Source organism: Acinonyx jubatus, chromosome D1 (assembly GCF_027475565.1).
Source record: "Acinonyx jubatus isolate Ajub_Pintada_27869175 chromosome D1, VMU_Ajub_asm_v1.0, whole genome shotgun sequence".
NCBI lineage: Eukaryota > Metazoa > Chordata > Mammalia > Carnivora > Felidae > Acinonyx > Acinonyx jubatus.
Window position 1 is genome coordinate 103,867,595 of NC_069390.1, and position 1,070,896 is coordinate 104,938,490.

General features: G+C 41.8%; 6 protein-coding genes, 4 long non-coding RNA genes, 1 other non-coding gene and 2 pseudogenes across 29 annotated transcripts; 8 read left to right on the top strand and 5 right to left on the bottom strand.

The window, feature by feature from the left end:
- Positions 1–862: 862 nt before the first annotated feature.
- POU2AF3 (POU class 2 homeobox associating factor 3) lies at positions 863–9,417 on the bottom strand. Of its 2 annotated transcripts, XM_053204132.1 has the most exons (5): positions 8,572–9,417; positions 5,452–8,426; positions 4,455–4,509; positions 2,945–3,174; positions 863–1,549 (listed from the first exon to the last, which is right to left on the bottom strand). In XM_053204132.1, exons 2-5 carry the CDS (start codon positions 5,455–5,457, stop codon positions 1,178–1,180), a joined length of 663 nt encoding a protein of 220 aa, XP_053060107.1. In that variant the 5' UTR covers positions 5,458–8,426; positions 8,572–9,417; the 3' UTR covers positions 863–1,177. The 2 variants fall into 2 exon arrangements, with proteins under 2 accessions (XP_053060107.1, XP_014937761.3); XM_015082275.3 differs by having other exon boundaries at positions 5,452–9,355.
- Positions 9,418–19,958: 10,541 nt separating this feature from the next.
- Positions 19,959–503,355, bottom strand: POU2AF2 (POU class 2 homeobox associating factor 2). Of its 7 annotated transcripts, XM_053204128.1 has the most exons (15): positions 502,991–503,163; positions 426,985–427,108; positions 381,810–381,901; positions 295,382–295,557; positions 273,006–273,065; positions 266,551–266,811; positions 255,105–255,225; positions 173,348–173,426; positions 137,431–137,558; positions 121,724–121,841; positions 92,122–92,320; positions 46,687–46,796; positions 25,298–25,340; positions 21,953–22,251; positions 19,959–20,725 (listed from the first exon to the last, which is right to left on the bottom strand). In XM_053204128.1, the coding sequence occupies exons 13-15, from the start codon at positions 25,302–25,304 to the stop codon at positions 20,324–20,326; spliced, it is 708 nt and encodes a 235-aa protein (XP_053060103.1). In that variant the 5' UTR covers positions 25,305–25,340; positions 46,687–46,796; positions 92,122–92,320; positions 121,724–121,841; positions 137,431–137,558; positions 173,348–173,426; positions 255,105–255,225; positions 266,551–266,811; positions 273,006–273,065; positions 295,382–295,557; positions 381,810–381,901; positions 426,985–427,108; positions 502,991–503,163; the 3' UTR covers positions 19,959–20,323. The 7 variants fall into 7 exon arrangements, 5 of the variants coding, with proteins under 5 accessions (XP_053060103.1, XP_053060104.1, XP_053060105.1 ...); XM_053204129.1 differs by lacking the exon at positions 273,006–273,065; XM_053204130.1 differs by lacking the exon at positions 121,724–121,841.
- Positions 263,895–271,696, top strand: LOC113593172 (uncharacterized). 2 transcript variants are annotated; one of them, XR_008290708.1, is made up of 4 exons: positions 263,895–264,185; positions 264,283–264,368; positions 264,730–264,845; positions 271,306–271,696. It is a non-coding gene; the product is annotated as an uncharacterized LOC113593172 (long non-coding RNA). The 2 variants fall into 2 exon arrangements; XR_008290707.1 differs by lacking the exon at positions 271,306–271,696 and having other exon boundaries at positions 264,730–265,847.
- Positions 501,981–627,137, top strand: ARHGAP20 (Rho GTPase activating protein 20). 6 transcript variants are annotated; one of them, XM_027036465.2, is made up of 16 exons: positions 501,981–502,090; positions 521,918–522,000; positions 578,457–578,621; positions 586,884–587,033; positions 590,656–590,757; positions 593,062–593,103; positions 593,993–594,077; positions 596,973–597,050; positions 599,610–599,676; positions 602,135–602,323; positions 614,503–614,681; positions 616,017–616,178; positions 619,709–619,818; positions 622,284–622,473; positions 623,647–623,761; positions 624,662–627,137. In XM_027036465.2, exons 2-16 carry the CDS (start codon positions 521,921–521,923, stop codon positions 626,512–626,514), a joined length of 3,567 nt encoding a protein of 1,188 aa, XP_026892266.1. In that variant the 5' UTR covers positions 501,981–502,090; positions 521,918–521,920; the 3' UTR covers positions 626,515–627,137. The 6 variants fall into 6 exon arrangements, with proteins under 6 accessions (XP_026892266.1, XP_026892263.1, XP_026892264.1 ...); XM_027036462.2 differs by lacking the exon at positions 501,981–502,090 and adding an exon at positions 502,282–502,598; XM_027036464.2 differs by lacking the exon at positions 501,981–502,090 and adding an exon at positions 502,700–503,039.
- A 9,631-nt stretch (positions 627,138–636,768) lies between these two features.
- Positions 636,769–638,561, top strand: LOC106984385 (mitochondrial import inner membrane translocase subunit Tim17-A-like; annotated as a pseudogene).
- Positions 638,562–653,063: 14,502 nt separating this feature from the next.
- Positions 653,064–671,012, top strand: LOC128311952 (uncharacterized). Its single transcript, XR_008290709.1, has 4 exons — positions 653,064–653,697; positions 658,582–658,716; positions 661,206–661,346; positions 668,621–671,012. It is a non-coding gene; the product is annotated as an uncharacterized LOC128311952 (long non-coding RNA).
- Positions 671,013–671,107: 95 nt separating this feature from the next.
- Positions 671,108–704,543, top strand: LOC128311953 (uncharacterized). Its single transcript, XR_008290710.1, has 5 exons — positions 671,108–671,470; positions 691,755–691,895; positions 692,533–692,690; positions 699,722–699,850; positions 703,915–704,543. It is a non-coding gene; the product is annotated as an uncharacterized LOC128311953 (long non-coding RNA).
- Positions 704,544–714,733: 10,190 nt separating this feature from the next.
- FDX1 (ferredoxin 1) lies at positions 714,734–750,389 on the bottom strand. The gene is made up of 4 exons (XM_027036461.2): positions 749,958–750,389; positions 745,644–745,768; positions 719,745–719,874; positions 714,734–714,878 (listed from the first exon to the last, which is right to left on the bottom strand). Exons 1-4 carry the CDS (start codon positions 750,146–750,148, stop codon positions 714,764–714,766), a joined length of 561 nt encoding a protein of 186 aa, XP_026892262.1. The 5' UTR covers positions 750,149–750,389; the 3' UTR covers positions 714,734–714,763.
- Positions 721,985–741,563, top strand: LOC128311956 (uncharacterized). 2 transcript variants are annotated; one of them, XR_008290712.1, is made up of 3 exons: positions 721,985–723,959; positions 724,736–724,849; positions 741,433–741,563. It is a non-coding gene; the product is annotated as an uncharacterized LOC128311956 (long non-coding RNA). The 2 variants fall into 2 exon arrangements; XR_008290711.1 differs by having other exon boundaries at positions 724,739–724,849.
- A 42,475-nt stretch (positions 750,390–792,864) lies between the features above and the next one.
- Positions 792,865–795,302, top strand: LOC128311954 (60S ribosomal protein L37-like; annotated as a pseudogene).
- A 13,416-nt stretch (positions 795,303–808,718) lies between these two features.
- On the bottom strand, positions 808,719–808,850 carry LOC113593285 (small nucleolar RNA SNORA52). Its single transcript, XR_003413374.2, has one exon. It is a non-coding gene; the product is annotated as a small nucleolar RNA SNORA52 (small nucleolar RNA).
- Positions 808,851–817,400: 8,550 nt separating this feature from the next.
- On the top strand, positions 817,401–911,305 carry RDX (radixin). Its single transcript, XM_027036459.2, has 16 exons — positions 817,401–817,631; positions 833,743–833,812; positions 842,009–842,092; positions 848,183–848,278; positions 848,702–848,976; positions 853,769–853,852; positions 854,055–854,201; positions 857,816–857,912; positions 858,382–858,545; positions 863,363–863,493; positions 873,993–874,153; positions 875,060–875,152; positions 879,284–879,526; positions 880,516–880,676; positions 908,137–908,230; positions 910,679–911,305. The coding sequence occupies exons 2-15, from the start codon at positions 833,801–833,803 to the stop codon at positions 908,201–908,203; spliced, it is 1,815 nt and encodes a 604-aa protein (XP_026892260.1). The 5' UTR covers positions 817,401–817,631; positions 833,743–833,800; the 3' UTR covers positions 908,204–908,230; positions 910,679–911,305.
- A 33,424-nt stretch (positions 911,306–944,729) lies between these two features.
- On the bottom strand, positions 944,730–1,028,701 carry ZC3H12C (zinc finger CCCH-type containing 12C). Of its 5 annotated transcripts, XM_053204133.1 has the most exons (7): positions 1,028,599–1,028,701; positions 1,026,953–1,027,177; positions 988,920–989,671; positions 955,227–955,366; positions 950,061–950,295; positions 948,184–948,290; positions 944,730–947,086 (listed from the first exon to the last, which is right to left on the bottom strand). In XM_053204133.1, the coding sequence occupies exons 3-7, from the start codon at positions 989,597–989,599 to the stop codon at positions 945,690–945,692; spliced, it is 2,559 nt and encodes an 852-aa protein (XP_053060108.1). In that variant the 5' UTR covers positions 989,600–989,671; positions 1,026,953–1,027,177; positions 1,028,599–1,028,701; the 3' UTR covers positions 944,730–945,689. The 5 variants fall into 5 exon arrangements, with proteins under 5 accessions (XP_053060108.1, XP_026892259.1, XP_026892256.2 ...); XM_027036458.2 differs by lacking the exons at positions 1,026,953–1,027,177; positions 1,028,599–1,028,701 and adding an exon at positions 1,023,367–1,023,521; XM_027036455.2 differs by lacking the exons at positions 1,026,953–1,027,177; positions 1,028,599–1,028,701 and adding an exon at positions 1,022,603–1,023,328.
- Positions 1,028,702–1,070,896: the final 42,195 nt, after the last annotated feature.

Below are 1,070,896 nucleotides of genomic sequence, written 5' to 3' on the forward strand. Positions count from 1 at the left end.
GTAGAGTGTAGCATAGGTAGCTTAAGCAACTGCCCTTCACCTTGAAGGATGGTTGGGCTTGTTCAAGTAGATTAATCAGAGGAAGTCGACTCTGAAATTCAGTTGTAAACAACACGGTCAATCCTATCAACCAATGTGTAGAAACAAATGGCACAATGCGTATTTAAGGACTTAATGAAGACATTTGGAAATACAAGATAACGATGACTTCCAAACTTTGTGGTCCATCAACAGCATGGCGGCTCTCAGGAGAAAAAAGATCAAGTATTTGCCCTTAAAGTTTACAAAACAACACTTTGGGAATGAAGAATTATCTACAGGTTAATATTGCTGTAGGTAAGATGTGCCTTTTGGGCATATTAACATTTCATTGACGAATGTTGGATAGGAGAAGCTAATGATTCATAAATGTCTTTCTCTGATGTTGCCTTAAGACGTACACCCTCATTTGGAGGTGAGGCTGCCCCTCCTTTTCAACCACCACAGCTGTGTGTACCCTCCACCCCCATGGGAGCCAAGGCATCTGGCCACATTAAAATAATTTTAGGGGCACCTGGGTGGCTCAGTTGGTTAGGCGTCCAACTCTTGGTTTTGGCTCAGGTCATGATCTTGTGGTTTCATAAGTTTGAGCCCTGCGAGGGGCTCTGTGCTGGCACCAAGGAGCCTGCTTGGGATTCTCTGTCTTCCTCTCTCTCTGCCTCTCCCCTGCTGGCACTTTGTCTCTCTCAAAATAAATAAAATAAAATAAAATAATTTTAAATTCATGAATAAGCGAGCTCAAACTTTTGAAGACTAATTGGTGATTTACCAGAATTAATTGTTATTATTCAAACCAACTGGAAACTGCTACTGGAGAATTAAAAATATGTAAGCCAATTTTTAATAATACAAAATTTATTAGTAAAAAAAAATTAGAATTTGTTCATTACATAGAAAAGTAACACAGCTGAACATTCCCTACAAAAATGTTAACCGTAAGCACATAGAATAGGAGTGACACAGTGATCAGGTCTGAGGACTTCGTATTAATGCCTCGTGAGCATCGGAAAATTGAAAATGGTGACATGCAAACTGGGCTTGTGACGTTTTGTCAATGGGTTGGATATTTCGAGTTGTCATTTGGGGTGCCCGAAAAACAGATATAGGTATGCCATGTTCTGAATTACCGTAACTGCCATTAACTATAGCAGATGTCACAGTTTGTCCCCCTCTTATAGAAATCGCTGGTGGCCGCTGCAGAGGGGGCAAAGTTCACGTAGTCTGAGCTGGGGTAGGAAAAGTACTCCGATGCCCTGACGGGGTCCAAGTGTTCTGCCTCACACGACGCACAGTAGCAGACGGAGGTGCCGGCCGAGGAGAAGCAGTCGTACTGGGCGTCCGGGGGCAGGTGGGCATAGGAGTAGTCTTCGGAGGGGAAGCCACAGTTCCTGGTGTCCAGAGAAGGGGGAGAATTGTAACTCTCTGGAGCATATGACGGTAGCTGAGCCGGCGAGTAACTGTAGTCTAAGGAACCGGAGAGAGTGGAGGAATCAGAAGGCGATCCCGGGGTCTAGAGAAAACCAAGGAACAAAGAGCTTGATACTTTAGACGGGATTAAAAGAGCTGCACGGAGTGGATTTATTAACTCAGAGTAAGAACACTGGGGGGAAGAAATATAACACAACAGAACACCCAACCCAACCCAAGTGTGCAGAAGTAATTTAATTTGCAGACTGCATGAGTTCACAACACCTTATTCTGTATTTGCCTATTTCTTCCCCAACAATAAATTGCCTTGCTTCACTGGCCTCCTTTGTTGTGAACCATACTTTAGAGGATGCTTTGTTCTTAAACCACAAAATCCCATTGTGCGTCAAGTCACCTGCACGTCAAATCTTGCCGTGTGCCCCAATATAAGCCGCAGGTGGCACCTGGGATGTTCCTCCACACCCTTGACTGTGGACAGACAAGTGAGCGTGCACAGGCAGAAGTGAGATCTTCAACAAGCCAGTGTCTGGGAGACTCCAAGACGTGACTCATAGTCACTACAGTCTTGTCCCCAGAGGAGAAAGATACCTTCTGCTTTCTCATAAGCAGGGCTACAGTTATTACTGAGAAAGCCTTCTTTGGAAGCCAGAAGTGAACTGGATGACTGGGGCCCTGTGTGCATATTCCTTGGAGTTAATTTCCTAGACCCTGAAAATTTAGTCTGCTACATTTTGACAAACCAAAAGAAAAAAAGTATTTGCATTAAAAAAAAAAAAAACAACCTTGCTTTTTATGGTTTTAAAAAACTATATGAGTATCTAAAAGACATCTCAAACAATTGGTATCTATTAATGGCAACCTTACTCCATTGTAAATGGTACCGTATTTTCCAACATTTGAGGTTCATGAAGAATAGACTGTCCAAATTCTTGGAAGGATTAAGGCTTCTTTTTCACTAGCCATCTCAGACCTAAATGAGTTCTTGTGCCTACACCAGACCAAAACAGGCACTTAGGAGAGCCAATTCAGTGCCAAAAATGAAACAAAAACCCGTTACTGGAATGAATGCCAGTTTCATACTGTGTAGACGCAGCCTTAATTCCATTTTCAAGAACTCAAAATCAAAAATCCAAGGACTGCTGTTTAAATCAATGATTTCCAATTAATAGATGTCTTAACTACAGTTTTTAAACATTAAATCAACACTGTCAGGAAACCTCTTTTTATTGCCACCCACCACTTACTTGGGCATGGCCAACTTGGGAAATCACGATTCCGCGTGTATCCAAAGCTTTGCCCCCTGCGATGTGTGGTTATTTTGACCCCCACTGAATTTTAACTGGTTCTCTGCTTGTTTCCTGGATGATTTCCTTGTTGATAGTGTGATTTCTCACGAGATGATGCAAACTCTCTTACAAAGCATTACCACCCCAGAGTAAGCAACAGTCAGGTTTTGTAAAGAACTGAGATAAATTACCAGGCTCTGGCTAACGCAGAAAGGGGCGGCTTGGAAGCTGTCAGGGAAATAGTGTGGAGCACTTTGCGCGGAAGTGAGCGAAGGGTCCAGGTGTGTCTCTGTCTGAAGGTAGGAATCAAAGATCTGGTTGAGGCAGCTTGTGTTTTCCTCACAAGAAACACAACTGGAAAATTCTCGGGGTTGAAAATAACTGGGTGTGGAAGAAACCGGTTCAGGCTCAAAACACAGCCCTAGAAGAGAAAGGAATACGCTTTTTGTTGTTGTTGTTGTTGTTGTTGTTGTTGTTGTTTAAAAATTGCCCTTACAACTTTGAATAGAATTCTCTCCTATATTCTGAATATTTATCATGTCTGGGGGGAGGGGCAGGGGGACTTAAGAAGTTCTAGAAAAGTAAATAGGCAGGCAATTTGGATTTTTTTTTAGTTGCCTTAGTGAATTCAAATCCCAATGGAATAAATCTGGTTAATTATGTGGAAAGAGGCTGTAAATGTGGCCAGGGCACAAAATAAAACAATGACAATCCAACCTGAGTCCAACTGTCATAGTCAAATAATGGCTCAAGGCTCTACTTTCTTGGACTATAAGGCATCAACATCCCATTTGCAGTTCAAGTAAACCTCACCTCTCAGAAGTAACATACAGAATTGCATGAGGCTTTAAGAAAACTTCTGATGCCATGGGAAACAATTCTCTTGATTTTGTGTTGCTGCCTTTCTAAACTTTCACACTTATTCAGTAACTTAAATTTTGAGGAGTGATACAAATAGCCATGCAAATAATACAAACAGATACCAAGAACGTAAAGTGAATTAGTGGTATTTGTTACGAGTTACAAAAAGCAAAAATATTTTCTTAGTAGCCATGTTGACGTGATAACAGAATTAAAATAAGTTGTCAGCTACCAAACAAGAATAATTCTGAGAACAGGGCTCCTCTTCCGTTTTTTTTTTATTAATAGGCTCGGTTTCTGATTGCAATCTTTCAATGCTCAAGGAAGATAGGTTTAGACTGTGTTCACCAGAGGACAACAGAACCCTGGATTTTTGGAAGTCTCACTGTTCCTTCAGGCTAAGCTACAGTGGCACCTTCAGTAGGGTGCTAGCTGTTGGATGGCATAGGTAGTGCAGTTACTCGTATTGGGCTGAGAAAGCATATTCTGGAACCTGGGGGGGTCCTGCATTCAGCAGTACACTGAAAAGGATAACAGGTTCCTGAAAACAATGCTGATCTGTTAGTCAAGTTTAGTTCCTTGGAGACTGAAGGAGCCGGAATAAAGGTGGAGATAGACTCTTGGGACAGAGCAGGAAGCAGAGAATAGACGTCTCAGAAATGAGGACAAAACCGTGCCCTTGTTCCCTTGCCGGGCTTGCATCTGGAGGCACGATGCGATTGGTCGGATTCCAATTAAATGGTGGTGCCTCTCTTAACCCCTGAATCAAGCACCTGAAAGGCTTTTGAGAGGGACTTTTGGGAGAAGTTTTGAGGGAACTGTAATGCTGGCTGTACTGACCTGCAGGAGATGGCAGGACTTGGTCTGAAAGGCGGACGCTGTTGCCTCCGGACGGCTGCCAAAGCAAGAACGTGACCACAGAGCAGAGTGAAATCAAAGCGCTATGAGGGGAGAGCTAAGACATTGTCACATGAACTTTATTGCCTTCTCCTCTAAGGTAAGCCAGATTCTTTCTTCTAGAAGACAGTGGCTGTCGTTACGTATGACCAACGTTACATTTTATTTAGACTCAGTTTTTGTTTGCTTTTTTTTTAATATCAGATTCTCCCACTTACATTTTAAAGGTTAATTTCAGTAAAAGTGAATGTAAATGATTTTCATATTACAGAGAAATGGAACAGTTTGAGACTGCTCGGCAAAGAGCTTTTCTATTAAACTATTTAATTTAAAATGAGTAAGACCTAACCTTATTTAGCCCCAACTATCTATGACTTCATCCATCGTCTTCTTCAAAATTTTCATATATTCTCTGGCTGCTTAGCCTTAGGAGTTTTGTGTTTTTTTTCCCCCCAAAAGCACGCAATTCCTAACTTTGCTCATCCTGGGTTAGCTGAAAATATTCCCATGTGCTTACTAGCTATGAAATAGTAAAACAGAAAATATTTTTCTTAAATCTGTAGTCAGTGAGCTGAAGCCTATCTGCCCTCTAGGTCATGGTCAGTAAGTATTTAAACTCTTTGTATGTTCTGTACTCCTTTCTGTAAGAATTGCTTTTTTCACGACTATATCTAAATGCTTGAAGTTTATGAGATTATTCCTTTTGAACGGATCATTGTATTGAGCAATGTAGGATTTTCTTTTCCTTTCTTTTTCTCTTCCTCTTTCTTTTTCTCTTTCTTTCTTTCTTTCTTTCTTTTTTTTTTTTCTTTTCTTTTCTTTTTTTTTTAAGGTTTCAGATGGTGGCTTTAAAGTTTAAAGGGACCAGCATTGCTCTGTGATTCTGCACTGGGAAGCCTCGCTCACCACACCTCTCTCTCGGATTACAGGGTATACTTACTCCCATGCACCATGTCACCCAGAGACTGCACACTCAGCCACCGCTGAAACAGGAGGTGGTGTTAATTTTGAAAACGATCCATGCTGTAATGTCACGAACCAGGAAGCTGGACTCCTTCACTAGCTCTTTATGCAAATATTTGACTGCAGCTTGAGCTGAAGGACTTGGAAGGAGTGGGTTTTAAAAAATCTGCTTCATTGTGGAGCTCTCCTTAACCCCTTTCCTCCCCGGGAATGGGAACGGTCTGTTTGTCCGCCTGCCCACATTATCTCCCTCAGGTATGTTTACAATCTCCTACTCGATGTTATCTTTCTGGTCATGGGTTCCCTTTCTACTTTGCTCCAGGAATACAAAGACAGACACCGTTCTCTTCAATTTCAAACAGCACAAAAAGCCACAATCTACAATTTATGAAAACACATCGAGGCTGTTTAAAAAAAAAGTTAATGGTTGAAAAGGGTAAAATCTCTCTTTTGATAAATACTAACTCAAGTTTCCCTTTCTCCTAAAGGTAAAAGGTGTGTGTGTGTGTGTGTGTGTAGGGTTGTTTGTAAACTGACCTGGCCGAAATAAGTTTTTTTTTTTAATCCAGTTTAGAAATCTGGCATAAACACACTTCGCCTGGCGTCTTGTTTGTGACCTGACATCTGCCTCAACCTATAACTTCCATTCACGATTGCTTTCTTAAAATGTCAAACTGTGGCTACTATTCTGCCTTTATAACAAATTAAGATAAATTTCTTCCTGCTTTGTATATTTGATAAAATTAACTCTGTTCTTGGCTCGAAGCTTCCCGGAGGCGTCCTTTCACTGGAGATCATCTCTGCTAAACTAAAGGGTCTACACCGGGAAGCAGGCATACTCTGTCCCCTGAGTACACCCTCACAGCTTTCCTAGAATCCCAGATCCTCCCGCTGGCTCCCAGTGAGGGCTTTTACATCTGGCACTCATAATGAAATCATCTGTGTGCTACTTCTCCGTGCCCGTGAGGGCATGGGTCGATATACTCTTCCAGGAAGTGAAGGAGAGCAGGCTTCGCTGTGCATGTTCCTGCAAGGCAGTGGTTCAGAAGTACGGCTTTGTTATTTCTCAGGGGTGGTGGCGGTGATTCAGAAAAACTTAGACAAATCAAACAGCTCCAGGAAACAGACACTGGTCAGATACACAAGCGAAATGTTCTACCCTTGCTTTCATTCCCGCAATCAGCTAACAGGGGCACAGTAGTCAAACCGGCCTGTAAGAGGCCAGCCGCAATAAAAGCACCGTGCCGAAAGGGGGTTTCTCTGGGGGCATCGAAGCAGAATTCTACCATGCCCCCCACACTCCTTAACGAAAGCTTATATTTTGTGGTGAACATCCTGATGAGTTTCTTTTTCTTTCACAACCAGAAGCATTTCCCAGTTCCCGTGTTCCTGTTTTTGTTAATTTTATAACCATCTCTGAACTGAAGGAATCGAGAGCTGAGGGTACCAGATTCCTGCTCAGCGCAGCTGGACATGTGGAAGGGTGAATTTAGGGAGCCAGTAGGTGGGAAGGTTTTTGGTTTTTTATATGGAGAGTAAGAAGACATTGGTCCTGTTTTTTAGCTCTGCCTGTAGTAACTGTACGACTCTGAACATTAGCTGTAACAGAGGCATGCAGATCCTGATTTATTTACCCCACCTGGTTGTTACAAGAACTAAATGAAATAATGAGTGCGCAAAGTGCTTTCTTTTTAACCACTGTAACCCGCCCCCCCCCGCCCCCCCCCGCCCCGCCGCAAATGGAAGGAAGCTTCATTGTGTTAGCTAAAATCCTGTACGTGGAGGTACTAACCTCTCCAGTAAATGTAAATTTTGCTGTGCAGGTTGTATCACGGCAGGCCCACACCTGAACTCTAAACTCTAAGCAAAGGGAGTGAATGGACATTACTGGGTGGCCGGCTTTCAATTCTTGGCTATAATTTTATTTTAGTTGCTTTTTGCAAATAATAATAACGACAGCTAACATTTATCAAGCACTTGCTAAATGAACGTACTCTTTCATTTCAAATAAAGTGCTTTATTGTATGCTTTATAACTCATTCAGCCCTCATAAAATTCTATTATCTCCGGCTTAAAGATCTGCTCAAGGATACGCTTGCACCACGGAGGAGCTGAGATCTAAACCCAGCCTACTGGTTCTAGAACCCATGCTCATCACTTCCATATCGCTTGCCTCTTCCCACAAAGGGCCATTTCAGGAAGTCGTGCATTGCACACAAAGAGCACCAGGCTCAAAAAGCATCGTGGGGAGGATGCCAAAAAGCTGGGGACGGGACCAACCCTAACACTGGCAATGTGGGCCCATCTGTCATATCCCACATGCACACCCAAAGCAACCCACAAGCGATTGCATGACCAAGGGCTGTCAGCAATGAATGGCCCTATGGTGGAGGATAACCCCACCTAATTTATTTGGTTCTGCTGCTGCCCTGAGCACTCCTAGCAATACTATCTGCTTTGGAAAGTATATAAAGTGGCTGGGTACCCTTACGCCTGCCTCATATCACCTCATGATAACCTGGAACTGCTTAAGGATTTACTACATATTAAGGAGGAGGTTCTATACCCCAAGCTGTCTCTTCTGCAGATACATGGCCCGTTTGTGCTGGGAACTTTCTGTGCCTGGTGATTTACAGATAAATGACCTTAGAAGCTGGGTTTCGTAAGACTGGGAAGCAGCGGGCATGTCCACAGAGATTCTCTCCTTGAAGGGCTCCCTAAATGAAATGAGTTTCTGGGAGAGATTTTCTCTCCATGTGTGAGGGCACATACAACTGTCTTCCTACCCGAATAACCACCTACTTACCTGCTGGCTGCTACTGTCCCTGCACCAGGTCAACAAGCCCTTTGTATTCAACTGTGGTCAGTGAGGGATGGGCTCCCCTGAAATCCTGAACCCCACGACATGCCCCAGCTGTGTGTTGTGGCTTCCTGTGCTGAGCTGGGAAGAAGCTGGGCACAGAAGTTATAAAGGCAGCTTTGGAAGGCCAGGTCTGGGGTTGGTGGCCGAGCGTAGGATGGCCTCCCACATCTTTCCAGACACACGGTTAAGTGAGGCCGAGCACTAGGTGGGGAGTAGGTGAGGGGTGATGCTTACGGTTCCCCCGGAGGCTGCCTGGTGCGCCCTTCTCTGCTGCAGCAACTCCTTCACCGTTATCTTCACCCGGACACCTTGATACACCTTCGGTTTTTCTGGGGAAAGGCGACTGAGTCAGTGGTCAAATGTGAGGTTTGGGTGTAGACAGGGGTCGGGGGCAGGGGGTCCTCTTATAGACTATGACACCGGAGGCCAGGTTTCTAGGTTCCAAGAATGCAAAGAGAATGCTACAAGACAGGTGGGAAGGGACCCCAAAAGTCTCCGACCTGAGAGGATGAGGAGGAGCTGGGCAGGTTTCGGGGTCCCCAGTGGAAACAGAATCTATGGGAATCTGTGGGGCCACCCACGCCAGGCTGGGCCCTATCCCTAGGCCAGTAGCACACAGGTGTTTCTGCTCAGGAATGCGGACAGCAGTCTAGGGAAGCTCACCACCTTGGCTAAAATAGGGGGACCTCGGGCTCTGGGCCCAGCCTGCCGCCGGGGAGAGAGTATTGCGGGCCTGGGAGGGGCCCGATGGCCAGAGCAGGGACGGCTGCTCTGATCTGGAGCCGGGGACCCAGCCCACTCCACTGTGATGCTGTGCGGAAGCTCTGAGTCCCTATCTTCTCCATCAGGCCAAACGCGGCTTCTGGGGAGGCCCCGACCCCTCGTGCCCTTGGTCTGGAAGCCAGCCCCGGGGCGAGCGGCGGGCAGGGGGCGGGGGGAGGGGGGGTGGTGGAGAGAGCTGTCCTCGGGCTGCTGAGGGACCTGCTCCACCGACCTCAGTAAAGGGCCCAGGCCCGGAGCACTAACCCCCTCCCGTCTTTTTCTTCGGCCTGGTCTCCCTCGCCCCCTTTCTCCGCCTTTCCCCCTCGCCATCCTCTCCCCCTCCCTCCTTCGGCCCCCGCTCCGGCTCTCCCTTCCTCCCGTCCCTCCCCACCCCCTCCCTTTCGGGTGCAGGCGTTTCCCGGCGGCGCACGGGGCCTCCGGCCTCGCCGAGCGAGGCTCCCGGGGGTGGCGCGGCCCGCCGGGAGTCAGCCCCGCGGAAAGGGCCGCACTCGGGGCCGGCGGGGCCCGGCCGGACTGCGCGGCCGCCGGGGAGGCCGCGCGGCGGCGGAGCGCCGGCGGGGAGGGAGCCCGGGCGCCGCAGGCCGGCCCCGCGGAGCCGCAGTGAGTAGGTGGGACCGCGCGGGGCCGGGCCGAGCCGGCGGGCTTTGGCGGTCGGGGGTGGCCGCGGGAGCGCCCGCGCCTCCGGCCCTGACCCGGACCCAGGAGGGAGCGCCGGGGCAGTCGCGCGGGGGAGGGGCCGGGCCCCCGGGCTCGCGGCGGCCGCTCGAGCTGCCCGGGCGTCTGGCGACAGTGCCGCCAGCGCCGCGCCTGGTCACTGCGGAGACCGCAGCCGGACAGCCGGGAGCCCCCGCGCCACGTCCCGGGAGCCGGGGGTCTCCCCGGAAAAGTGGGCTGCGCCGCTCGCCGCGCAGACCCAGGGCATCCCGCGCCTGGCCCGCGAGGCCCGGGCGCCGCGCCCTCTGCGCGGCCCGGTCTCCCGCACCCGCCGTCCCCGCGCGGCTCGCAGCCCGGTGGGCAGCGGGTCCAGCTCGGGGGCCGCAGAGGGGGCCGCCTCCGCCCGGCGCCGTGCGGCCGGCCCGCGCGCCCTTGCTCGCGTCCCGGGCTCACCGCGAGCCTCTAGCTCCCCCCGTCGCCGCTTCTGGGCACGCAGAGTCCGCGCCGCGCGAAGTCCCAGGGTCACAGCCGTGCCAAAGTGGAAGGGCGGGTCGGGGGTCGGGGGTACGCGGACGTCCACAGCGGCCAGCCGGGCCTCTGGGCCTCAGCCCTCGGGAGCAGGCGCCGAGTGGGAGTAGCCACAGCGTGGCCCGTGCCCTCTCGGGATCCCGGGCTCATACTTGCACGCCCTGACTTTGTGCCTCTCTGTTCTGTGCAGGAGAAGCTGTGGAAATACACCCGGATCGAAACGCCCCTGGCTCGCGTGACCCTACCCCGGGAGAAGCAGCCGAGTTACCCGACATCGTGGTCAGCAGAAGCTGGGTCGGTGCCTGGGTGCTGCAGCTGCAGGAACTCGGTGCCTAGGAGGGCTCCTGTGCAAGGAGAGAAGCAGAGATGCCACATTTTTAAAGTTTCACAAAGCATCCAGCTGCACCCAGGTTCCTGGAGCAGGAGACAAACAGAATTAATGTTTTATACCTTCGGGTATAGGTTTGAGTTTTTTCCCCCTCATGCCAAGTATTTAAAACCTCTAGAAACCCATGATTTGACAATCAATGATTGCGCGATACTTTCAATTTGAATATTCAAAGGCTTAACAAAATGGACTATCTTCTGCAGAAATCCTGCACACAGGCACCCCACAGACAGTCCAGAGAAACAGGGAGTGAGACCCCTGTGGGTCCTGGGCCTTGCTTTTATTGTATTTTAAGCATTTTGCCCACCTTTCCACAGACAGAGCAGGAGTCCTCAAAGATGCTCTGTATTTCTGCCTCAAAGGCAGCTCCAGGAGCCCTGAGTGACTTAGGCTGACCTTCATGACCACCTGAGCCAGGCCAGCTGGCCAGACCGATTCCCACATCCCTAGTCTCCATTTTAAGGGAAAATCTCAGGTTTTGGGGAGCGAACACGGCAGGCAGTAGGTTCAGCTTGGGAAGGAGTCTTGCAGGCCCCAGGTTGCAGGCTGGAGGCCTGGCAGAACGCTCAGCTGTCTGCGCGGCATCTCCTCCTGGCCACTTGCTGCTGGCCCTGCCTTGGTTCCTGCTCTCTGTGTGCGCCCCAGACCCTGGGGTTTCAAGACAGAATGCCAACCCATTTGCTTCTCCACAAGGAGCTGGGGATGCCTGTGTGGCCTCACTCTGAGTTTTTTTCTGAGGCTGGCGTTTCTTCCTGATGAAGTTCCCTCTTCTCTCGTCTTTCTCTGTCTTGAGCCACCCCTGCCCTGTTTGCTGCAGGAGTTTGTATTGAGAGATGATGTGGACAAGTTTGGGTCCCGCTCATTGGAGCCGAGAGGACGTGGATTTGTGTTCAGGCATTCACACTTTGGGTGAGAGGCGGGAGAGGCTTGCGCTCAGGATGCGGGGCCCGTAGGTCCAGGCCTAGGCCCCTCAAAAATGACGGAACTGTGCTGAGTTGTGTTCTCCAAGCGCTTGCTGTGACTCTTCCGTGTGATGTGGAAACTTGAGAAGACGGGAGTGGTCCAGAGAGGGAGTGAGGGCCAGGCCAGACCCTCTTCCAGCTCCTGAGGGAAGGGGGCAGCACCAGATGACAGAGAAGCAGGATGGGGTTCCTTTTGCAAATGAGCCAAGACATTCCCATGAGGCCAGGCCAGGCGATGGTGACGGGCCTGTGTTCCCTGAGTTCTGTGAAATGCAAAAGCCCCATAGGCCACCAGAAAAATAATCCGAGTTCCCTTGAATGTGTCCAGTGCAGGGTAGAACGTACATGCCGATGGGAGAATGGAGGGAGGCCCCTTGGGGCGACAAGACGCTGGAGTCTGTGGTGGGTAGGAGCTGCTTGGCAGAGGATCGGGGCTGGGAACACCTGAGATGTTAGCTGGCGGTGGAAGGCAGCGTGCGGTGTGTCCGTTCACAGCCCAGCTGGAATCTCTCAGCTTCCGGAGCCTCTTTCGACAGAGGCCTCTGAGTCTGTGTCCTGAGTTTTCCTGATGGGCGTCAAGCTGGAGGACGAGACTGGTGAGGAGGGGAAGGACACTGGCAGTTCAGAGAGCCCATTGGCTCTCCCCCAGCCCTGCCCGGTCTGGGCACCGCTGCTTCCAACGGAATTGAGAACAGAACTGTGGACTTAGGGACGGTGGTCTCTTGCCCTCAGAGTTTCGAGTGTCTTCCTCCTTTTCTTATTTTCCACTTAGTTTTTTGCTTGCTTTTTAAAATCTCCCTCTCTGTCTTTTGGACTTTCTATTTACTTTTTTCCCCAAGTGTCTTTTTCTTTGTCTCGCTTCCTGTCACTGCTTTCCTCTGTTTCTTGACTGCATTGCTGTTTTTCTCCCTGGGCCCTTGAGTGTGTCAGCTTCCCTCTGTTCTGGGGTGCTTTCTCGTTTTTTTCAGGCTTACTCTCCTTGCTGAGTAAGCTCCTTTTGCGTGGAGATGGACAGAGGTTGTCGGAGGTCACTGAGTTCCCTTGGCCACATCACTGAAGCTGATGCTGATGATCGGTACGTGATGTTTGCAGAGGGCAGGTGGGGGGTCAGGGACGGCGAGAGATGAGGTCCTTGGAAGTCACAGGGTCTTTGGGACAGCGAGGAGCTCGGTCCCTTCCTTGAGAAGTCTCTGCCTGAACCATGGCAGCCGTTCTGGGGGCTTCTGTGTTGGCCCTGCTGCAGGGATGGATATCCCAGGGCTGTCGCTGGTGAGCGACTTCAAGAAAGTTGGGTTTCCTCAGGCCTCAGCCCTGTTTGGAGAAATACGTCTCCCAGTTTTTACCCCAGTATGAATGGAATTTTGTTTCCTGCTCTTTCTGTAATTGCAAAACCCCAGCCCAGATATTTCATATCCAAATATCATGCTTGTGGATGCAAGGGGGTGTTCTTTCTAATGAGTCCTGTGAATCTTTCCCACGGATCTGCATGTGTCATGAAGTCTGGAGTAACCAGGTCTACCCTGAGACCCCATTGAGTTGGATGGTCCTCACAGGAGACTTGTTTCAAGAAGTTGTCATTTACTGAGTGTTTATTGGATATCAGGCACCGCATTGTACAGCCTCCCCCTTTCACAGATGAGGCTCAGAGAGGGGTAAGCAACATGCCCAAGGTTATTGAGCACATAAATGGCAGGAATGGGTCTCAAACCTTGACAAGTCTGGTACTAAAGGTCTTGCCCTTAACTATCGTTGTCTTCCTGATCTTTTATCACAGAGGCTTTCAAAGCTTTTTGACTTCAACCCATAATAAGAAATTCATTTTACATGTTCACACGCTATACGGCCACATCTACATGTTTATTAAACTCCTCACGAAACAACGTACGCCCGTGGATAAGAGGCATTCTGACATTTGCTATCCCATCGTGTCCATTTCATTCTATTCATGAAACATTTATGTCGGTTGGGAGTCGCTGAGATAATTTGCCGGCCCACTAATGAGCTGTGACCAGCACTGGAGAGATGCTACATGTAAGACAAACACACTTGTCAGTGGTGTGCGTGTGAAAGTATTCGGGACTGTTTTAATGTCGGGGTGTGTGAAGGGACACACAGGGCAGCATGCAGACTGGAAAGCATTCTGTAAGGACTGGGGACACAGAACCCTGAAGGAGACTGGCTGGCGGAGAGCGTGAGCTGTTCACTAAGCTAATTATAGTTTGTGCTTCTCAGGCTAGCAACTCTTCCCTCTTGCGGGGGGCGTTGTCACCTCCAGGGTATCTGCCCTGAAGTCCTGATAATCATTCTGGGGTTTTAATAAAAGGCTGAAAAAAATGTTGTGAGCTTTCAACAGCCTTTAACAGGCTCACCTGCTTAAAAATCTAACACAGGGTCCTGAATTTGGGAGGTTGAAAGGGACCCTTGAGGTGCCAAGAGAGACTTGGAGCCTTTCTCCAACATTCCTGCTGGTGATCATCCAGCCTCTGGCTCCCTCCGCTGCCTGGCTGAGCCCCTGGCCCCTGATGGACGTGGGTTAAGGCAATGGGAACCGACTTTGTAAGGGAGCATGTTCCGCCATTAGCCTGCTTTAAACACAATGATCATTGACTGAGCCAAAATCCAATTATGTGTTAGTTGAGCACCAACTGTTCTCTCACTTCCGCTCTCTCACTGTTTGGTTCGTTCACTGATTCATGCTTCCAACAGCATATACTGATTATGAGTATACACGACACTGAGATCATGACCTGAGCCGAAGTTGGACTGAGGCACCCGGGCGCCCCTGCCCCAAGCCATTTCTTTTTGAGGCTTATTATCTGTACTTTCTCTAGTTTTTCGTATATTCTAGTTTTTCAGATCTCTGAGCCACTGAGCCTGAGAAACCCTTTAGTGTATCAGAGACCTTCTTAGAGTCACTGAGCATCCAGGGTAATGGGAATTGAATACATTTATTTTAAAGGTTTTAAATGGAATATTGAACTGAATTTCTTTGGCAGGCTTTTGTATGCAAATGACACTGGTGAGCATTATATTTTACCCCCAAAGTAGGAGATTTCATGAATATGAAAAGACTTTCAGTATAAGGAAGGAGGAGTTTACTCCCTCCAAATTTGACTACAGCTCTAAAATTCTCTTTATTAATGCAAAGTTCTTTTGTCATTTTGCCTTTGGGACACTGTTACCAAACCTTGGGGGAAATATCAAGTTCCAAAAACATGGCGGACACGAGTACTTGCTGGGTCCGGAGTGAGTGTTTGGTCCGTATGAAAACGACCAGGAAGACTTACAGATGGAGGTTGTTTAATGATTTGTGATAACTCAGTCTCCTGCCGTAAAACATATCCAAACTTTTAACTTTTCCTGAAGAAGCTTCTGTAGGCAACAAGCATTCGCTAATTTATCATTTAAATAAGGAAAATATTATCAGACACTGCTTGAAAAGTTCACCTTTTAAAACATTTTTATTATGCCATATAAAAACATAGAAAGATGACTGTGATAAAAACCAATGAATATATTACCAAGGTTAAGAAATAAAACAGTTGAGTGATCTTTCGTTTATGACTAAATTAATTTACTAAGCATTAAACTTTTGGATTATTCCACTCAAGGTATTTCATCAGGAAGAAGGCCAGTAGGGACATTTATCAGTTTTCCTAATGCAAAGGAGCTAATGCTTAGATATTTTTTTTCTCTACATTTTCTTCCTTTTGGAACTTGTAAAGATCTTATACTGTCCTCCTCTTTCAGCTTATAAATGCACTGACAATGATATTGCATACTGCAAATCCACACATCTTATTTACTGGAGTGAAAGAGTAGAGGACACTTCTGTATCGGAGATCAAAGATAACACGGTGTTATCATTTACAGATAATTATAGAAGATTTTATTATTATTTATTTAACCTGATCTTTAGGGATTCTAGTTCCTTATCGATTTATCGTATTTGTTTTAATCACAGCAGAGAAAACACCCAATATTGAATAACTTTGATTTATAAGATTTCTTAGCAACATATTGTGCTATGTATACTATGTAGATACTAAATGAATATGTGGACATTTTCTGTGCACTACATCAGAGTTCAGTAGTATTCTTTCTTAGAGATATTTAAAAATACGAAGTCAATCATCTTAAATATATTACCATTAACACCCAGTATCTACTACTGCCATCAACATTGGCACAGAGTTTGGCTAATGTTAGGTACATGGTAGTGTTTTCTCATACATCAGTCTCAGAGAACTGTCGCCCGTTGTGTCAGGATGCAAACAGTTACTCATTTTTGTGGTGTTATTTTAGTTCAGTTATCAAAGATATTACTGAGCACCTACAACATGCTGGGCACTAAGCCAGACACATTGCTGAGCCACTTGTGAGTGCTCTGCTTGATGAGTCTAGTCAGAGAATCACTCTTTACCCAGAATGAATGATTTTGCATTTAAACACTCTACAGTCAGTCGTTACTGAATACAATCTGTAAAGGCACAGACTGATGGTTTAAACAGAAAGGATACTTGAGACAGAACATAACGACGGAACCTAAAGGGAGTATGATTTTGGTGTGTGGTTGGTAGGATCACTATAGTGTAATGTGACTTAAACCTTGGATCAGTCTATACTTACTTCAGTTTTTTAAGTGTAAGTGATGTCTTCTTTCTTATGACTGTACTGTTTAGATTTACATATTAAAAAATGGATCAAGGGTGCCTGGGTGGCTCAGCTGGTTAAGCATCTGACTCTTGATTTCGGCTCAAGTCATGATCTCATGGTTCGTGGGATCCAGCCCCGTGTCGGGTTTGGTGCTAACAGTGCAGAACCTGCTTGAGATTCTCTCTCTTTCTGCCCCTCCCCTGCTTATGCATGTTCTGTCTCAAAAATAATTTATTTTAAAAAGAAAAAAAATGGATCACAAAGATACTAGTAACACATATGTATGTGTGTGTGTATATATATATGCATATTTATACATATATGTACAAACACACACACATATATACACATATGTATATATGTATATATGTGTACATATGTGTGGGTACATATGTATGCATGTAAATGTGTATTTTATTATTGGGATTAGGAATTCTTTTCCCTGTGTGGAATTTCTTGTAAAGAATTCAATATTTAAGAGAACTGGAGTATTTCTTCCCCCACCACAATAATACCATCATATTCTATTAAGTGAGCTGTCACAAGTCATAATGCTCATTTAAAAGCATTTATTAAATAAACCAGGTAGGGGCGCCTGGGTGGCTTAGTGAGTTAAGCTTCTGACTTTGGCTCAGGTCCTGATCTCGTGGTTTGTGGATTTGAGCCCCGTGTTGGGCTCTGTGCTGACAGCTCGGAGCCTGGAGCCTACTTCAGATTCTGTGTCTCCTTCTCTCACTCTGTCCCTTTCCTGCTCATGTTCTGTCTGACTGTCTATCTCTCTCTCTCTCTCTCTCTCAAAAATAAATAAATATGTTAAAAAATGAAATAAGCTAGGTAAGGATGTGGTTTCCCTTCATTCTCTGGGGTTTGAATAACATTGTGGGAGGAACACAAACACTCAGCTACATACCGTAATGTCTGTGTCCAGCGATTTGGGAGGACTGTGGATACTGCGGTTTCTGCAGGGGCAGATTTGCTTTCTGCTTCTTCTTGACATTATCATCTAGCCAGCTGTCTTGGGTAACTTGAATGTGCCATCCCCATCTTTGCCTACTTTAAGCCTCACGCACCTAAAAGAGATAGTGTTTTGAATCCGAGTTCTCTAATTTTCCCTCCTTTCCCAAGAAAGTTATGAGTCTGAGGAAAGCAGGTTTAAGGAAGGAGAGGGAGAGGATGATGAGCATTTCTTTCTGATGCCGGCCTTGTGCATTCTTACGAGAAGATGCAGTAAGTCCCTGGCGTGCAGCAGGAAATAGAGAGTAGTTGGGAATAGGGAAATAGGATTAATTTCTGTGTCATAATTTTGTAGCGTGGTTTCGCTTTTTAACAAAGTATCTCAACTTCCCAGAATAAACCAGAACCAACTTTAAATACATGTAATAAGATAGAAACACTTTGTCAAGGAAACAGAATTCCTAAAAACCATCTACCACTTGGAATTACTAACCCCACTCCCCACACCCCAGTCCCCCTTAGACTGGGCAGCCAAAATGGATACTTAGGCACCACGTGGGCCTGTGCAGGTCTCCTTGCTTGTAAATTAATTTTGTTAAATGCTACAATGCTTCAAGGAGAGTATAGAGTGCACAGAGCTCGCTGCACTTACCCCGGTCTGAGGTCTGATTGTGGAGCTGTACTTACCTGAGAGTCAGTGCATCTTCAGGTTGTGAGGAGACGATCGTAACACGTGAGAAGAGCAGAGCAAACCACGGGGAATGAGCACGTCTAACATTCAGCGTTAACAGACAAAAGTTAAAGCGATGTGGACACATATTTTTGGTTTACACAACTACTATTGTGTTGTGTGCTTCTTAGTAACAATGGTAAGCAGCAGTGGACAAAACAAATATAGAAAAATGGCTTTCGAGACCCTTGTGGAGACCCTCGATCCATAGAGAGGCCAAATCTCTTCTTTCTGGCGCAGGGGCCTGGATGAGGGAGGGCTCTGCTAGCGATTCTGGGACCAGGACTGAGATGTCAAGTCTCACCAGACTTAAAGAGCAGCTCTCTGAGTGCCTGGTGGCTCAGTCGACTGAGCGTCTGACTCTTGATTTAGGCTCAGGTCGTGATCTCACAGTTCATGGGATCAAGCCACACGTCAGGCTCTGCACTGTCACAGAGCCTGCTTCAGATTCTCTCTCTACCTCTCTTTCTGCCCCTCTCCTGCTCTCTGGCTTGCACATGCTATCTCTATCTCTCTCTCTTCTCTCTGCCCCTCCCCCTGCTTGCAAGTACACACACTCTCTCTCAAACTAAAGACATAAACATTAAAAAAAAAGAAGAAAGAGCAGCTCTCTTATGCACCCAAGTTGCCCCACTGCACTCAAGAGCTAATGTTGAGGGAAGTGAAAATAAGGCTGACAAGAGGTGGTGAGAGGGAAGAGCTGGGGCAGCCCAGTGGCTGGGAACCCACCAGTGCTCCTTCCTGATCTGCTTCTGCAGGGCTGCTCTCCCAGGAGGGTGCTGAGGGGTGTGATGCAAAGGAAGGCTCCCTATCCAAGCATTTCTGCGGGCACCCCATAAACAGGGAGTGTACTTGCTTAGTCAGAAAATACCATTGAAGGCACAGAGGAGGAGTATCAATTAGTCACTTCTAGGTGTGAATTAATGCCCTTATTTGCTTTTTCTGGACTCCTACCTAGATGGGGTAAAGCACAGGACACCATAACAGAGGATGTGATCAAAACTATATTAAGTGGCTTTAGGCAACCAGGTGGAAAAGGAGAGCAATGGGCCCCTAGGAGATGGAGGAAAAAGGCATTGGGTCAAGAGGGACCAGAGGGGTCAGGAAAATGTGATAAGGGGATAAGGAAAAGAAGGTAGCAGGAGAGTAATAGAAAGAGTGTGGGTGTGACCTGTGGGCCTTGACTCATGCTTTGCAAAGTCAAAGGGCATGCAAGGCTTTTGTGATGGGCTTTGTGAACTCCACTGGCAAAGGAATCTACAGCAGTCAAACTTATACTTGAGACAGACAGAGGCTTCAGATGTCAGTTTCTTCATTTATACACAATAGGAGCTATACATTTCTGAGCAATGAGCCACCAACAAGGTCTTCCTTCAAATGGGGGATGTTGTGTGTAATGCTACTGATGCACACGTGACAATCTGTCCTGTGAAGCCTCTTTTCTTCTTGGTATTCTGCGGTCTGTTGTTTCTTGTCGACAGACTAGTCCTGTCCTCAGCATTTCCTTTATTGTTACTTGATTACAGAACACCCATTTCACTAATCCACTCTAATAAGTATATATATATTTTTCCATCTGAGAAACAACGTAGCTTAATTAAGGCTATCATGGATCAAAGAAACTTTGGGGCCTATTTTTTTGCTGGGGGGGGGGGGATGGTGATTAGACTTGTTTTTTGACATTCTAGGCTTTAGGGCAGAGTCAGAGCTGTGTATTTATGAAGCCATAGTCTCCTGACCTCATCCAATTTTAACCACAATAAAGCATTTATATATGGTACCATATCTGTTACTGGTCCTTTTTAAGTCACTAAGGAGAGACACATGGATAACACTTTACTCTTCAGAAATCCCATGGTACAAAATGAGTTTGGTTTTACGTGCCCTAATCTACACTGTATCCTATGCTTTCTCTCTTACTGTAGGACACACATAGCTCATCACCAAGAAAAATTGCACAGGAGAATCAGTGTATTTCATGATCTGCATAAACTTTTTAATGTAATTTAAGAAAACTACTAGCGCGAAACATGATAGTTCAAAGATAACAGAAATTCAGAATGTAAGGTGTTACTAAAGTTCCAAAAAGGCATCGCTCTCAGGTGTCTCACTAGAATACGGTCTGATGTCCCGAATTAACATACGTTGTATTTCATGGGGCTGTGGTAGGGAGGATTACAAATGAATCCCGTGGTCTGTTGACAAAGGGCGTCCTGATGGCCTGTTCTGAGAATCTGGTTCTGAATGAATAAGCTACCACACTGCAAATGGTCCGTGAAATACAGAACCCCACTCAGAGAAAAGCCCAGCAGAAGTCCTTCAGCGCTCCCTTCAGTAAGCTCTACGGCACTCATATGACCCCCACACCATGCTCCCGTCTTCTTTGGTCCACGAAGAAGGGTCCTGAAGGGAAGGGGTGTCTACCCCCTCCTGTGGGGCGAGGGGCACCACCTTGTGCGGTAGATCATTGGACATGGTCATGAAAGGGGTGAAGGGACACGGGGGTGGGGTGGGGTACCCCGGCACATGATACAGATCCTCTAGTGCATGCAGGGAGTAGGACTGAGCCCCAGCTAGGGGGGCCCCCCAGCTGGAGCTCCTGTGCTGAGTGCTGGTCCCAGACTCCAGCTGGGAGAGACATCCTGTGCTGGGCGGCAAGGTCTGCGGGGTATCGGCGGGCACGGGGTCTGCCTGGCTGAGACCATCGGGCACCGTTTGCTCCCATGAGTCCCTCTGAGGAGAACGGAAAGGTCACTGGGGTTAGTCATTAGATGATACTCCGACGTGGACAGATTTCCTCACCAACACTGGCTGTGGTCACACCATGGCTTCCAGAGGGGACTTGGTGTCCCCTCTCTGCTGTTCCAGCTTCCTTACCAGGCACCTGTTCCCTCTGGTGTCTAATACCAGCGGTGAGAGTTTTCGTTCCTTTCTTACTCTAGAATTAGATTCTCTGTATTTATTACAATTCCTTTCCCCAGAAAACACCACTAAAGGAGTGAAAGGAGGGAATAAAACAAACATTTATACAGCATTTTACCCATTACGACGTACTATGTCTTGCATTCTTTTTAAGCTTCACCCTACCCGGGGTCCTAGAATGCCGTTTCCACAGTGGGGACGCCAGCGCTGGCCGCTCCAGGGAGGAGTACGTCTCTAAACTACACGGTGGGCTTTTGCCCTCAGAGAGCCAAGAGGTAGAACTTCCATAGGCTTAGAGCTGGAAAGACTTGGGTTCACTTCATGGCTGTGCCACTTACTAACTTTCTCACTCTGAGTACCTCACTTTGTTCATCTGTAAAATGGGGCTTTAAGAATTGTATCCTGAGTCGTTGCAAGTATTAAAGGAACAAAGGCACACAGGAGTTCCTGGCTGGAGGAGGTAACTCCATAAGGTTAATTCACCCCCTTTTGTCTAAAATCCCATCTTTAGAGATTCATTCCTTTGTAGTTGAAGGCTTTACAGTATTCTGTACGTTGGGTGTTGGTATTCTTCAGATCTTTAGGAACTCACCACTTTGTTAGGATTGAGGAAGAACAAGATTCTATAGGGTAGAAGTATTGTGGGAGAGGGCGCAGGGGGACTGGCAGGTTAGGAGACACCTTGGTGGCCTGCCCTGGCCGATTACAGCCTAGTCTCGTGGGAGATGTCACTTCAGTGAGCTTTCCTTGTGTGCTGCGGGAACGATGGGGGAGCGTCTGGCAAAATGAGTGGAGTCCTGACAAAATGGATATAAACTTGCCTTAGAGTTGTCCCCTCCCAAGACCCTAGACAGACAGCCCTTGCGGGGGTCGTGGTCTGCGTGGATTTTGAGGAAGGGCCCCTCTCGGAGTGTATCCTGGGAGAACAGCCTCAGAGGTGTGCCGGGCAAGCCGGACCTGACTTCCACCTGGTTACCAAGCGCAGTGACCGGCCAGACCTCACCTTACTCCCTAAATGGGAGACCCCTGCATACTCACAAGCACGAAGTGCGTGGGGTCCCCAGGGAAGGGTGGAGGCAGGAGCGGCGACAGGGGCGAGGCGCTGAACAGAGAGCTGGTGCTGGGGGTCAGGCCCGGCGGGGGCCGGTGGTCTGCGTAGGGCTCCGGGAAGTAGGAATCCAGGAGGGCCGGGTGGCTCTGCCCTGCGGGGGCCTCACAGGGAAAGGGCTTCGCCGGTGAGGTGCAGACGTCGTTTGCAAACTGTTTCGTGTTGTGGAAATCCGAGTCAGAGAGGAAAGATCTTCTGACACCATAGTAACCTGACGTTACCGGTGAACCTGTTGCCAAAGGAAAAACAAACTGGCAACAATCTCTCCATGGGAAGTCCAGGCAAATCTGTTGCAGCTGAGACCCTCCACGTGGGAAACGGTCTTTTTTCTTTTTTTTTAATTCAAACTTTCATTTAAATTCTAGCTAGTTAACACACCAGTGCAAAATTGGTGTCGGTAGTAGAATTCAGTGATTCATCACTTACATACAACACCCAGTGCTCATCATAAGTGCCTTCCATTTTTTTTTTTTTTAAGTTTATTTGTTTTAAGAAAGGGAGCGCCATCTGGGAAGGGACCGAGAGAGGGGGAGAGAGAGAATCCCAGGCAGGCTCTTTGCTGTCAGGACAGAGCCCATTGTGGGGCTCAATCTCACAAACCTTGAGATCATGACCTGAGCCGAAATTAAGAGTCAGACACTTCATCAGCTAGGCCACCAGGGTGCCCCAGAAGTACCCTCCGTAATGCCCATCACCCATCTAGCCCATCTCCCGCCACCTCCCTCCATCAACCCTCGGTTTGTTCTCTAACGTTAAGAGTCTCTCATGGTTTGTGTTCCTTTCTTTCCTTCCCCCCCTCCAAGATGTTCATCTCTCTTGGGGAAACCATCTTTCTAACATGGGCTGAACACCAAAGCAAACATTTAAATAGAGAAATGTCTTGAAAAGCATTAAATATTGCTGCATTGCCCCTTTTAACTGGTCGAGCCCAAATAACTAATATGTTTAAAATTCATTCCGCCTTTGGAGAGGAGCTCATTGGAGACGGTGCCGTAACTTCTCATTCGCTCACTCCAAGTGCATTTACTGTGCACTTTCTGTGTTCCAGTCACTGTGCTGGGAAAAGTTTGGGCTTAAGGAGACAAGGAAAGGAATCCCTTGACGTTTACATTATATGAAGTGAAGCTTTTTTTTTTTTTTTTTTTTTTTTTTTTTTACAGCTTCTGAGCTCTGTCCCCATAGACTCAAGACTGCTAACAACAGGCTGCTTCTGGGTGTGTTATCCGAGATGCAGTATCTTTAGATAAGGTGATAGGATAACCCCACCCCCAAATCAGAGGTAGGCTGTATGCTGCTTCCACCTCTTTGTATACTGACCTTTTATCAGATGTCTTATACCTAGCAGGCATCAAGAAATGGCTTGCTTGCTTTGGGATGCTAGAGTTTCTCTGCAACCAAGTCAGAAAGAGGACTGCCAAAAAATGTGTTTGCTGGCTTTGACGAGTCTGGTGTTATTTGCTGCCCTCTTGTGTCCATGCCGAGTCCCTGACTCAGCTCACCTGGGCCCTGGGCGAGTTTGGGAAGGGAATACCTCCCACAGAAAGCTTCCCTTAGTGAAACCAGGGGAACCAGATGAACCTGAGAAGAGTCTCATTTACGGCAGGGCCAGTGAAATTGTCCCATAAGGAAAAAGAGATGTTCGCTAAAGACTTTCAGACCCAGTGGCTCCGCTGTAGCAGGAAACACATTAGCATTTAGAACATGTTCCGGGAGGTAGACGCAAGCTCTGTACAAGTGATGGTTTAATTATTCCAGCTGGTGGTGGATGTGGTCTAATTAGCTAAGATCTGCGCCCTGAGGTCACAAAAGGGCTGAGCTTGTCTTTCTTCCCTTCCCTCAGCCAGAGTGGGAGCTCTGTCCCACCCACTCTCTACTTATCCTCCCCAGAGATCATACCCCTTTGTTATCGTGACACAGTCATCCATTACTCCACCGACACAGGACTTTGGCCCTTGACACGAGGTGTGGAACTTTATAGTATGCTCACTACTCCCTCAGCTGAGTTGCAGCCCTCTTTCTAATCTACCGGACAGCTCCATGGGGGTCAGGGCTTATGTCTTCTGTTTTGCTGTAAATCCAGCAGCATAACACCGTGTTCAACAATTATATGTAAATTTATTCATTCATTCGGAGGATATCAAAATTCCCCGTAGAAACTTACAGCAAATTCTACTCCTTCTACTGTCATCTGAAATTCTATAGCCCCAGACTTCTAATCTGCTCATGAATTTGAAAGCTGCAGTCAGGGGTTTCATCATAAGCATACTTCCACAGGGGGGAAAAAAAAATATGTGCAAGTGAAAATTAATATCAATAAAGAAAATTCTGTTTCATGCCATGAATTTGTATCCACGGGAGTGACTGAAGCTGAGGGGAGAATGAAGAGTATGTAAACAAGTCTTCTAGGATCTCATGTGTATATTCCCAGTTTCCAAATAAAAACAACCATGAAGAAAAGAAAGGAAAAAAAAAACACACACAAACCCTTGTGCTTTCTTAAGTGTATATTTTTCTCCTTAAAAAGAGGAGTAGTTCTGGAAAGTACGGGAAGCTGCAAAAATTTCCTTCTATAGGAGGGAGCAGATGTAGCCAGATTCCAGGGATGATAAACATGTTTGGGAAACACAACATACAGACATTCAGATATGCGGGGTCTCCTTTTGGCCCTTATTCCTTTTCTTATCCAGCTGCGAAGCTTCCTAAAATCATTTGAGAAGGCCTATGCCATCTCCGAGTTTGGGCTCTGAAAGGAGTGTGTGTTAGTGTGCACATGCGTGTGCACGTGTGCATAGGCATCCCCAACACTTTTGCTAAGAATCAGAATGCCCCTTTCCCACCTCTGCAGGAGCACTGAAGGACACATATGTATTGAAATGAATACCAAACGCTTAAGGTGCCTGATGTACAGAGAGCCCTCCATAAATGGTAGTTTCTTCACCTGCCTTTCTGTTTCAAAGCAGGCGCATAATCTCTCGGATCATGGTCCCAGAATTGTGCACATTTTAAAACCGTATCGAGGGCCTGTTACTGCTTTCGCTCACTAAGCTTCTGCGAGGCCAGGGATGGAAAGGCCACCTTCAAGACAGAATGAATTCCAAACTCAGGAATGATTGAATTAGGTCTGTCTTCACTGATTTTCTATTTTAAAAATAACTTGTTTGAAAAAGTAAAATTTCGGAGGTGCTGTAAGGCAGTTATAAAAGAATGGAAACCCCAATGCCGGACTGAAACTCAAAAGGGAATTAAGTAACTGCTCGTTGAGCTTCAGCACTCACCTGGCATCTGGGCAAACAGAGACGGGGAGTTGCTGACTCCGCTCTGGAAGGCAAAGAGAGTGTTAGTGTTTTCTTTAGTTCCGAGTTCAAATTTAAAAAAAAAGAAAAGATTAGGGATACATTTGATAAGGTTTATATCCTGATACTAAGAAACATTACTTGGGGGCTGAACTGGGAGGGCAACCTAGGTTAAGAATTCAAGTATCAGCGGGGCGCCTGGGTGGCTCAGTCGGTTAAGCGTCCCTCCGACTTCAGCTCAGGTCACCGTCTCATGGTTCGTGGGTTAGACCCCTGCATCAGGCTCTGTGCTGACAGCTCAGAGCCTGGAGTCTGCTTCAGATTCTGCATCTCCCTCTGTCTCTGCCCCTCCCCTGGTCATGCTCTGTCTCTCTCTCTCTCTCTCTCCCTCTCTCTCTCTCAAAAATGAATAAACATTAAAAAAATAAAAACTTCAAGTGTCAGAGTACAAAGTTTTATGAGGGACAGAGTTAGAAACCAAAGTTCGATTCTAGTAACATGCCGAAAAGCTCAGGCTGGATGAAATGGAATAATTTGTACTTCATTTTTTTTACTGTTTGTGGTAATATCAAATATATACCATGTGCTTTATATACACACATACGTATGTTTGGCATTTGGCTTCAGCACTGAGTGGTCACTGTTTTACGGTCTGCCTTTATGTAGAATCAAAGCTCCAGCCAGAGTAGGGACCTTGACTGTGGCTTGTGCTCAGTCCCCAGAACAGAATGTGGTTCATAGTAGACACAATAAAACTGTGTGGAATAAAGATACAGTCCTCAAAGAGCCACGGTCTAGTGATCATGGGAGGTTGGGGGATGTTGTCTGTTTGGTTATGTCCCCTCAGAAGATGTATGGGAGTCCTAACCCCAGTACCTGTGAATGTGACCTGATTTGGAAATAGGGCCTTTGAAGACACAACTCGTTAAAGTAAGAGGAGGTCATAATGAATGAGGGCGGGCCCTAAATCCAGCGTGACCGGTGTCCGTATAAAAAGAGGAGAGAGAAACACAGAGACACAGACACAGAGGGGAGAAGGACACGTGAAGACAGAAAGTAGAAGTTTGAGTGATACAACGTCAGGCTGAGGACCACCGAGGACTGTGGGCCGGCAACAACCAGCAGCTGGAAGAGGCAGGGAGGTGTGCTTCCCTAGATCCTTCAGAGGGAGTCTGGCCCTGCTGATACCTTGATTTTGGACTTCTAGTCTCAGAACTGTGAGACAGTACATTTCTGGTATTTTAAGCCACTCCGTTTGTAGTTAATCTGTTACTGCAGTCTTGGGAAGCTAACACAGAGAGTGACAAAGAAACAGACAACTCAGTGGAGTGTGTGAGAAGTGGCCTGGTCGGGGAAAGGTGGAGTGAGGGGGGCACCAAAGCTCGTATTGGGGATGGGGTGAGGAGCACATCCTGGGGCAGGTGATACCTAAGCTGACCTCTGAAGGAAGTGTATCCGGGGATGCAGAGTCTTAAAGTATACAACTGCAAATTCTGGCTCCACGATGCTCCCCAACAAAGTTGTGTAGGGAAAAAAATAGCTGTTGCAAAAGTTGAGAGTCCTCAGCATCTAGTTCTTTGGATCTGAGCTCTTAGCCTGGCGCTCAAGGTGCTGCAGACCCTCGCAAGTTGGAAGACTTTATGGAGAGCCTCGTGCAAGCACCTACTCAATGCCAAGGTCCTGTCCATGTTATTAACGCTGAGTGCGTTGAGCTCCGAGGGATGGAGAGCCCAACACCCTCTGTGAAAGCCCATTTCTTCTCTGGGCACTTTTGACTGTCTCAAAGCAGGCAGAAGAGAATCGTTTTCTTATTTCTCATCTTTTTGGTCCATATACAATAAGTTTGACCCTTCTTCCATATATGGCTCTCCAAATACTCAGAGACAATCCATCATTTCCCCAAGGTCTTAATCAGTTTGGGCTTCTCTACCAGCAAATACCATGGACTGGGGTGGCTTAAACAGGAAACATTTCTCCCAGCTCGGAGGCTGGAAGGGTGCCCACGTGATCAGGTTCTTGGTGGGGAGACCTCTCTTCTTGAGTGGTTTGAGCATGGCCCTCTTCTCACTGTGTCTTCATGTGGCAGAAAGAGAGATCATCTATCTCTCTCATGTGTCTCTTCCACGAGGGCACTAATCCCAATCACAAGGGCTCCACGTTCATAACCCAATCAGCTCCCAAAGGCCCCATTTCCGAACACAATCACATGGCGGGGTCAGGGCTTTAACATATGAATTCTGAGGAGTCGACAAACATTCAGTTCATAGCACCAAACTGGAATTCAATCTCGTCCAAGCCAAAGTGTTCTCCACCCATTCAGAAGTGGCACAAGTTAATTTGAGCGAAGAAGACTCTGGACCCAGAGTGTATGTGTTTGAATCCCAGCTCTGCCTCTTATTAGCTGTGTGATCTCGGGTACGTGAACATCAAATTGCATCACACCTGCACGTAGGTATGCACATATAATTCAAGCACATAGAATAGCTCCTGGCATCGAGTGAGCAGGAAATGAGTGCTAGTTACATAGTGCTTATCACTCACATGCGTTCTTACGCCCCTTCAAATCTATGGCAAGTTCCTCTAAACATGCTCTGATTTATGTGTCTTCCTGTTCAGTAAGTTAACACTTTTAAGTGGCAGAAGGGAACCAAGGGCAGGCAGGGCCAGGGGTGCCTACATCTCTATGGGAAGCAAAGGAAGAAGCAGTGATTAAGCACAGAAGCACTTGTGTTTGGGCACAATTTCCCATGTTGCGGGGCCCATCTTATCCTGGGGTTCCTCCGAGTCCCAGCTCTGTCTGGCTGGGTGTTTTCTCGAAGGCGGGCACCAAGGCCTACACCCTCTGGCTTCTGCGTCCGCCTCCTTCCGGGTGTCCGTGGGCTGTGTCCTGAGTGCCGGCCAGGGGAGATGTCCTGCTCCCCTCCTCCCACCTTTTCTGCCTGCCTGCTGCCCTTAAGCCTCTCTGGCCAAGGCTGGGCCAGGCCAAAGGCTTCTGTGAGACTCGGACACAGGCCCAACCTGACGGACGGACGAAAGTGTCAGCACCCTATTCTGCTCTCACACGGCTCTTCGTCCAAGCCTCTTCCCCAAGGCGTGGATAAGGCCCAGTCTACGCCCTACACATCTCTGCTGTGAAAGCTTTCCTGTCATTCACCTGTGCCACGAGCCAGTCCCGGGGATCTCCTCACACCCCTTCTCCTTCTGCCCAGGCCCCCTCATTCCCGTGGAACTGGAGCACTGTACCCTCCCCCAACCCAGATTCACTACCCAAAGACCCTACAGCAGTTTCCCAGTTACGGGTCTCATTGATTTCATTTATGATTTGGTGAAAAGAAGCCTCTTGTGTTCATTTCTCCTACACAGTTTTGCTTTCTACCTGCTGTGGAAATTACCAGCGTGTTTTCATTGTTTATGGTAACCCACAAAATTTTACCTTGTGTATTTAACAAAGACTACGATCGATACCTGAAAACTCCCACTGACAAAGCCCTCGGAACATTAGCTCTCACTAGGCCTCTCCCTAATTTATGTGACTGTGCTATTTTCTGGCATTTTAGGTTGTTTCTTTATATTGCATCTTTCCAATTAGACATCATAATTATCATCATTTTTTAAGAAGTTTACTTATTTATTTTGAGAGAGAGAGACAGAGAGTGAGCGAGCAGGGGAGGGACAGAGCTAGAGGGAGAGAGAGAATCCCACGCAGGCTCGGAGATATCAGTGCAGAGCCTGACTTGGGGCTCGATTCCCTGACTGTGACATCATGACCTGAGCTGAAATCAAGAGTCAGACGCTTCACCGACTGAGCCACCCAGGCTCCCCATCATCATTTTATTAAGTAAATCTGTATTAGATTTACTTATGTATTCACTATTTTCTTTGCTTACTCTTCCTCCAGACTATTTTTGTTTTAGGATTCATTTTCCTCCTTCTGGAGTAATCCTTCAGGGGCACCTGGGTAAAGCCTGTTTGAGATGCTCTCTCCCTTCCTCTCTGCCCCTCACCCCCTCTCTCTAAAAAGTAATCCTTCAGAAAATTCCTTTCCTGTAGGTGATGTTGGTGGTAAAATGCTTCAGTTTTTATTTGCCCTGAAAATATCATTTCTTTTTCTCTTGTACTTAAAAGGGAACATTGCCAGGTTCACAAATGTAACTTTATAGTTCTTCCTGTCTCACCACTTCAAAGATGTCACCCCACTGTCTCAGCTTCCATGATTGCTCTTGACCTTATAGTTATTCTTTAGACAATTTTTCTTTCCTTTATGCTTTTTAAAAAGAAATTATTGTGGAAGTATAGTTGAACACAATGTTACATTGGTTTCAGGTGTACAAATGTAGGGGTTTGTCAATTCTACACATTACTCAGTGCTTACCCACGGTAAGTGGAGGTGCCCTCTGACACCATACAATGTTACTCTAATATTACTGGCTATGTTTCTTGGGCTGTACTTTTTTTTCATCCCTATGACATTCATTTTATAACTGGAAGTTTGCACCTCTTATTCCCTTCACCTAATTCACCCATCCCCTCCCCCCATGTATATATATGTTGAAAGACTTGGACTGCTTCCAAGACACTTGGACTGCTTCCATAAGTTGGCTATTGTAAATAATGTTGCAAGAAACGTAAGGGTGCATATATCTTTTTGAATTAGTGTTTTTGTTTTCTTTGGGTAAATACCCAGTCATGGAATTACTGGATCATATGGTATTTCTATTTTTAACTTTTTGAGGAACCCCCATACTGTCTTTCACAGTGGCTGTACCACCTTGCATTCCCACCAACGGTGCAAAAGGGTTCCCTTTTTCTCCACATCCCCCCAACAATTGTTTCTTGTGTTTTTGATTGTAGCCATTCTGACAGGTGTGAGGTGATATCTCATTGTGGTTTTGATTTGCATTTCCCTGATGATGAGTGATGTTAAGCATCTTTTCAGGTGTCTATTGGACATCTGGATGTCTTCTCTGGAAAAAAAATCTCTTTAGGTATTCTGCCAATTTTGAAAGTCTCTGCTTTTTAATATACTCCTTTGTCTTCAAATTTCTTCAAAGTGACCTCATTTTAACTCTGGAAAAGTTTCAACTGTCCTCTCTTTAAATATTGTCTTGTCTGTATCGTCCTCATTCTCTCCTTCTGGGGCTCTGTGAAGATGTTTGTTAAACCTTTTACCTTCACCCTCTATACCGAAAACCTCCCATTATACTCTCTATATCCATGATTTTCTGTTCTATATTTTGGTATAAATTGCTATCGACTTCTTCAGAAATACATCCAGTTCACTAATTCTTTCTTCAGCTAATTTGTTTTATTTATTTATTTATTTATTTATTTATTTATTTATTTATAAGTTTATTTATTTTGAGAGATACAGAGACAGTGTGAGTGGGGGAGGGGCACAGAGAGGGAGGGAGAGAATCCCAAGCAGGCTCCACACTGCCAGCACACAGCCCAATGTGGGGCTCAAACTCAAACTGCGAGATCATGACCTGAGCTGAAACCAAGAGTTGGACGCTCAACCAACTGAGCCACCCAGGTTCCCCCTCATACGTTGTGTTTTAAACATTGTCAATGAATACATATTTTTTCATTTATATAAATTCCACATGATTTTTTAAAAAAATCCACCACCTAGTGATTTCTGTTAGTCTCAAGTTGAATGTTTGCTACTTATTAAGTGACTGCGTATTTTGTATTTGGTAGTTCTAATACCTAAAAGCTTTAGGCATTTGAATGTATTGTTTATTGTTTATGCTGACTCTCACTCATCCTGGTTTGCTTCCTTATGCATTTGGCAATCTTTGATTGAAACTCATATCTGGTTAACCTTCATCTGTGAAAATCTGGGGTTCTAATTTGAGATTGTTTTCCTCCAGAAGATTTATGTTTGTATTTCTGGGGAGCCAGCTCCCTTCCCGGTTCCCCGGTTAATCTTGGAGTCCCAAGTTCAGCTCCAACCTTGGCAACTGTTTAAGGACTGTCATGCATAAAGCTAACTTGGACACCTGTTCTCAGGGGAACTTGCCTTTTTGGTGTGATCACCTTCTCATCATCCAATGTCTTAATTTCTCATCAAACAGTTTCCCCAGCCTCCCATACCAGCACTCCTTGCCCCTCTTCCCCCAGCCTTGGAGACTTCCCTTACTTCCTGCCAAGTCAACAAACTCTTACTAAAATGTGTTTTATGCAGGACCCAGTTTTGTTGTGGGTGAGATCTCCCCACCCCCAGACCATCTAGTCTGACCCAAACAATTGAGCACCTAAATATTGAGTACCTAAATTAGACATAGATACCTTTCTGTTTTTTACACAGCACAAAATATTTTATTTCCTCCTAATTTCCAAATTCTCTCACAGAGATTTAAATTACAATAGAAGTAATTCATAAACCCATACTTGCCATTTCATAGACAAACTGTTAAGCATGTGCCCAGATGTGTTATATGTATTATCTCATTTAATTATCACCACAGTCCCTAAAGAGAGGGAATATGATTCTCATTTCAATGATGAGGGAACTGAAGAGTAGAGAAATAACCCAAGTTCCCAAATGGGTGGAGGTGATGGTGATCGTGGTGGATGGACTCAAATAAGGACCTTTGGAATTTCAGATCCTATTCATTAACTAATATGCCATGCTGTCCTCCAAGCATTTTAATATCTCAAAAATAAAAATAGAAAAATTTCCTATGTAGTTAATTTTTTTTAAGTATATAGGAGACTTGGGGACATCCAGAGAGAGCATGTAATTATACCAAAGCTCACAAAGAAGACTGCCACTTTCCTGTCTGACACCTACATATATATATATATATATATATATATATATATATATATATATCTCCTTAGTCCTCCAATGGACATACTATTTTGGGGGGTCAGCTTTACTGAGGTACAATTTACATATAATAAAATTCCCAAATTTTAAACATACAACTTGATGAATTTTGACAAATTTTGACAGACTCCTGTGACCCACCACTATAATCATGACCTAAAACATTTCCATCAGATTAGTTGTTTTATAGCGATACTGAGCACTGCCCTCTCTGTGGTGGCCTGGGAAATATTTAGGGGGGTGGATATAAAAGGCAATGATCACGCACCCTGTCAACTGGCCTCACAGAACATAGAACTGAGTTCCAACGGCCCTGTGTAGGGACTGGAAAGGATCTCCCTGGACAGAGTTCAGGGCTGGCACTTACTCCCCATCTCCTTCTCAGACCTCATAGGTTGAGGAGGAACAGGCTACCATGTGAGTCCTTAGCACGCGCCCTCGCTGTCATCGCACGTGTGAAGGGAAAGCTCACGTCCCCTTCTTCCTGTTTCAAGATACTATGTTCACACAGTTGCCTCTGATCATATGAATTCTCCAGAAATAATATTGAAATTAATACTGAAGAGCCCATAACTTTTGACCAAGCAAGATGGTATATAATTTTTATTTTGCATATAGCAAACAACAGGATCTCACAATGCCAGGTAGCCAAATTCAGAGGTTTATATTTGAATGAAATTTGCCAGTCTGCAACTTCCTGTAGCTAACACAGCAGCCTCACAGCTGCCCCAAAAGCCCCTCCATGAAAATGAGTTAATTTGAACTAATGGGTCATCCAGGCAGTGAAGTGATAAGATTAGGAGTTTCACCTTGAGTACATTTATTGTCATTTTTATGACCCAATAATATTTTCAGTTGCCAATCTGGTTGAAGAAATATACTGAAATGTATAAGGAAAAGATCTCCGACTAGTATAAGATTTTTCACACTGTTATATAATTTATTTCTAAATTCTAATGACATACTTTAGAATGTAGCTCTTTAATCTTAAAGATAATTGCTACTAATTAGTAATTATTACTAATTACTAATAATAATCATAGCCACTCGTGGATAGCTGGGCTTCCTTTTAAATTTCTATTTGTTTTCGAAAGAGAGAGAGAGAGAGAGAGAGAGAGAGAGACAGAGAGACAGAGTGTGAGAGGAGGAGGGGCAGAGAAAGAGGGAGGTACAGAAGCAGGCTCCAGGCTCCCAGCTGTCAGCACAGAGCCCCAAGAGGGACTTGAACTCATGAACTGTGAGATCATGACCTGAGCCAAAGTCAGATGCTTAACTGACTGAGCCACCCAGGTGCTACGAAGGCACGCAGGCACCCAGCTGGGCTCCCCTTTAAAGGAATTCATAGCCGTCTATATATTTAATACCTCATTGTCATCACACCTATGGTTGAGAGAGGGGTTGAGGATACTATACTGTACATTCTAAAACCTTGTTTTAATATCTGAATTTAGGGGGACCTGGGTGGCCCAGTCGGTTAAGCGTCCGACTCTTGGTTTTGGTTCAGGTCATGATCTCACGATTTCGTGACTTCAAGCCCCATGTTGGGCTCCAAGCTGACAGCGTGGAGCCTGCTTGGGATTCTCTGTCTCCCTCTCTCTGCCCCTCCCCCACTTTCACTATCTCTGTCTCTCTCAAAGTAAATAAATAAACTTAAAAAAAATAATATCTGAATTTAGACCCATCATAAGTCATACGATTTTCCTCCAGCTTTGAAATTAATATAAAGTTAATGCTGGATGTAACACAATTAGTCTTTCAGTGGATCTCCATGTTAGGTTGGAATATCTTCTTCTTCCAGAAGAGAATGGGCATAGAGAATCAGATGCCTTACTTAATGTTAAACCATGCAGTAGAACCAGGAGCATTCTGATTGGTGTGAAATCTTATACTGTGAATAAACTATACTAACCTTGCTCTAATGAACTTTATTAGTTTTGCAAAGTTTGAAACAGGTTTTGATTTGTGGGCCACTTATCTGAGTTCCATGGTAATTAGCCATAGGTAAGAAAAATATTCCACAGTGAATAGGAACTATAGTTAGAAGCATCTACCATGTGCCAGGTGCTTTCTATAAGGCTATCTTATTATAAACTAAATACTATCACCTCAGTTTTATAAACAAGGAAACCGAGCATCTGAGAAGATAAATAATATGCCCAAGATCCCATGTCTAGTAAGTTACGGAACTAGCTGTAAACCCAGAGTCTCTGCCTCCCATATTTCTGCTCTGTCAAGCTCTCAGTGACCTAATAAGCAAGTTCTCTGCACATGCCCCTTCCGTCAAACCAGATATTTCCCGGGCACCTCTGATGTGCATGTCACAGTGCTGTGTAGACAAAACGCCACTCAGAGGCTTGGATTGGGATCCACTTAGGGAGACAAGCCAGTTCGTGGTAGATTAAATATGGTCACAGTTTCTTTGCAGCCCACCCCCCCACCCCCCATTAAGAAGTGGAGTCTGTCCCGCTACCCCTCAGGTCTAGGATGGTTTTGTAACTTTCTCTGACTAACAGCATGTAGCAGAGGTGATGATGTGTGCACTTCAAACTCTAGGCATCAAGAGCACTTGCAGTTTCACCTTTGCTTGAAATCCTGCCTTATGATCTCCTCTTCAACAAGTCAGTCTCAGCTCCTGGAGTATGACTGACTGTGGAAGTGAATTCCATCACTCCTGCCGAGGGCCAGAACTGACTGCCAGATATGGGAAGGAGGCCATCTTGGACTTCCAACATGGTGGAACCTCTGGCTAAGTGCAACCGCATGACTGAGCCCCGAGGAACATCCGGCCGACTCACAGGATTGTGAGAAAGAATATGTAAGTCTCAACACCTCCTAAGGTCAGGGTAGGTTCTCATGCAGCAATAAGTAGCTGATGCAGATGTACCCAGGAAAAAGTAACTCACGGATGCCAATCCAGGCTAGATTATACAATGTGGAGGCAGAGTGGAGGGGAGTTACTGCCTTGGGGAAAGGTGACTGAGTCCATTATATTGTGGGAGATATTGGAGTCCTAGTTTCCAAGTGCATGGTACATACTCTACATATTTAATTGATTTAGTAAAAATGTATCACGTGCCTACTATGCATCAGGATTGTGTAATTTCCAGAAATAAAAAGGATAGGGCATGGGTTCTGTTCTTAGGGAGCAAACAGTTTCATAGGAAAGACAGTTGCACAACTGTATAAATGGGGTTGGGAGGACTAGCATTTCATGAATATTTACTTCATGCCAGATTCTGTACCAAGCAGTTGATATATATGGGTGTGTGTTTCATCGTTTTTATTAATGGCTCCTATTTTTGTGCTTTGTGTCTTCTGCTCTGCACTAAATGATTTGTGCAACATTATCATTAAATCCTCACTAATGAAATAGATGGTTGTAAGTTATTATCTCTAGACTACAGACTGCAAAACTAATAGACGGTATAATGGACTTGTCCAAGGTTGCAAAGCCAGGAAGGGATGTAGCTTGATTTAGTGCAGATGGGGGGTGGGGGGTGGGGGTGAGCATGAGGGCTGGGGGTGGAGGTGAGTTGCCGTCTTGGGGGAAGGTGACTGAAGACACTATATCGTGGGAGGTATCTGAGTCCAGTTTTGAAGGATGAAAGGAGATCAGTAAGCAGACCGGGTAAGGGGCATTGTACTTGAGGAGAAAAGCAAAGGCTTGAATGTGAGGCTAGCATGTCACAGACACGGAAATGTGTGCAGGAAGTGTGCAGAGAGAAAGCTGAAGAGAAGCTGGTGGAGGGTGTGGGAACCAGCTTCTAAAGGGTCCAGTAGCAGGCAATGGTCGTGGAGAAGTTCCTTAGCCATGCAGACATAGTGGTTAGCGGTATTGTAGGAAATTTAAACTGGCGCTGAAAATGATGGGTCAGAAATGGACGATGGGTGAGGGCAAGGGCTCTTGTAACTGAACAGAGGTCCAGCGGTGAGGGTCTGATGGTTCTCCTTAGGGGAGGAGTGTCAGGAGGCCAGCAGGCGATTTTTTTTTTTTTTCAAACTCTCTTTGGCTTTGTCTTAGAGCCTGCCAAGGGTTGGTCCTCGCCGTGGGAGTGTTGAGGGCTGCTGGCCACCTGTCCCAGTTGTACCAGTTCCCAGGGCTCTTTCTCTCTTTTCTTCTTTATCACCACCTTCCCCACTGATGCTTGGCCCTTCTCCCTCACGCTGTGCTTTCACAAAGCAAAAACCCCTACGTTCTTAAATGATTTGATAATATGTTGTATAGGTCCAATCCACAAGCCAATAAAAATTTGTGAGGAAGGAATATTGACAGATGTATCCTTAAAAACATTTGCCACAGGTCTACAAAGCCTAGATTACAGAGGAGGATTTATCTCGCAAAGAAACAGCTCATCTGGGTTTGCGCAGTTTGTTTTCATTATCACCAGCCTCTGGCAAAGTAGGTACTATGTAATCGATATAAAATGGAGAACATAAAAGGGTTAAATGATTTGCTTAAGGCCTTCAAAGGTATAGAGTTAAAAGGAACACTAAAAGTCTTGTTGAGGTTCTTTCTTGGGGGAGGGGATTTACCAGGAGAACATTAATTTATGCATTTTTATAACAGTGCTTGTAAATACTGAACACAGATTTTGATGTTCATTGACTTGTTGGTATAGCAACTTAATTTCTTTCTAATAAAGTGTCATAGAAAAATTCTGGAAGACTGTACATGAAACTCAGTATGGGAAATAGAACAAGGGGAATGGGTAAGCAGGAGAGGTCATGGACTTCTATTATTTACTTTATACCCTCTATTCTGTTTGAAAATTTCCCATGCATCCTTTTGTAATTAAAACACCTAGTTAATAAAAGTTTAAAAATAGAATTCAGGTCCTTTCTTTATTGCAAATCTCAAAATTAAAAAAACAACAACTGTGATTCCAAGTGTCTTACATTTCTGGTGTATGGACTATTTTACGTCCTTGGGAGAGCTAACACAGTTATACAATTCCAACCTTCTGACAATTTCTTGAAATTCTACTGTTAAAACTCTCCTGCTTGGCACAAAACTATGTCCAGGCTGTCTCTGTGGGTAAGTGATTTCTGTTGCCTAAGTTACAAAAGGAAACACTTTTTTTTTTTTTTTTTTTTACCCCCGGTGTGCCTTTGGAATGCTATTTGTATTTATGTAGCTAAGTAATAACAACGGCAGCCACTGGGATGCTCGTTGATAAATGGTCCTGCACACCATGGCCAGAACAGAATCTGCAGAACTTTAGCCCTTCCAGACGGACTTGGCATGGCAGTTTCACTGCAAACCTGATTATTTTTGCAAGCTGCATGAAAGAATTCACCACCAGGAAATATTTTAGATTTCGTGATAGTTAAGCAACAACAACAACAACAACAACCTCAGAACCAATAGAGCAGCTGAAAAAATAAGTTGCTTGCAAAAGGTCTGCCTTTATTATTATTATTTTTTAAGAAATTCTGCAATTGTGAAGGAGCAGGTGGTTGGGTGGAGAACATCCAGAGCCCTGGAAATGTGGTTCAGTTCTATAAACAAGTCAGGATAGTGGGCTAATTAAAGTCAGACAATGGGCTATTTTGAAAGGCATAGATCAAGCATTCATTCAAATGAGTGCCAAGGACATAATATGTACCTCTTGTATTCAAACATTGGCATTTTGAGTTTAGAAAGCATTGCCTGCTCAGAAAAAAATTTTTTTTCTTTTTTAATTCTTTCTGGGCTCATGAAGGGGGTTGGTTGGCAACGTTAACAAGCAATATGCAAAGCGCTGAGCTGTAAGAGGGAGCAAAAGGTTAGGGGCAAGACACTCCCAGGGTGGACCCTGATCACCTCGAAAACATTACAAATAAATGGAACATTACAAATAAATGGATCCGTCTGCTGGCAATTCAGAAAAAAAGTAGCAAGGGCAAGTGAAATGTACTTATTAAAGAAAAATTATAGTTTTCCTAAGAGATTTAGTAATCACCACAAAGAGAGCAAGGACTTCTAAAAAATAAGAAAAAATAAAACACTAGCAAAGCAGAAAGACACACACTGGGTCATCCGATGGCCATCTGCTGTGCGCAGGCAACTGGGGAAATCTTACTGAAGTAAAGTCACATTGTAGGATGAGAGGTGACATAATTAGGAGAGTTTATTTTGAGAGAGAGAGAGCATGGGAGGGACAGGGAGAGAGAAAGAGAGAGAGAGAGAGAGAGAGAGAGAGAGAGAGAGAGAGAGAGAGAGAATGAATATCCCAGGCAGGCTCTGCATTAGTACAGAGCCTAACACAGGGCTTGAACTATCAAACTGTGAGATCATGACCTGAGCCGAAGTTGGATGCTTAACTGACTGAGCCACCCGGGTGCTCCAAACATAATTTGTATAGTAAGTTTTAAGAAAGCAGGGAAGAGAGTATGGGTATTTCTTGCACTTTGTATGTCTTCAGAGCTTGGGACTACTGTCCAAATCGTACCCTTCTTCTAACCATGGATTCAATTTAACATATACATGCTCTGTTCTTAGATTTGACAAGACAGTGCTGCAATGGCTGTGATTTCTTCCTTGAAGAAGGAGGGTGTGGCCAACTCCCTAAATTTAAAGCATGGATAATCAGTTCGTAGTCTTATTTACAGCTGCTTCTTTCTTCTTTTGGCGTCTTCATTGTTGTAGCACCACCATTAGAATACCAAGGTGAAGTAGCCCAAGATATAAATTGTCCAAGTTCTAGTAGGTTTGGGGAGGTATTTCTGGATTAAAATTAGATATTGATATCAGTCAAGGCTTCTGTCTGTCTTTAGCATGGAATACTAAAAATTGGCTTAGTGTCTAGGAAATGAGACCATTGGTGGTCCCCTCTCTTCATCTTTTCCCATACTTTCATAAGAAGTTGACAGTATAAGGAAATTACTCTCCCCTTTCCTTAGTGGCTATTATATTTGTTAGGAATATGCATAGGAGCCATTAGTGTGTAAAACTATGGGAGACCGCATGGAAACTGGGAGAGCATCTAAACGGTGGATCACCAGGGACAGCAGGCCAACTCAGATGGTAAGCTCTGCTTTTCCCTAGGTTCATGGATCTCTTTCAGCCCTCAAGAGGGAGCCAACAGGGTCTCTGCCTTCTCACGTGGTGGAGTGGCATTCTACATCCATTCCCAGGACGAAGCCAGGGGATACCAGCTTCTCAGGCAGCTAGATAATACTAAAGAAACCGCACTTCATTGAAAGTCATAGCAGGAGAGTAAGCGATAGGGAAGAAGAAAGGTCAGGGAGAAATGGGTTGGGTGAGGAAGGACCTAGGGATCTCCAGGAGGGCAGCAAAGGGTGCTGCAAGGTCAGATGGTATGCTGTGACTCCGGTTCAGGAAATGTTTTCCTCTTTTTATAGAGAGGGCCAGGTGTCATGGTGAGCCCAAGAGACCAGAGGTGCAGGAGTGGTGGGGAATGACAGGGAATATTCTGGAAGCAAGTTCTAGGACAGAGCTAGAGATAGGTTCTAGAAGGAAATTAAGAACTTTTTGTGTCTAGTTCTTTCTAGGATGTCTGGGTGTCACGGGAAAGGAGAGTGCTGCTTCTGGTTCAGGCTGGGTGTGGCATCATCTAAACAACCTACAGAAGCACTGCAGGGATGGGTGGGTTGAGAGGGAGCAAAGGTCATGACCAAGACCCAACATCATGTATGGAATCTGAAGCAGAAGCCCTGAGGCAAAGTGGTTATTCCAAAGCTAGTCCTTCCTTGGACCAGAAATGTAAATTAAAAAGGCAACAGGAAGCAATCCAACAAACCTGGGTCACATCTAAGCTCCATCACTTTCTACCTGGCATTTACTCTTCTCAGCTGCAAAACAGATGTGAGTGCCATCCTCTCAAGGCCACTGGGCTTCTTGTTGATAAATGACATATATTTTATTATCAATGACATATATTTTATTTTTAAAAAAAATTTTAAGGTTTATTCGCTTTTGAAAGAGAGAGACAGAGCACAAGTAGGGGAGAGAGAGAGGGAGACACAGAATCTGAAGCAGGCTCCAGGCTCTAAGGTGTCAGCACAGAGTCCAACACGGGACTCGATCTCACGGACCATGATCATGACCTGAGCCAAAGTTGGACGCTTAACCGACTGAGCCACCCAGGCGCCCCAATGACATATATTTTAAAGTATATAAGTGAAAATATTTATAAGTCTATCAGTAAATGATAATGATTATTATTAAAAATTCTCATCTGCCCCAGAGAGAACTGAGGTGACAGAAGGAGATCTGGGCTTTGAAGTCACCTCAACTGTCTCACCCGTACTGATCTTTGACTAGATATTAAAGTTAGTGTCAGAACATTTGCAGTGTGCATAATTGGTCTTGGGCTTTCTGTGACTTTTCTGTTCCCTATTCCCTTGAAAACTCAACTTGCAAAGCTCTACCTGAACCAGAGGAAAGGAGATATATCTTTCTCAGAACAAAGAGGGGTTCAGCTTGGCTTTGGAAGTTGGGGAGAGGGTGTCAGTGGGTGGGACATGTTCTGAGGTCAGGAAAAGCTATCAAGTCATATTGAATACTGAAATGGGAAGAATCTAACCCTCCCCTTCTACTCACAAGGACACTGAGGCCCAGAGAGAAGGAAGGAATCGCCCAGGACCACTGAGAGCCAGAAGGAGGGGTTGAAACAGACTGAGGAAGGAACTTTTCTGTTTTGATGTAGAAGAGATGTCTTGGATGTGTTTTCCAAAGCTTCAGAGAAACCAAAGAGATCTTGAGATGCTATAATAAACAGTTGCCAATTCCATATATATATATTTTTTAACACTTCACAAGAAATCCAAATGCAACTCACAGATATGGACATCCCAGTGTTTATACTCAGTGGTAACTGAAGTGTGCATGTGATTGATACTGCAAAACAGCAGCTGGATATATAACTAAGCAAAACTCTAACTAGCAGTCTTGATCGAAAGGCAGACAGTTATGATGGATGGAGCTAGGCAACACACATCTGGCTCACAGAGGTTCGCCATCTCTCCATAAAGATCAAACACTTCCAATTACCCTATGCCATAAATGCACTATCTGGCACTCACTTACCTGCTGTTACTCCAAATTTGTCATCGATATGTACTATTGTCAGACTTCTTCCTGTGTTTACAATGTTTTCCTTCCAGAAATAATTAGGACATATTGTGAACCAAGACACCCAGCTGACAATATGGCCTTATCCTATGTGTTCGGGGCATGGACATTTTATCAGCTCATTTAAATGTAAGGATTTAGGAAAATACACAAAACAAAAGCAATTGTAAGTAGTTATGATGTGGAAAGCAAACATTCGAGGTTGATGTGAAAGAATCATGACAAGTGGAAACAGTTAACTTTTGGTTTGTATATGTATAATACATAGAATTCAAAATATAATCCAAATCCATTTCCCACTTGGGATTTATCTCCTTAACATTTTCTTTAGTTCAGGCCTTCCAAAACACCTCAGAAGTCTTCGTGTATTTTCCCTCACATTTACGTAGAATATTAATTTAAAATAACTTTCATATCTATTTCCTTGTTGGTCCTCACTATAGCATATTTTGAGGAGTGAGCAAGAGAGTGATTAGGATGTCCATAAACCAATAAAATAGACTGAACAGCAGACCCTGATCCCAGGCTGTTCATAATCTCTTCCAAACTGCCTTGTAAGTCCCCATTCTGCGGCACAATTTTTACTGCAAACTGATCTCTGCTTCCTACTTAGTAAGTTGAAATTTTCCCCCTCATGCCAGCTGTTATGTACTCAAGGCTTTTAAATGAATCTTTATGATAGCTTAAGAAAAACTTGATTAGAAAGCTCAATAGCCTGCAAATTGTTCATTGGATTTCAAAGCAAAATGAAAAATTGTCGCTATGAGCCTCACTGCATCTTCTTGTTAAATCCTTTTTTTCCTGTACTATAAATAACTGAGAGTTAACTAAATTTTGTGATGTTATTAAAATTTTTCAATGATTTGCTTTTATGAAACTCAAGTGAAATAGTGTAATTGAAAAAACATGCAAGAAAAACCTACATCAAAAGTCTCATTATTTATATTTTTTGGTACTAGATGTGGGTGAATGGCTCACAGTTTAAATATTCTGCTAGAAAATGTAGGAGTGTGGTAAAGGATGACCCAGAAAGATTTGAGAAAGAAAGAGAAAAACCATTATTTAAAAACAGATGTCCACAGTAATAGTGTGAAACCACAGACAGGATCATGGCTAAGATGTATAAAAATGGTTTTAGGTCCAGTCTTTGGTGAAAATCTCTTTGGTGAAAGGAATTTCTTTCTCTTTGATTCCTACTGCAAAGATGTGAAAAACATTAAAACATTTCACGGTATCAAAAACAGATGTTCTGGAAGGAAATTGCGGTAACGATGGACTAACACAGCCTGTGTAAACTTATCAAAGTGTTGTCGCAAAGAAAAGAACACCAATTTGGGCATCAGATGGATACTTCCTAAAGGATACTTATCCAGAGGGAAGCAGCTTTCATCATATACGTGCATTAGCTTCCTAGGTCTGCGGTAACAAATGACCATAAAGAGTCAGAAATGTCTATCAGTTCTGGAGGTCAGAAGCCCAAATCAATGTGTTGCTAGGTCTGTGCTCCCCATAGGACCCTAGGGGAGAATCCATTCTTTGCCTCTTCTAGCTTTTGGTGGCCACCCACATTCCTTGGCTTATGGCTGCATGACTCCAGCCTCTGCCTCCTGACCCCACTGCCTCTTGCTCTTTTGTGTGTCTTCTCCTCTGTGCGTGTGTCTCTCTCAAACCCTCTCTTAGAAGGATGCATGGGATTGCATTCAGAGTCATGCAAGACAAAATCTACTTGGATAATCTGAGTAAGTGCCTCCTCTTAAGATCCTTAACTTAATCACATGTTTTGCCACATAAGGTAACATTCATAGGTTCCAGCGTTTTGATGTGGGATCATTGGGAGGGTCCACTTTTTGGCCAGCACACTCTATGGTAAAACCACATGGTAGGGTCTCCAACCTCCTCAAGTTAGCCTCTGATTGGTTATTACCCATGCTGCCAGTAGCCAAGTTTGAACATGATCTTGTTAGGATGGCTTCCCTAACCAAACATATTCAAGATATTCAACCCAGAGCTGCCTAGTGTATTGGCGTGAAAAAGAGAAGGTAGGCTCAGAATCATCCATCCAGTTAGAACCTCAAGTGCCCACCAGCAATGTGATTCTCCATGATTCCTGCTGAACAGGTTAGCATTTGCAATGAGGACAGTAATAGGACCTCTGAGGAATACGGTGTCTTTCTTGAGATACGCAGATATTCTAGAATAGTGGTTGACAGATGAACAGTAAAATCAATTCATGGAGGTAACTTAAGCCCAAATAACCATATTTTGGGAATATAGACATTTAATTACCCCAATTTAAGAGGTCATTCGAGTAGAGGATACGAGTAATACACTGGTGTTGAGACCCAGGTAAAAATATATGCAAACCTGTAGACAAGGCTAAGTTCATGCAGCCTATGCATTTGGTGCCTGAGAGTAAGTACCAGAATTAGGGCGGGTTTGCACCTTTCCTGTCCTAGAAATTCTTTCTCGATGATATATTTTCCTATATTTTGATTTTCCTTGTCTGAATATGCTATGGTCTGAATGTTTGTGTCTTTCCAAAATCCATATGTTGAAATCCTAATGCCCAGTGTGATGGTATTAACAAGTGGGAGGTGAGTAGGTCATGAGTGTGGAGCCCTCACGAATGGGATCAGAGGCCTTATAAAAGAGCCCCCAGAGAGTTCCTTAGACCCTTCCTTTACATGAGGGCATAATCAGAAGTCAGCAGTCTGCAACCCCGAAGAGGGTCCTACCATAATCTAGCCATGCTGGCACCAAAAACTTGGGACTCCCAGCCTCCAGAAGTCGGAGAGGTAAAATCTAGCTGTTGATAAGCCACCCAGGCTGTGGTGTTTGTTACAATAGCCCAACTGGACTAAGACAACATGAATCAGGGACTGTTCTACCTCAGATCCCAGTGATCTGTCCCTTTTAAATGTTGAATCAGGAGCCAGAAGACCTGCCATTTGCTAACTATGAAGCCTGAGAACAATCACTTCCCATCTCTTCTTCTCTTCACTGTTTCCGTCTGTTCAATGGGAAACCATGTGAATATCAATCTCACAGAGTTCGTGTGTCTGTCCGATGAGACGACATATGAAGAGGTGCCCTGTAAACCGGATTGTAGTCTTCCTAGCATGTGGCTATGCTCCTGGTCTTTCGTCTTTAGTCTGATGCTTGGTTATAGGGTCTTACATATATATTTTAAATAAATTGTATTTATTTTGAGAGAGAGCACACCTGAGTGGGGGTGGGGCGAGGGGCAGGGAAAGAGGAGAGAGAGAATCCCAAGTAGGCTCCACGCTGTCAGCACAGAGCATGACGGGGCTGGAATTCACGAACCGAGACATCATGACCTGAGCTGACATCATGACCTGAGCTGAAATCAAGAGTCAGACGCTTAATAGACTGAGCCACCCAGGTGCCCCTAGTCTTATATTTTTTTAAATGGATACACAGATTTTCTTCTCTACCAGGGTTTTTGGTGTTTAATGACATAGACCATGTATTATGTGTTTCTTGTATCCACTTTCACTATAACACTTTCAGTGTCACAGGGCCAACAGCAATAGCTCAACAAATTGTAATCTGGGTGGAGATAAGAACCTTGGCTGTGTGAGCGAACCCCTGCTCTGTACTCTATGGTAAAGTTCTCAACCTCTGGCGAGCAAAGGAATCGGCCAAGGGGCAGTTTGAAAAATGACCATTCCTTGGCTCCTGTCCAGTATCTCCACATTTGTATACATGGGACGGGACAAGGAATCTGCAGTTTAAAATGAAATCAAACAATATGTTTATTATGAATTATATTTATATTGTTATAGCACTGAGAGAGTAAAAACATCAAAAATTAAAGAAAACATACTATTTGATAGTCACAGATCTTGAGCAAAAATTGTTAGGTAGTTTTAAAAAGAAGAATATATTTATATATACCATTTGGAAATACTATGATTTCTTGTTTTTTTTTTTCTTCTTCTGTAATTCTGTATGGGATAGTGCCTTATCTTTGTATGTATATCTTGATGATGATGATGACGCCAAGGAGTGAGTTATAGCCTCACGCACACTGGGCAGATACAGTATCTGTTCCTTGACTGTGTTTTAACATCACTGTGATTCCTGTCTTCCCAATGCCTAGAACGCCCATTAGGTTTCACAATTCTGACTGTAGCTGTGGCCAAGACATCCACATTACTTCCACAAAGCTGTGGTTCATTAGAAGAGACTCTGAATTCTCTCTCTCTCTCTCTCTCTCTTCATTTCTTGATATGAAATTGGCATGGATATTTGTAACACACACCCCAGATGACTCTAAGCAGCCACTAAGAAACACTGTACTAGGAATAGACAGGGAGACGATGATTTTGATTTTCTTTTCGTCAGCTAAGCTCCGTTTGTTGCACCAGAAGAGAGGATGTGGTTTAAAATAAAAGAAGACAGAAGATGTGCAGTGAAAGCTCTTGGATGGGAGGAAATAGGATCTGGAGTTGGTTCATTTGAAACATGTCCCAGAAATTTGATCCCAGAGCAGCGTAGGATGCAGTGCCCATATCCTGAGCAGCCACAATGGAAGAACGGGTACCCATTGTGTACCAGCCCCTGTGCTGGGCGCTGTACGTCGTTACCACATTTGCTGTCATGTCCTGCATCCAGCAACGCACGACAGATGCCTGACATTCATGTTGTTACATTTTGCCAATAGACTAAGTGATTATAAACCCATCTTGCTAGCTAATTGCTATTTCCACTCTAGGAGCATTTTTGGAGATCTGGGTGCAACTACTTAAACGTTTTAAGTGCAGGGTAGAGCTATTTATGAAGACACGGATGGCAGATAGAGAGGTTTCAGACTTAAGACATCTCCAACTCGGATATTTCCATCTGATTTTGCTATACGGAGGGTTTTTCTAAGTTGTCTCCATCAGATTTAGAATAACGTGTCGATGAAGATTAGCATTGTCCCCACCAGCTAAGCCTTCATTAATTCACGATTGGGAGAAATGAAAAAGTCAGGACATATCATCCATTCTTTGCCATGAGCTGAGACAGCCAGCCAGTAAGTTCACAGAGCTCTCCAGGTTTTTGCCCATGGGTTGACATTTGTACCCCAATATATATTTTTTAACGTTTATTTATTTTTGAGGGACAGAGAAAGACAGAGCAGGAGCAGGAGAGGGGCAGAGAGAGAGGGAGCCATAGAATCTGAAGCAGGCCCCAGGCGCTGAGCTGCCAGCACAGAACCCAATGTGGGGATTGAACCCACGAACCGTGAGATCATGACCCGAGCTGAAGTTAGATGCTTAACTGAATGAGGTACCAAATAATGTTAATAATGGTAATTATATAGTGTGTGCTAAGTAAATGAGGGCTTTGCCATTGAGAATATGAGACTCAAGAGGAAAGAGCGGAGATAACTAGCTTTCAAAGAGGACTGAGGCCTCCAAAGACTTCAGAATGAATTAAATCGAGACTCACATTAAATCTTGAGTTACTTGTCTGCCGGGATCGTTTTTCCGCCAGTAAGTCTTTGACCGTGTGCTTCACTCTCACGCCTTGATACACGCGTTTGCTGTAGTCTCCTGTGACTTAAGCAAATGGAATAGTAACAATCAAATGTGGATAGAGTAATAGGTTAACCTCCCCAGGGACGCATTCAAGGCCTGACAATTGTGACACTGTTTGCTCACTGCAATGATAGACTTCTTGAATTTGCAGTGGCTCCAAAAGAGGACGTTTAGTCTTCCTTCCTTGATAGAAACTCATCCAAGTTCTGCGTAGGCAGAAAAAGCTCCCCCCTATTCCATCTTCTACGCAACAGCTCCTCAAAGCGTCCTCTTTTTTGTACTCTGACTTGTCAAGATTTATTCTGGGAAGGCTTATAATTTATGCTTTAATCGCAAGACAGGAATCAGATGCAACTTATTACCTGATGCAAAAGTTAGATTTGCATGCTTCAGTTTATGGAGTGACAGTATTCTTGCCGTATTGTATTTCTACCTGATGTGGGTGAGCAGGTCACCTGGACTGTTTTCAGATTGGGTTCCTGAGAAGAAAATCACGTGTTCCTGTTTACTGCACTAAATTAAGCAGTTTTTATTTTTGAAAATACAGTCTTTCGACACGGGGAGTTGCTGCTTTGAAACTAGGTCAAGGATAAGGGAAGAGTCGTTCAGTCATTCAACAAATATTTATTAAGCACTTACTACAAGCACCCACTGAACATATTACAGTGCTCAGTAATTTACCTGCATTATTTCACTTGAGCCATTTTAAAAAGGAAGGACCTGAAGTCTGGGGCTCAGTTATCTGCCAAGGTCTCATAGCTGCTAATAAGCCATAAGAGCTGGGATCCAGACGTGGGTCAGATTCTAACCCTAACAACTGGAAAAATTAGCTATTTTTTACCATGAAGAAATTACAGAGAGATAACAGACTATAGAGAAAAATGTGTCCCCAAGGTTCTGAAATTGACAGCTCTGTTTCTGGGGATAGTGAGTTCCTTGTTAGCGAGGGCGGTCAAGCAACGGTAGAAGAACCTTTTGTTTAGTCAATTGGAGAAAGCATTCAAGCAATAGATCGTAGTTAAACTGCAGGAATTATAAGATATTTTGTAAGTCTGAAATCACTGTTCTATTGTAGGTTGGATAGTTTCAATTCATTTTAACCGAGCTGTTGCTGGTGTATTAGCAATGCCACCTGGATTCGGTATCAGTGCACTAGGCAGGATGTACCCACGTGTACGCACATGTATACACATATCACCAAAAATATTCTCTACTCTGCTTAAACTGGTAGATAGTCTAGGATATATTTGACTTATGAGTCAAATACCATCACAAGGAGAATAAAAGCAAGGAAGAAAGGAAAAAATAACACAATCCAAACCAAAAGCAGAGCGACCCATGGGATGGAAGAGGTTGCTGGCCCAAAAAGCAGTGCCTACATGATCACATGTTACTCTAGTCACTGCGCCGGGACAATCGTAACCTCTCAGGCCCATTTTCTTTGTCTGTAAAATCTCTCTGCAGCGTTTTATAAGACAGGCATATGAAAATATGCCAAACTATTAAGTGTTATACAAAATGCCTATACAAAATTAAGAGGAAAAAAAAATCTAGGTTCCAAGGCAATGTATCATTTAGTTTAAATGAAGCCACCACACAAATGATTTCAGCAAAATAAAGTTATTTGAATGGTCCTTTCGGTATAATTTTAACAGGGTCTAATTTTGGCCTATATATCTTTTACTTAAAGAGGCTTGAAGTACTTTCAAATCAGCCTCCAATTTAAAACTTGATGACTTTACGTTTGTTCCGAAGGAAACTAAGCTCTGATTCTAGAGTGTATGCTTCGCTTTTGGAAAAGCCTAAGGCTACATTTACTCATCTGTGATGCATTGAAGTATTTCCTGTGTGTCAGGCATCCCCTCAGAGCTGGGGATGCAAAAGAATTTGCTATCTAGTGGGAGGAGAGAGGAGCTTAAAAAATAATTGTAATGTAAATGTGCTAAGGGCAAGAGCAGAGTCACGCCTAGGATATTCAGAAAAACACAGATGTGTCAATTCCTTATGAGGGCGGGGAGGGGCTGGGAGGGCAGGGGACAACACAGGCTGGAGGGATGCTGCCTAGTGATAGGAAGGTGGGCAAGAATATTCCAGACATTGAGGACCACAGGGGCAAAATCCTGGAGGCAGGAACAGAGCAAGGTGTGTGAGGGAGTGAGGGAGGGAGGCCAGAAGAGAAAAGAAACAGCCTCAGTCATGAAGCTTCTGGTGGGCAAAGGAGTTTGGACTTCATCCTGTCGGCAAAGAATCAATGGAGGCTTTTAAGTGAGGGGCCAATACGGTCAGATTTGCATTTTAGATAGGCTTTTCTGGCAGCTGTGTGGAGGGTAGATGTAAGAATCACAAAGCCACAGGGAGATCAGTCATGAGGTTCTAGAAGAATTCAGGCAAGAGATAATGGGGTCTGAGTAGTAGATAGGAGGGCAAGGAGCAGACACTTGAAAATTATTTCGGTGTGGGAGAGAAAGAAGAGGGAAGATTCGAGGGTGATTCTCGAGTTTTCCCCATGGGATTGATCTGGATACATAAGTTCTGGAGCCATCATGACGCTGGTGGTAAAGAAATCAGGAAGGAGGATGGAATTGCTGGTGGGAGGGGGGAGTGCTTGAAAGGTAGAGTCACATGACGGCACACAAAGAAACGATACCGTCCCGCACACCAGCATAAGCAGACCAGGCTGCTCCCATGGCCTGGGAGGATCAATATCTTGGAAACTCCTATCATCCTCATTCCTGACATACTGGTTGGGGAGCTCTGGACTAAATGGTTCCGGACAGAAGCCTGGGAGCATCCACAGGTGAAGTGTGGTCAGAGGAGGAAGAGAGACATGAAGAAGAATATAATTGAGGACATAGTTGGAGAGGAACCAGGAAAAGCCAGGCGAAGGAGGCATCACAGAATTCAGGGGAAGAGACTTCAGGAAAGAAGGAAAAAGTAGGAAGGGTGGCAGAACGGTCCAGAAAGATAAGGAAAGCAGGGCACTCACTGCTTTCAATTCAGTCAACCTTAGAAGAGAAACTCTGGAAGCCTAGCTAGAAGCCAGATAATAATGTCAAGGGCCAAGACAGGGAAGGAGATTTCTTCTTGAAGCTTGAATGAGAAAGGGAAGGAGGAGCTGGATGATAATTGCAGAGAAGTACAGGGTCAGGGAGAAGTTTGCATATATATAAATATGCAATATATACATGTATATACATATGTATACATATACACTATATATGTATATATATACAAGCAGAAGAGGGGCAAAGAGAGAGAGAGAGGGAGACCCAGAATCTGAAGCGAACTCCAGGCTCTGAGCTGTCAACATGGAGCCCAACGTGAGGCTTGAACTCACAAACCGTGAGATCGTGACCTGAGCTGAAGTCGGATGCGTAACCGACTGAGCCACCCAGGCACCCTGCTTACATTTTTATATCTATATATTTATGGGTGGCAGAGATTTGAGGATATTTGAGTAGGTCAGAGGGAGGGACTAAAGATTTAGGAAAAAGGGAGAAAATGAGGGAATGGGGTTGAAGAGGAAGCAAGAAATTGGGGGCAAGGGCATGAGTTGGCTCTCAACCCCCGAGACTAGGGTAAGGAAAGTCCAGAGAGGGGTGGCGGCCATGTGTGTGGTCAGTGGCTGAGACAGCTCTAGCGTGCAGGGGAGCAGCCTGGAGCAGGAGAGTGACTAGGGCACGAACAGTCAGAACAAGGCAGGGGGCAAAGCCAGACAGACAGGTCAAAGTGAGAATGCACCCCAGTGAGCCTCAAAGTGTGACCCCCGGACCAGCAGCACCAGCATCGCTAGGAACTTGCTAGACGTGCAGATTCTCACGCCCTACTCCAGATGTACTGAGTCAGAAACTTTAGGGCTGGGGCTCAGCAATTCATGTTTTAATAAGCCCCCCAGGTGATTCTGATGTTTTCTGAAGTTTGAGAATCACAGGTATACATAACAGTAAGGACTTTATAGTGCTCCTGTTCGGGTGGGGGCCAACCGTAGGTATTTGTGTATTCCTGGCGGGCCCAAAAGAGGAACGTCTGGTGATTACCAGTGGGAGTGGACACAGGTCTGAGAGAGAGGAGGGGGTGGGGCTGAAGGGGTCCAGCCTGGATCCCCTGTGGGTCTGCAGACAGAATTGGCTTCACTCTTCCCTGAAGGGCTTTTTAATTGGTGATTTCAATCTGACTCACCAATTTGTGCTTTATGTGTATGCCAAAAAGCCTAGAAGGAATACACCTATTTTAAATAAGCTTAACAAATAACCACACGGTAATTAATCGAGGGAGAAAGTTCGTAAGATGGCAAATAAACACATGAGAACTTCTGAAGGTTTGTCGTAAGCAGTCAATCTTACACACCAGTTGGCATGGACTTAGTGCAAAGCAGGGGCGAAATGCCACAGGGGATGCAAAAGAAGTTTAGAACATGTAGCAGATGTCCTCAAAGAGATCTCAGTTTGGTGAGAGAGGTGAGGTGTTCACATGTGAAAGAGTAGGGGAGGGGCAGAACACACATTGGGTGGTCGGTGACAGTTTTGGGGGAAGGGACGTGATTCAGGTGGACATGATTGCATGTGGATGAGTTAGGGACAGGGAGAAAGGTCTCTCGGGCGTCAGGCACGGCATGAAGGAACACAGAGGTGGGCAGGAACGAGGCAGGTGCGGACAGGGTAGGGAACTGGAGTAATGGGGGTTAATGCCATCTCCACATAGATGAATTTCAAATGGACATCATCCTTTAGCCCAGACCCATCCGGCCCGGACTTTAGACTTGGATGTCCACGTTCACACAGCTGTCTGCTGGACATCGGGAACCCCACGCATCCAAACCTGAACTCCATCCCCTGCCCCTCCGCATTTGCTTTGTCTGGAGACCTCCTTTGTCTCAGCTGAGGGTTACTCCCTCCACGCCGCTGGTTACTCACTCCCAAAGCTATCGGGATCCTACTGGACTCGCTCCCTCCTGTACTTCACAGGCTGTCCTCGAGGAACTCATGATGGTGCCGACTGTTCCCCACCTGCACCGCTATTGTCTTGCCATCTGTCGTGTGGATTACTGCAGGAGCCTTCAGCATCCCTCACCCGCAGTGTCCCAGTCTATTCTCAGCCCGGTAGACAGAGGGATCCGTGAAAAAACAAAGCACAACGGTGTCACTTCTCTTCTCAACACCATACTGAAATGGCTCCCCATTTCAGTCAAAGCCAAAGTCCTTAGAATGGCCCCAGGTAACCTTGCTGCACGATACCTCTGATCTCACCTCCCAACACTCTCGCCCTGCTCACCGTACTCCCATCAGCCTCTGAAATGCACCAAGCACACCACTTCTGCCTTAGAACCTTGGCACTGGCTGTCCGCTCTCTCTGGATTATTCTTCCCCCCGTTATCCGCGTGGCTACACCCCTGTGTCCCCTTCACGTCTTGGCTCCAATGTCATCTTTTCAACGAGAACACATTTAAAGTTGCATCTTTCCCACGAAACACTCCTAACCTGCCCCACCCCACTTTACTTTTTCTTTCTATGGACCACTTGTCACTTTACGATGGCCTATATAATTTCCTTATGCATTAGGTTTATTGCCTACTGCTGTCTGCTGTTTGCTAGAATGTAAGCTCCACGAAGGTGGAGATATTTGCTTGTTTTCTCACTCACTGAAACATCTCAGGTGCCAATGCCTGAATGGTGTCTGGCACATAGTAATTATTTTTAATTATTTCTTAATTATTTGTTGAAAGCATCCTGTTTTTTGGAGTCGGGGAGGGGTGGTAATGACATTAACGAACATGTTGAAGGTCTTGAAAAACAGACTGAAAAATTATACTTTATGTTGTAAGTGATGGAAACCACTAAGCCTTCTGAACAGGAGAATCTTGTGATTTTATCATTTGGGGAGAAGATTTGGAATACCGTTTTGGAAGATTAATCTGAAGATAGAGCCTAGGATGGGTTTGAGGGCGAGGGACCACAGAGGATGGGAAAAGGTAAAATAGAGGCTAACCAGAGACAGTGGAAATGACAAGGAAAAGACAGATTTAAGAAAACTTTCAAAAGAAAACACACACATGCACATACATACACACATGCATATGCACAATAAAAAAAGACCACCAGGATTAAGAAGAACAATCAGGAAGGCAGGGAAGAGAGTCGGTTTTGATGGGGAAATAAGAATTCAGTTTTGAACATGGTGACTTTGAGGTTGTGCTGGCATAATCAAACTCAAATACCCTATAGATAGGATGATGGCTTTGACCAGCACTTCTAAGAAACACCTTTAAAACTATGGTAACCAAAACTACAAAAATAAAGGGCTCAAAGGAAGACTTTGTGGCAATAGGAGACTAGGTATCCAAGCACTGAGCCTCAGTGGCAGCTACAGTTCTGATGTCCAGGGGACCGCAGGGGACAGGGAAGGTGGAAGCAGGGAGGAGAGGTCAGAAATGAAGGCATATATTGGGGTGCCTGGGTGGCTCAGTCAGTTGAGCGTCCAACTTTAGCTCAGGTCATGATCTCACTGTTGGTGAGTTCGAGCCCTGCATCAGGGTCTGTGCTGACAGCTCAGAGCCTAGAGCCTGCTTCGGGTTCTGGGTCTCCCTCTCTCTCTCTCTGCCCCTCCCTTGCTCACGCTCTGTCTGTCTGTCTCTCTCTCTCTCAAAAAAGAAATAAAAATTAAAAAAAATGAAGGTATGTAATGTACCAGAGTGTTAGCATCAAGGAAGTGAATAAAAGATGGACTATAGAGAAAGGAATAACCAGTGGTGTCCAGAATCTGGCACCTAGGACATGATCAATAAACACTTGTAGAGTAAATAAAATATCTTAGAGGAAAATGAAGGCACAGAAAGGCTATAAGGTTTGGAAAGATAAATATTCTCAGAATGTGGGAGACAGCATTTTCATGAGAGGGGGGATGAAACCCTGTTACTGGGGCTTCTGAGCCATCAGCACAGAGCCTGATGCGGGGCTCCAACTCATGTACCGCGAGATCATGAACTGAGCCAAAGTCAGACACTCAACTGACTGAACCACCCAGGGGCCCCTCATATAAGTTTTAATTAAGCAGTGGAACCTGGTACAATTTCTTTAAACTGTCACCTGGACTATTCTTGGTGTTTTGAGGATTCTGGAAAGTTCTCTAACCTTTCCTGCCCTCCCTCTTTACAGAGGAGTCAAAAATTCTATCAGTATTCCTTTTCCCAAACATTTTCCCCCATGTGCATCGTCTGTTTAAAGAATCCACACCTGCATAAACCAGGAGATGCTTGAGCGTTTTTATTCAAATACCCCTAGATACAAACTTGCATTCAGATCAGTTGTTGAGAGAACAAAGACCCGTGTTTCCGGAGAGAAAGCATAAGCAAATATATTATGAAGAATCAACTTATCCTTTAGAATTTGGAAAAAAAGTTTTTTGTATTGCCATATTGTCATTATGTACATGCAGCAAATTGTCTGAGTCACGTCCTCTCCTTATTGCTGTCTATTCTGATAAACAATTTGGCCCATAGTACACTTAACGGTACTGTTGCTTTAAAACTGTTTTTGAAAATTAAACATTTTCTCCATTAAAACAAAATAATATAAATTTTAAAATGTAAAATATAAATTATAAAATATATATAAATACATATAATATATAAAATTATATATATATATAAAATATAAAACAAAATACATATTAAATTTATATTATAAAAAACACATTTATAGTATTTATTTGAAGTAAGCACCGTATTATTTTACTATTTTACTTATTTTACTATTTTTGATAACACCTGTCTGGAATACACTTCTTTGCTGTCCCTAAGCAGGCGCTTGTTATCTAAGGTAAGGGAACAGAGATCGTTTGAAACAAACAAACAAACAAACAGAGAATAAAATAGAAAACCATCCCATAACTTCAGGAAAGAGCAATTCATATTTTGAGTTCTATCATTTGGTGACAGAAAAATTCAGATAATAGATGATGGGCTCACACATGCTCACTCAAGACAGATTAGAATAAAAATTCTGAATGATGGGTAATTGATGGACAACATCCATGCTTGTTCCATTTCTTGGCCTGCCAGTGAAGTACCAAGAATGAGGTCCGGGACAGTCCGGTGTCCCTACGGTGTGTGGCTCGGGGGCCCCTGACCACCGCCCTAGCCCAGCTCAGCCTGCCTCACTGAGGATCAGAGCCCCCTTGCCGAAGGGAGGCAGACACCCACGTAGGAATAAAATGTGCTAGCTCTACACTCTCTAGGGGCTTGGTGTTTGTGATTCCACTCCAGATCTGTGGGGATCCTGTCATGTCAGGGTTATTATGGGAAACCCCCAGAAGGATACAAGGAAAGGCAAGTTCAGCAATTAATAATGAAGTGTTCAAATATCAACTGCTAGGCAGAAAATAATATATACTATTTATGAAAGCTTCAACTGGAAAGAAAGACTAAAATTTTTAAGTGAGGCCAAATTAGTTAGCATGTTAGGATTTTGCACAAGTTCGGTTCGCTCACAGACCCCTCCCCATGACGACCCTTCTCCCACCCAAAGCCTCACGGCTGCATCCAAAACTTAACACTTGTGTCAATAACCCATTCCGTGCCGCAGCACACGGATGCACTTGTGTGATGGCTCTATCCGCTTATTTTCTGAGATCAGACTTTGAAGTGCTGAGGCATTTACAAAAAATACCAATTTTTCCTTCAAGGTACCTCACAAGGCATTTTTTGAAATACTCTGTCATTATTTGTTAACACTTAAAATTCTAATTTTTTAATTTCAAATTTGTTCCTGGATGGGTGGGTTTTACTCCATGTTGCCACTCACATTTGTGTCCTCAAGAGTGAACAAACTGGGAAAGATCTATATTCAGTTTGAACGCATGAGACAACAGCTCGGGCTGTTCTCTATCACACGTATGTGGACCGCCCTCCATTCTTAGGCTAAGAACCTAAATCAAGATGCATGAGTAAAAGACCTTTCGAGTTCTCTATAAATCTGGATTCCTCTCCTGCACCTTCCTTAACTTTGAGAGCTTAATGAGAGTTGTTCCATTTAACACAACGTTTCGCTCACCTGGAAAAGAGTGCTGTAATACCTAAGCTTTGTTGTATAAAAATGATGTTCAGTAGAGCTGGTCTCCAAAACAGATAGCTACCTAAGCTCTAGGCAGCAAAAGTAAACCTAACAATCAGTAACCAAATGTGAAAGAATTATGAAATTGTCACCAAGAGTTCTAAATTGTTGGTCTCTAGTCGCGTTTTTGTACTTTTATATGTTCTAGCCAGAATTTAGGGCTATTTCTTCTTGCCCTTTGCTCTGCATTATGACTTTGTGATGCCAAAAATAAACATTAGGATTATTAAAGTTTTTTTTGAATTTTAATAATTGAGAGTGACTCACCATTTTCCATTCTGGATGGTTCTGGTGAATCTCCTTCTTAACGGCAATGTAGGATATCTGGTGAATGTGTTCTCCTTGATAAGGGATCCTGGTCTCTGGAAAGGTCAGCCTGGTCCTGATGGGAAAGGCTTCTGTACCTGTCAGTGATGCTTCTGAAATGACTTGCTTTAGATTTGATTAAATGCAAATCCTTTGGTGTCTGTTTCTCTACAATTTGCATCCCCAATGTGGATTATATATAAGGTATTTTTTTCTTCCTCAAGATTTTTATTTAGTAACAATGAATTTCCACTAGGAACAAACTCTCTTAAAAGTTTATTGTAGAAGCAAAGAATCCATGATTTGTTTTCTGAACAACAGCAGCTTTTTCTATTTCTTTAATTTAATTTGGAGTTAAATTTCAAAAAATAGTGCTTATGGAAAAGCTCATGTGTCCCAATTAGAAATATAGGTTCTATGCCTGTATATACTTAGGGGTATGTATCACGAGTATACAGTTTTTAGGCATCTTTCAGATATAGATAGAATTCTAGGAAGACACAAAATCAAAATGAATACAAAATAAATACATTTTAATACAATTGGATAGCCTTATTATACACAAAACATAAATATATGATCTAAGGTACAGGTTCTTAAACCTGGTAGTACCTCAGAATTAGCACCAGAGCTGGTAACAGGTAGCATCTGTGCCCATGCCCAATTCTAATTCAGAATCTTTGAAATAGGGCCCAGATAGCTACATTTTATTAATTAATTAATTAATTAATTAATCTATTCGTTAAAGTTTATTTATTTTGAGAGAGAGAGAGAAAGACAGAGCACAAGTGAGGGGAGGGGCAGAGCCAGAGGGAGAGAGAGAATCCCAGGCAGACTCTATGCTGTCAGCACAGAGCCCGACAGGGTGCTCGATCCCAGGAACTATGAGATCATGATGAGCTGAAATCCAGAGTCGGAGGTTTAACCGACTGAGCTAGCCAGGTGCCCCCAGATAGCTCTCTTTTAAAACAAACATGCTATTTTTTTTTAAAGAGTCTTTTTGATGTATACTCAGTGTCATAAACTCCTCTACAGCAAAAACAAAACAAAACAAAACAAAACAAAAGACAGATTTTAGGTACTTTCTGACATTTCCCTTATTCATTTTCAAGAACCCAGAATTGCTTCTTAACGTAATTTTGGTTCTGTCTCCCAGTCCCGAATAGAGTTAGTTCCTGAACACCTTCAGAGTCAGCCAGGATTGGCATAAGACCAACCCTGGAATTTCGGGACTTGACACAGGTATGATCTACTGGTCCTCTAACCCGGCTGTATCTCTCACATGCCCTTATCCCATTTCGGATCAGTGGATCTGGAGAACAGCATCTGGCAATGTGCCGGATAATCTGCGTTTGAAACGTGCTCCTGACCCCACGAAATTCTTAATAAATACTGAAGGTTGCCCCCCACCCCCTGAGCTTGCTGTAGCTGATACCTTGGGGGTTTTCAGATAAGTCATCGACTTTCACATCTCTTTACCTTTGTTTACAGTATTCTCTCACATTGAAGCATGCTGCCCTCACTTCGGGGGATTAAAGGTCTACAAATCTTTCAAGACTCAGCACCAATGCTATCTTCATGGAGATGAATTTAATGGCCCATTTCATGGTGCTTCTCGCTTGAATCTCTCCAAGGGCACTGATTTCATGCTGCTTTCCATGCAGGTCAGTGGTTTGCATATCCGTCCCTCATCCCCGACCAGACTATCTTTCTCTTCTTCTCGATATTCCCATAGCACTTCACTGTGTTGGCGTTGGTGGTGCTGTGCACGTAGTAGGTCTCCAGTGAGGGCCGGCCATGCTGAGGGAGCCCTGCCATAGAATCCACCAGAAACAACAGTTTCTGGGTACAAGCAGCAATATCAGGGGGATTTCGTTCTTTTGCACCATAAAGAAATGTTACCATGAGTATCACCTTTGTCTTTCCATGATCTGAACACACCACTGAAGAGTTTGTAACCATTTCCATATAGGCTGGTCCTGTATCCAAAACTCAAAGACATGATGATTTTCTAGAGGCAGGTTAATGGAGAAAAGTCCAGAATCCTGCAGAAGTTTTTCAGATATTAGATGTCATTGGAAAAGCTGGAATGCATTGACCTGCAAGAGATGCTTGCTTGTACTTTAAAATACCCTTTAGGGGAGCCTGGGTGGCACAGTCTTAAGTTAAGCATGTGACTCTCGGTTCCAGCTCAGGTCATGATCTCATGGTTTCATGAGTTCGAGCCCCGCATCGGGCTCCATGATGATGGTGCAGAGCCTGCTTGGGATTCTCTGTCTCCCTCTCTCTCTGCCTCTCCCCCACTCGCATTTTCTGTCTCGCTCAAAATAAATAAACTTAAAAAAAAATCCTTTCTTGTGCTGTATTTGCATACAACTCCAGAATTGTTTCCATAGAATTAAATACAAGCTAAATAAAAATTAAATGAAAAGATCCCAGAAAGGTTGCTTTCTTATCCCAAGGAAACAAATCTTTGCAGCTTGGAGTGGATAGCTGTTGCTGGCAGGGTGTGGGTTGGCAACAAGTTTTGTCTGTGTTTACTCCAGTTGCTGGTGGGTTCGGAAACATGGCACAGACACAGTCAGGCAGGACGCTGGGTCGAAGTCGGATCTAGTGATGGTCTGGGGCAGCCCGTTAAGGAGGAGGGTAAAACAAGGGTATGTTTTGGTAGAATAAACACAGATCCACATAGCTCAGGCACGATTAGTATTTGTCTCCTTTATCTTGTATCGGGAACACCCCTCAGATATTCCGACCACAATGTTTCTGTATCAGCTTTTTTATTCATTCCAGGACTGGGCACCTGCTGCGTGGGTTGGGTAGCTCCTGACAACCTGGCAGGGGCTTCAGTGATACATTTGCTCTAAGGTGGTTATGGGTGAGGATGTGGAGGGCAGGTGTGAGGGACCCCAGGGCAGGCCTGCCAAAGCAGGGACCAAGGCACCCTGTCTCCCCCACCCTGCCTTTGTTCCAGGGCTTCCCTATTTCTCAGGCCTGTCTTTAAGGGATGGTTACGGGGAGCAGGTAAGGCTGCTCAGTGGCTGTGCTCTACTGGTATAGCGCATAGGGGTCCAGGGACACCCTTATTATAGGCTGTGGGAACAGAAGGGAGAGGCTTCACATGCCTCTCAAATGGAGAAAAGAATGGGCATTGTAACATAATAAGAAATATATATTTGGTCTCTGCCCTTGGTTCCTGACACAGAGCTCCTAAAACCTTTGTAATTTCCTGAATGACAGGGACGCTAGGAGCATTTTGTTTTTTTCTAATATTTGGTCTTTGACTCTGGTTCCTGGCTTAGAGCTTCTAAATCCCTTGGAACTTTCTGGATGGCAGGAGCATCTTTTGCTCTAACGAGGTGACTCTTGGTGGGCTCCTAGGTAGCCTCAGGATAGGAGCTGGTCACCAGAAAGACAAGGCCATGATCAGAGGAATTTTCAGCCTCATGCTCTATCCTCTGGAAAGGGGAGAGGGGCTGGAGACTGAGTAAATAACTGCTTTTGTCTGTATGATGAAGTCTCCATGAAAATCCCTAAACTACATGGTCCAGAAAGCTGAGGGGTTGGCGAACATGTCCAGGCACTGGAAGGTGGCACCCTCAGACAGGGCATGGATGGAAGTTTCACGCTCCTTGGCTTAGATATCTGCTTCATTCAACTGCATCCTTTATAATAAATCAGGAATAGTGAGTAAACCATTTCCCTGGGTTCTATGAACCATTATGGCAAATTTATTGAATCCAGGAAGGGCTCATGGGACTTCCTGTCAGTCTGGCTTCAGTCAAGGGTACAGGTGACAACCTGTGACTTGGAATTGGCATCTGAAATGGGGGGGAGCAGTGTTATGGGACTAAGCCCTTAGCCTGTGGGGTCTGCACTCACTCTGGGTAGTTAGCGTCAACATTGAGTTAAATTGTAGGATCCCCATTGGCATCTGCTGAGAACTGGAGAATGGCTTCGTGTGTGAAAACCCACACATTTGGTGTTACAGGTGTTGAGAGCAGAGGAAAGAGACACATGTCTTTCCTTTAGGCATGAGCAAGCACATGCCCAGTGGGCCCAATGGGGTTCTCACATGCAGACAGAAGTTTCTTTTCTCGCTATACTTGGATAGGTGTGGAGATTGGTGGGGCTCTGGCGGCTATATGTCTGCTTCTATGGCACGGAGGCAGGTTACTGGGTTCTGCTTCATTGAAGATGGGGTCATCGTAATCCTGATGGAGACCGAGCAGAGGAGGGGCTTGGCCATCATAGTTTGCCAAGTAAAGGTGAGGACAGCTTGAAGCAGACTTGAGGTACAGAGAGGGGCAGGCTAGGTACCAGATACGGCCACTCTAAGCCAGCTGAACTGTCATTTAGAGACACCTGCCTGGGATTTGTAATTGTGTGTGTGTGTGGGGGGGGGGGTGCTTGGCCACTTAGCATTCAGTCCTTCTACATGTGGCCAGGTTCATGGCCATAGCTTTCCCTTGAATCTGAAAATAACGATTTTGCAAATACTCTGGCATTTGGGCATATGGAAGCTTGGTTGGTAGATTTTCTCCACTGGGTGGGGGGGGGGGGCACTCAACAGGCAGCTTGTATTCCTCAATTTGCATGGGAGGAAATGCAGCCCTGGACCTGCTAGGTCAGAGGAAAATCATTAAATTGATCCTGGTGTTTTGCCGGAGGCACAATGGAGTTACAGCCATAACTGGTAGGGTCTGGAGGCCCCTCCCCAGGGGGGCTTCTTTGGCAGCAGGACATGCTTCTGGGGGAGGCTGATCCATAGCCATAGGAGAGGGCGAATGAGATGGCCTAAGAAGCCTTCGGGAGGCAGTAATTTTATTTCGCAGGCTACACTATTCTGTGACACCCTCGGGACTCTCCAAGAAGCATGAAAGCGCTCAAAGGATCTCTTCGGCACAGGGGAAGGGGGATGGATTTATCTGCTGAAAAGTACACAGGGCCAGAAGAGAGCTCTTGGACTCTGAGCCTTACACTTGAAGAAACCAGTCCTTTCCCTGAGACTATTCCCAAAATCCCTCAGAGAGGGGATCTTAGGGATTGGGGAAAAAGCTGAGGGAGCTGGTATGTTTGTGCTGAAGGTGAATGCCTACCCATTCCCATCCCTGGGAAGGTAGGTGAGCCCACTTGAGGGATTCTGGCTTCCTGGCAGGAGCTTTGCCTGAAGCTTGGCCCGAGCATACTTCCAGGAGGAGCTTGGAGGACGTGATGAGCCACCATAACAAACAGATTCTCGTCAGGTGCAGCCTGGTGTTCAGTGATGAGAAGGTCTTTGCCTTTATTTGGATATTGTCTCTCCCTGAAGCTAAGGCACCAATGATTGTAAGACAACCATGATTTTGTGTGTCCCTGCCACTGTGCATTCAACTGGTTGCTAAATCTTGTCAGTCCTGCCTCCATTGTGGGCTCCCATTGAAGGCTCCTTCTCTGGACCTTTAACTTGTTCCAGTATGTGTTTTCTCATCTCTGGCTATTGTGCTGGTTTTCTATGAGTTTCTCTATCCCCAACCACCCCCTTCGCTCCCCCTATCCCAATCAACCTCAGATCTATGATCATTCATTCCCCAACTTGAAATCCTAGAAGATACCCTAGAGCTCACCAAGTGCAGGAACAGGTTCTCATCTGGTCTTCCACAACGGGGCCCTCGCCACCCCCTCAGAATCTTGTTTCGCTTGTACCTTAAACCCTTATGCTCACTGCTTCCTAGGTTTTCCCCACATTTCATTATCTTCAAGCTTTGTCTCACACTGTTCTCTCCACTAGGAACATTTTGTTCTCTTCTTTATCTCCTGAAAATGTTCGTATCCTGAGCTCAGCTTAGAACAAAGGTGAAGAAGCCACACTTCACTCGAGGATGGAACCAACGTTGAGAAATGAAAATAGAGGTGAGCCAAAATACACAAGAGAGAACCTAGTCAGCAGAGCCTGGAGGTTTAGGAACTTGAGCAGAGAGACTAACAGGAAGGTGAAAGGTGGACTGTGATGCCAGTCCAGATATGGTGAAGGGCAAGAACTCTTGAGGCTCAAACAGGGGAAGTACTGTCGCCTGCCTTGGTCTGAGTACCGGGGGGGCTTTCTGGGGCTGGGGTGCCTGTAGAGTAGACATAATCAAGTCTAGGGGCTGAAAAGAACAGTTGGAGGCTCATTCTGAGAATATGTTCCAGAACCTTGGTTCCTGCAGAGTCAGGGGGCTATTACACTGAGCACAATGCTAACCTCAACTGACTTGGGACCAATCTCTATAGATGGACCACCACTGAACCTGGCACTGATTGACGCTACATTTGGCTGCTTCCTGGATCTACTTTTGTCTGTGCAGACCTCTCCTGTCTGATCCTTTGATTGCTTGGACTTTCTCCATTCCCCTTAGGTTTCTAGAGGTAGAGAGGAGGGAGCCCAGTCAGCAGCCTGGTTTCCTGGGGCTGGACCCTACCATTCTGAATTGACTTTACCAGTTAACAGCCTTGTCTGTATCAGACACCAAAGCACGAGCACGGCTCTGCATTCTAGAAGCTGTTTTTACATCCTCTTCTCTCAGACTGTATCTCCTAGCTGCCTCTCTTTCCTGTAACTCTCCAATGTGACATGCCTGATCTACAATAGAGTTCTTCTGGAGGTGCTGACCTGGCCTGCGAACTTCTCTCCTGCAGAAGTGCACGGGCAGCCTTGGTCTTGCTTGGTCTGTAGGACCTTGGTCTGGCCTCCTTGGGCTGCTCATTAACATGTGCTAAGTAAGACACAAGGAATGGACACCCACTAACAACGCCTGAAAGAGCAAGGAAGGAGGGTTACACCCTGAAACAGTGCATTCTATTGCCCTTCTGTTACTCCAAGGTTTTTGCATAAGCTCAATGGAAACTGTTCTTTGAAAAGAAAGAGCCTTCTCTTTCCCATTTTCCCTTTCTTTCCCTGCTTCTTCACTGTCACTAACTTCTCTACTGAGTCTCCCCCAGATGCTGAATAAGGCCCAAAGATCTCCAGGGTGGTTTACAGTCCTGGGGAGAGATCTTAGGAGACACAGTTTTTCAGTCTATTGGGGAGTATGGGGTTGAGGTCTCCTGGGGTTTGGGGTTCAGGTCTCCTGGATTCTAGTTCTTGCTTTTTTCCTGATAAGCTGGGTAAACCCTTAAACAGGCTAGCAAAAGAAATACATCTTTTAATGATGTGTGGCTATAGGCTACAGGGAAATATAGAAAGGCTTTGAGTGTGGGTAGGTTTTCTTCTCAGCTCCCTTTTCCAGCCTTGGACAGATCACAGTTCCCTCCTTGCCTTGGATTCTCCAGGGATATCCTTAAGGGGTATTTTCAGTTTAAACCACTAGGTGGTGCATCAACCCTATCAGTGGCTCATCAAAATGGCTGGCTCTGACAGCTGGGTTTTAGGACAAGGATTTTTGGGGAGGCCAGGACTGCAATGTATTAGAAGGAATGTTACTCTTTTCTTCCTGAAAATCCCGGAAGTCAACCTAAATATTCTTTCTATGACTGCCTGCGAAGAAGGAGGCCATTTCCCCAACTTCTCTGTCTTTTCCCCTGACTCGTTCCACCTGCCCTTTGCTGCTAATTGGAGTAGGAAATAAGACATCCAGGAGGACCGTTCTTTGGGTGGTCCTGGGGTGGGACGTCTTCTCTTGTTCATGAGAGACAGCAAAGCCAACTGTTTAAGCACAGGATCTAGATTTATTGGATCAGATTTAAACCTGCCTCCACTTATAAATTTGTAAACAATGGTGAGTCACATAACTTCTCCTTGCCTCAGTTTCCTCATAGATAAAATGGGGATAAAGAAAGTGACCTGCCTCAGGATTGTTACACTGTGGTAGTGTAGCTTTTATTTATTAATGCTGTCCAGATTAGATATTAGATCAAACCAAGCAAGCTTTAGTTTTTGGTAGGTTCAGTCTGCCATCTTGCTGGCCCTGGTGAGAGAATGTCTTTTCTAGTCTTTTCTCCCAGAGGGAACTTCGGTATGCCTCCTGCCTCCAGGATTGGGGGAGCCCTACCTATGACCACAGAGCTGGTAGAAGATAGTCAGCCTGTTCCTCTGGCTTCAGCTTCTTCTAGTTGTCCATGCCCTTGGAGGCAGAGCCTCCAGACCATACGCCAGGGCCCCAACTCAGGGACCATACGCCAGGGCCCCGTACCCCTGTCAGCCTGCTCTGGACACTTCCTCCCTCTGTGACCATCATGCATTTCACTTGGTATTTTTTTCTTTACATTTCTGGGTCTTCTGTTAGATATAAGACTCTTGGCGTCAGTTTGGTTTAAAACATTTATTCGGTGGCTCTTTTGGTCAGACGCTGGATAGTATATTCTATTCCTGCAAGGGCACTGTTCCTGGAGCATGTATCTTCCAGTAGCCTGGGAGCAGGACCCAGCCCTCTGCTCCTAGTGAACAGTAAGGACTGCAAAGTCCTCGTCAGTCCATTGGGTGACCGCGGGGAGAGAACGGCCCTCTCTTCTTGACATCGGGCTGTCCCATATCCGGAGAAGTCTCTGAAAATCACAGAGGGAATATCCTGTCCTCGACTGATAACAACTCTCCTTCCTTAGATTTATCTGAAGTGTCTGCATTTTATGTTCTTCAGATTTGTCTTCCAGTTAGTGGCTTGTTGATGGAATTTTGGGGTCACGTGGGGACTGGAGGACAAAGGGAGACTGAGCATGAACTCCCTGAGGTACCAGAGGAGGCACGGGGGGTCTGTTCTCTGTCACCAAGCAGCTGCTTGCCTTCTTCAGCTGGACAAACAGTCCTTCCCTCCTGACTGCCTCACAAGAGAGACCACCTTTTGGACAGGAGAGGATTTCTGTGCCTACATGAGAAAGATGTGTCATCCTCCTCATCGCTGACAGACAGATTTGTGCCTCAGGTTTTGTGGTAAAAATATTGTGTCTTTTTTTTTTTTTTTAGAACATTTTAATGTTTATTTATTTATTGAGAGAGAAAGCACGAGCAGGGAAGGGGCGGAGAGAGAGGGAGACAGAGTCCAAAGCAGGCTCCAGGCTCTGAGCTGTCAGCACAGAGCCCGACGCGGGGCTCAATCTCATGGACTGCGAGATCATGACCTGAGCTGAAGTTGGACGCTCAACCAACTGAGCCACCCAGACTTGCCCTGCCAACTTTTTTTTTTTTAAAGCCACTTTTTTTCTGTAGAAGACTGCTGAAAGCTGTTGAGTGATCTTTCTGCTGAAACCCCGCAAGTGGGAGCTGGGCCCACAGCTGAAAACAACAGGCAGGAACTAACTGCCATTAAGGAGAGAGTCACCAACTCATGGAGGGCCCCGGAAGCCACCTCCTCTCTGCTTATTAGGAAGTGATGAACAGTCCCTCTACACCACCACCTGCCCCCACCCACCTCCCGCACCCCCACATCTATGTAAGAAAACAAAGGAGTGAAGGAGGAGGCGGAGAGAAAACAAGCCATAGCCGTGTGGTATTTGTGCTGAGAAGTTATTTCCTCTCTGTGCCCTGGGTGATGGAGGAATGGATTGTACACCACTCCTCTCCTCAAGTCCAGCGACAGGGAGCCTCCAAGGAAATTACCTGTAGAAGGTGGAGAAGGGGAGGTGGGCATCCTGGTCTCCAAGTGGGTGACTTGTTGATGTGCCCTGGCAGGTCCTGTCTGATCTCATCAACGGGGGGAAGAGGACTGGAAGACGGTGGGGCCCAGAGGTATGGCCATGGTGAAGCACATGTGTCTCCCATGGGACTGGAGAAAACTCTGGAAGGTAGCTGGGCTTGCATCACTTAAGAGAGCTGTCCTGAGAGGGGTGCATTGACCCTGTGGCGCTGTCTTCGGCCCTCCCCTGCAGGTGCAAGCTGTGGGCAGTGGGGGTGGGGGAGAGCAGGCAAGGGGTGGAAAAGGTGGAGCCCGGCTTAGGTCTCCAGAGTCAGAGAAGCAAGAGCTCCCACAAGGGTTCTTTGAAGAGCCGGTGTTTGAACGCCAACCCCATGGGGGGTTGTCTATAGCTAGTTAATGTCACCCTGAGAAGCAGAGCCGCCTTTGGGGAGAGGAGCCACAGAGGCCAGTTAAATAAGAGACGCTCTCTCTCTGCCTGCTTCCCCCCAGCATCCTAGAGACCAGACCCTGAAGGGGAGGGGAAGGCATCCCATGCCCTGGTCCTCTCTCAACTCCTGGGGTCTCAGGTTGTGATATGCAAATCAAGTTGGAGATCAGAGTTTCAGTTGGACTGAGTTTTAATAATAGAAAAATAATCAGAAAAGGTTTGAAACCTGCCTGGCATGTCACTAAGGAATGCAAAGGGCCGATCTGATCACGGTTGCTTGAAGGCAGTAATTAGAGAAAAATAAAACTATATCATGTTCCTATACCACTGAGTTGAGACAGAGCAATATACTAATTACAAGCCTTTTAAAAATGATTTGTACCAAAAGAGACATAGGCATCTCCAAAAGAAATATTCATAGTATTAATTAGAGATGTCTTTATTAGCAAGAAGTTACAAACGTTTCTGTTATAAGACACAAATGTTTCCTAACACGAATATCTTAATCAAAAGCAAATTATAAAAGACCACTTGGTGTTAGGTCTTAATAGATTTTCACACACTTTGAGATAAGAGTTGAGGGTAAGATTAAGGATTATTGAGTATGTGTCAACTATATTGCAATTAAAAAAAAAAAAAGGATTATTGGCCTAAACTTGTCTTGCTAGCCTTTTTAGAGTAGGCTCAAAGTCTACCAAGGATTCAAAAACTCATGTCGATTAAACATTCCTCAGCGCAGGCTTACATTATCAGAACATCTCTGGAGCTATTCTAGAATACATCCGTTTGGACTGATTCGGTCCAAATACTCAGTCTCCAGGAGCTTCAGTTCATTCTCTTAGGACAAATGGATGGGTTTAGTAACCGGTCCCCACCCTCCACCACCAAGTCAGAAAAGATGTACCCACCTGGTGGGGTCACCGTGTTTGTGCAGACACTAGGCATGCCTTCTCTCAGCCTATAATTATTATTATTATTTTTTTTTTGCTGGCCATTGGCTGTCAATTGTGACCTTCTTTCTGACTAAGATTCCTCTTCTCATTGTCCCTGACCATGACTTCAACTTAGTCTAACTTGTTAAATTCTCTTCTTTTCCAAGACCTTTGCTCTGCCTATTAAGGTCTGCTGTCTGTCTGCTTAAACACTTCAAAACTGTGTCACTTTTTGTTTTAAAGCCATTTTGGTATTAAAGAACATGACATGGGGGTGAATAAGGATAGCAGTTTTTGCAAAGAGGAAAGTCCTTGTGGCAGGGCTAGATCTCATTAAATCGGTGTTTTCTGACATATGTTCAGTATATCTTTCTCCCTCTACTCTCTTCCTGCTGCCTGGGGGTTGTTTGCTCGTCCCCAGCCCACACAGAAGCAGGAACAAAGACTTAAAGGAGCCGCTGGCCTAACTCAGGAAGAGGAGACTGGGATGTAGGCCCATATTTAGCTGGGGTTTCTGCCACCAAGGCAAGGTAAGTCTGAAGGTAGGGGAAAGGGAAGAGCAAGTGGCAGTGGAGGGGCAGACTGTAGTATTTGAAGCGGGGAAGGGAAGAAACTCAGGCTTGGTGAGCATTAGGAATGCCAGGGAAGGTGAGGAATTTGGGCCCCCTGGTGAGAGAAGCAGCAGTAAATGGGGAGACTTCATCCACTGCATCTCCCTTTGGCCTGAGGAAACCATGGGCGTGGCCTCCTTGTTTCCTACCTTAGGCCAGGCTGAGCTGGTCTGCTAGCTTGTGGGCGAAAATGATGCATTTCACCTGAGTTTTAAGTTCTGTGTCTGCTCACTCTAGGGGAGGCTGATCTCTCAATTAAATACGTTAGTTTTGCAGATTCGAATGAATTACAGGGTACAAAATAATATTTTACCTGGGTATTACCATAGTTTTTTGGATGTTCCGTTTGCTCTGAATACAACATTCCATTGATCTTCAGGATTTACTGCCTGATCTGGATCTTTCTGTTATGAGGGTCGTCCTAAGCAATGCCAGCTTTTTAAGTGACTAACCAGTGGTTTAGCTGGACACTCAGAAGTCCAAGTCTGGCTTCAAATTATATGTTCCAGCGACAGATTCTTGCTTGATTGCTTTTGTAGAATTAAGTATACACAGATATATCATCAACACTCAGTTTCCAGTGTCTATTGAGTCAATTTTGGGATAGGGAGTGCATTTGTTCACCCGTGAATGTGTACACACATGTAAATATGTTACAAAGTAGCAGAAATTGTGATTATAGGAAGGGAGGGGTTTGTTGTTCCTGCAACAAAACAGGGTTAAACGCGAGAGAAAATTTGGTATAACTTCTGACTTCCCCCAAATGTAACCACTAATCACCTACTGTTGACCAGAAGCCTTGCCAATAATATAAAGAGTTGATTAGCACATATTTTGTTATATGTATTATATATGGTATTCTTACAGTAGGTGAAGCTATAGAAAAGAAAATGTTCAGAAAATCCAAAGGAAGAAAAAATAGATTTACAATGCCAGATAGTAAAAAATCTGCATATGAGTGGATACATGCAGTTCAAACCCGGATTGTTCAAGGGTCAACTATAATCTGGCTAAAGTAACATATATAGGTAGTAGCTTTATACTTAGAATTATCTTATGGATAAATATTTCTTGGCCCCTGAATACGTGTTTATACAGAATTATAGCAGGACATGAACATAGAGGTGTGAACTAAGGCATTAAGATACAAAATATGCTGTCTACCAAAATGAGATGTGAGAAATAAATATATAATTAGAATCATGCAGTAGGTAGCCTTTTCAGACTGGCTTCTTTCATTTAATGATATGCATTTAAGATTCATCCATGTCTTCTCGTGTCTTGATAGCTTGTTTCTTTTCATCATGGAATGATATTCCATTGTATGGATGTTGCAAAGTTTATTTATCCATTTACCTACTGAAGGACATCTCGGCCGCTTCCAGTTTTTGACAATTATGAATAAAGCTGCTATAAACATTTGTGTGCAGATCGTTGTGTAGACATGAATTTCTCAAATCACTTGGGTAAATACCTAAGAGTATATGAAAAAACTGTATTTAGCTAAGAAACCACCAAACTGTCCTCCCATGTGGCTGTACAGTTTTGCATTCTTATCCACAATGACTGAATGTTGTTATTGTTCTGCATCCTTGCCAGCAATTGGTATTGTCAGTTTTTTGGATTTTAGCCATTTTAATGGATGTATGGTTATATCTCATCATTTTAATTTGCAGTCTCCTAATGGCAATGGGTGTTGAGCATCTATTCATATGCTTATTTGCTATCTATATATCTTCTTTGGTGAGGTATCTGCTCAGATACTTTGCCCATTTTTTACTTGGATTCTTTGTTTTCTTATTGTTGAGTTTTAAGAAATTTTTTTTTTTCTATTTTGAACACAAGTTCTTTATTGGATAGTGTTTTGCAGAGATTCCTCCCTCCCTAGTCCGTGGCTTGTCTTTTCATTCTCTTAAGAGCATTTTTTTGCAGAGCAAAGGTTTTTAAGGTTAGTAAATTTCAATTTATTATCAATTTCTTCTTCCATGGATTTTGCTTTGGATGTTGTATTTAAAAATTCATTGCCAGGGTGTCTGGACAGCTAAGTAGTTGAACGTCTCTTTTTTTTTTTTTTTTAAACTTTTTAAAGTGTTTATTTACTTTTTGAGAGAGAGAGAGTGAGAGAGAGAGAGAGAGAGAGAGAGAGAGAGAGAGCAGGTGAGTGGGTGAAGGGCAGAAATCGGGAGACACAGAATCTGAAGCAGGCTCCAGGCTCTGAGCTGTCAGCACAGAGACTGGCACGGGACTTGAACTCACATATGGTGAGATCATGACCTGAGCTGAAGTCGAATGCTTAACCTACTGAGCCACCCAGACACCCCAGAACTCATATAGCATTTAAATAGTTGTTTCCTGCATTTGCGTTAGTGTGGGTCAAAGCATGTGCCCTCAAACACTGTAACTATATCCAACAAGTAAAAACTTGAAATGTATCATCAAGTATAAACAAATTATAAATGTTGATTCTACTCTCTGGTGCCACATTTAGGAAGGAATTATGTTGTATTTCCTATTCTTTATATTTTATAGTTATAACCCAAACACAATGTAAGTACTTCCAAATAATATTTCTGCTTTGTTTTCCTTAAAGGTATAAACTTTAGGTTTCCTCAGTAACATTGCAGTCTATTAATTACCAGCCATTCGTCAGGGCTTGTGATTTTTCCTGTGGGTGTATCACCACATCAATTATGGCTTCTTCTGTACAGCACAAGTACTTTAAGGTATTTTCTTTTTCTTTTTTAATTTTTTTTAATGTTTGTGTATTTTTGAGAGAGAGAGAGAGAGAGAGAGAGAGAGAGAGAGACAGTTTGAGCAGGGAGGGGCAGAGAGAGAGACAGACAGAGAATCTGAAGGAGGCTCCAGACTCTGAGCTGTCAGCACAGAGCGCAACGAGGGGCTCGAGCTCATGAACCATGAGATCATGACCTGAGTTAAAGTCGGACACTTAATGGGCTGAGCCACCCAGTAGCCCCTTAAGGTATTTTCTATCTCTTATCTCATCTCAATATCTGAGACAAAATTATAATGTGCACCCTCCGATGTACTTTGGTTACAGGGTCTCATAGTTGGTATTCTTGGGAGATGTTTATGTAGTCTCCAGGGTTGTCTAGAACTGCCCTTGTCCAGTGTGAACGATGTGAGCCGTTAAGAATCGACCAACAATATTAAAGTAGTTTGGAAACGATTAAGCATCTGCTCAGTAACATGATTATTTTACATTTTTCCATGTTTGCATTTCAAAAAAAGAAAGATAGTGTTGGAATTCACCTCTTTGCAGAAATAAACCTGTTTAGCTGAGAGTGACTAGTTAACCTAGATCAGGGGTAGGTTAACTTTTTCTGTAGCTGTCTCAGGCCTTCTGGGCCAGACAGTCTGTCTCAACTACTCAACTATACCATTGTAGCATGCAAGCAGTCATAGATAATATGGAAACTAATGAACTGAATTCTAATAAAACTTTATTTATAAAAGTGTCAGCATTTGGCCTGCAGGCTGTAGTCTGCTGATCCCTGGCTTGGAGAGTAGATGTCAGCTTCAGACTTTGTTTGTATGTAAGTGGAATTAAACGCTAGTAGGCAACTTGTAAAATCTAGCAGGGAGTGGTAATTACGATGGACGCTTTTGCTACCTGCCTGTCAGGAGGACTCTAAGAAAACTTTCCACGTACCAGAATTTTATCTGAAAAAAATTTTAAGAATAAGAAAGAGCTAGTGTCAAACGCCATCTTGTCTGTTCATGGAAGGAAACAAAAGAAAGGCAAATTCCATCATGGTGCAGATGAGACATTGGCCCCTTGTGTAGCACTGCCTTGCCATTTCCGAGGGAGCCTCTAGTGGCTTATCTGGGACATTGCAGAGGTACAAGAAACACACACACACCCAAACTTAACACACTTCCTTCATAGGAAAGGCTCTACCCTGTCGGTCACGGTATATTTGTTCCTACTTTAGAAGAAGTTACCCAGTTTCTTAGTCCTGGATGGATGACAATCAGCAAATTAGAAAGGGAAATTAAGAGGGGCACCTGGGTGGCACAGTCAGTGAAGCATCCGACCCTTGATTCCAGCTCAGGTCATAATCTCACGATTTGTGAGATCGAGTTCTGCATCAGGTTCTGCACTGACAGTGTGGAGTCAGCTTGGGATTTTCTCTCCCTCTCTCTCTGCCCCTCCCAGCTCACACGCGTGCCCCCCCCTTCTCTCTCTCTCTCTCTCAAAATTAATAAATAAACTTAAACAAAACAAGAAAGGAGGAATAAGAAAGGTGTTGCTGGAGGCTCACAACCTGCACGGCCTGAGAGTAAAGGAAAGACGTGAGCTTAAAAAAGACACACCAATTCAACCCCCCAGCCTTGCAGTCATTTACTACTGGGATCAACAGTCCTTATGTACAGATTACTGCTATTGATTCTGGCGAAGATAATTATGAAATATGGACAAGATCAGTCGGAAGCATTGTGGAGATAAAGGGATATTGATGTATGTGTGCTTACAAATAGATGTTTTACTCAAGCTCAGTGAGACTGACTGAAGTAACGGCTTAAATGGATATGAAAGAGAGCAGTTTTCTGAAGAAACATTCACTGATTGTTTAGCATCCCAAAGTACGGAGGGAGCCACTACCACATATATTTCCTGGAGACAAAGGTGGGCAAGGGCCCTCTGGAATTATAAAACAAAATGAGATTAGGAGCCTAACTGATCTTGACCCCAGGTCAACGTGAAAGCCTTAAGCATATTCTGTCTACTATCTTAAGAAAAAGGAGAAAAACACCCACATGTGTAACAGCTTTCCAAAAATGATTTCAATCCAAGTGGTTAAAATTATTAATAAAAAAAAGTCTTGGCACTTAAAGGCATAAAATTATTTGAAACACTTCATTTCACAATGATGTTGAATAAATAAAGCATTGCTCTCCTTAAGTAAGGCCAGGTGTAGAAACAAATTACTTTTTTTTTTCTTCTCTTTCTTTTCTTTTCTTTTTTTTTTCTTTTTTCTGAACGTTTTGGAGATTTGTACTTGCATAAGATTGTTTCCATATAGGACAAGGTGTGGTGGGGGATTAACTGTTATTTGGTAATTGTGATCAATATTAAATACCCAAGAATAATTGATTCTTCACATGAATTAATTTCAGGCAAATAGTAAGCTTAGATACCTGACACCAATACAAGTAATGGAATAACTGCCAAACATCCTTCTTTTTTCCTACGTGGGAAGCATTTATATGACTGAGACATTATTTGAAATTCTTAAATTATCTAAGGTTTCCAATCTTGTTGGAAACCAGAATTGACTGCACATTTTTTTGTTTTTAAAACATTTACTTGTTACTCAGACTAATTTAATCTGTGTACTGTTCTTTCCTCCTTTTCCATATGATAGGTGAAATATAGTAGATATAGATGAAGACCCTGTACTCTTCCCTAGTCACACTGTTTCTTACCCCAGAGACAACCTTTATCCAAATTTGTGTGTTTATTGTTTTGTATGTGTATTTTAATTGCTATGTACTATTCCAGTGTATTTATAAGCCACAGTTAATCCTCTACCCATCTGTTGATGGCATTTGGGTTGTCATACTGGTATAAACAATAATGAAATCAACTTTCCAATGTGTTTCCATGCACATTTATCTAGAAGCACTATTTCTGGGTTTGTTTCTTTCCAACCTGGCTTTTTTTTTTACAAAATTTATCTCTCCTGTGGCTGCACCAATGTACAGTCTACTCCGTGGGTGAGAATTCTCACATATCCACATCTTCAACACACTCAATATTATCAGGCTTATCATTTCAAAAATGTTGCCAATCCGATAATATTGAAACTGATGGGTTTTGTTTGCATTTGCTTGACTTGTTAGTAACCCTGAACATCTTAACCATATATTTTTCATGTGTTTGTTAAAGCTCATATTAGGGGCGCCTGGGTGGCTCAGTCGGTTGAGTGACTGACTTTGGCTCAGGTCATGATCTCGCGGTCTGTGAGTTCGAGCCCTGCGTTGGGCTCTGTGCTGACAGCTCAGAGCCTGGAGCCTGCTTCGGATTCTGTGCCTCCCTCTCTCTCTGCCCCTCCCCCACTCATGCTCTGTCTCTCTCTCTGTCAAAAATAAATAAACATTAAAAAAATTTTTTTAAAAAGCTCATATTAGACGACAGAGAATGATAACGAGTTGGGGGGACCAACTCATGTCTAGGAGTTGAATTATTCAAAAATGATGGAAGGGATTACAAGTTGAGGAGACATGAGCAGTGAAGAGAGGGAGAAGGTGTCATGAACCTCTCAGAATCAAGAACATGTGAACAATGGTTTGGGAGGGGCTCTGGGGACCCAAAGACCCTTACCAGAAGAATGTGGGGCTGTTGGCAGAGGGCTGAGGAGGCAGGGGGCCACAGAGTTTCCATAGGACACAGCCAGGTTTTCATTTAAAGCAAGAGAAGTTGAAGGCACAGGAGAGTTTGCTGATGGAGGGTTGGGAGGTCCAAGGATCAAGCTGAAGGATTTGGTCAAAATTAGTCACAGAGGGAACAGGACAGAGATGAGATTTGGGGGCTGATGGGTACAAGGCATGGTAGGATTGGCCCTGACATTCTTTTAGAAGAGGGTGGAAGCCTGTATAATGGGATGCTCCTCCCTGGATGGTCTGACAGCTCCCAGGGAGAATGAAGGGGATTGTTGCTTTCACTGCCGTTTGGGGCCCGAGAACTTTACATGGTGCCTTCGTCTGGGCCAACATTTCCCATGCTTCCTGCCTGCTAAAAGGCCCAGCCATCTGCAGCCAGAGCCTAGAGCCAGAAGCACTTGATAATCTCTGTTTCTAGAGTAGGATTCGCAAAAGGAATTCAGGATTTAGAAGTAAAATTCACTAAGGAGCTACCCAAAAAAGGCTTTAAAAAATATTTCTGTTTTAGCTGTATAAATATGAGTTATTTTGTTTTCAGTTCAGCCTTTATCAAAAACTTCACAGGGAAATATTTTTATTATTTAAACATGGCTTTCCAGTGGGATTACATTCTATGCAAACATCAGTTCTGAGTGACTCAGGGATTGTTTGTCTTTGTATTCTGCATAAAGTAGACTGTGTTTACTTTATGCACATTTATCTACAATTAAAGGGATGCATTTGGGGAATATTTGTGACTAGGAGTACTTGGTGTTTATAAAAAAAATCAAATTTTATACATTTCGCCGAAACTTGGTGCTGTTGAAAAAAATACGTCTTCTTCTGTTGTGTTGTGTCCAATTTGTAACAGCAAAGCAAACTGCAGGCATTTAAAAAATACCGAAATCTTAAACCTCCTAAATCGATAGAGCATTCATCGTTTCTTGGTAATTAGTGAAGACTTCCAATTTGCCAAGAGTCAGCAATGAGTGTAGACAGAGGAAATAAGGCTGGAACCCATTTGGCCCAGTGTCCCATGTCACTGCAGATGATGGGAAGGCACATCCCACTCCTACAGTTGGCCTGTCACCATGTGGCCAAGTCTTGTCTTGAGTGTCTGCTGTGTTTGCCCAGACAGAGACAACACTTTTCTTGTAATGGCATCTATTTACATACTGAAATGTGTATTTAAATATTCAAACTTTTGGTTTGATAAAAACTATTGTAAGAAATGAGAGAGCCATCATTCGAGAACAGTAGGTCTGACTCCCAATTAATCTTCAATTCTACCCTCTAAGTTTTCTGTATTTATACCATGAAACTGGTTTTCCATTTCCAATGTTTCAAAGAAATGACACTTGCCACTCAAATAAACATGCATCTAGCTCACACTTTTGGGTCAGGTTGGTCAGTACCCAAGGCTGGGACACTTAGCCAGAGACAAAGTAGCATGCTTCTTGAAGGCTCTAACTGCTAATACTCATTCATTTGACACATGCTCAGTAAATGCCTACTATGTACCGGCACTGTAGACAGGCTGGGGAGACAGCAGGGAAGACATCTGCCATGAGCCCCTGCTTTCAAGCTTGAATTCAGCACCAAAAAGTATCTGAACAGAGAACCTGCTTCCTGGTCTTCTCACAGTGCCCTTGAACTTCCAGCTGTCTTTTCTGGTCAAAGTCCGGGACCAAAGAGCAAGAAATAGCTTTGCTTTATTTACCCTGAGGACCCTGGCACCAACAGAATGTCAACCCTTGAAGCATCCTTGTGAGCATCTTAAGAGAAAAATCCCAGTTTCACTTAAAGGGAGGAGCATTGGTTTCTTAGAGCTGTCACAAAAAATACAGTGGACCCTGAACAACCTGGGGGTATGGGTGCTGACCCCCATGCAGTTGAAAATCTGTATATAACTCTTGTCCTCCCCAATACCTTAACTACTAATAGCCTACTGTTGACCAGAAGCCTTACTGATAACACAAACAGTAGATTAACACATATTTTGTTATATTATATGTATTATATACTGTATTCTTACCACAAAGTAAGCTAGAGTAAAGAAAATGTTACTAAGAAAATCACAAAGAAGAGAGAATACATTTATAGTACTGTCCTATAGTTACAGAAAAATATCCATGTGTATGTGGATCTGTGTGGATCAAACCCACGTTGTTTAAGGGTCAACTAAACTATGAACACAATGGCTTAAAAGAACAGAAATTTATTCCCTCTAAGTATTGGAGGCAAGATATCTGAAATGAAGGTGTCAGCAAAGCCATGATCTGGAAAGATCCGGAAGAACCTTCCTTGACTCTTTTAGCTTCTGGTGGTTGTGGGCAATCCTTGGCATTTCCTGGTTCATGGCACCATAACTCCAGTCTCTGCCTCCAACTTCATATGACCTTTTCTGCATGTCCTGTGTATCTTCAAATCTCTCTCTCCTTATAAGGGCCACCCAAATCCAGGATGACCTCATCTTAGTTGAATTATATTTGTAAAGACCCTATTTCCAAATAAGGTCACATTCACATATACGGGGGTTCAGACTACAACATATATTTTGGGGGAACACAATTCAATGCACAATAGAAGGGAATGGAAGAAACATTGTAAAATGGGGCCGAGGGAAGAGATGAGCTTGTTTAGAGTAGGGTGAGGGCTTCAGGGATTCCACTCAGGATCAGTGAGGGATGACTGGTCAGAAGGCAGGAAGCAGGGAGGAAGAGTTGTAGCCACGATGCCCATAAAGCAGGGCTCTCATACTGGGATGGTTGGGGGAAAGGTCAGCTCCTATCAGGGAGGAAGGCAGGCTAGATGGGGAGCGTAGTGAATGGACTGCACAGCATGTATTCATTTTGAAGGAGCAGTCACTGCGCCGCTCCAGCTGGCTGTTATCACAAGAGAATGGGAAGCAACGTTGCCAAATTTTCCCATTTTCTAAAAAAACCCTGTACACCAAGATTATGCATCATGTCCTGAATTTTAAGTGATGGCAGCTAATTGACAAATGTTGATGCATTGTAGAGATTACAAGTCCCTAGGCAGGCTGGATTTAGACCGTGATGGTCAAGGATCACGTGACTAGGGGAGGCAGAGCACCCGGGACAGGCAAGGAGGACAACAATGTAACAGGCATCTCCGGGTTCTCACTGGCATGCTGCCTCTCCCTGATTGCACAGTGACCTGTTCGTGTGCAGAAGCTAAGCCCTGGGCAGTGAGAATTACACGACAGCTTCTGCTGAGCAGGCTGCTGGGAATAGGCTGTCTTCTCTGCTAGAGACAATTATGGCCCCTGACTTCCAAAAGCTTACTGTTCCTTTGAGTGGACATCACTAGTGTACCCAAGATGGAAGGTTTACTGTATAAACCACCTGTGTAGCCCCAGCCTTTACAGCTGAGAGGATTTCCACACACAGAGGAGGTGGCGAGAGGATCCTTCCACATGGGAACAGAGAGGGGGAAGGCATGTGCCATAAAAGTGAAGAGTACGCTGTGACTACAAGATGTCCGGAGATCAGGGACCGGTCTCTCTGTGCTCCAGATTCACCTGCCTCCTCACTCTGTGTCCCAAGAGGTAGACCTCCATGGACTGAATCAACCCTAAGCTTCCTTGCCCTTTGGCATCTGGTCAGGTTCAGCCAACGGGAGAAAATTAAAGTTGAAGGAGAAGAAGGTCAAGGTATTTATTCCCCCAGGAGCCCTCATTGCTGGGTTGTGGGTTGGCAGTGGCTGAACCAGAGGTCATGGTTGCTGTTGCCCTGGGCAGCCCTTGTCTTCAGCTATAGGTCTCACTGAATTTCTGTAAATGCTTGTCCTTGCTTGGTCAGGCCAAGGGGTGGTGAAAGCTCTCTGCGGTTGCTAGCTCCAAGATGCTCCACCGATCCTGCTTTCCACTGACTCTGTCATCTTTGTGACTAGTCCCTTCATGGAAGTCTCCTCAATTATTCTGTTTGAGTGTACCATCTGTTTCCAGCTGGGTCCTCCCAATTCCAAATCAGAGCTGTGGTCTCTACAGTCCTCTGAGCAGCAAGATGTCTGCTTCCACAAACCCCTTCCTGGCCACAGAGCTCTTGATGAGTAGCTCCTACCTCGGTACCAGGATAGCTCTGAGATTGCCTTCCTGGTTCTCCCTGTCTGTCCCCCTCCATCTTTCTCTCACTCTCTTTCCATTTTTTATTTCTTGGCTTTCTGTTCTCTAGTTCTCTAGAGCTCAAAATTTTCTCTTCAAATCATGGTTTCTTTCCTCCTCTTTTTCTTGCAGCTTCTAAAATGATTTTCCTTCCATTTCCTTTTTGTAACTATTATTTTAATTCTAATGTAGCTAACAGAGATGTTAGTTTCAGGTATACAATATGGTGATTCAACAATTCTGTACCTTACTCAGTGCTCATCATGGTAAGTGTGCCCTTAATCCCCTCCACCTGTTTCCCCCATTCCCCCCACCTCCCCTCTGCCAGCCACTAGTGTGTTCTCTATAGTCAAGGGTCTGTTTCTTGGTTTCTCTGTCTTTATTTCCTGTGTTTGTGTCTTTGTTTCTTAAATTCCATATATGAGTGAAATCATATGGTATTTGTCTTTCTCTGACTGACTTATTTTGCTTAGCATTATACTCTCTACCTCCACCCATGTTGCTGCAAATGGCAAGATTAAATTCCTTTTTATTACTGAATAATGTTCCATGGTGTGTGTGTATATATATATACACCATGGAACATTATTATGTAATATATATATATATATATATATATATATATATATATATATATACACACACACACACACACACACACACACACACACACACACCACATCTTCTTTATCCTTTTATCTATTGATGGATACTTGGGCTGCTTCCATAACTTGGCTATTGTTGACAATGCTGCTATAGATATAGGGGTGCATATGCCTTTTTCAGTTAGTGTTTTTATAGTTTTTGCCTGTACTACCTGAAGCAATCTACAGATTTAATGCAATCTCTATGAAAATACCAACAGCATTTTTCACAGAGCAAGAACTATCGTAAAACTTGTTTGGAGCCACAAAGACCCTGAAAAGCCAAAGCAATCTTGACAAAGAAAAACAAAACTTGAGGTAACATAATTCCAGATTTCAAGTTATATTACAAAGCTGTAGTAATCAAAACACTATGGTACTGGCACAAAAATAGACCCATAGATCAATAGAACAGAAATAAAAAGCCCAGAAATAAACCCATGCTTATATGGTCAATTAATCTTTGACAAAAGAGGCAAGAATATACAATGGGGGAAAGATAGTCTCTTCAATAAATGATGCTGGGAAAATTGGACAGCTACATGCAAAAGAATGAAACTGGACCACTTTCTTACACCATACACAAACACAAACTCGAAATGCATTAAGGGCCTAAATGTTAGACCTGAAAACATAAAAAGCCTAGAAGAGAGCCCAGGCAGTAATGTCTCTGACACTGGCTGTAGCAACATTTTTCTAGGTATATTTCCTGAGGCAAGGGAAACAAAAGCAAAAATAAACTATTGGGACTATATCAAAATAAAAAGTTTCTGCATAGCAAAGGAAACTATCAACAAAACTAAAAGGCAACCTAATGAATGGGAGAAGGTATTTGCAAATGACATATATGATAAAGGGTTAGTATCCAAAATACATAAAGAACTTGTACAACTTAACACCAAAACCCCCCCAAAATAATCCAATTAAAAAATAGGCAGAGTACCTGAACTGAATAGAAATCTTCCTTCCTTCCTTCCTTCCTTCCTTCCTTCCTTCCTTCCTTCCTTCCTTCCTTCCTTCCCTTCCTTTCCTTCCTTCCTTCCTTCCTTCCTTCCTTCCTTCCTTCCTTCCTTTCTTTTTCTTCCCTTCTTCCTTCTTCCTTCCTTCCTTCCTTCCTTCCTTCCTTCCTTCCTTCCTTCCCTTTCTCTCTTTCATTTTATTTTTGAGAGAGAGAGAGAGAGAGAGAGCATGAGACAAGCTGGCTCCACATCCTTAACAAAGCCTGCTGATGTGGGGCTTGATCCCATGACCATGGATCATAACCTGAGCCGAAATCAAGAGTCACATGCCCAACTGACTGAGCCCGTCAGGTGCCCACGAATAGACATTTTTCCAAAGAAGACTTACAGATGGACAACAGACACATGAAAAGATGCTCAGTATCACTCATTATCAGGGATATTCAAATCAAAACCACAATGAGATATCACCTCACACATGTCAGCATGGCTGTAATAAAAAACACAAGAAAGAGCACAAGTGCTGGGGAGGACATGGAGGAAAAGGAACCCATGTGCACTGTTGATAGGAATGCAAACTATTAAAGCCACTGTGGAGAACACCTCAAAGGTTCCTTAAAAAATTAAAAGTAGAACTACCATGTGATACAGTAATCGCACTACTGGGTATTTACCCAAAGAATATGAAAACACTAATTCAAAAGGATACATGCATCCCTATCTTTTCCTTCCATTTCAACACAACCCTGGTTAGGACCAACCTCCAAACTACTAGACTGTACTGGGTGTGCCCAGGGGCTATGTCGGCATTCCTGGGTCTCCTTGCTCTCTTTGCTCAACCACTAGTATATAAACAGGCAGACATATAACCCAGATTGCCTTCCCATTGCTTTGGCCTCAGTTGGGTTGGTTTCTTTTGAATTATACAAGGAAACTGGGTGTTGTGAAAGGGAATTATGTTGGCCTATAACTAAGTGTGACATGATTTCCATAAAGTCATTTGTCTCCTCTGGGTCTCAGTTTCTTTATGTGTATAATGGAAGGAACTGGAGAAGTGTTTTTAGCAGTATACTCTCTTCTCAAACAGAATGTTATATGTAAAATAGTTCACATTTATAATATTTACACATTACAAAGTCAACCAATGACAATGACATTAAGTGACAATTTAAATTGGGAGAAGTGCTGGTGGAGAACAGGTGATGGGTGCAAGCTCAGGTGAGCAGATGTACATCTGGGATCGTGGAACCTGCCCAGAACTCTCCACAGAGACCTAGGGTTCTCAGAACACAGTCTGGTGGCTACTGGGCTGGGAGATCTCTGACACCTGGCTGCCCAGAGTGTAACCGTGGAAAGCAACATCAGCTTCACCTGGGAAGTTGTTAGAAATGCAGAGTTTTGGCCTCACTCCAGACCTACTGAGTCAGAATGTGCACCTCTGCAAGTTCTCAAGTGATTCATTGGCCCTTGAAAAGTTAAGGAGAATGAATCTGGAAGACTGTTTCTCAAACTTGGCTGCATCCTGGAATCACACAGGGCTTCTCAAACCTTAAGTCTCCTTATGCCTTAAAGAGGTTCTTTCCAGCTCTGAAGTTCCATGGTTTTATTTTCTTATTAAAAAAATTTTTTTTAATGTTTATTTATTTTTGAGAGGGGGGGACGGAAGGGACAGAGAGAGGGAGACACAGAATCTGAATCAGGCTCCAGGCTCTGAGCTGTCAGCACAGAGCCCAACGCAAGGCTCGAACCCACCAGCTGTGAGATCATGACCTGAGATGAAGTCGGACGCTTAACCAACTGAGCCACCCAGGTTCCCCTGAAGTTCCATGATTTTAATACGTAACCTCATGAATTGGGGGTAGAATATGATATTTTTGTTAAAAACAAAACTAGTTTGATCATTTGGTCCTGTGTTGTTTTGTTTTTTCTTTTTAAGCCAGAGGCTGACAAGTGATCTAGATAGTAAAGGAAGTCTATGTTTTCTAAATGTGTGAGCCACCTTTATTATCTTTACTCTATATCTAGATAATCTCTAGGACATGAAAAATTGACATCTCGTGGCCAACAATACATGAAAAGATGCTCAACAACCCTAACCATCAGGGAAAGGCAAATCAAAACTACAATGAGACATTGCCTCACACCTGTCAGAGTGGCCAGGATCAAAAAGACAAGAAATAACAAGTGTTGGTGAGGATGTGGAGAAAAGGGACCCCTCATGTGGACTGTGGGTAGGAATGTAAATTGGTACAGACCCTGTGGAAACAGCCATAAAAAAGAATGAGATCTTGCCATTTGCATCAAGGATGGACCCAGAGGGTATTATGCTAAGTGAAATAAGTCAGAAAGAGAAGGATAAATACCATATGATTTCACTTATGTGTGGAATCTAAAACACAAAAACAAATGAACAAACAAAACAAAACAGAAACAGACTTGTAGATACAGGAAACAAACTGGTGGTTGCTAAGGGGCAGGGAATGGGAGAAATAGGGGAAAGGGATTAAAGAGTTACAAACTTCCAGGTATGAAGTAAATAAGTCACAGAGATGTAAGGTACAGCACAGGGAATTTAGTCAATAATATTGTAATAACTTTGTATGGTGACATATGGTAACCACACTTACGGTGGTGAGCATTTCCTAAGATACTTAAATATTGAATCACTATGTTGTACACCTGAAACTAATATAATGCTGTGTATCAACTATACTTCAATTAAAACAAGAAAACTCACTGAACTGTACCCTTAAGATTTATGCATTTCACTCTATGTAAATCATACCTCAATTAAAAGGCTATCTAAAAAAGTGACATCTTGGTAACTTTACAGAATGTATCAAGGAGAGACATCCTCAGTATAAAAGCATTTTCCCTGGTGGGTCGAGGGGGATAACCCTGAGTAACCACATCTTAGACTTCTCACTTCTGTTTTTATTCTCATTAGCTATCTCAAAGTAGCTATCAGAACTCAACGTACTTTATTTTGAGAGAGACACAGGCAGCGCAAGTGGGGGAGGGGCAGAGAGAGAGAGAGAGAGAGAGAGAGAGAGAGAGAGAGAATCCCAAGCAGGCTCCACAGTGCCAGTGCAGAGCCGGATGCAGGAGTCGAACCCACGAAGCCATGAGATCACGACCTGAGCCAAAACCAAGAGTTGGACGCTTAGCCAACTGAGCCACCCAGGTGCCCCATCTTCTAATATCAATAAGGGGGAAGCATCTGTAATTGGCAGTCTTTTTGATATTTGAGAAGTGCTTACTCATTTTTATTTCCTTTTAATTTCTACCATAAGCTGTACTTCAATACAGATGCAGCCTATGAATTTGATAATATTGAAAGCCCTGCTTCCCCACATTCTTTCCATTTGTAGAAACTGTATGTATAAAGAAGCTGAACAGGAAGCAGGATGACTGATGAAAATAGCTATTTTTACCTAAGCCAGGAAGCTATTCCCAGAAGAATTACTGTTGGCAAGAAAAATGAACTTTTCTCCAGGGACGTCACTAACACAGTCGGTACATGCTGTCTGACATCTTAGGAGGCAGCACTCAAGTTTCTGCCTGAATAAAAGGAACCACGTCCATCTATCAGGTTCAAGGCTAGTGGACAGTAGATTTTTCAATCTTGAATCTTTAGATCTCAAATATCAAATGGATGAATAAATTATAATGATCCGACTACAAAATGGAGGCTACCACACTTGATGGAATGAGAAATTCACTGACTAGCCTTTCATTTGAAGGAAACTTTGTCTTGCTGTTTGTGACATCAGATCTGTCTTTATTATGATGTTTCAAACACACTGTCCTTCACCAGGAGGGAGTCAACTACCACCTGCTTGTTAGATTACAAACGGGTCGTGATCTTGCATAAACCAAGGCCAGAAGTTTAAAAAAAAGTATCAGGGCACCTGGGTGGCTCAGTCTGTTGAGCGTCCGACTTCCACTCAGGTCATGATCTCAGGGTTCGTGAGTTCGAGCCCTGCATTGGGCCCTGTGCTGACAGCCCGGAGCTTGGAGCCTGCTTTGGAGTCTGTGTCCCCACCCTCTCTCTGCCCCTCCCCTGTTTACACTCCATTTGTCCGTCTCTCTGAAAAATAAATAACATTTTAAAGAAAGGAGAAAAAGTATCAGTGTACCTTAAAAAAACCCAAAATGTTGTATATGGAGGCAAAACAAATGAAACGGACAATCATGTTTTGGAACGTTTGTCAGTATGAATTTAGGAAGAGTTCCAGCTATCAGTGAACTTTCTTCTGTTCACCCAACAAAATTTGCATCTTCAACAACTAGTGTGTTAAAATTTCTGATTTTTTTTTTCCTTCTAAGAATTGTACTCGTACCGACATACTGGGTATTACTCTTTGCTGAGTGAATAGATCTACAGAGCTGCAGTCTAAGGGGCTGTATTTATATTTATAAAAATAATTAGGCTAAGATCAGAGGGAAACTGTGGGTCCTTTCTACTCCTCAGGGGCTGAATGCAGAGCCCCTTGTCTCCATAGGAAGAGTGGGATATAAAGCCTGCCCAGGAAGGCTTGAGGCACTCCAAGGGTTGAAACAGCTGGAGCTGTTTGTCCATCAAAGGAAAGTGTAACCAAAACATAAGGGAAGAGGTATTTTTCAAGATGGGGGATGACTCTAGCTGAGAATGACCACTCATCTTCAGTTTAAACTTGTACAGATTCCTGTTGAGGGGCAGACTTTTGAATAATAAGATAACTGATCTAAACCATCTGTCTTAAAAACACTCTGCTCGTCTGAAGAGATGACATTATGCTCTGTTAGGGAGGTTGAAACTGTACCGAAAGCCAGATTCATGGCTGGTTACAAGTCTATCTGAAAGCTTTAGGATTTCCCCAAGATACCCTCTTTTTGGAGGAATTGCCTAAAATGAGCACACTATATAGTATTAGGAATAACAATCATTTATTTAAAAAAATTTTTTTTAACGTTTATTTATTATTGGAAGACAGAGCATGAGCATGGGAGGGGCAGAGAGAGGGGAGACACAGAATCTGAAGCAGGCTTCTAGGCTCCGAACTGTCAGCACAGAGCCCGACACGGGGCTCGAACTCATAAACCGCGAGATCATGACCCAAGCTGAAGTTGGATGCTCAACCGACTGAGCCATCCAGGCGCCCTAACAATCATTTATTAAGTGTATACTATGTGCCAGTACAGCACGAGTTTTTGATGCTCTCTCTTTTTATGTATCATCCAATTCTTTCTCTCTCAAATTAAAAATCTGAGCCACCAATTACACTTCCTTCTATGTCTCTCTTAGCATCCACATGTACTTTACTTTTGATCAAATCTTAGCTCCTTGACATCAGAGACCGGATATAGGACACTGACCTTGGAATGCTAAGGCAGGCAACACAGATACCCTTTGTGCCTCACGGAACTTACAGTCTGTCCTAAGGACTCAGCTTTTCATTATGGCTCAAGTTTGCCGAACAGATGAGCATATATTTATACAGATGACACACATTTGCCCCAATAATAGCCCGGTGCTGAGTTAATGAAGACCGTTACGTTCATAGTACATCTGAATCACAGCCCTCGCCACAAAAATCACTTGTTTCTCATTTCTCAGTCCATGAGGGGAGACGAGCAGTTTTACGAGAGACCTTTGGCAGTCTTTCTGAGTTCATGCTGTATCACTGTCACCCCTTTATGACTGACTTTCTAACACGACCTCTCTTGTGATTTCTACTCTCACTGATTCTGGTGTTCTAAATGTTGTCTCTTCTAGTTATTGCCATCAAGATGTAAAGAATAAGTCCCCTATCCGTTGCTGTTAGAGTACTGATCCTCGAGCCACGCACACTCATTCATTACTAGCCCCTAGGTTGTTGAGCTCTTGTGTTTTACTTCCTCTTGGTTTACTCCACTTCTCACTTCTCATTTTTAGACAGGTACCTCTGTTTCATATTAAAACTGGATATATTTCTTGCTGTGGTGTTCCAATTTTTCTCCTTCCATGGTGAGTTCCTTGTCCATCTGGTATACCGCCCACATTTTTTTCCTTAAGAGGTAGCCATTATCCCTCATTATTTAGAATTCTTGACCCTGAGGACCTGATGCTGGCACTAATCCCCCTAATTATTCTGAGCTCACTGGACTCTTCCTGGACACCTGCCTGGCATCACCGTAGATATGAAGTTTAGGCTTTGGCTCTGTGACCTTCTCCACACATACACACACATACAGATTGTAAAGTCCCCAGTTATCAAACGCCATCAGTAACAAATGAATGTTGGGATTAACTCAAACGACTGAGAATCCAAACACTCCACTCACCCCTCCACTTCAAGAGAGGATCACTATGTTGAGAATCACTACCTAAGGTTTCCAATTTTCTTATGTAGTCTCCAAATCCAATGGGTATTTTTGGTTTTCAGTCCTTGTTCTACTTGTATTACTTGACTGGTAGCATTTCACACTTCTGACCACTTCCTTCCTGAATTTGTTTACTTCTTAGCTTTTGAGCTACTACTTTCTCCTGGTTGTCTTCCAACCATTTTGTTATTCCCTCCCAGTATCCACATTATTTTGTGCATCCCTTAAACGCTGGTCTTCCTTAGGGTTCCATATTTGACTGTCTTCTTCACTTCTGCTATATACCTTATTTGATTAATGTATTTGGTTAATCCCATTACTTCCAGGGCACCAAACTTCCATCTTTATGTAAATACCTAAATTGGTATATTATACCTGAGTGCCAGACCTAAACTTCCAAGTGCCTAGGAGATGTTGCTCACTTAGATGTCTGTGAACATCTGAAATGAACATTACAATGGACATGTCCCAAAGTGAACTTGTTTTCATGTCATTTCTCTTTCTCCTATATTTGCCAACTTTGGTTAAAGGCATGTCATGTCTATTCTAGTTGCTCAAGCCAGAAGCTTTAGACTTCCTCCCACTCATCACCTTCAAAATCTCAAAATCCAAACACTGCTGAGTGTACCCAACTTCTCACACTGGCCCCTCTTCTCCATCCTTGAAGTCGTTTCTTGCCATTTCTCAATGGTGGCTCCAAAAATTGTCTTTCACGTGTCCTCCATATATGTGGTCACTTTTGTTTTTATCCCTTTTCTCTGCTCCAGTTAGAGTTCTACTTCTCAAATGCAGACCTGAGGATGACTGTCCTGCTTAACGCTATTCCACGCCTCCTTACTGACAATCAGACAAAGGTTAAACCCCTGACCTGACCCATTAAGACCTCTCCACAACTCTGGCTCTTCCCTGCCATCCCTGCCACACAGGCTATGTGCCTCAGTCATACTGAAATTGCTGCTGCTCCCTGAACAGGCCCTTCTTGCACATGATATTGTGTCTTCAAATTTCCCTAAAAACTGTGTGGATTGAAATGTGACCCAAGATGACAGGCGGGGTCACGATCAGAATGGGCCCCTGAGGACGCCGGGGCAGTGAAAGGGAGGATAGTCTACAGCAGGATGTGTAACTTGGGCACAAACCTTGAACATGCTGACTTACTCCTTGTAGAAGTGGACGGAGTCTTTTCTAGGAAAGAGGGGGATCTCTAGGGTGATGAAGATGTAAAGTAGCTTGTGGGGGTCAGAAGCAGAGAAGATAGAGCTCTTGAGAAAAAAAGGTAGATAATCTGCAGCTGTGGGGTCTATACAAGGCAGAGGCCAGGTTATACGATCTTAAAAGTGAGAGCAGGTCTGAGATGATGACACCCTAGGGGCTAATAGATCCTTACAGCAGAGCTTACCACCAGAAAATCTTATGTTGAGTTCTGGGTTTAATGAGTCAGGATTTCACCAATAGACAGAACAGTGTCAACCCGAAATTGAGGGGTGTATCTGCCACTCAGGCAAAGAAGAAAGTATTTTCTGATAACTAAGGGGTATGACTAATAATAATAACACTTAGAATTTTTGAGTGTTTATTCAGTACTAAGCATGGTTCTTTTTTTCATTTTTTTTAATGTTTACTTATTTTTTTTTGAGACAGAAAAGGAAAGAGAGAGACAGAGTGCAAGTGGGGGAGAGACAGAGAGAGAGGGAGACACAGAATCCGAAGCAGGTTCCAGGATCCAAGCTGTCAGCACAGAGCCTGATGCGGGGCTCAAACTCGCAAACCACGAGATCATAACCTGAGGCAAAGTTGGCCTGTTAAGCAACTGAGCCACCCAGGTGCCCCAGCACTAAGCAAGGTTCTAAGAGTTTTATTCTACTCATTTCATCTTCACAAACTATGAAATAGGTACTGTTGGTAGCCCCTTTTCATAGATGAGAAGATCGAGGCACAGAAAAGTGAAAACAATTGCCTAAAGTCACAGCCCTATGTGATAGAGTCAGGATTAGAACCCAGAACTCTGTCCCAGAGCCTATTCTCTTAAGCATCTTGGACTAGGAGGCAGGAGTGAAACCAGGAGGAAGCATCTGGAGCAGAGAAAGAACCTATGAAGCGAGAGGATTTGTGACTGGTCATTTACCACTTTCACACATGCACATGTATGCAGACACACATACTCATGTACACACACACATGCACATATACATGTTCATGTACATACAGTACACACATATGCTCAAGTGCAAACACACATGCACACATGGCTCCCCATATTCACATACCTATGCACACACGCATGCTCATGTACACACACATATACACACATGCACGCTCATGGATGCGCGCACGTGCACACACACACACACACACACACACACACAGATGGTAAAGGGCATACTGGGATTTTGCCTTTGAAGAAACCCTCTCATTTCCAGTAACAGCATCCTGATGTTACCCCAGCAAGCCAAAATAGGAATGATGTGTCATCACAGTTCCTTTTATATTTTTGCTCATCTATAGATTTTTTTTTAGCTTAAAGCTTAATATAGATTAAAAATGAGAATTCTGAAATATGGTAATTCTTGTCATAGCTATTTACAGTACACTTTATTTAAATTTTTTTTATTTTAGAGAGAGAGAGAATACAGGCGTGGGTGAGGGGCAGAGGGAAAGAGAGAGAGAGAGTGACAGAGAGACGAAGACACAGAATCCTAAGCAGGCTCCACACTCAGGGCACAGCCCAGAGTGGGACTCAATACCACAACCCTGGGATTATGACCTGAGCTGAAATCAAGAGTCAGGTGCTTAACTGACTGAGCCACCCAGGTGCCCCTTATGGTACACTTTAAAACAGATTAAAAGATAGCTTTAAGATACAAAACTAATGGGAGAGTTTGGTAGATAGTTTGGTCTGATGATGTACAGAGTGATATGAAAGACAGTCCAGAGGCTCTTCAGCTCGAACTAGAGCACATTCCAATTTCTACCTACGGCACTGTGAGGTGATGTGGGACTCCCTACCTCATACTCTGCCAATAGCGATAGCTATGGAGATGTTGGGACGTCTGGGATCTGGCTTCTGATCTTGTCTGTGGCTACACCTTGTTTAAGAATGACACTTGGAGAGGTACTACCCTGTCTATGCCTCTGTGGGGAGCAGTTGTGTTAGTTGGGATTGTTTGATGCTGTGATGTTTCTGGTTCTCCCCAAATTTGTATGTTGACACCTGACCCCCACTATGATGGTATTGGGGGATGGGGCCTTTGGGAGGTGATTAGGTCATGAGGGTAGAGACCTCCTGAGTGGCATTAGTGGTCTTATAAGAGAGACTGCAGAGAGGTCTGTCAACTCCATGTGAGGACGCGGTGAGCTGGCGGCCATCTACGAACCAGGAGGTGGGCCCTTACCAGACACTGAATCTGACAGCACCTTGGTCTTCGACTTCCCAGTCTCCAGAACGGTGAGAGATAAGTGTTTATTGTTTAAGCCACTCAGTCTATAATATTCTTGTTGTAGCAGGCTGAACAGATGAAGACAGCTGCCAAGAATCAGAATGCCATGTGGATAAGCTTAAGCATGTGTGAACATCACTGAAAGGATACAGGGGTACCTCCCTGAAGCAAGGGTAGGAAGTGTAGCTGGCCTCCTCTTCCCTCCCCCTGCTCACGTCTCTGCCCCTCTCTCTGCCTACATCACTGTTCTCTATTTTTGCAAAATGGCTCTTTCTTCTTTGCACATGCAGGACCTGACTCTAGGTTTATATCCTTTAAGTTCGTGCTGGAGTCTGACCTGACTCTGAATTTCAGAACTGTGGAAGAGAATCTGATGCTTGCGTTAGGCGTCCACTCCTGGTTCAGTCAGCTGTGGCTGAGCATGGGGCTGACTGCCTGGCTCAGTAGGATCGTGGGTGCAGAGAAAGGGGTGGGAGGGATTAATTTAAACTGATTTAGAAATGATTAGAAAATGATTTAGACACCTATCATAGAGCAGAGAAAGGGGTTATTTTGTATAAGTTACTTGAATGCGCCAACTCTTAAGAGTAGGTTTGTATGAATGGGCTCATACTGACTTGAATGCCTGAATACTGAGGCACAGAATGTTAAAACACTTGCCAAAAGTCACAGTGCTACATGGAAGAGTCTGGATTCAAGTCCAGCACTAAGGCCGTCAAGCTCCAACAGCATGGGGCAAGAAAATGCCTCTCCTCTGTGTTGTATTTACCTGGGGACAGGATGGGCTCTTATGGATCCCATGGACCTGGAGTGTTGCAGAATTGGGTGTGATGGGTCTTCCCATCCCCATGAGGCACCTTTTCCCCCAGGGCCACGCATGCTGCTGGGACAGCTGGGTTCAGAAGGGTTCAAGAATCAGCCACCCTCTGCAACGACTCTCCTTGTGACCTGCCATGTTGCTGATCCTCTCTGCCTGCAAATTTTCTGTTTGATTCCTTCCTCTACAGTGCTAGTCCATCATGAATAGCCGAGCTGTGAATAGCTGAACCCAGTATTGGACACTGTATAGCTTTTATTAAAACGAGGCTCCTCGGGACACCTGGGTGGCTCAGTCGGTTAAGTGTCCAACTCTGTGTTTTGGCTCAAGTCACAATTTCACGGTCCATGGGAGCGAGCTCCGTGTTGGTCTCAGTGCTCACAGTGCAGAGCCTGCTTGGGATTCTCTCTCCCTCTCCCTCTCCCTCTCTCTCTGCCCCTTCCTCACTCATGTTGTCTCTGTCCCTCTCTAAATGAATGAAGGAATGAATGAATGAAAAATAAAACGAGTCTCCTAGTTTCCATGTAAACTAGTGATTGCACATAGATATGGGTGTGTGTGTGTGTGTGTGTGTGTGTGTGTGTGAGTGTCGCTTATCACTAACTCCACTCGATGGACTTGCATCTCGTCCAATGGGGACTCCAGATGCCCGCAACTTGCCAGATGTTGTCTCAGAGATGCGTGAGATCTCTAGCTTCCCTACGGGCTGTGCACAAATCTTTCACATACACCACAGGCCTGTACTGGTGGTTGATAGTGTACTAGTATCCTTTAGGCATGGAGTTCTTGGATTTGTGGACCCCTGAGGTGTGCTTAGGTGAGTACCAAGAATCTGTGATTGGCGGTCTCTAAATACTCATGCACTCGGAATATATTTGATCGCAGTATTGCTCAGAAAACAAAATTTTGATCAGAGGCCCATGATATTCCCAAGTGTTTGAACACAGAATGTTATTGTTGTCTCTCATTCATTCATTATAGTGATGGCTTTTATAAATAGATACAAGACACTGTCTATTTATTTTTAACTCGATCTACCTTAAAGATACAAATGGGACTGTGTGTAGGGGTCATCAGGATTTCTCCCTCTTGCTAATAGGCAAGGTGGTGCAGTAGACTCAACTTCTTACTCCTGATTAACTAATTGTATAATCATGGGTCATTTAATTTGTCTGGTCCCCTTTTTCCTTCATTACGACATGAGATTAGACTAGATTATCTTTAAATTCTTGAAGTACCGATATGACTCCTGACATTGTTTATTTTTGGGGGGAGGGGAATAAATAGTATATAAATAATGTCAGGGAAAGTTTTTAAAAAGATACATTAATTCTAATCTGTTTCTCAAAGTAGCTTTGACTCCATGGTCTACTTTCTAGAGCCTTCTTCAATGTAACGTAATCGATTCAACTAATGTGTTAATAGCATCTATTAAGAATACATTGGATACTAGTGGCTTTTTAACCATATGTAATATCTACTAGTAGAAAATTTTAGTTCTTTCTCTTTGTTCTTTTAGTGTTCCATATAATTGGTTAAGTCAAGGATCATAAAATAGATCTTCACAGTTCATTAGTAGACCCCAAAGCAATTTCAAACAGATTTTTTCTTTCTTCATACCTGTTTACTTTAGTATAAACACAGAAAGCACTTTATATTCCTACCTTAGAATTAGCAGCTGGAGGGGTGCGTGGGTGGCTCAGTCGGTTAACTGTCTCACTTCAGCTCAGGTCATGATCTTGCAGCTCGTGAGTTCGAGCCCCGCATTAGGCTCTGTGCTGCCAGCTCGGGCCCGGAGTCTGCTTCAGATTCGCGTCTCCTTCTTTCTCTGCCCCTCTCCTGCTCACACTCTGTCTCTCTCTCCTTCAAAATAAGTAAACATTAAAAACAATTAAAAACAAAGAACTAGCAGCTGGAGTTCCTACTATTCATGGATTAATACAAGTTGGATTTTTTAAAGGATTGCAAATTAAGGAGTTTGTCCCTTAGAGTTGAGAACGTACAAAACTTATTTCAAATTTATATAGTTGGTTGTTCCTGTTTTTTTTTTTTTAAATAAAATTTCTCTCTGAGGCTGACTTATTTGTGAAACCATTTGCACTTCTTCACTACTAAGCCCAGGGTGATGTGCTCCAAGGTAGGCAGTATGCTTCTTTCTTTAAGACCTAGGGAGGCTTGCTTAACAAGACAAGCCCACAGTGATTCAGTCTCTGTCCCAAGTGTCCTTGCGGACAGGACATCTAGGGTTGAAAGGGAGGTGTTGCTCTTGATCATGCCTAGGGCAGAGTGACTGTTCTCAGTCCCCACAGCTTGGAGACAATGTTTCCCAAACTTCCCTGATGGAAGAATAATGGAAGGTACTTGGAAGACAGATGGCTCCCAGGCCACCATCTTGGAGGTTCTGATGCCACAGAAAAGGGTTGGGTCCCAGGAATTTGTGTCATTAATGAGAACCTCAAGTAAATTTTTTTCATCAAGAAGTTCGGGAAAACACTTCACTTTGATGCACCTTCTTCCTTCCTTTTTTATTCCTATTAAATTTATCTAAAATCACAAAATTACCACATGATTATTGTGATCAGTGATGCTCTTACTTTCTGAATGCTTGCCTGAGTTGCTGCCCTTACATCCATCATTCATTTTATACACCATCGCCAGCTTATCCTTCTGGAAATTCAGTCCTCATCACTATTTTCCTGCTCAAAGAACATCACGGCTGCTCTGCTTCCCTGTAGAATTATATCCAGATTCCTCAGCCCGGAACTTAAGGAAGTCAATAAATTGGTCCTCACTGGTCTTTTCAAATTCTTTCTCATCCATTTCCTTCACACAGCCTGGGATTCAGCCATGTGTGGCCATTTGATTGTCCCCATACACATTCTTTAGTGTCCTAACTCTTTGCCTTCGTTTATGCTGTTCTCTCTGATTTTCTATATATGTCCATACCTTATCTATCTTTCAGGGGCCAGCTCAAAAGTTACCTCCTGTCTGAAGTGGGACCTCATTCTATCGGTCAGAGAATAAGAATTTCTTGACTGCGAATGGTATGTCAGGCATTGTGCTGAACTCTTCGTATGTATTGGCTCATTTAATTTTCAAAATAATCTGTGAGGGAAATTTCCCTCTTCTGGACCTACAGTACAGTAACTCATTTGTTGGATTCCATATTTGTGAATTAACCCACTCACTTTTATTCCTAACCCTATAACCAATACTCATGGCTCCTTCTGGTTCATTCTTGAATATGTACACAGTGGTGAAAAATTCAAATCACCTGACACACACCTTCCAGCTGAGGTCAAGCAAGGTGACACTCTGCCTTCTTGTTTCAGCTTTCATGCTGTAAACAGTGTCCTTTTCTCCATCTGTTTAGTGACATGCATTTTTTTTTTGCATTGTGTTTTTTTGTTAGCAAATTTGCTGTTTAAAATGGACCCAAAAGGGGCACCTGGGTGGCTCAGTTGGCTGAATGTTAACTCTTGATTTTGGCTCACGTCGTGATTTCATGGTTCATGAGATCAAGCCCCGTGTTAGGCTCTGGGCTGACAGTGTGGAGCCTGCTTGGGATTCTCTCTCTCTCTCTCTCTCTCTCTCTCTCTCTCTCCCTCTCTGCCCCTCACCCACTCTCTCTCTCTCCCCCGCAAAAAATATTTAAAAAAAAAGAGAAAATACATGCTAAGTATTATACAGGAAAGAGTTATTGTGGAAGAGAGGATCCCATTATCATTCTTCCAGCAACAGTTTTTGAGAGTCTGTTATGAGATGGTCAGAAGCGGTGGATAAGATTGCGTCCCTGCCCTTGGGTAGCTTGTAGTCCAGTGGGAAAAACAGACAAGCAGGTGGATGTCGTCACAGTGATTCAGAAAGGCACAAGGAAGCTGGTGATTCATTAAGTGATTGCATCTAAGTCACAGTCTAAGCATTCAATGATTGGATCTGCCATTTAAATTTCTTTTAATGTATGCTCTCGCCTTGAGTTAAGTCCTTGCCTCTGGGAAACTTGGATTCTCTATCTCTGTCTCTGTTTCTATGCCTAATTTCTATTTCTTTATCTTCCTGAAGACCTGTGATAGTTAATGTGTGGTTTTGGGGGAAAAAAAAAACCCACAAGACATTGGTTTACATTTTCTACTACCACTGACAAGAGAAACATAGGCTTTCTTAGGTCTGGAAGAGGAGAATTGTACAGGCTCTGCCCTGCAAAGCTGCCAGCTCATGAAATAAGAAGACAGCAGGGACAAGGGCAGAGCCCTTGAGGCTGTGGCTATGCTGCCAGAGAACCGGCCATGCAGAGCATCACAGATAGCAATGCTCAGATGCAAAATCCACATGCTCTGCTGTGCAGAATACGGAAGGTGCCCGCACGCCTGGGTGAGCAGCCACAAGGCTCTCGTTCCAGCAGGACTTGGCTTTTCTACACTGGCCCTAATAACTGTGGTTTGGATCAAGACTTTATGGTCAAATAACAAATGAATCACTTTCTTTCTCTTTCCTATTTTGGCAAGAATTGAAAATAATTAGTGATCTATTCAGCAATTCCAAATACCTCTGCTAGTCTGTTTGGTGTATTTGCTAGAATATATTTGCTAGAAGAACTCTGGCTGCTGTCCAATGAAGGCTGCTTTTCTAAGCCACTTCTTTTATCTTTTAAAGGAGGCAATTGCCCAGAAACATCAATTTTAGGGGATAAAGGGGAATGAGAATGAAAGGGAACCTGGGGTTGCTTTTAGGATTTTTCTTCTCAGCCTTCCCTCTTACGCGTTTTAGGCTTAGGCCTCCGACCTGCCTCCTAGACCTGCCAGATTCTTTGCTTCTGTGACCCTCCCCTTCTCCTTCGTATCTCCAGGCTGCTAGGCGGCCCCTCTGTGGCTACGCTAGTCCCTGTGGTCAGTTAAAAGACCACCAATTAGGTGTGCGCCCTACTCTACTGTTGTGGTGTATGCTTCAAAGTTGCAATATGATCTGGCCCCTGACCTGGAGGAATTTATTGTCCAGCAGGGAAAAGTCACATGAAGTGATTGTAATGCTTTGTGATGTGGAGTGGAATCTGTAAAGCAGCAGAGTGGGTGAACGCTTCATCCCACTTGGAGGAAAATCTCACGATGCCCACAGATGCCTCCTTCTCCTGGGCTTGGGATTGTCTCTGAGTAATCTCTTTCTCTCTCTTCTTGGTTGTCTCTAGGTTTGGCTCTTGGAAGGACCCTCCGCTTGTGCTCCATTTCTCTCTGTCCCTGTTGGCCTCGCTGAAGTACATTCCAAAGCCCTATGTCAAACTGATTCTTCCCTTTTGTAAAGCTGGCCCTTTTCTCCCATAGCTCTAAGCTAGGATTGGGCCCACTCCCACTTGGGACCTCATTTGTTGTAAATTTGTTTGCTTCCCATATATAATCTCATCTCCACAAAAGGATTATCAACTCCTGAGGCAAGACTATGGCAGTTACTCCCTTAATGTATCTTTCACAAAAACCAATGTAATTTTGAGGCCATAGAATCTGTTCCACGATAATTTTTGATCTTGTCAGTATGGCCCCAGCATTCACATGCTTATTCAGACCTATGGAATCTGATGAAAGCCAGTAATGCTGAGAGGGGTGGTCTGGGGAGATTTTTCAACCAGAAATCATTTTGTTTGTGTATTTCAAGCCTTATTATTTTTCATTTGACCCTGTAAAAATACCTCTTGAGTTTTAGAAAATAAACTAATTTCACACCCCCAGTGCTTTCCATACCGTGTCCACTTTGAGCAGACCTTCAGAACTAATGTGTAATGTGGTCTCCATTGTATACTGACACAGAAGAAATGGAATTACAACTTTCCCCAACCTTTGATATTCTAAGTCAGGATCTTGAAAGTTGGACGAAGGCTCTCAGAGTTCAAAATGTTGATCCATTTTGTCTGACTTTGGCCTCTGGGGAAAAGACATAGGATTCGCATAATCTTTCAAAAATATTTCCCTACGTTTGGTGCCTTCTGAGCTCAGGGGGTCTCATTATTCCCTTCAAGGGTTCTTGTGACCTGTCAATTATCTAAAAGCTTTTTTCTCTACCCTGCAGATCCTTACCTTTCTTCCATCCCTCTGTGTGTGTGAGCTGAACTCTGATTTTTCCCTAGTCATTAGCACCCCATAAAGATATGGACAGGTCATATTAAAATTAGAGCTATTTGATTTTTTTTTTCATGGTTGTAATGAAAGGTTTGGTGAAGAAAAGGAATAAAATTACTGCTTTCAATACCATGTTCCCTGTTGGTGATTCCAAAAGCATATGGATTGTACTTTTTTTTCACCCAGTAAGGAGAAAAAGCTTCTTTTGTATATAATCCTTAATTAACCCTTTTTTTCTGTGAATAGGGTCCCTTAATAAAATACAAGATGGTTCACTACCCACGTTTTATATATTTCTCTATTGTTGGAGTCCCTTCTCAACTCAACCATGGTGTTCTTTTTCTACTCTTCTCCTTAAGCCGATTCTCTTATGTGAAAACGTCCCAGGATCTCCTAAAATGGTATTTTCAAATGCATTTTCTCATCCTCCCCTGTTTTCACCTGGAGAGCAAGGCGTTCTTTTTGGAGCCAAACCCAATGCTTCACTGCTGTTCTAACGGCAATATCCTTCACTTCTTCCAGCAGTTATGTTAAGAGGATAAAATTGACTTTGTTACAGAGTAAGGAAGCATTTTCTAACACATTCCTGGGTATTCTCGTTCTGTAAAATGCTTCACAAATAAAGCTTCTGTGGCCATAGAAGTTTGGACACATGGCTTACATACTTATTCCATCCCCTTCTGAGCGATTTCCAATGCACATGTTGGAATACATTAAACATACTAATAAAACCTCTGAGAAATCCTGCCTTTGACAAACCTGTTTACTCTTGTCTCCTTGTCGTTTCCTGAACTATTCCATCACCAAGCCCCTTTCGTTCTTGAAACACATTTTATCATTTGGCAAGTCCAACTTTGGGAGATTCTGGGGAAGGAATTAGGGAATACAGCTTGCTCAGCCTGGATAAACTGCAGGAATGCGGCGGTGGATTCCTGTATCTGACCTTTCAGGTCCTATTTGCTTTATCAGTGAAATGCAAACTTCACGGGGGCAAGGGCTTTTTATCAGTTTTCATCATGTCACTGCTGCATCTTCAGTGTTAGAACAGGACCTGGCATGTCTTTGCACCCAGTGATCATTTGTTAACTGGGAGAATGCATGCATCTCTGGGTCACCATGGACGCCACGACTTTCTTAGCTCAGGCTCAGGGGTGACCTTACTTTCAGACCGAAACTGAACTTTTACCAGTTATCTGAATTGTTTAACCAGTGTTAACATTCAGAACGTCCTGAATTCTTCATCTTCAGCAGTGTGTGGCTCACATTTATCCTATTCATAGCTCCCCATCGTATTTTGACAAGTCTTTCTGTGTATTTGGGGAAATTCTTTTGTTATGAGTCTTGCCTCTGAATCTAGCAGTCACCATTCAAATTTCTAGGCTCTTCTCAGGAAGACGCATGACAAATATGACAGCAGAGTGTTGGGAGCAATGGGCTTTGTTACAGACCAAGCGGTGCAGCTGAGGTCAGCTTTGATGCAGAAATAGAAGCATTGGCGGGGCCTTCGATGAGGCAGTGTGGATTGGTCTGGGGTGGCTGTGGAAGGTCAGCAACTGCCTTACAGGCCAGTTCTGCAGGGCGGTCTGAGCCTTGTTCCCGGAAGCTCAGCCAAGAGCCCGGTTTTCCAGGACCCAGAATTTAATGCACTCCAATACGTTTAAATGTCCCTGCTAAACATGGTATCTACTCCATCATTCCACGAGTTTCAAATTCCCATTTCAGAAGGCTGTTTGTCTTCTTCTTTTAAAAATTTTTCATTTCTTAGTTTTTAATTTAAAAAATTTTAATTCCAGTGTCGTTAATATAGACTGTTAGGTTAGCTTCAGGTGTACAATATAGTGATTCAACAATTCTGCGCTCTCCTCGATGCTCATCATGGTACCTGTACTCTTAATCCCCCTCCCCTATTTCAACCATTCCCCCCACCGACCTCCTCTCTGGTAACTACTAGTTTCTTCTCTATAGTTCAGAGTCTGTTTTTTCATTTCTCTCTCTCTCTTTTTTTCCTTTGTTCTTTTGTTTTGTTTCTTAAACTCCAAATATGAGTGAAATCATATCATATTTGTCTTTCTCTGACTTATTTTGCTTAGCATTATGCTCTCTAGCTCCATCCATGTTGTTGCCATGGCAAGATTTAATGCGACTGCTAGGCCATAGGGTAGTTCTATATTTTTAATTTTTTGAGGAACCTCCATACTGTTTTGCACCAATTTGCTTCCCCACCAACAGTTGCACAAGGGTTCCTTTTTTCCACATCCTCACCACTTGTTTTTTCTTGAGTTTTTTCTTTTAGTCATTCTGACAGGTATGAGGTGATACCTCATTGTGGTTTTTTTTTTTTTTTTTTCATTTAAATTCAAGTTAGTTAACATATAGTACTGGTCAGGAGTAGAACCCAGTGATTCATCTCTTACATATGACACCCAGTGCTCATCCCAGCAAATGCCCTTCTCAATGCCCATCACCCATTTAGCCCATCCCCCCACTCACCTCTCCTCCAGCAACCCTGTTTGTTCTCTCTGTGATTAAGAATCTCTTATGATTTGTCTTCCTCTTTTTATCTTATTTTATGTTTCCTTCCCTTCCCTATGTTCATTTATTTTGTTTCTTAAATTCCACATATGAGTGAAATCATATTTGTCTTTCTCAGACTTACTTATTTTGCTTAGCATAATACATTCTAGTTCCATCCACATTGCTGCAAATGGCAAGATTTCATTCTTTTTGATTGCCAAGTAATATTCCATCATATATATATATATATATATATATATATATATATATATATATATACATATATATATATATACACACACACACCACATCTTCTTTTTCCATTCATCAGTCAATAGACATTTAGGCTTTTTCCATAATTTGGCTATTGTTGATATCATTGTGGTTTTGATTTGCATTTACTTGATGATGAGTGATGTTGAGCACCTTTTCATGTGTCTGTTGGCCATTTGTATGTCTTCTTAGAAGATGTTTTTCCTTATTGCTATAGATTTCTGTACTTTATAGCTGCCCATACCATTTTTCTTATTTCATTTCCCTCTTTTAATTAATTATATATACACACAAACATTCCTCCTTTGCCTCTTTGTCTTGCCTGTTTTTCTGGGTTTTGATCACACTGTGTATGTAACTCTCCCCTTCTGAAGGCTAACGTCTATGATTTGCTTTTTACAATGAATCTCGTAAATGACTTCTTTCTATGCCTCTCTTGTACTCCAGAGATTCTTCTTCACTGAAGTGGTCATGCTTAGGATCTATAGGATTCTGTTTCCCCTTAGGTGGAATCATCTAAGTTAAATTTTAATAATTTGGCTTAATATCACAATCATTTTATCTGCCAAACACAACTGGGAAGGGAATAGTGAGATAAGATTGAATTTGGTTGCTAGTAAGAAAGATACAAAGTAAAAGTAATTAAAATAGATCAGAGATGTGTTTTTCCCCTTAAAAGAGAAGTCTAGGGGCGCTTGGGTGGCTCAGTTGGTTTAGCGGCCGACTTTGGCTTAGGTCATGATCTCGTGGTTCATGAGTTCAAGCCCTGCATCCGGCTCTGTGCTGACAGCTCAGAGCCTGGAGCCTGCTTTAGATTCTGTGTCTCCCTCTCTCTCTGCTGCTCCCCCATTCGTGCTCTGTCTCTCAAAAATAAAGAAATGTTAAAAAAAAAGAGAGAAGTCTAGAAGTAGGGTAATAAGGTAATAAGTCTGAGGGCCCAGTGTCCTTATTTCTGCTCTACTGCCCTTAGTAAATGGCTCTCATCTTCAGGGGAACCTGATGCTCACAAGAGGGTTGAACAGCTACCGCTCTCCCATTCCGCCTCCCATATAAGTCAGTCCCCTTTCCAAGAAACCACATGCCATGACTTCCACCCGTATCTTATCATCCACTTCTATCTCTAAGAGATGCTTAGAAATTTAGTTTTATAGTTGGGCAAATTGCCACACCCAGTGATGTAGGTCTCTGCTTTCATTCAAAGGAAGAAGGGAATACATATTAGGAAAACAACTAACAGTCTCTGCTTTGAAGATTTTTTTTTTAAACTTTACTTTTTTTTGTTTTAAAAATTTTTACCATTGTTTTACAAAAGATGCTGTTGACTATAAATCCAATGGGAAGATGTTGTGAAGGTTTCTCACAAAACATATCTGTTATAGGAAACAATCATGGCTCAATTCTTTGCATTTGGAGGAGTGTCCAGAAATGTGTATGGTCTTGTGGGCCAGAAAGTGGGCACAGATTACCTGCATTTATAGTCACTGTGAGCAACGTTGTCCTCTAGGATATAAGCTGTGCTTACTTTGTTAGTATAACTTCTGATATGCACTTAAAAGACAGCCCAAGATGCAAAGCATGTTCCAAAGGAAGCATTTTAATAATGCTCCATCATAATTAATTCTTGAGATTATTCACAATTCAAGGCATTTTGAGCTTTTATAAAAGATTTACAACTTTGAACACAAAACAGAGTTAGCTTTCCCTGGGCTCATTATAAAAACCAAGTCATAGCCACGATCACAGAAAATAGTTTTGTTATTTCTTCTCGTTCCTGGGTAGATAATGGGAGGTTGGGTCGGGGTGGTCTCATTTGGAGCAGGATCTGCTCAAGAGAAAGACACACGATGCAGAGAAGAAATAGTCAATGCTGATGTTGCCTCCATAAGCTATGTTGGCAGGAGCTTTCTCTTACTATTTTTAAAGTGACAGGTTTAAAGCTCAAAACCAAAATCCAGCAATTCTTAACACTTCTGTTATATAATTACCCTTTTTTTAAAAAAAAGAAAAAAAAAACTCTACTCACTTGTAATCTACCAAAGTCAGCTTCAAATCATTCATAGTACCCAGATATCCAAGAGTCAGAGTATTAAGCCATCTTTTTTTGCCGGGTTATTTACTTGAACTCATAACAAAGAATTCAGACTTCTGCAAAATGCTGTGTAATTCTTGCCTTTTCTCCTCCTTCCTCCCACATAGTTTTTCCTTGTGACAAACAACTGGTTCTGCTCAGCCAGAGTGATACATCCATAACCCCCCCTGCTTTCCCTTCCTCTTGTGGCTTTCCGCTGTATAAAAGGAGGATGCAGTGGGGGTGCCTGGGTGGCTCAGTTGGCTAAGTGACTGACTCCTGCTCAGGTCATGATCTCATGGTTCATGAGTTCGAGCCCTGCCTCGGGCTCTGTGCTGACAGCTCGGAGACTGGAGCCTGCTTCGGATTCTGTGTCTCCCTTTCTCTCTGCACACCGCTCCCCACTCATGCTCTTTCAAAAATGAATAAACTTTAAAAAAATTTTTAAAAAGGAGGATGCAGTGATGACTGCTTTATGAACAACTGAGGAGAACTCTGGCTTTTACCAAAATGGGGAAAAGCATTTATCATCCGGGGGCAGGGCATGACTCTGTGACCCATTTTAGAGAAGTGGAAACACAGTAGCACCATACTGTGGGAGAATGCAAATTGCCAAGGAAACTGGTGATTATTAGCTGGATTAGTGCTGGGTGCACGGAGGTGCGCCTGAGCTTGAGTTGACACGGAGGAACCTGGATTCAGCACTGACCTGTCTTCCCAAAGCAGCCCTGCGACAGGACTGCCAACAGGAGCCCTTCCTCGGGTTTCACTCAGTCGGATGTCTCATCAGCCCAAGAATCCTGCACCTCTCGCAGGTATTCAAAGAACAGGCTGGGTGCCAGAGAAGCAAAACACGCTTCGGCACTGGTGAAGTTTCCACTGAAGCCCAAGCATGGCTCAGCTGCGGTGGAGAACCATGCGCGGCAGGGCTGAGAAGTCGCTTCTCCGTGGGGTTTGGAGGCATCCCAGCAAGGGAGGAGATGGAGTAACGGTGGGGCTGGGAGGCGGGCAGGGTGCCGCGCGTGCACCCAAGAGGCACACCAGGGCAGCGTTGGGCTCCCGGCCACACAGCAAAGGACAGAGCGGAAGATGTAGCTCCAACTCCGCGTCGGCATAAGCCAGGCTCATGACCGCTGACGCCATCCCTCACCCGTCTGAGAAAATCAGACTCTATGTGCTTTACGGATCTGCCTTGGCAAACTCTGGTCAAAGTTATTTCATCCTTGTATCATTTTTTTCTAACTTGCAAAGAAACAGATGCAATGAAAACACGAGCAAGAGGTGCTATCAAGCACTTTAAAAGGAGAGAAGCCATTCTCCAGACAGTTTAATGAGGAATGTAGAAGAGCAACCAAAGTTTCGTATAATGTGGTTGGTTTTTTTTTTTCCAGATTTTACTTGGAGTCAGGCATCTGATGCATACGTCAAGCTAGAGCAATGATGATTTTGTTTTGCATTAAAATTAATTTGTCTATTTATCCGAACTCTAAATTATACGGGGGGGGGGGGGGGGGGGAGGGACCGTGGAGCTTAAATCATCTTCCAGTTTTGAAGGGAAGTGTTCACTGTTCACTCATGAAGCCTTTTCAGCAAGGTACCCACAGGTTTTTCAACTCTTTTTTTATTTTTTTTAATTAATTAATTAATTTATTTTTGGGACAGAGAGAGACAGAGCATGAACGGGGGAGGGGCAGAGAGAGAGGGAGACACAGAATCGGAAACAGGCTCCAGGCTCTGAGCCATCAGCCCAGAGCCCGATGCAGGGTCGAACTCACAGACCGCGAGATCGTGACCTGGCTGAAGTCGGATGCTTAACCGACTGTGCCACCCAGGCGCCCCGCTTTTCAACTCTTGAAATGAAGTAAAGTGGCGGTTAAAGCAGAGTAGAAACTCTGAGCTTAAATTCTAGGACTGGCCTTTTGCTTTTTTTCTTCTAGACCTTAGATACTGACTTTGTGCAACGGGCAGCCTCGTGAGGGGGAAAACTAACTCGAGCAGACTGATGAAACATTTGGAGGGTCAAGATCCTTAAAACGTAAAGTATTTCAGAATGTGGAAGATCACGAAGAAATGTACGGCGTGGGACGGTAGATTACAACAGCTTGGGAGCTCTGATAAAACAAGGATGACACGGTCAAAACTATATTTTTCCTTTTCAGTGCACAGATTACAAAAGTTGGCTGAGAACAAGTATCTGCAGTTTCTTTTCCTAAAATCCTTTAGCTTCGCATTTTTCTGGGTAAGTCATTGCTATTCTTACAAACTTTTCATTTATATCTTGGCTTGCTTGGCACCTGCCTTTCTCAGTAACGTTGACATGATCTATTTTTCTCTCTCTGTGTGTGTTTTATGTGTACACATCCCCTTTTATATAGAAGTTTATATAGAGTAGTTACATGGAAGAGAGAGAAGCAAGAAAATCTTCATTTACAAATAGGAAATCACCCTGGAATCTGGAAAACTAAAGAGACAATTTTCTTTTCTTTTTTTTTTTTTTCAAAGTTTTTTATTTATTTTTGGGACAGAGAGAGACAGAGCATGAACGGGGGAGGGGCAGAGAGAGAGGGAGACACCAAATCGGAAACAGGCTCCAGGCTCTGAGCCATCAGCCCAGAGCCCGACGGGGGGCTCGAACTCACAGACCGCGAGATCGTGACCTGGCTGAAGTCGGACGCTTAACCGACTGCGCCACCCAGGTGCCCCTGGAAAACTAAAGAGACAATTTTAAAGGAGAAAGGGGGAATGTCTGGAACACAGTAGGCACTCAATAAATGGTTGTTGAATGGCAGAATAAAGGAAGCTCCTCCTTCATTACAAGATTGTTGGTATTCTATAGAGAATTACACAGGTGGGGAAAATGATGGCACACACGAACCCCGGCACACGCAGTGACCGCTTTTTCTCTGCCGTGTCATTCTTACAACCTCCTTAGGAAATGAGCCTGTCAGGGGTCATGGCTATCCCCGTGCGGATGCAACCTGGAGTCTGCAGAAACTTGCTTAGAACGGGTCGGCGGCAAGGCTGAGCCACCGCCCGAGTTAGATGGTCCTAAATTCTGTGCGTTTTGTCACTTTTGATTTCTGTCCTGTGTGTGTGTGTGTGTGTGTGTGTGTGTCTGTCTGTCTGCCTATGTGTACAGTGAAGCACCCTAGTTCTCAGCAACTGCTCCGACTACGGTCTGAATGTTCATATTCTCCCCAAATTCACATGTTGAAGATCTCATGCCCGAGCTGATGATGGCGGGAGGCGGGGGCTTTGGGAAGAGACCAGGCCATGGTCTCTACCCAGCACCAATAAGATTTGTGTCCTAATAGAAGAGGCTCAAGAGAGCTCCCTTGCCCTTCTGCCACGCGAGGACACAAGAAGTCTGTGACCGAGAAAAGGGACCCTCACCCAGCCGAGAGCCTGGACTCCCAGCCTTCAGGATCATGGGAAGAAATTTCTGCTGTTTCTGAGCCACCCGGCCTGTGGAATTGGGTATCTGGCCAGAGAGGGAGAGGACAGCTAGCCGGCACAAGCCAGGGCGCGTGCTGGTGTCACCCCAAGGTGATCGTTTCATTTACATTTGTTTGCATTTTCCAGCTCCATCTTCGCCCCTCACACCGTAATGTCTGTTCTGTGTCGACATTACCCGTTCTGGAAGAGTCACTGAAAAACACGCTCTTTGAAGGGAGAAAGGGGGCTGAGAGCAGCAAGACAATAAGGTTTACGGCAAAGCTGTGGGTCTGCTGCCTTTGTGCTGGAGAATTTTCTTAGGCTAAAACACCCATCCCCGGCATCTGTCCTCTCACACATGTGCACCACATTTCAGAAGGACACGAGTGAGCTTAATAATAACAAACATTCAGGCCTCCGCGTCTCCCCTCTGCTCAGCGACCGGCTCTCGATTCTTCATGTGGAAACGACCAGTCCAACAACCAGCAGGACAGAGAGGCGGCAAGGCGTTTCTTGGCAGAAGCAGCAGCTCAGAGAACTAAAACAAACTCCCACGCCAGGGCGATGTTGTTCCTGGACCTCGGAGAACACAGCTGAGATGAGGAGGTCTGAGTTTTACCAGGGAGAGCCTCTTTCTGAGCGTGACCTTTCCCTATGGCGTGCGACCTTTGGAGACAATGGAGCATCGGCTCCGTTTTTCAGATGGTGACTCCCCTTCCCCCTTCGTCCTCACACATTTGTGTAAGACTTAACATCTGCCGGGGTCTTACGCTCTTAACCTTTTCTTCGGTCCAGGAGTTGACCGCAGGGAGAAAACAGTACCATTTTCTGTTTCTGTGATGGATTGTGCCTGAGAACCGTTTGTGCTCTGGAGAGAACTCAGCGACGTGCCTGATTCTGCCTGCTGTCGTTCTCCGGCAACAAGGGCCCAGGCGCTCGCCGTCTTGGGAGCTCCTGCCTCTGCAGAGAAGGGCCGCAAAGAGCTGCTGCGTCCATTTTCAGGGACTCGGTACATACAGGGGTGGCCTGAGCTCTGGGGACCCACGTAAACAGGGGGATCTGGGCTTTCTTGTACCGGGGAGGAGGAAATGAGCCTGAAGAACCCCTCAGCCCTTGGCCCACTTAGTCTTCTCCTCAGGGAAGGGGCCAAAGGTACTTCCTGTCACCTACGCTCCTTTGCTTTCCTTCGTGGCATCTTGATTACGATGGATTGAACGAGACCCTGCACACGCTAATCTAACAAGGGCAACCATGAACACCAGATGAAAGAGATATCGTGACCTCTGAGGTAGCCAGGCTCCATCATGAATATTGATTGGGATCTTCTCTTAGGGAGGTGTTATTTTTTTTATTTATTTATTTATTTATTTATTTATTTATTTATTTATTTATTTATTTTTAAAATATGATTTATTGTCAAGTTAACTAACATACAGTGTATACAGTGTGCTCTTGGCTTCGGGGTTAGATTCCTGTGATTCATCGCTTACATACAACACCCAGTGCTCATCCCAGCAAGCACCCTCCTCAATGCCCATCACCCACTTTCCCCTCACCTACCCTGGCCCCCCCATCAACCCTCAGTTTGTTCTCTGTATTTAAGAGTCTCTTATGGTTTGCCTCCCTCTGTGTTTAGAACTACTTTTTTTTCCTTCCCTTCCCCCATGGTCTTCTGTTATGTTTCTCAAGTTCCACATATGAGTGAAAACATATATCTGTCTTTCTCTGACTGACTTATTTCACTTAGCATAATACCCTCCAGTTCCATCCACATTGTTGCAAATGGCAGGATTTCATTACTTCTCATTGCCAAGTAGTATTCCATTGTATATATAAACCACTTCTTCTTTATCTATTCATCAGTTGATGGAGATTTGAGCTCTGTCCATAATTTGGCTATTGTTGAAAGTGCTGCTATAAATTTTGGGGTACATGTGCCCCCATGAATCAGCACTCCTGTATCCTTTGCATAAATTCCTTTTAGGGAGTTTTCATGCCGCCCCCCCCCCCCCCCAACACACACACCAGTGAAACAGAGAGGGTAGGAGAGGAGCAAGAGGACATTGAAACTGAGTAAAAGACCGCAAAACCCCTGAAGCAGGGAAGGAGGCAGACTCTGACAAGATAAGCTAGTCACCAGAGCTGTCACAGTATTTTGAGCAGTGATGACCCATTGTTTCCTTTCTGGCTTGCATTTTTCTTTAAGAGCTATGTTGAGGTATTGTTCACATGCATTTAAAGTGTAAAATTCGATAGGCTTTGACACATGGATGCATCTGTGAAGTCACTATCACAGTCAAGATAATAAACATGTCCATTTCTTCTAGAAGTTTCCCCTTGCCCTTTTGGAATCCTTCCCTCCTGCCCTTCCCTGTCCTTTCTCTTTCCCTAGCCAAGTAGTCTGCTTTGTGCCAGTGCAAAGAAGTTTGCATTTTCCAGAATTTTATATTAGTGGGGCTATACCATGCATGGTCTTCTGATCTCTCATCTTCTATGCAGCATAATTTTGCCATTCATTCACATTGTTGTGTGTATCAATAGTCATTCCTTCTTCCTGTTGAGAAGTATACCATTGTATGAGTATGCCACAGCTTTGGTTTTTTAAGAAACCCATTCACTTGTCAGTGCACATTAGGCCATTCCCAATTCTCTGCTATGACAAACAAAACTGCTCTGAGCATTTGTATACAAGTCTTTGTATGAATATGTGTAAATTTTCATAAGCTTCTTTCTGTTTATATATCTCAATATCCCATGGGTCAAAGAAGAAATAAAAGGGTGAGTGTTATGAACCAAATAAAAATGAAACTGCAACCATTACAATTTGTGGGATGCTGATAAACTGTTATTTAGAGGAAAATTCATAGCACTAAACACCTACAAGAGAAACAAAGAAGTTTTCTAAAATTGTGACCTCAGTTTACACATTACAAAAGTAGGGGAGGAAAAGCAAATGAAATCCAAAATACAGAGAAGGTAGGAAATAATAAAGAGTAGAATGGGAATCAATGAAATTGAAAACAGAAAAACATAAAGAAAATCAAGAAAAGCAAATGTTAGTTCTTTGAAATTGATCAAATATAACTGATGAAATTCAAACAACACTGATTAGGAATAAAAAAGAGAAATTACAAATTACCAACATTGGGAATGAGAGAGGTTTCATCAGTAAGGATTCTACAGATATTAAAAAGATAATGAAGGAATATCATGAAAACTTTATGCCAATAAATTTGACAACTTGGATGAGAAGTACCAACTTCATGAAAGATACAAACTATCAAAGTTTATCCAAGAGCAAATAGGTAATCCCAACAGACTGTATCTATTAGAGAAATGAAATTTGATGCTCAAAATTGTCCTACACACACATACAAAATCCAGGCCCAAATGGCTTCACTGATGAATTATACCAAATATTTATATAATCAATAATAGCAATTCTCTATAAAATCTTCAAGAAATTGAAAAGGAGGAAATATGTCCCAATTCATTCTATGAGGCTAGCCTTACTCGGACATAATTTAAAACATTATAAGACAAAGTGTGAACATTACAAGAAAAGAAAACTACATAGTTGAAAAGTTTCATAACAAAATTTTGTTAAATTGAATCCAACAATATACATGAAAAACAATACATCATGACCAAGTGATGCTTATCACAAGGATGCCAAGTTAATAAAACCTCTGAAAATCAATCCATATAATTTGTCATAACAGACTGAAAAAAAAATTTAAAAAAGAAAAACTGATTCTCTTAATAGATGCAAAAAAAGTATTGGATAAAATTTTAACATTTATTCCTCATAAAACCTCTCAGCCACTTAGGACTAGATGAAAACTTTCTCAATTTGATCAAGGGCATCTGTAGTTAACATCATATTTAATGGTGAAATGTTGAGTGCTTTTCCTTTAAAATAAGGAACAAAACAAGGATGTCTGCTCTCACCAATTCTGTTCAACATTGCACTGAAGGTTCTAGACATGTAATACAGCAAACAAGAGATACAAGAGGCATGCCTTATAAAGGGAGAAAGAAGATTGTCTTTATTCATAGGTATATGATCATCTAGGTGGAAAAATCTTATGAAATCTACAGAAAAGGCATGAGAACTTGTAAGTGAATACATGATATAAGATCAATATGAAAATCAATTGTATTTCTTTATACGAAAATGAGCAATCAGAAACAGAAAAAAAAAACCCTTACTATTTACAATCATATCAAAATAGGAAATATTTAGAGGTAAATCTAGTAGAAAATGTGCAAGACTTATAACTGAAAACCACATAACGTTTCTGGGAGAAATGAAAAAACCTAAGGAAATGGAGAGATAGAGGTCACATTTATAAACTGGAAGACTCAATGTCATTAAGACGTCAAGTCTCCCCAAACTGATTTCTAGAAGACTCAATGTCATTAAGATGTCAAGTCTCCCCAAACTGATTTCTAGATTCAAACTATCCCAATCAAAATCCTTGCAGATTTTTTTTTGTAGACATTGATTTTAAAATTCCTTTTGAGGGGCGCCTGGGTGGTTCAGTCGGTTAAATGTTCCACTTAGGCTCAGGTCATGATCTCACGGTTCATAAGTTAGAGCCCTTCATCCGGCTCTGTGCTGGCAGTGCAGAGCCTGCTTGGGATTCTCTCTCTCCATCTCTCTGTGCCCCTCCCCCTGCTTGTGTTCTCTCTCTCTCTCTCTCTGTCTGTCAGATAAATAAATAAACTTAAAATTTTAAAAATTTAAAATTCCTTTTGAAATGCAATGGACCCAGAATAGACAAATAACTATGAAAGGACAAAGGGAAAGTTGGAAGACTTACAGTACTGACTTCAAGATTTATTATAAAGCTGCAGTATCTGAGATATTGTGGTAATAGCATAAAGATACCAATCTTCAATATGTGTGCACCTAATAACAGAGCTACAAAACAAATGAAGATAATGCTGATAAAACTCCGTGGAAAAATAGGCAAATCTACAACTGTATTTGGAGATTGCAACATTTCTTCAGTAACTGACAAAAAAAAGTAGAATCTCAGAAAGGATGTAAAAGAACAGAAGAATATAAATGAAGCATCTTGACCTAATTAACCTTTACAGAACACCATGTGCCAGAACTACAGAGTTCTCATTCTCAAATGCATATGGAACATTCATCGATATAGACCATATGTTGGGCCATACAATGAGCCTCAGTAAATTTTAAAAAGAAAGAAAGAAAGAAATCCTACATACTACAATAGAATTAAATTAGAAATTGATAACAGAGCTATCTAATTTATTAATAGCCCTCTAATTTACTTGGAAATTAAACAACACACTTCTAGATAACCTAAGAACAAAGGGAGAAACCGGAAAGAAAATCAGGAGATACTTCATACTACACATGAATGAAAACAGAAGATATAAAAAACTTGTGGGGTGCCTCTAAAGCCATGCATAAGGGAAGTTTATAGCTTTAATACTTACACCAGAGAAGAAGAAGAAATGATGAATTTTTCATTTTAAGAAGCTACGGAAAGAAGAGCAGATTCAACCAAAGCCAAAGAAATAATAAAGACCTAAGAGGTAATCAATTAAAATAGAAAATTTATTAGCAATAGAGAAAGCCAATAAAGCTAGAAGGTGGTTCTTTGAAAATTTCAGTAAAATTGATAAACATCAGGTAGATTTATCAGGAAAAAAAAGAGAATATGCAAATTACCAATATAAAGAATCAAGAAGTAAAAGTACTACACACATTCAAAATTCTAATGCCCAGAGACACCTGGGTGGCTCAGCTGGTTAGTGTCCAACTCTTGATTTTGGCTCAGGTCAATCTCCAGGCTGCGCTGATAGCCTAGAGCCTATTTGGGATTCTCTCTCTCTCTCTCTCTCTCTCTCTCTCTCTCTCTCTTCCTCTCCAGCTTGCACTCTTTGTCTCTTTTTCTATCTTTCTCTTTCAAAAACTAAGTAAATATTAAAAAAAATTTTAAGTCCTTTACCTATGGAAAGCCCAGTTGGTTACATTGGTGAATTCAATGAAACTTTTAAGGAAAAGTAACACCAATCCTAAACAATTTCTTTTTGAAAAATAGAAGAGGAGATAATATTTCCAAGTTTATTTTATGAGTCCAGAGTTACTTTGGTGCCAAAAGTAATGACATTATAAGAAAACTACAAACCAACCTCCATCATGAATATACATGTATAAACTTTATCAAGTTCCTAGCAAATTTAATTCTGTGACACATAAAAGGGATAATACATCACGGCCAACTGGTATTTATTTCATAAATATAAGATTGGTCCAAGATTTGAAAATCAGGATCAGTTAATGTAACTTACCACATTAAAAAAAGGGCAAAAATCACACAATCTCCATAGATCAAAAAGTATTTGTCAAAATTTAACACCCATTTATTTAAAAAAAATCAATAAATGTCTCAGCAGACTGCAAGTGAAAAGAAACTTTTTCAGTCTGATAAAGGGCATCTACAAAAAACCTATAGCTAATATCATAATTATAATGGCATAATTCTGCTAATGAAATCTGAAACACTTGCCCATAAGATTGGAAATAAAGCAGAGATGTCCACTCTCGCTATTTCTACTTGACATTGTATGAGAGGTCCTACCTCCAGTAGGAGGTAAAAGGCATAGAAGAAAAAGTAGAAGGTAAAGAAATAAAAGGCACATAGATTGAAAAAGGATGAAAAAAGCATCTTTGTTCATAGACAACATGTTGTATACATAGTCCTAAATAATCTACATAAAATCACTAGAACTAATAAGTGGGTTCAGTAAGGTGGTGGTATTCAAAGTCAATATACAAAAAGTAATTGCATTTCTACATGCTAGCAATAACTTCTGTAAAATGAACTTCAATATCATTTAGAAGAGCACGTAAAACCACAAAACACTTAGGATTAAAATTAACAAAAGATGTGTAAATTCTATATACTGAGGAAAAACAAAAATACGAAAATGTTGCTGAGAGAAAGGAATGAAGATCGAAATGAAATGAAGAATTATACCACGGTTATGGATTGAAAGATTCAATATAGCTGAGGTGATGGTGCTCCTCATGATTCCAGTCAAGACCCAGTAGGCTTAATGTGTGTGTGTAGACATTGGCATGTCATTGCTAAAATGCATTTAGAAATTCGAAGAATGTAGAATAGTTACAATAATCCTTAAAAAGAAGAGCTGTACTAGAAAGCTGCATTGTATAGACACAGTGTGCTGTCGGTATAAAGACAGACAGTGTAACATAATAAGAGTTCAGAAATAAAACTACACCTTACGCTAAGGAACCAAAGCAATTGAAGGAGAAAACAAAAGCCTTTTAACAAACAATGCTGGAATAAGTGGATATCCATATAGAGAGGTGACCTTGAACCTATACCTCACCCCATACACAAAAAATTAATTACAGATGGTTAATACATTTGAATGTGAGAGGGGATGAAAATCAGCCCTTGGAGGGTAAAATTTTCTTAGATATTACAATAGTTTGTTGTCCTCCAAAGAAAAGATACATAGTATATATGTGGTTATAACACATTTCATGTTTGGGAGGTTGGGGTGATTAGAAGTAGAGTATCTAAAGACTCCTATGGAAGTATTGTGGGTTGAACTGTGTCTCCCAAAACTTATACAGAAGCCATAACCCCTGGTACCTGTGAAAGTGATCTTATGTAGAAATAGGGTCTTTACAGATGTAATTAGGAAGCTTAGATGAGGTCATACTGGAGGAGGGGATGACTAGTGTCCTTATAAGAAGAGACGAGATATAGAGATAGGGGAGAAGGCCATGTGAAGATAGCACAGAGATTGGAGAGAAGTGTTACCAGCCAAGGAATGCCAGAGATTCCTGGCAAACCATCAGAAGCTAGCCAGAGGCAAGGAAGGATCCCCTCAACAGCTCTGTCAAAGAGAACAAGACTCCGCCAACCCCTTGATTGTAAACGTCTAGCCTCCACAACTGTGAGACAATGAATTTCTGTTGTGTGAAACCCCCAAGATTGCTACTGTGTTAAGGCAGCCTTGGGAAGTTCACAAGGGGGATGAAAATGTAAGAAAGGTCAGGAAACATTGGTCCAGAAGAAAACATAGGAGAACAGTTTTGTAACTTTTGGTTAGGCAAAGATTTGTTAGATGGACCCAGAGAACACTAGCCATAAAGGAAAAAAATAATGACAAAGAGGACTTCATCATCAAATTACACACTTCTGATTACCAAAAGGTTAGATCTGTTAAGAACATTGTTTAGAAAATTAAGAGAGAACTCACAGACTTGGAGAGAATGTTTGTCATAGATAGCTGACTTATAAAGGACTTACAAACAGAATATATGGAGCACTACCATTCAATAATAAAGAGGAAACTCAATTCACTTGTGAGCAAAAGACTTGAATAGACAGTTCACAAAGGAAGGTATTTGAATGGTCAATAAGCACATGAAAAAATGCTCAACATCATTAGTCATCAGGGAAACACAAATTAAAACCACAATGAAGGGGGAGTCTGGGGAGCTCAGACGGTTACGCATCCGACTGGATCTCAGCTCAGGTCATGATCTCATAGTTTGTGAGTTTGAGCCCCGCTTCAGGATACACACTGTCAGCATGGAGCCTGCTTGGGTTTCTCTCTCTCCTTCTCTCTCTCTGTCCCCCCCTCCCAAAAATAAATAAATAAGCTTAAAAAAAACCCACAATGAGGTACCACTACATGCCCACTTGAATGGTGTAAATAAAAAGACTGACGACACCAAGTGGTGACCAGGATGTGAAACTAGTGGGAGTACACAGCTACTTTGGAAAATGGTCTGCCATTTTCTCATTAAGTTAAACATATACCTAGCCTATGTCCCAGCAATTCTGCTTCTAGGTGACGACCGAAGAGAAATGAAGACAGGTCTACCATAAGAGATGCACACAAATGTTTATAGCCAAAAGCTGAAAACGACTCAAAAACGTCCACTCTCAAGAGAATAGATCAGCAGACTGTAGGGCATTTATATAATGGGTACCACTCAGCAGGAAAAAGGAGGAAACCACTGACAGTCTCAACAACATAGATGGAGCCTGAAAACATCTGGCTGAGTGAAAGAAGCCACACTCAAAGTGTACCTACTCTACTCTCCCATTTATACGATGCTCTGGAACAGAAATTGCCCCACTCTACACTGACAGACACATCAGACCAAGGGATTCCTGCCTGCAGTGAGAGGCGCGGGGTTTACTTCAAAGGGGCACATGGGAACTTGATAGTGATGCAGCTGCTCCATCCACATCCTCATGGGAGTGGAGGCTGCATGTGTGTCCGCACAGGTTAAAATTCATGAAGCTAATAAAGTCGTTAATGCCTGTGCATTTTGCTGGCCCATGTGGCTGAGGCCAGGAAAATGGCCATTTTCCCTGATGTGGCTAAGTCAGCTTGGAGAACCCCCGACAGGTGAGCGGGTACCCATGTTGAGGAAGCATCGAAATGTCTAAGAGTGGAAGCCTCTTTGCATTTTGATAGCTGTGTGGATGCAAGGGCCAGTGTCATGTGAGGACGTGGGCAGCTGAGTGTCAGAACGTAAACATATGTTCTCTCTCCTACGTCCAGGACCATCTCCCCAGAAGCCTAAACTCTTTCACACACCTGGTGGTTCTGTAGGTAAATCAAAGGAGGCACATCATGAGCCTGTGCAAAGAAAGTTCACATACTGGCAAGCCTTACTCAAAGAAACAGTGGAAGGGTCTAAGACTCCCATACAAGGGTGCCTGGGTTTAGTCGGTGAAGCATCGGACGCTTGATTACGGCTCAGGTGGTGATCTCAGGGTTTGTGAGCTCGAGCTGCGCATCAGGCTCTGTGCTGACAGCAGGGAACTCACTTCAGATCCTATGTCCCCCACTCTGTCTATCCCTCCCCAGCTTGTTCTCTCTTTCTCTCTCTCAAAAATAAATAAGGAAATAAATAAATCTCCCATACGTTTACAAGAATGCTGACTGTGTTGAGACAAACACTTTCTACAAGGGACCCCAGAGTTTCTCTTAAAGAGTCTACATTTGGCATGATCATTATATTTGTCCCCCCACCCCCCACCCATTTCTTGTTCACAAGGATTTTCCTGAGGGAAGTGGCAATCTACTCTCTACCACTTTTGTTTCCCCTTATCTTTGTGGAAAGGGTATTTTAGTCTCTAATTCCTTTTATAAAGCTGACTTTGATTGATGGTGATAACTATAGTTGTCCTCTCCCGCACAAAGACCTGGTTGGAGGAAAGCCACAGCTAGTAACTAACGAGCGCATGTTGTTATGGCTCAGGGTCAACATTGCAGGGGACCTGGGAGCTTACAATCAAATCCCACTTATTCTTTTCACCCTACTTCAGCAGCATTTCAAAAGCAGTTTATTTCATTGGCAGGTGGTATGATTGGTGGATTATTTAACATTTCTTTGTCAGCTTGTAAAGACTTTAGGTAATTTCTTTACTGCAGCTCAGTGGTTAGAATTGCATTACATCCAGAACCCAGCATTTGATATAATATTATCCATTATATTATACCACATATATATGTACATATATATATATATATATGTCTGTACATATATATATATATATATATATATATATTTCTTATTCAAATTACATTCCAAACTGCTTTTCAAGATTAAGCCCATGACAACAACATGTATCTGTAAATTGTTCTTTCAATGAGGTGACATATATTCAGCTGAAAGCAAACTCTTTCTCCTCCAGAGTCCTGAATCATGCGGTGTCCTTCCTGGCCTGGGGTTAGAGCTGCTAAGCATTCAGAAGTGCAAGGCCACATTGCCCAAACCTGTTTGTAGTTAGGTAGTCAGCAAATCTCTCCCATCGCTCAAAGTGGCTATCTCCTAACTTGTAACTCTGACTTCTCTCCTGGGAGGGTAAGATAGTAATTTTGGTGGGGGCACAGGTGGAAGAGAAGACATACTCCTCTGGTCGTATATTCCATGGTCCATCCTGTGGATACCCTTTGACTGACCTCTATTGTGGGGTCTCTAGTTTCTTCTGTTGACTGTAACTCCTCTTTCCCCATTTCTTAATAGAATGCCACTCGGTATAGGCACAGTGTAGGCATTCAGTTTGTGTTTGATGAATAGACTGAATGCCTGCCTGTTTTGATAGCTTCCCTTTTTCCAAGGGATGTACAGAGCTCTCTCCTGGGAGGCACTGAGTTCAACACAAAGCTCTATTGATTTTGCTGGACCTTTGCCAGTCACCCAGACACTTATATTCCAGTTACAAATTTGTTCTTTACTCATTGGCCAGAATACCCTGGCTGCTGTAAGTATAATCATTATAAATGTAAATATAATCTTTACAAACGTCCCCTCAGGCATGTGCTATGGGAACCTTCTAAAATCTTTTCTCCAGGAAGCCAACATTTATTGAGCCAGGCAGTGTGCCCTACCTACATCATCTAGGTGTTTGACACTCATCATGTAATGTAACCCAAACGACTAGACGATCCCCATTTTACAGGTTAGGAAACTGTGGAGCGAGAAGCTCAAGGAGCTGATCCACGTTTTCAGGACAGGTCGTGTGCTACCAATGCTCTTTTCCACTGCTCCTTAAGACACAGGTTTCTCTGATATGGCAGAGGATGTAACATTTCTTTGTCATGGCAGGAAGCCTATTAAATATTAAGCACACAGTGCTGATGCAATTGAGTGATCCCACTCTGTTCTCTGGGCTCCACAGGGGAGGGGTGTCACAGTGGTCAGGTCTGGGCATCCTGACCTCTTGTGAGGACAGTATGACCCATCCCCCCCCGCCACCCATGCCTCCTCACAAGCCTCAAAGTCACATTCTGTTTATCACTTTGCTTTAGAACCACTCCTAAGTGTTTCTCTCTTTAGGTGTCTGCAACCTGTGTTTCCAAAGTAAGAAGCAGGCTACGCACTTTCCTACGGACTCATTGAGAACCTGCTGTGTGATGCTCTTACCTGCCTGCTTATTACTATCCTCGGATTTCTGTGATCTCTTGACTTTTGCTCTTTGGCTTAGGGCAGAGACGCATTACCGTCGCAATAATGTCGTCCGGTGAGATACGTTTTTTTAATAGTCGCCTGTACCAACTCTGAGGAAGCCACAGGATTCACTTTGATAAGCGAAGTTCTTTGAGAACAGAAGCTTTGTCATATTTACCTAGGTGTCTCTGGTGCCTGGCACAGTTCCTGACACATAATAATCAACAAGTGTTGGCTTCATAAGGAAGTTAGATGTCATTGTCTGGTACGTTGGAAAGCAGGGTCGAACTCTAGTACCCAAATGAGAGGAACATCTGTTTCTGGAAAGCCACATTTGCTGCCTAGTTCCCCCTTCCATTTATTTAAGATTGAGCTGAGATAACATAATTGGCTTTAAAAAGGCCATTTTCCTCTACTGCTACTCCACTTTCTTGTGTATTTCAAAGATGTGACCTGTTGTTTTTCTGAGTCCTTCTGTGTTTTCATTTCATATGAGAGAGTTTCATTTGGGGAGCTATAGAAATTTAGAACTATGAAAATTCATGTGAATTCTGGAAACCTAAGCCTGGACAGCAATACAGACCCAGACTATGCAGCTATGTAAGAAAGTTCAATAAACAGTTCTGCTTAAAAGGGTAGGATTGTTACAGAATACTTGGTGAAATACTTGTCTTTCTGCCTGGGCTCCCTATTGAATGGTGAGCTGACTATCGAACGGTGCTTCTCCAGGAAAGGGCCAGGCCTTCACTGATTTCTGTTTCCCCAGCTCATCACTAGCAATTTGAACATAGTAGGTGCTTGATGAGTGTTGACTGAATGGATTTGTGAGGGGATTAATGAAGGCATCAAAATGAAGTTTCTTTTAATTTAGAAAGTAATCTGGATCAAGAAGCCTAGAGATATAAGAGATCTATTTCTTGGGTGTATATTCTTTTTAGGTGTTAGAGGGCGAAGGGAATAGCTGATCTGTCTGGGTCAAGGCTTCTGTTCAATGCGGGCAATGTAGAAATGCCCGTCAGAGGTGAGCGCTCTGTGCTTGGCCCAGCTGGGCCATCTGTTTATGTAAGTGCACCCTCACCCCACGTGCTTAAGGAATATGGTATGTGTTAAGGGATGACGGATACCATTTGACTGCTTACCATTCGAAACACTCAATTTCACTTATTAAGACCAGTGGCCAGAAGGTCTGAACTCATGGCAAAGCTTAAGCATAGAACACCAAAAACAGAGAACAAGTAACAGCTGTGGCACCCAGGACTATTTACAATGTTGTCACATCCTAGCTTTGCCAGGGGCCTGGCTACTGCTTAGAACTGCACAGTAATAGAAAATCATGTATATTATTTATACACTTTGTATACAATGTATACATTACACAGAATGCAGGAACATAAGCAAGGCTCCCAGAGGGGTGACACAGGGGTGGCTGAGTGTGAACGAAAAACCACTGCCTGGGCTTAGATCATCAAATTCTAAAACAGAGTAGGATTGGTTTCTGCAAACACTTTGAAAGCATAATTTGGGGCATGTTAAGAGGAATGTGGTCCAGAGTTAGGGTTCTTGCTTTCTCCATCTGAGTTATGGGTCGTCTTCTTTCTCTACCCTCACCCCCAATCATCTATCATGTATTTATCTATTGCTGTCCATCTGTCGACCATCTATCTACGTATCTATGTATGGATGTATCTGTTGTCTATCTACCTACCCATCTATCTACTCAATGAAGTGGGATGAAATCACTTACAAGATTAAGAGTACAATACCATTATAATAACTTGGCCTTCTTACTCTTGTTCCAAACACGCATATTTGTTTAGCTTCTATTGCTTAAAACACTTCTTTCGGTGTGCAGTGCTCATCTGAACAAACTTCCCTCAAGTTTTATTTGCCCAAACATACTAACTTTTTAAATGTGGTATCAGGTCTTCTTCCCTAGACCATACGTTTACGAGGACAATGACTTCTTTGTGTCCCCTGCTGTTTCTGTAGACCTAGTCTAACGTTTTTATTGTTAGGCACTCATAAAGATTTATTCAGTGTAAGATTACAGGAACAAAAGGATGAAATGAATAAGCTAATTTAGCAAACATATTTGAAGACAGCAAAATACCTACTCCACTAATACCTATTGGTGTGGGTCTTGGAATCGGACGGACATGAGTATATATGGGCCTTACTTTTTATTAGCTGTGGGAATGGGGATAAATGCTACCTTCTCAATGCCGATTTCCCCATCTCTGATGCATTTTAGATAAAAAAAGCATTTTGATCACCAAGGCTGGCTCCCTGGCCTCCGCTAATTACCTTTCTTTATTGCCTGCTAATTCTATACCATTTTTACCATTTTACCATTATGAATATGCAAAGTTGGCAGAGTCCCAGGGAAATTTCACTATGGGTGGAAATATTATGTTCAAGAAAGTACTTTGATTAGCAAGCTTCCCCTCAGTAATCATTCCATTTAGTTTTTTGGGGAATTATCTGATCTTCAACAAAGGGTTTAACATTTTAAGAAAGTGATGTGGATCTTAACCTGAACAAGATATGATCCCAGCACACTTAATTACCAAGACTAATGCATTAGGTCTGTTGAATTTAAAGCAAAGGAGTGTATGCATGTATCCTGGGGCCTCCCGTGGGGCTTGGTTCTGGGGAGGGGAGTAGTTCCTCCCCAGAGGTGAGCAGTACTGAAGGGGGCATTCAGCCTGGACCTCACATTTGCCAAGATCTCCCCACTTTACAGTTTTAGATATTGTCTTACATACACACAATCATCGTAATCATGTGTTAAACGTGCTGATTTGTTAAACATAACATTTAAAGTAATATTCCACAAGGTTACTCTTCTTTGGCATTCAGATTTAAAAACTACTATTAAATCCTCAAGAAATAGAAACGGCTCGTTTTCTGTCAACGTCTGAAAGCCCTATCTGAGGCCACCTATGTGTTTATGAGATCAACTTTTTCAGAAGAAGATACGCTTTGCACATGCCATAGAGCTGCTCGAATTCCTTTTATCTCAGAAAAGTAAGGCAGAGATCTCTTTGCCACATTGCTTTTTTAACCACCTGAACACTAGGTGATATCCAGTAGTCGGATTAGTGACAGTTTCTCTTGACCCAACATTAAGTGCTCTTGACCTGTGGCTTGCTATACGTAGCCCCTCTGTGCTGGATGTAGGACTTTCCTGGCACTGTCTGCCAGTTGCAGAAGCCTAAGCTCTTGAGAAATCTCACGTGAAATGTTTGCTTCTGGCAGTTTCTGTCTGTATCTAGGTAATTTGGACGGCACTGACATATTTTAGGAAGGTATTTTTAAATATGTACATTTGTCTACTTTTTTTATGTGTCACTTTTGCTTTATATACTTTGCTGTCAAATTAGTAGCAGTGTTATGTAATATAAATATAAATATATAATAATATAAATTTTGTATATATACAAAGTTGGAATCTTTATCTCTTCCTTTTGTTATTGTGAAATGACCCTCTATCTGCAGCAATGCTTTTTGTCTTCAAGGTAACTCATTACCTTTCTCTACAGCTTTTTTTTTTTTTTTAATTTTTTTTAATGTTTGTTTATTTTTGAGACAGAGACAGACAGAGCATGAACAGGGGAGGGTCAGAGAGAGAGGGAGACACAGAATCTGAAGCAGGCTCCAGGCTCTGAGCTGTCAGCACAGAGCCCGACGTGGGGCTCGAACTCACGGACCGCGAGATCATGACCTGAACCGAAGTCGGAGGCTCAACTGACTGAGCCACCCAGGCGCCCTTCTCTACAACTTTTCTAGATCTACTGGGTTTTTCTTGGGTTGAACTAAAATATTTTGTGATGGTCAAAAGGTAGAGACAAGAAAGTTCACGGAAAGCCAGATTACCCTTATTTTATCCGAATACATTTACTACTGATGCTCTGTGAAGTGAACAACTGTGATCTTTTCTGCTCTGCACCCCTATGTCGATGGCTATTGTAAGAGCTGCTTTGTTCTCACGTGACCTCACCCCTGCAAATGAGCATCTGACCTGAGTGAGCCAGGATCATATTTTGCAGAGTTTGACTAGAACTGAGAATGCCAGTCCTTATTTGTGCTAGGAGCTATAAAAAGTACCTAAGAGATTTGGATACCCATGTTTCCCATTATGAGAAAGAGAGCTGTCTTTAGTGAGAGAGAAGAAAACTGAATCTGAGAGATGACGGGTACAGGGGACGGGTAGGTGGATGCCATTTGCATTATTAGTTTCAATAGTCTGGGAAACCAGTTGGGTTTCTGCTATCTCAAAGGTCCTCATTTGTCTCTGTCTTTCCTGGATCCTGAGGCAATGCCCCAACCTTTTGCTCTAACTAGCTGAAGTTGAATTTCTATCATTTACAACCCAAAGAATTTTTATGAATATGTTCGGCAATGAATTTTCCGCTTTGGCTCTGGGAAGACGCTGGCCATGGTTTTTAGAAAATGAACTTCGGCTAGAGGCTCAGTGGCACCAGCTACAGCTCAGCTCTGGAATTTTAAGAAACAAGATGTTAGGCAGGGCCATTCAGGAAAGTCCGTGTAACCTCTTTTAAGCAATGCTGTCTGGAAAAGTGTTTTATCTTATGGGGTGCACAAACAAAATCTTACCTTTGGCTTATGACCAAAGCCACTATGTGCAGAACCTCATCAGTGAGCACCAGTTATGAAACATGACCCTACAGCGTGATGCCAACCTCTCTAGGCAAACACAGCAGTCAAGAGTATGAAAACCAAAAAGAATGTGCATGATGAGCGGGTGAGGAAATGAGTTTGAATTAGCTTCACTCTGAGGCTTGATATAACTGCAGCAGTATTTGGGGAGTATTTATCAAATCCTATTTCTTCCTTTTTGGGTGATATGAAATTACCTTCAGTGGTTGAAATCGGCTTTGCTCGTTGAAGGCTTGACTTTTGTTACCCCTGTTTCTCTCTTTCAGGACTCACAGATAGCTGCCCGGTTCCTACAGTCGGCCAATGTTCCACTCCCTGTGGCAGCAGAAAAATATCACAACCAATAAATCAGAAATACTCCAAACAGACTCTAGGTCCAATATTTGTTTCTGTCTGTTTCACTGTAAGAGTGTTATGTTTTGGGGGAGGCGCCTGGGTGGCTCAGTCGGTCAAGCGTCTGACTTCAGCTCAGGTCATGATCTCACGGTTTGTGAGTTCAGGCCCTGCGTCGGGCTCTGTGCTGACAGCTCAGAGCCTGGAGCCTGCTTCCGATTCTGTGTCTCCCTCCCGCTCTGTCCCTCCCCTGCTCAGGCTCTGTCTCTCTCTCTCTCTCTCTCTCTCTCTCTCAAAAAAAAAAAAAAAAGTAAATAAACATTAAAAAAATTTAAAGAGTATTACGCTTTTCCCCTTGTCAAAGAGTATTATGCTGTTTCAAGGAGGGGTGAAATCACAGGAAATGAGGCTAAGACATAAATCACTCATGAATTACTCTTCTCATTTCTGCTTCTTAGTCTGGCCTGTCAAAGTAGCAGAAATTAGGAATTCAGATTATATAATATCATTGGACTTTAGAGAAATATTTACTCAGTAATGTCTTATGAAACTTTATTTGCAAACTTCAACTCCCTTTGGGTATGACTATAAATCACATGATTGAAACTGACACTGAAAAATACCCAAGTGCCACAAAAATAAGTGAAAATAAGGTTGAAATAGTTCCTTTTTTTGCTACCGTAATTAGAAAATGAAGTATTCTGCATAAGTACATTTTCTAAATAACCGAATATAATTTTTTAAATTACTGAAACTGAAGATTTTAAAGATTTTTAAAGAAACGTTTCTAAGACAGATCATGCATTTCCTTGTCTTACTATGTAGAATAGAAAACACAATAAAACTTATTTATTCAATAAATATTTATTAAGCACCTAGTATATGCCAGGCACTGTGAGAGGTCCCCAAGCTATGAAGACACACATGATCCTGAACCCCATGAAGGTACATCTTAGCCATTTTCTAAGGACTCATGATTTTTGATGAATATGCATTACAGACCTGATACTTTTTTAAAAAAAATTTTGTAACATTTATTTATTTTTGAGAGACAGAAAGATATAGAGCAAGAGCGGGGGAGGGGCAGAGGGAGAGGGAGACACAGGATCCGAAGCAGGCTCCAGGCTCTGAGCTGTCAGCACAGAGCCCGATGCGGGGCTCCAATACACGAACAGTGAAATCATGACCTGAGCCGGTCAGATGCTTAACCGACTGAGCCACCCAGGCACCCCACAGACGAGATGCTTCTAAGTGCTTCTGACTTATTTAGGACTCAACACCTTGTTAGTTTTGTTGTGGTCAAATCCAACAACTTTGTTTTGCCTCATGACTTCTAATTTGGGAATCTTGTTTAATAAGACTTTCTACATGATTAGGTCACAAAAGAGATCTATATTTTCTTCTTTTCCTTATCATTTGATCCTTCCAAGTACAATTGTAGTCTAGCTCTGTATATTGTACAACAAAAGAATACAGTTTTATTTTTATTCATATCATCACATCATTTTTTTTTTTTCTTCTGTAGAGGTCCTTATGTATTCTCTGTTAGGGGAAATCCAAAATATTGTATAGATTTTGCTGTATTTGACTATTACTGGCATAGAGGAATTTTACTGAATTTTGTAAGTTGATCCATCTGACAGTAAAGCTAACCTCTCACATCACTTCTTTTTGATTACTTGTTGATTCTACTGGCTTTTCTGGTTTAGATGATAATATTATCTGCATATGATAAGAGCTGAGGTATTTTTTTTTAACATTCTTTATATCTTAGCTTTATTGTCTTATAGTTAACTCACTAACCAGGAATTTGTAACGTAATGTATGTAATGTATGTAATGGTAAGCGTCCTTATTTTGTTTCCAATCTTAATGGAAAGTTTTAAAATTTCTCTGCTAAGAATGATGTTTGCTTTAGGTTTTTGGTACTTCATCTTTATTAAGTTAAGGAAATTTCCTTTTTTATTGCCAGTTTTTTGAGAAGTGTTTTAAAATTATAAATAGTTATTCAATTATATCAAATTATTTTTTCGCCTCAGTCAAGATAATCATATGATTATCTCATTTAGTTTAGTCATATGGTGAACTACACGGAACCAACCTTGTGTTTCTGGAATCAACCCCACTTAAACATAAGGTACTATTTTTAAGACACTTTTGGGTTTCCTTAGCAAATATTTTTATTTAGGATCTTTTACCAGTGTTCTTGCATAGTCCTGTAATTTTCCTTCTGTGACCTGTTCTTACCTACTTTGGGAATCAAGGTTAAGATTGATTAGTCTCATAAGAGTGTTTAAATAGTGTTGAATAGTTGGGGCGCCTGGGTGGCTCAGTCGGTTGAGCATCCGACTTTGGCTCAGGTCATGATCTCGCCTGAGTTTGTGGGTTTGTGAGTTCGAGCCCCGTGTTGGGCTCTGTGCTGACAGCTCAGAGCCTGGAGCCTGCTTCAGATTCTGTGTCTCCTCCTCGCTCTGCCCCTCCCCTGCTCATGCTCTGTCTCTCTCTGTCTCTCAATAATAAATAAACGTTAAGAAAAAAAGTAAAAAAAAAAAAATCAATCGTGTTGAATAGTGTCTCTTATTATTCTACACTTTATAATGACATATAAGGATATGTTCTTTGAATATGTGATAAAAGTAATCTATAAAATTACCTTGAGACTTGGGGCTTTTGCTGTGTGGAGAATTTTACTACCATTTCACTTTTTAAATTGTTATTTGTTTATTCAGGTTTAGTTTTTGGACCAATTTTGACATTTGATATTTTTCTTTTTATCCATGTAGTCAGGCGAATCAGTTACTGTGTAAGTGTTATTCCCTTAGTTCCTGTTGCAGCTGCTCTTCTGTTTCCCATAGTGTAATAATTTATCTGTGCATGTATACAGTATATATCATATAAAAATTTATGAATTAGAGAATAGTACATGACATACACACACGTTATATGAGATACTACATATGATATATACACAATATATAATACCTATTACATAAAGGTAAAAATACACTGTACCATGTATGGTATGATATACTTCAATATACATGTTCAATTACATATATAAGTAAAATATATAATAAAATATATGTGCAATAATACACCACATCAAGTATAACTGAAAGTTAAAAGCTATTATATATATTATTCATAGTTATTCCTCTTCATGCTGTCTTTATTGACATCTGCACTGAGTGCCCCCTCTCCCTTTCGGGGCTCCTCCTGCACATTCTCACTCTCTCTGCCAACGCTTTGTTTCTGTTGCACATTTCCTCGTGTAACCAGTTTCAGGTAGTTAGTCTTCTCTACTTTTCTTTTGTTCTTTCACTCATTTCTCCCTCTTATCTTTACTGTTTCCTTATTTGGTCCTCTGGGGGAGGGGTGTGCTTGTTGCTACTTTTTTCCAGATTCTTGGGTTGAATGCTTAGCATTTGTCTCCAATATTTCTTATTGCTGGCAAATGTGTCCCAAATGAGAAATTTTCCGCTAAGCACTTGTTTAACTGTGTTCTAACAATTTTGGCTTGCAGTATTTCCTTGTGTCTCTGTTATAAGTATTTTGCAATTTTCCTTAGGATATTCTTTTTAACCAAAGGGTCATTTAATAGTATGTTACTTAGCTTTCAGCATAGGAAATGAAAGGAAAGTCTTGTTGCTGGATTCTAAGTTTATTGTATGATGATCAGAGAATATAGTCTGTGTGATGCTGGTTATTTGTAATTTAACACAAAGAGTTTTGTAAATATTCCATGTTTGCTCAAAAACAATGTACATTCTCTGTAGGGTATAAAATTCTCTACATCTATTGGTTTGAGCTTATCAATCATGTTATCCCAATATATAATGTTTTACTTGCTTGGTTTTTTGTTTTTACTCAATTTAAAAGTTTCTGAAAGGGCTGTGTTAAAGTCTCCAATTACTGATTTTCACTCTGCAGGACAATGCTTTACATATTTATAGAATATATTCTTAGGCACATATATGCTCATTATTCTTACATCTTTGATTTACCATTCCTTTTACTAACATATAACATCTTACACAACTCAACCAGGGAAATACCAGGGAAGTAAGAAAATTCTAGATGGCACAAACATGCAGGGATTTAGTAACCAATCCTATGTAAATGAGAAGATGGCTTCCATCGTTAGCTTGGAAATCTGGGTGGATGACAATAGGAATCACTAGGATAAGATACACAAAGCGCAAGAAGAGGTAGGAAAGATGAAATGAGTAAACCTTTATTCATCTATTTATTTCCTCATTAAGTAAATATTGATTGAATGCTTATTATATGTTAGGTAGTATACTAGGCATATTTGCCCAGAAAGTTTTCAGGTTACGTTTAAGATAAATTAGCCCCATAACCTCATCAAAGTTTTGCTCACAAACCATCAAAGTATAAAGACAAATCATAATGTAGAGATTCATTTACAAGAAATTGAATGTAATGGACTTTCTATAGTGCATGGCACCTATAGAGAATTTCCAGGCTAGAAGTAGGTCTAAGATCAACAAATTAGCATGATTTACAAGCTACAACTTGATTCCAACTAAAAAATAATGAGTTTATTCGTACAAATGAAATGATCCTATCTATTAGCACCAAACTGGACCTATAGCATGTCCTCTTTGAAGGTTTCAATCTTCAGTGAGTACACGAATTACCTGGATGCTTGATAAAAATGCAGATTCCTGAACTTCAACCCCAGAGATTCAGGAGGTCGGGAGGGAGCCCGAGTGTCTACATTTAACAAGCTTCTCAGTTTATTATGTATTTAGCAAGCTCCTCAGGTTACTACTGTATTTTGAGAAATGCTGCTGGACACTTTACTAATTCAAATTACTGGATGTTCATAAACAAAGAAACAGAATCCAAAAACTTACTGCCTCCGAGGCTGGGAATGGACAATTGCCAAACATGTAGATTTATTTAGATGAGATCTTGTTTCTCAGGGACTGCAAATTTGCTTCTTAAATATATTTAGAATGTTTAAAAAATGTATTAATATCGTCTAAGGGAAATAACCTCCATAGAAGGTATGAAAAACATAATTTTCTTACATTTCCAGCTACACGGTCTCCAAACTAGCCTTGTTTCTATATCTGCATAAAGGCTTTATTTTAATTTAATTTTATTTATTTTTAAGGCTTTATTTTTTTATTGCTAGGGATTCCTCTTTTAATAATGTCAGGCTCAGTGACCACACAGATTTTTTACTAGTCCCTTCCATTGTGGAAGAGGCCCATCTTGTTGTTAGCTTCCTGGCTTAGGAAAGAGAGGGTAGTGAGCAAATTCTCTAGTTTTCTGTTAGCTGAGAAGATAAAAATTTACTCATTTTGACCCTGCTAAAATATTATTTTTCGCCTCTAGAAACTACCAAAAATCAGCAGCAAGTCACAGTGTCCTGTGATTTCTGGAAGCATCTTGGGAGCATTCTGGGAAAAAAAAATCCCATGATCACCCTTTATCCATAAGGAGATTTTTTTTCTCTCCTCCCCACCCCCCAACTTAGGAAAACACTCTAATTTGCTTCCTGCTGACAACTGAAGCAGGTTTGGGAAGCTATTCAACTTTAATAATAAAAGACTCTATGTAGATTATAATCTGCTTAAATTCAGAACTGTTCTAGGATTAAGACACAGAAGTAAATTTGAAAATAGGGCTAAAATTGAATCAAGTTTAATATCCATGGTATTAAAGGGATAAAGGCAATCATTATGTATTAGCAGATATGGACCTTTGGACTAGGATAACAAGGTTGCCCCCAAACTGAACACTCAACAGATAGTGTAATGAATCAGCGTATATGATAGGCCATTCTGTTTAGGCCATCCAGTTAGAGAATTATAAAAATTTATGGGCAAGCAGTGTACAAGGGATTTTTCACAATATATTCTGAGCTGACAACTAGATTAAATGGAAAAACATGTACAAGATGGGAAGAGGGCCATTGTGAATGGAAAAGTACACACTGCAAGCAAAATGAGCATCATCAAACATGGGGCTGTTGGAGGACTTGGATTTAACCCAACAACGAATGACCCTGCAGCAGAATGAAGGTGAAGACACACACCAGGCTGGCAGACAGAGGAGGACACAGGGGTGCCCACGATTTGAAAACCTAGGGGCACATAGTATCTCCCATGATGAAAAGCGACTGCTATGTTTTAGTGACGGTGTCAGGTGATTAGAGCCTACACTGTCTCTCTTACCTGCCGATCTCATGATGCCTTATCAAAATATTAATGATCTTTACTCAGTATGAACTGTTAATACTAAGCCCAGGGGGGGCAGTCAGTGATATCTCCAGTCTTCTAAATTCAACTACTTGGTTGATTAATTGTTCTGGAATTTTGACAGGGACTGGTACTGGCTTTACTGGCTTCTCACGTTTATAGCCCATTCTTTCTTTCTCTTTGAAAACCAGAATAATGTTTGCCAGTCTTAAGTCCTGGTTATTACAAAATACATACTTAAACCACAGTGAGATCATCATGAACATGTACTGGTAATCATACGCTGCCCGGGGGTGGGGAATATAAAATGATTAAAATTGTGTTGAAAAACAGTCTGGCATTTTCTTAAAAAGTTAAACATACACTAACCATATATCCAGCCATTCTACTCCTAGGTATTTACCTGAGACAGTTGAAGACATGTACACACAAAACTTGTGTGCAAATGTCTGTAGCTGCTCTATTTGTAATAGCCAGGTACTGCAGTCAATCCCAACGTCCATCACTAAGTAAAGGGATAAATGAACTACAGTATATATCTATGCCATGGAATACTACTTAGCAATAAAAAGAACTATCTGTACACACAAAAACATGGATGAATCTCAAAATTGCTATCATTTAGCAATTCTTTCATTAAGAACGAGAAAAAGAAAGAGTGTATATTACTCCACATATTTAAAACTCTAGAAAATATGAACAAATCTATTGTGACAGAAAAGAGATCAATGGTTTCTGGTGATAGGGGTGGACAGGAAGGGAAAGATGGAATTATAAAGGGGTACAGGAAACTTTTGGGGTGATAGATAGATTCTTGATTATGACACGGGCTTCACAGGTGTATACATATGTCACCAGTAATCAAAATGTATACTTTACATATGCGCAGTTTATTGCATGTCAATTATGTCTCACTAAAGCTCAATAAAACATAAAACAAAGTGATTGCCTTTCACCGTTAGTGTTGGGAACAGGAAGAAGGCATCGCAGTTAGACACGTGTAGGGAGGTCCAATAGCATGTGCAGAAAGAACCATTAGGGTTTCATGATCCCTGCTCAAACTGGTTTCACCCATAGTTTTAGCTAACAGATACATATTTTGTAGCTGGCAAGCAAGGTAAATTATATGATGACCATAAAAGCTTTGGTATGGTGACAGCCATACAAACAAATAACTAAGTAAATAAATGTCCCATTAAGTGAAAAATAGCACCAACTTAAGAGAAAGACAACCTTACTTCCCGTTGGAGTTTCCTCTGACACATTATTGACAAGTGGCTCGTGTTGGATCGGGTGAGCCTCTGTTTGCCGCTCTGGCATTGGATGATTATGTATACTAATTGGGCATAGAAATAGAATTTTGTGAAAACGCCCATCTTGTGAAGCTTCTTTGTTCTAATTTCTAGCATAGATTGCCTGCTGCTTGAACCCAAAGTACATTCCCTCTTACTGGCCCTTAAGCCAGTGGTCCTTCTTTTAAATGCAGATTCTGAGGCCACAGCGAAGACACTGAGAAAGTCTGAGGAAAGGCCCAGGAATGTGCATTTTATAAATAGGTGGTATGAGACAGAGGGTCTGAACACCATGCTTGATTCTCTAAGCCTGAGGACAAAAAAGGACGTCTCATCCGTACCATCCGTCCACATTACAGACTATCAAATCTACAAAACAGCTCCTTAACACGTTACCAGCTTTTTAAAACACAGGGTCTTTCCACATCTTATCCCTTCATGGGGAACACATTTTAAACCATTTGTATTGCTTCGCCTACCAGAAAAGTCAGTCAAAACCAGAAACTTTTCACAGCATTTACTGCTCTATCATCAGCCTTGGAGGTTTATAGATTACTGAAATAATTGCGATATTAGAGGATGGGCCCCCTGCTCTGCATCTGCTATATATTATTCTGCAGGCATAATAACCTCGATAAGCTTGTGTACAAGCAATTCAACTTCAAATGTGGGTTGGTGGAGGCACTGAGTACCCTAAGTACAGATTCCAGAACATGTTCGAAATAACCACTACAAGATGTTCTGGAATTGAGCTATAATGTTAGCCTAACAGATATTGGCAGGCATTCTTTTTTATTTGATAAAACAAATAAGGCAGTGGAATTTATTGTACTATTTAGTAGGGGAAACAAAGCAAAAACCTGTAAGAGAAAACAAAGAAGCTCTTTTGCTTTTAACAAAGAAACTAATGTAAATGCCTTAAAAGGGGGGCTGCTTATCATCTTGGGCAACTTGCCCACATCTGGACCTCAGCATCGCATGCGTGGACTTCCTCCTCTCCTGGGCCCTCCCCCAGCCCTCTCTCAGCCAATCGATTGCAACATCCTTATTGGACTGACCTGCACAGCATTTCTCAGCTCGTCCTCTTGTCTCCATGACCTGTCACCTGGGTCAGGCCTTCCTCATCTCTCACCTGACCATTTGCTACAGCCAAGGCCGATGCAGTGTAAGTCTCCACGTGTGGTCTTCAGACCTGCAGCATCAGCACCTCCTGGGAACTCGTTAGGAATGCAAGTTCTCAAGCCCCTCTCCCGACCTCCTCCAGACTTCCTCCAGAGACCGTGGGGGTGGAGCCCAGCCATGGCTGATTTAACAAGTCCTTTGGGTGACTGCTCACTCAAGACTGAGAACCATCGCTCTGAGCGTCATCCCCTTGGTGGGTCCTCTTCCTAGCCACAATTATTTTACCCACCACTGACAAAGAAAATTTCCAAAGCATAGATATGATCATATTGCTCCCGAGGGTGAAAGCCTTCAACCTCCCTGATTGTTAATACCGGTAACATGGAATGTCTCCTGGGTACTCCCTCTGTGCTAGGCAGAGTGGCTCCAGCTGGGCATAACAGATATTTAGGACATGCACGAGATGTGGATGTGTGACCACCTACTCTTTGTGGTATCTGCAGTGGTCCCCATCAGTGGCTCCCAGCCCTGGATGCACATTAGAGTCACCTGGCAGGCTTAGTAAAAATATACCACCCAGGAACAATTAAGTGGGTCTTGTACCATGTTTTCAGAAGCTCCCTGAGACAATGTGTGTGAAACTGGGGTTGACAGCCACCAATCTCTGTGACCCCTATCTTCTCAGCCTGATTCTCCCACAGCTAAGGTGGCTCTGTCCCCATCAGCAGTGGCGGCCACTGCCTTGCCTCTGGCTCTGTCATCCATCTCATTCTTGGACAAGGGAAGGTAAGAAACTGGGGGGCGGTGGCTGAGCTGACTCGGCATCCTGTCATCTACCATCCACCCAGTGTCTCCAGTTTAGAAACTGCCCTGGCCTCTCTGCATTCCACTTTCTACACCGCAGCCTGAGTGAGCTTGTTTAAATCTAAGTCAGACCACAGTGGTCTTATGCTCAGACCCCTCCCTCCACTGGGCTTCCCATCCCATTGACAGTAAAAGCACGAGTTCACCCCATGACTTACGAATCTTCTTTTCTCCCACCCCTCATGCCATTCACCTATTGCCTCTCTGGCCTTAGCAACTAGTACTCTTCCTCCAGCTTACTCCACTCCAGCCACTCGAACTCCTCACCATTTCTTAGGCACACTCCTGCCTCAGGATCTTTGCACGTGCTGCTTCCTCTGCCTGCAATCATCCTCCCCTACTTAACCACTTTCCTCCCTCCTTTACCTCTTTCAGGCCACAGCTGTTATCTCAGTAAGGCCGGCCCGGACCATTCTATTTAAAATTGCTAACATCTTCTCTGGGTTCCCTGCTTTCATCTTTGCTTTATTTATTTATGGTGTTTATTATCTACCTCTCAACACAAACTTTGCAAGGGAGGGAGCTTTGTCTGCTGTATCCCAGGACTTAGACAAGTGTATGCACATAGTGAGTGCCTAATAAATATTGCTAGAATGAATGAATGGCTGGGCCCATGCCCATCTCATAGTCCACAGTGGAGCCTGGGCCTCTGTCTTGACCCCTAGGTGGCCTCTCCTCTATCCCAGGCCATCTAAGACAGGATCTCTCCTCTGGCCTGGCCTACAGGGATGATAGAACGGCTTGGCACACCAGCCAGGGTGCTCATCCCTCTTGCCACATCTAGTTCTGCCTCTGCCCTGCCTGCACTCCTCTGTCAGCCCAACTGGCTCAGCCCAATCCTGCTGCCTATTTCAACAGGTGCCTACTGGCATGTGGTCGATACACTAAGTCTATTAGTCTGTACCATTCTGGTGGAAAACACCAGTGGGCAGGCCTGTCCCATCTATCTCGGGAGCTCTAACAGAGGATCCATCATGTATCACCAACACTGAGCCGAGATCAAATGTTATATCTGTTTATCTGTCTTTCTATTGTCCATCCTCCCTGGACTATAAGCTCCAAGGGACAGAGATTTCCATTTCTTGTTGTTGTTGTTTATTGTGGTTCTCCAGTGCCAACACAGTGACTGACCTATTGTCATCACACATTACATAAATATTTGTTGAATGAATAAATGCATCCCACGGTTATTGGTTAAACACGTCGCTGCCACTGCTGAGTTCTCAAGGTATGACAATTAAATAAGAAAAGCAACACAGGGCACTGATTCCACTTCAGAGAATTTACAGAGTGGGCTGCCAGGATTCCTGGTTCACACCCTTCATCATTCACACCCTTTGTTGCTTGGTCCTGAAAGGGGAGTCAGCAAGAAATAAATCACACGTGTGGAAAGTCACTTTAGGAATGCTAGTAAAGGTATAAGATAACACAAATGGAGTTTCACAGCCATATATTACAAAATCAACAAGCACCTATCGCAAAACCTGAAAAATTGACATCTAGACATTTGCAAACTTCCAGATGTGAGGTGACAGGTGGGACCAAGCAGATACGTAATTGGTATTTTTACTTTTCATGGTGACACGCAGCCTTAAGGAACTTAGAAGAACAATTGTAAAGTAAGCTACATTCTCTTATGCTGAAGAAAAATGGCGATTTATGGTGCTTTCCTATGACGATATTTCCTGGGCCACAACAGCCTTGGGAACAGAAAGCAAAACAAAAGAAAACAAAACATCTGACACTTCTGATGGTCACAGAAGTGCTGGTTCTTTGGCTTGCCTCTGACGGGAACAGGAAGTACAGGGACAGTGTCTTATTCTGGGGGCACCGTGAAAGAGACTTGCGTACGTCATCTCATCTGGTTGTCCTAATTGTCTATGAGGAAGAAGTAATTATTCCCAAGTAAAAAATAAGGAAAATGAAGTTCAGCAAAATCTAAGCGACTTTAAGGTAGGAATTTGGGGACACCAGAAGGACGGACATTCCCTCTGCTTTCCCTTCCCCCTGACCTCCACGCATCACCCACCCCCAGGCTCCTCCCCTCCTCAGCTATTTGCGTGTCTTGCTCATGGCCGTGGATACACTTACACTAACACGGAAGCATAAATATTTAGTGCAAACACAGGACATACTCATACTAAAAATCATTTATTGCTTATCTGAAATTCGAATGGAACTGGCTGTCTTGTATTCTTATTTTCTGAATCTGACAATCCTATTTCTGGTATTCCTTTGGAAAGAATTACTCTTTTTGTGCCGCGATAGAAGAGGATTTAACTAAAAATAACAGAATGTGGAGGAAAACCGTAGGAAATACTTGTACATCTTAACCTATCATCTCTCTCACCTCATTAGCCTGCAGTGCCACTAACCAGACTGGGTCTTAAACCACCATTATTTGTGAGCTTGTTTCTCCCCCAACAGATGACAAGAGGCTGCGGGGAGGAGGATTATTTGCACAACCTGTTCCATGCGTTTCCTTAGCACGTCATTCAGTGCCCTCTCAAGGGGCACCATCTGTTGGAGTATCCAAGCAAACTGGTCCCACCCAGAGGAATGAGGGAGGACAAGAGCAGGGGGTGTGGATGATTGGCGGGGAGGTATGACCTTACCTGAGTGGGAAATATACTCAGTCCTGTGTATGGAATATACAGATTCCATATTTGCGAATTCACCTGCTGGCAAACATTTATTTGTGACCCCCTAATCAATACCTGTGGCCCTTCAGTCATCATTCACAGATGTGCACAGAGCAGGAAAACGTCGGAGTCAACGGACACGCACGTTCCCAGCCTAACCTAGAGAGAGCAAGGGGAGGCTCGGCCGGCATGTTTTCTCTCTCCTAGTGCAAACAAGAGTCCTTCTTACAGTGTATTAAGTACCACGTTTTCCACATTTTTGTACTTTTTGTGGGTGATTTCATTGTTTGGAATGGCCCCAAAGTGCTGCCTAGTGTTTAAGCACGGAAAGGCTGTGATGTGCCCTGTGGAGCAAATATGTGTGTTAGATAAGCCTTGTTCAGTCATGAATTAGTCATGCTATTGGCCATGAATCCAATGTTAATGAACAATTTTATATATATATATATACACACACACACACACACACACACACACACACATATACACACACACACATATATATACACACACACATATATATGTATATATATGTATATATACGTATATATATGACATATGCACGATCAATATAACATAATATATAATCAGCTATATACATAATAAGTCATCTTTAAACAGAAACACTTAATCAAACATGCTTAGGTGTCGATCTGTTGATGAAAGTATGACCATGGCTCACGGGAACATGGCTCCCCTAGGAGCTGTGATTCAGTATTCTCTCATTTAAGGTTCATAGCAACCTGACACCCTAACTGCTGTGCATAATGAGAATCAACTTCTATCTCCTAGATTTTTTCATTTCTACGATCATGACAGTTAATTCATCATGCTGGCATATGGACAACTTTGGGTCAGAGAGATTACTAAAACACTTCTCTCAAAAGAGGGAAAAAACCTGGCAGACCGTGATATTAGAAACTGGAGAGGGGATCCAATGGACTTGCTAGTTTTTCCCAAAACTGAAGGTGATCCTTTTGAGAACATTCCAGAAGCAAGCCTTCCTGTTTCTGGCATTGGCTTTTTCTTTACAAACTTAATTTTTATTCCTACTTCTCAAGGAGAAAGTTTCCTGGCAGCAGGTGATGGTGCTGATGGGATTTTATCTCGGGATCAGATATCTTTTTGTTCGGCTCCGAGAAAAATCCAAGCAATGGATTGCTTCAGAGCTTGACAAGCATAGGGTTAAGATGTCCATGAGATTTTTATTAATGTAGCCAGGAGAGGCCAGAAAAAGCTGATTGATCGATGTCAGCCCCCTTAACCCCATTTTGCCTGAATGACTCAATCATCAATTGCACAGGATCTTGTTTCTTCTGGGAATGCTAAAGGCTGTTAGAATTAAACTACCGCCGCTCAAACATTTTGTACTTGTTGCTTTTGAAAGAAAGCCTTGTCCAAAAGATCTCTTATCTCCTGGAGTGAGGTACAGAAATCCTTGAATAAAACCAGACAGGTGGATTAGAAGATGTTCTCTGAGTCCTTCTTTCTTTTTTTTTTTTTTTTTTTTGAAGTTAGACAGAAACAGGCTCTTCAACCCCTGACTGGGTGGGAGGTGTTTGTGTATCAGCAGCTCCTTCTTTCAATTCCCTCCTCCTTCAGTGCGTCAGGCTCAGCAGACTCAGCCAGGGGCAGAGTGGTGAAGGGACTCGCCCGGATTTTGCTATTTCTTTACCTCCCTCATCAAGGTCTCTGGTGTTCATTCTCCATCCTCACTTTTAGGGAAAAAATACCAAGTAAAGGAGTTTCTGAGAGTATAAATTGATACAACCATTTTTGGGGGCAACTGGCAATATCAATTTGAATTTGGAATGTGCCTACCCTTTAACCCAGCAATTTCACTTTCGGAAATTTATCCTACAAATAAATACACACACAAATATCTGTGGATACAAATGACCACGAAGTCCTGTTTTTAACAGTATATATAAAAAAAAAAAAAGAATCCCGAAAACAACAACAAAAAACCCCTAGAATTAACCTACAATGTCATATGTGAAATCCATTAAAGAACAAGGCATCTCTCTCTGTACTGACTTGGAATGATGTCTGCTAACCAAACATGGCAGGCTGCAGGAAATGTACAGTATAGTCTAGCTGTGTGAACAGAACATGTGTGCTTAGAAAATGTGTCAAAGGATGATCACCATCTGTTGATCATGGTAATCTCGGTGGCCATTTGAATTGGGAAATGGCAGGTTGGGGGGAGGGTCGGAGCTGAGGGGTGGCTTTTCATTTGTATTTTACATATGTTTTATTGTTTATTTTATTACAGTAAACATCTCTTACTTTTATGCTGCTGTAAAAACACATTTTACGAAAGATTCCAAAAAGTTTTATTTTTCATTCTAGGAACTTCTGTGGAGAGGTAATGAATAACACCACCTCTTGGATAATGACACGTCACAGCGTTGGGCCACCGTGTTCATGATGTGCTGACTCCATGGTCCACTTCATTGATGCTGGATGGATTTAGACGCTTTGCGCCTCATTCCTGGGCTACCTTTCATTTGGTTATCTGTGACACACTGAAGAACAGGTATGGAGAATATTTAGCCATGAAAGGATTAGCTGCCAAGAAGTGGGGTCCAGTTAGATGGGGCCTAACTGATGTGCAAGAGTGGGGGGCTTAGAAAGTGACCACTCAGTCACTGAAACTTAATGACCTTGACCAATGTGATTGGTTCTGAAGTAACACTACTGAAAACTCGTCCTTGACATATAGCAGGAGCAAGAAAGAGGGCAAGTAAAACGCTGCACTGATCTGAATCCAGAAGGAGAAATCCAGAAACTCTGCTTTCAACAATTTCATCCATAATCAGTTCAAAAGACATTTGTGGCCTAGTCACTGTATTTGTTGACGTGTGCTGTGTAAAAATATATTCTTTGAGCTTTGACCAATTGATTGATTCAGTTATTCAGCCAGCATTGATAGAGCTCCCGCTATGTGCTAAGCCCTGAGTGTCATTTAAATAGTAAAACGATCACTCACTCATGCTTAGCAAAGCCCACAAGAAAATACTCAAGCATTTGAGTGCCGAGGAGTCGAGCATAGCTGAGGTGTGAAGTGCCGACTTCCATTACTACAAATCAACACTAGCGTCTGTTGTAATATATTACTTATTTGAAAATGCTAATAAAGAAACTTCTCTGAAGGTGACAGGCAAAATGTCCTCATTCAATTTTAAGCTGTCCTGTTTCAAAACAAGTAGGAATCAGATGAGTCAATAGCGCAAAAAAATTCTTTTGGCCAAAGTCCGCAGACAGAAACTGGGAACCGTTTTTATTTCAGATCTCCAGGAAAATATCAAAGGAGAGACGGCCTCATTCAGAGGAAAGGATCCATATGATCTATAAGGATCCCTCAAGGAGAAGACAACAGACAAGCAGGGGGTGGGGGGACCAACATAAAGACTCACCTCTGAGCAAATGAAAAAACATAAACAGGCCAACATAGGAATCTTGTACGAGGACCTGTGAGAGCGGCTTCTGGCGCTTCCTGCCAAGCACAGAGCTGATCCCAGCTCCTCTGTGGTTCTCTTCTGGACTGAAATAAGAAAAAGACAAATTCATTATTTCTTCTGCCTGCCTAAGGAACATATTCCTCCTCCCCTCTCAGATATCACCTATTTCACTGCCCCCCCAACCCCTTTCTGTTAACCAACAATTTTTGCTGAATCTATGAGTCTGTTTTTTTGTTTTGTTTTGGGTGGTTTTCTGTTTTGTCTTTTAGATTCCACATATAAGAGAAATCATACAGTATTTGTCTTTCTCCATCTGACCTATTTCACTTAGTATAATACCCTCCAGGTCCATCCAGGTTGTTGCAAATGGCAGAATTTCATCCTTTTTTATGGCTGAGTAATATTTCATTGCATGTATATGTATAGGTATATATATGTACAGGTATATATACATATTACATATGTATATGTATACATATATGTAATACAGTATTACACATTACATACTATTACATAATATATATACATATTACATAATACATATACATTTTATATATATATATATATCACTTCTTCTTTATCCATTCATCTATGGGTGGACACTTGGGCAGCTTCCAAGTCTTGGCTATTGTAAATAATGCTGCAATAAACATAGGGGTGCACATATTTCTTCCAATTGGTGTTTGAATCTCTGTTTTGACACGGGTTCTCAGTGCTCCAGAGAGAAGAGAAACAAAGACATGTAAATACAAACGTTCTTCACCCTGCTCTCACCCACCTGGAGGTGAACTTTGGGTTGCTACTTATTGTGTGACAGGCAGTACGCTAAGTATTTCAGTAAAAATAGTCAACATTTACTGAGCCCTTATGAACTTTTGGGTAACTTTAAGTTTTACATAGATTAAGTCACTTGATCGTCATAGTTTACCTGTAAGGTTGGTGTTCTTACTCTGTTTCACAGAGGAGAAAAGTGGGGCACTGAGAGGTTAACTTATCTAAGATACTACAGTGAGGGTTTGAACCTGGGCAGTCTGACTCCCAAGTCTGCTCTTGTATGTGATATGACAATGCCTCTCCATTCTTTATCTCACTTAACTCTTACCCCAGACATCTGCCCTAGGGACAATTACTCTCCTCATTTCACTGATGAGGAAGCAAAGCCTTGAAAAGGCTGAGTGAACTTGCCCAAGATCACAAAATGTTTCATTTTGGTAGACTACCCTGGATTCAAACTCAGATTTATTCAGTTCCTATCATTCTCTTTTATAGCATCTTATAATTTCCTTCACTAACCTACATACTTAAAAGACTGTACTAATATCTTCTAGGTCATGTAGATGGCTTGCTGTTGGACTAATGACTTGAGTGAGGTCCTAGGTTTCCCACTGAGGAGCTGAGTGACTGGGTTATACCCCATGGCACCTCTCTGCCTGCCAGCCATTCTCTGCCCTCCTCTGCTCTTCCCTGTGTTCAGGGACCACCTCATCCTGCTCATTTGTCCTCTGGCCTCCTGTTGGGTTCAGCTAATGGGGTATTTAACACAGTGCTTACCCTTGTCCTTCCTTGCCCCCTCCCCCCACCCCCCCCACTGTGGCCACTGGTCCCCTTAGGTGGCTCTTCTTCTATGGCTCTCACTCTCCCTGGAGGATGATAACATCATGCCTCCCTGCTAACCCACCACCCAGCCCCTTTGAGCCTAGAGGTGATAACAGCTCTCCACTTGTTAGTTTCTGGGTGCTTCATCATGTCTTATGGATGGGTGCACTATTTCCTGACAGAGCTCTGACTGATTGAAGACCCTTAAACAAGGCATGCAGATTTTCGGCCTCAGTTTCCTTTAATGTAAAATGGGGATATGCTATCTACCCAAATGGTATTATCATATTTCAATTGCTCAGGACAGTACCTGACCCAAGGTAAGTGGGCAGTAGATAGCAGCCATTTAAATGATCATTTTCATCATGACTATTCCATGCCCTGAGGACCTCAGGCACTGGTCACCCATGATATGTGACTAGGCAGGATTATCATAAACAGCAGGAATTCATGCCTCCTTAGCAATCTCAGTGGGAGTACAAAAGTGGGTTTCCATGACCCGTGATTCTGTGGCCAGTACACTCTTTACCTTTCACTAAGGCTGGCCATTAGAAATAACAAAGTTTGGTTTTTTTGAGATCAAACTTTTTAAATTGACCACATGCTGTGCTTAATTCTTAAGTACTTAATTCTGACAGTGACTTTAAGGAGTGGTTCCCAGTTATAACTCAGACGAAGTGGCCTACCCAGGGTCAGCCACAGGCAATGAGGCAGAGATTAAACTCATGCCGAACTCACATCTCTCTGTCCCTGAAGCCTGGTTCTGCGGTCCCTGTGGGAGCTGGAGGGGGGATGGCCATCAACAGCAGGATCTCCCCGCTTCCTTCCAAGAGGAAGCTCAGCTTTCTTAGTGGTGCATATCCAACAATACAACACTCGCCTCCCTTCTTCCCCCCACCAAGCCTACTTATTATTCTGTGATACAGGAGGCAAACTGGGTCCCCCAGGGTGCCTAATGAGTTTGGTAAGCCAGTAACAGGGGCAATGCTGAGTCTTGAGGTGGGTGTGTGTGATTAAGCTGTGGGGACTTCAAAGTGAGGTCAGGGGTCTGTGGAATCCATCAAAGGAAGCTTCTTGCCAGGAGCCACACAGAAGGATGACAGAGCGAGAGGGACTCCTGCAGAGAGGGAGGGCTGGCTGGGGGCTCGAGAGGGAACGAGAGGCTGGCAAGGCAAGCACAATAAAGGCGTCAGCAGGGATGAGGCCTCTGCATCCCCACATGAGAGATGGGGTTCCTACTAATGAGAAGCTTGGAGACAGAGTGGGCCCCAATGAGCCCCGGAGGCAGAGGAGGAGACGAGGGGTGCCCGTGCCAAGAGCGCTGACAGAGATCTTGGCTGCAAAGCCACCCAGGACAGGGAGCTCAAATTTGCTTTCTCATTAGCTGAAATACTTGGAATAAATAAACGGATGTCTCTGGAGCCCACGTTATTGCATTTGGAATCATCTGTCATCAGGGTTGGGAGAAGGAAAGACATTCATGCCTCTGAAGTATATCCATTTTGAAAATACTTGAATAGACTGGTCACTTGTGCGGAAGAAAAGATGCACTTATATAGGTTTTCCCCTCACCCCCGCCCCACGCTCAAAGAAAACACTCCATGTGTACGTTAACCTTACAAAAAGAAAAGAAAAGAACCCCCCAGGCTTTCTTGCTGACTAAGAGAGAAGGAGTAGACAGTTGTCTCACAGAGGATGCTCGGCAGGGAGCTGGGGACCTTGACATAACCTTAACACATTTAGTGAGGGGAGTCTTTCTCCATATGACATCTTCTAGGGATGGGCTTTGAGAATCTCTAAATAAACCTCGTATTGAGTAAATACCTACTATAGATAGATAGATAGATAGATAGATAGATAGATAGATAGATATAGATAGATAATATATATATATATATATATATATATATATATATAGGCCTGTTTAGCCCACATTTGTTGGGGTCTCCCTGCTTCTTGAGAACCAGACAAAATTGGCCTTACTTTTCTGTGGATCAATAAGGGGATGACAGTTTCCTGGTCATCTCTGGGTCTTCCTCAGTAGACAAACCATTTCATCGGCCTGTGTATCCATTCCTGGTGTACAGAAAGCTAAGACACAAAACCAGGCTTCTTCCTTCACTCCCTCAGAAAGACTCACTTCCCCAGAAAGACTCACATACAACAGGGTGTGTTGTATGTGCAGTCAGATCAGCTGGGGACTTTGAGGATCAGAGGAGTTATCTCCAAAGCAAATGTGAACAGACTTAAAATTGGATATTAGGTATCCTATCCCGGAAAGTCCTCTGGGAACCCCATCCTGGGGATTTTACCGGATCACTTCATATCACAGGTGCCCCAGCCTCAAATCGGATGGGTGACCCCCCCCCCCCCTCCTGGCTTCCCATATTTCTCTGTTGTTACTTCCTTCACTCATCACACACACCACCACTGCCACCACCGTGGTCATCACCACCATCATCACAGCCATTATCGTCACCACCATCCCCCCCCCACCGCCACATAACCACCATCACCACATGATCACCACTGCCACCCATCCCCATCATTACCACCACCACCACATCACATCACCGTCACCGCCATCATTGAGGGCCCTCACCAGAATCTCACCACGCTGACATCCTCATATGAGACTTCCACCCTCCAGAACAGTGAGAAAATACGTTTCTGTTGTTTAAACCACCCACTCTATGGTATTTTGCTATGGCAGCCTGAGATAACACAGGTATTTTCCCAGATAAAGTCAGTATATCCACCCCCCCAGCCACCAAAAGTAATTTTGTTATTGCTATTAGTACAATTGATCTTTTGACCCCTCTCCTTCTCAGTACACAAGTGTCAACAAAGAAAAAAATCTAATTTCTCCCTTCAGGGTCCTTTGTAGATAGGAGATGGCTCTGGACTTTGCCCCTAACTGGCTGGTTGGGCTTAGGTGTCTGATTTATCATTCTAAGTGTAAGTTCATCTGCAGATTAAGTGCAGTAGTTGGAATAGATGATTTATGGTGAAATGTATGACTTGATGATTTACAGAGACAGCAACTGTAGATAATCCCTGAACAATAGCAAAACCTTATGAATAAATGTAGTGTGAAGGCTGGGAATGCAAACTGTTGGCATCTTCTCTTGGAGATAATCTGTGAATCTGGAAGGACGATCCTGGGAAGGTGCTCCACACCTCATCTCATTGAATTTCACTTAACATTAAAATCAGGATTGATGGGGCGCCTGGGTGGCTCGGTCGGTTGAGCGTCCGACTTCGGCTCAGGTCACGATCTCGCGGTCCGTGGGTTCAAGCCTCGCGTCAGGCTCTGAGCTGATGGCTTAGAGCCTGGAGCCTGCTTCCGATTCTGTGTCTCCCTCTCTCTCTGCCCCTCCCCGTTCATGCTCTGTCTCTCTCTGTCTCAAAAATAAATAAACATTAAAAAAAAAATTAAAAAAAAAATCAGGATTGAGTATGAAAGAGGTTGATAATGTGTTTTCCTTATAATACCCCCAACTTAGGGCCTACTTCTATGAGGCCCTGGGATGAAATAGTTGAGACGTCTTTCAAGTTATTCCATTAATCTGAACTTTTTCTTTTTAGAAGAAGGAAATTTTTCTATCCTGCATCATTTAAATTCTTTGTCATTCTCTAAGTATTTATGGAACCCTTAATAATATCTCCTATTATGCTTGGTAACATGATCATTTATCTCAAAAAAAATGTGTCCTCTGAATCATCTGAGGATCTTGATAAGAAAAATTCTCTAAATCTCTTTTTAATTACAGAAGATTCAGAAGTCCTTTGTACACTGTGCTAAAGCACACTTCCTTCTCGGCATTTGCTCCTTCTCTATCAATCCAGAGGAATGCAAGAATCCAGAAAAAAAACCATTTGGTTTTATCTGGGTCAGATCTAAAAGACTCCTCACGGGAAGCATGAATTTCCTGCCTTGACAAAGATAAAATGATGACCAACTCCTCTGAATTTGTAAAACAGAAAGTTTTGAGACAGCAGCAAGTTGGGTCAAAAGCCAGCTGGACAATCCCTTTTAGGAAAAGAACGTGGGATCTTGAGTTAGGAAGTGAGAGTTCTGGTCTTGGCTCTGTCACTTGGGTGCTATTTCTTGCTGTTTACAGGGACATTCATAATATTCTCCCCCAACAGGGTTGTCCTATAGGTTGTGGTAATACAGGTGATTGATGTCTTTGAGAAAGTCCAATAAATAGCTCCATCTTCCCTGATTAAACTCTGAACTAATTGACACATAACATAAAAAGAGTCAGCCAGCTTTTACTGACAAAAGCTAGGCTGGTAAATATAGCTTAGTGTAAGAGCCAACAATAGTATGCTAACTTCTGACTCCCCAGTTTCAACCCTGCAACAATATGGAGCTGGGGAGAGACATTTCTTTCTAACCTTGGTGATTCATCCTGGGATATTTCATGTGTTAGATTCTTTGCTTCAAGATACAGACACCATTCTGTCTAACTTAAGCAAAATAAATATGTCAGAAGAATAATGAGGACTCACAGAATGGACGGGAAGAAATCCAAACCACCCTAGGGCTGTGTTGGGTTGAGGCTGGGTTAAGGAGGCCAAAACACAGTATCATGGCAGGATGTTATAGTGAAGACTCCGGCCTATTGATGACTAGAGGAACAGCCATGTGTGGTCCCTTTTTTTTTTTTTTTTTTTTCTGCTTAAGATTCAGAGTACAAGTCAGGAGTGTCTAAGTAGCTTAGCTTGGGTTGCATGGCTCTGCATGGACAAGAGTGAGTGGAGCCCTGGGTGGGTCCCATCAGTCTATAGGTATTGTCAAAGAGTTGATCCTGATAAAAGAGATCAGGCTTCTATTAGGAAGAGGAAATAAATTTTAAAAATCCAATGCAGTAACTATCATAGTATGAACTTTCCTTGCCTATGAATCTCATCCAGGGTTTGTAAACAAGGATCTTTAGAGTCTGTCCTGAGGCTACATTCTTAAGTTTCTAGGCTCATTTGTCACTTTTTTCTTCTTTCTGCTGACTGTTCCTTGCACACACTAGGTCTTTTCATGCTTCTATACCTTAGTTTTCATCTGCCTACAATACTTCTCTTACTCCTCTTCTTTCTTATACCTGGAACACTCTTACTCATCCTTCAAGGCCCAAGTGTTATGGTACTTCTTACCTTCCTTACAATGCAAGGCAGAATTAAACCACCCCCTTTCTCCATTTTTTGTGCCATCATATATATGCACATGTCTCTATTATTATACTTATCATGTTGTATCATAAGTATTTATTTATGCATTAGTCATAATGACGAGGGCAGGGAATATGTATACCTCATACTTCTGTGCCTCACACTCAGTAGTGATTCGGTATGTTTGGTTTCTGTTCCTCAAATATTCACTTTAAGACTGCTGGTATGAATACTAGACAGGATATCAGTGAACTGACTCTGTCCTGGCTGTCCATACTTGTGGTCACATATTCCCAATGTCTTAGTTTCCTTACCTGCCTAATAAGGAGGTTGTACTGAATTAGCCACTTATGAAATCAATAGTATCTTTAAAAAGATAGAAGTTAATTTTTCTCTCTTATGCAAGAAATCCTGAGATAAGCAGCCCGGGTCCACTATGGTGACACCACAAAGTTACCAGGGACATAAGTTTATTCCAGTTCATGCTCTGTCCTACTTAGAATGCTGCCTCATAGCTCAAGATGGTTGCCTGAATCCATCCAGGCTTTATCAGTGAAGGAATTAGAAGGCAGGAAGGGGCGAAGGAAGGGCCATCCATCTCCTTAGGGAAACTATCCAGAAGTTTTACAAAACACTTCCTATATCTTATTGGTCAAAACTTACTTAGTTATGTGGCCAAATCAGTGCAAAGGATGATGGGATATATAGTTTTTTTATCTGGGCAACAATAGTGTCCCCTAAACATAAGGGTTCTTTCAAAGTTGAAGGGGAGGAAGGATAATGAGAATAACCAGCAGTCTGTGCCATACTGGAGTCTTTGGTTAAAGTTGTTGGAAAAGGTTTCTCAGAAATTAAAACTAAGCTTAAACTTGTTGTTATTGTGGTTTTTAGAGTACATAACTTATTCATTTAAATGCAAGTTAGTTAACATATAGTGTAGTATCAGTTTCAGGAGTAGGAGTAGTAGTGATTTAGCACTTACATACAACACCCAGTGTTCATCCCAACAAGTAGCATTAAAATTAAGCTTAAATTTGAAAGATGAAAAGGATTCGGTTATACAAAAAGCTATATAAAGAATATCTCATGAAAAGGTAATAGCAAATGCAGTTTCGCCGAGGGGGTATGGTAGAGATCATGTTATGTGTTCATTGATTGTTCACCAACTCCTTTGTCATCTTCCTATTTCATGGCATTCTGGAAGACTACATCTCCCAGCGTTTCTTATAATTAGGCTGAGGTCTTGTGATTGAGTCCTGACCAATGACCCTTGTTTCATTTCCAGAGTTGGAAAACCCTTCCTCTACTTCCTTTTCTTTTCTTTTCTTTTCTTTTCTTTTCTTTTCTTTTCTTTTCTTTTCTTTTCTTTTCTTTTCTTTTTTCTTTTCTTTTCTTTTCTTTCTTTTCCTTTCCTTTCCTTTCCTTTTTTAAAGATATTTTTTAAAGTTTACGTTATTTATTTTTAGACAGAGAGAGAGAATGCACATGAGCAGGGGAGGGGCAGAGAGAGAGAGGGAGAGAGAGAATCCCAAGTAGGCTCTAAGCTATCAGTGCAGATCCTGACCCAGGTCTCAACCTCACAAACCATAAGATCATGCCCTGAGCCAAAATCAAGAGTCAGATGCTCAGTGGACTGAGCTACTCAGGCACCCCCTCCACTTCCTTTCTCATAGCAATGGTGAATGTCACATGTGTGGATGATGAATTTCCAATATGGAGGGAGCCCAGATCCCTGAAACACTTTCTGGAGGAGAGTATATCAGACTCTCATATGAGTGAGTAACACTAATTATATTAAACCACTGATCTTTGGGTTTGCTACCTCAACACATGCTACCCTGTTTTGGCTAATATAGGTATGCTTAGAGAGTAAATAAAAAAGCAAGTAAGACTGGAGTACAGAAAGCGAAGTGTAAAGTGGGAGTGGTGTAAGATGACATTGGAGAAGGCAAAAGTGGAAGCAAGGAAACCAGGTAATGAGGCTGTTACAATAACCAGTAGATATGGTGCTGTTTGGCCACCGCAATGGAGAGAAGTTAGCAGATACATTCTCGAGCAAGAAACATTACTTTTTTTTTTTTTTTTAAGAAAAACGAAGCTAAAAGAGGAGGTGTTTTGATTAAAGACAAGGTGGAAGATTTAGATCCATACCAATTAGTCTCCCCCTTGCTTCTACTGTAGCCCCAAGATTTCTCTACAGAACCCCAAGATTCACGGAGACACAGTTTGAACAATCTCTGGGTTATATGATGCTGAAGGTCTTTCCAGCTCTAACATTCTGTAATTTTACTGACTTCTTACTTAGAAGAGATACAGCCTGGCCTATTTTCAGTCTGAATCTTTTGTAAATTAAATGTTAATTTGAGGAGCCAGATTTAAAAAAAATAATTACTGAATTAAATCTTCAGACTATTGAGCCAAAAAATTAGATGCCTGATAAGAACACATTTTTAAAATAATATGGGATATTTTTTTTCTGATTCAATAACTAACATATGTTCCTTATGTGAACTCTAAAAAAAAGAAAATTATGGAGAGAGACAGAGAGATTATAAAAGTTACTTAGAGTCCCACAACTTGGAAGTAACCCGGATTCATTTACATGTCGGCTTATCAAGGTGAAGACTGGAGTTGCCTGGGGCACGGGGCAGGGGCCGGGGGTGGGATAGTGCAGGCTTTGCAATGAGAAAGAAAAATGTATAGTGTGTGGATGTCTACTTGTCTCTCTAGGGGCTCTGGGCTTAAAGGCATACATTTACAAGGACACAGAGGCACACGTTTATATCAGACAACTCATTTCGAAACATTTAGAAGCAGGAATTTGGAGGAACTAGAAATAACCTATTTACCTGACTTAAAGGCTCTGAAATACAAGCCTATAGTGTGGAAAGCCAATAAAAGGCCAATGGATTCATCCTACAGAACTTGAGGGGTGTGTGGATAGGGAAATGCAGGGGTTTGGGAAAGTAGGAGGTACAGGGTGGGGCTAAAACACAGGTGGATTGTTGAAAATCCTCATTTATATTAGCAGTTAGGCTCCCATACCTTCTCCCTCAGGGCAACTGCCCCTCCCAACTCTGGCGGGGGGGGGGGGGGTTGGGGGGGTGGGAGGTTTCCTTCTAGAAAGGGCGAATCACACAGGTTCTCAAATTGGAGAGGCTCTACACAACTGAGGGTGTGACAGGGGCACTTAACTGAAAACAGAGGATGTCAGCTGGAGATCTGCACACCGGAAGTGACAGCTCCCACATCCGGCCTCCCTAGGCCCCCTGAGTACCAGCAATGAGGCTTGTAACCACGTCCCTAAGCCTAGGCTAGGAGACTGGAACACTTCTGTGTGCGAAACATCACGCGCCCAAGAGTGAAGTGTTAGGAGACTACTTTTTGTGACTCTTTAAAAACACAGTTGTGTCCCTAGACCTTCTTGCAGTCAAACCAACAGCCAACAAGTCCCACAGTGAGAAATTTAATTTCTTTTTTTTTTAATTTTTTAAAAGCTTACTTATTTATTTTTGAGAGAGAGACGGGCGGAGGGGCAGACTGAGGGAGAGAGAGAATGTCAAGCAGGTTCTGTGCGGTCAGCACAGAGCCCTGTGTGGGGCTCGAACTCATAAACTGCGAGACCGATTGAGCCACCCAGGCGCCCCAGAAATTTAATTTCTAACAAAATTCCCGCAAAGTCTTCCCACAAACAAGGACTTCTAACAAAGTCTCCACAAATCACCAGATATATGAAGAAAAACTTAACAATGAGCTGAACAGGGAAAGAAAAGTGATGGACCTTTCAGTATTCTCAGAGAAATGAGAGTAGAAAATGTGCCCATGAAAAATAGGTTTCTTTAAAAAGGAAAGATCTTGGATATTAAAATGGGATAGCAGAAATTAAAAATTCAGTGGAAGGCTTGGAAAACAAAGTTGAGAAAATATTTCAAAATATATCTCCCTGGATGCCTCGTGGTGCAGTCATCAAGCATCTGACTTTGGCTCAGGTCATGATCTCACGGTTTGTGAGTTCGAGTCCCGCACTGGATGAGCATGAGCCCCACTTTAGGTGAGCCCCGCTTCTCTCTCTCCCCCCTCCCCACCCCTTCTGGGATTCTCTCTCTCTCTACCCTTTGCTCATTTGTGCACTCTTCCTTCCGCTCCTGCCCCCCCACCCCAAAAATCTCCCAAATGTAGTGAGAAAAGGCAAGAAAATTAAAGAATTAGTTGAGGAGTTCCACAAGATATAAACGATACAGGGTCCACACACAGACACCAGAGGAAATAAGGAATTATTAAAGGCCTATGCTAAAAAAAATTTATGTTTTATTTATTTTTGAGAGCAAGAGAGACAGAGCACGAGTGGGGGAGGGGCAGAGAGGGAGGGAGACACAGAATCTGAAGCAGGCTCCAGGCTCTGAGCTGTCAGCACAGAGCCCCATGCGGGGCTCGAACTCACAGACTGTGAGGTTATGACCTGAGCTGAAGTCGGACGCTTAACCGACTGAGCCACCCAGGTGCCCCTTAAAGGCCTATTCCAAAAATATTGTCCAGACTATAGGAATTAAGTTTTGAAGAAAAGGCAGCATGTTTGGTCAATAAAACGAATGATGAGAAACAGAAACTAGAAGCAAAACAAGACATATTATCATAGAAACGTTAGGACACATTTCTCTATAGAAATTTCTCTATAGAAATTTGGACTCACATCTCATTGTATAATTGGAAAACCTTCCAGAGATTGAGGAGGCAGATAGGTTACACACAAATGGCTGGGAATCAGAATAGGACCAGACTCCTGAAAACAGTATGGGAAGCTAGAGACAACGGAGTTACAAAACAGAGTTCTATATACAGTCTAACCGACAACCAAGCATAAAAGTGGAAGAAAGATATTTTGGGACCTGAAGGTTCTTAATATTTTTAGGTCCCAGGCATCCTTTTTTTGGAAGCTCCTAAAGGATGTGCTTCCTTAACGACTGGACATCATCCAAGAAAGAAGGCCAGGTGTCCTGGAAACAGGGTTTAGAATGAGTGGAAGGCAATTCCCAGGGGGACCCAGAAGAAAGGTCTCAGGACAACTGATGAGTGGCATCCGTCTGGTCCAGTTCAGAGCCGCAGGAGAGAGCGCTCCATCCAGCAGGGAAGTCTGCAAAGGAAAGACTCCACAGTCTTTTGGCGTGCTGGAATTCTGCTCTGGTAGAGAGTGGGCCTTGAACTTGTGACAGTCACACACTGAACCGACCAACAGGACTCGGGGAGGAAATTGTTGATTCCAGGGAACAAGATACAACGGAGGAAAGGAAATGAAACGAGAATACACTGCCTGGATCTACTTTGCATTGCCTTTACAGAGTCATACAGTGTAAACAATAAACATTGATTAAATTGAAAAGGGTGCAAGACCTATTTCAGAAGAATAGGAGATGACTTACACTTTGGTGCGTGTGGGGATGACAGGTGGGGCTGACAGGGGAAATCTCCTCACCCGCAGCAGGAATCAGGAGAGGTGGTGCACGTGTAAACATTCGTAAAGGAGCAATATGAACAAGCTGTTTAGAAATGTGGAGGTAAACACCAGGACAGACAGACAGAGACATCCAAAAGTGTTTTGTTCCTGGGGAATTGGAATTAGGAAAGAAGACGGATGGGCAGGTGTCTGATTTTTTGTACATTATCTTAATTAATAAGAATGAAATGAAATTTTAAAAAGACATTATTTTGGGGCTCCTGGGTGGCTCAGTTGGTTAAGTGTCCAACTTCGGCTCAAGTCGTGATCTCACAGGCTGTGAGTTCAAGCCCCGCGTCGGGCTCTGTGCTGACGGCCCAGAGCCTGGAGCCTGCTTCAGATTCTGTGTTGCCCTCTCTCTCTGCCCCTTCCCCACCTCACGCCCTGTCTCTCTCTGTCTCTCTCTGTCTCTCTCTCTCTCTCTCTCTCTCTCTCTCAAAAATAATAAACTTAAAGGACATTTTTTTGCACATTATTTTAATTAATAAGAATGAAATGAAATTTAAAAGGAAAAAGCACTATCTTAAAATCTAACATTTGGACTCACATCTCATTGTATAATTCTTACGGAATTATAAATATTCTGATTTGTTAGCCAAACATCTAATGATCTGAAAAAAATTCCAAAGCAGGAAAGTAGAAAAGCTACAAAGTTTCCTGTTCCTTTCTCACAAATTATTTGAAAAAACCATGCAGTCTATTTGAAAGTATTTCATGATATCTAAATATATTCAGAAGGACATTCAAGAAATATTTTTGAATAAAAAACTGAGCATGAGTAGTAGTAAATGTTCCAAGTTTTTAAAATAATGAGGCTGTACTTTTTTCAACCATAAAAGTTATAGATTATGTGCCGTCTGTATTTAAATTCAATGCTACTTAACACAGGGTCTGGCCATACATATGGGAGATGCTCGCTAAGTATTTGGAAGGAATTGACATTTCTGAGTGCCCTGGAGACCTGACTGTGCCAAGAATTAAGGGTGGGGGTGCTCTCTGTTGACTTGCTACAATTTGATTTCTCACTTTTCTGTTGGAATGAAAACGGAATTCACAAATTCCTAGAGGCTTTTACTAGGAGTGAAATTCCAAGCTTTTATGATCTTTGTCCGTAAAGGAACTTACTGGACTCCATGCCTTAGATTACTGACCCGCATCTGGATTCTAGATGGATTCATGGTTTTCCTCATAGTCTATAAATCACACATCCAAAATGAAACCTCTTTAATCCTCTCCAGCCCCAGCTGCTTGTCAGTATCTTGTTAGTAAGTGAAGAACATTATCATATAAAAAGCCTTTTTGAGTTAGGAAATATTTTTTGTTTCCCCCCATTCCTATTTATATGAATCTTATATGAATTAATTGTGTTCTTCTACAATTAAAAACTTCCTTTCCTACTAGACCTAAGATACATACATCTTTCTACATGTTATTGATGTTCCTGAATATTCTGTTTCAAGTATGTGATAGACAATAATTCTTATATTGAAAAAATCTTCCTTTCCATGTATTGTTAGTGCTGCTGATATTGTCTTTTTAAGTAGTGTTTTCCCACTTTTTAAAATTTACTTTTACTATTACTTTTTAAATGTTTATTTATTTTTGAGAGAGAGAGTGAGCATGGGAGAGGAGCAGAGAGAGAGAAAGAAACACAGAATCTGAAGCAGGTTCCAGGCTCTGAGCTGTCAGCAGAGTCTGATGAAGGGCTCGATCCCACGAACTGGGAGATCATGAGCAGAGCCGAAATCAAGAGTCAGACACTTAACTGACTGAGCTATCCAGGTGCCCCTCCCACTTATTTTTAAGGTAATATTCAATCAATACATACTTATTGTTTATTGGAAGTGTAGGACAAAACACCACCCAAAACATAACACCTTCTAGAATGCTCACCATGAGATACTGTTCTAAATATTTTACTTATGGGGCACCGGGGTGGCTTAGTCGGTTAAGTGTCTGCCTTTGGCTCAGGTCAATGATCTCATGGTTTGTGAGTCTGAGCCCTGATCAGGCTGTCTGCCCTGGGCACAGAGCCTGCTTTGGATCCTCTGTACCCACCCGCCCCCTCTCTCCTCTTCTCTGACTTGCACTCTCTCTCAGTGTCTCTCTCAAGTAAATAAACTTTAAAATAACTAAATATTTTACGTATAGAAACTCACACAATCCTCTTGTATTAGTTTTCACTGCTGCTATAACAAATTATCACAAGGTTAGTGAAATAAAACAATATACATCTCTTATCTTACAGTTTGGTAGTTTAGGAGTTCCACGGCGTCTCACTGGGCTCAAGTCAAGGTGGCAGGAAGACTGAGTTTTGTTTCTAGAAGCTCTAGGAAGGAACACTTCCTTTCCTTTTGCAGCTTCCAGACTGTGCACGTTCCTAGGCTCACGGCCTCTTCCTCCTTCTTGAAAGCCAGCCACACAGCACGCCTCAAACACAGCTTCCACTGACACATCTCTGTCTCAGACTCCCTTCTTCTACCTCTCTCTTCCACTTTGAAGGATGCTTGGGCCCAGCTCAGTAACCCCACATAACCTCCCTATTTGAAGGTCAGCTGATGAGCAACCTTAATTCCCTCTGCAACTTAACCTCCCTCTGCTATAGAAAGCAACGCACTCAGTTTCTGGGCATCGGGATTTTAGGCATATTATTCTACCAGACCTCTTAACGACACTGAAGTACCCATGAGGGCTACTGTTGTTTTTGCCCCCACTTTGTATACAAGGCATAGAGAAGCTATGCAAATTTCCTGCGATCACAAAGCTACGCTTTGAGGGGCGCCTGGGTGGCTGAGTCAGTTAAGCGTCTGACTCTTGATTTCGGCTCAGGTCATGATCTCACGGTTCGTGGGATTGAACCCCTCATCAAGCTCTGTGCTGACAGCTCAGATTCTCTATCTCCCTGGGATTCTCTCTCTCCACCGCTCCCTCACTTGTGCAAATGTGCTCTCAACCTAAACAATAAATAAATAAAACTTAAATAGAATAAACAAACAAACAAACATAAAAAAAAAGCAAAAACAAAAACACAAAGCTAAGATTTGAACCCAGGCAGTCCGGTTCTGGAGCTGTTGCTCTTAACAGCTACCTTGACGTCAAGATAACTCAACATCAGCGTACTGTTGTACTTTTTACTTTAATGTCTTTATTTTTGGGTACTTTTTTTTTTTGTACATAATTGTTAGATAATGATTATAATTTTGTAGCCTTTTTCCTTATTCTATTTGTAATTAACATTACTACATGAACTTGGCCCTGTATCTTTAAAATGTCTGTATGGCCTTCTAGTTCAGCATCAGGGCCTTTGCACGTACTATTTCCCCTGCCTTCAGCCCTCCTCTGTATATCCACATGTCTTACTCCCTTTCACTTCACTGTGAAAACGTCGTCTCATCATGCAAGCCTCCCTGACCACTGTTGCTAAAAAGAGTAAACTACCACTATCGGTGCTCAAACCCTGCTTTATTTTCTTCATAGTACTTATCACTAACTGATTTCATGGAATGTACGTAAGTATGTACTCATTATTTGTCTCCCCTACTAGAATGTAATCTCTACACGGACAGGGATTTTATTTTGCTCATTGATGTAGGCATTATGTAAGTATTCTTGAATAAACGAATGAAGAGTGAAAATTTTTAATCACAGAAAGCATTTACGAAGCTACTACCCTAGCACATCTCAGCTGTCCTCGTGTTCTCTTCAATACCCATTTGTAAATATAATTTTACGTATTTAATTATACCATAGTGGCAATTACATGTGCATATGTTTTAACGAAATATTAAATCTTAGGTGTGTATCTAACCTTTCACAGATAATTTAACCTCTTTGAGCTCATTTCCTAGTTAGGAAAAGAATATTTAGATTATTATGTTAAATATAATAACATAAGTAAAGTACCCAGATAATCCGTGACAAATAGTTGTTACTAAGCAAATTATTAGTTTCCTTTGCTTTGATTCCATTTCCAATATATTGCTCTTACAAAATAATGCTTCACTGAACATTTGTTAGATATTTTTGTATTTATTTGCTTTTGGATAAATAACCAGGAGTGGTATTCCTGTGTTGGAGTGGCTCAAAATCTTAACTAAATTAATAAAATTCAATCCACTTAGGATAAATATTCATCTCGGTTTTAAGTGTGAATTTCCCTAAGGACAGATAACTGGTATTTTTCTTTATATTGTATTTTATTTAAAGTATAAGTGTTTTATTATTTCAGAAATATTTTCTTCTATTCCTAATAATATTTTAAGTCTTCTGAGGTATAAACTCTATTTTATGCCTTAAAACTATTCAGTGTTTTGCTTAAAATTGGGAAATGATTTCAACCCTTTCTGGGACAAGTGGATTGCTCACTTACTCTAGCTCTGGATCTCCTTTGAATTTCTTAGAATTGATGCCCAAATTATTTCCTTCTAAGTTTTTTTTTTTTAAATTTGACAAATCTTTCTAATTTAATAGTTGCTCTTAAAAATAGATTCATCATCAGTTTGTTGCTATAGTTGTTAATATCTTTTCTGGTCTTAATTTGGTCACAGCATCTGTGCAAATGGTATGAAAGTTATTTATTACTCTATCATCTAGAGGGGACGCTTGATTCCTGACATTTATATTCCCTCGAATATAAAAACCAGATAAAAAGAAAATCAAACTTCATGCTCTGGGAACTGAACAGATTGCTTACCATGGTTAGTAAGAGAATGCCCTCCCCCGCCTCCTCTCCCTGAATTATAAATACTTTTTCATGGATTGTGTCCCTGAGTAACCAGATAGTTTTCTTTTACATCGCATTTGTTAGAATAATTTGAACTGGGGAGAAAAAAAAAAAAAACCTGTTGGGCTGGCAAAATAGCTGAATGGTTGAGAGAAGAGTCTTTGAAGCCCTCAGCTCTGGGCGGGTCATCGACATCTCTGGACCCGTGTCAGTCACTTTGCCTCTACCCGGCAGACTCCTGAGCTGTCCATGAGGAATAGCGGTCACTAACTAGCTCACAGCTTGCGCAAGGAGTAGATGAGTAATTGTATGCAAAGTGTATGCAAAATATCACACATTTCCTAAGTGCCCCCAATGTTACCTATTATAATCCTAAGGTAGAAATAAAATGAACTGTGCATGCAACACTGTGTCCATCCGAGTCATCGCTGCAAGCTTTCACAGGGTCCCCTGCCTTCTCATTGCACCTCTCCCTATTCCCCTGAGGATTTGGATGCTTTACTGAACGGGCAGGCATCAGTGGTTGTTTTAACTTCTGCACTTAATTATACTTTTGAAAAAGGCTTGTTCTTCCTGTTCTAGCATAATAGAGAGAACTCTGGTTTAGTTACACTGATAGTTACATAGAAACGCAGACTCTACATGACCAATAGGATTAATCAGACAGGATTAGAACTCAAGCTGAAGAGATTGTTAGCTTCTCCTTAGAGGGAGCTAGTTGAGGCATAAGGAAGGGCTTCCCATATTTGGCAGACCCCATACCCAGGCCATATATGATCATGTCAGACCACCAGTCAAGGGGCAGAAAAAAACCCTGAGATTGTAGAACAGAAAGAAATCTCTATTATGAGCCTCCATGCCACCGAGACTACAGTACTTAGTTTCATTTGATTTGAGGAGCCTCTGTCTTTCCCCCAAGATTTGTCCCTGAGTTCTGGGCTGGGGGTAGGTGATGCTGTGCTAAGGCCTGTCACCTGTCACCTACAGATGCTGACATTTGTGGGATGCCCTTCTTCATACCACGTTTATCTCCGATTGGTCTCTGCAGGTTGCTGACTGCCTGGTGCATACCTGAAAGACTTTTTAGGTGCCTCAAATCTCTTTGCTCCCCCTCAAGTGCCGGGGATTTAATCTGAAGCTCTATTTTCATGCCAGGCCGCCAGACGCTCTGAGGGACTGCCTGGGACCCTGGACGACCCTCTGCCACTCTGGGCTGTCCCAGGGTTTCTCAGCTGCGTTCAGGCCCTGCAAGGACAAGGACATTCTGCAAGGCAGCTCTGGCCAGGCTTTGCTGACACAAGGGCACCCAGACTTTCTCCTCTGGATCTGTGTCTCTTGGAGTTCCGGGTTCCCCTCTTGATTCCTCACTCCTTTTTGGAGGTGGTATCATTTGTCAAGCTTCTTTTTTTTCTTTTTTGAGACACCCACAAGTTCTACACAAACCTTGCTTCCTCTCAGACTCTCTCTTTCTAGCCTGACCCAGGGAACCTTCACGAGACCTCAGGATGGGAATGCTTTACCTGACGCAGCACACATTCTTCCAAATCCACAATTTATGCTTTCTATTTCTCCTAAAGTCTTTTGAGTCACAGGAAGTTGTGAGATGGAGGAAAATGTAAAATAATAAGCTGTCAAAGATCAGGAAGGGAGTGGAAATTTAAAAGGGAAAGCTTTTAAAGACAAAAGTCACATCAGATGCAATAAAAATTACCAGAAAAATCGAGTTCAATATTAAGGAACATGTCATACATTTTAGAGAAGCTCACCCCAAATGAAAAAGGTAGAAAAAAGGTTCCTTCTCTCAAACTCAATATTGGAGACACCATGGAAGCAGCAAGGAAGGGTATGATTCTAACATTTCACATTAAACTCTGGGATATCCCTGTGGAGACAGAGAGGGACTGTTTCCCCAGGAGGGAGAGAGGAGCAAGTATGTTGGAGGAGGAACCAGCATCTGGGGGTGAAGCTGGGGAGCTTCCCAGTGGTGTTCTCTTTCTCCTCCCACCTTACATTTGAGGACCTCTGCCTGTCTCTTCAACAGTGGATTAAAAAAACAAAGGCAAAAACAAAAACAAACATAAAACCAAAAATTCCCCTCAGTGCCAGCCCAGTGCTGCCAGGGTCAAGGCCATGTTGGTGCTCACTCTAGTGAGGGGGAAATGACAGCCAGATGGCAGAGTGGTGGGTGGTGCTGGGCATTTTATCACTTTTCCCCCCTTCACATTTAGGGCCAGGGAATGAAAGTCAAGGCAGAAAACTTCTCATGGGGTCAGGGGATAGGAGCGATACAGAAAAGGATGGGCAGAGGCAAGTTGTGGAACCACGGTCTTCCACTTTGGTGTATGTCTTTTTCTTCTCCAGGCACATAAGGAGAGGCACACCAACTAGGAATGAGCATTTGGCTCCTTCTCCCATATCATATTACTAACCAGGGAAATATAGCTCATAGCAGACACTAGAAAAAAAAAGACTATACAAAGAATAATCTATACCATGTACAACAGGATTCATGGCCCTAACAAGACAAACACTTAAAAAAATGTTTTTTAATGTTTATTCATTTTTTGAGAGAGATGAAGACAGAGTGTGAGTGAGTGAGGGGCAGAGAGAGACAGACACAGAATCCGAAGCAGGCTCCAGACTCTGAGCTGTCAGCACAGAGCCCGACGTGTGGCTTGAACCCATGAACTATGAGATCATGACCTGAGCTGAAGTTGGATGCTTAACTGACTGAGCCACCCAGGCACCCCACAAGTCAAACATTTAATAATTATTTATATCTTCAAAGAGATTTGGAAGAATATTGTTGAATAAATAACAAAAGAAGCTGTTATGAAGCAGAATCAAGTGGAAAAAATTGGGTAAGAAAAATATAATTACTGAAATAAGGAACTAATAAATGAGTGTATGACTTATGGATACAGCTGAAAAATTAGTGGGTCACAGGATTAAGCTAAGGAACTCCCACAAAAGGCACCAAGATGGCATAAAGAGATTCAAAATCCAAAACAAAAAATAAGAGATATGGAGGATAGAATGGAAGTGATACCATCCAAATGACAGGAGCTTCCAGAAAGGAAAAAAATATATGTAACAGGGAAAAAAGTATTTGGAAAAAAATTCCAAGAATCTCCTTGAACTTCAGATTGAGAGAACCCATAGCCAAACAGGTTAGATAAGAAAAAAAATCACACCTGACGCATTAGAGACACTAAGTACAAACAGAAAAGTCTAAACGTTTCCATTGGGAAGGAGCGTATCACTTACAAAGGAGTAAGACTCATAATTGGCACCTGACTTCCCAGAGAAATACTAGATGCAAGACAATGCAGCAGTGTTGAATTTTTATGTAGTGAATGTGCCATCCAGGTAACTTATTATTTAAATATTAGGAGGCAATAAAGATGTAGGATGTAATAAAGAGATCCTCAGGCATATGCAACCATAGAAGTTTTACTACACGGAGATCCTCTTTGAAAATACTCTTGGAGGAAGTTCTCTGAGGAAAAGAGAAATCCAGAAGAACGTGATAAAATATGTGGAATAAAAGGGTAGGTGTTTGTGTCCCCTCAAAGTTCCTATGTGGAAATCCTGTCCCTCATGTCATGGTTTTAGGAGGTGGTACCTTTGGGAGGTGATTAAGATTAGATAAGTTCAGGTGGGTAGAGCCCTCAGGAATGCGGGATCCTAACAGTCCCTCGGGAGGGATCTTGCTTCCTCTCCCTATCCTCTGTTCGAGGCTACAAGGAACAGGTGGATATCTGCATCCCAGAAGAGGGCTCTCAGCAGAACCTGACCGTGCTGGCATTCTGATCTTCAACTTCCAGTCCCCAGGACTGTGAGATATAAATATCTGTCACTTAAGTCACCCAGTCTACAGTAAGTTGCTATGGCAGCCCGAACTAAAATAATAAATAAATAACTCATTGACGCTCATTATTATTTCCAGAGAAAGGACTAAAAACATATGCTCAGAATGATCTAGAACTAAATTACAACTGATTAAAAACATAGTTGGGGAAAAGGCTTGTGACCAGAGGAATGTGAAGGGCTTGTTTTAGTGATTCCATTTTGCTATATACACATGGGTTTACATAGGATACTCTGTGTGTGTGTGTGTGTGTGTGTGTGTGTGTGTGTGTTTACTGTGCTGCGTGTTTCTCTCTCCTTATTTTTTCCTAAAGTTTACTTATTTATTTTGAGAGAGAGAGAGAGAGAGAGAGAGAGAGAGAGCGCGCACACATATGAGTGGGGGAGAGTACTTGTTATGTAGGGGATGTTGACATTAACAATTTAAGAAATTGAAAGATAAATATAAATTCAACTTTTGATCTTAAATCAGGTATAACCATTAAATGATACAAATAGAATGTGCAACTTTCAAATCAGAAGAGGAGAACCCGATCTATTTTTTCAAGGGCAGGAAAACAGGAAAAGGAAGTAGAAAGAAAGTACAGTAAATAGAAAATATGAAAATTGTGGCGAAAATATATTCCAATATACAAATGGGTTAGCCTACTGAACAAAAGACAGCATGTTCTAGGGGCACCTCAAGTCAGTCGGTTGAGTGGTCTACTCTTAATTTCAGCTCAGGTCATGATCCCAGGGTCGTGGGATCAAGTCCCACGTTGGGCTCTGTGCTGACAGTGCAGAGCCTGCTTGAGATTCCGCACCGCCCCCCCCCATTCCTTGCCCCTCCCCAACTTGTGCTCTCTCTCTCTCTCTCAAATAAAATAAAGTAAAAAATATAAAAAGCATGTTCTATGAATATACTTTTTAAAAGAAACACATTTAAAACTAAAGGATACAGACAATTTGCAAATAAATATATGGAGAAATACAAACTAGACAAAGGTCTGACAGCAATTTTGATATGAAAGGTAGAATTCAAGGGGAAAAATATCGTTAGGGTAACGTGGAACATAAAAGAACAATAAATCCAGAAACTACTTAGAAACGTATATGTACCTTACAAAAGAGGCTAAAATAAAAGCCACCAAGAGAACTATGGGGGAAAATAAATAAAACCATACTTAACAGCCACACATTTAAACATATACCTTTCAGAAACTGTTAAATTAAGCAAAATGTAAATGCCTTACACAATAACTTTGGTGAAAGAGAAAAATCACTAGAAAAATTGCAAGACAAATGAAGACACATGTTAAATTTGTGGGCCCAGCTAATGTGGTACTGAGTGAAATGTAGAGCTCTAAGAATTATTTATGAGAAAACAACACAGACAAAGGCAAGATTGGCCATTTCATAAACTGGACAAAAGATTAACAGAGCAAACTGAAACAATGAACGAGGAAAGACGGGATGAATACAAGGGCAGAAATAGATGAAGGACAGGATCGCAGTAGCTAGTGACTGCCAGCTAAGAGATGAAAAAAAAAAAAAGAATTCAGAGACGGAGAAACAAAGATAAAAAGTCTGGGAGTGGACATCCCATCTCCTTAAATGTGGAACTGAGACTAAATGTGAGGATCCCAAAGACAGAAGAGAATGCGACTGTTGTAAACCATCCTTTGTTGGAACAGTAAGGACTTTCACTGTGTTAGGCTGAATGATGCCCCCTAAAGGTTAACCACGTCCTCACTGCTGGAACCCGAGACTGTTACCTTTAATGGCAAATGGGACTTGGTCGATGTGATTACATTCGGGATGTTTCGGTGGAGAGATCATCGTCCATTATTGGATGACGCATGCAATCACATATATTCTTATTTTTTTTAGGTTTGTTTATTTATTTACTTATTTAGAGCACAAGCGGGGGGAAGGGCAGAGAGAGAAGGCTCCAGAGGATCTGAAGCAGGCTCTGTGCTGACAGTAGAGAGCCTGACGTGGGGCTCAAACCCACAAACTGTGAGATCGTGACCTGATCTGAAGTCGGATGCTTAACTGACTGAGCCACCCAGGAGCCCCTCACATCTGTTCTTACAAGCCAGAGTTAGAGGGAGACTTGACACAGAGGACAGATGAAGAGAAGCCATGTGACCACAGAGGCAGAGACTGCAATGGTACAGCTGTGTCCCGAGGAAGGCTGGCCGTCTCCAGAAGGTGGAAGAGGCAAGGCAAGGACCCCCTCCCAGAGCCTCCGGAGAGTGTGGCACTGCCAACACCTTGATGTTGGACTTGATTCTGACACTGATTTGGGGCTTCTGGCTTCTAGAACAGGAAGTGAATAGATTTCTGTCGTTTAAGCCACCAAACATCTGGTAATTTGTTACAGCACCCATGGGAAAATAATATGATAACCAATGGAAATTTGAAGCGGGAAGAGGGGGAGGGAGAGGGAAGAAGTACAATGCAGTAATTCCCTCCTCCTCTCCATCAGAGTCAGTAAGTATTGTTTAAAGTTAAATAAAAAGACCTCTAACGACCCCACCCCTTAACATTTCCATATTTTTTGTACAAATAGTTATCTTTTGTAGAATATCTCCGATGTTTAGAAATTCATCTGTTGAAATCCTAAAGCCCAATGCGATGGCGTTAGGAGGCAGGGCCTTGGGAAGGTGATTGGTCGTGAGGGTGCATGAAGGGAACTGGTGCCTCAGCAAGGCAGAGGCTTGCTCCCCTCCCACCTGTGAGGACACAGCAAGAAGGTGCTGTCTACGAACCAGAAAGCGGGCCCCTTCCCAAACGACAACTCTGCTGGTGCCATGCTCCTGGCCTTCCTGGCCTCCAGCACTGTGAGGAATAGATTTCTGTCATTTGCAAGCTACTCCATCTGTAAGTATTTCACTGCAGCAGCAGAAATGGACTAAGGCAGGAGGTTTGTAGAGGATGGAAATCAGGCTGTTCAAGAGCCCATCACCAGTTTGTGTCGCTGTCGGGGAAGAGGAGGGTGAAGGGTAATACTCCCTTTGGGGTGCTGGCGGCCCCGTGGCTAAGTGCAGACTGACTTCATGAAGTTTCCAAAATAAAGCAAGTGACACTCTGTGCTCCCTCAGACTGCCCACATTCCCTCAGGTTGTTAGCTGCTTGCCAGAAAGCATCTTTGAGTGGCAGAGACACCGTGCTTCTGTCGGTCCCCAAGGGGGTCTGGCGCTGACTGTGCACTTACCGTAGCAGATTTGTGCCTGGCGGTCTCTAGGTGATGGTGGAGAGTGACACTGTTCACAACTAGCCCTCTTTTCTTCCTCTGTTGTGACACCCTGGGCCACTTGCATGGTTAACTGCCCAGCACAGGTAAGGAACCAGCTGGTGCTGCGGAATGACCCTGGAGTGGGGGGAGGGGGGAAGGGAAATTTGAGGTTTATTTCTGTTGGGCCTCTAATTTGTTGTGTGCCCCCTGAAAAAGAATTAATCTCATTTCCTTGTGTCTTTCGTCTCATCTATAAATGCGATGGTTGGACCGGAGCAAAATTGTTTACGGTTTTATCATTCTGTGACACTGACACGTAACATTTAAGCAGTGGCAATGTTCTGGATGCTTCCACCTATATATGTGCAATTATCATAAATAAGAGTAGTCAGCAGTGATCCTTTTGGAAGGTTGGAGCTGAAACTCTTCAAAGTGCTTTTGCAAAAATATTATCTCAAGGTAAATGACATGTATCTCTCTATTAGGTGGTAAAGGACAGGAATGGAATTTATATGCTGCTTCTGCTTTATGCCCATATTTTATTGACTTCGTTAAACTTTGCATTTAAACACGGTATAGATCTGTAATTTATCGGAAGATTAAATGGCAGTGCCATGTGATGCAGGCAGATGAGACGGAAAGGTTACATTTGCATGAATCCATGCTTTTGTTTTCAGTTTTAGGTTCTGAATTATAACGGAACCCTTTCCCCAGCCATTAACTCATTATACATATGTCTTGATTAGATGATAATCTGTTTGGAACTAGGAACTGTTTTTCCTGCCCTTCGAGAAGCACTCCATCAATGGTTGAAGGGAGGAGGGCTGGAGGACATCATCGTACCATGTGAGTGGACACTGCTTGGATTCACGGTCTAGTCTCAGTGCAGCCAGCCCTCTGTTGGTGGTCCATTCTTCAGGTGATTTTGCTCACCTTCCTCCCATTCCCCTTAGATATGGTTCCAAACCTTCATCATTTCCCAGAAGCCACCTTTACAACCCTTGCTGCCTTCGATCTCAGCAAAGGACTCCAACACCTATGTGAGTGAGGAAAACGAGGTCACACCAGGGGAAGGGTGCTTACCCTCACTGACACTGTGCTGAGTACAAGTTGGTGCCCACAGACTGTAACACCCTCCCACAGTGCTATTTAGTGGAGCAGCTGGCTGGCTGGGAGTTCTGGGATCTGGGAGCCCATCACCAATCACATTACACCTGGCGGTGTTATTGTTGGCATGTTACGGCAAAGTACGCGATCTAGTGTCGTGCTCTGTGTCACAGACCCGAACTCCTCCAACTCTTATTCCTCCTTCCTTAAAACCTAGGAAAATGTCTGTAGACCTATCCCTTCTCTCCTCCCTCTGGCAGGATCCTTCTTTTCCAAGGCCCCCTTGCAACAACGCATTTGATCATATCATCCCCTGCCTTCTGTCTCCAAGAGCTTGCTTTTTCTCTTGCATCTTTAGGTTCTCTCTCTACTTGGTTCCTTTCTGTCAGTCCAATTCATTCTGGTGTTCATTTATTCAGATCAGATTGAATTACTGATCCTAATTCTTCCCTCCTCTTTCCTAGGATTCGAAGTCCACCCCTCTGCCACACTAATTGTGGTATCCCCTTGCTTTCCTTTCTCTGGGTCTGTTTTCTCATCTGCTGAATGCAGCAGTGGGACAAGATCAAATTCTTTATAGCTTCAATATTCTGCAACACACTGAATATTTAATCCGCAGCAATAATACAGACATTCCTATCTGTATATTTGTTTCTTGTTTAGTGTCATAATCCCAAATAATAGTGGGCAGAGGATACTTTCTTACCTCACTGATGTTGGGCTTGCTCACGGGACTTGCTGTGACCAGTGCAATGCGCATAGAGAGATAGCGTGCCAATCATGGCCAAAGCTTCAAGAAGCATGGCGTGATTCTGCTTGCCTCTTTGTTTTCCAGTGGTCTGCTAAGAGGAGAATATGACCTAGGCAGCTTCTAGCCCAAGAAGAATGAGGAAACACCTGGTGCAGAACTGAATGCAACCCACTGCTTGGAGCCAAGCCCAGCCAAGCTCATCCAAGATCAGCTGAACTCAAGCTGACCCACAGATCCAGGGGCAGGAAAGAAATGCTTGTTGTTTTAAGATATTGAGTTTTAGGATGATTTGTTATGCAGCATTATTGCAATAAGAACTAATGAATACACTACCCAATCCATTTTTTTCCATCCAACAATTGTTTATTGGGTAACTAACGGGTGCCAGACACGTGTAGGCTTCAGGGTGGTTGCAAACAGAGGCAGGTTCTGGGCTGGCCTTTTTGGCCGCTTGTCACAGGCCTCAAGGGTGGGTGGGGCAGGCTGGCTTTCACCTGCAGCCGGACGGACATCGGGTGTTCACTGAACTGCATATCCTGCCTTTTCATTCTCTGCATCCTGTTTGGTATTGCTTGGGCCAAAGCTTTTCCATCTTAGCTACAGATGCATTACATTGTTTTCACTGGAGGCCAATAATTTCGTAATTTTCTCCGAGAAAACTCTGTGTCCTCATTTTTGTTGTTCTTCCCCTGTTTTCTTTTCTTTCTTCCTTCTTTCCTTCCTTCTTTTCTTTTTTCTTTTCTTTTTTCTCTCCCTCTCTCCCTCCCTCCCCCTTCCTTCCGCCCTCCCTTCCTGCCTTCCTTCCTTCCTTCCCTCCGTTTCTTCCTTCCTTCCTTCCCTCCTTTTCTTCCTTCCTTCCCTCCTTTTCTTTCTTTCTTTCTTTCTTTCTTTCTTTCTTTCTTTCTTTCTTTCTTTCTTTCTTTCTCTCTCTCTCTCTCTCTCTCTCTCTCTCTCTCTTAGAAAGAGAGAGCACACACATGTGAACGGGGAGGGGCAGAGAGAAAGGGAGAGAGAGAATCCCAGGAAGGCTCCATGCTCAGCAGTGAGCCTGATGTGGGGCTCAGTCCCATGACTGCAAGATCACGACCTGAACCGAAATGAAAAGTCGAATGTTTAATTGACTGAGCCAGCCAGGCATCCCATCCCCTGTTCTTTCAATAAAAGTTATATGCATACATAGCGTAGGGTTGGGGGGTCCTATGAGGCTTGTTAAGAGAGACGGTTGCTATCCGTGAGCAGCCCCCTCGTGCTCACATCCATCATCCCAGAAGCACTTCGACTTCTTTCACCTGATTACCTGGCATTTCACCTTCTTGTCTCTAAATAATAGACTTATTGCTGTGTCCTGATCTGTCACTTAAACATATTTTATATTGACTCCTGATGGTTGACTATGAGGATCCAGCTCTCTTTCCTCCCTCCTCTCCCACCAAACACATTTACCTGGAGTATCACCTTTTCCCCTTAGTGATATTATCAGTTGATAATTTTATTTACGTTATACAGTATGTTCAGTACATTATTATGGTTACACCAGTGCTTTTCACAGCTGAGCCATACAATAAAATGTAATCACTTTCCCCTTCTGTGGTAGGCAGCCTCTAAGACGATCCCCAGTGATCCCTGTCTACTAGTACTCAGGGCCTGTGCCTGTGCGTCCCCTCCCCTTGAGCAGGAGCTGGGGTCCCTGACTTGCTTCTAACAAATAGAAAATGACAGAAGAAACGAGATGTCACTTCTGAGATGAGGTTACAAACGGACTGGCTTCCATCTGTGGCACTCTTTTTCTTTTTTTTTTTAAGTAATCTCTATGCCCAACGTGGGGCTCAAACTCATGACCCCGAGATCAAGAGACAAATGTTCTTCTGACTGAGCCGGCCAGGCGCCCCCGGGGCAGTGCCTTTGTTCGCTCACTCTCAGTGTCTAAAGATGTCTTCCCGAATTCCCATTACATAATTTCAGAACTGGTGTGAAGGGATTTTGTAGATGGAATTAAGGTTCCTAATCATTAAGGTTCCTGACCTTAAAACGGGGAGAGTGATGAACTAAACGTTGGTGTTCCCCCCAAATTCACATTTTGAAATCCTAATGCTCAGTGTGATGGTATTAGGGGGGAGGCCTTTGGGAGGTGATGAGGTCCCAAGAGTGGAGCCCTCATGATAGGACGGTGACCCCGGAGAGCTCCCTCACCCCTTCTGCCAGGTGAGGACAGAGAGAAGGCTGCAGTCTGTGAACCAGGAAGCAGATCCTCCCCACACACAGCAACTCCCAGCGCCTTGAGCTTGAATTTCCCAGCCACCAGAAACGTAGGGAATGATTATTTGTTGTCGATGGCAGTTTTATTACAGGAGCCCAAATGGATTAAGACAGGCAGTCATCCTGGGTCATCCGGGTAGGCCCACTGTGACCACATGTGCCCTTAAAAGCAAAAGAGGAGGCAAAGATGAAGAAGAAGAAAAAAAGGAGGCAAGAGATAGGAGGCAGACGGGGAGACCAGAGATTCGAGGGGTGAGAAGGAGTCACCACTGTGGGCTTTGAAGATGAAGGGGTCGGTGAGCCGGGAACGTGGGCAGCTTTAGAAGCCGAGTGTGAGCCCTGATCGGTAGCCAGAGAGGAAATGAGGACCCAGTCTTAGTTCACATGGAACTGAATTCTGCCCACAACTGGAGTGAGCCTGCAAATGGATTCTGCCCCAGAGCCTCCAGCCTGGCTGACATAGTGATTTCAGCAGAGACTCTGAGCCCACCTGGACGTCCGACCCACAGAGCCGTGTGAGAAGAAGGGGTGTTCTTTTACGCTGCTAAATTTGCTGGGATCTTGACAGCATCTATCCATAGCGACGACACTGCGGGAAGCCAGCGGCCACATTCTGAGCAAAGGGAATGGGGGAAGTGCTGATGTCAAGGATTCATCGCGATAAAGCGATGTTATTGAGTGAAGCTTTCTCAAAGGATTATGAGAGATGTCATGCATTCACTCAGCAAATGCTTATGGAGGGCATGCTGGGGCTACCGCCAAGAGGAAGACCGAGTTCCTGTTTTTATGGAACTGACATTCTAGTCAGAAAAGAGGGTGTGTGGCTATTGATTATTTTTGTGCTCTGTTCTTGCAAGTCTATTCTTAACCACGGGAGACGTACTCCCAGATGGCTTAATGCTTTTATGAAAATCCAAGATTATTCGACAAGCATTTGAGAAACATTGACTAAGGCCTCCGATCGCACCAGGTTCCAGGGATCAAATATGTGGTAGACAGTGATTCCAATCCTCACAAATCCTATGTAGGGAGAGGAAGGCAGACACGGAAGTGCATAGCTACCGCATCATGTGAGAGGAGAGGAGAGGGGCAGGAGGCCCAAAGCGCAGTGGGTTTAGATTTCTAGAACACTGATCCGGGTGCACAATAATTAGACACTCTGACTTCACAAGCCCTGGCTTTTTCTCTCTGTCCCTCAAAAAAAGGAAGACACCACATTTCTTCTCATTCTCTTATTTCTGATTGCAGTGCTGATCCCTGCAGTGCACAGAGAGAATGCACTGCCCATGAGCACTGTCTGAATTTTTACTTGTGCTCATAAAAATCAGGGATCTATTAGATATTTGGCCTTGAGCTGGACAGAAATGTTTGTGCCATAGCAGATTCAGATTTCCTGAAAGGCTTGGTTGCTCGTTTTGTGTTAGTGAGCACTACAATTTTCTGACATGTGCTATTCTCAGAGCAATCGCATCACCATTACTCATTAACTAATTTAGCGAGAGACCATTTGTTTGGGGGAGCCTTGAGTGTGTTTTAAAAATAGCTACATATTCAGGTTTCCTTGATCGTGAAAGAAGACAACAAAAAAGGAAGCTGTTGGTTTTATGCACAGAAATAACGGATTTGAAACCAACCTGTTTTGTTTTATATACAGACGTGCACATAGATGTGTGTAACTTGCACCGAAATAGTTTTATATAAGTTTGCATACAGAGCTCTCTGTGTTCTTTTTGTTAAATATTGCTCGATGGTGGTTTTATGATAGGAGCCCAAATGGATTAAGACAGGCAACTATCCTGGGTCATCCGGATAGTTGAGTTTTCTCATTAAGATCCAAAGAGATGAGAGGCATAGCTTCACATTTGTGACTCTCCTCTATTGTTTGTTTGTTGATTCAGTCAGCAATTACCGGCTACATGCCTCGCATTGTGGTAGGTCTTAAGGATATACACATGAACGTAAAAGGGTCCCAGGTTTCAAGTAACTCTGATTGAGGAGCAGGTGTCTAAGTTAATTTCTGGAGGAGAAGAATAAGTAAAAACTTCCGTGTCCTTGAGAGAATTTGGACCAGTGACAAGATGATACACCAAGTTCTGCAACAAAAAGAATTCGAGGTAGGGGCAAAGCTTTCTCCCTGCGAGAGTGTTATCCTAGGGGACACAGAATTGCCATAAATAGGATTCCATTAGAATGAGTCAGGCAGGAACTGGGAGTAAAAGTGGGTGGGAGCCCTATTTAAAGAAACTGTATTATTTAAGGTAACGTTGGCTAGCTTTAAAAAAAAAATAAAAGCAAAATGTATAATGCTCAAGTCGTATACATGTGTGTTTATCAATCATGTAAAGCTAGAAATAAACATGTCTCATCGGTAGAGACTTCACTGCATGCAGTGACTCAGTGACCAAGGCTCCTTCCATAGTGTGCTTTACTACCTGGTTCCAAGGCCCCCGTGTTCTGCACCTAGTCCCCAGAAGTGACAGTGCAGATGTACGTGTGACACTCTTACAGTTGAGGCTTGGAAGCAGCACTGAGTGCTTCTTGCTCTGGTCTACTGGCTAGAACTCAGTCACGTGACCTCACCCCACCAGAAGGAAAGCCAGGACTTAGATGAACTGTAGAATGAGAGCAAAGGAAGAGGCCAAGCCTTAATTTCTGCCACAAAAGCCTTAAGCTGAATCCCAATACTTTGGGGCCGGAAAGTCCTGGAGGGTTTTGCACCTACTTGTGCTCTTTTTCTCTGGCTGGAAAACCCTCCAACTATTTCTTAAACGATGCATGTTCTAGGTTGGTCAACATTTTTGTCTCCTGAGTCTGGACTCTGTCATTTGTCAACATCCAGCTTTAAATTTTTTTTTAATGTTTATTTATTTTTGAGAGAGAGAGAGAGAGAGAGACAGAGCACGAGCAGGGGAGGAGCAGAGAGAGAGGGAGACACAGAATCCGGAGCAGGCTCCAGGCTCTGAGCTGTCAGCACAGAGCCTGATGCGGGGCTCAAACCCACCAGAATGGGTGAGATCATGACCTGAGCCGAAGTCGGGCGCTCAACCAACTGAGCCACCCAGGTGCCCCAACATCCAGCTTTAAATCGTGGGGTCCAGAGAGGAGTAAATTCTTCCAGATCTGGTTAACGGTCAAAAGCATAGTGGCACAAATATTTCCTCATTAGCTTGATATAGTCCCAGATCACATTACCAGATAGCTCTTCATAATTTTCATCATTTATTTCTTTGTTTTATTTTGTAAAGCGTCATGGGTTGGAAAGTGTAGACCATGTTTTGGTGACACCAACATAAATGTCCTGAGTCACTGTGACTCTTTCTCGTTCACCATGGTATCCCTATGTCTCTCCCAACATCTGGTACATACTAGGTATTTCATAAGTATTTAATGAATGAAAGGAGTTTTTCAGCATCTTACAAGGTACCTTGAACATAGCAGACAGTTTCGTATTTTCCATTTCTTATCCTTCTGGGCTGCATTCCAGGTGATATCTGCATATTGGTTTTTCCAAATTAATCCTTTATCTCCTTAATGGTGTATTGTTGACTGGGTCATCTGTTGATGAAATCAAAAAAATTTTTTTCCATGTCTGTGTTTTTAATTTCTAGAATTTCTATCTGTTATTTTTGCCAGCTGATTTGCTTTTTGGATTTTGTTCCTTTATTGCTCTGTCCAATTAAACACGTGGATCTTGGAGTCTGTTTCCGAAGCTCTAAGTCTGTAGATTCTGGCATCTGAAGGTTCTGACCTGTGTCATCCTCTTCATGCATGGGACATCCTCTGGTTGTCACAGTCTACCACTGGAGCTTCAGGTATGCTGAGGGTGGGCACATTGGTGGTTGTTTTGTTCTGTTTTGTTTTGTTTTACTTTGCCTCAGTAGAGACTCTATGCATAGAACCATTTTTACATTAACTTTTTATGTTAATATCTCATTTTAGGGCTCTTTCACCTTGAGGATAGTACACACTCGGACCACACACTCAAGGTATGAGTTTGCAGTTCTTGTTTCTCACAGAGGACTGGGAATAGAGCCCAGAGCTTTAATTTCCTCCTCAGTGAGCTGAAAACCATGTCCCCCTAAGGCATGTATCTGGTTCTTAGGACTTGCCTGTCATTTCTTCTTCACTTTTGGCACCCTTTCTTGCTTTTTTATGTTTAACCATGTATTAAAAACATGTAAAAAAATACATTCTCCCCAGCATTTCTAACGGGCTTGCAGCAGGCACTGGGGTTTCCCACTGCGGTGGACACTGTGATACGTGGCCCAGAAACCCCTTCCCTGAAGGATTTGTTGACCCAGCTGCTGGCAGCGCTGGCTGTAGACAGTCTTCAGCTGTCAGCCCCTTCGGGGTCTGCCTCAGCTGCAGAGAGCCGCCTCGTCCAAGGTCATGCCCCTTTCCCTGGGCGGCCCCCATCTAGGGCTTGATTCATGTGGGAGTACGGGGGCTGGGCCGTCTTGGCCCAACTTGGGACGCTTCTGAAGAGCCTTTCTGGCTCTAAAGCTCCTCATGAGTTTGGTCAAGGAAGCTATTGGGCCTTCATGAGTTCGCATTTTTCCCCTGCCTCCTCCCTGCCCTTCCACAGGTGTTCATTCCAAGGACACACCCGATACACATCCTGTCGCCTAAAGTCCACCATCTGCTTCCCGGGAGCCAGCCTGGGACAGCACACACCGCATGATGCTGCTCTCTGTTGACCAGAAGTCTCGCCTTTGAAGGCACTCAGAAAATGTTTCTATCCATGCTCTTGGTGTAAATGCAGACAGCTGCCAGACCCGGCATCTCGATGCATCCTCCTATACTTGTGGGACACTCATGCACTTGTCACTGTGCACACTCATTTTTCTAGGGTTTGTTTGTTCGTTATATTTCTGCCTTATGTTTCAAGCTATGACGAGCATTTAAGGTTTTGATTTCTTTCTTTCTTTTTTTTTTTTTTTTTGCCATTTGATCTCCTCAGTTGATCACCTCCTATACCTTCATCCCAGTAACTGATTTAAACTTCTATAATTTTTTAAAAGTTTATTTATTTTTGAGAGAGAGAGAGAGAGAGAGAGAGAGAGACAGAGTGTGAGATGAGGAGGGGGGAGAGAGAGGGAGACACAGAATCTGATGCAGGCTCCAGGCTCTGAGCTGTCAGCACAGAGCCCCACGTGGGGCTTGAACCCACAAACCGTGAGATCATGACCTGAGCGGAAGTCGCACGCTTAACTGACTGAGCCACCCAGGCGCCCCGTGATAAAAATATTTAATGTGGAGGATGAAGAGCCTCTCCTGATAATTCTTCTTTGGAGCACAGAACCACTATCTGGACTCCAATTTCAAATCGTTGTGAAGCTGTATACTACAGACCATATTTTTTCATTTTACTTTTAGTTTACTAAAGTGGTTGGCTACAATTTAAATGAACGAATTGCTATATTTAATTTCAAACTCAATAGCCAGAGATCAAGAGAACACCAAGAGATGCTTTATGAAGTAAATGAGTTCATGAAATCCAGTTTCATTCTGTCTACCAAATATTCCTCATTTTAAAACTTCATAAAAAAGTAAGTTGGCTAATTTGATACGAGTTATTTTCAGTGAACATACGTGGGCTCCTGCCGATACCTTATTCTTTCATAAATGCCCACAGGTGCTGAAATTGTTAGTTGTTCTTAATATAACTATGGAATTTTAAAAAATATCTATCATTTGTCCTATTCTGAAAAGTGAACACAGGTACAACATTAGTGATTAGGTGTCCTGTCAGTCAATGTATTAGTTCTATATGGGCCTTAAAAATCTATAAAAGCTGACAGTGTTTTGTATCTTCATTTCAGGCAAAACATAAGCATATATACTGAGTTTACAGTATAAAGTTTGAATTATGAATAAACCAGAGTGTTTAAACACACTGGAAAGATTTGCTATTTTGGGTGCTGAAATGTCTTTCACTGGAAGCCTTGAAATAACTTTAACTGAAGGCCTTTGACAAAACAGTTTGGAAACCATTCTTGACCTAATTTTTATAAAACTAGGAATAACATTTTGCTTCCTTAACACACAAAGGACATCTTTGTAAAGACAATAGCCAACATCATTCTCAAGGTTAAAACACTGGAAAAAATTCCAGTTAAAAGACCTATCTGATCTACATCACCACTGATGTTTTTCTGCTTTTTTGGACAATGCAGTAAAATGCAAACCAGAAACTAAAGCTATCCTTACCTTGATTTGCAGATGGTTTAACAACAAACCCATGGAAAGCAAAATAATCAACTAAAGCATTCTTAAAATTAATAAAAGTTTACTAAAGTGGTTGGCTACAATTTAAATGAACAAATTGCTATATTTAATTTCAAACTCAATAGCCAGTTTTAAGACAAGAGAGGAAAAATACTGCATTCGTAGTAGCAGCAACAGAAACATCAATAAAAACAAACCATAAAATTCACAGGATTAAAGCCAACAATAATTGTGTAGGACAATAATGAGGGTGACTAATACTACATTTTACTGGAATCCAAAAATAACTGAAGAAAAGGAGAGGTACAATATTCCAGATGATAACATATACATCGTGCAGAAGTAAATTCTCTCCAAATTAAAAGTCCTGGCTTACTCCAATAAAAATCCTAATTAGGAATCTTCTAAGAAATTTTGTCTAGGAAAAAGAAATGGATTAGAATAGCTAAGAACTTGTTTTTTAAACAGGGGAGAGAAATTACTGGGGCTCCCCTTTAGCCACAGATTTGACTGAGTTCAACTCGGAAGAGTAGAGGCGAAAAATAACCTTATTCTTCCTCACTGTTCTTCCTTCACCCCTGGCTTTGCAGGCTGTTTCTTTTCTAGTCCTTGGATGAAAACATGGAAGGTTTTCTAAGTTTCTAGTTACTTTTGGATTTTTTAAAATGCATTTTGGTTACTTTAATGATAACATTCTCACCTAAGTGACTACAACGTCCAATGTAGTGTTAAATTAAAACTCTAAGTTTCATTTGAAATTATATCCTCTCTTCTCTGTCAGCCGGGACCAGCAAGTTACAGTAATAGAGGCAAAGAAAGCCACAGGCTTCCTGGCTGTTAGGGACCTTGTTCTTCTGCCCTTTGATTTACCATGTGCTCTGGCTCTGCAGGGGTTAAAGAGAGGGACGGAGGAGGAGAGACCGGAACAGGAAAAGTCTTACTGGCTGGCAGAGATGATTATCAGTGCCATCCAGGTGCGCTGGGACTTTGTCTCTACTCCTGACCGTTTCTTTCATGGGGAGCTTTCAGAGGGTAGGTTCTTAGCACACACCATGGTTTTCCTCCACAAGCCACTTCTGGTTCTTCCTCAGCCCCTGGGCACATGGCAGGCACCTGCCAGCCTTTCGGTCACCTCTCTGAGCAGTCGTCTTAGGCAGGAGTCAGGACACCTCTCCGTGGCCACCATCTGATTGGTGAGATTCACTTCTCCTAACTGCACCCCGCAAACACGAGGGGACACGGGTCAGATCTCTGCACAATGCTCACGGAGCCCCCTCTCTTGGCTGAAGGTGAAAAAAACCTCTGTCCCTGCTCCGTCCATAAAAGTGGCAAAATGGAGGGCAGCAAGTGCCATGACAACTCTCTAAAAAGAAATCCTTCCTCTTGGTTTTTTTAAATGTCAGTACCTTTATCCCTTGAGCTAGGTAAGACTAAAGTCTTAGTAAATCTCAAACTTACTTTCAGCTGACTGTGACAGACTCGAAGGTGGCCCCGTAACCCCGCCTCTTGGTGTTCATGCCTTTGCAAGGTCCCCTCCCTAGGAGAAAAAAAGTCCATTAAGGCTGTTAATTCACAATTCACAAAGAAATCAATGTAAATGGCCGCTAACTGTAAAAAAAGTATTTAATATCGAGTCAAAATAAGATATCAGTTTCCAATAACAAGGGATTTCTTTTATAAAATAAAATGCCAACAGAATCTACAGATTAAAAAAATGAGACTAATTAATATCCTCATCAAAGTGCAGTGAGACAGGAATGCTCAGAACCTGTGGTGGAAATGTAAATTATTACCAGTGTTTTGGAAAGTACTTTGATGATAACTCTCAAGAAATTTAGTAGAATCCATGCCTTTTGGCCAAATAACTCTACTTTTAGAAATCTATTATAAAGAAATCTAGAAAATGGTCAAAGAATTATGTAAAGACTGTTCATAACAGCATTGTTTCAACTAGCTAAAATTTAGGAAAAAATACCGAATAATAGTAGACGAGATGAAAATAGATGATTTGTAATGCATATATGTGACAAAATACTAATCAGACATTAAAAATCTTTAATAATGTGAAAATACTCCTCTTTGTAATATTCATTGAAAAATGGACATTACATCCCTCATTAAAATTATTTGTTGGGGGCACCTGAGTGGCTCAGTCAGTTGAGTGTCCGACTGGCTCAGGTCATGATCTTGAGGTTCGTGACCCACATCAGGCTCTGTGCTGACAGCTTGGAGCCTGGAGCCTGCTTTGGATTCTGTGTCTCCCTCTCTCTCTCCCCCTCCCCCGCTCACCCTCTGGTCTGTCTCTCAAAACTAAAAAAATAAGCATTAAAAAATATTTTTTTAAATTGAGTGAAAGTGCCAACTATTCTTTTTTTCGACATTGTGTTAAGTCCTGAGCAATTAGTGGTGTTGATTTTGTTATAGATCTATACAAGGAAACATCACCATATTTATCACTGGTTTTTCTGAGTAGTAGGATTATCATATTTTTTTATTAATTGTCTTATGGTTTTCTGCATTTTCCAAAATTTCTCCATGCACATGTGAGGCAACAAATTAAATCTTCAAAATTTCATTTCTCCCAGTACCTTCATCAGAGTCCTGCCCAAACACTAGCCTGCGTCAAGGCCCTCGGTGACACGGGAGGTTTGGTCACACAAATCATCCTCCGGTTTAGCACTGGTTAATGGGGTGTGGGAATGGTGGGTGGTTAAAAACAAGACAAGCTTACATTTTTGGATGCAGTGGAAGCTCGCAAGTGTTGCATAAGGAGAGCTTTTGGAAGAGGACAGAGTGGCTTCCTGAGATTCTGCAAAGCGGCGTGTATGTTTGAGCTCCCCGAGCGCCTGGCTGCCTAGCAACTACCACATAAAGTCATCTTTTTCTCCTTTAAAAAAAATTCTAGGCTATGCATGATTTAAATGAAGATGTTCTAGTTCACTGGAGCTTGGAGAGCAATTACTTGTAGCTGTCTTTGGCATTTGTGCCAGGCACATCAGAAAATAAAATGTAGAGGCTGTGCACGCCCTGTGTCTTCATCTCCAACATGTGGAAAGAAGTGCCGTGGAAGGAACAGCTGCTCTCCCGGGGCCTTGCTTCTCTCTTGCAGACTGACCCCCACCCCCACCACCCCTAGAGAAAGTGGGGAATAGCAGAGTTTGGGCTTGGCTGACCGGATGAACCTTCTTTGAAGGCCACGAGTGGGGAAAGGGTGGGAGCAGAGCAGAGGGCACTCAGGTTTCCTGAGACTGTCTCCCTCCAGCATCACTCTTTTTTTTAACATTTATTTATTTTTGAGAGACAGAGAGGCAGAGCACCAGTAGAGGAGGGGAGAGAGAGAGCAAGAGACACAGAAACCGAAGCAGGCTCCGGGCTCTGAGCTGTCAGCACAGAGCCCTCCGCGGGACTGGAACTCACAAACTGCGACATCATGACCTGAGCTGAAGTTGGACACTTAACCGACTGAGCCACCCAGGCACCCCCAGGGTCACTCTTCTGCCCTGAGAAGCCCCAGAAAAGCTTTCTAAAATATGGATGAAATAAGGCCTTCCTTCTGTAGTCACTTCAGCCCAGTGCCCTCATCCCATAGAGATTTAACATGACCCTGGAGCCTTCCTCCTCTGTCCTGCTGTCCGCGTACCCGTGCATGTTGTGTCGGATAGCTCTTCACTTGATTCACTCCTTTCCTCCAATGAGCAATGGCCTTCCTCCGGGGCCGCTCAGATCCCCAATCCTGCTCATCGGGCGACTCTATTCCTGCCTCCGAGTCATCTTCAGAACAGCGCCTAGGTCGCGAAGCCATCTTCTGTAGCTCTTACCAAAGTAGTGTATGCAATAGGGACTTCGACATTGCAATAGCAGTTCAAGGACGGACGAGGGAGAGGAAATGGTCTATGTGGCAAAATGGCGCTCCTCTTTCCCTTGCGAAGGTAAAAGATATTAATGATTTTATATGCCTGCACTAATTTTATGGGTAACAGTAAAACTGATTTTAATTAGGGACTGTTGTTTGTAAAAACACTAGTCTGTAAGGGGTACGTGAAAAAGGAGTATGGCATCCTGCTCTCCAAGTTGCTAAGAGGTTAATGGGAAAGACATCCTAGTAAGCAAGTACTATAAAGGACAAAGAAGGTGAGGGACAGTGTTTAACGCAAGCTGTAGAGGGAGAGAACAACCTCTGGGTCTCAGGCAGCAAAGCTCATATCATGGCACTGAGGGGCTCTGGGGGCGTGGCTGGATCTGGATCTGGAGAAGAACAGGCCACATGGGTGGGGGTGGGGGTGTGGGTGGGGGTGGGCGTGGGGGGCGGGCAGAGAAGCTGAAAAACCAGAGGAAAGACTCTTCAGGGGCCAGGCAGGGAGGTACTAAACATAATGACAGGACTTCAACAGGCGAAGCCTGAGAAACTTACAGGAAGACAAGAAATCCCGTCAAGTGGGCAAAACCTGGGGAATCAAAGAAGCAGACGCCTTCCTTGACCAACAAGACCAGGAGAACCGGCCTGCAGAGCAGGGAGGACAGAACCACATCGGGAGCCTGACCGGGAAGAGGACCCCAGAATCAGCAGCCCCCACCAGGGCTGGCGGGAGGTCGGCTGATGGGAGGGTGCTACCATTTCTCTAGCAGCTTCTGTGTCAGCCAGCATGCGATTGCTGAGAACTGGGAAGGTCTGAGGTTTTACCCTATCGTGTCAGCCTGCCAACTTCCTGGATGCTAGTAGGAGGCAGAAAGGGAGGCCCAGCAAGGGCCCAGCAAGCCGGGAGAGTTGAGGGGTGCGGGGCAAAGGATGGCCCAGCAAGAGGCATAGCACCCCCATATGTGCACTGGTTCCCCTTGTTCAGGTCCCACGGGAGTCCCGCGGATGGGGCCAAACAGTTGCCTGTGCACGCAGCAGTTTCCCTTATGGGGAGGGACCTGGAGCTAAGGGAGCCCATATTTTTTTTAGTAGTAGTAGCAGTAATGTCAGTGTTTTAGGGGGAGCCTTGGGAGGTCAGTCGGTGAAACTTCTGACTTCAGCTTGGGTCATGATCTCATGGGTCGAGAGTTTGAGCCCCACATCTGGCTCTCTGCTGCCAGCACCCAGCCTGCTTCGGATTCTCTCTCCCTTTCTCTCTTCTCCCCAGCTCGTGATCTCTTTCTCTCTCAAAAATAAACATTTTAAAAAATCAAAAAAAAAATACAAGTGTTTTAAAGATATCACATGTAAATAACTCAAAACTGCAAAATGCAGGCCCGGAGAAAGGCCCCCTGGCCTTGTGTTCCCACTGGCCCACACAGGCGCTTCCCTAGGGTCACGTGGAAACACAGAGGTTCTCCCCAAGAGCTTTTCTCAACTAATCTAGACGATTTTGTTTTTTCAGTTGAGGCGTAATTGACATATAACACTGTCTTAGTTGCAGATGTGCAACGTAGTGACTTGATATTTGTATATATTGGGAAATGATCACCAGGGCGACTAGTTAACATTCATCATTACACAAAGGTTATGATTTTTTTTCTTCTTCATGAACAGTATCTATTTTAATGAGCAGTAACCATGCCTGCCCTTTGCTCTGGGAAGAGTCATTTCCCCAAGGCTAGCTGCCATACACATACCCTTTCAAAGGTAACCCAGAGCAAAGGACAGTCCACGCTTCTGCTTGTAAGATGCGCAGACGTGCAAGAGCCCCCTGGAGAAAGGTCTCCCGGCAGCTGCCCGCTTAATATCTAAAGACTAGGATATAAAATGATCTGAGAGATGTTACCGAGCATGCTTTGAAAACGGAAGTTGAGAATTTAAAAATAAGGAGTTTTATACAATTTCTAGGACGTGTGGCATTTTCCCCACGTTCCTTAATTTTGTGCGTCTTGCCTTTTTATCTAGGGGGTGCACCGTAATAGTTAAATAAAAGGATTTCAGCAAGGAAAGAGAAAAATGCAAAGAGGGCTGGGGTCTTCTGTCAGCATCCATCTGAAACAGGCTTAGGTCATGATCTCATGGGTCCAGAGTTTGAGCCCCGCATCTGGCTCTCTGCTGTCAGCACCCACCGTGCTTCAGATCCTCTCTCCCTCTCTCTCTTCCCTCCAGCAGGACATCCATTTGCCTGTCTCTCCAGGGTCTTCAGGATTGACTCACTATCCTGGGCTCTGTGTGGCTGGGCAGCCTCTCTGTCCGTCCAGGTCCCGCCTCCCTCCAGCACTGGGAAAGATGGCAAGTAATTATACCCAGAGATCCAGCCTCAAGCCACAGCTGCTTGTGGATACTGTCTGGGCAGGCAGTTTCCTGGATCTTATACAACAATGCGCTTAAGAAAGAATCCATCAAGGCAGAAATGACAGTGCTAATTTTATGCTACTTTAACATTAATCATAATTCTCTCTTACACTCAAGGATTTCTAGAAAAATTCATTTGATCCGTAAGATTTAATCTTAGCACTTTCAGCAATGCTGAAGTTTCTGTGCATTTGTGAAACAATGCAGTCCAATATTTAATTCCTGTTGCTGTGTGGAAGTCAATCCTTAGTTGCCACAAATAAATTGTTATGCCTTGCTGAAATTCCAGTTCCTTTTTTTCAAAATCTGTTTATTTTTAAATGTCCTTTTTTGAAAAAAAAAAAAATGTCCTGTTAAGGACATTTTATTATCCATCGGCTTCTAGACCAGGAATTAATTTCACTTGGGAGACTGACAGGGTAGGAAGCTATAGACTGACCCCTCGATTGGTAGTAGTCGATCCCTTAGCAAAGAAAAATTGGCAAGAGAAAACTGAAAACAGCTGATGTCATTTATGATTGGTCACTTCTCCATTCAAAATTAGCAGTTTTCTATCTAAATTCTAGAGCTTACCACTGTCAGGGAAATAATAGTTAATAATGAAAACAGTGCTACCCAATAACAATGAAGCTTAACAACATTGTCTGCTACATGTGAAGGCACCTGATGCTGAGGGAAAAAATTAAAAAACAAAAGCAACAACCAAACACTGGAAAGGTTTCTTGAGGCTTTCTTTCGATGACACCTGGAAACTTATCTGGAACGTCTTACCTGGTATGGCATCAAGTGAGACGGTAATAATGAAGCTCACCACATTAACATTTATGATGCCCTTAAGAGACACAGCACCGATTCATTTTTTTCCTACCAGGTCTTGGTTTAAATTTCTTGAATATTTCCCAGAATTAATTAATAATGGCTTTAGACCAGAAGACATCCTTGGTAACGGGGTTTGGCAATTCTTTCAGAAGATATAGTTCTTAGGATTAGACAAGCTGGTGATCCATACTAAAGAACTCAGAGTTTAAGTTAATGTATCGTTTAAGTTTAATGTATGTAGGGCAGGATTACATTTATCCTAACAAATGAGCATGGGCCATGAATCAGAATCACACGTAGGCAAAGAAGTGTGAGTGGCTTGGCCAAAGGCCCTAACTGCTATTAAATAATTGCACAGATAGTGTAGGTCTTTTGAAGGTGGGTCTACACAGCATATCCTCCATATGCCTAGGACATTATGTTCTGTGAACTTGTATTTGGCCTATTATGGAGTTGGGTATAGTACAGTGAACAAGAGCTTAAACTTAAGGATCAAAAAGAGAGAGCGAGAAAGGGAGGGAGACAGAACGTCAGGATCTCTGAGTTCAAGGGAGGGCTTATTCACTTGCTAGCCAGTAATTTAACATCTTCGTCTCTAAAGATTAAGAAGGAGAAAATAAGAGCACCTACCTTCTAGAGCTCATGGAAAAAGTTTTTAAATGTTTCATTTATTTTTTTTGAGAGAGAGAGACAGAGAGAGCGCAGGAGGGGCACAGAGAGAGGAGGACAGAAGATCCGAAGCGGTCTCCATGCTGACAGCAGCAAGCCCAGGGCGGGGCTCGAACTCCCGAACCGCGTGAGATCACGACCGGAGCCAAAGTGGGACGCCTAACCGACCGGGCCAGCCAGGCGTCCCTAGAGCTTATGGAAAATTAAGTAAAATACTGCACGTAAGATGGCTAGCATAGTGTCCAGCACACTGTGTCTGAGACTTGTTCATTGAACACTCACTCTTGTAATTATTAACACTAGTGTTACACTCAGCAGTCTTGAAACAAACTAGGAGTACTGACCGTCAAATACACTCAGAAGGAAACCTTAAGACTGGGAAAGTCAGAATGAATAGACTGGTCTTGGTCACATATCTGCCAGGGAAATGCTAAGGGCTGCATTTCAGAATGTAGCAACTTCACCAATTGCTTTATAATAAATACGAAATCAGATAAAGACAGATGATAGAAACAAGAGGAACTTAACAAAATGTACTGATCAATTCATTCTTTTTTCATTCAACAGATGGTTTCTGAGGGCCAAGTGCCTACTACGAAATATATGTATGCTGGAGTCATGAAGGAAACGTCAGTAATCATCCCTGACCTCCACTTAAGTTGTTGTTAAGGGGAGAATGAAAGAATTGATACTTGTTTATTTAAAATCAATGACAATTTATCTACACAAACTTCAAGCTACTTTCACATTTACTTCTAGCTGTACTGAATACAGTTCCAGGCAAACAAATAAATCTAGTTGCCGAACTGTCGTTGCAAAATTCTTATTGCTTATGTTATGGGGCCTGATTACTCAAGCTTTCTTTCCCTGAACATGGGTTTTTATAAGAAATCTTGCCTGAAGATGGCATCAGTACTTCAGATCACCACTCTTTCTTTCAGAAAGTGGTGGACAAAGATGACAAGGATGCCTCCCCCCGTGGGCAGTGTTCTTCAGTGTTACTAGAGGATGGCGTGATCCAGAAAGTCGCCTGGGTTTGTGCATGCAGTGGGAAAAACAAGAGATTCCCCGCCTGAACTGCCCCCATGAATCAATTTCCAGTATGGGACACGTGCCTAAATGCTAACGTGAAGGACAAAGTCCGGGCTAGATGCTCTACTTTTAAGTGGGAGAGATGGACCTGAAGAGCACAGATTTCCAAGAGCAACCTGAGTATTCTTTCCAATGAATTCCACTTTTGAGAATCTTGGACCTCCTGCTCCATCAGAAGGAGGCATATGAAAACCCATGCTTACCCATCTGGAGGAAAAACTAGTTCAGGGTAAGCTTGACAGAATGAAGAGGCCATCATCCCAGAAATCTCCCTTCTCATGGAAGCCCATCCCCTAGTTAATTCTGGGCCCGTATGCAAGTGTGTGTGTGTGTGTGTGTGTGTGTGTGATGGAGGATGGAGACCTGGGAGTTTGATCTAAGTCTTCTGGACTTTACAGCTTGTTCTGAAGAGAGACTTCTGGAACTCTGCATGTGAGAGCAAGGTCTACAGCCAGCACAGGTCTGACTCATGGTAACTCCAGAGAAGAGAGGCAATCGCAGGGAGTGGAACAATCAGAAAAAGCTCCTTGAAGGGGTTGGGATGTGATGCAGGCCTGAAGCAATGACTAGAATCTGGAAAAGTGGAAGATCACTGGGTCAGGTGTCCGAGTATCTGTGTTTCAGTTCTACATCTCCCACTTGACTAGCTATGAGACTTTGGATACATTTCTGCACTTAATTTTCTCCTTTGCAAAGGAAGATGCTGGATCCAGGATCTGAGGTCACTTTTGGTACCTACCATATATGTTCGATAATAGTAAAAGTGTTTGGCAAGTACTTTATCAGTGCAGTTTCAAGGGCAAAGACCCATGTTCTTGTTCCAACTTCAGAGTTTGCTGCACTTACACTGTTTGTGAAAATGTGAATTTATTTGATGACCTATCCAATTACTTGTCCGATTCAATAAGTATTTATTAAGCACTTGCTGTGTGACAGGGTCTGTGCTAGGTGCAGGGCCTACAGAGATGGGTCAGACATAGTCCACAGAAGAGCTCAGTATTTAGGAAAGTAAAACACTGCTGTAAATGCAATAAATAATTATGTTCAGAATATGGCAGAGGGAATGATTAGGTACTGGGCAGATGAGGCCTGGGAAGCGTACTCAGAGGTCATGCTTCTGAGCTGACTTTTGAAGGATTAAAGGGTACTCCCCACAAAGGGACATTCCAGGCAGAGAAGATAAATTCAAAGGCACAAAGTGATGAACCTCGTGAGTGCAGGGATCTCTAGGGGGCTGGGTGCTGTGAGTGAGAATGTGTAGTTGGGAAGTCCAGAGAGCTGTGGGTGGGGGTGAGAGCAGGAACGGATTGTGGAAGATGCAGCCAGACAGGTGCTTGACATAAAAGGTCAGTGGTTTGGGCATGAGGATATGGGGCCAAAGATGCTAACTTATCCTCCTAAGTTATTAGTCTAAGAGCAGGAAACTGTATGGCAGGGAATGCATGAGTATTCTCCAGCCACCATAACAAAGTATCACAGACTGGAGGGTCCACACCACAGGTTTACAAGGTGTTCATGGGGCTGGTCTCTGCTGAGGCCTCACCCCTTGGTTTGTGCATGGCTTGTCCATGTGTCCTCACATGTCTTGTCCACGTGTCTGTGTCCCCACCTCCTCTTCTCAGCTCGTGAGGACACCAGTCACATTGGGTTAGGGCCCAGCCACATGACCTCATTTTATCTTATTTACCTCTAGAAAGCCCCAATCTCTGAATATAGTCACATTCAGAAGTGCAGAAGGTTAGGACTTCAGCACATGAATTTGAAGGGGCATGACTCAGCCCACAACAGAGAAAGTCACACACTCGGAATCACTAGAACCTGAACCTTTGTGACCAGCCCATACAATCCAGAAGCTTATCAACTGTTTGGTCTGGTGAAAGGGGTGTGCCTTTTACCTCCTTCCAAAGATTCCCTCCCCGTCCTCTGTTGACAAGCCTTTCCTGATTAAGTGAAAGCTAAGTGACCATTTCCCCAAAGCCCCAATTTCTGGACCCAAGCCACAAACATAGCAAGCATGGGATTCACAGAGTTGCCTGGTTTCCTTATCTTTCAAGGCCCAACTCAAACACTGCTTCCTTTGTAAGCGTCCTCACACCCCCTTCCCTGGAGCAGAGGACAATCTCCTCTCCTCTGTGCTCCCATGACACTTCATCTGCACCTCTCAGGGGGTCTCTCCTTGAGGTTTCTGTGCCTCCACAGCCCTGGAGTAAGCTGAAAACACCTCCACCTTGTGTGTCTCACTCCCTTGAGGCCAGAATTTTCATTTTCGCCTTATCCAACACACGATAAACATCAACACTGATAAAAGAATGAATGTAGTTTGTTGCTACATTCTTTATGGAACTTTGGCACCTGGATCACCTGGGTCACCCTTTCCAGCCTCATCACTGTGTCTCTTGCCATGTTCAGGGCAGATAACCCTGGTCCTTCCTGGAGGATTAGCTCCCAGAGGAGGAACTTTAGTACTCATGTTAGGTACTAAGCATGGAACTGCAGACTCGGAAAGAAGGTGATCCCGTGATGGAGTAAATGGGCCTATCCTTCGAGGAGATGGTGTATAACTCACACAGAAGGAAGGCACACCAATTGTCTTCTACAGATATCATAATGAATTCTATTCTTTGACAAAACAAAAAAAAAACAAACCTAAAAGAAACACAAAATATTGCATCCTTGCTGTTTTTTCTGAGTCACCGGGATTTTCAGTCGGGGGCTGGATGACTCCCATTGGGGATAGAGTGTGGAAAGAAAGTTCTTGTAAAGAACTCCATGGTCAGTATGCTTTCCAAGTAACTGCTGATGACACCTGAGACTGAACAGAAGAGAGGAGCCCACGTATATGCACACTGTCATTTTTCTTTTTATTAAAATTTTTTTTAATGTTTGTTTATTTTTTGAGGGGGGGAGGGGCAGAGAGAGAGGGAGACACAGAATCTGTAGCAGGCTCCAGGCTCTGAGCCATCAGCACAGAGCCTGATGAGGGTCTTGAACCCACGAGCCACGAGATGACGACCTGAGCCAAAGTCGGAAGCTCAACCGACTGAGCCACCCAGGCACCCCTCGTGTTGCCATTTTTCAATGGGCCCATAAATGTACAGTTGTGATTAACAAAGTTACCATTCCTCTAAAAACCCTTACTGAATCTTCAGTGGATTTTTGTTGTATTATTTCCTCAACTGCTTGATACTGACAGTATTCTGAAGAGGTCTTGAAATTACCTGAGGTTATAAAGGGGAACCTCTTAAACGAACAGTTCGGGAGCCAACTAATTTTGATATGAATGCTTGTCCTTTGTGAAAAAAATGGAAATTTCTGCTCCAAGCATTGAAATGAGCAGCTAGTGAGAATTTTAAGATTCTGTCTCCATCTTTTGATTTTGATGACACTCTGTTTTCAGTGTAATTCCTTAGAAGGGCTCTAGGGTAGGGCCGGGAGCCAGGGGTTTGTTTATCTTTCAGCCCGTGGTGACGAACTCCAGGATTCCTCTGCAGGACACACTAGCACTAGCACAGAGTGCAGACAAAACAGGATATTACTTTCTGATTTAGTTCCCTGTGAGAATTTCCCAAAGGGCTCTCGGGTTGCCTCTTCTAAATAATCTGCATGGCAAAGTGGCCCAAGACCTGCCCTGTGACCACTTTGCATATTAGTGTGAATGGGTGTTGCCAAAAGAAGAAATTATTCACAAAGAAGAAGGATTTAACAAAAAAAGAGAGATGCTGGACGGAGCAATAATGAAAGCACATATTGGTGAAAGGTATTTGTGCGTGGCTTTGAGAGGAAAGATGTATGTTCACAGACATTAAGGAAGACTCAAACTTCTCTTCTATTGGGGAGGAGTGGGACCAACTCTAGACAGAATCACACTTAGAGTCAAAGGCATTGTCAGCGTGTTTGGCACCAGCTTTACCTTCCTCATCACGTTGGACTTGGACTAATCTATATGCCACGTTGAATTCCCTGAACATATATATCCCACAGGCGGGTTGGGTGAAGGGTGGTGCGGACCAGCCTAGGCTAATTCACCCTAGCATCCCCCCACCAAAAGGTCCAGAAAGAGCAGTGAGTGGCTCCATCCCCCATCCCTCCTCCTTTTCAGGACTCTTGACCCTTTAACTCGCTCTAAGCCTGTGCTCAGGAAGGACTGTGGAGAAGCTGGTTAAAATGCAGATGGCTTCTCATTGGCTGCAGGATAGGAATCATGTCCCCTCTAGTCCCAGATTAAGTTTATGGTCCTGGGGCACCTGGGTGGCTCAGTTGATTAAATGTCCAACTTCTGCTCAGATCAGGATCTCACAGTTCGTGGGTTTGACAGCCCAGAGCCTGGAGCCTGCTTCGCATTCTGTGTCTCCCTCTGTCTCTGCCCCTCCCCCACTCATGCTCTATCTCTCTCTGTCTCTCAAAAATGAATAAATATTTAAAAAAAATTTTTTTTAAAGTTTATGGCCCTTCACTCACCCCAGCGCCTCATATAGCTCCAGCTACGGCCACATTGCAGTTTTCATTTGCGCACTGAATCCTCTTGACTTGTTCACAGGCCTTTGAATAATGCCATTCTGTCCGAAATGTTTTTCTCTAGCTGACAATGTTCTTATTCTTGAAGAGAAAACTTTCTGAGAAGCATCCCTGACTCCTAAGGCAGGCCAGTCGCTTGGCACATGGTAAGCACTCAATAAATTATAGGTGTTACCATTGTTAGGCTCTTAGCCATCCCCAACTCTGGATTTCCACAGCCCTTGGTCTATACGCATTAGAGTACCTAGTGTTTGCAGATCTTTCCCCCTCATTAGTCTGTTTTGTACATCTAGCACAGTTCCTGGTACAACATTTGTTAAATGAATCGGGCTCAAACTCAGGTACCCAGAAGCACCATTGACGAACACATTCAGAAGACGAAGTAGAACAATAGGGAAGGGTGGAGACTGGGGAATGGAACTCCTGGCTGCATCTACTTTACTCTGAGCAATTGCCGCTATGCAGGAATACTTTGATTTAAAACACAAACGAAACCAAAAAACACTGTAGACCTGAATTTTTCTGCATAGTCTCTAAATTTTAAAATCTTCGCAACAAACATGAATTTTCAAAACCACGGAGTAAGCCAAGTAAAACATTCCTGAAAGATGCCAGTTTCCATCTTGCTTAGAGACTGGAGGGGGTGGATGAGTGTTGACTGGTCTCCAGATGACAGCCACTTTTCCCGGAGTCAGGATGGCCCCTGCAGGTCTTTCTGCCAACATCAGGAATAGGACCACTTCCCCTTGCACTCTCTAGAGCATACCACAGTCTTCCACTTCCAGAGTCTCTATGGGCTTTCAGTCTACTGACAAGCTGCCTGGCCATGGAATTCCCTGCCTGTGTTAGGGATTGGCTGTCGACGCCATTCAAAGGCAGGCTTTGCGTCCCTCAAATGGGCATGTCTGTCTGGGAGTCTGGATAACACCACCTCCGAGTAGGAAGTGACAGTGAGGAAGGGACTCTGATGAGAAGGGTGGAGTCAACCCCACCTTCCAATGGGGAAAGAAAACCTGGTTGGTCATTAGGGGGCTTAGATTTCAGACCTGAGAGATTTGCAGCAGTCTGAGTGATCGTAGGTTCCTTATCTGTGTTTTCTCAGTTATTCTTCACCACAACCCTGAAAGGCAGGTATTTTTATCTTTATCCCATTGATAAGATCACAGAACTTGGAGAGAGAATTCACCTAATACCCCACAAGGACAGAGCACAAGGCTGGGGACTGAACCTTGGTGGTCTGCACACCTCCAAAGTCTAAGATCGTGTTCATTCCTCCACGATGTCCCCCGCACGAGGCGGGGTTTAGCCTGGGAGGCGAGGGGGAAAATGCCTTTCTCACTTTCCTCTCTTATCCCCATGTAAGATTATGTAACTGTGCAGAGACAGCCAATTCCCCTGCCCCTGTTTTCCTGATTCCACAGTCCCTGCAGCCCTAACAGGCAGAGAAGGGAGAGCTCAACTTCTTATGATAGAGATGCTTCTTCAATTCTATTCAGCCCACCGCTTCCAAAATGTACTCTGGTTTGTTTTCTGTTTTTGTTTTTGTTTTTTTTGTTTTGTTTTTGTTTTTGTTTTTACCATGGGGCTCTTTCTCAGAGCACTTACTTCATATTCATAGTCACAGGTGTTCCACGGAATGCTCTTTGTTAAACGTTCCACTTAACTCTTAAGAGGGCAGTCTCTTAAGAGACACAGTGCTTAAGTTCCTTGTGGACCAAAGGGAACACTTATGAGCAAGCCATGAAGCGGACTTCAGGCTAGGAGAAGGCTAAAGTGGGGAGACGTGGAGTATAAGAAAACCCAGAGGGACAGGTTTATGGTAATATATAGGCTCAGACTTCATGAAAAGCACAGACAATGCTAAAAAAGAGAATGTTTAAGAAAGCACCTTGATTATGAGAAAGCTTGTCAACGCCAGGAATGTCTTGCCATGAAAGGCCAGGAAGGGAGGGGCTGGGAAATATTTCTCGCTGTGGGATTTCAAACAGAATAGCTTCCCCTTGGCAAGTCTCTGGTGGGGATGTTTCTAGAGTCAGAGGATAGATTAGATTATCGCAAGATCCTTAGAAAGCATCCATTTTAGCCATAACTTAAAACCCCGCATCTGAAAGCTGAAGGCCAGGGAAGTGATACCAAGCAAGCAGCTTTGTGGCAGAGCTCAGCCCTGCACCCTCATCGTACAAGATTGTTTTCTGCCTTAAGCCCCGTTCCCCTCTCGAACCTTCCAAAGAGATACAGACACCCAGCGACCGCACGGGGCTGCTTCTTGTGGCAGCCAAGCAAACATGAGATGTACGACGACCACAAATGGTCAGCCTCACTGGGGAGCACGCCTCAGGGGAGGACTCACCCAAAATAAACAAAAGACAAGGGGATTCGGGACTCCTAAATGTCACAGCAAGGCAAATTCCAACTTCTTGTAACTTTATGCGATGTTATAATTAAAAATAAACATGCAAGCCTGGGCACTCACCCCTGGGTAAAGATTTCACGGTGTCTTGTGCTGTGACAGGCCATTAGTTAGAGTAATTAGGCTGTGTGTGTAGCTCTCTTGCACTGCCTTCTCGAGGCGGAGCAGGGTGGTGGCTGCAAGTGGTGGGGGGACTCATCTAAGCCCTGAGACACAGTCGTGCTGGGAGGGGAGGTGGGTGTCCCCCTGGCACTGATGAGAGAGGGTCCTTGGACCATCTCCAGGAGCCTGGGGCTGCAGCCAGCAAGCCTCACTAGTTAGCACTGACAGGCGATGAGTCATTCCGGCTTGAATGAGGCTCATTATTCAAAAGGAGGTGCCAGAGTGCCAGCTGGTGTGGTTGGAAATAAATATATCCGAGTGTTTCAGCAATGCCAGCTCCATTCCTACTTTGAAAAATGTCAGATGCTTCCTACCTCACTGTCACCGGTGAGCGCTCTGCAGTGCAAACAGAAGGCTTGGTTTAGTTGGGTTTAGCTCTCTGAGAAAGCAAGTGGAGATAGTAATGCCCACCTTGCAGGGCTGTGAGGGGTAGAGACGTTGGAGCCAGATAAGCATCCAGACGGGTGCCTGGCCCCACGCGGGCATGCAGGAAAGAGCGGTTCGGCAGCGCATATGAACGCTGACCCCGGCTCTCTGGAGCTTAGATGGACTTGGGTGTGAATCTGGGTTTTGTTGCCTACCATATGGAATCGGACAACTTATTCCAACTTCATGTTCCTTGTCTGTAAATGAGCAGAGTAATAATTGTCTTACTACCTTGCAGTATTGCTGAGAACACCAAAGATAATGCACAAAAGTACCCAGCACAGCATCCATATGTCATGGGGCGTCAAATACTGATTGTGGCTAATCTAAATATTTAGATAGAACTGAAATTCACTTTTGTAATCCAGCCAGCACTATTCTGCCTGGTCTTTCCTTTGGCCGCCATCTTGAATGTGTTCCCTCAGGTTAAGACTATATACACCGGTGTCAATGAGAAAGAAGAATGATCACAGCTAATACTTGCTCAATACTAATTTTGTGCTACATTCTGTTCTCACACTGCATGCACAAACTCTTTTGGTCTTTATAACAACCCTATGAGGCTTTGCAGATGATAAAGATGAGACACAGAGGAGAGTAAATGATCTCTGTGACCATGTCGTGTGTCCAGACAGTGGCCGCACAGAGATCACACCCAGGCGACTGTCCTAAGAGGTATTCCCCGCTACCCTACTGCCACTTGCAAGATTCAGATACTTTCCCCCTTTCTCTCCTTCAATTAATTCAGGAAATTTCATGGGCAGAATATTATGTAATCATAATTGCAAACTATTGAGTAAACCTTGTGAAATAGTTGTTGATTTCTGTGCTTTTTCATCTGCATGGTAGCCCCATTTTGCAGATGGACAACAGAGGCACACAGAGAAAGGCTCCTGAACCATGATGTAGTCCCTGTTGCTTAATCTCAGTGCTGTTTCTGCATGCTCAGTATTTGAAATTCCCTTTCCTGAGCAGCTCAGTTCATCACTTTCAGCACGTGTGTATCGGGCCTCACTCAGCTTCCTGAATACCTGTGGGATCAAGGTACTCCCTAATTCACTTTTGCTGTTGAAGTGTTTTTTTTAAGTGATTCTGGTCTGGGCAGCTAAAACTTAAAAAAAAAAAAATTGGTTTCCCACATATATGCATAGAATTCCCTTCCTCTGCTTGGAATCCAATTGGATATACAAAATTAATTTTTTTTTCTGATAAAAATCATGATAAAATAGCTGGAGACTCTGTTGTTTCAGCTATGGATTCTTGGTTGTCACTCGCATGACAGTCAGTAAAAGATCATGCTGAGTAGGCTAGCAGCAATAGTCCCGACGCCTGCCTTACACCTCACGTAAATGCGTGCTCTGACAAAACCACTTATTAGGGACACATCTGGGAGCCAGGCAGTCTCACCCCACACCGTTGATGCATCCTGCATTCCCTCCCTCACTCTTACGTGAAGTCCCTTATTTGTTCCGCACCGTTCCAGCTGGCAAGGAGATTGCCATAAGCAGTCACAAGACATTGGGGCCGTTGAAATTCAGGGCAAACGTTCTCATTTATTTTGAAAATTTAACATGTGATAAATCACAAACAAATCAAAACTTTTGTTCAACCCAACTTGGCGCACTCCCTCTCTGGAGCTTTTGCTTACTGCTTCTTCCTTATTAGGACCAATATTTTCTGAGACTTATCTCCAATCTCAGAAACAAGCTAGAACACTGGACATGACAAATGTATTCCTAGAAAACCATATATCTGTGATATTCCACAATACACAGTTCCAAATATATATGTGATTATCTAGGGGAACTTCTTGATTTGAATGATAGGGTTTACTAGCAGGTGTATTCAGCCTGCTCTTTGGAAATTTGTTTTTTTGAAAATCTACTCCATATCAACCTGTTGGTGAGAAGAAGCTAAAACTGTGTGGGCCTCATGTGCAGAAGGCCTACAGTGTTGTGTCCTGGACAGAGGGCAGGAGTTCAAGTTCTGTGCCATAAACCAGCTGCATAACTTTAAATAAGAGTTAGGTTCTCTGAGTTTCGATATACTACTTCTTAGGACAAAAAAATTGGGATAATAACACAGAGGGGTGACTGTGAGTATAAAATGAAAAATAAAAAAACAAAGAAGAAAGTAGTTTGTAAATCCACAATGCTAACCAATTGTTCAAAATTATGGGCTTTGACTTGAGGAAAGCTGAAAAGACTAGATCTTCTCCTGGCTCCAAATGATCCCCCTTCCCTGCTGCCATGACTTCCTGGTACGCCCACAACAGTAGTGCCTTGGAGTTAAGGTGAGTAAACCTGAGAATACCTTGCAGATGTGTGATGTATGTTTCTGGAAGTGGAGACCCATTAAGGCAAAGCTTCCCTTCTACATTTGTCCCATTGCTTAATAATGAGGATGGTTATGTAACATGCTATTAAAATGGACTTCTTTCTGGCTTCAAAGGCCCAGGGCAAAAGGCCAAGTACCCCTGATTCCAAAACAGTGGTTAGACCATCTATGCAAGACTTTTTTTAAAAAGTGGCACATAACTCATTGGGGTACCTTTGTCCATCATCCCTTTAGAGGGATCAACTCAGAGGCCAATGCCATAGAAGATGGCCATGTGGAGATGCCAGAGAGCTCTGTGTCCCACCCGCCCACCCCACCCCACCCCACCACTGGGAGTGGAGAAGAAGAGTGATACTGCTTTTGTCTCGTCAAGCTAGAGAGGGTGCCCTGAGAGAACTCAAGACCTTGCAATATGCCTGCCGCATTTAGTGGAGCATGAGAACCAGCAGGAAGGCTGTGGCTGGATCAGAGTGAGGCTGCCATATTGAGAGGAACACCTGAGCTGGGAGTCCTTCCTCTCCCAGTGGAGTGAAGATGAATGAACACCTCTCAGGGACCAGGTTGGGTCCATGAGGGAGAGGACAGACATTGGGCTCCTTTGAATCCCAACCAAGAGTACAGCAGAGGAGCCATGTGACCCCAAGAGGGGGGCACTCTTGCTCAGGAAGGAGGAATTGCAATGTCTGACTGAGAAGAGTCAATGACTTTTGAGCTGTGAGCTTCTGCTTTCTTTTCAGGGCCGTTGTCACCCAAGGACCCCACTGGGACCATATCTGAGGAGGCTACAGGATGCCCTGGGAGAGAAGTAGTTGGCAGGGCATCTGCCACCATGCTCAGTGCTATCTTCAGGACAGGTCTGTGCAGCCAAGAGGCAATATTCCTGACCCTCGTCTCTTTCCTCCTTCTTTCCTTCCTTCCAGCCTCCAACTCTGCAGGCCAGAGGCAACCTGGGAGGGAGGCAGAGACAGAGGAGAGCAAGGCATGGAAGAAGAGAAAAGTCAGATCTTCCCTGCTTCTTTGGCCATCTCCTGGCTGAAGCTAGAGAAGGAGGATAGTTTGAAAATGGTAGGGGCACCTAGGTAGCTCACTTGATTAAGTGTCCAACTTCAGCTCAGGCCATGATCTCACGGTTTGTGAGTTTGAGCCCCGCATCAAGCTCTGGGCTGATAGCTCTGAGCCTGAAGCCTGCCTCAGATTCTGTGTCTCCCTCTCTCTCTCTCTTCCTCTCCCCCAGTCGTGCTCTGTCTCTCTCTGTCAAAAATAAGTGTTAACAAAAATAAACTCAAAACGGATAAAGGACCTGAATGTGAGACAGGAAACCATCAAAACCCTAGAGGAGAAAGCAGGACAAAACCTCTCTGACCTCAGCCACAGCAATTTCTTACTTGACACATCCCCAAAGGCAAGGGAATTAAAAGCAAAAGTGGAATTATTGGGACCTCATGAAGATAAAAACCTTCTTCACCGCAAAGGAAACAACCAGCAAAACTAAAAGGCAACTGACAGAATGGGAAAAGGTATTTGCAAATGACATATCGAACAAAGGGCTAGTATCCAAAATCTATAAAGAGCTCACCAAACTCCACACCCAAAAAATAAATAATCCAGGGAAGAAATGGGCAGAAAACATGAATAGACACTTCTCTAAAGAAGACATCCAGATGGCCAACGGGCACATGAAAAGATGTTCAACAGGCACATGAAAGTCATTCCTCGTCAGGAAAATAGAAATCAAAATGACACTTAGATACCACCTCATGCCAGTCAGAGTGGCTAAAATGAACAAATCGGAGACTATAGATGCTGGCAAGGATGTGGAGAAATGGGAACCCTCTTGCACTGTTGGTGGGAATGCAAAGTGGGGCAGCTGCTCTGGAAAACAGTGTGGAGGTTCCTCAAAAAATTAAAAATAGACCTACCCTATGACCCAGCAATAGCACTGCTAGGAATTTACCCAAGGGATACAGGAGTGCTGATGCACAGGGGCACTTGCACCCCAATGTTTATAGCAGCACTTTCAACAATAGCCAAATTAGGGAAAGAGCCTAAATGTCCATTGACTGATGAATGGATAAAGAAAGTGTGGTTTATATACACAATGGAATACTACGTGGCAATGAGAAAGAATGCAATATGGCCTTTTGTAGCAACGTGGATGGAACTGGAGAGTGTTATGCTAAGTGAAATAAGTCATACAGAGAAAGACAGATACCATATGTTTTCACTCTTATGTGGATCCTGAGAAACTTAACAGAAACCCATGGGGGAGGGGAAGAGGAAAAAAAAGTTAGAGAGGGAGGGAGCCAAAGCATAAGAGACTCTTAAAAACTGAGAATAAACTGAGGGCTGATGGGGGGTGGGAGGGAGAGGAAAGTGTGTGATGGGCTGCCTAGAATGGAGAGTGCACCTCCCAACTTCCCCTGCAGCCACACGCGGTTACAAGTGACCAGGGGATCTAGCATCCTGGAGGTCACAATGACATTAACAATCGCAGGTCAGGTGGAGTCGTGGAAGTGAACAATGAGAGCAAACGTTGGAGACAACTCTTTCCAGGGAGCTGTTTTGCTTTTTTAACGTATTGAGGTAAAATTCACACAACCTAAAGTTCACCCGTTTAGAGTGAACATTCCTGTGGCAACTTGGTAATTCACAATACTGTGCAAACCCCTCCAGCTGGTTCTAAAATGTTTCCATCCCCTCAGAATACAACCATGGACCCATTAAACCGCTTCTCTGCATCTCCCACTCTCTCCCTCCCTGTGGCAACCACAAATCTGCCTGTCTCTACGGATTTACCTCTTCCAGATATTTCATATAAATGTGGTCGAGGCGTTCGCTTACTTTCTGCAAAGGGAACACAGAAATGAGGCAATAGCACAGGGAGATGGAGGCGCCACATAACTAAAAGCCGAGCCTCTGCCCTTTCCATTCTCTGGTTGAGAGCTGAAGTCTCTGCACTTCTCAGAATGGTTGCAGGAATCTCTCCCCACTGACCACTTTGAATGTCGCCTCCACCGCATTCTGTTTACACAGTTCCAGGCCTCTCCTAGGGGCTGCTTCCAAGGGGGGCGGGGCAGAAGTGAGGGAAGGGCCCTCTATTCTCTCTGGATCCCAGCAGTCCTCCTCTAGGACGTTAAAATGACACCTACAATGCCTTTAAAGATTCTTTCAACTGCTCTGTATCTATAGATGGGGACCTACCAGTTGAGAGATGAAGGTTCCTAAGCCTAGCCCACTCCTCTTGTTAAGGACACAGTAAGAGAGCAATCAAGGTGGGCTCACGGGGGATATTGGGAATCCACAGCCACACCAACTGAGATCTTCTAAGGCCATGCATGGTTTACCTTCTCCACTGACGAGCAATGCTCCCAAATTAATCACAGCCACTGCGTATGGGTACATTTCTTAGCTAGTGCTATGCCGATTGCTCTCTGTGCTTCGTCTCATACATCTTCACAACCACGTTGTTGTGTTGTTATTACTTAGGTGCTGTTATTACTAGCACTTCAATTTTATAGATGAGGAAACTGAGGCTCAGAGCGGGTAAGTGATAGGTGGGATGCGTGTTAGCATGACTTTAAAGCCTGGGTTAGCCAATGCACTGTGCTGCCTCACTTCTGGCTGAACCCTAAAGGCATCTCCAAGATGATGGCAGGGCAGTGGTCTCAGGAGAGCTTGGCAAGAGAGCCCTGCACATACCCTTGGAGGGGGCCACTCATATTTTTTATTCTATCCAAAGCAACTTGAGTGACTCAATATTTCCTTGCATTTTATGCATGTTGCTTTGCAGCTAGAATAGGTTGGCTGTTCTCCTTGGCACTGAGCCAGGGATTTTTCATTTTTCTCATGTTTGCTTTCAGCCACTTGAAGGTTGCATTCTGTCCTTATTTGCTCCCAAGATCTGGTTAGGCTGCTGTGGCCCATCCATAGCTGTTGACTTACTATTTCTTTACTTGACATTTCATCAGCCTCCTTTCTCACTTCCCACCCTTGGGATACAGGTTCAAGTGCAGCTTTTCACACCCCCATTCACACTTGCTCCCTCTCCCCCCTCCTTCTGAAGGCTCCCAGCTCAGATGTCAGTTGTGGGCCCAGGAGACCGTCTCTGGCCTGGGCCCCTGGGCCTGAGGCTGTGCTCTGCCTGGGGTGCATCTGGCCGCAAGGTTGTGTCCTCCTGAAGGTCATTTTTAAGGACGCTGGGGATATGGTGGCACAACTTCCCTCTTCTGGGCACGTGGGACAAACTCAGAAATTTCAAACAGGGTTCAGTTTGTGGCATTCATAGTGAAGAAGGTACTGTCCTGTTTTGGTAAATGTAAAGGTAGGGATGGGGCACCTGGGTGGCTCAGTCAGTTAAGTGTCTGGCTCTTGGTTTCAGCTCAGGTCATGATCTCATGTCCATGAGTTCAAGCCCCACATCGGGCTCTGTGCTAACAGTGTGCAGCCTGCTTGGGATTCTCTCTCTCCCTCTCTCTCTCTGCCCTGCCCTCCTCTTGTGTGCATGCTCGCACACTCGCCCTCTCTCTCTCAAAATAAATAAACTTAAAAACATTTCAAAATAGGGACAAAACAGATGGTAGCCGGTAGACCCTCAACCACAAAAAGATGTGTAACAAAAAACAGGGGGAGAGCACTAGGAGGTGATTTAAAACGTGTTTCTTTAACATACTATAGTTCAATGAGATATTACCATTAGGGGAAGCTGGGAGAAGGCTATATGTGAATTCTCTGTACTATTTCTGCAACATTTTTTTGAGTTAAACTATTTCAATTTAGATGATGATAATAATAACAACAACAACAATAATAATATTTTTGGAACTTATATCTACATTTGTGCCTCAATTCCTATATTTATCTATACTGATTTTACTATAGATCTTACTACTTATTTACAATTGGGAATTGGGAAGAGTCAACCTGTTATCCCACTCAACACTCTGTGGCTTTGAATTGTTCATGTCACACTCTCTATTTAAAAAAAAACACATTTTAAACAGCATTTTGAGATATAATTCACATGCCAAACAATTCACCCATTTTAAGGCACTAGTTCAGTGACTTGTCACATATTCATAGGATTGTACAACCATCACCCTCAAAGAAATCCCGCACCCACTAGCAGTCACTCCTTCTTCCTATTCTAAATATTTCATATAACTGGAGTCATAAAATATGTGATCTTTTGTGAGTGGCTACTTTCACTTAGCATTCTGTTTTCAAGGTTCATCCATGTTGTAGTCTGGGTTAGTATTTTATCCCTTTTTATTACTCAATAATATTTCATTATGAAGATGTAACTCATTTTAATTTTTTTTAATGTTTATTTATTTTTGAGAGAGAGACAGAGTGTGAGCAGGGAAGGGACAGAGAGAGGGAGACACAAAATCCAAAGCAGGCTCCAGGCTCAGAGCTGTCAGCACAGAATCCGATGTGGGGCATGAACCCACGAACCGTGACATCATGACCTGAGCTGAAGTTGGATGCCCAACCGAATGAGCCACCCAGGCACCCCTGTATCTCATTTTATGTATCCATTGGTTGGTCAGTAGACATTTGGGTTGCTTCCACTTTGTGACTATTATGAAAAATACTTCTATGAATATTCACACACAGGTTCTTGTGTGACATACGTTTTCATTTCTCTTAGGTGAAACATCTAGGAGTGGAATTGCTGGCCATATGGTAACTCTATGTGTAACATTTTGAAGAACGACAAACTGTTTTGAAAAGAGACTGCACCACTCAACATTTCTACCAGCAGTGTGTAAGAGTATCGGTTTCTCCTCATCCCCACTGATACTTGTCACTGTCTTTTCCATTGTCGCCATCCTATTGGGTATAAAGTGGTATCTTACTACAGTTTTTATTTGACTTTCCCTGATGACTAATGACATGGAACATCTTGTGCTTATTGGCCATTTTTAATATTTTTATTGAAGTAATGCCTATTCTTCTGATCCGTTGCCCGCTTTCCAACTACGTTATCTACCTTTCTATCACCAGGTTATAAGAGTTCTTATGTATTCTGAATATAAGTCCCTTATCAGATATATCATTTATAATTTTTTCTTCCATTCTGTGGGTTTTCTTTTCAGTCTCTTGAAGTCTCAAAATCTTCATGGGTATATGCCAAAATATGCTGACTGAAACTCAGACCCAAGATTTGTTGCAGGTATTATGGGTAGAAGCTGAAACATTTTACTTGAAAACTGCTAGAGGTTGGTTGTCATGCTGAAGGTTAGAGTCAATACTTCTTGGGGACGCCTTTCCTCTGCTCAGGCAGAGTGGACTAAATACACCTTTAGCAGCACAAATATAAACCTAGTCCTGACTCATTGCACTGACGTGACAGTTTCCTTAATGCTGAGGCTTTAAACAGAAAAGCTGGGTTCTTTTAGTTAATGTAAACTGCTCTGTATGTTTTAGGCAGAGCAATGTCTTTGCAGATTTCCTTTTGTTTATTTGGTGGTGGGGTGGGTGGGGAAAAATGTTTCTTGGCGCTGTCTACTCTATGCCTGTGCCTTGGCTCTTTCTGACGGAGATGGATGGTGTTTGTGTGTTTATCCTAGAGTTGTACGTGAGAAATGAGCACAGAGAAAGGAAGCCATATGAGCTGTTTTCACAAGAGGCCTTCTGCTACTCGGGGCTCACCTAGTGCGGCGTTGGGGGGTCGGGTGCCAAAGGGCAGCACTGAATCAGACAGAGGGTGAGTGTCCCTTCTCTGCAGTCTGGGGGGTGATGGCAGTGAGGGCGCTGCTGAGACATCCCTGGAACAGACTCTAGTGTTTCTGCAAAGGCACCTTCAGTGTTAGCTTCAGGGGGGTCTCCCAGAGCTCACAGATCAGCAGCCTAGGAGGAGACAGAGCAAGAGGGCCCAGGAAAGGGCAGAGCAGACAGCACATACTGACTGAAGACACAAAGTTGTCATGTGTCTCGGGAAGAGCCGAGGTTCGCTTGGAAGGGGAGGGGCTGGAAGTTGAACTGTCAAGCTGGACCATTGTCACTTGTGCCTTCTAGGCTCAGGTGACTGCGGCGAAATCCACAGTTCACCTTTACAACAGGCGGGTTGGGTCAGATGTCACACAATGGCAGCCTGGGGGCCAAATATGGTCACTCTGTGGACATATTTGGTTGGATCAACACAACTTTTAATTAGATTTGAATTTTTTTTAATGTTTATTTATTTTTGAGAGAGAGAGACATGAGCATGAGCAAGGGAGGGGCAGAGAGAGTGAGACACAGAATCTGAAACAGGTTCAAGGCTCCAAGCTGTCAGCACAGAGCCCGATATGGGGCTCGAACCCACGAGCCATGAGATCATGACCTGAGCAGAAGTCAGATGCTTAACTGACTGAGCCACCCCAGTGCTCCTAGATTTGAGTTTAAATGGCAGTGAGGAAGCCTCATTCTCTCTTCAGTTTGCCACGGACCCTACCACTTCTATTACTCATACTGGCCCGATTCACATATTCATGTGACCCATCTAGCCTCAAATATCTGTGGATATTTGAGTTATGGAGCTCTTGACTAGAGTCTCTCAAATGACCTATATCTGAAATTCTGTGATTCAAAGTGATCTTAGCAAGACGGCTTTGAATATCCTAGCCCACAAACTCCTATAGTCACCTATACAGGGTGGAGATACCCTTTAGAAGTCTTTAGAAGACCGCTACGCTAAATAATGATCAACCTACTCTCTAACATCCAAACCTGCTCCTAGGACAGGTTCCAGAACCAGTTTTTAATTCTCACCATAGATTTGAATCCATGTCAGTTTGTTCCTCCTTCAGAAGCTTCTCTTTACCAGCCTCATCTCTAACAAATGTGTCCTTGGTGATTGACTGTATTTCAAATACCATGAGCAGATGGCAAAGGCATTTTTTGGGTTAAAGATGCTTTCCAAGTCTCTTGGAATTTCACCACACAGGAGCTGTCTATTCTGTGTATCCTAAGACCAGCCCTGAGAGTTAAGGAGACATGATTGAAAGAGAAACTTATTTTTCTGGAGATGTTATTTCTGCCCTTCTAAAGAACATACTATCAAATTACAGGTGAGTGGTGTTCTATACATTTTGAAATCATCTCATGCAATCATCTCATATGATTATACCTCCTATGAGATCATAGGACAGACAATATTGTTCTTATTTTGCACAGGACAGAGGTGAAGCATGGAGACATTAAGAGCCTGTTCAAAGACACAATTTAAGGGACTGAAACATAAAACTTCATGAGTTCTCACTCATAATATATTCAAATGAAAAAATTTTTAAGTTTATTTATTTTTGACAGAGAGAGAGAGAGAGAGAGAGAGAGCGAGCATGAGTGGGGGAGGGGCAGAGAGAGGGAGACACAGAATCTGAAGCAGGCTCCAGGCTCTGAGCTGTCAGCACAGAGCCCAATGAGGGGCTCGAATTCACGGACCGCAAGATCATGACCTGAGCCGAAGTTGGATGCTCAACCGACTGAGCCACCCAGGTCCCCCTCAAATGAAATTTTTTAGGAAAACTGAATTTACCCCAAACTATTCCCTGTAAGTGATATTTATATAAGACTCCTAATTCCTAGTTTTATGCTTTTCCCCCCCTTCTTATTTGTCCTCGGGATTTGGATGTCTGAAAACGGGGGGCAGGAATTGTGATAGAGAGAAACAGGACTGAATATACCCAAGCTCACTTCAGTGTGTAATTTTATGACAAATTGCTGAAGGGATGTTCTCGGATGAAAGGTTAAGTGTGGTGGTGTTGAGAACCACTGGCATATAAAAAGCGTAATAAAATCAGTGTAGCGTGGAAAGAGAAGACAGCCTACCATGAACTTGATCTAATAGAATCAAATCAAATAATATCCAAGCCGGATATAAGAACTGCAATCTCTGATCAAGATATTGCTGTGCAGATAAAACCTGGCCCAAGGGGCTGACCATGGTTTGCATTAGCAATGCTACATGCCCAGGGAAAAAAGAGATTTAAGGACGTGCATTGGCCGAAAGCGTGTGAAGTTCAAAGCCAAGAGTAAGAAAACAATTAGAAACAGACATCTCTGGTGGATGGTTTACATAAAAGTATAAGAGCTCTTCGAAAGAAAGACATACAGCTTATGAGAGAATGTTTAGGGGAAATTCACTTTTCCTGGGAAAAGAGAATGCAGTATTTGAATGAGTCTGGTAGGTGAGCACTGTGGAAGAATTACAGAATGCTTAAAGATTTGTACATCACACGGGGGGTTTGTCCCTTCGGCAAATGTCTGCCTGGGAGCACAGGCCTGAAGAAGCCGGTCTGCAGGCTTGAGCTTGGTGCTGTCGTGAAGGTCCCTTATTAATTTTAGATAATCCCCTGCGTAGTAGCAAGAACTCTGATTCTGGGGAAATGTTGACTGTTTACAATCACAGGAGAGTGAATTCTAAGAAAGTGTGCAACACTAAATTGTCAGTCATAGACAATTACTAAGAGCTGTAAGTGAGGGATAAAGCTGTCATTCAGAAGAAACAAATGGCTGGGAGAATAAACAGGACTCTCATTGGTGAGTCTTCTAATGTATTTTCTTCTGCAGCAGCCCATCAGTTGAGAATCACTGTGTTCAGTCTTCTGCATGTGAAAGGTGTTGTCAGAGCATTTCTTCTTCTGGATCAGAGTTCTGATCATTGGGCGCGCATTCATACCTAGGTTTTCTCCTGCAATTTTTAGTGGGCTTTTTGTGTTCTCTCTAGGCATGCTGGGAGGACTAAAGAGGGATGAGCCCACTGAAGGTCGTCCACATGAGAGGTGGAACCCACTCTAAGGAAGGGAGGACTGCGCAGCAAGGGTGTAGATAAGGGACATGCTGGTAAGTGCAGAAGGGGAAGGGCAATTCTAAATTAAAGCACTTATCAATCAATTGCCCAATGATCCACTAACTATGCATTCATATCTGAGCATTAGGTTTAGGGGACTGTAATCACAAATAAATAAAAACTAAAAAGATTGGCTTTCTAGGATCTCCATGAGCTACAGGGAGCCCAAGGGGTCAGCAGAACTGTGCCAGCAGAACTAGGATATGGCACCCTTGTTGGTGTGAGTTGGGGAGTGTTGGAGAGTGGATGGTTAGTGGATGTGGTGGGGACATTGATGAGAATCAGCTCTCTCTGCTGGCGTCAGCAGCAGCATCCTCCATGGTCAAAGATGGAGAGCCAAGGCCTTTGGTACATAGGCCAGCTCTACATGATTGGTGGCCATGGCAGAGGCCCTGACTGGGCTGGCAGAAGCCATTAGCACAGATGTTCCTGTCTCACTGGCAGCAATAGAAATCATTATTCCTGTGGCCCAGAGCAGGAGACAAAAGTGAGGAGGGGCAGGGGCAGGTGTGTGCCAGCCAAAGCACCAGCTGTGCCTTCCCAGAGCTACCTGAGAAGAATTTCAAGTGTCTCAGCTTTCTTAAAGATTGGGTATGAGCACATCCTAAGAAATTCTCTTGTGTTGCTGCAATCTCATTGTCACCAGCAGTGTGTGGGCTGGGGAAACACAGAGGATACAACAGAGAGAAGGAAAGCCAGTGTCTTGTGAGTTACATGTGCGATTTTAGGGGCAGAAATGATGAATGGGTGATACACCTTGGCTGGATCCTGCCACTAAAATGGTTTGGCTTTGCTTGGAGGTATTTATTTTCCAATCAGTTGGCAAGGGGAAGGGCCAGAGGGAGAGTGAATCCTCTCTCTCGGATTCAGGTGGTGAGTAATTCCTCCCTTCTTGACCACGGGGAGGAGGCTCTGAAGCAAAAAACAAAACAAAACAAAACAAAACAAAACAAAAAACAACAAAAAAGGAGTCTACAAGATGTGGGATAGGCAGTAATGCCAAACTTTGGTAGTGCAAAAGGAAAGAGTTGGTGTTGAATGGAACAAGAAAACCAAATCACTTAGGAGCATATTTGTTTTAGGTTCATAGAGATGGTGGAAAGGAGAAGGAAGGACATTTGGATTTAGGAGTAAGTGGTCACGATTAGAGGCAGGTCAGGTGGAGAAGCAAGGAAAGGTTCGGGCAGTAAATACAATAGCACAGGTATTATATATTTTTTGGTAAGAAAAGCTGGCTCCAATTGCCCAAATAAGAAATACTTGAAGCGTAAATGGAACTATCACAAGATATAGGAGGGGCCAGATGAAGAGTGGCTATTGGCTCCAGTGAGAAGCAGCAGTAGGGGGAGAAGGCTGGAGTCTCAGTCATTGTGGGGTCTAGCTCAGTCTCTACCCAATCAACTACCAACTGGTTGACACTTAGATACTGCTAAGCTAAATGTGGTTTCTGAGGTTATATGCTTGGAAATAGTATCACCAAATGGTGTTTGCATATTTCTTGTTCTTCCTCCTTTCTCTGAGTCAGTTTTTCAAAACTTGTTTCTGGTTCCAAAGCATATTTTTCTCATTATAACATTATCAGATAAACATTTTGATTTGCCATGCTTCTCTGGTTTTTAAAAGGTATAGGCCAAGGCATTTCAGCTTCCTAAATAGGTATTCCAGACTATTTGGACCTTACTGCATAAATTGGGCCATTGACTGAAGCAAACTCTTCTTTCTGATTTTTCACTTAAAGTTGGGAGTCAGTGGTACTCATGAAAATGGGCTGATGCAGCAGGAGAAATGAACTTCATGATTCAGCTCAGCTCCTCATCACTGGCCCTTCTCACTGTTACCTGATTTCAAACTTACATAGCCTAATAATTGTAAACAGATGTGCTCAACTGGGTTAAGCACAATGAAAGACTGTTATGCACAGGGTCACAGAAAACATCATTTTCTGATATCTCTGTGCCCTAACACAGGGCCTGAGTGGGAAAATGACTAATAAGAGGGGTTAGCAAACCATCCATGCCCATAAGAACCACACTGGATATCAGGCTATTATGAAGGAAGTAGTGATATCATGCGAAAACCCTTGGAGCAGAACTTTGGGTTCAAACTCCAGCTATGCCAGGTGATCTTGAGAATATCACCTAACTTTCCTAAGTGTCAGTTTCCTCATCTGTAAAGAATTTCTTGAGTTCCTGTCCCCATTGTGCCTCTCAAGATAATCAGGGTCAATGTCCTCACTAACATTCTTCTCTCTGCTCATCAGTCCACCAGTATGAGGAACCCGAAGAGAGCAGATGCGAATCTTAACTTGGAACCCTTAAAAGTCTCTTAGTAGAAGTGTCCCTTCCCACCCACATGTCAACAACCAGGACATCTAATCTGGCAGAATCCAAGAGTGTGGGAACGGAAAGCCGAAATTCCCTAAATGGGTGTCTGGGAGTGATGGCGAGAGAGGCCAATCTTATATTCACCCCTTGATCCCAGGAAAGAAGGTTTGCGGTGAAACCAGATCATGTGATCATGTGCCCACTGGTATGCCTTCTTTGCTAAAAATTTGGTCCAACAGTCTGAAGCGATGTTGTACAAGATCCCATGCTGGTAAATCAGGCCTTAAGTCATTGTGTGTGGTGCTGGCAGAGGTACTGAGGGCAGGCGGCGTGAACCCACACCAAGAGTCACACGATCAGTTCCATAAGGATGAATGGCTGTCCCCTGCAGGGTAGAATGCTGTGATATAATCCACCTGTCTCCAGTGGCTGGTTTCATCATGGGTTGATGCCATGTTGAGGGTTTAGTGTAGTCTCTGCTGCTGGCAGTTTGGGCACTCAGCTGAGACAGTAGCTAGATCAGCCTTGGTAAGAAGGAGTCTGTGCTGGCAGGCGTAGCCTCCATCCATAACTGCCCATTTTGCAAGCACTGGGGTGGCTAACATCCAGGAGACAAGCTGTCCTGGCCTACTGTCCAACTGGCTGTTGAATGCCTCCTCTCTGATGGGCATCAATTTAAGGCAACAAAGATCTACATGCTTTGCACTTGTTTTCAGTGGTCCATTCACAGGCTTCTTGCCCGCAATTCCTCATCTCCCATCTTTGAAGCTTGCTCCTCCTGGACGCTAATCAACCAAAGTCATTTACCGTGTACATCCTAACCCAGCTTCTCTCTCCACACAAAGTAAATGCCCACCTGTATTTCTTGCACTTATACCCATGGATAGAATGTCCCTTTGCTACTTGTCCAGTAGAGTCATCCCTGAGTGCAGCAAAAGTGCAGCAGTAGTCCACTGTTGGCTCAAACCAGCATAAGTGGCTCACTTGTGGACAAATCAGCCCCAATATTTTTCCTCCTTGACTTGTTGGTCATAGGGAACACAATGGGAGGGACATGGGACACATTCCCATGTCTAAGTTACACAGAGGTAGATGCCATGGGAATATGGGCTTATGTGCTCAAGATGCTTACTTGTGCTCCATGAACCTGCCCAGGTCCAATCCAGATTTTGCCATTTCCATTGTGTGATATATTACTAGTACGTTCACTCAACCTTATGGTAGATCTGATAATCCCAGATCACAGTGAGTCGCTCCAGATACACTAGGGGCCCTGTGGCCTGACAGAATTTGCTAACTCTCTGACACAAAAGGACAATTTTGCTCCACAACTGTAGGGTTCTGTGATTCTCCTGCTGGAATGTTCCAGAGGCTCCAACAGCATCCTTATACACCATGGTACCTTCAGCATTGTCAGATCTACTGGTTCATAGGCACAACTCATAAATATGCAACTCAATGAATTTGCACAAGAAAACATACTCTTGAAATCACAACCCAGGTCAAAGAATAAGATGTCGTTAGCTGGCTCTAAGTTTTAAGGGAATTTGTCAGGTAGCTTTTTATAGTAAGGAACATAATACAAAAGAAATCGTACGCTAAAGAAATCATAGACACTGTCTTCACACGGCTGTTTTTTACGTTGACCCTGAATAAACACCAAAAATGTAGTATTGCATTCTGTAGCTGTTTTATGGTGAGCAAATAAATACAGCACAGTTTCTGCCTTTATGGAGCTTGTGGTCTAACAGGGGAAATAGGCGTTGATCATTAGCCATTATGCAAATGAATATATAATTGCTTCTTCTCCCTCAGATTCCTAACTTTCTGTTAGTTTGATCTCATCCTCTCAGCCCAATTACTTTGGGTTATGACCCCAGACTTATTCTGAACCTCTGGTTCCTTTGGTCTTTGCATCCAGACTTAGTCATGGTATTTGGACTTCTGCTTTCTTATACAGGCTCTGGCTGACCTCCCACCTCTGGTCCCTAGGACATTCTAGAGTCTTGGAAGAAACTATTTGTTCCAACTTAGGCCCTGGTGGAGACCAATCCCTGCCTCAAGCGACTGTGCTCCTGGTGGTGGGATGGAAGCAGCAGGGACAGAACTGTCCCCTGGCTGTCCTGATGCAGGAGTGACCTCACTGCCAGAATCTGGAGACCAGCTGACTTTCCAGCCTTTACAGCTCAGCACAGCACAGCACAGCAGCTGTTGCCATGTCCTTTTCCAGCTGGTCCTGCCACGTGGCTTGGGGCAGTCCTCCCGGAAGCTCTGTCGTATGGCCGTTTCTCCAGCCTCTTGCTAAAACCTGCGGATTACCTAAAATCTCAAATTAATCTCTCTTTGCTTAAAATGGAGCCTGCCATTTGCAACTAGGAACACAGAACCAAATGCATGGTGGGGCCTGTTGGAAAGGCAGAATCACAGAATGTCAGAGCTGGAAGGAAGCCTTAGACATTAGGCTAACTGCCCCATACCAAACTGGTGTTCCTGATCCATTCTAGTTCCTACAATTCAGAGGGATTTCTCAAACACAGAAATCAAATCCTATAACTCACTTGTTTCAAATGCTGTTTAAAGTCCTAGAATGAAAGCCAACCTCCTTAACACATCTCCAAAACCTCATATGCTGTAGGCCCTGCCCTACTTCTTTGACTTTATTTCCTACCAGTCTTACTCTGCCCATGGCGGTTGACCTTCCTGGCCCCTGGACGTGCCAGCCACAGACCTGCCTTACAGCCTTTGCCCTTGCTGTTCCTTATAATTGCAATAATCATCCCCAAATCCTTGGATGGCTGACTTCTCATTCACATACCAGCTCTCCAGAGCCACCTTTCCTAACCATCCTATCTTAAGAAGTTCCTCTATGGCTTGCTAGCCCATCACTTTTATTTTCTTTACTGACCTTGCCATTTCTATAATTACTTGCCTTTACCTGTGCATAGTCTGTCTCTATGAGAGCAGGTGCCCTTGAGCATCTTGTTTTCTGCTATATTCCCAGTGCCTAGACTAGAGCCTGGTGCGTAGTCGGTGCTCAAATAATAATTATGGCATGCACGAATAAGTGGCTCTGGAAATAGTTGTGAAGGGCTTGAGAGGTGAAGCAGAGAAACCGTATAGAAGGAATGAGAAAGGGAGCCACTCGGGTGGGAGACGGCAGTACCAGTGGATACAGTCACACGTGCATGATGACAACAGATCTAAAGAGGAGTGTTCATGCTGTAGAGAGCACAGCTTGCATATTATTATGACACTTCCCTGGAAGATTAGAGTTAAGTGTCTTGCTCTAACAAAATTAGTATGTTCTGAACAATCTTCTATCTGATGCAAGGGAAGCCCCTTCAGGAAGGGACACTTGTTTCTGTTCTGTACAGAGACATCACATGGGCTTGCAGTGACCCTGCAAAGACCCAAAAGGAGATACAGAAGGCTAAGAGGCACTTGGCATCCTTGTGCAACAAGGAAGAGGCTTGTCTGATGCAGCTGAGCGATGCCAGTCTTGAAAGCCAGGCAAAGAAGTCTTAATTTTGTGTGTTAGTAAATTAGGAGCCATTACAGATCTTGCTCCCAGAGGGTTCAAGGGGTCTGCTGCTCTCCACAGGTGCCTGAGAAGAAGTCCAGGAGGTTCTAAATGAGCAAAAGGCCATTGGAGGCATCGCCACAGCCATCAACTTGTGTTTTCCATGGTACTTCTGGGCTGGAAGGGATGGGACATAATGCACAGTGCCTGGCACATGGTAGACAATCAGGAAATACTTGCAAAATGAATATATTAACCAATAACCTACATAAGTCATAGCATGGAAAATCCCTACTGGACCTAGTTGGCTGTAGATGACTGTGTCCACACAATCATGGGGACAGACTGGCAGAAGGAGGTACAGAGAAGATACACGTGTCCCTGGGAGAATGATGACCTCTGTCATCTCCTTAGTGAACAAACGGGTCTAGAAGACAGAGTTCAATTTGCAATCAGCTGCCACAAGGCCTCATAGGTGGCTCTTTTCTTTGTATTTCTATTTTGTACCCATGAAGTCTCCTGAGGTGGGCAAGGCTCACAGAGAAAGAGCAAGTCAAGAATTACCACCAGTAGGTGAAAATGCCTCTGGGTAGAATCCACCCTCTGTCTTCATTTTTCTCTGTTCCTTGGCAGTTTCTATGAACGCAAACCACGTATTTTTATAACTGTTCTTCATTAAAATCATTGAGGGCTGAAAACAAGACAGCAGGCTGGAGCTGACATGACTGCTGAGGGATCTCACTTCTTTGCCTTGCCAGAAAGTCCAGGAACAGAGACTGAGGCTTGGCCAGGCCAGGGGGGTGAGGGATCCGGGTTTCCCTCTTGACTCCCTTTCCCTCTTTCCCTCCTTCCTCTTTTCTGTCCTTTCCTCCCTCTCTCCATCCCTCCCTCCCTCCGTTTATCTGTCCCCTTTGGACTCCTCCATTCGCTTCAAGTTCTTCCTAAATGCCACCTATGTTACAGATATCACACCAATCCTGAAGACAAAGAAATTAATGAGACACCCAATCCTTAAGGTGTGTATACACTTCAGCCTTTCCTTGCAATTTAGGGATTGCAAATTTAGGGATTCGGCTTCAACTCAGACTTAGGAGTGAAGGCACTTATTTTGCGTTTCAAGGCTGTTGGAGCTCAAACGCTGCTGGGCCCCTGTTTGGCCTGCTGAGAGGTGAGCATGAAGGGTAGCCAGGAGAGCTTGAGTGAGACCTGCTTCTCTGCATCTTGCAGGTAATTTGCCCAGCCAGGCTAACAAATATGACTCATGGAGACTCAGTCATGGGCGTGTGTTTTAGTAAGAATCCCTGGACGTTGACCAGAGATTGTGAGTATCTATGAAAAGGAGGTGCAGCTTACAATCACCAGGAATGTTATTTTGCCCTTTCAGCTTCCTTCAAGAGGAAGAGGGCAACAGACGATTCAACATGTGCAAAATGTAACAGGGTTTTTAGACACAAGTTATCAAGTAGAGGCCTCTCTAGTTTTCGGGGCTATTTTATATTATTCAGAGCTGTTAATGAAGACCACAAAGGCCACTGGGATCATTTCTTTGTAGAACATAGCTCAGAATTTCTGTCTTTGTTGGTAGCGAGAATAGAAAGGGAAAGTGTTAAGTTCAGAAGCTGAGGACAGCAGATCAAGGTTCTGGTGACAGTTTAGTCACAGTAAGTTGGGTGGCTTCGGGCAATTAGTGAACCAATTTGTCTGAGTCTTGGCCTTTTTACTATTAAATGGGTTCCACAACATTACCTCCCTCACCTACTTCGGTGTTACAAGGATTCCCTGAAACAAGAGCATAAAGGTCACTTGAACAATGAAGATTCCTGCTCAGCTAGATGTGGGCATGGTAAACTGAGTTGTCTCCGAAAATGAGGTAGGAAGATGCCGTGACACTTAGCTCAGGGACCAGTGACTCTCCTGAGATTAGCTTGAGATCCTTCCTCCTTTGCATTTTCGGCCTCTATGTTGGATTTTCTTCCTCTTTCATGGCTTTCACCCAAGGTTGGCCCTTTAAATGAGAGCTCCTCATGATCTGACCTGTACTAACCAAGGAAACAAGAGTCCTGTGACTGTTGGCATCGTCCCTGTCATGCTCCTTTGCCCCCAAGAAGCTGAATGCAAATGCTCTCTGGCCATACTGTGCCCTCTTCACATAGCTGGTATGTGAGCCCTCCTGGCCTCTGTCACTGTCCCTCCAAGTCCTGATTCCTGACACAGGGCAGTCCCTCCTTCCCAAGTGACCACCTTCTTTTCAGGGGCTCTCTAAGCAAATTCCTCTGAAATGTGTGCTGGCCAGGACTTGATGAAGTCTTTGTAGCTAATTCAAAGCCCCACGAGAAAGCTCATCAGTCTCGTGTTTTAAATAGTCATCTGGTTTTGGGCCAGAGCCTACCTACCCTTCCTAGGTTAAACACTAATCTTACTCAACAGTTTTAGCTCTGACTCTTAAGTTTCCCAAAATTAAACCCCTCACCCTCAACATGAATTTGCCATCATTTTTAAGGATGAAAAAATTCTGCCACAGATATTAAAGGTCATTTCCAAAGAGGACTCATTTGAGTGTTCTGAATTATTTATCATTGAATTGTGACTTAACCACTGGAGGTTTCCTGTTTAAAGGGCAACCCTTATTTGTATTCAGTCATTCTAATGTATTTGGATTTAAAAAAAAAGTAACCTATGTAATAATCTAGGCTGTGGTCATCCCATAGCTAGTTGCCCATCTAAGGATCTTGGATATGTAACCTATTTGTTTCCAAAAGCATGTAAAATGTTTACAGCAAACATGCCTATAATAGAGCTTTTAAAATAGGAAATTCAAAACCATGAACAAGTTGGGGGGATAAAATATTCATGAAACAGTTACTGGTTTTTGCACATGAAATTGAATTACTCATGAATCAAAGAGGAAAAACGCTTTGAAAGACCAGAACTCAGTCTATCATTAAAACAGGAATATTTCAGGTCTGTAAGAGAAGCAGGACAGAGCAGCTAACATTTGTTGGCACCTACTCCATCACTGCCAAGAACTTTCATGTACGTCACCTCTACCCCCGCTAGGCTGTGAGACGCTGGGCAATCTACCTAATGTCTCAGGGCAGGTAACCCCTTACCTGCAAATGGGGGTGATGCTGATCTCTGACTCATCGGTTTGCTGTGAGAATTCAGTGAGATGAGGATAAGGCTCTAGCAGAGTGTCTTACACATTGGAAACATATAATAGCACCTGTAGTTCCTGGAACACCTTCCAGTAAGGTGTCATTACGTCCACTTGAGAAATAAAGATGCATCATTTTTAGAGTTGTCACTAGTATATGCAAAAGCCAGGATTTGGGTTTCAGGTCTCTTTAATTAAAAAGTCTATGGCCTTTCTACTGTACCTGTCAAAAAGGAATTTGCTAAATGAAGTGGGTTTTTTTTTAATGTTTTTATTTTATTTTTGAGAGGGAGAGAGAGAGAGAGAGAGAGGGAGAGAGAGAGAGAGAGAGAGAGAACGAACAGGGAGGGGGCAGAGAGAGGGGAGACACAGAATCAGAAGCAGGCTCCAGGCTCTGAGCTGTCAGCACAGAGCCCAACGTGGGGCTCGAACTCATGAACCGGGAGATCACGACCTGAGCTGAAGCTGGACATTTAACCAACTGACCCAGCCAGGCGCCCCTCTTTTTGTTTTAAGAATACTGAATGACATAAGAGCAATATAGGAAGCAGACGTTCTGGGGCAATTTCATAGACTCTCAATAAGAGCCTTGAGATCAACATTAGACCATAACTCAGAGAAATGGTTTCTGTAAGGGGCCAGGCCTCAAAGCCCAGATCTCCAGGGAGCTAAATTATTGTAGAGAATGGGGCCCTCTATCTCCTCCCACACTCCTAACTCCGGCTGGTCACATAGGTGTTTTATAATATTAGCAATAGCTTAATGGGCCCCATCATGGCAGCACAAGGGTTTCCATTAAGAATAGAAACAGCTCTAGCCCTCAGTTACATCCTCCCCTTGGACTGCTCCTGGATGAGGTTAAGAGGAGCATTTTCTCCACTCAACAGCAGCCCATCCCCAAGCTGCCTCTTTGTTTTGCTTCTAGTTTTCACATCCTTGGCAACAGTCTCCTGCTAGGCATTCTAGGCCCTCAGCCTCCCAGGATTCTGGGACATGTTTCTGGCAGGCCCTGGGAGAGAATGGATATTATCCTCCGGCCTGTCTCCTTGACCAGTTTACTCTCCTGGACCAGTTTGCTCTGCACGTGGCCAGTGGTGAATCAGAGGATCCCTGCTATGCTCTGGACCACCCTTGCCCTTACTGCCCAGGTCTTACCTTCTGGGGCTCATAGAAGAAGTCTACTGAACCTAGGTGCCAGTCTAACTCTTGCTCTCTTCTGACCTTTACCAGCTTCTGTTTTAGGCTGTTTCTGATCAGAATGTCTCTTGGTTGGACAACTGGCTCTACTTGCCCTGAGCAAGGTCTCTCATTTCCTACTGAATCATGATGCCTTTGATTAAAGAACTCTAATTGATTGAGCACATAAGTTTAAGCCACTATTGATTACATAGGCTATTTTGTTTGATCCGCACAATAAAACCTAGGAAGTACGTAAATCAAAGATCAGGGAAGAGAATTAACTTGCCAAAAGTCTCTCTGCTTGTGAATGAAAATAGGGAGGGGCTGAAACCCAGGTCTGACTTACTTGGAAGCCAAGGTGCTCTTACTTTACTGCCTCTAGAACGTTCAGGTTGGTGGCTCTCTGGGCAGAAGCAATGCTTAGAAGATTTCAGTGGCCATTATCTTGTCTTCCTGGCCCTTAGATTTAGAAAAGACTATGTCCCAAGAAATTACTAGTAAAGAGTCTCCCAGTCTGTGGGTGTCTTACCACAGTGACTAGTATCATCCACTGCACGTGAGCACAGACCTGCTTCTTCTTCAGTAATAATATGTGATGAAAACAGGCCCTTCTACCCGGTAGACGTCTCGTCTGCCGACACAAGCCAATTCATTTGGCCATTTTCAGCATGGAGGCACAGGGACTTCTGACTCACTGTGTACTGAATTGTAATGTGGGAATCTTTTTTCTTTTTTTTTTTCTTTTTTAAATCAAGGCAACTGTGGGGCGTTGAAGTCTGAATTTAAGGGGATGAAAAGATACAATGCAATTTCCAGCTTGAAATTATTTCTTAAACTCCTCAGCAGGCTGGATTTTCACTCCTGGCAGGTTTTTGTCTCCTCAGATGGAGGGTTGGCAGCTCTGACTCAGAGCCTGTCCTAAGGCAACACTGTAGAGAAACTGCCTTTGTTGTGTTTATTTCTTGGTTTCTCATCCCCTCCTGCCTCTCTCTCTCTCTGCTCTCCTCCAGGGACCCTGAGCTCTCATGCCTAGCAGAGCTGAGGGGGGAGCAAAGAGCAATGACTCTGGAGTGGCGGAACCTGGTTTGGATCTCAGCCCTGTCAATCGTTACCTGTCAATTACTGGCTACCAGCTAGACCTTCATTTCCTCATTTATAAAGCGGGCACCATAAGTACGTAACACGACCGTGTTCGGAGACCCCAAGAAGATAATGCAAAGGAAGGGCTTTGCCCACTGCAAGAATTTCACAACTGCTGATTACAGATTGTTTTTAAACTTCTGATCATCTCTACCTCCCCACCCCCATCTACCAAGGCTTGCTCTGCTTCACTCGAATATTCAACAATTTCTCCCCTATCCCACCCCTAGTAAAGTTTACGACCCTGCAGGTCACCTGAACTGGTGACAGACTAGAGGAAGAACAAGAACGGTAGCCACGCTCTCTGGGCGTCAGTACCACAGATGGCACCTCCCAGGCAGCGACAGGGCAATGGGGCAGTTGAGTGTGAGATGCGGATCCTGCCCTGCAGTCGTAGGGAGTGACCACACTTCCCCAAATGGAGGAGCCTCATTGGCCTCTTATCCTGTCTCTGGGAACTGCAAGCCTTCCCTCTGTAGTCATCTGTAGTCTGGTTTTAGCTTAGCGGTCACCAATAGCCAAGGCCCTAGGACATGGCCATGTCCCAGTGAGACTGACCTGGTGGGTGCCCTTTGCCTTTCAAAGGATGAGGACACTCATAAGCCCTCCATCTTCAAACAGAACCTTGGTGGCTGGAGGGGCAAAGATAGCGAGGAAGGGAAGGAACCAGCACCACTGTTTGGGTGGGGAAACCCTGCGAATAGATGTACATCACTGTCGGTATCTTAAGCGCTCTGGAAAGTACTGCAGAGAAGAGAGCTGCTCATCTTCAATGCAGTACTTTCTGACTGTATCTGACAATAAGACCCCTCTCTTGATGATTCCCCCACATAAAACCTAATAGCATTCCACAAACACGCTCTAGGAAACAACGATGCAGTGTAAAGGGCTGTGAATCAACAAACAAATCTCTTGATTTGGACTTAAGACCTCATCAGGTAACAATGATTCCTAAGAACAGGCACTATCTCAAGTGTTTTACATGTAAACTCATTTAATCCTTACAATAACCTCACGAAGTGTTACCGTCTCATTTTACAGCTGCAGATGCCCAGGCCCACAAAGGGTATACACTTTGCCCAAGGGCAAATGGTCATGAAGGGGCAAACCTGGGAACGGAACCCAGGCACTTTGGCTCCAGCCTTGTCTATCACCAACACTCAGCGAATATCCTCATGGATGAGAGAAAATAATTAACAGTAGCACTTTGTAGAGCTTTTTGAGGTCGAAATGAAATAATACAGGTGCTTCAGTCCTTCACTTACTTGAATTATCTATAGGATGGAGAATACAGGTAACGCCCAGCTTATAGGTTTTGTGAGGATCAAATGGAACGTCATACATGTGAGCTCTGTAAACTGAACCTCTCATTATTTAGGGGGAAAGGGGATCTCTTGGTCTGTCAATCAATGGTAGGTGAGAAAAAACCCAAACATATTGGTCACCACATTTTCTGACTGGGTAAGCAGAATCTTGTGTGTTGGGTACAGTGTGCTCTGATGTGAAAGCTCAGGTACAGGCACGACCTTATTCTAAAGTTTCTTGTGAAGGATACAGAAGAGATTCTCTTCCTGGAAAAAAAAATGCTAAACAAGGGGTATTACTTTTTTTTTTTCCTTAAGGAGCATACTGTGCTTGGAAAGGGGGATCATGGGTTACAGAGTAAAATGAACTGTGGGCCACTTTGTCCCCTTCTTTCAGCTGTTGATGAGAAGCAGTTGTAGGGGAGAGGCGATAGCTCACCCCAGCACCCGTATGGTGATTTAAGGAGCCGTGATTCTACGCTGTACCCTATTTCACGCCTTGAGCAGAGCTCACCTACCATAACACTTACTGAACCATTTTCAAATGATTTGTTCATTTGCCTGACCTTCCCATCAGCCTTAGAACTGCTTGCAGAGAGTGAATGTGTTTTATTTTTCTTAAAACAGGCCCCAGAGCCTACCCCAGGATGGAAATACATTCAAATTGGTCTTTTGCTCTTTTTTTTTTTTATGAATTAAAATGTTCATCTATTTGCGAGAGAGAGAGAGAGAGAGAGAGAGAGAGAGAGAGAGAGAGAGAGGGCGCGCGTGAGGGCAGACAGGGAGACACAGAATCCAAAACAGGCTCCAGGCTCTGACCTGTCAGCACAGAGCCAGACGCGGGGCTCGAACTCACAAACCGTGCGATCAGGACCTGTGCTGAAGTCAGACGCTTAACGCACTGAGCTACCCAGGTGCCCCTGGTCTCTTACTCTTTTAATGGCAACCACAAGTATTTAATCCTAACGCTGTACGTGAATATATTTCCCAGAGTATTTCACAAAGAAAAAAAAAAACAAGGTGCTAATTTTTATAACTTGGTTAAGTGTAAAACATCTTCTTTATTCCTTCCCTTTGTCTGTGTGGCCTCGTCTGACCTTCTCTAGTCAGTGTCCTGAAAAATTCCTGTTGTCAAGGGAATCTATTGAGATGAAAATTCATGGTGTCAATGTCCCTCTTGGGAGCAAAAGAGATGCTAGCATGATATACTTGTACGAACATACATATGTAAAAACAGTTTATACTTAAAAATCAATTTCCTCCCACTCTCTTTCTTTTACTAGTTATTTAAATTATAAAACTGACACTTGCCCATACTTGGGACTTTTTTTAAGCGCAAAGGACTATCCACTGAAAAGTTGGTCTTCCTCCCATCCCTCCCTCCCCTGGTGTGTGTCCCCAGCCCACACACCAAAGATCAATGTTAGTAACAGTTTCTTGTGTAATCCTCCAGAAACTTCTATGCATGTGCAAGCATTTAAGTATAAAAGTGAATATAGTATACATCCCTTTTCACTGTACACAAATGAGCTCATTTTATACATGCTGTTCTGCATCTCCTTTAACAACATTTTTGTAATGTTTATTTATTTTTGAGAGAGACAGAGTGCGAGTGGGGGAGGGGCAGGGGGAGAGGGAGACACAGAATGGGAAGCAGGCTCCAGGCTCTGAGCTGTCAGCACAGAGCCCGACGTGGGACTTGAAACCACAAACCATGAGATCATGACCTGAGCCAAAGTCAGATGTTTAACTGACTGAGCCACCCAGGCACCCCCTGTATCTCCTTTTTTTTTTTTTTTTTTTAATATACAACAATCAATCTAGGTAGGAAATAGTTGCTTATCGGCACCTTACTCTTTTAACAGCCACATGAAACTCTTTCCTTTGAGTTTATAAAGATTTAACAAATGTCCCTTTAATGCACATCTAGGTTGTTTGCAAAATTTTGCTATTAAAAAGAGTATTGCAAACAGCATGTTTGTGCCTGTAATTTTCTACTATTAATATTGCCAGATTGCCCTCTCACATTCCCACCTAGCATACTGTGGCATGCTGTTTATTTGTAATCTTGCTAGCAGTATGTTTAATGTTTTCCAGTCTGATAGGTGTAAATGGTATCTCGTTGTAATTAAAATTTACTTTCTTCAACTCTGAGCAATATAATCAATAGAATCAATCTTTTGCGTTTTAAGGGTGCCGGTTTTTGGGGTTTTTTTTGAGCTTTATTTAAGTAATCTCTACACCCAGTGTGGGGATCAGATTCATGACCCCAAGATCAAAAGTCTGCATGTTCTTCCCACTAAGCCAGCCTGGTGCCCCAAGGGGGCTACTGTTTCACTTTTTATGCATATACACTGTCCCTTCCTATCCTTAAGCCAATTTTCTATTGATCTGTTGGCCTTCTAACTTGTTGGTATGTAAAACTCTGGATATTAAGAAAACCCACCCTTTGTCTGTGATGTGTGTTTTAAGTATTCCCCCTAATTTGTCATTTGTCTTCTGAGTTTTTGGGTGGCAGATTTTGTCAAATGAAGTTTAAAATTTGTATCAAGTGACATTTATGGATTCTAATTTTTATGTCATACTTACAACGTTATCACTCAGGATTATATTTTAAATATTCCATATATTTTTCCCAGTTATTTCCCAGTTTTGTTTTCTACATTTAAGTCTTTGACAAATCAGAAACTTATTGTTGGTAGAAGAAGTGAGGTAGGAATTCAGCTTTATGTTTTCCAAATAGCCTGCCAGTCATCTCAGCACCATTAATGTGTTTCTTTACAAATGCATTCGTGTCTATTTCTAGACTATTCCATCGATCTGATTATCTACACTTGTGGCAGTGTCACATTTTCTTTTCTTTGGGTTTAAGGTTTTTTAAAATTTATTTTTGAGGTTGGGGGGGAAGGGGAGAGGATCCAAAGCAGGCTCTGTGCTGACAGCGTGAGCCTGATGCAGGGCACAAACTCACAACCCCCTGAGACCATGACCTGAGCCGAAGGTGGACACTTAACTGAGACACCCAGGTGCCCTAGCAGTGTCACATTTTCTAATTACAATAATTTAGGGCCATCCTCCCAAACTTCTTGTGCTTTTTAATAAATTTTCTGCCTATCTCTTTATGCCAAATTTTTCTTTATGAAAGTTAATAACATCAGGGGCAGGCACCTGGGTAGCTCAGTCAGTTGAGCTCCTGGGTTCAGCTCAGGTCATGATCTCATGATTTGTGAGTTCGAGCCTGACATCAGGCTCATTGCTGTCAGTGCAGAGCCCACTTCGAATCCCATCCCAGACTCACACTCTCTCTCTCTCTCAAAAATAACCCTGAAAAAACAAAAAAGAAAAAAAGTTAGCATCAGTTTGCAGGTTTCAAAAAAATCCTATTAATAATCTGATTATGATTAAATTAGTTACATATTACTTTAGGAAGCATTATGGTCCTTAAAATATTAAGCATTCCTATACAAAACATGGCTTATTTATTTAAAGCTTCCTTTGATTTTCAGCAAAGATTTCTTCTTGTAGGTTTTTGTCATATGTCTACCACATTTCTCTTTAAATTTATTTCTAGGTATTTTTCCTCTTTAATAGAAATTATGAGTGAGATTTTTCTTCTATATTTTCCTGGTCATTTGATACTTTGGCTCTTCTATATATTTTCTTCAGTCATCACATCATTATACCTAGTTTACACGGGAGGATGCATGAGGACTTTATTCCACGATCTCTTGCATATTTGAAAAAGTCTGTTTGCTTGACTTACCCTTCGAAAGAAATTTGGGTCACTCATTACTTTCTAATAGCCATTGGATATTAAGGACCCACTGCTTTTCCCATGCAGGAGAATTCTCTTGGGAGAGGTAAGGGATGCTAGATTTTATTAAATTTTTTCTTTATTCTTGAAATGTGATAACTTCTTTGGGACATATCTTGGAGTTGGTTGTTCTGTATATTTTTATTTTTCTGAGATGAAATATACCATTTAAATCTGTACAGATTCTACATTTCTTTTACTTCTGGAAAATTTTTCTTCTTAGGTATTTTTGAATATCTTTTTTCTAATTCTGCTCTCATTTTTCTCTAACACAAATGCAAGAATTCAATCTCTTTACTTATACTTAGTCTGTCTTTTGCTGACATGGCAGTAATTTACTTAAAAAGATTTTTTTAATGTTTATTTATTTTTTAGAGACAGAGAGACAGAGACAGAACATGAGCATGAGCTGGGGAGGGGCAGAGAGAGAGACACACACACACAGAATCCGAAGCAGGCTCCAGGCTCTGAGCTGTCAGAACAGAGCTTGACACGGGGCTTGAATCCACAAACGGTGAGATCATGACCTGAGCTGAAGGTGGACGCTTAACAGAGTCACCCGGGTGCCCCAACTTTCTAATTGTTTTCAACTCATGATTTGTATAGTTTGGACTTGTGTGTTTTTGTTTCAAGTGTGTCCTCCATGTCCTGACCTAGTATTTTGCCATTTTGAACCTGGATTTCATTTCTTTGATGGCTTAATTTCCTTCGACTTCTCTTCTGAACTCTTTCTGCTTTCTATCAACTAATTCTCTAGTCCTATAATCTCTTATTTTCTCTTACCTCTTTCTTCAGTTTTCTTTCTCAAGAGCCTATAATTATTTAGTTTATGCCATGGGAAAAGTACTTGTCTGAAATTTTCCCATTTGATGGAATAATTATATTTGGAAATTTGTTCTTCATCTGTATTTGTATTTGATCAGCTGCTGCCCCTTCCCCTCCTCCTTCTTTTTCTTCTTCCCACTGTTATCTAAGTTTCGAACTCACATTGGTTTGTTTCTGATGGTCATTTGTCAATGAATGGGGGCCAATCCACCTGAACCATTTACCAGAGAACAGTACTGGGGACAGGTTGGTTGGCAGCTTCAGTTCAGGTGCCTTGTCTCATGCACATGATGCCTTCTCAGCATGCAGCCTCCCCTGCCAATGAATATAGCTATTCAGCTTTTGTTGTTGTTCCTTAAAGATAAGAATAAGATAAGAAGGCTGTACAACGAAACACTTTGTGTAACAGGTGTTCTTGGTAGTGACTTATCTTGTTTGAGTCGACTTTGATCAAGAGGTGCAAACCTGTTGTTTCTTGTTCTCTCCTCTTCCTGCCATGCTTCTAGTCTTCACAGGTGACACATCTGTGCGGGGCGTCTTTCCCCGTTCCCTCTGCCGGATATCCCAGAATGTGGAATGGATTTGGAGATGCTCCTGGGGCCCTCTCTCACCCATAGGCATTGAAGATTTGTGTCTTCAATCATTGGATGGATCTTTGCGTACCAACTACAGTTTGAGAATTCTGTATCCTACTCATTACTTGTATAGGTATGTGTTTTTCCTGGGAAGCTTTCATTTTTCTTAAAAGTTTTTGTTTGGTAACATGTGGGTGATTTTTCCCCTGACTTTTGTTGAAGATAGTGTTTCTTCTCTGCTTCTCACTCATTTTGTAGTTTTTTAAAAAAATTATTCATTTTGAGAGAGAGAGCAAGAGAGCGACTGCAGAGCATGGACAGAGAGAGAGAGAGAGACAGAGAGAGAGAGAGGGAGGGAGAATCCTAAGCAGGTTCTGCACTGTCAGCACAGAGCCCAATACGGGGTTCAACCTCATGAACTGTGAGATGGTGACCTGAGCTGAAATCTAGAGTCAGATGCTTAACCGACTGAGCCACCCAGGCGCTCCACTTTTTGTAGCTTTTAATTCACTTTAGAGAGGAAAGAGACTAAAACCTTTAACATTTTAAGCAGAAATCCCTTAACATCTAGCATTTATTTTTAAAAAATAAAAGAAAAATATCAACTTTTGCATTTTTTATTGTCTTACAGTGAGAAGAATTGCTCACAGTTGGTGTGACCTCCAGAACAGTGATCTTTTTATGTGGCATCTGACTCTCAGAGTAGAGGACAATGGTTGCTCACGCTTGCCTGGCTCCCCTTCCTTTTTATGCTGGTACTAATGTTCTGCTTTTCCTTTGGGGAAAATGTTCCTCCCTCATGCCACATGGTTTTGGTGCCATGTCAGTCATGCAGACATCACGGGACATGGGCATAAGGCCCAAGGCAAGAAATCCCATGGAAATTAGAATCCAGATGGCCACCACAAAACAGAAGAGGGGATACTGGCCAACCCTGGAGAAACAGTCTGTAGGTCACTGCTATGATATACCCAGAGGGGACTTGCTTCCTATCCCTCCCAAGGCAGGCTGTTTGACTATTTATTTGATTCTGCAAGCTATCTGTGTTCTTTCCACGGATTCTCTTCTTTTGTTTATGTACTCAGAGTAGGCTTCTGTTGCTTGCTCTCAAGTATTCTAATTAGTGCCTTCAGGGGGGTTCTGTAATCTTCCCACTGTATGCTACTGGGGAAGTGGCAGAACTGGGGTTTGCACTCCGATTTTTAAACTCAGTTCTGTGACCTTTCTGCTCTGCAACACTTGAGGTGAACTAACTACATAATAATCATGTCATACATTCGAACTGGAATGGGTATAGTCTGAATATTATTTCAGGATAGTCAGACAGGGAGAGCAGAGAATAAGAATCTGGGTCTCCGTTAGGCTGGGGCAGGCAGAGAGGAAACAGCCTTAACTGCACACACTAAGACCAGAAAAAACATACAACCTAAGAGGTGAGGCAGGATGAGGATATAGTTTAAGTAAGAGCTGCTTTGGGGGTCAAAATATGGTGTATGAGGGGGTCGGACAGAGAGTGAGGGGGCAATGCCATCTAGATGGGCTGATTCCCATAGCCACAAATGCATGTGAAAAATAGGCAAGAAGGCAGCTGTTGTCAGAGCTCTGAAAAGGGTGGACGGACTCTTTTTCCCACTTGTTCATCCACCAGGAACAGCAGAACAGCACAGGTTTGGGACACACACACACACACACACACACACACACACACACCTGCATTTGAATCACAGCTGCAGAAATGATTCACTATGAGACCTAGCAAGTTCCTTACCCGCTCTGTATCTCAGCTTTCTCGACTGCAAACTGGGGATAACAGGATCAACCCCATAGACCTGTTGGAGGTCCGGGACAAAACACGAAAGCTGTTTAATTAAGTGTTCTGTCTGGCAGATTACAGGAGCTCCATAAAAGGTAGTTGTGTTGCTATTAGTGATAAAATTAAATAACTATAATAAATCTCCCAGCCTCTTCCCACTCGGGTCCATCCTCTGCAATCTGCCAGTTTCCCTCCAAACATGAACCTGGGTGGCTGTCAATCTGCCCACACATCCCAGATGTCCCTGCCTCCGTTCCCGGCTTCACCACCCACCACCCACCACCCACCACCCACCACCCACCACCACCTTTTTCCTCAGATGCACGAAACTTCCCTCCGTTTCGGTAAGGTACTTTCAAGTTGCCTGGCTCTCCTGTGTGATGCTCCCTCTGCCCAAATGCCCTTTGCCTTTTCCTACTTGACCCCCTCTGCTCCCCTGTCACTATCTGCTCATTTGTCACCTCCTATCTGAGACCCTTCCTGTTCCCTCAGGCAGAGTTAGGTGTCCTCTCTTGTGTCTGCAGCACATATCCATACAGCAGCCATTTGAAAGATTGAAATGTAATAATTACTTTCTTTATTATGTGTTCAGCAGAGTAACTATCACTTATCAGGAACCCCTCTATGACCAGAGCTCTGCTTAGGCACTTTAATATACCTCTTATTCATTACCACAATAATTCTATCAGCTGGGTGACATTCCCTCTACTTCCAAGCTCAAGACATAGAGGCTGAGAGGGATCAAGTACCCAGTTCAACATGACCCAATTAGTGGTGAATTCAGACTCTCTCCCATTCTAATGCCGGCATCTGAGAAAAATGAAATGAGCAATGTTGCCAAACAAAGATATCCAGTTCCAAGTAGAAGAAAAAACACTCAACATTTTAGTATGTCCCCTGATTCAGGTACATGTATGATTTTCATATGCTTTTTGAAACTCAATCCCAGCCCAGTGCCATCATCCCCTTGGTCTGAACCATTGGAGGGAAATTGAGGGTGAATTTGATCATGCCTTTGCCTGTCTAGACACATTTCTTTCTGGGGAGATGTTAAAGTTCAATGTGTCTAACGTCCCAGCCATCCCAACACCAACCTGCACGGTCCCATCTCTACCTGGGCTGTAGGAAATAGTGCCATTTCCTGTGTGCCTTCCTACCAGAGACCATGTATCTTCCGAACACCCTGCTGAGGCTGAACTTACTCAGCGAGTGGGGCCAAGCACTTCTTCATTCCCCATTCATTCTCTCATATTTACTGAGCACCTACTGTGTGCCGAGCATCACAGGTTGCTCAGAGCCTCTGCCAATGGGCACGGGAACTTAGTACAGCATACCTTGCACCTTTCAACGGTAAGGCACATAAATAAATGTTCAAGCAAATGTCACCCTTATCAGAGACTAGCTTGTCTGGATGTCTTATGCTATGATTTCCTTCACATGAGGGCCCTGATGACACGATTACTTTGGTGACAGTAACACTTGCCAAATTCTCTCTCAGAACCTGTGAGAGATTCTCAGATTGAAAGATTGAAACGTCATAATTACTTTGTTTATTATGTGTTCAGCAGAGAACCTCAGATTCTCACCTGTGGAATCACTTCACTTGTATTCAGGCCTATGTGTAATGAGCTTGCATAAAGAGGAAGGCCTTCTTGAGTTTACAAACGACAGAGGAATGGACTCACCAAATGCCCTGCCATCTAGCCTGAGACTGAATTTTTCTTCCCTACGACAAGAGAGGTAAACTGTGCTATTAACTGGTGTGGCTGTAGTCAGAGGAGGAGGGGTCTTGTTAATGAAAGACCCTCTCATTCTGATGTGCACATCAATGGGCCTCGATCTGCAAAGTTGGGTCTGGAGTTTGTGGGTAGGAGCTGGAGAGAGATGAACGGTTCCACATAGTAACGTGAAGAAAGCTTTGAGTTCCCAACATCTGAAAATCAGTTTATTCTTCCTGGAAAAGCACTGCTGGAGTTTCCCAGGTGCACTAGTATCACTTGAGTGTATGCAGCATTATTACTCTGCAAGCCACCCCAGACAGAGGGGACGTCCCAGGACCCAGGAATGGCACGAAACCTCACAGCCCCAGAAAGAACAGGAAACCTTGAGAAGGCTCTGAGTTCAAGCTTCCCACCAGCTCATGGGGACAAAGACTTGAAAATTAACTTGATTTGGAAGAAATATATTCGTCTTGCACGTCTGGATCTGTGTACTGATCCTTCACACTCATTCCTAAGTTTCTTTCTCTCATTCACTTCACTCAGGGGCCAGAGTGGAGTTTCCCTGGGTTGGAACTCCTACTCTTCTATTAGCTTGCTTTTTGATCTTAGGGAAACTCACTTAACCTCTCCGAATCTTAGTTTCCTCTCCTAAGAAAGTTTAAGATAACAAGAGCTCACTGACTTGCCTGTGAGATTGGCTTGGCCAGCCCATCATAGTATGATGCCTGAGGTTAAGTGAGGTAATGTACGGGCAGTGCACAGCACGTGCCCCGCTCTGTAGCTGTATTGCAATTATAAAAGAATGTTTTGTAGGACCAACACCCTGAGAACTCTGTGGTATCCAGAGGGTGCTCTGGTTTGGATTTGGTTCTTTTATTCTCTTGAGTTCCTACAGCGCTTCCCACAGGGCCTGCCAGCTCTCACTGCGCACTCATGCTCAAGTCCCGCCAACTATCTGCCCAGAGACGTACCTGTCTCTCATAGCTGCCTGTGTGTGTTCTCAATGCTCCGGTTTTTTCTCATTGCCTCAGATGTGCTCCATTTTATTGTTGACTCAGGGCCTTCATTCATGCTGGTCTCTCTACTGAGAGCTCGCTTTCTTCCTTCCCTCTGCCTTAAACTCTCCTCCTTCCTCTACGTGTAGCCAACTTTTATTCATCCTTCTGATCTTAGCTTGAATATCACTCACCCAGGAAAGCCTTTCACACCTCTCAGTGTGGGTTATATCCTTGTATGTGCTCCTATGACACCTGAATTTTTCTTCTGTAACAATGCTCATACTTACATAATGACTTGCATATTATCTGATTTCCTTATTAGATGAAAAACTGCATGAAAGCAGGGGCCACACTGGTCTCATTCTTGGCTGGATAATTATACAGTGCCCAGGACATGGTTTGCACTTATTAACATTTGGTGAATGAATGGATGGATGTTCTTCTAAAACACCTCTAATCACTCCTCTCTTGATGTATGCTTATTAATCTGTATATATTTCCTTATTCATATCTTATTTGCATATGGCCATTAGGGTCCAGGAAAAAGGGATGATGAATCCTATACTAACTGATAACTTTGCTTTGTGGATTTCACTTCTTTTGAGAGAGAGAGAGGGGGGGGGGAGAGAACAAACTAGCAGGGGAGAGGCAGAGAAAGGGAGACAGAATCCTAAGCAGGCTCCACACACTCAGCATGGAGACCAATGTGGGGCTCGAACTCATGAACCATAAGATCATGACATGAGCCAAAATCAAGAGTCATTTAACTGAGCCACCCAGGTACCCCCTGAATTTAACTTTTATTACATAAATAATACACACTTGTAGGAAAGTCATAAAATATGAGTAAGTAAGAAGAAGAAAATGGAAATCATGAGTAATCCTACCACCATTAATATTTTCTTAGATGTTTTTTCAGTATTTATCCCCATAAATTTACAAAAATGGAAATCATCCTCTACAGACTATTTTGGAACTGATCATTTTGCTTAATATACTGTGAACATATTTCAACATCAAGAAGTACGATCTCCAGCCTATTTTTTTAATGGTTACATTGAATGCCATTGTAAAGAATAATTTATCTAACCAATCCCTTATTGGTAGACAGACTTTTTTTTTTTTTTAAACCATATGACGGACTGTGGTATAGAAAGCCACCTTGTAACTTAATCCCTGTGCACATCCATCACTATTCTCTTAGAATGATTTCCTAGAAATAGAGACACTACATCAAAGGGCATGTTTGTTTCAAACCTGGTTAATATACCTTGTCTAGCTGCCCGCAAAGGTTTCAGGTATGTACATTCTTTCCAGCAAGGTAATGGTGGAATCTTGTAGAGAAACTCTGAGTACCCTAGTATCCCTGGCTCACTGACTTGCCTGTGAGATTGGCTTGGCCAGCCCATCCTTTCAATACCTCTAATCAACCAGGTATAGCGTTCAGTTCTTGGCCACTTGTTTTCACATGGTTTGCTCTCTCTCTCTCTCTCTCTCTCTCAGATTCCAATTATTTTCAAACAGTTTCACACATATTCTAGTTCATAAACAAACTCAATGTGCTGAGATCTCTTCTACTCAGATACCTAACTCTTGCACTGTCTGAAGAGAAGCCCTATAGTCTCATTAACAAACAGTATTAATCTTCACCTCCCAGTGCTTCAGTGAATAGAAATGTTTACTATCCAACTTAGGAGAGTATAATTCTTCCTCTTTACAGGAACTAGAAGAAACCTTTCCATAAGAGCAAAGGGTTGTTACTCAAGATGACCAACATCTTTTTCTTAAGGTCAGCATTGAGGGAAGCTGCATATGTTTTACAGGTAAATATTTATTTTTATAATTTAAAAAAATTTTTTAAATGTTTATTTATTTTTTGTGAAAGAGACAGAGCATGAGTCGGGGAGGGGCAGAGAGAGAGGGAGACACAGAATCCAAAGCAGGGTCCATGCTCCGAGCTGTCAGCACAGGGCCCGACGTAGGGCTAGAACCCATGTACTGCGGGATCATGACCTGAGCCGAAGTCAGACGCTTAACCTACTGGGTCACCCAGGCGCCCCAAATATTTCCTTTAAAAATGTAGCAAAATTCCTTTGCTCAATATATAATTTAGCACTTACTCTGCTAAGTGCCTGTATCAGTTAATCCTCACAACAATCCTCAGAAGTATATTATTATCTCATTTTACATACAAAGAAAATGAGGTTTTGACTCTGGTTCATTCATTCAATAAATATTTACTGAGTGCCTACCGTTGGGTTTAGCAACATGGGAGTTACCGGTCCTCTTATTTGGTAAGAGTTCTTTCACTGGAGGGAAAACTTGATTGGAATGGGTTCAAGAAAGAATAGGAATGAATAATTTGGAGATGGTGACCATTTTATAGACTGCTATTTTATAGACCTTTGCTGCAAAGGGAAAGAGGAGAGTGGGGACTTAGGGCTACACAGGAAAGTGAGAGGTCGAGGGGGCTTGTAGTAAAATGAGATCACAGCATGCTGGGATGGAAATGGTTCAAACAGAGAAGACACTTCGCTGATGTGGGGGAGAAAGAAGTGGCAGGAGTTGCTTAGCTGAGAGCAGAGAGCCAGTCTGCGATAACTGAGATGAGGGAACCGGACGATGGGTGTGGGTAAAGGTGGAAGCCCGTGGCAGTTCTCTGTTTTGACGCCTTTGTTCTTCCTCAGGAAGGTAGGAAGGAATTCGGTAACTGAGAGGGGAGGTGGGAGGTCTGCAGGAGTAGGAAGAGCATGACGTAGGTGGGAAAGTAGACAGGGAACGGAGCACGAAGTGTGGGACGGCTGCTGGGTGGCACCAAGGACCCGGCTGAAGATGGCAGGCATACGTTTAATGAGGCTGGGCAGTAAGACTGTGTTCTTCTCCAGCCACGTCCAACTGTACAGGGGCAGGTGAGGAGCAGGCAGTGGGGCGGACAGAACTAGGTTTGTGGCTTTAGTCGAACAAGGATGCCCACAGCGAGGGAGGGCGAGGACATGAAAGGAAAAACTACTGAATGACCATGGAAGTTCGAAACGGGTAAGATACCACAGAGACCCGCGGCGCCTCATGGAAACGAGGACCCGGACCCTTCCATGGACATTTCCCGCATGGCACAAGACAGCACTGCAAACATTCTCCTCCCTTTCCCCTCCCGCTCCCCCTTCTTACAGAAATAACAGTGAGCTCGGACAGGCTTGGCCAGTTCCGTGGAAAACATATGGTTGCCGATGAGGGGAAACAGACAGGGCCGGCTAATGGGAAAACGTAGGGTCCCTCATGGGTCTGGAGTTTAAATATCAGTTTCTGGTGTTTGTGCCTGCGTGGTTTTCTCCACGCAACTGATCATTATCTTTCCAGGTCCACACCTCTCTTGGGGGTGCTTGGTAAGGGTACCCGCCCTCTTCAGATATTAACCATCCTCTACTAACAAAGCCACGACAGGTCTCATGTGGTGTTGTATGTGGGGCAGAGTTAAATCCAAAACAGACACTGAGGCACATTGAAATCGTGAGGCAGACTGACGACAGCCCAGGAATGCTGAGATTGAGGCCGGCCTCCTATGTGACTGCTGACAGTAGGAATGTTAACCCTACATTTCCTGCCTGGAGTCTGATTATAGCAGGGAGTCATGTTCTCTCTCTGTCTCTCTCTGTGTATCCCCCCTCCCAACACACACAGTCACCCCCCCCCACTGTCCCTCTTTCTCTCACATACACACCCACACACCCACACACACCATCCCTCCCTCTCTCTCTCTCTCTCTGTCTCTCTCTCTCTCTCTCTCTCTCACACACACACACACACACACACACACACACACACACACACACTGTTTCTTTCACATCCACACACTCTCTCTCTCATATGCACATGTGTCATAAAGCCCGGAGGAGTGTGTTCAGGCTTTTTGATAGCTGTGTGCCTGGAGGCCGCATACTATGAATTTGGAAAGTTGTGAGAAGAACAGAATCTCTGGTCCTCAGAGATTAGAACGACCACTTAGATGAGAACGATCAGAGAAGCAATAGGATTGGTCCTATTGCGAAGTTTTGGATATTTTGGAATGGTCACACGATCTCGCAGTTTGGATGCCTTGGGCGACCTAAATGAAGGGCCGGGTTCTGTACCCCAGTCTCCCCAGCAGCCCTTATGGAAGGCTGCACCTTCCCTCTCAGAGAGATAGAGACACTGGGCCTCCATCCAGGAGGGATTTGCCTCGTGCATTTCAGAGAAAAGCAGGACTCAGCCAGAGACACATAATTTAATACTGAGTTTATCTAGGAAGAGAGAAGCGGAAGGAATAGTGATGGTGTGTGTGTGTGTGTGTGTGTGTGTGTGTGTGTGTGTGTGTGTATGTGTCCGGGTGATCCTGACCTCCCTCAGCACAGCCACCCATACATACACCCACACCTCCACACACACACGGTGGCACCCCATCCTCCATACCCACGTGAGAAGTGCTGTTCTTAGAGTTTTTGCATGGCCCCTTTCTAAATGTGCACACTCTCCCTGAGTCATTATCCAAAATAATAATCAACAATGCCATCAATGGGGATTGACTTTTTAGGGTTCCTGTTGAGTAACTGAATCTGAATGTAATTGTATGTATTTAATAACTTTCTGTACTTTCTAGTTTAAATCCACTAAAATCACATTAGGGAGGATTCCCCAAAGAGAAAATCAACTTGACAAAAAATATTCATAAGCTGAGAGACAGTACCCAACATTATAGCTACTCTGGGCTTGGAGTGGAATTATGTGCAACCTGGTTTCTTACCATTAAAAGTCTGCTCCTGGCTCAGGAAAACATACTGGACCTAAATAAAATGCCTTCCTAATGTTCAAGGAATTAGCTCTATCCTACCCCATTTTACCTTCCTATATCTACCTTATCATCTCTAGAATGTTCTTTTATCTGCCCCATCCCATTTCTAGTTGATGAACTGAGGCAAAGAGGAAGGGAAGAAAAGAAAGAAGGGAAGGGTGGAGGAATAAAAAGGTGGAGAGAACATACAGTTATGAGCACATAGAATGGGTCATGGGACTCCACAAACACCTACTATGTATAGGCAGATTCTGCTCAAGTGTTGTTGATGTTGCCCCTTCCATGTAGGAGATGATGGTCAGTGTCTGTTGGGTAAGTGATTGCCACTAGCTGTCATGCTAGCAGGCCTGGATCAATTAGTAATTGGAACTCAATGTAAACAATTACATAATTTATAGTTTTGTGCTCTTCTAGTTTAAAGTCACCATAAACAAAGCATGATGCTTGCACAATATGAGGATTCTCACCAAAGGAAACAGTGATATGACTAAAGCGTTCACGTGTGCTAGGCTCATGCTTGAGTCACCACCAATTTGCCTATGACTCACGTGAATGTGAGTAAACACACGAATGTGGCCTATTCACATCTGGATTCTGATCATGGGCTAACCACACAAGGTGCTTCAATGCCCTTGCTCTGGAATCAAGAAATATACGCTGAAAATAAGAGGACTGAATGCACATCAACTTCAAAAGACACGCCAGCTTGGTGTCCTTACAACTGTCTTGCTTTGGGTGGTTCGATTTATCCCACCTTTACACACAGGCTCAGAATGTGCAGCAGGAGACGAAGGCCAATTGGGGGAACTTCTGAAGTTGGTTCAAAGGATGAGCAGCTCTCATGAGGAAAAGAAGCTTTGTGTTGCTGGCCAGCAAATGCCAAGTGCCTCCTCCATTCCATTCCATGAGACAGAATCCTCATGGTCCCCGTCTCTTAGAGTTAGCCACAGGAGCATGGTGTGGCTGGTGCTGTTGCTGTCCTGCACATACGCTCTTGGGCCTCACATGTCAGCACCTGGAGCACTAATTTCTAACTTTTGGCATCTCCCTCTCTTTGCCTGGGGGTTTTCTCTGACCTCCAGGAGTGATCTGCCCATAGGAATGGCATTCCGGAAATGTTGAGGAACAACCAGTGATAATTAACTGATGGGAAAAACGGCTCCCTTGTGTATCGGTTGGGGTAGCTCTGAGGCTCCTACTTTACGCTGTCTTCTAGAATTCCCGAGTAGGGTTCAGTTCCAGGTGACAGTCACTTAATTGATAACGCATCATTTGTTGGTTGGCTTCTCTTCTCCAACACACTTCCCCACTATCCTGCCAGTGGTTCCTGGGATCACCTCCCAAATACATTGCACTTAAATCCTAATCTTAAGATCCACTTCTGAAGATACCCAGACTAACACTCAGGCCATCTTTTCTCACCACAGTTTTTCTCACCTTGGTAGAACCAGAAGCTTAAATAGTTGGAGTTCTCTTGATCTTTGATTATAAACTAGTGTTGAAAATCCAAACAGCCACAGAGACAAGGCAAGTTACATAAATAGGAGAAGCAAGCTGGATAGAGATTATGTGAACCAGATGGTATGTATGCTGTCTCAAAGAGCAGCTGCAACTAAGCCCCAGCCAATTGTGGCCATGTGGAAAAGTAGGCCCGACGTAGCTGCATCAAGTTTTTCGTGAGAATCCAGAAATCCAGATTTTTATGTAGAATCTCTTAATATGTAAATGTTGGCCACAAATTTCAGATGCTTTTATAACGTTGAACTGGCCAAATAAAACACATCTGTGAGCCATATTTGGCCCAGGGGCCACCAGTTTGCAATCCCTGTTACAGAAATACGGCCCTTAGCTAGAAATTCATAGCTGACACTTAGGGTAACAAGAGTTGCTGCTCTTAAAATGAATTTTCACAGCTATTGTCACATTTCTTTAACAGGTCTTATTCTCACCCCATCCCTAAGTGGTTGTAGCCAGCATTGCATATCTGCTCAAGAAACAAAGGAGACCCAAGTGGAAAGAGAACGCTAATCAAGGACTTGGCATGGAATGGTGGTCTGGCTTCAGATGATGTTCTTAGAGCCAACTGGAAAGGAAACCACCACCCAAATCCGTCACGATGTGTGCTATCACAGTGGGTTTAAATTGGGTGGAAATGTTGTGAGTTTAATAGAAATGGAACTGCTGAGATGTACATATATATCTGGGTTTAGCTGATAGCTCTTTCAAGGGCATGGTGATGTCAAATATGTTTGGCAGCTTCGATTCTCTTAGCACCCACATTTGCGCTGTTCTAAAGACAGGGGGTGATTGGAAGCATGTGTGCTAACAGTAACCACACATAATGTGTGGAATGAGGGAGAGTGTGGAAGTTTTACTCTGACTCTCATGGTCCTAAGCTAAGCTAACCCTTTCCACTTGTGTGTCGGGGGAGAGAGAAGCAAAGCGTTACATCACTTTCCTTCTTCTTCTTCTTTTTTTTAATGTTAGCAAACAACTTGGTTGCCTAGTCAACCTTTCATTTCGGTATTCAGGAACCAAAGTGCACAAATAATAGGAGTTGGGGTCCTGTCAGGCCATCTCCTCCAGTAAGAAAAATCACTATCAAGTGGTTCTTTTAGTTCTGCGTGTGGACCGGCCACACACTGGTTTTGATAACTGCACTATGGTTGTGTAAGATGGTAATGTAAGAAGAAGCTGAGTGAAGGATATGTGGGAATTTTGTGAACTATGTTTGCATCTCTTCTGTGAGTCTAAAACTGTCTCAAAATAAAAAAGTTTAGTTTTTGAAGACTGTTATCACCAAGATTCTGGTGCACAAAAGGGCTAGACCAGGTAAGCAGAACTTCCTACAAAGTCCTACGTTCGTAGGCTTTTGAAGGGGTAGGACCTTCGCATACTAACATAATACAGAGAGGTGTATTTTCGTTCTGTTTTACAGATATAAGCCAAAGTTCAAAGAACTTTACTTGCCAAAGGTTACCCAGCTAGTGAGTGCACGATGATGAAAGGTAGGTGACTGTCATTTCCCAATGTGAACATCTTCTGGTGATTAAATGCTTTACGATGGTGATTCTCAGGCAGAGGAGAAAATAAAAAAGGTAAAAGGGACAGATATAAAAGGCTAGATATAGGTTGTCCAAGTAAATGTAAGAATGTTCTGAATAATCAAGATGATCTTTCAAATCAGTAGGTAAAGGATTGCTTCTTCAATACTGTTAAGACAGCCGAGTCCATATTTTGTTTGTTTTTTTTAAAGATTTTTAAGAAATGTTTATTTATTATTGAGAGACAGAGACAGACAGAGCATGAGCAAGGGACAGGCAGAGAGAGAGGGAGACACAGCAGGCTCCAGGCTCTGAGCTGTCAGCACAGAGCTCGAACTCACAAACCACAAGATCATAACCTGAGTTCAAGTCAGACACTTAACCAACTGAACCACCAAGGCACCCCCTGAGTCCACATTTTGAACAAAAATTAATATGGGCACATTATCTCCTGCCTCCTCCCAATTTACAGAGAAATTGAGTTGGAAGTGAAAAAATGAAACTAAAAAATGGCTGGAAGAAAATAAAGTCACTTTTACTATATAATCTTGGTGTAAGCAGTATTTCCTAAGAAAGGTAGAAACCTTAAGAGAAAACACTGATGGATTTACTTAAATTAGAAGCAAACACATTTTTATGTTCCAGAAACTACCCACAGTATACAAAAACCCTCAAGGTGCCCCTTCGTAGCAACATCCATTTCCCTTCTGCCCCCGCCTTCTGCTTAACCCCTGGCAAGCACTAATTTGTTCAGCAATACTATAATGTTGTCATTTCACAAATGTTACATACATGAAATCATACAGTATTTTTTCTATGCTTTGGCTTTCAGCCTGGCTATTTGCAATGAATTCTTTGTAGATAACATAGAGTTGGGTCAGGTGCTTATAATCCCTTCTATCAATCTCTGTTTCTTAATGGTGTATTTGGACCCTTTACATTCAATATAAATATTGGTACATGAGGGCTTAAATCTGATATTTCTTGTTTTGTTTCATTTTTCTCTATTTTCTTTTTCCTGCCTTCCTGAGGGTTACCTGGATATTTTTTTTTAATTGGATTTTCACTTACTTTTTTAAGTTTATTAATTTTTGAGAGAGATACAGAGAGAGTGATCAGAGGAAGGACAGAGAGAGATGGGAACAGAGGCCCTGAAATGGGCTCTGCACAGACAGCAGAAAGCCCAACCCGGAGCTTGAACACCCAAACTGTGAGATCATGACCTGGGCCAAAGGCAGACACTTAACTGACTGAGCCACTCAGGTGCCCCGGATTTTCACTTGTATTTAGTGTTCTTTATTATATCTTGTATATCTTTTTTTTAGTGATGCTATAGTTATTACAGTATATATACAACTTATCAGAATCTTCTAGTATCATCACTGGGGTATAGAATAGGAGACTTTCCTTCCTTTATGTCCATTTATCCTTCCTCGTTTATAATTCCCTTGCACATTTATAACCACATCAGTTGGTGTTACAATAATCAGTTGGTGTTAAATACCTCTCTCAAAGAGGAGAGGTAAAGTCTATGTATTTTACTCATGTCTTTTCTTACCATGATTTTTACTCCTTCCTCATAATTCAAAGTTCCTTCTTTTATTGTTTCCTTTCTGTTTAGAGAATTTTCCTTAAGTATTCTTTTAGGATAGATCTGCTGGCAACAAATTCTCTTTGTTTTCTTTCATAAGAGAATCTCTAGATTTTCTCTTCATTCTTTTTTTTTTAATTCCAGTATAATAAACATACAGTGTTGTATTAGTTTGAGGTGTATGATATACTGATTCAACCATTGTATACATTTACTCAGTGCTTATCTCTTACTCCTCTTCGCCAATTTCACCCATCCCCACCCCCCCCCCCACCTCTCCTCTGGCAACCACCAGTTTGTTCTCCATAGCTAAGGGTTTGTTTTTTTGTCTTTTTTTTTCTTTGTTTGTTAGGTTTGTTTCTTAAATTTCACATATGAAATCATATGTATTTGTTTTTCTCTGATTGACTTATTATACTTAGCATTATACCCTGTTGATTTATCCATGTTGCCACAAATGGCAAGATTTTATTCTTTTTATGGCTGAGCAATATTCCATTGTGTATATATATATATACCACACCTTCTTTATCCATTCATCAATTTATAGACATTTTGGCTGCTTCCAAAATTTGGCTATTGTAAATAATGCTACAATAAACATAAGGGCGGATATACCTTTTCAAATGAGTGTTTTTGTATTTTTTGGGTAAATAACCAATAGTGGAATTACTGGATCAGATGGTAATTCTATTTTTAATTTTTTAGGAACTTCCATACTGTCTTCCAAAGTGGCTGCACCAGCTTGCATTCCCATCAATGGTGCATGAGGGTTGCTTTTTCTCCACATCCTTGCCAACACTTGTTTCTTCTGTTAATTTTAGCCATACTGATGGGTATGAGGTGATATCTCATTGTAGTTTTTTAAATATGTTTTGTTTATTTTTGAGAAAGAGAGAGAGAGAGAGGGGAGGTGTACAGAGAGAGGGAGAGAGAGAGAGAATCCCAAGCCGGCTCCATGCTGTCAGTACAGAGCCCGACATGGGGCTCCATCCCACAAACCATGAGATCATGACCTGAGCCCAAATCAAGAGTCAGATGCTTAAGTGACTGAGCCAGCCAGGTGCCGCTCTCATTGATAATGACTGATGTTGAGCATCTTTTCATGTGTCTGTTGACCATCTGTGTGTCTTCTTTGGAAAAATGTCTGTTCATTTCTCGTGATGTTAAGTTTTTTACATATTTTGGATATTGACCCCTCATCAGATGTATCATTTGCAAATATCTTCTCCCATTCAGTAGGTTATCTTTTTGTTTGTTTGTTTGTTTGTTTGTTTTACTGTTTCCTTTGCTGTGCAAATGCTTTTCATTTTGGTGTAGCTCCAAGAGTTAATTTTTGCTTTTATGTCTCTTGCTTCAGGAAACATATATAGAAAAATCAGAAAATATCAGAGAAATTATTGCCTATGCCCTTTTCTAGGAGTTTTATGGTTTCAGGTGTCACATGTAGGTCTTTAATCCATTTTTATTTTATTTTGGTGTATGGTTAAAAATGTGGTCTAGTTTCAGGGTGCCTGGATGGCTCTGTCGGTTAACTGTCAAACTTTGGCTCAGGTCATGGTTTCTCATGGCTTGTGAGTTCAACCCTTGCGTCGAGCTCTGTGCTGAACAGCTCAGAGCCTGGGGCCTGCTTCGGATTCTATGTCTCCCTCTCTCTCTGCCCCTCCCCCATTCATGCGCTCGCTCTCTCTCTCTCTCTCTCTCAAAAAATAAACATTAAAAAATTTTTTTCAAAAAAATGTGGTCTAGTTTCATTCTTTTGCACGTAGCTCTCCAGTTTTCCCAACAACATTTGCTGAAGAGACTTTTTCCCATTATATATTCTTGCCTCTATCATAGATTAATTGACAATACAAGCGTGAATTTATTTCTGGGCTCTTTATCCTGTTTCATTGATCTATCTGTCTCTCTTTGTGCCAGTACCATACTGTTTTGATTACTACACCTTTGTAGTATGTCTTTAAATCTGATACTGTGATATCTCCACTTCTGTTCTTTTTAAAGATTGTTTTGACTATTTGGGGTCTTTTGTAGTTTCATATACATTTTAGGAATATTTGTTCTGGTTCTATGAAAAATGCTGTTGGTATTTTGATAGGGATTGCATTAAATCCATACTTTTCTCTGGATAGGATGGACATTTTAATAATGTTGGTTCTCCCAATCTGTGAGCATAGAATATCTTTTCATTTGTCAATGCCATCTTCAATTTCCTTCATCACTGCTTTACAGTTTTCAGAGTACAGATCTTTCTCCTCCTTCATTAAGTTTATTCCTAGGTATTTTATTACTTTTGGTGTAATTGTAAATGGGATTGTTTTCTTAATTTCTCTTTCCGCTACTTCGTTATTAGTGTATAGAAATGCAACAGACTTCTATACACTGATTTTGTATCCTATGACTTCACTGATTTTATTTATCACTTCTGGAAGCTTTTTGGTGGAGGTTTTCTATACAGAGTATCATGTCATCTGCAAATAGTGAAAATGTTACTTCTTCTTTACCAATTTGGATGCCTTCTATTTCTGTCTTGTTTGACTTCTATGGCTAATACTTCCAATACTATGTGAGAGCGGATGTCCTTGTCTTACTTCTGATCTTAGGGGAAAAGCTCTCTGTTTTTCATCATTGAGTCTGATGTTAGCTGTGGGTTTTTCCTATATGGCCTTTATTATGTTGAGGTATGTTCCCCCTAAACGTATTTTGTTAAGGGTTTTTATCGTGAATGAATGCTGTACTTTGTCAAATGCTTGCTCTGCATCTACTGAGATGAGCATATGGTTTTCATCCTTTCTTTTGTTGATGTGAAGTATCACATTGATTGATTTATAAATTTTGAAACACCCTTGCATCCCAGGAATAAATACCACTTGACTGTGGTGAATGATTTTTTAAATGTATTGTTAGATTTCGTTTGCTGGTATTTTGTTGAGGATTTTTGCACCTATGTTCATCAGAGACATTGGTCCCTAATTTTCTTCCTTTGTGGTGTCTTTCTCTGATTTTGGTATCAGGGTAATGCTGTCCTCATAGAATGAACTTGGAAGCTTTCCTTCCTCTTATGTTTTTGGAATAGTTTGAGAAGAATAAGTATTAACTCTTGTTTAAATGTTTGGAAGAATTCACCTGGGAAGCCATCTGGTCCAGGACTTTAGTTTGTTGGGAATTCTTTGATTACTGATTCAATGTCATTGCTAGTGATCAGTCTGTTAAAATTTCTGTTTCTTCCTGATTCAGTTTTGGGAGGTTATATGTTTCTGGGAACTTATACATTTCTTCTTATATGCCAATTTGTTGGCATATAATTTTTCATAATATTGTTTTATAATCCTTTGCATTTCTGTGTTGTTGGTTGTTATCTATCCTCTTTCCAATTTTATTTTAATCCTCTCTCTTTCTTGCTTTTATTTTACTTTTTTGATGAGTCTGGCTAAAGGTTTATCAATTTTGTTGATCTTTTCAAAGAACCAGCTCCTGGTTTCATTGATCTGTTGTATTCTTTTTTTAGTTTCTGTTTCATTTATTTCTGATCTAATCTTTACTATTTCATTCCTTATACTGGCTTTGTGCTTTGTTTGATCTTCTTTTTCTAACTCCTTTAAGTATAAGGTTAGGTTATTCATTTGAGATTTTTCTTGCTTCTTAATGTAGTACTGTATTGCTATAATCTTGCCTCTTAGAAGAGCTTTTGCTGTATCCCAAAGGTTTTGTATTTTCACTTTCATTTGCCTCCATGTATTTTATGATATCCTCTTTGATGTCTTGGTTGACCAATTCATTGTTTACTAACATGTTATTTAACCTTCATGTATTTGTGATCTTTCAAGATTTTTTTTTCTTGTGGTTGATTTCGAGCTTCACAGCATTATGGTTGAAAGATATGCATGATATGATTTTCATCTTCAATCTTTTTGATCTTTGTGATATATTCTGGAAAATGTTCAAGTGCTCAATGGAGCACTTGAAAAGAATATGTATTCTGCTGTTTTGGGGTGGAATGTTCTGGATATATCTGTTTAGATTCATTTGGTCCAACGTGTCATTCAAAACTATGATTTCCTTGTTGATTTTCTGTTTGAATGATCTGTCCATTGATGCCAGTGAGATGTTAAAGTCTACTATTATTGTATACTATCAATTTCTTCCTTTATGTTTGTTAATAGCTGCTTTATGTATTTGGGTGCTCTCATATTGGATGTATTAAAATTTATAATTGTTGTATCTTCTTACCAGATTGTTTCCTTTATGACTATGTAGTGCCCTTCTTTGGTTCTTGTTATACTCTTTGTTTTAAAGTCTATTTTGTCCAATATAAATATTGCTACCCCAGCTTCCTTTTCACTTCCATTTTCGTGATAAGTGTTTTTCATCCCTTCAGTTTTAATCTGGAATTAGGTCTGAAATGAATCTCTTGTAGGCAGCATATAGATTGGTCTTGCTTTTTTATCCATTCAGTCACCCTATGTCTTTTGATTGGACTATTTAGTCCATTTACATTCAAAGTAATTATTGATAGGTATGTATTTATTGCTATTTTGTTACTTGTTTTATGGTTGTTTTTGTAGCTCTTCCCTGTTCCTTTCTTTTCTTGCCATCTTTTCTTATGGTTTGATGGCTTTCTTTAGTGATACACTTGGATGCCTTTCTCTTTATTTTTTTTTGTATATCTTCTACAGGTTTTTAATTTGTGTTTACCGTGAGGTTTATATATAACGTTTTATGCATACAGCAGTCTATATTAGGTTGATGGTCATTTAGGTTTGAACCCATTCTAAAAGAACTAAATTTTTACCACTCCATCCATACACACATGTTAGGTATATACTGTCATACACTACATTCTTTATTTTGTGAATCCTTTGGCTGATTTTTATAGATACACTTGATTTTGCTGTTTTTGCGCTTTCACTTCCATACTAGTTTTATAAGTGATTAATCTACCACTTTTATAACATTTATATGTGCCTGTGAATTTTTTTTCTTTCCTAGTTTTCTTACTCCTACTTATGGTCTTTCCTTTCCCTTCAAAGAATCCTCTTTAACATTTCTTGTAAGGCTGATTTAGTGGTGATGAAATCCTTTAACTTTTGTTTGTCTGGGAAACTCTTTATCTCTCCTTCTATTCTTAATGATAGCTATAGAGCAGAGTAGTCTTTGTTGCAGGTTTTTTTTTTCCTTTAAGCATTTGAATGTATCACCCCACTCCTTTCCGGCCTGTAAGGTTTCTACTAAAAAATCTGCTGATAGACTTAAGGGGTTTCCCTTAAATGTAACTGCTTTATTTCCTCTTGCTGCTTTTAAAATTATTTCTTTATTACTACTTTTTGCCATTTGAATTACTATATGCCTTATTGTGGACCTCCTTGGGTTGATTTTGTTGCAGGCTCCCTGTGCCTCCTGAATCTGGATCTCTATTTCCTTCCCCTAATTCAGGAAGTTTTCAGCTATTATTCCTTCAAATAAATTTTCTTCACCCCATCTCTCTCTTTTCTCCTGCTAAGATCCCTATAATGCAAATGTTATTATGCTTAAAGGTGTTGAATTCCCTTAATCTAGTCTCACTTTTTATTATCCTTTTTTTCTTTCTTTTTTCTGTTTGGCTTGATTGCTTTCCATTACTCTGTCTTCCAGCTCGCTAATTCATTCTTCTCCTTCCTCTAGATTACTATTTATTCCCTTTAGTATATTTTTAATTTCAGTTACTGAATTCTTCCTCTCTCATTGTTTCATTTTTAATTTTTTATTTTCATTTATTTCTTTATTTGACAGAGAGAGAGCAGAAGAGAGGGGCAGAGGGAGAGAGAGAAAGAGAGAGAGAGAAAATCTTTTGTTTAATGTTTATTTTTAAGAGAGAGAGACAGAGCATAAGTGGGGGAGAGGAAGAGAGAAGGAGACACAGAATCCAAAGCAGGCTCCAGGCTTTGAGCTGTCAGCACAGAACCCAACATGGGACTTGAACCCATGAACCTGTGAGTTCATGACCTGAGCCAAAGTTGGATGCTTAAGTGACTGAGCCACCCAGGTGCTCCAGGACCCCTTCTTGTAAGCTTTCCTGAAACTCCTCCTCACCCTGTCCCAGGGAGAACCCAGCCCTGAGATAAGCTGAATGCACCCCAAATCATGCACTCAAAGGGCTCTGGCTCCTATGTCACCAACCTCAGGTAATGGGGCAGGTAGAAACCCCTTACTTCTCTTCCACCTCCCTGGGCTCTCCACTGTTCAACCAGCCAGTGAGTCTGACTAATTCTGACTCCTATATATGCTCCAGGCAGCTTCTGTTTCTATTTTATAGATGAGGAAATTTGTTCTGACACTGACCTTTTCCACAGCTCATGACCTGAGCTAAAGTCAGACACTTAACAACTAAACCACCCAAGCACCCCGAGAGAGAGAATCTTAAGCAGGTGTCATGCTCTGCATGGAGCTCAATGCAGGCCTCAATCCCACAACCATGGGTTTACAACCTGAGCCAAAATCAAGAGTCAGAGGCTCAACTGACTGAATCACTTAGGTTCCCCTCTGATTGGTTCTTTTTTATATTTTCTCTCTTTTTTTGAGGATTTCACTGAGGTCTTCCACTCTTTTCTCAAGTCCATGATTATCTTTATGACTCGAACCTATGAATTCTCTAGCAGGCATATTGCTAATCTCTGCTCTGTTTAGCTCTCTTACTGTGATTTTGTCCTTGCCTTTCATCTGTTTCATTTTGTCTAGCTTTCTGTTTGTGTTAGGAAAATCAGTTACATCTCCTGCCTTTTAAAGTGGTGCCCTTATGAAGAAGAGGTCCTGTTGTACCCTGCAGTGCAATGTCCCCTGTTCACAAGAACTTGGCACTTCAAGGGTTTGTCCCTTGTGTTGCATGCACCCTACTGTTATGGTTGAGATGTGCTTGCCTTCAGTCCAGTCATCTGCAATGGCTCCTTTTACCTGTTATGGTCAGGGTTTGGTCCCTGTGTTATTAAGGGGCCAGTCTGGGGTCACCCTGGGATTGAATTGGGTCAGACCTGATGTTTGCCAGAACTGCAGTCACACAGAACTGTAGGATGCTTTCCTGTGTTGTCCCCGAGAAGCTTTTATTGGTGGGTGGGCCTGCAGTCAGACCTGAGGACTGCCCCCAGCCCACTGCTAGGACTGCAATCAGACTGTGCATGTGTGGTTGTGTTTCCCTCTACCCATGGAGGGAGTCACTTTGGAGTGGTGCTGGCCAGTGGGAACTGCTTGCACAATGTCTTGCATCAAACGGACTCTGGTGGAGTGGGGTGAGCTGGATGGAGTAGATCCACAGGAGAACTCAGAGGTGGGGGTTGCTGTTAGCAAAATTAGTGGCAAGTGTTCCTGGTGGTTCCTGTTGGTTCCTGCAGGCGTGTTTGTATCTAGGCTGGGAGGTTATGGAGAAAAATAGCACCATCCATCTCTTTTATTCTTGGAGAAGTCACCTAAATGTCCCTGCACAAGTCTGAGATTAGTAAATATATCTCTTTCCCATAAGCCCCAGGCATTTTTCAACCTGCAGCTTCTATGCTGTATCTCAATGGGGTTATTTGTTGTGCTGTCCTTTTAAGGGCAGGACTCAGTTTCCTATTGTCCTCCTGCTCTCCCAGAGCTGAGCCTGCTGATTTTTAAAGTTCCAGGTGTTAAGCCGTACTGATTGTAAAAACTCAGGAAGTTAAGTGCCTCTGGTTTTCAAAGCCAAATGTTATGGGGACACATCTTCCCAATGCAGGTCCCTCATGGCTGGGGTACCTGGTGTGGGTTCTGCTGCTCTCCTTTGTCCATTCTTGCATGGTTTCTCCCCATGTGGTTAGTCTCTCACAGGTTAATTTTTTTTTTTTTTTGACCATGTATCCACCCTTCCTATGGTTTTTGATGTGGCCTCTTTTCTAGCATTAGCTGTGGAGAGTCTGTTCTGCCCATCTTGGGGTCATTTCCTGGGTTATTTTCACTGGCTTATCTAGGTGTAATCTGGTTGGAGTTTGCTCAGCTTCTTGAATTTGTACATTTCTATCTCTTGTCAAATTTGGGAAGATTTCAGCCATTATTTCTGAGTACTTTTTCAGTCATACCCTTTCTCCTCCTTTCTTGGGCTCCAATGACATGAATGTTAGATATTTATTATAGTCACAAAGATCTCTGAAGCTATATTTACTTTTTTTTCCAGTCTACTTTCTGTTGTTTAGAGTGGGTAATTTCTACGACTCCATCTTCTAGGTCACTGATTTCTTTCCTCTGTCTCCTCCATTCTAGCATTGAGCCCATTATTCTACCACAGTTGTTTTCTTCAATTCTAAAATTTCCATTTGGTTCTATTTAATTTTTTAATTTAATTTTCATTTTATTTTTTTAATATGAAATTTATTGTCAAATTGGTTTCCATACAACACCCATGCTCATCCCAACAGGTGCCCTCCTCAATGCCCATCACCCACCCTCCCCTCCCTCCCACCCCCCATCAACACTCAGTTTGTTCTCAGTTTTTAAGAGTCTCTTATGCTTTGGCTCCCTCCCTCTCTAACCTCTTTTTTTTTCTTCCCCTCCCCCTTGGTCTTCTGTTAAGTTTTCCAGGATCCACATGAGAGTGAAAACATACGGTATCTGTCTTTCTCTGTATGACTTATTTCACTTAGCATCACACTCTCCAGTTCCATCCACGTTGCTACAAAAGGCCATATTGCATTCTTTCTCATTGCCACGTAGTATTCCATTGTGTATATAAACCACACTTTCTTTATCCATCCATCAGTTGGTAGACATTTAGGCTCTTTCCGTAATTTGGCTATTGTTGAAAGTGCTGCTATAGACATTGGGGTACGAGTGCCCCTATGCATCAGCACTCCTGTATCCCTTGGGTAAATTCCTAGCAGTGCTATTGTTGGGTCATAGGGGAGATCTATTTTTAATTTTTTGAGGAACCTCCGCACTGTTTTCCAGAGTGGCTGCACCAGTTTGCATTCCCCCCAACAGTGCAAGAGGGTTCCCGTGTCTCCACATCCTCTCCAGCATCTATAGTCTCCTGATTTGTTCATTTTAGCCACTCTGACTGGCATGAGGTGATATCTCAGTGTGGTTTTGATTTGTATTTCCCTGATGAGCGACGTTGAGCATCTTTTCATGTGCCTGTTGGCCATCTGGATGTCTTCTTTAGAGAAGTGTCTATTCATGTTTTCTGCCCATTTCTTCACTGGATTATTTGTTTCTCGGGTGTGGAGTTTGGTGAGCTCTTTATAGATTTTGGATACTAGCCCTTTGTCCGATATGTCATTTGCAAATATCTTTTCCCGTTCCATCGGCTGCCTTTTAGTTTTGTTGATTGTTTCCTTTGCAGTGCAGAAGATTTTATCTTCATGAGGTCCCAATAGTTCATTTTTGCTTTTAATTCCCTTGCCTTTGGGGATGTGTCAAGTAAGAAATGGCTGAGACTGAGGTCAGAGAGGTTTTTTTCCTGCTTTCTCCACTAGGGTTTTGTTGGTTTCCTGTCACACATTCAGGTCCTTTATCCATTTTGAGTTTATTTTTGTGAATGGTATAAGAAAGTGGTCTAGTTTCATCCTTCCGCTTTAATTTTTTTTTACACTTATTTATTTTTGAGAAACAGAGTGAGACAAAGTGTGAGTGGGGGAGGGGCAGAGAGAGAAGGAAACACAGAATTTGAAGCAGGCTCTAGGCTCTGAGCAAGTGGTCAGAACAGAGCCTGATGCGGGGCTCGAACCCACAAACTATGAGATCATGACCTGAGCCGAAGTCAGACGCTCAACTGACTGAGCCACCCAGGTGCCCCATTTAGTTCTATTTTATGTCTTCTATTGTCTTGATGAGATTTTCAACTTGTTTGCTCAGGCTTTCTATATTTTTTCAATTTTTTTTCAAGCGTTCATAATTACTCATAGACTCATCTTTATAATAGCTTCTTTAAAATCCTTGTCAGATAGTTCTGAAATGTATGTTATCTTGCATTGGCATTTATGGTCTTTTCTCATTAGTTTGAGATATTCTTGATTCTTGGTATGATAAATGATATTTGATTGAAACCTGGACATTTTCATATTATGTAATAAGATTATGACTCTTATTTAAACCCTCCACTTCAACTGTTTGTTGCTGCTGCTGTTGTTGTTATTGTTGTTGTTGTTGTTCTGACACTGCTCCAGCAAAGGAAAAGTGCATACCATCTCATTACTGCTGGATGGGAGTGTGGGTTCTAACTTCCCATGTGATCTCCACTAACAATGAAATGCAAGTGACCTCATTGTTGCTGGGTGAGGATGAAAGTCCTGGCTTCCCATTCGACCTTTTCTGCTACCAGCCTGAAGGGGTGTTAGGGCACCTCATTACTGCCTTACAAGGGTGGAAATCTAGCTTGCCCAGTCATCCTTCACTGGCATGTGTGGAGAAGGTGTTTAGCTGGAGTAGAGAAATTATTGTCTAAAGTTTTCTGCATTGTTCAGCTGCTTTTTTCCTACTTCTATGGCTATGGGGACCAAGCTTTTGTTGGGGCTCTTACTGTCTTTGCCCATTGCCATTTCCCAGTTGCTGGTTTCATCAGCTCCAAATCTGGAATATACGAGGTTAAAAGAAAACCCAGGGAACTCACCGCTGTCTTTCCTCAGATCCTAAGATTCCTGGCTGTTCAGCCTTCCTCCCTTTAGCTCTTAGAATCTTCTTACGGTTGTTTTACACATAATGCCAAGTTTTTATTTGTACTTAGTGGGAGGAATATTAAATGTACTCCATATTTGTAGATGTGGAAGTCCCAATATTGTTTTATTTATATCTATGTTTTATTTAAATTTTTTTTAGTTTATTTTTTTTTTTTGAGAGAGAGAGAGAGAGAAAGAGAGAGAGCACGAGTAGGGGAGGATCAGAGAGAGAGGGAGACACAGAATCTGAAGCAGGCTCCAGGTTCTGAGCTGCTATCACAGAGCCCAACATGGGGCTGGAACCCACAGACTAGGAGATCATGACCTGAGCCAAAGTCAGACACTTAGCCAACTGAGCCAGCCAGGTGCCCCTATTTATATGAATTTTTAAGATGTTCTTAATGTTTATTCATTTTTGACAGACAGAGTGTGAGTGGGGAAAGGGCCAAGAGAGAGGAAGACACGGAATCCGAAGCAGCCTCTAGGCACTGAGCTGCTAGCACAGAGCCTGACATGGGGCTCAAACTCACGGACCACAAGGTCATGACTTGAGTCAAAGTCAGACACTTAACTGACTGAGCCACCCAGGTACCCCAATTTGTATCTGTTTTTAAATGCCAGTCTTGGAGGGCCATAAGTCTTTCAGAAACTTGAGTTGAGCATGCCTTATCTCATTTATTCTGACGGCAATCCTATAACGAGGTAATGTCTTTTAAGTGATTTTTAAGACTCAGAGAGGTTACACAAATTTCCCAAGATTATACAACTGATACGTGATAGACCAGAATTATAAGCCAGGTCTCTTTAAGACAGGAACCAACAAAATGTCTGTAATCTTTGGTTCCGACCTGTCCCTGGCATCTTCATTGATGTTTACTAACTTTTGCTAAACATTGAAATATATAAGAGGAAGTTAGGTTTGGCGTGTGTGTGTGTGTGTGTGTGTGTGTGTGTGTGTGTGGCAAGTAAAGCAAAGATTCCCATCAGTTGGTAAGGTAAGGTGCAGTACCAGCATGTGAGAGAACAAAGACTCTAAGACGTGGAGGTGCCAGGAGAACCCAAGGTCCCCAAGAAATCACACAGGCCTTGACACTGGAAGCCGGTGGAATCCATTCAAGGCATTTGTATTTACCTAGAGCTTAAGGACACTCTACCTTTCTCAGGGGACTCTGTCTTTATGATGAATGAGAATGAGACTGTAAAGGTATATCTGTGAGTCAGGGGAGCTGTGCTACCAGGAGATCAATTCCCACCCCAAAGGACAGAGCAACTTGCCCCACGTCAGTGTTTAAAGTCAAGAAAGAACCCATGTCCCCTGCCTGTGTCCTGATTCAAAGATATTTCCACTATGAAAGGATAGAACAGGAGTTCTTTTGCTGCTAAAGGGTAAAAGATATGGAAAATATTATTTGGTCTAAATGAATAGAAGAAAGTGTACTGCTTCCTATTAGTCATCAATGTATCTTGTTTTAACTTAGAACAAAATGATTAGGTCTGATGACTGAAGGCCTCTCCTCTCTGTAATAGATAAGTCTGCATGCACGGTCAGGATGAATTTAGATTAGATTATCCATTCACCATTTCACTTGTATACAATTTCTACAAGAATCCTTCCCATATTCCAAGTAAAGCATCCCAGCCCACTGGAAACAAGTTACCTTTCTGCATTTCTCAACCTACATTTCTGGTGTGCTGATGAGTCACATTGATGGTGAGTTGCCAAAGGCTGAAAACTAAAAATTTCTCAAGAAAGCCACCTTCTGAGGTCTTTGCTCTTTTTTGAACAGAGAGTCACCTCTGGTTTTTTGGTATCCTCAGCCCTTTCACATGGTCCTCAGATTTATCACTGGCTCTAATATTCCTGCTGTTACTTGATAAAGTATACATTGCAAACAACAAATTAATAAGAAGGCAGAAAGAAATATTATTAATTGGATTAGAAAATTAAATACTGCAATGTAGTTCTTTTCAATATTTTTATTGGGAGCATTAGAGCTGACAATCTTCCAGATTTTAATTAAAAGTTTTAATGATCGGGATACCCGAGTGGCTCAGTTGGTAGAGCATCTGACTCTTGATCTTGGCTGGGGTCATGATCTCACTGTTGTGAGATCAAGCCCTGAGTTGGGTTCTGTGCTGAGTGTGGAGCTTGTTTATGATTCTCTCCCTCTCTTTCTCCACCTCCTGTGCCACTCTCCAACCACTCACGCTCTCTCTCCAACCCCCCCCCCCCAAAAAAGTTTTAACGATATTGCTTCAGGATGAAGTATGCGCTATTATTCCCAGATATTGTCCCTTTCAGAGTGACCACATTTAAAAGAAAGCATCAGATGGCATAGGCCCTGCAGAAGTGCCTTGTAGGTTATCACCTATCATTCTTATCTGCTCAATAAACATCTTAATTCAATGAAGAGTTTTTTAGCTCCTACCAGGTGGAAATCATAGTGGTTTTGAGAATAGATGCCAAGTAAGATGTGGCCTTAATAGCACACTCTGTTGAAAGAAACAAAAAATAATAGCAAACTTGTATGTGGTGCCAGAAAGTATTCTAACTGCTTTCCTCCTGGTATTTTCTGATTCAATCCTCACAGCTACCATATTTTAGAATCATTCCCATTCATCAGGGGAGAAAATTGAGGTTTAGGAAAGATTAGTCTGTTGCTTCACATGACAGTAAACTGCAGAATTGGCAGAAGAGTCCAGATGTATTTGATGTCCAAATCTGACCTTGTAATTGTCCCTGGAAATGATATTAGAAATACCGTAACAGAGCTCAAACAGAGGGGAAGAGGCTTATTGTAAGGGGGGAAACCCTGGCATCGGGCTGGACCTTGAGGGGAATGTAGATCTTCCACTGGAGGGAGAAGCGTGCCTTCCAGACGAGGATACTGCTTGAGCAAAGACCTGTAGCTACTAGGGTGTCTGCACATTTGGAGTCTTGTGACTCGAGATTGGAAAATTTCATAGAACAGAATTTGGGGAAATCTTTAAAAGGGTGCTTGAAGATTTTAGACTCTGTTCAGAGAGGGTGGCAGCCTTAAAGGATTTTGCAAAGGGAATTGACTTGCTCCAAGCTGGGCCTCAGGAAGATAATAATGTGCACAATTAGACACCTGCATTTGCTTAGCCCCAGAGAGCACACGGGCTGCAACTCTTTTGCTCCAAAGGAATTCCTCATGATTTTATCTGCAACAGCCCGGAGCTCCTGCCCGGCTGGCATTAGGGTGTTCTGAATGGCTGTGTTTTGACAAACCTTGGCCATGACTCCCTAACATGAAGAAGTGCCTGGGTCGCTACTCCCTCTGCAAGCAGGAAGTGCCCTGCCTACTGTCAAACCTCATTCTCAAAGACAAGCCTTCTTTCTGCCCTGACCTCCTCCTCTGTCATCTTCTCCCTTTGGGTGGTGGCTGTTAACCTACGGAAGTCTCCTTCGCATGTTTGCAGGAAGTTGGTTTTTAACCCAGGGGAGGTCACCAGCAAGCCTGGCCGGGCCAGAAACCTAGAAGATGAAACCGGGCATCCACCTGCCACCACTCAGGCTGTCACCTACCTGCCCCCCTGCACTGAGAGCCGAGAACTCTACTTGGAAATCCTTTAGGACATTCCTGAATAAGAATGTCCACTCTTTTTCAACACCCTAATACACACATACGCCATGGTGGTAATGCTGGGGTGGCTTGTGTTAATAAAAGTCACATGAAATTATAACATTTAAAAATAAAAACAGGGGTGCCTGGGTGGCTCAGTCAGTTAAGCGTCCGACTTCAGCTCAGGTCATGATCTCACAGTCCGTGAGTTCAAGCCCCGCGTGGGGCTCTGTGCTGACAGCTTAGAGCCTGGAGCCTGCTTTGGATTCTGTGCGTCCCTCTCTCTCTCTGCCCCTCCCCTGCTCATGCTCTGTCTTTCTCTATCTCAAAAATAAATAAAAACATTAAAAAAATCTTTTTAAATAAAAATAAAAACAAAGTGCAAACGACATTCTTCAAAAACCAAAACATAAGTGCAGGCACACGTTAATCTTTGCGGATGCTGGGGAGGAAAAGAGGTGAAGTACTGTTTAAGTTGTGAACAAGCATTAAAAAAAACACACTCTAGGGTGCCTGGGTGGCTCAGTCGGTTAAGCGTCCGACTTCAGTTCAGGTCATGATCTCATGGTTCATGGGTTGGAGCCCTGCGCGGGGCTCTGTGCTGACAGCTCAGAACATGGAGCCTGTTTCAGATTCTGTGTCTCCCTCTCTCTCTGCCCCTCCCCACTCATTCTCTCTCTCTTTCTCTCAAAAAAAAAAAAAGTCTCAGGAAGTCTCTCATGCAGGGTCCACACGCCCAAAGCATTTCATAGAAACCCCAACCAAATTCAACCAAATCACCCATTATTTGGGGAAGAAGGTGGCACAGGGAGGTCAGTAACTGTATACTGTTGGACTAAATTTAAGCATTATCTTTTATTTTTTCTTAACTTTTAAAAAACTGTGTTTGACAGCCCAAGGAAGCTAACGAAGAAAGTAAAAGAGTTTCTTCCCCAGGTGGGGGTAGGTAATTAAAGCAAAGAGCCAGGAAGAAAGTTCTTAGCTCTTGTAGAAGACAAGCATCTTTTCCCCTAGGACAAATAGCACTGATCTGTGAAAAGGGAAGACAAGTGATGGGAAATTCTGAAGAAATTGCAAAGCACATGGCATGTGCAAAACACACCCATTCAGTTGAATTTATTGTGGGGACATCTACTTGCACTCTAAAACAGTTTGGATTTCTTGAAAGCAGTTCTCTTAGTTGAAAAGTTTTTATGTTTCTTTTACAAAGCATGAGATCTTCTTGTGTCTGTTTAAAACACATATACCCAGGGTGCCTGGGTTGCGCAATTGGTTAAGCATCTGACTCTTGGTTTCAGCTCAGCTCAGAATGTGATCTCACAGTTTGTGGGTTCAAGCCTTACCCTGCACTGCTTACCACAGGGCCTATTTGGGATTTCTCTTTCCCTCTCTCTGTCCCTCCCTCTCCAAAATAAATAAATTAACTTTAAAACACATGTACCCATTTCAGGTCCTTCTCCTTAAATCTTTTTCAGTTATGGGGCACCTGGGTGGCTCAGTCGGTTGAATGTCCGACTTCGGCTAAGGTCACGATCTCATGGATAGTGAGTTCGATCCCCGTGTCAGACTCTGTGCTTGAAAGGGCGGGCCTACGCCAGCCGACTCCATCTTGTTCTGTGTCCTTCACCTTGACCACACCTCCTCCCCTTGAGTAACCCCCCCTCACCTGCCTAACAGGACTCAGACCCTTCCCCAGCCAATCGGCTGAGGCCATAGCCATTACCTCACCAACTGCCCCCAGGCCCCAATAAAACCTTTGTCCTTTTGAAACTCGCGCTCTTTCCCTGGTATCTCACCACTGCGTCGGTGCAGGTAGGGGATTGAGCTCGAGCTAGCTCGAATAAAGGCTCTTTGCTTTTGCATCGGACTCGGCTCCCTAGTGGTCTTTGGGGATCACGAATTCTGGGCATAACATGCTGACAGCTCAGAGCCTGGAGCCTGCTTCATATTCTGTGTCTCCCTATCCCTCTGCCCCTTCCTGCTCATTCTCTGTCTCTCTTGCTCTCTCTCAAAACTAAATAAATATTGAAAAAAAATTTTTAATGTTTTTTAGTTGTGTTGTCAATTGGAAATTACTGGCTTCCATTTCTCAGTGTCAGGGACAGCAAGCATGAAGGATTTTCAAGTTTAAACTGAACTTTCTCAAGTCATTTTATCTTTATCTTTATCTTTCCACTCTCCAATTCTGCCATTTACAGAAACCCTAAGTAAAGAAGATGAAGAAAAACTACAAAGATCCATTGTTTTTTGAAAATCACTGCGGCATTGGGTAAGCATGCCTCCGTTCTCATTGTCATTTTCTACATGAAACTGGTTAGCAGATGGGTGATTGAGAAATCTTGACCGATGTCGTGAAGGTGGGAGCCTGAAATCAAACCTGACACAAGAAGGGCCTGATGACGTAAGGGACACTTCTATCTGTTTGTCTGCAGTGTGTGTGGCCAATACAAGTTTACAGCTGGCCAGCAGTATGGCAAGAAGAACACCACTTTAGGAGCAAAATGCCATATTGTACTAGGAGGAAGGAATAGGAATATCTGGGATTCACCTCTAGGAAACAAGGAAATGATGGTTTTTCCTTATTATTGGCTATACACTATGTGACCATCAACACTGTCTGGTCCCTGGGGCTGTTGGCCAGTTGTAACTTGTCCACTGAACACAGCTCTGGGTATACCATCCATCTACTCAGAATCCTTCAGTCTCACCACCTTGGGGCAGTGTTTAACTGCCTTGGTCTGATATTTAGAACCCTGGGCAATTGGGTTCCCATTAGTTACTCAAGTATTACAGACACTGCAATGCTGGGCATTGGTGGATGAATAAAATTGCCTTGGCAAAGATGGATAAGGAAGCAGGGAATCCAGGTGCAAGGCAGAGATAGGCAAAAGTCTGGAACTTTGGAAGAGCAAGATGCATCTGGAGAATCATAAGTTATACAGTGTGACTGGAATATAAGATACGTGGAGGGACCCAGGAAAGATGAGCTCTCAAAGAGAGGTAGAGTGGTGCAGTGTAGGGTCTTGTGAGCCATGCGGATGAGGCTGAGTTTTATTCCTGTAGCCACTGGAATAAACAGCAAAGGATTTTGCAAAGAAACGTGTTATTATCAAGGCTGGCTTTTAGAAAGGTGACTGGCAACCCATGGAGGTCCCGATTGAAATTGCCAGAAAAGGCCAGATAACTGCCAGAAGTCTTCTCAAACACTGTAATTCCACAAAAACATTTTACATTTGTTAGAAATTATGGAGATTACCAAGTGGCCCAAGACATCATGGTGAAAATATTTAGACAATTGGCAAACTCCTCTTTCTCTATATGCTATTTCCAAAGGAGATAATCTTTAATCCTCTCTTCCATCCAAATTATTCCCTGTCTTGGAAAAAAAATGCCAAAAATGTTTGGGAAAATGCACTCCACCCGTGTTTTTTGGAAGGGCTGGTTATTTAGCTTCTACGTGAGCCAAATTTTAATCCACAGGAATTTTCTTAGAAAAGCGATATTGCCAAAATGTTCCTCCAGTACAATTCTGGTGGGAACCCGTGGAAGGTGAATGTACATTACTGTCCTAGAATGTAAACGGGGAAGGAGAATCTTAACCACACGAAATGCTAAAAAATAAAAATGGGTTTTGAAGTACTTGACACTTTGTTAATCCATGTTGAAAATTCAGAGCTACTCAAAAAGCAGGAGGACTTCAGAGCTTACATAATCTAGATTTCTACCAGGTGCTTATTTGGTGATGGAGATGCTTCAAGAACATTCCATAAATATTTTTGAGCACTATGTGGAGCACTGCACACATTTTGGTGAATAACACAGACGCAATCCCTGCCCTCATGGAGTTTACATCTAAAATAAAGATACAAAAAGACAAAGAGGCACTAATGATAATAAGATATCACATAAGAATAACAACTCTGGTGCTAAAGAGCTTTGGTGAAGGAAGTACACAGTGTTATGAGACCATAGAGGGTAAACTGGGGGTGGAGGGATGGGGCCACAGCCTTGAGGAAAGTGAAGCTAACATCTGAAGCATAAGCAGGACTTAGCCCAGCAAGACATGGGCCAGGAAGACCAGAGTGGGTACGAGTGTGAGCGGCTTTCTATGACAAAGACCCAGGGTCAAGAGAAAGAACTGCATTTAGCAAACCACATAGTTCATCCCAGCTGGAATTTATATGTATACTGTGTGTGTGGAGGTGAGGGTGGTGTGCAGGTGGAAAGGTGGGATATGATGAAGCTGGAGAGGTAAGAACGGACCAGATGCCACCAAGTTTTATGATACTCCTAATGGAATTTGGGGTTTACCCCAAGGGCATTAGAGAACCACTGACTGCTTTTAAGCTTTTAAGCAAAGATCCATATTTGAATCTCGGAAATGTCACTCTGACCATGGAGTAAAGAAAGGATTTGTGGATGTGGGCAGGGTGGAGGCAGGATGCCCAGTGTCAGAGGATGTGATAATCCTCAACAGAGGCAATGGAAGCCTCAACAGAGAGAGTGGAAACGAAGACAGAAAGAAGGAAATGGATTTGAGAGGGATTTACAGAAAAGAGACAAGACTCAATAACTGTTGCTCAGCCTAAGGTAGAAAGGGGAGGTAAGGGTAACCCCCAGATTTCTGGCTGGGCTCGTGGCAATGGCTACTGACAGAGGGCCCTGAGAGAGGAGAAACAGACGAAGGGGTGAAAACAAGGGGGTTCAGATTCATTCCTGTTAAGTTTAGTGTGTCTGACGGACATTCAGAGAACCTAACAGGCCACTGGGTATATGGAGCTGGACTGAGGTTTGAGTCATTAGTGATAGGGTCTGGAGTGATGGGGGTCTGGAGCCAAGGGCCAAAAATGAATTATTGAGATGTCTTTGGTGCAAAAAGGGGACAGGACTCGTGGGCAGGAAGTGCTGCCCCCTACCTTGAGGAGAGACTGGTTATACACTTGGGAGTTGGGGGAGGCAAAGTCAATAGGAAGCTTCCAAAGAGGTTTTCATATGCTAAAGAAGATTCAATATACTGGAGGCCTACCTATTGTCAAGCTAGGGTTGTTTTCCCTCAAGCAAAGCATTAACATTAAGATAGTAAGGAGTTCCTAGAGAAATATGCTCCCTGCTTAAGTATTGTCAATGGGCAGCAGGTTATGAGGAAATTTAATTGTATCTGCCATTTCCTTCTGCCTTTGTTTCCCACATCAATTAGCATACAGATGGTCATGGGAGACAATGCCTGTACAGAATGCTTAAGTCTTCTTGGTAGCAGAACTCCTACGCATTGACTAGTACTGCTTAAAATGGCCCATGTCTCAGTCCTTGGTACCACAGCCTAATGATCCACAAAATCTATTCCACCCCATATCTAGGATCCTAACAGCATCCATATCTTTCATCATACATAGAATCATCTGTCTCCCCTCAAATAAATCACAGATTTCAATCAATTACTTTACCCTCAGAGCTCATCTTGAGTCCATCATTCTTCACCTATATTTCTGATCTGAAGAAAGCTATACAAATTTTGTGACATTATCTACCCACATAAAGGCATAAAAGGAGAATCCAAATGAGTAAAATCAGGACATGTGGTTTCAGGAAAAATAGCTGAGTTATGTTTTAAGGGGATTTATTTAGGTCATCTGATACTTAATTTAAACTGCATGCTTCCTACTCGCCTTTTAATTAATTCATCTTTTTAGCCTGCCCTGACATGGTCAGAACTTATTTAGGATCCCTCGTTCCCAAAGATCAAATTGCTTTTCTAAAGTACATTGAGTTTCTAAAGCTTGGCATCTCTGAGCTTCTGGTGCCAATACAAAGAGCACATACATATTCCAACAATCCGTGGATTGTTGTTAGTGAGAGGCAACGGTCCCGGCCTTTGGGAGGAAGGGCACAGCACATTTCTTCATAGCGGGAAGTGATGGAGCTATTATTACTTTCAAGACATCCCTGGTTTGTCCATTCAGAGAGGCACAAGTCAGGCTCTGTGACCCATTCAAAGGATGAGGCTGTGAAAGTGGGTCCCCTGGTAACACTCGGACTGCCAGGCCTTCCCTTGCATCCACCCGGCAGCAGAAGGTTCCCAGCACTGGAGAGTTTGTTAACCCTGACCTCTCCTGTCACCATAGAAACACAACACAGCCCAGGGAACTTCCTCTGTGATTATCATTCAAACTGTGAAAGAATAGAATAGAATAGAATAGAATAGAATAGAATAGAATAGAATAGAATAGGAAAAACCCCCAGAAAACTTCATTGCTCATTTCAAGTTGCTATTCTGTAGAACAAAGGAACTCCCAGCAATTTCTTTGAAAGTTTGGTGTGGGGGTGGAAGGGGTGCAGATAGGATGGGAAGGAGGAGTCTGGCCAAGAACTGCTGAGGCAGCTTAACAACTCCCACTCTCAGGAGTTAAGGCTTACCTGTAGTCTATTAAAGTAGCTGGAATAACTTACAATTACCCCCCAAAAGAATAAAATAGTTAGGAATACACTTAATCTAGCAGGTGAATGAGCTGTACTCTGAAAACTATAAAACACTGATAAACGAAATTGAAGATGACACAGACAAATGGAAAGATATTCCATGGGTATGAATTGGAAGAATTAATATTATCAAAATATTCTTAAATCAATCTATAGATTCTTAAATCAATCTACAGAATCTACATTCAATCCCTATCAAAATACCAAGTGTATTTTTCACAGAACAAGAACAAACAATACTAAAATTTGTATGGTTGCATGGAACCACAAAAGATCCCACATAGTCAAAGCAATCTTGAAAAACAAAATCAAAATGAAGTATTACATTCCAAATTTCAAAATATACTACAAAGCTTTGGTAATCTAAGCGGTATGGTACTGACACAGAAAGAGACTCATAGATCAATGGAACAGAACAGACAGCCCAGAAATAAAGCTATGCTTATATGGTCAATTCATCTATGACAAACAAGAATATACAGCAGGGAAAAGACAGTATCTTCAATAAATGGTGCTGGGAAAACTGGGCCACTTTCTAACATCACACACAAAAATAAACTCAAAATGGATTGAAGACCTACATATGACACCTGAAACCATAAAAATCCTAGAAGAGAGCATAGGCAGTAATGTCTTGGACATGGGCCATAGCAACATTTTTCTAGGTATGCCTCCTGAGGCAAGGGAAACAAAAGCAAAAATAAATTATTGGGACTACATGAAAATAAAAAAAAATTCACACAGTGTTGGAAACCATCAATGAAATAAAAAGGTAATCTACTGAATTGGAGAAGATATTTTCAAATGATATATTTAATATCCAAAATATATAAAGAACTTACACAACTCAACACCAAATAAACAATGTGATTAAAAAATGGACAGAGGACCTGAATAGACATTTTTCCAAAGAAGATATACAGATGGCCAACAGGCACATGAAAGGTTGCTCAACATCACTCATCATCAGGAAAATGCAAATCAAAACCACAATAAGATATCACACTATGCTTGTAAGAATGGCTAAAAGGACAAGATATAACAGGTACTAGACAGAATGTGGAGAAAAAGGAACCTTCTTTCAGTTGGGAATGTAAATTGGCAAAGCCACTGTGGAAAACAGTATTGAAGATAGATATATCATATAACCCAACAATTCCACTACTGGGTATTTACCCAAAGAAAACGAATACATCATCTGGAAAAGATATATGCATCCCTATATTTATTGCAGCATTATTTACAATAGCCAAGAAATGGAAACAACCCAAGCGTCCACTGATAGGTAAGTGGATAGGGAAGATGTGGTTTGTGTGCATAATATTATGCAGCCATAGAAAAGTATGAGATCATGCCGTTTGCAACAATATGGGTGCACCTAGAGGGTATCATGCTAAGAGAAATAAGTTAGATTGAGAAAGACAAATGCCAATGGTTTCATTCATCTGTAGAATAAAAATGATGAACAGACAAACAAAAAGCAAAATCAGACACATAAAGACAGAGAACAGACCGATGGTGCCAGAGGGGAGGGGATGGGAGGATGGGCCAAATGGGTGTAGGGGAGGGGGAGATAGAGGCTCTAGCTATGGAATGAATGAGTCATGGGGATGAAAGGTTGGGTTAGGGAATATAGACAGTGACATTGTAATAGCATGCATGGTGACAGATGGTAGCTACAGTAGTGGTAAGCAGAGAAAGAAGTGGAATCACTGTGCTGTATACCTGAAACTAATGGAACATTGTGTTTCAACCATACCCCCCTCCCAAAAAAAAAAATAAAATAAAAATAAAAACAAAACATAACAAGAACCCAGAAGCCAAATACATAAACAAAGTACCTAGAATAATGATGCTATCCTTAATACCATTTGACATGAGTTGGATTTTCACCTATAGGTTGCTAACTAAACAACAATCATTATTATTATTTCCCCATCACCCCCTTGAATTGGAACTAGAATTTGATAGCAATGAAAGAGGCTTGATTTCCATGTATAGTAGGATTGCTCCCATAGAGCTGGAAGGAACCGTAGAAAGATCTAGTTTCCAGTCCATGAACTGCTTGGAACTGCGGGTGAAATATACTGTGTGTGCGCACGTGTCCCTGAAAACTGGGCTCGCAGGCTTTCCCCATAATTCTACATCCAGGACAAATTAATGAGAACGTACCTTCCTTTAACAGACCAGTAATATGAAGTCCAAAGAGATCACGTCCTCTTGCGTACTCTCTTCCTTCTGTTGCTCCTCTTGCTCCTTTCTCTGCCTCTTCCTCCTCCCTCTTTTTCTCTTCCTGAAGTGACAAAGCTGCATAGTTAGAATTTTGCATTGGTCTGAGTTAACGTGAAACAAGAGTGTTGAGTGCCACAGGCGAGGCCCAGGGAAGACAAAGGGTGGGAATGAAGCTGGAAGGATGCCCGGACTCACAGTGAAGCCAGAGAATCTAGACATAGACTCAGGATTTCAGAAACGCACTGTGGGTTTTGACCAACAATTATTGGCTGAGGCCCTGGCAGCCCAGGCGATCAGGACCTGGTGTGTTCTTTATATGTGTGACCTAGGCCGCTAGTTGCCTTGCTGAGGGAGTCTTCCCTCTGCCTTCAGGAGTGCAGGAAATCAGCAAGTGCTGAGGCCAGGTGCCCCCAGCTTCTCCAGGGAGAGAATGAGACTGGAGACCTCTGAGAGTTCTAGGAGCTCCTACCTGAGTTTGACTCTGCCCTTTGAAGAGTAGAAAAGATGCCCTTGGCTCACCTTGATGAGGTGAATGTAGTGTGCTTTCATTTGTGAGGTCTTATCACGTGCTGCTCTTGGTTCTAAACCTTGAACTCCCTAGGCTTGCTGATACAGAGAACACACCCCATGGGCTTTGGAGTCAGATGTGTGTCCATCCATTGGAGTAGTGGCTTCAACACTGCTGGCCTAGGGCAAGACTCATAACCTCTTTAGCCCTTGGTTTCCTCATGTGCCACGTGGCAACCACAATAATGTCTATTTCAAGGGATGGTTACAAGAGCTAAATAAATAAATGCACGTAATGTGTCTGATGTGGAGTCTAGCATTTAGTGATGGCTTTCAACTACCTCTCACCCTGTGTCTGGCTGTTTCAACAACACAGACTGGTTCATAATGTAGACAATTCTGGAGGAAGTTTTCTGCGCTGTTTGCTCTGAACTTAAGGATACAAAACAATATTCAAAAACCATATTCAAGGCTCATTAAGTCTTTGCTTTTTGTTGAGCTTCTTAGGTGAAAATCAATGAGTGGGTCTGGCAAGAAATTTGTTGTCACTACATCCACGGTTACAAAGCACTTTGTGACTTCAGCAAATGCTTCAGGAAGCATTTCCTAATGTTTTCTGACTTGTCAACTCCTTTTATAGTAAAATCTTGCAAATGCTCTTAGGAAGTTTAACAATTGTTCTATCATTTTTACATGATATATATTAAAATGTTATTTTAAAAGGAAAATAGATATATTTTAGATCCATGTTCTAAATTCTTAAGCTAGGTGCTGAGAATTTGTGTATTTATTGTATTATTATCTACTTCTTTGTATTTTCTAAATATTCCATCATAAGAAAATATTATGCCAATATTTTACTCTTCAGAGTCTAATAATTATTTAAGGAGAAATTTTTTATAATATCAAGTGATATACACTCTTTGATTTACTTTAACTTAATTCTATATGAAAAGGAATAATTTATGGACAAATAAATCTTAGTATGACTTGATATCATATTTGACTTTAGGACCAAAAATATATTAAAACGAATTGGAGCCTTTCCTATCTTGGTATTTGGAAACTTTTGTATTTACAAAACATTAACTAGTATCGTTTTTAGATGTATAGAATTTTCAGGTTTTTATATTTCCCTTCAACTTTCTGTATTTCAACAGTGGAATTCCTTACGAATTAAACAATGGATGACTAAGAGTAAAAACAATATAAAACAGTATATGGGTCAAAAATATTGCTGCAGCTACAGGGGTTCGATGTGAGATAAATATTTGAGTGAGCCATGAAAGCCTTCATCTGATGTCTACCAAATCCTGTGTGCTCAGAGACCTGGACATAGGGACCAACAATGACATGACCTCCCTTTAAATTTTTTTCCATGTCCCTCCTATTCTAGGCTCTCAGCATTGGATGAGATTTTATTCCTCTTGTTATCTCCAATGGCTACACCAAGTGTAGCATGGTGTAGATATTCCGTAAGTGTTAGGGATTTAATGGACTTGAATGAATTTCCACTGAGTGGCAGATCAGACAGTAGATGTAGGGAAGGCAAGAGTTACAAATCAGAGTCAGTGATAATCTGGAACTAGAATCATAGAAACTTAGTGTTGCAACTATTGGGCATGGGAATCAGAAGGAGTACTCAGGTATCTGGCAGGCACCTGACACTAGACCCACACCTACAGGAACAGGACAGAAGGCAATGCACCTGACTTAGACGCAATGCTGGAAGAGACAGCACTGTCTTGTTCAATAAGCGTCGTTCCTATGGGACATGATGGTAACTGTTCACTGATAGGGAAATAGTGAAGCAGAAGGAATGGGCAGTCTTACCTGACAGATGGAACACACTGACCAGAGGTGAGGGATTGCTCCTAAGTCCAGCAGTTGATTAGTAAAAGTATGATTCAGGGACCAATACTAAGTCCTTGTGAGGGAGGTTGGTAAAAGCGAGGCAAGGGTTTGAAGTGAAGAGGAGTGGAGAAGGCAAATTTACTAGCAGCAAGAATAACAATGCCAAGCTAACAGGTGCCAATCACCAATCTCTGCATCATGATGTCTGACTTGATCCTGGAAGTGTGGTTGGGGCTGGACCTGCAGGTTGCCTCCGCAGTGACAGGAGAGGAAGGAGACAGAGGTTAGGAACAAGGCTCGGTCAAATGAGAGCTCTCTGTGCTGGTTCTTGTCGTGTTTCCTGAGGCCAATCATTTTAACTGATGTGTGAATAGCTCTTTGAACTTACTCTGTATTTTAAGACTTGTTGAGTGAGTGTGTTATAGACTCAACACTGACTGTTAAGGCAATAAAAGTTTATGCTGAGAATAAAAGATTTCTAAGACTTAGGTAAATGACACATAGGCATCAATTTATATCCTAAGCAATTAGGCTTCATAAACTACTTTTTGTTTTGCATATTTTGAAGCTATTCCATTAGGTGCGTACAAGTTTATAATGACAGTATCTTTGTGATGAATTGTTCCCTTTATCATTAGGTCATGACCTTTCTTCATCCCTTACAATTATTTTTGCCTCAGAATCCAGAATCTATTTTTTTCCGGTGCAAACGTAGCTAGAGCACTTGCTTCTGATTCGTGGCTCTCTGGCGTAACTTACTCTGCTATTGTAGTTTGAAAGTGTCTGTATCCTCGTTTTTAAGCGTGTTTCTCGTAAACATCACGTAGCTGACAAACTGATGCTCTTTGTTTTTTCAAGAAAGTTTTATTTCATTTACATTGACTGTGATTAAGGAGATACATGAATTCATCTCTGTCACTGTATTTTGTGCTTATATTAATTCTTCATCCTGCTTTGTATATTTTATCTCCTTCCAATTTCATTTGGAAGAACTTTTTTAATTAATCTTTTTCTTCAACATATTTGGAAGCCATCTATTCCATTTCCTTTAAAATTACCCTGAAACAAGTCTCTATCCTCTTGCCAGAAAAATACAAAGACCTTACAAATTGTAATTTCACTAGCTCTTCTCCATTACGTCATTTGCTACATCATTTTTATACTCCCAAATGAGGCACTGTCATTTTATTGTTTTATACAGTAACTGTACAGACTTTTTCACATTTCTACTGGTTCCACTGCTAACCATTCTTCCTGGCATTTCACGCCCATTCTTCTCGTTGAAATTTCTTCTTCCTGAGGTTCAACCTTTGGAAGTTCCTCCAGTGAGACTCTCCTTCAGTGATCAACTCTGTCTTTTGATTGCACAAAGATGTCTTTGCCCTTCTTCTTAAAGAATAGTTTAGTAAAGGATGAGATTACATGTGGATACTTAACTTGCTGTCAGCATATTGAAGATACTGGCTCTTGCATTTATCACACTGGGTTTACATGAATTTGATCCCCATGTTCACTAATTGGCTGCAATTCAAAATAAGGAGTTTTTTTTGTTTATTCTTTATTTTGAAAGAGACAGAGAGAGCACAAGGGGGAAGGGGACAGAGAGAGAGAGGGAGAACCCCAAGAAGGCTCTGTGCTAGCAGAGCGGGGCTCAAACTCACAAAACTGTGTGATCATCACCTGAGATGAAATCAAGAGTCGAATGGTCAACCAACTGAGCCACCCGGGCACCCCCAAAGTAAGAATTAAAGAAAAATCAATCTGCTATCGCCTACACTGTAATGGAATCCAAATTTATGTTTAATATAGCAAATCTATTAAAATTATCATTTATAGCCCTCATCCTTAAAAAAACAAAAGGCTTTGAATTGACTATTCAAATCTGAGAAATTCTTCAGGGACAAATTTCAAGAATTTAGTTATGAAGATACAGATTTATATAGCCTTAAGAGGAAGGTAGCTCTTTATTGAACATTTTCCTTGAAACTTCCAATCGTGGAAAAAGTAGCAGGAGCATAGGAGAAGGACATCGTTTTAGTATGTCGAATGTCAGTGTCAAATGACTTAATATTAGGCTGCGGCTTTAATGTAAAATGTGCACTAATAAACAAGTAAATTGGGTGTAGATTTTCAATAAATACCTAGAGTCAGCATAGAACTATTTAAGACAAGTTTAAAACTCAAGTAACATTTCTGTACATTCTTTTTTCTTTTCTTTTTTTTTTTTTTTTTTAGTGAGAGAGAAAGAGAATGTGCACATGCACGGGTGGGGGAGGGATGGGGGAGGGAGAGAGAGAATCTTTATTATTCTAATTTTTACTTTCTTTTTTTTTTAATTTAAATTCAAGTTACTTAACATATAGTGTAGCATTAGTTTCAGGAGTAGAACCCAGTGATTCATCACTTGTAAGTGATGTAAGTATGTATACAACACCCAGTGCTCATCCCAAGGGCCCTCCTCAATGCCCATCCCCCATTTAGCCCATCCCCCCACCCACCTCCTCTCCAGCAACCCTCAGTTTGTTCTTTGTATTTAAGAGTCCCTTATGGTTTGCTTCCCTCTAGTTTTTATCTTATTTTTCCTTCCTTTCTCCTATGTTCATCTATTGTGTTTCTTAAATTCCATTTATGAATGAAGTCACATGTTGCAAATAGCAAGATTTCATTCTTTTTGATTGTTGAGTAATATTCCATTGTGAATATCATGAGTAATATTGCACATCGTCTGTACGGGAGAAAGAGAATCTTAAGCAGGCACTCAATGCACGGCCCGATGCACGGCTCAATCCCACATCCGTGAGATCATGATCTGAGCAGAAATCAAGAGTCAGATGCTCAACAGACTGAGCCGCCCAGGCACCCCTCTGTACATTCTTAATGTACTTTCCACTTTTCATATTACACTTCTCTTTTTTCTTATGCCAGATGGGAAGGAGTCACCCCTTCTCTCTTTGCAAATGTTCTTTCTGCTGACTATAACTGCCAAAAAACAAATGTAATAGAGTCAAATATGTATTTGATTTATTAGTCTAGGTGGTTCTTTCTTAAAGAGAAATAGACATTTATGGTTTAAGGCCCAGTTAAGGTTTGCTTTCTTCCTTTTACATTTCTTCTTTCCTTCCTTCTTTCTTTTTTTTTTTTTTTTTTTTTTTTGTTGTTTTTGAGACAGTATATGCGATTCACCTTTTGTTTAAAAACACAAACCAAAAAAACCTCTATGCCTCTTGGCCTGGTTGGCTGTCCATGATACTCCACTTAATTTAATAAAACTGTTTCATATCTGCTGAAACACAAAGTATAATGGCTGATGCAAAAGCAGAACTCAGCAATAGGACGTTCGGGTAAAAGCTGGGGAAACCAAGGAGGCTTCACAAAGTACGTCAATCACATAGCAAGTGAGTTGTACATTAAGCGAGAGAGGAGACTCCTGCTTTCTCGTTCCTTCTATTTCATCCATCATGAAGCCTTATGAACCCACTTTTTGTTCACTTTCCCCTCTTCATGTCCATGGTCATTACTGTTGTCAACACCATCTTTGTTACTTGCTTCAACCCAAGCTGGCTGCTTTTCAACCTGCTCTACACATGACCTAAAACACACTTGACCTGACCAGCCACGATCCTGCTTAAAATCCTTGGTTTTATTATTACTTTTCTACCCTTTGAGTGTCTGGCACATAGTGGTTGCTAAATAAATGTGTGTGTGTTTTTAACGAGATAAGAGAAGAAAAAAGGAGACGAGAAGTAATGGAAAGATCAGTACATTAATTCACTTAATGAATATGGGAACTCCCACTACGTGTCCTGCACCGTGCGTGGTGTTCCCGAGGGTGAACACAATAGATACAGGGTTCCTGTCACAGGGAGGCTTCAGGCTCACTTGTTCCGTGTAAACAACTAAACGGCTAAAGTGTCCAGGCAGTGACTACGCATGGGGTATTGTCCTAAATGTTCTATGGAAGTGATCTCACCTGGTCTTCACAACCATCTCCAGTGAGTTAGGCACTCTTATTATGCCCATTTTGTTCAGGAGACCACTGGGGCATGGCAAGGTTAAGGCAAACTTGACGGACAGACCAGAACCCTTTTTCTAATTCAAATCTATAACACACGGCCAGCATCCAGTTCATTAGAACAGACCAACGATTTCTGAAGGGGAAAGGGGATGTTGTACAGCAGAGGCATCACCGAGCAACCAAAGAGAACTGACTTCCAGGGTTAGGTGTGGCTATGTCTGTGCTAGATTTTCAGAAGCCTCCAGAATTCCTGGTGCATAGTAGGAAGGGGATTCATTTCTGTACCCCTTAGCCTTCTGCATAAAGCACGGTGACCAAGTTTGCTCTCAGTCCAGGATTTTCAACTTAGAATTTATCCAACTACCTATTTTGTATTTTTTTTTTGAAATCTTTAAGTTTTTGGTTTTAATACCTTACTGTATTTGTTCTTAAATTGTACCCTTTGAAAAAAAATCATGTTTATTAATCTTTTAATATTTTTTAAATGTCTTAATAGTCATTATCCTTAATATATTTTTATGTTTATTTATTTATTTTTGAGAGAGAGACAGAGCAAGTGAAGGAGTGGGGGGAGGGAGGAAGGGAGAGAAGGAGAGAGAGAGAAAGAGAGAGAGAGAGAAAGAGAGAGAGAGAGAGAGAGAGAGAGAGAGAGAGAGAGAGAGAGAATCCCAAGCAGGCTCTGCACTGATAGTGGGGCTTGAACTCACGAACTATGAGGTCATGACCGGAGCTGAAATAAGAGTCAGATGCTTAACCGACTGAGCCACCCAGGTGCTCCTACCCTTAATATTTTCTTCCTTATTATTATTCACTTATTTTTTTTTTTTTTACTATCTTTCAACTAAACTTTTAAAGATACTTTGTACTTTCCACTTCACATTTCCGAATTTGCTTCATTTTTTGCTCTTCTCAACCATATCCCCAACTTTATCTAATTTTATTTTTTTAATAAAGGTGGTTAATTAAACGGGGTTAAATCTTATGCCTTTGTGAGACTTTAATCTCGACTTGCATAAATGAGGGGAAAAGGCCTCGTGGAGCACGAATCCCAGGACGTGCTTCTGGGGATGGTTTGCGGTGAGCCAGTCCTGAAGGCAGAGATCGGTGTGGGCCGGGCTTTGTGTGCCAAGGAGGGGCGAGGGGAGTGGGGAGCCCTGAGCGGGTGCGTCAGGAAGCCCGGCTCTTGCCCAGGTTCTTTCACCAACTGCCCTTGTGACCTCTGGCAGACCCCTTCCCTCCTCTTCTCAGCAGGAGCAGGAAGGGGCTGAAATAAATCATTTCCAAATGGGTCTTTCCAGCTTCACTATTGTGTGTGCCCTGTGATTCAGATGCTAGCGGATTAGCAGAACAAAGCAGGGCATTTTGATGGAGTCATATTAAAATGGCATAGCAAATTATGAGAACACTACTTTTTATTACTTAATAACGTTCTCAAAAGAAATCCTTGATGTATCCCCGACCCTGTGCCTAAGCCTTGCCCTGTTCCTCAGCCTGTGAACCCCATCAAAATATCCCTGGCATCAAAATGGCAAAGTCACAATAACACGAGCCCTTTGCAGAATGGCAAGGCTTTTATTTCTATAGAACTGGGTTTGGATTCCAGGCTCAGTTGCTCACTTATCCCTTAGCTGTGTGGCCTTGGGAATGAGGCTCTTCAGCCTTAGTTTCCTCATCTATAAAAGTAAATTACAGTCCTGACACTGAAGATAATAAGCTTAGAAATGAAATGTGCAAAGGGCCAATGCATGCTTCATCACATATAGAAAGGAAATAAAGTATAAGGGAGTTTAATGGTCCCCAAAGAACTTCCTAAAAGAAAATCATCTGTGCTTCACTAAAAAGTTTTTAAATCATGATTTGTAGGTGGGGAGGGTCTTGGGTTTCAGAAAGGCCGATGGCCCCAAGACTGGGAAGAGGTCATGGGCTCAAGAGGGAAGGAAAAGCAGAGATCAGACAGTCAGACAGTCTGAATGCGTACCGAACAACTTATCAGATGTACAAAGAGTAGGGAATGTTTATGAAAAACAAGCCCCCATGTCTCACTCACTCCTATCCCCAGATCAGAGCCTTGTTTCTGAGTCAGAGCTGAAAATCAGCCTTTAGAAGTGTTATTGCTCACCAGGGGCATGTACTAGGATGATACAGCAACATTACTTTTGAGCTCTGTGGCACTGTGACCTCATCTGGCTTAGAGGAATCTCAGAAAGACTCGTTTGTGGCTTTAAGTAGTGACCAAATTGGCTAAAAGTCCCAAAGATAAAACATGTTTGACATGTTGCTTCAGGAGGAAGTTTGGAACACTTGGTGAACTTCTTGAGAAATAAGGTAATCTTGTGAAATTGGGTCATCTGGTTGCCGAATTCCTGAGATCCAGGAAAGAGAGTATGGGGGTGTGTATGTGGGGGGAGGATGGGTTGAAACTGGTTGGATGATGATGATGATGATTTCTCGAGAATCACAAAGAGAAAGAATGCATTCAGGTTCTAGAAAACTGTCCATATTCTCAATTTTGGAATGGCCCTCTACCTCTAAAAGAAAGCTTTACCTGGAAAATTATCTCACTTTCAATTTTCATTCTTTTGAAAAAGAAGTGGGCACCCACAAGATACTACAAGCTATTGGAGGCGTTCAGTATATCAAATCAGGTAAGACACAGCCATTCCTGGATTCAGCTGACAGTCTTATGAGGATAAACTCATAGATAGCTCATGGTACAATCTAATGTGCTGGGTGCCATTTCAGAAAATTGAGCAAAGTACTGAGGATCACAGAGGACAGATCAGTCAACTCTGCCTGTGATATTCATAAACAAAGTCTTCATAGAAGAGGTAATATACTACTTCTGGTTTCTTATAATAAAGGTAATTTAGGACATAAGCAGGGGAGAGATTTTAGTCAGGTGCAAAGCGTGTACAAAGAACACATAGAGTCAGAAGCTGATATGGCATAGAGTCACGGGCCTAATACGGACTGGAATTTGACAAGAAGGCTGTGATGGCAGGATCTTAAACTGCAGGGTAGAGCGACAGGAGGGAGTGAGTCTACAAAGACACTTGGAGGCTAGCATTCATGCTAAGCTAGAGTGTTTGGATTTTATCTATAAATTCCAAGAAGGCCAAGAAGAGTTTTTGTTGTTTTGTTTGGTTTTCTTTATTAACCTGCCATGGGACATCATGGTTTTGTTTTTAGTCATACACATTCAGTGGAAGAAAGATGTTTAATCAACTGCACTCAGGAGACTCTCTTAAAGTTAACGGTCTGGTCTTGGAAGAAGGGATAAACACCACCGTTAGAAGAAGTTGGAGGTAAGTCCTCACACTGAGGTGGAACAGTATACACGAATGAGAGATCAGATGTAAGGATGTTGAGACGAGCTAGAAGGAGGTCTTGATGATGGCAGCAAGATTTAATTTTGAAGGCGGGCTAAAAGACAGCACCATAAATCGATATGAAAAATAACCTCATTCTTCATTATACACATGTTCTCTTGACATGTTTTTGCTCATACAAGTGGAGGAGAGTGTGTGCACCTATTTTTTTTTTTATGTGGGCAAAGATGTTTTGCTTTAAGAAGATGAGATGGGGTCTGGGTGCAGCCTACTCGTAAGTGTAGGACATCACATGTGCCAGAGATGATCACCAAAATTCATGATCTCTTCTTTCTGGGCACATGGCTGGATTCCATGTCCTAGCTTCCATTACAGTAACGTGTGGCCCTGTGGTTGAGTGCTAGCCCCTGGAATGTGGGCAGAAGTGACATACACTGATTTCAAGCTTGACCCATAAACTTCAGGGAGCAGTCCTCCGTGCTCTGTCCTCTGGCTGGTTGGAATGGAGGCAGCTTCCATGGCATTAATCAAAGCTACAAGGTGAAGATAACAGAGTCTCCAAGAGCTTAGGTCCTCAAGTGACTTTGCAGAGGCTTTTCACCTCCTCGGTATTGTTACACGACTAAAAACATAAGCATAAGTTGAGGTCTGTTCGTTACAGAGATTACTCTACCCTATTACATCAAATTGTCACATTGATTTGTTAATTTAATGAATATCTGTTGAATATTAATCGTGCACCCAGCACTATATTGGGTGCTGGTGATGGAGTGAAGAACAAAGTATATGAACTGTCTTGCTGTCATAGAGCTTACGGCCCAGGAGGTGAACACCAATTTTATATGTTTCAGCTCAGTGTGCCTCGATGTACTATTTTATTACATCAAAGTATACTTTTTATATTTAAAAATCTCCCTTCACATAATATTGATTTTTTTTTGACAGAGAGATGCACACGTGCAAGTGGGGTGGGCAGAGGAGGGGGGAATTCCAAGCAGTCTCCACGCCCAGAGCAGAGCCCGAGCCCCAGGACCTGAGCTGAAATGAAGAGTCAGACAATGCTTCACCGACTGAGCCACCCAGACGCCCCTCTCCTCACACTGATTTTTAAAAACATGATGAGTGCTATTGGTGGTTTGAGATGATTTTCATAAATAATCAAGAACCAGCAAGGTATAGAGACAGCTGATGTGTAAGCTCTTTCCAAGTTTCTAGTCACTTTAGAAATTTTATATTTTATTAGTGTCCTGGCAGAGTTTACAGTTATCTACATGATATGATTTATGTTACCAATATCACCAGCTTAATGCTTGAGCTGACTTTTTCATTAATAGAAAACATGTTCCTTTGACATTAATAACAGTGAGAATTAATAGGCATTTATATGAACTTCTGCTTCTGAGAAAAGGTTTTTAAGCTGAGTGTGTGTATATATTAGTACAGAACAGGTCTGGGGAGGGGGGTAGACGGGATAGGGAAGTAGCCCCTGATGGATTCCAGGTTGCATGGGTTCTGCTTGAGTTGCCCATCAGAAATTCAGGAGGTTCTGTGTCTGGTAGACAGCTGGGTTCCTGACTCGGGGGGTCTATTTGTAGGTTGGAGAAAAGAAACTAGTGGTGAGGAGCAGATTGAAAACACAAAGAGAGGGGCTGATACATGGGGCTGCAGGCTTCTTTCTTACCTGGGAGAAAGGTCCCAGGAGTTGCTTGGTTCCTCTGGGACACTCTCTTCAACACTCCGTGAGTTCAGATACACACTTCACACTTAACACAGCATACACTTCTTGTGATGAGCACTGAATAATGCACAGAATTATCAAGTGGGTCAGGAGTCCAGGCACAGCCGAAGCGGGTCTCCTTCTCAGGGTCTCATACGGCCACAGTCAAGGTGTTGGCTGAGACTGCAACCTTATCCAAGACAGCTTCTCTTCTGAGCTCAGGGGCTGTGGGCAGAATGCAGCTTCTGATTAGGTCAGGCTCACCCAGGATAATCTCTTCTGATCAGCTTAGGGGCCTTAATCACATCTGTAATATCCCTTCACCCTTGCCATAGAGTGTAACCTAATTGTGAAAGTAGGAGTGATAACCTATCCACAGGCCTGCCCACACTGAAGGGGAGGTGATTACACAGAGTATGCTTATCAGGAGTTGAGACTCTTGGAGGTTATCTTAGAATTCAGCCCACTACAGGGCCATGGATATATTCATTTATAGAGCAAGTATTTTTTGAGCACCTAGTATTTGACAAGTGTTCTTACGGTATCTTTGAAGACAATAAATACTTTTTTTTTTTTTAATCTGAGAGAGAGAGAGAGAGAGAGAGGGAACGAACAAGCAGGGGAGGTACAGAGGAAGACGGAGGGAGGGAACCTCAGGCAGGCTCCTCTCTCAGTGTGGAGCCTGATGTGGGGCTCGATCTCCAGACCCTGGACTCATGACCTGAGCCAAAATCAAGAGTTGGACACTCACCTGACTGAACCACCCAGGTGCACTGACAATAAATAGTTTTTAAAAATTAGAGCAGAATCAACAGGATTTGGACTGCCAGAAGTTAGCGTGGCAAGTGTCTGTTTTAAGTGAGGTGTTAAGGTTTGGTTTCACGGAGAAAGAAACATCTAGCACAAGACCCCTTATAATAACCACAGTTCTCCCTTTACCTACACCCAGAGGTCTTCAGATATTTTCTCAATTTATTTTCCCTTAATCCTTAATCTTTATTTTGGTAGGACTAATGAGGTAAATTAGAAATCCCTACGTTGGATTTTATTACATGAAAGTTAAGACTCCACACACCGGGGTGAGCCAGAAGGCAAAAATCTCGTACGCCCAAAGAAACCAGGGAAACCCGCTGTTGTTTCAAAGGGGTTCAAAAGGCAGAAATCTGTTGTTCAAAAAGGAATCCAGCACGCTCACATTTGGTCCCATCACTGAATCAGGAGGACACTGGGCCTGCCCAGAGCACACAGTTCATTGGGTCACCAATTTCATTCATCCCATGCAATATATAGAGAATTTGTTATACGTTAGGCTTCACAAAAAGCATGAAGATTTCAAAGATAAGTAAGGTGCAATCTCTGATTTTGAAGAATTTGCATAGAGTGAGACACAGAATCATGTACAGATAGTTCCAATTATGGCATCCTGTCAGGAGCATCAACAGCTACTTGCTACAGAGACACAACACTCTCCCTGGGGTATCTTAGCGGAAAAGTGGAACCAAAACCCTTAACAATTTCTAGATGAGCTCTCTAAAATGTGGCCTGAGATGATTTCGACAGATGTAGAGTATTCTACAGGCCCAGGGTGGGGCTGGTGAAATAATCGCATTTACCCACAAATGGCTCCCTTGGGCTGAGCCTGGGAGAGGAAATGGTAAGCCAGTGTTGTCACTTGACCAGAGAGCCCAGGAGGGAAGAGCAACAGAATGTTCAGTATTGAAAAGTTGGCATTTGTCTAACTGGAAAACACAGCAGTACCACAGACCCTGCTACTAGGAAGCTAGGGAAACAGTAGCCTCATCAACTTTCTCCAGCGTGTTCTGTCATAGCCCTTGTGCGAGAACTGGACTGTCCACAGTCTTGTCTGCTCTGGATCTTAACGCATCAGTCCCTGAAGATTGGCATGGCCGATGATGCTGTTATCTATGCAGGGACCAGGCTGCTCAACGGCCCTTGTATTTGCTGGCTATTGCAAGGGGACGAACCATCCTGAAATACAGTGGCTTGAAACAACAGTCATCTGTCCACCCCACAGTTCTGCTGATTGGGCTCACTTGGGCAGTCTTCCTGTCTCGGCCAGGCTTGGCTGGTCTCAGCTGGGGTGTTTCACGGGCTAGCAGTCAGCTGGGCTGGTGCTTTATGACAGCCTTGTCTGGGACACCAGGGCTGACTTAGGCCTCTCCACACAAGGTCTCCCCTCCCAGGCTTATCTGCAAGATGGTCAAAGGTTTGTAAGATCAACAAGAGGGAGATAAGAACTCATTTTTGCTATATTAATGACACTGATGACTTTGGTGCCAGTCAATTTTCTTTTTTTTTAGTATATATTTTTTTAATGTTTATTTTTGAGAGAGACAGAGTGTGAGTGGGGGAGAGGGAGACACAGAATCTGAAACTGGCTCCAGTCTCTGGGATGTCAGCACAGAGCCCAATATGGGGCTCAAACTCAGGAACTGCGAGATCATGACCTGAGCCGAAGTCAGATGCTTAACTGACCGAGCCACTCAGGCGCCCCCAGTTAGTCAATTTTCTATATAATAGCTCCTTGACCTGGGTTAATGCAGAAGTGACATTTCACCTCACCATTTCCTAAAAGCTAAGCGCAATCCAGGGACATACTTATTTTGTTTTTCCAAAGGTAGGAGACATAGGCAAGATTAAAACTCCAGGTCAGAGAGTGATTCGTCTGACATTCTTTTTGAGCAGCCTGCTGCCAGTGATGTTTACAAAGCACGTTGGACTGGACGCGGGGGTAAAGCTACATGGTGCTAGCCCACGAAGATGTCAGCCTGAAGGTGAAGGGGGCCTGGAGTTTGCCCAGCTGAGAGGAAGGGGTTTTCCTCACACACAGCTGTGTGACCAGTAACCTGCTCAGATGGCTCCAGAAGTCCCTCTCTTTAGCTTTCCCTCTGCCTGAGTCTTCCCACCCTCCCCCATTAGCCCTTGTGAGATTTAGTAATACAAGCTAAGCGATCATTCTCACAGAAAGGTAAACCTCCATCAAGGTCACGGGTCATTCTTCCAATGCTCTGGATTATCCTGAGATCAATGAGAATTCACTGTATATAAGTTCTGGTAGTTTCAGGGAGCTACTAAATTATGCCCCCTTTCCCTGTGAAGTGAACATATTTTATTCACCAGAAAATACCATCCAGATGTCATTGTGTTTGACAGTAATTGGTTCAACAGTATCTACTGAATACCCTTGCACCGGGCACTGTGCTGTGAGGTGGGAGCACAGGCATGGTCCTGGCCTCACGGAATTGGGGGCGGGGGGTGTCTCACAGAAGATGCACTGAGCAAGCATTAAAACTACCACGATTGTTAGGAAAAACTGTAAGCTGTCCTGAGAACATAAAACGGGGGGATTGCGATTCCTCTCAGGGAATCAGGGCAAGTTTCCCCAAGGAACAGCTGTTTCATGTGAGACCTGAGGGGTAAGTAAGAATTTGTCAGGTTAAAGGGGTGGTGGAAATGGGAGACCACGTGCCCCGCAGAAGAAGGAACGTGTATGAGTGCCCAGAATCAAGGCATTCAAACAACTGGAAGAAACCTCGCTGAGAGGAAAAAAAGGCTAGGAAAGCAGCACATAGGGATGGGTGCCCATAAACCACATTAAAGTTTTCATTTCTAGTCACTGTCGTTGTTGTTGTTATTAGTGGTAGTAGTATTAAATCCTTCATCATTTACAAGTAAGTTTCTTTTCAAAGAATTTTTTTAATGCTATTTCTAATACCATTTGGGTCTGTCCCTCTGTCTATCTTCAGATACACCTACTTCTCTGTCCCTTGGCCGGTCTGTGTCCCCTCAGTGTGGCCTCCTGTATGTAGTTCTTGACAATGCTCTCTTCCCGACCTTGGGAATATCTTGAGAGTAGGATCCTGGGAAACCTCACCACTACACTCAATTTGTCATCTCTTTGGGCAGATTTCAATCCCTACAACTACTTTTCCCTCTAGGCTATTTGAATTAATGGTGAAAGTAAAATTTCATGAGACACTAAATGAATGTTTTACTCCTATGTAAACACCTAGAATTTAGAGCATTCTAGTAAAAGCAAGGGGAAACCGAGCTAAGCTAAAGAGACCCCTCTGGTCAGCTTGCACTATTCGTTCCCGTTAAACTCTGAATGTGTGTTACTTCCCATGGCCACCACCCTCTCCTCCCAGGGAGAGGTATCTATAAATGAAAGAAATCAGGGGACAGACTTTCAAGATGGTTTTCATTTTCCAAGGCATTGGGCTGGCTTCTTGTTAGTATTCTGGAGGCTGCTATATCAAGTAATAGACCCTGGTATTTACTAAAGAGCGTTAGGTGGTGGAAACTACCTGGGCTCAGAGGCCTTGGGTTCAAGTTCTCATGCTCTTGGTTGCGGGTTTGTGGCATCTCTGTGCTACAGCATCTCCATTTACAAGACAGCTCCTTGTAGCCCTAAAATCATAGCTATTCACAAGCTCACATACACTTACTACCTTCTGTGTTGAAGATTCTGTGCTACTAGGTGTTGAGTATTCTAATTCACTTTGTTGACAAATAATGGACGCCAGTTTAAAGTCCACATTTAGAGTCGCTTCACGGCGTGACATGTTCATCTCTGTCAGGATTGGTTAAAAAGTTCTATGTCTAAAGAATGTGCACTTTGGTGCCATGGAATAAGACAGAGTAGGGACTTTGCTTTTCTTTCTGACTTGAATCAGCTTTGGCCTGTTTTTTATTAAGGTGTGAAAGATTGATGCCGGCCACTTAATTTACCTCAGATGGTGCAATCCAGTTTGTACCAGTGGATGACCTCCACTTGGAAGATACAGGATTTTTTAGAAAATAATACCAACTGGAAGAGAACAGAAGGAAGGCAAGAAGTTTCTCTTTTGTCTTTATTGTGTCCAAGTGAAAATTCGGCCAAACGATAACCATTATTTACCACAGAACTACTGTGGTTTTTATCCCTCCAAAATGTCACTTGATTATCTTGATACAGCACAATGCTACTTTATTGTCTTGCTACAAGGCAGGGTCCCTGCCCTAATCACAATAGAGAAACATATTTGGTCAGCCTCTTTTTCAAGCTGCACTTCCTATAAAGCAGCTACTGAATTATCTGAAACTGACATGAAGCCATCAGCCAAATAATGCAATAATGCACTAAAAAAATATTTCCTGAAAATAAAAGGTCATCGTTGGCTAGATATCTGGACATTTAAGAGATGGTGGGAACATGAAGGCTTGGGTACATTCTCTAATGTGTACAGGGTGGGTGTGGTGAGAAGAGGGGCTGATTCTTGAAATAAAATCAACTGCTATCAACAACTCTGAGTCACTAGCAAAAACAAATGACATGTTTTCTGTGATCCTTGCAACATCTCGTAAATTGACCCTAATCAACAGAAAGACCGGGTGTTGAACAGGGTATTCCCTAATTTCTTCTTTTATTTAGCAGACATTTATGGGAACTCTCTACTGTGGCAGGAACAACGGCTGCTGCTCAGGGCTGGGCAGGCAAATGTGACTAAGAACTCAGCTCCACAAAGAGCCTGGAAGATCTAGAAGTTTCTTACAACAGCATGAGATATGTGATAACACCTTATGTACATATGTGCTTGGCCTGGGAGTCAAAAAGCAGTAAAAGGTTATCTCTCTGAGTGCCAGAGGTATTTATGATAATAAGTATTATAGCTAACCAGAAGCTTCCCTTAAAGGCACAACCCAGAAATTTCAAGAATGGCTTTCTCTCATAGCCCATTGGCCTCAACTTACTCTGACTGCAAAGGGTGCTGGGACATAAAGTCTCCAGCTGAACAGCCATTGCCCCTTAAAACACTGGAGTTTCTATTACCAAGAGGAGCAAAGGGTATGACGGTTCAAAGGGGGAACAGTAAGCAATTTCTGCACCTGTCATTTTTATTCCGAGCTTTCTTGAGATACAATTGACATATGACACTCTATTAGTTTAAGGTATACAACGTAAGCACCTGGCATATTCAAAAATATTAGGTATATATTGCATATGTACAATATGATCACCACAATAAGTCTAGATGGCACCCATCACCTCACATAGTTACAATTTTTTTTCTTGTGATGAGAACTTTTAAGATCTCCTCTGTTGGTAACTTTAGATGATACACTACAGTGTTGTTAACTGCAGTTGCTGTGCTGTACATCAATCCCCAGGACTTCTTTATCTTATAACTGGGAGTTTGTACCTTTTGATCATCTTTACCCATTTCACCCACCTCCCACCTGCCTCTGGTGACGACCAATCTCTTAAGTATTTGAAGGGATGGCTGAGAGAATCACTTAGAACCTCAGGAATGGAAGAAAATCCAGGGGTCATCTGATAGCCTCTCTGGGGGATATTTGGACTTTCTCTTCAATATTCTCATCCGCCTCTCCCCCAGCACTCTCAGGGGGTCACCTACCTGTTTGGGCACTGGCAGGGATGCGGCTTGTTTGCAATACTGCTCTTCTGGGCACATTAACTGAAAAGAAATGAGCCCTACCATTAGAAGCTATCGTCACCCTATTTATATCATCAGTTCTCAGAAGCTGGATCTTAAAAATGAGAAGTGACACTGTAATGGGATTAACGCATCAGCTAATGTAATGGATTCCTTTAGTCAAAACTAAAAGCCATTTAGGGGAAGCACATGAAAGCCATCCATCTAGTAAGGAAAATGTCTCTTCTGAATCCTCAGCAAAATTGGGATTAGAGGGGGACCACTAAGCTGTAGGGCGTACACCCTTTAGAGGTTTCTTTCTAGACAAGAATTGTGGAATGGGCTCTGCCACGGCCCTGGCTTACTGATCTTCATAATGAGCACTAGAGACAGAACCCTAAGTGACTGCTGAGCCCCCGTCCATTGACCTTGACTATCCTCAAAGGAGACACATGGAACAGAAGACACTAAGTAGCCGAGTTCCTTACATCTTTTGCAGACCTTCCCTCTGCAGAAAAATAGGAGCAAGAAGCTTGAAGGCAAGATATGCTCCTTAAAAAACAAACAAACAAAAAACTTTGCTGTTTGCATATACGTTGATGAATCCTTTAATTAAAGCAATTTGACATTCTAAGGTGTTTTCTCTAATGGCACACATGCACTTCTGTTTCTGATAGGCTGGAAAGTAGGGTATTATCAGAAGATCTGGCACAATGTTGGGTGGATTGTGTGCATAGTTTTAATTGAATTCTCATTTTATTTTTAACTTCCAGAACAGATGGAGTCTGGGGACCAAAATAATCCCACTCTTCCATAAGTCCTTGAAAATGAGTGGCTGTGATCCCATCCATCATTTGATCGGCATTTATATAGATCACCTACTCTATGCCTCGTGTCTGGGCTGCAAAGGAGAGCTATTTTTGTTGCGATAGTCCTGTTGTGGGATTAGCGCTTTAAAGGTTTCAGCGATGGTCACTGCTGGAGCAGAAATGGGTAAATTACAAGTAGGTACAGGAACAGGATGTGACCATCAGGTGGAGGAGGAGGCTCGCAGGACAGTGAACAACCAGCTGGCTGTGGCTGGCTAACTAAGGCCGCTGAGGAGACTCAATGAGCTCGGTAAAGAACACCAAGGTCCATCAGTGATACTGCTCCAGGAAGCCATAAGGAGGAGCTGCTGACAGAATGCCTCGTGGCGGCCATCCCTGCTGAAGGGATAGAGAAGGCTGTAGGTAGAAGATGGGGCTCCAAAGAGCAGGTGGACACAGGAACTGAGATGATGGACCCAAAATTATTTAATCTGAGCATCAGTTTATAGACCAGAGAGATATAACAAAGAGATAGCAAGTAATGAGGAACCTTCTAGCAGGAATCAGATATATTCTGCAAGTATTTATTGGCACCTGTCCGGCTGGCAAGGAAAGGGGTTGTAAAACCAGAGGAATATTTATGGGGCTGACACGGGATAAACCCTCTCCTCTGGCTCAAGCTCGCTCTAGGAATACCTCCTGGACCAGGAAATGACCTGGGAACCGGAGGAATGTACCAGCCTGGGGCTGTTGAACATCCTCCAATCTCAGCCTTGCAAACTGGGTGACAAATCGTGCCTCCCTCTGGCCCTTGCCCTCTTTTCCTACCCAGGCTGTGCAGCAAGAGCACACAGACCTTCTCCTCTGACATCACTGTCCTCCCCCTCCTCGTCACACCTCGGCTGGAGGCCCACTGCACCAGACAGGCTGGCCACAGGCAGCTCTGGGGGTCCTGGCCGTCCAACAGCTGCCCTCTCCTGGGGCAAGTGACTTGGCTTGGGCGTGACTTCAGGCCATTTTCTGAACAAACACTCCCTCAGCACCCTGTGCCGGGTACTGCTTGCTTTAAGCACCTTACAACATTAACTCACTTCAAGGGTACACTTATCTCGATGAGGGCAGAGAAAAGTACAGAATTGTGGGACCGTTATATTGTCCCCCTGAAACTACTATAACACTGTGTTAATTATACTTGAATAAAAATATACAAAAAAGAAACCCCCTCTCTGCAATAGGTCATTTTGTTATTTCCTTGTGACAAATAAGGCAACTGAAGCACAGTGAGGTTAAATAGATTGCCTAAGCTGGGCGTGAGCTTCTAGAGTGGGTGCTCAGCCTCAGAGATCCTGGCAACCCCCCCCCCCCCGCCCCCCGAGGAGGCAGCACAGTCCCGCCACCAAGCCTTCCGGGGGACGGAGCAGGCTCCCAGGCAGGTGTGTGCCCCTGTGGCCATCTGTTAGGTCAGCACTGTCTCTGAAATCCATGCACTCCTGCGTGAGAAGGGTTCCCCATCTTTCTCTCTGATCAGGACCAACTTTCCCTCTCGTTCTTCCTCCCTTACCTCCCCTGAAAATGAGATTTTTGTTCATGATTATTATTTGGGGTGGGGGATCCTAGGGAGCAGAAAATTGTCATAGGAACAGCAAGTGGTCTGCCCTGTGTTTCAGGAGGGAAAAGAGGTCGGTGCTGCCTTGTCTTAGATAACGTTTTAGATCTGGCTCTCAGGGGGTGCTGACAGATGGGCCCAAGATGCTTGCTTGATGTGACACTGTTTCTTTTCTCCCTGAAAAGTATTCAGTTAAGCTCTGCTTGGAAGGGAGGATCTGTCCTTTCCCTCCCCCCCCCCCCCCCCCGCCCCGGGGCCATCCACAGGACAAAATCGTCAGCAACGTGTCTTGTGGCCTGAGCTGTTTGTCCGGTATAACCCCTGCAAACTGGGGGTGAGGGTGTGGAGGTGGGGGACGTGTGCTTCAACAGAACCAGCCACACACGCTCACACATCCCGACACCCTCATCCCCTTCCCGGCCCGCCTGGGAGACAGCGATCTGGGGAGCAGCCATAGACAACACTTCCTTTCATCAACCATCCACCTCAAGGGCCTGCCAGCCCATGGCCAAGTCCCACCCAGCAGAGGTGCTCCCTCCTCCTGTCGACCACCTTTAGCTACAGAAACACTGAGAAGAAATGGAAAATTTAAAACTAAATCCGTGCTTCCTTTTTAAACCCTGGGTCTGATCAAATTCCTAGGCACGACACCCTTCTCATTGAAGCTATACACAAGGAAGGCATTTGGGACACGAGATGTATTATAGCCTATTTAGAGCAAACCTACAAAGGGCAGGGAAAGGGGAGGGGAGCTGATTCTTCTAAATCAGCTTGTCTGTCTCTTATTCCTACTAATTTGGGAGATTACAGGAGGCAGGGGGTCACCCACTGCTGAATTCCCGGGTCCTGGTGCCTGGTAAGCACTTGGTCAATATTCACTGAAAGACAATGGCCTGGCTTTCAATATGAGTAACCAAGGGAGTCCACTAGTTTCTCAGCACAACAGCCTGATCCATTCTTTCCTTTTCCAAACTTCCTTCTCAAGAAGCAGCTCAGAACTACCTGAGCTGTGGTACCTCTCAGGCTGTGTACATGGATTACCCCTGGGGCCCAGACGGGACCACAAGGCAGGGACGACATCATGGCAGCAAATCACCAATCCAGGGCAAGGACACACCGAGAAACCGCAGCCACCAAAGTGACTCCCTAAGTAAAGATATATTCAGAGTTGAGAGGCCAGGTCCAAGTCAAAGTCACAAACAGGAGACACAAAATAGTTCTTCCATCCCAGGGCACAGAATTCGAACGGAGATGGGGAGCCTGAGCAAAATCCAGAGGTCTGCAAGGAAAACTGAACGTGCCCCAAATTAATCTTAGTATGTCAAACACGTTCGAAACTGATCTCATCCACTCCCCTCTCGAAGCTTTGTTCTCATCCTCAGAATCCCCCATTTCTGTGGAACCTCACGCATTCAATTCCTTGCAGGAGAAGCCAGGGAACATTCCTGATTCCTCACTACGTTCCAGAGATTTTACCTGTTAAATGTTTCTGGGATCTGCCCTTCCTTCGACACCTGCTAAATGCTTCTGGGTTGCGCCCGTCCTCTGTACTTACTTCTGTGATTCATGCCCTAGTTAGAGACGATTTCTCTCCTCTGGGTTACATTACCACCTGTCCTCCGGGCCTGGCCCTCCCAACGCCTCCTTCTCTAGACAGAATGATCTTTCCAAAACACCCATCTTCCCCAGTCACTTAAATAGAACCCAATCACACAGAGAATTGGATTTAATTAGCGTGCCCTACAACGGCTCTGTGGCACTAACCTCCAGCCTCCTCTCCCATCCTCATTCTTGATGCTCCAATAATGCAATGATCCGTGGTCCCCACACCAGCTCGTCTGTTCGTGCTCCCATGACTTCTCTCTTGCTGCCTCTCTGCCCAACTTCTCACCTTCTTTTAAATAGTTCTGTGGCTTCAATTTTTTTATTTACTAAATTATTAAAAGGACTGATTTTTTTAAATTATTTTTTTAACGTTTATTTTTGAGACAGAGAGAGACAGGGCATGAACAGGGGAGGGGCAGAGAGAGAGGGAGACACAGAATCGGAAGCAGGCTCCAGGCTCTGAGCCATCAGTCCAGAGCCCGACACGGGGCTTGAACTCACGGACCGCGAGATCGTGACCCGAGCTGAAGTCGGATGCCTAACCAACTGAGCCACCCAGGCGCCCCAAAAAAGGACTGATTTTTTCAAAAATCAGTCAACTGCTATTTCTGGTAAAATGTTACACTTTGTATCCCAAAAACCTGAGTGATGCAGAACAGCTAGAAACACTGAGTGAAAACTTTCTTTTTCTTTCTTTCTTCTTTTTCTTTGCCATAAGGTAAAATTATTATTTGGGAAAAATTTAGAAACATTTACACAGCAGAGCATATCTATCCTAAATGAAATCACATAAGAAAGAGATTACAAAACAAGAAACAAATGGTTGCAAAATGTCAACTCCCCTCAAGTGATCTGTGAGGTTAGGGCTGACCTCGTAAAACTTTACTGAGTTTAGCCTGGGATATTGTTTTGTTCAGGTTTTTCTGGTGTGTATGTATGTTATTTAAAAAACTCATCGAAATTTATTAAAGTAAATGCTACATTACTCTGACAGATTTCTAATGACAGCTCCTCACATATGGGAATGGTATTTGTTGTTTTAAGTCTCCACACAGTCATATCAAACTTCAGTGGTGGTTTGAGCCACAGTGGATCTTTTTTTCCCAAACAAAATATCACACTTATACCATCTGATTCTGTAGAGTCCAATGAGGTGGAAATACTATGTTCCTAAGACTCATATCAGTATTCTCATAAATGTATTATGAGTGTATTCTATATCCTAAAACACTATCTTAGGAACTAAAATTCTGTCAAACTTCAATAAGAACAAATGTAGTATCAGTTAAGTAACAGCAGTGAGACTAAAAGGAGGCTAAGTCAAAATCGCTTATAGAGAGAAAAAGCAGGAAAATGTTCTGCTGACTCCAACCTGTGTGTGAGCCTGGACCCTGTGTCCTCCCAGCTTATGTCCTCCTGAGGACCAGGTGATGCAGGGGCGCCCTGCCCGTGTCGGCCTCTGTCCGGGGCTGTTCGTTCAACAGTACAGGAAAATGGGTCACTCGAAAGAAGCTGGCATATTGTGCAGGGGAGGTCCAGTGAGATGGGTCGACAGGAAACGGCCGGCCGTGTACTTGATCCCAGCCGCCACACAGGTGACCCCACTCTAATCAGCAGCCCCACCGAGACAGCTTGTAGAGAAGGGGCTTCCCTGGACCAGTGAAGCGACCTGTTGTCTCAGAAATGTTCATGAGACTGAGGTGGCTATATCTTGGCCCACCTGTTTCACTTGCAAACTTTCATGGTGACCTTCCTGTTAGCACTCATATCTTTCCAACCGAAATGTTGTTTTCTGGGCCCTGCTCACAGCCAGGAACCTGTTCTAACCAATCCCCCGCCCCCGCAACTGAGGATGGCTCAGCTTGGCTCAGGGCCTGCAACCTAGGACCTTTCCTTCTGCAAGTTAAGCTCCTCTTTTCTGACTGGGCTTACAGTGAGAATTGGGCAACATCTTCTAGGTTACACAGTTGAGTCTGTTCAGTGACCCTGACTGCAGAGGGCTCTCCAAACTTTTCCAAACCCTGAAGACCTACCTAAACTAACTTGTGAGAACACAGTCACTCATGAGAGAAAAGTGCTTTCTCTTTCAGAATGAGTGTTAGCATCAAGGATTCATTTTCTGAGGGCAAGTTTGTGCTTTGACTCTTGGCTACAGACTCAGCCAAAGAATAAAGAGAAATATAAAACTGTTTCAGCATTGGAAGCTCCATCAGCTTTCCAGTTGGGCTGAAGTCAGTGGTTAAATGAGTCTCCTGGAGAAAACTTATCTCAGCAGAGGTAGAAATGGGTTTCTTTTCTTAAGTTGGCCATGAGCCTTCAGTGCACTGCTTTTCGAGGCCTATTCTGCACTGTGGGCAGCTGGCTTGGGGTCTGGGATCTTGGGGTTCTGGGAGAGATGTAGGTTTGGAAACTGCTTCCTTGTCGCCTCTTCCCTCTACCATATTGCGGAAACATGAGCTCCAAAGTTGAGATCAATGGCAAGAACCCTCCGTACAAGCTGGCAGCTGCTTGGCCCCCTCACAGTGCCACAGGGAGTGCAGATTTGGCATAAGTTCCCCAGCCCATTGATCTCAGAATCCAAGGGGGCCATTTATGACTTGTCGGGCTGTGTTCTTTCTCCTTCCCTCGGATCTTCAGGCATTTAAAATCCTCGTGAGGCAAATAAAGGGGTATGTGATCGAAACCACCTTCGTGAAAAGCTAATGGGTGCTGTAGGGCCTCTTTCTACCCCAGAGCTCCCAACCACCTTCCTGTCACCCGCCACCCCCCTCTGTTCCTTCAGTGAGCATTTATGGGGAGCATATTAGGTACAAGGTGCAATGGTAGGTTCTGTGGGAGACACCTCTCTCTCTAGGCCTTCCTGTTCTCCACAGAATCTTCTTTACCACTAATTTCCACCTCTTTGGTTAATCTGAAAGCTTCTGCTGAGAGTCGTGCTTTTACACAAAGCCCGAGCGCCCCTGGAGGGTGGCAGAACTCTGTGAAATGTTCCAAGCTGTGCTCAGTAGAAACATTCCATTCAATCTCTCAGTCTTTATCACAAGAACATTACAAGCTGTTCCCATCAAGTGCAGTCCAGCCAGAGTGAACGGAAGCAGCAGTGTGGGGCTTATCAGACACCCCCTGCCTATTGCCTCCATTTGGACTTAGACCTTGAGGGGGTGAACAATGCCACTCTGTCCCCACAGTGGTCTTGGCCATGGGAGCATAGGAGCGGTGCTTCTGTGTTCCTACAAGGTAAAATCTGCCTCAGCGTCGTGTTCATCCATTTGCTTCAGGGAGGACAACGGTTTTATCAAGAGCTACAGAATGCAAAAATGTGAGAACCAGTGTTCTGTAAGTTATTTGGATTAAATCTCGTAATGGTATCTCTGACTACGTCATTTAGATGACTGTGGCCTCCGTTTCTCATTTAAGCAAAGCCGGAAGTATGACAATACCTGACTTTAAGATATACCACAGGGGCACCTGGGTGGCTCAGTTGGTTAAGTGTCCGACTTCGACTCGGGTCATAATCTTGCTGCTTGTGAGTTCAAGCCCCGCACTGGGCTCTGTGCTGACAGCTCAGAGCCTGGAACCTGCTTCAGATTCTGTATCCCCCTCTATATCTGCTCCTCCTCCACTCATGCACTGTGTCTCTCTCTCAAAAATAAATGAACATTGAAATTAATATATAGATATAGATATAGATATAGATATAGATATAGATAGATAGATATACCACAAAGCTGGGGCACCTGGGCGGCTCAGTCAGTTAAGCATCCGACTTTGGTTCAGGTCATGATCTCACGGTTTGTGAGTTCAAGCCCCTCATTGGGCTCCACACTGTCAGTGTGGAACCTGCTTGGGATTCTCTCTCTCTCCCTCTCTCTCTCTGCCCCTCCCCCACTTGCTTGCTTGCGTGCGCTCTCTCTCTCTCTCTCTCTCTCTCTCTCTCTCTCTCACTCTCTGAAAATAAACTTAAAAGATATACTACAAGCTGTAGTAATCAAAACTATGGTACTGGCACCAAAATGGACATAGCTTAACAGAACAGAACAGAATAGAGTATCCAGAAATAAATCCATGATTGTATGGTCAATTAATCTACACCAAAGCAGGCAAGAAAATCTCTTCAATAAATGGTGCTGGGAAAACTGGACAGCTCCATGCCAAAGAATGAGACTGGACCACTTTCTAATACCATACACAAAATAAACTCAAAATGGATTAAAGACTTAAGTATGAGACTTGAAACCATAAAACTCCTAGAAGTAATTGACATCAGACATAGAAACATAATATCTGACATCTGAAACATTTTTCTAGATATGTCTCCTCAAGCAGGGAAACAAAAGCAAAATTAAACTATTAGCACTACATCAAAATAAAAAGCACTTTTTGTTTTAATGTTTTTATTTATTTTTGAGACAGAGAGAGACAGAGCATGAGTGGGGAAGGGGCAGAGAGAGAGGGAGACACAGAATCTGAAGCAGGCTCCAGGCTCTGAGCTGTCAGCATGGAGCCCAATGCGGGGCTCAAATTCATGGACTGTGAGATCATGACCTGAACTGAAGTCGGATGCTTAACCAACTGAGCCACCCAGGCGCCCCAAAATAAAAAGCTTTTGCACACCAAAGTTAAAACATTAGATGTTTTAGGAATTCTCTAAGCTTGATGCCTGATACAATATCTGGCACTTTATGCATACTCAAAGAATGTTTCTTGAATAAATATGTTGATTAGGACATGAAACATGATATATAAGGAGCATAATGCACTTTGGAGGTCACAGCATGAGTTCAAATGTTAGAAATGCCTGAGGGACAACCAGCATAGGTGACCAGCTGACAGCTGGAAATGTGAGTCTACAGGTCAAGAGAAAGACTGGGGTGGGCTCCCTTCTTCCATGAAGGCCATCTATGGTCCAGCCTTCCCAAGCACAGTGTGATATGCTTGTGCATACATCTTGCAGTTGCTATCTGTGATGATTCTCATTTATCTCCATCTTGAGAGTGTGAGCTCCTTGAGACCAGGGACTATATTGCGGATCAATTTTATCCCCAGGACTAGGATGGTCCATGGTACAAGGCAGATACTCAAGAATGTTTGTTGACTGAATTATCAAATGAATCCTGAGCATGGTTCTTGGCCCACCCTCTTTCCCTACATCCAAATTTTGAGAAGATCTGTCTATTCTGCTCCTCTCTCTTGGGCCTCATGAAGCTTACTTGAGCTTTGACAATAGCCTCTGATGAGTCCATTTGCTTCCAGTCTTGTCCCTGCTCCCAAATTCATCTTTGGCTCCCCTCTCCACATACACCCCCCCACACACACACACACACTAAAATGGCCATGCTAAATCAAGATCTGCTTCAGGGAGCTTTGCAGATTAGAAGCCTGGAACAGTTCCTCATTTCTTTTGAGATAAAACCCAACCCCCTCCCTGAGGCATGCAAAGCCCGTTAGAATCTTGCTTCTGCTTATACCCCCTTCACCCCATTTGCCAGGCTCTTGATTTCAGGGAAGCTTAGGTTTCTGGCTCAACTACTTATTCACAGAAGTTCAAGGGCAACTTTTTTCATCTGGACAGCAATTCATCAACTACAAAGCGGGTAAGCTACCACTTCCTATTTCTGAGATTATCATGAGGATCAAATTATTAAAAAACAAAACAAAACATGTAAGGTGCTTAGCAGAGTAACTAGTACATAGTGCAGGTTAAATCAATGTTTGCTATTACTTTTATTATTATGGACACCTTTTTAAAAATATTTCTTGCTCACTCTCCTTATGTGAGAAACATAAACTGTTTCTCCTTTCTTCTCTTTGTCTAATTCATTTCTCAAGATGTAAGACTCAATTCATATTTCATTTAATCAAAGAGGTCTTTCTTGAGCCTACCATCTTACATAAAGTTTTACGGATTCCTCAAGAACAATGTGCCTACCTCTATTTATTCCAGTGTTTTATAAGTGGATAGTTTAAGTTTATTTATTTATTCTAGGAGAGACAGAGAGAGAGCAAAAGTGGGGGAGGGGCAGAGAGAGAGAGGAACAGAGGATCCCAAGCAGGCTCTGCACTGTCAGCACAGAGCCCTATGTGGGGCTTGAACTCAACGAACCATGAGATCATGCCCTGAGCTGAAGTTGGACGCTTAACCGACTGAACCATCCAGGCGCCCCTATAAGTAGTTTTCTTTATAAACAGTTATTAAATGAATGAAAATCAGTTACTGGTCTCATCTACCTGTTCCACTATACCATGAGACCCTCAAAAGCAAGAGGACATTTCATATAGTGTCTAGCATAAGTATTCAATTAATGCTTTATGTAGGGAAGAAGGAAGGAAGGGAGAGAGGAGCCTTTAAGAGAGGTGGGGAATGTGGGGGGATAGGAGTTCTTTTAACAAAGTAATGTTCAATTCTAGAGATGCTGAGATGACTAGCAAACAGATAGGTTTAGGGTCTGGAGCTCAAGAGAAAGACCAGGAGCAGGTACAGACTTGGGAGATGCAGTATAAGGGTGGTTCAAGGCCCAGGAGTGAACACAATGGCCTCGGGAAGATGTCCAGAAGCAGGGGAAGACAAGGAAGCACTGACTCCTGGGAGGCACCGTATTTCAAGGGCAGGCAAAAGAACGCCCAGCAAAGGAGAATGTGCTTCCCCCCTTGAACCTAGGTATGGTTTCAAGATCCCTCACTTGTGACCTGAATAACTAAGATTTCAAGATGCAGAACATTCCATCTCTCCTTCAAGGGGCGACAAACTAGGTTAAGTAAATGTTATTGAGTCTTATGCCAAACAGCTGTGTCCTTCTCCAGTCCAATTTCTCACCACTGTTCCACAGGAGACTTGGCCAGGTCTCCCCTCTCTCCCCACTTACACGCTCTGTTTCCTTCCTCCTCCTCCACCCCCACTATTCAATCATGGAGTCTTTGCTTATGCTAATCTTCTCATCTAAATTCTCCTCGTTCTTCTCTATTTATCCAAAATCCTTAGCCTCCAATGTTTCTCCAAAGATCCACTCCCTCCATGGAGCCTTCCTTGGTCATTCCAGTTCACAGTGACATCCCTGTCCTCTCATGTCTGGATTTGTGGTACCCACACTTACACTGTCTTGTTTGTTGGCTTGGTTGCTCTTAAACTGACCCACCTCCAGAAAAGAAGCTATGTCCTAAGACATAGTCTTAGGTCATAACTCACAATTCATAACCAGACAGTGTATGCACATTCTTCTCTCCCTTACTCTGGGAACTTTTTACCCACTGCTTTTCTAGAGACTTCTGGGCTGGCCTGAGAGTAGAGTTCTGACTTTGGCCTGGGTGGTCTGGCATCATCTGGATGAGCAGGACAGCTACTGTGGCCTCGAAAGCTGTCCTGTGGCCTCAAAGAGTTAAAACACCTCTTGCAGGGTTCAATTTCCAGAGAGGCAGCTCTTTCAAGGTCAAAGTTAGCAGAGATGATTCATTCCTAAATCAGACAATTCAGTTAAATGCAGGGCAAAGAAGGAATGTTGGCAAATAGAATGTTTTCTCTTTTAAATGGGTTAAGTTGGTGACTTAGGGACACAAACAGGACTCTTCATCCTGGTAACCCTGGAGTCTGACATACAGAGTCTGGCTATTGGGGACAAATGTACCCACGGGCTGGGGAAAAGAGGGCTGGGCAAATTCCAGGTAGGACCAGTCCATCTGGTCATGGACGAGACAGGTGGCTGGTAGATGTAGCCCCTTAGCTATAACTATCCCCGGGGCCCCATTTGCACACTCAAACTGTGTGCCAAACCAAGAACAGGCAAGTCCTGGACACTAAGACCAAGGCCCAGGCCTCCCACTTGGCCTGAACTCTAATAAGTTCATAGAATGCTGGGTGTTCCCAGAGCTAGATTTCCATTTCATTTCATTTCTTATGAAAATCCCTTTTGGAATGACCTATTTAAGACAGCCTCAGTCAGGGCCAGTCCTGCTTTCCAGACAGCTTGCATTGCCAAATGGAGCACGTGTCCAAGGAAGAGGGGACAAAAACGTTAGCTGCCACTGAGTGGGTGATGTCAGGGCGCCAGACAAGGCAGTAGGGCACTTATGAACACCATCAGTGATAGGAAAAGTGGGCGTCGTTACGTCCATGTTGCAGAAAAGCAAACTGGTTCAGGTAAGCCAGACATGTTTTCAAAGCCCAACCCCACTATTTTCATTTGAATCTTTCCTGAGGGCCTACAGTGTGCCGAGCATTGATCTGGGGATGCTACATCAGTGAATAACACAGAGAAGACCCCTGCCATCACTGAGTTTACGTTTTGTAGAGCAGTAGGAAGGGAAGGGAGGGAGGCACCAATCAAGCAAGTGATAAGGTAATTTTAAATGGGGCAATTATGAATAAAAAAAAAGGGATGATTAGGAGAGGGGCCGGTAGCTTTAGATACTAATGTGTCCTGGTTCACAAACAACTTATTTGCTGGAAAAAGCTACTTAACTTCCCTGGGTCTCAGCGTTCTCATCCAGGCAGTGGGTATACTAATTGTGCCTGCCTCATGGTCACTGTGAAGATGAGTGAGCTGTGAAGTTCCAGGCACACAGCAGGCACTTGGTAAGAGCTGGCTCATTATTATTATTATTAGATTCAGTGACTTATCCCAAATCATTCCAGGTCGCCTCCTGCCTCCAAGGACCAGTGCATGCTCCGGGGCTGGCATCAAGGGCTGCTTCTTTTTCTTCAGTCTTGGAGGGAGCACACAGGCTTCAAGGCCAGAAAGATCTGAGTTCAGATCCACCTCCATCCCTTCATACCATTTTGACCACAGGAGGTTACTAAACTTTCCTGAACCTCTGCCATCTGTAAAATCCCATTACTACGAGGCATCTCTCCAAAGTGGTGCCAAGATTATTCCCGCAAGAGATGAACGTGTGCTGAGTTCTTACCAGGTACTGTGCACATTTAGTGCTCGCGACAGAAGTTCCCTCCTTCCTTTCACTATGAAGGCCATACCACTAGCACAGCCCAGGATTAAATGATCTGGTCTCCCATGAGTTCGGAATATGGTTATCGTACCTGTTGCCCGTGAGGGATTGGAAGAGAATGATGGCAAGTCTGGATAATGCCGGTGGGCACGATATTCATTCATTTGACACACATTCTTCAAGTGTCCTTTGTGTGCTATGTCTGGGATTATCTAGATGACCAGAGCTCCATCCCTGCCCTCCAAGACTCATGGTCTATGATAACAACAACTTAGGTCTATGATAACAACAACTTAGTTAGAGGGGTGTAAGTAAGATACTTTGGACGCACAGAGGAAAAACATGCTTAATTCCATCTAGAGAGGGCAGGAAAGGTTTTATGGAGGAAGTAACATTTGAGCAAAGGATGAATAGTTAAATTTTTTTTAATGTTTATTTATTTTTGAGAGAGAGAGAGGCCGAGCATGAGTGGGGGAGGGGCAGAGAGAGAGAGAGAGAGAGAGAGAGGGAGGCACAGAATGTGAAGCAGACTCCAGGATCTGAGCTGTCAGCACAGAGCCTGACGCGGGGCTTGAACTCACGAACTGTGAGATCATGACCTGAGACAAAATCAGATATTTAACCGACGGAGCCAGCCAGGCGCCCAGGATGAGTAGTTTTCTATGCTAAGTGGAACACTGTAGAAAGAAGATGCTCTGGGCAGAAGTAACAGACTACACCAAGGCCAGGAAGGGAGACAGAGAGCACTGGAGTTCAGCATGGCTGGATCCCACAGCAAGGTGGAGAAATGATAATGAAGGGAGACAGGGCTAAAAATGTGGGTGTCATCCAAGGAACAAGGGCCTTAGACAAGCCATGATGAAACTGAAGAGTGGCCTGAAGGGGTCCCTACACTGTCAGGAGAACCAAGGAATTGTGAAGGACAAATGAATGAATGAATGGATGGATGATCCCTATGACACCTGACATTCCAGAAAGTGCTCTTGTGCATAGATTGTTTCACTTAAAAAATAAGGGAAATTCTTGTGCTCCATCGAAGAGTTTAAAAAAAACCTTACACCTGGCATCATCCGTGAAACCCAACATCATTCAGCCAAAATCACTTCATAAGTAGGGGTACGGGAGGGAGAATGTGGAGGGGCATCTGCATGAGCCAGGGAGCTGCCCTCACTTCAGCACCCTCCTGAACCAGCTGACAATCTCAGGGCACACAGTGGGGTTGGTGCTGACATACTTCATGGGCCCCAACTGACTTTCTGTGACATGCTGCCTCTTCCCATGGAGGGGGCTGTGTCCCTACTGGTAGCCAGGGGCTCACAGGTTGGAGGTCTCCAAACCTCCAGGGCAACAGAGAGGCCACTAGGCCCAGCGGAGCAGCTCCAAGTTCATGGCCTGGGACTGGTCTCAGCCTAAATCCACAAGTCACCACTTAGCCGTTGTGTGACTGGAGGAGTACCTGAAGTCTGAACTTCCCCTTCCCGGTGTACAGAGTGTTCAAGTGTCCCAGCGTGCCCGGGGACAGCCCAGAATTCTGCCTGCTGCTCTGCTGTAATGGGTGACAGGGCCTCCTTTTGCTCTCAAAATGATCAACTCATGATACGACCCCCTCACTCATCTTCCCCATCTCTCTTCTATGGTTGCTAAGTAGGTGAAACGCATTAACACTGTTTTGGTCGGGACCGTTTGTGGGGCAAGTATCAGAAAATGAAAATCACTAATGTAAATGGTGGAGGGAGTTTTGGCTCACCTCACTAAAAATATGGATTTTCAAGTTCGAGGCTGTGGGATGTGTACTTTGTAGCTTGGCACAACTTTCTCAGTATTCTTACTTTTTCCTCCTCAGCCTCTTTAAACCTTGTCTGGAAATTTGGTTACTTGTACGCATGGTGGGGTGAACAGAACATGAAGTTTGGAGCCAGAAGATATCCTAGTGGACTCTGAACTTCCCTGGGTATAGATTTCCTTGTCACACATACATCACTGGGCGTCCGTAAGGGTCCAGGGAGACCCTCCGTGTGGAAATGCTCTGTAAACACAAAGCAGGTGAGTGGGTGTAAAAGGACAGCACAGCAGTTCGTAACAAAAGCTACCTTGCTTCCAAACATGCGCAAGACTGACCTCTGATCCTAATCTTCTATAGAGACCAAAAGAATAAACATTGTTGGGGTTCAGAAATGGTAACAGTTGAGGAGCACGACAGGACGTGCCCGGAAGGTGGACATGAATGGGGAAGAGAGAAGATCAGGGCATGCTTTGGGATTTCTTCCACAACGATGGAGTGACAACAAAGTGTTCCCAATTGTTGGGTGACTGGAGTGACAGCAGAGAAGGGCGGTTGAGGAACACGGACCTTGGACCGAGACAGCCTGGGTCTGAGGATTAAATGGGATCATGGAATAAGATGCGTAGTACAGTACCTGACACACAGAGAGTGATCAACGAGCAGGTGTTCACTGTGATCAGCGTGTGATTCACCCAGGCTGGGTGGCGCCTCCTGCAAAGGGCTTAATGCCTGGGTGCTGACTCGACATCGTCACCCTCCTCCTGTTGTTGATATGAACAAGTGGGGATGGCAACCATCGAGCAACATTTGGTGGCAAAGGGTGATTCAGTAGGACCCAGGGTTGGATTATTTCCTGTGCGCGGTGGATTTCGCTCACAAACTGCTCACAGAGGAAAACTTGTCACCAAGATGGGACATCTTCCTTCGGGGTCCCCAGGGTGTGAGAGGCATGAGGGGTCCCTAAGTGAAAGGGTCGGAGGGAGGAAGTCTGGCTACTCCCTGAACTGCCAGAAGTGCTCCCCTGGGTTTCTGACATTTGTTGTGTTTGTTCACTCTGTAATGTCGGGGAAGGTCTGGGCATGTTCAGTAGACATGCTTTGGGAGGCCGTGCTAACTCTTGGAGCCACGTCCTGGAGCCCCACGGATGGCTGCACAATCCCACAATCCCACAGGTTATGTCCAGACGATGCGATGGGCATCACCTGAGCATTTGCTGCAGTGGACAAATGCTCTTCCAAAAACGGGTCAATCTCATAAAGGCATAGCGTTAGGGGGTTCCTAGGTGGTGATGAACACTTCTGAATGTGCGTGATAGTGCAGACACCGATCTCTGCGTGTGAAGAAATTATACAGAGCTAGCACACGCACATGGGTACATGTAAAACTGGTGAAATCTGAATGAGGTCTGTACATTGTACCAATGTCAGCCTCCTGGTTTTGATATTGTACGAAAGTTATGGGAAAACACTACCTTTGGGGGAAGCTGGGTGCAGGGTACATGGGAACTCTCTGTACTGTTTTTGCAATTTTCTCTGAGCCTGTAAGTATTTCAAAATTAAAAATATTTTTTTTAATGGATCAGGCTCAAAATGGAGTAATTACTCTATGTTTCCCACTGTTTATGTTTGAGTAGGAAATAGGAAAATTAAATTAGTTAATACATGCAAGAGAACCTAGAAGAATGCCTGTTTATTTTTACTACCTTCAAATTCACTTAGTCTACTTTCTTAGATGTTTATTTTTTACAACCTCCAGGACCTTTCTGTTAAAGTCTTTGGAGATCAGCCCTGACTCATCATCCAGCCCTGCTGTGCCTAAGAGCAGTACTTGTCAGTCTCTAATTACAGGCAAATCACCTCAAAATCTTTTCTTAAAATATAGGTTTGGATGTGGTTGGTCAGGGTGTCCATAGATAAAGTTCCTGACGCTGGGAGCTTTCACTGACAAGAAAGGACATGAGCCTTCTCACACAAGGTTCTGCCATAAATGTTTCTACAGCCCAGATAGAGGGGATATATTTGGGGATCCCCATGAAAGATGGTGAATCCCTAGGTGACTGATACAGCTCCTGCCCTTCTAAGCCAGAAAAGACCCTGGGAAGGTGGGCCCTGTTGTTTCACACATGCTGTCTCACTAATTCTCATTATGCATTCCATTACTGGGACTTCAACCCCAATGCTATGCTAGACTCTGAGAAAATAAGGAGTAAGATATACCCCCTGCCCTCAAGAAGCTTCTGGTGGAGGGTACACAGTTAAAATGGAGTGTCCTGGGTTTCAAGGGAGGAATGCAAATGTGCTCTGAGAGCCTGGAAAAGAGGCTTTCAATCAGATCAGGGATCAGGGAGGACTTCCCAGAGAGGGCGACCCTCACACCGAAGCTGAAAGCAATCCTAAGAATTAGCAAGGCAGGTGAGAGGAGAGGAAAGGGAGGGCAGCATCCTGCCAGGCAGGGGAGACAGTGTGAGCAAGGGCACAGGAGGTTGAGAGACGGGAGTTTCTTCGTAGAACCAGCCAGAGTTAGGTGGGGCTGGGATAGGCCTGCTCATCGCAAAGCGGCAGGAGATGGTGGATAAGCATGGCCAAATTGCTTTGGGAAACTGTGGGTGAAATAAAGCCTGACCACCTTTATTGTGCAGGACATCTCAGAACCTTTGGTACGTTCTTCACATCACACGTGTCCTAGAGGGATGATCATATACAGCATTTCCCCCCTCTTGTGGAACAGAAACGCTTCACATCAAGACATCCGGCAGGGCATAGCTTCTCTTATGCATCCATGGGAAACACTGGGCTCCTCAGACAGGTTCAGACCAAGACAACATGAAGACATTTTTCAGGGGATCCAGAGTGCTAAGTAACCTTACTTTTTTGGCCAGAGTTTCATGGCCAGCTACTGAGTCATGCTGTGCTGGGCTAAGCTAGTCTCCCCCAGTCAGTCTCTGTAGCAGGACTACAGGGGTTCAACAGTCTCCCATTCTGTCAGCATGAGGGCATCTGCCCAAGCCATGGGGCCGGCTAAGGGTCCCACCTCTTCTTGGTCAACTAACTCATCTTCCCAGGTGTCTGCAAAAAATTAGAGACAGACAAGGCATCTTGCCCCGTGAAAAGAAATGCTGAAATGGATCCTCTTGGCAGTGATTACTCAAAAGGAGAACAATGAAAAATCAAAAATTAATCAAACCTTGAAATATAACCAGGGCTGGAGAATTGGTGAAATTGTATTTTGTTTTCATAATAAGAGCAGGACTGATGATTTTATTATATATATACATATATATATGTGTGTGTGTGTGTATATACACACACACACACACACACACATATATATATATATATATATATATATAATTTTACATATTTTAGAATGCTGGAGTGGGTAGAAAACACTCTGGAGTCAATTTGAGCCCCGAAAATAAGATCATAACAAATCACGAGCTCAAGCCCCCACCCCTCACCTCCTCTACTCCTGCATGCCCCACCCCCACAGTAGTCATAAATACTTCCAATCAAGAAAAATATTTCTCATACGCCTTAGAGTAGGATTTACTGCCTCGGTTATCCACCAGCAATTCCTCGATTATCGGCTCACTAAATATTTATGAGGGCTTTTCCAAGGTACAAATGCTCTGAATTCAGTCCCCATGGCCATTGCACCAATGAAATGTGTGACATTCAAGCTCACTCTTGCTTCACTAGTCCTGTCTGTAAGCCATCCTTGCCTCTATGGACTTCAGGTGTTATACTTTAGGGTTTTTACTCTTTGAAACAAATAGTAAATGCTGGTGGACCCTAGCTAAAGAGGAGATAGTACCTACCTGGAACAGTGAAAAAGACAGGAGATTCATCAAAGAATACAGAGCACTGCTCACATTTTGAGGTGTAATCTCAGGCGGCAGCTTTAATGGATTCTTAGGTCAGACTTACAGAAGCACGGGTGCCCACAAGACGGGTCAAGTATGGGAGAGCCACCTCTGTAACTGACCTGGCTGACAGTAGATTGTACCTCACATGTCCTTAGCTCAACAATGAAAATAATTTCTTCCCTCTGCTCTCTCATAAATCCAGCCCTCAGCTGAAAGGTTGTGTGCCTGACCTCACCTTTGAGGAAAATGGGGTGTGGGAAGTAATGGGACACTGGAATGTGAGCCTAGAGTTCAGATCTGAAAAGCTTTCCCGTGGTGGGGGCGGAGAATGGATGCGGAGCCCTAACACCAAGCATCTTCTCTTTGTGTCCACCACTTAGTCCCCTGGCCTTCATCCTCTTCAACTGGTACCACCAAATACACATGATCTGAATGATCTTCAGGGTCACTAGACAGAACCAGCAAGGTCGTCTTTCTGTACTTTGAAAGCCCAACCCTTCCTTTCATAATTTCAGGAAAAGTTTTATGGCTGCAGCAAGAGAATAACCACGCACATACACACACACATGCACACACACACACACACACACACACACGTGCGCACACACACACACACACACACACACACACCCTGCCTCTATGCCTGTTCTTTTTATAGGCTGTAGCACATCTGTTCATTGTAAGGCTGCAGAAACCTAAAACCTGAAATGTTGATAGAAACAGATATGTTTTATTCCATGTGCTAAAAGAAAAATTAATGAGGCAAATATTGTTCCTATGGCCAACGTGGGATGGAAAAAAGTGACAACCTCCATCTATATCACTGCAATCATGAGGCAAGAGATGAGCCTAGCGAACAGAGTCGTCTAATTTTAATCCCTCCGGGAGGCAAACTGCACTTCTGTTAAGGAGGCAGCTCTTCTGAGGGCCGCGGGAAAGGGTGCCAGAGATACATGCGATGGCTCCACACGTGAGTGAGTGTTTGTGCTTACCCAAGTCCCGGCCACATCCCAGGGCCCGTCCCTAAGTCCTGGAGGAGTCGGGGGTGGCAGAAGTCACCAGGGAGAGGGCCGGGCCAGGAGGCCTGCGGGGAAGCTGTCAGGTTCATTGGTTTTGCGCCAGGATGGAAAGAGGTTGGGCAGACGTCCAGAGAGGAGTTTGGTAGAACTGCCTGGGATGGCAGTGAACTATGGATTGGGAGTCAGAAGGTTACCCAGTGGTGTGAGGGTCTGGGGTTTCCTCACACCGCGGAAACTTGACCTTCAACCTCAGTAAAGGGACTCGGCCGCGGATTTGGGAAAGGAGAGAGGGACAGACTGAATGGTCTGAAAAGCATGGGGTCCCAGAGGGAAAGAGGTCAGCCCATGTCTCTATGAACAAAGCCCTCAGAGGTCTGAGTCCAGGTCAGGGGAGCAAGATTGTAAAATGCCCCTGAACTCTCAGGACTGGGCTCCTGTTCCAACCTTTCTAAGCCCGTTGTGGTGTTTGTGGGGCTTTAGGGAGAATGGCTGGCAGGTGGGGGCAACAAAGCCAGGGATGGGAATAAGTTACAAAAGGCAGGGGTCGGAGGGCTGGGCCTGGGTGATCCCGGAGTGGGGGTGGGGGCACGGAGGGGATGCTGGAAGGTGATGATGGGGTGCCAGAACAATGAGAATGCCATGGGGTAGGAAGGGGCATCGTTTGGGTAGACTTGTCCATTCATTTCGCACGCAAGGGCTGTGCCATGGAGACTGCAGACACAGACCACAGACTGGAGTGTGCTTGCCTGCCTCTCCCCCACCAGCGCCGGCCCCTGTAAGCCCCTCCCCCCACACTTGCTAACAACAGAGGGGGCTGTGGGTCTTTGTCTTAGAGCTGGAATACTCCCCTTCCTGAGTCCTTCCCACCCACCAAGCCAGAGGCTCTGCCCCTGCAGTGAGGGAACATCTGTGCCCTGAGACAAGGCCAGAACTGAACTGATTAATTTACTAATCCTTTAAAATCAGCTCCAGCTCCCAGAGTGAGAAACAAAAACAAAAAAAGAAAAAATAAAACAAAACAAAAACAAAAACAAACAAACAAAACAATAAATTGCCTCTTTTCTTCTTCTTCTTTTTTTAAAATGGGAACTTGAAGAGGAACAAAAGAATTCCCTGAGAACCACTAAATTTGTGCTTATCTTACTGGGGGCTCTTCTCACCTTTTTGTACCAAACTTCCCCAAATGCCTATGTGTCCTTTTGAATTCCCCTGCTGTACGCCTAGGAATGGTCTAACCGGCCCATCATTCCTCTGAATATATACAATCTAAAGATGCAAAGACAATCCAGGGACTTAAAAAATCCTCCAGGGACCCAAGTCAAAGCCTGCATCTGCTTAGAGTCTTGATGACCATGAGATCCACGATGCTCGTGGCTACAGTGCCAGGCTCTGCAGGAAGGTCTGAGTTATTGGGGTATCTTCCCTACGAACAGCTCACTTAAATAAGAAAGAACCAAATTTATAACATGCAAAATAGTTCAATGCAAAATTGCTCCCGCCACTGGGAAATGGAGAGAGTTGCAGCTCCAGAGACAACTTTATGGGGTCTCCTGGCATTGTGGAGCTTATTAAAATCATAGATCACAGAGCTGAGGGCTGCAGGGAATTTCAGCCCTACTTCCATTATTCTCCCTACTCCCCTAAGTAAGAGTCGCTGTAATCTCTCCGTAAAAGGCAAGATGGTGGAAGAGACGGCACAGTGGACATGACCCTGAACTGACCCCCATTGTGCCCACGCTTCCTCACCATCCCGATCCGTTTGCCCCTAGGCTTCCACAGGAGTCCATCTGATGGTTTCTCTGTCCTTGGTGAGGGTTCATGTGCTTTATCAAAACCCTCCATGTGTGAGAAAAGCCGCCTTTTCTCCCATCTCCTCCTTCCCTTTCCCACTACCTCTCACATCTTCAAGAGGAAAAACCACCTATTCTCTCTCTCTGATTTCCCACTCCTCCCATTCTGCCAGTCTTCTGTCACTTCTATACTGGGCTCTGAGGCAGACAGCTCACTGAGACTTAAACCAGTTTTTGTACTGGTTATTTCACCTTGAGCAAATCCCACCGCCCTGACCTGTCACCAACATGCCCTGAGGTCTGGGGAACAGTCTCCCACTCATGATGGAAGGAGTGGGAGGGAGCTGTCCTGGCAGTCATGAAGTCTGGGTTCTAGTTTCAACTCTAGGGTAACAGTGTGGGTAGGCTTGGGATGATCCCTGAATTCCTTACCATATTTCTTTTTAAGTGAAAATAAATAATACTCATTTCACAGGATGGTCGGAAGGATTAACAATGATGACGGAAAGGCTTTGCCTCTGTAAACCACAGACAGATGTCATGCAAGGTATTAGCTTCGTTATTATCCTACCCTATTGTTGAGGTCCCTAACATGGAACCTGGGTAAGTTGGCCCTATGTTAGGCAATGCCCAGCATATGAGCCCCCTCTCTAAGGATTGATCTTCTTTACCGAGTGGGCCTTGAGAATGATATTTCTCTTCCCCCATCCTTCCCTCCTACTCAAAAGCCATTGACCACAGGCATGGTCACCTGACCTAAGCAGATGAATCCTATTCTCTCACCAGGGGGTTTAGAGTTAGGATTCTGAGACCCTAGTCAATATCTGATGCTCATTTCAACTGAAGATACAAAAAGATGAGCGATGAGGAATGGTTATATTTGGGTCATACACAAAGAAACAGAAAAAGAGAGAAGTAGGAAGCAGCCACTTGCATTCACCTACTTTTGCATCCAAGGTACAGGCTCTAGAACTATGAATGCTGCAGCAGGAGATGAACCAATGGATCCTGGATGGGCTAGGATGGGTCCAATATGCGCTGGTGTTCCCCGGCAAGGGAGGGGGTGCATCCCCTGACGTCCAGACTTGCTTGATCCCCACAGCGAGGCCATGGTGTTCTCCTGTTGAACAGAAATCATTTCACATAATGTCGACATCAGACACCACTCTGTGACCAGGATGGATCAACACAAAAAACAAGACCACTTCATAACTATGTCTGAATACAGACAAAACGTGAACATTGTCCAACTACAGAAATGATCAAACATCCCCCCGACTCTGGCTAACAGAAGTGACTGCTGACTCTCTACCAATCACAGCCTCGGGCTGAGTCTAGTCCTCCCCTCCTTCTAGACAAGATAAGCCCATGGAGAGCACGGAGGAGGGTACTTGTTGAGATGAGAATTGGGTGTTGTATGGAAATCAATTTGACAATGAGTTATATTTTTTAAAAAAAAAGATAAGCCCATGTAATTCAAACAGCCTTGAAAATATCGACCAGATCTCCCCACAATGACTCTAGGCACTTTTTAGAACGTCAAAGGTATAAAGGAAACCATTTCTACACTGCTTGTACTCTCCTGCCTTTCTCTCTCTCCATAATAGCCTCACAGCTTAATTGTCACTAATAAAAAGTCCATTCATATGTCTTAGTGCTTCTAAGTAAAGCAATAATGGGGGGCCTGGTGCCCTGCTTCTCATCACAAGATAACAGGGTATAATTTCTTATATTTAAGCAGACCTAACTATCAGGAATACAACAACATTCTTCTCACTTTCACAATATAATCACGTTTGTATCTTGATGAAAAAAAAATAATTTGTGCGTAAAAATCAATATGGAGCTCTTTTTTTCTGTGTGCAAACACCAATACCTCCCTTGACCAAAGAGAGAAGAAAAATCAATATTAAAACAAAGGAAACATTGCATGGTTGATGTCTTTGACTTTTTCAAATTCAGAAGAATTTTCCAGATACAGAAACCTCTTAATTGAAATCTCTCTTCTGTTCAAGTTGGCATTCTGCAATTATGATGACAATAAATGCTTTCTATTCTGGATGAAAGCAAACGTTCTCTGATCCCTGGAGTGCAATAATGGAACATTCACTTTTAGGTTATGGGACATTGATATCTTCCCTGGAAAAAGTTTAATGGGTTAAGAAGCAGAAACTGTTCCTTTCTGGTCACCCCTTCTCTGCAGGATGTCTAGGGATAGACCTCACTATTCCATATCAAAAGCCACACTTCTTTATGTTTTATATTTTGGATTTTTGACTAAGATTTAACTTTTTAAAAGGTGCTTTCTTGTCAGTAACAATGAGCAAACTGAGTCCCTGGATCTCAGATTCTAAATATCATTTTCCACTAAAAAGAATCAGACCTCACTTAAAGAAAACAGAAAGAAAGAAAGAAAGAAAGAAAGAAAGAAAGAAAGAAAGAAAGAAAGAAAGAAAGAAAGAATAAAACAACCACCACCACGACAAAACACAATACAACACAACAAAACAAAAACACTGATTCCAGGCCCTGGGAAGTAAAAGCACAAGGTGACCTGCAAGCCTATGAAATCTTGTTGTACCAGAGACAAGGAAGTGCTCAGAGACTAAGGGGTCTATGCCAAAAATATTCATAAAACAACTTAAGGGGCATATATTGGCCAAATCAAATTTAAAACAAAACAAAACAAAACAAAACTCCATCCATAGTAGTTGTCAACACCAATAGAGAGAAAGAGGATCATGGGGCAGGGAGGAAAGCCCTCCTTTACAGAAGAATACCAGCTAAATAAAAGTGGAATGAATCACATAAATAGGAAATTGCCATCTTTCATCCTTACTGTGATAATTGTTTCAGGGAAAGACCATGGACCTCAAGGGGTCAAAGAGTGCAGTGAGTGGACAATTTGGTCACTACCAAATACCAATGCCCATTTTGATTAACTAATTACAAAAAGGACAGTAGATCCTAATGAAGGAGTGACCTGGTAGCCACCACCTTAACCCTGGGATCCAGGCTGGTGTCGTTTAGAGGAAGCCTGGCAGCACATGACTACTAGCAGCTCGCAACAGGAAACACGAAACAACACCAACAAAGTGTTCTTGTTGGAAAGGATGGCTCTGAATCTGAGTCTCCAGAGGGCCCTTCAATTATAGGAAATACAGGAGATATAAGAAGAGATTAAATGACACATTGGAAGCAATTAGAAAAATCCACAGTGTGGGATACTCTAATAAGAAAACTGGCCTGACGCCAAAAAATGAATCTCATTAAAGAAAGAAAAAAAAAATTCTAGATTAAAAGAGATGAAAACCTCGCAATAGCCAAATATAGTTTATGAGCTTTGACTGAATCCTGGTTGGAAAATAAATAGCTATAAAACATATTTTTTGGACAAATGGGAAGATATGAACATGACTGGATATTGGAGAAGTACTGTTAATTTCCTTAGGTACAATAATGGTGCCATGGTTTTGAGGAAAATGTCCTTAATCTTGGTAGTTTAAGTGTCATGTTCTTTGCAACTTCACATTTATTTATTTATTTGTTTATTTATTTGTTTATTTATTTATTTATTTATTTATTTATTTTTAAATGTTTTATATATTTTTGAGAGAGATAGAGAAACAGTATAAGCAGGGGAGGGGCAGAGAGAGAGGGAGACAGAATCCGAGGCAGGCTCCAGGCTCTGAGCTGTAGGCACAGAACCCAATGGGGGACCACGAGACCACAAACCTGAGATCATGACCTGAGCCACCCAGGCACCCTACAACTTCACTTTTAAATCCGTTCGAGAGGACAGGAGGGGGAGGAAATTGGGAGCGAGGAAGCAACAACTCTGGCAGAATGTTAAGAATTATTAAATTGGGGGCACCCTGGTGGCGCAGTCAGTGAAGCATCTGACTCTTGATCTCGGCTCAGGTCATGACCTCACAGTTGGTGAGATCAAGCCCTGCTTCAGGCTCTGTGCTGACAGCACAGAGCCTGCTTGGGATTCTATCTCTCCCTCTCAAAATAAATAAATAAAGTTGAACAAAAAAAAACAATTATTAAATCTAAATGGAGGATCTATGAGGTTTTATTGTTCTCAGCTTTTCTATTGCTACCAGTTGAGTTCTCCAGGAGGCTGACTCTGAGATAAAGGTTAGCTGAAGGGGGGCAGGCAGGTGGTTTATTAGGGCATGCTGTTAGGATCATCATTGTTGGAGAGAGGAAGGAAGCAGGATAGGGCAGAGGAAGGAGTTGGACTCTGTTACAAATACAAGGACTCTACTGCGTCGATCCTTCTGGGAGTTTGGAGCTGGGATGGCCCTTGCTGGTTGTCCCCTGTTAGGGTGAGGGAGCAGGGCCATTATTCTCTCTGCCCTCCACCCCCTGTCAGGGTGTCAAATGACTGACTGAATGACTTCAGTTCTGAATGGGAGATCTGGGTGACACAGCACAACATTCATAAATTTGGAATATTTTCTCTTAAAAGCTTGGGGGTGGGATATAAAAAGGGGTTGCTTTGCCCTGAAAACATTGGATAACCACTGGCCTACATTCTCTTCATCCTTATAAAACTCTTCAAATACTGGGGTGCTTGGGTGGCTCAGTTGGTTAAGCTTCTGACTTGGTTTAGTTTCAGGTCATGATCTCATGGTTTGTGAGTTCGAGTCCCATGTCAGGCTCTGCACTGATAGCACAGAGCCTGCTTGGAATTCTCTCTCCCTCTCTCTCTGGCCCTCTCCGCTCTAAAATAAATAAAAAAATAAATAAAACACTCCAAGTACAATTGACAACCCCACTTTAAAGACGAGGGAACAGGGGCAGCACTAAGTCAAATCACCATCCCAGGGTAAGTGATAGGGCTGGAATTCAGATCCACATTGTCTGACATCAGAAGTGTGGTATTGAACCACTGCACTATACCAGCCCTCTACACTCCTTTCCTCAGTTTCCCCATTCCTGCCTGGTCCATCTCTTACTGCCCCAGTTGCATGAGAAGGAGTAGCTCTCATCTGGTGGCTCATGCCATTTACAATGATTCCAAATCTTCCTCCACAGAAATCATTATCTTCCCCATTCCAAGCCCATTCCCATCTTGTTTAATGAGGAAGGAAAGTGATTGTGCTGTTTTAGCCTCCACGTGTCCTTCATTTCAGAAGGGCCCTTGGGTTACACCAAGGAAAGGGGCCAACAGATGTGGTTTTAAACTCTGAGTGTCACTGGCACGTAATAGGAACTTGAAACACGCTTATCAGATGGTTGAATAAAGGAAGCTTTAATTGAATGCAGTAGGGAAATGCTGCATTTTAAAGGAGTCATAGAATGGAACTTTTTGCTGATATTTCCTGAACATCAGTCTTCTTACTTCATGGTTTAATGACACCTTGTGTGTGTGTGTGTGTGTGTGTCTGTCTGTCATACAAGTGCGAAGGAGAAAGCTCTCTCTGTCACAAGAACTTAAGAGGGCCCCAAAGCATGGTAACTTGAGCCTTGAAGCATTAAGACTTCAGTAACATAGCTTGTTCTGTCCACACACATGTCATTTTCCTCCCCAGTGTACCCACACATCTCCAGAATAACACACACATTTTCAGGAAGCCACTTTGGAACCACCACTTTTCTCCTCCAACCCTCAAAGTTGTCACGGATTGTGACTAGTCATGCCTTGCTCCTTTCTTTCTGGTGACTCCTCTCTCTAGGATCCTATTACTGCTCTTAGATTGAGCTTCTAGGAGAATCTGCCCACACATGTATGTGGTTTCCCAGACAATCCGTGTCCAAACCTCAGTTGTAGATGTACTTGAAGTTTTTATTTCCATTTCTCCCCTTCAAAGGGCTCTATTTATCTTTATCAGTACATGCATTAGGGGGCAGAGGAAAAGGCATCATCATTACATATGTTGTGTGTATTCATGCATGTATGTATGTGTGTGCTATACACATATACATAAACATTTGCACATACACACATCTATATGCAACTCCAGACATGTAACATGATATGGTTAGTTCTCAAGTCATTGAATCCCCCTACACAGACTGAACAGCTCTGCCTTATAAGTTCACTCAGAGCACGGGGACATTTCGATAATTACTCAAAATTTTAGTGTAATTTATCTGCCCATGCATTTGTCTTCCCCATGAGCCTGAGAGCTCCTACTGGGAAATAAGCCTTATAACTTCTTAGTCTTTACATTCCCAGTGCCTGGTAAACAGTTGTTGTGTGCATTAATAAAAGAATCAATGCCAATCGACCATATCATTAAAGGGTCGCAGGACACGTGAGTGGTAAAGGGCTCTCAGGTCCTCCTGCCTCCTGCCTAGACAAACCTAGACAGTATTAGTCCTCTCAGATTTTTTTTTGTGCTCTTTTTAGAATGGAAATTCTTGGGGAAAAAAGTCCTTTATTTGTTCCACACAAAGACAGTGATGTTAAGAACTTCATAATTGTTTAATGCTAGTCAGAAATTTTATTCATGGCCTAAATTTAAAAATTGCTTTCCATTATTATCCCTCAAGTGTATGTGTGTATGTTTTTATATACTCATTCTAGTTTGTAAGCTCTTCAGAGAGAGGACTGGTCAATCTTCATAATATATTTATATGATTCCAACATATGGCCATATTAATCAACATTAAATTATAAGTAGCTATAGCTGTCACTTTAGAACACTGCTTTGGGAACAGCCATTAGCTGATGAACAAACAGCAACTCTATGACATTATCTATGACTGTCTCTAAACACCTGGCACTATAATTATTTGGTAGAACTGATGTTTGTAGTAGTAAAAGAACTTAGTGGTTGGTTTGAACTTGTTTTGTGCAACAGCTTCTAATTCAGCCATAGGCACAAGGATTTCTGGTTCACACACAGCCCTTCCCCTCTCCCCACACCCCTCCAGGACCCTGTCACTTTCCAGTACTATCTTTCAATCTGGCTAGGGCACCATGGTCTCTTGTGGGCTTCTCTCCAGACTTGCTCCATGGGTACCAAGAGGAGGGTGGAGCAGAGTCAACCTTAGAGAAGATGGGGATCAAAGGAACTTGGATTGCTAAATAGCAGTGAGAGGAAGAGCTAGGGGTATGAGGAGGAGAGAGATGGATGGAACTCATACTGTGGAGGGCTTATCACGTGCCAGGTATGATGTCAGACATTACGTCCATTCTTGCACTTAATCCCCTGAAAAATGTCATATTTAACATTTACAGAAGAGAAAATGAAGTTCCAGTTTCCAATGTCACACAACAAGGATGTGGCAGAACCCAAGCCAGTCATCTCTGATCCTGTCCATGATAATTGGCTGGGAGCCCTGGTTTTTATAGCCAGCTCACTTCTCACTAAAGGAGCAACCTCAAATAATTTCACTGAATGAAACATCTTGAGGTTTTCTTCCCAAATATATTATTTATTGAAAACTTATAATCACTAATCGTCACATAATATCCTGTACTAATAACTGGCATCGTCCATATCTCTTTCTACACTGTGAGAGAGTAGGCTATCACATCTCCCAGGAAGATCGCTATGCTCTCTTGCTCACTTCAGCTTGGTGGAAAAGAATATCTTTCCCTTAACCCCACTCTTGGCCAAAGTCTTAGTTAAAAATCACTTCATTTCAAATTAAAAAAAAAAAATCACCCTCACTCCATCTTGTCCGCACAAAAGGAAATTAGAAGGAGACACAGGTGTCTTAGGGAACCCACAGTCAGAAAGTATGATCAGTCCTCAAAAGGGGCTGGAACCAGGAACTGAAGAGTCAGTAGGAAGTAAATCAGTCTCTCTCTCCACCCCCTTCCCCGCACTCGTTCTACACATCTCCTTCATCCTTTGCCCTCTCCATGCATTTGACCTTCTCTATTTGGGCAAGTACTTGGCTCATATACAATCTCCCACTTCAGCTGTCCATCACTTCTCAGTTCAAGCATCTCACCCAGCCCTCACTGAGCTTCTAGGTCCTACCTGTAAATTTTCAGAAGATGGAATCTGATTGGGCTGCCTGAATCACATGGTCACCACAATCCCCTCAGGTGTGACTGTCCAGGCAAGTGACTTGACTCAAAGACCCTGTATTCTGAGAAAGGCTGGTTCTGAACAGAGTGTGGGTACAGGGAAGACATGATTAAAAGAGGAAATGGTTGGAAATCTGCTATGGCACGAAACACAGTAAGGCCTGTGAGTATCGTCAGTGATAACTGAAGAGCCTAGAACCAGAGAGGACCAGGAACATTCCTATTAGCACAGCCACTACCAATGCAATGACTGTGGTGAGAAATTCTTGGGCCATGAGGACTTTAACCCAAAGTTATATTTCTGGCCTTTTGACTCTTTGATTCCATCTCTTCTTGTCAGTATTTGACCCATTGTGAAATAACAAAACCCTGGAAACAACTGAAGGTCTATCACTATGGAAACGGTGAATCAAATTCTGGAACAGTCAATGTATAGAACACTGTGCATCTATTAAAACAAATAAATTGGATCAATATGCATTAAGTTGAGAAAATATTCGGCATTTTATGAAACTAAAAAACATTGCAGGGGCACCTGGGTGGCTCAGTCGATTAAGTTTCCCACTTCGGCTCAGGTCATGATCTCACAGGTCATGAGTTTGAGCCCTGCATCGGGCTCTGTGCTGACAGCTCAGAACCTGGAGCCTGCTTCGGATTCTGGGTCTCCCTCTCTCTCTACCCCTTGCCTGCTCACACTCTGTTTCTCTCTCTCTCTCTCTCTCTCTCTCTCTCTCTCAAAAATAAACATTAAAGAATTTTTTAAAAAACATTGCAGAATAATGTATATAATATCCTATTTTGTGAAACAAAACAACAACTACTACAAAGCAAAGTTTTAGCCAGCTACAAACGTGTAGGTGAGTAAGGATATACAAACTGGGAACACTGATTACTTTGGGGGCAGGGGAAGGGGGATTAGAAAGTAAAAAAGAGAGACAATTAATGTTTTCTTTATATACGTCTGAATGACTTATGAGAAGACTCACATGCTTATACTTGTAATTTTTTAAGTTTATAAATGAAGTAGAAAGATTTTTTAAATTCTATATTTAAGAGCCCATCTCAAACGCCACCGTTCCTGGCCTTTTCTGATCCCCTAGGGCGTTCTGTGCAAACTCCCACATAATGTGGGTTTCTCTTATAATTCTGATATTCTGCCTGGAATGACAGATGTTGCCTATTTCTCTCCACCTTACTTACACTGTAACTCCATCAGGGAGCCAGTTCTGGACACCCCACCCCCAACATTAACAACATTTAAAATGGTATATTCTACAGAAGAGATACCTGGTAAACCTTTACTGAATAGGATTAACTCAATACTTAGCAATTTTTCCAGCATGTCCTGTATGTTGTCTTCAAAAAGGTAGATTCTTTCTAAGAATTTGCCTTGCCCTATAAACACAGCAATCTCTATTTCTAGTACAGTGGTGTATTATTTTCTAGTCATTTCAAGGTAATTTATATTTCGGTCCATAATTTGAGGGGAAACCAAATGAGTCATTTTTTTTTTTTAATATTGTGAGCTGATAACTCAGTGAACTCCAAGCCGCCATAAGTCTTTAAAATTAATTTGGGGCACCTCAGCTGACCTTGGCAGGCACAGTCCACCAGGTCTGGGTCTTGGAAAACCAAAGCAGTGATTAACCCTGTCAGAGATAAAATGGCTGATGTCAAGCTCCTCCAAATTACAATCATGCTTGACCTGCTGTTCTCCTTCTGAATGAACCTTATTACTGAGAAACCATCATTCAAAGGACATATAGTTAAACATTTAATAAATCTGTGATCAAAATCCAGGAACAGAATTAAGCCTTTGATGAAAGTGACACAGAATGGGAGCAGAACCAAGGTAGAACACAGAACAAAGCCAAGGGCAGGATGGGGAAGGGGTTTGTGCTGAGACGGTGGTCAGAAATTCTGACTCTCAGTTGTCCTTTGGATGATGCTTTCACTTGGATCTGGTGACAGCAAGTTTGTAGGGAACCAAAGAGTAATCTCAGTGGGCATTTAAAAAGCTTCTAGGAGTTAGATCATGCACTGTCAATAATGCAGGCCCTTGAAGCCGACCTTGAACTCACCCGTTGCCATACAGCAAGAATAATTTGTCACTGTGCAATATAGACTCAGTAATAAAACACCATACCTCTAAAAATTACTAAAAAAAGAAAAGACCTGGGGAGGAGGGATTGGATAATGTATACCAAAAAGGAAGAACAGAGGGATAACGAGGTGAGGGGCAGCAAGGTGAGAAAACAATGGAACAGGGGTCCAGAGACATGTTTCTGCCTCTGACATGAAAATCCCCATTTGTGACCTTAGACATATCATCCCACCTCTTAAAAGCCTCAAGGGGATGTCATTTGTTCCTCACACTACAATGTGCAAAAGAATCATCTGGGAATCTTGTTGAAATGCAGAATCTGATTTAGGAGATCTGGGGAGGTTTTGTATCTCACAGGTTCTGGAGTGATCCACCGACCACACTCTGAGAAGCAAGAAATATGATGATCGCTGGATTCCTTTCCAGCTTTAAAATTCTGATTCCTAAAATAGAATCTCCACCTTCTCATGTAGACCCCTCTGGGTAGCCCCTGCCCCAGCAGAGGGTGGCCTCTGACTTCAGATATTCAGTCTGCTTCTGTTCCCAATTTAACAGGGCATCAATTCTCGTGATCACGTGGGATTCTTCTTTCTCTTCACCCAAATGAAGGAGAATGGAAATTGAACAACCCACCCTTTCTCATTTTTGAAGCTTAGAGGCAAGCATATAGCCCTTTTTTTACTTTCTACTTGACATTTGGAAAATCGAGAAGGAGAAGTTACAACACTTCAGCCAACCTGGTGATATTCTAGACATTTCCTTCTAGTGCTTTTTCATATATATATGTACACACACACACACACACACACACACACACACACAGATACATGTTTTATCAGCATGGGAATTATAGTGAATACACAGGTTCATGCTAACTACAAAATTGTATTTTCTCATTTCATGAAAAATCTCTGAAATTGTGATTTTAATGACATCACAATCTTCCACCATAAGAATGTCCACTATGCAAATACCAATTGTTGGACATTTAAGTTTTTGTTGCAATTTTAAACAATACTAAGGTAAAAATCCTTATTGTTTTTATAGCTACCATTTGTTAAATATCTACTATGTGCCAGACACTGTGTTAAATGCTTCATATACATCACATCATTAATCCTCCCAATGACCTTTCAAGATGAGTATTAGTATGATATCCATTCTATTGGGAAGGAGACTGAGACACAGAAAAGTCACATGACTTATCGGGATCACACTGATAGTCAAGGGTAGAGGTGGAAACACACTCAGGTCTGTCGGACTCCAAAGCCAAGATCATGACCACTGTGTGGCATTTCCTCATACATAAACCCCTAGGTGCCTCTCTGATTATTTCAATAGGATCATTTTTTTGTTTATGTGTATATGAATTTTTTTGTTTAATTGCAAAAGTGATACAGCCTCAAAGAAATAATTTAGGCAATGTATGGATGTAAAAAAACCAAAAAAACAAAAACAAAGAAAACCTATATCCTCCTTTCTCTCCCTTCTATGATTTCTTGAGGTTTTTTTCCTTGCTCTGTGTTTTCTATGCTAACGTAGCATATGGAAAGGCAGAAATCATGTGTTTTTTACAATTCCATCTCTAGTCTCTGACACAGAGCTAGCTAGGCCTTAATAAATATCTATTGAAAAAATAAATGAGTAATTGAATAATTTTTTAAAAATAAAAATGGAATCTTGCCATACATTTTTCTCTGAAATTTCTATTTTCACTTAACAAATCTCAAGCAACTTTCCAGGGCATAACATATAGATATAATTATTTTTAAAATAACTGTATAATAATCCATGATGTGGATACACCATAATTTATTAAGTAATTTGCCATAATTCAACATGCATGGTTATAGATTTGGGGGTTACTATTGATGTTGCATTGAATACCATATGAATTTTCATATACTGATACTTTTGTTTCTTTAGCATAGTTTCTATAATTAGGATTACTGATTCATAGAGGATGTATATTTGAAATGTTAATATGTAATGCCAGGGAATTTTTCTAAAATGCTTGGCCAATTCACATTCAAACAAGTAGTATGTAAAAGTATCCACGCTCCCAGACATTTACCACCTGATCAAACTTTTACATCTTTACCAGTCTGGTGGGTTAAAAAACATCTTGGTGTTTCAATTTGCATTTTCTTTATTGCTAGTGAGTTGAATGCCTTTTTAAATTTCTTGCTTGCTTGCTTTTTTCTGTAACCTGCAGGACACTTGCTCTAAGTAAAATTGCTGGATTAAAAGATGTGAACATTTTATTTTATTTTATTTTTAATTTTTTTTAACGTTTATTTATTTTTGAGACAGAGAGAGACAGAGCATGAATGGGGGAGGGGCAGAGAGAGAGGGAGACACAGAATCGGAAACAGGCTCCAGGCTCTGAGCCATCAGTCCAGAGCCCGACGCGGGGCTCGAACTCACGGACCGCAAGATCGTGACCTGAGCTGAAGTCAGATGCTTAACCGACTGAGCCACCCAGGCACCCCAAGGTGTGAACATTTTAAATGTGCTTGACATTTAGCCAAATTATTGTCTTCCAGAGGTGATGGAATAACTTACCCTCCCACAAGCAGACCATGTAACGTCCAAACGAGGTATTTTAATTAAAAAAGTAAAGGTATTTGACAGTTTGAGAGTCTCTGATGATTTCCTTGGGCGTTTCTCACCTTTCCTTGAGAAAGCCAGGTGGCTTTCTTTTTTTTTTTTTTTTTCTTCCCTTCAGAAAGCTCCTGAAGAGACGTTTTCTTCCCCTGGAAGGAAAAGCCAAGGTGGAGGGAAGCACTTTCAGCACAAAAGACCTGCAAGGGCAGACAGGAGCTGTAGTTGGAGGGTAAGGGCATTTCCAAGAAGACAGGGGAACAGGAGAATGAGCACTAGTCTTGTTTCCGGAAGAATAGAGAGAGCTGGTCTAGAATTTGAGGGCAAGTTTATACTGGTGTTTGCTGTGAGGCATGGCCTTGCCCCATTGCTATGGGGATGTAGGGTGGGAAGAATGATATTGCTCTGTGGCATGAGCTCAATCTCTCCTGTCACATTCTAGGAAGAGTTGGCCACCAGTGGGCCTCATCCAATTGCACAGAATTTAATTCAAACAAACAAACACCGTTCAACATTTGTCATAAGCGAAGCCCTGACAAGGGGAACAGATTGCTGCTCTAGAAACTGCATTATTAAAGAGTACACATTAAGACTGTTTATAAAAACCCTAAACCAGAGTAAGGTGTGAACTGTTTGGAAGGTGCGTCAAGCTATGGTGAGTTGAAACAGAGAGGTTGCATCCACTTAGTAGGATCAATGAGGCTTCCTGGACAGAGGTCAGGAGGTTGGAGTGGCACCTCAGTTCTAAAGAAGGTGTTATGTCCCCCCACCCAGCCACTCTCAGCGTCAGGCGGCTACCAGTCCATGTGCTACCCGCACAGGTCCATCCATGCATTTCCCTTGCATCAGTCCTAGACCTACAGGCTGAGTAGAGTCAAGGAGGGCTTGTAACCATCTCTCTTCTGAAGACTGAAATTCAGAGGCTCAGTTTAAATTGGGAGCATCTGGTGTGTCCCCAGCTAGGTCAAGCTGGGATCAACATGGCTGCTTAAGAAAACAGCTGGTGGTGACCTCACTGGGTGTAGACATGGCTGGGGCTTTGTATTCTGCTGAGAAAAGGGGGAGCGAGATGTTACACAGGAGAGGATGAATGAAAGAGAAGAAGAGTAAGGAGTGGGCAGTTTGGTTGTGAGACGGTTCCGGTTCTCTTTGGACCTCTGGGGTCCTGAGGGATTGGTCATGAGCCCCACAAGTGGGAGGCATTCCAGAAGAGGGGTGTCCAGAGGCTGTGGGCCCCTGGACTAAGGTAGGATGGTTTCCGGGGAGGTGAGTGCTTCGGGGCAGAGCAGTCCAGCTCTCCTCCTGGCCCCCATGCTCACTGGGTCTTAAACCAGAGGGCAGCTTTGCCCAGGACAGTGCGCACCAGAGGAGCTACTTGCCAGAGAGTGAGTCCTCATGGAGGGCATCAGCTACAGCTGGACCATACCCCTGAAAGTTCAAGAACAACAGGAAGACTGGAGAAGGGAGGGCGTTGAGGTCCTGCACGCTGCCCCCACGGCCGAAAGCCTTAGGATCTGGGCATTAGTGTCAACACAAAACTCATTTGTTCCTACACTTTCCTGAGGCCTGGAAACAATTAGTTACACGGGGTATATGATATCCCACCTAGAGCGGAGTAAATTTAACAAATGTCCATTGCCTTTGGAGAAAATGGGACTCCAAACTTCTTCCTCAGTTAAGACACTCAGCTTCGTTAGGTGAAGCCTTCCAGCTCCAGCTGAAAGAACATCCCATATCCCATCCTGATATGCTGTCAATAGGTTCTGTTCAAATCCCAAAATTAGAAGCTAGATTCTTTGGCAAGAACATCTAGGGAGGTCAGAGTCACTTTCGCTCCATTAAATTCCCATTGCACAGTGTTTATTAGCAGTTACATATTAAACCCTGAACGTGGAAGATGTTTAACACCTATTTATTTGGTTTGATTTAATGTATGAATCTAGTGCATATAATTTCAATTAAAAAAATTATGTAAAGCCCTATAGTTTGCATTTGTTATACCCATGAGGACAAGTGATATCCTCCTTCCCTAAACACTTTTCCTTTCTCCCTCTTCAGCTATTAAGCTGTCAGGGAGACCTCTCGCCTACTTACCCACAGGGAGACCCCATGACTCTCACACAAAGGTCTGTTCCAGTGTGGCAGGAAGGAGAGGTAAAAGGCACGAAGCTTCCTCTGGGTGCCAGACCTTTTTTCTCCTTTCTTTCTTTCTCTCCTCCTCTGGGCTCCCTTCTTACCAAAAAACTACAAAAAAAAAAAAAAAAAAAAAAAAAAGTAAACCCTATACTTCCTCTAGGATCTCTCTCTCTCAAATTTGCTTGTTTGGTAAAGACACATTTTGGTCTGCCTTCCCATCTGCAAAGACAAACTAAATCCAAGATGAAATTAACACAGGCTGTTTATTCACGAGCCTGCAGCAAGGGAACCCCATCTGCCCTCCCTTGCATTTCAGCAGGGGCTCAGAGGTGCTAGTTAGAATAAGAGGGCAGGTTTTGCAGAGTGAAGAGAAATCCTGAGGCAAGATGCTGATTGCCCTGCTTTCTGCTAAGGTGGGGTGTGGAAGCTGGGGAGACTTTCTAAGTGATCTGAATTCTCGGCAGTCCATGGTCAGCTGCAAAGGGGCAAGTGAGGAGCTGGGGCAGGGGGAGGGTGGCATTTCAAGACAAGAAGGGTTTATTTTTGTGGTCTTCCATTTCCTGGAACAACTGGGGGCCAATGTGTGCTCTTTCATGGTCCTTAAGAAAAGCTGCACAGCATGGCAGGCAGTTTCTCACATCAAAATCCAACCATGTAGAATGCATGTATCCATATTTTGTATATGTATATATATATGTGTGTGTATATATATATATATATATATATATATATATATATATATAGTATGTGTGTGTGTGTATATATATATGTATGTATAATCTTTTGCTGGAAGAGAACTAACATCTTAATTCTAAACTGGAGCTAGCAATAATTCAGAAATGCATTCGTTAGAAAGAGTTTATACTTCTTTTTTAAGTGCCTTCACTTCACTTGGCTGCATGAAGTCCAGCCTCAATCACAACGTGCTCCCCACATGCCAGGGTGTCCTAGAGCAGGCAAATAGGTCTTCTGTGTCCCTCTCTGCTTGTCCTTTGCAGCTTAGGCTCTGGCATGTGGCATCTCCCTTCCTGTGAGCATCTATCTGCTCTCCTCCATCTGGAGACAGACGTCTTCCTGGCCTCACTTTCACCTGTACCCCTTCATCCTCCACGTGGGCCCATTTCCTGATAGGGATTATGGAGAGTAGGCTGGGACTCTTTGAAAAGCTCCACTGAAAGTCGCTGATGGCAGAAGGAAATGATAAAACAGACTCTTGTGGTGGATGTTCAGGGCTGCTAGGCATAAGGAGGCCCTAAGGAGGCTCTTCTCCGTGTGCTCCCAAAGACCACAGTCTTGAAGGGATCATCGGTCTTCTCTCCAGGGAGAATACCCAATAGCATGTCTCCTGAAGAAAAGCCCAAGGCCAACCATCATAAGCCTCCCCACCTCCAAAGAGGAAGAACTGCCCCTTGCAGTCCCTACCCAACTCCGCTGTCTGGATTTGCAGTCCCCAGGATTGACCTTGACCTCATGCAAGAGTAGATGTCAGTGGTGAGGCTCCTTCTCCTCAGAGAAAGCTCCACCCTCACTGACAGGGGTGTGGTCTTATCTTCTGGCTTGCCTCAAGATAATTAACTTAAACAAGAACACAGCAGTTCAGCCTCAGAACATTCCAGGCTAATCTATCTTAAGGAAGACCAAAGGTTTGTCTTTGACAGGGATATTATACTAGAGTAACTACAAGGTGCAAGAATTGATATACACTTCATTTTGAATCCTTCTGACAGCACTGTTAGGCAGGTGGTGCTAACCTCATTTTACAGGTGAGGAAGCTGAGTCCCAATGCTGTTCAGTAACAAGTCCAGCACACTCATCAGCTGGAAGGCAGTGGAGTCAAAATTTGAACTCAGCTGTTTCTGCTTCCAAAGCCTCTATTCTGTTCGCATGGCTAAGGGCAATGCCAGATGTGCTTTTAAAAAGCAGTGGTCTCTCCTTACTGGTTATCTGCCTGATGCCCCGCTGAGTCCTTTCGCTATAGATTCTGCATGAACATTTCTCTTCTTTCAGCAATATTTATCTGTCTCTCCCTCAGTGAATTTCCAGAGTCCGAAACCTCCTTCTTCCCTCCTTCCTCTCCCTCCTCTCCCCCTTAATCCCTTTTCCCTCTCCTCCCTCTTGTCCTCCTTCATCTCCTAAATGGAGAACAACACTTGTGTTTTCCTACCCATTTGTAAACCTTACTCACAAGAAGTGACTGGCAGTATGATTAGGGGGTGAATCCCTTGTCTTTTCCTGAGAATACTTTTGCTTTCCAAGGAGACCAACATGGCTGTCACTGATCCCAGATTTCTGGTACAGCTTAATTTCTTCTAAAAATGTCAGAGTTCAAGGGCTGTGTCCATATAAATACTGAAACCGTGAGCACAAGTTACAGATCCTTGGAGAAGAAAAGTTGCCTAATTGGGTGGCCAGCTTCCAAAAGTTCTCTTGGTAATCCTTCCTCATGACTGTTTCTCTTTTACAAAATCATTTCCAGAAGAGTTTGGAATTTGCCTTCTGAGGTGTAGGAGCCCCTATCTCAAAACACACTCCACTAGCAAAATTATCTGAAACAAATTATTACTGGAAGCAGTGAGCGCAGGGCTTGGGTCCAAATGTTGGGAATGTGCTTACTAATGGTGGCCCTTTAAAGCACTGCGGGAGAATAACAGCTTTATACATTTATCAGAGTTTTCGTTTTTGTTTTTAAATCACCTCAAGGACTACTTGTACAAGCAAAATAAAGCAAAGAGCTGAAAAAAAATTGCCTGGATAACTCAGGTTTAAAAACCTACCGTAGTGGGGCCTGGTGGCTCAGTCGGTTAAGCATCTGACTTTAGCTCAGGTCATGGGCTTACAGTTGGTGAGTTCGAGCCCCATATGGTCTGCTCGCAGAGGTGTGGAGCCTGCTTGGGATTCTCTCCCTCTTCCTTTCTCTCTCTCTCTCTCTCTCTCCCTCTCTCTCTCTCTCAAAATAAATAAACTTAAAAAAAAAACTCTATAGTGGAAATAAAAAGGTGGTGCCACAGCCTTGCTGGCCTCATAACACAGGTCAGATTCCAAGGTGATAGCTCAGATTCCCCCACCCTGTGACATTGGGCAAATCACTGAGCTCTTCTGTGTCCTCTGTAACTCTTTCCTTCACTCTGCCTATAGAGACATCTTTTATAATTCAGTGGTACGAAAAATGCTCAGCACATTTCCTAAAGGAAAAGACCCCTCCTGCCCTCTGGGTTTGCAAGCTCTGTTCCAGTGCTTCTTTCTTTGACTCCCTGGGAAGGAGGGAAGATAGAGGGTTTCCACTTTGATTTCCAGAGTATTTGCTGCTGATCTGGGCCCATTGTTGACTTGGCTCTTTTTACCTCAGGTTGTGGCCCCAAATGTTTTAGAAATGTGGAAGTGATAAAGGACATAGTTGAAGAAACTTAGGGAATTAGGTGGTTTGTAGGAATTACGATCAGTGATTCTCTGAGTATCAGCTCTGGACCAGTGACTTTTGGTTTGTTAAAAAACAAAAATTCAACCTAGTAAATGTGAAGATCTAAGTGGCTTTATTAGGCCATTCAAGAATTGGTCAACATCTCTTCTAGCAAGTAGAAAGCAGCCCCAAGGAGCTACACAAAATGGAAGGGTTGGATAGGCAGAAATGGAGTAGGACAATCAGCAAAAGAAAAGGAAGGATTGTTTCAGGCAAGGTCACCATCCCTTAGGGAGAAGGACAGAGGCTCTTATTAGGTAGATTACCTCATCATCCTTTGGGGGATAGAGAGGACACCCATGTGACAAATTACATCATTTGCTGACCAGAAAAATTCCTGACTGACCAGCTAAGACTACATTTGTGTGTTGGCGGGGGGGGGGGGGGGGGACGGGGAGGGGGCGTTGAAACTGCAGTTAGGTTAGGTATTACACCCTGGTTTGGTGACTTGACCTAAGTGACTCCATTTTGGGCCTATGGTTTTCTTTTTCACAGTTTTTATGCTCAAGTATTTGTATATTCCTTGGTCATAAAGAAACTATTATCCATTTGCCCAGTTACCCTCCAGTCTTCCTTCTGGATTTTTATATTTGCACAGGCAATTCTTAATTGTAATAATATATGCTTTAGGGGAAAAAATGCCTGGATTGTAAGACACTGCCACCATAAAGGCTAATAGAACTAAACCTAGTTAGAGCTGGCAGAAATGAAATTCTACCTGTAATAACTGATTCCTAACTAATTAGAGATCAACAGGGTGGCTAAATTTAAGGCCAGCTCACAAAAAGTCAATAGCATTTCTCTATATCAGCAAAATCCAACTACAAAATACAATCAAATTAGCATTCACCATATTGGCCAAAGTTATAAAGCACATAGTAACTGACAAAGAAGGTCTAAAACCTCTATATTCTATTAAAGAATAGAAGAAAATCCTGACTAAATGGAGAGATAGTTCATTCTCTTGGATGGGATGATTTAGTTCTATAAAAATGGTCCATTTGTGCTGAAATTAATCTATAAGTTTAAAATAAATTAATGCAATACCGATCAAAATTCCAGCAAGATTGTTTTGAGGAATGTGATACAGTTATTTTAAAATGCATGTGAAGTGACCTCAGAAGATGACAGATTAGGGATTCCCAGCCTCTGTTCTCCCCCTCCCTACAAAAACAATAATTTAACAACCACACACCAATGAAAATCACTGAGAGAACCCTACAGTACAATTAGAAGCTGCAGCAATCTGGAGGAGCACAAAAACTGAGGATAGACACATAGAAAAGCATACAAAGCGTTTTACCTTTTTTACTTCATCTCCCAAGCTGGCACAGCTTGGTGCCAAGAGGACTCCCCTTGGCCATGACCTACCACCTCCAGGGACAAGGAGAGCCAGAGGACCTGAGCAGCCCTTGATGCCACCAGGGACTACTGTAGCTTTTGCCATTAACGACCTCTGTCATTGTTGCTGATGCTGATTCCAGTTGACGGAGTTGCTCAGAACACAGGCTACAGCACTCCCTACAGTAGGAGCATACCCTCCCTGCCCCCACCACACACACACACACACACACACACACTCGGCAAGGATGCCTGCTCTCACTACTTCTACCCAACACAGTTCTGCAAATCCTTGCCAGAGAAATTAGATAAGAAAAAGAAATAAGAGGCACCCAAATTGGAAAGGAAAGATAAAATTACTCTGTTTGCAGATTACATGATATTATATATAGAAAACTCTAAAGACTCCACCAAAAACAATTAGAACTAGTAAACCCATTCAGTAAAGTTGCAGGATACAACATCAACATACAAAACTCAGTTGCATTTCTATATGAGCTATTGAAAAAGGAAATTAAGAAAACAATTCAATTCCCAATAGCAACAAAAACAATAAAGTATTTAGGAATAAATTTAAGCAAAGGAAACAAAGAGGTGACAGTCTTGTAAAAAGGATATCTACCTGCAGAAAAATAGACGTCTCCCTGCAGAAGAATAAAATTAAGACCCTTATTTCATACCATATGCAAGAGTCAAGTCAAAATGGATTAAGGATTTAAATGTTAAACCTGAAGCCGGGGCACCTGGGTGTCTCAGTCAGTTAAGTATCCGACGTTGGCTCAGGTCACGTTTCTTGGGTTTGAGCCCCGCATCAGGCTCTGTGCTAACAGCTCAAAGCCTGGAGCCTGCTTTGGATTCTGTGTCTCTGTCTCTGTATCCCTCCCTGCTCACTCTCTCTCTCTCTCTCTCTCTCTCTCAAAAATAAATAAACATTAAAAATTTTTTTAAAAATTTTTAATCTTTATTTTTGAAAGAGAGAGAGAGAGAGAGAGAGAGAGAGAGAGAGAGAGAGCGTGAGCAGGGGAGGAACAGAGAGAGAGGGAGACACAGAATCCAAAGTAGGTTCCAGGCTCTGAGCTGTCAGCACAGAGCCCGATGCGGGGCTCAAACTCACAGACTGCGAGATCATGACCTGAGCCAAAATCAGATGCTCAACCGACTGAGCCACCCAGGTGCCCCTAAAAAAGTTTTTTTTAAACTTGAAACCATAAAACCCCAGAAGTAGTACACTGAAAATTATAAAAATGAATGAAGGAAGACATGGATAAATGGAAAAACATCTTGTGTCCATGGATTGGAAGAATTAATATTGTGAAAATGTCCATACTACCCAAAGTGACCCACAGACACAATGCAATCCCTATCTAAATTCCAATATCATTTTTTCAGAAAATTTTCAGAAGCTATCCTAAAATTCATATGGAACCACAAAAGACCTCAAATAGCCAGAGCAACCTTGGTCAAGAAGAACAAAGGTGGAGACATCACACTTCAAATATATACAATTTTTATTAATCAATTTTACCTCAATAAAGATGGGGAAAATGTGTGTGGAAGACTATATTCTTCCATGAATAGCTAAGTCAACAGGGATAAATGGAGGATCAGCAAGAAGAAAGCAAACTTGCCCTTTTGGCTGTGATCATACTACAAGCCCCGTTAACAAAAACAGGATGGTACTAGTACAAAAACAAACAAGTAGACTCATAAGATAAATTAATGTGCTCAGAGTAGACTCATGCACTTATGGGAGCCTAATAAAATGATAAAGGTAGCAGCACAAAACAATGCAACTAACAAAAAACCATTGGTAGATGGTAAGAAGAGAACTATTGTGGGGGTGGGGGAGATGATGTGAGGGGAGATGGTGGGCAGGTAAAGACCAAATGGGAAAGGAAATCCTTGAACATTACCACCCTGGTGGGTTTTGCCCCATCTATGTAAAATGCAACAGCTTTATTATTATTTTTTTTAAGTATGTGACAATTCTTTGAAGGGGACAAAATATTGAACTGCCCTTGCTATGTCCGTAATTGCAAAGGAACCACAGAGTGGTACCACTGGCTGCTTGGAAGTGTGGCTATTGAAGACAGACACACGTATGACCCTCACGCACTGCCGTCCAGGTGTCTGGCTGGGATACAAGTTAACTGAGCCTGTGTGGTGCTCCCCTCTCTGAGCTGGGCACTGCACAGAACAGAAAGAGTGAATTCAGTGGGAGGGAGAAGGGCTGGAAGTTGGAGAGAAAGCAGGACCCCAAGTTTAGTGGTATAGGCTGGGTGAGTGGGTGTGAATGGCCTAATGCACCGGATCTCATGGATCTTCTGGGTTCCAACTCTGCATTCTGGACTTCTTGGATCAGCCATTTTAGCTGAACTGACTGGATCAGTGTGTTCGAATAAACAACTGTGGGCGGATCTTTTGTCCTTGAGTTCACTGAAGCTTTAGATGCTTTGGCCTAGTTTCTGGTGCCTTAAATGACATCGCACAGACTCCCTTCATTCTGGCAGAAAGGAAGGGGCACTGGACCCACACGCCAAAAGAAAGGCTTCTCCCCCGACAGCCTCCGAAGCCATGTTGTGAGGTCACGTGGGCCACATGGGCACACGGAGGGCTCAGACCCAGCTCTTCGGCTTCAGCCTCCCAGGACTGTCACCTGTTGCTGCATGAAACTGTTGTTAGATGAACAATCCCTTGAAATAAGCGGGCCATCAGTTGCAACTATTTCCAGGATAAGATCCTTGTTATTTATTTTTTAAAGGAATGTTATGGAACAGGAGAAGGGGAGGGGAGTTATTTTTCCTTTTCTTTTTCCCCCAACTTAAATTGTCTGATTTCCTCTACTGTCTTTATCAGTTTGCCAGCACAGGCCAAGGTTAAGTCTTCCCAAAGTGACTGCTCAAGAGATATTATGTTTCCTGTGACCCCAAGCTCTCTTTGGCCCCTTCTGAAGGCAATGTGACGTCATGAACAGCTTTGGGCTTTGGAATCAGATGGGCTCCCTGTCCAGCCTGCCTCTGACTCCCTCCAGCTGTGATTGAGGGTAAATCATTTGATCTCTCTGGTCCTTTGCTTCCTCTCCCGTGGAAAGGGGAAATAACATCTACCCCACAGTGTTATCGTGGAGATTAAATAACAATGAAGATAAAAGTGCATAGTGCCTGGCATACATTAAGTGCTCAAACAAAACATAGTTCTGCAGTTTTGTTTGTTTATTCTGTGCCATATAGCACTGGGCAAGATGTCAAAGTTAAATCAAGCTCCACTAAGAGCCAATTAGGGGAAATGGGGCCAACTGGCCAATTAGGAAAATTTCCTCTTATATAAAAGAGCAAATATTTGCAATACAAGAACTTTTTGGTTTCTGTTGTAGGTTGGTTTGTTTTGGTTTGTAAGTGCAAGGTGACACTTGAGTGGGTACACTGAGATGCCCAGGCCATTCCCTGCCCCATTATGTATGTGCTGGCAGGTAAATGATGGTGCAGTTCTTATTCTGGAACCCACTCGATCAGACAGAGGGCAGAGAAGGCACAGGCTTTCTGTTAGCAGTCCCTACAAAGCTGCCATTACAAGGACTTGGCATCTTCTTCCAGAGTCCTCGTTTTGGAAAAAGTGATTTCATGCCCAAAATAAAGACCTGAAAAAATGTGTTTCCTCCCCCCAAGCCCCAAATACGTTCCTTCCAGAAAAATCAAGAGAGCTAAAGTATTCCTCTTCTATTTCTTCAGATATGGAAGGTTCAGACTACCTTTGCTGGGTTATGGAAAGGCACTTTTAAGTGCCCCTTTCTACTGTGATCTAGTAAAATGGTCTAGTAAAATGGTCCACAGGCAACTGGCAAGCCTCAGAATATTCTTTAATTAGTTGTAGTGAGCACTGGTCAGGACAGCCAGGGCCTAACTGGGTTGCAGAGATCTGACACAACCAGAGAGAGACTTCGGGCCTCATCACCAGTCTTGTGACTGATTCTGCCCGGCTCCTTGAGTGAGTTTTGGCCTGCCACACCTCGCCCACCATGGGTGTTTTTTAAGCTGAGTTCTTGATTCTGTGGCCTAGATGATGGGCCTTGGCCCCCTACATTAAAAATTCTTTCTTTGTTTCCAGAACTCACTTTGCTCTCTCTCATCTCTGGGTCTTTGCACATGTTCTGTCCTCTTCTTGAAATACTACTCCCAAAAATCTCCCCTTCACAAAATTCACTTCTTCACTGAACAACATCTCATTTATCCCTTAAATTTTGGCTTAGATGTCACATCTTGTAGGAAGAGTCCCATCTCCCTTCCCCCAAAGCAGATCAGGGTTATGTGGCGAGGGCCCCAGAACACTATGAACTTCCTCTATCAGGGCATCCACCATGGGGTGCAGTAACAGCATGATCACGTGCCCACTTGGCCCACTAGCCCTGAGTCTAGGTGGTCAGGGTCATGTACCGTTATTCCCATGAAATTCTCAGCACTTGCTCAGTGCTCAACTTACACAAGTGCTCACTGACACAAGCCAAGTTTTATTCACCCTGAGAACAGATGTGCGCAACTTATTTTTAGTTTCTTCCAACCCAAAAGCTGAGCCCTTAAAAATGGACTGACAACATAAGAAAATGTCCGAAGAAAAAAGAAAAAGATTCTATGTTAAGAGTTCAAGTCTACTCCACTTCTTAGTGGCTTTAGGCATGTAATTTATCACCACCTGGGCTCCAGGGGCCTTGTTTGTCAAAAGGAAACAATAATGCCTTTAAAAATGTGAAGATATGAAGCTCTTTTGAGTTTCTTTCAAGATAAAGGATTTTACTCCATGAACGTGTAATTATTCTCAGTAGGAAGGAGGAGGCATAGCTGAGGAGAAGCAAAAAGAAGGGGAATAACCCCAAGATGGTTCTTTTGTGTCCTAGTGTTTCTGGTTCTGTGCAAACACGTGGAAGCTAACAAGTGACTTACAAATTTTACAATCTGTTTTTCTCTAAGCAGGTCGTGAACCTAAACTAAATTCACATCTTTTAGACTCAGAAATCACTCCTTATTAGCAAGTGTTTGGGATTAGGGGGAAAATTTGGGCTGGGATTAAAAACACAAAAGCCATCTCAGACCCCAAGCAGTTTCTGGCAGGTGATATTTTGATGATTTTAAGGTAGCCAGATTAGAGATCTGTGGATTGCACACCTATGAATTATGTAGATTTTGAACTGAAAGCTTTGAAAAGTTTTGAAATTAGAAGTTCTCTGGCAAAATGTGTTTTATATACATGGTTGAACCAAAACTGTGCAAAAAAGGCCTAAAAAATGGTTATTCTGCCTTTTCCTCCTGCCCATATTTAAACTTCTCTTTTTAAAAATTTTGTGTAAAAAGGATGAAATTTTGAATGACAAAATTCTAGATTCAAATGCCTTGTAAAAACTAAGCTACAGATCAAGTTCCTTAATGATTCTAAAACTATGTGTGCTCATTTTCAAAAAGGCAATGATAGGCCAAAGGCCTTAACAGAGAACTTACCAAAAAATATATGCAGGTAGAAAATAAGCTATGAAAAGATGCACAATATTATATGTCATCAGGGAGATGCAAACTGAAACAACAGTGAGATACAACCATACACCTGTAAGAATGGCCAAAGATCCAAATGCTGACACACTAAATGGTGATGAGGATGTGGAACAACAGGAGCCCCCCTTTCGTGGCTGGTTAAAATGCCAAATGGTATGGCCCTTTGGAAGACAGTTTGGCGATTTCTTATAAAACTAAATATAATCATCCTATATGATCCAGCAGTCACACTGCTTGGTATCTACCCAAAGGAGTTGAAGACTTGTGAATATACAAAAACCTCCATGCCCATGTTTACAGCAGCTTTACTCATTATTTCCCAAACTTGGAAGCAACCAAAATGTCTCTCAGTAGATGAACAGATACATGAACTGCATCTGGACAATGGAATGTTATTCAGCACTAAAAAGAAATGAGCTATCAAGCTATTAAAAGACATGGAGGAACAATCAGTGCACAGTACTAAGGGGCCAGTCTGAGACGACTACATGCTGTGTGATTCTAACCATGTAATGTTCTGGGAAGGACAAAACTATGGAGACGACAAAACGAATGGTGGTTTCTAGGGGTGTGGAGGGAAGGGAGCACAGAGGAATTTAAGGACAGGGAAAATACTCCTTACGATACCATAACCATGGATACATGTAATTATACATTTCTCCAAACCCGCAGAATAAACAACACTGAGGGGGAACCGTAATGTAAACTATGGACTTTGGGTGATTACGATGTGTCACGGGTTCACGTATGGTAACAAATGTACTCCTCTAGTGGGGGATATTTGATCATGGGAGAGGCTGTTTATGGGTAGTACATGTAAAATCTCTGTACCTTCCCCTCAATTTTGCTGTAAATTTTAAATTGCTCTAAAAAAATAAAGTCTCAGAAAACTGGTGACAAGCTTTAACCCGGCACAATTATTGTAAAATTAAATTAACCAATATTAATACGTACTTAGCCAAGCACTTGGAGTAAATAGTAGCTGCTTGGTGTTACAGCATTTTTTCTAAGCAGCATTTCTTTTGTAGCACAAACAAACAAATAAGGAAACAAAAACATACAGTAAATTTCAAATCAGACAACGTTCTAGGAGCACAGGTAGCTTCTCAGTAAGCTTCTTACTGTTTGTACCTCAATATTTTATTGGAGTTTGCTTTAGGAAATACCAGTGACCAGTAAACATGGGCTTATTTGTTTATGAAGAAGCAAACAATAGAAACTGAATGGCTAAAACAAAATGTCTTGGGAAAACGTGGTGGTGGTGGGAAGGACAACTCACAGAATCAAAGAAAAAAGCTGGAGAACCAGGTCTCAACAAGGACAAAAAGCATTTCAGCCCCAGCATCATGGGAAAACAGGAACTGTCCGCCATGGACGGATGCATGTGGTTCACAGTCTGAAGAGCTTTTTAAAAACACTTTTGTAGATTAGTGTTTTCACCATTTAGTATCCCCTATTAGTATTCTGATTGAGTTATTTAAAGGAAGTGATTATCCTCCCCCTGGCTGGGAATGGCTTTGAGTAATGGTTCTCACTTTTTGCTTAAAAGTATGACTATCCTAAAAGTTGAGGATGGAAACAGAGCAAAGTCCTTTTCATAAAAATTTTAATGTTCTGCATTTGGGGCTCGCTTGGCTCCTATTGAGGGATTAAAAATAATGAAATTTAGATGTTATATGACAATAGTCACTTTTCCTAGTTACTGGTTTAGAAGGTGGATTTGTTTTACTTTAAATATTATTGATTTTAAATTTGTCATGGGAGTGCCTAGCACCAAAGGACTAGACAGATTTTTTAAAATTAATTTTGAGTAGATGGACATAATTGAATTGGCAATTGGATAAATTTGGGGGGGGGGTGAATAATAAATACTTAAACTTTTAGTGAGCCAAGTATACACAATGTCTCTTGCAGGGCACCTTTGATTTTTGTCCCACCTCATCCTTGTTAGCACCTGTCTCTGAGATATGCAGGGTGCCTGGATGTTCTGACACTCAGACACTGGAATGGTTTCCATGGAGATGTGATAACAAATTCTGTGAAAGTCTGAAATGGGAGTCAGGCTGCTTAGTAAGCAATGCTGAATTGCCTCCTCTGTAAGCTGGGCTAGTGCCTTAGTTTGGAGGGGAAAGGCTTGTCTTAACAAACTGAATTTATATAAAATTAAACAGGCTCTGTGTTTGGGCCATATCTGGCTGAGGCCTATCATGGCATAGGATAGTTAGCATGTGAGAGGCCAGGCCCCTCTGTACCATGAGGATCTACCCACTGGCAGTGTTATTGCCAAAGGGGACTTTCCCGAGTAGAGCTGTCCTTGGGCACGGCTCCAGACCTTCTCAGCCCCTCTTCTTCCGCTGGCCCTGATGTGGGAATAGCTTTGGACAAGGCTCAGCCAACTTTGTGCAGGCTCCACCTCATGGCACCTACCCGGGCCCCCACCCCACCCAACCTTGCTACCTGCCCTGGAACATCTCTGAGGTGTGGACACGCAGAGGACAGGGGCTAATGAACAACTGCCACCCTGTTCACGGGTGATTGTGGTTTCCTTACAATATCCCATAGGACTGAGCTTAATGGTGGCCAGTTCAATATCCATCCTTTGGATTTTCCTCCTTCTCTGTTTTGCACCCTTGTCCCTCTTTCCTGCTCCCTGGGATCACTTTCTAAGTGAACTACCTGCACACAAGCCTCTCTCAGGCTCTCCTTTGGGGGAGAACCCAGGCTGAGACACAGCCCCCTCAAAACTGTCATCTAAAATAAACCTACCCATGTTGATCACTTCCCTGAATAGTGTAAGATTTTCTCTTGTAAGACTTAAATTTGAAGGAAATATTAGAATAATAATATTCAAATCTTTGCATTCACACACACACAAAAAATAATTCCTATAAGTGGCACTTCATGTGTCATGTATTTATTAAACTGTGTTCTCATTGTTCTATAACTTCAGTGCAACTTTCCATTAGAAGCTGTAGCCCCCCAGGCAGACATCTTGGACAGACGGATTGGTTCACCAACCTTGTGAATGAGGCAATAGAGCCCAGTGTCAACAACAGTGACATTCTCATTTCTAAAACACCAGGGCCTCAGGATTTAAAAGATTAAGCAGAAAGAAAGCAGTGATTTGTGGGCTAGGATGAAGGAAGGAATCTAAAGAGATTATGGACCCATTTATTACCAGATTTCACCAATGGGACGTTTTGTCTGAAGACTTGCTATCATTAACATTCCAAGTTACTAATTGCTTATGATATGCCTGCATCATGCTAGGCCCTATAAGAGTAGAAAAATAATAAGTGTTTCCAGTCTTCAGAGAATTTGCAGTTGAGTGGGGGGAAAAGTAATTGGAAGACAGTGTTTGACAGTAAACAGAATCAAGGCCTGAAGTGCTAAAAGAAAATGAGTTCTCTATGAATTAATAATAAGGAAACAATTTTGCCTAGAAAGAATCTTCAGAAGAATTTGCATTAAATTAGGAAATGGTTGAATTTAGCTGATAGAAAAAGGTGACGGAGGTCTTTCCAGGCAGTGGGAAGAGCATGAGCAAACACGGAAAATCATTCATTCAGCCATTTGCACCCACTTTGGGCTAAGCATCAGACTTGGTTCTGGGAATCTATGAAGAATAAGACACACTTTGGGGCGCCTGGGGGCTCAGTCGGTTAAGCGTCCAACTTTGGCTCAGGTTATGATCTCACAGCTTGTGAGTTGGAGCCCCACATCAGGCTCTGTGCTGACAGCTCAGAACCTGGAGCCTGTTTAGGATTTTGTGTCTCCTTCTCTCTCTCTGCCCCTCCCCCACTAACTCTCCGTCTCTCGAAAATAAATAAACATTAAAAAAAAAAAAAAGACACATTTAGTCCCCAGCCCCTGGAGCTGGAAGCACTGGGGGATTCGTGAATGAGCTAGGTCTGCATTAAGCCAACCTCCATGGGACAAATGTTGCTCTGAGGAGTCCCTTGAAAGACAAAATAAAAGAAATGTTGATAATTTTATGAGAAAAAAAATCTTTTGTAGGTTTTTACTTTTGAGGACTAAAATCTGTCAATTGAGGATAAAAGTCACCTTTCATCATGATCCTACATTTCAAAGTCTGTGATACACCTTTCCTTCTCTGGAGAACCAAGAAGTTCAATCAGCAGACAGCTGCCTCTTTGATCAATAAGCCCCTTCCATAACTTTTTTCTTTCCAGAAAAAATAAATAAGGACAACATTCCATATTGATATTCAGGACTTACCCTTTATTGCTTTTCTGATCAGAGTCTCAACAGATGCATGATTCTAGCTACTAATAAAAGCCTTTTTCAGTAGAAGCCTGGCTTGAGGCTTTAGATAAACAGCAGTTTGGGAGATTCTCAAGCAAGATTTATGCCCAAATTCTCTCTGATTACTGCAGTTTTTCAACCTGTCCTTCCAAATTGGAGATAAAGTGAAGCAAGTGGATATAAAGTGAGGAAGACTACTTAAAGTTGTAATAGGGCATCAGCCTTGCTCTTATCATATATTGAACCAGATCTTGAACAGGTACTTGAGACCTAATGGGGCGTCACTGGAAAGAGGATCCAACTGCCACCTGGTCTCAGCTGAGGATTGAGTGGGAGACCTGCCTCATTCTGCCTCATAAAATGCTGATTATTGCTTCATTTTATATATTCCAAAGATAGGGGGGAAGCACAGAACCAATGTGGTCATTGTTGTTTTATCGTGACAAATATTGTTTCTTTTTGAAGAGCACAGAGAGAGAAGTGATTTGTGTGGATTATGGCTTCCTGACTTCTGATTACATAACACAGGAAGCCAGCCATCCGCGTGAAAACAGAAGTTGATTTAAGAGCAGTTGGTGGCCGTATCTGACATAAATTTGATGAGTAAGATAGAAAGAGACTCTGACGATGTCAAAGTAGATTTTTAAAAATTGACGGCATGAAGGCTTGGAGAAACTTCATTTTTATCTGCTCAGTACACTGACTGGCACCTGATCCCTTGTCCTTTCCTTAATTAGCCTTATTCTCTGGTTCACAAACTGGACACAGGTCATGCAAAGGAGTGAGAAACGTCTCCAAGTTCAGTTTAACCTTTACCAAGAATCTATTGATTACCGGGCACTCTGCTATCCCAGAAGACACATGCATCAGTTTGTTCATTTAAAAAAAAGAAAAAAAAAAGTAGCGACCATAGCTATGTGCCTGGCCCTGGGGATGCAGTCACGACTAAGACAAAGCCCCTCTGGAGTGAGGATTCTAGTGAGAGAGCCCGACTCAAGAGTTTACAGGTATGTTCATGATACACTTACAGGCTTATCCTCGAGAATCTGACAGGCAAATGGAAGAAGTCAACGTATACAGGATGAGGGAGACCAGCTGGAAATAGAGAAAGCCAGAAGTCCAAGAGTCTATGGTCAGGTGCTATGGCAAATTCACCTTGGCTTACAATTCTTGCTCCTTTGATTTTGGGACTATTGACTTGCCATCTGGTGACATTCTATATATTCTTTCATCACAGATGTGTTTACAGTCTCCTTGTGTGATTTGAACATAATCATACAGTCCGGGTCAAGATTCTTAAAATTTTTATACTTTGCTGTTGAGCACTGGGTAGAAATATAGAGAACCAAACAAAGTCTTGGTACGAAGATGTGCAAAAAGCCCTAATCCCTCTAGAGACTTTTCCAGGGCTAATAGGGTAATGCTACTTATTCCAAGATGCTAGAAACCCACAAAAGCAAAGGTAAGATCACCTGTTAAGACCTTTGAGTCCACCCACCTCAGGATCAGGGCCACACTTGCAGACTCGCCCTTTCCATCTCTCCAATTAAAGCTATCCTTACTCCTTGCCAACCGACTCTGCCTATGCCCCCTCCCCTTCTTTTCTGGGAGGGAGTGGGGCAGATGAGTTATGAAACAGGCAAAAGCATTCACTTTTTTGAGCCTCTGTCAAAGCTGAACCCTCTGAGCTGAGCCCGAGATCTCCCGCCACCCCCTCCCACAAGTCCTCATGCATCAAGTCTAGTCAGGCTTCCTCGTGGTCTGCAGGGGGGCCTGGTCTCCTTTCTCTGATGTCTCCCAGAAGGTGAGTGGGGCACGAGATCCCAGTGCACCAGTTCCCAACCGAACCCCTTACTTCACACACACACAAACAGCTGGGAGAAGAAAAGAAGCTAAGTTTAAGACAAATTCTGCAAAAAAAAAAAAAAAAAAAAATCTACTAACACAATCCTAAAAGCATGTTTTCTCCAATAAGTCAGTAAAAGAGTTTGGTTTCTCTGTCTCTTGTTCTTTCTCTTGTACTCTCTCCCCACAATTTTCTGAGCAAATGCCCAATTTATTAATTGTGGCACCAGCATGTTTTTATTATTTTTAAGCCAAACTTCATGAGAGAACTGCTCACTCATTTCGTACTATGTGTCACCTAATAAAGGTAGGACTATAAGTGCACTGACAAGCTTCCACTCAGTGTGCAGAAGGCTGGTCCAGGTGGGACCTCAGCGTTAGCACACTCTTGCAGCCTGGCCAGGTGGAATGTGATGGCGGGACCAAAGATAAAGTTTGGTTCCTTTTCTGTTATTGTGAAACTTATTCAGTATTCTGAAAGGTGGTATTTTGAAAAAGAAAGCAGCTCTTTTTTAAGTGAGCAATTATGGGCTAGGAACAAAACTAAAAATAGAGTTTCAATCTAGATCACAAGGGACTATGACAGATGCACCTGAATGCATCTTTCCTCTAAGGGCTGATGGATAGTGACAAAGTATGGATTTGGGATAATGAGGATGAACATACAAGAAAAAAGAAGTAGCCTATTTAAGGAAAGAAGTGTGAAGCTGGTCTGGTGTAGTGATTAATGGCAATTTGATACACTGCAAAGAATTTCTGAACTTCTTTTATTTATTCACTTAGACTTCTTTTATTTATCCATTTGGCATATATTTTTTGACACCTCTTCTGTGCTAGGGACTATGCTGGCAAATAGAGTGATGAACAAAACATGTCCTGTCCCTCTTAGCTTTCAATATACAAAATATTTTTAATTAAGGCATCTGATGCCTACTTCCAGAATAAGAAAACCTGTCGACCGGCCACCTGCAAAGAGCTGCACTGAGGATGGCAGGCAGTGCAGAGGCTGTCTCCATCCAAAACTACAATTACTTGCGCCTTAAGCATTCTGGGTCCCTCTCTGTCTGTATTCATCTTAAGGTAAGTAGGTCCACGCAGGTGTGGTGATGGTCAAAGAGAGGGGCTGGCTGCTGGGTTGATCCCGGTCTTAAATAATCATACCAGAACGGTCAAGGTGGAAAAGTCCCTTCAGTGTATGGATTCACCAGGAAATTCATCATGGGTACTAACTAGCAATAGTGTTCAAGACTCATGCACTATTGATGACTATCACGATGGCCCAGACAATACAAATTAACAAAGCTTTACAATTTACAACTTCCTTTCTTAAATGTTACCTATAATACCAAAAAGTCTCAAATGCCTGGGGAGTTGATACTGCAATCCATTTTTATAAATGAGAAGAAGGGGGTTTGTTCCAATTGGGCCACTTGTAAACGGAGGAACCAACCCATGGTCTCTCCTGTACGCGGGGGCTCTCCCCACCACAGCACAGCATCTTGAATATTAGTAAACTACTTAGAAATGCACCTATTTACCTCACTTAGGTATCTCCATACTGCCTGAACAGTGAGATCTTTTTACTGGTAGCCTGAGTATCTTGAGAAATTTCGTGAAGGAAGGTGTGGGAACAATTCTGCCAAGGTGGAAATTAGATTTTGATGGTGGCATATGAGATTATCATTTCATTCACTACTGAGAAGTGATAAAGCATGAAACAAAGTGACAGGGAAAATATTTCCAAACCTTGCCATTCGAAAGGCTACTGGAATACTTGGCGATTATAAATTTAGCATAGTGGGATTCATTTTCCTTTTGAAGTGAGAAATTCTTTTTGGAGGACAAAATGCTGAGACTTTTGACTGAGGGTAAAGCGATTTCCCCACACTTTTAGCGATTGGGTTATATCAGTTAAGAGCTGGTAAAATCCCAAGTTGAACAAAATGTAATTTTCAGAAGCACCAACCATGGCATTTCTCATAATTCCCAATGTGGTTCTGTCACGCCCTTGCTAATGTGGCACCCCTGTGTGTACAGGCCCTTGATTGTGCTTTAAATACATTCATTCTCTCATATAAGCCCACACTAATCCTGCCAGACAGGTTAGGTGACATGTCTGTGGCCACAGAGCTAAGAAGTATGGGAGCTGGAATGACACCAGGGGCGAAGGTGGCTACAAACCCTTAATACCAATGGTTTTAAACTTTGTCCTTCAGAGGTGCCTTGGGACCCTGGAGGGTCTCAGGGAAACAGGGTTCAGGCTGTTCATCACTGCTTCTTACAGAGAATTCTCTGTGTTTACCTCTTTTATATATGTTGGTGTTCCTCAAGTTCAGAGCTCACAGCATTGATAGCTCCATTTTGATGCACAAGGAAAATTCTTTACTTGATCTATAGCTAATTGGGTCCCCATTCAAAGCCTCATCTGATGGCAAGCAGAGAAGAGAAAATTAGATAAGTGTCCAGAGGAGTTTAATCTTCAATCTAAACATTTAAGTGTTTCTTTTTAAGGTGCAGTTTCAGAGAACTACCTTGCCCCTCTTTCCATCCTTGGAAGGCTTCTGGGTGTGTTGGGGGAGGGGTGAGGGCCTTCCTGTCCACAGCTGGTGCTATGCTCCTCGATTGCCTGGGTACCAAGCACCGAGATGTTCTCCAATGCTGAAGAAACTTGGGTCTATTTTTTCCGCTCCAGCATGCTCCTGGCAAAACTCCCTGGCTGAAATGGCCTCCTTCTCATGTAACAACTCTTCTGAGGTCTGGCTGTGATTCTCATTTGTTACTAGTCCAAGCCACCAGTTTTGCAGTCTTTATTAACTAAGAGACACCTCATCCCCAGGAAGAGGACCCCCCTCTGATGAAACTGGCTGTTTAAACCAAGTTAGACAATAAGAATTTCCCTTCTGGAAAGACCTGCTGGTCTTAACAAATCTATTTCAGAAAAGTTGTGAGCATAAGATCCAGTTACACATAAAATAAGAATGATTGTTTTTCCGCACTCAGTGAACCAGTGATTTGACTATGTTCATAATTGATGTGAACCAAAAATTGCAGAATGTTAGTACTAGGAAGTGCCTTGAAGGGGATCCACACCCTTCCCACCACCCCCACCCCCCCCCCACCCGCCCACTATACAGGATGAAGACTATAAGGCCCAAAGATGAAGTGGTTGGCCATGGTCACATCCCATTACAGCAAAGTTAGAGCCTGACTGAGGCCTCCTGAATTCAGGTCCAGTCCAGCACATGACCCTGCCCATCAGTTATAAACCTGTATCAGCAAGAACAGCTAAGCCCTATTCCCAACACCTGGGCATAAAAGTTACACATGCATTAGACTTTTACAAAGTTAACCCATCTGAGAAGATGACTGCAATTTATTTTAGCACACACCATTTTTCTATGAAATCTGTTGATTCCAAAGAGATCAGCTACATTTCTCTTTAAATAATCTGCCCTTAAGTCTCTGATGTTTTTAGAAGGCATCTGAGAGACCAAGGTTGAGAAGAAAATGGAGGTGTGCAAATCTGCTCAGAAGTATTTTTTTCAGGGGCACCTTCGTGGCTCAGTTGCTTAAGCGTCCAACTTTGGCTCAAGTAATGATCTCATGGTTTGTGAGTTCAAGCCCTGCATCAGGCTCTGTGCTGACAGCTCAGAGCCTAGAGTCTGCTTCTGATTCTGTCTCCCTATCTCTCTGCTCCTCTCCTGTTCACACTCTGTCTCTCCCTCTCTCTCAAAAGTAAATAAACATTAAAAAAAAACTTTAAAGAAAAGTATTTTTTTCAGTCTTCAGGTCTTTATCTCCATTCAATGTAGCTTTAAGATAATGCCACCTTTGGGGAGCACGACAGAAGATTTTCAGCAGAAAATATAGCCAGTAATGAGAAACATAAAAAAACAAAAAACAAAAAGACAAAAAAACACAATTTCCATGAATACAAATGTGTTGCCTAAATATTGTATCTCCAATTTTCCACCCAGGGAATTATTCAAAGTAAAATGTAAAAGTGATTATTTGGGGAATGAGATATCATGCTTCGGGGGCAGCAGGGAAGGGGGCTTTCACAAAGCTACAAAATGGCTATAAAAACATTGAAAAATGTTCTAGTTAGAAGTGCCCTTTCCCCTGCAGTGCAGACTACTGATCCTGGGTTCCCATAGGAAACAGAGCCTGAGGCGTAAGTTTATGAGCTGTGGCCTTATGCAGGAGGGTAATCCTCGGGGAGCAAAGGATGGAGAACAAGACGAGGTGGTGAAACCCAGTGGGGTAGGATGGAGGGACTCTGGGGCAGCTTGTTGTGCCTGTTTGTTTTATTCTCCAGATTTACACACTTGCCTGGCTTTCAGAACCATGTGATTCTTTGATGACTTGTGTTGCTTCCAAGACCATGGAGTCAGAGACCTCCAATTCCATGCCTCCTACTGGTCAGAATCCACCACACCAGGCACCAGCAACCCCTAAATTCTCCTGGGTTGGGTTACCTGCTTCCCAGGCAGCCTGTAGGGAGTCTCTAGTGAAAGTGACCTATTCCAGTAGTCAAGAGGTATGAGGGTCCCTCACTGGGGATCGTTATGGGTTCAACTGTGTTCCCTTCAGATGTTGAAGTCCTAACCCCCAGGACCTCAGAACATGACCTTATTTAGAAAGATAGTTGCTGTGGATGTGATTAGTTAGGTGAGATCATACTAGTGTAGGATGGGTCCCTAATCCAATATGACTGATGTCTTCATAAAAAGGGGGAAATGTGGACACAGACACACATAGAGGGAAGACAATATGAAAAGATACAGGGAGAACACCATCTACAAGCCAAGAAATGAATGCCTGAGGCTACCAGAAGTTAGGGAAGAGGCATGGAACAAGTTCTTCTTCACAGCCTTCAGAAGGAACACCCTACTGAGACCTTGATCTTGGACTTCTAGTCTCCAGAATTGTGAAACAAGAAATTTCTGTTGTTTAAGCCCCCCAGTTTGTAGTACTTTGCTACTATGTTAGGAAATTAATATGGGGAACTTCTCATTTCCTACTCCCATCCCATAGAATGCCTCCCCTAGCCTTCCTCCAGTCTTGTCTAAATCTTCTCCATTTAAAACTGGACTGTCCTCAAAGGAGCTTCATGTGTACTTTTCCAAGGCATTGTTCCCCTCCCACAGGTACCTGCATTGAAATCTTATTTGTTATTGTCCCCTGTTGGGGAAAGCAAAAAAAGCATGGAGGTCAAAGGCATCAATTTGGCAATCAGAAAAAACATTGTTTATCCCTCACTCACTGTACGATTTTGGGGAAGTTCAAGAACCGTGAACTCCTTGTCTGTTAAATGGGGCGCTAATGTTCCTCATTTTGTAGGATTAAGTGAGATTGTAAAAGTAAAGAACTTAGGACAATTCCTGACACATAAGCACCTCAATTAATGAGAGTTATTAAAAGTAGTAGCTATTAGGGGAGCTTCAGGCATTGAGGAGCAGGGGTGGAGGAGTATTCATGGAATCTTTTCCATTCTCTGAAATTAGACTAGATGGCTGCCTACTCACATGTATAGTAATGATAAGCCAGACAACCACGTGACCCCTATATGCCTTTCAGAATTCAATATAATATTTTAACATTGATATGAAAGGGCTTGAAAAGCAACAAGATGTAAGTGATACTCAAGTACTAGTAATGTCTCCTGCATCTTCCAGAAGGCAGGGCATCTCTGTAAATCCAGGTCAAGTACTTAGGGTCAATGACACCCAACACTGAGGTCAGAAGACATAGCTCCCCTTCTAATCACCCAGGTGACCCTGTGCCAGTCAGTGTCTCACTCTCTGAGCTTAGGTTTCTTACCTGTAAGGTATCATGGAGGTTGGTGTGGGTATTCACAAATATTTTGTGCCCCTCTCTGGAAGATGTTTATAATTCCCCACCCTAATAATACCAAATTTGTCCCTATGACTTGCTTTGACCAATAAAAGGTGACTAGACATGATGGCAATACCCTCAGGTCTTTTCCTGACTCTTCTGTCCTGAAAGCATGTGTTAAGATGGAGTTTCTGTTGGCCTGCACTAGGTGTCTATTGTAAGAAGTTCACATTGATAGTATAAGATGCCCTTGGACCATAAGCAATAAACTAACTTTGCTGTTTTAAGCCAGTGAGAAATGGGGTTGTTCATTGGCAGAGCATGACCTAGCTCATTGAGACTGATGCAGGTGAAAATCATACATCTGCATCACGGGGCTTTGATAAACAGCTTTGCACATATAAAGTGCACTGCAATTACAAGACAATAGTTGAGGGGAGGGGGGGAAGGAACTTTTTCCATGACCTACTCTTCACCAAGGAAATCATGTGATTAATAACTGAGTGTTATTGATCTGAGTAACTCAAGGGGAAAAAACCCACTGATCGGCCAAACTTCTTTCTCTCAAAGTAAACAGAGGAAAGAAGGAAATATGAAACAAAATTACTCACAACTGATTGAAAACAAAGCACCTTGGAAACTTGTTTAAATCAGGCTGCCCTCCCATCTGCTGCCTCAAGTCTCTACCTTTTGGTTTTTGCCTTTTCTGCATGATTCAAATGTCTACAAGGGCTACTTGAAAACCACACTTCTCTTATATTTGAAAGAAAATCCGTCAAATATGCACATGAAGTCATAATATTCTAGGGAAAAAAGAAAAAGAAAGAAAGAGAAGGGAGAGAGAGAGGGAGGAAGGGGGGAAGGAGGCAAAGACCAAAGGGAAAAAGAAAGAAACAGGAATCAGTTATTTTAGAAGGCACTCATTGTTCCCTGCAAAGCTCTGAATATGCATCATTTATTGTATAAAGAGAGTAACATGGGCCTTTTTATCTATCTGGACCATTCACCATGTGGTCCATTCACCAGTGATCCTAAAGGTAGCTTCCATTTTGCTGTCCTCAATGTAGAAAGTGTTAGCTTGGGACACTAAAGGGAAAAAAAGATAAACCTCAAACACAGTTGACCTAGCATTTTGCTTTTGTATTTACATTTGAATAGGTGAATGCCCAAAATTCTGGTAGTTCACTTCAATCTGACTAATGAAATCACACAGAAGACTTCCCCCAGAAGTATCTAATTTCCTCATTCTCTACCCTGCTTCATTCCTCCCTGCTTCACTCCAGAGGAACAATATTAACTCATAGATTTTTTTCCCCTCAAAGTCCCCACGAGGACAGAATTGCCTTTTCTCTTTTGAAAAATGCCTCCCATTTGACTTGCACCTTGCTGGGAACAAGGTATCATTTGTTTTAAAATAGAGGCAGCCTCAAGTCTCCATTCCTTCCAATTCTTGCTGACTTATAGGTTGAAATTAAAAGAAAACAAATGATATTAATGTTAACCAGAAAGGCTGCTATTACAGGGACACTGAGCAGGAGAGGCCTGGGGTGGAAAAGCTGAAGGAATCATAGCTCAGAGATGGGCTGGTTTAGGACATCAGTTAGTCCTGGCCAGTGCACTTGGAAACGCGCTGCTTCCGGAATGAATACACAAGGACTTTCAGGGAGGTGTGGGACTTGATGGAGTTCAGGGGCCGCTCTCATTTATATTAAATTACTTCCTTTGAGGGTTTTCCCTTCTTGACCCAGACAGGAAAGATGACTCCTCCTTAGTGAAGTCAGAATGAAAAGTGGAGAGCTGACCTACGTGTTGCAAGTAGGACAAGAACACTGGGTGCAAGTGGATAACTACCGGGGGTGGGGCTCCTTCTCCTTTAGGAGATCCTGAATAAAGAGCAAGGCTCATGCTTTCCTCGAGTGGCCTCTAGAAAGCGCACCTGAAGAACTTGAACAAGGAGGCCAAAAATATGTCATCTGAAGAGAAGGAGAAGACAAGCCACGGACGGAGAGAGAAATATTTGCAAAACTCACATTTGATAAAGGACTGTTACCGAAAATATACAAAGAACTAAAATATACAAAGAACTCAAACAAAAACAAAACCAAAAAACTTGACCAATACAATTAAAAACTGAGCAGGTGATCTGAGCAGACACCTTGCCCAAGAAGATACATCAGTGACAAATAAGCATATGGAAAGATATTCCACATTGTATGTTCTCAGGGAAATGCAAATGAAAACAACAAGGAAATACCACAACACACCCATTAGAACGGCCAAATCAAAACACAGACACCACCAAATGCTGGCAAGGGTGTGGAGCACCAGGAACTCTCATTCACTGCGGGTAAGGATGGTACAGCCACTTTGGAAGACGGTTTGACAATCTTACAAAATTAAGCACACTCTTGCTACATGCCGCTTGGTGTTTTTTTTTACCCAAAGGAGTTGTGCAAAAATCTGCACGCTGATGTTCACAGTAGCTTTTTCATAATTGCCAAAACTTGTAAGCTAACTAACATGCCCTTGAGTAGGTAAAGGGGTCAAGTGTGCCACATCCATACAGTGGAATGTAACTGAGAGACAAAAAAGAAATGAGCTATCAAGCCATGAAAAAAACATGAAGGAAATTTAAACACATATGACTAAGAGAAAGGCGCCAATCTGACAAGGCTACGTACTGTATGGTTCCAACTCTATAACATCCTGGAAAAGGCAAATTTATGGAGACAGTAAATCGGTTAGTGGTTGTAAGGGATTAGGGAGGAGGGAGAATAAATCGGCAGCGCACAGAGAAATTTTGAGGCAGTGAAACCATTCTGCATGATACCATAATGGTAGATACACATCATTAATCATTTGAAAAACGCATGAATGTACAACATTAAGAATGAGCCACAGTGTGAAAGGTGGACTATTGGTGATTATGATGTGTCAGTGTAGGCTCGTGGATTGTAACAAATGCACCACCTTAGTGGGGGATGTTGATAATGGGAAGGCCATGCATGTGTGGGGGTGGAGGGTATAGGACACCTTTTGTATTCTCTGCTCAGTTTTGCAATAATAGAACTGCTCTCAAAAATAGTCTATTTAAAAACAAGAGCTATCTTGGATTATGAGCTGCCTTTCAGCAATCCTAGCATCCAAGAACTACATTTCCCACCTTTCAAATATTCTTTCCCATATTTCCATAAACCTTTGGAACTTACTAGAAGCTCCACCCCCACAAATTCTTCTTTCACTTTTTAAAGAAATGGTTAAGGGTCTACTAGGATTGATCATTGTGATCAGTGATACTCCAGTAACATGGTGTTTCACTAACACACTTTTTTTATTTTGTAAGATCTAAAATCTGTATTTCTCTTAAAATAGATGGCCATCTAGTATAAGATGGCAGTCTTATACTTGTCAGTGCTTTTTCTTTATTATATAAAATATTAGTTATAATATATAATATATTAAACAATATACAATATTTTATTATATAAGATATATTTATTATATAAAATAATAATGCATCTTACAGTCAGTGTCTTAGATTTCACACAACATGGTAAAAGGGTAAACAAAAAAAATGTGCAGCTTCAGCCTGGTAATGGAGACAGATTTAAATAAATAATCGTGCAAATAAAGTTACAGTAATAACTGTGGTTGGTGCTTTGAAAGGATGGTACATGGTGCTGTATGGGATACCTGGGGACCAGGTAAGGCTTTCCAGAGGAAGTGGGAATGGCCTGAGGACTCAAAACTGCAGAAATAGAGTTAGTGAGATAATGGCAAAGAGGATGAGTAGTCAAGGGGGAGGTGATTACAGGTACAAAGGCCTGAGAGCAGAAGAGACTCTGGGGCATGGAAAGGTCAGCGTGAAAAGAGGGCAAGTGAGAAGGGAGGGTGTGATGTGCAGCCAGCCTGGGAATGTAAGACTGCTCCTTTGATGCACCCAAGTAAAATGTCAAATCAACAGTGTGTTCTAGGGGTCAGAAACTCAAAGGGGATTTCTGGGATGGAGAGAAAAATTATTGAGTCATCTGAATCAAGGTGGTCATGAAAGCCCTGGGTGGGGATAACATAACCAAGAGATGTAATTCTTGGGCTGCACTTTAGAATCTTCTGGGAGGCTTTTAAAAATCCCAATGGCCAGACTGTCCACACAACTAGTTAAATAAAAATCTCTGGAAAAAAAAATCTCTGGGAGATCCCAGAATCATTGTTTTTTAAGGCTACCCACGTGATTCCCCAGGTGCACCACTGGCTGGAGGGAAAACATGGAGCAGAAAGTGAGTGCTAGAGGGGCACCTGGGTGGCTCAGTCGGTTGAGCAGACTTCGGCTCAGGTCATGATCTTGCGGCCCGTGAGTTCGAGCCCTGCGGTGGTCTCTGTGCTGACAGCTCCGAGCCTGGAGCCTGCTTTGGATTCTGGGTCCTCCCCTCTCTCTGCCCCTCCCCCACTCGGGTTCTGTCTTGCTTGGTCTCTCAAAATTAAATAAATGTTTAAAAAAATTAAAAAAAAGAAAATTAGTGCTAGAAAGAAGAGTTGAGAATTCTGATATTTATGGCCTGGTGGAGGAAGAGGAGGAAAAAGGAGATAGAGAAGGAATGGCCAGGAGATCCATGGAAAATCAGGAGATTGTTGAGCCACAAAAGTCAAGAGGAAAAGGAAATTGTCAGCAGTGCTGAATGAGTCTGAGTTAAATAGGTAAGGACTGAAAGCATCCTTTAGGGCCAACACAGATTGGTCAATGGCAACCTTCTCAGGAGCTGTTGATGGTGTGATGGAGTCAGAAGCCGGATGACCCTGAGGACAGAGGTGGGGGTGAAGTACTGAGGATGGCTTTTAGAAATCTGGCTGCAAAGTGGACGTGTTTTGAGGAGATCATGGGGTAAAGTTTTATTTTGGTTTTGTAAATGACTACTATCTGAGCATATTTGAAAAATAAAAGAGAACAACAGCTCTGATATACAAGTTCCAGTAGCATGCATGTCCCGACAAGTGGGGAAATGAAAACCCAGACATAGGTGAAGGGGCCAGAATTTGATAGGAAGAAGGGACGGGTCCTCTATTGTAACAGCAGGGATGAGAGGTGGGGTGGGAGACAGATAAGTACATTTTTATGTGCTGGAGTAGGAAGAGGGTGCAAGTTTCATCTTGCGTATGAAAGCAACTCAAAAATTCCTTATTAACCCATGTCCCTAGTTTGGCTTCAGAAGGTATTTTTCTCATAAGGACAGTCTTATCCTTGGGCTGCTGTCCCTGTGTGATAATTATGTTATTGGCTGGCATTTCCTACAATAGTCCTTGTTCATATAACCAACACTGATTCGTTAAATCATGTAAGTAGGAGGGGCTCCTGGGTGGCTCAGTCGGTTGGGCGTCTGACTTCGGCTCAGGTCACGATCTCACAGTCCGTAAGTTCGAGCCCCACGTCAGGCTCTGTGCTGACAGCTCGGAGCCTGGAGCCTGCTTCACATTCTGTGTCTCCCTCTCTCTCTGCCCCTCCCCTGCACATGCTCTGTCTCTCTGTGTCTCAAAAATAAATAAAAACGTTAAAATAATTTTTTTAAAAATCATGTAAGCAGGAATGATTCCTTAGGTGACTAATTAGGGATGTTACACCTGAAGTTAAAACACATACACTTATCCAACAAAGGGGTGTGTGGTGCCCCCCCCCCCCCCGGTGCCAAATAGTGCACTGACTACTGAGAACAGCACACAGAAAAGCAAACAAGACAGAGAATTTCAAATTCCCTCTCACCACACCCTTATCCCGAAAGTCTCATCATCTAGACAGAAGGCTAATGACTAGTGAGTCACTTATAATGATTAAAGAGTCAAATCGCTGCACACATACTCTAAACTCTTCAGCTTTGCTGTTGTTGTTTGAAAGGCACTGTTTTCTTTTGTTTTATTAAAAATTGTTTAATGTTTATTCATTTCCGAGAGAGAGAGAGAAAAAGCACAAGTGGGGGAGAAGCAGAGGCACAGAGAGGGAGACACAGGATCCGAAGCAGGCTCCAGGCTCTGAGCTGTCAGCACAGAGCCCGATGTGGGGCTCGAACCCACAAACCATGAGATTGTGACCTGAGCTGAAGTCGGAAGCTTAACCGACTAGCCACCCAGGCACCCCTCAAAGGCACTATTGCAATGCAAGAGGCTTCATATGCGGTAGCTCTTTCAGACACAGTAGCTTTTGAAAACAAGATATTTCTAGGAAACGTGTTAACCTAAACACCAAAAGCCTTTATTATCAATGTCTGTTGAAAAGGAGGACAGTAGTTTTATGTTCCTCCAGAAAATCAGACAAAAATTACTTATTCATGGAATTATAAAACCTCCTGGTTGGGATGATCCTTCCAGGTCATCTTCTCCAGTCTCCCACCTAAAGGTTGAGTCTCCTCTGGCTTGAGGAGAAGATGGCTGGAGGCTGATGATAAAAGACTGGGGGTGGGGGGTTATGGACAGGGTCTGGGGCCAGGGGAGGGGCCTCAAGGGCGAATGTTAGGGAGATCACACTCTTAGTGCACAGACCATCCCTCCTCCCACACACACATATACAGGAATTTCTTTCATTCTGTTTTCCTTCTTTAGCCCAGTTGGGATTGGAGTCAAGAGAAAATGATGATTCATTTTTACAATACAAAAAGATAGATATATTTTCCTGTATTGTACTTATGGTGCTTTCCATATAAACACTTCATATTAACAACTGAATAAAACAACAACCCAAATAACCTTCTCTGCCAATTGGTAAGTAAACTACCAGAGTGTAAACGAACTACTTCATGCGCTCTTCCCAAAGAGATCAGGACGGTTTACAAAATGAGTTTGGTCCTATATACCATGAATTGTGCTAGAAAAATCAAAGATAAATATGATTATTCCTGCCCCCGGAAGTTCATGGTCTATTAAAATTACAGAGACCAAATATTTCCAACACAGTGATAAGTGCTGCCCTAGATGTATGGTGTGGTGATGGGTAGGTGGGTGTGGCCTGGCCGATGTGGGTAACCGCAGGGTCCAGACTGGCCACAGGAGCACAGGGCAAATGTCAAGACAAGGAGGAAATGCAAACATTGAGTGGGAGGCCATGGGTTGGAAAGCCAGAGAAGTGAATCTATACCAGTGATGACAAGGAGGGCCTAAGGTAGATGCCAGGAACTAAATAAAACACAGGCCAAAAACTCAAACCCTCAGGGTACTGAGACCTGGGTGCTACAGTTCAAAGAGATGCAGGAAAACATGTGGGTGAATACTGGAAGCAGGGGCTCTTGCCCAGTTTTGGCTTCCTGACCCTTCCCAATGTTTGGCACAGGCAGAAATGGCTTCATTGGAAACAGCAGGGTAGACAGATGAGAAAAGAGTATTTAGAAGTAAAAGAAACCAAGGAATTCAGAGAAAAGTTCCTGGCGATCCTAGATGAAGAAGATGTCTTAGAAGTGCAGAAGGCCTAGGGCCATGATCTTTAGGAAGATGACTATGGGTGTGTCTATCACTGCTGAGGCCTGAGATACTATGCAGTGAGCACTCTATGTGGAGAGATGTTTCAATAGCCTTTGACTCTGTATGTAAGATTCAGTTATGGACTAAACTGTGTGTATTCACCACACACTATTGGCTGTTAATACTCCCAGTTGCTGACATGTGTAATAAAGTTACACCAGTCTACAACCTTGAGACTAAGAAATGGAAGGAAAATTCATTTGACAGATCAGATAATTCTTAATGGGATAAAAGAAAGATCTGCTCTGGTTCCCCTTTATTTTTATTTTTTTTACTTCTTTGAAGTGTTTTTGTTGTTGTTTTTGAGAGAGAGAGAGAGAGAGAGAATAAGTGGGGGAGAGTCAGAGGGGGGGAATCCAAAGTGGGCTCTACGCTGACAGCAGAGAGTCCATTGAGGGGCTTGCATTCATGAACTATGAGATCGTGACCTGAGTTGAAGTCAGACACTTAACCAACTGAGCCACTCAGGTGCTCCTCCCCCTTCTTTTTAATGTGTCCATTAACAACTTGATTTGGGAGGAGGGGGGATGAGCTAGATGCCCATATATGCCCATATGTACGCAGCAAAAAAACAGAAAGTTAAGAGTTCTCTTAGATGCCAATGACATGGCTTTATCATTATGAACTACCAGTGGTTTTCACAGACATTAAATACCCATTTTTATTATCACCATTAAGACAGGCTTTGGCTCTACTGTGCTAAAACTGAAGTTATTTTAGGAAGATTCTTAACAGAGCCAATAACCCCAGAGCAATTAGCTGCACTGATGTATCTAGATGGACAGTCCACATCTATTTCGTCTTGAAGAGTAGTATTCCAAGGAGCTAAATTTACCAAATCCAGACCTTGTATGGGTGTTTTTGTCTAGGCTCAAATAACCATAGCCATGCCTCATGACAAAGAACTGTAGCGTCTCAACTTTCCATTTTTCTATGAATTGCCACAGACTCAATGTTACTTTCCAAGTGAAATCTTGGCCCTGGTTGCAGGGACTTTCCAGCTCTCTTCAATCAAAACTGGAAATGGCCTTCCATTCAGGCAGATGTTTTTTGTTTTTGTTTGTTTGTTTGTCATGATGCTTCAGTTCCCAGTGTAGGGAGATGATCCTCTCTCATGCCTAGCAGTTGAGAACAGGCCCATCCCAGCAACCTGTTGAGAGAGACCATCTTGACCTCACTGTCAGAAAACCCTTGCAAACCTCTGGTAAAAGAGGTAATTCCTAAAGAGAATTAATCTGGCAACCCAGATTTCCTCTAGGTTCTGTGGAATTTAATCTTAGCTTAAAGCAAACAAGCCAGCAGAGCAAGCTTTGGTGTGGTGCCAGCAGAACCACTGTAAAAAGAAGTCTTGAAGAAGAACATGGCTATGTTTATTATGAAGGTGATATTGATGAGTATTTGCTATTCATTACAGTGCATCTTTTGCAGGGAAATCCATCAAAGATTTCTCTCCTTGGGAATCGGGGTGTGTGTGCATGCACGGCCTGTGTGTGGGTGCACACCACTCGAAACAATTTAATTGTGGTGAATAATTTCTGAAAAGTGTATAAAATAACAGAGTTTGGCAAATGAACAATCTTGTGAAGCCCCATCCAAGCCAAGCACCCCTCTCTTCCCTCCTTAATACTCTCTCTGCCCCTGGAAGGTAACTAGTATCTTAACTCATTATAATCACTTTTTTGCTTTCCTTTATAGTTTTGAACTTACGTATGCTTCCTTGGCAATACAGTTTTCTAAACACACATACTGTTTTAAAATTTTTTTAATGTTTATTTATTTTTGAGGGAGGGAGGGAGGGAGAGAGAGAGAGAGAGAGAGCGAATAGTGGAGGGGTAGAGAGAGGAGACACAGGATCCGAAGCAGGCTCCAGGCTCTAAACTATTGGCACAGAGCCTGATGTGGGGCTCGAACTCACAAACCATGAGATCATGACCTGAGCCAAAGTTGGACACTTAACCGACTAAGCCACCCAGGCTCCCCACACACATACTGTTTTATACACATTATATATATCGATATTATGTAAGATTCATTCATGTTCCCGAATGTACCTGTAGTTTGTTTATTTTCACGGTTATATGTTATTCCCATGTCTCAAAGTGCCACAATTTATTTACCCATCCTACATTTGGTACGTATATACATAATTCCCTTTTAGGAGTTAGTGAGAACAATGATGTTCTTGACAGTCTTATATATGAAATATTTTCTTTGGTATACACACTTTAAATACCATTTATGGCTTCTGGGTTAAAAATAAATAAATATTCTATATATACATTATGTATGTGTATTTACTTATTTATATAAAAATTTCCTCTAGAAATATATATGTATACATTTATATATATACTAATCCTCTAGAAATATCGATATATGTATATATAGATATATATATCCTCTAGAAATATATATGTGTACATATATATACATACATATATATACACACATTCATATATATACATATATATATACATATATGTATACATATAAATTTCTAGAGGATATATCTATCTATATATATATATACACATATATATATTTCTAGAGGATTAGTATTCAGTATATTTGGAATAACCTATTTTGCTTCTCTTAATCAATGGATTGGTTTTACCACATTGATTCTATCACTCCTGCAAACAGTCATGCTTCCTTCTTTGCATTGGTCACTAGAGAACTAAAAGCTACACTTACTGTCACCTGTGGTCTGCAGAGGGAGGTTTTGAAGTCGGGAAGTGTCTCTGGGGTTGCTGTAGGAAGAAGGAAGGAAAAAGGGGGCACCTGTCCTACCCTTGTTCATCCAAGCAGAGTAGTTTTTACTATTAGGGAATATTATGGGCACGCAAACAAGTACAGAGGAGAATACACAATTGTTTCTATCCACTGTATATGCTAGTTTTCCAAACACATTTTTATTTTAAGGAAAACTTCCATAGACTTAAAAAAAAAAGGTGTGTGGGGGGGAACCTCTGATCTCTGATCTAACTCACATAGGGGAAAAAGCACAGGGCTGGGATCGGAAGACCTGACTTGGTTGATCTGGGCTTGGTGTAAGTCACTTCGCCTCTCTGACCCTGCTTAGTCCTTAGTATAGTGAGGCTCAGTTGATTAGATGATGCGGTCACTGAAAGAAACTCAATGAAGAGTCTTTCATAAGATTCTGAAGAGACTCAACGATAGCATAAAGGGAACCATCAGAGACTACTGTGGCCTAGACTCTGGGGTCTGCACCAATAGATGCAGAGAAATTAATCTATGCACCTTGTTTAGGAATCCTGACATTAATATTTGACTGAGATTTTTGTTCTAATTATTTGAAACCTTTTGATCTATGACATAGGTGAATTTTTTTTTGCTGTTTAAATTCATATGGTTCAGGTAAATTTTAATATAATACTTAAGCACATGGATTTGAAGCCAAATAGACTGAATTCAAATTCAATCCCTTGAAGGCTTAGGTGCCCTGTTCATGAGATAGGGTAATAGTCATACCAACCACATTTGGTGGTTATAAAGATTAAAGGCAAAATGCTCAGCACCCAGTAAGTACTAGCTGATATCAGATTATTCTAATTCACAGTCTACTCTTCTCCACTGATCTTGTCATCATCTTGGACAACATTAATATCTATGTTGACATCCACCACTCAACTGCCTGTGTTTTTAATCTCTTCCTTCCATTGACATCCATCTCCTCTCCACTTCAGGTACACGACTACTCCACAGTCCTTATTATCAACTGGCTGTCACCTCCAGAATATCCTAACTGAGAGTCACAATTTTCCCTCCATTTTTTAAAAACACAGCTATACCAGTTAGGGAACACTAGCTGCTGTAGCAGATAAAACACAAAATGTCAGCATCTTATGACAATAGAAATTAATTTCTGACCCTCTTAAAGTCCCCAGTGGGTGCCGCTGATTAGTAGGCGGCTCTCATCCAAGCAGCAATTCAAGGATGCAGGTTCCTTCCATCTGTGCCTCTAACATCTTCACCTTGTGGCTTCCAAGGCTGATAAAGAGAAGAAAGCCAATGGTGGATTGCACGAGGAAGTTTTTATGGATCAGGCCTAGAATTGGTGCCCCACAGACCACTAGCCAGAACTCAGACACATGTTCACAAGAAAGACAAGGGAAAATAATCTGTGGTCTAGTCGGAAAAAAAAAAAAACACAAAAAACCCCAAAAAAACAGGCTTGATAAATAGCTAGTCAGTCTCTGCGATTCCCTTATCTCACCTAATCTTCTATTTTCAGCCTCATCGAGATGTGGAATCCTTTAATCCTACTTCCTCCTGACAGCCCTCTCCCCAGTCTTCCTTGCCTTGTCCAGCCTAGTCCCCGTGACTGAACATCTGAACCCTTTCCATGCCAATAACTCCTTTACCCTCTTGTCATTTTCTTACACATATTTGAAAAAGTACCAACCACAGATCAATGTAACCACTCTCATTCTCAGCTCCGGTAACTAGGTTGCTGGCTGCTCTTAGGAAAGCACACACACACACACACACACACACATACACACACACTCACACACACACACGCACACACGCATGCACACGAGACCAGGGGCATTGGCGCCACTAACATTCATATTTCCCAACATCATCCAGGCCCCTGGCGTTACTACGTTATTTCTAATAATTCTAATATTCCACATAGTTCTGATCATTTCTTGTCCTCTTTTCCCACAGTGGCTACAGCAGTCTGTAATCTCTCTAAACTGATTGCTATCTATCTTCCCAGTTAAGGTTCAGTATTTAACCACTTCAAACATGACAGGGAAGACAGAAGCTAGCATCCTGGGTCCACAGAGATCAGTCACTACATTGCCTGAAAAGGTAAAAGTGCTCCCCTAAGCAATGTATTCCTAAAGCGCTTGTGCGGGGAGTGTCTTGGGGGCCCTCTCAGGGGACATGCAGTTAAAGGTGTGGGTTTGTGAACCTTACTGGACAAATCCATCCTAATACTGTCATCGCCCTGTCTTCGAATTCTCTCTTCTCCATTATAATGATGAAGTTCTGGCAACTTATTTTCATGCAGCATGGCCCGTTACTGTATCTAGGTTTTATGCAGTTAAGCAAATAGGCAGAATATACTGAACCAACACATTGAATTCAGAATCTCTAGTTGGTTCACGCGTATTAACAAATTCAGTCATGTTTAGAATTATGTTCCTCTCTCCTTGATCTTGTGTGTTCAGAATTCTCTCCTGCTGACCTTTGCTAGATCTTGCCGAAATAATTAGCAAACTCTCATAATTCGATTTGGCATGAAAATAATCTCCTGGGCTTAGTTTTGTAATTGGGGGTGATACACTCTGGGATAGGACTCTAAAGAAGCTGGCAGGGTTTGGGGACAAGGGTACAGCTGAGAAAGAGGGGAATTGTCTCCTTAGTCAGTCATTGTGATGCTTTTACTAGGAAAAACGGCTTCATCGATGGGGGAAAGGGCTGCTCTGCATGCAGAGCAAAGAAGTTTCAGGGGAAATTGAGGGCTTAGAGGACTCTAAACCATCTGTGATGGATAATTTGATGTGTCATCTGGACTGGACCATAGGATGCCCAGATATCTGTTCAGACACTATTCTGTGGTGTGTCTGCGGGAGTGTTTCTGGACAACATTAACATTTGAATCAGTAGACAGAGTGGAGCAGATTGCCCTCCCTAATGTGCGTGAGCCTCATCGGATCCACTGAAGGCATGAATAGAACAAAGGGGCCTTTTTTTTTCCTTTGGTAAGAGAGTAAGGCAGAATTCACTCTCTCTGCCTGTCTTTGAGTTAGGACATTGGTCTTCTCCTTCCTCAGCCAGACTAGAACTTACACTTTTGGTGGTACTGGGCCTCAAACTTGCTGACTGCAGATCTCAGGACTTCTTAGCCTCCATAATTGTGGGAGCCAATCCCTTATAATCAGTCTTTCTCAATCTCTCTCTCTCTCTCTCTCTCTCTCTCTCTCTGTTTCTCTCTGGCTTTGTCTCTCTTTCTGTATATACACAGAGAGACTCTCTCAACCCACACTAATACATCATCCAGCTCTTCCCATAGGTATCTATTTTTGCTGAGGGCTCACCTCTTTCTGATACATGCCCTCACTTTCACATAGGACACTCAGTAAAGAAGTGATATTAACTACTCTGTAATTCAGCAATCTGCAGGAGCAAACTTGGTGTTTGGTTCTAGTCTTTCAACCTTACATAATTAGATAATTCCCGATTTTCAGCCTGTGCCTGAATCAGAAATTTGAACTTGACATTCTCCCTGTTACAGATGTCCAGTTCAAACAGAAGCATCCTGTCCATAGAACATGATTTTGTCGAGCTCTCTATAAAACTGTATAGCAGCTGTTACTTGGTCCCCCCAAGCCTTGCCTTCACAGGACACTCCATTTCAGGTGACCATGGCTGATAATTCACTCATAATTAACTCTATGCCATGATCTACTCAAATCCCTTTGGCCAGGTGAGCAACTGATCCCACATTCCCCCATTTCCCTGTTGTTGCAGGCCAATTCCTGTATAAATCCAATTCCTTTGGCCACAAATAAAGGGGATCCCTCACTTGCCTAACTTTAGAAATCAGAAATCCCAAGGTAGTGTGGCTTCAGGGTTCGTTATTTCAAGGGCTTGAATACCACCCAGAGGACCAAGTGCTTTTTAGCCTTCTATTCTGCCATCCTCAGCACAGCAGCATTGCCCTTGGGGAAGCTCTCTTGCTGGTCAAAGACGGCTGTTGCAGTTGCAGAGAGCACATGCAGATATCACAAAGCCCAACAGAAAAACAAGGAAAACTTTTCCCAGAAGTACCCCTACCGCATATCTTTTTCTTTTTTTATTTAAAAAAATTTTTTTTTAACGTTTATTTATTTTTGAGACAGAGAGAGACAGAGCATGAATGGGGGAGGGTCAGAGAGAGGGAGACACAGAATCCGAAACAGGCTCCAGGCTCTGAGCTGTCAGCACAGAGCCCGACGCGGGGCTCGAACTCACGGACCGCGAGATCGTGACCTGAGCCGAAGTCGGCCGCTTAACCGACTGAGCCACCCAGGCGCCCCCCCCTACCGCATATCTTATTGGCCAGGATTAGGTCACAATCTGTGCCTAAAATGATCACTGACAGCAAGAATGGAATATGACTACTCAGAAGTTATCTTTGAGCTAGAGATAGGACCATCTTCCCCAGGCATATGGCTATACAGAGGAGGAGAGACAGCAGGACAAAATCAGGGCTCTGCTGGCAAAGAAGAAACAGGGAATTCAGGCTGACTGGGTAACCAATAGTGTCTGCAGCAATGATGATGATGATGGACAAAGGATAGAAAATGGTCAGCACCTGAGTTTTTATTCTTGCCACCCAGCGTCCTGCCCGATGACAGATGAGACTGTCATTCAGGAAAGTGGCCAACATTGGGGTAGAAAGATGGATCAGAGAGGACAAGGGACTCATCACTTCCACAAAAGACAACACCCCCATATCCAGAGTGAGCAGAGAAAGATAATTTCCCTGTGAGGAAGGACAGTTAGGTCTCAGTGCTGCCCTGGAGAAAGCTCTCAAGCTAGTCTAGAACCCCAGTGGTCCAGACCCAAGAGAATAAGGCTGATTACCCCTACCGTGGAGCCTCCTACTCCCGCTTACAAGAATACTTCTAATCTTATAGTTCATCCAGAGGAAACAGTATCCCCATATTAAAGCATAAAAAAAAAAAAACACGAATGTACATAGCACAGAACTCTTAGGCTGTGGGACAGAGCCCAGTCAGGTGCCCAAGAGAAATTTCTTGGCTTCTCTCATACCCTCAGTTGATTCCCAGAAGGCAGCAGTCACCATCCAGAAAAGAATGAGTCATCATACTTTCAAAGTAAATGAGGAGAAGAAAAGATGGGGAATGACTGGAAGAAATGAAAACCTGCTCCTCTTTGCAAATATCCTTCACCTTTCTCCTTGATCTCCTGAGATTTTGTGGCCCCAGCATGCCTTTGAGGTTCACCTGTATACACCTCGGGGCCAGGGAGAAGATGAAACAGAGGCGGAAGCCTAACAAAGTATGACCGGACCCCGAGGACAGACTACAGGTGTCCGACATGTTTGTAGAGCTTGGGGAACCACTCACATCTTCATGTGGAAGCTACCTTGAATCCTGTGTTCTGTGTGGCTGGCAGGGTGGCGAGGACGACGTGTCCACGCAGCCTCCCCGTGCCACCTCCAGGCACAACAATGTGGGGCCAAGACCACTGTGCTCTGGGCCGAGCCCAGATGCTCAAACCAGGTGATGCTGTGACAACGGGTCAGTCTCTGGAGGCCACTTCCACTGAGCCCTTGCAGCCCCCGCAGACAGAGAGCAGCATTTGCCATTTTGCCCGATGTCCTTGTGAACTCACCCATTACCCTCCCCACCTCCGCCCTCGGCCCTCGCCTCACGCTCCCCTCCGGAGACTCTCAACATCCCAACCTCTCTGGAGTGCTCAGGGTAGCTGTTCTGCATTCATCACCTGATTTTGGTTTTCCATCCTCGCGACAGTTCCGAGAGGTGGCCGGGGGCATGTGTGTACAATGATTCTGGCTGTGCAGGTAGGGACGTGCGGCTCAGGGGGGAGGTGCCTTCTGTTCCCCCAGATCACACACCAGATCACCTTGTCCTTCCAGCACTCGAGGGCACCGCAGGATTTATGGTACTGGGAGAGAGTCAAAATCTCCAAATACTGGTGCCGCAACTGGAAAAGGTTTTGGAGGTGGCTGGCCCTATTTTTAGTAATGAAGAGTCAGAGGCACCGAGGAAGACTTGAGCAGGTAGGGAGAACCCGGGGCTCCGGCTGCTCCCTGCCCTTGCACTTCCTCTGCTTTGGAGCCCTTTTATTTCAGAGTCCATTCTCTTTTACCAGGGGAAAATAATTAAGTGTATGAGCAGTAACTCCTGATTTTGAAGCCCTTCAATTTAAAGCCATGGGGAGGAAATAATTAAATTGAATCCAATTCACAGCATTTAAAATGCCGATATACACCAGGGCCTTCTCCCCCCCACCCCCCCTGCACCTCCGCCTTCTTTCCAGTGTGTTTATGAACAGAATTAATCATCAATGCGTTCACCTTAGCAACCCACTGAGCTGGAGTCGGAATGAAACATCCTGTGCAGCAAGAATCCACTCAAATATTCAAACAGAGGCTAACAGACTAAAAAATATTCTATCTAAATGCATAGAATATTTCCTGCATGAAGACAGATCACAGATCCTATCGTCCTGTAAGTTCTTGGGGGGGGGCGCTCGGCCTGGCCACTCGGGAGAATCTAAGTGCATCTCAAGAAGCTGAAGCAGAGTGTATGAAAATGCGCCGGATCTCTACTTGGGGTTTTAAAAATGTTTGTGAGAGGTCAGTGTTTACTGGCCAAATTGAGCGTTTTGACCTTGTTTTCTATTTTTAAATGTCTGAGCCTCTCCCCTGTGTTGATATAAGCATCTGCTGTTGCCTTGGAGAATAAGCACGTCGCTTCTGGATATCTGACCGAGCAGGAAGGAAACCAGTCTGAGGAGTTAATTTTGCTGGCAGGGTTTAACCCAGAGGAAACCTGCTCTTCGGCCGCTTTCTCTGGCATCGCTTCTTTGACTGACAATCACGGGATATCCAACAAGCTTCGGAATCTACTTATAGGCTGTAGAGGCCACACAGGGGTGGAGACGGAGGGAATGGAAATAAAGCTTTTTATACACTATGTCACTGAATTCTTCCACTGGCCCTGGGGAGTAGGTGATGTCTCCATTTTACAAATGAGGAAACAGTGACTTAAGAGAAATTAAGTGGTTTGCAAAAGGTTAAAAGGATAAATAGAGGGGCATAACTCGGTTCAAATTCCAGAGCTCTTTCCACCATATGACACTAGCTAATATCCTCATTTATTTTGTTTTTAATTATTGTTTGTTTGTTTGTTTGTTTATTTAGAGCATGAGCAGGAGAAGGGCAGAGAGAGAGAGAGGAAGATAGAGAATCCTAAGCAGGCGCCACACTCAGCATAGAGCCCGATGCAGGGCTCGAACTAACAACCCTGGGATCACGACCTGAACTGAAATCAAGAGTAGGTCGCTTAACCTACTGAGCCACCCAGGTGTCCCAGTTCTCATTTACTTTGAAAGTATGATGATTTTTCCTTTTCTGGAAGGTGACTGGTACCCTCTTGGAATCAACTGAGGGTGTGAGAGAAGTCTCTTGACTCCCCAGTGGGCACATAACTGGGCTCTGTCCCACAGCCTAAGATCTCAGCCAAACCTGGTGGCCACTCCGCCCATGGGCACATCACGCAATGGAAGACAGGGCGAGGGCATGGCTCTCACACTCAGCCCTGCAAACATGTTCCCTGGATCTGAGAACCAACTCTAAGCACCCACCCTCGGCGTTAATGCCTGGATTATTTCTCTTTCTGTTCTGCAAACGTTTTCTGTGCATCTCCTCCTCTGCATCCAAGTGGCCCCACCTCTGGCTGAGAACACCCTGCCTCTGGCTTTCTGCATAGGTCATCTTCCCTGGCTCAAGCTCAGCGGCAGTACCCCTTCTTGGGAAGCATTACCCCTGTATCTTAGCCCTCAGGGCCGGCCCTCTTCTCAGAACAATGCTAGATGTCTTCCTTGTGCCATCTGAATCCTCACACCCACCTTGACAGTGTCTAAGCAAGATGAAGAAACAGATTCACATCATGATGTGCCTTTACTTCCTGCCTTACAACTGCAACTCCTGTCCACCTCTCCAGCCTCATCTCCTACCGGGCTTCAAACACTCTGGCCTTCTTCTCATCCCTCGAGTACACCAAGCTTGCTCCTGGGTTAGAGACTTTGTACTTGTGTTCCCTCAGCCTAGACCCTTCCATCACCTCACGCCACAGTCTTCCCAAAGCCAGAATATTCCTTGTCGTTCACGTCTCAGCTCAAATTCCTCCTCTAGGCAGACCTTCCTGAACATACTACGTAGTTTCCTTACCCAAATGCCCACTCTTACTCCCTAACATAAGTGCCTGTTCTACTTTCTTTTTTTTTTTTAACGTTTATTTATTTTTTTGAGACAGAGACAGAGCATGAACGAGGGAGGGTCAGAGAGAGGGAGACACAGAATCCGAAACAGGCTCCAGACTCTGAGCTGTCAGCACAGAGCCCGACGCGGGGCTCGAACTCACAGACCGTGAGATCATGACCTGAGCTGAAGTCGGCCGCCCAACCGACTGAGCCACCCAGGCGCCCCAACCTGTTCTACTTTCTTGATGGCACCTGCCACCATCTGACATCACCCTGCTCATTGATTTCATTGTGCGCTTATCACCCACATGCCCCACTGGATGTGTGCTTGGGGATCACAACGACCTTGTTTCCCACTGGTTCTTCCGTACCCAGGACGGTGTCTGACTCCATAAGTATTTGCTCAATGGATATGAAAGAAAGAAGGAACAAAGGAGGATAGAAGAAGGACAAGGGGAAGTCATGGCTCCAGTGCTGTTATGTGGTGCTCTATCATCTTCGACGTCCTTTTGTGTGCATCATCTTGTTTGACTCCCATAAGAGTAATTCCCATCTAGGTAAGATAATCCCCATCGACAGACAGAAATGCCCATCTGTAGTACTCAGTACCTTCAAGCACTGTGTTCTAAAATGGAATCAAATGACAAGTGAAAAGAGTATTACACGATAAGTTGCAGAGGCAAGATCTGAACTCAAGTAGTCTGACTCCAGAGCCCATGCTCTTAACCTGTACACAAAGGCCACAGATTCAGAGAAGTTAAGTGTCTTATACATGATAAGGGACTCAGAGATTTTGAATCTTTGAGTATCAGATTCCAGACCTTTGTTGCCCTTGCTTTTCCTTCCCTAACACACCAAGTACCTCGTTAAGGAACTGGAGGGTAGCGGAGGAAGGGGAGTTTGTGAAGAAGGGAGAGGCCAGGATGTAACTTCCCCCATTTCCACCATGGACTGGATGTCTTCCCTTTGCCCTTCCAAATCCACTCTCTATCCTTCTCCACCCTGCTGTGTCCTGGGAGACTGATCTGCAAGGATGACACAAAAGAGCACCCTTGCCCTCATGCTTCCTGCTGAGTTCAGCCATCAGAGAACATTGGGAAAAAAGTGCCAACTTGTGGCGGGGGGAGGAGGAAAGTTATCTAATCCCTTCTTCTTGGGGAGGGCAACAGTCACATCTCCTGTAGGGCAGCCTCTCCTCAAGGCTCCCGTTTCTTCAGTCTGGGGGCAATAAGAGCATCCCTCTGTGACTAGCCCCAGGCCACTGTACTTTCTGCTATCTCTGGCGGTTTCCCCACACCCTCCCCTGCCTTCAAAACCTATGCCTGTACTCAAGTCTCTCCTCAAGGGATCCCCGTGTGTGCCTTCCATTTGTGTCCCATTAGAACTTGACTTACCTACTGCACTCAAAGTCTCCCAGTGAGAGACTTTATCTGGCAAGTCTTCTGTTCTATGGACCCAGAGCAAGTGAATGGCCCATACGTGTTCCCTGCTAGACAGTTCTATTTGGTGCACAGGCAGGTTCTTCACTTCCATTTCTTTGTTTGTTAGAGGGAATATAGCTCTTGAGACTTTTTTTTCTGACCCAGGTGATTTCTCCATTAGGAGGCCAGTCTTTCATGAACTCCCACTTTTGAGGATCAAGTAATTGGCCCTTTGCCTTCTACAAATTTAATTTTCAACAGATGTTTTTGTTACTCCTGTAACTGTTATGGGGACTATATACAGTCTTATCTCTATCTGAAACTATATCAATTTAATCATTGTTTCCTGATTCTCTCTTCCAACAGGGGCCACAATAGCTATCTTATTCACTCCTGAATCTCTAGAGCCTTGAATGTCCAGAACTTGGTACATGGTAGCTTCAAGAAATAACTGTTCATGAATTGAGAGACTTAAGTGTGTTTTGGTGATTAAGGAATGGGGGAAGGTCCCTGTGGTACCAAGAGTCCATTTCTTTAGGCTACGGAAAGAGTCATGTAATTTCTACCACCTTGGGAAAACATAGTGAATAAGCATTTAGTGGGTGGGCCAATGAAGAGGTATATAGGCATTTCCCAAGGCTTTCATTCATACTAGGCAAGCCAATGCTGTTCTAAGTGCCAGCCGTACTTCTGAATGAGGAAATACAATTTAGGAATGGGGAAAACAATCGAAAGAGGGTTCTGAGCCCCAGATCTTAGTCTGTTACCCCAGCATGTACAGACCACAGGGTAAGCTGTTGCTCGAGGTGACTTAAAAACAAGGGTTGAAAATGTCCTAAACTTAGATTGTGGTGATGTACAATTCTGTGAATATGCCGACAATCATGGCATGGTACACTTTCCATGGATGAATTGTATGGTAAGTGAATTACATTTCAATAAAGATATTTTTTTTTAAAAAGAACAAAAGGAGCCCAATCAACCTGGTTATTGAACTATGTTTCAGTGTGGCACATGTATTCTTAACAAGGGGAAGCAATTCACTCTAAGACTATACATTGGAATCAGAAGATACATTGGATCAAAAAGGATAAACATATTTTTAAAAAGTAAGCAAGAGGCACTCAGAGTGGTTACAGCCCCAAACATTAATTTTTACAAATGAGTCAAGCGACTTGCTCAAGGTTGCACAGCTAGCTAGGAGCAAATGTGGTCTGAACCCACCGGTGCCTGGCCACCAGTGCATTGTCCTTCCTTCTACACCAGTGGTAGCGCACAGTGGTGAAAGTTGGGGAAAAATGTATTTCTGAATTCAAAAAAGAGAGGATAAATAAATTCCTGAAACTATAGATCATTAAATATGACATCAATCTGAATCCAATTCTAAAATGGATTTTAAAATATGTGGTGTGTGAGCCTTTAGAAAAGCAAGGATTATTACATGACGTCAGCATGGATTATCAGGAAGGAGACTCACAAAACTGTTCTACCTGCTTTATGAAAAAGGTTCCAGTAGATTGGGGGACGATATAAATGCTTATTTTACTTAACTGAAACACTTGATACATTCTTTCATGTTTTTTTCTGCAAACAAGATGCAAATGTGACCCAGATAATGGTGAAGTTTGGAATAAGCATGCAGACATGGTAAGCTGTCCATGTGAAAACTATACACTGGCGTTAACTGAAACATTCGCATAATCTTGGGCTGCATTAATAGCAATAGGGATCAGTGCATTTTGTGCACATCTGGCATTTAAGACAGACATTGACACAATGGGATATCTTTGCAAGAAGGTGGCCCGTGGGGGTGGTGGGGTTTGTCTCTGAACAACATGCCATGGCTCACATGACGACTGGTTGGAAGAATGAGTGCCCCTTCTCCGGGAGAAGAGACTTGGGGAATTACGGAAACTGTCCTCAAACACTTCAGAGTTGCTATGCAGAGATGAGTCGCACCTAGTCCACAAGGCTTCAGAGAGAGAACTAGGTAGGGAGTGGTCTGATGGAGAAGGAGGTCTGGGTGGAATGCAGGAAATCAAAGCCACATTAACTGGCATAACTGGTATCACTCTGTAATCCTGGCCTCAAGCCTAAGTCCTAAAAAATGCAACCCTAGATCGAGAGGTAGCTGAAGGCTAATTATTCAAATGATATGGTCTTAGATCTGTGCAAATTACTTTTACAGACATTATTTTCTATTATGTTCTCACGTTACACAGGGGATAATCCATACAAAAATAAACTTGTGCATTTATTGGAAAAATATGATTGCAGATATGTCCCACATATAGCTTCTTGTTCCCTAGGTAATTTCCTTTTGACCTAATTACAAGATAAACCTTACTTCCCTTCAATGACTGAAGACCTCTCAAACCTGATTGTCTTCCCACATGGCCTGTCTTGCTGAAAGATAGCAACACCCACCTGCCATGCACTCTAGACTGTCTCCGTATCTTTGTCACCGAGTTCACCTGGTTCATGGCTGTAACACGCCCACCCAGCTTCTCCTGGGGCTACCATCTTGGTTTCAGTAGAGTAAATGATATCTAAGACAGGCAAGAGGTCATCTCTTCACTAAGATCTTCTCACAATTGCCTCAAAAATGCCTCCTCAGTGAACACTAGGCTGGCTACCCTACTCCAGATTCTCAGCCTGTCTGCCACCCGCACGCCTCCCTGTACCGTTTACCCTGCTCTACCTTTTGTCTTTTTTCCATATAACTTACCACCTTCCAACACACTATGTAATTTATTTACTTACACTTATTACTATTGACTTCTTTTTAAGTCTCATTTTAAAAGTCATTTAGCCTTGTCATTTTATTATGAACTATTTCAATCATACAGAAAATGAAGAGCCTATTATAGTAATCATATGTGTAACCACAACCCAGTTTTGTTAAATCTTAACGTTTTGTCACTTTTACTTCACATATATCATTTTAAAAGATATTTAAACCATTAGAGAGGCACCTGGCTGGCTCAGTTGGTACAGCCTATGACTCTTCATCTCCAAGGTGTAAGTTAGAGCCCCACGTTGGGTGTAGAGATTACTTAAAATCTTTAAAATCAAAACAAAACAGGGGTGCCTGGGTGGCTCAGTCGGTTAAGTGTCCGACTTCAGCACAGGGCATGATCTAGCGGTTCATGAGTTCGAGTCCCATATCAGGCTCTGCGCTGGTGGTACAGAACCTGCTTGGGATTCCCTCCCTTCCTCTCTCTCTGCCCTTCCACACTTGTGCTCTCTCTCTCAAAATAAATAAATAAGCTTAAAAGAAATCAAAACATTAGAGAAGTAGATGATGCATCCCGCATAGTCCTCTCTTCTTTCTGGAGGCAACCACTTCCTAAACATGGTGGGTCTCCTTCCTCTGTATACTTTTAGTTTACTGGCTATGACGTATCCAGAAATAATACTGGGTTACACATATTTAACATTATAAAATGGATATCATGCTGCACAAATTATTTTGAAGCTTACTATTTTATACAACTGTTTGTTTCTGATACTTGTTCATACTCATCCATGGAGCTCTAGTTCATCACATTTTTGTTTCCTCCTGTCTGAAGGTAAGCTTCATGAGCTCAGGAATATTTTTCTAATTCTTTTCAATGCTATATTCCAAGCACCTGGAACAGTGCCTGGTACAAAGTACACACTAAAAAAATATTCACGTGTATTTGTGGGTGAATGAATGGACAATGCAACTAACACGTTAGGGAAAATGGTGAGGAGTATGACCTGGCTAAAGAGGTAGGATATGATTTAAAAAAGAAAAAAAAGTACTTACATGAGAGGACTCTCCTCTAGCTACAAATGAATTGAAACAAAATGAATTGAAATGAATATGCAAAAATCCAGGAAAAAATTCCAAAGTAAGAAGAAAAAGGAGGAAGAGGAGGAAGGGCAGGAAAAGAAGAGAAGGAGGAGGAAGGAGGAGAAGAAATCAAGGGAATTCCATATGCCAGAAATAAAGAAGGAACCCAGAGATGGAGAATTAAAGAGCTCTGGTGTTGCTGTAGCCCTGGGGGTGTCAGACAAGTATACTGGCTCTAGACCCTGAGGTTTAAGGCTTTAATGCATATGAAGGAACAGGAAACGTGGTCCGGACCCACCCAAGTATGGGGGTCAGGGGAGGATTGAACAGAAACCCCTACATAAAACCAGAGCCTCAAAGGGCTACCCTGACTGTGAAAGAGAAACTAACACCACCCTCTACTCCACAAGCCAGGGAAGAAAAAAGGAAATTTTCTGCCTGTCTGAGACAGCACATGGGTAGAAAAGAATGGTTCTCAAGGGAAGAAACCCCAACTTCGTGCTTCATGAATAGATGCAGTCAAACATAATTACCCCCATTGTGCAAGAACCCCAAGCAAAGAGATTAATGTAAAATCTGGTCCTAGGCTACTGGAGTCCACAAGACGCTAGCAGAAGCTAACACACGACCATTCTGAAGGAAGTGTCTACAACCTGGTATGTGTGGGACACCCAGAGAAAAACATCCCTCCTGCAGACAAGCTCACCCTACAAAATTATAAACTAGAGGCTAAAACAAGCTAGTAACACGAAAGATGATAACAGCATGATGAAACAGACGAGTTTGGAAAAGAACCAAATAGAACTTTTCAAAACGAAAGAGTTCAGTCAGTTAAATTCTCATCTAAGAGAAGTGGCAAGAGACAAGTCATCTGAAACCAGGTAACGGATTTTGTATAACACCCAAGGAAGTCTGGACTTTATCCAGGAGTTGCTGAGGAGCCTGTAGCAGGGTTTAAGCAAGGCAGTGATATTGTTACATGTATGGTTTAGAAAGAAGACACCGGAGACCTTGTAGTAGAAGGGAGGCCAGAGAATTAAAATCAGGAAGACCAAATAAAAAGCCGTATCAGTGAGGTGTCATTCAATTACAAATGACAGGACCGACAACTCAAATTGCACTTAGAAATAATAATATATTATTGGCTCCCTCAGACAAGAAATTTCGGGTTCCTTAAATCAGGAAGTGAAGGCGTGATCAACACGTTCAGCGATGCAGTCAGAAAGATATCTGATGTAAATGGTCCTGCTGTGTGATCATCTTCCTGGTCCCGTCTGTGAACTGTGGCTCTTTTGAACAAGGCATTCTTCACCGCTGTGTCCCAGGCATGTGGACCGTCACATCATGCTGTTGAGGTGTGTGTGATTCGTGTCGCTGTTTGTTTCCTTCTGCGTGGTTACGCTTCAGGCTCCCTCTGTTTGTGGCCTGCACTGGGTACATATAGAGACATCCAAGGCCACAAGAGTTCCAGAGCTGCTTTCTTGTTGTTGGTTCTTTCACGTGGGTTTTTTTAATACCTTTTTTGTTCTTCTGCTTACCTCGCAACAAAATGTCCATTTTTACAGTTGATCTAGACGTTCTGAAGTTCTCCTCTCCCTGTCTTCAGTGACCTGGTGAGACCCTGGCTCATCCCCAGCCTCTCCAATCTTCTCTCGTTCCTCCACGGGGTGCTGGTCCAAGCTGGACTTGACTCTCTTCTCTCAGTGATTCCTCTCAAATGATGCCCAAATCTGACAGCAACCACCATCATGTCTGTGCAGATGAACCCCAAATCTGTATGTTCTGATCTCTTCCTAAACCTCGGACCTGCAGTCCTACTGGAATGTCCGGCCCGTATTTCAAACTCATCGTGTCCTAAACTTACCACGTCACAGGTATCCGTTTCGTAAACCAGCTCTTCTTCCTCTTACCGATGTCTCCCATGTCTGCCCTTTTGTGGGTGTGCATGGAAACGTCATTCCCAGGCCACCTGGGATCCGACTCGAGCTGCCATCTCTGACTCCTCCCTCCCCTTAAGTTCCACATTCACACTGTCACCAAGTCCTGACCAGCCCTAGGATGTGACCTGCCTTTTCGTGGTTTTACTGCAGTTGTGAATTGGCTTTTGCCCATCCCAAACCAGGGAGGGGAGAGACAGTGCAGACAGACAGAGATTTGACCTGAACAGTGACTTAGGAGGACAGACTAACTGGTCTTTGGGAGCCCAAACAGTGACCGAAAGAACAGCAGCCTAATGAGACTGGATAAATGCACTCAATTGGATTGGAGATACACAAATATCATAAATGCTTTGCTGGAGGGAGACCTGAGGGCTCAGAGTCAAGGAAAGCGCTTGTAGTTATAAAATAAAACTCTGTGGGGTTTGTGAGCAGATGATGGGACCTCTAATAAATGGCTACGACAGACAGCAACTCCGGGGGCCTTGTGGGTTTCCAGAGACAGGGGAAGGACCTCAGAAAGGCCAGGCACACATCAATGACAGACGGAGAGCAGAAGGCCTTTCCAGATCTGCCGCCATCCTGAGCAAGGTGTACATATGCAGCAGAGCTGACAAGTCATAGGTAACAGCTGTCAGACTGTTGTTGTTTTGTGTTCATCAAATAGGTTAATGCGAGTCTGTGATGAGATTCCCCAGCCTGTTCCAGATCTTCCCAGAAGGGCTAGGAGAGAGAGTGGGGAATATGGAACAGAGCCCATGTTCTCCTGTGTTCCTGTGTCTGTGGCTTTTCTCCTCTACACGATGGTCAGGTCCACAGAAGAGCTGTGTGAGTGTCTGTGAGGCCTACCGCTTTGCGGAATACCAGCCTTCTTACTTCCTTCACCCCCCAGGTCCCTGCTTTCGCGGTGCACCTACCAGGCGGGATTGAAAGACTGTCTCCATTTATTAGTCTGCTTGTAGGGGAAACATGATAAGAGGGAAAACACAGTCAACACTTGATTCAGACCAGGCCGGGCACACCACTGCTGTGTGCTCAGAAGTGACAGGACCAGCTGAGGAAACACATACTGAGGGGGAAATCCCAGCCCCAGAATGCCAGGCCCTGCCCTCCAAGGTAAAACCTCTCTGAGAATAGAACAGAAAAGAAACCCAAGTTTTGCTGACTTGTGCACATTCCAAAACATTCAAGAGATAGAAAAAGAAAGAAAAGTAACATCTGTCAACTTAAAACTAACTGCGATGGGAGCAAACAGAATCATCTTTTCCTAATGTCCAAGAAAAGTTTTCAAACCTACTGAATGCATGATTGACTAAATCACTGAGGAGTGAATGCATTTTTGTCTTCTGCATACTCCACCCTTGATAACCAAACACAAAGTATCTAAAGAGACTTTTAATCTACATCAGGAATGTAGTCTTTAGCAATGTCCTGTCCCTGATAATTGGAAGGAGCTCACTACACATTTGTTGGAAGGAAGGAGGGAGGAGGGAAGGAAGGAAGGGCATATTATTACAGTGATGTGCAGATTTCTACCATCATCAGTGAGTGGCCTGATGAGAAAGCATGGGCTTTAAAGTCAGACAGACCCGGGTTCAAGTCCCACTTCGGCCAATCACCGGCCATGTGGGCTCCATCCTCTTCCTCTGGAGCATATTCCTATCCTAGAGGTGGTAAAGGATGAGGTCATGAGCACGAGCTCTGATGCCAGGCCCCTTGGGTCAGATTAGAATACCAGTTCTGCCACTGACCAGATTATGACGGGGGCAAGTTAATTGCCTATCTGTGCCTTAGTTTCCCCAGTCACAAACTGGGGTCTGATATTACTCCCTCCTTTGTGAGGTTTTGAATAATTAAATGAAATAGTGTGTGCACATAAAATAGAACTGGTACTCCATTACTCATTAAACATTAGCATTGTTATTATATCCTCAAGAAGGTAAGCCTTTGGAAAGTAGGGGCTCTGTGGGTTTCACTTATAACTGTGTCCTCAGTGGAACCTCACACATGGTTTGCACCCATTCACCTTTTGGAGTAAAGAACAACACACCCTCTCAGGGTTGTTATGGGGTGTTATGTTGTCTGAACCTGTAAAACTCCTGACACTGAGTAGCCACTCCATAAAAATTGATTACAACCTCTCTTCCCTGATCTCACAGGGCAATCCATGGGTCCCTACTTTCTAAGAGTTCTCTCTCCTTTGGGAAAGCCATACATCTTTCTCCTTAGGTACATGACTGGGTAGCATTTTCACTGTTATACACTGAGCAGGGTCCTCTTTAGACTGAGGGAAACTAGTTATTTGGTTTTCATTGGCTGCAGGGATTATCCGTTCCAGTACTCATAAGTGAAGCACTTCTCTGCTGGGGCTTCTACCAGAGCTGCCCTGGGAACAGCACTGTCCATGTGGGGCTCTGGACAGCATGGGAAAGGAAGGGGTACCATGCTGATTTCATCACCAAGTTGTCAATCATGCATGAATACTAGATAGGCGCTTCAGAATTGCTGCTTCATCAGAGATCCAAATATGACTTCTTGGCTTTGTGGACATAAACGTTACATTCTCCGCCACAGAGGCCAAAAAACAAAAGTCCTTTCATCCAACAATTCCCTTCCATAAATGCAAACAAACCAAAGCAAAAACCACTTCCTGTCTGTCTTCAGCCTGGGATGCTACAACGAAACATCACAGGGTGGGCGGCTTATACAACAAACATTTATCACTCACAGTTCTGGAGAATGGTAAATCTAAGATCGAAGTGCTGGCAGATTTGGTGTCTGGTGGAAACCACTTCCTGGTTTGTTGGCAATGCCTTCTTTCCGTGTTCTTTACAAAATGAGAAAGAGCAAGAAAGGTCTCATCTCTCCTTCTTAGAAGGACACAAATCCTACCGTGGGGACTCTACCCTCATGACCTCATCTAAACCTAATTACCCTCTAAAGGCCCCAACTCCAAATACCATTGCATTGGGGAATAGGGCTTCAACATATGAATTTGGGGGAAACACAAACATTGAGTCTATAACCATCATCCCCTTTCTGAATCTTCAACAGAAATTATCTTATGGCCCCAAGAGCATTAGAATATTAAAATCTTAGTATGGAAGAAACTCAACTGTCGGAGGATTCAGGAGACGTTGAGGGTGCTGGAATAAGGTCAGGATGACTTTGGACTGGGGCTCAGGAGTCTCTGAACCCTGCCATTGATGAGCTATCTCTCCTGTGAGGTCTCTACGGGCAATCGACCCAGTGCTGGCACCCTCAGTACTGGTAGATGCCAACCTAGGGACTTGTCTTGTGGAAACAAGAATTAGAAAGGATTAGAGGAAACCATAGCATTAGAGAAATGACGAGAGCTTCTCTCAGGAAGAGTCATCCCAGAACTCTCTCCATCCAGCTTCATGGAGAGGAGAAACAGAAGGGCTCTTCCCACTGCATCTAGCCTTGAACACCCACCAACAGTAGCTGGTAAATGTCCCTACCCTTTCTTGAGCACCACTTATCCTTGGTCATGGAGAGGAATGAAATGCTATGGCCTAACCCTGGGGAGGACTGAGAAAGAGGCCACGGTTTAGAAACCTCCCAGGCATGCCTAAGCCTGGATGATAAAGGACAAAGAGTTTAGAGCCAGAGAGACCTTGATGCATTCTGGGTCTTCCACTCCCTAACTGTGTGCCCTTGTAAAAATCACTTTACTTCTTTAAGCCTGAGGTTCTGCATCTACAAAATAGATAACTCCTATCACATAGAGTTGTTATGAAAAGTAAATGAGATAACATTTGTAAAGCTCTCTGGCAGACTGTCTGGAGCAGGGTTGAGAGCTAAAGACATGGTAGCTATTGTTACCGTTATACAAAATGCAGGGGTCACTTCTGCAGCATCCCTGACAAATTAATATCTAATTTGTTTGAATATCTCTGTTTGAATATCTCTTCTGTTTGAAGATCTCTGGCAATGCTCATTGCCTCACAAGAAAACCGATTCTATTACAGGGTAGCTGCAGAAAATTGTTTTTCGTTATTTGAGACAGGTATCTTGTGCTCCCGCCTCTTTCCCTCAAGTAATATGAAAGAAGTACACTGTCTTCCATATGACAGTCTTTTACGTACTTAAATGCAGCTGCCATGCTCCCCTAAGTTTTCTCCAGCATCAATAGCCCTTAGTATTCTTAGTCATTTTATGTGAATTAGTTTCTCTGCTTTTCACCATCCTGAATGCTGCCCATCATCCCAAAGAGATAATACAAAACTCTCTAATCATTGGTTTTCATTTTGTTGTCACATAAAGGTGTCTCTCTAAGACATCCACACTGATATTCCATCACAAATACTGACTAATCATGGGAAGAAAGTCATGCTGTCCACAGCAAAGTGAGTTATTAATAAAACTGCCTAGACCTGTAAATTTGCCCATCCAACTAAAGTTCAGTGATCATCTTGTATAGTGTCAGGCACCTGGTTAGATATTTGAGACACACAGATGAACAAGAAAGACACTGGCTTGGCCCCCAGAGATCCCACAGTTCAGCATGAGAGACCAAGGGCCAGTACCCAGGCAATTATACTGACTCCGAGATTGAACGTGCTGAGAAGGCAGACTATGAGCCCTGTGAGGGCAGGGACCCATCTCTCACTCATTCTGCATTCTTAATACTCCATACAATGCTATTCTCATACTGCAATGGACTGAATGTTTATGTCCCCTAAATTCACACATTGAAAGCTAATCCCCAACGTGATGGCATTTGGAGATAGGGGCTCTACGGAAAATGATTAGGTCATGAGACAGGGGCCTCATGCATAGGATTAGTATCCTCATAAAAGGGACCTCAGAGAGCTCCTTTGCCCTTTCCCCCATATGAGGACACAATAAGAACTGTCTATGAACCAGGAAGCAGGTTCTCACCAGGCACCAAATTTGCAAGCACCTTTATCTTGGACTTCCCAGTCTCCAGAAATGTGTGAAATAAATGTTTGTTGCTTAAGCCATTCAGTTTATTGTGTTTTGTTATAGCAGCTGAAACAAAGACACATATCATGCATTTCCCCCCTAGCTGCCAGAGACATATTTTTAAAAATATAAATCATATCATGTCATTTCCCTGCTTAAAAATCCCCAGTGGCTTAGATTTCCATGGCATATTATCAAGCGAAAAAGGCAAGGTGCAGAATGATATCCAGAGTAACATGTCATGTATGCAACAGCAAACAAAGCAATGTATTTTCTATGGTGATAGATAGACAGATAGAGATAGATCAGATACATAATTCTGAAAAAGAAAAATCTCCAGTGGCTTTCTAATGCACTCAGAAAAATCAAGCATCTTACACTCACCTATGAGGCCCCAAATATCTTCCTCCACCAACTCAGCCTTTCCTATACCTCTCTCTCCCTCACTAAGCTTCAGCTACAAGAACTGGCATCTTCCTCCAACATGCAACATTCATTCCTGATATAGGGCCTTTACGTGAACTATTCCCCTGTATGGAATTCTCTTCTCCCTGATCTTCATAGGATTTACTCTTCTTATTCAGAGTCAGATCTCAGCACACAGGTTACCTCCTCTAGGAAGACTTCCCTACCATCCAAAGTAAAATAGCTGCCATGTTATAATTATTTACCTTATTTTAAATTCTCTGTTTGGCACTTTTCTACATCTCAAATATCTCCTGAATGTAGGATCCTCATCTGCCTTGTTTACCAAGGATCAGAACATTGCTTGGCACATAACTGGTGTTCAAGAAATAAGTGCTAAATGATTTAATAAACTGTTGTTGGCCCAATACCTAGCAGAGAGCCTGGTGCCTGGGAGGGGCTCTTTAGACACTCTCTGAGAGAGTGAGTGAGTTGGGATGGAAGAGAGAGCAGCAAAAGTTCACCCAGTCACAGGAAGGTGGAAACAAGACTTCCCTCAGAGCATGGTTTTGTCGTGTGTTCATCTGCCACCATTCAACTGTCACTCATTTCATTCTCACACATGTGGGAGTAAATTTATTATGGACCTTATTAAGGTCTTCTAACCTGCTCTGGTGTCATGGCCATGCCGATGGGAGCCAGATAATCAAAGGAGTAACCTCAAGGTTACATCAGCTATAGGTCAGGGCTCCCTCCATGGCCCACAGATACCAATGGTTGCCTAGCTACTGCCTCATGTGGGCTGGTGCACTCTGCTGAGACCTCACCCCACCTGTCTGCATAGTCTGCCTCCAGCTATCCCACTGCCCACAGCTAGGACAACCCCCACCACACGCCCAGTCACCAGCACTTCCTCCACCAGTAGGATACCCTAAAACTCAAAACTTTGGGGAAAAAGACACCTTTTTTCTCTTTTTTCCCCCTCTAAAAGTAATAGTTAATTATTATCATGACAAATGTTCCTGTTTGAATAATAAATTATCATGAAAGAATCAACCTTTCATCAGTTCACAGAGGAAATCTTTGGACAAACATGAAAGACAAAAATTTAACTATTTAAAAATGGAAATATCTATTCTCTATCATTGAACAATGAAGGCCTGATGTTTTGGAATACTGAAAACTTTTAAAAGGTGATAATTTTCTATGTCACTGCTCTGAATATTCATTGAATGTCAGAAATATGCAACACATGATAAAAAAAAAGATGTTTTAATTGCACGTATATTCCAGTACAACCTGCTTCTCTTTACTAACAAGAACCTGTTAACTTATTGATCGTTACACTTTCAGCATGTGTTTCCATATGGCTTAGCAGCAACCTCCTGTGACCACGGTGAACAGCATGGAGGGTTTCATTCTGCTAAATCAACCTATCAACCGCCAAGTCTGCAAATGACCCTCCACGCCCATCCTTACAGCTCATTTTGGTCCACTGTCCTCCCTACCCCACATCCCAACCACTCTGCTCTTCATTTGCTATCTCCAGTGCACCTTGCTTTCTCTCCTCTCCAAGACTTTGGCTTTGTGGCCACCTTCTGACTAGAACACTCGTCCCTTCCTTCCCTGCCTTGCTAAACTCTACACACCCTTCAGGTTTCAGCTTAGATAAACTCCTCCAGGGAGGCCACATGCTCACCCCTCTGCTGTTACTCCCATAGTACCATTCCCCTCTTATGTCAAATCTCTTTACATACTAACTGAATGTTTGTCCTCATGTTTAGTCTATAAGCCCTGGGAGGACAGGGACAGCGCAGGTTTATATGTCACTGTCTTCCTGGCACATAATAGATGTTCAATAAATAACTGTCCAATGAATTAGAATATTAAGAACTGAGTGAATGAATGAATGAGTAAATGAATGAATGAGTGAATGACCTGGAGCATTAGGATACAGATTAGAACTTTCTGCGGCCCATTTACAGAAGGAACTGGTACTTTCATTGTATTTCATCTCGAGTCAAGCTTAATTTTTACTAATGTAAATAACTACTTTCCCATGACAAACGGAAGCAATAGAATTTATCACCTTTGGACACAGTCCAGTGGAATTAGTCAGAGTATGAACCTGTCCATGTGTGGCAGACCGAAAGCTAGGACAGTCATTTTCATAAGTTATGATGAGATCCTAGAAGATTCCTCTCACATTTGAGAAGTTTGATGGGAGAGGATAAAAAGTGCTGGTGGAACCGGTGATTGGTAATTTGATGGCACAGTCAAGGAAAGATGCTCATTGATAAGGAAGTCCTGATCATGCTTATAAAGTAGTCTTTCTCACTCCTCTTTGACCACAGATGCCTTTTTGGGCAGGCTGAAGAGTGACATGGTTGAGAACATAAGTGGTCAGAGCTCAGTTCCATTTCCTCATCAGTGAATGGGACTAGAGCCTTCCTAGTATGCCTGCCTGTATATTACTGAGGCCAGAAAAGACAAAACCTGCACCTGCATGTCCATGGTTTCCTTCTAGCAAGGATTTCTATTGTAATTTAGGTTCTACCAATCTGACGCATTTGGTTACATGGTCAGTTCTGTGTTGTTTTCCGGGAGGCATTCCTGAAGGACTAGCTTAGAGCCTGCTTCTCTAACCCTCTCAATGATTCTTTAAGCGCCTAATTCCCTGTTTTAGTTCTGTTCCTACTTAGAATAGCGAGGGCGGTTTATATAACCTGCAAGTAAAGCTTAACTGATACCCCAACCACGCAAATTTCTGTGAAAACTACATTAGATAATGTGAGTAACATTCATGTTACAGGGCTTAGCAAATAATAAGCATTTAGCTAAAGATACCAATGTGTTTCCATTGGACATTGCCTGGATAGTTTTTTTCTCCAGAACACTTGAGCTTTTAGCTATGGTGAGAAAGAGACATGTCTTTTTTTCTGACCCAACAGGGACAAAAAGATTGATGCAGAAATGGCGTCCTTTTGAGGAAAGGAGAAGGTAGACAAGGGTACTTGTTTTAAATGGTTTTGATCTGTGCTCAGACACTGAGCATGAGAATTTTCAAATTATAATAGCGTTGCGTGCGAGGTAATTGTTGCAGTAAGAATGGCAACTCCATTGATGGGGGCATAACTCATGACCAGTTGTTAAGACTCCAGATGGAGAAGACTTTCCACTATGTTCCCTAGTATCATGCAAGAACATGGCCTTGTCAAACAACAGACAGTGAGCAAACATTTTAAGCGTGGCAGGTCTGGCCATCAAGGATAGGGCCAAATAGGAAGCTGGGTGGCCTCAGCCTGGATGGCTGCCTGTCAGGGCCCCTCCTGTTGTTCTGATTCTGGGCACCTGCTTCCTCAACTCTTCCAAAGCCATTGGGGGGCTCTACCTGTGGACTCCTTGGCCTGTACCTTGGCTCACAGATGGTATCCCTCTGCCTTCATCTAATTCCAACTTTTTTGACTTAGCCTTACGTGGCCTGACTCTGAATGCATGGCCTATATCCCCTCAGGTCTACCCAGTAATGGCATACAAGCAAGGCTCAGGAGACCCAAGCCCCTGTGCCCCCTGGCCCAGGCACATCTGTGACTGAGGTAGGCAGAAACAAATGGTGTCCTCATTGCCATTTCGCCTGCAGCACTGATGGCAGCTGCAGACGGATGGGCCTGGTAGGGAAAGCTACTTCCCGATTGAGGTTGACTCTTTCCCCAGGTGGCATGGGACTTAATTCTGTGAGGTCCTGTCTTATTTTCTATGCTTCCAAACTTAACTATGTCAGGTCAGTTTTTTAAAAGTGACCTCAAATTTCCAGTCAGAACAAAGTCATTATGGCAGCTGTTTAAATATACCTACTGTTTAAATATTACTGTTTAAATATACCTAAATCTTCTCATAAAACAAAACAAAACAGATAGGTAGACTAGAATAGCAAGATTTAAAAATAAAAAGGATAGCAACTTGAACAAAATGAGATGACAAGGCGTTCCCTGAAACCCCAGAGCATAAAGTGGTTAATGCCAGACCACAACCCATGACAGAACCCTCTCAGGACATGTGTGGAACCAGCACTCATGGAGGCGGTGGACAGGACAGAAAAGAGAGTTCTGATGGTCTCAAGAGACTTGAAACACTGGAATTGCATCAAATGCTCATTCCCAACGAGAGACGAGCTCCTTCTCAGTGGAATCCTGGGCAAGCCAACCTGGAAACAACCAATTGGTAAAAATCGGGGAGATCCCCACAGCTGTAGTGTGTAGGTGAGAGCAAACAAGATACACTGACACCTGTGAGAAAATCTCAAGGTCCTGGGCAGCCTAATCCCCCAAGGGCCTCAGGAGTAGCCGGAACTTTTCCTTCTGGGAAGATAGAGACAGACTCAGAGAAAAATTGCTATGCACACAGAAAAAAAAAAAAAAAAGAGCAGTGTAGAAACAATGGTGAAAAACCAAGAGAAGAATTCAACTCCTACGCGGAAAAGGGGGTCCAGAGGAAGTAGGACCATTGAGCTGAAAAGCTGCATTTTTTTAATATAATTTATTGTCAAGTTAGCTAACATGCAGTGTATACGGTGTGCTCTTGGCTTCAGGAGTAGATTCCTGTGATTCATTGCTTCCATACAACACCCAGCGCTCATCCCATCAAGTGCCCTCCTCTATGCCCATCATCCATTACCCTCCTCCCCAACCCCCATCAACCCTGTTTATTCTCTGTATTTAAGAGTCTCTTATGGTTTGCCTCCCTCTCGGTTTGAAACTATTTTTCCCCTTCCCTTCCCTCATGGTCTTCTGTTACGTTTCTCAAGTTGCACATATGAGTAAAAACATATGATATCTGTCTTTCTCTGACTGACTTATTTCACTTAGCATAATACTCTCCAGTTCCATCCACGTTGTTGCAAATGGCAGGATTTCATTCTTTCTCATTGCCAAGTAGTATTCCATTGTGTATATAAACCACATCTTCTTTATAATACTTCAAGGCAACAACATGGGGTGGGGGGAGCCTTAGAACCACTTCCCTAGGAAACTACCATGACCTTTCTCCACAGGAATCTCCTTCTCAAAGAATAAGGGGCAAAAAGGGGGGGGGGGTCTCAAATAAATAAGAGAACGTGAAAAAGCCCCATATAAGGATGGTGTGTGAAAAAAAAGAGAGAAAGTAATCATTGATGAATACATACCAGAAAACCATGACCATGAGGCTGATGAAAACCACAGTGTAATATTACAAAAGGGTTACGGTAAAGGTAAGAATGGTACGGAAACTATGAAAATTTAGCATAGCTTACAAGTAGAAAATACCAGAAATGAGACAGCATGAAAGCCAGCAGGATATGTCAGAGTTTAGGAAAAAAATTATGAAAAAAAAAAAAGGGAAAAAAACTCACTTCAGAATGAAGTCTGAAACTAAAGGAAACATAAGAGACTTGGTAAAAGAGAGAGTGGACAGTAAGAAAAATGGAAGGCAGAAAGAAGAAAATGCAGAAATCAAAGAAAAATAAGAATGTACAAAAGAAAACAATAGATATAGAAAATGGATAAGAAAAATTCAATATGTATGATTAGAATCATCCAAGACAAATCCAGACACAGAACTACCCCTATAAACTATAAAACAAGATAGTTTTCCTGAAATAAGAGAAGACTCAGGCTGACATATTGAAAGTGCACACCATGTATTTATTTCAGAAAATTGACCCAGAGAGCCATACCAAGACATAGTCTCGTGAAACTACAGAACTTTAAAGGTAAGGGAAACATCCTTTGGGTACCTGATAAAACCAGATTAAGTCACTTGTTTATTTTTTACAGATTTTATTTTTAAGTAATCTCTACACCCAAGGTGGGGCTCGAACTCCCAACCCTGAGATGAAGAGTCATCTGTTGTACAAACTGACTCAGACTAAGTCATGTGTAAGTAGAATGTCATATAACTTATCTGAACAAGGATACTTTTAAGTGGTACCATTGGCAGTGCTGGGTGAATAGATGTAAACCTAGACTGTCTCTAGCCAACTTATGCGTGAGTTCACCCAATCAGATGGAAAATAAACAACAGACACCTAATTTTTAAGGGAAATAAAGCCTAGAAAACAATGACAGCCCATTAGAGGGAGGATTGCTAGCACCCATGTAGTAGTCTTTCAATATCATTTCCTACTAAGAAAACAGGATTTGCTGGGAGAAACAGATGATTCCAGATGCAGGGCAGGAAATGCATAAGATGAGCCTGAGGTATTTTGCCCTACCAGGAAGGAAGAAAGCTACCAAAGGACACAGGAGCCTACCCTGCAGTCCCTACATGATACTGGTAGATAAAATGCAGACTTTTGACAACATAAGGTGCCTCTGTCTGAAATGCTTATAATGCAACCAAGAGTTCTCTCTTAGAAACAGTGATTCTTCAAAACAAAGGCACATAAATTTCTAACAAAAACAACTAACACTTTCTCTACCTTTTCTTTTCCAAAAGGTACAGAGAAAACGCACCTTGTGCCTCTGTGTCTCCCAGTTCTTTCGTGCTATTACAGAATAGATAATCCATTCTACTACTACACAAAAGTGTTAGGAACACCATCGGGATAGGAAATTTACTACAGAGAGTAAAAGTGAATCCTCAAAGATGTGACAAGTTTCTGTGATCAAATGGGAGTAAAACCCTTTGATGCATTCTTTTATTTTTTAACTTCTGACCCTACTTCCTTCTTCCATGCCACAAAAATACACATAGAGAACCAAAGTGTGGCAGAAAACCAAATAATTGTATTAGCAAAAGTAATGTATATTTTTCTCAGTTTTCCTGTTTTATTATCAACGATTTGATAATTTTATATTTTGTAGTTCACTAGTAAACTTTTACTATGTTTCATGTTGATATAAAACATAGTGTCAGTCAGTGTTTCTATATTTGCAATATTATAGCTTATAATACATTAATGGCCCTCAAAAACCCATTTTCTGTTTAGTAGATCAATCATCGCAAAAATCACAAAGACATCTGTAGGGATTGAATGGGTAGCCTTCGAAAACATATGTCCACATTCTAATCCTTGGAAATTTTGAATGCGATATTAATTGGAAAAAGAGAGTTTGCCGAAGTAATTAATTTAAAAAACTCATGATGGCCCAGGTGGGCCCTAAATCCAATGACAAGTATCCATATGACAATAGAAACACAGAGACACATAGAGAAGGGAAGGCATTGTCAAGACAGAATTGAAGATTAGTGTGATGCACCTACAAGCCCAAGGACGCCAATAGCCACTGGACACTGGAGAAGACAAGGAAGGGAATCTTCCCAAGAGCCTCTAGAGATAATGTGGTAGTGCCTACATATGTTGACTTCTGTACTTCAGAACTATAAGAAAATTAATTTCTGTTGTTTTGAGCCACACACACACACACACACACACACACACACACATACACACACACAGTGCCCATTTGCCCAAAATGGGACAATATAAGAAACACAAAGAATGATGTTTGCAATAGGGTGACATGCTATATGTGTGTGTTTATTTTAAATTTATGGATTTGTCTATATATTTTATATATATATAATAGAAATATTTATTTTAAAATTTCAAAATAATGCTTTTTTAAAAAGCTCATGATTGTAACTGGAGATCAGTAGGGCACTAAGTTAAAATTGGTAGAGAGAAGAATGAAGTGTTTATCTTGCATTTCCAACACAGACTATATTTCAGGGTTACCAAATAGCTAATAAGGTCAAGAAAGTCGTTACGGAAGAATGCTAGCTAATAAATGCAGGAGGAATTATGGAATTAAAATGTCACTATTATCCAGAGTCATGAAATAATGGTTCTAGGAAATAATCATCAATGGATGTTGTAAAGCAGAAGGCATACATTTAATGGGAAATTTACTAATGGAGACACAGAGCTGATGGTGAATGAACTCACCAATTGCCTTGGCATCACTAAAAGTGAGAGTCAGAAACATCATTCTCTTCATGATATGATGGAACAGGAAGCATATAGTCCCAACGTTGATTCATTATTTCTTAAAAGTTTGAACTTGAATCTAATCAAGCCTCAAATTCTAACAGTTTAGAGGAAATAGAAACACGTTGAGGTTTACTACAGGAAAGTAAGTAGTCAAATCTTTTGTCTACAGGACAAAAGAACTCGTCTCCCCCCAAAATCAGTAGCATTTATCCAAAAGGAGAGAGAAGAGATTATAGAATAGACATAGCTACTAAATGCTGCTAAATGTGTGGATCTTTTTAGGATCTTCATTTGAACAAACCATCTTTGAATATGACTGCGTCTAGATAATTTCCATTTGCTTTTCCAGAACCACTCTATACCCTACTTGACTCCCTTTGCCCCAGGTTACTAGTCTTTATGAACTAAAATGGATCAGCTAACTATGACCTGTGGGCCAAATCTAGCCAGTGACCTGTCTATGTAAAGCCTGTAAGCTAAAAATATAAATGTGGGGGTGCCTTGGGTGGCTCAGTTGGTTCTGTGGCCAATTCCTGATTTTGGCTCAGGTCATGATCTGATGGTTGGTGAGATCAAGCCCAGGTTAGGCTCTGCACTGACGGTGTGGAGCCTGCTTGGGATTCTCTCCTTCTCCGTCTCTCTCTGCCCCTGCCATTCTCTATCCCTGTCTCTCTCAAAAGAAATAAACAATTTTATAAATAAACAAATAAATGTCTTACAATTTTCTTTGTCAACTTTACCTCGGTTAAGCTGGGAAAGGGGTGGTTTTACAGGGGAAAAAAAAACAGAAAAAAAAAAGAATATGGGAGAGAAAGAGTGCATGTGACCCACACAGCTGAAGATTTTAACTGTCTGCCCTCTGCAGAACAAAGACTTGCCAACCCCCGTACTAATGACTTGGGATCCCTTGTCCTCTGAATTCAGATTGAGTGTGGCCAGTGGGAGACACCAAGAAGAGCTGTAAGGGTGAAAGGAAAGAGATTAAAGGATTTATTCTTGTATCTCTTTCCCTCAGGCCAGCTTCTCTCCAGCTTCCAGGAACCCGCCACCCCTCGCTTCTTTGCACCCCTCGCTTCTTTGGCCCTTCGGGGGATACAGCATTTCACTACTGCTAGCCTTCAGGCCCTGCAGCATCCCTTGCTGATTTTCTTTAACCCTGGCCACAGCTTTGTAAATAGTCCTTTTATTTAAATCTCTTCAATTATCTCTTTTGGATAAGCCGTCTGCTTCCTACCAGGACCCTGACTACCAGGACCACAGACTATGTGCTTAGATCACAACTTTGTTTGGCATGATAACGGCATGGTGGCTATGCTGGAAAATGTCTCCAGATAGAGATACGTACTGAACTATTCATGGGTGGCATGACACAATGGCTGTAGTGTGCCCTTAAATACTCCTGAAAAAGAAGTGAAGAGATAAACTAAACCGAAGACATTTATGTATACAGAGGATCACATACCATTGGGTGTATATGGGGATCCAGTATACTATTTCCTCTAGTTTTACGTACATATTTTAAAACTCATAATATAAAGGACAATTGTACTTTAATCCTACATTTGCTATTGAATTAACTAAAGGAAAGAATAATCACATTGAATGATTGTTGTTTTTAAAGAGTCAACAAAGATTACAATAGGTCTTATGGTTAAGAACAAGAACTTTCGTAATAAAGACCTGGGTTTAAATCTCACTTTGGACACTGATTGAGTAAGTGGAAAAGCTCTCTAAATGCTTCTCCGTCTCATTTTCTCATCCATAAAACACAGATAATATCATCAGACTATTGTTAAAACAACCAAATAAGAAAATGCATGCAATATGGGTGATACCTAGGAGATGCTTAGTAAATTACAGTTGATGCCTCTATTAATATTGATTATAATAGCTCATATTCAGAGGATAGAATGGAATTGAATTTGGGATCAGAAAGAGAAAAACAGTAAAGATGGAAGCTACCAAGAATAGTTTAATAGATATCTGTGTCCTCTGATATAGATGGGATTTTTTGTGAGATTTCTTTTCACTAGAGACCTTAAATTCTTTTACAGGCTAATTGAACTGTATCATTTGAGGTAAGTGCAGTCAAAGCTATTTAAATAGCATGTAGCAATTAGGAAACTAGCTTAATAGAGAAAATCTCAAAGGGAACCGATTTTTTCCCCCTATTTGACAGAATGAATGTTTTAACACCTTAATAGGGACGCGGCATTGGTTCAAACCTTTTAATTGGGATGGTTTTCATTGTAATTGCATGGAAAGTTAAAATCCCATTATAATGAGAACATGAAGAAGCACAGATGTTTTGTAATTTCACTTTATGCCTGTCCCTCTGAATGGCTCAAAAGAAAGATCTAGTGATGTGTTATGGCACACATTTGTTTTAATATTTGGCTAGAGGTTCCTGATAAATTATTAACTGATCAACACGATGTCGTGTGAAAGGGCCATAAAACAAAATTATGTCTCCACTGAGATAAGGGAGAGGCAAAGATGTGCTTATTAGCAGTGTCTACACATGAACGAAGAATGACAAATTGAAACAATTCTGCTGGTAACCTCAAGTCCAAAAATCACTCTAACCTGATATATTCACTTGATTGAGGAAGAATTGCTTGAGGCTTTAAAATTTCTAAATGATTGCTCTTATTTCCCCCCTCACATTAGTGCAGCCGTGTCTGCAAGCACAGATGGTCTGCCCTTTGTTTTACCTCAAGTGATCTGGCTCTTGAAGCTTCCCATTTAACGGGGACCAAACAGGCTCCCTCGGGAGTCTTGGCTCTCTATCCAGAGGCCTTCTCTTAAGTGGCTCCACTGGGTTGTCCCCAGTACCCTACTGCTCTCCACCTTCTTAGACACAAGTCACCAATCCCATTTTCCATGACACACTCAGGTTGTTAAAGACTAATACATTTAAATTTGTAACTTTTCGGGGTGCCTGGGTGGCTCAGTCGGTTGAGCGTCCGACTTCAGCTCAGGTCATGATCTCACGGTCTGTGAGTTCGAGCCCTGTGTCGGGCTCTGTGCTGACAGCTCAGAGCCTGGAGCCTGCTTCCAGTTCTGTGTCTCCCTTTCTCTCTACCCCTCTCCCACTCATGCTCTGTCTCTTTCTCTCAAAAATAAATAAACATTAAAAAAATTTTTTTAAATAAATAAATAAATTTGTAACTTTTCCAGGGAGGTCAGGATCTCAACAGGAGCCCAGATCTTACGTGTAAAGAGTATGGAGCTCTAATAGGTACAGGGTGGGGCTCAGCTTCTGTTGGGGGCGGTAGTGAGAGAAAGTGGATCATCACAGGGGAGTTCAGGCTTGGGGACACTTGGTGCAGTCATCAGAAGGCAGCCTCAAGCCAGCCCACATCTACCCACGACACACAGCCTCTAACGGAACCAGGCCTCTCCACTCGGTCACTGAAGTGGAACTTGAACACCACACAAAACAAACAAAACCTGGATTCACTCTAAAGACAGAAATTCTGCATGTGACTTTCTCATTTAACATCTAGAGGACATTCATCTCTGTGGTACCAAAATGTTTTAGTGCACGGTGCTATCTGATTTTCTGACAGACAGCCATTTGTTCGCTTGGCCTCTGTGATTTTTATAAGAGAGGGAGGAAGCTAAGGAGATATTAAGTATAGCTATAAATGTCACGTGACACAAGAAGCTTGCTGTTCACATGTTTCAGGCTCCTTAGAAGAGAGATGTGTGATAAGCTATTCCTTCAGGACATTTCCCTTGGCAGTTCAACAGCTTCTCTCAGGAGCTAATCTTGGTAATATCCTAGTGGAGACAAAAGGCTTACTGGTTTCCGTGTCCCAGGTTATATGTTTATATTCAACAGAGATCTTTCGGAAATAATGTTTTAACCCAAAGTGGTGATCTTCAGAACACTGTTCCCAGGTACGTCGATAAGTATGCCTGGAAAAGGGACCCATGGGTCAAAGAGTTTAGTGAATTCTGAAATCAGTGCCTCCTTCGTAGCGATTCAAAATGCATGTCAGCAGTTAAGGCTCTGAGAAGTCCTGCGGTAAAGAAAACTATTTGACTCCATATAACCCAACTTTCACCAATTTTTTGTTTGCATGTTTATTTTGCAAACAATGTTTGCAACATTGTTCCAGAGAACACATGTTTATAAAATCCTGGTTAACTCAGTGGCCCCATTCCATGGGCCATAAATCTTGGTGATAAAGCACGGGGTACGGGCTCCCCAGTGGGAGAGTAGGGAGTAAAAATGAGGACCTACCATGAATTCATATGTTTACAAAGCATTATCTCTAAACCTGATAAATAATAGGGCTCATAGATACATGGGTGAGTACTTTTCCTTATATTAAGGTGTTATAATTTATTACATATGAATCCATGTAAAAGCACCACTGAGATTTTAGTAGTTTGTTTTGCATCTTTTTTCAATCATCGGAAACTGAAAATATAGCTATTAATAATGTGGGATATCTGTAATATTTTTTGGTGTTAGAAAGGGTTCTTTGTACTACAGAAAAAAGGTCAGGAACCATTGCCTTCACCCGAAGGAATGACTCTAATGGTTGGAAATTCAGGCAAAATGCCAACAGATGGGGAGATTCTGAGGACACCAGTGCTGGTTTCTCCAAAATCATAACACACAGCGTCACCTGGTCCACCCAGGAGCAGCCTGGGTGTGTAGAATCCAGCGCTGTGGACAGAGCCCTTCCTTCACATCTCCTTGAGGCCAGGGTTCTGTGGGGCGCTCAGCACAGCATGCACAGTGAAACTGATGTTTCTGGATTCCAGCTGTATAAATTGCTGCAATGGCCAGATGTGACCGTCCTGACCCCGTTTGTGTGCAGCATGCGCATGCAACCTCCATGACCCCCAGGGACCCGGCTGGCTCTGGGAGTCTATGACAGCAGAATTCTGCAAGTTGTGCATCAGAAAGTAAGACAGACTCCCATGTAAGAGGAAAATCGTATTCACAGATGCCGCTCTCCAAAGAGAGGACAAACGCAGGTCTATCCAATGAGAGCAAGCTCTACAAGGCCCTTAATCATGAGGATGATCACTCGGTCAGCCCAAGAGTATGGCCAGCAGGGTACAACCTCATTACTCTGCAACCACTGCAACCCCGATGCTGAGGTGACCATGGTGATTACCATAGCAGGTAGTTACGCTAATAGCGTATTAGGTGGCTTTGGATCTCTTGTTTCCGCTAGGCCAGCTGACAGACAACATTTAATTTTGTTCCTGGTGTAGGAAAATCATCATGGCCCTGCGGTTCGGGCTTTCACAAACCCTCTGGAGGAACTGAACTTTAAGAGAATGCCCACATTTAAATCATAGCCCCTCACTCTGAGGTCGAAAATGCAAGCTGACCAGGAACACAACCGGACGCAGCCAGATTCTGCTTTTGCTCTTTGGAGCTGGTGTCCGCGCCCTGCGGAGGTGGGTGAGTCAGCGCTGTTGGCAAGGGCAGTGCGCGAACTCCATCTGGGGAAGGGAGGCCTGTCACAGGCAATCAGGAACTCTTGGACTCTAGTTTTTCCTAACGACTCAGTAGTTGTTGACCTGGAAAGAATCCAATGCAGAGGAGCAACTTTTTTATTTAACTCCTCATTTTATCCTTAGCTGCAAGCTTTTGACCTTTTCATCTGTGACTCTGGATCCAAAATCTTTGATACCTTACTTTGCCAGGTTACTTCTCCCCTCGATGGTTTCAAATTGCTCTTGTCATATGGGGTCTACAGTTTCTGGTGATTTTTCTATGAGGCATCTTCCAAACCATGGTTCATTTTCGTTTTCATTTTTGAATCTTGTTTCAGGGTCTCTTGGAAAAAACCCGACATTATAGCTTTAGATGGATAACAGTGAAAAGACTAAGGAGACAGAAATTCAGCAAACTTCCATGGATTTTAGCCTCAGATTTCTTTCAAGAGGAACATGATTTCTTCCTGGTTCTGCCTAGTTCCCATTTTATCCATTTGCAGATAAAAAAAATAATTAACATTTATAGCTAAAGGTCTCAGCATAGAGCCAACTAACAATAATAAGATTGTCAACATAATAGAAAGCACCAGACCAGAACGATATGCACTGGAGGAGGTACAGAACAGAAAGGAATGAATTAGTCAATGATTGAAAATTCCTGGCTATAGCAATACAATGCCAGGGATTTGCAAGAAAACTGAACATCCCAATTAGAACTTAAGGGGTTTTCAAATATTTGGATTGATTGTAAGCAAGATGTTTTGTTTGTGCTTTTTTATTTTTTTTAATTTTTGGTTTTGTTTTGTTTTTAGTTTTAAGTGCTAGGGATTAAGGAGACAACAGTCTTTCATGAAAAAGTTTTCATTTACAATCTTGGGATTTACTAATTCTTTACTCGTTGGACCATTTACCCAGCAGTGACATCATTTTAGATTTTGACCATGTGTGCAGGATAGTAAGCACTTTCTGAAGGACCGATTCATTTGGCTTTGTCATTATGTGGGGTCTCATGAACATGTTTGCTCGGGCACAGAGTTCTGCTGGGCTGACTAAAGGTTTTCAGATGAAAACATGATGTTTGACTCTCTGGGGATCTGGACAAACCAGTTCAGCTTCGATGAATCCAGGCCTTATTTTGTTATTTGTTTAAAAAATGTGGAAAAATTATCCCTTTCAGGAAGCCGGATTAACGTATTGTCAAGAGGGAGAGACCCTGAGTGAATGAATAAGGAATGGCTGAGGGAAGATAATAGTCTTATGTGTGTCCTGTTTAATTATTTACCTAATTAATTAGTTAATTATTTACATTTTTTTAAAGGAGGCTCCAGGCCCAACATGGGGTCTAATACAGAGCTTGAACTCACAACTCTGAGATCAAGACCTGAGCTGAGACCAAGAGTCAGCTGCTTAACTGACTGAGCCACCCAGGCGCCCCATATGTATTTTTTAAAAGGCATTTCAGAGGCATCTGGACACTGAGCGAAGACCACAGGGGTGCCGTACCCTTGGGTGTTCAACGTTGACTGGGAAGCAGGCTGACAGAGTGCAATGTCGCTTACCCTGTGCTCCACGGACCATGTTCCTCTGAGTGTTAATAGATGTGCGAAGGAAAAAGTGCACCATGCTCAAGGAAGCCTGGAAACTGCTGGGTTGCACAGAACTAAGCAGGCTTCTTTATTGCAAAACTTATCAGAGCCTTATGTGTACTTGTGCATCGTGAATTTCCAAAGAGAAGAATACAGTATCAAATTGCCAAAGGGAAATTCCTTAATGACAGGACAATCTTTTAGAGACATGCCTCTTAATATCTCCTCATGAGATGTTTCTAGAAACCCATTTTAGCAAGTTTTCATGTGGTGCAAACTCTTGGCTTTATAGCAACAGATCAGAGTGCAAATCCCAGCTCTGTCTCCTACTAGCTGTGTGATCTTAGGCAGACTGCCTCCTAGTATGAGTCTCAGGCCTGTCGGTGTAAAATGTAGATTTTGATCAGTACAGTACAGAATTTTCCTAAGAACAGCAAAAAATGGAAATTGAAATTATAAACAGTAAAATACAAAATAAATCTTAATTCATATTATCATTATTTCAGGTGATGCATTATGAAAATTATCATCACATATTTACATGGACAAATTTTTCATCTAGAAGTATTAGTTCTTGTTTTAAGGACATTGCCAATAAAGCTGATATTTAAGTGAAGAGGTGCATTCTTACATTTGACAATGTTCTGCAAAGCAGCTCATTTCTGAGTACCCCCAAACAGTTAGCAAAGTAGCCCCAAAGGAGTACCTTACTTTTTATTAAAAAATAGCTGGGAAAAATCGGCCCAATTCTACCCACAAAAACATTGCAACCAAGTCCCTGAGTGTTTGGAAGGAACACGGCTAGTTTAGGATTTATGTCTGCTCTTTAAAGTCTGAAATAAGCTGAATTGTGTAAACATTTTGGCACAGTATGCAGGGAGTTAAATACATTACTCTTGGCATTATTAACAGGTGGTGTGGGAATAAGTTGCTATGGAGAGTTCATGCTGCAGTGTCAGCAGAAGAAAATGTATTTTATAGGCTTATAGGGACAGAGGAAGGGGGCAACAGAGGTTCCGTAAGGTCTGATGCATGAAGATGACTGCAAAATACTTTCCAGCTGTCACAACTGCACATGGGGTTGGATGATTTCTTGTCGTGTTATGAATGTAAACGCTATTCAATTAACTATTTCAAAAGCAAAAAGGTTGTTTCTAAAAGAGAGCAATTTCTAGGCACCTGAAAAGCCTGCAAACCGCTGTTATTTTCCAAGTTACTCAGTCTCTTGAGAGAGATCACCTCCCTTCCAACAAAGGCTTCCTAGTGCTCTGAGGATATAAAAATAGACATACAGGGAATATAGTCTCTTTAATAAGCAGGGCGGCTGTCAACTTCTACAAAGCTCAGCTTGGGTCAGGATTCGGTAAACTCACAAAGAACCTCCATTTCCACCAGCCGCCCCACTGCCCAACAATAATGCAAGAAAGACAAGAAGGAAAGAGCTTAAACCACAGGAGGACAAATTTAGGTTGGGATTCGGAAAGAGTGTTGACCATAGCATGGAAGACAAGGAAAATGATGGAATCTCCTTTTCTGAAGCATATAAGGCAAAAGGACCCAATCTAGGGTGATTGAATGGTCTCTGCAAGATCTCTTTATACTTTTTGAGAATGAGCAAAAGGAAATCATTTGTTGCCAGATGGGGAGAACCAAATATTCTCTGCTGTGGTCTAGGTGCGAATAGAACCCAACACTGTGCCTGACAAGAGGAAAAACAGTGCTGGGAAGGAAAATACATCCGTACAGCCCTGGTCATCCTGAGCATAAGTAGGCCTGTACAGAGAGCAGCACTGGACACAGGTTCAGAATTGTTCCATGTGCCTTGTTCAAGGCCAAAAACACCTGGGGTTTCCTCTGGCTAACTCTGTAGGGATTTTTGCCAAGCAGGTGATGAGTTCTCATAGTCCATATTATTTCATTATCCCCATGTGAGGGATGAAAGGTAATCTTTTTATTAAGCTAACCCTGTGACTACAGCTCTCTCACTCAGGAAGCCACATGGCCTCTTTCCAAATATCTATCTTCCAGTGCTGCAGAATTCCCGAAAGCCTCGGAGTTATTGGCCATCTTCGCTTTTATGACACGACACAGTCACTGGCAATGGGCTAAGGACATTTTAGTCTAGGGGTTGAGAATATTGGCTTTGAGGGGCACCTGGGTGGCTCAGTTAGTTAGGTGTCCGACTTCGGCTCAGGTCGTGATCTCATGGTTCATGAGTTGGAGCCCCGCGCCGGGCTCTGTGCTGACAGCTTGGAGCCTAGAGCCTGCTTTAGATTCTGTGTCTCCCTCTTTCTCGGCCCCTCCCCCGCTCATGCTCTGTGTGTCTGTCTTTCTCTCTCTCTCTCAATAAATAAACACTGAAATTTTTTTTAAAAAGAATGCTGGCTTTGGAATCTACGAAAAGCCTGAGTTTAGGCTCAAATCCCTGCTCTGCCACTTAAGTGCCCATGTCGTGCTGGGCAAGGTACTTAATGTCTCTTCACCTTTGCTTCCTCATCTGTAGTATGGTGACAACCACAGCCTCTCCTTCCAGGGTTGTTGTTTTTTTGTTTTTTTTTTTTTGTTTTGTTTTGTTTTGTTTTGTTTTGTTTTCAGGATTACATGAGATAAACTATGTAAAGTTCAGTGACTGTTACTTAGCAAGTACTCAATACATTGGAAGCCAGAGGTTCCTTGCTCTCTGCAAAGAAAGGATTGCTTTGGATGCTTGCCATGGTTTTGTGAAGACACCAGGCCCCATCCCACGGTGGAAGTTGCCCAACGTCTCTCTTTATTAGACAGAGGAGACGTGAAGAAGCACTGACACGTATGCCCAGCTCCCCGGACCTGCATTCCTATAACTCTCCTCTCACCTGCCTCTGGGATTAGGATCCAAGGCCCAGGCCAAGCACTCTGATCTCCTTAGCATGTACGACAGCTGAGCTGGGTGAGGACTCGTGCTTTCATCCAGTAATTTAAATAACTATATTTGAGTTTCTCACAGTTTTGGGATAGCACAGGACCTGCCAACATACATCTGTGTTTTTCAGATGAGAATTATTCAGTTGGCAGAAAATCCACCCAAGCCATTTTAACCAGGAAATATGATTACAGCGTTGAAAACTGTCATTTGTTTTAGTATTCAATCTGTCCTTCTGCATCCAGAACTTCTACACCCAAGCAGTGATCAAATGAGGTCAATTTATATTTATTGCAGTGGCAGTGGATGTATAATATACCTACTGTGGTTCCGCTGGGCATGGAGATTGCCCAGGAAAAGCCTGAACATGAAGGCTTTAACCACAAACACAAATTCGAGGCCTCCCCAGGTTCCAGCTTCTCACCACACGGAAGGATGGTCCCTAACCTCTGGCTCATTTCAGTTCAGACCTTCTTGATCACTTGTTTTGTGTGAGCATTGCATAAGGGCCAGAGTCCATGACAAGAGGCTGGTAGGTTTGGTTTAGGAAGAAACTACTCTTCTGGAACCACATGCCCGATGGGGAAGTAGGAAACCAAAACTGGCTGAGTGCCTGCTGGCAACAGGCACTTCATACGCATCGTGTGGCTGAGGCTTCCCAATAACCCTGTGAGGACGTGCATGTTGTTATACTTCTGGAAAAGAGAAAACCTGCTAAGAGGAGTTCAACAGTTTCTCCAAAGTCGCAGAGTGAAAGTGGAAGAACAGCCATTCGCACCCATACCTTCCAGAATCGAAAGTCTAAGCGCTGCCCACCTCAAGACGAAAGAATCGCCATCGTCCTAGTCTCCAAGGTGAGACCGTACCCTCGCTTTAAACCTCTCAACTCGCTTGCTACACCAACATGGCTTCAGCTGCCAGCCACAGAAAATCCCGACTCCAGTGAGCTTCCGCAGTAAGGAACTGTGTTATCACACATGACAAGAACCGAAAAGATTCATCTTCAAGGCTCCATCGTCACATCTCCAACTTCTCTTGGCTCTGCCACCCTCTAGGCTTTGCCTGATACCAAGATGGCGGTGCACAGATTCAGACATCACATCCAGACATGTCAACATTCAGAGGCAGAAAGTGGGACATGTGTAATGGTGCTTTCCTCTTACAAGTAAATGAGACATTTTCCCAAGCCCCAGGACAGCTTACCTCACATCACCCTGGTTAGAACTGGATGCATGCCCACCTCTAAACCAATCCCTGGCAAATAATTATAGGCTAAGCAGGATCTACTCACTGGTGCCTGGGATGGATGGAGTCAGCTTCCTTCCCCATGTTGAGAATGCCAGGATTATGTGAAGGAGAGGTACATTCCAAACTGGGAATTCACTGGGAAGAAATAAAACAGAAAGTAAATGCTGGGTTTGCTTCACTCATTCCATATCTCCAAGTTCTGCCTCTTCTGTTTCTTAATATTTCCCATGTTTTTTTTTTTTCTTATTCCCTCTGCTCCAATTGAAGCCCTTTTAATCTTTTCTCTAGGGTATTCTGAAAGCACCCTAGCTAGGCTCTCCACCTCCAATTCCCCCTTGGGTCCATGGCACATCAAGCTTCCCAAGGTGTACTATGATCAATTGTCCCTTTTCTCCAGGACCCACAATGACTCTCAAGAAGGCATTGAAGACCTTCTAAGATTCAGACTCGATTCCTCTTTCCAGCTTTATCTCACATAAATTCTCACTCGCGAATCAAAAGCATGTACAACTCAATTACTTTGAACAGGTAAGAAGATAACTGTTTCAAAGGGACAAGGTGAGGGTGAAGGGAGCTCAGGGGTACATTACCTTTCATGTTAATTATAAGCCATGTGTTAGGACACTGGCCCAGCATGGAGAGATGAGGGTAAGCCCCATCCAGTACTATTCTAATGATATGCCTCTTTGTGACACCTTCAGAAACAATTTCCACCATAAAATTACAAGATGATCCTGACATCCTTTCAGACCGCTGTGGGTCCAGATCCACCCAGATCCATGCTGCCACCCATCGGAGACACCTATTGTTTTACCAGTGCAAGTTCACCAGTGACTCTCCTGAGGGGCAAGACTTGGAGAGAGACATTTCAGCGGTCTTGGCCTTTGTTCTTGAATTATCCCTAACGTTGGCATAAAAAATGATCTATTACAGAGGTAAATTAGGATACCGTGATTGGCTGGAATTCTCTTCAAATCCAATTATCTGCTGTCATAGGAACGTGTGTCCTCCATGTCTCTCTCCCCCACACACACACACACACACACACACACACACACACACAAGCTGGGACAGTTGTGATGTGAAATTATGGAATAATACATTGAATATAGACACCAACCTGGCAAAAAGAATCTTCAGAAATTTTACTCATCTCATGATTCCCACCAATAATTCAGAGGACACATGATGCAATATCTCTAGCCCAGGTATTTAAGAATTATTCTCCTATTCACTTTCCACAGCCCATCTTGGTTTAGCCCCACCATTGCCCTACCTCACAATCTCTAAAGTAACCCACTTCCAATGGAAAGCAGCTGAGGGATGTCAGGAGACATAAAATGATTGAGTTTCTACATGTAACTATTACCACAGATTAGAATAGTTCATCTTGGGGCAGGGGGGAGGAGAGGGCTGTCTTCAGAGGCCTCTTTTGATTGTGGCAATAATAAGTCATCCCCTACTAGGGTCAAGGCACTCCAGCTTCTTAAAATGAGGGGACATCATTGAGAATCACAGACCCCTCCCTGATGTCCAGAATCATTAGATAAAACCTACATCACAAATATGAGAGGTAAAGAGCTGCAGGACTATTACAATAAATGTTCTGAGGAAAAAGGGCACACAGGTTTGCCAGTCCCAATGATTTCTTTCTTCTTCAAGGAGCTCCTCACATCCAGACAAAGCTGAGAGGTAACGACTGAATGAATTTTCAAAATGATTGACACCTAGGACATCTACCAACCCCCATGTGCTCCGCCTATCCACACCCCCATCACACCCAAATACCTATAGTAGCAGGTCTGTTATAGGTACAAGAAGAAAAAGGTACTGAGGGTGAAATTACATGAAGCACGAAAGAAGCTGCTTCTTAGTACCAGGGATTTAAATTCAAACATTAACCTGAAAGGTTCATACCATCTGCCCACTGCTTTAGCTAATTCTTTAGCGTTTGCCTGATAGAATGCTATGGCTCTTGAGAGGTCTGGCTTTCAAACTAACCAGTGCTGCCTGCTTCTGGCTGGTCCATTTTTACGTTCTGGTCTAAACTGAATCTAGAGTTAAACAAAAACAAATACCTGTAAACTAGGAGCTTCTGTCTAAATCTTCAGAAGATTTGGAGTTGAAATTGAGTCACCCATGGAATGGGACCCTCCACTGTTTGTTGCATGTGAGCTGAGGTGTGACAGAAACAGTATAGTGCAGACATTAAGGTCGAGGTTTGGGGGAGCCACCCAGGCCTGGGTTGATTCCTGGCTTTGGCACTTAGTAGTTATGTAGCCTTGGACGAGTCATTTATTCTTAGTCTCTCCATCCATAAATTGGTCTATGCTAGTATCCCACATAGACAAATGAGATCATACCTGCAGGGCACTGTTCCAAACAGAGTGAGGTCTCCATAAACAAAGCTGCTCTCAATCACTATATTGTAATTATCAATCAGTTATCCCAATTATCATACAGTTTAATTATCATATAGTTGTAAAAAATTCACTCGACTTAATATCAGTCCAAATACACTTTAGCCATAGTCTCCTCTGTCTCTCATGTTCTCCCTTGAATAAAATAGGTTTTCTGTGCATAGTTCTTCTTACACAAGTATTTTGCTGCATTTTAAATTTTAATAATTATAACATTAAATAATACCAAAAGTGAAGCCTAAGAAGAATGGGGGGAAAGAAAGAAGAGGGAAGACTATCAAGAATTTATTTAAAAATCCATTTGAGGGGCGCCTGGGTGGCTCAGTCGGTTAGGCGGCCGACTTCGGCTCAGGTCACGATCTCACGGTCTGTGAGTTCTAGCCCCGTGTCGGGCTCTGTGCTGACAGCTCAGAGCCTGGAGCCTGCTTCATATTCTGTGTCTCCCTCTCTCTGATCCTCCCCTGTTCATGCTCTGTCTCTCCCTGTCTCAAAAATAAATAAACGTTAAAAAAAATTTTTTTTTAAAATTAAAAAAAAATCCATTTGAAACAAGGACATTTTTAGTGAGTTAACAAAAATCCCCCTCAAAGAAAGTAAAAGCCCAGATGGCTTGACCAGTAAGTTATACTGTAATGGTATGACCTCAGTACCTAACTTGACCATGATGTATAGGAAGAAGGAAAATTACAGACCAGTCTGTCTCATGAATACAAGTATAAAAATCCTAAACAAAATATTAACAAGCAGAATGCAGGAAAACATATAAAGGATAACACATCAAGATGAAAGTGGTTTCTCCCAGGAATGCAAGGTTGATTTCATAATAAAAAATATAATTTCAGTAATTTTCAGTTAATGTAATTCACTTCATTAACAAATGAAAGAAGAGCAAAAAATAAAATTATCCCAACAGATACAGCGAAAGCAGTTCCAACATTCACACCCAATCATGACTTTTTTTTAACTCTTAAAAAATGAAGCATTATTGGGGTGCCCGGGTGGCTCAGTTGGTTGAGAGTCTGACTTCGGCTCAGGTCGTAATTTCATAGTTTGTGGGTTGAGCCCCGTGTTGGGCTCTGTGCTGACAGCTCAGAGCCTGGAGCCTGCTTCTGATTCTGGGTCTCCCTCTCTCTCTGCCCCTTCTCCTCTCTCCCTCTCTTTTTCTGTCTCTCTCAAAAATAAATAAACATTAAATTAAAAAAAAAAAAACACTAAGCATTATCAACAACAACAAAACCAAGCTCATGGATACAGAGAACAGGTTGGTGGTTGCCAGAGGCAGGGGATGGGGGGCAGGTGAAATAGATGAAGGAGATAAAAAGCTACAAATTTCCATTTATAAAATAAATAAGTCATGGGGATATAAAAAACAACAACAGAAAAAATAAAAGCTAGGCATAGTAGGAAATCTGTTAAAAGAGTTTCTACCAAAAACAAACAAACAAACAAAAAACCACAAAACTTCAAGAAGCATCATACTTAATGATGAAAAGTAAAAAGCTTTGTCTTTGAGATTGGAAGAAGACAATGATGGCTGCTACTATTAGTATTAGAAATTAGTATCTATTAGTATTAGAACTTCTAGCCAGAGCAGTTAGGCAAGAAAACAAAATAACAGGTATGGAAATAAAAAGAAACAAAGTGTTATTACTCACAAATTATTTGATCCAGTTCATGGAAATACTAAATAAACTACAGATAAGTTATTAAAATTAATAAGAGAATTTAGCAAAGTTGCTGAATAAAAATCAGCATACTGAAATTAACTGTATTCCATATGCCAGGAACAAACAGAAAATTAAATGCTGTAACCATTTACAATGTTGTCAAACATATGAAGTATCTAGGAATACCTGTAACAAGACAGTTATAGAGAAAATTATAAAAGTTGACAGAGAGATGGTTTGGTGTTCACAACTATGTTTGGTTTTCTTCCATCTTTCTTCCCTGCTCCTGGTGTTTTCAACATGACTTGCTTTGAGTGAAGGAAGATGAGTGGAAGCTTTAAGCACCAGTGTGCTATTGAGCTATCTTTCTTTCCGACCACCCCTGAAACCAGCAATGGTCCAGATGCTGATGCTTCATCGGCTCAGGCTGCCGAGTGAGGATGACACAGAGGGGATCCCCAGCTGACCTACAACGGACAGGTGGCAGAGACAAGAAATAAACCTCGCGCTAAGTCACTGAGGTTTTGAGGTGGGCAGTAACCACAACATAACCTGGCCTATCCTGTCCATTACAGACATTACAGACTCCTCAAAAAAGTAAAAAGATGATCAAATTCAAGGATTAGATTACAAAACTTAACTCAATAATCAAAAACACATCAATTCTTGTAAAACAATTTAAATAGAACTTGATAATCTGATCCTAATAATTAAAAAGGTCAAGAAAGGTAAATCACTCAAAGACGAACCAAGGTGAGGAAACTGTCTTTCATGATGTATTATAAAGTTACAGTGATTAACACAGTGTTGCATTGGCACAGGAAAAGAAAAAGACTGATGGGACACAGCCAAGAGCCCAGAATCAGACCCACACATAAATGTACACTTAACCTATGGTGGAAATCAAAGTAATGAGGACAGGATAGACTTTTCAACTTTTCCAAGAGAGATACTGAGGCAACTGTTTATCCACAGAAGAAAAAACAAAATTTGGCACTCAAAAGAAGTGAAACTCACATTGTCAATAAATTCTTGAAAAGGTGCTCAATTTTGTTAGTAACCACATGAATATATGTTTGAGCAAAAATAAGACATCATTACACATGCATCAGATAGAGAAAAAAAAAATAAGCCACAATATCAAGTGTTGCTGAGGCTATAGAACAATGGAATGGAAACTCTCATCTGGTATAGGTGGGAGAGTAAATTGGTATAACTCTTCGAATTTCTGTTTGGTATCACCTGGTAAAGTTGAATGTGTGCATATGTTATGATCCACTACTTGCACTCTTCACTAAATACACTAGAGAAAATGCTGTCTGTGTGCATTCAAAAACGTGCACAAGAATATTTAAAGCACCATTGTGAACAATGGGAACAGCCCAAATGTTAAGCATAAATAGACTGGATGGGATAGTTATACAATAGGAATACCATACAGCAGTGAAAATTAGTAAAATACTCTTAGTTCACAATCTGGCCCCTGTTCAAAGAGGGCAAGGAGAGACCAAAGAAAGAAGTGAACCACTCCAGTTCAGCAGGCAGAAGGTTTAACAGGCAAGGGAGTTCACATATGAGACTTGTCTTGAGCAGCTGTGAGACAAGTAGATCTCCACACCTTCCCACCAGAATCTTAAAAGTTGACGTAGAGGCCTTACTGAGACTCAGACATGTATACCATACAGATGGTTCCAATGACACCTTACTCTCAAGAATGCATCCTTGAAATGGGTATGCTGGGGGAATGGTGGGACATGTTCCCTTAATAACCTAACCAATTATATCAATAAAATGGATAAATCTCAGGAATAAAAAAATCCTAGAAGAGTTCACACAATGCAGAATTATTCCATTTATATAAACTAATGAACATGCAAAATTATTTAGAGATACAAACATTTTTGGTAAATCAGTAAAGAAAAAAATATGGTAAACATTAAAAGTCAAGAAGGTGGTACATCTGGGGAAGAGACAAGGGTATACAACTGGTAAGGGGTACTTTGGGGATGCCTAGGTGGCTCAGTTGGTTAAGCATCCAACTCTTGATTTGGCTCAGGTCATGATCTCATGGTTTGTGGATTCGAGCCCCACACTGGGCTCTGCACTGAGTGCACGGAACCTGCTTGAGATTCTCTCTCTCTCTCTCTCTCTCTCTCTCTCTCTCTCTGCCCCTCACCCTGCTCCTTCTGTCTCTCAAAATAAATAAATTAACTTAAAAAAAAAAAAAGAAAGGAGAACATGGCACCATGGGTGGTGGGCTTCCAATGCACTGGAGATGTTATTATTTTTTTTAATCAGGGGGGCAGGCACATGTGTATTAACTTTAAGCCACACATTTTCCTTTAATATACTCTTTTATGTGTGTATTTCATAGTTTTCAAAAAATCATTTTGAAATGATTATAGATTCAGAGGAAGTTACAAAGAGAGTATAGAGAGGTCCCTGCATTTCACAATTTTGAAAAATGCCTCTCCCTCTGCCCCCTAAAATAAAAACTCAACATTAAAAAAAAATAGAGAGGAAATGAGATTTGTAGAATGTGAATTTTGAGGAGCAACAGGCATGGGGAAAAGCTGGTAAACTACAGAGTGATTTTTTTTTTTAGTTGTCCTGTTTTTCACCTTGGAGATGAAAGTGTCAGGGAGCTATGGCCAACATTATCCAGGTAAAAAGAAATGAAACAGGACTGAAGAGATGGTAATAGAATGTGACATTTAAGTAGTTGAGAAGTGATATGATTCTAATGTGACCTAAGTCAATTTAAAAGTTCAGCAGAGCTGATCCTTAGGGGCACAGGTACCCCCAATGTTTATAGCAGGACTTTCAACAAAAGACAAATTATGGACAGAGCCCAAATGTCCATCAACAGATGAATGGATATAGAAGATGTGGTTTCTATATACAATGGAATACTACTTGGCAATGCCAAATAGTATGCCTGCCATTTGCAACAATGTGGATGGAAAGGGAGGGTATTATGCTAAGTGAAATAGTCAGAGAAAGACAGATATCATATGTTTTCACTCATGTGGAACTTGAGAAACTTAGCAGAAGCCTACGGGGGAAGGGAAGGGGAAAAACAGTGTCAAACAGAGAGGAAGGCAAATCATAAGAGACTCTTAAATACAGAAAGCAAACTGCAGGTTGATGGGGGAGGAGGAAAATGGGTGATGGGCGTTGAGGAGGGCACCTGTTGGGATGAGCACTGGGTGTTGTATGTGAGTGATGACTCATGGGAATCTACCACCAAAACCAACAGCACACTGTATATACACTGTATGTTAGTTAACTTGACAATAAATTATATATAAAAAAAATAAAAAATAAAATAAATAAACAAAAAAATAAAAGTTCTCACTTTTAGAAAGGCAGAACTTTTTTTTTTAAGCTATCCTGGAACTATTCTGAAAGCAAAAGATGACATTAAGTTAGAAAGAAATACTCAGAGTACCCCCAACATATCCTTATGTGGTCTTGGAAACATCAAGTCCATTTGGATTTTAGTTATAGAAAACTAGGTTGGTCTTGAGATAAAGCTCCCTATTCCTCTGTCAGTTTGCTAGCAATTGAAGACATTACTAAAATTAGCTTGCTCTTAGGCAGAAACATGTATTTGACTCAAGAGCAGCAAGCACTCAAACACTTACGGTGCAGCCTGGGAGGAAGTATCATTGGTATCCTCCACAAGAGACGGTCTACGACCTGTAGTGAAACCCTGGCATCGCCACTTATTAGCTGTGTGACTTTGGTTAACTTCTCTTGAGCCTCTGTTTTGTCATAGGCGCAATGTGAATAAGAAGACCCACCTCAAAAAAGTCATTGTGCCTATCTGACATTTAGAGAGCCTAGTACCTAGCGTTCAAAGTGTTAGCTGCCACTGTAACTCTTGCTGAGAGCTTACTTTGTACACCAATGAGCCTGCCTATTAAAATGTATCTTCTCACTGGCAGGTCATGATCAATGGAATCTTTGTCCTTAGTGTCTCATCTCTGGACCTTCCAAAGACTTGAGCATTCTTTGTGTGTGTGAGGGGGAGGTGTAAGTCTGAATCATTTTAGGTTTGCTAATCCATTAGTATGCATTGCCTTATAGCAATAACTAAGGCTCTGTGGGAATGAGTCTCAAGGCAGTCACATTTCACTGGAGAGAAGAGAGAGTCAAGAACAAGTCAAAGCTCAGGATATCAGGGGTGCCCGGGTGGCTCAGACAATTAAGTGTCTGACTTCGGTTCAGCGTGATTTCACGATTTGTGAGTTCGAGCCCCACGTGGGGCTCTGTGCTGACAGCTCAGAGCCTGGAGCCTGCTTCGGATTCTGTGTCTCCCTCTCTCTCTGACCCACCCCCGCTTGCACTCTGTCTCTCTCTCTCAAAAATGAATAAATGTTTAAAAAAATTTTTTTTAATTGAGACAACAAATGCTGGTGAGGATGTGCACTGTTGGTAGGAATGTAAATGGGTATAGGCACTATGGAAAACAGTACAGTGGTTCCTCAAAAAATTAAAAATAGGGGCACCTGGGTAGCTCAGTCACTTGAGTGTCCGACTTTGGCTCAGGTCATGATCTCATGACTCATGAGTTTGAGACCCACGTGGGGCCCTGTGTTGAACAGCTCAGAGCCTAGAATCTGCTTCGGATTCTGTGTCTCCCTCTCTCTGCCCCTCCCCTGTTCATGCTCTGTCTCTCTCTTTCTCTCTCAAAAATAAACTAAAAAAATTTTTTTAATTAAAAATATAAATACCATAGGATCCAGCAATTTCACTTATGCATATATATTTGAATGGAATAATCACTACCCCAAAGAGATGTCTGCATCTCCATGATCGCGGCAGCATTATTTTCAAAAGTCAAAGCATGGAAACCACTTAAGTGCCCACCAACAGATGAATGGGTAAATAAAATGGGAGATACATATACATCTCAGCCAGAAAAAAAAGGAAGGAAATATTGCCATTTGCAACAACATGGATGGACCCTGAAAGCATTATGCTAATTGAAATAAGACAGAGAAAGAAAAATACTGTGCAATCTCACTTATACACGAAATCTGTATGAAACAAAACAAAATAAAATGAAGTCATAAATACAGAGCAGATAGGTGGTTTCCAGAGGTGGGGTTGGTGGGTGGGCAGAATGGGTGAAGGTGGTCAAAGGGTAGACACTTCCAGTTATAAGAGAAAGAAGTTCTAGGATGTAATGTACAACATGGTGACTACAGTCATCATACTGTATTGCATATGTGAAGGTTGCTAAGAGAGTACATCTTAAAAGTTCTCTTCGTAAATTTAAAAACAACTTGTAAGTATGTTAACCGGATGCACTAGGACGATCAATTTGCAATATACACATATATCAAATCATTACATATGTATGTTTTATGTCACATTGACACATTACCGTGTTATGTCAATCATATCTCAGTGAAACTTGGCTGGGGGTGGGGGGAGGATTTGTCCAACCCTTGAGGGTCAGCGCCTAACCCGAAGGTGCAGAACAGGCCGTCCTCTTGCCAACAGGGCATCTCTCTATTGCCTACCTCCAGATCCTGGGGTTGCCAGCCTTTGCCCTGGGTTGAGCAGTTCTTCCCTGCTTTTGCTAACTACTTTCTCAGACCTGCTTAAGCAGGAAGAGGTCAGGCTTGAGTAAGGACTTGCAACTAGGTCACCAAAGTGCTGGAGGGTAGAGATTACAGCGGGCAGAGAGGAGTTCAAAAGCTCCTGTGTTCTATGAACATGCTATTTTGGGACTCTTCTTACTTTCTGGACAAGCCTCCTGGGTGACTAGGTGATGGAGTCTCAGGGTCTAAGGTGTCCTGAAGAAAGATGCCTACACCTTTTGCTAGCCAAAGTCAAAAGCACCTGTTCACTGAGAGCCCCAGACAGTAATACTTAGCCTTCCCGGTCCTGCAGTGTCCTCGGCATGTCTAACTTTCTGGGGTAGAGTTGGGGATGAGGCAGTGTTTGAGTACAATTCAGACTCCAGACCCCGGCAGTACTCACCATGACTGCCATTGACCCTCTTGACCTTGGCTGTGCCCACCAGACTTCTTCCAGCCCACTTTATTCTATCTTCCCAGCTGACATTCCCCCCTCTCCACCCTGAGCTGGTCTGCCCAGTCCCACGGACAGAAAAAGCCTAACGTTTGACTCTGCTAGCCCAAAGGAAATCCCATGGCCACAAGATGCTACCCTCTATGATTTCACATCAAATGCATAGGTGTGCCATTATTGTTACTAATAAAAATATCTATCATTTTGAGAAATGTTCCTGTGTGTCAGAAGCTGTTCTAGCAAAGTAAGGGCTTTATTTTCACAGATCTTATATTTTGGGAAGAGATACAGATAATTTAAGCTTAATCCATTTTCTTGTAAAGGCAAGATAATTACATGAAAGGCAATTTGACAATATCTATTCAGATTTAAAATTCTTATTCTCCTTGGCCCAGAAATTCTGTTATTCTTTCTCCTCTAGACTGTTTTTTGGCACATGCACAGATAGATACATGTGTACATGGATGTTCAGTGCAGTGTTGTTGGTAAAAGCAAAAAAGAATAAATAGCTCAGTATCCATCAGTAAGGGAATGGTTTAAACAAATTATGATAGAGCTAAATAATATGATTAAGATGTCAAAAAAATTACATAGGTCCACATGTACAGATAAACTAGACAGTAAAAAAAAGGCAGAAACAATATTACAGCATAATTACACTTGGGTTAAATAAAACACTGTGTGTCTGTGTGTGAATGTTTTTATGTGTGTCTGGAAATATAGATACAAAACTGTTAATGCTGGTTATTGCTGGGCAGTAAAGAGGGCTTGAATGTTTCAGTTCTTGTACTTCTGTATTATTTTCGTATTTACAGGTGTAGGAACATTTGTAGTTTTCAAAGAAGCACTAAAAATAAATGCAACTTCAACAAAGTGTGACAAAAAATAAAATAAAATAAAATAATAGATTTAAATAAGTAACTACAAGATAATTACAGATGATGATAAATGCTGTGGGAAAAAAATGTTACAGGTGCTATGTGATACATAAAGGCCAATATATGGGCTTTTTCTTATAGAGTGACCGTGGTGGGTGTTCAAGGAGACATGAAGAATGAAATGGAACTATCCAGGGAAGAACCACACGGGCAGTATCCCAGACACAGGAACAGCTAGTGCAGAGGCTTTCGAGCCAGAGCAAGTTTGCGTGTTCCTGGAAGAGAAGGGAAGCCTCTGGAGGGCTGGAGGGGAGCCAAGAAATGAAGCAAAGCCCAGAAAGGGAAGGGTCAGCTCATGCTGGGCTTTGTAGTATTTCACCCTAGAACTCATGAAAAGAAAGTCTGATCTGATTTACGTTTCAGGAAAGTGCACTTTGGCTGCTGAGTGAAGAACAGATTACAAGGAGTAAAAGTCAGGAGGCTATTCAGAAACCACACAGGGGATTACAGTGGTTTAGATTAGAAAGAAAGGTGGCAGTGGCGGTGGGGTAAAATGTAATGATCCTTGCAGTTTATAGAAAAGAAAACCGAGGCTCAGCAGATGTCAGGGGACTGACAAGACTGCACAGCCAGCGAGTTGCACACAGAGCCGGGATGCAAACTTCTATCTGTCTGACGCCCAAGGATGTGTTCCTTCCTCTGCATTGCTTTTGAGTGTGTGCTTTCTCATCTGTAAAATAATGGTTTGTATTAGATTATCTCTCAGATGTCTTCTGATTCTAACATACTAAAACTTCCCAGCGAATTCATCAAAATGTCAATCAAAAGCAAACTCCCCCTGCTTAGAAATGTGTGGCGGTGTTGGATGTGACCTCATATGAGCCTCCTCAGTTCAGTTTCTGTGTTGCACGGTGAGGAAACATCCACGTCATACACAACACCCACGTGGTCTTCAGTTTTCAGGAACCGTCAAGATAAGGATGAGAAAGAGACCACATCTAGTCACTGCATCAGCAGGGGAGTCTCAGGTCGTCTGCAGAAGGCAGTCCAGACAGTGAGAAACAGTAGGTGGGGAGGGACAGCCAAAGGGGAACAAGATCGTCAGATAATCACTGGGAATAAATAACAAGACATCGATAAAATGAACAGTCAAACCCATCACCAGTAAAATCCTTTAAAAATTGTTTCTTCGTGGGGCACCTGGGTGGTTTAGTCGGTTAGGTGTCTGACTTCGACTCAGTTCATGATCTAACGGTTCGTGGGTTCGAGCCCCGCATCGGGCTCTGTGCTGACAGCTCAGAGCCTGGAGCCTGCTTCGGATTCCGTGTCTCCCTCTCTCTCTGTCCCTCCCCCACTTGTGCTCTGTCTCTCTCTGTCTCTCAAAAACAAATAAATGTAAAATAAAATAAAATAAAATAAAATAAAATAAAATAAAATAAATAAATAAACGTTAAAAAAATTTTTTTAAGGCAAGGATTTCAGTAGTGTGGCAATACGTTCCAGATAGTCTAGGAGAGGCACAATGTCAAATATTTTGGTGGTAGAGCAGAGAGAGAAGGAATGACATTGAGAAGCAACTTCAGATACTGATGGCTGGCTCAGGTTCTGGAGCCAGACTGAGCCCCCTGAAATCCTGGCTCTACCATTTACTGGTTGTGAGAGCTCAGAAAAATTCTGGAATCCACCGAGTCTCTGGGTTCTCATCCATAAAACGGGTTCAAGAATCTCATGCCATAGAGGAGCTATGAAAGCTAAAAGAATTAGTATATATAATTTACATAAATATAAATACGTGCCCGGTTTTGCAGTTTCAGAAAGCATGTCACTCAAGCATCGGGACTCACTTTTAGCTTTCCTTTTCTTTTGAGAATTTCCTGCTACATGTGAGGCATTCTGGGGGAAATGAGTAAAACATGCTGCACAAATAAGAAAAAAAATCATTTCAAATCAATCAGTGTTTGAAGGCAGAAAAGAGTTTCTAGGTAAATAAGTCTACTCATGTAACCAAATATATTTATTTGAATTAAAATAAAATTTTTAATTTGCTCTAGCATCAGACTGGTTAAACTCAATCTCACATGCTCTTTGAAAGAGTTTAAGTTTTCATTTCTGTTTTTTTAATGTTCCTGTAGCTCTGGTAAGTTAGGCGAAAAGGACCACTAATTAAAGCATGCATGAATAGTGATTAAAAATGTAAGACGAGAAGAAACGCATCCTATGGCATCTCCTCCTGCTAAAATTCTTGCACGCAGCTCTTTGACGCTCACTTTCTCCTTTGTTGTGGCAAAAGTGCTACAGGTTAAGGGCCACCAGCGGAATGCCCTTGTCCCAAGTCAAGACCAGAGTTTGGCCAAGCCGTTTGGTTACCCGAAATCCTTTTCTTTCATCAGAGGTTAAACGTGGATGAGTCCTTATCGAGGTTTATCAAAGCAACTTCTTGGGAGTTTTCTTGCTTCCAGGTACCTCCAGAGCCCTCCAGATCCTTCTACGGTGAGGTTGGGCCTTGGCATGCAGTCCACATGCTCTTGGAGTCTAGAGGGTGGTCTTTTCTTATAATTGAAGCTCCCCTTCAGTAAAAAGAAAACTTGGGGTTGAGGAACGCTAGGGCTCCTGAGATAAGGTCCTATGTCAGCTGTCAAAATGCATAACCAAATGACACAGAATAATCACCCCTTCAATGATCCGATGGGAGTTCTTTCCAATCATACCATTCCAGTGAAGTGACATCCCCTAAGGTTCACTATGCAGGATCATATATAGTTCAAAGAAGGTAAAAAAAAAAAAAATTGGCAGTGGGATCCTGCCAGTGCCATCAAATCAAACGTCGGGAAGTGCAATCCACCCTGGTTCATTCCCATGCTTCAAGACGGAAATGGCTAGTTTAAGGGAAAGTCCTTCTTAGAGAGGAAAAGAACTTTCAGAAACTCAGAATGAAAGGGCAAGTCAGGACTCTTACTGTTTTTATGACTTTCAATTGCTTCTTCATGGTCTTCCCATTTTTGCTCCATAAACTCTGCTTCTTATTCTTAATGGTCTTTGGAGACCCTTTCCTTCTTTCTACTGGTGAGGAAAAGACACCCTGAAAAATCAGTTTGCTTGCTCTTCCTCTTCCAGAATGGCCAGAGGGAACATGTAAACAACCAGATCTCTGCTGATGTTCACTCTTCCATCCAGGCCCCTGTGGATGTTAAGGAGCTGGGGCTTTGGCTCCCATATTCAGCACCTCTCAAAAGCAAAGTATGACATAACACCTAACAGTCTGGGCTCTGGAGGGGACACACACAGATTTGACCCCACCACTTGGGAGCTTTGTGACTTTGTGGCCAACAACTGAGCTCTGTTAAGCTCCAGTGTCCTCATCTACAAAAGGAGGACATGACATCATTTACTTTGTAGAGCAGGTAAGATAACGCATTTAAGAGAACCAGACTTAGTGACATTAGCTAGTTTTCTTAGGCTCTGTGTCCTGACAATAACAAGCAGAGCAAACTGCACTCCTTCAGGTTTGCTCTGTTCCAGCCACAACAGCCCTCTCTTCTGTCCTCCAACAAGGTGGCCATTCTTGCTCTGACACCCTACGAAAGGAGGAAGAGGCATCAGAGTGTGGTGTACATGAGTGTGCACAGCCTTGTGTCGCACAGAGGCCCTGGTTACCTGGAAATGACCAAGTGGTGATTTTTTTTCTTTTTCTTTTTTCTTTATTTTTTGGTGTGACTGGTGACTCTTGCAGGAATCGGGAAACCATAGAGCTGGCCCTTCATCTGTCACTAACTTCTGCCGGAACGTTCTCCTCCTGCCCATGGCTGGATCCTTCTCAACATTCCACCTCAAGTGCAATGTCATCCCCACAGACAGGCTTTCCCTGACCTTCCCAGCCTAATCATTCTCTATACTATTTTCCTGTCCTTAGAGCAGTTGCCCACTATCTGGAATTATCTTCTTTATCTCCATGCTTGTTTGTTGTCTGTCTCTCCACATGATAATGCAAACTCTATGAGGACAGTGCTCTTGTCTATCTTGTACATGCTATATCCTCAATGTCTGGCACAGAGTACACACCCAATAAATCCTTGTTGACTAAACAAATGAATCAATAATTCTTGTGTATTCCATGGAATTCCATGGATTCTTCAAGGCCATGGCCATGGCAGGTCTGAGGGGTCCTCCACATGATATTGGAGGACATTGGCATTGACAACCTAACTTTCCTGTCCCCAAGCCTCCCATTCCAAGGTCTTAGAGGGTCTTTTCCTGTCCTGTTTCAGTGCATGTCCAAAGAGTCAACAAGCCAAGTATGTGTCCTGCTCCCATGTCACAAGATCTGCTATTTATGATGTGGAAATGGACTTCGAAATTATGCATGAGGGATGTCCCTGCACTTCAGATGATCTCTCAGGGAACCATGTAAAGATGCTGAGTGGTTCTGGGGTGCCCGGGTGGCTCAGTTGGTGGAGCAGCCGACTTCGGCTCAGGATCATGATCTCGCAGCTCGCAAGTTGGAGCCCTGCGTCGGCTTCTGTGCTGACAGCTCGGAGCCTGGAGCCTGCTTCGGATTCTGTCTCCCTCTCTCTCTGCCCCTCCCCCACTCATTTTCTTCCTCTCTCTCTCTCTCTCTCTCTCTCTCCCTCTCTCTCTCTCCCTCTCACTCTCAAAACTGAATAAACATTAAAAAATTTTTAAAGAAAAAGATGCTGATGGTTCTGAGCGAGGAGAAAAATGTCCTTTGGCTAGCAGTGCGATGCATGTTGCAACTCCCAACCTCCAGCCTCATGAAGAGGGCAGACAGAGAAGGACTAAGAAGATAAATGCCCATGTGAGTTGCCCATGGGCTTCTTGCACAGGCCTTTGGAAAGTGCATAAATGGAAATTAATTGAGAAAAACCTAAGAAATGCTGAGGGAATGGTCCCAAATTTGATGGCAAAGTTAACAAGAGGCTTCAGTGTGGGGTTTACTTTGCATTGTTGCTGCACAGTGAGAATCTCCTCGTGAATGGCAAGTTTCGCAGGATTTCGGCATCTGTTGATATCAGGTATGTTAATTGTTTTTCTTTCATAATGCTTACTTCATTGCACTGCAGCAAAAGAAATTAGCTGCTCGATTTTGGATGGAAAAGTTGTGTCCACCACACATTTGTACCTGCAATAATTCAAAGAGAATGCTCTATCTGGAAAGAAGAGAGCATCTGGAAGGGTGGGGGGGGGGGGGAAACTAAGACTAGGTTCTGATGAAGGGCTACAAGAAACCATGGCACTTCAGAGTCAGTCTCTGTCCTGTCCCAAAGTCACATTGTTTCTTCAGTACTTTTCCCCCCGCCCCCACCCCGAGCACCTATTATAAACCAGGTCTTGTTCTAGATATTTGGAAACACCAGGATGTAGGAGGAAGAAGCAGATACAGCCATCCTGGAGCTGACAGCCTGATCGGGGAGACAGACAAGTCAACAAGTGCAGTGTCATGTGACTAGTGTCACTAAGGGATATGGAAATACAGCAAGGAGAGCAGCGAACCCAATTTATCAGGGACAATTCACAGAAGAGGTGTTGGAGAAATGATAATCTGTCATCTGGGGAAGGCAGCAAACTTGTGAACCTGTTTTTCTTGCCAAACAAATCAGGCAACATGAGAACGTTAAATTATTTAAGGGGATGTGTGCCAACAACCCTCCTCTCCATCTTTACACACGTCCTCCCCCCTTCCCCGGGCTCCAAACGCCCCGCCCACCCACTAACCCCTCCTCCCTTCTGCTCTCAACTGAGATGTCACTTTCTTGGAGGAAGCCCTCCCTGACACCCACATGACAAAGGGCTCTGCCTCCTCGCGTGTGTTTCCATGACACCCATTTGTATCTCCATCAGACTAACATCTACATGCTCACTATGTGCCAGGCCATGTTCTGAGTGTTTCATGTGCATTAACTCATCCATTGTCTTCACCAGCTTATATGAAGTATTATTACTATCCCCACTTCACAGACGAGGCAAATGAGTCCAAAGAGGTTGAGAAATTTACCTTTTAAAAGTGATAGAGTCCCAGATGCAAGACCAGGAATGTAGCTTCGGGGTCTGCTTTTTGATTTCCCGCTCTGTACCTCCTCTTAGGGTAAGCAAATCTCCCTCTAATATCCTGTTCTGTGTTTCCCCTGCTCCAGACTACAAGCTTCTCAAATGCCTTACAGTTATATTCCCAGAGTGTAGCCCGGGGCCTGGTGCATAGTAGGCATTCAATGATGCTTACTGCATTTTTTTTTTTTAAAGAATACCACACTGCCTACACTGTTCACAAAGGAGCCACTGCCTCTGCCAATACTGTAATGGGTGCTATGCGAGCCAAGTGACGGGTCCTCTAATAATCACTCTAATAATCGGGTCCTTAGATTTGTAAGACTAGGGACCTAACTCAACTGAAGGGCATCCAGACCTCTGGAATATGAAATCCAAAGAAATATCTGGGATCTTTTCGCTGCAGGTTCCTCCGTGTGAAATCCTGCCTAGGATAACTCAGTTCCAGAAGGTTTCTTTTTCATTAACTCTCTTTTGCTTAAGGCAGTTCTACAGCTCAAAGTGTTACCCGCCCACCTCCACCCAGGAACGGGGGTTTTGTTTTTGTCTTTTGTTTGTGCTTGTGGGTCTGATCTGACACTTGCTTTCTTTCAGTGACTGCGGTCTGCACAGCAGCTCCCAGCAGTTAGGGTGTGACGCCCCATGGCGCCCCCGCTGCGGCCTTCTCTCTACCACATGTCATGCATCATTTTGCTTAAGCTGCCTTCTCTTTGCTGCTTGATCTATTCATGCCTGGCCTCACCGGCAGTTCAGATGATATATCCCCATCTGGATCTAGGCATGCTCAGTGTCTCTGGGGAACCTTTCAGGAATAGGCTGCATAGATGAGATGTCTCCTGATTTTTTATTTTTCTGATATGTCAGAGGTGATCACATTTCAAAGGTACGCAGAAAGTCAGGGTCAGAACATGTGGCAAAGGTAACCACAGCAATAGTAAAAGAACCTTTTGGTGTCACACAAAGCATTTTTTTGTCTGGGGGTTTGAGAGAGATTTTGCACTTTAAAAAAGAAATCAGCCAAGATCGTTGGCCATTACTTAGAATTCAAAGATGATCTACGTAAAAAGGCAAAATGGGAAGAGCTTTTAAAAGTACTATTGTAAAATAACAATAAGTAGGCACCTATGATCTAGCCTGGAAAGTAAATGATGTCACTTAGTAGGTAGTTCTCATTAACTGTATGTCCCTAATTGAATGATACCATATGGATTATTAATTCTCAAAAAATTAAGTGAATTCTATTATCTTAGTCCCCAAACCAGGCATCATTTATTGCTTAAAGTTTAGAAGTCAATTAATTAATGTTGCTTAATCAATCTTTAATACAGCAGATACTCCAGCGAATTAAAAGAAAAAAAAAAAAAAGAGGCATCATTTTTCACTGTGTGAGGCTTGAACGCAGACAGGACAGGACACTGCCCAGATCTGGTCCTGTTTGCTCTGACTTTGCTCATACACAGCTAGCCCCCAATAAAAATGAGTCCTGGATGCCCTATTCTCAACTCGCTTCAAGCTTCTATCCTCTCCAGGCCCTCATGTAGCCCCTGAACCCTTGCCCTGCTCTCCGCTTTCAGACTGAATGCCGCGAATGGCTTTCCTGACTGTAAATCCTCCACTCTTCAGCAGACTTTCACATGAGCTTCCACTTGGATCTACTCCTGGCTGACCAGTGTCCTTAAAACCAATCGTGGTCTCAGGGATGCCCCCTGATCCAGTCCCCTACAAGGGAGAATCAGACTCACTGCCTCCGCAACCCCCTCCCTGACTCCAGATACACCTTCCAAGTTGCCATTTTTCCAATGTGCTTAACAGTAAGAACACAACAACACTGGTGTCTTGGTTATGAATTCAGAAGACCAGGAATTTTAAAGAGAAGGTAAAGAAGAAAGGCTTCTGTTCACGGATGGGTCAATACTGAGAAGTCTTAATAGAAGAGGTTTGGACAGATGCAGATTTGTTACAGAGCATTGCTATTCAATCAAAGGAATATTTGAGGCTCTCTAAAGGTAAATTATTGCAGGGGGAAATGGATTAAATCCCATCAGGCATTATCTTTGGCTTGTGAGAGGGAGACTGAGGAGGTGTAAATGACAGACAGTTTCTTAGCTCTCCCCTGGAAGTAAGAAATATGCCCAGAAACTGCAGTGGTTCCAAACCACAAAACACCTTCCTAGAGACATTCAGTGGAATGTGCTTGGGACTTTTTTTTTTTTTTTTCCACACGAATGATAAACTGCCAAGCCACTGGTTCCAGCTCTTACTAGGCACTATGTTAGCACTTCCTGTCCATGAACAGAGCGGCCCTGAGTGTTCAGGGGCATTCTTCTCCAGACGCTTAAAGGACGGTTTCGCCTTCATTTTGGTCCCTCAGCTCAGGTGTTCCTCAAAGGTTTCAGCTCTCCTTGCAGGGCCATTTAGTTCCCAAGCCTGTTTATTTTACGACGAAACACGTCCAAGTAAGTAGCTTGTGAAGCCACCTTTCCCAAATGACAGGACGGCCACTTCCCTCCCCCGGTAGCACGGTCTGGCCTCCTCTCTGTGCCCCACGTCCCCTGCACTGTTTTGATAGGCTTCTTCCCTGAGACACTTGGGGTGACTGCTCTTTCCTGTTTGCCCAAGGGATTGAAGGAAGCAGTCGTTACGCTCTTGAGTTTCAGGAGTCCTTGAGGAGGTCACAAAATGGCGCTCTTCATGGTCTAAATTGTTCCAACAAACCTCCCCTCCCTGAGGACAATGGCTTTTCGTGGATTTTCCTCTGGGGTTTTTGTAAACATGATTTACTCTGTGTATTATCATATACTTGGTGGCTAAGAACGACAGAAATGTATTGCCTCACAGTTGCGAAGGCCAGAAGTACAAAAGCAAGGAGCTGGTGGTGTTGCACACCTCTGGGGCTCTGGAGAGAATCTGTCCTAGGCTTTTCTAGCTTTTAGTGGCTGTTGACACCCTTTAGTCTCCATCTTTAGCCTATGTGCCTTCTCTGTATGTGTCTGTTCTCCTCCCCTGTCTCTTAAAGGGACACTCATCAGTGGACTCAGGTCCCACCCAGGTAATGTACGAGGATCTTACCTCAAGATCCTTAATATAATTCTATCTGCAAATATTCTTTTTCCAAATAAGGTAACAGGCACAGTGTCTGGGTATTAGGACATGGACACAGCTCTTGGGGGGCCACCGTTCAACTCACTACATCCCACATTCTGATGACAAATCTCCACACACAACTGACACTCACCCTCACGTGTTCACCATAGACATCACATGGCCATTTTGAACCCAAGGCAGACCTGGTACCAAATTGCCATAGTTGGCTCTGCACACTCACGGAGAAAGGTGTGTGTGGTCTTTGCAGATAAAATCAGCTAGAGATGCTGGTGGCTCTAAAACTGGGACAGGTTAGCTAAGAGGTCTCTGTGGGCAGCAACAGAGTCTCCCTAATGGATCCAGCCGGTTTCAAAGTTTGGGTGAAGGCTAAGACTTCTCCACAGCCCGTTTAGTTTCACCCCAGGCCAAGTCAACATACAGAGGCCTCTTCCTTTCTATCACTTCCTCCACTATCAAAGTTCAAAACAGATCTCTGCAATACTTTATTTCTTGGAAATCATGAGAACAAACAGATTAAAAATCAGTACGGCTACAAAACATGTGAACAAAATAGATTTGGAACAGCAAACTCCCTATCCGGGCCTCTACTGACTATGTGTAACACATGCTGGCGTTCGATTACTCTGAATCCTTACTAAGTGGATGCCCTGCTTCCTACGCGTCTGGAGAGCTGACCCTGAGAAATACATGGAAAATGATCTTTTCCATCCATTCATCCAACAGATCAATATGAAATGGCTCACTTATTAAGCACTTACTACATCATGGAGGATTAAAAGATGAGTCATAATAGCACCGAATCCTGTACAGAGACGTACAAAGTGCTTTCCTGCATATAGTCTCATGGGATCCTCAAAACAAACATGCAAGATTACTTGTGTAGTTGCCTTTTCGCAAATTATGAAATGGGAGCAAAGAAAGGGGAAGGGAACGTCCAGTATTCTACAGGGAGTAAAAGGCAGGGCTGGACCGCAACGCAAAACACCTGCTCCCTGGCCCTTCCCCGTGCTGTGCAAACAGTGCCTTCAAGATGAGTATCAGGTAAAGGAGTCCATCAGTCAGGGTCCCAGAAGGAAACACAACTCACTCTAGATGGTGCATATGGAAAGATTTTGATGAAAAGACTACATACAGAGGTGTGAGTGTGTTACAGGAATTAACAAGGGCTTTTGAGGCATCCAAACGGCAGCAACAAATGGTAAGCCACTTGTACTAGTTCTACAGCTGAATGAACAAAGGGAGGAAGGAGTGTAACCGGAGCCTGATGACAGGTGAGGAGTAAAAGAAGGGCCACTTGGCAGAAGCTGCAATGCTGGAGGGAGGCAGCTAGTGGCACAGATGCAGTGCTAATGCAGGGAGAGAGAAGGAAGGGCACTCCTCCCCAACCTTGATCTTCCTAATGGTACCTCTCACGAACTGAAGTCAAGTGGAAGCTGGCCAACAAGGGAACCAGCTGACAAAGTGTTTGAGGATCAGTATCCCAGAGCATGGAACAAGGTAGAGAAAGGCACAGAGTGCATCTGGGTGAAGGTTGGGGTGGTGCAAACAGACAACCGGCCCCGAAAGATAAAACATGCACATAAATAACAGAATCCAGATGGAGGAGAGAATTTCCAATGTACAGGTGAGTAGGTAGGTTAGTGTGAGCCTGGGAATCAGGGAAGCCTTCATCAAGAAGTGCTGTGGGCGGGTCTTGAAGAAAAGGTAGAAATCTAGACATACAGAGATAGGAAAAGTGGTATTTTCAGGCAGAATGAACAGTACAACAAAGGCATGCACACATGATATGTATGGGGTTGGGAGCGCCTGTGTGGAGAATAAAAATCATTCTTCTGCTTGGAATATGACTAAAGGAAGGGGGAATAAGGCTGGAAGGTAGGTTGAGCCCTGGAAGCATGGAGCCTAAAATGCTCTGTGAAGGAATTTGACTTTTATTCCGGGGGCAATGGAGTCCCAGTGGCCGTTCTGTCAGGGGGAATATTTAGAGAGGTTAATCCTCTAAAGCAGAGAGCATAGACCATATAGAGGAAGGAGAGTGTTGTTTTATGGAAACAGTGTGGCTGAAAGGCTTCGTCTTTTACTTGAACTGAAATAAGTCACCCCAGGAAGATCTTTACGAGATCCTTTGTCCCATTTGCCTTTGTTCCTAGTCTTTAAAAATCAAGTTCGGGCTCAGTTAAATATTCAGTTGACTGGTCAGTTAGTTTAGTCTACTTGTGCCAAAATTTAAGAGGCATCATTGAGAAAACAGTAAATTCCGTGAGAAACCTAGACAGGAATAGATTTCCTAATACCACAGCCCAAACACCCAAGAGCGGTCCGGCTCCACTGCTATGGTGTGGTGGGAAGGTGCAGGGGTCACCTTCTCTTCTCTTGGAGTAAGGTACTTTTATTTGTCTGTTTTCTCTTTTTAGCTACTGTTTAACTACTGGTCTAATATTTTTTTGGTAGCCACTTATCTCCTTAAGGAATCAAGAGAATCAACCCTCTATTCCAAGATTGTTTGTTTTGTCTTGTCCTAATAGAAGTTTGGAATGTGTAACATTAAAAAAAATATTTTAATGTTTATTTAGTTTTGAGAGAGAGAGAAAGAGAGAGACAGAGCACGGGTGGGAGAGGAGCAGAGAGAGGGGGAGACACAGAATCCGAAGCAGACTCCAGGCTCTGAGCTGTGAGCACAGAGCCCGATGCGGGGCTCGAACCCACAAACCATGAGACCATGACCTGAGCTGAAGTTGGATGCTTAACCAACAGAGCCACCCAGGCGCCCCAAGGAATGTGTGACTTTTATACAGCCATGTTGTCTAGGTTCCAGGAAGCAGGGCTCTTCCAGATACTTTTACAAAAGTCCAAACCTCTTTCAATCTGGTTCCAGTTGCTGCAGAATTCCAAACGGAAGGAAATGGTAAAGAGAGTAGACAGGCTGCAATGTGCCAAGTCCTAGGATGTTGCCAGACAGACACTCATGAGTGAAGAATTATTGCAGAGCCACAGATCCCCACAGAAACGTCTATGCTCACAGTTGATCGACTTCAGAAAAACTCGTTGGTTTTCTGATCCCCAGACTTTTGGAAGGAAGCATTATATCAGCAAGATATCTACATGGATTTGGGACCATATAAGACACTGACTGAATTGTTTTTCCCTTATCTCATTTTGGGCATTATGCAGATAAGAACACTGAGTCTGCAGATGATCCCGATTTAAGCACCCACTAGCTGTGTAATCTAAGACCAGCCACTTAATCTTTTTGAGCCTCAGATTCCTCATTTGTAAGATGAGCAGGATGATGTTCATGCCACAGTATTAAGACCAAATGGTAAAGTCTGTTGTCCTGCTTTTTAAAAAACTGTAGCAACTTATACAAGTGGCAGCTTGTTATGATTGCTATAATTTCTTGGGAATATATCTGTTTTAATTCATCTGGTTAGAAAGGGTGACAATGGGGCTTGGGAATCTACTGGCTATCTCTCTGTACCTTGGACATTGGTCTTTAGAGATGGGGAAAAGGATGCTATGTAATTCATTCTTCAAAAATTGTCTGATTCCCTGGTGACGTGCTGTGGGACACACAGTGATGAGTAAACACAGTCCCTCTGCTTTGGGGGCTTACAGTACAGTGGATAAATGAATGGATAGATGGATAGATAGATAGACAGACAGATAGATCGATGTGGAGATCGAAAGAGATAGATTGTCGCTGTGGGTATGGAAGCAAATGTAGGTGGAGCTGTAGATATAGATGTAGATGTAGATACCGAATGCCCTCTCCCACATTAATTTTGCTGATGAGTGGCCTCTGCAAATAAAGCTTTGGTCTCCACTGCTTTGATGACAATGGACGTGGCTATGAGATTGGAAAATGAGGGTTTCAGCCAGAAAAACAGGTCTATCGACAGTCATGCTTGACTAAGTACTTGCTAGGTAATTTCTTTCATAGACATTTGGCATAAGAGTTCTTCAAACTTTACTGAAAGCAGATAAAAGGTAGTTCCCTCACTACGCATATAGGAATCTGTCCCACTTTTGTCCTGGTTAGTGAGCACAGTATCATAGAATCTTGGATGTAAAAAGGAAAATCATTTAAAAGACTAGAGAACAAAATCTAACATTTTTACCTTATGAGTTTTTCCTAGGGTACTTGAAAAAAATAACAACGATGTGGCCTCCTGTCTGCTCTGCTTTCCCTCACCTTTGAAGAGAACAGTCACCACAGTCATGGCAGGGATTTTGCGCTCAATAGCTCAATAGTTCAGAGGCCCCCAGATGGACTCCAAACTGTAACAAAAGGTGTGGAGTCTCTCATTTGTACGGACTGGATTTGTCACAAATTTACCAAGAATTCCAGATCAAGTATTTCAGCCTTCACCTGCAGATCATGAAAACTATGGTGGGGATCCACAGCACCCTCATAAACTATGTATTGTTACCAGAATAAAGAGTACAAAGAGACGTCCATATTGGGGAAAAGATATAATAAAGATGCTTGGCTTAGAAAAAGCACATACTCCTCAAGTTCACAAGGATATCCCTTCAGGGAGTGCAAGACTGAAAGTGGTTAAACATTTGGTAAGAATCAATTCCCTGAAGGTGCCACAAAGACTTCCAACAGAGGCGGACATGTCTGACATGTGCGTCCAGAGCACTGGGGGATTAGTGGTGTGGTGGCATCTAATAAATCCTGTGGATCAGGAAGCAGTTAAGTCCTAATGCCAGAGCAGTTTCATATGTAGAAATGTAAATCATTTTTTTCTTTAAAAAAATTTTTTTGTAATGTTTATTTATTTTTGATAGAGAGAACACAAGCAGGGGACGAGAAGAGGGAGAGGGAGACATAGAACCTGAAGCAGGATCCAGGCTCTGAGCTGTCAGCACAGAGCTCAACACGGGGCTCAAACTCACGGACTGTGAGATCATGACCTGAGCCGAAGTTGGACGCCCAACTGACTGAGCCACCCACACGCCCCTAAAAATGTAAATCATTTTTATTTCAAGATAGAAAGTGTTCGCATTAAAATATATTTTAAATACTAATCACTTGCCAAAACAACAACAACAACAACAAGATTAATTCTTATTTTTTTAGGTAGTGGTGTCATTTGGCACTATGTATCTGAAGGCACCCTTTGGAAACACAGACCTGGCTTTACAGACCCTAAAAAATGATCCATTTCTTTAACAGACTGTATTCACATTAAAAGAAATAAACTTCAACAGAATAAAGACTGGTTGAGACACCAAGGATAAAATAATCTGCATTTGTTAAAACATCTTAAGGTATTTTTATGGCAAAAAAAAAAAAAAAGGAGAGAGAGAAAGAAAGAAAAAGTCAGGCAAGATAAGATTTAGATTTCTGCCCTTCAGCAAGACCCAGCACTTTGATTAACTCCACCTGGAGAAGAGAAGGCTTATGAGGATCCTGAGTTATCCCCAGCGAGACACTGTGTACAAGATGTGATTTCTGGGATCTGTAGACAAAGTTTCTGTGAATTGGCTCCCACGTGTGCTAACTAGCTTGCCAAATGGTGAAGAAAAAAATCCGCAACATTTACCTTTGATTTGGGGATCTTTGGGATGTTTTCTCTGAACGAAATAATATCCCATCTGGGCATTCTGGATACTACAGAATAAAATCAACCATTTAAAAAAGTAAGTGGGGAGAAATATCATGAAGAAAAATATATGATAAAGTTGGGAGTAGGGTGAGTGAAAAAGGAAAGTGTGCACGTGTGGACACAAAAAACAGCCACCTGTAAGCACGTAGGTGTGTGTCTTCCCTTCCCACCCCAGCCCCACAGACAGATCAGGGATTGCCCTCTTCGAGAAGAGCACTGAAATAATTACACAAAATGTCATCACTGAGGGGAAATTTAGAGATCATCTGGTCAAAGGTTTGTAAGCTCTGTTGTTTTTTTTAAAGCGATGGACACTTTTCTTCGAACGAATTTTACATGGAAGCCCCACGTGTACATGAAATTGATCAAAGTAGAACTTCTCTAGTTGAAGCAGGGACTCAGAGCCCCACTCAGATTATCCTCACCTCTGCAGAAAGCAGGACACCATGACATAGTTTGAAAACCACACATCTCCTCATTTTATTCATGTGATAGCATGACAGTTAGAGCCCAGAGGGGTAATGGGATGTGCCCAAGACCATACAGCAAGTTTGCAGCAAAAATAAGACCACTGCCCCATCTTCCCAGTTCCTCATTGTGATTTCTTCCCACTGCATCAGTCTGATCATTATGATGAGGTTTATTTAAACTTTCTCGTGGAAATATTTCATATGTTCCACACAAATTTTAACCAAGTATTGAGTACCTGAGCCATATATTTTCTTAAATGTATCTTTCCTTTGAAGGCTCACTCAAGGCTCTCTCCTCAAGCTCTTTTAGGATATACAAAATTACCAGGTGCCATTTTTAACAAACTTGCTGACAGGCATGCCTCCTAAATTGTGACAACAAAGGAGTGGGAACCGATGTTTTGAGGTGGGGCATATCCCATTCTTTGACCCCCAGTAAAAGGCACCAAAAAACCCAGGTATGATCTCTGAACCCAGTCTTACCCCCATCAAACCAGAAGGAAGGAAAGCAGTAACGTGAACCACTCCAACTTTCATTCTTTTCCAGGACCGTCTTCCAGTTGAGTTGTGAACTAGCACTAAAATCACCGACAGGCAGGTGAGCAGCTGGAGATATTGGTATTAAAGAGCCTGACTAATTGGCAAACTAGCCAACCAGACCCAGGATTGTCAAGAATTTAAAATTGCTTTGAAGAAATATTTCTTGGTCATCTGCTCTGCACTGTTATTTTCTCCAAGAAAAGATGAGAGAGGGCAGGGGTGATATGATTATCAGGTAACACGTGATACCCCCCGCCATTTTCACCATCTGAGTTACAGGAGAGAAGCACCCACTCAGTGCAATGAGAGAGGGTCCCAATATGAGAGAAGCATGACGTCGCAATGCGCAATTCCAGACAATGACTTTGTCAGGATATCCATTTTGTCTTTTGGCGTGACCTGAATTTTGGGACCAGGATAAAGCACGACAAGAGGCATGTAACAACGAGGGTTCTCCAGAGAAACAAAACCAATAGGAGATATTTATTTACAGTCAAACCTTGGATTGCGAGTAACTTGTTCTGCGAGTGTTCTGAAAGACGAGCAAACATTTCTAACAAATTTTAACTTGATAAATAAGTTATGTCATGCAACACGAGTAGTATGTGACACCAAATGTGACATGATCACAACTGAGCCAATGGTTCTTGAAATTCGTTTTGATATACAGCGCTTTGGATTACAAGCATGTTTCTGGAACAAATTATGCTCGCAGACCAAGGTTTTACTTACTTATTTATTTTAAGGAATTGGTTCACATGATTATAGAGGCTGAGAATTCCTAAGATCTTCAGTCCGAAGGCCTGAGAACAGGGAGGGCTGATACTATAAGTCCCGGGTTGAGTCTGAGTCCACAGTCAGGAGATGACTGGTGTCCCAGCTTGAAGATCTTCAAGCAGAGAAAGTGAATTCTCTCTCACGCAGCCTTTTTGTCCTATTGGTGCCTTCAGTGGACCTCAGCCCAAATAGAGGACAACAATCTGTTACTCAGACCACTGATTCAAATGTTAATCTCATCCAGAAACAGTCTTGCAGATACACTCCAGAAAAATGATTAACCAGGCATCTAGGCGCCCCCTGACCAAGTCAAGTTGACACATACAGTTAACCATCACAAGGCCTGAGGAAGCAGGAAGGTTCTCAGCTGGTGTGCCCCTGAAAGCGTGTCACTACAGACACAAACTGGAGTCTATCTCAGCAGGTGTCCAGAGCCCATTCCGGAGCCCAACATGACTGAGGATGAGGCCACTACGACAAACCCTAGACTTGACTTTAACATTCCTCTTGAATGAAGCCATTGTCCATATGGGAAGAAATATAGAAAGGATTTTAAAAAAAAGTATTCTGGAGCATTTTTAGGTTCTTTGGTTAATAAATGTGGGGAGATGTGGAGAGGCAAACTTGGAAACAAGTCTCACAATGATTTGGCAGGAGAAACAGCAGGCTGTTGACAGCTTCTTGACTTGGCTTCAATGGCATAATAAGGGGAGACCAGTTTCAGACATTCATCTGCAAATAAGGTCCCAGGGCATGGAGAAGACTGAAAGGCTGACTTTTCTTTAGAACAAGTTGATTATTTGATGTTAATGGATATTCTAACCATTTCTCATAAGAAGCTGCTTCCGAATAAAAGAGCCTAAAGGAGTCTATCCCCTTGCAAGATCTGGCAAGCGATGTAAGGCAGGGGTCCTTCAATGATCATTTCTTTAAAGGATTTTTGTTGTCCTGGTTTGTCTGAATTGGCCTCTTAGGCACAAGATTTGGCAAAGATCCATAATTCACTCATTTTCCTAACTTGCTTCAAGCAATCATAATTTTCCATTGACCTAGAATTCCTCCAGCTCAGGACAGACCTCAGCCCAACAGAGAACCAGCAGAGAGCCTGAATGCCCACTGAACTGAAAGATTGTTGATGCTTGCACAACACGGATTTGAACTGGGCAGGCCGGCTTACACACGGGTTTTTATTTTTATTTTTTGATAAATGCAGTACAGTAATGTGAATGTATTTTCTCTTCCTTACGATTTTCTTGATAGCATCTTCTTTTCTCTAGCTGACCTTATTGTAAGAATACAGTATGTATACATATAACATACGATATACGTGTTAATCAACCAATGATGTTGTCGGTAAGGCTTCTGGTCCACAGTAGGCTACTAGTTAAGTTTTGGGGGGAATTAAAAGTTATGTGCAGACTTTTGACTGCATGGGGTGGGGGATGACATGTCTAAGCCCCGCGTTGTTCAGGGGGCCACTGTACTATCCCTTTAATGCTGCATGACCAGGTATATTTACACAAGGATTCCTTATACTTAGTAAACATCAGGTTTTTGACATAACTCATCCCTAAGCCACTTGTCAAGAACCTGTGGCAGGCAAATTTATCTCATAACCAGCTTAAATTGACAATATAAAACAGAAACCATAAAGTCTGTGAAAAAGCCAGACTTAACGGGGGAAAGACAGACAGGTCTTTGGTTCTAAACCTGGATATAAGTGAAAAATCAGAATATTAATCGTCTGAAAGGACTACCCTGCCTCCCTCCCCCCTTTTCCTGACCCCTCCAGGATACTCAGAAAGGAAATGGCATGTTTCTGCTGGGTTGGGTGATTGAGGGGAACGAATCTGAATTATAAAGTGTTACAGGCTCTTGGAAGAAGGAAGGTGCTGTCAGAATAAAAGATGCTGTACTTCACTCTCTCTGTGGCATTTGTATATAAGTCCACAGTTTGTGACCTGTTTTATAGTTGGCTGACTGCTCTCTCCTCCCCGCTCTTATTAAACAAAAGACTTGCAGGTTCTGGAAAGTACTGGCTACGATGCAGCCACGCCCTGTCACCCCAGCCGTGCTGTGATGTGCCGAAAAGAGCCCCAGGTTGGAGGCAGAGAGCAGCTCTGGCCACTGTGGGGTGCCTGCGACGGGCTCTGGACAAGGGTGGCCCAGGGTAGCAAGGGAGGCTGCTGGGGGAGGAATGTGCAGCAGCTCCCGTCACACAGGCTTCATCAACTTCTCTTCCCGCCCCCCCCCCCCCCCCCCGCCTTGCTGAGACTCAGGCCCTCCACTTTCTGTCACCTACGTCTCTCTTCCATCTACGACCAACTTGTCTCTATTTTATCACTTCAGATTCATTCAATACACATTTATTAGGCACCTGCCACCGCTCTTCAGCGCGCCTCAGTCTACCTTTCATCCTCACTGCCCTCACTGCTGTGGACAAGGGCACCTGTCTGTTGTTCCCAGCGCTCTCTCCGTGGCATCTGAGAGCACTGATCTCGGCACGTTTCATAAAATTTGCTCACCCTTTGCCTTCCTTAATAACCCTCTCCCTTGGTGTTGCTCCTTCCTCTGATGCATCCCTCGGGGCCTCCTTCTCGTGCCTTGTCCTTTTTCAGCATTCAGTGTGGATATGTCCCAGAGCGACATTCCTAACCCTCTTCTACTTCTACACACTGCCCTGGATCGCCCCATGACTTCCCAGGGTGTCCCCCATCATCTACAATGCAGAAAACCTGGGGGGCCACATCGCTAGCCCGAACGTCTCTTCTGAACTGCAGACGTGTTTCGTCAGCTGCTCGCACAACACAACCATCTGTCCCAGTGAGCAAGGCTGCGTGACAAGTCACCCCCAAACCGAGCGGCATAAAACCACCATGGATTGGGTCAGGAGCTCGGGGCACAGGAAAGGCAGTTGTTTCCGCTGTATGACGTGTGGAGCTTCACCTGGGAGAACTGAAAGGCTGGAGGGATTTAACAGCTGAACAACGGAACAACCTGGAAGCGCCTCCACTCATATGTCTAGTGGTTGGTGTCTGTGATGATGTCCCGTGTCTGTTGGCTGTGATCTCACCTGGGACTCTCAGTCAGAACACCTACACATGGCTTCTCCATGGGCCCAGGCTTCCTTACGGCATGGCAACCTCACGGCCCCTGGACTTCCTACCAGGCAGCTCAGGGCTCCAAGGGTCAGTGTCCTAGCTAACAATGAAGAAGCTGCACCACCTTTTGTGACCTAGTCACAGAAAGCACTTAAGGTACTCCCATCACTTGATACCAGTACCAGGCGTCACAAGCTGCCATATTTGGGGGGGAGGGGATGAGACCCCATCTGGTGATGGGGGCGGTGGAAAAGCTGTAGAAGAGCGTGCAGGGCAGAAGATGTGACATCACTCCTGCGTCCCCAGCCTCATAACGGTGCTCCATCCGTACGGATGCATCACAGTGCCACATACACTCTCTTTCCTCCATGCTTTTACACGTACTATTCCCCTGACTGGAGCATCTTCCCCTGTCTTCTAGCTCCCACCAGTATCTGACTTTTCTCTCTCACTGCTCTTTGTCCTTCAAGCCTCATCTCAGATGCCACTCCCTTCAGATCCAAGTTTGTCCTTATAAGAGATGCAGGGTCCACCTCATCCTGCTTTCCTCCCTCCTCCCGTTGGTCTCCCTTACTCACTCGACAACTGGATGTGGAGGGACATCCCATGCCCGAGCTCTGAGTCACCTCACTTGAGCTCAAAGTCTGGTTGCGCCACTTGCTGATCCTGTGAACCTGAGCGATTTGCTTAACTTCATAAAACTTTTGTTCCTGCCTCTATAAAGTGAGAAAACGATTCTACCGCCTTTTGGGGCTGAGGGCTAAATGGGATGGTGTAAAGATATCAGCCCATAATTGCTAGCTATTAACACGATCCTCAGAACAGTTGTATGGGTCAAAGATTCATTTGAAGAACCGGTGTCTACAGTGCAAACATTGCCCCTCTAGTGCTGAGAAGCTAGATTGCTCAAAAAAGTAAACTTCTTAAGCTATATTTAATGCACAGGCATCTACTAACTCTATTTTCTTTTTTTTGTTTTAATTTTTTTTTAATGTTTATTTCTGAGACAGAGAGAGACAGAGCGTGACTAGCGAAGGGCAGAGGGAGAGGGAGACACAGAATCCAAAGCAGGCTCCAGGCTCTGAGCCGTCAGCCCAGAGCCTGATGCGGGGCTTGATCTCACTGACCGTTAGATCATGAACTGAGTTCAAGTCAGACACCTAACCTACTGAGCCACCCAGGCGCCCCCTATTGTCTCTATTTCTATACTTTCTTGTTTTAATGGTTACACTTAATGTACATTCGGTATTTAGACAGCCATTCTTAAGTACGAGCATTTGTATAGTATGTCCTATATTTGGCACAGCTAATTATTTCTCACCAAACATGCTTTTACTTCCTACTGACGTTAGACAGAATCTTCTGCTTTTAAAAAGACACTTGCCCTAGTTATTTCTCCTAGGAAGGGTACCTCTCTTTCTGCTTGCACCATGACCCCAGGAGGGCAGCCAGTTCAGCATAATTACTACCCACATGTGACTTTTCTTTCTCTCTTTGGTTCCACTAACCACTGTGTTTGGTGCTCACCATGCATGGTTTCGATCTGCTCTGGGCATTGAACATAGGGCTCCCTAAGATTGCCGTTGGGCAGAAAGCAGGCCCTGTTAAAATATTTGCAGTGAAAAGGCACGTTCTTCTGGTGATTTTGAGGTGGTATTTTTGGTTTTGTGGTGTTTTTTGTTTATTTCTGTTTTTGTTTTGCTTCTTTTCATTGCACTTTTCTAGCATGCCAGGCAGTTACTGTTTGCGCAATTTGTGTGGACGGACTGTTTGTTTTAGGCATGACCATGCCAGGGAAGAGAAGACTTCAGTGTTGTTCAAACGCCACGCGTAAAATGACCCAAGTTTGAGCAGAATACAGGGAATACACAGGAGCAATGGAGAAAGCAATATAGGGACACAGATATCAGTTAAGCACAGGGATAGAGCCACTGGCAGAATGGAATGAGTCGCTTGCCTTAGAGGCGATGAGCTTTCTATATTGGCTTATTGAAGTACTGGTTCGTCAGCAAATTGTAAGGAAAATTTAAAAATCAGTGAAAGTTGGATTAAGATACCTTATTCTTCCAAGATTTCATAACAAAATGCCAGGAAGATTCACCACAATTGCTGGACAGCAGCTCTAGGCTGCATTGCCCGGGCCCTGGAGGAAAATAGATCTAGAAGAGCTGTATCTGCAGATGAAGAATTTAGTGTCCTCCAGTTACTGTGATGGTGAATACTGTGTGATCAGCCCCCCCACCACACACACACACAAGGGGAGTCCAGAAAAGTGACATATTCTACAGCTGCTTGAATCTTCACCAGTACATGGAGACTGTCCACTAGAATTCTCTGAACCTATTCTTTCAAATTCAGAATCATGTTTGTCTCCATCTCCAAAAGTGTGTATTTGGTCCCCCGTCATATCCTTTCAGTATTCAAACTAGAGATGTGGTGATGGGTTAACAGAAGAGGCAAGGCAGCCCAATAAGAATGAATACACAGGAAATTAGAAAAACTGACCGAACAAGTACAGATACACCATGACCTCGTGTCTTTAAAATCCTTAAGACATTCTTGCTGGGAACAGTGTTGGGTGATCTTGGCCTGGAACCGGTGTGCCTCTCGTTACAGAGTCGTCTGTGGTACAAGAAGTTGGCTTCAGAGCTTAAAGCCACAACCCACCGCTGTGTCCAGAGATTGGCATAAGAATTTAAACAGTGTTTAAAGGGGGAATATGGTCCCAGGATTTCAAAGCCAAAGAGGAAATAGCAAAATATTTAATTCAATCATTCTACTTTGTAATTTTCAGTTTAAATGTCACTTTCTCAAATAAACTTCTTCTAGGTTTCTGGACTGGATAAGTTTCTAGTTGTATGCTCTATGACACAATGTACTTTTACTTTATAGTACTTAATACGATTAGAATTAAAAAGTAGATGATATAATAAATGGTGCAGTGTCTTTCCCCAACAATCTTTATGTTCCCAGAGGGAAGCAATTGTCTCTCTTTGCTATGTATTCCCATATTTCATTGGAGTACCTGACATTTAAGTAGGTTTTGGATAATATTGGTTTAATAAGTTAGATGAAAGTTAAGCTCAGATAAATTAGCAGTGAAAAATTAAGTGAATGTTACAGCCCAACGCACACCTCATTCCCAGCTCCTAGCTGTAGTTTGCGTACAGAGAGATAAAAGGAAGGAGAATCAACTGGGGCGCCTGGGTGGCTCGGTTGAGCGTCCAACTTTGGCTCAGGTCATGATCTCACAGTTCATGCGCCAGGCTCTGTGCTGACAGCTTAGAGCCTGGAGCTTCCTTTGGATTCTGTCTCTCCTTCTCTCTCTGCCCCTTCCCTGCTCACACTCTGCATCTCTGTCTCTCAAAAATGAATAAACATTAATTTTTTTTTAAAAAGGGGGTGCCTGGGTGGCTCAGTCGGCAAAGCATCCAACTTCGGCTCAGGTAATGATCTCACGGTTTCTGGGTTCCAGTACTACGTCGGGCTTTGTGCTGACAGCTTGGAGCATGGAGCCTGCTTTGCATTCTGTGTTTCCCTCTCTCTCTGTCTCTCCCAAGCTCATGCTCTGTCTCTCTGTCTCTCAATAATAAATAAACGTTAAAAAAATTTTTTAATTAAAAAAAAAAAAGGAAAGTGAATCAAGGAAGGTTTTGTGCTACCTTGGATTTCCCAAGAATCTAAGAAATACCAAAGTATGTACATTTCATCTCATCTCGGATAGTTGCCATAGTTTCTACCTCACTCATTCAATAAATATTTCTCCAGTGCCTACTAGAGTCAGACACTGAGTTAAATGCTGGAGATACAAACTAAGAAAATGTTTCATTTCACTCTGTTTCCCTGTATCCAGTCTGCAGGAGCAGTTTGTAATTTACAAAATCTCTTCACAAGTTAAAGCTTTCAAGCTTCCATGTCTAGAAGTTCATAGAAAAAATGTTCAGGAAGCATGTAACAAATGGATCCTCTGACATGATCCCAATAGCCAAAGTAATAATCGTTAGCAGGATTCAGGCCAGATATCCTCTATCATAGGTTGGGTTACCCCAGAAGCAGAGTCTGAGACAAGAACATGAGGGATGTAGGCAATGGGACAGAAATGGCGTATTATCAAGCAAGATTCTTCTGTGGGCAACTGGGGCTCAATCCTGCTGGGGAATTCTGGAAAACCAGATACAACACATCTGAGTTCTCCCACGTGAAGGACAAGAAAATTTGAATATTCCTCTTGAAATTCCCATCCGGTCATTGGCAGAGGGCTGCTTCCTGGCAAATGTCTCCCTGGCCTGCCTTCAGTCAAGGGAAGTCCATGAAGCTCTTGGAATGCACAGGGTGGTGCGGGCTAAGGGCCTCCGGACAAGGGGCTGATGGTGTCAACTGTATTTTCACCTCTAGTCAAAGAAAGTCTCAACATATGAAAATTGACTTTTGGTCTTCCCTCTTCACTGTCTCTGTTTCCATTCTTCTCTCATCACCCCTGTAGTCCTGGAAAGCTGGCTGGAAATTCATGCCTGGTATGAGAATAAAGACAAGCCTCTGTCTGGGCCAGGGCCCTGTGCTCAATGAATGACAACGACTGGGCAAGGGAAGGTGTGAGAACAACATGGGTACGATCCATTATCTTCATACTGACTCTGTATGGCAGCACATAGATGGAGAACGCCTTTAAAATGTAGATTCCGGGGCGCCTGGGTGGCTCAGTCGGTTAAGTGTCCGACTTCGGCTCAGGTCATGATCTCACAATCCGTGAGTTCGAGCCCCGCGTTGGGCTCTGTGTGGACAGCTCGGCGCCTGGAGCCCATTTCAGATTCTGTGTCTCCCTCTCTCTCTGCCCCTCCCCTGTTCATGCTCTGTCTTTCTCTGTCTCAAAAATAAATAAACGTTAAAAAAAATTTTTTTTTAATGTAGATTCCAATCACACCACTCTAGGAATAAATCCTTCCCTTATTCCACAAGGCCCTCCAGGACTTGGCTCCAGCCAACCTCTCTGACTTCATCTCCTGTCACTTTGTCCTCACTCACTCTGTGCCAGCCTCACTGGCCTTCTTTCTCCTGCTCGAGCATGCCAAACTTGTTCCTGCCATAGACTCATGCACTTGTGGTTCCTCTGTCTAGAACACTGCCTCCCACTTGTCACAAGGCCACAGGGGCTTCATTTACATCGTGGCTCAAGTGTCACTTCTCCAAATAAGATGCCCTTAACTGCCTCCACGTCATTACTTATTCATCAACCCCACTGCATGTTTTCTGTAGGACTTAACACTTCCCAAGTTTTCCTTATAGTTTATTTCTCACACACACATATGCCCAAACTAGACTGTAAGCTCCATGAGAGCAGGGACTTTGACGTCTTGTTCCCTAAACCTTCACTGCCTAGATTAGCATGTGTTCACCCATGAATATTTGATGAATATGATTATGGCCTAGATCACTGCCCCTGCTGGAGCACACAGGGAGGGGAAAAGCAATGTGAGTCTAAGAACATCCCTACAGAAATCCCTCTGTCTGGCTTTTATCAGCTTCAATATTCTCCTTTGAAATCAGTTTGCTATATATTGCTATTTCCTTTGACACAGGATAATTGTGTTATTCAGTAACAAGGATGGCTGCTTTCAGCACTCCTATTCAACACAGCACTGGAAGTTCGAGACAGAGCCGTTAGGCAATAAATAAACATAAGGTGTCCCACGTGGAAAGGAAGAAACAAAATGATCTCTGTTTGCAAATAACATGATTTCACCTGTAGAAAACCTAAAAGATTCCACAGAAATGATATTGTAACTAATAAACCAAGCAAAGTTGCAAGACACAAAATCAACACACACAAAAAAGTTGTATTTCTATACACTAACACGGAACAATCCAAAAAGGAAACAATTCCATTTATAATAGCACACATACACACAAATATCTAGAAATCAATTTAACCCAGGAGGCAAAAGACTGATACACTGAAAACTACAAAAATTGCTGTAAGAAATTAAAGACAGAGACGCGGAAAAACAATCCATTTTTATGGGCTGGAAGACTATTGTGAAGATGTCAATATTACCCAAAGCAGTCTACATATTTAATGCAATCTCTATCAAAATCCCAACAGCATTTTTGCAGAAATAGAAAAAATCCATCCTAGAATTTAGGTTGAATCTCAAGGGACTCTGAAGAGACGGGAACGATCTTGAAAAAAGTAGAGCAAAGTTGGAGGCCTCACATTCCCTGATTTCAAAACTTACTATGAAACTACAGCAATTAAAACAGTACGGTGCTGGCCTAAGATGTGTATATAGACCAAGAGGATAGAACAGACAGCCTAGAGATAAATACTTGTATATATGGTCAAATGACTTCCCTTTTTTTTTTAATGTTTATTTTTGAGGGAGAGAGAGACAGAGCGTGAGTGGGGGTGGGACAGAGAGAGAGGGAGATACAGAATCTGAAGCAAGCTGCAGGCTCTGAGCCAGCAGCACAGAGCCTGATGCGGGGCTTGAACCCACAAACTGTGAAAACATGACTCGAGCTGAAGTCGGACGCTTAACCAACTGAGCGACCCAGGTGCCCCGGTCAAATGACTTTACGCGAGGGTCCCACGACCATTCAATGGAGAGAGGGCAGTCTCAACAAATGGTTTTAGAAAAACTGGGAGATCCACATGCAAAAGAGTAAATGTAGATCCTTACCTTCTACCCTATACAACAATTAACTCAAAATTATTGAAAGACATAAACCTAAGAGCTAAAACTATAAAGCTCCTAGAAGGAAACCAAAGAAAATCTTCATGACATTGGATTTGGCAATGATTTCTTAGATGGGACACCAAAAGCACAGGCAACGAAAGAAAAAAATAGATAAAATGGATCACACGAAAAATGAAAACTTCTGCGCATCAAAGGACACAATCAGCAGAGTTGAAAGGGCAACCCACAGAATGGGAGAAATATTTGCAAATCATATGTCTGAGAAAGGATTAATATCCAGAGTACATAAAAAACTCCTACAAGTCAACATCAAGAAAAATAAATAACGAGATTTTAAAACAAGCAGAAGACTGTAGTTGATGTTTCTCTAGGTGTGATATACAGATGGCCAGTAAGCATATGAGGAGATGGTCAACACCACTAGTCATTAATAAAATACAATAGGAACTACAGTGAGATGCCACATGTTCATTCGGATGACTACTTGCAAAAAAAACCAAACAAACAAACAAACAAAAAAAACAGAAAATACTTGTTGGTGAGGATGTGGAGAAATTGAAACCCTGGCACTGAGGGTGGGAATATAAGTGGTACAGTCACTATGGAAAACAGCCTATCAGTTCCTCAAAAATATAAAATAGAGAGTTAATTATGACCCAGCAATTCCTCTCCTTGAGTATACACCCAAAGGAATTGAAAGCAGGGTCTTGAAGAGATAGTCATACATCCATATTCATAGAAGCCATTATTCACAATAGTCAAGAGGTAGAGGTAACCCAAGTGTCCATCAACAGAGGAATGGAGAAACAAGATGTGGTATACATAGACAATGGAATCTTACTCAGTTTTAGGAAGGGAATTCTGTCACATGCTATACCATGTAAGAACCTTAAAGACATTAAGCTGAGTCAAATAAGCTAGTCACAAAAAGACAAATACTGTATGATTCCACTTACATGATGTACCTGGAGTAGTCAAAGTCATGGAGACAGAAGTGGAAAGGTGATTGCCAGGGGGTGGGGGGTAGGGAGAAATGGGGAGTTGCTATTTAATGGGTATGGAGTTTCAGGTTTGCAATATGAAAACATTCTGGATATTGGCTGCATAATAACGTGAATATAATTGGCACTATTGAATTGTATACTTGAAATGGTTAATTTCATGTTACGTGTATTTTACTACAATTAGAATTTTTGAATTGAAAAAAAAATACTAGCTTCTCAATTCATGCAGGAGAAAGTCTACAACGCAAATAATTTAGAAATTCTATTAACTCAAGCTTATAGAAGATATGAAGTCATTCTTTAAAATGTCATGGCCTCGGGGCACCTGGGTGGCTCAGTCAGTTGAGCACCTGATTCTTTTTTTTTTTTTTTAATTTTTTTTTAACGTTTATTTATTTTTGAGACAGAGAGAGACAGAGCATGAACAGGGAGGGGCAGAGAGAGAGGGAGACACAGAATCCAAAACAGGCTCCAGGCTCTGAGCTGTCAGCACAGAGCCCGACGAGGGGCTCGAACTCACGGACCGTGAAATCATGACCTGAGCCGAAGTCAGACGCCCAACGGACCAAGCCACCCAGGCACCCCGAGCACCTGATTCTTGATTTCGGCTCCGGTTGTGACCCCCAGGTCCTGGTGTCTCCCCACGTTGGGCTCTACATTGAGCATAGAGGCTGCCTTGGAATATCTCTCTCTCTCTCTCTCTCTCTCTCTCTCTCTCTCTCCCTCTCCCTCTCCCTCCCTCTACCCCTCTCCCACACTCGTACTCTCTCACTCTCTCTCTCTAAAATAAAAAAGGAAAAACAAATAGAAAAAAAATAAAATGTCATTGCCTCCTTCAGCTGAAAAGCACTACTAGGGAGAAACTTAGCATATTTTCCACTTACACTTTGAGCTCCCCAGCCCTGCCGCAGCTCCAAAACTTTTGGACTTTTCTTCAAGCAAACCTCTAAATCTGTGATATTTTCAGAAAGGGGAATACACAGAGGCTTACGAGACAGAGGCGTCCATAGTTTTCTGCCGGAGGCAGTGTTAAACTGAAGAACCACATGTGACAGGAGACAAATAAGGGAACAAGTCCAAGCTCAAAAAACCCACTGTGTTCCAACATACATTTAGTGGAACATATGTGGTGGCTAGAACACTGTTCTGAGAGTCAGAGGACTTGAGTTTTAGTCCCAACTCTGCCACCAAAGAGCTTCTAAGCTTAGACAAGCATCTCATTGTGTTCCTTGTAAAATAAGCAAGAGGAAGAGATCATTTAGGACCCTGCCCACTCCTCCTCAACACACAGGAAAACAAGTTAAGAATCTGTTTAAAGCAGAAATTAATCACCTTGCTTGTGTATTCTCAAACTTGTAAAAAGGTAGCAAAGACAATTCAGTGTCCTGAAGTCTTCAAAGAATCGCTAGAGAAATCTGGCAAAATCCCACCCGCTCGGTGTCACCTTCACTGCTATTACAAACTCACTTCAGGGGGTGCCTGGGTGGTTCAGTTGGTTAAGCGTCCGACTTGGGCTCAGGTCATGATCTCGCCATTTGTGGGTTCAAGCCCCACGTCAGGTTCTATGCTGAGAGCTCAGAGCCTGGAGCCTGCTTCAGATTCTGTGTCTCCCTCTCTCTGCCCCTCCCCTGCTCGGGCCCTCTTGCTCTCTCTCTCTCTCCCCCACCTCTCTCTCTCCCTCAGAGAATAAATATTTATAAACATTTTTAAAATAAACAACATTTTTAAAAATAAAAAAAGACAATTTCACTTCAAGCTGTGTGGTGGTAAACCGGAACCTGGTGTCACAAAATGCAATTACTTACCCTCCCCATAGCATCTCCCTACTGGGCGCAATTGGGTCTGCACACTGGGACATGGAGACTTCTTCCAACTACGGAGTGAACCACTGGTGGGGTCACGTTCTCAGGGAAACTGATTTTCCCTTCGGCAGGTCTACCCCACGGAAACCGTGCCCAGCATCAGCGGACGTGAACGCTGCGACAGGACTGTACTCAGGCCCAACCTCGGTGCACTCGTCCAGGCTGAGATGGTCCAAATAGAGCTCAGTGTCTCCCTTCCCACCCCCTCCTCCTCCCACCACATCCTCCTGCCCTCCTACAAAACGCCATGGGAAGGACTGAGGAAGACAATGTGTATTTCTTTTTCTTCCTGACAAAAATAAACATTCATATCATGTTTTAAAGTCTTCAGAGAAGTTTTCATATGCTTGTCTCATTTAATCCCCACACGGATGAGATAAGTGGTATTTTTACCCCTTTGCATAGACAGAGAAATTCAGATTTGGAGGATTGTGTAGCTTGTCGCAAATGACAGAGCCCGCAAATGGGGCATCCTGACCAGCAGTCACTAATGGCGCTAAGATGTGTCAAGTTCTCTTGCTGCTGGGTCCAAACAACAGTGTTTACTGAATGCCTAGCGGGCTTTATAGTAGATGGTCACAAACTGCTTTTAACATAAGCAAGAACAGAGTTTGAATACCAGCTCCGTCCCTTGCTAATCTTACAACATGGGTTGCATTACTCTTTTCTTCATTCATTCAGCATAGTTACTAGGTGCCCTCTGTGCCAGGTGCTGTCCTAGGCTCTGGGAACACAGCAGCGGACAAAATGGGCAGGGGCATCATTCTTGGGGGCTTTACAGTGAGAGGGGAGAGAGCAAACTAGATGTACTACCAAAATAGTTGTAGGGAGATAAATGCCATGAAGAAAATGATACAGAGGGAGATGACAGAGAACAATTCGGGGGAAGAAAATGCTAATTTAAATAGAATAGTCAGGGAAGGCCTCTTTCAAGATATGGGATTTGACCTGCAATCTGATTAACAAAAACAATCTAGGCATTTGAGGAATCCGGGGCCAAGGGAAAAGAAAGGCCAGAGGCTCTAAGGCAAGATTAATTTGGGGTTTCACACAAAAAGAAGGCCCTTGAGACTAGAGCATAGAGAAAGAAGGAAAGGAACGACAGAAATAAGTTGGGCCATATTATAGAGAGCATGGAGGCCAAAGTAAGGAGACTGGATTATTCTAATCACAACAGGAAGCCACTAAATTTTTTAAGCATAAGAGTAACATTATCTGATTTATATTAACCGCTCATAATACAACTTTCCTAAGCCTGAATTTCCTCATCTGCAAAATTCTTTTTTTTAGGTTTGTTTGTTTGTTTACTTATATAAAATTTAAAAGTTTTTTTAATGTTTATTTTTGAGAGAGTGAGAGGCAAAGTGCAAGTGGAGGAGAGGCAGAGAGAGAGACAGACAGACAAAGAATCTGAAGCAGGCTCCAGGCTCCCAGCTATCAGCATAGAGCACAACACAAGGCTCGAACCCAAGAGCTGCGGCCTCATGACCTGAGCTGAAATCAGACACTTAACCAACTGACCCATCCAGGTGCCCCTAAGTTTATTTACTTTTGAGAGAGAGACAGAGACAGAGACAGAGACAGAGAGAGAGAGAGAGCATTCATGAGCAGGGGAGGGGCAGAGAGAGAGGGGGGACAGAGGACCAGAAGTTGGCTCTGCGCTGACAGCAGTGAACCCAAAGCGGGGCTCAAATTCACGAACCATGAGATCATGGCCTGAAAAGAAGTTGGACACTTAACCAACTGAGCCACCAGGCACACCCATCTGCAAAATTTTTATAATAATAGTAGCTACTTGATTGTTTTGTTGAGAAAACTCAATTTGGCCAATGATAGTTCAATATCTAATAGCTCCTTTTCTTCTTCTTCTTCTCCTCCTCCTCTTCCCCCTCCCCCTCCTCTCCCCCTCCCCTTCTCCTTCCCCTCTCCCTCCTCCCTCTCCTCCTCCTCCTCTCCCTCTTCCCCCTCCACCTCCTCTTCTCCCTCCTCCCCCTCCTCCTCCTCCTTCTTCTGGTTAGGGTTAGGGTTATGGTTATGGTTATGGTTATGGTTATGGTTATGGTTAAGGGATGGGTCACATGTGAACTCCTAACAAGGAGCATAATAATCAGAATACACCATGTAATACTCATAGCATACACTAAAGGTATAAATTGCATATAGACACACAGGTTTCTAGACGACTTCAGGCTGCAAATTCTGGAGGCATTTGCTGCTTTGTGACTCGGCCTTATTCCCTGGGAGAGGAAGTGGGGAACATAAACTGTTTCAGCAGAGGGTATCCTGTTCTCTTCCCTCCAGCTTTTTCTTCTCTCAGGTGGGTCTCCAGAAGCCTCTCTGGCTTAGTTCTCCATTCCCCATTCATGGTTGTGGCAAAAACTGTTTGCTATCCACCAACTATTTCCTCTCTTCCTGGTATCACGAATGGGTGGGTTGCCTTTCCCAGCCACCGTTGGCCACTTAGCAGTAAGCCCGGACACTGAATGTGACCAGAGGTGATTTGTATCACTTCCCAGTCAGCCTAGCCTGTAAAATCCTCTTATGTAATATCCCCTATGCTCTTTCCCCTTACCCTGGCCAGATATGTATGCCCGGGACAATGATGGAAAGTATGTATTAAAGGGGGTAGAACCTCCATCAACCTTGGCCCCTAAGTCATTTGCAGAGCACAGTCCTCGGACCCACCTGGAACCATCTGGGCTTTGCTACATGCTGTAGCAGACTGAAGAACAAGTCTGAGGTAACACAGTCCTGCATTCCATTTCTACAGTCTTGTTATATTAAAAATTGCCAGTGTTTGTGGCCTAGTTTCTGAAAATACATGGTTATTGACAGAAAGCCTTCCATGGGCACTCATAAGACACTGAAGGGTCTTCTCTGGTTTGATGGCATATTTTTCACGTTCCAGCCACATCTATCCATCAGCTTCTCTCTTAGATAGCAGCATAAAAGTTGCTATAGATTTATATCTGGTTCAGTGATGAGTATCCAGAAAGGGGACATAGAACCTCTATTTAGGGACCTTCAGACACAAATTTAACTCCTCCATGGAATTATTTTAGGTTCAGCCTACTCTGTTCTCAGTGCGCTGTGCTTCCCTCAGCAGGGCTGTATTTTTGGTGTGTCTGTCTCCTCCCCACGGCTCCCGAGGGTACATTCAACGTCTAGTGCAGCTTTGTGTCCTCAATACCTACCCTGTGACTGGTCCCGAGGAGGTGCTTAGGGATTGCATTAATGGTGGGGGGAGGGTGTTGTGGTTTTTCTAAACTTACTGATTCGACACAGACGTTAGACTCTATTGCACTAGCAGGTATCATTAACCAACATCCAACAAGTAACTACAAGCAATGTCTTAAACTCACTTCGGGAATGTTCCCAAGGCAACAGTTCTCAGTCACCAGGGCACCCACCGAAGCTTCAGAGCAGTGCTATGATATCTACATCCTGACCACAGTGCTTTCCTCTGAATCACGAGCGGTACGTGGAGGCAAGGACAGTGGCAGCTTATGATAAACACTCGTGCACTTCCTGGCCTGCCTTCAGAGCTAACAAGGGAGGTGTGTGGTTCCCATCTTCCCCTGGGTACAGGGCTAGGCTCCCAACATGTTACAGGATCAGTTAAAATAGAGAACTGGCCTTGTTCACATTTTTGGCTCTCCAGCAGTCTTGTTAGATTTGGGCAAGGGGAGAAGAAATCACCATGATTCTGTTCACTGCAATTTTGTTGTTGTTATTTCAAATTTGAAAATGTCAGAAGGAAGTGGTAGGGACCTTGAGAAAAAGTGATCCGGTGGATAAGGGCAAAGGCTTGGGAGTTTGAGAGATCCAGATTGGAATTCAGATGCAACGCTTGCTAGCTTTTGAACCTCAGTACCTTGTTTAAACTGTCCGAGCCTCAGTTTTTTCATCTGCAATTGGAAAGTGAAAATAGTACCCACTTCAAAGGATTGCTGATAAGAAAGTGAGATCATGTATATGCTTAGCACCGTGCCTATCATGTAGTAAGTAATCTATACACATATTAACTATTAACATAGAACTATAACATAGAACTATTAACATATTAACTATAACATATTAACTATATTGGGGTTTTTTTGTGATTATCTTGTCCCTTACTTTTATAATTGAGTAAACTGAGTCCTGGAGAGATTAAATAATTTAAGCAACTAATTAGGAGCAGAGCAACTGCAATAAATCAGATTATTCTGAGCCTCACTCTGGGGGTCTGCCTATTACAGCACTGGATTTATTCTCGTGCCCCAGGATCTCAATAAAATGCTCCCCTGATTTGGAATACAATTTCCATTTGCTTGCAAGACTTTCAAACCAATTGTCAGGAGAGAGTCTTCCTGCCTTCAAGGAGGTCATAACGTAAGCACAATCTGAAACCTTTCCAGGTAGATGGAAATAGAAGATACTCAGATCACATACTGAGTTGGAAAAACAGATGTTCTAACATTGTTTCCAAGATAATGTCCTTAGGAAGAGGCTGCAGATAATTTGGAATCTTTCTAATAAATCTTGAAGATGAAGAAAGTAGACACTCAAGCCAAGTGAAAAAAAATCAAGGGATGCTAAGATCAGAGCTCGGCTCCACCCTCTGGGAGGAGTGTGGAGGAAAGCCCGAGGAGGGATAATACCCCTTACAGGTGAGAAAACCAAGAGGTGGGGTATTCACACACCACAGAAGTCTCAGAATGAATTCACACCCAATGTGTCCTTATATGAATTATTTTACCCAGTTCCTCACCATGCTTCAACCTGTTCCTTCTGTCCTTGACTCTGTGGGTGGTCTTTCCAGTCTCCTGTCCCCCAAGCTAGAAATCTTGGCTTCACCCTCCACTCTTCCTTCTCCTTCGCACCAAGCCATCGACAAATTCTGTCTTTCCAACCAAACAAACTCAATCCAGATTTGGAAACTGGCCCCACCTCTTATCTCCACTGCCATTGCCCTATCAGAACATGGGCTTTACCTGTTGGAGATACTCCAGCGGCCTCCTGTCTCACTCTCCCCTCTTCTAGAAGACATCAGAGTATAGCAACTGATACAGAAAGTCAGCCATCCTTCAGTCTGGTCATGCATTTGCTTCAGTACTTCTGTTTCAAATGGAAAAAAAAAAAAAACAGACATAAATAGGGCAATTAGCACCATAGAGTGTGAGATCTGTCAGCCACTAAATCAGTGAGAAAGTTTTGTTTTGTTTTTGAGTAATAAACATCTATATCTGATTATGGAAGAGAAGCTTAGGTTTATTTTTTAATCTGCAGGAATAACTAAACATTTTGAGATTAAGACTTCTCCAGCTCCTTCTACACTTTATCTCCTAGTACAATAATGAAGACATTTTAGGGTTTTCATGTGGAATGAGAATGAATTAATTGGATAATAAGCCTGAAAGAAAGATGAAACATCTCTCTTTCCAGTGTTTACTTAGCGCCTCCTACATACCGAACTCTCTCACAGTCAGGTACTATAACTGTGGCAAAAGAATTTTAAGACCTGGTCCCTGCTCTGAAGGACAACATAATTTCGTCCTGTGATAAAATGAAAACACATGATACCACTAGAGAATAACACAAGTTACCATTTGGTAGTATTAAGTGCAAAAAAATAAATAGATAGATAAAGTCCCAGAACAGGACATGAAACTAATCCGCAAACAACTTGCTCTAGCCTCATGATGCTGCATATTTCCAGAACATTAAAATTTGGTTCAGTCTATTTTTAAATGCTTTGTCAAGTTTCAAGGTCGTTTCAGGTGAGCACTGTTACCCGTTATTTCAAAATGTTGCACATCATCATCCCCCAAATATGTAGAATTTCCTGGAATTTAGCTTGTATTGTTTTCAAACCATCTATTCTAGTGCAGTCAGATATTGGAAGAAATATACATCTTCAGAGTCATGACTATTGGCTATAAGGTCACCAGAGATGCTTTAGTAAACTGAATTTTTTTCAAAATCAATTTTCTTTTCTTTTTCTTATTAGTAAAGTAACCCATTTTGTGTAGATGTTTCTGCTACCCGTTGTTTGTTTTTACTGCCAATCTCTCATTATTTCCATACATTTGCCTTTTCACACCAATGAAAACTTTCCTCCATGCACTGATGATAGTAAGAACATTTAATGGCTTCCCTTTGAGAGGCTTCTAAGTACGAACCCCAGGCTAAGTGCTTTGTATGCCATATCTGTGCCTAATCCTTACAACACTCTGCAGGATAGGTGTTAACTAGCATAATTTTACAGATGAAGAAACTGAGGCTTAAAGAGGAAAGAGGCTTCAAGTAGAGGAAACTAGGACTGAACCAGAGCCTGTCTTTAACTGCTTCCTATCACCTCCATCTATTTACTCTCTGTAGCAAATGGTATAGATGCCAAAAGGACCGAATGACAAGGATGTGAGAGCAGTGTGACCAGCATCCCTAGGCACTGCCATCCTCCAGCCCGAGGGCCATGAGCCTCTCCTCACGGAGGACAGCAGCTCTGTCCTCGGGTCCTGTTTGACTGGGTCCCAGGTACAAGATCCGTCCAGGGTCTGTCTTCGGATCCACGATGATGACGAGCCACAGAGCACAGCATGTGCTGTGATTACTTCTTGCTTTTAAAATGGCATCATTCATTTCAGAAAGGCTGGATTATACAATATGTTGGAAATTCATAACATTTCCTTCTGGAGTTGACACTGACCATTGGCTCAGATTTCTATAATCAGGTTCTGGCATGGGGCCATGTTTTTAGAAGAAAAACAAATTCCTGTGAAAGCATTCAAAGTGGGATGATCACAGCAACCCTATGGCAATCACAGAACAGAAGGATGGAGCTTCTAAAATAGGTTGAAATGTATAAAATACACTGAAACTTCTAAAAGAGCCTGAAAGGCTTTGGAAGAAAAGTTCTGCATAAAATAAAAAATAAACATACGGCCAAAAGACTGTAATAAGTATATACATAACTATTTATGTTAACACATGAATGAAATACAGGGTACTGAGAATATATTTAATAGAAGCAAAAAACATGTACATAGACATCACCTTGGGCCCCTCGCACTTTCTTGGGAGATCCTGAGCAACGTAACAGGAGCCCAAATCCACAGCCTGGAGAGGCTCCAACGCCTCCTCTACATTTTCTATGACTTCTGGGATGTCCTTCATCAGGCCTTTCTCTACCCCGCCCTTTGTACTGCCTATATCCTGTCCACCCAGACTACAAAGTCCAGCCCCTGCAACATGTTCCCTGGACCTCCCACCCATACAAATCCACCTGTACCCAAGCATTGAAGATTTAACGACTTTACTGATGATGTAGGGATTATGAGGTTGAATTAATTTCAGCATCTCAGGACCTCCAACATCACCCCTTCCCTCCTCTCTTCTTCCTCCTTCCTCTCCTACTGGATTAATAAGGGGATTATTTTCTCTCACATGTAAAGAAATTCAACTTCTATCTCTCTCAGTTCTCTCCTTCTCAAATAAATGCTGTGTCCTTCCTAAGAGGAACTAGAAAATACAATTGTCTCCATCTCTGTATGTATGTCCACTTACATTCACAATGCACAGAACCCATTCCTCTTCACAACAACTCTCTTACATATTTATGGGTCAGGACTCTGGTCTGCAAGGGGCAGAAACCAAGCTCACACTGGCAGAAGCATACAAAAGAATCTAAGGGCTCATGAAATTAAAAAGTCTAAGGGTGCTAACCACGGATGAAACTTGAAACATAGATCACATAGGTCTGCTTTCTTTCTAAGGCAGGTCCTCAACAGGTGGTGGTCCTTGAGATTCCGGTCTTAAGAAAAGTTCTACCCTACTGCTGGATCATTATGAAGCCAATCACATAATGTTTATTTTTGCTTGGTGCCTAGTACACTGCCTGGAACATAATGAGAACCCAATAAATGTTAGTTGAATTCAATTATTTGTTTAATATTTATTCAGGACCTATGTGCGTCCACCTTGAGAATGCAGCAGCACACCAGAGTCTCTGCTCTCATCTGGCTTTACGATTCTGCTGAAGGAGACAGGTAATAAACAAATCAGATAATTTCACACAGCAAAAAAGGGCTATGAATAAATTAAACAAGGCAATATGATAGATGGTGACTAAGGTGTGACGGAGGGCTCCCTTAGACAGGGTTAGGGAAGGATTGCTTTGAAGAGGAAATATTTGACCCTACATCTGGATGGTGAGGAGCCAACTGTGCGGAAATAGAAAAGAATGTTCCAAGCAAAGACAGAAGCAGAGCAAAAGCCTTATGGCGGGAAGGAGTTTAGCAGGTCTGATCTATGAGACAGATGATCAGTGACATTGGCACATTCCATGTAAAGACAGTGCTATTACATGAGGTCATGGAGGTAGGCAGTTCACAAATCAGTGGGGCCTATAGTTCAAAAGGGGTCATTTGGATTTTATTCTGGTGCAGTGAGGAGCTACTAGAAGATTCTATGCGAGAATGCTGTGATCTGACTTACTTTTTTATGGTAAAATACATACAACACAAAACGTACCATTTGTCATCTTAATTTTTAAGTGTACAATTGTTGTGCAACCAATCTGAAGAACTTTTCCATATCACAAAACTGAAACTATACCCACTAAAACAACAAAAAACAAAAAACAAAAAACTCCTCCTGCCTCCCTCCCTCAGCCCCTGTGAACCACCATTGCACTTTCTGGCTCTATGAATGAGACTACGTTTGATACCTAACCTCATATAAATAGAATACTACAATATTTATCCTTTTGTGACTTATTTCACTTAGCAAAATGTCTTCAAGGCTCATCCTTGTTGTACCATGAGTCTGAATCAGAATCTCCCTCCTTTTAAGACTGAATAATATTCCCTTGTGTGTATATTTTGTTTATTCATCTCCTGATGAACACTTACATTGCTCCCACCTTTTAGTTATTGTGAATATTGCTGCTACGATCATGGGTGTGCAGATATCTCTTCAAGACCCTGCTTTCAATTCTTTGGGGTATATACTCAGAAGCAGAATTGCTGGAACATAAGTAACTCTGTTTCTAATTTTTGAGGACTGCCATGCTGTTTCTCACGGCGGGTGCATGATTTTTACATTCCCACCAACAGTGCGTGAGGGTTTCAATTTCTCCATATCCTCACCACACCTGTTATTTTCTATTTTTCCACACTCATCCTAATGAACGTAAGCTGGGGTCTCATTGTGGTTTTCCTTTGCTTTTCCCTAATGGTTAATGAGATCGAGCAGCTTTTCATGTGTTTGTTGGCCTTTTGTATATCATCCCTGAAGATGTATCTTTTCAAATCCTTTGCCCATTTTTCAATTCGGTTGTTTGGTTTTTAGTTGTTGACTTGTAGGAGCTCTTCATATATATTCTGGATATTAACTCCTTATCAGATATATCATTTGCAAATATTTTCTCTCATTCTTGTAATTGCCTTTTATTCAGTTATGCCCTTTGATGCACAAGTTTTTAGTTTTAATGGAGTCCAACTTATCTGTTTTTTTTTCTTTTGTTGTCTATGCTTTTGTCATACATATCCAAGAAATCACTGCCAAATCCAACGTCATGAGCTTTAACACTATTTTTTCTTCTAGGAATGTTATAGCTTTAGCTCTTACATTTGGTTCAACTTGCATTTTTAAAAGATCACTTTGACCCCCAGTGGGAAATGGACTGTAGAAAGGGAAGAATGGAGGCAGGAGTGATCAGTTAGGACACTCTTACTGTAGCAAGAGATGATGGCAACCTGGACCAGAATGGAAGAGTGATGGCTTAATCCAACTGTACAAACACTTATCGAGAGTCTTCTGCAAGGTAATAGCAACTGTTGAGGGTAGCAGAGGCTGCTGGCTGCTTGCACAATATCCTCGGTCCTTCTCTTTACTATGAGACCCTCAATCCTGCTTATGATGTCAAAATGGGTGGATTGAAATATCTGCCCTCTCAGATTCCCTTACAGTCAGGGGAGGCCATGAGAAAAGTTCTGGCCTGTGACATCTAAATAGAAGAAGTCTCGTAGAGATTTCTGGGCGAGTTTTGGCTTTCCCGATACAGGCATTACCCTTTCCTTTTTCTTTCCTTCTCCCTGAATAGAACATGAGGCTGGAGGCAGAGTGGCCATCTTGTTATCATGACTTAACAAGCATAAAAAAGGAAGCCATATGCTAAGAAAGGCAGAGACGAAAGTTCACAGGATTCTGGGACACTGGAACTATCCTAGTCTCTACACCAGCCCTGCACTGCTTCCCCCGGGACTTCCTAATTCGCCAGGAAAACAAACCCCGCCTTGTTAAGCCATGAGAGTTGGAGCTCTAAGAGCCAAACACAAGTCTAACTCCCACACAGACACAGTGCTAAGCACCTACACACCATATTTTTGGGGATCATCAAAACAACTATATGAAGTAGGTACTAGTTGTTCCCATTTTATAGATGATAACACTGACACTTATACACAAAACTCTGTTCCATACGTGAGACACTGGGTGAACAATAAGAAAACACAGAAAAATCTAATTCATGAGCAACGGCATTAGAAGATCCAGACATCTCATGAATTATATACAAGTAGAAAAAAAAATAATAATTCAAAAGGCAAATGGACAACAATGATCATCTTACTTGTCCGGCCAAATCCTACTCATCTTTAAGACCCAACGGAAATGCCCACTCCTCAGTGAGATCTTCTCAGAATCCCCCAGGTCTAAGTGTCAACGCTGTAGTCCTCCCTCCCCACAGAGCTCCCCCTGTAGTAATATTTGTTGTGTGTTCTTGTAATTGATGTGCTCACACGTCTGTCTCAACCACCAGCCTGTGAGCTCTTGAAAGGGAGGCACCAGGTCCCAGCCATTCAGATCTTTCTAAGGGCAAACACAAAATCTGGCACAATGGGTGGAGTGCGTGGTTTTGAACTTAACGGAACGAATGAACTCTTCATTAACAACATCTAAAGGTGATGCTTTCTGATTTTCAGACTGAGATCTCAGCAAACAATGAGGTGCTGTGAAGCAGCTTTGATAACGGGCAACAAATTACAAGTGTAGGAAATTAATTATTAGGAGGAATCATGAGAGAGATAAATTGCAGTAAACGGAAAATTGCAACAATGCAAATCAGGGGCTTCCCTGAACTTAGGTGGAACGACAACGTCTGCAGAAGTTACAGCAAAGGGAGCAGCGTCTGTCTCAGTTTGGTTTGGTTGTTAAATACCCGAGAACGTTTTTTTTAGCAGCTGCTAAAACTAAGACCAGAGTCATGAATGCCTTTTTGCTGTTCCTTTTCTTTTTCTTCTTTTCTTTCTTTTCTTTTTTCTTTTCTTTTCTTTTCTCCTTTTCTTTCTTTCTTTCTTTCTTTCTTTCTTTCTTTCTTTCTTTCTTTCTTTCTTTCTTTCTCTTCCTTCCTTCCTTCCTTCCTCCCTCCCTCCCTCCCTCCCTCCCTCCATGTCTTTTTCTTGGTTGCTTGCTTGCTTGTTTGCTTGCTTTCTGGGCAAGGTTTACAAAAAGAAATATCTGAAAAACTTTACTTTATGACAGGCATTAAAGTTTAGATAAGGGCTCACACTAATCTTGTAGGAACATATTTGTACTGTTTACTGGTAGATTATCAAAGCACAAACAACAAGATCCTAATAAAGCAATAACATCCCAGACATAAGGCAAGGGGGGTCCTGTCTTCAGCTTCACACCTTAGAGGCTACGTTCAGGCCTCTGCTATCGGCTCCTCCATACGAGGCAAAAAGTCCACAGAGCCTGTGTCCCTACTTCCAGGTTCTTGGAACTCTAGAATTTCCTAAACCAATGGCCTCAATCCCACTTCTAGGGCCAGTTGCAGCCTTTCTTGGGTCGGTTCTCCTGAGGGCAGACTGGGCTAGGCCCAAAGGACTGCCACCAAGTGGCTACTAGTGGCGTGTGGGAGGTGAACAAGGCTTAAACATGCAGGAGGGATGCCCCCTTGCGTGCCCCCAAGGTCACTCAACTAGTGCCTGAGGCAGGGAGGAAGAGGGGCCACAGACCTGTGCTATCTCTCTAAACAGTACAGAAAACCCCAAGCTGAGTAACTATGGTTAACTCAAACCTGGCCTCCCAAGTGCTTAGGGGGTACTTTTGTCCAAGTAGGAAGATAGAATGTCTTTTATCTAACAGTTTGTTATCCTGACTGTAACTTAAAAAATTAAGAGGTGTGCAGTGACCTAGACCCCTATTTTATGCTCTCGCCCCAGGTACTAATGTGAGCTATCAGTGAAGACAGAGACAGCAAATAAAATTGAGAGGGGAAATCACACACAAAAGACTAACAGTTTTAAAGCCTTTTGCTATAAATTCACAATCAATGTGGGCTCTGGGATGGGAAGGACTTCAGAGCCTGCCTAAGAGCCCATGACGCAAAATAGATGCTCATTAAACATTTGTGGAGTGAATTAACAAGGAACAAACGTGTTCACTGCATGTTCTGTTTGACAACCAACACTAGAGGTAAAGTCACCGTGACCAGCACCACCTTCCCCTTACCATTCCCCCTGCCCAGGGTGCTGGGCTCCACTGCACCTCCCCCATGCCGTTAATGGCATTTCCATTCTCTTAACGTCCAAGCCTGACACTTCGGCAGTATCCCTGAGCCCTCCCTTCATTCTACCTCACCCTTAGCCAATCAGCAGCCTCCACCACTCATTACCAGTCCCTGCTCATCCCCAAAATTAATGTAGCCGTCTCCACTTAGCTCCCTCCCTTAAAGGGAAACCCATTATATGTGACAACAACGTACTATTTGGGCTTTCCCACAGCACCCAGCACAGGGCTTCACACCCAAGTGGCACTGAGGAAAGTGTGTTGACTATTCACGAATGAATCTGGGATGCCGCGGAACCTTTCCAAAACAGTTTTGTGTTCCTGAGGTCCACACCAATACTCTGTGTGAAGAGTGTGGGCTCTGGAGATGGGCTGCCTGGGTTCGTGTCCCTGCTCTGCTGCTCCCTGCCTGTGCCATCTTGCACAAATCCAACTCAGCCTCCTCTGGAAAATGCAAACGATAATACCTACCCCATAGGGTCAGGCTGGGAATTGAGTGAGTTCATACGTGTAATGGGAAAAGCCCTCAGAACTGTGCCGGCCAGGCACAGAGTAAGCAGTAGATACAGGGTAACTCATATTTTTTATTTTCTTTTAACTTCTCAACAACCTTACTTGGCAGGTACTGTTGCCCCATTTTATAGCTAGGGAAACCAGTTCCTGGTGGACTCCAGTGAAGTGTCGGGCGTCACAGAGCTGGTGTGGTGTGGCAGGATCAAAATACGAACCAAAGTCAACCCACCCCAGCCCTACGGCGACCGACGCCCCCACCTACACTGTTGCAGCCCACAAGGCGGTCACTAACGCCCAGTGACTCAGGGTGACAGTAACAACGGTACAGACACCACGCAGGTGCAAACGCATCAGCCCAACTGCCCTGTGGTTTGACGCTCTGGGAATAAGGAAGCACGGCTGGGGTAATTCCTCAAATCACACAGCCCTTTTGAGTCAGGCCTGGGAATAAATGTGCACTGAATATTTGCTTCCATGATCCTTCAGGTCTGCCCCATCACTTCCTCTGGCACCAGGAACACAATGCCTGGAGTGCAGGATTCTGTTGCACAACACGCCCCTCGGGCTATATAAAGAGCCACACGGCAGCTGTAGGAAAAGAAATTGGAGGTTTTGCAATGTGTACCATGACAGTTTAGCACTTAATGGTTTTAGCAGCATGAGGCTTGCTAAGAATCCAGCAGGCACTCAATAAATACCTGGGAGCTTGCCTGCTTGATAGAACATTCCCACCCTGGACAACTAGCCACATCATTGCTTGTGAAAACCACCTCTGTTCCACCCCTCCATCACCTCCCCACCCATGACAAATTAAGCCTTTAATCAAAGAGCCAAAGAAAGTGGAAGAAGCTGTTTTTTGTCCATATATGAGGTTTTAAGCTCTTTTAAGCAAATCTCAAGGCTCTGACATACTGGGTTTGTGTTAAAAAAAACTCTTTTGAAAAACATATGCACTGCATACCCCGTAACAGGGAATCGGACCAGGATACCACAGTAATGATTCCTGATGCCAGGAAAAAGCAAAAATGAGTAGACCACAAAAGAAAGGACTCTAGAATGTATTCACGTCATTCATTAGCTTGATGGGGTGTTCTTTCTTAGATTCTTTTTAAATCTTAATTTCATGTCAGGTGCTTCAAGGTTATTTTACTGTAATATTACAATTTCTCACTTTCAAAAATTTTCATTAACCATTGAATCCTCTCCATTTTGGATACTTTGGTAAGTCACATTTAGCAATTTCTTTAAGGTCAAATCTTCAGGAATAGGCTGTCACTGAAGTAATAGTAACCAAAAGCTAAATTAATCCAAATTGAAATCGTAGCATTAAACAAGAAATTTGGTTCAGTTTTTCTAAAGAGAAAGGAAATAACTAGAAAAGCTTTATCCTCCTGAGTACTATGCTTAGGTGAATTATGCAAATGACAACGAAACAGGCCAACATAAGAGAATTGTTTTTCAAAACAGAGTATTTCAAGCTATACATCATAGTTCAATGACAGGTCATGAAATCAATTTAGTAGGTCACAGATAGCATTCTTTTCAAAAAGGAAATAGAATAGATTAGTGTAAAAATAATACAGCATTGCAGCTGGTAAGTACAGGTTTGCAAAAGCTTTCTTTCAACTATTTATATGGGGTGTGTGTGTGTGTGTGTGTGTGTGTGTGTGTGTGTGTGTGTGTGTTGGTAAATGGTTTGCAATATAAAATGTATCTTTTTACTGGGGGTTGCTATAAAAGGGGTTGAAGACTCTTCGAGCATATCTTGGAGTCAACACATCTGCCCAGTCCTCTTTACCGTGTACATCTATAGCTCAGTACACTCAACAAATGTTTCTTGAATGTCTTGTGTAAGAATTAACAGCCCTGCTCATGACCCCGCACCATTCACCATCCTCCAGTAAATTTCAACATGGATCAAAATGGAAAGGGTATCAGAGCTAATTCCCAAGTAAACAAAAAAATTAAATTAACTAGAAAACACCATTGTTCAAACACACTGGTTGTTATTTATAATCGCACGTTGGAAACTTGAAACTGAAAACTACTTCCTTAGCTTTTTTTTTTTTTTCCCCATCCTGTGCACACACTGATAAGTTATTGCAGGGCAAGGAGTGTTTGGGGAGGATATGAGTTAGCATAGGATTTTTCATTCAAGGGGGAAAAATGTTTGTTTTGAGAAGAAATGTCATGTAAAAAATTATTCAGTTTCAAAACTTTTAAGCAGTGTATGGTTTCTGAAGCTTGATGGTGTCTCTTTTGGCATAATTTCCCAGTCTATTTAAATACTATGAACTTTAATCATTACTTAAAAATTTGCTTTCAAGAAAAATTCCATCTCAATTACGTCAATTCACTGTCATGAACTTTTTAGAAAGAATTTCTTTGGTCTGTAGCTTAGAACAATACCCAAACTCATTGATCCTAGAAGATTCTGCATTTGTGGGGGCTTTGCTCAAAAAGTTAGTAGTATAACTCGGATGGTTGTTAAACTTTTAAGTATCACTTCAATGTTTAAAATTTTAAATCATTTTGGGTACCTTAAGTACTTTAGAGAAATATCTCACACAGGATAAGCTCTGAATAAACGTTGATTAAATAAATGCACAGCAATCAAGTAATTGCATAAAAAAAATGCTAAAACATACAGAGCCTCTGCTGTGTGCCAGGAACTGGGTTAAGCACTTTACATGTGTTATCCCATTTAATCCTCACAAAGTGTGGAAGTAGATATAATGGAGCATTATGCCCATTATAGAGACGAAATACACTTTCTCAAGGTCTCACAGCTGGTAAGTGGCAGAATGGGATCTGGGATTTGAGATGGAAAATGAAATTCAACTGTAGGCTCAAATTTCAACAATCTTAAGAGAAATCCTTTGAAATGCTTTGCCCTTATGAGCCTTTCCACCCCACCCCCAAGACCAGAACTCTTGCTACTCCTTTTTGGAGTCTCTGAGAAACTGGATATATATATATACACCTCATATATATATGAGAGAGAAAATCTTGTTCATAGTAAAGGTAAAATGATGAGGGGGTTTTGCAACTATGAGAGCATAGGAGGCCTCTGAGGCTAAGCCACTGATCTGCTCAAGGCAATTTCCCTCCCTCATACTCACACACCTGACACTTAGGTGTCCTGGATCTGTCAGTCAAGTTTCTCTTCTGCTGGGAACCTGCAGACCTGCCCCTGCCAAGGGAGGCAGAGCTGGGCTGTTCTCTGCAAAGCACTGGCTGCCAGTTGAATCAGTGGTAGGTGAAGTGGACGAGAAACCCACTAGGTGCATTAATTCAAAGAGCCCCACCCAACAAAGGTAGTAATGGTGAGCCAAGCTAGCCGAGCTAAGTTCCTCCGGGATTTGACCTGGAAAGAATGAGAAGGGAATGGAGAAGAATGTGCAAAGAAACTAAGACAAGAGGGAAACTATACAATAGGCCACAAGAGAGAAACAAGGAGATGAAAAAGACTCTAGAACTAGTTTTCTGTTCTGGCTCCAATCCATGCATAGTCATATATTTAATTTTTTAAAAAATTATAAATGACTCTTTTTTCCTTAAGGTACTCACTAAGTTTCTTCTCCTAACCAACCCATTTAAACTCTCACTGTGGATATGAAACACAGAATTAAAACCATAGATACTACTCCATGAGTCTCTATTAACAATGATCTCATATTAACTGTGTCACCCAGATTTTGTCAAAGGTTGAGAAAGGTCTGTGCTTTTTCCAGTGCATTCCTGGTATATGTAAAAATGTCAAAACACCTTTAGGCAAGTCATAGAAAAGTTAAAGCTTCCCAGTGGGCTTTTTATTCTTTGGTCCTGTCAGTGGATCTCTCTGTGACCAAATAAACCTCATCCAAAGATCAGAACAAAACTCGGGCCTTGAGGCTCTACATGAACATGAAGCCAAATAGTCCTTTTTTTCCTGCCACTCTGCTAAACCTTGGAACTGTTTTAGGAAGGAGAGGGCAGAGCCCAAACAGAAGGGAAGGGGACACAGGACGGACGTGCAGGGCACAGGGATGTTTGGTCCCAGTTCATCTCCGCAGCCTCTGAGCAAGAGTGATGAGAGCCCATGAGAAAGACAAGGTTAGGGAGGAAGAAAGAACACATAATAAACATCAGGGGAGCGACAAGAAGAGGGCAAAATTAAACTGCTCACTTCACATTTTTGCCTAGGGTCTAGTTCTGATCACACAAACACTTTTGCCTTGGGTTTCAGTCTCGTGACACTAAACCTCAAAACACAAATCTCATAACATCAACATCATGCTTTATAGTTTACAAAGACTTTCACTCACCATGCTTAATTCTTATAACCATCAAAGTGGGACAATATTGTTAATAACTCTGTTATTTTACAGATAAAACAGAGGCCAATGCTATAAATTTTGGACAACACAGGGAGAAGCCAATTCCAAATCCAGGAATCTTTTCCAATATGCCACTCTGGACACAGGTGGATGAAAAGCTTCCCCCAGGCATCACCTCTGTCTTTGCCCGTCCATTGAGACCCAGATAGAAGAAAAATGAAAACACTAATTTTCTAGAATATAGAACCTTGATTCAATATAAATGGATGTTTCTGCTACAGTTATTTTATATCCAGGATGCTGTAAGGATTTACCTTCAGATGACTCCATCCCTTCTTAGTGCCCAACTATATATAGCCCTTGTTATTTTGACACAAGAATGAATATTTCATTTACGCAAGCTGATTGTAAAGGGTAACACCCTATATGGGTTGCCCTACTTAAAAAGAGATTCTTTATGCTTTCTTGAGGTTAAAAATAGCTTGATTTTGCAGCAAAAGCCTAATACCACACATCCAACATAGAAAGTGTATCTGATTATGTCCCAGAACTGGTCTTTCTCACTCTCTCTAGTCTGTTATTTTCTTTCAGGCTCCCTACCAAACCTCACAAATTCTTGATACAAAACAAATAATTTTATGTTTTATTCATTTTTGGTTGAATCTCTGTAAAAATGTGTGGAATTTTTACCAAACGGAATGACTGCTAGCATATATTCATGAATGCGTGGTTTATAAAATGTTTGTATAAGCACCACATAACTAGTAACACCCAGAAATTACTATTATTCCCTTTGTATAAATGTTGCTACTCAGAATCAGAAAAGTTTAGTAACTTTCCCAAAAGTTTCACAGTGGTTAGCGGCAGATCTAGAATCAGAACCCAGAATAGTGTGCTCAGTCTCTTTTCAACATTCTGCACTGATTTCTGTATCAAAAGGAAATCCAGACAGGACAATTTACTTAACAAACAAGCAATAAAATCCTATTCATCCATTCACTCATTCATTCATTCATTCAACAAATATTTTCTGAGCCCTTCCTATATGACTTTTTTAGGTACTGAGGCGATGGCATTGAAAAAATAGAATCTTACATTCCAGTCAAGGATCCAGGAAATAATTAAGACACATGTGTGTGTGTGCACGTGCATGTGTGTGCACGCGCACAATACAAGCTACTGATAAATATTAAGGAGAAAAATTAAGCATGCATGAAAGAGGAAACAACTTCTTATTCACGTACATCAAGAAAATATAAGACTGCTCGTTGATGCTTTGATTTTGTAGTTTTAATATAAAACCACTGCAAACAACCCAAATGTTCATTTTCATGAAAATGGATAAATGATGTGTGGCATATTCATAGAATATAACATTATGCAATAGCAAAACTGTAAGCTACAACATGAATAGTATAATTAATATATAACATTGTAATGTATATGTAATTTATATACTAATTAAAATTTAAAATATATCACTAATTATAAGTATATGTTATAAATATATGTATTATTTATATACTATTTCTAATAAATTATATTAATATAGTAATAATTTTGTTAATACAATTATATGTAAACATAACATAAATTATATAAATCTGTAAGTTATAGAACTAGTACATAGTAATATACAAATTATATGTATTTAATCTAATAATATTAATATTATAATGTTAATACACTAACATTTTAATTTTAATAATCAAAATATAACGTTAAGTGGGAAAAACCAGGCAGTCTCAAGAGACTATATATAGTATGGTGTCATTTTTATATATAGTATGGTGTTTATTTTTATAAACTCAAAAACAAGCAAAACTGTTGAACAATATACAGTTTAGGGATATATACATATATGGTAAAACTATTTTAAAAAATTAAGAACACAAACTCTAAAGGGAAAGCAGAGTTGAATCAGAGAAAAGCATGAAGGGTTTTTTCAAGGACATCAAGAATGTTCTAGTACCTAGAATGGTTGGTGGGTTTGTAGATGCTCATTTAATTATTATGCTTCAAAATTTAAACATAGGTTACATACGTATTATTGTCTATTATCATAATTTATCAAAATTCATGAATTTCATAAATTCATAAATTTATCAAAATTTATATAATAATTATTTACAAAACTAGTACAGGAAGAATTGTGAAAACTGTCATCCTTGATAGCTCCAGATTGTTTATATCAGAAAATAACATTTTACATTTGAGTAGCAGAGGTCCAAGGATATTTGTACAGTATACTGAAGTTTTCAAAGGTCTTTCTCATAAATTGTCTTTTTAAAATATTACACGGTATTTATTATTATCCCTACCTTACAAGTGAGTAAACCAAGGAAGAGCTCAAGTGACTTATTCAATTTGACCTAGCTAGTCAATGGCAGAAATGTCTTAATTGTATAAAATTAATCCTCTTATAATCATTAAGAAGCATGGGGCTTTCTTACTGAACAACAGACCAAATGAATCCTAGAATGTTAGAGCTGGAAGAAGCCTGAAATCAGACTTTTAATCTCCCCATTTCACAGACGGAGAAACTAAAACCCACATACAATAAGGATTTGCCCAGCATCACACAGCTAGTTTAAATGAAAGGAAGGATAATTGACTCACAACTTCTGACTCCAAGTCAAGCTGTTTTTCAACTTGGCAGATTACCTTTCAAGTAGATAGACATCATTATTTTGTAGCCAGTGGCTAAAAGGGAACCCAAAACTTGAATTGTAAGGCATCTATGTGTATCCATTGTTCTGATGAATGTTAGAAAACTGTACTATACAATAAAAAAAAGCTGTAATATGGAGCCTTGTTTATAACAAAATTAACCAATATATTAAATAATGGGAGCATTTTAATTAATGGACATCAGTTTGATCTTTGAAAGAAATTCCTATAATGTAAGATAAAGAAGGGCCAAACAACTGCTTTCTGAAGAAAGGAAAGGTCTGAGCCTTAGTTTAATACTCTGTAAGGTGATGATGATAATAAGTGCCGTAGAGAATTATGGGAAATGTACGGGAGTTTAATACTCTGTATTACAGAGTTTAATACTCTGTAAGGTGATGATGATAATAAGTGCCGTAGGGAATTATGGGAAATGTACGGGAAAGGTCTTGGTAAACTGCAATATACAATACAAATACCCTTAGAGCTTTCATGCAAAATCCTGTGATTCAGTCATTTGGACATTCAGTCAGCCACTCAATAAAATATACTGAGCACCTATTCAGTGAATGGATGACACTGTTCTACATCCATGCCCTGGAGCATCCAGAGACACAAAAGATCTAGTCTGTGCCCTTCAGGAACAGTTTTCTTTTTTTTTTTTTTTTAAGGTACATAAATAATTACAATGTGAACCTTCATGTGATAACTCCAATAGGATCAGTACTGGTGGGGTGGAGGGGAGGGAAATGATGTAGGACTCCAAGTTTGAGAGAGACCGGTTCTGACTAGAATGTAAGGAAAGGCTTCCTAAAGGGGCCAGATTCTAATGAAGGTAATTTCCAAAGGACAAAGATGGCATTCCGTAAGGTTGGACGGGGGAAGCATGAGTGAGGACGGAGAAGCAGAAAAGCACACCTTTCGACATTATACCTGGGTCTTTGGCATTTGACTCCTATTTTGGCACCTGTTTCCATTCACCAGTGTTCTCTTTAAGTCCCCTCACCTCAAACAGACCATGAGTTCTTTGAGCACCAGGATCTCACAGAGATCTCACGGGGCCCAAGGCAGTACACGGCCCATGATGGGTCCACAATGGGGGTTCAGTAAGTGAGTTGCTGGTGTATTTTTAAGGAAGGCTTACGTACACTTTCCAAATGAGAGGGTAAGAAATAGAAAAATACCGTTACAGAAAACTGCTTTAAAACCAGTATGTTTCCCACTAACTTTCCTATTTTTTCCATAAGCTCTATGTTTTCTGATTTGGAAAACAAATCAGACAGAGCAAAAAAAAAAAAAAAAAAAAAAAGCTGGGAAATAAGGTTTTTCTTGGGGTTTTAAGGATTCTTTCTTTTTCAGAGCAAACCTTTTAACCTGAATTCATAGACATTCAGGGCAACAAGCCTAATACCAATACGATAGATGTTGAATTCTATGGCAACATCTTTCTCTTGGCTTCGATTCTTCTTTTCATAATTACATTATAGTATTATTAGAGGGATCCTTGATCTGTTCCCTGTCCCTCAAGCAAGATAGTTGAGAGTGAATCCTAATACCAAATCCAAAACACTTGGTTTGAATTAGAAGCTGTAGTAAGATTCATCCTCAATGTAAAGTCATCTGTAGGAAAAATATTCCAAGACACTGTATGTGTAAATTACTAGCATATGCATTCTCTGTGAATCTTTTTTTCTCACTCTTTTGGTCCTGTGAGACAGCAGGAAAAAATATATTGCCAATAGAAATATTTGCAAAACTTTATTTCTATTCACTTTGACATAGAAGAGTACAAGTTTTTGAGATGATCCCCCAGCAAAAAGAGGCTATGTTTATCATATACGTTAACAATTACTCTATGGTTGACTTTGCACAAAATAAGATGAAAACCCATACACTGGAAAGTTGGTATTGATATTTTTGTAAAGAAATAAATGCCACGCAATCATACAGTATTGCTGTAGGGAAGTTTTCTGGCCTAACGGTTTAAAAAAATATTTTTATTTATATAAAAGTATGAAGTAAGATCAATTTTGTTTCCTTTTCATTAAGTAGCAGTAGAGAGTTTGTCTGCATTGCATGTGAGAGACACTGGTCTTCTTGCTTTTGGCAACATATGAAATTGTCTTGAAGACAGCAATGGATAGGAAAAGAGACATGTCTTCATATTGGCATCATGTTTTGGATTCTAGGAAGAGTTGCTCTTGAAAAGTGCTCCACTTTGATTTTTGACTTCTTAAAAAGCACTCGTGAGTGCCAGAACAGAGTGGAGAACTGAACAATGTATCCAGTGATTTGAACTCTCAATGGCTTGCTTGGGTAATTCAAGGGGAAAACACCTCCTAATCTCACTCCTCCATTCATTCACCCAACAAATGCTCTTCCCTGACACTCCGTGGTACCAGGCCCGTGTTCGGCCCTGCACAGACGGTGGGGAACAAGATGGGCAGAGCCCCACCCTCTGCCTATTAAATGACCTTCTCAAGACTCTCACTCTTCCCAGTTATAAGAAAATCATCTTCTGTCCGAGAATAGAGAGAACGCAAGCAAGAAAGCCTCCAGAAATAATGTTAATAATAATAATTCTGTAAGGACTGCTTGTGCTTTACATTATAAAATCACTTCTGTCATTACATTAGTCAAAAGATGTGCCTGAAAGCTCACTGCTTCTAAGTTGAGAGGCTTCAAGGTCAGTGAGGTTGATTGTTAAATGTACTGTACTATGAATACTGGCCATTAGTGTGAGCCCAAGTTTTCAAGGACAGTCTTCTAGAATTATTTTCCCGTAAACAGAATCCTTCTTATTGGGAGTGCTGTTTGCAGGGCAAGGAGTGGGAAGCTGAACAGAGCATGTAACCCACTTTTTCCTATTGATAATATATATAATTTAAGGAAGACTTATGGATAACAAGATCGAAGGAACCCATTAACAACACGGGGTTTCTTTTTTTCACTAAGCCTTAGTTTATGATAAACTGTAGTTATCTCTGTTCAGTTCAATTCTGATCTTCCCTACTTCACTTCAAAGAGCAAACACTGGCCTTAACTTTCCCTTATGAAGTCAACAGATCCCATTTTGCACCCCCTCCCCAGAGACTAGAATCAGAGGGATGCTGGTCCCATTCCTCAGGCTGGCTGTGACCGCCCAAACAAAAGTCACTTAATAGTGTCTGCTGATCCCAGAAAGGCCCCAATCATGCTGTCCTCCATCCTGATAACTAGCCTGTGTCTTTCTGGTTCCACCAGAAGAAATACAAAAATAAAATTTCCACATGCCTCGAAGGCCTCACTCAGAAAACGGGATCAATGATGATTCCTAACCACATCATGCAAGGCCCTCCCAAACGCAGGGAGAACTGGTAAGCTGAGAAAACTCATACTGCTTAGAAGAAATGATTTTCTAACATGCGGCTTCCACCTCCCCAATAACTTTTCTTGCAGGGATATTTGATGTCTAATGGCCGAGATGTACTAAACACATATGACTACATTTTAAATGATACTATCAATGGTGGGTTTTCCTAGTATGGCATTAGCACTAATAAGATAGCAAATGTGATTATTATGAAGTATTACACAGATTTAGGAGTGGGAGAAGAAAAACATTTGGTTAACGCACGTATCATATTGATGTCGGGGATATAGTACCTGTGGACACCTGTCCTAAAGTCACACGTTGCTGTAGAGCAGTGGTGATCCAAACAGAACAGGATGACTTCAGTTCAAGCCTGACAAATGTATGTAAAAGCAAGATGTATAGACCCTCGCTGTTGGCTTCTTTGTTTTAAATAACAGTAGTAGTAGTAATAACTCTATCACATTAATTATATTCCATTAACTATATTATATTAGCTAATGTTTGTGAGCAGAAAATATGGACCTCACTCCTTAGGCATGAGATCATGTAATCAGCACAGCAGCCCTACTGAGGTAAGTACTGTCATTATCTTCATTTTACATATAAGGAAACTGAGGCACAGACACATTAATTTGCCCAAAGTTATGCTGCTAGTAAGTAATAAACTCAGGACTCAAACCCAGGCAGTCTACTTTCATTACGCAACAGGACTAATGCCTGGATAACTAGAACAAAAAGTTCTGGCACTTGGCATTTGCTATAATGGAAAAAGGCAGGGTGAAACCTAAAGAAAAGAAGGCTTACAGTCCCTGGGAGCAGGAAAGGAAGTAAATACAGCATCTTTCAAACATTCCTTTACAGGAGATTCTTCATAGGAGAAACTCAAAACAGTTCTATGATTAAATAGGTTTATGAAATACTGGATTAAGCCAAGTGAGACAGAGTTTCTTGCTGGAGTGTGTCTGAGAGTCTTAATACACAGATATGCACCCCGAGTCTCTGAAATGGAGAGGTGGACAGGAGGTCTTTAATGGAGAACACTTTTCTTTCATGGGGCATGTCTGAAGAGATAAACTGAGGTCTTCCAACACGGGGTTGAGAAAAACCAATGTAATGGACAAATTGGAGAAGCAGAGTCCGGGCAACGAGAGCAGAGTCTGGGGGAGGGGAAGGGCACCCGATGCCAAGAAGGTAGCTTCTCTGGGGGTCTGAGCAAGCTCGCTCAGTCATTTGTGGATAGACTAAGTCACCTCATAATAGGTATTAGTGAAATATATGACATAGCAAAACATACTTAAAATTTTTTTTAACAATTTTTTTTTATGATTATTTAGTTTTGAGAGAGAGAGACAGAGTGTGAGCGGGGGAGGGGCAAAGAGAGAGGGAGACACAGAATCCAAATCAGGCTTCAGGCTCTAGGCTCTGAGCTGTCACAGCACAGAGCCCAACGCAGGGCTCAAACCCACAAACCATGAGATCATGACCTGAGCTGGAGCTGGATGCTTAACCAACTGAGCCACCCAGGTGCCCCTACTTTAAAAAATTTTTAACGTTTATTTATTTTTATGGGGGGGTAGGGGCAGAGAGAAAAAGAGAGAGAAAATCCCAAGTAGGCTCCACACTGTCAGCACAGAGTCCAACATGGGGCTTGATATCACAAACCGTGAGATCAGGACCTGAGCCAAAATCAAGAGTCAGATGCTCAACCGACTGAGCTACCCAGGCACCCCAAATATACTTTTATGACTGAAAGTTCTGCAGGAATCCAGGAGATCAAAGAATCACTCTTTTGGCAGTTTCTTCTCCAAGGAGGAGGAAGTGAGGCTATTTGCCCCCTTGACCATGATCATGGCTGGAGCCCACCAACTGACAGCCTGAGAGGCAGCAGGCCTGGCACATCCCATGCTGAAGGGGACAGAGCAGCCACGAAGAGGCCTGCAGAGTCTGGGCCACTATCCAGTTGGCTTGCCATTTTGGAGGATCCATGGGACCAACCTCAGAGGAGGAGAGGTGGCCATGGAGGATACAAGTGGCAGCTTTGATGACCAATTCTGACGGATACGAGAGGCACAAACTGGAATGTCAAAGGACATATATACACAATATGAATATATACACAGTGAATATATACACAATTCTCCTAAGGGCTTCCTGAATTAGGTGAGAGGAATTTGAGTGTAGCTGAAGACGCCTCAGTTCCCCAGGTAGAAGCTGAGCCAGAAAAAGAGTAACAATGGCAGCTACCATTGCTTGAGCCCTTACTTGGGTGCTAGGCACTATGTTAATGATTTTATACTGTGCAATCCCAAAACCATCCTATGATGTAGACATTCTTCTCATTTTACAGTTAGAAACCAAGGATAGTTCCATTTACTTGTACAATGCAAAGAACTAGGAAATCAGAAACAAATAGCAGTCAAGGTTAGTTGTAAAATGTAGCTCCTATAAGCTCTACACCTCTTATGTAAGCCCTCCCATGAAACTTCATCCAGCTCAAGCCAAACTCTTTTTCCTGGCTCAAGGTCAAAGTAGCCTGACTCTACTCTGTCTCTACTACTCCAAAACTTAGTGGCTTAAAACTGAGGAGATAAAATTATAACTCATAATTTTGTGTGTTAGGATTTCAGGCAAGGCTTTGCTGGATGGTTCTTTTGTTTCATGATGCATTTATGGGAGTCACTCGGTGTATTCAGCTGAGAGCTAAGCTGGTCCAAGATCACTTGTCTGGTACCTTAGCAAAGGCAATTGCTGGACTCAGCTGGGTCTCATCCTTTTTATGTATTCTCAGGGCCTTTCCCTGTGGTCTCTTCAGTGGGTGATCAGCCTCCTTACCTGTCACTTTAGGACCACAGAGGACCAAGGAAGAAGTGCTAGTCATCTTAAAGCCTAGGCTCAGAACTTGCACAGCATCACTTCTGTCATACTCTGGTGGTCAAAACAGTCAGAGGCCAGCCCAGATCCAAGAGGAAGAGAAACAGACCCACCTCTCTACAGGAGGCATCTCAAAGAATGGGCGGCCATCTTGGTTTTATCTGCCAAACTGTCCAACCTCCCCTGGTCCTACTGTTCCCTCATTCACAGTGCTCTAGCCACACGGGCTTTCTTTCTGTTCTTCAAATAGGACAAGGTTATTCCTCTGTCAGAACTTTACGTGTGCCTATGCCAGAAGTGATCTTAACTCCTGGACCTTTCCTGTCATTCAGGTTTCACTTTAATTTCACTTCTATAGAAGCCCCCCTCCTCACCATCATGTGGAGACTTTCTCTGGTCACCCAATCTACCTCCCTAATTTATTTTCATGACATTATTGCCATCACTCTGAGATCATCTCTATTTTTGTTTCTGTTTTTCACTATTTCCTCCAATTAGAACAGAAAACCAGGGGAATAGGGCCCTTGTCTATCCTGTTGGCTCCCATATTCTCAGCACTTACAACTGTGCCTGGCACAGAATAAATCCTTAGTAAATATTTGTCAAGTGAAAGTATGAAGTAGTGAGTTGGGATTCAAAACTAGATCTGACTGACTTCAGAACTAAAACCAAACTGTCGTTATATGTATTCCAGGCAGATATGGGCAGCCTAGGCTCTAGGGCAAAGATACTGCATAAAGAAGACAGCTTGTGCAGCAAGGAAGCTGCAGCCAGACCAAACTACATTGACAATTCGAAGAGAACAGTCCATTCCGCAAAGCCCCCAAACATTTCTTTGACTTCATTTCAGCCATTCTTGTGTTGACTCTTGGAGATGAAAGATCTCCAAGGTGTGGAGCTGCCTCAAGGCCACGTGTAGCTCAGGCCTGGTCTCTGGCTGGACCCCTCCAATGCTCAGCTTTGCTGGGGCCACACTGCTGAGTGTTGCCCTGGCCAATCTGGAATTGGGCCACAGCCATGTTTGTGCTGAGGCTTTAGGGAAACACGATTTATAAACGCGTGTTTCCTCTGAGTCACGGCACAGACTTGTCCCTTCAGCACAAACATTCCATTTGGTTTTATAACTGGGGAAAGAGGGGGTGGGGGCCAAGGCTAACTGGACCGGGTTTGAAAGGAAAGGGGAAGTGAGAAAATTTAAATAGAGTTTTCTATATTAGTGAGAGTCACAAAGGAACCCTTATCTGGGGTTCAGAGGCAGGCACAAAGTTTCATCTTTATTTATTTATTTGCCTCAGCAAAAAAAAAAAAGTTCACAGAGTAATTTTTTCCCTTCAAGCTTCCATAAAAATACTGGAAATGTGGCAAAAGTTTTCTGAAAACAATTTAAGAACAATTAGCACACATATAACCATTTTTTGAAGTTATATTAAATGCCCTTTACTAAATAAAAAGGAGTTTTGTTTCTCATTTCCTGGCATTGTTGACTATATTATTCTTTAACTAACCACCTATTAACTTTTAGCATTACTCTAAGTTTTCTGCATATTATGCATTCCAGATCAAAAGAATTAATTCTTTCTTTTCTGCTATTTATATAGATCATTCTACCCCATAACTTAATGCCAGGTTTCTTATCTGTAGAATTTGGCTGATGATAACAATATTTCCTCGTAAGTAACTCATACAGTTACTATGAGACTCAAATATAATTAAATAATGAATATAAAAATATGATTCCTAATTCATTCAATAACCACCTGACTTTGTGTAAATTATCATCATAACTATTGAGCTCAGACAGTTAGGAGTTCCATTAGGTGTGGAGTCCAAAGCCTGGCATGGAGAATTACGAGATAAGCGTCACAATTCCTCATCTCGGGACGCCTGGGTGGCTCAGTCAGTTAAGCACCCAACTTCGGCTCAGGTCATGATCTCACTGTTCGTGGGTTCGACCCCTCCATTGGGCTCTGTGCTGACAGCTCAGAGCCTGGAGCCTGCTTCAGATTCTGTGTTTGCCTCCCTCTCTGCCCCTCCCCTGCTCATGCTCTGTCTCTCTTTCTCTCAAAAATAAACAAACATAAAAAAAAAGGTTAGAGAGGGAGGAAGCCAAAACATAAGAGACTCTTAAAAACTGAGAACAAACTGAGGGTTGATGGGGGGTGGGAGGGAGAGGAGGGTGATAGGTATTGAGGAGGGCACCTGTTGGGATGAGCCCAGGGTGTTGTATGGAAACCAATTTGACAATAAATTTCATATTTAAAAAAAAAATTTTAAAGGAAACAATCTCTCATCCCAAGAGGACCGTATTTCAGGACAAAACTAGATATGACCCCTACTGAGCCGTGGGTCCTTCATCAGTGATTTAGAGTGCTGTACGTGAAAATACTGAATACTGTGCCTGATAGAGAATGGAAGTACCTCAAATAAATTCCATAGCAGAATCTGTCAGTATCCTGCCTGGCCTACTCCCCACAACCTCTAACAAGAATCTGCTCCCAATTACAATGTGGAGGTGTTCCCCTCACCCCCAAGCAATTCTCAGACTCCAGCTGGGTGACAGTTCAGCTCAAATCTGACACTATCTACATGGAGACAGTGTCAGATCCCACAGGTGAGGATTCAGTACCGCAAGACTGTCCCCACCACCCAACCCCCTGCACTTTGGATGCTGGTTGTAAGTCCAGGTTGTCAACTGTGCCTTTGATTCACCGACTATAGATAGATCAAAGGTTCCAACAATCCCTTCCTTGGGTTCAACTAATTTGCTAGAGCCACTCACAGCATACAGAGACATTTTACTTACTAGATCACTGGTTCATTATGAAAGGATATAACCCAAGAACAGTCCTCCAAACCCTGTCCTTTTGGGTTTTCATGGAGACTTCATTCCATAGTCATGATTGATTAAAACATTGGCCATTGGTGATTAAATCAACCTCCAGCCTCACCCCCTCCCCAGAAAGGGTTAGAGGATGGGACTAAAAATTCTCCCCAATCATGTGGTTGGATCCACTAGTGACCAGTCCCCATCCTCTGGTTACTTAGGTACAATCCAAAAGTCACCTAATTAACATAACAAAAGACACCTTAATCACTCTCAGTACTTAGGAAATTCCAATCGATTTAAGAGTTCTGTGCCAGAAACAGGGAAGAAGACCAAATACATATTTCTTATTATAAATTACAATATTGCCACCCATGATGGACTTTTCCAGAAGGCTGCACTGGTAGCCACACACCATACCCTCTCACCCACACAGAAACAGGCTGGAAGTACACCCCCACCCAACTCCTCACAGTCTTCAAGCAATGAGCGATAGGAATGAGTGCATAAAATCCCCAGTTCCCTCAACTCTCAAGTGGGATAATTCTGAGGCATGTGTTTTATACTTTTCCTAGAGTTTTCCCGTGAGAATAAGCTTCAGTCACCCACTTTGGTAGCTGGTTTAATAACACATCCGTTCTTCACTGCCTTCCCTTTCCTGTATCACTTCCTTTTTTCCCCTGCTGGTGTCTCATGGGATCTTCTCCCTCATACAGCATTTGCACTTGAACCCTTGTCTTAGGGATTACTTCCACAGAAAAATCCACACTGAGAGTTTTCCTGTATACTATACAAGTTAGGGTTCAATGCCCAGATGAGCCAGCTAGCTTTGCACAAAATAAAAACTCCATTTTATTACCACATGTAGCTATCTTATTAATCTTGGTTATTGTTATTACCTTGTGAATATCTAAAAATATAGTAAGCAAATTTATATTCAAGTTCTTCAATATACATGGCATCACTTAATCTTCACCAACAGCCCCAAGAGATAGAGAAAACTGACACTGGAGGAGAGGTTAACTGACTTGCCAAAAGTTGTAGGGTCAGTGAGTAAGGGAACTGGACCTCAGGCCAAAGTCTTGTAACAGCAGGTCCTTTTCTCCTTACCCCCAGACTTCTGGGTGAGACAATGTATGGAGCTGAGGCCAGACTTCCTGGAGAGGTGACTCTAAGTACATATTCTCCTGTTAAGGTCAGGAGTACCATCTTTATTTATAAATGTGAACTTCCCAAGCTATACTTTTTATATAAGAGAATGGTCATCACTTAATACCTCTGGAAAGGACTTTAAACGGCAGTATGTTCTGAGGAAAGACAATAAGTGAACACGGCCTAAGTAGTCTGATCTTAACTGTTCCATGACACTCTCGACTATGAAGATCTAAAGTACCTTGATAGGTGACCTCTAAGGACCTTAAGTCAGAGGCATTGAAAGGTTTGGAAGTGTGGATGAGCTTGGCGGCAACAGGGTACCAGGAAGCAGAGCGTGGATCCTGATGGCTCTAGCGTTCTTCTTTCTCTGCTCAGGAAAGCTTTAGTTTCTCTTCCGTAGAGTGAAGCTCATATCATCAATCTCTATTACCAGTATTTCTTGTTATAGGAAAAGATTGGAGAGTGAAATGCATGTTCTTTATTCTTAGCACTACTGAGGACGTGCTTCATTGCGGTCATAATTGTGAGCTCACATGAAAGGCATACAAGGAACCAAGTCACACAGGTCAAGGAGAAAGGTGGGAAATGGAAACCAAGACTGAGGCCTGAGTTTGCTGTCTCAACCCCAGTGTTCAAAAATACAGGATACTCTAGAACCAAAGCAGTGGATGGGCCCAGTGGCAGGGGAATCCAGCTAGAGGTCCTATTACATTCAACTGGGTAGAAGCAAACCAGCTCTATCAATTCAGAATCCCATTCAGAAGTTGGGTGATGTGGAGGACTGAGGCCAGACTGGCCATGGATTATGCACTAGGCTTCAGGAAGGAGATTCTGTCCCAGTGGGAAAATGAACTATTGAGCAGGAAACCAAAGCACAAGGCTGACTCCTGATGTGACCCACGTAGTACGCCTTCAGGGAAGATTATGGGCTAAATGGGCAAGTGCCCAGAGCTCCCTCCAGGCAGGTCATTCACGTGTCAATGTAGCACAATAAATTCTAGAATACAAAACCTGGTTGAGATGGGATATAGGAGAGTGGGGTAGGAAGTCTCCTAATGCACCCTTTACCTTGGCCTGGACTGTCTCAGGAACCTCCACAGAGATGGGCTTCTTCATTGGTTACAGTGACTAAGGAAGGGGAAGGAAAGGGCTCTGGGACAACAGAGGAACGTGTGCTCTGGTCCCTGCCCTCAAGGAGCTGATAATCCTTTAGGGAGCCAAGACATGCACCCATTAAAGAGTCATGAACAGCATGGAAAAGCTTTATAATTGAAGGACAAAACAGAAAACCAGAAGCCAGTGATGGATTGATTATTTGGGGCAGCAGTAAACTAAAGGTAGTTTTATGGAGAAACTAGCCCTTGAGGTTGAGTAGCCTTGAAAGCAATAGCTACAAAGGAAATGATTGCTACCCTATATTTCCTGATTTGCAAGGCTTATGGACATGAAGACCTTTGGAGGAGTAACCGATTTGGCTCACTAACGCTTCCTATAAATATGAAGAACCACAGTTGTTCCCACCCACAGTTTCCTAAGGATTTTGAAATAGGCACATATGGTAATGCAGAGTGTCATTTAACATTGACTCTGTGTCTCTACCATCTTTTCTCCGGAGCCCTAAAGAGAACTGCCACAGGATATGGGCTCTGAAGCTTTCTAGACTTGGCCTCCGACCACTATTTTTGGGTGTTTTGTTGATTGCCCAGGAAAAACTCACAGAACACACTCTGGAACAGCTCTTAGAGGAGGGAAGGGGCAAGAATGCTGTTGCCCTCACTCGTGAGAAGACATGGTACTTGCAATATGCCAAGAGTGTCTTTCTGGGTTACTGTGGAGACCCAGATCACACACATCAGAGTTCCCCTAACCTTTATCACACAAATACAATGCATTGTCATCTGAGCCATTCCAAGACCTCCCAGGCAGCATAAGGAAACAGAAACCCTAGGGGAAAGTGGAAATGACAGAGGTTCTAAAGTTGAAGAGACCAGGAATCAAATTTCTGCTCAGCTGGGTGCCTTTAGGCCAATTATATAATGTCTCTACAAAATGAGGAAATTATGTACATCTCAAGTTAGTTAGTAAAATTAATTGAGATAACTCAAGTAGACCTTATTAAGCAGCTCTTATGTTCCAGATTTGTAATTAGATACCGAGGACATAAAGATGAATCCATTCATTCATTCACTCACTCATTCATTCTGAAAATGCATACTGAGTACCTACTGTTAGCCTCATGAATAAAATAGAACAGTTTATGTTCTGTTGAAGGATATAGGTGAAAAAACACACGACCCAACCCATATGTCCAATGTGTTTATAGCACAATTAATCCATGCTATAAAGAAAAACAGAGCTAAGGGGGCAGAGACTGAGTGGGGAGGTGTAGGCCTTCTCTAAATAGAGTGGCCAGGGAAGATCTCTCTGAGGAGATGACTTGTAAGCAGAAACTGGAATGAAATAAATGAGCAAGCCGAGTAGCTATCTCATAGAAGAGCATCCCAGCACAGAAGAGAGGAGATGTGTGCCTTATTGTGGGAGCATGCTTGCCATGTTCAAGCAAAAGCTTGGCTGCCCCTGCAGCTGAAGGGAAGTGGGCAAGGGTGAGTGTGGCAGGGTCTTAGAAACACCAGAATAAGTTCTGAGAGTTGTGAGAAGCCACCAGAGGGTCTTGACCAGGGGAATGACAAGATAGGGATTTATATCGCCAAGGGGTCACTATGGAGTTTCATGGAGAATAGACTTGAAGGGAGCAGATGAGAACAGAGGCAGGTGAAGCTAGGACAGGTTAGGAGAGAGGACAAGGACTAGGACTAGGGAGCAGTGACAGATGTGTTGAGAAGTGATAAGACCTGAGGTGGATTTTGAAGATAAAACTAATAGAATTTTCTGATGTATTGGATACGGGTGTGAGAGGACTACAGTCAGAGCAAGTGGATGAACATTAGCATGACTCACTGTGATTGGTAAGGGGAAGGAAATCAACAGTTCTGTTTTGTACAGGTTAGGTTGAAGACACCAAACAGAGATATCCAGTAGGCATCTGGGTATGTGCACATGGACTTGTGGGGAGAGATGAGAGCTGCTGATATAAATGTGGGAGCCTTCAGGATAGGGATGGCATGTAAAGCCAAGAGAGGATGAGATCACCCACGAGTTAGCGCACATAAAGAAAAGAAGTACATAAAACAAGCCCAATAGAACACCACTGTTTAGAATTTGGGACATGAGAAGGAATAGATGGAAATAAATAAGTCTCACCCTCAAGGAGCTCACTACTACATACGGTAACTAGCACCAGATCTGGGATGTATCAGATGATCAATAATCATTGCTTTTCCTTTCTTCACCCTTGATAGAGTCACTGGACTTTAAGGAGAGGCAGGTGACCACGTGAATTAAAATGGCGATAATATCTATTTCTCACCAGGCACATCTGTGCATTGGGGGAGGAAGCCTCGGTGCCCTGTTAATAAGCATACTCCTTGTCTCCAGTAGTTGAAAGCTGTTGCAAGATTCTGCATGACCATCTCACTGGAACATCTGTTCACTGAAGGGCAGGAGAACAAGATAAGGTAAAGGTGGGAAGTGGACTGAATATCAAAATTATGTTGATCCATTCATTGAAAATATTACATTTCGATGCATGCTTCTTCTTAATTAGCTACAAAAGTATGTAGAAAAACCGGGACATGTTCTATATCCTTCTTGTGTTTGTTTCCTAGGGACACTGGTACTGGGAAACAAAAAGTCAAAAGAGAGGATGAAACAGAGCACTAGACTAGTTTTGAAGCCACAAAGATTAGATTTGGTAAGCTTCTTCGGGTCTCTAAATCTCACTTTCCTTCTCTATAAAATTGGGGTAATAATAATAACACCTTATTTACAAAGCATTTGTGAGGTTTAATTGAGATAGTGTATATAAAAATACATCATGACATGCAAAGTATCACATATATTTGTTGATAATTGCTTAAGCTATCATGTTTTTAAGGCGTGATGCAGTGGTCTTAAAATGTGTCCAAAAATTCTTTAACACTCTTCTTCCAAAAGGTGGAATCCAATCCTCCACCCCTTGAATGCAGCCCAGACTTAGTGAATCACTACTAATTAAGTCAAATACAATGGAAGTCATGCTAGACAAATTCTGAGTCTAGACTATAAAATGGAAGGCTTTTACCTGTTGCTCTCTCTTGGATTTCATGATCTAGAAGCTTGCCACCATGTTATGAGGATACTCGAGCAGACTCTGGAAAGAACAGAGGCCTTACACCAACAGCCAGTACTAACTTCAACTTCAAAGTGCATAGTCCAGCCCCATTCAACGCTCAGATGACTGCAAACCCAGCCAACACCCCAACTACAACGTGGGAGACTACGAGCCAGACACAATCGGTCAGGCCACCTCTGAGCTCCTGACTGACGGGATGGTGAGAACCAATAAACGTGTTTTGAGTCACTAGGTTTTGAGGTAATGTGTTACACAGCAAAAGATAACTACTTCACACGGTCACATTAGCTCAAATCCAGTTAAAGAATGGAAGGTGAAACTTTTCACCAATGGTGGCTCAGGTGAAGAAGAGAGAGAGAATGCTGGCGAGGGCTGAAGCAACTTGGGCTCTGCTCCCAGAACGGTCATGGGGGAGCTGCACTGTAGGCTAACTTAACACACTTTGTCTCTGCTGTCTCCATCTCTACAGTAAAGAGCCCTATCTGGGAAGCTTGTGGCTCCTGGATTTCTCATTCTCTGAAGGCTAATTTGACTCCTGGGGTTAAGACGAGTGTTTTCCAGATCTGAACATCATGTGTACACTTGAATACTTTCTGCCCTGGACACTTCACTAGGACTCACTTGTCATGGGGCCAACCAGCCTCATAACCTCTCGATGTATCAGCCAAAGCCTACCCCCTCCAACTAGCTTACAGATAATTGAAATTCCACAATTAAGAATTGATTCCTGGGGCACCTGGGTGGCTCAGCTGGTTAAGTATCCAACTTCGGCTCAGGTCATGAGCTCGCAGTTTGTGAGCTCGAGCCCTGCATAGGGCTCTGTGCTGACAGCTCAGAGCCTGGAGCCTGCTTTGGAGTCTGGATCTCCCTCTCTCTGCCCTCCCCCACTCGCACTCTCTGTCTCTCTCAGAAATAAACATTAAAGAATTGATTCCTTGCTTTGCCTAATATTAAAATGTACATTCCAGCAAAATCCCCTGTATCAACTTCCTTCTGCTACCGTAAGGAATTACCACAAACATAGAGGCTTAAAACCACACAACTCTACTATCTTACAGTACTTGAGGTCTCAAGTGCAAAATTACTCTCTGTATATTAAAATCAAGATGTCAGCCAATCTGAATTCCTTCTGGAGACTCTAGGGGAGAATCCATCTCCTTGTCTTTTGCAGCTTCTAGAAGATTCCTGCTTTCCTTGGCTCCTGGCTCCACATTACCCCAACTTTTACTTCTGTCATCATATCTCCTTGTCTGACCCTCACTCTCCTCCCTCCCTCTTATAAGGATTCTTGTAATTATACTGGATGCACTGATAATCCAGTGTGGGGATAATCTCCCCATCTCAAGATCCTTAACATCACATCTGTCAAGGCTCTTTTTCCACGTAAGATAACATATTCATAGGCTCTGGGGATTAGGATGTAAACATCTTTGGGGGAGGGCATTATTCAGCCTACTGTACTTACAAACTCTAACTTTGAAGTTATTTATCTGTCAATCTCAGTCATGCAAGCTTTAGCAGAGAACTGGAAATCAGTCAAAAAAGGCACCAAAATATATTCATAAAGTCCATACAATTTAATCATAAGAGAGCTCCCTCAGGCTTTCACTCAATTAAGTTCAATGAATAAAGATAAAGCATTTACTATATATAATATTACTAGATGCTCTAAGGAATACCAAGAAGCCTAAAAATTAGTTCCTGCCTTTTACAAGACTCACTCTCTAAGAAATAAAAGACAAGGGCATAAATAAATGAAGTACAAAGCAAAATGTGGTCTAGCTAACCCAACTGTACAACATTTAGTAGAAAGGAGAACTTAAGGTAGATTACTATCAGGTGACGATTTTAAGGAAAATGCCAGGGGAAATGAGAGGAAGGAAACAAAGACAGCTGTAGGTATTTAAGCCCAGGTAACGAAGTAAAAATGAAGGAGTTGCCATCAATACAATCATGGAAATTAGAATGGCCATGGGGGGGTGGGCAGGGGCAGGCGGGCTGTCTCAGGAATATAATGGGTGCAGTTTGAGACTGATTCTAGAATACCTAGGTCAGGATACCAGCAGATAGTTGGAAAGGAGAATGCATTCAGAGTCAAAAAGTGAAGCTCAGGTTGGAGATATAAATGAAAGTCAGTTCTACGGAGAAGCAGGTGAAATCACAAAAAGTACAATTTAAGAGGGTCAAAGAAAGAACTTCTAAAAGACAGGAAGATAGGAACAAGCAAAGGAAAGAAGAATAGTAAAAGAGGGACATCGACACAGTGAATATCACAAAAGCTAAGGAGGAGTTTCAAAAGAGAAGAGGAGGTCAGAGCTATGGTCAATTTTAAGTTACCAGTGTGAATGTAGAGTTGGAAGAGAAGCTCACCATTATAGAATATTTCCACTCAGAGGCAATAGATAAAATAACCTCAATAGCATATATAATAGTAAACTACTGTAGGAGCACCTGGGTGACTCACTTGGTGAAACGTCCGACTCTTGACTTCGGCTCAGGTCATGATCTCGTGGCCCATGAGATCAAGCCCTCTGGGCTCTGTGCTGATAGTGCATAGTCTGCTTAAGATTCTCTCTCCCTCCCTCTCTGCCCCTACCCCCACTTGTGTGGGTGCGCACGCTATCTCAAAATAAATAACCATTAAAAAATAGTAAAATACTGTAAAATAATGAAAAAGTTTCAGTTTTGACAATTTATTTCTTTTGTTGTAATATAATGCATTTAGTTGTAAATTTATATACTTTAACTTTTAATAACTGTTGTGTTTAACAAGTTCACATAATTCCTGAAAATGTAATGATTGGTAACCTCAAGCCAGAAAGAGCCTGCTGCAGCAACATATCGGTGATCAAACTTAAAAATTCCCACATCCATTCAATCATTCGTTCACATTGATTTCATCTCTGCACTTTGCTAGGCACTGAGCTAGTTACTGAGGAGACAATGATAAAGAAGACATAGGCTTTCCACCCGAGGATCTCAGGTTAATGGGATATACATACTTGCAAACAAACACCACAAACAAGCAGGAAAGGGTATGACATGAGCACACAAGACGGAGTAACCAGTCCAGCTCCATGAAAAACAAAAAACCATACTCTTTTAGCATAATTATAAAGACCTCTGTGAGCCGGTCTCTCCTTACCTCATCTCCCATAATGCTCTCCTTTGCATCCAGCTGAGAGTGAAACATGATGATTAGAGACACTGGCTGTATCGTCAGGTGGATGTGGGTTCAAATACACATTCCACCGCTTATCAGTATTCAGCAACTAAGTAATCTTTCTCTGCAAAAAGGGGGCTAATAATACCTACATCACAGGTTGTTGTGAAGACTGATGGAGATGATGTCTATAAAACATTTACCGAGTGCTCGATACCTAGCTTGCGATAAATTGTAGCAGGTGTTCTTATTTTTTTCGTCCCCCACTAAGTTCAAATGAAAATGAAGTGCTTGCAGTTTTCTGAGCACAACATGCTTCTCGGGGACCTGTGCCTTTGCCTGGTGAATTGCTTCTCGCTCTTCAAAATTTAATGCAAACATCTGGTCTCCTCTGTCAAGAGTTAGTCATTCTCTGTGTCACCAGAAACCAAGAAAATACCTCACTGTGGCACCGATCACAGAATCACTTTGAACTGAGGATCCCTTGAGGCTAGGGACCATGTGTTATTCCTCTTGGTCTCTCCAGCACCCGACACAAAGTAGACACAAGATAAATGCTCTATTAGTTAGCATATTTAATAGGAAAAGATAAAAATTGAAATGAAGGAGGAAAGATTTCAGATTCTAGAGACTTCATGTTTTTTAAATGCTCTTGCCATTTGATCAGCAATTCTAACTCTAGGAATTAATTAGGAAATAATCCTAATAAGAGAAAATGTATACATATAAAAGGGTTTTTTTTTTGCACCATTACTTACAATTTCACAAACGATAATAAAGTAAAGAAATTGAATATATAATAATACAATTATGATGAACATTGAAAATATTTGTGATTATAACCACTTGACAAAATATTACTAAATCATTAAATATGACAGCTGTAAAAGGTATACAATGACAAGAGAACATGCCAGTGATATACACATATGTGAAAAAAGAAGAATGCAGGATTAAAAGTGTTACCTAAATGCACACAAGCACGCATGGGTGTGTACATACACACATAGAGAAAGGAGTGGAGGGGGAAAAAACTGGCAAACAGAGCTCGTTTTCGAGAACAGGATCATAGGTGGTTAGTGATTTCTTTCCTTTATTGGGAAAGAGACCATTTCAAAATTTGTCTTTCACATGTCTATAAATAATATATTACTTTTACAAAGTTTTAAAATTTTGATGTGCCGTTCAACGTGTTTTCCGAAATTTCTCTGGGAACGTTCAGCAGCCTAAGGGCAGGATCAGAGGAACCTCATCACTGGACTTGCCCAGAAGTGAAGAGATGTGGGGATCCTAATGAGAGTGTCATAGGCTTGGCTCACAATGAGATCCAGTCTGCATAAGGAAGTATATAAAAACCAGAATAGGGTCGTGGTCTCAAAAAATGTGGTGAGAGAGGAGAATTTCAAAGCTCTCAGTCTTGCAAATAAAGTCACTCTGAAAGCCAAGCTGACAAAAATGGATAGATTGTTTGCTCTTACTTGAAGACACTTTTCTACGTCCCAGCCCACAAGAGGTTAGAAGCAGTTAGTTGAAGGGGGACGAGTAAGCCAGGTTGGATGGCTCCAACTGCTAGATACAGCTTCTCCAGCAATGAGAAATAGGAGGTGTCTCTGCAGAGGTGGGAGACACAAAGACCCAGAAAGCATTGCAAACAAATGAGGACCTTAACAAGAGGCAACTGATGCTGACCCATGAATGGGCATGAAATACATCATCATATCACAGTGTGGTATAAATTATACTATAGTAACTTGTACTTGAAACAATGATTCCCACACTATGAACATGAGCCCAATGTCTTCCTTTAAAAACTGTCAAAATCAATGAGGAAATGTATGTGAAAGCACTGTGTAATGTGTAAAATGCGGCACAATTGGTCAATTATTATTTCTAATATCCTCAGCATATGAAGACGGGGATACACACAATGCATTTTTAAATGCTTCTATCCAAGCCAATTAATTCTTTTAATTGGCACTTAACACATATAATTTTCATTTATCTGGAAATTTTATTTATGTATATATTTTATTTATGACTCATTTTCTAATACTGCTGAATAAAAAGGACATTATTGTCTTACTGGGATGACGTCTCATAACTTAGAACAAATGAGTTATTCAGATTCTTTCCAGAGCAAATTTTGAGAGAGAGAGAAGAGAGAGAGAGAGAGAGAGAGAGAGAACACAATAGTTCAGGGTGTCTGGGGGAAGGGAAGCCGCAGATGTGGAACGAAGGAGAAAGAGGCAGAAGGGTTGTCTAAAATAAACTTTCCTTATTCTCCACTTTTGCTAAGTGTTGGCTAGTGACTCGCTGCCAGGCTGCATGCCAAATTCCAAAGGACAAGTAAATAAACAGTTAATGTGAGTTATTCTGCAAATTTGCACATGCCCACCCACACAAGCACTAAATTAAACTTTCTCCAGCTGAAGCCAGTATGCCAATTGCAAGCGAATAAGAATTGTTACCTATTCTTTCCTCCTTAGGTATCCTTTAGGGGACTCTGGCTATGGGGAACATTTTGGTTATCAAGCAAGCACATAGTTAATTTGAACCCTTTTTCGTAAGTCAGATCCCTCCCTGAATAGGCAACTTTACTTGTTGTCCTTGAGGAGAAGCTACAGACAGTGGTGTGGTCAGATTTATGCTTGTAGAAAAAACAAACCCAAATTCCCTGAAATGTCTTCACGTTGACCAGCTCAAACTGGATTTTATTGCTGTTTGATTTCCAGAGGGCCATGTGCCTGGCCGCCCGGGGGAATAGACAGTGCTCAGAATGAATATTGAAATACCGAGTCGTTATTTGCTCTGGGGGACTGCCAGCGCTGCCTGCTGCCTGGGTTTTAGGGGAGCCGAATAAAGGGTTCCTATTTTAAAGACCCAGAGTAAAAGAATTCTCTGTAATCCTTTCCAGAAAGAACAAAATGAAGCCACTGCAAACAGTATGAATCAGAATAATATGTATGATGAGAAAGAGCATTTTTTTTATTGTGACCAAAAAGCCAATGGTAGGTCCTGGGACGGGAACCATTCTAACTGGCCCCTTTACCTGTGCTACCCAGCACTTGTGTGCAGACTCAAGGGGTGAAAAATTAATGTCAAGGACAGATTTGAAAGGGGGCAGGGAATACGTTAGTGGTCCTACCAATGACTTTCAACTTCCTGTGTGAGCGGGTTGAGCAGAGGGGCGAAGGGGGAAGCTGATTGTGGATGCGTAAAGTATATGCCTCTCTTAAGGCTCACAGTATGTTAGCTGGTGCCCTCTGAGTGCCTCATTTATCACAGGCAGAGGCAGTTAGGCAACGGATCAGGGGAATGGGCTGAGGCTTCCCCAGGCACTTTCCTGAAGACTGGCAGCTCCAAAGGTCATCCCGCCAACATGGGAAGTAATTTCACAGGCGGCTGGTGATTCTGCCTTGGGTAGTGGTAGACAAAGTCGAGACCAATCATGATACTTGGGATCCCCCACTATGTAGGGATGAAGGAGAGTGATTCTGTTGAATTCTGATTAGTTTGGGGGAGGAATGCAAAGAACACTCATTTTCCCTTTAGAGGGAATGTGCTCATTGGAGGTAAATGGCCCTTACCTGAGGCAGGTCCCAAGCTCCTATTAGGAGTAAATATCCTGCTTTCCTTTCAGGGAGTAGTAGCATTTTTAATTATAAAAGCACCCCATAAAGCATTAAAAAATAATAATAAGGATCCCTCACCCAAACGCCTGCCCTTGTATGCTACAGCACACAGGGATGTGGGCCCCCGTTTGGATGGGACCAGACTGGAATGCTGGATCAGAGTTCCACATTCACCCTGGATAAAAGATGGGACCCTTGATTTGAGTGTAAGCCAACGCTGGAGTTTCCTGTAACCATGGCAACCAGATCAGAAGCACATATTAACGATAAGCAAAAACAACTGGCAGCTTGCCTCGGCATCATTTAGAAGCATTAGCTTCCCAAGGTGAGTGTTGCAAATAAAGAGTCTGCAGAACGATGGTTCTGGAACAGTCACAGTTCAGCAGTACGCCTTTGTTCCTGAGAAAAATCACTTCCCAGGCTGCCCTGTGCTGGGGGTTTCCCCAGGGGTTGCAGCTACAGAAGCGCTGTGTAAGAGCAGGAAGTGGAGCCCACTCCTGGGCTGATTTCTGGGATTCTCTGCCTCTTTCTCATCAGGTAGGTTCCAATTATGGATACATATTCCCCTCACATAGCCTTTGGTAATCCACCTGTACTAGTCCACTGAGATGTTACACTGCTCACCATAACATCAGGGTAGGCCCTGACCCATCTACGGACAGGGTATTGGCTCCCCATGGAATATGTGGGGGCCCAGGAGTCCTGCAAGGGGAGTTTCAGGTCCCTAATCACATTACGATAATCAGCGAAACATGTTGAACAGAATACAAGCGTTAGCTTCTGGAGACCTGAGTTCTAATCTAAGTTTGCTGTCTTATTTCCTGCATAACTTTGGGCAACTGGCCTCAGGTTCAGTTACTCATTCCATCTCTCAAATGAAGATAATCAGTTTCCACATTAAGGATTTCACAGGATTAAATGAGATATTGTATTCCAGGGCATTTGTCTTCGCCATAAAAAATGACCACTTTCTTCTGTGCGCTCATAGCTCGTTTTATTTAATATGTCTCCTGTTAGACACCCCGCAGTCTAGCCCTTACTGATAGTTTTATGTAAGTCTATCTCATTAAATTGTGAGCTCCTTGAAGGCAGGAATACCTTTGATTAATTTCTTTGAGTCTCTAACCCTGAACCTAGTTCATTTGTACAGATTAGCACGTTCACGTAATTCATATTATAAGGAGCTCAATAAATATATGTTGAACTAAATTTAACTGCCCTATTTGCCCCTCAACTACCACCTCCTACTCAGATTATCTGGATTGAGCACAGGTGGGCAGTTTGGGCAGGTGGGAATCTGAACCGGATTCCCATCAAGAGTTTGGATGGAGTTGAGGCAGCAAACCATAGGATTGGAGGAGTTGTATCTGCCGTGACCTTCTGTGCAGGCGGAGGGTGTACAGGCAAATTAAAACATTTGAGCCAGGTTTCTCCTGTCACTACTCCTCCTCTTACCTAGATGACTGCAGGGATGACCCTTTCACTAATCCCATTTGCCCAAATTTGTTTCTCTACTTCCAGACTCAGGGTGCTATCTCTTTAAGAAAAACTGTAGGAGGAGAAAGATTGGAAATGACTTTGGAGGTAATAAGTGCATTTGTATCTTCCCCTTAATACTTACTTTAATGTTATGAACTTTTAATGAAGATATCTGGCCTTTATTCCTCACAGGTGAGTAGCTTGAGCAGCAAGGCTAAGGGCGTAGCTCATTAGAGAATGTACTGGAAAGACTATTTGCAAACTTCAAAAGACTACACCAAGTTAAGCTGTTGTGATAAGAATAAAAATGAAGCATGGCTTCAGTTGCCTCTGCTCGATCTCTTTTAATTTAAAATATTTCTGAACTTGGATTCACATCCTGGAGACAGCTCCTAAGTCCAGCTGTCAGGAACATCACAGCTGAGTCAGGGTGTTCTGTGGGACATGCTCCCGTCCCCAGGATCTCCTCTCCCTGCACTGGGCCACCCGTTAGTTGGACCTTTGCCTGTGTCATGCCAGTTATGCTCTCGAGCGTAGGACAAATAGAAACCAAGTTTCTTTGGGTGTTTCTGGGGGCTAGACATTCTTGACTTTGCAATCCTACGGTACTTCATTATCTTCTACAAGCATTGCTTTTTGTAGCCAGCGTTGCTCTAGGAAGTACCAAATGCCCTGGCTGAAAGCAAGTCCTGGAGTCTTCCAGTACTAGCAGGGAAAATGATGCTTTAGTAGTAGCTGGCATTCCAAACTTACAAGACAAGAAATTCAATCTTTCAAAAACAGGGATCACAATAATAACAAACACTTCCACAGTACTAGATATGTGCCAGGCACCATCCTAAATTATTTCTGGTTACACATACTTAGTTAATTCATACAAAGCACTATGAGGTTGGTATTTTTATTAAACCCATTTTTATATATGATGAGGTTGGGGCACAGAGAAATCAATGCCCTGCCCAAGGTCGTACAGCTATGCAATAGTGGTGCTAGCATTTGAATCCAAATAGTACGGTTTCGTCCTCTTAATTGCTAGGCTCTTCATTCACAGAAACACAGAAACGGGGCATGGGAAAGCAAAAGACTCAAGTTCCAAAATCTCATGATGACGGTAATTTCAACCATTTCCCCCTCATTACGACTCTTTCCAGATGCAGTTTTGTCACTGAAGTATTTTCTCCTACCATCTTTCTGGTGATGATGAGCAAGCAAATGGACAAAAGGAAAAAAAGAATCCTTCCTCTCCACTTTTCCTCTTTCCTTCCTTCCCATATTTATATAGTGAATTCTATGATTTACTAGGAACTAACTTCAGAGTGGAATATGAACACAAATAATGTCAGAGTGGAATATGAACACAAAAAATAGATCACAAGCTACAGGTGGCAACAGACACATAAGTGGTAGGTCAAAGTATTAGGGTCAAAATATAAAGAGCATTGCTTTTTGCAGGAGCACTGTGGGGTTCCAGAAAGGCAGAAAGAGAAAGAAAGGAAACAAGGATTTGGGAAAAGTCCAGAAGTAGGCACTAACCCCAATAACGGAAAGTTCTTTTAATTCAGTAGTTGCTTCTACAGAATCTACTATAAATGTAGCATTCTATTTGTGGCCAAAAGAATATTAAATATGACCAGGCCCTTACCTCAAGATGTATACAGTCTTACTGAGGGGGTAAGTTATACCCACAAAATTATTAGAAGTCCATTATAAAGTGCCAAATGCACCATGTAGACAAATGGACTAGAAGGTGAAAGAAAGGGGCTATAAATATAGTCAGGGAGTCACAAAGAATTTCATGGAGATGCGACCTCACTATAAGTGTTTTGTGTACTAACCTTATCATGGCTTCAATTTATTTATCTACCCTTATTTTCTCTTAGCTGGAATTTCTGCTTTTTTTTTTCATTTTGTTACATTTATTTTTATAAGCCCATTTAAATCTTTTTGATAAAAGGGTAAGCAAAATGAGGGAAGAAAAGAGGAGGGAAAAAGGAAGAAGGGAAGGACGAGAATCCCCATTAACCCTTGGACCTTATGCTCTAAGCTGTGCAGTCCAATCGCATATTATTATGTAGACACTACAGTAAAGCACAAAGGTTAAGAACCGAACCTTAAGAGCTAAACTTCAGGGACTCAACTCTCGGTTCTGCCACTCACAGGCATGTGACCTTGGACAAGTTTCTTGTGTCTTGAAAAAGCCCTGAAGAGAGAAGTTTGAAACTATTTTCTATGTTGAGATTTTGAAAGTTTTTGTGTATTTCGCTTCTCTAGGCTCCCTATTTGATAAACCACTTTTGAGGCCTCATCTATGAAGTGGAAATAATAATACTTCCTTCAATAGGTACATTGGGAGGATAAAATGAGGTAATTACATTAAAATGTTTAGGGCAGTCTCTACACATAATTATTATTCATTATTCATTCAACAGTTATTTCCTCAACATTCAGTATATTCCAAGAACCGAGCTAAATCCTGGGAATATATAAATAAACAATTTACAATCCCTAAATTTAAATATTTCACAATCTAGCAGAAGAAACACTAAACAAATAATTAGCAGTATGTACAACCATATTTTCATGGTATACTTTTCTAGTGTAGCATACAAATGTATTAACTTTTTACAAGCCATGCAATCACTGGCTAAAATTGAGCTTGTGGTCAACTAAACCTACTGGATTTTGTCATAGGAATCATTGCTTATTCAAGTCTTCTCCTTCCTATACTATGCAATCAAATTTTTATGTGTTTTTTTTCTTCTGCATAATATTTCATCTGCTTTAAGTATATTATTCCAACTCTTTTGGATGGGTTTAAAGCTAAGTATCATTGCATGCCCTCACTCTCCCTCCCATTTTTGTCTTTGGTAGATTCAATGAGCATACCTTCCATATCTTCACTAGATTTATTGGAGAGGACAAAGTCATGTACAGAGCCCCATGGCACCATGAAAGATATCCTTTCATGTTAATACCTAGTTATTAATCACCCTTTTGAAATGCAACCAATTATAAGTTTTACCTCACTGTGGGATCATTCAGTCCATGTTTTCCAGTTTTGCTCACCAGAATATGTAACTGAGGTGCCATACTGGGTAACAAACTATGGTGTTTTGTTAACTTTATTTAACGTTTATTATTTTTGAGAGAGAGAGAGAGAGAGAGAGAGAGAGAGAGGGAAACAGAGCAGGGAAGGGACAGAGAGAGAGGGAGACACAGAATTCAAAGCAGGCTCCAGGCTCTGAGCTGTCAGCACAGAGCCCTATGCGGGGCTCACAAACCACAAGATCATGACCTGAGCTAAAGTTGGCCATTCAACCAAATGAGCCGTCCAGGTGCCCCTAGAGTGTTTTGTTAAAGTCAAGAGACATTTACTCCCTGTATAGTACTCCCTGCTCTACTAGTTCAGTAACACTATCAGAGAAGGAAAATAAATCCTTTTTCATGGTTCATTCTGACTCCTGACAATCACCTCTTTTCTAGTATTAAAATGCCTAATAGGGGGTGCCTGGGTGGCTCAGTCAGTTAAGCATCCAACTCTTGATTTTGGCTTAGGTCATGATCTCCCAGTCATGAGATGGAGCCCCGTGTCGGGCTCCAGGCTCAGTGTTCAGCCTGCTTAAGATTCTCTTCCTCTCACTCTGCCCCTCCCCAGCTCATGCTCTCTCTTCTCTCTGTCTCTCAAAAAATAAAAAATGAAATGAAATGAAATGAAATGAAATGAAATGAAATGAAATAAAATGCCTAATGATTATCCCATCTCTCCAAATCCCCATTTCCCCCACCCTTCTTACCTCCTAAATTTTGAGCTCTCCTAGGTCAGAACCATATAACTTTTTGTCCATAGTGCCTAGCATAATTCCTGACATATAACAGACGATCAATAAATAGCTGTTGAATAAATGAATGAAACCATCTGTCCTACTTGGTTTTGGTTCAAGTTTTATCCAGGATATTTCTTTGCTAAATTGCAACAACTATTCCCTGCCAAGTATGTGATCACACTTTGGAATTTATTAAGTTATGGGTTATTATTAATAATAATAATAATAATTCCAGGCATTAACTTAAGAATGATGGTGTAATGTTAATGGATAACAAAAAAATATATAGAGCATGATTTCTGTTTTACTTTTGCCTTTTCAGGGAAAATTATCTCCATTTGAAAAGGATAGAATAAAATGGGTGAGGTAGATACAGAGATTGTAGGAAATAATGTGCCTACTCCCAGTGAGTTCAAGTTCCCTAGTGGATTAAAACCAGGGAAGTCAGAAATTTTGCAGGCAAAATCACTGCCCATACTAGTGAACTCTAAAGTAGAGAAGGAGTTTTAGCAGCTATAAGAAGTAAAGGTAAATAGCACTCTAATTTTCTAAAGGGGAAATAAAGTGAATTAGTGTTTTATTTATTTACTTATAGGCATTTAATTTAATTTTATTTATTATTTGTCTAGATTTGGTTATTACTGTTATAAAGGTTATGTAATATTTTTAAAACTTTTTTTAATGTTCATTTATTTTTGAGAGACAGAGAGAGAGAGACAGAGCACAAGTGGGGGAGGGCCAGAGAGAGAGGGAGACACAGAATCTGAAGCAGGCTCCAGGCTCTGAGCTGTCAGCACACAGCGTGATGCAGGGCTTGAACTCCTGAACCATGAGATCATGAACTGAGCCAACATCAGACACTTAACCTACTGAGCCACCCAGGTGCCCTGGTTATGTAATATTTTTTTACAGGTTATTTAATATTATAAAATGAGTTGGAAATTTTTTTCCTATTGTTTATTTTTCCCATTGTTTTGAAGACTTTGTGTAAGACTAAAATAATCTGTTCCTTAGAGTTTGATGGAACTCTCATAAAATCATTACAAAATGTTTTTATCCTAGGAAGGCTGTTGATTACTGATGGAATTTTTTTTAAGTTTATTTATTTATTTTGAGAGAGAGAGAGAGAGAGAGCAAACATGAATGGGGAAGGGTCAGAGAGTAAAGGAGAGAAAATCCCAAGTATGCCCCACACTGTCAGGGTGGAGCTCTACCCAGGGCTCAAACCCACAAACCTGTGCGATCATGACCTGAGAAGAAACCAAGAGTCAAACGCTTAACCAACTGAGCTACCCAGGAGTCCCCTGATGGATTTTTTTAAAATTATAGGACTATTTAGGTTTTCTATTTCTCCTTAAGGAGTATATCCATTTTGTATATGTTTAAATTTTATGGGCAAAATGTAAATATATTATTCTCTACCTAAGTCTGTTGTATTGTATTATGAACACTTTTCATTCCTAAGAGTTTGTATTACCTTTTTCATGATCACTTTCACCAAAGTTGTGCCTATTAATTTTTGGCTATATTGATCTAAATGATGGTATATTTATTTTCTGTTTTTAAGTTTCTGCTTTTGTTATCTCATTGCTTTTATTTTATTTAGATTAATTCTGTTGTTCCTTTTCTAACTTAAATTTTATCCTTAGCTCATTAAATTTCACTTTCTTCTTTTTTTGATAAAAGCATTTAAAACTATAAAATTCTCTATACCCATTTTTTTACCTATATCCCCCACATTTTGAATCATATTATTTTCATTACTATTTAGTTCTAAGTATTTTCTAAGTTTTTTGGGGGAAAGGTTAGCTTATACTTCAATTATACTGTAGACACATAATATAATTGGTGAACATGATCCCTTGATAGTTGAGGTTTGTTGTTTGGTTTTTGGTGCCCTTTTTTTTTTTTTTTTTTTTTTTTTTTTTGCCTGGAATGTGCTCAATATTTGTAAATTCTTCTTGTGTGCTTAAGAAAAACATAGTTGATCTTAATTATTTGTAGATTTCATATTTGTGAATTCACCTACTCACTAAAATTTTATTTGGAATGCCAAATTCAATACTTACGGTGCTTTTGCATTCATTTATGGATACTCACATAGCAGTGAAAAATGGGAATTTCCCAATGTGCATGTTCTCAATTGAGATCGAACAAGGTGACTCCCTGCCTTTTTGTTTCAGCTCGCATACTCTCAAGAAGTGTCCTTTTCACAATCTATTTAGTGTCACATTTTTGTATTTTTGTGCATTTTGAGGGTGATCCTTTTCTCTAACATGGCCTCTGACCATAGTGCCAAAGTACTGTGTGGAGTCTCTAAGTACAAGAAAGCTGTCATGTGCCTTATGGAGAAAACACATGCATGAGACAAGCTTCACTCAGGTATGAGTTAGAGTGCTTTTGGCATTGAGCTTAGTGTTAATGAGTCAACAGTTTACATTAAATAAGGTGTCTTTAAAAAGAATACACATAAAATAAGGTTATGTATTGTTGATCATTGTAAGCCTCTGATCACGATAAAAATGTCAGATCAGAGGCTTACAGGAACTTATCCTTGTATTTCTCCCTGGACCAATGACACCAGTATTCACTAATTAAGTGTTGTTGAGGGTAGGTGGGTAGGGGCAAAATAGATACAGGGTTTTCATAGGTAAAAACTTCCAGTTATAACATAAATAAGTCATAGAGATGAAAAGTACAGCATAGGGAATATAATCAATAACATTTTATGGTGACAGAAGGTGACAACACTTTCGTGGTGATCAGTGAGTAATGTATAAAATTGTCAAATCAATATGTTGCATACCTGAAACCTAATATAATATTGTATGTCAATTTTATTTCGATCTATATTTTTTAAATGGAAAAAAAGAGCTGTTGGGACATTATAGACCATAACTACCACCGATAACAAGAATCAACCATATATAGTCACTAATTATTGGGTAAATATTTCTAAATATACCTATTAAATTTTTTAAAGGAATATGTAGACATAGTGTCAAAAATATGGCAAATCTGGACAATAGCAGGCTATTTTACAAGGTCTCTTATAACTTGAGGAATAAGATTAAGGAAGCCCATAAGGAACCATTTAAATAATCATATTCAGAGAGGACTTATTAAGGGGCCAGCATCTTACTTACAGGGAGATTTCCAGTAGCTGGCTCGAGGGCAAAGGCCCTGACTGTCCCTTCAACACATTTATCGTGGTAGAGATACGTTCTTGGCAACCTCTTGAATCCTACCAGTTTTATATATTTTTTCATCTTCTTGACCTACCAAGTTAAATTCTACCACCATTCACTTTCTCCATGATGCCCTTCTTCATTCAAGACTGGCGACAGAGTAGGGGTGCCTGCATGGCTCAGTCAGTCATCGAGCTCTTGATTTTGAATCAGGTCATGATCTCATGGTTTGTGGGATCAAGCCCCAAGTCGAGTTCAAGGATGACCCTGCTTGGGATTCTCTTTCTGCCCCTTGCCTGCTCTCTCTCTCTCAATCTGTCAAAATAATTAAATAAACATTAAAAAAAAGACTGGATACAGAGTAAAATACAGTTTCACTGTTCTTTTGTTATTTCTAGGGACTAGTACACAAATCCTCTTGTTTCAAGAGTTTTGAGTATTATTGGTATAAGGAAATACAAGATAAATTTGAGAGAGTTAACATGCTTTTCCAAAGAGCTAATAGTTACAGTCCCTAGTCTGTATTTAATTCATTTTGACTTAAAGATCATGATTCTGAACATCAAGCATAGGCCAGGCACTGTGCAAAGTGCCTCCAGGGACATGAAGAGAATAAAATTATTACACTGCCTTCAAGCAAGCTGAGGCTTCTTCCTTCACGGGAGCTGGTGATACCAGCCTGGGAGGCCAGCAGTCCTGGGGGCATTCCCCCAAGCCAATTTAGGAGTGTTGGCCTTTGTGAGTGCTTCAAGCTTCTGTTATTCTCATTACAAAGGATCTCAGCACAGTGAGAGAGCCGGTCCTGGGGCATTTCTTCAGCCCTATTTACCAACATATAGATGACCCAATACACCACACCACCACCACCATTACCACCAACAATAACAGTTTGTAGGTGATTTGAATCTAGAAGAAAACACAACTATATAAAATGAGAGTTAGGATCCAATCCCCAAATCCAAATGAAACAAAGTAATGTAGCCAGATGTCGACAGGGCAAGGGTAAAAATAGACAGTTTTGGTTATTTGATTGTGTCACCTTTGTACTAGTTTATCTTGTTTATTCTTAGAAATAATTGAAAACTATACTGGGGGCTGAAGAAGGAAGGAATGGGGAGTTACTATTTAATGGGTATAGAGTCTCAGTTTTGCAAGTTGAAAGAGTTCTGGAGATGGATGGGGATGATGTTTGCACAGCAATATAAATAAATGCACTTAATACCATTAAACTATACACTTAAAAATGGTTAAGTTGGTAAATTTTATGGTATATGTATTTTATCACAAAAAAAATTTAAAGGAAGAAAACTATACCAAATGTTGAGGACAAGACAAATACATAATTTTCAAATTTCATTTCCACTGCATAGGATTCTGTCCTCCACTTCCTAATCCTCTCTATGCACACTCTCTAGGTGGTCCCATCTAGTCCCAAATGCTTTAAGATAAAGACTTTGACATTTCTAGCCCGAGTTCAGGAATTCTTAAACTTTGGTGCCTTGAACCTCTTTGATGAAGCCTAGGAACCCCTTCACAGGATAACATTTTTAAATGTATAAAATAAAAATACAGAGTATTACAAAAAAATAAGTTTTACTGAAACCCAGTTAGCAGATATAAAAAATACCTATGATATTTTAATAAAAGGTACTGTTTTTTTAACTGAGTAATATGATATAGCAGAGGGCCTAGTAACCACCATCTTTTCGGTGCCATAGTGAGTGTAAACAATATTCAAGATATGTTTAACAGTAATAAGATATGAAAATATCTCATTTTTACTGGTGAATATATCACAAGTATTGTTAATATTACTATGGTTTATTGCCTACAATCATAATTGGGGAAATACTAAATTTCAATTAAAAATATTCAATAAGACATAAGATAAATCATGACATAGTGCAATTTGCCCCAGGGAAACAAGACTGGTTTACTGTTGAAAGAAGCAGTAAGTATAATTTACCACATAAAAGATAAAGGAAGAAATTATGTGATCATCTCAAAAGATGAAAAAAAGAAAAACCAAGCATTTGACAAAATATAATACCTATTCATGACTTTAAAACCTTTTTCAAACTAGAAATAGAAATTTTCTCAATCTGATAAGGGGCATCTATGAAACAATCTACAAATAACATCAGAAAAAATGATGAAATTTCAAACCCTTTCTTCCCATGTTCAGGGTGAAATAAAGGATGTTTGGTTTCACCACTTTTCATTCAACCTTCTTTTATAGGTCCTAGCCAGTGAAATAGGCAATAAAATAAATAAAAGGCATAAATGTTAAAAATGAAGGCATATAACTTAATTCGTAGGTGACTGAGCACATAGACAATCCAAAGAAATCCTAAACCTAGCCACCAAAACTGATGACTAAATTCGGCAACGTCACAGTATGCAAGGTCAAAACACAAAAACCAATTGCATTTCTATATAGTAGCAGCCATTAATTTAAAAGAGATTTAAAAAAATTATACCACTTACAGTCGCACAAAAAATGAAATGCTTAGAAATAAATTTAACAGAATATTATAAGACTTGAAGAATAAAAACTGTAACATAAAAACCACATGTTGTAGAAGGAAGCTGGGAGGATGGCAGAGAAGGAGACGCTAAGCTCACCTCCTCCCTTGGCTACAACTAGATAACACTCACATCAGCATAAATACAACCCAGAATACAACCCAAAGACTGGCAGAACAAACTCTACAACTAAAGGTAGAAAAGAGGCCACATCCAAGAGGGTCGGAAGGGCAAAGACACAGCAGGGGAGCTAAAAGGGCCCCAGCTGTGTGTGGCCAGGAGACAGCCTGGGGGCACGGAGAGGAGAGATAAACAGACAATTACTCAAGGAGCCCAAACCTGTGCACCGGAAGATACATCACCAAAACATTTGGCTTTGAATGCAAAAGGGGGCAAATGTCACCATTTCTTATGACCAGAGAGTCCTAAAGCTTGGAATTTAAAAAATCAGAGGGCTGCTCTGGGAGAGCCCAGGGGGCATTTGGAAGCTGAGTCCCCCACGCTTAAAGAGACAGCATGACAAACAGCCCATGGAGACCCAGCAAAAAAGTAGAAGTTTGAAAAGTGCCTGGGGTGTACAGCAGGCACAGGTATTTACTCATCTCAGAGCATGTTCCTAGAGGCGGGTATCCCAGGGAGACCCTCCAGAAACACAGGAGCTAGCAGGTGCCACTTCCTCGCCACCCGCCTCAGCATAAACAGCCAGCCACCTGCGGAACCAGCACAGTGCAGACACTACCTAATTTGCTTACACCACACTCCATCCCGCTTCAGCAGATCTGCCCTTTCCAATCACCCTTGCCTCAGTCCCAGAGCGGCACATCCCCTCCCCCCAGAAGACCCGCCTAGACATGGCCAAAACTGTGTCCCCTCCGGCCTGCATTTTGTGGGGCATCGGTCGGTCCGGGCGCAGCAGAGGCTGCTGAGGCACCCCTCGTTAAAAGCGCACACCTGGCCCGTGTAGCCCCAGGCCTGGCTGCAGCAGCAGGTCTCATCTCACAAGCAGACCAGCACGCCCTTTGGTAAAGCTGCACACACCACCCTGGCCAGGGACCAAATGCTGCCCACGACAGGCAAGAAGAGCCACTGCAGACAACTAGACTGAAGAGAAAAGCGGCCAGGACACACTAGCAGGGCACGTGCAACACACAGAGCAGACACCCCCTGAAGTGCCAGGTCCCGCAGGGGACACAAAACAAAGGGCACTACAAGACCTCTTCTTCATAGGGCCATTACCTTCAAGAGCGGGAGACAGAGCTGACTTTCCTACCTACCAACAGAGATGCAGACGGTTAGACAAACTGAGGAGACAGGGGAATACGTCCAAAATGAAAGAACAGGACAAAACCATAGCAAGAGATCTAAACAAAACAGATGTAAGTAATATGACTGATAGAGAATTTAAAGTAATGATCATAAAAATACTCACTGAACTTGAGAAAAGAGTGGAAAACATGAGTGAGACCCTTAACAAAGAGATAAAAAAGAACCAATAAGATATGAAGAACACAATAAATGAAATTAATAATACACTCGATTAGGGGAGCCTGGGTAGCTCAGTTGGTTAAGCGACCAACTTCAGCTCAGGTCATGATCCCATGGTTTGTGAGTTTGAGCCCTGCATTGGGCTCTGCACTGACAGCTCAGAGCCTGGAGCCTGTTTTGGATTGTGTGTTTCCCTCTCTCTCTGCCCCTCCCCCCCGCTCATGCTCTGTCTCTTTCCTTCAAAAATAAATAAACATTAACAAAAATTAAAAACAAAAATAAATATACACTTGATAGAAAAAAGAGCAGGCTACAGGAAGCAGAGGAACAAATTAATCACTTAGAAGACAGAGTAATAGAAAGTAATCAAGCTGAACAAAAGAGAGAAAAAAGAATTATGCAAAATGAGAATAACTTAGGGAACTCAGTGATCCCATCGAGTGTAGTAACATTCTCATTACAGAAGAAGAGCAAGAAAAGGGGGCAGAAGAAATTCTTTGAAGAAATCATAGTTGCAGACTTTCCTAATCTGGGGAAGGGAACAGATACCCACATCTAGGAGGCACAGAGATCCTCCAACAAAATCAACCCAAAGAGGTCCACACCAAGACACATAGTAATTAAAATGGCAAAAAGTAGTGATAAAGAAAAAACATTAAAAGCAGAAAGAGAAGAAAACAACGACATACAAGGGGAAACCCCTAAGGCTATCAGCAGATTTTTCATCAGAAATTTTGCATGCCAGTTGGGAGTGGAAATGATATGTTTAAAGTGCTGAAACAGAAAAATCTGCAGCCAAGAATACTCTATCTAGCAAGGCTATCATTCAGAATAGAAGTAGAGATAAAGTGTTTCTTAAACAAATAAAACCTAAAGGAGTTCATATGACTAAACCGAATCTACAAGAAATGTTAGAGAGAATTCCTTTGGTGGAAAGGAAAGATGATAAATAAGAGTATAAAAAGTAGTAAACACAGAAGCAGTAAAAATAAGTATATGTGTAAATAAGTCAAGGGATTCACAAAATAAAAAGATAAAATGTAACACCATACACCTAAAATGTGGGGAGGAGAGGAGTAAAGAATGGGTTCAAACTTAAGTGACATCAACTTCATATAGACTGCTATATACAGAAGGTGTTATATACAAACCAAATGGTAACCACAAATCAAAAACCAGTAATAGACATGCAAAGAATAAAGAGAAAGGAATCCAAGTATATCACTAAAGAAAGCCAGCAAACCATGAAAGAGAGAAAGAGAAAAAAGTATCAGAGAAAAACTACAAAAACAACCATAAAACAAGTAACAAAATGGCAATAAATGCGTATCTTTCAATAGTGACTATGAACATCGCTGGACTAAATGTTCCAATTAAAAGACATGGGGTGACAGAATGGATTAAAGAAAAAACCAAAACCCATCTATATGCTGCCTGCAAGAGACGCATCTCAGACCAAAAGACACCTGCAGATCAAAAGTGGAGGGGTGGAGAAACTTTGTCATGTAAATGGATGTCAAAAGAGAGCCAGGATACCAATACTTGTATCAGACAAAGTAAACTTTAAAACAAATACTGTAACAAGAGACAACGAATGACACTTATAATAGTAAAGGGGACAATCCGACAAGAAGATGTAACAACTGTAAATATTTATGCACCCAACACAGAACACCAAAATACAAAAAATAGATAAAAACAAACATAAAGGAACAAATCACTAATAATATAATAATAATAGGGGACCTTAACATCCCACTTACATCAACAGGTAGATCATCTAGGCAAAAAATTGACAAGGAAAGAGTGGCCATGAATGATACACTGGACCAGACAGATTTAACAGATGTAGTCAGTACATCCCACCCTAAAGAATGTGGAATACACATTCTTTTCAAGAGCACATGGAAAATTCTCCAGAACAGATCACATAGTAGGCCACAAAATAAGTGTCAACAAAGTGAAAAAGATCAAAGTTATACCATGCATCTTTTCTGTACATGATGCCATGAAACTTGACATCAACCACAAGAAAAAAATCTGGAAAGAGCATAAATACATGGAGATTAAATAACATGCTACAAAAACAATGAATAGGTCAACCAAGAAATCAAAAAAGGAATAAAAAATTACATGGAAACAAATGAAAATGAAAACACAGCAGTCCAAAATCTTTGGGATGCAGCAAAAGTGATTCTCAGAGGGAAGTTTAGAGTAATACAGTCCTACCTCAAGAAGGAAGAAAAATCTCAAATAAACAGTCTAACATTACACCTAATGGAGCTAGAAAAAACAGTAACGAACAAAACCCAAACCCAGCAAAAGGAAGGAAATAATAAAGAGTAGAGCAGAAATAAATGATACAGAAACAAACAAACAAAAAACAATAGAACAGGTCAATGAAACCATGAGCTGGTTCTTTGAAAAGATCAGCAGAATTGATAACTTCTATCCAGACTCATAAAAAAAAAGACAGACTCAAGTAAACAAAATTACTAACAAGAGAGTACTAATAGTAGCCAACACCACAGAAATACAAATAATTGTAAGAGGATATTGTGAAAAACTATAAGCCAACAAATGAGACAACCTAGGAGAAATGGATGAATTCCTAGAAACATACGACCTACCAAAACTGAAGCAGAAAGAAATAGAAAATTTGAACAGAATGATAACCAGCAAAGAAGTGAATCAGTTAAAAAAAAAAAAAAACCCTCAACAAACAAAAGTCCAGGACTAGATGGCTTCACAGGTGAATTCTACCAAACATTCAAAGAAGAGCTAGTACCTATTCTTCTCCAACTATTTAAAAAAATAGAAAAGGAAGAAAAACTTCCAAATTCATTCTATGAGTGCAGTACAACCCTGATACCAAAACCAGGTAAAGACACCACTACAAAAGAGAACTACAGGTCAATACTCCTGACGATCATAGATGCAAAAATCCTCAACAAAATCCTAGCAAAACAAATCCAATAATACATTTAAATAATCATCCACCACGCTCAAGTGGGATTTATTCCTACAAGTATGGTTCAATATTTGCATATCAATCAACGTGATACATCATATCAATAAGAGAAAAGATAAGAACAATATGATCATTTCAATAAAAGCCAAAAAAAATTTGACAAAGTACAACATTCATTCACAATGAAAATCCTCAACAAAGTAGGCTTATAGGGAACATACCTCAACATAATAAAGGCCATATATGAAAAACCCATAACTAACATAATCCTTAGAGGGGGAAAAACTGAGGGCTTTTCCCCCAATGTCAGAAAGAAGACACAGATGTCCACTCTCACCACTTTTATTCCATATAGTACTCGAAGTCCTAGCCATAGCAATCAGACAACAAAAAGAAATAAAAAGCATCTAACTTGGTAAGGAAGAAGTAAAACTTTCACTGTTGCAGATGGCATGATACTCTGTATAGAAAACCTAAAAGACTCCACCAAAAAACTGCTAGAACCAATATATGAATTCAGTAAAGTCGCAGGATACAAAATCAACGTACAGAAATCTGTTTCATTTGTATACACCAATAATGAAGCAGCAGAAAGAGAAATTAAGAAAACATTTACAATTATACCAAAAATAAGAAGATACCTAGGAATAAACCTAACCAAAGAGATGAAAGACCTGTACTCTGAAAACTAATAAAACACTGATGAACGATACTGAAGACAACACAAAGAAATGGAAAGACATTCCATGCTCATGGATTGGAAGAACAAATATTGTTGAAATGTCTGTACTACCCAAAGCAATCTACACATTTAATGCAATCCTTGTCAAAATACCAACAGCATTTTTCACAAAACTAGAACAAACAATCCTAAAAGTTGTATGGAACCACAAAAGACACTGAGTAGCCAAAGCAACCTTGAAAAAGAACAAAACTGGAGTTATCACAATTTCATATTTCAAGATATATTACAAAGCTGTAGTAATCAAAACAGTATGGTACTGGCACAAAAACAGACACATAGATTGGGAGAACAAAATAGAAAATCCAAAAATAAAACCACAACTATATGGTCAATTAATCCTTCAACAAGGGAGAAAAGAATATGCAATGGGAAAAACAAAGTCTCTTCAAGAAATGGTGCTTAGAAAACTGGACAGCAAGGTATAAAAGAATAAAACTGGACCACTTTCTTACACCATGCATGGAAATAAACTCAAAATGGATGAAGGAATTAAGGCACCAAATGTGAGACATGAAAACATAAAAATCCTAGAAGAGATCACAGGCAAATAATTTCTCTGACAACAGCTGTAGCAACATTTTTCTAGATATGTTTCCTGAGGCAAGGGAAACAAAAGCAAAAATATCGGGACTACATCAAAATAAAAAGCTTCTGCACAGAAAAGGAAGCAATCAACAAAACTAAAAGGCAACCTATGGAATGGAAGAAGATATTTGCAAATGATATACTAATAAAGGGTTAGTACCCAAAGTATATAAAGAAATTGTGCAATTCAACACCAAAAAAAACCCAAAAACCCAAATAATCCAATTAAAAAATGGTCAGAAGACATGAGCAGATATTTCTCCAAAGATGACATCCAAATGACCAACAGACACACAAAAAGACGTTCAAAACCACTCATCATCAGAAAATGAAATCAAAACTACAGTGAGGTATCACCTCACACCTGTCAGAATGACTAAAAAACACAAGAAAACAAATGCTTCCCAGGATGTGGAGAAAAAGGAACACTTTAGCACTGTTGGTGGGAATGCAAACTGGTATAGCCACTCTGGAAAACAGTATGGAGGTTACTCAAAAAGTTAAAAACAGAACTACCTAGTAATCACACTACTGAGTATTTACCCAAAAAATATAAAAACTCTAATCTAAAGAGATACATGCACCCTGATGTTTATAGCAGCATTATCAACAATAGCCAAATTATGGTAAGAGCCCCAATGCCCGTTGACTAATGAATAGGATAAAGAAGATGCAGTACATATATTATATAAGTAATATTATTCAGCCTAAAAAAGAATGAAATATTGCCATTTGCAACAACATGGATGAAGCCAGAGAGCATAATGCTAAGTGAAATAAATCAGAGAAATACAAATACCATATGATTTCACTCATACGTGGAATTTAAGAAACAAAACAAAGGTTAGAAAAAATAAAAGAAGGGAGAGAGAGTAATAAACCAAGAAACACTCTTTTTAAAAAAAATGTTTTTTAACATTTATTTATTTTTGAGACAGAGAGAGACAGAGCATGAGCAGGGGAGGGTCAGAGAGAGAGGGAGACACAGAATCCGAAACAGGCTCCAGGCTCTGAGCTGTCAGCCCACAGCCCGATGCAGGCTTGAACTCACGGACTGCAAGATCATGCCCCAAGGCGCCCCAAGAAACAGACTCTTGACCATAGAGAACAAACTATGGTTACCAGAGGGGAGGGGAGTGGGGGATGGGTGAAATAGGTGAAGGGGATTTAAGAGCACACTTATCATGATGTACACTGAGTAATGTATAGAATTGTTAAAACACTATATTGTGCACCTGAAAGTAATATAACACTGTATGTTAACTATACTGAAATTGAAAAAAAATAAATAAACAACTACATGTTCTGGGAAAAAATTAAATAAGACCAAAATAAAGGTAAAAAAACACCATGTTCATGGATTGCAAGAATTGAGATTATTAAAAGATTAACTACAGTCTCCTTAAGTGATCTATAGGTCCAATGCAACTGGAATTAAAATCCAGGCAGGGTTTGTTTATTTGTTAGAAAATGAAAATCTAGGGGAGCCTGGTTGCCTCAGTCAGTTGAGCGTCCGACTTTGGCTCAGGTCACGATCTGATGGTTCATGGGTTCAAGCCCTGCGTCGGGCTCTGTGCTGACAGCTCAGAGCCTGGAGCCTGTTTTGGATTCTGTGTCTCCCTCTCTCTCTGTCCCTCCCCTGCTCACACTCTTGTCTCTCTCTCTCTCTCTCAAAATAAATAAACATAAAAAAAAAAGAAAATGAAAATCTAATTCTTAAATTTTGTGGAAATTCAATGGACTTAGTATAGTCAAAGAAATCTGGAAAATAATCAACATTGATAGGTTTATCTATAAGATTTCAAGACTTACTATAAAAACATGGTAGTCAATACAGTGTTCTACTGGCATAAAGATAGAGAAATAGATCAATGTAACAAATTAAAGAATCGAGAAATAGGCCCACATATATATAATAATTGATTATTAGCAAAAATATTAGTGCAGTTTAAACGGGGAAAATCTTCCATACGATCGGATAACCATATATTAAAAAACAAATACGGGGGAACCTGGGTAGCTCAGTCAGTTGAACGACTAACTTCAGCTCAGGTCATGATCTCACGGTTCATGAGTTCAAGCCCCCCATGTGGCTCACTGCTGTCAGTGCAGAGCCCACTTCGGATCCTCTGTCCCCCCTCTCTACCCCTCCCCAACTGTGCTCTCTCAAAAATAAACATTAAAAAAAATACAACCTCAATTCCTCTACCTTACACTACATACGGAATTAATTGGAGATAGATCACACACCTAAATCTAAAAGCTAAAACTACAAAGCTTCCAGAAGAAAACATAGATTATTTTTTCAACTTGATGCAAACAGATTTCTCTTTTTTTAATTAATTTATTTATTCTTGAGAAAGGGAGAGAGAGCAGAGGAGGGGCAGAGAGAGAGAGAGAATCCCAAACAGGCTGCATGCTGTCAGCATAGAGCCCAACTCTGGGCTCGAACTCATGAACCATGAGATCATGACCTGAGCCAAAAGCAAGAGTCAGATGCTCAACCAACTGAGCCACCCAGGCACCCTGATATAAACAGATTTCTTAAACAGATTTCTTAGTTAATGCAAAAGCACTAACTGTAACAAAACTTTAAAAAAAAACTTTGTGAAAATACAAAACTTTTGCTCTAAAGAAACATCATTAGATTATTTTAAAATAAGCATATACTTCAGCTGATATATATATAACATTATATATATATATATATATATATATATATATATATATATATATATATGTGTGTGTGTGTGTATAAGACTTTTATCCAGAGCATGTAAAAACTGGTACAAATCAATAACAAAAGATAACCCAAATTTAAAACATACAAAAAATTTGACTAGATGCCATGTCACAAAAGAAGGTTTATAAGTGATCTTTAATTTCATGTGTCCACTTGACTGGGCCATGGGATGCCCAAATATTTGGTTGAACATTATTCTAGGCATTTCTGTGAAGGTGGTTTTGGATGAGAATAACATCGAAACGTATAGTCTACATAAAGCAAGTTGCCCTCCCTGATGTAGGTACACCTCCTTCAATCCATACAGATATCTCATATGGAGGAGATAGAGATTTGCATTCACTTTTGGCAACTGATAAACAGGTGGTACAACTGAGAGAAAGAAGGGGAACAGTATGATGGGGAAGAGGAAACGTCCCACTTAAATGTGTTGTATTGGACTGCCTCAAGGAAATGCAGTTACAGTAATATATTTAATGGAAAACATCTAAATTGAGTGGGCAGAGTCAGCCCTTCAGTGATCCTCGTTCATAGATTTTTCTTACACAAGTCCTATTAAGTCACAAAGAGTGAGTTTCACCAGACTACAAATGGAAGGATAATAGAATGTCAGAGTTTCTTCTCTTCATCGTTCCCACTCCAGATTTGAGGCCTGTTAGCAGGAATGCTCTGAGAGATGATCAATCGTTATAACATTTTCTGTTCTTTCCAAAAGTCAAGTGGGCTGGTACTATTTGTACAATCTACCAGGTAGAGAGACTTAGAAAATGAGCAAGAAAATCTTTACCATACTAGACCATTGCTTCAAAGGATTCTTAAAAAAAAGTATTTCTCTGGGGGCTCCTGCGTGGCTCAGTCAGTTAAGCATCCAACTCTTGATTTCAGCTCAGATCACGGTCAGTCAGGAGATCAAGCCCCATGTCGGGCTCTGTGCTAAAGCATAGAGTCTGTTTGGGATTCTCTCTCTCTCTCTCTCTCTCTCTCTCTCTCTCTCTCAAAAAAAAAATTTTTTTTCTGAAGTCAAAGTAGAGTATCTTTATTTGGCAGAGAAAAAAAAATAGACTTTTCAATAGTATACAGCTATCAGAGGCATCTAAACCAGATCAGTATATGTGAAAATGACTCCGTAAGACAATTCAATCAAGTCAGCGTATTCTGGTATGAATTACTTTCCTCATTCCACCCACAGTTTGGGAATTAAATTTCAAAAAAGTTAATTTAATTTAAAAAAATAAATAAAATTTAAAAATTTAATTATGCTGAACCCCTCTTTCATATGTTCTTTTAGGACATTAAGCTATTTATCAGCAATAGATTTCCTTCCTTAGGAAAGGTGGCCACAGTAGTTACAAAAGTTATTCTAATCAATTTGCACAACACACTGTATAGGTGGTATAAGAACTTGGGTGAGTTTCATCTCCACCATAAGGTATTTCTATCGAATGCAGTGAAAGACCTAATGTTTTTCTACCTCCCAGTCCTAGGTAAGTCCTTCACACACTTCTTAGAGATTTGGTAAATCTAAATTTTTTGCATACAATTTATCGTTTTTTCTTTTCCTTTCCTTCCCTTCTCTTCTTTCCTTTCTTCCTCCTTCCCTCCTCTTCTCTCTCTCTCTCTCTCTCTCTCTCTCTCTCTCTCTCTCCCTCCCTCCCTCCCTCCCTCCCTACCTCCCTCCTTCCACCCCCCTCTCTCTCCCTGTCTTTCCCAAACACAGATCTGGATGTTTGAAGGTCAGCAGGTTGACTATGACAGTTAATGCAATGTGATTGTGTGGGCCGGGGAGACACTTGTCTTCAATTCTGCATCTGTGCCTGCGTAAATAAGACACAACACAAATGTGTAAAAGCATCAGCCAATAAAATGCTTAAATTCAGAATTCCCCCAATTTCTCTAGTTGTGTTTCATTAGCATTTGGGAAGAGTATTAATATTTTGTTAAGCTAAGCCCTGCTGCTATTCTTGCCAAGATAACATAAAAATGCAGTATCAGCTGTAATTTTATCTTGTCCCCCCTGGATATCCCCCTACAGAGCAACAGTACGCCTTGAGCAACACAGTCTGTGATATACTGGAGAGATCTTTACTTGGTGTTTTCCTTCTAGAAAGCATCATATTCTCACCTTGTCCTTGGATCCAGTGTAGTTGGTGCCTCATGTTTCCTCTTAACCAAAAGACTTAGAAAGATGTATCACACGCTCCTCAGAGAACCAATATGTATTTCTCTTCCTTCCCTGCCACACACAGTGTGCAAACAAAAGACTGATCGCCTGACCTGGTGGGGCTAGCCCTTAAGCAATGCCACATGCTTAAAGCACATTTCTGCAAACTTTAATTGCCTAAAAACCCCATTAAACATTTATGTGCACTTTATTCCCTTCCATTCCTTGCTGATTACTAAAGCATTTCTGTGTGTCAACATAAGCATATTCTTTTCTTTTCACTCTCCTCTTCCTGCTCCGTTCTGAGTTATGGCATCATTCAGTAATTTAAGATCGAAATATTTTATCACGGAAACTATGAAAACAGCTTTCAGTGCCTTAATGATCAGCTCACACAGAAAAGAAAACTCTTCTCAAATTGAATTTACAGGGCACTGAATTCCTATTGTTTCACTCTTATTTGCATAGTCTCTGGTTTATAAGGCCTTTTTTGCATGGCTTGGGAAAGATGAATGGAAAGACCATTTCTCCCCTCCCTTCTTCTCTGTCCTCTCAGGAAAGGTCAGTGCCTGTCACAAGGTTTAGAGAGTCAGGAAATTCCAGAATTAACCCAAGGCTCCCACCTTAGAGCAAAGGTTCAGGGAATCTCATGTCTGAACTAAACTGAAGAGAACAATAGATACCACTTCTGTGGTGCTTTACATGGTTCGACATGCTTTTACCTACATCTCATACATGCCAAGCCAGAAAACCCTTGAGTAAGTGTTAAATGTATCTAAATTGAAGTTCAGAGTTTGCTCATATTTACACAGTTGGGAAGTGGAGCCAGGAAACAAACTTAGATCCCTGGCTCCAGATGGAATTTCTCCGCTTAATTCCATACTTTGCGCTAATGGTTCTTAAAGGAAGTACCAGAAGCAAATTCATACATTTAGGTAAGGTTTTTTAATTGACATATAATTGACATATAAAATTAGTGTCAAGTGTACAACATAAGGATTCTATATGTGTGTGTATTGCAAAACGGTCACCACAATAAGTGGAGTTAATATCCATCACCACACAATTATAATTTTTTTCTTGTGATGAGCATTGTCAGGACCTATGACAGTCTTAGCAACTTTCAAATATACATTATAGTATTATTAACTGTAATCACCATGCATTACGGCCCCAGGATTTAATATTTTACAACTGGAAATTTGTACTTTTTGGCCATCTTCACCCATCTTAGATGTTTCTTTACTTTCTATTTTTAAGAATAAATTAGTTTCCGCTTTAAATACAATGCTAGGTAGTCGAGTTATGGGATGTTCACATTGTGCATGAAAATGTACAATGTTCCAGGTGCCAGGAGGAGCACCTGGGTGGTTCAGTGGGTTGAGCATACGACTTCGGCTCAGGTCATGGTCTCGCAGTTCATGGGTTCAAACCCTGAGTGGGGTTCTCTGCTGTCTGCACAGAGCCTGGAGCCTGCTTCGGATCCTCTGTCCCCTTCACTCTCTGTCCCTCCCCCACTTGCTCTCTCTCTCTCTCTTAAAAAATAAGTAAACATTTTTTAAAAATGCCAGAAACATAAAGTGAGCACAAAAGATAATGTAAATATGCCTGGGAGATTAAAATATTTTTATGGAGCAGCTACTTGCTCTTCCCTGGATAAATATTGCAGGTCTTCTTGATTCTCTTGGAATAAAACAGCGTTTAGAATTCATACTTTAAATAATCCACTATAAAAGGTTCCTTCAAATAGCCATTCCATAAAATGATTTGTTAACCCAACCTAGGCATAAAAGGAACGAAGAGAACAGATTTAGGATTAAGTGCTATTTAAGTGCTCCTTACCCAGAGACAGATACATTTGCAAAGCTATAATCCTAGACCAGTGGCCTCCCTGAATCAACCAGTCAACATTTACTATTCTAGGAAATTAGTTCAATTGTAACATTACCCTAAATATGGTACAGTTAACATACACACAAAAGACCCCTACTAATATTACCTAACACAGTGAACACATTCTTAAACTAATTATAAATTACTTTTTGCCTCATTTGTGGTTTGTGATTATCTACATTTTGGATCTGTTACTTGATAATCTAAAACGTACTATTTTGCTTGAAGAACTTTTTTAAAAGGGTGTCTTGTGTTTGTAAATTTTCAGAGGAGCATCTATGGATTTTTTTTCATCCACGATTCCATGATTCTTACAGGGCATACCATTCCAAGAAACTAAAAGCTCAGTTCAAAGCACGATAGAAGCTTCTGTCCACAGCCTACTACCTCCGAATGTGAGTTCATAACACAGTAGAATAAAATCAGGGCATAAATTACTAACTGACAATGTGGTCTATTACACAAAAATAAAACCTATATTAATTGAGTTGCTCGTCCCTGAAGTGTTACATACTTCTGTACACATATCAAATACTTCTTTTCACATAACCCATGCCAAAGCAATTGCTCCTTGAAGGTTTTCTGTTTTCTAATTCACAAACACCAGTATTTGGCGATTGCTTCATAGAATCATATTGTAAAACATCTCCACATGTGACCATCTCACAGTAACTCCATAACTGGGAACTTTCATTCTAAAGCAATATATATATATATCCTTAGAAAAAAAAAAGAAGAAAAAAAAAACAAAGAAAAGAAAGGACAAGTAAGAAACTTTCTGAACAGGCAGAGAAACTAGAGCTTATAGACTTGTTTTGTTTTCCTCAGGAAAACTTTGTTTCCAGGCGCAGGAATTCAGTAGAACAATAGTATTTAGTTATATTGTGAGACTCTCACCACTCTCTGCCCTGCTCTAATTTCTTTGGCTTCTGAAGCACATCTGGAACATAAGCGCTGTAGCCACAAAGTTCAGTTCTGATCTTGAATTAAAAATCGCCAAGGGCATGTTTACTAGATCATAAAATCGAGTTAAGTGAGTCATAGGAATCAGGACTTCTCTATACAGCATGTTTTCCAAGAAAAGGTGAAGAGGAGATGGGAGTGGGTAGACTCAGATGAAATTAATAATTAAGCCCACACACAAACACACACATGAACATACACACAAAATTCTAAAGGTTGGCACACTGGAAAGCCCATGACTGGTGGAATTATATAGGCCTGAATTGAAGCCCTATCAGGTGTTTGGGAAAATTATTTCACCTTTTAATACTTAAGTTTTGTCTTGTTTTGTTTTTAATCTGAGCAGGGGGGAAAATCATCCAGAGAATTATGATGAGAATTAAATGAGAGAATTACTATAAAGGCATAGGAAGTCAGAATGCCTGGATTCTGGGCTCATAGAATCGTGGCAGGTGATTTTATGTCGCAGAACTTCAGACTCCTCATTTTTAAAAACAGGAATAATTATAGTACTTCTGTCATAGGTTCATTGTTAAGACTAAATGAGATAGGGATGCCTGAGTGGCTCAGTCGGTTAAGCGTCTGACTATAGCTCAGGTCATGATCTCGTGGTTTGTGAATCTGAGCCCCCTGTCGGGCTCTGTGCTGACAGCTTAGACCCTGGAGCCTGCTTCCGATTCTGTGTCTCCCTCTCTCTCTGCTCCTCCTCTGCTCATGCTCCGTCTCTGTCTCTCAAAAATGAATAAACGTTAAAAAAAGTTTTTTTTTAAATAAAAAAGACTAAATGAGATAATGTGCAAAGGACTTGGTCCAGTGCCATTTTGGCTGGGTAAAACTCTTGAGTCACTTTTCCTCTTACAACTTTGCAGTTATTAGTGTGTTTTCTTCTAGCTATGGAGAAGCCTAAAGCCAGTCTCAACTCTTTTCCCTTGTAGGTAATTTGTTTTTGTTTCTTTTAAGGTTTTATTTTTTTTAGAGCAATTTTAAGTTTACAGTAAAATTGCGAGGAAGGTACAGAGATTTTCCACATACTCTCCGCCCCCCATATATATAGCCTTCCCCATGATCAATGTCATTCACTAGAATAGTACATTTTTACTAAAGATGAACCCATATTGACATGTTATAATCACACAAAGTCCAAAGTTTACCTAAGGGTTCACTCTTGATGTTGTACATTCAGTGGGTTTGGACAAATGAATAATGACATATACCCATCTTTATAATATCAGGCAGGGTGTTTTCACTGCCCTAAAAATCCTCTTTGCTCTGTCTAGTCATCTTCCCTCCCCCAACCTCTCTGCCAATCACGGATGTTTTTATTGTTTCTGTAGTTTTGTATTTTTCAGAGTGTCATAGAGTTGGATCATACAGTATGCAGCCTTCTCAGACTGGCTCCTTCCAGTTGGTACTCTGCACTTGAGTTCTTCCATGTCTTGGTCCTCCATGTATCATAGTTTATTTGTCCAGTCAAGATGCAGGGCATCTTCGTTGCTTTCAAGGTTTGGCAATTAATGAATAAAGTTGCTGTAAATGTCAGTACGCATGTTTTTATGTGGGCATATGGTATCAGCTCCTTTAAGTAAATATTAAGGAGCACAATTACTGGATCCTATGGTAAATATATTTAATTTTGTAAGAAAACACCAAACTGTCTTCCAAAATGGCTGTACCATTTTGCATTCCCATTCGGCAATGCTTGAGAGTTCTTGTTGTTCTACATCCTCATCAGCATTTGGTTTTGTCACTGATTTGAATTTTGACCATTCTAATAGGTATGTGGTGGCATCTCACTGTTTTCATTTGCATTTTCCTGATGACATATGGTGCGAAGCATCTTTTCTTATGCTTATTTTCCATCTGTATATCTTCTTTGGTGAGGGGTCTTTAAGGTTGTTGGCCCATATTTTAACCAGTGTGTTTGTTTTCTTATTGTTGAGTTTTAAGAGTTCTTTGTACATTTTGGATAACTATCTTTTATCAGATGTGTCTTTTGCAAATATTTTCTCCAATCTGTGTATTCTCTTCTAATTCTCTTGATAATGTTTTTTGCAGAGCAAAAGTTTTAAATTTATTAATTTTTTATTTTATGGGTAATTTCTTTAGTGTTGCATCTAAAAATGCATCACCATAACCAAAGTCACCCAGGTTTTCTCCTATGTCAATGTTCTAGGAGTTTCATAGTTTTGCATTCCACATTTAGGTCTATAATCCATCTTGAGTTAATTTTTGTGATGGGTTTAAGGTCTGTGTCTAGATTCATTTTTTTGGTAGAAGGAGGGGAGAGGGCATACAGATGTCCAGTTGTTCCAGCACCATTTGTTGAAGAAATTATCTTTACTCCATTCTATTGCCTTTGCACTTTGATCAAAGATCAGCTGACTGCATTTATTGAGGGTCTATTTCTGGGCTCTGTATTCTGTTATATTAATCTATATGACTGCTTTTCACCAATATCACACTCTTGATTACCGTATCTTTACAGTAAGTCTTGAAATCAGGTAGCATCAGTCCTCCAAATTTATTCTTCACTTTTGATATTGTGTTGGGTATTTTGGGTCTTTTGCCTCTCCATATAAATTTTAGAATCAGTTTATCAATATTCATAAAATAATTTATTAGGATTTGATTGGGATTGCATTGAATCCATAGGTCAAGTTGGGGATAATAGATACCATGTCAACATTAAGTCTTCCTATCAATTAACATAGAATATCTTTTCATTTATTTAGTTCCTCTTTAATATCATTTGTCAAAATTTTATAGTTTTCATCGTATGGATCTTCTGTACATTTTGATATATCTAAGTATTTTATTTTTTTGGATGGTAATGGAAATGTTATTGTGTTTTTAGTTTCAAATTCCACTTCTTCATTGTTGGCACATAGGAAACCAATTGACTTTTGTATACTAACTTTGTATACTGCATCCTTGCTATAATCACTTATTGGGTCCAGGAGTTATTTGATTTTTTTCAATGTTCTACATAGATGACTGTGCCATTTAGGAGAAAAAAAAATGAGGAAAAGGAAAAAATGAAAAAGAAAAAAAAAGTAAAAAGACTTTTATGTTTTCCTTCTAATTTGTATACCTTTTCTTTTCTTTTTTCTTTTTTTTAAGTAGGTTTCACCCCCAATGTGGGACTTGAACTCACAATCCTGAGATCAAAACTGGCGCTAAGATCAAGAGTTGGATGCTTAACAACCTGAGCCACCCATGAGCACCTACCTTTTATTTTCTTTTCTTGCCTTATTGCATTAGCAAAGACTTCCAGTATGATGTTGAAAAGAAGTGATGCAAAGGAACATCCTTGTCTTTTACCTGATCTTAGTGGGAAAGCTTTGAGTTTCTCACCATTAAGTATTATATTAGTTGCATATGTGTGTACACATATACATATACATATGTATACATAAGTAAATATAGTGGCCACTATTATTGTTTTTAACAAACTGTTATCTGTTAGAGCAGTTAAGAATAAGAACAAAAATTTTATCTTCACTTGTTCGTTTTGATGCTTTTCCTTTTTTTATGTAGATCTGAGTTGCTAATGTATATTATATTTCTTCTAAGGAATTTCTTTTAATGTTTCTTGCAAGGCAGGTCTATTAGCAAGCAATTCTGCCAATTTTTATCTACATTTTTATTTCTCCTTCACTTTTTAATAATAATTTTTCAGGGTGCAGAATTCTAGGTTGATGTTTTTATTTCTCTCAACACTTCATTTTATTTTATTTTGTTTTATGTTATTCTATTCTATTCTATTCTATTCTATTCTATTCTATTCTATTCTATTTCTATTCTATTTTGAGAGAGAGAGAGCAAGCAAGTGTGCAAGCAGGGGAGAGGGAGAGAAATTTAAGCAGGCTTTGTGTCCAGTGCAGAGCCTAACATGGGGCTCAATCCCACGACCATGATGAGATCATGACCTGAGCTGAAATCAACAGTCAGGTGCTCAACCAACTGAGCCACCCAGGTGCCCTTCCCTCAACACTTTAAATATTTCACTCCATTGTCTTCTTGTTAGCATGGTTTCTGAGAAGTCACATGTAATTACCTTTGCTCCTCTTTAGGTAAGGTTTTTTTTACCTCTAGATGTTTTCACTATTTTTTATTTCATCTTTGATTTTCTGTTATGTGAAAATTATACACTTAGGTGTAGTTTGTTTGTTATTTATCCTATGTAGTGTTCTGGACTTCCTGGATCTGTGGTCTCATGTCTGACATTAATTTGGAGAAACTTTCCATCATTATTGTTTCAAACCATTTATTCTGTCCCTTTTTCTCTTTCTTCTCCTTATCACTGGGTATTCTCATGAGTATTGTCATTATGTGTAAGCCTTTGTTCTCTTTGCTTTCTGGTCTTTTCAGGTATTCTGTTGATATATCCTCTAGCTCAGAGTCATTCCTCAGCCATGTCCAATCCACCAATGAGCCCATCAAAGACATTCTTCATTTCTGTTACTGTTTTTTTTAATCTCTAGCATTTCTTTTTTTTTCCATTACAATTTCCATCTTTTTGCTTACACTGTCCACCTGTTCTTGCATGCTGTCCACTTCATCCAGTATATCCCTTATTATATTAATCATAGTTGTTCTAAATTCCCAGTCTGATAAATCTAATGGCTGTTATCTGATGCTTACCCTGTTTCTTCAAATTGTGGTTTTTTTTTTTTTTTGCCTTTTGTTATGCTTTATAACTTTATCTTGATAGCTAGACATGAGACACTAGGTTAAAGGAACTTCTATAAATAGGCCTTTAATAATGTGCTGGTGAGGTGTGGGAGAAGGGACAGGGGTTGATAGTTCTATGATTAGGTCTGTGTTTTCATGAACCTATGCTCCTGGACTGTGAACTTTACAAGGATTTCTCAGCTTTTTTTCTCCCCTGTTGGGTGGGACAGGATGGCTAATGAGGGCCGGGATTGGATATTTCCTTTCTCCAGGTCACTTAAGCTCTGATAATACCCCAGGTTAAACTCTGGTGAACTAGTTTTCCCTGAAAAGCAGGACTTAATTAGAAAAACAGAATGCTCTGGTGTATTTCAAAATGGTTCTTTTCCCCCTGTCTCAGTTGGAAGACCTAGGGATTTTCCTCCACTACTTAGTACCTTAGAAATCTTACAATGTTGGGGTACACCCCCTACACCATGTCTGGGTCCCCCTGGAGATTTTCACTTTCAGGTTGTCCACACTGAGCCTCCAGCAACTCCTCAGTTACAGTTCAGGTTCTCCCATGCTGGGGCTGCAACAGCTTCTGTTTCTGAGTCTCCACGTCAGTAAGCCCAGGTTCCCTGTATTTGCTTGTCTCTCCAACCTGAGGTGCAGCACTTTGCCCTGTGTCTTCCCGTCCTATGGATCCAAGAAGAGTGGTTAATTTTTCAGTCTGTTCAGCTTTTTACTTTTTAAGCTCTGTTGGCGACTTCCAACCTCCTTATAAGTGGAATTAGAAATTAGATAACTTGGTTTTCATGCCTGAATAAGTGAAGTAATCTTCTTTACGCTTTCATTCATTCAACATACATTTTCTGGACACCTGTAACTTGCCCAACGTTTTCTAGGCACTAACAATATAGCTGTGAACAAAACAAACTCACGGCTTCACAGAACTTACATTTTGGCAGAACCTTGAAGTTTAATAATTTACTAAGGGTGTATCCTTGTGCTAATTATTCTGTTTTTAATTTACCAAGAACATAGGATGTTCTTTTGATCTTAAAATTAAGTTTTTGCATCTAGTTTGCTTATTTGTTCTGTAATGACTTTGATTTGATTCTCGTTTTAAGCTTACAACCTCTCTTCATCTGTCATTTCAGCTTTGAGTTCCTATTCATTCAATACTGGTCTTCATTATGTTCTACAGAATGCAGCATTTATAAATTGTTTTCTATTCCTTTAGTTCATATTTCATTTAGGTTAGACTCTATCTTTTGCATGCAATGCATGGCTTCCATGCTGTGCTATAGTATTTTTCCATCACTGCCATGTCATTTTATGACATGTTTATGTTTCATCTTGCTCATTCCCTGCTATCTCTTCTGAGATTTTATTATATATTCTATACTAAGACTCTCTGCTTCTCTCTGCTTGCTAGTAGCTGGGGTGGAGGGTGGTACACCATTCAATAAAGGAAGACCTTCAAGCTTTAGATCCTTTCTTGACTTGTAGCTCCAAAGTCCCCCTTTCCATAAGAAAGAGGCAGCTTCATTGTTCCTTTTATTATCACCATTTTCTTTTTAGCAGCAGTTCTGCTAATCATTGATCAGGAGAAAAGAGAAAAGTTTGCCCTCCAGGATTTGAGTGACATAAGGAACATAAACCATCGCTACTCTTCTTTACTACTCTCTGGAAACTTTTTCACACTCCCCACTCCCCATCTTCCAACAACATGTTTTGGAATGTTTTACTTAGGTCAGTATTGTTTAACCTAATGCAGTATTGTTTAATGCAGGTAGGGAGCTTTAAAAAAATTCTACATTTAGGATGCACCCCAGACCAACTAAATTAGAATTTCTGTAGAAGATGCCCCAATATTATATGTTGAAAGGTTCCCAAGGTGAAACGTTTTTTTTCAATGCTTGAGACTAAGCTTGAGAACTGCAGGCTTAGGTTCTGTTCCTTTCCTTCTCTGGTGGCAGTAGGTGACTTTTAAAAACTCTTTTTGTTCATTTTGTGGATATGCATTTCAGGAGAAATTTGATGGTAAGATTTTATGGTATGGTAAAATTTTAACCTGCCATCTTCCTAGTCACTGCTTAACAGAAAATTGAGAAGTTCTCAGTAACTGTTTGCTAATTGCTTATGTGTCTTTTTCATATGTATGATGCAGTCCTCTGAAATCCACTTCTTCTTTCCTTCATTCAACACACACCTATTTATCAGAGGAAAAACATCAACTTCCCATTTCATTCATGTGTGATAGAACAATCCTTATTTTGAATAAAAATAATAGTGTAAGTGTTATAGTTATACCTAGTATTTGGAAAATCATAAAGTCACTTATTCAAAATTTGTGGGATCAAAAGTCATGACTCTTTTCTTCAACACCTTAAGTGTGTGTGTGTGTGTCTGCCCACACAAGTGTGTGCTGGGAAAGGAGAAGTGACAGGGCCTTGAGAGATGCATATATTAAACACGTGAGTAGGAAAAGAGGATCCAGTGAAGGTGACTTTGAGAATTCAGAAAAATAGAGCAACTGGAAAATAAGCTTTAGAAGAGTAGAAAGCATGTCTAAATTGTTCATTTTGTGTCTTCAGTGCCCACCATAACTAGGTAGTTGATATATACTGGTAAAATGAACGAATGAATGAATGAATGAATGAATCAATGCAAGAGTAGTGTCATGGCTGCCAAGAGAAGAGTGGCAGGACATATGCTCCAAAGTGTCATCTTGGAACTGATACTAGAAGCTATTGTGTTTGTTCACTGGGAAATGATGAAAGGGATCTCATAGATGCAAGAAGGGAAGGCAATGAAAAAGCAGAGGTAGTTTATATGGATTCCTTTCTCCAAAATCTGGTCATGAGGAAAAAAAGAAAGGCGAGGGGAGGGTAGTAAGTGATACTTCAAGAAGAAAGCATGATAGAAGAAAGTTTTATTTTAAAATTGTAAGGATGTGAGTGCACTGTACATCTAGAGAAAGAAACCGTGGAGAGCACGTGACTAAAGGGTAACGGGCCCCATTCTCCCATCTACACTGCATTACAATTCATTGCACACCCAGCAATGTTCTTACAGGGCTGTATTAACATGTTTAGCACAGAGAGGCAGAAAAAGATTAAGCACGTTTTTTTTCTTAACTACAGAATTCATCAAAGATTTACTATACCACCTTTTATACGTACATTATCACATTAGTGGTATTTCCCATAGAACCCTTGACTATAGAACCCCTCCTTTTAATCCTAAGGGACTAGTGTTGCATACAACATGCTTTGGAAAATATGCTTTAAAGTAAAATTTTTTTTAGAATTTCTATATCTAACTTCTTTTTAGTTGACATAAACGCTATTAAAAAATAAACCTTTTTTTGGTTTTGTTGTTTTATTTTTTAATTCAAGTAGAATTACCAGAGTGTTATATAGTAGCTTCAGGTGTACAATATAATGATTCAATAATTCTCTATATTACTCAGTGCTCATTATGATAAGTATGCTCTTAATCTCTACCACCTATTTCATCCACCTCCCCTCTGGCAACCACCAGTTTGTTTTCTATATTTGAGAGTCTGGGAGATTCTCTTTATTACTATGTTCATGTGTTCTGTTCCTTACATTCCATGTATGAGTGAAATCATATGGTATTTGTTTTTCTCTGACTGACTTACTTTGCTTAGTGTAATACCCTCTAGGTCCATCCATGTTGCTGCAAATGGCAAGATATCACTCTTTTTGTGGCTGAGTAGTATTCCACGCTGTATAGACACTACATCTTCTTTATCCATTCATCTATCAATGGACACTTGGGTTGCTTCCATAATTTGGCTACTATAAATAATGCTGCAATCAACATATTTTTGTTTTATTACCATATCATCTTCTGTTATTTCCTATGGCAAGTATGCAATAATTGATTTTCATATGTAATTTAAATAAGATTTAAGGGGAAGGATTTAAGTTTCATACTTCTGAGAGTTAGAACTGGACTGGAACACTGTTGCACCATTTATTAGCTGAGTAATCTTGCACAACTTACTGAACCTACTCGTGTACTGTATCAGCACAGACAATAATCACCTCGCGGCAGATACAGCCGTGAAACAGGAGCATAGTTAGGAGAGCTAGTTTCCACAAATGTCCAGGGAAGATTATAACATAAACATGTAGACAGAGCTAAAAACATGTCACTTGAAATGCCTAGGAAAAACAAAGAAAAAAAGGAAAAGAAACCTAAAGGGCTTTGTGGGGGGAGAGATAGCACAGATTGTGCTTACCCTTGAAGAATGGGCAAGAGCATAAGGCATGTGGTAGAAAATAAATGATAATCAGTTAATTAACGTGATCTGACTCACAGAGCAACCTAAAACTCTGATGGAAAACAGACATTTCTCCTTTTTGCTGTTTCTTATTAAAATATCAAGTTGTTTTGTAATATAACATACACTTTAAAAATAATTAAGCTAAGCCTCTGACCAGCAAGCAAGCTTACCATGAACTGAGTGGACGGGTTTAGAGTCATATCTGGTTTTATCTCCCATGAAATGAATGGAACACAATTTATGATACTCCTCAGTCACAAGGAACAAAAATAAGACCATCAAGTGCAGGAGTTAAGAGCATGAGTTTTGGTGTCCTGGGTTTAATTCTGGCTCTTGGACTCAGTAGCCATATGATCTTTGATAAGTAGCTTAATCTCTCTGAGCTCTTCATTTGTATAGTAGGCATAAAAATACAAAACATTAGGCTTGTCTCAAAGATTATGACAGTGTGTAAAGTGTTTAGCTTAGTGTTTGATGATCAAATACATATCTCCGTATCCTTCAAAGTTAACTCCCAATGAATGATAGCTATTATTATTATAATATGGTGACATCATAACCATATAGCCTTTAAACTCAGTCAGATCTGGGTTCAATTCCTGGCTCCATCACTTTTTGGCTATGTCACCTCAGAAAGTTGCTAGTTTCTTGAGCATGATTTTCATATTTAAAATGAGTATAAGAACACCAACGTCTTTGGTGACAGTAGAGGTTAAATGAGATAAGGCATGTAATGTACATCTAACACATGGCAGGCATTCAACAAATGCCAGTCATTTTTACCACTTTCCTCAGAGAACAATGTCCAAATTTTACCACAGAATCCAAGGTCCTTCGTAGTCTGGCCAAGCTCTTTTGCCAGCCTCAGCTCTTAACATGCTCCTTCTATACTCCCCTTCCTCTTTTCTTCCTTCTCTGCTTTCCCTAACTTCTCCCACTTCATAAAACTTCTACTCTTAAATCCGGGATTCTGTTCTTTAAGGAAATAACCCCCTTTGAGATTCCAGGCAAGGGATGAGAAAGGAAGCCCCTGTATCTGACCCCGATAATTAACTAAGCCAAAACCTCTCTTATATCAAGGCTCATAGTCACCTTGGGGACAGCTTGATCTCTTGCAACAATAAGACACTGTCAACTTTTTCTCTTCCTGAAAAATTGTATCACTTTAAAACACACACACATACACACTCACTTGATGTTTCTCATTCTTCTCTGGTCTCTTTACCTCTCTTGCCAGTTTTTCATCTTCCACTACCTTACTGTTAGTAGTTACCCAGCACTAGAGACAGTGGTGACTATAACAACCATAGAGTTGTCATGAGCATTAAATGTAATAACGCAGCTGCAACTCAGTTTTAGCTGACTGTTGCTTGGAGAAATTTCACCCATTTTTCTATGTGAAATATCTTGATTTTTAAGGTTGGCAACAAATTTGAAAAAAAAAAATGAAAGGTTTATATGTTGAAAAACACACCTGAATTCACTCTGTGGCCCCTCAGCTTGCAACCTCTGCTCTAGAAAATTCAGATAGCACTGCCCATGATTCTTGTGTGCATCTTGGGGCTTACGAGGATCACACTTGAGGACTCAACTTGACTATATTCCAAGCGCATGGCACAGTGTCTGGCACATAGCAGGCACACAATAAATATACATTTGATGAATGAGTTGCACAGACATCCCCTTTCATAGTTAAATTTATTCACTGTTACTCATTCTAATGGTTGGCTAAACATTTTGGTTTCATTCTTAGACTAGTTCCTGTTAAAGGTCTGCTATTGGTGTTTCCCAGCTGCTTCACTTTGCTATTCTTAGTACTTTGCTTTACAGTTTGTTTCAAAACATTCTGGATGCATCCTGCTTGTGTCAGACATGGTCATCACACTCCTTAAAATGCCTTGTCATCACTTTTATTTTCTGGCATCATCCTTTTCTGCAACATAACATTCCCAGTGCAGGCAAAATTCTTTCACGGTCTAAGGAATGATATAGGACTAGTCCACGGTTATTTCTCCCCCATCAGAGCATCTTCCTTAAACTGTATAGCTTAATGAAAATGGTTGTTTTTACTACTTCACTCATTCATTCAAAGCAAAGTTGTTGAAAAAAAATCATTAAGAGTGTAACTCTGCTTGGCACAAAAAAGAAAAGACAAAGCACAACCTTTAATTCCAAGAAGCATAAGCATGATAATAGTGTAGTGTAATGTGTGCTATGAAGAGAAGGAGCCACACGGGAAAGGCAGTATAAGTAAGGGGTTAAGAGCACTTGTTCTGGGAGCGCTTGGTGGCTCAGTCAGTTGAACATCTGACTCTTGATTTCGAATCAGGTCATGATCTCACAGTCATGAGATAGAGCCCCACGACAGGCTCTTAACTGATGGTGCAGAGCCTGCTTGGGGTCTCTCTCTCTGTCCCTCTCCCCACCCCTGTGCGCTCTCTCTCTCTCAAAATAAATTAAAAATAAACTGTAATTTAAAAAAAAAAAAAGAGAGACAGAGAACTGGTTCTGGAACACAGCTCCCAGTTTCCAAGTTTGGTCTCACTACTTACCATCTGTTTGAACAAGTTATTTAACATCTTTGTGGCTTGGTTTTCCCAACTGTAAAATGGGGTGTAAGGGAATCTACCTTGTAGGATTACTATTAAGATTTAAGTGAATTAGTAGGTGTAAAATGTTTAGATTAGTATCTGGTATAAAGTAAGCACTCAAAAATGTCATGCTACCACCACAGAAGGTACACTTAACCCTGTGTGTGTGGTTGCTGTGTAGAAGTAGCTAGGTAGGGGCGCTGGTGGCTTAGTCAGTTGAGCGTGCGACTCTTGGTTTCAACTCGGGTCATGACTTCACAGTTTGGTTTGTGAGATCGAGCCTGGTATCCAGCTCCACACTGACATTGCGGAGCCTGGTTGGGATTCTCTGTCTCCCTCTCTCGGCCCCTCCCCCCCCCTCAAATAATTAAATAGATATTTTTAAAAATTAGCTAGGTAAAGAGAAGTAAATTCAGAAAGATTTTCCGGAGGTAATTATTGACATAAAGATTTCTTTCCTCAACAAATTCTTATCAGGTATTTACTATACACCAGGAACTAGAGGAATACATGTAAAACAACAGAGGTTGGAACATATAGATGGAAAACTTCCTAGACAATGGGAACAGCAGGTTCAAAGGCATGAAGATGTGAGAGGTCCAGGCGCTCTTGGAAGTGCAAATAGTTCAGTGTGAGGGAGAACAGGGTGAGTGAGGGTTGAAGTAGGGCAGGAGAGAAGACAAAGAAGTGGGAGTGAGGCCTCAGATTGTAGGCAGCTTTGTATATCACACTCTGGCATTTGAAATTTATTACATAGACTTAGGAGCCAAGGAAGATTTTAAGCTGGGGAGTGACTGTGATCAGATTTGTGTTCTCACAACATTATTCTGGTGATATTAATCTGAGCAAACACAATTTTCTTTACAAAGCGAGACCTCCCTCAAACCTCCTGAGTGGAATGGTTTTTTTATGCAAATCAAAATTCATGGAATTTGAAATAAAAGCACTTACAAATTTGGAACTGAAAGTGAGTTTTCCACATGTGCAGTAGAAATAATACTTTGATTGGAGCATGAGATAGTATCTCTGCATAAAATAACCAACTCAGGCCTGGCCCTTCTGGATCTATCTCATATCCTTTCTGTGTCTCACTCATTCATTCAACTAACAAACATTTGTTGTGCTGGACAGGGCTCTAGGCTCTTGAGATACAACAACAAACAACAAGATTTCTGACCCATGGAAGACAAACATAAATCACATTAAACATAATAAATGAAATATTAAATGAAATGCATATTTCATAAATATTTTATTTTCATAAATATTAACTATTTCCTATTTAAGGAAATATTAGAAGGGGATAAGTATTATTGAAATTTAAAAAATGAAGCGGAGTAAGGAAAATTGGGATTGTCCCTTCATGATAGGAAACACAACAGCATGATTTCAACAAGGAATGAAAGGACTGCAAAGCCCTCTGTGACATAAAATTCATGACAAACTCTATGGTGGGTGAAGTCAGCACTACACATGGGTCTAAGCAGGGAGCCACCCCTGAAAAACTGTGTCTGTGCACACATATATCCATATATATATTAGAATGATTTAGGTACATATGTATTATATAAATCAAGACTTATAAAGCCTGTATAAGTCTGCTTTGAACAATGTGATGTGGACAAGGCTTAAAATGGGCTGGAACATTTTCTCCCTGTTACTTCCATAATAAACAATTCCGGAGTTTGGGGTTGTGTGTGTGTGTGTATGTGTGTGTGTGTGTTTTGGATAGCATCTCCTGCTTGGAACAGAGCCGGCCAAAGCCCCATTCTTCTACAACCTGTCCTGATAACAGCTCAACCCCACAGGAACCTCGATCTTTTTTTTTTTTAACCACAAAAACAAATAAACCCCCTTCAACCACATAGTATCATGCAGTGGTGTCCTTCATTACTAATCCGCCCTTTCTGTAGTCCTGACTCCAAGGGAAGAATGCCACCTACCGAATCATCCGCACCAGTCAGTTGGTCCTGCAAAGTGCAGCAACACTCAACTCGACCCGGGTCGGCTCCAAATCCCCTCCCTCTGATTATTCTTTGGCCTTAAAAAAATTTGCCACTATTTGGGCTGTCAGGAAGTTATGCTCTCGGCGCAGATATCTGATAAACACTTCCACATATTGTAGCCTTCTCAATGGCTAAGCCAAATTTCAGAGTGCTCTCTCTTGCCTGCATGTTCCTTAACTGCGCTTTCACGTTCGGAATGCCAGTGTCTCTGCAGCCGCAGACAGCGGAAACCGCTGGTGCAAATTGTGCAGGGTCCGCTGACCTGCGGCTGCAGAAGCCAACGAGGGCTACCCGAAAAGGCTAACGTTCGGGATTGCTCCAGAGGTTAAGCGACACTGGGGGCTGCTCAGTGTGCGCGAACGCGGCACCCTGAGACGCGCAGCTCCATCCCGAGGCTTTGCGGGTGGAGTAGGGGTGGGGGTGGGGTGCGGGTGGGGGCGACCCCTCTGCAGTCCGCCGAAAGCGAGGCGGGAGTCACCGCAACTCCTCCGTTCGGGCTGAGGTCGCCGCGACTGCGCCGCCGCACGCGCCGCCGCGTCGCTGACAGGAATGGGGGTCGGGTGCGCGTGGGCCGGGCGGCGGGAGAGGCGCGTGTCCGTGCCCTAGAGGTCCCCGTTCGTGACACGGGCCGGTGAGCTCCTGCGGGCTGGCAAGGTCAGTCGGTCGCCTGTACCCCTTGCAGAGCCGTGTCTGCAGAGAAAGACGCCCGGCCCCGCGCGCCGCAGTCCGAGGCAGCCGCTGGGAGCGCCGCGGCCGGGGGACGGCGGCCGGGGGCGGGTCCCCGCGCGGGGCGCCCGGCGCGGAGGGGGCGGGCCCGAGGCGGGGCGGGCCGCGGCGCGGACTGGCGGTCGCCGCCGCAATCGCCTGCAGCCCGCGGTGGTGAGCGCAGCGGCGGTGCATGGCCCCGACGGGAGGCGCGCCGCCCGCACCCGGAGCCCGGCTCGCAGCCTGAGCGCCGCAGCCGCCTCGGGCCCGCGCGTCCTCGCTCTGGCCGCCGTCCCGAGGACATGACCGCGTAGCCTCCTCCTGGGCTGGGCTCTGCGGGGAAGTCTTCTTCATGGAAGCGATGTCCCCCCAGCAGGAGACTCTAGGGGGGCAGCCGGGGCGCTCCTCTTCTCTGACAGGAGTGTCTCGGATCGCCGGAGGCCCCGGCACCAAGAAGGTGAGGACGCTGAGCGGCGCCCCCCGCCCGCCGCCGCCGCCGCCGCCGCCCCACTCCCCGCGCGCGCCCTCCGCGCCGCCACCGCCGCGCGCGAGCCGACCGCCTCGGGGATTTAACGCTCGAGGCTCGCGGCCCGCTGCGTGTGTCCCGGGACGTTCCCGCCTTCCCCGCCCTCACGGCGCCGCCGTCTCCCAAGTCACCCTGAGACCCCCGGGCCCTCAGCGTCTAGAGTCGTAATCGCTCCCGGAGCGGCCCCGCAGCCTCCCTCCCCGCGTCCGTCCGCCGCGGGGTTGGCGGCCCGGCTGCTCTTTCAGCCGGGCCCGCGGGCCGGCTTTGGGCACCGCCTGTCCCCCGTCCACCGCCCCCCCCCCCGAAACCCCCCGGCCGCTCACCGCCAGCAGACGGGTCAGCTTCTAGTCGTCAGGGCCCGCGCTGAGGAAGGTAGGAGGGCGGGCTGCGGCGCTCAGCCCCTCACCTGGACGCTGAGGCGCGGCCGCTGCGCGGGTTTTTGTGGGTGTTTTTGGAGGGGGGTGGTCGGTTCCTGCGCCCGCGCGGAGCTTCCGCCACGACTCCGGGTCCGTGGAGTGGTTGGTGGTCAGACCCGCAGGTATGGTTGGGATGCTAACGGTCTGCAAAGCGGGGACACGGTGGTTTGGGTCGGCCTGGAACCGGACTGGGTGGGGCCGGAGGGCTGCGGGGAGGGTCGCGGGGGCCGGGCACAGGGGCCTTCGTCCTGCGGGTTCCCCGGGCCGCGGCGGGGCCGGAGTGGGGCCCGGGCGTGGGCGTGGAGCGGCGCGGGGGTGCCCCGCCAGAGCCGGGAGGGGACGCGGGTGACAACTTGTAGCGTTCCGCTCCCGTGCACCCGGCCGCTATGCTGCGTGCCGGTACCGACCCGGCCGGGCGTCTTGGAAAGGTACCCGGAGCAAGTGCACGTGGCCTCGAGCCCCCGGCCTCTGCTGCAAGGCTCTCCGGGGACTGGATTTGGGGGTGTCTGGCAGCAGCCCTCGCCCTCCTCTCCTCTGCCCTCCCAGGACCTCCTGGTATCTGGCCTTTTATTGCCCTGTGTGTCGGTAGTGCCCTCCCAGCTTCTGTGGAAACACATGGGGATTAGAGGAGATCGCCGAACTCTTCCCAGAGAAATGCCTGGAGGCACTGCATTTATATTAGAGCCTGGAGGGGCTGCTCAGGCCTTCGTTTGGTGCGGATCTCACAGCCTTTCCTGAGTCTGCCCAGCAGGGTCCTGGGTTGGCTGAAGGTCCGTTGAGGAGAGTTGAGGTGGTTGTCCGGAGTATCGAAGGGAATGGGAGCTGCCAAGGACGTTGACCGTGTCGCGGAGCCACCTAGGAGTGCCCATGAACTTGGTGATTTATGTATGGGCTGTAGGGCTGGCCAGCCTTTGATGTATTGAGGCTATGGTTTGTCCTTGTCGCTCTTCCCCTTGCGAGGTGAGACACAGGGATAGCGTGTGTGTGTGTGTGTGTGTGTGTGTGTGTGTGTGTGTGTGTGTGTGTGAGGGGGGGGGGGAGAGAGGGGGGGGGGAGAGAGAGGGAATTTACCAGGCTAGCGCCACATTCAGGAAGGTAAATGAATGTTCAAAGTAATTGACACAGATTTTAAAGCATTTTTTTTTTATTCTTGCAAACTTAAGGAATTGGGAAAATTCGAAGATTTATATTCCTGGACAGTTGTCTTCCTTTTTTTACTAAGGGAAATTAAGCATACTGGCAAAGGGCTTTGGAGTAGCTTGAACATTTATCAAGTAGTACTTGTTGAAAAAATGAAAGGTTGCCTCCAGTCTTAAGCCATTGTCCTTAAGATGCTGTCCTTCATTATACATCATAATGGGTTGTCACATTACCAGCAGTTTTTTTTTCTTTTTCTTTATTAACTTAAAGGAAATAGATTTTGCTAACCTGGTCAGTCTACAGCTTTTTACTCCCTTTGGGGCAGAAATGAGGTTGAAGAACTGTTTTATTTTGCATTTAGTATTTTTTTTTCCAGAAAAGTGCATCTCTGCATATTTTAAACAGTAACAGGCATGCCTTGATTTCAGACCTCCATGTTAGCAATAGAAAGGAATAATAATAATAAACATTTCCAAAATGTAGCTCATAGAATCATTGCCATTTATACTGTTGTGGACTCCAGTCTTCATGTAACCCAAATATCCAACAGATTGATCTTTTTTATGTTTCATCTTGCCTTTTTGGTGTTTGGTAACTTTAGTGAGTCACAAGACTTCTAAAAAAGTCTACTCTGTGGTTGTAGTGTTAATTTCCAAGGCCTGGATCAATGTTGTTTAAATTGACAGTTACAATCAACATTATAAAACATTAACTAGAAAAAGAAATGGTAGCAAGTTAGTAATGATAAGTACAGTTTTGTAGTACTTCTTTTTCTCTATTTCATACATGTATGTGTATTTTGGGTAGTAATGTAAAATGTGTTTTTTTCTAATTGGCCAAAATTTTTAAAGACAAGTTTATTGGCCAAATCACTGTGGGGAATCAGTTCACCTGGCTTTTCTAGTTCTATTGCTCTCTTAATGATCTTGAGGAAATCACTTGTTTCGTTGTCCTCATTTGTAAAATGGGAATCAAAAGGGTAATGGTGCAGAAACTGCTTTGAAAAGCATATAGATGGAAATTGTATCCATTATTCTATGAAAATAAGGTGATCTTGAATAAGAGAACAAACAAAACAATAGCATCTTGCAAGCTAGTCATCCTGAGAGACTTTTAATCCAGTGTACTGCCATTGCTTAAAATATGGCTCACATTCCCAGAAATTAACTGTCAAGAAGGCAGTTTCATACAATGTGGTGAAATTTGGAGTGTGTTGACCTAGGTTCAAGTCTCTACTGTGTTGGTACTATCTTTCTGACCTAGGAAAATTACTTAAACTTAACCATCAGTTTCTTATTTATAAAATGAAAATAACAATAGTTAGTACCTATCTTCTCAAGATTGTTGGGAATATTAAATGTCAAATTGAGTGAATATTGTCATATAATAAGCATTCAGTATTAGCCCTAATTGAAGTTTCTCCCAAATTTGTAGTATACTGTGTGACACTTGTTTAAGCCAAAATCTCGGATTCATTTTTGACTCCTCTCATTTCCTTACTCTACAGCAACCTTCAGAAAGGCCAGTCAACCATTACTTCAAAGCGTTATCTTTAATTTCTCCACCTCACATCTACTGCTGCCGCTGTCGTCCAAGCCAAACCACCACCATCTCTCCCTTCTACCTTTGCAGAAACTCCCTAACCTTATCTAACATCTTTCTTGTTCTTCCCTGGCCCCATTTCCAGGCGCCAGGACTTTAAAAACATAAATTGTATTGCTCACTTGTTTAAAGTTCATAGTGGCTTTCCATCATATTTAGAATAAAATTCAGACTCCTTTTCTTAGCTTTCTCTATTTCTCCCACCTTATCTACCTTTTCTGTCTTGTGTATTCTCCAGCCACGTGGATCTTCTTTTTCACACATCAGACCTTCATATTCATTCCTCTTCATTACCTCTGCTTCTGCCACAGGTCTTTGCAATATTGACTTCCTCATGTTGTTCACGTGTTAGGTCCTAGAAGCCTGTTCTGACTGCCTAAGTGGAAGTTCCCTCTCAGTCATTCTGTGTACCTTCTGTTGTTGTTGTTCTGCTTTTTTTTGTTTTTTTTTTTTAGTGTTTATTTTTGAGAGGGGGAGGGGCAGAGAGAGAGAGGGAGACAGAATCTGAAGCAGGCCCTGGGCTCTGCACAGAGCCTGACGTGAAGCGTGATCTCATGGACCACGAAATCATGACCCGAGCTTAAGTCAGAAGCTTAACTGACTGAGCCACCCAGGCACCCCTCTACCTTCTGTTTTATTGTCATCTTAGCATTCATCCTTACCTATTTACTTATTTACTTCTTGTTATGTTACCTGATCCCTTCAGCAGATTGTGAAAACCATGAGAATAAGGCTCTTGTGTCGTTCAAGGCTGCCTCTCCATTGCTTAGGACAGTGCTATATATCAGGTACTCAATAAACATTAGTTGGTTTATGTACGACAATGAACAGGACAGATATGGCCCCTGTGTTCAGAGTTTTTTATGTGGACCAGAGTCAGCAAACCTTTTCTTAAGGGGCCAGAAGTAAATAATATAGGTTTGTAGACCGTAAGATATCTGTTACAGCCATCCACGTTGCTGTTATAGCAGATAAAGCTGTCATAGACAGTATGTAGTTGAGTGGGCATAACTGTGTTCCAGTAAAGCTCTACTTAGAAAAACAAGTGGTTGGGTCCCTGGTGTATAGTTTGCTGATCCCTGGCTTAGATCATTGCTGTTGATTTTTTCATTGACCCCTGGCTTAGATCATTGCTGTTCAATTTTCTGTGCTGATGAAACTGCTCTTGATCTACGATGTCCAGTTTGATAGCCACCAGCTACATGTGACTGTTGAGCACTTGAAATGTGGCTAGTACAACTGAAGAACTAAAAAAATTTTAATGGTTTCATTGAGCTATAATTGACATACAATAAACTGTACGCATTTAAAGCATATAAATCCATAACCTTTGACATATGTGTATACTTGTGAAACCACCACCGCAGTCAAGATAATGAACATATTTATCATCCCCTAACATCTGTGCTCCTTTCTAATTCCTTAGTTTCCTCCCCATTTCTAGCAACCATTGGTCTGTTTTCTGTCAATACAGGTTAATTTTCATTTTCAGTAATTGTATATAAATGAAATCATACTATGTATTTTTTTTTGGTGTGGCTTCTTTAATTCAATATAATTATTTGAAGATTCATCCATGTTTTTGCACATGTAAGTAGTTCACTTCATTGCTGAGTAGTATTCCATCATGTGGAGAAACCAGTTTGTTTATCCCTTAACCTGTTTAATAGATATTTGGGTTGTTTCCACATTTTGACTATTACAAATAAAGTTGCTATGAACATTCATGTACAAGTCTTTGTATGGACCTACGCTTTCATTTCCTTTGGGTAAACACTTAGAGGTTGAATGGCTGCATCATATTTTAGGTGTATGTTTAACTTTTTAAGAAACTGTCAGATTGTTTTCCAAAGTGGTTTTACATTCCCACCAACAGTGTATAAGAGTCTAATTTCTCCACATGTTTACCTACACTTAATTATCTTTTTGATTATAGTCATCTTAGAAGGTATAATGTAGTATTTCACTATGGTTCTGGTTTTCATTTCCCTAATGACCCATGTTGAGCATCTTTTTATGTGCTTGCTTGTCATCCATGTGTTCTTGTTAGTGAAGTGTCTATTCAAATATTTTGCCTAATTTTAGTTGGATTTTCAGTTTTCATGTTATTGAGTTTTGAGAGTTTTTTGTGTATTCTGGACTCACGTTCTTTATCAGATATGTGATTTATAAATGCTTTTTTCCTGTCCTGTGGCTGGTCATTTTATTCTTTTAACAGTGTCTTTCAAGGAACTGAGTTCTCAATTTTGATGAAATCCAAATTTGTCATTTTCTTTAATTTTACTTAATTATGATTTATTTGAATTTAAATTCAAGTTACCAGATGAGTCTAGTGGATAATATACTGGAAAGCACAGGTTGAGAGGAAGAGACAAAAACAACAATAATAACAAATTAATAAATGGTGATAACTGTTATTTAAAACAACAAATGTGATGCCAATTTAGACAAACATGGATGTGCAGCTAGGCCACTCTAGAATTAAGGTTTCAGGGAAAGCCTCTTTTAAGTGAGGCTTTACTCTTTTATGAGTGGAAACGAGATGCTGTAAAAAGATTTCAAAAAGTGGGAGCAATTATTTAAAGCTCCTGAAGCAGGAAAGAGTGTGATGCATTTCAGGAGCCAGTCTGTAGATGCTGTATAAGAAGCTACTCTCTTTATTTTAATAGCCACATTTATTATTTTAACCTGAAGCAGAATTTCTTACCTGGTTTATCCACCTTTATTCACTAGTCAGATAATTTGATTACTTCTAGAAAGCAAGGATTTTCTGTCACTTAGGCTCTTCAGAAGATACACAATAGATTTGTATACTAATTTCTAAAAATATGGTTCTAAAAGATAATAGAAACATAAGTGTATATATACGTGTGTGTGTGTATATATATATATATATATATATATATATATATATAATGCTTCTAGATAATGAATTCTCGATAAAACTCTGTATAAATCTTCTGGGTAATGTATCTTTGAAGATATCTACATTTGGGATAGAGCAGTTTTTATGAAATGAAATGGAAGCACATATTAGAATAATTTTGGTTAGGGATCACTTGTGTCATACTCAAGCACCCTCTTGGGTTTCATGTGTTAATTGAAAACTTCTTAAATAAGATGGGTGTTGGGATACAGAAGACAGACTTACAGGCGCAGAAAGTCAGTCAAAGCAATAGGATTTTAAAATAGCTCCAACATTTTAAAATGTGACAGCTGTTGTTGTACACTTCATTCTGTCTTTTCTTACTGCATTCTCTGGGTCCAGATCTGTTTATAGCAGCTCATGGTAGAACACCCACGAGAGCCAACTTTGGCCATGTGTGTGTGTCTTATGCTGGGGTTTGAATGAAACATCTTGGTGAGTAAGCTTTAGTTTTACTCTGTAATACTGAGAAAATATTGTATTTGTGGTTAAACCAGGATCCTACTGAATCCTTTTCCGGTGTTATTCACAAAGTGAATTTCATAAAATCAGGTACATGAAGTGGTTTTGGGTGAGAGGAGTCTGGAAGTATCAAGATCTGAATTAGATTAATGAAAAATGGCCTCTGTTATCACTGGTGTGAACTCTGAACTTGTGAATGTACTTTGTTTCTTTGTCTGTAAAATGGTGGTGATAATCCATGTCTTGTATATCTCAAGGTTGTTTCTTATGGGTCAAAAGAAGAAAGTATTTTCTGCACTTTTGAGAAAACTGAAGAAGCCAATTAGTATCTTTTAGCAGGTGGAAGGAGGGGTAAAGCAATAAAAAGAGTTTTATTTCATTGAATTTAATACAAGAATATTTACATGCAAATGAGTGAATGCTGTCTTATTGGGCTCAGGCTGCCATAACAAAATGCCTTAAATTGGGTAGTTTAAACATCAGACATTGATTTCTTACAGTTCTGGAGGCTCCGAATTCCCATGAACTCAGTGTCGGCCAATTCAGTTCCTGGTGAGAGTTTACTTTTGGCTTGTGATTGGCCATCTTCTTTCTGTGTCTTCATGGGAAGGGTTGGGGGAATCAGGGAAGGGAAGAGAGAGGAGGATGGAACTAGTTACTTCTGGTCTCTTCTTATAAGGGCACTAATTTCATCACAGGGGCCTCACTTTCATGACCTCCTTTAAACCTAATCACCTCCCAAAAACCCCACCTCCTAATACCATCACAATGGGAATTAGGGCTTCAACATCTGAATTTGAGGGGGACACGGACATTCAGTCCATAACACTGTCTTTCAAAGGGGTCACCCTTGAAGGTCATAAATGTCAAATAAGATGGAAACTTGAGCAGAAAGATAAGAATTTAATGTTTATAATGTATGGGATAGTAAAAATTTTAAAACCTCTTTATGTGAATGCCTAACTATATATAATACACATCAATGATATGAGGTAAGAATTATTAACCTATTTCTGCAGAAGAAGGAGCTGAGCTCTGCCAAGGCTACATGTAGTGAGCAGCAAAGCTGAAATTGGAACCAGATCTTCCAACTCTTTTTCTCTTCCTAACTAGATTATAGGTGCTGTTGTTGTTATTTATAACATTAGATATAGGAGAGAGTAGATCTGAATTCTATGTAACCAGCTGAGGAAAGCACATTTGAGAGGTTTTTATCCTGAGAGGTAATTTCATTCTTTGGGGAGCAGAGTCTGTCTCCAGTTTTTCCATCTACCATTGAATGTTATGTTCACTGCTGCCCTTAGGTAAACGTTAGGTAAATGCATTAGTCAGGGTTCTCCAGAGAAGCAGACCAATAAAAGTCCCATGATCTGTCATCTGTAAGCAAAAGACCCGGAAAAGTGTAGTTTAATTCACCACTGTCTTTTCCTGAGTCAAGAGGAGGTGAGATGTCCCAGCTTAACAGTGAGGCAGTAAAAAAGGGGCACATTTCTCCTTCCTCCACTCTTTGTTCCATGAAGGCCCTCCAGAGATTGAATGGTGCCCACTCAGTGTGGGGAAGGCAGTGTGCTTTATTGAATCCAATGAGATAAATGGTGATCTCATCCAGAAAGAGTTCACAGACATACCTAGAAATGTTTAATCTGGGAATCTGTGGACAATCAAGTTGACTGATAAAGTAAATCATCACAATAAATATGAACCAATAGTGACAATCAATGCTACAATCATTGGTCTGATTACGTTGGAAATGTGTAATTTTTATGCCTTGGTAGCTGTCATTTTCAGAAGTTTTATTTAAGGCACTTGTTGTACTTCCGGAGTTCCTCAGCCAGGCCTATTTGTCACGGTGATCTATCAGTCTTGCTTGCTGTTGGAAAGCTTGGCATATTCCCCAAACTTCTAGAACTGCAGTTCCAAGTTATATGTGGGTGCAATGAATTCTGTGCCTCAGATGATTCCACTATGGACGGTAACATGTTTGGGAAACCCAGTTGAAACTCTCTCAATTCAGAAAACATTTTATATCCTGAATCTTTTTTTAAATGTTCATTTAACTTTGAGAGAGAGAGAGAGCACATGTTAGTAGGGAAGGGGCATAGTGAGAGGAGAGAGAGAGCATGTGTATGAGTAAGGGAGAGAGAGAATCCCAACCAGGCTCCACACTATCAGCACAGAGCCCGATGCCAGGCGCCATCCCACAGACTGTGGGATCATGATCAAATCCAATGAGTCAAAATCAAGAGTGAGACTCTGAACCTACTGACCCACCCAGGAGCCCCTTATGTCCTGAATCTTGAGTATAGGAAGACATTACATATGCTTCCTGGTTATTCCATTTCATACGCTTCCTATAACTATGCTTCTATAGTTATTTTTATTTAAAATGTGAGCACAATATTGCAATTTAACATGGCAGAAGAAAAATTATTTTTTTTCTGAATCTAACATTCATATGTTAGGACAGAATAAATTATGTTTTTATGGAATAAAACTTAGGACAATCTTATTTTTACACATTGATATAAAAAGTAATGGGGCGCCTGGGTGGCGCAGTTGGTTAAGTGTCCGACTTCAGCCAGGTCACGATCTCGCGGTCCGTGAGTTCGAGCCCCGCGTCGGGCTCTGGGCTGATGGCTCAGAGCCTGGAGCCTGTTTCCGATTCTGTGTCTCCCTCTCTCTCTGCCCCTCCCCCGTTCATGCTCTGTCTCTCTCTGTCCCAAAAATAAATAAACGTTAAAAAAAAAATTTTTTTTTAAAGTAATTACCAATTTAGGGGCGCCTGGGTGGCTCCGTCGGTTGAGCGGCCGACTTCGGCTCAGGTCATGATCTCGTGGTCCGTGAGTTCAAGCCCCGCGTCAGGCTCTGTGCTGACAGCTCAGAGCCTGGAGCCTGTTTCGGATTCTGTGTCTCCCTCTCTCTCTGACCCTCCCCCATTCATGCTCTGTCTCTCTCTGTCTCAAAAATAAATAAACATTAAAAAAAATTATTAAAAAAAAAAGAAAAAAGTAATTACCAATTTAAAGTAAAATAGTCAGTCTGGAGAGTTGCAACTTAATGGACTTGAGTATTCACAAGTCACAGATACCTAAATAGTGCAGTTGTTGCTTTCATTAGTGAAGTGAAGATTGTTGTGAAGCAGTTTCTCACTGTCCGTTTTGTCCCGGGTCTGGTTTGGTGGAATGTGTGTGGACAGAAGGTGTAACATGTTCCGTGGACCAGGAGAGGTGAGACGGCTGATGGCGCCTGCAGAAAATGGGCCTTGAGTAACCGAGGTGTCTGAATTCCTTCATAGTTCTTATCTTGCCTCCAGGACTTGGTGGCTGTGCTTCGCAAAGTAAAGATATCTTCTGCCTTAAAGGACCACGTAACAACATAACAAAAATATGTGATTATACAGCTTGCCTTCCTGGGAGTTATCCGTAGCTGAAAATGTACTAGATTTCAATTTAAATTGCCACTAACGTGTTATAAACTACAGTGTCACAAAAATGAGTGGGTATGTAGCATCAGGGTTATGTATGTGCATGTATACACGCACTCGTGTACATAGTGCTTTGAAGAAATGTATGTACATCACATTACTGTGATCTGTTGGAGTTTCATGACTCATGCCTCTCATGTCTCCAGAGCATTTAGCAAAAACCTCTGCTACAGGGTGAATGTTTGTGCCCTTTCTCCAAATTCATGTTGAAGGCTAACCCCCAGGATTAGATGCCGGGGCCTTTGGGAGATAATTAGGTTAGATGAGGTCACAAGGGCAGAACCCTCATGATGGGATTAGTGCCCGACTAAGAGACCAGAGAGCTTGCTCTCTCTGTGTGTTTCTCTGTCTCCCCATATGAGGTGACAGCTAGAAGACAGCCTTCTACAAATGAGAGAGAGAGGGTCTTCACCAAGAACTGAATCTGCTAGTACCTTGACCTTGGACTTCCCAGCCTCCAAAACTATGAGAAATCGGTGTCTGTTGTTCAGACCACCAGGTCTATGTTATTTTGTTATAGTATCCTGAACATCCTGCCTCTAAGATAAACTTTTGTTGAGAGGAACGTCTGCTCTCCCGTTCTTCCTGTTGGTATCTCAAGTGTTCTAGATCACAGGGACTCTGCAGATGCCGGTGTGTGCAGAAAGCCTGCGCGGTGAATGCTCAGTTTGGTAGTAGCAACTGCAGCGGTTTTTCTGAAGCAACCTTGGATGGGGGTGGGGTTCAGCCTTTGTTTACTTATGAAGACTTGGCTACAGTGTGGGAGGCTGGAAAGGGAGCAGAGGAAGCTGCCCCCTGTCAGCCACCAATAATGGGGCTTGCAGGCAACACGGCCCAGTTTATTTTATAATTTTGTTTCAGTCTTATTTTCCTTATCTAGGACAAGTTTAGATTAGAAACATCCGACCAGCAGCAGAAATAGGCCTGTCAGCGCTGTATGTCAGCGCTGTGCTGGGCAGCCTTGACCTAATTTTGACGGACAGCTGTCACATGGCACAACTGAAAGGTAACACCTATTTCTGGATGTTTGGTCACTTGTGTAGGGACTCTGAAAATGGAACATATGTGTGCCCACATCAGCTCACATTTCAGAGATCTGGAAAACCCAGCTGCTCTGTGGCCTTTTGCCTTCCTTGTTTACCTGGGTCCTAATTTACACCTAGGAGAGTGTCTGTATTTTCTCTTCCACCCCTGCATTCGTCTTCTTGAACCTCAGCTTTGGCAATAGTCATTACCTGGTTATTCTCTGTCTGAATCTAGATAGACCTGGGCCTGTTTTCTATTCTCATTTTATACATTCTTGGTTTTTTTGTTTTGTTTTGTTTTGTTTTTTACTATGATGGTTTTTGGACTTGATTACTATACTCTTCCCCTGTGCATGAGAAAAGTCAGAGGGGGCTGTAATGGTAGAGCCAACCATTAGAGCTGTGTGAGATACACTCAGCCCCTTAGCCTTTGGGCAGGTAGATGGGTACCAGGGCAGCCGCAGAACCTCTTTGTTTACCATAGTGTGCCATGGATGTGTAAATAATATCACATTGTATGGGCCATGATGTGTATGATGTATGGAAAAGATGTAGTGAAGCCCTGCCTTGTAAGGGGTTATGAGGGAGAGGGCATTGGTGTTTGACCCTGTCTACTCCAGGATGCTCCCGAAAAGGAATGTGTCGGACCAGAGGTTGAAACTGGTGACTTTGCCACAAAAGAATGTCCAGCCAACTTCAGGGCCCTCACTGATACTCCAGAAGCCCTATGGGTCCGGTGGAGGCAGAGGAACAAAGAATAATGTGTAAGGGGAGTCCTACCATCCTCATATTTATGTATGTAGAGTACGTATGCACTCTGAAGCACTCCTCTATATGTTACACTGTCACATCACAGTGCTTTCCAATCAGAGGTCTCGCACATATAATCTTATTCTGTTCTTTGTGGTAGGTGGGACAGTTATGTCATCTTACAGAGAGGACTCAGAGGTTAAGTGCTAGAAACAGGGTGCAGAATTTAGGTCCAGTGCCTCCTAACTCAGAGCCCATTCTTCTACATTACATAGATTCTCATGTTTATTGTTCTATTTCAAAGTGGTTGCCTCCTAGAAAGAAGAAATACAGCCAAAAGTAAAAACATTACTTAATCTCCGAAAAGAGCTTCTATTCTTGTACAACAGTCTACCGTGATGACATTTGTTTTAATCAAATGCTCACATTGATTCTGGGTAGGACAATTGTGAGTAAATAGAAGGTCATTCACATCACAGACCAACCTGCCAGTAGTGAGAAGCTTCAGCTCACCCAGCGGTCAAAACACGGTGGCAATACTAGGACCTAGAAGCAAGGCAGAAGGTTAAAATTAATGTTCTTGTTTCCTTGCAGAGCCAGTGTCTTTGAGGTATGTCTCCACAAATTAAAAGCTGCCTGTGTGTTGGGAAGACCAGATTATTGCTTGCAAAATTGTACAGACCATTCACAAAAGGATTAGCTTTGTCAAATTCGAATAAGCTAATTTGTAAACTTGATTCTTTTTTCTAGCCTTGAAACTTAAATGCTTTAAAAGCTTTCCTCAAAGCCCTTGTTTTGATGCTATGGTCATTTTAAATGTTTGAAAGCGACTTCACATTTGACTTAAATTCAGTGGAAATGCTTGGATTTTTTTTGTTATAAAAGTGACTGTCACAGAAGAAAGTATGAAAACTTGCAGTTTATCTGACTTAAATCTTTCATCCTGCTCCTTTCTTTTGAAAGGCCTTCTTTTCCTATAATCTCTGTGAGAACTAAGGATGACCAGATTCGGAGTGATTTAGAGGTCCAAAACTCATACGGTATCTCTTGGTTGATATGAAGTTAAACTTCAAGTGAGGGACTACATGCAGGTTTTTATGTAAACAGTGTTTTCTGAGTTGTTGAAAATAAAAGAACAGAACTTTTTTTCTTCAGTTACCTGTTTACAATTTCATTTTCCTGCATAGACATGCTTGTATTACCACCTTGAACTCTCATACAGGCAGTGTTAAGTCGCTGACTTCAGATACTGCTACTGAAATTTTACTGCATGAAAATAGTGAGGCTAGGGCGCCATGGAGGGGAGGGGGGAGGAGGGGGAGGGAGGGCCGGTGGCAAACCCCAGTAGACAGGTGGGCATACTCCTCAGATCTCTGAGGAATTCAAATGGAGAGCCACTCAAACAGTTGGTACAAAAACATGTTGAACAAAATGCAAACAATTTTCATTTTCTTATATGCTACTACAGATGATTCTTATACAAATAAAGAAAATTATGGCTCTTGGTTGTGAACCAGTTTGCTGGGATGGAACCCAGTGTTTTAGTAGTTTGGTATTTAGCTCTTTTTTTTTCTTTTTCATAGTTTTATTGAGCTATAATTCACATACCATACAGTTCACTCATTTAAAGTATATGATTCAGTGGCTTTTAGTCTATTGCAAGAATTGTGTATCCATTGTTACAGTCAGTTTCAGGACATTTTCATTACCCCAAAAAGGAACACCATGCCCCTTCATCATCACATCCCAGTCACCTTATATCCCCAAACTCTGGGCAACCACTAATCTACTTTAAGTATGTAGATTTGTTTATTCTGGATTTTTCATATGCATGGGGTCATATGATATGTGGTCCTTTGGGACCTGACTTTTAATTAGCAAAATGTTTTTAAGATTCATTCATGTTGTTACACATGTCACTACATCTTTTATTGCCAAGTAATATTCCATTACATGGATATACCACATCGTGTTTATTCATTCGTCAGTTGATGGACACTGGGGTTATTTCCACTTTTTAACCATTATAAATGATGCTGCTGTGAAGATTCATGTGCACGTTTTGTGTGGATTTGTTTTCATTTTCTTGAGTATGTACCTGGAGGAATAGCAGGATCATATGGTAACTCTGTGTTTAGCCATTTGCAGAACCTCTGAACTATTTTCCAAAGTGACGGCACCATTTTACATTCCCACCAGCATTTTATGAGAGTTCAATTTATCCACATCTTCAGTAGCACTTCTTATGTCTTTTTTATTACAGCCATCCTAATGAGTATAAAATGATAGTTCATAGTTTTGATTTGCATTTTCCTGATGGCTTATGATGTTGAGCATCTTCTCATATACTTATAGGCCATTTGTGTATCTTCTTTGGAGAACTGCCTATTCATATTGTTTGCCCATTGTAAAATTGGAGTATTTATCTTTATTGAATTGTGGCAATTCAGTAACAATTCTTTATATACAAATCCTTTGTCAAATTTTCTTCCATTCTGTGGGTTTTCTTTTCACTTCCTTAACAGTGTCCTTTGAAGCACAGAAGTTTTTAATCTTGACAGTGTCTAAGTTATCTGTTCTTTTTCTTTTGTTGTTTGTGCTTTCGGTGTCATATCTAAGAAACCACTGCCCAATCCATAGTCACAAATATTTCTGCCCATGTGTCTTTCTAAAATTTTTTTACAATTTCAGCTCTTTTAGATCTTTGATCCATTTTGAGTTAATTTTTATATATGGTGTGAGGTAAGATCCAACTTAATGCTTTTGCATGTGCCTAGCCAGGTGTCTTTGTACCTTTTGTTGGCAGGTAATTAACTTTAATCAGCAGATGTTTACCATGTAGCTCAAAGAGGTACGTCAACAACACTATGTCAAAAGATGTAGTTTGTGTTGTAGAAGGATGGCTCATAACTATACAGCTCACAGCAAATGCTTACATTTGCTTAATGATAGCATTCCAGCAGAGCCCCTTAAAGGTTTATTTGTTTTTCTGCGAGTGTGTATTTAGGGATAGCGATATAGGTATGGAGAATAGTAGGTTTTAAAATTCATATAAAGCTTTCATTTATTGAGTGCATACTTTGTGCCAGGCTTTGTAATAGGCTTGGGGAATGCAGAGATAGACCTACCACAGAGCAGAATTGCAGTAAATAATTGTTGAAGGACAGGAAAAAGTTGGGAAGAGGCTATAATCCCTACCCTCTAGAAAGTGGCAGAAAGATAAATAGTATAACACGAGATGCCATAACTGAGGTGCAGTATGTGAAGCAAGATAGGAACACAGAGAATTGAACACATAGTGAATCCAACTGAGATGGAAAGCAACTTGTAGATTAGCTGCTAATGTTGTGCATTATTGAAATACCAAAAAAATGAATTGCAAGCATTTGGTTCTTATTTTCAATTATGATCTCTATTTCACTTTTGGCAGAATGGATTTTTCCCTTTTTTACTAAATATAACTGCAGAGGAGACAGCTTAGGAAACCAAAGATCTAATTACTTTCTTGTGTTCCTGTTATATTTCCCTAATTGCTGTTAGTAAAAAGAGCCATTTTTAAAATTTAATTGCATTTCTTCCCTTTTACAATTTCTCACAAGGTCCTCTTTATCTTTCCCAATTAGAGGTGGAGGGGTAAGTAAATGCTACTTCATGTTTGTTTGTTTTTTAGCTCATACAAAATTCTTGTTTAGTTTTTTGGGCTCTTGAATACTAAGTAAATGGTACACTATTAATAAAATAATTCCCAAAAGATTAATGCAGTTTATTTTTTAACCTAATATGTATTTTATATTTTAAAAAGATTACCTTTTTACTTTTGTTTATTTTTAAATGTTTATTTATTTTTGAGACAGAGAAAGAGCATGAATGGAGGAGGGTCAGAGAGAGGGAGACAGAATCTGAAGCAGGCTCCAGGCTCCGAGCTGTCAGCACAAAGCCCGATGCGGGGCCCGAACTCACAGGCTGTGAGATCATGACCTGAGCCAAAGTCGGATGCTTAACCGACTGAGCCACCCAGGCGCCCCAAAAGATTACCTTTTTACAATACTCACTTTCAGAATGACATCCAGTATTTATGAGGTCATCTAGATAGGAACATCAAACACGTGGGCATTCTGAAAAATCATGCTGTAAATTGTGATTTTTAAGCTAACAACAAAAAGCACTGTCTTAAACCTACCCTGTTTTCTGTGAGGCAAAGAATCATAGTTTTTCCTGTCATTGAACAACTGAAATTTGTTGATGTTGGGCAAGTATAGCCTCAACCTGTCCTGACAAGTTTGCACTGTAATCTATTTGTAAAGGAATCAGTAGTCTCATTCTATTTCCATGCATTGTCTTTCACGCAGTTGTTATAAACAAAAAGAAAATCCAGGTCTTTATTGCCTGAGAACAGAGTCTCTGATAGATAAGTGAATTTGTTTCGAAGTCACCATTGGCCCTTTGTTCTGCTGCACTTTTGAGCCAAAGAAAGAGATCTGTGTATGTTTAACTAATTGATACCTAAATCTATCTATTAAACTCATATTGGCCATTCTTAAGATTTTTAATTACTTACAAGAGGAATGAATCCTGTGAATCTTAAATTGGCAAATGTGATGTTTATTTCCATGCATATCTAAGGTGAATCTTTGGTGGACACTTAACATGAGAATATCAAAAATAGAAGGGACCTAAGAACCTATGTAGTCCAGATTTTCTGATTTTCTGGATTGGGAAATGAAATGCCCAGAGGAGTGACTGAATTGCCTTGGATGTTGCATTTCTCAATAGCGGTAGAGTGAGTCTCGCTACAAACAATTGGATCTCAAAAATAATACTTTTTCCGTGGTTTGATCACACTCTTTGCGTGTGAATCCACTAGATGAGGTGGACACACTCTGCATTGGACTCCTCATACATCTGACGGTTTTATGACTAAGAAAACACAGTATAATTAGTGTGTGTATGAATGGTCCTCTACATTAAGTCTCCATGAAAAACTCCTATTTTAAAAGCACAGAAGAAAATTTGTCACCCTTCTTTGACTATTCGTTCTCATGTTTAGCAGCCATCACTCTCAGGAAGATTTCCTTATGTCAGAAGGTTTTAAATTTGGGGTCTGTGAATCCCCAAGGAATCCATTTTATGTGGGTTGATGAACCCCTTGAAAAATTGTGTGCAGAACTTAATTCACAGCTTTTGTAAATTCCTCAAAGAACCACTACCCAAGACCAACCTGGATTTCTTTTTGCTTTATCTTCCTTGGATGATGCTTTCTATCCTCTGTATTATGACTGCATTAATTTGGAGATTATTACTGTTTACAAATGAAGAATTTCAGGTCATTTTAGCCTTTCTCACAGATTCCTCTTACCCCCACATTTTAAATCATATTTATGGCTATCTTTTGAATCCTTTCCAAATTCTTTGTAAACCTGAAAGGCAAGGAGCTCAGAATGAGAAATCGTTTATTAATGAAGATTTTGTTAGGAGCTTGGATCTGGGGACAGTGGTGTCAGAGGGTTAGGGGCCTCAGAAGTAAGTCTGCTGAGATAAATACAGGAATGTGGTTCCCACTAAGGTAGACTAGGCAGACCCTAAGGTCAAAACGGAGGATAAGGAGCCCAGGTAAAACTTAAAGGATTGGGCACATTTCAAAGTTCGAAGCATGGTAAATAGATACTGAATAAAGGGAGTCAGGAAGATTGGGAGTATGAATCTAGCCCAGACCTAAAGGTGAAACAGAATCCTGTGGAAAATCTGCATGTGAACAGATTGCTACCTTTCTTAGTAAAATCAACCAGTCTTTTACTATTGAGACTCTTCACATCAGGACAGGCCACTGGACCTTGTGGCACAAATACTTGTCTCCCAGATTTTCCTTCTTCCTGCCACCTCTGCGGTCACACTGGCCTCGGAATGGTGGATTCAGGAGAGTTAGGTTCCCAAGAGATGTGAGTAATGGAAACAGTGGGATGGGGCTTACAGCTTAAGATAGAAAGTAGGTTATCAGAATCACAGACTTTTCTGGGAATCTAATGAAAATCGTGGGCTTTCTCTCCAGAAGGAAGGCACTATATACATACTGTGTAAAAAAGAAAATTAAACAGTTTAACCCTCCCTGAAACCCATTCATGGTTAGTAACTTCTGATTGAGAAGAATGGTATTCTATATTTCGTACCCATTTGTTTCCTGTCCTTTACCTTTATTCATGGTTTATTATTTCAGTTGCTATCTGAGCCATATTAAGGAGAATTCGGCATAGAGTTTCCACATGTGAACCAAAAGATTAATGGGGTGGGGGGGGGATCGACAACACTGAGGCATGACACTGGTAACAACAGTAACTGGGTAGAGATCCTGGGACATGGTGAATTTGGGGGATAAGAATTGTATCCCCTTCTCACTGGATTATTCTTCCTGTGTTCCTAGGCTAGGATCTAGGTTTTATTTTACTAGCTAAGAAGTAGTTCCTTTATGAATAATGTAATGAGGTACTGCCACTGAGCCAGTTACGTTTTCTCTGGTTCCTGTTGGAGCATACCCAGTTCCCAGGATGGCTGGCCTGGGTCCTCCAGCAGTCGGTGAGCCCTCTGGCCAGGACGGGGTGGGGAACAGAAGAGTGTCCACAGCCTGTGCCTTGCTTATGGCTCGTTATGACTCTGTTGGTGATTTTACTCATCCGTATCTGGCAGCACGCCCTCTGACTCTATCTAGACTTGTTAAATATAAAAGACTGAATTTAGAGAGTACTTATCTGAATAATCCAAGTTGAATAAATCCCCATTTACCATAAATTTTAGGTCCTTGAAACAGAGTACTTGAATTATCCAGTTAATCCTATGTTTATATACCAGTTAGAAAAGAAAAAAGTGTTCTTTTGGTTTTTTTTTAAGTTCCAGCAAAAAAAAAATCTGTGTGGAAGAAGGGATTCCCAGATGTGTAAATATTTAAATTTAAAGGTCTATGAGATGTATAAGAATCTAGTCTCTTTTGCTTTAATTTTTTTTTTCCTCCCTTTACTTGACCTTTTCAAATCCTGATTCCCCTTGAAGCCCAGTTTGGGGCCTACCCTGCCTATGAAATAGAGATAGTGGAACCTACCTACTCAGATGACATTTAGGGGTATAAATGAGATAATCCAGTCCTGCCTTTAGCACAGGGCCAGGTACATAATAAGTAATATTATCTGTTAGCTGCAATTGATGATAATGGTTATGATCAAATACTCTGATCAACATTTAACCTCCTTATTCTCTATTCATAAAAAATATTTACTGCCTGTTCCACTTCTTGACACGTACTATTCTAGTTTAGATGTGATTATCTCTGTAATGAGACTGCAAACTCTTGGAGAGGCAAGGATCGGCAATACAAAATTTGCTAAATTGGTTTGAAAGTTGGCATTTACTTGCTTTAGAAGTCACGCGGTCTTCATTTTGATTTTTTTTTTTCTCAACAGAAAATGAAAACACTAGCAGAAAGGAGGAGGAGTGCGCCATCTCTTATCCTGGATAAAGCTCTACAAAAAAGGCCCAGTACCAAGTAAGTAAATAGCTTTGTAGTACACATTTGGCAAGTGCTACGTTTTTCTTTTTTTTTTTTTTCAATGTATGGGGTTTTTTGTTTTTTATCAGCACCAGAATTCTCTGTTTAATAATAGAAAATATGACTTCTGTTCTGATATTATTTAAGAAGGGCTGTATTTTATGTGAATCATAAAGCCTTTTAGAGCTGGTCTGTGATCAGATGCAAGAATCTCACAGCACATAGTACACAAATGTGCAGGCCTCCGCGTATTGGTAAAGTTTATTTATAGAAACAAGTAGCGATCAGAATACTAAAAGATGAGTTATTTTAATCACCACATATCTTTGGTAACACACGAACTTTAGCTTATTTTTTATAATAAGGTGATGCTTGTGCATGGGCATAAGGTAAATTTTTACCAATTTTAGATATGAAGAAAGATAACCCAAGTTGAGATTATAAAAAATGGAATGCTGATTTCTTGTGTGCATTATTAAATTAATTAGTGAATTAATCAACAGAATTTGAAGTGGAAAAACAGGCTAATTAGCTGTTGAAAGGGCCATTTCACCTACTGAGGCTAAATACCGTTTCAATAGACATTTTAAGAAAGTCTTTAATAAGGTGTAGAAATTGAATGAATATTGCATAATTAACTTATTCGTTAATCTTTAAATGGCATTTTAACCAGGAGTTTTTATGTTCAAAGGAATCCTGTGATGATTTCCTCTAATCTGTGAATCCTTTTATATAAAGTGAAGTCCTTATCCCCTTTACTTAAAGTGAGGGTATATCTGGTATTTCTGTGAATGATGTGCTAATTTAACATAAAATCTGTATGGAGGCATGAATTTTTTTCAGTGTCAAAAAGAAATTATATAACCAAATCCCAATTAGTGAAAATTTCAAAATACTTCAGTCTCTCTCTTAGGACTCATCATGTTCTCAGACTCAGGCAACTCCTCAGCCTGCCACCAGAAGACACACGCTTTAGTCGTTGGGTTGATCAGGAAATGAAAATAACTTTTAATAGATGCCTAATCAAAACTTAAGTAGGAAGATGTTCTTCTTCCAAATAAATAATATATTTCAGTGCCATTTGTAAATGACTTTTGGATTATTTTCATTAATGTATCTCTGCATTAGTATGGAAAAAAGGGAATGGTAATATTTTCAGTTTGACCCTGATTACCTAGAAAACTTAGGAGAAAGTATTTTTTTAGGGGAAGTAGAGAGAAGAGACAGAATTATTAGTACAACTGTGTATATGGATATACTCTACATGTAAAAATAGCTTTATTATCTACTTTTAAAAATACAGATAAAAAAAAGTTTTAGGTATAATTTCTTACTGGAAGCTTCTGGGATAGATGTATCCCAGGCTTTTCAATTACAAGTAGCCCTTATATCAGAGAATCTTTAGCCCAAGATCAGGGGTCAATAGTGGCCCACTTATCCCCTAGGCCAGTGTGAGAACCTATAACATTTATGCATGTAGATATTTGAAGTTCATGTATACCAGTGATTTTCAGTGGGGTGGCACTAACTTCTAGGGGGCATTTTGGAATTTTGTGGAGCATTTGAGTTTGTCTCAGTGATTTAGTGGACCATGGCCAGAGATGGGAGACATCCTGTAATGCACAGGGCATCCTAATATAAAAGAATTGTGTGGTTCCTACATAGCCTTAAATATCACATGTATGGCATTTTTGTGAAGGGGACTAGAAAACTTTGTATGATTGTCCATGCCTGTAACCTAACTCTACTTTATATACAAAATATTTTTACATATTTTTATCTGTTTCAATAAACACTAAATTTTCCAGAAATGCCACGATCTTGCATATCAAAGATAGTTGTACTTTATATTGTTTGGAACCATTTCAGAAAATCACGTGACTTTACTTCATTTTCCTATATTTGTTGTATGTCATAGTTTCTTATCATCCAGCTTCTCTTAAATTTAAATATATTAAATGTAAGTAGTGTAAGCATATGACTACTTCATTGTATTTTAGTATAGTCATGCCAGGACATACGCATATTGAAATACATAATTTATTATTAATTACTTTTATTTATTTTCTTTTATGTTGCTGTTAGGGTATTTTGATGATATTTTTTGAAATTCTGTTAAACATCTGTGAATTTCTTTTCAGGATAGAAAAGGAGGAACTAAAATGAATATATATGTGTAGCCTTTAATATAACAAAGGGGAATTGGGTCTAATAGGGTTGAGAACTGACAGAGATGAAGTGCCAGGCTAGAGAAAATGGTAACACTTACCCACTTTATGGGACTGTTTTTAGTTAGAGAACCGGTATGATAGTACACAGCCATGCCCTTCCCCATTCCTGTCTTCCCATCACCTCTGCAATAACTGGTGCTTACATTAGAGCCAGTTCCCAAATTTATGCCTGAGATAGCGAAATATGATGGGTTTGTGTTAAAATAGCCACAGGAAAAAAGTTTATTGGAGTTGAAGCTGTACGTGTTTTAGTCTTCAGTTTGTCTCCTATGAGTTTCTCTAGGACAGTAAAGTGAGTGCACAGAGCCGGGGAGGAGGGCCTTCTCCCATCTTATAGAAATAATGCTTCTCCTCTGTGCAGTGTTGGGCGGTTAATGTGTATGAAAAGAAAGCTGTTGGGTATTGAATGTGTACAGAGTATTTGTAGGTAATGAAATCTCCAGATTGGAAAGAATCATAAAGGTCATCTGGTCTGGTGGTTTCCAGAGCTTTCTAAGTTAATGTTCTGCAGAGGTACCCAAGCAGCTGCATAATTGTCAGAAACTCTTCATGGCTGATTCTGATACACTCTTGAAGGAAAACCACTATGGCAAGCTACAAAAAAAAAATCCTTTTTCCCCCCCAAAGGAATGCTTTTAAAAAATGAATATTGAAACTGAATTTTAAGGAAGTACAGAATTGCAATACATACTTCTTATAAAACAAACAATGTGGACATTATAAAACAACAAAGTCCCTACAGGCTCCTCAGGAGTAACCACTATTAATCACTTGTTTGTCCCTCTAAACCCTTGTCTATGCAAATGTGATTAGAATGTTTATTTGCTTCCTTACTGTTTAAATTCCCACTTTAACATAATTATATAAGTTCTTTTCATTTTCAAGTCTTCAGGGTTTTTTTGTGGTTAGAGACCAAATCCTGTTATACCAACCATTTGAGGAAGCCTTTGAATTTTGTCCACCTATATATAATGTATGTTCTTGAAAAGTTACATGAATCAGACTATTAACGAACTTGCTATTTTAAAGAAATCCTATAGTGAATTGTTTTATAAAGTGAATCATTTCTTTTTCCAAAGTTGTTAAAAATAACTCATTTTCATAATTCAAGAATTTTGCTTTTCTATCAGACCCAGAAAACATGAAAAACTTCTAAAGTCCAAGCTGATAGCACACCTGTTTCAAGTAGAACTTTGTACAACAGAATTCTAGTACCTAAAAAGAATCTTTACTATTTCTTTACATGTAATATCATGGGAATTAACTTGTTAAAGAATAGAGTACTTTAGCATTTCATATTTCTTGGATGAAATACAATCATCATAACATTGCATATTTCTTGAATTATACCCTTACTTGATTTTGGCTTCGTGATAGAACCTTGATGTTTCTTCTTGTGACTTCCTGATAAGGTGTTGCTTAGTAATTAATGATGATAAAGTTTTTATCCAAAGTTTAGCAAACATCTACAGGGGATTTAAAAGAATCCCTTCACTTAACAGCTGTTGTACGTCAATTTTTATTGAATTTAATGAACAAGAGCTAGGTTTAAAAGAGAGGGAAGACTTAGGTTAGTTGGTGAGTTAACTGTATTTATGTGTTAAACAGTTTTCTATCCAGAGTTCGTGGATCAGCACATACAGTACAGAAGGAGAGGTGGTTTATAGATTGTAACTTTTCTTTTTTGTATGTGGATACCATTCAGATCAGCTGGAGGTGATTTCTCTAAGTAATTATTTTATTATGTGGCATAGCAGATGACAGACCTCTTTCACACTGAGGTTAGTGGTTTGCCAGCATGGCTGCATTTACCTGTTCTTATTCTCAAACATCACATTGTTCAGTTCTGTGTTTAAGGACAACCTCACCTCATGCAGTAGACGTCCTTGGTAGGACACTAGGCACCTAATTTGAGGGCTTAGTTTCATTAAATGTAAAATGACAGTGTCAAACTTATTATCCAATAAAACCCTTCTAATTCTATAGCTACATAATTATGATTTGTGAAATTCAGTAGATCAACAGATCTCCTGATGCATGCTCTGAACTCTGATCATTCTGAACTATAGCCAGTTTTCCTAAACTCACTCTACTCTACCGCTGGCTCAGGTGTCACCTCCTTCTGGCACTCCTCTAACCCATCATAAATAACGTTCAAGCTTCCGGAGCTCCTTGTGTTTCTTGTAATCCTAAGCATTCATGCCGCTGCATTGGCATCACCATTTATGTCATGTTCCCTTTAATGTCCGTGCCTTTGATTGATAAAATAATGCTTTGTACATACCTGGTGTTCATTTATTATTGTTGGATGATTGGTGAAAGAACAAGTGATTCCCATTTCCAAACCAAAATAGGAATTTAGTAAGTAAGCATAGTAGTTTCTGACTTTGCTGCCTTCCTTTCAGTATCCAACACCTAAGAGAACTTCCTTGTTTATTGGCATTATTTGTGAAATTCTGGCTAAGGAGAAAGGTAGGTTCCTTTTGACAAAATGATTCTGAGTTATTGTTAGGAGGTTATATAGTGCAGCAGAATACCTCAAGAACTCATGTATGTGGTCTGGAAATACCACATGAATAGCTTGTGGTATTTCTTCATCCTTTACTTGGGTACACTCAAGTCCTCCAGACTTTCCCTCCAGAAATTCACTTGTTTGGATAGGTACCCAACCCACCTTGTAGAAGTTACACAAAAATATACCCACCCACTTTTGTTTTAAGTTACAATCTGTTAGCACTTTTAAGTTCATATTCACCTATCTCCTCACCTCCAAATTAATTTATGTGTGGTTCGCAGGACTTTGTGCTCTGTACTTTATATAAAGGTAACTTTATATGTTACCTTTAAGCGTCAGCTCAGTGCTGCTGAGAGGAGAGGCCACGCCAGGCAAGCACGGTGAGTGGTGAGGCAGGAAGTGCTTGGGCTTTGGCTCTCCACCCTGACTTTCTGTGTGACCTTGGAATAATCACCTAATCTCTGAGACTCCATGTTTTCCTCTGTAAAATCTGAATCTCATGCTTGGAATATGGAATGTGAAAATTCTCAGAAGATTGACTTAGTTATTATTAGTTGCCTCTTTCCTTCCCTCAGACACTTTTCATTTTTCAAGCTTTAAACCTCCTGACTCATCCAGAAAACTCAAGTTTGTTAATGAAAAGCATCAACTTTATCTTCAAAGCATTGTATAACCAGGAGCAAATCATTGAGCCTGGCTTATTGTATAGTGGAAATTGAGTCAAAGGCTTGCCCTAAGTCACACAGTTTATTATAGCTTTAGAGACAGGACTGGAACCCCAGTCCCCCTGGTCTTCATGGTATATTCTTTGTATTACGTAAACAAAAGTGTCTAAAAGCATGGATTCTGGAGCCAAATTGGCAGTTTTAAATCCCGATACTGGTCCTGACTAGCTGTGTGATCTTGGTAAGTTTATAAATCAGAGATAATAACAAAATCTATCTCATAAGGTTGTAAGGAAGACTAAATAGGTCTTTGCATGTAAATTTCTTTGTTTTTAATTTTTTAATATTTATTTTATTTTTGAGAGAGACAGAGAGACAGAATCTGAAACAGGCTCCAGACTCTGAGCTGTCAGCACAGAGTCCGACGTGGGTTTCAAACCCACAAACCGTGAGATCGTGACCTGGGCCAAAGCCGGATACTTAACTGACTGAGCCACCCAGGCGCCCCACTGGTAAATTTCTTAATGTAATTGCTAACACATAGTCAGTGCTATATGTATGAAGGCTATTATTATTGTTACTAGTAGTAGTAGCAATAGTAACAACAGAAATAGAAGTACATAATCCTCACAGAAAGACTCTTTGAGGAGCATAACAGATTAGAAATAAAAAGGATGAAAGATGCCATATAAAAGCCAGCTAGACTCTAATACTAAATTCATTTTAGCAAGACAGTTATATTTCTAGGTCTGGCCTGAAGCATGGTTAGCTCAGAACATTTTGGATTTATTCTTGTTAGACCCTGACAACTCTTGATATCTCTGTAGGCAGAAGTTTGAAGTACACCTAGAATGATTCTGGAAAATAAGGCCCTGAAACATGGAAGATTTACCTGGTTTGCTCAGTTCCTCAAGGCAAAGAGTCTCCAGGAGATCCATATGTGCCAAAGCTATGAGTCAAGGGAAGGCACAGGTAGAATTGGCTAGTTTGGAATAAGGATGCTAGGGTGACAGAGCCATATCAGAGGGCATTGGAGAACTAGGAAAGCAGCTGTTTGCTAACTGGCTTCTGCTTCCTTTTGGTCAATTCACTCCTGTCGTGCATAACTACACACGCGCGTGCACACACACACACACACACACACACACACGCCAACGTTGCCTTACTTAGGCTATCCCCATTGTGTTCTACAAATTTCTCATCATCCCATTTCCTTGTTTCTCTGTTATGTTAGCATTATAAGTTTAACACTAGTCTAAAGTAGATGATAACTTATCATACCTTCACATGCAAGGAGTATATTTATATTCTGGAGTAGTTTTCTGAGGACTGTGATCAAATCTACTCCCACAATATGAAAACCACCTCTACCTGTGATGGTTTAATGTGAACTTTCCAGATACAGTAACTGGAATGAATTGAATAACCTTATGAAGGCCATTCTCATACTGCACACCCTAAGATAGTTGTGGTAGCACTTTGATATAATTTGATGGAAAGGTCAGTTTGAAAGAGAAGTTACTAGATTTTCTTTTGGAATTCTGCAAACCTTCTACACCTAGGTACAATTTCTTGGTACAAGACTTTGAAATAAAAATTTGAATTTTAGAGGAATTTTGAAAAAATTTTTAATACTTTTACAAAATTATACTAAGCTATATAGACATGTTATCTTAGAAAAAAAGCCTGTGCCAAATACTATCCATTGTGCTGCCTGGCATTATATGCCAGTTGGCTCTACATAAGGCCTGTTATTACAGTTTTGGACAATACATCCTTGGGTTTTAATTGAGAGACCCATAGATAATTCAAGGTATATGATCAGAAGAACAAAGTAGAAATTTAATACATGAAGATTGCCAGTGGCCTGCAAGATCTCTGTTTCCTTGTGAGGAATATTTTCCAAAATTGTAAAATTCAACTGTAAAGGAAAGAGACAGCTATTGCTTTATAAAGTGGCAAAGTTGACAAATTTTTACCAAAATTGAATTCATTGCTTTGTTAAGCAAAAGGCTTCCCAGACCTACAGATCACTTTTTTTTTTCAAGCTACTTTTCATGTTCCTTAAAAATGATCAAATACATCTGGTCCTGGTATATTGCGCTGTTTTCCTATGGCATGATTCCTGGAGAAAATCATTGGAAGATCATATTAAGTCTGTCCACATTCTAGTGGGCTTTGACAGGGTCAATCAATTTATTTTTGCAATTGCAAAACAGTGCATCCATTTAGTTTCTTCATTCCAACTATAGCCTAATTTGCTAATTGCAGTTATGATTCAATTTTATCTTTCATGTTGACACCAGGAAAGCACTGTCTCGTTAGTGAATGTTTATTCGCCTTTCCTCACCCCTTCCACAGGGTGAGCCAGCTGTCCTGAGACATCCTTATTGTACTGGGCTGGGTCATCCCTTTCCCCTGTACAGCTTGAAAGCTAGGATTTCACAGAGGAGCTTCAGAATTTCAGAACTGACTCTCCTTCAGAACCCTGAGAAAAGATTTTATGAGGGAGGCAGAATGATTGTCACTATTATTGAGAAGCTTCATGGTATCGTGGTTACGAAAGTGTGGACCCGCAGCCATCCTACCTTAGAATCTGGCCCTGCTTCTTACCAGGAGAGAGAACTTTGACAAGTTCCTTAACTTCTTAAGGCCTCACTTTGCTCATCTATAAAATGAGGATAATCTCATAGGAGATTCAGAGAGTTAATACTGTAATGTATCTGACACACTGTAAGTATTATGGAAGTTTCTTGCTAAATAAAACTGTTAAAATACATAAATCCTTGTGCTGCCCTGTCATGTGATGTGTAATTGTCTTAGTAGTCCACATTTAGGCCTTGTTTTCTCCACCTGACTGCTTTTTGAGTGAAGGGACCATGTTTGTTGCTCTTCGCATGTACACGTTCAGTGCTGGGTACGGAACGGATACTCTAAATATTAGCTGAGCTGAATGAGTGATTCCTTCCTTCCCCCAGCTAAGTAGGGCACCTCTCAGTTGGAGTGGAAAGAAGGGTAAGAGTCCACTACTGCCTGATCAAGGAATGCAGCCAGCGTCAAAAGACCACACAAAGAAATACCAATTCTGGAGTGACGAGCTGTTTAATGCATGTTGATTTAATGCTCGCTTGTGTAACATACCATCTGTACTAAGACTCACTGCCACTGGTTCTTTGATGTACAGCTCCTGGTGTACTAAGACACAGAGAATGGAGTCTAGTCCCTGCTCTATCACTGTATATGACCCTGGTAGAGTCACCTTGCCTTTCTGCAACCTGGACTCTTTGTTCATCTGTCAGTGGTAGGGAGGAGGAGAGAGTGAGGTTGACTAAGTCAGATCATTTATGTACTTCCTCCGTCAGTCCCTGACTCCACAGTTTTGTTCCTTTACGCTAATCCTAACTCCATCACATGGAAAATGGAAAATGGTATGAATGCTCCTTGCAAACCTTTTTATCACAGCTCTTCCATCTCCAAGGGTGTGTCTGTCATACTGCTAAGGAATATGTATCCCATCTGTCCCCTTTCATTGTACAAGTCAAACGTTTGCTTATGTGGGATCTTTGGTCTGTTTATTGTCATAATGTTATTTTGCTCGCCAGCCTCCATAATGGCCCCAGTGATTCCCACCTCATGGTATTCACATTCTTGTCTAATCCCTTCCCACATTATATCAGAATCAATCTGTGTATTCAGTAGAATATTGCAAAAATGATGGCGTATCACTTTTAAGATTATAAAGGGCCAAGCTTCTATCTTGATTGCACTCATGCTCTCTCTGTCTCTATTATCACCTGCTTGGGGTTGGGTCAGAGGGAACCACGTCCTGAGAGGTCCCATGGAGCAGCATATAGGGGAAGAACTGAAGCCTGTAACCACCACCACATGAGTGAGCTTAGAATCGGATTTTCTGACCCCAGTCAAGTTTTCAGGGATTGCAGGCCTAGCTTAACTGCAGCCTCATAAGAGTTCTGAGCCAGACCCAGCCAGTGAAGCTACTCCCTGCTTCCTGACCAATAGAAACTGTGCAAGATCATAAATGTTTGTTGTTTTAAGATGCTGTGTTTCGGAGTAGTTTGTTATGCAGCAGTAGATAACCATTAGTCATCTTCAGTTTATGAAACTAACTTTCTAGAATGTTTCTCCCAGGTACCTTTTATGTATTCTTATAGCTAGAAGTGAAAAGATGGAAACAAATCTGTTCCATTTGTGAATGAAAATGCTCATTTTCCAGATCATGTAATTTGTTGGAAAGGGGGCCAGATGACATCATTTTTTTCTTTAAACAGCTTTATTGAGACACAGTTTATACCATATAATTCACCCACTTAAAATATACAATTCAGTGGTTTTTAATATATTCACAGAATTGTGCAGCTATTACCTTGATCTTAAAGCATTTTCATCCTGCCTACAAGAAACCCTATAACCATTAGCTAGCGGTCCTTTCTCATCACCCATGTCCCATCTTCCCCTGTCTCCAGTTCTAAGCAGCCACTTCCCTCTTTCTGTTCTTATAGCTTGCCTCATCTGGCCATTTCATATGAAAGCAGTCGTGCACTGTGTGCTCTTTTGTGGCTGGTTTCTTTCAGTTAGCATCAGGCTCATTCACAGTGTAACTGTGTTGGTACTTCATTACTTTTGATAGTGAAATAGTATTCCATTAGAAGCGTAGCTGGGCATTTTGTTTATTTGCTCATCAATTGATGAACATCTGGGTATTTTGTACCTTTTAGCTTTTATGAATAATGCTGCCATGAAAATTCCTGTACAAGTTTTTGTGCGGACGTGCATTTCATTTCTCTCGGATATATACCTAGGATGGGATTGTTGGGTCGTGTGGGAACTCTGTGTTTAACTTTTTAAGGAGCCATCAAACAGTTTTCCAAGACAGCTGCACTGTCCCACAGTCCCACTGGCAACATGTACGGGTTTGAATTTCTCCCGGTCCTTAACATGCCTTGTTACTTTCCGTCTTTTTGATGATAGCTGTCTCTGTGAGTGTGAGAAGGTACCTCTTCAGGGTTTTCATTTACATTTCGCTTATGATGTAGAGCATCTTTTCATGTGTTTATTTGCCATTTGTGCCTTGTTGAGGAAACATAGTATTTAAAACTTAGAGCATTTTTAAAAATTTTTTTAAATTTTGAGACAGAGAGAGACAGAGCATGAGCAGGGGAGGGGCAGAGAGAGAGGGAGACACAGAATCCGAAGCAGGCTCCAGGCTCTGAGCTGTCAGCACAGAGCCCGATGAGGGTCTCAAACTCACAGACTGAGATCATGACCTGAGCTGAAGTCAGACTCTTAACCGACTGAGCTACCCAGGCACCCCAAAACTTGGAGCATTTTTAATTGGGTTATTTATCTTTTCATTAGTGAGTTGTAAGAGTTCTTTATATATTGTCAAACAATATTCTTAACGTTATGTGTGTATATACAAGCAAAGCACAGGCTGTAGCACTGATTTCTGGCTTCTGAGGCCCGCAAAGTACCTGAGCCTGAAATATCTGGATAATTCCATTGTCCACTTCATTTTGTATTTACATACTTTGGGTTTGCTTGCTTGATTTCTTTCTTTCTTTCTTTCTTCCTCTTCATTGAAACTAACCCTTCTGTTTTGGGGAAGAAAATTTCTACAAGTTGAATTCCAAGCATGGTGCTTTAGCAGATTTCTATGATGTATATACTCTGCAAATTAACTTAGTTTGAGAGATTTAATAATCAACTTTTTTGATAATTATGGTTTTCTGGAATACCTATTTTCTTATTTATTCTTTTAGAATACAGTTGTTAGAAAGTTAATATATGTGCATTTTAGAAAATGCACAGGTGACATAATGTTTTAATGAGAACATAATGTTTAATGAGAATATAAATTAGAGCTCACAGTTTGTAGAAAGGAGTGACAGGAGATGAGGCTAGCAAAACAGATAAGACCAGATTGGAAATGGCCTTTATCAGGCTGAGGACTTTGGATGTCTAAGTAGGAAAGCATAATCTAAGAAAATGCATTAATGATATGATTTAATTCTTGATTTTGAAAAACAGAATTGATCGGAAGAGAGATGGTCAGGGTAGGTAGACTATTAAGGAGACAGTTGAAAATTATTCAGGCAAATGAAAATGAAGAGCTTATATGGTGAAGGGGAAGAATTGAGAGTAATAATCAGATTTGGATGTAAAGGAAGTGGGAGGAGTTATGAATGAAGTTTTGAAATTTGGAAGACTAGATCGATTTGGTGACATTAACAGATTGGCTAATTGAGCAAGTTTTCAACATCATAAATTTTGAGGTGTAGGATAAAGTATTAGTGTTAGCAATACTAATAAAAGCTATAATGTAAATTGAATGCTTAGGATTTACCAGGTTCCTAGTTAAGTATTTTATTGTATACATTTTTAAGTGACTTTTTCGTTTTACAGTAAAGATGTTTAATCTTAGAATTCAATCTTAGAAATCTTAGAAACTTAAAAAGAAATCTTAGAAACTTAATAATTTAGCTTAAGTCTCAGCTGTTAAGTAGTGGAGTTGAAATTTAAATCTACTTGTCTCTAATGTTACAATTTGTGACCGTACCCGCCATACTATACTAAGTCAGTAAAGTCATTTCAATTTTCAGAATTTCCTATCTCATAAGATAAAGAACATTTCTAGAAGATAGGTTTATGCAACTTCATTGTTACTGTTATAATCTCATTGTGACCATTAGATTCTGTCTATTATGGACAGATCAGAGATCATCACTATTTTTTTTAACTTTTTAAATGTTTATTTATTTTTGAGAGAGAGAGAGAGAGAGCATGAGTGGGGGAAAGGCAGAGAGAAAGGGGGACACAGAATCCAAAGCAGGCTCCAGGCCCTGAGCTGTCAGCACAGAGCCCCACACAGGGCTTGAATTTCTGAACTGTGAGATCATGACCTGAGCCGAAGTTGGATGCTTAACCCACTGAGTCACCCAGGTGCACCCCAGAGATCATCACTTTAAATGAAAATGATAGAATGGCTCTCAAATGATTCTGCTACTTTATCTCCAACTCAAAAGAGGCTAATCCTGGGGCACCTGGGTGCCTCAGTCGGTTAAGCGTCTGACTTCAGCGCAGGTCATGATCTCATGGCTCATGAGTTCAAGTCCCACGTCAGGCTCTATGCTGACAGCCCAGAACCTGGAGCCTGGTTCGGATTCTGTGTCTCTCTCTTTCTGCCCTTTCCCCACTCATGCTGTGTCTGTCTCTCTCTCTCTCTCCTTCAAAAATAAATAAACATTAAAAAAATTTTAAAACAAAAAAAAAAGAGTCTAATCCTATAAATTACATTGTTTAATGTAATTATTTGTTTAACTTTGGGTATTTTCTAGTATAAAGCAGGAAGTTGAAATATTATATACTGCATTTTATATAACTGTTTTGTTTTTATTTTTGACTATAATTTTTAATGTTAATAGCTAAATTTATGGCCTATACCAGAGAATATGGTTGTATGGTATATGATTTCTAAATTTTCTTTATGACTTGATACATAGGTTTTTGAAGCACTACATGTATGTTGAAAAATATGTAGCCATGTAAATCATCAATCCCTTCCTAGTATTTTGTCCTCTTGTTCTGTCACTCCCTAAAAGAGCTGTGTAGTATTTCCCACTTCAGCTGTGGACATGTACATTTCTTCATGTTACTGTATTCGTTTCTTGCTTTATGTGTTTTGAAATTATATTGTGAGGTCCATAAAGCTCAGGATAGTTCTGTCTTTCATCAAGTGGAAATACCTTTCTTTTGTCCTATTTATTTCTTTTGTACCTGTCTCCTTTGGCTCAGCAGAATGTTTTTGAGATTCATCTATGTTACATATATCAAAAGTTTGTTCCTTTTTATTGCCAAGCAGTATTTCATCATATGGATATACCACAGTTAGCTTCCTTAGTTCGTGTTGGTAGACATTTGAGTTGTTTGCAGTTTAGAGCTATTATGAAGAAAACTGCTGTGAACATTTGAATACGGATCTTAATGTTTTCACTCTGTTGGGTAAATACCAAAGAGTTAAATTACTGGATCCTATAATTAAGTGTTTAAGTTTAAAGTAAACTTCCAGACTATTTTCTAACGTGTTTATAGTATTTTACATACCCACCAGCAATGCATGAGAGTTCCAGTTGTTCCACATCCTTGCCAAAACTTGCTCATTGACTGTTCAAAATGGTTATCCTTACCCTTTTGGTAAGTGGGTATGTAGTGGTATCTCACCATTGTTTCCGTTTGCATTTTCCTGAAGACTAAGATACTGTGCATCATTTCATGTAATCATTGCCTGTTTTTCTTTGTGCAGTGACCTGATTAAATCTTTTGCACATTTCTTTATTTGTAAGCCTAGGGAATTATAAAAGTTCTTTGTATGTTCTAGGTAGATAGGTCCATTGTCAGATACATATAGTAAAAATATTTCCTCTAAATCTGTCTTTTCATTTTTCTTAACAGTGCTTTTTGAAGAGCAAAAGTTTTAAGTTATGATGAAGTTTAATTTAACATTTTCTCTTTTACAGCTTATATATTATGTGTCTTATCTAAGAAATATTTGAATACTTGAATGTCTCAAAGATAGTATGCTGTGTTTTCTTCTCTACTAGGCCTATGATCAAGTTGATTAATTTTTATATATGGCATAAAGGAAGGGTATAGGTTTATTACTTTTACTTATGGATATCCAGTTGTAGCAGTACCAATGATTGAAAAGAGTTTTTTTTTTTTTTTGCCAATTGGGAAAAAAGGACATATGTCTTAATTCTGGAATGTTTTTTCAAAAATCAACTGGCCATACTTGTGTAGATCTACTTCTAAATTATGTTCTTTTCCATCAGTCTATAGGTCTGTCCTTACCAATACTATAAAATTTTCATTACTGAACTTTGTAATAAGTCTTTTATGGTTTTTGTTGATATTATAACTCTGTATTGCATGTTCCATTTGATCATTGCTAATATATAGAAAGACAGTTGATTTTTTGTTTATTGACTTTTAATCTTTGATCTTATTAAATTCACTTATTCTGTTAGCTTTTTAAAAAATTCTATTAGTTTTAATACAGATTTCTCAGGATATTCTGTATACACATTCATTTCCTTTGTGGATAAAGAGAGTTTTACTTCTTCCATTCTGATCTGTTAAGTTTTTACTTTATTTTCTTACCTTCATGTACTGGCTAGAATCTCTGGTACATTGCTTAATAGAAGTGGTATGAGCAGACTTGACCTTTTTTCTTCCTCATTTTAGGCAGGAAAATACTTAGCCTTTCACCATGGCATGTGATATTAGCTAGCTGCAGAGTCTTTTTGTACACATCTTTTATTAAATTGAGGAAGTACCCTTTTATTCTAACAGCTTTTTAGTGTTTTATCATGCACGGGAATTGAATTTTGTCACATACTTCTGCTGCAACTTTGAAATGATCACATGATGGGACACCGTGGTGGCTCAGTCAGTTAAACATCTGACTCTTGATTTTGGCTCAGGTCATGATCTCATGGTTCCTGAGCTAGAACCCCTCGTCAGGCTCTGTGCTGACAGCATGGAGCCTGCTTGGGATTTTCTCTCTCCATCTCCCTCTGCCCCTTCCCAACTTGCCTGAGTGGTCACTCTCTCTCAAAAACAAATATTCATATGTTGTTGCTCTCCTCTTTTAGTCTTAATATAGTGAATGACATTGATTTTTTTTAAATAAACTTTTATTTTAGAATAGATCTGAGATTTACAGAAAAGTTGCAAGAATATTACAGAGTTTTATGGGTACCCTCAGTGTTCCTTGTTAACATCTTAAAATACTACAGGATATTTGTAACAACTAATGAACCAATATTAATACATTATTATTAACTAAAGGACATACTTATTAGATTTTTACTTAATATCCTTTTTCTATCCCAGGATCTCATTCCAAATACAATACTAGATTTAGTCTTTACATGTTCCTTAAGCACCTCTAGACTATGACAGTTGCTCAGACTTCTGTTTTTGATGACCTTGACAGTTTATTTTTAAGTTTATTTATTTATTTTGAGAGAGAGAGAGTGAGCAGGGATGAGGCAGAGAGAGAGGGAGAGAGAGAATGCCAAGCAGGTTCCATGCTATCAGCGCAGAGCCCAACATAGAGCTTGATCCCATGACCATGAGATCATAACCTGACCCAAAATCAGGAGTCAGCTGCTTAACTGACTGAGGCACCCAGGTGCCCCAGATGACCTTGACAGTTTTGAGGCATTTAGTAGAAAGTGCTTCAATTTGGGTTTGTCTGATGTTTTCTTATAGTAAGAAAGGGTTATGTGTAGTTAGAAAGGGTTTATAGAGTATTTTCAGTCCATATACATTAGAGACGGGGTCTGCAGTTTTCCTGCACCGTTTTTGTCTGGTTTGGGCATGAGGGTAACGGTGGCTTCATAAAATGAGTTGGGAAGTGCTACTTCTTCCTTCAAGAAGGGTGTGAAAGGGAATGCCATTGTATCTTCCTAAAACGCTTGGTAAAATTCACTAGTAAAGTTGTCTAGGGTTTGAGGTATTTGGGGGAGGAAAGCTTTCAATTATGATTTTAATTTCTTTACCAAAGATAGAACTGTCTGGGTATTCTGTTCCTTTTGAGTTAGTTTTGTTAATTTGTTTATTAAAAAAGTCAAGGAAAGTATGCATTCCATCCCATTTGTAAGCTTATTCACCACAGTTATTCATAACCTTTTTTATGCTTTTAATGTCTGTAAGAACTGTAGTGATATTACTTCTTTAATTTTTGATATTAGTAATTACTGAATTCTTTTTTCTTCTAGATCAGTCTAACTAGGGGCATGACAATTTTACGTATTTTTTTCAAAGAACCAGCTTTTGGTTTTATTGCTTTTCCCTACTGTGTGTTCACTTTTTATTTCATTGATTTCTTTGTTTTTAAAGATTCATTAGAGTTTAATTATGTACAGTTCAGTACTCATATTTAAAGTGTGCAGTTTGATGAGTTTTTTGCATATTATGTCCACGAAACCACCACTACAATCAAGATAATGAACATTTTCATAACTTCCAAAAGCTTTCTCATGTGCCTTTGTACTTCATACTTTCCTGCTACCCTGCTGACTTCTCCTCAGGCAATCAGGGAACTTCCTGATGTCACTATAGGTTAGCTTACATTTCTGCAGATTTTATGTAAATATACCATGTTACTTTTTATTGCTGAGCAGTATCGTAGCAGTATCGTGTGTGGGTATGCCACAAGTTGTGTATCCCTTTTATCTACTCGTAGGGTATTTTCCAATTTTGTGATTAAAAATAAAGTTGCTTTGTACATTTATGTACAGTATTTGTGTGTACTTTTATTTCATATGTTTTTGTTTTTTGCTAAGTACCAAGAAGTAGAATGGCTGGTTGTATGGTAGATGTAGTAAGAAACTGCCCAAGTGTTTTCCAAAAGGGTTATACCATTTTAGGTTCCCAGTAGCAGTATATGAAAGTTACAGGTGTCCCACATCTTCACCAACACTTAGTATGGTCATTTTTTAAAATTTTAGTCATTCTGGAATATATTTTACCCTTTGTGGTTTCAGTTTGTGTTTTCCTGATTACTAATGAACTTGAGCATCTTCTCACAAGTTTGTTACCCATATATATCATCTTTGGTAAAGTGTCAGGTCATATCACTTCATGGGGGGGGGGGGGGTCTTACTGTTGAATTTTAAGTATTCTTTATAAAATCCAGATCTGTGCTGCCCAGTATGGTAGCTGGGAGCCACTGGCAGTGTAAATTTAAATTAAACTGAATACTATAAATTCAGTTCCTGAGTCAGCAGCTACATTTCAAGTGCTCACTTAGTCACATATGAATAGTGGCTACCTGTTAGTGCAGATACAAGGTATTTCCATAATCTCTGAAAATTCAGTTGTCAGTACCATTCTAAATGTAAGTCCCTTGTTGAGCCCTGGGTTTTGTGAATATTGTTTTCTAGTATGTAGCTTGCCTTTTCATTTCAATAACAATGTCTTTCGAAGAGCCAAGTTTCAAATTAGGATGAAATCTGTCATTTTTTTTTTCTTTTACACTTTTGTGCACTCTGTGTACTACTGAGTTTTTTTTCCTAGACCCAAGGTCCACATCTCTTCCTATGTGTTATGTTAGAATTTTTATAGTTTCATATTTTACATTTAGGGCGACAGTCTATTTTGAGTTAATTTTTGTATATCATATGAGATCAGCATCAATACTTTTATTTCATATGGCTCTCCAGTTGTTCCAGCATCAGTTTTGAAAAGATTTTTCTTTCCCCGCTTAATTATCTTTGCACCATTGTCAGATAATCATTTGGCTATGTAAATTTGTGTCCACTTCTGGACACTGTTCATGCTAGTATCACTCTGTCCTGATAACTGTGGCATTAAAATGTTTTTAAATCAGATTGTGAGAGTTCTTCAACTTTGTTCTTATTTTTCAAAATTGCTTTGGTATTAGGTCCTATAAACTTCCATAGAAATTTTTTAATCAGTATGACAATTTCTGTAAGAATGTTGCTGGGATTTTTTTTTAATTTAAACCCAAGTTAGTTAACATATAGTGGAATAATTTCAGGAGTAGAATTTAGTGATCCATTGTTTACATACAACACCCAGTGCTCATCCCAACAAGTGCCCTCCTTAATGCCCATCTCCCATTTAGCCCATCCCCCCACCCAATATCCCTCCAGCAACCCTCAGTTTGTTCTTTGTATTTAAAAGTCTCTTATGGTTTGCCTCCCTCTTTCTTTTTATCTTATTTTTCCTTCCCTTCCCCTATGTTCATCTGTTTTGTTTCTTAAGTTCCACATATGAATGAGATTATATTTATCTTTCTCTGATTTATTTTGCTTAGCATAATACACTCTAGTTCCAAACCACATTGTTGCAAATGGCAAGATTTCATTCTTTTTGATTGTCAAGTAATATTACATTGTATATATAAACCACATCTTCTTTATCATTTCATCAGTCAATGGGCGTTTGGCTCTTTCTCTACTCTGGCTATTGTCAGTAGTGCTGCTATAAACAAACATTGGGGTGCATGGGCCGCTTTGAATCACCACTCCTGTATCCTTTGGATAAATACCTAGTAGTGTAATTGCTAGTTCATAGGGTAGTTCTAGCTTCAGTTTTTTGAGGAACCTCCATACTGTTTTCCAGAGTGGCTGCACCAGTTTGCATTCCCACCAGCAGTGCAAAAACATTCCCCTTTCTCCGCATCCCTGCCAACATCTGTTGTTTCCTGAGTTTTTAATTTTAGCCATTCTGACAGGTGTGAGGTGGTATCTCATTGTGGTTTTGATGTGTATTTGATTTCTGGTTCCATACAAATTTTAGAAATGTTTCTTTTAGCTCTGTGAAGAATGCTGGTGTTATTTTTATAGGGATTGCGTTAAAGTATGTAGATTGCTTTGGGTAGTATTGACATTTTAACAGTATTTGTTCTTCCAATCCATGAGCATGTAGTGTTTTTCCATTTCTTTGTGTCTTCTTCGATTTCTTTCATAAGCTTTGTATAGTTTTTAGTGTGTAAATCTTTTACCTCTTCGGTTAGGTTTGTTACTAGGTGTTTTATGGTTTTTGGCGTGATTGTAAATGAGATCGATGCCTTGATTTCTCTTTCTGCTGCTTCTTTACTGGTGTGTAGAAATGCAACCAATTTCTGTATGTTGACTTTATATCCTGTGACGTAGCAGGTTTTTGGTGGAGTCTCTTGGGTTTTCCATGTAGAGTATCATGTCATTTGTGAAGAGTGAAAGTTTGACTTCCTCCTTGGTGATTTCGATGCCTTTTATTTCTTTGTGTTGGCTGATTGCTGAGGCTAGGACTTCCAACACTGTGTTGAATAACAGCAGTGAGAGTGGACATCCCTGTTGTGTTCCTGACCTTAGGGGGAAAACTTTCATTTTTTTCCCATTAAGGATAATATTAGCTATGGGTCTTTCATATATGGCCTTTATGATCTTGAGGTATGTATCTTCTATCCCTACTTTCTTGAGAGTTTTTATCAAGAAAGGATGTTGTATTTTGTCAAATGCTTTTTCTGCATTAATTGAGAGGATCATGCGGTTCTTGTCCTTTCTTTTATTAATGTGATGTATCACATTGATTGATTTGCAGATGTTGAATCAGCCCTGCAGCCCAGGAATGAACCCCATTTGATCGTGGTGAATAATTCTTTTAATGTGTTGTTGGATCTAGTTTGCTGGTCTCTTGTTGAGAACTTTTGCATCTATGTTCATTAGGAAAATTGGTCCGTGGTTCTTTTTAGTGAGATCTTTGTCTGGTTTTGGAATCAAGGTAATGCTGGCCTTGTAGAATAAGTTCAGAAGTTTCCTTCCATTTCTATTTTTTGGGACAGCTTCAAAAGAATAGGTGTTAACTCTTTAAATGTTTGATAGAATTCCCCTGGAAAGCCATGTGGCCCTGGACTCTTGTTTATTGGGAGATTTTTTATTACTGATTCAATTTCTTTACTGGTTATGGGTCTGTTCAGATTTTCTATTTCTTACTTTTTCAATTTTAGTAGTTTATATGTTTCCAGGAATTTGTCCATTTCATCCAGGTTGCCCAATTTGTTGACATGTAATTGCTCATAATATTCTCTTGTTATTATTTGTATTTCTGTGGTATTGTGTGTGAGCTCTCCTCTTTCATTTGTGATTTTATTTATTTGGGTCCTTTCTTTTATCTTTTTGATCAATCTGGCTAGGGGTTTATCAATTTTGTTAATTCTTTCATTGATCTGTTCTTTTTTAAATTTTGACACCATTGATTTCTGCTCTAATCTTTATTATTTCCCTTCTTCTGCTGCTTTTGGGCCTTATTTGCTGTTCTTTTTGCAGCTCCTTTAGGTGTAAGGTTAAGTTATGTATTTGAGACTTTTATTCCTTCTTTAGGAAGGCCTGGATTGCTATATACTTCCCTCTTATGATTGCCTTTGCTGCATCCCAGTGGTTTTGGACTGTCATGTTTTCATTTTCATTGGCTCTGTGTACTTTTTAATTTCCTCTTTGATTTCTTGGTTAACCCATTCATTCTTTAGTAGGAGTTCTTTAATCTCCAAGTATTCGTGGTCTTTTCAAATTTTTTCTTGTGGTTGATTTCAAGTTTCATAGTGTTGTGGCCTGAAAATATGCATGGTATGATAGCGATCTTTTTGTACCTGTTGAGGGCTGATTTGTGACCCAGTATGTGATCTATTCTGGAGAATGTTCCTTGTGCACTCAAAAAGAATGTGTATTCTGCTGTTTTAGGATGAAATGTTCTGAATGTATCTGTTAAGTCCATCCAGTCCAGTGTGTCCTTCAAAGCCATTGTTTGCTTGTTGATTTTCTACTTAGATGATCTGTCCGTTGCTGTAAGTGGGGTGTTGAAGTCCCCTACTGTTATGGTATTATCATCGATGAGTTCCTTTATGTTTGGGGACATAAATATTTACAACTGTTATATCTTCCTGGTAGATAGACCCCTTAATTATGATATAATGCCCTTCTTCATCTCTTGTTACGGTCTTGGTTTTAAAATCTAGTTTGTGTGATAGAAATATGGCTATTCTGGCTATCTTTTGATGGCCGTTAGCATGATAGATGGTTCTCCATCCCCTTACTTTCAATCTGCAGGTCCTTAGGTCTAAAATGAGTCTCTTGTAGGCAGCGTTGCTGGAATTTTAATGCTGATTTCTTTTCATTGATATCAGTAGAGGTAAAATTGGTATTTTAGCAATATTGAGTATTACCATCCATAAACATAATATTTCTTCATTTATTTCAGTCTGTTTTTATTTCTCTCAACAATATTTTATTGTTTTCAGTGTATTATATATATTCTGTCAAATTTATCCCTGGGTATTGTAAATTGTTTGGTGCTGTTATAAGTGGTACAGTTTAAAATTTTTAATTTCCCAATTATTCATTGCTAATATATAGAAAAATCACATAGTAATTGTATTTGGCAACCTTATTAAATTTTCTTATTAGTTCCAATAGCACTCTTTTGGTAGATTCATTAGGACTTTCTACATAAATAATCATACCATCTTTCACCCAAAGCCCCTTATATTAATGAGGTTCCTCTGCTTTGGCCATTGGAAACATGAACTCTTTCTACCTCTGTATTAGTTCTACCTGCTTTTTCCTGATGATCATTTCCCTGGCTCCAGGTCACTTCCTCACACATATGCTTTGGTCAGTTCTCATATGAAAACTTGAGCGGAACCCTTAGCAGATCTCTGAGCTCTGTCTCCCTAGACAGCTCTTTCTTCATTGGTTCCTCCACTTTGTGAATTCTAGCCACTGTGGCCTACTTGAATTATTAACTCTTTCTCTTCAAGCGGGGGTCAGTTTGCCTTCCTCTTCCCTGCACTGTGGATTAGATCTCTATTCAGAGGTCTGGAATAACCTTCGAACTCACCTCATTTGTTTCTCTGTTCTTAGGGCTCACTGTTCTGTGCTCCTGTTGTCCACTTCTGAAATGGTTGTCGGTTTGTTTCTTTCCTCCATTCTTTTTCTTGCTTGCTTGCTTGCTTTTTTTTTTTTTTTTAAGTGGTTTCAGTTTTTCTAGCATGGTTGAGAACAGAAATCTCTTATTTTAATGACTTTTGCCCTGAACTTTATTATTTCCTTCCTTTCATTTATTTTGGAATTTATTTGTTCTTCTTTCCCTAACTTCTTAAAATGGAAGCTTGGATTAGTGATTTTTAACCTTTTCATCCTTTAAAAATGAAAAATTTTTTCTAAGCAATATTCTAGCTGCATTTCACAAATTTGGATATGTTGTATTTACATTCTCTTCTAGTTCAAAAATATTTTTCAATTTCCCTGTAATTTCTTCTTATACACATGGTTATTACATTGTGCTATTTAATTTCCATGTATTTTTGGGCTTTACCAGTGTTTTTCTGTCTTGGATTGCAATTTTAATTCTGTGGTAATTGGAAAACATTCTTTGTATGATTTCTGCAAATTACCAATGAAGATTTTGAATCTATAGATCAATCAAGGCAGGATTGATGTTTTAAGAATATGTATTTCTCCATTTATGTAGGTCTTCTTTAGTATTTCTTAGCAATGTTTTATCTTTTTTAGTTTACTGATGTTTTACATATTTTGTCATATTTGCCCCTAAGTATTTCATATTTTATAAAGTGTTTTTTATTTTTTTCAAGTGTTTGTTGCCTGTATGTAGAAATACAATTGATTGTCATACATTGCGCATTGTTTATCCTGCAACCTTGCTAAACTCACTTATTAGTTTTCATAGATTTTTTTTGTTCGTTCTGTTGAACTTTCTACAAAGATGATCATGTTGTCTGTGAACAAGGATAGTTCTGCTTCCTTCCAATCTAGATGCCCTTTATTTCCCTTTTTTGCCTGATTTCTCTGGCCAAAGCCTGAGTACAGTGTTGAAAAGAAGTAATGATGGTGGACATCTTTGTCTTATTCCTGACATTAGGAGGAAAAAAGAAATTCCCTTCTATTCCTAAATTGCTGACTCGTTATAAGAATATTAAGTTTTGTCAAACGTTTTTTTATCATCTAGTGAGACAATCATATGATTTTTTTATTTTTAATTTGTTAATATGTGAGTTATGTTGCTTGGTTTTAGAATGTTAAAGCAACTCTGCGTTCTTGAGATCAACCCCACTTGGTCATGATATAACATCCTTTTCAGATATTGTTGAATTCAGTTTGCCGAAGAGTATTTTTTAAATGTTGGCATCTGTGTTCATGAGGGATATTGGTCTTTAGTTTTCTTTTCTTACACTATCTTGGTGTGTGTGTGGTGTCAGGGTGATGCTAACCTCTATGACTGAGTTGGGATCTTTCTTGTCTTTACTTTTCTGGAAGAGTTTGTGTAGGATTAGTATTCTTTCTTAAATGTTTGGGAATTTACCTGTGAAGCTGAATAGGCGTAACATTTTGTTTTGTGGGAAGGCTTCAACTACATATTCAATGTCTTTAATAGGACTATTTAGGTTATTTATTTCTTTTTGAGTAAACTGTGGTAGATTATGTAATTTAAAGATTTTTTCCATTTCATCATGCATTGTCTAATTTATAGCCATATAATTCTCCATAACCCTTCCTTATTAATTCTGTCAACATCTGTAGAATCTGTAGTGGTATTTCCTCTCAAATTTCTGATACTAATAATTCTAATATTAGTATATTATATAATAGTAATATTAGTGTCTTTTTTTTATTCTTGATCAGCCTACCAAAGGTTTAACAATTTTTATCAGTATTCTCAAAGAACCAGTTTTTGGTTTCATTAATTTTCCCAATTTTCTGTTTTCTATTTCAGTGATTTCCACTTTGATCTTGATTATTACTTTCTCTTGTTTTGGGTTCAACTTGCTATTGTTTTTGTTAAGTTTCTTAAGGTGGAAGTTGGGGTAGTTGACTTAAGATCTTTGTCCTCTTCTAACATAAGCAATGAACAGCATAAATTCCTCCTTAAGTGCTACTTCAGTGGCATCCCACAAATTCTGATATGCAGTGTTTTCCTTCTCAGTTGAAAACACTTCTTAATTTTCCTTTTGACTTATTTCCTCTTTGATAAATGGTTATTTAAAAAGGTGTGGTTTTCAGTTTTGACAAGATGTTCCTGGTATATCTTGTGTATTTCCTGCTTCAGACGTGGAATCAGGTATTTCTTCAAGACTATAATCTGGGCACTTGGCACATACATTGCTACTAGGTTGGTCATCATTTTTCATTTTTAGGTCTTTTTCAATGGATATCATAAGAAGACTGTATCTTCTTTAGAGACGAAATATGTAGTAACTGAATATAAGTCAGTTTCCAACTCAGATTCAGGTGTTTTACTTAACATAGTTGCTGTTAATATTCATGTTTCCTTTCCTTCATGCTGATAATACCACTCCCAGTGACTCCAGGAATGTAGGAAGTAGAATATCGAATAATCACATTATCTTGTAATATATAAGTATACAACAGTTTCAGAATTACTTCAGTAATTTCAGATTACTGAAAATAGTGTGACTCCTTATCTTTGTGGCATATCCCAGCAGTGATAGTTAGTTATATTATCGTTTTTTAAAATAACTTGAAATAATTTTTCTGTACGTGATTATTTTGGCTAATTTGTTTTAATTTTATTTTTTATGATTTCATAAAGTTTTATTATAAATTAAAACTATAATTTTACAAAATGTTTATTGTTTTATATATTACAATTTTACAATTTCATAGTTTTGTATAAAAATTAACTTTTTATACATTTATACGATTTTATAATTACATAGATATTTACATGGCACAAGTTGAATCTGTTAAGACAAGATATAGTCAAACAAGTTTAGTTTATTTTTCTTTAGTTTCTTTCAACTTTGTTTTTTTTCCCCTTTCCCATTAGTAATTTTGAAAAAACTCCAGTATAAGCAAATGTGAATGTATATGTTATTTATCCTCTTTCTGAAACAATAATATACTATATGCTTTCTACCCCACTTCTTTTACATAACAATATATCTGTGTGATCACTTTGTACTTGTATATAGATATATTTTTCTTCCTTTTTTACAGCTTCCTGGTAAACCATTGCTTATATGTACCATAAGCCAGTCCTTTAACTTATGAATGATTGATTACTTTGTTTCCATTCTTTTTCTGTAAATGAACCTGCAGTGAAAATCTGATACTTATCAGAACTAGGATTGCCATGCATAATTTTGCTGGATATTGCCACATTTTCCCTTCGTAAAAGTTGTACTGTTTCTGTTCTCCCCAGTGAGGTAGATGAGTTCCTGTTCTCGCCACAGCCTCGCTAACAGTGTATGGTTGATGTGAGGGATCAGGGTAGTTTGGGTTTTTTTTTAATGTTTTAAATTTTATTTAAATCCAAGTTAGTTAACATGTGGTGTAACAATGATTTCAAGAGTAGAATTTAGTGATTCATCACTTGTAAATAACACCCAGTGCTCATCCTAATACGTGCCTTCCTTAATGCCCATCACCCATCTAGCCCATCCTCCCCACCTCCCCCCAGCAACCCTCAGTTTGTTCTGGGCATTTAAGAGTCTGTTATGGTTTGCCTCCTGCTGTTTTTATCGCATTTTTCCTTCCTTTCCCCTATGTTGAGCTGTTGTATTTCTTAAATTCCACATATGAATGAAATCGGGTGATATTTGTCTTTCTCTGACTGACTTAATTTCGCTTAGCACATCACACTCTAGTTCCATCCACATTGTTGAAAATGGCAAGATTTCATTCTTTTTGATTACCAAGTAACATTCCATTATATATGTATACCACGTCTTCTTTATCCATTCCTCAGTCGATAGACATTTGGGCTCTTTCCATACTTCGGCTATTGTCAGTAGCACTTCTATAGACATTGGGGTACATGTGCTGGGATCAGGGTAGTTTTCATTTAATTTTCTGTTGGTGTGAAGTAAAACTTACATATTAAATTGTATGTTACAATAAGTAAATGTAAAGTAAATTTTAAAATATTTACTCTGCCATGGAAGCATAATTAGAAGTGTATGACATAAAAACAAAACTCATCAATGCAGTATAGAAATATAAAATGTTCTTTACATAAAAAATGCTGAGTTATTTTGACTATAAAGTGGCTATGTCAGTTTTTTAAGTATAATTTGGATGTGTTGATGATGAGAGTGTCAGTGAATTGTTCTTTAACTGAGAGCTTACACCCAGGTGATATTTTCATATTGGTATTACAGTAAGTAAAATTTCACCCAGATAATATTTTCATATCAATATTACAGTAAGAAAATTTTTTTAACTTGCAGATTAACTCGTTGGTTTTAAAGAACCTTTTTCAGTTAACTTCTGGATGTGAATTCCTTGTCCTCCTGCTGTTTTTCCCCCGCTGTGATTTCCCCCCTTGTGTTTTGGATAAACACATAAGTTCTTCATTTATTATATAAAAATGAGCTTATGGTTATGTTTGTGCACCTGGATACTGAAATGGACTAATTCCTCTTGGACTTCGTAATTGTCTGCTTTTTTTATGAGAAAGGAAGTAAGATGAAAACAGGAAAAGAGGACAAAGTAATCAGTACCAACTTCTAATTTTTTAGCCTCCAGCAAACATTGGACAGATAGGACAACTTTTAAGTGGAACGACTGGTTCAACAATAGTCCTCTGATATGCTTGTTTTGGAATTGTGCAAACATTTGAACTGAATATCAGCAGTCTGTTGTGTAGAAATCTGGACTCCGTTCCCATAGGGCTAAATTTTTTTTTTAATCTAAAGACGATTATCTATAATGGGGGCAGGGGGGATAGTCCAATGCTCTTTAACATTTTAAAATAGGAAAAATTGTAAACATAGAAGTTTATAGAATAGTACAATGAACTCTTACATACCCACTACCTGTATTTTATCTATAATTGTTAACATTTGCCTTGTTTGTTTTATCCGTACTTATCTAGGTACCTGTATAAGCTATACTTTTTATGAAGCATTTGAAATTAAATTGCAGACATAGTGCTTTCAGCAAGATAGCACAAAACTCTTAACAATAGAGCATTCTTCCATACAACGTCGAAATCATTATCACACCTGAGAAAATTAAAATTTCCTTAATATCATCTAATACATGTGTATATTCAAGTCGTCCTAACAGTCACTACATTTTTTAACAGCTACTGTTTTTTAAACCAGGATTTAAATCAGAGTTCACAATTTGGTTGTTATGTGTCTTTACCTTCTTATAATATAGAAAAGTACCTGCAACTGTCTTTTTTTTTAATTCCTATTAACTTTTTAAGGAACTAGTCCTAACTTCTGGTTTTGTCTATGGGACAGCTGACTTATTCTCTATTTCTGTATAACAAGTTATTCCAAACCTAGAAGCTTCAAACAACAAACATTATTTCACACAGGTTTTGAGCATGAGAAGTCTAGAAGCAGTTTAGCTGAGTGTGTCTGGCTCAGAATCTCTGATGAGGCTATAATCAAGACGTCAGCTGGCCCTGCAGTCATCTTATGGCTTGACTGATGCTTTAGGATCCACCACCAGGAACCCACATGACTATTGCCAGGAGGCCTCGGTTTTTGCCATGTGGATCTTTCCATAGGGTTGCAAACAACTTGGCCTCTAACTCTATCCACAGTAGGTCATCCAAGAGAAAGTCACACACACACACACACACACACACGAGATGAAACCTACGTTATTTTTTATAACATAGTCTTAGAAGTGACATATGTCACTTCTACCATATTATCTTGGTCATAAGAACCAACATTAATACAGCGTGGAAGGGGATAAGAGGGTGTAAATACCAATAGGCAGCTATCATGGCATGCCAACCTAGAGCCTGGCCACTATAGCCCATGTTCCAAATTTGTCTCGTTTCTTTGTGTTATCATTTTATTTATTCCTTTATTACACCCATATTTCTTATAAGCTGGAAGTTGTGTCTAACTGCTTGATGGTACCCAAGTCATCATTTTGTGCAAGAATCTGTATTTCATACTGCATCACTTCAGGAAGTACATAATGCCATGTTGTCATATGTGGCCAAGGCGAGCTGATATCCTTTGTAAAGGTGCAATTAGAAAGTAGTCTGCAAGTTGATAGTTTGGACAGTTTACCAGATGTCTTGTTCTTTGGGCAAGAATTTGAATTTCATGTGATCTTTAATAGCAGTAGCTAACTTTTTTTGTGCATTTGTTACCTGCTTAGTGCTTTTGAATACATTTCTTCATTTTAACTTCCACAGTGCTCTGAGATAGGTCCTCTTAATTATCCCCATTCATAGAAAATTTTAAGCTCCTAGAATTTAAATGTTAAGGCATACAACTAGTAAATGACAAAGCCGGTATTTTTTTTTTTAATTTTTTTTTTAACGTTTATTTATTTTTGAGACAGAGAGAGACAGAGCATGAACGGGGGAGGGGCAGAGAGAGAGGGAGACACAGAATCGGAAGCAAGCTCCAGGCTCTGAGCCATCAGCCCAGAGCCCGACGCAGGGCTCGAACTCACGGACCGTGAGATCATGACCTGAGTTGAAGTCAGACGCTTAACCGACTGAGCCACCCAGGCGCCCCCAAAGCCGGTATTTAAACTCAGGTTTATCTGACTCCAGAACCCATGTTCTTGACCGCACTGCTTATAGAAAGGGAGAATTTACAGAGACCGTTACACAAGGTGTTGAAAGGAAGTGTCTTGAAGATACAGGTGGGAACCCTGAAGTACAAGGGGTAAGCTCTGAAGGTTGTTATCTATGCCTCAGATACATGACATTACAGGCAGTATCCCTAGCTTCAAAGCAGAATCATACCTAAACTATTCTAGGCAGATGAGAAGCTGTGCTGTGTTAAGGATTTCTAGAGGCTATTGTACTACTAAAGAACTCGTTTCTTGGCAAAAATCATTTTCTATTCTGGAAATAGAATTGTGTTGTAAAGTTACATATTTCTGATGTATAGTTGTAGTTACAACTATAACGTCAAGTTAAGATTAAGGCAAACGTGTAAATGATTCCAGGCAGAGTTTTTATTGGTGGGAGTGAGGGAAGGAGAAAAGAGGAAAGAAATGTGCCTCAGTGGAAAAGGAAAGAGAACCGTTGACTCTTTCACGATTAGGCCTTGAAAGCAGTGCTGACAAGTAGTATTTTAGTGATGAGGAAAGCGTTCTATGTGTGGCTAGGAGGTACCGCATTGAACCGAGCAACTTGAAAGGGTAGTTACAAAGTCACATAGAATTCACTGTTCCTTTATTGTGTCTCTTCATTTCAGATACAAATATCCCTCTTTTCATACTGGGAAGTAAATATGGAATCTTGGAGTTTCAGAATTGGAAAGACTTTTCTAAAATAATCCTATAGCTCTTTCCACCAGCAGTTCTTTTTATGAATAAGGAGGCTGAAAGTCAGAGGGATTGACTTACGCAGTCAAGGGAGTAAGGGCTGGGGCTGGGGCTGGGGCTGGCGCTAGGACCCAAGCCTTCACTGTCCCCGCTCTAGCTCCGTTGTTCTCTCCTATCTGACCTCACAAATAAGAAAGTGGATGTAAAAGGGACCAACGTAATCAAGCACAGGGCAGTCAGAAAGAAAAAAAAATCAGAAGTCCCTGTTTGTTTTAAAAGAGGTACTCAGAAATGTGAGTAAAGTCTCTTAGTTCTGAGAGGAATGACCTCTGGGGAAAGATGGGGATAATTGGCCTTAGTGATTTTGTTCCTAAGACTATCCACTACACTTTGGTGTGTTAAGTAGGATGGAGCAAATGTTAATGGGCTTGGGTAAATTGGTTCTGTGCCCCCAGATCTAATAAAAATAATATGAAAAAAAAGGCTGACCTACCAACACTCCACCAACCCGAAAGTTAAGCCTCAGGTTTCAGCCCCTTTTAAAAACCGATGGAAGAACAATTGATCTCTCTTTCTTCTCCGCCCTTGCCTTGCCCTGTGTTATTTATTCACTGTATCCCATTGGTACAGTTGTCTCGATGAGCCAGTGACAGTGGACTCTTATAACACACGCCTCAGGTAAGCAGACGATACTCCTTCTGTGAAGACAAAAACTTCTGAAGGCAGTGGTCCTCCAAGTGTGGTCCTGGGACCCGGAGCATCAGCATCACCTAGGAATGTTCTAGAAATACCAATTCGAGGGCCCATTCCATCATGAATCAGAAATTCCAGGACTGGGGCTCAGCATCGTGTGTTTCAGCCAGTCCTACGTATGATTCAGATACAGGCTAAACTTTGAAGAGCACTGTCCTAGGCCTTTCTCTAGGTGAAGTCCTACTCTATGATGCAGTTAAGCTGTAGCCAGGGAGCATAGCCCAGGGAGTGAAATTCACGGAATATAGGTTAATTCTTAGCAACACTAAGGAAGCAATTTCCAGACCTCTTCGGGATTCCTGAATGTCTGCAGAGAGCTGCTGCAGGCTCTGGTCGCCCAAGACAAAAGCAGACAAACCAACAACAACAGCTTGAGTCTTGGATGTTGTAGACATGGGCTAATCCTTAGTTCTGAGTACAGGAATGGAGGGAGTCATTGCTGAGCAGTATATCTGTGTTTCACTGTAGTTGCACTATGTGAACCTGAGTTTTAACTCTGGCCTGTAAGTAAGAATAGTTTTTGAGTGCGTGCTTTTTTTAAATCTGTTTTCCCTCCTACGTCGACATTGAAACAGATGAAATTAGTAGTTCTTCCCGCTTGCCAGGCATAAATTGTTACTTGTGGTTTCCAGTAGGAGGGACTCTGAGCTACTTTTAAATATGTATTCTGGCTTTTGTGCCAAAAAGGAGATAGGAACTGTAATGTCTTAAGGAAGAAGAGGATTTTATACTCAGGCCACATGGAGACAATTGTTTTCCTGAAGCAGGTGACCCTCTAGGCTTCTTAAGATTTCTAGAAAAGTCCCAAATGACCAGCCATTATGTATGGAGCACAGATGCGTTCCAGATGTGCTTAGCTAGACTGTAGGTGGATTATCTCATTTCATCCTCACAACAAACCTGAGAGGTAAGCATGAATACTTTCATTTCACAGACTGGGAAATGCAGTTTAAAGGGCTTTACCACCTGTCCAAAGTCACACAGTCTTGAAATAGCAGACCAGGTTTCAAACTCAGGTGTGTCTGAGTCCACAGCTTCTGTTCCTCTCCTCAGACTCCCCGCACTCCCTACCCACACCACCAGTCCTAAACCCTGGTATGGTGTATTTCCCTTTCTTTTCCTTGAATATCCTTCTCTCCTGCTTCCTCACTAAACAACTACTTCAAGACTCAGTTCAATTTATACCTTGTTACAGTTTTCCTGACCAGATTTTCTTCTTTCCTCTCCAGCCTCCCCCAGTTCCTCACACTAAGTTCCCATCATGATTTTCCATGTAAGCTAGTTTGTATCTTTCTCATTGTAACACATTGTAACATGATCTTTTTTTAGGTGTCTGTGTCTCTCAATGGCCAGTGACTACCTCAGAGCCAGATTTAGTTTCTTATTCTCTTTCCTCATAGCTCCAGCCTACATTTATATTTCCCTTCTGTGATAGTCTCAGAATCTGACGAAGTTAGAAGTGGAAGAGACTTAACAAAAAAGAAAAGATGTAACTCACATCTTCAAGGACTGGGGTTGAAAAAGTACCAAATGTCTGATAACTGCTCCTTTCCTTAGTAAAATCAATACTCAGGCGACCATCATTCCCATCACAACCATGAGTAAAGGCCACAAAATCTTCAATTTATAACTTTTCTTGAACAAGTTGGTGAGCTGAGTTTGTAAGACAACCAAGTGAATTTAATTCCAGAGTGTTGAACATTCTGAGCAGAGATGGGATACACAAGCTGTTTCACCTTCAGAACACAGAGGGGGTTCCCATTCACTTGCTGGTTATTTTTCGTGGGCCTCCTTTGGTTTTCTCACAAGAAAGATTAGAGGTAGGTCAGGAGATAGAAAGGAGCCCACATGAGTGTCACAGGTATGCCAGAGTTGGTTGGTTGTCTCCAGGAGACAGGCATGAAACACCCCCTTCTTCATCAGAATCTTCTAGTGCATTAAGCAAAGGCCTTAAAGCCACAAGGGGAGGGTCAGCAACCCTCTCACTCCCAGGGCCCAAGTGAAGATCCACTGCTTCCTAAGGAGGGGAAGAAGCAGACCCCATCTGCTTCTTGGAAAGGAACTTCTTACTCACTTACACACCTCACAGGTACCCACTGCTTCTGGACCTTCTGCCTGTATGGGAAGGACAGAAACACCTCTTGGTCCCAGGATTCTGCACCAATAAAAACCAGAGGTCTGCTACCACTGGGGAGAACCTGGGAACTCTTTCTGCCTAAGAGCTGTCACTAATTCAAGGCAGAATTTGGCTCTCGTGGAGATTGAGGAGGGGCAGAAATTTAAAACCCCGTTGTAGGGGCCTGGGTGCGTAGACTCTGGCTAATGCTAAGTAACAAGCACTAGGATTCTATTGCTAGGGCAAGAGCAGGACTTGGCAGGAGACCCCCTTGTAGTGCAGGCATTCACGGACTGCTGAAAGCTGAAAGTAGAGCAGAGACCGTGAGATAAACTCCAGGCCTCGCACCAAGCACAAGGCAGCGGTAGTCCACCACCAGACGGATCTGCAGCCGGTGGCACACTGAGGTTGAAGACGGCAACAACAAGATGCAAACCCAGCCCAACAGCTGATGAAGTTGACACAGGGTCTCATGCTAACGTCCTCGCAGAAGAAGAGGCACGCCTGTTTCCATGAGTACATACTGTTTACCTCAGTCTCCCTTCTTCTTCTATCACAATGTCCGGTGTTCAGGAAAAATGTCCCAACACGTCACGTAGTAAGAAAAAAACCCACTGACACAAGATAAAGAAGTCAGGAGGAGTTTGGGAAGATGGCGGGATGGGACAACCCGGAGCTCACCCCTTCGCACGTCTCTGACTAGATGTCATCCACCTCCAAGTCATAAACCGGAGAGCTATCTGAAGACTGGCAGAATAAACTCTGCAACTAAGTGTAGAGAAGAAGCTGCCTCTGAAAGGGTAGGAAGATCAGAAAGATGAGGGGAGGCTGGCCACAGGAGGGAGGGAGCCGTGCGCATGGACCGCAGAGAGAAATGGACCCTCGTACCAGGGAGCTCCCACAGGGAGAACTAATTCCCATGACGTTGGGCTCTGAAAACGAGAGGGGCTGAATCCCTTGACTATAACCAGTGGGACTTGGAGCCTGGACCTTGAAGTCAGCTGACTCAGCCCTGGGTGAGCCGGGAAGGCCAGTGAAGGCTGGGTTACTGCCCTTAAAGAGACAACAGCCTGCATGGAGAGGCAACGTAAAAATGGCAGTTTGTACAATACCAGAGGCAAATGGGAGGCAGATATGTTCATACTGATTTCAGAGTGTGTTTGGGGACTTCTGTGAAAACAAGGGAGCCAGCGCGTGCCATTTCCCCCCCCCCCCCCCAGCATAAATACAAAGCCATCTGCAGGAGGCACAACTACACAGGCCCTTGCTACCTGACCTTCTCGCGAGTGCACCACACCCATGAGTTCTCCTGAGGATCTGCCCACTCCAAGCCTGCTAACCTCTGCCCTGGATTCAGGGCAAATTTTGTTAAAATCATGTGCCTTTCGTGCCCAGCCTCGCAACCCCCAGGTGCCCTGGCACCTAGCCCCAACCCACCGCAGCACTTCAGGGGATCAGGCTTAAGACTAGTGGCCCAATGCAAATTTTGCTGACATTGCTGCCCACCTCCCAAGTTCCCCAGCAAGCATGCTGCCCCAACAGAGCTGGCCTGCCTGGGTCCCACTGACACCACAGAGAGCAAACACAGCCCACAACAGGCAGAAAGTCAGTGCAGATGACTGCACTGAAAGGAAAAGTGACTCAGACAAAACAGCAGGGCATAAGCGACACACATAGGATACTCTCCTGAAGTACCAGTTTCTGATGAAAAGGGGCACTTCCCTGCAGGGTACTCCAGGACCTCTTCTTCATAAAGTCACTACTTCTAAGAGAAGACATAGCTGACCTTCCTAACACACAGAAACAGACACAGAAAGGCAGACAAAATGAGGAGAGAAATTGAACCCAAATAAAAGAACAGGACAAGGCCATGGCCTGAGATCTAAGCAAAACAGATATAATTAACATTCCTGACAGAGAATTCAAAGCAATGATCATAATAATTCTCACTGGACTTGAGAAAAGAACAGAAGACATGAGTGAGACCCTTTACACACAGATAAGAAACAACGTGGCAGAAATAAAGGACTCAATAAATGTAATGAGAGGGGCACCTGGGTGGCTCAGTCAGTTGAGCATCCGACTTCAGCTCAGGTCGTGATCTCGCGGTCTGTGAGTTCGAGCCCCACGTTAGGCTCTGTGCTGACAGCTCAGAACCTGGAGCCTGCTTCTGATTCTGTGTCTCCCTCTCTCTCTGACCCTCCCCCCATTCATGCTTTGTCTCTCTCTATCTCAAAAATAGATAAACGTTAAAAAAAAATTTTTTTTAATGTAATGAGAAACATGCTTGATGGAATGAACAGCAGCCTGGAAGAAGCAGAGGAACAAATTAATGACATAAAAGAGTAATGCAGAGTAACCAAGCTGAACAAAAGAGAGAAAAAAGAATTATGCAAAACGAGAATAGACTTACGGAACTCAGTGACTCCATGAAACATGGTAATGTTCGTATTATAGGAGTCCCAGAAGAAGAAGAGGGGGCAGAAAATTTATTTGAAGAATTAATGGGTGAAAACTTCCCTAATCTGAGGAAGGAAGCAGATAATCCAGATCTAGCAGGCACAGAGAGCTCCCATCAGAAACAACAAAAGCAGATCCACCCTAAGACATATTGTGGTTAAACTGGCAAAATACAACGATAAGAAATTTTAAAGGCCAAAAGAAAAAAATACAGTAACATACAAGGGAAAACCCATAAGGCTAGTAGGGCATTCTTTAGCAGAAATTTTCCAAGCAATAAGCATGATGTATTCAAAATGCTGAATGGGAAAAACCTGCAGCCAAGAACACTCTATCCATCAAGACTATCATTCAGAAGAGCAGGAAAGATAGTTTCCCAGATAAACAAAAACTAAAGGAGTTCATGACCACTAAGCCAGACCTGCAAGAAACATTGAAGGGTACTCTTTGAGTGAAAAGGAGAGACCAAAAGTGACAGTATAAAGGTAGGAAACAAAAAAGCAGTAACAATGAATATTTCTCTAAGACATATCAGTCAAGGAATTGACAAGATAAACCAATATGAAATACGACAACGTATACATAAAATGTGGGGAGGAGAGGAGTAAATAATGGGTTCAAACTTAAACAACCATCAACTTAATACAGACTGCTCTATACAGAAGATGTTATATACAAACCAAATGGTATATACAAACCAAAAACCACTAATGTTGCAAAGAACAAAGAGAAATAACCCCAAATATATCACTGAAGAAAATCAGCAAATCATAAAAGAAAGATAAAAAAGGATCAGAAAATTTTCAGAAACAACCATAAGATATAATGAAATGACAATAAATACGTATCTGTCAATAATTTCTTTGAATGTAAATGGACTAAATGCTCCAATCAGAAGGCACAGGACATCAGAATGATTGGGGAAAAAAAAATAAGACCCATCTGTATACTCCCTAGGGAAGACTCATTTTAGACTTAAAGACACCTACAGATTGAGAGTGAGGGGATGAAGAAACATCTGCCATGCAAATGGATGTCAAAAGAAAGCTAGAGTAGCAATACTTGCATTGGACCAAATGGACTTTAAAACAAAGTCTGTAACAAGATACAAAGAAGGACATCATATAACAATAAAGGGGACGATCCAACAAGAAGATATAACAGTTGTAAATATTTATGCACCCAACATAGGAGAACCCAAATGCATAAGGCAGTCAAACATAAAGGAACAGATTGATAATAATATAGTAATAGTAAAGGACTTTAACACCCCACTTAATATCAGTGGACAGATCATCTAAACAAAATCAACAAGGAAATAATGGCTTTGAATGACACACCCTACCAGATGGATATAACAGACATACTCAGAACATTCCATCCTGAAACAGCAGAATACACATTCTTTTCACGTGTACATGGAACATTCTCCAGAATAGGTCACATATTAGGCCACAAAACAAGCTTTAGCAAAATTCAAGAAAATAAAAGTCATACCATGCATCTTTTCTGACCACAGCAGTATGAAACTAGAACTCAACCACAAGAGAAAGTCTGGAAAGACCATCTATACATGGATATTAAATAACATGCTACTAAACAGTCAAGAGGTCAGCCGTAAAATAAAAGAAGAAATTAAAAAGTACCTGGAAACAAATGAAAATGAATGGCTAAAACCTTGGGGATGAAGCAAAAGCAGTTCTAAAGGGGAAGTTTATAGCAGTACAGACCTACCTCAAGAAGTAAGAAAAATCCCAAATAAAACCCTAACCTCACACTTAAAGGAGCTAGAAAAAGAACAATAAACAAAACCTAACATGAGCAGAAGGAAGAAAATGATAAAGATTGGAGGAGAAATAAATTATAACAGAAACTAAAAAACAAAAACAGTAGAACGTATCAATGAAACCGAGAGCTGGTTCTTTGAAAAGTCAATAAAATTGACAAACCTCTAGGCACACTTCTCAAGAAAAAAAAAAGAGAAACTGAAATAAAATCACAAATGAAAGGGGAAAAATAACAACCAACACCACAGAAATATGAAAAATTATGACAGAATATAATGAAAAACCATATGCCAAAAAATTGTACAACCCAGAAGCAGTGGTTAATTCCTAGGAGTATAAAGTACCAAAACTGAAACCGGAAGACACAGAAAATTTGAACAGACCGGGGCATCTTTGAGCATCTGACTTTGGCTCAGGTCATGATCTCACAGTTCAGGCCCTGCATTGGGCTCTCTAATGTCAGTGCAAGAGCCCACTTCAGATCCTCTGTCTGCCTCTCTTTCTGCCCCTCCCCTGCTTGTGCGCTCTTGCTCTCAAAAATAAATAAAACATTAATAAAAAAGAAAAGAAAATTTGGACAGATAACCAGCAAAAGAAGTTGAATCAGTAATCAAAAAACTACCAACAAACAAAAAGCTCAGGACGAGATGACTTCACAGGTGAATTCTACCAAACAGTACCTGTTCTTCTCAAACTATCCAAAAAATAGAAAAGGAAGAAAAACTTTCACATTCATTCTGTGAGGCCAGTATTACCCTGATACCAAAACCGGATAAAGACTCCACTAAAAAAGACAACTACAGGCCAGTATCTCTGATGAACTCAGATACAGAAATTCTTAGTAAAATACTAACAAACTGAATCCTACAATACATTAAAACAGTCGTCCTCCACAATCAAGAGGGATTTATTTCTGAGTTGCAGGGTTGGTTCACTATTTGCAAGTCCGTGAGTGTAATACATCACATCAGTAAGAGAAAGGATAAGAACAATATGATCATTTCAATAGAGGCCAAAAAAAAAAAAAAAAGCCTTTGACAAAGCACAACATACATTCGTGATAAAACTCCAACAAAGTAAACTTAAAGGGAACATGCCTCAACATAATAAAGGCCATATATGAAAAACCCATAGCTAACATAATCCTTAATGGGGAAAAACTAAGAGCTTTTCCCCCGAGGTAAGGAACAAGACAAGGATGTCCACTCTCACCATTTTTATTCAGCATTGTACTAGAAGTACAGCAATCAAAAAACAAAAAAATAAAAATAAAAAGCATCCAGATTGGTAAGGAAGAAGTAGAACTTTAACCATTTGCAAATGACATGATACTCTATATAGAAAACCTGAAAGACTCCACCAAAAAACTTCTAGAACGTATAAACAAATTCAGTAAAGTCACAGGATACAAAATCAATGTACAGAAATCTGTTCCTTTTGTATGCACCAGTATTTAAGCAGCAGAAAGAGAAATTTAGAAAAACCTTAACGGTTGCATCAAAAACAATAGAAATTGATACCTAGAAATAAACCTAACCAAAGAGGTGAAAGACTTGTACTCTGAAAACTAAAAACCACAGACGAAAGAAACTGAAGTAGCACAGAAGTGGAAAGACAGTCCAGGCTCATAAATTGGAAGAACAAATATTGCTAAAATGTCTATACTACCCAAAGCAACATATGCATTTAATGCAATCCTTATCAAAATACCGACAGCATTTTTCACAGAACTAGAACAAACAATCCTAAAATTTGTTTGGAACCACAAAAGACCTCAAATAGCCAGAATGATCTTGAAAAAGAAAAGCACAACTAGAGGCCTCAGAATTCTGGACTTCAAGTTATGTTACAAAGCTGTAGTCATCAAAACAGCATGGTATTGGCACATAAATAGACACATAACGTCAGTAGAACAGCATAGAAAACCCAGAAATAAACCCACAGTTATATGGTCAGTTAATCTTTAACAAAGCAAGAAAGAATATGCAGTGAGAAAAAGACAGTCTCTTTAACAAATAATACTGGGGAAACTGAACAGCCATATACAGAAGAATGAAACTGGACCACTTTCTTACACTATACACAAAAATAAATTCAAAATTGGTTAAATATCTAAATGTGGAACCTGAAACCAAAAAATCCTAGAAGAGATCACAGGCAGTAACTTCTGTGACAACAGCTGTAGAACTTTTTTCAAGATATGTCTCCAGAGGCAAAGGAAACAAAAGCAAACATAAACTATTGGGATTACATCAAAATAGAAAGTTTCCGCACAGTGTAAGAACAATCAACAAAACTAAAAGTCAGCCTGCTTAATGAGAGAATATATGTGTAAATGACATATCCAATAAAAGGTTAGTATCCAGAATATATAAAGAACTTAAACGACTCAAACTCAAAAAACAAATGATACAATTAAAAAAATGAGCAGAAGACATGATAAGATGTTTCTCAAAGGTGGCCAACAGATCCGTAAAAAGATATTCATCATACCTTTACCATCAGGAAAATGCAAATCAAAACTACAATGAGATCACTTTACACCTGTCAGAATGGCTAAAATCAACAACACAAGAAACAACAGATGTTGAGGAGGATGTGGAGAAAAAGGAACCCTCATGTACTGTTGGCGGGAATGCAAAGGGGTTGCAGCCACAGTGGAAAACAGTATGGAGGTTACACAAAATTTGAAATAGAACTACCCTATGATCCAGCATTTGCACTACTGGGTATTTACCCAAAGAATACAAAAACACTAATTCAAAGGGATACATGCACCCCTATGTTTATAGCAGCATTATTTATAGTAGCCAAGATACAGAAGCAGCCCAAGTGTGCGTCTACGGATGAATAAAGATGTGGTATGTACATACAATGGAATATTATTCAGCCGTAAGGAAGAATGATATCTTTCCATTTGCACCAACATGAATGGAGCTAGAGGGAATAATGCTAAGCGAAATAAGTGAGTCAGAGAAAGACAAATACCACATGATTTCACTCATATGTGGAATTTAAGAAACAACAGAGGAAAAGGAAAAAAGAGAAAGACAAATCAAGAAACAGACTTTTAACTGTAGAGAACAAACTGGTGGTTACCAGAAGAGGAGAGGGTGAGGGGATGGGTGAAACAGGTTATGAGGATTAAGGAGTGTACTTGTCATGATGGGCACTGGGTGATATATGGAATTATTGAATCACCATATTGTATACCTAAAACTACTATAATGCCACATGTTAACTAAAATTGAAATTAAAACTTTCTTTGAATGCTACTTTTATACATAAAAAAAGCACCAACCAGACTGAAATGAGCTAGATGTTGGCACTCTCCGTCAGGGTCATGAAAACAACTATTATTAATACATAAAGGATCTAGGGGCGCCTGGGTGTCTCATTTGGTGGAACAGGAGACTCCTGATCTTGGGTCATGAATTCAAGCTCCACATGAGGCATAGAGATTACTTTAAAAAATATGTAAAGGATCTTGTAGAAAAGATGAACAGCATTCATGAGCAGATGGGAAATTTTAGCAGGGAGAAAGAAACAGAAAAAGAGTCAAATGTAAATCTTAGAGATTAACATGTGATGCCAAAGGTGAAGAATTCTTTCAATATGTTTATGTACAGACTTGATGCAGCTAAGGAAAGAATCAGTAAACATGAAGATTGATAAGTAGAAATTTTCCCAAGTGAAACACAAAGGAGAAAAATGTGAAGCATCCAGGAGCTGTGGAACAATATCCAGTGGTCTAACGTACATGTAATTATGTCCAAGAAGAGAGAGAAATGAGGTAGAAAAAATAATTGAAGATTATGGCCAAGAATTTTCCAAAATTAATGAAGGCGCTCAGAAACTCTCAAGCTAAATAAATAAAACCCAGGGTGTCTTACACTGGTAGTGGAGGGAGAATATCCAAGTGGGGAAGGGCGGCGGGGGGGGGGGGGGGGGAAGGGACAGCTGGAACTCTCAATTCAGTCTTAGCCCTTGTTTTGCAAACACCATGGAGCATCTGTCCCCAGTTATCCCTGATATCACCACACTGACAATTTAAGACTGGCCCAAGAGGAAATCCAGGGATCTTTCCTTAGAGCCAGCCCCACAGCCAAGGAAGTCTAAATGGGGTTACCTAAGCAAGACACAGGGCTGCATTTCTCACGTGTGTCAATGCAAATGGGAAGCATTTCTCCTGTCAGAGGTTCAGTTGGGGAGAAGAAAGGTTTTTCATCAGTTTACACTGTATGTATAGCATAGTAAAAGCTCTGTGAAATAGGGATGTAAAGAAACATCTTCAATCTGGTGTTTCCCTCAGGCTTCTTTTTCCTGATGTTATGTCATCATGGGAAATAAACTCGAGAAGAGACAGGCATTTTGTTGGTGTCATCTCTTAGAACATTGCCTAGCAATTGTTAATTCATTCCACAAATAATTAAGTGACAGCTTTGTATCAGACACTTTCTAGGCATTTCTAGGCATTTGCCTGATATAGCTGTAAGGTCCCTGCTTTCACGGAGTTTACATTCTAGTGGGTGGGGATGTGGATAGCAAAATATAACAAATGAGAGTATTAGAAAGTAGTACCCAGGGGGAGCCTGTCTGGCCCAGTCAGTAGAGCATGTGACTCTTGATCTTAGGGTTGTGAGTCGGAGCCCCACACTGGGCGTGGAGATGACTTAAAAAATAAATAATAAAAAAGGAAAAAAGAAAAAAGTAAACTAGTACCTTGTATGAGAAGACAAAACGGGGCAGTTAGAGAGGGAGTAACTAGGGTGAGTACTCACAGCGGTCTTCCCTGAGCTGGTCACCTGTTAACATCCCATGGGAGATAACTCAGAGAAACGCTGGGCTCTAAAAGAAATAAAGACAACAGCATCCCATTAGAAAATATCATTTGTAAGTAAGGACTTGTTCTTTCCTCCCTTCCTTCTGGTCATCTCAGTGCCAACCCCAAGGAGCTCTTTTATAAGACAGCAGATCAAAGAAAAAGTGCGAAGGCAGAGCTGGGCGCTCTGGCCCACTTCAGAGACCTGCCTCCTTCCCACATCACTAACCCCGACAATATATGCCACCTTCAGAAAAGCCCCACAACTGTCTGTAGCAGTCATAACAAGATGAACATTCATCATCATAATTCATTTAGCAGATATTTTATTGAGTCTTTCCTGGGGCCAGGCACTGCCGGGAACATAGCAGTGAACAAGACAGACAGAAACCCTTGCCCTCAAGGAGGACAGGGACCCTGATTTTGTTCTGAGTATTTGGGGCATATGGAGCTCTGGTTCTAGAAGAGAAGAAGTCTTGCCCTCTCTCCTCCACCCCTACCATCACCACCCGTTTTCTTCTTTTTCCATAGAGTCAATCTACTTAGCTTCCTGGTTATAAAAAGGAGAATAGAATTTAGGCAGCTCTAGAAATGTAGTTAATTCAACTCTGTTTTTGTGGAATACTAACACTTTATGTAAATATCCAGAGTTGAGTTTCAGTGGAGAAGCTTTTTCTGAGGAATCAGGAGAATGACACTTCCATTAGAATTTAATCACGTTATACTTCAAAATTTATTCTCCAGTTTTCTCCAAACCCTCTGGAATTTTTTTCCAATGTAATTTTATTGGGAATGATGGAAACGGTAGAGCACTTCCCACTAACCTCTGCTTCTAGTAAGGCCTCTCTGACAGGCCGTATTGCTTAAGCACTTGTGCCCATCGGTCTGAGAAGGCACCTTCTAGCAGCGCACTAAAATGTTCACAGTCTGCAAATAAATCGGGCCACATGTGTGTTTGCTCAGCTCAACCAACAGAGACGCAGTGCATGCTTTTTGCTTTGTGAAGGCAATGATGTCACTTTAGCTATGCAAAAAATGACTTAAAATGTGGTGTGGTTTTAGTTGGGCTGTCGAGTGTTATTTTGTCTAGCTTTTACTATGTGGGTTTCACACTTTAACACACACCAGCAGGCATTTTTAAGGATTCCATTGATTATTAACATTTTTAAAGACTTCGAGTGGAATAGAAATGAAGACATGTGTTATTCAGCATTCATTTATGAACATTGTGAGCCCTCTGTTGATAACTTGAACATGAGAAAAAAAAAGTTTTGAGAAGGACAAGAGGATTTTTAATATGATTTTAATAAGATGGTTCCCCATGACTGGGATCCGTTTAGAGAGTACTTTAACGTTTCTTGGGTGGCTTTAGTTTACTCTGGGTTTCAGTTCAGCAAACACTTGTTGAGTGTATGCCAGGCTTTGTATTTTGTAAAGAGCAAAATTGAAAGGTTTGCCCTTGCATCAGGGGTTAGAATTTCAGAACCATGCTGAGCATCAAGTGCATGCTTTTGCACATGTGCACCACAGCCCAAGTCTTGGAGTGGCTGAGTTTGAGTTAGAGTCTGTGAACTTGGGCAAGAGAGACAGTTGGGTTAGGTTATTTCTAATAGCTTTTAGCTTTTTCTCACTGTTTGGAATGCTTTGATCACTGGGAAAAAAGCCCCACCACTCTGAACTAAATTGTGTGAAGTCAAATATTCATCTTTCTGGAATTCTTTCCCCCTCCTCTTTTATTTTAATTTAGGAGCACTGATGGAAGAGAATTCCAGAAATAGAGTGGCATGTGACTGCAATCATAAAGTAAGGTAGAGAACAGAAGCAAACAATCAAATGGGTCTGCCTCCCCTCAAGAGAGTCACTTTCGTTCTTTACCCAGTGCTCCCCTGGGCCCCTGGGCTACTGGAACCGTGATAACCATCAGCCAGAAGCCACCCCTACCCTACTCCAGCTGAAAAGCATTACTAACAAACGCAGATTCAGAGCAGAGTGGTTTTGGGGTTTGGTCTTGATTTCTGAATGATCCACATAAATTGAGTGATTTCTCAACTTGTTTTGTAGGGGGAGAAGAAATTAAGAAACTAAGGATGTTCTATTTAACCATTCATCCTGGAAACATCTGAGGCTTCTGTATGAGGCACAGTTCTAGAAATGGGATTAAAACTAAGACACGGGTCCTACCTTGATGCAGGATATAAAGTGCTCACTAGGAGCTTGCCATCCAGCTGGGGAGACATGGCATATAGATAGGAAATAAGTAGAGGGCACAAAAGATAATATATAATTAAGTGCCATGTAGCACATTTGTAGTACGTTCTGTCAGCAAATAATTACAATAACCTGTTATGAGTCAGATACTGCTAACATACCAGGATACTGACATTTTTACAAAAGGTTTCATATAGTTTCTGTGTTTAGAGAAGAGGATTATCACATAAATTACATAAACAAATATTTCCTGTTCTCGGTGTCCTTTTTGCCAAATGTTTGCTAGTACCTTTCTTATTGTGACTTATTTCAGCCAGAGAAACAGGAAGTAGGTAAAGATCATTTATTATGAGAAGAACTATGTGAAAAGTACCACCCAAACTGCTGCTTTTTTCCCAAATTTAATGCCTAATCCAAAGCCTACTTGCTTTGGGCACTGAGAAACCATTTTCCCAGGCCTGACTCTACAAAGAGTAGCTTTGTGACCTTTAGCAGATCACCGGATCTTTTTATGCTGAAGTTTTTCTCACTTGTCAAAAACATAACTCTCCAAAGGCCTCCAATCAAATGCTGACTCCTCTGTGAAACTTTTCCCAGTCTCATGTCTTTCTCCTTGCGCATCCCTCTTCTTCCTTCTCTGCTACTTCATTGCCTTCAAGGACACTTCCTGACTCCCAAACTCCCTTAATACTGGAGGTTGTACCTCTTTTCTGTGGCCTTTTGTTGCATCTTTTTTATATCTGATTACACTGTTTTCAACGCATTTAGATGTCAATCATAATATCCCTGGGCAATTTAGAGGATTTTTTGCGTTTGTCTTAGTTCTTATTCTGGTGACAGATGTTAAAATTGCACCAGATGAAAGGATTTATTTAAAATACCAGGCCTTTCAATATGTAACAATATGTTACATCATATTTCATTCAGATACTTGTACCAATGGTGAGAGTCCCAGGTGAAAAGGATCAGTAGTTGGAAAATAGACAGTTTCTTATGCAGTAGTAAACTCAATACCTGTGTCTCTTTACTGTTTTAAAAAAAAAAATGTAGCACAACATTTGTTGACAGTAAATATTGTGTTGTACGTAAAGCTTATTTTATGGTTTGGGTTTACTTTTGTTTGAAATTGGAAGGTATGTTAGAATTTGAATGCTTTAAAAAGTTAGTAACATCAACATGAGATTTCCCAGCATCTGCTTGCATGAAACACTTGAGATATATTAAGTCAGCCCTAACTCCCACAAACCACAGCATCTTTTTAATATGTTATTGTTTTTATTGTGCAGTAAGTAAGGTTTTAGTATAGTAAAATAAGCAATCAGGTCACCTGGAAAGCTCAGTTACTTGAATTTTGGGTACTTTTATCAAAAGGAGACCAATGAGAATATTTTATTGCAGGCCAACAGCAGAGATGTACTTATTTAAGAATCATTTCACGTTATGGCATGGGACTTCTGAGCCTATTTTTTTTTTTTTTTTTTTGGAATTATAATTACTGGTGTCCTTACCAATTGTTAAATCCTGTTTTCAAGGATTCAGTCATCTGTATGACTGAGTTTGGTGGACAGAGTTTGGTTCAGTCCCAGCAGTTGAATGAAACAGCATCCCAGGCTTTTTGGTAGTTATTCAGGTACCTTTTGTGTACAGAGTAGTTTTAAAACATACTCTTGTTCGTAAACTGAAATGCCTGTCAGAGAAAGTTCTGACATCTTTTCCTTATAACATACTAACTGATCCTTGACTTAAGTACCAATTTTATGAAAAGCTGCTAGTGTTTGATAGAATTTACTGCCACTAAGTACAAGAAAGCATGCTTTGCATTCTCAGAGGGAAAGTACTTTCTTAGTGCTGTGAGGAAGAAATTTCTGGAACATATGAAAATATCTGTTCTAATTATGAGATAGCTTATATGTTCGTTCAGTTTAGCTGTGTTATCTATTACAGTGAGAGCCTACTGTTGGAGCTTTGTGATAGTCCTCCCAACTAATGACCAAGACCGTTTTATAAGTATTTCCTTGGGTTTAGATACTTCTTTTGTGTGTTTTCAGTTTTATTTGATATCTTTTTAACTGTTTTCTTTCAAAAGTTGAATGTGCTTTTGGACAGGTTAGACAGTGACTGCAGAATCATCAATTACCAAACATCTGATGTTAACCAGACTGGAATCATTTCTTCATAAAATTATTCTTGACAGGGTCACTGGAGGTAGCAGATAACTTAAGTCACTGCCTTTAGCTTACTGCATTGAGAACTTTATAATTCACAGGTATAATATGATATTTCTTAATTTTCTAACTAGAAATTATCTGATGATATTTTTTAACTTTAGCATATCCAGAAATTGTAGATAGAACTGCCTTTATTCAGGTATGATTCTTTTGTTCTTTTCAGTGTACGATTGTATAATTATTGCCTGAATCAAACTAGTCAAGCCACTGGAGTGCCCAGTCAGCGTATTGGTAACCTGGCTCATTGTTGAATCAGTAAACAAACTAACATATAAAGCATATCACATTGTAATCACTACACATAAAATCTCCTTGAGTAGCTTATAAATATGGTCAGCATTCTTATCTGATTCAAGATGGCCCAAACCAATTTTAGTTGGCAATTAAGATACACAGTATTTTTAAGTCAATAGGCCACACAAGTGACTAAATTGGTTTCTCCAGTCCTTAGTTGGAATCTCTCTGTTCCTACTGATTATTTCATAATCAAGTAGATTTGTTCTCAAAGACTTGCCGTTTTCACTGGAGTGTTTGTAGTTCTAAAACTCAGGTTTTTCTCTACTCGGGCCTACATCATTGTGTATCATTTGTATGTAAACTGTTTTTTTTTTTTAACTCTCAGAGTTAAAATGTGTGATCTTGTTCTCTCCTTCCTTGTAATGTCTTGTCAAAGACAAGACTTGTCAAGACTTTCCTAAGTGAATCCCTAATAGATGTTAAGCATCTTCTGTCAAGGCTCTAAAGAAGTTATGTAGTTCAGTCCCGTTTTTGGAAGTAATGTCTCTTTGTGTATGATCGTGTGCTGTTAGTATAACTGTTCATTAGTGTCCTTCTCGGTCCTTCACTCTCTCCTTCCATATTGCTGTTCTGTCTTTGCTTATGTAATGTTTATGTTTTCATTACTCTGTGTCTTTTTTAAGTTTTATTTCTTTATTTTGAGAGCGAGAGAGAGAGAATGCAAGTGGGGGAGGGATAGGGAGAGAGGCACAGAGAGAGAATCCCAATCAGGCTCTGTGCTGTCAGTGCAGAGCCCGATGTGGACTCGAACTCACAAACAGTGAGATCATGACCTGAGCTGAAACCGAGAGTCAGATGCTGAACTGACTGAGCCATCAAGGCACCCCTCCTTGCTCTTTAAATATTAACACTGATGATATAAGACTGCTGTTACACCACTTGTGCTGCATGTTCCAGTCAGCATTTTGGTAATTTAAAAGTTCTCCATTGTGTATTTCTTGTTTTTAAGGCCTTGCTCATGCTATTTATCCAACCATTTGTTCATGTACTTACTCTGAAAACCCTTGTCCTAGCTTAGTTCATTTTGATCCTGCCATTAACGTTATCACTAGGCTCCGTTCTATAATTCCAAGTCAGGATTCAAACTGTATAACATGAGCTACATGATGCGTCTCTAATGTTAATGTGAAGTGGACATGGTCGCACATACTGCGTACAGCCACATCATGTTAGAATCTGTATGCAGTTTTCTTTGGTAATTTGGATGTGATTTTTTTCCTAGATGATGACTATTGAAGTGTAATAGTGCTTTCCCATGTTTTATCCTATCAGTAAGACAGATTATTGCTTCAGACTAGGTTTCCTAAAGATGTGCTTTCAATGTTGACACATCTGAGATAGTCATGAGCGCCTGATGGTCGTATTTTTATTGCTGATTAAGATAAAATTTTGATGTCGATAGTGGTTTTGTGGCTTCATTTCAATAGTCATCTCTTTTTGTTCTGAAGTGTTTCTGGACTAATTTATTCTGTTAAGACACAACCAGGGTTACTTTTACACAGGCAATATAGAGAGTTCCAACCTGAGATTCCATCAACCAGGTAGGGTAAACAGATGTCAGAACTTGAAAGCTAGGTTAATGATTTGGGCTGCCTCTTTCGACAGTGCCCATGCCGTGTGTGATCACTGGCATGTACGTTGGAAAGACTGATTTGATGGAAGTTAGAAGCTGGTGGTATAGACTGAAGAAGGGAGAGCAAGGAAGTTAAGAGTTCGGTTAGGAGTTCGTTACAAACTGTAGGAGAGGGTGTGAGTATCTAGACTCAGAAGATTTTATTTTTAGTTTGAATATCCTTAGAAGGTAAGATGTGGTTCTATGTGGAGACCAAAGAGGGAAGAGTCAAAAGTATGGGCCCTTATGCATTGCTGATGGGAATGTATAATCATACAGCCACTGTGGAAAAGAGTTTGGCAGTTGCTCAATAATTTAAACATGGAATTGCTGTATGATCCAGAAGCTCCCTTCTTGGGTTTATACTCAAAAAAAGAAAAAACCTAAAAAAACAGATGTTCAAGTATAATATGTACATGAATTTTTAGAGCACCGCTATTCACAGTAGACATAAGGTGGAAACAGCCCTAATGAACATCAACTAATAACTAATGAATGGATAAATAAGTGTGATCCGTCCATACAATGGAATGATATTCATCAATATGAAGGAATGAAGTACCGATAGATGCTACAATGTGGATGAACCTGAAAAACATTATGCCAAGTGAAAGAGGCCAGTCACAAAAGGCCATCATATGATAGGAAATGTCTGGAACAGGCAAGTCCATGGAGACAGGAAGATGTTAGTCGCTGCCAGGGACTCACTAGAGTAGGGAACGGACAGCGACTGCTTCATAGGCACAGGTGTTCTTTGGGGATGATGAGGATAGTGAGAACTGGACAGTGGTGATGGCTGCACAACACTGTGAATATAGTAAATGCCACTGAATTATACCTTATTACAGTGGTTTAAATGATAACTTTTATTTTATGTGTGTTTTCCCGTAATTAAAAAAAAAACTAAAAATTAAGCTATAAACATGTAAAAGAAAGTAACACTGGGACACAAATCACACAGATTTAAATTCTTTCAGGTCCCTGAGAGGTGCAGTAAACAGAGGGAGAAAAAGTGGAAAGAGAGGGAATGTGGTGAACTGGATATTCAAAACTAAATGTTTTTGAGGCCTCTGGGTGGGCCAAATAAAATACGATTGTGGGCTGTGGTTTTCAACCTCTGCTGCAAACGGAACTGAGCAAAAAATGATGGGTGATGTCAAGAACCTAGCTGACGGTTTAACTAGACTGAGAGTTTCACCAGAGGAGAGGATTGCTTATCCCATTTCTTCGCATTTAGCAGCAGGCCTAGCCGACACATACAGAGGCTTAGCAGACATTTGTTGGATGAAAAATAAACCTGAATAAATAAATAGAGTCTGGGTGCTAAGTTAGTATTTTTTTTTCTTAGCCCTATCTCTGTCTCACCCCCATAACTAATTAATCACTTTGCAGATTTCAACAATGTGTATTTTTAATATCTCTCTAATATGTTTTTTTCCTGGATCTTCTGTCCTTTCCTCACTGCCAAATCTGGTCCATGACCTTTCTTGCCTTAGATCACTGCAGTGAATTCCTGAAGGTCTCCCTTCCTCTAAGCTTGCCCTCGTCTCTTTTCTTCAGGAAATTACAAGACACGATGTCTTGCTTGACACTTCTTAGTGCTTTCACATAAAGTCAAATGTGATAGAAACATCCAGTATGTGGCCCCTTCCTCATCCACTGCTGCTCCTCTTCAGGCCTGTGTCACCCATCTTCCTGAACTTCCCCCGGTCACTCGCAGCATCCGGCACTTGTGCTGTGCTCTTTCTGCATAGCCTGCCCATCAGCCTTCATCCGTCCATCCATCCTTTAAGACTGGTTCCTCCAAGAAACTTCTCTAAGCAGTCCGGTCTCACACAGGGGCTCTTATGGTTGCTCCTCTCAGTGCCCCTGTACTATGAAGTTCTCTAGTGGCACTTACCAGTCTAGTTTATCATTGTTTACTTGTCTGATGTATCTGTAGCACTAACTCCCTGACTCTAAGGACCATGCCTATCTCCAGCACCTGGTCCATGGCAGGCACCCACCAAAGGCGACCCTTATCACTGTAATAATTAATTTGTCATGTGGTGATCATAGACGCAATACATGTTGAATGAGAATATTTAAGAGGTACAAGGCAGGATATAAGTCCTAGATATCAGATAAGAGATACCAATGAAGAATTCAACTGAATAAAATTTTCATGGAAGAGATGGCATTTGGAATGAGTGGTGACCATGTGCTAGGCTTTGAGGTTATCAAGATCCTATCTAGTACCTGTCATCATAATCCCTAATTAATTACCGGTTATAAACATAGAAATTTTCAAGAAGTATTCTGAATTTTAGTTTATTTTCTTCTGTGATTAAGGATGAAGCACGACCTCCTCTAAAACTGTACCTAAAAGTAAACTCACTTTTACAATGAGCCCTAGTAATAAGTATTAAGAGGTATTACGGTGACCCAAGTTTCATGAAAGCTATTATCTAATTTTAGTAAAAAAATCACTAAGGTTAAGAAATTCCTTTTTGCCTTTTAGAAATGGATTCACAAACCTATTTGAAAATGGAATGTTAATACATACGTAAGAAGCCGGCAGCAGGTTAATTCTTAGACTCAGCTTGTATTTGTTAGATCATTTTAGAGTTCTGTTAATTATAACTTGTAAATCCTAATCAGGCTATATTAAGAGGCTAAATGGAAGGTTACAGTCTTGCCCTCCTCCCCATTTCCATACTCTAAAAGACTAAAATAAACACATCTACATTGCACTCAGAATAAAAATAAACACTTCAGACTCACATAATTGAGAAATACATTTTTAAGTAGGAAACACTGATTAAGATTGTAGTTTTAAAAACACAAAGGTTATTTGTGCTTTTGTTTCCTTCTGGGACAGATTTTTTTCATTTTAAATTATGTGAGTACTGAGATGTTTATCTTTACCCTAGACTACCGCATAAATGTTGGTTGTATTTTTTTTCTTTTTAACCAACGCTTAGCTTGCTAAAGTCATGAGGTATCTCGTGCCATACTTATATGTGGATCTTCAAAATGACAGACTGCAGACGTGTACGTGGATAAATCCACACTGAAAAAGAAAAATATTTTAACTTCATTGTGGATTCTCCACACCACTGTCAAATCTACTTATTTGAAAGTATTATTGTAAGGTGGAAAATGAATTATTACATGTGAAAATCCTTCGGAGTTGCTTTAAAATGCAAAACATTTTTTTAGTTCCCTAATTAAATTTTGCTCTACACTAATCCCAAACAAACAGACAATTCTAATTCCCTAAGTGTTTCAGATTAGCCTTTATTTATAAGTATTTAAATGTTTTAGAACTAGGGCACCTGGGTATCTCAGTCGGGTAAGTGTCTGACTTAGACTCAGATCATGACCTCATGGTTCGTTGGTTCCGGCCACATTTGGGCTCTCTGCTGACAGCACAGAGCCTGCTTTGGATCCTCTGTCTCTCTCTCTCTCTCTCAAAAACAAATGGACATTTAAAAAAATAAATAAGTAAAACTAAATGTTTTAGAACTATTGTTTAAATCGGGGGTCATCAAACTATGACCCAGATAAGCAGATCACAGCCACACCTGTTGGTGTAGGTATTGTCTGTGGCTGATTCTGAGACACAATGGCAGAGAGTTGAGCCCGCAAAGCCTAAACTATTTACTGTTGGAACCTTTGAGTAGTAGTTTGAACATCCCTATTTTCAGCCATACTGCTATCTAATGGTTTATAATTATAATTGAAAAGCAGTTAGTTATTAAACCTAAAACTAAAATGCCACAGGTGAGTTTTCTCCTGGAGAAGAGCTTCTGTCGGACACTAACAGAACTACAGCTACGTAGAATGCGGTGTTAACCGTCCCTTCATCCGTCCAGGGCTTGCTAGCCTTGTCCTTGCTCAATTCTCATAACAGCAAGTGAAGTTTCATTCTTTTTTTGTTGTAAACTTGAAAATCACTACATAATAGAGGATGATAAAAGATGCCATTATGTCTCCTCCCACTCCGCATCCCAAAAGAATTTGAAATAGAAAGGATTTTTTTCTATGATGGTGAATATGGGCCTTTTCTCACTGCCTAATTTCAGTCTGTAATATTAAACATAGAAGCTTCCTTTTCCTTTTCTTTCAAAGGTCTTTGGTTTACTTGCTTTGTTCCTCACACGTGTCTTTAAATTACACATGGTATGTGCTTAAATAGTAAGAAGTGAGCATAATGGAATTCACTTCTTCGGAGAGGTAACGGTGGCCCGAAAATGGCAGGAAAAGATGGAATAGCTCTCAGAAGCTCACCTTACCTGAAACGTAGATATAGATGCTACTAATACTTACTTACTTTGAACACAGAGTTGTAGAATTTTCTAATGTTAGAACCAGAATGTGTTACAGGGTCTTGGAGCGCATTGGTTCTCAAACTTCGGTGTGCATTAGAATTATCTGAAGAACTTGCTAAAATACAGAATGCTGAGCCAACCCCCTCCCCCAAGCTTCTGTTTGAGTAAGTCTGAGGTGGTCCTGAGAGTTTGCATTTTTAAGAGGCCGATGCTGCTTGCCGACCTCACACTTTGAGGACAGCTGTAGCAGAGGAAGGGACGGCTGACCACTTGGACATTCTCTCAGAGCGTACTCCGGTTTTTAGTGTACCCAGGAGAGCTCAGGCGCCGTGAGCCACACTGTCCCAACCCAAGAAATGTGGATAACCCAGAATCCCCACCTATGCTGGCCACCACATGGACCAGATACTCAGGATGACAGGACATGGCCTCTTCCACCTGATACTTTGATGGGAGACCCTGACAAATTCTAGTTCTCTGAGCTCCTTTTTAAAATTAGACTAATAAGGAAGTGTTTTTCAGTTCTCATTGCTTTTTTTGTTATTACTGTTTTTTGGTTTTGATTTTATTTGAGTTCCAACTTGTTTCCCTGAGGCGACTCTCAAGTATGCTTATCCCTGTATTTATAAACTGTAGGTTAGGGTTGCTTGCTAACCATATCCATTATCTATTTCCTTCTCATCAGTAATCTTAATTCCACCTTTTGAGTACAGGTTTTTATACTTAGTCCCATATACAAATTATAAAAACAATTTAAGCGTCTTTTACTCCAACTGACTTTATTTTGCAGATGAGGAAACTGAGGCAACCACATAACTCCCCATGTTACACTACTTAGCAGAAAAGCTTGGATTAGCCCACTTCTTCCCCCACCCCCATTAAGTCCTAAACTGCTGAGCTCAGTTACCATGGGTGGATGAGGGATGAGTCAACGTGAATGAAAGACTACATGGAATTTTTTTAAGTACATGTTTTGAAACCATGCTTACTTGTAAATCCCTTTCACTTAGCAGCTGTGTTTTTTAACTGCCCTGAACATCAGCTTCCAAATCTGTAAAATGAGGGATAATAACACCTGCCTTCAGGGCTGATTGTTTCTCAACTCTTCCTGCCTTTCCTCTTAAAGTCGCCTTCTAGGGTTTAGCTGCTAACAAATAACCAGAACCAGCCTCTAAGTCTTTACTTTTCATTCCTTAACTCCTCATGCCCCAGGCCACTTGAGTTCCGCAGAACCTTACTGTTCGTTCTCCTGGAACAGTTTTCTTGAAAGTCCTAATGAGCAACTGGTTTTTTTTCCCCAGACATCTTTTCAAGCTTCAGCCCGTTATCCTTTCTACCAGTGCCAGCACCCGAGACCTCCTCTGCTTTTCATTCTTCTTCCTCTGCTACTTTTCACCAGCCTCCATCTCCTTCACAGATTCTCCTTTCCTCACCACCTCAAATCACCTCTTTTCTCAGGGAGCTCTTTCTGCCTTTTTTCTTTTCTTTCATATACTGTGCTCCTTCCCTAGGCAGTTCTAGTACTCCCATAGTATTATCCGTGCCCATGTCTTTGTATGATCACCGGTTCTGCATCTCATTCTGACCCCTCTTCTGAGTGCCAGCTGTCTGCCGCATTTCCCCATGCCGTCTGGTCCACTGATAATTTCAAACAAAGTTTGTTTGAAACTGAGCTCAGTTCTTCTTCCCCAGCCTCAATAGACTTTCTCTCTTGTGTTCTCCATGTTTATACTTGCTAAAATGTATATGGAAAGACAAAGGACTCAGATTATCCAAAGCAATCTCAAAACAGAAAAAGTTGGTAGAGTTATACTACCTAATTTCATGATTTACTATAAAGATAAAATAGTAAGACGTTGTGTTTCTGGCATAAAAATTAACGAATAGATCAGTGGAACAGAACAGAGAGCCCAGAAATAGACCCATGCTTTATACTCATGTCATTTTTAACAGAGGTGCCAAAGCAATCCATAGAAGAAGAGTCTTTTGTGCACATAGTGCTGAATAATAAGGTATCCATATAGAAAAGCAAAATGAACCTTAGCCCCTGCCTTCTACTGTGAAGAAGTTATTTTGACATAGATCATATACTTAGAAGTAAAAACTAAAATTATACAGATTTTACTGGAAAAAATTAGAGAATGTCTTTTTTTTTTAATTTTTTTTACGTTTATTTATTTTTGAGACAGAGACAGAGCATGAATGGGGGAGGGGCAGAGAGAGAGGGAGACACAGAATCGGAAACAGGCTCCAGGCTCTGAGCCATCAGCCCAGAGCCTGATGCGGGGCTCGAACTCACGGACCGCAAGATCGTGACCTGGCTGAAGTCAGACGCTTAACCAACTGCGCCACCCAGGCGCCCCGAGAATATCTTTTATAACCACTTGGGAGTAGGTGAGGATTTCTTAGAAAGGTCACAAAGAATAAATACCATTCAAAAATGATAAATTAGACTTCATCAAAATTTTAAAACTACATCAAAAACGCAATTAAGAAAACGTACAGGCAACAAGCAAGGAAAAAAAAAATATTTGCAAAACATACCTGACAAAGGACTTTTATCCAGGATATGTAAAAAAAATTCCTATAACTCATCCATAAAAAGATACCTAACCCAATTTTTCTAAATAGGCAAAATATTTGAAGATAATTCACAAATGAAGATGCACAAATGACCAAAAAGAACATGAGTCAACATCATGAGTCATCGTAGAAGTGCAAATTAAAATCTTAATGAGATGTTACTATGTATCCACTGGAATGGCCAAAATTTGAAAGAGTGACAACACCACATGTTGGCAGGGCTGTGGAGCAACTGACCTCTCCGGAAATATTCTTGGCAATAAAAATTGGGGTGACCACTTTGGAAAACTGGCACTCTTTTCTAAAATTAAACATCCACCGGGGCACCTGGTGGCCCAGTCAGTTAAGCATCCGACTTTGGCTCAGGTCATGATCTCACAGTTTGTGAGTTTGAGCCCCACATTGGGCTCTGTGCTGCCAGCTCAGAGCTTGGGGCCTGCTTCAGATTCTGTGTCTCCCTCTCTCTCTGCCCCTCCCCTGCTCGTGCTGTCTCATGCTCGCTCTCTCGCTCTCTCTCAAAAATAAATAAAAACATTAATAAAATTTGTTTAATTAAACATCTACCTACTCTGTGACCCAACAATTCCATTCTGAGGTATTTATTCAAAAGAAATTAAAACATAGGTCACAAAAAGACCAGGACAATGTTTAATTTATATAATAGCTGAAAACTGGAAAGAGTCCAGGTCTGTCAATAGGAGAATGGGTAAACAAACTTTGATATATTTATGTCATGGAATACTATTCAACCATATTAAAGCAATAGATTACTGGTTAATGTAAAAAAAAAGTATGCTAACTAAAAAATATCTTACACAAAGAAGTACATATGGTAGCTCCATGTGAAATTGCAAAACAGGCAAAACTCGTTTTCATTGGGGAAAAAAAAAATGTCATAATAGTGGTTGCCTTGAGGGTGATGGGGTGGGGATAGACTGTTGTAAGGAATTTGTGAGACTTAGGGGCTAAACAAGGAAAAAGATCTCATTGGGCAGGGTTGCATCAGAAAGGAAGCCCCTCATAACATGCGACTGTCTTGAGATTTGGGGCCTAAAGACCACCAACCAGAAGGAGAGGAGGGCAAAGGAACTCCTGAGGTGGCGGAGACCATAGAGTGTCTCTGGGGATTCCTTGTCCAGGGATGCAGGTCCCTGGTGCAGCAGGGAATCTCTGGGTCAGAGAACTCTGAAGGGAAGTCTTAGAGTCTTAGAATCATTAGACTCTATCTTACCAAGGCTAGCCGATATTGGGTGTAGTTACGTGGCATATGCAAAGCAGGCAAGCTACAAGTGGCTAAGACTCTGCTTGTTTGGACTATTTTTTAAATAATCAAGTGTATAAAAATTTCAGTTTGGTGCCAGTAGACTTTTGAGCTGATGGGTCTCAGCCTGCAGTGAAGAAATAAACAACCCAAAAGCCCATACATAGAAGCCATCTTCAGTTAATATATAAAACATCTGAGAAGGTACAAGAGGAAATATTTTGGTGTGATGATAATGTTCACATCTTGGTAAGGTTTAGACTATACAGGTGAATACATTTGTCAGCACTCAGTGAATATACACCTAAGGTTTGTGCATTTCATTGTGCATTCATGTTTTTTAAATTGTTAGTAAATGTTGAACCCTAGTCAGTGACCTCCATGCCAGAGTACTTAAGGGGAGACATACTGCTGTGTTCAGTTAACACTGAAAGGCCAAAAATGGAACGGATTATTAAACAGATAGAAGGATGGGTAGTTCGATGGATGCATGATAAAGCAGGTGCAGTAAATTTTCATGGTAGAATCTAGGTTGGGGGTATATTATACAACTTACACTTTGCTTTATGTTTGAAAAATTTTCATAATGAAATGTAAAAGACCACTGTGTTAGAGAGAGACTGAGGGACCAGTTAGGAAACTATGTCATGGCATTAAAAAGATACAGAGAGCTGTATTTATTTATTTATTTTTGACAACCAGAAGCTATAATTTTATAGAACTCCATCCTATATTTGATCATTTGACTAAAGATCTGTGGTGTTTGATCTGTGACAGGGAAAGCCCTTCTGCCAGCGTGGACACGTGTACATTTCTCTCATCGTTCGTGTGCTCCAGTAGGACCTTGCTAATTGATGGCCGGGTAGAACTCAAAAGAGGCCTGCAGAGACAGGAGCGGCATCTTTTCCTGTTCAATGATCTGTTTGTTGTGGCCAAAATCAAGTAAGTACACCGTGAGCTCTCTCCCAGTTACCCTTACACAATTGCATTCCCACTAACAGGGTCGCCTTTCCGTCCAGTGCTTACTGTAAAGAATGTCTGGCTTCTGTTACCAGAGCTAATATTTGAAGTAACTTTTATGTTTTTTTTGTTTTATTTTTGCAAAGAAAAAGTTTCGGTTGTTTATTCATTCAACAAGTGTTCATTTTAGGCCCCACTCAGTGCTATGTTCTGAACACATACAGGGAATACGGTGAAGAATGGGACAGGTATGGTCCCTGCGTTTTTGGCGCTTTTGTTCTAGTATGTGGAGGAGTTGCAGATTGTGGTTAGTGCTGTGAAGAAAATAGGGTGCTGGGTGAGGTAAAATACAGGATATATGTTGGTAGGTACGGTCGGGGGAAAAATCATCTAGGGCCGAAAAGCAGCCAGCCATTCAGGTGGTAGAAGGAGGAGCATTCTGGGAGAGGCAAGAGCAGGGGGTGGGAAGAGCTTGGCCCCTTGTCGGAGCTAAAGAAAAGCTGAGCATAATGGGCAGGAGACTGTGAACTGAGATTGGAGAAATCGATGAGGATCAGGTTATTGGGACCCTCTTGGGCTATATTAGTGATCTATTCCCATGTAACAAGTCACCCAAAACCTGTTTATACCTGCACACATCTCGGACTCAGGAAGACTCACGTCATCCTTAGCACTCCCCTACTGAGGAGGGGCTTGGCTGGTGGTTCTGGCTCAAAGTCCCCTTGAGGTCGCAGTCAAGCTGTTGACCAGGCTAGAATCATCTGACATCCTGATGGCAGCTGGCGAATCCACTTCCCCACTCGCTCGTGTGGACGCTGGCAGGCCTCAGTTCCTCCCTGGCTGTTGGCCAGACTCTGCAGGTTCTGGCCATGTGGGTGTCTCCACAGGGCTGCTCGTAACAGGGTATCGCTTCCTTCAAAGGAGGGCGGGACACAGTGTAAGCACGTGAGAGAGCACTCAAACTAGAAGCCACGGTCTTTCATAACCCGATCCTGGAAGTGCTGTGCTGTCATTTCTGACGTGCTGTTGGCCACACAGACCCACGGGAGTGCAGCATGGAAGATACCCGTGCGACGGTGTGGATGCCAGGAAGCCAGGATCACTGGCGGCCTCTCGGAGGCCAGCTGCAACAGAGGCTGTGATAAGGAGTTTGGGTTTATTCTAAGGGATTTCAGTTAGAGGAGTTCATATTTTTAAGCTATTGTTTCTGAAAGGGCACCTGGTGGCTCAGTCAGTTAAGCATCCGACTCTCGGTTTAGCTCAGGTCATGATTTGTGAGTTGGAGCCCCGTGTCGGGCTCCACACTGGCAGTGTGGAGCCTGCTTGGGATGTATTCTCTCTCTCTCTCTGTCTCTCCCCCTCTCTCCCTCCCTCCTCCTCTCCCTCTCTCTCTAAAAATAAATAAACTTAGTTTAAAAAAAAAAAAAAGATCTTGTTTCTGGCTGTGATAGGTAACGGGTTAGAGGGTAAGCCTGAGAAGAGAAGCAAGCAGACTGGACAGGAGCTTATAATAGTCCTGATGAAACGTAGTGAGGGTTTATGTGGGGAAGTGGCACTTAAATGAAGGATACACACATACTTGGAATGTATGTCACAGGTAGCCAGAAGAATTGACTTTCTGCTCAATACTCAGTGCCCCTGCGACCTGGTGGTTGCTCCTTGCTCCGTCCTCCATTCTCATTGTTTACCGAACCTAATAAAAGATCAGAGTGTTTCAGTAAATCCAGTAACATTAACAAGATTTTAGTCACCAGAGAACAGTAAATACTTTTTTCTACTATTGTCACTCGCACACCTAAGTTACGCCATGTCGTAAAGAAGACGTGGACAAGGCTCAATACTAATTTTGCAAAGCAGTGTATTTAGTCTGAGTGGTGCTAACAACAATAGAGACCTCACATTTATTTGGATCTTATTGTATAATAGGGATTTTTCTAGAGACTTTAACCTGTATAACTGTTCTGTCAGGCAGAGGCTATTTTTTTCTTTTTAAAGAAGAAATTGATACTCAGAGAAGTTAAGTGACTTCAGCAAGATCACAGTTAGTAATTAGTTGAGCCCACATTTGAACCTAGGTCTGTGCTTTTTTTTTTTTTTTTTTTTTTTTTTGCTTTTTTTTTAAGTAGGCTCCACATCCAGCATGGAACCTAATGCACGGCTCACACCCACAAACCTGAGATCTAAACCCGAGTTTCGAGTCAGACACTTAACCGACTGAGCCACCCAGATGCCCCCAGAGTGCTTTTAACCAGTATGTGTTCTGCTGTCTCGCTAGAATGCTTAGTGAACCATTGATATTTTCTTTTGAAAGTTAGAGGCAAGGATAAAGATTAGAAAACTGTTTCGGAATGTGCTTCAGAATGTATTTTTTTATTATTACGGGAAGAACACTTAACAGGAAATCCTCTTAACAAATGTTTAAGTGTACAAGACAGTATTGTTAACTAATAGGCACAGTGTTGTATAGCAGATCTCTAGAATGTATTCATCTTGCATAATTGAAACTTTATACTTGTTAATTAGCAAAACTCTTCATTTTCTCTCTCCCCTCAGCCCTTGGCAACCAACATTCCACTCTGATTCTATGGGTTTGACTATTTTATATATCTCATGTAAGTGGCATCACACAGTATTTGTACTTCTGTGACTGGTTTATTTCATTAGCACAATGTCCGCTAGGTTAATGCGCATTGTTGCATATTGCAGGATTTGCTTCTTTTTAAAGTCTGCTGAATAATATTCCATTGTATGTATATGCCACATTTTCTTTATCCATTCATTTACCAGTGGACATTTAGGCTCTTTCCACACCTTGGCTATTGTAAATAGTGCAGCACTGAACATGAGTGTTAATATTTCTTCAACATCTTGATTTCACTTCTTTGATAAATACCTAGAAGTGGCATTTCTGGATCTGCTTCTATTTTTTTTTGAGGAACCTCCATACTGTTTTCCGTAGTAGCCGCACTATTTTACATTCCCACCAACAATGCACAAGGGTTGGAGTGTCTCCATGTCCTTACCGACACTCGTCTTTTTGTCGTTTTCGTTTGTTTTGTTTTTTTGGTTTCTTTTTTTTAAATAAAAGCCCTCCTGACCAGCAGTAGCTCAGGTCTTAACAAAATTAGTAACGTTGAAATCTTACCACATATTTTTTATGATGACAGAGGAATGAAACTCAAAATTAGCAAAGCTTAAAACATATTTTGAATACAAGTAATGCCTACAGATGTTGTTTTGGAAGTGGATTTGTTGTTATAGATAGCAATATAGCAGTATAGAGAAAGGAAAGTCTGTCCATGGAAGCCTCTGTATTAGGTCCATTTGAAGCTATGTGCTGTCAGATGAGGAACAAATCATTATTTTTTTAATGTACATTAGTTGCCGTTTCGTTACATGAAATGTATTGGATGGGTTCTGTATGCTAGATACTATAACAGAGTCACAAAGATCTTATTACATTTTCCTAACAATCCTGCAAGATAAGAGTTGTTTTAGGTCATAAATACTGAGACTCAGGGGGGTTTGTCCCAAAGTCATGTAACAGGAGTTGTGGTGGACTGGGATTTTAATCTAGGCCTTATTTCCAGTGGGTGGCCCTTTGTACTGTTCCCCATTTTACTCATTATGTGCATGGTTTTGTGCTCAGCCTGCAGAGAGATAAGCAAACAACAAAAACCTATTACAGTAATCCATTTCCTATACTTTAGGATCTTAGAGACTATTTACTTATAGCATGTATTCAGTTCTTGTGAAGGAAAGTATTTTCCTTCACCTTTTTTGGATGTTTTTTCCTCAACAATTATGATAATATTTAGAGTAGAAGACTTGTTTTCTTACCTGTCACTTACTGTTCTGGTTATTGCTAATGTAGACATTATGTGGTTTTATGTAACCTATATAGTGTTTTGCTGAAAAAATTTTTATATAGTTTCTTTACCACTAGAAAATTGCTGTTTTAAATATACTGCCAAATCTGTGCCCATCATCTACTTGTATAGCTGATTTTTTATTTTGATTGTCCCTTTCTCGCATAAGATATACACCATGTTTTTTCACCTACTGCTTTTGGGATACCTGTTTGTGTCTACCTAAATGTTTTTATTAAGTGACAAAATCTAGTAACAGTTGATTTAATTCTGTTTTTATTTAAGAGAGTCAATTCATGAAAGATTATTTTAAGTACTTTCTACATTTATTGAGGATATTAAAAAGTGTGAGTGATCAAAGTTAATTTGGGGCGAGGGGCATGAGCCCAAGACCCTTGCCATAGAGAGGACATAAGGATTTGAGAAGATAATCATGATTTGTGAATGCTGCCACCTTGCAGAAATTCTGACCACAATTTATCATTATGTGGTCATTCTCGTAGATAACATTTGATATATTCACAGATCCTTCTTAATAAGAACTTAATACTTTTTCCTGAAATAAACGGCAACCAAGAAGAACCAGCCCCTGTAATACCAGATCTCTGCCACTTTTTACCCTGTGACAGAAGATGGGGTTATACCCTCAATCAATTCATTTGTTGAAATGATAGGAGTTACTTAGTGCTTAGTAAACAAATTCACTACCTCAAGTTCAATACTACTTCAGCTCATCTTCAGGCTCCATTTGGGAACTGCTTTCAGCCCTTAGGTTGATGCTGTAGAAATAAGTTCAGGTGGGGTAACTAGTTGACCAGCCGTTCCATATTTATTTATATTTATTTAGTGAAACTAAGTGATTTTAGTGAATGCAGTAATACAAATCGTTTTTAATTTTTGTACTTTTACTGGCTAAGGTATTTTATTCACTTTATGCTGAATGTTGACAATGTTTACCTAAAATTACCTTGAGTTTGTGGTCGTTCTTTTCCATACTCAATTAGAACAAGTATTAAAATTGAATGGGACCTTAGGGACTACTTTCATACTCCTTCAAAAGCTGAATAAAAAGCTATTTTTCTGATAGAATTATGGCTTTCCATCTTTTAAGACAGTGCTTAAAAACTTTAAAGTATTTAGAAGGAAGTTAATATTCCATTAATAACTATAGAGCAGCCATTTGGAATTTACTAAAAGGAAGTGACTAGGTACTTTGTACCTTCCTAAGCCATAGCTTTTCTCATATTAATTTCCTATATAAATAGGGAAATAATGATGTGTTCTATTTAGGTCACAAAGATGATGAGAAAAAAAAGTTCTGATCATGTATTCATTATCAGTAGAATTATCATCAGATTCTTGTGAAATATACCATGTTCTCTACCCCAAAGCGTATTTAGTAAAACATCTCCATCTTAGACTGGAGGGGCATCTCCCTAGAATCCTGTGTATTTCAGCAGTTTACTGGCATTCCTTCTAGTACAAAGACTGGAGCATAGAAAAACAAGGACATACATCTCTCATCTTAATAAATTTGCAGTAAGGGACTACACTGTGGAAATAAAGAATTGCTTTTTGGGTTGTTACTTTGTAAATTTTATTAGAATAGTCTAATACTATTGGAAATTGAGAGTGAAAATTTTGAAGAAACACACTATGACCCCAGAACTATCCATCTTAATATAAAAATTTTATTTAATACAGGTTTTAAATATTTTGAAACTACTCCATTTATCTTTGCAGACATGAGTGGGTATGAGATTCCTCTCCACCTCTGTAGTGACAGTCCCATCAGAAAACCATGGAGGTACAGAGAGATAAAAAACAGACTGAAGATAGAAAAGCTGAAGGGAACTTCATGGTAAAATACTTGCATCCAGATGCTTTATTTATAAGACTGACAACATCCAGGGCTTTTTATAAATACATAGTTAAGAGCATTAAATTAGCTAGGAAGTCAACACTGCTCAAGTTCAGATTCTAGCTACGCTAGTTAAGCTGTGTGACTTTTGGCAAGTTACTTAGCTAAATCTCTCCATAACTCCTTTTCCTTATCTGTAAACTGTTTGAGGATTAAACTAATAATATGTGTAAAGTGTTTACCACAATGACTGGATGGCAAGTGGGAAATTCTCAGTAAATAATAGCTAGTAGAATGGAAGTGATTGTTTACACTTTTAGGCAACTTCTTATTTTTTGTAGAAGGTAGGTAATCTTGGCACTTTATTGATTTAGGGAAAAAAAATCATCGCAATGACTTTTCTTCAGGGCCGTAAATGTGAACAGCTCCCACCTGGTATCTGAAGTATCTGATATAGAGATTAGAAAACACAAACTGCATTAGAAAACACAAACTGTGTGACAAGAGATACAGAAACATACCTTTCTTTGAAAAACATGTGTACTTTCAGTTTTAGATTACCTAAATAGTCGCTCTCAAAAAATAATATTTTTTAAAAAGGAAATAAAATTTTATCTTCAGTGTCTGTTTGATTTTTAAAAATCCAAAGTTTTGGGGACTGCCTGGGTGGCTCGGTTGCTTAAGCGTCCGACTTCGGCTCAGGTCATGATCTCATGGTTCGTGAGTTCAAGCCCTGCGTCGGGCTCTGTGCTGACAGCTCAGAGCCTGGAGCCTGCTTTGGATTCTGCGTCTTCCTCTCTGTCTCTGCCCCACCCCCGCTTGCACTCTGTCTCTCAAAAATAAATAATTGTTAAAAAAAATTTTTTTAATCCAAAGATTTGTAGCAACGGGATGAAAAAAATATTGAAATGAAATATAGAAAAACGCTATTATGCCACAAGGTGCTTTTCTGTTACACTTACAGTGAGTGTGCCCCACAGGAAGTATAAATGAAGCTTTGAATCTAGGTTATCCTTCATGCGTAGTTCCTGCAAGATCCTTTTTCATTTCATAAATCCGACTGAAGAGTTTTGGTTTTAAATATTCCATGGAGGAGTTTTAGGAATACTGCCATATGAAGTGTCTTTGATTTCATGTCAGTTTTTTTCTGTTTCCACAAGTGGCTCTGAGTGATAGGAAGTGTCCAAGTTTCCCTAAGCATTCTCTTTATCTTTCCCAGTGCCTTCTAACTAAGTCTCAGGTCCATTATGAGCATGAAATCTGTGAATTTAGGTCAAGAGATAATGGTGGTTTCAATATTAGGTTCTAAGGAAGATTAGGTAGAAATTGTCAAAAAGCGATTTCAGTGCTAACTTAAAGTAGATTACCTTCTGGGTCCTTGGAGATAAATATTAATTGTGTTAACTCCACTTAAGTGTAGTACTTCCTGCCTTTTTTTTTTTTCCAGTTTAGTTAAGGGTCTGTTTTTAGCTAGAGTTTTTCAGTTTTAGCCAGAATACAAGGGGAAATGATACGAACAAACTTTTAAGAAAGGAAATTTAGGGGCACCTGAGTGGTTCAGTTGGTTGAGTATCCAACTCTTGACTTCAGCTCCGTCCTTGATCCCAGGGTCGTGGAATCGAGCCCCATGTGGGGCTCTGCGCTGTGCATGGGGCTTGCTTGCGATTCTCTGTCTCCCCTGCTGCTCTCTCCCCTGCTCATTCTCTTGCTCTCTAAAAGAAAAAAAAATTTTTTAATTTTTTAATGTTTATTCTTTTTTGAGAGACAGAGAGCTTGAGTGAGAGAGGGTTAGATAGAGAGAGGGAGACAGAATCTAAAGCAGGTTCTAGGCTCTGAGCGGTCAGCACAGAACCCAATACTGGGCTTGAACTCCAGAACCACGATATCATGACCTGAGCTGAAGTCAGACACCTAACTGACTGAGCCACCCAGGCATCCCAGAAAAAACATTTGTTTTAAAGAAATTTAACTAACCTTTGCTTGTAAAGACTAGAAAAACTTGTAACCATTCAGTTGGAAATACTGAAAATTCCTCTAATTCCAGATTATAATTTTTATGTGCATCTCTCTCTCTTAAGGTGAAAATTTTATAAATATTTTAATAAGTAATGTGTATTTTAACCTTTTGTTCATCCACTCAAATCTTTTTGGAAGTAAGGAAGTTATAAATAATAAGTGCATTAATTTTTTTAGTACAGCAGTAAATTTAAAATTAGATTTTTGATCCAAATGTAATGCTCAACTTAGAAAAAAAATACAGATATTTTATGGCCGTTTGCTGCCCATAAATGCAGGCATAAGGACTAATACAACACATGTTTCCAGAGCCTTCGGGGTCACAGGTAACCAGCCATCTTACAGTCTCCTGCTGTAGGCACTGAAGTCACAAACAGTGAATAAGACACTCTTTGCCTATGATTAGTGGAAACTGTCCTCTTGTCACAAGTACAGGAGCTCTCATAAAATTTAGGAAACAAAACAACAAGAAGTCCTGTGTGGTTTTTATCTTTCTAGATATAACAACAACTTTAAGATAAAAAATAAAATTAAATTAAGTGACATGTGGACAGCAAGCTGTGTGGACGAAGTGGGAGAAGGCAACACCAATGCCCTGAAATCGTTTGTCTTGGGCTGGCCCACGGTGAACTTCGTGGCCACTTTCAGGTAAGAACCATAGCATCTGCTGTATTTACATGTTAAATGCAGTCAACTAGGTAATTTCTAGGATGAAAAAGAAAAAGTTAATCCAATTTTGTTCTATTGATTTTTCAAAGGGAAATATTTTATTCTGATTTATTCTGAAGTCATCTTTTGACATGCCCCCAGTAAAGACACTCGTATGCCTTGTGTTTCTCCCCAAGAGCTTCTTATTAAAATATGTGGAGAGTAATGGTAAATGGTGAGAACACTGGAGTCCTCTATCTTGGTTTGACCAGTGATTTTTAGAGGGGCTCTGCTGAAAGACCTCGGGGCTGTGGGAGAGGAATAGAGGCTCACGCAGAGACCGCACTCTCCAACCTCCCCTTTGCTCGTGTTCAGGTATTGTTTTACATAGTGAGCTTTTGACTTGATCTTTTCAACCCACTGAAATAGACTTTTACTGAAAAATTGTATAGAATCGTCCAGTTAAGCTTGAATAACTTTTATACTCCCAGATTTTCTAACGAAATAGTTTTTAATGATAGAAATAAAATTAATGTTGTGAAATAATGGGGGTACCTGAACTGTACAATCAGGTTCTGATTTGGCATAGAGATGTGACAATCAAAAATGAATTCACGACCCAAGAAGTAAAAGTTAGTTTACTAAGACTCACCCTGTGACTGGGATGGGGATGGGAGAATGTATAAATAGAGAATCTTTGTACTCTCAACCCGAACGTGCCACATTGGCACTTCTCAGTTCCAGGTGAGCATACCAAACCTCACACCTGTGATTTTGAACAGCTGCACCCTCACGTCCGGTATTTGTTTTACACTTAAAGAATTGGGCTCATCACATGCACACGTTTTTCTCTTGGTCTCTTCTCTCCCCTCTACCACCAGACACGTCAGGTATCATCCTAAAGCCAGATAACTCAAAATTTCCAAGCTGTTAATCTTCTAATAAAAAACAGGCATGTCATTAAGTTCTATTATGCATTATTGGCCTACCACAAGATTTTAAGAACTTACTTGGAAGAAACATGTGTGTATATCATTATCTGCATATCTTCTTTTCCATGACAGATTTCTCTAGATAGTGTCATTTTCCGTTGCCTAATCTCCTTGGAGTTACAGGTGAAAGGAAGGGATTTCTAGAGAGGGACAAGACTACATGAGGTCTTTAATTAAGAGGTTTTTATGAAACTTATTATAAGAAGAAGTACAGATGTATAAACAAGTTTTACATATGTTGTATTCTTCAAAAAGTATAGTACCTTACCCAGAAAGATTAAGGTTAACATGACTAATGATGTCATGTGCCCCTTGATAGAATGTGATGAGAAGAGCAGGTCACCGTTGTATTACCCTCGTCAAAACCCATAGTCCCAGTCCAAGCATGAGATGAACATCAAACAAGCCCAGATTGAAGGATATTCTGTAGGTTAAGCTGACCAGCACTCCTCCAGACTATCACAGCAAAAAACAAAAACAAACCAAAAAAAACAAAACAGGAAAAGACCTAGAAACTGTCATAGACCAGTCACTAAGGAGATGTGATAACTAAATGCAATGTGTTATCCTGGTTTGGGTCCCAGAACAGAAAAAGGACATTAATGGAAAAACTGGTAAAATCTGAATAGTCAAGAACTTAGTTAATAGTAATGTACCAGTAATAGTTTCTTAGTTTGACAAGTGTGCCATGATAATATAAGAGGATAACTTTAGGAAACTGAAACTGGTGAGAGGTATACAAGGACCCTCTGTACTATCGTAGCAACTTTTCTGAAAGTCTAAACTTATTTCAAGTTTAAAATAGTATTTAAAATTTAAAAAAGTTGTGTTGACGAGTTCTGTCCCTGATACAGCAGACAGAGTGAGGTCTTAATAGACTGACCACCATACAGATAACAACTCTAAACTCTGAATAAAATACAGACAACAACCACCTAAAGGGTCTGGAAAGTGAACAAAAGTTGGCAGATTTTGGAGAGGAATTGAAACTTGGAAGGAGGCACCAGCATTGGGTGAGTTTCCTATGTTTAAGGCATTGGCCTAAGGGCAGGCTACAGTCATGTCATGGTGCAGGGCAACTAAACTGACAGAAACCCCCCAGTCTTTCTGGCTGAACAACCAGAGTAAGAGCCTGAGTCAGCCACAGCCACAAGATCGTGAGGGAAGGAGTCTCAAAAAGGATGGTATCAGAGAAGGGAAGGCTCAAATTTTGCGGACAGACTCTACCCAAGTCTCTGACTGATTGCTGAACCAACATGCATGGAAGAGACTCAAAACAGCTTGAATCTGAGGATCAAAGAATGGAACCAAGGTTCTGTTCACCACAAGTAAGATAGAATTTGCAACTTCAGTCTAATCATGTTAGTTACCTGTTAATAACAAAAACACCAATACTCTTTTGCAAATATAACAGCACCCAGAGTCTCTAAAACAAAATATTCATGATGTCTAGAATACAGTATAAAATTTCTTGGCATACAAAGAATCAGAAAAGGGAAAAGATAACCAATAGAGGCCAATCCTGAGATGATCCTTATGTTGGAATTACCCAAAAAAAACTTTAAAGCAACTTTTATATTGTGCTCTCTAGGTAAAAGGAAAAAAGCCAAGTGAAATGAATGAAAAGATTTCTCAACAGCGAAAGAGAAAATATAAAAAAGAGCCAAATTAAAATTTTAGAACTGAAAACCGCAATATCTTAAATTAATACTTACAGAACAGAAATGAAAGGGGAAAGAGTCCGTGAATTTGAGGATACATTGATACAAATTGTCCAATGTGCAGAACAGAGAGAACAAAGACATTTTTTAACGAAAAATGCACCAGAAACTTGTTAGAAAATACCAGAAGATATAACACACATGTAATTGGAACTCTGGAAAAGGAGAGAAGGGAAATGGGACCGAACAAATAGTTGAAGAAATAATGGTTTGGAAGCATTCCAAATTTTGTGAAAGATGCAAATGTACAGAATCATTGAACCCCAAACAGGAATATGAAGGGAATTTCACTTAGTTATGTTATATAGACAAACTGCTATAAACCAAAGATGAGAGGAAATCTTAATAGCAGCCAGAGAAAAACAGCACATTACATTTAGGGGAGCAGTGATTTGCACCACTGTGGTTTTTTCATCAGAAACTTGGGCAATTTCAGAAGACAGTGGAATGGAAATGGAAAACTCTCAAACTAGAATACTATGTCCAGCAAAAATATCCTTCAGAAATGAAGGTAAAATAGAGATTTTTTTTAACTCTAAAAATTTATTCCAACAGAACTTCGTTCCAAAAAAAAAAAAAAAAATGCTGACAGAAGTTTTTCAGCCCGAAGTGAAATGATATTGGAGGGAAGCTTGGATCTTTAGGAAGGGTTGAAGAATGCCAGAAATGGTATATATCAAATAAATATTAAGAAAAATCTAGGTCATGGTCAGTTTAAAATACCATCAGGCTAGCAGCTCAAGAAGCAGTGTCTCCTAGCCAGTCACTATAACGTCTGTAAAGAAATCAAAAGGTAAAGACTGATAGTTTTGAAATCTAGGACTGACAACTGCCAGAATCAGTGAGGAATTCCCAGTTGTGTCAAGTTAGGGGAAGAGCCAACACTGAACTTTTCATGCTTTACCTTAGGAAACAGAGTACATCATCACATCTCAAAAAAGACCAGAAGGAATTTCATATCTCTTGTACCCTGATCCTCAAACCTAGGATCTATATCTACCAGAAAAACAGGTACCGTGCCTTGATATTACAGATAACTACACAGTAATGAGAACATTATTCAAAAGACACAGGAAGTACTTAAATCTGACATGGATCTATCTGTCAGAAGAATCAGAGGAAGAATATTTTAACTTAAGCACCTAGTATGAATCTCAGTCTATAAACTCAGGTAGTCAAGAAAAGCCTGTTTATTTATAGATCAAATTAAAACTCACCCTGAGCCTCCATTTGCCAGACTGTTAGGAAATCAAATTTTCTTCTTTACTGGAACCCTGTTTTCTTAGAGTAGAACCAGAATGCAGGAGGTTTCTGTGATGTCTTCCAAACAGATGAAAGGTTTTGACCTTTGGTCTGTTGTGGTCACTGCTGACATTATCTTTTTCTGTGCCCAGAGTTGTCCTTTACATTCAGAGATGCTCTGACTCCTTGCCGCGTGTGGGATGCAGCTGTTTTCACGGATGTAAAAACTTAGGAACAGGCCTCCCCAGTTACTGCCAGCAGTCATTTCCTGTGGGGTCTTTCTCTTTCCTGAGGCACCTCAACCAAATAACATCCGGGTCCCTGTGCACTCTCAAGGATAACAGAGTCTGTCCCCTCCCAAACTTGAGAGAATCTGTCCAGGCTGCCCTGTCATTTCTCCTTCTCTAAGATATAATTCTTTTCTCCTCTTCTGGCTCTTATCACATGAGCTTAGGTGTTTGTGAAACTCTGAGATAACTTTGTTCTTATTTCTGTAGAAGTGCCAGAGATTAAAAATCACTGAAGAAAGAGAAGGTCTGGATTCTTACACAGGCTAGGTGAAGGGGAAAACACAGGAATACTATATAAATCAATCTCAGTGAGTTAACTTGCACACTTCATAAACTGTTCATTTTTGAAGTAATTCATGCTGTATATTCAAACAATGGAACGCAATACAGCAGTGAGAATGAATGTTCTAAGAACAGTAATATACCTAAGTCTCATAAACATAATGTGGAAGGAAAGAAGCCAGACACAAAACAGTACATATTGTTTGGTTACATTTATAATAGAGAAAACAAAACTATCCAGTTCTGTTAGAAGTTAGCCGCGCACAGTCTTCCCGAGGTTTCGTAATCTGAATTTCAATCACACAGGTGTGTTAACTTTGTAAAAAATTTTCAAGCTGTACCCTTAAGCATTATACAGTTTTTTCTGTGCCTTTCACATCAATAAAAAATTAAAAGTTAACAAAAAATACCAAGTGTTTTAAAGGGGCAATTTTCTTTAACTGCTTTGAAAAAAGTTCACAGGTCTAAGGAAAACTCACCTGTTTTTCAACACAGTTTTTTGTAAATAAGTCTAAGATTTGACACAAATGAACATAGAAAATGTTCTGTTTAAGAAAGGTGAATACATCAAAAGGTTGTAAAGAATTGTGGGAGATGGAAATTGTATGGTCAGTGGTAAAAGAGATGTCCTACACTTTCTGATAACTGATCTTAGGAGGTTGCGGGTGGAGAAAATTGCTAAGCAACAGAGTTAGAAACAAATTACAAATATTTGTTAAGTGTATTTTTCTGGAACAGAAGAACTAGGGTTTCCAAGTTTGTTGAGAAGATTAGAAATAGGACTTTACAAGATAGTGAGTAACAAGACCATATAGAAATAAACATTGAATTATTTCTTAGCTTAAGAATTAAGCTAAGCAATAACTTCAGAAAAATTATTAATAACGATTTAGTTGTAAACTAATTGATCCTAGAAGATTATAGTAATTAAAGATACGTTTTATGAGAACCAGTTTGCTAAATTATGCTGTTTACATGTATAAATACTTCTTTTCCTGACAGGAAACTGGTTTCTGGCCCAAGATATGTCCATCAATATGCCAGATTTCTCTTTAATTGAGCATACTTTATATTTGTGTAACAATTAAAGCTGCAAAAACACTCTGAGACAACTAGCCCCATTTTACAGATGTGGAAACAAGCCTAGAGATGAGAAGTGATTTGCTCGTGACCAGATAGCTTGTGTATGTTTTTGACCAGCCAGGTGTTTGGATTCCAGATCAAATTAGACTTATACTTGCAAAAAAGCCATAAAGTGGAAAGTGGCCCTGTGTTGGATCTACTCAAGAGGTTTTAGTAAAACTGAACTCGACCGTACAGTTTTTCCTGGTGGGGATTTTCCGGCTGAGGACTCCCCGGAACGCAGCTCTGTCAGAGTTGCGGAGTATGTGGCTGCCCCAGCGACAGGCCACTGATAGTTCGTCTGGAACGTCAGTCTCAGATATGTTAGCATAAATGTGTTGTGTGTTTAATTTTTCTCTCCTGTTTTCTTTGACTGCAGTTCTGCAGAACAAAAGGACAAATGGCTCTCTCTCCTTCAGAGGTATTGTTTCCATGTGCATAATTTTTCATCTTTAACTTGTAGGTAAAAGAATTAAATTCCTCTCCACAGAGATATACCCCAAGCTATTCCCCTTTTTCTTAGTAGAAATTATTCATTTGTCCTCAAAGTAAACTATTGTGTGAACTGTACACCAGCTACTACTTACTGTAAATAATCTCTTCATTACATGTATTCCTTACTTCCTAGGAGGGAGAACTGAGGTCTGGTCAGATCATTCTAGACAGAAATTAGTCCATAATCTCTCGCATCTCCCGAGCCTACCATTTGGAGCTAACAGTTTCCTCAAAGCGTGTATTAAGTTTCCAAATATGGAGGGTTCTCTGAGCACCTCAGAACTCAATTAGGATCTCCGCCTTTGAGCATACAGACGAAAAATGGTCAACTTGAGGTTCATCTCTTATTTCTATAACCCTTCCCTCCCTTCTCCCCTCTCTGCCTTCCTAAGGGAAGATATACCCTCAACAAGAGAGCTAAATGAGAATTAAAAGGCCACTGTCTTAGTTTGGTGCGGTAAGGTATTATATATGTTACTGTACTTGTCAGTAAGATTCCGGGCCTCTCCAGAGAAGGTAGGAAAACTTGGAAGATAAAACACCCAGAGGTGCCTAAACCTGACTGTGCTCCTCAAACCTCAAGTGAAATAGATCCCCCATTCGTTTTGTGCCTGTACCTAATGTCCTGAGAATTTTTTTTAATGATCTTTCAACCCATAATGCAATCAGATTCTGCCGAATCTTTCCATCTGTCTTTTAAAAAATAGCATATAAGTATACTGAAAATATTAGCAAAATAGATTGATTTTAAGATAAGCCATTAGCGAAATCCATCTGACTCAATGTTGTTTTGGGTTGTCGTTGCTTTTGATTAGATACATCAATCTAGAGAAAGAGAAGGACTACCCGAAGACCATTCCCCTCAAAATCTTCGCCAAGGACGTTGGGAATTGTGCCTACGTAAGTGTTTCTAAGCCAGAAAATTAAATTCCAACTCCCTGCATAAAGCAGAGCACTGTGGATAAAACCAGAGACAGGCAAACAGACAGGCTATGTTTGTGCTATGGCAGGTAGGCATTTAGAAGTACCGTTGTGGGGAAAATGCATTTTTCTGGGTATATGTATGTCTTTGTATATGTGAAAAGTAAACCCTAGAGAAAGAGAAGCAAGAGAAATTCCTATTCACAACAGTGTTTAACATTTACACTTGGAAAGAATATTGGTTGCCAGATGTCTCTTTCCTCCCTTTGGCATTAATGTTTCTCTGGATCCTTTCAGTAGCAGCTGCAGCAGCTTGTAGTAAAGCCATTTCCACAAGGATGTATTTCCTATTAGTATTAAGCAATTTTTTCTAACCTGTCACTTCTTAAGTAGAAGGTGGTTTGAGTTTTTCATTCTCTGAGTTTTTAGGGATTGAATCCATTGGCTTAATAAATGTATGAGCTGGGAGAGATGACATTTTTAAGGGATCAGCATGTTCCTACCCCACAGTTTTTATCATATTGGTCAAATAAAAATTAAGTCTACTTATCCCTCGTTATTATGTAGAATTTGATGACTAAAAATAGAGAATAAATGCCAAGATGTTATCAACAACGAATAAAATGGACACTTGTGGATATTTTTATGACATTGTGCATTGCCATACTTCACAACAACTCTACATCACGCTGGAAAAGGATGTAGTACAAGATAGTTATGCTTTGGCCAAAGGCCAATGTTATGCAAATGTTCTGACTTGAGTGCCAGATGTCACTGCTTGAGGGAAATACTCAAATTTTTAGGGTGTGAACACAGAGATCTACTATAGCAAAGTAGCAAAAAACAAACAAAAACCCACCTTCTGCCGGTCTTGATTTAATTGTTGTGGCAATTGGTTACATTCATGGAAAATCCCCTGCAATTTTTTTTTTTTTAACATTTTCAGTATATGGAAAGCATGTATTTGACAAAGGACCAGAGTCCCACTCTTTTTTGGAAGAGAAGACAGGAGATGTCAGGTTGGGTGCTCTGTGTTTATCAGCGGTACCCTGGTTAACTCAACAATGATATGACACACTATCCTTTGCTCTCTGAAGTTGCTTCATGGCAAGAGTCTCCTCTCAGGGAGGCCCGGCTTCCAGAAAGAGTGATTGCCACCAAAATAGGCATGCGTGTATGGAAAACATTCTTTATCCTCGGCCTTTAGTTACACACAACCAGTCAGTGAATTCTGCTAACGTGGGGGGGGGGGGGGGGGGGGCGGAATCCACATTTTCATTTTTGTCTGGTTTTTTTATTTGTTTATTAGCCAGAGAGGACTGTCTGCCGAAGTTCGTTTGTTTTGTCTGCCACAAAGGCATGCAAGGGAAAACACACATCTTACAATTACTGGGGTTTTTTTTATAATTACTGTTTTGAACATACGTCTAATATTAAGAAAAATCATTATCTTAGAAACCAGGTACATTGGGAGATAGTATTACAGGATAGATTGTTCACTTTACAAAAGACTTCATGAGAGAATTTCTTAAAATTTAATTTAAGGATGGGTTTTTGGACTGAAAATTTTTAAAGGCAGATGCCGTTCATGAAATTATATCTCAAGTTAAAGCCCAGTTTGTAAAACATCTGTGCCACTCCGGTAGAAGACAGACACTGGGATTGGTGCTCAAAGCCCTGCCTGTTGGGTTCTCAGACACTTTTGCATAATCCTTGGAGTTACAAGGAGCACAATTTGAAATCAATTAGGAAACAACTTTAAGAGGCAGTTTGTCATGTTGAGTAATTGGCTCATAGCGAAAGAAAAACACTGTAATGGAAGGATAAGTGGTGAGTTGTCAGTGGATTTCACTTTAGCATTATTTTTATATCATTTTTATTTCTATGGGATTTTGTTTCCATTTATACTACTTATTTGTAGCGTTTAAGCCCTATGGGGGACACAGCCCTCATTGCTGATTCATCTGATAATTATAACACATAAATCCTATGTGCATAGTAAATATTTCTTTTTTGATAGCATAGCGTTGTCCTATATTTAAGTGTCTTGGAATTCTATGAACTCTATATAGGTATCTCAAAATGTTGTTAATCCCTTTTCTGTTTGCTGCAAACTTTCTTTCTATTTTTAAGTAGTAACTTCTAAATGTAATTTAGCACAGAGCTATTCCGGATATCCTCTTCAGTAGCAGAGTTGATAACAGAATTGAGCTTTGTGAAATTTTCAGTTCTAGACCCACTGGTTTTAAGGCCTCTGCAGATTTCAACATTGGAAATCCCAGTAGCCACAGTGTTTGACATATAGAAGGTGCTTCAAAGAATAGTGGTTTTAAAAATTCTAAACTTGAAATGTCTTTGTGTAGCCAGTTTTTATTCTGATTTTACCTCCACTTTTTGCTATGTGGAGAAAATGACAGCGGGACCCACACCGTGTCAAACCCGCACTGCGGAGCCCACGCTCAGGACACAGTTCGAAGTGGCGCAGCGCTCTCCCTTCTTCGTGACGGGTTGTGTGAGGAACGCGATGGCGTCGACCAACCTCTCTAGGTCCTTTTTTGTGGCTGGGAGGGTAGTCCATCTACTCTCTCTCATATGTAGTTAATCTTTTTCTTTCTTGTTTAAGGCCTTCTGTTTGGTGAGCCCCGTATTCCTTATATTAAGAGAAATAGGTGTTTTATCAAAAGCCATAATATATAATGGAATGAAAGTAAATGAATATCAAGGGTTTGTTTTCTACTTAAGTCATGTGCTTTACGCTGTCAACACTTGAAATCGAGAGATGCCTTTGGGTAATCATTTCACAGTACTTATTTGTTCACCTGATTTAATACCCTTTATAACTATATTTCTCATTTCTTTTTTTTTTTTCTGCAGTCTAAAACTATAACAGTAAGGAATTCAGATACAGCAAATGAAGTTATCAACATGTCACTACCAATGCTAGGGATAACTGTAAGTTACTCTCCTACATACTGTTAGTGAAAAGCAAACTTTTTATTCTTTAGGTTCATATAAATATTATCCCTTTCATCATAAGACAGCTGATTACTGGTAATACCGAATTCATGTTTTGTCCCCCCCAAAATGGAGGAAATAAGGACAAGAAAGCCTTACTATTAGATGCTCCTCTTATACTGCCGTTGTAAAACTTACCTGAGCTGGAAAGCATAGTAAGATTAGACTGTACTGTTAGAATGATAATAATATGTGTTTTCATTGTATATGCTGTATACATATTCAGTTGGGGAGTTTTCTTGGTATAAGATTCTAATGAGTAAGTTCTAACCTCCTTCACACGTACGTGTCTCTCTACGACTGTTCTTCTCTTCTCTTCTTTCCTGGTTCTTCTCCTCTACCTAATTATTCTATTATCCCAAGATTCCATCAGTCTTAGGATGGTGAATTCTGAAGGATTTGCTCTGTAGTAGAATTTATACATGAAGAACACATAGCTAGAATCAATTTTCACTGACTGCAGATCCAGAAGATGAGTTGGCTGGTACCTCTAATGAATTGGTAAATTGAAAAACAAGCTTTGAGAGGGGCGTTAAGGAGGACACTTGTGGGGATGAGCACTGCATGTTGTAGTAAGGGGATGAAGCACTGACTTCTACTCCTGAAATCATTATTGCACTTTATGCTAACTAACTTGGATGTAAATTTAAATAAATAAATAGATAGATAGATAGATAGATAAATAAATAAATAGATAAATAAATAAATAAATAAATAACTTTTAAAAACAACAACAAGCTTTGAATCAGATCCTGGATTTAAAGAGCTTTAGTGTGCATCCCGCATCTCCCCTCCATTTTACTTTTAGCTTCTGCTTTTTTCTGTTTTGTGGGGCAAAGGTGAGTTTTTGAAATTTAATTAATGGAGAAGATTGGCGTGTTTGAGGATGAGGTAGGGAGAACACTGGAAAATCCTCGTCCTCTCCGCCCTGCCAGTGTATAGACCGCATACCGTGGGCCTTGTGTTAACGGGAGTGACTTTCAGAGGGACGGACACTAGAGGAAGCACTTGAACAACACCACTTCTTGAGTAAGATTGTCTACGAACATGAAAGCGCGGTGTTACTGTGCTGCAGCATGCCAAACGTCTTAGATGTGTCACAGTCTTCTAAGCTGCATTTCAATTCACTTGGACACAATGCTATCCTACGCCCCTAGGCACTCAGAGAAATCACAATTTAGGGTAAGAGATCTCATTTATTTTAGTCACATTTAATAATATACTTAAGATATGATTAGATTTATGTGCACTGGGTAAAGCTGGCGCCTCTGCATTGATTTTTAAGCTCATGTGTTTATATCTTGGAATAGTTTAAGGGAAGGGAAAGGAGATTGATTAGTGACAGGATTCATTTTACTTATGCTTTTCCTTTGAGAAAAGTAATCCATGTCCTGAGACCAAAAATATTCCTATTCATTATAATTAGGAATGGAGGCTATTTGGTTATGCTCTTCTAATGGGTTATTGCATATTTTCAGATACTACAAAAAAAAATAAAGGATTTTTATCAGATTGCCTGCCGTCCCTATTTGCAATAAAATTTTTTAAGTTGAGAATGGGGAAGGAAGTGACAAATAGGGTAGAGGAGGGGGCCAGAAGTAATTCTCCACATCCAGGACCCTCTATTATAAAGTCAGAACGTTGATTTTTAATCCAAAGATAAAGGCAAGAATATTGAATATTGCCAGTCTCTTCTAGCTTCATTTAGAACATTTGTCCTTTATCCTGTCCTAGAGGATGCAGCAAAGTCTATTGAATTTGGTATTATTTCTTTCAAGTGAGATTTTTAGTATTGCTGGGCTCTAATTCTGCCCGTGAACAATTTCTTTGTGTTCTATGACTGGGCCTATTCTCTAGAATTCTTGTCCTTTCTGTATCCAGGACTGGACTTGCCCAAAATAAAACCAGTGTAGACTGTGCCAGCCACCTATCTCCTCAAAGCCTCTTGGTCATTCTCCTTCTGCTCAGAAACTGCTGAGCTAATACAGTCAGCCCTTGAGATTTCACTTTTTCATCACAGACACAGCATTGTTGTGGCTTTCTGGATAACGAGGATGTCTTTGCAGGGGCATGTTGGAGATTAAGTCCAGTATTTTCTGAGAAGTCCAGAGGCATGGCAGAAGTCAGGACTCTAATGAAGAGATCAGCCTTTTAGAAAACTAGGACATTTCTTTCTGCTTTGTAAAGGGGCTTATAATTTTACGTTCTGTGGGCTACCCATAACCATAAGGGCCTTCTTCCATTGCAGTCTATGGATCGCTGGTCATCACTAGGAAGAGAGGACAGGACTGCTGAGTCCTCTGCCAGGGATGAGACAGGAATATGGATTGTAGGAATTAGCATTGCCATCTTCAAAAACTGTATTCACCCCCATGAACTTGAACAGCATTTATATTGTCCCCATTTTTTCTCCAAACATAAAAATCCACCCCCAAAATATGTCCTTATTCAGTTACCAAACGTGACAGGATTATTGTTAATATTTTTATCTCCAAGGGCTCTGAGAGAGATTACCAGCTTTGGGTCAATTCTGGCAAAGAAGAGGCACCATACCCACTTATTGGTAAGTTTCTTCAAATATCTAAGATAGGATTGTGTTTTAATTATAATTCTAAGTGTCTATGAGAACTGGTCATGGAGTCCTGAATTTAAGTGCCATCAAATATTATATCTCATATAATATTTATTCATTCATTCAGTAAATACCTATCAACCATTTCCTAAGGGCTAGGCAAATAGTGTCTCTTCACTCAAGCAGTTAATGGTGTAGGTGAGAAGAGAAATGTAAATTTCTCTTTGTTTTTTTTTTTTTTACTTTACAAACACCTATTTTGCAAACCTTTTTAAAATTTTTTCCATGAGAAAACAACATGTATTGGTATTCCTTTTCCCTATATATATTTTTCATCTTCAGTTCTTGAATTTCCTGTTCCCTTTCCTCCCTACTACATTGCCTCTGTGGAAGACCATCTGTGATCCAGTCATGCCTCTTAGTTGATCAGTGAGTATTCAACACCTGCCCTAGGCATCCTAAAGAAAAGGAGAGTAAGCGAGCTACTACTTCAGTACTTTGCTATTTCGCTAGACAGATTTTCCAGCATTTGTTCTGAGGAATTATTGGAAGTGAATAGGTTACATCTCACCTTGTTTAAACCATTTAGCTAAAAAAAAAAAAAAAAACTTCTTTTTTGTTTGTTTGTTTTGGGTGTTTTGTTTCTGTTTGTGTTTGTTTGCTTTGAGGAGGAGAGCAAGGGAAGGACAGAGAGAGAGGAAGAGAGAGAATCTTACAACCCTGAGGTCACGACTTGAGCCAGAATCAAGAGTCAGATGCTTAACCACTGAGCCACGCAGGCACCCCCGCTAAAAATACTTCTTGATCAGTAAGGTCACCCAGTGTGGTTTAACAGAAATAGAGCAAATAAAATAAGGGACAGTATCTGTAACAGATCTTGAGACGATAACAGTAATAATTATAAGGATGATAATGATTTCTGCCAATAAAAAACAAAAAAAGTGCTTACTAGCTGCCAGAAAGTGTGCAGAGCATATTATATGCATTATCTCATGTAATCCTTTCATTTACCTGGGTGATCACTGCTTTCTAATTCAGGATGTTTCAAGTGATCTGAGTAATCTAAAACCAACATATTCTCAGACTTAAAGTAAAGCAACCTGTCATGCGCATAGCTGAGGATAAAATTCACTGCATTTGTTTTCTTTTTTAATGGTGTCATTTTTGTAAAAATCGGCAATGAGGTTGTGATTAAAAATCAAATAAATAGTTGTTTTAATAAAATCTATTGATTAAAAAACTATTCGGATGGTAGCTTTCAGGCTTAAAACAGCTTCAAGCTTGATTGCTAACTCGCACTAAATAACTAAATAAGTAACCAACCGACCGACCGACCGACCGACCGACCATGGGACACGATTTAGCAGCGATTCTCCATTGTATATTTCAGCGTGCCTTGGAAACTTCGGTCGTAGTGTAGCTGCTGGCTACTCGTTTTTTGGCCTTAATCCGTGGAAGCAGCTGTAGAGCTTGGTATCACTGGAACATTGGTATTACATGCCTCTGCTGGATGGACAGGGAAGAGGCCACAGGGTGACATCCAGTGATAAATTAGAAATGGAAGAGAACTTATTCTCTGTACTTAAAAAAAAATAAAAATCAAAAAAGGCAGATCTACAGCACAGTGGAACGTGAAGGTTTCAGTGAAGGAAATGCAACCACCGAGAAGACTAAAGAGCAATCAGATGTCCAGGATTTAGTTTCTGTTTGCCATTTCCTCTTTGAATCCTGTTTCTGTGTTTCTAATACCCTGCAGTCTTCCTTCTGATTATTGCCTGTGAACACTACCCTCAGAGGGCAGCAGTGGGAGGAAAGCATAAATCACACAAACCAGTCTTAATGCTCTGAAGTAACTCTGATTATATAAGTAATAAGAAGTGATGAAATGTCTTTTTCAGACAGACATCTTGTGTTGAATAATAGTGATGCTTGAAATAGATAGTCCTTTGCTCTTACTATTTGAATAATATTAACCATTAAAGTTTACTTATTTGATCCTTATCGCTGTGTGATTTTTTAATCCATGGATTTAAGAGTGAGAGATGTCAAGGATTTGCTGAGGATTTACAGATACAGTTCGTGTTGAAGGGAAACTAGAATACCTTTAAATATTCTCAGAAGCGAACATAGGAAAAGTCAACATCATGCAACTCACAAGCTAATCTGTGCATTCCAAAGAAGATATTCTTTTAAGATTCTTTTCCCTTTGCTTTTTTTTCTCACCCCCCCCCCCCGCCCCCAACCACCTGCTTAAAACTACTTTGATAGGGCCACCTGCATTATGCTGTGGTCTCCAAGCGTAAGAGCGTGCATAGTGATCATTCAGTCAACAAAAGGATTCTTTATTCCCGAAGTCCCAGGAGCAAACTGCAGTGTGTTGTAGTATGTGGCACACATGTCCCTGGTGCCCGTCAGCCTGAAGTCTACATTGAGATTTTTCTCTGTGTAGGGCATGAATATCCCTATGGAATTAAAATGAGCCATCTTCGGGACACTGTGCTCCTGACACAGGGATCGAAGGACAGCAGCACGCCGTCCGGCCTCCAGGAGTCCTTCCTCATGGAGCAGCTGCCCCGAGAGCTGCAGTGCCAGTTCATCCTGAAGCCCAGCCGCCTGGCCACAGCCCAGCAGCTGAGCGGTGAGTTGCTTCTCCTCCTTCGTGGAGCCTGTTTTGAGCAAAAGTTTTTATTCTTGAAAAAAAGTCAGTACAAAGGCAGAGATCCAAACTTCCAGCCAGATGAGGTATTTTTTTTTTCTTTTGAATTTGCTAAGTGTTTTGAAGGGAAAGATGGAGTTTTAGAAGATAATTTTATAAATCAGCAGTAGGCGTGTACTCAGCAGTTAGCAGAACAGGCTGTTCCTTCTGTCTTCACTGTGCTTTTCCCCTTTAACCTTCTGCTCGCTGCAGCGTCAGAGGCACCGGGCAGTGGCTCAGGTCCTCACTGCCTTCTTTGTACTGTAACACATCGCCCTGTGTGGTGCCCCTAACTGGTCACATGATAAGAGGGAGTCCGTCAGTGACGGGGCTCAGGAGACTGTGGATCTTGCTGTAGATAAGTATGTGAAGACTAAGGTCATCTGCATGGGAATCTCTCCCTAGTCTGCTAATCTAATCTGCATTCCCTGTCAACGTAGCCATCTCTTTCACTCACCCCATAATACTTTAGAATGATAAAAGTGATCTTGAACACATGAGGCCCGTTACTTACCCGAAACCATGTTTGAGCTTTAAGCCCTCAGTCTGAAAGCTAGGTTGTATGGGAAATAGAAGAAAATGCATCATACAGAAAGTGTGAATTGCTGAGCAGAAAGTTGGTGCCGAATTTCTGTAGACACCTTTGTCCCTTTGAACCAGCTGGGGGATCGGGTGAACACGGCGACTCTTCTTTGTGCATTCCCCCACACAGGCACGTGCCCCCTGTCCCTCTGTGGTGGTGACCAACCTCAGACTTTATAGTCCACTGAAGCCCTCCATCGGGGGCTGCGCCATCTTGCCAGCACAGCTGTAAAAGCCTAACATTGCGTGTGCGCCGGCCACCTTCCCTCCTAGGATGGTAAATTGAGCTTTGGGGACTCCAAGGCTGTTTCCTCACATCTTTGGGCCATTTTGAAGGGGTATCATAGAGACGTCATAGTTTTCCATCCACTAAAATGTGAGCTCCGTGAAGGCAGGTATTGTGGTCTGTTTTGTTATTCTCAGCACCTGGAACAGTACTTGACATACCTACAAGTAAGTGCTCAATAAATATTTGTTGGTCTTTAAAGATGCAAAAGGAATGTCGCCTCTATAAGCTGAGAAGAATATTTCGCTCTTCTACCTTAATACTCAGGTTTTTCAAAATTATTTCTCTGTGTCCCTTGTCACTTTCATTTTAATTAGTTTGACCAATAATCAGGAGTCAAAAATCCTAAGGGTTTTACCCAATTTTGCCAACGACTTGCTTAATTAAATTGTAGGCACTCTGTGCTTATTAATCCTCTGTTTCTCCTAATTGGAAGTAAGGATAATTGTGGTTACAGCTATAAGAGGATCAGAGATGGAGTAATTACAGACCAATGGTGCCAACAAAGCTGGGCATCAGAATCACCTGTGCAACTAAAAAGTTACGGTTGTACCAGTTCTGTATTTTTTAACATATAGGATTTAGAGCTACAGCTGCTTTGGAAACCACCAATTTAAATCAGGGTTCAGCAGATTTTTTCCGTAAAGGGCCAGATAGTAAACTTTGCAGGTCAACAAACAAAATTGAGGAAATTATGTAGCTACTCATGTGACAAGAGAGAAAACAAATTGCCACCCATTATTATTGACGATAATTAATATATAGTAATAATTGAGTACAATTTCATGTAATACAGGTCTAGTAATGAGAAGAATTGAATTCTTTTGGAGGAATAACCTTTTGCATAATTGGAGCACCAAGGTCATCATAATTGAATGCAAAATGTCCTGATCTGTAATGAGATTTTATATATTTTATCGTCTTTGAAAATATCTTTTCACATAGGTAGTTCCAAGTACTACTTTCATTCTACTAGCATATAATTTTAGTCGCATATATTCCCCTCTTCGAAGGCATTTGTAGAATTTTGATATTTGTCTTTGAGCATGTCACTGTAGATGAATCACTTCCAATTGAAGATGGGGCAGAAGCTTCTCAATGGCACAGTTAAAGGATCTTGGGAATCTGGAAATTTCCTTTGCACTTGCATTGAGGTTGGTAAAATAGCACTGCAACTGTAGTTGGAGCTCAGAAAATAAATCTGTTACCAATGTGTGTGAGAATGGAGATCTTGCTTCTTTAACTTCTGATAGCACAAGAAGGGGAGAAACAGCTTGACGTTACTCGTGATGAAGTGTCAGTTGTTTTCAAAATGAGACTTTCAGAAGTTTTATGTCTAAACACGTTTTTGCCTTGTAATTCATTAAGAAACATCATCCAATTTGCAGCAAAAACTAATTTCCAAAGCCAGTCACTACTAGAAAAAATCTTCCCTTTCATAAACATTTCAATCTCAGCCGTGAGCTCAAATCTCACTATAAAACTTTACCCCTGGTGAGCCATTGAGCTGCTATGTGATAGCACAGGTCAGGCCAGTCAGCTTCTGTTTCTGACAGAAATTCACAGAAATGGCAATGGGTAAGTCCAGGAGAGCGAATGAAGTTTACTGTTGACTCTGCCGGTCCAGTAATCCATGATGGATGCAAATACTTCCCGTGCGGTACTGCTGATGAATTATACACTGAATACCGCTGGATACTAAACACTTTACATTTTCACTAGCTTTGCAAATTTGTCAAATTACATCTTTTTTCTGGAATCTGAAGATTCCACTTGAGGTTGTACTGAATTATTATTAACTTTTCAAATTCTATGACAGCATTCTTACCTGTAGTTGTTCCTTGCAGACTGTTTAAGGCTGACACCTCAGTCACTTCAAACGAGGCACTGACTTCTCAAATAAACAGCTGAACAGTATTGGTAACATCTGCCAACTAATCAAGAACCAAGGAAAGTCGCTCAAAATAATTTGCCTTGTTTTTTTAGTTTCCTATTAATGTTACTCCGAATGTTCTCAACTATTCAAGCAGCTCTTCTCACCAAAAAGGCTAATATCCTCAAGTGTAGTTTCTGTGTACACATCTCTTTGTCAGCTGCAAGCATACAAAATTTAAGCAGCTGACCCCTGGTAAATGGCCTTACCTGCATCAATGAGCTGCTCAGAAACGGACATTTTTTGGAGCCTCATTTTTGTTTTTTTTTTTTATTTTTGTGAAGAAATTCTGCAATGCTGAGATATTTCATTTAAATATTCCACATTTTTCTACTCATCACTTTCTTCTGAGTTGGGAACTTTGTGCTGAGTTCCTAGTGTGATTATGTCAACATATAGTATATTCTTTTACCACAGCTGTTATATCCTTGCATGATTTATTGCAATAACGCAGTCATCCATACTGCTCTGTGCCTTAAAAGCTCAACACTAGACATGACAGGTAATAAAAAATTAAAATTTTACAGTATCATGATACCCAAGGCACTCAAAATATTATCCACATGTAAATGTGTCGCTGCAGTTCTTTGTGTTGAGCAGCAGTGCAAAGCATCAGTGACAGCCCCACTGATGGCCTTTGTCACAACTACTAGGTTGCCATTGAGCATGACGTCAAAGCAGCCATGGACAGTACATAAATGAATGAATGTAGCTGTGTTCCAGCAAGAATTTCATATAATTTTTAGGTGTCACTGAATGTTGTTGTTCTTTTGATTTTTTTCAACTTTCAAAAATGTAAAGACCTTGAAGGCTGTCCAGAAAGAGATGTAAGGCCAGATTTGGCCCATGGAACATAGTTTGCTCCCTCAAATGTGGAATTTTGTCAAGTGCGTTTTCCGCATCTACTGAAATGATGATATGACTTTAACTCTTCCTTTTGGTGATGTGGTGTACCACATTGATTGATTTGCCAATGGTGAACCATCCTTGCATCCCTGGAATAAGTCAATAATGGTGTATGATCCTTCTAATGTATTGTTGACTTTGGTTTGCTGATGATATTCTTGAGAATTTTTGCATCATGTTCGTTAAGGATATTGGCCTGCAATTTTATTTTCTTGTGTCTTGGTCTGATTTTGATATCAGAGTAGTGCTGGCCTTACAAAATGAGTTTGACAGTGTCCTTCCTCTTCTATTTTGTGAAAGAGTTTGAGAGGGATTTGTATTCCTCTTTTCATACTTGGTAGAATTCACTAGTTAAGCAATTTGGTCCTGGACTTTTGTTTGTGGGGAGGATTTTAATTACTGATATTATCACCTTACCAGTAACTGTCTGTTTAGATTTTATTTTTTTTCTTAATGGATTTTATTTTTATTTTTATTTGAGAGAGGGGGAGAGAGCATATGAGAGTGTGGAAGGGGTAGAAGGGGAGGTAGAATCCCAAGTAGGCTCCATGCCCAGTGCAGAGCCCAATACAGGGTCCTATCCCACAACTGTGAAATCATGACCTGAGCCAAAATCAAGAGTCGGATGCTCAACTGACTGAGCCACCCAGGCTCCCCTGGTCTGTTTAGATTTTCTGTTTCTTCCATTATTCAGGCTTGTAGGGTTGTATGTTTCTAGGATTTTATACATTTCTCCTAGGTTTTCCAATTTGTTGGTATGTAATTGTTCACAGTAGTCTCTCATGATCATTTGTATTTTTGTAATATCAGCTGTAAGCCTCCTATTTCATTTCCGATTTTATTTATTTGAGCCTTCTCTTTTTCTTGGTGAGCTAGCTTAAGATTTGTCAATTTTCTTTATCTTTTCAAAGAAGCAGCTCCTGGTTTCAATGATTTTTCTCTTGTCATTTTAGTCTTTGTTTCATTTATTGCTCCTCTGATCTTTGTTATTGCCTTGCTTCTGATAACTTTGGGCTTTGGTTGTTCTCCTTTTTCTAGTTCCTTGAGGTGTAAGGTTAGGTGGTTTATTTTAGATTTTCCTGTTTCTTGGCATAGGCATTTATTTCTACTAATTTCCCTCTTAGAACTGCTTTTGCTGCATCCCGTAAGTTTTGGTATGTGTTGTTTTTTTTTTTTTTTTTGACCCATGTTTTTCAGTAATTTTCAGTTTGTTTAATCTTCATGCATTTGAACTTTCCAGTTTTCTTTTTGTAACTGATTTCTAGTTTCATACTGTTGTGGTCAGAAAACATGCTTGAATGTGACTTCAGCTTCTTAAATTTGTTAAGACCACTTTTGTGGCCTAATATATGATCTCTCCTGGAGAGTTTTTCCATTTTCACTTGAGAAGAATGTGTATTCTGTTCTATTTGGATGGAGTGCTCTGCATGTATGTATGTGAAGTCCATCTGGTCTACCATGTCGTTTAAGGCTAGTATTTCTTTATTGATTTTTGGTCTGGATGGTCTATCCATTATTGTAAGTGGGGTATCCAGGTCCCCTACTATTATTATATTGCCATCACTTTAATTCCACTAGGTCTGTTCACATTTGCTTTATATATTTATGTGCTCCTCTTTTAGGAGCACACAAATATTTACAATGTTATTTCCTCTGTGGATTGACCTCTTTATCATTATATAATGAATTTCTTTGTTTCTTATTATAGACTTTGTTTTTAAAGTCTGTTTTGTCCAATGTGACATAAGTATAGCTTCTCCAGCTTTCTTTTGGTTTACATTTGCAGGGAATATCTTTTTCTATCACTTCATTTTCAGTCTGTGTATGTCCTTAAGTCTGAAGCAAGTCTCTTGTAAGTAGCATATAGATGACTCTTATGTTTGTTTTTTTAATCCATTCAGCCACTCTGTGTCTTTTAATTGGAGCTTTTAGTACATTTACATTTAAAGTCGTTATTCATAGGTATGTGCTTATTGCCATTTTGTTATTTGTTTTCTGGCTGTTTTGTAGTTCCTCTTTTCCTTTCTTCTTTTCGGCCTCTCTTCCTTTTGGTTTGATGGTGTTCTTTAGTGATGCCTTAGTTCCTTTCTCATTGTCTTTTGTGTATCTACTGTAGATTTTTGCTTGGTGGTTACCATGAGACTTACATACAACAGATTTATAACATTCTAGTTTAAGTTGATAGTAACTCAAGTTTCTAAAGCTCTGCATTTTTACTCTACCCTGCTGTGTTATGTTTTTGATGTCACATTTTACATCTTTTTATCTTGTGTAACCCGTAACTAATTATTATAGTTTGTTATTTTTACTACTCTTGTCTTTTAACCTTCATGTTCGCTTTATAAGTGATCAATCCACTATCTTATATGTTTATTTACCTTTACCATTGGGAGTTATATTTTTATATGTGTTATATTTTTATATGTTTTCAGCTTGAAAATGTCCCTTTAACTTTCTTGTAAGGCTGATTTAGTAGTGATGAACTCCTTTAGCTCTTACTTTTCTGGAAGACTATCTCTTCTTTAATTCTGAATGATAAGTTTCCTGTGTAGTATATTCTTCCTTGGAAATCTTTTTCTTTCAGCACTTTGAATATATCATGCTACTCCCTCTAGCCTGCAGAGTTTCTGCTGAAAAATCTAATAGTCTTATGGGGGTTCTCTTGTACATAACAAGTGATTTTTCTCCTGATGCTTTTAAGATTCCCTCCTGGTCTTTAAATTTTGGCATTTTAATTATTATGTGTTTTTGTGTGGGTCTCTTTGGATTCATCATATTTGGAACTCTCTAGGATTCCAGGGTGTGGATGTCTTTTTCTTTTCACAGCTTAGGGAAGTTTTTAGCCATTATTTCTTCAAATAAGTTTTCTGACCCTTTCTCTATTTCCTCTCCTTTTAGGAATCCTAAAATGCAAATATTAGTTTGCTTGATATTGTCCCACAAGTCCCTTTACCATCTTTAGTCTTTTTTTTTTTTTTCATTCCTTTTTCTTTTTGCTGCTTAGATCAGGTGAGCACCTCTGCCTGGTCTTCAGGTTCACTGATCCTTTCTTCTACTTCCTCTGGTCTGTTGTTGAACCCTTCTATTGTCTTTTGTTTTGTTTTGTTTTGTCTTAAGTTTGTTTATTTTGAGAGAGAGCAGGAGAGGGGCACAGAGGGAGAGAGAGAATCCCAAGCAGGCTTCACACCAGCAGTATGGAGCCTGACACAGGGCTTGAACTCATCAACCATTAGATCATGACCTGAGCCAAAACCAAGAATTGGACGCTTAACTGACTGAGCCACCTAGGCTCCACTACTGTGTTTTTTTAGTTCAGTTATGGTACTCTTCAGCTCTGTGACTTCTGCTTAGAACTTTCCTGTATTTTCTGTCTCTTTGTTGAAGTTCTGTGTGTATCCATTCTTCTTCTGAGTTCAGTGAGAATCTAAATGGTCATTACTTTGAATTCTTTATCATTACTTACCTTCACTTCATTAATTTTTTTTGAGGTTTTTTTCTTCTGTTTGTAATATCTTCCTGTGTTTCTTCATTTTGCTTAACTCTCTGTACAGGTTTCTATAGATTAAATTCTATACAGCTACTTCTCCCAGTCTTTAAGTGTCGGCCTTGTGTAGGAGATGAACCTTAACATTTACCCCTGCCCTGGCTCTTGGTTGTCTCTGAAACCTTTGTGATTGTCCAAGCAGCCTGTCTTATTGTCAATAGCTCCCAGTAGTTGAGGGTGTGCCAAGACAGTCAGTGTTCCAAAGGGGGAGGATCTCACTCAGCACCTATATTTAAGCTGATTGGAAGCCATACCTCCAGGCAGCAGCTTTTAAAGAATGCAAATATATGTGGTCCTTTGGGACCACAAGCATACAACCTGCTGGTCCCTAAAGCCAGGCCATCTGAAGGTGTCCCCTGGGCAACAGTAGCAAAAGTCAGGGTTCCAGATAAAAGTATAAGCTTTCTGGGAGATACCGGTGATCTATAAAGAGGCAGAGAGGAAGTGCAAAAATGTATCCACCATCCTGTGTTCCCTGAGAATACCTTCATGGCCTCTAGATGTGTGCCAAATCGGAAGCTTGTCCCTAAAGCTGAATCTTCAGGACTGGCAAGTAGGCCTCGTTCACAGAAATGATGGGGGTGTGTTTCAGTCTGCTGTCTTCAGTGCTCTGGGTGTAATAGTCTGCCAGGAACCATCTGTGATTCTTACAGTTTCATGAGACGTAGGAATGCAAGTCACCATGGCCTCCAGTACCAGGCAGTCATTGGGCATCCCCTGGGTGAAAGCCACAAAAACCTGTCAAAACTGGTCACCAGACATGTGTATCTCCAGGAGAGGAAGAGCATGAAAATGGCATCCACTGGCTGGAGCAAGGCAGACGGGGAGTGTAAAAACAGCACCTGCCCAAAAAAGTGGAAAAAAAGGAAAAGGAAAAAAAAGGGAGGGAGGGAGGGAGGGAGGGAGGGAGGAAGGAAGGAAGGAAGGAAGGAAGGAAGGAAGGAAGGAAGGAAGGAAGGAAGGAAAAGGCAAAGGGAAAGAAAAAGAAAAAGAAAAAGAAAAAGAAAAAGGAAGGGGGAAAAAATGGCACCTGCCAGCTTTAGTTAGGCAGAGGGAGAGCGTGGAAGATGATGCCCACCCGCTGGAACATAAGGATCATAAAGATGGCACCTGCTATAAAGGGAACTGTGTGTGTGTGTGTGTGTGTGTGTGTGTGTGTGTGTGTGTGTGTGAAAAATATATATACATGGTACCTGTTAGCTTTAGCAAGGCAGAGGAAGAGCAGGAAGCCTCCATCCCTATAGAGTGTCCCGGTGGGTCCCTAACCCTCAGACCAGTGCTCTAAAATTAGGAAATGAGTCCCTTACAGATAAAGTATGGGAGCTTTACAAAGAGCCGCTTCTGCACTGGGCAGTGGGGCCAGTGAATCTGCACGTGGGCATTTCAAAAGCCATTCCTCAGTTGGTTACCGCCCTGTGGGTATTGTGAGTGTAAGCCTTAGTGGTCTTCAAAACCACACATTTCGGGGACTCATCTCTCAGGTGCCAGTCTTGAAAGCTGGGATGCCTCATGTGTGGGGTATGAATGCTGCACTCCTCAGGGAGAAGCTCCAGATTTTGAATTTCCTCCCAACTGTGGATCACCATGTCAGTGGTAGAGTTTATGACAAGGTTGTACCTCAGCCTTTCCTACCCACTTTGATGTGGTTTCCCTCTTTTTCCCAGTATGAAGGCGTTGCTCCAGCCGTTTTTAGCTTTCTTTAGAGGAAGTTGTTCCATATCTAGCTGTAGACTAGTGTCCCTGTGGGAGGAGGTGAGTTTAGGACCTTCCTATATTTCCATCTTGCTAGATTTCTAACTGAGGGATCTTTTAAATTATTTTTCTGTAACAATTTATAAGCACAGACTTTTAAGAATTGTAATTTTTAACATTCAGATCCCTAATTTAAGCATGAAGAAACAATAGCTTGGACATTGCTGGGATTGTTCAGTAAAGCTCAATCTATTCAAATTTAGTTTGCTCTACAATTACATCTCCCTTATATTTTTTATAGCAATCGCATGTTTTTTCATCAGCCTTTGACGTTTAGAAAGTAAGAGCTATGCATTAAAATCTCTGCAAGAAAATAAACTTTAATGAAAATGTTTTTCTCTCGGTCCCAGAGTGAACATGAACTCTAAAACTGAATGTTGTACATAACAAAAGGCATGGCCGCAGCTGAAAGTATTTATAATGAAGTACAGGACTCCATTTCTGCTTTATCCTCTGTCAACACTCATAGGATAGCTGGGTATATAACTTCATGGTGAAGCATTTTTCCTAAATGTTGGAAAGCTAAAAAGTTAAATAAATCTGAGAGTTTTAGGAGTAACGAAAACAGGTTAAATGCAAGGAAAGTACACTGAGTACAACTACTCAACATATATGAACATACATATTAAACAAAACACATTGGTAAACACAGGACCCCCCCCCCCCCGCCCCTTCCTGAGTTTAAGGATGGGTTTGGTTTCCTTTTCTGTTTCTTTAAAATGGTGAAGGTTGGGAATGTCAAGGCAGGAAGTGCTCTAGTTAAGCAGAGTCTGGTATTCCTTTCTGTCTGCACATTCCCAAAGGGTGTTTCACTAAATGGATAATGGAAAGAGGAGGGGGTCCTCTTTGTGGGGAGGAGGTGGAGGACTTTGCAGTTTTAATCAAAACTGCTGTGGCCCATACCCTTGCAAAGCAGTACTTTAACATCCATTTAATCCTCTTGACAAGGCTTTGAGTTGTAGGTCATAAGGTTAAGTAACTTGCCCAAATAAATATCTGAACCAGGAGTCTCCCTGGGCTCCTGATTCCAGAGCCACAGACCTTCGCACCTGGATATCTGTACACTGATGAGGCACTTACTGTATTCTAAGGAAGCCAACGGTGGATGATGGTCTGAGGCCATTTGGTAAGATGTCACTTGTATGATTGTCTTCCCACAGTTGGCTTTTGTGGTATTTGGTTTTAAGTTGGTTTCTCTGAGGACATAATAGCCGAAAAATATAAAACTCTTCTAGAAAACACATTTGAAATTAGTTATTTGACACTTACGACCTTTTCCACCCTGAAAGGACAGTCCCCTTTAAATGTCCCATTCTTAGGCAATGTTGAGCAGCTGACCATCCTCTGCGGTAGCTTGCTCGGCTGTGGTGCCCCGCAGCACAGTCGGGTGACTAATCGCCCTGCACTCTTCCTGGAGAAAATAGCGTCCGATGTTGTGTGGGCACCACCTGAGGGTTCTCCCGCCTCAGACCTCTGTTCTCTGAGTCTTCATCACAAGCCGTTTTGAATCTGCCTCACACGTGTGTGTCTGGTGGGCCAGCCAGAGATTAGGGCAGAACCTAGACACGATATTTGGGGCTCCCACTCTTCATTTTTCTCCTTTCTGGGATTCCCCAAACACACACACACTCCAGCTGCTGTGGTTCCCCCCATCTCCATTCTGTAGCTCTTCCAGCCAGCGAGAGTGCCGGTTTCCGCAGATTTCAGTGACCCTACCGCCCTGGAGCCTGTCCTCAGGCTAAAAGCTGTGAACCTGGGAAAGCTGTCTTGTGCCATCCCCTCTTGTAAGCGTCACACTTTTACTTACCCACTGTCTTCTGGTCACTGTTTCCTGCCTTTAGGTAGGCTGTCATATTTTAAAATTTCATCTAGGGTTTATCATTGTTACCAATGTGTAATGTGCGGGGGTTGGGGAACCGCAGTGGAGGGGTCCAAAGGAACGTTAGAGAGCTGTCTTTTTATGTATCGGATCGTGTGCAAATCCATCAACTTTCAGGTTAAAATTAGATACAGATGACATCAAAAATGTTTTAGCGCTATGACCTCACAGTCATGATTCACTGTCGACCTCTCTTCTGCCTGTTTTGTTCACGCTGTCCCTTTCCGGCTAAATCTCTCAATTCAGTTACTGCTAGAGAATGATTTATTGAGTACTTACAGGGTGCGAGCCATGATGCCAGGTGCTCTTGTTGAAATTTTGTTCATTCAAAATCCAAATCAAATGCAAATGCCTCCAGGATCACTCCCTCCCCCTCAATGGGTAGATGTGCTTTACCATTCTTCTGAATGCCTTTGGTGCTTTGTCCTTCCCTTAGGAGATTTTATTTATTAATATACTTGCTCCCCCCCACCACCAGACTTGTTCCCCCATTAGATCATCAACTTCACCTTGGCAAGGGCAAGTCTCACGCAAGTTTGCACCCATCTGTGCTGCCTTAAATATGCTTTTTAAAGTCAGGAACTAAAAAGATACCTTAGAAAAAGTCTTTGCAGTTGGAAAGAAGTGGGGGGAATGTACAGCATTAGCTTCCTGTCTTTGTTTTTAGCTGTAGAGAGGGGCATCAAGTAATAAAGCATCATTTATGTGTAAAGAACATCTGAATAAAGACAACTCTTGTTTTTTTCCTTCTTCTCCATCCTCCTCCTCTTCTTCCTTCTTCCCCTTCTCATTTTCTCCCTTCTCCTTTTCCTTCCTCTTCCCTTCTGTTTCTCACCATTTAATTGTGGTTTGGTTTAATCTTCAGCTTCTTTGTGTGCATGGTCTCATTTTAAAATGGTATAATATATGTGTACATATGAAACAATTTTTGCTTTAAGTTGTTATATTTCAATAAGGGAGGCTTTTCTTTGTCTTTGAAGGTCTAGTGTCAAAGCTCAAGTAAATAGACCAGTTATGTTCCAAAGTTGGGATGGAGAATAACCCAAATGTTTGATTTTTCCTTAATTTATAAAATGTTACAGTGAAATTTCTTTGATTGAATTATCAGTAACAAAGGACACCTGTAAGCATTTTTTTTTCCTCTTTGAACCATAGTAATGAACATACTGTGAGTTGGAAACTATAAAAGTAAGGTTAAGTGAATAAAAGAGTTTTTCTCATAATCTCACTTCTTCCTTAGATTCAGGACAGAAGACATTTAAAAGGAGAAGGTCTCTCATAAACTGGGCCTTTTGGCGGGGGTCTAGCATTCATCTGGATAACTTGCCCGTGTCACCAACATCCCCTCTGCCGGGGCAGCTCTTTGGAGTTTCTCTGCCAAATATCTGTGAGAACGACAATCTGCCCAAACCTGTCTTGGTGAGTTTTGGCCTGTGACACTAATGGGAAACGAGAGCTCTGGGAGGGAACTCTGTTCTTAAATAGAAAAATTATAGACACCCAAGTATTTGGCTGAGAATATTATTACTTCATAGAATAAAGTCTGATTAAGCTGTTGCAGAATCATAAGGAACACATAATAGGGAGAGAGCATGTCGGCTGCTGGTTCCAGGAAAAAGCCACACAAGTCTGCTCACCTAAACACAGTTCGCTCTGTAGGCAGAGTCCACGCTAGAGTCCCGTTAACCCTCACATTTCTCTCACAGTCTTTCTTGAACTCTGCGTTGTTCTGGAAGTTTGCTTTAGTCACCCTAGAAACAGAAACTACCCATTTTTGTACTTGTTAAAAATCTGGCGTGTGTCATATTTGTGCTTCAGGTGTTTACACATATACATCCTCTGGCATTTAGTTGCCTTCCATAAATAGAATGGGTCAGATGAAACCACTGAGTCTGTCCTGTCTCCTTGCTCTGTGAAATGATCACTGCAGGGACGCTGTGTTGAGTGTCCACTATCAAGATGCATAGCACTTACCCTGTATTGTGCACTCGTAACATGCCATACATTTCTCTAGCCGCTTTATGGGCTTACGCCTCACAGCAGAGTTAGCAGTTAGTATCACTACCCTGGCCCCCGCTTTACAAATTAAACAAAATAAAAGCTTCAAGTTTACCAGAGGTCACACAGGTTTCTGGTCCCATGGATTGCCTGTCCCCAACACCCACCCTCCTTCCTACACTGCAAGCAGAGGAAATTTCTTTGCTAGAAAGCAAGCAAAATGAAGCATTGATCATGATGCAGTGGAGCGGGGAAAGCTTCCTGGAAGAGGTGATTTTTTTTTCTTTTTAGCTGAATTTTAAAAGAATGACGTAAATACAGGAAGTAGAATAAGGAAGAAAGACAAGTGAGTGGAGAATGAGTCTGGCAAGGATATTTCCATATTCAGGGAAGGAGTCCGAATTAGACAATAAAGGGCAAAGGGTAGTGAGGTAAGGAGAGAGAGACAAGTTTACAAGGGACCGTGAAGCAGTCAGAGAAATTTGATTTTCAAGCGGCTGGTTGTTGTTGGTTCATTGAAGAAAAGACAATGTCAGTGAAGTAAAATATTTTAGATGCTGCATATAGCAAGGAAAAAACAGGGGGAAAAGATTTAGAGATACCAAAAAACAAACAATTGAGTCCTTCTAGCAGCTCCTCCTTCACCACTCTTCCCCTGGGCCATCCTCACCGCTGGCAGCCAGAGAGGGCAGGTATGTGTTCCCATGCTTGTATGTGTGAAGTGCCATTTTGGTTTTTTCCTTTGCTTCCTTATAGGATATGCTTTTCTTTCTTAATCAAAAAGGACCCCTCACAAAAGGTATCTTCCGACAGTCGGCCAATGTGAAATCCTGCAGAGAGTTAAAAGAGAAACTGAATTCTGGAGTTGAAGTACACCTAGACTGTGAATCTATTTTTGTGATAGCATCTGTCTTAAAGGTAGGAAAGGTTCTCCCTTCATCTATCCCTGCCATAGCTCTGGAGAAACATGACTGGCTCCTCCCATGACAACATTTTTCCCAGCTGCAAAGAACCGTAATAGATTTAGAATCTAAGAAGTGTTAAAAACACTTCACAAAGCCAACACTGGCCCTCAAAAGCCACTGCCAGCGATTTGGTGTGTCAGATGTGCTTGTATGTCTTCTCACTCCACCCCGCTCCCCCCATCACTGTGCTGCCCCATACCAAAAATAATAAAATTAAAAATCACCAAAATACGTGTGGCATATTTACCAAAATAAACATCCTGATTATGATGACTTCTTCACAGTCTCATTACCTTCCTAATAAAGGCAAATTGTCAAAAAGAAACCTGTATTAAACTTTGAAGCAGAGTTTATCATGATAAGCATTTGTTGAACAACAAAAACAAAAAATTTCTCCGAGACCGCTGAAAATCCCATTCACTTTTACAATCACCAAGCCTTCCCCTGTCCCCTAGTGCCTTTTTAAAGTGAAAGTGGAGTAGGAAAGACTCCGACATCTGGGTTTTTTATAAAACCCTTACTGCATTTGGCATTTGTTATGGTTCTTAGCCTTCACCCCATGGTTATTTAACTCACATCCATAGCTGAGTTAGAGCTCTCCTAGAATGTTTTCCTCCCCACATTCTTGAAAACGCATCACATTTTTTGAACACCTAGAGTCAGAACCAGCTCGGAGCAGAGGCTTCAGCCGCAGCGACAGCCTCTGCAGCCCTGCCTCAGGCTCCCGTCTCCCAGCCCAACTGGAACTCAGCGGGGCCCTGGCCAGAGGCCAGGCGGGGAGGAAGACCCTTCCATGTCCCTCCTCCTGGTCAGCTGCTTACTTCGTGACTTTAGGAACAGTCACGTGTTTCCCGGCACATGAGCGGTGTCTGCTCTCAGTCCCTGCTGTAGGCTTTTGCAAAAAAGCATCACTCACAAAACCTGGAGAGCTGGAGCTAGGGTCATCTCATGTGCTTTGCACAGTTTGTCACTCCTCTTCACTCCTGAAATACAACACACGTATGTGTGGTGCGCTTAGCCAGGCATGTGTGCGGGGTAGGTAGGCACAAGGAATTTTCTTTTTCTTATCATGTAATTGGCTTTCTTGCATCTCTTAAGAGGTTAAAGCCTGCGTTTTAGAAAATTTTCCTTACCATGCTGTTTTTCCTTCACAGCACCACACTTAAAATTTTGTGCTAAATTTTTGAGGCTTTTATCAAGAAATATGATTCTAGAGGAGTCAAATTGTATCTCCAATTGCAGAAATAACACTTGTACAAAAATAAGCAAAAGACACATGATTGAAACATCTGGTTAAATGGGTTCCAAGTAATTGAAGTTTTATAATCACAGAACTGTGTTTTACTCTCATTTCTTCCAAGTGGTTGCAGGAAAGGAGATACTTTTTGCCCAAAGGTTTTCAACTTTTGGTTTGTTTTGTTTCTTGTGTTTAAGACTATTTGGAAGTGGTACTTAAGTTTTCCTTTATTTTTTACTTAGGCTGGTTTTGCTTAAATACAGGCCTAACTCTTTAAACTGTAATTGGAAGAAAATTGCTTGAGACACTGTAACTTTGATCCTTCGAACCTTTGAGGAAGAGTTCCCTTTTAATCCTAGAGAAACCTCATCTCAAATTAATTTGGGAGTTCTGCTGATGACCTGGGCTCTGCTCTTGGAGGGAAGGAGACTCATTGGAGGGCTGTGAGCTGGTGATTGTAATTCAGAACCAGCTCTCACATCCTTTCCCGGCTGTGATGGTGGTCGTATTTCGTAACTTGTTATGCCAGCTGTGCAGAGTTCATTGAGATGTTACAAGTTATTATCTTTCAAGTGTAGGTTTAAGATTTAATGATGTTTTTCTTCAAGACAGAGCATAGGTATGTTTTCCACTGAGATTTAAAAAGAGAGCTATTGTCACTGCCCCACTTTGAAATAACAAAATTTGCCTCTTCTAAATCTGACTTTTAAAGTAGGTGCAGCAACTAAAATTAGTTTGGAATTATGAAAATTCAGTAGCTTTACCCAAAAGGAGATAACTGTCCTGTGATGACACATCTGAATTACACGTATGCAGGTGCACTTCTACGGAAGATGTAATAGAACAGAGAAAGACTTTGAAGCAATCTCTTCCTACTTGTTAGCCACTTTTTAAAAAATGTATAATGGGTAACATCACTACAAAGGGGTGTTTTACATTATCTTAGAATCTCAAGTACAGTTAGTTGGCCTTCCTTTGTTCCTTTTCAATATTTGACCATGTGAAAACTAGCAACAGTTCAGTAATGACCTCTACTTTGTCTGGGACTGTGTGGCATTGCGGTGCACCAAGAAGAAGTTGAGGGTGTATCCATGCCCTGGAGGAGCTCATCCTGGGGAAGATGCACACCTAATCCCCTAAGTGTAACAATTAGATACCACAGCCTCCCTATCAGTGATAACACACATGGCACGTGAGTAACACGTGTGCCTTCTGTAGGCACTTGGGTGAAGCTACTGACTTGGTTTTGCAGGCAGAGTTAAAATTGAAGTGTTGCTGACTTTGACCTTCTCTGTGTTGTTAGCGGGTGCTTGCAGGAGGCTCGTCAACCACGGGTGCAGTGCTGAGACATGAAATTGAGTTTTCTCTGCCTGAGGTTTATTGAGGTAGAGATCAGACTTTGCAAGCTTGGCCCTGTTAATACCATGCCAAAAGCAACAGAGAGAGTTGGCCGGGAACAGAAATGAATACAGGACCAGGACCAAATTTATTTTTAAGCTTTTTATAAACAAAAGTCAAACAACAAATACCTTTGGTCATATCCTACTCGCATTATCTGGTTTCACCACACCCAGCCCTGCCAGCAGTCTCAGCAGATGGGAGTCTCAGAGGTCAGAAAGGATGATGTACCAGGGACGTGCTTAGTGTCCCTAGGCATGTGGGTGCGGCCCCGTGCTCCCAGAGCCCGGCCAGGCCTGGTCCGGCACGCTGTCTCCCCTCCTCCCCAAATGTGGGAAGGGAGTTCCAGGGGAAACTCTTAGGTACCTCTGGGTGGAGCTGGGCTTTGTTTTCTTCGCCTCTCTGTCGCCAGCACCTCGAACAGCACCTGGCACGCAGGAGCACGTGTGTGTAGAGCGATAGGATGACGGACTGTGGCGTTTTGAACCTCACAGATGTGTCAGTGCATTTCTTGGAACTGGAGATTTGAGAGGGAAAAAAAGGACTTGGGATGGTTTGCCAGACCCCTGTCACATGCTACCATGTATGCAAAAGAGACGTCAGCCCAAACAGGTGGTCCTTCTCTTTCCCACTACAGTCCAGACTCCAATTTGCCTCTGCTTTTTGTTAGAAAAAATCAAAGCATGTGTTTCTTATGTGTGCACGACAGTAGAGTGGGCACAGAGCTCTGTATATTCCAGAGAAGGGAGGACTTAACTTTTCAACAAAACGCTTGCTTTCTGATTTCCCCAGTACATATTTAGCATGAGAATAATGATTTAAAATATTTATTTTTCCTCCTGTGTAAGGATTTTCTGCGAAATATTCCAGGAAGTATTTTTTCATCAGATCTCTATGATCATTGGGTCTGTGTAATGGATCAAGGAAATGATGAAGAGAAAATAAATACAATTCAAAGGTAATTCTTCTAATTTGGTCATGTCTCAAAAATACTTAAAAAATAACTTCTATCTTATAAGCTTGTCTATTCAAGTAATGATGACTAGCAAAGTCAGATCCATGAGGGCCAGTTTAAAAACAGATTTATGCTAACTGCTATCATTGTTATTATTGTTCTCCCCTAATCTTAGTCACATGGAATGCTTGACCATTGTACACCTCCTGTGTATCTGAATCTGATAGGAGCTGAAACCCATTAAACCAATAATACTGTAGACTCAGTCTATGATCTGTGATCTTAATTTTGGTAAATATTTAACTAACCAGACAACTCCTCGTATATCTCATTCAGCATCTGAATTCACACAGAGAAAATTCCCTCCCCTCAAGGAACTCACTGTCTAGTAGAGTGGGTAGGTAAACCAAGAATCACAGTGTAGCATAATGGGTGCTATAAGAGAAATGTGAAAGAGGTATTGTGGGAGCACTGGAGAGAGACAGTTAATTGTTGAAAGTGTCACAGAAAAAGGGAGTTGCACAGCCTTAGTCTTATCACAAAGAATGCATTGTCTTTTCTCCTGCGAAGAGAGGTTGCTGGCAGAACTCACAGCTGGTATTCCGATCGCTTCCTGCCCTTATAAGGGAATAGGAAAGAAGTGTCCAAAATGCAGTACTCCAGTTCTGTGAAAACCCAGGAATCCCAAAATCATTTATTTGCATTTGCTTGTTTAGTACAGTTTTTTTTTTTCCTTGAGCGGCTTTCAAATATGAATTATTACCTATCTACTGCTATTGATAGACATCTATCAGTAGAACATAGTACAACTTCTGATATGCTAGAAATCAAAGCCACATCACACACGCTATCTCTATGCTTCCATTATGGTTTGGTGAAAGCCATTCAGAGATCTTGAACATCAGCTTCTCTACTTCGTTGCCCATTGTCTAAAATTTTATATTCTACAAACTGTTAAAGGATGATTAAAAAAACGGTAAAATTAAGACTCCTACAAATATACGGGCGCTTGGGTGGTTCTGTTGGTTGGGCATCTGACTTCAGCTCAGGTCATGATCTCATGGTCCGTTCCATGAGTTTGAGCCCCGCATCAAGCTCTGTGCTGACAGCTCACAGCCTGGAGCCTGCTTCAGATGCTGTGTCGCCCTCTGTCTCTGCCTCGCGCCCCCCCCCCCCACTTGCACTCTGTCTCTCTCTCTCTCTCTCTCTCTCTGAAAAAATAAACACAAAATAAAATTTTTTTCAAGAAAGAATCCTACAAATATAAAATGAACACGTGAAAATTTTTATTTAACTCTTTAATTAATGAGAGAACCAGTAAGATGTTACCATCAGTTCAAAGGAGATTTCAGACTACCACACCTATGTAGTTGAATCAGAAATGCTGAAATGAAGTGTGAAGGGGAAGCAAATAAATCATTTGTCTCGCCACCAGACGGAATTGTCAAGTCCGTAGACAAATGTTAGGTATACTGCTGTCAGTAATCTACAATTTACAGAATTATAAAATAGCTCAAAGGCATAGGGCCTCTGGGGAATCAGATAACCCAGAAGCTTATGCTAGACAATACCTTACTCTCCATTGAATACACTCGGCAATCTTTTGGTTTATTTCAATATCTTTGATAATTTGTCTGTACAAAACCATACTCAGTGTCAGTCTATCACACTTGAAGAAATGCCTCTGGGCTCTTTATGCAGCAGGAGTCAGATCGCCTTACTTTCTCTGCCAGGTTGCAGACTTCTGTTGGGGAAAAAACAACCATGAGTATCAACATATACATCTCTTTACCGGATAATAGTAAAAATAATTTTCAGTGAGTGATAATCTTAAGATCCCTGATCAATTACAAAATAGAAACAGTAGGAAATGTACTAGCATAAGCTTGACTTATATATGTGAAAGTGATACCAATGAGATAAAGATATTTGGGATGAAATCTGGCCTTGGAAGCTGGTGGAACAGAGCGTCAGCTCTAGATGGATCTCAAAGTCTTAGTAGTGAAGGTTTGGGCTCTCACCAAGGGACTGCATTCCTGTGTTGCTACTTGGAAATAAAGAACCACTAAAATTTAAGTGTTTAATTTCATCAAAAAGCTCTTGGGAGGTGGGGGGTTGGTTGAGAATATCCTGAAACATTACAGCATCTGCCTGAGTTAAAACACATCGTACTAATTTCAGGTACATATTTCAGGCAGCATTTTTTTACAGGCTGTTTTTCTGCATTCTTTTACATCTTTGCTGGGTTGTGAAGACAGTGTACGGAATAAATAAATGAATCCCCAGTGTGTATTCACATTCTCTGTGTACAGGTAGCCCTTACTTTGCATGTGCGATGTTAACTGAAACCCCACGTATCTGAACCGGGTTCTTGCTTTGCGTGGTTCCCTGTGAAAACCCAGGGTTGCCTATCGACGCAAGCTTCTTATGGAATGTCTTTATTAAAGAGTGCATTTTTCTGTCTTTAGGCTATTAGACCAGCTCCCGAGAGCCAATGTTGTTCTCCTAAGGTATCTTTTTGGGATATTACACAACATTGAGCAGTGTTCCTCGTCCAATCAGATGACTGCATTCAATTTAGCGGTGTGTATAGCTCCAAGCATTCTGTGGCCTCCTACTTCCTGCAGCCCAGAACTAGAAAATGAATTTACAAAAAAGGTAATGAGGTTTCTCATTTTTATGCCCTGGGGGATTGAGTCCCCATCTCGAACCTAAAATTCAGGGTATTAATTCTGAAACACATTTTCTTAAATAACTTAAATACACCTCCTTAGAAATTTGAGTGCATTGAGTGTTTTATACCTATGTTTTATACCTACCTACCTATCCTGGTAGATTATAGAAAGGTGATCTCTTAAGCAAAAAAGTGATAGCAGTTGGGTTACTTCTCTTTTCCCTTTAAGGAGGCAAAAACGCCATGACCGACTTCACCCTTAGAGTCATAAGAAAGCAATTGATATATTTTAATATAGAAAAAAGGACTTTGGACTTAGATAAGCCAAGATTCATTCCTCAGCCCCACCACTTGCCAGATGTACAATCTTGGGTGAAATTAATTACATTGATCCAGTTTCCTCATCTAAAAAATGGAGGTAGTGATACTACCTAGTTCAAGTATCTGAAATCATACTCCTCTAGCGCCTGGTAGTTAACATGGGGCTTAGGGATATTGATTCCCGTTGCTCCCAACATTCTGCCTGCTCCTTTGCCTTGTCTCTTGGGGCAAGGAAGCTAAGGAAAGGTTCCAGTACATCCCAGTGGAGGTGCAAAGCTCTCCAGTAAAATCTTACCTCTTCCCCAAGCTCCTCCAGGGAGCCTAAGGGAGGGAAATGCCTAGGTAGAGACTAGTGAGGCAGAATGCAAGGGTTCTCTAGCTGTCTCTCTACTTTACAAGAAACCCACAGAGGATGCATAATTCCCACACTTCTGACAACTGCCTTTTACATAGGAAATACATTTCATAAGTCTTTATCTAATAATGATACTTAGTGAATTTTAATGAAGTTTATTGCTTCACCCCAAATGCCCTATGAAGAATGCTTTAAGTTACCCTAATTTTAAAGACCGAGCATTAGTATAAATATGTTAGCACTGAGCTAAGGCAACAGGTGACTTCAGTCCACCAATTAAAAATAATTTCTATGTCCAAACTAGTCTTGTAAGTATCATTGCCTTTTAGGGGGAACTGTTCTGTATACCTTTAAAGGAGACATGAATTTTTCTCAGGATTCTTTTTCATTTTTGGCAAAATCAGGATATATATGTGAAATGTGACTAGTAGATGTGCTATATATGAAAAGCAGCACTTTGTTTTTGTCCTTTGTCATGCAGGTTTCTCTGCTTATCCAATTTCTGATTGAAAATTGCTGTCGGATATTCGGAGAAGAAATCACGTCCCTCTTAGGAGAGGTTTCAGTGAGGTGTGATGCTCAAGAGAATACGTCAGGTACTGTGAGTGCTTGAAACATTGTTTGCCGGGGCCGTGGCTGTCTTGGGGGCCACAGCTCAGGGAAGGAGGCCCCTGCTCCTCCCTGACCACCTGAGTGTTACCACTGGTGGGGTTAAGCAATGTGTAAGATGAGGTCCAAAACTTTCAGAAGCATCATCTGGTATGTTTCTGCCCTTTTAAAAAATCTTTACAAAGGTCCCTAATGTCTGCAGTACCACTGCTGTGGCTGAAACTGGCATGAGAAGCCCAGCAGGGAGAGGCAGGCCTGCTCGTCTTCCCCCTCCTTCCTCCGAGCGGCCCAGAGACACTCCAGCCAAGCAGCAGTTTAGAAACAACCAGCCCTCTGGGGCCTGGGGCGATTTTGAAACCATTCAACCTTCCAGAATTACTAGTTAGGTTATCTTTGACCAGTTATTCTAGGCCACTGAACATGAATATTTTCAACTATAAATATAGGTAACCATAATATGTAACCTCTATGGTTGTTGTGAAGGTTAGATAAAGTAGTGAATGGTAAAGAGTTTTGCTTAGTAAGGTTTCTCTGAGACTAAATCGTGTGCACTCACCAGCAAACAGCTCCTGAACCTGGATACACCCGGCATGAATTCCTTTGTCTTTTTTACCATTTCTTGGTATTACAACATGCCCTCATTGCTTTGAGGAAATCTTAATTAAGAAAGCCTATTTCTTCAGGAACGGAGTTAAATTTAGTATAATGCAACATTTTTTTTTAATTCTGGGAAGACAGTGAAAGTTCCTTTCTTTCTTGAGAGTACGAATATGAACAATCTATATGAAAGGAGTATTAAATTAACATAGATTTTTTTTTTCTTTTTTTAACACAGCATGCAATTTCGGTAAGTAAAAATGTTAATTATAGTTTGATTTTTTTGACAGATATCTCTTGCTTCCAACTGAACGACTCCTCCTATGACAGCTTGGAAAATGAGCTAAATGAGGATGTCGATGCTCCTTGTAGTGACTTGGTGAAGAAACTTGGTCAGGGTAGCAGAAGCATGGACTCTGTGTTAACCCTCAGTGACTATGACCTCGACCAGCCTGAGGTGGAAGGCCTCTTAACCCTGAGCGACTTTGACTTAGACCGTTCTAAAGATGAAGACATTCAAATGGAACGGCCTCTTGAACCCAAGCCGGTGGACCTCACGGGAGTGTATGCAAAGGTCCCACTGCGGGATCAGGCCCGGGCCCCGTCGGGCCTGAGCACTCCTGGCTACCTGTCCACAGCTGCCGCAGGGGTTCCAAAAAGCCTGAGGCGACACCGACGCTCCTCAGAGCCCAGCATCGATTATCTAGATTCTAAGCTTTCGTATCTCAGGGAATTTTATCAGAAAAAGCTACGCAAGTCCAGCTGTGATGCAATTCTCTCTCGAAAAGATGAGGATTATCTGAAGCAGAATCAACCCCTCCAGGAAGAGGGTAAGACATGTTTTAAACAGAGTTTAGTCGCAGGCACTGATACCAAGAAAAACGCCACTAATAAAAATGTTAAGAAGAAAAGCTTGTCTGGTAATGAAGGAAATCATGTGAAACTCTTTTCTAAATCCAAGCCAGTGGCCATTTCTGTGGCACCTTACAGTCACATGTCTCAGGACCATCCCGGGAGCCAGCCCTTCGGCACAGACACATCTGGATACTCCCCGACACACACAGCGGATGCCCTCAAGAGCTCGCGGAGGCACCGGCGCTGCTCGGAGCCCAGCATGGATGACCAGCACTGCAAACTGACCTATCTCAGGGGAATTTATTCAAAGAAACAGCATAAAACCAGCTGCGGAGCCGGTCTCCTGCACGGAGAGGAGGCTTATCTGGAGCGGCACAAGTCTTTGCAAATGGAGGGGCAAAAGCTCATTAACCAGAGTTTGGTGATGGGGATTGAGGTGGGCAAGAGCAGTAGCACAAACAGGAACACCGAGAAGGGCTTACCCCCAAGACTAAATGTTTGCCCACGGACCAGCTACTCCAGCTTGTCCTCCCCAGGCACGTCCCCCTCTGGCTCGTCAGTGAGCTCCCAAGACAGCGCTTTTTCTCAGATTTCGGAACACTCTGTGTTTACCCCCACTGAAACTTCCTCTCCAATAGATTGCACTTTTCAAGCTCCAAGAAAACAGGAAGAGCTTGCTTCTGATTTTAGCAATTCCAGCCTCATTTCTGCAACTCCTGGTCCCTCATCAGGGCAGGCCAGCAGCCGCCTGGCGTATACAAAAAAGGATGTTGTAGAGTGGCACTCACAAATACATTCTGTAACTCTTCACCCAAGCACATGGTTGAGAAATGGTGTGGCCAGTTTGAAAAACTGGTCCCTCAAAAAGAAGGCAAGGGCGTCCAGACCAGAGGAAAAGAAAGTAAGTTCTCTAAAAGGACCCATGGAGCCACCTCCCTATGCTTCTGGTATTTCAGAAGCCAGCCCACTGCAAGAGACACAGGAAGACATGCCCCAAAGGGCAACGGAAGGACTTGGAGCTATGCAGACAGCCCAGTGGTATAGCTCGTACCCCAGCCAGGACTCAGAGAAGCACTGTAGCTCTCCATTCAGCCTGGTGGAGGATGGACTCAAGCTTTGTGTGAAGTCACACAAGGAAGGAGAGAGCAGTGAGCAGCGCTCTCCTGGTACTCTGCCGTGTAAGAGATCCTCACCCAGCTCTTTGACTGTGGACGATGCACCCAGCCCAGACTCGGGGCCTACAGTGGTTTGTGATATTGGGGACCAGCATTTAACCAAAGACGTTTAACCATAGTAAGAACGTGTTATGTACAAGAGCAGAAACTGGGCTAATAATGACATAAAGACAAGAGTACTATGACCCCTTTGTATAAAATACGTGGGATGGGTAGCATAAGGATAATCATTGCTAACACTTAGGACAACAAAAGAATTCTCTTTACTGAGACTATTTGGCAAAAAGTTTAGACTAACAAATTTCAGCTCCTCTTTGGGAGGCTTTTCCTTATTAGAGCATGGGATTGGTCCTATCATGTGTTTTTAGAGATAACTAGCAGGGGGCCAGAGAAAACATCTTCTGTATGGAGAATATGGCCTACATGTTGAGTGAGATTCATATCCTGAGGCCAGGATATCATAAGTGAAGAATAAGGACTGTGGAAACGGGGAGGGTGCACAGAAACGTCCGTGTTCCGTGGAATATGTTTAATAACTAAGCAAGAAAAGGCCACTAATCAAAGTATTAAAAAAAAGAAAGTATGTCCAGTAATAAAGGAAATCATGTGAAACGTTTCCCTGAATCCAAGCCACTAGCCATTTCTGTGACATTCTCTAGTCACGTGCCATCACAGGAAGATTCCAGGAGTCAGCCCATTGATGCGGCTAGAATGGAATAAACTAGAATATCCAAGAGCCATGAGTATGATAGTTTATTTGTTGGTTGTGTTGGTTGGTTGGTTTTTCTGTTGGTGTTCCACTGTTCTTCCTTCCTGTGAGGAGGAAGAAGGAAATGGTTGCTTGTTTCAGGGTCCTTTTTAAAGATGCCAGTGCTAGGAACATTCTCCAGAAATGCAACTTTTCCTATTAGGAGGCGACCTCCTGACCTCATCCGCTGTCCTAGTGAGGCAAAAAGGGCCACACGAAGCTGCTGCCAGCATGCACTCAATGGAGGCTCCTCTTTGCTGTGCTGGGTAGTGTTTTTCCACAGCCCTGCCTCTTCGATTAGCAGCCAGAAACAATTACTGATAAATCATCCCCTTTCTGACGGCCACTGGCAGTTGAGAGAGCGGTTTTAAAGTTGGCAGTTTACAAAGAGTCACAGAATGGAATCCCCACCAAAGTAGCAGTCAGGCCTTCCTCTCAGACAGTCATTGGCTTTGGATTTTCTTACCTCCACAAGTTTTATATACTTTTGTCCCAGAGTATTCATGGTTTACATCCCATTAGTTTATCTCACATCATCAATGCTTCTCCCCTCTCTGACCTTAAAGGTCATACCTGTACATCTCCTGGATTATCTCCACGGATTCTTAGGCCTCCCAGCCAGTATGAAAGGATAGAATCAGGAATGGATGTGCATCTCCCTTCATTTTAGCTACTTACAAGAAGTTGCTTAGAACCCATTTAGTCTCTTTAATTGACCATCAGATGGACCTTTCTCCCACAAACTAGCTTATCCCCAATTATTTTTCTTAGCCACTAGGAAACTTTCATGTCAAATGTTCTTTCCCTGTTGTCCTAAAGGTTTCCTTTTTCAGTTATAGAAAAAAAATAATAATGTTTTCTGTAAAGTAGAAGTCCTTTCAGTATTAGCTGTAAGTGCTGCCTACCTCTGTGGGACATGGCCCCTGTTGACCCTAAGCATTGTAATTAACTTTCAGAACTCTGTTTCCAAAGAGCTCCTTCATGACACTGGCCATCTCAGTCACAGATGTGAAGTAGATTGTACCTTATAAACAGCCACTCCTGTATTTAGACTCCTGAGTGTCCATATGCATCTTTTGTGGTGTAATATCTAAAGGCAATAGGGATTCATTTCCCTTACCCTTAGGGCTTACTACTGTTGGAACTGCAAGATGTGAATGACATTCTTACAGCTTGGAGTGTCTTTCTGGAAGAAATTGTTTCTCCACTTACAAAATAATAGTTCTGTCCTTTTTTCTTTCATATGGGTGGGTAGAAAATTATGCACCCAATTTGAAGCATAGAAGAAAATAGATGCTGAGGTTTTCAATAACTATTCCTATTCGCTGTGTTCCCTTAGATACTCCTGTAATATTTCATGTGAATAGTTTGTTAATATTGCTGTAAAGTATTATATTGTATGATTTGAAGACAGACTACATGTCATTTTATTATACTCTGTCAATCTATAATATATTAGACTGATGCTTTATCTAAAATGCTTTGAGTTTGTATAATATATCTTGACAAATTTTACTACCATATGTAATGTAATAAATGTGTATTTTTGTACTTGCAGAAACTGCTGCTAACTTTTAAAGTTGTTTGGTTTTCAAGGCACTGATAATGGATATGTATGAAGTCCATGCTGTCTATTAAATAATAAAAAATATACATGCTGTAGAGTTAACAGTCCCTCCAGAGCAATATTGCCCTTTGTAGAATTGTTAATGAACCCAATTTCTGCTTAAGCTTGGAAATTTTATAAAATGTACTTAATATTGAATTGGAACTTTGAACTTTTAGTCATAGACTATGGTCAGTCTTTCTAGAAAAAGAGGGTTTTTTTTTTTTTCTTTTATGTTTTCCTAATCTTATCATTTACCAAAAAGTCCTGCTTTAGACACATCATCTTCATTTTCTTAGAGATTGTGTTTTCATTTTGCTCCTGGAATCAGATATGGTCTATGTTCTCATATCAAAAGAACCATTAATTCAATTTGATCGATTGTAGATCTTCTTACCCAAATTTGAACCATTCTGCCCCGAGTACCCAGTTGACCCCAGACACATCCAGATGATCCAAGATGTCTGGATTCAGGTACCCCAAGACATCAGAACTTATAAAGTCATGTAAACTTACTAAATGTTACCGGTCTCTCATGACTGCTGTATGTTTCCCTTCTCAGAATTCATTGGGGTTCACTCTGTGCAAGTTCAGCCACTATTTCAAAGAGATTCAAAAAATATAAGCTACCTTAGTCCAGAAAAAGTGATTTGCCCTAATGGAACCCTGAAGACTACCTACCAACTCCACAGTTGGAAATGGCACTGATTACATCTGGGTGGTGTACAGAGACAATGATGTTAATTTCTCTCTAAATTTTACAGAAATACAGATAATTTTGCTTTTAAAAAAGAGTTCAGTCGACTGAAAACACTGGATTCAAGGAATTATCTCACGTTGTGTTTTTCTACTTTTCATGGCATGACATTGAATTTGAAAGGATCTAATGTATCCTTGAACTACTGGCATATTCTGTCTGTTGAAAAGATACTCTTAAGAATATTATGTATCTTAATCATAATTATGGTAGTAAGTGTTTTACTGATATTTTCCTACCTTGTCATGTTTTAATGGCTTGAGAGGAAGTCTTTGTAAACTGCATAGATCAATACAAAGAAAAAATGGAACAATAAAGTTAGGTAAGATGTTAACTTTCTTTAATATCTATTCTGGTTATCAGGATATCTCATAAGCTAAGTTTCCTGCTGAAAGGAAGAGTTCTCTTGAGTTCTGTGCTGTCTACCCCAAGTATGAGTCCTACTCATTTTCTGAGCCACCTGTGAGTATAAATCCTTCATCTTTATTGTTTGTGGGGTTTTTAAAATACAGTGAGCTCCTTGAGTTTCCAGTCTGCATAATGTCAGATGTATGGTAGAATTGGCAGAAGGTGTGCAATTTGGAAAATTGTGTTGTCAAGTCTCAAAGAGACATGTACGGAGGGAGGTATTAGACGCATATTGTCCCTAACTTCATAGAGTGTGTGTTCACTAGAGCGTACATATGTATGTAGATAATTCAGGGTCTTTTTCCAGCCTATTTAATTTGTGAGGGCAAAGTAAATACATTTTCTGGAGTTTGATTTTATTTCACATGGCAGTATTAAGGTGCAGACACGAAGGAAGGGATTTAAATATTATTTACGTATAGGCTTGATTCTAAATCACAGTAACTTGGAATCAAATTCAGAACTTCTGGCAGCTTCTTGATCTGCTTTGAAGAGTGAATACATTGGCCAAAAACCTGAACTTATGAAATAGACCCATTTCTGAGCAAGTAACATGGATGGTATAAAGAAATACTCTGCCAGGTCACAGGGGCTGTGATTGCTACCGCCTAAAATTTTCAGGATGAAAAGAAACATTTTATATCTCTGTTCAAGAATGAGATGACTGAGAAATAAAAGAAGATAAAAACAGAGAGGGAGGCAAACCATAAGAGACTCTTAAACACAGAGAACACACTGAGGGTTGCTGGAGGGGTGTTGGGTGGGGTGGATGGGATAAGTGGGTGATGGGCATTAAAGAGGGCACTTGTTGGGATGAGCGGGTGTTATATGTAAGTGATGAATCACTAAATTCTCCTGAAACCAACATTCTACTATATGTTAACTAACTTGAATTTAAATTAAAAAAAAAAAAATGAGATGACTGAGAAGCAGAATCATCAAAATATGTGAATACAGAGAAGCTAACTTATTGAAGGTACAGTAAATGGAGAGAGGAGGAGGAAAGCTGTGGATGAGCTCATTAATTAAAGCAAGAAACTGAAGTCACAAGGAGTTCAGAGAAAATTGGAAAAGGGGGAAGAGTAAGGCTTGCGGGGAGTGGAGGGTGTCATAAATGATTTAATGCTATTCAGGTAGTTTGTTATTACCAGGTACTCTTCTAGTCCCTAGAGATACAAGGTGAAAAAAAATTGTTTCAGTCCTCAGGAACTTTAAACAACTAAGGAAGAAATTAGGCTGTGTAGAAGAAAGCCAATAGTAATATTCACTGGGCACTTACTGTTGCCTGCATGCAACTGATAATCAATACATCCTATGTATTGTTTCATTTAAGGCTCACAGTAGTCCTGTATGGTGGGTACATACAGCTAGAGCATCAATCTGACTGTGGGCTCTTTTTTCTCACCTTTTCACCTTAAAATTGGTATGGTAATAAAGCTTCTTCCACACTAGGGGCATCTGGGTGGCTCGGTCTGTTGGGCGTCCAATTCTTGATTTCGGCTCAGGTCATGATCTCATAGTTTGTGAGAGAGAGGCCCACATCAGGCTCTGTACTTACAGCACGAAGCCTGCTTTGGATTCATTCTCTGCCCCTCCCCACCCCTTCTCTGCCCCTTCCCAGCTTGCTAGCTCTCCTTTTCTCAAAATAGATAAGTAAACTTTAAAAAAGAAAAACTTCTTCTGTAATAAAGCAGACAAAAGTTATAGGCATGAGGACCAATCCAAACTCTATTTAAAGGTAAGGAAACAGCTAGATATATCTAATATAAAAAAATAATAACCCAGTATTGGGACTAATTCAGAAAACTATGACAAATGTAAAAATTATTGAGCTGAAAATTTGTTCCAGAGAAAATGGTGTCGACTTGTGTCTCCCTACTTCTCCCCACTAAATACAACTACCAACCCTGGAAATAATACAAAAGACTACCAACGGAGAACTCTAAATGGTGGTAAGGGGAAGGTGAATTGGTTCAGAAACCTAGGGCTAGAGAAACAGCACAGTAATTGAGCATCTTACATCCCCTTACCCCATAGAAAAAGGCGACCAAAGCCTACCTTTCTCAGCCTGGCAACAGAAGACAGCCCAGATGTGCGCATTTCCCCCGTGATCAATCCAGAGTCCCTCTGACACCTTCAGGTAAGCCAGACACCACCTGCAAGTGGAATAGATGAATGCCCTGCTAATAAGTGGCCGTGGCGAGAGTTATCCTTTCCTACTAGGCCTGAAATCCCTCTTCCCCACTGGAAGATACCAGAATGGCCAGGCAACAACAGAAAGAGGAACCCAGTCAGAACAGGCAGCTTGGCCTGGGAAACATATCTCTCTCTCTCTCTCTCTCTCTCTCTCTCTCTCTCTCTCTCTGCCCCTTCCCAGCTCACTAGCTCTCCTTTTCTCAAAATAGATAAGTAAACTTTAAAAAAGAAAAACTGATGCCCAGCAGGCATAAGACTCCCCTCCCCCAGCCAAGACACCAAGACAGCCAGAAGGCATGGTCAGGAGGCCTCTACCATGAAAAGCACCAAGCCAGGAGAATCTAAGGCCTGTGGGACTAAGAGGGTTCTCTGGCTGAGAACAGACCACAGTGACACCAGAGAGTCTAAAAATTAAGTGGCCCATGGACCCACAACTCCTGAATATAGGCCAGGATCTGTGAGTAATAACATCCAAAACATCCAACATTTGTATCTTTGGAGTTCCAAAAAGAACTCCAAAAGGCTGAAACAGTCATTCAGGGAAATGGTGACTGACAACAGCCCAAATTTGGTGAAAGACCAATCTGCACATTCCAGAAGCTGAGTAAGACCCAAACTAGATAAAGCAAAACTATATGTCTTAATTAAATGTTTAGAAACTAAAGACAAAAAAAGGTCTTGAAAGCAGACAGAAATGACATCTTACCTATAAGGGAACACTAATTTTCAGATTAATCATTTGAAACCACAAAGACCAAAAGAAAGTGGCACATGAATTTTCAAGTGTTGAAAGAAAAGAACTGTCAACCCAGAATTTCATATGCAGTGAAACTGTCTTTCATGAATTAAGGGTAAATAAGGACATTCTCAGATGAAAGGAAACTTAAGAATTTATCACTAACCGGTATACCCATTAAAGATTGGCTAAAGCAAGTTCTTTAAACAAAAAGTAATAAAAGGAGGAAATTGGGAGCAGTAGGAAGGAAAAAAGGACAACAGACAGCAGAAGTGAGAGTACTTGATAGACTAGTCTCATGAGTTTTATAAATCATATTTAGTGCTTGAAACAAAAATTGTAGCATCATTGATACTCAGGACAGGGGCACGTGGGTGGCTCAGTTGGTTAAGCATCTCACTCTTCATTTCAGCTCAGGTCAGATCCCATGTTGGGCTCTGCTGACAGAGCAGAACCTGCTTTGGGATTCTCTCTCCCTGTCTCTTTGCCCCTCTCCCACTTGCATGCACATGCACTCTCTCAAAATAAGTAAACTTTATTAAAAAAAAAAAGATACTCAAGACAATGATATTTAAAAGTGGGAAAAATAAAGAGAGCTAAATGGAAATGGAGTTCTCATATTTCCCTCGAAGTGGTAGAATGTTGATACTAGTGAAATAAGATATGATATATATGTATATTTTAATAGTTAGAGCAACTATAGAAACTCTATATTTGGAGAGTCTATCTCTCTAAAACACTGTAAGTAAATCATGGTGGAATCCTAAAAAAAAACGGTTAACCCACAGTAAGGTAAATAAAAAGAGAGGAACAAGAAACAGAGTAAAAAGAAAAAAAGAAAAGAAAACAAATAAAATGGCATACTTTAGGTCTAACATATCAAGAATTGCCTTAATCGCAAATGATCTACATAGACTAATCCAAAGACAAAGATTGACAGAGTGGATTTAAAACAAAACAAAAAACTACCTAACTATATCCTATCTACAGGAAATTTACTTCAAATTTAATGACCTATGTAGGTTGAAAGTAAAAGGATAAAAAAGATATACCATGCGAACATTGATCAAAAGTATTAAAATTGGATAAGGTGGACTTGAGAGCAAAGAAAATTGCCAGCGACAGGGACATTCTATAACAATAAAGGGCTCAGTCCGCCAAGAAGACATCACAGGCCTAAAATGTGTATGCACAAACAACAAAGCTTCAAAATATGTAAAACAAAAACTGACAAAACTGAAAACAGAAATAAACAAAACCACAATTACAGTTGAAGACTTTAATGCTCCTCTCTCACTAGTTGATAAAGCAACTAGACAGAACACCACCAATGATATAAAACTCATGAATGCCATAAACTGAAAGCTTAATATTGGCAATTATAGGACATTTCACCCAAAGATAGCAAGATACACATTCTCTTCAATTGCCCATGGAACATAAATCAGAACAGACCATGGCCTGAACCATAAAACATTAACATTTTAAAAGAATTAAAATTATGTTGCATATGTTTTCTGAGCACAATGCAGTCAAACTAGAAATCGATAACAAAGATAACAGGAAAATCTTCAAACACTTGGAAGCCAAAAAACACACATCTAAATAATTTATTGGTCAAAGAGAACATTTTAAAGGAAATTTTTCTAAATCGTACAACTAAATGAAAATACCTGTTAAAATACGTGGGATGCTGCTAACAGTGTTGAGGAAAATGTATAACATTGAATGCTTACATCATAAAAGGAAAGATCTTAAATCAATAAGCTAACTTTTTCAAGAAACTAGAAAAAGAAGAGCAAGCGGAAGGAAGGAAGTGAGAAGGATTAGAATAGAAACCTATAAAATTGAATATAGGAAAACAATAGAGAAAATGAAAACAACAAGTGCATTTAAAAAATAAAGTATAGGGGCACCTGGGTGGCTCTGTCGGTTAAGCGTCCGACTTCAGCTCAGGTCATGATCTCACAGGTGGTGAGTTCAAGCCCCACGTAGGGCTCTGTGCTGATAGCTCGGAGCCTAGAACCTGCTTTGGATTCTGTCTCCCTCTCTCTCTGCCCCTCCCCTGCTTGCACTCTGTCTCTCTCAAAAGTAAATAAACATTAAAAATAAATAAATAAAGTATATAAACCTCTACTGAGACTGATGGCAAAAAAATTGAAAAAAAAACATAAATCACCACTATCAGAACAAAAACAGGTTATCATCATAGATCCTACAGTATTAAGAGGATAATAAAAGAATACTCTGAGTAATTTTTACATTCATAAATTTGACAATTTAAAAGAGATGGGAAAATTCCTCAAAAAACACAAATTACCAAGCTTCAACCAAGATAAAAAAGAAAAAAACCTGACCATTCCTATAACCATTAAATAAGTTGAATTCACAATTTAAAAACACCTGAAAATAATAATAAATACATACACACAAGCTAATAAAGAAAAATCTCTAGGCCTAAATGGTTTCACTGGAGAAATCTAACAAGCACTTAAAGAAAAATTAACACCAATTTACATACAATGTTTTCCAGAAAATAGAAGGGAGCACTTTCAATTCATTTATGAGGCCAGTATTACCCTGATAAGGAAACCAAACGAAGCCAGCACAAAAACAAAATTGCCAATTAATGTCTCTCATGAACTTAAATGCCAAAAAACAAAAATATTAACAAACCAAAAACAGCAAATAAAAAGAATTACACGACATGACCATGTAGAATTATTTTCCAAGTATGCGGGATCATTTAACATTTGAAAATCAGTCATTGTTACCTATGAAAAGCTAAAGATGGAGAATCACAATATATCAATTAACACAAAAACATTTGACAAAATTTGACTGCCATTTGTGATTTCTGAAATTCAACAAATTAGAAGGAAATTATCTCAACATCTACAAAAAGTCTACAGCTATCATCATGCTTCATGATGGAAGAGTACTTACTTATTCCTAAGATTGGGAACAAAGCAAGGATGTCTGTTCTTACTACTCTTATACTACTAGAAAGTATAGCCACTGGGATAGAGCAAGAAAAAATTTATAAAGATACCCTGGGGCACCTGGGTGACTCTATTGGTTAAACATCCTGACTCTTGATTTCGGTTCAGATCATTGACTCACAGTTTGTGAGATTGAGCCTTGCGTTGGTATCTGCCGTGACAATGTAAAGCCTGCATGGGATTCTTTCTCTCCCTCTCTCTCCTCCTCACACACTCTCTCTCTCTTCTCCCCCACCAAATAAATCAATAAACCTTAAAAAAATAAATAAAGATACCCAGATTGAAAAAGAAGAAATAAAACTATTTGCAGATGATGTGATTGTCCACATAGAAAATTCCAAGCAATCTACGGAAAAAAAAAAAAAATCTACAAGTAATAACTGAATTTAGCAGGGTCACAAGATACAAGGTCAACACACAGAAACCCTTTACACTTGTATATGCTTTAAATATGCAGAAACTAAAGTTAAAAATAATACCATTTATAATCACTCAATAAACTTAAATACTTTAATAAATATTTAATGAAACATACATTAGGTATGTATTCTGAAAATTACAAAATGTTGACAAAATTCTGATGAAAGAAATAAGACCTAAGTAAATGGAGAGAGATGCATGGACTGGAAGAGTCAACATACTAAAATGTCATCTCTTCCCAAATTGATACATAGGCTTAATGCAATCCCAGCCAAAATCCCAGAAAGGACTGTTGTCGACAGACAAACTTATTCTTTACAAAATATGTGTAAAGGCACGGGCCATAGAATAGCTAAAACAATTTTGACAATCATGAAGTGAGAGGGATCTCTCTATCCAATATTAAGACTTCCTGTAAAACTACAGCAATCAAGACAGTATGGTATTGGAAAGACAGACAAATAGGTCAGTGGAATAGAGTGACCTACACAAATATGGTCAACTGGAATAGAGATCAGGTAGCCTTTTCTACAAACAGTGCTGGTGCATCTGGACATCTAAAGGCAAAAAATACAACAACCTAAATTTCACATGTTGTACAAAAAATTCAAAATGGATTGTGGAGTTAAATGTCAATTTTAAACCATAAAACCTTTAGCAAAAATAACAGGTGAAGATCTTTAGGATCTAGATGTAGGCATAAACTTCTTAGATTTGACATTAAAAGCATGATCTATAAAAGGAAAACATTGGACCTCATAAAAATAAAATAAAACAAACTGGACCTCCGCAGAATTAAAAACTTTTGCTCTGAAAGAACATGTGAAGAGGATGTGAAGCTCTACCCTGGGAGAAAATGTTTGCAAGGCACATATTTGAAAAAGTAGTAGGATCTAGAATATGTAAACTCTCAAAACTCAATAGTAAAGAAAAACAAAAACAAAAACAACTTTTTTTTGAAGTCTGGTCTGGCCTGTAAGGAGTTTGAAAGTTTTCCTCACAACAAGCAAAAAGGCTGAACAAAGAAAATCAACAAGTCTCCTCAGATCCATCAGAGAATGGACGTTGAAGGTAAAACTGCTGCCCCCAAAATTGAGAGAGACAGGCAAGCAGATACAGAGAGGGACAGCACCCCAGAACAGAGGCCCAGAAGTAGAAACTTTTGCTGGAACCAGTACTGAGTAAGAAAAATTGTAATTGACATATTGTTGGAGGCTCAGCCTAAGACAAGTTTGAGAGTTAAAAGTTCCACGGTGCCCATTCTTAGGAGACCACCACACTTCTGTGAGTTTTACTGACAGGAGCCTTACCAAGTTCTCCTGGTAAAGATCAGAAAAAGGATCTTTTGCACTGATGGAGTCAAGGTGGAAGAGTACACACGCCCTTGCCCTTGGCAACCTGGATGGTTGTGGTGGGGCCTTTACAATGGGTACCACAGGCGCCCATTGAATGATACCATTCAAGCAGTCAAAAGGTTTTTGCAATTCTGCAGTGGGAATAAACCACAGACTACAAGGCAGTTTGACAGCTTTTGGAACCAGGGCTCCACAGTTGGGAGGTAGCTTTGCAGTTTCGGAGGTTTATTTTCCATGATTGACGGCAGCATGGTTCAAGTCAGGGGGAAAGAGATCCCTGGAACTCCATCACAAGGGGTGCCTTAACGGAGCCATGCTGGCAGCAAGAAATGGACCGGTGGCATGGTTGGGTCAGCCACAATGGGTGGCATTCTCCTAGCATTAATTGAAGGAGCTGCCTTGTTGACAAGGTCTGCCTCTGCACAATTTCCCAATGGTCCTCAGTTTGCTGAAGACCCCTCTCAGTTGCCTTCAGCCCCGTTACCATCGTCACCTTTTGGAAATTATCAACAATATCAATACACTTTCTTTCCCAGGATTTCTGTAACAGAATGAATGGTAGTTCAAGAAGGAATTTGAGAAGATAAGTTACAGTCTGTTTTTAAACCATAGGTGAGATAGCTATGGCCAAATAGGCTATGAAAAGACACTTAGCTCTTTTTTTTTTTATTTAAAGGAACATGGGGAGGGGCAGATGTTAAAAGATAACACATTTATTTATTCTCACTTGAATTGCATTTGTGATTAAAATAGCTAATATCTTTAAAAGAAAATATAATAAATACTTAGAAGATGAAGGACCAAAGGGCAAACAGCAATGAAACCTGACCATCATTTCCTTGGGCCCATCTCCGCCTGGTTTTGTGTGTTCTGTCAGTCAAACAATAAGAATCTACTGGAATTTGCTCTTTCAAAAGGAAGGAAGGAGGGAAGGGAAGCAAGGAAGGGAAGGAGAGGGAGGGAGGGAGGGAGGGAGGGAGGAAGGAAGGAAGGAAGGAAGGAAGGAAGGAAGGAAGGAAGGAAGGAAGGAAGGAATCAAGGAAGGAATTTCATGCTTCCAGCAAGGAGAAAAGCAGCCATTTTGAAATATGCCTAGAGTATTCTGTTCTTTTCACAAGGCCCGCCCTGAAGGAAAACTATTTTATCAGCAGTAACCAACAAATGGAAATGGTTACATTCAACTCTAGCCCACTTAGCGTTCTGTGGTGGGGGTGGGGAGGATACCCAACTCCTGTCCCTTTCAGCCTTGCGGTCTCACCTGAGGAAGAGCAGGGAGGAGAAGAGGCAAAAACCTAGTCATTGGAAATGTTTTGTTCTGTCTTTCAAGAAGCTGGGGGTCAGGAACATAGAATCACTCAGCCTCAGTATCCTAATTTGTTAATGAAAGTCATCTGCTCTACTTAAATGACAGAAAACAATTACTAACTCATTCAACAAACACATTAATCACTGTGTGCCAGGTGCTATCCCAGGTGGGTACAGCAGTGAGCAAGCCGTGCACAAGGGGAAAGCTCTGGCCCTTGTGGAGTTCACATTCTAGTGTGGAAGGCAGACAAGACAAATAAGGAAATATTTCGTGTATTACCTGAGGGTAAGTGCTAAGGAGAAAACAAGCAGGGAAGAGAGATGGAAGCAGCAGGTGAAATTTTACATCAGAGAAGGCCCCCAGATGGCAAGTTTAGGTAACAAGTTGGAGGGAGTGTGGGAGGCAGGCAGAGAGCTTTGTGGATATCGAGCGCTGGAGCATGACTGGCAGTGTGGTGAGTGAGACAGTCAAAAGTTCAAAGCATTGTACGCGTGTACAGGTGAGGGAGAAATATTCCGATGTCTTCTTTGGTATTTTGTGGTCTGATTTTTCCTTCTGTTTTCTCTAGCTTTTGTTACCTAAATTTATTTTAGATTTATTACCTAAAATCAGAGCCATTTGAAGTCATCTAAGAAATCGGCAGGCCAACCTCACATGATCCCCAGAGAGGCCACATCTGGCAGAGTTTTCCACAGTCAGGAAGGGGCGAGCATGTCTCAGTGCTCTTTCTCTGGTCCACATTCATCCCTGCATTTGTCTACCTGGGAAGGTGACATTTGAGGTCCACTGAGAACCCACAACTGGGTTAAGCCAAGTCCAGGGTGTGACCCAGAGGCTAGTTTCCCTAAGGCATTTCTCAAATGCCAAACCCTGTCTTAGCTGAGGATGTGTTTTTTGGGGAGCTCTGGTTTACTAATTCGGTTGCAAACCTAGCACGGTGTCCTTGAGCTTTTTACCCCCCGCAACACTTTCCATTCAGGGCAACAACTAATGCCACATACACACCTGGATTGTGGCAGTGCACAGAACAGCGCTCGGTCCTTTGAGAGCAGGGCGTACGGAAACGGCACCCAGGTTGGTGATGTTTGACTCAGTCTGGGTCTGAGGAGTTCTCTTACACAGGGCTCTACCTTCCCTCTACACGGTGCCAATGCAGGCTGTGGACTCCGCATGTCGGAGCGGCTGATTTCAGTCAAAACAGCCCTTGGTGCCATGTGGCACCAATGTAAACAACTGGTTGGTTTGATGTCATGTAGACAGAACGACTCTTTGATGGATTGGGTTTTCGCTTTTCACTCGGTTCAAGTTGGCATGAGTTAGGGCGGTGCCTGCCAAGTATGTGGGCAGGTGGGGGCCCTGCACGGGTTGCTGTGTGTGGTGCTGGCAGCAGACCCGTGTTCCCACCGCCTTTTAGCTGTCTGCAGTGCTCAGTTTCGAGGGTGGGGGCAACAGAAGAGAGCCAAGTTTGGGAAGCCGATAACTAGGGTGGGGACTGAGTAGGTCAGTCACCTGAAAAAGTCGCAGATGTTTCCCAAGTTTACCGTCTTGTCCAGAGTGGAATTTGCCAGGACTTTGACATTCTCCCCAGCCGGTGCCTGTGTGTGACTGACCAGGCTGCAGCAAAGGCTTTCTTGGAATCTGAGGCTAAGAAAGATGAAAGGCCAATGCCGCCTGTCTGTCTGCAATGGGCATATTGCACAATAATAACTCTCTCTGATCTTTCTTTTGCATGTTCTTGGTTTCTCCACTTCTTTCTTTCAGCTTTGTAATACGACACCCAGCTGCTTCTTATCTTTGCTGCCTCCCCCCACCTCTGGACTCTCCTCTCTCAGATCCACACAGAGAGCACAGACCACTCCTGATTTGAAGCCTTAAGGACCCTGTCACTTCCCTTAATACCCTCTGTTTTCTGGACTCACTGTTTAATGATGCTGTAGCCAGGTGAGGACCGTAAACCAAGCCCCTCAACCCCTGCCTTTACCCTGCCTTCATTTCCTCTGTCTTTCAATTACAAGATGTCTTAGACAGACTCCTCATAGACCCCGGAGGCCCCGTCTCGAGGTAGGGACAAGGACCTAGTTTTGAATCTTTGATTTGGAGTTTTTTGGCTCCTCTGTAAACTTAGGAGGTGTGGAAAACCAGACTATTGACTTTCTTAGGTGGCTTCTATACTTTGTAAGCTTCTTCTGGAGGATAACAAAGAGCCTTGTACTGTCAGGCTAAGCCCAAAAGACATGGTATTTTCCGTTTGTGGGCCAGCTTCTGGGGTTACCACAGTCCAGTCGCCCCCCAGGTTTGGCCACTGGGTAGCTGCATAATGAGCTGTGACGTGAAAGACCTGTCTTGACCCTTCTGGGTCTGAGGAGTCAAAGCCACCAGCTCAGCAGGGGCATAACGAGAGTAGGTGTTTTCCAAGTATCCCAAACTCAGAAAACAGATCATTCCCATCACCAGTGGACAATTTACTTCATAAAGAGAGTCCCTGCCTGCTTCCTTTGCAACTTCCAAGAAGGTGGACTGTACTTTGAAGCAAGAAAAGAATTGCCCTCCCTATACCTTCTCTCAAAGACTTTGAATGCAATGGACAGGGGCCCCCAGCTGCTTGGGCCTCTCAGAGGTAGGAGTGGAGATTCCCACATAATTTTCAACATTAAGAAAAGCCAGTTATGAAATCACATGGGCTAATGGCAATATCAGCAGCCTCCTTTACTTTTAGTTGTAACACATGAGCCTAGTATGTTAACCTGTGGGAAAATAAGGTCTGCCTCCTGACAAACTACTTAAAATAATTTAAATGAGGGATTATTTTGCTAGAAAAGTATGTTTAAAACTGGGATGTGCAGGGAACCATAATGAAAGGAGCCATTAGAGGGGGAAAGGCAAGATGCATTTGGCGGCTTGCTCAGGAGTTTGTTGTGTGGGAACCTCTTCCAGATGTCTCTTTCTTTACAGAGCTCAGTGCCCGACACACAGTCCCAGGGGACTGACACACTTCACGGATTTTTTTCTGGGAACACAGATAACAGGAGATGGATTCATGTTTCACAATCCTTCCTTTCTGCTCATCCCCCAAGAAAGGCGTAAAGATGCTTAATAATGAGGGTTGAGGGCGGAGGAAGAGGGATAAGATAATACAAGCAGGATAATGGACAGGAATAAGGCTGATGATAATAATGGCGGTAGTTACCCTCTGCTTGTGCTCTGTCTCTGTCTTTCAAAAATGAATAAACATAAAAAAAAATTTTTTTAAAGGGAGTGGGGGCACCCGGGTGGCTCAGTCAGTTGAGCGTCCGACTTTGGCTCAGGTCATGATCTCCGGTTCTTGAGTTCCAGCCCTGCGTCGGGCTCTGTGCTGACAGCTCAGTGCCTGGAGCCTGCTTCAGATTCTGTGTCCCCCCCACCCCTCTCTCCGCCCCACCCCTGCTCGTGCTCTTGTCTCTCTGTCTTCCAAAAATGAATAAACATTTAAAAAAAAATTTTTTTTTGAATACTGGTGGTAGTTACTATAAGACTCATGATTGCTTGTCTGTGGATTTCAGAGTTTATTTAAATCCCATCATCCAGAGCCCATTATGATGTCAGCTAAGCAAGTGTGACTACCTCCATTTTGCAGATGAATAAATTGGTTACTCAGTAAATTGGTTTGAATCTAGACCTCCCAATTACTCAGTTAACCTTATGTCTTTCCAGAGTACCAAGCTACAGGGCTATGGTACAGTTTAAAGATGCTACCAGTCCTGCCCCACTCCTAATTATTCCATAGTCTTTTGGGGTTCCTAGACCTATGTTTTATGGTCAAAAACAACCTCTCACAGGAAAATTAGACTACCCATGACTAATGATAAAAAAAAATTTATAGCATCAGAATTGAACTTTTCTCCTCATAAAAAAGACATCTTTAAGAAAATAAATGGATAGTCCACAGATGAGTGGGAAAAATATACATAGCCAATATCTGACAAATCTGGGACAAATCAAGAGTAAAAAGACAATGTAATTTATAAAATGGGCAAAAAATCTGAAAGATACTTCACCAAAGGAGGTACACAAATGGCCAATAAGCATGTGAAAAAATGCTCAGCATCATCGGTCATAAAATGCAAATGAAAACCCCCGAGGTAGCACTACATACCCACTAGAATGGCTAAAATTTCTTAAAGGGACATCACTAAAGGATGTGGAGCAACCGGAACTCTCATACATTGCTGGGGGCATTCATAAAATGGTCCAACCACTTTGGAAACCTACCAGTGTGTTATAAACACACATTCACTCTAGCGACTTACCTAACAATAAGACTGACAAATATTTGTCCATACAAAGAGTTATACCCAAATATTCGTTGCAGATTTTATAGCCAAAACCACTAAACAACCTAAGTGTTCAGTGAGAGGAGAATGGATACATAAGCTTTGGCATACTCGCCAAGTGGAATGCTACTCATCACTAAAGAGGAATAAATGACAGACTCCTACAGCAACATGGTAGAATCTCAAACACACTGTGCTGGGTAAAAGAAGACAGACACAGAAGAGCACATCCTGTATGAGGCCACTTATGTGGGGACCAAGAACAGAAAAAATATATATAAACTTACAGTGATAGAAGTCAGAAAGTGGGTAGGAGGGTGGTAGAATTGATATGAGAAGGATCTAAGGGAAATTTGGAGGGTAATAGAGATGTTCTCCATTTTGAGTCATGGTTACATAGGTGTCTAAAACTGTCAAAACCCGTCTAACTCTCTGAACTCTTAAGATCTACACATTTATTGCATGTTAAGTATATCTCAATAAATTATTTTTTTCAGCGGACCCTGCTCAGTTAGCCACAGGGGTTATGGCCTTGCTCCTTGGAGGCCAATTTCTTCCCCTCTGGCTGAAATCTGAGATCTAAGCTAATGAAGTCCCCCAGCAGCCTGGGCCTAACTGGTGAAGGCCAGTGAAGGCGATGAACAGTTTCAGCAAAACAACTCTAACCAAAAGGCCTGCACAGTGGTGCTCAAAAGGCTGCTTCTCTCTGCTGCACCCCTGCCCCAGGGATCTACTGACCCCTTATTTATTATCTTCATCTGTTAAAACTCAAAGGGCGAATACCAGAGGCTCTTGCCAGTCATTTCTCACTGTTGTCCAAAAAGGAGTAAAGTACAAGTCTCTGTAGAATGCAGCTGGTTTAATAGGCCCAGAGTTACCCATCATATTGGGTGGGGAGATACTTCATTGTTGACATAGAAGCCAGCTCCAGTGGCAGACTTACTCCTAATTTTAAGGTTCCCTGGGCCTCACATAGAGATAGATTTTTAACCTTCAGGAAGGGATAATAAAAAAGGAGACTCAAGCCAGACCCATATGTTTCTAGACCAAGGATGCATGGTTTCCCCAGCAGAAGGATGTTGGTATTTAAACATTCCCTGGGGACCAAGGAGTGCCTATGCCAGTGAGACCAGGGGAATTCTAAACGAGTCAGGGACAGTCACAAGAATCATGTGCCTTTATCCTGGATAGAGTATAGGAAGATTCCACAGCCATTTACTTGAAAGACTGTCTAAAGAAAGAAGAAACAGGCTTTATGTATCCAAATGGCAAAACTGACTAATGTATAACAGTCACAAGAAACTGTATTTCTTTTTTTTTTTTTTATGAAATTTATTGTCAAATTGGTTTCCATACAACACCCAGTGCTCATCCCAACAGGTGCCCTCCTCAATGCTCATCACACACTTTCCTCTCCCTCCCACCCCCCATCAGCCCTCAGTTTATTCTCAGTTTTTAAGAGTCTCTTATGCTTTGGCTCCCTCCCTCTCTTTTTTTTTTCCTCTTCCCCTCCCCCATGGTCTTCTGTTAAGTTTCTCAGGATCCACATAAGAGTAAAACATATGGTGTCTGTCTTTCTCTGCCTGAGTTATTTCACTTAGCATCACACTCTCCAGTTCCATCCACATTGCTACAAAAGGCCATATTTCATTCTTTCTCATTGCCAAGTAGTATTCCATTGTATATATAAACCACAACTTCTTTATCCATTCATCAGTTGATGGACATTTATGGTTCGTTCCATAATTTGGCTATTGTTGAAAGTGCTGCTATAAACATTGGGATACGGGTGCCCCTATGCATCAGCATCCTCTTCCCACCAACAGTGCGAGAGGGGTCCCATTTCTCCACATCCTCTCCAGCATCTGTAGTCTCCTCATTTGTTCATTTTAGCCACTCTGACTCGCGTGAGGTGGTATCTCAGTGTGGTTTTGATTTGTATTTCCCTGATGAGGAGTGGAGTTGAACATCTTTTCATGTGCCTGTTGGCCATCTGGATGTCTTCTTTAGAGAAGTGTCTATTCATGTCTTCTGCCCATTTCTTCACTGTATTATTTGTTTTTCAGGAGTGGAGTTTGGTGAGTTCTTTATAGATTTTTGGATACTAGCCCTTTGTCTGATATGTCATTTGCAAATATCTTTTCCCATTCCATCAGTTGCCTTTTAGTTTTTGTTGATTGTTTCCTTTGCTGTGCAGAAGGTTTTTATCTTCATGAGGTCCCAATAACTCATTTTTGCTTTTCATTCCCTTGCCTTTGGAGATGTGTCGAGTAAGAAATTGCTGCAACTGAGGTCAGAGAGGTTTTTTCCTGCTTTCTCCTCTAGAGTTTTGATGGTTTCCTGCCTCACATTCAGATCCTTTATCCATTTTGAGTTTATCTTTGTGAATGGTGTGAGAAAGTGGTCTAGTTTCATTCTTCTGCATGTTGCTGCCCAGTTCTCCCAGCACCATCTGTTAAAAAGATTGTCTTTTTTCCATTGGATACTCTTTCCTGCTTTGTCAAAGATGAGTTGGCCATACTTTTGTGGGTCCAGTTCTGGACTCTGTGTCTATTCCATTGGTCTGTGTGTCTATTTTTGTGCCAATACCATGCTGTCTTGATGATGACAGCTTTGTAGTAGAGGCTAACTTCTGGGATTGTGATGCCTCCTGCTTTTGTCTTCTTCTTCGAAATTACTGTGGCTATTCGGGGTCTTTTGTGGTTCCATACAAATTTGAGGATTGCTTGTTCTAGCTTCGAGAAGAATGCTGGTGCAATTTTGATTGGGATTGCATTGAATATGTAGATTGCTTTGGGTAGTATTGAGATTTTAACAATATTTATTCTTCCAATCTATGAGCGTGGAATGTTTTTCCATTTCTTTGTATCTTCTTCAATTTCTTTCATAAGCTTTCTATAGTTGTCAGCATACAGATCTTTTGCATCTTTGGTTAGGTTTACTCCTAGGTATATTATGCTTCTTGGTGCAATTGTGAATGGGATCAGTTTCTTTATTTGTCTTTCTCTTGCTTCATTATTAGTGTATAAGAATGCAACTGATTTCTGTACATTAATTTTGTACCCTACGACTTTGCTGAATTCATGTATCAGTTCTAACAGACTTCTGGTGGAATCTATCGGGTTTTCCATGTATGATATCATGTCATCTGCAAAAAGTGAAAGCTTGACTTCATCATTGCCAATTTTGATGCCTTTGATTTCCTTTTGTTGTCTGATTGCTGATGCTAGCATTTCCAACACTATGTTAAACAACAGCGGTGAGAGTGGACATCCCTGTCGTGTTCCTAATCTCAGAGGGAAAGCTCTCAGTTTTTCCCTACTGAGGATGATATTAGCTGTGGGATTTTCATAAATGGCTTTTATGATGTGTGAGTATGTTCCTGCTATCCCGACTTTCTCGAGGGTTTTTATTAAGAAAGGATGCTGAATTTTGTCACATGCTTTTTCTGCATCGATTGACAGGATCATATGGTTCTTATCTTTTCTTTTATTAATGTGATGTATCACATTGATTGATTTGTGAATGTTGAACCAGCCCTGCAGCCCAGGAATGAATCCCACTTGATCATGGTGAATAATTCTTTTTATATGCTGTTGAATTCCATTTGCTAGTATATTGTTGAGAATTTTTGCATCCATATTCATCAGGGATATTGGCCTGTAGTTCTCTTTTTTTGCTGGGTCTCTGTCTGGTTTGGGAATAAAGTAATGCTGGCTTCGTACAATGAGTCTGGAAGTTTTTCTTCCCTTTCTATTTTTTGGAATAGCTTGAGAAGGATAGGTATTATCTCTGTTTTAAATGTCTGGTAGAATTCCCCAGAGAAGCCATCTGGTCCTGGACTCTTATTGTTGGGAGGTTTTTGATAACTGATTCAATTTCTTCGCTGGTTATGGGTCTGTTCAAGTTTTTTGTTTCTTCCTGCTTGAGTTTTGGAAGTGGGTGCTTAGGAATTTGTCCATTTCTTCCAGGTTGTCCAGTTTGTTGGCATATAATTTTTCATAGTATTCCCTGATAATTGCTTGTATTTCTGAGGAATTGGTTGTAATAATTCCATTTTCGTTCATGATTTTATCTATTTGGGTCATCTCCCTTTTCTTTTTGAGAAGCCTGGATAGAGGTTTATCAATTTTGTTTATTTTTTCAAAAAAAACAACTCTTGGTTTCATTGATCTGCTCTACTGTTTTTTTAGATTCTATATTGTTTATTCCTGCTCTAATCTTTATTATTTCTCTTCTTCTGCTGGGTTTCAGGTGTCTTTGCTGTTCTGCTTCTATTTCCTTTAGGTATGCTGTTAGATTTTGTATTTGGAATTTTTCTTGTTTCTTGAGATAGGCCTGGACTGCAGTGTATTTTCCTCTCAGGACTGCCTTCGCTGCATCCCAAAGCGTTTGGATTGTTGTATTTTCATTTTCCTTTGTTTCTTTTTTTTTTTTTTAATTTTTTTTCAACGTTTATTTTATTTTTGGGACAGAGAGAGACAGAGCATGAATGGGGGAGGGGCAGAGAGAGAGGGAGACACAGAATCGGAAACAGGCTCCAGGCTCTGAGCCATCAGTCCAGAGCCTGACGTGGGGCTCGAACTCGCGGACCGCGAGATCGTGACCTGGCTGAAGTCGGACGCTTAACCGACTGCGCCACCCAGGCGCCCCTCATTTGTTTCTATATATTTTTTAATTTCTTCTCTAATTGCCTGGTTGATCCATTCATTCTTTAGTACGGTGTTCTTTAACCTCCATGCTTTTGGAGGTTTTCCAGAATTTTTCTTTAATACCCCACTTACAACAATGGATAGATCGTCTAGACACAGGATCAGTAAAGAAAGAAGGGCCCTGAATGATACATTGGATCAGATGGACTTGACAGATACATTTGGAACTCTGCATCCCAAAACAACAAAATATACTTTCTCCTCGAGTGCACATGGAACACTCTCCAAGATAGATCACACACTGGGTCACAAAACAGCCCTTAATAAGTATGAAAGAACTGAGATCATACCATGCACACTTTCAGACCACAATGCTATGAAACTTGAAATCAACCACAAGAAGCTGGATTTTGATGCAACATAAAAAGGGCGTTTGTAACAACCAGAGCTTCTTGGCATTCCATTCACATACCTACCCATTCAGCCTGTAATTTTTGAGTACCTACTGTGCTGTGACCACCACACTGCATCAGTTGCAGACTCGGCCCTGAAAGATGTTCACTGCAGAACACAGGACAAGGTGTGACTGACTATAGGTAACGCAGATACAGGGCAGCAAGAGGGAAACACAGGTACGAGGGCCACATCAAGAGAGGGAAGGATTATTTCTAGGCTCAGCCGGGCCCTCCATGAGGTTCACCAGTCATTTTGCTCCTCCTCATTTATTCTTTCATCCATTCAATAAATATTCATTGAGCTCTACTATGTCTCAGGCACTGTTCCAAATGCTGGGGATACTGAGTGGATATGTCCTACTGCCAAAAAGCAAACAGATCTAGCATGTCAGTTGGCGACTGGTCCTATGGAGAAATAGGGTTGCTCTGGATGTTTATCACTCCCTTCAAGCAATCAAATAGTCCCTCTTCTCTCACTGTTGACTAGAGTGACCTCCCACCTCACCAAGAAAATTGCCTCAGACCCCCCTCCCCTGCACATCCCAACTACCATCACCTCTTGCCATTCTTAGTTAATTAATTTCTGACTCAGAGAAAAGAAAAATTCTGACTCCTCCACTTATGCTCTTCCCCTCCCTCAAAGGCGGTGCTCTACACTAGGTGTTATATGTAGGGGATGAATCACTGGCTTCTACTCCTGAAATCATTACTGCACTATATGCTAACTAACTTGGATGTAAATTAAAACATTGATTTGAAAAAAAAAAAAAGGCCTTGCTCTATCAGCTCTGCCAGTCCCCATGCTCCTTACCTTTTCTCTCCTCATTCATTGGCCTGTTTGAAATCCACACATTTTTCGTTCCTTACACTCCTAAAGCAACATTCCTTAGCTGCACCCCCAAGATGGCAAGTAGTTTTTAGTCCAGAGCTAGTTGGACCGATTGGGGCCTTACCTTCCTGAGCACGGTGGCAAGGGAGAGTTCCCCAGATCATGTGTGGACTCACAGAAAAGATATATCTGATGGGTTATTATGCTACTACCCATGGTCACAGAAAGTGCCAGGTGTTGTGGGGTTCCTGATGAGCACCTGTGGGTCCTGTTGCACCCTGACTCTCCTTCTCAACCTTCAGTGCCAAACTTCTTCAGAGCTCATGTTACGCTTCTTGCCTCTACCAGTTCACCTCATTTTGATTACATCACCTAGCCCACCATGCTTCTGTCTACTGACCTGCTCCTGCAAAGAACACACAGTGATGACCTAAGTGCAGACACAATAGCTCTCCCCCTCATTGGGCCGGATATCTTGGGAGCATTAACTCTTGGTGTTCCCCAAGGTTGTGTCCTCCGGCCTCTGCTCACCTTTCCATCACTTCTACTCTGGTAGCTTGTCCCTTCAGTCTCCTGCCCAGAGAGCTGCCCTGAATCACTGCACATTTCCACTTGGGACCTGCTGTGCATCACAAACTCTTGGTATTTAAAAGAAGACTCGTTATCCTCTCTGCAAATGCTTCCTGCTCCTGAATGCCGTTTCATAGTTTATAGTCGTGCTCATCTTGCAAGCACTGGAGCCAGATTAGTTGAAGTGATTGTTAACCTCTTCCTCTCCTTTACCTTATATTCAAATCCATCACACACCCCTTTCTGTCAATACCACCTCAGAAATGTCTCTTGAATTCATGACCTCTTCTCTGTCCTCACTGCCACTTCCTTGGTTCCGGCTGTCGTCTCTCTCCCACAATTGGAATGACCTATTTATCTCCTTTTCTTTATGCTAACACCATGTCAGTCTAATTCTTGTCTTCTGCCACTAGAATTCTTGAGAGACAAACCTCAGCATGCTATTCCCTTAGTTAAAACCCCCTGGAAATTATCCAAATGTCCTTTAACCGGTGAGTGGTTAAACAAACATACCATGGAACACAACCCAGCAATGAGAAGAAACAGACTCTTTTTATGTGACACGATTGGGGTGAATCTGAGGGAAATTATGCTGACCGAAAAAAACAAAAAGCCAATCTCAAAGGCTACATACTGCATGACTCCATTTATGTAACAGTCATGAAATGTCATAGACGAAGTATGGATTGGTGGTTGCCAAGTACCAGGGACAGGGGGATGGGTGTGGCTATAAAGCAGTGACACAGGGGAGTCTTTTTTTTTTTTTTTAACATTTATTCCTTTTGTGAGAGACAGAGCACAAGGACAGGAGGGGTGGAGAGAGTGAGGGAGACACAGAATCTGAGAAGTCTCCAGGCTCTGAGCTGTTAGCACTGAGCCCGATGTGGGGCTCCAACTCACGAACTGTGAGATCATGACCTGAGCCGAAGTCAGACACTTAACCAACTGAGCTACCCAGGTGCCCCGGACACAGGGGAGTCTTGTGATTATGGCACAGTTGAGTATCTTGGTTGTGATGGAAGTTACTCAAGGCTACACAAGTGATCAAGTTGCCTAGGGCTGTACATATGCATGCACACACACAGATGAGTGCATATAAACTGGTGAAATCTGAATAAGCCCTGTGGATTGCATGAATCCTGGTTCCTCAGTTTTGATACTGTGCTATGGTTGGATAAGATACTAACATTGATGGAGGCCAGGGGAAGGGTACCTGGGACCTCCCTGGACCTTTCTTTACAAACTCCTAGGAATCTATAATTATTTCAAAGCTCTAAGGTAAAAAGTAAGTAAATTATTTTTAAAATAAAGTAAAAAACAAAGAATCTCAACAGCTCCCATATTTCACAGAACAAAATACAAACTCCTTTGCTCAACATTCAAGGTACTTAACTGTGAGCTTCACATCCCATTGCCCCTCTTTTTAGAGCCTTCATTCATTCGTTCATTCATTCATTCATTCATTCATTCAATAACCATGGGGAACCCATGATGGGCTGGGACACTGAAACTATAATGGTAAGCAAATAGATAAGGCCTCTGACCTCAGAAACTTCCAGTCTTTGGGGAAAACAACCAGTCAGATGAGCAATTCCACCTACGTGGGCATGTGCTACAACTGAGAAGGACAAAAGGCTGTCTCAGTCTCCTCACCATCCCTTTTCATGTGTGCTGTTCCCTCTACCCAAAATGCCCTTCCCAGTACTAGTGAACTACTAGTGTCAGCTCTTCTATGAAATCTCATTCATTCATTCAGCAAATATTTACTGAGTACCATTGCTGGGCCAGGCCTTGTTCCATGCCTTGGGGCTGTGCTGTGGACACCACAGCACAGCCTGGGCCTTCTTGCTGATATTAGTGGGTAAGACACATAATAAACAGGCAAATAGGAAAAATGGCAGCAGTCAGCTATAAGAGCATTTGGAGAGCTGATTTAAACTGGATGGGTCAGAGGATTCTCACCAACCAGATATTGAAACAGATTGCTAAAATGCTAAGAAAGAGCAGGGAGGAATAGTTAAGATAAAGGAAAGGGAAAAGCTGATGCAAAGTCTTAAGAAGGGAAACATTTTGGCCTACTGAAGGAACATAAAGGTTAGTGTGGTACAGCACAGCGGAAGAGGCAGACAGCGGAGGGAAGGTCCGAAAGGTGGGAAGGGGGCCATTTTGAAAGGCTTTATGAATCTGAGTGATAAGTTTGGATTTTATTCCAAACATAACAGCAAGGGTCTGGAGGGCTTTAAGTAGGGGAAAGTCGTATCTGATGGGCTTTTTAAATTATTCTGACCACTGTGTGGAGAAGGAAATCTAAGGTAAGGGGGTTGGGCAAGAGAAGAATTAGACAAGTTAGTAGACGAGATGATGGCACTCCTTGGTGGCCCTTGAAAGTCCTCGATCACATTGCTGTTGTCCATTTGTTACTTGGTTTAGGGTCTGTGGTTTCTGCGCCTGCCTTCCTGACTAGATGGTTGCTGATGGAAAAGATGGACCATTTGTATTTTTTTTCTCCCTCATGCCTACCTAGCTCAGTAGTTTCTTAAACTGAATTGAATAGTTACGTCCAGCACAGGAGGAAGGAAAGTGAGTCCAGGAAGACTAGAAAAAAACTGGCATTAAGTAGAGCATGAAGGATGGGTAAAATTTGGACAGGTAGGAATGGGAGGAAATAGCCTTCTGGATGCAGGGGACAGCTCAGTGAAAGAAACAAAGATGGGAAAACAGTGTGGATGGAGGAGGGACAGGATACAGTGATGTAGCAGTCAGCCTGGGGTAAAGGCTGGTAAATGACAACAAGAGAAAATTAATTGGAACGATTGGAAAGATGGGTTGAAGAAAAATTATGGTGGCTCCTTGAAGGGTGAACCAAGGAACTGGTCTTAAATTTTGAGAACAAAAGGGAAGCTATGTAATGTTATTAAGCAGAGGAATGATAAAATTTTGAACCCTGTCTCAGAAAAAAGCCACTGGGTGAGAAGAGATAGGAGATGAGAAAAGTGATTTGGGGGGGGGGGGGGGAGCAGCTTTCCAGGTAAATGGTAATGAGTGTTACCTTGATCAGCCTTTGTTCTTCTCCACCTGAAGCACTTTGAAAGCACTCACACCATCATGTCAGGGTTTTTAATCACTATGAGACTTCATAAGGTCATCACAGAAAGTACAGGGAGGGTAGGTTAAGATTGTTTCCAGAGAAGTGTGGACCATTTCATTCCATCAGTTTCCAGACAGAAACCTAAGTACAGCTGAAGAAGGTTAAGAAAGATGGAACGTGCAGAAGGCTTGAGGCTGGGAGCCCCTGCCCCCTGGTCCGCCCAGGGACCAGGCGGAGATTCAGGGCCAGCCTGCTGACTCCAGGTCTGAGCGTCTGTTTTCCCACCAAATTTCCTTCCAAGAATGCAAATGTGTTTTCTTCTCTTGGTCACCGGTTTGCCACGCTTCCCCGCTCATTCCACTGGGTTGGATTACCCGCTGTGTTGGGTTGTTTTCCCCTGAATCCTTCCAGCTGCTTTACTCCCTGCCCTCTGCTTATGTGCACTTTCCCAGTCCTGGGGTGTTCTCCTCTCCCGCGATGCTATTCCCAGCACCAGTTGTGAATACAACTCTGATTTAGCTTCCTCCCTGCCCTCCCCTGCCTACCATTTTCTACTCCTACTCATTTCTATTTATGTTTCACTAGCCTCAGCAAGAGGAAAGGAACCAAAATTTAATATTTATTCAGCTCTTATTACATACCAGGCACCGTGCTGAACAATTTACATACGTCTATAATTCAGTCTTCACAGCAAGTCTATAAAATAGGTATTATTATTGTTTCCACTTACCAGATGAGGAAACTGATGTTCAGGAAGTTTCTATGCCTTGCCTGTGGCTGTAAAGCTTGAAGCCAGGATTTGACCCAGATCAGTGTGACCCCGGAGGTCATCTGCAGCACCAAGTACTTTAATAACTGGTATTTTTTTTTCTTTCTTTTTCTAAAACTCACATAAATGATTTCATATCAGGTTATCCTTATACAACTTGCTATTTTTCATTCAACAGTATATATTTGAGATTTATCCATGTTGATAAATTTACCCTACTTGCTTTCGTAACAGTATTTCATTTTATGGATATACTAGATTAGTGAATGTTTAAGTCCTTTGCAGTGTTCTGTTATTACAGTGTGCACTCCAGTACTTAGCTCTGTGTGCTGTGTGAGAGGTCTTTTTTAGGGTACATGCCTAGAAATGAGACTTCTCGGTTGCAGGGTATGGGTGCCTCCATGTTCAACTCTCTTTGAACCGCTCTCGTCTAAGCCGTAGGATCAGCGTATGCATTCTTACCGTCACTTGGTGCTACCAAGTTCAGAAGCAAATACGGCAAAATCTGGGTGGTAGGTGTGTGGATGTGCTGTGTTATCTTATTTTCTGTACTCCCCTGTACTTTTGAAATATTCCATAATTAAAATTAAAACTGTTATGATGACTGCCTACTTGCGTCAGTGGCTGGGGTGAAGACTTAGAATTCTTACTGATAGTGTCTGCAAATAACACAGAACTTAGAGAAGCAAGACCTGGGAATGCCAGTGTGATACTAAGAAATATATATCAGGCCTTCTACCCCATTCCTGGCACAGATCTCCTAAAACCCTTGGAATTTTCTAAGTGGGTGATGAAGGTGTCTTTTGTTACATTAATGAAAGGACCTAAGGATGAGAGCTGGTTGCCTGGAGAACCAGCAGTGCCACAGTTACGCTTAGAGGGGTGGGGCTTTCAGTCCCATGCCCTGATTTCCGGGAAGGGTAGAGAGGCTGGAGGGTAAATCAGTTGCCAATGACAAATGATTTAATTGATTGTGCCTATGTAATGAAGCCTCCATAAAAACCCGAAAGGACTGGGTTCAGAGAACTTTCAGGTAGGCGAACATGTGGACGTTCTGGGAGTGGTGTACCTCGAGAGGGTATGGAAGAGCCACACCCTTCCCATATTCTTCGCCCTATGCATCTCTGCCATCTGGCTCTTGCATCCTTTTATAATAAACTGGAAATCTAGTAGAATGTTTTCCAAAGTTCTGTGAGCCGCTGTATCTAGCAAATTAACTGAGCCTAAGGAAGGGTTCGTGGGAACTTCTGATCCAGAGCTAGTTGGTCAGAAGCATAGGTAGCAACCTGAGCTTGCCATTGGCATCTGAAGTGGGGAGGCTGGGGGGGAGTAGTCTCCTAAAACTGAGCCCTTAATCTGTGGAAGCTGATGCTATCTGTGGGGGCAATAGTGTCAGAATGAGCTGAATTCTTGGATACCAACAGTGTGTCCAAGAATAGCTTGTTGGGGTGGGAACCCCCCCACACATACACATTGGAAATTTGGGTCCCAGAATACCCCAATTTATCCTGGCATCCACATTAAAAATAACCTCAATGGAAATTGACCAAACCAACAAAATTAAGTTTAATGGAGATTGATTAAAAGTTAAAGATCACCTTCACAAGCACAGGATGGAGAGATCTAGCTTAGGGACAGCTTTGGTATAAAGGAGTGTGGTGGAGTGGGTTAAGGATGAGTTTGCATGACCAGAATCTCAATGTGATCCATCAATGGAATATCTTTTTGTAATAAAGAGGTGAATGACTCTGCATCAGCCAGGGCTCCTTGACTACAACAACAGAAACTGACTCTAGCTAACTTACAAAGAAAAGGGGTTTAATAGCAAATAATTCCTGCTCAGGAAGTTGGCAGGAAATCTACAGAGCCAGGTTTGGAAATGAGCAAAAACCTGGATAACCTTGGAAGTAGTAACCACAGGAGAGATCTGGTAGCAGGAATGGTGGAGTATGAACCCCATCTGTAAACAGAGGTCCAGGACAAGAGAAACATTGCTCCTAGTAGGTGTGAGCTGGCCAGCCCAGACCTCAGATAAAGTTCTCAGTTCCCACCTTGCATTTTAAAGAAACATGCACAGTTAGAAGAGGTAACCCTGGGAAACCTGGCTTTCCCCGAAGACAGTCTGAAAGCCACTGCCAAGACCTGCCTCTTGTTACTCCACAGACTAGAACTATGAACAATGAGTGGGAGTTCAAGGCGACAGAGTTGAGATCATTATGACCAGGCACTTTCTAATAAATAGAGCTAACCAACAATGTATTTAACAGACCTTCATGGTGACGAGCTCATTGGCCACTGCAGTTGTTCAAGGAAAGACTGAATTCCCTGTGGTAGAATATAAAGGAAGGGAACCCTGCATTAATAAGAAATAGATAAGACAACCTAGAGGGTCCCTCTCAATTCCTTGACTTGTGATTTCAAGCAAGGCTTTTGTAGCTATTTATTTGCTGGAAATGAATATCCCGTACAGTCATTCCTGTCCCCTTCCACACCTTTGCTGACTAGATCAGACAGATAGTTGTTGAGTTATGTCAATATAAGATTAGAGATGCAAAATCATCTACAGTCATTAGTATTATCCTTTAGAATGTATTATTTATTCATTTTTCTTGTTATAAATACCATAACCGCCCCCACAGAAAACTGGGGAAAAGAAAAGACAAAAAAGGTGTCTATAATCCGAACTGCAGCAAAAAAATGTGACCATTTGTGACTTTTCTTCCAATTTTTTATTTATGTGCATTTTTCTTAAGTGAAAATAGTTAATTTCTTCTGAATGTAGAAATGACACACTATAAAAAAGTGTGTATGTTCAATCACTATAGAAAAGTTCAATCACTATTAAAAAGAAGTTAAAGATTATTTAAAATGTCACTACTTCAGACATTTTGGAACACATCCTTTGTGATGCTGCTGTATGCATAAATATGCATATGTAATATGTGTAACATTTTATATAAGCGGAATCCTATACGTAGGGGGTTTGTGATCCTTTTTTTATCACTCTGTCATAGAGTCCATTTTTTGCCAGTGAATATATAAATATTATCTTTCTTAATGACCACATAACATTCTTTAGGTGGTTGTTCCATAATTTAATAGATATCCTGTTAATGAACACTTAGAACATTTAGGTCATGGGGGTGGCTGGGTGGCTCGGTCAGTTAAGCATCCAACTCTTGATTTTGGCTCAGGTCATCATCTCACAGTTCCAAAGTTCAAGCCCCAAGTTGGTATTGTCAGTGCAGAATCTGCTTGCCATTCTCTCTCTCTGCCCCTCCCCCACTCATGGGCGCTGTCTCTCTCTCAAATAAACTTAAAAAAAAAACATTTAGGATATGTCCAATTTTTTACTGTTTTGAACAGTGCCACATTGAGCATCCTTGTATATCTGGCCCTGTGTACCTTTCTGCTATCTTCTCAGACTGTATTTTTTTCAAATAATTCTAAGGGAATTAGACTAACCAAAGTCAAGCTAGGGTTGTAAATGGGACAAGAGAAAGCTGGCAAACTCCAGCAGTAGATGCAACAAGGGTGTATTTTGTGTAAGGGCAGAGAAACTGCCCTTCCTGACTGGTGAGATGCCCACCCCACTAGTGGACACTCCTAAAATGTTCTCTGGCACACCCTCAACAGAAGACTCCCAAAACTCACCACTGGTTATCCGAGTGCTAATGGTCCTCCCTCCACCCCCAGCCCCAGTGACCAAAGCTCTGCCTTTCCTTCCCTCAAACCTGCCTGCCCTGTTTCTAACCCTTTCCCGAAAGACACTGTCACTGCCACATGTGTTTCTCCCTCTGGGAAATGAGAATAAAGAAACTTGCTTTTTGCCCTCAAGGCTAGCTTCTTTCCATCCAAAGAGCAGAGTAAAGTCACACCTTGTCACACTGGTGCCTGGTGCCATCTGGGTTAGCCCAGGTCAGTACATCTGCCCTCCACAAACCAGCGAGTCAGAAACGGCCCAAGAGGACGTGAAGGGCTCTGAGTTAACTCTGGAGATTTACCTTACTAGAGGTTGGATTTTGAAGTCAGCTCATAAGCAATAACTCACTGTGGCAGAGAAGCTGTTTGCCTCCCCAGTAATCATTCTCCTCTTCTTTCATATTAATAGAACCCAAATTTTATTCTGGGCAACAGTATGCTCAGCTAAAGGTTTATATTTCCCTGTCTCTCTTGAAGTTAGGTGTGGCCAGTTATACATAAGCTACAGTTAATGGTTGGAGCTGCCAGGAAAGCATTTTAGATGGGAGATTGAACTTTTTTCTCTTTCCTCACTTCTTCCTCCTTCTTGCCTGGATTATGAACTCTAAAATGTTTCTGTAACCATCCTGGGTCATGAGGGGACCTTGAGATGGAAATGTGTACCAACATTAGTAAAGCCAAAAGATGGGTCCCTAACAGCCATGGATGGAGTCACCAACACACTTTTATCTCTGGACATTTTTTTGGCTGGAAAGAAGCCCGCTTGCTTAAGTCACTCAAGTTTTCCACTTTATGCATCTAAAGTAAACTTACACAATCTCAAATGATTTAAAATACTCTTGGAAATTCCTTGGGACAGTACCATGTTGGAGACCCTATCTCTCAGTAAGTTCAGCAGAGCCATGGTTTCCTTTATGGTTACAACAGACCTGATTGTTCAACTGAGTATGAAATGGGAGGAGATGGATCACATAAAAAAACAAACCAAACAAACAAACACAAAAGCAAAACACTTCTCAACACCAAAGTGACAAATAACTAACTCCCTCTCTGTAAGGTGCTTCAGAGAGCCTGAAGAAGGGACATATTTTAATTTCCCACCTATGCTTATAGGTCTGTAACCACTGAGTGGATAGGTAGGCAGGGAGAATAGCGCAGATCATTTAATCATTTAAGTGTGTGTGTGTGTGTGTGTGTGTGTGTGTGTGTGTGTGTGTTTGCACGTGTACATGCAAATCCCCGCACAAATTCTCAACATTTGTTCTTTATAGGTACTCAGCAGCTGTATTATAAGTTCCACAGGGGTGAACTCTCAGCCACTAGGCTAGGTGCCTTGCAGCAGAGGCTGGCCACAATGGTGAGCTGGGATGGGACCAAAACTCCCTTCCAGAGAAGTAACCTAAAAAGTGAGTGCTCTTTGCTTTATCTTTGCCTTTGCTTGACCACATCAACAGAGACAAGAAAAAGTTAACTCCATCTCACTCATTTGGCAAACTTTAGTCAATGCTACTAGTTCCCAAGCCCAGAAAAGTGTTGAAGGAAAGAGATGCCATTATAATGTCAGATAAACAGAATCCAGTCTTTGCCCACCTGTTGCTCACAGGCTAGTGAGCAACTAGCCCCAACTGTCAGACTATAAGCAGAGTCTCCAAATAACACAATGGGTGTTAAACAGAGGTCTCTGGGGGCCCAGTGGCATATGCCTAGACTGTATTCGTTTTTCAAATAATAGAAACTGAATGCATTATCAGGTATTAGAATGTCATTAGCTGTCTTTTTTTTTTTTTTTTAGCAAAACTTTGTTGAGTGAATAATTGATCATTTTGGAGCCACTGTATGCCTTGGTCTTGCTCTGATGACTACAAATTCTAAGCCATCTATTCCCGCGTGGGGAGACTTGGTGAATATTTGCTGCTGAGATGATGCATTTTACTCCTCCAACAGGAGGTAACCCACAGAGCCAGCAAGGGTTGGCTGCCCTTCCCCGGAGCACTGAACATCTTGAAGATATTTGTAATTTTATTCACAACTGGAGGACATAATTCATTGCTTGCTGAATCAAAGTCCACCAGCTGCCAGAGGATTCCAGAGCCCATTTGTACGCTCCCTAAAAGTAAAAACACAATGAAACGGTTCTATTCTCACCCTGCCTTCCCTCAAACACAAATATACACACTCACCACTAAGTCGTGGGCTTTTGTTATCAGACAGAATAAGCCACACCACCTCCTGCTTGCCCCTGCCTCCCACTCCTTGTCTCTAAGGAGAGACGGTTCACCTCCTACTTGGGATATACAGACTTTGCAGATGCAAATCAGGCCCCAGCAGACTGCAAGTTTAAGAGTGAATTACTATCGGCTATGAGGGACTTGCAGGATAGAGGGAATCCCAGCCAGGGAGAGGGATGCAGACTTTCTCTCCTATGCAATTAATCATCTGTAAGTGCAAAGGGAATGGCTGCTGGGGAGATTAGGTGAGTCTCAGCAGCTTGCTAAGTGTCTGCTTTCCAGCTGGGGCCACAAGGTCAGGGCAGTTTGACCAAGCCCTCTACCTTGCCTGGACATTGGGGACTGGGAAAAAGCAGATTGCGAACCAACAGGAGGGACTGTGGGGAATGACAGTCTTTCCCAGCCATCCAGGGCTCACAGGCACTGTTCTGGTGCCAGGTACTCTGGCCTTGACTCTCCCCACAGTTTCTACACGCAGAAGCTGAGTAAATGCTGATTCTCAACCATATTCAACAGGTTGATTGTTCAATAGTAACAACTGCTGCCTTGTCCTGAAGGCTACCTATGTGTCCTGTACTACATTAACCATATATACACCGTCTTACTCAGTCCTGACTGCAGTTTTTTGAGGCCGGGCACCATGCTTATCCCATTTATACAGATGACGAAAGTAAGGCTCAGAGAGTCTCAGTGACTTGTTCAAAGTCACACATTTGTTCAGTGATGGATTTGAACTCAGGCTTGTCTGATTTAGAAGTCACTGTTTGGAACCACCAAACTACTGCCTCTCCCCAGAAACTGGAGGAAGCCTCATGAGAGAAAGTATTCTTCGAACTGAGAGCAAGAGAAAAAGGTTTTATTCCCCTGAACACATGGTAGATTGTCTCTGCCTTAGTGAAAATAACTGTAAAAAGAACTAGGAGACAAATCTGTGGCTCAGACTACAGCAACAACCAGTTATGTTCTTCCAGCATAGTCTGAGTTTTATTTCCCTATTCTCATTCTCAACTTCTTGGCTTCTCACACCTTCCTATTCCTCTATGTGTGTGTTTGCTTGTTTTTTATTATGGTATGTGTTTTCTGTGATCCAGTGCAAATCCTTCATAGAATGAGATGGGAAATAGACATACTGAAAAGGACTGGTAGATGCACAGAAAGATGGTGGATGGATGGATGGTTGTTCTGATAGATGGGTGGTTGGATGCACATACACAGAGAGATGGATGAAGAGATGGACAGACAAATGAACAAACACGTGGACAGATACACAGATGGACAAACAGATGGAGAACCGAGTGAGCAGACAGATAGATAGATGGACAGACAGATAAATAGGTGGATAGAGCTGCCCTGACCCATGTGCAGACTGACTCCGACGGACTCCCATACTAGCTGCCTAGACCCTCTGAGCTGCCCACGGGGTAGCTGTACCTGTGAGGTCTTCTGAGGTCATAGCAATTTGGGACCTGGCTCTCTCATCCCTGGTCAATAAGGAGGGTGTAGGAATGGCTTCATACAAACCCAGAAACACTGTTCCAGTTTACCTCCTCTGCCAGACCTTGCTCTGCTGCCCTGGTTCTTGCCTCCCCCATTCTTCATACCCCAAGGGGAACCAACCCTCTCCGTGTGGCCAACAGTAGCTTACCTGGTTTTCATCTTCTCTGCAGGAATTTTTGCACTCCTCCCCCACCTGCCAGACTGGAAGAACTCTGAGGGCAAGAAACACATCTCTTATCTCTGCTTGTCCAGCCTTTACCTCAGTGCACGTTGATGACAAGATAGAAAATCATCTCGTAAGTACATCATAAGTAAGTGCAAATCACAGGCTTCTGTGCTTGATGAAGTTTCTTTAGCCTCTTCGAGCCATGTCACAAAATGCACGCAGTGCTCAACATCTGCACATAGAACGATTATTTATGAAAATTTCCCAGTGCCAGCATAACAATGTCTATTGGTTGAGTGCTTACTAAACACTTTACATAATAGCAGTTAGTAACTATAGAGCACTCACTGCTGATCTAAGTGCTGTCAAACAACCTGCTCAAGTTCATACATTCATAAGAGTCAGAGCTGGGGTTCCCATCTCAGTCCAACGTCAGCCCATGGTCTTAACTCCCAAGTTATGGGAGCACTTTAAGCGTGACAAGTGGGGTGAGCCCCCCTGACCTTGTGGAAAATCGTTAGGGTTTTAGTGGGCACCTCTTGACCAATTCTGACCACACAGACCATGTCTCTGATGAGTCAGAGTACTGCTAAAGTCCACCACAGAAACACAAGCTGCAATGGCTCACGGGGGGGGGGGGGGGGGGTGCATTTCCCAACCAGTTAGCAACCTGCCTCTCCCGCTCAACTCCCAAAGCCACAGTAGGAAGGACACCTGGCTGGAAAGTCAAGGCCTCTGTTCATGGCGGCCATTCATTGATTTTGTGATATACCCAAGTCACTTAACTTCTGTGAGCTTCAGTTTCCTTGTCTGCATAGGGCGGGGGCAGTAACATGGGCCTGGGGTCCTGCACAGGGCTGCTGTGAGAATCACATGAGGGACGGAGAGCGGAAGGCGCCTCATAAAGGGAGGGCAGCTCCACTCAGCTCTGCCAGGGCCCCTCAGAAAACATGGTCTAATTGGATGACTCAAACGGGCTTCCCAAATGCATTACAGATCATTGTTAGGAAATACCAAGTGGTGTCCGAGAGTTCAACCAGCCCCAAAGGTTCCTCTCGAGGCTGGTGTGTAAGCCACAGTTCTATCACCTCGGGCACCGAGCCACTTGGCTCCAGGGCTACAAACGCCTCAGGCTCACTCCATTCAGACGTGGTTTGACCACAATCATATTAAATATTAAATCATCTGGTGGCACTGGCGTAGAAAAACACTATGTCAGGCATTAGCTATTCTGCCTTTTGTTACTATCCATAACAATTTCCTAAGCATTTAGAATGCTCCAAGGCTTTGAGCCCAAGGCTTAACAAGAAATTATATCTAGCCTAAAAGAACTTTGTCCCAGTTTCACTGGAAATTAAAACTCAGTCCCCAGACACTGACGCTGTGTTTCTTCATGCTCTTGGCAAGCAAAAGGCTCCACAGCAAAGGCAGGCCCTCTACCCCCAGAGGGAGGCTCTCAGTGCCAGGACGAGGCCCCTGGCTTTCCTGTGCCACTCATCACACAGCAAATCCTGGCCCTGTCTCCTCTTTTGGGGCCCCATTCTCCCCTCTCCTGCAGCTGACGGCAGGGCCTCTTCCTCACCTAGAGGTGTGCTTTTCATACCAGAGGTCATCATCTTAACCTGGGACTCACCAGCAGTGGGACAAACTGACATCATGAGCCCTCTCCTGGCGTGCCAGAAGAGTGCACAAAATCACCTACGCCCGTGATCACCAGGCTGGGAGTCACAAGGAGGCCGTCAGACAAATCTAGAATGTGGGACGTTCTAAGAGACAGTTGGCTCAAACTCTGCAGAAGTGTCAATTCCATTTTTAAAAAGGGTGCAAGACTGTTTATTTTTTTAAGTTTATTGATTTATTTTGAGAGAATGAGTAGGGGAGGGCCAGAGAGAGAGAGAGAGAATGAGTAGGGGAGGGGCAGAGAGGGAGAGAGAGAATCCCAAAGCAGACTCCATACTCAGCACGGTGCCCGATGCAGGGCTCGATCCCGTGACTGTGAGATCAAGACCTGAGCCAAAATCAAGAGTCGGTCTCTGAACCCACTAAGCCACCCAGGTGCCCTGGTGTAAGACTGTTTAAAGGAGACTAAAGAAACATAACAAAATCCAAACCTGAATAGGATTCTGGTTCTCCAAAAACTGCCCTTTAAATTCTTGAGGATAATTGGAGAAGTTTGCATATCAGATGATATTATCGGGTGAAGGTTGGTTTTCCTGGGGGGCTTGATGGTAATGTAGTTATGCTGCAGAACGTCCTAACTCTGAAGAGGTGCGTTCAGGGGTGAAGACAGATGGTGTTTACAATAGTCAGGTATATATAAAGTTCATGCACAGTCTTCGCACGTCCCCCATTTGCAAATCTGTCTGCTTGCTAAGATTTATCTGTAACCCCCAAGTCAATACTCCTGGTGCTTTGGGGCCACCTGCAGACAGGTGAAAACTTTGAGTCGCACAAGGTGCACATTCCTGGCAAAGGTCAAACAAGGCGACACTCTGCCTTCATTTCGCTTGTTTTGTGCCAAAGACAGGTTTCTCTTTCACAGTCTATTTAGTGCCATGTTTTCCACATTTTTGTAAGGTTTTGTTTGTCTGCTTGTTTTTTGAAATTTTGCTTTTTAAAATGGCCCCAGCATAGTGTTCGAGTGCTATCTAGTGACCCTCAGTGCAAGAAGGCTGTGATGTGCCACATGGAGAAAATTCAGCTGTCAGATAAGCTTTGCTCAGGCATGAATTATATAATGCTATTGGCTGTGAGTTCACTGTTCATGAAACAACAACATATATTTAAGAAAGTGTCTTTAAACAGAAACATGCATAAAACAAGGTTAATGAAAATGTGATCAGAGGCTCACAGGAACCCTGTGTTTCCCCTAGGAGCAATTTTTTAGTATTTGCTAATTCAGTGTTCACTGCAACTTTATAGAATGTAACTACCATGAATAAGGGAAACGGATTGTGTGTGTGTGTGTGTGTGTACATAAATACACATATATACATATGCACATACATGTGCTATTTTCACAAACAGGAAGTATGCACAAATGTGACCAAATGTTAACAATTTGTGAATCTAGTTGAAGAAGATATGGATGTTCTTGTTGTACTCTTTTATTTTTCTGTGGATTTAACTTTTTCAAAAGAAAATGTTGGAAAAGAACACACACACACACACACACACACACACACACACACACACACACTGTGGCTTGTGACCTGTTAATGGGTTATAAGATCAATTTAAAGAGTCTATCAGCATTTTCGTAATGAAAGAGAATGAGATGGGATGGGATGGGATGGGATGGAGTAGGGTAGGATAGAAAAGAATATTAGGGTTGCCTCGATGGCTCAATTGGTTAAGTGTCCAACTTCACTCAGGTCATGATGTCCCAGGCTGTGAGTTCAAGCCCCACATCAGGCTCTGTGCTGACAGCTCAGAGCCTGGAGCCTGCTTCAGTTTCTGTATCTCCCTCTCTCTCTGTCCTTTCCCTACTCACACTTTGTTTCTCCCTCTCTTAAAAATAAATAAACATTTAAAAAGATTTTTTTTAAGAAAACATTAATGTTTCTCATGCCTGTTTTGTGAAACTTGTTTCCAGGTAGGGTATATCTCTGCTGGTTTATAAAGTAAAATGTTTGCCTTATTATGACTTACAATCCAGAAAAATTTGCAAATCTCAGGCCGATAGAACTAAAGACACCCACCTAATACCACCCCCTTCTCCTCTTTTTTCTCTTCATAGTGCTTCTGTGCCAGCTCTGTCCTTGTGGGGGAGTCCTTCTCCTTCCCCATCTGGCCCAGTGTGCACACTGTGGCTCCCCCGTGTCTGCTCTCACCCTGTCCGTTCTCCTCAATTCTCTGTTGCTTCAATGCTCCATGCATGACCATCTAGAATCATGCTTGTTCTCCCCATTACCAGTTCCTTGGTCCTGATACGTTTTGCTCTAGGCCTCTGCTAAGGCATGACTCTGTCATCAAGCCCTTGAACTGGCCTGTGATCAGTGCACCATGGAGGTGGTCACAGGATCTGTAAAGGCGGAGGGGGAAACCCTCGGAGGGAGGAAGATGGCAGGAAATGCTTCCAGGGGGAAGTGCTACTTGAGACATTAGAATTTTCTCTTACTAAGCAATTACCAGAGTTCTAAATGGGAGATAAAAATATTTAGTCACTTTCAGGAGACTAGACAGGAGTCCACATAGTAAAGAGTGGAAGGACAAGAGCATTGAAGGTAGCAGGAACAGTTGGAATAAAAGCAAGATGGAGGGGAACAGCAGCAAGAAACAAGTCTGAAAAAGTGGGATAACCCAAGAATCAGAAATGTGAGTGGGACTTCCTTCCTGGTGTCACAGAAAGCAACCCAAAAGCATACTGATGCTTCTTCATCATTATGGAAGCCACCACTGAGTAGGAAGTGGTCTCTGTACCCTAACAGGAGCTCACAGCTCTGATGAAATAGGTGTCTTGCTAATGAAAGAAACACTTTTCTCTATTTAGCTTAAGGTGGCACTAGCCAGTTTCCCTAAAAAGCATCCATTCTTGAGATAGGTGTTTCCATTAACTGTTAGGCTCAAAAGAACAGAAATAAAAATAAGTGAGCCTGCATCTACAAAGAACAGTGGATTTGGAAGACACATCCAGGAACACTGGTCTTACTTCTTTACTGCCTCACGCAGTTCTGTCAACAGAATCTTGCATGCATCAGAGGCCCAGTAGGCTCTTCTAACCTAACCTACTCAGATCAGGGAAATCACACGTAGAAGGGGAAAGAGTGAGGATTCCAGGAGGTAGCTGGAGCTTCTCAGAGACCCAGCCTGATGAAGGGAGCAGAGAGGCAGGGGAAGACCTGGGGTGGCCCCTGAGAAAGACTTAATTCCTCCCATGCAGTCCTTTTGGGGCCCAAGGGAAGTCCAGGGTATGGAAACCAGATGGTTACCTCTTCCTGCCCTATGGGAGAACTCCTTCTGTTTTGTCCCAGCCCCTCGAGTAAACTCATAGCCGCTAACAGAGGTAGTCTCGGGGCACTGGAAGGATAGGTTGTAAGCGGAAAGAGAGGGGTCCTGGCCTGCGGGAGAAACAGTGTGGAGTGCGGTTAGCAGGAGGTTAGCTGGCAGCGGGGATGAGTCTCCCCCTGTGGACGCCCCTGATGGTACTCCGCCCTGCTGCCCCCTGTATTTTAGAGAAAGTCTCTCTCTGAAAGGGGAAACGTTTTGGTAGCAATATCTAGGTTGTAAGCAGAAATTCCGAGGCAGGACTGGGAAAGAGATAAGGCCCAGGGGGTGAGTAGTGGCCAAGGCTTAGAAGGTAAGGAGGACCTGAAAGAAACTAGGACTTTATTCTTCAAGGCAATGTTCTTGACCTTGGCTAGTCTTCGGAATTGTGGGGAGCTTCTAAAATACAACATTCAGTTCCTTTCCTGACTTCACAACATTGAATCTGCAGGCATTCACTTCTGTATTTTGTCCCCACTGTTGGGTTGTGAGCCTCCTGAAGAAGGTGCTGTGTCAGATGGTCCAGCCGGTACAAGTACACCAGGGATCAATCAGCCAGGCCCTGTGGGCACAGAATTGGCATCAGGGAGGCCAAGGCCCCAGATGGCTGTGCTCTCCTTCATCCACTGGGCCACAAGGTCTCTTCCCCTGCTGCTTTCTGCTGGTTTGCTCTCCCTCCCCACTCTGACTTTGCAGGGCAGACTTCTCTATAATGGCTATTACTCTATATAATCTTTTACTTCAAATGTTCATGATCATCTATCCATGGTTTCTGAGTCTCTTGATAACAAGTTTTGACAGACAGTCCTTGTTTGCTGTCTGGCTGATGCACCAGCCGTCTTTAGTCAATTAAGGTACAAATTAGAAGGGACTAAGAAACAGGGTCGTGTGGCCCAAATATGGCCTCATAAGCCCACCCCCTTCATCAGTGGCCAGCAGAGCTGGGAAGGCAACATGAAATACTTGCACTGTTACGGAACCAGGCTGGAACGCTGGCAGAGAAACCAAGTGGCACTCAGAGATCTTGGTGGATCGGAGATTGACAGACTCAGAGGAGGCCGTTTCTCCAAAGATCTGAGCTACGAATGCAAGTGAGGAGGGTAATTTATAGTCGTCAGTTTCCATATCTGTCGGGGTTTTCGCGCGCACAGCGAACAAAGGAAGAAGAACCCGGAGAAGGGGTCTCAGCTAGAGACCAGAGTCTGTTTTAGCCCCGTGGGCCATCTTTGGCATACTTTATTCACTTCTCTGGCACCGTGACATTCCTACCCAGATAGTGCAACGAGAAAGTGAGCCTGAAGTTGTGGCTTAGAAAACCTCAAGCTTCGTAGAAAACTCTGCTATCTTCACCTGTGATTAAAGTCATGAGGAAAGATACAAACTATGCCCTGCAGACCTTTAGATGAAGTCAGACAGAAAGTAGTGAAGGTGCAGAAAAGTGAGTTGGTTGCACAGTGGAAGTCAGGCAAGCTGAGTTGCAGTTCCACTCTTTTACCAACTGTCCGTGTGGCCTGGAGATCTTTCTCCGTCTCTGGGTATTGATTTCCCGATTCTGTAAAATAAGAAGCCTAGATTGTAGGCTCTCTTCTTGCTCTGAGACTTCATGTGTTTCCACATGGCCCTCACTCTGCTAACTGTCACTGACCAGCAGTCTCATGTAAATGGATTTCACAATCCCAGGGTGACTGAGCAAACCATGCATGAGATGAACTGGCTTGCACATGCGGGAGTTGCTTATGTATTCCCCCGGCCCAAGCAGCCTTATTTCCATGGATTCTGTTCGCAGTGGCCCAGTATCCTTATGGCATTGGCCTTTGCCTTGTCTAACACAGTGTTTCCTCACAGCTCAACCTGGGAAAACACAGCACGTGGCTACTCCTAAACCAGGAAGAAACAGATGAGATCCTCCAGACCGAGGTTCCCTGCAGGAAGCAAATATTTGGCATTTGTGCATTAAGAATAGCCATTAGTGGTTTGCTTGTGTGGATTCTGAAAGGCCTGAGTATATGGCGCGTGAGAAGCCCATGTGTTCCGGGTTTGTCAAGCCTCTCTGGCCTCTCAGCGCTGTCATTGATCTAATATTCACTGTTCGAAAACTGCCATAATTCTGGGCACCCCACTAAGCTCTGTGCCCGCCACCTGCCTATGAAGCCACCTCTGTCCTCCCTGCTGGTTCTCTGTTTGTCACCAGCCACCTACCATTTATAATTTTTTAGGACGAAGCTCAAATTTGTGTCTCCCGACACGGATTGAGCAATTGCATTTGGCATACTGCTGGCCGGCATAATTGTATTTCTGCTGTTGTGTTTAAATCTTGAATTAACTGTTGGCTTTGAAATTTCGGAGTCTCCACCATGTTCTGGTTATCTATTGCCGTGTAACAAACCACCCAGACTTAGTGGCATAGAACGCATCCATGTCGTGTTTCTACAGGTCGGAAATTTGGACAGGGCACAGCTCAGAGGGCTGGTCTCTGCTCGCTCAAGTCTGGGGCTTCTGCAGGCAAGAGGCAAACAGTGGGGGACGCTGCTCAGACTAAACCTCTCACCCGTGTTCTCAAGATTAGTCCAGGAGCCCCCCACCTCCATCATTTATTTAAAACATACATATTGAAAGATAGTGTTTAAGAAGTGATCCAAAATTGTATTTAAAAAATTTTTTTAATGTTTATTTATTTTTGAGAGAGAGAGAGACAGACAGAGTGAGAGCAGGGGAGGGGCAGAGAGAGAGGGAGACACAGAATATGACACAGGCTCCAAGCTGTCAGCACAGAGCCAGACGTGGGACTCGAACCCATGAACCGTGAGATCATGACCTGAGCCGAAGTCAGACACTGAACCTGCTGAGCCACCCAGGCACCCCCAACATTGTATTTTTTTTTAATGAAGGCAACCACACAGGCTTGTAAATTATTCCACTCACCACCACTCTCAAAAGGCAACACTGGTAAAAACCCATCTTTTGAGGGTCTTCCTAGTGGCATAATTGTGAATTTCCTGGAAAATAGCCCCAGGTCACCTCTAAGCTCCTGGCCTACACATATGAAAAGAAAGCCTTCTGGGACATTCTAAAGGTTTTTCACACCTTCTCCTCCACCTGGTTTCCCAGCTCAACTCCCCCTGGTTGTTAATTGTTTTCATGCAGATTTTCTAGGTCCCTTGACCTTCTGTGACAGATGTTAATGAATTTTGCAAAAGAGCAGAAATACTGGCATTTTCCCAGAATTTTTATTCTCATCCTCAAGTATCAGGCCCCAAGCTATCTATTTCATCAATGCCTGTGGCTTTAATAAATGCCTCACATTCCTCTTCCAATGTGTCATAATCTAACAAGTTTATTGTTACACTTCACATTTCATCCCATTAATGGGACCTAGGAACCATAAATTTGGAATTGCATAATTATCAGTGGACTCATAAGACTTTTGTTTGCTTAAATGCAAAATGCTTTTCATACTTTCAGTGAGTTGAAATGGCTCTTGTAATACAGTACCAGATTAAACAAATCCCTCATAAATTTTATGCTTCCTCTTGATGTTACATTTCTTTTACTAAATGGGCAAAAGTGGTCAGTGTTACTGAAAATGATTTAAAGTCTTCAGTAAAGCAGGGACCACAAGACTCCACTTGTGCGTGTCCTGTCCCAAGGAAACCTAAGCCAGCTCTCCTCATCCTCATCCGTTGAGGAGATGGGACAGATAATTGTTCTCACACAAGGCATGGCGTGAGACAGACCCGAGTTCAAATCGCTACTTCGAATCTTTGGGAAAGTCTGGGTCTTAGTTCTAAAATGAGGATCATGGTGTCTATACCTGGCAAGCCTATTGAGAGAATTGAATGCCTCCTTAACATCCCACATGGCTTAATGGTTGAGTGCTTAAGTTGTCAAGTGAGAAAGACCTAGATTCAGATTCTGACATTAGGACTTACAAGTTGGGTGACCTTGGCCAAGGTCACGCAAACTCTCAGCCTTAACTTCTTGATCTCTAAAATGGGACTGGTAACTAAGGCTATTCCATAGGTTGTTGCAGAAATATAAATGAGGCACAGATACATGTAAAATGCTAATGCAGTGCCACCCATGGTGGGGGCTTTGATGTTTATGAGTTCCTCTTCCTTCCTTAGTTCATGTGCTTCTGGACCTACTGTGCCTGCATCACAGCTTTATCTTATTCCTGGCTTTCCAGGGCCTGGATTTGCAAGCATTCTGCCCACGTGTCAGAATGGGGGTCCCCATATCCAGCACCAGGATTACTACAGCCCCGAGGGCCTGATCCAGGGGGTAAAAGCCCCCTCACAACACGTGGTAGGCTCCCACGTGCTGTTATCTGCCACGTGGTCCAAAGCTCAGGGACTCTAAGGACTCAGTCTCAGTTTTGCAGCAGCCTCAGGCTTAGAGAGGGAAGAGGCTGTCCCAGGGTGGAGAAGCCTCTTTCCTGCAGCTTGCATGGTTGCTGTGGCCAAAGGAGGGTCTGCGGAAGAATCTGGAGGAGGAGAAACAGAATCGGAGTACGGCGGCCCCTCCCCATTCTCTCCCACAGCTCGGTTTCAACAGCTTCGAAACCGTGTGAGGACCCAGGCTACTTAGCCCCTGTGTCCACCAACACAGTGTAGTGTCCCTTTGTCTCCATTTGGAGGGTGTGTCTGCTTTATGTTCAGACCAGGAAAACGCCTGGAGAAAATGTTCTAGGAGGTGGCTTCTGCAGGGTCACACAGCTATTGAGAGGCAATACCAGAATTAGAAGTCAGGTCCCACCTGAGGAAGCAGGCTGCAGAGGGTGTGCTCTTTTGTGGGCCCAGGGATAAAGACGAATACTGGAGGAGGCGAGGAGGTTATATATAACGTATGTGTGTATATATGTGTATATACCCACATACAACTATAAGCATAACCTTTTCTATAACTACCACTTATCGGACATTTCTCAAGTGCTAGATTCTAATTAAATCATAGTATCACTATGAGGCTGTTATTATTATTCTTACTTTACAATTAAACTGAAGTTCAGGGACATGAAGCAACTTGCCCAAAGCCCCACAGCCACTAAATAACTGAGCTAGAATTCGAATTTAGGCCTGGGCGTTCCAAAGACTGGCTCTTCACCTCCAAGAAACTCTTTCTCTCAAATCCAGGAGCGAGGTCGTGATGGAGAAGGGAGGCTGCTGTCAGTCTTTGTAATGATTCCCTGGAAGCTTCTTACAAGTCGAGAAAGCGAGCGGTCAGAGAAGGGAGAAGGAAGCCATCCAAGGCCTTGGGAGCAAAGAGCAGTCTGATGACGATCAGGTGAGAAGCACGGCGCAGGTGTGGAGAGCTGGGTCTGGGACAGGCTGGGCCAGAGCTCCCGGAGTGAGGTCTGGAACCACAGAGGGCAAAGCCAAGTGGAGGCATCAAGGCGGGGTGGGCGGCTCACACAAGGGAGAGTATGTGACCAGCTGAGAGCCACACAGGTGCCAAAATGGCCCAGGGACCTTCTGGCTTGCTCTGGTGGTGTCTCCTCTCCCTTCATTAGCTGGCCAACAAGATCTTATAAATAGTAGGAGGATGTCAACTCATGGAATTACTTGCAAGGTTATCATTCATAGGGAGTGCTAGTGACTGTACGATGCTTATTTCATAAGTAATTTTTTAACCTTAATGACAGCTCTGTGGTCAGGAGCCAGTGCCCCCCAACTTACCTATGAGGAAATGGGTTTAGAAAAGCTGAGACATGTATTACTAGGTAGTAGACAGAAGTCACCTCCTTTCCCCTACACCACACAGTCCGGGCAAAATATTTCTCACATACCTACCTGCCCGTGAGAGTGAGCACTTCTGTTAGCTGTCGACATGTCACCTGGCTGAGTTACGCTTCTCAGTGGAGAGATTTGCTGTGGCTTTATTGTCATTCTCCCCACACCCCCTTTTCTTTATGAAGACCCCTCTCCTGCCCTCCCCTGCAGCACTGCTCACGCGGCTCCCTAGCGGGCAAGCCAGGCGCTGTGCCTCACCTCCAGCCAAACTCGCCAGGCTCCAGCGGGCCAGCCTCTGTCAGGCCCAGCGGGTGATAGATTGGCCTTCTCGCTGGAGTTGTACCAAGAATTTCTCCATCCCCCTTTGCCAGAATGCATGTTTCCAATTATGTGACGCTTCGGGAGAAGTTAACTTCCTTTTGAATTGGTTAAATAAAAACGCGGTGTTTGGGAAAGAACCACCGTGGCTTCGCGAGCGAGCCCCTGCAGAATGAGGCAAGGGCAGCCCCTGCCAGCGGGCCACACTGGGCGCCCTGCAAGCCAGCAGTGGGATTGCACAGGGCAACTTTCATTTCTTACGCTCAGTTTTTTTCCCATCCGCAAGATCAGGATGTCCGCTGTCGAGAAACGGGTCCCTGTGGCCATATTGTATCCGCTAAGTGCCGGAGGTGGGAGTGTGCATGCAACCCCTACACACACCTTGGATTTTCCAAGACATCCTGGAAGTAGGACTCTGGATTGGTAGTGCCAGAAGGTCCAAACCTTGATGTCAAGTGGCCTGGAAAAGAGCTGTCACATGGGATGACACTCTCCCTACCCCTTACCTGCCCAGAGGCCTGGCCCTTCCTCTCCCTCTGAGGGCCACCTCCTCCAAGCCTGTGGCCGCCTATGTTCAAGAATCTGTCTTCTTTCTCCCTTTCTCTCTGCTGCTTCCACCCAATTCTCCCCTCCCCACCGGACACATACACTCACATTGAGATTTCCACAAACACAAAGACAAGGAACATGGAGGTCCTGAAGGGCCGGAGAGGATGTCTGTCCCAGACTGTCCCAGACTGATTTCTTCCAGCCAGCAGCCTCATATCCTCCAGGCCCACTCCAGTTGCATGTAGGCTGAGGGCCAAAGTGCCGATGCCAAATCCAAAGTAGAGTTAATCCTGGATCACCCTCCCTCCCACTGATGGTTTCCGCTGAGCAAATTTTTCATACCATTGCCTAACAGATCTGAACTCCATCCCCCCCACACACTGTCCCCCAGTCAGCCAGTTGCTGCTAAAATGGGGAACACCCACCATGTTAACTACTCATCTGAGGGGGAGAAGACAGAGTGGTGGTCGGGAGAGACTTCAGCAAGCCTTTGGTGCTTATACTGCGTCTTAAGAGATCTTTCAAGACTTTAAGACTTTAGGGTGCCTCCAGGGGAGGTGTTTGTGGGGTGGGTGGACTGAGTAAGAACAGACTTTCCAGGCAGAGAGGGTGAGAAAGGCACTGGGCAGAGGTGAAACCTCATAACCTGGCCCAGGAAGAATAGAACCGCATGAACCTCATCATGGCCAGACTGTAAGATGTGAGTCGGGTGCGGGTCAAAGGTGAGGCTGCAGGGGAAGCCAGGGCACATCATCGCGGTCCCTGTGTATAATGACAAGGATCTGGGACTCAGTCTTATGGAACAAAGGAGTCACTGAGGATTTTTAATCAAAAGAGATTTGCATTTTCCAGAAATCATTATGGGAGTGTCTGGAGGAAGACACTACTGGGAGCAGAGACACTCTTGGGAAACTCAAATAATGATAGTCCAAGAAAGAGGGGAGGAGCCTCAGAACCAAGGCTGCAGCAGTGTGGGTGGAAAAGAGAAGAGTGACCCTGAAGGGGTATTTATAATGGAGAATTCACAGGACATCATGAGTGACTGTGTCTGAGGTTAGGACATGGTGATGTCCAGGTTTCCTGGCTCAGGGACTGGGTAGTTTACTTACTTACTTACTTACTTACTTACTTACTTACTTACTTATTTATTTATTTATTTATGAGAGAGAGAGAGAGCACAAGTAGGGGAGAGGCAGAGACAGAGAGAGACACAGAATCCGAAGTAGGCTCCAGGCTCTGAGCTGTCAGCACAGAGCCCGACGTGGGGCTTGAACTCACAAACCATGAGATCATGACCTGAGCCAAAGTCGGACGCTTAACCGGCTGAGCCACCCAGGCGCCCCTCAGGGACTGGGTAGTTAATGGTGATATTAGTTCACGGAGATAGTACATTCCAGAAGAGCAGACGTTTTGGGAAAGCTCAGGATCAGTTTGGTCATGGACATGTGGAGTTTGAGGTGCCTTTAGGACTGGCAACTGGACATTCCAGTTGGCAATTATTGTTTTTTTCAGGTCTAGGGTGAAAGAGTCTAGTCCATGCATTGGCCCATGGATCCCAGAATTCTAACCTGGCCCTCTTCCATTCACTTCTAACTGTCCTCACCCACCAATCTCAATCTGCCATAGGCCCCAGTCAACCAGAATGGTTTTGGGAATCATGCGGACAGTATGGCCTAAAGTCTAGAAACCAAACTTGTGTGAAACTCTCCAACCCCTGCCCACTTGCCCCATGCCAGTTATCTCCCATCCAATAGGAGGAACTATCTGTTAAACTCTTGGTGTTTCCACCAGCGAATGGTAGGATTTTATGTAAGTACAGCATGCCTGGAATGAGAGAGCTGTGGAGTTTTGATGGTGGTGGTGTTTTGGGTGTACCTTCTAGAGCTTCATATGTCACATGTCCCGGAGCAGAGGGAAAATTATGTACAAAGCTCAGCAGACTAGAAAGAAGTTAGCACATTCAGGCACTGCAAATAGATATGTGTGAGTAATTGGGACAGGAAGGGTAGATAGGAACCAGATCTTGCAAGGTCTTACAAATCACGTTACAGAGTTTGGAGCTGGGAAGTGATGTGATCAAATTTAAACTTTAAAAAGCTTATTCCAACTGCAAGATTAGAGCAGGGAGAGAAGGGCAATCTTGGAAGCTGGAAGACCAGGTAGGAAGAAGCCACTGCCATAGTTCAGGCAATATAATAACCTGACCTAGGGTAGTCACTGTTGAGGACAGACATAATAGAAAGACTTGAGGGCTTTTCTGAAAGTGGGAACTATGGTGTTTGAGTAGTAAGGCTCCTCAAGCCCTACATCAGCACTGTCAGCTGCGATGTCTACCTACCCTTACCTGACAAGATGGGATCCCCAAGGCTATGAAGCAGGTTGTCCTGTGGCTCTAATGGTCACATACAGGTGACTGGTCTCCAGGCTTGGGAATCAGGTAAACGTCGCATGGTTTTGGCATTCACAGGACACAGCAAAACAAGCCTTAGGCCACCTATTATTGCTTATATTGTGAACGTGGAAAAACATTTTCAAAGTGTTGTCAGGTGAGGCAAAAGAAATACTATATGAGGAGCTTACCATCTATTTGAAACAATTGATATAAGCATAAATAGCAAAATGATATGATACAATGAGATCTTAAGGGGATAGAGACTAAAAAGAATGTTCTGAGTGAGTTAATCAAAATACCTTCCAATTATTCATCACATACTACTGGTCAAGCATTGGCTCCTTTAAAATTTGTCACAATAACTGTATGATGAAGGTACTATAATTGCCACTTTATGGATGAGGAAACTGAGACCCAAAGGTAAAATCTCCCACTGTATTAGTTATCAACCCTGAAAAACAAATTATCTCAAAACATCATGGCTTAAAATAACAATACACATCTGTTATCTCTCACAAGAATGTGGGGGAATGTGGGGACATCTTAGCTGGTACTACTGGTCTCTCGTGAGGTTGTAGTCAAGATGTCAGTCAGACCTACCATCTGCTGGAGGCTTGACTGTGACTAGAAGATCCACTTCCAACGAGGCTGACCCACACAGCTCGGTGGTGGTTGTTGATAGGAGGGTTCAGGTCCCTCCCAGTCCCATAGACTCTTCACAAAGCTGCTTGAGTGTCCTCACAACATGACAACTGGCTTCCCCTAGACTGAGCTGCCCAAGAAAACAAGGCAGAAGCCACAACCCCCTTTACTAGCTAGCCTCAGAAGTCACACACCACCACTCACACAATATTACATTGGTCACACAGCTTGGGAGGAGACTACACAGGGCATAAATATCACAAGTGAGAATCATTGAGGGCCATCTTAGAGACTGCCAACCTACCAGTAAGTTCTTCATTCGAGATGCAAGCTTGGGTCTATGGAACATCTCACTTCACTTCCTTGGACAGAAGAAGGGTTCTGTGTTCGAATAAGCTTGGGAAACACTGGATTAAACAAAGGTACACACTTTACCTCCTCAGAGTCATGCATAGAGCAGGGTTATGTGACCTTGGAACAATTTGTGGAGTAGTACCCTGCCTGTGTTGATGGGAACCCTTGTTTTCAGATGGAAAGAGAAACACGTAGTAATCATTTTAAAGAGAAGAGCAGGGAGAGAAATCTAGAGGCAAGTCACTGAGACATGAAGTTCAGCACTACCCGTATTATGCCAAACTATAAAGGGGATCGGTCCTACACTGCCTGTTTCAGTTCTAACCATGGCTGCAGGGTATACAGTCAAGTTCAAATAGATAGTAGATGGCTTTATCCAGATATATCAAGGGAAAACCATTTTTATTCACTTTACTCTCTGATGTCTTTAATAGGACACTTACATTATATAAGTTGTATTCACATGCTTTTGTATCTCAATGCAATTCAAGGTGAATATTTTGGACTGCAATGACCTTAGAGTGGTGGTTTGTCACCTGGTTACACAGTAGACTCACCTAGAGAAGCTTTAAAATAACACAGTCATACCTGGGCTCTACTCCAAATCAGCTAAATCTGAAATCCAGGATGTGAGGCTCAGGGACCAGTAGTTTGTAAAAAACTCCCCTAGGCCACTCATTTTAATATGTGGCCAGAGTTGGACACTATTCCTTCTATTGGTCTTGTTCTAGCATTCTCTCTCTTTCTTTCTCTACATGCCCACCCAAAGCCAAAACATCCAACTGTAGAATTACCTCAACACCATTTTTTTTTTCATCACAGCCCCCGGCACAGCGCCTGGTACGTGGTGGTGCTCAGGCCACACTTGTTGATTGGAGATGAAGGCATTTCCCAAGGAGACCATTGCCCCCAACATCTTTCTGTTTGGTCTAACAGAACACACTCCTACTGATGGTCTGAGACCCTGGGCAGACAAGGGGTGTGCCTAGCCAAAAATTCTTTTGGGGGGTTTCAGCATTTGAATGCCACTACAGATAAGTTTTTCCATGGTATTGATCATTTCCTGCATGTACCTTAACCTTCAAGTTGACACTCAACAAATCTTTCTGGGATTTTGAGACACAAAACCTCTTACCAGATCATCTGAAGTCAGTAGAGAGTGGTCTGTAAAAACAAAAACAAAAACAAAAAAAAGAAGAGACAACAATTTTAAAGACGGCAACATAGTACTAGTTACATAACATGTATTTTTTATGTACTTTAAAGGAAACGATCATCTCAAAAGATAATATAAGAAAATCTGGGAGATAAGCCTAGCAGAGGACAAATATTGGTTCCTAAGATAGATCTCAGTCATTAAAAAACATTTAAGTAATGATTATTTATGGGGAAAGGCACATGAGGACCAAGGTTGGGAAGAAAACTTATCTCTGTTCTAAGTTCTTAAACTTACAGGTTTGTGAACCGTGCGTATATATCACCTAATCAAAAATGAAATAAAAATAACTAGAATGCAATCAATTATATTGTATCAAGTGAAAAGAAATGGCATTACAAGATTAATGAATTGATTGCTTTGGTCTGTTAGTATTTATTTTGCTTTTCAAGTTTGAAGTAATTAAAAGCTAATCTCTTCCACATTGCTGAATAAGTTCATTGAATCACAAATTCTATGCCTTTTTTCTCTTGAAGTACATAAGCATTTTGAAAAGCCCCATTTTCTACCCTGGGCCTCCTCACTGGCTTCCCAGGACACTGAACACAGGACTCCAGGAGGCCTGATGCCCAGGAGATGGGCGAGAGAGCCATGGAACAAGCCAGGAAAAATAGGAAAAAATTCAGTCAGATGGAAGAAACTCTGGTTGGGCAAGGAAATACACCAGACTGGAAAATGATCAGGCTGGCATTTTCCTGACCAAATTGGCTTGCCTGTGCAGCAGCTCTGGCCAGTGAGGCAGAACAATCTTTAGGGGGAACCAGAGGAGCCAAGATAACTGGAGAACAATGGCTTGGAGGCAGCCATCATGAGCGAGGCACCGCCAGCCTCTCGCAGACAAGTGTAATCGCAGCCCCCAAGGTCACCCAGTCTTGCTCACCTACTTCCTGAAACTTCGCATTCCTTTACCTGGGGACTTAACCTTTCCTTCCAGGACCAAATTGCAGAGGGGGAAACCACTGGCCGTGGATGGCGCCATACCACAGCTTATGTGACTGGTATCAGGCCCTTCTAGGAGTGGGAGGGATGAAGCAAGGAAGCCAAAGGCTCCCACTCACCTCTCACTGGGCCTCATTGCCTCTTCCAGAGTCCCTGCTTTCCATGCTGTGTGTCCCACAGAGGCAGCTCTGTGGCTGCCCCTGCCCATGGGCACAGCCTGGGGCAATGGAGAGGACAAGCCTCAGAGCCAGGCTGCCTGGACCCAAATCCCCTTGCTTTGCTAACCTGCGATTACATCACCAGCAGCAGAAACCGATTCTGGCTGACTTCAGCCTGGAGGAAATTTATTAGATGGGTGTTCTGCGTAGTGGCCAGGAGACCAGGACAAGAGCTGGGATGGCCCCTGAAATCTATGCCACGGACAGAGCTGCTGCTGCTCCTGGAGAAAATCCAGTCCTACCCTCCCCAGCCAAAGCATCTCTCTGTGTGCTGTCAGAAGGAGGAAAATGGGGCTGGGGGCTACAAAATCCCAGAATGTATTTAGCTCAGTGACACTGAGTAGCCACTTACCTTATCTCGGCCTCAGTTTGCTTAGATGTAAAATGGGGCTGTCCTTAGTATTTACCATCAGAGTTCCGAGGCATTAATAAAAACAGGTAGGGCAGGTGCTTAGACCAGTGCTTGGCCCACAGTGGCTGCTCAGTACATCTCAGTCATCGTTGTCAGTAGTTCCCACCTTTGGTTGGCCCAAACCTTTGTTCAGAGGCAGACGGACCCCTTTTCTAGCTATGGCTGCTCTTCAGCCCACAGGCTCTGGTGGGACCACGGTGTTGTTGCAAGACGACCTGGCTCATTCCAACCTCCTGGACAGGATCTGTGGCCACCACCTCAAAAAGCTGCTCTCTTGATACACCCCAAGGGAAAGCTCACAAATTCCTAGGAAGACTTTCTTTCAACAAAAGCATTTCATCCCAACAGTCGCATATTAAGTGTATTGACCTCCCCCCCACCCCCACATCATCAGCAGGAATAGAAAACACGATTTACCTCTGTCACCCACAATCTGTCCCTTTGCTCACATGAGACTGTAAATACCCCTCAGCCTCACCCCTACCTCACCACCTGTGACTTCTGCTGAGTCTAGGCAAAGTGAGCAAATCTGATTAGCTGTTTCTCAGAGGTGTCATTTCTTAACTTCATAATTCAGTTAGCAGCTTGAAAATCACTTTTCCAAAGAGTACACATTGACTTGTGCCCTGCGCCCAACCCACCCCCAGTGCCTGCTTTCTCCCATGACTTTGCAGCAAGCCACTGCCCTGTGTGTCACAGAGAGCACCAGCCTTCAGGGTGGCCTTTAGCTAACTGATGAGCTCTCACCGCTGTTGCCTGCCCAATTTCAGGCAGTAAATTTCACTGCCTCCAAGACTTTTCTACTTCCTTCACCTGTGTAGACACAAATGTGCACATGCACACACACATGATGTGTGACGCCCGTGACCCCCCCTTCACTCACCGCCTCATGAAATACACAGTGCCATATTGCTTGTTTCTGGAGTACTGACATGCATTATTTATTGAAGCAGTTTATGGATTGGATCAGGGTTTGTGCAGCTGTTGAGCAAAAAGAGCCCATCAGAATTCTGGCCATGGCAACACAGAGGGTGCTAGATTTTCAGGCTTTCTATAACAGCAAACCCAGCCTGCTAAGGAGGACCTCACAAAATCTATGTCTGCCCTCGAGGCTTTTCTCCCTTCCAGTCCATCCCTTCTGTTGTGGTGAAAGTGAGGTGTCCACACGGCAAATCCAAGAGTCTATAAAGCTCCCACCTCCTCCCCACCCCGTCCCCACCCCCTTTCTTTCCATGTTGTCCTCAAATGAAGTTCAACTTCCCCATCAGGACTTATCTGGCTCCTCCAGCCCCTCTCACCTCCTCCAGTTCATCCAGCCACACTTAGCAGAGCCGTTCTCTCTCTCTCTCTCTGCTCAGGACCTCTTCCTCAGTCCCCTCCAGCCCTGGTTCAGGTCCCTCCTGTGGGCTCACCCCAATCAAAACACAACTTGATGTCTGAGGCTGTGTCCTTCCCAGCTGTCCTTCCCACTGTCAACTCAGCACCCTAGCCAAGCTGGCCCTCAATAATTAGGGATTGAATGAATGTGTGTGAATAAATTAAAAAGGGTGGGGCAGGGGCACCATTGAACTGAAAGATGTCTCGCTTAACCAATGGACTTGGGGCTAGTTTTCCATGAATTGTGGGACAAACCCATCTGGGATTAATTAGTTATTTACAGGATATGGAGATTATGGGGAAGGAAGCCAGTAACAAGTGAAAAGAATTAGTTATAAAGAGGAAATAAGGTGAATCGGAGTCAATTTAATCAACTAACTTATCCATTCAGCAAGCATTTACAGACCATGGTTGGCATGCCTAGCACCATGCTGGGTCCCAGGAATAAAAGAAAATGAGAAACAGTCCTTGCCCTCAAGGAACTCAAGAGTTTAGCAGGAGACAGATGTTTACCAAAATTAATAACAATAAAAATAAATGACACTAATAACAATAACAAATGCCTATGCCAAACATACCATGCATTCCACATCCTATTCTAGGCATTTTTACAGACCCTGCCTCGTTTTCCTCTTCCCAGCACATCACTAGGCAGGGTGGGTGGGGCAGGCGAGGAAGAGCCCTCCAGTGGAGGCTGCAGTGACAGCCGAGACTGGGTGCTGGGCAGAGCCAGCCACCCTTCAGCTCAGCTTTTCCTCCCCGGATAGCCCTGTACAGGCCAGCATGGCCTTCCCACAGCTGGACCCAGGGCTGAGTCGATCAATCTTGCAGCCCAGGCAGTCGCACTGGGGCCTTAGCAGAGCCCGTAATTAATCTGGCTGGAAACAGAACTTATTTTTACACCTCTTCACATCAGTCCCCACAGACCAGGCTTGAGCACAAAGTGAGAAAATGTGAATTGATCACAGCTGTGAAACCATGGTAATTAGTGTGAAGTGCTTAGACCCACATTTCTGTGGCTGGAAACCCTGGCCTCCTGGCCACAAGTGATTAATAACACAAATACCTATGCCCCAGCCTTCCACCCTGGTGTCCAGGCCCCGCTGGCAGCCCCCTGCTTACCTCCTGCCCAGTGATAGGTGAGCTCAAGTTCTATACTGGGCGTTGGAGGCATTAAATGGGAGGGCTCTGCTAAGGGCTGCTTGCTGCAGCCACAACCACAGGCCATTGTTGATGGGGTGAAGTGCAGCATCCTAAGGCTCACAGCCTGGTCCCTGAGACTGCAGTCTTGAAGTCAAGTCACCTGGGTTCAAATCCCAGCACCTACTTGCTAACTGGGTCATCTGGGGCCAGTAATTCATCTCTCTGAGCCTCTCTGTTTCCTCGTCTATGAAATGGAAATAATCACTCTCAACTATCTGAAATAAAGGACTGGTTTTGGGATTGTCTTTCATTTTTTTCCCCCCAAACTTAGACTGATACTGGGGTAAAATACAATGAACATAAAATGCTTAAACAATGATCACATGCTTGGAAATTGTAGCAATGTCAAAATGCTACCAAAAATGTTTAAATACTCACTGTTGATTTCTGTACTTCCTGTGATGAGGCGTGAACAAACAGATCACACATCAACACCAATCCTAGATCATGTTCTGAGAAGCACAGAGACTGGCAGAGTAAGGGTGCACAAGTGTTAACTGCTATGATTATGAGTCCCCTTATCCATTCCGAAGCTCAGGCCTGCCACTGCACATACACAGCATCTGTCAACTCTGGACAGGTTTCAGGACTTTGTAAAGTGTCATCAGGCAAATGTACTGAGAGAGGAAACAAAAGTCGCCCAAGTGCTATGAATATTTGTTTATCTATTTACTCTTCATTGGCAGGGTTCTGACCAAAACTGGTTGTTTAAATTTATTGGTATTTCTGTTTAGAGTTATTAAGTTCTACATCTTTTAGCGGCCATCTTAAGAGACTCAGGTCCGCTGCCCAGCAAAGCTGATTCAACTATAGATGGGTTACTATGGGCCTATTATGTTGGCCTGATTCTCTCCAGGGAATAAGAGCTCCTTGGATATTACAGACCTAAACACAGCCTATGTATATTGGCCCTTAAGTGGTTTATGTCTTCAACTCAGGCTGGGATCCATTAGCTCAAAATCCAAATAGCACCAAACTCAAGTTTTTACACATCCAGTGGGCTTACACAGCACCCAATGGCTGAGCAGAAGGGATTCCAGCATCAGTGACACCTTGGAATTAAGTCTCTGTCACTGGTTCAAACTTTCCTCTCCCCCTGAAAGCATCCTGGAGTCATTTCATAATGGCTTTCTTAACTCAAGGTTGTATCAGAGCTAAAAAATAAAGGAGCTGAAGCATTCATAGGATGACAGAGTAAGAGCCTCTAAAAATCTGCTCCTCCATTAAAAGCAAAAACAACACTGGGAAAAATTGTGTGAAACCAACTTTTTTAGGACTTTAGAAATTAATTGAGGCTTTGCAACATTCCAAGGAGAATTTACTCCTGGGTAAAAAAAAAAAAAAAAAAAAAGTCTGGGTTGTGGAAAGAACATGAGGTTTATGGCATTCTAACTATCCCTACTCCCACCCTCTGCCTCCCAACTACTCAGCCTTGAAAAGCAATGCCCCGCAGACCACAACGCTATGAAACTCAAAACAAACCACAAGAAAAAATTTGGAAAGACAAATACTTGGAGATTAAAGAACATCCTACTAAAGAATGAATGGGTTAACCAGGAAATTAAAGAGGAGATTTAAAACTACATGGAAGGCAATGAAAATGATAACACAATGGCCCAAAACCTCTGGGATGCAGCGGAGACAGTCATAAAAGGTAAGTATATAACAAGCCAGGTCTTCCTAAAGAAGGAAGAAAGGTCTCAGATATACAACCTAACCTTACACCTTAAAGAGCTGCAAAAAGAACAGCAAATAAAGCCCAAAACCAACAGGAGACAGGAAATAATAAGGATTAGAGCAGAAATCAATGCTGTCAAACAACAACAACAACAACAACAACAACAAACAGAACAGATCAATGAAACCAGGAAATGGTTCTTTGAAAGAATTAACAAAATTGATAAACCCTTAGCCAAACTGATCAAAAAGAAAAAGGAAAGGACCCAAATAAATAAAATCACGAATGAAAGAGGAGAGATCACAGCCAACACTGCAGAAATACAAACAATAATAAGAGACTATTATGAGCAATTATATGCCAATAAATTGGGCAATCTGGAAGAAATGGACAAATTCCTAGAAACATATAAACTATCAAAATTGAAACAGGAAGAAATAGAAAATTTGAACAGACCCATGACCAGTAAAGAAACTGAATCAGTAATCAAAAATCTCCCAAAAAACAAAATCCAGGGCCAGATGGCTTTCCAGGGGAATTCTACCAAACATTTAAAGAAGAGTTAACACCTATTCTTTTGAAGCTGTTCCAAAAAATAGAAATGGAAGAAAAGCTTCCAAAATCATTCTATGAGGCTGGCATTTCCTTGATTCCAAAACCAGACAAAGACCCCACTAAAAAGGAGAACTACAGACCAATTTTCCCTAATGAACATGGATGCAAAAATTCTCAAGATACTAGCCAACCGGATCCAACTATACACTAAAAGAATTATTCACCACAATCAAGTGGGATTTATACCTGGGATGCAGGCTTAGTTCAATGTCCACAAATCAATCAATGTGATATATCACATTAATGAAAAAGAATAAGAACCACAGGATCCTCTCAATAGATGCAAGGAAAGCATTTGACAAAATACAGCATTCTTTATTGATAAAAACCCTCAAGAGAGTAGGTATAAAGGATCATGATTCATGAACTTATTAGCAAAGTCACAGGATATAAAACCAATGCACAGAAATTGGTTGCATGTCTATACACTAATAAAGAAGCAGCAGAAAGAGAAATCAAAGAATTGATCCCACTTAAAATTGCACCAAAAACTGTAAAATACCCAGGAGTAAACCTAACCAAAGAGGTAAAAAATCAATACACTAAAAACTATAGAAAGCTTATGAAAGAAATTAAAGAAGACACACACATAAAAGGAAAAACATCCCATGCTTATGGATTGGAAGAACAAATATTATTAAAATGTTGATACTACCCAAAGCAATCTACATATTCGATGCAATCCCTATTAAAATAATATCAGCATTCTTCACAGAGCTAGAAAAAAACAATCCTAAAATTTGTATGGAACAAGAAAAGACCACAAATAGCCAAAGCAATCCTGAAAAAGAAAACCAAGCCTGCAAGCTCACAGTTCTGGACCTCACAATGTATTACAAAGCTGTAATCATCATGACAGTATGGTATTGGTACAAAAACAGACACTTACATCAATAGAACAGAATAAAGAACCCATAAATGGACCCACAGACGTATGGCCAGCTAATCTTTGACAAGGCAAGAAAGAATATCCAATGGAAAAAAAGACAGTCTCTTCAGCAAATGGTGTTGGGAAAACTAGACAGCAACATACAGAATGAACTTGGACGACTTTCTTACACCATACACAAAAATACACTCAAAATGGATAAAAGACCTAAACGTAAGACAGGAACCCATCAAAATCCTAGAGGAGAAAGCAGGCAAAAACCTGTTTGACCTCAGCCACAGCAACTGCTTAGTCAACCTGTCTCTGGAGGCAAAGGAAACAAAAACAAAAATGAACTATAGAGACCTCCTCAAGATAAAAAGCTTCTCAAAGGAAACAGTCAGCAAAACTAAAAGGCAACCAATGGAATGGGAGAAGATATTTGCAAGTGACGTATCGGGTAAAGGGATGGTATCTAAAATCTATAAAGAACTAATCAAACACAACACCCCAAAAAACAAATAATCCAGTGAAGAAATGGGCAAAAGATATGAATAGACACTTTTTCAAAGAAGACATCCAGATGGCTAAGAGACATATGAAAAAATGCTCAACATTACTCATTCTCAGGGAAATACAAATCAAAACCACAATGAGATACCACCTCACACCTGTCAGAATGGCTAACATTAACAACTCAGAAAACAACAGATGTTGGCGAGAATGCAGAGAAAGAGGAACCCTTTTGCACTGCTATTGGGAGTGCAAACTGGTGCAGCCACTCTGGAAAATAGTATGGAAGTTCCTCAAAAATCAAACTATCCTATGACCCAGCAACTGGACTACTAGGTATTTATCCAAAGGATACAGGAGTGCTGTTTTGAAGGGGCACATGCACCCCAATGTATATAGGAGCACTGTCAACAATAGCCAAAGTATGGTAAGGGCCCACATATCCATTGACTGAAAAATGGATAAAGATATGGTATATGTGTGTGTATATATATATATATATATGTGTGTGTGTGTGTGTGTGTGTGTGTGTGTGTGTGTGTGTGTAGGTGTATATATATATATATATATATACACCTACACACACAATGGATTATTGGCAATCAAAAAGAATGAAATCTTGCCATTTGCAACAACATGGGTGGAACTAGAGTGCTAAGCAGAATTAGTCACTCAGAGAAAAACAAATATATGACTTCACTCGTATGTGGAATTTAAGATACAAAACAGATGAACATAAGGGAAGAGAAGCAAAAATAATATAAAAACAGGGAGGGGGACCAAAAAAAACCCAATGCCCTTGCAACTACCAGTTGTTGCACTACTAGTTGTTAACTACTAGTTGTTCAAAGTGACCACCTTGCTATCACTTGAGAGGAAAGAGAAGGTTTGCGACTTCCCAAAAGCTCTATCGCCAGAGAACTGTCACTACTTGACTTGTCTGGCAGCTTGCTAAAACACTCCATTCTCAGAGCTTGTCTTTATTTACCTAACTCAGACTTTTCTCTCTGTGAACAGCTGTTCCCTTGCCATTCATCACCCACCCCATCCCCCCAAATCAGCATCATTTGTTTAACAATGCAGTTACCAGAAAAGATGATACAAGTTGGGGCTATCCAGACCTGAGCAAAAATCTTAAAAGGAAAAACTGGGGAATGAGATGTTTATAGGGGCCTCTGAAAAGCTCAAACATATTCCTGGGAATCTAGAAGGCCATACACATGTTTAGGACTATGAACCTACTCAGGAAAGATCTGAGAAGATCCTAATCTCTCACATTTACCTGACCTTGAGGCTTTGTGAAACAGGAAGTAAAGGCAAAGGCAGAGTTGTAAATTTCCTGTCTAATCATTGAATATGTGCCCCAACATACATGCAGAGCTACTGGAAATCACTTGCCCAATCATTTGCTGACCTCTAAGGAAAATGAGCAGAGTATTCTGTGGCTGCATATGACAAAAAACACAGACTTTGAAAATTAATTCAGGAAAAATTCCATGACATTAGATCTGGCAATGATTTCTTGGCTATGACCTCAAAGGTACAGGCAACAAGAGAAAGAGTAGAGAAATTGTACCTCATGAAAAGTAAAAACTTTTGTGCATCAAAGGACACTATCATTAGAAGCATTATCAAAAAGACAACCCACAGAATGTGAGAAAATATTTGCAAACTGCATATGTGATAAAGGATAACTATCCAGAATACATAGAGAACTCCTACAACTCAGCACCACCACCAGCAAGACAACCCTATTCAAAAATGGTAAAAGGACTTGAATAGACATTTCTCCAAAGAAGATACTCAGATGGCCCATAAGCACGTGGAAATATGCTCAACAGCAACAATCATTAAGAGAATGCAAATCACCCATTAGGATGGCTATATTCAAAAAAAATCAGAAAATAATGAGTATTGTTGAGGATGTGGAGAAACTGGAAGCTAGTGCATTATTGATGGGAATGTAAAATGGTATAGCAGCTATGGAAAACAATATGGTAATTCCTCAAAAAATTAAGCATAGAATTGCCATATTATCCAGCAATTTCACTCCTACATGTATATCCAAAAGAATTGAATGCAGGGACTCAAAGAGATATTTTGTACACCAATGTTCATAACAGCATTATTCATAATAGCCAAAAGGTGGAATTAATCCAATCGTCTATCAATGAATAAATGGCAAGCAAAATTCACACAATGGAATATTATTCAGCCTTAAAAAGGAAGGAAATTCTGATACATGCCACAACATGGATGATCCTTAAAGACATGATGTTAAATGAAATAATCCAAATAAATGGATAAATATTGTATGATTTCACTTATATGAGGAACCTAGAATAGCTAAATACACTGAGTCGGAAAGTGGAACAGTGGTTACAGGGGCTGGAGGGAGGGGACAATAGGAAGTTATTGTTAAATGGGTACAGAATTTCAGTATGGGATCATGAACAAGTTCTAGGAAATGAATAGTGACAATGGTTACATAATAATGTGAATGGACTTAATGCCACTGAACTGTACATTTAAAATGGTAATTTTTAAGTTATGTGTATTTTACCACAATAAAAAATTGGCAAAATAAAACAATATTGTCTAGGGAAGGTAGTCCCTATCTTACTTGGTTGATAGAACTATGAATAATAGCAAAGAAATTATTACCAATAAAAGAGAAAAAATACTGATACATTCTACAACGTGGATGAACTTTGAAAACATACTAAGTTGAAGAAGCAAGAAAACAAAAAACCCTATTTTGCATGATTCCATTTATATGAAATGTCCAGAATAGGCAAGTGCATAGGTAGAGAAAATAGGTTAGTGGTACCTGGTGCTAGGGCAATGGGAAGTGAGGAGTGATTGCTAACAGTATAGGGTTTCTTGGTGGGGTATTGAAATATTCTAAAATTAGGTCTTGGTGATGGTCGTACAACTGTGTGAACATACAAAAGGCCACTGAATTTTGTGCTTTAAAAGTATGAATGTTATGATATGTGAAGTGTATCTCAATAAAGCTATTATTTAAAAAGGAGGGGGGTAAAGTGTTCTAATTATTTCTCCCAGAGGGCTCCTTGGCTCTGACACAAATTTGCCCACTCGCTCCCTGGAGTCTTCTGGGACAGGCTTTGTCAACTTAATAAGAAAGTTTGCCCTTTACCTGTTATCATTTATAACTGAATAATTTATAATTTTTTTTAGGTTTATCTATTTATTTTGAGAGAGGGCGTGCATGACAGGCAGAAAGAGAGAGAGAATCCCAAGCAGGCTTTGCACTGTCAGCACAGAGCCCGACGCTGGGCTCGAATTCACAGAATTGTGAGATCATGACTGGAGCCGAAACAGGAGTCGGACACTTAACTGACTGAGCCACACAGGCTCCCCGTCACTGAATAATTTAGAGGCAGGATTCAAGTAGCTCTTTCCAAGGTGACCTATCTCTATTAATGCAGAGAAGTAGCTAACAACTTACAAAGAGCAATTTTTCTCACTATAACATGAACAACAAAACATGAGCTCTCCCTTACTGACTCTTCCTGATGTACGTGTTTATAGTGGCGAATGGAGCCTCATGAGACTAAGCCCAAAAAACTGTGATCCTCTGATATTTGTCCTTAAACTCAGTTCTTGGATCCTCAAGACCCACTTGGTTCTATCTCTGATGTCGCTGGGTCTCTGGGAATTTACATCGTCTTCAAACACTTGAACCTGAAATGGAAAGGCCTTTTAAAGATAGTTTGTGGTTTCCGTACTTTTTCCAAAAACACTGGTTATCTGGTTCGGATGTGCAGTTTTCTATAGTCTGATATGAAATCCTATCTGCTCTCCCCTCGTGAACGCCATAGGGGGATTTCTGCTAAATCTAAACTATAATATGTGGAATGTGGGCACTTAAATAATGCTTCAGATGTTTATTAAGTGACTGCTCTATGCTAGGCACCGTGGTTGGTGCTGGGAATACAGCGATTTACCCAATTCCATCTTGTTCCTGCCTTCATCGAGCTTGCAGTCTTCCTGCAGGTTCCAGTGGATGGTTTTGGTTTTTGAGGAGAGAGACTCATGTCATCGTTTCTCTCTCCAGTTCCAGTTTCCAGCACAAGATGTTAGTGTTGCCTCAATTCACAACTTGGCCCCCCCTAGCAATTCCCCATGTTCTTGCCTTTTTTTTTTTCTTTTTTGACCCTTCTTGTGACACAAAAATTAAAGTCAACCAATACCTAAGTACCTTAAGAGTCCTGCTGGATGACAGGTTCATTTAATAAGCTAGGAACTTTAATATATTTTGTTTTTCATTCTTCTTACATAAAATGATTTGGCATAAAAAGAGATCAGTTATATAAAGCCCAAGGCAGGAATATTGGAGTTGCTATTTAGAGACCCAGAGGATATTTTCGTGTCCTCCTAATCATACCATTGTTGAAAGACAAAGCAGTGACAGTTATAACCACTCATGTTTTTTTCTCTACAGTACATAGTGCTTTCGTGTGCATGATATCACCCTGTGATCTAGGTAGTTATTCTTCCCATCAGAATGTCGGCTCCACGAGAAAAAGAATGTTTATGTTTTGCTCAACATTGTAGAACAGAAGCACATGTCAGTACTCAATGAATATTTACCAGATGCAGGAATGAATGAATGAATGAATGAATGAATGAGCATACCATGTATAGGAAAAAGAACTGAGATTCAGACAGAGTGACAAGCTCAAAGTTAAATGGCTAATGAGGTTTGAACCCAACAAAAACTTTGCGAAAGGACACAAAACTACAGTTTTCCAGAGAATATAATCAAAGGTATATGAAAAGCTGTTGTGTCTTATTAGTCATCAAAAACTACATATTAAAAACAGAGAGACTTGTTTTATGGCCAATGTCTGCTTTTGTAAATGTTCCACGTGTGCTTGAAAAGAATTTGGATTTTTTAGTTGTTGAATATAATGTCCTATAAATAGCAATTAGGACAAGTTGGTTGATACTGTAGTACAAATCTTCCATATAATTGCTAGGTTTTTCATCTACTTCTATCATGTGCTAAGAAAAGGGTACTGAAATATCCAACTATAATTGTGAATTTGTCTATTTTCTCCAGTTCCATCTATTTTTATTGTATATGTTTTGGAGCTTTGTTATTATGTGCACACACGGTTAGTATTTTTATGTCTTCTTGATGAATTGACCCTTTTATCATTATGAAATGTCCCTCTTTATCTCTAGTTATATTCCTTATTTAAAATCTATTTGTTGATATTATTACAGTGACATCAATTTGCATGGTGTTTTTTCCTTTTTTTTTTTTTTTTAGTTTTCATCTGTCTTTATGTTTAAAGTACATATCTTATAAATGCCATACAGTGGAGTCTTCCTTTTTTTTTTTAATGCTGATAATCTCTGCCTTTTCATCAGAGTGTTTAATCCATTAATATTTAAATGGGTTGAATAGTGTCCCCACAAAATTCATGTCCACCTAGAACCTCCAAATGTGGAAATGGTGGCTTTGTAGATGATAGTTCAGGTGAGATCTTTCCAAATCAGAACAGACCCCAAATCTAATGACTGGTGTCCTTATAAGAAAAGGAGAGGACATGCACAGAGACACAGAGAGAAGACCATGTGAAGAGATTGGAGCAAGGCAGCTACGAGTCAAGGAACACTAAGAATTAAGAATTAGTAGCACTCTCCAGAAGCTGGGAAAGAGGCATGGGACAGATTCTCCCTCAGAGTCCCCAGAAGGAACCAGCATTGCTCAATGCCTTGATTTTGTACTTTTGGCCCCCTGAACTGTATGAGAATAAGTTCCTGTGGTTTTAGGCCACCTAATTTGTGGTCATTTGTTATGGTAGTGCTAGACACTAACACAACATTTACTGTAATTATTGGTACAGTTGAGTTTATGTCTGCAATCTAGCTTTTTGTTTCTTTATTTCCCAGCTGTTTATTTCTTTTTCCTCCTTTCCTTTCTTTTTTTTTTTAAGCTTATTTATTTTGAAAGAGAGAGCACACACACATGCACAGATGAGGGGCAAAGAGAGAGGGAAACAGAATCCCAAACAGGCTCCCTGCCGTCAGCACAGAGTCTAACACGGGGCTCTATCTCAGAAACCAAACCATGAGATCATGACCTGGGCCAAAATCAAGAGTCAGACACTTAACTGACTGAGCCACCCAGGTGCCCCATTTTCCTGTCTTCTTAATTTTTAATTAGCATAATGCTTTTCATATTCTATTTTATTTCCTCTGTTGATTTTTTACCTGTGTTTCTTTGTTGTATATATTTGAGTGGTTGATGTAGGGGATTATAATATGGCTTCTTATCAGTCTACCTAGAATTACTATTGTACCATTTCACATACAGTGACTAAATGTTACAATAGTGTAATTTCAGTAACTCCCCTTATCTGTTGTGCACCCAGTTTCTGCAGTTTCCTCTCCCCCAAGCCTCCCATTTGTTCCCTTCTTTCCCATTACCAGATGATCTAATGGTAAGGCCAGATTTTTGTGTCATCTTGCAGACTTGGGCGTATCTGTCAATGTTGGATTTTTCCAGGAAGTGCCTGAGAATCTACATAAGAGTTAATCTGTTTCAAGAAAAGTGTGAGCCTGAAGCATCACCAGCGCTCAGATCAACAGAGGCAGGCAGGACTGGATGAAAACGGTCAAACCAGGATCACCAGGAACAGAAAGGAAGGTGTGAATGGGCTAGCCGGGGAGACTTGTATAAGCTGAGGCTGGGATCCAGCGAGGCCTGAGGTCACAGGGCCTCGTGGACCTCCCTCCTAAGGAGCTTGGATTTTATCCTGATTGGATTTTTAAACCCACGAATGGAAATTAAGCAGGCGGCGGTGTGGGGAGGCGGGGGGTGGTGTGTGTGACATGATATGCTCACTGGCTGAGCTGTGAGGAGCATGTCTTGTAGGAAAGGAAAGATGGGAGGCAGAGAGGCCAGGCTATTGCTGTTATCCATCAACTGCGGATTGGAAAGACCAATTGGTGTGAACTTCCCTGAAAGCCTGTTTTAAGGCTCCGTTTCCCCGAATCAGCGCATGCAGTTAGCAAGGGAACCGTCTCAGACTGTGAGATGAAAGAGGAAATGGCCTGTTTGCACCACAGCGGCAGAGCCAGCTGTCAGATGTAATAAACTGCCTTTACCTGAAGAGCAGAAGGGAAGTGGTCTGATGGAAGCAGAGACTAGCTACTTAGAAGGGCTGATTCCCTCCTCCCTGTGACCCCTCCAATTGCCTTGGGCACGACTAACGTGGAAGAGGCCAAATGCTATGGTTGCCTATTGGTTGCCTTGGCAGTAGCTCATTCCCGCTTTTCTAAAGTTAAGGAAATCCTCTCCCGAGTTGGAAAAGCAGTCCGTGAAGTCTTTGGCTACGGTGCAAACTGTTAGCAAGGCACTGGAACAGCTTTTCAAGGGCGTTTGAAGGAAAAACCTGCCTCTTTGAAGATTTGCTGACCTCTTCTGTGAATGCCAAAACAGGTAATGCCAGGCACTTCCCTTTCAGGAACTCTTTTCAGGGGCCACTCTCTCAGGGGTAGAAGCTGGGGGCAGTGAGAGAAGTGAGGAGTGAATCAGGCTGTCTGTCCAGCCCAAAGATTGGGGCAGGTGGTAATCGGGCAGAAATCATCCTGCGGTTCCCCACTTCCAGACCCTGTTCCCACAGTATATGGGCGAGCAGACCTGATCTGTCCACCGGACCTGCCTGCCCACCCACCCCACACCGTATCCTGCAGCAGACACGCATGGAGAGGATGTGCCGTGGGGAAGGGAGGAGCCCGTGCCCTGCTGCTTGCAGACTTAGGAGGGCCCTTCATTGAGGTTTGTCCACACCAGGCCCCCTACTTCATCTCCCTTTCCCTTGTTGCCAAAAACAAACATTAATTTGACTAGGATTTTCTTTCTCAGGAATACTTTTCTCTCTACATGCAGCTTGAGTTCAACCACCATCTGCCAGGCACTGGAGCTCACATCTGACCACACCTGAGAAATGTGAAACTAAGGATGCTTTTAGCCTTCCTTGAGACTAGTCAGTTCAGAATGGATGGGGTTAGGGCCCGAGCATCAGCATTTTTGTAATTTCCCAAGGGGTCTTATGTACAGCCAACCTTGCACACCACTTCCCAAGGAGCCAGTGTCTCGGTTGAGATGAGTGAGGGCAAGAGCCGGCAGAAATACTGGACCGGGGACAATCTCTGGATTACAGAGCTGGACCAGGACAGGCAGTGGGTCCAAAATTAGTAGCAAAATCAACCGGAGCCCGATTTTTACCCACAGGAAACATAAAAGGCTTTCCTCTGCTACTGATTTCTTTTGGACAAAGTGTTTGTAGAAATCCAGGTCTGAGGAAATCATTGGATTCCACACTTGGAAGCCCTCAAGGGGAGCAGAGCTGGGCCTGTGTCCTCATGGACCAGCACCCTCTGGGAGGTGTGCACAGGGAGCAGGGAAGGGGAGAAGGGCATTCCCTGTCCCTCCCACACGTTCTCCAAACTCCACCAGCTTGGAGAGCCGGGGCCCCCAGGTATCACAGTGGTTTCACATCAAATCTGGATTTTAGAGGTGAAATGACCTCAGTGGTCGTGTGGCTCAGTCATTCTCAAACCTGGCTACACATTAAATAATGGAAGAAAAAAGAAAAAAACAGAAAAGAGGTGCCTGGGTGGCTCAGTAGGTTAAGCATCCGACTCTTGATTTCAGCTCAGGTCATGATCTCACAGTTTGGGGGATCGAGCCCCACATCAGGTTCTGAGCTGGCAGTGTGGACCCTGCTTGGAATTCTCAATCTCTCTCTCTCTCTCTCTCTCTCTCTCTCTGCCCCTCCCTCCCAAGCACGCTTGCTTGCTTACTCTCTCCCTCTTTCCCCATCAAAATAAATTAAAAAAAAAAAAAAGACCAGAAAAGAGAAGAAAAAAAATTTCTAATTCAGACTCTAGCCCAGCTGAAACAAAAACTCTAGTCACCCAAGCACCTATGCTTTTAAAAAGTACCTCAGGTGGGGCGCCTGGGTGGCTCAGTCGGTTGAGCGACCAACTTTGGCTCAGGTCATGATCTCGTGCACGGTCTATGAGTTTGAGCCCCGCGTTGGGCTCTGTGCTGACAGCTCAGAGCCTGGAGCCTGCTTCAGATTCTGGGTCTCCCTCTCTCTCTGTCCTCCCCCGCTCATGTTTTGTCTTTCTCTCCCTCTCTCTCTCTCTCTCTCTCTCTCTCTCTGTCAAAAATAAATAAACATTAAAAAAAAATTAAAAAGTACCTCAGGTGATTCTAACGTTCAGTAAGAGTTGAGAACCACTTCTAATTCTACCCTCTCATGGTGTAGATGAGAAAAACCACAGCCCAGCAGATTAGACAATATAAAAGGGATTAGATCCATATATGAACCATTCTGGAAGAAACCAAAGCAAATCTTCATCATATACTATATATGAGAATAAACTCCAGAAATTTCAGTGTTAAAACTCAATCCTTAAAAATAGAAACACAGAAAAAAATATATGTAAATATTCATCTGTTTAAAAAAAATTTTATAAAGAAATACTTGATTACTTTAATCAGGAAAAGAAAATGTGATTCAAGCAACACTGAAATGTCCTTTTTAATCTAGTATATAAATGGGATTTAAACATTTTTTAAATATTTATTTATTTTTGAAAGAGAGACAGAGAGCATGGCGGGGGTGGGGAGGAGGGGGATAGAGGGAAGAGAGAGAGGGAGACAAAATCTGAAGCAGGTTCCAGGCACTGAGCTGTCAGCACAGAGGCTCGAACCCTCGAACCATGAGAGCATGACCTGACTCGAAGTCAGACACTTAACCAACTGAGCCACCCAGGCGCCCCTAGATGGGATTTTTAAAAGATGAATGCCAGATGGTGTGAGTGAGACCAGTACTCATGCACTCTATTTCTCCTCTTTGTGAATTGTTGGTTCGTGTCCTCTCATACACTGCTGCGGGGGGAATATTCATTGTTAAGCCTTTTGAGATGTGATTTGAAAATAACTGAAAAACTTTAAAAATATTCTAATGAGAGAATGTTCTATCAGTCAGGGTTCTCCAGAGAAACACAATTGATAGAATGTGCATGTATATATATACACAAAGAGACTTATTTTAAGGATTGACTCATACAATTATGGAGGCTGGCAAGTCCAAAGTCTACAGGGTGGTCCAGCAGGCTGGAGACCCAAAGAAGAGCCAATGCTTCAGTTCAAGCCCAGAGCTCATCAGTGTGGAGACCCAGGAAAGAGCCAGGGGTTGCAGTTCAAGTCAGAATTCCCTCACTTGGGGAAGTCAGTCTTTTTTTTTTTCTCTTTTCCTATTCAGGCCTTCAACTGATTAGATGTGACCCACCCACATTATAAAGGACAAGTGGGCTTTACTCAGAGTCCGCCAATTTAAATGTAAACCTTATGCAAGAACACCCTTAACAGAATCATCCAGAAAAATATTTGACCAAATATCTGGGTGCTGTGGCCCAGCGAAGCTGACACATAAAATTAACCATCACAAATACATCTTAGAATTAGACCAACCAGCATTTGAATCCCAGTGTTGCCACTTAATGAGTATGTGATTCTCTAAGCCTTCCTTTATCTGTAAAATAAAAATAATAATAATACAAATCTTGCAGGGTTAGAAGAATTAAGTTATCTAATGAATATAAATTGCTTGGCACATAGTACATACTTAATACGTGGAAGCCATTTTTATTATCTTTGGTCCTAGCTTTCTCTTTTGGTATTCTATACTTAAAAAAAAAATTGCCAGAAATATGAAAGAGTTCTATCATTAAAGGTAATCATTGCTGTAGTATTCATAATACTGAGAAATAGTAAATAACCTAAATGTCCAGCCATAGAGGAAAGGCTAAAGAAACTACAGGAGGAGAAGATAGTAAATAACCATTAAAACTGATGAGTGCAAAGTATTCTCAACACGATATAAGAATACTCCTGTTATATAAAGTAATAAAAGTGGGACGTAAAAGTCAGATACATCATATGTGCTCAACTATGTAAAAAAGGGCAATCCATATTCTTGAAAGAAAATACTCCAGAATATTGTTTTATGATTTCTTCTTTCTTTCCGTATTTTCCAGTTCAACAATGTGCCTTCATGCTTTAACAATTAGGCAAAATTAAAGTAACTTTGTTAAAAAATGTGCGGTTTCGGATGGCCCTCAGTGTTGACCTCTCTTTGGTGTGGTGGCAGACTGGTGACCAGGAACACCCTCTCCCCGGCCTGCACCTTCTCACTCCAGCTGGACCTGAGCTGCCCTCAGGCAGACGAGGCAGGCGTAGCTTGGGCTGGCCGCCAGCAGTGTTTTGGATGGTTTAGCCAGGCTGCCCCATGGGAATGCTCCAAATATTTTTTATCAGTTGGCTCCCTCAAAGCGTGAGGCCACATTTCCTAGCCTACAGCCTATATAATGGTAGCTCTATTTTCTTGATCTCTTGAGTGAAAGTGAAAGGGTGCCATGGGCATTAGGGTCAAAGCCAGTTTCCTAACCTTGCAGGTACTGTAGGCAGACAGCAGTTTGACACTTGCAGTCCCTGGCAGAACTCTTGGACGTGAGTTCATGACCCGTGTGCTCCACCCGCAGTGCTGAGGGTCTAATTAGTATGACGAAGAGAGGCATCCGGCTAAAATTACCAACCCCTCCAAATGGCAGAGAACCCAGCACCCAAGAACTTAGATAACTGCTGGCATTGCCTTATCTCATGAGTTACATGTGATCACGAAAACAAATTACTCACGCCAGAAATTGTGCACAAAGGAAGAGAAAATGAGGAAAGGAGAAAAGGGGAAGGTTGTCTTCTCTCTGCAATTAAATATGGATAGCTAAGCATAAACTAGGGTCAGAATTTTGTCAGCATGACAAAAGTTGAATTTCTGCTTGGGATGGAAGATCAAGAAGTGATTTGTGCAGCTTATTAGTAATTTAATCATGGTCTCTGCGATTATCATCGTGAATGAGCAATACCCTTTCCTACAGGCTCAGACCTCAAGCCAAAACACGGCAGTGGGCACCATGGCAGAACTGGGCCTCCACGTTAGGGGTCTCCACATAAGATGGCACCGGGGTGAGTTTCAGCAGTAGGCTGGTTGGACATGCCAACACGAGGGGGAGGCATGGCAGCGAACGCCTCTGGTTCCAGATGCAGCCGGAAAGCAAACATGTCCTTGGCATCTCCCGTCTTCCCTACAGTGTTCTCCTTCTCTTTCACTTATCTCTTCTCTCTCTTCTCCCTCCCTCTCCAACCCAGTCTTCCTCCCGCAGTCACAGTGCGCTGTTTTCCTGCGAAGGGTGTGGCTGGATAAGAAGCTAACTACAAAAAGCATACTGTGTGCACAGCCCCCACCCACCGAAGAGGTTTTCACTAGTAACTAGAGGACTCTTTTAAAAAAAACAAAAACGAAAGCATTTTTTTCCATTATGAAAAATGGCACTTGTTAACATTTCAGTAGAAGTCTTTTCATTCATAATTTTCTGCCTAATTTTCATTTGGACTCTTGAGTGTAATTGAGATGACAATGTATGATTATGAAGCCTACTCTGTTTTGGTTTATCAAGTATTTCCCCCAAATTGTTATAGACTCATGGGAAGGATTTTTTTTAATTAATTTATTTATTTTGAGAGAGAGAGAGAGAGAGTGCCACGCATGGGAGAGTTAGAGGGAGAAGATCCCAAGCAGGGTGCATGCTGTCAGCACAGAGCCCCACAGGGGGCTCAATGTCATGAACCATGAGACCATGACCTGAGCTGAGATCGAGAGTCAGATGCTTAATTGAGCCACCCAGGCGCCCCAGGAAGGATCATTTTTAAAGGTATGTGTAATATTCCACTAGGTGGATAGATAATAGTTTATATAACTTCTTCTTTATTGTAATTCCTCTCAAGGAAAGAATTGTCTCAACTTAGAGCAACAACAGAATAATACTAATAATGAAAGAAGTAATAATAACAGCTAACATGTATTGAATAGTGACTAGATGCCAAGTGTCATTCTAAGTGTTCTGTATTTATTAACTCATTTGACCCTCATAGCACATCTTTAAGAAGAGTACTGTTGATTTCACCACCATTTTGCATTTAAAGACACTTGGGTGTAGAGAAAGTGAGGAACTTACTCAGGTTCCAAGCTAGAACGTGGGAGAGCAAAGCCCGTGAATCCATGCACTTTGGCTTCAGAACCTGGGGTCTGAACCACCACAAGATGGGTAGTAAGGCCAAGGGCTCACGTCTGAGCCGGAATCATAGGTTCAGAGTTCAGAGATGAGGGCAGAGTGCTCAGTATGAGACAAGGAAAGAAATTTATGGTTGAAGCAAAAGAAAGTGGATGGAAAGAAAGAACAGAGGAGAGGAGAAAAGAGTCAAAGAATGATGTGGGAAAGGCCAAGAGAAGAACTCCTCAGTTGTGGGGAAGCTTAAAATAGGACTTTGGAGAAAAGGAATGTCTACAATGGGTTTTTCACAACAGCTTTATTGAGGGAGGTATAATTGACGTAAACTACATACTTATAGTATACCATTTGATAAGTTAAAACCATCACCACAATCAAGATGAACATATCTATCACCCCCAAAATTTCATCATGCCATTCTATAATCCCCTACCCACCCAGACAACCACAGATCTTTTTTCTATCACTATAGATTAGTTTGCATTTTCTAGAATTTCATGTAAACAAAATCATACAGTTGTACTCTTTTTTTGTCTAGTGTCTTTCACTCAGTGTAATTATTTTGAGATTCATTCATGTTTTAGTGCATATCAGTAGTTACTCCTTTTTATTTCTGGGAAGTATTCCTTTACATTGATATATCAAAAATTTTTATCATTCACCTGTTGAACATTCCGGTTGTTTCCAATTTGGGATTATTACACATAAAAGTACTCTGAAAATTCATAGTATGAAATATGCTTTCATTTCCCTAAGACTGGAATGGCTGGGTCCTATATTAACTTTTTTAAGAAATTGTTTTCCAAAGTGGTTGGACCAGAAATTCTGATTCTTCCACATCCTCACCAACACTTGTATGGTCAGTCTTTTAAATTTTTAACATTTGAAAGATGTGTAGTAGTGCTTCATTGATTTTGATTGACATTTTGTAATAAATTATGTTGAGCATTTCTTCATGCACTTACTTTTTTACCTGATGAAGTGTCTATTATGGTATTTCCCTTTTTTTATTGAGTTGTTTTATGGAGTCTAGGATTTATTTATAAATTTGGACATAAATCCTTTATCAGATATGTGATTTGCAAATACTTGCTTCCAGTCTTTGGATTGACTTTTCATTCTATTCACTGTATCTTTTAAAGAAGTTCTTAATTTGGAGGCAGTACAATTGTTTTCTTTTATGGGTTGTGCTTTTGGTGTCAAAGCTGAAAAATCTTTGCCTAACTCAAGGTCCCAAAGGTACTCTCCTATGCTTTCATCTAGAAATTTTATATTTCTAGCTTTTACATCTAAATCTATAATCCAATTCAAGTTCATTTTTGTTCACAGAGCAAGTATGGACCACAGATCATATTTTTGCATACGGACACCAATTGTTCCAGCACCATTGGTTGAAAATCATCCTTCTTCCACCAAATCGCCTTTGTGCTTCTGTCAAAATCAACTGACCATATATGCGTGAGTCTGTCTTTGAATTCTGTATTCTGTTTCATCGATCCGTGTAGCTGTCTTTATACCAGTATCACAACATCTTGATTACTGTAGATGTATAATACATCTTGAACTAAGGTAGTATAAGTTCTCAAACTTTGTTCTTCTCCAGATTGTTTTGGCTATTCTAGATCCTTTGCATTTCCCTATGTGTAGGACTACAGGAGGGTGAGTCCCTAAGAATTGGTAGAAATTTTCCAGTGGACCTCCACAGGCAGTAAAACTAATGTTATTATGTTATGTTAGTATGGTAATATGTTCTAAAAAGTTACTACCTAGATCTCAAGGGCTGACAGTGCTTCTAGTGACAGCAGGTCATAGAAAACCCCTTCCAGGAGAAAGCAAGCCCCCTCACCATGTCACCTGAGATCCGGAATGATACAAGTGGCCTAAGTCTAGCCATAGCACTTCAGAAAATCTGTTCACCTCTATTCCACATGATATGAGGCCCTATAGTACTGGATCGCACCTCATTTTCCTAGCAACTAATGATATGTGTGCACTCCACCACCTTATAATCATACCCAGGTTTGAAAGGTTGCCAGCTATGAAGTTAGGGGAAGTCTTTTTCTTTCTCCTCCCGTTTTTCTTTCCTTCTTTTTAAATGTAAGTCCCTTTCTGATACATTGATTGATATAAACATCCTGCATGCTCCTACCCATCATCCCTCCAAGATTCTGGTGTATCCTTGGAGGACACATGCCTCTTAGTGATCACTCACACAGAGTTGCACCAGGTTCGAGGCTCACCTGTCTCTACTTGCTTCTCAAGCCGTGGAAAGACTGCTGACTTCTGACAGTTGCAAAATTTTTCCCTGTCTGTACTTTTTTATGTGGCCAGTCTCAACTGCACAATCTCTAGGTCAGCCAGGGTAAAGGCCGTTCATAGGACAAGAATTCTGTTTTATTTTTCAGTAGTTCCTTTGCCATGGGATGGACTTTCTATAGCTACTACCTTCCTTGCGTCCATTAGGAACGAAGCCACAGAACGACAAAATGCATCCTCCAGCGAGGACTTGGAACGCTCCCTCAACAGAGGAGCAAAATGAGCATGTAAACTACAGCCCCCGAAAAAAGAACTATCTTGGCCTATGTTCCTCGCCCCTTCCTTCTAGGAATGATTTTGGTTACTTGCAAAGGAAAACGTTCACCTTGCCCTGAACCTCCTTTAGGACAGGGCCCGGGCATTCCCTGGAAGTCCTCCTGCCAGGATCCAGAGCCTAACCTGAAGCCTGCAGTGTGGACACTGGTGCTTTCTGAACCAAAAAACAGGAAGAAAGGTACTTCCTGGTACCTTCAGGGCGTTTGTCCTGACTTTTACTCAACATTTGTGTCAGTGACTTGCTGGAAAACAGAAAATCATGGAATTAGATGGTCAATGTGACAGAAGGAAACCAGTGCTCCCCAAATATTTCTTGTTTCCCAGCCTCCCTTGAAGGTAGGTTGGGGTCATGTGACTGGTTCTGGCCAATGGGTTGTGAGCCAGGCACCTTCTCTGTCCTTTTTCTTCCCTGGGGAGTCCCCCTGTTTCAGGTGGTCCTGCTACAGGACAGAGGGGGGCAGCCAGACCCACACTGGGTTTTATGTAAATGAGAACGAAGTCTTGGTGTGTTAAGTCACTGAGGTTTAGTTAGGGTTTGTGTGTTAGGGCAGCTACTGTTAACTTTGCCAATGAACGCGGTCAACTTCTTAACGTGGTTGAGAAAAACAGTCTCTTGGTGCGAAGTGGAATCGGGGGGAGCAGGGCTGTCAGCCATCAGCTGCTGTTAACTAAAATGTGGGGAGCCCCTGGGGCCACCTTTTGCGCCTTGGGTTTGTCTGACCAAAAAGTGAAACTGAGCTCACAGACACCACTCCGACAACTGTCCCCAAAAGGTAGTGGAAGCAGCCTTCCCGTGAATTTACTACTGAGGTCTTGAAACCGGAACTTCAGCAGTCCCTCTAAATGAGAACCTTGTCCCCTACGTGTTTACTGTGCTTTGAGGCACAGTCGTGGAGGTCAGAAACCTCCGCTAGTCCTCGGGCAGAGCCCAGATAAGGACGCTTCGCCTCACAGGCTTATGGAAGGGTCTCCATTCACGCCGAGGGGTGACATCAAAACTTCTCTCCGCAACAAAGAGAAGGCAGTGTGGTACCCGCCTGCTCACCCTGGACAGTCTCCAGCTCATCACGAGGGAGGAAGGAGCAGCCTCCCTCTGCAGAAAGGCTGGAGGTGGTATTTATCTGGTGCAGCAGTTACACCATACTGTCTCCCTCAGAAATTCCGGTGAAATGGGAATATCAGCAACACCACCAAAACTGAATAAAGAAGGAAAGCTGTCTCTGGCTCCAAGCTTACCTAGATTTGCCTCCTGGGACCACAAGGAGTAGGTAGGAGACTCCATCAGGGTGGGAGTCCTCTTTAAGAGGAACAGATATTCATGTACAGAGAGAACTTGACGTTGCAGCTTGACCATATTTCCTTTTTTACAGGACTGCTCCCTTTTTTGGAGCAGCAGTGACCCAATCCATTTAGAGCTAATTGCTTTAATAGCAATGTGAGCTCTGGGAAACAAGAAAAGGAATTTTTAAACAGCACAATAGTCTCAGAATGGCAAAAGCATCCATGTCTAAAGGAAGGAAAGATAGGGGCACCTGGGTGGCTCAGAGAGTTCAGCATCCGACTTTGGCTCAAGTCATGATCTCACGGGTCATGAGTTCGAGCCTTGCATCGGGCTCTGTGCTGACAGCTCGGAGCCTGGAGCCTGCTTGGGATTCTGTGTCTCCCTTTCTCTCTGCCCCATATCTGCTTGCGCTCTGTCTCAAAAATAAATAAAAATTAAAAATAAATTAAAAATTACAAAAATAAAAGAAGGAAAGATACTCAGGACAGTTGTCAGCTCACTTTAGAGCTCAGGTGTTTTAGAATTCTTATAGTTTGAGGATACAAAGAACTTTTGACAGTGAGCCAAAATGACAGCCTCATGTGACAGGATCAAGTGATAGTTTGGTCAAGAATGTTTTGTGGTTCTTTGCTGTTAAAGGAGACCAGTTCTAGAGGGGTCTTGGTGGTCTTGGAACAGTCCCCAGGAAAGCATGCTGGTTTCTGCTAAGCAGCTGTGGCAGTGTGGCATGGGGACAGATTCAGGTGTGGAGGCAGGCGTGTCCCAGGAGAGCCCCTGGCTTGGTCCTGGCCCAGAGTAGTCATCGCAGGCATCCAGATGCAATCAGTCCGCACAAGGCCGAGGCCAAAGAATTTCCTATTACGCTGCCCATTGGCCCGGCCTTCTCAGGTGGCGAACAGGGTACCTAGCCTTGCTCTTCCTCCAACCCCAGTGTCACTTGCAGCCCATGGTTTCAGCTCATCAGGGGGCTGGGAAAGGTGGGTCAGAAGCCGAAAGACAGGATGGCGACAACAGGCAATGTGTTCCACTGTGTTTCTTGTCCGGAACCAAGTTTGCTTACCTATTAAAACAACAGCAGACGAAGCTGCCAAAACGTTATAAAATATATTGACAGATGACGTGAAATTGTATCTGGGGTTTGCTTGAAAAGAAGCAGGGTGTGGGGTGGGCGCAGGATGAGGGGGATGGCAGGGGTTGAGGTCAGAGAAGAAGCAGGGATGGCTAGGAGCTGGTATTTGTTGAAAGTGGGTGGTGGGTATATGGGGTAGTATTCTCAGAGGACGGCCGTCTAGCTATGGATGCACAGTGCTCAACAAACAGTCACCTTTACCCCCACTTTACACTTGAGGACGTGACTCTCGGAGAATGAAAGTCACTTGCCTGAGGTCCCATCTCTAGGAAGCAGTCGAGGTCTGTCTCTGAATCACACCTATCCCAACCCAAAGCCTGTGCTCTCAGCCTCTCTTCTTCTTTCTACCCTACCTTTTTTCCCTCTCCCCTTTTACAGTTTTCTGTGGTTTACCCCTACTTGGCTCCTGTTTTCCCTTGCGGAGTTGCATGTGCTTAATCCCCCGCTCTCCCGAGAGCCCTGAGTGGACCCAACCCTGGTTATAAAGTCAAATTTCTCAATAACTTATTCAACTGACAGGCATAGAATGCCGTGCTAGGGTGGCTGAGGAGAAAGACCCAGCTCTCAAGGAGCTCACAGTTGTGGACAGAGGCTGATCAGTAAAGGATCCTGGAGCACCCGCCACACGCCAGGCTTTCTGGCAGAAGTCTCGGACGGGCGTCCACAGATGTAGAGCCTGCAAGATCCCTTGCATTCAAATGAGGACTCCAAGGTGGAGGTGAACTAGACGAAGCAGAACGCGGGATGGTGGCAGGTAAGCCAGTAACTGTAACCAATCTTGGCGGGTGCCGTTCCTGCGTTAGAAGCCGGGGCAGGGTCTTCAGAAACACAACGCAGGGACACCTGAACGGAGTCTTAATGCACGGGAAGCCTGGTGAAGAGGGATGTGCGGCCTGGAGGGTGGTATGCAGAGCCATAGGCAAGGCCCTGGGGCAGGCACCACGGTGGGTGCATGTGGGTGGTACATCTGGAACCAAAAATGTGAGCAAGAAATGGTGGCATCCGAAGCAAGGTCACAGAACCTTCGTCTGCAGTCCTAAGGTGCCGAGGATCTACCGTGTTGGCCTGTGCGTTTCCCACACTCTCCTGACAAAAATCACGCACGGAGATCGTTAGAAGCTGCTTTCCAAGTTCAAACTCAGGCCTACTGCATCCCAGTCTTGGGAGGAGAGGCTTCGAACGAGCCATTTTTAACAAGCCCTCAGGTGGTTCTCAGGATCAGGCAAATTTGGGAAGACAGCCTAGAGGTGATGTTGGACAATGGAATATATGGCTTCTCCTTTTTCACACATTTCCCTCTCTTTTTATCAGGTTGCGAGGGCTTGTGTTGGTTTGCATTGCGCCCTAGCTGCAGACCGAATGCCGCGACAGTAAGTGGGGTGGAAGGAAAACAGAGGATGCGTCCTGGAGGGTGGGAGTAGGCAACAGAAATTTTTACGGGTCAGAAAAATTATGTTTGCAGCCATCTGGCAAGCGGCACTAGAACATGCCTTGATGAAGAGACGGATACCGTCTCCTCGCATTCTCAGGAGTGCTGGCAGAGGCTCTCACTCAGGGAGAGTGGTGAGTGATTTGACAACGCGGATTCCACACATGCGGTGTGTAAGTGGGCTAAGGATTAGGCTTCATAATGCCAAGTCAGGGCTGCTAAAGCTTCCCGGGATGGAAAAACGCTCCCTATGTTAAGTATCTTGGCTTTGGACAGTTCAGAAAGGATTAGAGGGAAATTCGACTACAATTCAGGGTTGATACAAAAAAAAAAAAAGAGAGAGAGGGTGTGGGGGAGGGGGAGTGGGGAGAGACAATGCCAAAAAATGAAAACTCATTTTAGCTCTTCTATTAAAGCCAGATGTATTTTAGGCCCTGTTTCTAGGCAACTGCATAATGGTAATATTCTCGAATCCTTTTTTAAAAGATTCACAACTGTCAGAGTCAGTAAAGGTCAGAAGGTAATTACAAAGCAATATGGACGACATACTTGTGGCCAGATCACTCCAGCATCGCTGGGGAAGTGGTGACGTTTTATATTTTACATTCATTTTCAGAAACTCCAAGGTCTTCCTTGGTGCACTTTGGCATGCCCCTTCAGCAAGACCGCCGACCCAATCAAACTTGAATGTGACAGTGGCATTTAACCTCTGAAAATATCCATCCGGCATTGATGAAACCCCCACACCCACCCGCCATGTGCACAACCTTCCGTGGGTCGTCCAGAGGGTGTAACAAACGTGTAAGACAAAGTAGAACCAATAAGGAAATTTCTAGCTGGAAATTGCCTTAGAGGGCAGGCCAAGAGCTCAACATAAAGATAAGGAAACTGAACCCAGAGACAGGAGGCAGAAAAGGAGAGAAGAAACTAAACTCTATTAAGTGCATGGACGTGCTGCTGGGTGGTCACCTTCTGTCTACTGTTGCCTTCGTTCATAATTGTGTGTGTGACCTTGGGACAAATCAGGAAATTAACATTTATTGAATTTCACATACATTAGCATCTGATTTTCACAATAATTGCATCGGGTTTATAGGTATCATCCCTGTTTTAAAAAAAATGAAGCCAGGGCTTACAGAGGTTAAGTCTTCCTGGCTCCCCAACTGAATGCTTATTTGATCTTGGAGAAGGTTGTGTAAGTCTGGGTAAATAAGGTTGTGTAAGTTTGCACCGACAAAGTGATGATAATAGCCCACCTTGCAGGGTACTTTCCAAGATTAAGTGAGGTAGCTTATGTGAACACCTAGTACAGCGCTGGGCATTTGCTAGGTAAAATTGCTGATCTCAAAACCTTCCATTCCTCGGGAGGAGAGCCGAGACCTTACCATGGCCCTACGGTGCCTTCACCACCTGGAAACTCCCCTTCTCTACTTGCTGACCTTTCTGACCACCCCCCCCACCCAGACCTCCCCTGGTCTCTGCCTGTTCCCTAGGCCCTGTGGCCCCTGGCACGTGTTACACCTCAGAAACCACCTAATTTAAAATCGGGACCTTACTCCTCCCTCTCCCCCGTTCAGCACCTTTATCCCTCCTCTCTGGGTGACGGCTCTCCAAAGCACTTACCATCGAAAATACACTATACCTTCATGTGTTCTCTGTGTGCCCCACCAGAAAGTAAACTGTAAGGACAGTGATGTAATTGTTTTGTTTTGTCTTTGCAGAATCCCCAGCACCCAGTAGGTGCTCAATAAATATTTGCTAAATAAATAAATGGATATTACCTTCCCCCTCTCCTTCCTCTTCCAAGGTTGCACACTTTATTAGATCAGAAGCCTCTGCCCTTCCAAAGTATGAAAAAAAGTAGAAAAACAAACAAACAAAAACTTAACTGTAAGGAACTATGAAGCACATTTAAAGGGCTCCAGGACAAAAAACATGTCCAAACCAGGGACAAGTAATGTTACAAGTAAGGTTATCCACGCTGTAACTCCTTCCTGAGTTTGGGATATCTAGGACTTTATGTTCGGGGTGTGTGTGTGTGTGTGTGTGTGTTCCCATGTATTGTCCCGTGCACATGAAGACACCTGCTCTCCAACATTCTAGTACAAGTATCTCTTGACTGACTAGGGTGTGTTGAGCACCAGGCTCCGGGCGGGACGATACACAGGATGTGTGTATAGCTCAGTGGCGGACACAAAAGCCAACAGCCAACCTCACTACACTCTAATACGGTAAATGCTAAGAGGGAACTATATTCTGGGGGGTCCAGAAAGGGGGCATTTCACACCAGATGGGAGTTCAGAGAACATTTCCCAGAGAAGCCTAAAAGAGGATCAAGAGTTAGCCAAGCAGGGAAGGGGCAGGAGCATGCTCCAAGGATCGGGTTAAGCAAACACAGAGTTATGAAACTGTACGATGTATTCAGGGAACTGCAAGGCTTTTTGTGTTACTACATCATAAGACATGACGTTCAGGATCTCTTGAGGCTTGGACTTCACTTGTGGAATGCAAAGTGATCCAATTTGTTTTCAAATAGATCATCCTAATGGAGGATGGCTTTAAGCCAGGCTTAAAGGTTTCTTCTGTCTATTAAAGCAAGGCTTGGCGAGATCTTGGACGACACACCAGACCCTTTCCACGTGGTGACAGGAGAGGATACAGACCCTTCAGAAAGCCTTGCAGCCTAGAGGCTATCTGAAGATCAGGCAGATACCCTAGAGAGGCTGGATGATCTACTCCAGTCCATGGTCAGTCAACAGGCTCACCCCAGGTCTGGCCAGCCTCCTAAGCCCAGAGAGCCCTTTAGCAGGTGAATGAATTTTGAGGTACCTTGAAAGTCAAAGTCACTGAAAGAGACCCAAGTGGACATTTCAGAGCCTTCTAAGTATAAATGAAAGTCCTAATAATCTAGGACTCAACTAACCCACTTCTTGGGTCCTCTAAACCAGAGGATCCAAGATGGCAGCCCACTGTATCTGCTCATGGCTCTTTTATCCATCCCATATAATATTAAAAACAAACTAAACTTAAAATCCTTGCAAACACAGAACAATCAGGAGATCTCACATAAAAACTTGGGTCCCAGCTTCTCTTCAGGAAAAAAAAAAAAAGTCTGAAAATACTGAAAACGCCAGGCCCTACGTGGAACTTTACAGGTAACCCCCAAGTCTTCAGAAGCTGACCCTCAACATTTCTGAGGGTCCTTGTTTAAAACCACAGCCCCTCCTCTCCAGTCTGGGTTTATCAGGCGACCAAATGAGCACATTCTTTGAAGACAAATGAGTTCCACCAACAAACTCTCTCCTGCTAATTACTCCGTGCTAGTGTTTGGTTAGGTGTGGAAGGTATCTTGGAAAAGAGGGACACAACAGGTGCCACACAAAGGGGAAGACAGAGAACAGGGTAGTGTCAGGTGAGGAGTGGGGGGAAACAGCACTCCTGAGAATCAGAATTCTTTTTAATACTTACCCAGTTCTTTCAAGGCTGCAAGGCTTCAAGGCTTGAAGGAGCTGGGTAAGTATGAAAAGGGAAAGACATGAAAGGGGGAGGGGCAGGACAGAGGGGAGGGGCTAGAATGGAATGAACATCTTGGCAGGACCTGTGAGAGGAGTAAGGAGAGATTCCTCTCCTTTTCAAGGCTCATGGATAAATGTTTAAAAGAAAAACATTAATAGCCATGCACTTCTAAGTTTTATTGCTAATTAGAATGTAACATGGTTGGAAGTTTTGAATGAGGTGTTAAGTGCAAAGTATGCTACCTTGGGCAGGGGTGAGCTTTTTCTAGCTCAAAACTAATGTCCCTACAAAAAAAATTAAGGCTAATGGAATGCTTCACCCAGATGGTTTGGCTCTTTGATATCTACAAACATTTTGAAAACACTTAAAATATTTTTGAACTTTTCTGTGCAGTTGCATTAGGTGATGACTGTTGGCTTACTTATTTCCTGTTTAGTTTTTCCTTTGCTCTCTCTCCAAACAACTTTTGGTTTGGAAGACTAGTCAGTTCACAAAATTGGACTTGTGGCATAAAAAAGTTCTGTAATAATGGAGACACATGGGTGCCAACAGGTGGCTTCATAATCTAAGGCCTTGTGGTAAGTTCTGTTACCCTGCTGCTTGGCACGAATTCTGAGCTTGATAATGGATATTTTGAGGTGTGCACATTAACCACATCAAGATGAGGCTCTCACCCTGCTAGGATGGGGTTTCACTGGGGCTCTGGCAGAGCCCCAAGGCTGTGCATGATTCCTGCACAAATGTAACCAGCTGGTTGGCCAAAAGCTCATAGAACAGTTAGACGAAGATTTTAGTTCCTGGTGGAGTACAAAAAGGCCAGAAAAATCTGCTTTCTAGGGCTACCCTTGCTTTGCCCTTTACAATAAAAGAAACCTCCCTACTCTATAAAGGTCTGATCATCAAGCATTGCCCTCAACACACAAGCAGAAGCTGGTAGAGGTGAGTGCCAGGTCAAAATATGCCCACCCCACTGCTGGGTACATGAGTGCTTTGTTTTCAGTTTTGTGAAATCTAGCAGCATTCTCAAAAGAAATAATCATTTTGTCCTCTCAAGAGTTCAGCTGTCTGGCAAAAGTAACAGTGACTTACAAACACTTGAAAGTTTGACTCCTCATCACCCTGATAAGAGCTATAACCCAAGACTTTAACCTTGGAAGCTGTTGATGGTATAAAAACCTTTGATTTTCTTTATTTAGTTTAGCAACTCATTTCACATAACTATGCTTATTAATCCAAAGCTCTAACCTGAGATTTTCTCCTCTCACAAGCCCCTATTTTATCCCACAATCGGGAGACAGTGGTGGGCAGGCCAGTAGATTTATTTAAAAATTTCAGCTAATACTGACTGACCACCTACTGTGTGTCAGATACTTCTCAAGGCATTTGGAAGATGACATGAATGAAAGAGATTGGATTTTAATAAAAGACCACAGGAACTGTCACTTTTGATTTTGTAATTCAAATCTGATCGTAGGTACACCACATCACCTAAAATTACTATATACACAGGAATCTTTCTAGCAATTTCACTTGGTTGTACAGCACACAGCTCACCACTGAGCACCCAGAGCATGCTACTTCCCCAGAGCAGAACTATGTTAAATGGACCTTTAATGGGATTATTAAAACTTCCTCCAAAGTGTTTCAACTTGTGCCTCCAAAAAGGCATATCTATCATGCAAGATCTATCGAGTGATCACTTGAAAAAAATCAGGTTGGGCTGTCAAGAAATATGTAAAAAAAAATTTTCTTTTTGAGCTTGATTAATAAAATAGATTTAAACTCCTATATATATCTCAATATAGGAGGAGAGGGGAGTGCTATTATCCTTTCAAAACAGATTTGCAAAGGGCAGTGTGTTCTGGAGTATCACAAGGAACCGTGCTGTGTGGAAGGACGGGCATCCTCGAAAAAGGAAACGGTGTGTATTTCCATTTTCAGCCACAGGTATTTCCCTTCTTTGCTTTTATCAGAATTGCTCCTTATTTTTTTCTTTCAATAAAAAGGCACTGAATTATTTCCAGCCCATGTTCAAAGCTGTATTATTATTTGCTTCCTTTTGTAGTTAGGACAGTCTAGAAATATCCAACTCATTGCTACTTCTGGAAGATTTAACAGAGGTGGTTATCAATAGACCATTTCTCTCACATAAAAGATAAAGCACATTTATTTTTAGTGCATTTATCAGATGGGTAGTTAGGCTTAAGATTAAGCCCTATACACATCTGCTTTTTAAAAATAACTATTCTAAATAGGAAAGTCAAAGAATCGAGTCTCAGTCTGCAATTCTTACATAACAAGTATTCTACCTGTACTTTATTACCTAACGTCTAGATTTCGTCAAGAAGCAACAATCAATAATGGCATAATGCTCTACAGTTAAAAATGTTTCCACACACCACCTTATAATTGAAAAAGCTATAAAACATTGTCCAGTGGATATGATTACATGGATGAGACAGTAGTTTGACTGAGGTACTGGGTCTAATTATCTCTACTTAACAGATATGTAACCAGAGGCTTGACTACCTCAAGAGAAAACATTTGTGAGGAGGCACAGAGGGGCCTCAAGAGGCCACTATGTAATTTTCTATGAGTTATAAAGGATTCTCGTACAAATACATGGTGAGCCTGTGGCAAAGATTTACTTATGAATGAGGGGACCAGCAGAAGGACAAAGTTGGTTCAGAGAAAGACATGAGGAACTAACACACAAACAAACACACACACACACACACACACACACACACAGTGGAAAAAAGAATGCTGTAGGAAGACTGCAGAGATAAACATCAAACAGGATAATGCCCTACAAGGCAAGAACCCAAAACTCTCAGTTACCTTTCCTACCGCAAAGAAAACCTCTGCAACTTAACAAGCTTTTCGAAGTTACTTGGCATCTAACTTTAGAAGGACTGGGTCCAGGTCAATAATAAGTACCAAGTCAAAGTTACCTCCCCTAGAGCATGGGTCAGCAAACTTTTTCTGTATAAGGCGAGACAGCAGATATGTTAGGCATTATGAGCCATTTGGTCTCCGTCACAACTACTCAACTCTGCTGTTGTCAAATGAAAGCAACCATAAGCAATAAGCTTGAGGTGGGCATGACTGCAATTCCAATCAGGCTTATTGACAGAAAACAGGTGGCGGGCTTGATCTGACCCATAGGACATAGTTTGCTAATGCCTCTATCTTAGAACATCAGGTGATCCTTGGGTGCCCAGGTAGACAGTCCTCTAAGTACCACCTCAAAGTGACCTGCAGGAATCTTTTTGCTTTATTTCCAAGTTTTAGATAATTTTTAAAACAGTACCCAGGTCTTCGAACATTAAGTCCCATGCTTTTCCCTCACTATCTTGCTATCTCTCTGAGGCTTACTCAGTCTTTGGAGTTCAGTTAAGAAACAAAAGACTCTACTAAAGAAAGGACATTAAAACAAAATTACTAATCCTTCTCAGTCTTTTGGTTTGCTTGGTTTCACTGCCCTGAGGAATTCTCCTTAGGACCAGTGGGAAGTCTAACGCTGATAAAAAAATCACTGAAGCCTGCAGAAATACATGATGGCCGACACTTCCAAGATGGAGGAGCACCCATTTGGAGGCTTGGTCATGACAGTGTCACGTGACTCACGGGGCCAGAGACCATCTATCACGTTCAGGACCTCAGCACTATGTATTTGAAGAACAAAGACCGGCAGAGAGACCTAACTTCGGCTCATTCAAAAGCTGTTTCATTCAAGGTATGTTTAAAAAAGATGACAAGTTGAACACGGTCCTCTTTAATAGAGTGGAAATTATCTGACATCTTAGGAAAATAGTCCTGTGTGTCCTGATTTCTGTTAAGTTGGAGTTAGGAGGTAGGCTCAATACATGGGCTTATCCTGGGCTCATGCAGTCTCATCTGTAACAGACCACCACACAGCAAGATGCTAGAAGCATATTTCTTATACAACCAGGTTTTGATTAACTCAGGTTTTATTGTATACTTATTGTGGGTAAATACCATGATAGACACTGCACTTACAAAGTTGAACACAACCCAGTCCTGATTCTTAAAAAGCATAGTCTGTTAGGGAAGAAATGTAGTCAGTGCTCCATGTGATAAGCACTATATAAATGCTATAAAGGGCGGTCCAGGGCAAAATACTTGGGCAGATGAGGGAGGGATGGAGACTACTGGGTAAATCAAGCTGAGCAGTCACGGTTTTGGTAACGGCTAGCAGACGAAGGGGACCAGAAAGTCACAGAGGCTGTGCTTAATTTTATAACATCAAATCAAGTCTAAAAATTAAGGCAACTAATATATCCAGGTAGTAAGACAACCAGCAGATGGGAGTCATAAGGAAAGAGGAATAAAGGCATTGGTTAGAGAATGTATTACTGCCAGTTTCTGCAGAAGTAACACCTCTCACTACAGACATGTTTTCCGTCCGCTTCTCTCCTCGATGGCCTCTAGTAGATTTAAACTATCTTATAACTCCTTGTTTCTGTTCTGAAATAGGAATTTTGTGTCTGCAAGTGGTCATGTCTTCCCCTTGCCAGCTGGTTTTCTAATTGTTAAGTTTCTAGAAACTTATAAACAAAAGAAAATCTGATAAAAACAACTTGATATCATGTGATGTGTTGACACATAAAAGGAATCCTGTTGTTGCTTAACCAAGACCATCTTTCTATTCTTAAATATTTCTCTAACGGGAAACAAAGTATGTGTGTAATGTTTGAATACCTTTGAATAGTTTACACTTAGAATAAAGTTTCATATACTATTTTTGGAAATATACATACAACACATTATTTCTATTTTTTAATTTATAGGGTGATAAGTTATCCTATAAATAAGAAATCCATCTAATAAATTCTGATCCATAATATGGTTTAACACAAAATTTCAGGGAGTTTAAGGGCAGGAAAAGCATTTAACAGAGTTGTAAAAAAAAAAAAGAAGAAGAAGAAGAAAAAATGGGAAAATAAATAATGAATCTAAGTTCCCCTTAGAAAACATTTTTTTCAAGCAAAACCTAATTGCTCTAATGCTAAATGACTATGATAGAAACCACATGGATCACCATGTGATACTTAAATATTATAAGGAAAATAAGAAAACTGTCCTTGAAGACAAAAATTAGACAATATTTTCACAATGAAAGTTAGGCAAAAGGTTCTCAAAATTCTTAAAATCGGTCACTTGAAAAACTAATTCAGCAGTTTTGAGTTACTTACATAATTATAGGTTGGTTTTATTTGTGAAAAGCAAATACAATATTAAGTATTAGCATGTAACCAACAATTACATAGACTATTATACCAAAGGAAGCTGCCTTTCTTGATGGAAAAATGCAGAAAAATGTAAACTAAAATTATACAACATTGAAAAAGAACCCACCATTATTCCCTCTGATTTTAACCGAATGTCAAGAAGAAAACTGTGGGAGTTATAGAATAAAACCAATGAACCATCATAAAAAAGAAGACACAAGAATCTTTCAAAATGCAATATAAGAACGAATCCAGCCCTTCTCAAAAAAGTTTAGAACACTGTTGGTTAAAGAGACAATTTTCATAGGCAATAATGTGCCTGCCAGTAAGCTAACCTGAAAATAATGGTTATTTTAGTGGCTTTAAGGCATGTCTGCAAATTCTCTGACACCCCTCCCTTCAAGTGATGGGCCTGACTTAGTGCCTCATTTCTAATGAAGAGAACAGGCAGAAATGATGCTGTGTGACTTCCATAACTGGGTCACTGAAAGGATACAGCATCTACCTGGCACAGGAGCTCACTCTTACAGCACAGGCTCTCAGAAACCAGCACCGTGCTGTGAGGAAGTCCAGATACTTTTCAATGAATCAAAATTCTGAAATATTATTTAGAAGGCAATAACTAGTTATCTTTGAAATGAAGCAGTTTACGGAGTGCTTAGTTTGGTCCACTTAATTACTGATATAAGCAAGATATTCATAACTTCTCTAGTTTCAATCTGAACATATATGTTGGGTAAGAAGATGTGGGTTCTAGTACATACCTTCTAATTTGGTCCATGGCCCTAGATAAGCCATCTAGGGGCTCTGTCTTTACCCACATCTAACAGGGAAAATATCTTTTTTTAACCTAACTTACAGGTAATTAAGGATAAAATTTATGTGAAAACATGTTGCTAAAGTTGCTAAACAAACCTAAGGTAAAATATGTAAGGTTTTATAATATTAACTATTTTTCTAATATTTGATTTGCATTTTATAATTTAACCAAAATAAGGATTGCATACCTTTAGAACTACAAAATGCAGTAGTTATGTAAGGTCAATTAAAGTAGTAAAGCTAATCATCATAATAAACCCCTTCACCCATGTTCTCATTTCATTACATTAAGAAATAATAACTATAAAAATAGGTAGAATTTTGTGAAAATATTCCAATTTATTCTAGCTTAGGAGTTCTTGCCCACATCAATGGATTGCCTGGCATCGGCCACCACGTCAGGTACTCGAACGGTCATATTGTCCATAGACTTTGTCAAACAGATTTGGCAGCCCAACCGAGATCTGCGTAAGAGAGGGAGAGATGTGGTTTAGGGTCAAGTATAGATTATTCACAAGACAGTGCAGCTGGTTGGATATTTTCTTACCCAAAGCAGTTAGAGATTCACTTACCTTTTAAATTCCCATTGCATCAAAAAGACATACCCAACCTTTTCAAAGCTAGAGGGTATAGAGGGTAGAACGTAGATATGAAAAATGAAAAGCAAGGTGTTGCCAAAGCACTTTAATCTTCAGTTTCTGTCATCTACTACAACCACTGGTTTATGCTGAGAGGGCTGGCAAGCAGTGAAATGATCAGAAGGCACAACATTGGAGGAAAGAATAGAAGTTTCAGCAACACCAAGAGAACGACTGATCAATCCCCCGACAGTTAAAACCATACAGACTATAAAAGAAAACTACACTTTTTTTTAATGTTTAGTTATGTTTGAGAGAGAAAGAGAGAGAGAGAGAGAGAGAGAGAGAGAGAGAGAGCGCGCATGAGCGGGGGAGGGGCAGAGAGAGCCGGGGGACACAGAATCCAAAGGAGGCTCAAGGCTCTGAGCTGTCAGCACAGAGACTGATGCGGGGCTCGAACCCCCAAACCGTTGAGATCATGACCTGAGCAGAAGTCAGACGCTTAAACGACTGAGCCACATAGGCACCCCAAAGCTATACTTTTTAAAACAAGAAATTTGAGATAATGTGTAGACTTTAGTCATCCATTATGAGATGCATATTTTTTTGCCACATTTTTGACATCCCTGAAATTGAGATGCATCTTACCATCATAGCCGTGCCAGGAGCTGTGTCACATCACAGCTATGAACTCAGCGACGATGTTTTATAGGTGTCTCTTCAACTGAGTTGTGGGAAAGATGGTAATACTACATGTGTGAATTTAATTACCACTCAAAATGAGTTCAAATGGATTATAAAAGTTAAGAATACACAAACATACACAGCAGGACATAAATTTGATATTAGTAAAGCAAATACGTGTCATGAGAAGAACGATAATTCCATTTTTTTTAATTTTTTTTTTAACGTTTATTTATTTTTGAGACAGAGAGAGACAGAGCATGAACCGGTGAGGGTCAGAGAGAGGGAGACACAGAATATGAAACAGGCTCCAGGCTCTGAGCTGTCAGCACAGAGCCCGACGTGGGGCTTGAACTCACGGACCGTGAGATCATGACCTGAGCCGAAGTCGGCCACTTAACCGACTGAGCCACCCAGGCGCCCCCGATAATTCCATTTTTTTTCAGGATTACTACCAATTTTATTTTATTTACGTCTTACTTTTTTAACAGTGATGTACAAATCTATGCTTAGACAAATCTATGTCTAGCTCTTTTGAGATGCACAAAATGCTGAGTGATAACTGTGTACCGTATTTTAATCGGCAGTGCTTTTTGCTTTCTTAGAGGCACATAAAAATATTAGTCTTGCAGTCAGATTGTCTACAATTTGGTGGAATGTGGCATGCAGGTCTTTGTTTGGTTAACGCAGCCATCGAGCACTTACTGAGCATCTGAAGGCACAGCACTAAATGTCAGTGAGTAAGCACAGAATAGCAACTCACTTCAATCTGTGTTGGACACTTTTACGTCCTAGGTACCAGGGCCGCAGTACAGAGGCGGCAGTGGGGTTAGAGCCAACCAATCAGTGGTGCAGGATCCAGCACTGAACGTGGCATGTTCACAGGCAACTTTCTTAACCTGCCGGACATTAATTTCCTAGCCTAACCCTAAAGATGAATAATAAATGAGCTCCTCACAGGGCTGCTGTGGAAATGATTTACCAATACCAGTATTGAGGAATGTACTCTCAATCAAATAGAAGAGAGGAGACACATTTGCAGATAATGAACATGGGAGATTGTGACCAATACCACAGAGAGAGAAAGCCAAAAATTCTGAGAAGGAAGCACTTACTTCTGGCCAGGGGAGATGGTGTTTAGAACAGGCTTTAAGGATGGGGAGGAGGTAACGTTTAATAAAAGATAAAGGAGGAAGGCATTTGAGGCAAAGGTAACCAGGATTCAAGGCACATCTGAGGTGATACGGGTTTTCAGCTTGGCTCGGCTGCCATGCAAGGAGGGAGATGGGTTGGAACGGCCACCAGGCCACAGACCGCTCTGAACGCCAACAGAAGAGCTTAGGTTTTAACCAGTGAGCAATGAGGGACCACTGGGAAGTTTTTGAGTAAGGGAGTAAATATAACCACAGGAAATCTTGATTTCTCATAGAAAAAAAAAATCCCCTTCTACCAATAATTCCTATTTGTTGACCGCAGACAGCCTTCACGGTACTCAATTATGCATTTAGCTCTGTCTGCAAGAGAGAAAATGTGGCAAGCCATCTTAGACCAATTCCTCAGGGCTGTGGAGAGTCCTACCTAGAGAGACTGCTGGTGATTTCCCGCTGTTCATATAAAGAGAAGATAATGCCAGTCTCCGGAGGCACTTTTAATTTAGTAAGAGAAACAGAGATGGAAACAGCGGTCAGTGAAAAGGGGCAGAACACAAGAAGTGCCGTGGAAGTGCGGGAACAGGAAGTGTGTGTGATGGGAACCCAGAGAGGGTTGGCCCTGGAAGACCGGGCAGTGGGGGCCTGTGGCTGTTTTCTCACTCCCTCCTTCCTCTACCCCCTGGTTCTAAGTCTCCCCAGCCTAGAAAGTGTCTGGTACCTGCAGACAAGGACAGATAGCAAGGCAGCCTTGATTTCACTATTAGTTGCATAAAATTCTGACACTGTGCCAACCCTGAAGGTATTTTCTCCAGTCACCTTTGCCATTTTTACCTGACAGTGCAAATACACTGGGGTATTGTATTTACTTTCCTCCTAAGGTTTGGTGTTCAATTCAGAGAAGCAGCTTGAAACAGTGCAAGATCAAGGGCTTTGGGGCCCAAGATAACTGATTCAAATCAAGGCTGTGTTATTCTCTAGCTGTGGGGCCTTGAGAAAATCTCTGATAATTAATGAAACCTTGTTTTCCCCTATGAAATGGTGACGATACTGTCTAACCCTGAAGGTTAGAAATCGCCTCTGTAAAGTACCGAGGCATTATAGTTAAGTATCTGGCATATAAATTGGTATTTTTATCATTACAGTGCTAAAAGCTATTTAATGAATGCTTTCCCCCCAGACCCTGTTCTGAAACGTTCACAAACAACCCTACCAGGTAGGTACTAATATTATCCTCATCTCACAATTACAGAAACTGAGGCCTCTAGGCAAATTATCCCTGGAAATTGGTGGCAGCGAGCAATGACTATCATCAAATACAGATTCACAGATAATTCCTGAATTTCTCCTTCTATCGACCACTAATTCCACAAAGAGCTGGTGAGGCCCTACTGTGAATCGGACACTGGAGATACAGTGAAGAAACAGATACGGCACCAGCTCTCACACGAAAAGAGAGACAAGTAACCCCTACGGTAAGGGCCAGATGAGCCCATGTGTCACCAGTGGGTCAATAATCGTGGGTAAGGACACCCTACAATAAACATTAAAACAGTGGTGTTTTAGCTTAAAAATTTAAGACATTTACAGAGCACTTAACTTTAAAATACATGTATGAACCAAAAGGCTGAACTTCCTTGTTCCTCTGTTTTGGAATCCTTTGTATATGGTACCCTAGAAACAGTTTCTGTCTATGGTACTAGGTTTGAACAAAATTATTTTCGTTCCAGATGTGTCCAAGTGTTTTATCACTGCTACCTGTGAGAAGCATCCTACTCTTTCCCCACAACAGTCATTGAGTGTACTCTATGTGTCACTCTTCGTGGGGGAGAAAAAAGGTGTTGACAGAGAATATGGCACCTGAAGGTGTGAGGGGGACAGGACGATGGCAGCCACAGCCCGCTCTGCTGTGGAGTCTACAGAGATACTGCTTTCCCGGCCTCTCCCGCCAGGGTGTCCGTCTCACTGCCACCACGGGAGAAATGAACCACAAGTGGAATAAGGTGATTCTTCACCTCTAAATAAATACTAACGAGCTAAGCAATTTTGTGAGTATTAAGTAAGATGATCTACGTTAAGGCATTAACACAATTATGGTTATATAATACACAAATCAAGCTATTATTATTACTATTACTTTTAATTTTTTAAACAACTCTTTTTCATTAGGGTCGCCAAGTTATGGTTAGACACCAAAGCCAACCTTAATTAAGCCAGCCCTCATTATGTTGTCCTTTGAAACAGTAACTCAACTAGCTACCTCCTCTAACTCCAACCAAAAGACGTGGTAATTTTTTTAAATAGATATTTTTTAAAAATATCACTTGATATCATCTGTTACTATAAATCTGACTACCTTTGAGAGGAATTCCACCCATTAATTAATTAACAAGAATAAGCTCTGAATAAATTACTACCAGGTACACTTAGAAACAGGACTATTCATTTTAATATAGTTGTTATTATACATTAAGTTTCTTTTAAAATTCTGTTCTTTGAAGTAGGTAAAACTTCCCATGAAAATTTCACCCAATTTTCAAATCTGTCCTTCAAGAACACTGTAAAAAGCATTAAATTGAATCCCAACTCATTAAATTGTGAAAAATATTAATCCCTGGGATAAAAAACAGACCAAAGTAGATTTATCAGAATCTAGAACTTGTATCTCCAATACCTTCAATTGTTTTTTTTTTATTTTTTTTATTTTAGCAAAATGGAAAGTTTCACAAGGGTGAAAACTGTAGAATAGTGAAAACAAAAAGAAATGTCACATATTTGATATTCAAAGTTCGTGTCTGTCATCTATCTATGCCAGGAGATCACTCTTACATGCATGAGGCTGGTCTTAGGTAGATATGAACTACTAAAACCTTTATCTTCCCAGATTATTAGTACAGTTGAAGTCATCCTAAAATCTTACCTATCCGTTAGCCCGTACGCCAGATCGAGCATGTCATTCTCCTCATCAGTGACAGCATCTAACTTCTCAAATATGTGGTCTTCAAAGATGAGGTGACACGTAGAGCAGGCCAAGGTTCCTTCACATGCACCTATAAAGGCAACAGACATTGAAGACACTCTCCCCTCTATTACACAGAATTCAAATCTAGTTTTAATTAAAGTTAATTATTTCTAAATTTTAGAATCAACATTAGTATACAGACTTTGTTTCTGAATAATAATGAGTATTAGGGACTACCCTCCCCAACCCCTCTACCTCCCAATCCCCCTTATCCCCCTCTCTCCTCCCCCCCAATATAAAATCACTTTCACATATTGTTTCAAAAAGGTTCTGGGTTACATGCCGTGAAGAGAAACACAAAAATACACGATCCTGATATCAAAGAGCTTACAAGTTAATAAACTCAGACATGCATGCATATACCAATATGCATTTTTAAACTTACATGGTAATAATTTTTATGATAGCTATATAAGTTATTTACCTTCATTCTAGAGAGCTGAACACAATTTATGAAGCCTTGTGGTATATAAGAAGATTTAGAAAGCAACCAAACATATGCCTATATCAAATTAAATACTCTTCTCTATCTCTCCCTGTAATTGAGAGAGAATCAAACAAGTCATTTTAAGAGCCATTCGTTTTTAAATAATAAGATAAGAATATTTCTCTTGTTCCATTTCTTTTAATTTTTTTTTGTTTTTTTAATGTTTATTTTTGAGAGGCAGAGACAGAGTGCATGTGGGGGAGGGGCAGAGAGAGAGGGAGACACAGAATCTGAAGCAGGCTCCAGGCTCTGAGCTGTCAGCACAGAGCCCAACGGGGGGCTTGAACCCACGAGATCATGACCTGAGCCAAAGTCTGACGTCCAACCAACTGAGCCACCCAGGCGCCCCTTTTTAAAATAATTTTTAAAGCCTTTACACAACTTTAAAGATTACAGAGTCCTAGGAGTAACTTACTTGGATTTAGATTTGGTTTTGGTCAATAAACAGTACATTAAATACAGAACTATTATCAATAACTAGTAACCTTCTTAATTTTCCTTGAATGAATTAATCATTTTAATAAGAGTTATTCCCTTATAATTTAAACATTTGTTAATCACACTTTATTATCTAAAAAATTTAACAGAGGAATGAGAAACTTCCTTAAGTGTTCATTTTTACTAAATCTAATTCAAAGCAGTAACGGGATTAAGAGAAGAGAGGGCACAAATTATGGAAAGAGCCTAAATGTCCATCAGCTGATGAATGGATAAGTAAGTTGTGGTTTATATATACAATGGAATACTACTTGGCAATGAGAAAGAATGAAATCTGGCCATTTGCAGCAACATGGATGGAACTGGAAGGTATTATGCTAAATGAATTAAGTCAGGCAGAGAAAGACAGATACCATATGTTTTCCCTGTTATGTGGATCCTGCGAAACTTAACAGAACACCATGGGGGAGGGGGAGGGGGAAGAGGGGAAAAAAAAAGTTAGAGAGGGAGGGAGGCAAACCATAAGAGACTTAAAAAGTGAGAATAAACTGAGGGTTGATGGGAGGTGGGAGGGAGGGAAAAGTGGGTGATGGGCACTGAGGACGGCACCTGTTGGGATGAGCACTGGGTGTTGTATGGAAACCAAAGTGACAATAAATTTCATATTAAAAAAAAAAAGAAGAGAGAGCATTCAGTGGAGCATAGGAGTTACAGGTGAGTTCTGGAGCCAGACTGTCAGGCTTCAATCCTACCTGCACTTTGTACTAATGGCATCACCTTGAGCTACTTTAACAGCCCCCATGCCTCAGTTCCCTCAGCAGTAACTATACCAACCTCACTCGGTAGTTGCAAGAATTACATGAGTGTTTACTTAACATGTGTATTGTAACCATGACTGGTAGGTAGTAAGCCCGATACAACTGCATTATTGTTGTTGTTATTAATATTCACATATTAACATTATTATGTATTAATAGTATTGTTTGGAAGTTACAAAGAATCATAAAGTAATTCCACTTTCTTTTTAAATACAACAGGAAATAAACCCAAGAAATTAAATCAATAGCCTAGAGGTCATATTGCTAGTTAAGAGAGAGTCAACGGCTTCAGCTGAGTTTCCCAATGTCGAAGATAACTAGTTCCTACCACTCCATAATTTAAGTCACCTTACCTAAATATTAAATATATATAAATATATATGCAAATGTATATATATATAAATATACACACACACACAAGTATATACACACAGCAATCAGTTATTTGAACAACAGCTTCCTATTCTATTTTTCTGTAAATTTGAAACATTTCACACAAAAAAGTAAATGGATATATTTTACTTAAAAGGGAGGGGGGCTTCATATATACATCTCAAGTTCAAGAAGTCCTGTGTTAAAAGGAAAATTGTTGTAATGGGACCCTGAAGACTTAAGCACACTGTCTCCTGTGTCCCAGGCAAGTCTCACAAGGGCCTCGGTTTTTTTCTCATCTGTACAATGATTGAGGTAGATGATATCTAAGGGCCTTGTGCCTCCAATATTTTATGACTCCACAGAGAAGAATTACAATTCTTTTTTTTTTTATGTTTTTTCATGTTTTTTAAAGTTATTTTTGAAGGAGAGAGACAGAGCATGAGTGGGGGAGGAGCAGAGAGAGAGGGACACACAGAATCTGTAGCAGGCTCCAGGCTCTGAGCTGTCAGCACAGAGCCCGATGCAGGGCTTGAACCCACAAACTGTGAGATCATGGCCTGGGTCAAAGTCGGACGCTTAACTGACTGAGCCACCCAGGCGCCCCGAGAAGAATTATAATTCTTAATGGGCTTGTTCACTAGTATCCAATAAACATACACTAAATCTTGATCCCTATTTTCATCTCATCAATACCCCATCCAAACTCGAAACTAAAATGGCACATCCCTCCAGAGATACTGTAGGACAAAAATCGGGAAAGCCGGCCTCCTTGGGTCTTTAAAATGTACATCAAACAATCCTTACAAAGTATTTCAAACCACTCTCTTAATTTAAAGAGCTTATACTTGCCTTCAGAGTTTTGCTATTGAGAAAACCGAATCCTGAGAACTGTGGGCCGTGTGTGACAGAAGACGCGAGGAAGAGAACCCTCGCTTCCAGGCAGGATGGGGTGTGCGGGGGCTACACAAGCAGGGGACCAAGCCTGGAGGGTCTCCCATGCTCTTCTCAGGAGCAGAACTTGTTCCATAGGCCCATTATTTTCTACCTTGTTTCCACACATGCAGGGTGGGTAACTCACACACGCAGGCAAACAACCATCTCTCAGGTTGGGCTGCCACAGCGATGGGAGTGGCTGGGGGGGTGGGTACGGACACCCATCACTCCTCCTCTCCTTTCCCAGATCCAGCCCCTGCAGAGGTGGTGGTCCCGAGCCTCTGCTGTAGGCTACAGGAAGCAGCTGAAGGATTTTGAGCAGGACGTGACATGGCATGTTTTACTTTGGACAGATCTCACTGGTGGTTGTGTGGAAAGGATGGATTCGAGATGAATAAGACAGAAGCAAAAACCATGAGATTTCTCCAGGGGGAAGGGTAAAATGATGGAAGGAAGCAGAGACAGCCAAGGAGAGACCCCCTCCGAGAAAGACAGTCAAAATAAGAATGTCCCCAGTGGTAGAGAGCGAACCAGAAAAGTGCAATATGCGAAAAGCCCAGGGAAGAGGACAGTGCGTACAATATGGTCTCAATCATCTTGGAATGGAGACAAAAGGTCGTCACATGCCCAATAAATCTCTCTGGAAAAATTTAGGACAGTCCTTTTTGCACTCCCTGGTCAGATGAAATGAAGAGTTACCATCCACGTTCCAGCTCTCCATGTGCTTTCACCTCCCTTCCCTAGGAAACCTCAATTCTTTCAACCTTCTCTTGAAGGTTGTATTTTCATTCTCTACTCTAATTTCCATTGCCTTCTCAGGAAACCTGCCAACTGTTTCCACATCTTGGTTACGTTGCCAAGCTCAGAGATGAAGAGGATTCTAATAGGAATTTGACAAACGTCGAGTATAATATACAGAAGGTTAACTTTTGGTCCGTACAAGTTAAGCTCCTATCATACATTCTAGTCCCGTATTTACTCTGGAAATGGATGTACTGCATTCAGGATCACCCTTTATTTTATGGTCCCTTTCAAACTTTGTCTGCCATAAGATGTCAAAAGGTATGCTTTTCTTATTCTTTGTAATAGGAAGAATTCAAATACAATAGAATGTCTCAGAATGAAATCAATTCAGCCTGTGTAAGATGGCTAACATTATACTAGAAAAACATAATGGTCATATTTTGGTACCAGTGTCACTTTAGAAAAAAATCTGCAACAAAGATTTCTAAGACCTCATGAATCACACTTATTAGAAGAAACAATCTTACAAACCCCCCAAGATAATAAGACAATTTGAGTGGTTTTTTTTTTTTGAGATTTAACCTAAAATTTTTCTAAAAATTTTTTTCTAAAAAAAAAAATCAGGAAGGCTTTTAGAAAATACTGAAGACAGGTCTCTGAAAAAAGTACTTAGGAGGAAAAAAATACATTTTTTCAAAGAGCCTAAAACTGTGAGAAGAACAAGAGGCTATTTCAGAAAAAAAGTTACTCCTTTTTTTTCATTTTTCATCTCATAAAACATTATTTCATGATGGCTATTTCCTCCTGGTCTTATAGTTCAAGATTGCCCCCCAATTAGTAAGCACCTGACTGGATGTAGTTCTATGTATTTTAACACCTGTATACATTTGTGCGACCACCGCCACAATCAATACAGAACAGTTTCATCACCCCCAAAATTCCCTTGGGCTGTTCCTCTGGAGTCACACCCTTCCCCTCCCTAACCCTCGGCAACCATGGATCTGGTCTCCATCCTATAGTGTAGTCATTTCAGAATGTCACGTAAATATAACCATACCATACGCAACCTCTTGAAATGGGCTTCTTTCACTCAGCAGAATGCCTACAAGATTCATCCAAGTTCTCATGTGCAGACGTCCACAATTCATTCCTATTTACTGCAGACAAGTATTCCACTGTGTGGATGAACTACAATTTGTTTCCAGCAGGTATGTCGTGGTATTGCATTGTGGTTTTCATTTGCATTTTCTCCAAAAACTGAAGATGTTGGATATCTGGGGGTTTGTTTGGGGGTGAGGGGGTGGATTTCCATCACTTTTTCCAAAGCCATTTGGGAGAATGGCATCATTTTGTCTCTTATACCACTAACAGAAAGCTTCAAATGGCCCAGAGTTGTATGTATGTGCAAGTTCAAGTCCAGATGCCCATGAATATATTTTTATGTGCTTATTTGTCATCTCTATATTCTCTTTGGTGACGTGCCTGGTCATATCTGTTACCATTTTTTAATTGGGTTGTTTGCTCTTTAGTGTTGAGTTTTGAGAGTTCCCTACATATTAGCGATACTAGACCTTAACTGGACATGTGATTTGCAAGTATTTTCTCATACTCTAGCTTGTCTTTTCATTCTCTTGACTGTGTCATTGGCAGAGTAAAAGTTTTTAATTTTGATGAATTCTAATTCATATATTTTTTTCTTTAGATTGTGCTTTTAGCATCCTATGTAAGAACTCTTTGCCTACTCTAGGTCCCAAAGATTTTCTCTGATGCTTTGTTTTAGGAGTGTCATAGTTTAACTTTTACATTTAGATCCCAATAAATTTTAAGTTGATTTTTGTATAAAGTGTGCAGTTTAGGTCAAGATTCTTTTTTATTTTCTATATGGATGTCCAATTGTTCCAACATTATACCCTTTGTTGAAAAGAGTAAGTATCCTTCCTTCATTAGTTGCCTTTGTACCTTGGCTACAACCAAGAAGTTAAAATAATCCAAATATCCATGAAGGGACGAAACTGTAAACAAAATGTAGTATATCCATAAAATGGAATATTATTTGGCCATAAAAATGAAGTACTGATATATGCTACAACATAGATGAACCTTAAAAATATACTAAATGGGGGGCACCTGGGTGGCGCACTCAGTTGAATGTCCGACTTTGGCTAGGGTCACGATCTTGTGGTCTGCTGGTTCAAGACACATGTTGGGCTCTGTGCTGACAACTCGGAGCCTGGAGCCTGCTTTGGATTCTGTGTCTCCCTCTCTCTCTGTCCTTCCCTGGCTTGTGCACGCACTTTCTCTTTCAAAAATAAATAAACATTAAAATTTTTTTTAATATACTAAATGGAAGAAGTCAGTTACAAAAGATGACTTATAATATGATTCCACTTACATGTAGTATCCAGAATAGGCAAATCTACAGATATAAAAAGTATATACGTAATTGTATAGGGGGAGAGAAATGTAGGGTTGGGGAGTGATAGCTAAATGGTATAGAATTGCCATCTGGAGTAATGAAAGTGTTTTCAAATTAACTGTGGTGAGAGAGTGGTATCAGCAAGACGGACAATAAAGACGTGTCCCTATCATATCCCAGCTTCACAACGATAACTTGGCACCCACCCACAACGTGGTGAGAGCTGTGGGATACAGGCAAGAGGCTGAAACTTTGGTGTGGCCCAAGAATGAGGAGAGCCATTTTGAGAAAATGCTGCCAAACAGGCCTCTTGCCTCATCCAGAGTACTGAGTTTGAGCTGAACAAATAGGTGTTAGTGAGTGGCTAGGAGACAGCAGCCAGGGCTCACAATATATCAAAGAGACGTGAGTCTTACTAACCATGTCATGTGCTCTAGTAGAAGGCCCTCCCATAAGCACTGGGAATGCCTCACCCACAGATTCAGCCAGCCAGCCCAAAGATACCCCAAGCACTCCACATCTCACCCATACATCCCCCTTCTGAACCGGTGGCCAACTCCCCATGCACACTCCCAAGGGAAGCAATGCTGAGCTTATGTAGACGACTAGTAAGAATGCGCACGAACCTATGGGCCTGGGAAAGACTGCCCTTGGAAAAGTAAAAGGAAGGTTGTCAGTACACAACCTGGATCTGCAGAATCCAGAGAAGACACATAAGCTTCAGAACCTGCCACAAGAGGAAGCCAGAGTACAGCAGGTGAATCCACTGAAGGCCAGAGAAAGCCTCAGAATCCCTAGCAGGGCTGACAAAAAGTATTTCCCTCCCAAAATCAGTCAGTGAAGACTGGAGGAGATGACTGCTACTACAAATGTGAAAACAGCATCATGAGACTTCAAGGCACATGAAAAATGAAGGAAACATGACACCACTAAGAGAACACAATAATCTTCCAGTAACCGACACCAAAGACATGAAGATCTGCTGTTTACCTGATAAAGAATTCCAAATAGGGCTTTTAAGGAAACTCAATGAACTCCAAAAAAAGAAAAAAAGAAAAAAAAAAACACAGAAAGATAATTCAATGAAATCAGGAGGAAAAATGCATGAACAAAATTGTAAGTTTAACAAAGAGTTTTGAAATCATAAAAGAGAACCAAATAGAACTTTTGGAGCTGAATAATACAATGAATGAAATGGAAAATGTAAGCAAGACCATCAACAACAGAATGGACCAGGCAGAAGAAAGAATCTGTGAATTAGAAGATAGAATCTTTGAGACTATTTGGTCAGAGAAAAAGAAAAAAGAATGGAAAAGAGTAAGAAAGCCTATGTGATCTACTGGTGTTTTGACGATCAAAACAAACAATCCATGAATTACTGGAGTGCCAGACAGAGAAAAGAGGGAGAAGACACCAAAAAGCTTATTTAAAGAAATAAGAAAGCCTGAGAATTTCCAAAATCTGGGAGAGATTTAGACATGCAAATTCATGAAGTTCATAGTTCCCCAAACAAACTCAACTTGAAAAGATGTTCTTCGAGACACATTACAATAAAACTGCCAAAGATCACAGACAGAGAAGGAATCTTAAAAGCAGCAAGAGAAAAGCAGCTTGTAATTTACAGGGGAATCCCCATAAAGCTATCACTGCATTTCTCATCAGAAACCTTATAGGCCAGGAGACACTGAAATTACATACAAAACATGCTGACAGGAAAAACACCAACAAAAAGTACTCTGACAAAGCTGTCCTTCAGAAATGAAAGAGACACAAAGACTTTCCCAGACAAATGAAAGGTGAGGAAGTTCTTCACCACTAGACCTGCTTTATAAGAAGTGATAAAAAGAATTCTTGAAGTTAAAATGAAAGGAAGTGGGACACCTGGCTGGCTCAGTAAGAAGAGCATGTGACTCTTGATCTCGGGGTCATGAGTTCAAGCCCCACAATGGGGTGTAGAGAGTACTAAAAAAATAAAATAAAATAAAATGAATGGATGTTAATTAGTAACATGGAAATGTACAACACACTGGTAAAAGTAAGAATGCAGTCACATTTAGAATATTCTAATACTGTAATATGGTGGGGTATTCACCACTTAACTCCAGTATAAAGATTAAAGGACAAAAGTATAAAAATAACTATAGCTACAACAATTTGTTAATAAATATATAATATAAAGTGATTAATCAAAAACTGAAAGGGGGAAGTAAAAAGATAGTTTTGTGGCATGTGATCAAAGTTAAGTTGATATCAGAATAAAACAGACAGTAATTATCTATAGATGTTTTATATAAGTTTCATGGTAGCCACAAAGCAAAAACCTCAGCAGATACACAAAGGATTAAGGGAATCAAAGATACCACTATATAAAATCATCAATTTACAGAGGAATACAGCAAGAAAGGAATAAAAAAATATGGGAGCTACAAAACAGCCAGAAAATAATGAATAAGATGGCACTGGTAAGTCCTTACCTATCATAATTACAATAAATGTAAATAGATTATATTCTCCATTCAAAAGGAATAGAGTGGCTGAATGGATAAAAAACAAGACCCAACTATATGCTACCTACAAGAGACTCACTGCAGCTTCAAGGACACAAAAGCTCAAAGTGAAAGGTTAGAAAAAGATACCCTATGCAAGTGGAAACCAAAACAGAGTTCGATGTACTCCTATCAGACAAAATAGACTTTAATTCAAAAGCTGTAATAAGAGAAAAAGAAGGCACTTATGATAATGATAAAGGAGTCAACTCATCAAGAAGATGTAACAATTTTAAAAATATATTCACCCAACATGGGAACACCCAAATATATTAGGTAAAGACTAACAAATCTAAAGGGAAAAACAACAATAGTAGGGGACTTCAATACCCCAATTTCAACAGTGGATAGATCATCCAGGCAGAAAATCAACTGGGAAATATTAGGCTTTAACTATGCTTTGGATCAAATGGACCTAATAGACATTCCACCCAACAGCACCAGAATATATAATCTTCTCAAGTGCACACTAAATATTCTCCAAGATAGGTCCTATGTTAGGTCATAAAACAAGTCTTAAAAATTCAAGAAGACCGAAATCATACCAAGTATCTTTTCCAACCACAATAATACGAAACTAGAAATCAATAACAGGAGAGAAACTATAAAGTTCACAAATATGTGAAAACTAATAATACACTCCTGAACAACCAATTGTCCAAACAAGAAATCAAAAGATAAAAATAGTAATAACAATCCTGAAACAAACAAAAATGGAAACACAACAACTCAAAACTTATGGAATGCAACAAAAGCAGTTCTAAGAAGGAGGTGTATAATGATAAATAGCTACATTAAGAAAAAAGAGAGATCTCAAACTTTAAACCTCAAGAAACTAAAAAAGAAGAAAAAACTAAGCCCAAGGTTAGCAAAAGGAAGGAAATAACAACGAACAGAACATAAATGAAAGAGACCAGAAAATAATAGAAAAGATGAATGAAACTAAGAGTTGTTTTTTTGAAAACATAAAACTAACAAAAACCTTTTGCTAGACTAATAAAGAAGACTCAAAAATATACATATCAGATTAAAGAAGAGATATTAGAACAGCCACCACTCAAGTACAAAGGATAAGAGACTACTATGAAACAATTATATACCAACAAATTGGACAACCTAAGATAAATGGACAAATTCCTAGAAACATACAACCTACCAAGACTGAATCATGAAGAACTAGAAAATCTGAGCAGACCAATATGAGTAAAACGATTAAATGAGTAATCAAAACCTCCCAACAAAGAAAAGTCCAGGACCAAATGGTTTAACTGGTAAATTCTACCAAACATTTAAAAAAGAATTAATGCCAATTCTTCTCAAACTCTTCTGAAAAACTAAAGAGAAAGGAATATTCCCAAACTTATTTTATGAGGCCAAAATTAACCTGATACCAAAGCCAGATAAGGACACTACCAGAGAAGTTAACAACAAGCCAGTATCTTTGATGAAAATAGATGTAAAAATTGTCAACAAAATATTAGCAAAATATTCAACAGCACATTAAAAGGATCATACACCATGATGAAGTGGAATTTATTCCTGGGATGTAAGGATGGTTCAACATATGCAAATAAACCAATGTGATACACTACATTAATAGAGAGAAAGTTAAAAATCATATATGATCAACACAACAGATGCAGAAAAAGCATGATAAAATTCAACACCCATTTCTGATAAAAACTCTCAACAAGTTTACAATATAGAGGAACATACCTCAACATAATAACGGCTACATATGACAAGCCCACAACTAATTGTTAAAAGTTGAAAGCTTTTCCTCTAGTATCAGGAACAAGATAATAAATCAATGAGAAGAACTGACATCTTTACTACGTTAAGTCTTCCAATCCACAAACAAAGTAAGCTTCTCCACTACTTTGGTCTTTCTTTCCTCAGAGTATTATAATTTTCAAAAGATAGATCCTATACATATTTTGTTAGATTTAAACCTCAAAATGACGATTTGGGTGGGAATGCAAGCTGGTGCAGCCGTTCTGGAAAACAGTATGGAGGTTCCTCAAAAAACTAAAAATAGAACTACCCTATGACCCAGCAATTGCACTATTAGGCATTTATCCACGGGATACAGGTGTGCTGTTTTGAAGGGACACGTGGCCCCCCCCCATGTTTATAGCAGCACTATCAACAAGAGCCAAAGTATAGAAAGAGCCCAAATGTCCATCAATGGATGAATGGGTAAAGAAGATGTGGTACATATATACAATGGAGTATTACTTGGCAATCAAAAAGAATGAAATCTTGCCATTTGCAACTACGTGGATGGAAATGGAGGGTATTATGCTAAGTGAAATAACTCAGTCAGAGAAAGACAAATATCATATGACTTTACTCACATGAGGACTTTAAGAGACAAAACAGATGAACCTAAGGGAAGGGAAACAAAAATAATATAAAAACAGGGAGGAGGACAAAACAGAAGAGACTCATAAATATGGAGAACAAACAGAAGGTTACTAGAAGGGTTGTGGGAGGGGGGATGGCCTAAATGAGTGAGGGGCACTAAGGAATCTACTCTTGAAATCATTGTTGCACTACATGCTTACTACTTTGGATGTAAATTTTTAAAAATAAAAAATAAAATTTAAAAAATGTCAATTTGGGGAGCTATTGTAAATGTTCTTTAAAAAATCTTTCAGTTTCCAGGTGTTCATTGCTAGTATATAGAAATACAATGGATTTTTGTGTGTTCATCTTGTATCCAGGGACTTTGCTAAATAAACTCACTTATTAGTTCTAAGATTTTTTTGTACATTCCTTGTGATTTTTTAAATGTAAACAACAATCATTGTCAAAACCAGACAGTTTCATTTCTTCCTTTTCAATCCATATGCCTTTTTAATTTTCCTTTTTTTTTTCCACCTTAATACACAGGCTAAGACTTCCAGCATGACATTAAACAGGAATGGTGAGGCTAGTCACCTTTGCCTTTTTCCTGATCTTAGGGGACAGGCATTCCATCTTTCACCATTAAGCAGGATGTTAGTTGTAGGTTTTTTGTCGATACCCTTCATCAGCACCTGATTTTGCACAACCAGAGCCTACTTGTTTTCAGTTAAAACATGGAAGCTGCTCACATCCTTGATGAAGATTCCCGTAGCTCCCAACTCCACTAGAATCACAACCCAAACTGCCAAAGGCTATGGGCAGGAACAAAGTAGATGACAATCCTATTGGGCCTCATCTTCTAACTCCTCTTTAAGCATCATGGCATTCCCAGGCTCCATTCCTCCATGAAATCATCTGTATTGAAAATCAGCTGTGCATGTGTTCCCACTACCAGAATGGGGTACAAAGTGGAGAAAGGAGTCTCTAAAGTGAATGTGTATGGTATGGTGTGTGTGTGTGTGTGTGTGTGTGTGTGTGTGTGTAGTAGTAGTAGTAGTAGTAGTAGATAGATCCAGGGAGTTAAGTATGTTTTCTTGATCCAGAGTTAGAAATTGCAATGCATAATTTTCTCATAGAAATCAGGCTGTAAATGGTGATTAAGTTAGTTATGAAGAAACAGGTTCTGTGGGTTGGCTTGGAAATTGAGCCACCATGAATATTATTTTCATGGAAAAACAGATCCTAAATGCAAAGCAGTTAACCTAAAAATGGATCTGGGGAACAAAACACTATTCATAGAGTGGGGAACAACTATCACGTTTTAATCTTATCACACACACGGGGACCAAGTGTGTGGCTTGGAAGGCAACCTATAAAAGGATAAAGGATACAAAAGTAACAACAACTACAGCACCCTCAACCTAAAAGTGATAGCTGATGAGAATATGGGTGCACTAATATAATGACACATGGAAAGAGATGGGACTGAAAGGGCAAAAGTTATGTGACACGCTCATATACAACCCCACAGTAATATCAATGGCTGTCAGCTTTTAGTGTCTTTATAAGTGGTTGGTTATATAAATTAATGGAGGAAATGTGTGTATGTGTGTACATATAAATATGTATGTATATGTTATCTTTATTTTTTCTTTTTTTCTTTTAGAGAGAAAATGCAGGGGAGAGAGGGAGAGAGAGAGAGGGAGGGAGGGAGGGAGAGAGACAGAGAGAGAGAGGGAATGAATCTCAAGAGAGAATGAATGCTCAGCATGGAGCCCAACGCGGGGCTCAATCTCATAACCCTGGGATCATGACCTAAGCCAAAATTAAGAGTCAGACGCTCAACCAACAGGGCCACTCAGGTACCCCATCTATACTCTTACATAGATATAGATATAGATTAGATATAGATATAGATATATACACACATATACATGTAAGCATAAAATGATCACACTTTATGAGGGACATATTCTCAAAGGTTTTGGAAATTGTTGGTCTCATAATTCAAGAGTTATTTTCCTGATGAACCAAAAGGTAAAATAGGGAGATGGGTTCTAATTGTTCATAAATCTATAATATTCTTATCACATTTTTGTGTTAAAATATACTTAGGTAGAACAAACATTTGAAATACGATTTTTTTTACATTCCTATGTCCACCTTTCAAATAATCAAAAATACTTAGTAGAGACGATAATTGGACTTAGAGACACATTACAGCCACACCATATCCATCGTTCTTGCCCGGTTATGCAGTAATTTTCCTGAAGTTAAAGGTATGTATGCTTTAGTGCTTTTATTTTGTCAGCTCTCTAACAATTAAGAATTCTCCTAAATTAAAAGTAATATGTATCACAACAGATTTTTGCTTTCTTCATAGCTTTTTGTCACTTCTAACCTCTATTCCCAAATAACTGATTTTCAGACGCATTTTTCGGCATTAGCACTTAATGACTGCTTGGCTGGAAACTGTTACAGGCTTTAAAAATAGGAAATTATAACCAGGGTTGAAAATATCAGCACTATAATCAACAAAATCATACAGACATTCAGATGTCTGTAAATAGCAGTTGACATGATGGTGACAAAGGATGGCACGTGTCTGTTTGCCACTTAACGTGACATCACTTTAGCCGATGTAACAAATGTAAAGTTGACAGTTTATACAGCCTGTCAGCTTATAACTATGGGATTCTTGACCAAAGTTTCTTGACCACATACTTCTGATTTTGCTAGAGTAAAGCATTTCAAATTTGCAGAACTGAAAAATTACCTTAAGGGTAAGTATGGTTATTGGCTAATCTCAAGGCTGGTAAAAAATAAAACCTCTCCAGACTGAGTTTTTGGGGTTTTTTTGTTTGTTTGTTTGTTTTTTAAACAAGGCTAATGATATTAAGTTCGGGGGAAATGCTCAGAAATCCTTGCCATAAATTCCCAGGAAAGGATAGAGATCTACAGACTGTTGCTCCTTTCCTTTCATGTAATTTGAGTGTTTGCCAACAGGAAAAAGATCATTTTGCTCACCTGTGCGCCTGTATCTTATATTAAGGTTTTGTTGGGGCGCCTGGGTGGCTCTGTCGGTTAGGCATCTGATTCTGGATTTCGGGTCAGGCCATGATCTCAGGGTTCACAGGTTCCAGCCCCGTGTCAGGCTCCGTGCTGCCTGCACTTGTGATTCTCTCTCACCCTCTCTCTCAAAATAAACAAATTAACTTAAAAAAATCATTTTGTAGAGATATTATGATGCTGACAAGACAGACTGCCCACCCTGACCTAATGCCTTTCCCCCCAAAATCCAGAGGATAACGGTATTAAAAGACTATATATTAAAAATGTGAAACTATATACAAATATAAAATTTCATTTTCTAAAGTTTGATGTAGCATAGCCTGTAATACAGTATACCAACAGAGAACCAATAAACATGACAGGAATACATACAGATTTATGTGAACATGATCAGGATCTCCCAATTTGAATACTTTTCCTCAAAAGAGACATATGAAGGAAGTAGATGATACAGCAGAAAAAAAAACCAAGGTCTGAGGTAATAAACTAGGTAAACTTGATCAGAGAGGTAGAACTGCCCCCTAGTGATGAAATATTACAATGCACTCTGAAAACTTAAAAGATCCTCCGAAAGATCTAGATCTTATAAACGTTGGAAATAAGCAAGCTTATAAATAAATGTGCTCCTTCCAAAATTTACCCTTTTTCCTTTTTACTCAGTTATTCACTCATTACTTCATATTTAATGAGGAATAAAACAGGAGGAAGTTGTTATAAAGAAATATATAACGAATGAATCATGATGCGTGCTATGAAAGAAACAAATAGGACAATAGGGTGCCGTGATGGAGAATGATGGGTTCGGGGCAGCAGGAGGAATCCTACTGGGTGGTTGGGCAAAGCTTCACTGAGGAAGTAACATAGAAACTGAGACTAGATGGATGAAAATCCTGTGTACAGGAGAAAGGAGAGAGGGAGGTAGGTGTTCCAGGCAGAGAAAAATGTGAAGTGTGTATGAAGTCTCAAAGTAAAAATTCTGGGTGAGTTCCACTCTTGAGAGAAGGCCAGTGTGGTCAAAAAGAGAGAGAGGATGATGAGAAATTCTGGAGAAGAAGAAGGGCATTGGGGCCTTTTAGGCTCAGGGTAAGGAATGTGGATTTTGTCCTAAGTGAAATGGGAAGTTATTCATGGTTTTAATCCAGGCACATGCCTGACGTGCGTTAGGATAAATCACCCCAAGTTCCGGGCTCAAGAGCAGAGGCAGGTAAGCACAGTTCCTAGTACACCGTGGCTGGCCAGCCCCAAGCAGTGCCTGCAGGGACGTGGGGAACAGGACACACTGGAGACATATTTTGGAGGCACAAGTGACAGGAGCTCCTGATGGGACTGGAGGTAGGGACTGGGGGAGAAGGCAGAATAAAAGACACTCTCCGGCTTCAGGCTTGAACAGCTGGGCGATGCTCACTGACAACAGGAAAGGCCCTAGGAAGGACAAGTTTCAGTGGGGGGAAGAAAATCAAAAGCTGTTTAGTTATGTTGACTTTAAAACATCTGTGCAATTTCCAAGAAGGGACATGAAGCAGAAAGTTGGATGTTTAAGTCCAGGGCTCATAGGAGAAGTGAGTTAAAAATGGAAATGTAACAATTTATGGGCATCTACATGGGATTTAAAGTCACAGAAGGGATGAGATCACCTTGGGAGAAGTTGTTAAGAAATCTGTCTACTTAGTCAGGCTCATTTGAGTAGGACTTATAATAAGAGCTATATTTAAACGGTCTCAACTTTAGGAGTTAATGAAATAGCTGCCCACATAACGCTGTTATAATGAGTTCTTCTTTATAAAAATAACATTTTTTCAGTTTATTTTATTTAAGTTTAAGGTTTTTAAGTTTATTTATTTTTGAGAGAGAGAGAGAGCAAGTGGGGGGTAGGGGCAGAGAGAGAGGGAAAGAGAATTCCAAGCAGGCTCCACACTGTCAGCAAGGAGCCCATCCCAGAGCTTGAACCCACAAACCGTGAGATCATGACCTGAGCTGAAATCAAGAATTGGCCCAAATGACCATTCTGAAAGAACATTTCAGACTTCTTGACCTCATTGCTTTCATCTTTATTCTACAAAGTGGCTTAGGCTTAACTCTTATCTTTTGTGAACCTAGTTTAGGTAGTTTATATTTACATGCCAAAAATTCTGGACATGTTAGATCGTTAATCTTTAAAGCTTCTCTTCTGAGACTGCCTAAGTGGACGCATAATTCTCATCAAATGACTAAAACTTGTGTGGGCATTAAATTTTTATATTCCTAGGGTATTAAGGAGAAAAAAGATTCTTCTAGTGATTATCTTGGTGGGATGAGATTATGGGAAACAGTTTTTAATGTATTTAAATTTTTTCTATGCTGAAAAATGAGCCTGTATTAATCACTATGTTAACAATAATAGCTGATGTTTACTTTAAGCAGTTGTTTAGATTAATTCATTTCATCGTCACAGCAGCTTCATAAGGTAGATACATTATTCCCCTTTTACCCTCAAAAAGACAAGGTGTGAAGGAGGTGAGGTACCTAACCCAAGGTCACGAAGCTGGAAAAGTGGTAGATCTGAGACTCACACCTTCACAGGAAGACTCCATTCTCAACATTCTAACTAAAGCCTTTCCAAAAAAACCCTTTTTAAAATTGTGACTCACAGTATGAATTCTCTTCTACACCATGACCCAGGACACATATACTTTATAAAAAAGCTAAACAAATAGTTCATGAAATAATACCCGTGCGAAAGATGGTGTGCTTTTATATATTCTGTTCTTTCTGATTTCCTTAAAATCTTGCTGGGAGCTACCCAATTGGTTTCACAATCCACTAACGGTTGGAATCTGCAGTTTGAAAAACACTTTAGTACAATACATAGTCATTAATGATGAAATACTTTAAAAATTTTCAAAAGATACTTTGATCACAATGACTATGTGCAGTAAGACCATAATACTTAGGCTTTCTTTAATTTAGAAAGAATTAGTGGAAAGCAACTCATGAAAATCATCGACAGCAAATAGAGTATTCACAATGCTTTCAGAAAAACGTGACTTCAAGAAGCTGAAAGTCATTTAACTAAATGTTTAAAATTAGTTTTCATTTTTATGATTTTTTTTTTTTTTGGTCAAATAGCACATTTAGAGAGATTTTGCTAACCAAGAAAATAAACAATACCTCATCAGAAAAACAGGCAAATAATTTGAGCAAACAACTTATAAAACAAACTTTACCAGGTAATTCTATCCCTAGTAATTTATCACAAGGAGATTATAAACCACATACATAAAAAAGTATTTCTGAGGATGTTCGCCTTTAAGTTATTTAGAATACTTGAAAACTGGAAGCCACCTAAATGTCCAAAGAAATGGATTAAATAAATCATGGTATATCTATATGGAAGAAAACTATACAGACATTTTAAATGATGTTTACAAAAGTATATTTAATGTCAGATATTCTCTCCTGGTATGTTCAATGGGGGGAAAAAAACGCACTAAAAACCAATGATCTTTTTTTTTTTTTTAATCCAAGGGACACTACTCCCAAAATTTTCACGTAATTCAAAACTCAGGTCTAGACTAATTTTGTCAAGGGAATAAAGGCAGAAAGGGGTAGGGCGGGAGCGCGGGCCACCTCCGCATTTCCGGCCCCGCCCACCTAGACAGGAAGAGGGCCTGCCTGCTGAGGTCCAGGGCACATGGCACCCATCTGCTTCTCCAGCACCAGTCTAGATTTCCCGGAGACTTTTGTGAGCTTAAAAATATTTTTGCTTTTAAAATCCTATTTTCTAAGCACCTATAGCGTATCCACTCCTAAATTAACAGCACACACTGTCAGGAGGATCGTTCAACCGTCAGGGCATCAGGTCACATTTAACTTCCATCCCAAAGTTACTGGTTTGGGGAAGGGCGGTTATTTCAGCACTACACCATCACCTGATGAGTCAGTGCATGGTCCACCTGCTCTGGTCAGAGATTAGGAAACACAGTAGGCTTGGCGCCCAGCATGGAGCCCAATGTGAGGCTTGAACCCAAGACCCTGAGATCAATGCTTGAGCTGAGATCAAGAGTCACGGGCTTAAGCGACTGAGCCGCCCAGGGCCCCAGAAAACATTTCTATCTATCTATCTGCTAACGTGGCTCCCCCATAATGGCATTAGCACGAACATAGTCTACAATTCACCATGACTGTCAGCTTCAAAATTAAGTGAATCTCTTCACATTTTAAAAATGTGGGCACCTGGGTGGGTCAGTCGGTTAAGGGTCTGACTCTTGATTTTAGCTCAGGTCACCATCTCAGTTTTTGGGCGTTTGAGCCCCGCATCAGGCTCTATGCTGACCAAGCCTGCTTGAGATTGCACCTCTCTCTCTGCCCCTCCCTTGCTGGCGCTCTCTCGGTCCCTCTCAAAATAAATAAACTTAACAACAACAACAATACATGTGGATAGATTCACACAATTTCAAACATGATACAGAATATGCAACTTTAATATTTTCCTATCACCCTTATTTCATGTCATTCATGTTTGCATAAAATGTCACCACAAGATGGGTTTTAAAAAGCACAGAAATGTGGGCACCTGGGTGGCTCAGTCCGGTAGGCTTACGACTCTATTTTGGCTCAGGTCATGATCTCACAGTTCATGAGTTTGAGCCCCACATGGGATTCTTTCTCCCTCTCTCTCTGCTCCTCCCCGCCCCCCCCCCCAAATAAACAAACTAAACTAAAAAGAAAAAAGCATGGAAAGTTATTAGTGGTTATGGAGAGTAGAATAATGGATGAATTTTATTTTACATGCTTATTAAAATTTCCAAAGTTTTCTACGATGAATAACATGCACTGATGTTTTCAATCAGGAAAAATATTACTTTCTGTATTTATACAGATTTTATTTTTACCCCAATTTTTTACTTGTAGTAAAAATACATACCATAAAATCTACCATCACTAGCCACTTTTAAGTATACGATTCAGTGGCATTAAGTACAATCATTATGTTGTACAAGCATCACCACCGTCTATTTCCAGAAGACACTCAACATCCCAAACAGGTTCTTCCCTTCCGTTAGTCTCTGGGAACCTCTGGTCTACTTTGTCTCTATGAATATCCCTGTTCTAGGTACCTCACGTGCGAAGAATCAGAGAGTATTTGTCCTTCTGTGTCTGGCTTATTTCACTTACACAATGTTTTCCAGGTTCTTCTACACTGCAGCATGTGTCAGAATCTCATTTCTTTTAACGGTTAAATAATACTCCATTATATGTATATACCTCATCTTGTTCCTCCATCCATCTGTTGATGGACAGTTGAGTAGATTTCTACCTCTGGGGTACTGGGAATGATGCTGCTATGAGCAATGGGGTACAACATGTCTGAGTCTCTGCTTTCAGTTCTTTTGAAGCTCTACCTAGGAATGCAACTGCGGGACCACATGGTAATTTTGTGTTTAACTATTAGCGGCCCTGCCAAACTGTTCTCCATGGTGGCTGCACCATGGTACATTCCCACCAGCCATGCATCTGGCCTCCAGTTTCTCCTCATCCCTGTCAACACTTGTCATTCTCTCATTTTTCTGACAATAGTCATCCTCGTGGATGTGAAGCAGTATCTCACCATGTATACAGATTTTTATATAATAAAATAAACTAATGCAAACATTTCTAACATTTTTTTCATGTCAGATATTATTCCGAAGACACATACTAACTTTTTTTTTCAATGTATGAAATTTATTGTCAGATTGGTTTCCATACAACACCCAGTGCTCATCCCAAAAGGTGCCCTCCTCAATACCCATCACCCACCCTCCCCTCCCTCCCACCCCTCATCAACCTCAGTTTGTTCTCAGTTTTTAACAGTCTCTTATGCTTTGGCTCTCTCCCACTCTAACCTCTTTTTTTTTTTTTCTTCCCCTCCCCCATGGGTTTCTGTTAAGTTTCTCAGGATCCACATAAGAGTGAAACCATATGGTATCTGTCTTTCTCTGTATGGCTTATTTCACTTAGCATCACACTCTCCAGTTCCATCCACGTTGCTACAAAGGGCCATATTTCGTTCTTTCTCATTGCCACGTAGTACTCCATTGTGTATATAAACCACAATTTCTTTATCCATTCATCAGTTGATGGACATTTAGGCGCTTTCCATCATTTGGCTATTGTTGAGAGTGCTGCTGTAAACACTGGGGTACAAGTGCCCCTATGCATCAGGACTCCTGTATCCCTTGGGTACATTCCTAGCAGTGCTATGGCTGGGTCATAGGGTGGGTCTATTTTTAATTTTTTGAGGAACCTCCACACTGTTTTCCAGAGCGGCTGCACCAGTTTGCATTCCCACCAACAGTGCAAGAGGGTTCCCGTTTCTCCACATCCTCTCCAGCATCTATAGTCTCCTGATTTGTTCATTTTGGCCACTCTGACTGGCGTGAGGTGATATCTGAGTGTGGTTTTGATTTGTACTTCCCTGATGAGGAGCGATGTTGAGCATCTTTTCATGTGCCTGTTGGCCATCCAGATGTCTTCTTTAGAGAAGTGTCTATTCATGTTTTCTGCCCATTTCTTCACTGGGTTATTTGTTTTTCGGGTGTGGAGTTTGGTGAGCTCTTTATAGATTTTGGATACTAGCCCTTTGTCCGACATGTCATTTGCAAATATCTTATCCCATTCCGTTGGTTGCCTTTTAGTTTTGTTGGTTGTTTCCTTTGCTGTGCAGAAGCTTTTTATCTTCATATGGTCCCAGTAGTTCATTTTTGCTTTTAATTCCCTTGCCTTTGGGGATGAAGACACATATTAACTTAACCATTATAAAAGTCCTATGAAGTGAGTATTATTATTAACCCCACTTGACAGATAATGAAAGTGAGGCACAGGGGAGGTCAGTGACTTACTCAAGGTATTAAAGCAAGTCACTACAGGAAAAGTTACAATACAGGGAAAAGTGGAATGAAAATGAAAAACTCACAATCAGATCAAGAAGAGACAACCAGCACTCAACGCCTTCTAAGACTGTTTTCAGTACATTCTGAAAAATCAAAAGCAACTAAATACACTTGTCTTTTTCACTTATAAACATCTACCTATGTTATTATAAACACATTGTGAATGTTATTTGTAACGGACACATACTGTAATTTAGAAATGCCATCCTGGACTTAAACAATTCCCATTATGAGACATTTAGGTTGTCTCCTCTAATTTTTTTTCTTAGATACATTTTTCAAATAGGTGACGAGCCAACAGCCTCTTCCATGCTGTCCTGCCGGCTGCTTCCCTTATCCTGTATTCAATAAACTTGTATCTCCTTTAAAAACGAATTGATTAAATAAAAATAAAATAGGTAACACATTCACACCATCCAAAACTCAGAAAGTATAAAAAGTGTTATAATGAAAATCTCCCTCCTACCAACAGGTAACCACTGATCTTTGTTTTTAAGACTCCTTCCAGAGACTTTTTCTAACACGGCCATATAATATCCCACTGTGTAACGACACACCAGCCCTCCACTGATGGGCATTCGGTTGTTTCAGACTTTTTGCTGTTACAAGTATCTCTGCAGTGAAGAGCCCAATACACATGCCTCGTATATACAACTGCCTCTGTGGAGACATGTAGAAAAATAGATGCATGGATCGCAGCCTCCACGTCAGCTTTCTCAGAACTCAAAAGATCAACTTTCTCAAGGACACGAACAGTGTTCATTATTTCATCTATGTATCCATAGATGACACTTAGACCGGTAATGGCCTCCACAGTCAGCCGTGAAGATGACAAAGACACAGTTCTGTCACGTAAGTTTCCTTCGGCACTGTGAACTGTTATACTAGCTGATGCAACGTCTTTGCCTTCTAAGTCCAATACCTGAGCCTCCTCAGGGCAGTTTCTATAGACTATTTTTGTTCCTGAGTACGAGCCACACTTTCCCATTTCTCTGGATGTCTTGAATTTTTTTTTCATTGCAGGTGGACACTGTGCCTAATAAAATGTGGCGACCGGGGAAATCAGGATTCCAACCCTGTGCCTGTTGTTATTTGTTTCTCCAGTGACTTTCCTGTTCTAATGCTCCAAAGTCTGTTTCCCCCGTTGTGTGTGGCCTCTGAGGTCTCTGCTCGGTTAGCTCAGCGGTCAGCCAGATGACTGGACAGGGTTTCCTTCAATGCATTGAATCACTAACTCGTCCGCCTTTTGCCGATGAGCTTGGCGTGTGATTCAGTGCCCCTTCAACGTTCAGTCCCCGCACGGGACTCCAGGTTAGCCAGGGATGAGAGGCCAGGGCCCTGACACATCTTTCCTGCAGGGTCGCACGTCGGGCATGGCCGTCTAGATCCCCAGAGCAGTCCAAAGCCCACTACAGACATCTCATTCCTCAGATCTTCCTTTTAAATTTTTGGCCAGGCTCCAGTTTGCCCAACTCGTATCACAGCCTCAGCAGTTGTGTTAAACAACCGCACGTGACTGTTTTAGACTGAAGTCCTAGGGGTAGATCTTTTTCCAAGGAGCAATCTCTGAGGCAGGTCAGGTAGCTCCCTGGGCCGGAGCTTTTCTGGAAAGCTGTGAGACAAGTGACCGCCATCTGGAGATTGGACGTTCTGAGGGATTCAAGCCCCACGTGTCCCTCCAGTGGCCGCAAGGCTGCTGGGTTTCACAGCTACCGTAGTTCTGAAGCTGCCAAGTGTTAAGGCTACTGCAGAACTGGGGGTGAGAGGATGAGAGAAGGCCAAGTTTAAATGCCACGAGTCCTGCCATGCTTACCAGGGTCAGTACTATGCTAAGCACTTCATTTCCAATATCCCGTTTCACCTCTAAGAACCCGATGAGGTTAGAACTATTATAATCCTAGTTTATAGAAGAGGAAACTGAGGCATGCAGACCTTCAAGTGGCTTGCTCCCGGTCTCACAGCTAGTAAGAGATAGGAACCATAATCGGTCTGATTCCAGAGTCTTATTCTCAAGGACTATGCTTGTACTACTTTTCATCTGTGAGAGAATAATCCAGAGAAACTAGGTTTAGTTAAAAGTGTAGCTGGAAAAAAACCAAAACAAAACAAAAGGGGGTGCCTGGGTGGCTCAGTCGGTTAGGCATCTGACTTCGGCTCAGGTCATGATCTTGCGGTCCGTGAGTTCGAGCCCTGTGTCGCGCTCTGTGCTGACAGCTCAGAGCCTGGAGCCTGCTTCAGATTCTGTGTTTCCCTCTCTCTCTCCCCCTCCCCTGCTTGTGCTTTCTCTCTCTCTCAAAGGTAAATAAACATTAAAAAAAAAATTCAAGGAGCACCTGGGTGGCTCAGTTGGTTGAGCATCCAACTTCGGCTCAGGTCATGATCTTGCAATTTGTGAGTTAGAGCCTCACGTCAGGCTCTGTGCTGACGGCTCAGAACCTGGAGCCTGCTTTGGATTCCATCTCCTTCTCTCTCTGCCCCTCCCCCACTTGTGCTCTATCTCTATCAAAAAAAAATTTTTTTTTAAGTGTAGCTGAATATGAATGCATGAGGAAGATCAATTACAGATAAATTTTATAGAATATGTATTATACTTAAATTTTCTTTTAAGTATTTTCATTTCTTTTAAACGAATTATTTCCCTAAATTAGTCATTCTTAACTATGGTGTGGATCTGAACCATGTGGAACTTTGTAAAAATATACCTACACAACTCCCCTCTCTCCCTGTACTATTTATGATGGAACGCAGATGTCTGCACTTTTAAAAGTTCTGTAGAGATTCTGAAACTCAATCCCAGCCAAGAATCACTGCATGAGACTCAAAAACTCCTTAAAATTAGAACCGTATCAACTATTTCACCACTTAATTTCTGTGACAGGTGTTCACACAGGAAAGATGCTTCTTAGGGGAAATGGCATAAAGGAAAAAGCAGACCTTTGGGAGTTAAGAGACTTGAGTTTGAGTGCTGGACCTCTCACTCGCTCCTTGTACGACCCAGGGAAAATTAACTTCTCTGAACCTTAGTTTCTTCATCTATAAAATGGAAGTTTAAAAAACAAGGCTACAAGAACAGGTAACAAAGGCTGGAATGTACTATGCGTGCAAACGGTCGTTGCCATGATTAACCCTGACTTAGATTTAGAAATTCAGCAAATGTTATTCACTATCAGCTCTGGACAAAACCAACTCTGTGAGGTCCCTGAGTAAGAGCTCACAATCTAACACACGAGTACGGGAGAGGGGCATTCTCCCTAAAAAGGCAAACTGTGATGAGCATTGACACAGATATATTTATTATATGATGGGAAAACGGTGGAAGAGAAATAGTTCTGTGCTGGAAAAGGCCCCTAAAAGTGTAATGTGAACCGTGCCTAGAACGAATGAGAGTCAGACAGGCACAATCATAGTCTGCCTTGCTGCAAACCAGTGGTTCTCTAACATACAGCAAAGTCACACGAGGACTTGTGAAAACACACACTGCTGGGTGCTACCGCAAACACTCTGATTCAGCAGATCTGGAGTGGGGTTTGAGGATCTGCATCTCCCAAGTGACACGGAGGCTAACACTGAGAACCACCACTCCAGACAGAGAGAGTATTTGAGCAAAAGTGACAGCTGACAGAACGGGTATCCCTGACCTAGAAGATGGCAGTTTCTGGGACACAGGCTTCGTGTGAGTGGTTACAGAATATGGTCAGAAATCTAGAAATAAAAACTTTCTAAATAAAACACTTCCTTCTCTAACAAGAGGGAGATAAACTGCACATCCGAGGAAGGGGAACGGACATTCGAGACTCTTGTGTGGTGACGGAGGTTAAGTGGACATGTGGCGGTGGCCATCTGTCAATATATACAAATATCAAATCAATATGTTGTACACCTAAAAGTAATATGTTAAATGGCAATTATAGCTCAATAAAACAAAATAGAAGAGTACGTAAAATAAAACTCACTTAAAAGATGCATAAGCTCAATCGATACAAGAAAACAGTCAAACCCAAATTGAGGGAAATTTTATAAAACAACATACCACTACTTGTCAAAAGTGTCAAGGCTGTGAAAAACGAAAAAGAAGAGTAAGGAAATGTCACAGACTGAAAGAGTTTACGGACGTATGATAACTAAATGCAATGAGGGCTCCTGGATTGAATCCCAAAACAGACATTCATGGGAAAACTAGGAAAATTTCATGAAGTCTATAGTTTTTTAGTTATTGCACCAACATTACTTTCTGGGTTTTGATTATTACACCATAGTTCTGTGAACTGTTAACAGTAGAAGAAGCTGAGTGAAGATTGTATCAGAAAGTTCTGTACCGTTTTTGCAACCTTTCTGTACATCTAAGGTATGTGCAAATACAAAGTTAAAAAAAAAAAAAACTAAGTCAAAACTAACTACTCCTCTGTGATAGGACATTTAACATCTGTAACCTAGTACCTTTCAACTCCACTTGCTACTCCCAGCTGTGCGTCACACAGGTCATCAGTAAGGTAATGAGGCAAGAAACTTTGGGGTAAAGGGTTAATTAAATGTACAAAGGAAAGAAACACAGTGTCACTCATTCTTTATAAAAGAGAATGTAACACTAACACATCCTGAATTTTAATATTTATCTTAGTATGCTAGACATTAAAACTCTGCAAAAAAAAAAAATTGAAACCTATTGAATGGTTTCATTTACGAATTTTAACGAATGTTTCATACTCACCAAAGCCATCAATATCTAGGTTATTCTCAACCACAACATCTAGTAGAGAGTCACCGACTTTCCCTTTGGCTGTCAATGTCTCCCCATCACGGTTTACAAAGTGGACTGTTATTTTATCTTCTGAGCTGGAAAAGGAAGTAGTCCTTTATTATTTTTAGGAATTTTAAAAGATACTTTAAAGGAATTGTTTTAGGAACTTGTCAAAAACATAGGGGGGGTGTGTATGTGAATGCATGCATGCAAATATGCTTTTTATAGTATTCTTTCCTTTCTACAGTTTAGAGAAGGCATCACAAATCAGAGGCATGTCTGTCTACCCATTTACCAGAACGGAAGCTCTACCGCCCTACAGGAAAGGGCAACTATATTACTGTCAAGGCCACCCATTGTGTCCCCCCAGGGGTTACAGCCATAGGTTGAGTCCTGTGACAACACGTAGAAACCATCCTTAGTCATGAAGTCCATTTTACTCTCACACAGCTCCCTGAAAAGCGTCATCTGTATGTAGCGTCCCTAGAAGACGACACCGTGAGATCATTCTGCTATCGGTAGGGTAGCAGCTGTGCGGGTGTCTGAGAGGCAGCAGTGTGTTTTCAGAGCATTTACACATCTCATTTTGGTTCACATCATGTACTCAAAACTCAAAGAGGCTACGATAGGTTTTTGTTTGTTTGAATCAATGGGAAGATAAATATGATGCCTCCTTGCGTGTTTTATTATAGGATATAATATTACCCAATAGAGTCAGCGGACTTAAATTCCTTTCCCTTCTCATAAACATCACTCCAAAATCTGGGAAAAGAAATGATATTAGCAACGAGATGCCTGTCATCCACCATTGGTCATTTTAATTTTGACCTCACATTTGAAAAGATGTACTTTAATTAGTTGCAATTTTCACTACTGCCAATAGAGGGTAATAATCCATCAAAGAAAACTTTAATGTAGGTAAAACTAGAATTATATAATTTCAGAGCTGTAAATGTATTGCAAATTATCAGGTCAAATTATCTTATTTTAGAAATGAGGCAACTAAAGCCCCTTTCAGATAATGGCCTCCTTGATAATTCAATGCTGCAAAAAAGGAGAATTCTATGAATTAAAAAGTATCGCTTGTGTGTGTGTGTGTGTGTGTATGTGAGAGAGAGAGAGAATGGCTCTCCAGAAGGGCCTGTGCTCTCCAACTTCTTTTCAAAGCAAAAAACAAAAAAACAAAAACAAAAACAAAAAAAAACCTTTAGAAGCTCACAGCACTGAAATGTCTTTTACATCAAACTCCTCTTCCATAAAATCAGGGTAACATTTATGTTCTAGTTTTGATTATGTACGCAAAATACCTAGAGCTCAACAAACACTGATTAATAACTTTTATTTAAAACTTCAGTCATTTTTAAATTTTTTTAAATGTTTATTTATTTTTGAGAAAGAGAAAGACAGAGCCTGACATGGGGCTTGAACCCACCAACCTAAGCGGAAGCTGATGCTTAACCAACTTACCCACCCAGGCGCCCCAGCTTCAGTCCTTTTGTTGCTAAGAAGCAACTGCTATGAATTAGAGGTGTACAGTCCCAGAAAAAAATACTGCACAGTAAGAGAAATAATAGGTTTGTCAAAGGAGCGGAGAGGAAGCAGAAATGAGAGAGGAAAGGTAATCCTGCAGTTGAAAGCGTATGGAATGTGAGAATCAGAAGATGTAGATTCTAGCTCTGGGTCTGACATACACACATTACATGACCAGGGGAAGCCACTGCCTTATGGGTAAGATGGGGACTGTGACTTCACCAAGCTGGTGAAGGAGAATCAAAGGTACATTAGTGGAAACACTTTGTTTCTTAAAGCATTATACGCATGTACTTTACCCAAATAACTTTATCCATTTGCTATTAATAATTGGTATTGGTGGGTTTTAGGTTCCCCCCCCAATTCCAGGAACTAGCAACACGCTTTTAGCTGTTCCCAAGGATAAGATTTCACGCACTGAGAAATAAACACAATCCTTCTAAATCTTCTACCAACATCAATTCATCAGCACAAACAACTATTTTCTTCACTTGTTACCTTTTACTACTGCCATTTCTTCTGCTCAACCACAGCCGATATTTTAACAAAGCTGTCTGGGGTTGCGGTGGTACAGTTCCTAACAGACTTCTCATAGGGAGGGAAGTTATTATAGCTGCTGATGCCTACCTTTTCACCATATAGGGAGGGTGGCCTGAGGCCGTTGGTCCAAGAAAAGGGTCTGGCCCATTCTGGGGCTCCCTACTTCCATAGCCTCCTTAACTCTTCCTAATGACCCTGTGGGCTAAAGAACTGTCAGCCCTCATGGTGCTCAAGGAAACAAACTAAAACTGCTTGACTTCTGTTCCTATTTTGCCAGCTACTTAATATATTTTTATTTCCCACCTCACCTACCTCCCAGGATTTTCTTAAGCCTGAAGTGCAGCAATTGTTGTGAAAGCCCTTTGAAGCCTCAATCACTACAAAGTAGGAAGTATTATGTTGGAGTATTTTGGAGCAAAAGCCTTTTTTCTCGCCCCCCAACTCTCAATTACTGATAACTTAGCCATACAGTTTCTAGGCTGTTCTGTCCTGTGCAACTCTGTGCACTAACAGAGATGTTCTACACCTGCAATGTCCAATACAGTAGCCACTGGCCACACGTGGCTGTTGAGTACTTGAAATGCAGCCAGCACAACTGGGATACCGACTCTTTTAAATGTATTTAACTGATGTTATCTTAAACTTAAATGTGGTTGGTTGTAACCATAGTGGAAAACATAAGTCTGAGAGAGTAAGAGGTGAAAGATCTAGTTGTTAGTTCCAATGTGTGTGATACAAAGCACAAGGCCATCAACTGAAACTGTGCCAATGAGGAGGAAAGCAGGATTAGGAGGGAATAGAACAGATGTGCTTCCTTTTAAGACAACCTGACATATCCAAGTTCAAGCTTGATAAATGCAGGGGAGATAACTGCCATTTACAAAAGCATTCACGTTCCCTTGAAATACTAGGTTCGTGAATAAGTTCAATATATGTTGTCCCAATGTATACACAGTTTTTTTTTTTTTTCCAAGAAAGCATCCATTGTACAAAAACATCCATGTAGAGAGGTAGAGGCAGGGAGTGTCAAAGAAACAGGGACAAATAAATCCAGCTTGCCTTCTCCGTTATCTCCCTCACACTTCATGCAACAAAAATTTATTGAGCATGCGCTACATAATAGTATTAATGGGGAAAAGATAATTAAGTCTTAGACCCCATTCTCAGGGACCTTATCAAGAAGAAACTAGAAAAGGCAGCATACAAATCCAAAACTGTCTCCCTCCAGGTCTTGCTTCCCACTACGTGACAGCAAGGAGTCAGAGAACTGTCCAGAGATCTGCATTACATAAGGCTCCACCGCACTCTGAAATTAGGAGCAAATTTTATTCCCATGATATCTAAAGGGATCGTGTCTTTGAAAAACAAATATACCCAAGAATACAAATCTTCAAAATATTTTGGGGAAAATTTTTTTTACATCACTTTCAACATTTAATACAAAACACAACACTGTGGGCCTTAGCAGCTGCTGCCAACAGGTGGCACCTACTGAGCCCTCACCATTTGCCAGACACAAGATCACCTCTATTATCTGTACTATCGTATTCTTCAAATAACCCTATGAGGCCTATGCTTGACTTATGCTCCATTTATAAATGGGGAAACTGAGGTTTATACTGATGGAGGAAGTGAGGCATTAAGTGCCCAAGCCTAGTTTAAAACCCGGCCTTGCCAGTGCGAGGCAAGGAGCTTTAGCCCCGCATCGGCTACAAGAGAGCAAGCATACAGGCAATAAGGGGAGAGAGCGTGTGTATCCTAAACAGGCATTCCCAGCCAAAGAACTGGAGCCAGAACGTCCTAAAAGAGCAGGAGAAAGGCCCAGAACCAAAGTGCTGGCCGGGACATCAACGGAGAGCGTTTTATGAAGGTCAGTGCAGGCTCCGGGCAAAGCAAAGGTCAACGCCGAGCCAAAGCACTGCAGAATCGACGGTGGCAGAGCGCGGGGCTTCCGGAGGGCCCCGGGCGGAAGGGAGAGCGGGGTCCAGGGGGTCCCGGGTCCCCGTTCCCCGCAGGCGTCCCGGCTGGGAAAGGAAACCGCGGCGAGAATGGAGGCAGACAGGGCCCCGAGGAGCCCCACGGCCCAGGCGGGGCGAGAGGCGAGCGACCCCGGACAGCCGCCTGGCCGCAGGCGTCCAAGAAGGGGCAGGGAAACCAGCATCCGCGCGGCGCCGGGGACCCCCGCCCGCATGCGCACGCCGGCCCGCGTCTCACCTGCTCCGCGCCGGCGCCGACACGCTCAGCGTCCGGGGCGCCACCGCGCCGCCGCCCCGGCCCGGCCCCCCGAGCCCCGCGAGGCAGCCGGCTCCCGCGCGGGGTCTGGCGTGGAGCAGCCAACGATAGGCCGCGCCGCCCGGGGCCACGGAGGCGGCGCGCAGCAGCCGGGCGCCCCCCGCGGCGGCCATGGCCGGCGGTCGGGTAACTACCGGAAGCGACGCTGAGGCCGCACGGCAGCGGCCGCGAGAGGCTCGGCGAGCGCGGGCTAGCCTAGACGCCGGGGGGCCGCGGGGAGGAGCACGGCGACCGCGGTCCGGGCGAGGGCCTGCTCCGAGCTGCGGCCGCGGGCTGCGCTTCTTCCGGGTGACCTATAAACCCTGCGGCTCCCCAAGTGCGGCCCGTCCCCCCACCCCCGCCCGTTCCCACTCCTCCCGGGCGGGTGTGGCCTTTAGGGGGCGGGGCCGGGCGCTGGGTCTGCACCCAAGAACCGCCTTTGTCTTCACCTGGCTGCTCGGTCCCCAGTGTCAGGACGGGGAATTTTAAAGAATAGTTGAACGTTCGACGGAAAGATGCGGTAAAACACCCGCAGGTAACGAAACCGCTTTCTCTTGTTCCGCACTTCCTTTCTCCTCCTCCCTGTTAAAATAAAAAGCAACGCGGGGAGATTGTCATCCTGGAGTTCCAAATAGGCTGAAAGGGAATTCTGGGCATTGTCAGACAAGGGCAGTAGGAGATTTCAGTGCCAACCGACGTGATACACAGAGGAACAACTTTGACTATGACGTTATAAATAATCGCAGTGATCAAGAAACTAGGGGCTACTGGGGGAAAGCACGTGTAATAATCCACAGCAAGCACACGCGCGTCCAGTACATGAAATCCAAGAGTTTGGAAACTTTTGGATGAACTGAGATTTTACTAAAGACTTCTACGAAAATGAAGACAGATAAATTAAAAAATACACGTTCTCAAGATGAATACGTTGCCGCGGAAAGAGCATGGGGCTTTGAGGTCATAAATAGCAATGTTCAAATCCAAGGTTTGCCACTCTTGAACTCTCTGAGACCTTGGATAAATTATCCTCCCCAAGGATCAGAGTGTAACACTTTAACACTGATAAGATGTTCCGCTGTCCAGGGCCATTCTGAGGGTTACAGAAAAATACGCACAGCGGTACAGTGCGTCACAAGCTTTGACCCCCTTCCCTAAGGCCACCTTTCAAAAAAGGTCAATATTTCAAAACAGGTGGATATTGTAGCTATGTTAAATGCGATAAAAGATATTTTAAGGAATATTCAGAACAAGAAAGGCTAGACCTGACCAGAGTTTCTCTAGACAACCTTTGGGGGGGTATTAAACCCGGAGGCAGGGAGACAGCAGTCGTGTGGCTCCCAAATTGTTTAAATTTTCCCATAAAAAAGACTTCTAGGCTGTAAAGGACACGACAAGCCCTGACAATCGGAAAGAGAAGGTTGTAAAAAAAAAAAAAAGTTAATTTTCTTTTTTTATACGATCAAATCTTCAAAGTGCGATTAATTAATTGTAGGAAGGAAACAGGGATGGCCTGGGAGTGCACACACTCCCTCTCAGCAAATCTAGCTTCTACTGGGTTTTAGCACTTCCGGCTTTCTGCTTTGTGGGGTAGTTGTTCATCTTAGTAGACCCCGTACTAGCAGCTCCAGGGCTTTGAGCACATAAAGTGTTGAGTAAATAGTCGTGAATAAGTTAATGTTGTCCTGTAACTTCCTTTAGTAACCATGACAGTTCATGAAGCCTGTAGGTGAAAATGAAAGATGGAAAAAACATGTTTTCCAGATCTTCAAAGATGGATCAGAGTTGACTGCAAAGGTTACAAATATCAATTCAGCAGTATTCCATATGGGATTTATAACATGGGGGCCCTAATACATGTACAGAGTAATACAGAATTAGGAAGAGCTTCTGCTTATGTATTTCTTTTCTTCTAAAGCTCCCACCCCTCCATCCTTCACTTATGTTGAAATCCATCCATATTTGGGAGCTCTTTTCAAATTCTTTCCCTTAAAGTGGTGCCTACTTACCCCAACAGATCATCCCTCCCACTGCTGAATGCCTGACACCTTTGTCCTTTCTTGTAAAACTTGTACCTCTTCAAATAGAATAATGTTCACAAGAATGCTTTCTAAACTGAAAAGTGTCATAAAAATTCAGATTTAGTGTTTCTTGAGCACCTACTCTTGAGCTTCATGGTACTGTGGGTTCCATCACACATACTTTACATAGCTTTTGTAGATGGAAGCTTCCAAGATAAGGATGCAGTCTTACTCGTCTTCATGTTCCCAGCACCTGGCGTAGGGCCTGGCACGATGCAGCCATTTTATAACGTCTTTTAAGAATTGTATCAGGACAGCCTGGGGGGCTCAGTTGGTTAAGCTTCCGACCCTTGGTTTCAGCTCAGGTCATGATCTCAGGGTTTATGGGTTCGAGCCCCACGTGGGGCTCTGTGCTGGCAGTGTGCAGCCTGCTTGGGATTCTCTCTCCTTCTCTCTCTGCCCCTCCCGTACATGCTCCCTCTCTCTCAAATAAATAAATTAAAAAATTGTGTTAGGAGCTTCCACAATTTTTATCTCATTTCATTATCACAGCAGTTCTGTCTTTAATCCATAAATATTTATTGACGTAAGCAGTATGTAAATCACCATGCTGGTGCTAGAGAGACAGCAGTGAGCAAAACAGCCCCTGCCCACTTACTTTGCACGTGAGGAAAGTGAGGTATAGGATGGTTGTACCTTCCTTAGACTCACACTACTGGTGAGCTGTAGATCCAGACTGTAAATCTGGGTCTTCCTGGTCCCAAGTCCAGGGTATAAACATAAGAAATGATATTTTTATTATTTTCTTATATTTTATTATATATTTACATATGTCATCCATGTAAACTTTTTATGTATTTTTTCGGTGCCAATAAGCTTTTTATATTATTAATGCGTATTTTATATGTCATGTTTTCCAACTCTACATTTAGTAATAAATGCTAAAGATTCTACACAGCCTGTGTAATTTAGGGATAAGGTCAGAAATTATCTAAATTTTGTTGGGGTTTTTTGTTTGTTTGTTTTTAGAAATTAAGTATTTTAAAAGGAGTACAAAATTAGACCTAAGTATGTTTCATCTCAAGAAATTACTCACTCCACCCCGACCTGATTTATTTTTTAATTTTAAGTGTAATCTTTTTTAACTAGGCTTCACGCCCAGTGCAGAGCCCAAAATGGGGCTTGAACTCACAACCCTGAGGTCAAGACCTGAGCTGAGATCCAGAGTCAGACACTTAACCTACTAAGCCTCCCAGGTGCCCCCCCACCCAGGTGATTTATTAATATGGCTAATATTGGTGTGTTTCCTAAATTTTAAGGTATAATTGATATTTAAGGAAGTTGCCATCTCTGTCTCTTTTGTTTGTTTGTTTGTTTGTTTGTTTATTTAAGTAATCTCTGCATTCAACATGGAGCTCAAACTCACAACCCTGAGATCAAGAGTCACACACTCTTCCAACTGAGCCAGCCAGGCACCCCTAAATTAATGGTTTTGTCTTAATTGATCTTCCTGCCTGTGGTCTTATCAGAATTGCTCGGAGACATCCTCCATACTGCCAGTAGGCTGATCCTATTAAAATACTGACATGATGGAAAAAATCCTTGAATGACGTTTCATCATCGTCTATTAATAGAATAAAGCAAACCGTTCAGCTGGACGCACAATGGCCCTCAAGCTCTGCCCTCCCCTGCCCATCAGTCCTGCATCGTGTCTTTCTCCTCTGCAGGGTATGTTGGCCGCCTGCTGCTGGCTCACTTCTCGCTGGCCTCGGGTACTCCTTCCAGTCCTTGGAGGAACCGCACTTTGACCAGGGCAACTGTTGGGAACCGTGCACACTGTAAATCCTTCTGCCAGAGCTTACACTTAACTTGTTATATGCAAATGAGAGCTTGGATCAAGTAACTTGCAGTTTCAGGTCCCAGTTCTTGTTAAGATTACTTTTTATGTTCTTTTAAACTTTTTAATATGCCCCCCAAATGTTAACAGCTCGTTGTCTTCTTTTGTCGTGTTAGTCACTCCTGATGAACAATTTGCTTGGGGTTGCAAAATGCGGGTGTTCTAATTTTACCATTCCTTCTTCATTGATCATCTAGACTACTTCTATAAAGGCAGACTTGGGGTGTCTGGGGGGCTCAGTCAGTTAAGCATCCGACTCTTGATTTCAGCTCAGGTCACGATCTCGCAGTCATGGGATTGAGCCCTGTGTCGGACTCTGCACTGATAGTGCGGAGCCTGCTTGGGATTCTCTCTCTCTCTCTCTCTCTCTCTCTCTCTCTCTCTCTCTCTCTTTCTCTCTCTCGCTCAAAATAAGTAAATATTTAAAAGAAAAAAAGTCAGACTTGTCCTCAACTTCTGTTCAGATCTCCCCAAAGAGAACCGGTATGGAAAAGGCAGGATAAATGCTTGATAGTTTATCTGCTATAGTTGCAGGTTTATTCACGTTCTCTCTTTATTCAAAAGCTACTCTGAAAAGTTATAATTTTCTAACAAATAGTACATTTCACCTAAATTTTCCAAATCTATTGGCATAAGTTTCTTCCCAGTATTTACTTATCTTTTTAAAAAAAAATCTCTGCTAGATCTATAACTAATATTGCATTTCATATTTCTCATATTATTTTCTGGATCTCCTTTCTTTTTTCTTTGAATAACCTGGGCAAAAGTTTGTTTTATTGGTCTTTTCAGATAACAGCTTTGGACAGTGATCTTCTGTGCTTTATCTTTGTTTTCTAATCTTACTAATTTACCTTTATAATTTCTTTCTTTCTTTCTGGGTTCTTGGGATTTATTACTTTGTTCTTTTTCTAACTTCTTGATGTAGATACTTAGTTCATTAGTTTTCAGTCTCGTTTTTAAAATAAGTATTTAATTTCTCGAAGTACTTAAATTTCCTCTAAGTAGTGTGTTTAGCTGTGTCATGAGTTTGAAATGTGGTATTTTCTGTATTGTTCAGTTAATTTTTAATATCTCTTTATTTTTGAGAGAGACAGAGAGCAAGCGGGGGTGGGGGGGCAGAGAGAGAGAGGGAGACAGAATCCCAAGCAGGCTCTGTGCCATCAGCATAGAGCCCAGCGCGATGCAGGGCTTGAGCCCGCAAACTGTGAGATCATGACCTGAGCCAAAATCAAGAGTCAGACACTTAACCAACTGGGTCATCCAGGTGCCCCTGTATTGTTCAGTTTAAATATTATCAGATTTCCACTCTGTTTATCCTCTGATGGTGAGCCATTTGGAAGTGTTTTAAATGTCTAAATATTCAAAGGTTAGAAGTTAGTAACACTGCAGAAGCAAAGGTCAGTGAACCTGTAAACACAGCAATAGAAAGTTTCCAGAGTGACATCCACAGTGAAAAAAGTCTAGAAAAATGTAAGAACATAGCATCATTGGCCTATGAACAATATCACATGGTCTAACATACTGCTATTTGGAGTTTCAGAAGGAAGGAAAATGAGACTGAAATGAAGTCATTTTTAAACCAACAAAAAGTAATAGACCTGTTGCTCTCAGATTCACTGAAAGAACTTACAAAGACTGTGTCTACAGTAGGCAGCTTCTGACATGGCTCCCAGTGATCCCCACCTGCTGGATTCACACCTAAGTGTAATCTCCTCCTCCTGAGGGCAGGCTGGACCTAGTGATTTGTTGCTAAAAATTGAAAACAGAAAAAGGGCGATGGGGTGTCACTTCTACATTATGGTATAAAAGACTGCGAACTCTGTCTTTCTGGCTTTCTTCCTCTGTTGCCCTCCTGGCTTACATTCTGTGGTGAAGAATCTGCCAGGTCAGAGAGGCTCAAATCGCAAAGAACCAAGAACAGCCAGCAAGGAACTGAGACGTTAGTCCAGTTATCCACTCGCGAGTAACAGTCCTGTCAACAGCCATCTCAGTGAGCTGGGAAGCAGAGACTTCCTTAGTCGAGCCTGGGGGGACGACCACATCTCCAGCTGACCCCTGACTGTGGCCCAGGAGAGACCCTGAAGCAGCGGGCCCAGTGATGCCACACTACGTCGAGAAACAGATAATAGATGTTGTTTCAGTTCATTATGCTTCGGAACCATTTGTTAGGCAGTGATAGATAGCCAATGTAATGTTCTTCAAGAATAGTGAAATTGAACCCAAAAAGAAGGGATAAGAGGCAAAAAGAAATGATACAGCAAAATATTAGCAACCATATGGGTAAATCTAAATAAAAACTGATTGTAATACAGTAATAACAACTGTGATCTCATGAGAAGATAAAAATAAAAGCAAAAGAGAATTCCATGACTGAGCCGATATATCCTATAAAACAGGAAATTAGTAATCAGGGTGAAAGTGTTACTGAGAAGATCCTCTCTCCCTTTCTTCTTTTTGGTAACAGAGTATCTTGAACTTTAGCGGAGCACATGGCTTTCCAGCTAGAGACCACCTTTCGCAGCTTCTTTTGCAGGTGAGTATGTCCCTGTAACAGCTCTTGCCAAAGCCACGCAAGTGCAACCAGATAACCCTTTTTAAAGGAAGCTATTTGTTTTCCTTTCTATTTTCCTTTCCCAGTTTCCTAGAAAATGGCGACAACCAGGGTGATCACGTGAGATGCAAAAATGGAAGGTAAAGATTGAAGATGACAGACTGTCAGAGCCTGTATGACATCATGTAGCAGAGCCACCCAGCAGTGTCCCCAGCCCACGGCTGCAGTGTTCCATGAAGAACAAGTTAACATTTATGCTACTTAAGGTATGTATTTTAAAGACTTTGTTACCACAGCTTAGCCTCTGTCTTGACAAATATATAATTTAAGCTCCAAAAGAATAAAAGAAGGGAAAAAAACATTTAAAAGCACATATTTTAAAAGAATAAAGTGCAATCTTGAAAATAAGTCCCAATATATCAAAAGTAAACGGATTAAATATACCAATGAAAAGGCAGACTTTGTTTTTTAAAATTTTTTTTTAATGTTTGTTTATTTTTGAGAGAAAAAGAGACAGAACACGAGTGGGGAAAGGGCAGAGAGAGAGGAAGCCACAGAATCAGAAGTAGACTCTAGGCTCTGAGCTGTCAGCACAGAGCCCAGTGCGGGGCTCGAAGCCACAAACTGCAAGATCTTGGCCTGAGCTGAAGTCGGATACTTAACCGACTGAGCCACCGAGGCACCCCATTTAAAATGCAAAAATTCTGACTCTACCACATTTAGATGAGGTATATCAAAATTGTAAAAGGTATAAAAGGATAGAAAAATACAAGGTAAGTACCTTGGTGTATTGCTGTCCAATTAAGGGGACTTTATTTAAATCCAATTAAATGGGCCAGGAAAAAAATGCATTTTAAAGGATAAACAGGGTCACTAAAAAAATGTTAAGCATTAAATTAATTTGGAATATCTAGCAACTGTAAACTTATAAGTATCTAAGAACATAGCATATATGTACGTTATATATTATATATAAAACAATTTCATGGGAAAATGGGCAAATATGCAATCACATTGGGAGATTGTTAGCATACTTTTGGAAATTAATGCATCAAACATTCAGTAAGACTCTAGTAAATTTGACAGGTGTAGTAACCTGTACTTAGTTGAATAATCTAAATTTCCAATTAAGTACAGAGGGAACACTGATAAAAATTGACAGTGTTCTGAGTGATAAAGTATCAGTAAATCTTAACAATTTTTTACAGAGAACACCTTGCAGTTGAAAATAAAAATAAGGATTAGTTACTTTGTTCTAAAATTTAAGTACTTCACAAGGTAAATTGAAGCTTTCTAAATGGATTTATGTTTATGTTAACTACCCCCTGGAGATGTTTTTAGAATTCTGATATTTCAGTGTTGGCATATTTTGCTTTCAGGACCATACTGTGGTAGCATACATTAATAGCTCTTGATTTGCACTGTCATTATCAAAATTCACAAAGACATAAGATTTCAAAGACAGTCAAAATGAGGTGTATATGTCTTCCTAAAGAGGGTAGGGGGTCTAGAACTTCAAAGGTAATGAAAGCAATTCACAGGAAGATGAAAAAGACTAAATATTTGGTGAACATGTTTTTCTGCCCTCTTCAGAAACAGAGGGATTTTGATCAAGGAGGCCTTGCTGGGCTTCTCCCCGTCTACTATACCTACTTCCTAGTGTGATGTAGGTATCTGGTGCTGACTCTCCTCCTGGAGCAGGTCCTGTGTCTAAATTCTTTGAGGCAGTAAGAGGGAAGGTCACAGTTTCTTCCTGAGTCTTTTTGGGAAGAAGGCTTGAGATAATCTGGATGTCAGAATGGCACATTTTGGCGTGAGCTGCCCTTGGTTCCTACCCAGGCCAGACCAGCATGAAAAACAACAGTAAAAAAAAAACTCGAGTTAATGGTGTTGTGCGACAGCTTAAGAGCAGTCTCCAGGAGGGTGGGAGTTGGTTTCTTTGGATTAAGAATGAGTAACTAGAGAGCAGTTGCCAAATTTCCTTGGACTTAGTTGACACCAAGCTTTCGGTTACAAAAAATGTTTTTCTGTTCTAATGTTAGTTGTTACTTACAGGAGTTTCTGAATACTATTCTGTTGCATAGCCTCAGATTTGAGGTCTGCTTTGAAGAATCCAGTTTTATCAAAACTTAATTTTGACCAACGTTTCAACTTCCCAACTCTTTTTGATTCTTTTTTTTTTTTAATGTTTATTTATTTTGAGAGAGAGAGAGAGAGAGCAGGCATAAGCAGGGGAGGAGCAGAGGGAGAGGGAGACAGAGACTCCCAAGCAGGCTCCACGCTGCCAGCCCTGTGTGTACAGCTGTATAACATGAGCTGATATGTGTATAGTGTTATTTATTTGCATCACTGTCTGTATTAGCAAAATATTGATAATGTGCTTCAGGGGCGCCTGGGTGGCTCAGCCCGTTGAGCACCCAATTCAACTCAGGTCATGATCTCATAGTTTGTGGGTTTGAGCCCCCTGTCAGGCTCATGCTGACAGCTCAGATTCTGGAGTCTGATTTGGGTTCTGTGTCTCCCTCTCTCTCTGCTGCTCCCTACTCGTGCTCTGTCTCCTCTCAAAAATAAATAAACATTAAAAAAAAAAAAACTTTTAAATGCCCTCAAAGTGTCCTTCATCTGGAGGTTAAATGAACTCTGGTACTACCCTGCAATGGAATAATGCGCAGCTGAAAAATAAAGTAAATGAGGTTCTTTGTGTACTGACACATGGTGACTTATAAGATATATTATTAAGTGAAAAATTGAAGTGAATATAATGTATCATCTTTGGTGTGAGAAAGAGGAGAAAATAAGTATTTATAATCATATGGCTTGAACTTGTGTAGTAAGCCCTGAAAGGATAAATGAAAAAGCAATAGAACGGTAGGGTAGGGTAGACAGGTGCAGGGCAGGGAGCGAGGCTCCCCAGTGTGTACGTCGTGATAGGGCTTTAACTTTTGGACAGTGCAGATGCGTTACCTATTCAAAACAAAACAAAGTAAGCAAAGCTTTGGAAAGAAACAATATTCCTCTTTCCACGGTTTCTAGGTTTTTGGGGTTTTTTGTTTTTTTTTTTTTTTGAGCATGTTATACTTTTTGATAATCTTGTATGGGAACTCAAGGCATTTAGAAGCCAGAACAAGAGAGGAAAATGCAGCACAGTCTCCTGTGAGAAAAAAACTTAGAGCCAGCATATGAGAGAAAGCTGGATCCAGGAGAGCATAAAATGGCAAAAGAGTGTAACTGTCTACACAAAAAGACCTAAATGATACTGAAACCTTTGTATACATTGAGAAACTTAGGCCCCACATGTTAAGTGACTTGCCACCATCACTCAGCTTATTTGTGGAGAAATCAGGACGAGATTCCCAGGACCCCTAATAAACAATCTCCATGTTTGTGTCTGTATTTGTGACTATATTGTGTCTATATATCTCTATTCATTAGTCATACCCCGTTACTACACTGGCTGCACGGGCCCTGTGCCTCAGCATCTTTCCTCTGCCGTTCCCTCTGCCTGAAATGCTTTTCCCCCCAGAAAGCTACATGCCTCACTCCCTCACTTTCTTTACATGTCTTTTCAAATGTCACTTTTTTTAGTGAGGCCTTTGCAAATCGTAAAATAGCAACTGCCTGCCCCCTATTCTCTGTCTCCTCTTCCATGCTTCCTATGCTGTGCAGCATTTACCAGCCGTCTCACACACTTTATACTTATTTATTTATTGTCTCTCTCCATATCCACCCTTCCCCCACCTCCTGGCATACACTCTTCAGGAGGGTAACAACTTTAATGTACTCCCGATAAGAGTATAGTAAATCCTCTTATTTAGATAAATCAGTGTTGGGGCACCTGGGTGGCTCAGTTGGTTAAGCGTCCGACTTAACTCAGGTCATGATCTTGAGGTTCATGAGTTCGAGCCCCGCATCATGCTCTGTGCTGGAGCCTGCTTCGAATTCTGTGTCTCCCTCTCTCTCTGACTCAGTCTCTCTCTCTCTCTCTCTCAAAAAAAAAAAAAAAAAAAATTAGAAAAAATTAAGAGTAGCTGTGTCTTTTAAAAAAATAAAATAAAAATAAATAAATGTTTTGCCCCATAGTAAGCATTTAATAAACATTAGTTTGAAGAGTTAATGAACTGAAACGACCCCTGAGCTTGAGAGTAGAAATGAAGTGAAACAGTCAGAAAAGCAATTCCAAGTGTTCAAAATAATGTGGACAACCTGGTGGGCCAGGTTTCTCTAGGATAAAGAGGCCAAAAGGACTGGAAAGCTGCATAAGCCTTGTGTTAGACCAGGTCAGCTCCTGGGACTCTCATAGTGGTAACAGTTATCAGTGGAAGGTCTTCCAGAAAGGCGACTTTTGCAAACTGAAAATAGTTAATTGAGGACCAGTGAAAATCCTTAAACAACAAAAATTCAACTTAGTAGGTTGAAAGATAAAATTGGCTTTATCAAACTATTCATGAAAGGGGCAGCAGCCCATGTAGCAAATTGAAAGGCGCTCCTTTGAGCTGCAGAAAAGGAAAGGTTTTTAAAGCAGAAAGGGAGCAAAAAAGAGGAAATTATTACCAAAGAAGGCATTGTTTCAGGCAAGGTCGCCCTCCTAAGGAGAGCAGGAGGGTCTATCGGTAAATTTCCTGGTACTAACCAGGAAATTCACGTTGACCAGTCCCAGGCTACACGCCTGGGGGTTGAAAGTGCAGGCAGGTTAGGCAAAGTAAGTCTTGGCTTACTCGCATGGAACTCTTGGCATAAGTGACTCTTTTTTAAGATTTTATTTTTAAGTAATCTCTACACCCAGTGTGGGGCTTGAATTCATGACCCTGAGATCAAGAGTCACATGCTCTACCAATTGAGCCATCCAGGCTCCCCAGAGTGACTCCACTTTAGAAGGTGGTTTTTCATTTAAACAAAACAAATTGAAGGCTCTGGCTTCTGTAAGCCCACAGTAGCGAAAGTAATTAATTACTATTATGAGACACTGAAACTTTCCTGCAAGAAAGAAAATGTGCTCAGAAGGAATGATCAAAATCCCTTTAAACTCCTTCTATCCAGACCTAGAGCTTGGCAGAGTGAAAATTAAGTCTAAAGTTAAGGGAAAGTGTATTCAGTCTCCACTTAATTTGAAGATTGCAAACAAAGCCATAATGGAGAAATTTAGGTAGCACTGGTCGTTTTCATTCAATAGATGGAGCCAGAGTAGAAAAGAAACAGTCTGGCAGATTGTGAAACTGCACAAAGAGGGATTCAAAACTGGGAATCCACTGTGGATTCCAGCCCCTAAGAGTCCATTAGGCGTCTACCCAACCCACCCAGGGCTTTCGCCAGTTGCCAGTCGGTTGCGGGTGGGGGGCTGGGGTGATGGGGGCTCTCGCTAAGCCAGTGATCTAATTGCCTCTGCCTTAAACTGCTCTTGGCTCCGCTTGGCTCATTCTCTTCCTCAGGCTGCAGTGAAGCCTTCTTCCGCTTTGCTAGCAGAGAGATCCTCCCTGCTATTCCCGGCCCCACATCCTATGTAGTTACTCAGGGGCTAATCAGCATTTGTAATTACATTTTGTGTATATGTTAATTATCTGCTCCCCCTCCCCCGCCCCAGAATGTAAGCTCCATAAAGGCACGTTGCCCACAGCATGCTCAGCACCCAGCAGACAGTTCAGTTCGGAGCGCAGCGAATGTTCAGTAAATATTTGTTGAATGTATGAATTGGCATTCTGCATTGTTTGGATTGCTGGGCACTATACCAAGGCTTTTACATGCATTTTTCTCTGTCTCTCATGAGATAAACATGGACTGTGGAAAAGCTGAAGCTTAAAGAGGTTGTATAATTTGTCCAGGGTCACATAGCGAAGCTGAGAATTAAAACCAAGTCTTTCTGATTCTAAAATCTCTGCTGTCAGCTCCCAGAACTTTCATAAACAAGCAAGTGGTAGTGTATTATGGTAAAGTTTTCACAAGAAAGCCAAGGGGAACAAGTAGGAGATGCCAGAAAATTGGCTGTGGCACTCAGTTTTGTCACTGCTCCCAACATTTGCTCGTGTGCCAGCCATTCTGTATAGTTCAAAATTAAATATGCTTTCTGGTCCTGGATTCAGATTTCAAAGGAGAAGACCCAAGATCTCTTCACACCTCCTCCTCTTTCTTTGTCCACCGCTCATGCGTCCTTCCGACTGTCACTCTCTGGGCACACTCAAAGGCAAAACATTAGACCGTGTTACTGTGTCACTGCAAGAAGGCAGATCTGGTGCCGGGCAAGTGTAAGACAATCCTACTGAGACAAAGAGGGATGCTTAGAAGGTATGAAAAGTAACAAAAGACAACACACAAGCGTCGAGAGGGCCCGTAAAGAGAGATCTAGGATCCAGACATGAACGTGTATGTGAATGGGAGACAAGGCATTCAGGAGCGGAAGGGAGCAAGACCAAGCAATCAGGACCCACGTGTAAAAGACCTAAGTGTGAAATCGAGAAGCAGCTCATTACATTAGATTAGTGCTTAGAGGGAAATGTGACTCAAATTCTGTCATTCTCTTTTCATAATAGAAATGTCACAATTAAGACTAAAAGAAACGAGGGAATACAGATAAAAGACCCAGCTTGAAATCCCAAGTTTTCAGAAAGAATATCCTGTCTGCATCCCCTAGTGCTCCTGCAAAACATGGCTCAAACCCATAAGGTCCAGAAAGGAGCTAAACTGCAATGCTTTCACCTGAAACAATCTCCCTGGCGTACTCTAAATTTTCGTTAAGTGAAAAGAAGGTTGTGACAGAAAATTCTATGCACAGCCTGCACTGAAGCCCCTGGAAGGCCATTGGCAAACTGCCTCGGGGCGTATCAGAAATGGGGTATAAATGTGGACATCTTGTACTTGTTCCTGTTCAGGTTGAGGACCAGCCAGACCTGCGGCCCCTGGGAAGTATGACCGGAGACCTAGCCTGCTTGGTCTTCTCCTCACCGCACGCACTGCAGGGACAGGTTCGCAGGCCCCAAAGTGTGTTGTTCCCTGCAGGCTGGGAGGTGAGAGGGAAGGTGAAGGTGTCCTTCCTTACACGCACCTGTCCCACTGCTACGTGTCTGTCACGTAATGCCAGTGCCTAGACAATTCCATCCCGCTGCCCGAGGTGGGGTGTTCTCATCAGACGAGAAGTGATTCTAGGAAGGGCCTTTCTTTTTTTTTTTTTTTTTTTTAATTTTTTTTCAACGTTTTTTATTTATTTTTGGGACAGAGAGAGACAGAGTATGAACGGGGGAGGGGCAGAGAGAGAGGGAGACACCGAATCGGAAACAGGCTCCAGGCTCTGAGCCATCAGCCCAGAGCCTGACGCGGGGCTCGAACTCACGGACCGCGAGATCGTGACCTGGCTGAAGTCGGACGCTTAACCGACTGCGCCACCCAGGCGCCCCTAGGAAGGGCCTTTCTGTTCTCCATGCATACTCTCCAGAATCCAAAGTGAGCAAAGGCGGTTTCTTTGAGATTAAATCTATTTACTTCTTAAAAAAAAAAAAATGTTTTTTAACGTTTATTTATTTTTGAGACAGAGAGAGACAGAGCATGAATGGGGGAGGGTCAGAGAGAGGGAGACACAGAATCTGAAACAGGCTCCAGGCTCTGAGCTGTCAGCACAGAGCCTGACGCGGGGTTCGAACTCACGGACCGTGAGATCATGACCTGAGCCGAAGTCGGCCGCCCAACAGACTGAGCCACCCAGGCGGCCCTATTTACTTCTTTTTAAAAATAGTTTTGTATTTACCACAGGACAATAAAACGTGTTCTAATTTTTTTTCTCTTAAGAGGAAGTCACCTTTGTTTCTTCTGTATGGGGGAAATACAGATACTTAACAACTAGTGTTTCAGAGAATGGGGAAGCTCCATTACTAAAAATTCCAACTGGATCAAAGATTTAAATGTGTAAAAGGAAATCTAAAGGTACTAGAAGAAAACATAGAAAGGACTCCCATGAAACATGGTACATTGACCATATGCCGTTATCTTCTCTCCTTGTGGTGGGCAACATAATGGCTCCCAGGGTCTGTCCACATCGTAATCCCCAGAACCTATGAATGTTACCTGATTGGACAGAGACTTTGCAGATGTGATTAAGTTAAGCCCCTTGAAATATGGACATTATCCTGGATTATCTAAGGGGGCCCTAAAAGTAATAACTAGTATCTTTTTGGAGAAACAGAGGGAAGAGATGTGATCACAGAGGCAGAGATCGGAGGGACGTGGCCACAAGACAAGGAAGCTGGAGGAAGCCAGGAAAAGATTTTCTCGTAGAGCCTATGTCTCTACGGGAGTATGGCCCTGCCGATGTCTTCATTTCAGCCCAGGGAAAGTGATTGCAGATTTCTGGCAGTTTGGCCAGGGCTATGGGGGTTCGCAATTACTAATGACAGGAAGCAGGAAGTTATGCAAGAAGAAGATACAAGTATATATACTGCTTGGTTCAGCATGAATAGTATTTGAGTTTTATATAAACACTGACTTTCGACTAAACTAGAGATTTTGATATCACTGTGTTGGGAAAAGGCAGGGAGTGAAGTGGGGAAAGTTAGAGTTGGATAAGAAATCAAAAGCCTCAACAATTTCCTTTCTGGGATTGTAAATATATGTTTTTAAATAATCTCTTCACCTAACATGGGGCTGGAACTCACAACCCCAAGATCAGGAATCACATGTTCTACCAACTGAGCCATCCAGGCACCCCTCAATGTAGGTATTTTGATACATGTACAAAGAAGGTCACCATATCATTGAACAAAAGATAGCAAAAACAGAGACAACTTGCATACCTGTCTTTGGAACTGGTTGAATAGATCACGGTTAAATGGGGTATCATGCAAGCATTAAAAAAAAAGCAAACAGTCATCCCAGTATGTGCCAACATGAACTACCTCCAGATAGTGAATACAAAAAAAGCCCACACAAACAAAATCAAGATGGAGAATAGTGGGTCCAATATACAGTATCACTATTTAGGAAGAAAATAAATATACGTATGCAAACATGCACAAACATTGAGTCTGTGTATGTACAATCTCTGGAAGGATACACAAGAAACAATTCTATGGACAGAAACTAGTCAGGTGGGCAGGGATAGATAAGAGCCCTACTTTTCACTACATACCATTTTGTTACTTAAAATTTTATGCTAGCAAATACATTACCTAGTCAAATGTTGGAGGTTTTTTTACATAATTTTTTTTCAGGAATAGATTTTAGTGATTGATCACTTACATACAACACCCAGTGCTCGTCCCAACAAGTGCCCTCCTTAATGCCCATTGCCCATTTAGCCCATCCCCCCCCATCCAATATCCCTCCAGCAACCCTCAGTTTGTTCTTTGTATTTAAAAGTCTCTTATGGTTTGTCTCCCTCTCTGTTTTTATATTCATTTTCCTTCCCTTCCCTATGTTCATCTGTTTTGCATCTTAAATTCCACATATGAGTGAAGTCATATGATATTTGACTTTCTCTGGCTGACTTATTTCGCCTGGCATAATACACTCTAGTTCCGTCCACATTGTTGCAAATGGCAAGATTTCATTATTTTTGATCACCAAATAATACTCCATTGTATATACATACCACATCCTTTATCCATTCATCAGTCAATGGACATTTGGGCTCTTTCCATACTTTGGCTGTTGTCGATAATGCTGCTATAAACACTGGGGTGCATGTGCCCCTTCAAAACAGCACACCTGTATCCCTTGGATAAATACCTAGTAGTGCAATTGCTGGGTCATAGGGTTATCCTATTTTTGATTTTTTGAGGAACCTCCATACCGTTCTCCAGAGTGGCTGCGCCAGTTTGCATTCCCACCGGCAGTGCAAAAATGTTCCTCTTTTCTCCGCATCCTTGCCAACATCTGTTGTTGCCTGAGTTTTTAATTTTAGCCATTCTGACAGGTGTGAAATGATATTGTGGTTTTTATTTGTATTTCTCTGGTGATGAGTGATGTTGAGCATCTTTTCATGTATCTGTTAGCCATCTTGATGTCTTCTTTGGAAAAGTATCTTTGCATGTCTTTTGCCCATTTCTTCACCGGATTGTTTGTTTTTTGGGTGTTGAGTTTGATAAGTTTTTTTTATATATTTTGGATACTAACCAAATGACATGTGATATGTCATTTGCAAATATCTTCTCCCATTCCGTCAGTGGCTTTTTAGTTTTGTTGATTATTTCCTTCACTGTGCAGAAGCTTTTTATCTTGATGAGGTTCCAATAGTTCATTTTTGCTTTTGTTTCCCTTGCCTCCAGAGATGTGTCAAGAAGTTGCTGTGGCCGAGGTCAGAGAGATTGTGGCCTGTTTTCTCCTTTAGGATTTTGATGGCTTCCTGTCTTACGTTTAGGTCTTTCATCCATTTTGAGTTTATTTTTGTGAATGGTGTAAGAAAGTGGTCCAGGTTCATTTTTCTGCATGTTGCTGTCCAGTGTTCCCAGCACCATTTGCTGAAGAGCCTGTCTTTTTTCCATTGGATATTCTTTCCAGCTTTGTCAAAGCTTAGTTGACCATACGTTTGTGGGTCCATTTCCAGGTTCTCTATTCTGTTCCACGGATCTTTTTGTCTGTTTTTGTGCCTGTACCATACTGTCTTGATGATTACAGCTTTGTAGTATAGCTTGAAGTCTGGGACTGTGATGCTTCCTGCTTTGGTTTTCTTTTTCAAGATTGCTTTGGCTATTTGTGGCCTTCTGTGGTTCCAATCACATTCTAGGATTGTTTTTTCTAGCTCTGTGAAGAATGCTGGTGTTATTTTGATAAGAATTGCCAAATTCTTTCTTAAAGGGAGGGGGAAAAATACCTGGCAAGAGGAAAGAAACTTTAAAAAAACAAAACGAAACAAAATTAGTCCCCTTTGTATCTCAGCTTAACTCCTCAGACATCATCTTCAAATGTCATTTCATTACTTTTAGCATTTTTCCTGTAGGTGGCAGCATCCACATTTGGGGAGTACAGTCCATCTACCGAGCCTTAAGGATCATTTAGCAATAGTGTTTGGAGGTCCTATTTTTCCTTTTCACAAGAAAAAACTTCATAAAATGTTTATTATATTTATAAAATGTATGGCCTGGAAACATTCCTGAGTATTGTATCCGAAAAGAAAATAGAAATGAAAAGCAGGTTACCAGTTTGAGGGGATGTACAACAGACTGGGAAGATAATTCAGCAAAATGTTGACAGTGATTTATGTCTGGGTAATAGAGCAGGAAATAGGTGAATTTTTTTTTCTTTTTGTGCCTTTCCAAATTTCCTACAACGAGCACGGTATTTTTAAAAACATTGTTTATCCTTCTGTTCATGCCTTGCCATCAGCCTCCTTGGGCCCTTGGAGAACTGAAGAGAGTTATCCAGTACCCAAATATTTCCAGTGTCAGAAAGCTCTAATTTTTTAACTGTGGAATGAAAATAATGACAGAAACTTGAAACGTATAATAGGACTAATTGAAGGAGAGATTGAGGGGTGAAGGCTCTTTTTAATACTCCCCACGCCCAGAAGTCGACTTACTGTGAAGCTAGTAAAGCTTATGCTTCAGGGCCTCCCCCTCCCTTACACTGATCCCTTTCAAAATATTGTATCCCATTTGAATTCATGATTTTGGATGACAAGGCCTGTAAATTATCCTGCGGCAGAACCTACCAAACCCAGATCCACCATTGCCAAAGCACACCGAAATGGTCTCTGACAAGTTTGTCCCTGTCCTTGTATGAGGCAGGTTAGTTCTAACCATGCTTTGAGCAGGTGGGGTTGGGGGGGATGCCTGTAAACTCCCCATTGAACTGGGAGGCCAAGCCTCATACACCCTGTACGCTTGTTGCCTACCTAGCCCATGTCTGGCACATTTCAGGTAATCAGAAACCATTTGTAGCCCTGTTAAATGGCAGTGAATTTTCACGGAGAAGTAAGAGTTCCTAATTCATGGAGTAGTTGACGAGTAGTATTTGTAGAGCTGTTGCTCGTGGCTCGCAGAGAGGGTGCTCCTCCTGTCTTAAATAAACAGCACCACAGAGAGGACACCTCATCCCCAGAGGAGCCCTTGGGACTGGTGAGCAGATCCCGCCAGGTGAGTCATCACCTGGTACAGCTTAGCAAGAGACTCTGGCTCCCCTCTTTGAAGAGCTGCATCTGGGGGCATTTGGGTGGCTCAGTCGGCTGGGCGATCGACTCCAGCTCAGGTCACGATCTCAAGGTTTGTGAGTTCGAGCCCCGCATCGGGCTCTGTGCTGACAGCTCAGAGCCTGGAGCCAGCTTCTGATTCTGTCTCCCTCTTTGTCCCTCCCCTGCTCGTGCTCTGTCTCTGTCTCAGAAATAAATGAACATTAAAAAAAAATTAGAAAAGCTGCATCAGCATACTTGGGATACAAAGAAAAAAACAAATCTGGTGTGTGACATAAATCTCTCAAACACAAGAGTGCAAACTGACATGGGATACCAAATGAGAAGAATGAACAAAAAAAGCTGCTGCCATATGACCCAGCACCTCCCCTCTGGGTACACACCCAAAGGGAATGAAAGCAGGGACTTGGGCAGAACGTACACCGTGTTCATAGCAGCATTTTTCATAATAGCCTAAAAGTGGGAGTAACCAGTGTTCATCACCAGATAAACACATAAGCAAAACGTGGTCTCTACATATGATGGAAAAGGAATGAAATTCACACATGCTACATTGAACGTTGAGGACATTTTACTAAGTGAAATAAGCCTGTCACAAAACGACAAATATTGTGGGATTCCCTTTATGTGGAATATCCACAGCAATCAGAGTCACAGAGACAGAAAGCAGATGGTAGTTTCCAAGGATTAGGGGAGATAGGGAGTTGTTGTCTGATGGGTACAGAGATTCAGTTCTGCAAGATGTGACTGTACTTATGCCACTGAACTGTGCACTTAAAAATGGTAAATTTTATATTTATATTATTTTATTTATATTTATTATTTATTTATATTATTTATATTATATTATTTATATTTTACTGCAATAAAAAAGTGTGCCAAAAGACCAAGCAGATGGAACAAGGAAATAAATATTTTCCTATATTTTATCAGTATCTTCACAAGAAGGGATTGATGGTCTGTTACAGAACTGTAATGTAGATGTGAATTATTTGTGAATGTTAACTAGACGCCCTTACTATGTGTTCGGAACCGTGCTAAGGGAATTAACACATTCTCTTAACTCTCAAAATCAGCCTGTGTAGTTGTAGGTACTATTATTATGGTCATTTTCAAATTCAGAAAGTAAGGCTTAGAAAGTTTTAAGTCATTTGCCCATAGGGTAGAGTTAGGGCACTGTGGAGCCCAGATTTGGCCATGTTGATCATTTCAGAGTTTGGGTTCAGTTTTGGGGGTTTTTAGTGCATTTTTTTCTTTTTCTTTTATTTTAGAAGCGGAGAGAGAGAGAGAGAGAGAGAGAGAGAGAGAGAGAGAGAGAGTCTTAAACAGGCTCCACACTTAGCACCGAGCCCAAAATCAAGAGTTGGATTCTAAACCAACTGAGCCACCTAGACACCCCTTAATAAAAACTTTTTGTTGTTCGTAAGTTAAACACTTGTTTACGGAATTTCTCAGGAAAGGAATTGGAATCAGGGGAATGCAAATGACATTGATATGCCCCGAGGATCTAAGAGCTGAACAGTGCTCCTTTCAGAATTATGCCTAAAACAGTGCCTCAGCCAGAGGCCCATGTACTTGCTGTGGAGTGGGGGGACTCCAGCCTTGATCCATGGGTCAGGGAACTGGAAAAGCAACAATGACCAGATACTTCATTTGAGGTACAAATAATTTTAGAAAATACTCTAAAATGTCACTTTAAAACTTTTTTTTTTATTTTCAGACTTTATAATTCCTGACACATTGTTCAGTATGAAATATTCTAAATAAGCATAAACTGGGCAAAACACTAGAACCAAGTAAAGAATTGAGAGATTGATTCTGTCAATTTATAGGACTTCATCTTCCCCTCAAAGGATTAACTGGATGTGTTATTGTATCTTTTCAAATGCACATGTGTTTTGTGTGTGTGTGTGTGTGTGTGTGTGTGTGTGTGTGTGTACACACAGTGGTAGATTAAGCACATGCATTTGCCTCTCCTGTCTCCCATATTCCCATCAAAGTAACAGAAAAGATCTTGTAGAGAGAATGTGAGAAGAAGCGTCATCAGCTGGCCAAAAGTGCTGAGACATTTCTGAAAGAGAAAAGCAGACAGATGACCTGAAGAGAAAGTGCAGAGAAAACTGTAAGCCAGGGCACAAGAAATGAGCATGTGTCTTCCCAAGGTGCCCTCCCCACCCCCAAGGGAGCTCACACTCAGTCATCAATAAGATGATGGGCTGTGGGGCCACCTCCAGTGGCCTCATTAAAGAGCCAGATGCAGTGTCTAGAGACAGCTGGGCCCCTTTCCTCCACATGTGTAAACACAGCTTGGCAGCTGGGACTTTTGCCCTCGGGCTAAAAGCCAACGCGCTGCCCTCTAGAAAGCCAGCTATCGGCTCAGAGAGCGTTCTTGCTGAGGATGTTGTGGCTAAGAGGAGATACTGAAGAAATTCTGAATGTCTGTGATAAACTCAGACTGGAAATCATCAGACTTCAGATGCACCCCCACCTGGAAACCTCTGGGTTCCCAGATCCCCTTGTTTGCGCTTTGCCCACAGGAAACCCTGCAGGGAGGCCTTCCCGCCTCCAGACTCCACCTGCTTCTACAACCACCGCTGTCATCATTCTATTCCAGTGAAAAAGCGTAGAGAGACTAACGCAAAACCCCCCGAAGAGGAAACCCACACAAGCTACCAGATACTAAATTAAGGTGTTGGTATAGAAGGACAGCAGGGAGCCTCAGACTTGTGAGAACAAACAATACAAAAAGGGAGAGGCTTAGAAAAATAAATAACTGAAGCTGAAGAAAAAAGACAACCTAAGCAGTTAGCATATTAAACAAACACAAAAAAACAAAACACCTAGTGATGCACACACAGAGCACTCACATCATTAACACCTATATTAGGCAATTAATACAATTAATATTTAAAACAATTTTTAAATTGTGCTGAGTGCTTATATGGATTAACTCTTTTAATCTTCAGAAGGCTTACTTATAATCACAGAGCCAAATATAAGAGCAATAAAAATGCTAATTCATATCAGGAGAATTTATAACCTGCATTCTTTTCAGACAATTATAGTTTGTGATGAAAAGTAACCATCAGGGGCGCCTGGGTGGCTCAGTTGGTTAAGCAACTGACTTCAGCTCAGGTCATGATCTCACGGTTCGTGGGTTCGAGCCCTGTGTCGGGCTCTGTGCTGACAGCTCAGAGCCTGGAGCCTGCTTCAGATTCTGTGTGTGTCTCTCTCTCTGTTCCTCCCCTGCTCATTCTCTGTCTCTCTCTGTCTCACAAAAATAAATAGATGTTAAAAAAAAAAAGAAAAGAAAAGAAAACCGTCAGACAACATGAAAGAGTTGTTGGAAAGTAAAAATAAAAATGTCCAATGGAATTGCTAAATAATAATATAAATACGATGGAAGATCGAGTTGGTTACCTGGAAGATAAAGGAAGTGAAATGATGTAGAATATGAGAAAAAATTAAGATGTGGAAGGTAGCTCAAAGAAATCTAATACTTCTCTAAAGGTGATTCTAGAAGGTATAGGGGATGACCATGGAGAAAAATAGTCAAGAAAGTGGTGAAATAAATTTCCTTACACTAAAGAGTTTTTAGGTTGACAAAACCCACCAATTATAGGGCAGGGAAAGCAAACAAAAGTACATCTAGACACCCTGGTGAAATTGTAGAATTCTAAGAACAAAACAAAAATCCTAATATAATATATATACACAGAGTGTATACTCTGTGCTCGAAACTTTTCTAGGTCCTTGTGATAGATCGATGAACCAAACAGACCAAACCCTGCCCTGGTGCATCGTTAGCAGAATGTATTCCAAGTTACTGAGGGGGGGAAATAGATCTTAGACTTTTAAACTTGGCCAAACTGTTAATCAAATTTGAGGACTTAAAAACAATTTTAGACACTCAAGGCTCAGAAAGCTTACTTCCCATACAAAACAAAACCAAAGTTCCAAGGAGTAACCCAACAAGTTGTAATCCAAGAAAGACAACAAGAAGCTGTGGTATGACCCAAAGGAAGTGACGGAAGCAAGAAAAGGAGGAAAGGAATGGAGGGAGGAGTAAGACTCCATTAGTTATTCAAGTTGAGAAGAATCTCATTTAAGCCGCAGAAGTTCAATGAAATAACATTACATTTCCTTCTCAGTGGAGGTTCATCTATACTACTCAGTTGTTAATCATAGCTGGCCGTTACAGAGGACCTATGTGCCTGGCACTGTGCTGAGTGGTTTATATGGATTAACTCTTTTAATCTTCAGAAGACTTACTTATAATCACAGAGCCAAATATAAATACAGTAAACCATAACCATGTATATATTCCATGTGTATATATCTGTATCCATATATACTTGTGTATATGTGTAAATCTATCCATAAAAGAAAAACTTAGAAGTAGAGCCTATCGCATGACTGGGAATCAAGAGTGCCTTATCTAAAATAATTCCAGATGTAGAAGTTTGAGTATTATTTAAAGCTACAAAGAATATTTTAAAATATAGTTTTCAGAAAAATGAGAAATACTACTGAAGTGAATTACAAATAATGGAGCTAACACACAGGAGATAGAAAAGTTGGGAGAAAGTATAAATATTCTTCCTTATCTTTCATAGATGGAAGTCAGTGGACACTTTCCAAAGCTGATGAATTGAGAAACAGCTGTAAGCATATTATTTTCAATTACAATAGTAAGTACTACGTGACAGGAGTAGCTGTTAACAGTGCTTGTGTTGGGAGTGTCAGCCTGGGCAGGAATGGTATAGAGATCCCATTCATTTTATACTCTTCTGTACTGATACACATTTTTTTCTTATTACATGCATGTAAAACTGCTATAAAATAACAGTGACCTACTTCAACAATAGTAAGTACGTTAATTTTTTTTAAAGAATGAAAAGCTAAAGGAGCCTTTTCTAGGGGCACCTGGGTAGCTCAGTCGGTTTAGCATCCGACTCTTGATTTCAGCTCAAGTCCTGATCTCATGGTTTGTGAGATCGAGCCCTGTGTCAAGCTCTGTGCTGACAGCATGGAGCCTGCTTGGGATTCTCTCTCTCCCTCCCTCTCTGCCCCTCCCCTGCTTGCACATGTTCGCCCTCAAAATAAATAAATAAACATTTTAAAAAATTAATGAATCTTTTCCACAAACGAGGCAATAGTATTTAAGTATATGTACTTGAAAGAGAACTTGCTTAGTCATTGTTGCTAAATGTCTTCAAAGGCTCATGATTGTTTTAGGAAAAGTGTCTTAGGTCAAGGACAGCTTAACAGGGTTACCTGGGTGGCTCAGTCAGTTAAGCGTCTGACTTTTGATTTCAGCTCAGGTCATGGTCCCAGGGTCATGGGATCGAGCCCTGTGTTGATTCCCACATCAAGCACCACGTTAAGATTCTCTCACTCTTCCTCTGTCCCTCTTCCCAGCTTGCATGGTCTCTCTCACTCTCTAAAAATAAGTAAAAAATAAAAAGTTAAAAAAAAAGAGCCTCACATATTATCTGCTTGTCTTTTTTAAGTTGAAAAGAGAAAGTTAAATCCACTCTCCAGCTTTTGTCATTTTGAATTGGGAGAAAGTTGCAAGTATCATGTGTCCTATCCTTGTCGATCCTACAGATGGCTCAAAAACTGATGAACTAAATACTTTGAACTTTCCAAAAAGGAATTCATCACTGAGGATTACTCCTCTGTCCAACTAGAATAAGATGCAGTTTGTATTAAACAACATTCTCTAACAGTTAATATTTATTTACTGAGCCAGGGAATGCGGTGGCATAGGGGACAGAGCAGGGGGCAGAAAGTCTGTCTTTCTCAGCTGTGTCCCCAACTATGTAGTGACCTGGCCACCGCTTCATCTGTAGCTCCTTCATCCGTAGACAGCAGATAAAACCACTCTCCTCGCCCCTTCATATTGTCCCTGTGAGCATCAGAAAGGATCAAAGGTAAATGCTTTGAAATACTGAAATAGTGCACTGAGATTACTATGTAGTATCATTTGGATGATAGAACATCACAAGTGAAAAGAAGTTAGAAATTATCTTCTTTAATTCACAGTTTCGGTCTCTCATCTATTACTTGCTTAGAGCCCCTCCACATATTATTAATACTCAACAACAGAATTTCACTTAGAATTGTATCCTTCTGGATTGCATCCTCTTCTAAAGTTACAAGGAATCGTAGGCTATTCATGCTGCAAGGGACTGCTGGGCTAAGATAAACACAGGATAGTGACCCCCAAGCCTTGGGTTAAAGCCTGTTCCCCAGACTTCCAGTCCACAGCCCCTTCCCATGGCCATTTATGGATAATTACAGTCAATAAAGTTCTATACTGCCCTGACAAGAGTACACTAATTGTTTTCTGTTTTTGTGATGTTCAAAAGATGTAACCTTCCTTAAAAAGCAATTATGTGGCAAAATAAACTGAACAAAAGAAAACATAAAGAAGGGAAAAATTTTAAAAAGTAATTAGGCTTGAAAAATAATATAAATACACAGATGCAAATCTATTCTCTAAAACTATCAGAACAATTAGGCAGTTAGTAGTCAAATTAATTACCAACATTCCAGGAAAACTGGACATCATTTAGTCCTTCACACAAACCCATGGAAGAGAGGCAGAAGATATAAATGATTAACATCACCGGACTTTAAATCAGGACATGAGTTTGAATTCCAGTGCTACCATTTACGAGATTTGTAAATTTTATGTAAATTTTGAAAATGTTGTCAACCTCCCTAAGCCTCAGTTTCCTCATTTATATTATGGGAGTAGAAATAATTACTTCTTAGGGTTGTTGTAAAGATTAAAAATTCACATAATTCAATAAATGGGACCACTTATTATCACTTGAGATTTTTTTTTAAATTTCTTTAAAGTTTTATTTTTACTTATTTGACAGAAGGAGAGAGAATCCTAAGCAGGCTCCACACTGTCCGTGCAGAGCCCGATGCAGGGCTCAAACTCACCAACCGTGAGATCATGACCTGAGCCGAAGTCAGACGCTTAACCGACTGACCCACCCAGGCACCCCTGTCACCAGGGATTTTTGCAGGTGAAGAAACTAGAGCTCACAGCTGTCGTTTGCTCAGCTAATAAGTGGTGGAGACAAAACCGAAATCCCAGTCCTCCAAGTCTGTTCTTCCCACCTCCCTGAGCAGTCTCTCTAGCCAACACTTTGTTACCCTCACGTGAAATATCCCCCTGTGACCCCACCCCCCCAGTGCTCCGCTTTTCCACACCCAAATGGGAGGTTTCCGTTCTAAGTAGGACAGCTCTTTCAGCCAATTTCACATGACATGGCCTTCAAGCGGACGCATCTCTTTTGGCCTGCCAAAGGGAGTCACTTGATTCTTTCAAGTTCGCAGCCCTCATGTGCTGGAGAGGAGGTGGGGTGGGGGGTGGCTGCCCATCTGTGTCACACAACCCTCTATTGTACTCTTATCCCTCCTCACTGCCCCTGACATTGTGTCCCGTGAGGAGGCACGTGCCTTCAGTCTCCCTCCCTCACCGCCCCCCTGCCCCCCCCCCCCCCCCAGTCTCAGGCATCTCCAGCCAGGATTGGGAAGGCCCTCTCCTTCTTCAGTCTGGTGTCTGGGTGCTGGCTCTTCAGCACTCAGATCCTCCCTCAGTACCCTAGACATGTCTCTGAGGGGCCCCATGCAAATTTGACTTCCCCCATCCTACACATTCTGGTTGTCCCTGTCTTTTGTGTTTTTTATTTTTGTGGCTTTCAGAGCCCAGTGGGAGCTGGCATGTCATTAGCACTCCATAAATGTTTGCTAGGAAAAGTGGGAAGGAAGAAGGAGGAGAGGGAGGAGTCAGTGGTGTTGTCACTAGAGATTCTGGACAAGGTGTCACAGTGAGGTCACCTTCCTAGGTCCAAAAGCATAACAATATTTATACATTTTTAAGATCTATTTACTTATCTATATCTGGAAATACTGATAATAGAGATACCACTTTAATTTTAGTCTCAGACCTCACACTTAAAATTTCGGAGAGAGAGAGAGAGTGTGTGTGTGTTTATGTGTCTGTGTGTGTAAATCAGAGTTGGACTTTAGACTGTGTGGGTTGAATTGCAAATACGAGTGGAGTCCAATAGCCCTATCTTCTTGTGCCTCCAAGCTGCTGTGTAAACCTGGCTGAGCCACACTTTCAAAACTATTAAGAGGCACCTGGGTGACCCATTTGGTTAAGCGTCTGGCTCTTGATTTCAGCTCAGGTCACAATCTCATAGTTTGTGAGTTTGAGTCCTGCATTGGGCTCTGCACTGACAGCATAGAGCCTGCTTGGGATTCTCTCTCCTTCTCCCCCTCCCTCTTTCTCTGCCTTTTCTCTCTCTCTCTCTCTCTCTCTCTCTCTCTCTCTCTCTCTCTCTCACAAATAAACATTAAAAAAAATTTTTTTTAACCATTAAAATGGAAGCAATTTTAACAGATGCCACCATTACAGGATTGTCATGAGGAATAATGATGATGCATTCTAAATGGTCAATCATTAATAAACCCAAGAAAAATAATTATTGCACTATTCACATTTTCACAATGCTTGTTGGTGTTTATGGACCGTGTTCTACCATTTGAGTTTTTTCTGCTTGTCCATTCTCCCTGGCTCAGTGAATACCTCTAGACTTCAGGCCACCTGTCCCCACTAATTTTGCTTCTGAAGTGACCTTAGAATCTGTTCCTGGCCTCTCTGTTCACACTCTGACTCTCCTCTTCTTTTACTACTTCGCACTTAGACACAGTGACCTCCTGACACTTCCACCTGCATTTTTAATGATCATTCTTCGTTATGTCTGCTCCATCCTAGGACATTTATATACATTCAGACTGCCTTGTGTCCCGAGAGTACACAGAAGCTCAGCTTTCAGCTGCAGCTGTCTTGGAAATTTCCTTCAGTATTTTCTGCTCTCCAATCTGTGGGCATTCTGTTCCAGCTCCTAATACCAGTTGCAGAGTCTCCTGGCTTTGATCACCTGGGAGGATGTGCTTCTCTCTCACTCCACATTCTCTTTGATCTAATGTCATTCTTATTCATAACTCATATCTGCAGCTGTGGGTAAAATTATGCTCACTGCCCCATTCTGGCCGAGACTGCCTGATTTTGGCCCATCAGCCTACTCATCATGTAAAGGAGAACAGGCGATGTCTGTCATTAATGTGTTGTTCCGAGACTCAAATTGTAACTTGGTATTCTCTGATTCCAGTGCCAACAGCAGAATGTCAGTGTGGTTGTTCAAGGTTTTGTGATGTGACTGGTATGAGGCACAAAGGACCTTTGCCAACAGAAGGCTGGGTTGGAAGGAAGACAGAGCCAGCTGTTTGGGAACACCCACCAATGGAATGGAAGGTTGACAGGGAGGAATTGACCAAGGATCATAGGCCGGCCCTGGAGAAAATCAGATGGGGCACAGGCAGGAGGGCTCAATAGTCTCAGCCACTAATCCAGAAGTTCTTGGTTCTGCCATGGTAGTCAGCCAGCCCGGCAGCAAGTGGTACTCTTCAAGTTTTTACCTTAAAAAGCATATACATAAATCCTTGCTAGAGACTCCATTCATTCCTTCAGTAAATAGTTAGACACCAACTACATACCAGGCACTGTGTTAGGCATTGGAAAAGGAAAGCCAGCGTGGTGACTTCCTTGGCAAGCTTTGTTAAATAACTTGGCATGGACCGTTCTTCTTTATTGTCTTGTCAATATTAGAACAGGTTTTGGACCAGGAGATGTGGCTTCTAGCCAATGCGTTTATGCAAACAATTCTCAGATGTGCCACAAATATATGCCCAAGATAACATTATCGTCTTCATTCCTGCTGTGGGATAATGACACAACTTTTCAATAAAAACAAATCCTTCGTAGCCAAATAACAGAAATACACATTGTGGTTTCTGGATGTTTTGAATTTTCCAACCAGTTTTTTCAACTGGCCATTCCTCTACGTTCAGTTAAAAACAAAATCCCAGGAGGGCACCTGTTGGGATGAACTGTGTTGTATGGAAACCAATTTGACAATAAATTTCAAATTAAAAAAAAAATGCCATCTGGAAACTTCGATAGCTAATCATCACAACACAGTTTTCAACACTACCCCATGTGTTTATGCTGTCAAGAATACTGATGTCCCACCATGAAAGGATTACATTTTTGTTGAGCTTGCTTGGTTGGTAACAGCAAGATTGGTAACAGAAGCAAAATCAAACAACAACAGTAAAAACCTAGTCTCTTTAGAAGAAACTAGTTCATATCACTAAGAATCCGTGCCCAGTGAGAAAGAACACCTACCTAAATAAAGAGACGTGTCATATTCTTGGCTTGGAAGACACGCATTGTAAAGATGTCACTTTTCCCTAATACCAATCTATAAATTTATTATAGCCCAATAAAAATTCTACTGGAATTCTTTTGGAACTTGGCAAAACCATTTTAAAGCTTAGAAGAATAAAAAATATGCAAGGAATATCTGAATACGAAAGGATATTATGGAAGACCTGGGCAGTTATTTAAACTGTGGCGTTGGGCGTCTGGGTGGCTCAGTTGGTTAGTTATTTCACTCTTGGTTCTGGCTCAGGTCATGACCTTGAGGTTTCATGAGTTCAAGCCCCACAGCGGGCTCTGCACTGGCAGCATGGAGCCTGCTTGGGATTCTCTCTCTCCCTCTCTCTCTGCCCGTCCCCACTCGCACTGTCTCTGTCTCATAATAAATAAATAAATTAAACTGCAGTATCTACTACCAATATACTGCTGAAGGAAGAGACAGATGATCAGTAAAATATTGAGCACAGAAGTAGATCCAAATATGAATGGCATTTGGTTATATGATAAAGTAATGAAATGTGTTATTCCGACATCTGCCTAGTCTTTTGGAAAAATGACTAAGTTGGTTCGCTACCTCAAACTTCCAGATGAAATAAATATTCAAAATTTTTTTTAAATCATAAAGTATCAAAAACTTTTTTTTCGATGTTTGTTTATTTGAGAGGCGGGAGGAGGGGCAGAGAGAGTGGGAGACACAGAATCCAAAGCAGGATCCAGGCTCTGAGCCGTCAGCACAGAGCCCGACGTGGGGCTCGAACTCACGAACCGCAAGACCATGACCTGAGCCAAAGTGGATGCTTAACCGACTGAGCCACCCAGTACTGGAAACTTTCAGATGAATGTTTTTACCAGTTTTCAGTGAACGGGGGCTTGAAGCCTGCCCCTTGGCTGTCCAGGCTTCACGCTCCCCGCTCCAAGGGAGGGATTTCCCCGCTGTGCAGGCCTTGGTGTGACAGAGTACACTGCCTCCTACTTTAGGAGCTGGAGGAGACAGGGCCCCCTGCAGCCAACACGTAGTGGCCTCGTGGGGGAGCCCCCTGTGACCTGCCAAAGAAGGAAGTGTTCAGGACTGGTTTTGCAGTTACTGTTGCAGTTCACCCACTTAGGGATGGCCTAGAAGGACAGTTGGAAGGAACATCTTCCCCGGGTTGGAACTCTGGCCCGGTCGGAGGAGCACGTGGCTCTTGATCTCAGGGTCGAGAGTTGGAGCCCCATGCTGGGTGTAGAGATTACTTAAAAGGTAAATAAATAAATTATAAATAAATAAATAAAGCGAAATAAAATAAGAATGTTATCCTTAAAAGAAAAAAAAAGAACTCTAAGTAGTGTATCTCCTCACCCACCTCCCTGAGAGGAGCAATGGCCTGAGGGTTTAGAATCCAAGGGAAACAGGCTTTAGTCAAGGGACACATTAAAGATTCCACTGAATTGGAAAATGAAGTTCTCACCTTGCCATTTTTTGGCACACAGAAAAGAAAGTTCAAGTGTAGGCTGGGTGATTAATTCTGACTATAAAGGGAAAGAGAGGGATTGTAAAGGGAGAGAGGGGGATCGTAGAGGGGCAGAAAGGTGTTCCCCAGATATACCTCCTTGTAACACCATGCCAGTGCTAAAAGTCAGTAGAGGATGCTTGTAAGAGCACACAGGCAGGCCTCTGATCCTTTGGAGATAAAAATTTGGGTCACTCCAATGAGTAAAGAACCCCAACCAGGTAAGAACAAGTGGAGGACAAAAAAATCAGTTTTGTTATTTCAAGATAGCAAAAATGTATTTTGTCCTATGAACTCCAGGGAGCAGGCCGACCAACTTGAACCTGTCAGTATGTCTCCATTTTAGCCACAAAGTCTGTTCAAGGTTCAGAGAGGAAGACACATTTTCTTGCTTACCAGTAGTTCTGCAGGCGAGTTTTTACCATCTGCTACTTTTTATCTTGCTCTGTCTCCAGCCTCCCTCACCCCTGCTTCCTGTCCCTGGCAGTCCTCTCCCTGCCCTACAGTACTTCGCAATTCATAGTCCCTTAGGTCACCAGGTGGTTTCCACCTCTAAAACTTGCACCTTGTGCTCTTCCTCCTCCCTCCATGGCTCCTCACCTACTCCCATTTGGGGTTCAGCCACATCGTTTTCTCAGAAGCCTCTTGAGTATATATGCCCAACAGAACTGGTGACTGGGTTCCTGTTTTCGTCATAGTACCTGTAATACTCCATTGGTACTGTGGGTTTATGCATTTATCTCTACTTACCAGATTTACCTTTAAAATCCCCGAGTTTGTGGGAATGCAAGCTGGTGCAGCCACTCTGGAAAACAGTATGGAGATTCCTCAAAAAGCTAAAAATAGAACTACCCTACCACCCAGCAATTGCACTACTAGGTGTTTATCTGAGGGATACAGGTGTGCTGTTTCGAAGGGACACATGCACCCCCATGTTTATAGCAGCACTATCCACAATAGCCAAAGTATGGAAAGAGCCCAAATGTCCATCGATGGATGAATGGATAAAGAAGATGTGGTATATAGATACAATGGAGTATTACTTGGCAATCAAAAAGAATGAAATCTTGCCATTTGCAACTATGTGGATGGAACTGAAGGGTATCATGCTAAGTGAAATTAGTCAGAGAAAGACTAAATATCATATGACTTCACTCATGTGAGGACTTTAAGAGACCGAGCAGATGAACATAAGGGAAGGGAAACAAAAATAATATAAAAACAGGGAGGGGAACAAAACATAAGAGGCTCTTAAATATGGAGAACAAACAGAGGGTTACTGGAGGGGGTGTGGGAGGGGGGATGGGCTAAATGGGTAAGGGGCACTAAGGAATATACTCCTGAAATCATTGTTGCACTGTATGCTAATTTGGATGTAAATTTAAAAAAATAAAATCAAAAATAATAAATAATAATAAACCTACATCCAGCAAAAAATAAATCAAATCCCAGAGTTTAGCACAGAGAGTGGACAAAGTAGGTGCCCAACAATGCTGGTGAACCATACTGATGAATCGCCAGTGTTAGAGGCAGCGGAGAATGAACTGACTTTCAGCCGGAGACTTTAAATGGAGCAAATACTCCTCTAAGTTTACTCTAAATAACTAAAGCTTATGTCGAGCACTTAAAAAGAGCCAAAATTAATTCTGTTCTTTAGAACATGTAAAATATAACTATTTTTTAGATCCAATATTTAAGGCGGAAAGGTTAGGTCAGCTTACAGGCCTGTGGGTCCAAAAAGATCATAGTAACAACAAATCATCCCTTTTCTGCCTTTGACCCTGACCATGTGACTGTCCTTTCTCTCTTTTGTGTAAAGGGCAGGAGGAAGTTGTGCAAGGAGACAATAGCAGTGCATTTTTCAGGATTGGCAGCTTCGGTGACAGTTGAAGCTTGGAGGTGTTCAGTCCTATTGGTGTAGGTCACAGTTGCCATTATCATTACCAACTTCAGTCACTCGCTGATTGAGTTCTTCCTTTCCCCCAAATTTTCCTGGGTCTACTTTGCTTGGTAAACCCACTGTATATTAAATTTTTTTTAACATGTATTCATTTTTGAGAGATAGAGACGAAGCATGAGTGGGGGAGGAGGCAGAGAGAGGGAGACACAGAATCTGAAGCAGGCTCAGGCTCTGAGCTGTCAGCACAGAGCCCGGTGCGGGGCTCGAACCCATGAACTGTGAGATCATGACCTGAGCCGAAGTCAGACACTTAACTGACTGAGTCACCCAGGCACCTCAACCCACTGTATATTAGTAGTATGTGAAATTCTGGGAAATTTTCATTTTCCTTCTTTTTTCCTCAAAGATACTTTTTTCCAAGAGGCCCATTTGTTATCAGCCATCATTGTCAAAAGGATGTTTAACATGGCAGGAGTCTTGTGATTTCTCCAAATGGTCCCTATTTTGTCCCAAGTATATTTCAGGTATTGTATCTGGTTGGCCTGTCTAATTTTAATCATGATTTCATTGGGCATGAGGCTACTCAGAGCAAATTAGGCACCTTTGGGAAGCTACATTAAAGCTTTGGGAATAGTACAAGTGATTTTGTGCACTAAAGCAGTAATTTACCAAATGTTACTTAGTTATCTGAGAAAAAAATTGCAGAGTTTTTCCTGGTATTTAATTTGTTTCCAGGAAGTTATTCAAAGGGAGGATCTGAGCTAATATGAACAAATGGGCAATCTTAGATCTTACCTGTTCTAAAACCAGTACTGTTGCCTAATTAAGTAAGCATGTACAACAAATGTACTCACAGACACAGACCTGGCTCTCTGAACACAGAAATGTTCTATTTTTCTCTCCAAGGAAAATAACCTAAAGAGAAATTCTGCTTGCCCCTCATGACTTCTCTCAGGGTTAATTTTTTTTTTACATAATACATCAAGTAATAGTTAAAACATGCATTTTTAATCTCAGGGTACCACATATCAGGCATCTCTTGTTCATAGTATAATCTTAAAAACACATTCACCATTTTAAGCTGTAAAGTCAATGTTCATCAAAATAAAAGAGTGGTCCTTTAATGACTTTATATATTACCCTTCCCCATTTCATTATAATCACCAATAAGTCTCCAAACACTGTACAACCTCAGTGGAATTTCTACCAATCAATTCCTTTATTGTTTTTAAGGTTTTATTTTTAAGTAATCTCCACACCCAACGTGGGGCTTGAACTTACAATCCTGAGATCAAGGGTCGCATACTCTACCAGCACGCAAGCCTACCAGGTGCCTCTCAGTTCCTTTAAAATAATCTGAGCAAATATTTGTGGAGCATTAACTGTGTTCCAGGCAGTGGGCCAATCAATGGAGGAAAAAAAATGGTGACTGTAACAGACATCATCCTTACATTCATGAAATTTACAATCCAGCTAGAAAGACTGATTTAACAGGTCTTCATATAATAAATGTCTAACCAAAACTCTGAGGATTTGAGGGTGCTTGATTGGCTCAGTAGGTTGAGTGTCCGACTTCAGCTCAGGTCATGATCTCACAGCTTGCGGGTTCGAGCATCATGTCGGGCTCTGTGCTGACAGCTCACAGCTTGGAGCCTGGAGCCTGCTTCAGATTCTCTCTCTGTCTCTACCTTGCTTAAGCTCTTTCTTTCTTTCTCTCTCTCTCTCTCTCTCTCTCTCTCAAATATAAAATAAAAACATTAAAAAAAAAACTCTGAGGATTTTGATCCCAGTAATATACTGAATCCATTCAGATCAAGGTCCCCACTGACCTTCAAATGGCTAAATCCACCAGTCAGCTTTCAGTCAGTCTTACTCAGCTCCTCCAAAGTATTTGATACCATCAATCACATCTTCCTTTTATAAACATTTCTTCGATTGGGGCACCGGGATGGCTCAGTTGGTTGAGCATCCAACTCTTGGTTTCGGCTCAGGTCATGATCTCACAGGTTTGTGAGATCAAACCCCTCATCAGGCTCTGCACTAAGAATGTGGAGCCTGCTTGAGAGTCTCTCTCTCCCCTCTCTCTTTCTGCCCCTCTCTTTCTCTCCCCATCCCTTTCAAAATAAATAAACTTAAAAAAAAACATTTCTTCAATTGATTTCCAGTTCTGTGGTAGAACTCTAAAATTTATAACCCCTAAATTCATTTATGGCTCCCAAATTCATATTTTCAGCCTCACTCATTTTTCTAAAATGCCCCAATCAAACACGCCCCAGACTGAACCACGAATCCCCTTCACCACTTCACATAACCCACTTCTTCCTTAGTGTTCACGCTTTTACCACATGGAACCCATTCATTCAGTTGATCAGGCCACAAATCTTGGAATTGTCCATAGCTTTTCTTTCCTTCATACTCCTCATTCAAGTTAACAGAAAATCCTGTTGGATTTACTTTTAACCCATAGCACAATTTCACCACCTCCCACCACCTTCATCGCTACTGTCTTCGTACCAGCCACCATTTTCTATCCTCTGGGTCATGCTAATAGATTCCCAACTGATCTCTTTCATTCCTCTCTTGTTCTATTCTTCGTATGGCAGTCAGAGAGAACCTTTTAAAACGATTATGTTATTTCCTTGTTTGTATCCTTTCACACTTAGGGTAAAACTCTCAGGGTAAAACCCTCACCGTGGTGTATAAGGCTCCACGTGATCTGGTCTTCATCGGCCTCTCTGCTCACCTTCCTTCCTACTCTTCTTGATATTTCTTGAGTTTGCTCAGTACATTCCCACTTTAGGGCCTTGGCATTGGTGTCCCCCTGCTTCAGATCTTATTCATCTAGATATCATGATGGTTCTCTTCTTCAGTTCAGTTCACACGTATCTCTATTCAAACGTCGACTTTTCAGAGAGGACTTTCCTTACTGCTAAATTAAACTACTAAAGCAGTGTTCCCTCCCCATCTCTTTCTCTCAACCTTCTTGGCTTGCTTTGTTTCTTTCCACTTCTTATTACCCCCTGACACTGCCTGTGTGTGTGTGTGTGTGTGTGTGTGTGTGTGTGTGTTCATTGTGTATCTCTCCTATTAGGAAGTAAGATTGAAAAGCACGTGGAATTTTGTCTCATTCACTTTTGTGTCCTCAGTGCCTAGAACAATGAGTGCCTGGCAAATTGTAAGTACTCTTCAAATCCGGTATATATGAATGAATGTGATGATGGTAAAAAAAGGAAATTTACAAGGGATGATAAGATCATATATGGATGTGACATAGAATGAGGTATCAGACAAGGAAGCAAATATGTGTTCTGGTGAACATCTATAAATAGAAAAGGCAGCTGTGCAAATGTGGGTGACAGAGTTCTCTAATGCTCTCAAGACAGTTGCACACCCCTCCTTCTGAGCTGACCCATGTGGGGTAAACATAAAAGCTCTATTGAAGAAAAATGTTTTTCATGTCTAGTTTGGTTTTGCTTTTTCCCAGAGAAATGTGACCAGCAATATCCCATTTATCTGTGTGACAGATCTGGTAGGTAGTTGGACACGAGAGATGAAAGGAAAGGAATAATACCAGTTTTGTCTTCGTGAAAAGGCAGTGAAATGGAGAGAAGTCTTGTGACATACCCAGCATGATAGCAGCAGAACTAGACGTGTAATTGATCCTCCTGATTTATTACTGATCTCTGCTTCCAGAACCTCAGGGGGGTGGGGGAGAGACGTTTCTGCAGATCTGTCCAGAGTGGATATGTTTTCTCTTATATCTCCTCAGCCCAAACCACCACCTGTAATTCTCATCATGACTCCCTTAAGTTCTAAAGTGTGGGAAGTAGCCAGGTATGAGGAGAGAGTAGGTGCTCTATACATATTTGTTGAATTGACAAACTAGTTGGTAAGAGCAAAGGGAGTAAGAAAGCAGGTTCTGTGGTGTGTGTTCACATGTGCACAGGTGCAATTCCCAGTGATTTGGGCATATGTGAAGGAAAGGAATTTAGGAGTGCCTGGGTGCCTCAATCAGTTCAGCATCCGACTCTTGGTTTTGGCCCAGGTCATGATCTCACAGTTCATGAGATCTATCCCCGTGTCAGGCTCTGCACTCACAGCATGGAGCCTGCTTGGGATTCTGTCTCTCTGCCCCTCCCCCACGCTCACATGTGCACTCTCTCTCTCCCCTCAAAATTAATAAACGTTAAAAAAAAAAAAGAAAAGGGATTTGTAGCATAAACAGAATTGAAATCTATGGAATTGGGATGCAGGATTGAATGGAGAATTTACCTAAATTTCTTTGGCTTCTGTGTTTTTACTCTTAGTGACCTCTCAACTATTGGATTGCTCATATTTATGTCAAAGTATCTTTTAAAGTTTATAAACAAACTATATTTGTCAGGTATAACTTTACTGATGTCAGATTTCATTGTGTAATGCGTAAATTCATTCATGTTCTCCCACTGCAGTACAGGTGTATGATAAGATCAAAATGACAGTGACAGATGAGTTTGATGTGGCCTGCAGAATTCCTTCATTCCATCAGTGTAGGTGTAGACAGTCACCGGTCTGATGCCCCAGCCACAACATGGCATCTGACATTTCTTTCCCTCAGACATTGGCCCTCAGGCTGTTGCTTTCTGTGTGCTTCTCTGTCTCAGTGTCTCCGTGTTTCTGCCCCGTTTCACTCCCAACTCTTCCAACCCTTGTTCTCTTCTGGCCATTTGCCCCCGGTGTCTGATGCACAATATGTTCTGTTCTTTCCTTTATGAGACCTACTGGAGTACTGTGGGGCCTATCGGCAGTGCTGGACCTCACAGTTCTGTAGTAACCAGCTGTGGCACAAATACTGGAACATTGTGTTTGAGAAATAACTCGGCCTTGTTTCCTACTCAGGAGGAAAGATGGGGGGTGATGGACGATAATGCTAAATGGCTACTAAAAAGCTATTCCCAACCCTCTTGTCCATTTTTACCCTTAACTCTACAGCCTGAAAAGCAAGATACTTCTCCATCTCTCCTTGCATCTAGAGATGGCCCTGGGACACAAGGGGAGCATGCTGGTGGAGAGAGAGGGGTGCTGAGAAAGATTCTGCTTTCCTAAAAAAAGGAAAACAGTTGAGATCAATGTTGCCTACTCGCCTCTCTCCCTTTCTTTCTTCCTTGAATGCAGAATTGATGGCTAGAGCCACAGTGTCATCTTGTAACTGTGAGAGAAAGGTCAGGAGAATCAGATACATCAACCCTGACAGCAGTGACCTAGAGAACCTAAGCCGGTACTTCTTGTTAAGAGAGAAAAATAAGCTTTTATCTTTCAAGTGGCTGTAGGTGGTCTTCCTGTTACTTACGGGTGAATGTAAGTCTAGCCTATAAACAGGTACTTCCTCACCACATCACAGCCTCCTTTACAGAGAAAATCCAGAGCTTTGTAAGCAAAAGTCTAGGGCTTCTTGGTCACCATGGAAGAGCTAAGATGTTTTTATTTTTTAATGTAGCCTAATTGGAGGATAGGGCTGAATCATTCAAGAGAAGGGAGGGATCTAATCTGAGGAAAGAAGGAGAGTCCCAAGATTGGGAAGGGTGGGAAACTATCAGACCCCACAAATAGTGGGGCCTTGAGTGGCTCCCACACAGTGCCTTAGAGGGCTAGGACCTCAGATGGGTGTTACCAACATCACCAAGTGCTACAGTCCCAAGAGTAAAGGTAGGCTACTCTGTAGCTAAGTCTGGTTAGTAGAGAAGTTCATCATAAAGGATGTCTGTCTACCTGGCCGATGCTTGGAGACACCTGAGGAGGGACTGAAAATGGCGTCATGTGGTAAGTGGTAGAAGGAACACATGTAGCTGTGGCAACTGTGTAGACTCAGGGCCAGGCCTCCTGTTTACCTACAGGTTCGTACATTTTTGTGCAATCTCACTGTGGGTGGAGAAGGGATGGCAGTAATACCTGACCAGCGCTGGATTTTTGTCTGCCCTAATACATGGTGGATTGAGCTAGATTTAATTTTTTAACCTTTGTCTTTATATTTAAGGTGAGTTTTTTGTGACAGTATATTCTTGGGTACTGTTTTTCTATTGAATCTTTTCATTTATCCAAACAATTTTTTGTGATTTAACTAGTGTGTTTAGACGTTTGCATTTAATGTAGTTATGAGATGGGATTAAAATTTACTATTTTATAGTTGTTTTGTTCATTCCATCTCTTTCTGCCTCCTTTTGGATTATTGGAGTGTTTGGCTTGAGTTTTTTTGGTTTTTTGTTTTTTTTGGTTCCATTTTATATATACTGTAGACTTACTATTTTTTACCTCATTTTCAAAAAATTTTAGTGCTTACCCTAGGATTTAAATATACATCTTTAACTCATCACAGTCCACCTTCACATAATATTATTAGTACTTTGTATATTGTTTAAGAGCCTTACAACAATATATTTCCACTTCTACCCATCCGTCCTTTCTACTATATGCTATAAAAACAAAACATATTGATACAACTGATATTTGTTTTAGATAATCAGTTATCTTTTAGAGCAGCTAAGCTAAGGAAAAATAGAAATTTATATTTACCTTCATTTATACCAGAGATCTTCATTTCTTTGTGCAGCTCTATGTACAAAATAGTATATTTCTTTCCAAAGTTAATAGAAATATTTTCCTAAAATTGTATAGGGAAAACCATTACATCATCCAAGAGACTGTTTGTCAAGGGCCATAGGAGACAGGGACTGATATCAAAGTTTCTCCTTTTCAATGTGTACATACATCAGATGGTTTGCTGTGCAATTGACCATTTTTCCTCTTTGAGAGAACTTTTTTGTATTTTTTGTAGTTGTGTATACAGTCTAAGCATTTATAGTCAAATCTCTATATAAAGTTCAAGCTTTAAGACTCGTTTGGACCACATGTCATCATTACTGCCACCGAGTATAGAAATGTTTCAAAACATGTATTTTGACTATATTGTGTAACTCGCATTTGTGACCTATTTACATGTTGGTACCAATTTCCATTAAAATGACCTATGTATCAGGGGTGCCTGGGTAGCTCAGTCGGTTGAGTATCTGACTCCTGCATTCAGCTTAGGTCGTGATCCCAGGGTCTTGGGATCAGGCCCCACATGGGGCTCTGCACTGAGCATGGAACCTGCTTGGGATTCTCTTCATCTTCCTCTGTCCCTTCTCCACTTGCACACGCACATGCCTATGCTTTCTCAAAACCAACCAATCAGCAAAGAATACAGCTAAGTAATATTTTTTTAACAGCCTGTGTATTAAACTAAACTAAAAGTCAGTTAAACAGGACAGAGATATTTTAAACTCCTAAAAGCCCTGAGATCTACTGTTAGACATTTAGCCACTGAGAGATTTCAACACTATTTCCAAATTTATAGCACTTGTTTTTTGAACTGCCACTAAAAAGTGCAATATGGGGAAAATGCAGTGGAGCTTCCAAAGGAAGCCCGAAGGAGTATCATCTCCAGCCTCTGTGTTCCTCAATTCTCTGGCAGATGGCAGATTCACTTCTTTGGAATATATTTGGGATAGAAAATGAAGAGCTCTTTACAGGCCTTATTTGTTATGGTACAACGTTTGCAAATATGTAATTCACATTTTCTTGCATTTATTTGTCCTTTTTGTTTGTTTTCCTGTTGCTTTTGTATGTCTCATATGTCATCAGTCTTACCTCAAAAGTAATATATAGCAGAAAAGGTATATACGCATTTTAAAGTAGCCATGTCCTGGGGTGCCTAGGCAGCTCAGTCGGTTAAGCATCCCACTTCGGCTCAGGTCATGATCTCATGGTTCATGAGTTTGAGCCCTGCGTCCAGCTCTGTGCTGACAGCTCGGAGCCTAGAGCCTGCTTGCAATTCTGTGTCTCCCTCTCTCTCTCTGCCCCTCTCCTGGCGCGCTCTCTCTCTCTCTCTCTCTCTTTCTCTCTCAAAAATAAATAGCTCTCCCAAGACAGAGAAAGGGTCCAAGGAGCCGCCTCTGGAGCCAGAGCTGTCGTGTCCCCTCCTCTTTCACTTCCCGTTGCAAACAATAAAGGCTGTTCCTTCAGTAAAAAAAAAAAAACAAGGGGGGGATGGGGCACCGGGTGGCTCAGAGGTTAAGGGTCGGACTCTTGGTTTCCACTCAGGTCATGAACTCTTGGTTTCTGACTTGGAGCCCTGCAGCGGTCTCTGTGCTGACAGTGCGGAGCCTGCTTGGAATTCTGTCGCCCTCTCTCTGCCCCTCCCCTGCTCGCTCTCTCTGTCTCTCTCTCAAAATAAATAAATAAACTTTAAAAAGTTAATGAACAAATAAACGTTTTAAAATATAAATAAATAAATAAATAAATAAATAAATAAATAAATAAAATACCCATGACCTGAATTAATGGTCCTATAAGCTGTCCAGATTTAAATGCATTTTTATCTCTTTGTTGTTTCCCTTTTGGGAGTTCTGTGTCAACGAAGCCAACGTCCTGCATGTGGGTCTCGTAAGGCCTGTGTTCCAAGTCTTACCTCCTGAGCCCAGGCACCAGTCTTATCGAATCACCGCTTCTAACGACGTCTAGTCCAGGCTGCTCTAACGGAATAGCACACACGGGTGGCACAGGAACAGTATGCATTCATTTCTCACAGCTCGGGAGACAGCATCAGGGCGTCGGCATGGCTCTGGAGGGAGCCCCCTTCTGGGTTGCCCACGGCTGCCTTCTCACCGTGTCGTCTCATGGCCGACCCGGCAGAGGAGGCGAGATCTCTCCTGACCTGTATAACGGCGCCAGTCCCGCTCACGAGGGCTCCACACCAATGACCGCATCTAATTCCAATCACCTCCGAAGGCCCTACCTCCCCAAACCCTCATATCGGGAAGTAGATGGATGGGGGAAGGAGGACACAAACCATGCTCCATAACAACAACAACAACAAAAAGCGACCTAAAACCTAACAGGTCAGAGCTCAGAACAAAAGATTAGCAGTGCCATAACACTGTCCAAACCACAGCTGTGACCTCCACAAGTAACAGGGCTATCCATCCACTCCAGCCCAGTGCATAGGGAAACTTCCAGTTGGTTCTTTTCCATCTCACCTTGGGAGGGGATATGCCACCTTTACAGTGGCAAAATGCTTTTTTTCTGATTGAAAAGACACTTTGGTTGCATATCCATTTTTATTTCCTGTTGGGGAATGTTCTCAAATGTGGGTTACGCTAAAAATTGTGGCAATGAGGAAGAGGTCAATGCTCACTTCTGCCTATTCTGTCCCCCTCTCCAAGCCGGCATATGGCATCTAAGGAGGCTTATCACATCTCATTCTTGGGTCCTGAACGTTCATTCTGGGACTGTGTTGGCTGACGTGCAGTGGGAGAGGAGTGGCAGTGTTTGCAGGAGAGTAGGCAAGAGAAGAGAGTGATACCTGCTCCTGAGAGAGGAGATCAGGGCTTGTCTGTGGGGCTGTCTGGAGAGGGGGTGGCTCTAAACTAATGACCCAGGGTTATCAGCTGCCTGGACCCTGGCTCTTTTCTTTTCTGAAGGTCCTGAATATGACCAGCCCAGGGCCCCCCAGCCTGGCTCACTGTGACTCCACTATTTCCTGACAGGCTTTTCTCCCTCTCCGGATTGTATCTTAGGTCAAAGACGTACGGCACAGACCACATTGGCCCTTACCTCCCCGGATGCAAGGTTCCATTGCTCTATCCTGCCTCCACTTTCATTGTAAATAAAAATGTGTCTGTATATCCTCTTAATATACAAACTTGATTTGTATTTTCAACTTTAAAAATTTCATTCTCAAGAACAGGACTAGGTAAGCCTTGCTGAAGGCCCAGCTGACACTGACAAAAATATAAAAAGGATTAGGATTAAGATTGGAGTTAAGCAGTTTTTCTAGAGCCAGAATATGGTGGTTGCGCGCTCGTGTGTGACAGATGGGCACCGTGTGTGGGAAGGGCCAGGGAATAAGTTCTGAAGATTTGGAGCCTTGGGTGATTGAAAGAACAAGAACTTTCTTGTCTGGCTAGACCCGGTTCACGGCCATTCACTGGGGAATTGGTCAGCAACACAGAAGACAGTCACAGTGTTAGAGAACGTGGAAGAGGCCAGCCGCTCCTGAGTCTGTAGCCCCTGCTCACACAGAATCTTCGCCTCCATCAGCAGCCCCCCTGGTTCTCTGTGCCTGGCCCCGAGCGGACAGCAACGCCAGTGCACCCATGAGAGGGCGGGACGGGGAACTGTCCTCCACAGTCACCAAGAAAGGGAACTCAAAGGCTGGGGCTTACCACTGGGGTCACACTGCCACTCAGGTCACACAGAGACCTGCAGCTCCTGTCTGTTGCAGCCAGTCACCCGACCCTCCTCCTTTTCTGGGTTCCTGGGCCACATAAGACAGTGTTTACCAGAAACACCGTTGAGCCGAGCAGACGATTTACCTGGAAGTTTGTGAAGAGCTGAGTCCACAGCTCACAGCCGTAAGAAACAGCTCTCCCCACAAACTGACGGTGGCCTTGAGCTCTACGGGCAGCAGCGTCCCCCTTGTGAATTAAGAGAATAGATCTCATTGCTCGTTGGGAGTTGAGTATACTTTGCTTCGGAAATTGGAAATGGTGTCACAAAATGTATAACATTCTCTGCGGGCCCAAGGTGGTCAGGCAAGTCGACGCCTGTGGAAGGAAGTTACAGGAGATGTGGGGACCTCATGGGGGTGCGGCAGTGGATGCCAAGAGGAGAAGGAGGCTGGTGAGAAGACACCACACTAGATATTAAAGGGTATTTTATGCCATATTGACAAGTTGGACTTAAAATATATATAGGACCACCGGGTCACAATACAATGAGGTAAGCCTAACATTTTAAGAGACACACACGAACTACCTCCTCAGTGACTGAGTGAACGGCCCCATGATGGTTTCCTCTCCCGTGATATTTGACAAGTAATTTCTTCAGCTCTTCCTCTTCCAAGACACCTCTTCATGACTGTATCAGTGTCTCGCGCTTCTGTGGTTTTTACTTGTCTGCATCTGAGGGTGACGCTGAAGCATTAACTCATCTCCGCCATGCTAAGTACACTCTCCACACATGCACAGAGGAGACCCAGCAGAGCTCCGTAGAAAGCAACACCGAAGGACACGTGACAACCGGCTAAGCTTCGAACGTACTGCTGACCCGCCACATGGATGGATCAGTGGAGCGTGGAGGCCTCGCAGGCTCGGGGTGTTTGAAAACAACCTCTGCCTGGGTCACCTGCTGACTATTAAGCGATGCAGACATAAAAGGAAACCCTAGGAAATCAGGCTGCGGGAAATAAAAATTACAATTAAAAAAATCTCAGCAGACACGTCAGCAGCTGCGTACTGTGGGGGAAGGTAATTCCGCAGTACTACAAAAAAATACGTCAAAATTCATAGTTGCTACAACATTTAGTTAAAAGGTCCAGTTTTCTACAAAAAAATTATGAGATGTGGAAAGAAACAGGGAAGTGTGACTCATACTTGAGAGACAAAAGTATTTGATAGAAACTGACTTCTAGTCAGCCCAGATGTCGACTTTATCAGGAAAAGATCTCAAAGCAACTATGACAAATACGTTGAAATAATTAAAGGAAATATGACAATTCAACAGCTCAAGGATGTCAGAAGAGAAATAGAAACCACACACACACACACACGCACACACACACACACACACACACACACAGATTCTAGAGTTGCAAAAAACCACACTGACATTTTCCAAAAAATCACTAAATGGGTTCAACAACAGATTGGAGATGGCAGAAGGAGGTATCAGTGAGCTCCAAATAGAGCACTGGAAATTATTCAGTCTGAAGAGCAGAATGAAAAAAAGATTCAGGGTAAGTGAAGAGAGCCCCGAAGGCTTGTGAGACAAACATCAAACACGAAATAGGAATCCCAGAAAGAAACGAGAGACAAAATGGGGCAGGAAAACATATTCGAAGAAATAATGGCCAAAAACTTCTCAAATTTGATGGAAAACTTAAATCTGCAGATCCGAGAAGCTCAAATAATCATAAGTAGGATAAAATAGAAAAATGTCTATTACCTGGACAAGGAGAAACCCTTGAGGGAAAAAAAAACATGTATCTAAGATTCTCCCCTTGTCTGGGTGTGGACAACTTGGTCTCATTTTATGTTTTAATGCTTATTTATTTTTGAGAGAGAGAGAGAGAGAGAGAGCATGAATGGGGGAGGGGCAGAGAGAGAGGGAGACACAGAATCCGAAGCAGGCTCCAGGCTCTGACCTGCCAGCACAGAGCCCAACGCGGGGCTCGAACTCACGGACTGTGAGATCATGACCTGAGCTGAAGTTGGACGCTCAACCACCCAGGCGCCCCTAGATGCAAAGACTCAAAACAGGTTGAAAGCAAAAGGATGGGAAGAGATACATAACGCAAACAAAGTGTATAGTAGCTGGGCCGGATATATCGTTCAAAATATACTCTAAGAACACTATTTCTCATGACCTTTGATTGATAAGTCAGTCAAGATTTAATAACTGTAAACAGAGCTCTTTGGTCTGAGCCGCGGAGACAAGATGACGAAGGGGACATCAACGTTTGGAAAGCACCGCAATAAGACGCATGCGTTTAGCCGCCGCTGTGGCTTGAAGGCCTACCACCTTCAGAAGTCAACCTATGGCAAATGTGGCTATCTTGCCAAGCGGAAGAGAAAGTATAACTGGAGTGCCAAGGCTAAAGGAAGAAATACCACTGGGACCAGTCAAATGAAGCACCTAAAAATTACACACCACAGATTCCGACCTGGATTCCATGAAGGAACAAGAGGGCAGCTGTTGCAGCATCCAGTTCATCTGAAGGATTTCAGTGATTAGTCACACAATAAATGTTCTGGTTTAAAAAAAATTGTAAAAGAATATCTAAAATCGACCCCCCAAAATATGAAGTCAAAACTGACAGAACAGAAAGGAGAGGGAGTTCGCCAGTTGCAGTTGGAGACTTCAGAGCTCCTCTTGTAGTGACCAGTGGAACAACTAGACAGAAAATTGGTGAAGACATAGAAGGTGTGAACAGAACAGCCACCCAACCTGGTCGTGTTGATATGTAGGGATCACCCTACAGATGTTGATGAAGACTATAATTTAGGAACTGTGCTGTATTTCCCCCAAAGGGTAAACCCAGCCCTAACAACCCACTTGAGACAGACCAATGAGGCAGAAAAGAAGGGATTAGAGCAAAGCAGGATTTCCAAGGGCCAGAGTCATGAAGACTAACCAGAATGGCGATGCTGAACATAAATGGAGCAGGATCCTTTCAGGTCAGCGAGGCAAATGCTTTTCCTACTTAGAAAGAGAGGCAAAGCTGGGCAGACAGAGTTGGGGTTGGGGGGAAGTGAGGCGAGGGGGTGGCATGAGAAGAAAAGCATTTGAGCCCCAAGCTGCAGCTGACAATCCCAGGGCTGATCCCAGAGAATAGGCACGGAAGTAAGTGCCAGAAATGAACCAAAAATCCTTCCTGAGATTCCACCAGAGATCGTTTGTTCCAAAGTAACACTGCACCAGAAATCTGAGGAGCTCCATCCAGCCTCAAACGCCATCAGGCCAGACGGCGTGGAGGCCAAGAAACAGCACCGGAGCTTGGGAAACTCTACAAACGGAGCCAAGCTAAGCAGCCCGGACCTCGGTGAGATTAGGATAAAAAAAAAAAAAAAAAAATCTATGTAAACCTATCCATTTCTCTGCTCTTATATTTGCTTGCTTTTCCTTCAGTGTTTTGTTTTGATTTTTAATTCCAATCAGGTCCCAGCTGAACCAAGGGGGAAAGTGATTTCCCACACCTAAATCAGGGTAAATAATGGAAATGCTGCAGAAGCACGCAGGGTGGCGATGGCCTTAGAGCCAGGGAATCGTTGGTGGCCGAGAGAAACGGTGGGGAGGGGTTCTGGACCACAGGGCACAGTCCTACCTTTCTTCCTAGGGATTTCTACCTTTCCTTTGTGCTTTCTCTGGAAGTTTGTGCTCACACAGCGGCCTTGGGCGTGAGGCCTGTGACTTCCCATCGTCCGGCTGGAGAAACAAACAAAGGATTGCCTCTATGGAATTGTGGAATGTTTATTATTCTAAAGAAAAGCATCTGTCTTCTCTGGCAGGAAATCCTGCCATCATATCTTAGAACGGCCCCTGAAATAAATAGTCTTCCGTGCCTTTATTTAGTTTTTTCCAGCTTTATTGACATACAGTTGACATATAACATTGGTGTTATGTTCATTTGAGATCATTTGAGATCTGTATATATTGTGAAATGATCATTTGAGATCTGTATATATTGTGAAATGATCACTACAATTAGATTAGTGCCTCATATTAAGCCACAGGATATCTGGAAGCACAAGAAGGTAGGTGACCCACTGGGGGTGGGGCAGTGGCCGAGTTCATAAGCAGTGCCCACAATTGCTCAGGCTGTTAACATGGCCACGGAAGCAAACCCACTCCCAATCCTGGATCCTGCCCTGTTGTTTCTTCCTCCTCCTTCCCAGGGAGTGGGGTCTTGGAGATTACAGCCTTGAGGAAAACACTGGGACTCAACCCCACAGATGATCCATGGAACTCGTGGACAAATATTGTTGTGAACTCCTGGGATGTGTAAGAGCTTTGAGGAAGCCAGAGAAAGTTCCCATAACTCAGCTTGCCTACCAGCTCAGCCAGTCTCACTGACGGGACACACGGCTGGCTGTTCGATCAACTCTCAAATTGCCAGAGGTTGAGGGACATTTTAGAAGTAGATTCCTACCTTTAAAAAAGATACTTTTTCTTCCTTTGTACTAAGATGTTATATGTTGCCTTTCCTTAATCTCTTCTGCAGAATGTAAGCAAGTCAAGTAGGACACTAACAAAAATCCATCATAATTTTCTGTGACTAATATGTCAGTATTTACATTCCTACTTCCTGTCTTTCTCTTCTTTAATGTTTATTTCTGGGCTCACTTTTCAGAATTTTCCAAGGTGAATTTAGGAACTGAATGTAGACTTTTTCCTTCTGTTTTTATTTGTCTTCCTATCTTTCTCCCTTACAGTCTGTTTTGTAACATAGACTTACACACCCACATCAGAAGGAAGCACACTTATAAGTATATATAGGACCATCTCCGAGGAGCAGGTTTAGAGTCTAACCGAGAAAAAAGATCCTATTCCTAAAAAGAGCAGACTGGAGGATTTTGTGATTAAAATGCAAAAAGAAATCTCGACAGAAGAACTTTCTGACCCTGGTGGTATAGAAGTTAAATGGTACAAAGACCAAAGGACACAATGAAATCTTCATCTCTAGGAGACCAAAGTTGGCATAAGATTTCTACAAGAACTTCTCAGATCCCTGAGTGATTCAGATCCCTTTTTGCTTTAAAGCTATATAATTTTGTAACACTATCACTAATTCTGCATGCTGGAGTTTGTTATCTGATGTTTTACCAAATATGACTTCCTTTAAATAATAGAAAATGTGTATGTTAGTGAGATCTAAAATGATTCATTGTCAAATTAAAGAAGGGAGATGTCTCTACCAAAGCTCAATGTAGCTGATTTCACTGCTTTCCCTGAGGCAATATGGTTTTACACAGCTATACTGCTGCCTTAGGGAAAATTGTGACATTTCCCTCTATTTACAAAGAGTGGAAACTTAACCAATTACTTGTGAACCTTGCAAATTTTGTCAAATGTATGTTTACTAAACAAATGAATTGTTGTTCTGGACAAGTAGAGAGAGATTTTTAAGGGTCAGGCTTGATAAATGGCAGAAGCCCATGTAACTGCTGAGGACCAGTCTGGCAGGAATTGGCAATGATAACAAACTGAACAATGAAGGTCCATTATCTCAGAGTTCACAGAAGAAGGGCTTGGCCGCTGGCCAGGTGTATAATCAGTCTATTTTAGTCTTTATCACACAAACCCATGGGGTTTTTTTCAAATAATAGTAAATTAGGTGTGGCTGTTTTCTTTCTATTTTTTAAAGAGGATTTCCTGACAATCTGCCTGGAAGTTATGATACTATCTTTGTGTATTTTCAGAAAATGGTACATTATGCACCTATGATAAGAAACAATGGGTCTTTGGTATCAGCTTTTTGATTCTGGGTGTTTGGGGAATTTTATTTTCAATGGTTCTTTTGATTTCATTAGTCTACATCAAGGCCAACTTTACCTTAGTCCACATCCCTTAAAATCTGTGCTTTGTGATGCCCCATTACAATAAATAGAGAGCCACAATGTCTATATGGCAGGTTGGCTTCCACTTATTCAAAGAGGAGCGCAGAACAGACACAGCACTGCCACCCAAACCTCACCTACAATACATACTTGCGGTCACACACATAGGTCTTTGAAACCAAATGTCTGTATTTATCAGCACATTGCAGTCATTGCTGCCTAATTAACTTCCCTCGTTGTCACAATATACCAAAACTAAAATTTTAATTATTTCTTGTGGGGAGAAAATGGTCCTCAATCTCAAATCACTCAAGGTTCTATCTATTATTGAAGCTGCCATAAAGAAGCTGAGAATTTATCGTTTAATACGAGTGAGAAAATTCATCATTTTTATTAGTTGGAGATACTATAAAGCCTTTGAAAATTTTACAGAAAAAAACTCAAAGATGACTTACTCATATGTATGTGGTGCAGAAATTAAGGTTAAATTAAAGTAATTGCTCAAACCTTCAGTAATGCTCAAAATATTTAAAAATTCAACATCCATTACAAAACTCTCAGCAAAATACAAATAGAAAGGAATTCCCTTAATCTCATAAAGGACAACCAATAGCTAATATCATACTTAATAGCGAAGGCTGAATGCCTTTTCCCTACCATTGGGAATGAGGCAAGGATATCTGTTCCCACTACTTCTACTTAAGATTATACCAGAGGGGCGCCTGGGTGGCCCAGTAAGTTAAGCGTCTGACTCTTGAGATCGGCTCAGGTCATGACCTCAGAGTCATGAGATTGACCCCCGTGTGGAGCCCCTACATTGGGCTCCACATGGGGTGTGGAGCCTGCTGGAGACTCTCTCTCCCTCTCTTTTTTTGCCCCTCCTCCACTTGCACATGCTCACAGGCTCACTCGCTCTAAAAATATAAATAATTAAATAAAAAGGGAAAAAACATAAAAAGACTGTACTGGAGATCTTAGGCTATGCAATAAAGTAGGAAAAAGAAATAAAAGACACATATCAGAAAGGAATAAAGCTATTTTTATTTACAGGCAACATGATCACCTATATAAAATCTGATGGAATTACAAAAAAATGTACTAAAATTAATAATTGAATGTACCAATGTTACAGGATACAAGATTAATATATAAAAATCAAGCATATTTCTATATACTAGTGAAGAACAATCTCAACTTGAAATTTAAAAATCAATGCCATTTATAATAGCAGCAGAAATATTAAATATTTAGGGATAAAGCTGTCCAAACATGTTTAAGACCTATACATCAAAAACTATAAAACATTGCTTAGAGAAATTAGAGAAGACTTAAATTAATGGAGACATAAAATGTTTTCATAAATTAGAAGAATCAGTATTGTTAAAATATCAATTCTTCCCAAGTTAATCTTTAAATTCAGTGAAATCCCAATCAAAACCACTAATTTTTGTCTTCTGTAGCTTTTCATAAACTGATTCTAAAATTTATATGAAAATGCAAAGTACCTCAAATACTCAAAACAAGAAATAAAGTTAATAGATACACACCATTTGATTTCATAATTACTAGGGGCACCTGGGTGTCTCATTCAGTTAGGCATCCGACTCTTGATTTTGACTTAGGTCGTGATCTCACGGCTTGTGAGATCAAGCCCCAAGTTGGTCTCCATGCTGATAGCACAGAGCCTTCTTGGGATTCTCTCTCTCCCCTTCTTTCTCTGCCCCTCCTCCACCCACAGTCTCTCTCTCTCAAACATTAAAAAAATGATAAATCTGCAGCAATCAAAGTTGTGCAGAATTGGCATAAAATAGACATTTAGGAAGAGTGTCTAGAAATAAATTCAGTTGGTTTTCTACAAAGGTACTAAGGCAATTCAATGAGGAAAGGAAAATCTTTTTAATAAATACTACTGGAAAATTTGGATAACTATACCCCTCAAAAATGAACCTCAAAATCTACTTCACATCATATGCAAAAATTAACTTGAAATCTATTATGGTATAGGCCTAAATATAAAATTAAAGCTAGAAGAAATCATAGGGGAAAACCTTAGTGACATTTGGTTTGTTAAAGTGTTCTTAAATATGACACAAAAAGCACTAAGTGAAAAGGAAAAAAAATAGTAAATTGTACTTCATCAAGATAAAAAATTTTTGCTCTTTAAAAGACTGCCATGGGGGCAGCTGGGTGGCTCAGTCGGTTAAGCATCCGACTCCAGCTCAGGTCATGATCTTGTGGTTCGTGAGTTCGAGCCCCGCATTGGGCTTTGTGCTGACAGCTCGGAACCTGGAGGCTGCTTCGGATTCTGTGTCTTCCTCTCTCTGCCCCTCCCCTGCTCACATTCTGTCGCTGTCTCTCTCTGTCTCTCAAAAATAAATATTAAAAAAAAATTTTTTTAAAGACTGGCATGAAAATGAAAAAGCAAGCCACACACTTGGAGAAAATCTTTGCAAAACCTTTATCATACAAAAGACTTTATCTGGAATATAAAAATATCTCTTATAAACCAATCAGAAGGTGACCTTTATTTAAAATGGACAAAATAATTGAACAGACACTTTAGCAAAGAGGATACATGGATGACAACACATGAAAAGGTCATCATGAGCCACTAAAGAAATACAAATTACAAATTAAAATCATAATGAGATATCACTACACAACTACTAGATTGTCAACAATTAAAAAGGCTGACAATATCAAGTGTTGGTGAGAGTAGGAAAAAACTGGAATTCTCATACACTGCTGGTGGAAATGTGAACAGGTGCAGCCACCGTGAAAACCTGTTTGGCAGTTTCTTGGTAAGTTGTACACATACCTATAATTTGACCCAGCCATTCCACACCTGGACATTTACTCAGGAGAAACAGAAGTACATTCTACACAAAGATTTATACATAAATGCTCATGGATGCTTTGTCTATAACAGCCAAAAACTGGAAACAACTCAAATGTCTATGAATGCTTAAATGAATAAGCATATTATGATATAGGAAACACTATTCCATGGTGAAAGTGAAACTATTCATACATGTAACAGCATGAATGAATCTCAGAGTAATTATTCTAAGCTGAAAAAAGCATGGCCAAAAATTACAAGGTGAATGAGTTCATTTATATAAAATTCTGGGAAATGCAAACTAATCTGTAGCAACAAGAATCTAATGCAGTGGTTGCCTGAACTTCGGTTGGGGGAAGTGAGGAATAGATTATGAAAATGTACAAGGAAACATTTTAGAATGGTATTAACATTCAGTATCCACATCGTGGTGATGGTTTCATGAGAGTATAAATATGTCAAAACATTTTATACCTTAAATATATGCAATTTATTATATGGATATTACAGCTCAATAAAGCAAAAAATAATAATGCTTTTTTGAGCACTGTTCTTTTCATTTCTCCCACTTTGTTCATGAGTTATGTAATGTTAGCAATCCAAGTTTGCTTCTGTTTCACCCAACCTTTCAAAATTTTATGCTTACAGTATTTAAATGATAGAGGGGCACCTGGGTGGCTCAGTTGGTTAAGGGCCCGACTCTTTTTTGTTGTTTTTGAGTGAGAGAGTGAACACGTGTGAGCACGAGCAGGGGCAGGGCAGAGAGAAAGAGGGGAAAGAGAGAATCCTAAGCAGGCTCCGCGTTCAGCACAGAGCCTGATGCGTGGCTTGATCCTGTAATTGTGAGCTCGTGACCTGAGCCAAAATCAAGTAAGTATCTGACTCTTGATCTCAGCTCAGGTCTTGATCTCAGGGTTGTGAGTTCAAACCCTGTGTTGGGCTCCGTGCTGGATGTGGAGTCTACTTAAAAAAAAAAAGTATAAAAAGTTATATTGTTAAGTAAAGATTATATTTAAGGTGACTAAATGTGATTTAATAATATCTTGTCATTAAAAGTTACTTGAGAGAATGTGGACAATATTTTCAAAATTTTAAGTGTATTTTTTACTGCTTAGGAATAACAGCCACTATTTTTGTTTCCAGACCTTCTCATGCATATAGAAACATAATAATTTTTAACTGGGATTACATTGCATGTAATGTTTTATATCTTGATTTTAACATGTAGCATGTTAAATTTTAGCACTTTTACATGTAATTATATTTTACATGTCATTTCAAAAATGCAATTTTTCTGTTGTATACTAAACATTACATTGTAATGGATAGGCCATAATTTATTTAATTTCTCTTTTTTTTTAACTTTTTTTTTTTTTTTTTTGGAGAGAGACAGAGAAAATTAGCAGGGGAGAGGCAGAGAGAGAGAGAGAGAGAATCTTAAACAGGCTCCATATTTAGCTTGGAGCCCCATGTGGGTACTGATTTCACAATCCTGAGACCATGACCTGAGCCAAAATCAAGAGTCAGATACTCAACTGACTGAGCCACACCCCTAACTTTTCTTGTTTGGGACATTTAGGTTGTCCTCAAGCTTGCACTAATATGTATAATGCTGTGTTAAACGTATTTGTATGTGTGTGTATTAAACCATTTCCTTATTTTTTAGTGTAAACTCTTAGACACAGATTAATAATCAAAGAATATGAATACACTGAGGACTCCTGATACGGTGTCAGACTTTTTTTCAGCAATACTGAACCAACTTACATCTCATTGGAAATACATAAAAGTATATGGTTGCTAGCTTATCTTACTTACCACATTCTTCAAAGTATTGAAGCCTAGAGAGCTTTTAAATTTTAACACCATTCCCCCCCTCACTATTTAAGGAAACAAGGAAATTCCTTGAAGGAAACCATCATTTTGATATGACATCCTACTTAAAATATGAATCAGCTTTTCAAAAAAGTAAAAACCAACGCATCCCTTTTATGAGAGTAGTATCATTAACATTCATTAACAGTGCATTACAATTCTTTGTCAATCTCACAATTTTTCTTTTGCTAATAGACAAATTACCTACTATAGTCTCTGATTCTGATACACGAACATGTAAAAATTTGGTAAGATGTTTAAGGCACAGCTTGTGAAGTGACAAATTCTTCTTTCTTTTTCACGTAATGTGTTTGGCTTATTTCTTTTTCACTTAATTATAGGTCTCCAGTAGAAATTATCACCTGGTAAGAAGTGACAATTATTTAGCTACAAATACCAAGTATAATTTTATAGACTATAATAGTTAAAACTGTGAAGAGGCATTCTAGGATCTACAGCCTGTTTAGATCTCTGTTTTAAATAGATTTTTAGATGAATCTATTTTTAGATATTTTCAGGTAAGTCTAAAAAATAGATTCCCTGCTTTTTTTTTTAACTTAAAAAAATTTTTTTGCTGTTTTTTTGAGAGACAGAGAGAGACACAGCATGAGAGGGGGAGGGGACAGAGAGAGAGGGAGACACAGAACCCAAAACAGGCTCCAGGTTCTGAGCTGGCAGCACAGAGCTGGATACGGAGCTCAAACTCACGGACCATGAGCCGAAGTCGGACACCCAACCGACTGAGCCACCCTGGTGCCCCTAGATTCCCTGTTTTTTAATTGTGTTATATCAGGGACAAAACTCAGACACAGGTTGAGTGCTAGAGCCTTTTCATTTTTGTGCGTGAGTCTTCTGGGTCTTTATCTGATGATTCTGACCTTTACCCACACGACTGATGTGTACCTGATGGTCCAGCACCAATGTGTGGTCTGACAGTCTGTGATGCATTAGGACCCTTGGCCCTCAAGATAATTCAGACAAGGGTCAACGTCCATAGGATAATGTTAGATCAGCTTTCAGTGGGGGTATTCAGAAAGAAAAATGGTTAAACTGCAGACAAAAAAAAGTGGCACTAGTTGAGGCTAACAAGTGAATATACACGCCATGAATAAGGTCTACAGGAGCCTACTCAGGGAAACAATCCAAACTGTGATTTGAAAGCAAATACTGTGCATATTCCCTAGCTAATGCAGTCTGTTGTAAAGACGTGTTGGGAAGATGAGGAGTGGCCTGGAAAGGGTAGGGACGAGTATGTGACGTATGTGACGCCCCGTGCCCTCCACAGTGCCTGGTTCTTGGCAGGTGCTTTGCAAAAGGTTGCTGAATGAGGAGGTGCTGCTACCTTGGAGTCCAGAAAACAGACGGAGAGTAAAGCAACAGCAAAGGAAAGACACCTTGGTTTGCATGTTCGTGTGAAGAATGACTTGACGGATGTAAAGACTGGCAGTCTGAGTTTTCCTTGACATTTAAATAAATCGTACCTGAGGCTTTGACAACCTGCTTTGTAAGTATCTGTGTTTTTTCCCATACAGACTTACAGAGGAGACTGGCTGGAGGGCGAAGAAGGATGATGCCTTCCTCCTCAAAGGAAGCCGATCCCGGAGGCTCCAGCCCTGGGAGTAAATGAGAGATGGAGGAACTGGATTGTCCGGATCCAGTTTTTACCAAAATGATGGGCCAGAGAAAAGAAGGAACCTTAGAGAGTCTGACCTAGTTACATTTGCATCCCAAGGAAAAACGAGTAAGTGGTATAACTATTAAGCTTTTAAGGCTGCTTCTAAGGTTGAAATTTCTCTATGATGTTATTTCAACCCCTTATATTCTTTTCTTCTTTTGAAGGCTGTAAAATTCCTCAGAAACACTCAGAGTCATTTTCTGGCACAGAGAAGAGGAAGGGAGGGGGACACCATGACACTCTTTTCAGCGTCCAAGAGAGACAAAAACTCAGCTGGAGAATGTGGGGCGATGCTAGAAGAAAGCTAGGGTCACACTTGGACCCTCTGGGAGAAAAGGATGAATAAAGGGGCCAGCCTGGCAAGGAGACACGAACCCAGGCATCTGCACTAGCCGGAGAACCTGGCCATTTACGGTGCTGCTAGTTTCTGGGTAGGAATGATGGGTGTGATCTGTGGTGGAGAAGAAAAAAATCAGTAGGTTTTTCCATCAGATACTGACATGTTCTTTAAGATCATGAAGTTTCCTTTCCTAGAAAATACCTTCTTGTAACCCCACGCTGATTTTACAACTCTCTCATGATTTGGCATGGAAGCCCGGTTTCTCGAGTGTAGATCCTGACCTCACTGATGACCAGGTATGTTAATATTTCCATTTGTTTCTTCACACATAAATTAAATACAAGAAAGAAAGAAAGAAAGAAAGAAAGAAAGAAAGAAAGAAAGAAAGAAAGAAAGAAAGAAAGAAAGAAAGAAGGAAAGAAGAAAGGAGGAAGAAAGAAAGAGAGAGAAAGGAAAGGAAAGGAAGGAAGAAAAGAAAGAGAAAGAAAGGAAGAGGAAAGGAAGGAAGGGAGAGAGAGAAAAAAAGAGGGAAGGAAGGAAGGAAGAGAGAGAGAGAAAGAAAGAAAGAGGAAAGGAAGGAAAGAGAGAAAGGAAGAGGAAAGGAAGGAAGAAAGAGAGAAAGAAAGGAAGAGGAAAGGAAGGAAGGAAGAAAAGAAAGAGACAGAGGAAAGGAAGGAAGGAAGAGAGAGAGAAAGAAAGGAAGAGGAAAGGAAGGAAGGAAGGTAGAAAAAGAGAAAGGAAGAGGAAAGGAAGGAAGGAAGAGAGAGAGAGGAAGAGGAAAGGAAGGAAGGAAGAAAAGAAAGAAAGAGACAGAAAGAAAGAGAGGAAAGGAAGGAAGAGAGAAAGAAAGGAAGAGGAAAGGAAGGAAGGAAAAAAAAGAGAGAAAGAAAGAGGAAAGGAAGGAAGAAAAGAGAGAGAAAGAGGAAAGGAAGGAAGGAAGGAAGGAAGGAAAGAAAGAAAGAAAGAAAGAAAGAAAGAAAGAAAGAAAGAAAGAAAGAAAGAAAGAAGGAAAGAGGAAAGGAAGGAAGGGAGAGAAAGAAAGAGAAAAGGAAGGAAGGAAGAAAAGAGAGAAAGAGGAAAGGAAGGAAGAAAAAGAAAGAAAGAGGAAAGGAAGGAAGAAAGAAAAGAAAAAGAAAGAAAGCAAGAAGGAAATAGTACCTTCCAGCCACGTTCGTTGTGAGAATTCAATGAAATAGTACCTGCAAAGCTCTTAGCAGGTCACTGGGCCTAGTGCAGCTGGTTGCTAACTGCTGTTGTTGCTACTAGCCGGGTTGTGCAAGCATCTGGGTATTGGGCCTTGAGTACCCAGGGGCGCCCTGGCTTTGTCGGTGAGGGGGTAATCCAGATTTGGTGTGGTGTGGCAGAGACTGCTAGGTTGTGCCAGACATCTCTGAGGTGACACTTGAGCTCTCTCGTCCTCGTCTGTCTCAGACTTTGGCCTCTCGTCTGGGCCCAGCCTCTGCGGTACTGACTCTACATGTACCCTGACTTTGTGCAGATGCTACATGATGGTGACGCCCCGCTTGCCCACGCCATCTGCCTACCGTCTCCCTTGCTGAGGCTTCCCTGTTGAGGGAATGGAGATGCCCTTCCCTTTTCCTTTACCCCCTTTCCTGGCTTTAATGCGAACACAATGGCTGGAGCTGGGGCAGCCCTTTTGCCATGAGGCAGAAGCCGTATGGTGAAGGCAGCCGAGCGTGGTGACAGCGGGAGCTGGGGTCCTTGGTGAGTGGGCAGGGCGCCACTCCAGCTCCAGACTGCCTCTCTGGTAATCATTTTGAGAGAAAAGCACATTTCTATCTTTTTAAAGGACTGTTATTTGGGGTTTTCTGTCATTTTCTGCTAAACTTAATCCTAACTGTTCGAGTAGAAAATTGGCATTCTGTATGAATGAAATGAAGGGAAAGGAAGAAAAAAAATAGCATCAAGTGTCATTTTAGAGGCATTACATACGGCATGACAGGATCCAGATGTCAGTGTTTTTACCAGTACATTGTATCATCTCTTACAAATTTAGATTATGTGAGCCAGATGTCCAGTGACCCGGTCACCTTTGAGATAATGGAATACTGATCTTCCAGAGGAGCATAAAACAAACAAAACACTCTCCACTCAGAAAGCTGGCCTGTCAATGCCTCTCATCTCCATGAACACACAGGGTTAATTACAATAGTATTTACTGCGGGTCCCACTCTGTGCTAAGCCCTCCAGTTAGAAAACCCAGGAAATCTCGCTCTGTGAAGGATATGTTTGAGAGGGTCGGAATGCCGGCCTGGGATTTCATTTGGGAAGTTTACCAGCCTTCCAGGTGAGGACAGTAGCCGAGTTAGGGAGGAGAAGGTGGGACGTAGGACTCTTGAAGAGATAATATCAGCAGGACTCGGTGACTGATGGAAAGTGGGGGCTGAATGGGTTCAGAATTACTCTCCAGCTTCTAGGATGGGTGACTGGCTAGGAGACAGTTTTACAAATTGCAATGGGACACATACAAAGGAAGGGAGGGAGAAAGCAGAGGGAGGAAGAGGTTTAGTAGAGAAGATAGAGAAGATGATGGACGGGTGCAGTCCTGGGCATGTGAAGTCTGAGGTGTCCCTGGGCACCACGTGGAGATGCTCAACAGGAAACGAAAGACTGAGTCTGGAGCTCAGGAGAAAGGGCTTAGAGCCCTTTTCAAACGATTTTGTAATTTTCGTTTGTGACGTCGCACTTCCCAGTAGACTTTCTTGCTCATCTTGTATTCTTAGCACTCGGCACTGAACCTGCAACATAATCAATGCTCAATAAAAATTGGTTTAGTGATTGACAGATTAATGAATGAATGACTTTCAATCAGTCAAAGAAGATACAGGTTTTTGCCATCTCAGGTTGAAACCCCTGTATGTATTCCAATGGAAACATGATTACAAACCTCAGTCGGTTGAGGAGAATCCCTGTGTCGTGTGTTACATTTGAATAAACTTCTGCAGACTAGCCTCAGAAATGAGCCGCCCTTTAAGTCATTTCCACAGGAAAAAGAGAAAAAACACCTTTAAAATTCCAAAGTAGTTTACACCATACTTTTGAACCAAAAGGTCCTTCACTAGTTGGGAGGGTCATTCTTTTTTTTTTTTTTTTCCCCTGAAGAACTTATCAGAACATCCTGCACATGTGTCCCAGAAGCCACCATATCTAACATAAAGCCGAGAGTCAGAACACCGCATGGTCACCACCTCCATGCCTCAGGGCCGCCCTTGTTACCCTCTTTCCAAATCAGGTTGCAATGCCCAAAGAAAGAATTTTGAGGAGACGAACGGAGGCACAGCCCAGTGACTTGAAAAGTGTTCCCGAAATTAATAATTGGACTAGATCAGGGACCCAAGTAGATTTGCAAAGGGCCTACGGTTTGCCCCTTTCTTCACACATAGTTAATGATAATCGCTAGATATTTCTCAATAAAGCTGGCTCTGATTCTGAAAGTCTCTCCAACTTTTCTGTAAGCCTTGCATTTATATCTTAACTTCTTCAGTAAAAAAGCATTCATACATTCAATTGCTAACTTATTTTTCTTACTGCTTTTTCTTTTCTTTTCCTGGAGTGCCTAGAAGCAGCCTGGCACAAAGCCACTGAAGCCTTGCTCGCTCCTCTGGTAAGGCTTCTAAAGAACTCTGGTCCACAAGCGAAACCTGGCAGGCCACAGGCTGACTGGCAGGGTTAGGGTGGACCGCAATGACTAGCTTATTACGTCTCATATCGGGTAAAAGCAATTGATAGTGGAAGTTGCTTTTGAACTGTTTCAGTAATGGCTGTTGTACCACCAGCATTCTACAGACAAAACAGAACCCACAGATAAACACGTAAGAGAAGATTTATCATAGGAATTGGCTCATGTGGTTACGGAGGCCAGGAAGTCCCAGGAGCTGCTGTCCACCAGCTGGACAACCAGGAAAGCCAATGGTATAATTTAGTCGAAGTCTGCAGGGTCGGTGATGTCACTCCCAGTCCAAGGTCAAAGGCCTGAGAGCAAAGGGGCTGTTGGTGCAAGTCCTGGAGTTGAAGGCCTGGGAACCAGGAGCTCGGAAGTGCAAGAATGGGAGAAGATGGAGGTCCCTGCTCAAAAAGAGAGAATTAGCCCTTCCTTCCCCCTTCTTGTTCCATTTGGTCCCCTGACACGTTGTTTGATACCTACCCGCATTGGTCAAGGCAGATCTCTTCACTCAGTCTCTTCAATCGAATGTTAACCTCTTCCAGAAACACCTTCCCAGACATACCCCCCAAATTTTTTTTAACCTGTTATCTGGGTATCCCTTAAACCAGTCAAACTGACACATAAAATTAAACCTCATAGATGTATTTCAGGAAATAAGTGGCCAAGTCACAAAGTAAATAAGCCTGCACAAGAACTTTGTCATTTAAAAAAAAATTTTTTTAATGTTTTACTTATTTTTGAGACAGAGGCAGAGCATGAGCCTGCTCTGGGTCGCAGGGGGGGTGGGGAGGGGTGGTGGCAGAGAGAGAGGGAGACACAGAATCCAAAGCAGGCTCCAGGCTCTGAGCTGTCAGCACAGAGCCCCATGTGGGGCTCGAACCCATGTATCATGAGATCATGACCTGAGCTGAAGTTGGACGCTTAACCAACTGAGCCACCCAGGTGCCCCAGTAATTTGTCATTTTCATACAGTTAACTATGCCTGGATATCACATACCACTAGTGTTGACCAAAAAAAATTTTGAAAAATATCAACGATTTTCTTTGCACTTAATAAATGCATTGTGTCGATATTCAGAGCTGAGTACACCAAATTAAGAGCAGCAGGTAGGTTGTAATTAGCATTAAATTTGGACTCAGGAAACCTAGATGTTGGTCTCACACTAACTTTTTGAGTCATTTCATTCATTCATTCAACAACTATTTATTGAACAGGGTATAACGCTCTGGACACTGTGGTAAGTGTTAGGGAACAAAATTGAAAAGAAAGTGACATTGTAGCTACATTTATAGACTTGTAGGCTAATAGAGAGGACAGATACCAATTAAAAAAAAATCTATGCATTAATAATACAACTGCTCTGAACTACCAGAAAGAAAAGTTACAGGGAGATTGTGCCAGGGTGGCAGGTGGTCAGCACAGGCTTGATTGTGATTGAGATCTGAAGGATGCTTACGTGTCAGCTAGACAAGTGGGGCAGAGGGAGCTGTATATGCAAAGTCCTAGTGGCCTGGATGGGGCAGCTGGCAGGCTCTAGGAGTTATAGATGGTCAGCGTGGCTTGAGCCTGGAGAACAAGTGCAGACCAATGGCCAACACACAGTAGGAGACCAACAAATGGGTTCGGGGCAGCAGGTGGAAAGGAGATGTGAGATAATCATACTTACATTTCAACAAATTAGATCTGGATTCAATACAGAGAAATAATTGTAGAAGGCACAAGCTGGTAGAAGAAGACTAGTTAAGAGGCTACTGCTGGTCCAGAAGAGAGAACCATTGTGTGATCAGGTCGGAAGTGGTGTAGATATGAACAATTAGACTGAGGCAAGAGGAGGTAAAAGCAATAGGGTTAGGTAACCGGTTGGGTATGGAGGAGGTGAATGAGAGGGAAGTGTTAAGGATGGCTCCTACATTTCTGGTTGAGCTAGGGAATAATGGAAACATACCAGATTCGAGCAAGACAAACTGCAAATCTTAATTTGTTTCTGCAAAATAAAAGGCAGACTTTTCTTTAGAAAAAGCCTTTTAATGTTTGTTTATGAGAGAGAGACTGAGCATGCGAGGTGGGGAGAGACAGAGGCAGAGAGAGGGAGACAGAGGATCCCAAGTAGGTTCCACACAGTCAGTGCAGAGCCCGAGGTGGGGCTCAAACTCACAAACCCGTGAGATCACGACCTGAGCCGAAATCAAGGGCCGGCTGCTTAACCAACTGAGCCACTCAGGTGCCTCGAGGCAGACTTTCCTTTAAAGCACTGTCCAGACTTAAAATGGTATGAATTGGATTATGGAATTCAATCATTTATTTCAAAATAAAGAGTGAACTAACTAGAGTGGAAATTCTATATAGGTAAATACATTAGCTATCTATTGTTATCTATTGTTAAAAAAAAATTACCCAAACCTCAGCGACCTAAAACAACATTTATTATCTCACAACTTGTGTGGGTCAAGGAGTCAGCAGCAGCTGAGCCGGGTAGTTCTGGCTTAGGGTCTCTCAGGTGGTGGCCTTCGGGTTCTCGCCATGGGCTGCAGTCATCTGATGGCTTGCCTGGGGCTGGAGGGCTTATCTGCTTCTGTGGCGGCTCACTCACATGGCTGTGAGAAGAAGGCCTCAAGTCCTGACTAGCTCTTGGCAGGAGGCCTCCGTTTCTTACCACACGGGTATCTCCATAGTTGGCCTGCATGTGCTGGTGATGTGGCTGGCACCTGGCTTGGCCCAGAGAGAGCCAATGAGGAGGAAGCTATAGTCCCTTTTGTGATCTCGTCTCAAAAGTCCCATGCCATCAGTTCCATTTTTCTGTTTGTTAGAAGCAAGTCACTAAATCCAGCCCACACTCGTGGAAGAGGGGAATTAAGCCACACCTCTTAAGGGAGGACTATCAAGAAATATGCAGATGTATTTTTAAAATTTTTTAAAGTTTATTTATTTTGAGAGAGCAAGAGCATGAGTGGGGAAGGGGCAGAGAGAGAGAGAGAGAGAGAGAGAGAGAGAGAGAAAGAATCCCAAGCAGGCTCCACACTGTCAGCACAGAGCCTGACACAGGACTTGAACTCATAAACCATGAGATCATGACCTAAGCGGAAATCAAGAGTCAGATGCTTAACCGACTGAGCCAACCAGGCACCCTGGTTTGTGGATGTATTTTAAAACCACCACAGAAAAGTGTTGCCTCAGTCTAATTGTTCATCTCTAATCTTCTACACTTGCCACTACACAAAGCACTGGGCACCTTTCCTGGTTAGTAAATAACCACTGTTGTATACATTCAACTAAACTAAAATAAAACTAAAGTGTTATAAACTAGAAAACAGCTGTCTAGAATACTCAGTGCTAAAGGTCAGGGTGAATATTTGCTCATTTATTTATTTATATCTCTGTAATGAGACAAGGACAGTCCAGCAAGGTACAAAGCTTATTGAATAATAAGCTGATGGATATTTGGGTCAAAAATTGTGAAACACTAGGAAGTGATTGTACGTAAATACTTTCTGCATAGGTCATAAGATACATAATGAGTTCTAGAAGTTACAAATCAAATATTTTATAGGTGAATCGGAGTTAGAGTTGAAGAATTAGAGAGCTTGAAAAAAGCTTACAGATGGTTAGTCTCATCCCTATTTAATAGATGAGAAAACTGGGAGTCAATACAAAGTCAAAAACATTTTTTTTCTTAGGAGCTCTCACACAGTTAGTGGGTGGAAACCACTTTTGATGGGACCGCTTCACAGTAATAGCGGAGAGGGGAGTCACTGCTTTTTGAGGTTCTCTTCTAGTCCTGAAAATCCCCGACGTCTTAAGCTCTTGGAAAAGCACAAAAGGTGTCACATTCCCCTCACTTTAACCCTCTTTGCCAGCAGGTTACAGAATACTCCATCGGATCTTTCAAGGTCACTTAGCAACTTGTTTGTACGAATTGGGAATAAAGCCAAGGTTATGGATTCCCTCATTAGACTCTTTCCACCCTGTTACTTCTGAAACTTTATTGTTTATCACAAACTAAACTGGCTTTTTTATTATACAAGGAGAGAGGATTAAGTAATAACTTTTACCTTGCCTTTGTTGAAGATTAATACACTCATATCTCTGAACACATGAATTATGTACTTATGTAATTTGATCTTAGATAGGGAGAGAATAAAGGCAGGAACAGGCCTGTGGTTTCTTGAATCTTCCTTTAGATTCATTAGCCATCAAACCTCTGTTGACTGTACTGGAATTTTATAGCTTATATCAGCAATTAAGTTTGTATGGCTTACTAGGCACACAAAGCAGATGATAAGATAGTTTTATTTACTTTGTTTTTACTGAGGGCTATCATATTGCTGAACACATTGTGAATATGTACTTAAATATGCAAGGTAGTGGGAATAGTATGAAATATCACAGTTTATAATAGAAAATTCCCTTTTGTATCTCTATGTATAGGTATTTAAAGTAGCTGTGATTTTACATCTGTATAGCTTCTTTTTAATTAAAAATAATTTTTTTAATGTTTATTTATTTTTTGAGGGAGAGAGAGGGAAAGCATGAGCAGCAAAATGGCAGAGAGAGAGGGAGACATAGGCTCCAGGCTCCGAGCTGTCAGCACAGAGCCCAACGTGGGGCTTGAACTCATGAACCATGAGTTCATGACCTGAGCCAAAGTTGGATGCTCAACCAACTGAGCAACCCAGGCGCCCCACATTTGTATAGCTTTTTAAAAATGGTAAATAAAAAATAAAAAGAGTGTATAAAGTTTTTTCATGAAAAAACATTTCAGTATACAATGATGGTTTAGATTATCATCTAATATTTCATATTCAAATCCTTGAGTTGAACAAAACCACATTTTCCAAAGACATAGTTGGAAATGAAAAGCCTGTTTCAGCATGTTACTGATGTTCATCTATTTAATAAGTATTTATTGGATGTCTCATTCACCATAGTTCTTATTTCCAGTTACTGAATATATACTTGTTCTTAGAGTACCCATAGACACTGAAAATCAGCATCTCTGTAAGTTGCCTAATTATCTTTATCTCTGAGTTCTACATCTTTTATACTCCCTGTTTATTTCAGTGGCACCCATTGGGTACTCATTTTCACATCTCCTTTCCTCTTACTCCTCGAAGTCTATCCCCCCTCTTTTTTTTTTTTTTTTTAAGATTCTATTTCCTCTTCTTCATCTTCAAAACCTCCTAGGGTCAGTCCATCATTCTCTAGTGCCTGGGCCTTTATAGCAAAACTGTCTGAGGTGTCCCTGATCTTACGGATCACTCTGTCACTGAACTGCTCTCCCATGTAATCCACGTGGCTGCCAGTTACTTTACTATAACACAGAGAGGATCGCATTATTCCTTTTCTTAATGCCTCGTATGGCTTCCTAGCTCCTTAAGGATGAAGGGCATATTCTGATCTTCCCAAATGGATCTCAACTTACCTTTCTAAACCTCTAGTTATAAACATCCTTATCTCAACATCAACCCCGTCTTGGTACTCAGTCTTCAAAGTTGATTGCCTTTCCCCACTTCTCTTAGGGAACCTCTACTCACCCCTTCAACCTTCCCTCCTCTGAGAGGCTTTCTCCTTTCTATGCAAAGTTAACTGCCCAGTGTTTCACCTGACACTCTGTGTCTATCCTTATTATAGCTCATATTGCACAACTGTTTGTTTGCCTTTCCCATTACTGAATCTAGAGGGCAGGAGCCTAGACTTAATCAAACTAGCAAGGGGGCTGGAGCTCAGTGTTTGTTCTAGATGGAGAAGAGGTTCCATTTACAAACCATACTTGCAAAAATGAGTTTTCTTCAAGAAGGACTTTTATATGTGCTACTGAGACAAATGCTTTGTAACTATCATTGGAATTCTAGAATTGAGAATTAGTCAATATGGTGGAGTACAGTAGGATTGTAGCATACAAGAGTTAGTAATAGATTGTAGTAGATTGGTTTTGGTCTTTCTTTTTTATGCATAGTAGGTGCTATATAAAATTTTTTGTAACTACTGGTAATATCAGAATGGTTTTCTGAAAAAAAACTCTAGTTTCAACAACCGTATGTGAATTTTCCCCTTGACAGTATAAATGTGGGAATAAAAAAATTTTTTTTCAGTTATATCTCTCATATTTCATTAAAGATGCCTATATTTGATATAAGGAACAAGGTACAACAATGGTGTGTATAGATGACATTTACAATGAAAATACCTGACGCCTAACTATCTGTCTGCTCAGTTCATAACGGTTTTCCACAGTATAGTCTCACACTTGGGAAGCAGTGGCTTTGCTGCTTTTGTGTAATTGATGACCCACATTGTAGTAGATCTCAATTTAAATAATTATTTTTACACTGTAAAAATAAGACAGAAAATACTGAAGAATAGAATAAAGAAAAATGCCCATAGAAAACCACCCAGCCAACCCTGGATTTCAAACTTTCTCTTTTTTCCTGACCCCTTGTACGTGTGTGTGTGTGTGTGTGTGTTTAAACATACATGTAATCATACTGCTTGGATAGTTTCATAACTTGTTCCCTCCCCCTAATACTACCAAAAATTTTTCATGGTGTTAGACACATTATATAAACATTTCAAGTTGTTACCCAAAATGTCACAGAGTATATATAGTTACTTTCAGGATATTTAGTTTCCATGTTTAATTTTTGCATCTTTTAATACTATTGTGATGTAGAGTTTATGAATAAAGGTTTTGCTCTATTCCAGATGATTTCATTCAGAAAGAATCCCAGATATGGGATTACGGGTACAAGAGGATGAACATTTTTATAGGTTGAATCACGGTGCCAAATTGCTTTCTAAACAGGCTGTTTAAGTTTACACTCCCACTCACAATGTCTGAGAGTACCCTTTTTATCTCACCAGCCTTGAATGTTATCTTTTACCTAAATATTTACTAATACTATAGCCAACTGAAATGTTACATTTTCTGGTCTGTTTGCTGTTGCCAGAGTTTAGGATAAAATCACAGCTTTGGAGTCCAACATAACTAAGGTTTGGTCATTGCTCTGCCATTTCCTGGCTGTGTTACACTGAACAAATTACGTAACTCCTTTGAGTCTCTTCAGTCACTGATTTAAAAAAAAAAAAAAAAAAAGTCAATGTTAATATTGACCCCAAACACAGGGTTGTTGTAATTATTAAAAGACATGCTCATGTAAATGCGTGTTACCCCCGTGCCTGGCACATGACAGACAATAGCGTATTATCCGTTTTCCAGTGCAAAAGTGTGTTACATACTTTTTTTTGATTAGTGTACTATCCAGGAATTTACATAATACTTGGACTATCTTTATGCATGCAACTTGATGTGGGACGCTGAGCAATTACCTGGCTAAACCTTGCACCCTAGGGATAAAGTCAGGGAGTCATCTTATAGTTAAGTAAAAGCACACACCTGGTTCCCGTCCTCGAGGAATTTGCAATCTGAAGATCTTTGAGTTTAACTCTAGGGGCTTTTAATTGTTCAGAAAGGTCCCAGAGGGCAATGGAAGAAACTCACTGAAGCTGGGAGCTTAGTGAAAGTGATCTGGGGAGAGAGTTCCTGGAAAAAGCTACCGTCTCAGGGAAGGCAAATGCTAAGGCAGGAAGCATATGAATTATTTGTTCCATAAAAGTTAAGTACACTCTTGAGGTTTTATTATTTGAATGTAAAGTTTGTTCATAAAGGGAAAACTATATAAAGATGGCATGCACGGCAAGCTGGACTGATCTGGTTTTGTGCACTACGGTTCAAGTATACTCAGAGCAAGCGTTACTCTTTGAATCCCAGCAGAAGACGGACAAGGATGGGAGCGTGGACACTGACCACAAGTCTGTCTAGTCCCAGCCACTAATGAAAGTGAGTGGCCTGGAGTCAGACTAGGACCACTTGTCCAACCATCTCTAATTCCAGGATGATTTAGGTTTGGCTGCTCTTCGGGGGCCCCACGTCCAACTTTTTTCTTCTGGACCGCCTCCTTCCCAGAAATGTCGGTGGTAGTAAACATCGTCGACATCCTTGCGTGGATAAAACTCTGCACTCGCGCCTGGGGCCATATCCATCGAGGTTTTGTTGGAGTTACCCGAAATAGCACGTTTTTCGAGTTGGGTAAAAACTGCCAGAGCAATTTCAACGTTCTCGGTGGCACACATAAATCCCTCTAAGATAGGCCCCTTTCTATCTCCTGGTGGATCCTCCAGCTGAGCAGCCAAGTAACCCGCGCCCGACTCCGTCCTGGCTCCCCCCTCCGGGAAGAAGACTCCCTCCTCAGGAGGGCGATGGAAACGCCCTCGGCGAGTTTTCCGGCACCCGCGGGAGTTTCAAGTTTCCGCTCCCGGGGGTGCGCGGAGCGGGTGGCGGCGGGCGCGCCGCGAGCTTCGGCTCCAACGGCCCGCGTCCCTCCGGCTCAGTCCCGCCGGCAGGGGCTTCCCGCGGGCCTCCGCGGCCGACGCTGGCCCTGGCGCGTCCCCACCCCGCGCCGCGACCCCCGGCGACGCCGCGTGCGGCGGACGGCGGCGAGCGCGGGGGGCGGGGCGCGGGCGGCCCTCACGGCGTCGGCGGCGGCGTTGGCGCTCGGGCCGCGGCGCGAGGCCGGCCGGCCGGCAGGGGGAGGCGGGGGGCGCGGGGCAGCCCCGCCTTCCCCCCGAGGAGCCGCCGGGCGGCCATATTGCGGAGCTGTCTGCGGTGGTGGCGGCGCCTCTCGTCCCCGGCGGCCCAGCGCTCCCACCGCCGGCTTTCCCTCCCGGCCGCAGCCGCGACGCCCGGCGCCGCCGCGCAGCGCCCCGGCCACGCTTGGGGCGGGAAGGAGCCGCTCGCTCTCGGGGTAAGCCGCTGGCGCCCTCCCTTCCCCCCCCGCCCAGTCGCTGCTCCCGGGCGGCTCCGGAGACGCTGAGGTGGCGAGAAGTTGCGGGGGCCCGCGCTGCCCGGCGGCCGCTTCGCGAGGGCCTCGCGCGCCTCTGTGTCCGCGCCCCGCGGGCCGCGGCGCCGCCGAGCTCCCGGCCCGGCCCGCCAGGCCGCTCCCGGGGTCGGCGGCAGGCGCTGGGCGCGGCCCGAAGCCCGAGGCGGCCGCCGGGCGTTTCTGGTCGGCGCGGGCGCGCGGTCCGCCCCCGGGGTGGGCCCCGGACCCCCAGACCCCGGGCAGCGGCGGGTTCCCGCCGCCTGGGCGCGGCCCCGGCGCGGCCTGGCTCGTCCCTTCGGGGCGCCCAGAAAATACCGTGAGCCTGGGTAGGATTCTATGTTGCAGTGCGGGATGGGGGGAATTTATTAGAACTTCTCCCCCTCCTTTCTGCCCCTCCCCCCCCACCCCCACCGACCTCCAGTTTGAAAGTAAGGGTGTTGAATTACTAGAGAGAGTGCGTTGGCCCTGGCGGCAAAGGGATGTTGTGTCCTGTACGGGGTTCGGGGCGCCGCGCCGCTCCCGGCCCCGGCCCCCGCGAGGCCAGGCCCGCCGTCCCCGGCCGCCGCGCTCTGTGTACCTGCCGCCGCGGCCGCGGGCGGCCTCGGAGCCTCGCAACTTTGTCCGGCCGCGGAGGCGGCAGCCCGGCTTGCGGTCTCGGCCCCGGTCCCCGCTTCCCGCTTCCCGCTTCCCGTGAACGCGCCTCTGCCTGATTTCCGGGCGAAGTCTGGAAGAGGGGCTCTGCGTTACTGCGGCTTCGGTGAAGCGCATCCCTTCCTATACAGAGAGGTCAGGATTCCTGCACCGTGCCCGCTACTGGGTTCTTTTCTTTTTTCCCCTAACGACATTGAGTGAAGTCCCGTTTCATCAGATCAGTTTAAAAATACGGTTGAGGGTTTGTACCAGACTTTTTAATGAGTCCTGTGGTCCTAAGGCTGGCATGGTGCAAATGTAAAAGGCTGAGATAATAAGGGTTTATTTGATGAAGGGGTACGGACATCGACATTGCAATCTATTGTTTACGGAGCGTACAGTTTTTAGAACACTAAATACTCTTTTATATGTCGGACGGAGCTCTGAATGAACAATTGCCCGTTCATGTGGCAGGGTAAATAAATAATGGCTTAATCCATTTGCCAAAACAGCATTATTAGATTTGAGAGGAGATTAATATTCAGGGCTGCATTGTTTTGTGTGTGTGTGTGTTTTAATTTTCAGAATCCCATTGCTTTCACTAGTGTGCTTTATCTTTCAAACTAATATGACAAAAATGACAAAAGGTAGAACACCCCTTTTGAAGTTAGTAAAAAGGATCGTCACGGACTTTGGTTCTTTGCTTAATCGCTTTTTTTATGTAGGGAGGAATTTAATAAACAGGTAACATTATTAAAGAATGAATACATATGTATTGGAAATTGTAGCTTTATTTAAATGAGGCAAAATTTAATTGTGGCGTTTAGGAATGTTAAATTCTTGCTCTTGCGGAATTGACGTTGTTTTGTTCACTTCTGTGTCCCTACGCATGGAAGAGAGTGGGTAGGAGAGACTCAGAAATATTTGTAGAATAAATGCAGTTAATTTCAGTGTGGGTAAAGTATGTGGGGTCTGTCCTTTTAGACATTGTCATTACTTAAATTGATGATTTTTCCTGTGGTGGTAAGAAATGACAGACTTTGCTTTTCCCTCTCTTGGTGTCAGTAGTCTCAGGGAGGGGAGCAAGGGTTGTTTCTTGTTGATTGCTTCACCATTGCCAACAGCACAATTGGATTTTATTACTCATTTATGTGTTTGGCAGGTTGTTGAAATGAAAGTCTTGGTACGTTTTTATTTTAACTTCTGTTGTCGTTTAATATCCTCTCCATATAGTTTCATAGAGCCTGAAATGTGGAACGATGGTGGGAATCTTTTCATCCATTTTTAACTTAATGCATTTTAACTTAGGCTGCTTAAAAAATGGCAGGTTTTAACCAATATTCCCCAAAGACTAAAGCCAAAAGAAATGTGTTCTGTGAGGATTGTGAAGACTGAGTTGTGCTGGTGGAGCATGCCTGGCAGGGTAGAGCCAGTATGAGTTTATGCTCCTTCTCTCAATCTGGGAACTCAAGGAAGGAACCCTTTCTTGGATAGCTTGGGCCTCCAGCTGACCAAAGGCTAGTGGATACTTCTTAACTACCCTGATATTACCCTTTTGCTACTGAATTCAGCGGAACTGGGTTGGATTGCTCTCGACTCCACCCTTAGAAGGTTATTTTTAAGCCTCCTAGTGTTGTTACTGATGGCTAAAGTGCTTCTGGGACCTTCACTCAGTCCCGTGGCCAGTGCGTACTCACCTCTTGGGTGATGCAAGTGGCCAGTCTGACCCCAGTGAAGTCCTCAGTTTGTAGCCTCTTTCACAGAATCTTGTCTTTCCTATTCATTTATTTCTCAATATTATTTTCTATTAAACATATATTTTAAACTTTTATTTTTTAGAGGGCGTGAGTGTGAGTGAGTGGGGGAGGGGGCAGAGGGAGAGAGAGAATCTAAAGCAGGCTCCACACTCAGCTCCAAGCCCTTGACTATCATGACCTGAGCCAAAACCAGGAGTTGGACCCTCAACCGACTGAGCCACCCAGGCGCCCCTTAAACCATTTTTAAAGATGATGAAAGTAATACAGTTTGTGACAAACTTAAAAAATTTACATCTTAAAAGATGTAAAAGTAAAGCTCCAAGTTCTCTTCACTCCCCAGAACTACCCAACGTCTTTGCTGTGTTCCTACTCCTGTGTTTCATAGGTATTGCTGTTAGCACTTCCTTCCTTGGATACAGAAAATGCCAAAACTTAGGCAAAGATAAACATAAAAATCCTTTATTTGTGATTTTAAAGTCTATAAAAATAAGGTTATTTTGTAACAAACATTGAAATGGTATTTATCACTGTGTTGAAAAGATTAATGTTTCTCAGACGTTTAAAAAATATTTTTTAATGTTTATTTTTGAGAGAGACAGAGTGTAAGCAGGGAAGGGGCAGAGAGAGAGAGACAGAATTTGGAACCGGCTCCAGGCCCTGAGCTGTCAGCACAGAGCGCCGGTACTGGAACTCAGGACCCATGAGGTCATGGGCTAGGCTGAAGTTGGACGCTTAACCGACTGAGCCACCCAGGCGCCCCTAAAATTTTTTTAATGTTTATTTTTGAGAGAGAAGATTTGAAGCAGGCTCCGAGCTGAGAGTGGAGAGCGAAGTGTGCTTTTGTGCTTGTGCAAATTTTCTTGCTTAATGATTGAAGAGGAAGTTCACTTTTTGTTGTCTCCCTATAGTATGGCATATAATAGTGAAAAATGGTGTCCTTTAAAAAATGTGTGTCTTTGGGGATACCTAGGTGGTGCAGTTGGATAGGCGTCCGACTCTTGACTTTAACTCAGATCATGGTCTCAAACTTGGTGAGTTTGAGCCCCACACTGGGCTGTGCTCTGACAACGCTGAGCCTACTTGGGATTCTCCCTCTTTCTCTGCTGTTTTCCCCTGTGCGCACACACACACTCTCTCTCTCAAAATAATAAGCTTTAAAAAAAAAATGTGTCTTTGTATTGGGAGCTGTTTGGAAAGGAAATATAGTCCATACGATTTACTTTCCTCATTCCATTTAATACTGAAGTCTAGCTTCAGCTTCGTAGAAGAGAGGGGCTCAGTCAGGTTAGGAGTTGGATAGGGTTTTTTGGGTATTTTTTTCCCCTTTGAGTAGACAGTATGTATAGAGATCCTTCGAAATTTCCTAATTTAAAATAACTTTTATTTAAAAGGTAGATGTTAAAAATTTGTATATGCATAAGTTTTGTATTGTTTTTTCCTACTGTAACATCAGTTACTGTTTAATAGAATTCTAAATTGGATTTTGCAGAAGTTTTATATATATAAATAAGGTAGCGATTTTTTTTTTAATTTTTTTATTTAGTGTTTTGTTTCAAGCAGTCCAATGCAGATGAATAGAGTGTCCATCCAGTCATGCTGGTTACTTTTCTACGTAGTTTATATACATTTGAAATAAACTGTTTTGACAGGCCAGATCTCTCCTGCTGGCCTGATTTTGTAAAGGAAGTTTTATTGGAACACAGAAATATAATTAGTTTACATAGTGTTTCTGGATACTTTTGAGCTGTAATGTCTGAGGCCATAGATTTTGCACATCCTGAAGTATTTACTCTCTGGTCATTTACAGAAAAAGTTTCCAACCCCTGATTTAGAGAAAAAAATATCTTGTTGAAAGAATGTCTTAGGTATGGAAGGAGGTAGCACATTGTTTTGTTTTTTTGCCCCATGATTATAGAATTTATAAAGTTATAGATCTTAGTAATTGGAACAGATCGTTTTTTCCAAGTTGTAGGTAGTCTGTGGGCTTTCACAACTTTAAATGTTTCTTTCATTTGTGAAAAGTTGTTAACTAAAACTGGCTGCAGTGAAATTGTGAGGTGAACAACCTTCTTTTTCAAGGACTTCTATCGCTTAAGATGCTTTGGCCACAATAACAGGAAATTCTCAAACTGGCTTAACTAATGAAGAAAATTAAGAGACTTAAGAATAGCTCCCTAATGATATCAAGGACTCACTCTCTTTACAGCTTCCTGCCCTGTGGCCTTCCCCCATTGGCTTTGTCCTGAGACTGCTCTCTCCAGCGTTACAGTTTGGCTGCAGCCACCTGCCATCCACACACAGCAGTTCCCAAAGACCTGGGAAGGAACGCCTCTTCCAGCAGCCCCCCAGCAGATGTCTTCTTAGTGTCACTGACCAGGCTTGGGATACATTCCTTATCCATCCCGGTTACTGGCAGGGGGAATGGGATTGCCCCTCATCTGTCTAACTCTGCTCCCACTAGATTGTTTTAGTGTCTTCGGTTCTTTCTTAATCCCACCCGCCTGAACTCACACCCAAGATGGATTTAGCATGAATATGTGAGTTCATATCTTCTTGGTTACCAAATTTATTTAAGTTATGAAATGAAAAGTGTTGATTCCTGCTAAAACACTTTTGAGGCAGGGTTGACAAAATGTGGTCCATGAGCCAAATCCAGCCTATGGCCTGATTTTGTAAATAAGGTGTCATTTGAACACATCATTTGTGCACATATTATCTATGGCTGCTTTCATGCTACAAGAGCAGAATAGTTGTAACAGAGACCATATGGCCTTGCAGAATCTAAGAAGTTTATTTACCTGGCCATGTAGGGAAAAAGTTGGCCAACTTTAAGATAGCATACATAACATTTATATACTTCTCTGCCAAATACTGTTTGTATCTGGTAAGTAACATACTGACAAAGTCACATTCTAATGGGAATACAAATGTGCTGTATTGTATAGTATAAAGTGTGTTAAATGTTTAAATGCCCTTGTGTTAATAATATTAACAGGAGTTAATTTTCAGTGCACCAGTGTTCTAAGCAGAGTTTTCTGCGATGTGAGTTGAGTATTTCTTGTTTCCTACTTTATTTTTTTAATCTTCCTATTGTTTCTGTAATTTAATAACCTTTCAATAAGTTAACAGAGTAGGTATTGTTTGCAACTAAAAATCCTGGCTAGTACGCAGAATGATGTGGGCACATGAGTGCAACAGAGGGACCCTTAGTAAAACGGAGAGAGAATGGGGATACAGGAAATCTCAGCCATGATTAATTGGATCTGGAACCCTTTGGCTTTTACTGAGTGTATGGAATGGACTAAACTTTGTTAGCCGTCATCAGGACTTCTGATAATTAAGCCATTTGTAGATCCTAGACTTAGAAAAACTATAAAGTTTTAGTTTGGTTATTAGCAAGGTTGGTGTGTATACTTGAACTCATTACTATCATCTAACCAACAATCAGAATAATTATAGTTACCATTAGAAGTGTCAGACTGTCTGGCCTTTAACTCTGATTTGATCATCAAATTAAATGAGATTGTTAAAAATAATCTCTTGAGTAATGTCTCGACTAGAGACAATAGAGACAGCAGAGGTCTAAATTTGGGAGACCTAGTTGGGAGGAGTTTTGTTCTCCCATATTCATGTTTGTTGTCTCTCTTTTATTTTTTTAAATCTTTTTTTTTTTTTTTAAGTTTGTTTACTTATTTGAGAGAGAGAGGGAGAGAGAATCCCGAGCAGGCTCTTCACTGTCAGCATGGAGCCCGATGCGAGGCTTGAACTCACAAACTGAGATCATGACCTGAGCCAAAATCGAGAGTCAGACGCTTAACCAACTGAGCCACCCTGGCACCCCTTGCTGTCTCTTATAGTGTGTTGGCTTATTCGTGTGTTACTTAGCTATTTGATAATGTAAATTAGAGGAAAATATTGCCCTTGACAATAATCAACAGAAAAAGTCAGATATTACATGTAAACTTAATATGCCAACAAAATCGACAACAAACTTCTGAGGCCCTACTGTGAGCCAGGCACCATTCCAGTTTAAAACAAAAATTTTTTTTTACATTTATTTATTTTTGAGAGAGAGAGAGAGACAGACAGAGTGTGAGCAGGGGAGGGGCAGAGAGAGAGGGAGACAGACTCCAGAGCAGGCTCCAGGCTCTGAGCTGTCAGTACAGAGTCCGATGTGGGGTTCGAAGCCACAAACTTTGAGAGCATGACCTGAGCCAAAGTTGGATGCTCAACTGACTGAGCCACCCAGGCGCTCCCTCCCTTCCAGTGTTTAAAGGGGAGTTTTGAATATTTTGAAATTAGAAGCTTAATGAAAGAACTTCCAGAGAGCCTTAGTGATTGCATGAGAGAATATTGTCCAATTTAAGAAACGTAATTACTTTATTCTGTTTTGAAAATAAGCTACTATAGTGTCCAGTGGTTCAAAACCTGTAAAGCCTAGAATGGTTTGTGAGAAGTCAGGTCATTTTGAGACTTGATTTTTCCTGCTGCATAGGTGACTTAAATGAATCTGTTTGTTTTAACATTTTTAAACATGCATTATGTTACCTTTTGATGTTTTCATAAGTGTAAAATGAAACTGAATTGCATTGAGCTTTCTTAGCTTTTAGGATTTAAAATTAATCATTGCAAATGATACTGTTTTTCTACCCACCTTGGGAACAATATAGATACGGTGTTTCCTTTAAATTTATAGGTTTATTTTTTTAAGCTTATTTTTATTATTTTGAGAGAGAGCAAGTGGTGGGGGGAGAAAGAGAGAGAGGAAGGAAGGAAGGAAGGAAGGAAGGAAGGAAGGAAGGAAGGAAGGGAGGAAAAGAATGAATGAATGAATGAATGAATATCTCAAGGAGGCTCCACACTGTCAGCACAGAGCCCATCTCCAGGCTCAAACCCATGAGTTCATGACCTGAGCTGAAACCCAGAGTTGGATGCTTCACCAACTGAGCCACCCAGGTGCCCCCAGATTTCTTTTAGAAGAGAATCTAAATTCAGTGTAAAAGTTTGTTTTTAGTATTGTAGTTCTGCTTTATATTTGTTTTAGGTTCTAGAAATTTGGTTTGCATTTATAGTAACATGTAAAAATTGCTTAAAACTGTTGAAGATTTCATTTCCTTGAAAATATCCTTGAACAAAAATCAGTTTCTACCTAAGCAAGTACTTAGAAATACCGTATTTGGAACTGTATATCACCCTTATAGGAAATACATTTTCAAGGTGATTATAGCAGTACTAATGTAACTTGTAACATCTTTAGAGATAGTCTTTTGATCTGAAAACAACGGAAGAAAGAGCTTTAGCTTCTTCTAGAAAAGCTCTGGTAATTATTTGAGATGAGCTTCTCTGGCATGATGTCAGAAAAAAGAATAGGAAAACCAGGAGAGCCCAGGACTCGAGTTTAAAAGGACCTCTGACTTGTTGACTAGCCGTATTACTTAGGGCAAGTCACTTATCTGAATCTAAATTCCTTATTAAAAGAATGAGGGATTGTGATACCTTTCTTGGGCAGAGGGAAGAAGGGTAGTTATTATGAAGGTTAGGTGATACAGGTGAAGTGGCTGAAAAGTATTCTACAGGTAATTCCTTCATTCACTCCCCTTGTGCTTGTTTTGTGCCTTATTTCTTTATTTACAAAATGGAGCTGAAATTTTTTTGTCCTCTTTGCTTCACTTGAGGAATGACATGGCATTATATAGCTAAAGGTGCATTAATACTGCCATTAAATTGAGTATTAACATTGAGCTAAAAACATAATAAACATAGTTCTGTGTATATTAGAGCTTTTAAGCTTATGGGTCTGTGAACTTGGGTAGGGAAAAAAAGTTGCATGTTTTTTACACGTTTTCTTGCCATTATTAATGTGGGCACCTAGTAGTATTAGCATTAATACAGACTGTTTCCATTAGAAATTGTAGATATTTTCATAATCCGTCGCTGTTGCAGAGATGTCGAAGTGACATTACTTGGAAGTTTAATCATTAGATCCGCTGGTAGACACTGTTACTTAATTTAAAAACACATATGTTACTATATCATAAATTCGTGATTTTTATATTTTGGTGATTGTAGTCCAGTATAGTTGGTCTTTTATGCAATGTTAATGTATCTTATTCAAATACATTTAAAAGTACTTCTATACATTGAAAGCATTTAAAAATGCTTTTCTAGGAAGGGCTTTATAGGCTTCACCAGAGGGGGACCACGTAGGGGAAAAAGAACTTTTTTTTTTTTCCAACGTTTATTTATTTTTGGGACAGAGAGAGACAGAGCATGAACGGGGGAGGGGCAGAGAGCGAGGGAGACACAGAATCGGAAACAGAAAAAGAACTTTTTTATTGTAGATGTTGTTATTGTGTTCATCTGACTGCCAGAGTTACCTTATTAATTGAGTTTATACTTTCCTTTGTTATACTGCTTCCTAATCCCTCAGTAAATTGGCAGAGGAATTCTTTTGTAACTTTTTGGTCTGTGGAGAGAAACGGTTGGTTCAGAGATTGCTTCTGTGTTTCAAAAGGCAGGGGAAAAAATTACAATCAGGCGTGAGGAAAAGGATATCTTAAGAGTAAAATTAGGCAGTGTGACATAAATTATTGAAGGTTTGGTAATAGGCCCAGGATGGACGAGAGTGAACACCTGTTTTACCACCTGACAGGTGGGAAGAGTCTGTTGTGCCACTGACTTCCTAGAGCTCAAGGTGTTAGGCATGAGGCTGTTTTTCCATTGTGTGAGGTAGAAAGGAGGCTGTTTTAAGGTCCCCCTCAGAGTTAAAGGATAAAGAAGAAAATGCTTTATATGAATGCATTCTGTAAACATCGTACTTAGAGTTTATAGCCGTACAGTTACTTTTCTGCAGATGGGAAATGTGTATGCTGGCAGCATCTCTTAAAAACTTCTTGTTGAGTATGTCTGTGCCATGATTGTGCAAAGAAGTAGGGTAAGACCTCTTGAAGAAATTTACCAAGGAGGGAGTAACTTTCTTCTCAGTAATTAGATATTTGAGGGTGGATGGGAGAAGAGTTTATTTTTACTATATATCTCTAATGTACAATGGTTTAGGTGATTATGTAATATATATGTATGTGTGTGTGTGTATATATATTTTATTTTTTTTTGACAAAGAAAGGAAGACACTGAAAGACAGTAATTTCAACATGAGTCAGTTAGAGATGGAAACCCAGGACATGTATCTTGGTATCTTAGCTTTTCTTTTCTTTTTTCTTTTCAAAAAAATTTATTTTAATTGTTTATTTTTGACAGCGAGAGAGACAGAGCATGAAGGGGGGAGGGGCAGGAAGAGAGGGAGATACAGAATCCAAAGCAGGCTCCAGGCTCTGAGCTGACAGCACAGAGCCCGATAGGGGGCTTCAATTCATGAACCATGAGACTATGACCTGAGCCAAAGTCAGACGCAAAGCCACTCAGGTGCCTCAGTATCTTAGCTTTTCATGTGACATTTTATTAAATTGGCCATTCTGGTACTAAGATGTTAGTTTCAGGAGAAAACACACTAATGAAATCATAGAAGAACTAGAAATGTATTACTCAGGTTAAATAGTATTACTGTGATATAAATACTTTTCAGTAATAACTAAATTGGCTAAAAACTTGAGTTTTAGTTATATCTGTACACAGCTTCATCGTAAAAAAATTTAAGGTGGAATTCTTACTTAAGTCACATAAGCTGGTAAACTGATATATGAACGGTTTAGTGGAGTACATTTTTTAGGTTCTCCTCTGATTTTTAAAATTAGGAACTTAACAGAAATAAGATCTTGATTATTATTATGTGTTCAGTTCTTTATATCCAGATACCATTTGTAAGGACACCTGTGTTTTTACATGGTTAAAGCAAGTGGCTACATAATCTGCTTTTTCACTTACCCTTATGTAAATGTTGACAGTTTGTCATAATACACAAACACCCCCGTGATAGTCTATCATGTTATCACGTAACATTGTGACTTTAATTAGTGGCTTTTATGACGTGTACTGCTGTGGATGTCTTGCTAGAGGTTACTTTGTTTTGCATTTCTTTACTTCTTTGGCGTATATTCCAAAAGCAGAATTTCCTGTTCGGAAAAGATCTGAGCTTTTGTTATACATTGACAACTTACTTTCCAGAAATATGGAGCCAATTTATGGTGCTACCAGCAATGTTTATCTACTTGTTTAGCAGTACTGCTCATCGGTATTGCCATGTATAATAATTATTTTGCTAGTTTAACGACTATATAATCAAAATGGCCTTTAAGGCCATTTGATTTGTGGTTTTAGTCAGCAGAGTTGTGCATTTGTTTTGTGAAGAGTTTGTAGAGAGTTTGTCATTTAACCATTTACTGAGAGGAGTCTGAGTGATATCTTTATATATTTAATTATTTCTTTCCATAGTAACTTTTTGTTCTGGCTATTGCATATTTTTATTCTGTTAGCATTTTGCTATTTAGATGTAGGGATTTTAAACAAAATAACCTGTTTTCATCATAATGTATATATTTTTCTTAGTCATATTTCTCCTCCAAAATTAGAATTTTTTCTAAAGTCTCTTTTTGAGAAAAAATTCACCTACTTAGATTTTATTAAATGTTATGGTGAAGTTAATAGGCCCGACCTAGGTTTATTTACTTAGAGTAATTTTGTTCTTTTGTTTTAAAGAATTTGTTTTTCTTATTATGAAAGCTCTACATTATCTTAGAAGCCTACAGATTTACGTTAATTCACAGGAACTCTCTATTTTGGAGTATGATCATATTGGTCTTTTCATATGATACTGTATGTATGGCTTTATAACCTGCCTTTTTAGTAGTTCGTGGATATTTTGCCATATCATTCAATATTTTTCTGTATCTTTTTTTTAAATTAATTTTTTAAATGTTTTTATTTATTTTTGAGACAGAGCATGAGCAGGGGAGGGGCAAAGAGAGAGGGAGACACAGAATCTGAAGCAGGCTCCAGGTTCTGAGCTGTCAGCACAGAGCCCGAGACGGGACTTGAACTCACAGACTGCGAGATCATGACCTGAGCTGAAGTCAGTCGCTCAACTGACTGAGCCACCCAGGCGCCCCTCTGTAACTTTTTTTTAATGTTTATTTATTTTTGAGAGAGAGAGAGAGAGTGGGGAAGGGGTAGCGAGAGAGGGAGACACAGAATCTGAAGAAGGCTCCAGGCTCTGAGCTGTCAGCATGGAGCCCGACGTGGGGCCCAGACTCGTAAATGGTGAGATTACGACGGGAGCTGAAGGTGGACGCTTAACCGACTGAGCCACGCAGGCGCCCCTTTCTGTACCATTTTGATTGGTTGCAATTGAGGTCTGGCAGAGCCTACAGACGTACATGGTTTGCTTAACTAAGGTCTGAGTATTACATACGCTTTTCTAAATAACAGTGTAACTAGAATCTTTGTAGCTCTGCTGTTGTACGTGGTTGTTATTATTTTCTTTGGGTAAATTTCCACAAGTGAAATTATTTAGCACTTTTTTAATATCAAAAAGTGGAAGTCAGGTGGGTATATGGTAGAGCTCTGGACTCTAGGGTAGATGTCAGAAGGCCATTTGACCATTGATTACTTGTGGGACTAAGAGCAAGATATTTTTGTTCAATTGACCTTGTTTATTCAACTAAGGAACCATAATGTGACCTGTCTTGTCTCCTCAGCTTTTTGTTGGTAGAAAATTAATGTATAAGAACATACAACTATGGAGTATTCTTTAAATATTTTTTTTAATGTTTTATTTATTTATTGGGGGGTGGTGGAGAGAGAGAGAGACAGAGTTTGAGCTGGGGAGGGGCAGAGAGAGAGGGAGACACAGAATGGGAAACAGGTTCTAGGCTTTGAGCTGTCAACACATCCCCTGATGTGGGGATGGAACTCATGAACCACGAGATCATGACCTGAACCAAAGTGGGACATTTAACCGATTGAGCCACCTAGGTGCCCCTATGTAGTATTCTTTAAATACAAGGCGTTGTTGAGTAATCGTTCTATGTTCAGTTGGTAAATAAAGAGGTAGAACCTTATTACTTTTCTTAGATGATTTATAATTTCACTGACATAAAACAAGGTGGAGACTAACTTGATTTTTAAGAGAGAAACACTGGTCTGAAAACACCCATTTTTAGAAGCTTCTTTTAAAATTCAACCATATCCTTATTTGTGGATGCTTTTGTGAGGCTCCCCCCCCCTAATTCTCACAGTTCATTCATGTAGATGAATTAGGTTTGTTGCAGATTTTAAAAACTTAGTTAGCTTGTGTAAAAACCTGTTTTTTGTGTGTGTATGTTGGTCTATGATACATTTATTCTTTCATGTCAGTAGAGCTCCTTATTAAACCTAAAACTTTAATGCAGATTTTCTTCTTGAAAGATCCTTTTTATAGAGTATAACTGGAAGTAACTCTAGTATTGAAAACTTGGATTCATTATTTTTTATAGGAAAAGGAAATAAACCTACCTTTATTTTGTTCAAGTATTAGGTTCATGTGTAACTTCAGAGTATCAGCAAACCTACATGCTTGGTGTTTATTTACCTGCCCACCTGGCCCTGTGTTTGTGGACTACTTTTTCTGTAATTTAGGTGCTTTAACTTAGTTTATACAGCCTGGCATATAATTAATGCTCAGTTTCTTTCCCTGGTTTTTCCTTGCTGATGAGAGATTGAACAGAAGGGGCACCACAGCTGTATGGTTTAGTAAATAACATGAGCAGTACGTGTGGAAGCTCTCCTGAGTGTCTCCTGAGTTCTCCAGCATGTGGCTGTGGGGGTCTGATATGAATACAATGTCAAGAAGTTAATGTAAAAATTAGTCTAAAACAATTAAAATTCCTAACACTCTGCTAGGAGCAAGCCTGAAATACCTCTGTAGTGATACATACACACAACTCAGGGCTTGCAGGACTCCCACACTGGGGACTGGGTTAGGGACACGACCTTTCTACACTTGATCCTAGGCAAAAGGCTGAGAACCGATAGGGACATGAGCTTTCTGTCCAAAATTAAAATTGTAAAGAAATAAGCCATAATGAATTGAAAATAGAGTAATTTTATAGTGAGAGAAAATAAACATAGGGATAAACGGAAGATTCAAAATGTTGTAAAATAGCATGGCATTATTAAGATTTTTTTTACAAAGCTGAAAAAGAATTTCTAGGAATAAGAATATATAATTACTGAAATGCCAAACTATCAAAGACATAAAACATAAAAACAATGGAAGAGAATTAATGATTCGAGGAATGTTGCACACAGAGAGAGATGGAAACCACTGAAGTGATGCTTAGAGAAATGATATGGTTTTAAATATAAGGCAAGACGTTTTAAAAATATTCCCCACAAAAGGAGATTTATATTTATGTTTTTAGGAACTCTGTCACTGCTCTGTTCTTTTTCTTGGGCGTGGAAATATTTTTGAAGACAGGCACATTGACCTGAAATGCCTTTAGTACATGGGAGTTTGGAAAGTTCACAGAGCCCATTTACTAAGTGGTTTAAACATTAAAAAAGAGGTAAATCTAGAATAGATCTGGTTTTTAAAAAAATAATATAGTGGTTACACTGTAGATACTAAAATATTCCAACAGTACAAACAAGAAAAATTCCTAGTCTTTTATATAAATGGATAGTGTAGCTTGGGGTAAAAACTTTAATGGTGGTATTATATACTGATTCAAAAAGTGCCTGTATAATCTGGAAACCTTGCTGTGATGCAAGAAGTTCTGATATAGACTTTCATGTCTCATTTGTGGGTGGAGTTTAAAGTTGTTCTATGTTCTCTGAAGAGATGAAGTAAACTTTTTCAGTATTTTATAGATCATGTGTTTTTAATATCTATACCAATGTACATACTTGATCATTTTACATATTCAGGTGATAAAAATTGTTTTTAAATATTCTCATTGACAAAAAAGGGGATACTTTATATTTGGAGTTGCCTTATACTTGGGCATATTTAGTTTATGTCCTTAATGTACATACTAGAAAAGAAAAAATACTGGGAGTTACTTAAAGGTTTAATTTTAGGAATTAGAAAATGAGCCACAGAGTAAAGCCAGCTAATGAGAAGAAAAATGATGACGAAAGAGACAGAAATTAACAACAACAAAAAAAGAGCAATAAGAGAAACATAAGATCAGCCAAACTGAAAGCTGACCTTCAGACAGCTAAACTAAAGCAAACTTCTGGCAAGAGTAATCAAGCAAAAGGGAAGGTAAAATTTAACAGTATTAAGAATGAAAAGAGGGTCTTAACCGCCAATGTAGTACATATAAAGAAATTCTGAAAGAATACTATAACTTTCTAGAAATGTGTCACCAAGACTTGGAGAAAATCAGATTTGGCTATGGGGTAGAGATTTAAATGTTTTGGTCATGTTATATTTGAGGTAATCTTTAGACTTTGAGCAAGCAAGTTAGGCAAGTTCTAGAGAGACAGATTTGGCAGTTACTAACTTAGAAATGATGTGAAGGGCAGGTCAGTTTTGAGGAGGTTTGAGGACCTGAGATGGTAAGGATCTGAACTCAGACAATAAATAATAGAAGGAAGACAAGGGGATAGAGAATGAGATAGGTCTGAGGAACATTGAAGATTCATCAAAGTAGGTGACTGTAGGAAGGGAGTGTTAACATTTCCCTAGCTAAGAGTTAAGGAAATGAATTCCATGGTTCAACTGTTAGATAAAAAATATCTCAGGAGGAGGTCCCTTTTAAAGAGAGATTTATTGGCACATGATTGAATAAAATTTAGGGAAATGACTTCAGTGTTTCATTTTTTTTCCAATTTGGACAGTTTCTGCTTCATTAATTATAGCATCTTAAAAACTGTAATATAGTTTTAAAACAAAATTATATATTGATGCTAGTATAGTGGATAAATTTTCACAGCAGAGAGATTACCAGCGGAAGCTGATTTTTAAGTGATTTATCTAATGTACCTCACTGTGGCTCTTCAAACTGGAATAATCATTTTTTCTGGACTAATGGTTAAGAATGTTAGATCTTCTGGTTGGTTTGTTAGATGTTTTTAAGAACGTTTACCCTAAGACAGTATAGCATGATGGGTTTCTTGGATTAGGATTCACTTTTGCTTTACACGGAGAAGATAGAATTTAACATTGGTCTTAAGGACAACTCTAAATTTCAGTGAAGGCCACCAGCTTACTTGTGAGTAGCATGCAGATTGCTAGTGTGTGGTCTATGACTGTTGAATACACCTTGGGTGAATAAACTACTTGATACAATTTTTTCTACCTGGGTTTTTTAAATTCCAAGAGAAAATAATTTCCTTTAAAAGTTACCTTTTTAGAATTTATATTAATCAGAATTTCCTTTTGTCTTTGGTGTACAGAAAAAAGGTCAGAAAGTGTTTTTGAGTTCATCTCTTTAGAATTTGAATCTGTGTCTCCCCTTGACTATATTCCTTTCTCTACCAGGCTGAGTGTAGAGATGAACCTGACTCAGACAGAGACTGTATTTGGATCCGTAGCAGTCTTGCTTCCTTGCTTTGTGTGGTCTCTGACTGAATTAAAACTTTGAGTTGGTGATTGGTGTGCTTTATATGATGTTGTTTGAGATGTGTGCTATTTTAAATCACAGTATAAACATTTTTAGAGAATTAGAAAGTAATAGATCTCTTTTGCTTTCTTTTTTCTTTAACTGAAGGTGACAACAGAATTCATAAACGTGAATTTTTAAAGAAGGTGACAAAAAGAGAAGGAAAATGCCGAAACCAGTAAGTGTATTTTTACTGCTGCTTTTACCACTACTTACTTAATAAAATGTCAGTAGCATTAAGTTCCTCTTGGAACAAGGCAAAATATTATGGTAGAGTCATTGGGGAAGAAAAAGGCACTGATCCTGCTGCTGGTGTCTTGTTTTAGATTAATGTGGCTAGAATGACGTATTATGTGAACTAATGAAAAAGAGGTACAGGTAGCACTGTAGTTGAGATTCGTGGGTTCTGGAGCCAGACTTCTTCATTTGTATCCGGGCTCTGCTGCTTACCCTCTGTGACCTTTGTTAGATTACTTCAGACTCTCCAATTCTTAATTTCCTCATATAAAAAATGGAGATGTAATTAGTTACTTAAGAGAACTTGGTGAGAATTATGAGAACTTGGAACATTCAGTGCTCAGTAAATAGTAACTTCTTATTAAGCAGGAGGAAGTAATGAGAGGTTGGAAGGATCCATGCATTAATTTTCTCATAGTTCTAGCTTTGATGCTAGTGACACCGATGCTGATATTGTATAGTCTTAGATTTTTTAGTTTAAGGGTGTATGTATGATTTTACTTAGTTGTATAATTAATATAGTTTTTGACTAAGATTTATTCCTTTTTTCTTGGGATAAATGTTTTTGCTTCATCTAACAAAATTGAGGTGTTGTCTTTCAATGTTTCTTTTGGCCACCTATCTTTTTAAGAAAGTCATTGGTTATAGCTATTTGAGTTTCCTGGCATGAATATCTCTTTGGAATTACTTTAAAGACTCAGCAGGTAGGTAACAAAGAGTACATTTGCATTGTTGCAGATGCAGAGGACACAGTTGTTTATGTGGAAAATCTTCAGGAATCTAAAAACCAACTACTAGAACTAATAACTTTAGCAAGATTGTTGGACACAGGCTTATATTTTTAAAAATCACTAGCCTTTCTTAATATCCTGGTATAAAATTTGAAAAATGAAATAAAAAAATGTATTTGTAACTCCATCAAAGGTAGGAAATACTTTGGAATAAATTTACAGAAACCGTACGAGATCTCTACAGAACTTGTGGGAAGTTAACGACTTAAATTTGCAGGATAATATTCTGTAATGTTCGTAGATATGTCTAGAAAATACTATTAAGGTGTCATCTGTACCCAATGTAATGGTAGAATGAATGCAATTCCATCACTTCAATCCAAGGAGGCTTCTTCGGCTGACATTGATTAGCTGATTGTAAAACGTCTATAGAACTGCCAACATTTATATGGAAGAGCTAAAGCAATTTTTAAAAAGAAAAAAGTTGGAAAACGTACACTTCTGTATCTTAAGACCTAGTCACAAACTACAAAGATAAGATAATATGGTGTTGGTAGATAATGGAATCAGTGAAACAAAAATGCAACTACCCATATGCATTCATTAGATTTTTTACAAGACTTTCGCACAATTCAATGGGGGAAATAAAATTCTTTCCAACAAATGGTTTGGAACAAAGGGTTATCCATATAGAAGAATATGAATATTGGCCCTTATCTCACAATTTACACACCGAATTAACCCTAAGTGGATCATAGACCTAAATACAAAAGCTCAAACTGTAAAACTGCTAGAAGAAAACATTTTTGTGACCTTGGGGTAGGTAAAGTTTCTTAGATAGTATACAGGAAGTTTTAACCATTTATTTTGTATTTTTACTTCTTTTGAAAGTTTGAACCGTTTAAAAAACACGTTGGATTTCATCATAATTAAAAACTTTTGTCCTTTGAAAGAGAGCAATGAGAAAATGAGAAGACGAAACAGAACAGGAGAAAGTAATTGAATATACAATTCCTCTAGAACTCCATAAGATAACCCAGTTTTTAAAAAATGAGCAAAAACTTTGAACAGATGCTTTACAAAAGAACATATATTGATAGCTAGCAGACACATGAAAAGATGCTCAGTGTCTTTAGTTACAGGGAAACACAAAACTACAGTGAGATAGCACCTTATAGTCACTATAAGGGCTAAAATTAGAGCTTGATAATATCAAGTGTTGGTAAGAATGGGAATCAACTGGAGCTCTAATATTTCTGATAGCAATATGAAAGTTTATAGTTACTTTAGAAAACTGTTACTATAATTGAGTGGAAACATTGATGTATTATTCCTTAGAGTAAGGATTCAAAATTATATGTGCAGGTAGATATAAATTGTATATTAATTTGATTTCTGTGTTTTCCACTGATCTGTTGGTTTACTTTTATACTTAGTAGATACGTAAACTTGGTCAAGTCACACTTCACAGACCTGTGTATATACTTTTAAATGTTTATTTTGAGAGAGAGAGCTCGCACGTACACAGGTGGGGGAGGGGCAGAGAGAGGGGATCCCAATCTGACCCCTGATTTATATAAACATGGAAATTTACAGCTCTGTTATAACAATTAGCAGGGAAACCCCTGATAAAATGATCAGTATAGATATGAGTTGCATTTCTACAAAAGCAAAAGCAGAAACAATTATGTTATGGAAAAATATTTCATCAAATCTACGATCTTTTGTTTGAAACTCTTTAAGCTACATGAGTTTCAGTATTTGGAATCTTTTGGATTTTATAAAGGTGAATATATACTTTATTATGTGCCTCTGTCATGTCATGAAGCTTCCCTCAAGACCTGGTGTATCACCTCAAAAACATTAATGTTTTTCTATGTCAGTGTGTGAGTATTCATTTGAAATGGTATAATTAAACTCACCAGCTAGTCACCCATCACTTCATGTTAATAAGGTTTTGCTAGAAATTAGCTAATAAACTTGTTTTCAACGCCTTTGGGATTATCAACGGATAGTGGACCTGTATTTATAATAGTGACAAAATCATAGTGATTTATGGGAACGATATCTAACAAATGATTAATATGATTTTTTTTTAAGATTTTATTTTTTTAAGTAATCTCTACACCCAGTAGGGGGGAGCTTGAACTTACAACCTTGAGATCAAGAGTCACACATTGTACTGACTGAGCCAGCCAGGTACCCAAATTAATAGAATTTTTAGGGAGAAAATTAGAAACACTTTTTGGAAGATTTTAAAGAAGACTTAAATTAATGCACAGAGAGAACCACAGTCATGGATAGGAAGAGTCAGTATTGAAAAGACGTTATTTCTCACCTCAGGAGACTAATGAATTTAGTGTTGTTCCATTTTAAATCATAGGTATTTTGAAAATTTACGATTTTATGTGAAGTCAGGAACAAGAAAAAAGAACCAAGAATAGCCAAGAAGTCTTGAAGATAATGAGGAGAGACTTTTCCTACCAGATAGCAAGACTTTTGAAAGATGTAGTAGTTAAAACAGTGTGGTTTTGACAGAGTAGTACGTCAACCAGTGCAACAGAATAGCGCAAATTCAGACCCCAGACCTGTAGATATTTGATATGTTTCAGTTGTCTTCAGGAAGCAAATTAACTAATCAGTATACATCACTTAGATGTTTTAAATCCCCATGTCATTATCCTCATGGAGAATAAAAAATGAAATTGGATCTCTACCTCAAATCATAAGCAAAAATCATTGAAGACAAGTTATGAAAAACAACTTTAGTATGAAATAGAAGAGTATCTTCAAGACTCCAGAGTAGAGAAAGATTTCTTAAATATGGCCCAAAATAGTGACACCCATAAATACAACATATCTTCAACATTAAAGTTAATATGTTTATTATAAAGGACACTTCAAAATAGAATGACAGACTACAAACTGGGAGAAGATTTTTTTTTTTTTTGTGATACAAATAATTATCAAGGTATTAGTATGTAGGATATGTAAAGATTGGCTACATAGTAGTGAAAAAAAAAAAAAAAAAAGACAACCCAGTAGAAAAATAAGCAATAGATGTTAACAGACATCCAAAGATGAGGAGACTGAGTGGTCAGTAAACATAATATATTAGTTTTGTTATTCTTTAACAAATTACCACAAATTTAGTAGCTTAAAGCAGTACCCATTTATTATCTCATATTTGTGTAGGTTAGAAATGAGGGATGATAAGATTGGGTAGGTTCTCTGTTCAGGGTCTCCCTAGCCTGAAGTCAAGGTCTGTCCCAGCTGCATTCTCCTCTGGAACTCAGGGTCTTCTTTCAAGTGTATTCCTATTGGCAGAATTCATTTCTTGCAAAAATGATCCATCTTTAATCACTGGAGGCTGAAGTTCCCATTTTCCTACTAGCTGTTGGCCAGGGACCACTCTTAGCTCCTAGAGGCTGGTGTCAGGTCCTTGCCCCATGGCCCCTTTAATTCAGCAGTGGAGAACCTCTTTTATGTCAAATTCCTGTCACACTTTGAATTTTTGTGACCTTTGCAACCAGTCAGAAAAAAACACTTTGCTTTTAAAGGACTCCTGTGAATAGCTTAGCTCCACTCACACACAATCCTTCAATTTTTAGGTCAACTACATCTGTAGGTGAGGTCAAGTACATCTAAAAAAAATGCCTTCTGCCGTGTACTGTAACATAATCATGAGGGTGACATCAGGGGATGAAGATCATGGGGGCTACCTTAGATTTCTGCACACTATACCTATGAAAATGTTCTCCACCTCTTTTGGAATCAGATCTGCACAGTAAGACCGTATAGAGATACCATTTTATACCCACTGGATTGTCAGATATTTTAAAAATCCAGTAATACCCGTTGTTAGTGAAAATACAGATCAGCAGGACTTCTGTTGTTGGAAGACAGTTCACTTTTTCATGGTAAATTTGACTTCATACTTTATTACCCAGGAGTTCATTGGAGTATTTACTTCTAGAGACACTCAGATATATACATATTAGGAGACATATACAGGAGTGTTCATAACCGTATTCTTGATAACCAAAAAATTAGAAACCATGTCCATTGACGAGAAAGTGGGTAAATTATTTTCTAACAATAATTGTATAGCAATAGAAATGAATGAATTATAACTACTCACAAAAAAAATCAATGAATTTTAGAAATACAAAGGTGAAAAAACATTTGTTTAGACTTTTTTCTTTAATGTTATTTTGAGAGCAAGCGAGAGATCACGGGTTGAAAGGCAAAGAGAGGGAGAGAGCATCCCAAGCAGGCTCTGTGCTGTCAGTGTAGAACCTGACAGGAGGCTTGATCTCACAAACCATGAGATCATGACCTGAGCCAAAATGGAGAGTCAGATGCTTAGTTGACCAAGCCATCCAGGTGCCCATAAACTTTTTATTGAAATAGAATATACATAGTGAGAAGAACATAATTGTGTTTAGTTGATGAATTTTCATAAAGTAAAATATACTTCTGTAGCCATTGCCCATATCAAGAAAGAAGACTTTCTTATTCAGTACTGTACAACTTTAACACAGCTAAAAATCAAGAAAAACTAAATATTTTACATAGAGATACCCACATTTGTGGTGAAGCTATTTTGTTTTTAATTTTCTTTTACCTTTATTTAGTTTTGAGAGTGCGTGACTATGCATGCAGGGGACGGGCAGAGAGAGGGAGACAAGGATCCAAAGCAGGCTCTCCACTGTGAGCATGGAGCCTGATACAGGGCTCAGATTCATGAACCAACTGTGAGATCATGACCTGAGCTGAAATCAAGAGACAGCCACTTAACTGAGCCACCCAGGTGCCCCAAAACTATTCTTTTTTTTTTTTTAAATGTTTGTTTATGTATTTATTTATGAGGGAGAGAGAGCAGGAGCAGGGAAGGGTAGAGAGAGAGAGGGAGATACAGAATCCAAAGCAGGCTCCAGGCTCTGAGCTGTCAGCACAGAGCCCGACGTGGGGCTCTGACCCACAAACCACGAGGTCATGACCTCAGCTGAAGTCAGGTGCTTAACTGACTGGGCTACCCAGGCGCCACCTCAAAAGTATTATTTGAAAAAAAAAGAATGACAAGCAAAAAATTCAGTTTATTGCTCACCTGTGGGGGATTGAGGACAGGGAAATTCAGAAGAAATAGATTTGTATCCACAGCATAATTTGCCATTTCTTGTTATTAAATTGAATGGTAGATTTATGGGTAAAGAAAAACTTTTTCATTACTCGGTTTCTGGTGATAGTTGTATAGGTTTTCCACATCAAGCAATTCTGTAGTTCTGTGTACTCATCAGTTGTGGGTTCTGCAGTTGAATTCATTCTGACACCGCCTACCCAGATTAGCACAGACAGTCCAGGTTAAGGGCTCAGTCCCACTAGACTGCTGTCGCTTCCAGACACCAATCCCAAATAGTGGATCTCCATGTTACCCACATTTCTAACTTGGCTACACATTGGAGATTCCCATGGTTCCCTCCTCAGGTACTGTAATTCACTGGAACAGCTTACCGAACTCAGAGAAACACTTTTACTTATTATTACTGGTTAATACAAAGGATATTATAAGGATACAAATGAAAGATACAGAGGAAGAGGAGGCACCTAGGGCAAAGTCCAGGAAGGTCCAGAGCACGGGAGCTTCTGTTCTTGTAGAGTTTGCAGTCCACCTTTCTCTTTGTACGTGGATGCATTCATCAACTTGGAAGCTCTCTGTGAACCCCTTTGTTTAAGGTTTTTTATGAGGTGTCCTTTATGTAGGTACAATTGATCAAATCACGTACAGCCAGTGACGATTAACCCAACTTCCCAGCCTCCTCTCTTTGGAGATTAGGGTAGTGGCTGTAATCACATGCTTGGTTCTTGTGGTTACTAGCCCCCATCGTGAAGTGTGTATGGGCCCATCTGGAGTCACTTCATTAGCCTAAACTCAGGTGTGGTTGAAAGGGGCTTGTGAGTAACAAAAAATGCTCCACTCACTTCTGTCATTCAGGAAATTCCAGGGGCTTTAGGAACTCTCTGCCAAGAAACAGAATGAAGACCAAATACATATTCTGTGACAATAGGTTTTATGTTGTTATGCCTCATTGTTTATGTATGCTACATGTATATGTGTATGCATATTTTCTAATAGGCATTATTTTAAAGAAAGGTAGATTGGTAAGGTTTATTTGATTAGAGAACGTATTTCAGATAAAAGCTACATGTGCAGGGGGAATGTAAATGTAAAGGGGAAATAAGTCACATTTAGAGTTCTAATAGTATGAGTTAAAAAGGTACATTTGTACCACATGATGGTAAACTCTAAATGAAGATGATACTCTGGAATTAAAATTTTTTTCTTTTTAAAAAAAAATTTTTTTAACGTTTATTTTTTTTTAATTTTTTTATGTTTATTTAGTTTTGAGAGCAAGAGAGACAGAGCATGAGTGGGAGAGGGGCAGACAGAGAGGGAGTCACAGAATCCAAAGCAGACTCCAGGCTCTAGCTGTCAGCACAGAGCCTGATGCGGGGCTCGAACTCACAGACCGCGAGATCATGACCTGAGCCGAAGTCGGCCACCTAACTGACTGAACCACCCAGGTGCCCCAACGTTTATTCATTTTTGAGAGACAGAGAGCATGAGTGGGGAAGGGGCAGGGAGAGAGGGAGGCACAGAATCTGAAGCAGGCTCCAGGCTCTGAGCTGTCAGCACAGAGCCCGACGCGAGTCTCAAACTCACGAATTGCGAGATCATGACCTGAGCTGAAGTCGGACGCTCGACTGACTGAGCCACCCCGGTGCCCCTTAAAATTATTTTCATTAAGGCATATTAAGATTTTGGTGAGATACCCAGTTAGAAAGGTATTTATACAAAAGAGAATTTAGGATAGAGTCTAACAAAGGTCAATCAAAGAATGCTTTTTATAAAGTCAGTATATTTGCAATATGAATAAAACTATCTGAATTTTGTGTTGAAAGAAATACAGGATAGTGAATGACATTCAGAGAATTTGGAGTTATGGCTCAGTTGAAATACCTACTCTGCTGTTTGATATCCCTGTGGGCAAATAATGGGAACTCTTTTAGTTTCTATAGAAATGACTATATTTTCTAGTATTGTTGCAGGGGCTAAATGAGAAGATGGAAAGGTCATGGCCTAGTGCCTACTATATGCCAAGAAGTCAATAAATGTTTTTAAAAGAGGACTTTATAAGTTCTTTTTCAAACAGATATTAGATTTCCTGTGATTAAAATCAGAGTTGGTTACTTTAATAAAGAAAATACTAGGTACAATTATGGAGTAGCTCTTTATTGCCTGCACATTATGCTTTATTTTATAAATCAGATAATATTTTCTCATGTTTGATACTTAATAAATATATTCTGTATCCTAGTGATTTTCCCTTCTGTTTTTACTGCAGATCAATGTAAGAGTGACCACCATGGATGCTGAGCTGGAGTTTGCCATTCAGCCCAATACAACTGGCAAGCAGCTTTTTGACCAGGTATCGTTTAACCACATGAAGTATGCAGCTTTTGACAATGTAGAGTGGAGTATGTTGCAACTTCTTTGTATGTTTTTCTGTGATTTTACTGGTATTGCAGCAATGTGGCACTTGAAATTTTTCACGGTACCTATTCAAGATATCTGGCACAGTGGTACAGACACTGTTGTTTCTCATTCCTGCATTTGAGAGATAGGACTTTTTAAAATTAATTATTAGGTTGTTTTGTTTTCTTTTTTCTGTTTGTATCTTTTTGTTTGTTTAAATCCAAGTTAGTTAACATACAGTGTAGTAATGGTTTCAGGAGTAGAATTTAGTGATTCATCACTTATATATAACGCCCAGTGCTCATCACAAGTGCCCTCCTGAATACCCATCATCCATTTTACCCATCCCCCACCTCCCTCCCACCATCTACCCTCAGTTTGGTCTCTATGGTTAAGAGTCTCATGCTTTACTTCCCTCTTATTTTCCCCTTCCCCTGTGTTCATCTATTTTGTTTCTTAAATTCCACATGAGTGAAATCACATCGTACTGGTCTTTCTCTGACTGACTTATTTCAGTTAGCACATTACACTCTAGTTCCATCCACTTTGTTGCACATGACAAGATTTTATTCTTTTTGATCGTTGAGTAATATTCCATTATATATATATATATATGTGTGTGTATATATATATACACACATATATATAAGTATATATACACATGTATGTATGTGTGTATATATATATATACATACATATATATATACACACATATATATGTATGTGTATATATATATACACATACATATATATATACACACATACCCCACATCTTCTATATCCCACATACCCCACATCTTCTATATCCATTCATCAGTCAGTGGACATTGGGCTCTTTCCATACTTTGGCTCTTGTTGATAATGCTGCTATAAACATTGGGGTGCATGTTCCCCTTCAAATCAGTATTTTTGTATCCCTTGGGTAAATACCTAAACATGCAATTGTTGGATCATAGGGTAGTTCTATTTTTAGTTTTTTGAGGAGCCTCTGTACTGTTTTCTAGAGTGGCTGCACCAGTTTGCATTCCCACCAGCAGTGCAAAAGAAATCCTCTTTCTCTGCATCCTCGCCAGCTTTTGTTGTTGCCTGAGTTGTTCATGTTAGCCATTCTGACAGGTGTGAGGTGGTATCTCATTGTGGTTTTGATTTGTATTTCCCTGATGATGAGTATCTTCATCTCTGGATGTTTTCTTTGGAAAAGTGTCTGTTCATATCTTCTGCCCATTTCTTCACAGGATTATTTGTTTTTTGGGTGTTGAGTTTGTAGTTCTTGAACCCTTTATCAGATACGTCATTTGCAAATATCTTCTATTTCGTAGGCTGCCTTTTAGATTTGTTGATTGTTTCCTTCGCTGTGCAGAAGATTTTATCTTGATGAGGTCCCAGTAGTTCATTTTTGCTTTTGTTTCCCTTGCCTCGGGAGACACGTCAGTTAAGAAGTTGCTGTGGCCAAGGTCAGAGAGGTTGCTGCCTGTTTTCTTCTCAAGATTTTGATGGTTTCCTGTCTCACATTTAGGTCTTACATCTACTTTGAGTTTGTTTTTGTGTATGGTGTAAGAAAGTGGTCCAGATTCATTCTTCTGCATGTTGCTGTCCAGTTTTCCCAACACCATTTAGCAGGTATTTCTTTAACATCTGCTGTCTAAAGCATTGTAATGAGGACCAAAAAAGGATTCAAAGATACTGTGCCCAGTGGGGTGGGTGGAGATCCTAGACAGAGGGGATGGCAGGAGCAGAGGCACAGGGAACTATAGGCTATAAGGAGGTACCTAACATCTGTTTGGTGTTGTAACCTCATGATAAGTGAACATGGGTGTCATATTAAGGAATTTGGACTATGGGTCTTCTCTTTGTTTTCTCACTCTTGAGTGCACATTTGAGTCACCAGTGGAGCTTTAAAAAAACAAAAAGCAATGCTTGGAAACCTCCTCCAGAGCTTCTGATTTAATTGTCTGGGGCCTACTGTAAATCATTAGTTAGTTTTTTTGGGTTTTTTTTTTTTTAAGCTCTCCAGGTGTGCCCGGCTAGCTCAGTGGGTAGAGCATGAAACTCTTAAGTTCCCCAGGTTTTGCAGTATGATGATGTAACTGATGTTTTATTGAGAAGGGGAGGAAAGAGATTGGTACCCAGAGGCCAAGTGGTTAGGAAGGTGACTTGATTGCAAAATGGAGAAAGGTGATAACAATTTGCAAGGCATGAGACTCCGGGGTGGATGTTTACGTCAACTTTTACATCTGAGCTGAGCCAGAGAGCAGTAGTCTGTGGTTAGACTTCCTTGAACTTAGAGAACAGAACAGGAGACAGAATTTCTAGTGTACAGCAGTAAGTAACCATGTAGATATTTTGGTTTTATTTTGTAGCATTCTATCACATACCGATCCAAAATATGATATAAAATTCAAAAATTCCTGGAAAGTTGTTTCTTTTCTTAACAAAGTATACTTAGTCTTCCTGATTAGGTAATTGATGATCTTGAAAGCCCTGATAAAGTCTTTCTGTAAGAGGAAAGGTTATTTTGTGAGTGAGCAAATTCTTAAAGCAAAATCATAAGCAGCTACATGCACCATACCTTATACACATTTTACCTTGTGAACTAATATGATATCCTCTTCTCTTGATTCTTCTCGGCTTCCTGTGTGTGAATATATAGCTTATCTTACTTTAATAAATATGTGAATGGAGAGGTGCCTGGATGGTTCAGTTGGTTAAGCATTCAACTCTTGATTTCAGCTCAGGCCGTGACTCACAGTTTGTGGGATTGAGCCCTGTGTTGTCAGCCCAGAGTCTTTTGGGGATTCTCTCTTTGCCTCTGTCTCTGCTCCTCCCCCATAAAGTAAATAAACAGTTGAAAAATTTTAATGGAGTCGGTATTCATTGTACTTACTTTGTAGCAAGTTGAAATGTCATAGTGCAGTGTTTGTGTTAGTCAAAAACTAATGAGCAAGTGGGCCTTTTTGGTATTGCATATGAGAAATAAAATACTTGTTTTTTATGAAGCAGAGTTGCTTTCGTTTGGATAGCAGGGGGAAAGGACACCTCCTTTATTATAGTGCAATACTGTGTAGTATAAGAGTGTGGGCTCTGGAGCCACACTGCCTGCGGTAGAGTCCCAGCTCTAGTTGTTTGATTTGCACAAATTACTTGCTTTGCCTCATTTGTTTCATTTGTACAATGAGGATGGTGATTGCACTCTTCTTCCCTGAGGAGGTCGTTGTGAGTTAAGTGAGAATCCATCCATGGAAAGTACATAGGACAGCATTTGATACACACCCAGTTCATAGTATAAGTGAAGTTCTAGATAAGGAGTATGGTTATCTGTAATGTGCTCCCTAAGCAGTTATTTCTTGGAGTCACTGTTGTTTCCTGACAACTTCTCTTGAGTCCAAATGTTAGGATCTAAAACCAGGCTTTACCTTGAGTATAGTGAGCATATGGAGTGGGTTGGCAGGTAGGTAGGTTTAGGGTCTGACCAGGAGCAGACTAGAGATAGGGTCCTCTCAAGCAAGGGTCCATAGCAGCCTAAATCCATCTGTAGCAAGGCCTTACTTCTGATCATGATGAGCTTGAGGTCAGCTGCTGTGCATAGGGGGCTCTAATTGAGTGCTTGGGGTCCTTTGGTTTACTGCCTGATTCTTCCCACATTATCCTTCACTTACAGCTTCCGCCTGTGGGATTAGAGTATTCGCACCCCTAAGAAGTGTTCAATATGATCTGTTGGGATGCAAGAAAAAAAAACTAAAATGTTTATTTATATTTTTGTCCTTTTTCAAGTTACTTTAAAAATACATGTTTTATAATGTATTACTGTGATTTTTGCCTGTGTATAATTTATAGATAAGTATACATATATTGTAGTTAAGTACCCAAGTATTTTTTTTTTAAGTTTATGTATTTATTGAGAGTGTGAGGAAGAGCATGCTCAAGAGAGCCAGAGTTGGGGAGGGCAGAGAGGGAGACAGAGAGAATCCCAAGCAGGCTCCTCAGGACTTGAACCCACAAACCATGAGATCATGACCTGAATCGAAGTCGAGAGTCAGACGTTTGACTAAGCCACTCAGGCACCACCTTCCTCAAGTATGTTTTCACGTACAAAAGTATGTGTCTGAAAGTTTCTGAGAACCCTTTGAGAAGTACTAGGAAAAGCACTGAAGAGATAGGGCCTCTTAAAGAATTTCACAGCTGAGCCTTCTTGTTCTTCCTGGTGTTTGTTGTGATGGTCTCCAGTTAGTTAAGGTACTGCCCTTTGTGCCCACTGTGGCAGATCCCGCCTTTCCTTAGCAAGTTCATGAATCTGGCAAAGCCTAAAGGCAACAGTTGAGGCAGCTACTTTGATACATTGCTCTCCCTTGCTTTTGACCTAAGTAACTTTTCTTACTCTGCTACTCTGAGCTGGAATATTTTCTTTGGCTCTGATGGGACAACCTGTCTTTTGCCAAAGTTAAATTACTTGGGATCTCCTTTGTGTAGGTTCAAGTTTTGGTTGTTTGGCATTGGTCAGTTTTTGCATCAGTGTGAGTCTTTATATCCCATATCATGTAGAAATTTGTTTTTTTGATGATAACTTTTCCTAGCAGAGCTAAATGTTTTTTTCTGATTTTTAATTTTTTTGGTGTGTGTAATTTCAGTGAATGTTTCAAGAGAAGGAAAGTCAACTGAAGGGTTCAGTATGCTATCTTGAAATCCAAAAGCCTGACACATTTTTAGATATGTTTAAAAAAGAATTTTTTTAACATTTACTTACTTTTGAGACAGCGACAGGGTGTGAACAGGGGAGCGGCAGAGAGAGAGAGAGGGAGACACAATCTGAAGCAGGATCCAGGCTCTGAGCTGTCAGTACAGAGCCTGACACGGTGCACAAACTCATAAACTTTGAGTGACATCATGACCTGGACCGAAGTTGGAGTTTAACCGACTGAGCCACCCAGGCACCCCTGTTGTTAGCTATTTTTAAAAAATAAGCCAAGAATATCACTTAAAACTAATGTTGAATCTTTCTCTCAAGCTTTTAAAACACTAATAAACTCTCACCTCTCCTGGCTCATTTCCCTCACTTTCATCTTAAAATAGATTTTTTTTAAAAATAAGCTTTTTCCACGTGTTGGTACATTCTTGGGTGGGTCCTAGCTCACCACTCTATTTACTCTAATACTTTTGAGTACCTTCCATGGGCTACTAATTCTTTATAGGATGGCATAATTAAGATGAATAAGACAGTAATCTCTGTCCTTAGTTTTAAAGAATGAAGGAGGGTAAATAGACACACTACTTCTCATACAGTTACTTATGATAAGATAGAATCAATGTCCCAGTAGCTATAGATACTAGATAAAGTGCTGTGGGAACATTAAGGAACAAGTGATTAATTTTATCTGTATAATAGGGCAGCTTCATTCACAGAAGGTGTGTTGAGCTGGGCCTTGAGGAATAAATTATTCAAAAGGGGGCGAAAGTACAGAAGAAACATTCTAGGCAGAAGAAGAAGCATGAGCAGAGGTGCAGAAGGGTAAAATTTGGGCATGTTCCAAGAATGGTTTCTTGCTCAGTGAAGGAAGAACATAGAATATTTATATTGATGGTAGGTGAAGGGTATAGTAGAAGGGGGCATGAAATCACTAGCTGGATCATCAGGAGGTATGGCTTTTACATGTCCTCAGGGACTCTTATCACCAAAATGATACTATTTGCCTTGCCTACCCAGTTATGTAGTTGTGGAGATAAATTGAAATAGGCAAGTGGGATTATGACAGCTTTGTATCTATTTCCTGGACTTCTTGTGATCTCTTGGGGTCATGATGGGAGATGAGAAAGAAGAAGAGGTATAAAAAAATGGATCACATAAAATGGAAATGACATTATAAACTATATAAAACCTGAATTTAAATTTTCAGAAATGTTCCTTTAATTAATACATGAAATTTAAGAAAGATCTTTATAACAAAGGAATATACCTATAATACCTCTGTGGTTTTGTTTTTCTTTTGAAATACAGGACCATTTCCTTATACTATGAATGTTGAACTGAAATTGAACTTTTTTTTTTAAGGTGGTGAAAACAGTTGGTTTGCGTGAGGTCTGGTTTTTTGGGCTGCAGTATGTGGACAGCAAAGGTTATTCTACATGGCTTAAACTAAATAAAAAGGTAAAAATATGTATAAAATTCAGCTAGTAATTAAGTTATTTTGAAGTTATGATCATGAATTTGTACTAGGAAAGCGCAGGGTCTGACTGACCTCAGACCTCCTTTTACAATTATCTCTGAGTCGTTAAAGGTGTCATGTCTTTTAATTCAGTAAGTTACCATGAGGTTATCATCTTAGAAAAAGGAAATGTTCACTTCTCCTGTTTTGAAAACTTAACGTGTAGTAAATATTAGGTGTAACTGACTCAGTTTGACTTAAACATAAAGAATAAGCTTCTTATAAGTTTGGAATCTTACTTACACACTAGAGTCTTACTTATGGATTTAGAATCTTATTTATATTTCATATCCTACTTTCTTCTAAAAAAGAATTTGATATGAACTTACCATTTTTGTTGATGATGTTTGAAATTATTGTTCCAGGTGACACAGCAAGATGTTAAAAAAGAGAATCCTTTACAGTTCAAATTTAGAGCTAAATTCTTTCCTGAAGATGTTTCTGAGGAATTAATTCAAGAAATAACCCAGAGACTTTTCTTCCTTCAAGTTAAGGAAGCTATCTTAAATGATGAGATATATTGTCCTCCAGAAACAGCAGTTCTTTTGGCTTCCTATGCTGTTCAGGCCAAGTATGGAGATTATAATAAAGAGATTCATAAACCGGGCTACCTGGCTAATGATAGACTCCTACCCCAGCGGTAAGTGAAACATGTATTTTTAATTTTTTCATTTTTCAGAGAGCGAGTGCATGCGAGCAGGGGTGGGGCGAGGGGTAGAGGGAGAGTGAGACAATCTTAAGCAGACTCCGTGCTGAGCGGAACCCTAGACTAGGCATCTGAAAACTGAGTTTCAGACACCTTTTCGGGGTGCCTGGCTGGCTTAATTGGAAGAGCATGTAACTCTTGATCTCGGGGTTGAGTTCGAGCCCCATGTTGGGCATAGAGATTACTTAAATAAATAAACTTAAAGAAACAAAACAGTATTTAAAAAAGTTAAAAACTGGGGTGCCTGGATGGCTCAGTAGGTTAAGTATCTGACTTTGGCTCGGGTTATGATCTCACAGTTCTTGAGATCAAGCCCCACATCAGGATCTCTGCTCTCAGCACAGAGCCATTTTCAAGATCCTCTGTCTCCCTTTCTCTCTGCCTCTGCCCCTGCCCCACTTGCACTCTCTCTCTCTGAAAATAAACAAACTTTAAAAACAATAATGAAAAAAATAAAAAGTTAAAAACTTAATTTTAATTCTATAGAGGAAGTAATAGTTTCCTAAGAAGATAAAATAATACATGCTGTTCACCAAAGACTCAGGAATACGAGACACCTCATAATCTGTGGTTATTTAGCTTCAATTATTATTCCAACCCCAGTTCTTGTCTCAAGATTTTTTTTCAAGCATTGAATTAAATAGTTGATTACTAGCACAGTAGAATTTTGTTTCAGGTAAGGATTAGTTTTTATTTTTAATTGAGATTGAAGTAATTTTATTTTTATTGATGTATATTTGGCACACAGTATTACATTACTTTCAAGTATACAACATAGTGATTCCACAACTCTGTGCCATAATTGAGGTATAATTTGTACTTAGTAAAATGCACAGGAGGTTAAGTTTTAAATCAGGGCCTAAGGTAAATATTAGGTATAATCAACATTACCCTTACAGTTTCTTAATTTTTTGTAGAATAGGCATGCTTTATCTCAGGTATTACATAGATCTTTTTTTTTCCCCAAGATTTTTTTAAAGTTTATTTATTTATTTTGAGAGAGAAAGAGAGAGCAAGGGAGGGGCAGAGAGAGAGCATTCCAAGCAAGCTTCTCCTTGTCAGTGCAGAGCCCAGTGTGGGGCTTGAACCCACAAACTGTGAGATTATGACCTGAGCCGAAGAGTTGGACGCTTAACTAGTTGTGCCTACACAGGTGCCCCGATGGTTGTTCTTTTGTTAGATTAGATTGCTGTTTAGTTGAGCGCAAGATGAAGTAATTGGCTTCCATTTAATAGGTGATGTTTTATAATATTTTACACACGGGAATCATATTTAAGCAAAATTTAGTTTTTTTATTTTAAATGTATGTGTGCTGTAACCCACTTTGTTTAAAAGGGAGGATGATAGCACATACCCTTCAAGATCTGGTCCATAATTTTGAAGGTACAGATAGGTGTTCTTCAGGTTGGTAATGTTTGGAGAACTATTTTAAGCTATCTGAGCTTAAAAGAGTCTTACTCATAAATGAAAATACTGGGCACCTGGGTGGCTCAGTCATTAAACATTTGACTTCTGCTCAGGTAATGATCTCATGTTTCCTGAGTTCGAGTCCCACTTTGGGTGATCTTGAGCCCTGCTTCAGGTGAACATGAGCCCCACTTTGGGTAATACATAAGCCCCGTTGTGGGTGAGCCCCACTTCTCTCTTTTCTAACCTTCCCCCTACCCACCCCTCCTGGGATTCTCTGTCTCTCTGCCCCTGATTCACTGGCACCCCTACCCCAAATAAATAAATAAGTAAATAAATACATACATACAGTAAGTTTCCTTTAAAAAAATAAAATCAGAATACTAAGTTTTGTATTTAAAACGGAGAAAATACTTTCATAGTGATGAACTTGTTTTATGTATGGTATAGTACACTTTTCTCACTAAGTACCCGAGGGGGGGAATTAGTAATCAGATTATTTGGTAGTCATAAATCAAACACAATTTGATGCCTTTGATGGATGCTATTAGTTCTTGTACAGAAAAACCTGGATAAGCAATCTGTTCTCCCACAGTACAGTTTAGCTCTCTCGTGATGTGGATGATCAGATCCACCAGATAGTCTCTCTCTCCTTTGAAAAGAACTAGATATACATAAATTTTTATGTGCCACTTTTCTGACTTGGGCATCTAGGTAGTGGGTAATACGGTTTTGCCAAGATACGGGGAGAAGGAATATGTTTTGGGGGAGGAAGATTTCAGTTCTGAATCTACTGAGTTTGAAACATAACCAGTATAACCAAGGGAGACAGTATTCGTTTGTAGGTGTGAATCAGAACAAAGTCTGATACAGTTTTGGGAATAATCAGCAAATAGATAATTATCCCATGGAATGAAAGAGATGAACTTGACAGTACATCTAGAATGAACAAAAGGCCTAAGACAGATCTTGTGGGAAGTTAATTTTTAAGTATAGGGGAAGTGGCTCCTATAAGGCATAATTGAGAAAAAAATGCCAGAGTCCAGAATAATAGCAGAGGAATGTTAATCATGGAAGCCAAGGTATAAGGAAGGACTGGTTAGCAGTGTCAAATAGTACTAACAGGTCAAGTATGAGGGAGAACTAATGTGTCTGTTGGTTTAGCAGTAAGGAGATTGGTAGTGACCTTAGTAGAAGCAGCTTCCGTATGGTGTTGGTGATTGCAGCCCGATTGTGGTGGACTAGAGGCAGTAGATGCGAGGTATGCAAACGAAAGGTAGTGAATATGGATAGTTCTTAGAAGTTCGGCTGTGAAAAAGAAAATAAAAAACTAGGAGAGCATGAGTTTATAGACATGTTCTTTAAAAGATGGGAAAGAGCTGATTGACTGTAATTCCTTTATTCTCTCTACAAAGTTTTGAGTACCTCTTCAGTGCTGGTACCGGGCATATAGTGGTGAGCAATATGGATGTGGTGGTCCTTTGCCATCTAAGTACATATGTGTGAGTGTGTGCGCGTGCGCACATGTGGGGGACAATAAATATGTCCCGTCATAAATGATGAAGTATAGATCCTGGGAAAGTGAAGAGGGAAGTCCCTTAAAAGCCCAGATAGACAGATTTAAAGCCAAGTCAGACAGATTAGCCAAGAAGAAAGACTCCTTTTTCTGGACAGAAGAAAGAGAGGGCGGGAATTTTTGAATACCTGCAGACTCCTACAGATTAATAGCACAAGTGTATTATGCAAAATGCAAACAAATGCTATTTGAAATGCAGGGTATAAAAAACTAGAACATAAATCTTACTGGTATCCAAGTTAACCCATACCTTCAGGTTTATTTAATAGCATGATCCCAGCACTTGGCTGCACTGATTATGCCCTCAAGGCTGATTACATTCCTCTTGGTGAGCAGTGGAGGCAAGGCAGCAAGAGAAAGTATAAAGACAAGAAAAATGTAGAAACTTAATTGCTCTAAGGGAGAAGACAAAACTTCTCTCCCAAAAAGCCAAGGGCTTAAAAGAGGATACACAGAGAAAGGAGCAGTGCATTGTAAGAACATAATGGTTTGTTTGAGACCTCATTAAGGAATCCATTCTAAATAGTGAGTAACTTGTGCAAAGGATGACGACATTCTGAGATTCCTTTATACCGCCAAGACATTCCTAGGATTCACATAAATTTTTTATGCAGTTGAACGATAATATTTTAACACCACAGCTTTTGCTATTAATAAAGTAGGATCTGAGGATTCACCAATAAAGAAAGATGTATGATTATCATCATCTGACCCAAAGAGAATAGAAATAAATAATCTGTAGTGTGTAGAGCAGATATATGCATGTAGAATTTGCTGGTTTGGTGTTAAGATATTAGTAGTAGAAAATAGGTTTGCTTATATTAACATAAGGAACACTGGGAGGATTAAAAAGAAACTAATAAAGTTATTTGGAGAGTGTGGGATGGTAAAAAGTATAACTTTTCACTTGTATAATTTTATGTAAAGTATTATCTAAAGAAAATAACAATTAAATTTAGCACCAAGGAAAGTAAATACATAGAGTAAAGGAAGAAATTAAGGCTGGAGAATTCTGATTTTCACTCTGTTCTCTTATTTTTCTGTTAGTAATGAGAAAGTCATTTTCCTTTTTTTTCTTTTGTCCAATAGTGTATTCATTGGAAACATTTCAATTCCCATAAAGTACCTGTGTAACTGTTTTTTAAAAATGTATTATTTAAAATAATTTCAGGATTCTAGAAACTTTTTATCTTGAGATAATTCCAGATTCACAAGCAGTTGTAAAAACTAGAGAGATTCTTTGTATCCTTCTCCCAACGTTTTGGTAACGTCTTGCATATTGGGTACGATATCAACTAAGATATTGATACAGTTCGCCAACCTGATCCAGATTTTATCAGTTTTACCTGCAGTCAGGCATTTGTGTGTGTGTGTGTTCTGTGCAATTTGGTCATGTATATAGGTCTTTATGACAGCCACCATCACAGTTAAGGTACTGAATGAGTCTACATTTTTTTTAACTTTTTTTTTTTTTATGTTTATTCATTTTTGAGAGATGGAGAGAGCGAGCATAAGTAGGGGAGGGGCACAGAGCGAGGGAGACACAGAATCTGAAGCAGGCTCCAGGCTCAGAGCTGTTAGCACAGAGCCTGATGTGGGCTCAAACCCACAAACCGCGATATGACTTGAGCCAAAGTCAGACATTTAACCGACTGAGCCACCCAGGTGCCCTAAGTCTAGACTTTTAAATGAATGTTGATTTTGAATCGTAGAGGCATTCTCATAGATTTTTTTCCCTTACAGTGTTTTGGAACAACACAAGCTGACAAAAGAACAGTGGGAAGAAAGAATACAGAACTGGCATGAAGAACACAGAGGAATGCTGAGGTATTTGGGTGGCTATTTTCTTAGTGTTTTTCCTCAAAGTATTTTTATTTCATAGCATGTATTAATATATCAGATTATCCCCCAAAGATCATTCAACTTATATGAATAAATATAAAGCACTACATTGTAATCCAAAGTATTTTTGTAATTTTTTTGGTATTACCTTTATTTAAGTGTATTACAATAAACTTTATTTTAACAGGGAAGATTCTATGATGGAATACCTCAAGATTGCACAAGATCTAGAAATGTATGGAGTCAACTATTTTGAAATAAAAAATAAAAAGGGAACCGAATTGTGGCTAGGCGTTGATGCTCTGGGTCTGAATATTTATGAGCATGATGACAAGTGAGTTGCATGGTAAAAACTAGTCATTAATGACCTGTATGGCTTTAATTTTATGCTGTGTCTGTAAAAGTTCTTTTTTGGCTTGATTACTTTTTTTTTTTTTTTTTTTTTTTTTTGCTTGCTTGCTTAAATGATTAGTTAGGGCCCCATAGACTTTTGGATATCATGTCTCCATCTTTGATTTGCAACATCTTATAGCTTCAGAGTTCTGCTTCTCAGTGTATTTATCAGATGGAGTGATTCACTTCTTTTGCTCTCTAATGAGTTCTGTCCAGTAAATTAATTAAATTTGTTCCCTGTATGGGTGAAGAATAATTCCTTAAATATTATGCTTGGCATATAGGTTGAAATTGAAATTAACATATATAAGAAATCAAGAGCAGTGAGAATGAAATTAATAGATACATGATTTATTGTGTTTTGTAACACCTTTTTTTAGATATTTATAGGAATTGTTTTGAATTTTTTGAACATCAATAAAGTAGAATATCACTATATCAAGTAAGCATAGTAGATAGTGTTATTATTATTATTATTATTTTTTTTAATTGACCAGGTAGTAATTTTTATATTGGTATAAAATACATCAGACTCTTAAAATACTTTTAGGAATGATAGCTACAGTTGCTTTATATGTTCTTTAATTTATTTGCTGTACCACATAAACATTTAAGTCCATGCCAGTAATGTCTTCCTCTAAGGCATTTCTCTTTATTCTGTCGAGAATTTTAGTTTCATTATTACAAATATCTGATAAAATGTTTATTTTAACATTTTATCAGAAAATGTTAAATGTTTTATCAGAAACAATAAGTCTAAAAGAGAGCATTTTACTAATTTTACTCTGATAATACAGTTTTTACTTATATTACCAAGCAAGTTAAAAGGCTATATCATTCAGAATAGAATATTTTGAAAGTTTTGAAAAGCAAAATGGATTTACAGACCCAATTTTGTGGCCCAAATCTTTTTTCCCTTTTCTTTCTTTTAAAAATCATTGAATTAGTTTCTACTAGACTACCCATTATAAATATGCTTACAGGTAAAAATGGGGAATATGAAAGAGAAGGGGTTAGCTCAGGATGGGAAGGACTAAGATTTGAGATTGTGGACAAAAGGGATTTTGGTCTTATCTATACTGGTTCACTTTTTTAAATTTTTTTTTAATTTTTTTAACGTTTGTTTATTTCTGAGACACAGAGAGAGCATGAGTTGGGGAGGGCAGAGAGAGAGGGAGACACAGAATCTGAAGCAGGCTCCAGGCTCTGAGCTGTCAGCACAGAGCCTGACGCGGGGCTCAAACTCAAAAACTGTGAGTTCATGACCTAAGCTGAAGTCAGTCGCTCAACTGACTGAGCCACTCAGGCGCCCCATCACTTTTTTTTAAATAGCTAAAATCTGTTGTATTTCCAAAATATTTTTAAAAGTCAAAGTAGTGGACAACTTTAAAAGCTTGGTTAGGTTTGTTTAACAGTTCTGCTACTGATTGCCTTTGTGACCCTGGTCAGGTTATTAACTCTTTGAAATTCATGTAACTGCCAGGCTTACCTCACAGGATTGTTGTGAGAATTACATGAGGAAATTGCCTCAGAAATTTTCAAAATAATGTGTAAACATAGTACAGCCTTACCTAAAAAATACTGTGTTCCTTGTGGTGCCTGGGTGGCTCAGTCACTTAAAGCATCTGACTTCAGCTCAGGTTGTAATCTTGCTGTTGGTGGGTTCAAGCCCTGCATCTTGCTCTGTGCTGATAGCTCAGAGCCTGGAGCCTGCTTCTGATTGTCTCTCTCCCTCTCTCTCCCTCTCTCCCCCCCCCCCCCCCCGCCCCACTCCACGCTTGTGTGCATGCGTGTGCTTGCTCTCTCTTTCTCCCCCTCTCTCTCTCTCTCAAAATAAATAATAAACATTAAAAAAATAACTGTGGGGGCACCTGGGTGGCTCAGTCAGTTAAGCGTCTGACTTCAGCTTAGGTCATGATCTCGCGGTTTGTGGGTTCGAGGCCCTCGTCAGGCTCTGTGCTAACAGGTCAGAGCTTGGAGCCTGCTTTGGATTCTATGTCTCACTCTCTCTCTGCCCCTCCCCTGCTCAGGGTCTGTCTCTCTCTGTCTCAAAAATAAAACGTTAAAAAAAATAATAAAAAAAAACAACTGTGTTCCAGCACCCCCCCCCCCTTTTCAAGCAGGTAACTTTGACATTTGAATGACCATTAGAGGGCAGTATAAGTCGTGGATATTGATAAAGTTTTATGCAGAAAAAATTATTTTCTGTGCTTCAGTTCTTAATCTCCTTAAGAATTAAAAGAACTATCAATAGGTAGAAATTCATACTCAGTTCTCAGAAGACTGATTAAAAAGATGTCTTTTGGCCAGCATGGATGTCATAATCATTTTGCACACTTGTTATTGGATAACAGTGACAAATTTGATGGGTAGTTGAAACAGTAAAATATATGAAAAGCAGAAGAAAATTGTTATTCCAGTATGTGTGTGTGGTGTGGTAAAATGGAGGTAAGTGCTGCATAGGTTTAACGTTGGAATTCCAGCCCTGTCATTGACCCAAACATTGGTGTGTGTGAATGTCTTAACCTTTTTTCTTTGGAGGTAGAATTCACATACCATAAAATGAATCATTTTAAAGATACTGAAAATTAGGGGTGCCTGGTGGCTCAGTCAGTTAAGTGTCCAACTTCGGCTCAGGTCATGATCTCATGGTTTTTGGGTTCGAGCCCCTTGTCGGGCTCTGAGCTGGCAACACAGAGCCTGGAGGCTGCTTGAGATTCCGTGTCTCCCTCTCTCTGCCCCTCCCCCATGCATCCTCCATCCATCTCTCTCTCTCTCTCTCTCTCTCTCTCTCTCTCTCTCTCTCTCTCTCACAAAAATAAACATTAAAAAAATTTAGGGGCGTCTGTGTGGCTCATTCGGTTAAGTGTCCAAGTCTTGGTTTTGCCTCAGGTCATCATCTCACAGCTTGTGAGTTCGAACCTTACATTGGGCTCCGTGCTCACAGTGTGGAGCCTGCTTGGAATTCTCTGTCTCCCTCTGTCTCTGCCCCCCCCCCCCGACTTGTGTGTGCTTTCTTTCTCTCCCCCCCCTTAAAATAAACTTAAAAAAAATTAAAGATACTGAAAATTGTGTTTTTAATGTTATTCACAAATACTCATTTTTAAAGAGAGGAAGGAATTAAAAAATTTTCATATTTAGTAACAGGTCTATAAATCACACGAAAAGTTATGAAGACTTCTTTTTTCCCTCTCCTTAAACATTTTTAATAGTTGTAGCAGCTTGATTCTAAATAGAGCTAATACAGAACCCCAGGAAGCTCATTTCTGCACTCTGGGTTGCTAGTGTTTTCTAGGTAATTTTAAGAAAGCAAGTGTGATGCTTTCAAGGCTCATGACGCATTTATGAAATCCTTTGATAGTTATTCTTTGTTTTATGTGACTTAACTGATCAAGTTTCCCCTTAGAAGATAATGTCAGTAGCATAAGTAAGGTAATGCATTTGAAAGTCTGGCACTCTTAAGACTGGTCATTCAGCTAAATTGGCCCCAAAATGTTAATGAATTTTGCCTTTTGTTTCTTGCTTTTAAGTAAAGGAATGCTTTCATTTTTTAAGGTTAACACCTAAAATTGGTTTTCCCTGGAGTGAAATCAGAAATATTTCATTTAATGACAAAAAATTTGTTATAAAGCCAATCGACAAAAAGGCACCTGTAAGTAAAATTCTTTATGTTCTGTATTAACTCTTTTTTAATTTCTGCCACTTTGCTGTGATAATCATTTGAAGAGTGGCATCGTTCATTTATTGACTTGCTCCTGACTCGCTCTTTCCATAGTTTAACTTTCCCAGTGAGAAAATAATGAATGCTAGTAAATATACAAAGTTTTAATCTTTTTTATGACATAAATATTAGGGTTTTATTTTAACTGAGATTCAGCTGTAAGGTGGGTGATGTTTGTTAACAATCCTCATTCCTAAGAAGCAGTTAAAACACTTGTTCGCTGCTAGCCTTCCTAGTCCAGTGCAAACATGGCCTAGTCACTTGGAGGTAGGAAGTTTTATGATTTCTGAACTGTGTATAATACGACATTCGAATTCATACCACATATTAAAATTTAGTGCATGTTATTGTGAGAGACACTATCTTCATGAAAATTTTAATTCAGAAACTTTATGTTTAGGATTTTGTTTTTTATGCACCTCGTCTGAGAATCAATAAGCGGATTTTGGCTTTATGTATGGGAAACCATGAACTGTACATGCGGAGAAGGAAGCCTGATACTATTGAAGTGCAGCAGATGAAGGCTCAGGCAAGGGAGGAGAAACATCAGAAGCAGTTGGAAAGGTATGGAATTTAGGTCTGTGATGCGTAATTGAGTAGGTGAGCTAAAATTTAAGAATGCTCAGTTTTTTTAGCATTCTCTGAGCTTACATTTTTGCATTGTTTTCATTGTATTAAAATGGAATGAGTGCTCTCCTTATCCTCTTCCGAAATGAGTATGTGTACTCTGCGAGTGACAAATCTTTGCCACGTTTCTGAGAGGGTAGCTTCCCATGATTTCACAGATGTACTTTTTTTTTTTTTTTTTTTGAACATACTTGCTTTTGCCTGACTCACTGGTTTGGGTACCATAGTGGTTTGGAATTTTTCAAGTTTGTTTCCCTTCTGACTTGTATTTCCAAATTTTTCAGGATAAGAATTGCTGAATATTTTGCTTTAAAGCCATATCAGTGACACTGTTGAACTCAAGTGAAAAGTCATTATACAGAGCAACACCAGGACCCCCGCCAGTGACACTGATGTTATCAACCACCGTTACGTAGACTTTTGAAAAAGATACTGTTAAATATCCTAGAGAGTTCCTGAAAGGGATAGATAATGAAAGCCTGTGGATGCTGGAACCAGATTACCAGAGTCAGCAGCATTATTCCCAAATCTCATCCTAGATTGACTTGGATTTTAAAATTAACTTTCATTGAGGAGATCTTTGTGGTATAGAATAATACAGTCGTTTAAGAAATGAGTGGGTCCTAAACAAAACAAAACTGAGGAGCTCTAAACATATATAAACTTACATATTTCAAACATCTTGGAAATAACGCGATTTGAATATAAGAATTAAATAGGTCCTCTGCTAGATAAAATTTTACTACTTACCATCTTTAGTGTTTGTGTTTAATGATGTTTTTGTTTTGTTTTTTTCTTAAATGTTCTCTGTAATTTAGATAGCTTTCCTCAGGTTGTCTGCCTTAGAGAAGTCTACTGTGTTGCCAGACGTTTTTTTATGTAGGCATGAAACTTTCCAGTAATTCCTCACCCCATCATTAAAGATACTAACTTGGATTGACTGTGCTCTGTCCATTTTCACTGCTCTCATGTAGCTTAGGATCACATTGTGGTTTTAGGCTTACATGCTTTTTAAAGTGGTTCTTATTGGGGCGCCTGGGTGGCTCAGTCGGTTAAGTGTCCGACTTCGGCTCAGGTCACGATCTCACGGTCCGTGAGTTTGAGCCCCGCGTCGGGCTCTGGGCTGATGGCTCAGAGCCTGGAGCCTGCTTCCGATTCTTTGTCTCCCTCTCTCTCTGCCCCTCCCCCGTTCATGCTCTGTCTCTCTCTCTCAAAAATAAATAAAACGTTAAAAAAAATTTTTTTTTAAAGTGGTTCTTATTGGGGCTTTACTTTCTATATATTCATAGCCATCATAGCCTCTCCATTTCCCTCACAAAGACTAATTTTTTTCCTTCTTCCCTTCCTCCCTCCCTCTCTCCCTCCCTTCCCTCCTTCCCTCCCTCCCTTCCTCCCTTCCATCCTTCCTCCCTTCTTCCCTTCTTCCCTCCCTCCCTCCCTTCCTTCCTTCCTTCTGTGCATTCTCACCCTTACCCGTACCCTCTCTTTCTCACTTCCCATCCCTTCCCTTCCCTTCCAGGCCCATGTCTAAGATCTCCTGTCATGAGTTAAAAAAAAAAATCACACCTCATACATATCACTCCATAAAATGCCCTCTTTTCTGCTTCCCTGTAATGTTGATACATGATTTCCATTCTTAAATATGTTTGCCTATTTGTCCTTTATTTCTGTCCCATAGAGGAGTGCTGGATGGCTTCTAGTGTATGTCGTGTGATTAATAAGTACCATTTGGTGATCGTACCATATTTGAGTTACTCTGAAGCCCAGATGGAAGACTTGAAGTTTCCTTTCTCACGCAGTAACCATGCCGTGATTTCTGTCTCAGATAAATTGTACAGCCTTTCACTGGCAAACATTTATTACCTCGTACCGTGTAGGAATTTAGTCACCGTTTAATTCATTCGAGTGCTCAGAGGAGGTTTTACGTTAGTCTAGCACACAGGGATCTGGCAGGTCGTTCAGAAATGGCGTGCCCAGCCTTCATCTAGTCCCTGCTTTCCAGATCAGAGAGAAAAATGACAGCCGTACGTGTGGAAGCAGTTGTGGTCAAGCCCTCTGGCGGAGTAGCCAGCAGTAGAGGGGGGAAGGGTCGCTTCGCTAGTGCTGCCTGTGCTGCCGGAGTGGGGAGGGGGCGGCAAGGCAGCCTCTCTCCTGGAAGTGCCGTTGTGCGTGGCCGTGTTCTGTCACCTGAACTCCCATAACTGGATTTTTGGCAGTGAAGGCGATGTTCTGTACCGTGGGTTGTTGGGCTCTGCAGTCTGTGCTCTAAGTTCTTTACATCCAGGTTGAATGATAAGTCACTCTGTAATTCCTGAACATTTTTTTGGATGGCTAAAATCGTTACCAGATAAAAAATGGAGGCAGTTTAGGGGCATCTGGGTGGCTCAGTCGGTTGAGCGTCTGACTTTTGATTTTGGCTCAGGTCGTGATCTCACGGTTCGTGGGATCGAGCCCCGTGTCGGGCTCCACGTAAACGGCATGGAGTCTGCTTGGGAATCTCCGTCTCCCTCTCTCTCTACCCCTCCCTGCTTGCTCTCTCTCTCTCTCTCTCTCTCTCTCTCTCTCTCTCCAAATAAATAAATGTATATATATATTTAAATGGACACAGTTTAGAATCAGATACCTACATACCAGTTGTAGCTTAGACGTGCGGTATTCTGTGTCATGGCCAGCTGCTTGTGTCACTGTGACCCAGCTTCAAGGTTGCAGAGATTTTTGTGAGAAAGAACGACAGTGGCATACAGACATTTAGCCAAGTCCCTGGCGCTTAATAAGAAGTATAATAATGCTTAATATTATTAATGCATAGTCTGGATGGAAGCTGAATATAAGTTAGCTTTTACCCTTTAAACCTGTAATTGGGTTCATCTGATATTCTTTAAAAGGTAAGGTATTCTAAAATACTTTATTTTCTGCATGTTAGTGGAGAATTGAGAGTTTATTAATATGTTATATATGCTCTTAAACTAGAACAACTTGGTCAAATTAGGGTTTCCAAACCTAAACTCCGAATAAAAACTTACATTTGTGGCTTTACTTAACCACAGGAGGCTTCATGGGAAAATGCACCTTTACTAAGGCTTGAAAGTTAGAAATAGGCTTGGAGTTAGTTAGAGAGGGGTGCCCTTGAACTTCAGGTTTTGGCCTGATGTACTAGGTCACCATTAGCTGTCTGTCTTACTTCTTGTTGACTTGTTATAACTCTACCCGTTTGCTCCAAAGCTGGAGCCTCTTTCTGTGGCGGGGCAGTTAAATATCTAGGAGCTGCAGGAATTTTTAAGTTTAGGTTTATAGAGTAAGGGAAAAAAGCTTCGATGATAAAACTTTGCTAATGACTTTATCAGAGACTGGAAATTGAGATTTTGTGCCTGAAATTCAGAATTGACACCAGATGGCAGTGATGGGTTTTGGGGGGAAATTTAGATGGACTCAGATAAGAATCAGACGTGAAATCATCATTGATTTTTATTTTTATTTTTTTTAATTTTAGAGAGAGGGTGAGTGCTAGCAGGGAAGGGGGCAGATAGAGAGAGGGAGAGACAGGGAGGGAGGGAGAGAATCCTAAGCAGGGTCCATATTGAGCCTGGATGCTATCCGGGCTATCCCACAAACCTGAGATCATGACCTGAACTGAAATCAAGTCAGACGCCCAACCAACTGAGTCACCCAGGTGCCCAAATAATTGATTTTTTTTTTAACTAAAAAAAGAAAATTATTCCCATTAAAGTAATGGGAATATTGAATATTGATTAAATTTATGAATTAGTATATTTCTGGCCCTCAACATAGAGTCTGACCCCTGGTAAGTTCTTGGTAGATGTTTGATGAGTGAATTTGGCTATATTTAGAAGAAACAGTCTCATTAGGCCCCTGGCAGATGCAGGAGATAAAACTGGCCATTTATATCCGCTTAAGTTGGTGCTACCTTAGGAATTAAAAATGTGTTAATTCATGTTAATGATTGAACATTCTTGCCTTCCCAGGTTATTTTACTTTAAACAGTTTAAGTAAAATTGCCTTGTGTACTCCTTTTAAGCCTTCTTACTTCTCTCAACAAAAGTGTGCAGTTAACTCCTTTTGTGCTGACCTGTAATGTGTTGTCAGAATTCACCAAGTATGTAAGTGATAATTCTCCTAGCTTCCCCCACCCCCCATTCAAGTCCACATTAAAAATATGCTTTGTATACAGGGATATATCTGACAGTTTTACTTTCCTAGCACTTCTGTAAATTTGTACCTTGAAAATCTTTCCACAATGGCTAAGTTGTTAATATCTTTTTAAGCAGTCCTGGATGACATTTCCTGTGACCTCACAAAAAGAATGCCTTGTAATCCCGTGCATGTGCATATCACAGGGCAGTCTTGTATTTTCAACTGGATGGTTTTTTGAGATCAGCTGAATATAATGAAGACTCTTAAAATACTTATACTTAGGGGTGCCTGGGTGGGTAATTCCGTTGGGTGTCTGAGTTGGGCTCAGGTCATGATCTCGCAGTCCATGAGTTCAAGCCCTGCATCAGGCCCTGTGCTGACAGCTCAGAGCCTGGAGCCTGCTTCAGAGTCTGTGTCTCCCTCTCTCTCTGCCTCTCCCCCACTCAAGCTCTGTCTCTGTTTCTCTCAAAAATAAATAAACATTAAAACAAAATTTTAAATACTTACACTTAGGTTTTTCTTAGTTTACTCACAGTACTTGAGTTTCACGTCAAAATTTCTACGTATTAGTATGTAACAAAGCAATTCTAATTCCTCTTAAGGGCACAATTAGAGAATGAGAAGAAGAAAAGGGAGATAGCAGAAAAGGAGAAGGAGAGGATAGAACGTGAGAAGGAGGAGCTAATGGAGCGTCTACGGCAAATAGAAGAACAGACGCTGAAAGCCCAGAAAGGTAGGAGCTTCTGTTCAGTGTTGGATTCACAGTCGTTCCTCTTTTGTCAGATGTAATATTTCCTTACTCTGTTAAATCTTACTTGTCTTGTAGAATAAGTCCACTTAGTTGTCAGATTAATACATACTGGAATCACATCCGAAACACATTTAACTGAGGCGCGTAGAATGTTCCTGTGTTCGTGTGTTCTTTCTTTTTTATTTATTTAAACACGGAGCTGTTTTCATGTGTACCCTTATTAAATGTTGTAAATGAGTGCATATATTAACTTTTCCCCCTTACTGTTCAGGGTTCTGTAAACACACATTTTCACTACTTGCTAGCATTTCAACAAAAGCCATTTTATTCGTTGCTTTATGGATATTTCAGTACTTTAAGGCACCTAAGTAATTTAAAGTGTTTTAAGCTATTCTATTATAAACTCCTTTGGAACTCCATCTCTAAAGTTCATTTTAGCATATTAAAAAAGTACACAACACATAGAAGTGTTTGTTTTTGGTAACACATTGGGAAGAACTACTTCCTATGCAGAATGTAACCAGAATGCTACAGTGTATAGTAACGAAAATTGGATTTAGAGAGTGGTTTATATTAAATAGGTCTAGGATATACTACTAAAAAAAAATTTTTTTTTTAATGTGTACTTATTTTTGAAAGAGAGAGAAAAAGACACAGAGTATGAGTGGTGAAGGGGCAGAGAGAGAGAGAGAGGGAGACAGAATCTGAAGCAGGCTGCAGGTTCCGAGCTGTCAGCGCAGAGCCTGATGCGGGGCTCGAACCCATGAACTGTGAGATCATGACCTGAACCGAAGTCAGACTCTCACCCAGGTGCCCCTAGGATATACTACTTTCAAACAACAAATAGCAGGAAGAACAGAAGAAAAAGGGTGTTGAGCAAAATAAGATGTTTTTCTTCTCAACCAATAGTATTTAGTGAGGGTTGTAAACATTGGAAATATATACTAATTACTGGAATTAATAACTGCTTTCCTGACAACTGGTAGAACCAGCTTTTAGTTCTATTTTTTCTAAATTAAATAAGAACATTAAAGTTTATTAAATAATAACCTATTTAAGGTTATTCTCATTCCTTACAATCAGGCTACCATGGTGGGGAGATGCTCTGGAGCAGTGGGGAGGAGAATTTGCAAATGGGTAACTACGGGACAAAGTCCCAGAGATGGCTGTAAACCCACAAACTGGTTCATCATTCTGATTCCAAGAGGATTGGAAATAATAATTGTAAGAGAAGAAATGGAAAAACCGTAGTAGCCTTATTCTCACTCATTAGAAACCTCACTTCTAAGAGCTAGAAAATGCCTCAGTTCAAAGATCAGAGGTGTTAAATATACTTGTTTGCAGGCCACAACGCAAGAGTAGAACCTGTTTTCTCACTTCCAACTTCATACTGTTTGTACCACTCCAGGTGCCTTTTTTGTTGAATAAAGTGGACACTTAGGAAGTGCCTTTCGGGCTGCCTTCTAGGAATACAGAGAATTAGCCTGCGTGGCTCCAAGTCTTTGTGGTTGGCAGAAATAAGATGCATAGAAGTACAGATAAAGGGAGGCCATGTGTGCCTGATGTTGTGGAAGACTATAAGCAGTGCTTGGAGAGGAAGAATGCTGTCAGATGGAATGTGTGTTTTTCAAGGAAAAGTTGAAAGAAATTTACCATACTGGCATGACTCTAAAGGAAAGATTGAACGATACCAGTTTTTAATTTACATATATCTCTTTCTGAGAGAATAGCTACTTATCTTTCAATTTTGTTTATTTAGGATGTGTAATAAAAATACTAATGATTTACACACAGAGAACTACTCAAGTCAAGAAACACTAAAGAATATAATAAGGAAGATAGAACCTAAGAAAGAATGTAGAGTGTCCCAATCAAGACAATTTCCAATCAGTCATCTTAGGGCAAAGGACATCTAATTGTTTCTTGGTTTTGGTTTTTTCTAATAATAAAGCTTTTCCAGGCTGTCCTAAAATCTTCATGATTGTCTTGTAATTTATGCTGAATTCTCACTCAAATGCAGTAACTCTGGCCGTATCTAAGTAATAGTATTTAGTAGATAAACCTAAAATTTTTTTGTTTGAGAAGAAACTTTTTCTATACTTCATTATTACCATTTAATTAAAAAAAATTTTATTACAGTCATTATTTGAAATGTGTTATGAATCATTATACAGAACCATTCTACCATTTACATTTCCACAATTCATCACTGTTAAATTATTTATCTTTTTTTTTAAGTTTACTTATTTATTTTGAGAGAGACAGAGACAGTGTGAGTGGGGGAGAAAGAGGGAATCCCAAGCAGGCTCTGAGCTGTTAGCACAGAGCCCGACATGGGGCATGAACTCAGAAAACTGTGAGATTATGACCTGAGCTTGAAACCAAGAGTTGGGTGCTTAACCGACTGAGCCACCGAGGTGCACCTCGTTACTGTTTTTTAAACCATCTCTGAAGATATTGCAGACTGTATTTGAGATATAATAGAGCCATATTTGCATTCAGTTACTGCTTCAGCAAATATCAAAGTGAAATCCCACCTTGAAAAGATAAACCATAAAAAAAAGTAGAGTGATTTCATTCATTCTGAATATTTATCAAGCACTTAGTGTGTACTAGGCCCTATTGTAGGTGCTGTGGATAGAGTACTGAACAGATAAGGTCTCTGCTGTCATGGAGCTTATTACATTTTTTGAGGAAAGAAAATAATAAAATTAACATAATAAAGATCATTTTATTTTTTAAGTGTTTGGGAGGAGGTGAGCATGATAGTGTGATAAAAGCAGTTGGGAGCAGGGGCGTTTGTTTTATGTATACATTATATACAAATAGGTGTCAAGCTTTAATTCTGTCACTGACTTAGAATGTGACCTTCAGAAAGTCATTTTAACTTCTCAATTTCCTTAGGTTTCTGATTTCTAGAATGGAAGGAAATAATCCCTAATTTAATTTTCTGAGACTTTTTTGGCAAGTTTTTTTTTTCATTTTAATTAAAGTGTAGTGTACATGTAGTAATGTGCATGTCTCTTAGATACAAAGCTTAATGAATTGTTACTAAGTGAATTTATTCCTGTGGCTACCCAGAGCAAGGTATAGAACATTACCTCCACTCAGGGAACCTCCCTTATGTCCCTTCCCAGTCTTTTTTTCACCCCAAATGTGACTCTGATGTGTATCTTCATTAGAGTTTAATCTTACTTTTTTGAGAGAGCGCGCATGTGGGTGTGCACACCAACGGGGGGGGGAGGCGGGGGGGGAGCAAAGGAAAAGGGGGGGAGAGAATCTTAAGAATCTCCATGCTGGGCATGGAGCCTGATGCCGGGCTCAGTCTCATGACTGTGAGATTGTGACCTGAGCTGAAATCAGGAGTTGGACTCTTAACCACTTGAGCCACCCAGGCACCCCTAGTCTTTTAAATTTTTAACAGCTTTGTTGAGATATGATGTAGAATGCCACAAAATTAATGATTTAAAGTATATAGTTTAATGGTTTTTAGTGTATTCAGAGCTGTGCAGCTGACCCCATAATTCTAGAACAGTCACCCCGAAGAGACCCCGTACCCATTAGCAGTCCATCAGATTTCTTTCCCCAGCCTTCCCTCCCCCAGTGCTCATCTACTTTTTTGCTCTGTAGACTTGTGGGTTCTGGTCATTTCATCTGAATGGAAAAGTGCAGAATGTGGTCTTCGGTAACGGTCTTTCATGGAGCATAATGTTTTTGAGGTTCACCCATGTTGTAGCTTGTATCAGGCATTCATTCTTTTTTACAGCTGAATGATAATCATTGTATGGGTATCCTCTGTTTTACTTATTCATTAGTTGGTGAACATTTGGGTTGTTTCCACCATTTGGCTGTTGTGAATATGTTGCTGTGAACATCTGTTTACTGGTTATTGTATATTCGTATGTTTTCATTTGAGTGTAAAGTTGGGAGTAGATTAATGGGTCATGTGTAAGTTCACGTTGAACTTTTTGATGAACTGCCGAACTGGTGTCTAAAACGACTATACCTGTCGCATTCCCGCTGGCAACGTGTGGTTTGTACGATCCATAGCCTCACCAACACTTGCGGATGTCAGTCTTTTGGATTATGGTCATCCTTGTGCACTTGAAGTGCTCCTGTGGTTTTGATTTGCATTTTCTGAATGGCTAATGAAGTTGAGCATCTTTGTATAGGTTTATTGGCCATTTATATATCTTTTTTGGAAAAAGGTATTTTCAAATTTCCCATTTTTCAACTGCGTTGTCTTTTTGTTGTTGAGGTGTTAGAGTTTTTTATATAGCTCAGTACAGATGTCTTATGACCTACCAGGTACAGGATTTGCAGATGATTTCTCCTGTTCTGTGGATTATCTTCATTTTGATGCAGGTGTTCTTTTAAGCCCAATGATTTTAAATTTGGATGAAGTCCAGCTTATTTATTTTTCCTTTTTTGCTTGTGCTTTTGGTATTAGGCTTAAGAATAGTGTTGCCTGTTTTGAACTTCATATAAATTCACGTAGTTGGCTTCTTTTTCTCAAATCTTATGCCTATAGGTGTGGTTTATTCTTTTACGCGGCTGCGTAATATTCTGTTGCATGTATATCACACAATTTATCCATTCTCCTGGTGGTAGGAGACATTTGAGGCTTTTCCATTTTGGGGCTGTTGTGAAATAAGGCTGCTATGGACATTCTTAAACATAGCATTTGTGTATGAATTTGGAGGAGGTGTATCCCCTGGGAGTGGAATTCCTGGATCAGGGTCACTGCCACAGTTTATCAGAGATCCTGCCATCATTTCCCAAAGTGATTGTATCCGTGTTCGTTCCTTCCAGTGGTGAATGGAAGTTCATTGGCTCTGCATCTTCATTACTTTAATGACTTGTTATTGTCAGTGCTTCTTTGTGTGTTTTTTGTTTAGTCATGATGGTGAGCATAGTGAGTCCAGGACATTTTCTTGATGACTGATAATTTGATTTTGAGCCCTTTTGCAAATGTTTATAGCTATCTGTGAAGTGTGTTTTCATGTCTTTGGCTTAAAAAATTGTTTTTAATTGATCTATAGTTCTTTTCATGAATTTTTAAAAGAAAAATCTCTCCATGGTTTACCTTTTTTCTCTCTTAATAGTGTCTTTTAATGAAGAGAGGTTTTTCATTTTAAGTTCCATTTATCACTCTTTTACTTATAGCTGTGAATGTATTATTTTTCACGCTTTACTTTTTTTTTAATTAATTTTTTTAGTGTTCTTATTTATTTTTGAGAGAGAGACAGAGCATGAGCAGGGGAGGGGCAGAGAGGGAGACACAGAATCTGAGCAGGTCCAGGCTCCAAGCTGTCAGCACAGAGCCCGACGCGGGGCTCGACCTCACAGAACGCGAGATCATGACCTGAGCTGAAGTCGGACGCTTTATTGACTGAGCCACCCAGGCGCCCCGATACTGCTTTACTTTTCACACGTAGGTTCACATTCCATACATACGTAACCAGTTTTGTAGGAGTCAAGGTTTATTTTCTCCCCAAAGTATTTCCAGTTGACCCAGACCCATTTGCTGCAAAGACTGACCTTTTCCCCATTGGACTACAGCCATCACCTTTGTCACCAGTCCAGAAGACGGTATGTGTATGGATCTGCTTCTGGACTGTGCTGTTCCACTTACCTGTTTCTCTATTGCCAGTGCCACACTGTCCAGTTACCGGTTGTATCTAGAAAAACTTGAAACTGACATGTCTCAGAGATGAGTAATAGGTGTACAGCCAAGTGCATGCTCATGTACAGTAGGAAGCACGTTGCAAAGACAAGGGCAGCTCCTGGGCTTCCAGATTACTTATATTTTAAATGATCTTTTATGACATTATTTGTTAACGTTAATTGTCAATGGCATTAATTGTTATACATTGCATACTTTTATAAATCATCCTCAAGTTGAGAAAAGGAGAATAATGACTTGGAAACAAGTTACCATAGGGAACCATTTAGTTTATAACAGGACAAACTACAGCTCCAGCAGTTTATTCTCTGCCAGGACTGGACTGCTCGGTGTGAGTCAGCAGTGCCGGTGTTCTGCGTATTTCACAGTGTAGACCCTCTCCTCCTGTGGTGGTGGTGGTGGCAGAGGCACCACTGGGATCCGTCCTCGGTTGGTAGTCTTCTCTCTCTGTTTGTTGTATTAACTGTACTTCTTTTTTCCCATGTTCTTTGGCTTCCTTTTCTAGTTATTCATAACCCTCTTCTGAATAGAGCGCGTCTGGAAGGGCAGTTCTGGAGATGGATAGTCCAAGACAGGAAGATCATGAGCTGTTGGGATGTTTTTGCTGCAGACTTCTGTGGGTTGAGGATGTGATTAACGGTGGCTCCCTAACTCTGATTTATCCTCCAAGCTGGCATTTATTGCTGGCTTTTCTGATGGGTCCTCCCCTGACGTCTACAAGTCTAGGCGTTTCAAATTTTCTTTCCTTAACCTTTACTCTGAGCCACAGGAGGAGCTTCACATGCTCTTTTGTAGCTTTCCTGGTGGTTTGGTGGTCATAAATATTTTACCTTTTGGGGGGATGGCACTTAATGCATGATTCTGGTGTCTCAAGGTTTTGCTGAAGTAAAATTAGTAGTATATCTGGGTCCCTGTCAAAGATCTCCTGAATTTTAGTATCTGTTTCTCTGTGGAGGGGCTGTGGATTGTGAACCTAAATGTTGAAGGGAGAATGAAATTTCTAGAAGATAGCAAAGGACAATATTTTCATAATCATAAAGAAAAGATTGATAACGAGCTTGCATAATTGTAGAAGGGACTCTGGCCTTCGCCGTCCCTGCAGAGGATCTGTAAGGTGCCCGCAGCTCTGCTTCTGCATTATTGTCAGTGCTCCTCTGAGCTCGGCATCCTTTTTCGTGCCTTGAGGCTGCTTCATCTCTCCTAAATAAGCAGTGTTTATCATACTTATGTCAACATCTTTGTTTGCGGACTCCAATATCTGGATAATCTTTGGGCCTCTACAGTAGTCGGTTTTTCTTTTAGGGGTTTTACGGGCATTGGTGGGGGTCCTTTGGTCCCAGCTTCCTCATGTGCTTGGTAATTTTCATTGCATGCCCAGCGTTGAGTATGAAACATTAGGGAGGCTTAGGATGAAGTTATTTTCTTTTAGAGAGGATTCGATTTTCTTTTGACAGGCACACTGTGTGCAGATTGCCTTGGTGGAGTTGAGCGGGATTTCAGACGTTGTTAAGGTTGGCCTTCTCCTGTTGTTGCCCTCACTGCCACATCTCGGGGGTATCTTCTGAAAGACTGCTTATTTTCTAGGGCCCTTGTATCTTAGAGGGCCCTGAACTCCAGCCTTTGACTCCTGGCTGCAAGAGAGTGTCGATCTTTTTGCTCCACTCTTCAGCCTACTACAGCTGGGTTGTTTTTTTTTTTTTTTTTGCTTCTTTTCCTTGTTTGATACCCCATATGTGTATCTTTTAAGAGTTGGCAAACATCTTGAGGGGAAATAACATGATTATTTATTTATCTCCTTACTTTTGAGAGAGACTGGGGGCTGGGGGGAGGGGAGAGGATGCCAAGTGGGACACCTACTGCCAGTACAGAGCCCAGTGTGGTGTTTGAACCCACAAACTGTGAGATCATGACCTGAGCTGAAGCCAAGAGCAGGACGTTTAACCAACTGAGCCACCCAGGTGCCCCAATAGCGTGCAGATTTTAGAGCTTACTCTTCTACTCAGGCTCGATCATGACCTGAGCTGAAGCCAAGAGCAGGACGTTTAACCAACTGAGCCACCCAGGTGCCCCAATAGCGTGCAGATTTTAGAGCTTACTCTTCTACTCAGGCTCTTGGCCTCTCAAACCTTGGATGCCTTCGTGGCCCCAAAGTTTAAATCTGTATCTGCTAAGTCTGGTTCATTACTACAGGCCTCAGGCTGCTGCATTCCACTCCACCTTTGTTCCACTCTACTGGGAGTATTAAATACCTATGTTTTGTTTGTTTCTTTGTTTTGTTTTTGTTTTTTTGCATACAAAATAAGCAAATACTCAAAACTATATTCTTGTTCCTTCTTTCTTACATAAAATGGAGTATACGGCATACGTCTTGGTGCACCTTGCCATTTTCAATTAATATACTTTTATTTTTAAATTTTTTTCTCAGTATTTATTTTTAGATCAACAGAGCACAAGTGGGGGAGGGACAGAGAGAGAGGGAGACACAGAATCTGAAGCAGGCTCTAGGCTCTGAGTTGTCAGCACAGAGCCTGATGCAGGGCTCGAACTCATGAAGCCGTAAGATCATGACCTGAGCCAAAACTGAGAGTTGGACATTTAACCGACTGAGCCACCCAGGCGCCCCTCATCTTCTGAAACAAGCCATATTCTTTGATACCCTCTTCCCATATGCCGGACCTCAAAAATTGTAGGTTTTAGATGTTTATGAACCAGAGAGGCAAAATATTGATACTGTTTACCTTTCTGAGCTAATCCTTCTCTACAGGTATCCTAATGGGACCCACCATTTTGGAGGCACGTCTCTTTTATAGAAATAGAAATAACCTAATTTTTGGGTTTGTAAACTTTTCTGTAAAGGGTCAGATAGTACTACCTCAGGCTTTCCACGTCACACAGTCTCTTTTGCGACCATCAGCCCTGCTCTTGCAGAATGAAAGCAGTTCTGTGCTGTCTGTAAACATGTGAGGGTGTTGTATACCTTAGTGAATGAGGGTATTGTTCCAGTAAAACTTTATTTATAAAAATAAGAAATTGGGTTAGTGGGCCATAGTTTTCCAATCTCTGTTCCAACTCATTTAACTGGGGAGGGAAGAAAGAAAGCATTTCAAAACCTTCCTTTCTAGGGGTGTGCCTGGGTGGCTCAGTCGGTTGTGTCTGACTCTTGAGTTTGGCTCATGTCGTGATCCCAAGGTCATGGGATAGAGATCCCCACATTGGGCTCCGAGCTGAGCATCGAGCCTGCTTAAGATTCTCTCTCCCCCACTGCCCCCTGCCCTTCTTCCCTGTTCCTGCTCTTGCCCTTCCTAAAATTTATTTAAAAAAAAAAAAAAAAAAAAAAACCTTCCTTTCTAAAAGAAAGTAGATCTGAAGCTTTCTACTTATTTTCAACATTTAAAATAATTTACACTTTTGTATAATTCTTAATAGATCACAAAACAACCATTGCCTTGTCTACCGTTCTTCAAAATCTTTATTGCAAAAAACTGATAGAAAATAATGAATATTGGGGAATATTTATTTTAAAATTTAACTTTACAACCTGCACTTAATTTTCTTTCTTCTTTCATAGTACAGAAGGAATTTTTCTGTAGTTATTTGTTTGCTTGTTTAGATGAAAAAGCCGTGAGTTTTGTGGGCTTTATTTTATATAAATATTAGTCAACTAGATGGAAAGAATGATTTTAAGAAAAGTTTGATAGGTTAGTTTGATGTCCCAGTTTTAAAAGGCAGATCCTAAAATGAATAATCCTAGAATTTAGTTGTGGTAACACCCAGTTTTGTATACATTTTATCTTTATAATAGCTGCATACAATTTTTACATTATTTTATTGAAAATTTAAACTTTGACCAGAGTTATTTTTCTTGTTGACCATCTCAAAACTTCCCAAGTCTTAACTGCAGTTACCTAAATTAATTCCGACCAAGACCAAAAAAGTTAACAATGGTAAGGAGAAGTGTGTATGTAACAGTTAGCTTTCAGACCTCATGACCTAGATTTTTAGTTTTTCTTCCTTTCTAAAATACACAGAAAGGGAGACATTCTTTGTAGGACATTGTGGTCTCTTAATAGATGGCATTCATTTGTCTTCTGTCACAACATGTCCTTGTTGTTAAACAAGAGTTGTTAGAATAATATTTAAAATTAGTACTTTTACACTTAAAAATTTTTGGATTTGGGCTGGTAGTATTTTCCTTTTTCATTCAACACATCAAATAAAAGAGAATTAGCTTTATGGTCTGTACACTTAAAGATTAAAATTCATGTTATTTATCTCCAAATATTATTTTGTCTCATGCCCAAAAAATGGGTATGTACCAGTTACTGAGAATTTTTAGTAATTCATATAATTCACATCAGAATTCCTATTTTAAATCAGTAATTACTGTTTTCAGTCTCAATGTTTTGGGTTTACTTATCTGATACTTAGTTTAGATAAGCAGAAAGTTATGTAAGTTTGAAAGTGTATTGTTTTATAGAGTTTTGAAACAGATGGCAAAATATTTAGATCAAAACTTTGGAGATACTAGTTTTTTAAAAATAAAGAAGTGCTTCTAGCTTTATGACATAACTTGAATTACAAAAAGTTTTCATTTCTTCAGGTTTTTTAATTGTGAATACTAAAGAAAATTACTAGGCTTTTGCCAAGTTAAAATCAAAGTATGTATGTTCATTTCCAGATGTGCTAATTTTTAGAAACTGTACGAATTAGATTCTTTGCCATCATTTCGGCTTCTTTTGATAATGCGAATAATTAGAATTAACCATTGTTTCGTGGGGGGTGTACAATTTGGCAGAACTAGAAGAACAGACTCGAAAAGCTCTAGAACTGGACCAGGAGCGAAAACGAGCGAAGGAAGAAGCAGAAAGGCTTGAAAAGGAGCGCCGAGCTGCTGAAGAGGCCAAGTCCGCCATAGCAAAACAAGCTGCCGACCAGATGAAGAATCAGGAGCAACTGGTCAGGAACCTCAGCTCTTTCTCAGAGAAAAAGGAAAATTTAGACAGAAGCAGAGAGCAAACCTTGTACAACTAAGCACATTAGAGATCTTCTGGAAAGCACACCAAAGATATAAGTAGTATCTAATAGCAAAGTTTGGAAATAAATCTAAACATTTAATTTCTGCCTTAAAACAAATAAACAAAAACTAAAAATAAGACCGTAAAAGATAAATGGAGCCTGTTGCTAACAAAAGATTTCTGGTTCACTTAAACTTTGCCTAAACCACTGGTGTGTTTTACTTTAGATAAATTGACAGTACGTTCTGATTCCTTCTTACAACCGTGGGCTGTACTTATTGGGGTCTTCGTGTTGGTTTGTGTAGTGGACTTAGATATATTAAGTGGGCATGACATTTAAAAGATCCTGGAATTAAATATTGGTTCAGCCATTCGCTTGCTTTGTGTCCTTGGGTCTTTCTGAGCCTCAGATTCTGCCCTTTGAAAACAGAAATAATGTCACCAGATAGGATTGTTGGGGAATCACATGACATTATTTGATAGCATGCTCTTCAAACTATAAAGCATTATATAAGTTTTTTCTTTGTAGGCTTTAGCAAATACTTTATTGATCAAAGTTTACAAATAGCTCTGGAGTTACACATTCTGAGTTCCTGCTACTGGAAGACGAATAACTACTTGCCTATAATGAAACCATTTTTACTTTATCTCCTTACTAGTTCATTATACTACAAATAAGATATTTATGATCTTAAATATACCTTTTTAAAAAAAATTTTTTTTTAATGAAAGACCATCAAAGAGGAACATAATACAGCCCAAGCATGTACATTAAAGCTTTGTTGACATAATATAAATTTTTGAAAATACATATTTTTAGTATTGGTAATTATATTGTGTATTTTAGGCAGCAGAACTTGCTGAATTCACTGCCAAGATTGCACTTCTAGAAGAAGCCAAGAAGAAAAAGGAAGAGGAAGCTACTGAGTGGCAGCACAAGGTGATCGTTGGTTTCTTCCCTCAGTATCATTTGTTGAATATCTACTTTGTACCCAGTAGTATGCTGAGTTTATAGAGATGAATACTGCCACGATTGAGAGGGAGAAAGATACCTGTGTGTATGAATGTGTTTGTATCGTACTAATTACTGATCTGTCGACGCAAGCTCAGTATTTGGGAGCACAGAAGAGGTGATTAATTTCTGTGGGAATGAGGCAGGCTTGGGGAAAACCCTTAGAAGTTTAAGTTGCATCGTGAACTTCAATTTTGGGAGTGGTTAGAGACTGTAGACAGAGGGGCTGAATGAGTACAGGAAGTTTGCAAGCACATGCTGGGTTTGAGGGGCAACCAGTAAGCAAGCAGTGCTTTCGAGCATCGGTTCAGAAATCTTGTGAGATGTGGTTGGGACATTAGAGAGGAAATTAAGTTGTGAAGGGCTTTAATTTTAAATCAATGGCAAGATGATAAGGAGTGTCTGTAGACATTTGACTTTGAAGATCTCAAAACAGGATTATAACATGATTAAGTACGGTGTTATAAAAATAATGTGGCCGTCGGTGTGGAAGCTGGCTTGGTCCAAGAGGTGGGATTACTTGAGAGTCAAGAGGAGCAGAGGTTGCTGAGAGACATCTTGGGGTAGACTCAAAAGGGCATGGCAACCAAATCGTGGATAGAAAGTGGAATTAGAAGGATGCAGCGACGATGATACATTCTGAGGTACCTAGCATAAGTTCCTAAGTAGATGAAGCCCCTGTTGAAATAGTGCACAAGTGAAAAATCAGAGCTTACTCCACACTTTAAATGTTAACTTTTAAATGCAACCATAATAATTTTTTTACCCAAAGGCCTTCTACAGTATGTGTGAATGTTTCACCCTTAAATTTTCTTGGTAGCAGTTTAAATTTCACAGGGAAATTTTAATACATTGAAAATTGTGTGTATGTGTGTATATATAACTCTCAAATATGATAGAACTCTGTTAACCTGTTACACTATTTTATTAGAATTTCACAGAGACACATAAACTTCTTTAAAAAAAGAAAGAAAAAACAATAAAAACAACAACAAAAAAAGGGGTGCCTCAGTGGCTCAGTCAGTGAAGTGTCTGACTTCAGCTCAGGTCATGATCTCATAGTTTGTGAGTTTGAGCTCCGCATTGGGCTGTGCGCTCCGCCAGTAAGGAGCTCACTTTGGATCCTCTGTCTCATTCACTCTCTGCCCCTCACCCGCTTGTGCACTCTCTCGCACGCGCACTCTGTGTGTGTGTGTGTCTTTGTCTCTCAGAAATAAACATTTAAAATAAATAAAGGAGCACCTGGGTGACTCAGTCGGTTAAGCCTCAGACTTCGGCTTAGGTTGTGATCTCAGTTTCATGAGTTTGAGCCCCAAATCGGCCTCTGTGCTGGCCGCTCAGAGCCTGCGTGGGATTCTCTCTCTCCTCTGTCTACACCTTCCCAACTCACACTGTCTCTGTTTGTCTCAAAATAAGTAAGCTTTAATAGTATATAAATAAAAATAAATAAAAACGTAAATAAATGAAAATGACACCACAGAGGTAAATCCTCTGAACTATAGATACGAGGAAATGACACAAAAGAAAAACTATATTCCCACAAACCAAGATCACTCTTTTAACACCTTAGTGCAGATCTTTCCACGACCTTTTCCTGTTTGCGTGTGTGCATACATACACATTTATATGTTTAGAGTGAGGTCGTCCTGTGCACACGCTTCCATTTTAGTCACTTTTCATCTCATCTGTATTAGACTGTATTCATAAAAATTTTTTAATTCAGATATAATAGACATATAACATTATATTAGTTTCAGGTGTAAACTTCATTATTTGATACTTGTGTGTATGGTGAAATGAGCTAACACCCGTTGCCATACATAGTTAGAATTTTTCTTCTTGTCCTGAAAACTTTTAAGGTTTACTCTTAGCAACTTTCAAATGTACAGTATTATTAACTGTAGTCTCCATGCTGTTTGTATGTTATATCCCCATGGCTTCTTTATCTTACAGCTGGGAGTTTGTACTTTTTAATCCTCTTCTCCCATTTGCTCACTCCCCACCGTTCCCGCCACCCCCAATTTTTGGTAACCAGGAATTCTCATTTTTTGTTGGTTTAATTTTTTCTTTTTTAGATTCCACATATAAATGAGATCATACGGTATTTGTCTTTCTCTGACTTATTTCACTTAGTGTAGTGCCCTCAAGTTCCATCCATGTTGATACAGCAAGATTTTCTTCTTTTTTGTGGCTGAATAGTACTCGTGTGTGTGTGTACACAACACTTTCCTTACCCATTCGTTCATCCATTGATGGGTGTTTAGCTTGCTTCGTATCCTGGCTATTGTAAATAAGGCTGCACTGAACCTGGTGGTATATATATCTTTTTGAGTTAGTGTTTTCGTTTTTGGGGTATGAATACCTACAAGTGGAATTGCTGGATCATATGGTGGTTGTATTTTTAATTTTTTGAAGAAAACCTTCTTCAAACTTGTGTACCGTTTTCCCTAATCGCTGCACCAACTTACATAGTCACCAATAGTGCACACAGTATCCCTTTTCTCCACATCCTTGACAACACTTGCTATTTCTTCCCTTTTCGATAATAGCCATTTTGAGTGGTGTGAGGTGATAGCTCATTAGTTACGATTTGCATTTCTGTTACGATTAGTGACGTTGAGTACCGTTTCATGGACCTTGTTGGCCATCTGTATGTCTTCTCTGGAAAAAATGTCTATTCAGATCCTCTCCCCAGTTTGTAATCAGATTGTTTTATAACTACCGAGTTGTATGGATTCTTTATATATTTTGGATATAAGATTTGTCAGTATTTTCTCCCATTCAGTAGGTTGCCGTTTCATTTTTTTTGATGGTTTCTTTTGCTGTATAGAAGCTTTTTCATTTGATGTAGTGCCACTTGTTTATTTTTTGCTTTTGCTGTCAAATCCAAAAAATCATTGCCAAGACCAGTGTCAAGGAGTTGCTCCCTGTGTTTTCTTCTGGGAGTTTGATGGTTTTAGGTCTTATTTCAAGTTTGTGATCATTTTGAGTAGATACTGTGTATGCTATAAGACAGTGGCCTAGTTTCATTCTTTTGCGTGTATCTCTCCAGTTTTCCCAGTACCAGTTATTGAAGGGGACTGTCCTTTCCCCATTGGATGTTCTTGGCTGCTTTGCTCCAAATTAATTGATCATATTTGTATGGGTTTATTTCTGGGTTTATATATAGAATATATTTCTATATTCACAGTTGACCCAAAATCTTGTATAGCTAATTTGCCAGGCCAGTGTCCAAATTAGCACCTTGCATTACATAGGTTTGCTCTCAGTCTCTTTTAAAGTAGGACATTCCTTTGTTTGATACTGAATTATTGGAAGGACTTGCAGATTGTCCCTTCTCCTTTGTGTGTCCTTATGGTGCCATTCACTTGTCCTTTTATCATCAATATTTCCTGTATACTGGAGGATAGACCTGAAATCTTGAAGGATTCATCCTAAAAAGTTTTTGGCTACAGTGCCTCATAGGTGAGAGACCTCCATATAATTTATCACCCAAATTAGAACATTTTTTAGAGTGAAAGGTATTCTTATTAGTAATTACACCAGGACAACAGTGTGAAGCAGGATTTTTCCAGGCACAGCAACACGGTTTACCACCCAAATAATTGCTGATGTTGGATACCTCCTGTTGTGTCATCTCAGAAGACACTTAATATCTAGTTAACCTACCATCAGTGATATTAACTGGTCACTAAACAGGCCGATTCCTCCTTTGACTGGGTTATGTGCTCCCTCTTGTGGCTAAAATGTGATCTCTTGGATGTGACATTCTTTGGCATTAGGCTGATGCCATTTCTCATCAAATATTTGCATAACAGGTTTAGCAATATTTGATTATGCTTGCCAGAGTTAACAATTTTATTAGTTTTTGCAAAGTGATGTATTTTCATTCTGGCATTCTTGCCCCCTGGCATTCCTTTATAAAAGTAGAGCTTTCATCCGTAGGGCTTATTTTCGTTACCCTGAAAGATAGCTTCTGTTAGGAAAGAGAGATAACTTGATTCTCTTCATTACCAGTTTTCAAATGAAGTTGCTGATAAATTTATTGTTAACGTTCAGGCTTTTGCAGCCCAGGAAGACTTGGAAAAGACCAAAGAAGAGTTAAAAACTGTGATGTCTGCACCCCCTCCACCTCCACCACCGCCAGTCATTCCTCCAACAGAAAATGAACACGATGAGCATGATGAGAATAATGCAGAGGCTAGTGCAGAATTATCAAACGACGGGGTGCTGAACCACAGAAGTGAGGAGGAACGTATAACGGAAACACAAAAAAATGAGCGTGTTAAAAAACAACTCCAGGTATTTCAAATTGACAGTTGTGTGTACATGTATAGTACAGTGAGCATTTTCCCCATTTAATAAAATACAAACTTACTAAAAAGGAACATTCCAGTTTTTTTTAAGCTTTTGCCCTTAGCTGGCCTTGTGATTGGTTTGTGATTGCTTGGCCTGTAGTCACAGTGCTTGATTTCTTCCATTGTAGCAAATGTGTTAGTTTTGGGTAATTAGGCCTTAAGTGGTAAGTTATTTTTTAATTACAGCTTGACTCCACGCTAAAAGGTAGAAAGTGTTTTGATGTTATCTTTAAAAGACAGATGAATTTAGTTTATCGCCAGTAAAGTATACATTAAAAGCCATATAATTTAATAGATTACCTTTATGACACTACATACTCTGAACTATTTGTTCAGGTTTCATAGTACTAAAAGGTAGGTTTATTAAAAGCCCATAATTAGATCAGAGTAGGAAATCTTAATTCGATTTGACCTTTTTTCCCCGATAAGGTCTCTGATTTTTTTAATTGGCGAAATCTTTAAATATTACTAAAGAAAAGAAAATGAAGTGATAATTGCAATAAATATATTAAGACTTTGGAGAAAGGTTCTCTAATGGCCTAGATTTTAGATCTTAAAATAACATCCTATACTGTCTTCATTGAACCTTTTGTAAGTGATTTCAAAATCTCTATTGTATAGAGAAAGTTAAGGGATTTTGGAATAATATACAGAGTCGTTGTGGTTGTTGAGTGTAGAAGTGAAAGACAGTGGGTATTTCTCCCTAACTACTACCTCTACTCTCACCAAAATAGAGCAAATTTACATACTTCATATTTTTTATTTTTATTTTTTAAATTTGTACACTTTAAAGAAATTATGTGACAATGTAAATTCTAATATGCAAAAACGTCAGATTTGTTGTATGTGTATTTTTGTCTTTAAACCTTTTTTATAAGCTTTTTAAACTTTAAGAAGAATATAATAGTCATTGTTTTTATTTTTTAAACATAGGCGCTGAGTTCAGAATTAGCCCAGGCCAGAGATGAAACCAAGAAAACACAAAATGATGTTCTTCACGCTGAGAACGTGAAAGCAGGCCGTGATAAGTACAAGACTCTTCGGCAGATCCGACAGGGCAACACAAAGCAGCGCATCGATGAGTTTGAAGCAATGTGAGAGCTGTTATTTTGCATACATGTTCTTCATAAGCTGAACCACCAACAGAGAAAAGCAGGCCTTTGCAGATGTGACGGAATGCACCCCACCTTGCCAAAGCACTTACACCAGTTGACTGTGGTGGCTAAAAGACATGCTTGAGGGAGCCCTTCTGCATTAAGGCAGTGTGATGTCATGCTTGATTTTCTTTTCCTTTCGGGCCAGGGAATGGAGAACAGTGTTCCATCGCCTCCTTTCACATTTTCAGTTTCCATTTTTTTTTTCTGTTGAAGATTAACACTAATTATCATGTCTGACAAATGTGTATGTGTGATGTAAGCACTTTGTACATTTCAAAGGATGATGGTGACTTAATGAGTGTTTGGGTAGAGCGCTCTGTTTTCTTTGGACCCTTCCATAGTTGACCTGTGTGTATTTCCACATTCTGTCTCAGATTTCCTTGGCGTGCCCTTATCATATCTTGCCATGCCGCTAGCCATAATTCTGCCATCGTATAGATCATTGGCAGTGGTCAAAATGAAGGTAGGCGACAGGGTGGACAGTCTTTGATAATTATGTAGAAGACAGCTATGAATCATGAAAAGGATTAGAATATCTAATAGTGTAGTATGCAGCTGGTGGTTAATGTTTTTAAAATCCCAGTTTGCTTACATTATTGGATATTCAATATTTGCTTAATTAGTCGTCTTTGACAGCTGAATGGATTGGTGTTTCATCACCTGCCATCCTTTGGTTTTCTTTGCCTACCATCGACAAAGGTGTAGACAGCAGGTGGTAGTACCCTAGGAGAGTTTATTGATGAAACACTACCTGCAAATACTAATTGTCTCCAAAAGATTTAAAAAGTCTGTTCTTTCAAAGATTGATTTAGACAAACAGATGTTTAATTAAAAAAATACGTTTTTTGGTCATTGATTATACTCATTCAAAAAGCCGTGGACCTTTCTGGAAGAGCAGCGTATGAAAACATCAGTCCCAGAGAGGGGACAGTAATACTACCTCACTACTACACCTGCGATGACTGGTCGCTCCAACACAGCGGAGTATGTAAGTGTGTTCTCCAACACGCACCAGTACTTCCAGTCATGAAGGAGTATTTCTGAGATTTCCTTTTCCTTCAGAATATCTTAGAGTGCTACTTTTTTTTTAACTGCCTTGTCGTTGAGCTGAATTGTGAGACTCTGATTTATATGAAAATTGTAAGCTCTTGATGGTATACTATCTTCTTGGAGGGGTGTTCTGTGTCTGAGGAAGTGTGTGCGTGTGTGTGTGTGTGCGCGCGCGCGAGCGAGCGAGAGAGAGAGAGAGAGAGAGCGAGAGAGAGAGATTTTCCCTTGTAGCATATGAATGTCTGTACCTTCATTTCTTGATATAATTGTTACATAACCATTTTAGCAGATTTGGTTTCTAAATCATTGTTCTTATTTTTTTGTTCTCTAACTAAAAATACTTAAATTTGGTTTGTTAATCCTATTTTAGAAATTATAATTTTAGGTTATATTAAGTTCAATTATGTCTTAAGAAGAAGAAATCTTTCCAGTTTGAAAGATGTTCTAATATTCACATGTTCTAACATTTTCTTTATTGTGAAACATCTAGACTTGGAGATAAGGAAAGCCTTGTTTTCTCTGTGTGGTTCAGCTACTTTTCATGTGGTATTATGCACTCAAATTTACATTTATCTATTAAAATTGCCATTTTGTTAAGCATTTTTCATGCACAGTAGATTCAAGTTGTGTCTGAAAATATCTCTTGTGCTTTTTTTGATTTTGCTGACTTGAAAAGGATTAATCTGGGCAGACATATGAGAAGGAAAGGTTGCATTTAATATATTTTTGGACTTTGTAGGACAAGAGATAACTGGTTGATAACCTTGACGTGACTGTTGTGTGGTGGTTGTGCACATGCTTCAAAACACTGTGGAAGAGAGTGTTTCTGCTTGAGCACATTCACGGGATAGGTGGTGAACTCGTCATGCTCCAAGGCGTGCGTGCTCGCTTTTCCAAAGTAGCAAAGCAGTTGCCATAATAGGTGAAAACTTGGATTTCCACTGGATTTTTATTAATTTTCTACATTTTGAATTGTGTGCACTATCACTGCTGCATCAGTTTGCTATCAGTGTTGAAAAATTACCAGTTATATTTGCTGTTTATAATCTATTTGTAGATTAGGATTAAAATGGATTTAATCCATTTTTAAAGCTGTGTGAATTTTTCTAAACAGGAAACAACTATTTGCAATATGAGTTTTCATAGTGATTAAGCCAGTTATGACTTTTATTATTAGCAGTTGGGAGCACATGCTCATATAGCAATGTAAAAATATATTAATGAGTATTTGGTAAATTCCAGCAGGTTTTACCATTAGCATAATTCTGTGTTGTACAATTAAGCTACAGTTACATCTATAATTTTGGATAACATTCATTGGTTAACAATAAAGTGACAAAAGCTCATGCCTTCAAGGTCCACTGTTGTTATTTAACATGGATTTTTTTTGCATATTTCTCAGAATCATAATCTTTATTAGACCCACAAATCATCACATCTTAAAAATGAGAAGTGGATAGGGTAAATTTTCAAAGTCCTCACAGATTTATCTTTCCCCTGAATTGTACCTCTTTTGGTATGGAAGTAATAGTGATTGTTAATTCTCTGAAAAGTCATTAAATCGACTCTGTCGATAACAAAATCATTTAGGATTTTTAATTATTGCTTTAATTGTATATTGATAATTTCTGTTTCCTAACGAAGATACAGTTTCATTGCCATTGATCTTGCTATAAAAATGCTAATGTTCTTTAAAGAACTATATATATTCTAAGTGCATTTATTTAAATATGTATTTTTATTTTAAAGTGACATTACAGAGCAGTTACCATAAATCTAGAAAGTTATTGTCTCTTAAAAGCTTACTAGTTTTTAACATAAAGATTATTCATCTTAAGTAAGTCATGTATTCCAAAAGGAAAAGCAAGATGACTTCTCAGTTTATAGTAATACTTAGCTGTCACCTTATTTTTGTCTTACCAGTAGGTAGTGATTTCTTTATTCTGATCCGGTCAGAAAAGAGAATTTTATAAGATTCCTTTATATCTAATTAGGGTTTTTCTTCAAGAACTAGAATTCCCACTTACCGAGTTGTCTTAGGCTCTTTTGGAACCCTCACTCCTGATGATCATTGGACAACAATTTCAATATTAGTGTTAGGATTGAAAATGCCCACTACTTCCTGTCTGAAGTTCGATTACCTTGTTGATTAGTGATATTTTTAGAACTGAAGCAAAAAACTTTTTAGATCCCAAAGCATCCCATTATGTGTATGCACGAGGAAAACAATTTTTAAATTTTAACATCTTAATCTCTAAAGCTTAAAACTTTAAGTAGAAAGAATTAGTGCCTTTATCGGTAATTTACTGAGCTGGTAGCAAACCAAAGTTTAGGTATCCTTAATTAAGGGTAAGGGAAATAGTTCAAATATGGAGCTATACTGATGGGCCTATTCCATACTCTTAGCATTTTCTTATTCTGTACTTCATTTTGTAATTAGAAGATAATCTCTCAGTTGCTCTTGCGGTTTATCATGTAAAAGGACAGCATTCTAGTACATTTCAAAAGTTCAGTGGATTCTGCAGATGTTTTGATAACTTTATGAAATGTCAAGGCAATCCTCACATTCTATGCTGACTGGTGGCAAGGAAGCCTTGGTTCACAATAGTGTTTCACATATCAGAGCTTATCACATTCCCATCCTTGACTTTTCCAATTAAGTAATCTAAAGTTCCATTTTTTTTCCTAGTGGGCCTACTTCTTAATGGGTCCATCTTTCAAGATTTTAAGAGCTGCCATTTTCCTTCTGGAAAAATCATGACTCCTTGCTTTGCTGCCTCAGTATTGTGACTTCTCTGAAACACTGATATGAAGTTATCTGATTTCTGGTTACATATACTGCTTTAGGAGTTCAAGTATCTCTCATTCACTATGGAATTTTAAGGTTAAAAGATAATTGCCCAGTGGCACATCTTTTAAATTCGGGTTTACGCCTGGCTCTGGAGTTTTCTAGCTACTAAATGGTTCCAGACTCTTTCTTTACAGAGCTTCATGGAGCCACTACATTAAAAAAAATTTTTTTTAATGTTTTTATCTATTTTTTGAAGGAGAGAGAGAGAGAGAGCATGAGCGGGGAAGGAGCAGAGAGAGAGGGAGACCCAGAATTCGAAGCAGGCCCCAGGCTCTGAGCTGTCTGCACAGAGCCCGATGCGGGGCTCGAAGATGCGAGCCGTAAGATCATGACCTGAGCCGAGGTCGGACACCTAACCGACTGAGCCGCCCAGGTGCCCCAAAGCCACTATATTTTTATATGCTGTATTGTAGGATACAGAAGCAAGATGAGAATGACTGTGCCTTTCATTTTGGCCTGTCTTAAAATGTGGAACTTCAGATACTAATATATCGTAGCCCTTAGGTCATTCGCATTAATCTGTTAAAATACTAGATTTCTTTTAAGATGGCAGCTCCACTTGGTTGATTGCTGTGACTTGTATGCCCAGATTCCTCCCGGCTTCCATCACATCAGTTGCTTCCATCCTTGTAATTACTATTTTTGTTACTTTGTTCCAATTGTTCACTTTCATTTCATGATCATTTAAAAAATTAAGATTCACTTTTATATTTATGCATGTCATTTAGTTTGTTCCTAAACGTAGCAATGGTTTCTGTTAATGTCACAAAACCTAAATAGCCAATGTCCATCTTCCTGGTAATACGGCTTCAGAGTCTCGCAGGTTTACGTGATGATCCTTGGAAACATTCCTGTTGACGAAACATGGATTATATGAAATTCTTCTTTTGCTGTGTTTATAACGTATACTGTGATATCCCTTTTAATTTTTTGCAACTTAAAATGTCGTAATTTATGTGTCAGACCTAGAAATGCATGAATGTTTTAGACTTAGAAGACACTACCTCCTCCCTCCCTTTCCTTTGGTTTGTACTGAAAAGTCTGTGTAATTCAAGTCCAGCATTAGACTCCTACATGCCCTCATGCCATTTAGGTAATTGTTTACTTTGAAATTTTAGCTATTTTGGATAAAAGATACAGTTGTATGATGAAAGAAACTACAATGTACAGAAAATCAATAGAAGAAAAGTAGTGAATAAGGCCAAGAATAAGAGCACATGGTGTAGTTTCTCAGGTTTGCTTGTTCTCTGGTAAATTACTTAATTTTTATTGCGTACATCAAATTTTAAACACTGTATTTAAAGATAGCCTTAAACAAGTGCCTCATTGTGAAAGTTTTCTAACTTCATAGTAAGATTCATTTTAGACCCTACTGACAAACCAGTCACCTAGAGTCATTAGTAATCTCTGTATTAAACAAAGTTTCATGGAGTTAGCTTTCAGTTGAATCTTTTTTTTTTAATTGTTAAAATACGTACAAAATTTTAACCATTTTCAAATGTACAGTTGAGTGACGTTAAGTAAATTCATGTTGTACAGTTGTCCCCACTATTCATCTCCAGAACTTTTTCATCATCCCAAACAACTTGTGCCCTTACAACGCTGATGCCCCATTCTTCTGCCTTCCTGCTCCCTGGTTACCCCCATCCTACCTTTTGTCTCTCTGAATTTGACTACTTCAGGTGACTCTGAACATTTGTCCTTTTTTATTATCTCTTACTTTGCGTAGCATGATGTTTTCAAGGCTCATCTGTATTATCATATATATCAGAATTTCACTCTTTTTAGATGTTGGATAATATTCCATTGTTTATATATGCCACATTTTTTTTTATCCATCAGCTAATGGATATTTGGATTATTTCCACATTTTGACTTGTGAACAGGCTGCTGTGTTCATTAGTGTACAAATATCTGTTCAAGTCCCTGTTTTCAGTTCTTTGGGGTACATATCCAGAAGTAGAATTGCTGAATCATGTGATGATTTTTTGAGGACTCATTGTACTATCTTGTGGAGCAATTGCACCATTTTACATTCCTACCAGCCGTGCCTAAGGGCCTCAGCTTCTTCATATCCTCACCAGCAATTGTTATTTTGGGTTTTTTTTTTTTTTTTGAATGGCCATTCCAATGGGTGAAGTGGTATCTCATTGTGGTTTTGATTTGCATTTCCGTATGATGCATTTCTCTCTGATACTGAACATGTTTTCCATATGCTTATTCACCACATGTATATCTTCTTTGCAGAAGTGTTGATTCATGTTTTGTCCACTTTTAAATTGAGTTGTTTACTTTTTGTTCTTGAGTTGTAGGAGTTCTTTATTCTGGATATGAATCCCTTATCAGATACCTGAGTTGTAAATAATCCCTTGCCAGATACAAAAGTTGCAAATATTCTCTCCCATCCTTTGGGTTGTCTTTTCATGCTATGGATAGTATCCTTTGTGGCACAAAAGCTTTTTAATGTTAATGAAGACCATTTGCTTTTTCTTTTGTTTCCCGTGCCTTTAGTCTTGATGTTTTTTAAAGAGAAAAATTTTTTTGATGAGGTGTTACTGTAAAGAGGCAGGGCAGAAGAATTATTATGTTCACTGATGAGGGTCTAGAAAGAGTAGGTTATCCTGACAGGAATAGAAAATGTGATTCATTGTGCGTCGGCTACAGGATAGTAAGCTAGGGTGGCTGGGCCAGGAATTTATGGAGCCCTGAATCCTCTGCTGAGGTAGTTTAGTTTGATTTGAAGACATTGGGTGCTTTGGGGGAAAGCAGTTACTAAGGGAACAATAACTAAACTTTGCTCCAACAGAGAATTTATGCTGCTGTGTCAGGTGTCCTAGGAAGTACAGAGGATAAGGAAAGCTAAGTAGAAGAACTTCACATACAGTAATTAGCCTGAAGAAAGGCTGTGGTCATGGTAAAGAATTCTATTACTATCTGCTGAGAATTTAAAGGAAACACCTAGGTGTAATTTGCTTTCCTATTTGCTATGTGTAGTTGATATTTTTTCTTCTGCTTATTTTCCAAATGACCTCTTTGGGGACAGTTAAGACCTCTGTTTGTTTTTCTTTTATCTGTGACCTTTTGGAGAGAGGTTCTTCATCAGCACAAAAAGAGAACCAGAAATGAAAGACATTCAAGAACAAATGGATTGGATTCTGAGTTCTAATTCCAGGTCGTAGACTCTCTTGGCCTCTGGTTTTTATAAGCCGTTTCAGAGTTCTGAATCTGATGGTCTGTTTCAGAGTGTTTCTCTGCAATCTGGTTTAGACACTTAGATTCCAGATGGCATTGTCTTCCCTCGAGTGTAATGCCTGACCCAGGGCTAACATCCATGTACTTTGAAACACTAATATTTGTTCATAGTTGAAAACCATTAATGCAGAACGTGCTTATAACCGTTGTGTCAATGTCGTTTCTGTCCCTGGTTGGTCCTAATAATGTAAGTGATTGCGAGAAACTTTCAGGGTTTTATTTTTTTGTAGTAGGTTTTAAGGGGTTAGAAAAATGGTTCTTTCATATTATGAAGGGGTTCTATTATTTACCCAGGCACAACTCCGTGAAGATGATCTCAGAATATACACATGCAGCTATTCATTTGCTGTGACAGCTTCAAACAACTTACTTGGGAGATTTCTGTAGGTTTTTCCAAGTTGAGGTTTGATTATGCTTCATCAGTGTAGCTTTTGCGAAACGTATGACTTGATTCATCTCTTTATGCTCAGATGGTATGTTAGCGGTTTCTTCCTTCTTGTTTTTCTTGTTTTGTCCAATTTTTAGGCCATAAAAGGTTTTGAATGTAGATAAATACAATTTCTTGGTCATTGAAGTTGCAAGTAGGTGGGTTGTTTTCCTAACTTTAAAATCTAATGGCTTACCATTGGTATGTAGGTTAAATGTAGAATTTGCACCTTCTTAATTTGTATGTTTTAAAAGTACTTACAAAAGACATAAAATCTCTTAATGTATGCAAAAGGAAATCGTAATTCAGTGGTCTGTTTACTTTTTAAATAGTATTTGCAAATGTGGTACCAAATAGTGTAAACCCTAGTATTAGAACCCAGAACCTAATCATCTGTATGCTTTATATATAGTTTAATATGCTGAGCCATATTACATTCTAGGATATGCTGATGCTTTAAGGATGTTTATAATGAATTCGGGGGACATAGGCTGTATCAAAGACTCTGCATCAAAATGTATAGAAAATGTATTCACTGGAAAAGTAGTTTTCCATCTTCAGGGGAGATTATCGGCATTCACGTTTTTGGGGTGTTCTCAAGCATTTTGAAGACTGGAAGCAAGTATATCTTCTAAATTACTGGTCTGATGTCTACAGGTAAGAAAATGTTCTCTACCACCTTTATTTGTGAGCCATGATGCTTCAGTTCTTAGACGTTAGGAATTTACAAGGTCTTCAGTTCAAGGGTGTCATGAAAGACATGCTGAATGGGAGACGAGGAGGCGTGGCTTTTTCCACAAAGTGGTAAGACTAATACGGACAGACAGACCTACACATTCACACCCAGGGGTTTGCAGAGGAATTGCTGTTTGCTGTTTGTGCAGAGCACTGTTAGACTTCAGGGCATGGATGATAACCCTTTGACTCTGTTGTGGAAATTGTAGTTAAGTCACGGAGTTGAGACATAGACCCAAATTAAGATGTATAAAGTAAAGTAAATACCAGAAGAAAAAGTGTGATAAAATGTGCAGGGGTTAGTTAGGATTTAGGTTAGAGGTCACCTAATTAGCTAATTAGCAAACAAGAAGCATGGCATGGATTTGAGTGATCTGGTCGGGAAGTGTTCTCGTCTTTTGTACAATGACAGCAGCCAGGGAGCATTGAAAGTTAGCAATTCATCACTAGGCAGGCTGGCTAATATTTTACGTTTGTTAGCTTACTTCTCTGCCACTGAGGAGTTGCATATTCCTTAAAGTCAAATGTAAATGGGTCTGATTTTCTTAAAGTTTATTGAGCATAAGCAACCTTAATAATGGTTTATATTAGAATAGCCAGTATTGATACATAATTTAACATTAAAGTTTTCATATAGCTGTTAACTACTGTATTTAACTTGCCATTAAACCTAGTATATTTTTAACTTATAAATTAAATTTTATTTTCAGTTTGTGTCATCTATCAAAAGTCAGTTCCTTCTTTACAAGTTATGCTAAACTGAACATTAAGTAAAATCACTCATTCTTAACTCTGCTGTTTATATGAAAAAATATTTGCTCATGTAGTGAAGAAATACTTGAGCTTTATGGCGACTAGGAGAGTACAGTGAGGTGATTTGGTCTTTTTCAGCCATTTAGCAGAAGTGTTTTGGCTTATATGAAAAAAAAAACCCAAAAAAACAACCCTCAAATACTGAATCACAAATGTCATCAAGAATAAATGAGAATAAAAAATAGGTATATAAATGAAAGCTTAAATAAGTAGAGATCAGAAGTATCTCTAAAGGATAGGAGTGAAATAAATTTATAGTGGTATGATCAAAGCCCATCATATACAATATTTTAAAAAAAATTTTTTTTTAATGTTTATTTCTGAGAGACAAAGCATGAGCAGGGACGGGGCAGAGACAGAGACACAGAATTCGAAGCAGGCTCCAGGCTCTGAGCTGTCAGCACAAAGCCTGATGCGGGGCTTGAACTCATGAGCCGTGAGATCATGACCTGAGCTGAAGTCAGATGCTTAACCGACTGAGCCCCCCAGGTGCCCCATCATACACAATATTTAAAATCACTCCAATTAAAATAAATATACAGTATAATCAGAGTAGGAAATTTTCAAACTATAGTAAATACAGCAAGGAATATGTTGGACAATATTCTAGTAATAAGGCACTCGAAAAAGATTTATGGTGAGGAATTCAATTAAAGCCTAAAGCAAAAAAAAAAATTGGTATTGAATTTTTTTTTAATTTATATCCAAGTAAGCATATAGTAGTGGAATGATTTCAGGAGTAGAATCCAGTGATCCATCCCCTACATATAACACCCAGTGCTCATCCCAACAAGTATCCCCCTCAATGCCCCTTGCCAATTTAGCCCATCCCTCCACTCACAACCCCTCCAGCAACCCTCAGTTTGTATATGTGTGTGTGTGTGTGTGTGTGTGTGTGTATATATATATACACACATATATATATGTATATATATGTATATATATATATATATATACACACATACACACTTTTGATATACACAAAAGTGACACACTTTTGAAAAGTGTCATATCTGTGTGTGTGTGTGTGTGTATATATATATATCTTATGTTTTGTCACCTCCCTGTTTTTATATTATTTTTGCTTCCTTTCCCTTCTGTTCATCTGTTTTGTATCTTAAATTCCACATATGAGTGAAGCCATATGATATTTGTCTAATTTCGCTTAGGATAATACACTCTCGGTCCGTTTACAAAGTTGCAAATGACAAGATTTCATTGTTTTTGATAGCTGAGTAATACTCCATTGTGTGTGTGTGTGTGTGTGTGTGTGTGTGTGTGTGCGCGCGCGCGCATACATACATACATACACACACACACACACATCTTTATCCATTCATCAGTCAATACATTTGGGCTCTTTCTATACTTTGGCCACTGTCAGTAGTGCTGCTATAAACATGGGGGTGCATGTGCCCCTTGGAAAGAGCACTCCTGTATCCTTTGAATAAATTAGGTACTAGTGCAATTGCTGGATGGTAGGGTAGTTCTATTTTTTTGAGGAACCTCCATGCTGATTTCCACAGTAGCTGCACCAGTTTGCCTTCCCACCAGCAGTGCAAAAGTGTTCCTCTTTCTCCACATCCTCGCCAACATCTGTTGTTGCCTGAGTTGTTGATGTTAGCCATACTGACAGGTGTGAGGTGGTATCTCATTGTGGTTTTGATTTGTATTTCCCTGATGATGAGTGATGTGGAGCATTTTTTCATGTGTCTGTTACCATCTGGATGTCTTCTTTTGAAAAGTGTCTATTTTTGTCTTTTGCTCATTTCTTCATTTATTTTTTGGGTGTGGAGTTTGATAAGTTCTTTATAGATTTGTGCTACTAGCCCTTTATCTCATATGTCATTTGCAAATATCTTCTCCCATTCCATCAGTTGCCTTTTAGTTTTGCTGATTGTTTCCTTCACCATGAAGAAGCTTTTTTATCTTGGTGAGGTCCCAGTAGTTCATTTTTGCTTTTGTTTCCCTTGCCTCTGGAGATGTGTTGAGTAAGAAGTTGCTGTGGCCAAGGTCAAAGAGGTTTTTGCCTGCTTTCTCCTCTAGGATTTTCATGGCTTCCTGTCTGATGTGTGAGTCTTTTATCCACTTTGAGTTTATTTTTGTGTATGGTGTAAGAAAGTGGTCCAGGGGGCGCCTGGGTGGCGCAGTCGGTTAAGCGTCCGACTTCAGCCAGGTCACGATCTCGCAGTCCGTGAGTTCGAGCCCCGCGTCGGGCTCTGGGCTGATGGCTCAGAGCCTGGAGCCTGTTTCCGATTCTGTGTCTCCCTCTCTCTCTGCCCCTCCCCCGTTCATGCTCTGTCTCTCTCTGTCCCAAAAATAAATAAACGTTGAAAAAAAAATTTTTTTTAAAAAAAGAAAGTGGTCCAGGTTCGTTCTTCTGCATGTCGCTGTTCAGTTTTCCCAGCACCACTTGCTGAAGAGACTGTCTTTATTCCATTGAATATTCCTTCCTGCTTTGTCAAAGATTAGTTGGTCATACGTGTGCGGGTCCATTTGTGGGTTCTCTCTTCTGTTCCATTGATCTGAGTGTCTATTCTTGTGCCAGTAGCATACTGTCTTGATGATTACAGCTTTGTAATACAGCTTGAAGTCCGGGATTGTCCTGCCTCCTGCTTTGGTTTTCTTTTTCAAGATTGCTGTGGCTATTCAGGGTCTTTTCTTGTTCCATACAAATTTTAGGATTGTTTATTCCAGCTCTGTGAAGAATGCTGGTGTTATTTTGATAAGTATTGCACGGAATATGTAGGTTGTTTTGGGTAATATCAACATTTTAACAATATTCGTCTAATCCATTAGCATGGAATATTATTCCCTTTTTTGTGTGTGTCTTCAATTTCTTTCATAAGCTTTCCATAGTTTTCGGTGTATAGGTTTTTCACCCCTTCGGTTGGGTTTATTCCTAGGTATTTTATGGGTTTTGGTGCAATTATAAATGGGATAGATTCCTTGATTTCCCTTTCTGCTGCTGCTTTATTGGTGTGGAGAAATGCAACCAATTTCTGTGCATTGATTTCATATCCTGTGACTTTGCTGAATTCATCAATCAGTTCTAGCAGTTTGTTGGTGGACTCTTTTGGGTTTTCGACATAGAGTATCATGTCATCTGCGCAGAGTGAAAGTTTGACTATGTCCTTGCTGATTTGGATGCCTTTTATTTCTTTGTGTTGTCTGATTGCTGAGGCTAGGACTCCCAGTACTATGTTGAATAACAGTGGTGAGAGTGGACATCCCTGTCATGAAACTTAGCATTGTTTAGTACAAAAAGTTTTTTTTAGCTTCAGTAAATTTTAGGAGATATATTACCTCAAGCATTACAGGTAGCATTTCCTTGTGAAACACTGATTAATTGTGGGTTGTTTTTTTTTTTTTTGAGTTTATATGGTAATAGCTTGTGTCATAACAAAGCATCAGAAAACGGGTTAAGGATTTTTTGGTTATTTTTCTTTGGAGATTCCTTTTTAAGCATTAAAATGATCAAGTTATTGCCAAATTCCCTCCTTTGTAATTAAAAAATAACTTTTCATCTATGCTTAAAGAAAATTGTTTTTATTTATTTTTATTTATGTATTTTTTTAAGTTTATTTATTTTTGACAGAGTTAGAGAAGGGCAGAGAGAGGGGAGAGAGAGAATCCCAAGTAGGCTCTACACTGTCAGCGCAGAGCCCGACACGGGGCTCAAACTCAAGAATCACGAGATCATGACTTAAGCTGATATCAAGAGTCAGACACTTAACTGATTGAGTCACCCAGGTGCCCCAGAAAATTGTTTTTTTTTAAATCTAGAAAACTAGGTATGAAATTGCAAATTTTTTTTAGGAAAAGTGTGCTTTTCTTTGGCTTCAAATAGTATCAGATGATGTGAAGTTGTGAAATTCTGAAAGTACTTGTAGGCTTTACTTGGCTACTCTGTGGCTAAAGCCTCATTAAAAAAAATAACTCCGTTAAATCATCAAAATTCTAAAAGATAAGTGGTACATGAAACATGAAACAAAAGTCAGTAGATACAATAGAGTAACACTAAAAAATACAAGCCTTCTTTCCCTGTCCTCTGGTCTTCCACCTACCCCCAGAGGTGGCTGTGCACCTGTGCCTCCTGCTGGAGAACACCTGTGCACGTACCCACATGCGTATATTATGGGCTTTCTGTTGTCCGTACACATGGTTTTGCACTTCTTTCACTGAACGTTGTATTTTGGAAATCCTCACACAGCAGTACAAAAATACCATTGCATTTAATTTATGGATGTTCCTTAACTTCTGATGAATTTTTATGCCTTTACCAATCCTTTGCTGTTACAAACAATACACCATAGTCATGTAGAAACACTGCTTGTGTGTGTGTGTGTGTGTGTGTGTGTGTGTGTGTGTGTGTGTGTGTTTTAAGAGGAGAGGGAAACCACAAGAGGCTTTTTTTTTTTCTTTTTGAGAGAGAGAGAGATCAAACAAGTGGGGGAGGGATAGAGAGAGAGTGGGACAGAGAGGATCCGAAGCGGGCTTTGCACTGACAGCAAACGGCCTGATGCAGGGCTCAAGTTCACAGACCAGGAGGTCATGACCTGAGCCGAAGTTGGATGCTCAGCTGACTGAGCCCCCCAGGTGCCACTTTGCTTGTTTTTTCCTAAGAAATTGTGTTACAGTCTAGGGGATGAGGTAAGTCTACATATGATTTTTTTTATATTTTAGGTATTCCAAAAATACAGGAAATTTTTTACTTAAATGTTGTGTGTTTTTTACATTTAACAAATTTAAATAGTAACATATGCTTATGGAAGCACCTTTAATAGAAAAACAGACACGTCTCCATCAGTTGGATTTCTGCATATCAAGTTTACTTAAAAGGTGACGTAGTGATAATGTCACTTTTGAGGGCCCAAGTGACAAAGATCTGTCAGTAATTAAAACTTATCTGACTTCTTCAAATTCTGTAATCAGAAAATGTTACTATTGAAGAATCAGTAGGGTGGGGTTTCCTAAATGTACGTTGGTAGTCTTTTGGTTCTTAATTTCTTTCGGTTGCCACCGTTTCTTCAGTGGTTCAAATTTTCGTTTGCTGCTTTGTGTTAAAACAGCAACAGTTGGTTGAGTGCCCAACTCTGGGTTTCAGCTTAGGTTATGATCCCAGGGTTGTAGGTCGAGCTCCATGTCAGGCTCCGTCCGTGCTGAGCATGCAGCCTGCTTAAGATTCTCTCTCCCTTCTTCTCCCCTCTCCCCTGCTCACGCTCTCTCTACACAATAAAAAAAAAAAAAAAATTAAAAACAGGAAATGACAAGCTCAGGTCATTGTGAAACACTTAATAATAAGTGCTTTATTTACCACATCACCCCACAAAAATAGCAAAAATATTAACGAAATTTGATTCTGCAAGGGTTTTGGTTTTTGTTTTTGTTTTTAATTTTAAGGGGGTAGATCAACTTAGTGTTTTTCGAACATAACCTCTTTGAAGCTACGACGTAAGTGTAGTCTTTCCTTATTACAGTGCTACTAATGTGATCTTTCTGAAGTTAAAATGTCCTTTGACTTCACAGCTTTCTCTTTAGATCACATACTGCTCTTACGCCTCTAAATCTGACCTAGTTCTGAAATGATTTTCTTGGGCCACAAATAATTGTGGGGGAGGGCAGGTATAGAGCCTAAATGTGTTTCAAAAGGGTTAATGCTGTTTCATGTTAATCAGAGAGAAGAAACATTGATCGTAGTGGTTTGTGGTCTCCCTCTCTCCCCCTTTTCCCTAGATTCACACTAAATTCTAGGCTGATTTCTCAGAAAGGCTCAGAGGTCTACAGTGGTCACCAGTTTCCGTTGCTCTGTATGCTGCCTGTGCCGCGGAGTCCTGGCCCTGCCATCCGATTGTGCGGAGTCCTAGGTGTTCTCCGAGACTGTCAGTAGTCCGATGACCCTGTAGCCCCCTGTTCCTCTTGGTCTTGGGGCACACGGACCCTTTCCCACATTTTCTGGCTTCTTCAGCAGATGTTTTCCTTTTTATGGAAGAAATACTTTCTCTTAGAAAGTATTTGGAGAATACTCTTAGAAAGAATTTGGAGAAATACTTTCTCTTAGAAAGTATTGCTCGGGCCTTGTGCTCAGTATGCGGAGATAAAAAGAAACGTGGTCCGTCCTAAGTAAGAGATAGTTACTGTTCACTGCCAGTAGACAAAATCAATAATTAATGTGTGCTTATGCCTGATGGATAACCCCTTCTCAGCCTCCCAGTGTTGGGGTGTCCCCAGGCCCAGCCCTTCCCTGGGTACACCTGGATCTCATAAGGACTCCATCCACTGTTCCTGCCTTAAATACCATCAGTATGCTGAAAACTTAAGTCTTCAGCCAGAACCTCTTCTGAACTTTGGACGCGTGTATCCAACCGTCTACCTGGTGTTTCCACTTTGATACCTAATGAACATGCCAAACTCCCTATGTCACACCAGACTCAGGGTCCCCCTGGACCCCGTACTCGCCCCTGCCTGGCTCCTCCTCTTAATGAAGAGCGAGCCCGTTCTTTCAGTGAGTCGGGGACAAACCTCAACCACGTATCACTCCTTGTTGGCTCATGCCCACATCCAACCCAACCACAAAGTTGTTGGCCCAACATTCAAAATACACAATATACCCAGAACATGACCCCTTTGTGCCTCCTCCACAGCTGTCCCCCGCCTCCACACACCGGGTTTGCCTGGATTATTGCTAGAGCTTTCTAGTGGGGTTTCTTGATTCCTCTCTTGCTATTCTACAGTCTGTTAAGACAGAGGTCTTAAAAAGGTAAGCCGGATCCTCTCACTTCTGCTCAAGATCCTCAAGGCTTTCCATCTCAGGGTAAAAGCCGTAATCTCAGTGGCATCCGGAGCCCAAGCTCTGGTCACTTGTTCTTGGACCTCATCCGCTAATTTCCCCTTCTCTCACTGAATCGAAGTCAGCTGGCTTCCCTCTCATCTCTAAACTAGCCAGGGCCCAGATATGCCTTTTCCCCCAGATATTTTTATAATTTACTTCCTGGCCACCTCCAGAGTTTTGCTTAAATGTCCCCTCAGTGTGGCCTTCCATCTACCACTTTAAGTGGGACTTTCCCAGTATTCCCTACCCATTTCTTTCCACCATCTTCCTCTAAGCACTTGCCATCTAACATCTGTAGTTTCTTTGTATGCAGCTCTTCCTCGATCTATGATGGAGTCGCATTCGATAAACCTGTTAGAAGATGAAAATATCCCAAGTGGAAAATGCATTTAATATGCCTGACCTCCCAGCTTCGCCTAGCTGACCTTAGACGGCATGCCCAGAACACTTACATTAGCCCACGGTTGGGCAGCACTAACACAGAGCCTATTTTGTAATTCAGTGTGGACTTTCTCAGTTGTTGACTGAATGCTGCGCCGTCGCATGGGTACAGAACAGTTGTCAGCCTATTGGTGTTGACCCTCGGGGTCACGTGGCTGACCGGGCACTCTGCCGCCGCCCGGCTTCACCAGAAAGGATCGTACCGCGTGGTGCTGGCCTGCGAAGTACAAATTTCGAAGTGTGGTTTCTACTGAGTGTGTATCACCCTCACGTCCTTGTGAAGTTGTAAGTCAGGGGCCGTCTGTCTTCCGCTGCAGTATAAGCTCCATGAAGGCAGGAGCTTTGGGCAAGGCCATGTGCTCAGTGCCTGGAGTGGTGATTGGCACCTGGTGGATGCTCCTGTTGTCTGTTAAGCGAATCGGATGGATGGCGTCTGGGAGCTCAGAACGAAGGCTCCTCATCTTGCCGGAGGGTCTCGGGGAAGGCTTCCGGAGGGAGACCACCCCTCAGCCAATCTTTAAGACTTGTTTTTTTTTTTTCTTTTTTTTTCAAGTTTAAAAGTTAAAAGTTTTAAGTTTATTTATTTATTTTGAGAGAGAGAGAGAGAGAGGAGTGTGCATGCGTGCATACAGCGCAGGGCGGAGGTCTGGGCAGGGGGTGGGGGTGGGGGAGAGAGAGAAGGAGAATCCCAAGTAGGCTCCATGCTGTCAGCACAGAGCTTGACGTGGGGCTTGAACTCAGGAACCATGAGATCATGACCTGAGCCAAAATCAAGAGTCAGATGCTCAACCAACTGAGCCACCCCGGCGCCCCAAGAATGAGTTATTCTCAGGGGGGACAGAGGTAGGAAGACTGTCTGGATAGAAGGGACCACATAGACCAGCACGGGGAGGCTCAGAAGGCCCGGCTGTGGTGAGATTGCCAGTTTATATCTTAAACGCATGAAATGCGAGATTCAGAAGTTGGTGTCATGAAACAGTAGAAAATCGTGAGGGGAATAGTTGCGTCTGTGCCTGTGACGTGTCATTTTGGACAATTTAGGTCTGGAATGCCGACGGGATGTCAGAAGATACCTCCCAAGGGGAAAGGGTAGGGAAAGACACTGGGTTTGGTCGCGGACCTTGGTGAGGGTCCTGCAGCCCAGGTGCTGCCAGAGCAGAAGAGACAGGATGTCAGGTGCAACCTGGAGAGAGGGCTGCACGTACACCACAGGGCACGGATTTCAGGGATTTGGGCAGCGTGAGTGACCACCAGCGTGGTGGCCTGTCACAGCACTTAAAGCGCACACTGGTTCCGGCAACAAGCAAATAATTGAAAAGAGCTGTTTCTGTGGAATTAGAATAGTTTTTTGTCCCCACTTAACTGTACAGTGTCTTTTGGAAAGTATTCCCACAAACCTGTGCATACAACAGGTATGACAGCCAAAAACAGAAAACAGAGCATTTTCCTCTCCCCCGCCGTGTCCTCTGTCAAGTGCAGGTGTCTGAGGCAGACGCTGGTGTGCACCCTAGCCCCGCACCCCTTCCCGAGCCCATGAGATGAGAGCCAGCCAATGAGCATCTGTGTCCATGCTGACCCTCCAGGGACACCCCGTGTGGCACCTGAATGACCGAAGCTACTGGAATAATTTCATTCGCTCTTAAACATCTGTTCAGCACTTGGAGTTAGATCTTGAGGGTTCACAGATAATTTTTAAAAACTCATAGTCTAGAGAAGGAAACAGAAGAGTTAAGGGATGGCATGACTATGAGACAAGGACACATACCAGGGTCCAGGGAGCGGCCAGCCTCTTGCTGGCACCTCCAGGCACACAGAGGTCATTGTGATTGTCAGCACTTAGCTCAGGGACAAGTGTCATCCTCCCCCCCCCCCCCACCGCCCCCCGGCTTCCTCCGCTTCCTCATAAGGCTGAGGGAACGCCTCGGTAGACCTCCAGCAGTGGTCTCGTGCCGTTTGTACAGGGGTTCTAGGAAAAATCACAGCTTCGGAGTAATTTCTAACGCTGGAACTGGGGGCATTGGCGGGGTGGGCAGAGGCGGAAGTCTGGGACTAAAGCCAGCTCTGGAGCTGAGTAGATTAGGAAAGTCTACTTCTAACTGGGGCTGACTCTGGAGACCTCAGGATGGGTGAAAACGGATCTTGTGTATGTGCCGGAGCTGCTAAGGAACTTCCGTTGGGAGGAGTTGTTGCATTTTATTTATTCATCCAAATATTTTAGTACCTAGTACCCACCAGGTACTGTGTAATAGTTGTCACTGAGGATATAATAATAAGACTAGGTCCTTACCCCATTGGTGTTATTTTCTACAGAAGGACATGAAGCACAGAGTAATTGCAAGGTTGTGAATTGCATTCAATTAAATTATGTGAAATTGCTGTTATCCAAGCATCTTTGACCTATAAAAGCAGCACATTTGTATCAACTTAATGTGATGAAAGGAACACAGGACTGAGTTGGGGAAATTATGGGGGTGGTAATGGGGGCTTGGAAGGTCAGAAAGTCTCCATACAAGGTGGCACGTAAGTTGCCTCCTGAAACAAGAGAAGCCTGGTTCCCCCTCTTCCTTATTTAAATCTGGATGTGAATGCAAGCGCCAGAGGGACCCCTGAGTGCCCTGGCCCCAAGGCGGCTGTGCATAAACAGGAGTCTTGTGCTCTGATGAGCATAGCGGCTTTTCAGATGCAACAGGCCCTCTGTTGCTGTACCTTCTGGCTTTCCAAGAAAAGCCAGAAAACAGCTTTTTTAAAAAGGACATTCAAAGAGTAATGCTTGAGACGCTTCAGTTGAAATGTCAAGTTTATGTGAAAAGCTCCTAAAGTCTACGTGCCAGCTATTTCAAACATTTTAGGAAATGCTTTGTAAACCCAACAACATTATCTGCTTGTCCAAAGTGGCCTGCTGGGCACCGATTTACAGACTTCGCTTGAAAGCATTCCAGGTAGAGGGAACAGCATATGCAAAATTAGGAGGCAAGAAAGGGCTTAATTTGTTCAAGAAACAGAAAGGAGGGCCGTACATCTCCAGAGCTGAGCGACCCCAGAGGACAGAGGTGTGTGAGATGAAGGTGGGAAGGAGCCAGATCACAAGGAGCTCACCAAAGTCCAGGGCCAGAAGCGTGGGGACAGAAGTGTAAATTCAGGGTGGACACAACGCAACAAGCACATGCCCCTGGGGCCACACAGGGTGGCATCCGCCTGGAGGAGAAGGTACTTTTCCTTATCCACACAAGGATGTCCTAAATGCCACAGGTGTCCCTGAAGGTAGGTGCCTTATTCCATTTTACAGTTGAGTAACCTACCCCAAGTCACAGGGGTGGCATAGTTTGCATCTGGGTTTGGTTTTCTTTGAATTGGAAGCCCACCCAGATCCTTTTTACTACAAAACACTAACTACTTTTCCAACCGAGATATGTTTATAGGACAGTGCCCTTTGGCGGATTTTCCTGTCTTGACTAACTCAAAGTGAATGTATCCACTAATTTAAAGGCCAAAGAAGAATGCTTTCTATATTAAAAAAATTTTTTTTAATGTTTATTTGTTTTTGAGAGAGACAGAACATGAGCAGCGGGAGGGCAGAGACAGAGGGAGACACAGAATCTGAAGCAGGCTGCAGGCTCTGAGCTGTCAGCACAGAGCCCGACTCGGGGCTTGAACTCACAAACCATGAGATCATGACCTGAGCCAAAGTCGGACGCTTCACCGACAGGCACCCCAGAATGCTTTCCATATTAAGGTGAATATGGAGTAACAGTAACCTGAAGATCAGACCCCACAAAATTGAAGACCAGAGTTCTTTGTTCACCTGTTTTGCACAGGCTGGTTCCACCAGACTGCCGAGAGCTTAGTGCTTCTTTTTCAAAATTAGGTGAATATCACTTAAAGTTGAAATACATGATTTACTTTTGTGGGGGGTGAGCAAGCAACCTTTTCCTTTTATTGAGTGTCAAAGCCTTAGAAATCAAAGGGAGGGTTTATGCTCGAGGGATCTCAGACACCCAGAGGAAAATGAATTCGAGAAGTGAAAATGAATATGGATAGAAATAGGCTTTCTCAGCCATGCAGTAGACATTGAATAAAATATTTCAGGAACTCTGCGCGCAGGTCTTTGGTGAAAGGAAGTAAACTCAGTCTGGAAGACAACTCAAGAGCTTGGGGATCAGAGGGAAGAAGGCTCTTGCCTGGAGAGCTACAGACCCGAGAAGAGAGGAAGGCCGCCACAGTGTGAGGCCTGAGGAAGGAAGTCTGCGTAGCATTCAAGACGGGCTTACATTGAGGTTAACCACCTGAGTCAGTGTCTGGAGGAGGAGGTTGCTAAATTAGTTTTCAGAACTCAGTGTGATAGAGTGTTTCATTAAAATTCATCAGTCACTTCTTTGTCACTTATTAGAATATTTGAAGAGAGAAAGGAGCATAATTAGTAACATTTTCCAGATGCTCTATGTGGGTTATTTGATATACTTTGTAGCTAAAAATGGATCTGATTTAACTTTCCTTATGATTCTTAAAGCTATTAGATTTTTTGCCTGAAGTATTAAGATGAAAATTGTATTAAAATTTTTTTTCAATTTATTCATTTTGAGAGAGAGAGGGAGAGAGAGCATGAGTAGGGTAGGGGCAGAGAGAGGGAGAGAGAATTCCAAGCAGGCTGTTAGTGCAGAGCCTGATGTGGGGCTTGAACTCACCAACAGCATCATGACCCGAAGTGATACCAAGAGTCAGATGCTTAACTAACTGAGCCACCCAGGCACCCTGATAATTGAATTTTTAAAAGCTATCACTATGATTGCCTATAGTTTGCTTTTATGTTGGTAGATTCTAATCATTGGACAGAAGCAGAAGTGGAAAATTCTCTGTCCAGGTCCACTTATTAAATATTTTTGCCTTTGTAGGCCAGATAATGTCTATCACAACTACACAATTCTGCTATTGTAGCACAAAAGGAGCTATAGGTGTGTATAAATGAATGAGCAAGGATGTCTTCCAGTAAAACTTTATGTATGGACCCTGTAATCTGAATTTCATTTAATTTTTTTTATATTATGAAATATTCTTCTTGAAAAAAATTTACATTAAATCATGGCCTCTACAAAAACAGGTGGGGAGCTGGGTTTGGATTTGGTCCATGAGCCATGGTTTGCTGACCCCTGAATGAAAGGGCTGGAAAAACCCGCAGGCCAGTGGTGTGGTTTTCCTGACTGTCTAGAATTTTTTTTTGATCATGGAGGGGTCTCATTTTGCTGAAATGAAAGGTATTGTTTTGTTTTCTTCTATACACGGGAAGCACTTTGAGCAGTGGTTCTCAAACTAGCATCAGAATCACCTGGAGAGTTTGTTTTAAATGCAGATTACAGGGCCTCCTCCCCAGGTTGTTGATTCAATGAGTATATACAGGTTCCATGAACTTGCCTTCTTAACAGAGGAGGCTGAACTGTTCGGACAGCCGTCGTGAGAAGCCCTGACTTTTCGGTGAGAGTGTCTGTCACCATGGCAATAATGTGAATGCTTCTCTTCACTGTCCTCAGAGTAACTATTGACTTTTCTCCCTAGATGCTTTCTTTGAGACCTTCCACATTCTAATGGTTCAAAGACCAAAGATAAGTGGAACCAAAATCTATAGCTTTTCTCTCTGTTGTAGTATGTTTCCTCCATTAATTTCTGATGGTTTTAAACACATAACAACTAGAGAATGTTTTACGACAGTGTTAGGGAAAGAAATGTGCCTAGGGGAAATAAAAAGGAATGTATACATTCTTGTTATCTATATTACTCAATTATTACTAAAACATGTTATGTATTATTATACACTTGACCCTTATACAACATGAGGGCCTGGGATGCCAGCCACCTGCTCAAAAATCTGCATGTAACTTCTTAACTACTCATAGCCTACCGTTAAGTGGAAGCCTTACCAATAACATAAACAGTTGATTAGCACATATTTTGTCTTATATGTATACCTATTGTGTTCTTACAATAAAATTAGCCAGAGAGAAGAAACTGTTAAGAAAACCATAAGCAAGAGAAATACATTCATAGTACTGTACTGTGAATACGTTCACAAAAATCCACATGTAAGTGGATTTATGCGCTTGGGTTCAAACCTGTATATATATATATATATATATATATATATATATATATATATATATATAAAATAGATACTCATGTATTAGTTTAAAAAATAGTACATCGACGGTAACTTTGACATTCCGAGGCCTTCCCCTATTACATCATACTTCCCTGTGGGTTTTACTGTGTTTGTGTCCACAAGCAATATGATACCTAGTTTATATGATGTCTAGCATTGCATGCATATGGACTTTAGTTTTAACACACACACACACACACACACACACACACACATTTTGACTAATATAGTAGTGGTTCATTCATTCTTGCTGCTGTGAGTACATTCACTTGAATACTCTACCATTTATCCATTCCCCTGATGGTGGACATTTGTCTTCTAATATTTTTTATTTTACAGACAACATAGCCATAGATCTTGTTGGACATGTCTCTAGTGAATGTAAGCAGTAGTATCTCGGTGGCGGAGACCTAGTTGGGAGGCAATTATTCAGTTTATGTAGCCATTAAATTACTTTTCAAAGTAAAGATACATTCACATCTTTACCACATGTGATATTACCAGAATTTTTAAACTTCTGCCTGTTTGATAGGTATCTTACTGTGTTTTTAATTTGCATGTTCTTGATTACTAATATAATTGAGAATCTTTTTTAAAAATTTTTTAATGTTTTATTTATTTCTGAGAGACAGTACAAGCGGGGGAGGGGCAGACACACACACACACACACACACACACACACACATGCGCACACACACACGTGCGCACACACACACACACGGACTCGGAAGCGGGCTCCAGCCTCCGAGCTGTCAGCCCAGAGCCTGATGTGGGGCTCAAAATTACAAAGCATGAGATGATGACCTGAGCCGAAGTCGGATGCTTAACCCACTGAGCCACCCAGGTGCCCCTATAATTGAGAATCTTTCTTATATTTATGCGCCTTTCACGTTTCCTCTTCCTTGAAGTGAATTTTTTTTTTTTGCTTGTTTTCTATTAGCTTCTTTATCTTGATGTAATTGCTTCACAGAATTTCTTTGTATTTTGGCCCTTAATCTTTTGATACTTAACTGTTTTACAGTTATCTCCTTCCAAATTTTACCTCATCTTTTCACATTTTTATGAGTTTTTGATGGGTACGAATTTAAATTTTATTGTAGCTTAATTTATAAATCTTCCTCCTTGTGATCTGTGGCAATTTTTGTGCACGCGTCTTGTTTAAGAAATTCTTCTTTTCCTTGAGGTCATGAAGGTATTCCCCTGTATCTTCTCTAAAAGTTTTGAGTTTTTAAATTTTCTTCTAAGCGTTTGGTTATTTTTACACTTGAGTCTTTAATCCAGCTAGAAGTAACTTTGGGTATGGGATGAAGTATGGATCCATTTTTTTTTTCTATCCGGATGACCAGTATGTTAATACTCCATCCCTCTCCCATTGAGGCATTGCCACTTCTTACCTATATTAAGGATTCACATGTACAGTCTCTGTTCTCTTCCATTGGTCAGTCTGTCTATCCCTGTGTCAATAGCATTCTGTGTTAATTATAGTCTTAGTTTTATAATGAGTCTTAATTTCTGATAGAGCTTTCTTTCTTTTTTCTCCACCTTGCTTTAATAATAAACTCCTGACTAGGTTTGGCCCTTTGTTTTTTGGGTTTTTTTGGCCTTTTCTACATAATTTTACATAAATTTTACATAAATTCTACATAAATTTTATTATTTTTTTTTAAGTAATCTCTACCCTCAACATGAGCTTGAACTGAGGACCCTGAGATCAAGAGTCACATATTCAACCGAGCCAGCCAGATATCCTTTCTACTACATAAATATTAGAATTCATTTAAATTGGGGGCATCTAGGTGGCTCCGTTGTTAAGCATCCGACTTTGGCTCATGTCATGATCTCACAGTTCACGAGTTCAAGCCCTGCATTAGGCTCTGTGCTGTCAGCTCAGAGCCTGGAGCCTGCTTCTGATTCTGTGTCTCCCTCTCTCTCTGCCCCTCCCCATCTCACATTATTTCTCTCTCTCTCAAATAACATAAACATTAGAAAAATTAAAAAAATTCATTTAAATTGTATGCGAGGGGCAGGGGCTCAGTCTGTTGAGCATCTGACTCTTGATTTCCACTCAGGTCATGATTCCAGGGTCATGGGATCGATCCATGGTCAGCGTGAAGCCTGCTTAAGATTCTCTCTCTGTCCCGCCATCTGCCTTCTCCTCTGCTTACACTTTATGTCTCTCTTAAATAAGTAAATAAATAAGGATAAAAGCATTTGTTTGGAAATGTATTAATAATAATTAATTAGATTAATTTGGGAAGAAATTATATTTGTACAATATTAAGCATCCCTAGTCATGAATATATTTCTCCATTTATTGGTATCATCCTTAATGCCTTCCACCAAAATTTAAATTTTTGCTTTCAGGTCCTGTGTATCTTTTGCTGGATTTATTACTAAGCAACTTAATTTTCACTAACTTCTAAAAGTTACATTTTAAAACTCTTTGTGGCTGGTATATAGAAATGAAATTGATTTTTGTTTGCTGACCCTACGTGCAGGGACCTTGCTTATTCTTGTTGTTTCTAATAATCTGTGAAATCTTTTAGGCTTTCTACATAGTCACCTGCAAATAATGGCAGTTCTCAATCTGTCTTCTCAATCTGTATAACATTTACTTTTCTTACGTTACTGTGTTGACTTAACTGAAAATTTCAGTACCACGTTGGACATCACTGGAATTTCTGATTTAAGAGGAATGCTTCCAACAGCTCTAACATTTGCCACTACATGTTGGCCCTAGGTTTTGGTTCATGCCCTTTATTGAGTTAATGAAACTTCCTTTTATATACATACGTCTTTTTTGCTAGATTTTCTTTTTTAATAAAGATAAGGCTTAGAATTTATCAAATGCAAATGTATATGGCGATAATACGTTCATGTACTTTTTTTTTTTTAACATACTGAATTAGGTAGATTTTCTACTGTAAAACAAGTTTGCCGTCCGGAGGTAACTTGATCTGATCTATGTCCTAACCCATGACTCGGCGCTCCACAAATCCTGAACTCCCTGTACTGTGGATACCTGCCCCTCTATAGTAGACCCACCCGCTTCAAGGGTTGGGTGTTCAACCAAGTTATTTTAATCTCATGGCGCCACCTGGTGGCAAATTTAGAAATTTCTGACTTGATCTCTTTCTTTTAATTTTTTAATTTTATTAAAGCAATTCTTTAAATGTTTATTCTTGAGAGAGAGAGCGAGCGAGAGAGAGAGAGCGCTTATGAGCGGGGGAGGGGCAGGGAGAGAGGAAGACGCAGAATCCGAAGCAAGCTCCAGGCTCTGAGCTGTCAGCACAGAGCCCCACGCGGGGCTCACACTAACAAACCAGCAGATCATGACCTGACCTGAAGTCAGATGCTTAACCGACTGAGCCACCCAGGTGCCGCTCTTTTGTTACTTTTTAGGGAAATGTATGGGTGGTTTCTTCTGTTATCACTGACACCTGTCATTTGATCTAATTCTGTTTCTTCCTTGTACCTTACATTTATCCCATTTACTCCCCTGTCATTCTTTCACTTCCAAGTTTCCTCAATATACTCATGCAAATCATTCTTTTTTTCCTTCCTTTGTTTTCTTCTTTTCCTTCCTTCCAGTCTCTCCTTTCGTTCTTTTATGAGTATAAATCTACCTCAGTTGAGGTTAACCATGGTTAAAGTAGTGCTGGGAACTAAGGGAAAAAATACAGGACGTATCTTTTAATGAAATCTGAGACAATCAAGTACCAGCCCTGCTAACCTTCAGAGTCCTTGAAAACACTTCAAGTTCCCTTTGAAATGTTCTCAGGTTTCAGGTACTCCTTAATCACCTAATTAATCCTGCCCAGTTTAACCTCAAGCTCAAGTATTACAGAAAAATTTTAAGACTTTTAATAAGTTTCATGGTTTCTGTGTTCCTTTATTACTAGCTTTGACAAATAAGGGATTTCTACTGTATTTGACTACAAAGCCTCAGTTTTTCATTGTGGCTTAAACTGCCTGGAAACAACTACCACTGATATCGTGCTGTCCATGAGAAAGAGCTCACCACAGATGCCCTTCCGGTACATAACTGATGTATAAGATAGAGATTGCCAGTAACTACACTTCTACCTGCTTGAACCACAGCATAGAACATACTGTGAGCAGTGTTCTCCCCAGTCCGAGAACTCGGGCGTGGATAAGCTTGGCTGGTTTCGTGATTGCTCTGTAGAATTTACTGTGACTTCATTTTTGGTGTCTCTAAGGGCTATCCCTGAGAATGGAAGGTGAGTCAGCTGCAGGAGACAGACCAGAGAAAGTAGGGCTGGAATCGATCTCTTTAACCTCTGCAGTGCCCACATGGACACAGAAGAGGTTTTTATTTCTCGTTTGTCTTAATCCACCCCAGTCTTCTAGCAGGCAGGCACAGTCTGTTGAGAATTTGCTTCTTCAAAGACATATTGATTTCAAAGGAGGTCTGTGAGTCTGCTTCGTGGCCAAAGGACATTTTAATAGTGCCTAGATTAATCACTAGAGAACCTCAAATCAAATATAAAATCTGATCAGTGTTATTTTAACACTTTGGGATCCATTATTCTCGTGAAACCGATTTATTTGTGTGGAGTTGCTACAACCATTAGAATTCTAGCATCCATTTGAAAGGGAGATGTCACCCGATTCTTATTTCCACATTGTAACAGTGGAGATTCAAGACTGGATTGGAAAAAAGAAAAAAGTTAAAAATTAGGAAGAAGATTGCTTTGGCACTTTGGTTGCCCAGGAGGCCCTGCCCGATCCGGGGTGACAAGGGTGCTTTTGTCATTCGGTACTATTTGACTTCCTTCTGGGTTCTTTTGCTAAGTGCTTCCTAACCCCTGATGTCTCTTTTGAAAGGTGGGGACCCAAACTGTATGCACTGTTCCAGATGCGTTCTTGTCAAAGCAGTATAAAGCAGATGTAACAGGAAGAAGGCTCCCTCCCTCGCTAGGTAAGTACAAATGGCGGCCATGGCCAGGGCCAGCCCACCTTTCCATGACACCTGCCATGTCCGCCCCTTGGCTGGACCCCATAAGACCCAAATCTGTTCACCCACAGCCTGGAACCATTAATCTAGTGGAGTGAATCCCCAAAGGAGGTCACCTGGAGAAACCCCTACCATTACACCATCTAGTTCCACGCCCTGAAGGTTCTGTCTCCCTTGTTTGCATCCCTTGGGCTCTTTGCCAGTCAAGCACATCTTCCTCCAATTTAATAGTTTTGACATTGGATAAGATGAGACTTTGTCCGTAATCTATGTGCGCTGATGGGACAGGCTGCTTTAGACTGTTCTCTTTTGTGATGTGGAGTGAGTATTGCAGCGCAAGCTCATGCAGATGATGCCGTGTGCTGCTGCGAATTCAGAAATACTGAAAAATGAAGGGCTGTCCAGATATAATGAATAGAAGAGATCCAGAATCGGTTCATCAGCCAGGTTCGTGTTCTGCAATGATCTCAATTTGGAAACATTTAAAAGTCCTTGACCAACACGGTTACCTTGAAACAGGTTGTTTTAAAATTCTTTAATTTCTTTGGCGGAGACTGTTAAGACCCTTCCCATTTCTTTTTTTTTTTTTCTTAATTTTTTTTAACATTTATTTATTTTTGAGAGTGAGAGAGACAGAGCATGAGCGGGGGAGGAGCAGAGAGAGAGGGAGACACAGAATCCGAAGCAGGCTCCAGGCTCCGAGCTGTCAGCACAGAGCCCGACGCGGGGCTCGAACTCACAAACCGTGAGATCATGACCTGGGCCGAAGTCGGACACTCAACCGACTGAGCCACTCAGGCGCCCCTAGATTTTTTTTTAAATGAGATTTTTAAAAATGGTCATATAAGTTCGACCCAGGTCCAGAATTTTTAGAAATGATGTGCTTCCTTGGCCTAGGATTTTGGATTGCTTCAAAATGAGTTTAAGGTCGTCCAAGAAGCTCGGACGTTCTGTGATATCACCCAAATGTTTCCAGTGTTTCCACGTCCACTTGAAAGGCTTGTGGCACATGCATCATTGTTTTGAAAGTGGTGTAGGTGCTTGTAAATTCATAGAGTCCCAGTTAGTCCTATTCCTGATTCCTGGGATTTGAGCTAAAATCCCAACTTCGCACATGCTCTTACATCCTAGCGAAAGCCACAGACTGTTCTCTTCCTTGCTACTCCTCTCTAAACCGTTGCTTCCAATGCAGGGACTTACGTAAGTCTTTCCATCTTGTTTGCCGATGGGCAAAAGCCCCCCAAGTTAAGATGTACCTGATGATTTGCGACTGTCCCCTCACCGGTTGTCATCCGTTAACATTTTTGCTTTTTTGAGCAAATCCTTTGAGCGAGTTTAACTGTGTGCTCTTGTCATCAGAAGCAGGAAGAGAAGGTTTCTGCATGAGTCACCGGGAAAGTCAAGATCAAATGACAGAGTTCTGAATTATCCCGAGATGAATTTATTAAAGGATCAAAGGAGTTGGCAATCGCCACATCCTTCAGCTTGAAATGTCACAGAGTTGGCGGCCTTGGAAAAGTGCCGGGGCCTCTGTGGCTGATGTCGTGGACCCAGGAGAAGGGATAGGGACTCGCGAGTGGTCTTCTGGTCCTTCTGCTGCTGTCCTTAGGGCGTCCCAGCAGAAATCTCACGCGGTCTTTGTTGTGGCCAGCCCATGGAGTTACGGGGAGGAGGAATCAGAGGTTCACGTACAGTCACAGACAAGTGAGAACTGGCTGGTTTCTTCAGGGACAGAGGCCCCATGGACACAGGTGCCAGGGGGCCAAATTGCCCATCGCTCCCCAAAGCCTCTGGCGGTCTGGGGTGTCCGGACTCCCAGACTTCTTGCTCTCATCCTCCAGGCCTTGTCCTTTGTCTGAGGGGCTAGGTTGACTGTGGCCTGGGAGGCCGGGTGAGACCCTATCTGAAGACCCTCATGCCGGAGCCTCGAGGGGGAGGTGGCCTGAGGTGTGGAAGGCAGAGCTGGTGTAGGGAATGTGAGCTCACCCCTTGGGCACACCTGTCCCCCCCACCTCACCCCCAGCCTGCTCATCTTGCTCTCCTGTGATTCACGTCACGAAGGTGTTCGTACCTGTGACACGAGCGGTCTCAGACCCGCCCCTCGCAGTTCTGGGTCTGAACATGGCGAGATCTGCTCCGTTAGATTCCCTCTGAGATGGGAATAGTAGCGGGGCTGCGGTCGGAGCCACCTGCCTACTGGTCATCCCAGAACAGCCTGTATTCACCGCACGGCTTCAGGAGCGCCCCCCCCCCCAATAATTCAGCAGCACACTCCACCGTGGTTAAGTGTCCCCTACGAAATGTGGGAGGAGGTCCAGGTCCGAGGCCTCACCAGCTCTGCGATGCCAATATGCAGGTGTAGCCCAGTCCTTTCTCTCCTGACTTTCCTGTTCCCTCCCTGTCTTCGTGCAGGTCCCTGGCATCTGACACACGGCGAGCTGTAGGATGAGGACATACCAAGCCGTGCCTGATGTTCTGAATGTGTCTGTCCCCCCCGAACCCTGAACCTCAGCTGGAACCGGATGGACAAGAATTCCCCCCACCAAGGGCTCTTTCGCTGATGGTTCTCTTCACGGCTCAGTTTACTGTTGGTTTTCCCTCGCTCGCTATTCTGTCTCTCTCCAAACCTCTCCTGGTTGCCTTTCCTAGGGACAGACCTTAGGAAGCTGGGCCGGGACTTGGGAATTTGTGCATTGCGCCCTGAGGCCCCAAGCATCCGCCTCGTCCTGTCTTCAAGGCATCGTCCCCTCAAGAGATGCCTGAAGGCATCGGCTTCTGAGAACCCACTTTTTTTTTTTTCTGCATGTCTAGCTTGTAAGGAGGGATATATGGAGAGCATTTCCTAGAATTTTCCACTTTTTCACAAAACGTATGTGACTTATTTTTGGCTTCGAACTGAGAGCCAACGTCGTGGCATACCGCTCCGTTTTACTTGTGCACATCTGTGGAGTCTGGAGAAATCGATGCTACATTCCCTCTCCTGTCTGGGCTGTTTGTATAATTGTATATAAATGTAGCAATAAACATATTCTAACATCAGCCTGGGGCGCCTGATTCTGCATCCTCGCGGTAGGCAGTGTATAAATAGTGTGTTCTCAAGGAATTGCCCTGCTGACCGGCACGACCCGCCTGCCCCGTCCTCGTCCTCCGCGATTTCACAGAGCGTCAGTTTGGAGTTGGCCAGTGTTGGGCGAAAGAAGCCTGAGGAGTGTGGGGGCAGAGCTGGGATGTGACGCGGCATTATTAATTCACCAAGGGGCACTATGTCTGACACTCGGGGGTGGCTCAAATGTCCCAGGGCTGAAGCTCAGAGGATTGGGTGACAGTGTGCCTTCTGAGCCATTTTAACAGTGGCTCTGAAGTCCTCCAAGAACAAAATGTGTTACATTCACCCGGCAGGCACCTGCAGCCACAGAGTTACCTCTTAAAGATTTCCAGAAAAAAAAAAAAAAAGGCAAAATACGCCAACATGATGCTGAATTTTCCACCTGTCCCCGATGTTCTTCAAGGGTAAGGAGTCGAGCCGTTTAAGCAAATGTCCTCCTAACGGGGACAGACCCCTAAGCAAATAACCTTTTGATTTGGCGGGGATCATGCCGTCGGTCTCATGCCAAGGAGGATTTGTTCCCAAACTGGTCTCATAATTCGCTTGAAACTTTTGGTTATCAGGCATTTTTGCAACTGAAAAGAGAATCACATACTTTGTTGTGGTTTCTCATCAGGTTGCTGTCTCTCAGGCTCCTCCTCGATTGGAAGAGGAAGTTGGCGCACAAGTTTTCCGCCCCCGGGATAGAGTAGAGCTGGAAGTCGGGTGTCCCACGCCACCGTTTGAAAGACGGCTCCGTAAAAAGTGTGTGTTTCTTCTGAGACGGAGAGAAAGAGAGTGCAAGCGAGCGGGGCAGGGGCAGAGACAGAGGGAGGGAGAGAGAATCCCAAGCAGGCTCCATGCTGTCAGCACAGAGCTCCGTGCAGGGCTCACTCACCCACCGTGAGATCATGACCTGAGCCGAAATCCAGGGTCGGTCACTCAACCGACGGAGCCACCCAGGCGCCCCTCAAGACTGCTTTTTACGTATTAGAGCAGCGTAGACTGGAGGGCCCGAGGAAATCACGTGGTCGAGCCCTTCGAGCCACTGACTCATAACCAGGAAGGTGCCGGGTCTGTGAATTCACCTTCCGGCAACCTTCACCTCAAACTCCCCGCGGTACCCCCACACAGACATTTTCCACCCACGGTCTAGCCATGGCTGGTGATATGGGGGGACGTTATCTAAAAAGATAGGTGACAAATTATCATTTGCTTCTGGCGACGGTGTCATAACAGATAAGCCCAATTATAGACACGGCCGCGTGAGCTTGTTGATGGAGCTGTGGAGGATGGAGAAGTGGTCTTCACCTGTGGTCTTAAACCTGAGCACCGGTCCGTCTCTGCCTCCGACTGGGAGTCAGGGCCTGGATGTTTCTCCCCCCACCTCTGCGCCTCTGATGGGCCTGCTGGGAGATGAGGTGTTGGGACTGAATGATTTCCGGGATCCTTTCTGTTGAGTCTCTCCTCCTCTGGCCAAGGGAAGGGAGTAGCCAACCTTCAGTGCAGCCACGGAAGGTCACGAGAGGGCAAAAATGGGCAACGGAGAGGCAGGAGAGAGTTAGGAAGGTGGCTTACATCCAGAGAGGGACAACTGCATTAAGGCAACGGCAAGTCAAAGCACCGCCTCTGCAACGGGGAGGAAAGAGGGACTCAGCTCTCACTTTCCACGTGCCATCGGCTGGGTCCCTTCTCGAGCTTTTTTTTTAAATTTTTTTTTTTAACGTTTTATTTATTTTTGAGACAGGGAGAGACAGAGCATGAACAGGGGAGGGTCAGAGAGAGGGAGACACAGAATCTGAAACAGGCTCCAGGCTCTGAGCTGTCAGCACAGAGCCCGACGCGGGGCTTGAACTCACGGACAGAGAGATCATGACCTGAGCCAAAGTTGGCCGCTTAACCGACTGAGCCACCCGGGCGCCCCTCGAGCTGTCTTTTGCAGAGGACAGAAAGGCTAAACTGACCCTGAATTGGGACACACGGGTGGGAAGCTGAAGCCTCAGACCAAGAAGCCACCCCACCAGAAGTGCTCCCCTTGACCTTGGAAAGCGACTTCAGTCCCCATCAGGCAAAACCGACAGAGGCGTGGCAACCAAAAGAGAGAAAAGCTGGGGAGCAGGGTGGCTCAGTGGGTTAAGCATCTGTCTTCAGCTCAGGTCATGATCTCGGGTTCGTAGTCTGTGGGTTCGAGCCCCGCATTGGGCTCTGTGCTGACAGCCTGGAGCCTGCTTCGGATCTCTGTCTCTCTCTGCCCCTCCCCTGCTTGCACTGTCTGTCTCTGTCTCTCTCAAAAATAAACAGTAAAAAAAAAAAATTCAAAAGGGAAAAAGCTGGTCACTTCCGGGCACTAATCACCCACAGCAGCACGGGTGAAGGAACACACGGGTGGGGGCGCCTCCCTCCTCCAGCTTCCACGAGAGGCTCTTCCGCCCCTGCCCCACCCGCCCCCTTTCCGAGCAGGTGGGAGCGGCTGCCGGGCTGGTGCGTGTGCAGAGGAGGCGGTGCCCAAGGCTCGCCTCGCCTTGGCCCGTGGGGACCGCCCGTGGGGACCTGGCTGTCTGCTGGAGGCACCGGGTGCGGCCCGCTCCTCCTCCCGCTAGAGGCAGGTGGGCCCCCACACGTGCGCGTTGTCACCTGAACAGCCATTGGAGTCACCTGGAGGGTTTGTTAAAACACCCGCTCGGCTCCGCTCCCAGGGTTTCTGATTGAGGGCGAGGCGTGCGGCTGGAGCGTTTGTGTCTCTAGAAAATTCCCAGCTGAGGCTGCCCGTGGCTGCTGGGCTGGGGACCGTGTCTCCGGACGCGGGGAGAAGGAGACCCGTTGACTGGCCCCCACATTCTCCCCAACTGCATGTTCACGTTTGCAAGGCCGGCCGAGTCATTGGCGCGTCCTCGGCTAGGCCGAGGCCAGCGAAGCTTCTCTGGTCCGGGTGAGCAGCTGCAGACACCCACCGCCTCCTGGAGCCGCGGCCTTGGGGAGCGACAGACCCTTACGAATTAGACTCACTTCTCTTCCACGCGGAACACGAGTCGGATCAGTGCCGGCCACAAACCGGCCCCGAAACGCCGGGTCCGAAACAGAATCGGAGACACCTGCGCGCTTGGCTGCCCTTGAGGCAACCTCGTTAGGGCACCTGCGCACACGGACGGGGGACTGGGCTCCTGGGCGAGGCGGGGGCTGGTTTCAGAAAACCGCGCGGCCTGACACGAGGTACCAGCACTGGCGTGTTCGTGGACAGTGTGAGGCACCTTCACACCCTGGACCCACCAGGGGAAGGAACGCCAGCCCAGAAGGAGAACGCGTGTCCCCCACGGTCTCCCGGTTTTTCTCAGCTCCTAGACCCTCCTGCAGGTGAGTGCTGCCCCCAGTCCTCACGGGGGAGGATTCTGAAAAATCGCTTTCCCCCAACCTGTCCCGTTGCCTTGCGGGGCGGCTGGCCTCCCTCTGTGCCCTGCGGGTGCCTGCTCGCCCACACAGTACGGTCCTTCCAGCACACCCAGGCTCCTGGTCGGCCGCCAGCAGCCAGACTTCCCTCCTTCCTTCAGGCCCCCCACCCCACCCCATCAGAAGGGTTTTCCCTTCTGCCCATTTCTGTGAGTCACAGCGGCGAGGCCCTGGCATGGACCCCGACCACACCTCAGGGGCTCACCCCTTGCTCTGCGTGCGTTTGGGCTGTTCTGTTCCTCACAGTTCCGGGGGGACCTGCTGTCCCTGTGCCACACAGAACGTGTGGTTTCTCAGCTGCCGCCCCAGGGGGACAGAGACTGGAAAAGCCAGCACGGGCTTTGCACCACCTTGGGGACCAGGAATGACACTCTTGTCCTGTCTCACTGGTCAGAACTAGTGACTTTTCTTCGCTTTCTTTCATGTTTGTTCATTTTTCAGAGACACAAATTGAGCGAGCGGGGGAGGGGCAGAGAGAGAGGGGGACACAGAACCAAAAGCGGGCTCCAGGCTCCGAGCTGTCAGCACGGAGCCCGATGCAGGGCTCGAACCCACGAACCGTGAGATCGTGACCTGAGCCGCAGTCACCGGCTTCATTCACTGAGCCGCCCAGGCACGCCTCATTCTTAGGACCAGACTGTGTCCCCCTGTGCCCTGGGGCTCTCCTGTGCTCCCTTTCCTCGGCCTTCCCCTCCAGCGTTTATATTCGGTACAGCACTGCTTTCCACCCGGGTGATTTTGACCCCCCGCTGCTGCCGCCCCAGGGACTTTGACATGGTGGGGGCACATCTTCCAGTCTTAGGACCTGGGGTCTGCCGGGCACTGGTGTCTCGTGGGCAGGAACCAGATGCCAGCAAGCATCCTGCGGGGCGCGGGGCACCTGGCGTCCCGTCCCCCCTCCCCCCGCCGTGTCCGTGTTGGCTGGACTGGGAACCCCACTGCCCACGGCGCCCCTCGTGCGCAGGGGTTGCGCTACTCCCCCCCCACGCCGCGTCTGCGTGGGGAGACGGCACCGAGCACCGTGGCCGCAGCCGGCCTGCGGCCTGAGCCCTGGCCCTCGAGGGGGCCGGCGACCTGCAGGAGCGGGCAGGCCGTGGGGGCGGCGGCCAGGAAGGAGGGGGGCCTGAGCGGCGAGCGCCGGCGCCCCGGCAGCCGCGGGGGAGTGGGGTTCTCGGGGTTCTTCCCCCGGCAGCTCCTCGCCCGCCCACGGGGGCGCCGGACCCCCCCGCGCCTCGCGTGCTTCTGCGGTGCCGTTCGTTCCGGGGCGGCGGCGAGACCGAAGGAGGGGCCGCCAACCTCAGCGGCTGTGAGCCCTTCCTCGCCCCTGGCCTCGCGGCAGGCTGGGCCGCTGGGGCCTGAAACGAGCTCCGCGCGAGGGCCGACTCGATCGCTTTGCGCTGGGTGGCTTCGGGCAACCTGGTTAACCTCCCCGGACGGAAATTTCTAGGAGGGGCCGAGAGTGCAGGGGCCGCGCTAAGACGGAGCGCTTGGACCCACATGTGAAGAGCTGACTCTAGGGTGTGTGCCGAGCCCGAGGTGACTAAAAATCTCCGGGAGCAAGAGCCGCCTCTTCCTCTAGGCCGCGGCCGCTGTGGACGGCAAAGCTCACGACCATCCCGGTGCCCTGCTGAGCGCCACCTGAGTGTGTGGTCACCCGGCCCGGGACGTCTGCCTTTCCCTGCCCCGTCGGGATCCTGACTGTGCCTGTTGTCATCTCTGGGGACACCTCCTCATTCGTACATCAGAACACGAGGGCCCCATCCTAGCCAAGGCCTGAGATTCTTTGGCCCAGTCCCCTCCGGGCCGTGCGCGTCTTGTCCCCCGAGGATGAGGTGGTGGGGGCTCCAGGAGCGCGTGGCCTTCGAGGAGAGTTAGGACCCAGCCCCCCAGTGTGTGCAGGTGTGTGTAGCCGGGACCTCGGCCACCTCTAGACACGTTTTAAGGTGACGCCTGGAATGTGGCAACAGAGGGACTTGTTGGTTCGTCATGTATGCACTGAGCATCAAATAGATGAAGCCGCTGCCTCCGCGGAGTCTCTATTCCAGGACAGGGAGACGGGCAATAAACAAGGCACATGTTAAGTCAGACGGTGATAATTGCTCTGGAGAATCAGGGCGCCCGGGGACTATTGACAACGCAATTGCTGGGACACTTATTACTGAAGTGGAGCTCACCTCCCATGTTGTACGTGCTTCTGGGGTGCAATGCAGTGACTCCGCAGTCCTAGACATGATGCGGGTGTAGTTACCATCTGTCAGTATGAGATGTTACAATGTGCCGAAGATGTTCCCTAGGGTGCTTCGCATCGCCCTTACTTTTACAACTGAAAATGTGAACCTCTTCATCCCCCTCACCTATTTGGTTAATCCCATCGTAACACCGCTGGCCTAGCAACTATGGTTGGTTTTCTGTGTTGAGAAGTCGATTTGCGTTGGTTTGTTTTGTTGTTTAGATTCCACACATACGTGTCCTCTTCTGGCATTTGTCTATTTCTGGGTGACCAATTTCACTTAGCCTAGTACCCTCTAGGTCCATGTATGTTGTGGGAAAAGGCAAGAACATAACCTTCTTCGTGGCTGAGTACTATTCCACGATCCATCTATCACTGCTTTTTAACTATTTATCAGTGATCACAGACTGCTTCCCTAACTGATACAGTAAACATAGAATGATACATATATAATTTTTAATTCGTATTTTTGTTATGTTTGGTAAATACACATTAGTAAAGTTACTGCATGATGTAGGATTTCAGTGTTTAATTTTTTGAGGAATCGCCATGCTATTTTCCCTGGTGACTCCACCAGTTGGTGTTCCCACCCCCAGGGCACTGTGGTTCTGGGCCAACACTCGTTAATTCTTCCACTGTCGACACTAGCCATTCTGACATCTTGTACTTTTCTATTGCATTTCCCTGCTAATGAGTGATGTCGAGCATCTTTTCGTGAGTCTTCTTTGGAAAACTGTGTGTTCAGGCCGTCTGCCTGATTTTCCATCAGACGTTTATTCATTGGTTGGTATTAGTCCTTGATAGAAATTTTGGATATTAGGTCCTCATGGGATGTGTCATTGGCAGACTTCTCCCATTCAGTAGGATGCCTTTTCATTTGATTGGTGACTTCCTTCACTGTGCAAAAGCTTTCTATCTTGGTGTAGTCCCAATTATTTACTTTTGCTTTAGTGTTTATTTTTGTTTTGCCTGAGGCGATATGTCTAGGAAAATGTTGCTGGGCCAGTGTCCAAGAGATCACTGCCTGTGTTTTCTTCTAGGAGTGTTAGGGTTTCAGGTCCGACATTTAGGTCTTCAATCCATAGTAGGCTTATTACTGTGCATGATGTGAGAGAGTGGTCCTATTTCCTTTCTTTGCACATAACTGTCCAGTTTTCCAAGCACCATTTATTGAAGAGCCTCTTTCCCCATTGTATGTTCTTGCCCCTTTATCATAGGGTAATTGACCCTGAGTGTGGGTTTATTTTGGGACTCTGGTTTCTGTTCCCTTGATGTACGTGTCCCTTTTTGCCCCAGTCACATCCTGTTTTGATTACTGTAGCTTTGCAGCAAACCTTGAAATCTGGGACTGTGACATCTCTAGCTTTGTTCTTCTTTCTCAAGGTTGCATTGGCTCTCTGGGGTCTCTTGTGGTTCCACAGGCATTTTAGGATCACTTGTTCTGTAACAAATATTACTGGTGTTTTGATAGGGATGGCTTGGATCTGTAGGTTGCTTTTGGTAGGAGGGATCTTGGAACAATATTCTTCCATTCCGTAAGCATGGAATATCTTTGCGTTTGTGTCATCGTCAGTGTCCTTCATCTGTGTTTCCTAGATTGTGGAGTGTAGGTCTTGGACCGTCTCGGCTGAGGTGATGCCTAGGTATTTTGTTCTCTTGGTTGCAGTGGACATGAAATTGTTTCATGTGTCTGTCACTTGGTGATTAGTGTATAGAAACGCAAGAGATTTCTGTCTGTGAGTGTTGCATCCTGCCACGTTCTTGAATGCACCTCTTCTAATGGTCCTTTCGGAGGAGTCCTCAGGGTTTTCTAGGCAGAGTATCATGTCGTCTGCAAACAGTGGTGGTTTTGCTTCCTCGTCAACAATTTGGATGCCTCTCCTTTCTTCTCCTCGCGGGACTGCTGTGGCTGGGACTTGGAATACACCCCGGGTCAAAGTGGTGAAAACGAAGATTGCCTTCTTGTTCTCTGGTTTTCACCCTCGAGTATGATGTCAGCTGTGTGTTTATCACATGTTCATTTTATGACGCTGAGGTATGTTTGCTCAAAACCCACTTTTTGGAGAGTTTTCACGATCAACTTACATGAGTGTTACCGTTGGTTTTTTGCATCTATTGAGACATTCACCTGATTTTTATCCTTCATTTTGTTAATGTGGTATATTGTTTAGTTTTTAATATCACCCTTGTGTTTCTCAGAGTAAATTCAAGTTGTTTGTCTTGAATGATGACTTTAATATATTTCTGAACATAGTTCGCTGCTATTTTGTGGAGGTTTTTGCATATGTTTATCTGGTTTATTTGCCTATAGTTTCTTTCATTGTAAATGTCTTTGGTGTTGGTCTCCAGGTAATTTTTTTTTGAGAATGTGTTTGGAATCTTTTTTCCCCCTAATTTTGGGAATAGCTTGATAATAGAAAATAATGCTTCTTGAATCTCTCATTGGAATCACTTTTTAATCCATGTGTCTTGGGCTTTTATTTGTTGAGGTCTTTCATTACCTATTCAATTTCATTATTTTTCTATTCAGATTTTCCTTTTTTTTTTTTTTTTTGAGAGAAAGAAAGAGAGCAAGTGAGTAGGGGAGGAGCAGAGAGAGAAGAAGGAGAGAGAGAATCCTAAGCAGGCTCTGAGCTGTCAGCGCGGAGCCCAATGTGGGGCTTAAACTCGCAAACTGTGACATCATGACCTGAGCCAAAGTTAAGAGTTGGATGCTTATCCAACTGAGATACCCAAGTGCCCCCCATTTTTTATTTTTTTGAAGATTTTATTTTTGTAATTTGTTTGCTTTTTGTTACTGAATATTTTAGCATACTTTTTTTTTTTTTTTAGTTCTAATGGTTTCTGTGGTGTCATGTATTACTTTTGCTATTTTATTTCTGATTTTATTGATTTTTTTTTCCATGAGTCTGGCTTTAGGTTTATCGATTTATTTACCTTTTCAAATAATCAGCTTTGGTTTTATTGATTTTTTTTTTCTCAGTCTCTTCCTTCATTTATTTCAACTCTGAGGTTTGTTTTTCTACTAATGGGATTTCTTTCTTTTTTCTAATTCATTTAGTTGTAATACTAAAAACAATTTTGTGATTTTTTTTTTCTTGATGTCTACTTGTATCACTTTAATTTCCCTCTTAGAACTGCTTTTGGTGTGACTGAAATTTTGGGTCATTGTGTTTTCATTTTCATTTGTTTTCATGTGTTTTTTGATTTCTTGATGAATTTATCATTGTCCTATGGGTTGTTGACTAGGTTGTCATTTGCCCATGATGGTTTTTATTTTTTTCCTTGTAACTGATTACTAGCTTTCATACTTGAGGTTTGAAAAGATGCATGCTAGGATATCTGTCTTGTTACATTTATTGAGACTTGCTTTATGATCTCACATGTGACCTGTATTGGAGAATGTTCCATGTATACTTGAAAACAATGTGTATTCTGTTGTGTTTTCATGGTTAATTCCATCTTATCTAATGGATCATTCAAAGATCCTGTTTTCTTTTTTAAAAAAATTTTAAATGTTTATTCACTTCTGAGAGAGAGAGAGAGAGAGAGAGAGAGAGACAGAGTGCAAGCAGGGGAAGGGCAGAAAGGGGAGACACAGAATCCCAAGCAGGCTCTAGGCTGTGAACTGTTAGCACAGAGCCTGACCAAGGGCTCGAACTCACAAACCATGAGCTCATGACCTGAGCCAAAGTCAGACATTTAACCAATTGAGCCACCCGGACGCCCCTTGTTTGTTCTTTCTTTCTTTTCTTTCTTCCTTTTCTTTTTCTTTTTCTCTTTTCTTTTCTTTTCTTTCTTTTCTTTCTTTTCTTTCTTTCTTGTTCATTTAGACACAGGCAGACAGAGCATGAGTGGGGACGGGCAGAGAGCTAGGACACAGAATCTGAAGCAGGATCCAGACTCTGAGCTGTCAGCACAGAGCCCATGTGGGGCTCGAACCCATGAATGGGGAGGTCATGACCTGAGCCGAAGTCAGATGCCCCTACTGTTTTCTTCTTAAAATTTTAATATTTTATTTAATTCAGTGGCCCAAATATTATTTCATTGTATAATCAAGACAAATGTATCAATTAAAAATATTTCCCATGTTCTATTTGAGTCTATTTCTGAACTTTGAAACCCTATTCCATTAACCTATCTGTGGACCCTGTCAAAAGTACCACACTTGTGATACTGTAGATTTATATAGTATCTCCTGAGGTCGGGTAGTGATAATTCTTGCACTATTGGTGGACATTTTAATTTCTGCAACCAGAAAACTTTATTAGAGAAGATTAATTAGATCTATCCAAATATGCCCTGTGCCAATGTCTCAAATTCACTTTATTTTTTATTTTCTATCTCTAGTTTCATCTAGTGGAATCATCCAGAATAGCTCATTACAAGTTCTGTCATGAAGCTATAGGACACCATTTACATATTTCAGTAATGAAATTCAAAACATAAGTTGATAACGAATTGCAACAATGATGATAGGCACCAAATTTTAAAACCAATTACTTCTAATTATCAAATGTCCTAGGAAAGGTTAACATGAAAAACCAAAGTTAAAGGAAACTCACAAACCACCGTATCTTTCCTCTTGGGAGTTAACTTTTATTAGAGACGGGCAATGTGGTCACATGTACCTTTAAACACCATTGTGATACTGCTCAGTCCAGATTGAAATTGAGTATCATATATGTAAATCTTGAATTTTTAGTGTTTTAAAAAAATTCCAGTGTAGTCAAAAGTGTTTCATTGGTTGCAGGTGTACAATATAGCGATTGAACACCTCCATACATCACCCCGTGCTCATCAGACAGGTGCACTCTTTAATCCCCATCACCTATTTGCCCAACCCCCCTTCCTCTGGTAACAGTCAGTCTATTCTCTGTAGTTAAGAGCCTGTTTCTTGGTTTGTCTTTCTGTTTTTTTCACCTTTGCTCATTCATTTTGCTTTTTAATTTCCACATATGACTGAAATCACATGGTATTTATTCTCTGACTAATTTTGCTTAACATTATGCTCCCTAGCTCCATCCAAGATTTCATTTTTTATTATGGCTGAATAATGTTTCATTGTGTGTGTATGTGTGCCCTTTGTATACACACACACACACACACACACACATACGCACACACATACACACACACACACATCTTCCTATCCATTTGTCTATCAGTGGACACTTGGGCTGCTTCCATAATTTGGCTATTGTAAATAATGCTGCAATAAATATAGAGATGCATAAACATAGGGGTGCATGTATCCCTTTGAATTAGTGTTTTTGTATTTTTTGGGTAAATACCCAGTAGTGTGATTACTGAATCATAGGGTAGTTCTGTTTCTTAAATTATTTTTTATTTATTAAAAACATTTTTTTAATGTTTATTCATTTTTGAGAGACAGAGACAGAGCATGAGCAGGAAAGGGGCAGAGAGAGAGGGAGACACAGCATCTGAAGCAAGCTCCAGGCTCTGAGCTGTCAGCACAGAGCCCGACGTGGGGCTAGAACTCACGAACTGCAAGGTCATGACCTGAGTCGAAGTCAGACGCTCAACTGACTGAGCCACCCAGGCGCCCCTTTAAATTATTTTTTAAGTTTATTTATTTTGAGAGAGAAAGAGTGTGTGAGCGGGGGGGGGGGGGGGGGGGGGGGGGGAGAATCTCAAGGAGGCTCCACACTGTCATCATGGAGCCCAATGCAGGGCTCAGTCTCACCAACCATGAGATCATGATCTGAGCTGAAATCAAGAGTCAGGTGCTTAACCACTTGAGCCATCCAGGCACCCCCTAACTTTTTGAGGAAACTCCATACTGTTTTCCAAAATTGCTGTATCAGTTTGCGTTTCCACCAACAGCGCAAGAGGGTTCCTTTTTCCCCACATCCTGCCAACACTTGTTTCTTGTGATTTTGATTTTAGTTGTTCTTCTGGTGTAAGGTGATGCCTCATTGTGGTTTTGATTTGCATTTCTCTGAGGATGAGTGACGTTGAACATCTTTTCATGTGTCTTTTGGCCACCTGGATGTATTCTTTGGAGAAATATTTGTTCATGTTTTCTGCCCATTACAAACTTTTTTTCCAGTGTTTGTTTATTTATTTTGAGGGAGAGAGAGAGACAGAGCATGAGTGAGGAAGGGGCAGAGAGAGAGGGAGGATATTTGGAAGCAGGCTCCAGGCTCCAAGCTGTCAGCACAGAGCCCAATGCTGGGCTTGAACTCAGGAACAGTGAGATCGTGACCTGAGCCGAAGTTGGACGCTTAACTGACTGAGCCACCCAGGCACCCCTTCTGCCCATTTTAAAATTGGATTATTTGGGGGATTTTTTTTGGTGTTGACTTGTATAAGTTCTTTATATATTTTGGATATTAGCCCTTTATTAGGTAAGTCATTTACACATATCTTCTGCTGTTTCGTAGATTGCCTTTTAATTTTGTTGATTGTTTCCTTTGCAGTGCAGAAGCTTTTTATTTTGATATAGTTAAAACAGTTTATTTTTGCTTTTATTTCTCTTGCCTCAGGAGAAATACCTAGAGAACTCTTGCTATGGCTGATGTCAGAGTTGACCGCTCGTGCTCTCTTCGAGGATTTTTATTGTTTCAGGCCTCACATTTAGGTCTGTATTTTGAGTTTATTTTTGTGTATGGTGTAAGAAAGTGGTCCAGTTTAACTCTTTGGCATGTAGTTGTCCAGGTTTCCCCAGCACCATTTATTGAAAAGACTGTCTTTTTCCCATCGGATATACTTTCCTGCTTTGTCAAAGATAAATTGAGCAAATAGTTGTGGGTTTATTTCTGGGTTTTCTATTCCGTTCTATTGATCTTTGTGTCTATTTTTGTGCCAGTACCATACTGTTTAAATTCCTAAAGCTTTGTAATATAACAGTCTGGAACTGTGATGCCTCCAGCTTCGCTATTCTTTTTCAAAAGTGCTTTGATTATTCAGGGTCTTTTGTGGTTCCATATACGCTTTAGGATTGTCTGTTCTAGCTCTGTGAAAAATGCTGTCGGTATTTTGATAGGGATTGCATGAAATGTGTAGATTGCTTTGGCTAATACAGATGAACAAAATTTGTTCTTATAATCCATGAGCATGGAATATCTTGCTATTTTTTCTGTGTGTTTCCTTCACTTTCTTTCATCAATGTTTTATAGTTTTCAGAGTGCCAGTCTTTCGCCTCTTGGGTTAAGTTTATTCCTAAGTATGTTACTACTTCCGGTGGAATTGCAAATGGGTTTGTTTTTAAATTCCTCTTTCTGTTGTTTCATTATTACTGTATAGAAATGCACATTTGCTTTTATATCTTTGGAGCTTCCTAAATGCATTTGTCAGTTCAAGTAGTTCTTCGGTGGAGTCTTGTGGGTTTTCTCTATTTAGTATCATGTCGTCTGCAAAAAGTGGAAGTTTTACTTCTTCCTTACCAGCGTGGATGCCCTTTGTTGTCTGACTGCCACGGCCAGGACTTCCAGTACTAGGTTGAATAAAATTGGTGAGAGAAGACATGCTTGTCTTCTTCCTGACCTTGGGGGAGAACTCTATTTCTCTCCCATTGAATAGAGTGTTCGCTGTGGGTTTTTCCTACATGGACTTGATTATCTTGAGGTGTAGTCCCTCTAAACCTACTTTGTTGAGGGTTTTTATCAGGAATGGATGTTGTACTTGGTCAAATGCTTTTTCTTCATCTATTGAAATGATCATCTGTTTTTTATCCATTTTCCGATTGATGTGATGTATCACATTGATCGTCTTGCAAATATTGAACCATTCTTGGATCCCAGAAATAAATCCCAGTTAATCTTAGTGAATGATTTTTTTAAATGCATTGTTGGATTCAGTTTTCTCGTATTTTTTTGAGGAGTTTTGCATCCATGTTCATCAGAGATCTTGGCCTATAGTTCTCTTTTTTTGTGGTGTCTTTATCTGGTTTTGGTATCAGGGTGATACTGGCCTCATAGAATGAGTTTAGAATTTTTCCTTATATGTAAAACAAATTTTTTTTAATGTTTTTATTTATTTTTGAGACAGAGAGAGACCGCATGAGCAGGGGAGGGGCAGAGAGAGAGGGAGACACAGAATCCGAAGCAGGCTCCAGGCTCTGAGCTGTCATCACAGAGCCCGACACGGGGCTTGAACTCAGACTGTGAGATCATGACCTGAGCTGAAGTCGGACGCCTAACCAACTGAGCCACCCAGGCGCCCCAATTTCCTTGTATTTTTAAAAATTATTTGAGAAGAACAGGTGTTAAGACTTCTTTGAATGTTTGGTAGAATTAGCCTGTGAAGCTGTCTGGTCCTGGACTGCTTGTTGGGAGCTTTTTGATTCCTGATTAATTCTCCTTGCTGGTAATAAACCTGTTCAAATTCTTTTTTTCCCTGATTCAGGGCTGAGCCACCTGAGCCATCCAGGTGCCCCAGTTTTATTGATTTCTTTCTTTCTTTCTTTTTTAACCAGCTCCTGATTTCAAGGATCTATTCTATCGCTATTTAAGTTTCTATGTTATTTATTTTTGCTCCAATCTTTATTATTTCCTCTTCCTCCTGCTTTGGGGTTTTGTTTGTTGTCCTTCCCCCCCCCCCCCCCCAGTTCCTTTTCAGTGTAAGGTTTTTAAAAAAATTTCTTGCTTCTTGTGTTAGGCTTATATTAACTATTTGCTTCCCTCTTAGAAACACTTTGGCTGCATCTTGAAGCTTTTAGACCATTGTGGTTTTCATTTTTGTGTCCACGTACTTTTTAATTTCTTCTTTGATTTCTTGGTTGACCCATTCATTGCTTAGTAGCATGTCATTTAACCTCCATATATTTGTGGTCTTTCCAGAGTTGTTCTGGTGGTTGCCTTCTAGTTTCATAGCCTTGTGGTAAGAAAAGATGCGGGGGTATGACTTTGATCTTCTTGAATTTGTTCAGGCTTGTTTTGTGGCCTAATACGTGATTTTTTCTGGGAATGTTGCAGAGAGTGTGTATTCTACTGGTTTAGGATGGACTATTCTGAATTTACCTGCTAAGCCCATCTGGTCCAGGGTTTCATTCAAAGCCACTGTTTCTGAGGAGTTGAGATGGCAGAGTTGCACGGAGACCCTAGCCTTGTCTTGTCCCTGAAATGCCGATGGATCAGCACCAAACCACTTTGAAAACCTAGGAAACTGACCTGAGGATCAATGCAACAATCTGCATAACTTGAGCCACAAAACTCACCAGAAAGAGAAAAATTTATTTTTATTTTTTTACTTTATTTTTCATAAAAATTTATTTCATCTTATTCTATAAATTTCTTTTAATTTTTAAGTTCTTATCTTTTCTTTTCTCTCCTTTTTTTTCCCTCTGTATCAAATTTCTTTCAAGAAGCAGACTGAAACACACCTAGGATCTAGCTCCCTTTAGCTGATTTTTGTTTTTAATTTTTAATTATATTAATTTGTAAGAGAGAGCACGGGCAGGGCAGAGGCAGAGAGAGAGGGACACACAGATTTCAAAGAAGGCTCCAGGTTCTGAGCTGTCAACACAGAGACTGACGTGTGGGGCTCGAACTCGGGGACCGTGAGATCATGACCTGAGCTAAAACTGGATGCTTAACCGACTGAGCCATCCTTTTCTTCCTTCAAAAGGACAAAATGAAGGAATTCACCCCAAAGGAAAAAACAGGAAGAAATGACAGCAAGGGACTTGACACAGATATAAGCAGGATGTCTGAACTAGAATTTAGAACCACAATAATAAGAATACTAGCTAGGGTTGAAAAAAGCGTAGAAGACACCAGAGAATCCCTTTCTGTAGAGATAAAATAAATAAAATCTAGTCAGGCCAAAATTTAAAACTGCTGTAACCAAGATGCAGTCTTGAATGGATGCTACAATGGATGTAAAATTATGGAGAATAACGAAGCAGAAAAAAAAAAGAGAGAAACAAAGGCAAAAGACGATGATAGAGGACTTGGAGAACTCAGCGACCTCTATTTGCATGATAAATGTTTCTTTATCCCCTTACTTAACATCTGCAAGTGTCTTTATGTCTGAAATGAGTTTGTTGTAGGCAGCGTATGGATGGATCTTAATTTTTTATTTACTCTTTTACCCTATGTCTTTTGATGGGAGCATGGAGTTGATTTACACTCAAAGTAATTGTTGATACGTGTTCCTGTCCTTTGGTTACTTGTTTTGGGGTTGCCTTTGTAGTTTTTCTCTGATCCTTCTCATGCTCTCTTCCATAGTTGGCTGGCTTTCTTTAGCGATATCCTTGGATTCCTTTCTCTTTATTCTTTGCGTATCTATCAGTGGTTTTTGATTTATGGTGACCGTTAGGTTTGTATATAACATCTGCATATAGCAGTGTATATGAAGTTGATGGTCGCTTAAGTTTGAAGTCATTCTGTATACCACCTCTGGTTTGGGTTTTATATGGTGTCATATTTTATATCCTTTTGTTTTGAGAATTCCTTGACTGATTTTTTTTTTTTTAAACAGAAATACTTACCTTGACTGCTTTTTTGTTTCTTACTTATCATACTCTCACTTATGGTCTTTCCTTTCTACTCAGCAAGTCCCCTTTAGTATTTCTTGCGGGGCTGGTTTATTGGTCACAAGCTCCGTTAGGTTTTGTTTGACAAACTCTTTTTCTCTCCCTCTATTCTGAATGACAGTCTTCATGGATAGAGGATTCTTGGTTGCAGATTGTTACCTTTCAGCACAAGGATACTGTTTACCACTTGGTTTTCTTCCTGAATGTTCTATCCATTGATGTGAGTGAGTTGTTAAAGTCCCCTACTTTTATCGGATTACTGCCGGTTTCACCTTTTTTGTATGATATTTTCTTAGGCATTTAAATTTGCTTTAATATTGGGTGGATTTGTATTTATAATTGTTATATACTATTATTGGATTGATTATCATTGTGTGATGTTCTTCATTGTCGCTCGTTACACACTACATTTGAAAATCTATTTTGTCTGATGTAAGTATTCCTACCCCAGTCTTTTTCCCCTTCCCGTTTGCATGGAATATCTTACTCCATGTGTTAACTTTCAGTCTGTGTGTTTCTGAACATACAGGTCTGAAGTGAATCTCTTATAAGCAGTGTATAGATGGGTCTTTATAATTTTGTAGAAATTTTTAATGTTTGTTTTGAGAGGAAGATCACATGTGCATGAGCAGGGGAGTGGCAGAGAGAGAGAGGGAGAGAGAATCCCAAGCAGCCTCCATGCTCTGTGCAGAGACAGATGCAGAGCTTGCCCTCACGACTAATAGGTCATGATCTAAGCTGAAATCAAGAGTCAGCTGCTCAACCAACTAAACCACCTAGGTGCCCCTATTTAGGTCTTTTTTGAAAAATTCATTCTGTTACCATATGTCTTCTCATTGGAACATTGAAACCGCTTAAACTTACTGCTGGTAGGTATTTACTCATTGCCATTTTGTTCATTGCTTTCTGGTTGTTCTGTTTTTCTTGCTCTCGTAATTGATGAGTTTCTTTAGTGTTAATGCTTACGTCTCTTTCTTTTTATATTTTGTATATCTTCTATAGATTTTTGTTTTGAGGTCACTGTGAGGCTCATATATAACATCCTAAGTATGTTGTAGTCTATATGAAATTGATAATTACTAAAATTCAAAAACATTCTGGCAGAACTCCATTTTTATCCCCTCCACATTATATATATATGTTGTCATATTTTACATCTTCTTATTTTGTAAGTCCTATAACCAGTTTTTTAGATATAATTGATTTGGTCTTTTAGCCTTCATACTTGCTTTATAAATAATTGACCTGCTATCTTTACTATCAGTTTGTTTTTCTTCATGAAATTTTTAAAAATAATTTTCTTCCAATTCTGACCTTTTCTTTCCACTTAACGAGGTTCCTTTAACAGTTTTTTTTTTTTTTTCTGGTTTAATGGTGTTAAACTCCTTTTAACTTTTTGTCTGGGAAACTCTCCTTCAGTTTTTTTTTTTTTTAACACTATATTATTAAGTACTCAATAAATTACACTAGTATTGGAGGATACTTTTGTTTATTTTTTTCTTTTATTATTTTTTAAAATTTACATCCAAATTAGTTAGCGTATAGTGCTATAATGATTTCTGGAGTAGAGTCCAGTGATTCATTCCCTATGTCTAACACCCATTGTGCATCCCAACGAGTGTCCTCCCTGATGCCCCTTATCTACTTAGCCCATCCCCCCTCCCACAACCCTTCCAGCAACCCTCAGTTTGTTCTCTGTATTTAAGAGTCTCTTATGTTTTGTCCCTCTCCCTGTTGTTATATCAGTTTTGCTTCCTTTCCCTTCTGTTCATCTGTTTTGTCTCTTAAAGTTCTCATATGAGTAAAGTCATACAATTTTTGTCTTTCTCTGACTAATTTCACTTAGCATAATACCCTCCAGTTCCATCCACGTAGTTGCAAATGGCAAGATTTCATTATTTTTGATTGCCAAGTAATACTCAATTGTATATATGTACCACATCTTCTTTACCCATTCATCCATTGATGGACATTTGGACTCTTTCCATACTTTGGTTATTGTCAATAGTGCTGCTATAAATATTGGGGTGCATGTGCTCCTTTGAAATAGCACACCTGTATCCCTTGGATAAATACCTAGTAGTGCAATTGCTGGGTCATAGGGTAATTCTATTTTTAACTTTTTTTACAAATAAAATTTATTGTCAAATTGGCTTCCATACAACATCCAGTGCTCATCCCAACAAGTTTTCTCCTCAATTCCCGTCACCCACTTTCCCCTCTCCCCCACCCCCCCATCAACCCTCAGTTCTCTGCATTTAAGAGTCTCTTATGGTTTGCCTCCCTTCCTCTCTGTTTGTAACTATTTTTTTCCCCTTCCCTTCCCCCATGGTCTTCTGTTAAGTTTCTCAAGATCCATATATGAGTGAAAACATATGCTATCTGTCTTTCTCTGATTTACTTCACTCAGCATAATACCTTCCAGTACCAACCATGTTGCTGCAAATGGAAGGATTTCATTCTTTCTCATTGCCAAGTAGTATTCCATTGTATACATACATAACATCTTCTTGATCCATTCTTCAGTTGATGGACATTTAGTCTCTGTCCATAATTTGGCTATTGTTGAAAGTACTGCTATAAACATTGGGGTACAAGTGCCCCTGTGCATAAGCACTCCTGTATCCCTTGGGTTAATTCCTAGCGGTGCTATTGCTGGGTCGTAGGGTAGGTGTATTTTTAATTTTTTGAGGCACCTCCACACTGTTTTCCAGAGTGGCTGCACCAGTTTGAATTTCCACCAGCAGTGCAAAAGAGTTCCTGTTTCTCCACATCCTCACCAACATCTGTTGTTGCCTGAGTTGTTAATGTTAGCCACTCTGACTGGCGTGAGGTGGTATCTCATTGTGGTTTTGATTTGTATTTCCCTGATGATGAGTGGCATTGAGCATTGTGTCATGGATGTGTCATTGGCCATCTGGATGTCTTCTTTAGAAAAGTGTCTATTCATGTTTTCTGCCCATTTCTTCCCTGGATTATTTGTTTTTTGGGTGTGGAGTTTGGTGAGTTCTTCATAGATTTTGGATACCAGCCCTTTATCCAATATGTCATTTGCAAATACTTTTCCCATTCCGTCAGTTGCCTCTGAGTTTTGTTGATTGTTTCCTTCGCTGTGCAGAAGCTTTTATCTTGATGAGGTCCCAATAGTTCATTTTTGCTTTTAATTCCCTTGCCTTTGGAGATATGTCGAGTAAGAAATTGCTGTGGCCAAGGTCAAAGAGGTAGTTGCCTGCTTTCTCCTCTAGGGTTTTGATGGTTTCCTCTCTCATGTTCAGGTCTTTCATCCATTTCGAGTTTATTTTTGTGAATGGTGTAAGAAAGTGGTCTAGTTTCATTCTTCTGCAGGTTGCTGTCCAGTTCTCCCAGCACCATTTGTTAAAGAGACTGTCTTTTTTTCCATTGGATACTCTTTCCTGCTTTGTCAAAGACAAGTTGGCCATACCTTTGTGGGCCCGTTTCTGGGTTCTCTGTTCTGTTCCATTGATATGAGTGTCTGTTTTTGTGCCAGTACCATACTGTCTTGATGATTACAGCTTTGTAATACAGCTTGAAGTCTGGGATTGTGATGTCTCCAGCTTTGGTTTTCTTTTTCAGGATTGCTTTGGCTATTCGGGGTCTTTTCTGGTTCCATACACATTTTAGGATTGTTTGTTCTAGCCCTGTGAAGAATGCTGGTGTTACTTTGATAGGTAATGCACTGAATATGTAGGTTGCTTTGTGTAGGATCGACTTGGATCATTACTTTGAACTCTTTATTGGGCCTCTTGCTTATGTCTGTTTTGTTTAGCTCTTTCTCTGAAGTTTTTGTCTTATTCTTTCATTTGGAGCATATTCCTTTGTGTCCTCACTCTGACTTTCTGTGTTTGTTGCTATGAATTAGGTGGAATAGTTGGTTCTAGCTGTTCAGGAATGGCCTTATTTAGGGACATCGCCTGTGTAGACCATGTGTGCCTGTTGGGTTTGGCTGCCTGATGGAATGGCTCACAGGCATGGGCCAGGGGAGAGGTGGGGGTGTCCCAGTGTTGGCCCCACTGGGACCACTGTGATGGGAAAGCTGGAGCTTGGACAGGTGTGGGTATGGGGCCGGGGCTGGTGCAGGTTAGGGCCCCGGGGCTGGGCGTGGTGGCAGGCCAGCCAGGGCACTAGGACCTTGCCATCAAAGTAGAGGGGAACATCACCTGTTTTACCCACCAGCTCACCCGACGCTGGACCTAGTCCCAGTAGCCCCCTTGCCGTTTGGCAGATGATCGACCCCTGGTTCCTTTTATAAACTGTAGCTTTTTTGGGGGGGCGCCTGGGTGGCTCAGTTGGTTAAGTGTCTGACACTTGATGTCCGCTCAGGTCATGATCTCAGGTTTCGTGAGATTGAGCTCCTAGTTGGGCTCTGTGCTGACACTGCAGAGCCTGCTTTGGCTTCTCTCTCTCTCCTTCTCTCTTTGCCCCTTCCCAGCTCAGTCTCTCTCTCTCAAAAATAAATAAATAAATAGACATTTAAAAAATTTTTTAAATGAATGATTAGAAAAAATCAAGTGTTGTGATAGAGTCCCCTACCTAAGGAATGTGGTGAGAAAAAAAAAAACCTTCAAGATAAGGGAACGCAACCTGGCTCTCTGACTGAACATGACATTCTTCACGACGCTGTCTGTACGTGACATTCCTCAAGACCCTGTAACATGAGGCCACCCAATCAGACCTATGTCTGTGTATTACCATGTATGCGAGACCAAGAAGTAGAAAATTTATAAAAGGCTACACCTCACCACGCTGGGGGCTCAGTTTTTGGGGTATGAACCCACTGAGCCGATGCTTGCACGAATAAAGCTGCTTCCTGGATAGAAAGACCTCAGTGTCCCGTCCCTCTGGGCGAGAATCCTGCCACACTGGAGGGTTTTTTTCCTCTCGCCACAGGGCAGACAGATCTGCTCCAAGTTCCTTAGTCCTGCTGCAGTTGGCAACACCAGGGTGGGGTCCGTCTCTCCCACTTTTCTCTCTGTGGTCCCTTTGTCCTCTGTCGCACAGGAGCTATTCATTCGGCCCTCAGTGGTTCTTCAGGAGAGACTGCTCTGTATGCAGGTTTGGATTTGGGGAAGATTTGGTGTGTCCGTGAAGGAGGCGCGTTCGGGGTCTCCTGAGTTGCCATCTTGGACCCTCCATCTTCGGAATTACAGTTTTATAACTGCTGGTCAAGAAGGCTTCTCTGAGAAGGTGACACTTGAGTAAAGACCTGAAGAAGTGAGGGAAGGGACCAGGAGGGCTAAAAGCGCGTTGAGGGTAATGATGGACAGGAATGCCCTGGGAGGGGAGGAGGGCGCACAGTCCTTGGGAAGCTGTCAGAAGGCCGGGGTGAGGGGTTGGATTTCCACAGAGAAACACGGCCTCCCAAGGGTGACGATGGTGCTGTTTGTTGCTGTGGGGCACGGGGGGCGGGGGGAGCCAGGTAACACTGTAAGTGGCAGAGGTGACGGAAGAGGTGACGTCCACAGGGGACACTCCTGGTGGGATCAGTCTCCGCAGGGGATTCCCCCTGCGCTGGGAGTGGGGGAAAATTCTCTGCAGCAGGGGCGGCGGCAGGGGCAAATAGGGGAGCCTTTGGCCGTGTTTGGGGAACGGGCTGTGGTCCAACTTTCCTGGCACACAGAATAGAGAGAACTTGAGGGCCAGGCAGAGCCAGGCATCTGGCCTCAAATTTTGCAGCTGGACAGCTTTCACGTGGAGCAGGGGAGTGAGGCCTGATGGGTAATGTGTCCTATCTGGATCTGCGAACCCACCGGAGGGTTTTCAGCATGGGACAGACCGACCTTTGTCATGACTCTGAGAGAGTATTCTGGTTGCTGCTCTGTGGAGAGTGGGGCTGGCCGGGGCAAGAGGAGGATTGGGAAGAAGGGGCCTTAATGTCGTACAGGTTATTTACAGGCCAGGGCAGTGGCACTGGCTGGCCCTCGGTGACGTGACGGGTACAGGATGTTACGTGTCCTGGATGGCCATGTGGTGAAACCCTCGCCCAGCTTCCCCCCAGTTGAAAGTCGGGTTTCATTTGACCTCAGAGGCGTGTCCCTCACAGGGGCCCCTCTTCTGCCCACTGAACTGGTCTTGTTTATGTGCTCACGGGGAGGGACAAGCAGGCAGGTGCCCCATTGCTGACCCTCTTCTAGATTTATCCACCTCCTCAAAATTGTGTTCTACCATTTAGATGTTGTTTAAAAATCTCCAGTATTTTCAGTGGCCCTTGTACTGCCTGTGTGCAGGGACCCCATGCCCTAATTCTCGAGGAGGCAGCCCCGCGGTGGGGCCGCGTCCGAGAGAACACACCCCGGGCCACGGGTGTTCGGACAGCAGTGAAACAAGAACGCTGTGCTGGCCAAGGATGAAGTCTGTTGCTTGCTCAGGCTGCTGCGGCCCCTGTTTGTGATGCTTTAAAGGCCCCAATTCCGAGCTGCTCAATAGGGATGTCTGCAGTCTGGCCTCTTTGGGTCTCCCAGCTTGCCCCCCGCCCATGCACGCAGTAATTTAGCCATCTAAGGCCACTGTCCCCAGAAGGCTTTCTGTCACACCCCCTTGCCTCTGTGTGTGGTTTCTTCTGACTTTTATGTTTTCTGCCCCCATACAGCAATCACCCTCTGGGAGCCGGGTTCAAGGTCACTGTCTCTATGAAAATGTCCTGTCTTCCCAGAGCACTGTCACAGGTTGCAAGCATCCCGCACTGTTTCCTCTGTTCTCTTTGGACTAGGACCTCCTCAAGGGCAGGAGCCAAGTAACCTGCTAGCTAACACGTAGCCTTGAACGTGAAGGAGGTGGTGGTCATCGTCAGCTCTCTCCGTGTAGTTTCTTCTTCAGCACCTCCTTCAGTAGCAGCTACCTGAGCGATGGATGAATGAATGAATGAGTCAGTCAAAGAGAAAAACGGAATCCGACACAGCCACTGCTCTTGTGGCACACATGCTTCGGACAGAGGGAGAAAGACGGTGAGCCGGTAGCTCCTCTAAGGCCGGCCCCAGGACCCCAACAGAGGGCTGCGCTCAAAGGGTATGAGCCTCCCTCCTGTCAGAAAGGCTGGAGACAGCTGTAGGTAGAGGTTGGCCTTTATGTGGAGCCGGCTATTCTGTTTGTGCTGGTAAAGTGGAGCAGCAGGTGCTGGAACCTGGAGGGTTGAGAGCGCGGACCGTGCCCAGCGTGGGCGGGGTTGGAGGTCCAGGGTCTGTGATGGGTGCAGGGGCGGGTGGTGGATCCGGAGGTCACCGTGATCGGGGGGGCTCCGCATGTTGTAATGAGGCATCTGTCTTCATCATGCAGGCAGTGTGTGTGTGTTGGGGCGGGGGGGGGGGATGAGCTGGAGGTGGGCAGCCAAAGGCTTCTAGGAAGCGTATTGTTAGGTGAACTCGAGCTACAGAGTGGAAGGGAGAGGGGTTTGATGGAGGCCGAGTAGGCGGTGGTTCCCAGAAGCCTGAGTCCAAGCAGGGTTTGGGCAGGCGGTGATGAACCTGACATCTAGAAAGTGGGCTGAATGGAGAGCTTGGGAACCGCTGTGTGTGGTGTGAGGGAGGGAAGGAAAGGCAGGGGGCGAGGTGCCATTATGTCACAGGTTCTGGTGCTGGACGTTCTGCACGGCTATTTTATTACCCCGGTGCTCCTGGAAGCTGGGTAAAAATATTCCTTTTATTCAACAGAGGAAGTGGCTGAACTTCACCACGAAGGACTTGACCGCCCGAGGTCGTCCGTGTGGTGATAGGCTTTCAGATCAGGCTGCAAAGTTCGTGCATGTCCCATTGTACCCCAGTACCTCCCCTCCACCCGGTAGGAGTGAGCCCTGCTGCGCTCTAAGCCAGAGAGGAGCTGGACACCCACCAGATCCGATCGCCGGTCCCTGTTTGCAGGTGGGAAAAATGGAATTCACCCACAGGAGCTTCCGGTTCCCTCCACCCACCTCTCCTGCTATTACTTTGCTTCTTTGCCCACGTGTTGCTTTGAACTGCAATCTTCTCACAGCCAGAAAGAGCCAATGTCAGGATGCATGCTTTTCCTTGGGATGCTGAGCCTCAGGAACGCTGGGGCTCAGAGGGTCGTGTGGGCAGAGTCACCAGGCGGTGGCAAGGGTGGCTGTGGACCCCGACCACGCTGATGGCGGGAAGTCATGCTTGCCCCCCCAGATTAGCAGAGAAGGCTCCGAAGGCGTTCTGGCAATGCTGCTGCATGTTGAGATGGACAAACAGCCCTGAGAGATGGTCCGTTAGGACATACACCTGCCCCTGTCTCCTTAGGAGCTGAGGAAGCAAGCTGTGACGACCGTCCCCTAGCTTCTGCTGGGGCCTCTAGAGCCTGGCTGCTCAGTCCTTGAGGCACATAGATTTTTGCAACATTCCTAAAGCTTGTGGCCGGATTCAAATGTTCCCTTCTCCACCCCTTATGCATTTGGCGTTCCCTGCTACCCGTTTGGAAAGTGGTAGAGGAAGCCTGCGTCTTAAATTCCTGTTGCATGGGTCAGGGTCTTCCAAAGCCAGTTGCCGCCTTCCTCTTTCCCCTCCCCCATGACCACTGCCACCTGGTGAGCTCAGTGTCACCAGGCAACCTCTGGCTGGGGAGGGGGGCAGGGCAGAGCTGAGAATCTGGACCTTGATGGATGTCTGGGAACCGGGGAGAGATGGGGCAAGGGTGGGGGTGGGGAGGGTGTCCGTGAGGTCAAGGGCCCGATGAGGCAGGGAGGTTTTTTAAGACCCTGGAGCTGGTGGAGCCTGGCTAAACTGCCCTGGGGCCGCTGGTGGCCTCCAGTCGCACTCTGGCCCCCTCCCACGGCTGTCCACCTCCATGTGTGCAATATCGGCCGTGAATTGAGCTGAGACTAGAACGTGCATGTGCTCTGGTCCTCCCCTGACAGATTGAGAATTCATGGCATTTGAACGTTCACTGCATTCGCCACTTGCAGCGTGCTTTGTCGAGTCTTGTTAGTTGGGTAACAGAGCTAGCAAACCCATAAATCTCTGGACTGTACAGAATCGCTTTTCATGTAGTGAAAACTGTCCTTCCCTGAACCTTTTCGTTTGCACGTTTGAAACCGTTATTCAAGTGGAAGGATAAGTCCATCTTTGGAAAGTGAATTGGGGAGAGAGTTCCGAAGGCTGGGGACGGAAAAGCCTGTGCCCCGGGACTCCAGTGTTGCAGCGTTCGGTGCTGGCGGGTCCCGAGCAGTTAAAGGGTGGCTGGGACACGCTGACGCTCGCCAGCACAGGCTTCTGGAAAAGAGTGGGGAGGGCAGGGCGTTCGGCGAATGGGAAATGCACTTAATCCTTGTATTTCCTGTGAAGCTTTGAGTGTTGGGTCCCTCCCTGAGCTCTCCAGGGGAACAGAAGGGAATGTGTTGGACCACCTAATTAAACTTGTCTGGCTCTAATCTCATGCTGAATTTGTGCAAATACAAGGCCTGGGAACTGCAAATGGCAGCTGCTTCGCGTGCAAGGTGTTGTTTGCAGTGAACAGGATGAGAGTCCTAGAGCTAAGTGGGGGCTTCGCGCAGCACACCCGAGAAGGGCTCTGTGCATGACTGGAAACGTTAGCAGTGAAGGTACTGCCTCTTACTAAGACCACAAGGGGCGCTGCGGAGGGAGTCAGGAGTCCAGCCTCCAATCTTGGTGGCACAGAACCGGCCAGTCTTGCTTATCAGAGAGGCTGGGGGTCCATGGGTTTCCCAAGGCCCTGAGTAGGGAGCTCTGCTCCCTCGGCTTGAGTCTTGAGCCAAGCACGGCTTCGGGCAATCAGCACGGGCTTCAGGACAGGCGGATCTCTGGGTGTTCTCTCCCTCCGATACGAGTGACGTCCTAGTTATGCCTAGGTGCGCCTAAAAGCAGAGTGGTGAATGTGTGTGGGTCTACTGGAGTACAAAAGCCAGAGTTCTAATTTCTGTTTTTCCTAGTCTTTCCCTGTCCCTGGTGAAGTCAGAGCACGGGGTTCATTCCTAAACGTTCAGACAGGGACCCACACTAAGGACAAGCACGGGCACCTTTCTGAGCACTGTCTTGGAGCATAGTAAACGGAAACAAGCATTTTGGAAGCAGCAGAAGGACTTGCCTTTGAGCAAGTGCTTGAACCTTTCTGAGGCCTCATTCTCTCGTTTCTAAAAAGGGATAATGCCCGTTGCACAGGATTGCGGTTTAAGTACAGTCCCGAACCCTCAGATGTGAATGGTCTGCCGGTCAGCGCTCTGCGGATTTGAGAGGAGCAGGTATAAACAAGAAGGAAGTGCTCAAAGAGAAAAAAGCAATCACCCGATTTCATCTGGCATCTTTCCACAAATGCGCATGGTCTACCTGAGCACATGCTGCTGTGTCCAGACCGGCTCTGGAGTTTCCGTTGCAGGGGAAGTGACATCCCCTTTGACTCAGGCCCCGGGGCCAGGGTGTGGCCTGGTTTGCTGAGCGGCACCTCCAGGAGCGAAAGCGGAACTGGGGGTTGGGGGGCAGTAATGCCATCCTTGACCTACTGAGCTGCGAGCTTCTGGAAGGTGTACCTGGTTTTTATCATTTTTGTTACTCCATTTACATCTCTATTCTGATATATAGGAAACTCTTGAGCCACGAAGGGCCTGAAAATGGGGTTGCATGGATATGGGGTGCCAAGACCTCTTGAAACAGGTTGAAAGGTCATTCCTGAAATAGACCCCGCCAGTCAAAACATCACACCACAGGCGCTTATTGGAATCAAAACTCTGGAATATTTTTAGCTCTGTGAATCAGAAGGCTCTGGGGGGAACATCTGGAGAGGACTGTGTCTTTGTTTATTTATTTATTGTTAAAAATTTTTTTTGTTTTTAAATGTTTGTTTATTCTTGGGGGGGTGGGGGCAGAGCACGAGCGTGGGAGGGGCAGAGAGAGAGGGCGACACAGAATCTGAAGCAGGCTCCAGGCTCTGAGCTGTCAGCACAGAGCCCGACATGGGGCTTGAACTCACTAGCTGTGAGATCATGACCTGAGCTGAAGTCAGACGCTTAACCCGCAGAGCCACCCAGGTACCTAGGACTGTGTATTTAAATACCTTACATTTACATAGCAATGATAGGGTGGGCTGAGGCCTGGCTGTGCCTTGCAGAGGGTCTAACTCACTCCTCACAACCCCAGCAGAAGAGGTGGGGACTCCCTCCATTCAGTAACATGCGTCTCTGCCCATAGGGCGTGTGTGGGACTTGGCCGCCAGGGGCTGTCTTCTTAATGGCCAGAATGACAGTTGCACACAGAGAGGAATGGATTTTTAAAAAGGTTACTTAAAAAACCCGAAAGCCTTGAAAATGTCAAAAGATTTTTTAAAAAGCTTTGAAAAATCTTTAAAAACACCAAAGGAACGTCACTGACTCGAAGCCGGCATCAGATGCTGATAAATACACGTTCAACTACTGAGAGACGCAGGGAGACTCATTTGTTCTGAGTAAACACGATTCTAGTTGCCGTTTCCAACTGCCCTTGACCTGACTTGCTTCGGCAAGGTGTGTGAATCCTCTGTGGACCAAGGGACGCGGTGGGGGAGGAATAAACTAGCACTGGCCCACGGGGTAGGCTACTCGGATACCCCCGAGATCCTGCCTGACCTCTCCTACTACCGACAGAACGTGTTGCGTTCTCCACCGACTGTAGCTGAGTGAAGTCTGCTGACAGAGATGAAATGAAGGACCTAAATCCACACCCCAGGTAGAGAGCTTAAGGGGAGGGGTAAGGGGTAAAGAAAATACCGGACAAATGGCAATTAAACACACACACACACACACACACACACACACACACACGCGTGCGCGCGCGCACACACGCAAACATTGGACAAGAGGAAACAAAAAACAACCCATCTGATGTGGAAAGAAAAGTTTCTTCGACTCTGGCAGAGAACGTGAATACGCTAAAGTCATGAAGATCATGACACCAGTTTGGGTTTGTGACCACATGATGAAATAAGAGTATTTTCAACTCCCAGCAGGTCACAAGGGAAGGGAACCTACTGCGAGCAGGCCCGGGTAGGGTACTAAGGCTGGTCCTTGCAAGGAGACAGGCAGCAGACATCTATACAGCGAAGAGGTCTTCAGGTCACAAGAGGTGAGGCCCAAAGCCAGAGACAGTTGAGGCTGGGAATAGCCTAGATGGGCAATTGCTAAAATGGTGGGGAAGGGCCACTGGGTCTCTGTGGCCTTGAATTGCAATTTTCGCAGGCATTAATTTGGCTCCACTGCATCGATAAGGGGCTGGTGGGTGTCCTGTGGAACACCCCCCTTACCGCCGCCGAATGTCGGCAGGCCAAGGGACAAGAGATGCTCCGATTTCTTTAGCGTCTGTGCCTCTGCAGGAGGTCCGTTTCCTTGTGAAACAAAAACAAACCACCATAAAAAAATGAACTTTTTAATTTTTTTTTTTCTCAGTGGCAGAATCACATAGCTGTTTTGATAGGGATTTCCAGTAGGTCTAAAATACTGCTTTCTGGAGTTGTAAAAATTCCAATACAGAAACACACAGAGCAGACATAGGATAAATAGAATCACATCACTTTGTCCAATGGTGGTTCTAAACATTCTTGACTTTATTTTCCTAGAAGAAAAGTCTGAAGGGCTGAATTGGAAATTCTATCGGCACGCGTCTAGGGTTCAGGAAGAACACCACCTCACAGGAGAAGATGAGATCAGTCTCTGGTCACGTACAGCACTACGTTTACGTCTCTGAGGAGGTTCGCATGTTTGTGGGTATTTTGTGTTGGCTGGGAAACATAAGTTTAAAAAAAAAAAACAAAAACGAAGAAAATCTAAAACCTAAACCGTTTAAAAAAACAAGCCACTGCTTTTCACGGTCTTTTTCCCTAAAGACATAAGCTGCTTTACGAGAGGGGTCAAAAGCTTTAATGGACAGCAAACAATTGGTTATTCTTTTGAAATACTTAGACGACTGGCAGATTGGATATGTGGTTGAAAAGTGGAACTTAAAAATTTTATAAAACTAAATGAAGACATGCACCAAATTCTCCAAAAAATTTTAACTGCCAAATGGTCAAAACCTTAAATTGTTTTTAAATCTTAGAGGCTACGGACCTTAGGGAAAAAGCTACTCGTAGCACATAACCGTGTTATTGTAAGGGAAGCAAAAAGCAGGGGAGCGGATGACCTTAAAGGGCCGGAGGAAGTGACCATTTTAAACAGTGGATGCGGTCAAGAGCTAGAGGTGTGTTGCAATTTTAAAACAAAGTAACTAAACTGGACGGTGGTGTTCCACCCCATTTACTGTTCCCGGCGAAACGGTGTGAAAATGTGACCACCACCGATGACAGTGCTGTGAGTGAACGTGCCCGACCGTGTGTGGTGCCGACGGACTTAAAATCACACGTGACCGTGTTCAGAATATTCACCAAGGACAGTCCTAAGGTGTCTCAAGAAGCTACACCAAAGATCTGGACAGAGAGAGCAGGGATACACTTGGATTCTTGTAAAGAGAGCCACAATACAGCAAATGCACTCACATTATCGCTACAGTTACATTGGTCACAATTTAAATCTTACAGAATAAAGCTATATAGTATGTGAAATTACAGTATGTTTATCTTCTTTAAAACCACTTTTAAAGAAGGGCACATCTGTCGTCTTTTTTTTTTTTTTTTTTTAGAAGTCAAAAAACCAGCAGAAAAACAGAACGGATAAATGCAGTCTTTAAAATATTTTGTGGCTAATTACATGCTAACTTTCAAAATACAACAGAATTTTTGGTCCGTGAGGCCCTTAAAACACAAAATGTAGGTAAGGTGTTCCCATTTATCAATAGAAATACAAAGTTCGTGAAAAAAATTCGATACTTAGTAAAATATCTGTTGACCAAATGCTTTCTTTGTGTGCGGTTCAACGTTAAGAAATGTCGCGAATATATAATGGGAGTGACTGAATAAGAAAGATGCTTTAATAGGACAGGCTCAAAATCTTCTTTTGAAAGCCATCAACAGCATCAACTGAAATATGGTTCTCACTTCTACGTTAACATGGATCAGAACTTACTGCTTCATAGGCCTGTTTTTCTCCCTCTAGGACAGAGATGAACAGACTGGCCTAAGTCAGGTTCTGTTGCTGCACAGCCACACGGCTCGTTGACGTTCCTGTCTGTGGCTGCTTTCATGCTCTAAGTGCAGAGGTGAGTAGTTAATACAGAGTGTATGATTCTCGAATTCTGACTTAGCTACTGTCTGATCCTTTACAGAAAACGCCTGTCAACCTCTGCCCGAGGGAGTTGCCCAGACCAATCAAAAATAACGCAGTTTCTCTACGTTTTTTAACTCTGCTTTCTCTTATGCTCATGCACGTGTGCAGTTCATGTATTTACGCTTCATTTGACTGGCTGGTGTATACCTAGGAAGCTCATCTTATATAAGGAAGTCCGACAGCAAAAATGAGAACGACAACCAAATATACCTTAGGGTCAGTGCCATTAAATTGGGGGAAAAACAGCTCGAGAGTTTTCAAAACACACACACCTCTGTACCCAGAGGCACCCTCTAACCTATCACAAACTAACAGCTACGACATAATCAAAGTATATTTGCTTTATAAATATATTACTGTCCATATACATAGATACATCCATAAAAGACATGTTAAATAATTATCTGTATAATCAATACTACTTTGTGTGTGTGTGTGTGTGTTTTAAAATTACACACTCTATTAAAATTATCAAAATAACTCTTTAAAAATACCAGGAATAAAACCATAGAAGAGTTGCTTTCCATTCAAGTGGTTCTAAATCTTATCATTGGTCATCCAGACTCCAGGCTTGGTCGTCCGCAACTCAGAAACATACATAGTTCAACGAGGGGAAAGTTAGCCACCGAAAGCCTACCACCCTCCTGTTTTTAATACTTGATAACAAATATGTATGCATGTGTGTATATATACATAGAAAACCGCGCTTATTAGTTATATTACATATTCTCATAAAGGAAATTTCATAAAAGCACAAAGTTCAAGTTTCTACCAGTATCAAACATTTTATACTGGTGTGCATTTCATTCAATGTTGAGGTCAATGACAAACTCTATCAGGATACAGAGATCATCAACAGACTGAAAACTGACATTATCACGTGCAAGAAAGGAGGAAATACTGACGGCCAGTAACTGGCCAGCTGGGTGCTACTCCCTCTGTAGTAAGACACAGAGACAAGGAACCGGCTAATGACTGTGCAAAGTACCGTCAACTGTCAGTTACTCGGGGCAGAAGATTCCAATCTGAATTCGTTCTCTTCTCTCAGCTGACCACTTGGGGCAGTTTTCCTACTACCTCCCTCCCTTTCCAGTTAGTTATTAGCAAGTCTGGTGAAAGACAGGATTAAGGTGAAAGTTTTGGTGACAATGAAGGTTTGGGATCAGCTAGCTACGGATTTAATTGAATGATGGATCCTTTTACTTGTTGCTTTAGATCATCAAGAATTCGCTGTAGCTAAAGTCTGCCAACCATCTCATTCTTAAGCTCTGAAAGCCACATGGGTGTCAAAACAAAACCAAAACAAAACAAAAAGGAGGGGGGGACAAATTGTCCTCTTAAGAAAACTGCAGTTTCTTAACTCACAGTGAATTACACTGAAGGATTTCAGTGTGAGTCGTTCAGAGCTAGTCACTTCAGGACAGGTGCTCACAAGCTACAACTACTTTTCCTTAATCTAGAAGCCAGGAAGCAATGACAGACGGCTACAAACGGTGAGCAGGCCACGTGAAAAGTAGGACCTACATTTCACCAAAGACCTCATTTCAATAAATGCAGTAAACTGTGGCAGAATCTTCAGCTAACGGAAATGCTAAGACTAAGAAAATGGAAGCAAAACCTAGAATTTACAAACGCTTGCACGCTTACGAGAAACAAAACAAAACAAAACAAAAAAGGCTTAGAACAGGACTACAGTAAAAGGTACTCCACACTCGTAACCCTATTTTTGGCACTCATTTAGCCTCTACACCGAAACTTGTTCTACAGATAGTTGACCGACGGAATCGAGGAGAACGGAGTCACGAGTGAGCAGGGTCGCGCTCAGACACCCCTCGGAATGGCAGGTGTGGCACCGTCCGCACGGTTTCCGGGCACAGACGAGGGCCACCCTCACCTCAAAAACAACAGCAATAATTATGTAGAACGCCACTTTCCTGAATTAAGTTTGCTGAACACGGTTCAGATTATTGGATATGTCAATATGCACAATGCCTTTTAGAAGCATTTACTGTGTACCCGATTCCTACTCGATGTGACACACAGTGTCACACAAGTAGTGAAAATGTTATCCTAGTCAAAGGTGCTCGGACGTTATTTTCAGGCAGCATTTTACCTTTATTTTTTTAAGTTCTCACTAGGTAAGTTTTAGGAGAAAGAAAATGCCAATAAGTGTATTTAATATATTTTAATGTATTATATAAAACTAACACAGACACTTTTATTTACCTAAATTGTTACTTTTTATGCTCTACCCTAGTCTAGACCTCAATTTTACTTGAAAATTTTGTATTTAAATAAGGGATAAAATGTTGCCCAAAAGTCTAATCATAGTTACACATTGGTGTGTTCACTAGATCTACAAATCAAAATAGTTCTTAGAGTTAAAAAGATACAATTTGTATCAACAGTAAAAGGTACTTTCTGGCTTTTCAGGGCTTTACTTCAAACTGTGGCATGTAGGGTAATAAGAACGACCAGGGCCTCGAGGCAGAGATCAGAGGAGTCTGTCACACGAAGAAAATTTCAGAGCCTGGAGGCAACAGTGGAGGTCGTGACAACCCCCCGCCCCCCGCCGTCTGCGCCCCCCCCCCCCGCCCCCCGCGTGCGAGGTCCGCCCTTTAAAGACAAACATGAATTCGCATCTAGCAAAACCCATGACTTGGAAACCAGAAATATCCCTTACTAATACTAGAACAGACTTTAGTCTGTAGCTAAAACTACACTATTTGTGGCAAGAATCTGGCCTTAATAATATAACAGGCCCCCCCCCCCAAAAAAAACTACCTCCAGGAAAATGGGAAATATACACTATCTTACAAACGTTTTAAGTTACCAATTTACAAGTCCACCACCACCACCTTCCCTCTAGTGCAGTACCAGTCAGCTTTGCATATGCTCGACACACAACCCCCCCCTCAGGCCAGCCTTGATAAATAGCGGGAAAGCTAAAGAGTATATTAAATATAAAAGTTGCATTGAGAATAATTAGATTCATTAAAAACAGGCAAGTATTGTGAAAGGGTTATTTTATCCAGTCTTGTTGTGCCCCCAAAAGAAAAAGACAGACACATTAAAAAATACAGGTTAAGGAGGATCTGGGAATTCAATTCCGTTTCTACCGTCTAGAAGCACATCCTAGCTGGGTCACACAGCTCTACGCTGGAGCACACGCGGCTTTTGCCTTATTGGGTAAGAAAAATAGTAATAAAATGGAAACCATTTTTTCCATTGATTGCATCTGCTTTCCTTTAAATCAACCATATTAAATTAACTCATTACTTAACAGAAAAAAAAAATCCGAACAAAACTAGAACAATGAAAAGTGCCATATTGTAAATCATTCTAATATACAGACGGTTACCCATTTCAACATCAACTGGTTGGTAACTTCCGTTTTGTTTCAAATATAAAGTCAGTGCGGTAGTATATCTTTGTTTCTATAAATAATGATTCTAGCACAAAGAAGCCCACTTCCCCCAAATAAAAATAACTTAAAAAGCTGTAAAAGATTCCAATGAAGCTTGGCTTGAGAAAATAGTTGGCTAGGGTCTAGTCAAATGTTCAACGTTCTGAAGGTATCGTAATTGCTCGCGATTGATAGACAAACACCAAGTTAAGAAAACACGAAACAAGGATAAAAAGTGCTGCATATAAACCCCTGATGCACCAAAGAGGAATATCAAAGATCACAGAGACATCTAAGAAATCAAACTGGAAAAATCTCCAGCCGAGGAGAGAGCTTTAAAAAGGAAATGTTAAAAAAAAAAAAAAGTTTCCATGTAAAGCAATCCCGTGATACTTCCACTAGGTGGGGCGATACATACAGATTCCATGATACAGTACTTCACAGAAATGGATACTATAGAACCTCCTTGCCGAGAAGGAGATCACATGTGCTATTGTAGCAAACCTCCCTCAGCGTTTGAGCTGAACAAAAAACTACTAAACACCACAAAGATGCATCGTCTCTCAATAACCCAGCTGCGACTTCTCCACCAAGATGGCTGCGGCGAGCTGCTGGGCGTCTGTCATGTGAGGGTTCCGTTTCATGACCGTCCTCACGAGGTCGGGCGGGAAGATGTTGCACAGGTTGACGTAGACCTTCTCCCGGCTGTCCTGGTACCTCGGGGGCTCCGCGGGCGGCCCGCAGTAGGGGACGCGCCAGGCGGGCTCCTGCTGCTCGGGGAGGCTCTGGAAGGTGAACTGCTCGTAGCAGGGCTGCGTGGAGCTGTCCGGCAAGGAGTAAGTCTGCCGGTAGCCGTACGCGTCCACCCCGTAGCCGGGCCGCTCCCAGCCCCCCGGCCCCTCCTGGTGCGAGTAAGGCTTCCGCTGGCGGGAGGGAGAGCCGTCGTAGAGCCGGGAGTCGGAGATGCTGTCGATCCGGGTGGCCACCAGGGCGCGCCCCAGGTGCGGCGCCTTGGAGTGGGCGGAGCCGGGCGGCGAGGGGTAGTCGCCGGGACAGCTGGCCCGGGCCCCCACGGCGGGGTGCTGCAGGTGCACGGCCAGGTGCGGGAGAGGCGCCTTGGGGTGGTACTTTGGTTCTTCGTGACTGTAACTCTGCACTCGGGTCACGGGGTCGTGGAAGTTCTGCAGGAAGGGCTGGGAATTAAGGCGGCTGTGCGGGTGCACGTGCTGACACTTGAGGCTCTCTTCCAGCTGGGGGTCGGGAGAGCTGACGTACGGGCGGTCGCCGTAGCCCACGTACGAGTCGCCGCTCCCGCAGCTCACGCTCCCTTCGCTGCTGCAGTCGGAAGCCACGGAGCTCACCCTGTAGTCCGTGTCCAAGGAGAAACGGCGCTCGGGGCTGCGCGGGCCGGACACGCTCAGGTTCGAGTAGGCGTTCAGCATGGAGTAATACCCGATGTCCACAGGCGAGTCGCATTTGGGGTACTGCTCGTAAGGCATTGGCGTGCCGTGATTTTTGGTTGCCATCAACATCGGAGGATACTGCCCCTGGGGTCTTTGATCCTGAGGTGGGAAGTGAACTCCGGATGGAAGGCCGTTGCTTAAAGACGTAGCGCTTTGGGGTTTTGCAGTGGCAGTCGCCGGGATACTAACTAAAGAGGGCACGGACCTGGTTTCCAATTTGTTTTTGGTGGGCAGCTTTTCCTCGAGGTCCTGGTAGACTTGAGTCCTGATGCTGGGGTCCGACTGCCTCTTGGGAGCGCCTCGTTTGACATCCGAGGCGCTGTCCGCTTTAGTGCTGCAGGGGACGCTGTTGCTTTTCACCAGCCCGCCTTCGTTCGCCGTTTTGGCCGCCGTGTTTCTGGACATGGCCCGGAGTTCGTCAGCCACCGACCGCTGCGGCTGGCTGCCCCTCTCGGGATGGTAGTATTTGCACTTGTGGCCATAGGTGCACTTCTTCCCTGTGGACAGGAGAGCTAGTCAGGCAAAGGAGCACGCCGCCTGCCCCTGGCCCCTCAGCCTGGCGCTGCTGCTGGACCTCGGGTGAGAAACACAGGCGGCGCGGCGGTTCGCGGGGCCGCCCGTCTGTTCCTTACTTGGGAGAAGGGCCGCCTGTCAGTGGTTCCCGCCTCAGTCCTATCGAGTCGCTTCCAGAGTCCCCAACCCCCTCCCTCCCTGCCCATTCTCCTCGGGACGGCTTCCCCATCAGGCAGGACGTGGTTTCCAAGAGCAAACCACACCGCGGGAATGTGAGAAACCCAGGCCAATCTGACGTGCACGTAGATGGCAGAAACTCCACGTTTTGAGCCGCCTGACGACTAACTTCACTTAGCATTGGCTGAGTTTTTGGAACCGTGTTTAAACTCTGGGAAGGGCATCTGCACTGAATCCAAATAGGTCAAAATGATGAATTTTTCAGCGCTAACGCGTTTCCTTAAATTTAATTACAATCACAAGAACCAGACACTATGCCATCTGAAATTTAAAATATTAAAAAAAAATTTTTTTTTAACGTTTATTTATTTTTGAGACAGAGACAGAGCATGAACAGGGGAGGGTCAGAGAGAGAGAGAGAGAGAGAGAGAGAGAGAGAGGGAGACACAGAATCTGAAGCAGGCTCCAGGCTCTGAGCGGTCAGCACAGAGCCCGACGCAGGGTTCGAACTCAGGGACCTCGAGATCATGACCTGAGCCGAAGTCGGACGCCTAACTGCCTGAGCCACCCAGGCGCCCCTGAAATTTAAAATATTTTTATTAACGGGAGTTTAGCAACATATTGTGCACTAAAGGTGTATATTAGGGCACCTGAGTGGCTCAGTCGGTTAGATGTCCGACTCTTGATTTTGGTCCAGGTCATGATCTCGCGGTTGGTGAGACTGAGCCCCGCGTTAGGCTCTGCACTGACAGCACGGAGCCTGCTTGAGATTCTCTCCCCGTCCCTCTCCCTCGCATGCCCGGTCTGTCTGTCTCTCTCTCTCAAAAAAACCAAAACAAAACAAAAAAACCACACACACACAAAACCCCCCCAAAAAGGCATAAATACTTATAAAGAAAATTACCATATGGACAAGGCTGCTTTTTGTGTTCAGGAACAATAGGTTTCTTCCTCAGAAAATTATCGAGGCTTGGGCCGTGTCTGCCAAGGGGGTCGTCTGGAGGCATGAACCTGTCAAGGACAGAATAGAAAAGATACCTAATTAGAAGGCTGATCATTTAATTCTAAAGACAGGAGGTCGACATTGATTCACTCTAAGGTACTTATAAAATTTTAATTTTAATTTATTGTCAAATTGGCTAACATACAGTGTATACAGTGTGCTCTTGGTTTTGGGGGTAGACTCCCGTGATTTGTCATGTACAATCCAATATTTTGATTCCACGTGTATGGGATAAAAAAAATTAGTACATGAAACTTTTTTAATGAAAACAAAATGTGTCAAGCCAAATTTGTATTTGCTGTAATTCAAGTAAGTTTTGAGCCTTGCGTGTCCTCAATAATTCTTTCTTCCTGTCAGTCTTGGGATTTTGTAAGGGCTTCAGAAAACGACACCCTGAAGTTTTCAGAGGGCTTCATGACCCTCGACCTGGTGCGGTAGTAAGAGGGGAAGGTGGGGGGGGGGGGATGATGGGAAGATGTGATACCCACCACACCCCGGTCCGTGTTCCACGCCCGAGGCTGGGCGCACCCCCCTTCCTATGGCACAGTCAGGGTTCCATGTTTAACCCCCCAGTCCATTCTCTTTGCCTCTTAGCGGAGACGGAAAAAATCTCATGGAGGCAAGATTTCAGGGCACACACAGCACCACAAAAGGAAGTTACACCTCGAGAGTTGTGCTAATTATGTCACTGAAGTTCAAATGAGCCAAGCAGTTACCCATAATATGTGAATAATGTCGTATGAACTCTTAAGAGAGTGTCCACGTGGCCGGGTAGGAACACTTAGCGGATAAGTGTTTACTATTAGCCAAACCAATATGGCAAAATTATTAAAAATAGAAGAGGTGCAAAATCCTGTAACCTTAATACAATTATTTTCCCCTTATGTGTTGCATTTTAGTTGTTTCTGGATGCAAACACATCTCACAAACACAAATATAATTTTGTGCTTTGTCTTCTTAACAAATATATTTCCGTTCCTTAAGAGTCTCCATAATCACAATGCTGAAGGGCTGAAGAATATTCCACGAGATGGAATATTCCAGCGACTGAACTGGTTGCTCTGTTGTACCTTTAGCTGCCTCTGAATTCTTGAGTTTATAAATACAGAAATGAGCATCTCTGGTCTTTTCCCCTCAGTATGCAAATTCCAAGAAATGAGATGGTTTAGTTGAGAGGGTGTACGTATTTTCAAGGCTTCTGCTAACCAAACCGAATTGCCTATCAGTTTCACTACATGTTTAACAGCATAAAGCACGTGCAAAAATATTTTTGTGAATTAAATGGGCAAAAAATATGTTCTTGATAGATTTGGTTTGCATTTTCGATTATCAACAGGTGAACTTTCCCCACATATTTGTAAATATTTCTCAGGAGACCTGCTTTTATGTCATCTGTCCGTTTCTCAACTTAATCATGCATTTAACAAATGTATTTGAAAAATATTTAAGCTATCAATGCTTTAAGTAGATTTTGGAAGGCAGTGTTTTGGAGGTCAATATGTTCGAGATCTGCTTTCGCTGAAGATGGACACTGTCCCTGTCAGTGATGACAGACTTGCTCTGTGTGTGTTTTACAGGGCACGACCTGTTGCTCACACACGGCCTCCAGAGGCAGGACTCCGTGGTTTTCCTGACTCCCACTGAGGATTAGAGGGGAAACTGGGGGGTGGGGTGGGGTGGGGGTGGGGGGGGGCGCTCCAGGAGCGGCCGCCAGGGCGGTGTGTTTTCAGGGAATTTCAGGGAAGCAGGGTCACCGGTAAGGGAAGGGTCTTGCTTACTTGTCATTGACAAACGAGTACATTAACAACCGCTCATCGATGAACTTCTTCCACTCTGGTTTTTCATTGGCCAGGTCCCTGTAGTTGTCATTGGACACGATGACCCCGTCCGACTCGAAAGCCAGCTTCACGATGAACCTGTCATCATAGCACACCACTCGCCTCCCCTGCACTCGCCTGGAGGGCGTGAACACCAGGATCTTCTCCTTCTCTAATTTGCGCAGGATTTCTTGATCTGCAGGAACAATCAGGGTGAGATTTCAGGAATCAGCACGTACCTAACACACAGGGCTATTTTTGTGCAACGTGAGCTTTTAAAATAGGAAATGGGTTTATGTAATCATTAAAAAAATTTTTTAACGTTTATTTTTGAGACCGAGACAGAGTATGAGTGGGGGAGGGACAGAGAGACGGAGACACAGAATCCAAAGCAGGCCCCAGGCTCTGAGCTGTCAGCACAGAGCCCGATGCAGGCCTTGAACCCAAGAATTGTGAGACCGTGACCTGAGGTCGGACACTCAGCTGACTGAGCCATCCGGGTGCCCCGTAAGTCGTCACTTAATTAGGATAATCTGCACTGTGTGGACAGAACTTACTTGTATCTCCCTGTATTTGTCCCTCAGGGTTGCAAGGCTTGAAAAAGAGCCCAAAAAAGTGAGCTTAAAACGGTTTAAAACTTGGAAAGAATAAAGCTTAATGAGAATGTGCTGGGCTGTCTGCTACTACAGAAGGTTTTGCTGGAGAGCTGGGGCCCCGGGCTGTGGCACGCACTTGGCTTCTCTCACACTCGCGCTCCCCGCTATTCTGACAAAGCAGCTCTGCAACCGAGTCTCCCCCCCCCCCCCACCCCCGGGCCTAGCCCTGCCCCCCACAAGTCTGTTGGTTTGTAGTTTTGTCTTCTAAGCAGTGGGACTAAGTGGGACAGTCTGAGAAGCTTTAGAAGTAGCAGAGGCAGCAAGGGGGAGGGTCTCAGGCAGAAGGCTCACAGAGGAGGCAGGAGTCAGAGCTGTGGTTACAGATGTGGCCACTACATGTCTCGCGTCTTTTCCTGTGGAACGTGTGGCAGCAAATGACAACAGCCTGACAGGGGCTGGACCGAATGAGAAGAGATCAGAAGTGATTCCAGGGGAGGGGTGCTCAGTCAGTTAAGTGACGGACTTCGGCTCAGGTCATGATCTCACGGTTCGTGAGTTTGAGCCCCGTGTCAGGCTCTGAGCTGGAGCCTGCTTCAGATTCTGTGTCTCCCTCTTTCTCTCTCTGCCCCTCCCCAGCTGGCACTGTTTCTCTCTCTCTCCTCTCAAAAATAAACATAAAAAAAAAAAAAAAAGGATTTTAGGGGAGAGCTGCCATAGAAAAAGAACAGGTAGAGGGAAGCTCCCAACGTCTTGTGTTGGAACATTCTTACGGCCCTTTGTAATGGACCCGTGTAGTGGTTTTTTTTTTTTAAAAGGTGCCAGAGTTCATATTGTGATTCGTGATAAAGATTCTCCCCCAACCATCCCTTCTTTCTACTTTTGCTCTCACACTTCGTGTCTTCCCACCATTGTTTGTCCTGGCACAGAGTCATGAGGTCATGACTTTTTTTTTTTTTTTTTTTTTTTTTAAGGCTACTTCTCCATGTTTATTAACTGGGATGGCTAATTTAAAAAAAAAAAAAATCGCTCTCTCCAGCGACTGATCACGGCTGTGCTATGATACCATGCTATGGTATGTGAAGCATCAACCGCCACCAGCATTAAGAAGGACCTCTCTTCGGGAAGCCATCAGTCACTGGAGGAACGCACAAACCAAGTAAGCAAAGGCTGGAATTTCCACAACAGAAGGGTGAGCAGGGGACCCGGGAGGAGGGAACACAAGAGCCATTAGGGGTCTGCTGGCTCTGACGATGGCATACGGATTTCAATGACGTTCCTGACATGAGATCACCGAGACCAGAACGTTGGTGCAGAAAAGCTGCAGAATAGAAGTGGTGGAAACGGGGGTGTTCTCATCAGCGAATCATGGGTAAATCTCAGGTTCTGGCACTTTCTGTATCCGGCAGTCATATCTTATTGAGCCGGAGAGGCAGTCGGTCGGGTGGGAGAAGTCAGTGAGTTGTCATGTGGCAAAGCACTTAGCACAGTGCCTGGCGAGTTCTCAAGAAACACCGTTCTTCAACTTAATTTGAGATAAAAATCGCAGAAAATCAATACAAAATCAGAAGCCTGGTCTCAACTATAGGATTTATCCTACTCTAATTATTTGTGCTTCCCTGATACAAGAGACGTGGTGCCTGCCCTCAGAACGTTTATGGCCATGGCCTTCGGCACGGTAGCAGATACTCCGTAAGCGTCTGCAGAATGAAGACATGAGATACTCTAGAGATGCATATTCTGGGGTCCTCCAGGTTCCTGACTGTGTTCATGAATAACCCATGGTACTTGATCTGTGGGAGTGTTTCCTCATACGTGGTATGCCACGAAGCGACGGAAGAAACCAGTGTGGTGGCCTAACGGTCATCTTGCTTACTCTGCTTTTTCTGTAATGGCTAATGAGGTAAAAAGGACACTGATTAGGAAAAGAAATCCGACCTTAAATAAATACGGGTTCAGTATGGTTAGTAGGTTTAAGTGGCTCTCAGATTCCTCACACAGTCCCTGATACATAGCTTGGTGCCTGGGAAGTAAGTGTTAACTTGCCGGAAGGCTGGCAGACACACTAGTCTGAATCTTTAGGTGACAACTTGCAAGATTTGTCATGTTTTTAAGACGTTGAAAAAATAACGGACTGTTAACCAGGTATGACCTGGTTACAGGTTTTAGTTAGAACGATGTCCCTGAGGGAGAAAACCCCTAACGACCTTTAAGCGACCCCTGAACAGCACAGGACTTAGGGTACTTGCTGACCCCAGACGCGGTCGAAAATCCACGTAACCTTGGACTCCCTCAAACATGACTACTGTAGGCCAGTCGACACGTATTTTCTTTGTTGTGTGTATTAGACACTGTATTCTTCAAGTAAGCCACAGTGAAGACGGTCCCGTGAGAATTACACGACCGTATTGTAAAAGGTCGGCTTCGGAGTGGACTGGCGCAGCTCAAACCGTGCTGGTCAAGGGTCCGCCGTAGTTGCGTGCATTTTACAAAGTCAGCCGCAGCCTGAGGTGTTCCGGAGGCTTGGCAGGCTGGCCTCTAAAACCCAGCCACTCTCCCCCTCCCTGTGGTCATTTCCCCTTCTTCTTGGGCTCACGTTCCTTTCGTGCTCAAGCTTTCCAGGCATTGACATGTTTCGATATGTTTTCTTTTTCCATTTAGCTTTCCCCCGACCACTGAAGTATTACAAGTTCCTGGAGCAAAATGAGGAAAGGTAAAGGGAAATACTAAGAAGTGGGGAGAAACAAAACCTCACGAAGTCATGACGCAGAGTCAGTTACCGTGAACACTTCGGCTAGTCGTTTTCTGCATATTGTGTCCTCTCCATCGGTGGTCTACGTACACACATGCATGTGTATACGTGCATATGTACACGCACACAGTAATAAATCCTTTCGTGTAAAAGACCACTTCCTCGGATCGTTAGAAGTTCTGCCCACATACTCGCATACTCTGACTCCCTGAACCGTTCTAACGAAGGTAGGGTTTATTTCTATTTTTTTTTTCCTACTACAAGTAACTCTGTGGTTGTAAATCTTTGCCTGGAACTCTGCTTATCTTCTGTGGACTTATTCCTGGAAGGGGAACTAGTACATCCGAGAGTATTAATATTTTAAGACCAAACTGCTTTTTAGAAAAGTTGTCACAAATTCCGTTTCCACAGCAGTGAGGGAACAGCTCTGGTCGGGCACTGAGTCTGACCAGCGTTTCAATCCCTGCCAATTGGCTGGCTGAAAAATAAGAGGCGCTTGAGGGTGCACTTTTTGAACGGCGAATGCGGTTGGACTTTTTCCTCTTGCGGGGCACTTGAATTCTTTTGTGAGCAGACTGTTCCCACCGCATTACCACTTCTGGCAGGGCTCTGCATGGATTTTACCAATGTGTGTGAGCTCCTGATGTGTTAAGGACATAAGTTCTTTATGTGTTGTACTTTTTTCCCCTTAAACACGGTGACTTTTCTTATTTGCCTCAGAAGATTTCCCAAAACACGCAAGTTTAAATTTTAATGCAAGCACGTGTCGTTTCCTTCCTAATGTCTTCTGAAAATGTTACATTTAGAAAGGTCTTCCCAGCCACTCGGAGACGATTGTGTTGCGAAAATTCTTCGACTCTCTGGAGTTTACTGTCACATGGTATAAGAGAAGGATCTAAATATGTATATTTTCCCCAAGAGTTATCCAGTGTCTTGGTGCCCCTGGTTGAATTTATGCCACCTTCTTCCCGTGACAGTTTATACAGAGCAGGGTCTAATTCCACAGCTCTGGACTCCTCCGTATCTTGTCTATCTGTTCTTAGGCTAGCTTAATAATGGTTTCACGATTACAGATAAAATTAGAGTCTTTAATCTTCCCTTCAGGTATGTGGTCTCTCTGTTTGTTTTTGATTTGAAAATGTCGTTTTCTTCACACAGGCTCTTTAGATTTTGTTCATGTTGGAGGTGAAGAGAGGGGCAAGAAGGGTTGTACGTGGACAGAGAATCACTCAACTTGAGCAAAATGTTCAACAGTCATTGACAGTTTTTGCCTGAAACTCACACATTTAAAAATTACAAAACAGTGCGAAATAACAGATACTTGAAATCAAGTCGTTTCCTTCTACTCGACCCCAGAGAGCATACCTCCAGGGTGTTACAGGTCTGTTTTGACCAGGCACTAATTTCATACAGCAGGTGAGAAAACGGAGGTCCAAAGATGTTCATTCAGCATGATGCTCCCAGTCAATGGCTGGTAAGTATGTGGCAAAGCCAGAATTTTAAAGGTCAAAATTTCACAAAATTTGAAGTAAAAAGCTTCCAAGTTAAAAACGAAACCCCAAGCCCAGATAACTGGCTATGGAGCAAGGATTGCTGTTTTCTTAACATAATCAGAGAGCTTGTAAACTCACCAGCAACTCTGAGGTGTCACCCAAGAGAGAGTGGCCGTCACACGCACTGACTAAACAGAAACAGATGAGCGTCTCAGTGACACACCTGATAGTGCCCGACACGTGCACAGGTGTGTATGGAAGCTACACGCCAACAGCTGACGGGGCTTACCTGTGATAAGAGCATCAGGTCGGGATTGCTCTTTCCTCCAAGCGGGAACAAAAACTGTAATATCTTTGTGGCCTCTTTCCAAAAACCAATCCACTGCCAATTTTATTCCCCGGCAGGAAAAGACTTCTTTGTTTCCATGGCTGAAACATTATTTGAGAACACGTTAAGACACAACAAAATCTAAAGTTACAACTTCATTCAAATTTGTAAACAGAAATGATCCCCTAATGACAAGAGTAATGCATTTCAAATTTAAGATGGAGTTGTATAGCTCAGAGAAACATTCAGGTAAACTGAAAAGCTGAAAATCTGTGAGAAAGAAATAGGAAAACTGAGATTAATTGGTGGAGAATAAAAAAAAAGTTTTTAAACGTCAGTTGTAAAGGTTAACTAGTCTGAAAGTTACAAGCTCTTTTACATCAGGACAGGAGAAAGGGAAGACTTCACCACCACAGCAAGAATCTCAGTCAAATGTAAAAAGAAGCCACACAGAACAATATCTATAAACGGAAAACCACGCTTACAATGCTTAATCTCCTACAAGAGACACTTCCCGTGTTCTTCAATGAAAAGACACCTGGTTTCTGTTTAACACTATTGTGCCCGACAAGGCTTAATGATGACAAAAGGGCATTCAAAATTGGATTAAGCGGTCTTAGTGCCTAAAAGAAAATGCTCAAATAAAAGTGCAGTCACTCAATAAATATTTATCTAGCACCAGGCTCTGCCTGTGCATTTTAATCTAATAATTCAAAAATAACATTGGTACAGTTTTTAAAACTTTGAATGTAATGATTGTTTTTTTTTTTTTTTGCAGCTTGAGCTCCATAATGGAGACCAATATTCTTTACTTCTTGGTGCTAAGGAGGGGGTGAATCAAGTAAGGTAAGTAAATGCTCTGTTCATTTTTAGCACAAACTGAACATTAGGTGTATTAATATAGTCTCGTAGACTCCTCCGAGGAAGTACTGGAACCATCTATATCATCCTTTTAAGGATGAAACAGAGATAGACCGACCTGCTCTGTAGATACTGAAGGCTGGAGATGCAAACTGCAGTGTTAATACTCCATGTTCCAAAAACCGGGCTGGGGCAAGGTTAGGGGCAGAATCAGAGGCAGTAAAGTTTCAGAGAAAGGGATACAGGGAGGGGGAGTCTGAGGTCCTATTTCCTAGGTAAGAAGGGCTACGCGATGGTCCTGCCGATGCCCCAGCAAAGGACAAAGTGATGTTGAGTTGCATAGAAAATACTCAAATCAGTCTTTTGAAAAGCTATAGGAAAGAATGGGATCATCTCTTAAGAGACTATATATACCGTTCCTAAATACAAACACTCGCTAAAAACTGACCGTATTTTTATTTTGTATTAATGCTTTGAAATCTAAGTGTGTTGTACTTTGCTAGTCCCGAATGACACCTGGTTTACTGAAGCTTGTGCATTTTACTGCTTCTGCCTCTACATGAGCACTTGCTCCCTGGTGACTTCACTTGGGAAGGGAAATGGTCACATTTTACTGCAGAAATAGAAGATTCTATCTTCTAATTAAAGAATGTTCACAAAATGTGTGGCAACAGCAAATCATTTACAGTCACGGAACAGAGATTGTCCAGATGCTTCAAGGGGTATCAGGCCCCGCAATCCTGACGGTAAAGGTTGTTGTCCTCCCCTTGTCCCACAACCCCCGTTGCCATCCGACCGGCCCAAGGCGGGAGCGGACCACACTGTGGATGATGCACAAGGACATAAAGAAAGCCTGGTTTCTGAGCAGAAAGACATGCACCTATCTCTCGGACCTTGTTATTTCACAAAAAATACTTCCCCCATTTTAAGAAACCGTAGTCAAGTTTTCTGTTAGTTGTAGCTAAGGACATCCTTGTCTGCTTTTTTAGTTGTACCATAAACTAAAGAAAACTTGGAAAGCTCTTTTAATGTCTAAAAACAGAGGGATAAAAAAGTTATTAGACAATAGTAAAAATGAATTCACAAAAACGAATAGTAAAAACGAATTTAGGATAGGAAGCTATCCTAATTGTGAACTGAGTAATGGAAATGATGAACGGATTACTAGAAGAAAAAACAGTAATCGCACGATGAAGCAGAAAACATTTAGTAAGAATATAGATGACTGGATCCATGACAAGCTTGATCTCATGGACATGCACAAGACCCTGCAGAGAACAAGAGAAAAATCTTTTCAAGACCCTGTGGAAGATTTATAAAATTGGCTATGTACTATGCCACCGAACAGATTTCCACAGACAGGGCTGTACCCTACAGACAATATTCTTTTACAACATGTTATTACACTGAAGATACAAGGTTGTAGTTAAAAAATTTGTACTGTTAAACAGTAGCAAGCCAATTTAAAGTTTTAATTAACAAAAATCCCATTTGTAAAAGTAACAAAAACTAAAGTCTAAGGAGGAAAAAGGCAAGAGTTTTATAGAGAAAACAAAAAGAGAAAGCCTGTAATGAAGGCATAAGACAAGACCTGGGGGCTCCTGGGTGGCTCGGTCGGTTAAGTGTCGGACATGGGCTCAGGGGATGATCTCATGGTTCTTGAGTTCAAGCCCCGTGTCGGGCTCTGTGCTGACAGCTAGGAGCCTGCTTCAGATTCTGTGTCTCCCCCTCTCTCTGCCCCTCCCCTGCTCAAGCTCTGTCTCTCTCAAAAATAAATGTTAAAAACAAACAAAGGGAAGACATGAATGAAAGGAACAATATACCATTTTCATGGATGGCAAGACTCACTTTATGTAGACAACAATTCTCAAATGAATCTGCAAGCTCACTGAAATTCCAATAAAAGCCCTCCAAAGGATTTTTAGGGAACTTGAGAAGCTCATCCTAAAATTGCTATGGGAGAAGAAAAAGGCCAAGAATATTAAAGAACAAAACGGGAGGAACTTCCCCACTAGCGATCAATACGTAGCATAAAACTAGTGATATCCAATCAAGGTTATATTGATACGGGCAAAGATTAAAAAAAACATGAAACAGAAAAGCAAGCTGAAGGTGAGACTTGTGTATAAGTGACATTAGAAATTAATTTGAAGATGGACCATTTAACAAATGGCACTAGAACTGGGAGTTTATATGGAAACCATAAAATTGTATTTTTTAGCTCTTACCATAGACAAAAATAAGCTGTAGATCAAAGATTCAAATATGAAAAATACTATAAAACTTTGAAAGAAATTACAGGATACACTGACATTAGGATGGGGAAATACTTCTTAAAGATGACATACAACTGTGCGTTATCAAGGAAAAGACGGATGAACTTGAGTACATAAGACTTTTTATGTAAAAGCATGAACAAAAATGCATATGCATAAACAGGCCATAGATTAGAACAAGATATGTGCAACATACAGAGCCAAAAGGAAAGCTAGGACTCCGATTATGTAAAGTATTCCTATACATTGAGAATAACCGTTTTTTTAGGGCAAAAGATATGAACAGTGAATTCACAGAAGAGGAAACCCAAATGACCAACGAACATATGAAAAGATGCTCAATAGTGAAGAAATGCAAATTAAAGCCCAAAATGAGACACCACTTCACACCCATCAGATTGGAAAAAATAAAGTCTGCAAACACCAGATGTTGCCAAGGATGTGTGAAAGTAGGAACTCATACATTACAGGTGGGAGTGTAAATTGGTACAACTATTCAGGAGAACAATTTGGCAATACTTGGTAAAGTTGAAGGCGTGCTTTTCCTAAAACATAGTAGTTCCATCTCCAGGTATAGTAACACCCCACACTAATGTGAAATCATATTTAATGCAATTAGCAATTGGCTCTCATGCTTGACCCAGATCAGAGCTCACATGGGGGCAGGGAGAGGCAGTCCAAGTGCTGATGTGAACAGTGGGTCTCCCAGCCTCTGGCCCTTTTCTCAGCCGGTCGTCTCCTGATCAGATCAAAGAAATGAATGCGAACCATGAAATCCCTGGAATGGTGGCTGTTGTCTCGGAAGTGCCTTCCAGCCCCCAAGGCCCAGAATCATCCCCAGAATTATTAAAAGCCCAAGCAGAGAACTACTCGGTGGTTCCCAAGTGCAGATGGGACTTGTACAGACTAGGAGAGCTTCGGGAGACTGAACTTAAGGTAACCTTCCTGCGGCATGTTGAAGGATGTGACTAATCACAGGTGCTGGATACAATAGAAAGGGCAACTGTAGGACGTTCTGATAAGGAATTAGAAAAACAGAGTAAGCCTGATTAAAAAATACATGCCAAACAGGACGTCAGAGCAAGCACAATGTAGCTACTAGGGCAAATGAACTATCTGTTGAATGTTTACCAAAAGAAAGTAGGATGATGTTTAGGAACTGAAGCTTTAATTCCATATAAATAGAGAAGGCTCATTACAGTCTGTAGTCATTTAGGGGCTATGTCTGCATGCATTTTCTCTGTAATAAAAGTAGCTAATTCTATATTTATGAATTGGCATATTCCATTGGGCCTTGATTTTTTTTTTTTTTTGTTTCAACAATTTGGCAATAAAGACGGTACACCTCAAGTGAGTCTTTGTGATGCTGAATTTGTTGGAACATTTGTGGCCACCTGTGATTACATAAGAGAGCCTGAATGTTTGACAGAATGTGTCCTTTTGACTCAGTTCGACTGGGTTCCCAGGGAGAATTTGAAACTCTTACTGCAAATTCTGAATTACTACTGAGCAAAACGTGTAATACAGGCTCAGAGTTCTCAGGTGATTCACCAATACCCGGGGCCTACCAGCAGGTGTCTTTCTTAAAAGGCTTATTTTACTCTGTCATGTTTGGAGTCAGCATGCTTATAAGAATCCTGCTTTGCAGTGGCCACAGAAAGGCTCAGATGAAGTAGAGAAATTGGTAGATTTATAAGGATTTTTAGAAAAACCTTACTGAAAATAATAAAAGGAGTACTGGTATCTCTGAACATCAGGAAATTAATGAAAAGATGAACTGGGACAGCCGTAAAGAATGAATAAGAAACCCAAGGCTCCTTTCTCCTAGTTCTCAAAGCCTCCTCTGCTGTTGCTCCTTTCCCCCTTTCCCCTCTTTGTCTGGAACTGAGAAGAAGGAGACAACTTTTTGGATGGATACTTCCCAGTGGCTTCAGGGTCTGAGGATAACTTCCCTCTGGAAGAAGGAAAATTGCTGGCCTTACCCAAATGTTCTGGTGTGAACTCTACCTCCAAGATCCCCTACATTCATCGTGCAAAACACAGGGCAGCAGAAATGACGAAGAGGAAGGAACAAGGAGTCTTGCGAACTGGGGTAAGATAAAGTATCCGGCTGGCAAACGGTCGCCCTGATAACTAGAAAGAAAGGGGACACAGGAGTCAGGCTACCAAACAGTAAGATGAAACTGGCCGGAGAGCCATACAAAGCAACTTTTCATCTCAACATGGGGAAGATCAGCCTTCTCCCTTAGGAGCTGCAAGGACTCAAGGGCGTTGAGAAGTTACCCAGCACTGCTGGGTGGATCAGACAGGGAAAGAGCCCAGGTGCCCTTTTCATGGCTGACATTCTCCATCTTCACTTACTTTCCCCTGCTCTGCAGATACGTGCAGACATGTACCAACGTCCTCTACAGCAGGTCTTCAGTCCTACAGCCCTCCGCGGGAAGACGGATACTGGCTGCCTGCCTGGGGTGGTGACCCTGCACGGCTCTGCTTGATGCATGGAACAGGAATGACATGGAACAGGAATGACGGGGGCTACACATGAGCCCCCCCCCTTCCCCCCCCCCAACCAAATGCCTTGGCCTCGGGCATCTCCGACAATGCAGGCTGTTCCTGAAGCCTCGCACACCTGCTGGGAGGCACTGCCGGTGGCAGTCTTTGAAATCTTTCTGAAAAGGTGACCTGGGAGAAGCCATGGGGCTGTGGCTGGATGAGTCTTCCACCCGTTTTCATCTGTGATTCACAGATGCATTTTCCAGACCCATGGGCAGATCAGAAGAGACCCTTAACCCTCTTCGCTTTTTTGGTTACCTTGTTACTGAAATGCAGGCACAGGTAAGAGACAAAGTTCTTGGGTGATAAGGATATATACACTTCCTCACATACTGGCGTTGGGAAATGATGGAGAAAGGTGGAGGCAGAAAATCAGACACATGGGTCAATGGAACAGAACAGAGAACCCAGAAACGGACCCACAACCGTACGGCCAACTAATCTTTGACAAAGCAGGAAAGAATATCCAATGGAATAAAGACAGTCTCTTCAGCAAGTGGTGCTGGGAAAACTGGACAGCGACATGCAGAAGAATGAACCTGGACCACTTTCTTACACCATACACAAAAAAACCTCAAAATGGATGAAAGACCTCAATATAAGACAGGAAGCCACCAAGACCCTCGAGGAGAAAGCAGGCAAAAACCTCTTTGATCTTGGCCGCAGCAACTTCTTACTCAGCACGTCTCCAGAGGCAAGGGAAATAAAAGCAAAAATGAACTACTGGGACCTCATCAAAATAAAAAGCTTCTGCACAGCAAAGGAAACAATCAGCCAAACTAAAAGGCAACTGAATGAAATGGGAGAAGATATTTGCAAATGACATATCAGATAAAGGGTTAGTATCTGAAATCTATAAAGAACTTATCAAACTCAGCACCCAGAAAACAAATAATCCAGTGAAGAAATGGGCGAAAGACACGAATAGACACTTCTCCAAAGAAGACATCCAGATGGCCAACTGACACGTGAAAAAATGCTCCACATCACTCATCATCAGGGTTATACAGATCAAAACCATAATGAAATACCACCTCACACCTCTCAGAATGGCTAACATGAACAACTCAGGCAACAACAGATATTGGCGAGGATGTGGAGAGAGAGGATCTCTTTTGCACTGCTGGTGGGAATGCAAGCTGGTGCAGCCACTCTGGAAAACAGTATGGAGGTTCCTCAAAAGAAATTGAAAATAGAACTACCCTATGACCCAGCAACTGAACTACTAGGCATTTATCCAAGGGATACAGGTATGCTGTTTGAAAGGGGAACATGCGCCCCAATGTTCACAGCAGCGCTATCAACAACAGCCAAAGTATGGAAAGAGCCCAAATGTTCATCGATGGATGAATGGATAAAGAAGATGTGGTGTATGTGTATGTATATGTATATACACATATACATACCTGCATGTATATATACATACATATATACATATACATCCACACACAATGTTGTATTACTCAGCAATCAAAAAGGATGAAATCTTGCCATTTGCAACTATGTGGATGGACCCAGGGGGTATTATGCTAAGCCAAATTAGAGAAAGACAAATATCATATGACTTCACTCATATGAGGACTTTAAGACACAGAACAGGTGAACATAAGGGAAGCAAAAATAATATAAAAACAGGGAGGGGGACAAGCATAAGAAACAAATATGGAGAACAAACAGAGGGTTACTGGAGGGGGGATGGGCTAAATGGGTAAGGGGCACTAAGGAATCTACTCCTGAAATCACTGTTGGACTATAGGCTAACCTGGATCTAAATTTAAAAAAAAATTAAAAAATAAAAATAGAAAAGAAACATGTCTTCATCCAACCTTAACCTTTCCCTGTCCTTGCTCGTGTCTGCAATTTGTACGGACTTTTCCTGTTTCACCCAGGCCCAGAAACACACACGATGGTGGGTATACCTAGACACCTGTCCACTTGCTCTTTCGCCTGTGAGGTTCCTGAGCAGCACGTGTCCCTCTGGTGTCCCCCAATGCCATTAATCTGTGGGGAAGAGACCTGCTGTGTAGTGTTAAGGGCTGCCATGTTCTGTACTACAGGCAGAGTATTTTGGAAGTTGGAAGCCCCCGAGAGACCAGGCACCTGACTTAGTAGATACTTGTGGAGTGTCTGCCAGGCCGTGGGCAGAGTTTGAAGAAGACAGGCTTTGTAACATCAGTGGCAACTACGAAGCCTCAATTTAATAAGCCACAAGCTGCAGATTTCTTAGTCACTGCAACTTCCCCAACAGCTTTGTGTAATTCACTGTAGAGATCACTTTGCAGACCCAACAGCAGAGAAGGATACTAAGTTCGGGCCCAGGGGACGGAGGCCCAGAGACTTCTGTGGAGGGACTCTGACTCACAGACACGAGCAACCCCCTGTGAACTGGGCCCTGGAACCCAAGGGGAGCTAAAATAGATGCAGATCATCTTGGCGTATTCTTCCTAAGACTGGCACTGTCCTAACTTTTCACTCGTAAATTCATGGTCTCCATAGCTAACAGAACTATCTTTATTCATATGTACCTCTGTAACAAATTGGAAAAGTACACAGTTTGGTCTTCAACAGGACAATTCCATAAACACTCAAAATAACATGCCTTGCTATGTAACACCACCACATACGCTTCCCAATGGAGAATTAAAGTATACTTCTTGATGTGTCTTTAGATTAGTCACCTCTGATGATTAAAGGGCTATAAAGGCATACTTTGTAATAGAAAAAATCAGGGCACTACGTATTGTAATGTAGTTTGCCACAAAACAAGACTGAGAAGAGGGGGCTAATGGGCCAACCGTTCCATCAGCAATATGCAGGAAATAGAATGTCCTATATTATTTCTCAAGTTATATATGCACATGTCATTAACTGGGTTAACCAAAGGATAGGGAGGGTTACTTTAGAATTCTAACTTCTAGGGGTGTCTGGGTGGCTCAGTCGGTTAAGTGTCCGACTCTTGATTTCAGCTCAGGTCATGATCTCACGGTTTTTGAGTTTTAGCCCTGCATTGGGCTCTGCGCTGACAGTGTGGAGCCTGCTTGGGATTCTCTCTCTCCCTCTCTGCCACTCCCCTGCTCATGCTCTCTCTCAAAATAAACATTAAAAAATAAAAGTTTAGGATTCTGACTTGTCATCAGTGGTAGACAGGAGGATTAACTGAAAAACACAGAAATCTAAAAGTGGAATGAGGGATCTATTAAAAGGGACTGCTTTTCAATTCTTTTGATGGCACTGAAAGGAAAACAGATGAGTCCCTTTTTCATTATCTTATCTCTTCCACATTGATTCTGCTACAGTTTGAGTGTTTGTTTTGCATTAACGTGTTATTTGTGTTGCCTGTAAAGAAGGCTGCAGGGAGGAGGACGAGGAAGGCGCAGCACGAGGATCCTGAGCACGTTCCCCTCCAGGGAGGCACTGACACAACCCCTCCACTTCGTGGAGACCAACACAGCAGGCAGGCATGGGGAAAGACACCCTAGTGTGGCGGCAACCCCCCAGTGGGAGGGGACCACAGGAGCAGTTATTCCCTGAGGAGGGAGGCGACCAAGGAGGGCATACCTGGCCCTGGGATCCTGCACTGAGAAGTCAGGCCACCAGAACGTCAGGCTTTGAAAACTGGTGGGGCTTCACTCTGGTGTGGGGAGGGGGGGGGGGGCTCGAGGGCTGTAGTAAATCGTGTCTCCTCCCTTAAAATGTCAGCATGCTGTATTTCTTAGCCCATGACCCAGCAGAGAAGCAGCAGGTTGCAAAGTGCCTGGGATACATGCGAAGTGTCACTAATTTGGGAGGTGTACGTAAGGGGCAGGGATCTGAAGGTGCTCTGGGCACCGGTCTCCTTGCTCTCCCTCACTCTAGCTGGCCCAGTGCTTGCAGGAACCAAGTCGGACACCGCACCTACCTTGCCAGCCCTACTCTTCCTGCCCAGACATTCCCCTGAGGACTCACCCCACCCAATGGATAGCCCTGGTCAGGACCGGCACCTCTCCATAGCAGTTTCTTCCCCGGGGATGGGGCACTTAGCCCCACCAACCAGTGCACCTACACTACAGCCAGACCTCTCAGAGGCACCAAGGACAAGCCCGACTGATCATATGCCCACAGCAGTGGCCCTGGTAGTCTTTGCAGACAGCTGGGCTGAAAGGCAGTTCCGTTCACCGTAGCATCCAGAGGAGTTGTGCCCAGCCACAGCAGGAGGGTGCACTGTGCTTCTGGACACCACAGAACGCCTCGTACACGAGGCCAGGAGATGTAGCTGACCTAACACATAGTAACACACACGGTCAAAGGAGATGGAGAAATGTGATCCAAAAGCAAAAAAAAGACAAACCCCAGGTAGGGAGTTAGACAAAATGGAGATAACCTATCTACCTGATAAAGAGTTCAAAGTAATGGTCCTAAAGACGCTCAATGGATGACAGTCCTAAAAATACATGAACTCAATGAGAACTTCCACAAAGGGAAAATACAAAAAAAGAACCAGTCAAAGCTGACAAATACAGTGGCTTAGTGAAAAACATACTAGAGGGAATCAACAGCAGATTAGAGGATGCACAAGAACAGATGGGCAAGCTGGTAGACAAGGCAATGCAAAGCACCCAAGCTGAAGAGTAAACATTTGAAAAAATGAGGAGAGGTTAAGGAAGCTCTGGGACGTCAAATACACTAATGTTTGCATTATAGGGGTCCCAGAAGATGAGAAAGGGGTAGAAAATTTACAAGAAAGAAGACGTGAAAACTTCCCTAACCTGGGAAAGGAAACAGACTTCCGGGTTCCAGGAAGCATAAAGAGCCCTAAACAAGATGAACCCAAGGAGATCAGAATTGAAGGAAAAAGAGTTTCCCTGCACAAAGAAAAGTTAGAGGAGTGCATCACCACTAAACCAGTCTGAAAAGAAATAGTAAAGGGACAACTTAAGTGAAAAGAAAAGGCCCTAACTAGAAGCAAATTAAGAAAAAACTTCACTGGTAAAAGGAAACTTAATGGTAGCAGATCAATCACTTACAAAGCTAGTACAAAGATTAAAAGTAGCAAAATTATATCTACAAAAATTAGACAAGGCACTTGAAGTAAAATAGGACATAAACATAACATGGAGTAAAAATGTAGTGTTTTAGAATGTGTTAGAACTTAAGTGACCATCAGCTTCATATATAGCATCCTAAGTATATAGCAATCTCATGATAGTCACAAACCAAAAACCTGTAATAAATACATACACACAAAGAGAAATCCAAGCATAAGGAAACCGAAGCATAAAGAAAATCATCAATCACAAGGAAAGAGCAAGAAAGCAGAGAAGTACTATAAAAACAACCAGAGGGGCACCTGGCTGGTTTAGTTGGTACAGCACGTGACTGCTGAACTCAGCATTGTGAGTTTGAGCCCCATCCTGGGAATAATGATTACTTAAAAATAAAATTTTAAAAAATAAAGGAAAAATTAAAAAAAAAAAACACCTGGAGACAAATGAAAATGCAAACACTACAGTTCAAAATCTTTCAGATACAGTAAAAGTAGTTGTAAGAGTCAAGTTTATAGCAATATAGGCCTATCTCAAAAATAAGAAAGGTCTTAAATAAAAAATCTAAACGTATACCTAAAGAAATTAGAACAAACAGGAATACCTGGGTGGCTCAGCTGGTTAAATGTCTGACTTCAGCTCAGGTCATGCTCTCACAGCTCATGGGTTCGAGCCCCACAGCTGTTAGCTCAGAGCCTGGAGCCTGCTTTGGATTCTGTGTCTGTCTGTCTGTCTGTCTCTCTCTCTCTCTCAAAAATAAACATTAAAAAAAAAAAAAAAGAAGAAATAAAACCCAAAGCTAGAAGAAGGAAGGAAACAATACTGATCAGAAATACAGACTAAAACAGAATAGGAAAGATCAATGAAGCTAAGAGCTGGTTCTCTGAAAAAGATAAGATTGGTAAAACCTTAGCTAGGCTAACCAAGAAGTAAGAGAGGACTCATGAATGAAATCAGAAAAGAGAGTTTACAACTGACATCACCAGAATACAAAGGATTATGGGAAATTACTCTGGAGAATTACATGCCAAGAAAATGGGTAACCTAGAAAAAACGGATCAATTCTTAGAAACATACAATCTTCTAAGACTGAATCAGGAAGACACATAAAATCTGAACACACTGATTACTGTAATGAAACTTAGTGATCAAAAAACCGTCAAAAACCAAAAGTCCAGGAACATATGGCTTCACAGATAAATGCTAACAAACACATAAAGAACAGTAAATCCCTCTTACAAGAAACTGATAAGGAATGCTTCCAAATACATTCTATGAGGTCAGCATTACCCTAATCTTAAACTAGATCAGGACACTGCAAAAGAAAAAAAAAATAGACCAGTATCCCTAATGAAAATACATGTAAAAATCATCATCCAAATATAAAGAGAATTCAAATCTAAGTTAAAAGGATCATCTATCATGATCGAGTGGGAATTATTCTACGGATGCAAGGATGGTTCAATACCCACAAACCCATCAGTGTCACACACCACATTAACAAAAAGAGGAAGACAAACCACATGATCATCTCAACAGAGGCAGAAAAAGCATTTGCCAAAACTCAGTATCCCCGTTTGTGATAAAAACTCTCAATAAAATGGGTATAGTGGGAACATACCTCAATGTAGTAAAGGCCACATATGGCAAACCCACAGCTAACATCATACTCAATGGTGAAAAGCTAAAAGCTTTTCCTCTAAGGTCAGAACAAGACAAGCACATCTGCTTTCACCCCCCACCCCCATTTGTTTCACATTTGTATATGGTCTCACTAATTGTTAAATACCACAGTACTACTGAAACAAGAGAGCTGAGAAAACCTGTTTTTCATTCACATTAAACATCAAGTAAAATTGTTAGTAAGATACAGTTTCGCTATTTTTAATACCCAGTAAATGAGGTACATCCAGGTGTTGGCTTGTTATTCCTGACTGGCTAATGGTCTTTTCATTTAAGGATGGGCTTCTAGCCACTCTTACCTGACCCAATTCCTGCACCCTTCTCTCCCTCTCCCTACCCGGGACGAAGGCCCAAGACAGAAGCTCCCTAAGTTGAGGACCAGTGTTTGCTGTCACACTGACGGATTTAGGAATAGACCCAGGACACAAGTTAGGCCAGTGAGAATTTTCACTACTTTCTCTGGAGCTCTGAGGAAAAGACCATCACCTATTTCTTCTTTTAAGGAAGAAGAAAGGACAAGTAGCTTGTGGGGCTGTTACAGAAAGAGTCTCAGAATGACGGTTACACGGGAGAAAGCAGAACCAAAGGATCATGGGAAAGACAGAGTCACCTGACAAACAGTGGGCTCCTGAATCCCACCGGGACAACTGCGACCCGATCCCTTATCATTCCCAGTTACTGAAACAATAATATTGTTTTAAACAAGCTAGCATAATTTATTCTACCAAGGCCAGCATGACCCTGATGCCAAAGCCAGAAAAAAGAAAAAAGAAAAAGACAAAAAGAAAAAAAAGAAAAAAGAAAAAAAAAGACAATTACAGAACAATATCCTTGCGGAACAGAGATGCAAAAATCCTCAATTAATTATCAACAAACAATTCAATAATACATTAAAAGGATCATTCACCTCAATTTATTCCAGGGATGCAAGGCTGGATGATTTGCCCCATTAGCAAAACGAAGGATAAAAAAACCACACAATCATCTCAATAGATGTAGAAAAAGCGTTTGGCAAAATACACATCTGTTCATAACTCTTAACAAAGCGGGTGCAGAGGGAACATACCTCAATATAATAAAGGCCATCTGTGACAGACCCACAGCTAACATCATACTCAATGGTAAAGAAAAAAAACAAAAAACGTTCCCTCTAAGATCAGGAATAAGGCAAGGATGTCCACTCCCTCACCACTTTAATTCAACATAGTGTTAGGAGTCCTAGCTAAAGCAATTAGACAAAAACAAAAAAATCAAAAACAAAAAAACAAAAACAAAAGAAAACAAAAACAAAAAACATCCAAATTGGTAAGGAAGAAGTAACAGTCACTATTTATAGATGATAAGATATTACATACAGAAAATCCTAAAGACTTCATCAAAAACCCATCAGGCTAATAAATGAGTTCAGTAAAGTAGCATGATATAAAATAGCTGCATTTCTATACATTAATAACAAGCTAGCAGAAAGAGAAATTAAGAAAACAGTCCCACTTGGGGCTCCTGGGGGGCTCAGTCGGTTGAGTGTCCAACTCTGGCTCAGGTCATGACCTCACGGTTTGTGAGTTCGAACCCTGCGTTGAGCTCTGTGCTGACAGCTCAAAGCCTGGATCCCGCTTCCGATTCTATGCCTCCCTCCCTCTCTGTTTCTCCCCCACTTGCACTCTGTCTCAAGGTCTCTCTCAAAAATAAATAAAGAACAAAAAAACAATCCCATTTACAACTGCCTCAAAAGGAATTAAATACTTAAGAAGAAATCTTTTACATGTTTATTTTTGACAAAGAGGGGGAAAGAGAATCCAAAGCAGGCTCCGCGCTGTCAGCACAGAGCCCGATGCGGGGCTTGAACCCACAAACCGTGAGATCATGATCTGAGCTGAAATCAAGAGTTGGAAGCTTAACCAACTGAGCCACCCAGGTGCCCCAATACCTAGGGAGAAATTTAATCACAGAGATAGAATATCTGTACTCTGAAAACTGTGAGACACGGATAAAGGAATAAATATTGTTAACATGTCTATATTACCCAAAGCAGTCTTCAGGTTCAATGCAATCCCTATCAAAATACCAACAGTATTTTTTTTATAGAACTAGAAAAATAATCCTCAAATTTGTCTACAACTATAAATGTCTACAACTATAAATGACCCCGAATAACTGAAGCAATGTTGAGAAAGAACAGCAAAGCTGCAGGTGTCCCAATGCCAGATTTGAAGATGTATTACAAAGCGATAGTACTCAAAATAGCATGGTAGTGCCACAAAAAAAGACACATAGATCACTGGAACGAAGTTCAGAGCCCAGAAACAAACCCACATTTCTACGGTCAATTGATCTACAACAAAGGGGGCAAGAATATACAAGGAGGAAAAGACAGACTTTTCAGTAAATGGTGCTGGGTAAAACTGGACCACTTTCTAACACCGTACACAAAAATAAATTCAAAATGGATTAAAGACCTAAATTTAAATCCCCAAATCATAAAACTACTAGAAGAAAACATAGGCAGTAATCTCTTGGATATCGGCCTCAGCAGTATTTTTCTGGATTTGTCTCCAAGGCAAGGGAAACAAACCCAAAATAAAAAGCTGGGACTACATCAAACTAAAAACCTTTTGCAGGGGGTGCCTGGGTGAGTCAGTCGGTTAAGCATCTGATTTTGGCTCAGGTCATGATCTCGCAGCTTGTGGGTTCGAGCCCCGTGTCGGGCTCTGTGCTGACAGCTCAGAGCCTGGATCCTGCTTCGGATTCTCTGTCTCCCTCGCTCTCTGTCTCTCTCCCACTCGTGCTCTCTCTCTCTCTCTCTCTCAAAAATAAACATTAAAAAAAATCCTTTTCAAAGAGAAGGAAACCATCAACAAGATAAAAAGGCGACCTACCTAATGGGAGAAGTTATGTGTACAAGAATATATCTTATATCTATCTAAAATATATAAAGAATTTGTACAACTCAAAAACAAAAACTCTACAAATAATCCAATTAAAAAAATTGGCAGAGGAGCTAAGCAGACATTTTTCCAAATAAGACATGAAGATGGCCAAGAGATACATTAAAAGATGCTGAACACATCACTAACCCTCAGGGAAATCAAAACCACAATCAGGGATTACCGCAAGCCGGTCACAATGGCTAGTTTCAAAAATGTTAGTATCAAAAATGCAAGAAAGAACAAGTGTTAGTGAGGAAGCAGAGAACAGAGAACCCTCGAGCACTGTTGGTGGAATTATAAATTGCCATAATCTGGCCACTATGGGTAACAGTATAGACGTTCCTCAAAAAATTACAAAAGAAGTACTATACAGTCTACTGATTCCACTCCTGGGTATTTACTCAAAGAAAAAGAAAACACCAATGCGAAAAGATAGGTGAACCCCTATGTTTATTGCAGCACTATTTACAATAGGGAAGCAACCTAAATGTCCATCAGAAGAATGGATAAAGAAGATGTGGGGTAGATAATCCAATGGAACACTCCTCAGCCTTAAAACGTGTAAGACCTTGCCATTCATGAAAACACGGATGGACCTAGAAGGTATTATGCTAAGTGAAATAAGTCAGACAGACACGTTCTTTGTGCTCAAAGAACACACTGGCCATCACCGGAGGGAAGAGATTTACAGGAAAAGGCAAAAGAGGTGAAGGGGACCGAGACAGACACACTTCCAGCTATAAAATAAGTCACAGGGAAAAAAGTACACCACAGGCAATAGAGTTGATAATATCTCAGTAACTCTGTATGGTGACAGATGATAAGTACACTGAATGTGGGGAGCCTTTTCTAATGTATAGAATTGTGGGGTCACTATGTTGTACACCCGAAACAAATACGGCATATGGCAACTATATTTCAATAAAAAAAATAAGTGATTTTTATTCTCTTGTTTTGGTATTGATGTAGCAAGCATAGGACTTACAGGATCAAAGGAAAGCTCCTCCTGCTTAAACAAGTCTTTCCATAACTGATCTAATTATAAGAATAATACCTAGAAGGTCATACTAGTAATAAAGTAGTACAGCTAATTATTGTAACAGAAACAACAGCAGTTATAATACCAGGACTGCTCAACAGGGATGGCTCTTAGGGAGTGGGCCAATATGGTGAAAATGACCGACCTTTGGGATGAGACAAGTGATCAGGTATCTTTACCACTTTTCTGTGTGACCGCAGTGAGTCACTCTGAACCTCAATTTTCTAATGTTTAAAACGGAAGTCAACCTGTGTACCCTGCGGGTGGGAGACGAACGAGGCGGCGTCCGTAAGGCACCCAGGAGGGCGCCAGGCGCATAGACAGCCCTCGTCACCTCACTGGTGGTGACAAACCAGTGCCGCTACTCTCTCGTGTCCCTGTAGTCCTAATTTGTAGAAAATGGAAAACACTTACTTTGGAATGAAAATGCAACTGATAAAATAATCTCACCAGTAACACAGTAAATTGTGATTGTGAGGGAAATGTATTTGATGTACAGAGATCACCACACTGAGTTTTCAAAAGAAACCAAAAAGTAATCAAGCTCATCAATCAGAGGACTGAAAAAAAGGACACTTGCCTTTTTTTATAATCTTCTGTATATCATTTTTTATTTGAGTATAATATATGACCTAGAAGTATGCGCTCCCCTCCACTGGAAGGTCCAGGGAAGGTTATAAAACTCCTACGGCTTTAATGGGTCATTATATCAAGCTACCTGCAAGGATACAAGTTAGCAGGGTTTGTCAGTCAAGTGCCTACAGTGAAATATGTAAGAGCCAAAGGTATCCCTTTAAACTAGAAAACCATATTTGAATCTTTTGTACTAAGTCCTTGGAGTTTAGACTTAGTTATGTGGCAAGAAGTCAGGGTGCACAGGATGTTAATGACAGAATAACTAATATGATAAAACTAATAAAAATATCGAGCACTAAATTATCAATATAGTCAGGGGCTCTTCAAATATTTGACTACTTGATTTTTTTTTCTCAATTTTTAGGCCCTGATCATACATAGGCCATACTGGACATATGAAAACAGATTTTAATTTTAAAGAACTCTTTAAAAAATGGCTTTAAGACCTTCTTCACTAGCGTATGTTTTTCATCGTTTTCTGATTATGGAAAAGAATGTCTCACGTCTATCCTATGTTCCTTAAGCAGGCAGAAGAGTGGAGCTGGATAGAACCTTGAATATGGAAAGAAGAGAAAGTTTTGCTTTCTATCACTCTGGAGTCTAATTAAATTTTATGTTGTATGAGAATGTCTAATTAATTCCAGGTGCTGCCTCCCAGGAATCCAAAATTTTCTTTTATCCTGAAAGATCATACGACTGACTGACCGATGCCAATTTTGGCACTCGTACAGCTGCTCAAGTTTATGATCTCTCATCTTTTTTCCAATAGGCCAAGATCACTTGGAAGCTAAACCTGGTCTTGAGGATACTGCACGTACCACCGGAAACTACATTGTTAGAGATTGTTAGTAATCTCTAACCATCTCTCCCTTGTTAGAGAGTACTTAATCGGTGTTCACCAGACTGAATGCCCAACTTCCACACTGTGGCTCAGAGACCTTTCGAGGCAGCAGGGAAGAGGATTTTTAAGTGGGAAACAAAGCTCTGCCTATACCACTCAATTCAAACAGAACTCTGATTTTGTCGGTTTTGAAAATGGGCTTCCTGGGGCGCCTGGGTGGCTCAGTCAGTTGAGCGTCCGACTTCGGCTCAGGTCATGATCTCGCGGTCCGTGAGTTCGAGCCCCGCATCGGGCTCCGTGCTGACTGCTCAGAGCCTGGAGCCTGTTTCAGATTCTGTGTCTCCCTCTCTCTCTGACCCTCCCCCATTCATGCTCTGTCTCTCTCTGTCTCAAAAATAAATAAACGTTAAACAAAAAAATTAAAAAAAAAAAAAAGAAAAAGAAAATGGGCTTCCAGCAACATTTGCAGGGTTATACTGCTTTTAAGAAAATACAAGTCTGAAAAATCACTGATGGAATAAGGAAAATATTCAACGCCCAAATTACGATGAAATATATGAAATGTAAAACAGTTTATCATTACCCTCCACTTGGTTACAGATTTAACGGCAGGGGGGCCAAGAGAGTTTTGAGAATGGAGAAGTGTAAGGAAAAAGGGAAGGAGAAAGACTCTGTTGACTTTATGAGGTCCATTATTTGAAGCCAAAATTAGTAACAGGAAGCACACCTAGTTAATCTCGATCCAAGTGCTGAAGAGAACGTATCTATTAAGTACATGTAAAGAGGTCTTCAATTTCAGCAAAAGTAGGGAACATAGACCCTAATCACTTTTTCCTTTTTCATATAATTGGGTAACATTTCCCATGTCTTATCATTGGGAACACTGCTTAGGTGATCTTTAATTAACTTCATTCACAGGTAACAGGATTACTAAGGTTGCTGATTGCTAGGTTACGGTTTAAACACATCTGAGATAACAGGAAAGTTTATGGACCACTGGCCTATTAAAACTCATGACTGATGACCACCACATCTGTGGATTTAAGATTATAAAGAGATGCAGTGGAATATAACTAGTACTTGTCTCTGTCGTATTCCACACTGATAGAATTAAAAACAGAAAACTAGTCATGATTCTTCGATTCTTTTTGTAGTCTCTAAGGATGTTCTTTACAACAGTAAGAGAAATGGGACACGGCCAGCTAGCCTGTAAGTAATACCCAGGATACTCACTTAGGGGGAAATTAAGCTGTCCTTTAATTAAAGGTAAGCCCCGATTAAGCTGGGGCATAAAAAGCATTCCGCTGAGAGGCTATCTAGTAGAGATACAATGTGAGCCATATACATCATTTTAAAAGGCATGATATAGCACATTTTAAAAGGAGAAGGCGGCTGAGACAATTTGAGCAATATTTAACTCGACTTATCAAAAATGATCATTTTAACATAACCAACACAGAAGTTAATAAATTTCGCATACTTTTCCAAAATGTGGTATGTATTGTATGTTTACAGAATATCTCAATTTGGACTAGGTACCTTACAAGTGCTCAAAGCCACACAGGTCCGTTGCAAAGAATTTTGATTTGTGTTGAGAACCAAAACCAAATACAAATGAACCCTGGCATTTCGCAGTCTCTCTGTTAGTGCAAACTGAACACCTGCACTAGGTGTCCAGGAGGATTTTACTTTATTAATTGGGGGATGTACTTCAATAGCAAACAGGCCCAAGGACAAGGAATCCACCAGATAAGTGGAGGCAAATTTTAGAGCCTGGGTAAAATGACCTTCAGTATTCAAACTGACAACTGAAACCAGTTCTCAAGTTCACAAAACCTCACAAACCAGATTAGATACGTGAAAGCCTTTGTGGTTTGAAAAGATCAGAAGCTAAATCACATTTATCAAGAATACTAAACTCTGCTTGTAGGTTATAAATATCTGGGTTTACCCCATTAGTCTTGATGTAAAGAAAAGTTATCACAACTTACACATATTCTCTGCTCACACTCTGACTCTCAAATCTGTATCTGATTTCCGTTCACTCTTTAAGGAAACGACTTCAGTGTTTCACCTGGAGAGCCTGTCTACATCCCTGTTAACTAACACCAGCTGGTTCCGATCACAAGCCTTATTTGGGGGTGGAGGCAGAAATGGTTAACGTCTCCATTCTCTGCCCTTTGATTAGTGTACGAGAGCAATGAATATACTTAGTTCATCCTTTTTTCCAGTTGTCCATCATTTAACCTTTGCATATATTTTCAAATATAATTCTGTCCCCTTCTCTGCAGTCTCAGTGCTGAAATCCTTCTCTAAACTTCTCTACAGAGTGAACTTGTTCAAGGCAAATTTCATATACCACTCTTCCCTTATGTAATTTTTTTTGGTGGCTCCTTATCATTATCAGTGAGGCAATACAAGCATGGACCCTACTGGCCAAAAGTGGTCTACCTGAGATTAGCAGCAAAGAAAATATTTATCTTAATACTCTGCACAAAAATACACCAGTAAAGGCTACCTACCAGTCAGGAGATTTGACCTAAACCCAGAAATACTGGTTCCCTGACCAAGATAGAGGACTTGCCATGATGCGGGGGAATGGACAGGGAGGATTTTCAATAATTCGTTCATATCAGAAAGAAAAGGCTGGTGTGCCTCGTTTTCATTCCATTCAACAGGAGAATCTGTACTACATCATCATGGGGGGGGCTGATGACGCTCTGGTTTTTTTTCTTGTTGTTCACTACTCACATCACGGATAGAAACTAAAGCAAAATGTGGAGATACAGTTAATTTTAACGAAGTCATCAGGTGACCAGGTCACGGAAGCCTGCTGAAGAACTCAAGGACTGGGGGGGTGGGGAGAGCGAGAGCGGGCGGGGGGGGGGGGGAATCTCTCTCCCCTCTCTCGCTCGCTGTCCCTCTCCTTCTCCTCTCTCTCTCTCTCTCTCCCTCTTAGGGTCGGGAAGACGGTTCGGAGGACCCTGAGCTCACCTTGTCCCATGGATACACCAACGGCTACACCCATATAACTAATTCTGAAAATGACCCCCAGACTGGCAGAACAGACCTTTTACCAGTAGTCATAGGAAGGGGGCTACATTGAAAAGGGTGGGAGGGGTGGAGCCCCGGCTGGGAACCTAACCTCTGGTGGGAACACCCACAAGTGGGAGGGAATCGTAAGCGGGGAGAAGACGACGGTGTGGCCCCATGCCAGGTGCCCATGGCCCCAGGGGACCTGTCCTGGGAAGAGGAGGCCACCCACATCTGGCTTTGAAAACCAGTGGGGCTTAACTTCAGGAGCTTTAAAAATCAGCAGGGCTCAACTCGGGGAACCACAAACATCAGTGGGCTTAATGCCAGTAGAGCCAGAGGGCAAGAGGAAAGCGAGTCCCTGCCCATCAAGAGCCAGAGGAGCAAAATCACCCCCCCACCCCAGGCACAGCACGGTAGCAGCAGTTTGAAAAGCGCCTATGGTATACACGTAAGAGATTTACTGGCTAATCTGAGAACGTGTGATGGAGGGGGAGAGAACTGTGGATTTCCCTGGGGGCCAACGTGCTGACAGGTGCCATTTCTGATGCCCAGTCCAGACGGCCAGAGGCTTGCAGGAGCCAGCCCTAGCCACTCTACACCCACCTCGCTACCACCACAAACCCTGCCCCGGCATCCCCTGCGGACCTGCACCGTCTCATCCACCCACCCTGGCGGGCAGGCCTCCAAAGCAGCTTGTGTCCCACCACACCCTGCAGGCAATCCCAGAGGGCCCGGCACCACTGCAAAGTGACTCCTGTCCCCGGGAGGGAGGTAACCCCACACGCCGGTGCGCCCACAGCTCCAGCAGGCCAGCCTCTTAGCTGGCGGCATGGGGGGTAAGCCCTGCTCTTCAGTGCACCTGTAGATGTGGCAGAGAGGCCAACGGCACGCGCCTTGTCTGATCGCCAGCTCTGCTCACCAACAAGAGCCCCTCTGTCACACAGGGAGCACGCCCTGTGGCTGTGGCAGAGAAGCTAACTGCAGATACCGGGTCTGACCGCTGGCTTGCCCACCAAGCAACCACGGCAGTGGCCTCAGGCCTCTCAACAGCATGGGGACCAAACCCTGCCCAGTATGCCCAAACTAGACAAAGCGGGTCAATGCCGCTGGCTGGGTCGAAAGCAATCCAGATGAGCCACGACAGCAAGGAACATGCAGTCCACACGGGGAACACAGGACACAGAACCTCTTCTACACGAGACCACTGCAAGACGAGAAGACCCAGAGAACCTACCTAACACAGGAAAACAAATACGGAGTCCGACAGAATGAGGAGACAGAGAAATATCTGCTAAAGAACAAGACAAGTAACAAGACAGTAAAAGAGCAAAATGAAATGGAGATAAGCAATATGCCTAAGAAAGAATTCAAAGTAATGGTACTAACTTGAGAAAAGAGTGGATGATCTGTGAGAACTTATAGAAATAGAGATAGGGATAGAAATAGAGATAGAAAATATGAAACAGGAACCTGTCAGAACTGAAGAATTCAATAACAGAACTAAGAAAAACACACACTACAGAAAATAAATAGCAGATGTGAGGACACTGAAGAACAGATCAGTGATCTGAAAGACAGGATAATGGACAGCAACCAAGCTGAAGAGCAAAAAAGAAAGAAAGAAAGAAAGAAAGAAAGAAAGAAAGAAAGAAAGAAAGAAAGAAAGAAAGAAAGAAAGAAAGAAAGAAAAATAAATAATAAAAAAATGAGAGTAGGTTAAGGGAATTCAACAACATCATCAAGAGTAATATCATTCACATTAGAGGAGTCCCAGAAGGAGAAGAGAGAGAGCAGAAGGCAGAAAGTTTCTAAGAAGAAATCACAGCTGAAAACTTCCCTAATCTGGGGAAGGAAACAGATATCCAGGTCAGGAAGCAGAAATGGCCCCCAAGAAGGTCCTTACCAAGACCCACAATAATTAAAATGGCAAAAAGTAGTGTTAAAGAGGAATTTAAAAAGCAGCAAGAAGAAAGAAAATAGCTACATACAAGGGAAATCCCTTATGGCTGTCTGCTGATTTGGGGGCAGAAACTTTACAGGCGAGATGAAGTTTTGGATAAAATTCGGCAGGAGTGGCATGGTATGTTTCAAAGTGCTGAAAGAAAGAAAAAAACCGCCACAACCATGAATACTCTACCCGGCAAGATCATCCAGAGTAAGAAGAGAAACAGTTGCCCAGATAAACAAAAATGAAAGACCATGACCACTGAACCAGCCTTACAGGAAATATTAGAGGGAATCCTTTAAAAGTGAAAAGAAAAAGCCATAACCAGAAGAAAATTATGGAAGGAAACTTCACAGGTAAAAGCAAATATAAAGTACAGTAAAATCACTTATACCCACATCAATTAGTCAAGGGATATACAAAAAAAGTTGGAAAATATGAAGTCTATATATAAAACATGGCGGGGGGAATAAAATTTTAGGGCTTTTAAAATATGTTCCAACTGAAGTAACCATCAATTTACATAGTCTGTTATACACGTAAGATGTTATATATCAACCCAATGATAACCACAAATCAAAAATGTATAAGAGATATGCAAATAATAAAGAGAAAGGAATCTAAGCACACTAAAGAAAGCTATCAAACCACAAGGGAAGAGAGAAAAAGAACAGAGAAGAACTAAAACAAACAAACCAACAAACAAAAAACAAAAAACCAAAACACCCAGAAAACAACAACGAAGATGGCAATAAGTACACAGCTGTCAATAATTACTTTAAATATAAATGGACCAAATGCTCCAATCAAAAGACATAGGGTGACCGAATGATAAACAAGACCATTCTCTAAGCCGCCTATAAGAGACTCACTTTAGACCTAGAGACACATACAAACTGAAAGTGAAGGGGTAGAAAAACATACCATGCAAATGGGAGCCCCCAAAACAGCAGGGGTAGCAATACTTCCATCAGACACAATAAGACTTTAAAACAAAGACTGTAGCAAGAGACAAAGGACACTACATAATGATAAAGGGATCAACCCAATAAGAGGATATAACAATTATAAATATCTATGTTCTCAACATAGGAGAACCTAAATACATAAAGCAAATATTAACAGACATAAAGGGAGAAAATGACAGTAATACACTAATAACAGACTTTAACACTCCACTTACATGAATGGACAAATTACCCAGACAGAAAATCAACAAGGAAGTAGTGACTTTGAATGACACATCAGACCAGATGGACCTAACAGACAGAAAACATTTCCTCCCAAAAGAGCAGAATACACAATTTTTAAAAGTGTACATGTAACACTGTCCAGAACAGATACCATGATAGGCCACAAAGCAAGTTTCAATAAATCTGAGACTGAAATCATATCAAGCATCTTTTTTGACCACAACTGCATAAAACTAGAAATCCATTATAGAAAAAATCTGGAAAGAACAAGAATGCATGGAGACTAAAAAACGTGCTACTAAACAATGAATGGGTCAACTGAAATATCAAAGAGGAAATTAAAAAATACATGGAAACAAATAAAAATGAAGACAAACGGTCCAAAATCTTTGGGACACAGCAACAGCAGTTTTAAGAGGCAAGTTTGTAATGGTACAGGCCTCTATCAAGAAACAAGAAAAATATCAAATAACCTAACTTTACACCTAAAAAACTAGAAAAAGAAGAATGAAACCCGCAGCTAGAAGAAGAAAAGGAAGAAGGAAGATTATAGCAGATATAAATGAAATAGAGACCAAAAAAACGAGAGAAAAATCAATGGAACTAAGAGATAGTTCTTTGACAAGATAAACAAAACTGATAAATCTTTAGGGACACTGATCAAGAAAAAAAGAGGACATAAATAAATAAAATGAGAAATGAAAAGAAGGAACAATGAACACCACAGAAATAGAAAGGTTTATAAAAAAATATCATAAAATATTACACACCGACAAATTGGATAACCAAGAAAAATGGATAAATTCCTGGAAACATACAATCTTCCAAGACTGAATCAGGAAGGAAAAGAAACAATGAACAGACTGATTACTATTAATGAAATTGAATCAGTAATCAAAAAACTCCCAACAAACAAATGTCTAGGACCAGATAGTTTCACAGGTGAATTTTACTAAACATTAAAGAAGAGTCAATACTTACTCTTTTCAACTATTCCAAAAAAACAGAAGAGGAAGGTAAACTTCCAAATTTGTTCTATGAAGCCAGTATTACCCCGATACCAAAACCAGACAAAGACTCTACAAAATAAGAAAACTATAAGCCAATACGTCTCGCGAACACAGATGCAAAAATTGTCAACAAAACATAATCAAACCGAATTAACAAATACGTTAAAAAAAATCATTCATCCCAATCAAGTGGGGTTTATTCCAGGGATGCCAATGTGGTCCAATATTTGCAATCAATCAGCATGATCTATCATATTAACAAGAAGAAGAATAAAAATCACGATATTCTCAATAAATGCAGAAAAAGCAATTTGATAAAATACAATATCCATTCATGATAAAAATTCTCAACAAAGTGGGTACAGAGGGAACATACCTCAACATAGTAAAGGCTGCATATGACAAACCCAAAGCTCACATCATGTTCAATGGTGAAAAACTGAAATCTTTTCCTTTAAAATCAGGAAGAAGAGAGTGATGTCCACGCTCATCAACTTTTATTTAACATGGTACTGAAAGTTCTAGACACAGTAATCAGACAAATACAAGAAATAAAAGGCATTCAAACTGGTAAGGAAGAAATAACACTATCACTTTTTGCAGATGACTTAGTACTCGACATAGAAAATCCTAAAGACTGCACCAAAAACTACTAGAACTGCTAATTTTAGTAATGTTGCAGGATACAAAATTAATACACAGAAATATGTTGCATTTCTATGCACTAAAAACAAAGGGGAAGAAAGAGAATTTAAGAAAACAATTCCATGTACAACTGCACCAAAAAGAGTAAAATGCCTTGGAACAAATTTAACCAAGAAGGTGAAAGACCTATGCTCACAAAACTAGAAGAGGTTGATTAAAAAAAAAAAAAATTAAGGATGATTCAAATGGAAAGATACACCCAAGTTCATGGATTTGAAGAATATTGCTAACATGTCCATTCTATCCAAAGCAATCCACAGATTCCATGCAAGGCCTATCAAACACCAGTAGCATTTTTCACAAAAGTAGAATAATACTAAAATTCGTAAAGAACCACCAAAGAATCTGAGTAGCCAAAGCAATCTTGAGAAAGAAGAACCGCTGGAAATATCACAACCCCAGATTTCAAGATATACTGCAAGGCTCTATGAATCAAAACAGTATAATACTGGCCCATAAACAGATCAGTTTAATAAGCTAGAGATCCCAGAAACACACCTACATCTACATGGCCAGTTAATTTATAACAAAGGAGAGAATACACAATGGGGAAAAGACAGCCCACTCAATAAATGGTGCTGGGAAAACTGGATGGCTACATGCAAAAGAAGGAAATTGGACCACTTTCTTCAAAATTCGTACTTCTAAATAAAATATTTCCAAAGTAAATCTTTCTTTACACAAAAAATAAACTCAAAATGGATTAAGGACCTAAATTTAAGACCTGAAACCATAAAACTCCTAGAAGGAAACAAAGGCAGTAAGTTTTTTGACGTCAGCTGTAGAAACATTTTTCTAGATACGTCTTCTTAGGCAAGGGAAACAAAAGCAAAAATAAGCTATTGCAAGTACATCCAAGTAAGTTTTGGCACAAAAGAAACGAACAAAATGAAAGGCAACCTATTGAATGGGAGAAGATATTTGTAAATGATATGTCTGATAAGGGTTAATATCCAAAATATCTCACAAATTCATACAATTCAACACCAAAAAAACAAACTAGCAAGGATGTTGAGAAAAGGGAACCCTTGTGCACTGTTCGTGGGAATGCAAACTGATGTACCCACCGAGGAAAAGAGTAGAGAGGTTCCTCAATAAATTAAAAATAGAAACACTACACGATGCAGTAATTGCACTACTGGGTATTTACCCAAAGAAAGGGAAAACACTAATTCAAAAAGAAACATACACCCCTATGTTTATGGCAGCATTATGTACAATAGCCAAGATAAGGAAGCCATCTCAGTGTTCATCTAGAGTTAAATGGATAAAGAAGATATAGTTACACACACACACACACGCACACGCACATGCACAAGCATATCACTTAGTCATAAAGAGTGAGATCTTGCCATTTGTGACAACAGGGATGGACTTAGAGAGTATTAGGCTAAGTGACATAAGTTAGGCTGAGAAAGACACATACCCTATGGTTTCCTTTATATGTGGAATCTAAGAACAAAACAAACGACTAAACAAAAGAAAAAAAACACACTTAAATACAGAGAACAAACTGGTGGTTGCCACTGGGGAAGTTGGTGGTGGACGGGTGAAACAGATAAGGGGGATTCAGAGGTACAAACTTACAGACATAAAATAAATAAGTCATGGAAATGAAAAATACACCATAGGGAATACAGTCAATATTACTGTAATAACGGTGCACAGTGACTACACTTATCCTGGTGAAAGCTGAGCAACGTACAGAATTGTCAAGTCGGTATGTCGTACATCTGAAACTAATATAACATGGTCTGTGAATTATACTTCAAGAAAAAGGAAATCAAAAAAAAATTTTTAAAAAGAAAAAGGAAATCAAGGAATCTCAGTCATCAAAGTGCACTGACCCCAAGTTATCATACTCCCATCCATGACAGCTCTCAGAACTGTACTTCGTTAATGACTGGACAAGTCACCTGGTAACTTAAGCCACACGTAAAAGAAAAGAGCACTGGATTTCTTTAAGGAAAAATATGAATTTAAACTACTGGACACAGGGGCGCCTGCATGGCTCAGTCGGGTTAGCATCCGACTTCGGCTCAGGTCATGATCTCACAGTCCGTGGGTTCAAGCCTTGCGTCGGGCTCTGTGCTGACCGCTTGCTCAAAGCGTGGAGCTTGCGCTTCAGATTCTGTGTCTCCTTGTCTCGCTGCCCCTCCCCCGCTCACGCTTTGTCTGTTTCTCAAAAATAAATAAATGTAAAAAAAAAAAAAAATTTAAACTACTGGATACATGTGGACTGAGACGAATTCAACTCCACTGATGAACTACCTTCAGTTTAACGGAATCACAGGGTTTGAAAAGTTGTAAAGCTACTTGGAGGAAATGAAAATCACAGTATCCTAAGAATTTAATTTCAGAAACATGATAAATATTAATCATGCTTTATTTCTGAGGCATATCATTTCATGATAATATCTACATTATCAAGTATCTGTCCCATTAAGGAAAGAGGCCTATTGACTGAATGACCAATTTGCTAAATTACTCAAGAGGGATTTTCTTTTTTTAAGGAATTCAACTGCACTGTTTGTCAGGATTTGTTACTCCAGCTCCTCACTCAGTATAACTTTCACTCTGTTTCGTATTTCCGAAACCCAACAGGTTTTGAATTCTTACTATTTTATATGCAAAAGTTTAGGGCTTTCTCTAAACTTAGTTCACCTTTCTATTTTAACACACTGACGTCCTCCATACTTAGCAGTGAAATAGTATCACAAATTATGCTACAGTAAGTTCTGGGTAACTGTCAATTTTTGGTGAATTGTTTATTCAACAGACTTACCCAGAACTTCTATCCATGTGGCGCATTTTAAAAAGCATATTAATCAGGGGCGCCTGGGTGGCTCAGTTGGTTCAGTGTCTTGATTTTGGCTCAGGTCATGATCTCACGGTTCATGAATTTGAGCCCCGAGCTGGGTTTCACACTGATAGCATGCAGCCTGCTTGGGACTCTCTCCCACTCTCTCTACCCCTCCCCTGCTCATGCACACGTGTGCTCTCGCTCTCTCTCTCAAAATAAATAAACATAAAGGAAAATAAAGCATGTTGGTCAACGGTAAGTAGAAGCATGCTCCCTCCAAGGCAACACAGTAGGACCCCTGCAACCCTGGGACTCTGGGGTCTATCTTGGTTATGTGGCTTGTCTCTGTGCAACTTTGAAGGCACCCAGATCTAAGATCCAAGGCTCCTTTATGAAACTGTAGAAATCATCACAGAAAACCACCGATATAAAATTAAGGCAAAAATTAAAATATTCCTATAAATCATAGGAACAAAATGGACTGCTAAATTGCTATGCTTATTAAACACTTAAATAAAACCCTGGGATAACAAAGTATTCATTACATGAGTTACTATATTCTGGATTGAAATCTAGAAGCTAGAGCTAATGCAGTAAGCGTAATTACTGAACACCTATTACATCCCAGGCACTTGGTATTAATTGCCTTTAAGTCTAATAACAAGCCCGTAAGACTTCCCCCTTTTTCACTTCTGAAAAGTGGGGCTGGAAAGTTTTAGCAATTCAGAATCACAAAAGTGGTATGTAAAGAACTAATTTAAACAAATTTTTAAATTTTTATTTATTTTTGAGAGACAGAGTGAGAGAGAGACAGAATGTGAGCAGGGGAGGAGCAGAGAAAGAGGGAGACACAGATTCCGAAGCAGGCTCCAGGCTCTGAGCTGTCAGCACAGAGCCCGACGCAGGGCTCGAACCCCCCAACCGTGAGATCATGACCTGAGCTGAAGTCGGACGCTCAACCTACTGAGCCACCCAGGCGCCCCGAGAACTAATTTTTTTAAAAGTCTCCTTTGGCAATTTCAATAAAAATGCCCTGGCTTTTCTACCTTTAACTTCTATCTAATCATTTTCTATCACTTCTATAGCTAGCATTTAAATGAAACTAAAATATACTCATCTTATATATGGAATCATTCTGCCTCAGAGATCAGAAAGAAAATAAAATAGTACTCTATTCTTAACTCATGCTTGTATTTACTTATTTTGTGTATGAATTTATTATATAATAGGTTTGCTTAACTTATCATGAGTGGGAAATTAATCTGAAAAGTAAAACCATGTTATATTTTATGAGACATGACATGGATGAAATCTATCTACATTTCTGTTAAAATAAGATTATGAATCTGAAGTAGATATGTATTTTTAAATGACTTTTTTTACTTTATGTAGATCTTATAAATGGCAGAATATGAAAGTTTACTATGAATTTTCATGAGTTCTGGCACTTTCAAAGTTATGGACGTGGTACAACATTTTATTGTGACTGACAGTATAATTCTGCTATAATAAAAATTTCCTGTCAACCTGTTCTGTCCTGAAATGCCTGAAGCACTTTCGTTTAAGTGTCAGATTAAAATATATGACGGCAAGAAGAGAATCTGCACTGTCCCGTCTTTACAGCAAGCGATACAGGGGGGTGCCAAAAGGGTGTGGGGGTAGACGTTTGTTTTCATAATTATGTAAGAATAGATTGTTCAAATGCCTTCATTATGCCATCTATTTTTGAATCAGTTTTCCTGTGGATAATTTGCACCATGTGGGAGAAGTAAAGTTTAGAGTCTTACGTAAATTTTCCATCATCCAAGTACCTTTCATTTCCATTGGGAGCCGGTTTGGGTCATATGAGTTGATGTGAGGCTGACCCAACTGTGACATCATTTATCTAAAGGACACCCATCTCAGAAATTCATTTCTGCGGGCTCCAGGTTTTATAAATCTCATGCCCTTTGCGCCTCTCTAAAAGTGCGTTCCCCTCTAACGCCAAATACTCCACTTGTGCCTTTCTTGTTTCCTCCGTCAGAATTGGCAGTTGGTTCGGTCTGAAGGCCAAACCGTCCTAGTCTTACTGTCTTCGTCTCCTGTGGAGACTCTCTTTCCCACCCCCTCCTTATCTAGGTTCATTCTTAAACTGAAAACGAAACAAAATCCTGCCCCAACATTCCTTCATCCTATTTTTCCACTTCCTCTGTCAACTTTCTACAATACTGATCTAGCTGTAGTCATTGCTTTCTTTCTTTCCTTTTTCTTTTTTCAAGTAGGCTCTATGCCCACTGTTGGGCTTGGAGTCACAACCCTGAGACCAAGAGTCACGTGCTCTACTGACTGAGCCAGCCAGACACCCCCATTGCTTCTTTCCTTGGCATCCCTGTAACCGGGCTTCGATCTTTAATGCCACGTGGCATTCCTGAAGACAGTGACTTCCTGGCTGTTGTGTCCTCTAATCTCTCTCCTTAAAGCCTGCTCTTCTTCGAGTTTGACGGCATTTGTACATCCTTGGTTTTTCTAGCATTTTACTTTTTTCTAACATTTGTGCTTTTCACACTACTCTTTCCCTGAACTATCACTTTCTTCTGCTTCCTGATATGTAAATATGCACATTTCATGCTAAGTGATTTTTGACACTGGCTATACATCCGAAATACCTTCACCCTTCAAAAATATATGATGATGTGGGCTCTACCACAGCCCCGTTCATTCAGATTCTCCAAGCGTAGAGCCCAAGACTTGCCCTGGTGATTGTCATATCTGGCTATAGTTACAGGTGACCCTCCAGAACCTTCATTCGTTAGGCTCTCCCCTGGAGATTTCATGATGTTTAGACCTTACAAATGATCACTCTGCTAAAGTAATTGTTCGCTAGTTCTGGATTTTTACAAGGAAAAAGAACTCATTCGGGAAAGATTAAACAGTAGGTTATTTTACTGAAAGACTTCTCAAGGCCGTATGTACACTTCATACTTCTATGCCACTTCAGGCCCTCTTTATTCCATTGGAAAGGGTTGTTTGCACCCAAATTGATCTACCTCCTATAATCCACTTTCTTTTTTTTCCAGTTTATTTATTTTGAGAGAAAGTGGGAATCAGGGAAGGACAGAAGGAGAGGGAGAGGGAGAGACTCCCAAGCAGGCTCCGTGTTGTCAGCGCAGAGTCCGAAACAGACCTAGAGCCCACGAACCGTGAGATCATGACCTGAGCTGAAGCTGGACACTACACTTGACCTTAGCCAAAAGGCTGAGAAGTGATTGAAGTTGGATGCTTAACCAACTGAGCCACCCAGGTGTCCCTATGATCCACTTTAAACATCACTGCTAGATTATCAGTCTAAGGCACAACTGCACTCTTATAGTCCTCTTCTCAAAAATCTTCAATTATCTTTGGATCAGGGTCAAGTTTAAATTCTCTAGCTTGGCACTCAAGGCCTTAGAAGGTCTGACTTGAACCTTTTCAACTTGCTTTTATCTCTCATTATCCGATAAAAAGAGTACAGACTTCGAAGTCAGGTATACATGGGTTTGAATTATGCTTTACCTGGGAGGAGCAATTCAAATCCTGCAAGTCTCATTGGCTTATAACTGAAAGAAAGATAATGCTGGTCCTACCTGAGAAGGTTATCTTGAGGCTTACAAATTGGTCCTTCTCATACCCTGTGTGTAAGTCCTCACCCTCACCCGCTAAAAACAGTGCTTCTCAAATGTCAGTACACATTCTTGGTAGCTGGCATACTCGTTACACAAGGAGATGTGTGAGTTGCACCTGGGTCTGGACTTGGGCAGTCCGCGTGGAGAGCTGGCAGGTCTCTAGAGTTACATAGCCCAGTATGGTGGCCACCAGCTCCAGGTGGCCCTTGAGGACTTGAAGTAAGGCTCGTCTGAACGGCGACGTGCTGTGAGTGTAAGATAGCCGACTTTACGACTTAGTATCAAAAGAGTAAGGCGAAATACCTGATTAATAACGTTATCAATGACATGTTGAAAGGATATTTGGGGTCTATAAGCCTAGATAAAATATACCATCCACGTTAATTTTACCTGTTTAGCTGTTTGATGTAGGTACCAGAAAATTTTAAATGATGCACATGCCTCACAGTGCATTTCCAATGAACAGCACTGGTCTAGTATGTGCATTTCTAATAGGTTCTGTGACGATTCTGTGGTATCCTCAGATCACTTTTTAAGAGACCATGTGTGAAATGCTAAGCTCTCTGAAAGAATCAATGCCTTTACACATCTTTATAAGCCTCATAGTGTTCTGAACATTGGGGGTTATTTACTTTATACTAATTGAATTTAGATGCACTTAAAATTTTGAGTCCTTAAAATTCATAGAAAGAATTTCGTTAGAAGTTTCGCTTTCGCTTTTTTATCCCCAGCTTGTAAGGAATTATTTTTGAATTTACATTTCTTAAGTGAAACAAAAAAATTTGAAACTCTAACTTTGATTTGTTCCCAAATCAATATAAACAGTTTTCTAAAGGAATTGGTGTTTTCCCCTAGGATTATTTGACTTTACCTAGAAATAGACTGTTTACCTGACTAGATTCCAAAATTGTTGAATATTATCACAGTCAAGTTCTTCGTTTAAAACTAATGGTCAACACTCAACCAGGAATATGCATGGATTTCTACGCCGCAGTAATTTAGCCGGATGAGGAACAAAAAGACATGTATCTGGGGAAAGAGGGTCTGTATCTAAGGATGAACGGGAGGAGAACCGGCAGAGCCCCCTGGCAGCTGGGTGGAAGAAAAGTGAAAGAGATGCGATTCCAAATATGTAAGCTAGGGGCACCTGGGTGGCTCAGCCGCTTGAGCAGCCAACCTTAGCCTAAGTCGTGATCTCCTGGTTCACAAGTTCCGAGCCCCACATCAGTCTCTGTGCTGATAGCTCAGAGCCTGGAGCCTGCTTTGGATTCTGTGTCCCCCACTCTCTGCCCCTCCCCTGCTCTCTCTGTCTCTCTCTCAAAAATAAATAAAAACATTAAACATTTTTCAAAAAATACATAAGCTAATGTGGGGATGCAGAATAACCTTGACTTCAGTGACTATTAGAAGAGAAATTGGTCACGACACTAGGAACACCTCTCAAAGATGGTTTAGTAATACCCAGTGAAGACTTTGGCACTTACCTCATGGCCACATTGCTGCCATCGATGACTACGGGTCTCAGGTTCTCCCCGTCATCCGCCATGAGCTCTTGCATCGGAGAGTCCGACCGCTGAGACTCCAGGGAAGGCGCTTCCCGCGTTAGACTGTTGACCGCGCTAACCGTCTGTTCGGCCTCACTTTTGTTTCCAAGCTTGACGAGCTCTCCCAAGATGTCATTGATTAAAGCATCGGTACCGAGTTTATTGAGCACAAGCTGAACCTGTTCTTCAGAATAGCCTAACTTCAGTGCAAACTCTAGTTTTGTTTGGTATTCTCGCACCACATCGGGGGGTTTCTTCACTTCCTTGGAGGTAGTCTGGGACTCCTCAGGTTTAAAGTCTTGCAAAATGTCACTGCGTTTGAGTATGTGAGGCTCTAAGCAGGGAGACCTACACAGTTGTCTGTGAGTCTTGGTTAATAAGCATGGCTCTGCTGAAATGCTTCTCGACTGGTCTGACTCGTTATCGGAATTTGTGCTTTCTTCAGAGTCACCAGAGCTCACATTCTCTTCAGACACCTCTTTCTCTTCCTTCCCGGAATTAACTTTATCCATTGTTGGCTTTTCCACCATTGACCAAGGTACAGATGTACTTAAATGTGGGTCAGTGCTCTCCACATAAAGGTGGCCTAGGTCATGCCCCAGATGATCCTTCAAGCCCATGAAGCTGTTATGTGTACTTGACTCCACTTTGCTATTTTTTCTGTATTCCTGAATGCAAAGCACCCCGTATTCCTAGAGAAAAAATGTAAAATATTTAGAATCTCTTAGGTACAGTTTCATTCCTGTTTCAGTGAAGAAGTTGAAAGATTATTTATTACCAAACTATACCGAATACATACTTTGCAGTTACCTACGTCTTCTCATCCCACGGAACACCTTTGCCCAAGATGGCATCATGCCCCATTTTTCAGATGAAGAAGTTAGGAATTAGAATGCCATGCGATCCCTCTGAGGTGACAAAGAAAATAACCAGTGGAACTGGATTTTTTTTTACCCAGTTTTGCCCGACTCCCAAACCCATGCTTCGCCCACTCTGTCATGATGCTTCTCGACCATTACGGAAGAGACCTTTCCACTGTCAGAAAGGCCAATGTTTCCAGAGCGACACCTAGAACATTACCCAAAAGCATGTTTTAGATATACCAGGATAGGTTGTGTACAAGTTCTCTAAAAGAGTTCATCAACATTTGTAAAGATTAAAGAGAAAGCCATACGGAGAGAAAGGAAAACATTAACTTTACTGTAATTGAAAAATTGACGTTAATTTGGATCAAGCTTAACAACAACCTAAAGACATTTCAAAAAAAATTTAGGGGGTGTGCTGTAAAAGCACAATTGTACAACGGCCAACAAAGAATGAAATAATTACAGAGTGAATCCTACTCCGTTTAGGAGATGAACAGTTTTGTCCTAACAATCTTTATTTTGTGACTGCTGAACATAGTAACGAATACAAATCTTAATGATACGCCACCCTTACTGTCAAGGACACTACCATCTACTTCACTCCAGGGGAAAAGAGCTCTTTTTTATTCTGTGCACATTGCTAGAAAGCGCAGAAATGAAATCGTTCTCATAAAATTAGCAGCATACAGTTAAGTACACTGACCGTTATCTTAATTTCCTGCATTTTACAGAAGAAAATATCTCTCTGTATTATATCAGATAATTAGTTCACCATTATCTACGTTTTGCTAAAAAGTCATCCTTTCTGCTACTCCCTCCCCTGCCACCCCCAGGAATGCTTTGCTGTTTAAAATGCTTTTGCTGTGTTACTAGTTTTCCTTAAAGTCATTGGGAATCATTGTTATTTCTCTACCAGGAACAGGTTAGCAAAATAAAATTATCTGTTCTTGTGCTTCAGTGCAAGGGCTGTAAATTTACTTATTAAGGCAATTCCAGTGTTCCATCTGGGGAGATTAGTAAGGCAGGGGTAGCTGAATTTGAGACTGTCATAAAACACCTATTTAAGTAATCTAAAAAAGAAAATTGTAAAAAACATTTTATTCTAAAGCTCTTCAACATCTTATTTACACTAGAAAGGAGCTATTATATAAATGTTAAGAGAAAAATGCTAAGTGTTCTTCTAAGAAGTCAAACATCTGAATGCAAACTTGGTGAACTTATTAGAGAGTGAAGTATTTCCACATAATGAAATAAATTCTATTAAGTATGGTAAATACTAGAGAACAGAACATGGAATCTTTAGCTTGATAACCACACACTTAACATTTCTTCCGTGTGGAACTCCTACACACTTCTACAGGAGTTTCTTCGGGTTTTATCCCTCGAGAAGACAGATAACGCTGTTCTATTAAAAGAGCGTTCATTAGTCTTAAAGGAACATCAAGTTCTCCTGGCCTGGGGCGGCACAACTGATAAAAAGAGACACTCTTTAGGAGAGCTCTGAGCCGTATCTATTTCATTTTTTTCCTATTAATATGGATATGCACGCGCCCAATTATTTAGAATTAAAGGAAGGGATTCTGAAAGCACATCTTTACACCCAGTGATTTATTAACTACTGTAATATACTGACACCATAATGCAAGTAACAAATCACAACAGAATCCTAATGAAGGGATACAGTTAAAAGAAAAATCTGCACCGTGGCCTTCGCAGAGCTCCCACCAAAAGTATCTCGAACAAGGAAAACCCTATTGGAAGCTGGGCTGCCTGGCAACCAGAAGCTGGTTGCTAAGCTGCACTCTTTTAACATGCCATCATGAATGCTAGCACAGTCAAAGAATAATTTGGTATGAACAAAAGCCTATAAAAGAGACTGGGACTTAAGTGCGTCTGGTTTACCCTCCGAGAACAATGCAGCTGCCAGGCCAATCTGGAAGCTCCCACATCATTGTTCCGTAAACCCCGCAATCTGTTCTGACTGCAGGAAGTGTATTTAATGGGCCACGCTGCTGATCTCCCCCGAAAAGTTTGGGTTCTGCACAAGCGCTGTTGTGGGATAATTCTTCATGGTAATGACTCACTGACCCAATCCCCGACTTGAAGTAGGAGATATTATTTTAATATTGATCAGTAGTGTCCTCCTTTGGGACAGTTTCAGAAAAGATGAATACTTTATCAAAAACACAGCCACTGGGGAACAGGGAAATGAAATGTTATGTTTAAAGAGTAAGTGAAATTATTCTGAATTTTCCCATTTTCCAAAGAAATGAAACCCAATACTGTAAAGATTTTTAAACCATAAATGATCCACCCTAAACAAATATTTAAATCTTTCGATATCACTTCAGTCTAATCTAAAAAAGTGTTCATGACACAATGTAAAACTGCTCTATTAAATTTTATTCTACAGCTATAATGATAAAATAGGGAGAAAAAATGAGATTGCCAATAGTTTACTTTTTATAATATTAAACCACAGAAAACGCAACTGTATGCAAATGCAGTGAACATCACACACCTTTAACTTATAATCACTCATGTAATTTATACATCCTATTTAAATAAAAAGTTTACGATAACTGGGCTAACATGATTTTTAACACTAAGGATAAAAGTAAGCTTGATCTACCCTACTTTAAAAAAAAAACTAACATTTTATTTTGTTAGGCAAAACAGTTTTTTCTTTTCAAATATTCTCACTGAACCTTTTTTTCCACAGTGACAGGCCTCTCTCTTCATGTTCCATATTTCAACTGGTTACTTCAGAATTTTCCAACGTCATCTTCCCTAAACAAGCAGTTAAATAATTTTTAGTTCCTGTCAATCAACAGACTAAATATGAAACAGTAAGAATAAGGGCAAAGGAGTTGTTACCAGGCCTATAAGGCACACAGATTTTCTTCACTACATAATCCAAATCTGAAGCAGCCTTATTTGTACCGATCAAATGGCAAACATTTGGTTTTTAAAACTTTCATCTCTGAAATGCTTCCTTACCCATTCGTAATTAGTAAAAGACTGCCCTGACTTAATATGGCAGTTAAAATTTTTTTCACAAATGATCTTGAAATCATTCAATAAAATATTAAAGGCTAGTCTTAAGATTTAAAAGCTGAAAAAATATTTTCATAGGCTGCAGTACTTGTTCATGTCATGTACAAAACTTAAAGGAATTATTACAAGAAATCTTAGGACAAAGAACAGTAAAGGGTCTTTACTCTTGTTCAGGGCCTTCAAAATTATCAATGTAATGTTGAAAAAGACAGCAAAGACTTCAATACCATCACATTTCTTATTACATGTAAGACAGAAAATACTTTTCTCCTTAATTCTAAATTGCTTACTAGACTTTTAAGGTTTGCATGTACTCAAATGCAAACATAGGTAAACCACCTTTAATCAACTATTAACCAATAAGGCTAATTTCCCCCAGTTCATGAAGAAGCAACGTAGACAAAATTTCACACATAAAATAGGTCAGCGTTTATACTCCCATCATTATCAAAAAACTACAAAAAATATGGCTTAACTTTTAACCTTTATATCAGGAATCTGTTGTAATTGGCCTTTACACACTATATTCATGAATACAAAAAGCACTGGGCAAAAATATCATGGTCTGAACACAGATTTCTACACTTACAAAGCTATAGCTTCCGTCCAGATACTATCCTGGACACAGAAATAATTTTCTTTGCCAAAGGCCTAATAGATTAAAAATCAAATATTATTATTTGTTGAAAAGTAACCAAATTTTCATGCTAATTTTGTAGATGATGAAGTGTAACTATTTTAATTGTCAAAAAGAAACTTTCTATTAGCTGAAAGTAGGTTTATAAAAGAACGGATATTTACTAGAAATGTGTTGTATACACACGAATTCCCCCGTTTGGTGAGATCTTTGAAAGTTCTCCTTAGATGACTTGGATAATCCTTCACCTCAAATCCAGTAAAAAAGTTTTTGTTTTTGTTTTTATTCTAAAGAGCCTCACAGATCCGGAATATTAGACCACAAAGTTGTTAAATCAATTTATTTGTTTGTAATGTAAAGTTACAATGCCATAAAGTGGGTTCTGGTTGTTAGCCAAATGGTAATACTATGAGAACAATGAAAATAAACTAATGAATATGTAATAAATACCCACTGCTGTAGTCTCTGTGTATTTAATTACCAGTGGATTTCAGTGAGTGCTGTTGTCCGCATCCCTCTAGCTAACAAAGGAAGGATGTCCCTTTGAACAGATTGGTTAATGCTCTGGGGCAGCAGATGTCTACTAGCACTGCAAGAGACCAGCAACTGGTGGCCTGCCCATCTTCTGAAAACTTTCAATAGACTCCTGCATATGTTCACACAATAGGGCATGTGGTAGAAAGGAAAACCTCTTTTTAACCCTTTATGCTCTCTCTTTCCCTCCCAACTGATAGATGAAAGTCTTTGTCTCCTCCTCTTTTCCCCATTACACAACTCGTGAAAGCAATAGTTATGGGAACGACATCTTCAGCCTAATGTTTGAAACCACTGCAGGGAAAAAGCGATGGGAGAAATCAGAACTCTGTGTTACTACCAAAAACCGCTGACAGAGCAGGTGAACACTTAGTCACTGTATTTACAGCAAGCTGTCTGAAACATCTACCTGTGCATCGGTCCATCTCCCCAAGCTAGATTTTTACGACAGTAGGAAAATCGATCATATCTTACTGTCAGCTTAGAGCACCTAAGTCTGACAGTGACACTTTAAGGAACCTAAGAATGTGACAAGATAAAATCCTAATTCATTGTTTGTCAAAATATCAGAACATGTGATCATCACTTATCTTTAAGTACCAAATGATCACGTGCCGTGCGCAGCGCCGTGCAAACGTTCATGAGGCTGTAATGACTGATCGGACTCCAGAAGATAAACCTGTAAACGATCTGCTGCACGTATTTTACGGAGAGAATGATCTTGTATTTTGGCACTCCATAATAATTTGTAGGCTTTCGTTTGAGGCGTATCCTCTCTTCTACAAAGTTCAAGTCAATACTCTCGGTATTTAGCCAAGTTGAACTTGGGAGGCAGGCATTAAGTAGCGCAGATACTCACGGCGGCAGGAAAATACAAAGACGTTTCTGCAGCAGCTTCAGCGGGAACTCCTTAACACAGTGGTAGCCGCAGACGTGCAGGCAGCCAGGAAGAACAATGAATGGTTGGACAGATGCAATGGCAATGTCTTGGCTGAACGGATTACCGAGTGGAGGGACAGCCAATCACGGCGCGGGAGCTCACAATTAGTTGGGCAGATGCGGGCCAAGCTCGGTTCCCTGCGTCAGGTTCGCAGGTTCCTAAGATAAGCGAGTTGATGTCATTCCCGGGGCCTGCCCCGGGCAGCGTGTGTATTAACGAGGGGTGTGCGGGCAACAATAGGCCAGACAAAGGCCACTCGCCGGCAGCTGCTCTTTGGGAGCCGAGTCATTAGGCAGCAGGCTGCCAACAAGAAACACCTGGCTTGGGCGGCCTTCGGCTTTTCCTCCTTGCTTTTCATGCACCAAACAAAGAAACCAATTCTATTTTCAAGTAGTCAGAGTTGCATGTTTCCAAAAAGTTGAGGCTCCACTCCAGTCTATTAGCTTTGGGGTTTTGAGAAATAAAGAAAATGAAGTGTGTCAAAGCAGCGATTCCCTACTGCAGTAATCCCTTTCTTTAATAAATGAGTGACTAGTGAAATGAGACAGAAGGCTACAGTCAAACGATTTCCCTGGAAACACTGGGAAATCCAAAATATTTTTAGGTATTGGTTCGTTTGTTGCAAGGCAATAAAAAGACAAAAAAGGGAGGGGGAGCGATAAGAGCTTACAAACAGAATTTTAAAAAGTGAGTTCACTAGTCCTGTAGTGTGGGAAGACGAAACGAGTGTGGTCCAACTGTGTGCCAAATGTGTCACCCAAACTATACATTTAGACAAAACTGCTTACGTTCAGCCTAAAATCGCCAGCACGGCTCACCTTACACATGTGCAACGCCACGTAAAACTCTTTTATTACGGATTCCACTCACCCATCTCATTAAATAAAAGCTTTCATTATGTTCTAATATACAACATTATTATACCTGTTAAAGGGATTTGTATTTCAGCTCAAATTCCAGCTCAGGAACAAGTTAACTTTATGAAGAAGAAATATGGGGGGAAGAATGACCAAAATGGACCTCCTCCGGGAGGAAGCTTGTTACCCCAGATTTATTTCCAACTTCCAGAATGCAGTACTTACAATGCTACCACTACATGCTTTTGAGGGCTGCAGTTTCATCCTGAGTGGCCTCAATTAAAGAAGTTCAACCAAAATTTACAACCCCTCAGGTGTTGTGAAAATACTCCACCCCCCCCCCCCCCCCCCCCCCCCGCTAAAGGAAACCTACCTCCAACGCACCACCTACTTTTGTGAGCTCGCGCCCCACCCGCCCACACAAGCACGCACCCACTTTTCACTCACTCTCCTCCAGGTAAAGCAGGAGCTGCTACTAAAATTCGACTTTCTGATACAGGCTGAATTATGCACAGCCTAGGATTTATCATTGTATCATTATGAGAGCCAAGATGTAAAATTTGGCTAAAGCACCCCTAACGATAGAAACCAATCACAAATACTGGAGCTACTCTCCATTAGGGTCATTTGTGAACACTTGGGGGAAAAATGCCAGTTGGGACTCCTGGCCACGCCCTTACTGTGTCCACTCAAGTGCCAATGAGATTTTCTCTATTTACAACCCAAGAGGAAGGCCTACTCCATACAGTTACAAATTTTCAGTTATCTCACTGAAGAAAACATTCCTTATGCCTACCAGAAGCCTGAAAAAGTCCTGTTATCAGAAATAAAATAAAAACACAGAGTATACTTTAGATCACTGTCTATATTTTTTCTCCAAAGAGTTTACTATTTTATTAAGGTATATCATTCCCAAATGTTAGAAAAGTTCAAAATCTGTGGAAATATTTTCTAACTAAATGTAATTATTAGGTCTAAAGCAGAAACCATTCTTTTTCTGCCAAGGGTTATTTACGGTAATGTTTCTGCAGTTAGGTGAGCCTATGGTCTAATGTTGTAAGCGCATTAAAGATAAAGCATCTCTAACATAGTTTACTGCAAGTTATAAGGTAAATTACACAGAGTTTAGACTTTATGTCTTGGGTAAGCATATGAATGTCACAGAAGCGAAGAAAGTTGAAAAATGTTTTAAAAGTGACGTGGTGGTATTTCTCTTTAAAATTTCATGAGCAAAAGGAGTAAGAAACATAAATCAAGGCCACTAGGATGGTTAGCAAATGTACTTCTTTTGGTAAAATGGAGTTTGATTTAGCAAGATAAAAAATAAAAAATATAACACACACGAAAGCAAAGTAGTTACAACTAAACCCTAATAAAACCTAAGCTATGCACTCAGAGAGATAGGTCAATATTTATGAATTCATATTAAAACTTTTTTGTGTGTATAAAAAGGAAACTCTTTAGTATGAATAGAAAGTCCTCTCTTTTCCCCTGGGTTTCCTTTCTTCTCTTTTTCCCCTGCTACTATAGTTACTACTTTATAGCTTTAATTCAGGAGGAGGAGGAGGAATCTTCTCACTAATTCCTGCCACTGTGAACACAAAGAATGAGAGAAAACTACCCAAGGGCTCAGCAGGGAGCCTGATCTCTAGCACTGGATTAAGCTTTTTTGCAAACAGCAAATAAAGGCAGTGATCTGAAAAAGCTAATCAGATCCTGCTGGGGTATTTAGACTATCTTGGTTGCTAGTATTGGATCATGTTAAGCACATTAAAACATCTGTAGGTGAAAAGCCCGTCTGGCTTTCTTAGTCATAGGCCCTGCCTGGTCCACTTGCCCGCCCTTCCCCCCCCCCCCCCCCCCCCCCCCCGCCACGCCCCACCCCAAAGCCAATACAAACAGCTGCACTGGGCTCTCTCCGGGGCTTCGCAAACCAGGGCTGAGCAGGCCTGCGGCTAAGACAGGAAAAAACAAGGCAGGTGTCATTTGTAATTTGGGGAGCACGCGGAAATCTGTCAATGCCAAGGGGGTGTCTAATGTTAGGACCTTGTTTGCTCAAGTCTGAATGTGAACACGTGGGCTCTGATGCTGATGTCTGGAAATCAATTCTCTTTATCACTGGTGATACAAGCCCGCTTCCCAGTACCTTCCCCCTAATGTGGATTTGTTTCCCAAAGTACACGATCTTCCTTGATCCTAACAGTAACACCATGGATGTGAAATTACCATGTCACATTTTCCCAACTGTCTCCCAAAGGTTCAAAGGTTAAAATTTCAGCCAAAACTCTTCTCTAATTTTTGAGAATTAAACTAAGAAACAAAATAACCAACCTACAAAAACCTAATCTACACACACAGGGTAAGAGAATGAAGCAAAATCAATCAGGTACCAGCATGTGAACGAAAGCGCTCGTGGGCAAGTTTTATTTCTCTTTCATGACAGGGTGAGCTTCTCCCAGAGCCCTCAGCTCTTTGCAGTGTTCCTGTAGCCCTGGTTCTGCCACTGAGGCTGCTGTCAACATCCAAGGCAGCGGTGGTGGCTTGAGGGCACATCAGCCTCTCTGTGATGAGAGGTCTTTTCCTGGTGTCTCCTGCTCTGGCTTCAACTTCCCAACTACAGTGGCCTCCTTGGGTACAGCACTCCATCTGGCCTCTGCCTCCTCACTGGAGGAGGACTGATCTGGTGGGGGAGTCTGGGAAGAAGAATTTTGTAAGCAAAGCCTGGCCCCTTCCTCTGCCTTTTCCCTTGGGCATCTGCCCACGGACAGAGTACACGGCTGCCTCGCTCCCCAGCACTGCCCCAGACTGGGTGGTTAAATCTTTCTAGTCTGGACGTTCAAGGTTATCAAGCCCTCCAAGCTGGGCTCTGCCATGGTTCCACCAAAAAAAAAAGGCTATTTTGATGTCCATCTGTCTGGCTCCTTTGTCTATTTCTCACTTGGTTCAGAACTAAGGCAGGAAAAACACCCCCTCAAACAACATTCAACAGAAGCTTTTGCTATCAAGAGCTATTAAGGGGAACAAAAAATGGTATGAAGACTTAGGTAAATTAACTCTGGTCAGACTACAGTTAAAACACATATAATGGGAAAGTGTTTTTAAAAAAGAAAAAATTCTGCGACACCTGGGTGGCTCAGTTGGTTAAGCATCTGACTCTTGATTTCGGCACAGGTCATGATCTCACGGTTTATGAGACTGAGCCCTGTACTGGGCTCCACACTGACAGTGTGGAGCCTACTTGGGATTCTCTGTCTCTCTGCCTCTCCCTCCCATATGTACAGGCATGCTCGCTCTCAGAATAAACTTAAAAAAAAGTTCTACAGAAGAAAAAGTCCTGTAATAAGAGGGAAGATAAGGGACGCCTGAGCGGCTCAGTCAGTTAACCTTCCAACTTCGGCTCAGGTCGTGGTCTTGCAGTTTGTGGGTCCGAGCCCCTTGTCAGGCTCTGTGCTGACAGCTAGGAGCCTGAAGCCTGCTTTGGATTCTGTGTCTCCTGCTCTCTGCCCCTCCCTCCGTCATGCTCGCTCTCTCTCTCTCTCTCTCTCAAAAATGAATGTTAACATTTTTTTTAAAAGAGGGAAGATAATGTCCCTCAATATCAAAATTCTAAGGGTCTGACAATCTTTCAGTGCTACATCACTGAGAGGGTTCAGAGAGAAATAGCAAATACACAAAAAAGAGTTATTTCTTCCCAGTAGAATAAAAGCAAAATTTTTCTGCAGTCATTTTAAGTGACAACATACTCCACAGTGTAAGGCTTCAATTATTTCCCAGTATTAACTTCATATTCAGTATTTTCGAAAATTCATTAAGCAGTAAGTCTTTAAAAAGATGCTCTTCGGGGTGCCTGGGTGCCTTACTCGGTTAGGTGTCCGACTTCGGCTCAGGTCATGATCTCACGGTTTGTGAGTTTGAGCCCTGTATAGGGCTCTGTACTGACAGCTGAGAGCCTGAAGCCTGCTTCGGATTCTGTGTCTCCCTCTCTCTCTGCCCCTCCCCCACTCACACGCTCTCTCGCTCTCTCTCAAAGATGAATAGAAAAAAAACTTTAAGATGATCTTCAATTCTTATCAAACTTGTAAATAATCAAGGAACAAGGAATTTTAGAAAATCTCAGTGAGTACAAATGACATCCTGAATGCTCACATCACAGGTTCCTAAAGCAGCTAATGTAAAAGGGAGTAAAGGGAGAGAAAACTCATAGGCATAAAAGGCCACAAATGATTTTAAAAGAGGCAGAAATCACCTGATATCATCCATACTAAAATACACAATTACATTAAATATAACTGAAACTCTCAAGAAAAGCTGACCCAAAGTGTGTAATTTTATATAAAATACAGGTTAAGACATTCTCCGAATTAGGACAACCTGATGACACCTTACCTCTTACAGTAATGACAATATTTGCAACCTCATTATCAAAGCCTAGTCAGAACTGTTCTCTCCTGATGCTGTGGGGGCCCCTATCGTCCACTGTCTCTGCCGTTACCCCCGCTCCACCCACTGTGTACTCGTTCATGTACAATACGGTACCTGCAGCCTGTGCATCCCAGTGGAGGACGGACATGGGTCTGGTTCTTTAGGTGTTAAATAATTCCACGCAGCAAACTAATTCAAACACTGCTTGGTCAAGAGCTTTGTTGAAAAGTGAAACTGACAGAGTCAGGCTATAAAGAATAACTATCAGACAGAATTAAAAGAAAGCTGTCATGAAGTCTGATCTTACGAATGGCCCAGAAGAGTGTGTAAGAGTGACCGGAGTAGAAAGGAACTGGGGAGAGAAAAGCATGGGATGCAGAAAATGACACAAAAGTAACTACAAACCAACTATGACCCAACCAAAGTTCTTTATTAAGAATTCCATCGAAATTCTCATTAATAGTCATGATAGAAATAGTTCCTGACATACCAATTCTTCTAAGACGGGAACATGAAATGCTGGAGCTAGTGCCCTGTAAGGCCCTCACGCCAGTGATTTCCAAGTACTGCACTACTCACTTTAGCCAACTGTCCTGGTATTCAAGAAACTGAACAAGACGGAGAGGCTAGCCAAACGAACGGTTGTGTTAGACGCTGCCGAGCGAAATCGGCACAGGAGTTCATAACATTTTTCTCTACAGAGTTCTATTCCATAAGAGAGAGATGTAATCATTTAGATACTAAATTTAGATTTATGAGCCTCCCTGACAAGACTCCTCCATACCAATCACCATATACTATAAGTAGTTAAATTTAGAATGTGAATCACCCTCAACAGCTGCCAACAGCGTCTGTCAACTCTAGCACGGCAGGGACTCCTGGGGTCTTGCTGATGGATCCCCCGTACCCCGCCAAGTGCTCCACATACAATAGGCACTCAAGACATATGCAATAAAGAACTGATAGCATTTCAATACCTGGGTCAAAATCCCTTTTCCAGATTGATTTGATCTTCCCGTCACATAACCTATATTCTTCCCAAACACGAGTTTAAGTGCTTTAAATAAAGCAATGATTCTTTCAATTTGGTTGCACACTAGAACCATCTGGGGTTTTAAAAGATATGGATGCCAGAATCTCATGCCTAGAGAGGTTTAGTTGTTTATTTATTTTGAACTGGCGATAGCCCAGGTGTGTCTAATGGGTACCCAAGTTTAAAATGGCTAGTGACTTACAGGTTTTTCCTTCTAAAACACCTTTTCTTCACAGCTTCATGTGTTAAAATCCTACCCATTACTACTGAAGATTCAGCTAAGCCCCAAATCTGCAGAAACCTTTCCTGGAACATAGTTAAATTTATCTTTGGAGGACTTGAGTTTTGCACAGGGCCTGGCCTATGGCCAGGACTTGATAAATGTTTGAGTGGTAGATCATTCCAGGAGCAGAGCACAGAGAAACACAATACATATTTATTGAAAGACTGATGTACAGGTGGTCCTCGTTACTGGCAGATTCTGTGTTTGCAAATCTGCCTCCTGGTAAAGAAATATTTGTTCCCTCCAAATTCATACTCGTTCAAAGCCGTTTGGCGGGCCTGTGTGAGGAGAGGTGGAAAATCGGAGTTGCCTGAGGCACATTCCAGCTGAGGCTGAACTTAGTGAGGCTGTGCCTCTTCCTTCAAGCTCTCCTACTGTCAACATGGCTGCTGAAAAGTACTATTTACTGTTGGGTCTTCTGCATCTTGTGCTTTTTGTTGGATTTGCAGTTTAAATGGCTCTCCAGCCCGGCGCTCAAGCGCTGTCCAGTGTCCTGAAGCGCAGGAAGGCCTTGCATATAAAGCACACGCCCCAAGTAGGCCCGACCTCAAGTGCTGCTGGCCGTGGGGTTGGTGTGGGTGAACGAACCAACACTATATATGAAATAACAAGTCTTTACGGGGTGCCTGGGTGGCTCAGTTGGTTGAGCATCTGACTTCAGCTCAGGTCATGATCTCGTGCTCTGGGACTATGAGCCCCACGTCAGGCTCTGTGCTGACAGCTCAGAGCCCGGATGGAGCTGCTTCTGATTCTGGGTCTCCCTCTCTCTCTGCCCCTCTCTCACTCATACTGTGTCTCTCAAAAGTGAATGTTAAAACATTTTTTAAAAAAGTCTTTAAACAGCAACACACTGGCAACCGGTTTATGTGTTGATTGGTCCATGAAGTGTTTTGACTGGAGGCTCACAGGAACTTACTCCTCTATTTCCTCTATGGTTCAGGACTTGCAGCAACTTTACAAAAGTACAATGAAAAACAAGAGCTGAGTGTAACTTCTCCCTCTCGTCAGAACCTTTAGGACTGGTATTTTTAATGCCAGTTTCACTCAGTAATTGAGCACCTCTGAGGTGCAGGTGCTGGGGAGATAGTAGGAATGAAGGAAGCCCCTTTCTCTCCCCAGGCTTACTGTGTAGCCTGGCTGGGGGACAGGGAGAGAATATATACAATACATAAATGTCAGGCGATGGAAAAGGCTATAAAGAAACTTTCAGTCAGGGAAGGCTTCTCTGCTAAGGTGATATTTGCACAGACAGCAAAGAAAATGTGCACAGGAAGAGGGAAGATTTAGTACAAAAGCCTGACAGGAGTGTGTGTTTATGGAACAGCAACATGGCCAGCAGGACGGGTGGCAAGTGAGCAGGGGGAGGACTGAGAAGATGAGGACGGAAAGGGACCCACATAAGAAGCCAGGTCAAGTGGAGCTCTAAAAGGCAGTGCCTCACACACTTTACACAGCATTTGCACCATGAACATCTTCAAGATTGTGACTGAGGAAGTCTGGGCTGGGGTCTGAGATACTGCATCCTAACAAGCTCACAGCTGAGGCCATGGCTGTTGGCCCACTGACCCTACGGTGAGAAGCAAGACTGGAGGTCACACTAAGGCCTTGGCTTTTAATCTGAGATGGGAGTGATAGGACCCTATTTTATACTAATGTCCTGTAAACTTGGGCTTATTTACTATCAGTTCTGTTCCATTGATTTTTTTCTATTTCTGTGCCTATACCATATATTAAGACTGTAGACTGATAGTATATTGGGGACCCTGAATGTGCAAGTCTTCTATCATTACATTTTTAAGCAGGCTTCACGCCCAGCACAGAGCCCAATGTGGGGCTTGAACTCACGACCCTGAGATCAAGACCTGAGCTGAGATCAAGAGTCAGGCGCTTAACCAACTAAGCCACCCAGGTGCCCCAATTACATTTTTTTCTCATTTTCTTATTCTCTTCTTGGCTATTTTTACATGTACATGCAGATACTTTAGAACCGTTTTGACAGATTTTAATCAAAAAGCTGTTGGTAATTGGAGGGAGACTGTGCTATAGTAGGACTTGATTAAAAAGTACTGCTGATTTGTTGAACTGTTGAATCAAGAATGATCTGGTACACACACATATCACTCAGCCATCAAAAGAAATGCGATCTTGCCATTTGCAACAACATGGATGGACCTAGAGAGATTAAGTGAAATAATTCAGAAAAATAAATATACCATAGAATTTCACTTATATATGAAATCTAAAAAACAAAACAAATGAACAAAACAGAAATAAACGCAGAGATACAGGAAACAAACAGTGGTTACGAGGGGCAGGGGCGGCGGCGGGGGGGGGGCAGGGGAGGGGCAAAAAAAAAAGGGATTAAGCGGTACAAACTTCCAATTACAAAATAAATGAGCCACGGGGATGTAATCCACAGCCTAGGGAGTGGAGTCAAGAATACTGTAATAACTTTGTATGGCGACAGTTGGTAATGACACTCTTCATGGGAATCATCTTGTAATGTATGAACATACTATGATGTACACCTAATATTCATACGATATTGACTGTAAATTATACCTCAGCAAAAAAAAAAAATTGATTTCTTCACAAAAGACAAACTTCTTACTAAGCTTGTCTTAAAATGTTTTGCTTTTGTTCTTGCTGCTGTGAATGAAGTTTTTCTTCTGTCATTATATTTACTGACTAGTTATTGTTGGTGTCTAAAATATTATTTTATTCACATAAAACTTCAGTGAACTAGGTACCTCCGTGAACTCTGCATGTTTCCATCAGTGTCTCCCTGAGGTTCTGAGGATTTCCAGATACATACAATAACGTAAAATCATCACATGGCCTCTTTCTTACCAATGTTTAGATCTCTTACTCCATCCTTTTGTCTAATTACACTGTATTATTAGATAACAATGGCTATTTTGTGTTTTTCCCAATACTGATGGGAATGCCTCTGGGAGTTTATTATTAAGCATATATGGACTGCCGGCTAGGTGGTGTTCACACATACAGATATACAACACATACATCCCTCACCTTGAGCTTATTTACCACGCCAGGCGCCATTTTTCTCAACAGAAAAAAAAAAGATGTGATATGGTTGCTCTGAAATTTAAATGAGCTAATATAGAACACTTGGAATGGTGTCAGGCACATAGTAAGCATTCAGCAAGTGTGAGCTATATGCAATTCTTTGTTTATATACAACTATACATATACACATCACACTATACAGAGCCTTTGAAAAATCACTTATAGAAATACATTTTCCTCCTACATGAAAGATACGGAGAAAAAAATCAGGAATGTGGATTGCATTAATATGTTAAAGTGATCATACTGTTTTCTTTGGCTTACTAACATTATGAATTATATTAATAGATTGTCTAATATAGAAACACAATTACATTTTGTGGATTATATATGCTTACATTTCCCCAAGAATTTTTGAATCAAATATAAGATTGTGTTGTCACTTTCCTTAAGTATTTGCTTTGCCATATTTGGGCACAATTTTGCTGTTAGCAAAGGGATACGGTCAGTGTACCAGAGAGTGCCTGACTAGACTGGGTGGGCCATGCTTTCCGATAGAGGAACCACTATTTCTACAGGTCTGGTTTAGTGCTATTCTGAACCACGTCCCTGAACCTTGACTATAAATTCCAGGGCAGAGTTTGTTCCACCATAGGGTCCAAAGAAAAAGAGGCTGACCTCCTAATTTATGAATATAAAAACCAACACCATACCATGCCCTCTTCCAACAAGTGAGTAACCTGGACAAGTTATTTAATTGCTCTCAGTTTCATTAACCAGAAAATGGGGACAATACCACCAACAGCACAGGGTTGTTATACAGATTAAATGAGTTAATACACTTAGTTTAGTTTAGTTCCAAACATTTAGTTTGGAAAAGCCAAACATACCCAAGCTTTTTGTAAGAAAAGCTGAAGATTGAAGGGTCATGATATCTCGGCCAGTGAAAATAATTACAAGATGCTGAGGGAAAGCCAAAAGGGAACATGATGATAAAGGTGGTTGGGAGCCAGTGATTCAGAAGAAAAACACTGGCATGAAGGTGGGCAGGAGTAAACGGATGAGGGAGAAAATGGAAGCATAATTAGAAGAAAGTAATGAGAGGCACCTGAAAGGAAACAAGGATTTTTTTTTTCTTGTAGAAAATAAGAAAACATTTCCTTCAGTTTAACAATTTAGATGGTGGGCTGTGAAATAAATGGCTCTAGACAAGGTGATCCCCTCCCACCTCTCTCATAATTTCATTAACATTTTAATTTCCTAAAAGTTCCACAGAACTTTCCTAAAGTAATAAATTGCTTCACTTTTCAGAGTTAGCTTTCTCCTAAGACCTAGAAGTTATTAACTATTGAACAATTAAAGCTGTGATAATTTTTCCCTTAAATAATTGCTATTGAACAAAATCTTTTATGAAAAGAAAGAATTCCTATGACTGAGGGATTTTATCGATAGTAACATCATTAATTATGGAGCACCACGGTTCTTAGGGCATTTTTATGGAAGTTAGGCAGCTGATCACATTTCATTTATACATTTAAGAAGTAATGCTCTGATGAAAGGCGGGGCACTAGCATCGTCCGTGAGCACCCAACCACACTGCATGAGAGCTTAAATCTGGGTTCCAGGAGTCCACGTGCTCACTCAGCAAGTGTGTATTTAAAACCCGCTGTGACAAAGGGATAATGCTGAGCGAAGATGAGAGACGATATAAACATAGATACAAGTGCTCCCTAAGGGATATAAAGGTGTACTAGGGAGACCCGATAAATGACCATCTGTGTAGTAGAGGGTATGTCAAAATTAATGCTATTCACACATAAGGGTACAAGAGACAAGGACATTGGCTATGATTTGAGAAGGTTCTGAGAGGTGAGTACAGACAGATGGTGATATCAGTCCCACCCAGACTATGGTGTATGTGTCTGTGGCTGGGGGGAAGGTGGTGAGCGAGGTAAGGTGGGAGGAGAAAGGATTTTTGCCCAGAGAACAGGATCGAAGGCCCAGAGATGTGACAGATAATAAAATAGGCAGAACACTGTGTGATTAATACTGCTGTTTGATTAATTCTACTGCCGTAGAAGAGGCTAGAAAGAGGCCATACTAGAGTTTCAACTTTGGTACTGGGAAACTATTGAAGGTTTTTTTTTTAAACAGTGATGATGGTAGGGAATACAGGCAGTAATGTCTATGACATGGGCCACAGCAACATTTTCCTACCTGTATCTCCTCAGTCAAGGGAAATAAAAGTAAAAGTAAACTATAGGGACAAGATTAAAATAAAAAGCTTCTGCACAGTGAAGGAAGCAAAACTAAAAGAAAACCTACTGAATGGGAGAAGATATTTGCAAATGACATATCTGATAAAGGGTTAGTATCCAAAATATGTGAAGAACTTATACAACTCAATACCCAGAAACCAAATAATCCAATTTAAAAAGTGGGCAAAAGACCTGAATAGGTATTTCTCCAAATCAAATAAGACATCCAGATGGCCAACAGACATATGAAAAGATGCTCAACATCACTAATCGACAGGGAAATACAAATCAAAACCACAGTGAGATACGACCTCACACCTGTCAGAATGGCTAAAATGAAAAACATACGAAACAGCAAATGTTGACGAGGATGTGGAGAAAAAGGAACCCTCATGTACTGATGGTGGGAATGTAAGCTGGTACAGCCACCATGGAAAACAAATGGAGGTTCCTCAAAAAGTTAAAGCAGAGCTACCCTATGACCCACTAATTTCATTAGTGGGTATTTCCCCACCCCCCCAAAAATGGAAAGAGCCCAAGTGTCCACTTACTGATGAATAAATATGTCTACCCACCCCCCCACACACACACTGGAGTATCAGTCATGAAAAAGAATATCTAGCCATTTGCAACAACATGGATGGAGCTGGAGAGTAAAATACTAAGCAAAATAAGTTAGTCAGAGAAAGACCAGTATCATGTGACGTCACTCATATGTGGAATTTAAGAAACAAAACAAATGGGGGTGTCTGGGTGGTTCACTTGCCCGAGTGTCTGACTTCAGCTCAGGTCATGATCTCATAGCCAATGGGTTTGAGCCCCGCACTGGGCTCTGTGCTGACAGCTCAGAGCCTGGAGCCTGTTTCAGATTCTGTGTCTCCCTCTCTCTCTGCCCCTCCCCTGCTCATTCTCTCTCTCTGTCAAAAAATAAACATTAAAAAATTTTTTTTAATTAAAAAAAAACAAAACACATGAACAAAGGAAAAATAAGAGACAAACCAAGCAAAAGACTCTTAACTACAGATAACAAACTGATGATTACCAGATTGGAGGTAGATGGGGGTGTATGTAGGGGGGGGAGATATGTGAAGGGGATTAAGGAGGCACTTGTGATAAGCACTGGGTGATGTATGGAAGTGTTGAATCATCACTATATTCTACACCTGAAATGAATACTACATGGCATGTTAACTATACGGGAATTAAAAATTTTTAAAAGGGACTGGTCTATTTCTTCCCACAATTTAGAAAGGTAATGGGGAGCCCCTGAAGGTTTCTGACAACGGGAATGATGTGTTTCTAACTACATTTTAGGATCACTCCAGCTGCATTGGTTTTGAGGGGGGTAAAAGAAACTCAAAGACGACGTGTCAGGAAGGTATTATAATAGGCCAAGCAAATGGTGACAGGTATCTAAAGCTACACAGAAAAAAAGAAAAGAAACAAACAGGATATATTATCTCAATTAGAGCCAATGGGTCTAGACCAAGAAGAAGTAAAATGTTAAAAAATCGAGGGCAGCGAATGACACACATCCCCTGCAAAAAGGCTGAGGACACTGGGTTAAGGCGGTTAGCGGCCTCGCAGGGAGCTACTCCAGGGCGACGGAGAGAGGGGTGGACGGCAGATGCTTTTTCCGAGTGTGCCAGACCTCCCCTTCGCGGGCTAATGAAGTCTACAGACCGCTTTTCAAAGAAGTGCTGGTAAATACGTAAAATAAAAACATACATCCCAAAGAACAAGATGCAGCAGCAGACCTGACACGGACCGAGATTTTGCAGCTAACAGTGAAAAAGGCATTTCAGAGAATCTACCTCAACTGAAACAGAGAGGGACACGTTTGCAATTTCTACGGGTGACAAAGTCAGGTAGGCTGTTCTTGATATCGGGTTTATTGCTTACATTCACCATCGGGGGAAACGCTGAATATCAGGAATATAGGAGATCCAGGAACACAAAGACGTAAACTTCCTCCCGCCCAACATGACAAAAGGCCCGTGTTCTGCCCATGGGTCCCCCGGGGAACCGCAGGCCACAGGTTACAACTCCCAGCCACAGAGTGTGTGAAGAGGAAAGGACAGCACATGTATCCTTTTGAGACGTTTGGCGGCAGGCAAGGAATAAGACGCAGAAAGAGACTGTGGGGGGCGTGTTGGAGAAGGATGAGGTTTCTCCTCTTTAAGAAGCACAAGGCAGGAGAATGGAGTCAGTGGGGCAGAGAGAGAAAGGGTGCGCACATCTGTGTATGAGTGAATGAGAACAACTACAAGCCTGTTAACGTTACCCCAACTCTCAGGCTGTCCCTGCTTCTGTGCGACCAAGGGGGCCAGGACTGCCAGGGGGCGAGAGAGAAAAAGCCTCTCCCGGCAAGAAACTCAGGAGCAGGGGCTTGTTTTTTGTTGCTCTCCTGCCTCCTTTTCTAACACATCTTCCACCTTCTTGAGCAGCCCTCACCACACCTGGGGCTTAATGCTGCGCCTACAGACTCCCTATGTTGCTGCTTCAGTCCCTCCCCCACCCAAACCCCAAACTCCCAAAGACAGACCACTGGGGGCGCTGGGAGGCTTGTGTAATTCAAGAAGTCATCACACATCTAAGTGAGAAGGATTCTGGAGGACGGGGTGAAAGGAAAGCTCATTAGAGCAAATGACTACTTAGATGGGGAAGCTGATGAAAGCCGGTGAAACATGACAGCATGAGCACACTGTGGGTCCTCAGCCCCCCTACCCTGCCCCCGCACCTCACCTCCTCCCTGCTCGCGTGTGCATGCATGTGCACAGAGAACAGAGGGTGCAGGGAGGGCAGGGTCAGCTTATCCCGTTCCTCACTCTTCCAAGAGACTCCTAACCCATTTGGTTTGGTAAACAAAAAGCTACATTACTGGGAAGCAAAGATTTGGCAAGTGTACAAATTAATCAGTCTTCTGAACTAGTATTTCTAAAATAAGTAACTCATCTTTTTATCTTATCTTCCAGTTTGGATTATTTCTGAGGAGATAATACACACAAAATCGAGTCTGAGGCTAGCACACGGTGACGAGAAAAATTATTTCGATCAAACGTGAATCCACGTTGAACTGTCCTGCTTGGATTAGGTGCTCATCATCAAAGAAGTACCCAATCTACTGAAATGCACAAAGAATCTAAGCGCTCATTTGCTACCAAAGTGGGTAATAAACACTGCTGATCTACCTGTTTATTCGCAGGAGCGTTCGGGCCCAACACTCAGCACCCAGCAGCACACTTGCCAAACTGGCATTCTGGCTGCTGGCTGTCACCCAGGAGCTCCAAAGTGCTTTCTCCACCTGCCCCGGCTTCCCTCAGGTGCTCTCGCGGCACGGGGTGGTCTCCAGGCCGAGCTGCAGCTGCCAGCCTGGCACGTGCTTGCCCACCGCCCAGGCCAGCAGGAAAGCTGCCTCCCTCGACCAAAGTCGCAGCATCAATTCTGCGAGATTTCTCCTAACAAGCGGATTCCTGGTGTTTCTCCAAAATCATACTTTAAACGGCTACCGGCACTCTGAGTCTAGGGTCTGTCTCCGTACAGAAAATCTGTGTCATCTGTGGACGGGGTACGGACATTAGCAGGCTCTGGTTCCCAGCTCGCAATCTTTCTCCAAAAGGGGAAGAAAGGGGAAGAGTGCGGACGTGTGGGGACCAATCAGCAGCTCTCCCCCGAATGCAAGCAGACGACCTCAGAGCACACTGGACAGCAGGGAGCTTACTGGGAAATAAAAAGGCAGTAATTTGAAGCACTTGGTTCTCCTTCAGAAACAGAGTAATTTGTTAATTTTGTCACAGGAGCCACTAGAATTCTGCCACCACTCCCCACCTTCAAGAATGTGAAAAAATTCTGCCATTCCTCTTGGCCAGTTTATCCAGCCATCCATACACAGGTCAGGAAAGAACAGTTCATTTTTATTTCCAAAGCTTTACAGTCTTGAGGGGGGCAGTGGGGAGGATTCGGAAGATGCTCCCTGTCATACCGTTAAATCAGTGAAGAGCCCAGGGAGGACCATGGAGAAGCCACAGGTGCTCGCTCAGCTCCTACCCCCAGAACATCCTAGAAAGCACAAAGGAAGGGTCGGTACCAGGGCCAAGAAGTGTGGCCTCCTCCTAGAGGAGGAGAGGAGCTCCACTTAAGCAACTCAAACACTTTTAAAACCAACTGTGAAAACAGCTTATTTTGGAAGTTAAGACACAAAGATGACAGCCCCCCAAATGCAAAATGTTAGATTTACTTCTCTTATCCACAGGCCTTAAATGATGATGAGGGCATTAACCTCCCAGGTGTATTCGTATTTAAGCCATAACAATGATGGTAACAACGAGCCTTATCTCAAGTACTCACAGAGTAATTCGCCACAGGCTGCCTGACTTCAAAGTTAAGATACAGACAGCCATGGACAAAGTTAAGATACAGACAGCCATGGACACGAGCCTACCTTCTTCAAGGCATTTAGTAAAAACCCAAGCCTAGACAATGGAAGTACACTCTGACCATGATACACAGACAGGAGTTAGCAGCAGAGTGCCAAAAACAGATTTTAAAAACCACCGATCTATAAATTAGAAGTCTCTTCCAAATAACTCTGTAGTTAAAGAAATAAAAAAAAAAAATTACAACCTATGGGATGTGGCCAGAATGAAACTCAAAGAAAAATTAATTGTTTTTAATAGAAGACAAGAAATAAAGGAATTAAAAATTTAAACTGGAAAGGTTAAAATGAGCAAGCGAACCAAATAAAGTTGAACAAAGGAATAAAATTAAAAGCACAAAGAAATTAGGAAGCAAAAAGGAAAAAGCAGAACCGGTTAAGGAGGAGTGGTTCTGAATGCACGAATGAATGACAATCCCCCTGAAACTGTGACCAAGAGGTGGGGAGTTCTGCAGATAGGGAATGTTACACAGGTCATGTTCACAGAGATGGAAAGGATTCTTCCCAGAAATCTTCACGCCAATCAATTAAGAATCCATCATTAAAGCTGACTTAAGAAAAGGTTACGAGTGTCAATAACCATGGAAGTAATACAACCTTGTGAAAGATTTATACCCTCGACTCCATTCCTGGTGAAGGCTGCTGAGCCTACAGGTTCCATGGGTGTGTTCCAGCAAAACCTCAAAACATCCAGCTTCACTTAGATTATTTGAGGGCACTGGACACCATGGAGAGCATGTGACTGGTTTAAAAGTCTAATATAATGCTGGTGACAAAACCTAACAAAAATAGCACAGAAACTAACCAAATATATGCATAATCTTACTTCTATCCATAGAAGTTCTACATATAAAGTGAATTGCATAGCATATTCACACTGTCACAACACACATTACCCGGGTAGACTTTATTCTATGATAATAGATATTTCTAATATTGAACAACCTTGTTAATTCAATTCCTTACGTGTATGGATTAAAGGCTCATGCGCTGGCTTGGTTGTGGAAGAGGAAGGAGGGACCTGGGTAATCAAGGGCTTGGTAGATTTTTGGTTTGAGCAGCTGAGAAGAAGGTAATGAAGGACACTCAAGCGGGGAAGGCTTGGAAAGAGACAGATTTGGAAGGATAGAAATTGTTGTAGATGATTTCCATTTCAGATACCAACAGCTATCCAAAGGGAGCTGTGTCAAGGCAGCTGCATAAGAGAGAGATAAAGTTGGTCATCCCTGGCATATTGACGGGGTTTTAAACCATAATGATGGATACATGGAAGAACGTAGAAAAAAGAAGAGACTCAAGGACCAAAATTTCAGTAACCTCATGATAGAAAGATACTACCTAGATTTGTGAATACCGTATTTTCATTGTAGCACATATTGCCATACTTAATCATCTCTGTAAACATGCTAAGTTAGGACTTCAGTATAAAATCTAATAAAACCTCATGAGATCACGAGGTAGTTCTCCTGCTAACTTCTGAAAATGTCAGTTTAGTGGCACTGTCAGTTTGGGGGATTTAGAAATTACTTGAATCTTTCCGAAGGGGAAGAAGTTTTCAAGTAGTGTTCTAAAAGAGGCCTCAGAGGCTCAATAACGAGGACGCTGGGACCCTGATCCTGAGACTTCATTTGAATAAAAGGTTCTATTCCAGGGGTAAAACTGTTTCATTTACTCAAATATGATTTCATTTCATTCAAATATGATACAACAATGGACAATAGTGAAAACAAGAGTAGGTCTTGAAGGGTGTATCAATGAGACACGGATCGAATCATTAAGTACGTTGAAAGCAGTGATATTTCAAACTTATTGAAATTGAAGATATACTTAAATTGATTGATTGCATGTTCAATAAAAAAAGAAGAGAATATGAATTAAACACTGAAAATATATTTTTGAAGATGTGCCTAGTAGATACTTAAGGATTTAGTAACTTAAGGGAATCCTCCCATAACATATAAATCTATTTTCAAGTTTCTCACATTTGACTTTTATGGTTATTTGCAGGAATATGTGTATATATTCCTACCTATCTATGAAAGCAACAGCCACTGACATTTAGTAAGTGAAATACCAGATAAGACGTCACATTAAAATCAGAAATAAGGGGCGCCTGGGTGGCGCAGTCGGTTAAGCGTCCGACTTCAGCCAGGTCACGATCTCGCGGTCCGTGAGTTCGAGCCCCGCGTCAGGCTCTGGGCTGATGGCTGGGAGCCTGGAGCCTGTTCCCGATTCTGTGTCTCCCTCTCTCTCTGCCCCTCCCCCGTTCATGCTCTGTCTCTCTCTGTCCGAAAAATAAATAAAAAACGTTGAAAAAAATTAAAAAATAAATAAATAAAATAAAATAAAATCAGAAATAAGCCCAAGTCATCAACAAATACCTACTATTCATCAACACTGTTGTCTAAATTCAACCAACACAATATAAGAAGAAAAAGTAGAATTGAAGTATTGAAAAAAATTGTTATTATTGTTATCACCATTACCTATTCTGAAAAATCAAGAGACTCAGACTCAAAAGGTGTTGGAACTAAGTCCTACAATTTAAGAGTACACATAAAAGAGTTCAGTAAGGTAGCTAGATGGTTATTTAAAAATGAGTAACTTTTCCTTTATACCAGCTACGACTAGGTATAAAATATAGGCATACCAAATTATAAAATATAATGATGGAAAATCTCATTTATAATAAATAACGACAGCTAAAATCTCTCAAGGACATATGCTTCAATACACATCATCTGTTAATCTCCACAGCCACACTATTATAGGACAGTACCATGAGTGTAGGTACTACTATCACAAATTTACAGAGGGAAAAAACCCCCAAAAACTGAGGCTTTGGGAAATAAAAAAATTGTTCAAGATCACACAGCCAGTAAGTGTCAGAAAAGGAATTCAAACTCAGTCCCTCTGCCTCCAAAGAATGAGCTGCTTAACACCATCAGGCCCATTCTTCTCTCTCAAATGAGCAAAGCTAGCCTATGTGGGGAAATAGTAACAGGTACAAAGAATGGACAGACACACCGCCAGTAAGAATATAAAATGGTGCAATTTTCACGACACATCTAGGAATTTGTAAGGAACAGAATCAGGGGCATCTGGGTGGCTCAGTTGGTTCAGCACCTGACTTTGGCTCAGGTCTTGATCTCTTAGTTCACAAGCTCGAGCCCCGCGTCGGGCTCTGTGCTGACAGCTTAGAGCCTGGAGCCTGCTTCGGATTCTGCGTCTCCCTCGCTCTCCGCCCCTACCCCGCTAGCTCTCTCTCTCTCTCTGTCTCTCTCAACACAAGCAATGTGTTTATATGGGCTAAAAGTTTAAAAATGGCAACACTGATACCAAAATGATCTCTGGGTGAGAATCACAGATGATTTTCAGCATCATTTTAGATCTTTTTTCTGTATTCTAAAAATGTGATAAAGTGAAGGTGTTAAGGAAACTCAAAATTTAATTTTAAAAGATAAAGTGAAGTATCAAAATAATAGAAATGCAGTTTAGAAAATATTTCCGCTACCTCAGAGTGTTTCTTCCTATGCACTATATTGCCAATTTTAACATACTTTTATGCCCATGACTTTTATGCTACTTAAGGTACTTTTCTCTCTTAGCAAAAACAGGAATACTTGCTTTATCAACATAGATAATTTACTGCACGTTTTAAGCCTTTTAAGTCTGTACTAATCATTTAAAATTATAGCAAAATTCCAGAAGTTATCTAATATAGAAGATCGCCACATCAGTGAGGCAATTAACAAAAATGACAATTCAAAGGTAGAACAAAAATGTCTAAGTCAACAACAAGCAGAAAGCCTCAATTACATGGGGAACTTGTTCCTGTAAGCACACAATAAAAATGAGCTAGAAAGTAAAAGCCAAGATGTGAAACAGACTAAGTCACAGAATAAGGATAAAATAAACCCACATAATTTTGAAGAGTAAATGAGGACAGATGACGAAGAACAAAGAACAAAAACTAATTTTAGCTTTACCCTAAAAAACATGAAGTAATAGATTTGAAAGCCCTTCGGAAAATCTATAATACAAACTGACATATTAAAAGCAGTAACGGCAAACTCAATTTTATAGGCTTTTCCTACCTGGGAATCCCAACCACTCAGGACATGATCAAGAGCCTGTGAATAAGGAGACAGAAAAACAAAACAAACCAATCTCTGTCCAATCAAATCAACGGATACAGCTAAAGCATTTTCTAATAATCCTGAGTGCCTGGCACACTTCTGTGCTCATGATCTTGATTCAGGAAAAACAACTCTGCGAAGTACACAGTGTCTGATAGCTGAGAAAAGTCAAAGGGAAACTGAGGCTTGCCTAAGGTCATGGTCTGGGAAGGGCAGAGCTGAGATGCAATTCGGAGGTCCCACCTGCTTTCTCTGTGCAGCATAAGCCTTCAGTTGTCCAACCCGGCTTAGTGGGAGGGAGGGAGGAAGGGAGGGACAGTGTCAGCAAGGAACAGATAACATCAAGAAGACCAACGAATTCGCTGATATAAATCAGTATACATCATGAGGTCCTGCTGCCCCCGCCATTTAAAAAACAAACAAACAAACAAAAAGGCATGAGCAAGTATTGCCATTTACTTTAGGATAAACCAGAAATCTCGATAACCTTGGCCAAGTTATAAGCATCTCTGGACATCCGTTCCATCACCTAGCAGATAGGCAAAACAACCACAGTATAAACCTAACACAACTGTGTGAAACTAAATCAGATAATGTAAGTAAAGTGCTTAATACCGGTGCCTGGCACACAGTTAGTGCCCAATAAATGTTAGCTATTATTAGATTTCACAGTAAGTGAAATTATAAGCTGCATATTATTTGAAGGTAGAAAACTATCATGTCTGCATACAAAATCTTCCACTTAAAACAGTTTAAACATTTCACTCTTCGAAGACTAAGAATAAACGTTTTACACAAGTCAGTTTTATAATATCCTTCCCCTGCTAAGTGGGGGAGATAAGGTTAATTATATTCTTAGAAGGCAAACCTGTATGGCCCCTCAAGAAATCTCATCATTCATTCTAAGTTAATTTTTACAGTTTGGGCACCAATTCTCTTATTTGCTCTGAATCAATTATTGTGACCATCTCTTCACCATCCACAGGCTTTTGTTCATCCCACCCACATTAGCAGGTTCATTTTAAGTGCTATGTGGCCCTTCAATAACAACACATTCATGAAATATCTACTAGGTGCCAAGCGTTGTATCAGAGTTGGGTTAGAACAATGTAGACCACAGAGTCCTAGCCCTCAGGGAACCTAAAACAAGACAAAAAAATCATATGCATGTATAAGGTACTGTTATCAACATTTTGTATTATCAGTATATCGTTATGACAAATCTATGCTCTAGGTAGTATTTTCTGTTTGCAGATGAAGAGTAGAGGTGCAAAAAGCAGAAAAGAAAGAAGTAAACAGTTAAACATAGACAAATATTCAAAGATTAGGGAGGAATATGTAATATTTTGAAAACACAGGGGAGCAAGCAAATAATTTTGCCCCAAACTGGGAGATTATGGAATGCTTGTGTTTCTACTTAAAAACCCAAATAAAAACTCTGTAAAGTATACCTATGGGAATAAAAAATAGAGGATTCATCCAAATATTTACATTAGTTATTTCTGGGTAAGGAGATTCCAGGTGGCTTTCATTCTCTCTTTGCTTTTTCTTAACCAACTTGTAGTACTTAAACAATTTAAAATATAAGGCGAAAAAAAAGCCAGCATTAAAATTAGGTATCAATGCTCATCTAGCAAACGGTCAAAAATTTTATTAAAAAAATTTTTTTTAATGTTTATTTATTTTTGAGAGACAAGGGCGTGTACACACACACACACACACACACACACACACACACACACACAGTGTGAGTGGGGGAGGGGTAGAGAGAGAGGGAGACAGAATCCGAAGCAGGCTCCAGGCTCTGAGCTGTCAGCACAGACTCTGATGCAGGGCTCGAACTCACCAACAGTGAGATCATGACCTGAGCCGAAGATGGACGCTGGAGCCACCCAGGTGCCCCAAAAAGTCCATAGTACATTCAAACATGATGAAATCCAATCTCTCTCTCTCTCTCTCTTCTCTCTCTCTCTCTCTCTCTCTCTCTCTCTCTGCTAACAGGTATACGTATCCATTCAACTTTTCTGGAAAGCTTTCTGGCCATCAAAAACCTTAAAGCTTGTTGTGTTTGAGCATTACTTCTATGACTCCTAAGGACCCAGGTGCAGAAAACATTTCATTGGGATGTTCAGCTAAAGCATAATGATATTAAAATATTGGGGGAAAAACATGTGTAACTCACACAGAATAAGGATTAAATGACATGTTCTTAGCAAGAAAATGTTTGAAATACTTTGAATATCCTGAGAAAATCCTTAGTGTATGCTACCTGGGGATGGGAAGGTGGGGGGCAAAGCTCTATCATTCTACCTGCACAAGAAAAAGACCTCTAGAACCAAACTTTTTAGAAACCAAGCTTTTTAGAACCAAACTTCTAAGAAAGAGGATTCCATCACATTGTTTAAATCTCACATTACCAAATTTATTAACACACATTAGGTTACAGAGCCCTAAATATTTGTTTAAAGCAGGGGGTTGTAAACCTGACAAACCTGGAACCCTGGCTCTGCCATTATTAACTGTGAGACCTCCGTAAGTTATTTCACCACATTGTGGTTTGTTTTCTTCATCAGGGGAGGAAAGAAAAAGAGGCCATAAATACTTTTTCAAGGGCAGTGCAGTATAACATACACGGACAGCACCTGGAACGAGGATTGGCACAATTAAGTGTTACCTACTGTCATCAGCCTTAAAAATACAACAAAGCAAACCAAATGAGATCTAAGCAGAGGCCTCGACAGCAAGCCAGGAGCCGAAGAAAAGATAATGTTCCAGGCAAACAGGACAACCTTGGGATTTTCTGCTTATTCCTTATCCACCCTTAAGGAGTGGGTAATTACCTTGAAGGCAGAACATTCTGACTTTTCAGACATCTGCTTGTGGGCTAGTTCACTGAGCCTAAGAATCACTGTCAGTGTTATGATGTAAAACCACATACACTAGGCTTTACGGGGGGATTATTTTTCCATTTTCATTTTAACGAAGTAAAACAATCCTTTGCTGGTACACAGCAAAGTTAAAGAGAGAAATGCGTCATAGTGTTTTTAGCAAGCTCTGGGTCATAGAGGTTTAAAAAACTGTTTACGTTTGTCTACATTTTCCGAGTCTTTTACCAGGAAGCATGTGACATTACTATAGCCAGAAAAAACTGTTGTAAACGTCAGTAAAAATCACTACTCATAAAAACCTTTGTGGTTTCTGCCAAAAGATGCTCCTTCTGGTGGGACTACGTTTCTGTTGAAGTGTTCCCCATGTCAGACTAAAACTGTCTTCAGGTTTGTCTTCTTAGGGACCCTAAGCAATTGCTGAAAAGACACGGTCCTTGCCTCCAAACTATTTCGGCCAGACGGGATTTCATGTTGTTCAGACCCGGGAGTACTGGGCAGAGAGTAAGTTAGTGTATGTCTTCTCACCTTCCAGACCCATCAGGGCTAATGATCGTGCATCTCTTAATTTTCAAACGATGTGTGTCTACATATGTACACATGATGACACGTCTTAGGGAACAAAGTAAAAACAGAATCACAGGGAGACAGAACTGCCCAAGGGGTAAGGGCATGGGTTTCAGAGTCAGGCAGCAAAGGTTCCGGCTCCCTTCTGCAACTTTGTACCCGTGTGACTCGAAGCTATTTGAACGCTGTGTCTGGGTTGCCTCATCTATAGAATGAGGACCAGAAGAGCAGTGTGTAAGCATGGGGTCGGGCACATCGGCACACAATACGTAACAGCTGTTATGTCAGCTACAAAAACCACAGCAAGGATGGAGAACTGGTGTCTCCAGATCACAGATCTGAAAGCTACCTTTATGCCATAAAGCACCAGATGTGACAGACCGGGCGCACATTTCCCAGGCCACCTCATTTAAATAGCTCAATTGCCCTACAAAGTCTCTTCCCCGAGACACTGGAGATATATTCTGGGATGAAATACATTAAAAAAAAAAAAATTCAATCGTTCATCATTTCTCCAAACTACGAACAGCAGCAAATATTATAACAGGTCTTCTGGTCGACCTTAAAATTCAAGTTTTGTAAAAACCAGGGTATTTCAGACGTTGTAAGTCCACGAGGCATGTGGGCACCTCCGAGACACAAGATTTCTTATGACGTTTGGTAGACTGGAGATCAAACCCCAGCATCTCAGGATTCAAAACTTGGTTTCACTTTGGTTTGCATTTGGAAACCTGACTTAATACATTTTTTTGTTATTCACTGACCTTATTTACTATTTCTCTGTCCAGTTAAAAGCTATACCCGGAAACCGTGTTTGCCACTCACTGCTCCTATTGGCCCATCCACGCCCTGCCTTCCTTGCCTCACAGTATTCGCTTGGAAGGGACTCTTACCCCGCTCTACCAGCTTGAATCTTACTTTGGAGACCTGGCCAACAGCCTTTCCCACTACAATACCTGCATTTCCTAGTCTTCGTTTGTCCCCCTTAGTCCATTTCATCCAGCACCATGTTCTAGCTGTTCCTAATGTCTCTTCTTCTAGAGGTCAGGGGCCTTATACAGCACCTAGATCAACACTAAATTAATTATCTGCTGAGGGAATAAAAGTTTACTGGTGCCCAGGGAGCAGTAACTGGAGACTGGTTTACAATCCTACATTCTAACACTAACAGGATTAAAAAAAAAAAAATCTACTTTATATTTTATGTTTGTTTCTTTAAAATCGCTATCCCATCAGAATGAGAGAATTCTTCTAAATTTATGCACAAAAACAGTGAAAAGCCCAGAGAGAGTATAAAAACTTACAAGAGGGTACAGAAAAGGAATTGAAAGCTATAAAATGATAGCAACACTTTTACGTCTGTTACGGTAATTAAAATTAATGTAAAAGCCATTGTGGTCTGCTAGAATGAAGACAAGGTAACTCAGGTGCAGAATGAGGAAAATACTTCAAAAATAGAATTTCCATGAAGCACCTGGGGTCCAGTTTGGCAGATATAACCCGTGAAACCTAGCTCCCGGAGAAGCCAGTAATATAAAATAGGTTATTTTTATTAGTCTGATAATTACAACAAATACTTAATAAAAGGAAGTGAGTAATAAAAACTCCCATCAACAATACAAACATTCCACGCTTCTGTTTCCTATTCTTTAATATTTTCCACTGTTAATCAACTAGTTTCATTAGATGTTCATTATCAAAGGGAGATTTAAATTCAACGGCCTTTTTGTTGTCGTTTGGTTAAAAAGTTTATTTTACTTTGTTTGTAATGTTCCAGTATTTTAGTGATGGCCAGATGCCCGAGGTTGAATTTTACAGTACTTGGAAAGTAAAACCCACTCTTTAAGTAAAAATACTCAAACTCAAAACGTTTTGGATTCTAGATTTCAAAACGTTTCAAATTCTAGATTTCAGTTACTAGATCATTCCGATATTTAAGGGTATCTTCAAAGAGACAGGTATAGATAACGTAAAATAAGAACGCCAAATTGGAAGGAAACAGGTGAACAGAGAGGTAAGATAGTAAGATAATTTTACAAATATTTGGCGAAGCTATGTTTATAGTCCGGTAACACCAAGATGAAGAAACTGCCATTAAAATTAACTTAAATGTGAGTGTTTAAATACATGTAAGTCATACCTTCTACAACCTAAACAAACTTCTACAACCTAAACATATGTAGACTTAAATACATATCTATCTCTATAGATACCTCCTATCTATCTCTATAGATACCTCCATCTATCTATAGAGATAGATATGGATAGAACGCTGTATTGCTGACTTCTTGTGGTTCTTGGAAAGCCCAAAAAGTGTTTGAGGCATATCCACTGTTTCCCGTTTAGAAGATGCACTGGAAAAACTCAACGAGGAAATGAGTCAAGAATTGATGAATTTTACCAAATTTCTAAATATACTAGCCCAAGTGTCTCTGTAACTATTCCAAGATGGTTAAAAAAAAGGAAAGAAAAGAAAAGAACGAAAAGAAAAAAGAAATCTGAATCAATAAGCGTCTCACCGGCCTGGGGGATACTCCAACCCAGCCTTGCAACCAATAGGAAAACTTTGACTAAATCTGGATTCAGATTTCATCTCTTTATCACAAAGCACGGAGCACAAACCAGTATTGTTAACGGTTACCCAAATGGCAAGACTCCCAGTTAGAGTAATCGGTACTCGGAGGCTCAGGCTGCTTCTGAACGGGTTGAAGGGGTGAAAGGGGAGGCAGTTTAGGGAAGGAAAGCGGGGATCCTTTCTCCGAGTTCGACGTGGAACAGGGCTGTGTCGGGGGTTGAAGGTGGGAAGCAGCGGCCCGTCTAAAATGAACGCGAGGTGAAAACCGGGGTGCGCCCCGGGGCCGAGGGGTGAGGGGCGCGGGGCGCAGGAGGGACGGGGACGCCGGAGGGGTTTCCGCCGGGGACGCGTCACGAAAGCTAAGGGCTGGGGCTGGATCCGAGGTGCCGGGGGATGCCTCACCCCGCGAGCGCGCGGCGCCCAGAGCCGCAGGGGGCAGCGCCGTGGGTCCGTTTCCGTCCGGAGCGCCCGGGCTCGCCTCCATCTTCGGCGGCCGAGCCCCGCGGCGGGAGGGCGGGAGTGGACCGCTGCCCTAGGCCGCGGGGCCCGGGTCTCCGGCCTCACCCGGCCCGAGGTGCCGGCGAGGACGGCTCCGGCCGCGGGGACGGCGGGCCGGGCTCTCCGCTCGGCCCCACCCGAGCTTGCGGGAGCCGCGGGCGCTCAGTCCGGTTCCCCCCCTCCACCCCCTCCCCGCCGCACTCCCCGTCCTCCGGGGGAACAGACCCGCCCGGGCCTGGAGCTCGCCCGGCGCCGCCTCTCCGGCCTCTCCGCCCGGCGCCCGGGCGCGGCCTCCCGGCGCGCCGCCCTCCCCTCGCGCGGCTCCCGCAGGGCCCCTCCGGCCGCTGTCCGCCCCCTCCCCCGCCGCCGGGGGGACAAACCTGGCGGCCGCAGCCCGGCATGGCCGACGCCGCGAGGAAGCGGCGCGCCGGCGGCGGGGCCCGCAAGCGACGGCGGCCGGCCCCGGCCCTCCCCGCGCCGAGCCGCGCCCGCCCGCGCGCCCTCGCTCTCTCCCTCCCCGCGGACCGCGGCCCCGGCGCCCCCTCCCCCGGGCTTGCACAACTCGCGCCCCGGCCGCGCGCGCACGCGGAATTGTTGCTCAACCTACTTGCGGTCTCTTCTCCGCGGCCATCACGACATGCCCTGGAAGCCGGGGCGGCCCCGGGGCCCTCCGGCGGCCGGCCGCCTCTCGCCTCCGCCCTGGGCCGCCGCGGCCGCCGCTAGGGCGCGGGGCGAGCGGGAGGCTCCCCCATGCCGCCCGCCCGGCCGGCCGCGCCCCGGGGCCTCGGCTCGCCCGCCGCCCGCGCCGCTGCTCCGCGGGCGAGAGCGAAGCCGGCTCTCCCGCCTGCCGCCTCGCTCCTCGGCCGCCCGCCCGCCCGCAGCCGCAGCCGCAGCCGCCGCGCCGCTTCCTCCTCCCCTTCCCTCTTTTCCTTCTCCTTCGCCTCCTCTGGAGCCGAGGTTGGCAAACCAGCACCTGCTGCTGGAGATCACCGAGAACTGAAACAGGAAACCCCGAGCCAAGGGGAAAACCCGGGAGGCGTGGAGAGGGGTGAGGGGAGCCACGGGAACCTGTCGGGCTCCACCGAGTCCGCCTGGCCTCCTCCCCTCGCACCCCTGCCCTCCCCCGGCCCGGCCCGGGGGTCCTGGCCTCCTCTCCCGGCCCGCCCCCCAGCCCCGTCCGGGAGGGCGCCTCTCTGCTCGGCGACACCTCGTCCTCGCAGCAATAAGGCGGCCCATTCATTCCCTGGGCGGGCAGGGAAACCGACAGGCTGCCTACTTAGGGCGAGTTGCCCGTGCTCCTCTGCTGATTATCAATATTCTGTAACGAGGAAAAACCACACCCGCGTTAGCAAGACCAATAAGGGAACTTACACAAATGAAGCTGTTGGGATTTCACCCAGGGGAAGAACTTCTTTCGGCAAGGAAACTGGCCTTATTGGAAATGGCAGTGTGTCAAAATCGAGGTTAAACCCGGGATAAATCCAGATCTCCCGCTGGAGGTTGGGAGGAGACGGACAGCCCTGTGCGCTGAGTTGCAAGAGTGAAGAGCGCTGAGAGCAGAGAGCCTTTTTTTCTCTCCTGTCAGTAGTCGAACCGCCGGCACAATTTAGGTCAACATTTCAGTAATGTTCAAATAATCGTATTCGCCTGCCTGTGGAATTCTCAGCGGCTGCCCCACTCCTAGCCTTGGGCCGGATGAATCCGCCTTGGGAGTGAAAGGGAAGGGAATTTATGTGGCTTGTGTCCCTACCATGCGCCACATACTGGGTAGCCCGCTTTAAGTGCATTGTCTCATGTGTGTGTCACCACAGCCACGTGAGCTAGGTGTTATTATCCCCTTTATCCCTCAGAAAATTGAGGTTAGAAAAATTTGCTGAAACGACACGGTTTGAACAGGAAGGATATACAGGCCTGTCTGCGGCCGAAGCACATCCTTGTTTCACTGGACCATCATGCCTTTGATGATGAGACTTTTCACCTTTAATGAAATTCTCTCTTGTCTCTCTGAATTGTTTTCAATAGAGCATATGTGATTTAAGCCGGGATCTGCTGAATTTGCTTGGGTTACTTAATGGTAGTGACATCCATACCGCTTATTGGGGCTACAACTTTATCGTTCCCAGTTCTTAGAAAAAAAAAAATCTGCCTCTGTGGCTCCGTCGAGCAGTACAGGTGTCCCCACTTATTTGGCCAACATTTGTAGCCCTTTAGCTATTGATGACGGGGTCCCAGCTGACAGCATCCTGCTGGCTGGTGCCCATGGACATCCTGGTAACTGTAAGACGGAAGGTACACCTTGCTGAGCCTGCTTTCCGCTCCAGCAGGCTGGGCTTGGGGCCTATTAAAGGAAATAGCAGACGGGTAGGCTTCTTGTGGGACACAAGAGCTCTCTGGTCCACGTTTCTAGTATCACCTTTAAGACCTCAGGCTGTCTGGCGCCCTGATCTCTGCAGCCCGGTCCGTTTTGATTGGCAAGCAGGGAGGGATGCTCTGGGAAATCATCCCCTGTTCGCTGAGCCAAACCCTCAGAAGTCTCTTGTGCAGTATCGGGGAGCGGCGGGGACCTAAAAAGAGGCTGGCTGGCTGACAATAAGTGACAGCATCTGTGGCATGATTTTAGTGATGCCAGGAGTTCCCCTACTCCACAGTATATCACCCACACAGTCTTAGTTCCCTCATTGACTCAACTGAATTCCATTCAGTATTGATTAAGCATAGTTACAGACCAGGGCACTATATTAGGTAGTCTGGAGCTAAGAGACATGAATAATTATTGCAACTGCCAACATTTGTGAATGCTCACCATTCTAGGGACTTGGCATGTGTTGTCTCCTATTAGGCACACAAAACCCCTGTGAGGAAGTAAGTATCATTATTTCCATTTCACAGATGAGAAAACTGAGACCAAGATCACAGTCAGTAACAGTGCACGGGTGGGAGCACAGTCTCCCTCTGGAATCAGGACCCACTGCGAGAACACGATATGGTAACTGCCCTTAGTTACCTCACGACGCAGCTGGGGAAATAAAAACACATGAAAGTTCAAAGAAGACAAGAGAATTTATAAATGTTTAGTGTGTGTCATGGGTCATAAATCCAATGGCATTTCAGACCAAAGAAGGGTTGCCTTCAGTTGGAGCAGTTGAGAAGACTGGCCTAGAAGAAGAGCCTGGGCTTCAAAAAGACAAGAAAATGAAGCTGGATAATGATGAGGAATAGTATTTTGATAAACAGAGCGGATGGGGAAAGGCGTATCAATGAATTGGAAGGGTTTTGTGGAATTGTGAAGAGTTTTGAATGCAGGGTGACGTGGAGAACATCCTATTTTAGGAAAATAAACATTGTGATGGTTACTGGATGGTTTGGAAAGGGGAGGGACTGGGTATGAGCAGGGAGACACGTCTGACAGCCAATATGGCAGAACAGACATGAAATACTGAAGTAAATAGTGAAGGAGAGGAAGGGACAGTTTAGGGACGCGCTGGGACTTGAAAAGTACGGAGGCTTTGTGAATGGTTGCATACACTTGACCAAGACAGACGTGAGAAACGGGAGAAGTCCAAAGTAACTCTGTGAGTGTAAATGTAAAACCTTTAGTATTGCAGACTGGGCAAAAGAGGAAGCTTAGGGGTAGGGAAACTACTTTCTTGAACAAATGTTGAGAATACTTTGGTTTTAGGCATGTATTTGTGGTAATAGTGGAATATGTATGTGGCAATGTTTTATGGCCTTATCTAGAAGAGACAAATAGTTACATAAATGAGACTTTTATGTTACAGAGAGGGTAGGAAAACTTTGAATGCTCACTATTATAAGAATAACCAGGCATGGTTATTCGTCTTAAGTCAACAAGAGTTGAAAGAAAATCTCTAACAAAAATAAAATGCTTCTGTGCCCCTGAGACAAATAAGTATTAGGGAATGTCTCTCTTTTTGAGTCCAGATTATATTAACTTAGAAGCAAAAGAATATACAGGAAAGAAAATCCATGAGTTCAGAGAATATAAGACTGATGAGAGAAAATGAAGAGCTCATTTGGCCTGATCCGACTTTTCGTTTTGCAGACGGTGAAATTGAGGATCAACCTTTGAATGTCTTGACAATAAAATTTCAAAATAGGCATTTGGCAACTATGGCACATTTGCCATGACCAATTCTGGAGAGACAACCAATCTGTATTTTAGTTATAAAATCAAGCTTGGACCTCAAGCTGTGACTTTGAATTGCACATAATGAAAAGAATTTGAGTGGCCGCAGCTCCACAGAAGTTAAAGCCTTGGGACAGCCTCACTAGTTAAAAGCAAATGCTTTGGAAAGAACAGATTAGGGACAGGGGGTTGGTCAGGGTGGAGAGAATGGGTACAAGAGCAGCACTTCGTGGGGCACCTGGGTGGTTGAGTCGGTTAAGTGTCTGCTTTTGGCTCAGGTCATGATCTCGTGGCTCCTGAGTTCGAGCCCCGCATCGGGCTTTGTGCTGACAGCATGGAACCTGCTTGGGATTCTCCCTCTCCTCTCTCTCTCACTGCCCCTACTCTGTTTGTGCTCTCTCTCTCCTTCTCAAAATAAATAAATAAACTTAAAAAAAAAAAACAAAACAGCAGCGCTCCTTTCTAAACTATAGCTCCCAAGTAGACTGCTGCACACCTATATTCACATTTGAACTTCAAAAGACAGTGTGAGATGGCCATCACCTCCCACCTGACGACCCTCAGCCTGGAACTTCCAATTGCCAGCCGCCTTTTCTAAGACCTCCAGGGACTTAAAAAGTGAGGGCCCATAAGCCACTCTCAGATTGAAAAGTGTCACACACCCTCAGCAACTGCTTCTACTCTATCCAAAACTTTCCTAGGGATGTCCTTCGAAGTTTCCTCTTTGAAAATGTGTGTATACAATGGATATGCTTGAGGATGCAAGAGAACTCTCTCTCCTGCCTCCACCTTTTCCACCAAAGCACTTACCTTACTCAGCTGAGACAATGTCAGTGGTCCCTTCCATGCGCTTCATTCAGCGCCAGCCCTTTGGCCAGCACTAGACTTCCTCTGGTTGAAGAGCTTTGCACCCATAGCCAGACGACTGCTGTGACGTTTCATTCGGTTTGTGTCTTCCAGACAATTCTGGTTAATTCCAACCATCCACAAAATGTAAAGTTTTCTTAATAATATCATTCCCCTAAACAGCATGATCTGTAGAAGACAGACACAGAGGGAAAAAACACATCCTTGCCCAGGTCCTTCAGGGACTGCTTAGAGTTGCTTTTTAATGCTGAGTTCGTAGGGAAAGGAAACTAGAGGGCACGAGATACGTGCTGTTGACCAATCCCAGGACTTCTTTCTCTTGATGGAGTTACCACAAGATTCTATATCAGCAGCATGACTCCTGTTTTTTTTTCTTTTTTTTTCTCCAGCATTTGTGGGAGGCCCCCAGAGAGCAGAACACAAGGTTTTCAATATGCTGTGTCATACAGTCATGTGCTTGGTTTTCTACCTGAACCAGACAGCGTGGCTGCCCTAATTTACCGCATTTGGTCAACATAGGAATTTTGAGAATCACGAACGTTTACTATTGAATTTAAAACTGCTCCTAAGGTGGCACGTTGCCATTTTGACAAGGACCAACATGTGTCATGACAGTTCACCTTGCCCAGAAGTTGAAAGACTTTTTGTTGTAAAAATTGCACAAAATCTTTTTTTTGTGATTTTAAGTGTACCAGAAACATCCTCGTCACCTCTGCAAGCTTCCCTTGTTTTAAAAGGAAACTCGTATACAGAATTACAAACGCACATAACTGAGCCAGTTGGAAAGAGAATGATGGAATTTTCGGGTTAAAGTATACCCGGTGTTAAAAGGCTGTATCACGAGAATATTAATTGTAGCATTATTGGCAGAGGCAAAAAAAAAAAAAACTGGAATAAACCTAAATATCTATTCATAGGAGACTATTTATATAAATTGTGGTATCTGCATACATTAGACTGTCATTCACCTATTAAAGAGAATGAAGTGGCTTAATGCATTTGGAATTGTTTTTGAAAAAGTGATGTCAATACCAGTGTATATAATATGCTACCATTTGTGTGAAAAACAGAATATTTCTACATGTGCTTACACGTGCCTGCATTATCTCTGGAAGGACACAAAAGAAGCTGGTCATGGTGGTTGTCCTGGGCAGGGGGACTCGATGATTATTCAAAGGACGCATGGAAAAGAGATTCCCTTTTTATTCTATAACCATTTATAGCTTTTGAATTTTAAATGGGGTGCTTGATTTAGCTCTCCCCCCAACATTTTTAAGTCTACCTTTATTGGTGATATGTGCTACTGTCTGCCCTTTTCTACTGGATTTTATAGATAAGCAGATATTATTTTTGCAAAGAGTACCCCAGCCACAAGGAAAAGGAAGTTGAGAGTCCTGTGAGTTGCATGTGTGGGTTCTGGGGCTTCCCAGTGAAGGGAAAGATTCCTATGGTCATGTGGAAGGGGAGGTCCCATAATTGCTAAAGGATTCCCAGCCAGCATTAGTGGGATTAGTCGCTGTTTTCACAACGTAATTGTCAAAAGCTTCAAACTCAGATTCTATGAGGATTTTTGATGGGAACTGCTTTACCTTAAAGGAGCCTTCAGGGGAGTTCTCACGAGCAGATACAGGACCAGTTCACGTAAGCGGATGGCGTCACAGAAAATCAGCGGGAGGCCTGGCGCCCACGAGCATGTTTCTTTTCTGTCCACAGTATTCACCCCTAGAATTATATTTGCTTATCTGTTTTACTGTGTCTCCTCACATCAGCAGGTAAGCTCCTGGAAGGTGGGAGCTCTGTCTGTCCTGCTCTCTGCAGTGTCCTCAGTTATTCTGTGCCCAACATGTAGAAAGCACTCAAGCTGGCTCCATTCTGGGGACCACAGCACCCTGTGACTCTCTAGCCCGTGGCTGCCTCTTTAGGCATTAATCTGCCAGAAGGCAGTACAGACATGGCCAGGGGAGCCAGGCCTCAGGCCTCCAGCATCTGGGAGCATGGGCAAAGCAGAATTCAAATCTCAGAAGAACTGGGGAGGTAGAAAACTATTTATGCATAGAGGAATAGGGCAAGGAGCCAACTACTGAATAGCAGAACCAGGTAGGGGCTTGGTAAAGATAGAAGGAAAGAAAAAGGAAGGAAGGAAGGAAGGAAGGAAGGAAGGAAGGAAGGAAGGAAGGAAGGGAGGGAAGAAGAAAGATAACCAATCACAAGCGAATTAGAACAAGACAGCTTCCCCAAACACATACGAATAGCACAACAATAAAATGGAAGCGAGAGCCCTATAATTAGGGCTGCAGTTCACAGGAAGCAGAGCGGGTTTGCTGCTGAGTCACTGTGCCGCTGGAGAGTTGGGTGGTTAGGTTGGGAAAGTCACCTTGATGTAGGGTCTAGGCTGGCTTCAGAGTCTAGGATGGGGGACAGGTGAGTGAGCCTAGTGGCTGAGGTCAGAGGGAGACAGGGAAAACAGCCAACCTACAGGCTTCTGGGTATTTACTTGTAACCTTAAGAGTGGAAGTCACAGGGAAATTTCCACTCTCGGCTCTTTGGGTCTGAATGTAGACATTCCAGGGGATATTCGGTCAAAGAGCATCCAGGAGTCCGAAACGAGGATTCGAGGAGTCCCGCCAGGCAGGAAGCATTAAGTACATCTCTACGGGTCCCCTAAGTGAGTGCCACAAGCCTAGGTAGGTGACCGAGGCTCAAGAGAGAAATATGATACAAATATCTGATGGCTTTTCGTGGTTTTGGGAAGTCACTGATCACAGTCAGGAGTTTGGTGGAGGTGAGCTCTGATCATAGAGGAGCGATTTGTGTTCTGTCTTGCTGATCCTGTGGTCAGTCCAGAGCATACAGGTTTACACTTAACAAGCAGAGGCAGAGTCAGGCAGTACCTTAGCCTAGGGTTCAGCCGTGTATTGATCCCTATCCCTCATGGTCCTTCATTTTGGTCACAACAGTTACCTTATTTGAAACAACATCAGTATTCCCCTGAAATGTTTCTCTGGCTCTTTAGTTATCATGTGACCTCCTCCAGTTTTTTATTTTTTTAAAGTTTATTTATTTATTTTGAGAGAGACAGAGACAGCATGAATGGCAGAAGGGCAGAGAGAGGGGGGGAGGGAGAGAGAATCCCCAGCAGGCTCCATGCTGTCAGTGCAGAGCCCGATGTGGGGCCTGAACTCATGAGCTGTGAGATCATGACCTGAGTGGAAACCAAGAGTCAGACTCTTAACCGACTGAGCCACACAGGCGCCCCCACATTTTTTTAAATGGTAAGGGTGGCTGTTTATCTCTGGGTGATGGGATGAGGGATAATTTGTTATTTCTGAAAACTTGTGTTCTTACATGTCTTAAAAACTTTCTGCCATGAACATGTATTCTCGTGATAATTTAAAATAATACATCGGAATACTACCCGGTACTAGAAAAGCCAGTGAAAACCACTTCTGTGGTTAACCGTGTTCAAGATCCATGAGGCAGGAGTACTTGACCCTCAGTTTCACTATCGGCCAGCTGCATATATAAAAGAGCCTTGGTAAATCCTAGCTATTGCTTTTGTATATAAAGAATTGACCACCCAAGACAATACAAGTTACTGTATAGACTCAATCCTACCAACACTCTAAAATGTTGTTACAAACACGTAGTTTAGCAAAGTAAACACAGAAAGTGATGGCAATATATTTTATCTGGACATGCCTTCTAGTAAACCAGTTGTCCTGGCCAAAACTTACTGAACATTTAACTGCCTCTTGGAGCTATCCAAAATAAAATAAGTTCCTGAATTTCTCTAGAAAGGTTTCCAGTAAAAAGTAGGAACTGCTGAGGATGCCTGGGTGGCTCAGTCTGTGAAGCGTCTGACTCTTTATTTTGGGCCAGGTCATGATCTTGCGGTTTGTGGGTTTGAGCCTCCCCCCTCCCCCCCACCGATAAGTAAATAAACACTAAATTTTTTTTTTTAAAAATTCTGTATCTATATTCCACTACCTTTCCTGATTTAATTAAGCCAAGCAAGTGTTGAATTCCAGCACTGGAATTTCCATCATAAAATAAAAGACGTGGCCTATGTCCTAAATAAACTAAATTTTTGTTTTTTGTTATTTATTTTTAAAAGTTTATTTATTTTGAAAGGGGGGGTGGAGGGAAGGAGGAAACATGTGAGCGGGGGGGGGGGGGAGGGGGCAGAGAGAGTGAAAATCCCAAGTATACTCCATGCTGACAGTGCAGAGCCCAGCATGGGGACCTGAGCTGAAACCAAGATTCAGACTTTCAACCAACTGAGCCACCCAGGTGCCCCTAAACCAATTTTTTAAATAAAGTTTTTTTTTTTAACGTTTATTTATTTTTGAGAGACAGAGAGAGCACAAGTGAAGAAGGGCAGAGAGAGAGGGGGATAGAGAATCTGAAGCAGGCTCTGGGCTGCCTGTGTAAAGCCTGACAAGGGCTCAAACCCATGAACTGTGCAATCATGACCTGAGCCAAAGCCAGATACTCAACCGACTGAGCCATCCAGGCGCCCCGACCCTACACCAAATTTTTAAAGGAAACATTAAGACATACACTGGGGGGGAAATCCAGGGAAAACACTAAATTCAATATAATCAAATGCTAAACTTGCCTGAGTTAGGGACTCACTCAGTTAGCTGTGAACTCCAGGATGCAGATCTCAAAATAATTCTCTGTCCGCCTTAGGGATTCATTCATTTAACAAGTGCTTTGTGGGGCACCTGCTCTATTCTGGGCACCACTGGGATGTCCGCCTATTCCCTAAAGCAGCCTTGGAGAATTCCTAAGCTGAAGGCCAAGGCTGCTGCCTTCAGTCCACCCTGTACATGGCCAACCCCCTGTCTTCTCCTACTCTCCCCTGCTCATTCTCCACCTGCCACAGTGGCCTTCTTGCTGTTCTGCCCATTCCTTCTCTCTGGAACATTCTTCCCCAAATATCCACAAGGCTTGCTCCTTAATTCCTTCAGGCTTCTGCTCAAATGTCACCTTATCGGCAAAGTCATCCCTCAACACTCTTATCTGGAATATCACACATAGCCTCCCTTCATGTATATTCTGGTCACTCTCCATCCCCTAACCCTGCCTTTTTTTTTTTTTTTTTAGGCCCTTATAATCACCTGAGAGGTACAAATCCAGATCCGGATCCAGATCCAGATCCAGATTTAGATAGACAGATACCAGAGATATATAGATACAGATATCTATTTCCAGCTAGGATGCCTACATAAATGGAGATTTGTTTATCCGAAGAGGAGAATTCTGGAAAGTTTACTTGAATTAAGGTGAAAGGAGAACGAATATGACATCACTAGTGAGCTATATCCCAGGAAACCCAGACAGAAAGTAGATAGGTAGATAAGGCTTTCTTCAGAAGTCCCCAATGGGCACACAACACAAATACAACACAGTCAACAAGTCTCAGCCACATCCCAAGAAGCTACTGCACAGAATCATCAGCCAGAAGCAGATTATCTAATCAAGTGGTAATTTATATCATGGGCTCTGTTCTCCCTTGGTTTCTGTGATACCACATCTCTCCTGCTTCCCTTTCACCTCCCCAGATCCGTCTCTTTGGGGTTTTGTTCTGTCTACTCCTACATAGAATTCCTCTCTGACCCACTATATTTTGGCTCCACATGCCTGTCCCGGGTTTTCTCACCCATTCCTGTGGCATGAAGTGCCACCTATATTCTGGTGATTACCACATCCATCTCTGCAGCCCAGAGTATCTGGCAGTGAGTAGGTGCACAGTAAACGCACCTTCTGTTTACTCAAAATGAATAGATGGCCTTTTGGGGGCTCCCACTATGTCAACCATTGTTGTAGGTGCTGGAAAACTTTCCCGCTCTGGTAGAACTTGTATTTAAAAATATACAATTAAATCAACAGATGAAAGGCACAAATAAATGGAAAATAATTTCACATACTAGCAAATGCTCTGAAGAAATCAGAGTGGAGTACTAGCATAGCAGGTCAGTGGTGGCTGTGGGCAGTGATCAGGGAAGGATTCCTTTAAATCCCATCTAGCTAGGGCACCTGGGTGGCTCAGTCAGTTAAGCGTCTGATTTTCAACTTAGGCTCAGGTTGTGATCCCACAGCTCGTGGGTTCGAGCCCCACCTTGGGCTCTGCACTGACAGTGTGGGTCCTACTTGGAATTCTCTCCTTCTCTTTGTGCCCCTGCCCCACCTGTGCTCGCTCAATCTCTCTCTCTCTCTCTCTCTCTCTCTCAAAATAAATAAACTAAAACAATTTTTTAAAAACTCCCATCTGAGCTGAAATGATGCAAAGGAGCCAGCCTACGCAAAGCACATTCCAGATAGAGGCCATAGCAAGTGCAGGAGCCCCAAGGCAGTGTAAGCCAGGTGGGTCAGGGAAGAGAATGAAGCCTGTATTGGGAGTAGAAGCTGGCGCCAGTGGATGGTCCCTTGCTCTCCAGTTTGCCCCGACCTCACACCTTCCCATTATCGTATCCCTGGCCAGCCCCTCTCACTTACCTTACCTGCCTGGCTCTTGTAGGCACTTGAGTTTGTCCCCCTTCCTTGCTCTGGGTAAAGTGCCTTGGCAGTTCTCAGAAGGTTCCATGCTCTGGTTTATTCCTGGGCCTCCACCTGGTGTGCTCTTTCTGCTGGCAACACCTTTCCCCTAATACTTTGTGAACAAAGATTCAGCACAGCAATTCATTCCATTCTAGAAAGCCTTCTTTGATCTTGTCTCTCTGAGTTAGAGGTCCCCCCTCTATTCTACCAGGGTCCCGTGTGATAACCAAAGCACAGAAAAGTTGAGTAACTTCCCCCAAAGCATGCTCCAGAGGCAGGATTTGAACCCGGGCTCTTAACCATGGTGCCCTGGGCCCTGCCTCCCAAGGCTGTTGGGAGAACTACATGGGATGGTGCCTGCAAAGTACTTAACATAAGCCCTGACCTTTGGCAAATATTCAGTAACTGTTAGCTCTAGTTATACACACAATCTCTGCCCCTGAGAAGCGTATGGTCAAACAGTGAAGCTAAGAGTCTAGTAAACAGATGGGTAAGTTGGAGAAAACTCTGACTATCTAGAAGGATCTGGACTGTAGTCTTAAACGGCTTCTCTCATTTGCAAGCCTTTCTGCAAAGTACCTGCCACTTAATAATCGTGGTGGTGATGCTCTTTGGAAAAGAAAATATTAAAAGCAAGAGCAGGTCTTATGGAAAAATGATACACTTCAGTTTTAGACATGGTGAACTTGTCTTCTGGAAGGGCTTCTGGAACATCCAATTAGAGATGACCAGTCGGTTGGGCAAATGGCTGCATAATTCCCTCTGTTACTTAAGCATCATCCCTGATTCTTCTCCCTGGCTTCCACGTCTAATTCAGCAGTCAGGCTTTGTTGGTTCCGCTTTCGAAATATATCTGTTGATCTGCCCCCTTTTCTCCTCTATCACCACCTGGACCCAGACCACCACCACCCCTCTGTGTTTTCATCCGTAAAATGGAGACACGAATAGTATTTACTTTATGGGGTTGCTGTGAGCCTTAAAAGAAGATAATTTATGTAAAGCACTCAAAGTGCTGCCTATCATGCAGAGAAAGGATCGAGACTGTGTGGGACTGAGGAGCCCACAGAACAGAATCTCTAAAAGGAAAGTAGTTATCGGAGATGAAGAAGACTGGGAGGTTTCAAACATGTGAGGTCCTGTAGGACATGTTTATGTAAAAGTGGTAAAATAGAAAGTTGAACAAGTTTGTTCTACACAATCCGTTTATCAGAATAGCATTTACAGCAACTATCTACAGAAAGGGTGAGTCAATTATGGTCTCCCAGTTAGAAGCAATAAGAATCAGCTAGAATCTGGTTGACTCAGGTCACCTCTGTTGAGTCAAAACTTCTCGTGTCAGGCCACCTCAGAGACTGCTGACCAGTCTGTGGATTGCCTTTCTTTGGGGTCAGCTGTCCGCCCCTGTTCAATCAATAGAAGCCAGAGAGGGGTGTGAATAGCCATCCTGTCAGCAGGGGCTCAGCATGGAGCAATTTCCCTTGGAAATGACTCTGGGGTCTGAGTGTGAGGGCCACCATGAATGACACAGCTGAGAGATACAGTCACATAGAGGAAAAGTATGAAGTTTGAAGCCTGGGTTTTGCGTCTCAGAAATCTAGTCCCACTTTCAACCAGTTCTGTGCGTTGGGCGAGTTAGTATATTTTTCTAATGCTTACCATCTCCTTTATCAAGTGGACATGTTTATAATTTCATAGATGTTTGCTTTGGAAAGCTCTATGTGAACTGTAACCACCTTGAATACTTAGGTCCCAAGCAGCCTGGTGGCTTAGTAGGAGACCACTTAGGTTTTTATCGAAGGGTTAAGCTAATTGCTGAAAACTTTCTTAAGTAGCAGTACTCTCTGGGAGTAGGATAAAGATATAATTCCCACAAAAGACTTTCTATTCTTTCAGAGGTGAAGGAAGAAGAAATTCCTTAAAGCTGATGAGAGATAGTATGGCAAGAGCAGTCTACACATGCACAATTTCCTGCCATGCTGACGAGCGAGTAGAAAGACAATGAAGAAAATGAGGGAAAGTCCCATGGAGCAAGAAAGCTGACCTAGAAGCCACATCTCTGGTGACAGGTGCAGACACCACAGCTTTCCTATCACCACCCCATGCTGGTACCAGAAGGGGCCACGAGGATTGCTGCACCTCTGGAAAACAAGTGTAGCTTCTGGCCCTGTTATGATTCTTGCCAGAAGGTAGCCCATGAGGGCTCTCTTTCTTCGGTCACTAGCTCCTGGTTCAAATTCTGATGTGAGTGCATCCAATCAGTTTAGACCATGTGCCAGTGCTATAGCTGCAAGGGCAGCTGGGCAAACTGGCACCTGGAATGTTCAGCTTCTGCAGTGAGGGGCGGGCTCTGCCTCATCAGGTTCCTCAAGCCAAGCAAAGAGTTTTAGATGCTGGGGAACCAAAACCATTAAAAATATATATGAAGTGTGTCTTCTAAGAATGCTTGATGTTGGTAACCAAACACTTGATTTAGTTAATACAAGATTCTAGACATTGGGGCGCCTGGGTGACTCAGTTGGATAAGCTTCCGACTTCAGCTCAGGTCATGATCTCACGGTCTGTGAGTTCAAGCCCCAGGTCGGGCTCTGCGCTGACGGCTCAGAGCCTGGAGCCTGCTTCAGATTTGTGTCTCCCTCTCTCTCTGCCCCTCCTCCACTCATGCTCTGTCTCTCAAAATAAATAAATAAACATTAAAAAATTAAGGAAAAAAAAAGATTCTAGACATCTCCTTTTAGCTCCCAATCCTTGCTGGTAACTCCCGAGAAGGCCCCAAGAAAGTGAAGGCAACAGTGATTCATGAGACCCTTTTCCCTAGGTAATTTTTTTCCCTGTGGGATGGTATGTAGATAGTTTTTTTACTTCAAAATTGTGAACATTTACTAGCATTAAAAATCAAGATGTGTTTTCTTGTTGTTGCACAAAGATAATTATTAATATAGCGAATAAGTGATCACCTATAAAAATAATGAATAGGTTGAAAGAAAAGCTTACGTGTTATAAGATGCTTTTGTGCTTAAGATATGCATTACAAGGTGATGATAATGACAGTAATAATAATAAACAAGGAAAGGGTCACACATTAAATGTTTGATTTATGCTTAGATTTTTTTCTTTTTCTCCCCTGACCTCTGACAGTATATACTTACAGAAAGAAACGTCAATCTCTCTTTGTCACCAGTGGAATGTTTTTGTGGTCCAACATCTCGACTGTAAATAATAAGCTTGCTTTTTAAAGCTATCTAGTAGTCATTTCACAATTGATTAGCAATGCCAGTCCTGAAGCAGATGCATGCCACATGCAAACATTTGTATATCCGTGACCCCTGTATATCCTCTGTCAACTCCTAGTGGAGCTCCTTTGGAAGACAGGCAGTTGACAAGCCAGATGGGAATGAGACTGTCCTCAAAAGCCTGGGAGATTTTTGTCCATATGCTTCTGGTTGTTCCATAGCAAGACCATATTGTCCCATGTGATGCTAATGAAGGGATGAGTGGCCTTTCGTTAGTGCTTACTCAGTCTTTGTCTTTCCTGTGAGTCATTATTGTTTTCCAGAGAGATGCTGTGGCCAGCCTCGCTTTCAATGTGTCATTTTCATTCATTTGGAAACTAAAGAGCTGAGCTTTGCACCACGTCCTTAATGTCAGCAAAGCCCGCTCTCTTGGATTAAAATGCAAGATGTATTTGCAGCTAGTGCAAAGTGCTGAAGGCTGTCTGAGCCCAGCAGCCACAGTGGGCATGCCAGAGGTCCCCTTCAGAAGGGCTCAAGGGCTGGGTGCCTGGGGCTAGCAACATCTCAAGGCCAGCTGCGGCAGGAAAGCTGCCTTTATTTTGTGCCCGGGAAGTACAGAATGTGGCATGTAAGGGAGGTGTGGGCTGGCAGAAATCGCTATAAAATGGTGACATGATATTTACCCCTAAGTTCCCTACGGGATGAGCTCCTTGTAAAAGACAAATGGGTTCATACAATAAAGCACTTAGAACAATGATTAAACTTTTTATATGGTATCTCATTTAATCTTTACAACAACTCTATTCAGATGAGAAAGCCGGGTCCAGACATGTTAAGTAACTTACCCAAAAGCACACAGTGACTTTACTGGTCGGAAGCCAGCAGCATTCAAACCCAGCTCTGCCTGATGCCAGAACCCTTAACCTTTACCAATGAACACAAATTCAACATGTAGAATTATATTCTGTTGCTAATAGGAGAGGGGGAGTGCTGTACTTGACACGGGGAGGGAAAAGTGTGAATTAAAGAGGACTGCTCCACGGTGATGCTCAGATAAAGGAAGGCACTCCCTGCTAACCAGACTGGAAGTCCCAGAATGGAGTCCCTCTGGCTAAGGCCAGAAGCCACTCAAAACTCGATGAGGGATTCTGTTGACTTTCATGTCTCCCATGTATTTACACTTCCCTCAACTTACTGCATTGTATCAACGAACCCACAGGTGTGGGGAAACGGAGTGTGAGATCATGGAGAAAGGAAATGAAGAATTTAAAAAGTCAAGAGATGCCGGCCATTGGGGGTAGCAGTAATACGCACGGTGCCCCAGTAGATGTCCAATAAATGTTTCACTAATGCAAGAACTTAGAGATTGTCTCCGAATGTCTTAGATGTGGAGCACACGTTACATGCAAAGAGAATCAAGGTCTTTCTGACCATAATAAAAATCATTGATGCCTGTATAATTTTAACTGGTGCTTTGAAAACACCTGGATCCTTCCAAGAAGAGACACAGTTGCATAAAGCAGGAAGATTTATTGCAATGAATTCTAGGAGACCTAGGATATCCCCCAGGCATCTCACAACATATTGTGCCTTCAACTCTACCCACTTCTAAGGGTGGCGTCTTCTTTAGGAAGTAATGTTGCAAGGGAGCTAGGGTTGCTCCGGGCTGCCGTTAATAACATGAGAAGGGTGCCCCTGGGCAGCTGGTTGGTCAGTTATTAGCTTAGAGGGTGAAGACTACACCTCCCGAAGACTCCACTCTCCTACCTTCAGCCAGATTTCATTCCTCTGACATCAAAAATCAGAGGGTTGCTTTTCCTCAGATTTTCCCTTGGCATTTGTGTGCTAGTTCATTGTGCCTCTCACAGGACCTGGTTCCTACGCTCGTTTACTTGTCTGTGTCTTTCTAGAGGCTTAGGACTGCCTTCTGTTCACTAAGAAATCTTAACTGTCTTAGCACAGTGCTTGGCCCAAAGCAGGCACTTGACGGATGAACGGCTCAGGTGAAGTCATAAAGGAAAAGGCAGTTATAAAGGGAAGTTATATAGGGAAGGAGGATCTCTCACCACGGTTAGTACAGCGTGAGCCACTTAAAATCCCTTGCATTTGAATTGCACTGAATTGCAAGGAGTTCTGACATTCGTATTTTACACCACTATTAGGTTCAGCTAAAAGCCCACTTGTTGTGCGTTTACCATATGCTGGGCCCGGTGATAAATTAGACATGATTCTTGCTCCTAGGAAGCTGCCAGTCCAGTGGGGTGAAGTGAAACCCAATGTGTAGCCACCCCAATGTGATATGATCAGTGGTAGAAGGGTTCACTACGCGTCAGAACCTGCTCCAAGCACTTGTATTTCTTTACATTGTTTAGTCTAACAGCTCTACGAGGTGGATGGTATTATTGTCCCCTTCTGCAGGTCAGGAAATGGAGACCCAGAAAGGTTAAGTAAATTGTCCAAGATTGCCATTGCTAAGCGGTAGGGCCAGGAGATGAATTCAGATTAACTAGAATTCAGAGAGTCAGCTAGAAAACTTTGCATCATCCATCTCCAGTACAGAAGAGGGAGGGATTACTTTGGGAAAGGAGAAGGGGAAGGGAGAAGGGAAGCCAGCAGGCATTAGGGAGGGGGTCTTCCTTAAGCAGTGACTGAATGACAGGAGTATGGTAGATGAACAGGTTGGCAAAGGAAGGACGAGAGGCAGAGTTTGCAAAGATGAGGAGGACTGAAAGACACAGCGGGTTCAGGGAACTGGAGTAGTTTACTATCAATTAAGCGTAGTGTGCAAGGGATGGAGGGGGTGTAAGGGGCAGACAGGGATTGTATCATGGGAATCAGAACAGTCTCAAAAGTCAGTAGCCTCTGGCAGAAACTGCACTTTGGTGGGCTAGTATCCAAAATATATAAAGAACTCATCGGGGCGCCTGGGTGGCTCAGTCGGTTGAGCAACCGACTTCAACTCAGGTCATGATCTCGCGGTCTGTGAGTTCGAGCTCCGTATCGGGCTCTGTGCTGACAGCTCAGAGCCTGGAGCCTGCTTCTGATTCTGTGTCTCCCTCTCTCTCTGCCCCTCCTCCACTCATGCTTTGTCTCTCTCTGTCTCAGAAATACATAAACTTAAAAAAAAAATTAAAGAACTCACCAAACTCCACACCCGAAAAACAAATAACCCAGTGAAGAAATGGGCAGAAAACATGAATAGACACTTCTCTAAAGAAGACATCCAGATGGCCAACAGGCACATGAAAAGATGCTCAACGTCGCTCCTTATCAGGGAAATACAAATCAAAACCACACTCAGGTATCACCTCACGCCAGTCAGAGTGGCCAAAATGAACAAATCAGGAGACTATAGATGCTGGTGAGGATGTGGAGAAATGGGAACCCTCTTGCACTGTTGGTGGAAATGCAAACTGGGGCAGCCGCTCTGGAAAACAGTGTGGAGGTTCCTCAGAAAATTAAAAATAGACCTACCCTATGACCCAGCAATAGCACTGCTAGGAATTTACCCAAGGGATACAGGAGTGCTGATGCGTAGGGGCACTTGTACCCCAATGTTCATAGCAGCACTCTCAACAATAGCCAAATGATGGAAAGAGCCCAAATGTCCATCAACTGCCGAATGGATAAAGAAATTGTGGTTTATATACACAATGGAATACTACTTGGCAATGAGAAAGAATGAAATCTGGCCTTTTGTAGTAACGTGGATGGAAGTGGAGAGTGTTACGTTAAGTGAAATAAGTCATACAGAGAAAGACAGATACCATATGTTTTCACTCTTCTGTGGATCCTGAGAAACTTAACAGAAGACCATGGGGGAGGGGAAGGGAAAAAAAAAGTTAGAGGGGAGGGAGGCAAACCATAAGAGACTCTATAAAACTGAGAACAAACTGAGGGTTGATGGGGGGTAGGAGGGAGGGAAAAGTGGGTGATGGGCACTGAGGAGGGCACCTGTTGGGATGAGCACTGGGTGTTGTATGGAAACCAATTTGGCAATAAATTCCATTAAAAAAAAAAAAGAATCTGTACCTTTGTTAAACTGCATCTCCCTCCAAAGTCCTTATGAACGTGGGGCCTGGGGTTGCAAATGGAATGTTTCATCACCTGGTGCTTCTTGATGTGACGTGTCTGGTGATGTCTGCAGAGTCCTCCAGCCCACAGAGACCACCGCTGGCATCCGACGGCCGAGAAAGTAGCCAAGAGCTTGCGCTTTTTACCAGAGGAATCGTGGGGTTGTCAAAGAGCTAAGGATAACTTAGCCTGAGTTGATTCCTACCTTAGCTTATCAACTCCATGACTGGTTCTGTCTCATTCATAACCTCCAATATATGACCTGGTATCTGGCAAATAGTGGGCTCTCACTATATCAATACATTTTGTTGAATGAATAAATAAGAGAACAGGGCCGGGAATTTACCACTAAAAAAGGCTTACTCTGAAGGAAAATAGAGGAAGAGCAGAGGAGATAGAGAAGGCGGCTTGTAAGCTCAAGAGAGAGCAAGGAAGGGCTGGGACGGCCATGTTACTTGGTGTGGTTCCTGCGAACTGGGCTCAGAGCACCCAAAGAAGTCAGCTACTGCATTGCGATTGTGACTTGAAAAAGGAGGAAGCAGAGTAGCTAAAACTGAGTCCTGTTTTGTTTCTTTTTCCTTTATTTTATTTACTTTTAAAGATTTTATTTTTTTAGTAATCCCTCGTCCAAAGTGGGGCTCGGACTGAAAACCCTGAGATCAAGAGTCACATGCTCTACCTACAGAGTCAGCCAGGCACCCCTCTTTTCTCTGTATTTTAAAGAAATATGACACATGAAACTTTCTTTTTTTTTAATTTATTTTTTTAATGTTTATTTATTTTTGAGAGAGACAGAGACAGAATGCGAGTGGGTTAGGGGCGACAGAGAGGGAGACACAGAATCCGAAGCAGGCTCCAAGCTGTCAGCCCAGAGCCCAATGTGGGGCTCGAACTCACGAGCTGTGAGATCATGACCTGAGCTGAAGTCGGTCGTTCAACCGACTAAGCCACCCAGGCACCCCTATGACACATGAAACTTTCTGTTAAGGGATGGTCATTAATAATCCCAGTGACTTTTTAAAATAGGAAATGGTATGACTGTTTCTTGCAGGCTTTCTTGATGAACATCTCATTTGATTCTATTCAACAATTTTATATAGTACGTAAAAGAGCAGAGAGATTGTGTATCATGAGAGATACTATCTAAGTAATTATTATTCATATAATTATATACATTTATATAAATACATAAAATAGATTATATATTAATATATATTATTTATTTACATAAATTTATATATTTATATAAAATACCATTCTCCCAGAGGCTCTTGATGGGAGTTGGCTAAGAGATAGACAAAGCAGAGATTGCCTTCTCTGTCCAGGGCCTGATAAGTCAATGGTCTCTGTGGCTGGTGAGATCGATATGTGCTTTGAAAGTAAAAACAGCAGAGAGGCCAGATTGCCATCCTATTATTAATATATAAGCTCGTTCACTACACTCTTGGATGATCATTTCTGCCTCTACGTGGAAATGAATCAGAGAATCATGAGCACAGCATCTATGAGACATGGGACAGGGAAGAATTTGTTCTTCCTCCCCACCCAACTGTTCAGAATTAAAAAAGAAAAATTAAATATTTAATAGAACCACCAAAGCATATATAATCAGCTATGTCAGTTTAAGACAGATCTCAGGGTTCTATTTATTCTCTGATGCCACACGTACCAAAATCTTATTTTTCCTTCATTACCATAGACAGCAATAACAAAAATTTAAACTACTAGGAACAATCCTACGGTTCCATCTCTTCTGAGCAGATGTCCTGTCTGCCCACCGGCACGCTTCCTCACAGAATTGATTACAGACTCACATCTCTGGGTGCAAATTTTCCTTCTCTCTCAATTTGTCCAAAATTGGTTTGTTCTGGTGTCTTACCTGGTAGCTCATATATTTGAAAATGGTATCAAAGCAAAAGCTCCCATTTTCCCATTTTTAACCTGGCAGAACCATTAGCTGCTCTCTTTTTAAATTTCTTCCTTCTACTTCCTTCCTTTCTCAACACAACTTCCTCCTTGTCAGAATTCCTGGCGAATGGTCAGGAATCACCGGGGTCCCAGAGAAACTGTCACAACATATGGCTCAAGCTATAAAGGACAGGCTTTCCCTTCTTCTCTTTCACCATAATAATAATAATAAAAAAAATCAGTGACATTCTCCAACTCTGGTAGAGATTGACATCCAAAAGTCATGCTAAAATTTTCTCAAGAATGTGCTTTGGAGGCACTCTAACATTTCTTAATTCATTTGTTTGTTCTTTCACTCAAGAATAAATATGGGTCAGATATTACACAAGGGACTAGGACTTCAAAGACAGTCAAGTGGGCAGACAAACATTAAAAACAAATGACAACAGGGGTGCCTGGATGGCTCAGTTGGTTGAGCACCCGACTTCAGCTCAGGTCATGATCTCATGGTACGTGAGTTCCAGCCCCACGTTGGGCTCCACACTGACAGTGAAGAGCCTACTTGGGATTCTCTCTCTCCCTCTCTCTCTCTCTGCCCCTGTCCCATTCGCTCTTGCTCTCTCACTCAAAATAAATAAATAAACTTCAAAAACAAACAAACAGAAAAACCCCAAATGATTACAGTGATATATAACTAGTAAAGAGCATTATAGGACCTCCAAGCATGACATGTTAAGCTCTTTTCTGAGAATTAAAAAAAAAAAGCTTTCCGAAAAAGAAAACATTTATATTTGAAGACTGAGTGAGAGTTCACTTGATAAACAGCGTAGGAAAGAACATTCTAGAAAGGGGGGATATCAGAGGCAGGAAATCATGGTGTACTGGGGGAGCTGCAAGTATATTATGATGGTTAAGATGAAAACTGGGTAGAGAGGAGTTGAGAGTAAGGGTCTGGAGAGAGTGGTTGAGGAGTTGAGCGTAAGAATCTAGAAAGAGTGGTTGGAGCAATGTCAAGCAGGATTTTGCCCGCCATGTTTGCCATGGGGAGTTTGGACTTCATCTTGAAGGCCACAGGGAACCACTGAAGAATTATAAGCAGGGGAGAAACAGTATAAAAATTTTATTTTAGAGCGATGAATTTGGCTTCAGTGAGGATAGATTAGAAGGAGATAAAGCTGGAAACTTTCCAGGTTCCCTTGGCATAGCTGCTGAAAGACTGGTGTGGGGAGGGTTAGGAGTATCTCTTATCCAAATACTCAGTGGTGAATGTGGAAGGCAAGTATCAGGATTCTGTCTGACAGAGATGCTGGGTTGAGTTGGAGTGGAAAGTCCAATGGGAACCATCAAGGTTGGGGTCAGGGGTGCAGAAGAGACAGGAGTAGAGAGTACCAGATTGGGATCCATGGAACAGGAGATAGCATGTGCAATTCCAAGGATGGAAGCCAGTACTGCAGAGGCCCTGTTATATGGTGGGACTTTTATATTTTCACACATTTCTGTGGCACAGCTACATATTTTCACACATTTCTGTGGGCAGAAGGGGTTCATTGGAAGTACCCAGGATGAAACAGACCAGAAGCATAGAGACTCGTTAGAACTCGGTAGAGTTGTCCAGTCAAACATTAAAGGACAAGAGAGTGGCACAGCTGAAGAGGAAGGTGGATGTTAGAGCTTTTCAATTGCCTTCCTGGGGTATTTTCCAGGGTAGATTGATGGCAAAATGTATCTCCAGATAGCAAATCACATTAGTTTATGGTAAGTGTTTTTCTTTTTCTATGTCAAATTTTGGAGTTTAATCTTGGAGACTATCAAAGACAATATTTTTAGCTTTTGCATAATTAATACTGAGCCTCTCTTTCTGGCAATAGATTCAAGGCCCAGTTGTTTGTGAATCCACCCCCTGGCTCATCATAAAACATTATTAATTGCAAGAAGGAGGATACTTGTCTTCTTGTTATATATGAGAGAGGACACCCTCCCCATCATCTAAAGTAATTCTGAATTATGAATGTGGGGCCAGAATGCAAACGGCTAGTGGTTATCGTCTGACTTATCAGGAGATCTCTTGTGCCTACCCTCATTTTGTGTAAATGTGGGTAAGCAGAGTTCCTGCAGCTAGGCCCAGGGCCACTTCCTGACTCCACAGGAAGAGGGCTGAGACAGGGCACTAAAAGTTGTGGGCGGTAGCAGTGAAGGTGCCCCCCTTGTCTCTCCTGGCCGGAGAGAGTTGTTCAAGGGAACCACTGTCGGGTTCCCAAATCCAGATGTGACAGCCTCTCTTTTCCTGCCCCACCGGGTATCCAGTGGTTTCTATGTGTCCTGCAGTGAGGTGTGGGGTTGCCTGAATGTGACCAGATCGTCTTGGTGTGTGTGGACTCAAAACACATCCTGGTGATGGCTGGGGGAGGTCTAATATTGCTTCTTTCACAGGGAACAGCCTGCCGCAGCATTAGAGCTCACCCACGGTGCCCCACACCATAGTTCTCCTGGGCTAATTCAGGTGGAATTATGACCTTGCTGGGAATGAGGTCCAGCCATCCAATCCCCAGACACGACTGTTTCATCCTCCACTTCTAGTTCCGGTGACCTCACCTCCTTCCTCCCACCCTCTTTTCCAGATCACAGTGCTCTGTCCTCCCTTCTAAAGGTGGCCACCCTAACTACCCATGTCCCCCCCCGGAGGAGTAGTTTCCGAAATCCTCACATATTCCTTTCACGGTGGCCCAATCTAAACCCTGCAGTCCTGCCCTGGGTCTGAGGATGGCCGCACTAAATCTCTATCCTGTCCCTTCTCAGGGGGCGTCTTCAGGGAGAACGAGAAGGGAAACGATAACAAACGTGTCTCAAGCAGACATTCAGTCCACAATCTTAAATTTTTCTTTTCTGATTTTCTTTTTTTTCTTTTTTTTTTTTTTTTTATGAGATGAGGGTGTAACATAGTCAGTGGTGGAGTAGGAACTAAGTAAACGTCTCTGTGACAAAGGATAGTCACCCTAGACTTTAATTCAGAAGCTGTGTTCAGATGAGTCGTAAGACCGGTGACCAGGTTCAGTCCGAGAACAGTGTAACGTATATGAAACCTTAGGAACTGAAAACAAAGTCACTTTAGATTTACAGAGCTTGAAGAAACAGGCCTTTCAGACATTCATTTTGATATGTGCTTCCAATTCTTTTTTTTTTTTTCTTTTTCTGAAAGCTGTACATTGGAAGACTGTCAATAAATAGATCTTTATAATTAGTTATGCAAACCAAGCATAGGGTCTCCTGTCTTGATTTATTACATTTATTTTATATATATTTATGGTACATATTTCTTGTAAAAAATGTTTATTTTTGAGAGAGAGAGAGAGAGAGAGAGGCAAAGACAGACAGAGTGTGAGTGGGGGAGGGGCAGAGGAAAGGAGACACAGAACCAGAAGCAGGCTCCAGACTCTGAACTGTCAGCGCAGAGCCCGACGCGGGACTCGAACTCACGAACCAAGGAAATCATCACCTGAGCCAAAGTTGGATGCAAAACTGACTGAGCCATCCAGGCACCCCTATTTTATGTATTTCTGTATTATTTTATATGTGCATATTTTTAATATTTTTTAATGAAATAGAATGTATTTCTTGAGTGCCCACATGTGATAGTTGGATCCTTTCAGGTTGCAAAGAAATGATACATTCTAGTGTGGCCCCAGTTGATTTAAGGAGCCAGTAGCAGCCCTACTCTGGGGCTTGGCTCTCTTGTCTGTTAACTCCTTTGCCCCAGCCTCCCCCCATGTGGGGTGTTTTACACCTTTAACTTCCCCAGTGAGAGGACCGGAGGCAACTGACTGGGATAGTTGATCATGGTGCTTCTAGACCAGCTCGGCACATGGGCGCACGATGGCGTGTTCCCCTTTACCCTGCTAACCAAGCCAGGCTGGTGCTCACGACTAACAGTCCTCACAAACTCCCATAGAGAGAGTGATACAGTTAACAAGCCAGCAGTGGGAAGTTGGCAGGGCAATTGCAACAGGGATTTAGAAGCTCTTCTAAGTTACAAGGAAAAGATTCCTACAGAAATAGGAACATTCTTCCATTGCAGTTTAACAAACTCCTGTTTTAAAAGGTGCAACAATGTGTACAAACAGGTTTAGGAACCACTACCATATAATGACAGGGCCGAGAAGACAGGACCTGTTTTCTCTTACATCATTCATTAGCCTCCTTAATTAAAAAAAAATTGTTGTTGTTCTGTTTTTCACAGTTAAATAGCTTTATATTTACATAAAATGGAAATTTGGCATTAAAAAATATTTTTTTTAATGTTTTTTTGTTTTGTTTTGTTTTTTTTGAGACAGAGAGAGACAGCATGAGCAGGGGAGGGGCAGAGAGAGGGGGAGACACAGAATCTGAAGCAGGCTCCAGACTCCGAGCTGTCAGCACAGAGCCCGATGCGGGGCCCGAACCCTCGGACTGTGAGATCATGACCTGAGCCGAAGTCAGACGCTCAACCCACTGAGCCACCCAGGCGCCCCGGAAATTTGGCATTTTATACAAAATACAAATTAGGTAATATAAAATATATTTGTCAATACATAAAATATATTTACTTATAAATATAATAAAATAGTGGAGACTGAATATACAAACGGACAATGCCCAGACCATCTATAAAACCAGAACTCTGACGCACAACCTGAAGCAACCTTTCCAGAGAAGCAGCCCATTTACCTACGAAATCAGCCCGGGAAGCCAGCCTGCTGTAAGTCACACTTTCAGGAGGCCAGATGGCTCTCTCTGGAAACGATCGGGTAAGCTAAACAATAACATGCAACAATCACTCCAAAATGGGCAGAATTTGATTAGGAAGTAACAGCTTCCCTGATTGTCTCCGCTTCCAACTTAGGACCAATCAGAGAAAGCCAAATGTGCACTCCTAACCAATCACATAGGATGCACCCCTCTGGTTAGCCCGCCTACTGTCCCCGCCCCGCCCCCACGCCAACAGCCTTCAATCAGGGCATGCCTGATGACTCCTTTTGTCTACTACGAAGCTTTCCCATTCCTCTGCCTGCCTTTGACTCTGCCAGAATTCTCTGGATAGTGGCTGTCTCCCTTGCTGTAGCAAGCTCTGAACATGTAGGCTTTGCTTTTCTATTTTGGTTGGTCTTTATTTCCACAGATATAATACATAAATACATTTATATAAACTATAAGTAGCACGCGCTCTTTCTTTTTAAATTTTTTAATGTTTACTTATTTTTGAGAGAGAGAGGGAGAGGGCGAACACAAGCTGTGGAGGGACAGGGAGGGAGGGAGACATAGGATCCAAAGCAGGCTCCAGGCTCCATGCTGTCAGCACAGAGCCTGATGTAGGGCTTGAACTCACCAACCATGAGATCAGGACCTGAGCTGAAGTCAGATGCTTAACCGACTGAGTCACCCAGGTGCCCCAAGTAGCACATGCTCTTTTTAAAGAGTTCAAACGACATATAAAAACAAACAAAAAAAAGGGGGTGCCTGGTTGGAGTCCATGGAGCATGTGACTCTTGATCTCTGGGTTGTAAGTTCAAGCCCCACATTGGGTGTAAAGATTACTTAAAAATCTTCAAAAAAAAAAAAAAAAAAGGAAGTCAAGTTCATCTAAGATTCTACTACTCTGAGGTAACCATCATTAACCTTTGATGATCATTGTTTTATGTCTTATTTTAGGATTATATATAAAAATAAAAATTAAAAAATATATGTATGACTTTACACGAACAGTAATTGCTCTTCTCATGGATACTTATCATCCCACCCTGTCTAGACTTTCATATCCCACTTCTGATCACTGTCCATCCCAAGTGACCCATGTTAATCCTTAGCGATTGTCTCTCTCTGTCTCTCTCTCTCTCTCTATATATATATACATACATATATATATATACATATATATATATGTATATATATATAACGTTTACTTATTATTTTTGCGGGACAGAACAAGTGTGTGTGCCAAGCAGGGGAGGGGCAAGAGAGAGAGGGAGACAGAGGATCTGAAGTGCACTCTGTGCTGAGAGCAGCGAGCCCCATGTGGGGTCCAACTCATGAACCCGAGATCATGATCTGAGCCGAGGCTGGACGCGCAATCAACTGAGCCACCGAGGCACCCCGCCTTTTTATATTTTTATCACTTTTATATAATTCTATATGGGTGTATTAGATCTATCTGTATATATCTATCGCATACAGATTATTTGAGTAATTTTTTTTTTTAATGGGAACAAATTATATCGTACACATTTTTTCTTTCCTGTCTTTGTTTTTTGTGGTTCTGGCTTTTCTCCTTCAAAAGCTGCTTATGGGACCCTCCCAGATCATCTTGTATTGCCCTGCCTCCTTCTTTTCCGTGGCTGTGTGGTATTCCACGAGCGCCACGCTTGGTCAGCCACCCCACGGGATTTCCTCTTTGTTTTCAGTTCTTGGCTCTCACATAAGCATCCTTTTATACAGGCACTTTTGTGTCCAATGGGTAGGTTCCTGGCAATGGAACTGATGAATTGAAGAGTATATATGATTTTAATTTTTAAAGATATTGCCAGATGGCTTTCCAGAAAAGTCTGTGGTGCTTCAAATTTCACCTGCCATTGATTTTAGTACTTTGCCCTTCTTCCTCCCCAAATGCAAGACAATTGAGAATGAAGTGAGATTTATACTAAACTCATTACCAGAGACTGCCCTTCAGTAGTATTTGGTGGAATTTACACACTTTCTAGGGTTTTTGTTTTTGTTTTTGTTTTTTTCATTTAGGTTAAAATAACTCTCTCCATGCCATGTGGAAACAATCCTTTTGGTCCAAGCCATCTTCTGGAAAGATTTTGCCACGCGTGGAGGAAATCTTGACGTTGCAGCCTTTGGAGATAAATTCCCATCTCTCAGAGGCCATATACCTGAGCGATCAGTGTGCATCGTGGCAGGAGAACAAACCCAAAGGCCTATCCCACTCATCTTATTGAAAGGCAGGAGCAGGTGTGGATAAACGGGTTGCTATCATGTGATCCTGGGACATGAGTGACAGACCCTTTAACATGGCTTTACATTGCAGAGACTCTTCTCTCTGTCATTTTCTTCCGTAAGAAAATTTTAAAAACTTTAATTCTTGCAAAGGAGAGGATTATTTTTCCTGGAATCTGGATTGGTCAATGGCATAAGGTATTAAAACGCACAAAGCCTCCCGTTGTACTGTAGGAGACAGATCTCTGTCATTTGCAGGAAAGCTCCTGGGGATCTCCTGAGCCTGGCAGGAGATGACCATGAGAGTCACAAAGCATAGGGCTGGGGGCGCCTGGGTGGCTCAGGTCATGATCTCGCAGTTTGTTAAGTTCGAGCCCCGCGTTGGGCTCTGTGCTGACAGCATGAAGCCTGCTTGGGATTCTGTCTCCCTCTCTCTCTTCCCCTCCCCCACTTGCTCGCTCTCTCTCAAAATAAATAAAAATAAACTTAAAAAATAAAAACAAAGCAAAGGGCTGAACAGACCTTTTATTGCTGGCTAAGATGGGAACCAGAACTGGCTAGACTTGGCTTATCTCTCCTGAGGTTCATAAAGCAGAGCATCAATGAACAGCTCACTGAGGTGAAGACCAGGGACCAGTGGAAATTTAGCAGGCACGCAGGGGTCCCTCTGCCCTGAACCAGCCCGTGGAGAATCATCACAGCAGTACAAACCATGGCAGTAGAGGGGACCGAGGCTCTAAGAAGGCTGAGCTGCAAGCCCAAAAATGAAATTTTGCAAGGAAAGGAAATACAATGACAGCACGAATGGTTGGATTCATGACAGAGGGATTCTTGCTTAAACATATTCTTCGGGCAATGTAAGGAGAAAATTAACAGGTGACATTTCCCTTAGTTTACGGCAATCGTGGACATGGGCTAGGCCATGGGCTAGGCCCATCTAAATCAGGTGGTGTTTAGAAAGTCGAGTCCCATCAAGATGGCATCCGGCTTTCTTTCAGGGAACTAAGCCCTGGTACATAAGCATCTTCCCTTAGTCCCTCCTTTGTTGAAGAAGGACTCATTTTTCATCAAGGAAAGGAGCAGATTATGCATTCTTGTGGGGCTCTGGGATTCACGGGGCCCCAGGCTGCTTCCTAAGATTCTGGACTTGACGTGATTCAGAGTCAAAGAAAAGAGCAGCTGAGTCGGTTATACGTACACACACACACACACACACACACAGATTTATATACTTATGAAATACCAAACCGAAACCGAAACCGAAACCCAAAGCCAAACCCTGTTCAGGATAATTCCTGCCAGAGCTCATTTCTCCTGGAAACTTAAATACGGGGGAGGAGGGTGGAAGATCTACCCCAGAGCAGAAGTTTTGACGGCAAGATTTGAAAAACAGCAAACTTTGAAATGAAACTCCCTATTAATGAGGGACTTTATATTTTGAAGGTTTTGTTGGTCTTGATGTGGCTCCTTCTCTGGAGAGACGTTACAAGGTTGGAGACCCAACTCCCTCGTTAAAATAGGCCCCCCCCCGCCCCCCCTCCCCCGGGGACAGCCTGTCCCGGTTCCTCTAGGAAAGAAAGCTGGCGCCTCCCTCCCCCTGCGGCCGCGTGGGGATTCTCTACAGGTCCCGTTCCTGTTGTCTGTCAATCTGTACAGGAGAGACAGCAGTCTCTAGAAGGACATCACAACAAACCCCATTCCCGATGTGCGAGTATGTGCGGCTCTAAGGGGAAATTTGTTTTCCAGGGAAGGAGTGGTGGTGGGTATCTCCTGCACTGTGAAAGGCTCTAGCTGGGAGTTTGGGAGAGTGGCGGGGGATGGGGAGCGGCTGTTAAAACGGAAAGAAGTAGGGAGCCGCTGAGCAATGATATGAAATCAGAAGCAACATTGCAACTAAAGAGAAAAAAGAACAAATCAATATAGCTATTATTTATTTGAGAGAGAGAGAGAGGGTGTGTGTGCAGGTGGGGAAGGGGCCGATGGAGCGAGAGAGAGAGAGAGAGAGAGAGACGGAGGGAGGGAGAGAGAATCCCAAGCAGGCGCCATGCTTGGCACAAAGCCAGACGTGGGGCTCAATCCCCTGACCCTGGGATCATGACCTGAGCCGAAATCAAGAGCCGAGGCTTAGCTGACTGAGCCGCTCAGGCACCCCAAGTATAGCTATCATAAAAAGTGGTCAGAGAGTTGAAAGTGGCTAGGAAATTAGATAAAATATAGGCTTTTGAATATTGTGAAAAGCATTCAGACGTAAACATTAAACAGTAAGGAAGACCAAATGGGCTAAATATGACTAAGGTACAAGAAAGCCATTATAGGCAAAGAAGATATTTACAAGATAAAAATAATCCTATGTTAGAAGAATGCAACGAAGCCAAGAGATTGCAAAACTGAAAAAGCTAAAGTCCACGGAGTTAACAATGAAAGTACAAAGGGGTCAGAGATACCAACTCCAGGGCTCACATCTCCACACGCGGACCTGCCTCCAAAGCTTCCAAGATGAGGAGGACACTTGCTTCCAAGGTGGGGCCCCAGACTGCCGAAGACCAAGCCCGAGGTCGTACAGCCTCCTGCCTGCCCCTGGAACTGCTCCTACCGCCCCCACCCTGGGCCCCCTTGTCCGCTTGGTGAAATGTCCTCTGTGCTGTGGGACGGCTGTGCCCGTCTACCCTAGACTGCGGCTGTGTGAAGTCCAGCCCGGAGCACCAAACACCAGCCTTGGGTGCCGAGCCACGTCGTCAGCGTTTGAGCTGGAGGACAGCCTCCCGAAGTACCAAGAAAGCGCCTATAATGCTTTAACATGTTCCCGGTTTAACAAGATGTAGCAGCTGTGTTTGGGTTTTTTCAATTCGCCTGAACTCTTTGTGTGTTGCACTGTGAAGCCGTCGGGCCCCGTGGCCGAAATCTAGTAGTCGCACCGTGTGTGTTCTAGCATGTTCTTCCGTAGTGGAACTGTGGGTTGAGCTATTACCAGAGAAGACGGTTGAAAAAATCCTGGGAATCCCGGGTTCCCCGTCTCTGGGGGAGGTACAGCTCAGAACTCGGTGAGAAAGACAGTTGGAATTCAGTGTGGGGCGTGAAACGGAGCCTCCGATTATGCTCCTCGGTGGTGTTTCTCACTTGCTTCACTCTGGACACGTGTTTTACCCTACGGTGTTTAACTCCTAACGCAGTGACCTACATTTCAGAGACTTCCAGTAATGAAGAGATGGTTGAGCCTGACTCAAATCTCGGTGGAGTTTAGAGAATTGACTTACAGTTTTCCTTGCTTCGTGGAAATGTGCCAAATCGTGTCACTTCGTCTGTACATGTTGTTGTACTCAGATGGCTTTACATATGCTGTATGTGTAAAAATATTTTCTGGTCTTTTTTTTTTTTTTTTTTCTGGAACCACATCTACAGCCAAATTTTTCTGTGTATTGTTTTACGAGTTTTTCAAGGGATTATCTAAAGCTGCATTCAAGCAGGGATGATCCCTTTTTCTCCTCAGCTTTGCAATACCTCTTGCTTCATCGTCAGTCTCCGCTGCGGGTCTTGAGTCTTAGTTGGCGGACACACTGAGGCAAATGCGAGAGAAATAACACCAGCTCCCGCCGCCGCGTCTACTTGTTCGTGTTCGCCTAGGCCTTCGGCTCTGCCCTCCCCCGTGACTCTTGGTGACCCTTCACTTGGGCACAAGAGCCACGCCCCCCTTGCCTCCTCAAGGACATCGCTCTAGCAATTACCCCTTCTTTTCCTTGCAGCTTCCCTTTCTGTGTTTCCACCAGAGCCTTCCCACCAACCTACAGCCCCCACGGCTGCCAGGCCACTTCCCCTGCCTTCCTCCAGCCTGTTCTTACTTCAGCAGCCAGAGGGATCCTGTAAAGACCTGAGTCACATGTGTTAGAAACCACCTGACAGATTCCTATCTCAGTCAGAGGAAAGGGCAAAGCTTGTAGAACAACCAGCGGGGCTCAGGATCCTTTTCTCTCAACCCGCCCCTTCCCCTTTCTCCTTATTCGTCCTGCTTCGGCCGTATGGAGCTCTTTGCTGTTTCTTGAACACGCCAAGAGCGTTCCCAACCCTGGGCTTTTATGTTTGTTTCCTGCTGCCTGGAATGTTCTTCCCCAGACCTTCTGCTGCCTCACTTCCTGTAGGACTCTGCCCCAGTATCACTTTCTCAGCGACTTCTACGTTGACCACCTTACTTAAAATTGCATTCCTTGTCCATTCTCTCTAACTGCCCCCTGGGTTTATCACCTTCCAAAATACTGTGTGAGTTATTTATTTCCTTTGTGATATTCTGTTTTTCCACCGTCTCGTGGCACAGGGCAACCCCTGCAAGCTGCAGCGCCTCTGAGGTGGCTGCACGTGTCCTCTGCTTTTGCCTGCATTTGGCTCAGAAATAGTCTTAGAGGAAAATGTAACTAACTTGCGGTCTTCAGCCTCAGTTGACCCCTCAAATATTTCCAAATGATGCGGTGAGCCTGGGGAGGGGGGTGGTGGTGGGCCGGGGAGAGCAGTGGGGAAAGGTTGGGATCATAAGCGAAAGGCCAGTCATTCTGCCCCGGCTTTTTGTGTGTTGGATCACGTTTGTTAATTCTCATCTGAGAAATATTCATAAAATTTCATCTATGCGCTGGCCACTGAGGATACAATCCACTCATTCATCCTTTTATTCAACAATGCTGAATGTTGCCCCCTGTTCCTGCAGCCCCGACTGGTCTCTATAGTAGTGGTAAGTGTCCAGACGCTGGGAGTGGGGACATGGCCTTGGGGAATGGGGAGGAGACTGTTCACAACCTTCTCCTGAGAGGGGCTCAGGCAACTCGAGACTGGGGTCCACCGGAGCCCCACCTGTGCCACAGAACACTGTGAGCCCAAAGGAACGAGCAAAGCCCCCAACTGTCCTGGGGTTAAGCCTTCTTTAAGTGAGGATGTTATCTGACTCTCCTTTGATGAAAAAAGAATCAGAGGTCGAATTCACCTGGCAGCAATTTCTTCTTTTTTAATGTTTACTTATTTTTGAGAGAGAGAGAGAGAGAGAGAGCACAAGCAGGGGAGGGGCAGAGAGAGAGGGAGACACAGAATCCGAAGCAGGCTCCAGGCTCTGAGCTGTCAGCACAGAGCCCTACGCGGGGCTCAAGCCCACGAACCATGAGATCATGACCTGAGCTGAAGTCGGATGCTTAACCAACTGTGCCACCCAGGCTCCCCATCCTTATCTTTTTCTAAATTCAGTGTTCCTCTGTTTTCTAGAAGCCTATACAAAAAAAAAATTGGCAAACATCAATCACATGGTAGGTGTAGATTCCCTCCCTTCACTTGTGTGGATGGAAGGGAGAGGGGGAGACACACGTCATTCTTTCCAAAAACCTGATTGTGAATGGAAGTCAGAGACTGAGGTGAAGCCAGAGAAGGACACAGAGCAAAGGGTGGACTTTTGTTTTTTTATTGTTTCTTTGTTTTTGAAAGAGAGAGAGAGAGAGAGCGCAAGTGGGAGAGATCATGACCTGAGCCAAAGTCAGATGCTTAACTAACTGAGCCACCCAGGTGCCCCACAGGGTGAACTTTTAAAATAGGATGGAAGTAACTTCACCATGCATATGTGGCCTGAGGGGAGGCAGTGGAGAGTGTCACAAAATAAAATTCAACTGAGTAAAGTTGGCTTTGTGGAACAATTCATGAATTGGGTAGTATCGCACCTCACAAGTAGAGGGGAGCTCTGGTGAGCTAAACCAGAGAATGAATGGTTTTTAAAGGCAGAGAGAGAGAGAGAGAGTGAGAGAGCATTAAAAAAAGAAGAAAAGAATTTTTAAATACTTAAAGGCAGAGAGACAGCATTAAAAAAAGAAGAAAAGAATTTTTTAAATATTTATTTGTTTTCAAAGAGAGAGAGGGAGAGAGAGAGAGCATGCCAAGAGACGGGGACAGGGGAGGGACAAAGAGAGGGAGAGAGAGAATCCTAAGCAGGCTCCGCACTGTCAGCCCAGAGCTGACTCGGGGCTGGATCCCATGAGCCATGAGATCACGACCCGAGCTGAAGTCAAAATCAGACCTGCAAATGACTGTGCCACCGGGCGCCCCAAAAGAAAAGGACTTATTAGCAAGGAATGCGTTGTTGAGGCAAGGTGCCTCTCCTAAGGGGGGTGGAAGTCTCTATCAGTAAACTTCCTACTATTGGCCAGGAAATTCCATGTTGACCAGTTAAAGGTTACATTGGGGGTGTGGGGTTTGAAACTGCAGTTAGGTTACGTATTAAGTATTGGTTTCCTGACTTGGGGCCTGAACCTAAGTGATGCCATTTTGCACATGTATTTTCTTTTCAACGAGAGGCAGTGATGCCAAATGTATAGAAGACAAAAGAAATAATTACATGATGAACGAAAGAATGAATCAAGGCACTTGGGGGGAGGAGCACGTGGCGGGGCTCGAAGAGAGTGGTGAAGGATTAGAACGGCTCCTAAGGCCCTGGATCAGGGGTCGACCACAGGCGTCGGGGACCAGTAACCTCACACGCTCTGCAGTGGGGGGATAACAGATCACCTCACATGGACTGGAAGTAGACAGTCTTTGTAAAGGCCCACCCCAGCGTCTGGTACATGGGAGGCCTTGGGGCAGTAGGAATTGTTATTATCATAACCTATGAATCACTTAGGGAGAAAATACAGATTAAAAAAATTTTTATCCTAGGGGCGTCTGAGTGGCTCAGTCGGTTAAGCATCTGACCTCAGCTCAGGTCATGATCCCACGGTTTCATGAGTTTGAGCCTCGCATGGGGCTCTGCGCCAACACCTCAGAGCCTGGAGCCTGCTTCCGATTCTCCCTGCCCGTCCCCTGCTCATGCTCTCTCTCAAAAATAAACAGTAAAAAAATGTTTTTAAAAGAGCTTTATTCTAATATAATTTCATGTTGACATAGTATTGCCCTTCTTTACTATTGATGTTATGTGTTCTCTATGTGCGTGTGCATAATTTTTTTCCCTGACATCTTTAAGAGTAAGTTGAAGATACAATGATTCTTGACCTTTAAATACTTGGATGTGTATTTCCTAAAAACAAGAACATTGCTGCCACGTGCCCACAGGACAATTATTAAAATTAGGAAGTCAACACCACCCCGATACTATCATGTAACCTACAGGCCTGACACAAATTTACTTTGGTAAAATTTTGAAAAGTGAATTATTATACCTGTCATCTTTGAAGAGACTAGAAGAGATTCCTTTTCTAAAACTAAGATTATATATTCTCAGTAAATTAGTGCAAGGAAAATGAAAAAGCATGCTTTTTTTTAAAAGGCAAATAAATGAGGCTTTTGACAACTACACATTCTATTAAGAACAAAAGGGGATTGATTTAGAATTGTTTGCAGTGGTTATGGGAAAAAAGTCTGTTCAAATGGGATTGCTAATGGGGTTTTCGGTAATGGCAAAAAAAAAAAAAAATAGGATGCCTGGGTCATTGTTTTTACAGTAAACTGCCACGGAACTCGGGATGATTTTAGAAAATTACTAATGGAGATGTAGAAATAGCGACTATCACCTTTCTCAGACCTTCTTGTAAAATGTGGCATTTCTATTTATAGCATGCAGAACTGTCAAGATGTGTCCAAACAGGAAGGTGCTGCTGAGACCACCGTCACACTCAGCAGCCAGGGTTACAGGCCCGAAGGAGGTAAGAGGGCCTGTCTCCTCAACGCTGAGGTAAAAAAACTCCTGGACAAAACAGCAGAAAGGACAGCAGGGCAATGGGCAGCCGTTTTAAGTGATCACTGACTGAACACTGCCCTCTTTCTGGACAGTTCCTCCTCAATTCTTAGAGTTCTGTTTAAGGCTGTTCATTAACTCAGTCCCAAGGAAGCATGCGCATACTCTGTCTTTCACTCCTTTTCTTAACCACTTATTTTTAAAAATATTTACTTATTTATTATGAGAGGGAGAGAGAGAGAGAGAGAGAGAGAGAGAGAACACAAGCCAGGCAGGGGCAGAGAGAGAGGGAGAGAGAGAATCCCAAGCAGGCTCTGCACTGTCAGCATGGAGCCCATGTGGGGCTCACACTCACAAACCATGAGATCGTGACCTGAGCCGGAATCAAGAGTCAGATGTTTAACTGACTGAGCCACCCAGGCACCCCTCTTATCCACTTATACAGATTACAGAGGCAACACATAAAAAATTCTTCCTCCCTTAAGCTGAATTTTATGAAGCTTTTACTTTTGTAAGTCAAAGTGGTAGAACACCAGCCATTTCAAATAGTCCAATCTAATAAAAGAGGTGTAACCTAACTAAAGGTTCAAACAATAGACCCTATACAGAACAAAATGTTAAAAGCTCTCTATCCATACTTACTCCCATTACCCTTCCCAGAAGTAACCTCTAAACAGCTCAAGAGTAAAGAGGATAAAAATCCCACGGGGGAATGAGACAGGGAAACTAAAGGGATCCCATTAAAAAATTGGCTCCCCCTCCCCCACTTTGCTCCAGCTTCTATTCTTGCCAGGGCATCCCCAACCCGACACATGACTTGTCATGCAAATTGCATACGAACTCTGTGTAAGGGACAAAGAGATAATGATATCTCTGGAGTCTTCCAGCGCAAGAGATAACATCCAAAGAATGACTGAGCGAGGTTGTCATAAATGGTCTCCAAGAACATGGACTCCAAACACCTTGATGCAAAGACCCCTGACTTGAGGGAATGCATGACTTATCGAGGACACCTGGACCCTGTCCTTGTTCTGAGCAGTAGCTGGATGTCTAAGAGGACACGTACCCCAGACTACGATTGCCAGTAAAAAACCCCAGACCTCAAGACATGCTCTTTTCCTTTCTGAGTCTCCTGGACTCTCTGTTTGTATCTCTGTCTCTATTAGATACATCTTCAATAAACTCTGCTTTCACTTAAAAATAAAAATAACAATTTGAAGCATATTCGCCAGTCTTCTTCTGAACATTTATATTACACACACACACACACACACACACACATATTTTAATGTGTAAATAGGCTCATTCTGTATACATTGCTCTACAAATCGCACCATACGTGTGAGATTTTTGCGTGTCAAAAAACTTGGTCTGCCTCATTCTGGTGACAGCAGACTAAGTAGTTCCATATGATTGTTTCGTGGTTTATTTAACCGTTCACTTATTAATTCCCTTATTAATAGGTAGTTCTATTTTGAAATTTTTGGATAGTCCTGAAGATTCTAATGCATATTTATCTGTACACATGGGCAAAATTTTTGCAAAATAAATTCCTAGAAATGTAATAGCTAGACCAGAGGTACATGCGTTTAAAATTTCATTAAGTGCCATCAAATTCCCTTCAAAAGAGTTTACCAATTTATCTACTAATAGTGCCGAGTTTCCTGCATCCTTGCTTGTAGCAGGTAGTATAAATCTTTTAAATTCTTACTAACTGATGGTGGAAATATGATATTATATTAATATGATTTTCCTTGATTATTACTGGTTAGACACCTTTTGATAGGTTTTGATGGGCCATTGATAGCTTTTCTGCCAGTATTGGATAGTAATTCTCTATGTGTTTTGTATTCTATTATTTTCTACCACTACTGTCTTTTTACTTTATTTATGGTCAATGTCATCATTAAGAAGTTTTTAAACTTTATTTAATTAAATCAATCTTTTCCCTTTTGAATTCTTGTGTTTATAACTTAGGAAGGCCTTTTCAGTTTTAAGATTACAAATCTGATTTTTTTTTAAATGTTTATTTACTTTCGAGACAGAGACACAGCGTGAACAGGGGCAGGGCAGAGAGAGAGGGAGACACAGAATCCGAAACAGGCTCCAGGCTCTGAGCTGTCAGCACAGAGCCCGACGCGGGACTCGAACTCACGGACCGCGAGATCATGACCTGAGCCCAAGTGGGACACTTAACCGACTGAGCCACCCAGGTGCCCCTGATTTTTTTTTTAATGCTTAATTATTTTGAGAGAGAGAGAGAGAGAGAGAGAGAGAGAGTGTATGAGCAGGCGGAGGGACAGAGAGAATCCTAAGCAGGTTCTGAACAATCAGTGGGGCTGGATCCCATGAACCATGAGACCATGACCTGAGCTGAAATCAAGAGTCAGATGCTTAACTGATTGAGCCACCCAGGAGGCCCTTATTTTTTGTTGTTGTTGTTGTTTTATTGTAATATTTAAATTTTTTTTTCACCTTTAAGCTCTCTATTACATTTGCTGTTACTTTCTATGTATAATTTGAAATAAGGGTCTAGTTTTATTTTATTTTTTCCAAATACAGATATTTATCCTCAGGTCATTTGTTCAAGGAGTATATCCTCTCGTAACTGATTCTGATGCCATCTTTATGGAATATTTTGAAGTTCTTGTTATATGTGAGTCTGTTTCTGTTTTATTCTGTTTTATTTATCTATATATTTCGATATCCAAATCACATTAATGTAATCACTATGGCTTTCAAATATTTCAGAGAATAATCTAGGAGACACCTATCCTCTTACAATTCTTTTTTTTTTAATCTTGGCGATTGTAATTATTTTCTTTATCATATGAAATTTAGCAGTAAAGTTAAGATATATGAAATTCTTTCTGAAGCTTTATCCTGTATTATGTTAAATTTATGGATTAATTGGGGAAAATGGGCATTTTTTCAATTTCAACTTTGAGTTTTTCCATCCAGAAACTTACGATGTTTTTTATTTTGGTCTTTTTTTTTAAATCCTTCTTTCCTAATATTTCTTCATCGTTTTCTTTTGTTTTTCTTGACAGGTTTTCTCATAGCTACTTTACAGTTTTGATTCTATTGTGAATGGATAGTTTTTCATTATGTTGTGAAATTATTAAGGAACTAGAAATAAAATTGGTTTTTATATATATTGATCTTATGTCTGACCCTCCTACTAAAATTTCCGTTAGTTTTAATAGGTTTTCAGTTGACTCTCTTTAATTTTTTAGATAGACAATCATTGGCAAATGGGAAGTTTGTCTTTTCTTTTACAATATTTATCCATCTTCTTTCTTTCTTTTTTTTTGCAATATTATTTGACAAACAACTCCAGGATAATGTTAAATAACAGTGGTATTAAAAATCCTTGCTTTCTGTTTGAATTTAATGGAAATGCTTCCAATATTTCTCAATTAAGTACGCTGTTTGCTGTGCATTGCAGGAACATACTCTCCATCAAGTAAAGGAAGTTTTCTTCCAGTTTTATCCTAGCATTCTTTTTTCTTTTTTTAAAAAAGTCACGTTTAAAAAATTGCTACACAATGTACATATAGTACCATGCACAAATCTTAAGGGTTCAGTTCGTTGAGTTTTGACAATTGCATTTACTCACTTAACCACCACCCAAAATAAGGTATAGAATGTTACCATGACCTCATAAAATTCCCTCATAACCCTTTCCAGTCAATTCCACCCTTTCCCAGAGGCATCCATTTTTTGACTTGGATACCAATTGATTGGTTTTTCCTGCCTTTGGTGTTGTTTAAATGGATACACACACAGTATGCATTCTGTTGTGTCGTCTGGTTTCTTTCACTCAACATCATGTCTGTGAGCTTCATACTTGTAATTGCTGTATCAGTACTTGCTCCTTTTTATTTCTGAGTACTATTCCATTGTATACATATGCCACAATTTGTTTTTGTATTTTTCTGTTGATGGATTTGTTTCCAGTATTTGGCTGTTATAAGTAAGGTTTCTATAAACATTCTTATAAAAGTGTGTGTGTGTGTGTGTGTGTGTGTGTGAACAAACTTTGAGACTTTGCTTCTCTTTGGTAAATACCTAGGAGTGGAGTTACCAGCTCATAGGTAAATATGTATTTACCTTTCTAAGAAACTGCCAGAGAGTTCTCCAAAGTAGTTGTGTCATTTTGCATATCCACCAGCAACGTGATTGTTCTGGCTACTCCACATCCACACCAATATTTGGTGTAGCCAGTCTCTGATTAAGCCATTCTAGTGTAAAGGAACTGTTGTCTCCTTGTGGTATTAATTAGTATTTCCGTGATCACATTGAGCACGTTTTCATGGGCTTATTGGCCACTCATGTATCCTTTTTTCCTTAAGGGACTATTTAAATCTTCTGCCCATTTTTAAATTGGTTATCTTTGTATCATTGATTTTTAGGGGATATTTTTATATTTTGCATACAAATATACTCTGTCAATATACTGATACCATGAATATATTGTCTCCCTCATTCTGTGGCTTACCTGTTTTCTCTAATGGTGCTTTTTGAAGAGTAGGAATTTAAGTTTTGATGAAATCCAATTTACTAATATTTTATTAATACATTTTTTGTCCCTTTCAAGAAATTTTTGCTTACTCCTAATATTTCAGAAGATATTTTTCTATGATTTCTTTAAAAAAAATTTTTAAATGTTTATTTATTTTTGAGAGAGAGAGACACAGAGTGCAACTGGGGGAGGATCAGAGAGAGAGGGAGACACAGAATCTGAAGTGGGTTCCAGGCTCTGAGCTGTCAGCACAGAGCCCAATGCGGGGCTTGAACTCACAAATGGTGAGATCAGAACCTGAGCCAAAGTTGGACGTTTAACCAACTGAGCCACCCAGATGCCCCTTTTTCCTATGTTTTCTTAAAGAAGCTTTACAGTTCTGGCCTTTATAGGTACATGTGTGATTCGTCTCAAATTGATTTCTTTTAATCAGGATTTTTTTTTAAACACCCACTTCCTCCCTCAAAGATCCCTGAAATTCTGCATTTTAACAAATGGCTTGAGACTTCGTGGTGAATTAGGCCATAGACTGAACTGTTCGGGGAGCAAGTGTTCTGTTGGCTCAGGCCACGACTTTGCCCTCTATTGCTCAAGAGTCTCTTGAGTTGAACTCTTTGCTGCACTGTCGGGGTACATGGAGTGCCACAGATACCATCACATAAGATCAGAATGACATTATTGACAATAATGGAAAAATGTGAAAACAAGGAGGAATAAGATGTTCAAACAAGGATGTTTAAAGTATTTAAATGTTGGATAAATATCCAAAGCAAAATGTCCTCTTTGGTAGGAAATTACATAGGCCTAGAGAGGTATAACCTCCAAGGCGAAATTTAGTAAGAAAACAAGCACTGACTATAAACTGAGCTGTTCACTTACCCTATGAATTAATAAACATGCTCTTTGAATCATTGAATTAATAGCAATTCTACGTCTACTGTATTGTCTCAATCAATATTGATTACATGTCTACTATTTTCCCCTACATCTACTATTGTCTACTATGTGAAAATCTGGAAAAATATTCCCTTCCTTCTTCCGTATTTCTGACTTCAGATTCCCAGTCATAAGACGAGATTGACATTTGTGTCCTAGAATTAGGCAGCTTTTGGCACGGCTCACAAGACATGATCTGGGTTAGAATCCTAGACAGAGAGCCACCTGGGACAAGGAGATAAAATCCAGGACAGTTCAGGCCAATACAAGACATTGATTATCTTATAAACAGGTGGCATTTGAAAAAGATGGAGAATCTAATTTTAATTAAAAAAATTTTTTTAACATTTATTGATTTTTGAGACAGAGAGAGACAGAGCATGAACAGGGGAGGGGCAGAGAGAGAGGGAGACACAGAATCTGAAGCAGGCTCCAGGCTCTCAGCTGTCAGCACAGAGCCCGACACGGGGCTCGAACTCACGGACCGTGAGATCGTGACCTGAGCCGAAGTCGGACGCTTAACTGACCGAGCCACCCAGGCACCCCTAATTTTAATTTTTTTAAATGCTTATTTATTTTTCAGAGAGAGAGAGAGCATAAGCGGGGAAAGGGCAGACAGAGAGGGAGACGCAGAATCTGAAGCAGGCTCCACGCTCTGACCTGTCAGCACAGAGCCTGATGTGGGGCTCGAACTCACGAGCCATGAGATCATATCCTGAGCCAAAGTCAGACGCTTAACTGACAGAGCCACCCAGGTGCCCCAACGGAGAATGTAATTTTAAAGCAAGCATGACAAATTGCCCTCTCTTCTTCTCTGGGTGTCTTTAGGACATAAGTATTCTTTGTAGAATATTGTCCACTTTATCAGAACTAAAGTTTTGATGTGGTAAATAAAAAAAAATGGAATATTTCTCTTATTATAATATTCATTTTCTTTTTTTTTTTTTTTTTTACTTTTCAAAAGAGGAGTTTTAGGTTCATAGCAAAATTGAGCAGAAAGTAAATAAAGTTCTCATATACCTCTTGCCCCCACACATGAACAGCCCCCCATTATCAACATCCCCCACCAGAACAGTACTTTTGTTACAAGTGATGACATGACACTGACACATCGTTATCAGCCAAAGTCCATAGCTTACATTAGGGTTCACTCTAGAATGCGTTGTTGCACATTCTCTGAGTTTGGACAAATCTGTGACATATTATCCACCATTACAGGATCCTACAGAATAGCTTCACTGACCTATAAATCGTCTGTGTTCCTCTTATTCATCCCTTTCCTCCCTGGTCCCCAGCCCTTGGCAAACACTGAACTTTTTAGTGTCTTGGTGTTTTCCAGAATGTCATATAGTTGGAATCATACAACATGTTGCCTTTTCAGATTAGCTTCTTTCACCTAATATACACTTAAGATCTTTTCATGAATTGATGGCTCATTTCCTTTTTGCCCTGAATAATATTTCCTTGTCAGTTTGTTTATCCACTCAGCTACTGAAAAACACCTTGGTTGTCTCCAAATTTTGGCCATCAGGAATAAAGCTGCTGTATTCTTTTTGCAAAGTAATAAATATTGGGGGATTATGTGTATAAGCCCCTGGATATGGTTCTTTTTTTTTTTCTCCTTTATTTTCTCTCTTCTCTCCTATGTCTTTTTTTTTCTAAAAGCTTATTTTTATTTTTGAGAGAGACAGAGCAGGAGCAGGGGAGAGGGGAGGGGTAGACACAGAAAGACAGGGAGAGAGAGAGGAGACACAGAATGTGAAGCAGGCCCCAGGCTCTGAGTTGTCAGTACAGAGACCAACGTGGGGTTTGAACTCACGAGCTGTGAGATCATGACCTGAGCTGAAGTTGGGTGCTCAACGGACTGAGCCACCCAGATGCCTCTCTCCTTGATGACCTCACCCAGATCGGTGGCTTAAATACCACTTATATGTTGCCTGTTCCCAAATCTATACCTCATCACAAGCTTTTCTCTCCTGCGCTCCAGATTTGTCTTTTCAAAGGCCCACTTGGTATCTCCACTTGGATGTCCAATAGTCACATGAAATCAACGTGTCCAGAACTGAACTCCTATTCTTTCTTGCCTTACCCAGTCTCAAATCCACTCTTCTTGTAGCTTACCTGTTTCTGTCTCAGCTGATGCTACCTCCATCTTTCCAGTTACTTGGGCCCACCCTGGATTCTCGAATACCTCCTTACATCTAATCCACCAGGAAATCATGCAGAATATTCAATACGTTGTACTCCTACTTATATAGCTCTGCCATCTGACCCCTCCTTCCAGAGCTACAATCTGCTTGAAACCATCCCCATGTTCACCAGTCCAGGTGAGTCCTAGCCTCCCAAGGGCCTCAGCATTGAGCCTTCTTTCGGCTTTATTATTATTATTATTTTAGTTTGAAATGATCGCAAAGTTACAGAAAAGGTGCAAGTTCAGTACAAAGAACTTATTTTTCCTGAACCATTTGCACACACGTTACTGACCTGATGCCTCATCACCACCACCCCCCCCCCCCCACCCTCCAAATACCTTAGTATGTATTTCCTACGGACAAGGACATTGTCCTGTGTAACAACACAACCAGGAAAATCAGGCAACTAACCATGCTATGTCCCTATAACTTAATCCTCCGGCCACGTTTATGTTTCACTAATTTGGTCTCAATAATGCCTTTCATAACAAAAGGATCCAGTTTTATATCCTGTGTTGCACTTAGTTGTCACGTTTCTTCAGACAACTTTAGTTTCAACAGTTTCTCAGATGTCCTTGACTTTCAAGTCATTCATATTGTTGAAGATCACAGACCAGCTATTCTGCAAACTGTTTCTCAGTAAGGGTTTGTCCCGTGTTTCCTCATAAACAGATTCAAATTATACAGCTCTACAGGAATATTACAGAAGTGAGCTGTGTTTTTCTCATTACATCCTATCAGGTGGTATATGACTTCAATTTGTTCCATTACTGATGAGTTTCAATTTGATCAGGGAATGTCTGCCAAGCTTCTCCACTATAAAGTTATTATTGTGTCCTTTGTAATTAGTAAGTATTTTGCTTGGAAGTACTTGACAGCCACATACATATTCCTTTCCTCAACACACTTGACATTTATGTATTCTTTTTGTATCAGTATGGGCTCACAGTTTCCAATTCTGTTTAATTTTTAACTTAGAATGTTTTACATTTTATTTATGCTGCCATTTGATTCCTATCTTACATATGGCCACCACGACTTATTTTAATGCTCAAATCGTCCCTAATTTGGTTAGTGGGAACTCTTTCCAGCTGGCTTCGGGATCCTTTTGCCATGTGCCCATCATTTTTTTAACACTCTCTTGTTTTTTTTTTTTTTTTTTTTGGCACAAGATGTTCCAGACTCACCTGTACTTGCCCTGTCTGGCCCTTGGACTCGGGAATTTTTTCCCAAAGAATTCTGGTTCTCTTTTGGAGATACCACCACTCACCCTCCTTCTCTCCTACTCGTGGCTCTGACTCCCCTCACCAGGCTTCCCTGCCTGGAATCCTCTGCTTTGGCTCCAACATCCTGTACTAGCTGTTCTGCACCCCAGACACTCTCCCAGCCTGTTCAGGCAGAGGCCTTTGAACACTCAAATCAGATTGTATCACTTCTCTGGCTCCCAACCCATAAATGGCTCCATTCGACTCAGAGTAGAAGTCTGAGTCCACAGCATTTGGTACCAGCTTTAGCGCTATGGGGATCAGCGTCCCCTTCCCTTCCCATGTCCCCTGCTCCCTCCTCCTTGCTCAAGGCTCCCTGAAGGCCCCGGACCCTCTCCTGCTGCAGCAATTTTGCTCTACCTTACGGGAAGCTTCTTCCTCCAGAAAACCTATGGCCAGCCACCCCACTGCCTTCAAGCGTTTGCTGAAATCTCACAGTTTCAACGAGGACTCCCCAGACCCACCTGTTTAACACACCGCAAACCTCCCTGTGCTTAGGCTGATGTTTCTTTCCTTTAGTAGAAATGCAGAAACAGACTGGTTGGTCATGGAAGTCAACGCCCACGTAACAAGGGGCCTGAAAGGAAGTGCAGAACCATAGGGATCTGACCTGCTTCTGCCAAAGAAAGCGAGAGGAACTTAAAGTTGGCGCAGGCAGCTCCCAGGAAGGGCAGGGGCCCTGGAAGAGAGTTGCCACAGTGGGAGAAGGTTCTGGGTCACCAGAGGTGATCCAGAAGCATGAAAAACAGGGTGTCTCACACTCAGGTGTAAGCTGTTCCTTGCACAGCAATGTGGCTATGTTGTTTGGGGTGCACTGTATGTTCAATCCAGGAAGACAGAATTCAGTGGGGATGGCCCACTGAGGTGAAAGGTATCAGTGAGAACACACATACGTCCAGGAAACCTTGGGGAGGACACGGGCCTTCTCACAGCATGTGGAATGACATAACATCCACGGTGTTGGTTGCTGAATATTTTAGGCAGGGTGAAGACACTAGTCAATACTCTATTCATTTCCCTTCATTCAATTCAACAGATATTTACTGAATACCAGTTCTGGACTGGGCAGTGTTCTAAGCAGTGAGGACATAACAGGGAACAGAACAAATAAATCCCTGCCAAAATGGAGCTGACCTTCTAGAGAAATAAATTTTTCTTTTTCTTTCTTTCTTTCTTTCTTTCTTTCTTTCTTTCTTTCTTTCTTTCTTTCTTTCTTTCCTCCTCTCCTCTCCTCTCCTTTCTTCTTTCTTTTTCTTTCTTTCTTTCTTTCTTTCTTTCTTTCTTTCTTTCTTTCTTCTCTCTCCTCTCCTTTCTTCTTCCTCTTTCTTTCTTTCTTTCTTTCTTTCTTTCTTTCTTTCTTTCTTTCTTCCTTCCTTCCTTCCTTCCTTCCTTCCTTCCTTCCTTTCTTTCTCTTTTCTTTCCTTCCTTCCTTCCTTCCTTCCTTCCTTCCTTCCCTTTTTAAATTTTCAGCATAGAGGCTCACGTATCTCCTACCTGTGAGTCAGATCTCAACATTTTTTCATGCTTGTTTCAGTTTTTGTTTTTGCTTTTTTAAATAAAAACATTGCACATTGAGTCAAAAGTCTCTATGTAGCCTCTGGTTCATTCCCTCGGCATCTCTCCTTGCCAGAGCACTATGGAGAGAAGTGTGTCCTATCAAAAGTCCTATGTTAAAGTCCTACCTTCCAATGTGAATGTAGTTGGAGACAGGGTCTATAAGGAGGTAATAAGGTCAAAGGAGGTCATTAGAGTGGACCCCTAATCCAATAAGGCTGGTGTCTTTTTTTAATGCTTATTTATTTTGAGAGAGAGAGAGAGAGAGTGAGAGAGAGCAGGGGAGGGGCAGAGAGAGAGAGGGAGAGAGAGAATCCCAAGTAGGCTCTGCACAGCTCGACCTGGTAGCACAGAGCCGGACCTGGGACTCAGACTCAGGAACGGTGAGATCATGACCTGAGCCGGAATCAACAGTCAGATGCTTAACCAACTGAGCCACTCGGGTGCCCCAGGGCCGGTGTCTTAATAGAAGAGGAGGAGAAAGCAGAGCTCTCTTTTTGCCATGTAAGGAGGGTGAGAAGGCAGTGTCTGCAAGCCAGGGAGAAGGCACTCGCCAGCCAGGACCTTAATCTCAGACTTCCCAGCTTCCAGAACTGTGAGGAAAGAGATTTCTGTTGTTTAATCCCCCCGGTTATGGAGTTTTGTTGTAGCAGGCTGAGCAGAGTAAGGCAGAGAGGAAGTACGATTCTGAATTTGGTTTATACTTTTACTACAATGATATGGATCCATGAACAAGAACTATGTAGTTGGGTCTGTTTGTTTGCTTGTTGACAGATTTAAACACCTTTGATAAATAGTATCATGCTCTACATACATTGCATATTCTAAAGAAATAGTCTGTTTTCATTAGAGCACCTTAGAAATTTTGATGAGTGATAGATGATTGTCCCACAGCAAAACGTGCAATCTTTTGTATACAATTTAAGACAGTTCATAAACTGTGAGGCTCAATCATAAATCCCAGATGAAGAACTTTTGCTCTAGTTACAATTTACTCTTCAGAATATTCAACCCATAATATCATAAGGTCCCTAGTCATGTAGAAACAGAATTAATTATGATCCCTGCTTACTGAGACTGGAAAGTGGACTTAGATTTTGGAGACATTTAATAATAAAGATTAGGGATAAAAATAGTTTTCTTTTGAGTCACCAGAAGATTAAGCTATCTGCATATTCCATTTTGTCAAGTTTTCTAAAGAATTGAGGTCCAACAGCAAAGAGTCACACGTAGTGATACTGGCTTGATTCAAAGGAGTTAATAAAAAATAGGCTTCATTTCACCTGACAGGAAGGATTTGGGCTATTACAAATGAATAGAACCAAAAAAAAAAAAAAAGTTCCTGTAATTTAATACCTTGATTGCTACAGTTAAATATCAAGTCTCATCTTGTTCCCCTATAAAACGCGAGGGCACTCATCTACCTCCCTGGGAAACTGGAAAGCCGAGGATTTTTTCAAAAACCTGGTGTGAAGTTTCTTGGAAAGGATGCCTAGCATAAGGATATAATTATTTTTTGGCATGCTGGTAGGTGCCTCTGTGCTGCTCTTTGCTTCTCTCTGATAGCAGCCGAATACTGTGAAAGACATTCAAGGCCAAATGAACATTTACAGATGAATTACCACCTGCCGGGAACACAGAAAGAAATATTGATGTTAAATAGAGCCATTTGAGAACTCAAGTAGGGAGAAAGAGGGTGGAACCAGTGAGATCTGATGGGCCTAGCCAACTGCCAGAAAGGCAAGGTTAACCTGTCCTGCAGAAAATAACACAGGTCTGGAATCCAATGGGGTATTATCTGAGAATCACATTCTTGTTTCTGCTCAAATCGAGCGTTGCCAATCTTCAACCAGGAGTGCAGGGGGCTATGAGGAAGACACATGATGAGATTAACTGTGGAGCAAACATTTCCCAGGAAAAAAGGAAAAGAAGACTATCATAAACTCGAGAAATACAAGATAACATACAAAAAGTCAGAGACAGAAGTCTGTGGACAGGAATTCTCAGTGGAAACAAAAATCATTTTTAGTTTTTTATTTATATGTTTTTTAAGTTTATTTATTTTGAGAGAGACAGCATGAGCAGGGAGGGACAGAGAGAGAGCTAGAGAGGGGAGACAAAGAGAATCCCAAGCAGGCTCTGCACTGTCAGCACAGAGCCTGGTGTGGGGCTCAATCCCACAAACCATGAGATCATGACCTGAGCTGAAATCAAGAGTCAGACACTTAACCGACTGAGCCACCCAGGTGTCCCAAACATCATTTTTAGAGAGGCAAAGGAACAGGAGACCAAAGGCGAGAGGCTGAAGAAACTAAGTTGCTAATACATGTGGGAAGACAGGCATTCTGTGTGTTATTCTCATTGATGATGGGTAGGTGGGCTGAACAGAACTGAGGACCAGCATGCACATTTGAGCCCATCTATCTTTCTATCCGGGGGTGAGGGCGGGGGATCAATCTCTAGTGGGATGTAAGAGAAGAGGTAATATTAACAAGATTTAGAAGGAGACAGAGAAAGAATGAAGAATGAGATAAACACACCTTGACTGATTACTCATCTGGCCTGTCTTCTGAACACTGTGGTAGGTTGAAAAATTACTCCTCAAAATACCAAATATATCCATCGTGTGTGTGTGTATCTATGTGTGTGTGTGTGTGTGTGTGTGTGTGTGTGTGTGTGTGTGTGTATGCGGGCGCAAGAGCCAAATTACCCTAGATTATCCTGGATTCGCCCTACATGAAGACAAGTGTAGATGGCGATGACATGGCCACAACCCACGGAATGTCAGCTGCACCACCAGAAGCTAGAAGAGGCCAGGACACGATTCGCCACGAGAGCCTGGAGGCAGCATGGCCCTACCAACACCCTGATTTCTACCCACTGAAGCTGATTTTAGACTTCTGGCCTCCGGAACTGTGAGAGAATAAATTTCCGATTTTGTAAGCCACCCTGTTTGTGTTAATTTGTTACAGTGGCCAGAGGGAACAAATATAGGGACCAAACAGAAAAC

Bases quoted from the DNA above. Each gene is read 5' to 3' on its own strand.
- POU2AF3 (XM_053204132.1), bottom strand. The intron at 3,175-4,454 runs GTCAGTACAGCC...TTTCTCTTCTAG, and splicing joins AGTCCTGCCATCTCCTGCAG to GGCTGTGTTTTGAGCCTGAA. The intron at 1,550-2,944 runs GTAATTTATCTC...GGTTTTCTCTAG, and splicing joins TCTGCGTTAGCCAGAGCCTG to ACCCCGGGATCGCCTTCTGA.
- POU2AF2 (XM_015082702.3), bottom strand. The intron at 25,341-46,686 runs GTGAGTCTCGAT...TTTGCCTTCCAG, and splicing joins CAAGTAACTCAAGATTTAAT to AGCGGAGTCAGCAACTCCCC. The intron at 20,726-21,952 runs GTGAGTATGCAG...CGTTCTCCTCAG, and splicing joins ACCCCACGCACTTCGTGCTT to AGGGACTCATGGGAGCAAAC.
- ARHGAP20 (XM_027036462.2), top strand. From the start codon at position 502,494: ATGGAAGCGATGTCCCCCCAGCAGGAGACTCTAGGGGGGCAGCCGGGG. The intron at 502,599-521,917 runs GTGAGGACGCTG...TTTTCTCAACAG, and splicing joins GAGGCCCCGGCACCAAGAAG to AAAATGAAAACACTAGCAGA. The intron at 602,324-614,502 runs GTGAGTTGCTTC...CTTCTTCCTTAG, and splicing joins CACAGCCCAGCAGCTGAGCG to ATTCAGGACAGAAGACATTT.
- FDX1 (XM_027036461.2), bottom strand. From the start codon at position 750,148: ATGGCCGCCGCGGGGGGCGCCCGGCTGCTGCGCGCCGCCTCCGTGGCC. The intron at 745,769-749,957 runs GTGAGACGCGGG...TTCCTTTTCCAG, and splicing joins TCGGCGCCGGCGCGGAGCAG to CTCAGAAGATAAAATAACAG. The intron at 719,875-745,643 runs GTGAGTATGAAA...TTGCCTTTATAG, and splicing joins CCTAGATATTGATGGCTTTG to GTGCATGTGAAGGAACCTTG.
- RDX (XM_027036459.2), top strand. The intron at 857,913-858,381 runs GTAAGTAAAATT...CTTTATGTTTAG, and splicing joins CAATCGACAAAAAGGCACCT to GATTTTGTTTTTTATGCACC. The intron at 863,494-873,992 runs GTAGGAGCTTCT...ACAATTTGGCAG, and splicing joins GACGCTGAAAGCCCAGAAAG to AACTAGAAGAACAGACTCGA.
- ZC3H12C (XM_027036455.2), bottom strand. From the start codon at position 1,023,235: ATGAATGGGCCGCCTTATTGCTGCGAGGACGAGGTGTCGCCGAGCAGA. The intron at 989,672-1,022,602 runs GTAGGTTGAGCA...TTTTTTCTCTAG, and splicing joins CCGCGGAGAAGAGACCGCAA to GAATACGGGGTGCTTTGCAT. The intron at 955,367-988,919 runs GTAAGTGCCAAA...ATAATGTTTCAG, and splicing joins GGCAGCAATGTGGCCATGAG to CCATGGAAACAAAGAAGTCT.